At 31.3% G+C, this 1,146,687-nt stretch overlaps 4 protein-coding genes and 1 pseudogene across 8 annotated transcripts; 3 read left to right on the top strand and 2 right to left on the bottom strand.

Annotated features, from left to right (window-relative positions):
- Positions 1-28,832: 28,832 nt before the first annotated feature.
- Positions 28,833-39,929, bottom strand: LOC142331120 (ethylmalonyl-CoA decarboxylase-like). Its single transcript, XM_075376802.1, has 3 exons — positions 39,434-39,929; positions 35,800-36,033; positions 28,833-29,916 (listed from the first exon to the last, which is right to left on the bottom strand). The coding sequence occupies exons 1-3, from the start codon at positions 39,651-39,653 to the stop codon at positions 29,468-29,470; spliced, it is 903 nt and encodes a 300-aa protein (XP_075232917.1). The 5' UTR covers positions 39,654-39,929; the 3' UTR covers positions 28,833-29,467.
- A 362-nt stretch (positions 39,930-40,291) lies between these two features.
- On the top strand, positions 40,292-152,793 carry LOC142331218 (uncharacterized). Its single transcript, XM_075376961.1, has 10 exons — positions 40,292-40,575; positions 41,346-41,434; positions 68,919-68,969; positions 86,669-86,752; positions 87,989-88,087; positions 95,055-95,480; positions 99,620-99,706; positions 109,567-109,671; positions 125,307-125,594; positions 151,018-152,793. Exons 2-10 carry the CDS (start codon positions 41,399-41,401, stop codon positions 152,443-152,445), a joined length of 2,604 nt encoding a protein of 867 aa, XP_075233076.1. The 5' UTR covers positions 40,292-40,575; positions 41,346-41,398; the 3' UTR covers positions 152,446-152,793.
- A 20,892-nt stretch (positions 152,794-173,685) lies between these two features.
- LOC142330919 (peroxiredoxin 2-like) lies at positions 173,686-176,145 on the top strand. Its single transcript, XM_075376387.1, has 2 exons — positions 173,686-173,701; positions 175,415-176,145. Exon 2 carries the CDS (start codon positions 175,426-175,428, stop codon positions 176,143-176,145), a length of 720 nt encoding a protein of 239 aa, XP_075232502.1. The 5' UTR covers positions 173,686-173,701; positions 175,415-175,425.
- Positions 176,146-180,189: 4,044 nt separating this feature from the next.
- Positions 180,190-1,069,219, top strand: LOC142331061 (protein qui-1). 5 transcript variants are annotated; one of them, XM_075376704.1, is made up of 33 exons: positions 180,190-180,668; positions 221,810-221,876; positions 290,847-290,899; positions 425,880-425,908; positions 581,641-581,681; positions 671,713-671,869; positions 805,495-805,574; positions 866,284-866,406; positions 923,236-923,402; positions 968,448-968,587; positions 980,943-981,075; positions 997,137-997,293; positions 1,001,320-1,001,986; positions 1,004,234-1,004,467; positions 1,009,234-1,009,422; positions 1,012,191-1,012,301; positions 1,014,718-1,014,951; positions 1,020,196-1,020,321; positions 1,023,441-1,023,572; positions 1,025,299-1,025,422; positions 1,031,330-1,031,535; positions 1,032,163-1,032,365; positions 1,040,533-1,040,710; positions 1,041,055-1,041,219; positions 1,043,497-1,043,687; positions 1,047,950-1,048,143; positions 1,054,878-1,055,046; positions 1,058,069-1,058,267; positions 1,058,372-1,058,596; positions 1,059,460-1,059,671; positions 1,061,354-1,061,458; positions 1,065,956-1,066,040; positions 1,067,432-1,069,219. In XM_075376704.1, exons 6-33 carry the CDS (start codon positions 671,764-671,766, stop codon positions 1,067,449-1,067,451), a joined length of 4,875 nt encoding a protein of 1,624 aa, XP_075232819.1. In that variant the 5' UTR covers positions 180,190-180,668; positions 221,810-221,876; positions 290,847-290,899; positions 425,880-425,908; positions 581,641-581,681; positions 671,713-671,763; the 3' UTR covers positions 1,067,452-1,069,219. The 5 variants fall into 5 exon arrangements, with proteins under 5 accessions (XP_075232819.1, XP_075232818.1, XP_075232820.1 ...); XM_075376705.1 differs by lacking the exon at positions 180,190-180,668 and adding an exon at positions 191,043-191,076; XM_075376703.1 differs by lacking the exon at positions 221,810-221,876.
- LOC142331620 (polymerase delta-interacting protein 2 pseudogene) lies at positions 877,717-878,685 on the bottom strand (annotated as a pseudogene).
- Positions 1,069,220-1,146,687: the final 77,468 nt, after the last annotated feature.

Genomic DNA, 1,146,687 nt, shown 5'->3' with positions numbered 1-1,146,687 from the left:
CAATCAAAGGGGCGGGGGTTAAACGTGACTAAACCTTTTACCAAAAATTTTGATTTTTTTTTTTTTACCAATTATACTCAAAATACAGTATCATCTTGATGATAAAATTCAAATTCAAATTTATTCCAATAATAATTTTACAAATAGATATAAAAATTTCCATTCTGCGGAATATATAGAGCAACATAAAAACTCCAGCACCATAAGTAATAATACAAAATGAGTCTTAAAATGTAACCTAATCTAAATATAATTAACTAAAATTTGTCACATCGAGTCTAGTTCGTATTGCTAATCATTACATATAAGGCGGTGTGGGGTTCCATTCACAACAGTTATACAAAACCTTGATCGTACTATAAATTATGATCGCTATTTTAATTCTATTTATTCTATTTATTAAACAAAATATTAGTGTCCTGAATACCGGCAACCCATTTCTTCTCCTCTTTAATGAAGATATTTTCAACATTTATACGCTTTAAACTATTGTCTATCGAGTTATAAATTTTAGGACCTAAATAGACAAATGATTTTCGAAACCCTTCTTTAAATACAGCCGAGATTTGTGTATTTCCTGCATCCATACTGTCTGAATTGCCTTTACAACTATTGAAAAATACTCCCAATACTTTGTATACGTATAGATTCTTTACGGGTAAAATATTCATCTTTTTGAGGACCTCAAAAGGCGGGTTGAAACCGCCTTATTCTTTATTGTGCTATTTCCCCACTTGTTAAGCGAGATTTATAAGAGTTGCACAACATTCTACTCAAAATTCAAGTCTAGATTTAACAAGCGCATTACATACATAAACCGACCATCTTTGTCGTAACTTGTAAAATTTATAAGAGTATAATCATTTTTTCCTTAATTTCAATATGCGCGGCTTCAACTTAATTTAGAATTTATAATTAGGCCTAAATATTTAGCGGAATTAGTTTTCCTAATACTACTAATATATGCAAATAGCGTTACACAAGCAAGAGTGTTTATGATACTTTACAGAGAAGGTTACTTCTTCCTTACCCAGGAAATTAACAAAATTAGATTGACTTGTGCTAAAAACTAATTTAGTATTGTAAAACCGATCTCTGATAAAAATTAAATCTTCTTCCGTCTGTATTTTTATATCTTTTCCGCTTATCGTAGGTATATTCTACGGCAGTATCATCCGCAAAGAAGAGATATTATAATCTGAAATTTTCGTTACAAAAGTTATTAATGAATATTATTAAACATAAAAACGGAAAGGACAGTCCTCGTACAGTATTTTGTAAATGATGTCAATCGGGATACCAAAAATGTTTCTTAAGATTTTTGTTTTTATCAATTTTACTTTTAAATACAATCATTTTTAAGGTAAAAACGCAATTTTTCAAGGGGAGTCACATCGGACCGTAGTTTTTTAACTAACTTTTTTATCTCTTTCGAAATAATTGTATTCTAAATATAGAATATTTAAGTCAATAATATTCAAACATCCTACTGCGTTTATTAAATAAAAATCTATCGACGATCAAGTTTGGAAGTTTATGAATCTTTTTTTTTTGTTTTCTTATTCGTTTAATAGATTTGTTAAATAAATTTTTTTCAAATTATTTTTGTAAAATTTTTTATGAAAATTCTTTGAATATTTAAATGCCTTAAGACTATATTTCGTTATGAATCTAAAACGTCCAATATTAACCGATAATAACAATAGACAAAGAATATCAACTTCAATCGCTGATAGATAGGGTCTTGACCTTTTACCCAGAACATCTTAGTTTCAAATCCTTTTTAAGTTTACCGCTTCTCATACAAAAAATATTTAGACATCGTATTCTACGTGCACAATCTACTACCAGCTTATGTAATTAATTAATCTTTATAAAAAAAAAAATGCTTAAAATCACTTATAACGCATTAGATCTTGAAATGCTTCGTTTAAAAAAAAATCTACTCTAAGTTACGTAAAATGATTAACATAGACCGTCAAAAATTTACATTTATTACAAATAAAAACGGAGAAAAGACAATCGGAAATGCATTTGATAAAAAATAAGGTCGAGCGTAACCCCAAAAAAATATATACGAGTTGAATTGCAAACCTCCTCCTTTTGTAACATCTATCATATGTACCCTAATAGAGTACTTGATTATACAGTATAATGTGTTGAGATGAATTCATGGATATGATCTTTTGATAACATAGTCTGTGAGCCGTTGTAAAAGATGAAAGTAATAAGATTTATTTTATTATTGTAAATTTAGTTGTGTCAAGTAGTTTTAAATAAACACAGTCGATTATGAATACAATAGCGTATAAATTTTCTTAATCTTCTATTATCAGTAACGTGAATGCATTTTATTACTTCAAACTGCTTGAAAAACAAACAATGACGCGTAAATTTAACATCTAACGTAGTGAAATTTGTATAATCGTTTATCCAAAAAAAAGTACATTAATTCTAAAGTAGATGATTTAGAGAATTTTGAAATTAGTATTCAAATACTAATCTTGAATTAGTATTCAAGATGAAGACGGCGATGGTGATGGTGACTGTGATGTTGATTATAAGGAAGGTGGAAGAGGAGTACTCGATATTAATAATTTATGCTACGGTCAGAACGAAAACATAAGGGTTTACTTCCGTAGCAGGCAACACCCCTTTATCAAGCCATCGTAGCGGTAGACCAAAACTATACCCCGTTAAACTTAGCCGACAGGACTAACAATGTAGAACACAAGAAAGAGAGCGATGCAGATAAAATTCTAAATCGGGGAAGAAAAGAGCTGCATGGTAGATATAGTCACCGTCTAGACCAGGAAGGAGTCGACAAAGCGGCTTCAAATAATCGGCTTGTGCAAGGAAAGTTACATTCCGAGACGGCGGGGTTTATATGTAGCATACAAAAGTAATAGCGACGAGAAATTTTAAAAAATTTATTCTTAAAGAAAATATCGACGACAAATGTAGGCTATGTATGCAACACAATGAAACAATAGTCCGTATAATCACTGGCTGTCCGATTCTAGCTCTGACGGAGTACACCAGGAGGTACAACAACGTGGCAAAGATTGTACGCATAGAACTCTCCAGTAGATACAAGTTAGAGTTTCGAAAAGGACCCTACTATACTTATAAGCCAGCCTCCTTTTTGGAGAACAACAACGCAAAAATTTTCCGGAACCGGGGAATTTTAACGGTAAAACCCACCGACTGTAATAAGCCAGATATAGTAGTAGTCGATAAAATGGAAAAAGTAGCTTACCTAATAGACGTAGCCGTCTCGTCAAGTAACAACATTAACGATAAACGCAATCAGAAGCTGCAGAAATATACAGATCTTGCTTTTGAAATTAAAGAAATGCGGAATCAAAAAGAATTTTATATAATCCCGATAATTACATCTGCGGAGAGAATAATACCATCTACTTTGCACAACAGTCTTGAAAAACTGAAGATTTAGTGGAAGTCGCACACGCTAATGCAAAGGAGCGTGATAATTGACACCTGCCATGTTGCCCGGAAGGCACTTAGTCAACAATAGCAAACCTAATCTTGTCGGTATAAATTACTCCGAGTTTAAGGAATGTCACCGGCAAAAGTAAAAGCCGTAAAAGTGTGGGATGATGATAATAATAGTAATGATAATTATCACCGTGTGTATGGACGCAGACGCATATCACGATAGTGTTACATAACATTATATTATTTATTAGGCTTTATTTAGATTAACTTAAATTAATTAATACAATTCATTAATGAATTGTATTAATTCATTTTTTATTAATGAATTTATTGTTAAAACAACGTTTAACAATAAAACATCGGTTTTTATTCTGCTAAATTACGGCAATAAAAAAGGTCAATTCTCCACACCTCTTGAATGCCGATAATCTATCTAACGCTGCTTGTTCTTTATATAATAAATGTCGGTAATAATAGGTACAGTTCGGGGAATTTATATTATCTGGATACAATATTTATAAACGACAATTTAAAAAAAGAAAATGTGAAAAAAATTAAGAATTTTAATTTTTACTAAAACGTCGTAGCCTAGTGTGAAGCGATATAAAGTACTAGTAAACCGCAAAGAAGTGTTTTTAAAACTTATATGAATCTGTATAGAAATAAAAAAAGGAATTTTTTCAAAGGTACTATGTTATTCGTGTAGCTGCGAAGAAATTTACAGCAACTTGCTGCGTTATTGTTACGATCAAAGCAAATTTATTTGACACCGACACAATATTCATGATTGTATCCTACTATCTAATCGTTAGCTAATGTAAAATTAGTCCGCTGTTAATTCCTAGCAAGACTTGATTAATTTGCTCACCGTCCGTAAATTATCTCCATCGCTATCAATATTTATCACGGTATTACCAATAAAAAAGTATTCGCTACTTATCTGTGTTAGTGACAAATAATTTCCCATCATGTTAACAGTTCCTTATCGATTTCCAATTTTAAAGAAGTCGTGCTTTCAAACTTCTCTCGCAGAAGTCGTATTCCCTCATAACATTCCATTAGTGACCAGATCTTCTCTCGGTTCGGGATGGTAACTGGGTCTTAAAACCGAATGACTCTTAAAGTGCACTACATTATGCGCGAGAGTCATTCAAAAATTAGAGGCAGACTCTTAAGGTGCATTACATTATGCGCGAGTCATTCAAAGATTAGAGGCAAGTGACTGTAGAAAAAATATTATTTATTCAACGACAACGTAACTAACCCTACTGTACAACGTAATTACAGGCTTCATTTAGGTACTTATCCGGCCTTTCTGTGAGCGTTCTTATTCCGGTAATAAAGAATTGTTCACCTTGGTGTTTGAGTCATCCTTGACTCGCTCATTGATGTCACGTAAAAGCAAAAAAAAAATTATATTGCGAGTCGGCACTGTAAAACGGTTAGGCAACACCTAACACCTTCCGTCAGACTTTTGCTTATCTTTTAAATGGAAGCTGTTATGGGGGCGGCCGATAATCACACAGAAGTTAACTTTTGAAACAGAATCAGGATATTTCCCCCTTATTGCAGGTTTCAACTTTTTTTTCTAGCGACAGTCACAATAGTACTCGCTGTTGATCGTATGTTATTCTTACAAATAGCAATAAATTGGGCCGTAGTAGTCCCGACACACCGTTAGCATCGCTTTACCGGTCGATCCGTAGTTTTGAATTTTTTCTAGCGAGCAAACTGAACGTTTCCATTCCGTACTCTGACCTTCGGATTCTAGCTCAAAATGATTACTCTAAAATGATTATTAGTTGTGCAAGCTAATAAAGTATTCTTCTGCTAAATACCGTTATTTAACCTCCGAAAAAATGCGAATTCAGATTTTTGAATTTTGAGTCGACCGTCTCGGAACACCCTTAAACATGATTTGCAGTAATTCAGTTTATCGTGGGTAATTAAACGGTCGGTTCCGAAACTCGCACTACAAATTTCAACAATTTGCTGAGCGTCAATCAAAACTTCCAATTTTGGCAATACACTTTTTACCGTACTATTTTAACTTACTCGAGTGAATTTTGGCCGGTATTACACATTCATAAAATAGAAATTTTACCGTAGCATGCTCTTCTCCTGCGGGGAGAAATTCCAACGGGTAGCCGATATAATTATTTTTTTCCGCTGTAAATATAAATTATTTATCGCAAAGTCGGGTAGCACATCAGCTGTTGCATTCGTCTGCTATGACGTCTGGCGTCACAGTGAACGGTAGAAATAAGTAAAATTTAAAGCGAAAAAAATTGACAAGTTAGACTACGTCTGGAACCGGTGGTCTATCGTACGCGGTTGACCGACGCCTTAAACCGATCTACTACAGCGGCTAACTAACATGCCGAGTGAAGATTGTTCTACATAAATCGCGCGCGCGAGAGTACCTACGCCATCTTCTATCGTCACAACCCGTTCCCTGTTTAATTCTTTTTTCACTTAATATTAAACAAAGGCCTTTCCGCAGTCCGACATTTACTTAAAAAGTTTCCATCCGTCTAAATCGACGTATTTATAAATTAATCGGTTTTTATGAAATTTAAAATAAATTTTTGTTCGATTAAGTCCCGTAAAATATATTAAGTCGCGTAAAAAAATAAATAAGCAAGCATATAAATAAATTAAAAGAAATAAAACATTAGCTTAAATAAATTTTCATCCGTCTTTCTAAGGGCGTATTTATAAACTAGTCATTTCTTTTTTAAATTTAACGTAAATCGTAAACTTCCTTTATTTGATTAAATAAGTAATTAAATAAAATGTATATATATTTAAGTCAACGTATAGAGTAGCTTTTTCTGTGAATTTGATTTTGTGTGGTACAAAATAGATGATTTCGACAGGTGTGCTATTAGAAGAGAATTTTGTAAATATTTTGAATTTTAAATTTAATTATAAATTTATTCCGTTTACGAATACAGTCATGTATATTAATATTTTTAATTGTGTTATTATTGTAATCAGAAAAAAATTGCAGGTTAATAAAGAAACAGTAATCTCTTTTAAACAGACAACGGTTCTTGTTTAGAACGTATTAACAAGCGTGTCACTTTAATTAATAGGACTAAGCCCAGACTATATTGTTATCTTACATCTCCATCTCTGTCTACAGCTGAACAAAATATTAGTGCTGCAGTCGTCCACGGATATGAACTTTCCTTTGTCGACTTGTAGTGTACATTATAACCTGTTATTTAAAAATAAAGAACTAAGTTTACCAAATTTCAATGGAGCATAATGAAATGTAACCTACTTTGTTATAGAGCAAGAGTTGATGTAAATTAATTTTTAGGAGTAGTAGGGAGTTATAATGGACACTTAAGGATAGTCCCAGAAGCAGAGCTACCACCACCTTACCCGCCCGATAAACAAGAGTTTAATGTAAGCCCCTAGACAGTACAAATGTAAAGCGTAGTTGGTGAATGATACAGTCAAGGAATTTTGGGAGTTTGGTTATCATAAAGGACATAAAGGATAAGACATAAAGGATAAAAAAGAGGGAGAGTGAAGGAGAATGATTACCAATCCAGAGATAGATTCGTTTTGATTAGAGCAGTTTACCTTTTCATCCGAGATTAATCTGTAGAACTCACTCTCATTTATATCACACATTCATGTCATCTTGTTGTAAATGCTAATATACTATTACTGTAATACGGTCTATACCATACGCACAAATGTCATTTGTGCAAGGATAATGTGCAGAATTTATCTTTATTGTATATTATAAGCTGTGAAAAAAGAAAATAATGTGATCAGTGCTGTATGCGCCTCTTTATATTACAAGGAATTAAAAGTTAAATGAAATTATCATTTCTAAATTACAATATAAATAAAATACAATGTAACTCGGCAGAAAGAAGGACAATGAGGGATCAAATGTAAGATAGGGGAATGCAATATATTTGCATGTTTGAGTTTAGTTATTTAAGTAGTAAAGAGATTTGTAGCAAAATTTTTTAACTAGATTATGTCCATATATATATACAGGTTTAATTAATTCTGTAACTAAGAAAGATGAAAAGCAGGAACACATTCATAAATTTTCCAGTATCATAATATTTGATTTTGTATTGCAGCAGATCTCAAGAATATGGCCCGCAGTGACAGGTGGAAGGTTACATGACAATGTTATGAAAAACACACCATTATTTCGATGATTCCATTAATAAAAAAGCAAAACTTATCTTTTTTATGTCAAATGCTTAATTTTTTTCACGAACTTTATTTGTTTTTAAATATATTTTTCAACGATTTATTTTATTATCGCCTTTTGCCTATGGATATCCAAAATCAAGGACCTTTCGGTGCAGTCAGATTTTTATAATTTAGGTTATATTTTTTTACTTTAAATAAAACATAGGCTGAGACCAGACTTCAAGTTAAAACAAATTTTGTATGAGAGGACAGTTTATTTCTTCCCAAAAGCAGTAACAGAAAGCCACGTTCAACCGCATTCTGGCACCAGTGCGCTTCTGATGAAAAGCTAAAGACAGTAAGAAAATGATTGTAAAATATAAAACATACCGTTTACAATATAGTAGTTTGTTGTAAATATGTTGAAGTCAAAAATCTGGGTAGAATATAGAGGAACAGAGGGTAATATCAACTTAATTGAATAATGAATAAAAGAAAGAAATTGTCTAAATCATTTTATAATATAAAATCGTTTAATTTTTAAAATTTTAATATGTAAAACGTTTTCATTGAACGATAACTTAAAAAACGATTTTATTCTTGTTAAAACATCTAATTTTTGGAAAATAATTACACTGATTCACTTTCTAAGCAAGAGGTTTGCTTGAATAGAAAGAATATTTATGTTGAATTTAATAATCGACTTGGAATTAATAAACAATCAGAATAAATAATGGCCTTGAGATGAAATGTGCAGCGAGATGTTAAAAAAACAATATAAAATATTAGTTGTATTTAAAAATAATTAGAAGTTAACAACAATAACATTAAAATTAACAATAATATCTACAACAATTATTTAAATAATGTAATGAATGAAACTAGTTATAAACTAGATATTTTGAAAAGGTTAAATAATTACCTAAAGTCAAGGAGATCAAATTATAAAGTTGTTTTTTCCATTGCAGTATTGCTTCATATGTAGCAATGATTGTAATGCAGTGTGTAATTGCATATTGTTATAAGATAAGTAGGTTGCAAAAGTACAACAGATGATTAGCTAATGAGAAAAAAATTCTCACAATAAGACTGCTGTTTTTAACAAAATTCAATGTCAAGTAGCTTTTCTAGATTAAACTAGAGGTACATTCAAATATATTTGATTTTCACTTCTTGTTAAGCGTTTAAGACAATGCTGCAACTGGATTAAATTTCCTTTTTTTTAAATTTATAATATTAAGATCAAACAAGAAGGTATCTGACAGGCAGCACTTGCTTGTCAATAAAATTTCTCATGTGCATGATTTTTTCCATTATATGTGTAAATAACCCAATGACATAACATAAATTTAACATCATTATTTAAAACTAAAGCTCTTTAAACGATACAATTGCCTACACTGAATTTTAGAATTTCTCGCTATTTAGATAAGTACAAAAATGAATTTATTAATTTCATATGCAAAGGTAAATCTCATAAAAAGGTTCATTCTAAAAGATTAAATAAATAATCGATCGTAATTTAAATGAACACTGACCTATGGATTGGAGAAATAGCAGTATTTATTAAATAAGATCATCAAGATATCGAAGTACATTGCGTGTTTACAACATAACGGTTGGTGCTTGTCTTCCTTCATATGCGGAAGGTTAATTTAATAGGAACTGGAGTAAGAGCTATCTCAGTCACTGGCTTTTTGAACTTGAATGGTTCCACGGCTAAATAAAAGGAGCCAGCATTGTGCCATAGGTAAACCACCATGACTTACCCGACCTACAAGGCAATTATCCAAGGAAGGAGAGAAATAAAGGATAATGAAAATAGGAGATATTCAATTCATTAAGGCGTTCCACCTAATCACAGTTACCATCTTGCCAAGGACAAAACTGGTGTGGAAGGTTGGTAGTCATCATCAGCTCCTAGATAATGCCTTCCATCCGCCATTCTGATTTTGGCTCCTAATTAAAAATCTGATATCCTGGACAGAAATACAACAAGCTTTTTTCTCATTACACGAACCGTGGGGTGAAGCCACTTACAAACCAAAAAGCTGCAAACTACATAAGGTGATGAGACTTCCAGATGATCAAACAATTTAGTAATATACCATTATCTTATCTCACGATTGAAGTACGTGAAATGAATTAATTATTTTGTTTACATTTATTATATTGTTAATCTACATGTTTATAAATTGCATAAAAAGATGTGAATCCTTTTTCTGTCTCATTTACAGGTTTAAACTTCTTCCAGCTTTGTAACAATCATTTAATCTCAAAATATTTATTAAATTTTATACCTTGAATTATCTACTAAATATTCTCTATCTTTGTCTTTCCTGAATGTTTCTACCGTTTATTGAACCCTCAAATTAACTGTTTAAGCTGAATGTTTTAATAATTTTGATGTCATAATTTGAGGAAGTGTTACAATCTACATTAAAGAAATGTTTGAAACCCAAAAGAAAGCTATCAAGAAAATTTGAAACTTAAAAAATATGAGTCATAACACAACAAATTATAATCAATTATTATAAAGAATTAGAGCTCCACAATGAACAAAAACCATTTGTGTGCATATGCACCAGCTAACAGAGAAAATTCATGCCTCCCTCATAACCCAAGTAACTTTCAAGGCTGTTGGATTGAGAACTATCTTCTGAACAATAATGGTTATTCACAAACATTGTTCATTTTTTGTAACTTATGCTCCAAAAATTAGTTTTTCTTAAAATATCTCAGAATAAAAGTTCATTTCAGCAGTTTGAAGTGATCAATTTTTTATTGTATTTTCTTGAAAACTTAAGACATGGTTCCATTTTAACCGACTTCAAACAAAGGTTTCTTTGTTCTTACCACTTCATTGTGGACCTTTAATCTGCCTGGTTCTGGCTTCAGATTCTAATCAGGCTTAGCATTTTTCACATGCTATAAAAATTAATTTTTTTTTAGTGACTGTAACCGAATAATTACTTGTAATTACTTGAAAAAGGGAGAATAAATAAATATATAACATAAATATTGTACCAAGCCTTACTTTTTATCAAATATACCGATTTCAATAGACGGTTGAAAAACTTTTTTTTGTCATCAGTAATTTTTTTTAATGATTAATTTATCTCATAAGCTTAAAGCTTGTGTGTGTGTGTGTGTGTGTGTGTATAAATGAAAATTTTTTAGCATATTAAAATTGCCATGTCTGACCAGGATTCGTAAAAGGATCTTCCATTTAAAGGCTGAAATGTTATTACACTACCTCAAGGGTCAACAAATTATTTGTGACAGGTTTGATGATATTCTATACTCCTTTTATGTTTTTGCTGTTTTTTAACTTCAATGTAATTACTACATACTATGTCCTCAGCAATCTACTTTAAAAATTCCATACTGTCTATCTCAGCAGTTTTAACCCCTCCATTATCAAAATTATTAAACCTGAATATTTTAAAATAAAGTCCATCAATCTAGTTCATCTCTTTACAATACTCTGTCAAAAACCTTTTTCCTGTCCTAGAGGTCTAGGATCTCTTCATTTCATTCATTACCAACCCGCTTAATTTTCAACATCTTCCAGTAACATATCGAATACCTCTATTTATTTCTTGTTTGCTTTACCAGCTGTCAATGTTTACAGTCATCTAGTGTCACACTCCATACAGAACTTTATAATAATATCTGTAAAATTGTTACACTTACATTAGTTACAAACGCAGTAAATTTTTATCTCTAATGGGTGATGGTACACTCATCAGTTCTAAGATCGTTAGCTATGGTTTTCCACCTACTGTTACCTAAAATGCTCCTTTGTTAATTATATCCTTTTTTCAATTTATCAATTCATTTTCAGTAGAATTTTCTGTTGAAATAATTTTTAGTTCTTGTAAGAATTCTTCAAAAATTATACTGAACGACAAAAAAAATTTGTTTAATCTTTCTCTAAGTGTGATACCATTTCTTGAATTGCTTTTTTGCGTACATTACAGATCTGTAAATACAATTTTTCTATCACGCTTAGTTTTAAATAAATTACGCTTCAAAGAAAATTAAAGGAAAATATACTTAAAATCTGTAAAATTTATAATTTTGCATGGCCATACCTGTGTAAGAATGATTTCACTAATTATTTTCTTTTATAAATAGCCTCAGGCACATCCCAAATTAATGTCCAACAGTAATCGGCTAGCAGTATTCCATTTTCCTTTATAGCGGCTTTCCATCACTGAAATGTCTTGGTGGAAATGTTCACTGTGGTTATCACTTAAATCCAAAGTTGTCCAGGAAAAAATCGAGATGTGAGTGGAGGAAATGTATCTAAAAAGACATATTACAACCCATAGGTCTGTATGAAGTAATAAGTTAATTAAAAATATTATGGTAATTATCGGATTTTTGTTTGCCGAAAAACTGTTGCAAACGTTTTTAAATGAAGCCCAAGCTGCACTTTCTACATTATTTAATATTAAGTTAAATACATCATCTTTCATCAACTCTCTTATTTGAGGACCAGCAAATATTCCTTCTTTAATTTTTCCTTCACTTACATTCGGAAATTTCTGCCTGATGTACAAAAATGTGGGACTATTGTTCTTCATTGCTTTTACAACATTTTTCGTTAGTCCTAGCTTGATATGGAGAGAGGTTAAAAATATTTTTTTGGGTTCAACTAAGGGCTCATGAATAATATTTTTACATTTGGAGTTAAGTTGTCTCGTTTCTTCCACTCTTTGCTAACATAATGTTTATCCCTAGCTCAGCTGTCCCATTCACAAAACACATGATTCGAAAAACACATGTACTTAGTATAGCCTAACTGCATGCCTAACAAGATATCTATAACTTTCAAATCACCACATATGTTCCAGCTATGTTATAATTTATTTTTTCAAGAACAACTTTACTGCGAAAGTTCTTTTAGTTGGTTTCGAAAGCTTGAAAGTTTTGTATTTTTTTAAAGTAAACTCCAAGCTTGTAGTCTTGATCCTAAGAGTTCAGCTTGATATTCTGATACATTTAAATCCCTAACCAAGTCATTTAATTCACCTTGTGATATAAGATGTGGCTTACTGGAAGATAATTCAAAATTAAAGTCATTGTTGTCTTCTTCAGTACTGCCTGATTCTTTATCGCTGCTTTTGAAACATACATTCGCAAGTGGCTCAGAAACTGAAATAATTTCACTGTGATGTACAAGCCTGATCGCAGATTGCAATGAAGAATATTTTACAGTATGTTTAGATTTTTTAGAAATTCCAGACACAGTTGTTCAACAAAAGTAACAATTCGTTACATGATCCTTGGGTTCATGCCAGACAATAGGTACACCAAATGGCAAAGCCTTCCGTGTACCTTTCAGCCATCCTCTTAAATATACAGAACAATTAATGCATACTATATCAGAAGCCCACATCTTATCTTGATCACCAATGTTACACTGAGAGTACAAACGATATGATTTTTTAATTAAAGGTGCAATGTTTTTTCTATTTGATTTTAAGATAAACTTACCACATACATAACAAAAGTCATCCACATCATTTACACAATTTTTAGGCATTATGACCTTGCACTGTTAACAAACTTAAGTCAGCAATAAGACTGAACAAAATTAATTCATTCCTAAATCCAGTACTTAATACAAACACCACTGCTGTGTTTTCAGCTACATGTTTTAACCTTCACAGACATGATTAATCTTTTCCATGAAGGCTCACTATTCAGTATTAGATATGATGTCATAAAATGTGACTGTGATATGATTTAATTCTTTGCCTAGTATTGTTTATTTATAGCTTAAAAATTATGTTAACAAAGTTAAACAATAAAAAATGAGCTAACAAAATACAGTATAGGAGCTTAAAATGTTAACTATACGTTGAAAAACAAAAAAAAACCCTGTAATTCAAATTTAAACATTTTTCAAAAATGGTGGGTGATAAAAAAATTCTCAGTTCATATTCATTTTCAGCATCAAAAAACAGATTAAAATCATGTATCGCATATTAGGAAATAAAAATTATGTTTATCAGTGTTATTTATTATAGATTATAAAATAAAATCTGAACAAAAGATTGGAAAACTTAGGTTAAAAATATATGTCTACTGCATTCTAGATAGCCTTAGCTCATTTTTGATAAAAAAGTTTCAAATAACAAAATAACCACCAAACACAATAACAGAAAACCTAAAAAACTAATACCAGAGTCAACTTTTGCAGAATCCTGCATCATCAGTCAGTACAAAATTCTACAATTACATCAAACAAAACCAAAAAAGAAATAAATATTTTGAAAACATAAACACTAACAACCACAAAACTTGAACGTAACTTACCGTCATCTGGAATCTTTGTTTTAGTTTTTTAGGTTTTCTGTTTCTGTGTTGGGCTATTATTTTGTTGTTATTTGAGGTTAATTGGCACAGTGGTCAGTATGTTAATGAATTATTTGAATTTTCAGAAAGTTAATTGTGTGTTTATATAGCTTATCTGCTGCACTTTCTTATTTTTTCATGAAATAAAGTCTCTTGCCTTCTGCATTTCTTGTAATGGTTTGTTTATGTAAATTTACTACATATATCATTAATTTCATTTCAGGTTCCAGGCTAAGTTGACAACTTTAGCTGTAACAATTTGATGTTCCACAATATGTGATAGAGTAATGGAAATTGAAGGAGGTAAATTTGTTTAAAATTCTAATAATGGAAACGAAGTTTAATAAACCAACTTCTGTAGGTCACTAACATTAAACAATTTGTATGCAATCTCATTTCATGTCATTTGCATCTATTAATGGCTAATAATTTAATTAAAACAGTTTTACAACTGTACAGTTTGGTATTTGTCAAAAAAAACTGAATTTTGATCAAGAACAGATCAATTATAACATTTTATATTTAAATGAATCATGTCTATATTTTTGGATCTCTAAAGATGAAGATACGAAATAAAAAGTTGTTAATCAAATTGAAAATTGAATCATCAAACTAGGTCAGGGGATGAGTATAGACATCTGCATTGATAATTGAATTAAGAATGAAGATTCGGAAGATGAAGATAACTAAAAGGAACTAATTCTAAAATTCATTTTAATGCATTTAAAAATTGTGTTTTAAAATATACAGTGACTTACCAGGAAGTGAAATTATATAAACACATTTATGCATGTATATTAGAATTTTAATAAGTAGATTATAGAGGTCAGGGCCAGTAAACAAAGCAATTGATATATATATATATATATATATATATGTATATATATATATATATATATATATATATATATGTATATATATATATACAAATGTATACTGTGTTTTCAATATTTTTTTAATCTTTGACACATAGTGTTCAGTTATTCCATACTTCATAATTTTATTCGGTAACAATTATAATGTTGTTGAAACACATTGTTTATTAAATTAATATAAATTATAATTAAATTAATATCTACCATAATAGGAGTGTGTGTGTGTGTGTGTGTGTGCATACAAATATATATATATATATATATATATATATTATGTTCTCCATTATGGAAAAATCTCACATTACATTAAGTTAGTGAACATGTTCTTAATACAATAGTGATGTCTAGTATTAATTTTAATTTTGTTTTTCAAAGCTGTTTCAAAAGTTCAGACAATGTAATAATTAATGTTCAGACTTTTACGTAATTAATGTGTTTTTTTTTTATTTATGTAAAAAATGATTACACAGAAACATGTTTAAAAAAAGTACTAATAAAGACAAATTTTATAATGAAATCAATTTTTTTTTAAATTTATTTAGTTAAATTATTTTTATACAAAATGTAGGTGTTGTTTGCAGAAATATAAGTTCTCTGTAATGAACGGTTGGACCGAAGGTCCCGGGTTCGAATCCCGGTCACGCATGGCATTTTTAACACACGCTAAAATCATTCATCTCATCCTCTGTGCAGTAATGTTTAACTGCGGACCCAGAGGTTAAACAGAAAAAAAATCCTGGACAAAGACAGTAAACTACCCCAATCTTCTGGAATTAATTGTCTACTTTCTTTTACCTTCCATTTCCATTTCTGTATACTTTATTCAATTTTCCTTTGGATGAATGCCGTTGTTACTGAATCAGCCACTTGTTTTTTTCTGTAGTAGGATAAACATTAATTACGCACCCACTTCTTTATTGTGACAGTATATAGTGACTTTCCATACTTGTAGAACTGTACAAATGCTCAGTTTCCTTGGAGTCTTCTGTGAATCTATAAACAAATAATTTTATTTGAATTAGATAATTTTAATTTTTAATAAAAATTGCTGCGTAAAAAATATTTTTTTTTTTTTATCGCAATCCTTCTTGAGTCACTGAAACTGTCAATATGAGTCAAGCCAACTTACAAAACTTTCCTTCGGTTTTATTGTTATATTTTTAATTTACTGTAACTAATTAATAACGATTTAACAAAAAATTAAAATGTACTTCATGAAAATAATTTTTGTTAATTCTCATTCTCACATTCTTCTAACTCCTCTGTTGATGAAATTGTGAAGTATAATTTGAAGTGAGTAGATTTAAGAGCCATATGATGTATAAAGTATTTTAACTGGGCTCATGTGATTCAAGCCAAACCTTTGCAACTGTTAGAGAAATAGTCTGCAATCATTAAAAAAGTTTTTTTTATTGAAGTAATGCTGAATATTGTAAAAATATATTTTATTACTAAACATTGTTTATTATATATGTTTGCCTGTGATGGTCATTAAAAAAGAATTAAACTGTAAACATTTTAGGCAACACAAAAATCAAAAGGATCATTCTTGCACTCATAATGCTGTTCAGGGTAGATGTTAGGGTAAACATTTTTAATATTTTATTTATTATAAATATTAGCTTGGTTAGTTCTTTAAAACATTTAAGAGTTTTAAATAATATTCTAACTTGTCAGAATGTTCCATGTATACAGCGTAACAAATAATCAACAATCGGTCATTAAATATTAACCCTCCCATTGCCAAGCTTTTCAACACCTTTATTTTACCAAGAGGGTATTTTGAGTATCCCGATGCAATTTTGTGATTTAGTGTAATATTTGTTTTTAATTTCTGTTATTTTCAATGAATAGCTTTATTTAGTATTGAAATACAGTTTTTCAAATTATTAAAAGTATTTAAACTGAACATAGATGATTGGACGTTCAACAGTGAACATTTAATCCACAGAACACAAGATAGGCAATCCAAGCAAATGATTATAAGTAACCTGAAATAATAGAGAACAATATATGTTATTGAGCTAAATAATGGATGTATGGTAAAACTCAACAATGGAAAAATTAAATAACAAAAATGAATGAGAGAAATATGTTGTAAAACCATCATTTTTGACAAATAAGAAGATAAGATATTTCATACCAAGCGGAGTAGTTTTAAAACCCTACCAATATATCCCGTCAATAATAACTATAAAAACAAAAAAAGATGAATGTGAATACAATTTCATTCATTTTAAGACAAAGACATGAAACCACAAGTATGTATCTCTTCAGCTAAAATTATTATATGGAAAATATCAACCCGGGGTAGTCAGAATACCCCGCTTGGTAATGCAAGGGTTAAATGTACAAATGAACATGTTTATCTTGCTGGAATTGAGACCCACTGTCCAGTGCATAAAACTCATTCCATTGCTCATAACAATATGAACAGTATTATTTGTATGTTGTGGCAGTGATTTTGGCTTACCCGCCAGGTTGACCTAGTGGTGAACTCATCATTGTAAATCAGCTGATTTCTAAGTCGAGAATTCTAAGGTTCAAATCAGAATAAATGCAGTTACTTTTATACAGATTTGAATACTAGATCTTAGATATCAGTGTTCTTTAGCGGTTGAGTTTCAATTAACCACACATCTCAGGAATGGTCGACCTGAGACTGAACAAGACTAGTCTTCATTTACATTCATACATATCATACTCGTTCGTTCATCCTCTGAAGTAATACTTTACAACAGTTCTGGAGGCTAAACAGGAAAGAAGGTGATTATGGCTAATATTAGAAGTGTTTTTATTCTTGGGCCTTATTTCAGTATGATATTTGTAATTTTCGTGTACGATAACTTCTTCATCAGGCACCCAATAAACTAGATAGATTCAAATAACACAGTAAAAACGGTAACTAATATAATAAATAAAATGATGTCTTGGTAACCATGACTGACCACCGATAGCAATAAGGTGGTAATTAGTTTTAATTACACCACAAAATTGTTAAACATCGATCTTTTAAAATTCAAACTTTTTAGGTCTAACAAACCAATAACTGTTTGTGGAAAAGTTTTTGGTTCATTTTTATCAGAATAAAATTTATACAAAAATTGTAGAATTTTTTCTGTTACATTTTCAGCCTTTATTAGTAATTAGCGCAGTTTGTAGCACTAATTTCAACAGAATTTTTTTCTGGTGATTATTCTGATCGATGAAAAATGTATTTAGAATGTAATAAAATATATTACTCAATTTTGAATGCATATGTCCACTCAATTCTTTTATTTTGTTTGTCTTTATGCACATGCATATTTATGACGTTGAAATATAGTATACCGATCTTTTGGATATTTTTAGAACACGAAGATGTTTGAAATATTACTGTATTCTTTATGGGTTCCTAAAATATGGATTTCAAGAAATACTGATTTTATCTTATGAAGATATATTTTTATTCAATTATTTTAAAGAGGTTTAATAATTATTATTAGATTTTCCGCTTCCTGATAACGTTTAAGTCTAGAATTTATTTTAGCAAAAAATAAAGTTACTTACCAAAATTAATCTACCTTCCTTTCATCACAATCGCTTAATTTACTTCTTTTTTTTTGTATGTTTCAGAGTAAATGAACACGGTTAGGAGAGTAACCAACACTTTTTAGGTTTTTTGAATTTTGGAGATAGGAAATAGATTCCTTCAACAATCCCTAAGATCACCAACACATCGAGACCGGGTCCAGATCACCTGTCCTTCTAGCTTGTAGAAGGTATCAATAAGGCACTATTGATGAAGCCATAGTTGATATAATTCTCATGGTATCTACCCAAAAAAGAAGGGATAAAAAGTAAGCAGAAAGTGGGGGAGAAAGGAAGAAGATAAATCTTACATAAAATAACTATATGTGGAAAGTACAATAAAGATTAAAGATGGCAAATGTACATAAAGATTTGGAAAACAGTCATTTCGAGTGATACTTAGTCATCAGATAAGAATAGATAAATGATAAAAATCTTATGGAAATATAAAATGTACCGCTAGCAAATAGAAATATTTTCTTCTATTTTTTTTTCTTTTTGCATTAAAGACGACAACTAAGTTTCATTTACCTTTCTTTTTTTTCTTTGTTTTCCGATATCTTTTCAGTCTGAGTATGTTTCTCTTTTTTCTTATCTATTTTGTTCTTCCTCCTTTGGGAGGGGATATGTTCCATAATCATCTCATGTTCTTAATTGTTTTTCTCTATTTTTAATAACTTCTGAAGTTATTTGTTTTTCTATTAAATATATGTTTATGGAAACCATTTTAGTTCCGCACGAAGCGGTCAAGTATTTTCTTTCTTAATATTATATTATTCATTATATAAATGCGGTTATGAAAATTGGAGTCTTTTACTTTTAATTCTCACTCTATGAATCATAAGACCTTGTCGATGGTGAGGGGGCTTGAGTGCTCAACGATACAGAGTAGTTGGACCAAAGGTGCAACCGTATCGGAGAGATATCTGTTGAGAGCCAGACTAAGGAATGATTCCTGAAAGAGGGCAGCAACTCTTTCTGTAGTTGTCAAGGGCGTACGTCAGGAGGACTTAAATGGCCATATCAACATCAAGTCAATTGTCTTTTCGATATTTGCAAGACGGCAATCTGTAGAACTATTATTATTTATAACATACATTTCATTATTTAGCATCGTTATAACATAATTCTTTATTATATTAAATTGAACTACAATAATTTTTTTCAGGTCAGAAGACTCCTCTTTGTACAAGCAGATTCGGTTGTCTTTATATTTTTGTAAATTAGGGTTTGCCGTTACGTTAGATGCTACTCTAAATAATAAATATAGTTAACATTTACCAATTAAACTGCTGTATGACATGTACATACATTAAATAAAAGAAGAAATTAAATAATTTTTAGTAATTTATTTAAGAGTAAAAAAGAAAAATTGTCATAAATAGTTTTTTAGTCCTCTAAATTTATTTAAAAAATTTTTTTTCTATTATCCCATGGAATGTTACAGGAAATGTAATTCATATTTATTAGCATTAATCATGTGTAATGAAGATGTTAAACGTTATGTAAAACAAAGATGAAAAATTTGATTTCTCATGTTATAAAAAAAAAAATATTACTATTGGCCTAAAAATTTAAAAATTACAATTATGCAATTTTGTGTTTCTGAACGTTTGGAAGACACCAAGTTTTTCTCTAATGTATGTCTTAACTAATGGTTTTTTACAAATAATGTTCACAAAAAATTGTAAATAACGATTATAAATTATATTGTATGTATATATTATATTGTAAATGTTGCCCACAGCTTCACTAGAGTGGATTTTATTTTGTACCTTGAATAAGTTTTCAAAATAAATATTAGATTTTGTTAAAACTCTGACGTAATTTAAAGTTTGATGTTTTAGTGAGAATGTTGGAAACTTAGTCTATTTACTTTGGTCTTCTAAAATTGTTTTTAGGCGATTGTTTCAAGCCAAATATTAATTAACATACAAAATTTTGGCAGCCATATTGGCAACCAAATTGAAGTTTTGAAAAAATATTAATATTGTTTTTTTTTTTTAAACTGACAAAACAGTTGTAGGACTTTCCCGTCACGCGACTGAAGCCGCGTGACGGGAAAGTCCTACAACTGTGGATAGTTTCTGGTGCGTGGCTTACACAGACAACTTAATTTAAAATATCTATCAGTCTGTTTAAATACAATATTTCTTCGTTTAATTCAACGATTCTAACTAAAGCGCGCGCGCATAGAGTATTTAATTCGCGCGGGTGTGGCGGTCCTAGCGGCGACAGTCGGCACTAACTAAACTAATGTAATTTCACAAGTTACATAGAACAAATTTCACTTGTACGATCAGCAGACCGGTGTAGCCGCGAGGCCTAACGCACTAGGCATCGAGTCAAACGGGCGATCGAGTTCGAGACAAAGTTACTTTATTACACTTTAAATATTATTCATTTATTTAATTCTACCGCTCACCTGTGACGTCATAACACAGTAATAGTTTAGAGCATTTTTGGTGTAGGGGTGCAATTTTACAAAACTTCTTTTCACAATATTGTTATTTTCTAATTGAGAAATGTGCGTAAGAAAAATACGACCTTAATTAGGCGAAATCTCGAGATACTGAGGGTGACCTTGCTCTACAGCCTCACCCCCTTGACCGTTTTAAGTTGAAAATTCAATAGAATCAACGCTTCATATATAGAAGTAAACCGACCAAATTTAGTCAATATTGGTCCAGTAGTTCTGAAGATATAAGGTGATTTAGAGGCCAACACCGAACACACGTACATACGAACATTAACATTCGGAAAATTTCCATCCGGTTTTTTGGATTCCTTAGGTGTTAAAACGTCAAGATCCGGTGAAAATTGAACCGATTACAGTACTTTCCCTTCTAGAGCTAAAGCGCTATCTAGGTAGGAGCACAGGTAGTTCCTAAACTTCAAAATTTTCATTAAAAAAAATTTGCCCCCTGCTACCTCTATATAGACGTGGGTGTTAATTTTTTTTAAATTTAATTCGTTATAATTGACTTTAATTATACAAATTTTCTATAAATTTTTATTTAGTTATTGATTAAGTAAAAAAAAAACGTTTTTTTATTCTAAATTCATGGATTCTATAACATGTTTTTTTTCGAAAAGTATTGGACATAATGTTTTAGAATCAGTTTTTTCTAATTTTTTTATTTTTAATTAAATAAAAAAAAAGTAATTTCGCTCAGTAGTTTTTATTCTTTATTTGTTATTTAAAAGAAGAGGCCCGATAAAATCTTTCGATAGCTGTAACTCGAAAACAAAGCGTAAACTTGTTTAAGTTCAACTTAAAAACTTAATTTTCCCTATAAATAATAGTTTGTTTTAGAATACACTTAAATAATAATTTACGGAAGGCGTTGAAAATTATATACATCCATTTCTATGCGCTTGTCAACACATTTGACCGTGTTACTGGTTACTCTTGTTTGCTGCATCCTGTCAATTTCCTGGACGGCATTGGTAATGGTGCCTTCCATTGCTGCAGGGTGTGTGGATCGCTTCTATAAACAATTTCTTTAAATAATCTCACAGAAAGAAGTCCGGAAGAGTCACATCAGGGGATATCGGTGGCCATAACCTTTTTCGTAGTGATTTTCCATCGAAAATATTCTGTAGCACCTCCATAGTACAGCAAACTGAAAGGCAGGTGGCTCTGTCCTCTTGCAACCGGCAGTCACGCTCATACTCCTGCAGTAAGACTATGAAGTGTTGGATAATTACCGGTGGATGACAGCATCTACAGTCTTTTCACAAAAAAAGGATCCTATAATTAGTCGCTTTGAAACCGCACACCATATGCCTATTTTTCGTGATTGTAGGGGAGATTCATAGAAAATCGACGGGCATTCAATATTCTATTTCCGATAGTTCTGATTATTAACATACCCACCAAGATGAAATCTAGTTTCATTTGTGAAAAACACTTCATATAATACGCCAGTATTCTCTCTAATGAAGTTAGAGAGTCGATAGTATTGAACCCTTTTAGGATAATCAGGATCAGTTAGCTAATGAGAAACCTTCGTTCGACACAGATAACATTTCAGCATTCTCCTTACCGCATCGCGGGTTGAAACTAGTGAAATGTTCCTTTCCTGGCTTAGTCTCGGAAAAGATTTACGAGGAGATTTTGTAAAAGCCGCTTTAATGTCCTGTACGACCTGTTTCGTTAAAACTAACCTGGGTCGGGCGCATTTCTGTATAGCAAACGAACCTGTTTCACAAATGTTTTAACTAACTTCTGAATAACGGTTTTCACCGGTCCTTCTTTTCAAATTTCTCCCTGAACTTTCACCGACACGCAACATGAGATTTCGTTTCTAAATAAGTTTCCGTTACGAATACACGTTCTTCAACACTTACCCGCACTTTAACGAATAATAACAGACAATTACGCAGCCTTGTTCAAAAGCCAATGCTCGACAGACTAGCATTACTCAAACGTGCAGGCATTAAACAATTCTCCCCGCTCCAGCTCCAGTCGTATCATCTTCCACATTATTTTCCCTATCTCACAACGATATATACATTTTTTTTTAAATACGGGTTTTTGCTTCTAACTCCGGTTCCTGCTAATCGATTCGCTTGAAAATCAATACGGTTCTACTTCTACTAGGTTTACATAATCCTACCGAGTTTCATCGAAATCAGTTGAAAATTTCGCCCAATAGAACGAAAAAAAAGCTGAAAATGTACGCAAAAAATCGTTTTCTGGCTCTAACTCTAGTACTTGCAAACCGATTCTCTTGGAAATCAATAGGGCGCTACTCCCAATAAGTTTATACTATCCCATCAAGTTTCGTCAGTCGGTTAAGATTTGGGTCGTATATATATATATATATATATATATATATATATATATAGCAGAATCGTGTACAGGAAATTGCAAAACATAAAAAAAGTTGGTCCCCTCCCCGCACCTGACACCCCGTTAGAAAATCTGACCAGACGCAGTAACGATTTCTACAAATTCTTTGCAAATCCGTTAAAAAAAGTAGAGACAATACATAAGTGTGTGTCACCCATCATTTTATTAAATGAGAAATGAATCTATAAAAAAAACAGGACTTATTGAACCTTTATAATTTCAAAAATAATTTCAGCATACAACGACTAACATAAATCGATTTACGCCAGCAAATTAAGCTATGCTACGCATTTGTATAGACCTAGTTAATACTTTTTACAGATTAAAAAACTTAATTAAGCACCAAGTACTAAGCGGCAGCTAATACTTGTTATAACGAGAGATATTACAAAAAGTTAATTATTCGTACTTTATGCTTAAGCTAAGCGTAAAGTCGCATCGTTTAATTTTTATTTTATCGCTATTCATTCTATTAAATCATCATGGTATTTAATTTTTAAGCTCAACGGATAAGTCCTTAAATATTTTTTCACAGGATATCCCTGTTAATTTATTTAGCAAAAGGACTTGTTATATTTCCTTTTATTTTTTAATTTGATTTATTAAATTGTATTTTAACTCTCCTCCCTATTCCATAGACATATGTCAAGCAAAGCATTTAAAATTCAATTACGTCATTATTTAATAAAAAAAAAAACCATCTTTGCTAATCTTTTTTTTATTCAACCTCCGGGACCATCGTTAGGCATCGCTTCAGAGGATGATGAGAAGAATGATTTGTAGCGTGTGTGAAAATCCCATTTCTGAACGGGATTCAAATTCACATTCGATTTTGCCGCCGACTGTGAAATACGTGGAGTCATACGTTTTTTAAACCGTCAAAATGTTAAGCCGGCTAAAATTCATACGCGGTTGGTTGCTGTGTACAGTGATAATGTAATAAATCAAAAGAACGTCCGAAAATGTTTTTAAAGGTTTAGAAGTAACAGAATTAATGTGCATGACGAAGAAGGTTCGGGGAGACCCTCGATAATCACCGAGGAGTTGTAGAAACGTGTCGATGATGAAATCAGAAAAGATCGTCGCTCAACGATTTCCGACCTGGCCCTTCTTTTTCCTGATGTTTCAAAAGCTGTTATCGGTCGCGTTGTTGACGACCATTTAGGCTTCATTTGTGCACTTTGGGTACCGCACGTCTTAACGGAAAGTCACAAAAAAATCCGAACGAGATCTGCTTTGAAATTTTTGATGCGCTACACAGAAAAAGGTAACGAGTTCCTTTATTCGATCGTTACCGGTGGTGAAACACGGATTTCGTATTACACGTCAGAGAGAAAACGGCAGTCAAGTGAATGGCGTCATTCATCCTCAATCACCAACCAGACTGACAAACGTCAAGCCGCAGCCATTTGGACGCAAATTGATGGCCATAGTCTTTTGTGATCGGTTTGGCATACTGCCGATCGATTTCATGTCACGTGGAACGACTATAAATGCAGCAGCCTACTGCGAAACTCTACGTAAGTTACGGGGAGCCATTCAAAATCGGCGACGTGGGCGGCTGACCGACGGCGTCATCCTGCTACACGATAATGCACGTCCACATGTTCCGGGTTCGACACGTGATTTACTGAGAAAATTTGTTTGGGAAATTTACGATCACCCACCATGCAGTCCGGACTTAGCTCCTTGTTTGGGAAATTGAAAGAATTTTTGAGCGGTAAGCAATTCGCGGGTGACAATGAACTTAAATGCTGTTAATCAGTGGCTAAACGAATAAGTGGCGGCATAAGAATACTACGAGACTATATTAAGCTGGTGCATCGCTACGATAAGTGTCTTATTCACGTGGCGATTACATAGAGAAGTAGTATGAAGTATGTAGTTTAAGAAAAATTAAAAATATATATATATATATAAGGTTTTCAGAATGAATTTTTTCAATGAAACGGTCTTTACTTTAAAGATAACCTCTCGCATAAAAATATCTATACTACTTTATAATATACAACTGTTAATGTTACATTTTCATAAATGAAACATTAAAAACAATATTTTACAATACTGTTCTTATTACTACAAAAAACCGATTACATTTTTTATAAAATAAATTATTACAGGAGTGTATGTGACACATTACACGACCAGTATAATGTGACATACTGTACAACTGGAAATAATATGCGCTTGAACCTATGATTATTACACTTTCAAAAAAAAAGTTAATAACAGAGCTATGTAAATCAGGACATTATACGCTACATCAATCGTACAACTCAATATGTCAAATTTTAGTAATTTTCTCCCATCGATTAAATATATCTTAAGAAAGCAATTTCATTTTTATCGACTGTGATTTTAGAAAAGATTTAAAATTAAAAAACTATGTAACTCATGTTTGAAATTACAATCTGGCGTACAATAATTCAGGGATAAAATCAAAAAAGTTACTTTTGGTTGGATAAAATAATTTTAATGATTAGCATTATTCACTCTAGTGATTAAAAATGGATTATTTTGAGTTTTATCGTACTCAAATTACTTATTAACAAGTTACACGTTACTGAATCACTCGTCTTTATGACAAACTCAGAAAATAATGTTCGTACAAAGAGCAGTAATATAACTCAAACCATCTATTTAGTCGGTAACTTCAAATTCTGCAACGTATGAAATTCAAAGTGTAATTTGGTTTTTAAACGCAAGAGAAGTTTAAGCGATAGAAACTTTTAGTTAAATAATTATAAAATAAAAAACTGTTTCAAGTAGCATTATTTTATTTTACGGTAACATTCATTCATAAACAAACGTAACAAACCGCTTAAAAACTTTTGAAGGGAGGAAATCAAGCATCCACCAATTTTGATGTGGTATCAAGTCTCATTTATTTCCTTAACCAAAAAAATCTTAAGGTAGTAGTAATTTTAAAAGTGATTAATTAAAAGAATTGGCATCGAATAGCCGATAAAACTATTAGCATAATCTGCTACTTTCATAATAATGGAATATAAAAAGCAGCGAGATGAAATGAAGATTTTATCTCGTAACACAACAGGCCCTAAAACACAAAATGTTATTTTTGAGGTATTATTTTACTACTAGTAAGGTAATCGGTCTATTATTATAATCGATGAAGACTATCTCTTAACTTTTATTACTGGTAGCAACACGTTTGCTTTCTAGAAATAGTTCAATTATTTTGAAAAGCACAAGATGCCTAACCTACTCGGTCAAATATTATGCGGTGAACTTATATTAGTTACATGAGATTGATCTTCGTTTTCATTAAAAATCTTTTCAGTTAAGAATGTTTTACTATTATTTTTGTACTCCAGATAAAATATGTAATATATTATACTACATTAATTATACTTTTATCTTAGAGAATGCGATTATAATAGTAATAATTTACATAGTAATAACTAAAATAATTTTCTCGGAGAAATAACAGTTTTTGCGCTGGCCAAATCATCCTTCAATGAATTCCAAAATATGTAAAGCGTATAATTTTAATAAACAATATTTTAGAAAATGTTATTCCGATACTAATGAGTACTCTGTTTTCCTAAAGTTTCTATTAAGAAAAGCAAAAAAATATTTAAAAAATCATTTTGTTATTAATTTGAAGTTCATTCACAAAATTTTAAAATACATTTCTACTAGCACAAAAAATTTAATGTACACATTGTTTTTAATTTTAGACTGATTTTCTGAATTGAATTTGTTATCCAAATTTTATTTATCTTTCTACTCACTATTGCTTGATGATGAAGAGTCTCTAATAAACTTATTTTCTATTTTCTTAGTCATCGCAGCTTCAACTTTATAAACTTTTAACTATAATATTCACTGATTTAGCATTATCTTCGGTCATAACTAATAAACATCAAATATTCCAAAACAGGTTGAAAAATTAAAAATATTCTGTAAATAATTTCAGAAAACAAAACAAAAATTCACGTAAAGATTAATTACAAATAAGGAAATTATAGTTCCTGAAAAAAAATGTCTAAGTACAAGTATATACCTGTTTTGCAAAATATCATCTAAAAATAACTAATCGGAATCGTTTGCTTAAATTTCTATTTATTCATTTATTTTATTTTATTTTTTACTTTCTCAGAAAATATAGAGAGAAGAGCTATATTAAAGAGAAAAATGCGATGATCATATCAAAAATGGGGTATCAAATTTGTGCAAATCTTTACATTTTAGAGTCCAATTAGTTCATCTAGACCAAAAAAACATATGTATGGGTATACACCCATACGATGCAACACATATACATGTGTTGCATCGCTTCCGACCTTATATGTCGGTATTGACCAAACTGATTATCTTCAAATTTGGCAAAAATATTTCCACGTGTAGGGCATTGATCATAATTTTTTTTTCAAAAATTGTTCAGGGGGTTAGAGAATATTGCAGAAAAACCAATCTTGATTATCTTCTGGGGTATTTAAGGAAAATCTTCATTTTTGAAAATTTGTTTCATACATTGCATACATAATTAAATGATCCAAACACTTTGTTTATCCAAAAATTGAAATATAATTTTTTTTTGTTCTGTTCCTTTATCTCCCTTTGGTTTAATATTTTTAAAAGGTTTTTTTTTGTTTTATACATCATATATAGGGCTATCAAAAAATGTCAACAATTTTTTAAAATTATAAAACTTGTATCTTAAACACAGAAAAGGTTTTTTGAATTTTTTTTTGTTTTAGCCATTTTATTGGTGTAAGATTCAGGGAAAAGTTTACTTATTTGTTAAGACATATATATATATATATATATGAACACTTTTAGAAAATATTTAAAAAAATTGATTCCCCCTTTAAAAAAAATATAATATTAATTTTTTTCTTTGTCACTTTAAAGATAATTAAAAGTTACGTAGTTTTGGTATCTATTTTGGCTTTCTTCTTCTGATTGGGTAGTTACTAAAGTAATCTTTTAATGGTAAACACATTTTGCGATATTGAGAAGTAAATGTTTGTAGTCATTGGTTTATTTTTTATCAGCTTTGCCCTTCTATTTGGGTACTACTAAAGTAATCTTTTAAGGCAGTCAGTGTTAAACATATTTTGCAATATTGAGTAGACCCAAACCCAAAATAAGAAGTAATTTTTTTCATTACTATCATAAAATTTATACTTTAATTTTTTTAATATTTTTAAATAATCCTTTTTTTATTTTTTATTTTTTGTTAAGGATCACTTTTAAAAAAAAAAAATTACTAATTGTCCCCGCAAAATAAGAAAGCCTCCAAAATCAAAAATGCTGTTATTTGAAATTTGGAAACTTTGATGCTTAAATCTTATTTTGGTAATCATTATAATCAATAAAAAAAGCCGCACCGATATGGTGGCCTAAAATTTAAAAAATTTTTTTATTATGAAAATAAAAAAATTTTTAACGATTGAATTGTAAAGTCTTTCTGATGAAGTCAAAAAGGTTTTGCACTGAAAAAGTTATGAAAGTTATTGTATGACTTGACCAGCATAACCGGGGAAAAAAAAGAAATATACTTTAAAATTAAAATATAATTTCTTCTAAAGTAATTACATCCAAATGTTCTATGCCATCAGTTTGACAGTAAATGTATTGTGTTTAAATTTTAATAAAAATTCAAAAAATGTTTAATAAATTTTTAACGACAAAAACTGCTGAAGTCAACACTCATTAGTATGCCCTGTTTTTATCAGAGTCTTTGTTTATATGATAGTTTGATGTATTTTTTGCTATGATTATGTTTGTTTATTAATATTTATTTTATGTATTGTTTTCATATTCACCTTTATACTATATACAGAAGTTAGGAAATAGTATATTAATAATATGCTGTTCTCCAATTTATGCAGACAGTAACTTATTAAAAAATTTCATGTTAAATAAATATTTAATATTTAATTTAAATTTAATGCGGCAGACTTATTTATTAGGTTTATCTAAAGTATGGTAATCGGTTTTTTCGATTGACTAAAATTTAAAATTGTCAGTAATTTGCTAATTTAAGAATAAAAAAAAAACTATTACTTCAGCATAACATCGATTAATTTTTTAATGTAATAATAGTACATATCCATACAGCGATAAATATGTTGATCTTAACTGACTTTGGAATTTGAAACCGATGGTAAAACTTTTTTTTAGATCCATGTATTTATCCCAGTATTACTTTATGCTTTACATGTCTTTCTAGTGCATCTTTATTCGCCACACTACCCCATAATGGTGAAAATAACCTTCTTTCAACGTTTCCTGGGTCATCATAATTATGAAGAGAATTTAAAATTATATATTTCAATGATCTAACTACACTTTTATCGGCTTTTGTTTTTTCAGTAAGCCACTTTTCAGCATCATCCAGTGATGCTACTACTTTGTCTATTAATCCAAGTTTAATTCCTTCTTCTTGCTGTATTATTCTGGCACTTAACAAAATATCCATTGCATTTTGTTTTCCGACTACTTTAACAAGCTTTCCAGCGCCTCCCCATGCCGGTACTATACCCATTTTACTATGTACAAAAGCGATTCCTGTATTTTCATTCTGCGATAATAAGCGATAATCACAGCTTATAGCGATTTCTGAACCTCCACCTAGAGCACCTGAAAATTATAAAAAAGGGAAACGTTAAATTATACCAAACAATTGACAAACCAAATTTATTTTAACAAACATTCTAAACTTACAACATTACATTTTCAGTTACAGCTACTTTCGCAATTGATCCAGCTGTTTTCTATTCTGGCATTAACTGGTTATAGCTGGGAGGTTTTGTTTTTTAAAATTTAGTCCTTTTTTGCGCTATGTTTGTTTGAAACTGTCCTGTTTTTCTACTGTAGAAACTTTATTTTCAGAGTATTTCAGTCTATACTACTCTAAAGGTATTGTGTTTAGTGTGTAGTGGTATTCTGTGTTTTTTCTTCTGAAAACTACATTGAATCCAGATTTTTAATTTTGTGCCCTGTTTTTTTCTGACTCTTTGTTTATATGATAGTTTGATGTATTTTTTGTTTTGATTATGTTTGTTTATTTATATTTATTTTATGTATTGTTTTCATATTCACCTGTAAAATTTTCTTACGGTATTATGTTTATTTTTTTTATTATTATTTTCCTATGTGTATGTTGCAATCTGTCCAACTAGTAAAAAATAAGCAACTCCACCCCACAGCCCAATGACATGAGGATGATATGTATGACATGTAAATGAATGTAGTCTACAGACTCAGACCTGAAGGTGTGGTTAATTGAAACATCAACCGCCAAAGTACCACCGGTATCCACTGTCTAGTATTCAAATCTGAATAAAAGCAACTAACTTTTACTAGGATTTGAACCTCAAAACCTTCAACTTCAAAAATCAGCTGTTAAATAACTGATTTGTGATGAGTTAACCGCTAGACCTGCCCGGTGGGCTAACGTCGTGTGACGATAAATTTCTAACTAAATTTATAGAAATTGTTTATTCTGAAAAAGTTTATATAAATACTCGATAAACAAAAATTTAGAAATTTGGTTTAATTCTAATCAAAAAAGACCAAAATGTCATAGAGGAATGTTTCAATATTAATCGATACAAAAATTATAATGAATATTTTATTCTGATGTGTACATAATAATCACGTCACGAATGGGTAAATATGCTAATTCACGGATGAAAAATGAACAGTCTAGCATTTGCCAGGATGAGTCAAAGGAAAACACGGTAAAACTTTGATCACAGCAGCATCGTGAAATATAAAATTAATTATAAAATAAATACACGTAATTAAAGCTCATTATAATTGTTTAAAATATAAACACTTGAAATAATATTAACAGAAATATATAAAGATACTAAATACAAAAGATAACCACAAAATAAATTACAATTTTAAAGGCATTAATGAAAATTATTTGGATACATATTTATGTACATGTTGAACAGAATATAAAAAAATCCTTGTTTTCTGTGAATTAAATACTGTTTCTATGAAAGAAAATCTTTTGATTCTATTTTAAAAAAAGTAGTGAAGATTTCTTTTTAGATGGTTCAGAAAATTTATTAAAAATGGCAATAGAAGGATAATGCCTTTTCTTATAAGCTGAAATATTGTTATGCAAAACCTCTGAATATCAGAGGTAGATACTGTTATTTTTGAAGAATAAGTGACTATTCATTTTAGCAAAGATTGCACTTTTATAAATATAAACACAAAGATAATAACATCTTTAATTTACTAAATATTGGGCAGCTGTATGATTCATACCTATAGGTGTTAAACAATGATATGATAGCTCATTTTTGTATTATGAAAAGATTTTGACTTTTTGATAAAATCTTAAGAGATGATAATACACTTACGATAGGAATATACATCAGTGTAACAAATATTTATTATTGATGACAGGCTTAGTGTATTAAAATAAAACAGTAAGGTTTAATTTTGTTTCAAACGAAATCAATTTGATCGTCCTAACAATTTTTCATCCAATAAAACAAGAGATTTCACTTTATGGGCAGCAGTTATACCATTATTAACATTAATTACCATTCCATCCACACAATCAATAGCGCATTATGTTTACCTAAGAAACACAATACAACAATTTTATTTGCATTTAAAGTTACATGTTAATGCTAAGATATTAAAAAAAAATTTAACAATTAATTGCATCAAAGTACGTAAAACAGTGTAAAAAAATTAAATTATAAAAAAATCACATTAACTTTTAACTTAAAATAATTTATTATTGAAATATTTATTTATGATTAAAGGTACTAACATATATTCAAAGCAGTTTTTCGATGTGGCCACTAATTTGTTAAATGCAGCATTTAGTCTGACAAATCCAAGTTTATCTTATAATAGGCTATAATTAATACTTGCTGCAACCCTTCTATGATGCAATTTCCCATTTTTTCTTTTGTGCCAGTTTATGTAAAAAACCCAATTACTTCATCCAACTGTAAAGGAAATATTCTGATGGAATCTAATGAGATTGTGGCGGTCATTTTACCGGTGCAAATAACGATCCATCAGAATATTCCATATATATTATGAGAAGTGAACTGGTACATTGTAATGCATAAACTACATTCCTAATCTATCTGCAATAAGATTATCTCGCAGAATTTAATATGATTCTTCTGCAAGAAATAAGCGAGTAAATATTTATACTGGAAGCCTTTACGGTAAGAAAAAAAATTCCACTGTGTGTAACCAAGAATGCCAGAGTACACATTATATAAAATAGTATGTTGAAAACACGTTGTGAAAGTTTTATGTGAGGTTTCTTTTCCCCAAGTGTGAGTATTCAAAAAACAACCATCTGAATCACGATACATCAAAAACAATTAAGGAAATTTGGATTTTTGCACATTTTCTAATTAAACTAAACAGAATTTTGTTCATTTATTATAGGCAATATGTATTCTACACAGATTGTATGGAATGAATACAATTGTAACTTCTGTAATATTCAGCACACAGTTGCTATGAAACATTTTAAATGACCTTACAATTTTCCACTTTTCCACAAGATATCTATATGAACCACTCAACTTCAAAATTTGAAATGATTTGGTATTCTTTGATCTGAATATTTAACGGTATTCTCAAACCTCAGGTGTACCATTATTATTTATTTTACAATAAATCAGTAGCATGTCCAACATTTCTCAAAATATACACATATTCATGATGTTTGCCATTATCTTAATAGCAGATGAGATTATTTTTTAAAAAGCAGCTGAACTTCACTCATTAAGTGATTCTCATGACAATTTAGAAGAAATTTTTTAATATTTATTTAACATTACGAAGAGAATATTATTATACTCAAATACTTAAATCTAAGGTTTCCACTATGATTTTATTTTACCCTTATGTAGAAAATCTGGGCGAAATATTTTGCTAGCATAACTCAAAAAGAGAAAGTGTTTTGGGTCATATATTTATACAAGCATTTTTAATTAAATATAACTTATATTTAAAGTTAAATATCCCTAGTCAATCTCGAAGTACTGTCCTACAATTTTGAATCGTTGATTAAATACAAATAATAGTACGACAAATAGTGTGAAATTGGCTTTTAAAAAATCAAAGCTTATTGACTGTATAAAAATTAAACTAATTAAAAAATATGTTAGAATTACATTTAACATATTTTGAATGCTGAAAATTAATGTAAAAAAAATCATTAATTTCCTTTGAATGACATTAGATAGATGCCAATAAAAAAATTAATTTGTTTTTCTCTCAAACAGAAGAATTTATTCTTCTGTTTCTCAGGCTACTTTAATCACACCAAAGAAATCTAAAAAAAAAAAATCTTACAGTTTACTTCTCTCAAAATAAAGAAGATAATGAATTTATTTCCTGACAGATATGTTGATGTAATTTAGTAAAGACGAATTGAAAAATGGGTTTTTTTCTTAATTTGAGTTTTAGTAATATTTTACTTCCTATCTATTACATTTTATATAATATAATGTATTTTTATGAATATATAATATATGCAAATATGTGTTATATGTAATCTGTGCTTCATTGTGATATTTATTTCCAAATAAATTTTTATTTCACATAAAAAAAATGATGAAGCTCCCACTTATAATCTTGCAAATTAAGTGAACTTTTGATGTTGTTTCTAATTGTAGGTATATTAAAAAAAATATGTATTTTCCATATAGTTATTAACGATTGAAAATTCTGCCAGCGGAATGTAAGTGATCAAAACACACAATATTTCTTACTAGGTATTTAAAAAAATTGAACAATTTGCACTATTTAGGATTCATTTATATTAAAAAAGTTTTTATCTAACAATGAAAAATAAAAAGATTAAAAAATTTTACATAAAAAAAATTTTAAGCACATTTAATTCATTATTAAAAATTCTATCGCTACAATAATAGATGAAATAATTCATATGTTAAAAGTTGGTTAGACCACTTTGAAAATTAATACAAAAAATTGTTGGAAAATTAGTCATGAAATATGTTATCCAATAACTTTTCTAGAGATTCATCCCATTAAAAAATCATATTTTTGAATTTCAAACCTATTTATATAGAACTTATCAAAGGTAAATTGTAAATAAAGATTGAATTAACTAGTACAATTTAAAATTTCCTGAACTGTAAAAATGGAAAAAAAATACTTTATTTATATTTTTTTAAATGTACATAAAGTTGTAAAAGTAGCTGCTTTATAATTAGAATATAACTTTTAGTAGAACTAATCTTTTTTTATCATAACATCTCTATAACTTTATATTTAAAAAAAAAACATCTGCTACCAGAGATCTGGGTAGTTTTACAGCCTTGAAAAATTCAACTTAAAAATCGCTTGGTATGAAATATTTAAATGACCTTACAATTTTCCACTGCTTGTTACAAGAAATTATTGCACAGCATCCAGCAATTCTTCTTCAATATCTACATTTCCTACTAACTTCATAGATTAATTATTTATGAAGTTTTTTTGTTTGTGTGTGTATATATATATATATATATATATATATATGTAAATTTTCTGATAAATATTTTTTTTTCATATGCAAATTAAATTTTTAATTTTTTTTTTTTAAATAAATTACAGTCTCATTAAGTAGTCAAGATAATGTCATAGATTAGAATAATTAAAATTGGAATGTAAATATAAATATTTAACATGCAGTTTGTAAACTCTCAAGTTTTTTAAAAAGACTGAAAACAAATTACATGATTTATATACATATAAACACTGAAAATTTCTATGGAAGTTAAATTGTGATGGAAGCTGTGTTGTAAATTGAGATATTTATTACAAGAGGTGATGGAACCTAGATGTCATTGTTGGTAAATCCTCAATTCATTTAAAAAGAAAACTACAAGGAGAAAATAAATTGAATTATTTTTCATTTTTTACTAAAAACACATATATCATTTTAATTATCGTCTTACCATACACTTTAATAAAATTAAATCTTGTTATGGCTAAAACTAATTTTCACATGAGTTAGATTTTAATAAGTTTAAGTTGTTGGAATAATTTATTCTAAAATAAAAACTGAACTATGAAAAATGTTTAGTTAACTCTAACAGTCCATTTTTCAAATTCTATTCTCAGCAACGTTATATACATTTAAATAATAAAAATGAATTTTTTTTTCCTTTTTTACAGTTCAGGAAAGTTTAATCAATATTACTATTCAGTCTTTTTATTTATAAATTATCTTGGATAAGTTCTGAATAAATAGCTTTACATTTTTAAAATATGATTTTTTTAGGATGACAAAATTCCTCTGAAAAAGTTTTAAATTATTTGGATAACAGATATTAGAACATTCTGCGATAAATGTATGAGAAAGAATAAATGATTTTACAAACAGCTTTTATAATTAAACTTAGAAAAAGCATTGTTATACACATGTATATAGAAATATAACTTGCTAACTGTATTTATTATTAATTTATTAGTTTTCTTATCTAATTTAAATAATTGTTTCTCATACCATACCAATTCCATCAATAAATGCAACAGATATCATAGGTAATCCTTGTAATTTATTAAGAACACCTTGCATAAATGTAGCCATTTTAAATCCATCATCCGGATTACATATTTTCTTAACAAATTTTAAATCACCACCAGAACAGAAATTCCCTTCAGCACCATAAACAATGATACCTTTACCGTATTTCCATTTTTGAAGTTCATCAACTGCTTCTTCAAGTTCGACCATCATTCTTCCTACGGTAAAAAAACAAAATATAAATAACTAAAAAATAAAATATTCAAGCGATCTTCTTATTTACATGTCCAATACCCAATGAAAGTGCAGCCAATAATTATTAAAGTATAATTAATTTGAATGAATTTGATTAATTTTGAGTGATTTAAGAATTCAGTACATTACATGTATTCATGAGATTAATTATACTGATAAACGCAATTTTTGTTTCTTAATATGTGATAAATGAAAGCAATCTGTGTTTTAATGCTGAAAATGAATCTGAAATCAGAATTTTTCCATTCCTATGTTTATGAAAAATTCCTAAATTTAAGTTTTCAAGATTGTTGATAATATATAATGGATGATTACACATACATTTTTTTTTTTTTACATAACTTTATGTTTATTATATATTTTTATATATAATAAGTTGTTAACCATGAAACAATAACTCAAGTCATAGCACAAATATCACATATTATGACATCAAACTTGCTATTGAAGTGTACATGAGCAAGATTCACTGTGTTTTTGTACAACTGAAAACAACACAAAGTTAGTTGCTTTGTTAGTCTATTACTTTTAATAACAGATCTCTTCAGTCAGTGCAATAACTGTATTAAGTGAGTGAACAGGGATGTCTCATGCCTTGTAAGTATGTAAATGATTTGTACAGTTTTTGTTAAGCGAGTGGTGAGTTTACTATAAAATCACATAATAAAAATATTCCAGCTTACAAAAGTTGTTCCGATTAAAAAAGCTTATAAATTGTACTTGATTGTATAATTAGTAATCATGATAAGACATGGGCTCCTCATGTAATATGTCATAACTGTGCAGTCAACTTAAGAGGATGGCTAAAAGGCATACAAAAGGCCTTGTCATTTGGTGTCCTTATACTTTAGTGAAAAATAGAGATCACTTCAATTTGGTCTGAACCATAAGATTGTTATTCCTGCTTACCTAATGCGTATGGAATTTCTAAGAAGTCTAAACACATTGTATGCTGCTATCCTTCATTGCCATGTGCACTCAGTACTGCACCTGACAATTAATCCATTCCAGTTCCCAAAGTTCCTGGAAAACTTGTTTCATGAAATCAGTGATGAAGAAGCAGACATTATGGAAGAACACAGTCACGATTCAATTTGAATTACAATCCAATGAGTCACATACTATATGACGAGGTGAGCTAAATGACTAGGATCAAAAAATCAGGTTGAACTTTTAGGCTCAAGATTGCAAGGCTGGAAATTACTTTAAAAAAATACAAAAATCTTGGGCTATCAAAACTGACAGAAAGATTTTTCTCAATTCTTGGCTGAAGAAAATTACTTAATTTATTGTACAAATGTTAATGAGCTTATGTTACAATTAGGGCAAGTTCATAAACCCTAAGAGTGGTGCCTTTTCATTGATTCCTCAAAGTATAGCTTAAAAGCAGTTCTGCTTCACAGTAGTATCAAACTGTTATGGAATTAACATGAAAGAAACATATGATGTTATAAAAACTTTTATTGAAAAAGTATAACAAACGTATGTGAAGATTTAAAAGTAATAATAGGTCTTTTGTTAGGTATGCTCCTAGGATATTAAAAAAAACTGTTATTTTGTTTATGAATGCCAAAGCCAAGCCAGGGATCAAGATTATGTAATAAGACAGAGAAAGGAATGTGTGAATTTAATTCATAGTGAAAAAAACATTATTCACGAGTCTCTAGTTAACCAGAAAAAATATTTTTACCGCACCTTCATATCAAACTAGAATTAATAAAAAAATTTGTAAAAATTATAAAGAAGGGTAGTCAACGATTCTCAAGGGAGAAAATACCAGCTGTGGGATGTATATGTCACTAAAAGTCCAGTTGTGCATTCACATCTGGATTTTTCCCTGCTAAATCTTGGAGCAGTAAGTGTTGAAACGGTCCACAAAGACATTTCAGTGTTGAAGAACCATTACAAAGGCAAATGGAGTGTTAATATGCTAAGTGATTATCTGAAGGACTTTAATTTGAGATGTACCAGAGACATACTTAACATATAAGTTGTGCCTAGGCGCATCTGCTAAGAAATTTTTATGTAAGTGTATGACATTCCATAACATTAGTTATATTAACTCTTAGAGACCTTTAACATGACTTTCTATTAAACTGAGGGTGATAGAAAAATTATGTTTAGATTTCTTTCAATTTAAAATTAATGAGAAATCCCAAAAAAAAATATTTACAAAACATGGAATTGTAAAAGTACATATGAATTTAGATTGTTAAAAAATCTGAAAATCTATATTTTTTGACATAAGTATAGGATAATTATCATAAAAAATTAATACTGACCAAAGAATTAAAAAAGAATGTTTCAAACTATTTTTGTAATAAATAAAAACTGTAAACTAAAAGTAATAAAAGGTCTAGTCAAATTGGAAGTAAAGAGTGAGTTTAAATAATAACAATAGTAATGATAAGTTTAATTTACATCCAGTTGTAATGAAGAGTTTATGTGATTACAATTTATTAAGCTAACACTTCATTTCGGTTTTTTAACAATTTTTTTATCATTTTTTGTAAAAATCTAATTAAAAAACAGATAAGAATTTTCTTTTTATAGTATTATTATAATTGTTAAACAATAAAAAGTTGCACTTAGTTTTAGAATTTTACTCTTTTTAAACAGTTTTTACAGCAATTCTCTTGTTGATTTCCTTATAGTAATCTTTCAGCACAGCTAATGCTATATATTTTCAGTATAGAACATAACAATAATAAGCGCTTTATTAATTAAAAAAAACAGAAAATAATTTATATTTAACAACATGAATTAAAAATAAAAAATAATATAATGTACATTTCACAGATAAAATAATGTAACTGCAGACCTACAACTTAAAAGCATTTTTTTACAAATTATTAATTTGAATATGCATTACCAGTAATTTAATTTGCCAGGTAAGTAATTAATGCTTAAATGTGATTAATCAAACTTAATAAATTAATAATTACATTTAATAAAAAAACACTTTCATTAAAATGTGTAGTCTGGAGAGGGGATCTTATTTCTGAGATGCTAAAAATTCGGTCGAGAAAAGCCAAATTGGGTAAATGGGGCGGTTAAAATAATTAAGATTTGCTTTCTGAGTTAAAGATTATAAAAAGTTTAATTATAATATAATTAACAAATTGGCATAATTATTAAAATTAAGAATAAAATGAGTTACATATATTAAGGATATTAATACTAAGAAGTATTAAGAGCAAAATGAAATAAAGACTATGAATAGCTATTAACGTATGTTGTACAAACTGAGGTGAAACAGCTCAATACATCTGTATTATTTTTTTGAGCGAAGTTTACCTATTTCATTTATTCGTTTTAATTATATATAAATTTTAAAACATAAAAGTTATTTAATAATTTTACCTGTGATTGCATTTCTATGACTTGGATTGTTTAAAACTAGCTTAGCTATTCCATTTTCGTTATTTAACGTTAAGTCAATTTTTCCGCCTTCGAACTTCCCCAAAAATTCCCGTATCTCTTCAACAGGCTGTTCAGCACCGGAATAGTAATCCACACCATTTTCATCATAACTTCTCTGCTTTTTATATAATTCAAAAGTTGTTTTTACAATATTCGACATGTTGCACTGTCTAAGAACACCACGTAAGTAACTTTGATCTAAGTATAGTTCAGTATATATTAACAACTAGTTGATAAAAGTGTACAAAAAGTTTGACCTTTCGTTTTAGATAAACTTTAAACAACGTAACATGGCGACTTGCTTATAATTATTTTAGTAGAATAAAATATCTATTTTTTATTTTTATTTATGTCGCACTCGCTTTTACCATATCAAAAGATATTAATTTACATATTTAATTATTTCATCCCATCAGTTCCACAGCAGGTAATTGAATCGCTGAAATTTTATGAGCGGTAATTATATAGGATTGATTTGTAATAAAACTTCCCTCGCAATTAACAAATTTCCCTACTTGTACAAGTAGTTCATTTGTTTGTAAAACGCAATAAAAAGGAAACTTACTATAAATTATTGTCTGTTGCCTGTACAAAATACATTTTTAAAAGATATGATAAGTAATTGGTGTATCAGTGTTTCTTAAAGTAGTTAAAATAATTTTTGAATTTTCTATTATAAATATGGTTATGTTGGCCGTCTTGAAGCTATTATCTACGTTGGCAGTACTTTTACTGCTATGACATTTATACATCCTGATTATAGCTTTTCGTAGGGTATAATTATGTGCATTTCTTGTGTTTAGTGAAGCTGTTTGAATGATTCTTAGCATTAAAATTTACCAAACGTTTTCGTTTAAACAAATTTCTTTTAGTAGTTTTTGTAATATTAAATTTTTCAATGTAATATATTGTAATAAAGTGTTAATATTTATTTTTTATCTTAATTCTCTGAGGTTATGTTTTTTAAGAATACAACGAGTTGTAGTAAAAACATTATAATTATTAGGAGGGCGTCTTTGTATTCTTGAAAATCATTAAATTTGATATTCATATATTTTTGAAAACGTCTCGAGAAAATAAAAGTGAGTCAGAAACCTCTTTTTAATTATTTATAAGCTGATTGAATTGGGTATGCTGTAAAGTATATACTGTTTGGGGTCACTGTTAATGTCTTTTAAACTGTTATTGTATGCTTAATATAAGAATATAATTATTCCTTATTCACTGTTTGTGTAATGCTATGTATAATTTCTTTGTTTTCTTTATAGTAATATGGTTTGTATAAACATTATTTTCCAAATATATTAAGTTAATCAAGTCTTTTATAGGATTTGTAAAAATAAACAGTTGCTATTATAATAGTTACTGCTTTCATAATAAACTTGTAAAACATTTGGTTTTGTGTGGTATGTTTTTTTTGTTAATTTACACTCTTTGTTGTATTTGTAAAAAGTGGACAAAGAACAGCAAGTTGCCCAGTTAAGAGTTAAATAAATTCATATTTTTGTAGTTATTACCTTAATGTGTTAGAAAGTACCAAAATTACAAATTATACATTGTATGTAACTTAAATGAAATTTAAAAACATTAATTTAGTAGAAAAGAAGGAATTTTCTGATAGGTTGTAGTGCTAACACTTTTGAAAAAAAATATTCTTGGTTTTGTATCTATTTAATGACAGTTTAAATCTGTATAAAAACCTGATTTGTTGCATATACTGAATTTTTTGACAAATTTATAAATCTAAACTTGCTTGCATGTCTGTTTTTAAGGATTGAGAAGTTGTTTTGTTTATTGTAATATGCTTCTTTTTTTTGTAAAGTTAATTTAGAGTATAAAATAATTTTTTCAGGTTGGGTGACAATGAGTTGGAAGTTTATTCTATTGATGTACCTTTAAAAAGTAATGGTAGAAAGGAATCAGGGATCAGGATTAGATCAGGTTAGTTTATTATTTATTTTGTTTTCTATGTAATACAATGTATGCTATTAACAGATTTAGAATAATGTATATTTATAATATGTGTAATTTTGATTTGAAATGTGATTGGTAAATAAGTAATGCATCTATTGAAAACTAAAGTTTAACAAAAATAATTTTTTTACTCTTTTCCTTGAGTACATGTAGCAGAGTATATAATGAAATTATATTATTTTTATTTGGCCGAGTTTATACTAGTTTTCTGATTCATTTATATATGAATGTGGTACATTTTTATTAGAAATGTGCATTTCAGAGGCTTATGAATGTAGCACCACATTATACGTAACCCTGCTACAGACAGTACAGCTTCCCTTAGTTCTACAGTTAATATGATACAGTTTTTCTTTTGTGCAAATTCACCTGTCATTGAAATATTACTCTTGAATTGTAATTAGATATACAGTCCGGTTTTACATAGCGTATGACAATTGAGTTGTAATTTTGACTTAGAAAAATAAATAATAGTATCTGTTATAGCATTCTTCATGTTCTTAAATCTTTTGAAATGTGGTGTTTGAAGTAAAATAGATGGTGTTTTATTAAATAATGAGGGACCCGTGGGTTATACGACCACCACTATAAATATATAAAATAAAATAAAAATATATATTCTTTATATACATATATAAATGTGACCCTTGTAAATATATTCAAACCAAACTTAATCTACGCTCATTAACCTTTGCTCACTAGTCAAGGTTAGTGAGCATAGATTAAGTTTTAAGTAAACTCAAAACATTTTGGTTAGATTAATATAATTAACCAATTTTGGTTAGATTAATATAATCTAACCAAAATTGGTTAGATTAATATAATCTAACCAAAATGTTTGAGTTTTGTTATAAACATCATTCTTTCTTCTGAAAACAGGTGACCTCCATTTAATCAGAAAGTATCCGAGGGTCCTATAGTGGTGGTCGTATAACCCATGAGACCCAATAATGGTAATATAATTAATTACAAAAAAATTGTTTTGTTAAAATGTATGAGTATTTTGAATTGTATTCTTTTACATGTATACATTTCAGCTTTTTTATCTCACCAGTAATCCAATCATTAATTTATTGTTGGTATAGTAATTTTGGATCATCTTTATTTAGTGTTTTTTGGAAAGGAATGCAAGTATATCGGGAATGTTTTATCCCCCTATTTATTGCAGAGCCTGGACATTGTCCCTTGCTGCTGGTTCCTTCTGTTTATATAACAGGTTTTTACTTTTACTGGTGTTTATTGCATAAAAGATTTTTGGGGTTTGGGATTGCACTCCGACCCCTTTTAGATCATGAGTTTGATAATATATTACTGTGGTTCTTCCTTGGGAGATTAGCAAAATTCCAGTCATAATTCCCTATCAATCCGTTCTCTGAAGGCCTTTTAGTCTACCAGGAATGTGCTTGGTGGGGCCCTAGTTTTGTGAAGGGTGTATGTATTCCTTTGTGGAAAGAGTTGCATGTGGTAGATACAGACTTGCCTGCATATTTGTATTGTAACATGAAGGAAACAAAAGAATCTGGGTTCTGGAGATTCGTTGTGTGTTAAGGAAACACATAGCAGCTTGAAAATTATTCCAGTAGTCAAGCCAAATAAAAACAGAGATAATATTGTTTAGCCATAAAATCAGCTTTTGCTTATATTTAATTTTTATAAGGTTTATGTATACAAAGTTGAAAATATTTCACAGCCTATAACTGTTTCTGCTTGTACTTGATATTTGCATTTTGAGTATTTGAGTATAAATATTATCAGTGTTTTTTTTTGTTTTTTTTACCATAGTTCTAGCTGATTTTGAAAATAGATGATTACGTGCTAATCATGATGAAGGAGTTGTTATAAGATGTATTAATTATTTTAGTTGTACCAGGTGCACTAAGTTTTCCCAATTAGTAATAAAAAATTTATTGAAGAAAAAATTAAAACAAGTTTTATTATTAAATGTATGCATATCAGAGGAAATTGTTCAAAATATTCTTCTGTCCCTGTGCATTTGCGTTAACATGTAATCATTGAATTATATAAAATTAAAAATAAAGTAAAAGTCGGTTTTCAATAAAGGTTTTTAATCTACCATGTGAATTTATTCAGGTCATTTAGATGTCTTTGATGAGTCCCATAAAAAAAATTTGATTTCCCATCACAAAAATTGCAAGGCACCAAATACATCAATCAGTATGGTTGTCATTCAGTTTTCCCTTGCTACCTAACCATTCAGGGAAATAGTAATTCTCTACTATTATTTATCAACCTCAATCTTCTTCTTACCAAAATATGTTGTCTCTTAAGAGTTTAGAAGCCGCAAATTACATGAATTGAAAGTTGCAAAGCATTCTAAAGTCAATCGTTAGGTCTTTTAAAGGTTAATGTATAACTTTTGTGATGCCTGTTCTTGTTACTAGATAACCATCATTTCCTAGTGGAATAGCTCTTAAGAAAATTTGGGTTCTGTTTAATATGTTGATTTTACAGAAAAAAATTATTCTTTTCAAAAATATTGAGCAGAAAATTCTACACAAAAAAGTCTTTGGACACATTCTGATCAGATTATAAGTAAACGTACAAATAATTTGTTAAGAGTACCAAAAACCTTTTCAATAGTAAGCAAGATGAATAGTAATAATATTTTTGTTAAAATTGAAGAAAAAAATTGTAATATTATATAATGAAAATTATAATGAAATTGCAGTAATTACGTGAACAAGTTTAAAAGTATGCAAACATTTAATATAATACTAATTTGAATCTTTAGGAGACAAATAAGAATGTGAATGCATGGTGCTCATTATTGCTTGATAAATGATTGTACATTTGGTCTTGTATGGTGTATTACTTCCTTTTTTATTGAAAATTATAATTCATTCTATAAAATCATGAGATGATTTAGGCACACATTCATCATTCAACCGATTTAACATCGAGGAACCTATTAGAACCTCATTGCCATATAAATGTTTTCTTACGTCAGAACGTACAATATCAATTGCAAGTTCTAAAATTCGAACACACTTTGATTCTTCTGTTAATTCTTTTTCATTAGGCTTTTTAATGAACTCTAGACCTTTAATTAAATCATCATATTAGCTACTGATGAAGCAAACCGTTGGATCTTTCTTTTTCTTATAAATAAACGAAACATCGTCGCCATATTTCTCTAGCAATTTCCGTTTTATGATTCTATAATCTGACTTTTTGTCTATTTTTGACGGTACACAGACTAATTCACTCATAAAGTACATAGATTCATATGTATTTTCTAGACAATTAAATACCTAAAAATACCGATATACTAGATCGTAGATACTGGTGTTCTTTGGTGGTTGGGTTTCAATTAACCATACATCTCAGGAATGGTTGTGGCTGTATAAGACTACACTTCATTTACATTCAGACATATTATTCTCATTCAACCTCTGAAGTAATACCTTATGGTGGTTCCGGAGGCTAACCAGAAAAAGAGAGAGATGTAATTAAATATCATGTTCAAAGCTTTTATAATTTTGGGAGACTGACCGATTCTTTTCTCTGCATCATCTGAATGCAGAACTATAATAACAAGAGGGATATCCAGCATTAACCACAATTAGGTCGGAAACTACAGAAATTCTAGTTAATACAGCAAAAGCTGAGTTGATGGAACTTGGATTTAACAAAATCCTGTCTTCAATGGAAAATTCCCCTGCTCCCATGAATTTTAGCAAAGATATGTTACGTTTCCCTAAAACAATGGAAACCTGGCTGACGCGGAAACAGAAAAATCTCACGTGTTAACGGAAACATTTTTTGAGAATCATATAGAGTACTGCAATTTATGCAAAAAAACACATACCCATTTAATGCTATACATAAAGTATAGTACTAAATTTTCCCACGATATAAAGTAAAATATGTATACTGTACAGTACTATACTTACTGTATACACTATACTGTACTACACTATGTTACAAATTACTCTACATAAACAAAAATAATAATTAGTCATGTCAGAGTTGTGACCCATAAATTTGCATTTAACACTACATAAATGTTTACATTTTCAGTAACTTATTGCCAATCATAATGGGCGACGACAGACAGACATAGAGCGTTAAAAGCTTGTACAGGCGACAGCATACAGTCATCATTGTGTTGACTGTGTAGCCTTTATGCCTACTGCCCTGTGAATCATAACTTAACACACTCTTATTCATTACAACAAAGTCTTCTTTACTGTGCGTGCGCGTGTGTATAAATATATATGAATTTTTGTTTTCCATTCATTCCCTGAATTTGTCATTTTATTTTTACGATCCATATTACAATTCAGTAACTAAAGTACGGAACTGTACAGTGCGATTGTTGGTTGAGTGTTCTTCTGGATACTATGTATTAGTGTAAAAAATATGGCATCGAAAAAAATAGTTGTGTTAGACTTAAATCAAAGCCAGCAAAAAAGACAAACTGTCCATTAAAAACTTAGTCAAAAAATTTGGTCTATTTGGACTCAAATCTATCAGTCCATTTGAAGTGATCCAAGGGTGGTTGCCTATAATGTTTCCTACACACCTAAGGACCTTAAAACTGTTTATTTATTTATTTTTATTTTCTATTTAAGCAGTTTACCTGTGGTGGCCATTTTTGTTACAGTGCGCACACCTTTTTTTTGAGATTGTAAGGGTTTACGGAAAAAATTATTGGTCCTGAAAGGATGTAACAACAGCAATTTAATCATATTTTCTCAAGGTAAAATATTGGTCCAGTGGTTTATTTACCTCTCTCTTCTTTCTATGAGAAAATTGCCAATAAAGTTGAACATGAAAAACTGAAATTTAATTTTTGGTAATTTTTTTCAAGAGGCAGGGATGGGATACAGTTTGAATTATTTTTTTTGTATATAGGTATATGTTAGTTGTACAATAAATAATATTAGTGGTGATATACTTACCAGTAAAGTTTTATGAATTTCTGAGAACTAATTTAAAAAAGAAAATTTTTAATTTGGCTTCAAATAACTCTGATGGGACTTGTTAAAAATTTCAAATTTGCACAACTTGCAGTGTCTTTGTAGATGCTTATGATAAATAAAAAAGTTATAACCTCTCAAAAATCATGAAAAACCTGTTAAAAGCAATACCATTTTGACTCGCTAAATAACTGCCCCAAGGGGGTTTCTTGTCTTGACAATTTACATTTTTTTTTTATTTAGTCCCTATGTTGTTGAAGTTAATGTTTTCATTATTTTTAAAATAGTTATTTTTACATTATAAATGATAGGTCTTAATTTAATTATAACTTAACCAATACCAGTGACCTAATTCAGTTTTTAATAACAAATGTGGTACTTATGTATTAACGCCACCGTAGCTACAGCTTTATTTAAAAACAAAGTAGTCAATCGGATTTTGGTGGAAAATGAACAGTCTCTTTATTAATTTTAATAAATGGTTATTTATATTTATTTATTTTATAAATATAATTTAACCAAACTTAACCTACGCTCGCTTCGCTCGCTAACCTTGACTAATTAACAGGAGTGTTTTGATTATTTAAATAATAAATAATTGCAATAATTACTGAATTTATTAAATAAATACTCAAAAAATTACGGTGTTAATTAGTTAAGGTTAGCGAGCGAAGCGTGCGTAGGTTAAGTTTGGTTAAATTATATTTATAAAATAAATAAATATAAATAACCATTTATTAAAATTAATAAAGAGACTGTTCATTTTCCACCGAAATCCGATTGACTACTTTGTTTTTAAATAAAGCTGTAGCTGCGGTGGCGTTAATACGTAAGTACCAATAATACTTGTAAAATACCCAAACTGAGATTTCAATGAGTAGCCTACATTGTTTTTCAAGAATCCATTTTTATTTTTATATTGAGTTTATTTTTGTAAACACTATCGAAGAAAAAAAATTGTAGCAAAATTTAAATTACTCTTCAATGAAACAGCCCATTTTTGTAGCAATGAAAGTTAGGAATCAAGTGAGGAATCATTGCAGTGTGTTTTTATTATGTGGGGGATGAAACCATACTGAATGTTTAACTGTGTTAGTAATACAAATTATTATACAGAACTTAAGGGAGGTGAAATTTACTATGACATTTAGTGGATTATTTAGAGTGCATTAAATTTTTCCTGAGATATTCTATGTAACCCACCAGATTGGTTTATTGATGAACTCGTCATTGCAAATCAGTTAATTTTGAAGTCGAGATTTCTAAAGTTCAAATCCTAGTAAAGAATAAACTTTTATATTGATTTGAATACTAGATCATGGATACCAGTGTTCTTTGGTGGTTGGGTTTCACTTAACCACTGTCGACCTGAGACTGGTTGAACTGTCGACCTGAGACTGTACAAGACTACACTTCATTTACATTCATACATATCTCTGAAGTAATATGTTACAGTAGTTTTGGAGGGTAAACAGAAAAAGAAACAGGTATTCTCTGTGAGACTTCCAGTAGTTATTTTTAAATAAAAGAAGTGCGTGAATTAATTGAATTAAAATTTTTTCCTAAGAATTTATCAGTCATATATTTTTGTACAATTTATAGTTGTAAATTTCATAGTATTGGTTTTCCATTTTTTCAGCAATAAATTGGTACATTTAAATTGAGTATCCAATATAGAAAGCGTGCAAAAAAATGTTTTATTTTTATTTATTAAATTTATTTTCTGAAATTATAGTGGTTCTATTATCTTTAAACAGGATTGTGCAATGTGTTTGATTATTAATATAAAGATTTTAATTGACCTAAAATGGACCTGTGGGACATCAAAAGATATATTGAACCTAATTGAATAGTATTTTTTATTATCATAAATAATATTAGTCCTTTTTTCTACCCAGACAAAAAACACTAGGCATCTTAATTTTCTATGACTTGACCAAAACCTGGGAAATTTTATATATCATCCAGTATTAGTTTTAGTATTTGTAAATGCTTGCTGCTTGATTGTATTAAATGTACAAACTCAATCTTAAGAAAAATTGCAATCAATATGGAAGTTTTATTTTGTTGTTTACTTTGGCAAAGCCAATAATTATGATGTGATTTTTGACAAATTATGTAAAGATGATGGTGATGATTAATTTGCATTGATCGTGATCCTTTATAGATAGAATTTCAAAATATTACTAAATCGTTACATAACTAAATTATTTTTTGATAACTAATACTAGAGAAAATTGTAATATTATAAAGAATATGTTCACCTTATATTCTCCAATAGTTTGTATTTACCTTGTGTGTTTATTTTACTATGTTCTTAATTTCCTCACTGTTTTATGTTCATAAAACATATAATACATTTTATAAGTTGATTTGTATTTATATTAAAATAGTAGTTGCGTAGTTGAAATATTGTAAATTTGCAATTCAAGCTTTTACCATATCTTTGATGTAGGATTGGAACTGTACATTTTTTATAGCCTGTTTTGGTAGAGAGTGGTGAAATTATATATATATATATATATATATATAGAGTATAATTAAATTTAGCATAATAAAATGGTTTAAAAATATGGATATAAGAATTGCACTGCATGTAAGGTATTTGGCGTGAATTGTTGGATGTAAGGGTATGTGATTGGGAGATTATAGTTTTAATGAAACAGCAATAAGTTATTGTTTTATATATATATATATATATATATATATATCCAAATTGTAAAACATTGGCCAATCAGACCTATATGTTTTCTATGAATATAGATTACTTGTCATTGCCCAATACTAACTGAAAGACCTGAAAACTGGACAGAGATTTGCCTACATTTCTGCCAGTTTTTTTGGTTTTTTTTAATTTTAAATGCATTAGATTTTATTCAGTACCAGAATAGATTTGTGTCATGTATTTTTCTTCCCTTCTACCGTAGGAGATGAAAAGTAGTTAAGGGTTATGTTTAAATTATTTGTTTTAAAGGACAAATCATTTAAAAATCTGTATGTGGAAGGGACCTAAAATATTCATATGCATGATTTCTAATAGAAATTAGTGGATTATATACCTTTTGTTAGTAAAATCAAACTGAATTATAATAATTTTAAAATAATTTCATAACAAAATTTCTAATTTAAAAAAATAAATTTTAGGTAAAGTAGCTACAAATTTTTGTAAAAGTAGTTATTTTCATTCAATTTTTATCTGAAAAAATTGGAAAATGGGTTCAGTTTTTATACAGTTGTATTACTGACTATAATACTTAAACTTAATTTATTGTATATTCATTTTTATATTAAAAAAATTGCTAAAATATCTACACTTAATTATTTGCAGCTTCTCGTTTACTCCATTATTAAGGGTCAATTGTTATATTATTTTCTTACAATTAATTTAAAAAAGTATTTTATAAATTTAACTATTTCACAAATGAAGATATGTATGTAATATTTTCATTATAGTAAACAAACTGCCTCTATGAATCATGAGACCTTGCCGTTGGTGAGGGGGCTTGAATGCTCAATGATATAGAATAGTTGGACCAAAGGTGCAACCATATCAGAGAGGTATCTGTTGAGAGCCAGACTAAGGAATGATTCATGGCAGCTCTTTCAGTAGTTGTCAATGGCGTAGGTCAGGATGACTTAAACAGCCATATCAGCATCACTCAATCTTCTGAGTACTGTGCAGCTGAAAGCAGTGGAAAACTACAGCCGCTTTTTTCCAAGAAAATATTGTTCTCTGCATTTTCATATAACAAAGATGGAGACACCTTTCTTGGTAAAATATTCCGGAGGTAAATTAGTACCCCGTTCGGATCTCCAGGTGGGGATTACTATGGAAGGGATCACCATTAAAAAATAACATTCTACGAGTCGTAGCGTGGAATGGTAGAAGTCTAAAAAAGGTTGGTAGGTTAGAAAATTTAAAGAGGGAAATTGATAGCATGAAGGTAGTTTAAGTAGGTATTAGCGAGGTTCGATGGGAAGAGGATAACGATCTTTGGTCAGGTGATTTTAGAATAATTGAACTCAGCTTCAAATAATGGGCAGGCAGGAGTAGATTTCATAATGAACAAGAAGATAGGGAAGAGAGTAGAGTATTTCAAAGTGCATAACAATAGGATCATTGTAGTAAGGATAAAATCGAAACCTAAACCGACGATTGTTATGTCTATATGCGTACAAGTGCCCATGATAATGATGATGAGGTAGAGTGTGTGTACGAAGAAATTGATGAAGTAATTAAACACATAAAAGAAGATGATAATTTAATAATAGTTGGAGATTGGAATGCAAGCATTGGAAAAGGCAAGGAAGGAAATATAGTGGGTGAATAAGGGCTGGGCAAAAAGAATGAAAGAGGGGACCGACTTATAGAGTTTTGCATGAAGCATAATTTAGTAATTGCCAACACGCAGTTTAAAAATCATAATAGAAGAATATACGCATGGAAAAAGCCAGGTGATACTGCAAGGTATCAGGTAGATTATATCATGGTAAAGAAAAGATTTAAAATTCAACTCGTCGACTGCAAAGCTTACCCTGGAGCAGACATTGATAGCGATAATAATATAGTGATAATGAAATGTAGATTGGGGTTTAAAAACCTGAAGAAAAGGTGTCGGATGAATCGGTGGAATTTAGAGAAGCTTGAGGAAGAGAAGTAAAGAAGATTTTTGAGGAGGACATCGCAAGAGGTCTGACTAAAAAAGATAAGGTAGAAAATGTAGAAGAAGAATGGAGAATGTTAAAAAGGAAATTCTTAAATCAGCAGAAGTGAACTTAGGCGGAACAAAGAGAAATGGTAGAAAACCTTGGATTTCAGTTTATATATTGCAGCTGATGAATGAACGTAGAAAATATAAGAAAGCAAGTGATGAAGAAACTAAAAGGAACTATCACCAATTAAGAAATACTATAAACAGGAAGTGCAAACTAACAAAAGAAGAGTGGATTAAAGAAAAGTGTTTTCTTTTCTTTAATAATAGAAAGAAATGAACATTGAAAAAAAAGAAAGATGAAAGAGAAATGAACATTGGTAAAATAGACGGAACATACATATAAGTTAAGAAAAATTTTGGGGTACATAAATTAAAATCTAATAATGTGTTAAACAAAGGTGGTACATTGATATATAATACGAAAGTTAAAGTCGATAGGTGAGTGGAATATATCTAAGATATATGGAGGAAATGAATTAGAAAATGGTGTTATAGAGGAAGTCGAAGAGGGCGAAAGGGGAGAAACAATACTGAGATCTGAATTTAAGAGAGCATTAAAAGATTTGAATGGTAGAAAGGCTCCTGGAATAGACGGAATACCTGTAGAATTACTATGCAGAGCAGGGGAGGAAGCAATTGATAGGTTATACAAACTGGTTTGTAATATTTATGAAAAAGTTCTGTCAGACTTCAAAACAAGTGTTATAGTCATGATACCAAAGAAAGCAGGAGCAGGTAAATGTGAAGAATACAGAACAATTAGCTTAACTAGCCATGCATCAAAAATCTTAACTAGAATTCTGTACAGAAGAATTGAGAGGAGAGTGGAAGAAGTGTTAGGGAAGACCAATTTGGTTTCAGGAAAAGTATAGGGACAAGGGAAGCAATTTTAGGACTCAGATTAATTGTAGAACGAAGATTAAAGAAAAACAAACCAACATACTTGGCATTTATAGAACTAGAAAAGGCATTCAATAATGTAGAATGGAATAAAATGTTCAGCATTTTAAAAAAAATTAGGGTTCAAATACAGAGATAGAAGAACGATTGCTAACATTTACAGTAGTAATTGAAGAACATAAGAAAGAAGCCTTAATAAGAAAGAGAGTCTGACAAGGATGTTCCCTATCCCTGTTACTTTTTAATCTTTACATAAAACTAGCAGTTAATAATGTTAAAGAACAATTTTGTTTAGAAGGTGAAAAGATAAAGATTTGATGATGATATAGTAATTCTAGCTGAGAGTAAAAAGGATTTAGAAGGAACAATGAACGACATAGATGAAGTCCTACACAAGAACTATCGCATGAAAATAAACATGAACAAAACAAAAGTAATGAAATGTAGAAATAATGAAGATGGACCACTGAATGTAAAAATAGGAAGAGAAAAGATTACATAGGTAGGAGAATTTTGTTATTTGGGAAGTAGAATTATTAAGTTGGACGAAGCAGGAACGATATAAAATGCCGAATAACACAGGCGAAAGGAGCCTTCAGTCAGAAATATAATTTGTTTACATAAAAAATTAATTTAAATGTCAGGAAAAGATTTTTGAAAGTGTATGTTTGGAGCGTAGCTTTATATGGAAGTGAAACTTGAATGATCAGAGTACCTGAGAAGAAAATATTAGAAGCTTTTAAAATGTGGTGGTATAGGAGAATGTTAAAAATCAGATGGGTGGATAAAGTGACAAATGAAGAGTTGTTGTGGCAAATAGATGAAGAAAGAAGCATGTGAAAAAATATAGTTAAAAGAAGTGATAGACTTATAGGCCACATATTAAGGCATCTGGGACAGGTAGAAGGAAAAAATTGTGCAGGCAGGCAACGTTTGGCATATGCAAAACAAATTGTTAGGGATGTAGGATGTAGGGGATATACCGAAATGAAACGACTAGCACTAGATAGGAAATCTTGTAGATCTGCATCAAACCAGCCAAATGACTGAAGAAAAAAAAAAGAAAAGGTAAACAAAAAACTATTGGATGTCTAAAACAATTCAATTTTCTTTTGCAGAAAATTTATTTGTTTTTTTTTTTACTTCCTTTTATGAAGTAAAGGAAGTATTGTGATTGTGAAAAATTTCAAATTTCAATGGAAATATCCATTTTGAATAGTTTCGGCATGATGTCTGTATGTTATGCGACGTCTGCTGTGCGAGATACATATGTATGTATCTCGCTTAAGTCAAAAATGAATAGCCATAGGAATTGAAATTCTGGATTTAGGACTATTATAATATCTAGTTGTGCACCTCCCCTTTTGATTGCAATCAACTAGACCAATGTGTTCAAAAAAGCCTAAAATATAAGTAATTGAATTCAGAGAAATTTCATTCAGAGCTTTTCAACGATATATCATAAGTGCTACTTATCTTCATTGGTTGCAGAGTTATAGCCAAATGAAATTTTAATTAATAGAATATTTTGGATCTTACAACAGGAAGAATCAGACTTCATTTATTTTTTTTAATTTAAATATAATAATAATAATTCTGTATGCCATAATACATATACAAAAAAGAATGTTTTTACAATATACAGTAACATATAACTATGATAACTGAAAAATATAAAATTAACATTAATAAACTAATTTACAAAATTTCTCTTAAGTTAATTAAAATCACAATATCCTTAATTTTGTTTTTAATTACTACTACATTAAAACTAATTTAATTAATTAAACATAGCGTTAAATGAATTTTCATTAAAAAATTTTAATTCTTAAAAATTAACATTAAATTCTTAGATTTGATCTAAAAACAAAAAAAAACAGTTTAAGAGACTAACAAAAAAACTTAGATTAATGCTTCATTATTTATTACCGTTAATTACTTAAAAAAATAAAAGTATATGTACTAAAGATAGGTGCCTCCTTAGAGCATAGCTGTGTTGAGGTCACCATCAGTTCTTAAATTAATCAGTTAAGACGGATGCTAACAAGTTTCTCTAATAAAAACACAAAGATTCATTTAATAATTATTTATAACCTAAGAAAATTACACATAATAGAACTTTACCTTCAATGTTTACACGATTACTTAACGACTTATTTAATACTTACTTACTCATAACTTAATTACAATTATTCAATGACTAATAAATTAGTGTCCAGTTTCAATTGGGGTTGAATCACTAACTAAATTTTTGAAACGGACACACTGTGTTACGACCTGTTAAATAACTTTTGAACCAATTATTAGTGATACCTCCTAACTCCCGCTTCCCATAACCTATTCAATGTCATGATCAATGCAATCAAATGCTTTGGTTATATCCACAAAAATTCCCGATACACATAAGTTTTTATTTAAACCTTCAAACACCGATGAACAAAAATTAAGTAGGACTGTTAAAGGCTGACTTTAAAGGGTTAGGGAAGGAACCTGTCTCAAAACTTAAGAATATTGATATTTATTAATAATTATTAATCTCTGATTGTAAAAAAAAACTTTTACAATAAATAATAATTCAATAATAACAAAAAAAAAATGTATGAAAAAATATCAGAAGTTATTAATGAAATAAAATTTTATTTACTTCTCATTTAAAAAAAATATGTATATGAAATTTATTAGGTGTACACGGAAGTCATGTGGTGTCCACATCAGATTTTTTAATCCTATTCTTAAACTAAGTGTAAGAACTGATGTTAGAGTAGTATTGATAGAATTCTAATTATAAGGGCTTTTTCAAGAACCAGATTATCTCCCACATTCATTAAGATAAAATATGAAAAGTTGACAGGACTATTTACTGTAATGACATACTCAGCTGTTCTGGACAAAATTTTTATCAAATTGAAAATAGTCTTTATATTATTTTAAAAGTTCTTAAATACAATGAAACACAGTTGATGCGTTTATCAAGATACATATTGTTTTCTAACCAACTTGGTGGGTTGAGAAGATAACTGCCAGAGTCTGTTGCCAGTACTTCAGTGATAATGTTTTAGATTTGTCCCATCATATATATACTGGCTTTTTAGACTGTTTATATTTTTTTTATTTATTTCATTATAATGTTTTTATTATTACTTTTGTTTATATATTTTAGCCAAATTGAAACATATTTTTTTATTTAAATTAAATGTCTGTAATTAAAGTCATTGGAAGAATGGAAAAAAATGTGGAACAATTAATTAGTGAAGTTATTTTTAATTATCAGTATATGAAAAGTAGTGACAAAGTAAATCTGTTAAATTCTTCCATGCCTTTTAGTCCAACCAAATTACACTAAAGAAAAAAATTGTTACCTAGACTTTTATAAGTGGAAGTGGTAAAGGGGCTTATATATAATAAATGTAAAAAAAATAAATGTATGAGCGGGGACGGTGGGGGGTGATTTGGGGGGGGGGGTTGTGGGTTGAAAAAAAAAATTCCAATACAAAAGTTGTAGATCATGTAAAAATCTACAACTTTTGTAGCGTCACTTTTTAACATAACCTCAAAATTTTTGAGAAAAATGCAAAAACTCTTTTCTATTATTTTTCGTTTTTTATTTTTCATTTCCACAAAAACAATTTAATTTTGATATTGGTGAAAGTATACCTTTCTGTGTGTTAAGAAACAAACTTAATACGTCAACTTTTGCCGGAAATTGTAATAATACCATTTTTCACTCCCTTTTCAACCCTCCACCACTCTCACCAACAGTTATTTTTTTTATGTTTATTATAAGCTCCTTTACCATTTCCACTTTTGAAGGTGCAGGTAACAGTTTTTTCCCCCTCAAAATGAGTTATTTCGATTGGTCTATTTGCATATTTAGGAGAATAAGTTATAAAAATGATAATTCTTTAATCTTATTAACACAGATGGGTGTATCCAAATTCATTTTTGTTTATTCTTTTCTAATGATAATATATTATTTGCTTTTTTACTATCACACATTTTTATATTTTCTCTCAAACATCAACATACACTTCTCCTTTTCTTTCCTAATCAGAGTGGCTTTGTAATCTGATGTGTTTAACATAAAATGGGTCATTACTAGTAAAGAACAACTGTAAATGTTTCGGTTGAAACAACAGTTGTGTCATTAACATAAAATAACTTTAGCGACATTACCTTATTACTAAAAACGTTTTAAAAATTGTTTCTAAAATGAACTTATTGAAAGGGAGGTAGAAATTTGGCATAGATACTAATTTTAAAATTTGCTGAAAATTTATTTTGGCAGTTTTCTTTTTAATCCTCTAATAGGTACTACCATTTTTATGATAGAAGTAGACACGTCTTCACGTCTTATATAATTTTTAATGCAGAAGAAATATATTATTATATTTTTTATGTAGTATGGTAACACGTTTTATGATTTTTTGTATCTTTTTTGTAATTTTCATATTTAAAGAAAAATAATATTTCCATGTGTTGTGGTCTTCATACACTGTAAAAACAGTATTAAATTAATTTTTTGCGCTTAGAAAAAAAAAATTTTTTAGTTCTTATAAAAATTCACCGGTATTATTATTTTTACATTTTCTGTAATAGAATTAAATAAGTAAAAAAATCATTTTTCACTGTAAGAATTTTATGTAAAATTATTATGCATTTTATAGCATTAAAACGTTTGTTTTAATAATAATTTATTTCAAATAACATTTACAATAATAAAACATTTCATAGACATTTATTTTCTATTCATGACTAATAAAATAATACACCATTTATTAAAGTTAATGAATAATTTCTTTAAACCTTGAACAAAAGTAGCCTTCTAACATTAGTAGGCATAAGGGGTTTGTGTTCTCCATCAATGCATATGCTATTTTTTTTCTTCTTATGTATACAGGGCATACAAAAAAGAATATTAATGTTTTAAAGTTTTTTAAATCTTTTAATCTTGACTTAGACTATTGAATCACAAATAAAATGAAAGAGTAATTCTCGCAGTTTTTCCCTACAAGTGTTCAATGTGAGCACCTTTTGTCATGCGGCTCATTCAACTGATAGGAGAGTTTGTCCTATACTTTAACCAGTATGTCTGGAGTAATGCAAGTAACAGCTGCTTCAGTCCTGTTTCTCAAATCAAGTAGATCATTAGGTAGCAGAGGCACATACATAAGACCCCTCGAAGGAAAAAATTACATGAGTCGGATAGGATGACTTGGAGGCTATCACAAGTAAGCTCTGTTATCAGGTCCTTGCCAACCAATCCAGCGGTTCGGGAAAATGTCATTCAACCAGTGCTGTTCAGAGGAGAGAGGAGGCGCACTGCACCATCTTGTTACTAAATTAAAATCTCTGGTCTATCTTACATATGCGGAAAGAGACGTGTATGCAGCATATACTGATAAGCAATTCCTATTACGTTTGCTTCAGCAAAAAAAAAAAGATGGGGCCCATAAACTTGGCATGAGGATATTGCACAGACATATTTAATTTTGGAGAGTCCCTTTCCTAATGTAAGAGCTTATTGGGATTTTCTTACCTCCAGATATGGATATTATGTGTCTTAACTTTTCTAAGATGAAATATTGACTCATCGCCAAACATAACACATCAAGAAAGTTGTCATCTTCACGCTGCAACATTTTGATTGTGAAGTATGCACGAACAATGTAGTCGGTAGTCTGTATGGGTGCATGTCTGTTTCTTTAAAACATTACATACTATCATCACCAGCATTTCTAACAAATTTTTATGATTTTGCAGTGAAGATTCCCATGACATTCAAAATTTTCTTCAGAGACTGTATGTCATCCCCATACTCTTTCCTTTACACTGACATACAGTTGTTTCAAACTGGTTATACCGTGGACAAATGTAATTGTCTTTTGGAGAATTGTCTTTTGGAGAATTGTAATTAAATTCTCTATGGAATGTATGATGAACTGTAACTGCAAATTCATATTTACCTAAACTGCAAAATATAGAAGGCTTTGTGTTTCAAGAGTTGCAATCTTTGCTAATGGTGCTGTCAAGCAAAAAAAAATAACAAATTAATGTTCACAACTAAAATTGTCTATTTTGCTCTTTGATTATTGCTTTAATTCAGTGCTGTACACCTAATCCAAGAAATTTTAAAACAAACTAAAACTGATTTTTTTTTACACCTGGTATATTCAAACTTTTCATTACCTATTTTGTGTAGTTGTTAGGTTTTATATTTAAAAAAATTGTTAAAATCAAACTAGAAAGTATATGATAAATCATACAATAGCATTAGGGTACAATAATAGCAACATTAAATATACTATTGCGTGGTTCACGGCTCAATGAGGATATTGAGAGGGTGACAGTTTATAGGTTTAAAATCTTTATAATTACAACCAGACAAATTAATAACAATGCATGCTGATAAATACAATAATGATAATAATGTGAGAATAATAAAACAGTTAAAAAAAATAGTAAATACACAAATATTAATATAGTAATTTCAACCGCAATAATAATCAGGATAATAGTAGTAAACGATAATAATATTACATGTCAGAAATGACAAATCAAACAATTAATACATGACATAAAACATAACATAATCGAAACAGTAAGCATGGCATAAAAACAGAGCTTAATCAACAAAGAATCACAAACAAAATATTACACATCAAATAGTGATAAATGCCATTAGTAAATAATAAATACAGATTGCAGACAAGACAGAGTTCAAAATATAATCGTTCGGAATTTATTCCAGGTAGATAAATAGAAAACTAAAATTAGATCCATTAGCAAAAGAAACCGTAGTCTTAACCCTTCTTAACCGCTAGTCTTGTATTAACAAACAATCTTATAGTGTTCACTTGCAAATACATCAGATATCTACCCTAACAGTTTATGAATGAAGTTTATCGCATTATTTCTTTCATTTCTACATTTATAGTTTACTGTAACTCACCCATTGTGTTTCTTGTTTACTGGAATTACTCATGGCGTTATCGAACTAGATTCATGACTCTTCACTGGACTGATGTCTCACACTCTTGTCTTGCAGACACACCTGTGACTCTCCTCGCTGGACTGCAGTATTGAAATATCAGTTGATTTTTAGCTGGACTTCCAGAGCTGTTTATACTGCTAGGCTCTTTGCCTGCCAGACTGGATCCAAGTCGAAGCGTGAGAACAGTCAATCTATGCTTTTGTTCCCATGAATTCCAAACCTGGTCTCTTCTCACCATACAGCAGGTGTTTATTGTGTGTTAGCTGGTAGTCTAACAAAAGATGATTGTAAAATGGTTCTTTTCTTTATAAAAAGGGTTCTTCCTGTTTTAAAGAAAATTTCTCCCTTTCTGGAAATTTCTCCAATTATTATATTAATTTATTACTTTCATAATAATTAGTAGGAATCTGTTACTCAGGCTCACTGTATTGGTCTTGTTACAATACATAACTGACTTTTTCTGGGATAGTGGATAAAATTATACTGACTTCAGAATGGATTGCAGTTTTTATTTAGTTTACTAGTATGCATTCACTTAAAATTATCAAAAATCTTATAATCTCTAAAATTGATGTAACTCCTGTTATCTTATCTATCTTTTATTTTATGTCTTTTGAGCCTTTGTCGTCAAATCTTATATATCTTGGCATTTAAAAATTTTTTGTAATAATGAAGTGCTGTATTATGCCATTGGAGTAATTTTTAAGCAATATAAATAGAGCACTGCAGCAGTATCAAATTATAACAATTTATCTGCGACTGTAATATGTTGGTGTGATTTTGACATTTCGTCACACTGTTTAAACATTTCTGTCTGTGAGAAAATTTCTAATTTTGTTGTGTTTTTATTCTTTCCTCTTTGAAGAAGCATCTTTTTCATCATCGTGTAATCATTTATTAATGATCATACAGATCTGTAAATGTATGGATACATGTAATGGAAATAAAAAGAAGTACGATAAATAAAATAATATTATAATAATGACACAAAATTGAGACATTACAATATTGTAGTCAAACCAGTGATCTTATGAGGAATTGTAACACCAAATCTATTGACAGCAAATTTAAAAGAAAATCCTAAGGAGAATAAACAGACCTAGAAAAACAGAAAACCTAAAGACCCAGAGAAAATGAAGGAAAGATTAAACAAAAAATAAATTAACTTTGTGTGGTCCCTGGTAGGCTACTTCAAGAAAACAAAATATGTAAAATACTTACCAGATTTAGTGCATTGAGGTAAAGAATAATTAAGGGTATCATCTATAAGTTCTGTTTACATAAAAAAAACAAAAAAAAACAGGAATAAGTGAGCTAGGGATATTCTGTTCTTCCCAGAGCATTGCTCAAGGTTTAAATTAAAATTACTTGCAAATATTAGTGTGGTAATTTGGTTGTTGCTAAGAAGTGAACACATTTTTTCAGACGCTAACAAAAATTAAAAATTATAGATATGTAAAACAAGCAAAAATTGGGGAAAAATAAACTAATTTTCATTAATGATTTAATGTGTAACTACCCATGATATATAAAAATATAGGGTTAATATTATAAGTGGGATAAGAAGCTTGCCTTCTTTATAACAGCCATAGGTCTGATGCATCTTGCCTATCGAAGCTAGTCATAATTACTTATTACTAGTTTAGATGTAGCTCTATGATTTATGAAGAGAGTAAAACCAGTGTTTATATGATAACTTATGCAAATGATCTCATATTAATTTATGCAAAATAGTACATCAGTGGTGATGATGTAATCAGCATACAATTGTATGATGTGTAATTAATAGTGGTACAGTTTCATTGTGATGTTGATTTTTTGCAGTACTTGAAGTTGAGTACATTTCTTCAACGTATTCCAAATAAAACTAAAACAGATGAGGATTCTATTTTGGCTTATTTTATGTATTCCTGTAACACCACAGAAAAATGTTCAAAAAATCTCTATAAAACCAAGAATGAATGTAGTTTTGATACAGAAATGTTTCAATCATTAAGGAATTTACTTATTGGTTGTATTAAATATAAAAAAAAAGTTTGAAATAATTGTGTACTACTAGAACTAAACTGAAAATCTAACAACCAGTTATACAGGTGGCACATGGAAACGGGAAATTTTGATAGTAGTAGTGGCAGCCCTGAGGAGTTGGTTGAAAGATGGGCGTGGCATCCTTTTGTGCACAACTACGTGCCACTTAGTAATAATGGACCAGTTGGTCGGTACAAAACGTGCATTTGCCGTTAAGGCATTTTACAAGAATGGTGACAGTGTGGGTGCTGCTGAACAGGAATTCTGATGTCATGGACGTTTCTATCTTGCCATGCCATCAAGTTACGGGTTGAGAATTTTGAGGAGACGAGTTCAGCTCTAAAAAAAGAAACCACCGGGAGGTCAACAAATCCCAGAAAAGATTGAAGCAGTTTGGGCCTCAGTTGAAAGGAGCCCATAACAATCGGTAAGGAAACTTACAGCTGCATTGAGCCTAAATCGAATAACTGTTTGCCGAATACTCCACAGTGATTTAAAGTTTCAACCTTACAATATTCATGTTGTACAGGAATTAAAACCGTCAGAGTACATATTGTGACAACAGTTCTCTGATAAAATGATAGAAAAGATTAATTACGATCCCAATTTTGTTGACAACTTTTTCATGTCAGAAGAGACTCATTTTCAAATCATTGGATATGTAAACAAGCAAAATTGCAGATATTGGGGAGCTGAAAACCCTTGTCAATTGCACAAATGACCTTTACACAACCAAAGGGTTACAGTTTAATGTGCCATATCAACGCAAGGTTTGATTGGGCCTTACTTCTTTGAGGATAAGGGAGGGAATGAAACGACAGTAACGTCTGAATGATATGTTGATATGCTCAAAATTTTTCTTCATAACCTTTGGTTTCAGCAAGATGAAGCCACAGCCCATAATGCCAGAGTGTCAATGGCAACTGTTTGACGCTCTTTGGTAACCATGTAATTTCACGGTTTGGTGACATTCGTTGGCCAGCAAGATTTATTGGTGTGTGATTTTTTCATGTTGGGCCATCTCAAAAGTAAAGTGTACACCACTTGCTCAATAACAATTGCCAAATTAAAAATTATGATTTGAGAAGAAGTCACTACAGTTTCCATGGAAGTGTTTCAATATCTCAGCATTTGCTTCCTGGAATGCATATGTTCAAATGGCCATCAAATGTCATCTTATTGTCATTGTTTTTAGAAATTGAAATGTTTTATGATGGAACACTTCGTGTCATGTAATTTACTTTTTGTTTTCAACAATAAAATTTGTAAATTAATTTTTTTTTTACTTTTGTGGGAGTACTTCAAAGTTTCCTGTTTCCTTGTACCACTCTGTACAAGTAACAAGTATTGATAATTATGACTCGAAAAATTTTAATAAAAAAAAAAATTTAATATTAAGATAAATTTTATTCTTTAATTGTTATGCATGATTTGATGTAGTGATATCAAAAAGTGAGCTATTTTTGTTAATTTTGGAAATTATTCCTGTATAAGAATAAATCTAAAATCTATAGGCAAATTAAAAAAATAAGAATGACATTTTGGGGTTCATAACACTGGTCAACAAGATTTAATTGTTTGTTTGTTAAATGAAAGTCAATAACTGATTCTTATAGTATTTTTTATGCTGATTTCATATATAGTAATAGATTTTTCTATCAGGCTCAGTTTTTGTAATTGAAATTTCTTTTGAAACAAAAAATGTTTGGTGATCATTATTTGACAATACATTACATGCATTTTGTACTCACCTAAAATCTATTTCTTTTGGATTTTCTGCTGTAATTGAATTTTACTTGCTGTGATTTTTTACACTTTTTAGATTCCAACAGTAATCAGCTAACATTTTTGGGGTTCCATTTTCCCTCCTAGTGTGTTTCCATTATAGATATCTGCTGGTGAAAGAGTTCTCCATGTTCATCACTAGTGCTGAGATTGTTAGGGAAAAAATCCAAATGTGAATGTAAGAAATAGATTTTGAGTAACATGTTATACCCAAGTTCTTTGTAGTTTCGAAGGAGTACACTCACAAGTTTTTTGTACTTACTGGCTTTATGGTTTCCAAGGAAACTGTTTACCACATTTTGAAATGATTTCCTTGCAGCAACCTCCAAATCATTCAAACACTCTTCAAATGCCTGATTTCTCATTAGTTTTCTTATTTGTGGTCCAACATATATATCTTCCTTTATTTTAGTGTCGCTTATTTTAAGGAATTTTAGATACTGAAACTTGCACTATTATGTTCTGTTGCTTTAACAAAATTTTTTGAATAGCTCTAGCTTATTGTGTAGTGGCGGAAAATAAACTGTTTTTTGGTTTTACTAATCCCTGATTAACAGCATTCTTCTTTCCTACAGTCGGTACCTCTCTCTTTGATTACTACTCTTTTATGTAATAATTTTTCTATTCCTGCTGTCCCACTCGTGCAAAAAGCCACATAACTTAGTGTATCCAAGTTGCAGTCCAAGTAAAAGCAATATTACTTTCAGATCTCCACAAATATGTCATAAATATTTCTCATACTGAATCCTGTTCAATATAATTTTCATAAGACTTCATGTGAATAGCGTATGCTAATGGTATTGATGGGTATTCATTTCTATTGTGAAGTAGAACAGCTTTTAAACTAAGCTTTGATGAGTCAATGAAAAGTCGCCATTCATCTAGATTGTGCATATGTCCCAAAGCTTCCAGTAAAGAGTCCACATCATTAAGTATACTAAGTTGTCATAGCGAGAGAAGAAATGTTCAAATTTTGACTGTCTATCGTGGAAAGCACTTATTTTAGTGTTTCTTTGTAAAAGATGCCATCCTTTCATCATGAACCAGATCATTTAATTCCGACTGATTAATTAAATGGGGTTCAGTATATCTATTTTCTAAAAAGTTTGGATCTCTTTTTCATCGCTCGATAAGTCAGCACAAGATTCGACATTTTCATCTTCATGTAAGTTCCATATTTCTGGTGGTACTGGAATCGGAAGCTCTTGGCTATGTTCTCTCCAAACCATTGGAATTGCAGATGGCATGTGATGAGGTCCATTTAGCCAACCAGTCATCAATGTCACACATGAAGCACAGCAAATATGAGAAGCCAAAAATTTGCCCCGATCACCTAATTTACATCCAAAATCCAGTTCATACAACTTTTTATCAATGGAGTTATATTTCTTTTCTGAGACTTCAACATTACCTCACCACAGATGTAGCAGAAATTGTTTGGATGATTAATGCGACTGCAAGTCATTGTTAATACATTACAGTAACTAATATTGTTTAAAAAGAAACGCCTTATAAACACACACTCACTTTATTGAACAACATATACCTGCAACTGAATGTTACACACACAAAAACTCATACTAGAATGACAATGAAAAATATTTGTCTGGTCTACGACAATTTATAAGTAAATATAACGACAGAAATAACTAATGAGTGGATGATATGTTTATAGTAAGATAAAAATTGGAAGAATGAAAGTCACATTCTTGTTCATTTTAATTAGCGTGTAAATAATAAACATGATGACTAATCTCTAACAAATCAATATGACAGCAATTAAAGGACTGTAATTAATAAACAAAAGTGATTCTGTTGATAAATATTATAATAAAATATGTTCACAAAATGCTATGCTTTTGAAGTTCATGCTTGATAGTACCAGAAAATAAGAATGATAGTTACAAAAAAATAAACCTGATAGAAGAATTCTGATTTCATATTTGAAATCTGTATGAAAAATACTCTAAAAATCAGTTATTCACTCTCATTTAACAAAATCATTGTTGATCAGTGTAATTTAGCTGTACTCATGGTTTTTCCCTCTTATTAAATGTGTTGTAGATATTTTTATTTACTAGCATTTTTTTTTACTATAGCCTTTTTATGTATTAATGGTTAATTTAAATTTGATTGTATCTTGGCCCTCATTGCTGAAGTCTATTTATCGATTGAAAAGTTTCGTTTCATTCAGTCGGTAATTATAAAGTTTAGGTTGAATTTTCTTAACATCTGGTTGGTATTATACAATTTATATAAAAATAGAGTATCCACTTATCAACAGTTGTGAGTGTTGACTATCCAAGCGCTTTTATATTCCTCCATCATCAGGGATTACTGATTAATTATGAATTTTATAGTTGTGCATATAAATTTTTATAAATAAGAATTAAAATGAAAATAAAACTTCAAAACTATTATGTTCATAACAGTCGGTTGACTTGTTATAACTATTGACAATCGACTGTTTTGAACGTAATAATTTTAAATTTTATTTTCATTTTAATTCCTATTTATAAAAATTTGTATGCACAACCACAAAATTCATAATTAACCAGTAATCCCTGATGATGGAGGAAGAATCTGAAAGCCGTTGAATAGTCAATACTCACAATTGTTGGTAAGTGGATACTCTATTTTTATATTAATTATAAAGTTATAAATATTTCTATGAAGTTAAAGTAATAAAAATTAATATTTTACTCTTATTAATTAATGCTGGATTATGTATAATTGGATGTAGTTTTTCATTATTAAATTAATTGTTTTCAACCTTTAAATTCAAGTAAATTATATCAGTAATTTTTTTTTTTTTAAATTTATTCATTGTAGGCTCTACTAAATTGAAAATGCAGTCGTGCATTTTATTTATACCATTTTGGAAAACCATTATTCTATGATTAGCTAACTCTTTTTATTTACCCTATTATAATTTTTATATGTTTATGTAACATTAATTGATTCCTATATTATAAGAATTGTAATTATTATATGATGATCTCCTATATTTATATATATATATATATATATCATGATATGAGAAAACTGATAAATAACAGTTAAAGTATTCAGGATTTATAGAAACCTGAAAAAGAAACTAAATTACAAAAGACAGAATACTAGAGGTATGGTAACTAAAGTACACTCACCTTTGACAATGAAAAATTGATAAATTATTTCTGTGGAAGCAGAAATATAATAATTAAGTAAAAGGATTAATATTCTATCCTTAATGAATGAATATCTTTAAATTGCAACGTCATCCACCTTGGTGGTGAAGAAATAATGAATATTTTTTTATATTTTAACCTTCAAGTGAGCTAGGGCTTCAGTCTGTGATTTAAAACTATTCATGGTATAATACAAACGTATCCTGGAAATTTGAAAGCAATCAATAAGTTGGTTTTTCAAGATGAAATATATCTAAAAACCTCAGTTATGCCAAGAAACGTGGGTAAAAATGATGGTTGCAATTAATCTGGTAGTTTTTTGTTCGTTCGTCCCAAACAAACAAAAAACCCTCTTCTTCTTTGTTCAGTAGTATAGATCTTATTTAACATAAATTTAATTCTATTATTTTTGTAATATTATTTATTTGATTTATTCTAATGATTCAGTTCAAACACACAGCTCACATAGTGATAGAGACTCACAGTTTATTAAGTCAATTCATTAAAGTTTTATATATATATATATATATTTTTTTTTTAAGATGAAATATATCTAAACACCTTTTCAGTTATTCCAAGAAATACGGGTAAAAATTTGATCGCAGTTGATTGAGTAGCTTTTTGTTTATCCCAAACAAACAAATCTCTTCATCTTTATATATAAGTATAGATGTATTTCTTTTTTCAAATTTGCTTTTTTTATCCACAAGTAAATGGATAAATACACTTCCTGTAATATGAGAAAACAACTTGTTTGAAAATTTAAAAAAATTCATTTTTTCAAATTTTATCTTCAGCTGGTTAACCATAAAATACAGTTCGAACAGCACCCTTGTTTTTGAAACAAAAGAAAACATCCTTAGAATATTTTTTGAATTATACTTCTTTTTATAAATTACAATATTATTCTGTAAATTTTATTTTATGATAGATGTTTACTTTGATTAAACTTCAGTTTAGAGTGAAGCGATTTCTTTCTCATAAGTTTTTTTACTCCTGAGTGAGTAAATGACAAATTTAGTTTTTGTCAAATGAAGGCAGCTCACTGGTAAAAATCTCAAGTGCTAGGTTCTTTTGCAAAATTTCAATCTTGTAAATTACTACATCTAGTTAAAATAAGTTCATTCTCCATGCTTTGTTGAAACTGATTATGCTGTACAGTCAGAAAAGGTTCACAAATCAAATTTAGGGGACATACTCAAGTAAATAATGAATTACGTTAATACAAATTTAAATGCTTATTTGCTTCAATTTTTAGCTATTACTGAGAAAATTTTGTTAAAAATTACATGTTTGCTTATCTTTAAAAATTAAAAAAAAAACAATTTCAGAACATGATTTAATTAGCAACTCAAAATTTTAGTGGAAATAAAAATGTTATTGTCTTATACTTAGGTCTTGGTGAACAAATGTAGTTGTCCGGGTTAATTTATTCCTAAAACCTTTGTGAAAAGTTAAATAGATTGATAATATTATGTCAAATTGGCTCCCGGTTCCTGAGATTTAAATGAACATCCCTATAAACAAACAAACATATTTAATAATATTTAAAGATTAATTACTAAATTTGATTTCCAAACATGTTGAACCAAAAGGATTGAAATTAGTTTGGTTCAGAGTATGCTTATGAAGGAGAAAATTAAAAAAAAAAAATGGTTCATTCATTTTTTGATCTCCTAACCTTTTAGTCTTACCTGGTTACTTACTTGTACTGCTTTGCATGTTTCGCAGTTTTTGGTTGTATATCCTGTTTGTTTGTTGGTCATCATAATTCAGTAATAATAATAATAATAATAATTAGATAAGTAATGACAATAAATTATTAGATAATATAGTTAAAATGAAAAATATAAATAATTTTTTTGTCTTCGTTATTTGCATTAAAAATTTTCTTTTTTCAGTTGGTTTTTTTAAAATTATACTAAAGTAGAATAAAACATGTGTATATCGATTCATTTTTACTACTGTGAGAAAAAACAATTGATAACTAGTATGGTTATTGTAGATACTGCATCTATGAGTATGTATATCAAAGACAAAAGTATAAAAATCATTTACCACCAAGATTACAGAATTCGATAATGCTTCTTACATTGTACTTATTTTTTTTCTAATAGTGCTTTCGAGGTTTTCCCTCCTCATCAGTTAAACTTTTTCTTCCTAATCACACATTAAATTCAAACCATCAAAATTATAACATGTAAAAATATGTAGTCATAAAAAAATTAAAAGTTTTTTTATTATGTGGCTAGCTAAACATACAGTACATCTTCTAAATACCCTTTCTTTCTTTTGCTACTGCACATTTCTTTATTCATCCAATCAAGAGAAAATTTTGTTTAAAATACTATTTGTTTATAAATGTTGGAAAAGGTTTTTATGTATTAGTTTTAGTTTTATATTTTAGCATTCTGATATAATTGAAGTGTTGGCTGATTATAAAAAAGAAAACCAGACTGTCAAAACTACTATTCTATTTTTTTACATATAGTACTATTTCTGTGAATTGTCAGTTTTCTTCCTATAAAAGTTTTACTTTGATCATCTTTGATGAGCTTTTGTTTTTAGGCTTTAGTATTAGGTAGTAGGGATTTGTGTTAGATAGTAAGAATTTTTAAATTAAAAGATCAAACTTGTTAATTTATTTTTTGTCTGTTGTTTTCAATGAGCCTTGTTTTAGCCAGTTGTTACATTAACTTTTATGACAAAGGTTTTTGTATTATAATGGCAAACAAATTATTTATCTTGTTTATGTTATGTATTAATTAATGATTCTATATATAATAGATAATGTATTTTAAAATCCTTATTGGACTTAATGTATATACATTTCAGTCCAATGAGAAATTAGATTTTTTCTTTATAATTTACTGATATTTATATATGAATTTTTATTTAAGTAGTTTATACCTTTCGCAGCGAGGAGGACAGATTCTATCACACCCGAGTCTTTCACTTCTCATGCGAATGGTATGTACGTGTTTTTAGAACATTTATTTATTTATTTACTTAAGTGTATATTTTGTTTGATTTTCCTTTTGCATCTGATCAGTTAGGTTGTTATCTCCTTATGTGTGTATGCATAGATTTTAGTTTTTTTTGTTGTGTCTTAATTATATACTTGTGTGCTTTTGAAAATTATTCTAGAGTAATGAAAGTTATAGTAGTTTTCTTAAAAGAAAAGGTTGTGCCGAAATATCGTGTTCACATACCTCATGATGGAAAAAAATTGAGTTTTATACAGTATTAAACCTTTTCATGTTTTTGTTTGTATTATCAAGATTTTCAATTTACGAGGGATGTTCAATAATTAACGAGACAAGTTGATGTAGAGTAAAAGCAATTTATTCAACGGCAGTGAAACTTACACTACTTTTCAACATAGTCTACAACAACATTAAGATACTTGTTCTACCGTTCTGTGAGCTTTCTGATTCCCACAGCATAGAAGTCTTTACCTTGTTTGAACCATTTGTGTTCCGCTTTTTTGACCGCTGCGTTGTCTCGTACTAATTGCCATGTAAAAAGTCTTAGAGCGAGCTGAACAAATGAAAGTCAGACGGGGCGAGGTCTGGGCTATAAGGAGGATGTGGTAACACCTCCCAACCGAACTTCTCAAGCGTCTTGAATCAACCGTCTTGGAACCTATCTCAAACACGTTTTGTAATAATTCAACATGTCATAAATGATTGAATGCACGGTTCCATCACTAATATTACACAGACTAGCAATTTGGGAAATTTTGACTCGCGTGTCTTCATTAATAAGATCATTTATACGATTTTGCAGCGCGGTAGTCAAGACTTTAACTGATGATGGTGTTCAGTCACACTTGTTCTGCCCAAATTAAACTGTTCCACCAACTTATTCACGTTACTGCGGTTTAAACACTTTTTACCACACTGTTTCAACATTCTTGAGTTAATTTCCACTGGTTTCACATCTTCTGATAGCAAAAATCTTATGCTGGCATACATGTTTCAAGCGGATCTGAAATTCTGAAATCAGCAAACAAGATTATGTTTATATTAATTATGATTGAATGTGTTCCCAAGGTTGCCAACTTGACCCTCAGAAAGTTTCATTGTTGTTGAATGAACCGTTTTTTTTCTCTACATCAATTTGTCTCTTTAATAATTATTAAACGTCTCTCGTATTTAAGAAATGAAAATCTGTAAGAATTTCAAATTACAACGAATTATGCATGAAAATTATCCTTCTTATTTTTTAATCTAATTTCAATGTTCTGTGCCTTCATTAATAGATTATATATTAAAAAAAATTTTTTAAGTGTACTAGGTAACATTCTCTTTTTTTTATAAAATTTAAAAAAAAACTGAAGATATATACTGAAGATTTTAAAAAAATAGTTGTTTTGACCCAGTAAAGACTGGAAAAACATTATTACAGTATGTACGTAGTTTCAGTTTAAATGATGAAAAAATGGTAGTAAATGTAAGAATTTCCATCGATTATGTTCAGGTACCTTGCTGGTTATTAAGAACGATTTTACATGCTAGCGTTGTACTTGAGTCACCTATTTGCAAAATCCTCCATCTTGACTATATAAAACCTGATTATGTGAACGTATTCGAATAGTACATTCAAAGAATCTGCTTCCACATTTACATTTTAGCAAAAGCTACTAAAAACTTTTGAGTGTAGTATTTCATTTCAAAACTTCCTATTTCCAGCCACCATTCATGAATAAATCCCCTTCACGTTCAGTTTCTCATTACTGAGAGAGAACCCTCTAATTTGAATATAAATATAACTTCATTTTTAATATATCAAAAAATGAAGGTATTTATCAAACGGCTATGGAGTTTTTTAAAAAAACTCCATAGCCGTATGATAAAAAGGCTAACAACAGCATTAGTTAGGTGTGCGAAGCATATGTAAAGACCTGGAGCAAGTAAAAGAATTTGTGAAACAGGGAAGAACTTTTTTTTAATGGAACTTTGCAATATAACTGCTGGGAAACCTTCTGTTCTTGCCATACTGAAAGATAAATAGTTTCATCTGGAAAAAACACTGGGGTATTGTGAAAAAAATATCCACTAACTATTTTATAAAGATATAATAGGTATACAGATTGCAGGCAATTTAATAGACAATGAAGTTTTAACTGGAGATTATTGCATTGAATTTGTGGAAGATGACATTGAATTTAATATTAATTTTTTTATGTTAAAAATTCATTCTTGAATAATATTTGTTTTAAATTACTTGATATCTTATTTCTTATTAAAATGGAAATTGTATTCATGTTTTGATTGAGTTGTGGAAGATGATAAGGAAATATAAAATAAAAATATTTTAATTCCAATATTAACAATTTGCGTACTCTTTTTAATGAGTATTATGATGTAGTAAATTTTTTCTATTAAAAGTGCTTAAGACTTATTTATTTCTATCTCCTGAACTCACTCTTAGTCGACTTAAATTTAGCAAAAGCCCATAAGTTCATTACATTACTTTATAGGAAGTTTTTAGTTTCTTTTTCACCTTAAAGAAATAAAATCCGCCAATATTGTAAAAAAAAAATGGTAAGGATGTTAACAGAAAGCCTAGAAGGTTTAATTCAAATTTGTTTTTACTTCACAACTGTTTTTTATTATCATCATTATTTGAAATTATTAACATACTGTAATAATGTTGTCTAAAACACATGTTTGATAAAGAAAAGTAATTTGCTGTCTATTGAGAGCCAAAGTAAGACTTTTTTTTTTTTAATTGGCTAACAAATAAAAAATTATTAAAAGTACAAATCCACCTTACCTGCAATTAATTTTGAACATCTCAAGATCTTTTGGTCCTTAGATCATTATCAGGAGATTATTATCATTATAAAATAAAATTAAAATATTAAGCGGTCATGACTGATTGCCAATTATCAGTATAGTGATTGAAATTTACAATGTAACGTGGTGGAAGAAAATAAAATCAGCAGGAATCATGGTTGTACCAATGATATTTTATTTCAATTATTATCTCATTTATTTATATTTAGGGCGTGTTTAAACAGTTTATCATCTTTAACAAATTTTTGCTCATTAATTGGATTTTTTTGTTTACTGTAAATGTGATATTTTTCTAAATGAGATGTATTATAATAATTATGAGATATGTCTAAAATTTTTATAAAAGTATTTGGCTTGTCTGTATGACCTTTATCTAGTATATTGTTTAGCAAAGTTAAAATTTTCTGGTTTATTGTTTTTTATACTATCCATGTGTTCTTTTGCACATATAGAGAATTTACGATTGGTCATACCAGTATATATCATGTTACAATCTTCACAATCCAAACTATATTCCCCTTGTTTATCAAGGTTAGCATCATTATTATATGATATCTTATTATAATTATTATTAATATAATTATGATATAATTATTAATTATTTGATTAATTTATTATTTGTAGTATGTGCAGGTGTTATTTAATTCTTTTATACAGCTTTTTAATTCCTAAACTAAATGGAGTATATACATTTTTTCCTTTTTATCTGGTAATAATTTTACATTTTTAGTTGTATTAATTTTATTGTATACTTTATTTATAGTATTAATATTATAACCATTAGCAACAGCAATATCTTTAATTATTACTGTTTCTTTTTTTTTTAAAGAAACTTGTAACATTCTTTGAGATAATGTATGGCTCTATAAAAGTGCATTAAAAACAACCATCTTTTGGGACCATAAACATACGACCCAATACTTATATGAAAATTTTAGATATATCTTATAATTGTTATTATACATCTGATGTAGAAAATTATCACATTTACAGTAAACAAAAAATCTAATTAATGAGCAAAAATTTGTTAAAGATGATAAACTGTTTAAACACACCCTAAATATAGATATAAAGAGATAATAATTCAAATAAAATATCATTCGTACAACATGGTTCCCGGTGATTTTATTTTATTCCATCAGATTACATTGTAAATTTCAATCTGTAATAACTAGCAATCAGTCATGACTGCTTAATATTTTAATTTTTTAACTTTATTTTATAATGAAATTTTAATCTCCTGAGTGGTCTAAGGACTGAAAGATCTTGAGATGTTCAAAATTAATTGCTGGAAAGGTGGATTTATACTTTTTAATAGTATTTAATAATTTGTTAATATATCAGTGGTAACTAACCATGTTTGAGAAATTAAATTAAAAATTGTAAAAAAATATTAATTAACTACAGCTAAAACTGTTCTCAAGTATAATTTGTTACATACTTGGAAAAAAGCTGGTAAAGTATTGCATGACTTTCCCAACTATTAATAAAAATTAAAAAATTTAAAGTAAAAAAAAAAAACAAATTCAAAAAACAGGATATACGAGGGTAAGTCAATTATTATCCGCAATGTAGTTATAAATTTTATTGCAATAAAAATAGGAAACTTACATGTACATCGTTTTTCAACATAGTCCCCTTGCAAAGCTTCCTGATGCCCTCATAAAAGAAGGTTTTCGGTTGAGCTGAGAGCCAGGAATGCACTGCTTCTTTCACTGTTAAGTCCGAGGTAAATCGGTAAATCTTAATGTCTCTTTGAGTGGACCAAACAAGTGGTAGTCAGAAGGAGCAAGATCAGGATTATATGGAGGATGAGCCAGTACTTCAAAGTTGAGTTTCTGGAGCGTTTCAGCAGTGTGGGCAGCAGTATGTGGACGGGCATTGTCGTGCAACAACACAACACCTTTTGACAGCAGTCCTCAGTGTTTGCTTTGAATTGCAAGCTTCAGCTTGGCAGTAAGCATCACACTGTAACGCACACTGTTTATTGTCATGCCCCTTTTCTCACAATGTTCCAGTACCGGGCCTTGTGAGTCCCAAAAAACCGTAAGCATCAGTTTTCCTGCAGATGGTTGGGTCTTGAACTTTTTTTTGCAGGGTGAATTTCGATGTTTCCATCGCATACTCTGCCGTTTACTCTCCGGCTCGTGATTATGGATCCATGTTTTGTCACCAGTGATGATTCTGTCTAAGAAGATGCCCTGTTCATTACCAAAGTGATCTAAATGTTTTTTGGCAGATGTCCAAGCGCATTTGTTTATGCAACTGTTTTGGGACCCATCTTGCACAGAGTTTATGAAACCCAAGTCTGTTGTAGATGATTTCGTTGTCAGAAACGTGACTAATTTGCAGACGATGTGCCACTTCATCAATAGTTAGACAGTCGTCTGTCTATGAAAACTATGTCACATGCACGCTTAATGTTTTCCTCATTTATGGCGGTAAACGGTCGTCCGGCTCCTTCATCGTGCGTAACACTTGTGCAAATTTTTCAATCCATTTTCATTTTTGAATTTTTCAATCCATTTGTAGATACTGTACTCCGGTGAGGCAACACACCGGAGTACAGTTCCTGTACTGTACTGAAAGTCTTCGATAAATTTCGGCTCCTGATGCACCTTCTGACCACAAAAAACGGATCACTGAACATTGCTTTTCTTTGGTGCAAACAGAAAGTGGAGCAGCCACTAACCTAGCATCATCAAACCTGCACAGACATAACAACAATTAAAACGCGCATGCGTCATCTACACAACACGATAGTACTACCAACATAATCAAAAATATAACTAAATTCCAAATAATAATTGACTTACCCTCATATATTTTTTTACAGATGGTGAATAAATTTTATGAAAAATGTTTCTAAAAATATTCATATGATAGGTTACGCTTAACAAATTTACTTAAGTAAGAAAAAAAATCGTAAAAACTTTTCTACATTTTAGGACAAGGGTCTATAATTTTTTTTAAAAATCGACGCATTTCTTAATAGCTCTATTTATGAAGTTTAAAACTTTCAAAATATTGAAAAATGAAGGGAGGTAGAGCAGAAGAACAAAAAACATTTCAATTTTAAAAGTTAAAAAACTGTTAAAAGTAAAAAGTAAGTAAAGTAAAAACTGTTTATGTATAAGCATTGTATGCAAAAAGCTTGCTTTAATAAAGCTTTTTCTAAAATATTTTGGAAGAAAATCAGAATTGAATTTTTTCACAATTTCCTCAATCACCTGAACAAATTTTGAAATTGATTTGGTACATTTATAGAAATATTTGAAGAAAATGGGTTTGGTTTGGTCAGTCCTGAGATATAAGGCCAAAAGCAGTGTGACATACACATATGCACATACATACATATGGTGTTTTTTTTCGTTTAGATGAACTAGTTGGACCCTAAAACATAAAGATTTATTAAAAGCCTGATACCCCATTTTTGATATTATACTTCCTCCTTTACTATATGTATATTAAATATACCTACATATATTTGTCAGGAAAGTAAAAGTTACAGTTATCATTTTATTAAAAATTCTGATTTTTTAAGTTATTGAATGTTAAACTTGCGCTACCACAAAAACAGATGAATAAATGAAGAATTTTTTGTAACAAAATGGAATTCTCAAGAATAACACAGAAAGAGTAAACTTAAATAGAATATAAAACTCTAGTTTTCTGGTTAATAAGTTGTTCTTAAAGCATCCGCTTTTCCTTTTGTGATAATTAACATAATTCTCTTTTACAACATCGTTCAGATAAAATTATGAAAAGTTTAAAAAAAAATTGAGCCTACTTTATTTTTTAAATGAAATGAAGGTGAGTATAAAGTAATAAAATATTTATTAAAGCCGATATACATACAAAACCAGAAGCAATATTATTAACCTTTTAATTGTTAATTATTTAAGCACGTAAGGTTTTGGATACTGCTTTGCATGACAGTATTTGTTTTCAGTTAGCACTACTGCAAACAAATACATTTGTTTTATTCTAATTATATTCTAACTTTATTGTATGAACATTTAACAAACTACTTGTAAATATTTCACTTTTCATTTTTTGTGTTATATATTTTTGTGAATCTTTTATTTATTTAACTCTTTCTTTTTTTTTTTGTCAGCTTTAGCTGTTCAAAGTGTTCTGTGAACTTCGTGTCACTTTAGAACTGTCATGTTTATTTATGGTATATAGTAATTGTTGATTATTTGTTACGATTCTTACTTTGAAGTTGTAGTGAATTTTATTTTTTTTTGTCAATATATTTACTTAACGTGCTACGTTCTTACAACATATTTGGCCCCCTTAGGAAATCCATTTCTGGGTGACTACTCGATATTAGAAATTTTGAAACGTGATAATTTATATTGTGGTGTTGTATTAGACCTGTGTTTACTTGATAAGCATCTTAGCCCCAGGGTTGAGACACTTTGTGTACACTCAGCGGTTAGGAAACAAGATTCCCCGGTTAGAAAGTTCATAGACAAAGATTCTCACCCCACCAAACTAAACAAATTATAAGAATTAAGTAAGAAGTTCAAGTAGGTCTTCACAAATTGAATAAGTATTTGGCATCTATGAGAAAATTAAGGATAACGTAAAAAGTTTCTTAATGAGAAAGAAATTGGCTACTCACAAAATAGTGATAAAACCGGATAAATCCACCTAAAGGTGGACTTCAAAACCTCTCTGGATAATATATCCCAAGTTTGTCCAATATTGTAGCAGATCAAGATTTTCCTATCCAGGATTAATACATCTCAACTCGTGAAGAATCTTTCATTGGCCAGCTTTCATACTTAACTTTGCATGATTTTTACCTTCAGATAATGTATATGTAACGATCAGGCTGAACTTTCAGTGAGGAAGTCCTTATCCTTCCCCAGACCCAGATTTTATTCATTATACGGGTACATCAGGAAATGCACCCATTGAGATACTTTTAAATCTGTCTATTTGGTTTGTATGAATAGGTTATCATCACGTTGATTAAAATTAAAAACATTTCCCTGAAGTACAAATTAAAAAGAAAATTTTAACTTCTATAAATATTTAAAAAAATATATATATATATATATATATATATATATATAAAATAGTGACTAATTTATTAGATAAATTGAAATTAATAGATTATCGTGAAAACTGTTATGCGCATATGCGATTAATTTTATGTGTGTGAATTACCTATTTTGTATTACCGTAATTTTTATGTGTAAATTACCTATTACATATTACAGTAATCTCTATGTGTAGAATTCTTTGTGAACAATACATACACATCTTGTTAATATATAAATATTATTAGTTACTCAAGTTTTATACATTTCAACTACTTTTTATTGATTTTACCTCTTCTTTAGCATCTGAACTAACATAAGAAAAAGAGAATTCAGGAGCTAACAAACTTTTCATGATCTTGAAAAAATTAAATTTTTGAAAGGTAAAACGTGTGAGGATATTGTCAGCGATGTTGTAGTTTTTACTTTTATATTGTTAAAATTTTTACTGTTTTAGTACTTTTGATTTATGGAGCTATTAACCAACCGGATTATGAATTGTTGAGAAAATATTAGGAATTTGGAAATTTTTGTTAAATGATTTTTTCATTAATTGCTATTTTTAGAAAATCATTGTTAAAAAAAAAAAAAATTGTACCGACTAAATTTGTGGGAAATGAGGCCATTGTTATCAAAATAAATTTAAGTTATTTTTAATTTTGGAACTGTTTCTTGTTCTTTTTTTATTACTTAAAACTGTAAAATGTGAAATTAATGATATTATTTGTTATAAAATAAAAGTATAAACATTTGGAAAGTTTATTCTTTTAAATAAAATATAAGTTCATAAGTAATCTTAAATTGATTTTATTCTTCGCTTACTTCTTATACATTTTACTTAATTTTCTTTCTTCACTGAAAAATACCTTGCTGCTGTACTTTCTTTATCTAAAAGCAACTAAAATTTATTGAAAGTACTCATTTTTACCATACATTTGTATAATTTCTATCACATTGTTAAGTGTTTTGATTTGAAGTTTCAGTTTTATCTCAAAAAGTTATAAATTAATTGTATTTCTATATCAATTTAGTTTTCTTATGACTGAAATATTATAATTTTATTTTTTTGTAATCCACATTACATATATGTTCATTCATTCGGTATACCAAAATAATTAAAATCATTGTTAATAAACTGTAATAATATATTCATTCGATTTGAAGGAGTAGCATAGGATTGATATTTGCACATTTATTTTCACTACAGTTCAAGTGCTTGTATCATTTGCTCATAATTGCTTCCATTTAAATTTTATATAGTAAGTACAATTGTACTAACTACAATAATTAAAGTAATTACTTTACTAATATTATGAGATTATTTTAAAATGTAATTGGGCATTGGAATAATATAACTTAATATGGGAAATTTTAGTTTAATTATTTTCAAGTTATATTAAAATTATGATTATAAACTATTTATGAAATTATAGCGTTTTTTATTTTCAATTTATACTAAGTTTTATATTGCTTGTTTGTTTTTTGTAGTATTATACGCAAGGTATATCAGGGTTTTAAAGCTATTTAATATCTCTCAACTTTGACATACAGTAATGGATCACAAATAAACAGAAAGAGTAATAATTCTTACATTTTTCCCTGTGTTCAATGTGTGCATCTTTCCTCATGCAACCCACATCCAATTAATAAGAGAGTTTGTCCTGTATGTTAGTCAGCCTGTCTGGATTATGGAAACAGTGGATGCTTCAGTCCTCAAATCAGATAGATCAGAGGTAAGGGACATACACAGGATGCTTTTTTAAAAATCCCCAAAGGAAAAAATAACATGAGGTCAGATTGGATGATATCCAATGCTGTGTTATTGGGTACATGCCGACTGATCCAGCAGTTGAGGGAAATGTGATTCAACTGATACCATTCAGAGCTAATGCCAGTGAGGTGGTGCGCCATCTTGTAGATATTGCACAGAAAACGATTAATTTTTAATTTTGTGGAGCCATTTTTACATTTTAAGAATTCATGGGAATTTCTGATGCTCAGGTACTGATATTACACGTTAACTTTTCCACTAAGATGAAATGTTAATTGATCATAAAATATTTTCCCTCTTCCCAAACAGTCAAAATTCCGAAGTTTGACATAATTCCTAGAAGGACTTGTAACAAAAGTAAGGAAAATTGTTTGATTAATCGATAAGATGTTAAACTGAAGCCTTGAGATTAGATGTATCCCTTAGGCTGTTGCTACTAGAAAGGGATTTCTTCCTCACTTGCTTAAAGTACAACAATTGATCTATATTTAAGTAACCGATCTGTATTTAAAATGGGAATTCATCACTGAATTGTTTTATCATTAATCCACTCCTCCTACTCGCTAAATTACTGTAATGCTGAAGTTTGGATAGTCATTCGTATGAGGATTTTTAGGAAAAGTAAGTAAAAATTATTCTGATTAACAGCCCCTTACAAATTAATCTAAAAAGGATTTGGAAAAAAGTGCCCAGACTAGAAGAGCTGAAAAATTTAAATTGATAGGGATGCTCTTCTAACATTAATGTCTGACATTAGATGTATTTACTCTAAGGTTTGATTAAGTGGAATCCTGTAATTTTTTTGTATCTTCTAAAGTGATATTGATAAAAGCTGAATTTTTTGCCGATAGTTAATGTAGCAAGTTATTCCAGCTTTTAAAACAACTTGAATTTTCTACACCTAAAAGGATGAAACAAAATTTTGAATTTCCCAACTCTCATAAATATTTGTAACCCTAAATAAAAACTAAAAATTTGATTCAAATGCTAAGTACAGAATTTCTTAAAAACTTAATTCGCTTTTAAACTGTGTGTAAGAGTATAAATCTTAATAGTGTCATATTAAATTTCTTTACATTTTGGAATTGCTGGAAGCCTTTATTAAAAGCATATTGTGAAAAATTGAACTTCAAAAATTGCTTTAATTATACAAATTGCGTGTTTATTATATGCTTAAAAATGAGTTCTTGAGCTTAGAAGGGCAAAGATATTCAAAAGAATAATCAAAGACATGAAAAGAGGATTTGGATAAGCTAAGTAACCAAAATTCACTTCTGAAAATGTTTGAGAATTCTTCTGTTAAGTACTACAGGTATGACTAATATAATGAGAAGCTATTGGCTCTTCTATCAATAACTGTGACTGGATTTTAAGTTTTACAATTTTGCTACTTTTAATCTTTGAATTTAACGACTAAAATAAATTAAAATTTATTTATGAATTGCGATTTTTAAAATTTTCCATTAATGTACTTGTGGTTATCGATTAAGTTTTCTTTAAATTTAATTTTTCTATCCAAAATTTTCTGTGTTTACTAGTCAACAATCAAAAGAATGTGCATACTTAAGTTGATAAGGGCTTCCTTATCTTCTCTGTTCACTGTCAGTAATAGACACTACTTTAAGCCTCTGTACTTTTTCATTCCCACTTTCTAAAACCTTATTCATACTTATATTCATATACTTAAGTCACACAATAAACATATAAAGTAAAATGAAATAAAGTATTATTTATCCATATATTATTTATCCATATATTTAATCATTTATTTTCATGATTCTATTTTTGGCCGCCACTATGGCATTTTATTTCTATCTGACTTTACCCCAATATTGCAGCATAAATATTACAAACTAGAAATTAAATCTATTTCAAAGTAATAATAATTATATATATATGTATATTATAAATCTAATAATCTGGACTCGATGGATACACTTGATCCAGATCAATAAAAGTCTGATTTAAGTGATGTTACTTTTTTACCTCTTGAGTTCATTTATGGTTGCAGTATTAAATTTTTAACTTCATTAATATTATTCAAAGTTAAAACCCTCATAACAAGCAAGATTACTATAATCAAACAAGCAAAGATTGTGCAACAACAACAGCCCTATTTTATAAATAAAGTGCATTACCTAGCCAAATAGGCATTGCCCTTTCTCAAGATTAATCTTGCACCAATTATTACAACGATACATGTATAGAGTACTATATTAATCATTTTCCTCTTTCCAAAAATGTATTAAAGCACTCTAAAAAATGTACTTCAATTACAGTTTGTATCAGGCTTATAAAGAAGGGTTTTTTTTCTGTTCTTCGACTTTTTCTTCAAACTTTTGGGTGAAAAATTCATTTGACCAGCCATAGCAATTTAGTAAAAAAATTTCATTCTGAATTTAGAAAAAGATTTAAACATAGAAGCACAGAGAAACAGTTTTGTATTGTACTTTGGATATTGGGGACCTAAAAAACCTAATACTAAATATTTTAGTATTTTAATTTTATCTCATGTCATTTAATTAATGAAAATGTTTTTGACCTGTTAATTTTTTTCTCCCTTGTTGAATTTGGTTTTTGAAGATTTTAACTGGATGTCCTATATTTTTCTTGGTCAGAGCATCTTCCTTAATTTCTTTATCCCAATACTTCATCTTTCTCTCATTCTTTTTATTTTTTCCTGTCTGATCCTTTGCTGAAGATAATCTCTACATAGGCGATTTACTAACCAAGATGTTTTCATCTTCCTTGTCTTTTTCATCAAATTTTGCTTTTCTTCTCAGCATCTCCTGATTTGTTTTGTCTATTTCACTTTCTCCATTGTTTACAATATTTCAAAACTGTCCGATTCCATCCCTTATTTCTTTTTGATTGTCAATAATTTTAATGTAACATTACACATAAAGCATTTGGTAAATCTCTTTTTCAGTACAGTTAGGATCCTTCTTGCTTTTGGTAAACTTTCCTTATTTTTATAATTGTGGTTTAATATTGCTTCATTACATTAATAGAGTAAAAATAGTGCAGTAAATTTTTATTTAATAAACTTACTTTTTGTAATTCATTTGTAACATATCTGTTTTTAATTATTTTTATCGTATTAGATTTACATAAATAATTTAACTTTATTCTTAATGCACTGCAATGATTTTTTTTTAATGCCTGGTACTTTCTCATGGTTACTATAAGAACATTTTAAATAATTGTTATTCATTAATACAGTAATCTATTACATCTTTCTTTTTTTTTCTGATGTCATGTGAATAGTGATTGCATGAATATAAAAACTTGATAATATGTTAATTAATAAAATAAAAGACATAAGTGTCTTTCAGATAACAAAATGTGTTCGAAATTGTAACTATTGAGTTCTGAACTAAAATGTAAATTGTATTATCATTAAGTTGTTATTTACACCAGAAATGCTTCTGCAACTATCATTTACCAGTAATTTTAACCACTTCAAATATACTATTGTAGATTATCTTTTTCCTTAAATGAACTCTGTGTGATTTTGAGCATTTATTAAAAATAAGTATAAATGATAAATACAATCATAAAAATTAAAAAATATTTACTCAAAATATAAAAAAAAATTAATTAAACTAAAAAAAGGAAAACAAGGTATGGAAATAAAGAACTAAACATCGTTATGCAGTATTTAATTAAATAAAATAACGGCTGACTAATCAACTTTCAGACAGTTTAAATTTGTTTAAATATAAAAGCAGGCATTAAAGGTTGTCTATTAATTAAGTTCATCAGATCTTTCATCAGTAAGAAAATGTTATCCTTCAACAAAAATATTTAAATGCAGTCAGGAGGCTCTGAATAGTAATTATTCCATGTTAAAGAGCCCCCCAACTGCATTTAAATATTTTCATTGAAGGACAAAATTTTCTTATCATATATATATATATATATATATATATATATATATAGATAGATAGTGTATGACACTCCTGCTAACATAAGGATACCAATGCGGGGGGGGGTCATACATCTAAATTGGTTCAGCCATTGAGCTGTTACGGTGGAACATACATACAACCTAAGTACGTTATATACACTCCTTTTTTTGGGCTGTCTTGTAAAAATAAATAAGTTTAACTTCTTGCCGGCCTCCATGGTGCGAGTGGTCTGGAGGTCCTGGGTTCGAATCCCGGTCAGGCATAGCATTTTCACATACTAAAAAATTGTCATACATCTCATCCTCTGAAGTAATACTTAACAGTGGTCCCGGAGTTTAAAAAAAAAATAAAAATAAAAAAAAGAAGTTCAAATTATTAAACTGACTTTTTTTTAAAGTGTTTTAATTCATTGCATAATCTTAAGCAGACTGTAGAGATTGAACATTTTATAAATAAATAATGATAACTTCAAGAAACTCCTCTTTTACAAACTAATATGATGTCTAACCACCGTGTTATTTTCGGTTTAAGTAAATAATTGCTTTTTATTTTATGTCTTGAGTTTTTTTTAAGTTTTTTACTTTCAACATTTACAACATAGAAATTAATTCTTTCAGCAGTCTGCACATCTTTATTTTCTTTCTTTAAACTTCTTATCAGTCGTTTGTGATTAATCCATTTCATTTTTTCATTGCCCGTGTTTCACAGCCACACATAAGCAGTAGTCAGATTGATTATTGCTTTATCCACTCCTAATTTAATATTTATCGATATGGCTTGGGTTTTAATACTTCATTTAAGGTAAATTTTGCGATTTTTGCTGACAAGATTATTTGTTTAATTTCTTCTTCCGCTATACTCATTTCTATGAAGATATTTTCAAAACATTAAACTTTTTTACTTTTGAAAGATTACTTTTCTTAAATTTAATTTAATTTCTCTTATATTAGTGCCTGAAATTAATTAATTCTGATTTATTTCCAAGCTAAATTCAGCATAAAAAAAAAAACAATGTGACTAGATTCAATATCCCAGAGAAGGGCAGTGAAACTATCTCTTATTAATTTTTTCCATGATTAGTATCAAAATTTTTTGTTATAAATGTATTGATTTCCATCATTTCTGTTATAAAATACAGTTTTTCCTTATTACTTTCATATTGTCAATGTTTGTGTATCGTAAGCATTAATTTTCATTGATGATTTTTTGAAAACCTAAGTTTCATTTATGTAAATCTGTGTTTGATAATGTTGTTATCTCTTATTTGTTTGTGCTAATTATGTCACTCAGTTTTGTTTTTCCTGTTTAAAGTTATTTCTGAATGTTGCCACTGTTTCCCTTCCTTGGTATTCTAAAAGTTTTTTGTCCTCTAAAAACATTGGATTACGTTTTTGTATTGCATTACCAAATATTCCTAACTATCTTTAAATTATTGAATTTATCTTAAATTTATTAATATCTGAAATTAACTATTTTAAATCCATTAATAATAAATATATTGTTTAATAATAGTATGGTAGGATAATTTTAGAGTTGATGGGTAATTAATTTTCCTATCTTTTTGGTAGAACATTTGCCATCTCGTTTCCAAGTATGTGATATTACCTAAATTAAATAATCAGCTCGTTTCCGCCTGCAGATTTTAGAAATTATTAAATTTGAATGAAAACTCAATAGAATTTATTAATCTTTTCATTTTGAATTATGGAAAATACGATTACATATCTGTTCTAATTTAGGTTAATCAGGCAGGCAATGATGCTGAAAACTAATAAATTTATTTAAATTCTTAGCATATTTTTAAAAATAAAGAATGAATAAATGATTAAACTCTAAAATATCAATTTACCTATACAGTTACAAAAATATTTGAGTGAGGAAAATCTTAGTGACACATCTTGCTTACAAATGTATAACTGAATTGATTACAGTAGCAGACTTTTTACTGCTATTTAAGAAACAGCCAAAACTGAGTTCTGTATATGTTTAAAATTCTATAGAGGGAATTTTTTGTTTACTTAAGTTTCATTTTATTCCCTAACTACTTTAGTAGGAGAAGTTAGAGAACTATATTAGGTTGCTTTTTGTGCACATGATACTTTACTAATTTTGCTGAAATAATTGTCAAACGATTCATTTCACTTGTTTATGATGTGTTCGATATCTGATAATTTAGAGAAATTGAAGTGTCAGATTGTAAACTTTTCTTCAAAATTAAAAATTTAACATGTTAATTAAGGTATTAAATAAAACTGCATCGGATGTAAAATTATACAAAAAAACATACTTATGGTTTCATATCAATACTTTTTCGTGAAAAATAGTTATATTCTTTTAAAAAAAGTTGTGTTTATTAGCAATAATTAAAAAAATAAATAATAAAATTAATAATATCAGTTAAATCACTGAAAATTCTTAATAGAAATTCCAAAAATTTCCAAAAAAAATTCATAAAATTTGAATTTTTATAAAGAAAGATTTAAGATTATCTATTGTTTTTTTCATAAAAGTAATACTATTTATATTCACAGTTATAGATAAAAGTAACTGATTGTTATTGAAACTTCTGTAGCCCTATTCTATTAAAAACATTCTACAATCGAAAAAGTATTATGCTATTTTTATAACTAACTGTTCTTCTGATAGATGAATTGATATAATTTAATACAGCTTGCTTGTAATGCGAGGCTTTTTCGTAGTTTAATTTTTGTGTCATTTTTATTCACAATTATTTTATACACAATCCTTGATTGTTTATATAATCCTCAAGGAAAAATAAATACTTCTTTAAAGTTGTGTTTTACAACCGGTAAAATATGAAAATAAAAAAATACATAATTGAGAGAATCCCTTGATAGATTTCTTTCTGCTGTAAGTTTAAATTACAGTAAGTATATCCACATCTTATGTAACCAAAAATAATTAATAATTATTAACATTTTTTATTAACAATTTAAATGTGATTAAATGTTATTTAATTATTGATATTTTAATGTAAACAAAGTTTATTTTAGTTAACATCATAAAAATATAAAACACAGCAGTGCTTTTACATTACCATGGTTTAGTAGAGTAGGGCCAATGATTGTCAAATCTAAACAAATTACATTATAATTTTCATCTTATCTGTTTATATCGTATATAAGGCACAGAGAAATGTTGATGGATCTTACTGTTCCTTGAATACCAGCACTGCAGAAATTTTTTTTCAGAACTTGTTTTAAAACCACTATAAAATTACATGGTTGCTATTGCTTGTAGTCCAGACCGATTTCAAAATTATTTTGTAGAATGTCCTTTTATTTAAGAATAATTTTTCCTTTACAGGAATTAATTATAATTACATCTACGTATTGAAAATTTTACTCATTCGCTTTTGTTCTTACATTATATACCCTGCTCATTTAACCGGATGTTTTCTTGACTTCATTTTAAGTAAGTCTTCTTCATTTAAATTTAGAGTTGGGGAATTTTGTTTACAAATTGAAAACTTAACATTTTGGGGTTTAGGTAGGTTTATTTTAATTTTAAAGTTTTTGCATTGCAGGTTCGGATTTTATAAAATAAAGAAAAAAATAAGATTTAGTTAATATCAGTTGTAAGTGAAGTTATTGAGTGTTAAAAAATCAGTTATGATAACTGATTTCAAATTCATATTAAAAGTACTGCAGATATGAATTATTTTATATTGTTTCCTATAGAAAAGAAATCGCCTTTTCCTATTTGATGTTGATGGAAAAATTATTTTTAAAATTAACCAAAAATTACTGTTTAAATAGTTTAAACAGATTGATGTTGAATAGTATCATCAACATTTTACTATGGACTTTTGTTGTTTTGTATTTTCCCACATGGATAGTTAAAAAAATTAACTGGTATTTTATGATTTCTTGATAATTTTTTAAACTGAATAAATTATATCTGCTTTATTATAATAAATTAATATTTTATTTTCCTCACTTTTTTTTATATTATCTCATATTCATCATAAAATAACAAAACTATTTTTCTTTTTTTTAACTATGATGTGAAAAAGTTATTTATACATGTTAATATTTATAAGTTATCATTGAACATATTGTAGAAATAACTTTTTGTTCATAATTTATTTATGTATTTATTTTTATAGGCAATGGATTGGGTCTTTGGTAATCTTGCTTCTGGTACAGAAGATTCCTTAGCTACTGATATTAGAAATATTAACAATGAATTGGTAAGTAAATCCTTTATAATAATTGCGAAGCTCAGTACTTAAAATAAATTTTTATTTTTTCAATTATTTTAAGTAAATTTTAAATTATGTACAATAAATATAATATTGTGGTAAATTAGGAAAGCTATAGTTTATATATTTAAAAATTACATACTATTGTATTAAAGTGAAATATATTCTTAAGAGATTTTTATTTTGCAAATCACTTGATAGAAAGAGATTGAGTTTATATACCGCATTTATACTTCTTTATTTCTGTATTACTGTTTCAATTTATTATATATAAAAGTTAAGAAATCTTGAAAGATTACACTTATAAAGAATCTTATTTTTCACTTTTTTTGCAGTAGGCTCTATGAGGTCTGTTTGGAAAATAACAGAACATTTTTAATTACATGCCGGTGGAGATATTTAGTGACGTGCAGTTAGCAGCATTTTATTCCGCATAACCTCCTCTGTAACCACATGATTTTGGATTGTTGATATCTCATTTAGTTTTCATGTTATTGTTATTTGAGTATAACATGTTTAAGTGTTACTAGCAATATTTATAATTGGTGATATTTTTGATGCAATTTTTGGAGTCGGTGCTTAATTAAAAATGTTCGGTTATTTCCTGAACAGACCTCATATTTACTTTATTAAGAGATAGATACTTTTAAGAGACAACATATAAAATTATCATTTAAATAAGAATTTTATCCATCATTAATTTATTAAAAAGAAAAAAAATATATATACTCAATTTCAGTGTGGTTTTAAAATTCTATTTACCATTTTATAAAGATATGATTTTTTTCCTGAAAAAGGTTGTTTTAAAAGCTTTATTATAAAATGAACTAGTTGTAAGTTATAGTTTCTAAAGAGTGAAAAGAAGGATTGTAAAGTAAGAAAAATTTCCATTTAAACTTGTGTCAAAATTATAAAAACTGGTTGAAGATGTCCACATGAATCGATAAGGGAAATATAAAATCTCTATGAAGAATAATAATTTACAATTTTGGAAGAAACTGTATACATGAGTTATGACTATAGTAGGTGTTTTTAATGCTTATATATTGATCTAATGACTTAAATTGTAGGTTACATAATAATGTATATATAAGTAAATGTAGATTTATGAACATACAACACATTTGCCCCAAAATAGTAGGGAAGGTTGCCTGCCCATTTGATTTTTTTTTTGTAATATTAATTTTTACATTCTCAATCTAGTTAACAATTATTTTGTTTTAGGACAATTACACTTCAGCAGCTTTGGGAGGCCGTGAGGTTGTTCAGCCACATGAGATTCCTGAAGTTTCTTCCTCTAATTCTAGACCAGCTGAATCTGCTGTAAGTACTTTTTGCAGTTTATTCTAAAAAAGGTTTTTGATTTTTTCAGATTTAGCAAATTAATTTTTTTTTACAACTAGATTAACTTATAAGCTTTTCTTTTTTTACAACATTCTACTGCAGATTTCTCTAGTCTTCAAGTTCATTTTAAAATCTGTTTTCATATCTTAGTGCACCTAATTTTCAACAGTCTCTTCTAACATCGTATCTCAAATTTGTCTATTGTTTATTTATTTGGTTTGCATATTGTCAGTTTTATTTTAAATAGAATATGGTGTTTTCAGCTCATCGATACTATTTCACCTTTCATATATTCTACAGACAATTTTTTTTCATTGAAATTGTTGTTTATTGCAATATCATCTGTAATGTCCGTTTAATTTTCTTTTTCATGTTTATTTACCTTATGAACTTTCTAAGGTGAAACAAAAGCTTTTTTTCCTTTTTGTATCCCAAGTTTTTCTTTGATAAGTATAGTGAAAATTTGTTACAAATTGTAAAAAAAGTAATAATCGTATTGCGAACTGAATGTTCTACATAATGTCATTATTGTTATGACATAAAGTAGTATGCTGTGTTGATAAGTAAAGGTATACAGACGGTAGGAATTGTGCATTTGAAATCACTGATCTGTTGGTATCTTAAATTTGATAAATTTTAACACGATCAAGATCAGAAGTTGATTGACAGGTCATAGTAACTCTTTACTCAAAGATAAATACAGATAAATCAGTATAATACTGATGTAAGTATTATATCGTAATATAAATATTTAAAATCTAAGTGGCTTAAACAGATACTTGAAATAGCATTAAGAAAAAAATGTATGATATTTTATTTATTTTTACAATCTTACTATTTAAACACTTAAGTAACCTCTGTGAACATGTGTGACTTTATATACAAATCAAATGTATAATTTTATTAGATCCTTGTCACTTGAAGATGAATAATCATGCCAAGCTGGAGAGAATATTAAAGATTAATAATACTGGTTATATGGATGATTGCAAAATGATTGTTTATGTGGACATTGTCACATTCATAGACACAACATAATGGTACATAAATGTATTTGAATGTGATTGATAGAGAGAGACCGGATTTTATGCATTTGCATATTAAGCCCATTCTCACCAGTTATTGCATATTTTTGCTATATTTACAATATTTTTCAGTAGGGTACCTTCCAAAAAAAAAAATGAAATCTAACGTTGGAGCTGGCCAAACCTGTTAGCTGCATAGTTTTATAGCACTTAACAGGCGCGTGTCTATTTTTTTGGTAGAATAATTTTATTATGAGGCCAACTAAAACATACACTCACCACAAGACAAGGATGGACAATACCGTTCTACGTTGCGCATGTCTACTGCAGCACTCCATCCAATAGACAATTAAATTACGCATTTTATTGTTGATGCGTTCATTGCATCAGTATAGTTTTTTATTTGTTTGTGTAAAGTTTAATGTGTACCATGCCTCCCAGAAAAAAAAGTGTCTCTTCGTGGATAGCTGACTATCCTGGAATATTTACCTATGACGGAAATGTTTTATATTGTCGAGTCTGTGAGAAAAATATTTCCTGGACAAAAATGGTTCAAATAAACCAGCATGTCAAGACAAGTCTTCATATCGCAGGGTTGTAAAAACAAAAAGGCTCACGGCAACCTGTAACAGCGGCAAGTAGCAGTGATTTCACTTCCACAGGTAAACAAAAAAACCACTTAAGCATGGATTTATGTGAAGCATTGCTTGCAAGTAATATTCCTCTGCACAAACTTACAAATCCTACCTTCAAAGATTTTTTGTGATAATATTGCGTGAATCAAAATATACCAGATGAATAAAAAATTACATGCCGACAATTTACCTGCATTTGTGGAAGAAATATGCAATGAACTCAAGGATAGCATTATTTGGATTTCAGCTGACAAAACTAACACTTGTGGCTATTACATTGCGAATTTAATTGTCGGTGCATTAAAACTGGAGCCCTTTTCTTCCTATTTGTTGGCCTGCAAACACCTTGAAAAGACAAATCATTCTACGATCGCTAGATTCATGAATGAGGGTATTAAAAAAAATTTTTCTCAATCTTCTGCAGATGAAAGACTGTTTATATTTCTCTCAGATGCTGCTCCCTATATGATCAAGGCAGCCAAAGCTCTCCAAGTATTTTATCCGAATTTGATTTATGTGGCGTACTTTGCTCACGGAGTACATCAACTCACTGAAGAAGTACGATCCACGTTTGGGAATGTAAATAAATTGGTTTCATCAACAAAGAAAGTGTTTCTTAAGGCACCTGCTCACAATAAGGCCTATAAAAACAGAAACTGCCAAATGTGCCTTTACCAAACTAGTCATAACTCGATGGGGAATGTGGATTGAAGCTGTGCTGTTTTACAATGAACATTTTGAGGCCATCAAAAGTATTGTAAATGACTTCGATAGTGCAGAGGCTATGGCAGTTTGTCAGTCCAAGAAAGCATTTAACAATTCTAGTATAAAAAAAAATGTAGCTGTAATTAGCACTTATTTTTCCCACATACCTGCAAATATTAAAAAGTTTGAAACTCAAGGTTTGCCGTTGACTGAATCTATTCAGTTAATGAATAAAATCCACCAAATGAACTCCACATTGCCAAAGGTATTCCCTTGTAATCTTAAAGAAAAATTTGAAATCCTTTTGTACAGTAACCCAGGCTTTGAGCCTTTGTGTCAAATTGATACCTGATTGTTTGCATTTACAAAAGTAACAAAGTGTTAAATAATTGTTAATTATCAAATTTATCGATATGTTATAAGCTACTTATTAACTGTATGCTGATTTTGAAAAAAAAGGTAAAAATTACTATTTTTTTATTTAAAGTTGAATATTTTGATACTTTTTCACATTTGAAATGCATATTTTAAGCATTTTTCATGCATATTTCAAACTTTTTATGTTGCATATAATTCGGTCTATAGTGATTGATAATGAATGAATTCATAAAATCTATAACGGTCATATCAGATGCCTTTTAAAGTAATGTTCTGGATCAACTTCTTTTTTGATGTTTAGACCATTGAAACTTGTTTGTTTTAAAGATGAATTCCTCAGCATCAAACCAGTAATGCAGTCTAAATTAATTGTTGAGGCTATAGCTTGAAATTATAAAACTTTATTATTCCAATTTTTTAAGACAGGTGCAAGAGCTAAAAAGTAGACACTAATCTGTAACAAAAACAATTTTTTCATATGACAGGTTTAAGAATAAAATTCCTGTTAACAGTTGAATAAATTGCTTATAGAATGTTTAATAGAGTAATGAAGTTTGACAATATTTCCCATACGCCCCCATTTAAGGAATTTATTCTATTAAATTAAAATATTCTTCCATCAATATGCATTAATCATCTAACGTGACAGGTTCTGACAAACCTGTTATATAAATAAACAGGTTTCCCAAATTAATTTTATTACAGTATTCTACTTTTGTAAATACGTAATAAATATACATATTAAAACACAATTAGATTTCAAAAAACTAAAATTTTTGCTTATTAATTTGTACCTCATGGTATAATGATAACAATTCTTTCATGTATTATTAAGATATATGAGTATATGTATATCTTAAATGTATTATTAGCTCCTGTACTGGGCTATACTCAAAGTAACAGTGATGTTTCCAAGTAGGCGCTATTACATTGTTATATTTGCTAATGTTGTCTATTCAGAATCAGTGGTACTAGTTAAGGAAAAGGTTTTTTTTTTTAATTTGTAGAAGTGTCAACCTCTTTGGTTGATACAGATGAAAGTTGGTCGGGACCATTTTCCGTTTATATTTATAAATGGAACAATGTTAAGCAATGTTTAAATTTTATGTAAAATTAGGAGAAACAATGAAAATTAGAGAAGGAGCTGTTTCTTAGCTTCTCTAACATTTCTTTTAAGGACAACTTTGAATGAACTGTTTGAGTGACGTAAACAGTTTAAAAAAAGATGGAGTTTGAAGAAGACAGTGAACAGACTGTCTATCAATCAGATTCGTGGAACAAAAAACAGCAAAACTGATTTAACATTTTTTGACTGAAGATGTAACTTTGGAAGTTAGAAGAAATGACCGGGATTTGCAGTGATATGTTATGTAACACACTATTTAACCAAAAAAATGTTAAAAGAAAATCGTATGTGCGCATTTTGTTTTTCGTTTGTTAATGATGTAATTACGTTAGTAAATGTGCGTAGAAGCAGCTACTATTCTTATTTCAGATCAATGATTGGTATGAAAACTGTATTTTTTTTTCGATTACAGAGTTTGTAGGACTTTAAGATAATGTCTATGTCTTTGTTAAATTTAAATTCAAAAATTTGTTACAAAGTAATATACACTTTTGTCTACAAGTTTCTGTAATAAAGATTTTTATCAATTATAATTCATAATCATGTTTTATCAGATTATATCTATTTTTCTTTATTTTCAAAATTTTCTGGATAATCCAAGTTTTTCATCCAGATAAGTCCTATATCCATTAAATTCAAATAAACTGATTCTTAGGGTATATTTAACTACATCTCTAAATCATTACACCTCTTGATGTTTTTTAATGTAATTAAAAAAAAAAAAAATTGAATATATTTTCCTTTTTTTTAAATTCAAATAATTCATTAACATATTCACCACTGTGTTAGTAAAATTTAGTATTATATGAAATATAAACCACCAAAACACAGTAATTAGATAAGTTAATCCTAGCATATTAGTTTTTAATAATAGATTTTCACAGTATCCCACATCTTCAGTTTGTATTTAATCTATAAGTATGTTAAAGTATATTCTTTTTTAATAACACTAGTCAACACAAAATTTGCATCTAACATGTTAAACAATCTTTCTCACTGTTATCTGGATACTGATTTCAACTATGCTATTGAAATTGTGTTACCACAAACGGTTTACGTAAATTGTAAATACGTAAACCTTTTTAATAATAAACTCATTTTGATTAACTACTGGTTACAGTTAAGAATTTTTCTGTAGTTTTACTTTTAAAATATATATATATATATATATATATGCTTAATAAAGAAAAAATAAATAAATAAATACACTGTATCATAAGAAGTAGACGTGTTCAAACATGTCTGTTTGATGTAATCATACAGACATCTGTTGTTGCTTACTATAGTGCTTAAAATCTTATTCAGTCTAGCTTCATTTGCCTATACTGTGTGTTGTGTTTCACAGAGTTATTAGTGTTTTGTTATATTTTCATTAATTCTTTATTACACAAAACTGATTTTTCTTGTTTTTATTTGCTACATCATGGCTTCTGCAAAAGTTCGTAGATGTGAAAATCATCCAGACAGTTTTTGTTATGTCTGTGATAAATTTATGCCTAAATCTCAAAAAATCAACTATTTCTAAATTGATACAAACAACTTATAAATTTTATTTTGATCGTGCACTCTGGGATCAAGATAAAATCTGGATCTTGCATATCGTACTTAGTATCTCTAACTGAATGGTTGAAGGGGAAAACAACGAAACGTGCCTTTTGCTGTACCGATGGTTTGGCATGAACTGAAGGACCACTTTACTACTGCTAGTTTTGTAAGACAAATATATTTAAATTTTCATTCAAAAATAGAAAGTTCATAAAATTTGCAGATGTATCCACAACTCTAAAACCAGTATCACACAGAGAGGAGTTACTTGTACCTGTACCACCTTCTAATCCGATATTGTAGAAGAACAATCTGAAAATGAAGCAGATGATATAGAGGATGTTGAAGAATTTCTTCCTGTATATGATGAAAAATCTCATTTAATTCAACAACATGAACTTCATGATTTAGTTCATGATTTAAAGTTATTAAAGCAGCAAGCTGAACTTCGTGGGGTCTAGACTGCAACACTGGAATCTTTTAGCAGAAAAAAGAGAAGTTACTATGTTTAGAACACAAAATAAAATGTTATGAAAAATTCATTGTGCGTTTGTATTGATGTTGATGGTATGATAAAAGCTTGGAATTTAGCATACTCCTGAAGAATGGCAACTTTTTATTCATTCTTCTAAAGTTAACATAAAATCAGTTTTATTGTATAATGGTAACAAACAGCCATCCATTCTATTAGCTCATGCAGTTTATATGAAAGAAACTTATGAAACTACTGCATCAATATTAGAATCCATAAAATACAAAGAGCATAAGTGGCAAGTTCGCAGTGATTTGAAAGTTGTTACATTACTTCTTGGTTTATAAGGTGGGTTAATAAAATATTGTTGTTTTCTTTCTCTTTGGGATAGTCATGATACAAAAAGTCATTGCAAGCAAAGAACTGGTCATTGTGGCTGGTGAAAAAAATGTAAAGAATTTATCATTAATTTAGAAGGGTAAAATAATACTGCCACCACTTCACATAAAACTCAGACTCATGAACAATTTTGTAAAGGCACTAGACAATGATGGACCAGGATTTAATAATTAAAAAATAAGCTTACCTAAATTTAGTGATATTAAGCTGAAGGAGTTTATATTTATTGGTCTGCAAATCAAGAAACTGCTTAAGGACTCAACTTTTATGGTAAACTTAGCAAATGTAAACTAGTTGCATTTTGAAATATGAGTGTAAAAATTAAATTATAAAATTTAATTTTTGGTAACATTTTAAGACTAACCAACACTCTTTGTTCAAAAATCTGAGTTTATCTTATTTTCCACTGTTATTAGTTTGTTTCAGCTGTAAGTTTTTTGAGTCTATTAGTATTATCATTATCATCAATGCTTAAATTCTTGTAATCGCTCAATAAATCATCTGAAATGTATTCAGAAATAATATACAAATCAAAATTTGTTTCATTACTAATATCCCATACCGATTTTAATATAGCTGTTAGTCAATTAGAGTAATGTGAATTTTTATCTTGGTTGAATCGTTTGTGTAATTTTACTAAGTAACATCTTTGTATTTTCAGAATAATTATACAACTGCATTGGCTAACAGAGAAGTTGTTCAACTTAGAATACCAGAAGCATCCAGTGCAAATTCAGCTTCTGGGTTAGGTTCTAGAGATGTACAACAACATAAATTTCAAGAACCGCAGAACACAAATTCTGCCATGGGTTCTAGAGAAGTACAACAAGCACATAGAATACAAGATGTACCAAATACAAATTCGAGATCTACGTTGACTTCCAGAGAAGTTGTTCAGACGCATAGAATAGCTGATGTTTCTAGCTCAAATTCAAGAAATCAGATGGGCGGTAGAGAAGTGGTTCAACATAGAATGTCAGAAGTACCTCCTCCATCAAACTCTAGAACTACTTTAGGCGGTAGAGATGTTCAACCTCATGATATGCCTGAAGTATCCAGTTCAAATACAAGAACTACTGATACTTCGGTAAGAGCTTTAGTTGTTAAGTATTTTAACATGAAGTGGATAATTTTGGGTCTTATGTTAGATAGTGACCTGCATTCCTTACAGTCCAATGGTTCCATAACACCTTGAGTGCATAAAACCGATGTGAAATTAAAATTTGTTTAGCAAGATAAAATTCCAATAATTAAAGCCACATAAAATTGGTTCTTTTAGGTCACAAGTTAAAATGCTAGTTTTAATTAAATACACCGGCATTAGTTTTAGTGCACAATTACCATAGAAGCACTCAACACTATTAGGAAAAAACAGTTGTTGAATTTCATAAATCAGAACTGTAATTAAAAATATTCAGGATACTGTGCTGTTCTTCAAACTAAAATAAATTACATAGAAAAAATGCATGTTTATTATTTTCAAAATTAAATTAGTCATAATTATTGACTTATATTAATTATTTTTTTACAATTGTAACAAAATATGATCAGTGTTGTTTAATTTTATTGTGATTCTTATATTGTATGCTGTATATTTGTTTTTTCCCTAATTTTTAATTTAGTACAAAAAACCAATTTATTACTGTACCACTGTCGTATGAATTACTTTAAATTACTAGGCCAAGTTATTCATGTGATTCCCAAGTAGAAGAATAGTAATACATGGATGATAATAAATTTGACTACAAATACAAGGACTGTTCAGAAAATAACCAAATTTAATTTTCTTAATCAATTAATTTTACAGATTTGGTCCTTGAATGAAATTTAAGGTGCGATAAATTTGCTTTTATGTCACCAATACTCTCAAAACGGCATTCTTTAATCACTGATTTTAATTTTGGAAATAAAACAAAATCGCAAGGAGCCAGGTCTGGTGAGTAGGAGGGAGGCTAAGGGAGGGCAGTCATCTGATTTTTGGTACACTTAAACACATTGCACTCAAATAACAATAACACGAGAACTAAATGAGATATCAACAATCTAAGAAGATGAGGTTGTAGAGGATGTTATATGGAGCACATTGCAGCCAATTGCACATCACTAAATATCTCCATTGGCGCATAATTAAAAATGCTTGGTTATTTTCTTATCAGACCTCTTATGTATTATTATTTCTTTATTTTTAATGAGATTGCGGAGATGAATTTTAAATTGGTGATTTATGTCATAATAATTAAAAACTGTAAGTGATTGTTAACACTAGTAAGTAGAAATAACACATGGAGAGAGCTTATCAAAGAATGAGTGCTTAACTTGAAGTCCACATGTGTAAAAAACAGATAATGTAGTCTTTACTATGACTTCATTTTCTTTAAAAAAATTGTAATTCCATGTACATATGTAATAAAATTGTTTAAAATTTTTTTTGACAAATTATTTGACTGATACTAAATCAATTTTTCTCATTGACTTTATTATTTAGCCGTGAAATAACAATATTCTGTTGTAATTTATGGATTATTTTTTAAATTAAGTTATTACGTATATTTAAAAAAAAGAAGATAAATCAGTAAATAAACATTTCCCTATGTTTTTTTTTTTAAATAACTTGACTGTTTTAGTACTCTTTTAAAATATCCTGACTGACGGGTGAAAGGTAATAAATTCAATTAAAAATTTTAAATATTTAAACATCTAACAAAATTTTTTTTATAGATAAATTTCTTTTCACCAATTTATTAAGATTTTTAAGGAGGTAAAATTTATTGTTAACTTTTATATGTGTAACACGTTCGCTGCGGAATTATTTTTATTCCATTTTACCTAGTTCTGTTCCAATCCCTAGAGACCGGAACCTACCTTGTGTTTAGTGTGTCTGGGTTTGACTGAAAACTCACCTCAGTGCGGCTGCTTCTTTTTTCGATCTTTTTTAACGCGATTTTTTTCAATCATTCTATAAAATGTTATAGCAACAAATAAGCAATTTTCAGGGTTTTTTTGCAAATATTTACCTTCTGGTCGCCAGCGGTATGAAACACACTCTGGTTATGACACATTACTTAGTTGTGATTCCTACCTCTGGGGTAAGGATGCATCAACTATTTAATTTAAATTTTTTTATAACTTATGAACGCCAAATAATTCGGTTACTTCCTGTTTGTTATCAAGATTATTTGTTTGAATAATAAATAATTAGTATCTGGTTAGGCCTAATGGTAAAAAAAAAACTGCTTATGGTTCTGATTAATAAATTGCATAATTGCTTATTTATGTAATTCTCAGCGACCTTGCATGCTGAAAATGTTTACTGTGGTATATCTCTGGCAAAGAAATGATTAAAAATGAAGATTGCATACTGTGGTACATTGTGAAGTAATAGAAAAGTAGTCCCCAGAGAATTAAGACAATTGAAATTAAAATGCGGGGAAATTTTCCATCTAGAAAAGAAAAAAAATTATAATCATAAAATGGCAAGACAAATTGATGTTGACAACAGTGTATTCCCATGACACAAAATTAAGTTGACACAGGAAGACCAACAGAAAAGGTAAACCAGTGAAAAAACCAAGTTGTGTTATTCATTATAGTAAAGCAAAAAAAGGAGTAACAGTGACCAAATGTTGTCCTTCCATTTTATTTTGCGTAAGAGTATAAAGTGGTACCATAAGGTTGCATTTGAATTAATTTTTGGAGTCACAGTTTCTAATGCTTAGATCATTTATAAAACGATGCCAGGTAACAACAAAAACTTGACAATAACAGAATTTAGGTGGGTGTTAGCAAATAGTTTGGTAAGTAAACCAAAAACAATTGATGTAGAAAAAGGAGTAGACATACATCTATAAAACCCGAAGGTTCGGGGCAAAAAAAACAAAAAACATGCCACGGTTGCTACCAGAACCTGTGGAATCAATGAGCAAAGAAGCTGACAGAAAAGCACATAAGGTGACATCTTTCTAATAAGAATGCGATGGCAATCCAGGTTATTGTCTGGAGTATTTTAATTCGTAGCATACTTCTATTTAAACTGTAAAAATGTTAAAAAGCTAAGTTTCATTAGAGTATTATTATAATGTTAATGAATTTTAGCATTAATTCTTATATTACTTGATTTTTTAATAACTTTGCATGGTTTTTTTTTTTGTTTTTTTAATTCTTGAATTACTAATACGGTATTTCTTAGAATGTAATTAATAAATTATTGAAAGAAAAATAGAACAAATTTAAATTGACAGCAAACAATAGGATTATGTATTATAAACTAAATATACTAGAAATATTTTAAATTCTACCTTATTTACTTATTTTGAAGTGTTATTATTATTTTGCAATTAAACTATTTATTAAAAGTAAAGTTCTTTTAATTAAAGTATGAAAAGGTAAAGTGTGAATTTATTTACACATGGATTTTGATTACGCCCAGAATTATTAGCGCAGTTCTGCACTCTGGTGTAATAGGAAAACTAAATACTTTGCATTGCTACTCCAGACGCTGGTGACACGAACTTTGTGAAAATATGCCAAAACTAACCTAAAAGAACAGATTTGTAAACTAAACTTAGCAGAAAAGTACAACTTGATTCAATAGAAAGCGTTATAATCCTGTACCCGGCAACCGGAGCCGCACTATTGCTAATATGTGTTCTGCACCCTGGGGATGGGAAATGCATTACCATTAAGACAGGCAATTTTAACATTGCATTTGATTGAATAACCTTTCCTAGCACCAGGAACTGGAACAGCAGCGATTGTGTTGATGTGATATTTATCTTAAACTATTATTTAATTTTTTTTTGTCAAATTATATTTACTTTCCTAATATTGCACACGTGCTTTTGTTAGAATCATTGAATTAAATAAACAAAAAAAGTTTTATATTTATATAAAATGACAAATATTTTAAATTAAGTTGTATGTGTAAGCTGTGCATCAGAAACAACCCACAATTGCACGACTTTCCTGGAAAGTGGCTTTAGCTGCGTAACAGGAAAGTCCTACAACTGTGTTGTCAGCTTTTTGGATACCAGTTGAATTTTAATATTTGAATCTTGTCAACTAGATTTGGTCTACAGTTTTTAATGTAATTGCATTTTAACTGTGTAGTTCTTTAGACGTAGCTTTAATATTACAGTTTTTGGTAGCTTTATAATATTTCGTCATAAATAAAAATCAGTGTTAATTATTTGAAATATAACATATCTTTTTTCTGATTTTTAATTGCAGAGAATAACAAAACAAGAACAAGTTTCTCCTCCGTTACAATATCAAGAACAAACTATCCTATACCCTCGAGGAAATGGTAGAAAACAGGTAAGTTTATATTAGCTTTTCACTGTTTATTAATGTGTTCCTGTTATTACATTTGATAAGTTTAATAATTTCCTGTTATGGTTTTTATAACAGATGATAATTTTTAATTAAATGTTTATAGAATAGATAAGAGTTTAATTTCTTTTATTTCTCATATCATTTTTTCTAACAAAATATTTTATTATTAATATAAAATTGTATTACAGTTAATGAGATTCTTATCATGTTCAATATAACACATTATGTTTATATTATGCATGTTTATAGAAATGATGTGCGTATAGGTTTCATACATAGAATTATTTAGTTGAAATACATTATGAAAATATTTATACAAAACATTTTGAACATTGAAAACATTCTATATATATATTCATTAACAGTTAGTAAGGCTGATTCTTTTCATAGTAGATACGATGTTTACCTTGGATATGCGGATCTAAAATTTTATAATAAATTATAAAATTTTATTTTTACATGGCGCAGAATACTTTCTTTTCATATCTGCCTTTTAGAATTGATATAAATTAGCCAGTTAATAGTTAAATTAGCTTTTTATTAGTTAAAAGAAAAATTGAAGGAGTATTTTTTTTACATTTTTTAGTTGTTTTTTTTTTTTAATTAATTATTAGTGTTTATTTATTTATACAAGTTGACCTACAAAAAAAATTACTGATAAATAATGTACCTTATATCTCGTGAAAAGTGCCATCCTGAATTAGTACTTGTATTATCATTTTTTTTCTTTATTCTGTTTAAAACATTTTTCCTTTATAGAAACTATGGATAACTTATAAAATCCACTGCCAGTATGAAAAACAATTTTTTTTTCACAAATGCAATTGATGATAAATCTGCAGCTTATATATGAAAATAGAAAAAGGAATGCAAAGAAAAGACATAAGAAGGTACTACTGAATGTGAGCTTATGCACTCTGGAAGTTGGGATTAGGTGACGCTTAGAGTAACTGGTTAGATGATGCTTTGAAAAGAATATAAAAAAGAATGTAGGCCAGACATTGCTTAGTTTTTTTAATTATATTAATGAGATATCTTAATGAAAGTTTTAAATCACTGTAAGAGTTAAAACATATTTCTAGTACTCCAGATATTTCTACCTGAAATCAAGTAGCAATTTTATTAGCAGTGATCGCCTGACAACTCGAGGTCATCAAAATTTCCAAGTCTTGGAAGCAAATTAGATACACCATTTTGTATTTAGCAATATTATAAGATACTAGGTAATCATAGAATACTAACAAGAACAATGTTTTATGAACCCAATTTCTAAGATGATGAAAATTCAGAAATGTTGTACCTCCTGTTTAGTTGGTGATTTTATGTTTTTAACATGTATTAATTGTAATTACTATGGTAGTACCTTTTAGAATAGGCATAGCAAAGATTTTCAATAGGGGGGACAAAATAAGGTAACTTTTGTTAAACAATGGTTTTATTTGAACATTTGAAAATGCTAAAAGTAATTAGTTGCAATGCTCTTCGAACCTATCTAAATCTTATTTCAGCACTAGCCTTCAAGAGTTCTGGCTAAATCTTGAAACATTTCTTTCTCAAATTTATTTTTAGCTTCCAGAACCCTCTTTTTATGCACACTTCATACAAAGACCGATAAGCCGATTTCTGTCATTGATGACCATAACCAAGTTTTTACCTTGTGTAAGGTGCTGAAGGATCTTTTGATAGTGCATGTTTTGCAGGGCTGTGCAAGTGAGATAAGTAGCAGCCATTTTACGGATAAGTAGAACACAGTAGGGACACTTGTTGACTAAAGAGCATTTACCACCGATTGCAGGAGTGCCCAATATTTTTCTATGAAAGAAACACTAACAATAAATTCTGATTTTGTGGCAGTACAATGCATTTCAAAAGCAGCTTTTCTCGTTGCATTGTTATAGTATGTTAATAGTTTTTCAAGTAATGATTTGCACATAATGTTTCTTGAATGTGTTAATACATTTATATTTTTGAGACCAATGGGTTTGCAGAGCATAGGTATTTTCAGTATGCATTTTCGACAAAGGGCCGATTCTCGGAAGAATCTTACTATTTTTTTTATTGTAGAGACATTATTTCATATCACTGCTATTTCGTTTAAGTCATTTACAATTAATTTCAGTTTGTGCCTAGCACAGTGAAAGTATAACGCTGTCGTATACTTTTCTCTAATAATTTTCTGGACACCACCATCCTTTCCTTCATACTGGAATACCCATCTTTACCTTCTCCAATGCACTTTTCTGGATCAAGGCCTACCTTTTCTACAGAGTTGTTAATTGCAGATGCTACAGGTTTTGCATCCATGTCAGTCAATTCTACAAAACCTAGAAATTCCTCATGAACCATCATCTTTTCTTCATCAAAAAATCTAACCCCAATGGAAAGTTGCTCTTTCCCCAATATGTCACAGCTCCCATCTACCAGGGTACTTTCTGGTAGATGGAAGCAGTGACACATGCTTAGCAGTAAACACATGCTTTCTTTAGATTGGTAGTGATGTCGTCTCTAATGACGTTGCCACATAGGCCGATTATTTCATTTTGAATCCGTGGTGATAAGTAAGTGTCATTTTTTGCATCCTTTTCTATGTGCTCTTTTAAAACATGGTCACCGGCGTCAATTTTGAGTTTGATCAAGTCTTCAAAAGCACCTTCTTGATTTTCTTTGCCCCTCGAAGGTAGGTCATGTGTATCACAAAAATTGCAGTCAAAATTAATGATGCAACACTTTTCTTGTTGGTGGACAGAAATCTGATTTACATCAACGGATATATTTTTAACAAAACATTTTGCTGTTGTAGCTACCGATTTGTGTCGCTGAGATGATGTGTGAGATTTCATGAATTCGTGCATGTCTTTATAGCGAGTAAAGGGCCTCACTATGAAAGAACCCAAAACACTTTGCACATTAGTTGGTGGAAACAACACACAGCAAATGCATAAAATGTGCTCTTTAATTTCTTGAAATACACCAACCAAGGAGCATAATAATCCACCAACCACCTGAATTTGAATTTTCTTTTCAGTGGCACCCTTAGCAAAGTCATAACTTTGAGTTGGTGACCAACAGTTTTTTTAAAACTTTCATTTTTTGAGATGAGGTCACACTAAATGAATATCCAAGTCAGTGACCCACATCATTATCAAAATATGTTTGTTCCTGTACACCAGAACCAGATGCTAGCGAAGATCCACTTGATTTTTCACCAACATTCTGCTTCAATTTCTCTTCTCTGTCGCTACCACTTTTATCTGGTTGCTTCATCTTCTGTCTCCCTATAATAAAATAATACTATTACTACACTTCTCCATAAAATTAAAGCAACTAAGAATTTAAGCTTCTGAACGGAATCTCTACTAGAAACTTTGTGAAAAATGTTCTTAACGTAAATATGATTTGATGAGTTTGAAAACCATCTAATTGTAATTTTTTTCAAATCTATAAAAGTAAATTTTTTTTTCATTTCTACAAAAGTGTACTAGTGGACTAAGCAGGAAACACACAAAGAATCTGGTGGAATAGTAAAATGTAACAGGCTGTGTTTGTGTACACAATGAAATTAATGTAAACAAGCATGGTTCTGATTTGAGGTTAGAAATTTTTGTGTCAAGATTGTGTTGTGTTTAACATAACTTTTATAGTGATTAAATTTGATCACAATAAAAATTGGACTGTTATGAATTTTGAACCATTCATTATTTATTAGCTATTGAACTTTTAGTGTTTTTTGTTATTGACTGATAGTATTTTTTATAAACCTTTAATATTTTATGCAAATTTTTTATTAATATTTGCAACTACCAGAAGTAGCCATGATTTTTTTTTTAATTTCAATAAATCAAAATCACTGTTATTACAAACAAAAAAACAGTCTGCATTTTCTGTTACTTTACTATTTTGCATTTCTCATTTCCTGTTACTTTAATTAGATGGTTTTGCAACTCATCAACTCAAATGAAAATAATATAGATACATACTTTTCGTACTAAAAAAGTTTCTAATATCCATTTTAGATTGCTATTGGAATTTCAGTCTGAACTAGTTCAAATGCGTCAACTCACGAACTGACTCACTCGCACTGATTGCAACGCTTAAATAGGGAATAGAAGGTACTAGAACTTTCCCGTTAAATCCAATCTCGAACATTCTATAATCTTTGAGTTTTACCATGGATCATCCTGACCTTGAACCCCCAGTTCCCTACTCGTTCACCAGAGAGCGTTCCTGCCGTAATTCAAACATGCTTTTTTGCCGCATACTACTGTTATAACCTATTGATATTGACCTATAATTTTTGGTTTGACTAAATGAGCCAGGGGTGCAAGCATCCCACCCTGCCCCACTCTGGTTACATTTATGGCTTTCAGTGTTATATTAATAAATACTCTTTGAAAGAAATTATTTTTTTCTGGATCTTTTCATATCCATATATGTGGGTCTAAAAGGTGAAAACCCCTCAAAAACTGTAAAACCATTCCAGATAGAATACTGTAATTTTCAGAATGAGCTATCAGTCAACTACTTTACCTTTTGACATGAAACAGAATTTCAAACCTTTCATTGGGGGTGAGGTGGCAGCCCTGGGGTTAAAACTGGAATATTTTAAATGTTAACACCCTTTGTGCAATAAATCGTTTTAAAGGCCACTTTAAGACAAGAAAACTGGTATAAATAAAAAGATGGTACGATATCTGTACCCAAAATGGTGGCAAGATAAGGTTTGGATTTTGAAAATTACTAAATTTAGTTAGTTTGAATGATAAAATTAAATAAAAAGTAATTAAGATGAATTAAATTTAAATCTAAAAAAAAATTTTTTTAAGGTTATTTTTTAATACAAAAATTTGTTTTTGTTCCAATTTAATGATAAATTAATATAAATATTATAACCTAATCATGCTGATCAGCATTGGTGGTCTCTTACCGTTGTTGAAAAAATTAAGCTTACTTCATTGTGCTAATTGGTTTTGTCTACCTTTACCACTTTTTGTTTACCTTTGCCATTTTTGTTATTTACATCTTTTAATTTTTATTTTTTACTGAATTAATTTTTTCTGGGCTACCTGCTAACATTGCTATCAACGTGCCACTTACTGAACAGGAGAGAGTCACATTTTTAATGATGAGGGGCTTTGGTGATAGGTAATATAATAAAGTTTGTGAATTTTTCAATGGAACATTTAATAACCGTAACTCTATTTAAAAAGATACAATGTCAAAAACCATCGATTTGAAGAAACAAGGAGTATTAATAATAGGGGAAAACCAGGGAGGCCTAAATCTGCAACAATTAATAACAAATCATTAGAGGTTATGCAAGAATTTATTGATAATCCTCATTCCTCAACTCAAACAGCAGCACAAGAATATAACAGCCAAAGTTCACTGATTCGAACATTAAAAAGTGAAAATTTCAAACCCCTCAAAATTAGTCTGGTGCAAGAACTTAATGAAGATGACTACAATCAAATACTTTAAGTTCTGCAAAGTTATGGTGAAAAATTGTGCAGATCCTAATTTATTAAACAGTGTAGGTTTTAGGGATGAGGCCACATATTTTTAAAATGGCACTGTAAAGCACTGTAATTGTCAATATTGGAGTGGTATTAATCCACATCCACACTAGTATTGTGAGGCACATACACAGTATCCAGTCAAAGTAAATGTATGGGCTGGTATTGTTGGTAGATCTATATTTGTTGTTGATAGGGTCTATATTTTTATTAATGGAAATTTAAACGCAGTGAAATATGACGCTTTGCTTCATGACCATATCATTCCAAACATTCAACATTTTTTGCCCCCAAATTCCAAAACACTTGGTATTTGGTTTCAACAAGATGGTGCTCCGTCACATTTAGGTCTTAAAGTATGTGAAATTTTAAATGGAAATTAAATTTTTCCTGGAAAATTGATTTGTTAAAAGGGTCAAATAGAAAGGCTAGTTAGATCATCCAACTTGTCACCATCAGATTATTTTCTATGCAGCCACTTAAAAAGTATTGTTTATTATAATAAGTCCCTAGATATCGATATTTTACAAAGTAGAATTTGAGAATCAGCGCAAAATATCCCTAGGAAATCATTGAATAATGCTGTATCATCCTTTTACAGCCGACTGGCACACTCAAACAACAGAAGGTAAACATTTTGAGCATTTATTAAAAAGAAACATAAGTAAATAAGCAGATGCTTATATAAATTATTTTTTTTATAAATCTTATTTATTCGTGATAACATTCCTTAAATTATCAATGTAAATTTTTTCTCAATACTCAAAATTTATCCTATCACCATTATGGGGACAGATTCAAAATACCTTATCCTGTTCCTTATAATTTTTTTTTTTTTTTTGTCTTCAGTCATTTGACTGGTTTGATGCAGCTCTCCAAGATTCCCTATCTAGTGCTAGTCGTTTCATTTCAGTATACCCTCTACATCCTACATCCCCAACAATTTGTTTTACATACTCCAAACGTGGCCTGCCTACACAATTTTTCCCTTCTACCTGTCCTTCCAATATTAAAGCGACTATTCCAGGATGCCTTAATATGTGGCCTATAAGTCTGTCTCTTCTTTTAACTATATTTTTCCAAATGCTTCTTTCTTCATCTATTTGCCGCAATACCTCTTCATTTGTCACTTTATCCACCCATCTGATTTTTAACATTCTCCTATAGCACCACATTTCAAAAGCTTCTAATCTTTTCTTCTCAGATACTCCGATTGTCCAAGTTTCACTTCCATATAAAGCGACACTCCAAACATACACTTTCAAAAATCTTTTCCTGACATTTAAATTAATTTTTGATGTAAACAAATTAAATTTCTTACTGAAGGCTCGTTTAGCTTGTGCTATTCGGCATTTTATATCGCTCCTGCTTCGTCCATCTTTAGTAATTTTACTTCCCAAATAACAAAATTCTTCTACCTCCATAATCTTTTCTCCTCCTATTTTCACATTCAGCGGTCCATCTTTGTTATTTCTACTACATTTCATTACTTTTGTTTTGTTCTTGTTTATTTTCATGCGATAGTTCTTGCGTAGGACTTCATCTATGCCGTTCATTGTTTCTTCTAAATCCTTTTTACTCTCGGCTAGAATTACTATATCATCAGCAAATCGTAGCATCTTTATCTTTTCACCTTGTACTGTTACTCCGAATCTAAATTGTTCTTTAACATCATTAACTGCTAGTTCCATGTAAAGATTAAAAAGTAACGGAGATAGGGAACATCCTTGTCGGACTCCCTTTCTTATTAGGGCTTCTTTCTTATGTTCTTCAATTTTTATTGTTGCTGTTTGGTTCCTGTACATGTTAGCAATTGTTCTTCTATCTCTGTATTTGAACCCTAATTTTTTTAAAATGCTGAACATTTTATTCCAATCTACGTTATCGAAAGCCTTTTCTAGGTCTATAAACGCCAAGTATGTTGGTTTGTTTTTCTTTAATCTTCCTTCTACTATTAATCTGAGGCCTAAAATTGCTTCCCTTGTCCCTATACTTTTCCTGAAACCAAATTGGTCTTCTCCTAACACTTCTTCCACTCTCCTCTCAATTCTTCTGTATAAAATTCTAGTTAAGATTTTTGATGCATGACTAGTTAAACTAATTGTTCTGTATTCTTCACATTTATCTGCCCCTGCTTTCTTTGGTATCATAACTATAACACTTTTTTTGAAGTCTGATGGGAATTCCCCATTTTCATAAATATTACACACCAGTTTGTATAATCTATCAATCGCTTCCTCACCTGCACTGCGCAGTAATTCTACAGGTATTCCGTCTATTCCAGGAGCCTTTCTGCCATTTAAATCTTTTAATGCTCTCTTAAATTCAGATCTCAGTATTGTTTCTCCCATTTCATCCTCCTCAACTTCCTCTTCTTCCTCTATAACACCATTTTCTAATTCATTTCCTCCGTATAACTCTTCAATATATTCCACCCATCTATCGACTTTACCTTTCGTATTATATATTGGTGTACCATCTTTGTTTAACACATTATTAGATTTTAATTTATGTACCCCAAAAGTTTCCTTAACTTTCCTGTATGCTCCGTCTATTTTACCAATGTTCATTTCTCTTTCCACTTCTGAACACTTTTCTTTAATCCACTCTTCTTTCGCCAGTTTGCACTTCCTGTTTATAGCATTTCTTAATTTCCGATAGTTCCTTTTACTTTCTTCATCACTAGCATTCTTATATTTTCTACGTTCATCCATCAGCTGCAATATATCGTCTGAAACCCAAGGTTTTCTACCGGTTCTCTTTATTCCGCCTAAGTTTGCTTCTGCTGATTTAAGAATTTCCTTTTTAACATTCTCCCATTCTTCTTCTACATTTTCTACCTTATCTTTTTTATTCAGACCTCTTGCGATGTCCTCCTCAAAAATCTTCTTTACCTCCTCTTCCTCAAGCTTCTCTAAATTCCACCGATTCATCTGACACCTTTTCTTCAGGTTTTTAAACCCCAATCTACATTTCATTATCACCAAATTATGGTCGCTATCAATGTCTGCTCCAGGGTAAGTTTTGCAGTCAACGAGTTGATTTCTAAATCTTTGCTTAACCATGATATAATCTATCTGATACCTTCCAGTATCGCCTGGCTTTTTCCAAGTGTATATTCTTCTATTATGATTTTTAAATTGGGTGTTGGCAATTACTAAATTATACTTCGTGCAAAATTCTATAAGTCGGTCCCCTCTTTCATTCCTTTTGCCCAGCCCGTATTCACCCACTATATTTCCTTCCTTGCCTTTTCCAATGCTTGCATTCCAATCTCCAACTATTATTAAATTTTCATCTCCTTTTACGTGTTTAATTGCTTCATCAATCTCTTCGTATACACACTCTACCTCATCATCATCATGGGCGCTTGTAGGCATATAGACGTTAACAATCGTTGTCGGTTTAGGTTTTGATTTTATCCTTATTACAATGATTCTATCGCTATGCGTTTTGAAATACTCCACTCTCCTCCCTATCTTCTTGTTCATCACGAAACCTACTCCTGCCTGCCCATTATTTGACGCTGAGTTAATTACTCTAAAATCACCTGACCAAAAGTCGCCTTCCTCTTCCCACCGAACCTCACTAATTCCTACTATATCCACATTTGTCCTACCCATTTCCCTTTTTAAATTTTCTAGCCTACCAACCTTTTTCAAGCTTCTAACATTCCACGCTCCGACTCGTAGAATGTTATTTTTTAATTTTCTGGTGACCCCTTCCTTAGTAGTCCCCACCCGGAGATCCGAACGGGGGACTATTTTACCTCCGGAATATTTTACCAAGGAAGGCGCCTCCATTATTGCTATGTGAAAATGCAGAGCCACATTTTCTTGCAAAAAAAGCAGCTGTAGTTTTCCATTGCTTTCAGCTGCGCAGTACTCAGAGGACTGAGTGATGTTGATACGGCCGTTTAAGTCGTCCTGACTCACGCCCCTAACAACTACTGAAAGAGCTGCTGCCCTCTTTCAGGAATCATTCCTTAGTCTGGCTCTCAACAGATACCTCTCCGATATGGTTGCACCTTCGGTCCAGCTACTCTGTATCCCTGAGCACTCAAGCCCCCTCACCAACGGCAAGGTCTCATGATTCATAGAGGAGGGTTCCTTATAATACCTATACCTTATCAGGGGTTGACCAGTACCTTACCCTGAAAGTTGTAGTATTCTATATGGAAGAATTTTAAAGTTGTTGAGGGGTTTCCGTACTTTTAACTCGCTCTGTATATATATATTTTCCAGCAAACAATATTTCCAGTTTTGTTTGCAACTTAAATAACTTATATTAACTGCTGGTTGGTTTTAATAAAATTTTTAACTTTTTTAGGGGGATGAAAAGAAAGATTCTGATAAGGATAATAGAAATTTTACTATGAATGAAAATTCTCAATCGGTGGGAGTTGGTCCTAGACATAGTTTAGCTGGAAAACAGGTTAGTATTAGAGTTAATTGATATTTGTATCTTTGGTAGTAGTACATTCTATTTTACAATTCTTTACTGTATTTTATAAACAGTACCGGGTGGAATTTCACTTTCATCATTGATCACATTTATTTATGATTAAGTAAAAATAATATACGTTTTGTTTCACCAGCGTATTGTAACAGTTATCATTGGCTATAAAGAAAAGAGTAATAATCCTTTGTAAAGAAGAAAGTATATCCTTCACTTACATGAACACATTGTAAACAAAGAATTGTAAAATTATTATCTAGAAATATTCCCTAAAACATTATAGAAAAGCGGTAATAAATGAAAATAATAACTAATTTAATTTTATAGAATTTTAACATAATATTAAGCTGAAATAAAATGTTATATGTTAAGAAAAATGAAATCCATTGGTGGCATTTTTCCTTCCCAATTTTTTTTTTTTAATTGTGGTGAAAGAAGGTTAATGATTCTAAACTTTTTCAGTTTATCGAATAATGTATATATATTTCAGTTATTACTGAGATATAATAAAACCATTTTTCTCACTTTTGCTTTTGGTAATAATCAATTGTGTGGTTGTACTTGTTATGCTCCTTGTTAAGGTTGTACTTATGATCTCTTGCCTGTAAGAATCTGGAACGGGTAAGAGATCATTCTTAATTCAACTATTTATCAATTACCATATGAAATAACTGCAACTCCGTCTTTGTATTTTTTTACTGTATTTATCAGGTTTATTTTTAGCAACTGGTAGCAGTTCTATGTGAACATAATTTGTTTTAGTTTTAAGTTTATTTTTAATTAATTTCTTATAGAGTGCATGATTTTTTTTTCTAACTCCGAGACTACTGTTAGGTATTGCTTCAGAGTATGAGATGAATGACAAGTAGCATGTGAAAATGCCATGTCTGACCGGGATTCAAACCTGGGACTTCCGGATGAAAGGCCAAATTGCTAACATTTGTACCACAGAGGCCTGCATAGAGTACATAATTGGATAATTATATACGGTTATGGATTCACCTCTGATTTTAATGAAATTTGTGCCTTATTTAGAACCTAAGTTATTCATTGCAATTGAAATTATTCATCGGAAAAGACTTTCACCCAAGTTACATGGCTCATAAGTTACACAGTATCCTCACCATAAATGTTATAATTCAGCCATGCACAAGTATAATAATATACATTATTTTCTGACTAAATAATTTTAGTTTCAGGAAAATTATGTTAAGAATGATAGATAAGATTCACTTAAAACTAAATTAGGTTAGAATAAGCTTAAGATGTGTTTTGGTGAATGTGCAATATATGTTATTTGTAGATTAAATAACTTTAATCTACAAATTTAATTGAGCTTTAATTAGGTTTAGGCCAAGGTTAAGGTTAGGTTAGGTTAGTTTATACGTAATTTATAAATTTGACAGAAACTTACCACCTGTTTGATGAAGTCACAATTCAAGATTTCTGCTCAGCTTAGCATAACTTAACTTTAATTAAATCTAAACTTATTCTTTACTAAAGTTAATTGAAACCAAATTATTTAGTTAGGAAATAATGAATATTACAAATGTATCATGCAATATAACAAAATTTTGATCGATAATATATTAACTTATATTAATGATTATTTATTAGGTTATATTAACAATATAACATTAATTACTGAATAACTTAAAAGGGACATAGTCTGAGTGAAAGGTGTTATTGAGAATAGATTCAGTTGTAACAAATAACTTAGGTCCTAAATAAGGAATTTTTAAATTTCGTCAAAATCAAGATGAGATTGTTACTGTGTATAATTACCCATGATTATTTGCCATTTGTGTTATATTGGTATAATTTACTAATGTGAGTTGAATTTATCATGACACCTTTACTTTACATTTACTAATGTGTACCTAAATTATCAAATTATCAACTTAAATATATTTGTAAAATTTGGTTTAAAGAGATGTTAAGATGTTATATAAGGACACTGCATTTAGTGTTTTTATTTTAATGTTTTTTGTTTTTTACTAACTTTTAAAAGAAAAGTATGGTATTTCAGTCACATGATGGGAGATGGGGGATGAAAATGAATTTTCTTTGTTTTCAGTTATGGGGAGTATGAAAATGCCATTCATTTAAAGTGGGATTTCCTTATATATATAAAATATAGAAGTTCGTGACACAACCTGTGCATATAAGTGGGAACCTCTCCTGGGACTTTCATAACCTATTCTACTCATGAAAATAATTGAAAAAAAAATCGTCAAACATATGTCCTAAAATTCTTTTTATGCGAGTTACAACTAGTGAGACATTTCTCTCAGATGCCCTAGTGAAATGAGACATATTGAAATTTCTAGAATTTTAATTAAGGAGCAGAATTAGTGATTAATTATGGTTTTTAACTGAAAAATGAAATAAAATGGCCCCAGAATCGCATCTGCAGTAGTTTTTGAGTAATTTGGGATGAAAATCAATAAAATGGGATAAAAAACCCTGTTTTTTATGTTTGATGTACAATAACATTGATAAATGGGTAATAAACACATAAAACTTATAAAGAAAATTTGTAGAGAATTTAATATTGAAGAAAATGGTGTAAGGTAAGTTGAATAAAACAAAGAAAAGTTAGGAAAATTTTAATTTTATTTAGAAACAGTACATTATTACATTTGTCAGAAAGTACGTACTTACTTAATGTAAGCAGAAACAAAATTCTTTTTGGGCAATGTACAAAATTTGAAAGAACTAAATTTATTGTTAAAAATAAAAAAAAAATACAATTCATTTAAGTTTATCAAAACAAGGCATTCTTGCTTATGCACTTTGACACCATCAACACATTTGACTCGCTAAATAAGTGCTCCAAGGGGTTTCTTGTCTTCTTTGCATAGCATTTTTTATATTTAGCCCCTATTTTGTTGAAGTTGGATGTTTTCAATGTTTATAAAATAGTTTTTTTTTTTTTTTAATTATTAATGATAGGTCATAATTTAATGTTAACTTAACCAATACCAATAACTTAATACAATTTTGATTCAAAAATGCTTGTAAAACTTACCCAAACTGAGATTTCAATGAGTAGTCTGCATCTTTTTCAAAAATTCATTTTTATTTTTATATTGGGTTTATTTTTGTAAACATACAATTCATTTAAGTTTATCAAAACAAGGCATTTTTGCTTATGCACTTTGACACCATCAACACATGTGCTAACACAATTCTTTTTACCAGGACACAGTCTGCTATTACTGTCTACTACATAAAATAACATAACTTTTTTAAATGTGTCGTTACTGTTTCCTGATTTATGTCTTTTACCTAACTCCAGTAGAATGCCTTGCTCATTAACTAATTCTCTAGTAGGTCTAACCAAATGCTCAGACACATTGAACTCTGATATTATTATAGGAAGGTCCAAGATCGGGGAAGTAAACTGATAATTTTAACCTTATCTTCTTTAGAAGCAAGAAAACATCTTTCTTTTAGTTTTAAAATAAGATTATCATATTCACTTAAGAAGATTGAGCTGAATTTTCATTTTCAGAAACTTTTGTCAATACATAATTCAAGATTCTTTTTTAATTTTTCAGATACCTTATTTATTTTACATTTTAATGTTGATCGCCTTTGATCTGTGCTTAATTTTTTCAATTATGATGAAGGTGATACACCTGAAATGCTACAACCAGCATCCAATTGTTCAATATTGTGATGTGGGGCAGTGTATTGCTCTTGGTCTTCACATTCATATACTTCTTTGTTTTACTGAGAAAAAATACTTTTGAAACACTTAACAAAAAGAGACTTTCCAGGAACTAAATTTAAATTTGGAAAAATGTGTTCTTTAAGAGCTTGCTCTAATGTTATTTGTCTTAAGTTTTTCTTAACTGTTTTTTATGAGTTCTCAAGAAATCGCAGCAGAACTATCCATACAGGTGCCTGAATTTAGATAAAAACGTTTTTTCATGATATTTACAAACATTAGTGACATCTGAATTAACATGTAAAAAAATAAGTTGTGGGTTTTGATCACTAAATTCACAAATTTTAATGAATTCTTTTGGCACTGTACCGTACACCTTTTTATGAGACTTCATTTTCATAAATTCCTATGGAACATTGCTCTTCCATTGTTTTATGTGAAATTACTTGAAAATAATGTAATAATTTAACCGATTTTAAAATTTGCATGTATAATATTATTAAGTAAAACATGCTTATCTAATAAACACTTCAAAACACAGGATGAAATTTGAGACACTGTAAAGATGTGAGCAGGTCTCTGACTAATGTCAGACCGACCAGTCTGTAACTGCAAAGCTAAATGTTGCAACAAGTATAAATGAGCATGTTACAATGTGAATTTTCTTGACATCTGAAATGACTTCAAGCATCTGTTATAATATGGTCACTGCAGTTGAATGGTTCAAATAAGTGTATTTCAACTATAGTAATAAGTATAAAAATATTAAGCCCCAAGAAGACGAGAAACCTTGGAGCACTTATTTAGCGAGTCAAAATGGTATCACTGTTATCAGGTTTTTCATGATTTTTGAGAGGTTATAACTTTTTTATTAGTACAATACACAAGAAACTTTTTTATTTGCCATAAACATCTACAAAAACACTAAGTTGTGCAAATTTGGGATTTTTATCACCAGCCCCAACAGTGTGATATTTGAAGCCAAAATTTGAATATTTAAAAAAAATGATATTTCAAAAATTCATATAAATTTAGGAGTAAGTATATCACCATTAATATTATTTATGTTATAACTAATAATATATACCTACATATAAAAAAATAATTCAAACTGTGTATGCCATTCCTGCCTCTTGAGAAAAATTACCTAAGTGAAATTTCACTGTTTTTCGGGTTCAACTTTATTGGTAATCTTCTAGAAAGAAGGGAGATAGGTAAATAAACCACTGGACCAATCTTTTACCTTGAGAAAATATGAATAAATTGCTTTTTGTTTCATCCTTCCAGGACCAATAGTTTTTAGTTACAATTTTTTCGGTAAACTCTTACAATCACAAAAATAGGTGTGAGCACCATAACAAAAATGGCCACCACAGGTAAACTGCTTAAATAAAAATTTTAGAAAAATATTCTTAAGGTCCGGAAACATGTAGGTAACAAGTAGATAAGTTTCAATTTTTTTTAATTGGTCAAGCAACCACTCGTAAGTCACTTCAAATGAATTGACCCAATTATGATTTCAAAGTTGACAATAATATAAACAACAGCTGGTCAACAATGCTCATTTCTGTATTAGTTTAATCATTCTATAAGGCACATTAAGTGAGTTTAAACATCCAGGTTTTGTGTGAGTTTTAGTCTGAATGTTATCAGTTTACCTTTGAAATAATGTTGTACTTATTTATAAAACAGGAATACGCTGATATGGTATTAATTTTGGGTGAGTATAATGGTAATGCTGCAGCAGAATATGAAATACGTTTTCCGAATTGCAGGATTTCAGATTCCAGAACAATTAGCATGGCTTTTCACAATTTTCAGGAAACAGGTTCACTACGTAGTATACGTACCAGCTACGAACAATCTGTCTAACATGATGCTGATATTGACAAAATTATTATAAATGCAGTTAAACCCAGACCAAGCACCAGTACATGACATCTTTATAAATTGCAGTTTTGCATGCAGTGGTTTGTAGGACACTTAAATAAAACAAACTTTACCCTTATCATAAACAGTCAGCTCAACATCTACACCCAAGATATTGTCTGCTTCACTTGGAGTTATGTAGCTGGTTGAATATAAATCGACATTTCTACAAATATGTTTTGTTAACTGACTAGGCAAATTTCACTTGAAAGGCGTTAACAACTTACACAATGAGCATACATGAGCAGAAGTAAATCCTCACAAGATTGTGGAAGACAATTTTCAACACCGATTTAGTGTTAATGTATGGTGTGGCCTTCTTCACAATCAGTTGTTTGGATCGTTAATATTACCTGGCTGCTTAAATTCTCCAGTCTACATGCACTTTCCTCAAGATGAATTGCTGCAGCTACTTGAAGATGTTCTAGCGCTGAGACACAAAGTATATTTCTAGCATGATGGCATGCCTCCCCACTTCTCTTGTGTCATTTCCTCACACTTAAATAATCATATCCCTGTAAGAAATGGATCGGTTGTGGAAGTCCACATTCCTGGCCACAAAAATTACCTGATCTAACACCTTTAGATTTTTGAGTTTGGAGATGGATAAAAATATTGTATACAAAACAAAAATATATTCACGTGAGGAATTAATTACTCGCTTTACGAATGTGGGTGAGCAATTTAAGAACAGTCCTGAAAAAGAGCAACAAAAGCAGCAAACATACCAAGAAATGTGTTGAAAATGGCAGGGTCATTTATGAACATTTATTATAAACTGGTATATATAATGCACTTTGGTCTAGTGTACTATTACTAAATAAAATTTGAATTTTTCTAACATTTCTTTGTATTATTCAGCTTACCTTATACCATTATGTTCAGAATTAAATTCTCTACACATTTTATGTGTTTATTACCCATTTAACTAAGTTATTGTACGTCAGACATAAAAAACAGGGGTTTTTTACCCCAGTTTAATGGTTTTCACTCCAGAATAAGTTATTCTGCCTCTTAATTAACATCTTAAAAGTTTCAGTACAGCCTCATTTCACTTGGGTAGTGAAATCTTTCACTAGCTGTTATTTGCTAATGAAGAATTTTAGGACATGTTTATATGATGAACTTTTTACATTATTTTCATGAGGAGAATAGGTTATGAAACAACCAGCAGAATTTTGTGATACATTCTGTATAAAATTTTATGATTCGTAAATCTCCAAAACTACTAGATCAATTTCATTGAAATTTAGATACGCTAAATCTACGTATTTAGTAGTTTATTGGAGTTATGCATGAAAAAATTTGATGAAAATTGGTCGAGTCATCCTTGAGTTACACTGAATTGAAGGTTGAAAAGATTTGAGGTTATGTTGACTGTGTAATAGTGTACTTTTCATACACACTTATACAGTGAGTCACAGTAGTGAGCGAATTGAAACTTGATGCTTGTGTTTAGGGTCTACTGGTTGATGAATGTAGTGCGTTGTACTCTGAAAATCAGTGCATTTCAGACTGCGAAATAGTAAAGACATCGAAAAAAAAGTTCTTGTGCAGAACTGCGCAAGAGTTTTTTTTAATGTATAAGTATGTGAACAGTCATATTAGTTGAAACTGTTGTCAGAAATATAGTAATTCAATATTATAAACTCCTAAAATTAAATGTACTGTCTATTAAATAAAAAAAACACATACTTTTTGTCCCGGGTAGGATGTAAACTGTATTCATGCTCTACATTCAGTGATCCATTTAAGAATGTTGGATGCAGTTCATCACCATATGCTGTTAGCATTGTTCATTGGGTAATGACCATAGTAATTGATACCATTTTAATAATTTCACTGTAAAATAGTCCCTTATAGTTAACAACTATATTCAAAATTGATTGGGTTTTATAAATTTTGTGCTATTGGATGGACTTTTACCAACTTTTTTTAAAGAAAGTATGATATTTCTTTTGGTCTGGGGTGAAATTGAATTTTCGTATGTTTTGAGGTATGAGGAGTACAAAAATATTGTGGTTTCCTTACATATTTATTTATATATATATATTTAAAGACCTATGAATAAAATATTGTGGCTTGAAAATCTGTAAAACTATTACATCAATTTAATTGAAATGTAGTTACGCTAAGTTATGTTCAATTTAAGGTTAAAAAAATTTTAGCAGGGCAAAGTAGAAGCACGGTTTGTTATGATGATGCAAATTGAAATGTTGTCTTTATGTGCGGTATCTGTTGTTAGTAATATTGTTTGGCATAGTTAGCGTTATGCGTTACTTACTTTGAGGGTCATGATGATTGGGGTATATGTTTGAGCGGAGCAAAAGGAAACAAAATAAAATAACGAAAAGTCAGTTTTCCTTTTTTTTTGTGAGAATTTTTTTCTATAAGATCAGTCAGAAATATTACATAAATTATCCTGTATTTTGGTGTTCATAATGAGCCTTTTTTCTCTATTTGAAAAATATCAATGCTTAAAAACATATTTTTTTGTAATAGCTTATTATATTATATTATTATTATTATATATTAGAATTCTATGTTTTGTGTATTTTAAATAAATATTAAGTATAAAATAATGTTAAATAATTCTTAATAGATGATTAAAAAAACATTTGTCATATAAAAAGGAAAAAATTAAATAAATAAAAGAAAATTCCTGAGTAAGTGATTTTCATATATAGCTGATCATTATTTTGCACTGTTTGCATTATTTTTTTATTCAGTTGTATGTGTTATGTTGAAAGTTATTTACTTTTAATTTTTGTTGTGGTTGTTATTATTTTCATATAACCTATATATGTGAACATTTATGTATTTATCTGTTATTAAAGGTATGGAAAATTATGTTTCAATCTCATTATAAACTTTGTCTCTTTTTTTAATAAACTGATTTATGTAATTTATACTCTTAGTGTAATTTATTTTTTTTATAATTGCAGTATTTATTAATTTAAATTTACGTATGGTCAAATTCATGATAAAAGAAATATTTTCACTGCCTTACACTAGATACCACACTTATAAGAAACATGTTGAAATAAACCATAGTAGTACGATAAAAAAAAGTTTTAATATTGATATAAAATTTTTTTTTAATAATCCAGAAAATGTTTTAATACATTTAAACAAGAGATAAATATTACAAAAAACATATCTACAAAAAAAAAATGCTCTTTAATATAGGATAATTAAAGAGCTTGCACGTAACAATTTTGTACATAGTGTAATTATTTTTTTTATTTATATAAACACACACACATACATAAATATATATATATATATATATATATATATATATATATATATATATATATATATAGCTTATGATACTTCTGGTAACGTCAGGATTCCAACATGGGATCATACATCTAAATCGGTTCAGCCATTGAGCTGCTACGGTGGAACAAATATACATACATACACACACCCTAAATACATTATACTCCTTTTTAGGCAGTCATGTAATAATGCAAAAACTTTTATTATTGTTACAAACTACTTTGATTTTAAATTTCATGCTGATATTATATGATAGATTTATACTCTGTAATCATTGTGGTATATTTTCTAAGTTGTAACTAAATTTGTATGAGATTAATTTAAAATTAAAGTTTGAATAAGTACAAATATAAAATGTAAATGGAAAATTCTCATATGCTGTTTTATAAAATAAGTTGAATTTAAAATTAAATTATAATCATCAATAAATACAGTCGAATGAAGAATACACACTAAAAACAAATGAATCAAGAAATATTGATAATAAAATGTAAATAAGTAAATACTTTCAGAACATTATAAACAGAAGAGATTATGCAAGACCAGTTAAGATTTAGAATGGGAAAGGCACACAGACGTAGTCAGTAGGTATCTGAGGATGTTAACAGAATGTTAGAAGTGATTTATGTTTGATTTATTGACTGGCTGTAGCACTTGATAGAATGATCTGCAGTATATCTTTGAAGGTTTTTAAAGTTGCTGGTACAGCCTGAAAGAATTAAGAAAATTAATAAAAAATTGTTTGCAATGGAATAAGCAGTATAGTAGGAAGTGATGAAACAAGGATGGGTATTGGAAGAGTAGTGAGACACCGATGTTTGTCACCGACTCTTAATATAATATTTAATAATTTAATTCTCAGAATGCATCTGTATTAAAACCATAAGTTTGGAAGTGTACATTAGTGACTACTATTGCTTTTACAAGGCAGATACTACTTTTGATGCACAAGCAAATATTAGTAGATGTACAAGGCCAATGTCTTATGCGCATATCAGTAAAAACATATTTATAATTACTCACAATTCCAGTCAAATCACGAGACAGGCAATGCTAATTAGTCATTCCAGGAATTAAATTGTAACTTCTTGATTGCTAAAATATTAATTAATAAAGTACTAAAAAGAAAAGCAAGAGGCATTATTGGAAGGGAAAATGATAAAATTAATGAGATGTGTAGATAACAAAGCAATGTTTGTAAAATCTAAATAGATATTGTATTTTATGATTGAAAGTATTATAAGAATAACCGAATTAAGAAAAATGTTTGTAAAGCTAAGATGAGAACTAGCAGGAAATACGGTTACATTATTATATTGCTGGAAGAAAAAATTAAAAGAAAATATAACTTCAGTACATTGTTTGAATGTTTATCGATTTTGAATAAGATTTGGTGTGGAAGCTGTAAGGAGTAAGACAGAAGTAAATTATCTAAAGTTAAAAATGCTTTTGAAAAAGTAAAGGATTACTGGCAACAAAACAGACTTTACTTGAACTGAGGAAGAGGCTTGCCAAATGCTTTGTCTAGAATATATTATTATATGAATCTGTGTAGTCTGGAAGAAACATGAGCATTTGTAGAACTTAAAGCTTAGAATTTTGACTGAACTTTTTTTTATAAGACTTAGAGCAGAATTTGATGAATATGATAATAAAGGAATACATCTTTATTGATATTACATATCCTACTTAGAGATTGTGTTTGGCGAAGGAATATCATAGAGAGTAAATCGGAAGGTAAGAGAAGAAGGAAAAGAAGGACTTGGGTGTTTATAGATAAGGAAGGTAAATGAAATTGAAACCGGTAAGAAAATCGGGACTTTGAGGACATTTAGTTGAAACCTATTCCCAGATAGATTCATCATAGAAGAAGTTATACTTTTTGTTTTGTCATGTGTCATAAATGTCGGGTCATTTTTTTATCTTCAGAATAATTTGAAATAAAGGGGCACACTTAATTTCAGGTAAGTGAAATTTCAGATAATTAATAAAGTCTGCTTAGACAAATAGTTATGAAGAATGCAAAATAGCCATGACATACAACCATATTTATTCCACTTTCATATTATAAAATAATGTTAACATAAATTTGGAAATGTGGAAAGTGACCGAAATGTGTCTGACAGCTTCAATAACAAATAAAAATATGTAATAAAAAACTGGAACTACTTCACATTTATTCATTTAAATTTAGACAGAGATAATATTATGTAAATTAACAGATTCAATTTAGAAATTATATTTTTATTAAGACTGCAGTTATCCATGGTGATTAGTATAATCATTTCTATTGAACAATAACATTCAGTTTTATCTGATTAAAATGAAACTTCTTAATGCAGTTCTTTTTTTAATTTATTTTGAAACATTGTTTGTCTTAATTGATGTTGGATCCTATGAAAACTAATTATGTATCCTTTAGTTTCTAACTAGTATTTTTAAAAATATATATATATATCTTTTTGGTTTTTTTCAGTTTATTTTAATTATTTATATAAAACAATACTGTTAAAACATTAATTAAATATTAATTCTTTCTTAATATTTCAGTGAAAAATTGTAAATAAAGAGCAGGTGTGGAGTGGAGCAATCCCTAGATGGCTCCATTTATTATGAGTGCACCCGTAGGTGCACTCATAAATTTTCCAGTATCGATACATTTGACATTTGATTTTGTATTATAGCAGAACACAAGATTATGGTTCACAGCAACAGGCAGTTGGGTACATGAAAATGTTATGAAGAATGCACATGAATTTTTTGTTTACATTGATAAGAAACAAACTTATCTTTTTTCTGAATTAGATTTTTAGTGACTGATTTTGTTGCCATTTGCCTATGGATATCCAAAAGCATGGATCATTTGGGTTCAATGTAATTTTTATAGTTTAGGTTTTATTTTTTCTATTGGCTCATAATTTGTTAATAATGTATCGATAAAAATAAAAGTGAAGTGAGGGTTAGGAATCAAACCAAACAATTTTAATATCCACAAAAACATTTCTTTTACGAATTAATTGCAAACCATATAAAGAACTGATAATTTAATTATCACTTTCTTTCATTAAGAAACGTGATAATGAATACTTAATGTTAAAATAAAACAAGCCAGAGTTTAAGTTAGTTAAATTTTATGTGAAAGGACAATTTTTTATTTCCCGTAGAAAGCAATATCAGTATTGCATTCTGGCACCAGTGCACCCCTGGAGTGATAGCATAAAATAGAAATGACAAAAATGAAATAGACATCAGAAATAGATATTAGATACCAGAAAATAACCAATCTTTGTTATTTTTAATCTTTATTGTCAATTTTACAGATTATTTATTGATCCTTGTCCCCTTCAACGTATTCCCCCTTCCCTATTCACACACTTTTCCCAGCGATGTTTCCACTTCATGAAGCAACCCTGGATAGCTTCGTTTGAAATGGTCCTTTAGATCCATGACGAATTTGCTTTAATGTTATCAATAATCTCAAAACGGCATCCTTTCATCACTGATTTTAATTTCAGAAATAAGAAAATTTGCAAGGAGTCAGGTCTGGCAAGTAAGGAGGCTGAGGAGTACATTCATATGATTTTTGGACAAAACTGATGAATTGACTAAGCAGAGTGTGCGGGCGCATTGTCATGGTGAAGGAACATGAGTTGTCTCACCACAACTCTGGTCTCATTTTGCAGATTTTTTCACATAACTGTTGTAAAACGCTTTGATAGCACACACGGTTCACCGTTTCACTTTAGTAAGAATTCAAAATGCACAATTCCATTAAAATCGAAAAACAGAGCGCATCACTTTGACTTAGGGCGTGGAGATCATTTGCCAATCCATTGTGATTGAACTTTTGTCTCGGTGTCGTAGCTTTAAACCCAACTTTTGTCTCCCGTTATGATCCTTTGCTTGAGTGTTTCATCGTCATTAGCTTGTTCAAGAAATGGCCGACAAACATCCACTTGATGTTCTTGCTGTTTGGTAATCAAATCAGGAACAGACTGCTGCAATTCAATGGATGTTCAATGTTTCCGTCAAAATGTCATGGCACGTTCCGATTGAGATGCTAACCTTTTCTGCAAGTTCCCTGACAGTTAGTTGGCGATTTGCTCACACCAGATCATTGATTTTCTGAACACGGGTGTCATCAGTTGAAGTCGATGGCCTTCCTGGTCAAGGGTCATCTTCAGTTGACTGACAACCATTTTTAAATTGTGAAAACCATTTGTAACATTGCGTATGACCTAGAGCATCATCTCCGTAAGCTTGATTCAAAAGTTGAAATGTTTCTGTGAATGTTTTTTCCAGTTTCACGCAAAATTTTACGTCGTATTGTTGCTACCAAAAATCTTGGCATTATAAAAATTGCTACTAATACTTAAATAACAATAACATGAAAAGTAACTTGACCCATCATCATCTTGATATCAACACTCCAAGAACATGTAGTTACAGAGGAGGTTATGTGGAACACATTGCTGCCAGCACATGTCATTAAATTCTCGGTTGGCGCCTAATTAAAAATGTTTGGTTATTTTCTGAACAGACCTCATATCATGCTGATGTGCTTGTTTAGCTTCTGTTTTGATTTTATTTTTTCTTCGTTTGGACTATCTATGGATCATATAAAATAAAAAAAAAAAACTTTAATTTGCATTTTGTTTCCTTTTTCGCCAGTACTCTTTTTTTTGTCTCTTTTTTGGAAACTTTTCTTCTACCTTTTCCGCTTGGTTTTTCCTGAAGACTCTTCAAATTGTTTATTTTATTTCTGAAAGTATTTCAGTCCAAAGGAGTAAAGATTATTATTTAATTCCTTTAGATCTTTTTCAATTTCTGGAAACCAGTTATTTATAACTTTTAATTTAGAAAGATAATTGAAGAGTCTTGTGATTAATCTCTTATCCTTCATTATTTAGTGTCTGTAATAATTTTTTTTCTTATAGAATTTTTTTTTTTAATTTGGTAAATTTCTTCATTAGATCTTAAAATATTTTGATTATTTTTGCATTTAGGTCATAAAATCGTTCTTAAATTTTTTCCCCTTTTTTAATTACTTTTTCCAATCTATTTCTTTGTCATGTTTTCATAGCAGAAGCATTGTTGTTTAATGGTGTATTATAGTTTTAAATTTGTATTAAAAGAAAGGTATTTTTTGTTATATATATTTTATTATTTTTGATTGTTGTATTCTATTATTTTATATTTGAATTTTATCTTTATCTTTTTTAAACTGTATAATTTAATATTTATTTTTTTTATAATTTGTGGGAAAGATCTACTTATTAGTTGTAGGCTTTTTTATTTTGCATATTTAAAAAAATTAAATCAATTGTTATTAAATAAAAATCTATTTTTATTGAATTAATAAAAATTCTTGTAAGACATTACTGCAAGAAGCAGCTGATATGCTTTTACCCCAATAATAGTATATTTCTAGAGAAAAAAAATGAATGCTAAAAGTAAAAAATTAGTAACAAACTTAAATGACAATCAAAAATATCAAGAACATTTGCAAAGTTTTGTAAAAACATAGCAATATAAAAAATAAATGTCATTACACTATCTGGCCAATTAATTAATTTGAGAGTGGCAGAGTCCATGCTCTTTTTATTAAATAGCATAGTCATCTTGCCAAGAGCATCAGTTACTATGATGGACACAGTTTATAAACCCACCAGGTCTAGTGGTAAATTCATCATTGCAAATCAGCTGATTTCAAAATCGAGAGTAAAAAGATTCAAATCCTAGTAAAGGCAGTTACTTTTATATGGATTTGAATACTAGATCATGGACCGTTGTTCTTTGGTGATTGAGTTTCAATTTATCATACACCTCAGGAATGGTCAACCTGAAACTGTACAAGACTACTCTCTTTTACATTCATACATATCATCCTCATTCATCCTCTGAAGTTATCTTACAGTTTGTAGATTTTTAAAGATTGCTTTTGGTGTTCACCGAGTATGGAAATGACATTATTATTCACTTAAGTTGTTATTACTATTCTATTTTTAATGCTACTTAGGAAATGGGAAAGCAGGCGCTGAAATAGTTTTCCATAGTCTTCTTCACTGAGCTGAATATACTCTTGTTTATCAGAATGCCAATTCCACTTTAACACTGGTATCCAGCCATACAAAGACACCTTACTCTGTTCACCATAGGAACTAGTTATGTAATAACATTGTTATTCTCAGAGAAAGTAATTCTGATTTTTGCTGCTTGTGCCTCAGAACTTCCTTCACATTCATTCAAATCGTAAGAATGACTTGAAAGGTTGTGTAAAACAGTAAATTAATATAAGCCTTTAGGAAAAATCATTATGTACATTTCCCCCGGTTGGCAGTGATAGTTGACACCATTCTTATAAATAAGCAACATTGTTTAGATTGATAGGCATGCACTATATTTGTTTTTCTAAACTAATTTATTCAGTTTCTTGTTTTTTTTCTAATGTATACTTTAATACTGCAATCTGTACAACTAGTGAACAATAAGCAACCCACTCCGAAGGCCCGATAGGGTGAGGATGATATGTATGACATGTAAATGAGTTGTAGTCTTGTACAGACTCAGGCCGACCATTCCTGAGACATGTGATGGGGTTAATTGAACCCTAACCACCAAAGTACACTGGTGTCCACTATCTAGTATTCACATCCATATATATCATTGTGTATTGTCTGTATATATAATCATATTTATTTTATTGTTTGTTTTATTTTAGGTGCATTTAAATCATCCTGCAGTTTCTCAAAACAACAATATTCATCCAGCAATTCCAAATCCAGCAGCGTATGGCCCATGGTTGGATTTAAGTTTACCACCTCCTCCACCCCCTTCACGAAATAATCTTCCTTTACCACCTCCTCTGCCTCCTCAACCGCCACAAGCCCGTAATAATTTTCCTCCAAGCAGACCTTATTGGCCTGTTGCATGGGGTTGTTGGTGGTCAGATGCAGCTGCAGCGCCTTCTAAATTGAGGAAACCATCCGATGTAGATGACAGCGATAAGGTTTGTTTATATAAGTTATTTAAACAATATTATTTACAGCTTGCAGAATGTATAAATTTTGATTTTTTTTTAAATTTTCCATCTTTAACCTTTATTATCCTTTGTAAATATGTAATCATTTTCCATTTTCTTCTTCTGTAGTCTTCACTTTTTTTTTACAGAGCGTTGATGAACTTCATATAACATTGTTTTCATTAAAAAAATCTGTAAATTTTTACAAGTGTGTCGGTTATTTATCTATGAAATGTTTAATTTTAATTTGAAAGATTTAACCTTAAATGACTCTTTGTTAAAAAAAAAAAGAAGAGAATTAGATGAATGCATATGACAAATTATTCACAGTATTGTATTCATATTACTCATGTGACATCATATCACCATAAACAAAAACAGTTTCACGGTGGATGTTGTCAGACTTTTCATTTTTAGTGATAGGAAGATATCAGATGAGGATTCACACTTCACACTTAAGATCAGGAATTGCAGGGTTCATGTGAAGACATGATTCTGGTGTAACCAATCGACCTAATGACCCCCCCCCCCCCCACCTAGGCTTATTCTCTTCACTTGAACCTCCCTTTCATGCCGGAGTACTAACTTTCAAACAAAAAATTCCCTTCCGTGCTTCAGACCACTGCAACCTTACTTTCTCAAAATGCCTTGTATATTGTGATAAATCTGAACTGTTTTGATTTTTATAATTGATTTTATGTAGCTTTAGTGAAGAGTTTTGCATAGTTTTTTTTTTTAAATAGTTATTTTTCATGGCTTTATTGGTTACCTATAAAATTAAAGAAGGAAATATTATAATAAAATGCACCACATTGTTAGTTAAGAGACAATAAAACTTGTCAAACCATTATTTACTGTAATAAAATCATATGTAAAGCAGGTTAGTTGTATAAACTGTTCGTCAGTAATTTATTGCAGATTTTTTCTAGTCTTTCTCCCTTATGTTTTGAGCAGGAATTTTAAATGAATGATGTTCTTGGAGTAGATAATATATTGCTTCATAAAAAATAAAGACAGGTACAATTTATAAGTTCTATAACAAGTTATTGTCTGGTTTAATTAAACCGGTTGAAGATTCAACCAGAGGAATAAAATTGAGAAAAAGAATTATAGAAATGAATTTGTCTCAATATGATGTTGAGAGTAAATGCTGATAATTGTGGTGAGAAGATAGATTCTTAGTATTTCATCTTTAAGTTCTAAGATTTTGAATTCTAATCGACTTTGGTATTTTTTGTAAACATATGTAATTTCTATCCCGTAATTTGAATTTATATAGCAAATTAGTTATTTAAATAAAAGAAAATAATAACTTTGAAACCGTGAATGAATCCATTTTGAAGCGTACGTGAAGGATTTCTCATTAAACGTACAAGAAAATGTAGTTAATTAAGCATGGCCCGTTGGTATAAACATATAAATTATTTATATAATAGTTTCCACTTACCAACAATGTTCAAGTGCTTTCAGATTATTAATCCATTCTCAGGAACAATGATACATTATAATTATTTACTTCACATATCATTGTTATATTAAATTGAATTTTATAAAAATAAATGTAACAATCGATCATCAAAAGCATATAAAACTAACAAATAATAATAGACAGAAATATGTTAAAACTGAATGTAATATAAATTACAAAACATTCAATAAAATATTTAAATCTTTTGAACTAAAAACTGCATACACGACGAGTAACAAAGTAATTAACTATATAAATAACAGAAATCCTACTAGAATAAAGTAAGACATAATAATAAATTTAATTTAGATAAACAGGGAATATTTAGTTTAAAATGTACAAATTGTGATCTGCAATATATCGGCATGACTAACCAATCTTTTTCAATTAGAATTAATGAACACATTAAGTGTACGTCATATATATATATATATATATGATGTACAATATATTGATTCCATATATAAATAAAAGAAGTAAAGAACGATCCAATTTTACTAGATATATCTTAGAAAATAATCATAATTACAACCCAGATAATTTTATTAATTTTCTTGAATATTCCAATAACTTTCATAAAACAAATATCATAGAAAAATATTATGTATACTTAACACTAATTTTGATTCTTAGGTTAGTATTACTGCTTCATACTAATAAGCATAACAATTCAGACCTTCATACTGACATGATGTATAATGTTAACTTTATTTTACCCTTTGACAATCGATTGTTATATTTATATTTTTATAAAATTCAATTTAGTATAATTAATAATAAGTGAAGTAATTAATTATAATGTATAACACATCATTGTTCTGAGGATGTGCTGAATAATCCAAAAGTGCTCGAACATTACTATTAAAGATTGTTGGTAAGTAGAAACTATTATATAAATAATTTTTTTTAATAAAACTTTATAATTTTTTTTTCTTATAGCTTTTCTATTTATATAAAAAAACAAAAAAAATCAGTTTCATTCAAGGAAACTAAATAATTTAAAATTGATTAATAAAAATTATGAAAGGTTAACAGTACTGTTGATCAGCCTACAACTTCATAAGCAGATTTATAAGCTTAAATTAATCAAAATTGTCAGTGCAAAATTTTATCTTTGTTTACATACTTTTTATTTTTACATATTGCCTTAATTTGTGATTTGGGTTTCTAATTTTAAAGCATTTATACTCTAATCATAAAGGAATAATGTCCAAGAAGTTATTGCATGAAATATGAGATGTCTGGTCTCCTCAGACTTCGGCAAGATTTCCATTATAAATAGAATGCATATAATATTTTATAAGAGTTTTGTTAATGTAGCTTATCGTTTATTGTTTCTCAACTTTAGTCTCCAGATAAGCAGTAATAAGTTACTTATTGAAGAGTCATTTAATGTTAATTCTTTTCAATCTATTGGTAAAAAATACAGTTGTGCCTGGAAAATTATAAAACATAGAAAAAAAGAATTTTACCCTAGCAAAAGGTTTATGATATAATGAATGAGTTGGAATTGTTTGCTTTGAGTCAAAGCTTCTAACTTTTTTTTTTTTTTTGTAAAATGGGTTTTAAATTATATTTTTGAATAATAAATCTCAACAGTGTAGTCATGCTAAAGTAAACTGTAGTCATTTAAAAAAAGTTCATGAATCTGTTTAAATAAATAACTTAACAAATTATATCATAGCAGCAAGATGATAAATTAACTTATTAAAATTAGTTTTTTTCTTTGCTGTTTTTTGTGCTTTGTCACTTTTAGTACTTTCACAGAAATCTTTGCTTCGTCATATAAATAATTAATTACAAAAATTAATCTAAAACATAAAAGCTTTAGAGATGTTTGTTTAATTTCTAAGGCAATGATATAAAATGAAGTTCTCTGTTTGTAATTCAATTTGTTTTAGGTAATGAAACTATTGTTTTACCCATGGGTGGAGATGGTATATGCGTTTGGGGTAAGAGGTTGTGTGTGTATGTGTATGTCTGTTACCATTTTCCTTAAAAACTATTGGACCAATTTTGATGTGGTTTTTTTTCATTATAGGTATTACTTCAAAGCAGGTTCTTAGACATGTTTTACTGTTATGGGCCACCAGTTGGTGCTGCAGTAGATGTGTTTTTCTAATGTGACTGAACTGATTTTGATGCAGTTTTTTATCATTACATAGATAAAACCTCAGAGAGTATGTTTTTAGTTTTACAGTTATAGGCTACAAGAGGGTGTCACAGTATATGTGTTTTTCATAAATGGCTGGGCTGATTTTGATGCAGATTTTTGCATTACATTGGTATCACCTCAGAGCGGGTACTTAGATTAGTTATACGTTATAAGCCGCCAGTGCGTATTTACTGCATTGCAATAGATACTGCTTTCCAACTCCAGCAAGGCCCTCATTATTGTATGGATTATGAAATAATTTGCACTGGTCAAATATACTAAACTTTCATCATCATCAACCTATAAACGTACCCCGCTCTTGGTCACAGCCCTACTAATCTTTTTCAAAGTAATAACAAATTAAATTAAAAATTATTAAAAGCCCACGACAAAAAACTTTAAAAAATGTGAAATAATTGAATAACTCTTTTTTTTTATCTTATAACTTAATCCTCTGTGACATTGTGATATTGTTTTTAAAACACTAAAATTTAAGGTTTTGATCGACCGTCGTGCATGACCTATAGACTGCATCGATAAATAAGCTTTAGTTATCAGTCACAGAACAGATCAGATGCCTTGTCATCTCTGCAGAGTACTGTTGACATCATTTCACTTTGTTGTTACTATGTAATCTGGTATTACGTAAATAAATATCAAGAAATTTTTAAAAAATAAATTAACAGTTAGATAATATAAGCTATGAAAATTTAATTCTAATGTTTATATCAAAGCAAATGTTTATAAAATAGAATTTTGAGAAAAAGTTGTTGAAAAAAGAATGGTAAATATAAATTGCAAACTGAAAAATAAAAAAATGATTTGAGGAACATTTACTACTAGCATATAAGTAGAAGAAATAAGAATCTAATTATCTTTTCTATATTAGAAAAAATTAATACATTTTCAACCTAAAAAGAAACATGTCAGTATTTTAAATAAATAGTTAAATTTGAGAACAAATTTAAAAATTTCTTGCTCTTAGAAAAATATTCTTAAAAAACAGTAATGAAAATTTAATTAGTGGACAAGTATAAATCTGAATGTGAATGATTGGTTTCAGAAAGTAATACATTTGATTAAATTGATTAAAAATTATGATACTTAAAACTATAGTTTCATTATGTACTAACAGATTGAAAACCAGCAGAATAGTTGATTTTATATTAGTCACAAATGATAATAAACTTACACCTCTAGTTTTAATGTTTTAAATTTATATATTTATTGAATTTTATCAAATAATGTTCTGGTGTCACAGAGATCTATTTGAAAGTGCTAGACTCAGATTAAAACAAAAAACGTAAATGAAAATAATTAATTGTTTTAATAAATGATTTTTTTTTTCTGGAATTACTTTAATGTATCATTTTATAAATTTATTTTGACATAGAATAAATCTTATTTTTTATATTGGTTCACCATATATCAGTATATAAGTCAATCATAGGGATTTATTTTTTTTAAATATCAGTATTTAGCTGATCACCCCCCAAAAAATAAATATTAATTCCAGGAATTTTGACTTATAAGTCACAACAATTGTTTCTTAATTTTTACCATTTAATAATTGCATATATTATCTTCCTAAAATAATCCGTAATTTATTTTAATCTCTAGCTTTTCTTTACACTATTTTTAAGTAATAAATTTACTGTTTGGTGAACCTATGAAATCATCAGAGTGAATGTATTCTTTATGTATGCATAAATGTGTGGATTTTATCAAATTGTACTTTTAATTTGCTAGTTTCTAATCTGTTCAGGCTTTATTATTTTGTTGCATGAGCTTCTTGTGGTAAAAATCTTGTATTTTAACTTTTGTTTATTTATTAATAGAAGTAGAAATAAAAAGAAGCTTGTTTTTTGTAATCCTTGCTTTAAGAAAAAATATTAAAAAAATAGAATAATAATAAAACTACAGCATGCGTAATACCAAGCAAGTTTAATATTATTTCATGTCTCAAAGAAACAAATGAAATATTTTGTCTAATATTAAAAACTATGCAATTTCTAAATTCTACCAATCCCATATTTATGTATTAAAATATGACACTATATTTTATCTCCATACCTTCACTGACATGCCTAAGAGAAGTTTTCATGGAAATTGTTCCATGTGTTTTTTGTACTTTTAAGCTGATATTTTGCAGTTCCTTTTCGAGTATTTTTTTTTTCAGTTTGTCAGTAGATGTAAGTTGTCTAGAGTACACTTTATAATTTAGGTGACAGAAATTTTATTGCCCTTGAAATTTATCCAGTTAACAATCGGTTGTCTTATATATGTCTTTAACCCCTTACCGGTTTCTTTTCTTTTACAGAAATGAATATTATCGTACCTAATATGTAATATTATATATTACCTAATGTATAATTTAACAACAATTTTCTTACATACAAAACATAATTTATTACACCCAAACATATACAATATTTGCAGAATTTCCATCACACTTATGCACAAAATAGTAACACAATTATACATTTATATACTGATATATTTATAGAATTTCACGACATAATAACAAATATAGTGCTCAGAATCTGACTACACAGGACATCATAAATAAACAAATCACCATTACAGCGGGTCAGCTGATTAAAAATAAATGCACATGAAAATCCCTCATTTTATACTGTATTTAAACTAACAACTAGCGTTATCTATCACTGCAGAATACTACAAAAAAAGTACGTAAAACGACATTAATATTATGACAGAAAATGAATATTTTTTTGTCTTCAGTCATTTGACTGGTTTGATGCAGCTCTCCAAGATTCCCTATCTAGTCCTAGTCGTTTCATTTCGGTATACATCCTACATCCCTAACAATTTGTTTGTGGTCTATAAGTCTGTCTTTCTGTCTTTTCTTTTAACTAATTTTTTTCCAAATGCTTCTTTCTTCATCGATTTGTCTTAACACTTCTTCATTTGTCACTTTATCCACCCATCTCATTTTTAACATTCCCCTGTAGTACTACATTTCAAAAGCTTCTAATCTTTTCTTCTCAGGGACTCCAAGTTTCACTTCCATATAAAGCGACGCTCCAAACATATACTTTCAAAAATCTTTTCTTGACATTTAAATTAATTTTTTATGTAAACAAATTATATTTCTGACTGAAGGCTTGTTTTGCCTGTGCTATTTGCCATTTTATATCGCTCCAGCTTCGTCCATCTTTATTAATTCTACTTCCCTCCTTCTATGAATCATGAGTGAGACCTTGCCATTGGTGTGAAGGGACTTGAGTGATACAGAGTAACTGGACCGAAGGTGCAATTGGAGTGGTATCTGTGGAGAGCCAGACTAGGAATGATTCCTGAAAGAGGGCAGCAGCTCTTTTAGTAGTTGTTAAGGGCATAGATCAGGACGACCATATAACGGCCATATCAACATCACTCAGTCCTCTGAGTACTGTGCAGCTGAAAGCATTGAAAAACTACAGCTGCTTTTTTTCCAAGAAAATGTAGCTCTCTGCATTTTCATATAGCAATGATGGAAGCGCCTTCCTCGGAAGTAAACTAGTCCCTCGTTCGGATCTCCGTGTGGGGACTGCTAAGGAAGGGGTCACCAGAAAATTCGAAAATGAATTAAAACCAGACAAAAAATTGACATCAGAATTTTCCGACAAAGGCCCTAATTGTGCACATCGGCTACATCAAAATATTCCATCAAAAGCCGGTAAGGGGTTAATATTGTTAATGTTTCTATAAGAGACATTGATCTTCCTAACTGTTTTCCATTCAGTTCTAAAAATTGTGTATTTTATCTTGAAGTACAGCATGGCGATGTACATATGACAGTACTCATATGTATAATGTGATTAGTCTCGAAAATATAAAAGCTTTTAACTCGTACCATTAACACAGTACATCATACTTTGTTTCTTAAGATTGTCATTTTTTATATAATTTTATCACAGTATTATTTATTAGCTAAATGTTGTGGGCTTCTATGAACGCACCTCTTTTATCATCTACGTTGCTTCTAGTATGACTTGTTCTTACACGATTGCATATTTCTTTTCCAATGCCAACCCATTTATTCAAGATTTTGGATCCATATAATTTTAATTACCTGAGCTGAAAGATTGCTTTCATTGCATTTTAATTTGAAGCAGCTAAATTCTTAAACAGCTAAAATTATTTGCTTACAGCATCAATGTCATCATTCTTTTTCTAAAATCTTTTGATTGGAAAAACATTTTATGTTATATTAACTAAATGGCAATCTCTCCTAATAATTGTATTTATATTCGATGAATACTTTTAAATTATTGGCAATTGTATAAATTTTTCTATTTATATTAATTTCTTCTCATTTTGTTAAGTCTTTTTTTATTTTGGTTTTAAAATATTTCTGTACTTGACAGATATGAGAAATCCATTTTTTTCTTGGACAGAAGTCATTGCTGTGAATTTTTTATTTTTTATTTAAAAATTCTGTTAGCCTGTATCAAAATAAAAAATGACTTCCTGACAAGGGCATCCATTCCATTATATGTATTACTATAACATAACATATTTACAGGGTTCAACTGTTCAACTTGTAATGTTGATTCATATATTCTTGTGCTGCACTAAAATTATGTAGAATTAGTAAGTAGTCCAAATATTTAAGTTATTCATATTATAATGCAAATCCTGACAGAGGGATTGAAATATGAATTAATTATATATATATATATATATATTGGTTTTTTTTTCTTATGTGGCTTGGCTAATTTTTTTAATGATTATTCTTAAAAGAGTTACCCATCCTGATTAGAGGTAGCCCCTTTTTTTAATTGATCCATCTTCTTTTCTGTCCCTTCTTCCTTGGAAGAGTGCTATGGAAATTATATCACCACTGATCTTGCTTCATCTGTCATATAGTGTTGATGTCTTCTAGCAATCGGTGTACAGTTGATAATTTATTATGGCTTAATAGGGTTCAAATTATCTTTGGAACTATTTGGGGTAGTCTATTGTAGGATTGTACTAATTAAAATTTAATACTATAATTTTCTTTCCGCTTTAAAAAATATGAATTTTTCTTTGGAAAATTATTTTTATTTTTCCAAAATACATTGTTAGATAATTTTTACATTAAAAAAAAAAATTATTGCAGAATATAAAACTGTTTTATGAATTCAGACGAAAGTTCAACCGGTTATTATCCCTTTAAAATAGAAAAATAAAAGTTATTTCTTTTTAATGAATTTTTCCATATCTTAAAATGTTATACAATTTTCATAAATTAAAAAATTTAACAACAGTGATTTCACTTGGTGCTTATTTCTTAGAAATTATATTTTTTATAATTGTATTTTATGTATATTTATGTGCACTGTGTGTTCATAAAATAATGATGGGGGTTCAAACAGTCACAGTTTTGGAACAAAGAATGACAGAGGGGTGAAGTATATCTCAAAATGAAAAGAAACTAAGAATTTTACATAGATCCAGTGTGTACTTCTTTAGTTACCCTAGTTGACAAGTTGATATTCAGTCTTTTGGCATGCATGGAAAAAAACATCTGGTGCGATAGCAAAACAATTTCAGTGATCCATTCTTTTAAATGGTCCAAGTTTACTTGTGTTTTTCATAAATAAAAAACTATAAGAGTAAGATCTGGACATTATGGAGGCCAGGCTATCCGCATTCTTGTATAAATAACTCATAAAATGGGTTACTCAAATTGAAACATGAAATGTAGCTTCATAATTGAAAATAAATGTATTTAATAACTCCTCATCATGATATAACTTATCTGTAGTTAATCTATTTATTTAATTTTGTCCTTTGTTTAATTTTTATGCTTCAACTGAATTTTAATACCGGTAAAACGTAGTAGTTTTTTACAACGCCTACCTTTACCGCACTTATTTTTTCGATCTACACAAGTAATTTGTTCACATAGCTTAAATGACTCATCAGCCACAATGATGATCATCCTGGATGCACCGCTTGAATCCAATAGCCAATTTAAAAAATCTTTTTTTAACTTAATATTTGTAAAGTAGCTTTTCTTGATGCTTGATTAAAAATATATTGAAGAAATATAGATAAAATGATAAGTTCACTGAAAATGTTTTTGTTAAAAAAACAGAACTTATATTTAGATAAAATATAACATATGTTGATATACATAGGATTCGTCAGTACACCGAATGAACATAATCTAACTAAACGTAACTGATACTCGCCTCACTCGCTAACCTCGTCTAATTAACATTAAAAATAAAAATTATATGCATGTAAAAAATTACATATATGTATTTAAACTTTTTGCCGTGAAATTTACAATATCTTTCAGTGTGCAATATCTTGCTTTGTAAAAATTTCACTGCTTTTTCAGGATTATTAACATCTTGAACAATTGAACCCATTCTGTTCAGCGACATAATAATACATAAATCACAAGAAGTCTGAAGAAATAAGTACAAACACCATGACTCATCACGAGTTATTTTTCAGATTTAATTTTTGTTTATTGCTTCTTAAAAAGTAATAACTATTCTATTAAAATAAAAAATAGAAAAAAATGGCTGTCAGATCCCGAAAAAGAACCGAATATACGATGCATCTTATAATTGTAACCAACACTGCAAGTCACAAAACAAACTGAACACCCCTCCGTGTCATAATCATGGTGAATTATGACTTTTATGTACATAGCAACACAGCAAGCGTGTGCTATCATTAGAATTTTTTACTTATCGAAAACTTGGACAGTTTTCTCTTTATTTTGATTTATCTATTGTACTTTTTTTCCAAATTATACTGTTCAAAAGCTCACATTATTTTGCATAAACACTTTTTTTATATTTATTTAATATTATAAAATTATCCTTTCTTGAAAGTCTATTTATTTTTCTCAAAAACTCACTTTTCTTATAAGAATAAGATTTTGATTATTTTGAATACTTTTGCATGACTAATTGTGATTATTTCCTAGTGTTATTTAAGTATATGTATTTTTTTAAACTATATTAGTGCCTATTGGTCATGGTGAAGGTGTTTTAAGTGTTTTGTATTATGCCATATTGCAATCCTTTTAACTTTTTTTTTTAATATTTGTACTAATATTTTATTACATTTTTAAAGTTATTTAGGTTGAACGAAGATGAAGAAAAATTGTTATGACTAGTTTTAGATTAATGGTATTTGGATTAAAATTAATATTTTAATTATATTTGTATCACATAGGTTAAATATGTATTTTTTATATAGTTAAATTTAAAAATATATATATATATGGATTTATACTAAAATATTTTATTTATTTCTTGTTGTTTATTTTATTTATTTTTGCAAATTTATAATTTGTTTCTTGTTTCTAACTAGAGATTTAAGCAAACTTTTTTTCCAAAAGCTTTTTTTATTTTATTATTATTACTATTATTTTCTCTATCTATGAAAAGTTGAAAAATGTGTGTATGTGATTTTATTTTTTGTTTGTAGAGGTTATATTCTTTGTTATTTTTAAATTAAAAGAAATTTTGTTTTATAGCTTGTTTATATTTATTGTGATTTTATTTTAATCAAACAGATTTCTTGTTTTTACTATGATAAAAGAATTTTATTAAAATTAATACTTAACAAGTTATTATTATAGTATGCGATAAAAAAATGATTACTTAAGTCTTCTTTTAACTTGTTATAATAATTCTTATAGGTTTAGAATTTATTTTGCTTGATGTAATTAATGAGCATAGATAATATTTTCATTAATGAATTAGGTTATGTATATGAATTATGGATGTCATCTCAGTATTACTTTTTTTTTCTCCTTATAACTGTATATTAGACATATTACTACACTACACCATAAGAATTATGTGCTAGTAGGGGTAAGATAGTACATGTTTTTTGTCATGCTCTTTACACAGTGTATCTTTTAGATATTGATTTCATAATACGTGGTTTACTAGCACAGGAAGCTCTAGAGCTCTGAGATGTTTTTTCAGATAAATTTATAAACTTCTACATGTTTTCGTGATAATAGAATTTGTCCTGTGCTTACAACAGGCTATGTAAGTTTTTGTAGCGTAACCCATGTACCGTTAAAGTTGGTCTTAAGTTTTTTTTTTTAATATTTAGCCTTTGTAGCCGATTAATAGAATCTCATTCTTTTGTGTGGATGATCCACGTTCAAATTCTATCCGTGCTTACTGTTTTTATATGTTACAAAATTTCCACACTATTTATTTCTACACACAAGCTTTAAATTATTATGGTGAGCTGATTAAAAAAAATTCCGAAACAACTCTTCAGGATATAACTTAAACACTTTAGTTATGAAATTTTTCTTTTATTGGCAAAATCAAAATATATTTTGACAACACCTTACAAAGTTATAAACAATTGAAACTCGTTAATTTTTCCAATCTAATTTCATTTATTATTTACAAGTACTTTTTTAACACCCAGCTGAAGATGCATTAAAGAAGCGCAAAAGTGATCCGGGAGGAAAATTTTGCAAGTGACTTTTATCCTGTTTAGTTTTTTGACTGAGAAGTTTTGTAGTATTCAATGAGGTATAAGCCGAAAGCAGAAAAATTAACTTAAAAATTTGTCTAAACTATGTAATTTCTCTATTCAGACTGGCTGGTAAATTGTGATACCCATTCCTTGTTTTTGTTGTATAAGACAAAAACATTATCCTGAGAAAGACTTAAAAATTTAAGTTTTTTTAGAAGTATCTAACAACAACATTTAAACTAGGTAACTAATAACATGCTCTGATAGAAAAAGTTAAAAAAACATTAGTAAATTAAAATTTTTACTCTACTGTGTTTTTTAAAATATATTTTTAAAAAAATTTAATGAGTTTTTTATTACAAGAACATTAACAGTTTACCTTGTCTAAGTTTTGTTTGATGTTGGTGATTTTTGTACGAGTTAAACCTAAATGCCATCTCTATCTTTCTCAAAATAAATATTTTATATATATATATACACACATTTATCAAATATATGTATAAGGGGTAGGTATCAGGGTGTGGTAACCAGTCCAAATATTCATTAATTCATTTTTTTTCCACCATTAGGGTAGGTCCTGTCATGGCTGCTGATCTCCACCGTGTTCTATCCTTTGCTAACCTCTTCGACTCAATTTTTTCCCTTCATCCATCATTTGAAATTTCTTCTTTTCCTTCCATTCACCAAACTTTCTATCACATTCACTAAATAACACCTTCCTATGCAATGTCCTAGCCGGTTCCTTTTCCTATGTTCAACTGCATTTAACATTTACCTGTTCTCTCCAATCGTCCTTAATACTTCTTTATTTGTTTCACGGTCTTGCCATTCAAAACTTATCATTCTGTGCCACACCTGTACCTCAAAAGTCTCAATTCGTTTCCGGCCTCCCTTTTTTCATCATCCACATTTCAGCTTCATAGAGCATCACACACCAAATTAAAAATTTCATTAACCTCCTCCTTAATGCTAAGTTAATTTTCCGTACAGCAGTCTTCCATTCTTGTTAAACTCCTGGTTTCTTCTTGATATTGTTATTTCAATTTCCACTGTGTAAATCAGAGGTAGAAGGGTAAAATAATTTGGACTATTTTAAAGGTAATTTTCAGCTTTAAATTGGACATTCTTATAAAATACTGTGAAATTTCTTAGTCAACAGTTAATTCTATTTTCTAAATACAGGTAGAAACAGTTTTCTATAGTATTTTGTAAGTATTTGTAATTGTTTTTAATTTTTTTTTCATCGACATAAGCTTTTTATGAAGTTTGTTTTTTATACTTACGTTTGTTAATTTCCCTGTTTTCCTGATGACTGTTTAACAGTTGAAATATACATTTATCTTTAAATTTTAGTTGTTGATAATCAGTTTTGGGTGTTTTTTTTTTTTGTTTATAAATTTATTCTAATAATATTTATATTTAATTTATGTATTTATTCAATATCCCTGGGTAAAGACAAATAGAACCCTATATCTTGATGTAGCTTTTTATGTGATGTTTTATAATTGTTTTTTCTCCCGATTCTTCTCCATATGGCGTATATTTTTTAATGATTATCCCATTTTTTAAACAAATTTTTTATAGCGGTTTACTATACGTTGTTGACATGTAAAATAAATACATTTCAACTGGTTTTGAGCCCCCACTTACATTGTTTTAATGAAATATTCATACCAAAATACAAGAGAATTCATATAATGTATAATTCTTCATTACAGTGTATAATTATTCACATTCCAATTATGTTATATTCTATACTATAAAAGGATCTAGCATTTGTGGGTTAAATTTTTACAAGCCACCGTTTAGTGTTGAGCTTATTGAAATCATCAAAACATGTAAATACTCTTCAAATCAATTTGTAATGTATGTAAACAGTTATTTGCAATTGCTTTATAACTAAAAAGTTCCAACTAGTCCTCATGAGTATATGAAAATTGAAAAAGATACTACAATAAATTATTAAAAATAATTTTAGTATACCATAGTTTTTTAAAATGTAATTTTCCATATACCTCCACTGGTTTGCTTGTTCCAGTTTTAGCTGATGAATCTTTTATATGATGTCCAGTGTAAGAGTACATTCCACACTGGTTACAGCAGTGTGAATATAATTTTATTTTTATAATTGTAATTAGATATGTAAAATACACATTGGCGCTAATCGTTGTAGTAAGCAGAGGCCAAAGCAAAATAGATTCTTTCAATCACCATATACATATACTAGTATGTAGTTTATAATCGCCTACCATTTTGATTAAATAATTAAAGAAATATTTAGTTTACTGTGAATTTGCTGCGTTGTTTGTCTTTAACCAGTTTAATGCGTGTTTCAGTTTTTTCTTTGCTTATTTTCTTATTCAGCAACTGAAGTTATGCAGCTCTCATGTGGTATCTCTTTCTTGAATAAATATGTCCCATACTGGTTAATAAAGTATACTTATTTGTATATATATATATACATACACACACACACACACACACACACACACACACACATAGATTATGCTGTGAATTAGTTGTTTAAAATAAAATATTTATTGAAATACACAATCCATATTAGCAATGCAACATATTTACTAAATATGTTGCTAACGCAGATTGTGTATTTCAATAAATATTTTGTTTTAAATAATTAATTGTGTGCATAGAAATACGTTAAATTTTGTAGCACGTAAAAAAAATACTGTGCTTGACCAGGATTCGAATTGGGAATTTATCAAATGAAAAACAGAGATAATACCACTCCACCATGCTAATCTGTGATGTGTTAATTCTAATATGATATTAGAGAGATTTAGTGTAAATTATTCTGTAAAAAAAAGTTCAGGTAGGAGAGTCAAAACTTGTTGAATTTTTTTTTCAGCAAAGAAGTACTGTATTTCATAAATTTTAAATAAATCCAAAATATATTAAATATGAGAATATTGTCAAACTGTAATAAGAATTATCATGTTTTGTTTTATCACAGTTTTACTGAGATTGCTATTCATGTATTCATGTAATTTGGTTACTTTTTTGTTTTCTTAATATAAAACTTTTATTAATCACTGTTATAAAATGTTATGATAAAAGCTGTTAATTATAAACAAAATAAACATGTACAAGAAGTTTGTAAATTATATCAGATCAATTTGAAATAATATTAACTGTGATTAACTCCATATAGATGCCAAGCCTTCAAAACCACTTAATTTTTTATTACTTAAAGTACTGTTATTTTATTTTTATTAGTATTGTATTTGAATTGTATTAAAACATTTTTGTTTTTGTTTTTTTTTTGTATCATAATTTTTATTTATGATTGTTATATATTTATAATTTAATGTTCATTTTCATGATATAGACATACAGTGAGTCCCACAAAATATTTGCATTTTTGACTGGGCGTATGTATTTTTCAATCGTGTTTAACTGACATATTGAATGAGTAATCAAAAAAACAAGTCACGAAAAATATACTGTTAAATATTAGCCTTTTTATCATACAAATGGCAACCTTTTGAAATGAAATTCTGTTTTCAGACCTAAATCCTAACGCCATCTGTATCTGTTTTTATCATGATGCAACATGTGACAGATTTTCATCGTTCAATATTTTGTTAAACAACGGTTCTCTGAAATAAAGAAATAACAACCTATAATGTTGTTAAAGTATGAAATTTTTTCATAAAAATTCTTATAAAAGATAAAACTATTTGTTTGATTGGACGGGTGAATTTTAGGTTGCAAGCATCAAAATTGCTCGATTTAATCCTTTGTGATGTTTTATTGTGGCTCTATTTAAAGATAGAAAAGTTGTATATTTATTTAATTTAATCTGAAGGACTTAAATAATATCATTAGAGAAAAATTATTTAAATCTGGAGATTTAAAGCATTGCCATTGATAAGTAATTGGATATACTCAAGTAGTCATGCTTATATAGTTTCTTTTACAACAGTTATGGAAATTGTTTAGCTTGCAAATATTATTCACTTAAGTTTATTGTAACAGTTAGATTTTTAATATAAAAAAACTTAAATAATATCATTAGAGAAAAATTATTTAAATCTGGAGATTTAAAGCATTGCCATTGATGAGTAATTGGATATACTCAAGTAGTCATGCTTATCTAGTTTCTTTTACAACAGTTATGGAAAATGTTTAGCTTGCAAATATTATTCACTTAAGTTTATTGTAACAGTTAGTTTTTTAATATAAAATTAATTTATTTTTGGAGGTTTTTAAAAAGTGTGTTTCATTTTGAAAGGTCACTAATTTGTTTTTATACTACGAAAAAAGTTAATATTGTATGGTTTATTTGCTAATGTTTTTATTTACGTCTCTGTGAAATTAAAACTAAATTGGTTGGTAAGTAAAATACTTACCATCAAAGATGCATCCTTGTCATATGACACATAATAATCTAGTCAGATCAAAACACATTTTGGTGTTAAAAAGAAATACAAGGTCTGTTCAGAAAATAACGGAACATTTTGAATTAAGCTCCAACAGATATATTTAGTGACATGCAGTTGGCAGCACTGTGTTCCACATAACCTTCTCTGTAACCACATTTTCTTGGATTGTTGATATCGCATTTAGTTTTTGTGTTATTATCATTTGCATGCAACATGTATAACTGTTAGTAGCGAGTTTTGTAATGTTCGATTTTATGCTGATTGAACTTTTGTCTCAATGTCATAGCTGTAAACCCAGATTTCATCTCCCTTTATGATTCTTTGCATTAATGTTTCATTGTCATTGGCTTGTTCGAGAAGTTGCCGGCAAACATCTACTCAATTTCTCAATTACCAATTGAGAAACATGCAACTCGATGCATGTTCAGTCAAAATGTCATGGCACAATCTAATTGAGAGTCTAACTTCTGTAAGTTCTCTGACAGTCAATCGGCGATTTGCACGCACCAGATAATTGATTTTTCTGAAAGTGGGTGTCGTGTCATCAGTTGAAGTCGAAGGCCTTCCCAGTCGAGGGTCATCTTCAATTGACTGGTGACCTCTTTTAAATTGTGAAAACTATTTGTAACATTGCATGTGACCCAAAGCATCATCATAAGCTTTATTCAGAATTTGAAATATTTGTGAAAGTTTTCCCCAGTTTCACACAAAATTTTACATTGTATTGTTGCTCCTGAAAATCGCACATTACAAAAATCACTACTAACACTTAAACACGTTTCACTCAAATAACAATAACACTAAAACTGAACGAGATATCAACAATCCAAGAGCATGTGATTACAGTGGAGGTTATGTGGGGTGCATTGCTGCCAACTGTACATCACTAAATATCTCCATTGGTGTATAATTAAAAATGTTTCATTATTTTCTGAATCTACCTCATAGTTTGTTATATCTACCCAAGAATTTTATCAAAAACCCTACCAATGGACTGAAACACCATTTGCATGTTGGGAATTGGAAAATTAAAGAAAGTTACATAATTTTGTATGAAATAAATTCTAAAATTACAGGCTCTAAAGCAGCTTAAATTTCATTTCTGTCGTTACTTATTTAATGATTTGTTTTTGGACAATCCAGAACGTTGAAATCATATATATTACATCCAATCATTATTAATGGAATTTTTTATTTTAATTTTAACAGTGATAAACTTTAATAATTTTCTTTCAAATTATATCATTTATATGAAAATTGCCATATATAGTTGGATAAGTCAATAAAATTTACCAGAGCACCATAGTTTCAGAATATCTTCATTTTCACCATGAAATCTTCAGAAATTATGCATGGCCTTGCATAATTTAGTCAATATTGAATATCTGTTTTAGTTTACCAGTGTTTTAAAATAAAAATTTTAAATATTAACAGTTACAAATAACTTAATGATTTAATAATGAACATGAAGTACTTTCTAACATGGTGTGTTTGTAAATGTCATTGTCTAAGATTTTTTCATATATATTACACTTATATAAAATGATACAATTAAATGGTATAAATAAAAAGGTTTTATTTTTTTTAATTATGAAAATTATTAATAAAGCAGGTATGAGACTGATCAGCAAAATAGACTTCTGATATTTTAATACTTGATCATTTCTAGGCTATAATAATGGAGTTTTCACTGTGATATTTATAGATTTTTAATCATTGTTCATTTCATGAGACTGATATAATGTTGACTTAGGTTATATATGTATTTTATTTATTTAATTTTATTTATAAAATTAATTTAACTCATTTATTTTTTATGGTTGTATTAAAGTTATACTTATTTAATTAATTATCTTGTTTTATATTATTTTTCTTATTTTAATTTTAAAATTAATTATTTATTAAGTAAAATTTGAATTGTTATTTAGTTATATAGTAATTTGTATTAGTTATATATTAAGATTTTAAACTAATAACTTATTGAAGTAATTTTATAGTATTTTTAGACCTTATATTAATGTAAGATCCTATATAAAGTAATTTTTTTTTAATCAATTACAATTAATTTATTGTTAATTAAAATCATTTATCTCGCTTTCCGGTTTGAACTGTTGGGTGTGTTGAAAGACTACTTTATTGTGTAATTGCTTCACTACATATACTTTGATATATCGTTATATTTGTTTGCTGCAACCTGTGTTTAACCTTTTCTGATCTCAGTTTAATTAAGAACTATTTATTTGTTAAAGTAGAAGTTAGTGTTTTTTTGTATTAATATTTATAACGTTATCATGTTCTTTTGTAGATTTATTAAAGTATCCTGTTCAGAACACATTAAGAAATATAATAAAATTCAGTTTCATTTGTAGGATATATTAAGTATATTTTATTACATTATATTCTTTGCAGGTGTTTGCAGTTTTCCATGTTTAGTAGAAATATAATTATTCTAGAATTAATTTTGTAATTCACATAGTTTGCTCATTCGGTTAATGATTCGCTCAACACTAGTCATCTAAAACTTAAGTAATGGTATCCAGTTCAAATTAGATTATTACTTTTAATCGGATTTGTTTTGTTGTCATTCTTTGGTCTTGCCGTCAAGGTTGATTGACTCCTGATAAGATCAGCATCTTTTATGAATAACACATTCACTGTACTCCATGTGATATGGTAGGTAAAAGATCTCTGCCTTTCATCCTGAAGGTTTTGAGTTTATTTCCTTTCAGATGAGGAGTTTTTTCACGCTAAACAATTCATTCTTTTCATCGAAAAAAGGATGAGGGTACCTGAAGTTTGGCATCGGTTTATAATTATCGGGTTGAATAAATAAATTATAATTACACATCAAACAGCTTTCTATAATTGAATGAAGCCTATTTTTTTGCGATTTGGAATAGATACTGAATGTTCATAAATGAAGGACATCATTAAGAAAATTAACCAGGGTTCTAGGCAAGACATAAACTAAATGATCCATCTTTTTTCCATCCTTGATACTTTTCTTCCCATTTTCACTTCTATGGATGGTTCAGGTCTGATAAGTTTTCTTCTCTGAGAATGCCAGGAACCTACATGTGGACTGGCTTTAAATCTCTGTTTTTTTTTTTGTTCAGTGGATGAAGTCGCTGTTGGATAATCTGAACCGGTAGAAAATTAATGAATATTGTTATTTATCATAAATTTAATTTCTTTTTTTTTTGTATATTTATCAATACCCTAAATGTGTATATCAGTTTCTCAATAGATATCAAATTATTATTTGTTTTCAGTCCCAGAGATCTTTAAAAATGAAACGATTAACTCCCAATTGAAGAAGCTTATCATGACCCTTTTCTGGTAGGACTTCCATCTTAGTATAATCCTTTCAGAGAAATAAGGGTAATCTTTCTCGGTATGGAAAAGCAAATTACTGGTGAACAGTTTTCCAGTCGGTTCTATTTACAAATTGCTTTTTTCCAGATACTAAAAATTACTATGTAGAAGTATCTTTCTTTTTCTCTATATACTAAAATGTCATTGAGTACAGGCTCTTAGAACTTTCTTATAGACAGACTTTCTTATTGATGGTCTTTTTTATCATTGCACATCCCCAGAATTTGTAGTAAAAAGTATTCAACAGAAAGGTTTAATGATAACATTATTTAGTCAAGAGTAGAACTTCATCTGTTCTGCAATTTTGCATTGATTTTCGGTCAAAACTTTTCAAAGCACACAGTGTTTTCAATTTATCTATCTCTGCAAGAAAGCATTTCAAGATGTTAAATATAATCTTTTAGAAAGTAGACAAAGTAAAAACTCTGGATAAATAGAAAATAGGAGACATTTGCATAGATTCTTAAGCGGATAGTAAATATTTTACTTCGTAAGTGATATTGAATGCTAGTTACTATTCTGCCTGCCTAATGAATTTTTTTATTTTGTTTGTAGTGTTTTTGACTTTGTGGGTCACTATCAACTGCATTAGTAAAAATGTATACGTACATTTTTTTTGCACCTTATTTTTAAGCAAATAGATAACAAATATTAAAAAAAATTAAGATTATTTCATTTCTTGCTTGATAAATGGTACATGTTAAGTGTAGAACAAAGCATTTCTGCCCACGTTGCAGTTAGACAATTCAAGGCCAAGGTGGAGACCAGTTAACTTAACGCTTAACTCGAAACCACTCTCACAGTCATCAGTTTGTTAATAGGTTCAATAATTAACAATACATTCTTGGGTGCAGTAAGCTACAGATGTACTTGCTGCATAAACAAGGGATACATATTTACCTTAAATTCAAGAAACTTGAGATTTCCAGAACATTTTACAAATCAGTTCATCAGTTGATATACGGTTAGGGTAACAAATCTTGTCAGATGTTAGTTATGTTTATGTGGTGTTTTAGCTCTGAATAAAGGTTTTTCATCACTAAAAGTATGCCTTTGAAAATAATTTTTTTGAACTTCTGATATACGAATTAGAACTTAATAGCTATACAAGTACAAGTGTCTGTATTTTTTTAGTAGTACCTTTCTGGTTTTATCATGGCAGCTTCATTTTTATTATTTTATTCCCTGCCCTAGCTTAACTGATTCAAGAGGCTTGGCAGACTATTTTAACACCTGGTAATCTGGGTTAATGGTTTTTATTCTTGTACTTTGCCATTTCCCTTTTCTCTTTGTACTTTTCTTATAATTGTCAGTTTATTTTTGCTTTTTTTTACTGCATTTGCTACTTTATATACAATCTTGTCTTTCTTTGTCTCTATCTGCATAATGTGTGTAGCACCTGTTATAGCATTTAGAGTAATTCTGTATTTAGAGACTTCTTAGAGTTTAGTTAACAGTTAAGTCTTTAAGCGTTAAAAGAAAATTACGATTCACAAATCTTAATTTTTTTTTTAAATACGAGGGATATCTCTAAAGTAAAGACCACTGGGAAATTTCTCTCCTTAAGGTTGGCGAACCTGTGTTGTTCATGGTCACGCTAGTAATGTACACACTGCATTGATGTCTGTAAGTTGTCTTTGATTACGTGTGAGTTATTACATTATGAAATGAATAGTAAAATTGATATTGCTACCGACTGTGAAATATATGGAGTCACACGTTTGTAAACCATCAAAACATCAAGCAGCTGAAATTCATAAGCAGTTGGTTGCTGTGTACGGTAATAATGTAACAAATGAAAGAAACATCCAAAAATGGTGTGAAAGGTTTAGAAATAACAGCATTAACGTGCACGATGAAGAACGTTCAGGGAGGCCCTCTATAATCACCAAGGGCTTGTTGAATTGCATCAATGATTAAATCAGAAAAGATCATCGCCCAACAATTTCCGACCTGGCCCTTCTTTTACCTGATGTTTCAAGAGCTGCTATCGATCGCATTGTTATGACAGTTTAGGCTTCAGAAAGGTTTGTGCATGTTGGGTGCCACACATTGTAACAGAACATCAAAAAAATCCGAATGGGATCTGCTTTGGAATTTTTCATGTTCTACACAGAAAAAGGTGGTGAGCTAGTTCCCTAATTCAATTGTTGCTGATGATGAAACATGGATTTCATATTACACACCAGAGAAAATGGCAGTCAAGTGAACGGCATCATCCTCAATCACCAACCAAACCAACAAAGGTCAAACCACAGCCATTCAGACACAAACTGATGGCCACAGTCTTTTGGGATCAGTTTGACATACTGGTGAATGATCTCATGCCGCATGGAACAATTATAAATGCTGAAGCCTACTGCGATGCTCTATATATGTTACAGCGCACCATTCAACATCGGTGATTTGGACAGCTGACCAATGCTACCGTCTTGCTGCTCGATAATGCATGTCCACATGTTGCGGATCTGACACTTGATTCACTGAGAACATTTGGATGGGAAATTTACAATCACCAACCATATAGTCCGGACTTAGCTCCTTCTGATTATCACTTATTTGGGAAATTGAAAGAATTTTTGAGTGGTAAGCAATTCGCAGGTGATTATAAACTTAAAAATGCTGTTAATAAGTTGCTAAATGGACTGGCAGCAGAAGAATACGAAAAGGGTATATTGAAGCAGGTGTATTGCTACAATAAATGTTTTAATTCATGCGGCAGTTATATAGAGAAGTAGTATACGATATGTAGTTTAAGAGAAACAACAAATATTTATAAAGTTTTCAAAATAAATTCTTTTACAATGAAACTGTCTTTAGAGATAACCTCTCGTACTTTTACTTCTACATTCTTTATGTTCTCCTGCAGTTTTTATTACATATTAATACATATATCTCTATGTGCACGCGTTACAATACTAAGGTATTTTTAAAAACTGTATTTTATTGGTATTTTTAAAAGTTGGTTTATTATTTGTATCCTTTCTAATTTTTCTCAAAATTATTAAAGATTTTTATAGTTCTGATTGTTCTAGCATTCTGTTACTTGTGTTTCTCAGGCAGTAATAACCTTTCTGGTTTTCCTTATTACACTAATCTGTCTGCCATCTCTTATTGTGCAAGTTTTAACTCTCAAGCTTTTTCTCAGTTTATATTTAAATAAAAGTACTCATTTTAATTTTTTTGGCATTAATTCAAGTTACTAGTATGCCTTTATGATAACAAAGGCATATTATAATTATTTGATGAAATAATTCTAATTCTATCAGTTTTTGACTTTGTTGCTTGTGAAAATCTCGTTGTACAATGATGTACTTGATGGATGTATTTTGATCGTAATATCTTATGAAATTCAGTTTTAATAAATATTTTGGGTTCTGTAAAGATTTATGACATTTTTTTGATATTTTCAGTTGCAATTTCAGTGTTATATGGATGTTTACAAATATCAGTTCTATCTAACCACCATGCAAAACACTGTTTTGACACTTCTATTAAAAAATCTTCTTATTAATATCTAATATATTTTTTTTAAATAAATAAATTTATTATTACTTTGCAGTATGTTGTGACAGGATAGACTTCAATAAATCTATAGGTAACTTTGTTAAATAAAGTTTGTTGGTGCATCATTTGTCATAGGCGTTATTAATTTTTTTTTCTCTAAAATATAATCTGTATACTAATTACGGTATTATAAGCATTTTCTTAGTATTATTTGAATTTTGTACTTTGCTAAAATGTACAGATTTTTTCTTTTTCTATTATATGAAAAGATAAGCTATCTAAATTTGATTGGCTTTCTAAAAAAAATAACTATTGTCAACATACTTAGTCTATTTCCTTTAGTTTGATATTAAATGAAAGTTTAATTGTCAGAATATGTTAAGATTTGTTAATATTCATGCAAATGTTACAGTAAAACTTAAATTATGGTGATAATGGTTTATTTTCTACAATGACTTTTTGAAACTTTGAAAATATTAGGTACTTTATATCAAATACAAATAATTCTACTGGTGAGCCAAATGTTAGAAATGAATTTATTATTTATAGTGTAGCTGAAAAAAAGACACAGCTTTTATTTGTTAAAGAACTATTGAACTTAAGAAGGTATGTTGATCAATTTTCCATCATATTCTACATGGTTAGATTATCCATAATACACGTTTGTTACCTATCTGAATATTACAGAAGGTAGCAGAAATGTGAAATTAAGACATTCATTATTCATTAGTGCCGTATTTAATCACATCATCTTGTTTGAACTTCATTGAGGCCACCTGAGACGTTCACTTCTCTAATGTTAATCGAATAACGGTTTGGAAATCTCCATCTTTTTGAAGGATGACAGTAAAAGAGAAACAGCTGTGTAAAGTTGTAGGATCAGCCTTTAAGATTATGATATGCCAGTCAAGAATGATATCAATGTATCAAGAAGATATATGTTCCAGTACTAATTTTCTTTACAATTCTTGGCCATTTGTAAAAGTAGCCGAGTGATTTGTTAAATTTCTTCACTGTAGTGAAAATTGTTATCAGTCTAAAAGTATACATGCAAATTTATTATCAAAACTAACCAGCTAATAAAGTTAATAAACAATAAGTTTTCATATGTTTCATTCCATACATCTATGTAACAATTGCTTAATTCATTTAAAAAAGCAGAGTCAATATCTATGTCGGAATAACTATGTTTATGAAACGAGATGAGTTATTGATATAATAGTAACAAGATGATTAAGTTCCATATGACTGCACTTTTTTTGAAAACTAGAAATACTTATGATATAGGCCATTTGAAGAGCTCTGAAGCTTTATATTAGATTTTAAATTAAAATAAATTCTTAATACACTATAACAGTGATTCCCAAACTGTGCGCTGTGGCCGCTTCACAGGGTACCCTAAAATATTGTAAAAGCTTCATAATTAAATGAACCAAGGCCTTTATAATTATTAATTTAATGTTAATAAAGTAAAAAAATAATGAAGATACACGAGTTTTATTAATTTTTATCTCTTACTTTTACTTAGGGTAGGGTGCCACTACTTGGAAAAGTTTGGAACCACTGCACTATAAGTATTGTTTAATTGTGACTTTTGGCTCAACCTGTACGATATAAAGTCATATTTATAACATTTAATAACTGTGAAGAATATTTTGTTTCAAGGACTATCTGAAGTAATGCAAATCGCAATTAACAAGAGGAAGAATGTGATAGTTATTTAAATGTTTGTCGGTTGGTAAGGGTTTTAGACAGGTAGCAGATTGATATGATGTAAAAAAGCACAAAAAATTTTTAAACCAGAAATGTCAATCACACTACAATAAAAAAAGTAGTATATTTTGTCGTAGAAACTATTATTTTTTCAAAAATAACTGAAGAAGATGAATGACGAGGTATCATTATTATACATTGTGATCAGAGATTATATGGCATGTGTTTAGTAGTTCTCTTTTTTTTTAATAGAAGTACATGATAGAGCTAAGTTTAACGAATAATATTCATTATTTATAATATAGTAACGTTAATTTTTTCCAGGATGTTACAAGCAGAAGTCCTGAAAGTAATATGAGAGATGCTAGCACAATAACATCGCCCGGAGATGTGCAACAGCATGTTTTGTCAACGATATCTGCGATCAGTCCAGATCGCAGTTATGCAGCGTTACTTCAGAATGGTGTAAATATAGATAAGTTTTGTAATTTTAACATGTCTTATAACAAAGAGCATCATTGTCGGAAGTTATATTTTGCTACTGATCATTTTGTTCGTAATTTAAATAATCAAAACTCTTCACCTTCATCGACTTCGTCATCATCTTCGGATGTTATGCCGAATTTGAAAGATTTTATTTGTGGTATCTGTAGCAGACAGTTTGCTAATCGTGAAGCGTTTTTACATCATGAAAAAACTCACATGCGAATTAAGGAGTTCGATTGTCATATCTGTAGTAAATCTTTTACTCAAAAAAGTAGTCTTTCGACCCATTTAAAAATTCATACCGGGGAGCGAGATTATGTTTGTAACATTTGTAATAAGACGTTTTCGCAGAAAGGTAGTCTATTAACGCATTTAAAAATACATTCTGGACATAAAGATTTTTTGTGTTGTCTTTGTAATAAAGCGTTTTCACAAAAAAGTACTTTATTAATACATATGAAAATTCATAGTGGTACTAAAGACTTTGTTTGCAATATTTGTAAGAAAACATTTACACAAAAAGGTAGCCTTTCTATACACTTAAAAACTCATACCGGCGTAAAAGACTTTATGTGTAATATTTGTAAAAAAGCTTTTACGCAAAAAGGTAGCCTTCAAATACACGCTAAAATTCATCGCGGTGAAAAAGATTTTATTTGTCAAATATGTAATAAAGCCTTTACACAAAAAGGAAGCTTACTGACTCATGAAAAAATTCATAGAGGTGTTAAAGATTTTGTATGTTCTGTTTGTAATAAAGCTTTTACGCAAAAAGTAAGCCTTTTAACTCACGCTAAAACACATCTTTGTCACGATGATTTCGCATCAGCATCAAAAGAATATTCATCATCTCCAAAAGAATACAATACATCACCGAAAGATTACATCACATCGAAGGATTTTACTACAACAAATATATGCGGTAACGGTAACAATAAAGCTTTCATACAAGAATGTCAACTAATAAATCAATCAAAGGCATCATCGCCGAAAGAATATAATACTTCGCCAAAAGATTACATCACTTCAAAGGATTTTACTACAGCAAATTTATGCAGCAATAATAACACTAAAGCTTTCATACAAGAATGTCAGCTCATAAATCAATCGAAGGCATCATCGCCAAAAGAATACAATACGTCACCGAAAGATTACATCACTTCAAAGGATTTTACTACAGCAAATTTATGCGGTAGCAGTAACACTAAAGCTTTTATACAAGAATGTCAGCTAATTAATCAATCAAAGGCACAAACTGGTGAATAAAAAAAGTAATAATTTTTTATGATTATAATTATTTATTGTATATTTTGTAAGTATTGTTTTTAATTTTAGCAAGTTGTAAAAGTAAACTAAAAAAAAAAATAATTATTAAGGGATGTAGTACATATTTCTATTGTAGGTGACATAGATTGAAAATAAAATAAATAATAAAGTAATATAAAATACTCCAGGTCCAGTTGTTATATTTGTATTATTATAAAACATTTTTAAAATAATATACATAGTATTTAAATATTTCTATTAACATTTTTTTATTAATCAAATATTTATTATACAAATATAAAATAAATTAAATTAAACATTGCATACTTCCTACTTTTATTATGTATATAAAAATTAATTATTTTTTTTTATCTCAATACTTTAGTTTTATTTATAAAATAAAATTTGATTAATATATATATTTTAAGAAGGCAATTTTTTAAAAGTTATTTTATTTATTAATATGTATATGCAATGTTTTAATTTTATTTATTTATTAACCATGAATTTTTATTAAAATAGTTTTATTAATTTTATTTTTAAGTATTTACGTATTATATTGTTTACAAATTTGTACATCTTTTTTATTTAATGGCTATTTACATGATTTTTTTTTTTTAATTATAGAATTGTAACTTCTAGAACAGTGTGTAGTTAAATAAAGTTAATGTAAATTATACATTTTTAATGAGGACAATTATTATTATTATTAATTTTTAAAAAAGAAGAAATCTTAAATATAAAATATTTATATTGTGTGTTACAAATAAAAAAGATGTTATATAGTGTTTAAAAGAAACTAAATAGTTATAATAATACAGCAGTTTTAATATATATATATTATATATTTTTATTAATTTTAATTATTACATTTTTATTAATCTTTTTTATTGTTTTAAAGAAATAAGTTTTGTGCCATTTTATTAATTATCTTGATTCTATTAAGTACTGAAATGATTACATCTTGTTAGAATGATTGATTTAATTATTATGTAAAACAAGGGGGCAAGTAAATAGTTAATTAAGCAATGAATTCACCTTTAGCGTTAAATATAAGGAAGATTTCCTTTTAAAAATATTCTTATTTTTTAAAAAGGCCTTTACAAAGACACTTTTATCATCAATTTTTTCTATAATGTTATTTTTAAATCACATTTATATTTTAGTATTACTATTGATTATAAAAAAAAAAAATGCATTAGTTTTGTCATAGATAACCAAATGGATATTATAAACAGTAGCAAATAGAATTTATTGAAATAGTGCAGCATTATAACAAACTTTATTATCTCTTTCATTAAAATTTGCTATTTTTTATAATTTTAGTATAATATTTCTTTAATTACTTTGTAATTGTTATTTTGATTTTTAACTGTACTTTTATCATTTGTTTTTGTTGTATAAATACATTATAATATTTTTTTTTAAATTGTATTCACTGCTGATATAATATTATTGAGTGAAAATTGTAAAAATGTGTTTTGCAAATTGTATACAGCTGCTACTTTATATAATTACTTAATTTACTCCTTGGCGCTACAGTCCATGTAGGGCCTTGGTCTCCGTGTTTTATATAATATATTTTAATATTATTACGTTCAGTTATCGGTAAAAGATTTTAGATAATAGAATAAATACAGTAAGTCTCAGTTTTACTAGTTTTTTCATCTATTTTGTATGTTTTTTGTTGATATGGTTGGTGTTGAAAATTATTTTGAACCACCAACTTTTTAAGTGAGAAATTGAATCAACTTTATTAATAAATAGACTTTTATAATTTATTTTAAACACTTTCAAGAAACTTAAAGCAATCTTTGATATTCACATACACATTAAAAAGGACCATATCTTAATTAATAAAACATTTGAACATTATGAAATGTACAAACATACCATGATATATGAAATAACAGATAAAACTCACATCCAACACACTTTTTTGACAAAATTCTAAACATACAACTCCCTAAGAAAAGAAAAAAATCATTGGCTCATCAGGATAAAAATAGCAGCACTAGTCCCTGAAAATGGCATGTATAGGAGGTATAGTTATGATGGTAAAATGTTACAATGTAAATTTTAAATCTGTATCTACCTTATAAATTTGACTTTGTTTAAAAAGTAGATTTTATTAAAATAATAATCATTTTAATATTTGGGTAACCTATTTTGATTTATCATGTATTATATTTGAAAAACAGAATGATTTATTTTTTAAAAATAAATTTGTTGGATAAAAGAGTACATAAAACTAAAATACTTTGGTATTTTTATTATGGTATATACTTATTTGGCCTGCGGAAAAAAATTAAACCTTTCTACTTATTTAAATAATGTTATGGTTAAATTTCAATTACGGTTAGTTAATCTGAATAATTACAGTTTTACAGTATTCACTTTTGAGATGAATATCTAATTTAAGAATTTATCAGACCTAATTTTTCAGGCAATGTAATGTAGCTGATTTTAATGACCAAGTGTAAAATTTTGTTAATATAGAATGTATTCCTTATAATAAAATGTACTGCACTTGAGTATTCTGTGTACAATTTTAAAAATAAAGTTTATATTCAAAATTGTAAAAAAATAATGGTTTCTATTAACTTTATGAGAAATAAGTAAATAAATTGATGACACTCCACTAATAATTGAACTCATGATTATAATAATTTATTTGTACATGTCAATAATTACTTCTGCATAATCTAACTTATATTTATGAAGTTAGTAACAGAATGTTACTAAGAAGGGTTTCCTTCAGTTGATTAAAATCATTTCATAATATTTTTATATTATGAGAAAAAAGTTAAGTTCTTGGAATAAAATTGAGTAATTTAATCATTAATTGGTTATAAAAGTTTAATATTATTTATTAATGTAATCAGTAATTGTTGACAAAAAGTGTGGCAAATATAATCAAGCTTTGAATTTCATATATATATATATATGAGCATTCCCTAGCTCAGCTTCACTCACGTAATACATAATCAGAATTTGAACATGAATTTTTATTGAATTTTAACATATATTACTGAGTGTTCAATTTAGTAAGTCCTAAACATTCAGTAAGAATATTTGTAACAAGAAGTGAATATATGAAAAATTTATGGATTTTTTATTTTTTTTGTAATTTTTCAGTTTCTCTTTGAGATAGAAAATTTATAACATTTCTCTTAATTATCCTTACAGTATTACCAAGTATCATAAATATTGATTGAATAGTGGTAGCATAAAACAGTAAAAATATGTATAAAAAGATATATTTATCCGAAGAATATTTGCGAGCTGAAATCGAGTGAATATCTTGTTTATTGTAGTCCTAAATTAGAAAAACTTGCAATCATTGTTAAAAAATTTTTTACCTTTCTTCATCCGTTTCAAGAGACTTCAAAAAATGATATTTCTGGAAATTCCTATTTAGATATGCATATTAAGATTACACACACCAAAAATCAAATTGTTGATGTTCATTTCTTGCCGAGAAATTACTCTTACTGATTAAGATTGTTGCCAATCTTAATAATTTAAACTGTGAATTTCATAAAACTTATTAAACCATTCTGAAACATCACATTCTTCTTAAGTTGTGTATAATTTTTCATTAAGTTACCTTCTGTATTTTTTGCTGGACGTTGATTATGAATCGGTCACAACATGTCGCTTAACATATATTTACATAAAATAAGTTCATCCTTTGTTCAATTCTATGTGCATGTCAGAACATGCTGAACTTTTGTACAGATTTTATTTTATACAATTAATTTTTTTTCCATTTAGCGAGGAGGAAGCTTTTTAAAGTATAAATACCACACCAAATTTCAGCATAAATACAACCCATACACTTTCTGTTGATTGTACTCATTGAATTGTATTCTTAGAGCAAATACTGCACTGGAAAATCAGAACTAGTATGCAAGAATTATACAGAACATAAAATTTAAATTTATAGGTTACTTAATGAAACATGGTACGTAGCAGAAATTTAACTACAAATCCAATACTTTGAAACCTTATTTTTATTTATTTTCCCACTATAGCTATTAGTTGAAGAAATTCCCACCGATATTTTCAACAAGGAATGTTTATATATATTTCTAAGTAGCTGAAATATGTATAAGCCAATTTTGAGTTGTCACTCTTACTGCATGATTATAATAGGTTCTTTAACTCAGTGATATACACGATGCTCAAATTTTTTTTGTATTTTTTTTTTTTTAAGTAAGGGTCATTTTGATATAAAAATTGAAATAAGCGAAATAGAACAACAAATTAAACTTTCATATATATCTTATTTTTCTTCATATTCACCATTCACTGTAATACATTTTTGATATTGGCTGCTTACCAGCGTCATTATTCTGTTACTGAAAAATTCTCCCACCTGTGATTTAAACCATTAATTACTCTGTTTTACAATTCCTCATCATCTTCAAACTTCTGCGATGTAAGCCATTGTTTTAAATGGAGAAAAAAGTAATGGTTGTTTGAAGATTTCCCGACGAAATCATCACAATTGTTCAGTGGTTTTGTTTGCCATGTGAGGTCATGTGTTATCGTAGAGAAAAAAAATCCTGTTTGTTGGCTTCCTGTACCTTTTCTTTTGAATTAAACATCTACGTTTTGTAAGTGTTTCACGGTACATATTGGTGGCATTAACAGTTCTTCCACATTCGAGAAATTCAATCGGCAATATACCTTCAGCGACCCAGAAAACCGTAGTCACAAATTTTTACATTGAACTTTATCGCTTAAACTTTTTGGGCTTGTGATGAATATCACTATCGCATTGATTGCTGCTTTTTCTCAATATTTGAATAAAATTTTCATATTTCATCACGTGTTTATATAAATTATCACCTTCATTTTCATATCATCTCAAAAATATTTGAGCTGCAGCAAAAGGTTTTTCTTTGTGTGTTTTTTCTGTCAACAATTTTGGTACCCATCTGTTACAAAAGTTTCTGCAACCCAGTTTTACAGTTTAAATGTCGTAAATTACTAATCACAAAACAAAAAGAAAGTCAATCGATAATTCAGAAACAGTAAAGCCTTCGGTTTTCACAGATTTTTGCATTCGCATTTTCAATTGCTTCATCTGTGATGACAGCTGGACAACCACTACAGTATTATTGTTGCACCCAGATGATGATTGATATTAATAAACATGCTACGCTAGCGTCATCAATTTCTACCGCATCTAATGGCAATAAATTGAAAATGGCCCTTACTTAAAAAACACGCCTCACTCATAAAAATTAACAAGTCTTTTATACTCTTAAACAGTACATATAACTCTCTCAAAACTTTTTTCACATGTTCATACAAGTTACACTTATTAAAAAAAGAAAACAGAAATTAGTTTAAAAAGAATTCGCTTACAAATTTTCTAAGCTTGAAAAAACACTGGCAGAATTTGTTATATTGGATAAAATAGACTTACAGCCATACTATTCTGTACATCAACCGCATCAAATAATCTCTTTCTCTTTTGAATAAATAGTTGTTTTGCTTGTATAATTGGTTAAAAATAACTTTGAAATACTGTACTACCAATTACATTATAGAAAAGATTTTTGATAAATCTAGAAAATATCTTCTACGCCGATTCTTTTTATTTCTTTTTATGACCGATTTGTTACTGATTTTATTTATCAGAATCACAATTTTTTTCAAATGCAATAAACATCCAAATTATAAGCTCTTTCTTCTCCTATCTTACTCATTTTTTTTTGTCTTATAGAACTCTATTCTTTACAGATATTTGCAAGAGAATTAGGCTAAATTGTAGCTTTTATGCAGAACGATGAAGTAAGTTTTTTATCGTTCATAAAGGAAACAGTTAAGCCCAGTGTCATTATAAATGGACTGATAAAATATTTCTACTTCAGGATAGTGATAAAATTCACATTTATAAATTAGGTAGGCCTTACGGTACTCCCAGTCATCAGTATAATGTTGCATTGAATTGATTTAATGTGTATAATAAATCTGAAATTCTGTAGCTGTAAATGTGTATTATTTATTTATCTATAATTTAATAATTAACTTTTTATATCGATCGTGATATGTTTTTAGCTTTGGAATTTATTAAAAAAGATCTATAAGTAAACATGGTTTTGTTTTGTAATACACACTTTAAACCACAATTACTGTGCTGTGTAGAATAGATTAAATTCATTCTATATCTTAATTATGTATCAATGCTGCCCGTAAATATGTGACTTAGTAAAGATACAAAATGTGTCTCCCGGAAGCAAATAACTTTTAATGAGTTAACTGCTATGTTTTTCAATTTATCAATTTAAGATTATCACTGATAATCATAAGTTTACTATATTTAATTATAATTATCATTTATGTAATTAATGTGATGATTTTTTCATGAGCATTTTAAAATAATAGTACAAACAAAATTAATATTGTGAATAAATTGTAACCGTTGTAGAACATAAGAAGAAGAAAATATAAGATTAATGTGGTAAAACTATATAGTGTTTTTCAAATAAGATTTTGAAAATGTTTATTATTAATTGTTATAAGTTATGTATTACTGAAAATTTATATCAATGTAATTTTTTTTTTTAAATTTATAAAAGTAATTTATTATTTTTTAGCTATTATATAAATGTTTCTTTTGAATTTAAAAATCTTTAAGATATTTTTTTTTTCTATTTCTAAGTCTGTTAAATACATGTACAAAACAATACTTCATAATGTATTTAAAAATGGAAAAGGGTGACAGATGCTTATGTAAGCATGTTTGGTTTTTCTGGTATAAATTTTTATTTAGTTGATATACTAATCTTTTTTTTAATTGTACATTCTAAGAACCAAAGGAGTTACCTTCTAAATCTTAAACAAAGAAAAAAATCTTAATAAAGAATTACTAATATTGTTATTGAATCTTTGTGTACAGCCAATTATATTATTGGATATGTTAACATCATCAGTGATTTGATATTTCCAGCGAATGAAACTAATTAATTTCAGGTTTTATTTTACATTTAAAATTTAAGAAGTAAGGAGTCTGTGGTTTGATATTAGAAATATTTTTTACCCGCATTAATTAACGTTAAGGTAGATCATAAATTTGTTAAAAAATTATATATTACCTTTTTTTTGTGCCCAATACTAGCAAAAGGTCCTAAATACTAAATTGGGAAGGGAATTAATGGAGCTATGATGTGAATGATATGTAAATAGACATCCGTTCCCTTCTCCCAAAATGTTTATTAAAGTATTTTATTGAGTTTACTAAAAAGATCTTTCACAAACAATTCCCCTAACGCTGGAACAGTGATTTGTAGTTTTCTCAGTTTTATTCCATATTTTCAGTAATATAATTCCATCCATTAAATTGAAATGTATGGTGTGTGTGTATTATTATCACCTTACATTATGGTGCACAAATGTACACCATAACGCGATTGTTTGTCAATGGAGTTTTACAAATGAGGTGTCATTTTGTTGAAAATAAAATGCTTAATAAATTTGTAGAGTAAAAATTTGATCAAACAAATAATTTCAAAGATATTGAAGATTAAAAATTAAGATGGCCACCATTTTGAAATCTTTGAAGGTGACATTTTCAACATTTTTTATTTCATAAAACAATAAATATTCTTGGGTTTGCCAAATTTAATTAAAGTAGGTTTACTCTACTTAGAAATAATTTCTTTGTCTTCAAAATGTCATCCAGAAGGAAAACAAAGCAAAATAGGACTTATGTCGATATGAACTTATTTGCTCATTTTGGTGTCCCGAATCAGTTCCTGAAGTTCGGCAGATATATCCTGGAACATTTTGTATATATATTTATATATATATATATATATATATATATATATACACGTTAAAGATACCTATCATCGTACACTTAATAAGAAATATAATTCCAGCCTCAGATTAGCTGGTGTATCAGAGGTTGACATTTTATGTTGAAACATTAAGTAGAAATTTTTTATTATTGATTAAATTTTGGTAGAAATTTCAAAGTTTTTATCATTGAAAACTTAATTTAAAAGTTACATATGCTGTTCAGTTTCACCTCATCTCAGTTGTTACAACCTATTAATAAGGCTCTTACGACTTTTTAAAATAAAAAGACAAAATTTATAATAGTCTAAAAAGAATTTACCAATGACTCATTTTTGCACCGTATTTCTGCCAGCTGAAATAAGTAATTAATAGAAATTAGGTAATAATATAGAAAAAAATTTCTTGTTTTCTATGTTGTAACCTAATTAGTTTTAGTTATGAATTTTAATTTTTCACCCGTACATTATTTTATACGTAAAAATTTTTTAATATATACGGGTAAATGTTCAATACCTAGATACGAAGGATCCTTTTTTATAGTTATTCATGAATACCCAATTTTGTTATCCAATTTCTACATTAGAGTCAGTGGTGATGAAAGAAATATTAACTATTTAATTTATAAAACTGTTTTGCTAGTAGGTTTTATGTTTTTTCTTCATTGTTACTGGTTTATTATTTCACTGTATTTACCCGGCCATCTCGTACACTATTAGAACTAATATTTACATAATTCAACTTATTATTTACTTAGAAGCAACTAAATATGTTTTTCAGCGTTAATTAACAATAAATGCTAATTATCAGTTTATTTTTTATGTTAAATAGAATTGTAGTTGTTCAGTATTTCATATATGTAATTAAGAAAAAAACATTTACATGAACAAATTACTTGTCTTCATCATGAAGCAGTTGTTTGTTATTTCTAAACAGAATTAATTTATACATTATAAAATGCCTAGTCATTGTTTATCGGCTCATTTTATAATTATGCTTACGCTTAGATTGTGGCATAATATTTAAAAATATTACTTTAACATAACATAAGTATGTTAAAATTTCTTTATGCGATATAATTTCTTGCCTTTTTCCAAAATTTATTTGTTATTTGTTTTATTTCTAATGTTACTGTTGTTTTCATCCAGAGATCTTTATTCGTTTTAATTTTTGTAGTATTTAATAGTAGTCAATTAATATTTATTTATAATTACTATAATTTTATGATGTAATTTATGCAAAAAAGGGTACAGACTGTAATATTAAAGTAAATTTTAATCATCAATAATGCAGCTATTTATTTTAATTATTACATCTAAAGTAAAATAATTTAAATTAAAAAAAAATTGTAACTGTTAATAGTATTTATTGACATTATTACTCGGATAGCTGATGAATTAATGGTACTATAACGGGGGAGGGGATGAAGTTTGATTATGTAATTATTTACAGAATAATATCAGTGTGGTTTTTGATGTTTTATTTATTATTCAATTACTATGATGCTAAAAAATTGATTATTTTTTTAAAATAATGAATCTAAATATTATCTAAACTTAAATCTGTTTTACGATGTTAGTAAAAAAAAAGTATTGTTTTGTACTGTGTTTCTGTGCAATATTGTATTTTGAAATATTTTTTCGTTAACTATTGATCGAGTGCTGTATGTATTCTTTTGTACCACGGTACAATGAAATTGTGTCGGAGGGTACATTTAAAAAACTAATTTGTAATAAATGTAAGCAAATATTTTTTAACGTATGCTTTTTAGAAATACATGCAGCAGAATAATGGATGTTGGATCATTGTAATTATCTTACGATGTTAAAAGTATTTAAAACTATTATTAAAATTTCAGTTTTATTATTTCAAAAGACACAATATTTGGACATTACATCATAGAAAATAAGTAAAATTTATGAATTATGTTATCTTTTTGAAACCTTTAATCATTCATTATTGCCCAGAAGTAGCAAAATAATTAAAATTATGAAATCATTGTAATAATCACATTATTTCTGCAGCATGCATAAAAAATATGTGGCCTCAAAATGTTGATTATATAATTTTCCTCAAAATATCTAATTACTGCGATAGTATATTCTTAAGTTCTTTTAATTGTTATATCCTAAGGGAGGGAAACTTATTATTACAAGTGCCCATTTCTTTCCTAGCCTATTTTTATAGTAGTAAGTGTAATTGTTCTTTCTTAAAACTTTTTTCCATATAGTGTTTAACCGTGTAGCCTGTTTGTAGGTAGATCCATTAGAACTATCAGATGCAGATTTGAAATTCATTGCCGCTTGCCAGGATGGATAGGAATGAATACAAATAACAATATCAAAGGGATTTCCGATTTATACCTGTAATAATAGAAACAAAAGTAAAAATCTGTTATTTCTTGACCATCATATTACATCCAGCAACATTCCATTCTTACTAGATGCTCCATATTACTATAGCGGAAGGATTTTGCAATAAATTAACAATCTTTAATGAAACTAGTTAAACAATCTTTTGACATTATTATGCATTTTAGATAGAATAAACGTACAAGACATTGAAAAATAGCATAGTTATTTTTTAATCTTAAAAGATATATTTAATGGCCAGTGTATTAAAGGAAAATGGGGAAAATAGTTAACCATTTCCATTTTTACGAAGGTAATTCACTATTGTATATTATTATGCCTGGACCGAATTGCAGGTGAGGTTCAGTGATTTCAAAAAATAAGATCTATTTGTTATTCTACAGGAAATTCCTGAATTTTTTCCCTACAAGATCTGCTGAAGCATGCATTTCATTCCTCTCGGAGAGAGTGATTTTAATTCTTGCTTCTTATTCTTAAAATGCTTTATTATTATCATAAGAGAAATTAGGACGGTAAGTACAAAAGAATTGATTAATTCATGATAGTGTACGTCCTTTATTTCTTAATAGTACGCATTACATGTAGTGCTTTATCTAAAAATAGAAGTCCTACCAAATAATTGTTTTTAATAATTTTGTTATATTTCATTCATCGTCAGAAAAAAATAGTACTGTTTGGTATTTATGTATGAAAATATTATGATTATTTATAGTTACATTATAATTTATGTAATAATTCTAATTCATTCAGTGCAATCAGAATTTCCTGAAAAATTAGTTGTTTATTTATATTATAAATAATAGTAGAACATTTTATCACTTTATTATACTCACACTAATGGTATTTTTCAGCAACTATATCTACACGGTTTAATTAATGTTTTATTGCGATGAAACCACATGTATTTATTAATCAACATGGTACTACAATTTCAGTTGTTAATATTAAAAAAACTAGTCCATGCTGCTTCTCTTTTTCCTGTTTTAAAGTTTAAAGGTTTCCAATATTTCCTAATGAATCTTTCTAGTTTATTTTTTTTTTTTTTTGTTTCAATTATGAAACATCTTTAAGAAGATTGTTTCCATAAAAAAAAAAAAAAAAAAAAAAAGTTAAGTTATATTTTCGTCCATGCTGATTATAACTTTTGTGCTGTTTCTTTATTATACTCTGTTTTTACTTAATTTTACAAAATATATATATATATAAATTAAGTATTATTAGCAGAGCATGATATTTTTTATTAAATTTATCTATAGGCAATTAGGGATTATTTTTTCCTAATAAGAATGTTAAGGTGTTATTACTTGTTTTCATTTACTGATTAAGTAATTAAAAAACAAGTATTTATTTTAATTTTTTATGTTCTTAAACATGTTGGTGGGAGATAAACTACAGTTAATTTTGTAACAGATGTTTTTCAATAAACCATTTCAAAACATTATAATGTTATTTTTGTGATCTCTCTTGGTTGGTTGTATTAACAGAATCTGAAATATAGTTGAAAAATGCAGTTGAAAGTATTTTAAAGCGATTTAAATAAAGTTTCCATTTTAAAAGTATATAAATTTAAATTTAAACAGCGTGATAACTTTTATTTTTAGTAGTATATACATATATAGAGTATTAATTTAAGTATATTAACATGAAAGAACTTAAGAATACAAAGCGTTCTTCCTTTTTTGTTTCCTGCATTAAAATAGGAGGAATAATGCATATTTTGATTGTCAAAAATATTGTGGTTTGTTCCACTGTTGGACAAAGCCCAGAAGACCCGTTTTTACAGTTTATTTTTAAGTTTAAAAAAAAAATTGCAAACTTGATAATTTTGTATTATTTTTAGTACAAAAGAGTTATTAATTTGGAAGAGTAATTAATTTTGTTTTTTGTTTTTTTAGTAATATATTTTTTTTGCTTTTAGTATATTATATTTTGCAGATTTTTTTTTTTTTAACCTCCGGATGGATCGTTATGCAATCTTCAGAGGATGAAGATGACTGATTTGTAGCATGTGTGAAAATGCCATGCCTGACTGGGATTCGAACCCGGGACCTCCGGATGAAAGGCCGAGACGCTACCACAGAGGCCGGCTATTTAACGTATTTAGACTTTCAGTTTGAACTTAACTATATGTCTTTGTCGTTATGAAAATGAAGAATCGTAATTAAATTGTGCCACTTTAGTATCTGTTCTCTGTTATTAGATTAACTTAGCATATATTCCTTTATCAGGAACATGAAGAAGCCATATACATATTGAAGTTATGCATTTTCAACAAAAAAAATTTGAAATCGATTACAAAATATAGTCATTTCTTTTATATTATGCAAGGTATTTTCATCCTGCTAGAAACATCAAAACTGTTATCCCACATATAGTCGTGCAATAAATTGCATAATAATTTTTAGTAAGAGGGTATGGCAATGATTGTTGTGTCAAAATAAATAATCATATTTATAAACTTTGTTTTAAATACAGTAATCCATTTGTAGAAATGTACCTGTCATGGTATATTGAGAGGTTTCAATACATGTAACAATATTATTTGGTAAAAATGAAGCTTTAATTATTTAATGGCACATTGCAAACTTTGTAGACAGATCTACCTGTAAAGGCATTTTAAAAATTGATGTTATCGGATCATTGTTATTTATTACAACTTTCTTGTATTTTTTTGCCTTTAATATAGGCTTCAATAACATGTTTACAGTTATCAAAATTTATTAATACATTTAACGGTGCTTTGGAGAACCAAAAACATCTGTTATAAATCATTCTTGTACCACAACAAACATATGTTTTATTGTATGAACAGTACAACAACTTAACAGAGCTCTGCCTTGATGGCTGCTGTATGCTGTGTTTATACCGGAACCGGTAAAAATTTGTTTTCATCCTCAATTTACCATAGCAGTTGTAGGAATCAAGGCAAATCTCAAAATGAAATGCGTCCCCGCTTTGTATTTAGCCTGTTTGCTATAACACTGACTTACCAACTATATTTCTTACCAAGATTTTGCGCAAATTTTGATTTCTGATTCTATTTGCTATTCGTATGTAAAGTTAGAGAAAAAACAAAATTTTCAATTTATTTTGATTTAAAAGGGACTGTGTTTTTGCTTCATTTTACGGCAAAAATAGTAATAATGATTTGGTGGAGTAGTAACGCCTCAGCCTTATATCCAGAAGATAACACGTTTAATTCCTATGGACAGGCATGGCATCTCTCATATAGCGTGAATTTTCCAACCGTATTCCCACGCCCGTGATTTGAACTTTAATGCTGAATTATAAAACAAAAAATTATGTTTCTTAAAATTTTATTAACGTTCTACATTACTTTGAAGTTAATAAAATTCATATAACTTAGTTAAAAATACAGAAACTGTTTTTTTTCTTATTTAATTTTTTCAAAGCAAGTTATTGATCGTCGTTTATAGTTTTTAACACATCGTAAAATCAATGGGAAAATCGCAGAGTAATTTAATGTAACGCATAATAAAAGTCAATAATTTATTAAACTTGTAACAATCCATTTATAAAAAAAAATTTTTCTTCTAATGACTGGGCAAGCACGTCTCTTTATTATTCTTTAGTTTATATATTTACTTATGATACCGCATTATTAATATGTACAGTGTTATATTATTAGTTTAGATTAAATTGAAAAAAATATGCTGGATTCAATTCAGATATTTTTATATTAATCTTGATTGCTAAATGGCGGCTGTATATTATTAAAGGAGAGTATATCTACCTCATCTTTTAAACTGTTTGGAGTAAAACCTGTCGTTCATTATAAATATTAATATTTAAAATTATTTATTATGAATATTTATTCCGTAGTTTATTCAAAAATAAAATAATCAAAATATGTTTTTAAAATGTATGTACAGAGTGAATGTCTTGATCGACAATTGTAGGGATTAATGAATAATTCACGTTTTAAAAAGGCAGTTGCTCTACATAGAGAATATATACATATATATTCTATAATCCATTAGTAAATTCTCTTGCTATCCTTGTACTTTCATTATTCTTATCTTAAAGTATGATTTGCATTAATTCTAAAATGTTCAACATAACGTAAAAAAATTTGGCCACAACAAGAAAGAGATGATAAATGTAAGCAGATGATATTAATAAAATTTACCGTTATATTTATATTAAATGATTATAGATTAGCAGAGCTGCAAATGATAGATAAAACCCTTTCTTTTTATCTCTATCAAATCTGAAGCAAGTGTAAAAAAAAAAAAAATAAATCTGAAGTATAGCGTAAAGGAAAAGTAGATTAATACCAAGAAGAGGATCTGTAATATTTGTAATTTTGCAAAAATATTGTCATTACAATATGAAAAATATAAATTCACATTTCTCGTTACAAATGTTGTGTAAATTAATGATTTTAAAAAAATACTCATCATTAGCCTTATTATGTAACGTTCAATAACATTAATTTTAAAAACATATTTTTAAGTAAATCTTTATCTTATTTTATTTAGGATATCGTTTAAATGTTCAGTATCTTATCGCTCTCGGTAAAAGAAAGTAAATGATCAGTATTCTATTTATATGTTGCGCAGTATTTTTTTTAAATTTGCTCGGCAAAATATTCAAATTATTAAGTAAACGGCAATAGTATTAAATTGAATGGGTCTAGTAAAAATACTTAGTAAAAAGCCGGGCTTTTAGTGTTTTTTCAAATATACTTAATTACTTAATAGTCGACGCTATTATTTAAAGCGTATCTACTGAATATTAAGCGTTACTGATTTTAGTAAAATTACCGAATATATAGTATTTGACTGAACAACTAAATAAAATATTGTGAATTTGTTCTTTCCGTTTAGTTATAATACTGGACATTTAATTTATAGTGTTTTATTTATTAATTTTTTAAGCCGAGAAAGCAAAAAAAAATTACCTGTTTTTATAACTTATTTTTTGATTTTACTGTTACTTTTTTGTTTTTGTTATATAAAACAAAATATTGAAACGTAATTTTATGTTTACCGGTATGTTTTATTTATTTTCTCAGCTCTATAAAAAAACATAGGTCCGATTTTGAATAGTCGGACTAAGAATATATAAAACTTGTAATACTGTCAATTATATTTAATAATACTAATACACTTCCTGTGTTTATAGAAATGTATCGCCAGAAATTGCAGTATAAAAATTTGAATAGTGTGTTTTAGGTTTTATATATATAATTTGTTTATAAGTGTAAATTAATTTTAGTTTGTTTTTTTTTTTTTGTAATCGGTTAAAATTATAGTTTTCATATAGATTTCAGTTCCTTATTGTTTTTTTTTTATGATTACTTTTGTATAGTTCTGATTTTTTTTCTACCTAGTATATATATTTTTTTATATGTAATTTATTCCTTTATTATTATTTTTGGTGCTTATAAAATATTTTAATTAGTTATTATTATAGTAATATGAATATAACAAAAATGTAGGTCAAATTTTAATTTTATGAGTTTTTAAGATGTTGAGATATTGTATTTAATTGAAAATATTGGTGATTGCTTTGTTTTTTTTTTTTTTTATTCTCTAATTAGTTTAGTATTACTATTTATAAGTTAATTTCTTCCGTTGTTTCTTTATATTATAGGTAAATAAACAATAAAAAATGAAGTTCTTTTTTTAATTTTAGTTATTTATATTTACGTGTATGTATATATATTCAGTTTAGGAATTTTTATAAACAACTCTGTTATCGTTTTAATTTTTTTTATAAATGTATTAATTTATTGTTTATAATTAACTTTGAACAAAATGTTGTTATATAATATTTATTTTATTATAAATTACACATCAGTTGGTGTTACATATAAGTATATATATATTTTTTTAATGATTTGCAAAAGTTCTTTTTCTAGGTTTACCCTTTTGTTATAAGTACTTATTAGATTTGGCTTTAGAGAAGTACAAATTTGATTTTTAATGTTAACTCTTTCAGCGGTGACATTTTTTGGAATATCTATATCGACAGTACCGGGTATTTTCCTAAAGGTGTTTGCTTTAAATGTTAATTCTTTTTTTTTTCATAATTTGTGGCCTTTTTTCACAGTCAAATACTGTAATCGCATAACTTACCTGTTTCTGCGTACTTGAAAAAATGTAATTTATTACTTTTAGTGTTGCGTATATAGAATAATTTACGCATCATATGAAAGGTAGGTTTGTTTCTTACACGCACGATTTGCAAACGCTTTAATAGTATTAACCTTAACCCGGTCAAGATTTGCTAGATAATTTATTTTTGGAAAGAATATCTGTTTTTAAATAATAGGTAATATAAAACAACGTATTTTTGATATCTGAATGCCAGATATTTGACACTCAACGGATTAGTATGGAAATTTGTATTTTTATCGTTATCTTTGCGGCAAAATTCACATTTTGATCGTTTAAGATTTATTTATCTTTAATTTTATATCTAAACTACAATATGTAATGCTCTTATCCGGATTAAGAATGTCTCTCCAAATAGTAAACAAGATGCTGTTGTGCAATTGTGTATGAAATATTCTGATGGTTTATAAAAACCCGCTTAGTAAATTTACTTAATATTAAACCGTATAATACATAGAAAAATTAAAAAAACTAACAGAAGTTGTCTATGCCTTTTAAGATTTTTTTTCTTATAATGAGTACATCCATATTGTTTTTTTATAATAGGCGTTATTATTAGTCGGTAATATTATAATTGGCATAACAATCGGCCATTTAAGCATAGTAGAAAACAAATGCATGTATCATATGCACTAGGCATCTTTATTATCTAAAAACAATTTGGATTTAAAAAAATATTCTAATTATTTAAGAAAAGTGATATTTAGAACGTTTTTGTAAATCGGCTCAGTAGTATTAGAGTGCGAGAAGTAACAGTCTAAAAACTGGCTTACCGTTTTGTTTATTTTGTCTAAACCTAGACCTGTAATAAAATTAAAATTAAATAATTTTGGAATCTAATGTACACTCTGATTAAAATATGCAGAACATTTTTATATACTGATTAGTTTTTTTTTTTTTTTTTTTTTTTTAAATGCAATACAGTTTAATTAATTTTCCTTCTAATTAGAAACACATCCAGAATTACTTAAATGCAATCCGGGTAACATAATCTATGTAATAGTCATATTAGTGAAAATTATTTCATTAACGTCTCAATAATATATTGATATAAAATCAATAATATATTGATTTTTTACGACACGCGTAATGATATTGCTGAAGAAAGCTTTAAAAAGTGATTTATTCTATTAATTAATTTCTCTGCCGATATGTCAAACTAATTTGATTAAAGTAATATATCGTAGTTAAAAATATAAAAACAAAATCTTGGATTTCAGGTATATTTAATACTAATTATTCCTAATCATCGTGTTAATTAATTTTTAGAAATAGCAAATTGCCACCACCGTAATTAAGCATCCTCTGTAAATGGACCTGAATATTCACTAAAAAATGAAAGGTTTACTCATAATATATAATAAACAATACGCTGGGTTACTCGATCACTCGGTTCAGAGTTCATTTTCAGCAAGCATCAAACACTTGTTACAACCGTACCTATATTAGTTTTAATTAAGTTAAAAAATCAGTAATATATTGATCTTTATCGTTCCAACAGATCTTAATTTATTAACATTTTGATTAACGATTATCTATCTTTAATGAATTCAATACTTATCAATCGACGATTTACAAATTTAATTTTTATATAAAGTATGTCAAACGATCTCGATTTCTGAATCGTTAAAAAATTCTGGTTTCAAATCGCAGTTGCGGTATGTCGTTTGTCGTTCTTGCTTGTTTATCTCGCCGTAAAAATTAATTTCTCGTTATATTATTGTTGTTGGACTAATAGTTGCGTTACGTGGATCGATAAATAAATTATTATAACGTATACTTATTATTTACACTTTTTGTTTACGGCAACGAATAGTTAGTAATTAATAACGAAACAAATAATTATGAAAAGATACTAGACATTGTGCAATGTTAACCGCATTTATTTGACAATACAGATCTAGTTATTAGAATACTCGATGGTTTTTTTTCTCTTGATTGCCGGCTCAAAACTTCTAATTGTTAATGCTAATGAATTTACATAACTTCTGCCGATTAAAAAGGAATCCTGGTGTATCGAAAAAGCATATTCTTTATAATTATATATAAAGCGCTCGTGAATTTAAAGATACTATACTGTACAAATTAATCGGGACAAAGTAAAAAGAAACACTTTCTCAAAAATTATCCTTTTATTCGTTCTGTGCATTTCATATTCGCTGATTAATTTATTTTATATCGACCGATAAATACTTGTATTACTGTGAAGTACGCCCTCCTTTAGCATAAATGACCTTTTGAAGATGTTTTGGCATCGACTCCACTAGATTAGTGCGCTTATTATTTAATTCATCATCGCGGAACCGCACTTTTATAGCTTTAGTTTATTGTGCATTCTTTTGTCGTACAGTCCTTACCTAAATATCCCACAAGTTCTCGATGAGATTTTATTCAGGTGAATTTCCACGCCGATCAAGCGTATTAGTTTGATTTTCCATCGTGAAAGTTTTGACCGATTTTGAATTACGACAAGGAGTCGAGTCGTGTTGAAATGTTCTGTCAAAAGTTTGCACGAACGGAACGATGCTGTGTCGTAAGATTTCTATGTTCTCGCTTGAATTCATCGTACCTTGAACAGGAACTAAGCTTCCGGTGCCGTTCGTCTTGAAAACAACCTCAAACCATCTGCTTTAGAGGGTGTTTTTACAGGTTGTCGGGCGTGTCTCAGGTCTCAAAGATTGACTGTTACCTCGTCTCGTGACATTTGCTTTGTAACCTTGCATGAATAAATGAGTTTCATCACAAAAAATTACCTTCTTCCGGTCATCGGCAGTCGATGATTTATATTTTTGGGCTTATCCTACGTGTTTTTTTTTTCGTTTTAGGAGTTAAAAGTTGTTTTTTTCATTGATCTTCTGGCCAGCTTCCGGAAGCCTATGGCGTACGGTTGAACTACTAACATCGAAGCCGGTCGCCAATAAATCTCTTTTGTTTTACTTGGATCAATTTTACTATTTCTTATTAGAATTTTATCTACTCTTGGAGTAGTATTCCGTTTGCACGTGCATTTTCCTCTCCTTTATTGGAGATTTTTCAATGTTAGAATTCTTGATACGCTTGATTCGTATATACCGACTGCAGAAGCGATATCTCTCGCCGTCGTAGAAGTGTGATCTTTAAAAACGATCATTTTTTTCACGCTTCCTCGGAGTAATATCCATTTTTAAACGCGAAAACAAAATGTATTACACAGAGCGCAAAAACAAACATCAACCTGCCACACTCAAAGGGTCATAACTGAAACTAAGGTAACTACTTCTACTTTAAAACCGGTCAAACTGTTTTCGTATTGTCAAGTTCGAACAGTCGCACCACCTCGAAGTAGACAAAACCAGTTTAAGGCAGTTTCAGATATAATTGCCGATCGCATAATTATTTAGAGAAAAAAATAGCTTGGCCCAATTAATTTGCACAGTATAGTAGCGTCCCTGTTTTTTTGTTATAATTGTAATTTTATATCGGTCTGTACTTACTTCAGTATTTAAAACTTTCCTGTGATATCCAATTTAAAGTATAAAAATGTCTTGCACAACTTATGTTACCAGTATAAAACGTATCTTCGAGTCGAATACCGTATCGCATTAGCTTTAATTTCTAGAGGAAATTGAGACCTATGCAAATTCACTTTTTATACAAATAAAAACTTTGTAAACATAAAATAGAGTTTTTAATTATATCATTAAAGCGGTGTGAAAAAAGAAAAAAAATATCGGGTGGTATATCATTAATCTTTAACAGAACCGTTATTAATGAAGTAATAATCTGATAATTACATTATAAATTAGTTTGACCTATTAGCACTTAATAAATGTAATTTGTTTTTACATCGTGTGCCTGTTTTATTTATTATACTTGAGAATATATATATACATATAAAATGCAGGAAGTTACATTTGGAGTATTATTTTAAACAAATTTTATCTAGTATTTTTATCGATAGATAGAAAATGAAAATACATAACAGTATGTTTTAAGGTAATGCGATCTTGTATCGTTATATAATTATAATTATTGTGTTCAAATATTATATTGTTATAATTAAAGTAATTACTTATTTGTAAGTATAATAACATTAATTAATAAGAGCTCTTGCATTATAATAAATATTCACATCGCTTAAAGTATTAACCAACTGATATATTAAAAGAAATAATTTAGTTTAGGTAAATGTATTATAATTAAAGTAATTAATAATAGTAACAATAAATTAATTATGTTTAAAAAAAAGTTTCTTAGTGTATTATTGTATATATTATTACTATTATGTAATATTAATTATAATATACAATTTCATGTATATTTTAAAATTTAATGTGTTTGTTGTTTTTTTTTTTCCATTTGTAAATAAATAAATTAGAACACACAGTATTAAAATGAATTACTTAAAATTTAATTAGTTTTTATTCCTTTATTTCCAGTTTTTTAATGCACTTTTTCCTCATTTTCGTTATATTTTTACGTTTGCATTGTTTATTAAGATGTAATTAGTTGAAGTTTTCTTTCTTATATAGTATTTTCAGGAAGAAAGATCTGCTACCGTCAAACAGAAATTTAGATTTAAAAAGAAATTCTTTTGAAATGTTTGTGTGAATTATGGAAATGATCGGCGATGGAACATCTAAAAATTGAAGTTTAAAAGTATAGCGTTATCGGGGAAAAAATTAAAACGATACGTGAAGAAGTTTTAAGACAAATTGCCTTACGATTTTAACATTTTTTGGCTATTCTGTAAGCCAATTAGATTCTTAAACCAAAATACCGACGTACATTACATACTAGTAGAAATTATATGTAGTAGTCTATGCGGTTGTGACATTATGACTACTAAACGTTTCAAAAATAGTAACATATACTAAGCAGTAAGTACATACACACAAGACTATTTATAAAGTGGTATGTACGAGGCTCAGCGGATAAATTTTTCACGTACACGTGTAACACGGGAATGAAATAAAAGTACAATACTTTAGCTACAAAATGCAGTATTTATTTTTCTATGTAATTCCCGTTTACACCGATACACTTTTCCCAGCGAGTGACAAGCTTTTACATCCATCACCGAAAAATTCTGGCGGTGTTTCTCGGATCCAAGAGGCCACAGCTTACTTCACCTCATCGTGGGTGGTGTTGTGATTACCTTTGAGATGAGAGAAGAAGTGGAAATCGCACGGAAGCGAGTGTGGCGGATGCCTTTCGAACGCGGCACACTCGTCGCCTGAGGTGTCTTAATGTCTCGATGCACCGTTCGAAGTTCACAGTCGTCCCATGTTCCAGATGCTCGGTCACATAAACGCGTTTGGCGTCTCAAAACACCGTCAAAAGGACTCTTCGCCGAGTTTTGAATTTTTTGGGTTTTGGCTATTCGTAATGTCTGTATTCTGTGCTTTGCCTTTTTTTCTTCCCGGTTGTAATGGTGTACCCGACTCTCATCTCCGGTCACAATATTGAAAAGGAAGTTGTTTCCTTCGACACGATAGCGGTGTAAACGTTCTTCCCAACATTCGACACTACGCTGCTTGCGTTCTTCCGTTAGTTTACGCGGTACCCATCGTGCGTAGATTTTACGGCGACCCAATCGCTCGATAATATGGTGTACTCCTTCTTTAGATATGTCTAGCTGAATAGCGATGCGTTACTGGGTGATTTGCCGGTCGCTTCGAAGCAAATCGTCCACCTCCTTTGGATGTTTCTCGTCAGTAATAAAAACCGGTCGTCCGCTGCGAGGTGCGTCCTCAATTGTCGCTTTACCAACTTCACGTTCCCTTCTCCTTCACCTTCATCATCGTCGATCCGTTACATTTCTACGCCCACCTGTCAACAGTTTCACTACCGCAAACCGCTTTTAAAAGATGAGAAATATTCGTAGGATTCACATTTTCTGCCGTTAAAAGTTCGATCACTGCGCGCTGTTTTAACCGTGTTGACATATTGGCCGTACTAGACTCCATTTTAACTGCTACTGAAAACAAACCGGTAAACGGATTTCAACGCATCGCTGGTTTGTAGAGGGGAATTTTAGCTATCGTTCTGCCACGCCCAACTCTATAGTACCTTCTTTTTCTTGTTTAGCCTCCGGAACTACCGTTCAGAGAATGATATGTACGAGTGTAAATGAAGTGTAGTCTAGTACATTCTCGGTTCGATCGTTCGTGACACGTGTGGTTAATTGAAACTCGACCACCAAAGAACACCGGTATCCACGATCTATTATTCAAATCCACGTAAAAATAACCGGATTTACTAGTACTTGAACGATGGAACTCTCGACTTCCAAATCGACTCGATAGTACCTATTGTCTCCGTGTAGCACGCTAGTGTGCAAAATTTATCGGCCTAGTCTGGTATATCTAAGCGTAAAAATTATTGCTCATAGAGCAGATTACGATTATATATAATTATATAAACAATCGTTTATATAATGTTATTATTGAACTTATCTTAAATTTTATGTTTATTTTTTAATTAATTTTTTCCCCAAAAAATTACTTTTTATTAAAATAAAAGAATAAGAAATTAATTATAAAAACCATATGTTTTTGTTATAAAATACGGTGGCTGCATTGTATTTTGTTTAGTTCATAATAATTATTACGTTAAAAGCTTATTCGCTTACCGTAATTTACATTAATCTGTAATTAGTTTCTTTTACGATGCAAGTACCAAACATACAGAAAGAGGCTCCATTATTTTCTGGAACGGCTGTAAGTAATGGACAATTTAAAGAATTATCTTTGTCTAAATATAAAGGAAAGTATGTCGTATTGTTATTCTATCCGTTAGATTTTACATTTGTTTGTCCGACAGAATTGATTGCATTTTCAGATAGAATCGATGAATTTCGTGCTGTTAATTGCGAGATTATTGCTATATCTACTGACAGCGAGTTTTGTCATTTAGCATGGGTTAACATGCCGAGAAAAGATGGTGGAATCGGTAATATGACTATACCGTTATTTTCTGATAAATCCGGTAAAGTTTCAAAACAATATGGAGTTTTAAATGAAGATACCGGTGTACCGTATAGAGGTTTGTTTATTATCGATGAAAAACTATATTTACGTCAAATTACGATTAATGATCTTCAAGTCGGTCGTTCTATCGATGAAACTTTACGTTTGGTTCAAGCTTTTCAGTTTACTGATAAATACGGAGAAGTTTGTCCGGCCGGTTGGAAACCTGGTGAAACTGCTATGAAACCTGACCCAAAAGCCGCAAAAGAATATTTTGAAAAGAATTTTCCTAGCGATCTAAAATCAGTAGACGATATAAAGGTAAAACCAGTAGATGATATAAAGAAATCTGTAGACGATTTAAAAAAATCAGTAGCCGATATAAAGAAATCTGTAGCCGAGATGAATAATTCTGTTTAGTTGTGAAATATTTTGTTGAATTTTTGAAATTTTGAAACACTGATTTACTATTATATTACAGTTTTAGGGTAATAGGTTATAACGCATTCTCTTTTCTTTACATTAAATTAAGATTTTATGTTTTCTATTAACAAAACGATTATGATTTTTTGTAATTTCTTTGTTTTAAAAATATATTTTTGCCCTGTTTTTATGTTGCTGTATTTGTCTGTTTTATATATTTTTTGAACTGTACATTTAAAAATCTTCTTATTGTAATACATCATCTAAGAACAGGCATTATCATGCCGTTCGAAAAATATTATAATCAAATTTTTATTATTGCTCTTTTTCACTTGGCGGTTTTGATTATGAATAATTATTATTGTTATAATCTAATCATAGAAGGCATTAATTTCTAGAAAACAAAATTCTAAAGTCGGTTTGGTATAAAGCACAATTTAATTAATATTTGTCATGTGCATTTGTAAGTCGCATGGTAAAAGCTTTTCGCTAAAATGTTTTTTATGTACTTTATGAAATTATGTTTTTTATAAAATGATTCATGAGCAAATAAATTGTTTCATTGATGAACATTTAAAATTCCGTAATGTTTTTTTACGCAGTTTTGTTTTGTTTAAATTCATATTAACAAATGAATTACTGTTTTTTTTTGTTTTTTTTTTTTTTCATTAAGGCGTACAATTCCGTCCCGTAAATATTTTATGTTAATAGAGAATAATGAAAATAATGTTTCAGATTAACTTCCCTAATTAATTTCATTAATATTAAGAACCACTGCTATTATTTGGCTAACAAAAAATTAACAATGCATTCCAAAAGGATACAATTTCATTAAGTAATTTTTTTTTCACTGCGATAAGAAAAGAGTAAAAAAATATTTAAACGAAATATTGATTTTATATCTTTATTTCAAAACTACAATTAATTATTTTAATACTAATTACAACATCAATGAGATTTTCATAATGGAAGACTGCCAACAAAGAACAATTTAACTAAAAATTATATATTTTTCATTAATTTCCCACTGCTGGGGGACGGGTGGCAACAAGTTCTATTATCTTTTTATCGTTCAGAATATTACTAGTTTTTCAATTTTTTTTATACGAATATATGTTTATCCCGTATGAGTTCCTATGCCATTCATCCGATAGCGATGAGAAACCGGTGAGTTGTGGACACGCCCGCGAAGGTTTCTGAATTAGTTTGAACTCGCTAGGTGGCACTGCGGTCGAGATATTTCGAAAAATGTATTTACGGTCCGATTTGGTTCGTATTCAGAACTTATATTAATTACGCGAAAAGAAATATTTTTTGTAAAAAATGGACCCGCTAGGAAGCGCTGGGGTCGAGATATTTTGAAAACTTGAATTTATAATCCGATTTGGCTCATTCATATGTCACACGGAAAAAATGGACCCGCAAGATGATGCCGGGGTTAAGATGTTTGGAAAAATTGCATTTACGGTCCGATTTGGCTCTTAGTCAGAATATATATTAATAAAGAGAAAAGAAAAATTTTTGCAAAAACTATACCCGTTAGGTGGCGCTGGTGTCGGGATATTTACGAAACAAAGAAACAAATGCACGCCGACTTTCTTTTATGTATATAAGAGGCGATGTTCGCACGTGTGTCCGCTGTGGACTAAAAAATTACTGGACCGATTTACGTTCGGGAAAATGGGGAAAGAAATAGGGAACAGGGAAACAGAGAAATAGGAAAAAAGGAAAACCGGTTAAAGTGAAAGGTTAAATTTTGTCCCGTAACGGTTCAGTTTTTTAATGTTTATCAAACTTTCAATCGCGTTAATTTAATACGTACTCAAATCTAGTAATAACAAAGCATTGCGGGGTCGGCTAGTATTTGTATAAACAAAGGTTGAATTTCAATTTTTGTTAAAGAAGCTGCTAAAGATCCTAGGAAATTTGAACGGGCGATGGAGCTCAAGTATTTGATACGTTAAAGTTTTGGGAAAAAATCGATTAACTATACCAATATGTAATTTTTGTTCGATAAAAGGGAACTGGAGGTAACGGTAAGTGAACCTGTTTACTAATACGATGGAATGCAATTTATTTGTTATATTGCACTTCACGTCAGAAAAAATGTTAAAACAGTGTTTTTAGCTCGTATATTTCACCTTCTTTAATTAATAAAAACCCCTAAAGTGCTGGAGGGCCAAACAAGCCTAATAGCGTTTTATTTGCCCTTGAAATGTCTTTTGATAAAGAACGATTAAAATGTGACAATTTCAAGGGTGCAAGAGGATGGACTAGCGTGTTAATTATATTACTGAGATTTTTAAATTAGAACAGATTAAACCAAAAAAAAAATGCGTTAAAATATCGCAATATACCGCTTCATGTTAATTTGGAGTTCCCTAGCACAAGTAAATGTAAGTATAAAGGGTGTGAAATTCAATGAGATTAATACATTTATTAACCTTTTGTCGTAGAATTTGTTTTAAAAATCATACGGATTGAGTAATCCCTGGAATTAGAATGCTTTCTGAAAAATAACAAAATGATTATTATTGCGATAAACAAATGATGTTTTCAAATTTTACCGCTTAATTTCTTCCAGTTTTTAAATTTTCAAATTCTCGTGCGCGCGTGAAAAAATACACGCGCGCGCATGGGTGTTTATTTTTTCTGATTGATGGATTACGCCTTTGTTAGGTTAGTTTATTTTCGGGGACTTATATCACGGTCCTGAATAGTTTCAACGTCTCAATATATTGTATTAAAAAGAATTTTTTAATTTACTTTGAGCTGTAATTCATCTGTAGTACAACCAACAGAATAATCCTGCCGGTCAAGCCTCGGGTGATAAATGACCCTTCCGGTTCCCGTGTTCAAATAAAAATGAGTTCTAGGAAACGGCAGAAGAGAATTTTCAAAATAACTGAAGAAATGTAGCAAAGATTTTAAATTAGATAGTGTATTTTCAACGAGTGCTGAAAATCTCTTTGACTACGTTAAATATTTTTGTTTGTTCCTGAAAGTAGAAACGTATTTTGATCGAGAACGAACAGGTGATGTCAAGGGATCTTGATTGTTGATGCAGCTGAAGGACCCAAACTCTTACATCATAGCCGATATTTTATGTCGGATGCCTCATGGAACAAAACATTTTTTTTACGAAGAATTGTTTTAATTACGGTTATATTTTAAAAGTAAGCTCGAGTTTAAAATCCCTAATAATCTTGCTGTAAAATTATCATAATTTATTTAAAACCGTTTAGTATTTTACTTAACTAATAACGCATTTTAAAAAGAACAGTTCAAGCATCTAATGTTTTAACTGTCCCGTTTAAATGTGTCCCGTTTGCAGGACCCAAACGCATACCAAAATTTGGTGTACGTATAACTATTTGTCTATGACGATCGATCCATGGATTCAATCGATATTGCGTGCTATTCAACGGCTAACAAAAACAAACTAGTTTCAGCTCCTGCGTGGAAGGAACAAAGAAAATCTTGGAACAGAGATACACGATTAAAAAAGAAGAGTTAGTAGTTATACACAATAAAATAGTTATTATAATAATAATGATATATCTTATTACATTACTATAACCATTTCATTATGTATCTTATTAGCTATATAAATAAATAAATCTGTCCAAAGTAAAGTAATTTTAAAGCCATTAATTAATATCTTAATACATAATTATTTACTCTGTTAAAGAATGTGCTGAAAATTCATGTATCTGTAATAATTGTTATTTAAATATTAACAGAGTAATAACGTTGAATTTTTTTTTTAGCAGATGTAATAAATTTAATTTGTTATCTATTAGAAATCTGTCTTCATTAATCGTACTAATTTACATCAAAGATAGCTTTTTTTAATTTAATAATAAGAAAATAATTTAATTTTTTTATTTGTCGTTGCTGTTTTTCTGAGAACGCGTATTCTCACGTACTAACAAGCAAATGTTAATTTTCAAAATGTCTTCGTTGTAATACTACTCTAACAGAAGTCACGTTGTAAAAACGCATAATGAATAACGTTAAACGACAAACTTTCAAAAACACTTATCCTGTTGCATCACTTCATAACGATAACACTAGAACAAGAGGGATAATATTTATAATGCAGAAAGTTAATCAGTGTCGCTTCCAATTAACGCATGCACGTATGTCGGCAGAGGATACGCTCGGCTTCGGTACGGAAATACACGAAGATGAGTTTAAACTACACGGCTGTTATTCGTTGTTTGAACACATACCGTACGATACTAAGTATTTTGTCCTTGTACACTCAGTTTGTTTTTGATCGCTGCATGCTACTCGCCGATCATTAATTTTCTGCCGTTGTTTATTTAAATATTGTGTGCAGTTTGTCATAACACATCGCCGCATAGTGCGTTGGTGTACTATTTATTATCATTCTATAATGTTTTTTCTTTTTTTTAACTTAATATAATGGCGTTAACATGTTCGTTAATTACGTACGTTTTTTACAGTCGAGTGTGTTGTAATCGCATACAGTTTAAAAAGTGATTTTATCTACCGTAAGTTTTTAAACTTTTATGTATATTTTTTTATACGTTAATTTTGTTTTGTCGAATGAACAGTTGATAAATCGGGAATCGTTTAAAAATTTACTGATGTATCGGTAATTTTTTTTTACGGGAAGGTTTGAACAGGTTAAGGTTAGTTTAAGATACGTACCCTGTAATTGTATTTTAATAGCCTGTCATTAGTTTTATGTATTAAGTTTTTAAAAGTTATTTTATGTTTACGTTAATATTATTTCGTTTAGAAATATATATAACGGTTAAAGTAAAACCAGCGCCTTTCTCTAAAAGTAACGAGTCGATTATATCTTTAATCATTTGTGTGGCTGAATATAATATCTATACCGGTCGACTTGGCAACTATAATAGTATATTCGGCCGAGTTAAGGGAAATGGGAAACCGTTTCATTCCTCACTTTTCATTGTAAACTCGGCGTAAGTGACATTATTCTTAAGAACGGTTTTGACATTTTCAAAAGTAATTTGCGATTCGTATAATCTCAGGTAAGCAAAAAGCATATTACGGTTATGAAGATAACCTTAACAATACTTACTATTTTAATAAATAGTCTTGTTTATTAGACAACACTTAAATTTTTCATTTACTGAAGCTAATTTGTCTTGATTATATAAGATTAACGTGATAATTTAAAAAAAATGAAAAAAACAATTATTACTCGTAATTTTTTAGGTTAAGTTTGGTTAAATTACATAAATAAATATTTTTTTTTGTCTTCAGTCATTTGACTGGTTTGATGCAGCTCTCCAAGATTCCCTATCTAGTGCTAGTCGTTTCATTTCAGTATACCCTCTACATCTTACATCCCTAACAATTTGTTTTACATATTCCAAACGTGGCCTGCCTACACAATTTTTTCCTGCTACCTGTCCTTCCAATATTAAAGCGACTATTCCAAGATGCCTTGGTATGTGGCCTATAAGTCTGTCTCTTCTTTTAACTATATTTTTCCAAACGCTTCTTTCTTCATCTATTTGCCGCAATACCTCTTCATTTGTTACTTTATCCACCCGTCTGATTTTTAACATTCTCCTATAGCACCACATTTCAAAAGCTTCTAATCTTTTCTTCTCAAATACTCCGATTGTCCAAGTTTCACTTCCAAATAAATACAAATAACCATTTATTAAAATTAATAAAGAGACTGTTTTGAATGTATGTTAAACTCTATATGGGCCCATTTTCCACCGAAATCCGATCGACTACTTTGTTTTTAAATAAAGCTGTAGCTGTGGTGGCTTTAATACGTAAGTACCAAATATTAAGAAAAAGATGAAAATTAGTTTTGTTAGAAATGATACCGATTCTTCTGGCGGGTAAAAAATTGTAATGTCCTGCAAAATTTGGAAAAAGTTTTTTACATCTTGTACCGTTAACAAAACAAAAAAATCACCAGATCGATTCGTTATTTTGTAGAACGTAAAATTTTAATTTCCAGTATTATTTAAACAAAAGGAAGATGAAGTTGAAAAATTTGAGAGCTTAAAGTGGTTGCGGCGTAACTAATAAGATTCTTAAAATGTGTAAAATGAAAGAGCGGGACTGAAAATGTTAATCTGTAAAACAAAGCAAAATTTTTCAGTTTTCAAAATATACTTTTCTGTTACTGAAATATGTTAAAATCAGGGTTAGGTGTGCACTAAATAGTCGGTTGCCTATATAGTTAACTTTGCTTATTTATTAATTATTTGATAATTAAGATCGGTATTAAATTTATCGTTTGTATTTTTCCGGTCGTCGCAATAACGTAACGCTTATGTAATGGAAGTTTCTGAGGATGATGTGTACCGGTTTGTACCCCGCGATTTGACCGAGTGTTGCAGAAGCATTTTTTAATTCGTAATGGTATATCGATGAGGACAACCTTACTTTTTTGACGTTAACCGCATTTACATACTGTAAGCAGTTTGAAGACGAAAAATAAAGTACAAACAAAAAATAAAAATAGTAACTGCCGTTTCATAATTTCATTCTTTAACGCCGGATTATTACGACTGTTCGCTTCTGTTTTAAAATTGTGAAATATTATTTAAATTTTAAACTGCTATTCGTCAGTACGCCTAAAATATTTCTAAACCTTCAGTTTTGTTTTATCGCAGAATATTTTTTAAATTCACACGCAGTTTATTTTTACAGCGAATCGATTAATTTTGCGTAAAATGCTATCGGTCGGTTTATTTTCGCATTTAGTTTTACGCTGCCGTACGAAGTTGATAGGTTGTAAATATACTGATAGAAGAGTCTGTCGAGGCATTTGCATCGGTGGCATTCTTACAAAGGCCAAACCGACGACCGTTTAGTATTATCAAGTTTAACGGGTCTTGAAAACTAGATCGTGGATACCGGTGTTCTTTGGCGGTCGGGTTTCAATTAACCACACATCTCAGGAACGGCCGAACTGAGAATGTACAAGACTACACTTCATTTACACTCATACATATCATCCTCATTCATCCTCTGAAGAATTATCTAAACGGTAGTTACCGGAGGCTAAACAGGAAAAAGAGAGAGTTTAACGGGTCTGAAAGATGACCTCCAGTAAACCCCATCAGTGCTCGGAATGAGGGGGTGGTGTGGCAACCAGGATCGTCACATGGCGGGTGTCTTTTCCTACTAGGGTTAGGGTGAATGTTGTTGAATGCACTTCTGAAGGTAATATGAAATAGAAGAAACTGCGAAATAATATCTCATCTTTACCTTATTCAAAATGAAACCGGCTTCTGATCATCGTCGTTTACGTCTATGTATTTCGGTACATGACATCATTATTTTGAAATACATTTCTCCAATAGATTTGGAAAAATTAATTTTTTATAAACTTTTATTAAATATTTCTATATGTAATATTTACGTATTAACAAGATTTGGAGCTTCAACTTAAGGAAAATTTTATCGTCCATAATAATTGTACGGTTGGTTTTTAGTTTATTAGAAATAATTTATTGAATATATACAATTATCTCTTTTTCAAGAAATCAACCTAGCCATAAAAATCGGAAATTTTATCGATTTCTTTTCTAACGTATTATTTTAACCATTCGATTTAAAATATTTTTAATTTTGTTAATTACTTCTGTCTAAATGCAGTGTTGTTAAATTCGGGGTTGGAATTGCACATCTTTATCTAAAAAAATTGACTATTTTAACAAATCAAAATTTGATTACTTTTTTAAAATGAACCTTATTAGAGTGAGAACGGTTGAATATTCAGTCTTTACTACACAAATAAGCTGAAAATTCTTTTCTTAAATATAAATTTCTGTTTTATCAGTTTCTAAAATATTATATAATTTTTTTTAATTTTTAACCGTCAACCGAGTACTTGGACGTAAATGAAGTTTATTAATTTTTTACCTTTTCTGATTTGAGCCCTATTCCATATCTGGGATAGTCCTTCATCAATGCCCATTTTTTTCTGTTATATAATTTTATATAGTTATTTTGTTATCTTGTAACCTTTTACCATTATTTTGTTCCTTACTTTTGATCAGTCAATTCTTATATCGGTTAACCTAAAATTATAAGTATTACATACTTATAATATAACATTATAAATTTAACTATATTATAAATAGCCATCCTGTTTTTTTATATCGGTGTTTTACTTTATTCTACTTTTAATATAGTTTAGTCTTACTTTTAACATATTTATTATATAAATAATTGTTAATATACTAAAAGTATCTTATTTACGTACCGACATAAAAAAATCTGATGTGGACACTACATGACTTCCTTGCAAGCTGCTAAGTTACATTAACACATTTTTTTAAAATGAAGAGTACATAAAATTATATTTCATTAATAACTTGTTATTTTTTCATTTTTTTTCTAATTGTTATTATTGAATTATTACTTATTGTAAAAATGTCTTTACAATCAGAAGTTAAATTATTATATTTAAAAAAAAAAAAAACTGAAGTGTTTCGAACCGATGTGCCTTCCCCTTATAGATTCAAATATTTCATTAATTAAGTTTCATTTGGCTATAACTCTGGAACCGTTGAAAATAAGTACCGCTTATGATTCATAGTTGAAAAGCTCTCGATGAAGGCTTATTACTGCAGGTAAGAAAAAATCCAAAATTCAAATTTGTTTTGAATTATCGGTTTTTTTTTGGATACTTTTGGTCTAGTTGATTGCAATCAAAAGGGGAGGTGCACAACGTGATGTTACAACAGTTTTAAATGGAAAATTTCAACATCCTACGGCTAATCGTTTTTTGGTTATGCGAGATACGTACGTACGTACAGTCGTCACGCCGAAACTAGTCAAAATGAATTCAGAGATGGTCAAAATGGTTATTTTCGCTGAAATCTGAAAACCGAAATTTTTCGCGATGAAAATATTTCCTTTTCTTCGTACAAGGAGGTAGTAAAAATATACAAAATAATTTGCCTAGAAAAAAGTTTTAATTTTTAGAAAAGACGACTGTTTTAAACGAATCGTTTATATATCTTGTTGTGGATGTTGTTTTGTGTAGTTTTAATATAAAAATTTAGAAACGGCAAAGTTAAGATGTATTATAAATGGGAATTTGAAATTATGTTTGTTAATAATGGTGTTCGCACTGAAAATTATCTAACGCTATTTTTAGACAAAGAACCAATTAAATCTATGAAATACATTGTTTTAAAAAACCAAATTCTTGCGATCAATTTTTTAGCTATCTTCAGTGTCTGCTGCTGCTGTTCTCACACTGATGTAAACTGATGTTTCTACGTTTAGCACTGCTTACCTCTCTTAGCTTCATTTATCTCTTGTCGACCTGTTTTGGAACCGCTCTATTGTCAAAATGTATTGTACTGTAAGTTTTGACAGTTGAGTGGTTCAAAACGTGTCGACAAGAGGTAAAAGAATGAAGCTAAGTAAGGTAGGCGGTGCTAAACGCAGAAACTATAATATCTTAGCAGAAAAGATTGTTGTTAACAACAATTTCGAACGATGTTATTGCTGATGGTTTTTGTTTTTGAGTTACAAAAACATATACTTTAAAATTAATTTGTCCATTTGTTGTTGTTGTTGTTGTTGTTGTTGTTGTTGTCTGACATTCAATCCAGTTGTAGTCAGTTAGATTTGAATTTACGACTTAGATCGATGAGACGGTTGGCGAGTTTTGATTCTACATTATTTTGGAGGAATTTTAAACATATATCGTATTTTTGTGAGATACTGTGTCCTTTGATACTGTTACCTGTGAACTTTAGGCGGCAAAAGAAGTTACACTTTTCAGGCGAATCGTGCTTTCTGTTGTTTTAAATTTGTAAGCGATTTCCCTTAATCTTGGGGTATAATTGGATTAAACAATATATATATTTATAGATACAGCGTGCCCTTAAAAGGTGAAGCCAAACTTTAGGAAGTGATTCTTCTTCTAAGAGGTGGGGAATCCCATTTACGGACGCCTAAGCAGTATCGGGCTCGCTAACAGGTGCCGCAAAATGTTATTAATATGCGTTTGACTACCGCCCTTTCTGAAACCGCTAACAAAGCATTCCTTCTGGAAGGGGGGTTACACGCCCGCTCACACACGCATACGTCATAGTGCAATCGCATCGTAATAGGAAAATCAACAGAAACACATCGGTTACGCAAAAAACAGCAAACAAGATATATCACCGTACATCAAGATACAGAAAACAGATTATGAAACTACATACTACAAACAAAGAAAAAAGTCACACAATATATACATAGAAAAAACATAAATTATCGTATCGTCTTCGTCGATTCTTGTCTGGACAGACAAGATTCGACGGTTGGTCGAAAAGATCAACCCGTCTTTTCGAGCGGGTTGGTCGTTCATCCAACCGCTTATTGTGTTGAAAACATCGGTTATCTTCTCGACTGATTCTCTCTCCTGTTCTTGGCTTCAGTTACGAGGGCCAGATCATCAGCATAGCCTAGTAAAAAACCTTTGGGGGAGCGGGAGCCGGAATACCCCGTCGTATACAATATCCATAAAGTCGGTCCAAATACCGATCCCTGCGGAACTCCCCTTTCGACGATTCGCTCCACTATCCCGTTCTCACTTCACAGCGTGCGCCCGGTCAAATACGACATTATAAATTTTATTATATACGGAGGAACTCTGCGAGTTATGAAGGGCCTACTTATTGCAGCGTGTGAGACACTGTTGAAGGCGTTTCTCACATTAAGAGTCACCGATACGCATAAACTGCCTCTGATCTGGTTTTCTCCTTCCCTGATGATCCCTTCAGCTATTCGACGGACAGCAGCCACCGCATCAAGAGCCGATCTACCTCTCCGAAAACCATATTGATTCTCGGAGAGGCCATCCTTTTCTTCAATCGCATTTTCTAATCTCCGCTGAATCATCCGTTCAAACAGCTTGGCTAGAGCGTCGATCATGACGAGAGGTCTGTATGATGAGGGCAGCTCCGTGTCATTTCCAGGCTTTTGCACAAGGACTAGTCTCTGTGTTCTCAATTTTCCTGGGAAAATGCTCTCTCTTAGGCAGACGTTGTATACGTCCAATATCGTATCGGACCGAGCCCGGGCCGCCTTTACAGCTAAGTTCGGTAGAGTCGGGTAATTACCCCCTAGTAATTAGCTAAACGCTTAAAAAAATTCTGTTAGCTTACCTCGTGAACGCTGGAAAAGTTTCTTTTCTACTTTTTTCTTTTTTTTCTTCAGTTTTTTATACACCAACGGGGCAACCAGTAATCGCCGTTAGGCATCTCTTCAGTCGCCCCTGGGTGCCGTGGCAGTTGTCTGCCCCCATAGCTCGTTTCACCAGGACGCTACCCGCAAGCCCTAGCCTATAAAGCTGCGGATAAGTAATCCTTGTCCTTCACTCCGCGATATCTCAGCCCTGAGGGTTCCGCAAGCCGTCAACGGAACGCTCCGATTCCTCCGCTCTTGAATACGGGAGGAGCAGAGCGACCTAGGCTCGCGAGCTACCTCCTGTCCTACTCGAGCCACGATTCAATAAACCGCACTTGGTTTTTAAATCTTTGTTTACGTCGAAAATATTGACGTCACTATTTTGTTTGATCCTGTAAATCGACGTAGAATTATTTTAACCACGCGATTAGGTTATTTACGCTTAATACTACACACTTCTTATCGAATAAAACACTATTCGAGAAAAATCGTTATAAAGGGTCTGTCCGTTATCCAAAAATCATGAAATTTGTTACGAATATATACACCGACTGCTCCAAATCAACTAAACCGAAAAAAATAACCAAAAAACCCTAAACACAGAAATAGCCCTACCTTACAGTATACAATCTCCAACTCCCGTCTTGAAGCTTGGTCCAACATTACAGGCTTCACTTTCTCGCACGAGAAAAAATGCGTAGTTTTTCTTGTGAAGCTCGTTTATTCCACAAGTCTTTCTCAACGTCGAGCCAATCTCTTGACGTTTTTCACACGTTTTCTTAACTGCAGTAATAAGCCCTTATTGAGAATTATACAATGATATTTCATAAGTTATACTTATTTTCATTAGTTCCAGTGTTACAGCCAAATAAAATTTTAATTAAAGAAATATTGGGATGTTACAACGGGAAACATTGTAACATCGGTTCGAATCCGACTTCGTTTCCTTTGCTTTTTTTTATTTAAATATATCGATTTATTAATAATTATTAACTTCGTATTGTAAAATAACATTTTACTATAAACAGCAGTAACTCAATAATGACAATAAAAAAAATAAAAAAATCAGAAGTTATTAAAGAAATAAAATTTCATGTACTTATCATTTAAAAAAAAAAATGTGTATGTGTAAATTAATAGGCGTACAAGAAGTCATGTAGGTCCACATCAGATTTTTTTTAATATTTGTTCCTGGCGATGATAAAGCGAAAGCGGAAAAAGGACATAAAAGGTTATTCGGATCAATGTTTGTACCATTGTTTTTCTCTATTTTATATACACACAGGGTAACACACTTATCTGTTGTTATTGAGATCTGTATGTACGAAATTCTTTAAATTTATTTATAAATATCAGTTTAATTATACCGTTCTGGTTGCTGATTTTATTTTAGAAATTGGGTTTTAGCGGTAAGTAAAACCTGTTTTTTTTTTGTTTTTTGTTACCTGTTTGCTAGCGAGAGTGAGAGAGTGAGAACACTTTTTTAAAATTGAAGCAACTACTGCTGCCCGTTAAAAGATAAACGTCTAAATTTAAACAGTACAATTTTCAAAACATTCTATACGTAATAATTTACTGTAAAACGATGAACTATTAACAAATCAAAGTTTAATTATTTAAAAACACATTATTTTGTTGATAATTTTACGATAGTTTTAACAATGTGTTTACATTTCGATGACCCTGACTATTTATTTCTAACTGAAATATTCATGTTTATTATAAAAATTTCATGTTTTCATCTTTATTATGTTTTTAAATTTTACGAGGCAGATTAGTTTTATATTTAACATGTAGAGCTGTCTTTTAATTTATTTTTGATGTGTTATTTTTAGAATAGAGATTTATAAACTTGTAGCGTACTAGTATTTAGATTCTCGGCGTTTATATAGGTTATAATTATTATTAAACCGATAAAATTTTATTTTTCTATTATTTCCATTTTGCATACACTTTTCTTTTAATTTATTTTGTGTGCCGGTTCAGATATAGTTTAGAAACGATTCACGGATCGGTTGGTTCAATGCATAAAACGTATTTGATTATTACTGTTATTTAAAAAGAATAGACAAAATTGTCATCCGGCAGGTACATTATAGAATGTTTTTCATCATTTTGAATTATTTCATCTCTTACGAATTTAAATTAGAATACTAATTACGGATGTAGTTATTTTTACGTAATGATCTGTCATTAATGTATAAATTTAAAACATTTTGTTTTAATTATTTAAACTTATATAAAAGAAATTATAATATTTTTAAAAATATGATTTTTAATTTATAATCAGATCGGAAACTTCTAAATTAAATTTGGACGACTTCCTTTTTTTATTTTTCTAATTCTTGAGGTAGGATTTACAAGAAATTGTAAATTTATAGTTTCAGAAAATAAAGCGAATAAATAAAAAATTGTTAAACACGCTTAAAAAATGATTATACAAAGTAACGATAATAATGTAAAGTAAAACAAAGAAATTATCGGGTGTTTAGGAGAATAAGGATTATTTAATTTTTCAGCTAGCTAAATCTAAGCCCGCTGAAAAGCAGCTGAAATTTAGCCGTACAGGTGATACCTTGACTGTTTTAGAAAAATTGGCTGTAGAATACATACATTATTACTTTCAGAGAAAGGAAACTCTGGTTAACACACCCGGTAAGTAGGTGGTTTTTTTATAGGGTCGTAATTATGAAGACCAGGACAGATGGAATAAAGCAGTATATTAATATCTTTATTTTCTATTATAAAAATAAAACGACGCGTTATAAACTTTTAGCGAGTATTGTCATAACACATAGTAATGTCATTCTACAATTTGTTGCATTATTCTCCCCCCAGTAGCGATTGTGGGGGGGGGATTTCTTTATAATTTGTTTTCATATCTGTCTATTTATATCCTTTGGTATTTTGCCAGAAGAAATCAGATGCGTAAAATTTTTTTTATAAAGATTTGTAAGCGACTCCCATACCATTTTTCCTGATCTGTTGTAAATTCAGTTTTATTTCTACTCCGGTCATAATCTTTTTTTACAAAATCATATATTTGATTTTACAAATATATGCGGTGCAACTGGGTACATGCTGACAAATGATTGATCCAACGCGGTTGAATTTCTAAGGTGACAAAAACTGACATTTTAAAAACAAAGTTCATTCTGCTTTTGTGAATTTATATGTATTTGTGTTATGTTTTTTAACTAAATAAATTATTCGTGTAAATAATAGCGTTAAAATATGTTAGGTGGCTGATATAAACACATTATTATTTTAATTAAAACAAATTATTGATCTTAAATACGGGAAAACAATGCCGATTGTATAAAAATAACTTTGTAACGTAATTACAAAAAATACACGGTTGGACTATTAATGCGAAAGTTTTAAAGTATTGTTTTACCGCTAATTTTTGTTATTTAGCAAATATATGTTCAACAAACAATCTGTAAAAATAATGGCTGACCTTGTTAAAAAATAGTTTCATATATTAGACGCTCAACATCGTCGTTCACAATATTTAAATTATAAATATTTTTAAACCTTTATTTGCGGCCGAAACAAAATGTTCTATTTATTTCGTAAAATTATTTACCGGTACAAAATATTATACTTAAATTAAATTTTTTAAATTTTGAAAACTTTAAATAAAATATTTTCAGAGGAACCGTGCCTGTTTTCATCTTCTAGGTACCTCGGACGTAGAAGGAGAAACCAAGTTTCCAACCTGTAGAACACTTCACAATCGCAATGTATAATAAGGTTTGTATATGGATTCGGTTGTTTATTTATTATTTTAAAGTAATTTATATTCAACATCCACAAACTTTTTAAGTGAACATTCTTTTGAGGAATGCAAAGATTTACTAGTTTTTCTTAAATTTCTTTAACAAACTACGGTAACCTTTTATACAGTACGTCACGGAACAAACTAAAAAATTCTCTTTAAACACTTCGCTTCTAGATTTGAATAAAGGAAAAGGGTATGAAATATTCTTCAGATAAATATTCATAGCTATTTTTCATTTATAAAAAACCCGCAAAAACTATTTTTCCAAAGCTCAGACTGACGTATGAAAAATAAATTCATATATAGTATTAAAAAATAATTCAACGGCGATTTTGACAAAAATTAACCTAAATTCTGGATTAATGATTATTAACCATTTTAATAGACAGATTAACGGTAGAAATATTTTCAATTTATTACAGACCTTGATGCGATACAATTATAATTTATCGTATTTATTTACACACCAATTCGTGTGTAAATTTGACGCGTTGTGATTAATTTATTAAATTAAACGCCACCGCTTTTCATCCGGAAATCCTTTCTTTTTTCCTGTTAAGCCAACGGTAACTACCGTTTAGATAATTCTTCAGAGGATGAATGAGGATGATATGTACGAGTGTAAATGAAGTTTTTAGTCTTGTACATTCTCAGTTCGACCGTTCCTGAGATGTGCGGTTAATTGAAACCCAACCGCCAAAGAACACCGGTATCCACGATTTAGTATTCAAATCCGTGTAAAAATATCTGGCTTTACTAGGACTTGAACGCTGTAACTCTCGACTACTTCCAAATATCAGCTGATTTGGGAAGAGGCGTTAACCGCTAGACCAACCCGGTGGGTTCATCCGGAAGTCCAAACTCGTCTAATCCTCTGAAGCGATACCTGACGGTCACGGTGATTCCGGAGCTAAAAAAAAGTTATACTGTATCTTGTTCGTCTATTTGTCGTGAGAGTGCAGGCTTTCTTGATGTTATGCGATGACGCTACCTAGTAACGACTACGAGAACTATCTGATATTACAACGTTGATTACGGATAATTCTTTTTATTTTTTTTTTACCTTCTATTCATAATAATGTCTGTTAAATGCGCAGATAAAATAAATTAATTTAGTATTTCTTTTGTTTGTTATAACCTATCTTTTTAAAATTATAATTTTAGACGAAAGTTTACATTTTTTCTTTTTTCACAAAGGTTTAAGTTTTACATCCAGTCGTTTAAACCTAGAATTCAAACGCATTAAGGAGAATCGAAATGCGTTATTTAGATGTGTTATATTTTTTTTATATGGAGATCAGTATTCTCAGTGACAGTCGAATAGCGTCCGCGTTCATGCCCGCTATTCCAAATACTGTAATCCATAAAATTACTTTTAAATAAATCGCACTTGTTCGATTAGTTTTAATATTTCTTTGCTTATTTTACACGTTTAGTTATATATTTTATACTTTTTGCATTGTGTCGTATTATATTATAATGGGTTGTTTTATTATTATAATAGAAAAGGAAGGTATTAATATATTGCTTTATGACATCTGTCATCTGTCTTCTTAAATCCTCACAATCGGGTAAAGAAAAATAAAAGAAAGCGGGCCAGATTTAATTTAAAAGGTTCCAATCTGATTACCAATTAAAAATAATATTTTTTAAATATTATAATTTTTTTTATATAAGTTTAAATAATTATCTACAAGTTTAAACTTATAATTATATAAGTTTAAAACTATCTACATCCGTAATTAGGATTCTAATTTAAATTCGTAAGAGATGAAATAATTCAAAATGAGGTAAAGCATTCTATATAATGTACCTGCCGGATGACAATTTAAAATGATCTCTCCTTGTCTAATCTTTTTAAATAACTAATAATAATTAAACCCGTTTTACGCATCGAACCAACCGATCGATAAATTCTAAACTATATCCGAACCGGCATGCGATATAAACTAATACCTAAATCACAAGAAAATTTATATATAAAAAAAATATGAAACGTTTTTATATATTTAAATAATAACGAATCGATGAATGAACAGGTCTTAGACCTAAACGCAATTGCAGAAAAGAATGATATAATATAATTATTGTCCTTAACTAGGAAGACCGCAACTAAGGATGTACCCTAGATCGGTTTCTTGTATAATGGATATTTTGAATTTAGAATAAATTTCTCAGGGAGAATAAGGCTAAGGTAAAATTGAGCTCCAACAAGCACATAGATATCACCGTTACATTAAAATTAGGATCTGACAAAAATAAGTTATTAGGAAAACTAACACGTGCAATGTCAAAGGTGTATGGAGGAAGACCGTCGGTTATATTTGACAGAGCAGCACATTGTACCTTAAATGAAAAATTCACATATAAAGAGTGCAACGTATTACAACGCTGTGTTGAGATTGAGAAAGTGAATTATTTAATCCTGTAATGGAAAGATTAATTTTTACAAGCGGAAGCCCTAAGCTTTGGGCAAATTTATACGTACAGAAATTCACTTGTCTTGCTGATTCTAACAAGACCAGACTTATTCGAACATCATAGTGAACAATGTTGGCATTATATATTGTTGTAGACAAAATTATGTTTTTGTCTAATTACGGTTAAAGTGAAGAACCATTATCAGACTTATTGTCGTTAAATTTAGATTCAATAAATTCATCCGTACGAACAAAAATTATATTTCTGAAAACGGTTTACATATATTAGAAGAATGACATTCAGTGACCGAATGTACTTTACGACAGCAACGGTTATGTTATTTTTAAATTTAAAAAAATCCTTACAATCTTACAAATGATGATTATAATTAAAAAACAGACATTTCTTTTAGTTAGATTTTGAATAACGTTTAAGATTATTTTCCCTATACTGTTTATTAATATTTGAAGTGAAACCCTTTAGTAACGGATCGGTTGGATTGCTATAACGTTGTCCTCTAGCGTTATTTTCTATATTATCCTGTTGAACATCGACGTACTTGGGTTGGTATTTATAGAATTTGACGCCTTGAATCGAGAAATGCGAGGAAATCTTGAAAGGTGGGAAACTTGAGTTTAATAGTCTCTTTCCGTTTTTTTGAAATGTTGTAATCAAATTCTGTAGTTAAGAATTAAATTACGACGGAATTCATATACGTTAATTGGAATCTCCAGTACTTCTAAAGCATTTACACGAGAAGAGACTTCAATAATAAATCTGGACAACATGTACAAAGATTCTCCCTTTAAAGAATAATTTTAAAATTCGTTTGTCATCTGTCTTCTTAAATCCTTACAATCGGGTAAAGAAAAATAAAAGAAAGCGGGCCAGATTTAATTTAAAAGGTTCCAATCTGATTACCAATTAAAAATAATATTTTTTTAAATATTATAATTTTTTTTATATAAGTTTAAATAATTATCTACAAGTTTAAACTTATAATTATATAAGTTTATAACTTATCTACATCCGTAATTAGGATTCTAATTTAAATTCGTAAGAGATGAAATAATTCAAAATGAAGTAAAGCATTCTATATAATGTACCTTATGAAAAGCGTAATTATGAAAGGCGACAATAAGTATAGAATCGCTTTTTTAATAGCTCTAGTGCTACGATATAATTTTCATTTGTTACGAGCAAATTCTTAATTGCCAACACATCATCCTTCAACGAATAATGTAAGTAATGCAATTTTTGTAGGTTATTCAAATCGTTTCTACTATGAACCGGATCGTTGAAAATACTAAAGTAATGCTGCCAATTTAATACATCGCCTTTACATATCGGTATATTAATTGGCTGTAATTGCAGTCGGTTAATTGCCGTGTTTACATTGGATTCTCGAGTTACTGTACTTTGAGTATTATTTTTTTTTATCAGATATTGTAGTCTACATACAATACCCACCGGGTTGGTCTAGTGGTTAACGCGTCTTCCCAAATCAGCTGATTTGGAAGTCGAGAGTTACAGCGTTCCAGTCCTAGTAAAGCCAGTTATTTTTACGCGGATTTGAATACTAGATCGTGGATACCGGTGTTCTTTGGTGGTCGGGTTTCAATTAACCACACATCTCAGGAACGGTCGAACTGAGAATGTACAAGACTTACACTTCATTTACACTCATACATATCATCTTCATTCATCCTCTGAAGAATTATCTAAACGGTAGTTACCGGAGGCTAAACAGGAAAAAAAAAGGAAAAAGTCTACATACAATAGAAAAAAACTTATTTTCAGTCTGAATACGGTCTGATGAAATATCCTCGTCAACAAATTCAGTTTCAAGGCAGGATTGTATAATTTCATATTTATTTTGTATGTCAAGAAGATTTCTCAATTTTATTTGAAAGGCGTAATTATCATTCACTGTAACATCGAAATTATCAATGAATGTATATTAATTCCTGAAACGGCGGATTTTTTAATAGTCGGTCTCTGTTTTATTAATTGGGTTCTCTATCCGTTATAATGAAATTCTTAATAATATAAAGTAAAAGTAAATAAATAATATTACGTAAATCCTGGATAGATAAGATGTCGTAACCGTAATTCCAATATAAGAAGGCAACTTAATTACTCTTTTTTTTATGTATTACTCTGGATCCGATTGAAGATTAATAAGTGTAATTGTAATCTGAATAACACATTTTTAAATTTGCACTATCGCCAATAAATCGTCAAATCCGCGGAGGAGAACCAAAAAATCTTCGCCAATGTAAGAGCCAATTACCGTCCACGTCCGTACCCACTATTCTAAATACTGTAATACATCAAATTACTTTTAAATAAAACGCACCGGTTCACTTGTTCATCGGTTGTTTAATATTTTTTTTGTTTATTTTACACATTTAGTTATAATATATTTTATTCTTTTGACATTGACAGTAGAAAATACATCATAATAAAAGTAATAAATAACATATACTCGCGTTTATTTTTAAAAACAAACCGATGGGCTTTTTACTTTCTTGATTATAGGTTTACTGCTGTTACTCCAACATAGTTTTAAAGGGAAAGTATAGCGACCGGTAGAATTTCTGGATAACCGGGATCAAGTGTCGACGTTTCAAGGTCCCGCATATTACAAAAAACAAAAAAAGTTATAAAAATTGCTGAAAGATGTGTGTTCGTACGTACGTGTGTTGCTCTGTATTTTGACTAACCTCTTCGGAATAGTTCAACATAAATGCTTCGAAAATGCCAAAAAAAAAATTCCATATATGGGACTCTGATGCCATTACAAAATTAAATAATGGGGTACGGGTAGTTTTCACAATTTGTAACGTTTTTTTAGTGATTGTTGAAAATTAGCTTTAGTAGGATGAAAATACCTATTAAGTTGTTTAAATTACAGTGTTATATTAATCAGATTTAGAGATGGGATGTATTCAGGATTATTTCTAATGGGTATCTAAAAAAACCCATTGTGGAAAAAAAAAATTGAAATTTAGTACAAATTTTTGAAACTTCAGCCTAATTTTTCAACTCCCAACGTACAAGGGGCATCACAATATGCTCACATTGTTTTTTTAAGTAAGTATAATCTTTTATAACCTTTATATATCGACCACTCCTCGTGTGAGTGCGCGCTTTGGTTGCTGTTGTATAAATCACATCGTTGTTATATTATCAGACATTGCGGATTATCGGCAGCGACAGGTAATAGATTAAGGTTTGAGTACTAATTATAACCCGTCAGAACATGCGCGTATACGGATGATTACGATAGTGTCATTGAGGGTTATTACGAAAAGGAATTAGTGAGAATGTTCATTGATGATGTAGTAGACCCCATCGAACAAAAATTAGTATACATGAAAGAAAACTGTCCTCTTCGCGTATCTTACACAAATGTACGATGGTGGAATAAAAGACGCCAAACCGTATCTGCAAGTACAGCAAGACCAATGAGAATTTAAATAAAATGCATGGTCCTTTTCAGGATTACAGCACCTTAACATACAACACAAACTTACACACACACACACACACACACACACACACACACGCGCGCGCGCGCACACACACACACACACACACACACACACACACGCACACACACTAAACTTCCATACAGTAATGTACGGCTGTTGTTTTATTTAATTAAAAATAAGTCATACGCATCGGTGGATGAAAAAGTTCCAAGGTCTGCGGCATTATCCGACACCAGATTCACAGTCCGCTGTCAAATTACACCGCGATGGTGAGGAGAGTGTTTTTCTTAACAAATTCTTTTATTAATATAAAATTCCTATTTTCTCACTGCTGCTGATAATTGATAACATTGCGCAATACTGTCTTAGTGTTTAAATCACTTTGTTACATTAAGTAAATCGGGTACTGCGAACTGTGCTGTCGTTAGCGAAGGTTTTTTGTGAATTTTAGTTTGTACGTGATCGGTTTGCTATTGAGGAAATGCAGTACTTATTTACATCAGAAGAATACGCTGATAAGGTATTCATTTTAGGTATGTGTAATGGTAATACTACAGCTGCTGCAGTCGAATATTAAATACGTTCTCCGAATCGCAAGTATCCAGGTTCTAAAACAATTAGCGCGAAGTTTCGCAATCTTCGGGAAACAGGTTCACTACTTAGTATTCGAATCAGTACGAACGCTGTCCAACACGACGATGTTATTGATGAAATTATTATCGACGTAGTTCAGCCTGTAAGTGCATACGAACATTACTCCCTACTTTTTTGTTTGTGGGGGTTGCTGCGTAATGAAAGTCAACAAATGTAAAAAAAACCATACCCCATCTTTGAATATTTACCATACTTTCCTACTTACAGCATAGCTGTTTAAAACTATGATGCCAGAAAAGTAAAACAAAGATTAGGTTATTAAATTAAATTCTGGGTGTGTTTTTAATTTAATTTTTTAAAAAAACTTTTACATTTACTTGTAAAAGTTTAAAATATTTTATTATGAACGAATTTGATGGTAAAATTATTACTTGTTTGTAATAACTTGATCTGTATATGCTGGTTTTGTCTAGTTCACTGTGAATTAATGGGGCATTGATTGTGGTCAGTGTTCAACCAGTGAATGTAATTTACTGGTTCTGGTAATGAAATTTTACTTACCTTCGTATGTGAACAATTAATATAAAGTTCTACTTGTGTCAGTCATTAAGATTACTATGATTTAATTTCTTTGTAATTATATTGTAATTTCCACATTGAAATCAGTTTTAGATATTAGTACAAGGAGTTTTTTTTAAAAATGTAACCCAATTTAAAGACAAATAATGTGCTCCATTTAATGGGATTAGTTACAGATATTACAGTTATTTATGCAAAACAATATTGAGATAAAATTATTTTATAACAGATGTAAAAAGCGGCCACTATTTTCACCAATGCGAGAGTTTACTCTCTTTTCATATTCCGTGCAACCTTTCGAAGAGTATTTCTTCAAATTTTTCGTAATTCTTGAATTATGTTGGCTTTCAGTTCTTCAATTGCGTGTGGATTATTTTTGAATATATAACCTTTTAGATATCTCCAGAGAAATAAATCTGCAGTAGAAAGATCGGGTGACCTAGCTGGCCATATGATACTCGATATTAATCTTTCACCAAAGAAATTTTTCATACGATCCTTTGCAGCTGTTGTTGTATGACATGTGGCCCCATCTTGTGAAATCACAAATCTTTCTCATTTAATTTTAGATTTTCAGTCAATTGCGTTACATTTCTTGGTAGAGATCTGTATTAAGTTTTTTCAAGGAATATGGGGCCAATTATTCTTCGCCTAGAAATTGCACACCACACACCAATTTTCTGCGGATATGGAGTTCGTGAATGGATGATGTGAAGATTGTTGGAGCTCTAGTAGCGATCATTCCGACTATTAACGTAATGACACAAATGAAATCAAACCTCGTCTGTAAAAAATACCACTGATTTCTATATAACTACCACAGAGGATTCTTTCGGCGTAAAATACAATTAAGTGAAAAATACTCCATCGCCGTAGATTAAGTGACTGGAAACTAAATGAAACCGTTGTACGCTTGCGAGACCATACTCGTGATGGTAGAAATGTTTATTTTACTCAAATCAGATAACAAAAAGAACGGTCATTTTCGTAACACAAACAGAAATTTAAGGACAGTTGTAAAAAAATTATATGGAGATCAGATACATAGTTATATATCTGATATATAACTAGATCATGTATATTGTTATAGTTATGTAGAGATCAGTGTTCTAAATACAAAATCAGAACACTTCTGCTCCATGGGTTTAAAACGTGGTTTTATCCCTACCCTTACACTTATCTCTGCGCATGCGCCGTTTTTTTATTTAGTTCTAGCCACCCATTTGGTGGCCCTGGTTTTACCAATTCCAATACATGGGATCCTCTATCCAATTCTTTAATGCCCTCCGCCGAACAAACTGATTAAACCATTGAGAGTAATGGAGCCTTGCAGCATAATTAACCCGGTGTAATTTTGTGGCTTTAGGCTAAGTAGCCGGGTAGCTTTAAAGGCACTATGTAGAGATATGCCTTTTAGTTGCGGAACTTTTCGTAGTGATTTGTGAGGCGAGTTTAAAAAGCTTACTCTAACGTCTTCCGATGTTTCGTTATTAATACTGAACGTTTCCGGCTATGTCTCTGATTGCAAACAGAATCTTCCCTTTATATTTCTTTACCAAACGGTGGATTGAATTGAATTATTTAGTACATTCTTACCAGGGAACTGCAGTTGAAAAGCTTTTTGGCACAAAACAAAGGATTTAGTTGTTAAATAATTTTCCACAATAAAAATCCTTTCTTCCTTGTTCAAAACCATTTCTTCTTAATAAAAAACACAGATAATCAAAAATAACTATCTGTTCAAAAAAATAAAAAATTGATCAGATGATTATAAAACAACAACAGATAGTGCTGCCAATCTCTGCATCAGAAATTATTGTACTAACTTTTCAGAAAATTATTTTGCTTGGGTTGCGTCTTAAAACAAACACCCAGTGTATTGGCAATATTGAATGATGTTATATTGTGCAATTTTAAATTATGATTTCAAATTTTGTTTAATTATATTAATAATTAAGCGATGCGAAGATGCAATTAATAAATTAATTATTAGTCAGTCTATTTATAGTATTACTGCCTATGCTCATTGAACAAATTTTGCTATTAGATTTTCCTTTTTTTCTACAATATGTTCAAATTTTAGATTTTTCCTTCTTAATAAGCTTAAATTATTAAAAACTGTATTTATTTCATAAGAAAGTGATAAACAAAAATCTTTTTGTACAAGGATTTTGTATAAGGCTCTCATCAAGTTAATTTTAATTTTGCAAGTTAATTTTAATTTTAGCTAATATTGTAGTGGAGAGAATAGTCTTCCGTGACAGGATTTCAAAGCCAACAAGAACTCAGCTGATCTATTTTTGCGTACTTAGTTTCCACATATTATAAACATTATTTATCAATATTTATCGTCAGTTTTATTTTTTGTAGTAGATATAATTCACGCTTACCTTTGCAATGACGGAGCTGACCCTGAAAAAGATCGTAGACCCGTGGAGACAAATGTTCCAGATCTCTCGGGTCATGAAAACAAGGGACCGTGAAGTGGTCCTAGAGATCGTAAACGAGCAGCAGGCGAAGCGGGTGATGGAGGCCGACGTTCTAAAGAAGAACGGGCTAAAGGCTCAGTTGCCGGCCGAGCGGAGACCACAAATATTGGTATACGATTTGCCGAGGGCAATGAGCCTTTGGCCACCTTCACCCGGAAAAGACTCCTACCTCGCTGCTGTAGGGGCTATCCGAGAGTTATGGCTGGCCACCAGCCGATTAAGGTTCCAAGCGCTTTAATATAGACAGGTACTTGCTGGCATTCAGCGACTTAGACGTGGCAGCGAACTGCTGTCTTGAAGATGTAAATTAAATTTTGAGTGTTAATATTTGACCGGTTCGCCTATCCATTTTAGAAATATATGGCAAGCGAGCGGTGGGACACGAAGCAAGTGGTGCGTGGCACCACGCTTAGTTCACTCACGCAGTTAGGTTAGCTCTGGGAGCTAGTTAGGACACCGGTCGCTAAACTGATTCGAGGCTCTGTACCCGTGTGCGGCACAAACATTCGGTGTTGTGCTTTACGGCGACCAAATGGGGGTGATGGCGGGAGAAATCCCGTGCAAATCAATTACCTTTGCAAAGCCTCATCCAAGATCTAACTGTAGGTTAGGACGACTAGTGAATGGCTTTAAAAAGCCAAAACATACGCATCGTAATGAACGTTTACAAGAAAATCGCTAAAGAAAATTCACATTTTAACATTCTTAGGGTGTAAAAATTCATTCTCGTATAGTTGGACGTTTGTAGTACGCCTGTCTATATAGTACATACAGTTAACAAAATCGATTAAACTGGCACTACGACCGGATAATCCCGTAAAAGAATCAACAAGCGAGTTAACATTCATAACTTTAAGAGATGTGCATTAAGGAAATTTTGTTAAGTTTTCATAAACGGTGATATTAAATCAAATAAAAATTTGAAATTATTTCACTTTTTGGTTTGTAATAGAAGCATTTTCATTTACTTGAAAAATGTTTAAAAAATATAATTTTTAATAAAGAAACTAATAAATTAATTAAAAAGAATATATAACTGAAGCCGTTAAACAGAATATAAAAGCACTTTTGCATTCGCATGATAAGTAGAATGAAATAAAATTAAAAATCTGTGTTTTACAAAACGGTTCGTATGATTTTTAGAAAAAAAAAATATTTATACATCTACTTCATATTTGGAAAAAGGATGTCACATGAATCCTGTTATACGAATTTCTGTTCTCTTTTCTTTTTTTTCAAATATCAAGAACGTTTATTAAAAATTCTACGTGAAACATCTTAGTTTAAAACAATTTACTTGCTATGAATAAAAGTAAACTTTACGTTACATATTATTATTATACGACCATAATATTTACGTAAAATTTATTGTCATAAAAAGTTTACCCTGAAAGCACAACGGCTGTTTTTGTGGTTAAATTTTATTTTGTAACCGCTTATAATGTGGTGTGTTTGTGGTGGTTAGATTGTTACTATTTCGGCATATATTCCCTGGCTAAAAAGGAAAACCGCCGGAAATCGATTATAGAATAGCCAACCCCGGGAAAAGTTGTTGTGACCTCTCTAACCGTAATCAAGTTAGAAAATAAAGTTTCTATATAATTTTCGGTCAACTGTTATTAATTTAAAACCGTAATTGTTTTTATTAGTTTTGTATATAATTAGTATTTTAGTAAGATTTATTGGCGTAAATTTAATTTAGTTTATTACGGAATATAAATAAAAAAAATTGATACGGTTGTTTTTAAACCGATTTAAAAAAAAGAGAACATTCTCAGTTTGAATCGAATGTATTTTTACGCCATTTTGAGTAATTTCTTATTTTGTAGACAAGTTTCTGCGATTGTTTTATATTAAGTTTATTTCCATAACTTGAGTAGGTGATTCATTAACGATCTGAAATTTATTTATTTATTTATTTTTACATAACCGTAGTTCCTTAACGTTAGATTATTATAGCGTCCGAGTCATTTTAACATTCAAATTATTTTCCACACGAAAGTTCAGGAAAATCTGAGGAAAACTTAAAGTAGAAAAGATAACCTTGTTTCATATTTTTAACAGCCTTAGTTCCTGCACGGCAGTTATTAACCTCGTTTCCCTGCATTCCTTTTTTATTAATTATTATTTGTTTTTTTAATCGAAACACATATTTTTCACTTTCAGTATATCTTGCGAACTTTTTTTTTTAAACAGGTGACGGATTTTTATAGGTATAGAATGTTTTAAATAAAAATAAAATAAATGTTAAAACCGTAAAAAAGTGGATAGCACACTTATATCTTTTTTAAAATTTGTATTTTATTCTTTTTAACAGGTACCAAATTAAGGGTTAGTTAATTCACGGTAATTATTCTAAATTTGATTCTGTCCTTAAATAATTGAAAAATTATTTGCATATTTTTATTCTTTTAGTCGAGTATGTTATTATTATTTAGAAGTTTATCCTATTAAATCTAAATGTCGATAAAAAAGCTGTAAAAATGTTGTAAACTTTTCCGGTTATTAATAATAAACATAAAAAAACACTTTCTAAATTCACTCTTATATTGAATGCGCTAAAAAGTAGAAAATAAAAAATATGTAAAAAAGTTTTAAAACACCACTCTTAAATTAAACGCAATAAAAAGTAAAAATAATTTTAGGACTGTATCTCAGAATGAATTTGACGGCAATATGTAAGGCTATGTGAAAGTCATAGCTTGAAATTAAAAATTTGATGTTTTTGCCGATTTTTTCATACGCGTGATGAACGGGATAAAGAGCAGAGAGCAAAGATTTGTACTTTGATATGAGCTTCTCACTCTTTAGGCCATTCATCACGCGTGGGAAAAAATTGGCAAAAACATCAAATTTTCAATTCGAAGCTGTTACTTTCACATAATTTTACATATCACCATCAAAGCTTGTTGTCAAATCCATTCTGAGATAAAATTACTTTTTACATTTTAGTGCGTTTAATATAAGAGTGGTTTTAAAATTTTTTTTCATATATTTCTTATTTTCTACTTTTTAGTCTTCGTAAGTTTATACTTTACAGCTGCGCTAGCGGATAGGTTTGAGCAATCTTTCCGTGTTTTCAAAAACAGTTTGCAATACCGCAGAGAAGATTATGTAAGCGGCCTTAAAAGTTCATATATCTTAAAATATTGCTGTATATACTTATATACACTTCAAACATCACAAACAGCACAATTCTTAGGTCTGTAGTTTTACGTATTAAAATCTCTCGTGCATTCATATATTGAACCGGTTAGTAATGTCACTCAATACACCAAAGGAAATCCCGGATTTCCAAACCCCAGCCGTAATTTAACAGAAATTGCGGACAATTATTTATTCACCGCGTGTGTGGTCGGGTGTTGAAATTCTAACGGCAGCAAAATGACATGTTTGATTTTTTTTGTACTTTTTTGAACCTTTTTAATGTTTTATTTTCGCAGTGTTAAGGTGATTCTGATCTTGGTTTGTATTCTACGCGGGGAAAATGCGCACTTTTCATTTACGATCGAAGAGGAGCGATGACTTTTATTTACTAGCTCATAAGTATCGTGAATCGTTAGATATAAATGTAACGTTTATATGAAATTTGACTAATTTCGTTAATTTAATCGATTAAAAAGACAATATCACAAACACGGATAATTCTTTCGCTAAGAAAATATACATGTAAACGAGGTTACCTAAGTTTAGGGGACATTTTTTTTCACCTTATTAAGGAGCATTTTTTTCATTAATTAACGCATATTAGCGACTTGAAAATGTTGCTAAAATGTGTTGTCATCAGATGCAAAATTTCAGAGCGAATGGATAAGCGGTAGTGCTTCAAAATTCGACTGAAAGGTTCCGTACCGTGAATCTCACATACGTAGTCCAAGAGCGAGTTAATATAAGAGCGATAATAAAATTAAAAGAATTAAAGCCAAAAACAAAAAAACGGAACATATATGTTTTAGAGGTGGGGAATAAGTTTTAAGAAATATATTTCTAAAAATATTATTCGTGTATAGGCTAAGCCTAACAAATTTGCTTAAGTATAGAATTTTTTAAAATTTAACACCCGCTTCAATAAAGGCTAAAATAAGTAAAAGAAAATTTTAAAAGAAATTATTTTGCTTTTTAGGTCCGGGATCTATTTAATTTTAACAAATTGTAGATATTTCTCGATAGCTGTGTGTGAAGTATAAACGTACAAAGATTTTTTAGAATATTTAAATCGAAGGGACATAGAGCAAGACAAGAAAAATATATATTTCAATTTTTTAGAGGCGGGGGTTGATTTTTGAAATGTTTTTTGGATTATTTATGTATGTATTTTAGGTAACAAATTGCTTCGATAAAGTTTTCTCTGAAATGCATCTGAAGAAAATCGAGATGGTTTTTCGCGATAGCCCCATCTTCTTAACAAATTTTGAGAAAAAAAATTAATACGATCGCCTCCCTTATTTACAGTAATATACGAGCCAAATTTGAAGAAAACCAGTTAGGTCAATCCTGAAATGCTAAGCCAAATGCACTGCGAAACACGAACAAGTTGATGATTTCGAACACTTTTTTAATCTGATTTTGAATTCTCTTGAATTAATTTTCTCGTAACTTTCTGTTAAAGTAATTTCAACTGACCGAAGCCTATTAAAGCCTATTTTACAATCGATTTTATTATCCTGAAGGTATAAATTATTAAACCGTTTACCGTAATCCACCGAGATCTTTTTATTTAATAGTCTTTAATTCTCTTGTTATTTCATTATCAGTTACAATTTCAGTTTCACTTTCAAACATTTTACGCATAACATTCATATCCAAACACTTTTAAATTTTTATAGTTCAAAGTAACTCCTTTTATTCCTTTAAAGTTATATAAGCATACCTGTTGCACTTATTGAAATAAATTCAGTTATATAACCGTCACCTCCAAATTCATCTGTCCATTCGCCAAGCGAACATCCTATCTCTGTTTTGCGTTTTCGTCATCATCAATATAACTAAACCTGTATTACATTATATTCTCACCAAGTCTATTCGACATATCGTATAATCTCAATCCCGCATGAGCTATGCGGATACTAGAAGAGAAAGATCGAGTAATCGATACCTTAGGGATACTAAAATAGAATATCTATTGGATTTTAGCGGGCTGCGGTCCATTGAAAATATTTTAAGAGAAACTTAAGCGGAAAGAAAAATGTGAACGCTAAAATCAAAATTATTTTAAGAGAAAGTTAAGCAAACATTATTTTTTAGAGAATTCAAAGTAGAAATTAAAAATCGTTCCGATTCTTCAACCTTACTGCTCGAGATATACGTACATACATTTGTCATATTTTATTCTAGATTTTGGACCCTAAAACGTAAAGATTTGCTAAACTCCCGATACCTAATTTTTTGACATGATCACCGTACTTTTCCCTGTAATATAACTATTCTAGCTATATTCGACCGGAAAGTAAAAGTATATTATTACAATTAGGCTTAAATGTTTTGCTTAAAGGTTAAATAAATGTAAATATTTGGGTTCAAATTCTGTTGACTGATTAATTAAGGAGTTATTTTCTTTTCGAAAATATTTTATTATTTAGGAATTTTACACATTTTAAGCAAGAGCTCATTTATAGATAAAATAATAACCGTTTACAATCCATTAGTCTATGCTTTTACGGTTTATTAAAGTGTGAAAACCACTTTAAATTTAAATTTTAGTTTGATTCTATATATAAAAGCGACGGTTTTTTTAGTAAAATTTTTTTCGTATTTTGATAAGTTTAATTAATTAAATGACGCTAGATAAATAGTTATAGTTTCGATTTAAATCGATTAAAAATTACTGAATGTAGAAACGGTATTATTAAATCTAAAACATAAACTTACCTGTCTCGTACGGTTTCATACAATACATATATAGATACGTTTATAAATACCTAACTCTAGTATTTACTCTGGTGTGTTTCGTCCCAAAGGATTTGAAGTTATCTCCACCACCTCTTGCCGTAAATAGGGTTCGTTTGTATAGAACAGCAGTTCTACAGTTAGTGAAGTTCCATGTGCAAACACAGATAAAACTGTTGGTTATACAATAAGACAGTCGTATATACTCCCTGCTTTAACTGGTAAAACTAAAAATTGTCCTTCAAATAAGTAAATAGATTTTTCACAATTATTATTTTTTTATACAGTATTTAAGAAAAATTTTTCTAAATAATTTGATTTTCAATAAAAAAACTTTTCTGCATAAAGGTAATTTCCTTCTATTTCTCGATTATTATTATAAATAAATGTATAAAAATAAAATTAAGGGATTTTTTATCTCCGATAATAAATATTTATATTACGATTTATCTAGCTTGTGATACGGGTTGGAAATTTAGTATGTTTATGGTCGGTAAATAAAACATTTTATTACAGATGCTTAAAACAAAGAAGCAGACGGGAGAGAAAGATAAAAATAGTCGTTTCCTTTTCCTATCATTTTTTTTTTTTAATTCGATTCCCGTTTGTAAACTCAATAAAAGATCTATTTTTATTAAAATGAAATAAATTCTTTTAAAGAGATAAATAAAATTTATTCAGTTGGAAACTCATATATATATTATACGAATGAAAACTAATTAATAATATAGTTTTTATAACTTGAGTTTTTGGTGTTTTACTCGTTCTTTCCGGGCCAATGTAGCAAGATTAGTTATATTGAAGGGGAAACAACGGTAACCATGTTCGATAATGGTGTGTCGGAATTTTTTGCAAATCTTTACCGCTTTAGGGTTCAACTAGTTCATCTTCAACAAAAAGAAAAATTATGTTTGTATGTAAGTTTACGCATCGCAGCCTACTTTTGGCCTTATATCTCAGGATTCAACGAATCGATTATCTTAAAATTTGCTTCAAATATTTCTATATATATGAAGCATTGATAAAATTATTAAATTATCTTTTTAAATTTATTAATCGGGATGGGGAAAAAAACAATTTCAATATTTTTTCAGAGGAATTTTAGGGAAGAATTTATTAAAGCAAATTTGTAACCTAGTTTGCTTTTATAAATTCCATAATTTTTAAAAATCAAACCCCTACCTTAAAAAACTGAAATTATTGTTTTGATTTTTTTTCTATCTCCCCTTTTTAACATTTTTTGAAAGATTATACTTCGTATACAGCGTTATAAAGAAAGTTCTACGATTTTTACTTCCTTGTACAAAGTAAAGAAAGTATTGTGATCGCGAAAAATTTTAGTTTTCAAATTTCAACGGGAATATCCATTTTGACGATCCCAGAATCCATTTTGACTAGTTTCGACGTAACGTCTAAACTTGACATGCATGTATGTATGTACGTACATATCTCGCATAACTCAAAAACGATTAGCCGAAGGATGTTGAAATTTTTGATTTAGGACTGTTGTAACATCTGGTTGCCATTTTGATTGCAATCGACTGAACCAAAAGTGTCCAAAAAAGCCAAAAATCCCAAAAAATTGAATTTTGGACTTTTTCTTTACCGCAGTAATGAGCCCTCATTGAGATCTTTTCAATCGTGTGTCATATGTGATACTTATTTTCATCGGTTCCAGTGTTATAGCCAAATGAAATTTTAATTAATGAAATATTTGAATCAAATAAGGGAAAGGCTCATCGGTTCGAATCAGACTTAATCTCTTCTTTTTTTTTTTTAACTTATTTTTTATTTAAATTTATTGATTTATTAATATTTATTCACCTTTGATCGTAACAAAAATTTACAATAAACAATAATTCAGTAATAACAATTAAAAAAATGAAAATATATCAGACGTCATTAATGAAATAAAGTTTTATGAACTTTTAAAAATGCGATTATGTAATTTAATAGACCTACAAGTATGAAGTAAGTCATGTGGTATCCACATCAGATTTGGTGAAACATCTGATTATTCGGTTTTGATTTTATTTTGTTGACGGTTACATCATAATAACTCCAGGATGTCATACGATTATGATGATTATCTTTTAATTGCTGGCCTCCGGCATGGAGCAATCGAATAGGAGGAATAAACAATAAGTAAAGAAAAATGAATAAGAAAAGGAGGTCGTGCATGACATTTTCACATTCTACAAAATTGTCTTTTTATTTCATCCACTGAAGTAATGCCTAACGGTGGTCCCGGAGGCTAAAAAAAAAATTCCATTACTTTTATAAAAGTTAAAAGTTGCGCTTTATTTTTCCAATATTTTTAAAAGATTCCTTAAAATCTTTTTTTTAGGGATCATATCTTTATAAACAAATTTTTCCTACAGATTGCGGAAGCTCGTAAAATAAAAAATTTGTGTATTTGAAATTAGGGAAATTTGATGCTTAAATCTTATGACTTGATCGGACTCGGAACAAATAATTTTATTACGTTTAATTCTTAAGCTTATGTGGTAAATTGTATTAACTATGTGACTTATAGTATTTTAAAAAACTTAAAAAAGTAATTTTATTTTAATTGCAATAAAAATTTAAATAATTTTATTTGTGAACATAATTTTGGTAAGTAAATATAAAATCGTGGTGTGTTCGTTATTATGAACAGGCTTAATGTTCAACAGATGTTAAAATTATTCTAATTATTACTATTATTATTTTTTTGTTATGAAAGAGCGGAAATCAACAGCTATGGTCATTAGCCCGGTAGAATTTAGTAGCGTATGAAAAGATAACACGTCTGATCGGGAATCGTACCCGGGATCCTGCATGAAATGCCGAGACGCTACCTACTTAGCTATGGAGGTCGGTCATTTTAATTATGTTCAGTTATATAAGAGCAAATTATTTCTACGACTGCTTGAACATTGTACTTTTTGTGGAATTTTAAATAAAAGCATTTTTTAGTTTTGTTTATTGTATTCTTTCTTTCTACTCTTATTTTTACAAAATAGATAAATCGTATATTCGATCAAATATTGGAATTATATATACAAATCATATGCCGATTAAATGTTATAATAGTAATTTTATCTGTAGTATATTATAATAGTTTGTTATGTATAATAGTACATTATAATATATGTTATCAAGTTTAGTTATAGTAATTTTTTTTTATAATATTTTTTTTATAATTAATTAATTTATATCACTCCCTTATGAAACGAGACCTTGCCGATGTTGAGAGAGCTTGAATGCTCAGCGATACAGAGTAGCTGTACCGAAGGTGCAACCATATCGGAGAGATATCTGTTGAGATTCAGACTGAGGAATGATTCCTGAAAGAGGGCAGGAGCTCTTTCAGTAGTTTTTGAGGGTGTAGTCTATCTTCTGAGTACTGCGCAGCTGAAAGCAATGGAAAACCGCATCTGTTTTTTTTTTCAAGAAAATGTAGCTCTGCATTTTACAAAGATGGAGGCGTGGTAAAATATTCTGGAGGTAAACTAGTCTCCCGTTCGGATCTCCGGTTGGGGACTACTAAGGAAGGGATCACCAGAAAATTAAAAATAACATTCTATGCGTTGGAGCGTGGAATGTTAGAAGTTTAAAAAAGGTTGGTAAGTTAGAAAATTTAAGGAAGGAAATGGATAGGTTAAATGTAGATGTAGTAGGAATTAGCAAGGTTCGGTGGGAAGAGGAAAACGACTTTGAAGAATGAAGAAGAAGGTAGGGAAAAGAGTAGAGTATTTAAAAATGTATAGCGATAAAATCATTGTAATAAGGATAAAATCAAAACCTAAGGCAACAATGTCTTGGTAACGTCTATATGCCTACAAGCGCCCATGTAGATGATGAGGTAGAGTGTGTACATGAAGAAATTGTCGAAGCAATTTATCAGATAAAAGGGGATGAAAATGAAATTATTAAATAGTAATAGTTGGAGACTGGAATGCAAACATTGGAAAAAGCAAGGAAGGAAATATTATGGGTGAATACGAGCCGGGCAAAAGGAATCAGAGAGGGGACCGATTCATTGTGTTTTGCACGAAGTAGGATTTAGTAATTGTCACCACTCGGTTTAAAAATCATAATAGAAGAATATGCACATGGAAAAAGATAGTCCTAGGTGTTAGTGTAAGGTATCAGATAGATTATATAATGGTTAAACAAACATTTAGAAATCAACTCGTCGACTGCAAAGCTTATCCTGGAGTACACATTGACAGCGCATAATTTAGTGATAATGAAACGTAGATTGGGATTTAAAAACCAGAAGAAAAGGTGTCAGTGGAATTTGGAGAAGATTGAAGAAGAGGTGGTAAAAAAGAATTTTTGAGGAGGACATCGCAATAGGTCTGAGTAAAAACGGTAAGGTAGGAAATGTAGAAAAAAGAATGGTAGAATGTTATAAAGGAAATGCTTAAATTAGCAGAAGCGAACTTAAGCGGAACGAAGAGAACTAGTAGAAAACCTTGGATATCATAGGATATATTGGAGCTGATGGATGAACGCATAAAGTATAAGAAATATTATAAATAGGAAGTGCAAATTAGCGAAAGAAGAGTGAATTAAAAAAAATGTTGAGAAGTGGAAAAAGAAATGATCATCGGTAAACTAGACCGAGCATACGGGAAAGTTAAGGAGAATTTTGTGGTACATAAATTAAAATCTGTTAATGTGTTAAACGAAGATGGTACACCGATTTATAGTACGAAAGGAAAATTCGACAGGTAGGTGGAATATATTGAAAGATTATACGGAGGAAATGAATTAGAAAATGGTGTTATAGAGGAAGAAAAGCAAGTCGGAAGAGGATGAAAGGGAGAAATCAGTATCGAGATCTGAATTTAACAGAGCATTAAAAGATTTTAATGGCAGAAAGGCTCCTGGAATAAACGGGATCCTGTAGAATTACTGTGCACTGCAGGTGAGGAAGCGATAGATAGAATATACAAACTGGTGTGTAATATTTACGAAAAAGGGGAAGATGAAATTCAGAGTTCAAAAAGACTGTTATTGTCATGATATCAAAAAAATCAGAAGCAGATAAAAGTGAAGAATATAGAACAATTGGTTTAACTAGTCGTGCATCAAAAATCTTAACTAGAATTCTGTACAGAAGATTTGAGAAGCGAGTGGAAGAAGTGTTAGGATAAGACCAATTTGGTTTCAGGAAATGTTTAGGGACAAGGGAAGCAACTTTAGCGCCCAGATTAATAGCAGCAGAAGGATTAGAGAAAAACAAACCAACATACTTGGCTGGCATTTGTAGACCTAGAAAAGGCATTCGATAACGTAGACTGGTATAAAATGTTCAGCACTTAAAAAAAAATTAGGGTTCAAGTACAGAGATAGAAGAACAATCGGTAAAATTTACAGGAACCAAACAGCAACAGTAATAATTGAAAAACATAAGAAAGAAGCCGTAATAAAAAAGGGAGTCCGACAAGGATGTTCCCTATCCCCGTTAATTTTTAATCTTTACATAGAACTAGCAGTTAATGATGTTAAAGAACAATTTAGATCCAGAGTAACAGTACAAGGTGAAAAGATAAAGACGCTATTATTTGCTGATGACATAGTAATTTTAGTTGAGAGTAAAAAAGATTTAGAAGAAGCAATGAACGGCATGGATGAAATCCTGCGCAAGAACTACCGCATGAAAATAAACAAGAACAAAACGAGAGTAATGAAATGTAGTAGAAATAGTGGAGATAGACTCCTAAATATAAAAATAGGAAAAGAATAGATTACGGAGGTAGAAGAATTTTTTTATTTGGGAAATAGAAGTACTAAAGATGGATGAAACTGGAGCGATATAAAATACCGAATAGCACAGGCGAAACGAGCCTTCAGTCTTATATATATATATATATATATATATATATATTATAATTATATTGTTTACATCTAACATTAATTTACAGCTTAGGAAAAGATTTTTGAAAGTATATGTTGATTCAGTATAATTCGCCCATTCTGCCACTGATTGTATTGAAATTTCACAGATATTTTAACTAAAGTTTTAAAAATGTTCTGCGAAATTTTAAACCTTCTAGGATTTATCGAAACAAAATGGCGGTTTTCAAACAAAAACGTTAATTTCAGATAAACTACATTTTTTATTCATTACAAAAATTATTAAAAACAGATGATGTATTTTTAAACAGCTGTTCAAATTGAAAAAAAAGTTAATAATTAGTCGTGATGATTAATTATGCAACTGTTTTTAATTAATCTAGTTCTAATTACAATCTGTTTTTGATATTTTTTACCAGTTACTTTGTAATGAATGTGATTTATCTGAAATTGATGTTTTTATTTGAAGCCGCCATTTTGTTTCTATAAATCCTTGACGGTTGAAATTTTCACAGAACATTTTTAGAACCTTAGTTAAAAGGTCTGTAAAGCTTCAATAGAATTTCTTGGAGAATTGATGTTTATTGAAGATGTTTATTATTTTTATAATATTTAATTCTTCTATAATATTGCAAATTTTGTTTCGTTTAACGCCTTGTTAAAATCTGCCGTATTTTGATAAGTTCACTATTGTAGAAATTCTTCCCATCGCTCCACTTTGTTGATGTTTCTGGATTTATATTTTTTTTAAATTTATTTTTCCATTTACATTCTTCATTTTCTCTCTCTTTTGATTCTCGTACTTCCCATTTTACTAGAAGAGTCTCTTCGCGTCGCAATATACATATATGATTTCTCACTTCACTATTTTTCTTAAGGTAGTTAGGAAATTATTTCTTAAGGGATCTTATTAAAAATATGTTTAAATTATTTTAACTAAAAATTCCCGAAAGGTTTTATTTCCAAAGGGTGCCGAATTCGAAGCGTTAGTAACTTGGAAATTATCTGGGATATTCTTCTAAGAGAATAATTTACTATCAGGAAGGGATATTTTTTTATATTAAATTTTTAAAAAAATGAGAATATTATTCATACGCTATGGAAATTGAATACGAAAATTCAGTCTAAAAATACTTACGATAACATTTACTTTGGAGCTAAGAATTCCCTTTAGAACCACGAGTAATATTTATAACCGGGATTATAGTTGTGTACTCCTTAATCCTTAAACTCGTTGAACCTACTGAAATAAACTTTTGGACTTAAATTCATTTATAACTGGAAAATTCTTTGAATACTCAACTTTTCCCTTTAAAATTCCCACTTCATAGTTCCTGCATTCTTTTCGATCTCCTTGTATAAGAATGTTGAGTTTGTACTTTTCTATTTTATCGTTTACTAATAGATTAAAATAGGTTAAGCGGAAATTTTCTGTGGATTTATATTCCTACGGATTTTTCTCGTAAGCAAGGCAAAATTACATTTACAGATTTAAAAGTTAAAAATTCTGCTAGGTTTACGCGGAAGACGTGGTTTATTCAAATTTTTGTTCCGTAACATTATTTACTTATAAAAATATTAATTTTGAATGTTTTCGGCAAAATTATGTTATTTTTAGTAAAGACTTTAATCGATAGCGTGATAAAACTGATATATTATGTTGTCGTTCATCTGACATTCGATATTTATCGGTAACGGTTACGTTATTGAAGAAGGATATTATTTTCAAATTATGTACGAGTGTAGATGAAAACATCATATTAAACAATAGAAACGGTCGACCTTAGACTGTACGAGACTACACTCAAACATATCAACCTTTGAAGTAATACCTGACGGTGATTCCCAAAGGCTAAACAGAAAAACAAATAGAAAAATAATTTAAAAAGAAAGCAAAAAGTATTTTAATAATTAGTTCCCTTCGTAAATTAATCCTAAAGGAAAAAAGGAAAATGAATTAATAAAAAAATATTTAAAAAATTAAGAAAATTTTTTATTTTTTTATTTATTTATTGTCGCATCAACCTTATTACACCTACATGTATATAATTAAACTTACATATAATGCTGAAAATTCAAATCCTGCAGATAATTTTGAGGTTCTCTCTAAGTACATAAGTACTTAAATAAAGTAACAAACTAAGTACTTATGTAGATCTTGAGGTATCTTGTGTTTCATTATTTCCGTTGTAACCGAAAAGAATTCTCCAGTTACAAATGTATTTAATTCCAAAATTATATTTCAGTAGGTTCATTCTTTCCGTTGGTTGTGCAAACAGTCTGTGTTAATGTGTCCTACTCTCAATCTAGTTATGATGACTTGTTTCCTGGAAAATGAACGTGCAGAATTTTCATAGTACTTTTTCTTATTTGATGGAGTTTTTACCTTCTGGCAAAGCGGTCAAAAATAGTTATTTGTTGTAATTAGTTTTATTTTAATCGATAAATAAAAATAAAATTATTTGTAACTTTTTTGTTCTATTATTTTCTGAAGTCGGTTTTTATTTTTATTTTGCAAATTATTTTATTTATTACCTGCATTCATTATCTGGATAGTTCAGGGCAAAACTTTTGCGATAAGTAAGAATTTTTAACTTTTTTTTCAATACATTTCGTAAGGATAACTTTCTCAGAGATTCTTTGAAGAAGAGAACTTATTTAATCCTTTAAATTGAAGATTCAATAAATTTATTTATCAAATACTATATTTTTGACGTATTACGAAATAGAGGCTAGAAATATTATTACTGCAATTCGCTTTTCATTCGTTTGAAAGATTCAAACTAGAAATCCTTGAAGAATGTGCTACTTGATTCAATAAAAATTGTATGAATACTATAATATGACACGAGTAAACAGCTTATCTGAGTATGACTTAAAGTAAGTGTAGCCATCTGAGAAATACAGAGTAGCAAAATGTATCCCTAAATCGACTAAATTACTTCTTTCTAAGGGTAGCGTTCTTTTTAAACATAGTTAGAATCTTCTCGTTCACGAAATGGTTATGGAAAATACCCATTTTTGAACAACCATTGAAAAATCTTGGATTATTTTTGACATTACACCCGATTGATGAAAAGGTAATGTGAATATTTTGTGTGATTCGAGTATCGTGTAGTGATTTTTTTGATAGTTGGAGGAAAGAGGATCTGAGAATCACATTAGTCGACAAAGTTAGAAATAATTTCTGTTTTAATAAGATATTAATTTTTTATTATTTTTCTTTGAATTTGTTTTGGATTTATATTAATTTAAATGTATAAATATCTAACAATTTATCCCAAAGCAAATGATTTATTTAGGTTCAAACTGTGTATATACAGATGCGGCAGTGAATGAATCGGGTGATTTTTCAAACGTTATTAAGAGTAAATTGTTTATTTTATTTATTTTTAACAAGTACGAACATCCTGACCCCGAAAGAAAGCCCCCCTCCGTGGCAATTAGATCGCCATACTCCATTCTCTCCGTACCTAGCCCTTAGGGGCTTTACTGGAGGTCATCTTCAGTATTTCAGCAACAGACATATCCTAGTTTCGACCGCTTCAGTCAGGATGCCACCGATGCGAATGCCACGAACGACATTCCCATCGGCGTACTAACACTAATCTAAGCGAACGTACTTACAATGCTCTCAAACAAGAACACACCGATCGAGCTGTTCCACCGATTAAAAAAAAAAAATAAATAATTATTTAAAAAGCATTATATACGTGACTTATAGCGATGATAATACTGAATTATTGTTATGACGTGTTGTCTATCCGATAACTTGTAGGCGGAGTTGAATATATATTTGTCTGCTTTTAAAAAAAAATTTAAATCATGTTTGGGCGTTAACCTTTTAAAGATGTTGACCTAATTATTGTTAAATTTATTATTTAATATTGTTTAAATCTTCCTTGTTATTTCTTTAGCGTTGGTTTTTTATGTATTTAAATTTTGCGAGAAAATATGTGCACGTGTGAGTAAAAATTCTTAGCTTTTTTATAATTTATTGTTGTAAGAACTTAATATATTTATTCGTTTTATTCATAATAACTACAGGCTGATGTTTAATTACGGTTACTTGTTTTGTAACGAATGAAAAAATACCAGGCTTGACATCTCATCAATATTAAGTTTCTCCGCTAATTATTTCTAAAATAATACAGCAATTGTGTTATTTCTCTTATAATTTTATGAAAATTACCTGCAGATACCAAAACATATTAAAAAAATTTATATTCTGAATAAAAATAATGTTCTATAAAAAAGTTATGAATGTTTTTTTATAAATTTAACTTAAAAATCAACTTATTTAAATTATATATAAAAAATTAAATAATTTTATATTTGTAACTTAAAAAATATGATGTTTTTATATAAAATATTCTATGTAACGATAAAATCTGAAAACATCTTTTATGAATCATACTAATAGATACTGTTTTTTTTTTTTTATTATATCATATTGTCAGAAAGTTTTAACAAATTAACTGACAAAAAATACTTTTATATTAAAAACTATATAAAAAAAAAAATACAAATAGTGTTTCCTTGCTGCTCCGCAGCAATATTACTAAGTTTGTTATTTATATATTTTAAAAAACAGGCTAAAAACTTATTCCGTTCATAACATGTATAACCCTCCAAACCCCTTGTTTTTCTCTTTACTTTCCTACCATAGTTAAAATAAGTGCTCACAACCCATTTACAGTCCGTCCAGACGTTCTACTGGGTAGATCGGGCTGATTTTCTGTTTATACTGCTCGGAATGACCCGCAGATATGTTGTCAAGCATCGACAGACCTTCAAAGTGAAATTACAATAAATTATTGAAATGTAAAAGTAATTTTTTTCAAAATGTAAGTAATTATTTAGTTCGTCAAACATCTCGGATTTATTTTTTGTAAATTTAACAATTTTGACATTCAGAGAAATTTACATGTAATTTTTTTTTTTGAAAATGTAATAATACTCTAGTAGAACAAAAACTATTACATAAAATTTTATATTTTTTAAATAATAAGACTCCAAAAAAATTCAAACTAAAATCTCTATATGATTCCCTTATAAGGAAATATTTAAAATAGATTTTGAATTTTAATATGAAATTTATTTAATGATGTTAGAAGTAACAAAATATAAAATTAGGTATCACCTTACACGTTTGTCCGTAGAATCCTGAAATTAATGCATTTAGGTTTTCATGTACAAAATTACTTTAACCTAATTTAATTAATTTGGTGCTTAACGCTTTAAAAATAGTTTAATGGAAAGTAATGTTTGAGAAATTTTATGGAAAATCTAAAATAAAAAAAATTATTTGGGTACGTCTATTATTACCACCTTGTTGGATTAGAGATAAAATTTAATGGAAATTGAACACAGATGAGTATTTTTTTTTTAAGTTTTATGATTTTTTAATAATCCATTTTGGAAATTTTCAGGGTGGTATTAAAATATGGAAACTGCGTCATGTTTCAAAACCGAGGCATAATTAGAGATGGAAATAAGCCGAGGATCTACATGCATACAGAATTACTACTTTACGGTTAAAAAAATTACTTATGGTTCAAACCGATTGGAAATTAAACACTGCGGCACAAAACTTTATGGTGTTTGAAAGTTTTTCCCGCCATTCTAGATCATTCACATTTAATTAATTTTTTTTTTAAATAGGAAGATTTGATACACGATTTTAATGAAAGGATTGATGAGAAATACGATGGTTGAAATCATTTTTTGATAAATTCTTTCGTTTTCGTGTTATAAGCAATCAAAATTTCAAAAACTGAAGAATCACGGTAGTAATAAACTAGGTAAGACACCCTGTAGGAACTTTTTTATTTCGTATCACCTTCAAAATTAATATTGTAACAAATTATAAACAGTTAATATTTGAATTAATGTCCCAAACAATAGTGATAACAACCTTCGCAGTATTAAATAATAATAAAACAATAATAATAATAATAATAATAATAATAATAATAATAATAATAATAATAATAATAAAAATAGTATTTTTTCCGATGGGTCTGAGGAAACCCATTTACGGGCGGAGTGTTAGCGAGTCTGTCACTCCGCCCGTAAATGGGGTTCCTCAACTCATCTGAAACAAAAACAAAAATTTAGCAGGGAGGTGGAAATGCATTTACGTACGGAGAGTCGAGCTCCCACTGATGGTATTATCTAATCACAATCAGCAAACTACAGACTGAAACCAACTCCCTTTCTACCAGGACTCGACCCGGAACCGTTTAACACATTACTTCCGGTCGAGTCCTCCTATACTAGCCTGATTAGGTGCTACGTAAATAAATGTCGCGGTCTGCGACAAGCAGCGCAACGTCGTCAGCGTACGCAACCAAGACCGATTCTTCAGCCATCTCCAGCCTCAGCATGCCATCATAGACGGCGTTCCAAAGCCCCGCTGCCGCTGACGTGATCGCAGTTCTAACCCGGCCTGCCGCAGTCTCATAGATGAGACCGCGGCTCTTGAGGTATACGTCCACCATTCTGAAGAGGTATCGAGGCACGCGGAACGAATATGATATGAACGATATGATTCGGGCTCCAGGGCCCGAATCATATCGCTCCATCGTGCTAAGTTGAAAGCGTTTTTCACGTCCAACGTAATGAGAAGGACCGCACGGCGCGAAAGATGATTCTGGTCTTCTGCTCTAGGCACTGTCTCAACAACCTCTTGAACTGCATCCAGGGTTCGGCGACCCTGCCGGAAACCATACTGGTTGGGTGACAGACCACCTGCTGATTCATCGCCGCAACCGGTTTTTTCTTTAACATTTTCTCCAACATGTCCCAGCTATGTCAAGTATATACAATGGACGATAAAAGGACGGCGAATATGGGTCTCCTCTGCCCTTCGGAATCGGGGCAAGATGCGCGGTCTTCCACCTGGCGCTTCAAGCCCCAGCCTCTAGACATGCATTATACATGTCTAGAAGAAGACGGGGCCTGCAGCGCCCACCAGCTTGATCGCCTCGCCTGGTATGCCGTCGGGATCAGAGGCTTTTCTGGCCTTCAGCGACGGTAGGACTCCCTCCATTTCCTCCATCGAGAAGAGCGGGAAGTCGCCCACGTCGCCGAAGTACCGCTGGGCGCGGACCGATTAGACCGGGAACAACATCTTAACGACGTGCTCCGTTTTAACCTAGTCTAGCGGAGCTGGTCACCGCGATACCCCCAATCGCCAAGTTACTATCTTGTAACCCAGCCCCAAGAGTTTGCAACCACGTCTCTGCCAGTTCTCGCCAGCAGCGTGCCTTGCTCACGTTGATGGCTCGACGGAGCCGCTTCTTTGCCCGTCGAGCCAAAATAGTAAAAATAATAATAATAATTATAATAATAATACACAGTAACTATTAATTTACAACACAACTGCAAATTAAATGGCTGCGATTCAAGTCGAAGTTTTACTTCCTAGTACGAAGTAAAGGAAGCATTGTGATCACAAAAAAATTCGGTTTTCAGATTTCAAGGAAAATATCCATTTTGATCATCCCCGAATCCATTTTTGACTAGTTTTGGCGCGACGTCTGTACGTATGTACGTATGTATCTCGCATAACTCAAAAACGATTAGCCGTTGAAATTTTGGATTTAGGACTGCTGTAACATCTAGTTGTGCACCTCCCCTTTTGATTTCAATCGACTGGACCAAAAGTGTCCAAAAAAGGCAAAGTTCAAAATATCTGGATTTTGGACTTTATTAATGAAATAAAATTTTATGTAATTTCATTTTTTTTAAATGTGTATGTATAATTTAATAGGCGGACAAGAAGGTCATGTGGTGTCCACATCAGATTTTTTTGGCTTAAATATTAATATTTTGAAGTTAACTCATCATCCCAAAACGGCTGATTTCGAAGTCGAGAGTTCTAAGGTTCAAATCCTATAAAAGTTGTTACTTTTATAAGGATTTGAATACTAGATCGTGGATTCCGGTGTTCTTTGATGGTCGGATTTCAATTAACCACACATCTCAGGAACGGTCGACCTGAGACTGCACAAGACTACACTACATTTACATTCATACATATTGGCTTCATTCATCCTCTGAAGTAATACCTTACGGTAGATCGGAAAAATGAGAGAGGTTACCGAAAAAAAATTTAAATAAAGATTTTACTAAAATCAGCCGAGTAAAATGATCATTTACCAGTAATATAATAACTCATATACACTAATAAAAATAATCAAACAATAAAATTCATAATTAATCACTTCACTGAAAACGAACATCATGGCAAAACTCTTCAAATATTACACCATACAAACGTCAAAAAAAACTATTCGTGTCCTCGTTGCTATTAAGCATATACTACTTTAAAAGTAAATACTAGCGCTAATAATGGTTAAATGGTTAAATAAAATGGTTAGTACTAAAAGCATGTGTCGTAATATTATGACTCGGTGCGAAATAAAACCGGACAAAACCGAGCGTCAGAATATTACGATAAAAATCGGGAAGGGATTAAATTAAACTCATTTGCAAAGTATATTTGATTCAGCGAAGAAGGAAACGTAGCCATATATCTTTCACTTTTTATAATAAACCTTGGTTGAGATGATTTTTTTTTTAAATGGTTTCTCTAGTGACTTGTATCTTGTAATCTTGTATCAAACTGCCTACAACCATAAGGCTATGTTATAACACTTAATTTGTAGTTGTAACAATCTGTTTTTTTCTAACAATCTTTATCGTAGACTCGAAAAGTTAAATAAAAAATTCCAGTTCGCTTTAAATTCACGTTAATCTTTCGATATATTTTAATTATATGTTTTAAAATGTATCCACGGTTATTTAAGGTGAATAGTATTTATTTTAAATAATATAAGTATTTTTATTTATACCTCGCTTAAGAAATTAACTATTTTTTTCATTTTTAACATCATAAAAGCAAATTGAGCCATATTTATGCATAGTTCTTTTGAAAAATTCAGATTGATTGTGCGATACCAATTTCATAGAAATTTACGGTTGATGTTATGTTGTTGTGTAACAACAGACCTTCAGCCCTAAGAATGGTAACTTAAGTTCGAAAACTTTCAAACTTTATGAGATGATAAATTATCTCTTAAATTTTCAAAATAGTTTTTTTAACCCGATTAACCACAACAGTTTTTGAAAAGGTTATCTTAAACTATATTTATTAGCAAAGTGTAATGAGATATATACTTTTGTGAAATAAACGAACAAAATTGTTTAATTCTTACTGTATTATAAACATTACCGTAGAAACAGTATTCTGTTTTCAAGTATTTGTGGTTATACTACACACACACACACGCGCGCGCGCACGCACACAAATCATCTATTTCGTTTTTTAACATGTCTGGAATTTTTTTTAAATCTTTTAACTTTTTTGCTTACTTTTTCAGTTTCTAAGTCTTCGATCTATATGCCAGTAATGTTAAAATGATGGACTCGATTCTACTTAATAAAAATGTAAGTGACGTAAACATAAGTTTTAAAAATGTCCCGTTATTTACGCGTACATTGTTATAATTATGTTATATTTATAAATTAGCAATTATTTACGTATCTTGTAAGATGAAAGGAAAAAATCAGCGATTGATTATTTTACCAAAGATTATATTATATATGTTCTTCCTCTTTTAAAATAACTATACTTATTTACTTTTTTGATAAATAAAATATATTAACAAAATACTTTCACCGTAGTCGGGTTTTGTTGCACAGAAGATATATGATTTTCTTATATTTTTACACGACTGCCCAAGGAGTGTAATGTATGTAGGGTGTATGTATATATATATATATATATATATATATATGTTTGTTCCACCTTAGCAGCTGAACGGCCGAACCGATTTAGATACATCTAAATCGTAATCTGGATTTCACGTTGGAATCCTTACTGACCAGGAGTGTCATGATATATATATATATATATATATATATATATTACGGAGTTCGTTCGAACTTCATCGGTAAAAGGTGACAAAGTCAACGAACTACGTTTATAGTTCTAAACATGACCTAACCTAACAGTAAATTAAAATGGGGGAAAAAATAGGCGTGAAAACATTATATTTCAGTTCAGTTAGATTAGTACTAAAGAATACTTTCAAAAAATACCTCGAATTTTGTTAGACAACGTTTTTTTTTTCTATTTGTTGAACCGCTGGACTCGAATATGTCACTTTATTCACCTTTACGAATCGCGCCGTTAGATAGCAGTACTTGATAATAATGGTAGCGTACAAAAACTTGATAATGTAATTGAAATAATAAAATTTAAAAGAAAATATACTACAGCTTGTTTTAATAGTAAATGCTGTTATGTAAATGAAAGTACTGAAGATGAAACATTTTTTTTATTATTATTAAGTGAATGATATGACTATCAATAAAAAACTTGGCCGTGAAATTTAATTTCTTCGTTCTAAATCCATAAATTTGAATAATAAATCCATAATAAAAATCAATAATTCATAAAAAAATAAAAGAGTAATCTAACAAAACGCAGTGATATCCAGAAAAAAATTATAAACCGTACGCTGTCTCGCAGATATCATTTCTTTTGCTCAAAAATCAAAAATTTCTGTAATATAAATAAAACTGTTTTTAACAGAACGATACTGATACCAAAAAAGGGTAAGACACTACACATTTCTATTATCAAAATATGTTATTAATTCAAAGTTTTCTTTAAAAAAAAATACATTTTCAATATATGTAATAGACAATAGATGTACAATAATAGATAATAAACAATATTTAAGAGTTCCAAATAATAAGCGAAAAATAGAAAAATTTGTTACAAAACTCACCGGCACGATTTCATTTATATGTAATAAATATCACATTTACACAAATAATACATTTCTTATGATTATTCGTAGTTTAAGAAATGAAATCGGGCCGGTGAAAATTTTCGGGCTGAAAATTTCAGATGTATTGAAGAACTGAATGCAGAAAAATGTACCTTAAACAAAAAAATTAAATTTACGGCAAACTGCAAAAACTTAAAAACTTTCAAAAACCTTTTCTGCATTTTAGGTCCGGGGATCTAAAATTATAAAAAAAATTGTAGTCATTTCTTTACAGTTTTTTATATGAAGTATCATTTTTATTTCCCTCTAATCCAAGTTTCCTCGGGATGGGCGTTCTACAAAATTTCTCACTCTTCCTTGATCCATGAACCATCTCTTTTCCATTACTCTTCACAACCCCTCTCTTGCGCACTTCCTCCATCACCGTATTTATCCATTTCATTCTTGGTCTACCCGTTGGTCTTCTACCTGTTTCCTCTGCTTGCATCGTCCTTTTTGGTAACCTTTCCTCATATGAAATTTATATAAAGTATATTCGTCCAAAAAGTTTTGAAAAACATTTAAATCGGAAGAGATATTGAACAGAAAAAAACATAATATATTTTAATTCTAATAGATGGAATTGATTTTTTGAATTTTTTTTTGTTGTTTATTTATATATGGATTGTAGGTAGCAAATTTCCTGTAATAAAGTTCTTTAAAATGTCTCTGAATAAAATCAAAATTTGTTTTTTCGTGATATCCCTCCCTCATCCCCTTAACGATTTTGAAAATAATATTAATACGATCAAGGTCCAGTGTGTAGAAATATTTGAGGCTGATTACAAAAAAAAAAAAAAAAATCGGTTCGATTTATGTATCTATTTATATATAAATAAAAGAATATAGAAATATCTGAGGTATAATCCCAAATATAGTGCGAGAAATACGAACATAAGTGTGCTTTTTTTGACCAAATGAACGAGTCGGACCCTAAAACGTAAACTTTTGCAAAAAACAAGATACCCCATTTTTGACATGATTACTATTACTTCCTCTTTATTTAGGCTGTTCTAGCTATATTCGCCGGGAAAAGAAAACGAATTTAACAACTATTATTTTTCAAAAAGATTTGTAAACAGCTGTTATTTTCAGATCATTTGTACATATTTTAGAGGATCTCATAGTTACCGGATAGTTATTTCGTTACACTGAGTTCTATATTTTTTAGAAAAAGTTAATCTAATAAATTTTTTTAATTTTTTTCGTCAGGTGAATACAACAGCTACGATAAATATAATTATTCAAACTATATATATATATATATACGCACGCGCGCAACAAAATAAAAGAGGGAGAATGACGAGATTAAATAAGAATGTTTACATTTTTATTAAAATAAAAATATATATTAAAAATTAATAAAATAATAAATTGAATAGAAAATTAAGCCTTATTCGTTTTTGCATTGATTTAGAAAAATAAATAAAAAGTAAACGAAATGAGAGAAGAGGCTCTATTTACATAATGTTCACTTTTTACGTATAGTTATTGTCGAAGAATAAATTTATACATCAAAAATTGTTTCATCGTTTGCTAAACGTCGGTTATCTATGGGGAAAATCCTAATAAAGAAAGTCAATTTTAGTCTTTAAATTAATTAATACTTTTCAATTTCCATATATTTTCACCCTTAGACGTTCTAAGTATTATTTGAAAACAATAAATTATATATAGTTTTCAGTTTACCCAAGAAAGCTTTTGTTCAAGTAAAAACATTATTGGATCTTTCCGCTTAAATTTATTATTATTTTCTTTTAACTTTCTTACACAAAAACGCCCTTTTTCTCATTATGCGTCAGTTATGCTTAGCAACAGTTCTCTACATATTCATAGTTGTGGCAATGCTGCTCGCATCAAAATTCAATGTATAAAATTCGTATTTCCATACCTTTGTTTTATTCTTGCTAATAATAGAAACTCATTCAAAGTCTCATCCAAAATATTTTAATAAATAATTTAATAAGGTCACTGTTTGCGTATTACAGCTCGCCTTTATTTTTTTATGTTCATTATATATCATAATTATATGCTCATTACACCTAACAGATTTTCTTACAGAGTCTAAAAAAAGAAACCTTTTTATCTAAATAATCAAATGAATTTTTTGATCTAGAGCAGTTGCGTAGCTTTATGATTTTTATCAAATATAATAAAGCTTTTTTTAAAAAAAAGAAATTCGTAGATTTATGTGCAGATATCTAGATTGTCCAACAACTAAGAACTGTTTGCGCATCGCATGCGCGCAGCTTCAATCGTAACAACGGATCAGGTCAGCTGGTTGTTGTCATGCTAGCGCTGTACAAAATTTCTTAGCTTTAATGTGACACGGTGTGATTCTGCGTATGCTTATAATTAATAAAACAGATTGAAAATTTCGGCGACTGTGAGGTACGACCGATCATACGTTTTTTGAATGCGCAAGGTATTACTCCTGTAGAAATTCATCGTCGAGTTTGTGAAAATATTTGGTTTCCCCACCGTATATATCACCAATATATGATGACATGATTGTAGGAAATGATGACTTTTATTTACGGTAGGGAGATATTCTGTTCACGACGAGAAACACTTGGGATGCCCTACCCTCATTACTGAACAGCTGAAAGAGCAGATTGACAGACGTATTAAAAAAAAAAAACCGGCATTTCACGTTAAATGAACCGGGGATTTTTATGAAATCTCGTCCCGTAACTCAAAATTACCAGCGAGGTCTTCTGTTTCGGGGTGCATTTGCTTCATGACAGTGCACGTCCACGTGCCGCAAAAAGAAGATTGAACTTCACAAAAATTTTGGACGGTATGTTTTTTTTATCATCCGCCGTACAGTCCAGATCTTGCTTGAAGTGATTTTCACCCGTTTACAAATTTGAAGGAGTTTCTTGGCGGGAACTCTATGAAAGTGACGGGCCTCTTTGAAGATGGCATAAAGTAGTGGAACGATATATAAAATGCCTGAATTTAGGAAGTGATTATTATTGGAAGAATAGCTTAAAAAATGTAGATAAATAAATTAATGTTGAAATAAATTCTATAAATTTGTTGTAAAATAAAAATGGATTTTACTTTCTGGATGAGCCTGGTATATACTTATTAAAAATTTATTTTAATAATAATTTTAAGTAGTACTTAAGTATACGTTAAATAAAATTTATTACGAGTAAAAATTAATTAAAGTTACGCGTAAAAATAAAATTTTATTTTTTATCGATTTAAATTTTACATATATAAAGTTAATTTTATTATTTTGACCAACAGCAGTTGTGGTAAAGTTAAATTTGGTTTCTATAAACGTGTTATAATAAATAAAATTTTGTTTCATTAAAGTATTAATGTAAATTATACTTGACGAGAGAAAACGTTAGGCGGTCTGGGGAAACGGGGAACCACGATACGGCAGCGAAGGGGTTCGTTGCAACTCTAGAGGGTTATACAGGACAGTGTGTATACGTATATATATATATATATCTCGGGGATAAAGGGACGGGTGGTTTGTGTGAGAGCTGTTGGGGTTGATAAAAGTAGGGGTGGTAGGGGTACCTGTTGCTACCTACAACGTTGTACGTATGCGCCAGCGTGAAAACCCTGGAACCGGGGACTCCTTCAGTTGGCATAGCTCTTTCGAAGGATACAGATATATTTAATCTTACTAGGTACGTTTATTTCTATTTATTCGTTAACGTTTTACCTGTTTTTATATCTACCTATACATTTTATTAAATTTAAACATATTTTCCTAATACTTTTATTAAAATCTTTTGTATTAATTTAAAATTTTTTTGGAGTTTAAATATTAAATAACTACTTGTTGAATGTTTGTGTAGGGTACATCAAATTTTTAAATTATATTTTTGCAGCATCCTCATTTTTAACTTTTCTGAAAGTTTTTTTTTAAATAGCGAATAAAAATAATCGCATGATTTTCCTACATTTATTTCTGTAATATAACTAAAATAAATATCGTAATTGTTTTTCTCGGATTTTATTTATTTTGAATTACTTTTGGTTGTCGATTAAATTTAATATATTCCAGATAAAATCTTTTCTTAAGTTCAGTTAGATTAAAGGGAAGTACTTTAATTCTTTATTAATAAATCTTTAGTTTAATATAAAACTTAAAAATTATTCTATCGCTTCAGTCTACAGTTGAAAATTCTAATTTATTATTGTCGAAGTAACTATTTAAAATAAACATTTTTTTACAAATTATTTTCAAAATTTTCTTCGCGTCTGTTATTTAATAATAAAAATTAAGCAATTCATTATGTCTGAACGGGTAAATATTTTTATAATTTTTTTAGATTATAATTTATCCTCCAATACTTTCTGGAAGGTTTATTTTCCAGTTAGGCGTGTAGACTTTTAAGTTAATCTTTCATGAAACCGGTGCCTTTAATTTAATCCCGCTGACCAAAACTAATTTTATTAATAACTAGGAAGGTGGAGAAATAAATACAAAATTATCTTTACATGTATAAGTTATTTTAAATGTATTTATAAGAAGTAATTTTACTTCTTAAAAATAACTTATACATGTAAAGATAATAAAATTTATTTCTCCATTTTAAATTCTTTTACCACAGCGTGAAAAGTTAAAAAAAAAAATTATTCGTAAGAAACAATTATCTTAGACGGTTGAAAAATGAATAATTAAAATCAACGTTTAATCTCTTATTTAATACATTTTAAACTAGAGATATTGTATATAGCATAAATGTATGAAACAGTCCATTTTTGCATTTTTTAAATTCGTTTTAAAACGATCCAATCATCAGACTGTTCGTAAAATGAATAATGAAAACTCGTAATCGCTGTAGGAACATAAATAAAGTCAACATATAAACAAACTTAATCGGTATATTTTAAAACAGAAATTGTGACCTTCGTTTAAGAGTTACAAACTTCTTTCAACGTAGGCTTTAAAGCTTGGTTTTTCTCAGCGTATTTTATACAGCAGGTTTAAAAGGTACGCTTTCCTATTTAAGCTGCCAATCATTATTTTTATTTATTGATAATATTTTTATAAAAATATCTTTTGTTTTGTTAATTTTTATTATTTACTGTGGTAATAAATATTTTTTTTTGTAAATACTTCGTACAAAGTAAACAATTTTAAAAAGTAAAATTGACATTTCCTGAAATCAATTTTATTTTTATTTTCGTTATAATGAGATTAATATATTTTTATTTGTAAACCGAAATATAACGACTTATAATAATAAGAAATTAGAAAAATAGATTTTCCAATTATACGGATTCATCATGGTTAGAAGAAATAGATGGAAGTAATTGACATCCAGTTATATTTATCTTTTCATACCTTTTTCGTAGATCTAATATTTTTCTATTTTTATCGACTTTATCGAAGAAAAGTACGGTATTTTTTTCGGTCGCATGGTTTGAATGAAAATAAATTTTCATTTAGATTTTGAGATATGAGAAGAACGAAAATAACATTCAATTAAATGCAACTTCCTAAAATATATATACTTTTAGATCAATTTCATTGAAATTTAGGTACGCTGTAGTAGTGTAACTGAGTTGTGTATATGAAAATTACTTGAATAATTATTGAGTTTTGCACAATTTAAGGTCAAACAAATTTGAGCGGCATAAGTTAGAAGAATAGTTCGTTATGACACTGCAAGTTGGTACGTTGACTTTTCTTTATCTGCGGTATCTGTTGTTCCAGTATTAAACCAGACATAAAAAACAAATACATTAAAAGCTTGAAACCAAATTAAATTAACGAAAAGTCGATCTTATCGGGTAAGAATTTTTTGGTCTTGGTTTTATCCACAAATGTAAATTAAATCGAGAATAAGTGTATATATATATATATATATATATATATATATATATATATATATATATATATATATGTTTTCAAGCATGCAGATTAAGTGCAATGAATTGGTGAAATGCAGAAGGATTTGATTATTTCAATCTCCCTGATAACAGTTAGAAAAGCATTGAGAGAGAGTTAATCAGCATGCTTGAAACATGTAAAGATGTAGTATATTCTATATTGATACAGATATAGTAAAAGATCGTTCCAAATAAAGAAAGAATTTTACGTACTTAAAAACGTTCAAAGAAACAAAATTTTAAGAAAAGATCCTTTATTCCGTACAATCAAGATTTTTTGTAGTTTTAAAAAATATTTCACACAAAAATTGATTCGGTTCGAAAGAGAAAGAAATAATAATTATACAAATTTTCAATTCATAGGAAATTTTAAAAGCTGTTTCAAGGTCACCTCTGTTGTTTTTTTTTAATTTATATTTAAAATATTTTTTTAAGATTTAAATACTTATTCGTTTTAAAAATACTGGAGAAATTCTGATGAATTTTAAAAACTAAATTCTGTCGATGGAGACTGCACGATATGAAAACAATAAATAATATTTATTAAAAATATTCCTTTTAATTTAATATAATTTTTTATATATGTGTATATTTTATATATACAAATAAATGTCTTATTAAGATCGATAGATTATTACGTATTAGTTAAATCATTGTAGTGACGGTTAGGTGCGCTATTGTACGACTGACAGAAGGAACCACGAAAAGGAAGAATCAAGGAATAGTTGGATGATCAAGAGAATTCTAATTTTATTATATTTATGGCTCAAAATCTTCGGGGAAACACGACAAAGAATTCTGTGGAGAAAAATCAGCAGCAATATTTACCGAGAAAATTGTGAACACACTCGTACACCGCACTAGTGAAACACATAATCCCCCTTTTTTCGCTTCGCTATACTGCAGTCGGGAGTTAATAAAATCGGTAAAAAAAAAAATGCTAACGTTTTAATTGAATGATAGTAAATTGTTATTTTTTTTGTACATAAATATTTTTAAAACTTCAGATTTCTTTTTCAATTTAATATTAAAATCTCGTCGACAAATAATTTTGTTAAGTAAAATCATTTAACGCAATTTGATATAAATTTTTGGAGAGATTAACGGATCGGAAATTATTTATTAAAAATGACAAAGCTTTTAAATCACACACGAAAATTTGCGATTCATTTATAGAAAATAGTTCTGTCGTTTGGTTTAGTTAATAACTTCTTTGAAATAATGGTTTTTATTTATATATAAGTTAATCTGCTTTACCTGTTTCATATATATAAGTGTCATATTCAATATAAAACAGATTATTGAACTTGAAATGGACTTAAGAATGTTTCTTCAGATCCTAAATTATTACGGTAATCTCTTTCATCGAGAAACAATTTATTTCAAACATTTTATTCTAAAATACATTTATTTTAAAGTTGTTTTGTTTTAAGCGGCTGAACGGTAATAATTAACCGTGTTCTCGTAGAATATACTTTATATTAATGAAACTTTTCAAATATAATAAAATTTGTCGTACATTAAAGGACTGTAAGAAAAAAAAATGCGATTCAACTTTTTTTGTTTTAGATTTTGTTGAGTCGAAGAAAATTTGCTGCCTTTGTATTTTTCCGTATAATCAGATGACCAATAAAGAATACATCCCGCTTTAACAATATCAAAGAAGAAACTTTAATGAAAAATCTTTTGAACCGAAAGAAAACAAAATATATTTTATCGCTAAAACTTTATTTTTTATCTTTTAATAAAATCTAAAGAAGTTTTATTGCATATTTTTAGCTTGTTTCGATTTTATCTTCATATTGATTTTCTTTTCCTTCTGTTTTATTTGTTTTTTGTACAGCGGTTAAATTGAAATTGTACAATTTTTTCGTACTCTTATATGCAAATTATATTTGTTTATCGAATCGTATTAAACTTATTTTTATTTTATCTTCGTACTTATCAGTTTTATTTTGTTTTGTTTTAAATTCTTTTTTTTTGTTTTAGTTTGAAATTAGCTCCATAATTATACGAAAATGTTATCGTTAGATTATTATTCTAATTAATTTTTTTTTTCTTTGCAAACGATTGAAGACGCAGTTGGAAAATAATGACGTATGTTTTTGCACAAAATTTTGCCGAATTAATATTCATCAAAATTAGTTTTGTATACTTTGAAATAAACGTAATAAAACCAAAAATTAATTTTTTTTTAAATTTTGGAGCCAATTATCTGAACGGGATTTTTTTATCGATTATGATGACTACCAAAATAAAAAAGTGAAGCGTAAAAATTCCAAATTCGAATAAGTTATTTTTATTTTACGTGCTTCCTTACTTTTTTGGGGAAAAATATTTATAAAGAAGTGATCTTAATAAAAAAAGAGAAATTTAAAAGAAAGTTTCTTTTAAATAATGAAAAAAAGTAAACATTCATGAACGTATTGAAACAACCTTTTTTTAATAATAAAAATTAAGAAAGTTAACAAAGGAATCAGAAATTAACAAAGGAATCAGAAAAAAATATATATACTTTTTCAAAAAAAAATTATAAAAGTAATTTTCAAAAAACTTTTCCCATTCCAGATCCGTGGTGTATAATTTAAATTTTTTTTTAGACATTTTGGTATCTCTATTTAGAATGTTTCTAAAATTGTAGGCTAGCTATACTTTTTCGGATTCTAATTGTAAAACTAAACGCAAAATATTCTTAGGAAAAATGGCAATTTCTTCTTCCTTCTCCCCGTACCCACCATTTTGTTAGATTTATACAAAAATTTATATCTCAAGTTCGGATAGAGGAATCACATTAGTATTTCGTAAGCATCTTGATAATAAAATATTAAAATTAGAAAAAATCAGGACTTAAATACCTTACCAAATTACAAAGTAACGGCCAGTCTATTTTTCAATACGTTATATCTCCATAAATATTAGTTTTATCAAAATGTATTTTTTGCTAAAATATTAAGCCTTTTTTTAAGAAAATGACATTTTATTTTTTAAATCGGTTAACAAATAGCCGAGTTATGGCAGAAAGTCGATGTAGTAATTTTTTGTGTGTTTTCATGTCCTCCACTTTACGTTTAATTCTATTATTGTTAATTCTAGTATTCGAAATTAGTATCAAATTAAGTAATAATCTTCACACGGTAATAGACCTAATAATTAAAAAAATAAAACAACTGCTTGTGGTAATCTTACGTTAATTGTTGTAGAACGTTTAGTGTATTTTATTTTATTTCTTTTTAAATAAACAGTTAACAATTGTTAAAGTTGTAAGAGATGTTCAATGTCTTCACCGTTAAAAATTACACAAGTCTCGAGTCTTTTTCGGAGAGATTGTCTTAACCGTTCAAAAATTCCGGGAGTATTCCTAATTTCTCGAAATTCATTTTGGAACCTTCGTCGAAGATCTTCAATGTTGAGCGTTGGAGTCGGGTAAACGAAATGTTTCAAACGGCCCCAAAGGTAGAAGTCAAGAGGGTTTAGGTCAGCCGATCGGGCAGGCCAGAGCCCTAGCTCCCCACCGCCTATCCATTTTTCACGGAACGTTTCACGCAGGAAATCTGATACCGACTGATTGAAGTGTGCTGCTGCTCCATCGTAGTGAAACCATATATTTCTTCTTAATTGTAGAGGTAGGTCTTCCGACAAACGTGGAAGATTTTTGGTTAAACGAGCGAGATAATTTCTCCATTTAAACGGTTTAGTAGAATGACCCGAAAGATAGTCGTTAAAAATACCTGCCCGTATATTCAGGGAAAATCTTTGTTGATGGCTACTTTGGAAGGTACCGTGAGGATTGTTGTCGCTCCAGATATGCTGGTCGTATAGTTTTAAACACCGTTCCTGTTGAAAGAAGCTTCATCTGTGATTAAATGCCACACAATTACTACATTAATTTTCTGCCGATTCGACTATTTGTCAACCGATTTAAAATCGGTTGACAAATAAAAGGCATTATTAAATAAGCCTTTTATTTGTTAAAAATAAAAGGCTTAATATTTTATCAAATGACATACATTTTGATAAAACGAATATTTATGGAGATATAACGGATTGAAAAACAAAAATGGCGCCATTTTGTAATTTGTGAAGGTACTTAAATCCTGATTTTTCGCTTTTATTATCAAGCGGTTACCGATTATTAAATGTTATTCCTCTATCCGGAATTGAGATATAAATTTTTGAATAAAAATAACAAAATGGAGAACAAGGGAAAACAAAAGAGAAATTGCCATTTTTCCTAAGGGTATTTTAAGTAAAATCCGAAAAAGTATAGCCAACCCATCATTTTAGAAACACTCTGTATATGAAGGATAAAGTTAAAAAAGTTTTTGAAGAATATTTAAACCTAAAGGAGAGAGACTAGACTATAAATTAATAAAACATACATTACAATCTAATCAAAAAGGAAAAAGTAAAAAACTTCTTAGCAATGTCAAAAAAAAAATTAGTTATAAGGTTTTATTAAGCGTATTAAATTATATATGTTTTACTCATTGAATTTTTTAACTCGTATAAATTGCATAAAATGAAGTATAAGTTTTATGTTCGTAGTGAAAATAATTGCAAAGCTCTTAAGTGAAAAAAGATACAAAAAAAAAGAAATTAATAAAAATTAAAACAGAGCGATAAACAAAAAAGAGAATACATAATTTTTAGAGGTGGGAAATAATTTTTTTAAGAAAAATTTTTTAAAAAATATTCATATTTAGATTAAGCTTTACAAATCCGCTTACAGTTTTTTAATCTAACAAGAGTCAAATTTAAAGAAAATCTGTTAAATCAGTCATGAGATAGATTCAAGGCCAAAAACGTGCGAACATATACATACACACATACAGTATATTTTTTTGTCTAGATGAACTGGTTGGACCCTAAAACGTAAAGTTTTACGAAAAACCTTATACCCATTTTTGTCATAACCACCGTACTTTCCCCTTAAATATTGCTATTTTACCTGAATTCATAGGAAAATAATATATATTTTTTAATTACGTATTACAGAACTAAATGAGGATGTACGGATGCTCGTACAATCTGGTCCGACATTACTGGAATCATTAAAAAAGATTATAAATAAAAAATGGATATTAATGATAAATACTGGTTTTAAATTCATTTTGAAACTTCGTGATTTTATCCAAAGACATGATTTGAAAACAATTTTCTATCTATATTAGTTATATTAAAACTTGGTGATACGAATTAATTTAATAATAAATAAAATGAATACGTACATACGATGATATCAACCCGTCAGAAGTAATCCCTGTCTTCCTCTGTATTTTGTCTGAAAAGTTTTGGGCTCAAATTCCAATCGGGTATGAAGTTTATTCTTATAAAAAGTAGCCCGGTCTTCTTTTCATAAGTTTTATCGTTTTTGATAATTCTGTAGTTACAACAAAAATTAAATAAATAAGTACAAAGTACGCTGTTTGTGGTCGTATTTATCGTATTATACGATCTATTAGAATTATAAAAAAGAACATTTTCCAACATCTGTAGTAAGAATGGTAACGTTTCGCCTTTCATGCGGAAGCCCCTGGATTCGAATCCGGGGTCATGCTTGCCAGTTGTCGTAGGCTAAATATTCCCTTTTCATATTCCCAATTTCAAACGTTTAGCTTGTGCAATAATTTAATCGACCGTAACAAAAAAACCTGTCAACTAAAACGTTTGATTTCATTAATTTTTATTACCTTTTTGGTGTAACCTTTTTTTACGCGCAAAAGGAGTCGCATCAAAACTGATTATTTTGAAATCGGTGAGTCTTCAGCGTGAAAGGGATTTAAAGGGAATTAATCATTTTAGTTGCAAATACTAGTTTTATTATTGTCCCTTCAAAGCCGATATTGTGTCAAAATTAATCTTTGTAATCCTCTACATCCAAATGACAAGTTTGTGTTAGTCATCTGAAACAAAATCGTCTTGCATATTGATTTACAATTAAATAATTGTTACGTAGTAGGCGGGAGCGAGTTAAATTCATTTATTTATTTAAATCGCATTTAACATTTACCACGTTTCGATCCGTTTTGTTTTTAATAAAATTTAAATTTCTTTAACTCTTCGTATTCATCGGATGTTATTTCCATTGATAGATTTTGTCTGAATTAAATTTTCTATAAATTTTTTGGCGAAATTTTGTTTACTTTTGACGTAAAAAAAATCCTGGCATTAATTTTTTATTTTATTTTACAATATGTTTCTCATAAATTACTATAAATAATATTTTAGGATCTATTATATTCAATTTTTTACATCAAAGACTATAATTTACTACTTAATTTAAGTTCCAAGAATTTCAGAATCGCTTCATTTTTCTTTGGAACAGAAATCAGAGCGCATCTATACCGTTGTTTATATGATTTTTTTTATTTTCACTTGTAGAATATGTCCTGAGATTCTATCCATTTCTCCGTGAGATGCTCTATTTATTACGAAATAAAAAACACTAAATCCGATCGGAATTTGAACCAGAACCCTTCAGATGAAAAATAAAGACGGTATCACCCCTTTAGGAAGGTTGGCAATTATAGTGAAATGCAGTGTAAATACTAAGTTGTCGTATAATCAAAATAAGTTCATGGAACAAATTAACTGCAGTAAGAGAAAAATGGATATAAAAATTTGCTAGGATTAAGTATTTTTTATTATGTAAACATCTATCAACTATCGTGCAAGTTTCTACACGTAATCCCTTGAAAGGGAACAACAATGAAACTAGTATTTTTAGATAAACCTGATTTCATTCCTTGACAAATCCATTTTACCTAAATATAAAAATTCGTTCGCCCTAACAGTAGTTTTTATTTTTTTTAATTTTGAAAAGATTTGTAGCAGTAATTTAACGTCGGATCAATATGAAATTTATCAGATCGATATTTGTGCACCGAATATATTATATGAAACGCTTTAATTTGAAAAAGTTTTCATTCTATTTTATTTTCCCGGTTTTGCTGATGTGTAGCTCTCATAGCTATGAAAGGGAATGTGTATCGATCGGTTCAAAATTTCTGTCGTGGGCTTTCCGAATATGATGTTTCACTACCCCTGAGTCACAATCGCCTAAAAACAAAAGAAATTTCCAGAAAATTTGTGAACGTAAGTAGCGTGTCGGCTTGTACTTTGAATAATATTTCTGGATCGGCTCGACATAAATTCTTCAAAAATAACACAAAACATTTTCAATATGCGGGCAATCGACGACAAAATTAAATTGGAGAAGAGAAGTTTTCGCCGTTTTGAATTCTTTACTTTTTGTGTAGTAGTCGCCGATGGAAATATTTCAGTATTTTAAGTCGATCGAATTTAAGGCTGGAGAGATATTCAGGATTATTTTTAAGCAATCATTGTGTATTATTTAAAAATCTGTTGCGAACACCATATGACTACCTTGTACGCCTATTAAACTACATATACACACTTTTTTTTTAAATGAAAAGTACATAAAAATTAATTTCACTAATAACTCTGATTATTTTTCATATTTTTATTGTTACTATTCGATTATTATTTATTGTAAAAAAAATCTTACAAACAGAGGTTTGTAATTATTGATAAATCAAAATAAATAAATTTAAAAATAATTAAATTAAAAATAAAAGTGGAAATGAAATCGGATTCGAACCGATGTGACTTCACCAAATATGCGGCTAAAACTCTGGAACAAATGAAAATAAGTACCGCTTCTAATATATCGTTAAAAATCTCTCGATGAGGACTTATTACTGCAATTAAAAAAAGTCCAAAATCAAAATTTTTGGGATTTTGGGATATTTTTGGTCAAGTCGATTGCAATCAAAAGGGGAGGTGGAACTAGATGTTACAACAGTCCTAAATCCAAAATTTCAACATTTCACGGCTAATCGTTTTCTAGTTATCTGAGATATATACGTACGTACAGACGTCACAACGAAAATAGTCAAAATTGATTCAGGGATGGTCAAAATGGATATTTTCGTTGAAATCTGAAAACCGAAATTTTTCGCGATCGCAATACTTCCTTTACTTCATACTAGGAAGTAAATTTCCGTCAACCCAAGAAATTGAAATTTAACGTAAGTATTTGGCAATAAGTACCGCAGCTTCAGTGTGACTTTCAACCCCGTTGAACGTCGGGGCATCGCGATATTTTTTTTATATTTCCCTCTCCACATTAGCTATTCAGAGTGTCTGAGAGTGGCCTGAACTGATTCAGGACATCAAAATAAACAAAACAAAGTTCATGTGGACACATGCCTTACCTTGTTTTCTTTAACAACTCGTGTTTTGTTTTTTTTGGTGTACATTTATCCAACATTCTCTACGGCTTGTTTAAATCTTTACCTTTTAGGTCTGGTTGTTCCAATTTAACAAGATGGCGGCCAATAACATATTTAATCATTAGCAGTTCAAAAAATAGTAATTATATCCAATTAGCTTTTTTCAAATATCGTGTTAAGCCATTTAATTGTCGACAAAATGACACTTAATTTGTAAAAATCGGCTGACAAACAGTTGAAATGTGGATGAAACCGGTCAAGTGGATCCCAAATATTATGCGTGAAAACACGCCAAAAATTGTCAGAGTGGCGGCGCAGGCGGTAACCTATTTCATATTTTATTACTTGCAAATGTTTCCTTATAAGGGAATCATAAAATGGTTTATATACATGTAAACAAAATTTATAATTACTGGTGTTTTATGTTTTTCAATGTTATATGAGTTGTTGGTCGACTGTGATCAAAATGTTTCAACTAAAAGTTTTGATTTCTTTGCTATTACAATCTACATACAATATAATTTTTATGTTAAAAACACCACTTGGGTTAAGAAGGTTAAAGGTTTTTTGCTAAGAATTTTTATTATTTATTGAATATTTTGATTCTTTTCGCAGTTGTGTACTCTAAATACTCCATAATTAAGTTATTAATATTTAAAGAACGTATTGGGTACTTGAAATAAATATCTGTTTAGGGCAAAGACGGGAAAGTTATGCAACCTTTTGGCAGCTTTATTTTAAGATGCTGAAATTTTTTTACATTATTCTCTCTATTATATATATATATATATTAATATACATAACATTATATATATATATATATATATAATGTTTATTAAAATCTCTTCATTATATTAGTGATCCAATGTTATGAAATAAAATTTTGATTTTTAATCGGTATAATATACAGAATGATATTTAAGTATGGAAATAAATTTATACTGCATATCTGAGAAGTATTTGAAGGCAGAAAGAAGTGTTGTTCTACGTAGTTAAAAACAATGCGCGTTATGGTGGGTTCTTAATTTTGTCCGCTATCTTAGATCCGCCATATTCATTTTTTTCAATACAAAGATGGACATATGACACACGATTTCGATTTAAAATTTTACAAGAATACACTGGTAAAACTCGTTTTTCTGTTAATTACTTCGTTATCGAGTTATAAGTATTCAAATTTTCAGAAAAAAATCGTGTTAACAATAAAACGCGATGCAGGAACAATTTCATTGTATTTTACATTCACAGTGTATACAATAACGAAATTTAAACAGCTATAATACTGATAATATTAACAATAACCGATAATTAACAATGAAACAACAAATTAAACGGCTATTTCAACTGTTATTATTATTACTTCCTTGTACAAAGTAAAGGAAGTATTGTGATCCCTAAAAATTTCGGTTTTCAGAATTCAGCGGAAATATCCATTTTGACCATCCCTGAATCTATTTTTGACTAGTTTCGGCGTGACGTCTGTACGTAAGTACGTATATATCTCGCATAACTCAAAAAAGATTAGCGGTAGGATGTTGAAATTTTGGATTTAGGACTGTTGTAACATCTAGTTGTACACCTCCGGTTTTGATTGCAATCGAATGGGGCAAAAGTGTCCAAAAAAGGCAAAAATCTAAAACATTTGGCTTTTAGACTTTTCCTTAACTGCAGTAATAAGCCCTGATTGAAAGCTTTTCAACGATATATCAGAAGTGGAACTTATTTTCATCGGTTCCGGAGTTATATCCAAATTAAATTTGGATCTTACAACGGGAAAGCACATCCGCTCGAATCCAACTTCATTTCCTTTTTTTTAACTTTTTTTTTCATTGAGATATATTGATTTATTAATAATTATTAACCTCTGATTGTGAAAAAAATTCTACAGTAAATAATTCAATAACAACAAAAAAAGTATGAAAAAAACAGAAGTTAGTAAAATAAAATTTGATATACTTTTAAAAATGTATATATGTAATTAAATAGGCATTACTACATATGTTTATATGTAACAGATTTGGTGAAACATCTGATTATTAGAATCTGTTTTCATTTTTTTGATGGTTACATCATAATAATTTATAATAGAATAAAGGGACTTTTTCATTCTATCGTAATATTTCATATAAGATTGTCGAATTAATAATTGTGCAAATATTTGATGTTAATAAAAACTAATATTTTACCGCTTGTGTACTGTTCACTTTATTAAACAATTAGAGGATCGTATCTCACTTTCAAATGAAATAAGTTTAAATGAATTGGAGCAAAAAATCTGTATAAGTAATTTAATAGGCGTGCAAGAAAGTCATGTCATGTCCACATCGGTTTTTTAATTTATCAGGGAATGATTTTTTAATGTTTCAAGTAAAATTTATATAAAAATTTTTGATATATATTTTTAATTGTCATCATCGCTTAAACCGTAATAACGAACTGAAAATATTTTGATATTCAAAATACATTCATATAAACTTAAAAGAAAAAGCTGGTTAGAAAAATTTATTTAAAAAATTGGTTGCCGTATTACAGAAAGCCTTAGCTCGTGCGCAGTAATATTTTTATGTCATTTTTTTCATTTTTACTTCCTTGTACGAAGTAAAGGAAGTATCGGACCATCCCTGAATAAATTTTGACTAGTTTTGGCGTGACGTCTGTACGAAAAAATTTGGATGTTGGACGTTTTCTTAATTGCAGTAAAGCTCTCATTGAGAGCTTTTCAACAATACTACTTATTTTGATTTGTTCCAGAGTTGCAGCTAAATAAAGTTTTAATTAATGACATATTTGGATCTTACATGGAAAGGCACATCGGTTCGAATCAGACTTCATCTCCTTTTTTTTAACTTATTTAAAAAAAAAATTAATTATTAACCTAAGGTTGTGAAAAAGTTTTCGATAATCATTTAATAATAACAATAAAAAAAAAATATGAAAAAAAATATCAGAAGTTATTAATGAAATAAAATTTTTATGCACTTTTCATTTAAAAAGAAGTGTATATGTAATTTAATAGGCGTACAAGGAAGTCATGTGGTGTCCACATTAGATTTTTTTTATAAATAAAAATTAACTTCCAGTGTTAATATCAGCTAAAATTACGCAAATTTTTAAAATGAATTAATATTTACTGATGAAACCACTTTAATGTTAAATGGCCATGTGAGTAAGCAAAACTATCGATATTACAGCGATAATAATCCCAGATGGATGTCGGAAGCTCATACACACCGCCCTCAGAAAGCGAACGTTCGGGAGGGAATCGTTGGTCATTGTACTGTAGGACCTTTTATTTTACGGAACGGAACGCAAGAATGGCGGGAGTTTCAATATTTCTCCCTACAGATCGCAGAGCCTGGAAAATGCCCTTGCTGCTGTATCTTTCTACTCTCGGGCGGGTTTCATGGATTATTTAGTGGCGGTTATAAATTTTAACGTTTATTTATGGACGGATTTTGTAAGTTGCGTTCCTATCTGTATGGACCAGCGTGAAATTTGTTTACTGGGTCTGACTGTGAGAGACTAAGCTTTTGAGCCTAGTACGCCCGTCGTGATTCCCCTTCAGTCCATCCGCTGAAGTCTTTTCGGTACCAGCACCTTATGGGCTAGCAGGAATACGCCTATCGGAGCCCTAGTTATTTGGAGGGATCAATGCGCCCCCTTCTCCGGAGGGAGTCGCATATGCTGACTGAATTAAATTGTGGTCTCTTCGTGGGACGGTGTGGGGTATTTCCTATGTTTTTAAACGGCCACATTTGCGGCCGGAATTTTTGCGGGGTTTCTATTTATAGGTTACGCGATATAGAGGCTCCTAAGCCTCGTTTATCATTTTTTGGCTCTCGTACCGCCTCTTCACGCCGGTTCGTTTAATACGGCATGAGGTCGTTTTCTTACACCCTTTGGATTAGGGTCCTCTCGGCATGGCTGATGAAGTGTAGAGTTCAACAAGGCTCCCCGTGCCGGGTAAGCATATGTTAGAATCGGCAGGACGTATAGCCGAAAAATGAGCGGTTTGATCGACAGTGGATATGAGTTGGCACTGTTTAGTACTGGGCATAGTGAGGCTCTGACGGTCTTTGCCCTTTGGGTCACATATTTAACATGTTCTCCTAAGGTAAGCCGTTTTTTCAGGACTACTCGTAGGTACTTGACTGTTTTCCAAAAAGGGATTTTCTTTCCTGAGATTTCCAGATGGGCATGTGTCTTGTATATGAACATCACTGCCACCGATTTTTCACCGTTGACCTTGATTCTCCACATATCCACCCACGGCTCTACTAGATCTAATTGCCTTTGGAGTCTCTCGATCGCGTAATCTACACTTCTGGATTCATAATAATATGCCGTGCCGTCTGCGAATAGAGCTCTTTTGACTCCTTCCAACAGCTGCATATCGTTGACGTAGGCCGTGTACAAGAACGGCGAAAGCAATTCTCCTTGAGGAACTCCAGCGGCTACATCTCAGGAGGAAGAGATTGTTCCTCTTATGCGTACAACAAATTGTCGGTCTAGTAAATAGACCGTATCAATCTGACATAGCGACAGGGAATCGTCGTATGCGCGAATTTATATAGCAAGCCGCTATGCTAGACTTTGTCAAAGGCTTTATCCACGTCTATAAAAACGGTTGCAGTTACCGCTTTTCTATTTAGGCTTTCGACAAGACTGTTGATTATTTTTACTAGTTGGATGGTCGTCGAGTGGCCCTCCCTGAACCAAAACTGCTCAGGCCGTACTTCTTTTCCCAAATGTCGCCCAAGTCTCTCCAGGAAAATCCTTTCGAATAGCTTTGACAACTGGTAATAAGGAGATCGGCCTGAAATTCTGGGGAAAGAGTAGACTTTTCCCAGGTTTGGGTAGGCATACCACCTTTGCAGTTTTCCAGCAATTCGAAAAATATCCAACGTACAAAATTGACGTGATTATTATGGTTATGGAGCCTTGTCAAGGTTTGTGGCTTTGATTGCTGCCGAAACCTCCGCATCAGTTACTTGGTCTATTTATAGTGGGGCGTCCTCTATCTGTGCTAAATAATCTACAAGGAAGGACTCCACCTCGGTTGTGTGGTCGTCTTTCGGGTCGGGAGGGGGGTTTGGAGTAAATTGGTTCTCCAGAGTGTCGGTAAAAACCTCTGCCCTGTCCGCCTCCGAATATTCCATAAGGCCTCGTTGCCCCACAACCGGGTGGCGGGGCTTCTTTCCTTCTCGTAGTTTTTTTGTTTAGCCTGAACACTGACGAGCGGTCGTCTGTAACAGAGGTGAGGTATTCGTTCCACAAATCCTCTCGATGTTGTGCCAGCAGCTGTTTCACTCTGTCAGTTTGAATATAAAAAGCGCTTTTATCATCGGGGGACAGGGTAATTCGGTATCTCCTCCTCAGTCTGCGCTTCTCTGCTATAGCGTCAGAGATGTGAGGTGGTAGATTATTACGGATAGGACTCGTGATCTTTTCCGTAGAGCTGTTTGACAGAACCTCGGTCATTGACGATGTGACGCGTTCGACGTGTCGTCGATTTCTTCCGGTGTGGTGTGGAGTTCAGGATGCGCTGGGCTGTAATCCTGTTGGAGAGTTTCATAGAACTTTTCCAATTCACTGACCTTCGGGGTATAGTCGGAGGGTCTCGGCTGCTCTCAGCTTGGCCCAACTCCAATAAGACAGGTGAGTAGTCCGAGCTGAGGTCTTCTATCGTTTCAATCATGACCGTAGTTGTTACAGCCTTCATGATTGCGATGTCGAGGACATCAGGTGTCGATCTGCTCGTTCGATGAACGAAGGTGGGCACCTTGGGGCCTATGACGACTAACTGGCGTGCTCGTGCCCTTTCATACAGCAACCTGCCATTTGCACTTGTAAGATTGCTATTCCAAGTCTCGTGCTTAGCGTTGAGGTCATCCATGAGTATTTATGGGTCCATCCCAATTTTCTAGCACGGCATCTAGATCTGCGCCGGATACCGCTGAGTTTGGTTTATTATAAGCCGAAACCAGCCGATACACCGTGCCTAGATGCTCCACATGTACGTAAGTCTGCTCCATCATGTTAGTGGGGAGATCGACCCGCATCTGTATATGGCGTCTGTGGACTAAAATTGCGGTTCCGCCGCTGGCAGGGCATCTGGGTCGTACTGGCTTATCCGTCCTATACGTAAAGTTATTCCGAATGGTCAGCTGTTTGTTCGCGTTCAGACACGTCTCAGACAACAGTGTCACGTCTGTTAGTAGATCCTCTGCTAGAATAAGTTCTGCCGTCTTGCCTACAACTAAATTGGCGTTCCACTCTAGCAGTCTGAGAGTTTGCCTAACCATACCTAGATAGCAGGTACATGAGGCACTCTATGTTGAACTCAATACAATCCTTCAGAGATTTTGCTTGGAGCAGGCGGGACAGTATTGTTAGAATTTCCGGTAGGACATCCTTAATTGGCATTTGTGATAAGAAATCCGTACCGCAACTCTCCTTCGGGGGTGTGGTTATATTTATTTTGTCGCTGGAAGGGCCTGGGGTCCTTAACACTTTTTTGGTGGGGCGTAGGGCTTCTGGGATCTTGGTTGATCTGTCTAGTGGGTTTGGCACCCTCCCTCTTTAATTTTGCCGATTGTTCGGCTGCCTGTTTTTCCCGCAGAGCAGGTTCCGCCGCAGGCTTATTCGGCTTTTTTGCCTCGCCCTTTTTTCTAATTACTGCCGGTGGTGTGGGGGTAGGTGATTCCACTTTTTCCACCATCACCGTTGCCGCTGGTAAAACTACCTGCGGCTGGGGGCTCGGTTTTCCCCCTCCGGCAACTCGAGCCCAGCTATGTCCGTCAGTATCGGCGGACGTTTTCTGGGTGCCCTTTTGCTTGTTCAGCTGTTTCTTATAAAAGGACAGCCCCTGTAATTGGCCGGGTGCGGCCCCTTACAGATTACACACGAGGCAGGCTCCTCGCGCGGCTTCAGACACGTCGCCGTGTCGTGGCCTCCACCACATTTCACGCAGAGCTGTGCCCTGCGGCAATAGTACGACGAGTGGCCGATCTTTTGACATCCGTGGCGTTGGGGCGGACCCACTTTTATTTTAGATGACAATCTTACAGTAGATGCTTTCTGAAACTTGTTAGCCGATAGGATTTTACCAAATGTCCGGCAAAATGTTGCACAAGAATTAAATAATAACGTATGATTTTAGCAAGATGGAGCACCACCTCATTCTTATCTACGGGCAAAGTAAATTTTAAAAGAACTATTTCCAAATCCCTGAATTGGTCGTAGAGGTGCCATAGTATGGCCTGCCTGGTCCCCAGACCTTTTTTTTCTTTTTCCTGTTTAGCTTCCGTTAACTACCGTTTAGATAATTCTTCAGAGGATGACTGAGGATGATATGTATGAGTGTAATTGAAGTGTAGTCTTGTACAGTCTCAGTTCGACTATTCCTGAGATGTGTGGTTAATTGAAACCCAACCACCAAAGAACACCGGTATCCACGATCTAGTATTAAAATCCGTGTAATAATAGCTGGCTTTACTAGGACTTGAACGCTGGAACTCTCGACTTCCAAATCAGTTGATTTGGGAAGACGCGTTCACCACTAGACCAACCCGGTGAGTTTTGGTCCCCAGACCTGTCTCTATTTATTACGTATTTGGGAGTACCTGAAACATAATGTTTACAAAACAAAGCCTGCAAATATTTAAAATTTTAAAATAAATATTGTAATATTAAAAAAAGGTAAATAATATCAGTTAATATAGCCGTTTAATCTGTTCTTGTGTTGTTAATTATTAGTTATTGTTTGTATTGTCAATATTATAGCTCTGTTTAAAGTTCGTTGCTGTATTTACTATGAATGTAAAACGTAATAAAATTGTTCATGTAGCGCGTTTTACCTCATTTATTATTAACATGATTTTTCTGTCATTGCTACTTTGAATCCTTAATAACGAACGCATTAAAAGAAAAACGAATTTGTCCATTGTTTTTCTTGTAAAATTTGAAATGGAAATCACGCGGTTTACCTCCACATTCTTATTTTAAAAAATTAAGTTTGATTCAATATGGCGGACAAAAATTAAAAACACACCGTAATGCAAATTGTTTTTTAACTATGTAGAAGCCCGTTTCTTTCTCCCTTCAAATACTTTTATGCTGTTTCCATACTTAAACATCACCCGGTATATTTCAGTAATTTCATGTATACTAAATATATTTGAAAAAGTTAATTGTATTCACAAAAATAGTATTTAAAAAAATTTAATTCAAATCCGAACATTTTGTAAAGTTAAGCGTTAAGTTTTTTCTTTTTGACACAACTAATTCGCATGACGATAATTCTTTATAAGACTTCAAATAATAAACCGGGTAAAATAAATCCTGTTGTGCTTTAGTTTGATTTTTATATCAGACGTGAAAAACTCATCTTTAAATTTGTAATATATTTACAAACGAACGCAAAAAAGTTTACTGGAATCGCTATGTAGTTGATGAGAGTGTTATTTAAAAAAAAAATATCATTTAGAAAATGTCAAAAACACGGTGACAACTGCGTCGATCAAAACCTAGAATATTATGTAATATGTTAAAAGGAAATCACTTTTTTCAATAAATATAAAATAAAAGATAAGGTAACGAAATTTTAACACAAAAAAAAGAATAAAATGAAAACGCGTGAAAAAGTGTTTTTCAAGATGAAACTAAAATCGATCCGATAGCTAGGGACGAAAAAACTTGCGACTATAGTTTTTGTTAAATTCCAGCGTTCTTTTTTTTTAAGCGCAGGAGTTATGATTTACTTACCGTGTAGATGTCTCACGAAGAAACGGTAATAAATTCAGGACATGTTCTACAAAACCATTTTCGAAAAACGTTTTTACGAAGATATAAGATTAAAAAACCGACAGCTGTATTGCGAAACCTTTAAGGTTGTATTTAACAGTAATTTTATTTCTAACATTTTCGAAACTGTGATTTCTTTTTAACAATTATGACGATAATATTTTGGGAATAGGAAAAGAGAAAACAGGATGTTAAAAGTTTTTTTAATATTCTCTTTATTTACGATTTTTAAATTATAAATTCAAACGTGATTTCAAAACAAATAGCTTAGTTTGTTATTTATAAAAACGTTAGTACCTGATCGAGGGTGTGACTATAGACAAATCCTCCCCCTCCATTCTTACAACACCATTTTTACAACAAAAATGTTGTACTTTCCTGGTATCGGTAATTTATTCCTATAATAACGATACGTAAAAAAATTTTAAAAACCGATTTGTTTTACTTTTTTCTCCCGATCTCATAATCACCTCGCAAGAAAATCTTTTCATTTGTCTACATTTACTGTTAAATAGAAGAAAGTAAAAAAAATTCCACTAAACGCGCGAAACCAGTAAAAACTTACCTGAAGATTCCTTTTTTGGGGGTAGGGGTGAATTACGTAGAAATTTATACAAAATTCCAAAATTTATATTTTTCAACTTCGATCGGCTTCCCTACCCCTATTATCGCTCCAAAATAACTTTTTTGTCGATCGCACTACAACTGCGCCTAGGAAGACGCAAAAAGATTCGGTTAAATATATTCGACGTATAAAAAGATTGCTTTTTTGATTTTAATAGAAGGAGAGAATTTAAGAGCAAAACGTTTAAAAATAGATAAGCGTGGGTTTACAAAATTTTGAGAAGATCGATCCAAATAAACTATCTACCCGCCTCTGGAGGTATTGACCCCAAACATTTACCGATAAATCGCCCCGTATACACGAGTCTTAGAGCCAAATTTCATCTAAATCGATCAAGAGTTATTAAGACACGCCATCACGCGTAGAAATGGTACGTATGAATATTACTCCCGCTTTATTTTGTATTTTCGAGTCCCTTGGTTCTTAACGTCGAATTCCCTCGGTTGAGACGTTGGAAAAACCCGTACCCCATTTTTTGACCTAGATTACCGTACTTTCCTTCTTGCAAGATAGTTCTAGAGCTGCGAAGTCAGTAAAGTTAAAAGAAGTCTAATGCTAACCGACTACGAACCGGGTAAAGAGTGAAATAAAAATGTAGAAAAGTATTTTTTTTTAAATCGTTTCCCTCCAATGAATGTCCTCATAATTAATTATTAAAAAAGATATTAAAATTTTGAAATTATTTTTTTAATTACTTATAGAAATTAATTATTATTTAATACGTAAGTCTGTTAAATACACTTAGAAAAGTTTCGCAATTACATTTCCGTCTTTTTAATATTATATCTGTAATTTTTTTTTATATAATAAGGACAACATTTTGAACGAAACATAATTTTATTATTTTACAAATTTAGTTGTGATAACAAAGTTGTTTGCTCATCGACTTTAACTTTCAAAAATTTTTTTAAATATTTAATTTTTATTTTTTTAGGAGTTAGTAAAATTTCTATTCGTAAAAATAACGCCTAAAATTAAAAATAAAAAAATACTTATAACTTATTGCAGCTTGTCTACAACCGTTTATAAAAATTATTTTATTTCTGAGACTGTTTAAAATTAAATTCTTAGTGTAAGAATCTGCTTTTAAGTCTTTTTTAAAAGTTTTTTCTTCAATTTTTTTTTACGTCAGGATTAATTTATTAGTGAAAAAATAATTTTTTAAAGTGTTCTAAAACTAGCATGTTATATTTTCTTTAAAAAATTAGTAAGAGATTAAAGCAATTAAAAACAAAAATACGTTTCCATATTTAAAGCATATACTTCTACTACTACTACTACTACTACTACTACTACTGCTCTAAATTCAACCACTTCAAATTAAATTCATTGATGTGTTATGGGAATTCATTAAACGAACAATTTCTATCTGTGTTTGAACTGTGCTAGTGCATGTAAAATGGAATAAATACAACAGTTAATAATGAAATGATTTCATCTCTGTCTATCCAACCCGCTTATTTTCTCTTTTATATAATTTTTTACTTTATAATTTTTTTATATTCGTTATAACACGGTGTGTGATATAATTTTAGAAAATATTACTTGCATAGTTTGGGTTTTTATTTTTATTTTGTTTTTAACCATGAATAATTACTGTATAGTAGAATATAATTTTTTCTTCCTAACTAGAAAATTTAGGACGGTTTACAATTGGAAAATTAAGTTGGTATTATTGAATTCCACAATTAATAAAAAGGAAAAAAATTAAACTTTTATTGATATTAAGTTTTAATAATTAAAAATATAGAGTACAACATAATTTTTGCTTCGAAATTAGAAATCTTGGACGTTTTAAAATTGGAAAAGTATGTTCATATTATTAAATTTTATAACAAAATTCTGATTTGGACCCACATGACTTCCTTGAACGCCTATTAAATTACATATACACATTTTTTTTCCACCGAATTGCTTCAGAATTTTAAGTGGTGTCCGTATCAGCATTTTATCTCACTTATATAATTATATATATATATATTAATTTTGTTTCACGTCGCTCAAATAGTTACTTGGTGTTAAATGAGAACGTGTTGGATCCGTAACCATACACACATCGGTTCGAATCCGACTTCATATAAATATTTTTTTTTTTTTAATTTTTTCTTTAATTTAAATATATTGGTTTATTAATAATTATTAACATCTGTAAAAATTTTCAGTTAAAATGAAAAGTACATAAAATTTTATTTTACTAATAACTTCTGAATTTTTTTTTTGATTTTTTTTCACTCTAAGATTAATTTAAATTAAAGAGAAGGGGAAAAAAGGAAATGAAGTCGGATTCGAACCGATGTGCCTTCCCCTTGTAAGATCCAAATATTTCATTAATTAAAATTTTATTTGGGTATAACTCCGGAACCGATGAATATAAGTACCGCTTATGATATGTCGTTGAAAAGCTTTCGACAATATACTTGCAATACTCTTACAATACTTCCCTAAGTTCGTACGATGAAATAAAAAGGAAAAAATAGTTAAAAAGTTATTGATATAAGTTTTTATAATTAAAACAATAAATATATATTTTTCTTTGTAATTAGAAAATTTTGGATAGTTTAAAATCGGTAAAGGATGTTCGTATTATTAAATTCCAGTACATACATACATTTTTTTTTTTAAATGAAAAGTACTTAGACTTATTTAATTAATTACTTATGATATTTTTTCATAATTTTTTTGTTATCGCTATTATGAATTATTATTTATTATAAATTTTTTTTACAATCTGAGGTTAATAATTACTAATAAATCAATATATTTAAATTTAAAGAAAAGAAAGTTAAAAAAAAGGAGATGAAGTTTGACTCAAACCGATGCGCCTTATTTTATTTATTAAAGTTTTTAATTTGGTTATAATTCTGGAACCTATGAAAATAATTGCCACTTATGTATATAGTTGAAAAGCTCTCGATGAAAGTTTATCGCTGCAGTTATGAAAAAATCCAAAACCCTGGATTTTGGGTTTTTTTTACTCTTTTTTTTCCAGTTGATTGCAATCAAACGGGGAAGTGAAGAACTAGATTTTACAGCAGTCCTAAATAAAAAAATGGAAACATCTTACGACTAATCCTTCTTGAGTTATGTGAGATAAATACATACGTACGTAAAGACGTCTCGCCGAAACTGATATTTCAAAATTGATATTTCCGTTGAAATCTGAAAACCGAAATTTTTTACGATCGCAATACTTCCTTTACTTCGTACAAGGTAGTAAAACGGAAAGAATAATTAATAAATTATAGTTATTAAGTTTTAATACGCGATTAAAACAATAAATTTAAATACGTGATATTTGTAAATCGAGACTTTAAAATTATAAATTAATAACATCTATAAAGTCAAATGTTTAATGAACTTTAGCAAAGAAAATATTTAATATTTCTTAATTCCATTTTTATATTTTAATTTTGCAGATTTATGCTCTAAATTACTCTTAAAAACTTCTACAAATTTAGCATTATTGTCATTAACGGTCGGATTTCTATTCGTTGGTTTGTAAGATTTAAAAAACTTCTTTATTAATAACCTTGTATCGATTTACTGAATTTTGGACATCACTTTTTTTTGACTCCGTTTATCGGCTACTTATATCTGGCAACAGTGATTTTTTTTTACGCAATGGAGGATGCTTGTACATCCTTATACATAGTTTTCCGCCTTCTGAATTGGTGAATTTTATCGGCCAGTTTATTATTAATTTTTTCTTTTATATTAGAAATCAAGCCGTTATGCTGATTAAATTTTAACATAAAAATAAATACAGGTCGAAATCAAATAGTTGAACATTTTCATATCATCTTGATCCTGATCAATGAGAATTAATAATATCTTTCGGTTCACAATATTGTACATTCTTTTAACCTAATAAACAATTCTAGTGTATCGTACAATTATGATACGCTTTATTTTATTAGAACAGTAATTTTTATTACAATTTTTGTTTATATAACGTTTCGTGATGTTTGTGTTTTTATTAGAAGATAAACACCGTATCGTTTGTCGATTGATATCTTGTGATAATAAACAGGTATTTTATTATAGATAATTTTTTGATTCTTAGTAAGGCTTTTTTTAGTCAGTATTTTAAGCGGTTGTGAAGGTTAAATTCCAGTCTGCATTGACGGGTGCGATATAATGGATCAGCTATCAGCTGTTCAAGACGATGAAAACGATACTTCCAGTAGTGCTAATTTCCTTATCTAAAGCGTGGACCGTCGGTGCCTTCGATGAGGGACTCCAGGAAGCCTTCTCGCCGAAAACTAATTAGGGATGGTTTAACGTTCGGTAGCGTGACAAAAGAGCCGTTGTCGACATTCTTTGTCGTTTTAGAACCGAATTAAAATAAAAAAGAGATACGTAATCTAAAATATATGCCAAACTAAGTACGCCTGTTCGGTTGAAAAGTAATTTTGATATAGATAATGCGACGCATTACGTGACCGCAATCCTGCAGGAGGCAGCTTTGCGGTAGATAATAGAGGATAGACGTGGAGGACAGGAAGGTCTCCATGACTTCCTCCAAGACCTCTACCCGAGGGAGGTTATGGATCTTATTTCTACCCGAAAAAAAAACCTAGAAGGAGATTGCAATTACAGCAGGTCTCAAGATAGAACATTTTTGAACAGGGCTGGCTGCTCGTAGATTAAAACGGCAGCTGAGGTCTAAGCTGACGTACTTGCAAGACGCTTTGAGAATGTCTTTCAGTCTTTTGACAAACGACGGGCTGGTGAAGAAGCGATCGAATTGCTGAATAGCCCGTTTCCTATGAGTCTTCTTGCGAAACGTTTTTCGTCAGCAGAGAAAGAGGTCCCTGCGATCAGGAGAAATCAACAGCGATCAGAAGAGGGAATTCAAAGTAAGCTCTCGGGTACGACTTGATAACAAATGCTTTTTACGCTTCCGGTTAAGGCCATCCGTTATAATAACACGTTCTTTGAAGTACGAGCTTCCGACAGAATGGAAGGTGTCGTAGATGGTAATGGCCCCAAAATCGGGTAAGCTACCTCACGATGTAATTTCACACAGGCCGAGAAGCCGACTAAAATATCTATTATATCGAAGGTATTTGAAAGATTATTTTTTCAGAGGCTGTGGCCGATTTTCGGGCTAAGTCTTCGCACGTTACCTGTGCGATGAGAAGGGGTGATTGCCCGTGTAGTCAACTTCATTCCGCATGTTAACAGCGTGCAATACCTAGAGTTGCATCCATTTTGCCGTCTGACGAGGAGAAAATGATGCGATATAACGCTAAGTTCAGGGAGATGTACTGGTTGTTAAGCAGGGGATCACAATTATCATTACCTAACCAGTTATCGCCGTACTCAGCGGTCCTGAAACCTATTTGGACCTACAGAATCCAAGTATAGGGAACGACAAGTGAGATTAACGTTAAAGTTGTTTGACGATTCCAGAACAAATTAATGAGAAATATAACAGAAACGCCGTGGTTTGTGAAAAACTAAAATACACGATTATCTTGGATTACCAGCCTTTCGAGAGGAGATACGGCAATTCAGTACAAGATAAAAACGAGACTAAACCGGTTCACAGTTAACCTCTTGTATAACAACGAGGATGTTAGGCGTCTAAAGCGACTGTTCATATTAGACGTGTAGATTCTCAGAGATTTGAGGTGAATCAGCTGCCCTAGCGTTTGTGCAACTTCAAAATTCTTCACTTGGTTTCGCCACTTAGTTTTGTCGGTTTTTTATTTGTTTTACCGGTTCTTTGTTTGATTAGTGTAAGATTGATAAGACTATTTTTTAGGGTTGTTTTTTGCTTTTTATCAATGCTCTTTTGACTCATCTTTGTATGCGCTTGTTTATTTTTATACATTAATTTATGTATGTTATATAAGTTTGCATACAGTTCTTTGAAGGATTTAAAAAACCCCTCTCTTCATGTATTTTTTTTATTCTCAAATTTACTTATGGTTCCGGTAATTTGGAACCGATTATAAATTAAACATTGAGGTAAAAAAAAGAAAAAAATATATTAAACATTTAAGTAAAAAAAAAGGTGTATATTATAATTTATCAATGTATTATACTTTTAAATTACCTGTTATACTCTTTATTGGATTGAATAAAATCAACTAAAATATCCAGTTAATTGTAGAGTACTAAATTTATTTTTCTTAACAATTATTCCTGTTTGGCGGTTAAAAGATGAGGTAGGTAATTATTTTGCAATAATAATCCACAACCTATCTTTTTATTTGTTACTAACAGACCCGGCAATGCTTCGCTATTGCTAGATTTCAGTATATGTATTAAATGAACACAATTGAAAATTTGATAAAAAAATGGCAAAATGAACATTACGGAACTTCACAAAGTTTAACCTTTCCTTTATCCCTTTCCCTTTTCCCCTTTCCCCCAATTTCCCCGTACCACCTTTTCTTTTTTCTACTTTCCCCTTTCTATTTCCTTTGCAGTACATGCCACGCCTCTAATGAGAGGACCCCAAAGGGATCCCTCACCGGGACTACGGGCTTAATACCCTGTCTCTAACAGGGAACTCCCAAAGGGAGTTCTAGTCTTACATTCCCTCCCCCAGGGGTGCTGTGAAGGAGTCCCCCCCCAATCGTTGATGGTTGGACGCCGGAGCCTCCCACGCCTCCTGGATAGAACTGTCCCCACAGTACACGCAGGTGAAGCCTTGCATCTTTACCCCCGGGGACATGTCTATGCAACCGACAGTCCTTTCTTAGATGACCGGTCACATCAAAGGTGAAAGAGTGGCCATTACGATCTGGCCCGATACACGAATTGGTCCTGTGGCCTGGCTACCAGCAGCGAAAAGGTAGTCATATGAACGTCTCACGACCCTACAAGCCACCCATCCAATAATTTATTTATTACTGTGGCGGCACAGCCACAGTGACCACCTGCGTCGCACCATAGGGCGGTCGCATGGATATACTTTTGAGTGGGTGACTACTCCGTGATTTTCCGAAACTCCGTAATGAATTCATGTGTGGTGAGTTATATCCACACCCGTAATAAGGATGTGGACCCTCCTATCATCCCTCCCTGTCAATAGTAGTGCCCTCAACCTTCGCAGAAATATCCTTGCTTTTCCGTACAGCAGCACCACTATCGGCCCGCAACAGTATGTGGAGGTCCTCACCCTGTTCTTTGAGCACGGACAGGAACCCGAATTCAACGGGCGACACAGCTCCTTTCACTGAGCGGAAGAGGTAAGCGTAAGTTTTCCCCTCCCCTCTGACTACCACTGTCGTTGTCGCCCGCCGGCTTCCTTGATGCCGACTTCCTTCTGCATCAACGGTGTTTCTTCCCGACCCGTTGACTGAAATATTCATCTGAAGTTCCCTTCTGAAGTTCTACGATTATTTCATCAAGAACATCTTGAAACATCTTCATCATACGAATAGAGGCATCCATACGTTAGGAACACTCCTTAATTTCAATTTTTGTGTTTGTCATGCTGCGCACAAGCGGGCTTAACTCCCTAACGTGGTTAAACAAAAAGGTCATGTTATTAATAACGCATCTCTTCCGGAGTTAATAAATAATTAAATTATAATACAAAACCGTAAGGAAAACTGCAGAAATACGGAGCGGGAAAACACACGTCCGAACGCATCGCTTCTTACATAACCTATAAGTGAAGTATTAACTTACAAAGACAGTTTTAAAAATGCTTAAACCGACGGAAGGTAGAGCAAATGAACAAAAAAATATATATTTAAATTTTAAGGTGGAGGGTTATTTTTTGAAAAATTGTTTTTTTTAATCATTTTTATACATGCATTCTAGGTAACAAATTTTCTTTAATAAAGTTTTCTTTAAAATACTTGTGAAGAAAATTGAAATTGGTTTTTTTGCGATATTCACCTACTCCAAACGATTTTTGAAAAAACTAAGAACATTAGGTCCCATATGTAGAGATATTTGAATCAAAGTTGAAGAAAATCATGTTAGATAATCCTGAGATATAAGACCAAATGCAGTGCGACACACATACGTACAAACATACATATATTTTTTGGACCCTACAACGTAAAGATTTGCAAAAACTCGGATACCTCATTTTTGACATGATCACCATACTTTACCCTTTAATGTAGTTATTATCCGAGAGAGTAATAAATTATAATGAATATTTTTTATGTACCTTGTTTTTTAATCGTATACTGTATGTTTATTTACGAATTGTATATTACGTAATATTAACGTAATAATTACTCAACACGGGAGTTGGGAAGAGAAAAGTATAAATGAAATAACACCGTTAATATAATTAATATTCAATAAACGCTTAAAATCCAATTATTTTTTTCACGTAAAATTATTATTTATTATAATTCAATCAATATTAAAAACAGAAGTTTATAAAAAATTAAATTTTAAAATATATTTTAATTCATATATTCTATATATATATATATATAAATAAATAAATTTTTTTATATATATATATATATATATATATCGTATATATTTCCATTGTATGCCTACAGCAACCGTCATAATCAACACCAATATATAAATCCATCTCTAAATGTCATTTAAGCTATTTGAATTTGACGTTCGAGCAAAATCGAAAAATCCCAAACCTCTAGAGTCCAGACTAGAACAAAAATCAAAGTCTCTCTCTACCTTTCTCTACCGAATTATTTACGCGAGTACAAACAATTTTTCCATCTTTCTCCCTTTTTATTTATATTTATATTTTAAATATGTACACGTATTTTCATCTGTATCACATCAAAATAATGATTAATCTCTCCTACGTAATTCTATTCTATAAATAAGCCTACCCAATGAAAAAAAATTGTTTCTTTTTTTTTAATAAGGAGCTTAGAATATAAGTACAAATAAATATGCGTGTAAATATATTTTTTTTATATATACTAATTAGCAAAATTTCTCGGCTTTAATTTTTTCTCTAAAAATATTTTACTAAAATAATTGTTTCATAAATAATATAATAATATATAAATGTATATATATATATATATATATATATATATAACATGACTTTAGCTATTACAATTAAGGAGTCATTAAGCAGAAAAGATAATAAATTTACAGTAGTGTATAAAAATTCCATTGCTGACATCGATGCACTTTTCAACTCCTTTCCTTACATTTTCTGTACCGTTCTAATGATGAAGGCAGCAGCATTGCGAGCGATAAGATCATCACGTATGTATATTTTTGCTTGTATACCTCTCATTTCACCCGACCCGTAAACACTAATTTAATGGAGTAATAAAGGGATCTAGGTGGCCAATTTACCGGGCCTGTACATCCGATCCATTTATCAGTCAATTTCGTTTAAGAATGGTATCGGTTCACTTGTGAAATGTATTTTTCCTTCATTAAGTTGATAATACATTTCAATTAGCTTCATCGATGAGAAATTTTCAAGCGGTTAAGAAATTCATCGTTTAAAAAATTCCTAATAATTTCTCCCCGTGACATGTTCGAGTTAGAAACGTCCTATTAGTTCTATTAATTACAGTTATTTTTAACTTTTACGTACAGCATTTTTCTCTCAAAATTAATTAAATTTGTCCATTTATTAGTCGTTTAATAAAGTTATAGTACATTAAACCTAAAAAAACGTGTTTTTCGTTATCGACTTTTTCTGTTTTACGCTGTTTATAAAACGACGGGAGGTACATTTCTGGGATTTTATTCGATTCTACAGATCAAAAAAAATAAGAAACCATCAAGTTTACTCCTTACATAACGCTTTAAAAGTGTCAGTATAACCTCATATCCCCAGAGAACTGAAAACCGGTAAAATCGTTAGCCAGCCTGAACTCGATAACAAAGCTTTTTCAGACATATGTTAGTATGAATTTTTTCCTTATTTCAAGCTCTAGATTAACTTCCAAAATTATGTTCTTTTCCTTCTGAATCGTTCTGAATATAAACGGGTACGGTAATGTTCCCTCGTTCGATGGAGTGGAAAATCAAGCCAAAACTGGACTATATATACACGGCTAAAATATTTTTACATGGTGAAAACTATCACTCCCCCTTTTTTTAATTTTGTCCAAAATCTAATGTTAAAATGCCCAGCCACATAAATTCGTTTTAGGCTAAGTCGGTCATCATCGACATTTCAAAAACCTTGAACTCAAAATTTCGGCCGATAGTTATACTTCCCGTTTATTTATAGCTATGCTGCAACTGCAGCAACAAAAGGGCTATAATCAGGAAAGTAAAAATAGTAAATTCGTGACGTATTTTATCGAAATTTCTGATAAAATAAGATCGTACCGTCTGGCGGTACCAACATTCTACAGTTTACGAATGAATTTATTACCGTCACTTTTCATTATTGTCAACCGATAACTCGCAGAACAACTTCCTGCGTTCACCCACTGACAAATGCTTGTGAAGTACACTTTACTCGTTGTCACTATCCGCTGACTGATATCGCCGTCTTACAATCGCGTCGAGCAGGCTTCGCCAAGCTATTAGCTTCATACTGACTTCCCCACTGGTCCGAGCAGTATTTATATAGCGACCTGCAGAAACTCCTCGTTCCTTAACCGTTGAAGAGTGAGAATTATCGTCCTCGCCCTTACATTTTCTCATGAATCCCTTTTCCGGTCCAATAACCTTCTCGTCGAACTAATTCCGTAGCCGTGCTTCCATGGTAGAAGGGAAATATATATAAATATTTCTCAATTCTCAATGTATAAATTGAGAATTGTCGGATTGTGACAAATTATAAGCGGAAATTAAAAATCGTTCGTTGAAAACCATCGGGCTACGATTCTTATCAAAATGGTGGCTATTGAATTTTTTCACAACTCGTTTCAAAAGCGGTATATAATATTACAAAAATAACTACGCGACAGTAAAACATAAAAAAAAGAAATTTAGCAAGCGTTCCAAACTTAAAACGATTTATATTTCGGTATGAGATCACTACTTGGGGTAAATCACGGGATACTTTTGAAACTAGACGTGAAAAAAATTATTTTTTCAGGCCGCCGTTCTGGTTACGGTTGTCGTAGTCGAAAGTTTTTTTCATCAAAAATTTTGGTTTTCTTCTCTTTAAAATTATTTATTCCAATCCTACCTTTTACATTTAAAATTGCCTCTGATGGTGTCGTGGGAGTGTAGTGTTCCCATAATGAAAAATAAATAATTTAGAGGTAGGAGCATTTGATAACTTTCATTTATCTAAGTATTAACTGTTAAAATGTTATTTAACAGTACCAATATGTTTCTTAACGATCTACATATACAAACGTGTATGTAAATATATAATAATATTAATTATAATAATAATAACAATAGTATTATTATAAAATTATATTATAAATTATATATAAAATCATTATAAATTATATATAAACAAAACCTCTTAAAACCTTCATATCTACAATTAATCTAATTTAAAAAGAAATAACACTGTTATGTTATTTGTATATTGAAATTGTCTAGTAAGTGTATTTACGCTGGCAAATCACCTAATTCTTTAATTGGTTAAAATAAAATTTTCTGATTCTTCAACATATTTACTTTTTATCTAACATTATAACATTAGACTGAAAGTAGTGTCACCCACTCTAATTGTGCATTTAAAAACTTGAAGGTGACTTCTTCATCCCTCATTTACGGAAAAATTGTATATTTTTAAAGAAATATGTTTTTACTTAAGTTGCGTTCTATCAGTATTGCGATAAACATTTTTAATAAGATTGTTTTATAGAATGACATTTTGTATTATTTGTTTATTATTAGAGATAAATTATATCTTTTTATTATTCAGTTCTTAGTTATTTATCTCGTTTCTGCCGTGTTATCCGTGGATTAAAAAAAAGCTGGAAAATTATCGCATGACTTTCCCGGATATTAATAATAAGAATTTAAAGTTAAAGCCGAAAAACAACAAAAAAAGAAAAGAATATTAATTATTAGAAGCGTTAGAAAAACGTTTTTCTAAAAATATTCATATATAGCTTAACAGATTTGCTTAAGTAAAGTTTATTTTTGAATCGAGTACCCCGTTGGAATAAAATTAAAAAAAAAATTGAAAAAACCTTTCTGAATTCTAGGTTCAGGCAGTATAAAACCAAAAGTTGTAGACATTTCTTGATCGGTAAAGAAGAAATTTTCTGTAAATGAAGTACAAATACGCAACAAATTTTTGAAAAGTGTTTATAACAAAGGGAGATAGAACAAAGAGCTACAAAACATATATTTGAATTTTAAGAGATGGGAGATGATTTTTTGAAAATAAAATTTGATTATTTATATATGAACATTTTTTCAAATAGCAAATTTGCTTTAATAAAGTGTTATTCTATAATGCCTTTAAAGAAAATAGAAATTAGGATTTTCACTATAACTCCCACCCCGGAAATGAAAATATGATCAATGACACATACAGAAATATTTAAGCTAAATTGAAAGAAAATCGGTTTGGTCGATCTTGAGATATGACGAAAAGCAGTACGACACGCAGTTCGCCACACATTTTTTTTCGTGTTACATATGCTACTGTTTTGTATGCATATACGTTTTACGTTCCTTTCATTTAATATATTAAACGTAGAAAAAAAATAGAAATTAAAGAAAAGGAAAATCTCTTGTGGACACTACATGACTTCCCTATACGCCAATTAAATTACATATACACATTTTTTTTTTTAAAATGAAAAGTACGTAAAATTTTATTTCATTTTAAAATGAGTTACGATCCTCCAATTCTTTAATAAGTGGACAGTTACACAGTTGCGATGCGATGGATACTCCGCATTGCATCACATTATTTTTTGGTGTCCGTATCGGCATTTTATATTAGTTTATAGATTAATTTTGTTTCATGTCGTTTAAGTAATTATGTAGTGTAACTGAGAACGTGTCGGTTCCGTAACCGTGCACATATCGGTTCGAATCCGACTTCATATACATATGTTTTTTTAATTTTTTTTTTTTTTAAACTTAAATATAGTGATTTATTAATAATTATTTAACTCTGTAAACATATTTGAATTATACTGAAAAGTATAGAAAATTTTATTTTACTAATATATTTTTTACAATCTGAGGTTAATAAATGAAGGAAAATCCGTTATATGCCCGCAGCGCTTCCGTTAGTTAGTTGTTCTTAGATAGCACCGCTGAAACGCTTTATTAAAATAAGAAAATAAATAAATAAAATTATAAATGTAATCTAACCAATCTTAACCTACGCTCGCTTCGCTCGCTAACCTTGACTAGCGAGCGACGGTTAGCGAGCGTAGCTTAAGTTTGGTTAGACTGTATTTATAGTTTTATTTATTTTATATATATTTTCTTTATTTTTCAATATAGCACGATCTAATAACTAACTACAGAAGCGTTATGCGCATATAACGGATTTTGACCGTAAATCAACATATTTAAATTAAAAAAACACATGTTAAAAAGAAGATGAATTTGAAGTCGGATTCAAACCGATTTGCCTTCTTCTTGTAAGATCCAAATATTTCATTAATTACAATTTTATTTGGCTATAACTCTGGAACCGATGATAGTAAGTACCACTTATATATGATGTACCGTTAATAAGCTCTCGATGAGGGCTTATTACTGCGGTTAAGAAAAAGTACAGAATGCACCTTTTTTGGATTTTTGGCTTTTTTGGACACTTTTGGTCCAGTCGATTGCAATCAAAAGCGGTGGCGCACAACTAGATGTTAACAACAGTCCTAAATCCAAAATTTCAATATCCTACGGCTAATCATTTTTGAGTTATGCGAGATGCATTCGTACGTACGTACAGACGTCACGCCGAAACTAGTCAAAATGGATTCAGAGGTAGTCAGAATAGATATTTTTGTCGAAATCTAAAACCGAAATTTTTCGCGATCACAGTACTTCCTTAACTTTGTACCAGGAAGTAATAATCGAATGATATAATAAATAAATATTCATTAATACAATAATAAATAATTAAATAAATGAAATTAAATTAAATTAAAGAAAAATAGAAATTGGGGGATTTCACATATAGAAACATTTGAGCTAAATTGGAAGAAAATCGGTTCGGTCAGTGCTAAGGTATTAGAACAGAAGCAGTACGATAAACAATTAGTTGGACCCTAAGACGTAAAGATTTGAAAAAACCTAATTTTTGACACGATCACTATACTTTTTACTTTAATATAATCGCTGGGAATGTAAAAATCTATCTTTCCAGTTAATGCAAAAAGGGTTCTCCTTGAAATGAAATACTTGAAACAGTATGCGTAAGTTTTCCATTAGATATAATTTTGTAGTCACGGACATCAGTCGTTTTAAATATTTACTAACCTTTTATGAGTTTTCTGTATTGTTTCCTTCGGATAGTAAATAATCAATATTTGGTGTTCTATCTGGATAAAATACACATAATAATCGGTATTCGTAAAAATTTTATTCTACTCGTATAATTTGTTTAATTGCATATTTATTTAATAATCTAAACTATAATAATAATAATTTATTTTGTTTCATTTACGTCCGTAAAACATAAATTTTGAAATGCGTCCCACGCATTGTTATCGCCATCAAATTATTTATGATATGGTAATATTGAGGGAGGAGTGAACGGAAGAGCGACATCTCCTACATAATATATAAAGGGTTTAGCAACAATGGCGTGGATTACAATATAATTATATTCTCTTAGCGTTAGAGAGAATTTAGTGGTCTTAATGTATTAAATATTAAATCTTGTTTCATATTACCTCGGTCGTATTTAGTCATGCACTGTTTGTGTGCGTATGCGTTTTACGTTCCTTTCATTTAACACAGTAAACGTAGAAAAATAAAAAATAAAATATTTTTCAGGGTAGTTTTGTGACGGGGAAATATAAAAAATACCGATTTTTTAAATTTTTAAAACATTTATCGGTTGATTTGAACGTATAATGATAATTTTACCGTAAAATTTCAATATATATTATCCCTCCAACAAAAAAGAAATCTTGTATAAAATGTTTCATATATCATTATTTTTCTACTATATAAGAATATATGCCAGGAAAGTATTACAACTTTGTCGAAATTTTTTCTATTAAATGATGCGGTCTTTCGAAATAACGTAAGTGAGCATCGCCCGTACATCTTTTATTAAGGTTATAGCCATCTTTGTTCTTTAGTATCGTGGTAAATTTTGTATTACGGAGTTTGTTTATTGGCGGTTTTACTTTTAAATATGTTTCAAACAAATAATATCGTTTACAAATAATATGTAAAATATTTCGAAATGTTTTAATATTTAAAGATGCGTCTTAAATTTAATTAACGTATTTAAATTTGCAATTCCAACATTCGGTTTGTTAATCTATTGTTCCGAACTCAACCCGAGTGTTTCTCTATCTTTCTCTTTCAACTCGCTCTTTCATTCCCTCTCTTATCAATAAGGGCTGACGTCGGTTTAATGCTTGCACATGAAAGGAAGGAATCTGTGATTGCGGGTTCCTCCCGTCACCTATAATGGACTATGGATTTGATATGTCACGGGTCTTATCATATTTATTGCGAAATGATGAATTGAAAATCATTATATCGGGGTCGTATTTATACAGGCTTTGATAGATAAGATGTTAATCATATTTAATTATCATTTATAGCACAGATTTTAGTGACGATAATAATAATCCTAATTCTAATTATTATGATTATTATTGTAGGAGGGTTGATAAATATTTATTTTCTTTGAGTAAATTGAGTGTTCCAAGAATATTAAAAACAGGTTTTATTTTTCTCATTACCATATTCCAAATTTTGGTCAATGGTTGATGTTACGTTTCATGAAAAAACAAAAATGATTGTGATGAACATCTGCTCCTTTCCTATATATTTTCATTAGCACAGTGTAGAATAAACAATATCTATTTTTATTATTATATTATTTATGTGTAGGGGTTTTATATATATATATTTTAGTCCCGAAAACGTTTATTTTACGTACAGCTTCTTCATTTTATTCCCAACATCCTTTTAATAGAAAAAAAATTACAAAATAAAACCATCTGTAAACTAACATATAAATTTTAGTTCATGAATCGCATAAAAAAATTAAAATTATAATATGCTAGATAAACGTAGATTTTATTGGATGAGGATATTGTATTTAATATTCAAGAATATCAGAACTTCGAAAAATACAAAAATTGACTGATCTTTACTTCCTTGTACGAAGTAAAGTAAGTATTGCAATCGCGAAAAAATTCAGTTTTCAGATTTCAATGGAAATATCCATTTTGACTAGTTTCGGCTTGACGTCTGTACGTACGTTCACATATACATGTATGTATGTATGTACGTATGTATCTCGCATAACTCAAAAACTATTAGCCGTAGAACGTTAAAATTTCGGATTTAGAACTGTTGCAACATCTAGTTGCAACAGACACATACCCTTTTGATTATAATCAAGCGATTTAAGCGATTCGTCAAAAATTAATAGCCGACCAAAATTTCAAAAGCATTTTCCGGCTGTTATAAGTTTTTGAAAATTTTTAGTGCGTTTTCACGAGTTTGCACATTCAACTGCAAAAATTGAAGGATAAAGTGTGAATTTAAACTTCTTATCTGTAAAATATTAAAGTTTTAGTTATGAAAAGTTTTTCAGAAAGTTTCAGCTTTTAATATACCGTACAAAAGAAGTTACAGAAATTTTAAGAAGCGGGCGCGCTGAAGCGGTTTTTCACTCCAGGTATTGGTACAAGAACTCCGGCTCATTAAAAAAAAAACATAACACTGATTACTTTATTTTAAGATTTGTTTTTATTTATTTTTAACGATTGACAGGGCGCTGAATACTAATCTATATATCATTTGTAAATACTATAATAGTAATTTATTAATGTTGTTAATACGTACACCCATATTTATCACGTTATATATAGTATTCTAATTATTTTTCACGTTTTAAAAGATTATCCATTCATTACTTCACTATTCTCTTCATGTATCTCTACTTTACTGGTGCATGACTCTTGACGTGTGCATATATCACAACGTTTGAGATACGATATTATGGGCGGTATACATTAATTGTACACGCATTTTTGCCGTTAAAGAACAAAAATAATTTTGTAAATATTCTATTGCAGAGTGCCCAGCGTAATAATCAGGTTTCAAAATTCCATTTTCAATTATCCATCTGTATTAGCCGTAAATATTAGCCGTAATATTAGCCATAAATGTATACGGACAGTTTAACGATGAAAAATAAATGTTTACTTACGTGTACGAAAGTATAGTATTCGGTAAATAATATATAAATTTATTATATCGTTTCAAATCGTAGACATTAAAATAGTAAAAAAAACATTCAACCAAATCTTTCAGTACTGCAATGCGCGTAGACGATTTGATAGCCTGCTAGTAAACTTGTCGAGGCATACACTACACGGTTTGCTCGAGAATACGTATTATGAGTTAAGTGCAAACGGAAAATTCTTTAAGTTTAAAAATTAGAAACTTGATTTGAATAAACGACCTACAAAAGAAAGCCAAGACAAAATTTCAAGAAATTTATCGATATTGAAATACGACTAAAAAAATGAATATAACACAAATTAGCTTCTTCAGTTTGCAGTACTCTTTTAGTGTATCTGTTATATTTAAATTCAGTAATCTACATATCGGTATAAAGTACTTTGTTAAATATTAAAAATATACAAGAACAGATCTTAAAACAAAGCAATCAGTATTATATTTTTTTTAACGAGCCAGCGCGCTTGAACAAATAGCTGGTGGGAAAAACAGCCCGCGCGCGGTCGGTTCTTTTTGTCTTTGTAACGTTTTCCTATGGCGTATTAAGAACTGTTTCATCAGTTGTTATCTTATTTAGAACTTTCTAAAAAGAAATCTTTCTTATCTTAAACTTTAATACTTTCCAGATAAACGATTTAAATTTCGAACTTTGTCGCTCGACTTTTGCAATTGAATGTGCAAACTCATAAAACGCACCAAAAATTTACAAAAAAATCATAACTCAGCCGGAAAATTCTTTGAAAATTTTGGTCGGAGGTCTTCATTTTTGAAGAATCGCTTGAAGATTACACTATAAATATTTCAAAGAAAATTTTGATATTTGACCGAGATGCGAGTTAAACTCAAAAATACATAATTCTTACATAGCATTTTTGACAAAAAATTAAATTTAAACAATGTTCCCCAATTTTAGATCAAAATAAACTTCAGATTCGGATTTAGCATCCTGAAAGACTTAAAATACGATCAAAATTAGCGATTAGAACGACTTTTATCGCTACCATTTCATTTTAGATGCAGTTACCTTTTCTGTTTACGGATAAAACACTTAATAATATTTTCGTTTTTTTTTTTTATTATTTTTTTTTTTTTTTATTTACTTAAATCATTTATGTTGTATCTTCTGAAAATTTGTGAATTGTGGCTAACTTTACTTTGTTATTTAATTGACCTTGATATTTTGACGAAATTAACCCTTCTGGGTTCCCTCTAAAAAACATGTAGTTTTTGTGAAATTAATAAACATTCATGAGATACTAGTTTTATAGAAGTCATGAGAAACTAATTATATTTGTTAATAAGTAAACATCTTCGGAGGTAGGGGGGTGAAGACATCCCCCCCATTACAGGATTTCTGGACGGTCCAATGGTTTTTGAGTGGGTCCTTACTGCGGCAAGAAATCCCCACACCCAGCAGTACGAGCTGCTGGGCGTTTGATTGCAGATTTTCCCTCCTCCTACGAAAAAAAAATTCTGTCTGTAAACATATCTTTACTTTCCCGACTTGTGATAAAGCAGAGCTGTAGTTCTAGAAGGGAAAGTATTGTAATCGGTCCAATTTGGGCTTATACGGTTTTAATCGGATCTTGATGTTTTGACACCTAAGGAACCCGAAAAACCGGATGGAAATTTTCCGGATGTTTGTATGTACGTGTTATGTACGTGTGTATGTTCAGGATCGTACTCTAAATCACCTTATATCTCCAGAACTACCCGACCGATTTTGACCAAACTCGGTCAAATTACTTCCGTATACATTGATTCCATTAAATATTAAATCAAAAGGTCAAAGGGATGAGGCTCTAGAGCATGATCTTCCTCAGTATTTCGAGATTTCGTCTAATTAAGGTCTTATTTTTTTTAGGCGCATTTGTTAACAATTAAAAAATAATATTTAAAAAAAAAGATTTTTGCAAAATCGCATCCTTACCCCAAAAAATGCTCTGAACTGGTGGCTAAGTGGATACACTGCGTCAATAGTACCTTCTGTCATTACAAGGAGCGCTAGTATAGCACTAACGTATTTTAAATTGTGTATATATGTGTGTAAGCCGTGCATCAGAAAAAGAGCCGCGTGACGGGATAGTCTAACAACTGTGTTGTCGGCTTTTTTAACGAATCATCATTTAATTACGATTACTATGTGTCCTTGCAATTTGAAAATCAATAAAAAATCTATCACGCCTTATAACAGAAAGGTTTAGGAGAAAAGAGAAATATATCGCACAGTATACCGTTGCCAATTGCGGTTTAGATTAGTTGGATCTCTTTTTTTTGTATCATTCACTCGGATCGAAAAAATAGTAGAAAATATAGAATAAATTGAAACAGAGTTAATTTTGAATTATATTTTTAAAGAAATAAGCTCGTAGTTATATATAAATTAATATAAGTATATTAAAGATTTAAAGTATAACTTGAATAAAGATTAGTATGCAAAATAAATACTAATGTAATTAGTTTGGAATTAAAATATTAGAGTCGGGATAAAAGTTTTAGAACGAGGAACGGGTTGAGAGATCCTTAATTAAAATATGCGTTCTGTAGAGCCCTTGCACATTAGCTGGGTTTCTTGTAGTCTACATGTAATGATATAAGCTGTATAATGCTGTGTACTAACAACAAATCATAGGAATTGTAGCGTGCTTTTGACAAGATATAGGTTTAATTGTAATGGAAATAGAGGACCCTGTACAATATAATGGCGTTACTATCATTTACGCAACATCGCCCGTTATACGTAATATATTGTATTATATAACATCTACACCAACACAAATTCGATGCGTTGGCATATGGTTTCGAACTATTGAACTATTTGAAAATTTTTCAAGTCGTATTAGATCTTACAGTCTCCTATTTATTTATTTTATATAAAAAATAAATAAATGAATTATTCTATTAATAATAATTTTCATAAGTTATGATTTTACAACCGATTATATTACCTTATTTATTGAATTTTTTTATCGCTTGAAATCAGATTTATCTAATCTGACAATAAGCATAATATTACATAATATTACGTAATTATTTTACATAGAAAAAAAATTGTTAAAATATTTATGTAATTTATGATAAACCTGATGTGTAACTTTTAACGTTTCTAATTGGTTCAATGTGTTCTTTACGATTAAATATTGATTCCTTGGAATTAAAGGTAAAATTTTATTCGTGAATGTTTAATTCAGTCTCAGATGTGATTTCGGATAGGTGATATTCAATTCTGAATGTTTAATAGGTGAATAAACAGTCGCTAATGATTTTTAGTCATTAGTCATTAGTTTTACTTATTAAAGTATGTCAGAGTGGCACAGACAGTTAATCTTCTAGGTATCCAATTTAATCTACGCTCTGACTAGTTCTATTTAAATGCTAAAAACAATTTTGTAGATCTCTCGGCTAATGTTCTGTTGCAAGGTTTTAAGTTACAACAATGTAATATGCTACAAGTACCACCAATACATGAAAAAGGAATACAAAATGCAAGTTGCCTGTTGGACCCAAATAAAAAAAATGTGCACTAATATATCTGAATAATTTCAAAATTACGCGTGAATTCTGTTGCTTATTAAGAAAGTTTTTTTATTAGCGTGTGTATATTGTTTTTAAACGAAAAATTAATATAATAGGAAGTCTAAAAAGTAGTGAGCCTTTTGCACACCAGATAATATTAGTGTCCCAAATCTCAGTGTGTATGAGTCTCATCGGGTAGGCGGAAGGTCCTCTGACAGCTGGCAGTTGAGCTAGAAGACGTGCAAAAAGTGTTGGAATTTTTGTACTCAGACGTAAGGTATTGCGCCGTGAAGGTGACTGAACTTTACGCAAAACTGCTCTACATTTTACAGTTTTACTTCAATAAAGGTACAAGTGCTGCACAAGCCCGTGAAGAAATTTTTACTGTTTACGGGCAGGATAGGTTATTAAAAGCATTAGCCAAAAGATGGTTCAGTCGCTTTCGTTCTGGAAATTTCGGTATCCAAGATGCTCCTCGCAGTAGGCGACCGACCAGAGAAAAAGCGAATGATATTCTGGTAAAAGTCAAGGAAGACCGGCATGTAAAAAGTAATGACATCGCCAGTGAATTAAACATCCATCGCCATAAGTGTTAAAATATCTGGAGAAAGCCGGCTACAAAAAGAAACTCGACGTTTGGGTGTCACATGGTCTGACTCGGAAATATTTACTCGATTGAATTTCTATCTGCGAATCTCTATTGAAACATAACGAAATCGTTACGTTAAAAAAACAAATTTTTTTTGCAATAACTTTATTGTTTGTCGTCGGATTTTTACGACTAAGGTGTCGTTTTGTTCACAATAAATTCTTCATAATTTTTCCAATATAACACAACTTGATAAATCTAATAATTCCAGTAATATTTGAGATTGAAAAATTTAAACTACCGATTTATTTTGAAATTTGTCAACAAAGAGTATCGTTATTGTTTTCCTAGGACATTATTCATGTCATTTTACTCAGAATCGGGTTCTCTACAAGTTTCTTTTTAAAAGAATTATGTGTTTGATATCCATTTAATAATATGACCGTATTTATTCGAGTACCCCCCGCACTTTTTTTCTTGGAATTGGAGAGAAAAAATAAGGGTGCGGTGCTTACTTGAAACATAGCCTTTAGCCAGGATAATTTACGTAAACGTTTTCTTATAAGTACTTAAATTCAATCACATAAATATAGTTACATTAAGCTTTCGTTTATCAATACCGGATGCCGCTTATACAGAATACATCCTTAATTATTAACATCATTTCATATTATCGATAGGAACGAAGTTACGGTATTTTTATAAAACCGATTCGTTCTGTATAGGCTGTTTCCGGTTCTAATGACACTACAGTTATAGTATCAGATACTTATCGTCGTCTTGTCTATTCGTCATAGTCATTGTACTGTTTGTATATGTGGACGTTTATGTGCATTTTATCTGTTTAGTTTATCTTGTAAAGTTTAATACGGTGATTTATTTTAATTACGGAATTAAAATGAGTACAAAAGGACGCGTCGATCTTTTATAGTAAAAGAAAAACTGCGCGTTTAAAAGAGGCTGAAAAAATTGAAAATCAGGCGGCAGGAAGAAAATTAGACGTAGATGAAAGCTGCATTCGAGACTGGCGTAAGAAGAAACAACTTTTTTACGTCTTTCTTTTATTACCAGTGCCTTTCTGGTGAAAGGCACTGGTAATAAAAGGGCTTTACGTGGCTTAAAAGCAAAATACACAGACGTAGAAAAAAATTGTATGACTTTGTTATGGAAAAAACGAAATGCGGTTATGCTGTCACGACAGAAATGTGTCAATCATATGCTCGTGAAATCGCTAAATCGTTGAATTAAGTTGATTTTAAAGCAAGCCGTGGATGGATAACACAATTTTTTGCACGAAATGATTTATCAATAAGACGAAAGGCGACCGTTTCTCAACGACTTTAAAAAATATTACCGTTTCTCTCTCAAAAAATATTACATTTTCACAAATACATTATTAATCTTAGAAAAGATAAAGGCTATTTGCCTTCTCAAATAGGAAATGTTGATCAAACCCCCGTATATTTTTAAATGCCATTTGACAAAACCGTAAACAAAAAAGGTGAAAAAAGTGTTACGATTCGCACTGGTGGTAATGAAAAAGAAAGGTGTAGTGTTATGCTTTGCATTACTTCTGATGGATCAAAATTACCTCCGTACATTGTTTTTAAAAGAAAAACTCTTCCTACCGTACAGGTAAATGGAGTTATTATCAGAGCACAGGAATCAGATTGGATGGACGAAACCTTAATTTTAGATCGGATCAGGTGTGTATGGTAAAAGCGATCAGAGATCAGATTTACTTAATTAAAAAATGCCGGTGTGCTAGTAATTGATAGTTATCGGGGGCATACGACTGATAAAGTGAAAAAAAAAAGGGTATGACAGATCAAGTAATAATTCCAGGGGAATTGACATTTCTATTGCAACCACTAGATGTTTGCATTATTAAACCGTTCAAATCTGCATTAAAACAATTGTACAGTAAATGGATGGCTGATGAAAATTTATTTCTCACGCCTACAGGGAGAATCAAACGCCTAGATTTTAACCGGATTTGTGTTTGGATAAAATATGCTTGGGAAGGTATTTACACGGAATTAGTAAAGTTTTAAAAAATGCGGAATATCTAATGAACTTGATGGTAGTGAAGACGATCACCTTTGGCAGGGCGACGTGGAGACTACTGGGGTAACTCTTCTACAGACATTGACAGTGACGGTGATTAATTAAAAATAAAATCCCATATTAAAAAGCGTATTGAAATGATCCTTTTCAACATGATGCTTTCTTTTCGTTTTACTGGCCTACTGATTCTGAAATAAACTAGTACTTTACGGTAATTAATTATTAATGTAATATTAATATTGTAATTTAAATGAACGAATTAAATGCTTTCTTTACTTTCTAAATATTTTCGTATTTACGTATTTTTTTTTTTATCATATCTGTTGCACTTCAAAATACCGGTAAATACTGGATTTTTTTTAGATTTTCGGTCCGGAAAATCGAGGTGCGGGGCTTGTTCGCGGGCGGGGGGGGGGTACTCGAATAAATACGGTATTTTACGCCAAAGATAAAATAAAATAGTGTTTTTTTATTTACCCTGTTTTTTTTTGTTTTTTACCTCAGATTTTTCAAAAAAAAATACTAATAATACTTTTCAGGTACCTATTTCTTTTCAATTTTTCAGGTCGGATTTCATATGAAACCACTAAATTTAATTTTTAATTTTGGTTCTAAGAATCACAGTAAGGCTTAATTTTACCGAGGCGTAGAAACCAGAGCGAAACCTTTCCCCAGCCAAAACTCGCCAACGAAACGTTTCTGAACCTATTTTTATGTGAACTTTCTTCTTTTTTTCACCAGTAGATCATGTCCTGAAAAATCTATTAAATTCATCGTCAATCCCTCTCTATATGAACTGTAATTTTGTTACAAAACATTACGGTGAATCAGTTGCGGCTGGGTTTAAAGTAAGTATTTTTTATATATGGCCAAATACCCTGTGGCCATTAATAAATTATGTAAGCATAGATTTAGGGTTTTTATAGATTTAGGGCTTTTAGGATATAAGGTTTTTATATCATCTCCTTCCAAGATTCCATAAAATTTTAAAGGATTAAATTTCCTCCCAATAGATATATATAGTTCAAAAATACAATTTATAAAAATCTGAAGTGGAAACAACAGACTTCGTTTTACGCCTGTTAAATTACATATACACATTTTTTACTGCGCTTCATTTAAACTTATTTCATTTGAAAGTTAGATAATATCCTACAATTCTTTAATATATATTGTTATTACCGACATAATAATTATTCTAAATATCGATTGAATACAAAAAGAGAGGTGCATAATTAGATGTTACAACAGTCCTAAACGCAAAATTTCAACGTTCTGCGGCTAATCGATTTTGAGTTATGCGAGATGCATATGTATGCACAGACGTCACGCTGAAACTAGTCAAAATGGATTCAGGGATGGTCAAAATGGATATTTCCGTTGAAATCTAAAAACCGAAACTTTTCGCGATCACAGTACTTTCTTTATTTCGTACAAGGAAGTAAAAAAGGACTATAAAATATCTTTTCAAACGAGTTTAGTTATTTTGAACGTGTTTTTACTATAAATAGGTATTATAAAAATGTAAAGCCGACTTAAAATGTCTATTAAAAAAAAAGCACAACATTTGTCTATTTCGTCAGTTTTACGTAACCCCCGACACAGTTTCTCAAATCGATGAAAATTAAGAAAAACAGATTTAAAGGAGAAGAAGAGAAAAAAGGAAAAGAGAAGTTTGTTTGATAATTTTGAATATTTAAAGCTTCTATTAACTGATTAAGGATTAGAAATGGAGAATATAGTAAATAAAATTTATTAAATTAGATATCGCTTACCGTTACCGCTTATCTTAAGGAGAGTGTTAGGGAGTCCTAATGGGGATCTTAAACGAAAGAGAAATAATAATAAACTCCAAAAAAAATATTGTAATTGCATATTTATTGTTTTCTTAAAAAAGGGTTTTAATCATTAATATTACGTTATTATAAATTAATTTACTTATTAAAGGAAAGCTGAAATTAAGGGTTTTTTAAATTATAAAATACCGTAGAATTTATTCAATTCTCTGAAAAAAATTCAAACTGAAGGGTATTCTAAGACCGTTAAAAATGTCGAAAATGATAAAGTTTGATTTAAACTAAACTATTTGTACAATAAAGGAAAGAGAGGGAATAATTATTTCAATTTCTTATCATTATACTTAGAATAAAACTTTCATCCGTATAAAATGTCCCATTACTTGAGCGTTAGTTTTGTTCATATTTAAGCGAATTAATCATGTAGTATTACTTTTAAAACTTGATGAAATAACAGGCTTTTAACACGGGCAATATTTAATTAAATAATTGTACATTTATATGGAGGGAATCAAGGAAATATTGTTATAATAGGTTTCATTATTGATTACGCTGACCTTTAACATAACCGATTTGTATAGAAGTCTATAAAACCTGTTGATGACTGGATTATTTATTAATATCATTCGCTTTTAAACTTCGTTAACTAAAAGATAATAATATTAAAATGTCAACATATTTTTCAGATCTCTCTCTCTATAATTCTTTATCTTAATGGAAATATATATATATCTTGTGGTGTCTGTGAGTCGACTACTCTTTCATGCAAAAACTATTCGACCGATCTGAAACTTTGCATAAACGTAAATTTTTTACCTGGCGAGGATATAGTATTATCGCCGTTACAAAATGTTTCACCTCTTCAAGATGATGACTTTTAACGGTTTACGGTAACAACCGGATTGATTTCGTTGCCGTCATTCAAACTTTATTATGGACAAAGCGATGCTCAAATCGAATTCGGAGACTACTTACAATATTTGAAATTAAATTTTCTACGAAAAAGTGTCAGTGTATTTTTCAATATTTCTTTTGGTTAATGATAAAAGTAGCTTTGAAAGTGTGATGGTGTCGGCGTGGCGGCACAGCCGACACAGTTACTACCGGTTTTTCATTGTGTGGGACGTGATGCGCCACAACAGGCCGCGCCATCCTCCGGTCACTTGATTAAAATATATTAAAAGAAAATAAAAAACAATTAAAAGTGAGAATGTAGTTTTACGGTCACCTCCTCGCGATATTTTTCAGGTAACGCTACTTATTTACCCACAGGAAGTAAATGTAAGAGGCTACAAATGTAATTTTTAAGACTGGGCCGGTTATTTTGAAACCCGTATACACCAGGTCGCTCAAACTCTCGAGTCCTATATTGACCAAACCGTTGCTCTGAAGAAATTACAATACAGCGATAGATTTTTATAAAGCGAAGAGGCTTTAATTGTTAAGACGATAATGAATTCGGTCGGAGTCGAGGAGATATCACGCCAAGGCTAAACGGGGAGGTTGAGCGTACCGAGCCCTGACCGGCTAGTGTTATATAAAGCTTCATTAAAAGATTAAGGAATACATTACACTTCCTCCAATAAGACAAAGAATTTTCACAAGGTTCTTACTAAACAGCATTTTTACAAATTATCACGACTAATTATAGCAGCACACGCTACGCCTAAGTTGCAAAATTGTTTATTTTGGGCGGATGAATCAATTCACTGCTGAAGCTTGTGTGTGGGAATATAGAAACGGAAATTTGTAGCATATCATGACCGGGATACAAACCACGGGCCCCCGGATAAAAGGCCGAGTACTATCATTCCGCTACGAAGATTAGCAATTTTAAAAATTAATCTAGTCATTTTTTTTTTTGTTCATATTTTCTTATTTGATATTTGTATTACTATAATTATTTTAGATTTATTTTCTTTCTAGCGCTTTTAATATACCGACTTTTGTATTACATATAAATTATCTCTAAAAGTGTTTTTCATGAAGAACCGGAAAAGAATTTTAGGACGTGTACTTGAAATGGAAATAAAACAAGTAGTTTATATAAACAACGTGACTGAAAAATCTCTTAATTTTCGAGTTTTATTTGTGAAAAATTTCTTTCCGATTTCTGCTCCAATGGAAAAATGATGCGCTATTGAAATCGTTAAAGCATTAAATAGCCAATTTCATTGTTTCATATATATGATTTCAAAATTATCGAGTAATACAGTATTTATTCTGCCATAATTCTGTTTGTTTTGTTTTTATAAAAATTCAGTTTGCTTTTAAACGATTTTCATGTTCGGTTGACAAAACTTACGTATATCTCATAATTAATCCCCTACAGATTTTTTGGTAAACTTTTATTTGAGTACTATAATTTAACGAAATTACTGTACGAGTATATCAAACATAAAAAATTGAGTTCGGTAAACCTTTCTTGTGTTTTATAATAATTTTCGCAAATTACCAGACTTTTAGTTCTAGGAATAATTTTATTCAAATTTTCGGGATAAAAGCCGTATGAAACCTTCAAATTTAGCCCTTAATCTAAATTTCAGCGAGGCTTCATTTATTCTTGGAGCATACATCAAGACAAAATTTTGCGCAAACTAAAATTCGAAAACAAGCGTTGATATGTTTACGTGAACGTTTTTTATTTTTACTTAGAAAATCTGTCCTGATTATCTTTTTGTTTTACAACCATAAATGTATCAGGCGTACGATTAACTATCAGGTTTAGACTGTTGAAGTAGTTATCAGGAAGAAGGTCCGTGTTATCGTAAAATAACAAACTGTTGTTGTACAAAGCCAGTATGGGCCTACGAGATACAACTTTTGGAGTACGGCGAGCAATAGCAGTATCAACATCACCTAAAGATTCCAGAACAAAGTGCTGAGGATCATTTTGGAGGCGCCATGGTTTGCGAAGAACAAGGAGATCCACGATTACCTAGGGATGCAATCATTTCGTAAAGAAATTCACCGGCTAAGTTGAAAGTGTATGCCGAAGCTTAGCGAGCGCGACTAAAGAGGCTGCATTTATTGGATCTAGAGGCTGTTATGCGTTGAATATGATCATCCTTTTGTTACTGAAATTTTGCCGATACTATTTACGAATTACTTTAATGTAGTAATATGAATTCTTTTGTTTTGTTATTTATGAATCGTTTAAGTTTCGCGGTTTTCATCTTGTTTCTTATATTTGACCGGTGTTAATTTGCTACATATCTTCTTTTTTTCTCGCGTATGAATTGTGACAATTTTTTTTATACTCGGTTGCTTTTTCTGTTTTGTTAACAATTTTATTTTATTATTTCAGTATCTATGTTATGTACCACTTAATTTTTTTCCCGTAACAGTTAATTTTCGCATTGTTTATACTTTTTTGGGTCGGATGTCACAGCGATTTAATTTGTGTTTAATCTAATTTGGATCGCAGTCGTCTAAAATTATATTTAATTTTTTTCAGCATTGATTTTTATTTTATACAAAGTTACACAGGTACAAATATTCTTTCTGTAATGTACTGTTTGGTAATATTTATTTAATTTTATTTATTATCTTTTGAAACACGTTTAGGAGAAAAATTAGAAATTTATTTTTTGAATGACGGGTAATAAATTGCGATTCCCGTTGATCTGATTAACTTTCTGAGTTTGCTTACGTCGACCGGATATCTATTTCATTACGTAAGAATCTAGTTATTATAAATCTTAATTTAACGGATTTCACAGCTGAAATTTGTTTTTAGTTTAGCTTAGGAAATAGTTACGTAACATTTAATTTGAACTTGCTACATTTGCCATGACGATTTCTAATGCGGGCTGTACATCGTCGCACCCCTTAAAATATCGAAATTAAAAAAATATCCGAAAATGATTTTTAGATAATTATCTTAAGAGTATTGCAAGCCGCAATCTCCTGAATACCTCCTTTATTATAGTAAGAAATGGGGAAAATTTGCAATTATTGTTCAAGTTTTTTTTTCCCTTTCTTCGCCGGTTTCAAGGAAGAATTTCAAGATTTCTCGAAACCGGCGTTGAGATATTCGCATGAAGATTACATAAAATCAAATTGATATCTTCAGTAGTTATCGAGAAATTCAGTAATTGTAAATTCTATTTTACCCCGTTTTAATCCTTTAAACTCGGAATTTCAAAAAATCCTTACTTACTGTGAACTTTCACCGTAAGAAGAACGCGTATACAACTTTTTTATCGGTTTATGTTACGTATTAAATTATTTTAAGTATTAAAGTAAGTATTTATTAAAGTTAAGTATTTATTAAATTCTTATTTATGTAATCTTTGCTGGGCGTTGATTTTGAATTGTAAAAATCTTTATTAACTTTTTTATCGCCTGTATTTACATTAATTTTCTCAAAACTAAGTTCTCTACAAGTTTTCTTACTAAATCTTTCACATTTATTAATCTTTTAACAAAGCTATTGTGCTACAAAACCTAAAAAAATTTGTTTTTTGACACCGAATTTTGTGTTTTACATCGGATAATAATTTACGTCTTATGATTGCGTAAGAAACCATCAACTCTACTCCTTAATATCGGTCCCAAAATTACAGTAGGGTTTCTTTTTATTAGAAGAGCTGAAATCCTGGTGAAATCCGTTTCGCCAGCCGTAACTCGAAAACAAAGCGTTTCCACCCTACGTTTATATGAACGTTTTTCATTACTTTCACCAGAAGAGCATGTTCTGAAAATTTCTCAGTTTCTTCGATATATGAAGCAGAAATACCTCGCTTCATAATTAAAAATAAAAAAGTCAACTTTTTATATACGATTTTAATTTTTAATTATTTTTAAATTAATGAATATATAATTTTATTTTCTCTAAAATATTAACTATTTTACAAAATTTGAAGTTATATTCAAAAGGATTATTTACTTTTTAATATAAATAAAAAAAGCTATTTAATTGTAAAGCGAACCGTAACCGATAAGCAGTATTGGCACAATGGAATAATGTAAAACAAGTACAGTTATGATATGCGATGGAAAGTAAATAAAAATTCAATAAATAGTATTATTTTATTATTTCGTGCTGTACATTAAATAACATTTTTATTAACAAATATATGTACTGGTATCTCCTACACAGGAAACCCTCAGGAGTGCCTAATTTTTCACTCTGTGTTGTATCTTTTAGCTTTAATAAAGTCAATTGATATTAAGGGTGTTGTGAAAAATTTTAAATATCCCTTTTGGATATAACTTCAAATTTATAATTCATAATTTTGTAGAATAGTATTAAGCTTGATGAAAGTTATTTTGAGAGAAATAAAATCATTCGTTCATTTTGACTGTTTTCTATTTTTTGAATTAATTTCAACAGTCGTTTAGCTCTTTCTTTCAAGAAAGTTTTTTGGAGTTTAACTCCAAAATTGGAAATAAGTAGTTAAATTTATACAGGGTTAAATATAATGTAATGTTAGCCGAACTCCGTGGCGTTGATGTAGCGTCGCGACATTTCATCTTGAGATCCCAATTTTGAATCCTTTTCAGGCAAGGTATTTTTTCAAATACTACAAAATTCATTATCATTCATCAGTAACTGTAACTAAACGTAAGCCTCTTGTTACTATATAAATAAATTATCGTAATTTAATAATCTGTTAGAACAAGCCGAAAGACTAATTTCGGTTTAGGAATTCTATTTCTAGTTTTCACTGAAAAGATAGCAAAAAAAAGTATCGTTAATTGATTGGCTCTCGATTAAGAAATTATCAAAGTATTCCTTATATTTGTACAGTAATATCTTGTTCGAATCAGAATTCTCTATTTTTATATTTGTCACGACAGCTGTTATTAATTTCTTTCAATTTCTTTTTACTGTGTTATATGGAAATATAAGTAGCTTTTATCCTTATCGACCGGATTTTTTGTTAGCTAAATAACATTTTTAACAAAATAAAAATAAATTTTCTCGAGATAATAGTAAAAAAATGACCTTCAAAAAGACAGAACTAAAAAAAGTACTTCTTTAATTTCAACTTTTTGAAGACGGTACCAAATTAAGGTATCAATTGGGGTATATTTGCTGCTGAATTCAAGAAGTCACGGTTAAAGAAAAAGTGAAAAACTTATTATTTTAAAGTTTAAAATTAGTTAAAACTGAATGAACGTATAAAAGATGTTTGCTTAAACTTAAAAAAAGGAAATGATTGAGCGCATTTCAACAATTTTAAATTTACGTTATACTCTTATATATGTAATGAAAAATAAAAATAGAAGTTTTAAATAGTTATTTATATGTGTAGAAAGTTTATCTCCTACATATAGTGTTTATTACACGTGCTAACAACAAAATGAAAAGAAAAAGAAAGAAAAGAATCTAAGTTTTATATAAGTCGCTCACAACACACATCATACACCTATTTTTACAACTTCTTAATACTGCGATGAAAAAATTTCGTAATTTAATGTAAACCTTTAAATATAAAAACAAAAGTACAAAATATTTTATGAGAGATTACAAATGTTAATAAGCATAATTAGTGTAATAATGAGATACTTCGATCTATCGATCTAAATATATCGGTACTTGCTTTAAATTTTTATTCATTCCTTGATCACTGCCGTTTAGAAATTGTTTTCTGAGGAACATCGTATCTATTTTTGGTATAACCTAAATTCTAAAATGTTGGTCACATCGTGCTTTTGCCATATATTGATTCAACTTTATTTTTTGATAACGCCGTAGCGTTTTTCGCCTGGAAAAAAATTATTTTTTATATAGCATAATTGATAAGTAACATATTTCGATGTAAAATTTGACCGGAAGAATCTAAGCAAAAATATCGATATCTCTAGCCAGTTCAGTTCACACACGCGCGCGCGCGCATTTATACAAATATGGGTGATATTAAAATTTGGGGACTGTTTCACTCTTCAAAACTTAGAGATTCTAGAAGGTAGAAAGTTGCAATGTAAATAGTTAAAAAATTACTATTTTAAATTTGTTCGCCATCTTGGATACTCTCTTTTCTTTTTCCTCTTTAGCCTCCGGGACTACCGTAAGTTATTACTTCACAGGATGAATGACGATGACATGTATGAGTAAATGAAGTGCGTGTAGTCTTGTAAAGCCTCAGGTCGACCATTACTGAGGTGTGTGGTTAATTAGAATCCAACTACCAAAGATCACCGGTATCCACGTTCGAGTATTCAAATCCGTATAAAAATAACTGCCTTTACTAGGATTTGTACCTTAGAACTCTCGACTTTGAAATTTGCTGATTTGCGATGGCGAGTCTACCACAAGGATACCATCTTGGATACGCTACATTGAATCAAACGTGTTTTTAAATAGGAGTAAGTAACACATGTCCACCTTCAATAAAAAAAAATAAATTAGTTATTGTGTATTATTATTTTTACCCTTATTTTTATTATGAAATTGTTATTATTATTATGTTTTGATCATTAATTCCAATATAAACTGTTTAAAGTTTGTTACTGGATGTAATTCTTCCGCTAATTCGAAATAAAAAAGTTATTACGGGATGTTTTACCTCATTTTGTTATTACTGCGATTCTCAAAGATTGGTTATAACTCAAAAAACGAAGGCATTTATCGAGAAACGGTTTTCGTCATCTTTTTTCTCGTGAAATTTTTCATTCAAAATCAGGTATCACATGTTTACCTTCTTATTTGAAATAAATTGATTCAATATGGCGGATAAAAGATGGCGAACTAAAATTTCAAACACACCGTAAAGTAATACATTTGTATCAAGTAGTTCCGCACTGTTTCTACCTCAGTTTTGAAAGATGAATTCGTTTCCGTTCTTTAATATCACTCTGTGTAAGTGTATATATATAAATACATATATATTTTTTTTTATATAAGGAGATCCTTGAAAGGAAAGAGAAAAGGAGGATGAGTTATGCTCCGAAGCACGTTCCAGCAAAGTCCGAGGGTCGAGAGGCTACCTAGGCTATGATTTCCCGTCTTTAGGTCAACAGGCCAGTAGTAGTGCGGATAATAGTAACTGTGACACTGGAAAAATTCATCGGACTCCGCATCTCAGGTCCTAAAATAATCCTTCGCTGCAACCGATAATAAGGCTTCGGTTACACTGGATATATTTGAGAAGCTAGCGAGTAACGTTAAGTTCTTGATTCAACAGGTTGGGAACCTCTTGGTTCTGCTGAAGAAGGTGATTTCTAAACTTTGTTGATGAGCAACTACCTGAAACTCGTTGTATGGAACATCAATGGTGTAATGATCGCAGGAAGGAACTGGAGATGCTGATCTTCTGTCAGCTGCTAGATCTCGTTCTTATTTCGGAAACTTACTGATAACAACTATTTAAGAATAAGGGTCTGTTCAGTATACACAACCAACCACCCAGATGGAAGGGCGCACGGGGAACTGCGATTGCGGTAAGAAATGGGCAACGGCACAATCAGCTACCTCCGATCAGCACCGCCTACATTCAAACGACCTCAATTAAGATCTTGGACTGGTTATAGTCTCTGAAGCTATCAGTTACCTACTGTTCCTCTCGTCACACTATAACCGGTGAAATATTTTGCGAATATTTTGGCACACTTGGGTGCCGGTTCATCGCGGGAGGTAACTGGAACGCAAAGACCGTATTCCGGGGATCTCGGCTTACGACTACACGTGGAAGATCCCAAAAGGTGTCTGTTGATAGGTTGCGGCTACTCGTTATCTCTGGACTTCAACCAACCTACTGGCCTTCGGCTCCGACGAAGATTCCTGACTTGCTGGATTTTTATGTCAGTTCGGGTCTTGCCTTTATATACTGACGTGAAGAAAAACTACTGCTCTACGTCAGACCACTCGCCTGTTCTTCTGACAGTTAGTATGATGGTCGTAAGGGAGAAACGTTCCGTACTCCTACAGAATATTTGGACGGACTGGGAATCATAGAGTAGTTGGATTGAGGAGAAGCTACCTTTCGATGTGGCACTGACGTGCGTAGATGACATGATGTAGCTACCAGGTGCATAACCGCTGTCATGCAGGAGTCTGCGTGGCGCTCTACTCCGTTGGAGGTGGACGGAATACAACGAGGTATGGACTAGCCGTGGGAGGTTATGGACTTGATTAGAACAGAACATTTAGAAGGAGACGACTGCAGTTTGGGAGACCCGAGGACAGGACGGCGATGAACAGAGCGGCTCGCAGATTGAAAGTACTACTGTGTATGCACAAGAACGAGTCGTTCAAGCAGTAAGTTGAGAGTCAATTTTCTCTGAGGAGGGACGATCATTCTTTTTAGAGGATGACGAAGAAATTCAAGCGGCCGCCAATCTCTATCCCGTCGTTGAAAATGACTGATGGGTGGGCCTGTGAACAGTCAAAAGGCCTATTTGTTTGTAAAGCATTTAAGGAATGTGTTTCGGCTGCATGAAATTCACGGTGCTATCGAGGAGGAAGTTAGTGAGTTCTTAAATAGTCCTGTTCCTTTATGTCTCCATTTGATTCTCTTCTCGAAGGGGAGGTACCACAAGAGGTGAAGAGGATTGGGTGCGTACGGAAGTCTCCAGGTTTTGACTGCATTACGCAAAAGATGATTTTTTTTTTTTGTCTTCAGTCATTTGACTGGTTTGATGCAGCTCTCCAAGATTCCCTATCTAGTGCTAGTCGTTTCATTTCAGTATACCCTCTACATCCTACATCCCTAACAATTTGTTTTACATATTCCAAACGTGGCCTGCCTACACAATTTTTTCCTTCTACCTGTCCTTCCAATATTAAAGCGACTATTCCAGGATGCCTTAGTATGTGGCCTATAAGTCTGTCTCTTCTTTTAGCTATATTTTTCCAAACGCTTCTTTCTTCATCTATTTGCCGCAATACCTCTTCATTTGTCACTTTATCCACCCGTCTGATTTTTAACATTCTCCTATAGCACCGCATTTCAAAAGCTTCTAATCTTTTCTTCTCAAATACTCCGATCGTCCAAGTTTCACTTCCATATAAAGCGACACTCCAAACATATACTTTCAAAAATCTTTTCCTGACATTTAAATTAATTTTTGATGTAAACAAATTATATTTCTTACTGAAGGCTCGTTTCGCTTGTGCTATTCGGCATTTTACATCGCTCCTGCTTCGTCCATCTAGTAATTCTACTTCCCAAATAACAAAATCTTCTACCTCCATAATCTTTTCTCCTCCTATTTTCACATTCAGTGGTCCATCTTTGTTATTTCTATTACATTTCATTACTTTTGTTTTGTTCTTGTTTATTTTCATGCGATAGTACTTGCGTAGGACTTCTATGCCATTCATTGTTTCTTCTAAATCTTTTTTACTCTCGGCTAGAATTACTATATCATCAGCAAATCGTAGCATCTTTATCTTTTCACCTTGTACTGTTATTCCGAATCTAAATTGGTCTTTAATATCATTAACTGCTAGTTCCATGTAAAAATAAAAAGTAACGGAGATAGGGAACATCCTTGTCGGACTCTCTTTCTTATTACGGCTTCTTTCTTATGGTCTTCAATTATTACTGTTGCTGTTTGGTTCCTGTACATGTTAGCAATTGTTCTTCTATCTCTGTATTTGAACCCTAATTTTTTTTTAAATGCTGAACATTTTATACCAGTCTACGTTATCGAATGCCTTTTCTAGGTCTATAAACGCCAAGTATGTTGGTTTGTTTTTCTATTAATCTGAGGCCTAAAATTGCTTCCCTTGTCCCTACACTTTTCCTGAAACCAAATTGGTCTTCTCCTAACACTTCTTCCACTCTCCTCTCAATTCTTCTGTATAGAATTCTAGTTAAGATTTTTGATGCGTGACTAGTTAAACTAATTGTTCTGTATTCTTCACATTTATCTGCCCCTGCTTTCTTTGGTATCATTACTATAACACTTTTTTTGAAGTCTGACGGAAATTCCCCTTTTTCATAAATATTACACACCAGTTTGTATAATCTATCAATCGCTTCCTCACCTGCACTGCGCAGTAATTAAATCATAAATAATAAAAATAATAAAAAATCAAAAAATAAATAATTAAAATAACCATAAAAACTATTTAAATAAAAAATTCTAAATAAAAAAGGAAAAGAACCAAAAAGAGTATAAAAAATTTAAAAAATCCTGCACTTAAACCCTACAGGTATTCCGTCTATTCCAGGAGCCTTTCTGCCATTTAAATCTATTAATGCTCTCTTAAATTCAGATCTCAGTATTGTTTCTCCCATTTCATACTCCTCAACTTCCTCTTCTTCCACTATAACACCATTTTCTAATTCATTTCCTCCGTATAACTCTTCAATATATTCCACCCATCTATCGACTTTACCATAAGATGATATCTTATATTAATGTTATGCTATTGTTTTCGTATTACTTCAAAATTATCATCGGGTGGTCCTTTTTCACGTGATGGTCCAGACATACGACTTGCTTATAGCTTCGTTATAAAAGCTGATTGTAAGTAAATGAAGGAGTTCAGCAAAATTGATTAAGGTCGGAAGTACAAATTACACAAATTTAAATTTATATATTCGATAATATTTTTTATTTGATCAAATTATGCACACATATACATTAAAATATATTTCAATCATTATATACATATTTTACACTTAGAAGCAATAATTCGTCACCTAGATTACAATTCATTACATCACATTGATCGAGTTAGTAGAGGGCGCAGTCGTAGACAAAAGAGGACGGTGCGTACTGAAGTACGAAACATACGCTTTCGTTTCGAGTAGGTCGATATATCGAGAAAATACTGCGTCGATACACGTCGAATTTCGCGTTAATATCGTATTAAAAGTACGCAGTCGAAGAAATTCGTCAAACCTTTTGTCGTCCGTAACATTTGCTCTGGATGGTGTATCTCGAAGAAACTGCTGAAACTCCTCGCTGCTGCGTAGAACATTGTCTCGCTTACGTTTGCGGGACTTCCGCATCAACTCAGCTTTCGATTTAGGGGCCATAGTGTTAGATTAAACTATCCTATAATAAAACAGAATTTTTGAGTCGCAGAAGAAAAGATAAGGGATAAAAAATTATTTTTGATTTGATTTGATTTGATTCTATTAGATTTAACAAAGTTCAACTTTATTTATACTATTAATTTACTTTATTTAATAATCGGTATATATTTGAGTTTGACGCATACTTACTTTGGCGGCGCTATTCTAACCTATTCGTTTTAAAAGGACGATTAAAACAGAAATTTTAAGTCGCCGAATAAAACATAAGCGATAAAAGTGTTTTTGATTTGATTTGATTTTATTTACTTTTATAAGGTTTAATTTTAATTGATATTTGTAATTTAGTTTATTTAATAATCATTATTTATTCAAGTTTTACATATACTTACATTGGCGGCGCTATTCTAATCTATTTATTTTAAAAGAATAATTAAAACAGAAATTTTGAGTTGCAGAATAAAAGATAAGAGATAAAAATATTATTGATTTGATTTGACTCTATTTGACGTTGGTTTTGTGGTCTGGGGGATGTGAAACGCGAAGATATGTCGAAATTTTCCGGAAGTCGAATGATTGTACCCATTACAATAAGCAACTTTCTTACGAAATCTATCAAAAACGTTGATTGTGTCTCTTTGTTATAAAAGTGTATTTTATAATAAGGTATTTAAAGGAATTGCAATAATTACTTGTCATTTCCAACTGTAACTAATTTACTTGTTTGAAAAATAAGTAATACATCTTTTTTTTTTTGTATCAGTAAATTAATTATAAAACGCATGTATCCTAAATAAATCACAAATATTGAAATAGTTTGAAATTTTCATAAAGAGAGGAGCAGGTAATTTTCTCCTTGCAAATTTACTCCAGTGTAAATATTTTTCATTAAAAAATAATTTTAAGCAGTAAATAAGAAAATAAGTTTTTTAATCACAATTTTTTGTTCTATAATTAATAAAAAAAAAGGAAAGAGTTAAAAACATTTTTGGAAGACAAATTTTCATATAGTGTTGTGATTTTGAAAAATTTTCAACATATACAAAAGTAGAAAAATTAATTAAATGCAACAGTCACATTTTATCTTTGCATTTGAGTTTGAAACTTCATAAATCTAGTTTCAATAGTAAAATAATCAACGAATCAACGTCGGTTCATATTTTATTCCTATTTTTTTTTTTTTTTTTTTTTTTTAATTAATTAATCCCCACAAAAGCTTTCAGAGACGTGTACGTGGTAATATGGAAATGGAATTTCCATATTCCCATATAAAGTAGCGTATGAAAAATGCCATATCTAACCGTGATTCGATCCCGAGACCTCCGAATGAAAAGTTGAGTCGCCACCACTCCGCTATAGAAATCGGCGTATAATAGAAAGAAATTTCATTATTGAAATTTTTCTTGAAATCTGAGAAAAAAGCACAGGTTAGTCGACTTTGTAAACCAGCTCAAATTTACGCTCGTGTGAAACGAAAAAAAATGTTTTCAATTTACTCTATACAACGATTAGTATTAATAATTTGTTATTTTTCTCACTCAGTTTGAGTGTTTTAGAATAAATTGTTTTCTCCATTATCGGGTTTGTATAAGTAATTTATCTTATTTAATCAGGAATGATAATTTTAAAAAATAAAAAAAATATAACTTTCCATTCTTATAACCTTGTTTGTATATATAATTTATTGTAAATGTAAAAATATTATATACAACCTTTGCACAAGGTAACTGAAAAATAGAATATTAAAAATAAGGACGGATGTTATTATTAAATGCAACCATTGGAAATAAGTATGGTTTGTTACACGCGTGCGTGTGTGCGTGATAAGGGAAGGGATAAAATTTTCAATTTCGCAAAAGGCGACAAAATTGTAAATATCCAACTTATGTTTAAATTAAAAAGTACCAAAGCGATTAAATTTTGAATAAAAATTACCTTCAAATTTAATATCTTATTTAAACGAATTTATACATATATGAGTTGGTTTATTTGTATAAACAAAATTAATGGAAAAAACTGAGTATTTAAATTATAATTTTGTTAAACCCATTTTCATGCTTAATTGAGAAATTAATGAAACGATAAACAAAGTTATTTATAAAGCGAAAATATATATATATATATAAACAGGAAAAGAAATTCTATTGAACACGCTAACATTTAGAAGGTATTTGAAACATTCCAGTTTTTCATTAAATATCATGAATTGTAAACAACCAATCCGTTCCAATGTGCATTCCTGTACTTACATAACATGTGACATAGGAACCATTATTAATTAAACCTCCCGTATCACGTTTCTGCTAATTTACCATTATACTGTAGTAAATCCATTTGTCTCAATAACAACCAACAAAAAACCAAACTTATCCGAGAAAATTGAAAAAAGAAAATATAACAGTTAAATTTACAGTACGTATAATTTTATAAACTTTGAAAATAGAAAAATGCATTAATTCAAAATTTATAATAATTTAATAAACATCGCGATATAAGTACTTGAAAGTCCCCTACTCTGGAGTGACAGTCTATATGCTTTATTTCCCAAAGAAGGTAAACTAAACTTTGTATTTCACAGTCTCGGTCAGGGGTGGCCCAGTCGAAGGAACACATGATGTTCGACTGCCCAGCTCTTGAGGGAGCCAAAACTCAGGGGGTGTGGCGAGAGCCGCACTGTCAGACCGTGTGGGAGTTCCTTGATGCGGTTGCTTTGTTCAACCGGCATCAGTACTTTTGCCTAACAGAAAAGACTCCTACCGCGCTGCTGTGGTAAGCTAACCGAGAGATATGGCTGGCCAGATTAAGGCTCCAAGCGCTTTAATGGTGGACAGATACTTGCTGGCTTAGGCGTAGCAGCGAATTGCTGTCTTCAACGAAATAAATTTGATTATTGATAGTCATATATGTTTTAGTAGTTGACAGGGTGCGCCTACCCGTTTTAGTGGTATATGACAAGTGGGCGGTGGGACACGCATGCGAGTGGTGTATGATACCACGCTTATTCCGCTCACGATTTTAGATTAGCTCTAGGGGCTTGTTAGGACACTGGTCGCTAAACTGATTCGAGGCTCAGTAGCCATTTGCGGCACATATATTCGATCTAATGCTTAGGGCGATCGAAGGGGGTGTGGTGGTGGCGGGAGAAATGAACACAGGGCGGGAGAAACCAATTACACAGTCTCTCCTAATATTTTTACGACTAGTCAGAAAGTTGCTTCAACAAAGAACAACACAATTGTGTCTCCATGCCACGGAGTGGTAGAGTCTCAGCCTTTGAGGTTCTGGGTTTGAATCCCGGCCATGGCATGGTATGGCATTTTTCATACACAACAAATTTCCACTGTAATAGGGTAAAGTGTCCTAAACAGTCGATACCAGTCACATCACCTCAAAAAAAGAATAATATAACATCTCAATCTGTCTTAAGATTTCTTTTTATTCTGTATTTTATCAACCCCCCTAAACAATTTCAGTGCCTCCTCTAGCACCACGCTTCAATTTTATTTTTCCCTTTCTGTTTTAATTGTTTTTTTATAATATTTTTTTAATAAAAAAATCTCAAAAGTCTACACTACCACGGAGAGCTTCCGTCCCCCATGAGATTGAATAAAATCCACCCTGCACGCGGTCGGGAGTAGGGTGATCGTTTTCCGCGGGGTGGATGTTATTCATTCTGGTGGGGAACGTCCGCTCGCCACTTTCGTGGCTCACATTCGTTGGGTGTCATCTGGATGCTCCACTGTCATACTAGGGTCGGAATACTTCCAGTTTGGATGGAGTATCGATGACACCCAAGCTGGGCAGGATGGCGCAGTTGGGCAGGATTCTGGACGGGCTCCCGGGTATCAGAATGCTGGTTACTTTGGACGCTAACACTAAGTCTCCCGCCTGGGGTTCACCACTCACTGACTTCAGAGGCGCTGGTCTCGAACAGTTCGTTGAAGCCAGGAACCTCTACTTGATTACCGACGCAGAACAACCGCCGACTTTCTCTTCCAAACTGGAGGAAAATTACATCGACTTCACTTTGGTGACGGGCGACTTGCCACGAAGTACAAGTAGTTGGACTGTCTGACCCGAGGCCAGTGTGAACGATCATAGGCTCATAACCTGTGAGATTGTTTAAGAGCTCCAGATTCGGGTCGCTATAATCTAAGGGACCTGGATCAGAAGAGGCTGCGGCGCGAGTGCGTAGCTGGCTTGCAGGGTTGGAATGGCGCATGGAGCATAGGGAGGAGATGGAATTGATGGCTGAACGATTCGGCCGAGCCATCAAGACTAACTGCGATAGAATCCTACGGCGGCTAATGAACGGTCCCTTAGGTAGTGGCCAGTCCGCTGATCAGAGCGTGCCTGGAGTCGCCATGACCGCTGCTTCCGAGGAGCCGTCTGTTAAATGCAGGCGGAAATGTAGGAAAAGTGGTGGTCCTCTGACCTTACTGTGCTCCGCGCAAGAGTTAGGTCCGGTAGGAGAAGATACCAGCGTCACCTCATAACGGGGATTATCGTCGATGACGTATGTATCGGCGCGCCCGTATTGAGTATGTTCATGCCATCAAAGAAACTAGACTCAAGTTATGGCAAGAATGCATGTGCGAGTTGCAGCGCAACCCCTGGTAGTTCGCAAAATCATGTTACCGGCCAACAAACATTGCACGTGCTGTCCAGAGTTCGATGCGGGTTTGGTGGTCGTGATCACACTTTGACATCTGTGGCGACTTACCAAGCATTCCTCGATACTCTGTTTTCAGATGCTCTGGAAGGTAAAACAGAGGTCAGCGTTAGGACGGGGACTATAACCTTTCCTGGCGTACGGGCTGTGGATCCCGTTGATATAAACAAAGTGGTTTCTCGAATGGCACTGAAAAAGGCACCGGAGATTGACCAGCTTGACCCGGATATATTCCATCATCTGCTACTTGGCAAGCTGTTCTTGGGGTGCCTAAGCTGGGGCTGCTTCCCGTCTTGTTGGAAAGTGGCTTTAGTGAGGGTGCTTTTAAAACAAGGAAAGGATAGTGAGGTCGCTAGTTATCGACCCATCAGTCTCTTGCCGGTAATCGGCGAGTTGTGATGAAAGGCTAGTTGTGGAACGGCTCTGGGAAAGCATTGAGGTGAACTGTTTTCTAAATCGAGGCCAGTGCATACTGGCCTCGATTTACGAAAGGAGTTGGCACCGAGGATTACATCTTAAATGTTCTTGCCGAGGTGGAAAGCGTCGACTGTAAATATGTTTTGGCAATTTTTATAGACATAGATGCAGCATTTCCTTCCTTGTTTTGGTGTTCTGTTCTCTATGAGTTGGAATGCCGCAATGTTCCCGTAGCCCTGCAGGCCATAGTACGTGACTATTTGTCTAACCGTACGGCTCTGTTTAAGGATGCGCACCTAGTTGTGGAAAAATCAGTCACCAGGGGAAGCTCGCAGAGTTCCGTTCTCGGTCGCTTGCTGTGGAACCTGGAATTCGACGGATTTCTGGGATTGACATTCCCAGAAGGGGTCACGGCCCAGGCCTTCGCCGATGACTGTCTCCTGTTAGTTCGTGGTAATTCACGACCACGGCTAGAAGACCGGGCACAAGCGGCTTTGTCAACCGCAGAGAGCTGGGTGGACATGGAAAATTTTAAGATTTCTGTGCCCAAGACGAAGTGTATGCTTCTCAAAGGTGCAGACAAATTATCGTACAGTAGTAACTCCCATATTAAGTATAGGTGTGAATTAAAGGTAAAATATCTTGATATAGTAATGTCTTATCGTAGCGTGATATTTTTATATAATGTTTATTTATTAGTCGCAGAATATTTATTTGTAATCGAAATTATAAATCTTATTAGCTGTTATGAAGTCACCCTTATACAGTAAATGGATGATTTTCAAAGAATTTGGAAATCGCTACTGCGCCCGGTAATGTTTATACACATATATACGAGACAGTATGACATTTAAGATATTTTCGTCCACTCTGCCGTAAGCATAACTTATTTTCACAAAACTTGGTAGGTTGATGTAAGCCTATTGGGAACAGAGCTCTATTGATTTTCAAGCGAATCGGTTCGTAGGAACCGGAGTTTGAGCCAAAGCCTGGATTTTTGGGGACATTTTCAGCTTTTTTCGTTCTACTTGGCGTAATTATTAACCGATTTTTATAAAACTTAGTAGGGAGATATAAACCTATTTAAAAATAAACCCCTATTTATTTTCAAGGGTATCGGTTCAGAGGAACCGGAGTTACTGACAAAAGTTTTTGGATACCTTTTCAAGACTAAAACCGGAAATCCGCCCTTCTGACGCACTTAACAGCGACAAAGTTTCCTTTATTACTTTATGAAAAATCGCCTAGTTGGTACTGCTTGATGTCTGGTAATGTGTGTCTAAATCGGTTTACCTATATAATATCGGTTTTGAAATAATATTACAAACAATTTTTTTTTTTTTTTTTTTTTTTTGACTTCAGTCATTTGACTGGTTTGATGCAGCTCTCCAAGATTCCCTATCTAGTGCTAGTCGAACAAATTTTTATAAAAGGCTATTTCATTTTCGGCCAAGTATAAAATATTTACTTTGACTTAATTAAAGACAATATCATGTAATCGTAAATATTGATATTAGTACTCGTATATTATTTATATACTATTTCTTATTTGTTAAATAATAGTTTTTTTCCTTTAATATAATGAAAATAAAGTTTATTTCTATAAAAGAAATCTCAAGACATTTATCAAAGTCTACTTATAAAAAATTACTTTTATTAATAATTTGTGCGCGTGCGTGATATGATAAACAATAGCAGGAGTAGCGTAATTATTAGTAATTAATGCAAAAAATGCTTTGTTTAGTTAATTTTCTAAATTGTTTTTTTTTTTCAGATAGAAGACGTAATCTTGTGTAATCACAGGTGTACACAGTATTCAGAATAAAGGTATTTAATAACGTGTGCTATATTACAATTTTACGGTGTATTTCTACCATCTGCATACAACATTAAACTCCTAATCCGATTCTGCAAAGCATTTCACGGGTCTTAATGGCTTAAGTAAAATTAAAATACCTTAAATCCTTTTATTAACCTCTTTATTTTTTTAACTTATTGTTTCTTTTTTATTTTTAATACGGCAGTCATTAATCTTTAAAAAAATATATCGAGGTGAATTAAATGTGGAGTAATAAATATTAATTTCTACAACTTGGACAGAACATTTTTTTGAACAAAATATTTTTATTTATCATATCGGGGGATAACGTATTTTGATTTATCATAAGTATTTTTTTGCGTATCTTTTTCTTATCGTTATTTGTAATATTATTTATTTCAGGTTATCATAAAATTACCTTAATAGAATTACCAAATGTTAATGATGCAAATAAAAAACAAAATCGTATCTTAAATCAATTTATATTCCCCCTTTTTGATCGATCGTAATCGATGATAGATAAAATGTAGTTTGAGCCGTTTTCTATGTAACTGTTTCAAATCTAGAACAACTTTATAGTTATTAAGCTTAACAACTTGGAATATTATGCAATATAATATCCTGTTTGGTTACGCTATCTTTTGATCAATCTAAGCTACTATATTCCGGTATAGAATTGGATTACAAGGGGGCGGGGGGCGGGGGTGGTTAAAGGATTAATAGGAAAATTGTAATAAGATTTTGGATTGTTCAGCACTATTCAGGACCCCCAGTTTAACTTTTAGATCTCTTAGGATAAATGTAGCCGTTTTATTTTGCGATTACAAGTATTTATATCTGATTGATGTGGAAATTTAAAAAAATAAAAATATTCTTAGAGGTTATGCTAACGGGAAGGTAGAAAATATCGAACTAAACCGTTTTATTTCTAAATTTTTTTGGAAACCACAGGAATTGTTTAACGGTGGAATTAACTTATGTTAAATTAAAAAGATATTGAGGGAATGCTGTAGTTCTATTTTTCTGAAATTCGTACACATTTTCCTCATTTAGATATAGCGAAAGTTCGATAAAATCCTTTTACCTTTTCATACACTTTTTAAGGTTTTTAACAGTTTCCTTTTTATTACTTTGAGATGATTTAAATTATACCGTTAAATTTTATATTCGTTAGTATTTTTTTTTTTTCAGGGTGAATTCCATACGTCAGCCGGTTTTATTCTTAGGTTGCATAGTTTTGTACTAAATATTATTAGTGTTATATGTCACATCTATGAATTTGTAACATTCTGACGAATTATAACTACCAGGTATTTTGTAACATTTATAATTGTAATGAAAAAAAACTTAACCGTAACTGTATTGAATAAACGATACTCGAAACAATTTTTAATACAAAACATAAGGAAATATTCGCAAAGAAAAGTACCCTTTATTTTTACTTTCCTAGCATCTATAGATATCAAAGAACGAAAGTGTAGTAATTAGTCAAAAAATGATTTATGGTTTTTTTTGCATTTATCGACGTTTCATCACCCAGAAACCCCATAAAACAAAAAAGGGGCGCATAATTACTTATGCGCATGTGTTGAGGTGGTTGAAGCTTAATTAATAACCTTTAACTAAATAGACCGTATATTTTGTAATCTGTTCCAGATACTCGTGTGGTATTGGGGGATCAATCTTCTCAAAATTTTGCAAACATAACCCCACTTTATATTAAGCTCAAAACATGCGTACATGCTTTTTAAAAAAAAAATTGCTCCAAAATTTTAAATTGATAGTTATTATTTTTAAAAAACTGAAAATATGACAGAACTTAGTAGTAGTAGTATACAAGTAAAAAATCTGATGCGGACAACACATGACTTCCCTGTATACCTATTAAATTATATTTACACATTTAAAAAAAATGAAGATTATAGAAAATTTTCTTTCATTAAAAACTTCTGATATTTTTCATATCTTTTTTTTTGTTGTTTTATTGGATTATTATTCAGCGTAAAACTTATTAATAAATCAATATATTGAAATTAAACCGATGTGCCTTTCACTAGGATCTTTTATATCTTTTACCTTTTTCCCTAATATCTTCCCTAAGATATTTTATTAATTAAAATTTTATTTGGCCATAACTCTGGAACGGATGAAAATAAGTACCGCTTATGATATGTCGTTGAAAAGCTCTTAATGAGAGCTTATTACTGCAGTTGAGAAAAAGTCCAGAATCCAATTTTGTTTGGATTTTGGGGTTTTTGGACACTTTTGGTTCAGTGGAACTATTGTGATCGCGAAAAATTTCGGTTTTCGGATTTCAATGAAAATATCCATTTTGACCATCCCTCAATCCATTTTGACTAGTTTCGTACGTATTTATTTACCATAACTCAATAACGATTAGTTGTAGGACGTTGAAATTTTGGATTTAGAATTGATGTGATATCTAGTTGGCATCTCTCCTTTTGATGCGATCAACTTGACCAGAAATGCCCAGAAAAGCCCAGACTCCAAAAGATTCGGATTTTGGATTTTTCTTAACACTGCAATAATAAACCTTGATCGAGAGCTTTTCAAAAATATAAGCTGTAATTATTTTCAATGCTTCCAAAGTTATACCTAAATAAAATTTTAACTAACAAAATATTTTATCTTACAAGGGGAAGGCACATCGGTTCCAGTTTGATTTCATTTCCTTTTTTTTAACTTTTTTTTATTATTCAAAGAATATAACAGTAAAAACTAAAAAATGAAAAAAATCAGAAGGTATTAGTGAATTAAAATTTTATGTGCTTTTAAAAATTTGTGTATTTAATTTAATAGGCGTACAAGGAGGAGGTGCGGGGGTCGACATCCGATTTTTTACTACTATATTTATATCAATTAAAATGGTACACGCAATTATAAATTCATCGTTTAATTAGGCTTGGAGAAAACCAGCCAAGTTGAAAGTATGATAACGCTTCCAACTTTTTGTACGATTTCAAATCTGAATCTGAACATTTTGTGTGTGTATCTAAATTTTAAATTAAAACAATTGCTACACGAGTAGATACAACGTACACATATGCAAGCAGTAGAGATAGAAACGGACTTGTATGTGTACTTTCAGTATAGTACCCATGGGAAATTACAGGTCACCCGGAACTTTTGCCAGACTTTCTGGATAATATGTTTTAGCGAAGTGTATGTTTGTGCTTCCTGTATCTCCAGAATGTCAACACAGATTTTCATGTAAAATGAAAAATAAAATCGTTTCAGTTTTACAAGAGATATTAGGTATATGTCGATTTGGAAAAAAAAATGAGTGTACGCAAGAAAAATATACGTATAGATATATATATATCATTATTAAAAACATTAGTAAAACTGATTTTAATAAATCTGGTTATGATGCAATTATTTTTTCTCTTCCTATTATTTACGTTGCAAGTTGTTCAACATAGCAAGCAACCATAAGGCCCATAAAATGAATGTGGTATGACATATAGATGAGGTGTAGTCCTGTACAAACTCACAGACCATTCCTGAGATGAGTGCGAATAATTGAACCCCAATCCCCAAAATATACCAGTATTCGCAGTGTCAATATTCTAATCCGCATAAAATTAACATTCCTTTACTAGGATTTGAACCTTAGTACCTTAAAATTGAAAATAGAAGTAGCGTTTAACGCAAATCATCTGTTTAACAGCTGTGACGATAATTTATCATTCACTACACCAATCCGGTGGGCTGGCCTCCGTGGCGCGAGTGGTAGCGCCGCGGAGCTCGTCCTTTCATACGGAGCTCTGGGGTTAGAATCCCAGCTAGAAATGGCATTTTCACGCCCTATAAAAATTTCCATTTCACCCCATCTTCGGAGACTAAAAAAAAGACTAACCCGGGGAATCATGTAATAATAAATACGATCCGTTTACGTCAACAAATAATTTAAAATAAACAGAATTATTTATCGATGAAAATTCTTTAAAAAAAAAATACTTGAAAGTCTTTTTTCTTTTCATTTTATAAATTAATTATTGCGATTCGGGTTTAGAATTTATCCAGATATTTAAAAAAATGCCATTTATATAAATAATAATCAAATCGTTCGCTAATATCTTGTGAATGATAAAAATTAAATATCTTTAAAATAAAAATCTTTAAAATTATTATTAAATTTTGTTGAGCCTAAATAATGACTAATAGTGTAGCACTTTAAATAAGGGCAGTTTAAAAGGTACTGAATCGGTTCACTTTTGCGGAGCTAAATTTTCATGTTTCAACATTAAATCATTAAAATCAGACGAGTAATGAGTTTATATTCAATCATCCAAAAAATTTAATTTTTATTTTAAAAAAAAAGAAAAATTCAGTTTGCAAATCATGATTGAAACCCAATTATTTTTTGATGTATGACAACGGTTTGTTTTTTTACATTTTATCAAATCCAACAAAAATATTTATTAAAATACATATTTAAAATTGTTAAATAATTCTTAAATTGTATAACATCTATTTTTCTATTTTAATTTTTTAACTGCTGTTTGTTTAAGTAGAATTAAATTTATTCAGAATTTTGAGTTTCCTTCTATATGTTAGTTTGAATGAAGTGCAGCAAAAATGTGTATTTGTAATTTAATATAAGTACAAGGAAGTCATGTGGTATTGACATCAGTTTTTTTTTGTGGTAATATTATTGAATAAGTTTTGCTTAAGATCTTATCGTCGAATTTTTTGATCGTAGATTTAAAGATACTGAATTAGTTAAAAGATAGATTTCATTGATGCTGGAAAAGTGGAATAATAAAAGAAAATTAAGACAGCTAATGTAAGGAATAATAGAAAATACATAGATCAAATTAATTGTTTTTCCTTTAATATTGAAAATTTTAAAATTATTTAATTATAAAATCTAACAATAATTAGATTTTCTTACGCTTTGGTGAAATTGTTCGTATTTTTACTGCTGAAGTCAATTCTTTAGGTAAAGAAATTCATTTAATACCTTTTTTTTACGTACAGCTGAGTAATTTTTATTAAATTTTAATGTAGAGTAGAAAATATATGAAACCAAATTGTAATTCCTTATTTATAAAAGGATTTATTAACTTTTATTTTTTTTAATTTACTTTTTTATTCGTTTTTTTTAATATAAAATTCTTTGATCTCGTATGTAAATAGGAAGTTTAATAATAATAAAATTAATAATCTGCAATTTGTTTACGGATGATTTTTTATATAATTTGATTTTATAATATGCTTCAATCATAATTAGAATCATCATTTTAAGTCATGGAAATATTTAATATCAGTCAATTTGGAAGGTAGCATTTCAAATCCGTTTTTATATATTGAATTTAAATTTGTTTTACTTTTTACACGATTGATCGATGAAATTTAATTTGATTAATATTAACGTTTCAAGAATACTGTGAAAATAATTCACGAATAAATCATTTAAAAATTACGTCATAAACTAACTCCTTTGATAATCTTTACAATTGTATTAATTTTATGATTTACTTTTGATTGAAAATCTCATTAAAATTTAACGGGTTTTCCGTTAAATTGTACTAATTTTTATTACATTATAAGTTGTACAAATGCCTGTTCGATTACAAAATACCTAGCACAAGTTACCATTCTCTTTTTAGAAATTTAAGATCTTTAATAATAAAATCGTATTAAATGATATGCAATAAGCGACATTCAAAAAAATGATTGATATATAACTGGATGAATTTGTGATTACAATAAAATTTAATGATACGCGATAAATTCCTTGATAACAGATTTGACAATTCACGTTTCTTCTAATATATTTGTGCATGTATTAAGTTTTAGCGTAGCATTACCCTGAAGGCCAATGAAATAAATGTACGGATAATTATTTGCCCAAAATAAATAACATTCAATGAAAACTGATGCTTAATGTTATTATTATTTGGGAAATAAGGGGCCTCTCTTTTCTGTTTCAAGAATAAAATGAAAACATAATAAAATTCTTAGGAGTCAAATTAAAGGAAAAACTCTATAATTTTACATCGTTTGTGACGAAACATTGAGTGAAAGAAGTGGCTTTAGATCTGAGTGGCACTCAAGAAGAATTGAGTGGCTTTAGATCTGTTTTTTAATAGTTTCAAAGAAAATTATTGCTGAATCCGTAAGAGATATCGCTGTTTAGGTTTGCTGTAAACTAACTTTTTAAATTGACAATAAAAAAAAGCGTACATGTAATTTTTAACGAAATTTTTGTAAATAAAGTAAATTGAAATAAAAAAAGTTTAGAAATTTGACTTCAATTCAAAATAAAGTCGACATTAATATTGCAGAAAATGTTACAACTTTAAACAAAACAAAACTTTCTTCATAGCGCTAAAATAATTATCAAAATACATAAAACAGAAAAAATGACGTAGTAATTGGAGCTGGAGATTGCATTTCTAAATTTTTTACGACGCATAATTCTGAGAATTGCAAATAAAATACGTGCTTTCGGTCATTTGTTACGTATTAATTAAAAATATGTCGCGTTTTTATTATCAAATAGTATCTTCATTACGGTAAAAAACATACACAGTGGTTTTTAATTATGAAAATGGAGTCTTTTTTTCAAAACTGATGGTTAGAAGTTGGTAGAAATAAGTGCTACATAGCTCAAAATTACTAATTTATTGTGTGTGTGAAATTTTTATCCGCCATCTTGGATTCGCATAAACCTATGTGACATTCGCTGTGAGGATACTGTTCGCGGGGGAAAACCTAGGTGGCGTTTTAATCCCACATACTGAAAGCGTAAGGCCTTTATCCGGATCGTCAACCTAACGTGGAAGCTTCATGCACGGGAAAAGAGGAAACAAACGACAAGCTTAAGGAAATGTGCCGGTTGCCGGGCAGACCCGGTTATCATTATCCAATAAGTTGTTTTTGTACTTAGCAGCACTGAAACCGATTTAGACTTATAAAAAATAAACCCCTTCGGTTCTGGATATGAACTGAGCCTGATCAACCGCGTGAACCGTTTGGCCATGAACCTCTTAGATAATGGAGAGGGCGTTAGAGGGCTTAAACGTTTCCACGCGCTGGACCGTAGTGTCTCTGTTTGATTTACGGTAACACACCCTCTGAAAGCTCTATTTTTGTTTAATCGTTTCTATTTTTTTTCGCTTTATTTTATATTTCATATTTTCTATCTTACTGCTCATCTCTTCCCTCTGTTTTGATTTGTGGTTATCGTTTGACTTACGTTACTCGAATTTAAAGTGTATGAAATTTCCGCACAAGTTATAATAGAAATTTGTAATTATCGTAGAGTTTCGATGGGAACTTGCTTTCTAGGTCTCTCTGTAAGATGTAAACGATTGCAAATAAAATTTGAAACAAAAAAAATCTTGGTCCCGCTACAATGAATCTTTATTCAAATTTAATCAAAATTTATTTCAAACTGCATGTGCTTGATAAGATCTACGATTATTACAATAAAATCTATCTGTGGTTATTACAGTATTAAATAAAATTCACAACCTTTTTTATCTAAAAATTATAACAAGTCGCAAATATAAAGATTGGGACCAACAAGCTCAATTTAATATATCTTGGATTGAATACAAATTACGGAGAAAGAATTCAGCAAAATGGACAAATAGAAACTACGTTATAAATTTACACATATTTATTTTTAACACAATACAAACCAAGTCCATATAAATTTGCAGAGGTAATACCTTTATTAATATTTCAAACTATGTTTAATATCTCCTTATATACCTTATCTTATCTCCTTTTTATTAAAATCAATATAAAAAACCTAATTAAAAGAGTGTAAAAACAACAATTATTTGTGTAAGACTAATCGTTCTTTCTATTGAATTTAAAACACAAAAATTTCATTTTTTTTTTGATTTTCAAAAAATATCATTTTTAAGAGCCTCTGACGAGTAATTAGGTCGACATAATCTATAAAATGTATAAAAAAATTTTAATATGAAATAAAATATTAATAAAATTTTATATTTTCGTTATATCCAACCAAAATTAGTAAAAGAAACGTTATAAGGTACCATGTGTAAATAAAACCATTATTGAATATGTTAAATTATAATTCAAGTAGCATTTTTCAAAGCGCCTTTGCTTGCGCCACGTGCATATAGAATTTTAAGAAATTGGAAATAGTTATCCCGTAAATTTAGGTTGTTGGTTTCAGAGTAATCGCTATTCACAACATACCCGATAAGAAAATGTTTAAATAAACAGTGTTTCACCAAAACCAAATTTTTAATGAAATTAGGTTATTAAAGTTATTCAAAAAATCTGATGTGGACACGACTTCCTTGTACGCCTATTATACATATACACATTTTAAAAGTACATAAAATTCTATTTCATTAATATATTTTTTTTTTTTATTGTTGAAATATTATTTATCGTTAAAATTGTTTTACAATCAGATTTTAATAATTGTTAATAAATCATTAATATTAAAAAAAAATGAGATGAAGTCTAACTCGAACCGATATGCCTTCCCCTTGTAAGATCCAAATATTTCATTAATTAAATTTTATTTGGCCATAACTCTGGAACCGATGAAAATAAGTACTGCTTCTGATAAATCGTTGAAAAGCTCTCGATGAGGGCTTATTACTGCGGTTAAGAAAAAGTCCAAAATCCAAATTCTTTTGGTTTTCAAACTTTTTTTGGAAACATTTGGTTCAGTCGATCGCAATCAAAAGAGGAAGTGCACAAAACTTCGCCTTTTTGTGGAAAGTGTTACAACAGTCCTAAACCCAAAATTTCAACATCCTACGGCTAATCATTTTTGAGTTACGCGAGATACATTCGTACGTACGTACAGACGTCACGCCGAAACTAGTCAAAATGGATTTAGAAGTAGTCAGAATAGTTATTTTTGTTGAAATCTAAAACCGAAATTATTCGCGATCACAGTACTTCCTTAACTTCGTACAAGGAAGTAATAATCGATTAATATAATAAATAAATATTTATTAATACGATAATAAATAAATAAATGAATGAAATTAAATTAAATTAAAGAAAAATAGAAATTGGGGGATTTCACATATAGAAACATTTGAGCTAAATTGGAAGAAAATCGGTTCGGTCAGTGCTAAGGTATTAGAACAGAAGCAGTACGATAAACAATTAGTTGGACCCTAAGACGTAAAGAGTTGAAAAAAACCTAATTTTTGCTTTTTACTTTACTATAATCCCTGGAAATGTAAAAATCTATCTTTCCAGTTAATGCAAAAAGGGTTTTCCTTGAAATGAAATACTTGATACAGTATGCGTAAGTTTTCCATTAGATATAATTTTGTAGTCACGGACATCAGTCGTTTTAAATATTTACTAACCTTTTATGAATTTTCTGTATTGTTTCCTTCGGATAGTAAATAATCAATATTCGGTGTTCTATCTGGATAAAATGACGTAATAATTGTGCACGTTGTTCTTAGATTCTTTGAAAATGCTTGACGTAGATTCACGTTATCTACGATCATAAACTCTCGTAGCCGTTCACGTTTTTCTTCCTACGTCTAACATCACCGATTATGAAAATACTAATGCAGAATTGAAAGTCGAGTTCATGGTAATTGTGTTACATCAGGGTAAGCCTCTGATGTAACTGCTTAGTTCAAGTTATAAAATTTACAGAGTAATTCTTTACTCGCATAAGGATGAGTTCTAGCAGGTCGCTGACAGATAGACAATGACATTAAATTTAGTAAAATACATAATAACTTTCTGATATCGAAATTAAATATTTCTCAACCGATAAAAAATTTATTAGATATGTAAATAGCGGTCATTCCTTTTAATCTAATTTGTTTGATGATAGATTAATTTGATCTTTTGTAGACGTTGACAATAAATTTAGTAAAAGAAGTTCTTGGTATTTATTTATAATTTTTTCTATTTATGATTTATACATTAGTGAGATCGATGACGTTTGAACTACAGTAAATATTATTTGGGCCGTAAGAAAGCTATGTTAAAATTTCGTAATGATCGGTTTGGTAGCTTGAACAGTTATTAGGAACAGATGAAAGAAACGTCTCTCTTTTTATATTTTATACAGTAATATGATATTAATCCTTTCCAAATTCTACACAGCAGATTCAAATTAGTTAAAAGGTTAGTTTTACAATAAAAATATCTTCAAAAAATTTATTTCTACGTGTTATTTTCTACATATATTAGACAACATGTAATACAATAGATTTATTTTGTATAATAGTTTCGATGATATATCCAGAAAAAATTACTGAAATAAATCACCAACATAAATTGATTAGACATTAACGGAATACGGTTGATCTGTCTCATATTTTTTAACGATATTGTTGTACATTCCAATCTGAAATTTGACGAATTTTATTTTATTTTTTAGTTATAAATAATGAAATTCTAATTTTTTCTATTAACATATTTATTGTAGTTTTATTTGAGTTTGGACATAAATAAACGAGTTCATAGGACAATCTATTGAACTATGATATTTACACGTTGATTATATAGTAATCCATTTATTTTAATGAGCTGCCAGTTTTGTTTTATATGTTACTAAGCATACCCGTCGCGTAAATTCAATACTTGAATTTTAAATATATTTATTGAACGTATTGGAGTGGTGCTTTTGCTTATTACGTTGTTACGTTTAAAAGATGATGTCAGAAACAGATAATAGAACTCCTGTTCTTATCACTCGTAATCGTTTATTTCATATTTTTAACCGATTTTTTTTTAATCCTAGGCGTAGTAGTAATGCAAATCAGCCTCACCATCTCAAAGCAGCTGATTTCGAAGTCGAGAGTTCTAAGGTACAAATTCTAGTAAATAAATAAATAGATAGCGTTTTCTGATTTTTGGGAAAGGGGAAATTTTAGGGAAAATTAAAAAAAAAATTATCAAGAGAAGCACGCGCGCATGTACGAGCATATTGTAGGGTTACGTTTGCAAAATTTTGAGAAAATTGACTAAAAAAACTACCTACCCCACCCGCTGGATGCCTCAAAACTTTATCGCAAATTTCCCCGTATAGTCTCTGTACCAAATTTCATCAAAATCGGTTTAGCTAGTCAAAAGTTATTAAAATTCAAACACGCCAACAAACGTACATACGTACGAACATTAGCCCCATTTTTGTTTGTTTTTTGGGATCTCTGGGTCTTGAGACATCGAGAAATAAAAAGAAAACCCGTACTCCATTTTCTGACCGATTACCGTAATTTTCTTCTTGCAGCATAGCTCTAGAGTTGTTATACCAGGAAAATAAATTATAAAAAAAAAAATTAACGTTGTTATTCAAAACTGCATATTTTTGCCTCCTTCACATTTTCTAAAATAAAATAAGAAAGAAATATTCAAGTACGATTAATTGTTTATTCGTAGAAAGAAATATTAAACTAACGCAAATTACCAAATTTATTTATTTATATTAAAAAGGACTTTTTTCTACTGTCTATTTGTGGTGAAAAGGATCAGTGCATACGAAGGATTCTGCATGTAATAATAATTATTGGTGCTATGCAATTATACTGGTGCTATCTTGTGAATAGACGAATAATTTTTTCTAAAATAGAATTGAATTTTACCGCTTCTGTTGTTTTTTATTTTTTCTGTATTTTTTTTTAACAAGAGCACTGAGTTGATGTCAGTTGCGGTTAGACGAGTCGACGCTGAGAGCTACAAAATAGTGGTAATTTGTATGGTTGAACATACTGTGTCGGAAACTGAGAAAGATACATGACCCTATGTTTTCTTTGTATGCTATCCGTTCTTTAAGTTGCATCATTGCCAGGCACGTCTGACAGTGTTTTGTAGTCGTATGAATCCTTCTTCATTCTATTTTAAATTCGTTTTTCTTCTGTTATACTGTTTCTTCCTTCACAGTATGAGTATACTTATCGATAAAATGTAACAAAGTGTAGATCTCTTACGGAAAAATCATAATAATAATAATAGTAAGAAAAAAACAATGTCCGTAGTATATTTTAGTAGAATGGAACGTTAAATTATATTGTCGTTGTATCGCTAAAGTAAAATTTCTTTAATAAATTTTAACTTATATACTTTACGTTCATATTGATTATTTTTATTTATCCGGCATTCATGGAGCAATAATCTAAAATCCTTAAAAAATATAACCTCTATTATTTTGATTTAAAGTTTTACAAGAAACTGTCAAATTTCTTATTAAAAGATACTCATTTTCGGTTTTGTTTTTTTTTTTACTCAATTTTATATCCATCTCGCTCTTTAAATGCATTTAAGTAACAAAAATATATTTAAAAAAATTAACTACTCTAACTTTGAACTTGTTTAAGAATATGTGTTTATCAAAATCTAATGATACTATTGTCACGTGTTTCGCAGTTTGACCAGGATATTGAAAAACTGACAAATTAAAGATTCAGAATAAATAATAATAATAATGATGACAATACGTCTGTATAATATACAAAATAGTAATTCAAATAAAAAGCACAAGATTTGTTTGATGACAGTTAAATTATAAGAACCAGAATACGGTCCAATTTACTAAGAACGTAAAAATTACTGATAGAAACTAATATTACATTAACAAGATGATAACAATAGACAGTCTAAAGTTCATACAATTCACCGTCTGTAAATATTGTTACTTTTACTGTTTCCGATAGTACCACCCTGCACTTTACGAATGAATATAAACTGTCACTTTAATTACTGTTTACCAATAACTCACCGAAAAAGTTCCTGCATTCACCCGCTGTCCGTTCTGGAAATACTCATGACGTACGTACTCTTCACTCATTGTTACCGCACGCTTACTGATATCGCCGTCACCGCAATATCGTCGAAATAGGGTTTGCAAAACTACTCGTTTATAGATTGTTATTACGACTGCGCCGAACGCCTCGCATAATTACTGACTTCCTCCTCTCTCGACTGGTCCGTGGCAGTATTTATAACCCCTGGTCTGCGGAGCCAGTACCGCCTCTTCCCTATAATTGTTGAAGCGTAATAATTTTCATCGTCTGCGCCGTGACGTTTTACTATAAATTCTTATTCCTGTCGTTACTAGACAGGAATAAGACCTTCTGGTCGAACAAGAGCTTTTGGAAGAGCCATTGCCTGCATTACAAAGGACAGATTGTTAAACGGACCCGTTACTCTAAGAAAAGGACCCCTTTTAGTTCCTTCTGGACTCTTATTTTCGTTATTATTTTCTCTTTCTTTTTTTTTTAATTGGAAGAAACCCGTTACTCTGGTCCGTTATCCTGTTACAGTATCGTTGAAAATTATGCATTGTCATTCATTTAAAATTTAAGTTAACGGGTTTTATTCTAAACATAACTAAATGAAGGAAGATTGGAACCCGTTTTATTAAATGAAATTAATTAAAAGAAATTGAATAAAAAGTTCACTAAATTTTGAATTCTGCAATTCCGGCTGTAGTTCTATTGCTAATGCAGCAGCATAGCTATAAATTGAAAGAATAACAATCGACCAACATTTCCTGTTTGAAAGTTTTTGCAAATAATGTTATAGTTTCAGAAAACCCGCCGAATTCTAAAAAAAAAAAAAAAAAAAAAAAAATAACATGAAAAGTACGTACGTATCTTTGTCTGCATTTTTATTAATGTCTTCGGACTACATCAACAAAAATTCTTTGAAAATGACAAAAAAAGTGATTAAATAATGATATTCGTAATCCCACAGTTGAAACAATGTCCTCGCCTATCAGGGGCGCCGCAGGGCCCAGCCTGGTGCTCAATTCCCCAATATCTGTTGCAACGCTCCTCAGCTAACCTCTTTGAAACCCGGCAAGCCACTCACCCGATGCGGATGCGACCGTCCTTCAGCAGTTTATCCGCGAGCAGAGGCGGAACCACCACCGTTGCCACTTTTGTATCCTCAAATGAGGGCCGCGGGGAGAGGATATATATCGTCACTGAGTCTCCAGCCGTCTTGCGTGTATCACGCACGCACTAAATCCACCTCAGAGGTAAGGGCGTCTACGTCCTTTATAAGTAAGTAACGCCCCTAACGGTCGTAACTGTCGTATCCTCCCCCTTGTCCAAAATTTTCCAGCGTTTCCAGTGTCCGTAACATTGATGTGGTCCTCTCCCTGACCTCGAAACACCGAGAGTATACCGCTCGCCTGGCGACACGGAGTCCTTTACAGAGCGAAGGAGATCCGCATATGTGCGATCTGCCACCTTCACCATCACTGTCGCTGTTGGGGGCTCTCCCGGTATCTTCACCGAGACCCTACCCACTGTAGTACCCAGTGATGACATGCGCCCGGAGCTTACAACAGCGCCGCCTCCGAGCCACGCACTCGGTCACTTGATACAAAAAATCCCCACCCTCCCGTGAAGCCCACAAAAACAGGCATTGGCATTTTCACCCAACACCAACCAAGCTGATTCCATCGAGCGATTGACCAAAAGTTTCTCACCCTCCGATGAGTCTACTAACACCAAATAATTCAGTCCGCCTATCTCCACTGACCCACCGGCCAAATCCATCGCACGGGTATTGCCAGCTACAACCTGAACAGCCCGTATTGAGCCCTATCGAAGCATCGGACCCGCCCAGAGCATCTCTTCTAACAACACTGAGATGGCTCAATAATCCGCTCCTTGTGCCAGGTCGACCATCCCAACCCCGTAGAGGAAGACATCCACTTTGTGGCGATTCCAGTGGACCACCCACGCAAGATCATCAGCTTCACTGACATTCTCCAGTACCACAGTGGACATAAATATCTTTCTGGACCATCTCTGGAGGATCAGCCCGAGAAATCTGCTGTCAGCTACCTCACTCTTCAGTGCCTTCTGCACATTTATGTCAGGTGTACCTCCATCCATGGTTTCAGTGGCCAAATCGGAAATAATGAAATAAGTTCGCGTAGCTTCATCCACTAGGTCCGACTGAGTCGACCGTGCCCTCTTTGGCTCCTCAGATGTATCCTCCAACACGTCTCGGAACAATCCCACCATCCGAGCAATACCACCCATATTATGGGAACACTCCCTAGTATTTGTATTCGTGTCTACATGTTGGCTAACTAGAGAACTAAGCCGCTTAACATAACAGAGAAGAATAGCCGTATTATAAGCAAGACACCACCTCCGCTTGCCAGGATCAGAATTCACACCACTCGTCACCCGCTTTTCCTTTAGTTCTCCCTCTTCCATCGGGGAGGCCTACTCCCGATCCAGATCCGAGGCCTCTTCTATGAGGAGAAGGAAGTCCTACTGGGCGCCTTTGATTTCTTTTTCTCCTCCGTAGCCGGTAGAGAAAGACGCAGCCGTCGTTTCCCAGTTGGCTTCAAAACTTTTGGTTCATCACCCATAACAGCACGAGAGCCCTCTGCAGAAGGCTGAACATCCCCCACAAGCAGCTTGACACTAAAACCGGCACACTCGCAGCCTTCTACTACCGCTGGATGGATGCTTCTCCTAAGTTATTTTCTCAAGCTTTACTCAGTAGCCGGTCAGCATGCCTGATCTCCTCAACATCTGATTTCCACAAAACTTTCCACAACTTTCTGACACAACCTCACGGACGATAACCCGGGAGGGCCTCCCTCTACCGGATCTCCTCCCCTAAACCGGAAGGAAAACCTCACTCCCGGAAGGTGGGGTATCCCCGTGTTGATCTTCTTTAGCCACAGGCCAACAAAAGAACAAAATAAAAATAAACAAAATAAGTTAATTGAAATCAGTCAACAATTCAAATTAATTCAACCAACCAAGTGTCCGATTAACAAGAACAGCCGGAAAACACAAAAATAGGTAAGGTTTTTAAGTATAAAGAGAATCTCAATTTTAAAAAATAAATAAAGCAACACTGCGAGAGGAAATTTATTACTCAAAATTTCCCTGCTTGTAACAGCTAATAGAAAAAAGATTAAAATTTTTTCTAAGTCTATATAAAAATGTAAAGTTCGAGTTAGGTAACTCCCTAACTCAACGCTAAATTAAACCACGAAACAGCAAATAACTCCAAAACTATAGTTGAAGATAAAATTACAGACTGACCAAACGATACAGGTCACTGATTAGTCCGTCAAAAACGTTACCAGTACGGAACTAACACAAAGTAACGAAAACAAAAAGAAAACAGAAGAAACGTAAAATAACTAAGCGAAACATCACAAAACAACAAACGAAGCAACGAACAACAAAACAACGTGAAAACAAAGACACAGTGGGCATCCAAAGACAGAGAAAAAATAACACATCTGTACTCTCGCAGATCTCAACCTGACCTCCATATATACGAGTATAAATTTAAACTACAAAAAATGCACCTGAATCGAGAACCTCCTCCTTTTTTGAAGTCGATTAAAAAATGTCTTAAATATTAGAATGACGTCATACTGAATATCATTACGCGGTATAACAATCTATTATTATGAAACAATAAAAAAATAAATCTTAAATTTTTTTACAAAGAATTGGTGTAATTTTTTGTACGAAAAGAAGTAAAGAATCATCGCTACACTTATTGTGTAAAATAAACAAATCCGTATTGAATTGAACATGCGTGAAAAATATTATATGCTTGTATTGGATTACAACAGTATATCTTTTGTTTTAGAAATTTGACGCTATGAAATATTGCTTCCCCGGCTTTACTCAGTTAAAATTAACTGTGCTTACCCAATCTTATCGTTCTAAACTCAATCGGTAACTTTGACTACATGTTCTCTCTTACTCCTATTGTGCACCTTTTGTCTTGTGCCTTAGGGTTAGGCTTAGCTTTCATTATTTATCGATTCTCTGTTGTTGGTGTATGAATGCATAACGCAATTTAAAATTTTTTTTTTTTTAGAAATCTAGATGTTTTGTTTAATTTTCATATTTAAGTACATTTGTAATTGTAATTATTTTCTAATGCAATTTTATTAAATATGAAAATTTTATTAAATTTCAGTCATCTTACAGCTGTAAAAAAACCGGTTGAAAATATGATCTTGTCCTTGAAAAATAATCATTTAAAATGAATAAAATATTACCTAAGATTTATTTTTTGGGGTGGAGGTAATTTATGATGAAATTTTATTATAATATTATTAATAAAAGTTTAATTATTTAAACTTTTAATGCTATTAATATTTCCTAAAGTACGTTTTTTGGTTGTTTGCACTACTACTATGCCTAGGAAGACATTAAAATAATCTTTGGTTAAAAATATTCAACAAATAAAATAACAGCTTTTTTCGTCTTTTCGGGGCAGAACTTTTTAAAAACATACACGAATGTACTAAGCTTAATATAAAGTGGAGTATGTTTGCAAAATTTCGAGAAAATTGGCTACCAAAAGAACCAACTCCCCGCCACCTGGAAGTATTGACCCCAAAAGTTTACCAACAAATCGCCTTAAATACAACAATACTCTGTACAAAATTTCATCAAAATCGGTTTATCCAGTTAAAAGTTATTAAACTCAAACACCAACACACGTAGATGCATGCAACGTACGTACGAACATCACTCCCCTTATTTGTTTTTTGGAGTTCATGGGAAATGAGACGTCGAGAAATGCAGAAAACCTTACCCGATTTTTTTTAATGATTACCTTACTTTACCTATTTTCAACATAGCGCACGTGTCAGTAATAACCTTGTAGTAACCCTTAGAAGGACTGTTGTTGGCTTCGTTGTAATTTTGTGGTAGCCCTGACAAGGGTCGTTTTTGTCGTTAGCTCTGAGAAGAACTGTTGGGTCCGGAAGATGGTCTCCGGCGAAGTCGACTTGGCTGTAGTCGGGAAGTTGGGCTCGTCCATTGAAATCAGACCGGACTTCCCCTCAGCCGCAGTTGGGTTCCCACTGCAGCGTGGCAGTATCGGCCTGGAGCCCCGCAGTGTCGGGTCGGCGACGGTCGTCTTTCGCGACCGAAGCGGTTCTCCCCGAGCGATCCCGTGCTTGGCCGGGCCCTGCTGCTGAGTCCGCCGGCCAGGACGATAGAAGTCCGGCGAGCTGAAGCGGAAGGTAGCGTCCGCGTCTAGCGGCTTCCGCCGGGAGGTCCCACGTCGAGGCGGCCAGGGAACTTCTTCTATCTTTTTCTTTTTTTGGTCTTCTCCAGGTGGTGGTCGAAGTTCAATTAAAAATTCACTCTTGTGCTAATTTTATTGGAACCTGAGAGTGGTGGGACCGCAGCGCCGCTATGGTGGGAGAACTGCACGGTCATCTGCGCAGCGGGAGTGACGCTTGTACCAGCGCGTACATGCTCTTGGTGTAATGTGCTCCCACTGACATCTCAGCTGCTATCGTTGTCGTCCGCCGATATTAAGTTAGGCATATATGTGATAACACATTATAGAAGCGTTAATAAAATTCTTCATGCCGAATTAATTTTAAAGATTATGACTTAAACATCCTTCAAAATTTTTTTAGAACTGACACTTCTTTAGAACATTTCTATGATGTAAAAAATTTCATATAATTATAGTACGAAAGATGACCTCGCTCTTTTAGCAAATAATATTCAAGAAGCCAAAACACAAATCATGAGCCTTCAAAACCTAGCACAAAAGATAGGGCTTCATATCTCTTTCGAAAAAACTGAACTAATGGCCATAGATCCTCTGGTAATAGAGCACATTACGGTAAACAATCAGAGAATTAAAATAGTAAAACAATTTAAATATCTAGGGGAAATAATAACTTATAATTTAAATGAAAAAGTGACATGGCAAAACAGGACAAATAAAATGATTAAATCCCAAAAATTAACTTGGTCAACATATAACAAAAAATGCCTTTCTGCTAAAACAAAACTTAAACATTATAAAACCGTAGTACAGCCAGAAGTCACCTACGGAAGCGAGACCCTTTTCAAAATCACTCAGAAAAACCGAATTGAAAAAATTCTGAAAATAGAGAGGAGAATTGTCAGAACGTGTATCAATAAAAAACACCAAAAAGAAGGCCAATGGTGGATTGTGCCAAATGAGGTGGTGTATCGAGAAATAGAGCCTGTTACTGATACTATGCGGAAAAAAAGAATCTCTTTCTTCGGTCATCTCATAAGGACACCGCAAACAAGACTGTCAAGAAATATCATTGAAAAGCTCTGGTTCCAAAAGCTAGAAGTAGGATGGATCAAAGAAATTAGAGAAGATATGAAAGAATTGGGAATTTCCCTGACTGACCTACAGAATAAAACTGGAAAAATTACAAAGCTAAAAGATAAAAGCATTAGATTTAAACAAAAGACAGACAAACGACAAAATACAACGAAGATGGTGTTTACGGATGAAGAAAAGAAAGCAAGATCTGAACGGATGAAGAAATACTGGGCAGCTCGAAAGAGTAAAATAACACGCTTTTCTCAGAAAAGATCCAACTAAAATTGACTTAAGTGGTCCCATGTTGGCCGTAAAAGCATAATAATAATAATATAGTACGAAAACATTTGTTTATAAGTTATACTCCTATTTTGATCTCAAAAATAAAACAATCGATTTTAACATGTTTAAATTATTCGAACTTGAATATTAGCCAGTGGATACCGGTGAACTTTGGTGGCTGGGGATTTGGGGTGGCATGAGATTAACCACACATCTCATGAATGAATGGTTGGGCCGAGTCTGTTGAAGACTACACATCATTTACAGGTTATACATATCATCCTCATCTTATTGTGACCGTTGGGTGGGGGTCGGTTATCGTTCACTAGTTGTACAGATTGCAATTTAAAGATCAGGAAAATAAATAAATATATATTAATAAACCGCTGAAAATACAGTTGTAGAACAACTGTGGGTTTTTCCGATGCACGGCATACATTCACAACTTAGTTTAAAATATTTATAAGTATAATATTTTTTGTTTATTTAAGTGAATGATTTTAACTAAATCGCACGCTCATACCGTGTTTAATTCTCGCGGGTGACTAAATAATCTAATGTAATTTACCAGCTTACATAGAAAAAATTTCGCTTGGTCGATAGACCGGTGTAGCTGCGACGCTTAACGTACCAGGTACCGAGTCAACCAGGCGATCAAGTTCGAGACCCAGCCTGAACGAACTACTTTTTTACACTATAAATATTATTTAGTTAATTCTACCGCTCGCCTGTGACGTCACAACATAGCAACTGCAGTTTAGAAAATTTTTGCGGGGGTGCGATTTTGCAAATATTTTTATTTTTTAAATTTTACAAATATGCTTAAGACAAATATGACCTTAATTAGACTGAAGGTGACCTTGCTCTACAGTTTCATCCCCTTAACCTTTTAAGCTGAAAATTTAATGGCATCAATGCCTCATATATAGAAGAAATTTGACCAAGTTTGATCAAAATCGGTCCAGTTGTTCTGGACATATAAGATGATTTAGAAACCAACACCGAAAACATACACACGAATATACGAACATTAATATCCGGAAAATTACCATTCTACTTTTTGGGTTCCTTAGGTGTCAAAACGTCAAGATCCGGTGAAAAACGCATACGCCCAAATTGTACCGATTACAAATACATTCCCTTCTAGAACTATAGCGCTATCTAGACGGGAAAGTAATAAAATTAGGCTCTGCTGTATCGATAATATTTTTTATTTTATACTGGAGAGTAAATAATGATGTAATTGTTTTTGTACGCTCTAAACTTTGATTTGTAATTTTTACTAAATGCCATTATTTTATAATGTTCTGTTGTAAATAAATAATAAATTAGTAAAAACCCTGTTCTTTAACGATAATTACTTTTCAAAAATCGTTCTAGTTTCTATTACTAGTTTATCTGTTCTGATAAATATAAAGACAAATTCAGAATTTTTTATAAGTTGAGACAAAGCGCGACTACATCGTTTTTAAATTTTGTAAAAAAACCTTATTTGGTTGCATTATCTTCATTCTAACCTAAAAATAACTGTAGTTATAGGGAGAATTCTTTTACCAAAACGGCGCATTAATTAAAAAATTAGTAAATTACAGATATTTACATAGGTTTACACGAAGGCATACGATTAGATAACAACAAATTTTACGAGTGTGTGATTTTGATTTAACGTATAAAGTTGATAATATACTCAAATACTTTACAAGAGACAATACATTTTTTATGTAATACGAGTATTTCTTCCTTTAATTTCATATTATTCTGTTTTTAAATACCAGTAGTTCATATTTCATGCATTATTTTATTTGTTTTAGATCGTGTTTGAATAAAGTTAGTAATGGAATACGATATAACGTTAGATAGATTTTATGTGTAATATAAATTTACATGGAACGAATGTAGAATGTTATTGATCTATTTGAACAGCTAAAAGACTATCAGGACATTGCCCACCCTTAAATCCTTTGTTATCTTTTTTCCTCCTAATATTATCTACCGATCACAGGTTTTACTTTTATATAATTTACTCAATCAAACTATTTTTCTTCTCTTTTACAAAGCGATTGATAAAAGTTTCCCTTTTTGTTCATATGATTTACGTTGCTTTTATCTCGTTTCTTGTTAATTATCTAAACATTTTCCAGTTCGTGGCTTGCTTTGTTCTGCAGAAAAATATTTTTTCACTCGTTTATTTATTTTATAAGTAGGAGAAATTCTTGTTTAAATTAATAGGAGAAATGAAATAATTAATCTATAATGATATAGTTGCCTTCGTTACTACACAAGTCATCTTTAAAATTTAGCTAAAGAAAGAAAAAACACTTGAGTTTTAGTTAATACTATTTTTTTAGAAATTAAAAAAATCAAATATTAAATTAATACCTGTCTTATCTATTTTGTTTTATAAAAAAATTAATTGAAACGATTAAAAATTATTTTTTATTTTTTATTTTTAAATACACAGTATTTTTTGGGTTACATCATTTCATTCATTATTTCTAAAATGACAAGTATCTTAAAAAAACTCTTACTTCCGTTTCCATGTACGCTATCATTCTAAAAGATTTTTTGGAAATAAATATTATAAACAAAACAGTTTAAATATCTTAGAGAAAACATTCTTCTCTAAGAAATCGAGTGAAAAAAGGATTTACCTTATATAAAACATTTTAACAGAATCTATAACCGTAAATTAAGCTATTTGAACGATAATTTGCCCAGAACTGTTTACGCTGCAGAATATTTGACAACGATTAACATAGAATTTTAAAATAAATTCAAAAGAAAGAAAATATATTTTTAAAGAAATTATTTGGCACTATAAACGACAACACAATGTATATAAATTCGACTCCTGCAAAATGCTGTCAGAAATTTAAAGTAATAATAAAAATAATGCAAGAGAAGATATTAGTTTTCATAGGCCATATTTTAAGGATGACTGATAATAAAATTCCTGAAAGCCCTCTCTCTTTAACCTAGGAAAAATGCTAAAATTATATATTGTGATTATGAAAAAAAAAAAAATTAAAGCGAGCATAGAAATTCCGAATTTAATAACGGGAGAATTATTCGACAAAAAAATTTAAAAAATAAAAACCCAGAAAGGAAGGTTTTCCCCTACGAAAAAATTCTAAAACAAGAGTAAGAGTAGCTACAAAGAATTTTAAGAAAAAGGGCCGGTGTAAGACTTAAAAAGTATTGGAAAAAGAGGGGCGCTATGAAAAACATAATACATGATTCTCCAAAATGGAAAAAAGTACAATAAAAACTTGAAAAATTACCTTACTTATAAAATTAAAATCGCAAAAAATGTAATAATTGAACCGAAACCGTTTAAGCTCTTGGTAATTCAAAGTAGTCGTGAATTTCTTCATTCCGTGCGAACCATGGTGCCTCACAGGTGGATCTCGCCAACTTATATTCGGAAATCGTTGTATAATTTTAATTTTTCTCTTGTTTGTCGTACCGCATTGGTCTATGCCAGACGTCCAGGTCGGTTTCTCTGTATACTGAAAATTTGTTGGTCAGCGACAAGTGTTAATTCCTGCCTAATAACCAATAACGTTTCTTATACCTCGCAACCGTTTCACTTTTCTCTCACGTGTTACTTTCACGTCAAAAAATGATCGAAGTGGAACCCGAGGTGTCGAACGTGGTCAGAGTGAGGGATAAAAATACCGTCTAGGTGAACCCGGAGACAGTCACCTCATTTCATTGCAAACGTAATATGATTACGCTTAATCCGATTCCCTTTCATTTTCAGTTTTGTTAACCGTACGTTGATCAAGTCTAATACCGATTGAAGCTTCGCTGAAGCTAATCCGTGGTCCTTGTCTACAGTCACAATTGTCGTATCATCAGCAGACCAGGCGGCAACGTCATAGTCCGGAGTCGAAAGATCCGCAGTAAAAATTGAGTACAGGACTGTCATAAGATAAAGCCATGTGAAACCCCTAATGTAATGTCAAAGAATCCAGATAACTCATCGTTGCATCTGACGTAGAAAAAACGCCCATCAATGTAATTCCGCAGCACCAGGTAGAAGAGTTGAGGAAGGCTGCATTTCAGCTTATAGAGCAGATCAGGCAGCCAGACCTTAAAAATGGCCTGTTGAACATCTAAGAAGGCTGCCGAACAGAATCTCTTCTCTTCTAGGCATTTCGTGATATTGACAGCCTTGTGCGTTTTTTATGGTAGAATGCCCACTTCTGAATTCAAACTGATGTTCTGGAGTAACTTTATCTCACTCTGAAACTTCTTTTGCCTTTCGGTTGATAGTGTATTATTTCCTTGGGGAACTTTCCGTCTACTATCCAATTAACATGGTCCTTCCACCTCCCTCTGTGCTCCAATATTGTGTCGCACAAGGGTATAACATTTAACTCTCTTCTGATATCCTCGCTCCTAAAACGTTCTTGTCTAATGCACCCCTTTACCGAACCCAGGTATCTCATTTCCGCTGCTTGAATTTTACTGACCTGTATCTTTGATATGATCCAACCCTCAGAGCCATACAACAGAGTAGGAGCAGCCATCACTTTATAACAGCATCTAACTGTGCAGTGTTCTCCGTATTTTTCCACAAACGGTTGAAATCTAGAGATCTTCTTATCGCCATCTCTATCGTTCTCATAAGTAATATCACACCTTAGGTAATTAAAATGAGACACCTGTTCAAGAATCTTATCTCCTACAATGATTTGTGATCTAACGGGAAACTTTCCCAGAAATGCCATGATTTTTGTCTTTGTTAGGGATATCTTCATATTATATTGAGAGCTTAGACCGTTCAGATAGAACACAGCCCTCTGCAAATCATCTTCCGTTCTTTGAAAGATTACCTGCTCATCTGCAAATAAGATGTTATTGTTGGATACAACAGTGTTTATTTGTATCCTTTGGCTTACTGCACTCTTCCATTCTCTACACATTTCATCTATACTTATATTAAACTGAGAGGAGAAAGAGGACAACCCTGCAGTCCACAACCACCCATCACAGACGATTACTATTGATGGATATGCGTACGTAGTTTTAATCACATTTATTAACTTTGTGGAATCTCTCTTTTCATCATGATGTAACATAGTTTTCCTCTGAGTACCCTATCGAAGGCCTTCTCATAGTCTACAAAGCAGAAATGTGTCTCCAAACTAAACTTTACTCTTTTTGCAATGATTTCTTGAAGAGAAAAAACACCGTCCGTGCACGACCGGCCTCTCCGAAACCCACCTGGTCCTCCATTAAAACTACCTGCAAAATACTTCGCAGTCTACGATTGATAATATTACTATATAACTTATAGCAGGTTCATAACAAACATATCCCTCTGTAAGACTTCACCAAACTTCTATCTCCTCTTTTAAAGAGATATATCACTTTAAAGATATCACAAATTAGATATCTTTCACTCCTTAGGGATTTTTGAACTCATCCAACACATATTAAGCGTAAGAGGCATGTGAACTTTCTATCACCTTATCTTCTAGACGACAGTGAGGAAGTCCGGCGGCTAAAACGCTTACACGTGCAGGACATGGGAATACGGAATGTACTGTGCTAATACGGCATAGTAGGTAGTTTGATTGAACGTTTTTAGGTAAATTTTAAATGTTTAAATATCACTCAAACGATTATTATTAGGAATTACAGTTTTAAATTGTTATTAAAAATCGTTTCAATTCAGTCGATATCTAAGAATGGAGGTAATAATTTCTACTGAAGAATTAAGTTGCCGAAAATGATATTTGAAGAAATAAGAGGTTCTACATTTTTATGAAAAAATTAGTTTTAATTTTCATATATTTTATTTCGTAGATGAAAAAAATAATTTACAAAAGTAAAAAAATAGCAAAGACATTTATCTACCAAATATATATATATATATATATTTGGTAGATATATATATATATATATATATATTTGACATATATATATGTCAAAGTTATTGCGATCTTAAAATAGACATTCAGTATTCGATGCCTGGGGACATGCAAGCCTGTGAAGGTATGCACAGAGTATACTTTAATAAGGGATAAATCAAGAATAAAACTTAACATACGGTAAAACTGTAAAAAAATACCTTACCTTCCGATTTTATGAAGATCCCCTTACGTTACAACTCTAAGCGTACCCATCAACATTCCTCCATGTTCTACCACCCAAAATCTCTCCTTTCTTGTGGGATATTGGAAGTATTCTTGCGCAATTCTTGAGGTGTTAGGGAGGTGATGGTAAGTGACAGCGTGTGAACGTGTGATGTGTACATTACTGCTAAAGAATAATTGAAGGGATTTCAATACTCTTCCCTTTGCCTTATTCCTTACTGTATCCTCCTTTCTACTGCTGTAATGAATTCTCTGATAATCCTGTTTATTGCACTTCAACCCGATTGATATTAAACACTTAGCTTTCAGTAAAACTAATAGAAACGGTGTTCTCCGAAACTCGATTGAAGATTTTTATGGTATCTTACTTTGTCAAAATTACGGACATTGTCGCCATTACTTAAATTCCCGTATTATAAAAAACTGAAATCCCTTCGATAATATTTGAAGAGAATCTTAAACGGATGGTAGGATCAAATAGTAAGAAGGGAATTTATTTAAAATTGAGATTTTGTGGACAAGGTTTAATTAGATCAGAGGCATAAACAAGAGATTTTTGCAAAAAACGCTCCTTTCGTAATATGGATTTCTTCATAGATTTTTTTAACTATCAGTTTTGAAATATTTATCTCATTTCACATAGAGACTACGGGTCAACACAAAACCGAAAAGTATCAATGGAGAAAGAGTAAACAAAAATCAAAAATCAAATATCTTGTTACAATCTGTGTTAGAAGTTGAATGTCGGTAACACCATCTCCTATATCGTATGTCATGAATGTTAAAAAAAGTTTTAACAAAAATAAATTCCATTTATATGGAAATTAATTTAATTTTTCCAGACCGTAAACATTCTACTACGTATTATCATGTAATAAATTTGCGTTTCATAAAATATACAATCGATTATTTAAATATGCAATATATAAATTACATTTCGTTATTTTTAATAGATAAGTGTAATTTTGTTCGCCTAACGTGCGTGTGAAGCAGTTTGCGTGATGTTATACCACTTTGGTGTATGAATGTTATAAATAAATGAATAACGAAGTAACGTGTAATGAACCGTAAAGCTTGATCGAAAAGTCTGACATGAATGCAAAAAGAATTTCAATTTTGGATAATATTTATTCTTCCCGCGGGAATAATGATCACTCTTGAAATCTCAAATCATTCCAGACATCTCGTTACAAGATTACTTCTGCTTATTTGCCAGTTTTATAAAGTCTGTCAGAAAAAGTAGATTCGTTCGTAACCGATTTCCGCTTAACCGACCTACTTGATCGTGAAACCATGAAATGAAATATATCGCGTGTTTTATTTAATTCCGCTATTAAAAGCCCCACTTCGTTTATGCGCTGTAGTGTAATTTCCATCTTCTAAAATAACGACCTCTGTTTCTGTCCTTTATTTCTCATTGAGTCACCCTCTTTTTGTAAAAAAAAAAAACATGTTTTGGGTTTAACGTAAACATCTTTTATTTAATGTTTTTCGACCACCGTGGCGCAGAAGTAGCATCTCTCTTTTAATTTATATGATTTTGGATCCGAATCCCGGTTAGGAATGAAATTTTTTGTATAATATAAATTTGAATAATTTTTGGTAAATAGGAAGGGCATCCGGCTATGAAAGTTTCACTATATAGCTTCTATCTAAACTCAGAAAGAGTGGTAAAATTTACGTTAAAAAAACTTTAAATAAATTAATTTTGAAAAAAAATAATTAAAAACGAAACGAAGGTGTACATTTTTAACCAATGTTTTCGCTTATTAAATGGATAAATGTAAACCCACCGGGTTGGTCTAGTGGTGAACGTGTCTTTCCAAATCAGCTGATTTGGAAGTCGAGAGTTCCAGCGTTCAAGTCCTAGTAAAGCCAGTTATTTTTACACGGACTTGAATACTAGATCGTGGATACCGGTGTTCTTTGGTGGTTGGGTTTCAATTAACCACACATCTCAGAAATGGTCGAACTGAGAATGTACAAGACTACACTTCATTTACACTCGTACATATCATCCTAATTCATCCTCTGAAGTATTATCTGAGCGGTAGTTACCGGAGGCTAAACAGGAAAAAGAATGAAATGGATAAATGTAAAAAAAAAGTCTAGTCTGTTGTGTTGAGTAACAGACTGATTCAGAACATCAAAATTGGACGATCATAACATAAATGTCTAAGTGAACTGTACAGGTGTGGTGATTAATCACTGGATGCGTGAATCAACTAATATTTAATTTACAAACAGTAACAATACACTACAAAGACAACACAAAACTAATTATAGGTATGCATTACAACTTTGATATGAGCCGTTAAAGGGAAAGGCGACGTCCATCAGATGCAAACACTTCGACCTCCTATTGCCGAGTGTTAACTTGCCAGCCGCTCACAATAGAGCGCGCTGAACCTAATGACAGGCAGAATATCAACCAAAAATAAACAAAAAAATTCTTTTACTTTCTTCGTTAATCGGATTAAAAATAATTATTTACATTGAAAATAATAATAAATAGAACAGGCACAAAATAGTTAAGCTGTATAATTTTTACGATCCACTTTAATAATTTGTCATATCTCAACTTATCAAATGGTTCTAACACTTGAGGCGTCATTATATTATCAATTAAAGGCTTAACGTTTTAATAAAGCTATAATTAATAATGAAAGAATAAAAATTAAAATTGAACGAGTGAAATAATGATACGATGGGTAACTCTAAGTTGTTACAGTTCCACCTCATATCACCACTTGGACCTCGGTGACTTTATGTAATTAAGATATTATGGTAAAATTTTCACGCTTATTTATTCTGTACAAAATCTGTATATAAACACCAGATTTGATTGAAATATCTCAATGTATACTTAAGGTATAAATTTTTATTTAAAGAATATAAAATGACGGATGCAAAAGATAGGGCATTTGTCCACGTGCAGTTTTTTGTTGTTTGTTTTGATGGCCTGAATCAGTCTCTTAAGTTTGGCCAACATCCTGATCACCATAGGGGAAGACACCACCATAGGTTATGATCCCGTTCGTCAGTTTGGCCTCTGTCAGGATGGCGCACCGATGCAATTGCCTCGGCAGACATTTCCATCATCGCTTTTGTTTGGCCTCTACCAACCACGACCATCTACCGTGACTTACATCTCTCAACTATCAAATTAACCAATTTTCGGAAGCGAGATCCTCGCGCCTTTCTCTTAACGCCGAAGGTTTCCAACAAAAACTCTTCCTATACCTAACTACAATTAGACTATGCACTGGCATCATTACTTGATTGAATATTTAAACACCAGAAATACTATTCGCAAACCAAAAAAACAACTGTTGATCACAACAACGACACTTTAATCTACAGTTCAATTTACTCAATGTCTTCTTAATTACTTAAAAATCAAGAAACAGATTCACAAATTTAATTTCGCAAACACTTCCCAGGACACCTGATTTTTTTTGTCTTCAGTCATTAGACTGGTTTGATGCAACTCTCCAAGATTTCCTATCTTGTGCCAGTCATTTCATTAAGGTATACCCGCTATATCCTACATCCCTAACAATTTCTTTTACGTATTCCAAACGTTGCTTATCTGCACAATTTTTCCCATCTACATGTTCCTCCAGCGGCTATTCCAGGATGCTATAATATGTGGCCTATAAGTCTGTACCTTCTTTTAATTATATTTTTCCAAAACATTCTGTCTGCCACTTTGTCGCAACACCTCTTCATTTGTCACTTTATCCACCCGTCTAATTTTTAACATTCTCCTATAGCACCGCATTTCAAAAGCTTCTATCTTTTCTTCTCAGGTACTTCGATCGTCCAAGCTTCACTTCCATATAAAAATACGCTCCAAACATATACTTACAAGACTTTTTCCTGGAGTTTAAATTCATTTTTGACGTAAGAAAATTATATTTTTGACTGACAGCTCGTTTTGCCAGCTCTATTCGGCATTTTATATCGCTTCTGCTTCGACCATCTTTAGAAATTCTTCTTGCCAAGTAAAAAAATTCGTCTACCTCTGTAATCTTTTCTCTTCCTATCTTTATATTCAAGGGTCCATCTACATTATTTCTACTACATTTCGTTATTCTCGCTTTGTTCTTGTTTATTTTCACGCGGTAGTTCTTGGGTAGGACTTCATCCGTGCCATTCATTATTTCTTCTAAATCTTTTATACTCTCGGCTAGAATTACTATATCATCGGCAAATCGTAACATCATTATCTTTTCACCTTGCATTGTTACGCCGAATCTAAATCCTTCCTTAACTGCTAGTTTTATGTAAAGATTAAAAAATAACGGGGATAGGGAGCATCCTTGTCGGACTCCCTTTTTTATTTCGGCTTCATTCTTATGTTCTTCGATTATTACTGTAGCAGTTTGGTTCGTGTAAATGTTAGCAATTGTTCTATCTCTGTACTTGAACCCTCATTTTTTAAACATTGTATTCTAGTCTACGGTAGCAAATCCCTTTTCTATTTCTATAAATGCCAAGTATGTTGGTTTGATTTGTTTAATATTCCTTCTATTATAAGTGCTAAAATTGCTTCCCTTGTCCCATTATTTTTCCTGAAACCAAATTGGTCTCCTAACATTTCTTTCACTCTCTTTTCAATTTTTCTGTACAGAATTCTAGTTAATATTTTTCATGCATTAATAGTTAAGCTAATTTTTGTGTATTCTACACATTTATCTCTTCTTGCTTTCTTTGGTATCATGACAATAACACGCTGTTTGAAGTCTGACGGAACTTCTCCTTTTTCGTAAATATTACACACCAGTTTATATATTCTATCTATCGCTTCCTCAACTGCAGTGCGCAGTAATTATACAGGATCCCGTTTATTCCAGGAGCCTTTCTGCCATTAAAATCTTTTAATGCTCTCTTAAATTCAGATCTCAGTATTGCTTCTTCCCTTTCATCCTCTTCGACCTCCTCTTCTTCTTCTATAACACAAGTTTCTAATTCATTTCCTCCGTATAATTCTTCAATATATTCCACTGGCCATTCAACCTTTTCTTTCGTATTATAAACCGGTATACCATCTTTGTTTGATACATTATTAGATTTTAATTTATGTACCACAAAATTCTCCTTAACTTTCCTGTGTGCTACGTCTATTTTACCAATGATCATTTCTTTTTCCACTACTCAACACTTTTCTTTAATCCACTCTTCTTTCGCTAATTTGCACTTCCTTTTTATAATATTTCTTATACTTTATGAGTTCATCCATCAGCTCCAATATATCCTATGATATCCAATGTTTTCTACTAGTTCTCTTCGTTCCGCTTAAGTTCGCTTCTGTTAATTTAAGCATTTCCTTTATAACATTCTACCATTCTTTTTCTATATTGCCTACTTTACCTTTTTTACGCAGACCTCCTGAAAATTCTTCTTTACCACCTATTCTTCTATCTTCTCTAAATTCCACCGATTCATCTGACACCTTTTCTTCAGGTTTTTAAACCCCAATCTACGTTTCATTATCTCTAAATTATGCGCTATCAATGTCTGCTCCAGGATAAGCTTTGCAGTCGACGAGTTGATTTCTAAATGTTTGTTTAACCATTATATAATCTATCTGATACCTTACACTAACACCTAGGACTATCTTTTTCCATGTGCATATTCTTCTATTATGATTTTTAAACCGAGTGTTGACAATTACTAAATCCTACTTCGTGCAAAACACAATGAATCGGTCCCCTCTTTGATTCCTTTTGCCCGGCTCGTATTCACCCATAATATTTCCTTCCTTGCTTTTTCCAATGTTTGCATTCCAGTCTCCAACTATTACTATTTAATAATTTCATTTTCATCCCCCTTTATGTGATAAATTGCTTCGACAATTTCTTCATGTACACACTCTACCTCATCATCTACATGGGCGCTTGTAGGCATATAGACGTTACCAAGACATTGTTGCCTTAGGTTTTGATTTTATCCTTATTACAATGATTTTATCGCTATACATTTTTAAATACTCTACTCTTTTCCCTACCTTCTTCTTCATTCTTCAAAATCGTTTTCCTCTTCACACCAAACCTTCTAATTCCTACTACATCTACATTTAACCTATTCATTTTCCTCTTTAAATTTTCTAACTTACCAACCTTTTTTAGACTTCTAACATTCCACGCTCCAACGCGTAGAATGTTATTTTTTAATTTTCTGGTGATCCCTTCCTTATTAGTCCCCACCCGGAGATCCGAACGGGAGACCGGTTTACCTCCGGAATATCTTACCAAGGAAGGCGCCTCCATCTTTGTAAAATACAGAGAGCTACATTTTCTTGGAAAAAAAACAGATGCAGTTTTTCATTCCTTTCAGCTACGCAGTACTCAGAAGATTGAATGATGTTGATATGGCTGTTTAAGTCCTCTTGACCTACGCGCTTAACAACTATAGAAAGAGCGGCTGCCCTCTTTCAGGAATCATTCTTTAGTCTGGCTCTCAACAGATACCTGACCGATATGGTTACATCGTCGGTCCAGCTACTTTGTATCACTGAGAACTCAAGCCCCCTCACCATCGGCAAGGTCTCATGATGCATAGAGGGATATAGTCGATATAAGTAAATATTATTGTTTGTAAGTGGTCAAAAGCTCGTTAATTACATAAAATTGGATTTATATATTTAGGAAATATTATATTTATACCAAACATGAATATTTTACGGGCCAATACAACACAAATTTGCCAACCCACTTTTGGGCTTTTTTTAATATAAAAATATATATTTTACCCTGATTGGTTAATTTTAATAGATTATTTAACTCCCACTAGTAATTTACAACCGTGTTAAAAAATCTGATGTGGACACCACACAACTTCCTTGTACGTCTATTAAATTACATATACACATTTTTGCTGCACTTCATTTAAACTTATTTTAATTGAAAGTGAGATACGATCCTCCAATTTTTTAATAAAAGTGGACAGTTACACAATTACTAAACTAGTAGTTCTTATTAACATCTGTAACCAGTGTACATGAGTAAATTAAATGGAATAGTTTAATTATTACGACACACCAGAAATCTTGTTCGTATTACGCACGTGAAAAAAAATTTTCAACAATCAGTTTAAACTGAATACAATTCAAAAATGTATTTATAAGAATTTGCTAAGAAAATTCACAAATAATATGTTTCTAAATTATTATTTTTAGATAATATTAAATAATCAGATGCGTCAGGCCAAATCTATTATTTTAATTTTATTTTACTTCTAATTTTTTACACTATGAATTTTTTCATTTTTTTTTTTACCAATGAATTATTATTTATCGTAAAACTTGTTTTACAATCCACGAGTTAATAATTTATTAAATCAATATATTTAAATAAAGAAATAGAAAAGTTAAAAAAACAAAAAAACAAAAGGAGATGAAGTCTAATTCAAACTGATGCGCCTTACCTTTAAGATCCAAATAATTCATTAATTAAAATTTTAATTTTAATTTTGATTTACACTACTAGATGTTACAGCAGTCCTAAATCCAAAATTTCAACATCCTACGGCTAATCGTCTTTTAGTTATGCGAGATACTTACGTACGTAGAGACGTCACGCCGAAACTAGTCAAAATGGTTTTAGGAACGATCTAAATGGATATTTCCGTTGAAATCTGAAAACCGAACTTTTTTGCGATCACATAACTTTCTTGACTTCGTGCAAGAAAGTAAAAATTAGTTGCCCCTATCATTTGCCGAGACGGATCAAAGGAATCACATACAACCTTGATTAAAACTACTTCAAAATATAAAGTTAGTTATAAAGTTAAAAAAAAAAAAAAATATTAATTCAGTGTGTATGTTAAAATTTCTAAGTAGAAAAATACATGAAATAATAATTAATTTTTCATACATTAAGATGTTAAACAAATAACTACAAAATAAGTAAAAATGTATGTGTTAATGAAAATTATTTTATAAGTAAATTAATTCAATTCTATTAAGGTATACTATATTTATTCATATATATTGTACAACTAAGGAATATGCTGGGGTTATTTTTTTTTACATCAAAGTAAACTTTCTACTTTGCTTTGCATTGTATTTGTGCATAAAACAATGTAGAAAGGCCTAAAATTTTAGACGTAAAAGTTTGTTAAATAACTTCTTTTATGTCACTTTGAATAAATTAGCGAGCTAGCAGCCAAATTAGTGAGGCAAATAAGTTTACAAAAGTAATTGTTAAATTTTAATATTTTATAAGTTTAATTAGTAAGATTTTAACCACAGTATTTATCGGTAAAGTTATACTTTAGTTTTGTATTTATTATTATACACAAGCGGGTAGGTAAACGAAAAGTATTTAAATTTAATAAAATATGTTTTATTTTTATTAACATTTTTACAAATTTTTTATTATTATTACAACGGAGATAAAAATGTTAACGGTAATTTATTTTATTATAAAATTATTATATTAGTTTAAACGTTTTAAGACACAGAATTTCTTCATTAATGCTAAAACAACACCAAAACGTTCACTGTTGTTGTTCACTGAACGTTCATTGTTGTTGAAACATTCCAACAGCAACAGTAAATAAATATTTACGATCGATTATAAATAAATATTACCAATAGAACATTGTACTACTGTACACTATAACACCAGATTAGCTGAGCGATTAAGTATTTCGTGTTTAAGTCCAAGCCATCTCAGATTTAATTTGAAGGATTTCTTGGTTTCGTCTCTCTGTGATCTATTGCTGTCGATCCGGGATCTATTATTAAGTAGACCCGTTCGGTTTAAAAATATAATATAATTAAATTTATATACGGAGTGATATTAAATTATGGAAAAGGTTTCATATTTGAAAATTTAGGTATACTAGGAAGTAGAAAGAAACGCGGATCTACGTAGTTGCAAAATTACTACTTTATATTGTTTGAAATTATGATCTGCTAACTTGGATCCGCCATATTGAAAAATATTTTTTTTTTTTAAATTGTAAAGTAGATATGTATACATGATTGTAATGTAAAACTTTATAAAACCGTTCTCCATAAATGCCTTTGTGTTTGAGGTATAAGCAATGAAATTTGCAAAAACGGAAAAATTCCGGTACTTTTAAAGAGGTAAAAAGCCTCGTAGTAGCTTTTTTATTTCGTCTGAATTGCATTCATAAAGATCTAATGTGAGAATTAATGGTCCTAACAATAACAGCAATAGCTTTCGCAAAAATAAATAAAAGTATTAACGCCCGATAACTAATAATTTGCAAATTAAATTGCTAGGACAACTGATACTATCTGCTTTAATTACCGCAGTATTTAATTATAAAGTGTAGTAAATAAAAAAGAAACAATTTTAAAAACTCTTACGCAAGAAGGCCGACTTTTCATTTCCGACGCTCTAAATATTTCGCAGTCGGAAACCCACTGATTTTCAAAGTGCAACGTACTGCATACTTTGGATTAACGGTAGACTCTACATACAAGCAAGCATCAAGTTTGAACTCGCACACCACTGCGTAAGCAGTGATTCACTGCGTAAGCGCGTATGCAAAATACATCGCTATGCAGTCGATTGAATTTCAAAATGAAATTATGCGTGCGTATAACTCAGTCAAGTCGATTCGATCGATCTTCATAAAATTTTCACATGCATTACTTCAGATACACTACTACAGTATATCTAAATTTCAATGAAATTGACCGAGTAGTTTTGAAGATATTACAGCCACAAAAGTTTATACGTAGGCCTATACATAGGTTTATAATGTTGTAAGTTTATACATAGTATATAAGGAGATCCAAATTAACGAGAAGGTATTTTTCGTACTCCTCATACCTCAAAACAAACTTCAAGAAAATCCATTTTCACCCCCTAATCACACCACGCGTCCAAAATTAAAACTGTACTTTATTTCAAAAGACGGTAAAAATTTTCAAACTTAAAAAATGTATTACAAGTTTAAAGTTTAATGCGGGTAAATGTATTGGACTAGGAACCTAATTATGATACTCAGGACGAGGCCTCTCTTCTCCGTTATGCACCGAAAAAGAATTTATGTTATTTATGTTTCTAACGTTATTTGTCCCTATGCTACTATTTTTCCTTTTTACGTTGCGGTTTTATTCGTAGAACAGAACACTATTATGATTTCTAGTTCATTATTGACTCGACTTTTATCATTCTTCTGCTACTTTTGATTTACCGCTGATCTCTAGAATGTATTTCATTAAGGGTTTTTAAAGGAAACTGGTTTGCGACTCGATTATGATGTTGAAATTTACTTACGGTTTCTAATCGACGAAACCGAATGTAAATATAATCTCAGATACAAAATAAAGCTTAGAGCAGTAAATCAGCTGTTACTTTAAAAGTATTTTTAGACCTTCGAAGGCCCTACAATATCAGTCGTACTGTAGGATCTTGCATTAGATAGAAACCTTACAGGAGATGCTTACTGCAACTTTTTGTAAAAAGTGATTTCTCTAATTACCGTAATGAAAAAAGTTAATAAAAACATGCATTTGAAAACTTTCGTTCTCGAATTACCACTAGCGAAATATTTCGCTCTGATTTCTTCTATAATGGTAAAATGAGGATAAACTGAAATCCTTGACAGACAGATTACGGGAACAAAGTTGTAGTTTGAGTTTTTTAACCTTTCTTTCTTTTTCTCTTTAGCCTACGGAACCACCGTAATACTTCAGAGGATGATATGTATGAATGCAAATTAAGTGTAGTCTTTTACAGTGTCAGTTCAACCGTTCCTGAGAGGTATGGTTAATTGAAATCCAACCACCAAAGAACACCGGTATCCTTTGAAACAATACTTAATGGTGGACCCGGGGGTAAAAAAAAATGTTTTTTTTTTTGACCTGAAAAATTAGTATAACTCTGGGTCACAGGTTTGTAATCTACAGTAGTTTTTGAGAAACGTTCTAATGTCCAAACATTTGGAATGGAAAATACCTTTTTTTTAGATTTACCATAAATTTACTTGTGAATTGAAAAAAAATCTTGCTGAAAATATTTTATAAAATTTAGTTTTTAAAAAAATTGTATAACTAAAGTCAATAGAAAACCAATACTTAAGAAATTCGATTTTTAATAAAAAAAAAAAAAAATATATATACCAGAAAATTGTTACAATTTTAATTGAAACCAAATTTTTTATAAACCGTAAAAATTTTACAAATAAAATGAATAATTAAAATTAAAAAAAGTTTCATTCTACCAATTACATGAATTGTTAAGAATATCTTTCAACAGTTTTCATTATTCTCTGCTCGATTTAAAAAAATCCCTTTTGTCACGCTGGAAGGCGGAGGTAGAGTTCACCGGCGGTATGTAGGGGAAAAAAATATTTCCACCTGAATATTAAGAAAAAGTTCAAATTTACTCGATACGACAACGGTTGCATGTGAAAAAAAGGTTTCACATATTTAACATACGACAAGCCCATCTTCTTACAAGTCCAGAAAAATTTTGTTCATCCCTTGCCGTAAGGATTGGTCATATCAAAAATTGTTTCAGACAAAGGTTTTATGTAGTCGTTAAAGGCCTAACGACCACTTGATAGCGATTCGATACTGTGCCTATTAAGAGAGGTATGATGTTTTTTGTCTTCTAAATCCCATTTTTGTTACCTTCTGGGTTAATAATTGGTGATATCAAAATTCTTTACTGAAATAAAATTTAGGCCCTTATCCAAAGAATAGTAGGAACTTTAAACGAGTTCGATATTTTATTTAACAAGCGATATTTTTATTCTTTTTATATTTATTTATTATATGATAAGTTGATAAGTTTACTTAATAAGAAAATTATAGCGATTTTTTTTTTCTCGAAAAAGCCCCCTCACTTCTACCCCCATGGTCCAATTTTTCTCATTAACGAACTGGATCTGGGGTTGTGAAACGCGAAGATATGTCGAAATTTTCCGAAGGTCCAATCATGGTACCCATTACAATAAGTAGCTTTCTTATGAAATCTACGTAAAACATTACATTGTCCAAAAATAGAATGAAATTAACTATTTTGTAATTTGGGGGGTTTTACCCATTTCCAATCCCTTAAAATTGGTTAACGCATTCGGTTTGAAAAATAGATATTTTACATAGAAATAATTTATTTTTAATTATTAAAGATCTTTTATTGATTTTGAATAAAAGTCCATTTAAAACCATGACCTCTTATATATAGAACATCGGACCTTTAATTATTAAATATAGTTTCATTATTTTCAAGTTATTTAAATATAAAGTGATCAGTCGATATTAAAGTGTAAGCTGCCCTACCCTATTCGTATTGTATTATAATAAAATATTAAATACAAACTTGTTTTTTATATTACAATTTATTATAAGCGTATCATTTCATGTATATTATTTGTATCTTTTTATAAATTTTGTTTTTATAAGATAAGCATTTGTAATATTATTACCTTCTATTAAATGAAATGTTTTATATCTTTAATTTTTAAATAGATAATTTCATTTTTAATGTGCAATTGCATATAATATTTCTTTATTACCTTAGACCGGAACAGTCATTTACAATTCTATTTTGTAATATGTGTCGACATTAGAATATAAACAACAGATATATATATATATATATATTTATGTAACCTTTTACTTCAGGATTATCCTTTTTCTGTTTAGCCTCCGGAACTACTGTAAGGTCTTACTTCAGAGGATGAATGAGGGTGATGTGTATGAATGTATATGAATTGTAGTCTTGTACAGTCTTAGGTCAACCTTTCCTGAGATGTGTGGTTAATTAAACCCCAACGACCAAAGAACACCGGTATTTACTATCTAGTATTCAAATCCGTATAAAAGGTTATTCTTGCCTTTGCTAGGATTTGAACCTCAGAACTCTCGCTTACGATTCAGCTGATTTGCGATGATGAGTTAACCACTAGATCAACTCGGTGGGTTTACCATTTAAGCCTGCTACTCTTCAGGATCTGCTAAATCGAATTGTTACAGCAGGAAATTCAATAACCAGGAACCAGTTACCAATAAAATAATTTGAGACCAATGAAAATAATTAACTTTATTTATAAATCTAGATTTTTACATCCTTGTACGAACTAAAGAATAAAAATCACTTTAAACCGATTCGATAATGAGCCTATTGGTATAATTTGTTTTGGTCTTCAAAACCCCATTTTTCCACTACCTTGGCCAATGGTTGGTTATATCAGAAAACATTACTTAAATAAGTTTTAGACCCTTATTCAAATAATAGTAAAAAGTTTAACTGAATTCAATATTTTACTTAATAATAAAGTTACAGCGATTTTTGTTCTGTTATTTCTTGTTTGTTTTGATCACCCTTGATATAAGGAGACTCATATCAAAACTTGCTACAGACAAAGGTTTTAGGTAATGGTTAGAGGACTAACGACCACTCAAACCGATGCGATAGTGTGCCTATTAAGGGAGATATGTATTTTTTTTTGCCTTCAAAACACCATTTTTTGTAGATATCAAAAAACTTTACTGGTATAAGTTTTAGGCCCTTTAAACAAATAGGAACTGAAACAAATTCGATATTTTACTTAATAAAAATGTTACAGCAATATTTTTTTTTCCAAAAAGCCACCCCATTTCCACCCCATGCTTTGATTTTGGCCGTTAACGAACTCAACCGACATTTTGGGCCGATTTTTTTTAGGAAATAATTTGATAGTGATTCAAGCAAAATTACGGCAGTTATCGTGTCAAGTGAGTGAAATATATATATAAATGTATATATATATATATATATATATATATATATATATATATATATTGTCGCCGAATGGCTTCGACGGCACTTAATTAACGACCTTGTGGTGGCCCTGTAAAGGGCCGATTTTTTGGCGTTAGCTAGGAGAAGAGCTGTTGGGTCCGGAAGATGAACTCCGGCGAATTCGGGGAGTTGCGGTTCGTCCATTGAAGTCCAACCAGCTTTCCCTCAGCGGCAGTGGTGGCTCCCAGAGCACCGCAGTGTCGAAGGAACACCGCGTCCTTCGCTGGCGCGGCCGAGTCGGTTCTCCCCGAGCGAGTTCTCCCACGTTGGGCCGGCTCCTGCTGCTGAGTTCCCCGGCTAGGGTGATTGAAGCCCGGCGAGCTGGAGCGGGAAGGTAGTGTCCGCGTCCAGCGGCTCCCTCGGCGGGCCGGCCAGGCCTGCTGCTCCGTCGGGGATCTTGACAGCCGGCCAGGGAACTTCTGTCTTCTTCCATCTTCTTCCTCTTGGTCTTTTCCAGGTAGTGGTCGACGATGAATTGCCTTCACGAGAGTGAAGGCAATTTATCGCCCTTTTATTAGAGCCTGAGAGTGGTGGGGCTGCAGTGTTGCTATGTGGGGAGAAATGCGCGGTCATCTGCGCGGCGGTAGTGATGCTTGTATCAGCGCTTCCGTATACTGTGAGCCAGTTCGCTTCTCGTGTTCGGCCGCCGATATTAAATTAGGCATATATGTGCTAACAATAACGTTTGAGCTGACGGTGGTTTTGGGGTCTGGAGGACGTGAAACGCGAAGACATGTCGAAATTTTCCCGAAGTCGAATCATGGTACCCATTAAAATAGGTAGCATTCTTATGAAGTCCTACACGACCTAATTTCGTGTGTAACTTTCTGTACTGTGTTTTGGTTGTTTCGTCTGAGTTCAGTTGCATTGCAAAATTCATATCATTTGATATTTTCTTATAAGCGTATGAAAAAATCCGTTTTGATATTCAGATTAGACCCAGGTATTCTTTATTAGAAAATTGGATTTTCCATTTTTGGACTGTAAAATATTGACACAAAATTTTATTAGTATCTGTAAGCTTAAAAAAAATTTTCAAATATTATACGCAAAGTAAAAGGTTAGCTATCATTTAATAACATATTATGAAGTAAAAATTTTCTCAAATAATTTAGCTGAAAATTATATTTTGAACGTAAAAGACGTTTTTTTTTAAACACCACTTTTTTCAACCTTTATTTTTTATTTTAAGAATTTTTTAATATTACTAATTCATTTTTTTTGCTGAAAAAACGATTTTTGGTTTGACTTAAGAATTTAATTTCGAACTAAATTTTTGATGTTTTATAATATTTCCGGAAACTACTCGAAATAATATTCTGGGAAAACGACTTTTTCCTGGTTAAAAACAACATCAGATCACCGATTTTTCTTCATAATTAATGTTCCAAGAATTCCAGTATTGTCTCATTAAATCAAAAATCCGGGAGCAATGTTTGATAATTTGCTAGAAGATAAAGCGTTTTGAAATCTGTGTTTATAAGATTTTATTTAAATCTTACGCTTGTAATGTTTATCTGGAACTTCCTGGAACACTTTTGTTTATTGATTTATTTTTCTCTTTATTACATAGATTGTCCAAAAAATAAGAAATATTTGCGCATTGTTTGCGCGCAGCTTCAATCATAAGTGGGTGAAGCTGATCTTTATAATTATGCTATTGCTGTTGTATTGTGGCACGGAGTCATTTTGCGTGTGTTAATAATAAATAAAAAAATTGAGAATTCCGCCGACTGTGAGGTACGATCGATCATACGTTTTTTGCGCAACATGTTCCTCCTATGGGATTCATCGTCAGATTACTTAAGGAAATAAGGAAATGGTGTTGAATATTTGCGGCACGGAGAACATCTGTTCACGAGAAGGAACGCCCTACTGTCACTACTGAACAGCTGAAAGAGCTGATAAGCAGATATGCTATAGAGAATCGGCGTTTCCCGTTAGACGAATTTAGTATTAAATTTCCTGTATGTTCACGGTCTCTGTTATATGAAAGTGACGATGACTTCAAGACACCGTTCGTGAATGGATTAATGAAATGTGGGCAGACTTCTTTGACGACGGCATACCAATTCCAGTGCCACAATTTGACAAATACTTGAACTTAGAAAGTATTACGTGGAAGAATAACTTAAAAATGTAGATTATGATATATTTATATATATATATATATTAGAGTTAAAATAAAAACAATTGATTAGTTGTAAAACAAAAACGGTTTTTCCTTTCTGGACGACCCCTCGTATTTTCAGTATTATTTTTATAAAGGGTAAACTTTGTAACATTATAATTATTTTTTTTATTGTAATATTGTTACAAAATCTTTAAAAAATATGTAATTTTCTACTTTTAAAATAAGGTACTCAAGTACTTTTAAAAATAACATTCTACGAGTCGGAGCGTGGAATGTTAGAAGCTTGAAAAAGGTTGGTAGGCTAGAGAATTTAAAAAGGGAAATGGGTAGGACAAATGTGGATATAGTAGGAATTAGTGAGGTTCGGTGGGAAGAGGAAGGCGACTTTTGGTCAGGTGATTTTAGAGTAATTAACTCAGCGTCAAATAATGGGCAGGCAGGAGTAGGTTTCGTGATGAACAAGAAGATAGGGAGGAGAGTGGGTTATTTCAAAACGCATAGCGATAGAATCATTGTAATAAGGATAAAATCAAAACCTAAACCGACAACGATTGTTAACGTCTATATGCCTACAAGCGCCCATGATGATGATGAGGTAGAGTGTGTATACGAAGAGATTGATGAAGCAATTAAACACGTAAAAGGAGATGAAAATTTAATAATAGTTGGAGATTGGAATGCAAGCATTGGAAAAGGCAAGGAAGGAAATATAGTGGGTGAATACGGGCTGGGCAAAAGGAATGAAAGAGGGGACCGACTTATGGAATTTTGCACGAAGTATAATTTAGTAATTGCCAACACCCAATTTAAAAATCATAATAGAAGAATATACACTTGGAAAAAGCCAGGCGATATTGGAAGGTATCAGATAGATTATATCATGGTTAAGCAAAGATTTAGAAATCAACTCGTTGACTGCAAAACTTACCCTGGAGCAGACATTGATAGCGACCATAATTTGGTGATAATGAAATGTAGATTGGGGTTTAAAAACCTGAAGAAAAGGTGTCAGATGAATCGGTGGAATTTAGAGAAGCTTGAGGAAGAGGAGGTAAAGAAAATTTTTGAGGAGGACATCGCAAGAGGTCTGAGTAAAAAAGATAAGGTAGAAAATGTAGAAGAAGAATGGGAGAATGTTAAAAAGGAAATTCTTAAATCAGCAGAAGCAAACTTAGGCGGAATAAAGAGAACCGGTAGAAAACCTTGGGTTTCAGACGATATATTGCAGCTGATGGATGAACGTAGAAAATATAAGAATGCTAGTGATGAAGAAAGTAAAAGGAACTATCGGAAATTAAGAAATGCTATAAACAGGAAGTGCAAACTGGTGAAAGAAGAGTGGATTAAAGAAAAGTGTTCAGAAGTGGAAAGAGAAATGAACATTGGTAAAATAGACGGAGCATACAGGAAAGTTAAGGAAAATTTTGGGGTACATAAATTAAAATCTAATAATGTGTTAAACAAAGATGGTACACCAATATATAATACGAAAGGTAAAGTCGATAGATGGGTGGAATATATTGAAGAGTTATACGGAGGAAATGAATTAGAAAATGGTGTTATAGAGGAAGAAGAGGAAGTTGAGGAGGATGAAATGGGAGAAACAATACTGAGATCTGAATTTAAGAGAGCATTAAAAGATTTAAATGGCAGAAATGCTCCTGGAATAGACGGAATACCTGTAGAATTACTGCGCAGTGCAGGTAAGGAAGCGATTGATAGATTATACAAACTGGTGTGTAATATTTATGAAAATGGGGAATTTCCATCAGACTTCAAAAAAAGTGTTATAGTTATGATACCAAAGAAAGCAGGGGCAGATAAATGTGAAGAATACAGAACAATTAGTTTAACTAGTCATGCATCAAAAATCTTAACTAGAATTTTATACAGAAGAATTCAGAGGAGAGTGGAAGAAGTGTTAGGAGAAGACCAATTTGGTTTCAGGAAAAGTATAGGGACAAGGGAAGCAATTTTAGGCCTCAGATTAATAGTAGAAGGAAGATTAAAGAAAAACAAACCAACATACTTGGCGTTTATAGACCTAGAAAAGGCTTTCGATAACGTAGACTGGAATAAAATGTTCAGCATTTTAAAAAAATTAGGGTTCAAATACAGAGATAGAAGAACAATTGCTAACATGTACAGGAACCAAACAGCAACAATAACAATTGAAGAACATAAGAAAGAAGCCCTAATAAAAAAGGGAGTCCGACAAGGATGTTCCCTATCTCCGTTACTTTTTAATCTTTACATGGAACTAGCAGTTAATGATGTTAAAGAACAATTTAGATTCGGAGTAACAGTACAAGGTGAAAAGATAAAGATGCTACGATTTGCTGATGATATAGTAATTCTAGCCGAGAGTAAAAAGGATTTAGAAGAAACAATGAACGGCATAGATGAAGTCCTACGCAAGAACTATCGCATGAAAATAAACAAGAACAAAACAAAAGTAATGAAATGTAGTAGAAATAACAAAGATGGACCGCTGAATGTGAAAATAGGAGGAGAAAAGATTATGGAGGTAGAAGAATTTTGTTATTTGGGAAGTAAAATTACTAAAGATGGACGAAGCAGGAGCGATATAAAATGCCGAATAGCACAAGCTAAACGAGCCTTCAGTAAGAAATATAATTTGTTTACATCAAAAATTAATTTAAATGTCAGGAAAAGATTTTTGAAAGTGTATGTTTGGAGTGTCGCTTTATATGGAAGTGAAACTTGGACAATCGGAGTATCTGAGAAGAAAAGATTAGAAGCTTTTGAAATGCGGTGCTATAGGAGAATGTTAAAAATCAGATGGGCGGATAAAGTGACAAATGAAGAGGTATTGCGGCAAATAGATGAAGAAAGAAGCATTTGGAAAAATATAGTTAAAAGAAGAGACAGACTTATAGGCCACATACTAAGGCATCCTGGAATCGTCGCTTTAATATTGGAAGGACAGGTAGAAGGGAAAAATTGTGTAGGCAGGCCTCGTTTGGAGTATGTAAAACAAATTGTTGGGGATGTAGGATGTAGAGGGTATACTGAAATGAAACGACTAGCACTAGATAGGGAATCTTGGAGAGCTGCATCAAACCAGTCAAATGACTGAAGACAAAAAAAAAAAAAAAAAAAAAAGTACTTTTATTTGTAAACTCACTTGATTAGTTTCAAAATTTCATTATCGTGTTACTTTAACAAATATTCTACCGTTCGTAAATAAGTTGATTCAGTATAAAATCGTAATAATGCTCATTTATTACAACCAATAAAACGTGTAATAGAATTTCTTATCAAGTATCAGAAAAGTTTTTGTCACCATACTTAGCAAAGTTAAACGATTGGGTAGCCAGAGAGAGAGAAGAACGGTGAACGTGTATTTGTTGAAAGGAGATAGATGGTCCATCATGATTTCACAGGATGCTAGCTTTTAGAACTTATCGAACACTTTAGAAAAAATCGAACAACACCGATTAGGTCAAGTACCATATTGAGAGAGAGAGAGAGAGAGAGAGAGAGAGAGTGAGAGAGAGAGCTTGTGTGTATATGTGTGCGTGCGCTATGTTTGAGTGTAAAACCTAGATCAAGAGCCAGAAAGAGAAAACAGATTTTGCAATCGTATAGATTTTAGTATTATCAATAAATATTAATTAGTTTTTCATTATATATCAAGAGTTCTCATTTTAAATTAATTTCAGCACAATGAATTAAATTTTCTGAAGTATTCGATTTTCGTAATTTTCATTTTAATATTATACCTTTATTAAAATTTAAATCAAAATTATTAAATTCAAATAATATTTTTTAAATTTAAATCTTGATAATGGGTACACAATTATTGTGTAAAAAAAAATACATCGGTTCAGAACATAAAATATTTAGAGCATTTTGAGTCTACGTGTGGCTTCGTACGTGTACTTATCACAGTGTAGCGTTTTAAAAGTAACCCACCGGGCTGGTCTAGTGGTTAACGCGTCTTCCCAAATCAGCTGATTTGGAAGTCGAGAGTTACAGCGTTCAAGTTCTAGTAAAGCCAGTTATTTTTACAGGGATTTGAATACTAGATCGTGGATACCGGTGTTCTTTGGTGGTTGGGTTTCAATTAAACATACATCTCAGGAACGGTCGAACTGAGAATTTACAAGACTACACTTCATTTACACTCATTCATCCTCTGAAGAATTATCTAAACGGTAGTTACCGGAGGCTAAACAGGAAAAAAGAGAGAAAGATAGAGCCTTTTTAAAGTGAAGTTGTTACTATAAAAATTTTTTTCTGAAATTTGACGGAAGCGGTGCAGTAGTTTTGTGTGATTAACAAATTTTCTGATTTATATACGAGTATTAGTATGATATGATATTACAACATAATTATTTTGTCACTATTATTTTTCCATTTTTAATTATCAGATTATTCAAAAATAATTGTTTCAATAATCATAAATGTTCATTGTAAAGAATTTATTTTATCGCTAAATTTTTGTAAAGTTAGACGCAAAGTTTGAAGCTCAGAACATATGTTTGTATGAATTTTTTCATTATTTTCACGTGTAGAATTGATTATGAAAGTTCAGGGAGAACGTGCTTTTTGTTATGCAATTTGTTTGTGGTACCTTAATCGGTACCTTAATCGATGATATGTATGAGTGTAAATGAAATGAATTCTTATACATTTTCACTTCGAACGTCTCTGAGACGTGTGGTTAAATTGAAACCCAACCACCAAAGAAAACCGATATCCACGATCTAGTATTCAAATCCGTATAAAAAAGTAGCTTTAGTCTTTACTAGGATTTGAACGCTAGAACTCTTGACTTCCAAATCAGCTGATTTGGGAAGACGCGTTTACCACTAGACCAACCCGGTGTGTTTTCTTATGATTCCTGATTACATAATTTATCTCTCTATCTCTCTCTCTCGCTTTCTCTCTTTCTACACCTTCCACCAATACTACTTTCTAAACAGATTTTATCTTTATTATTTAAAACATTATTATTTATATTTTAAATCAGGTAATTTCATTATTAATGTTCTATAGCTGCTGCTTTCTGATATTATATCTAATTTGATAAATTGTACAGATTTTACAACTATTCTAATTAGTTTCTCAGCAAAACAAATCTCTGCATTAATAAGGTGAAATATTTAAAAAAAGATCAATTAGACTTTTGAAAACTAAAAATATAAATAAAAAATCGTACTATGTACCTTTTATCATTAATATTATTTTGCTTTATATTTTAAATTTCAAAATAATTTCGTATAAAACCTCAACCGATAAATTTTTGAGGCAGGTTATATTGTTATGGAATAAAGTATAATAAAGAGTGTGTTTAGCCCAGTTTATTAGAAAATTGCGAGTCTTTGCACAGGTACTGTAATGAAATACCGCTTAAGTTAACGTTTGTGGTGGCCTATTTTCTTTCATTTAACTACATAATTGTTAATATATAGTATAATAATATATTATATATATATATAATATATAGTATAGTATTGTCTAAAATACAATAGTAAAGTTGACTTCAGTATATGTGTTTAATCGTTTAACATCAACGTAGTTACTGAATTCCTTGTCTTTATCTCTTATAAATTTTCATCTCTTTTCTTTTAGAATTATATATATATATAATTATATATATATATATATATATATATATATATATATATATATAGAGAGAGAGAGAGAGAGAGAAAGAGAGAGAGAGAGAGAGAGAGAGCGTGATAAAGTGAGTGAGGAGGGAAAATCAAAGAATGTTTTGTTTTTCTGGATTATAGTTTTTACTTTATTCCAACGATAAAGTTGTTTATTACATGTATGATTAAACAAAAGTATTTTATCGTTTGAAACCTTTTATTGGAATGAATTCTAAAAGTGAATCATAAAATATTGTTTTTATCATAATTTAAAAAAAAAGAAAATTTTCAAACTCCTGTTCACTTAAAACTTTATCTGTACATTATTTTTTGTTAAAAAAGAAAACAAATATTAAACTTAAAAAAAATCTTTTACTCCATCGGATATTCCTTCAAAATGTTGACAACACAGTTGTAGGTCTTTCCCGTCACGCAGTTTATTTATGCGGCTTACACGCGCGCGCGCACACACACAATTTAAAATACTTCAGTGCTACACTAGCGCTTCTTGTGCTGAAAGAGGGTAGTATTGACGCGGTATACCCACTTAGCCACTAGTTTAGAGCATTTTTTTTTGCTGGGAGTGCGATTTTCTAAAAAAAATTTTTTGCTAATATTGTTTTTATTTAATTGTTAACAAATGCGCCTAAGAAAAACAAGACCTTAATCAGGCGAAATCTCGAGATACTGAGGGTAACCTTGCTCTACACCCTGTCGACCTTTATAAGATGAAAATTTAATGGCATCAGTGCCCCGTAGACCGAAGTAATCTGACCAAGTTTGGTCAAAATCGGTCCAGTAGTTCTGGAGATAAAAGGTGATTTATAAGTCAACACTGAATGCACGCACACCTCCATACAAACATAAATATTTTTGTATTCTATCCGGTATTTTCGGTTACTTAGGTGTTAAAACGTCAACGTCAAGATCCGGTGAAAAGCGCATATGCCCGAATTGGAACGATTACATTAGTTCCTTGTACAGCTATAGCGCTAGAAGAGAGTGTAAAGTAAAAAAAAACATGTTTTAAAATTATATTTAATATGTTATAACGTGTAATTTCTACAAATGCCGAAATTTTTTCTTTCATTAAAAGGGGGTGGAAATCCTAAATAGCTTCTCTCTTTTTTTCGGACAATATTCACTGAATCGGCCGTCAAAAGACGCTTCAATATTAACGCTGGTTGGTATAATATGTATCATAAAAGAGATCTAAATTTAATAAATAAGTTATTATTAAAAAAATTGTTATGGTTGAAAACGCGTTGAATTTTTATAACTATGGTTTGGGGTAATAAATTATTCATTCGCCATTCTAGTTATAGAATTATACCAATTTTTATTCCTCTTGACTGTTCTTTACCTATCGATTTGAAACTTGAAGTATATTATTTAATGTTCTAAACTGTTTGTTATCTAAATGGGAATATTTTTTTTATTTTCAGTACTTTCTTTAAGATAAAAGTAATTTTCATTATTGCGGGGACTATATTTTGATATCTATATAAATATGAAAGAAGTTCATCAATATTTTTCCCCAGACTAAAAATTATTTTATTTTGTTAATATTTTTTAATAATTGGCTGGAAGTAATGTGATTTAATCGTAATTAGCTTTGCATATTCTAACTAAATTATTACAGATGTATATTCTCAATAAGTTAGTTATATTTTAGCAACCGGCATCCGTCTACGTAATTAACCTAAATTTACGTTGTAGTTACTGTATTCTTCTGTATTCTATGCATTTCACTCGCAATATAATAATAATCACATGATGAGAAGTTATTCGATGCGATTTCGCTTTAGTTGTTTGCATATTCTTTTATATAGCTGTATTAAAATTTTTATCTTTATTATTAAAAAGCTTTGATCACTTCTCTTTAAATAAAATATTTTTCCTCAAAAATCAAAAATCATATTTAGCCAGCTTCTTTTAAAATCTTTAATTACTAATTAAATTATGTAGGTACAGTCACCAACTGTGTTGTTAAATATTTCCGAATGCGGGTTATGTACTAAATTTGAGTGAAAAACACAAAATCTGTTATCGTCTAAATATAATTAAAATTTTTTGGCTAACTTTTTTTTTGAATTCTAGATGAAAATTTAAAACGTAAAATTTTTATTCCTCAACAGATATAATCATCGACTTCTTTCTACATCCCTAACCGTATTTTAATAGAATGAATCCCTCTTATACAGAACTTAACGCCAAATTTGAAGGTTTTACAGCCTATCCCTTGCTATTGATAAATAATACGGGGTCAATTCTTTGTCACTCTCTTGTTTTCTTTTCTCCTTTTCTCTCTTTCAAACACATTTCCACAAAGGAAGTGAAACAAGCATGAATAAAATTTAATTTTAATAAAACAAAATTTTACCCGCTCCTATTTTACTCAGCTTTTCACGACCGCCAATACTTTTGAGTCGATAGATATTTTAGAAAAAAATTCGGAACTTCGTCCATGTCACTATGTCACAACCATGTCACAAAAACTAATAATAAATTAATTTTTATTTTCTAATTTTTTTTTTCTTTCAGCCGTTAATTTTTTTTCAATTATTTACTACTGAGATCCAATTAATAGCACCTTTTAATAATAATTATCGGTCCGGTTTCTCACAATGACTTTTAGCTTTATAACAAGAGTATTCCTATACTCATACTTTCTATTCGTGACAGTGGACTTTAAAGTAAACCCTAAACTTAGATCGTTAAGTTTATCATGGTATTAAGGAAAATTTATTTTAACGGCCAAGCTTTGTTCCACTTTAAGTCTAACTGAACGAATGATGAGTTTGAATTGTTAATTTTATGTTATTTAAATTATTTTAAATATTTATATAAATCGATTTTGATTGTTCCTTCATGATTAATAATGATAAATACGATTAAATGATGAAATATTGAAAGTAAATTTAATCTGAAATTTGAAATAACATTAGGTATTCTAATTATACCTGCTATTTAATTAATGGAAATTATTATTTTAACCGTAGTTTCTAAGCACCTCATATAATATAATATGTATAATAAACTAAACCTTTAAGAGTCATCGGAAATTAACAAATTTAAGAATTCTAATTTTTACTTTCAAATAATCAATTAGACTTGAATAGTTCACCGTTATTAAATTTATAAATGTAGAGATAAGGTACGAATCTAAATATAAATACCGCCCTGTTTCTAAAGTAGACCAATAGTATTAACTGCACTTCACGTACCTTCCTGATTTTATGCATTTACCTTGTTCTTTGTACGTAAGTATTAAGTTTTAGAATTCTGCAACTAACATCTGAAGAAGATGCTATGTGTCAAAAAAGCTGTCCTATTTGAATAAAACTAGTGGAAATAAAAAAAAGGTATATTTTTTCATTTTCCAAATTTTTGATTATGGATGTTCACCAATTAAAGGCATCATTCATCGATTAATGTAATCTTTAAAAAAATTAATATTGTCTTTCTTTTTTCATTTTCTCTAATTTTTAACCAAATTCGAATTTAGACCTATGAAAAACATTATGTATTACCTTTTACTGTGCGATAATTAATATTGCTTTATTATTCTCAAATCGTATAAGGATTATTGATTTAACTTACTTTTTACGATTATGGGCTATTTTTTAACAAATAGTAATTTCTGGTACTGAAAGTAATATTTTCAGATTAAAAAAAAATAATTACGTATTCGTTTAGGTAAGTTGATAATAAATGTAGAAGGAAATAATTAAAAATTACCATTTGTACGGCTGAAGTAATGTATCACTTAAAAAGAAAAAAATATATAATTTACTTTTGTAAAAGAAATACTGTTTATAGCCACGCCCTGTTAAGTATGTAAGTCGAATTTAATCCTTTTGTAACAAATTTATATCTTCTTTATTTCTTTTAGAAAAAAAAATTCTGTAAATATAATGATTAACGTTAAATTCATTTTTCCAGTCCCGATGGATCGATTAGATTTTTACAAACGTCAACTTTAATTGATTTAGTTGTAATTTTATTTAAACAACTTACATAAAAGCTAGCAACAAAGTTGTTATACTTTCCTGGCATTAGTTATTGATATTTTGTTAAATTTGATCGGCTCCTCTACCCCCAATTTGTCCTTAAAGTATTTTATTGTCGTTTTCAGTACTGTTATGTCTAGGAAAACATAAAAAAGATCGGTTAAAAAATATGCAATAAATAAAAAGATTTTAAAAATAAAAAGATATTTGGGGAGCGGAAGAAGTTTTTTAAATTGTAAGGTATGTACGCATGTACTGAAGTTACTGTAAACTAGAATAACGTTTGCAAAATATTGAGATAGATTTTTTTCTCTCAAGTTTTATTTACAGTAGGTTTCACTCGTGCAGAAAAAATAAGTAAATTGCATTGTAATATAATCAGATGAAAAGGAGCTTCCATCAAAACCCCTTATAAGGAATATATTCAAAAGTCATGTACAGTATATATAAGAAAGCGCTTACATTGATTAAATCGAAAGAATAACAGTTCGAACAAACAGTAAAAACAGTAAAATATCTAAAAACACAAGAAAACATAAAGTAGATATGAACGAAAAAATCGGATGTGGACAACTCATGACTTCCTTGTACGCCTATTAAATTATATATACACGTTCTTTTAAAATGAACATAAAATTTTATATCGTTAATAACTTCTATACTTTTTCTTTTTTTTATTGTTAGAATCGAATTATTATTTACTGTAATTTTTTCTTACAATCAGAGGTTAATAATTATTAATAAATCAAAATATTTAAATTAAAAAAAATGGAAATGAAGTTGCGTTCGAACCAACGTACCTTTCCGTTGTAAGATCCAAATATTTTATTAATTAAAATTTTATTTGGCTGTAACTCTGGAACCGATGAAAATAAGTACCAATTATGATATACCGTTGAAAAGCTCTCAATGAGGGATGCTTACAGCAGTAAAGAAGAAGTCCAAAATCCATTTTTTTTTTTCGATTTTGGGCTTTTTGGACAATTTTGGTCCAGTTGATTACAATCAAAAGGGGAGGGAGGTGCACAACTAGATGTTACAACAGTTCTAAATCGAAAATTTCAACATTCTAAGACTAATCGTTTTTGAGTTATGCGAGGTCCAGACGTACGTCACGCTGGAACTAGTCAAAATGGATTCAGGGATGGTCAAAATGGATATTTCCGTTGAAATTTGAAAACCAAAATTTTTCGCGATCACAATACTTCCTTTACTTCGTACAAGGAAGTAATAACAAAGTATTTTTCAGTTAATAATTTCCTTTAGGTAATAACTTCTCTTCTGAATTGCCATTGTTTCTGAAATAAAATTCAGTAAAACAAAAAAAAAAAATAGAAAAATTGATAAATATTTTTAGCCTGTAGTAAGGTATATATTATATGTATAAAAAATATATTTTTATAAAAATAATGATATTTTCTTCTGGTTTTTAAATTATTATAGAAAAGTTTTCTATTGTTAAAGAAAGTTATTTTATATATTTTTACTTTTTTCATTGTACTTAACTTTTAGGAATATTCTAATTCAGTTTTTACGAAAAAAAAAAATATATATATAAATTATAATAAATAACATTATTTACTTTTATATATAAAATATCTACCCTAAGGTACTTTACAAAGACATTTTTTGTAAAAATAAAATATTCCAATTTCCTGTTTCGAATTCCATCTGTATCCAATATGAATTACTGATTGTAAATAAAAAAGTTCCTGTAACTTTTCAGTGATATCCATATTAGGGTGGTTATAATTTCCTGTTACGCTAACAATTTTATAACTGAACGAGTCATTTTTATTAAAAGTTATGCTTATTTTTTTTTCAGTTATAATTATGAAAATATTCATATTAATTAAAATATAAAATGGATGTAATTGTATTTGTATTATGAAAATTCAGTATTAAAAATAAAATAAAGAGTAAGATTTGTTTCATCTTACTAGTATCTCATTGGTTTTAAATATACGGTGTATATATATTATATACAGAATGTTTCTAAAATAGTGGGCTGGCTGTACTATTTCGGAAAACTAAACAAAAAAATTCTTAGGAAATATGGCAATTTCTCCTTCGTTCTCCCAATGTTCTTAATTTTGTTATTTTTATATAATTGTTTATATCTCTAGTTCGGATGGATGAATCACATTAATATTTTGTAAGCGTCTTGGTAATAAAGTTTTAAAATTAGCAAAAAATCAGGACTTAAATACTTACGCAAACTATAAAATGGCTGACAGGGGGAGAACGAAGGAGAAATTACCATTTTTCCCAAGGATATTTTTTGTTTGGTTTTACAAGCAGAATCCGAAAAAGTATAGCCAGCTCACCATTTTAGAAACATTCTGTGTAATATATATATATATTTATCGTTGAGTCGTTTTTTGTTGTTTTGCAGTATTCTTTAAAATTATGTGGTGCGTTCTATTCTTTTGGCGTTAGGTTTGTTGCCCTGGGTTTTCATTCTGCGTTGCTCAATAATAAACAAAGACGCCAGTTGAGTTGTGATTGAACATGCTTCGATTCTTGTTGTTTATCAGAATGAATAGTTGCGAAAAACGTAATGGTTCTTCCGGTCGGGGAACGCATTTCTCTCTTTGAACACGTCTTTCGTAGTGAAGCACGGTTTGAAGCAAAAGTTATCAAATATTCCTGTTCCTCGCCGCAATGCAGTTTGAACTGTTATCAAAACATTTCTGGCCACAGCCTCTGTTTCGTTTTCTCCCGCCACAACTCTTCTCCCGCCACCTCTCCATTCGGTCGCCTTAAAGCATAAGACCGAATGTCTGTGCCACAAATGGCTACTGGTCCTCGAAACAGTTTAGCGACCACTGTCCTAACTAGCTCCTAAAGCTAACCTAAAAGCGTGCGCGAAATAAGCTTGGTATCATGCACCACTCGTTTACGTGTCTCACCGCCCACTTGTCATATGTCACTAAAACGGGTGGGCGCACCCCGTCGACTATTAAAACAAACATGACTATCAGGAATTAAATTTATCTCGTCAAAGACAGCAATTCGCTGCCACCCCTAGGCCGCTGAATGCCAGCAAGTACCTGTCCACCATTAAAGCGCTTGGAGCCTTAATCTCTCGGTTAGCTTCCAACAGCAGCGCGGTAGGAGTATTTTCCCTTAGGCAAACTACTGATATAGGTTGAACAAAGCAACCGCAGCGAGGAACTCCTACACGGTCCTTCAATGCGGCTCTGGCCACATTGACTCGCCGCTTGTGACTGGCCAATTTTCCCCTTGACCTCAAAGTTCCAGTGTGGCTTGAATTCTGGCCCCCCCAAGAGCTGGGCAGTCGAACATCATGTGTTCGTTCGACTGGACTTCCCCGCAGACGCATAGCTCATCAGCTGCCAGGCGGAACCAAAACAAGTATTGTTTAAATTTACATGGTTGGAGAGCACTCGGCCTCCCGTTGCCCTTAAAATCGAAGGAGAGGCATACCATCCCCCAAATTCTGTATAAATTTATACAAGGATCTTCCCTTAGTAGTGACGTGCCATTCTTGCTGTCATGCTTTCATCGCGAAGCTGTAAAGCCTCCTCCGCAGGCGGGAGATGGGCAAATGTGCGAAATTTAGAGTAGGTGTATTGAGATCACCGTCCCGCTCAGTACAGGCCCGGCTCGAAACCGTATCCCAGATACCTCGGCCTCACGCCTCTTCACAATTTTCACATGGGCGTTCGAACTTTCACCACTAAATCGATTGAGAGAGCCTTTCCTAATACAGTGATAGCCTCGTAGGAGGTTTTTTAAAAACACCAGTGCATACAATTTTGGCTCTGCACTGGGCAGTTCTTAAATTTTGAATGAGTGCTCGATTTCTTTCCAACGTATGCGTCCAAACGGACGCCGCGTAAGAGGTCATACTTTCGAAGACACCTCGGTACACCATGTACAAATTCCGGCTCGACAGCCCGAAATCCTCTCGAGTAATCATCCTAAACTTCTGCATAACAGAGTCCGCCGCTACTTGCCTAATATTGTGCTAAACAGCTTCTCAGCAAACAAAACACGTAGGTACTTATGAACTCGAACTCGGCTGATTACACAGTCTTTATACTTAATAAGGGGGTTACAACTGTATGATAATTTGTCTGCACCCTTGAGAAGCATAAACATCGTCTTGGGCACAGAAATCTTTAAATTTTGAATGCCCATCTTGCCCTCTGCAGTTGACAAGGTCGACTGCGCTCGATCTTCTAGCTGCGGTCGTGAGTTAGCACGAACTAACAGGAGGCAGTCATCGGCGAAACCTTGGGCCGTGACCCCTTCCGGGTAAGTCGTCCCAAAAATCCGTCGAATACCAGGTTTTTCCACAACTAGGTTCGCATCCTTAAACAGAGCCGTGCGATCAGACAAGTAGTCACGTACTACGGCCTGCAGAGCTACGGGAACATTGCGGCGTTCCCACTCATAGAGGACAGAACTCCCGGCAAGAGGCTTATGGGTCGATAACTGCTGATCTCACTCGCATCCTTTCCTGATTTTAAGAGCACCCTCACCAAAGCTATCTTTCAATAAGTCGGAAAGCAACTCCAGCTTAGGCACCCCGAGAACAACCTGCCAAATGGCTGTCTTATGATAGGCAGCAGATAAAATATATCCGGTTCAAGTTGGTCACAGGCTCTTTTGAAAACGTTAATATAAGTGGAAGGTGCTTTATATTTTGCACGCTGTGGCCGGAAGTCCATCAAAGACAATGCATCAGTTAGTACAGCAGCAACATATCGTGCTTGCTATCGAACATAAAGCTGTAAGAAAAAACTGAAACTTTTCCTCTACAAGGCAATGTGTCAGTTCAAGAACTGACACCTGTAGATCATGCTAAAAAACAAAATTATTGTCAGCGGTTTAAAGTTTTATCGACCAAACTTCCGTAGGTATCCCCGTCATTACCTTTCTACAGATGAAGCGTGGTTTCATATGGGAGGGTATATTATTCACAAGATGGTCGAAAACTAACCCCCATAGATTACACGAACAACTTTTACACGAAGCGAAAATTGAAGTCAGGGTCGATGTAAGTAGAACGCGCATTTTGAATCCAATATTTTTTTGGTTTATACATGTGCAAGTGATTACATGACGTTCCGATATTTTTAACTATATAATTTTCCAATCTAAGAACTTTATTTAATTTTTTTGGTGACTTCAAGGTTCCGTTTTATTCTAACTTTATTTTTTGTAGATTTCGAGGCATTTTAACATTTACGCGATAACTCATTGTAATACGGTCGTAAACTTTATAACAATATAATAATTCTCAAAAATATATCTCAGAATTGATTGGTCTTTTCAATAATTTTGAAGATTTCTAGTCGGATGAATCTGTATTTCTCGTTTTCATTTTTAATTAGCATTATACTTAATTATATTGCTATTCGTTCATTAAACAAATTTTAATATATTTCCTTTATAAAGTTATAATTTCTACTTCTCTTTCCCATTGTACCTTTATTCTTCTCCTTTTCCTAATACATTTCCAATTCTGCTTTCATATTTTAATTATCAATTCAATTTTTTTTTTTTTACTTTATTTTGCCTTCTTTCTCTTTCCTTTATTATCCTTATCGCTTATTTTTTCTCATTTTTTTTTCTGCTTATGCTCTTCCTTATTTTCTAATCTTTCTTTTCTAATTATTATTTTCCTAGAATTCCCTTTACAAATTGACTTCTTTTTGTTTTCATTTTTCTCTTCCCCTCGTTTTTCTCTTCTCGTTCTCGTTCTCCTTTTTCTTCTTTTCCCCTTTCTCATTTAAAAGATAATATTCCCCTTTCTCAAAAATATAATTTTTTTTTTCCTTTCTTTCGTGTTTTATTTACTGCTTCTTATCCGTATTTTTATTGGGTAATGACGGTATCATTTCTTTTACACAATAATATTTATTATTTATATTTCATCAACGTTATTTTGGCGTAATTTTTGTACAGTTTGGGAGGGATTTTTTTGGGGAGTAATATTATGATTATGGTTACAGTTGACATAAATATTACGCGGCTTTACCGTCGCTTCAGTTTCTATTTTTCTTGTATTATAGAGTATTTTAATCATCCTCTCTAATGTATACCCTAACCCGGCGTTGATAACAACTCAAGTAAAAGGCGTCGAAAATTGTATTTTACGAAAAAATTGTGTTAAGTTATTATAACCTTGATATAGGTTGCACCTAAATATTCTTACCTGAAAAAACCTTAAAAATATTTTTATTGCCTGTGAAGCCACCGTAAATATTTCAGGCATATATTATCTTAATAAAAAACATATCTGATGTATAGAATTTCTTCTTTTATTTTCTTTTTCTACAAAGAATGTACCGATCGTTTTATTTCAGCACTGGGCCTTCGGGTAACACTCCTTGTGACCAAAAATTGTGCACCACACTTTGACAATATAAAAAAAAAAACAAAGAACTTACAAAAATAACATCCAAAATCACATGAAGCAACATTGAGTAGTGTAAATGTTTGCCATTTTATAGTTAAATGGGCGTGGGGTGAGATGATTATAACTCTGTACCGAAACGTGACGGTATATTCCGCAAAGTATCGTTCGTATCGTCTACGCGAGATCTATCGATATACTTAATATTTGTGGAAAAACTTGACTTGGTGTCTGAAAATTTGTCCGATATTTGAGAACACGTGAAAAGTTTTGGAAATGTTTCAGTATTTTATTTAAAGAACTTCAATACTACGGTAAATGAAAAGGAATCAGAAAGAATAAGTTAAAAGTAATCGAACGATTCTAACGTTTCCATAGCTAAGCCGAAGCCAGCCTCAACGTAAAGAAAGCACTCGAAAACTCAAGTAGATTTAATCATATTGATGGGAATTGGAATAATGTAATTTTATAAAATTCGCAAGAGAGCTAGGAAGAGCTATCAGGTCTAGCAAACAACTTGATCGTCACGTAAAACGCATATACAGGATTTATGCGAGATATAAAGGCATAAAAACCAAAATTTTCAATAATAATAGTCACTGAGTAACAGTAACAGTATTTACAAGTGGAGAGAATACATGTTCAGAACATGATTCACAAAAAAGCAGGAGCAGAAAAAAATAATCTTTTTAAATCAAAATTCTGCATAATCACTCATTTATAACATTAATTAACAACCAAATTATTTTTTACCCAAATGAAACGGCTTGTGGCCGTGACTGATACAGACTCCACCCGTTTTTTTCTGTTATCAGGATTTTTTTTTTTTTGTTTTTTGGGCGAGTTGGATTTGGTGGGATTTTGTCAGCCGGATTCTCTGGTTAATGCAAACTTGTTAGAAGGATACTAGGACATTTTTATCCTGTAAAAAAGCACCTTGTCTTCCGAGACAAGATACTGATACGAGACAGGACATATGTTGTCTCCGGATGAAAAACGGAGATAATAACGGGGTAATTCTTCCGTTATCAGTTGTTAACAGTTTATCAGTAAATAATAAGCCTTCTATATGCTGATAGTAATTAAATATTTAATCTTATTTCAGGTTAAAAGTATTTTTTTTTATTTTACGTATTAAAATTTTACGTTTATAAAATATTTGACAATAATTTAACTAAAAGTAAACAGGTAAATATTATTTATATTGTAGGAATATATATTACATCTTAATAAAATAGTTAGGGAAATATTTTCAAAAAATGAGAGTATATGATTATATGTATATTTAGATAGTTGTGAAATATTTATCAAGATTAGATTAAAGAAAGGTTCGGCTTATCTGTGAACAATGGAAGTAGATTTTAAAAAGTTATACATATTATATAATCTACACCAATTTCACTTTTTACTTGAATTGTTTACGGATTGAGAGGGTCAGACCAGACCGGATGATTAATTTGCAAGTACTACCTCTTTTGTAAGTAGTTTCTCTTTGCTATTTTACTACAGTAATTGTTTAGTACGTCTTTTTTTTGTGCTTATGATTGTTATTTGTGGGTTTTATGTACGCTTAAGGAAACAGAGAATTTTCAACAGAGTTATTTTTATTAATGAAACCTAAAGATACGTCTTCTAGTCGAATCTCGTTTTTTGTTAAAATTTTAAATTATTCTAAAGTACAAAAATCATATTGAAATATTTTTTTGTTCGGTTTGTTTCTCTATATCCCTTAGAATGTATATCCTGTAGAATAACTGCGCAGTGCAGGAGAGGAAGCGATGGATAGATTATACAAACTGGCGTGTAATATTTATGAAAAAGGGGAATTTCCGTCAGACTTCAAAAAAAGTGTTATAGTAATGATACCAAAGAAAACACGGCAGATAAATGTGAAGAATACAGAACAATTAGTTTAACTAGTCACGCATCAAAAATCTTAACTAGAATTCTATACAGAAGAATTGAGAGGAGAGTGGAGGAAGTGTTAGGAGAAGACCAATTTGGTTTCAGGAAAAGTATAGGGACAAGGAAAGCAATTTTAGGCCTGAGATTAATAGTAGAAGGAAGATTAAAGAAAAACAAACCGACATACTTGCGTTTATAGACCTAGAAAAGGCATTCGATAACGTAGACTGGAATAAAATGTTCAGCATTTTAAAAAAATTAGGGTTCAAATACAGAGATAGAAGAACAATTGCTAACATGTACAGGAACCAAACAGCAACAGTAACAATTGAAGAACATAACAAAGAAGCCGTAATAAGAAAGGGAGTCCGAGAGAAAGATTTTTGAAAGTGTATGTTTGGAGTGTCGCTTTATATGGAAGTGAAACTTGGACGATCGGCGTATCTGAGAAGAAAAGATTAGAAGCTTTTGAAATGCGGTGCTATAGGAGAATGTTAAAAATCAGACGGGTAGATAAAGTGACAAATGAAGAGGTATTGCGGCAAATAGATGAAGAAAGAAGCATTTGGAAAAATATAGTTAAAAGAAGAGACAGACTTATAGGCCACATACTAAGGCATCCTGGAATAGTCGCTTTAATATTGGAAGGACAGGTAGAAGGAAAAAATTGTGTAGGCAGGCCACGTTTGGAATACGTAAAACAAATTGTTAGGGTTGTAGGATGTAGAGGGTATACTGAAATGAAACGACTAGCACTAGATAGGGAATCTTGGAGAACTGCATCAAACCAGTCAAATGTCTGAAGACAAAAAAAAAATATCCCTTAGAAATTGAAAATAGAAAAAATAATTGAACATTTTAATTTGTAATGCATTTAATTTATCGTATTTTAATTGTGTAATTAAAATTTAAATAAAAATATTTTTTCTTAATTAGATAGAAATGGAAACTAACAAAAAGTTGAATTGTAATTAATCCATTCGACTTTACTTATTCTAGTTCTATCTTGATGAGTAATGTTATGGAACTTTTTACGATCGGGATCGTGAAACAGTAGCGATTGAGTAACGGGCATGCGCAATACGTGCCGTACATTTAAGTTAAAAAATTAGGGCTTATTCATTGTATAAACGGCTGGATTATTAAAAACGAACGGTATAGTTTCCACCTATTTGTACTTCCACGAGTTCGGTTTGTTTACATGAGGATAGAACTACGGAGTAATAACTATAGAAGTATAACTAATCACTATAATTAAATTATTGAAAGTATTACAAAATGTTGGTAATTTAGTTTTAGAGTACCTAATTCAAATATTTAACGATTTTTTTTATGTTTTCTGAACAAAACTGTATTATTAAGGAGGTTATATTTTATCACTATAAGTTTTTGTTTTTTTTTATTTATGCAGAAATTTTACAAAGCTTACTATTCTGGTTTATTTTTTTATGAAAAAAGAAATCCAATGAATATATATTAAAAAATAATTAAATATAAATATATTATTTTCGCAATAAAAATTCATTAAAATAAAATTTGTCACGCTGTTTTCTTGACGATATAAATACTCGTACATACTTCGATAACTCGTAAAATTTTTACGTATTAACTCCGTAAATAAACTCTTCAACCCCTAGATCTTGAACTTTATGTTATTTTTTCTTCCTAATCTCATTCTTTTTCCCTTAAATCCCTCTTTCGTAACACCTAAAACCCATCTCATCGCAATTTTCTTTAACAAGATCGACCTATACCAGCGGCAGTCCCGGTACCGGTGGAAATGCAATACTTATTAAATCCTTTACCTATATATATATATATATATATATATATATATATATATATATATATATATATATATATATATATATATATATATAAACAAGCGAGTAAATAATGTGTTAAACGATAACTTCAATATTACCTGTTCTTTCTTTAATCCCCACATAAAGTTACGTGACTATTATAATTTATCATGTTTCTGATGAATTAGATTAATCTTCATAATTTTGTTTATTTTTAGAGGAAGAGCCTCTATTATTTTTTATTTATTATTTCATTGCTTTTATTCAATTAATTAAAGATTTCTTAACACGATTACATACTCATAATCGTATGTCATCATAGCCTCTCTTAATATAAACTGTTTTTTTTTACCGATCAATTAGTTCACCGTAGAAGCTTACAAAGAAGCTTGTACGTGGGAGTATGAAAATGGAAATTTGTAGCGTATGAAAAATTATATTCCTGATCACGATTCGAACTCGGGTTCTCCAAATGAAAGACCGAAACGCTACAACTCCCTCACAGAGATTGGCTTTTATTCCAGTTGTTTTCTCCCCACCATTTTTGGCTACTACCGGGACTGGGTCTCTCTCTTTCTCTCTGTCTGTGTGTGTGTGTGTGTGTGTGTACACAAATGCAATTACTGGCTTGACGTAGCTGCAATGTAAGTGTAGATGTACCGATAAATATGTAGTCTGGAACAGATTTAGATCGACCACTAGACGTATGGTTAATTGAAACCGAACCGCCAAAGAACACTGGTATATAATTTTTAAAACAGTCTTACCAACGCTAGCGAGCAAAGAATTTTGTAAAATTAAATATTTTATTTTAGAATGCCTTCTTATACAGCTACACATCATTTTTTTGAGGAATATCAATTTAATAGTAGATTGTTACAGGTATGGGATATTATACTCAGCTACTACCTCTAAATAAATTTGCGTTCTTTTTCACATAAAACTTCCTTTACTACATGTCTTAATCGGGTAGTTGTATCTCGATAAAAAAAAACTGAAAACGTAGATATTTCCTGACGATTGAATTAATTATGTTCAAATAAAAATAGTTGAAAAACGTTTTTCATTACTTTCAGTTAACAGGAGATCTAGTAGAATCAAGTTGTATAAAAATTAGGTGCGCATTACTTGTTTCAATTTTACCAAACAGGGAAAATATCGACTTATTTACACCGGTACTTGAGGTATAAAATCAGGAATTTCATGATTCATAGAAATAGACGTAATTATTTTTGGTAATTTCAATAGAATTATTATTTTCTAGCCAGTGAGAGCTCAATTCTCTCATCCTCCCCGTATAACCAGAGGGCTTCACCCTATCCTCTGGACCTCCGCTGTGTTCATACTTGTGATAATAATACTAATAAAGTCTGTTCAATATATAGAAACTATCAGAGTATAGAAATTTCTTCAGAGCAACAGTTTGAATATCAAAAGACTCGTAACCTCGAACGATCTGAAGTATGCGGGTTTCAGAATGAATAGATGGCCTCTATTTTAAAACATAGATGTTATAGCTGTACTTTCGTATGAAGGACGGGTAAAGAAGTATCTCGCACGGTTTCTTTCATTACCCGATAAAGTGTGGGCGTACCATACTTCGTTCCTCATTTTTTCTAGTTCTTTATTTTTTAAGTCAAGTAACCGAATGTAGATGCCAGCCAGTCGCGTCACACACATAGTAACAGCGGATGATTCTATCTCGCTTAACTTATAACGATGCGATCTATGTAATGTATTATTACGTATTAATTTCTCGAACCCGGTACCGCTGATACGTTAAATAAATAATATTAACAATTAATGAAATCCACCTTACCAGCCCGTTGATATGAAGTCAAGCTCTTTCGGCTTACTTGAAAGCCATCATCAGGAGATAAAATTATTGCATTAAAGTCAAAAATTTAAAAGATCACAGTTAAAATATAAAACATTTACGACTGTCCGGTCCTACCAGCATACTGAAGGAATGTACATGTACTCTGTTGGATTAAAATGAAATCAAACGGAGCCGTGTATCAAAGAGATAATTATTCGATTAAATTATTTCTTCTTTATATGTTATATTTAGTATGTTTTTAAATAACATATCGTTTTAAAAAAAATCATTTGTTCATTAAATTTTTATTATTACAGATATATATGAAATTTGTCCAAATTAGAGATATTATAATATTTATAAGAAATATCTAAGACGTTCATGAAATTATTATTATAGTATGTATGACCGCATTCTATTATGTTTGGCAAAGTTGGAAATTCCTGGTTTAATATTTTTAATCCTATCTATGCGCTCTCGTCCACGTTTGGAAATTTTGCGATTGATCATACCCACGTACGTCATGTCGCAAACCTCAAAAACAAGACTGTATGCGTCCTGTTTATCAAATTTGGAATCATTATCGTATGATTTTTTGTTAAAGTATTATTAATATATTTAATTAATTTGTTATTAGTAGAATGTGCAGATGTTAAGCCATTTTTTTTCAATTTTTTGACTAAAAGGAGTATATTCATTTTTATGTATATTTTACCATTTTTATCGGGTAATAATTTTGTATTGTTATTTAAATTAATTTCATTATTTATTTTACTATATAATTTGTTTATAGTGCAACCGTTAACAACAGAAATGTTTTTAATTATTTCTGTTTCTTTATTTAAGGAATTTTATCGCGTTTGATGCATTTAATGGCTCATATAACAATGAATTAACAACAACCATCTTTTGGGACCATAAATGAAATGAATGGTAATTAATTATTGTATTACTTAATTGTGTCTTACGATATATTTCTAATTTTATTTCGTTATCTATTTTATTATTATGTATTTTTATATCTAAAACGTTCAAACTACTATCGTTTTCTATTTCCACGGTAAATTTTATGTATTTATCAATTTTATTAAATTCATTTAATATTATTGAACATTTTCATTATACATAATTATAGTATCAACATAACCTTTATATAATAGTATAATATGTTGAGTCAGAATTTTATTGATACTAGTATCTTCTAAGAACTTCAAATATATATCTGCCAAAATTGCCGACAACGGTTCACTCATAGCCAAGCCAAGGATGTTTATTATTGATTGTTGAAAGTAAAGTAGCTGCATTCACGACATATTTTAATCGTATTAATTAATTCGTCTTTATAATGTTTATTTATTTTATTATTGTTCAAATGTTTTATTATGACAGTTAAAATTTTATTTAAGTGTATATCAGAATACACATTACAGATATCTAAAGATATGCATTTTGTGTACAGTCAATTTGTATTTTTATTTGAAAATTTTTACCTACCGATTGATCTTTTGTCCATGCGTTAGGGGTGATGAGGGAAGCTTAACTCCAGATTTGTAACATCCCCCTCCCATAGATTTCTGAAAAACTTAAAAAGCTTTTTAAATGCGTTTTTCTCTGAATCTATGCATTTTAGAGAAAAGTTTTTCAAACAAAAAATGTAGAGGACATTCTATTCTACAATTAATGCATTTAAAGTTGTGCCCTATAATTTGTAATTGAAACACCAGGTGGCGCTGAAGTTGTAAAAACTTGTTTTTTCGGTTTTTTCACCGGAAAAAAATGTTTTTCGTCTATATTGAATTTGGAAAAGTTGTTAATCTCAAAAAAACAGACGACTTTTATATAAACAATTTTCTTGTACGACTTACCGTTTTGGAGCTGTAGCTTGTGAAAATGTTACTATTAAGATTATTGACCTGTGAATTGGGCGCGTGTTCGAAACCGGTCTAGTCGCTGAACAATGCCGATCTCCCCGGCTACAGTAACTATAGGACCGCTGCGTTGCCATTGTACCGCTATAAAAATCTGGAGTTAAGCTTCCCTTATCACCCCTAACGCATGGACAAAAGATCAATCGGTAGGTAAGGATTTTCAAATACAGCCTATTTTGATGACAAATCGCCTGTACTGATTGTTTATGTTAACATTATGTAAAATATCTATGATATTATAACTATTTATTAAATTGAATCCTTTAAAATATTAGCAAATATTAAATTCGCTTAAAACATATGCGGTGAGTTTGTAAAATCGATCAATGGTCTTATCAGTGCATTATTTTTATGTATTATTGAATAAAGCCTTCATATATGGCACGTAATTATTAATATATATATATTTTTTTAATTTATTTATATTTTATCATCCGAGATTACATACGTATTTAGACTTATTTATTAAAGTCTTGATTTTATTTTTATATGTGTATTTGTGGGATTTTTTATTATTAGTAAAATTATTATAGTATTTATTATTATAAATCGATTAGTTTTATCTATATGACGGGTGTGCCTGTTTTACCAGCTTTTACTATATGTGCTTTATTATTAATTAATTTAGTTTTAATATATTTTTGTCGTTGTGATCTTTTAAATTTTTGACTTTAATGCAATAATTTTATCTCCTGATGATGGGTTTCAAATAAGCCGATAGATCTTGAGTTCATATCAATGTGCCGGTAAGGTGGATTTCATTAACCGTTAATATTATGTACCTAACGCAAAAAATTATTTATTTATTTAAAAGAAATGTTGGGCAGAAGGGAAGTGAAGCGAGGTAGGTAATTTGTCCAAGCCGACCTCCGTGGCGCGAAGGGTAGCGTCTCGGCCTTTCATCCGGAGGTCCCGGGTTCGAATCCCGGTCAGGCATGCCATTTTCGTACGCTACAAAAATTATCATTCATCACATCCTCTGAAGTAATATCTAACGGTGGTCCCGGAGGTTGAAAAAAGAAAGAAAAAAAGTTGTCCAAATAAACCTTTTCGTTTATTTGTAGCCTGATGCCTTGAATTAGTCATTTAGCTAACTACTCCCGGGACTGTACATTTATAGTTTGTATTTGTCGAGTATAATCTATCAGAAAGATCAGGTTGCACCACTAAAAGATGTAATAAAATAGAGTTAAAACTAAAACCGGGTTCTTTTAAAAGAAATAAAATTAAGCTTATTACTTTATTTACTATACACTTACTATATACTTTATTAATTCTATTAAAACTTTAATTTTTCGTTTTCTTTATTTTTATCTTTTATCCCTCTTATATTACAACAGGAAAGAAGATTCCTGTTGCGTTCGTAATACGTACTCGTTATCCTTCCGTTTTTCATACCGTCAACGTATTTTTTGGAAAATATCCTCCAGGATTTAACGGTTCTGAAACGTGAGCCTTAACCAAAGCCGATAAAATAAAAAGGAATAAAAAGCTGCAGAGATGAGTTTTTAAAAAGAGGATGGCTAGTCTAAGATTAGTTCTTGTTTTCTTTCTTCCGCTTTTTTATCTTTCTTTCTCCCTAAAATCTTTTTTATCTCGCTCTTCTTTGGCATTTTCTTGTAAAGCGAATAGTAGTAGGTAATATTTATCCAACCCGAATATATCAGCTGCCTTCTCTAAATTTTCATCAACTGCTTTTTTTGTGATCTTTCTCATTAATATGTTAATTAACTATTCGTTACGATTGAAAATTTTAAATGAAAATTATGTTAAGCGTAATAAACTAACCTGTTTTCATTTATTACACTAACAGATAACGTAGTTATACATTATTTATGTTTTCAATAAAATCTGCGGTAGTATTGATGGGAAATTATGGCGCACATTACTCTAAACATTTAAAGCCGGTTTCATTGATTTCGTTTAATTATAATAATTATACTGGATTTATAACTGCGAATACGGGTTAAGCACACATTATATACATTATTTTACTCAAAGAGGCAACAGGATTACGGCCAATTACAGTTACTTCAGGACAAATGAATTTTATAACGAATGAATAAATTGCTAATCCTATCTGGTTCTAACCAGAGTACCTTTAAGATCAAAAGCTGAAACGATACTACTCAGCTGCAGCTATAACTGGAGTGACAAGCACCGTGACAGAAGTCAATTTAATGCATAAGGTTACACACACACACACACACACACACACACACACACACACACACACACACACACACACACACACACACACACACACACACACACACACACACACACATACACACACACACACACACACACACACACACACACACACACACACACACACACACACACACACACACACACACACACACACGGGAGTGTCCCGGGAGATGTTTGCCAAATTAAGGAGCTGATTCAAGACATCAAATAATTAAAAACGTTTTCACGTACAAATGACCTATCTCGCTTCATTTTAAGTTAAATTACAAATAGAAAACAAATTATAAGATAAAAAAAAATAGATGTGATGAAATGTCATATTAATTATTTAAATATTAATTACTTAAACCTACAAAAACAGTATCGTTGTTGAGTTTCGTACTGGTGGATATTATTTTTCAACAATAAGTGACTTCATTTTGTGATTCATTTTACCAAAAATTACACATTCGTAAATATAAACACAAGAATATGTTGAACATATTTAATTTTCTAAATGTAGGTGCAATGGATTCATACTTATGAGCGCCAGATGATGATCTGATTTTTAATTTTGTATCTTTAATTCTTGCAATTTTTTAAGGGACATTACAACATTATACTTTCTACGGTAACAAAATTATGAAGTTATAATAAATATTTAATAATTACGATCAGCGTAGCGTTTCAATAAGGCGCTTCAGTTCGCTTAGTATATAAAACTTTATATCTTAAGAATGGTTTGAAAAATATTAACGAAATGTGACGTACATACCTAACATCATTTTCCAAAAAATAAATAAGTTTGAAATTTTTATTTCTGAAAATTTCAAAGTTTTTAAATCGTTTAATTATTCATAGCTCGGTAAATACTAGATTTATTGAATTAGATAAAATATTGGTGTATTAGATAAAAGTTTTCTTTTAATAGACAAAATTAATCGAAATTAGTCGATAAAAAGCTGAGATATAGTTGAAATGGATCTCAAAATTATTCAGTTTGACAAGGTTTTGCCTGTTTCACACCTTTTACTAATTAAATTAAATTAAAATAATTTCTAATATTAATAGTTTTTTTTTTTTTTTTTAATAATTCAAAGGAAAGGAACATTAATATTGTTCCAATTTTAAATTAAATGTTAAATAATTTATGTATACATATATACATAATCATCCCCGTCGCGCTACATGGTTAGCACTTACAGTCGCTGTCAGAGGATGTATAGCTGGACTTGGCTCGCTTCGCTCGTCCTTCCTGTCAGGGGCTCTGTTCCCTGAGTCCGCTGTGTTCATTAAACTCATACTTTTGAAAATAATAATGATAATTAAAAATTAAAACCTGTTAAATTTGTAAAAACTCTCAGCGTATTGTGTAATTTCTTAAGAACAACAGTTTGGTTCGTACAGGACCCACTAATTGGTTTTCAGATTTTCCATTGCGGCTTCGCTTGCGAAATACATAATCAAAATTACAAGCACAAATTAACATCTCGATTTACCAATTTCACAAAGATGCATTCAACAGTGAAAAGAAAAAAACGGTAAAACTATTAAAAAAACGATTTTTTTACCCCTTAATATCTTAAAATTCAAAAAACCTGAAAATTGATTTTAGATATTTTTCTGAGGATATATTTGTAAGCCGAAATTGTATGTATATTGTATAGTCTAAAATGGGAGAAATTTCCAATCCTTGTTCGAAAAGTTTTACCTTTCTTCCACCCTTTCAGAGGTGAATTTCAAAATATCTAGAAAGCAGTTATTGGATATTCACATAAAGAACAGACGCACAAAAAATCAAGTTGATATCTTTATTTGTTGCCGATAAATTAAAAAAATATAGTAAATTACATTATTTCTTCATTTCAACCCTTTAAACCCGAAATTTCAAAACATTCTTTAGTGTGCACTTGCACCGTAAGAAGAATATGTATACAAATTTTCTCAATTTACCTTCATTATTTTTTGCTAGGCGTTAATTTAACTGTCAGTCAATCAGTACATGTTCTTTTATATACATAATTATACTCGTGTATATGAAATAGTTTTTACAAATTATGCAGGTAGTTATTTAACATAAAACAAATAATAAAAGAACAGATTTATTAATTAAAATAAATTCAACGTACGTTTTTAATGTTAAGTAAGTTTTAAAATAAAATGTAGAATACAAAACTAAAAATACTTCACGGATATAAAAGTTTATTCAGCATTATCAGGAGCATTTACAAGCATATAAGTATGGAAATTCATAATCTGCTTATAGAGATTATGTTAGAAATGAGAATACACTTTTTCTCCAAAATTAGAGAATATATAATAAATAAATTTATAAATGAATAATTAATTTAATTATAACTCGCTTTTAAAATTAACGCAATAAGATATAATAAATTACAAACCAGTGGCGGTTCGTAGCTAAAATTAGTGGGAGTTCTGCTCCAGAAAGTTTTTTGTGGGCCCTTTCAAGGCCACGGTTAAAGTTTTCTGTAAAATAAAAGAACGTAAAAAAATGAATCGAATAGAATAGCTGAAAGCAGGATAACAATCTAATTCTACACTTTATCACGTTCAAGGGTATGGTACACGGTGGTATTGGGTTTAACCGAGTAAATAATAACGTACATAATAATATACACATAATGTTTTTTTAGTATTATTAGATAATAATAAAACGTCCGCTTAAAAACAACACTATAGTCTAATGGTGGTTAATTTAAATCTCTATGTAAACAGAAACAAGTACGTAATTAGTTTTTACTAATGACATTCTCTTTTACCCTTCCAGCGTACTTTTGGTCAGATTTGGCGATCAAAGAGCCCTTGCTTTCCGCCATCTTCTGGTCGCTACTGAAAAAACAACTAAGCCGCTTTCATATTTCTTCCACCGACTAAACTAGAAAAGAGAACGAACAAGGAAGCAAAAAAAAAAACTACCTTTCACCAGCACGCCAGGGTCGACACTGCGGGAGCGCTATCTCTACCTCGCAGTCTCGCGTGCAGCTTCCTATTTGCGCATGCGCACAACAGTCAAACATCACGCCATGGAACTGTGAAGCGCACAGTTCCGTACATAGTTTTTTATATCTTTTTCATAAACTGGGGGATGGCTACTGACATTAAGCTTAAGTATTATATATTGTACAAGTATAAAAAAAAGGACTCGTTATATTAAATTTTTTCGATAATATCAAATGGAAGTAGGGGTGTGCTGCAGTTGCACAGTGCATATACGCGAGCCGCCACTGTTAAAAACTGGAACTTGACACTGATAGCTAATTCAAAAATATAAATTATGAATTTAATTTTAAATTTATTTTTATAATTATTTATTTTTACGTACAAGTCACATTTAAATAAACCTTAAAATAGTTGGCTGTAATCGAAACAAAAATTGAAATAATAGTAATAAAATATAAAAATTTTTCCTTCATAAATTTTATATTTATGATTATTTATATGATCTATCTTTTTAATGAACTATCAGGTGAAGAAGCGATCGGTACAAAAACCCTCCTAAAGATATGAAAAAACATTAAGGCGAGACTTGGTTAAAATAATAAGTTTATGTAAATTATAAATGTAGAATTTATTTATTTTGGACTCCTGTAAGATGCAAGTTAAATTGATATACTGAAATCGTCTCGATAACTATTGCTTTCATTATTACTTCTTTCATCTTGATGGAGTTTGGTTTGCCCAGTGATGAACGTAACACTGGGTAATGACACGCCCTGTAACTGAAGTACGTCAACGGGCACTTTAGAATCGACCGATCATGACAATCCAGTTACGAGTTGCATGCTTTGTAACACATTTACCGGTTTTGTGTATTTCAACAAGGGAATGTAGGATGTCAAGTTTTGAAAAAATAAATAATTTTTAAAGATTTTGTCTGTTCTAGTTGTTTTATAGAACTTTTGTTTTATTACGGAAACATACCTTTACGAATAATTATTATTACTATTATTATAATAAATAATTTATTATTATTATTATTATTATTATTTACTTTTGTTTTAAATAAATACCCGACAATTGTAGTTTAATCTGATATTTAGTTCTGCATTTTTTAAAAATAATTATTAATAGCTCAAACAAAGGATTTTCTTTTGTTAGCAAACTATAATAAAATAAAAGAAATAAAGGTTTTCTTTTGTAAAATTTTAATTTACTTAATATTCTCAACAAAATATTTTATAATTTTTATTATCCGTACGTCTTTTTTGTGTTTTAGAACTCGCTTCCATGAAAAGTAATAAGCCTAAAATGAAGATTTTTTAATTATAAATAAGTGCAGTTACTAATCCTTAGAATAAAGATTTTTAATGAATAATTAAATTAAATTAAATTTAAAACTCTCTTTTACTGAACCTTATTGAATCCATTTCTGTATGTTAATTTAAATAGCTGCTTTTTCAGTCTTATATATTTACTTTCATTTATTATCATTAAAAGCGATATAGTATTAGTATCTTTTTCTTTTTCTTTATCTTAATTGAATATAAGTAAAGTTCGTTGCTATTTTTGTTTAATTTTATTGAAATAATCGCAGCCTTTCTTGTTTTGGTAACCGTAGGTGTAAAAAAAAAAACTTATCTTGAGTTAATACTTATATTTACATATTTTAACTTGCATTTTTTCAATTTTTATTAATCGCTTCTTTCTTCTAATAAAGATACATTAATTAATTTACACGAATTTTTAAATTAGGAATTTTACTTTGCTAAATAACTAACTAGTAAGGAAGTACCTATTACTAAGATACTTAAAAATATGTAATACGTTTAATTGAATAGTATGATATTAGACTTATATTTTTCATCGTAAACAAACTGCAAAATTACAATTTTTGCTTAATATAAAATTTACCGAATTAGTTTAGAATGACGTAATACGATTTAAAAATTACTTATTCAATAATTAGTAACGTAATGAAATCTTCAAACTTAGAAACCCAAAAGATAAATTTGTTAAAATTTGAAATGTGAAAATTAGTTGTCAACATTTTCTAAACGATTTAGCAGCAAATTATTCGGGTGGTCGTTAAGTCCCTTGTATTTTTTAGCTTCTAGAGACGATGCTTTATCAAAATAGCCACGTCAGTCTTCTTCGTAGACATCTTCAAGCCTCTATACGATCATCTGTAAAATTCATCCTCCCTCCATGTTTTTGAAGAACGCAACCCTAGGACGTCCCCTTGATATCTTCTCTGTTAAATTTCCTTAAGAAATATATATTAAGAACTAATTATTCTGTATCACATGCCCGATCGATTTTTCTCTTTTTTCGAAAAAATTTAAATACGACCTACGTATTTTCATTAACTTGACAAGCTTTTCTTTATATTTTGTATCCGTCTAGTTTGACCTCGTTAGTTTCCAGATCCATACTTTCACTATCTTAAGCCTCTTCTGCAAGGTTATGTAATAATCTGTCAGTAAATTCTTCTTATTTTTAAACGCATTTTTACAATGAGCTATTCTTCTATGAATCTCTGCCCATATGTATTATCGTTACCGAAGATGACATCTCGGTAGCAAAACTTTTCAATCCTGTTCAAGATTGTACTGTGAAATTTTATATCGGCCATTACAACCTCTTTCTTCGTTCTTAACACCGTCGTTTCTGTCTTCAGTTAAAATCCTTGTTAGTTTAAGAACCTGTTTCTAGCATTTTGATTTTTTTTTCAGTCTGCAGTTATTACTATACCATCAGAAAAGGGGTTTCTACCTTTTAATAAATCGTCTTTGCTTTACTATATTAATCCAAACATATCGATGTAAGTTAATTTTTAAATGTATCTTGATATCCTTAAAATTATTTTAAATATCTCGTTTGGTGTCTCTTAATATTCCCCAAAGTTATACTCCTTCGGTCCCAGTAGGTTTCAAAATTTACCTACAAATATCCATTCCCTTGAGAATCGATACTATTTTTCAACCGATTAGGACATATATCTCACAGTCGTAGTTGCTTTCTTTTCATTTTTATTTACTTCTTCTACATGAAATAATTATCCGGGGCATTTCCAATATATCCGACATTTTCGGATCACGGCAACCTTACATTTTTCAGATTCATGGGAGGACACAAATCTTTACACAAGAAAGATTTTAAAATCTTTAAATTTGTTTTAATTGAAGAGATCCTCCATTTCTTTTATGTGATCTTGTAATAACATGCAGCTATAGTATTAGCTGCTCATCTTCGGTCTGAACAATGTATTATCAGCAAAAGTTGCCAACTTAACACGGCGTGTGATGGATAAAAAACACGCGTGGAATCTGCTGTATAAAAAACATGGTAACTGCCCAAGAATATAACCTTGGAATACACCTGAGTTAAATATTATGTTTTCAAAAATTTTATTAAATTGTTTTCTGCCTCTATAATTTTTTTTATCTGCTAATAGTTTTTTTTTTTTTAATTCAAATTACGATTTTAATAATATAAAAAAATGAAGTCGTATGTTTTAAGAAGTTTTGTTCGTTTTATTTTGTTTTAATATGACTTCTTCCTTTCTAGTTTTAGTATTTTTGCTAGTTTTTTTTTAAACAAATAAATTAAAAATAATATTTACTTCATCTTTGTACAGTAGGTACAATGGTTGTGGTACGCTACATGCTAGTTGCTTGGATTATTTTTCTGAAGACAAAACATCTTAATTCCGGCTCAATATTGTTTATGTAATTGCTGTTATCGTTCATGTTGTAAATATTTTCCACTCGCTAGTTACACGTATCGCAAAATATTCACATTTAAAATGTCAACATCATAATCCTTTAAAAATGAAATCCCCGTTATTGCAATTAGGTGCTAAATTGTGAACGGTAAAATAGCTTTCAGTTAAGTTAGAAATATGTACAGAAAAGAAAAGAGAAACTCAATATCTGGAAGTACTGAAATGTGGCTGTGGAGAAATATGCTACGTATAAACTTGCGAGAGAGAGAAACTGATGATAAGGTCTTAACAAATATAAACGGGAGTAGGAGTTTGATTAAGACAATACATAGAAGAAAAGCTAATTGGATAGGCCACATCCAAAAAGTAATAACTGAAGGAAATATTGAGTGTGAGGGGAAGAAGAAAGAGGATAGGAATGTTGAATAATTTGAAAGGGAAACAAGAATAATATAATTTAAAAGAAAAATCTCAGAACAGACCATCATGGAGATGCACTTTCTTTATACATGTCAATAAACAGTTCCACTAATGGGAGAGAGTTTGGTACTTTTTGATGATGTTTGGTCTTTTGCAAATCCCCATCAAAATACTGTGAAATCCCCTTTTTTGTCGTTTCTCGACTAAACTCACACTCAGATATAATTCGTGATTCCACAACATTAGTTTGTTACTTTGATAATGTATTGAGCAATTTCATTGAAGGGTTAGAGATAAAAGCCAGTTGTTCTGTTTTTACTCTTTTCGTCGGTTATCGTTTGCCTTACCGATTTTTACGATTTGAATTTTTTTACGATTACTTCTATAGTGGAATATCGGTTAGTGATGAGATTCAAATTTTAATCGCTATTTGTCAATGAATTGGAGAGATACGGTCTCCAGATTCCTGAAACTACATAGGAAAAGTTATGGAGCTCATTACTGGCTTTTTAATTGTCCCTTCCTGTCGAATCAATCATGAATAATTAGGAAACTGCCTCTTACTATTGCACTAAAAATCTAGATAATTCGGTTTTTGTGTGACGAATGTGAATGGATATATCTCATAAAGATAATAGTTCTACGTTAAATATTACTTTAAGTTTTATAAAACGACATAATTTAAATAAACAAAAAACTTATTTCCCAGAATAGATTGTTATTAATATCAATGACGTCAAACAGCCCTAACCTTTGTTAAAATAACATTTTATTGATTTGATTCCTTCGAGTGAATAATTTTTAACTATAATTTAATTTTAGCTTATAATTAATTATATATTAAAAAAGAATTTCAGTTCTATTTCTTAAATAATCGAGGGTATATAAGAAATAAAGTCTTGCAATACGTTTTGTTTTGTTACGGGCTATCGAATACAAAATCTAATGCGATTTGTTACTACTGAAATGAATGACGTTTGTTGAAAATTTAATAAAATAAGTCAGATGTTTTAGAAACAGAATATAACACGTTATAATATGAAAGATTAACTTTTTTTTGGTTTTTAACCAAGTTTAAGGATGTTAAAAAATTTAAGAGTATTTCATTAGCGTAGTGTAGTATAAATAAATAGTACGAGATATATTTCGTAAATACCAGTTAGCTGTAAAAGTTCCAGTGTTAAAATGGAATTGGGAATGAAATAACTTATGCCGTTACCGTCGTCTGTACAATTTTGGCACATTTCCAAAGGATTTGTAAAAATCGCTACTGCGCCATATCAGATGTTCGACGGGTTGTCCGGGGGAGGAGGGACAAACTTTTCTTTACGTTTTAGCGTCTCCTGAACACAGTTTTGCAATGTTTATATGCGTAAGTATATATAAGAGTTTTTCGTCCGTTCTACCGGACGCAAACCTTTAACCGATTTCGACATCTGTTTACATCACCCCACCCCATGGTGGGCTAAATTAACCCCACTCCATGGTGGGCTGATGTAAACCTATTGGGAATAGAATCCTATTAGTTTTCGAGCGAATCGGTTCATAGGAACCGCAGTTAGATCCGAAAAAGCAGGCTTTTGGGTATATTTTCATTTTTCTTTTTAATCTGTTCTAGTTGCAATTTTTAACCGATTTTAATAAAAGTTGGTAAGATTATGTAAAACTATTAGAAATAGAGCGTATTGATTTTCAAGCGAATCGGTTTACAGATACCGATAGTAGAGGCTAAATCTTAGGTTTTAGTATGTTGAAAATTGAAGGGTGACATGTTAGAAAGTCATTACAGAAGTATAACATCCTTTCTTTCTTAACTAAAAATGGAAATCCGCTCTTCTGACTTACTGTGACAGTTTTTTTTTTTTTGTGAAAAAGTCACAATATCAATATGACATTATTCAGCATAATTGATTATAGTCTAAAATTTAAGCAAATCTCGGCCTTGGAAACTACGTAATATATATAATTTTTTTTTATAATGAAGGGCAATCTCTCTAACGAAGAAAAGAATATGAAATATGATAAATTGAACGTAAAAATGTGTTTGTCAATTCGGGTAAGTTTGAGGTTTTTGCATACATTTTAAGTTTATACAAAATATAGCATTTATAGAAATGCTGTGTATGTTAAAAACATATTTTAAAGCTTGTTTCCTATGAAATATTTTGATAGATCTGTGTGCGTGTGGGTGTGTGTGGGGGGATGTAAATACGGTATGCGCGCTATAGTTAGAACCATTAAATTAAATAAATAAAAAGTTGTTGGGTAAAGTTAACAAAAAACACACAGCTCGTATTTTCCAAAAGAAATTGGACTTTAATTATGTAAAACAACTGAACTTATGTTAAAGCATAACCTTAAATTAATTGAAATTAGGAAATAAACATAACATAATTTCACATAAGAAATATCAACTGAAATCAGCATATCAGTAATAATAATATTACATGAGAATTACAATTATATACTTAGAAAAACAAAACATCAATAAACATAGTATGACTGGAAAACTAGTGCATTACTGACAAATGCTGTAATATTGAAAAATTAGCAATGAACAAATGTCATTAACTTAGAAAAAATAAATTACAATAAATTTTTATTATTGGCACTGGCCGTTCCTGATTTATGAACAACAAACTTATCATTAAATAATTAAAAACATGTAATTCTAATTTAGTGTAGAAAAAGGCCACAATAATATTCTAGTACAAAAAGAGTTAATTACAATAATCAAATTGTAATAATAGAGAACGTAAAATAGGAAAGCCACCTATCATGATTGCACTTAAGTGAATAAATGGTTTTTTAAACTAAACTTGAAATTGAAAGGCATAAGGTATGATGAACTGAATGTTCCACAAATTTCAATTATAAAATAACTGTTGAACGTATTAAATAATGAAAATTGAACTTGCCTGTATCACACAAATATTAGCAAGAGACGAACTCGTGAATGAAGGTAAATGAATACATACAGTAATCCTGGGCGTAGTCCGCACTGGTGTATCAGGAATACAGGGGTGAGACGTGGTTTAGAGGTAGAATAATACGTAGCATCTCAGATATGTAGCAACGAGTTTGGAGAGATTCTGCATCGATGAAAATGTAATCAGCACCTCGAGAAGATTCGGCGTCGATAGAATTGGCAGTTTGTAGTGATTAAAGCACTTTCAACATAGACGTAATATACAGAATTTGAAGATTAACATGACAAAGAAACGAGGCAAAACAAAACATAGAGATCAGTGAAATAACGAACCACTGACGGGTAGAACTAGAGATAATTTCGACAGAGGAATATCACAGCGTATGAGAGTATGAATGCGATGAAAATAGTTAAACATTATACAAGAGAGACAATTGCAAGCTGATCCGTCCAAGGCTGGAAGGATCAGCGTTGCGGAACCGCGCAACGTAAAAGTCAGGACTAGAAAGCCAAAACTGTCGTGGTGAGAAGTAGGGGAAGCGAACAAAGCAATAGACAGAAGAGTGTGTGTGTGTGTTGACAACAAGAGTAGAGTCTAAGTGTTAGTATGAGAACGATTAGAGAGAACGTGTGGAATTCGGGAACGAAGACAAAACAAAAATAATTTACAAGCAAGCAGACCACTAAGAAATACGTAAGGCTGATAAAATAAATTTCTGAATACGCAAGTTGAAGAAATGACATCAGGGCAGACAAAGAGAAATAGACTTCTAGGAACTATGACAATATTGAAATTGGTTGAGAATGAAAAACACTTGACTAATATATATATATTAAAACTAAACAGCAATAAATAATGCGAGATATGAAATAGGTTGACACCAATATGATGATACAATCAGCAAGTCAAACTGTGTGACTGAGAGAAAACAAACCCAAACAACGTATTTAAAAATACACGTAGATAAGCCTTACAAAAATGCAAAATAAATTTACCAAGCCTGTAATAATTACAAGACTCAACCATAACCTTGAATTCATTGGAATAAAACAACATTACGCGCTGGCGTAAACAAAAGTATTATATTTAAATAAAACGATAAATATTTTTAATTACTCTGGGTGTGTATGTATGTGTAAGCCGTGCATCAGAAAAATGCCGCGTAACGGAAAAGTCCTACAACTATGTTGTCAGTTTTTTTATTTAAAATTAAATAAATTTGATATATAATGCATATTTTTGAAGATGAATTTCTATTTTTATTGATATGTAAAACAAAGTTATTGTTTCTGTGGTTTACAGTAAATATTTTGAAATATCGATAATGTATATGAAAACATCGATAGTTGTTCGGTTGTGAGGTTTTGTGGAGTGAGGATTACGTGCAATATTTTTGGGTTAAAGGAACGGGTTGGGAGTTTGTTTCCATAAATCGCTAAACCAACGTATCTTCTAACCACATCCTGGAGTTGGGTGTCGGTGGCGGTGGTTGTAAGGATAGAATTTATTGTTTGATGGTATTAGAGTAGTATCATACTAAGTTTTTGTCTTGTACGTATAATGTTCACTCAGTGCTGTGATTTTAATTCCTTTTTCTTTTTCTTTCTTCTGTTTCATTATTGTTTGTTTATATTATCTATTTATCAATTTTATTTCCTTTTTATCATTCTTTTTAGATTGTTTTTTTTTTTTTTTTTAATAAAATTATTCTTTATATGGTAATTTTAAATAATTAACTACACTATATTAATAAAATATTTTAATATATTTTTAACTTCAAAATTCAGTAGTAAAAAGTTTAAAATTCTAGTTTGTTTTCTTTGTTTAAATTGTACTTATGATGTTCAGGAGACCGTAAACCATGTTAACTAATAATAGTAAATGAATAAATTTTAATCAAATCAAAAATTACACAAAAGTTTCTTTCCGTGGTTTCATGAAACTTACTTTGTTCTTTAACTCTTTTGGAATTGATATTAGCTAACTGTGGTTCCAAAATAATTCCGATTAATCCTTAAGATAAGTTTAATTAAAAGGTAATATGAAACTTGATACGATATATAATCACAACAAAAAAAATGGTATTTTAATAATTAATTTTAGCGTCTTTGCTCTTGATATGCCTTACTAATATCTGAATAAAATCAAAAAAGGGCCGTATGTAAATAAATTTATCCAAAATTATAAAATATCTACGTTTTTCTCTACTGTTATTATTATTTTTTAAGTGACTGTTAAACTGAAAAATCGATTTCAGATTATATTTAATAAAAAATGCAAACGTTAAATATTGCATGCTGTTCCGACTACGGAAAAACATAAAATAATAATTATTAATGAATGAAAAAGATTGTTATTTTTTATATAATATCTGATGTCATGTCATAAACGGAAAATGGTTTTACTGGTACGTCAGGAGTGGTTATCCTCAAAGATTGAAGCAAATTTAAAAACCTCATTAACAGATTCTGCAAAGAATTCTTAGGGCTACAGTGGAATTGAATTTTACGTGCTTCGTAGTAAATAACTGTTATTACATAAAGAATATCACATTTTACTGTTGTAGGAGTAGTAGGAAAGCCTTTTCGTAAAGTTTTTATTAAGAGTGCATTTTAAATGTTATCGCTTTTAATAACTACATTCACTTAATTATTATCTTTACAAATTGAAGGTACGAATTGAAATTAAAACTGCTTTACCCCTTTTGTTTTTTTTTCTTTTTGAATACTAGGCCCGTAAACCAAGCTGCCTCAACTATATAAAAAGGTATATCACTATACGATGAAAGAGTTCACTATATGCCTGAATAAACCCTCAAGAAATCGGGGAAGACGAGAAATCGCAGATATAGTATCGCCACCCCCACCGATGGTGGGAAATGAGGAAAGGTCGGTTTACCTAAAAGGGAACCGTAAAACGAATCAAAATACCCATCCACAGGAACTCATAAGAATTTCTTAAATGATCTGCAGAATATCGGGTATTTATCCCGTTCACAGTTATTCGGGAGATAAGGATCTTTAAAAAAATGTATACAATTTACTGATAAACTTTAACCGATTTTAATATCTGCTTCGATAAACATTGTTTTTCTTCCGGCGAGCCATGTGAGATTATGGTCGGACAATCTTAAATAAATCCGTCCCTCACCGTCAGCGTTGTGTGTCATGGAAAATATTAGTCTTAATTTATTTGCCCGTTTCAATAGAGAATACGTGATTATGTAATACTTATTGTTCAATAAATTCTTATATCGGGCAATAATACTTTTTTGAAGGAGTAAAATATTAATTTTATCTTTTTCTATAAGTTCAAGCATTATATAGGTAATCAGATTAAACGTTAAACGGCCAAGTTTTCTACTCAAACAATGAAATAAAAAAGAGAGTGCTTTACAAAAAAAATTAAGTTTATCGGCTTTATGTAACAAGCTGGGATGGAATATTATATCTAATCGCACTGAAGCTTAGCATTTTTCACACAGTACTACTTTTTCACGACAAATTATTTTACGCCCATGATTCAAGTTTATACAACAATACAGTCGTTAAAAAACTATCTAAAGTATAGAATTAACGTGACGGTACTACCATTAAAATTTTTATTTTGAAATAAGTTGATTTTCATAAAGTATAAACATAGATTATTTTTACAAAAAATAATGTACGTTAAACACTTTTAATATTACTTAAAATTTTAATCGTATTTCAAGCAGATTATTTTAACAAATAAATATCAAAAGCTTTTCAACAAAACACCTGGCGTTAATTTGAAAACCATAAAAAAAGCGAAATAAAGCCGCCTCATGATGAATAGTTTATAAATTGTTAGTTCTGATAGCAATAAAAAAGATAAAAACATACGGGAAAACATTGATGTTGTAGTAAATTATTATATCTGCTCTTAGGCTGAATACACAGTATTTTCAAATTTCAAAAGCTTGATAGGATGCCTTCATCAAGCGAGCAAGAGACCGCATTAAGCTCCTTCTAGTAGTGTCTGATTACTGGCTGCGTATTCTTAGAGAATACCGAGAGACCGTGCTGCTTGATTATGCAAACCAACAGAGAGCGCGATATGAGGTTACTCTCTGTCTTTCAAAAGAGAAATAGATTGAAAAGAGCGATGGAGATATTTAGCGAGCGAGAGAGAATGAACAAATGAGAAAGTTTGCGTCGAAGTGAGGAAGGATTTTCACGCGCTTCTTAATAATTTCATTCTGTAGAAAGTGCTCTGTATTGAGCCACTTCAACGCATCCCCTTTAAGGGATTATTATTAGATCTTCAGTCTACGTAAAAATCTTTTAATTCGCGTCATTTACTATTGTCCTAAATTTTTAAATACTTTTAATTTTTTCTTTATTTTTTGATCGATCGCTTTTTCTTTATGTAAATTTCTTACGGTGTTATTGTACCTCCCGTAATATAAAAAAAACAATGTGTTCTGTAAATTTTGTTTTCAAAAAGTGTTAAAGAAATAATTAATTTTTTTTATTATAGTTCGTTTGATAAAAAACATAAAACCTAGTTTTATAACTATCTGTTATTACTCGTACATTATTAGGTAAAATTCGTGGAAAAAGCGTATTCGTTTGCAAAGCGTATTTTTTAAATGTTCATTTCAAAATTTAATCGTTTGAAATTCCAGAAAATAAAACAATATAAAATAATAATAATAAACAATTAAAACCTGACTTCAAAAAAAAAATTCTAAAAATTAACTCTTTGTGGCATCAAATAAAATATAATCAACAAATAACATTGATAGACAAAGAAAAATCGTTTAATGTTTCTAAGTGTGATTACCATTTCTTAAACTGCTTTCTTGCGTACATTATAGATCTGTAAATACAATTTTTCTATCATCCTTAGTTTTAAATAACTACGCTTCAAAAAAAATTAAGGGGAAATATAGTTAAAATGTGTAAAATTTATAATTTTGTATAGTCGTACATGCATTAGAATGATTTCGCTGATGTTTTTCTTTTATAAATAGCCTCAGACACATACCGAATTAATGTCCAACAGTAATCGGCTAGCATGTTAGTATTTAAATACTCACAAACTGTCAAGCTCACAAATAATACAAACTGTCTTGTTGGAAACGTTCACCGTGTTCGTCACCTACGTCTCCGAGATTGTCCTGGAAGAAATCCAGATGTGAGCGGAGGAAATGAATTATCAAAGACATATTAGATCCCGTAGCTCTGTATGAAGTAAGAAGTTGATTAACAATATCGTGGTAATTGTCGGATTTTTGTTTGCCGAGAAAAGTTTTGCAGACGTCTTTAATTGCAGCCCAAGCTACACTTTCTACATTATTTAGCATCGAGTTAAATACATCATCTTTGGCCAACTCTCTTATTTGAGGCCCAATAAATATTCCTTCTTTAATTTTTCTCACTTACATTCGTAAATTTCTGCCTGATGTACAAAAATCCAAAACTATTTTGCTTTTACAAAATTTTTCATTAGTCCTAGCTTGATATGGCGAGGGGGTAAAAATAATTTTTGGGTTCAACTAAGGGCTCATAAATAATATTTATCCCGTTTGGAGTTAAGTTGTCTCGCTTCTTCCACTCTTTGGTAACATAATGTTTATCCCCAGCTCGGCTGTCCCATTCGCAAAGAAAACACACGTACTAATATAGCCTAACTGCATGTCTAACAAAGTAGCTGTAATTTTCAAATCACCACATATGTTCCAGCTATGGTTTTTATAACTTATTTTTTTCAAGAACGTCTTTCATCACATCGTATGTCTCTTTCAAATTAATACCGTAAGCGATCGGTATCGAAGGATATTTGTTACCGTTGTGTAGTAGACCACTTTTAAAGTATACTTGGACGAATATATGAAAAGGCGCCAGTCGTCAGATTTATGTACTTGTGCAACATAAGCTCATCAATAGTTTTGCAATAATCCAAATTATTTTCATCAATAAAGAACTGAGAAAGTTCTTTTTGTCGACTTATTGTGCCCGAAATATATGTATTATTTTAAAGTAAAGTAAATTCCAAGCTTACAGTTCAGCTTGATATTTTGATAAATTTAAATCCCTAAGCAACATTTAATTCACCTTGTGATATAAGATGTGGTTTGTTGGAAGATAATTCAAAATCAAAATCATTGTTGTCTTCTTTAGTACCGCCTTATTCTTTATCGCTGCTTTTGAAACATACATTCGCAAGTGGCTCAGAAACTGAAATAATTTCACTGTGATGTACAAGCCTGATCGCAGATTGCAATGAAGAATATTTTACAGTATGTTTAGATTTTTTAGAAATTCCACACAGTTCAACAAAAGTAACAATTGGTTACATGATTCTTGGGTTCACGCCAGACAATAGGTACACCAAATGGCAAAGCCTTCCGTGTACCTTTCAGCCATCCTCTTAAATATACAGAACAATTAGCGCATACTATATGAGGAGCCCACGTCTTATCCTGATCACCAATTTTGCACTGAAAGTACAAGCGATATGAATTTTTAATTAAAGGTGTAATGTTTTTTCTGTTTGATTTTACGGTAAACTCACCACATACATAACAAAAGGCATCCACATCATTTACACAACTTCGATGCATTATGACACTGCACTGTTAACAAAATAAGAGTGAACAAAATTATTTCATTCCTAAATCCAGTGCTTAATACAAACAACAGAACTGTGTTTTCACAGCTACATGTTTTGACCTGCACAGACATGATTAATCTTGTCCATGAAGGCTCAGTCTTCAGTATTAGATAAGATGTCATAATATGTGACTATGATACGATTTAATTCTTTGTCTAGTATTGTTTATTTATAGCTTACAAATTACGTTAACAAAGTTAAAAAATAAAAATGAGCTGATAGAATATAGGAGCTTAAAATGCTGACTATACGTTGAAAAATGAAAAAAATCCTATAATTAAAATCTAAACATTTTTCAAAGATGGTGGGTGACAGAAAGATTCTGAGTTCATATTGGTTTTCAGCTTCAAAAAAATAAATAAATAAAATAATCTATCGCACGTTAGGATTATCAGTGCAACTATTAAAAAACAAGGACTTGAACCGACATTAAATGCGCTAAAAATAAGAAATAATTTCATCCAAATACTTAATTCTTTAGACCCTTTTTTGAATGAGCGCCTGCATCTACAAAATTAATTTCTAGATATAATATAAATTTGTTCCATAATACTATATACATTATTACATAAAAAGCAGTACCAATTTTACATCAGTGGAATTCACATTAATGTGCTTTGATTGCTTTTCCGTTTACAATTATTACGTGTTTTTATATACACCATCTGTAGGTTCATTCAAGTAACACATAAGTATGATCATGTATTTTGCCGCCGATTCGAAAAAGGAATTATGTATTTTGACGAAATTATTTCTTACTTTTAGCGCATTTCATCCCCGTTCCATTTTTTTTTTTTTTAAATAATTATTCCGTAATTTTCTGTGTCTGATTAATAACGATAAGTTATTCGGCGGAGTTATTGTGTCCCTTTTCGGCGATAAAATGGCGCTGTCTCTAGTTAAAAGCCATTGGTGTTTTTTCAATCTCGTTGGTAGGAAGCAGAAATAAATTTGTGACATAAGTTTTCAAGTTAGATGGTTTCGCTTTGAGCGATTTAGATCCACGTAAAGTGCTAAATACCCCACACGATAAAAAAGCACTTGCTGAGAGGGAAAGATTGAGAAACCTTGCATAGGATTCAATACCGTTACAACACCATGTAATGTGATGCACGTATAAAGAATTTTAAGATTTCCACTCACCCTACTGATGCTGTATATTACAATAATGTATATCGGGACTGAAAGGTTTACGTCGAGATATTTCGATGTTTATGATTTTATTAACGTTGCTACATACCTTATGCAGAAACTTACATTACCTGCGCTACAGAACATAAAGCATCATCTAACGTGACACATACACATATAGAATATCAGAATTACCACTGTCCCTACCTACCCGCCTTAAGGTGAAAAATCTTTTTGTTGTCAATTTTCAGACCGATTTTTTGTGTCTAAAAAATGTTTTCAACATCATGGTACGACCGCGAAAAGGAGCTGCATCGATTGCAATAACATTGGATTAATAGGAAATTGATTATGCGCGAACAAACATTAAAAAAAAATATACGGGTTAAAAACATTACCTCCTTTTTATGAAGTCTGTTAAAACTACTTAAAATTTAAAGATGTACTGAAGAATACTTTTAACCTATATTTTATATGTAATTTTATTTATTTCAAGTAAAATTTATAGTCTTGCAAAAAAATTGTTATTAAGAAAAAGGCGTCAAATGTTTCTGTGTGCAAGTAAAAATATAAATTCATCCTATGACTACTATCGATCTTCTGTTAATATATTCGAAATGTGTGAATGTATTTTTTTATTTATTATTTTTTAAATTAAGTTTTAGAATCAATGTTTTTAGTAAAAAAAAGTTATAAAATACTGATTCGATCACAAGAGGAATTATTATAAAATATATTGTTACTTCCTTGTACAAAGTAAAGGAAGATTGTGATCGCGAAAAATTTCGGTTTTCAGATTTCAGTGGAAATATCCATTTTGATCATCCCTGAATCCATTATGACCAGTTTCGGCGTGACGTCTGTACGTACGTAGTATGTATCTCTCATAACTCAAAAATTATTAGCCGTAGGATGTTGAAATTTTGGGTTTAGGACTGTTGTAACACCTAGCTGTGGACCTCCCCTTTTGATGAAAATCGACTGAACCAAAAGTATCAAAAATCCAAAACAGTTTGGATTTAGGACTTTTTCTTAACTGCAGTTATAAGCCCTCATCGAGAGCTTTTTAACGATATATCATAAGCGGTACTTTTTTTGGCCATAGTTATAGCCAAGTAAAATTTGAATTAATGAAATATTTGGATCGTACAAGGGGAAAGGCACACGGTTTGAATCCGACTTCATTTCTTTTTTTTTAACTTTTTTTTAATTTATATATATATATATATATATATATATATATTGGTTTATTAATAATTATTAACTTCTGATTATAAAAAAAAAATGTGTATATGTAATTTAATAGGCATACAAACAAGTCATGTGGTATCCACTCACTTTTTTTTTAAATTACTGAAATTTTAGTATTTGGTAAAACGCAAAATTTGAATGTAAGCAAATCTTTTTTTAAGCATATAAACAATTATTGGCACACTAAATAACTATAAATAAAGATAAAGTAAATCCGATTTTTTACCTGTTTTAATTAAAATCCTTTGTAGACAATATAAAAAATATTTTGTGAAAGTTTATTTATTTTGTTTTAATAATGATATCAATTTTTACTCCTAGTAAATATTTTGGAATACAATCACTATTATTTACTCATTCTTTTTTAATATTTCGGGAATATAATTAATATTACCAGGTTTGTTGGAAAAGTTTTCGACCTGACTCTGCGATGACGCAAATATAACCAATGATATTTTGTCAAGTATAATCCTTTATGTGACGGGATGCAAATATTGAGGCGGGTGCGTGCATTTAGTTTCTTTTTGTGGGAATTGAGTAAAGCGAACGAGTTTTGCCATATTTTGAAAAATGGATAAAATTGAAATTGGAGCTGTTATAAAGTACCATATTTACGCGTATGTATGCCTCACGTATGTATAAATCACACCCGGTTTCTGAGATGATAATTTTAGGAAAAATAATTTGCTTAGAATTTCTTCGAGAAGAATAAACAGAAGCAGTAGTATCGAGAAACTTGACAAAATTTGCAAATTCCTTATGAATACACAATAATATCCCTCCGCACAGAGGAACGAATGTTGCAAAACTTCAACTGCTTGCAAGTTATCGGTACCGCATGAAACAATGGGGAAGAGGATGGGAGAGCATTTCTGTCAGTATTGTAGGAATATTAAACATATTCTGGTCTTTCTTTAATTGACTGGTCACTCGCTAAGCAGTGAAACATGGGCGTTTAAGAGCTTAGTTGTAAATTTAAGTTGCAAGTAGTAGGTTATGCGGAAGAAAATGGAAACCGAGCAACTGGGAGAAAGTTCGATTTGGATGAAACAAATATGAAAGATGGATTGGAATGAAAGATTCTTTTGAAAAAACCCCGAAATCCACGATACTTTCGTGGCAAGAAGGCATAAAATACCTGGAAATCAATCTGCTAGATTATGTCAAGAAAATACGGGCAAATGGATTTTCTGTGTCCGTTTGAAGAGCGTCAATCAACAGATAAAATGGAAATTCCTCAGAATGAATTTGCTTCACTTACGGGTTTTCACTTACGGCACGAAATTACCTCGTTGTTTGGCGGCGGACAACAATGACGCAACAACGTCCCGAGACACCTATCGCAAAATACTGTTTTCATTTCCAAGACATGTTCTGAAATTACAGAAGACAACTATAGCATGGGCATTTGGAATTATATATAAAAATCCCGTATTCTTCGATCGATATTCCAGGTGAAAAAACGGTGCAGGTGCAAACTTTAGGAGCAGAAAAACAGCGTTGTACCGTAATAATGGTATTTATAACTGCTGATGGACATAAACTCCCCTCTTACTCATTTTTAAACGTAAAACCATGCCTGAAGAGAAGCTACCACCTGGAGTATTCGTAAGAGTGCAAGAGAACGGATTGACGACTGAGGATTTTTTTGTGGATTGCTCGAAGACAGTGTGGTTTCGGTATTACGACTGTTACGTCACAGGTTCATGTCATAAAAAGTTTGCGTTTCCATTTAACTGAAAAAGTGAAGATACGCGTAAATATGGTAATTTGTTTTAAAAGGTTTAATCCCAACAGACAAACAAAAAAAGTTAGAAACCATTTTAAAAGATTCTTCTCCTTTCTTTTTTAATGGTAAAAAAGTGCGCTGCTGAATTTAAACGTGGTCTTACATCCATTCAAGGTGATGAATCTTGGGATCTGAAATTTTCTACGACTGACCACATCGTAACAAAAAATCACGGTGCGTATAAAATGATCACCGAATGAAGATACGAGAGCTTTGTAACATCGCAAAGATTTTGTTAAGCTGTGTACTACATTTCACAGTACGTTTTTTAGTAGGAAAAAGCTTTCCGCTCGATATTAACCGCGTTTGTTTTCAGTCAACCAAAAACGCGTTTGACTGAAAAATTCTTGAAAGGTATTAAGACTTATTTAAAAGCGATTTCTCTGAGACTCTAACGTATTATAACAGTAGATGAGATCTAGATTCACTTACGCTGCAGAGACCAAACGGCAGTCCATATAACGGGGTTAGAGTAGGAAAAATTGCCCCAAAGAAAGCAAAAACGGATCCATTTACAGGAAACGTCACTGCTACGGATTGTTTATGATTCCCATAGTGTTCATGGACTATCTGTTAAAAGGTAGACCAATCGCCGGGGGGTGTTATGTTTTTCTACTGGAGCGATTGAAGGATGCTATTCAGATTAAAAACCTACAACTGACCAAAAAGAAGGTGGTCTTTCACAACGTTAATGGCCTGTTCTCGTGTCGTTGCTTGCTCTTCCGCGTGATTCCACATACTTCCACTGAACTCGCCGAATTTGGTTCCCAGCGATTACTTCGTTTTCCTAAACCTGAACGGAAAGTATTGTAATCGGTCCAATTTGGGCATATGAGGTTTACACCGTATCTTTGGGTTTTTATACCTAAGGAACCCAAAAAACAGGGTGGAATTTTTCCGGATGTTTGTATGTACGTGTGTGTGTTTGGTGTCACCTTGAAATCATCTATATCTCCAGAACTGCTGGGCCGATTTTTACCAAACTTGGTCAGATTACTTCTATTTATTATAGGGGCACTGATGCCGTTAAATTTTCAACTTAAAAAGTCAAGGGGTGAGTCTGTACAGAAAGGTCACCCTCAGCATCTCGAGATTTCGCGTAATAAGATCTTATTTTTCTTAGGCACATTTGTTAACAATTAAATATAATTTTATATTTACAAATAAAAAGAGTTACAAAATCGCACCCCCACCTCAAAATAATTGTCTAAATAAACTATATGTTAAGTGGGTATACTGCGTCAATAGTATCCCTTTTCACCACAAAGAGCGCTAGTGTAGAACTGATGGACAGCTGCTGTAGTCGTCTGCTATCTTGCGAAGTCACAAGTGAGCGGTAGAATTAAATAAATGAATAATATTTAAAGTGGCCGCTAGTACCGCCACGTCCGCGCGAATGATATAAGATATGCGAGCGCTCTTTAGTTAGAATCATTGAATTAAATAAACAAAAAATGTATTTAAATAAAATAAATATTTTAAATGAAGTTATTTGTGTAAGCCGTGCAACAGAAAAAAGCTGCGTGACGAGAGTGCTACAACTTTGTTCTCAGCTTTTTTTTTTGTAGGGACAACGAAATCATTAGAAGATAAATAATTAAAAAAATATTTTATTATAATTATGACGGAATAATTCAATGTACCAATCAATTTCTCAAACACGGTTACCGCTGATATATTTAATGAATTAATAAAAATTATTAAAAAAGTGAAAATCCACCTTACCAGCAAATTAAATGTGTTTATGTAGATCTTTCAGTCCTTAGACCATCGTCAGGAGAATAAAATAAAGTTAAAAAATTAAAATGATTAAACAGTACTGACTGTGTGCTAGTTATCAGTCTGAGTATACTGATAAGTAGCTAACGGTCATGACTGCTTAATCATTTTAATTTTTTAACTTCATTTTATTCTCCTGACGATGGTCTAAGGACTGAAAGATCTACATAAACACATTTAATTTGCTGGTAAGGTGGATTTTCACAATAAACAAAATTTAAATTTAAAATATCTTGTGGATAACATTTGGGAATTAAACCCTTTTGTATATAGCACACGTAACTCCCATCGTTATTTAACATTTTCAAATTGAACTTCTGGGTTAGAATTAGAAGTTTTATAAAGCGTACATGAAAGAGTTTACTTGCAAAAAGATAAATTTTTTTGTATCATTATTTTTCGAATTAACTAGGGAAGTGATCTTACACACGAGTACACGTTCCCATAACAATATTCACTCATGAATAAAAATACATTAACATAATTCGATTATTTTATCCAAACGTAGACACGTTTGTTTTTTTTGTTTTTGTACTATAGGTATTTGCTTTTCTATTAACGCGTAACTTCTTTTCTTTTTGTTAAATTGAATAGGTCTTTTTAGCCTTTTTACAGTCTTACATTAAAAATTAAAAGTATCTTGCATCTTTTAACTAATAGTTGTAGATAATCTACCATAAACAAAATTACATTCCCCTTCTCACGAAATAACAGACTCTCTAGGGGTAGTAGTTTCTCCTTACATTCTTCACTACCCGGAGTATTCGGTTAATACGTACTATCAGAAAGCAGATGACATTCAACCCTAAAAATGATACCGTAATTCTTTACATCATATAAACAACGAAATAATGGGAATCAATACTCCCAAAGAAAGTAAAACTAACTAGTTCTAATTGTATCAAAAGTAATTTATATGCGTTATAGCCTTTCTAAAACAAATATTATTATGCGATAAATTTTTATTTTCAAATAATAATTCTTATTTTACTTTACAGGAAAATCTTAAAAGCGTGTTTCCGTTTAATGTTTTTATAAAAAAATTTATTATACATTTTATATTTACAAAACTACTAACTAGTAAACTCGCAAACCGTGTCTGAACGTACTCTTCCTTGTTTTCAAAGTGGGAAGATGACTGCGATTCGTTCTCTTCATTCATCTCAAAACTTGACACGTCCCGTCTGAAAGTTAGTTGAAAGTTTTGATTTAAACTGAAACAAACATTATTTAAGCATGGATAAATTTATAATGTATAGCATTTGTTAAATAGATATAATATAAATGGTATATTTGTTAATTAACTACGAGTATAACCGTAATTTTATTTTTTGTTTCCGAAATATTTAATTAAAAATGATTATTATTACGTAATTATAACTAACGTCATTAAAATACAATGTATAATTTTTTTAATTATTGTGTATGTGTGTTTATGTATACACACGTACGCGCGCTCGCGCTCAGTGAAAGAAGTAGAAAAATTGAAACGAAAAATATACATTTTAATATAAAATTATAAATTCAAAATTAAAACCCGTATACAAATAAATAATCTTGTAAACATAAACTAAATTATATTAAACACTCGAACTGATTTCTTCTTTTACCATAGACAATCCAGGAAACACTGTACCAAATTTACATACATTACATTATAATAAATATAATTAAAATGTAATAAACGAATGAATCAAACTGTTTTTACTTCCTTGTACGAAGTAAAGAAAGTAGTGTGATCTCGAAAAATTTCGGTTTTCAGATTTCAACGGTATCCATTTTGACCTTGAATTTATTTTGACTAGTTTTGGCGAGATGTCTGTACGTACGTAAGTATGCATCTTGCATAACTTAAAAATGATTAGCCGTAGGTTTAGGACTGTTGTAACATCTAGTTGTACGCCTCCCCTTTTGATTGCAATCGACTGAACCAAAAGTATCGAAAATCAAAAAAAAAATGAATTTTGGACTTTTTCATAACTGCAGTAATAAGTCCTCATTGAGAGCTTTTCAACGAAATATGATAATTGGTATTTATTTTCGTTAGTTCAAAAGTTATAGCCAAATAAATTAGTTAATGAAATATTTTAATCTTAGACGAAGGCACATCGGTTCGAATCAGACTTCACTTCCTTTTTTTTTAAAATTTAAATATATTGATTTATTAATAATTATTAACCTCTGGTTGTAAAAAAATGTTTACGATAAGTAATAATTCAAAAATAATAATTAAAAAAATCAGAAGTTATTAATGAAATAAAATTGTATTTACTTTAAAAATGTGTGTATGTAATTTAATGGGCGTACAAGGAAGTCATGCGGTGTCCACATCAGATGTTGTTTTTTAGCTCTACCAATACTTAAGCTTCTCCGTATATAGATCATAGATTAACTATTATAAAGGAATTGTCCTCGATTATGATTTAGCAAGTTAGAAAGAGTTTATAAACATTTACTTTAAAGTTACATGGTGAATAAAGTCACATTAATATATGTTTTTAGTTAAAAAATTATAAAATAGTTAATAATTTAAAATACATAAATAATTTAAATACATTAATAATAAATAATGATTTTAAATACATTTCACGATACGTTAAAGCAGAGCAACTTTTCTAGAGTTGAATTTAGTGAAAATAATTTTGAATTCATACATTTTTTTAAATTTGATCCCGGACATAAAATGCAGAATAGTTTTTGAAAATTCCCTTTTTATTATTTTAGCTTTTATTAAAGTGGGTGTTACTCTAAAAATTTGTTAAGCTTAACAGATTTTAAAAAAGAAAGGTTTTCTTAAAATTTTTATCCACTTTTAAAAAATATTGTGTTTTTTTTAGCACTAATTTTTTAATTTATATTATTAATACTCGGAAAAATCAAGCAGTACTTTGCGAGCTTTAATTAAAATCATTATAGAACATTTATATTTTATTTTTTTTTAAGATAATATGTAGGAAAGATAATATTTATAACTTTATCATTACGAAAAGCTCGTAACAAATACCAGGAAAGTTTAGTTCGACTCATATCCAGATATATTTTTTAAAGCTGATCATAGTGGGGAAATGTCACTTAAATAACGTATATATATATATACACACACAGAAATACTCACACTACAACAATGGTTGGGTTGGCTAGATGTGTCGTGTCATGTCATATCACATAACCAACCTTTCGTTATACGCTTCCATTCTATATTCAGTACAGCTGAGATCATTTTGTTGGATAAAATAAATGAAACCAATATCCGCTGTCAAATATTGGTCGATTTTAGTTATCATTCCCGCATTTCAGGACGTATTTTACGTCGTAGAAATTTTCAAAGCTACTTCTGTCGTTGCTTTTACAGAAGTACACGGTTATGTAACTCAAAATTTCTTTCAATATTATTTTCCCTTGACTTCAATATCCAAACGTTCTTTAAAAAGCAAAAATAAAATTATGGAAGTATATATTACGCCAGAATTGTTTATTCTGTGAAAGCCTTTCGGTTCTATCTTGTATTTGATGGCGCGTGTATACGCGTGTGGTCGTGTAGCTTATTTAACGGATATAAGATATCTATCGAGCGTTGAAAAAAGATTTATGGACAGCAAGTTTTAGCTATATATGTTTTTTTGTTATTTATAAATGCATTGCAGGTAACAAATTTGCTTTAATAACGTTTCCTCTAAAATGCCTCTCTTAAGAACGGAGGGAGATATTTTAATGAAATCTGTTGAATATGTACCTACAAATAACATTCGAGAAATAAATTAAGTTTGAAAATTTTACTTAGAAAATTCCAGAATGGTGGCCATTAAAACTTTTAATCGTTAATAATTGAATTATGTTTTGTGTGTATTTTTTTTTTTAATATTAAACCTTTTTGTTAACAAAATCCTTGTTCAAATCGGTTGATTCGAACAGTTGAAATATGGCTGCAATGGGTAAAAGTGGAAGCAAAAATTATGCAGCTTGACTTGTGCCTGTTCTATTACTCGTTTTACTGATACGTAATTATTAATGATTTTTAATCCAATTAGTGAAGGAAAAGGATTATTTTTATAAAAAAAAATATTGGCAGGTAGAAGGAAAATGAAGCGAGATGCCGCATCCATAATACCGACTGCTAATTCCTCATGAATATGTATTTTTGTTCTATTTATAATATTTTTCACGCATCCACGGACGCAAAAATCTAAAGGTATTAGATCATGCGATCCTGGTAGCAAGAAACGTGGCGACCGATCCATTTATCAGGGAAATGATGATTTAAGTGAGTGGAAACGGCAGGAGAAAACCGGGTAGGTGCGCCATCTTACTGAAAGAAGTATTTGCGTCTCAGCGGTAGAGGAACATCTTCAAGCAGCTGCGGCAATTCTTTTTGAAGAAAGTGCTAGTAGACCTCAGTATTCAAACGGCCAGGTAATATGAGCAGTACAAACAGCCGATTGGGAAGAAGGCCGCACCATACATTGAAGCTAAATCGGTGATGAAAATTGCCTTCCACGGTTTCATGAGGATTTACTTCTGCCCGTTATGCTCGTTGGGAAATGACGCCGTCTCGAGTGAAACTTACCTCGTCGGTAAAACAAATCCTGCACTTGTAGAGGTGTCGATTTCTATTCCACCACTTTCACAACTCCAAGCGAAGCGGACCGTCTCCTGGGTGTAGATGATGAACCGGCTGTTTATGAAAAGGATAAAACTTGTTTTTTGTGTCCTTCAAACCATCGGATACGATCCAAACCGCTTAGAGGCGTTGAATACTGACATCTGGACTGCATCGATGATAATTTCATCAATAACTTCCGTTTTTGAGAGATTTCACCCGTGTTGAACAGATCGTTCGTAGTTTGTACGAATACTAGCAAGTGAACCTGTTTCTCGAAGATTGAGAAAAGTCACGCTAATCGTTTGGAAATCTGGAATTTTGAAAAATTCGGGAATTCGGAAAACGTATAACATATTCTACTGTAGTAGCTGTAGCATTACCATTACACACACCCAAAATGAATACCATATCAGCGTATTCATCTGTTCTAAATAAATACGGCATTAATTCAATGGTAAACCACATTCAAACTAAAGTGCACACAAAACCTTCCCTAACGAAAGCTCAATTTTCAGTACCCGATTTACTTAATGTACCTTAGAGAATGATTTAAACATAATACGGTACAGCGTGTTGATCAGTTGTTTTATTTTGTCAACTTTGAAATAATAATTTTTCAAATAATTTATTGTATTTCTCTCCGTTAAATTAAGTAAATTAAATTCGAATTTTTCTAACTTTTTTGTATTGTTGAACTTAACTTACACCATTTTGTTTCGAATTACACATTCTCTATAAGTCATGTTTAAAAGTTTTATACGTTTTCAATACACATTTAAAAACGTTGTTGTACATCAAGCATAAAACAAACAGAAATGAATGCCCCAATTTATTAACGTCAACTCCAGATTTCTCATAAACTACTAAATATACTGTTCTGATATCTATTTTATTTCAATTTTCAGGTCAAAAATCATAAGAAATCACTAACTCTGCCCCTTAATTAACGTTCTAAAAATTTCATTACGATTTAATTTTACCGGATTAGCTGAAATCCGAGCGAAATCTTTCACTAGCCGTAATTCGCAAACGAAGCATTTTAAAACATATGTTTATGTAAACTTTTTCCATTATTTCACGTGTAGTTTATGAAAGTCCGGGGGAACTTCGTGATACATTCTGTATTAATATTATAATTTTTATTCGTATCGTGAATAGAATTTTTTAAATTTATTATATTAAATAGATAAAATAATTTATGTGCTTTAGTGAATCTAAATTGTTTGAATTTTGAATTCTAACTTCGTACTGAATTTTCCTTCCTTCCTTCCTTTGGTTAATTCTGTTTCTCTAGAGACTAAACTAATAATTCTAAACTATAGTAGTCTATATAGCGCAATAAAATCACAGTAGTGTTATTAGTAAGTATATATATATATATATATATATATATATATATGCGTACACAATCACGTAATGTAACACTAACAGTATACTGTAGAAGAAGCAGAAATGATAAAATTTATGCTTCTAGTCACGTATTTTCACAATCTACTGCAGCTTGAAAGGACCATTTTATTATAAGATTTTCATTCTGTATAAATATACTTGAAGGTTTGTTTCTTTAAATTAGTTACAATTGAAGAATTGAATTCTATTAAAAATCCTAATACATTATTATTTTTATTATTGTTTCGTAAGCCAAAAAAAATGTTCGAGTCTTGTTTACTTCTAGTTGAGCTGTAAAAACAAAACTGTGAAAAATTAAGAGAATTTATAAATTTTTTATCCCGGTGTATAAATTGCGTTTCCATAATATTATTGCTGAATTATTGTGGACTTATTCAACCTCTTGCAGCACTACTAATGAAGAAAACATTTTAACCGGTTGTAACGTTGTCGTTTTTTTTTTTTGTTAAGTTTCAGTAAAATAAAAATAAATAGAAGTAAGAATAATAAGAGTCATCGAAAAAGGTTGCACCAATAAAAAAGAAATCATATCTCCCTATGTAATTGAAAGTATTAATCTGACTGCATAGTAATCGGTATATCATCAAGCTTATTGTAGACTTGACCGGCCGTGACCTTGAACCGATGCAGAAAGCACGTGTGTTTTATAATTAGTTTTATTGTTATCTATTATAACTGTTCAACTGACTTTCCGGCTTGTTTATAGCAATGATCTCCTTCATGGATCAGGCGATGATGCGAGCAGTTTAAGGAATTTGGCTATGTGAAAGTGAAAAAGTCCCGCGGACGGCCCAAAACGAGTGACGAAGCAGTTGAACGTATACGCCAAAGTTGTTTAAAAAGACCAAAAACTGAGTTTCTAGAGAAAGTTTAGAGTTAGGAATCGCAGACAACTATTCAAAATGTTTTGCACAACCGTTTACGCCTTCACGCTAACAAAATTCAACTTAAACATCAAATTAAACCTACGGATCATCCTAAACGTGTTGAATGCGCAAGTAAAAGGCTTAAAAACATTGACGATGACGAAACATCATGTTATGCTTACGGATAAAGTGACATTCCGTGTTAGTGGTTGTGTCAACCAGCATAATTGTAGGAGATGGGGATCTCAGAAACCCGATGAAATTATTGAGTATGCCAGAGATTCCCAAAAAATAAACTGTAGTGCAGTTTGGTGTCCGATCATCTGATTGGCCTGTTTTTTTTTTCATGAGGCTATCAAAAAAATATTTTGAGTCGGTGAATTTTTAAAAAAAATACTCTTGATTATTTTTCTAGTGGTTAACTCGTCATCCCAAATCAGCTGATTTCGAAGTCGAGAGTTCTAAGTTTCAAATCCTATAAAAGACAAGAATAACTTTTTTACGATTTCGATTACTGATAGTGGAAACCAGTATTCTTTAGCGGTTGGTATTCAATTAACCACGCATCTCAGGAAAGGTTGATCTGAGACAGTACAAGACTACACTTCATTTACATCCATACATATCATCTACATTCATGCTCTGAAATAACACCTTACGGTGGTTCCGGAAGTTAAACAGAAAAAGAAAAAAATAATTTTTGAGATACGATTTTTTTTAAACTGCTGCAACCTTTTTCGATTCTGTATTAATTACTCATGAAAAAGGTGGAGGTAGATTTCAATTTCACCGGTGCTAAGTAGGGGATAAAATGATTTCCACCTGAAAATTAAGAAAATCTTCAAATTTACTTGATACGACAATGGTTGTATGTGAAAAAAGTTTGACATGTTTAACATACGACAAGCCCATCTTCTTTCAATTCCAGCAAAATGTTGGTCATTCCTTTCCGTAAGGGTACACTCTTTATAATTCTATTTTGTAATATGATGACATTAGAATATAAACAACAAATATATATACATATATATTTGTTGAGGGTTTATTACAGGGTTTTACTTCAGGGTTATCTTTTTACTGTTAAGCCTCTGGAACTACCGTAAGGTATTGCTTCAGAGAATGAATGAGGATGATGTGTATAAATGTAAATTAATTGTAGTCTTGTACAGTCTCAGATCAACCTTTCCTGAGATGCGTGGTTAATTGAGTACCAAACACTAAAGAATACTGGTTTCCACTATCAGTATTCAAAATCGTAAAAAAGTTATTCTTGGCTTTTCTAGGATTTGAAACTTAGAACTCTCGACTTCGAAATCAGCCGATTTGCGATGACGAGTTAACCACTAGATCAACCCGGTGGGTTTACCAACTAAGCCTGCTACTCTTCAAGATCTGCGAAATCGAATTGTTATAGCACTGAATTCAATAACCGGAGACAAAATACCAATAAAAACAATTTTGTATCGATTAAAATAATTAACTGTTATTTGTAAATCTCGATTCTTATATCCTTAGGATTTAAGACTGTTGCAACGGATAATTGTGCACCTCCCCTTTGATTGCAATCGACTTGATCAAAAGTGTCAAAAAAAAAACACAAAATCCAAAAGATTTTGATTTTGGAGTTTCTTAACTGCAGTCATAGCCCTCATTGAGAGTTTTTCAACGATATGTCATAAGTGGTACTAATTGTCATTGGTTCCAGAGTTATAGCCAAATAAAATTTTAATTAATGAAATATTTGGCTCTAACAAATGAAAGGTTCATCGTTTCGAATCCAACTTCATTACCTCTTTTTTTTTTAATGAAAAATGCATGAAGTATTTTTCACTAATAACTTCTGACTTTTTCATTTTTTTTATATTGTTTTATTGAATTACTATTTATTGTAAAACATTTTTTACAATCAGAGGTTAATAATTATTAATAAATCAATATAATTAAATTTAAAAAAATATTGAAAAAAAAATTCACCGGTGATAACGAGGAGATAAAAAAATTTCCACCGTAAAGTTAATAGAAACTTCAAATTTACTCAATACGAAAATGGTTGCACGTGAAAAAAAGTTTGACCGATTCGATACTGTGCCTATTAAGGATGGTATGTTTTTTGTCTTAAAAACCGAAATTTTTCCCACGCCAATGGTTGATTATATCAAAAAAATTTATTTAGTTACGTTTTAGGCCCTTATCAAAAAAATAGTAGGAACTTTAAAAGAATTCGATATTTTACTTAATAAAAAGGTTATAGTAATATTTTGTTTTTACGATAAAGACACCCCCATTTCCACCTCCCCCTCCCCCCCATTAATCGATTTCGGCTATTATCGAACTCGACCAATTTTCAAATGATTGGCGCAAAATTACGGCGGTTATCGTGTCCACAAGAAAGTTAAATGTATATATAAAGTTTTGAGTTGACGGTGGTTTTGGGATCTGCAGAATTTGAGACGTGAAGATATGTCGAAATTTTCCTGAAGTCGTAACATGGTACCCGTTACAATATGTAGCTTTCTTATGAAATCTACCTAAAAAAAAATTATTACAAAACTCACCGGCCCGAAATTTTACTTTTATTACAATTATCTTTTTCCGAAATTGTACTTTTAGTATTCAGTGATTAGTTCAATAATATAAAAATAATATAAAATAAAAATCTGACGGGAAAAATCAGAAAAGGTATGCAACCCTTTCCCTGCTTTTGAAATAATTTACCAATGTGGTTGACATTATATAAAAAAATTACAGTTCCGTCACACTACTCTTAAGTAAAACAATTGTTCAGACAATTACATTTCATTCCGTATCTTACGCTTACCTGAAGCGACTCGTTTCTACCTATTAACCATTTCCCGTTCATTTTAATTGGAAATTAAATTTTCTTACCCGATTTTTTTATTTCATCCTATTATTGATTGAAATTATAAAATTATATAGTAAATAATCCGTAATTCTACTTTTTGTTTTATCCTATTAGCGATTGAAATTATAAAAATATGTACGTATATAATTCGTAATTCTTGTTTTTCTTTCGGAAGGATAGATAATTGAATTTCGTTTTGTTTGGTTTTTCTTCTTTTTTTTTGGTGGTGTTTTTAGTGTTTTGTTCATTTATTTTTCCGCTTTTATTAAGAGATACTAAACAGATAACAGGAAATGGTCAGAATGAATCTCGACTAACGGTCATATCAGTGTATATTTTGTAAAGTCCTGTTCTTTTTACTTTATCTTCTGTAATCATTATTGTTTTTGTTTTTTATTTTATAAAAGTTTGAATCGTTTTACTAATTTCTTATTTTTTTATGCATTTATAAACGATTATTACCATCATCGTTGTCGAATGTATCGTAATACTGTTATTAAAACTTTAGCTCAGTGCAAGCAAAAAATCTCTTTTCTTAACCGAATAGACCAATTTCTAAAAAACAACAGCTACATTCTGAAATCGAGAATCGAACAAATTTTTTAATTATTGAAGAGTGATAAAATTAATTTCTTAAAAACTAATTAAATCAACACTCATTTTTAAACAAAAATTTTTATATGTTTATGTGAATATTAAATATTGATTATTTGCTATTTTACGTAAAATTTTAGGTAATTATATTTAAATATTTATGACTCATTAATCTCCATCGTATAGTCATATATTATCATATTCATTTTTTACCGTACGATTTCACTCGCTATACATGTTTTAAAATGCAATAAAAAAAGAAGATTTATAACAACCTCCTTTACAGCTAAATATCGTAGAATAGAAAGGTATTAAATTCGGTAATTATTTCCAATCCAAGTTATCCATACAGACAGAGAGATAGAAAATTCGTATTCCATTTTATAACAATTTTTTGTAAAGCTTTTTATAAGTTCAGGTTTTTTTCTTACATTACACGTGGTATAAAATTAACTTTTATTTTTAAATATGATATGATGATTAGCCATTTCGTATTCGACCCTTGGCGATTCCATAAGCGAATGTTATGCACGATTGTCGATCATGTACGGCTTCTTTAAGCTGCGCTATTGTCGCTTTTGGTGGTGTGAAGACAGCGTGTCCGTGGTCGTCCTATTTTCCTTTTTCCTTCGACCATACAGAGCGTAATCGAAGTTTCTAAACAATTTGCGCGCCTGACCGAGCCCAAGAACGTCAGCTTAGGCCTTGTGATTTTAGCTTCGTGTGAAATTTCCGGTTTTATACGTTCGAGGACTTTGTGATTCTGGCGGTCCGTGGGATTCTCCAACAGTTTTCGCCAGGACCACGACTCAAACGCATCGATTTTCCGCCGTTCTGATTTCCTGATAGTGCAGCTCTCATAACGGTGCATGATAATCGGAAAAACTATCGCCCGAACGAGTCTACATTTTGTGTCTTGCGGCTCATCCAAGTGCTATACGGGGTTTAATTTCAGGTGCCGATTCTGCATCCCGGTTGATGTTGGAACCAAGGAAAATGAATTCTTGGACTCATTCGACTTCGTCACCGTTGATTTTTGTATTGATATTGCCATCACCTGCAGTTGTCATTATTTTTGTGTTATTTTCAGATTTCTGTGTTATTTGTACGTTATTTTTAACACGCTGAAAAATTTATCTCTTCATCGCCATTGTGTTTTAATCAAACGTAATTACCATATTTATTTTATTATTCTGTTTTAATATTTGTTTAAATGAGTGCGAGTGTATTTAATTTGTAATTTTTGTACTCATCCAACTGAAAATTAAATTGCCTTACAATTTATTACCTTAGCATATTTAAAAACGTATATTTTTTATTTTAACAAGTTTTAAAATTCGTGAAAACGTAAGGAGCTTAATTATTTTTATTTTGCTTGGTATAAGATATGTGGTTGTTTTTATTTTTATACACAGTAATGAGATCATTTGTTTCTTTTATTATTACAAGCAACAGAAATTTTATTGTATAAAATATACCTCGTTATCCACCGGTCGGTTTATTTCTCAGATCTGCTACAGGTAAGGAGATTCATTGTTTTGCGTTCATTATTCAAAGCGTAGCAGTTTTAAAAATAATTATGTTATACGTCGGATAATAATGAGAGTTCCTGTTTAATTATATATTTTTTAACGAAATGTATTGTTTGAATTATATTTTTACGTGTTTTTATACACTCGTATTTGTTTTATTTTCAAAAAATTAAATTTGTGAAATTTAACGAATGTCGTCATTCATTAATAAACAACTTATTAAATTTAAAAAAAGAAAATTAAATTATTTTTGAAAACATTTTAACCACGAGGAATAATTTGTGTATAGGCACCTATACACAATATTAACCGATAAAACTATTACGTATAAAACAATATCCAGTATAGTTATTACGTAAACCCATACGGCCAGTCCGTATGGCTCCATTTCCTCTTTATGGGTAATATCAAGATGTTTGCTATTTTTTTTCTATGAATGTAAAGAAACTTTTTGTTACGTTATTGCCACGGTTATCATCTGTTTGTACTTTAACTATGTTAATACGCATTATTATAAATTAGTAATTCGTTATATATCAAATGACACATCACGCTCAGAGTAACACTTATACATACCGGTATAACGGCTAATAAAGAATATACTGAAAATACGGCTACTTGTGTATTTAATTAAAATCCGTGAATTAATTTTACGGTGAAAAATAATGTAAAGAAATTCTGTTATGGAAATCAACACCATACATTACTCTAAAATGTGAACTTAGCAGACAAAATTATCAAAACCACCCTTCCCTGCGGGAAAGAAAGATCAAAGACAATACTTATATGCAGTCTTTAATGTAGGATAATTACTATTCAAAGTTCTTTAATATAGGACAATTACTATTCAGAGCCGTGCATTGCATTTAAATATTTTCGTTGAACAAAATTTTCTTACCGATGTATGACCTAGTGAGAACGTAATCATTAGACAACCTTAAATGCCTACTATTTCTGCAACATGAATAATATATTTAAACAAATTAAAACTGTCTGAAACTTGACTGTTACCACCAACATTTTTATTTAATTAAATACTGCATAACGATGTATCTCCATACCTTGTGTATGGAGTTTTCAGTTTTTTAGTTCGATTTATCTTCGTTTTTAGTCCTGTTTGTTTTTTTGGCAGTCTTTTTAATTTTTATAATTTAATAAAAAATAATTGTTTTTATTATTTTTCTCAACAACGAGAAAAACTCACGATTCAGAAACTTGGGCCCTTGGCATAGATGTGAGTGCTCAGATCTAGGACAGCTCTATCTACGGCAATCCCTTGTAGTTTATGCAACGTCAAAGCCAACCACAATATTAGCGGTAGCATACGCCGTTCCACTTTGCCCTATCCCCCTAAAACATCAAATTTGACAATAGTGGGCTCCATCCTCAATCCGATGTCGACATTGTTACCTCTAATCGTACTGTTATCAAACTCTACAAACACCGTTTTTTGAGGGCTCGCTGGGCTCAAGATGGTCTCGGTGTAGCGCAGGCCACTCGATTTTTCTGAGTATACCACTTAGTTTTTGTTCTCATCGTGATTTTGTATTATACTAGCAAATATCCCGTTTGAATTTTGAAAATCGAAAGATCGGTTACCGTAATCTGCTGGGTCGAGAATATACTTGATGCATGCGAAAGTTAGCCGTCAACCTACTAACAAATGTCCCGTTTGAATTTTGAAAATCGGACGATTTCCATTGCGCCGCCAAAAACAGCGCCCCAGGGGCAATCCATTTGTTACCGATTGTTGATGATGATTGGTCTAGTCTCGCACTAGGTGCTCGCATCCCCTCACCAGTCTAGCCTCACATTCAGTCTCTACGAGAAGCTCATTATTATTAAACAAATTTTAAAATTTAATATTTTATTTATTTTTGGTATTAACGTAAATTTATTTCTATTTTCTAATGTTATTCATACGATTTATTTCAATCGTTCAGTAACACAGCGATAGAGACTCACAGTTCGCATTTCGTTAATTCAATACATTAAAGTTTCTGCTTCAATCTACAAATCTCCAGAACTACAGATATACTGATATGTTTATACCGGGTGATCATGTTAAAATTTATCACATTTATACTCAACAACTATCAGTCCCATCGTATTTCTGTTTGCAGGCACGCATACCATTCTCGGAGGAGACCTTTTTAAAATTATTTTCAAAGGGGCGGAACCCTAAAAATTTTAAATGGCAATGGAAACATTTAATTACATTTAGTGATACCCAAAAAAAAAATGAATTATGGTAAAAATAAAATTAAAATCCGCCCACCCGTTCGCTCGGTAGGTGCGAAAAACCATTTAAAGTAGTACTTTTTTAAATTTCAGTTCAACAAAAATAACTATAAAATTACGAGATATTACTTCTTAAACCGTTTGAAATAATCGTAATATGTGGATTAAAACTGTGAAAATTATTTCTAAAATTACCGACACAAAATTTCGTCTTTAATGTTTTCTAAATATTCAAGGGTTGAAAACTTATTATTTTAAATGAACGATGTTGTAGCTTGTGACACCTCATTTGAACGGAAAGTAATTTGGTACAAATGAAATAAAAATTGGTTCATCGGTATTGAAGTTATGAATAAATGTATTTTTTTAGGTTATGTTGTGATACTGTGTTACTAACCCGATGAATTAAGTCTGAAATCGTCCTTTCTTGTTAAGAACGTGGTTTTAGCTTTCTTCAGTATTGAAAAATCGCACCCGTAAACACAGCATTATAACATCAGTTAAAACATACGAAAAACCAATAATAAGGTCTCTACTTCTTTGCCGGCAACATGTTGAAAAATCGATTAAATTTTTATAACTGCTTATAATTTTCTGCCGGTTGTTGAGATTTTAGTTTTCTTTCGTATTGAAAATGTAAGTAGCGGCAAAAAGTTTTTATGGTATTTATTTCAGCATGTTTTATTTAAATTGTTGTGTTCTTTAGTTAAAATTGGCATTTAGTTTGCGTTATCGTTCTACTGTTTAGTCTTTTGCTTTTTGTCTTCAGTAAATTCGTCTTGCTAAAACGACTTACAACCTGGAAGAAAGGAACGAACTAATTTTTACATACGAAGAACAAAATAAATGTACTAGAAGAATTGTTCAAGCGTTTAATGAACGGCATTCAAATAAAAAGGAAGGTATTTTGAAAGGGTAAATGTTCAAGTGACAGCGCTGTAGTTTTACCCCGCTTCATGTTCCCTTCTCACTTCTTATCCTGATACTCACAGATCGACCTGACACCTGGGTTAATTAACATTTAGTGGATTTTATCTGTCTCTCTTCTGCACGATGAAATTAAATTCACCTTCTTATTCGCGGAATTTCAAGGGCAATCGTTCTGAAGTATCTACTATTATTCTGAATTTTGAGACTTAGAAAATATAATATTTTACTTTGCGTGATGATTTCAGTTAGATGTTATTTTGGTGATCGTTTGTTGCGGTTACATTCCCAAAATAAAAAAAAAGACAACACAGTTTTAAGACTTTCCCACCACGCGGCTTCTTTCATTTGCCCGACTTACACACACTATTAATTTAAAGTATTTATCATTTTATTTAAATATATTATTCTTTTTTATTTAATTCACGGTTGTACTAGCGGCCACTTTAAAGACTTTTTCACTTTAAATATTATTAATTTATTTAATTGTACCGGGTGACGTTACAACATAGAAGACGACTACTGCAGCAGCTGTACGTCAGTGCTACATTAGCGCTCCTTGTGGGTGTACTAATGACACACTATACGCACTTAACCGCTAGTTTATTTAGAGCATTTTTTTTGGGTTGGAGATGTGATTTTTCAAAAGTTTTTTTTTTAAATATTATTATCTATTAATCGTTAACAAATGTGTTTAAGAAAAATAAGACTTTAGTTAGGAAAAATTTCGAGATACTTCACCACTTGACCTTTTAGGTTGGAAATTTAATGGCATAAATACCTCATATATAGTAGTAATTCGCTCTAGTAGTTCTGGAAATATAAGGTGATTTAGTGTGCGACACCTAACACCAAACACTCACACGTATGTACGTACAATCCGGAAAATTTCCATCCATTTACTTTATTTTTGGGTCCCTCAGGTGTCAAAACGTAAAGATCTATGAAAACCGCATTTACCTGATTTGGACCGATGACCATAGTTACCGTTCTACGGCTGTAGCTCTGATATACCGCCAGGCAAGAAAGTAAAAGCGGTAATGTAAAGAAAATATCATAATTTTGCTTTGATTAATTTTGTTAATCGATGTATATTAAAATAAATGCACTCCCTATTGATAAAATTAACAGTTCGTTATTTAAATTCATGGCAGATTATGAAAGAGAATAATTGATGTCAATTAATTGTTCTTTAATGAAGTGAGAGATTTTTTTTTAAAAATCGTTCTAGAGATATAAATATGGAATATATTGAATAAATTCGGGTCTCTAAATTGGTGCAGTATTACATTAATCACTACACTACACCATATATATATGCTCGCATACAATTTTATATTTTGTAAATAAAATTGAGCGTAGTATTTCAACTCTATCAATAAGTTATTAAACTGTGAATGTATTTTAATATGTGTATTAATACAATTAATGAAGTATAAAAGTATTGTAGATGTGGACTGTTTTCAATTATGAGAGATTATTTTGTTTTCTACCAATCCTTTCCAGATCATTTTCTTCAGTTAAATTAATAATTTGTTAGCGTAAAAATGTTTTAGTTCTTCATCCATTACTTTCTTTTTTTTATTGTTGCTTTTCTTAATTATATTAAACAGTATGGTGAGCGGTCTTTGTTGTTTTAATTTTAAACGGGTAATGAAGTTGGATAATTGTTTATTTATTTATTAATAAACTCTTTTTTTAACTGTGCTTTTAAAATGTTTTACGCTGGTCATTAGGAGACTTATTTTTCTTTGTTTGATATTGATATTTTATAAAAAAAATTACCGTTATAATTTAAAAAACTTACGATTTAAAATGAAAAAAAAAAACTTTTGGATTATACCAATAAAGTTTTTGTTCATCTTCAATAATAATTTTGTTGAAATAATACAGGTATCAACACTTCAGTAATTATTTTTTTTTAAAGTTTGGTTTAAAAATGTTTGTAAAAGTTTTTTTGATTAGGTTATTTTTAAATTATATCTTTTATTTATAAATTTTATGTTTTAATGTTAAAGAAGGGGGGAAATATAGTATAAATGCTTCAATTATATGCAGGGTATAAAAGGAAGATTATAAAAATTTTATATATCTTACGTTTGACTAAAAGCAATGAAACACAAAAAAACTCTCTCATATTTTTTTCCTACAAGTGTTAAATGTGAGCATCTTTTACATATAATCGATAGGATTATATTTCCCTTACTTTGCGACAGGTCTGTAATAATGAAAGCGACATATGCTTCAATCATATGTCTCAAATCTGATAGATCAGTAAACGGCGAAGGTATTAAAATCATTTATAAAACCTCAAAAGAAAAAATTCATATGGGGTCAGATAAGGTAACATCGGAGGCTACTACAAAAAAGTTCTGTCATCGGATCCATGCCGACCGATCCGGTTGGAGAAAACATCATTCAACATGTCCGTGCCATTGAGAAGTTCTGCCAGCTTGTTGGTAAGTAACGATTATCAGGTCTATCGCTTTTTCAAAAAAGAAATTTGTCTCCGAATTCATTTTAAAAGTTAGCGATCTTTTTTTTACAAAAAGATTATTTATGAGCAATAAATGGAACATTATGGACAATTCCATTTTCAACTCTATGCAAAAAATGAAATCAAAACACATTCTGTCAAGCTTACACTTTCATGCGATCATTTTCCTACTGCATAAACTTTCTTATATATTTCAATATTAGATTTTGTTTTACATACAACTCTATGCCTAAACATATTTATGAGATAATGCTTTTGGCAAACCGTTTGTATACTAGATCTCAACATCTCAACAAGTTATGCGATAGACAAAATGTATCGTAACTTATTTTTAAATATTATTTTTAATAGTGTTTCGTATCTTACTGTAGAATTCGTTGTACGATAAAAACAATATGTCTCGTATTAAAATTGGATCCCTGTAGAAAAAATTTGATGTGGACACCACATGACTTCCTCTTACACCTATTAAATTGTACGAGTACATTTTATTAAAATAAAAAGTACATAAAACTTTATTTCATTAATAACTTCTGATATTTTTTCATTTTTTTTTTTTTTTGCTGAATTATTATTTATTGTAATTTTTTTTTACAGAGGTCAATAATTATTAAGTTAATATATTTAAATTAAAAAAGTTAAAAAAAAGGCGTGAAATCTAATTCAAACCGTTGTGCCTTTCCCTTGTAAGATCCAAATATTTCAGTAATTAAAGTTTTATTTAGCTATAACTCTGAACAAATGAAAATAAGTACCTATTATTATATATAGTTGAAAAGCCTTCAATGAGAGCTTATTACTGGAGTTTTAGAAAAAGTCCAAAATTCAATTTTTTGGGGGGTTTTGGGCTTTTATGGACTCTTTGGTTCAGTAGATTGCAATCAAAAGGGAAGGTGCACAACTAGGTGTTACAACAGTCCTAAATCCAAAATTTCAATATCCTACGCCTAATCGTTTTTGAGTTGTGCGAGATACATACGAACAGACGTCACGCCGAAACTAGTCAAAATGCATTCAGGGATAGTCAAAATGGATATTTCCGTTGAAATCTGAAAACTGATATTTTTCGCGATCACAGTACCTCCGGGAAGTAAAAATAGATTGGACCAAGTAACACGCATCTTTATTCGATTTATTTTCAATCGAAAACACTCGGGAAATTTACAATATTTGATCGGTCCGCCGAAAGAGATTGAACAATTATAAAATACAAGTTTATCCAATTACGCTAAGAGTTTTTTAATGAATTACTAATTTTGACATTCATCTTTTATTTTTGAATAGTTTAAAAACGTCGATGCAGCTTTTGAAAACCGTAAGGTAATATATATTATTTATAACTTAAATACAAATAAATAACAGTTTTTATCCACTAAATTGAATATGTAATTTCGAAGTTCCAGAATTGCTAAAAAACATTTCAAAAATTACCAAGCGATAAAATCGTCGTAATAGTTATTTCAGACAACGTGTTTATTTTTTTACTATATCTCTATTCCTAACCAAATGTTTTAAGTTTTCGATGGTTGCTAAAGTCGGGCTTTGTAAACTCTTACTAAACTCTAAAGAAAGGTAAATATATAAAAACGATTAAACTATGAATTTATAAGATTTTAATGTTTTCTTTTTTAATGAAAAATCATCAGAATAGAGTAATTTGTTAATAGATCCCATGATAGAAAGGTAATATAGAAGATTAACAAAAATTAAAATTATTTTGTTCAAATAATATTATTTTTTGAGTTGTTTAAAAAGTTTACCTTAGCATAGGTAAACGTTTGTTAGTAATTATTTCAGCAACATCATGTTTAGCTTTATTATTATTATTAATATATTTATTTTATTATTATTTACTTGTTTATTTTAAGTAATTAAAATAAAAGTATCCTTTGCGAATAAAATCTAGCATAAAATTTACACTCGTAAAATGTAATTTAACTAGACTGTTCAATATGCTTAGTTTAAACGTGCCGATTCAGCTGTGCACCTCTGTTCATAATGGTCATTCTGCCTCCCATAATGCCATTTACCTCGTACACTGTATTCATCTATTACATCATTTGCAGTTAAATTATACGTACACTGTTATCTAAATTTGTGTTTAACTATTAAAAGGGTAAATGGATTTTTAATTTGCCTTTTAGTATGATCGAGCTTTTTATTTTGTTTCATTTTATTCTTCGTTAAAAAAATATCGATCATTCACCTAAGAATTTAAGTTGAAATTCGTCGGGTAAATTAAATAAATCCACGAAGGTTGTTTTTTTTCAAGGTCCGATCGGTCACGAAATTAAAACCACAGTAAAATTAAAAAATCTTTTATTTGTAACAAGTACTTACAAAGTTACGGTATTTGTCTACATAGTCGCCTCTCCGATTAAGACATTTGTCGTATCGTGGTACCAACTTGGGTTATTTGGTCGATTCCATTTTTTCTATAGGGATCCGATTTTAATGCAAGATATGTTTTTATCGTACAACGAATTCTGAATTCAGTAAGATACGAAACACTGTTAAGATTACTTTTTAAAAATAAGTTATGATACATTTTGTTCACCACATTCCTTTCGTTAAGATTTAGCGTATAAACGGTTCGCAAAAGCCATCAGCTTAACGTATATCGTTAGGCGTAAAATTGTATCTAAGAAAAAATTCGTATTGCCGAATTAAAAAATAAATAGATCAACTGTTCTTTCAGATAGTCGTGTGTTTGTGTATTCTACCTAAAATTTATTTTTATGTTATACCGAGTTATGTTCCGTTCTTTTTTATATCTGCAGTTGAAGGTGGAAAGCTGGTAATAAAATCTGCTTTCATGGTGGGTTTAAAGTTTATTATTCTTATTTACCAAACAATTAAATAAGAGGAATATAAAATAATACTAACGTATTAATTAAGCACACTAATATAGAAAAATCAAAGATAGACGAGAAGAAATTAAAAGTAAAAATGTTTTAACATTTCCTTGGAGAATATGTTCTAACTATAGGCCAAAGGGCTATAGTTTATGAATCTGCTCTTATCTCACTAATATAATTGTTTCAAAATACTTTTAAACATACTTATTATTTCATCGGCTTGTCTGTTTTACCCCGTAATTTACATGAAAGAGATGAGAATTTACCAAGAGGTTATTTAATTTTACCCAAGTTCTTGCCTGTCGTTTTACACTTATATTTGATTTTAAAATTTTACAAATATAAATTAGGCAATATAATATTCACTCTGACAATATTTTATCAAAATTTAAATTAGCTTTTAAATATTTTGTGTTTTTAAAATATTCATATAGATATAACCGTTACCGTAAAAAATTTTACGATATTCTTTCAAGCTGAAACTTGTCTTGCGATGAACCTAAGTATTTATCTTTATTAGAAATTAGAATAGAATTCTTTCACCCGACTTATTTTTAAATTTAGATTTTGGATTTTTTTTACATAAAATACAATCGAAAATATTCAGCTTGTTAATAAAAAAAAAGAATAATTCTTTAAGATAAAATAATTTGTCTAATATTATTTTCTGGATGTATTAAATACTAATCAACTATTAGGCTATTCATATATTCTCATTTGGGATTTCATAATTAATTATACATAATTTTTAATTAATGTCATAATGAAATTGCTTTACTTTTCTTTTAAAGTATCAAGTTAAGGACTTCAACATAGATGTTTGTGTAAGCCAGCGAACATTTAAGTAATAAATTCAGTATTAGACCAGTTATGTTTTTTACTTCCTTGTACGAAGTAAAGGAAGTATTGTGATCGCGAAAACTTTCGGTTTTTCAGATGTCAACCGAAATATCATTTTGACCATCCTAGAATCCGTTTTGACTAGTTTCATCGTGACGTCTCTATGAACGTATGTATCTCACATAACTCAAAAACGATTAGCCGTAGAATGCTGAAATCTTTCATTTAGGACGTTGTAACATCTAGATGTGCCTCCTTTTGATTGCAGTCGACTGGACCGAAAGTGTCCATTAGATTTTTTACTTTTTCTTAACTGCAGTAACAATTCCACATTGTAATAATTCAATAATAACAATAAAAAAAGAAAATATGAAAAAATTAGAAGTAATTAGTGAAATATAATTTTATGTACTTTTCATTTTAATTCAAAAATTTTTTCAGAGGTTAATTATTATTAATAAATCAATATATTTAAAATAAAGAAAAAGTTAAAAAAATATATGAAGTCGGATTCGAACCGAAGTGTCCATGGTTACGGATCCGACACGTTCTCACTTACACCACATAACTATTTGAGCGATGTGAAACTAAAAAAAATACAAAATGCTGATACGGACACCACAAAAACTGTGATGCAACATGATGTTCACCACAATGCAATAGTGTAATGCACAGTGTCCATAGTGTCCACTTTATTAAAGAATTATAGAATCGTATCTCACTTTCATGAAATAAGTTTAATGAAGTGCAGCAAAAATTGCGTATATGTAATTTAATAGGCGAACAAGGAAGTTATGTGGTGTTCACATCAGATTTTATTAAATTTAGATTATAATAATAGGATGTAGATTGGTTTTGAGTGAAAGTTTTCTTAGTTCTTCTTGTTTGCTATTATAGTATTTTAAACAAGGAAAGTTTTTATGAGTGTGTATTATTTAAATACCAAATTTACAAGGGATAAAAAGATAGTTAATATTCCGAATTTCTAAATATCATTCGAATAATTACAAAACAACTGCGAGTTATTTATTTATTTTTTTAAATTATAAAATAATGAATTTTTTTTGAGCTGAAATAAATATAGAGGAAACTTAATTTTTTAATTTTAAGTATTAATATGCTTTCTTATTCGGTTCTGACATTTTTCATTAGGAAAAAATCAACGAAAAGGAGAAAAAAGAGATGAGATTTGTTGAAATAAAAAAAAATATATAGGACTTCTTCATTTATAATAAATTACTTGTTCCGGGAAAATGAAGTACTACACACTAATGAATAATTCTGTTGAGGTTTTCGTTTTCATTCTTCAATTGTACGGTTGTAATTAATGGGTGCTACATTTTAATTATTCTTTAAATTCAAGAACTCTTCAGTAAAAAAAAAATTTTCTTTTCATGTTATGCACTTATTTTATACACATGCAGCAAGAGATTTTTTAAAAATATATTTTATTTAACAAAGTTTGTTCTTATAATATACAGAATGATTCACAAAGCATGTAACTTTCATGACAAGTGGCGAAAATAATGAAGTAAGTTCATATAACATAGGTTCGAAACGCTTTATTGTCGGCTAGGAAAATATTTCGTTTGAATTCTGCGCCATCGGTAATATTAAGTCAAACTTTAATTATTGGGACCCATGTAAAGGGGTAAATTTATTGAATTTATATAAAATCTGATCTAAAAAAGTGGACAGTTACACAATTACATTGTGGTGGACACCACACATAATGGTGTGGTATCACACCATTCATGGTGTGGCATCACACCATTATATCAATTCAAGCATCACAATTTCAAATCGATTCAATTCAGCATCACATTAAAAAATTTGATGCAGAAATTTAGCATTACATTTTTTGGTGGTGTCCGTATCAGCATTTTACATTAGTTTAATATTAATTTGTTTCACGTCGTTCAAGTAGTTGTGTGATGTAAGTGAGAATGTGTCGGACCCGTAACCATGGAGACATCGATTCGAGTCAGACTTCATATTCATATTTCTTTTAACTTTTTTTTTTATTTTAAATATATTGATTTATTAATAATAATAATTATTAACCTCTGTAAAAATTTTTGAATTAAAATGAAAAGTACGTAAAATTTTATTTCACTAATAACTACTGATTTTTTTCATTTTTTTTTTTGTTAGAGGTTAGTAATTATTAATAAATCAGTATATTTAAATTAAAAAAAAGTTAAAAAAAGGAGTGAAGTCGGGTTCAAACCGATGTGCCTTTTTGTTGTAAGAACCAGATATTTCATTAATTAAAATTTTATTTCGTCACAACTTTGGAACAATTGAAATAAGTACCACTTATGATATATATGGTTGAAGAGCTCTCAATGAGGGCTTATTACTGCAGTTAAGAAAAAGTCCAGGAGTTTGGGCTTTTATGACACTTTTGGTCTAGTCGATTGCAAACAAAAGAGGATGTGCACAGCTAGATTTTACAACTGTCCTAAATCCAAAATTTTAACATTCTACGGCTAATCTTTATCGAGTTATACGAGATATATACATACGTACGTACAGACCTCACGCCGAAGCTAGTCAAAATGCATTCAGGGATGATCAAAATGGATATTCCTTTGAAATCTGAAAACATACATTTTTCGTGATCACAATGCTTCCTTTATTTCGTACAAGGAAGTAAAATTGAAAAAATAAATCTCAGAACTTTATCGTACAATAACTTTGTTGAATGGGTAATATACACATAAACGTTTTAAACAAATCTGGTAGAGAGTTTGATTCAGAATAAAATGGTGTGACTGAATACAAAGAGGAATAATTTCTAAGTTTATTAAAAACAAAACATACTGTGTTTGTCATTTTTATGCACAAATCATTTTTTTGCTTGTATCATACGCAATGTTTGGTGTATCAACATATTTTTCACTTCTGTGTAAATTAAATGAAATATCCTGTAGATGGCCTGTACGTAAATTTTTCTCTTTTTGACCACTGGATTAGCACAGCTAGTGATTTTGTTTTTATAACATATGCTTCACCTAACCTTTATTCAATTAGGGTTCTTTGTTTTTGTCGTAATAACACTTCCGGCAATGTAAAGATCCTTAAATAACTATGTGGCACGAACCCGCTTTACGCTAGTGTTGTTTCAAGGATTGTGTCTCGCAATAAATTCAGAAGATTGTTTTACTGCCATTTGGATCAAAGGTTTTTTTATTCATTTAAATTTGTGCCGATCTTTTGAATTTTTTTAAAATAAAACGATTAAAATTAAATAAAATTTACACGTTTACAAAGTTATCAGTACTTGCTATTTCGAACAAAAAAATACTTCCGAGAATTTTTAAAAATACATTATAGACAATTCTTTTCGCTCACAGCGGGCGTATAAGAAAAACGATATTATTTTCTAGGCATATAAATAACGGATTCATTATGTTTGTACTTGAACCGGCAAATCTCCGCTACTGCATATATATATATTTATTTTTTTTCTCGATTTTTTTGAACTGAAATGTATCGAAAAACCTTCTCAGTTATGCCAAGAAACACGGGTAAAAATTTGGTTGAGAATGACAGTAGTTTCTTTTGTTTATGCTGAACAACAAACACTTTCTTCCTTTTTATGTAATAGTGTAGATAGAAAAAAAAAAGAATTTTAGTGTGGTGTGAGACTAAAAAAAAAATCACGTCAAACTTATTAATCAGAATAATAATTCATCAAATTTTTTTTTTCAAATCGATAAGTTAAATACAATTAATGTATCATTTTAACCTTAGAAAAAGACAAGCTTCGAGGAATTGACAAGGAAGTTAACCGTTAAATAATTTTAGACGTTGTTTAAGTATTTCCTAACTTTAAAATTTAATTACCGCTTCCCTTTCCATATTTAGAAATAAATTAATTATTAATTTACCATGTAATTTTAAAGATTTCCTGAACGTTTATATTAAAATATTGAAATATACAGTTCTCGAAAAATTAGACCTGAATTTTTGTTTTTATTAGATAATAACATTGATCTTGATTTTTCCAGTTTTTTATTTAAAAAAGAAATTATTGTCTTACATAACAATTTTTTATATTAATTTTTTTTAAAATATTTCAGTGTACAAAGCTCAAAATGCCATAATGGATTTATGTGGTGAATTAATTATAGAACAATAACTATAAATAATAGTACTAGTTTCGAATCAATATGTCTAAAAATGAAAATTAATTTTTATCTAAAATTTGTTTGATAAATTAATACCGATAATTAAAACAATGAGAGAGTAAATTTCTGTAGAATTAATTTTATTTTACAAATTCCTGCTTAAAAATTCAAGCGGTCTTCGAAATCGCCCTAAGTGTGATATTCATTCATTACGAAACTAATGTCCTGCGAAAAATTCGAAGTTGTTTATAAAAACCTACATTTCAATGTATAAAAAATATTTCTTCACTAGATATAAAAAAACGCTGACAACACAGTTGTAGGACTTTGACGCGGCTAAAGCCGCGTTCCGGGAAAGATCTAAAACTGTGGGTTGTTTTGATTTACGGCATAAACACACAACTTAATTTAAATATTTATCATTATAATATGTTTTCGTTTATTTAATTCGATGATTATAAATAACGCGCGAGCGTACAGCGTATGTAATTCGCACGGGTGTGGCGATACTAGTGGCGAAATTTGGCGCCAACTAAACTAATGTAATTAATTTCACAACTTACATAGAACAAATTTCGTTTGTGAGGTCGGCAGGCTGATATAGCCGCGAGGCCTAACGCACTAGGCATCGAGTCAACCGGGCGATCGAGTTCTAGACAAAGTTACTTTAATAAACTTTAAATATTATCATTTATTTAATTCTGCTGCTCACCTGTGACATCACAACATAACAGACGACGGCAACACATTTTTTTGAGGATGCGATTTTGCAAAAATGTTTTTTTCCAAATATTGTTGTTTTTTAATCGTTACCTTTGTACCTAAGAAAAATATGACCTTATTCCGGTGAAATCTCGGAATACTGAAGCTGACCTTGCCCAGCCTCACCACCTTGACCTTTTAAGTTGAAAATTTAATGGCATCAATGTCCCATATACAGAAGAAATCTGACCAAATTTGGTAAAAATCGGCCCAGCAGTTCTGGAGATATAAGGTAATTTAGAAGCCAACACCCGCCACACTTACGCATTAACATACGGAAAATTTCCATCCGGTGTTTTGGGTTCCTTAGATGTCATAAAAGTCAAGATACCAAAGATCCAGTGAAAATCGCATATGTCCAAATTGGACCGATTATAATACTTTCCCTTTCAGAGATATAGCTCATTGCTCTGCTATAGTGCTATCATGATGGGAAAGTAAGAATATTGTAGAATTAAAGATCTAATGTCGTTAAGATTCATTTTATTCTAATATTTTCTTTTAATACTTCAGCAAATAAAAATAAATTTCTAATAAATAAATATGTTTTTCTTTAAACAGATTCCAAATCGTAAGTACTTGTCATATGTGTAATTTAAAATTAAATTAACAAATTAATATAAAATATTTTATGTATTTTTCTTAGGGAAATACGTAAAAAAATTATATTTGATTTGCGTATTTTAGCATCTTACCGTTTTGTTAAATTTTAATTATGTGGGAAGCGTTGAACGATGCCTGTAATGAATCGCATGTTAGTTCATTTTACTTCATCTTTGAAGTATTATTTTAATAATATTTAAACCGATAAAATTCAAAATATTTCTCCTTTATCCGTCAGATATTTTTATCTTAAATACCACTGATTGTACTCGTATAAAACAGCGTGAACGTACATGTGTATATAAATATTACTTCCTTCCTCATTTAAGAATTTTTAATTTTAATTAATTTTTTTTTTATGGTATATATAGAAACAAATATTATTAGAAATAATAAAAATAAATTTTTGATAAATTAAAATTTATATATTCTATCGGTTTTGTACAGATTTTATTTATTTCTTTATAAGCTTTTTCTTTAGTATTAACATTTCAAAGTGTTCTACTACGTTTTCTTTTGCCTTGCTTTATTCTAAGAGGTAAAACGATTTTTAAATGAAATTTCAGCTGTTTAAAGGAAGAAGTTAATTTTTGTTTGTATTCTTTCTGGTCCTTTTTTTGCCTATTTTAAAAGTCTTACTTTTTTTTAATTAAGTTCTTAAATATTATTTTATGAACTGTTTAAATTATCCACTTTAATATATCAGTTTTGAAATTCTGTACGTGTATTTTATTGCGGTTTTAATTTCATCTTGTAATGAAATACGAGAATATATATATATATATATATATGTTACATAAGATATTTGAAGCGTTGTAAAATAGATGATATATATTGCTTCAATATATTTAACGAGTTAAAGGGACTGTTATTAATAGTGAGGAAATACATTACTAGTTGCACTGTGCATAGTCAGCTCGAAAAGTAATTGTACAAGTGACTCCTCAAAGAAAGATATAAAAAATTAGAACAAGAAAACGATCAAAGTCGGTTTACATAAACATTGTTTTCATATTGTCGTGGTTACATACATACTATTGTTTAATATTAATTTAATAATCGTTCATAATCTTTTTAGAACGAAGATTCATTCAGACGCGTTTACAATCGGTACCTCATAGGAGCCATAAGTAAATTTCAGTCGCATAAAGGTAATCACATGAAGAGATTTCTCCGATGAAATTATACCCTTATTAAACCATACAAAGGTTCATTATTTTTTTAAATTCATTATTTAGAAATAGTTTTGAAAAAATAAATTGAAACTTTATTATTTATTTAATAACTTTTTAGTATTAACAAATATTAAACGATTTCAATTTTTTTATAATAATTACAATTCGGTTTTAGATATTAAGAATTTTTCCGTTACGTTTTGGCAGGGGCGGATCCAGCAACTGAATTTGGGGAGGCCATTGATTGCAAGGAGTCACATTTTCTTTCTCGCTTCTAATTGGGTTGGGTATAGAATATTTCATACGCTTTCATCGGATGCATATAAATATTCTGAACTATTTTTAAACATGAAAAATAGTTTAACCGATCATTATTATTGCTGCAAAAGAGGCTAAAAGGGGCGGTTTCGGTAAAACCAAAAAAGCGCTTACGTTTCTTCAATTTATTTCGATTTGTAAAAATTAAACTGTAAGTAATTTAGCAGAAGCTAAATTAACTTTAAGCTAGGACTGTATACAGTCAAAATTATATAATATATGATGGGAAGATGAAGATTTAAATTAAGGTGATTTTTATTTGGTCATTGGATCCATTGCAATCTAAAATTTTACACATTTTTTTTTTCATACTACAATAATAATATATTTAAAAAATAAATTCGTCTTGATAATTATGCAGCTTAGCATATCGAACGACAACGCGATCTGCATCACTTTGCATGTCGTTATGATAATACATTAGAACAAGTGACGTCAGCCTCTCTTAATAACCTATTAAGAAAAATATATATTCACGTTAATTATAGAGTTTCAACTTGTAAGTGGTTATTTTAACAATAGTATTGGCAAAATTTTTCAATTCTTTTCAAACGGGTTTACAAAATACAAGGCCTTCGGTCCTTTGGGGGGCCGTAGCACCCATACCCTCCCTGGATCCACCTCTGCGTTTTGGTCGGTTACATGTTCATAATAAAAGTAAATTTTTTAAACTTTTCTTCATGTTTATTCGTGTTACGTGCATAGAGTGAGTTCTTCAAAATTAAATTCTCTACAAATTTTTGTTTTACTGGAAATTTATTGAAGTTACTAATCAAACCTATAACAGTTTTTCTGCAGCACCAATTTTTTGTATTTTAAAATAATTTTGTTTTATGTCATTTTTTGACGAGAGATACTATTCTGGAACCAATTTTATTCACTTTTTCAGGTTATAAACTATATAAAGTCATCAAATTGAAGTTTCAAACATTTCATTTCACTAAGGTAAAAATTTACATAAGCTGTAACTCGAAAATTAAAGATTTTCTGATGTTCGTTTATATAAATCTTTATTTTCTTTATTTTCACATGTAGAACATGTCCGAAAATACTTTTCGTTTCTTAATGACAACCTTTTTGTGTATATAATTTCAACTTTGTATCTATTATTTCTTTTTGTCGGTAAATAAATCTGAAAGGAAATGTTGGAAGAAAATGAATTGAGTCGTTCGAGTATACTAAAGTAGTCACCATAAACCACAAACGATTTATTTATTAACTCTTTTTCGTTACATCAGTTGCATAAGTAAAATAATAAGTTTGATGGAGAAATAAAGTTTGTTTTAGATGTATTCGTAAAGAACAAAATTTGTTTTAAAATAATAAAATTTTTCTTAACAAATTATGGTAAACGTAGATAATTGTTTTACTAAACGTCCGTTTTTACTTGCGTAATATGTGGCGTTATGTGTTTAATGTACAGATAGTTACAAAGTGAGAAAGGCGTATATTCAACGTATAGCGTAATATTCGTAGTTTGCTATAGTAGAGCTTACAGTCTCCACCTTTAAAGTTACATGAAAAGCTGTAGCACTGCAGTACTAGGGCTCTGGTGCCTTTCTTTGGAAAAGGTAATAAATTGCAACGGTAGAAAATGGCTCTCCTTTTTCGTACTTCACTACGATATAGTTACATATTACCCGGACTGTACCGTCTCATATCTCTTTAACCTCCTTTACTTTGTACACCGCGTATTTTGAAGTATTCATTTCAAAAGTAGGCGATAAATAGTTCGCTATTTATACCGTCTATAGAAATGTTATATTTATGAACATAAAGGTACATTCACATATGTGTGGGTATTCACTGGCTCACACGTAGGAAATAGTTTGTATTCCGCGTAAGATATATTGCATATGTAACGTTCTTAAATTTATTCGTTGAATATTATATGTTCGTAAAATAAAATAAAAATAATAAATTTCACTTTTATATCGTAAGCGATATTTACTACATGTAAAAATTTACTTAATGGAAATCGTTTTGTTTTGAGACTACTGTGGTCATTATCTTTTTTCTCAAACAAAAATGAAATTAAAAAAAAAAATTAAATATATAGGGAACCTAGTTAAAAGAATAGTCTTGTCAGATAGATCACACAGAAATAGAACTGTCATGGGACTTATAATCCCAAGAAAACACAAGATATCAAGGCTGTATAGGCCCCTGACCATGTAAATACACATACCTCTATTTCAAATAAATGTCATATCTGTCAATAATTCCGCAGTTAGAACTCATAATTAATTAAAATACGTTAAAAAAGGTATAAAACTAACTACGTTCATATGTACGCCTAGGTGTACTCACCTCGGAGATGGAATTTTATTATTACTATTGAATATTATTTATTTCCTCTATTACTTTACAGAGATTCTAAAACCGTTCAACGGGTATACTTAACAATACAATGGATTTATCTATATCTCCAACCATTTTTTCAGCTGCAGATGTAGTGCAGTGTAATGTAAATGTAACCCGGTAATAATGTAGTCAAGAACAGATTCAGGTCGACCACTTCTGAGAAGTGTGGTTAATTGAAACCCGATGAAGTATTCTTTAGGATAAATCACTGTCCTCTTGACGGTGATGTCACATAAAGTCGCATTCAATCATAGAACAATGGGTACCGTCCTGCAGTCCACGTGCTTTCTTTTGTTTGTGTATGCGCTTGCGTTTCAAGTCACTTAGCTTGTACTTTTGTGTTACAGTTTTTTTTTTTGATAACCTATATTTTGCAGTTGATTATAGCCCTTCCATTAGTTCAGTATGATCGTAAAGTAAAAAACAAGAAGTAATATTTGTTTATATAACAGCCGACCTGTTATCAACTACCCCAAAAAGGTATTTCTACTTTTCTTACAAAACAAACAAAAACCCAGTATTCAGGAAGTTTACGGACAACGTGATGTTTTTTCAAGAAAAAGTAAGCTTTTGTAAATCTCTACTGTAGTTCAAGGGCCACCAATTTGAACTGGATAATTTGAAAAGTAATCAGCTGTTACTTCACGAATATAACTGTTCCCAGTTCCGATCTACTGTTGTAGACGCATATATTTCAAACTTTCGCAAAATTTGATGGCGGTTAATTTTTAAAGCCAGCAATATATAAAAAAATAATATTACGTATAATATAAAGTACTTACCGATATATTATTCCATTCTCTCAAGCGCTTTCAGCTATTCTGCCATCTTCAGGAGGGATTATAATTTATGATATAAATTATTAAATAACAATCGATCGCATTTTGTAAAAGTTAAAGTAAGTACGTCCGTATTGTAATAGTATCACAATTGTCAATCGTAAATTATAATCCTCCTGAAGGCGGCAGAATAGCTGAAAGCGCTTGAGAGAATCGAATAATATATCGGTAAGCACTTTATATTATACGCAATAATTGTATTTTATCAACGGCACCGCGTTAGAAAAACTTAAAAAATATTATTTTACAAAATGACAGTTTTGACCCCGATAGATATGTGTTATATCGTAATCGTTTATATTCACGGTACTGAGTTTTCGCACAGCTTTATAGTTGAAGATTATGCGATTCAATTACAATACTATTTCGAGACCGTTATTAAATTTTCGCGGGTTATGTAAAACGCCATAATTTTGAAAAGAATTGATTGCTTCTTCTTAAGTTTTAATTCTTGTAACCAAACGAATTGAATTCACGTCAACAACTCGCCCGCACAGATAACATAATGCGACTATCTTCATCGCATAAACCAACTCTCCTAAGTAACATAAACAGGTCGATTACAATTATCTCCTTCCTATTTTTAATCTTATTATTCTTATTTTGTTCGTATTTTACTCAAGGATGAGTATTTTATCGTTTTTCATTCGTTTAGATTACTTTAAATTATTGAAAAACCTGTGTAGAAAGGTAAGTAAAAAGATCTAAATAGTCAAATATTCATTTCCATTTTTTAAAACAGAGGACTTATATGCTTACGTACTCTTACAAAATACAAAGGTAAACTAAATTTTCATAAAATTATTAACATATAATTTAAAACTCATTCATAAGCAGCATTTGAGTTTTAGACGATAAGTATCGCTAAGAGAGAAGAAAATTGAATGTTTAAATCACATATGTAATTTATTCGTTGTTACTTTGTAGTATAGTAATCTTTATAAAATATGATAACATCGTAGGATATTTCATATTGTAATATTCCACTCCAAACATTAAACAATTTGAATCCTTCTTAGTTCGTTTACCACTTAAAAGTCTTCTATATGAAATTTAATAGGGTATTAATATTTTTTTTATTTTATTTTCAGACGTTACTTTAATTTTATATTATTAAATTTATTGTTACAGCTACATATAATTTATTTTAAACGGGTACTAATATATAATATTCAATTTTTATTGTTTTATATAATTTTTATATCATTTTACCAAACTTTTCTGTGTTATCGCATAGTTTTAAATAAAATAATAGTAATATAAAATTTATGTACATTTATTATTGTTTATCTTCCGTAAATTGTTGTATTTTAATTAAATTCTGATTAAAAGTTTATTAGTATTTACTATTTTATTTATTGCATAAAAATAACAATGTTTAACTAATATGTGTTATAAGTAAAAAGTATTATAACATTATTTTAAGCTCGCAATTTTAAAAAACTAAATGTACAAAGATATATATAAAAATGACCCAATAACATATTATAATGACTAACAAAGAATTCTTTTATTGTATTAAAGTACCCTACTTAAATGTTAAAATGTAATAAAATAATAATAATAATAATAATTACAAATTTTGTTGTAAAGATTGAATTAAATACTATTTATTCCAAGAATTTAAAACAAGTAGTTACACTAAAATTTAACTCTATTGTTAACATAATTAATGTTATAATTTCTGTAACTTTGTTGGCTGATTCTCATAATTAAAAAGAAATTGTTGAAGAAAATTTAATAAGAGAAAAATCCGCTTTCAAAAAATACGAGTGTTTTTTGTTATCCGTCCCGAACTGTTTTTTTATTATTTCTCGTGGTTTATATAAAATTATATTGTTATATCGTTTAAATCATATGAAGATGTTAAATAATTTTGTAAAAATCTTAGCTGTGTTGGCCTGTACAGGTTACAGATATGATAGCCATCCGGTATTGTCTATGTGCAGGCAATGTTAATTTCTCGTTGTTCTGAACTGAAAGTTCTGTTATTGTGTTTCTTCAGTAATAATACGACGTATTTCGTTATCTGTTTTAATATTTTTCACTTTTGTTCTCGTGTAGATAATCGTACTGTTCTATATGACGTCTCTCATTAAGTTCGTGCAATCGACTGTAAAGAGGGCGGTCGATTTCTATAGGGAGACATGGGTACTGCATAATAATCGGTTATACGTAAACAATCGGAAATGTTCGAAATGCTGATATCTTTTATCGAAAGGCCTTAAGATATCGTAAAATACAATGTAATTGCGAAATAGGCTTACAAAATGGAACGTGGCTGAAGAAGGGCAGTCGATTTCCGTTTACAGTTGTTTTTTTTTCTTTGTATACTCGTGATCGAAGGAATATACATTGACGAAATTTGCGCCGACGAAAAAATATCGTTACCGATTGAAAAATATTTGGGTTTTTTTGGACACGTTTTGTCCAGTCGATTGCGATCAAAAGGGAAGGTGCACAACTAGAAGTTATAACAGTCCTAAATCCGATATTTCAACATCCTACGGTTATTAGTTTTTGAGTTATGCGTGATATATACCTACATATGTACGTACATACTGACGTCACGCCGAAACTAGTCAAAATGGATTCAGAAATGATCAAAATGGATATCTCCGTTAAAATCTGAAATTGAAATTTTTCGCGATCACAATCGTACAAGGAAATAAAAATTTGAGGAGTAAACAAAACCATAGAGATAGATATATCATGTTTCAGTCAGAGGACACAGTCGGCCGTGTGTATCAACAATAATGGGATTCGATGGTGTTTGCCAAGAAGTTAAAGAAAGATTGTATTTTTTTATGCGGTCCCGGATTGTACGGTTGAAACGCTGCTGAACGTCATTCGAGAGTGTATCGAGCCTGGCCCCCACAATCGTGTCGGATATGTAAAAAGAATACGGCGGCGGTATGCAGTGTATCCTAACATGAATTTTATCAACCAGTCGGTCAATCGCATCCACAATTTCGTCAATTAGATATATCTATATCGGAACAATCCCGTAACAAATAAGTCGTTGTGAGCTTCGGCAAAAAGGAGAAACCATGAAGGGATGCTGTACAAGACATCTAATAGGTTCCTGTACGCGTGAATTTTTTTGGCGATATCGGTTACGTCAAAAGCATGCATTTCAACAAATTTTGCAGGATATTGCAGGTGGTCTTTTGGCCACCTGCATAATAATTTTCCGTTGTTCTAAGTATTTTTCAAATTAATTTTAGTTAAAGTGTATAGAATATATTGTGCGAGTGTGTAGCATAGTTTTTAAAAGAACTTTACAGGACCGGTTACCTTTCTCCCAAAAAGTCTGCTTTTTGCGTGACCTAATTGCAAAATGGCGAAGAGAATATTTTCAATTTTTCACATATTTTACTACAGTATATTTCTTCGTGAGAGAATGTTTCGTTAGTTGCTGTGAAAAATGTTGATCGATACCATTGTTAAGAGCGAGTGACACAACTATACGAGTTAAAAATTTTCCTAATTTACTGTAAATTCGTAGTTTCCGAGTGAAAAAGTGCTAGTCTTGTGTTCGGTGGGACATAGATTCCAAACTCTCAACTGAATATGTGGAAATACCAAAAAAATTCATAAATATTACATACAAAAAGAGTGGGGTCGCATAACAAAAAAGATACAAATATAAAGAAAAAGGAAATTAAGGGGAAAATAAGAAATTTGTTTTTTACAATTAGAACTGAATAAATGAAACGTACAATATATACAGGTTGTTAACAAAGGTCGAAAACAGACGACATAAGCTCAAATTGAGGTTATGATGACTTCGTGCACTTTTCATACGCGCTTATGCAGTGAGTTACAGTGATAGCGAGTTAAGATTGACGCTTGTGTGTTGCTTACTTTAATTATTTCATCAAATTACGCTTACAATAATTTAATTTTTTTTATAAACAGAAAACGTATTTTAATAATAAAAAAAAAGTTATCCTCTTTTAGTTTCCTAATTTAATTTTGTTTTGTATATTTCTTGCCCAAAAAAAATATGCAAAGTAATTACACAAAAAAATATTATATAAAATAAAATAACAAAAATCGGTCTTCTTAAGAATCTTAGGAATGTGATGGTCTCATACCGATAAATATTTGCAGAAAAGAGCATTTATACAGGAGTGTTCTGGATTTGAATGCTAGATCGTGGATACCGGTGTTGTTTGGTGGTCGGGTTCAATTAACGACACATCTCCGGAATGGTCGATCTGAGACTGCACAGATTATACTACATTTACATTCATACATATCACCCTCTAAGTAATACCTTACGGTGGTTCCGGAGGCAAACAGGAAAAGAATAAGAGCATTTGTTTAATTTAATTTTATTATTTTTAATTGTCGAAAAACTATTTAAGAGTTGTCATTCTTTGTTAAAACACCGTGTACACTAGAAAATTTGAGGAAGATCTGATATAAATGACAAAATGACTCGGTCATTTGTCACATTGAAATATTTATAAATGAGATTATTAACAACGTAAGAACATATATGATAACAGGTAAGATGTATTTATAGTTTTTCTCGCGATTAGATTAGAAGTTCGTATAATGTAACGGTTTGTTCATGTTTATGTAGAGATCGTAATTGGTATCTGTTTCATTAATGTTCTTTAAGTTTTATATATGCATACATACGCGTTTGCATATACATGTGTGTGTGTGTGTGTACGTGCTACCCTGTGTGCCAGTGTGCGTGCGTGCATGCGCGTTGATAATTTTCTAAACATAATGTAGATATGTAAGGGTTTATGTGACCCATTGTTATATTGACTGAATCATTCTATTTTAAGTTAACTTTTTATTTATGTTTTATATTTGTATAAATATTAATACGTTTATTTACAAAAATATTATTATGTTACATAATTGACTGTATAATTTTTTGATTAATTATAAATTTGTTAATATAATTTATTTTATTTATGAACACAAGATGATAAAAAATAAATAAAACATAGCACGAACCGCTGATGCCCGGTAGAAACGATGTGACGTAACTACACCGATAGTCATCACCGTCGTTGTGTATACAATGTACGATTATAAACGGAAATCAACGAATATATTAACTGTTGGTTACTTGCTATGCTGCTCCTTGACTGCGCGGTTGAATTGTACTACCGTTCGTTCGTTCGTTCAGTTGTTAGTAGAAGTATGCTGTGTTTAATAAGTGTTTGTTACGTAGTATCGCATTTTATTTATCATTTTTTGTTTTTGGGAGACAAGTTTAAATAATATAGTTATATTAATTCAACAATTTATAACAGACATTTCTTGTTAAGGTGCGTGTGTGTTTATATTTTTGTTTTTTCGTTTTTAATTTGTAGTAAAAAAATGTTCATATTAGATTTTTTTTAATACTAATTAAATGTCTAAAGTAATTACTATAACTGTGTGTGTGCGCGCGCGCGCGCGATATGATTGTCTAATGACCGAAACCTTTTATTTTGTGAATTTTCTTTTCGTCCATAATTTTTGGTTTTAACATTTTTCAGACATTTTTTTAACATTTAACATTTTTTTTTTAATTTCCATTCTTATTTCGAAAGTTAAGAATTTTAATTATAGAAAATTTCTTGTAAAATTATTGTGGGTTGTGTTAAATTGTTTTTAGGTAACCTTTTGCTGTTTAAATTTTGGCATATTGTGAGGCATGACTCCTTTCTGTTGTTTATTTTAAAACTGATTTTTCATTATTATTGTTATTTCTTTCAATTATTACAATTTTAACATTTAATTTTTATATTTCGATTTCATCCATGAATATACATTTTTAATAATTTTTAAAATGGTTTTATAAGGAAATATTTTTTTTAAATTGAATTATTATTTATCCAATGAAATTTTTGTACAAGGAAACTTCCTTGTGTGTACGAGTAACTACTGGTACATACAAGTTTTAAAAACCTTCAGTAACGATGAATTCACTACGATAGTTCCTCGTGCAAAATTTTGTTTTTATACACCTTACCGTAGTTTTACGCTAAACATGTTTTTCTGCTTGTCACCTTTTAATTTATCATATAAACTACTCAGGAAGATTTTAGGTAGATGTGAACTTATATAGTGAATTTGGAACCTTGACTGTCCGAACACAAGACTAGCGCTTTTTCACTCGGACGTTGTGAGTTTCCAGTAAAGCAGGACCACTTTTACCTCATACAGTCGTTTCATCCATAATATTGCTTTTCAACAAAGGTTTTACGGTGTACTGCTAAATGACAACTAACGAAACATCACAATATGAATAGTAGAATTATTAAACAAATGCAAACCTCCAATTTTGCCGTACGAAGAAAATTAACCTATAAAGTATTTTTTTAAACTTATGCTACACACTTTTAAACTCACACCTTTAATAAATTCTATGAACGTAACCGATTAAAACTAACCTAAATAATACTTAGAATAACGGAACTTTAATTTATAGTTAATTTAATTTTTGTGCGCAGAACGAGATATTATCTTAAGAGATATATCTTACCTGTAAACCTTACAGGCCAATACAAGTAAAGTTTTACAAAACTATTTATTTCCGATATTACTTAATTATTTCATATTTAAACGATATTACATCATAATATTTTATAATTCCGTGAGAAATAATAAAAAGGTGGAGTGCGGGGTCCATAACAAAAACTCGGATGTGAACATCACATGACTTCCTTCTACGCCTGTTAAATTACGTATCCGCATCTTTTTAAAATGAAAAGTACATAAAATTTTATTTCATTAATAACTTCTGATTTTTTTTTCTTTCATTTTTTTTATTGAATTATTATTTATTATAATTTTTTTTTACAATCGGAGGTTATTAATAATTAATAAATCAATATATTTAAATTAAAAGCCTTCCCCTTGTAAGATCCAAATGTTTCATTAATTAAAATTGTATTTGGCTCTAACTCTGAAACCACTGAAAATAAGTACCACTTGTGATATATCGTTGAAAAGCTCTCGATGAGGGCTTATTACTGCAGTTATGAAAAGGTCCAAATTACAAATTCTTTTGGATTTTGGGCTTTTTTGGACAACTTTGGTCCAGTCGAGTGCAATCAAAAGGGGAGGTGCACAACTAGATGTTACACCAATCCTAAATCCAAAATTTCAGCATCCTACGGCTAATCGTTTTTGAGTTACGCGAGACACATACGTTCTTACAGACGCACGCCGAAACTAGTCAAAACGAATTCAGAGATGGTCAAAATGGATATTTCCGTTAAAATCTGAAAATCCAAATTTTTAACGAACACAATACTTCCTTTACTTCGTACAAGGAAGTAAAAAGACCCAAAATATTAATTCTCATTTCTTTTTAATTTGTACAAACCGTCTGTTTAATAGCGATTTCTATCTTTTGTTTTGTTCCGGTACACATTTGTTATTAGATGATTTACATTTTTGTAGCATGTTTTCCTGCTTTGTCTTCTACATTTTTACCTTTTACACTTCCTTTTATCATCAATCTCGTTTTTTTAATACACAACACTTCATCAACCTATTTTTTCACTTTGTAATATTACACCCCCAAAAAAATCACTTCTCTCCTAGATTTTTTTCTAATTTCAAATCTTATCGACAAAAAATTTTAAAAACCTTCTGTTTCATCAAATTGAAAACTTCAATTTTTTTGTGTACTCTAACTTTGATATTTCCCAGTTTGTTTGTCCAACCTATTTTAAAAATTTCACGGTACGTTCACACGTTAAAAACATATTTTTTATATCTTTAAATGCCGGTATAAAAACTTTTTATCGCTTATATATTTTTTTCTCGGTAATACATTAAAATTTCTATCGGGAATATCCCTTCTTATTTTAACAAAAAAATTGTATTGGGTTTTATACAAATTGGCACTTTAATAGATTGAACATTAAAATAAGGAATTGCAAAAATATATTTTGTATTTTAATAAAAAAAAAGTGATATAATTAAGGAAGGTAAAATTTAATCCATTTCACAAGCGCCAGTCAACGGGGTAATCGGTTAAATCATTTAAACGAAAATTTACTATAAAGAAATTATTATGTCATTAAATACCTGTTATTCAATATGGTCATATTTGTCTATTAATATGGTAATTTTACTTCAAGATCAGCTGCAGGTCATCATTTCTATTAAAAATTAAAATAATGTTGTTTTTTTTCCCCCGTAGGAGGAGAAAAAAGTTCTGCAAACCGCCGTCAGTGCGGGCCTGACGGCATTGCGAGGCTCTCACTCGCTAAAAAACCTTCACCTCTTATCTTGCAGGAGCCGGATCTAAACAATACGGTATGTACACAGCCCCTGCATGATCACCCGGGCACTCTACTATCCGAATCTAGATGACCGGAAAGCGTCCCCAGGGGGCAATCGATGTGTGACGACTCCGAGAAGCCCCCGCCAACCACCCCTAGAAGCCTTGATAATCCGTCATCAAACCCCACGTCTCTATCGACCTGCATCTCCTCAGCATGTTGTCGCCTCTCCTCACTGGTCTTCTCTCGTATCTTTGTCTCTATTATAGTCGAGACGCATTCCCATTTGTCGCTATTGCTGATCATCACCTCGATTAATTGTTGGCCCCTTCCACACCCTGATCTTCGAATACTTTCGCGCCATCTAAAGCAAAAGAACACCACTTGCTTTGCTGTATTCAGCCCGCCGCAATCATGACAGCGACTTGTAGTGAATCTGCCCATCCAATCTGTACATTTTTGTGCGTTTTTTGTGGGTGAAACCGCTTTGGTTATCATCGCCTGAGCCATTCTGTAAAGGTAGTCCCGGAAACATCCATGTCCAGACAGGAAGTGGTTGAATTTTTAGCCTATATTACCGTGCTTTCGCACCACCCAGTTCCTGACATCGCTTATGAACTCATATCTCCACTTTCCTTTGTCCGAATCCCGACACCTGTGCCGCCAAGCCATGTAGAGACCGTCAGTTGCTCCTTTCTGTTCCGTCCGGTCACCACTGAAGCTCTTATTTGCGCTTGTAAGTCTATCGGCGGCACCCCAACAACTATAACCGATGCCGCCTCGGCGCTGATCGTATGATACCCCGCGATACGTATATTTAGCCTACGTTGTTTTATAACCAAACGCCTCACGTTCCTGACCCTCAACAGCGCTCCCAGCCATACAGGAACTCCATTTTACACTAGCAAAGAGTGCACACTGGCCAACAGTTTCCTATGCCAGTCTCAGGACCGGGTATTCCTCATGATTTTGCTGAGCGTCAGCACCAAATTTTCGCTCTTTCTCACCGCTTCCTGAACATGTATAGTAAAGGATTGGTGCCTGTCCAGTCACGCGCCTAACTACTTCGCGGCTGGGCTACGGTGGACCATCGTGTTTCCCATTCTAAAATGCACCGGATTTAGTCTGCGTCTCCCAGTCACACAACCACTTTCACCTTGTCTTCAGCGAGTCGTAGACCATGAACTATTAGCCACCTCCTAACCATCTCGGCCGCTTCTTCACCGGCTGCTATCAGTTCCTTTTCTGTTTTTCGCACAATCACAAGTGCTTTTTATGGTTTTTTATGTAATTTGATGTGGGAAATAGGATAAAACATGGTCCAGAATGTAACTTCAGAAGGTTTTAAGATATCCATCGTAAAACAAAAAATTTGGTGCGAAAAACAAGTTTTATTTAGATTTGTAGTGCAATAATAGCTTTGTTAAATTATTAATAAATGTGGAAGATTTAGTAAGAAAACTTGTACAGAATTTAATTTTGAGTAAATTAATATAAATACTGTCAATAAAAAATAAATAAAACTTTTAAAAATCGGTTTTTTATTGAAGCAAAACAGACGAAAAATAGAAAGGAAATCTTATTATTCTTTCTATGTATAACAACGGAACGGAACGCAAGGATATCGGAGGGTATAATACCCTCCTACTAATCGCAGTATACGGACTTGCGTTCTTTGCTGCTGGATGTTTTTAATGATCTGACGGGTTATAAATAGAAAGTGGCGTTGATTCATTTGGTGAAATTTGGACTGCGTTTCGAGCCAATGGAGGTTTTAACGGTAGGGACCCGTCGGAACGATGCGCTAATGAGCTTATCTTTCGTGACGCTCTCCCTTTCCGCCCAGAATGGGCTGAAATCCTTTGTTTAAGGAGTCGTCCTCTCGAGAGAAGATGGCGCCGTAGGTAATTTTGGCGCCGGTACTTCATTACATTTATTTATTATTAAAGAAAATGTGTTTTGGTTGTGCAGTTCTAGGACGTTGTGTCCCAGAGCTATCCAAGCCTGTGGGAAAATGGGGTTGGGATGGGGGTAAGGAATTCGGTATGATGTATTCCCCTATTAAGTGAGATTTTCTGGAGGTAATGTGTTGGTTATCGGGAAATATTACATGGACCGCGTTGGGTTTTGGTCAAACACGCTATTCTGTTGCTGTCCTTGGAGTTTTGTAGTTCATCTGGATCTAGTTGGCTGTTGGCTCATGGTGGCTTATCCAAGACTGCGTGGGGCCGTTTCCTGACCTCTTGTGGTTGCGGGTCCTCCCAGCATATATGTCTCGGATGTGTTGAAACTCGGACGAAGCTGTTGAATTGAAGAACCGCCTCGCCGCTTCAGTCTCACCTGGCAGACAGTTTGCATTCTGGCATCTCTGGTCAGAGCTGAGTTCCTGACGAACCAGGAGGCTCTGAATATCGTCCTCAGGGCGATGTTCTGGACGACTTCCAGCTTCTTCAGGAGGTATGAACTCTCCAGTCCTCCCCAGTCCCGGAAGGCGTAGAAAATGATCGGTAGTACATATATCCTAAAAAGAAGAATCTTTATTAGCTTTGGTGTTGGGCTGTGTCGGTTCAGTAGCGGATGGAATGCGCCTCGAACCTTCTTAGCTCTCTTGGTCACACTAAGAATGTGCTCCTGGAAAGTCAGCCGGTCATCGATAATCACTCTCAGATACTTCGCCGACTTTTTTTATTCAATAAGGTCGCCACAGATTTCCAGCCGAGCGGGTCTTTACCGTTTCCTGGGAGACGCAAAGATCACGGCCACGGATTTATCTCCGTTCACCTTGATTTGCGCCACTTCTCAACCTACTCCTCAAACCCGTTCAGCTGTTCCTGCAGCTTCCTTATTACAAAGTCGGTATTACACGACGAGTAGAAGAACGCGGTGTCATCAGCGTAGAGGCTTAGAGACTGGCCTTCACCCCGGCTATGCACGGCATATCGTTGATATATGTCGTGAAAAGCAGGGGGAAAGGACAGCCCCTTGCGGTACTCCAGCCTCGATGGGTCGGTCAGTGGAAACCGATTCTCCCATCGAGCCGTGGAATTTTCTGCTCATCAGGTAGGAACGCAACAGCATTACCAACTCACTCTACAGGGGGAATCGTGCGAGTTTGTATAACAAGCCCTCGTGCCATACCCTGTCGAATGCCTTGGCCACATCCAGGAAGACGGCCACAGTGACCATCCTTCGGTTGAGGCCAGTGGCGACGCAGTCTACGAACCGTACCAGTTGGTGAGTAGTTGAGTTACCTCGCCGAAAATCTAACTGGTCTTCACTGATTCCCTAACCCAGATATCGGTTCAGACGTTCCAAGAGGATCCTTTCAAACATTTTAGACGATACCGGGAGCCGGGAGATCGGCCTATAGTTTTGGGGGAAAAGTGGGTCTTTCCCCATTTTCGGCAAGCACACTACTCTCGCAGTCTTCCAGCTGGATGTATAATGGCCCATCCAGATAATTTTTCTGAGAAGAAAAATATAGCCGCTACTCCTGTGATTACGAATCGCGAGACGTTCCGCAGGACACGGTCCTGCGGAAATGCCATCCAGCCCCTGAGATTTGTCAGGGCTTGTGGCATTTATAGCCGCAGTGACCTCGTCCTCGCGTTTGCGATGATCCTGACAGGTTACCGCTGTTGCATTTTCGGCGTAAGGTACCTAATAGCATCGTTCTTAATATAGAAAAAAAAATAAAATGCATAAAATGATAAACGGTAACATGTATATATAAGCGTGATAATATGATATGATAAATGATAATATATATGTAACGGGATTTTGACTCCCGTGTACAGCTCCAACGAATTTTTATTTTTTATTATTACTTCTGTTAATTTTAATAATATTGTCTTTCATAATTTAATAAATTATATTTTTCTTTTTATTGTTACCAGCACAAAAATGAAACTTCATATGTTAATTTTTTTAATTAGCGGCCCCTTGCTGCTCCGTTGGATTCAGCGTTATTATTACAAAGTAATGCTATATATTTTAAAAAGTGGGCTAATTTTATGTATGTAAAAATTCGGCTTGAACTTGTGCTGCTGCATGCCGTTATTATTTCAAAGCATTGTTATGTATATAAGACAAAAATCGGCTGAAAACCTACTCCATTTACAATACGTTTCACCCTCCTAACACCTTTTTTTTTCTTTCCTACTATAAGTATAGTACCTGCTGAAAACATATTTCCAGACCGTCCAGACGTTTTACTGGACGGATTGGGCTGATTTTTTTTCTTTTTATTCTGCTCGGAACGGCTCGCAGATACGATAACAAGTATCGACAGGCCTTCAAAGTGATTTTCTTGTGAGTAATATTGTCGGAAGTTTCTCAATGACAATTAAATGACAATTTTTCAAAGGAGACTCAAGTTTGGGGCCCGTTGACGCTTAATGACATATCTGTTAGTCATTCCGAGCAGAATAAAGAAATATAGGCCCGATCCGTCTAGTAGAACGCCCACACGAACTGGAAGTAGGTTTTCAGCCCGATTTTTTTAACGTATAGCATTCAATAAATAAACGAATAAAATCCAGTCTTATTAGGTTATTCTTCTACTTTAGCAGTATTATCTCTGCCCAGCGTAATATAATTTTAGGTATATTAATATTTTTGAAATATAAATTTTATTGTTTTTCTGTTTAAAAACAAAGAAAAAATAGAAGATAATCACCGATTAACATTTCCAACCTTGATTTAACCTCAAACAACGCAACAATCGGCTGTTATCGCCCACTGGACAGTTCTTAAACAAACCTAACGCGTGTTTCCCGCAAGAGTTTTTTAAACAATATAATCTGAATATACTAAAATGGAAGCGCTAACGCCTCATGTTGTTTTCGCATATCACATTTGATGTCGCAGACTGGTTTCAGACATATTTATCTGAATTTACGTCGTACGAAGACTTTAAAATCTATTATATGAAATATTTCTAGAACGCTAATAATACACCGGTAAATTCCACTTTCAGAAATAAGGTCAACAACACCGATCGCCAACAGCAGAACCTAATTGCGAGAACACTCCTAATAATAAATTAAAAAATTACTTCTTACAATGTCCAGTTCAGAAACATAATTTTATATTAACAAGTCGCCGTACGATTTACAAGTCGGTATATAAATCCGCCTTTTGACACGTTTTGCAGATGTGTAGAGGCTACAGCGGAGAAGCCACATTGCTATTAGATGTGGTGTCCGATAAGGGACCACACGTAGTAGCAGTGTACTTGTATGTACAATTTCATAATTATATTTTCAAATAACAGATAACAAATTTCATACTATTAAAATTTTAAGGTAGAAAATTAGATTCAAATCCTGTTGAGAAAGTTTTTTAAATTTATTATTTTATTGTGAACGGTGTAGTATATTGTATAATTTAAATAGTAATGGTAAAGAACGATTCTAAGCGCGTGAAGAAATAATGGAAGTAAATCTAACTACATTTCCCTACCGCAATTTTCCTGAACCCTTTTAATGGTGTGAACTTCCAGTGACTTTTATATACAGAACTTTATGTTCAGTGTTAATTTTAACTTTTAGTGGTAGGAAGAGTTCTCTGTTTATTTTAAATAATATGTAAATATTATACAATTCTCCTTATTATACAAATTATTTCTCTTGTTTCCAGGTGCATCGAACGTTTTAATCTGGATTTCTGTAAGTAATTTTGCTTAATTAAAATACTATTTTTTTTTTCTAGATTCTATTATATAGTTTTATTTTTTTATGAAAGAATATTAAATTTTTTACGAATTTTTCTTTGGTTTATATACGGTTGTTAGAACAAGATTAGTATTTTTTATTAGTCTGTTGTATAATCTTTTCATTTTTAATTTACATAAATATTATAAAAGTTTGAAAAACTGCGTAGTATATTACTGTCATATGAGTTTATTAGGGTTTTTGGAGACTTAATATTTTTATGATTTTGCTTTTTTATAGGTCGAGTGCTCGCACATTTATATCCTATACATTAAACTCTTAGCCGTATATATTTAATAACTTTACAGTAGAGGTAAATGGATAAATTTACTTTACAAAAAGTATTTTCCTTTATTCTGTTTTATTTTCCAGTTTTATTATTCATTTTCATCGCACATCTAACATTTAATAAGTTAAAAAGCGATCTTTCAAATGCAGTTCGGCAAATGCACCGAGCATTTTCTGCGGATGTATATATATATATATATATATATATAAAATTAAAGGGATTGTATCTTGGGCAAATAAAATGATCGTTCAAACTGATGTTCCATTTTTATTACTTATACGGTTTATTTCCTTACTAGATAATTGTGATGTCTACCGTTGGCAGTTTTTCTCATTTACAATTACGTAGCCGAGGTTTATTAAGGGAAATGAGGAGTAAAGTGGTTTTCCATTTCCTTTTCCATTAATAAAAATACTGTTGTACATAAGCATACCTATCTATCCGTAAAATATATCGGATCTATAGCTCTACAAGTTCACTTTCAATTTTCTTACCACAATGAGGCTGTAAAGTTCTACTAAATAGCTATAAACACAATTCATCTCGCAGAAAGCAACTCCGACCAGTACTTCTTGAACCTCAGTTAATTTTACGTTTATCACAGTGATAATAAATTTTAAAGATATTGATAAGAAAAAATTAATTATTTTGCGGAGAAAAATGTATTCCTTATATAAATTTACTAGTAAAATGCTTTTTTTTTTTGTTTGTATTTTCTTGCATCAGCAAGAACGGCTCGACCAATTTAATAGAAATTTGTTTTACATGATCCAGATATATTTATGGGGAAGCTTTATTGTGCAAACGCGCGTGAAAATTCATTTATATTGAAATAATCAGATCGATTATTTTATGTGTTTGTGTAGATAGGTAATCCCGGGAGTTATTAGGCATAGTTAAGGGACTAATTCCGAACATTAAAACAAAAAAAAAGGTTAAAAAATGTCCTATCCATTTACCTTTCTGTCACCTATTTTGTGTTTTTTTTTTTTTTTTTTTTTTTTTTTTTTTTTTTTTTTATAGTATATTTTAAGAAACGATTGATATATTTTGATGAAATTTGGTTTACATGTGTCCAACTGTATCACCTACAAAAGATAAAAGATTGAAAACTTTCCCTTTGTAAATTCAAATAACATAAAATTAAATTGTTTAATCGTTTATAGCTCCATTAATATTGGATTTATGAAATTATACTTTATTACATAAAATTTTAAGTTTTTTATAACTAAACAAATAATAACTTATTTGTTCAAGTCGGTTGATAAACAGATGAGATACGGCTGAAATTGTTAAATGGATCGCAAATACTATGCTTAAAAACAGGCAGAAAATTATTACAGTACATAATTTCGCATAGGTTTTTTAATAAAAAATTTGATAAAACTGTAAAGCATTGTTTGTTTTTTCTTACTTATTTTTTTAAACTTTATTTTCCATAGTAATTCTGTTTTTTTCTTTTATTTGTGAAATGCAATTTAGCGCATAAGCGTATAGCGTCTCTGGGTTGTATTATTTATTTACGCGTAAGTATATTCTAAATACGTAAATTTAATAACATTTGTTTTTAAACTTAGTTTCTGAACAAGTTATTGTTAGTGACTGTTCGGTTAATTTTTATGGTATAAATGGATGAATATAAAAATACTACCCGGAAAGGCTTACCGTCTAGCCGGTGTTCGTTATCCTCATTTTTGTGAGAATAATGTTAATAAGAATTAAAGCCTTAAAAGCTATGTTTTCTTCGTTTTTGACATAGAAGGTCTATACGCTCCTACAGTAGACAAAGCTCCCGTTGTACAGGTATTTCCGCACGGATGGTTTTTATTTGGCCGCAAGAGATACGTGCCTAATACTTTTCTTTTCTTCAGTGGAATTTCGATAGGTTTGAAGGGTACGGAGTACCCAGAAGTTTAAAAATTATTAATTTTTCAACTTTTTTTCAACGTAATTATTTTCCCAATATCATTACTTTTCCACAATTTATTATCCTATTATTTGAAAATAATTTTTTTCAATAAACATCGATTTTTGAAAAAGTAATCCCAAATTTGAGGTAAAAAGCGGGGGCGTTTTGGTATCCATTTCAATTTCCGAGCATGACAATACGAACACATTTCTGTCATGGTGACAATATGTCCATGATCGTCGAGTATAGTTATCATTTTATTATTATATAGATTTAAAATTTCCATTTAAAATACTTTCAAAAAAAAAAAAATTAAAATAAAATCTAATGTTATATTTGTGTATTTTTGATAACAAGAATATATATATGTTTATATATATTTTCTAATTTCGCGCCTCTTTGATTTCAGTTAAATATCGTATAACTTTTTTTTTGTTTTAAACTGCACGAAATAGAATGAAATGAGAAAAGTATAAGATTTTAGGTTTAAAAATATTGCGCGTGAAAGAAAATTACTAGAACAGAGTTTCCTCGTTGAAGAGATGCCTCCTTTTTTTATTTTCTTTGTATTTCTTATATATATAAAGAGGGTGCAACGGCATTTCCATTAGACTTCATAATTATTCTAAGCAATTATATCCCGTACGGTAAATGCCTCTATTTCTTCTTTACTTTTGTCATTACTTAAAATTGAGTAACTTTGCTAGATACCAAAAAGATCTTACTCTGGTTTTTGTCTTAATTGTAAAAAGAATTTATTAATAAAAAGGCTTTACTTTTTTATAATTTTCTTCTAAGCCAAGGAAGAGTTTTTTAAGATTCCTATATCGTTTTATCATGTATTAAGAAAGTTACTTTATAGTATATGAACTTTCGTAGGTTATTAGTATTATAAATAGTATAAACAAATTTTTACCCGTAAACATTCGTACAAATATTTTTTAATCGTATCTTTTTGTACATTTAACTCAAAATGGCTTCGATGCTCTTATTTATAATGAAATAAGTTTTTTTTATCTTCTTATTTATTATATTAATTAGATAGAAGTAACCAAACAATAACTGTAGAACGCCAATGCCAAGCCTGATCGGAATTCGAACCCAGGACCTCCAGATGAAAGGCTGAGACGCTTGCACTCGCACCACGGAGGCCGGCAAACAGCTGATTATCTGCTTCAACATAAACGTACTATTTTTTTTTCAACCTCCGAAACCACCGTTAGATATTACTTCAGAGAATGAGATGAATGATTTTCACCCGTACTATTACCGATTATGAACACGACTTTGAAATTTTAAAAAATTGCATAATCACATCCCCTTCTGCCTTCCTTTTTCCTGTTTAACCTCCGATAACTACCGTTTAGATAATTCTTCAGAGGATGATATGTATGAGTGTAAATGAAGTCTAGTCTTGTACATTCTCAGTTCGACCGTTACTGAGATGTGTGGTTAATTGAAACCCGACCGCCAAAAATCACCGTTATCCACGATCTAGTATTCAAATCCGTGTAAAAATAGCTGGCTTTACTAGGACTTGAACGCTGGAACTCTCGACTTCCAAATCACATGATTTGGGAAGACGCGTTTACCACTAGACCAACCCGGTGGGTAAAATCACATCCCCTAAAAAAATGCTGTAAACTACTGTTATGTTTTGACGCCGCAAGAGAGCGATAGAATTAAATAAATGAATAATTTTTTTAAAGTGTAAAAAATAACTCTGTCTGGCTGGGTCTCGAATTCGATCGCCCGATTGACTCAGTATCCAGTGCGTTAAGCCTTCCGGCTACACAAGTCTGCCGATTGTACAAGCGAAATTTGTTGTGTTTAAGTTGTGAAATTACACTAGTTTAGTTAGTGCCGACCGTCGCCGCTAGTGCCGCCACATCCGCGCGAATTAAATACGATATGCGCGCGCGCTTTAGTTAGAATCATTGAATTAAATAAATGAAAAAAAAATTATTTAAATAAAATGATGGATATCTTAAATTAAGTTGTGTTTTAGTGTGTGTGTAAGCCATACATCACAATCAACCCACATTTTCAGGACTTTAGTGGCGTGACGGTAAAGTCCTACTTCTCTGTTGTCAGTTTTTTTACTATATATTTTTACAATAATAATTTCCATAACATCATACGTTTCTTTCATATTAATTCTATAGCAGATTACTATAGAAGGATATTACTGTGAAGCAGAACTGCTTTTAAGTTATGCTTGAAAGAATCAATGAAAAAGAGCCGTTTCTCAGGTTCTTGAACCTGCCCTGATTGTAACATAAGCTTATCGATATTTGTACAGTAAACTAAGTAATTCTCTTCGGCAAAGTATTGGGAAAAAATTTTCTGCCGGTTTCGAAATCAGAGATTTTTGTACTTTTTATGTAAATACAAAATTTATTTTTTTTTTATGTAGCAAAGAATAGAGAGGTATGATATCACGATATGTGAAGTTTGTGTTGTGATTTAAGTTATTGTTTTACGGTTAACAACTAAGTTTTAGAGTTAAAATGTATACTGAACACGTATATACAATTATATAATATAAAAAACGTACGTGAATAATCATGAATCACATAATATCAATAATTTTCAAAATTTAAATTTCAGAATTTAATAAAAATGTAGGGTATGGAAAAATTCTGATTACAGATTCGTTTTTAGCATTAAAAACAGATTGGTTTCGTGTATAACACGTTAATAAACCAAAATCGTTTATCTGTGTTATCAATTAGTTGAATTAATCATAAAAATTATAGAAGATATCTTTAATATAGGTTTAAAAAGAATCGCTGAAAGTTAGAGAAGTTTCTTATTAAAAAATTGTATATATCTAATTAATTATTAAATATTGCTAATATTAATTTGACTGAATTAAAAAAATATTTTTTGAATTTATACGAACATGTTACTTTCGGTTTATCCTGCGATTATTATTCGGTACGTGACAATTTCAAGACCTTATCATTATTCAGACTTCGTGGAGTGAAATTCTTGTTGTTTTGTCACATCTAGAATATACCTCCATCAGATCGTTTTTTTCTTCCTCAGTTTTCTTAATATATATTTTATTTTATCTTTCGATGCATGTGTTAAAATGTCTTACCTGCTAGAGTTTTATTACTAGGCAGACGATTTTTTTGTCGACTTACATACCTCTACAGGTATATATATATATATATATATATATATATATATACACCTGTAGAGGCTATGAATAAAACTCTATGACTCAGAAATTTACAAAACTATTTGATCAATTTCACTGAAATTTAGATATGCTGTGGCATATCTGAAGTTATGCATATAAAGATTTCATGAAGATTGGGTGAGTTTTACTGAGTTGCGTTCAACTTAGGTCAAAAAAAATATGCGCGGGGAAAATTTAGAAACGTGGTTCGTTATCACGTTGTAATTTGGAATGTTGACGTTTCTTTATCTGCGGTATCGATTGTTAGCAATATTGATCGGAGTATTTAGGTAACCTTATCTACTTTGAAGGCCATGATGACTGGCTATATGTTTGAGCGGAGCAAAAGAAAACAAAATAAAAGTAGCGATGTCAATCTTTTTACACAGTCCTGTACAAAAAGTTTATCTACGCTTGGTTTTTTTTATCAGCCTTGGTTCACCAAATATTTATCTGACAATTTTAACTTCTGGTGATTTTTTTTTTTTTTTTTTTTACTGATTGAAAATTAAAACGCATATATTTTATAGTTTTTTTTTCTCAACCCGCTTAATGTTATATAAATAAAGTATATTCTTTTTTTTCAGTACCAGGAAATTTTTTTCGTATAGACCAGACCTATCTTAGAGGGAATGTTTTTAATTATAGTTCTTAATCTAAATGTCAGTTGATCCCAAGGGTCAGATTAAGAAGTTAATGCTAATCATTATTTCAGTTTAAAAAATACAGCATCTTTTTCCGTGTAGAAAAGATCACAAGATATTGTTCCGAAAAAAACGATTGTGGGATGTATTTGCTTATCATCCAGTACAAAACTATGTAAAACTAAGAATAAGATTCCCCTTCGGGGAGAAACCGATCCCTTAAGCTACCGCCCTATTTCTTTAACAAGCGTATTGTGTAAAGTAATGGAGACGATGGTGAACCGCAGGCTTGCGTGGTACTTGGAGAAACATGGCTTTCTTTCTTTGGAGCAGTGTGGTTTACGACAGGGGAGATCTTCCATTGACCATTTGGTGTCAATGGAGGCAGCCATACAAAACGCCTTCTTGAACCGCCAACACCACGTTGCTATCTTCTTCGATATAAAAAAGGCGTACGACACGGCCTGGCGACGTGGCATTCTTAACACCCTTAGGAGGTGGGAGATCACTGGCAATATGCTTGCTTTTATCCGGGGATTCTTGAATCACCGGACGTTTCGTGTTCGTGTAGACGATTCACTTTCAAACAGTGTCGTCTCGGAAAATGGGGTACCTCAAGGTAGTGTATTAAGTGCCACCTTGTTTTCTGTGGCCATAAACAGCATTACCGATTGTGTAAAAGCTCCTGTCTCTTGTTGTCTTTTCGTTGATGGTTTTATTTACGTTGCGAGCCGCTCTACACCCACTGCCGAGCGACTGATACAGAACACTATATTTCGCCTTGAAGCTTGGTCAGGGACTACTGGTTTTACATTTTCACCCGACAAAACGAAATGTGTAGTCTTTTCTCGGCTACGGAACCCTTCTAATCCGCGGATTTTTCTGAACAGAGAGCTTATTGCTGTCTCTATTTACGTCAGGTTTCTGGGGTTTGCTTTTTGATAGCCGTCTTACCTGGGTCACACATATAAGGGAACTGAGGACAAAGTGTTCCAAACTTTTGTATATGATGCGGGTCCTTAGTAACACCAACTGGGGGACCGATCGTTTATGTATGTTGCGTTTTTCCTACTCCCTTGTTCGTTCCCGTTTGGATTATAGTTGTGTCGCCTATTCTTCAGCTCGTCAAACCGTACTTAAGATGCTGGACGGTGTGCATTATTCTTTTCTTCGACTTGCCACAGGTGCGTTTAGATCGAGCCCTATCGCAAGCTTACTTGTAGACAGTGGCGAGCCATCACTTTGGGATAGACGTGACCTGCTTTTGTTGTCTTATTTTGCCCGTCTCAGCGGACAACCGAATCACCCACCTTTTGACGCAGTTCATAGGGATCCTAATTTGAGGAAATATGAGGACAGTCCACGTTGTATTGCGCCTGTGGGTGTCCGTGCACGACGTCTGCTGCAGCGTATGAATGTTGGCACTCCCCCGTTGCTTCCATCATGTCCGTACTCGAATCCCCGTGGAGAATAAACCATGTGGATTTTAAGTTTGATCTTACAACGTATGATAAACGATCAACGCCTCCTATTGTTTTCCAGCAGATGTTTCAGTTTCTCCTCACCAAGTCGAACCCAGACGTGGTGGTATACACTTATGGGTCGAAACATGACGGTAACGTTGGTTGTGCTTTTATTTTCGATGAACAGGCTTATATGTTTGGCCTACCCGCTGTTACGAGTGTGTACACCGTGGAACTACTCCCTGTGGATAGTGCTCTAAGTATCGTTGGCCATAAATATAGGAGCATTCTTATTTGCAGTGACTCGTACAGTGCTCTCCAGGCATTGGAAAACCTTTATTCCAGACATCCTGTCGTCGTTGGCATTTATGATAAAATCGCTGAGTTAAATAAACGAAACAGGGGGGAAGGTTTTCGCTGGATCCATAGCCACTTTGGAATTCTAGGTAACGAGAGGGCAGATTCTGCTGCGAAAGAGGCATGTGTTCAGCCTCCTTTCACCACCCGAATTACTACCTTTGATTTTATCAGTCATATAAAACAATCACTGATATCGAGGTGGCAAAGTGGCTGGACGGCTGCCGTCAATAATAAACTTCGACGGATTAAAGATTCAGTGTTGCCGTGGGACTCCTCTTGCAGGAAATCTCGTCGTGAGGAAGTCCTCTGCCGGTTACGGTTGGGACATACGAGGATCACACACGAATATCTAATGTCAGGAGATGACCCACCCCTGTGCACACGATGCAACTGCCGCATGACTGCACCATATTCTCGTGGACTGCGTATGTTATGCGGCGTTGCGTCGTCAGTTTAATATACCCAGCAACATTCGTGATATCTTGTGTAATGATGGCGGGATTTTGGAACGGATGTTTCTCTTTTTACATGGTACTGGGTTACTGCAAAGGATTTAATATACTCATATATGTTTTTCTGTAAGGAGAATCTTTTTAATAAATTTAACCTTTATTTTCGATTTGATTTTTTAGTTCTATGTGTTTAATTTTACTATCCGGGGAGGGAATTTTTGCACAACCCATCGGAGTTGGGTAAGTTTTTATACTTTCTTTATTCTATTATTTTAGCTTTTATATTATATCAACTTTGTCTGTGGTATTAGTTTTGGGTTTTGTTTTGCCTTCTTGGCTTGTTTTAGTAAATTTTTATTATATAGTTAATATTACGTTTGCACCCTGTGTGGTTTATTATTTTGAATTTATTTTACCCTTTTAATAATAACTACCGGGCGATGATAACGCCCAGGCGTTTTTCGCCTACAAAAAAAACAAAAAAAAAAAAAAAAAAATTAAGCCAAACTCTAATTCTTGGGTCCTGTAAATTTAGCGGTTATATATGGCCTGAAAAGTTGAAAAAATAAGTCCCAGAACTTAATTTTAGTAGTTTTTGAGAAACTTGGGGTAAAAGACAAAAGATTGGGGTCGAAAATTAAAATCATTTTATTAAACGGGTAACGGGTAATAAAAAAGTTTAAACAAAACTCGCTGATAATTTAGCTCCCAGTAAGATAGTATGAATAAAGTCCTCAGAAACTAAATACAAAAGTAAGAATTTAAAAGTTTTTTAAAAACAAAACGTACCAAATACGGCAGAGTTTTGCCGTCGTAGACCACAAAACCATTGCTTCGGTATTTCAGTGGTTACTTACCGCCGGATCATTGTCGTCTTCTTCATAAACTGTTAAATGGCATTAACAGCATCCTTATGGGGAAGAAGAAAAAGTAATTCAGCATATTTAAGGTAGCCCGGGTATTAGTATCAGATGTATATTTATATATCGTTAGAACTTCGTAGATAAAAGGTGACGAAGTCAACGAACTACGTTTACAGTTCTAAACGTGACCTAACCTAACAGTGAAATGAAAACGGGGAAAAAAAATAAGCGTGAAAATATTATATTTCATTTCAATTAGATCAGTAATAAAGAATACTTTTAAAAAATACCTCGAATTTTGTTAGATAACGTTGTTTATTCCATTTGATGAACCTCGGGACTCGAATATGTCATTTTATTCATTTTTTAATGTACCTTTACGAATCGCGCCGCTAGATAGCAGTACTTGATAGTACTAGGTAGCGTACAAAATCTTGATAATGTACTAGAAATATTAAAATTTAAAAGAAAATATACTACAACTTGCTTTAGTAGTAAATGCTGTTGCGTACATTAAAGTTCTGAAGATGAAACAATTTTTTTTAATTCCCGTGACTTCTTTAAAAAAAAATAAAAGTATTAGTTTACAAGAGATTATACTAGTATTATTAAAAAAGAAATAAATAAAATAGAAATAAATTCGCTTGTTAAAATCGAATTCAACGATAAAAATCGAGGGATACAGTTACAAAGTAATAAGTGCAATACTACATCACGGTTTTTCGATTCATAAAGGTCATTATAATAGTTTTATTAAAAAAGGAAAAATACGGAATGATATGACTATCAACATAAAAAATTGGCTGTGGAATTCAGTTTTTTTGTTGTAAGGCAATAGATTTTAATAATAAATCCATAAGTTAACAATTAGTAAATCATAAAAAAAAAAAAATAAATGAATAATCTAACAAAACGCAGTGATATCCAAAAAAATTACAATGAAATTGTAAACCGTACGGCAGATATCATTTCTTCCGCTCAAAAACAAAAATTCCTGTAATACAAATAAAACGATACTGATATTAAAAAAGGTAAGACGCTACATTTCTTTTATAAATATCTGTTATTAATTTAAAATTTTGTTTAAGAGAATATACATGTTAAATATATGTAATAGACAATAGATATAAAATAATAGATAATAAGCAATGTTTAAGCGTTCCATGTAATAAACAAAAAAAAGACAAATTTGTTACGAAACTTTTGCCGGCCCGATTTCATTTATACGTAATACATATCACATTTACAGAAATAATATAATTCTTATATTATTTCTGTATTGTTACATATATATTTCATATATATGTAACAATACATATATATGTATTGTTACCACATATATGCCTAATTTAATATCGGCAGGCGATAACGGTAGCAACGATGTGAGAGGGGCGCACAGTGTACGGACGCGCGGATACAAGCATCACTCCCACTGCGCACATCGCCCACCGTAGCGACGCTGCAGCACCCCAACTCTCAGGCTCCTATAAAAGAGCGTGCACGAGAGTGAATTGGCAATTCATCGTCGACCACCTGGAGAAGAAGAAGATGGAAAAAGACAGAAGTTCCCAGGCCGGCTCAACGTGGGACCTCCTGGCGGATGCCAACATCCCGGCGATGAAATGATACTTCATCATTTTGAAATATCATTTCAGGCCTGGTCGGCCCGCCCAGGGAGTCGCTGGATGCGGACGTTACCTTTCCGGCTCCTGCTCACCGGGTTTCAATCGCCCTGGCCGGCGGAATCAGCCGCAGGAGCCGGCCCAGCGTGGGATCGCTCGTGGAGAACCGCCTCGGCCGTGCCGGCGAAGGACGACCGACGCCGACCCGACACTGCGGGGCTCTGAGAGCCACCAATGCCACGCTGTAGCGGGGACCCGACTGCCGCTGAGGGAAAGCCTGTTCTGACTTCAATGGACGAGCCGCAACTCACCGACTTCGCCGGAGATCAGCTTCCGAACCCTAAAAAAAGGTTCTAAAATAGGCGAAAAAAACATTTTTTTTTTCAATTTTTAGTAATACTAAGTCTTTATTAGTACAAAGATATTACAGTACTAAGGTACTGTACTAAGTACCTTAACGTACTTAACCTTAGTACTTAACGTACTAAGGTACGTTAATATAACAGCATTTATTAAAACACATAAACTAAGCAGAATATTTTTTTTCAAAAGCTATCTGTGAGGTCGCTTTATTTAATAAGAAAAAAAACATTATAACACAAATTCGTAATAACAAAAGATTTAAAAAATTATTCTGTTCCGTTAGCTTAAATTACAATTAATTTTTCTTCACACAGAACAACTAAACCGATTAAATTAAAATAAAAAGATAAGTTTAGTACCGAGCAAAACTCAAAAAAAAAGTCTAATTAGTTTAAAAAAACGTGCAAAATAAAAATAAATCCTGAAACGGTACTACTAATCGTGAAAAGTATGGTAATCAGTAAAAAAATAGGGTATATGGTTTTTTGCACTTTCAAAGTTTCATGACCCAGCGATCCCGAAAATAAAAGAAAGGAGGTTATGCTCGTAAGCACATAAGTAGGTGTGTTAACAGTGTTTGAAGCTTAGTAACTTTTTGATTAGATAAACCGACGTTGGTGAAATTTGGCACAGAGACTTGTGTGTATGGGGCAATTCGTTGGTAAATGTTTGGGGCCAATAACTCTAAGGGGTGGATTAAATAGTTTTTGGGAGTCAGTTTTCTCAAAATTTTTGTAAGCATAACCCCAGTTTATATTAAGCTGGGGTTAACAAAAAAAAAGGAAAAATTGTTACCTCCAAATTCTCGCCTTCCCCGAAAATCGAAAAATGTATATTTTTTAAACGAATTTTTTTCTATATTTTCTGAAGCATGTAGTAATGGAAGTGGCTAAAAAAAAAATACTTGGGGGCAATATTTTGGGTGAGAGAGCAATATCAGAGTTACTTTTTTTTTTTTTTTTTTAAATTTTTTACTTTATTTAAACTTTTAATAATAACATTACAATAAAATTTCATCGTAATTTACTCCCACCACAAAAAAAAACTGAGTAAATTTTTATCGGTAATATGTTTTTCAGTGGAATTTTTTTTTCTTACATTTAACACAGTAAATATTGAAAAACCATCAAATTTTCTTGGGAGATGGGTTTTAGTAATGGAGAAGCAGAAAAAAAAAATATATAACATTTATAAGTTACTTAAACATTTTTTTTTCATGTATCATTATGATAAACAACCAACTTCAAGAAAGTATAACAATTTTTTTTCTTCTAAATCAGTATATAAAATTAAAAATAAAGTTTTTCATTAGTCAGTATTTTTATTGCTTCATTTTATTACAATACTCGCCTATTAAATTCCACTTTTGTCCGTTCAAATGATTTATTAACTCGCTTCTTGACAACCTATCCTTACCTAAAATATTTCTCATAAAAAATTCTTTCAATACTACACACCTTGCGAAAAACGCATCGAACTTTTTTCTTTAAAATTACACTACGAGCAATGCCTAGAAGCGTTTTTATAAGAATAGCTATTTATACACATTAGTTTAATTCTTATCTTAAAACGCCATGCATTTAAGCAAAAATTTACATTGTCGTATAGTCATTACTACAGCCCAAAAAATAAAATTAAAAAAATCCTTTATTCTGATCGGTTAATACATATTAATGACGTCATTAAAGAATATATTATAAATATAAAAACGTAAATATGATAATAAATTTAGATGTGATTGACATTATTGAAAATAGTTTTAAGAACAATATATATATATATATATATATATAAGGTTTTTTAAATTTTTATTTAATATTGTTTAAAAAATTCATCGACAAAATAATATTGTTACTTCATTGTACGAAGTAAAGAAAGTATTGTGATCGCGAAAAAATAGTTTGTACGTTCGTACATACATATCTATCTCGCATAACTAAAATATAATTAGCCGTAGGATGTTGAAATTTTGGATTTAGGACTGTTGTGCACAACATCTAGTTGTGCTCCTCTCCTTCTGATTGCAATCGACTGAATCGATTTTCCAATTTTGTTAACTGCAGTAATAAATCCTTATTGAGAGCTTTTCAACGATATATAATAAGCGGTACTTATTTTCATTGATTCCAGAGTTATAGCCAAATAAAATTCTAATTAATGATATATTTGGATCATACAAGGGGAAGGCACATCGGTTCGAATAAGACTTCTCTCCTTTTTCTTTTAACTTTTTTTTTAATTTAAATATATTGATTTATTAATAATTATTAACCTCTGATTGTAAAATAAAATTATGATAAATAATAATTCCATAATATTAGAAAAAAAAAAATGAAAAAATTCAGAAGTTTTTAATAAAATAAAATTTTGTGTACTTTTAAAAATGTGTATATGGAATTTAATAGGCGTAGAAGGAAGTCATGTGGTATTCACATGTAATTTTTTTAAACGGATTAGTAATTAATTAAAAAGTCTGACAAAGGAATCGTAATAAGACCCTTTCTCGTAAACCGAAGTATTGTGCTGAGTTGTATGGAACAGTTCTGTGTTCTGGATTGGTAGGAGTGGATATTGTTATTTCATAAAAATAAATGGCTTCGGTATACCAAAGTTTTATGTAATAAAATTCTACTGCTACTACTTAATGAATCTTTATAAAACTCAGCCTGATTTTTTTATTATTAATTTTATTCAAAATTTTATTTCTGTTAAAAACGTGAATCGTAAATTTTTGTAGTAAATTGTAATATTGTGATAAAGTCTGCCACTCGTAGCAGATTATATTGTAATATTTTATTCTATGAAAGATTAGATATTTTATAGTATCTAAATAATTGAAATATTTAAAAAACATAATGTTGTAAACACTGCACACCTCATCCGAGTGATATTAAAACAAATTAAAACCCGTAAACCCAGTAGAATCTACAGAACTTTAATTATCTTATAAATTAAGTTTTACTTCTCTTAATAATGGTGCATTTTACTATTTTAAATGTGTAAGCGTGAACAAAAATTAATTAAAGTAACAATTACAAACCGGTAAATACATATATATATTTATAATAATATTTACCACCAGATAAATTTCATAAAAAATAAAACCACGTACCTATTTGTCTGAAGTACTTTCAGAGCATCAGCTCTTTCATCAGCAGACTTATATGAAAATTAAAAACATTACTTTTAAAATTAAGTTTAGTAAAAAATTATTAAAGATATATTAAAAAAATAAAAATTTATTTTATTTAAAATAATATTTTTCCAATATATCAATTTTTTAATTCCGTAATTCACGGAACTTAATTTAGGAGGTAAATTTAGTGTTTTATACGAAATCTGAAGTGAAAAGTTGAAAATTATAGCTCCCAGACTCTGAATTTTTAGTGGTTTTTCGAGAAATCTGGGGAAAAACACAAAATATTGGGATCGAAAATATGACTATTTTATTTTTGCGTAACATAACTTTGTTAAAAGATAATAAACCAAAAAGGTGGTAAATAAAACTTGATTCTGAATGTAATGGTATAATTAAAACGTACAGAATCTAAATAGAAGAGTAAGAATTTTGAAGTTGAAGTCGAATACAAAACTTATCAAAATGTGAAATTTTAACTACGCATTAAACAAAACAAAATTCTCAATAAGTGTTATATATCAAAATACGCGTAATAAGAATTAGTCTGGCTCAAATTTACCAATGAAATCAGGCTCTGGTGCTGAAATCAGAAAGAAATTTTTCGCCAGCCGATACTAGCAAACGAATTGTTTCCAAACCTTTGTTTGTATGAACTTTCTTCTTTATGTTTACTAGGTAAATATGTCCAGAAAGTTTCTGCCCTTATTGTATTTAGTTTAATTTTTTAATTTATTACTTTATTCATTTAATAAATGATTTTATATCGGGGGGTGGGGGGTGCAAAAGTAGGTATACAGTTGTAGATTTGAGTTTTATTTATTATTAGTTGTAATGTTTTATACATAACGCGTTAATTATTATGAAAAAAAAAAACAGTACCTTTAGGAGGACACGATCATAATTACAATTAAGTACAATCTGTGAGGTGTTCAAATTGCTGGCCTTCAGCATTTACGCATTCCTGCAGTCGAGTTTCTACACTCATGCACACTTTTGCATAGAGATTTTTTATCATTATTAATTTCTCGGTATGCGTCTGTTATGAAGTTTTCTCTTGCGTAATAAAATGAGTTATGCCTATTAACAGGGTCTGAATGTTTTAAAATGGCTTCGTTAGACCAAGACACTTAAGTCGATCTGTACCATCTTCTTACAATCCATGAAGTAATCTCGGCCGATGCATTATCAAACTTAAAGGTTGCATTACACGTCCCACAGATCTTCGTGGAACGACTAACTCACGAGAAGCCCTTCTTTCTGGACATTGGATAAATGCCTACGCAGCTAACATTTCTTTGTCGTGAGTAGTAACACTGACCGGTCGACCGCACTTTGGCACATTATACATGGAGCCAATCGCATCAATTTCGTAATCTGTAAAGTCTATTGTTGTTAGTCTATTTGGTGGAGGTGGATCAAATTCTGTAGCTCATTATGTTCGAACCTTTCAGCATACCAAGTCTTCCAGTATTATTTGACTATCCACTTCCGTTGGTCAACGGATAAATTACCGGCTATGATTATCTGAAAAATACTAATTTGTAAGTTTAAGTAACTTACTAATTAAGTAAAAAATAATAAATAAATTAATACTTATTATAACTGTATACCTACTTTTGCACCCTTCTGTACTAGAAAATTCGTTCCGTTCTTTGTAAATCCTTCTGTATAAAATGTCTGTTTTTAGAAAAATTATAATATCAAACGTAAATTACATTATCCGCTTTCGGCTGATACTAAACAAATAAACTTTTTCTTTTTTTTTTTAATTAAATATTACTGAACTATGTGAAAAGGAAAGGAAAGCGCTGAAATTTGCTAATATTATACTTCAAAATCGTTTTCAATGTCGTTATGTACGCAACTATGCACATACCCGTGGACATAACTTTGTCTATTTTTTTTTTTTTATTCGTACGTATAAATCGGATTACATAAACAGTAATTAACTTGCCAGTTTGGGGGATGGAGAAGGAATTTTAATTTTATTGTAACTTCCTAGATTAAAAAAGAAACTGAGGAGAAGTTAATGATAATGAGTTCGTTAATAATAGTAATAGTAATATTAATTGTATTCCTCAAAGCAATTAAATGCTCTTTACGAACCATCTTTTAACTGATGCGAGTATACTCTACTTGCGGTTTTAATGCTTCTACTAAGCTACATATCTCAGCACTGCAATTTATCTCTGTTCCTTGTTACCCGTTTTCATTTTATTCGCTGTTCCTTTTCTTTAGTTTTACAGATCGCTGTGTTACTTTATTTACTTTTAATTTCGCATTCCGTTGGAGTATTTCGATGTTTTTCTTTCTCTAAATATTGTCTTCTTGATCATTTTTATAGTTTACATAGCGTAAAAAAAGAATGATCTCCGTACTCTTAATCGCTTTTAACATTCTTAATTATCTGCCTGATTTATCTTTTCGTTTAGCTACAATGCTACATTATACGGATTTGTTTTTCTTTTTTAAATAGGTGATTTCAAACTTTTTCAGATTATTTTTTCTCTTACTTAATCATTTTTTACGTTAAACCTTGTTAAAAAAGATTTTATCTTAAACGATTAGTTTTGTAGATTGATATCTTGAACTTCATTTTATAAGGAAATTATTCGTCTTTTGTGAACATTTTTCTCGAGCGTATTTAAGCGACATTTATCGTACTTGAATTCCAGCCAATCTGAAACGATTGGAATTTTTCCAAGAGCTATAACGTACAAATTACATTTCTGTAGTCAAATTTAGTTATTGCAGCTCATCAAGAAAATTTACATGAAGTCTTATAGTTAGGGAACGAGGAAGGTTACATGAGTTAAGAGGTAGTAGGTAATGTAATTTAACAACATTCTATCTATAATTTTTTTTTTTTTTTTGTCTTCAGTCATTTGACTGGTTTGATGCAGCTCTCCAAGATTCCCTATCTAGTGCTAGTCGTTTCATTTCAGTATACCCTCTACATCCTACATCCCCAACAATTTGTTTTACATACTCAAACGTGGCCTGCCTACACAATTTTTCCCTTCTACCTGTCCTTCCAATATTAAAGCGACTATTCCAGGATGCCTTAGTATGTGGCCTATAAGTCTGTCTCTTCTTTTAACTATATTTTTCCAAATGCTTCTTTCTTCATCTATTTGCCGCAATACCTCTTCATTTGTCACTTTATCCACCCATCTGATTTTTAACATTCTCCTATAGCACCACATTTCAAAAGCTTCTAATCTTTTCTTCTCAGATATTCCGATTGTCCAAGTTTCACTTCCATATAAAGCGACACTCCAAACATACACTTTCAAAAATCTTTTCCTGACATTTAAATTAATTTTTGATGTAATCTATAATTATTTTTTGAAATTTTTTGAGTGAATAGCTTTTCTTGTGTATATTATAGCTTAAAAAGTTTCGGTGTTTGTTTAAAAAAATATAATTTATAAAAAGGTTAAAAGATAATTTTATAAATTTAAAAAAAGGGAGAAACAAATTTCGTAGTTTTACTACATTTGGGTAAATACAGAGAAAATGGTGATCTAAATGAGAAGACCTTTGTATAAAATTGCTTGCCACATTTATTTAGTTTACTCAGTGTAAGGGCTATCATGTTATAAAGAAATTGCTTTAGTACAGTATAGGTTTCCTCGAATCTTACATGTCATTATCTAATGTTAATAAATCTAAATAAAAGAACTTAGTACTAGGTGAGAAAAAAATTTGAGAAACCGGCTTTTTCTTTGATTCTTTATGCGAACTAAAGACAAAAGACCAACTTTTCTCGTGATAAATGATCGCTACAAATTTTTTCCGTAGTATTTTGTAGTACTATTCAGTGACTTCTAATAGAACTATTTCTTATGCAATATTTATTGTTACTTTTAGAAATATTTCGTACTTATTACGAGTATGCAACATGTTATTTATTAGTTTATTCTTCTTTTGAATATATATATCGGATTGTTATAAAATTGTTCTTTTATACGTAATATTTCCTTTTATTATTATTTTTAAAAGCAAATAATTCATTAATCATAATTTTTACTAGTTAAAATTAATTGTAAGTATAGAATAAATTACTATTTTACATAAAAAATTAGGTATTAATTACCGTAATTGTTTTGATTATCACTTGTGTATAACTATTCTGACAGAAAAACAGAACTAGCGTTTCTCCCACTTCTGGATGAATTGTATTTTTTTTTGTTCACATGATTAACTATCTTTATAGTAAGTAGTTGGTAACAGTATATTAAATCATTAGAGGCGGATAATCATTAGGGGCGGATTAAGTTATCTTGTACCAATGTTCACTCTATAGTGATATACTCTTACTGCAAGCAACATATCGATAGCTCATAGCAAACATCATATTTCTTGTGTAATATATCACGATTAAAAGTTAACCAATTACCGTATATAAGTAAGGCCTTAGCAAATTTCCGGCAAGTGATCGATCTTGGCTAACCATAATTCTAACTTGTGTTTCGGCCCTTAAACGTTATTATCGATTCACGTTCCGACCATACCTTAAAAAAATCGTTACGTCGATTTTTGGCCATTTTCTCACTCATTGTTGTTTCTACAAAAAAAATTGATGTTATTTAATAGTTACAAAATCTTAAATCGATTTGTGATTAAATTTTTTCTATAAATTTGTTAAGTTTTAAAGCGAGCAGGAGTAGTCGCTAAAGTTGTTAAGGTTAAAATTTGTTAACTGTTAAAATTACGTACTGCCGTCATTTAAAATTTTTTTATTTTAATTTTACGTTATATTTGTATTTTTATATTTAGAAATGATACGCCGTGAATACCCGATAACATTATCTAATATTGGTCTGTTTAATGAATGAAGAAAAATAGGAGAAGCGTTACGTCACTCATTTTTTTCCTGTTTAGCCTCCAGGAATCACCGTCAGGTACTCCTTCAGAGAACGAATGAGGTTGATATGTACGAGTGTAAGTGAAGTGTAGTCTTGTACAGTCTCAGATCGACCGTTTCTGACGTGTGTAGTTAATTGAAACCCAACCGACAAAGAACACTGGTATCCACGATCTAGTATTGAAATCCGTATAAAAGTAACTGCCTTTATTAGGATTTGAACGTTGGAACTCTCAACTTTGAAATCAGCTGATTTGGGAAGACGCGTTCACCGCTAGACCAATCCGGTTGGTACGTGACTCATATTTTTTTTTTCCTCCCTACATCCCTGGGCCGGACATCCAGTTAAGTATAAACCCAGGGACGTGTCTTTGACTATAAGGCGGTCTTCCCACCCGCCGGTTTTACACCCGGTATGGCAGGTCAACCGCCCCGGTACAGCCTTTTGTTTGCCTGCCTCTAATTCCCACCCAGGGGGACCAAGCCTGGTTATGCCGTTCCCCCCCCCTCCCAACAGGAACCGGGTCTCGGGCTTTATGTCTTTTCGTCTCTAACCGGCGTGACCAGCACAGGGAGCGCACGCACCCCCAGAACCAGCCGGCCGGGTCTAGGTCTTTTCTTTCCCCGCGATTTCTCCCCTGGAGTCCCCGTCCCCTCATTGAAACCCGCACACCAAAGCATGCAGGCTCTCAGAGACGGGGCTGTCCACCCTTCCCTATCACCGAATACGCCCACGGTTCCCCCGTCTTGACTCCTCTTCTTTGGTCCGAAGAACTGTGGTAGCAAAGTTTTTGGAAACATTCCAATTTTGCTTGTTGACTAGCGCCCACCCAATTATATTGTTAGCATCCAAATTGTTGTCTACAATAAATTGTATATATTGTCCCCACCTCCAGCAGTCAAACACCTTGTGATTCACATCGTCCACCTCCTGGCAGTAGCCGCAATAAGGCGTATCTCTTCTGCCAAATCTTTTAAGGTAGTCCAAAACACCCATGACCGGACATAAGTTGTGTAATATAAAAATTTACTTCACCATGTTGGCGGTCCAACCAAGCATCCAGATTGTGTAGGAGCCTTCTGGTCCAGGCCGCCACATTGGCCCCATCCCACGCCTCCTTCCACCACTGTCTGGTCATTGCTTCAGCTTCAGCCCTACTGCGCCCTTCCGCTCTTAGTTTCCTACTTCTGACCTGCAGGTCTATCGGCGGAACTGACGCCAAAACACACGATGCTTCATAGGACAATGTTCTATAGCCAGCCACCACTCCTAGTAATGCCGTTCGATGCATACTTCTTAGATTCTCTTTGTTCCTTTGCACTCTAATTGCCTCTGCTTAGACAGGCGCCGCGTACAGCGCTGGAGACACCACTGCAGATGTTATCAGCCTCCTTTTAGATGCCCCCGGTACTGTATGCTCTATAAATAACCTTCTTATAGCTTTGATAGTAGGTACAACTCTCTTGCACACCTTATCGATGTGCCCACCAACGTGATTCATATTATCCCCACCATATATAACGGTTGCTGATATACACTCAAAATTAAGATTGAATTAGTTTAAGTTTTATATTAGTCGCTTCAAGGATTTAATAATTCTTCTTTTTTCTCTTTTTACTGTCAATGTTTTTAAGTAAAAAAAAGAGTAGTGCGTCGGCATACGCCTCGGTCTCGACTGAGGCGGTGCTAGTAGTGACTGGGATGCCGCCACTTCAACAGCTGCTGGTGGCTTGTACGCAGGGTGTGGCTAAGGACGATGCCAACGCAACCGTCTACAGGGATTGGCAAGCCAGGTGGGATGCGTCCACGAAAGGGAGTGGACGCATCGTTTGATCACCCAAATTGAGCCGTGGGCCGGGAGGAACTTTTGCAAACTGGGATTCTGGTTGACACAATTCTTTACCGGCCATGTTTCATTCATACCTGTATGGACGAAGAAGAGCTGAAGACCCCTTCTCTCATTACTGTCGGGAGTTAGACACGCCGGAACACGTGATATTCCAGTGCTCGTGGTAGGACGAGGAACGCCGTAGCTGTGCTCCCGTAACTGGGCATCTCGAGGTGGGGACCATCGTTGGAACGATGTTACGGAGTTCGGTGGACTTCGACACTGTGACGGGTTTTGTGTCGGGAATGCTGCAAATAAAATATCGGGAAGCGAGAGGGTAAGGGAGAGATCCGTACGGAGCTGCCGTTCGCCCGTGCTAGCTGGGGTGATGAAGTGCGGGGGCTCTCGAGCCGCTGAACCAAAAGATTGAGTCCCGGCGGGACCGTCCCTTGGTGGTATCCCCGTTAGAGGCGAAGCACAAATGACCGAGTTCCGGTTGCTGGGTGATGGAGGCCGGGAACGGCATAGCCGGGCCTGGCGCTTCCCTCATCTGGCGGCTAGAGGCGAAGTTACCTCCTGGAACGTGTTCAGCTTAATTACACTACATTACTATTTTTAATAAAAACATAGTAGTGTCAGGATTATCTGTCGTCAGAACTTTAAGAATTTTCACTGTATTGAACTTATAATGATGATGTAATATATATAATATAACTTATTTTGATGATATAATAAATAAATAAATAACAATAATAATAAATTTATTTAAAATAAGCAAAAATATAACATAAAAATACAAATACCAACTTATTTGATATGTGTAAGCTAACTTAACATAAAGTACGAGCTGATTTTTTAAGTTACAATGATAACACGTTTGTAAAATAAATGTGTATCATAAAAAATTTAAAATAACTATAGATTTTAATCCGTTAATATTAATCATATGAAAATAAATATTACTATTTTAACAGCAGTGTTAATAAAAATTAGGAACTCTGTACAATAAAAACTGTTAGGCCAACATCCAAAAGTATTTAAGAAAAATTAATACCTTCTTCATTTTTTTACTTTTTAAACGTGAAAAAATAAATTCTAAAACAACAAAAAATGTAAAAAGAAAACCGATAAAAAGTAAAATAATAATTGATTTTTATATAATTATTTATTTATTTTTTATAATGGTACAGTTAATTTAGAACTGGAAAAAATGCCTACTAGATTTATATCACGGTAATACTTTATTAATTAATTATTATTATCATAATAATAATTATGAATACAACTTTCAACCGGTTTGTTACTTTCAAAATAATTTTATATATCCCATTGCATATTTACTATGTAGCTCTTAATATTAAAAATGTTATTAATAAATAATTAGTTACGCTTATTAAATAATAAACAACTAAAATAAATAACAAATAAAACTGTAATTTAGGTTTTCGTAATCATACGATTTAATTATTTTGGAAAAGTAATAAAAAATACATTCTAACAGAATTTGAATAATAATAGAAACTACAAAGTTAAGTTGAAAACATTTTAACTGAGCATTGTTAGCTATAATTAATTTACTTTCTTACTACACAATGAATAATTAAACAATTATGAAGATAAGTCGGTTATGTTTAACAGAATTATTTTAGTTTATGTTTTATTATGAAAATTCTTTTTCGATAAAATTATTTAGATATTGTCGAGGAGTTTCGAGTGATAAATTGTTTTGTACATATTTTAACGTATATAAAATATTTTTCCTTTAAAATGAAGCTTTAACTTTTTAATATAAAGAATAAAAAATGTCACATCATTCACTTGTACTAGCAGGTAGTTATATAATATTAAATGAAATTCCTGATTTCTTTTTCTACCCGCATGATATACACAAGTGACGTTGTTGTATTATATAAGCTATTTTCTTTATACGTCAAAAAATTAAAGTCCTTTGACAAAAAAAGAAGGAATATTTTATTAAAATTCGGTGTATTTAGAGTAAATTAAAAAAAAAATTTTTTTTTTAATTCTTATTTTTTTTAAATTACAAGAAGCTTGCGTAGTCTAGTTCTACAAAAATATACTGCAGGCTTCTTACCTGCTTGGATCTAACCCGTACTTCAGTCTCTAGTCTTCACGTTAAAAATAAGTCTCTTCATTGCCTTTATATCGAATCGCATTTTTCGTACTCTCAACCAATACTTTGCCGGCCTTTCACTTCGTCGCCTTGAGATTAGGTTTAACATCAAATACACTCTGGCCTCCTTCATTCCGCTTTTCTTTTAGATGACCGTACTATAAATACTTTGCTGTGATAAAATAATCATTTATTATTAAATAAATTACTATACTATTTAAAAAAAATTATTAATTTTAAATTAATAATTTGGGGATGAAACCATCGTTTGTTTAATTTCTTCATTTCCTCGTTTTGGGTCTCGTTGATCCTTATTAGAGTAAAACGAAAATAAACTTACGTGGACACCGTATAACTTCCTTGTACGCCTATTTTACATTACGTATACTTTTTATAAATTTTTATTTTTATTCCATTTGTTCTTTTTTTTTTTTATTGAATTATTAATTGTAAAACTTTTTTTACAATCAGAGGTTATAAATTATTAATACATCAATACATTTAAATTAAAAAAAAAAAAGTTAAGAAAATAAAAAGGAACTGAAGTCGGATTGGAACCGATAGGCCTTTCCCTTGTAAGATCCAAATATTTCATTAATTAAAATTTTATTGGGCTACAACTTTGGAACCAATGAAAATAAGAACCACTTATCAGATCGTTGAAAAGCTCTCAGTGAGGGATTATTACTCAGTTAAGAACCGCAGTTACTTATTACCGCAGTTAAGAAAAAGTTCAAGATCCAAACTTTTTTGGATTTTGGGCTTTTCTGAACACTTTTGGTTCGGTCGATTGCAATCAAAAGGGGGAGAGGTCCACAACTAGATGTTACAACAGTCCTAAATCCAAAATTTCAACATCATATATTTTAAATCACAGTTTTCGCATTTTAAGTTATATTCCTTGTTTGTGAAAATTATATTTGTTATTATGTTATATTGTTGTAGAAGGATGTTTATTATTTATACAATTTATTATATAAATAATAAATTGTTATTAGTTATATATGCTGTTCTTAATTCGAATGATTTAAATTTAATTTTATTAAATTTCCGATAATTTATATTATATTCAACTTTAATATATTCTTTTCCAGATTTTAGACAATAAAAAACTGATGAACGACCAAAGTAAAGTCGATAACGACATTCTCCAAACAAATTATAAATAATAATTAATGATTATTAGGTAGGCCAAACTGTTTTTATTTAATATTGCCATAACAGTTGAGATTCTTTTAACTGACAAGACATGTTTCTACTTTTAACGTATAATTTACTCTACTTTTATTACAATCAATTGTTACGGATAAAAAATTTCGGTTTGTTTTTATACTTATTATATGGATATTCCTGAGGATGGATGAAGTTCCGAAAGCGCTAGAATAAATTTAAACATTTTATAATTGTTGGTAAGCTGAACTTTCGTTATTTATATTTTATACATAAAATACCAACGGTGCCATGTTACGAATTAATCTAAAAAATATCATTAAATTTTATTTCTCATTTATTTATTTTTTTATTTTCTGTAATTTGAATAATTAAATAATCTACAAAGGAATTATTATTAAATTAAAAATGGATCTAAGATAGAAGTAAGATGACTTTAGGGTACGATTAGTTATTGAACATCCTTAAAATTGGAATTTAATTTGTTTTGACGTTGAAATGGACTGATTACTAGGTGTTTGATTAGTTTGTCACTTCGTATTTTGTTAAAAGGAAATTTGAGTCGAGGAGAATAAGGAAATAAATGGGAACCGAGTTTCAGCCACGATTAGAAATTGTTAAGAGAGGATTGAAGCAAGAAGACTTATTAGGATTTACGGTTGGAAATGCGGTTAAGGAAAATCGGCTAATTAACGTAAGGGGTAGTATGAAAAGTTTTTAATTCAAAAGCAATTCGGCGGTTTTCAATTAGATTGAAAGAGTTGTTAGGATTTGGATTTTTTCCTCGTTAATAAAAGACTTACTTTTTTACAAGAAGAAATTACTACCATTTCGCCGGTCTCCGTGCGACAGATTGGTTGCGTCTTGGCCTTAAATCTGAAGGTCCGGATTCGAATCCCGGTCAGGTATCATATTTTTCATACGCTACAAAATTCCATTTCCATACCCCACGGATAAGTTTCGAGCTTAACATCAAGCAAAAAGAAACAAATGTCTGATAAAATTATGTTTCTTATTATCTTTAATCGGTTTTTTCTCTACTTAATATAAAAGCCATCGGTATTACGTAATATAACAAATGAAAGCGACATAACAAAAGAAAGCGGAGATCTGTAATTTTATTGTAAAACTTTTAAATCGGACTGAAAGATATTAAAACAACTAGTTTTTCTACTATTTTTAATGTTAGTGTGTGATAGCACATACATTAGATTAGAATGCATAGATAAAAGAGAAAAAAATCATGCTATCCCATAATTCCAATTTAATAAGCTCACCGACGTAGCCAGGCGTTGTCCAACTGATGAGGATCAAATCGATATTAATTATTTCCTCAAATAATAGCTTTTTAATAATTGTTTAAGAAATAATCTTTATTTGTAGAATTTTGTTATCCTTTATTTTTATTAATAAAATAAGGGTTTTGAAAATAAATTTACGCATTTCAGTATTGACAGAAACTATTTCTCGTTATTCTTTTTGGTTAACTATGATTTTACATAGGAAAACCAAATTAATAATTTTATAGGTTAAAACTCTACATCGGTAGCATAGTACAAATACTTAATATTTGTCGGCAAAGTCCGCAGGATTTTATTAGATCTCTAGCCTATAAATATTGATCGGAGTTTAATTTATTGCTGTACACGATTCTCTCTGTACACTTCCTTTTGCATACCGCCAATAATATTCCGTTTCCTATATCATCATTCCGTACATTTTGTAAAACACGAATTTTACATATCGCTGTGTTATAATGAAATAAACGTTTTATTTTTTTATTATTATAAAATAGTTTATTTATTTTGTTTTCGGGTTTTGTTTTACATTGAAACATCGGTCTTTAGATATATACGTATGTTACCGTGAAATACAGAAATTAGAGAACGTCAATAATCTCCGGTTAAAGTCGCCACATACCAAATATATCGAAATACTGAAATATTTGCTTATAATATTATACATTTGGACCTTCGCCGGGATATGTCTACAATTAAATATAAGCTCTGGTGGGGGTCGAAACGATAACTAGAAATTAAGAAAACAAATCACGCGATACCAATCTCTAAGGTATATAGATTAAAAGAAATCCTCGTTAAAAAAAAGAAAGTTTAACTTTAAGCCGAACATAACCTACGCTCGCTTCGCTCGCTAACCTCGTCTAATTAACGTTAAATATACAAATTATATATGTTATTCTCCAACACTGGGAGCGATAATATATAATTTACATATATATATGTTAATAAAGCCAAAACCTTGGCTGATATATTTTTACCATCGTAAAGGTTCATTGAGAAAATGTTCCAGAAGATCAGCCGTTTGATAAATAATATTATTAATAAGTGAATTTGTTCCTTTCAAAAGAACATATGTTTAGAAGTCGCTCGACGGTTGGGTTCCGGCATTTGATATAAACTAACAGTAGTTTTGAAAAAATCTTTGACAAATAAACTCAGACTTACTGATAGATGTAAGCAGAATGATTCCGATCGGTTTTTCTTTGTATTTGGGCCGAAAATTTACATGTTTGATTTCCCTTGCCAATTCAGTATATTTACTGCAAACCTATACGCCGTACTCACAGTCTTTTTCATGTCCCAGATGGATTTCCCCGTATTCTGATATGCTGTGATTCGGTAAGTACCTTCAAGCACTATTTTACGTATTCACTGCATATCCAAGAAGCGCTTTCATGTGGCTGTCATACAGTACCCAAGTCAAAGGTTGCTATAAACTTTGGAAATGCAAGCAACTTAGCTAAGGAATTAAGCAACTTATTACTACGGATGCTTGCACTCAACCTTCTTTCGTGAAGTATGTTATCCATTTTAATTATAATTATGGTTTGTGAAATGTTAATATTGTTGAAATGTTAAATGAAGATGTTAATATTTGGCATTTACCAAGGTTAACTAATACATCCCCAATGTCATCTAGTTCTATTCCTTTAATATTATGTATATATATACATATGTGCATGTGTGTAATTTGTTTTTTTTTTAATGAATTAATTGTACGTGCGAATATGGAAATGGAATTTGTAGCTTATGAAAAATGCCATGTCTGACCGGGATTTGAGCACAGAACTCCCAGATGAGGGATTAAGATCCCCCACTCCGCCAAGGAAATCGGGAATACACACACACACACACACACACACACACACACACACACACACACACACACACACACATACACACACACACACACACACACACACACACACACACACACACACACAAATATATTTATAAGGACAAAATTGGGAATATATTCTTGGTCATTGGGAAATAACATTTTAAGAACACATATGCGCTACTACTCTCTTTTATGACTTTCTGCCAATTTTTTCGACAACATCATAATCCCGTCGCTGTAGATCTTCTCTGGTTTCCAGTCTAAATATTGTGGCACGTTGTTATGACAGGCCTCTTTTGAAACTAACTTATCGTTCAAAGAGTTCTGCAGAGACCGAAACAAATGATACTGACGGTACCAGGTACGGGCTATACAGAGGATGCATTTAAACCTCCTAGCCAATTTCCCTCAATCTCTTGCGGGTCGTTAAAGATGTATGCGTTCTGGCGTTGTCAGCGCAGTACACGACACCCTTTTTGATAGAGTACAGGTCTGACTCTATCGTTGTGCCTAGCGGCAAGCAGCTAGATATCCTTTCAAACCCACCAAACCTATAGCATAATCTTCGTGTGCTTCAATGTGGGCTTTGCACAGACTATGGAGCTTCTCCTCCCTTCGACCTTGAACGTTTTTGCACATTATTGTCGTAGGTTATTCACTTTTCATCAGCTGTAATCAACTGCTTCAGAAATGGCTCGATTTAATTACGTTTCATTAGAGATTCGCAGATAGAAATTCAGTAAAGTAAATTTCTCTGAGTTATATCATGCGGCTCCCAAACGTCGACATTGTTTTTGTAGTGAGCGTTCTCCAAATAGTTTAACACTGTATATGGATGTCTAGGTCTTGCCGTTGTCATGATCGTATTTCTCCGTTAAAGTCCATCAGGGTTAGGAACGGGGGTGGTGTTGTGGCTACCGGAATCTTCACAAGGCAGGAGGTGTCTTCCCCTACGGGGGTTGGGATATCATGACTGTTTTCATGCCGGTCTTCCTCGACTTTTGCCAGAATACGCTAACGTTATCTCGTACGCAAAAGGCTCAATGCGTTTTATACTACATATTTTATATATATTAAGTTTAAACTTTTAACGATTTTATTTGATTTTACGGTTTTAAGCAAAGAGCTTACTATCAAAATACACAGGAATAATAAATACAGCGTACTATCAAAATTTCTTTTACGTCTTCCATACATATTTATTTTTCGGATTTAAACATTTTATATAGCCTTTGTTTTTTTAATCGTTCACACTTTTAAAGGAAATTTCTTTTATTTGAGATTTATGGAAAAATATTAACCGGCGTTGTTATTTTGCCCATGATTAATTGGAAACACTGTTACAAAAAGAACCGTCTATTTTTTTTTTTTTTTTTTAGTGCAGAATTTTTTTACAATCGTACGACTTCCTTGGGCTTTTAAGAAGGTTCATTTATCCATTCTTTGTTACTCTCTTTATTGAAAATCATAGTTAAAGGTCGTGATTTGAGAGTCAAAATAATATTGATACAGCAATAACAAAGCTGCATTCCATTTCTAAGTAAGACTTCTAGAAACGTGTTAGGTTCGCTTTGCTCAGTTTCTTGAGTAATAAATATTATATACTGAAGGTATTAAGAACTAGAACTAAATATTTAGGATATTTCTGTATTCACTCGTTAATATTTTATATATTTTTGAAGTAACATCGTTATGAAATATTTATAGGTATTAATTCGTTTATTTCATATAGTTTATGTTATACACATTGCTTGTTATTTATTATATATTTCTGAAATTAGTATCCGTAATACTATAAATGTTTGGATATCCAGTTAATAAATTTGTTATTCATAATGTTATAATACCAATTTTTAATGGAGATTACAAGTTACATACAACCACATAGACGACTATTCAATTGTGCGAAACTCCAGTGCTTTGTGTATATAATCAGTTCTTTAATAGCTAATTTCAATAGGAAATTTCTGTATGAAAATTCGAATCGATACCCAAATGTTTAATATATAAAATGAAACAAAAACATTTTCTGTTTAACAATTTTATTTAAAAGAAAGGCAGTAAAATATTTTCATTTTTACATCTCTAAATAAATTTTTCGACGCTTAATTAAAAATGTTAAATAAACAAAATTAGACGGAAGATATAATCATCAAGTATAGTTTTCCTGGTAATTTCACCTAATAATAATACAGAGTTCTTCCACTCTGATTGTTTGAGAGTAACATTTAACAGCTTATTGTCTTCATATTTTATTTTGTCCTGATTTATTATTTTACTTGTTTAATAGAATTCTCCATTTCTTTTCCTAATATACTCTCCTAATTTCAAAATATTATATATTCAGACATGTGTGTTTATATATGTGTCTAAAAAAGGATCTACACTGTTCACGATGTTTACTCTTTTGATGTGAAGAGGAAAGAAGTGTAGCATATGCAGCAGATATTTGCCCGAATAGAAGGAGGAAAGAGAAAATAAAGCGTTCTCATATCATGACCTTTTTACTTATATGACACATTAAAAATTGAAAGTGTACAAAGAACGGCGAAGAGCAATTGTGTAATGAGTTCAATTAGAACGATTTTATTTATTTGTTTATTATCGATGCAAAAAGAGTGTTATATCCAATTACAGTAACTTAATGATAGATGAATTTCCAGGTGAGTGACTTGACACTAACAATCTGCTATGGAGATTCACAGATTTTAAAATTTACGCCTAGATAAGTAAATGGCAATTCATTTTGTAGTAAAAATTGTGTTAAAATCGGAAAGAAGACAACGATTAGAATAAACAAATTGTATGACTACAGGTTGTAAATATTTTTAAGTAAAAATTTTGCGCAAAATAGACAAAAATGAAGGGATTCAAACTCTAAGGGTTATGCTGAAACTTATTGAAATATTACTAATACTTACTGAAATAAATTGGAAATTAAGATTTCGTTCTAAAAAAACCGTTTACAATCGTAACGCATTGGCTCATTATGAATACAAAAGATGAGAAAAATCCAGTCTTTGTCTGGAAATTAGCGGTAGAATTATTTTATTAGCAAAGACAGTATAAAAATATACGTAGTAAATAGGAATTGGATAAGCGGAAAAGTTACCTTATCGGTTTGTTTTATTCAATGAGAATAACGGACCAACATAAAACACTTTATTTTAATGTTAAATACGATTAAAAGCTTTCTGTGAAAGTTTTCAAATATAGAAATACTAAACTGTTAACTTCACCCTCAAAAATCTGTACTTGGGCGTCTTAAATCTCTTAAGCCGTGTTCATGCTGACTTTAGCTTTCGTGAGGTAAGTTTTATCTATTTAGTCAACCTATAAAAAAGGCTAACTAGTGCTGCGCTGAATCAACTTGATTGGAGATTTTTAATATTTCAAAAGTAAATTTAAGATTTTTATTTCTATTTCCAAGAATGACAGCAGTTATTTGCTTCCTTTACAAATATATCTTTTTTTTTTTACGTTAAATTACTATAAACATATTTGTTTTGTAAGTGTTATATATATTTGTAAGGTAATGATTTATCTATTAGGTAGATTTCATAAGAAAGCTACCTTTTGTAACGGGTACCATGATTCGACATCCGGAAAATTTCGACATATCTTTGGGTTTCACATCCCCCAGACCTTAAAACCACAGGCAGTTCAAATATATATATTTCACTTGCTTGTGGGCACGATAACTGCCATAATTTTGTGCCAATCATTTTCAAATTGTTTCCTAAAAATAACTCGAACCAAAATCTCATTCGAGTTCGTTAACGGCCAAAATCGGACTATGGGGGAGAAAATGGGGTGGCTTTTTAAAAAAAAAAAAACAAAATATCGCTATAACTTTCGAATTAAGAAAAATATCGAATTCGTTTAAAATTCCTACTGTTCTTTGGATTAGGGCCTAAAGTTCTTAGGATTAGCTAAGTAAAGTTTTTGATATAACCAACTATTGGCCCAGGGGTTGGAAAAAATTGGGTTTCAAAGACAAAAAAACCGTACCTACCTTAATAGGTAAAGTATCAAATCGGTTTAGATGGTCGTTAATCCTCTAAACATTACCTAAAAATGTCGTCTGCAACAATTTTTGATATGACCAACCCTTACGGCAAGAGATGACAAAACCTTTGCTGGAATTGTAAAATGGGGCTTGTCGTATGCTAAACATGTGAAACTTTTTTCACATGCAACCATTGTCGTATTGAGTAAATTTTGAAGTTTTTCTTAACTTTAAAGTGGACATTTTTTTATCCCCTACATAGCACCGCTGACATCTACCTCTCCGCCTTTCGGCGTGCCGAAAGGGATTTTTTTTTTTTGTTAGATATATTTTTTTTTAATGTATACTTTCTCTTTAGTAGCAGGTCTAAATTTTAAATAAAAATTTTATAAATGTTTTTTAGCATAATCATATTTCACATGTAGAATTTAAGAAAACATAAACTTATATATTTTAAAATAATTTTTCAGTATATTTACTAATACCGTTTAATTGCAATTTATTTGTTTTACGCCTCTTTAGTGTTATTTGTGTAATTTCTGAATATTTGTTGATTCAATATGTATTGAAAATTTTTTTTTTTATTTAGGTTTTTGTTATAGTATAATAAAGATTTAGTATTTGGTTACAGTATATCATTTATAAAGTGCTAATATTATTGATTTAACGTCTCAATTTGAAAAGATTATTTTGATTGATTGGTTGGATTTTGTTTAAGTCCTTTACATCTGATTGAACTTTAGTATCTAAAGGGCGTTTATGTTTGTAACATATTCTTTTATCCTTGTTTTCAAATCTTTAAAAATTCTTAGAATATAACAATTTTGCTATCTGACCTCTAATCACTTAAGGGTTACAATAGGAGAGGTTAACTCTACATTAAAGACCGTTTCATTGTAAAAATATTATTCTGAAATACCTTGCATTGCATTGTAATACGTTGTAAAAATAGTATATTACATACCTTATACTACTTCTTTATACAATCACCACGTGAATTAAGACATTTATCGTAGCGATAGATCAGCTTCAAAATACCCTCGCTGTATTCTTCTGTCACCAGTTCATTAAGCCACTTTAACCATTAATATCCGAAACCCATAAGGGGTCGAAACTCTTAGTGACGTTCCGGTTGCCACAACCCCCCCCCCCCCACGTTAGTAGCCCTGTTGGGCTTTAACGGAAGTCGTCTATCGCCCTCTGACTTTTTACACCCCATAGTAATAAGCCTGACCTCGTTGGGATGCCACCGATTTAAATACTTCGGTAGATATTTGCATCGGTGACTCAGCTCTTGCCTTCGCTGTAGGCCTAGTCCGGACATGTTGAATGTCCTACATCGTATCCCTCTGAACTAGCTAACCTAGCATGAACCCCGCGCCTAGTTCTACTTATTATGAACCAATTTCGTGAATGTATTGTAAATCGAGGCAAATTAAACACAACATACCACCAAAGAAGGAAGATTAAAGAAAAGCAAACCAACATACTTGGCGTTTATAGACCTAGAAAAGGCATTCGATAACGTAGACTGGAATAAAATGCTCAGCATTTAAAAAAAAATTAGGGTTCAAATACAGAGATAGAAGAACAATTGCTAACATGTACAGGAACCAAACAGCAACAGTAACAATTGAAGAACATAAGAAAGAAGCCGTAATAAGAAAGGGAGTCCGACAAGGATGTTCCCTATCTCCGTTACTTTTTAATCTTTACATGGAACTAGCAGTTAATGATGTTAAAGAACAATTTAGATTGGGAGTAACAGTACAAGGTGAAAAGATAAAGATGCTACGATTTGCTGATGATATAGTAATTCTAGCCGAGAGTAAAAAGGATTTTGAAGAAACAATGAACATAGATACAATGAAACAATGAACAATGGCATAGATGAAGTCCTACGCAAGAACTATCACATGAAAATAAACAAGAACAAAACAAAAGTAACGAAATGTAGTAGAAATAACAAAGATGGACCACTGAATGTGAAAATAGGAGGAGAAAAGATTATGGAGGTAGAAGAATTTTGTTATTTGGGAAGTAAAATTACTAAAGATGGACGAAGCAGGAGCGATATAAAATGCCGAATAGCACAAGCTAAACGAGCCTTCAGTAAGAAATATAATTTGTTTACATCAAAAATTAATTTAAATCTCAGGAAAAGATTTTTGAAAGTGTATGTTTGGAGTGTCGCTTTATATGGAAGTGAAACTTGGACAATCGGAGTATCTGAGAAGAAAAGATTAGAAGCTTTTGAAATGTGGTGCTATAGGAGAATGTTAAAAATCAGATGGGTGGATAAAGTGACAAACGAAGAGGTATTGCGGCATATAGATGAAGAAAGAAGCATTTGGAAAAATATAGTTAAAAGAAGAGACAGACTTATAGGCCACATACTAAGGCATCCTGGAATAGTCGCTTTAATATTGGAAGGACAGGTAGAAGGAAAAAATTGTGTAGGCAGGCCACGTTTGGAATATGTAAAACAAATTGTTAGGGATGTAGGATGTAGAGGGTATACTGAAATGAAACGAATAGCACTAGATAGGGAATCTTGGAGAGCTGCATCAAACCAGTCGAATGACTGAAGACAAAAAAAAAACCACCAAAGATACTGAGCGCAACAACGAAATTTAGTCCTAGTTTCCCTTACTGAATTCAACTTTAGTTCAGCCCCTAGACTTAGGTTAAATTAAATTATGGACTCCGGTCTGGTCCACTAGGAAGAGTTGGACAGACCTCCTACTCACAATCCGCTCCATCGCAGAGTCCCGCGTGACATTCACCTCAGAAACCATCGTCGAAATGCCGTTACACCTCATGGCTGCATGGTATCCCACGCCCTCGGCAGTGCAGTTGCCATCCCACCCACTGTGTCGTTTGCTCATTCCAATCTGCCCTCGTCAAAACGTCGCTACACCTCACCGTTGCATGGTATCTCATGCCCATCGGCAGTGCAGTCGCCGTTCCGCCGACAGCTTTTGTAATTATAATACCTTTTTCTAACTAACCGTGGCTCGCTGCCAAAGCGCCTACCTTCGGTCAATCAAACTATCCAGGCGGACCCTAGCCACACAGGTTCCTGCTGTACTAGATCCCCTCGGCCGTCCTGCGCAGGGCGAGGAATAGAAAGAAGCCAGTAACAATTGCTCAGTCTCTGCGAGTCCTCCAGTCGACTCGCAGATCAAAGAAGGAGTTTACTCTCTCAAGTTCCCTAACAACTCTGGTTCGCTCTGCTTCGTACCGGAGACAGACATACAGGACATGGCCACCGTGTCATCGACTCTACAGTCCGGATACAAACTGGAGTCAACCGACCTAAACCTAGCCAAACTATCCCTAAAAACCACCATATCCCGAAAGAAATTCAGTAATATGCCGATTGGGGAAACCCAGCTAATTGCTCGCAACTCCCTAACATTTGGAAATATACCATGCGTGTATCGACCAGTAGAAGAATCGTTTCACCTAGCTTGCCAAGAGTCAAACCCTTGCTTTTCAATTTCTCCCATACGCTCTGACATTCGAAGGCCTCCCTTCTTGGAAACATACCGCTGGCCACGTTCCATTGCTAAAATGTCAATGGGTTTTATGCTGGAGATCACAGTGACTGCCTCTCGCGAAGCCACTGATTAACAACATTTTTAAGTTTATTGTCACCCGTGAATCGCTTACCACACAAAACGTTTTTCAACTTCACAAGCAAATGGTAATCAGAAGGAGCCAAGTCCGGACTATATGGTGAGTGATGGTAAATTTTCCATACAAATGTTCTCAGTAAAACACGTATCAGACCCGCAACATGTGGACATCCATTATCGTACAGCAGAACAACGCCGTCTGTCAGCCTCCCACGTCCTAATTTTGAATGGAGCGCCGTAACTTACGTAGTGTTTTGCAGTAGGCTTCTGCATTTATAGTCGTTCCACTTAACATGAAATCAATCAGCAATATGCTAAACCGATCCCAAAAGACTGTGGCCATTAGTTTCTATCCAAATGGCTGTGGCTTGACCTTTGTCGGTCTGGTTGGTGAATGAGAACTACGCCATTCACTTGACTATCGTTTCCTCTTTGGCGTGTAGTACAAAATCCATATTTCATCGGCGGTAGCAGCTGAATAAAGAAACTCATCAACATTTTCTGTGTAGTGCATCAAAAATTCCAAAGGAGATCTCATTCGGATTTTTTTGTGACGTTCCGTTAAGACGTGCGGCACCCAAAGTGCACAAACCTTTGTGAAGCATAAATGGTGAAGAACAATGCGACCAATAACAGATAACAGCTCTTGAAACATTAAGAAAAAGAAGGGCCAGGTCGGAAATCGTTGACGACGATCTTTTCTAATTCCATCATCGACGGGTTTCAACAAGTCCTCGGTGATTATCGAAGGCCTCCCCGAAAGTTCATCATCGTGCACATTAATTCTGTTATTTCTAAACCTTTCACAACACTTTCGGACGTTTCTTTCATTCCTTACAGTATCACCGTACATAGCAAATAACTGCCTATGAATTTCAACCGGCTTAACTTTTTCATGGTTTAAAAACGTATGACACCACGTATTTCACAGTCGGCGGTAACATCGATTTTCCTATCCATTTTATAATATAATAACTCACACGTAATCAAGGATACTATACCGCGAAAACTTACAGACAACAATACAGTATGTACATTACTAGCGTGGCCATGAAACATAGTTTCACCAATCTTAAGGAAAGAAATTTCACAGCGGTTTTTATTTTAGAGATATCCGTAGTGTATATATATATATATATACTTACAGTACGAACCCACTTTAACGCGGCCACCCAGAGAGAAAGTATATACCCGTGTTATTTCGATGATAAAGTGATAAACGATAAAAGCTGACAACGAAGTTATAATACTTCCTGGTATTGATTATTTATTCCTAAATAGTGTAAAAATATTGATACATGAAAATAAAGCAAAAAAAGTTTTAAAAAATTCAAAAAATTTATATTCTTAAACTTTGATCAAAAATTAATTTACTTACTTTACATCAAAAATTAATTTAAATGTCAGGAAAAGATTTTTGAAAGTGTATGTTTGGAGTGTCGCTTTATATGGAAGTGAAACTTGGACAATCGGAGTATCTGAGAAGAAAAGGTTAGAAGCTTTTGAAATGTGGTGCTATAGGAGAATGTTAAAAATCAGATGGTTGGATAAAGTGACAAATGAGGAGGTATTGCGGCAAATAGATGAAGAAAGAAGCATTTGGAAAAATATAGTTAAAAGAAGAGACAGACTTATAGGCCACATACTAAGGCATCCTGGAATAATCGCTTTAATATTGGAAGGACAGGTAGAAGGGAAAAATTGTGTAGGCAGGCCACGTTTGGAGTATGTAAAACAAATTGTTGGGGATGTAGGATGTAGAGGGTATACTGAAATGAAACGACTAGCACTAGATAGGGAATCTTGGAGAGCTGCATCAAACCAGTCAAATGACTGAAGACAAAAAAAAAAAAAAAAAAACTTTGATCGACTCCCCCACCCACCCGAAGTATTTATTTTGGGTCGCTTGGCTAGTACTCCCATCCGTAGGAAGATATAAATAAATGATCGTTTAAAAATATGCTATAAATAAAAAAATAGCTTTGTTAGAGTTTTGGGAAAGGGGGAATTTTTGGACAAAATGTTTTTAATAATATTAAGATCAGCATGTACACATGTACTGAGCTTAATATAAAGAGAGGTTTTATTTGCAAAATTTTGAGAAAATTGACTCTTAAAAACCTATCTATCCCACCCCTTGAGGATATTTATATGACGGATTCCCCAAACTTTTACCAACAAATTGTTCCATATAACACTCTACACAAAATTTCATCAGAATCAGTTAACCCAGTCAAAGTTATTAAGCTTTAAACACGCCATAGCACGTACATTCGTACTTGCGAACATTACCCCCGTAATATTGTTTTTATATATTTTTGCAATGTTTTTTTTTCAAGCTGAACTTGACTTTCACATTATTTTTCTTGGAACGGTAAACTACGGTAATTATAGTCTTTTTAGCTTTTTCCTTTATAACCTAACTGAAAATACAGTAATGATGATGTGTATGAATGTGCGTGAAGTACAGTCTTGTACAGTCTCAGGTCGAACATATCTGAGATATGTGGGTAATTGAAAACCAACCACCATAGAAAACTGACATCCACGATCTGGTATTCAAATCCGTATTAAAGTGATCAGGATAGGATAATAAAAAGAGGATAGGTTTGGATAGAATAATTAGTACAGGATACAAGTAATAGTAATTAAGATCCACGTTTACTAGGATTTGAACCTTAGAACTCTTGACATTGAAATCAACTGATTTGCGATGACGAGTTAACCAATAGACCAACCCGGTAGGTTACATTAACACAAATGGATACAAACATAACACTTAGATTTTTTTTTAAAGTAGGAAGTTATTTCTGCTTGGAGTTCATCTTTTTTTTTGTTTTTACAGCTACGCGTAATTTCGCAGAGCTAAATATGTATCAGCTTTACTTTTTTATTCCGTTCAATTTATTAATAAATACATATATCTATATAAAATGTGTTTCTATATACTGACTAAAAAGTAATGTTTTTTTAAATATCTGATAACAGTTGTTTTTGAGAACACTCTTCTATGACGTTATTTTGACCGCGTTATAGCGGAGTCGTACTAAATATATATATATATATCGCTTATGAATTTAATATTCTTAATATAAGTTGAATATAAATGATGTATTATGATCCAAATCAAAAAATGTCATCATCTTCATCAAATTCTGTTCCGTTTATATTTTTTCTCAACATTTCTTCATTTCTCAATTTGTGTGTCCATTTCACTTTCTCTTTAATAACACTTTAATCGTATTCATGTACTCTTCCTTTTTTATACTTGTAGAACGCAAAGAGAGAAACCTATCTGGTCTTTTATTTCTTACTCTTTTCCTACTATACTGCACTTACCAATACTATTAACCGCTTTACTACATATCAATATGGAATAGACATAGCGTTGACAATAGTAGCAAAGAAAATTTTATTCTTTACAACTACTAGTATATCTTTCGACCAGCTGTATATAATAAATTACGTTCTTCGTTTGTTTTCCTCAAGAAATTCTACCGTTGGGATCAATCTGGAGAGTCGTTTATTATCAATTTTTTATTCTATGGTATTTTTCAATTAATTTAATTAACTTTCCTATTTATCTTCCAAATAATACTTAATAGAATATGAAACGCTAATTTACAATCCCTTCCTTAATTTTTAATATTTTCCATTACGAATATATATTGACAAAAAAAAAACACAGATTCCTAGCTTTGTAAATTGATGTTTAATCTTGAATATTTTGATAATATTCTGTTGCATTAAGTCCCTGAAAAATGAATAAAAAATTTAATGCGTTTTAACGTTTTTTTAATAGTATATTAATAGCTTTCCGATAATAGCTAAAAAGTCCTTGAGAACTTCTAGTATTAAAATTAATAAATTCTCTTAGATTATTTTTATCTTCTCCTATAATAAATTATGAAATTAATGTTGTAAAATTTGTTCAAATAGAGATAAAATAGTCTGTAAGCAACTATTTATTACAACTTTTAGTAAAATTAGCGATGTAAATTTTCATCATTATCTGACTTGAGTATGTAATTTACAAAAGCTTTGTCAGGTACAATATTCATTAGTTCTATTAACAAAAGGAGTGACGGGTTAGACTTTCATGTCTACGTCACGGTAAACTTTACCTGTCTTTACTAATTAAATGAAATTGAAACGTATTCCCTGTTTTTGTACGGTGGCAAATATTTTCTTCTTTAGTTACAAAATCTTGTTCTGTCGTTCTCTTCAAATTTCTCTCTTAATAATCGGTAAAATGTAATTTTTCTCTTTCTCTCTTCACTTATATTCATCTCTGTAATTCTTTATTCATACCCCGTTCCGCTACAAACCCTTTTAAATTATGTACTTTCACCTTTAAAGTTAAGTTATCTCATCGTTCGTGTTTAGGAATTATCTTTATCTTTATCAAAGCTAAACTTTATCTTTAACTAATTTTATCGTCATCCTGCATTTTATTATTAAACTCTTTATAATGTTACATATTTGTTTCTATACGTTTTTAAAACTTTTTAATGAGCTTAAAATATCATTTAATTTTCACACATCAATAACAGTTGAGGTGTACTTTGTGATCGCTTTCCTTTTTCCAATTATTTACTCGTTCTGGAGGTTAGACCGCTATGAAAGCTTTTCTATCGTTCTTTTTTTCCCAGAAATTTGTTTTATTTATCTATTAATGCGCAGTTTGTTTTCGCTTTTCATTACATATCTTCCCCCACCACCTTTAAAATAAATTAAACTTTTACATCTGAATTTTAATAACTATATGTTTGTACGGATAATTCTTTATTTGGGATTTAAATTCTGACCAGTTTTTCAATTTTCTTTCGCTTAAAGATGTTTTTGCGTAGGTTTCATCCATATTTTATTTTAGTTAACGAAAAATAATTTTTTTTTAATGTAGTGTTGTTTTTAAAATTTTTTTTTTATCGAATAAATTGTGGTTTCCGTTTAAAAAGAAACTCTGCGATTAATCCACTGTAATTAATCCCGCATTTTTAATGGAGTGTTGGAATAAGCTATTAATAATGGTTCACTTCTTCAGAAGTATACTACAGTAACGCCTTCCAACCTTTCATCAACCAACCAACTGCTTCTTTGTTGTGTAAAATCAGCTTTGTTGCGGTTTGTTTCTCCTTTTAGGGTTTGTACATCAAATACTGCACTGTTAGACAGTAGCCCGTAGTTTGATTATTTGTGGGGCGGGGCAATCAAAACCATCGATGCGTAACATTGGCTCATCGTCCACCAATATTTTATATCAACAAGAACAAACGACGGTGGGAGAAGGTTCTTGAAATTTTTATCCCTACCATCCAGTGCTTCTGCCACAAGTTATACAACTTATGTTATTGTTTTTTTTAAATTCGTAGTGTAATAATTAATAAATAATTATAAGCGGTAAATAATCACAAGGTTATAAAATATACTCTTCTTTTTCACCAAAATGGTGAGATGAAGTATGATATGATATATATATATATATATTTTACTTCACAATTAGCCGGTTATTAAAAATCGTATTTAAGTAAATGAGAAATAATTTTGTCAGCAATAAAATTCTTATCTTACGAAATGTACTTTTATTTACCAACTAATAGTTTTAGAGAGAGAGAGAGAGTGAGGGATTGAGATAGAGGCAGTGAGATTGAGAGATTAAGGCCGATCTCCCACCAATGCGATGCTACCGCTACGATACCTTGAAGCAACTGGAACGTAATATTTTAAAAGCGACTGAAAAATCGGTTGCGTCACGCATGTTTGCACACCCAGGATACACGACCGCAACACTATTTTGCTTTGTTAAATTTATCATTGACAGTTTTTAGTTAAAAAAATGCCAAGCGACAAAGATGATGTAATTGTAGCTTATTATTATTTGTACAGGAAAAAAACAACTTAACGTAAATGGTGGATAACACCATATATTATGAACAATGTTAACAGAGGGACTTTTCTGTGCCCGTAGGAACTGTCTTATGATGAAGACAAATTCAAGTCGTTTTACCGAATGTCAAAAGAAAGTTTCAAGGTGTTGCTTTAGGAATAGAACCTATAATTATTAAAAGAGACACATATTACAGACGTTGTATTTCTTTTGAGAAAAGATTGCTAATTACGTTGAGGTGAGTAGTATACTTTTATAAAATTAATACTTTTTTATTTAATTATCTCTTATATGTACAAAATGAAAGAATTATAAAACATACAATTTTAACTGTTATTACAAATTAAACAACATCGTAATCTGAAGGTGGCATAGGAGTTTGAGGAAGGATGCCGGTGAATTGTTTGATTCACAGGAAGGAGATGAAAGGTAGCAATGATGAGGGAGAATAACACGTTATTTCATCTAACAATATCAATGCTCTTCTTTTAAAAATTTTTAATTGCTTTTCAGTCAGTTCACAAACTTCAGGCAGAAGACTTAGTAAGAAGCATTTTCGAGGACAATCGTCATTACCGGATCGTTTATGTTGAAAATACCGAAGAAAGGATTTATCGACTTTATTCAGTATTGGTTTGCTTTTCAATTTTTTTACCGAAGATTATTTTGAAGGCATTGGAAGTTCCACGGTTTATTTGTTTGCGATTCAGTGTTTTCATCGGATCGGTTTGTCACATCAATCGACGGAGGAGTTGGAAGATTTCAGGCCATAGGGCTGAAGATTTTACAAATGAAATTATGAACTGCATATAATCGTGGAATTAGTACGGATTACTTCATTTTCTGCCTTCACCACTTGGTGGAAGTTTCCTCTTTCTGACAAAAAACTGACCGCAGATTCTTCCACTTTTCTTTACAATGTGTAACTGAAAAACAAATACATACTCGCTGTAGCTGTATTTATTTATATACTGTACGACGTGTTAAGATAATTATGTTATGTGTATTAAAATTTTTGTTATTAATCTGTCGTGTATTAATAACACTACACTAGTATTAATAACAGTAGAAAGTGGATGTACGTTCAATGCTCTGGCATTTTATTTTCTTCAGGGAAATAATACGATTTGAAAAGTGATCTGTGATACAACAAAAGCAATATGGGATGCACTACAGCCTAAATCTCATGGCCATACCATCTGAAGAAGAACGGATCTTAATTGAAGATAGATTTTCTGACGTATGGAATCTGCCGAATTATGTCGGTGTATCGACGGCAAATATGTTAGAATAGAAAAAATCGCTAACACAATTTCAATAAATTTTAATTATCAGTCTTTAGTGCTAATGTCGTGTGGTGATGCGGATGGAAACTTTGTTTCGGTTGAAGTGAGTTTCCCTGGTAGAAATAGTGATGGTGGCATTTTTGATGCCTCGAAACTCGGACGGTGGTTGCAGCGAGGTAGATTAAACTTACCCAATGACCGTGTCTTACCTAGTAGTTTAACGATTTTTTCTTTTTACTTTGTACGTGACTAAGCATTTCCATTGAAACGTTATATTATGAGGTCATATCCTCAGCGGTCACTAAATAACACTAAACGTGTTTTCGATTATAGATTAAGTAAGAGAAAAAACTATAGAATGTTGATACATAAGTTTTCTGTACTTAGGAACGCTATTCGGGGTCGCAGGGAATACAAAATTAATCTTATAATAAAAGCTTGTTGTGTTCTTCTTATCTTTATTCGGAAAAGAGAATGTCGTGTCTATCTTCCGTCTTCTGAATTACTTGAAAATATTACATCTATACCATCTAATGTCAGACTAGAAACAATACGTACATCTCACAACCTGCCCAGGCCTTACGTACTCTCTTAGCTAATAATTTCATCTCATAAGTAGGATCCCTTCCTTGGCGATGGAAGTATTGTTTTAAATGAAGAAACTATGTATTTTGCAATCGTATTATTATATTGTTGAAAAATAAAACGTATTTTTTATCGGGATACAACGTAATTATTAGTATATCGATTAACTGTGCTGTTTATTTGTTGTGCAGTTGCAGCCCATGCTTTTTCTGTTACGTCCCTTCACGAGTACTCAGCCAGGTGGTAATTATACAGGCAAGGATATTTCTCAGCTTTTCAGCTTCTTCCGGCACGGTTATCGCGATACTAATCGTACAAGTTCGGTTTCTTCCCACTACTGGTTGCCAGTAGGTTGCGTCGCGGTAACGTAGCCGCCCTACTGGGGAGAGTGAACATTCAAAACAGTATGCTGCGAAGTTTCGTCTAGGTATCGTCATCGTATCGTATTCCTGGTGGGAGATCGGCCTAAGTATTAAAAAAATAATACCAATGTGGCTTTGTTGACATTAAAGGGAATTTCGGTGTAAACGTATTTAACAACAAGCTTTACAAATACATTCTTTATGAAATATGAATTTCCGGTAAAAAAAAAAAAAAAAAAAAAAAAAAAAAAAGTAAAGAAAAAATTAGCGTTTATGGAATGGAAGTACTTGAATATTGATATCAAGTTTCCTTTCATTATATTGATGTAAGGATTGCACAAATTGAAATATTTACACAACGTTCTGTTTTAATTTGTTAAATTGATGATTAGAATAAATCCGTTATTATTTATTTTTTATCCCTTTTTATCATTTCATCGATACATATTAACGTTATTGTAATAAAAAGTATGGTACCGAAACTGATTTCCGTGTACTTTAATAGACAGAACTATTACCCCACCGACTACTATGATCGGTTGATTCGTATTACTTCAATAATTTCGATTAGGCTAACGGCATTTAAACTAAATAAATTTTGAAAACTTTTACGCCGAATTGTTTGTTTACCGATAGAAAATTCCTAACGGTAGTTTGAATAGATTCAAAGGCTGAAATTAGTAACACGTTCGAATAATCGGTTTGTAGCTCCAAAAGTTGTTGTTGATTCAACCGATGATTCGGTGTGGAACGATCCTTTAATGTCGGGGAATAGGGAATTAGTGGATAGACAGATCGGACGGGTAAAGATAGAAGCCAACGCCGTGTGATGAGTAGATGGAAATTGGGTAGGGGGGAGAAACAAGAACGGACGGGCGGTTAGGACGATTACGGATGAAAAAGGAAGGAGAAAATGGAGGGGAAGTCGGATTGATTTGCTCATCGTTATTCTACATCCATTACTTCTCTTCCTCAAAGGTCAAACAATAGTGCCTAATCTCTATTTCTCCTCCCTTTTCTATACCGACCGACTAACCTTACTCCGCCAAACCCCCTTCTGCCCTTTCCATTCCACTTTACTTTCGTTTTACCAAAGTTACTCAGACTCCTATTTAACTCTCATTCCCTCCCGTTCTTCTATCTCCCCTTTCCACGCTACGGTTCATCCAAATAATACAATACTGCTCATAACATAACTCACACCTAGCTCTTCTCTCTAAACTCATCATCTCCTTTATTATTCGTATAATCAATTATAACTTTACCGACTCTCTATACACCCGGATAGTACAACTAAGATCTTTTAAAGGACTTGGAGTTCTACAAAATAGACTATACGCGAAATTATTTTAAGGTCTGCTAACCGATAGAATCTACATGCACTTAATTCGAAATTACTGAACTTCGTATCTATCGCGATAGAACTGAATTAAATCGATGTTGAAGTATCGAATAGCGAGTCTGTTTGTTTTACAATTCTCGGTAAATATTTTGCACGAGCATCGATTTGACTGTTCATGTCATTTATTTACGGATATTCGTAACTTCGTTGTTTCAAAGAGAGGTTTTTTGTATATATAGTTGACTCTCAATTAAGTAACTCGGAGAAAGTTTTACGTATTAATAAAGTCTCCTACTATCCGCTACAGATTTAAATGATTACAATTGATATTTTAAATTTCATTTTTTTAACTTTAAACAAGTAAAAATGAATGTTCTCGAATATTATAATTATATAATAGAATATAAAAGGGAACATTATATCGTATGAGTTTACCGAAGATATGATGCTATTTCACCGGTGTGTTTTGTTGCACTATTTAGACTTTTCTCAGAATATTTTTACATTTCATGATCTTGACTCCGAAGGGGAAGACACCTGCCACTGACGGATCCAATCGCCACACCACCCCCTCCGTACCAAGCCATTAGGGGCTTTACCGGAGATCGTCTTCAACAATCCTCAAGACATATTCCAGTCCGTCTCGGCCAGGATGCCACCGATGGGAATGTCACACTTGTCATTCGCATCGGTGTGCTAAACCTAAACGGATCCAACAGACGTTACTGTTCAAGTCTTAAACAAGACCGTACCGATTGAGCTGACTACTACCTAGCAGATGGAAGAACGAGTGAGTCCAGCTCGCAACACCGAAAGCTAAACACAGAAATTTAAAACACAAAACATTGCAAATTATAAACAGAAACAACGTTAATAAACGAAAACGGACGTAAAACGTTAATAAACTGGATAAACCGCTAATACTCCAAACGGCAAACTACTAACAATAAAACAAAATAAATCAAATAAAAACTATAATAAACAATTGTCCTACATTTAATACAAAAAACAAAGACACAATAAATCAAACTAAACATCTACCCGACACACGGAAGTAGAAACAATATCGGATCTGACAAAATGGAACATTAAATAAAAAACAAGGAAAACATTCACATATAACCCGACAAAACAAAACCAATCGCTAACCAGAACTACGTTAACAAACTACCGATGTACACCAACACTCAAATACAAATACAAATAATAACAAACCGACAAAACTCTTTAACTGTAATCCTACACCTAACGTGCATAAAGTATTTGGGAGTAAAAAGGGATCAAAGGAATTAAAACAGTGATTTATTTTAAGAGACCAAATTCTCTAGTGAGATCGCAATTTAAAATCTACTAAGAACGAAACAAAATTGTAGACTTTTCTACCAAGTTTGTGATCAGGTAAAGATTTGGTCTAAAAATATGAAGCTTACCAGTGAGCCAACGAAATCTATTCCAGCTGACATTACACCATATGTTTAGCATAATATATTTCTCCGCCATTTTTGTAGTACTATAGATTGTTCTACTTGTTGTAAAATAATTATACGCAGTAGAAGCAAATGTATAAACTAACTAACTTAACGAGTAAAGCTATATTTAAAAATTAAAAAATTAATTATAATTGAATTAGTTAAATTTTAAAATAAAAAATCAAATGATACATTATGCACTCTGACTTACGACCTTAACACGCGATAAATACAACCTTAACACACTGTATAATTATTCTAGATTTCTGTTTGTTTATCGACTTTTATTTCTTAGTATTTCTCGATAATAAACAATTTTATAGTGTATTATTTTCATTAGATAGTTTTTTTAAGTTATTTTCCTCGTATTATATATTACTCTAACTTTCGATAAGTAAAATGTAGTATATATCTAAAACACAATCAAAAACTGATTTTGGAATATTAGAAAAGTATAATGAAAAATTCCCACTTTTAATTTTCTTATTATTATTAATAATTTTTAATTATTTAAAACATTCGTAATTGATTTTAATATAAAAATAGTAATTGGTTACGTCACGAATTTTAGGGAAAACTAGATTTTATCGTGCAATTAAGTTTTAAATTGGTAATTTCAGGTCGCTTTTTTCCAATTAAGCAATTTCATGACTATAGAAAATTAAGAGCTCTACAGGCAGCAATTTGCCATCCATTTAAAGAGTGTAATGATGTAGCGTGCGTGAATTCATTGAAATACACTAATACGTAGACCTATTTGCAAGTCTTTATAAATACAGTATATAGAATCTGTTGTAGATCATGTAAGCCTATATAGTGTTTAAATTTATCGAATAATTATAATGACTGGTTTTTATTTATTTATTATGTTGTTTTCTTTTTTGTTATTGCTAATCTGTTTTATTTTTACGTAGCAACGTTTTAAATTTGTCCTATTCTAAATCTTACTTTGCAAAACGGTGTAAATTGATCGATTCGTTGCTTGTATGACATAAAGTAGCGACTTCGTACCCGTACTTGACGAGTACCTTGAGCCCTTCGACGCTCATTTGTTTGGTTTCTAGTTTCTTCAGCTCTGGATGCTGATCAAGTTCAGTTTTTGCATTTTTTGCAGCAAACGTTTCTGAAAAAAAAAAGAAAATCAATAAGAAGATTCATCAAAATCAGTGTAGTATTTTACTAGTTAAATAACGAAATTTATTCGTTCACGAACTGATAATATTTTTTTAAAGTCTATAATTTCTTCATTTTTTCGCAAACTTAACATATAATATCGGCTTTTTTGTAGCTTATATGTTTTCTGTATAGAAATATAAAATAAAAAACGATTCATCGAAATCGATGTAGTTTTCTTCGCGATCGAGTAAAATACTATTAGATATTAGTATGATTATTTATTGCGTATAGTATAATTAATTTTTTTTAACGTCAGAAACAACAGGCTAACACCAATTAACTTTTTTTTAATGAAAATTAGGAGTTTTATAGATTTAGATAAAGCCTGTCCATGATTCGAACATAGAACTTTTTTTTTTAATAGCTACATATGCTATCACTCCGGAAGTATTATACAATTAAATAAATCTTATATATTTAACCGAAGGTTTGTTTGTTGATTAGTAACATCATATCCCAAGAACCCATTGCTTTCAAATTTGCAGGATACACTCGTCTTATACCTGGGAAGGGTTTAAGCCGTAGACGGAGGCCTTAGCTCCTTGGTGGTGAATTTGTTAAAGATATTTATTAAAATAAAAAAGTTAAAATTTTTTACTTCAGTATTATATTTCATCACGGCAACAGAAATAATATATGAATTTTTCGTCATCAAAAGATACTACAGATCTTTCTTTTTTAAGTTAGTTTCTTTTTTAAATTTCTATAAAGCCTGAATAATTATTTATTTATCAGTATTATTCTCAAAACCATGAGAGTAACAAACACTGCGGGGATCCACGGGGCGGAGCTCTCTGGCTAGACGGGAATGGCAACCAAAGCGAGCTCTGGGGCAGTGGCGAAAGAAGCAAATTCTAGGGGAATGGCGAGCGAATTAGTGTCTTCGAGAATGGCGATCGAAGCGACCTCTGCGAGAGTTCAGAGCTCAAAACAACATGTTCGATAAAGGAACGGACGCAAGAATGGCGGGAGTTTCAGTATTTCTCCCTAAAGATCGCAGAGCCTGGACAATGTTCCTTGCTGCTGTATCTTTCTATTATCGGGCGGGTTTCATGGGTTATTGGAGGAGGAGATTGTTCCCCCTACGCGTACAACAAATTGTCGGTCTAGTAAATAAGACCGTATCAGTTTGACGTAGTGACAGGGAATCATCGTCTGCGCGAGTTTATATAGCAAGCCGCTATGCCAAGTCAAAGGCTTTAGCCACATCTAGAAAACGGCTGCAGTTACCGCTTTCCTATTTAAGCCTGCGAAAAGACTGTCGATTATTTTAACTTGTTGGAGGGTCGTCGAGTGGCTCTTCCTAAACCCAAATTGCTCAGACCGTACCTCTTTTCTCAAGTGTCGTCTAAGTGTCTCCAGGAACATCCTTTCGAATAGCTTTAACAACACTGGTAATAAGGAGATCGGCCTGTAATTCTGGAGAAAGAATAAACTTTTCCCAGGTTTGGGTAGGCATACCACCTTTGCAGTTTTCTAGGAATTTGGAAAATATCCAACGTACAAAATTGACTTGAATATTATGGTTATGGTCGCTATAAGAGCGGGTGGAATATTCCGGAATGCGCGGCCACCTATCCCGTCGACACCCGGAGCCTTGTCGGGGCTTGTGCCTTGCGGAAACTTCCACCTCAGTGACTTAGTCTATTTCTAGTGGGGCGTCCTCCTCCTATGCTAAATAGTCTACGAGGAAGGATTCTACCTCGGTTGTGTGGTCGTCGTTCGTGGCTGGAGAGGGTTTGGAGTAAATTGATTTTCTAGAATGTCGGCGAAAACCTTCACCCTCTCCAAAACCGAATATGCCATAAATCCTTGTTCCCCCACTACCGGGTGGCGGGACTTCTTTCTTCTTGTAGTTTTTTGTACATCGTGAACACCGAGGAGTGGTCGTCTGAGTCCGAGGCGGGGTATTCGTTCCACGAATCCTCTCAATGTTTTGCCAGCAATTGTTTTACTCTGTCCGTTTGAATATATAAAGCCCTTTTATCATCGGGGACAGAGTGATTCTGTATCTCCTCCTCAGTTGGCGCTTCTTTGTGATAGTATCAGATATGTGAGATGGGAGATAGGCCTCGTGGTCTTTTACGTAGAGTTTTTTGACAGTGACTCGGTCATTAACGACGTAACGCGTTCGATCGTGTTGTCGATTTCCTCTGGTGTGGTCAGAAGTTCAGGATGCACTGGCCTGTAATCCCGTTGGAGTTTCATGGAACCTTTTCCAATTCACTGACCTTCGGGTTATAGTCGGGAAGTCTAGACCGCCCTCTGCTAAGCCCAACTCTAATAAGACAGAAGATTGGTCCGAGCTGAGGTCTTCTATCGTTTCAATCATGAACGGGGTTTTTACCGCCTTCATGACTGCGATGTCGAGTACATCAGGTCTCGCTCGATCTGCCCGTTCGATGAACGAAGGTGAGCACTTCGGAGCCTATGACGACTAACCGGCGTGCTCGGGCCCTTTCGTATAGCAACCTGCCATTTTCATTTGTCAGATTGCCGTTCCAAAACTCATGAGCGTTGCGGTCGCCCATGAGTATCATGGGCCCATCCCAATTTTTTAGCACGGCATCTAGATCTGCGCCGGGTACCGCTGAGTTTGGTTTATTATAAGCCGAAACCAGCCGATACACCGTGCCTAGATGCTCCACATGTTCACAAGTCTGTTCCATCACATTAGTATGGAGGTCGACCCGCGTGTCTACATACACACGCTAGATTTTTCTTTAAATATCTTAGCCTACAACAGGAATATCGTAATAACTCTACCTGAAGATAATGACCAAACATCTAAGGAATAAATGTGCAAACTTTTATTAAAACCAGTTCAGTAATTATTATATATATAAATATCCTACATATTGATGTTCAATCGTTATTCAGAAACCGCAATTGATATAGATGAATGATATAAATAACAATGACTAGGTATTTCGTATAAATTTGGGTAGGTGAATTATTTTTTTTAGTGAATAGGCGTATGTTATTTGTATTATCGTGATTTGTATTGAGGATCATGTTATCTTTTTTTATTATTATGAAAAAAAGCATGCAATAAATAAAGATTCAGCTGCTAAATTTATTCAGAAAAATATATTTGGTAATTTTTATTTGCGTAATAAAATTCCCATCTCGGCTAAGTAGACGACTTTCAAAGCAATAGGGCAGTTTGGAACGTTCTCGGCGTGACACAGAAATAGTGCGAGTATGACAAAGTAACTATGATATTTATTAATTATGAATTGCTGCAGAGTTTCAAACGCGTGCATCTAATTGCTTATCAAGTAAATCAAACAAATTTTGAAAGTTTCTGAAACATGGATAAAATTGAAGTTCGAGGTGTTATAAAAATATGTGTTTTAACAAGTTTAACCCCGACTTATATAAAGAAAGAGTTAGATTCCAATTTAAGGATTCTTCTCTTTTGTTTTCGATATTAAAAAATCTGATGTGGGCATCACATGACTTCCTTGTAAGTCTGTTAAATTACGTAAACACACATTTTTAAAATGAAAACTACATAAAATTTTATTTCAGTAATAACTTCTGAATTTTATTATTTTTTTAAATTATTATTATTATTGAATTATTATGTATAGTAATTTTTTTTTAAATCAGAGGTTAATAATTATTAATAAATCAATGTACTCGTATTTAAATTTGAAAAAAAGCTAAAAAAAAGAAAGAAGATGAAATCTGATTCGAATCGATGTGTCTTCCCCTTCTAAGATCCAAATATTTTATTAATTAAAATTTTATTTGGCTGTAACTCTGGAACTAATGAAAATAAATTCCACTTACGACATACCGTTGAAAATCTCTCAATGAGGGCTTGTTTTTCCAGTTAAGAAAAAGTAAAAAATTCAAATTGTTTTGGATATTTTTGATTCAGTTGATTGCAATCAAAAAGGGAGGTGCGCAACTGGATATTACAACACTCCTAAATCCAAAATTTCAACATACTATGTCTAATCGTTTTTGGGTTATGCGAGATACAAACATACATACATACAGACGTCACGCCGAAACAAGTCAAAATAGATTCAGGGATGGTCAAAATGGATATTTCCGTTGAAATTTGAAAACTGTGTGTTTTTGAAGTATTACAATAGCGATGAAACATGAAATCATCACTGCACCCTAGAAACTAAATAGAAGTCAAAACAGTGGATGATAACGGGTGAAAATACGCAGTAGTAAACGGTTCCAACTTGAGGAGAAATAATAGCTATGTTTTTCAGATTCTTATTGTCTGATGCTCAAAGACTACTTTGAAAATGGCAGGATCATCTGCGAGGTGTAAACCTCACAGGTGAGATATTAGATTATCAATATATTTTTATTTAGCAGTAAATTGATAATAAAGTTTTAACCAAATTTGGCGGACGATTTCGGTTTTGGTAGCGTATTTGTATGTTTATGAAATCAACAACTCTTCATGTTTATTATTACTTTATATATTTTTTTGTGTTGTCGGATATTTAATTACGAATACATTGATATTTATTTTTCTATCAAAAATAATGTTGGTTGAATCATTTTTTTGTCGTGTTGATCTAATGAAACTACCGATAATTAATTTTATATAAATGGAAAAATAGATTAAAACTTTTTTATAATTTTGGTAACATTTTTCGTTTATAAAAGTGAACTTTTCCGTAATTCAAAATTTTTTATTTATTATAATAGAAGTAAAAATTAATTTCGGAGGAAAATAATAGGAAACGTACTTTATTATTAAGCCGTATACGCATGCGAAATGTATGACAAGTGTGAGTAATTCCGGCTAACCTGGTCTGAGTGAATATTCATGTTGTCTAATGCAAATATATTCACTTCACTCTCTTGGGGGTTCATTTATAATGAACAAGTTTTGAACCGCTTTAATTTAAAAATATTAATCGATTCTAAAAATACCTCGTACGTTAGTAATTTACTCTTATTTTATATAACGTTTATTAATATTGTAAAACAATTTTCACAGTATAACGGAATTTAAAAAAAATACCCGATATAAGTAATTAATGAAAATATGTCGGAGTAAAATGTAAATATTTATTAGGGTGTTATATATTATATGAAAATTGGCATATTATTTATTTCGCATTTGGATATTAATTTTTAAATTATACCGCGATAATATTATTTTAATTTAATTGTACAGTATTTTTTACATTTTATCAAATAAAAGAGGTATTTCGTAAATTTTATATTTGTTTGAAAGATTTTAACTTGCATAAATTATTAAAATAGCAAAAATTAACGCTAGAAAATTGTTTGCAACAAAAAGCTATAAAATAAATTCCGAAGTAGAGCGTAGAGCGTCAAATTTTCATCAAAAAATTCCCTGGTTTCAGTCCCAGTCAGGCATAACATCTTTCATAAACGTATGTTGTGATTTAATGTAAACATATATACAGAGTGTGTCACGAAGTTCCCCCGGGACTTTCACAACTTTTTCTGCTCGTAAAAATAACGAAAAACATCATATAAATATGAGTCCTAAAATGTTTCGCTTACGATTTACAGCTAACGAAAGATTTTTCCCAGGCTTCAGCTACCCCGGTGAAATGAGGTTGTACTGAAATTTTTGTGACGTTAATTAAGGGGCAGAATTAGTGATTTCATTAGGTTTTTCAATTAAAAAATTGAATAAAATAAGTCTCAAAATCGTATCTGCGGTAGGTTTTGAGAAATCTGGAAAAATCTGGGAAACATGGGTACTAAACACCTAAAACTTTTAAACAAAACTTGTAGAGAATTTAATTGTGAGTAAAATGGTTTAAGATAAGTTGAATAAAACAAAGAAAAGTTAGAAAAATTTGAATTGTATTTACAAATGCTAGATAACCAAATTTCTAATGTAGTATTGCGTAACTCGCAAAAAAAAGTTTCAGGATATATGTTAAAATGAATCTTTTTCCATTGTTTTGATGAATAGAATATGTTATAAAAGTCCTGGGAAAACTTCCAGATAAATAATTATAAACGTGTAAGGATGTGTATGTAAGCATTATTTCCTAAAAATCCTCTACCCCTAGAGAAATATAGATTGTGGACTTATTAAATAGTTCGTATTTTCAACATTTGTATACATTTTTACTTGCAAATTATTTATCCAGCAATACTATGTTTGTACTATCGTAGATTCTGGAAATTGTTCATTTACACATAGTAAATCACACACTTGAAAAACAAATTGAACTGGAGTCCCGTCTTTCTGTATCCAGACTCGTTTCATTAAACTCTTCTCATGAAGTCGAGGTATTTACCAACTTTCAACAAATAATTTACCATTGACGTACTCTTCAAAAAAATGTGATCCGAACAAGTATCGCAATCTTGACATGTAGTGACTCCTTTCCGAGTCGTGAACAAAGTTACACTCTTCCTTAGACCAGAAATAGAAATCCTAGCTCGTAAACTGCAATAAATTGGATATTCATAAAAATAACAATAATCTTGTGCAGGACACCGCAGTTGGAAATCATGTTAATAAAGCACGGCAGACTCCAATGCGCTGTTCCATGCCTCCGTTTGATAATTCAGTGACAAAATTTAATTGAAATAATCATAATCAAGTTTTTTCAATATTATTATGCATTGTTGACCGCGGTATATTATGTTCAGCCGCTCGTTTACCAGTATATTTAACTGGAGACTGCTTAATCGTGGAGGGATACGGTAACTTGCGGATGTGTTGTACTTATTTATATAAAACACATTCGAGAATTAATTAATATTGGAAAACAAAATTGGTTTAATTAATACATTAGTGCCTATTTATCTAATTCAGTATGGTTTTACGCTCTTTCTTTAGTAAGAAACTAACTCTTCAATTCAGTAAGAAGACCCTTGAATTCAAAAATTTTACTAGTAAAATTCATATCGTGATAAGAGATGCATAATAGTATCAGCCAAATTAATTAGAAGAAAGCATAATTTCAGCCGGCTTAAAATCATACGTTCTATTTTTAATTGAAATTTTTAACTTTTATTGAGATTTAACTAGATCTAACTGAAAAATGATTTTAAGAGATTAAATGTGTGCAATTCAGATCTCAAAAAGGCATCAGAAGACGATTTAGATAGCTTAAGAAGAGACTTCAAGAAATTTGTTCGTATTTTCTTCGGTATATTCTAACTAACGAGAAGACAATATCTACCACCTTGCACTAATACACGTTTTATTACCGAGAAGAGAAGAAATATTTTTGTCTTTACACGAATTAGAATAACCTTTATGTAAAATATTAAATTTATTTTATATAATGTTTATTAATATTGTAAAACAATTTTCACAGTATAACGGAATTTAAAAAAAATACCCGATATAAGTAATTAATGAAAATATGTCGGAGTAAAATGTAAATATTTATTAGGGTGTTATATATTATATGAAAATTGGCATATTATTTATTTCGCATTTGGATATTAATTTTTAAATTATACCGCGATAATATTATTTTAATTTAATTGTACAGTATTTTTTACATTTTATCAAATAAAAGAGGTATTTCGTAAATTTTATATTTGTTTGAAAGATTTTAACTTGCATAAATTATTAAAATAGCAAAAATTAACGCTAGAAAATTGTTTGCAACAAAAAGCTATAAAATAAATTCCGAAGTAGAGCGTAGAGCGTCAAATTTTCATCAAAAAATTCCCTGGTTTCAGTCCCAGTCAGGCATAACATCTTTCATAAACGTATGTTGTGATTTAATGTAAACATATATACAGAGTGTGTCACGAAGTTCCCCCGGGACTTTCACAACTTTTTCTGCTCGTAAAAATAACGAAAAACATCATATAAATATGAGTCCTAAAATGTTTCGCTTACGATTTACAGCTAACGAAAGATTTTTCCCAGGCTTCAGCTACCCCGGTGAAATGAGGTTGTACTGAAATTTTTGTGACGTTAATTAAGGGGCAGAATTAGTGATTTCATTAGGTTTTTCAATTAAAAAATTGAATAAAATAAGTCTCAAAATCGTATCTGCGGTAGGTTTTGAGAAATCTGGAAAAATCTGGGAAACATGGGTACTAAACACCTAAAACTTTTAAACAAAACTTGTAGAGAATTTAATTGTGAGTAAAATGGTTTAAGATAAGTTGAATAAAACAAAGAAAAGTTAGAAAAATTTGAATTGTATTTACAAATGCTAGATAACCAAATTTCTAATGTAGTATTGCGTAACTCGCAAAAAAAAGTTTCAGGATATATGTTAAAATGAATCTTTTTCCATTGTTTTGATGAATAGAATATGTTATAAAAGTCCTGGGAAAACTTCCAGATAAATAATTATAAACGTGTAAGGATGTGTATGTAAGCATTATTTCCTAAAAATCCTCTACCCCTAGAGAAATATAGATTGTGGACTTATTAAATAGTTCGTATTTTCAACATTTGTATACATTTTTACTTGCAAATTATTTATCCAGCAATACTATGTTTGTACTATCGTAGATTCTGGAAATTGTTCATTTACACATAGTAAATCACACACTTGAAAAACAAATTGAACTGGAGTCCCGTCTTTCTGTATCCAGACTCGTTTCATTAAACTCTTCTCATGAAGTCGAGGTATTTACCAACTTTCAACAAATAATTTACCATTGACGTACTCTTCAAAAAAATGTGATCCGAACAAGTATCGCAATCTTGACATGTAGTGACTCCTTTCCGAGTCGTGAACAAAGTTACACTCTTCCTTAGACCAGAAATAGAAATCCTAGCTCGTAAACTGCAATAAATTGGATATTCATAAAAATAACAATAATCTTGTGCAGGACACCGCAGTTGGAAATCATGTTAATAAAGCACGGCAGACTCCAATGCGCTGTTCCATGCCTCCGTTTGATAATTCAGTGACAAAATTTAATTGAAATAATCATAATCAAGTTTTTTCAATATTATTATGCATTGTTGACCGCGGTATATTATGTTCAGCCGCTCGTTTACCAGTATATTTAACTGGAGACTGCTTAATCGTGGAGGGATACGGTAACTTGCGGATGTGTTGTACTTATTTATATAAAACACATTCGAGAATTAATTAATATTGGAAAACAAAATTGGTTTAATTAATACATTAGTGCCTATTTATCTAATTCAGTATGGTTTTACGCTCTTTCTTTAGTAAGAAACTAACTCTTCAATTCAGTAAGAAGACCCTTGAATTCAAAAATTTTACTAGTAAAATTCATATCGTGATAAGAGATGCATAATAGTATCAGCCAAATTAATTAGAAGAAAGCATAATTTCAGCCGGCTTAAAATCATACGTTCTATTTTTAATTGAAATTTTTAACTTTTATTGAGATTTAACTAGATCTAACTGAAAAATGATTTTAAGAGATTAAATGTGTGCAATTCAGATCTCAAAAAGGCATCAGAAGACGATTTAGATAGCTTAAGAAGAGACTTCAAGAAATTTGTTCGTATTTTCTTCGGTATATTCTAACTAACGAGAAGACAATATCTACCACCTTGCACTAATACACGTTTTATTACCGAGAAGAGAAGAAATATTTTTGTCTTTACACGAATTAGAATAACCTTTATGTAAAATATTAAATCGTTAATATTAGATGTGGCAAAGCAATTTAAATAATTTTAATTATAAAAACAAAATGTAATTTAAAAAAAAGAAGCAAATCGATAAACAAAATATATATATATGCAGTAAACTATTATAGAAAACATATCTTATTTCATTTAACTGTCGCTTTATTTATGATATTAATATATTACGTAAAATTATCCGTGGATTTTACTAGTATGAGGTCGTAAAAAATAAAATGTATAGTATACTATTTTTATTTTTATTATATATATGAGGTTTCGTTTTAATCGCCCCCAGGCAATTTTCTCGTAAACTATGCAGAATACGAGAAAATTGCCTAAACTCAGACTGAAGGGAGACATCTCATGATGATTTTGAATTTGACCTTGACTTTATTTCATGTGAATACGATTTTTTTCAAATGGAATGATTTATTTTTGACCCGGCCAATGAAAAAACCAGAAAACTTTACATCGGAATATGTTGCCACAAATATGACCTTGGACATTTTTTTCTGAAGGTGATAGGGCTAACCGTCAGATAGTTTGCGAAATAAATGGCCTGAAATATAAATATTACAGTAATATTGTACGACCTTCAAAAACCTGTAACTCTTATACGGTTAGCCGTATGATCTTCAAAGAAGGTCGAAGGTCATATATATGACTACATATTCCAATGTAAAATTTCCTGCTCTTTTCATTGGTGGGGTCAAAAATAGATCATTCCGTTTGAAAAATCGTGTTAACCTTGAAATAATGGTCATGTTAAAGGTCAAATCCAAGATCACCTTGAGGTGTCTGCCACCAATCTGAGTAACTTTTGTAAGGTGATTTGTTTTATTGTGCGTAGTTCACGACAAAATTGCCTGAGGAGATTAAATTGAAACAGCATATATATTCGAGCGTTAATTTAAGTAGAGTTTGTTCATATTGTAATTTAAAAATGTTACAATTAGTTACGTTTCAATTTTCGTTCCCGAATAGTACTAACTTGTCTTTAAAGAAAAAACCCGTTATTGTAACCGTTGCAGCAATATACGAGCAAATTTTGACAGACGATTTGGACATGCGAAAGGTTTGTGGGAAATCGGTGCTGAAAAACCTCACAACGGAACAGAAGGACAATCGAAGAAACGTGTGCGTTGATCTTCTTGAGAGGATTGACAACGACCAAGAATTCTTCAACGGTGTGATCACAGGTGGTGAATCCTGGATATTTGAATACGATCCTGAAACGAAGCGGCAAAGCGAAAAGTGGCACACTCCGTCAACTCACGGGCGTTTTCATCAGGTAATTTTTGACCTCAAAACGCATTCGTACGGTTCCTCAACCCCCCTATTCACCTCATTTAAGTCCTTGTGACTTTTTCCCTTTCCCGAAATTGAAACGTGTCTTAGAAGGACGTCATTTTGGAATTCTGGAGAACATTCAAAAGACTGTGACCGACCGGTTAAAAGCCCTACCGGTTGAAGCCTTCCAGCGCTGCTACCAGGAGTGGGAATAACTCCTCCGTCGGTGTATAGTTGCCCAAGGGAACTACTTTGAAGGGGATAATATTTTTGTTTGAAAAAATAAAAACTTTGGTTAAGTAAAAAGTCAGTCTCATTACTTTTCTCACATACCTCGTATTTTGTTTAAGTTAAAAAACTTTCGTTTAAAATTTTTCTCATTTAAATGAGTTTCTTCTTACGATTATGTTTTTCCATTTTAAATTTAACGTTTATTTACATAGGAACGGGTGAGCACGCACGGGTCCTATAACTACGGGTAATATTATATCCGTATTTATGTACGGTATAGTTTATTTAGGTAAATATTTTATATCATAGTGTTATTTATGTCGGTAATAAAATTTAAAATATATATAGCAGTCATAAATTATAAAATATTAGGTGCGATTACTTTTTAATGGTTTAATCTTTTATTTTATGTTATATTCAGTAGAAAAGGGTTTTATGATGATCCTGTAATACAATATTTTTTTCCAGGTAACTAAAGTAATCGGTTCTTTCTCTTTTTTTCTTTAGAATCTACTTGTAAGTATTTTCTTTATCTTGCCATCGTTACTATTTACGATCGATTGTTTTGTTTGCATTTTAAAGAACTCGGTAGAAAAATATAGTTGTTATAATAATTGTATTTATTTACAATTTACTCTATCTATATATATATAGAGTGATATATTAAACTACGGAAACGTCTTTATACTTGAAAACTGAAGGATACTAGGAGGTACAAACAAGTATGTATCTACACATAGTTACAAAATTACTACTTTGTGGTGTGTTTGAAAATTTTTCCCGCCATAAATCAAACTTTTGTTATTTTTAAATGGCTATGTTATATGATTTTAATGTAAACCTTTACGAGAAAAACTATGGTTTAAATAGTTTTTCGATAAATACCTAATTTTTTTAATTATGAGCAATCAAATTTGCAAAAACGGAAAAATCGTGGTAGTAATAAAACGAGGTAAAACGCTGCTTAGCAACTTTTTATATTTCGTATTACCTTCAGAATTACATCCGATAATAAACTTTCATTTACTTACCGCAATATTTAATTTAAAAATTTACTCGTAGTTATGTTTTCGGTCTTAAATTACTTAATACAATAAATTAAAAAAATAACAATTACAAAAATTTTGAACTTTAAAAAGTGTATTATAACTTTAGAGTAGTAAATCAGATACTATTTTACAAGAATTGCGGGGCCTTCGAAGGTCCTTTTGTAACTATGTAAATCCCCACTTGTTTCTACCTCTTAGTTCTATCTCTCAGTTTTGAAATATGTAGTCGTTTACATATTTGAACATCACTCTGTGTTTAAATATACACTGGAGTTTAAAAACAGTTTTAATTAATTTAAGCAATTTTTTTTTCGGTTAATATTTTAATTGAATATACCTGTGCAAAATTGATCGTAAAAAATTATATTTATTTTTACATTCCAGGAAGCCTTAGCTAACATTCCGTGGTATTTTTTTCTAAATTTCTATTCTTATTGTTGTAAAGACTCACGTTTCTCTAATTTAATCTTTTTTTCATTCGGGCTGTTTTCCTTATAGGTAAAATACTTCTTACTTATTATGTTATTCTTACTTATACTTAAAATAATCAAAAAATTAAAAACATAATAAATAATAATACGATGAAAAATGCGGTGTAACGATTTTTAAAAAAATTTCAGTTGAATGTTTTGAAGTTAAATTAAAAGGCTGTAAATTGTTTATTTTTAATTCGGACCAACCTAAAAAGAAATTAGAAATTGATCATTTGTTATTTTAAATTCATTTTTATTTTTTATTTTTTTACTTTGATGAAATTTTATAAAATAACACGTTTTTTGTTTTATTTAAAAAATTAACGGAATAAGTTATAAAGTATAATGACAATTTTTGACACCGTTATAAATCTTTTTACTTTGTAACATTTAATACTGTATTATTACTTTTGTGAGTAACAAAAGTGACTGGATATCATAGATCCTGTCGTTGATTAATTATTATCAATACAAATGAGAAGGGCTTTTTTGACACCGTAAATATTTTTCCGATTGATATTTGATATTTCCAATAGGTTTTTTAAATTATTATTTGACGGTTACAGATTTGAAAAATGATAAGACAAAAAAATTTGCTTTGCTTTTGAAAATACCAACCTCTAGACAGAAATTTTTGGAACTACCTCACGTTACAAGCAATATTATATTTTTTACGCAACAACGCAAATATGAATTTTCAGAAAATGTTTCCCCTAAAATATTATTAAAGGTTTATTTTTAAATAGCTCTTTAATAAATTTAATTTTTACCAAATAATACTTGCAAATTTTATTAAAATACTTTTACTTATTTCGTAAACAAATATATATATAATTAAAAATAATACTATACAGGTTGATCGCTTTGCTTACTGTAATTTTCTTCATATTCTTTTTTTTTTTAATATCTTGGCGTATAACAAAATGAAAATGTCAATACATCATGTCCATGTGCTGTCACCTATCTGTACACTCGATCTATAAAGGACAAAGCAAAGCATATACAGTGAAATAAACATTTTCAATGTATCGATAATAGGTCGCTTACAAAGCAACCGCTAGGCTGGCGTTTCTACGTACAAAATTAACAAATGCTGCAAATGACAGTTTTGCTTGAACGACCTAAATCGTGCTCGATATTATTAAACGTTGGATTTTATTAAAACATAATAATGATTATTACAGTAATATATATATATATATATATATATATATATATATATATATACTACTATAAAATCAATTTGAATATACATATTTAATATTTTTTTAAAACTGAAGTAAAAAGGATGATTTTCAACAATTCATACATAATTTTCAAGCGTTTCCCTGTTGGCTTTAAATTATCGATACCTAATGAAAATATTGTTTTAAACATTAAGTTGCATTAACAGGAAAAGCTAATTCGAAGATAATTTTTTATTTTCAATATAATTGGTTATTGTTGGATCTTATTTATTGCACAACATAAAAATTGAAGTAATTTTGTTTTATAAAAAAAATTTAACAGAAGTACTGGGAAAATCTCAATAAAAAAATTACATATTTCCATTTCAAATAAACTTAGCTTATGTTCGATAAATATCGCTTTAGGTCGTTTTCTATACACTGTTTTTCTCATTTTAATTAATCACTAGTTTATTTCTACGCATTATTTCATATAGATATCTGTATGATATCTGTTTCATATAGGTAATATTTTGTTTCAGGTTTAATCGGTTTTAGATTGAATTATAATAAAATTGTAATTCCTTCTTTAATTAAAATTTAGCTTCGACTTATACAATTTTAACACTACAGAACTTGAACACATTGTAATTTTTATCATTATAGTTATACTGTACGTTTTACCTACAAATATTCAAAAATATATATAATGTATAAAATGATATGTTTCATAAGATCACAATAATTTTTGGTTAGGTAAAATAAAAAAAAATTTGGCGAAGATGATGCTAAATTATTTCATCGTGCTTAAAATTAAATTTCAAGTTCATGTTAAATTTAAAACCACGTCATGTTAGGTTTTAAACCTTCCTGGGAAGTGTTACAAGTCGGATCTTTTGAATGATATTTTTACACCAAATTATACAAACATTTTGCTGTATTCTAGAAAAATACTTTCGTAATTCTATCTTGAAAATTAAAAAAAAAAAAATTAATTAGTCTTCTTTTTTTGTTAATATCTAATTTTTGTCCGGTAAGTAAACTTAAGTATTTTTCGTCTATTTTAGTAGTAGCAATTGAAATAATGACAAAAACTTCAAACTTATTGTTTTTAGAAATCATAATTTTATATTTAACCATTCTTATTTTACTGGGGATACAAATTTTAAATTATAATGAAGTTCTTGTAACTTTTAATTTCTGTAAACTTTGCTGCCAGTGTAAAGAGTTTTTATAAATTGATTAATTTACGAGTTTATTTTTTAAAAATATACTTAATCGCAGTCTCTCTTGGAAAAAATTTAACGTAAGAAGATCGCCGCTTCCAAACTACGACCGCGAAATTAAACCCTATTGTAAGTTCCTTACTTTCTTTAACCTTTCAAGAAAGAAGAACGAGCAGTAGGAACGTGCCAAGCAGCCACTAACCGAAGACTGCACAAAGAAGAAAGAAGAAACCTGCACTTTCCCCCGTTCAGCCCTTTAGGGCCACGGGACTTTTTAAGGTTAGTGGCGTGTAATTCGATTACTACCGATTCACGGAAAGTGTAGGCCAAAGAAGAAAGTAGAAATCTAAAAAAAAAGAAAAAAGAAGTCCCACAACGCGACTCACCGCCACAGACTGTAGTCTGGTAGAAGAGGCCATCAGAGAAACAGCACGAAGGGCAGCCACAAAAGATCTACAATACTCCTTTCTGCCCGCCATCCCCAAAACTTACAATTTAATTTAGTCAGCACATGCGACTCCCTCCGGAGATGGAGGAGGCACATTGCTTCCTTTAAAATAACTAGCTTTATAGGCGTATTCCTGCTAGATAGTAAGGTGCTAGTACCAAAAGGACTTCAAGAACAGTCCGTTCAAGCGGACGGACTGAAGGGGAATCACGCCAGGAGAACGGGGCTTAAAAGCCTAAACTCCCACGGTCAGACCCAATAAATAATCATTTTCACGCTGTTCCGTACGGGTAGGAACGCAAATCACCAAATCCGTCCGTAAATAAAACTTAAAATTAATAAACGCCACTAAATAACCCCCAATAACCCGCCCGATAATAGAAAGATACAGCAGCAAGGGACATTGTGCAGGCTTTGCGATCTGTAGGAAGAAATATTGCAACTCCCGCCATTCTTGCGTTCCGTTCCTATGTGTTTACCCATAGGCGCAAGGAAATTAGGCTTCTACATTAAATTAATCTCATGTTGCACACTAACTTCGTGAACCGATGAAGAAAAAAGATTGTTATTGTCAGTGGTCATCCGGAAAATCGTAATTTGTTTGTTTGATCTGACGTTGTTCAGCAGATCTTGAGTTTTTTTAATAATTAATCCGAGTATGTGTTTTTATTTATATTCACAAAAGGTGTGTGATTTATTGCATTCACAAGAAGGACATTTGTGTGCAATTTTTCAAGAAGAGCAGCGGGGACATCTTTTACATAGAAACATTTCAAAATTATTAGAAAATCATAACTTACATCTTATAACTTTTAAAATAGTTAGCTGGAGAAAGATTATGCGGTAAGAAATTGTCGATTTTAATTTTGCAAAATATTGACAAATTTATTTACCACGGCTTTTTTGGGAGGGAGTGTTTTTAAAATAAAAAGTTTTCAAAAATAACCCTCACACACTCAATCATTTTAGAGAGGTTATCGAAGACGAAATATCCCTTATCATAGAAAAGTGTAATACCATCGAGTAGCAATAGCCGCATCAAACTAAATTATTTTACGAGATTTTTAGTATTTATTTTTTTTTTTAAATCTTATAAAATATTAAAAATAATATTTTATTAAAGATTAGTGCTCTTTCAATATTTCATGAGAGTTATTTTTTTAATATTGGTTACGTAAATTAAAAAAAAATAATAACTTAGTTATAAAATAATTGACTGAACTAATAAAACGTCATAAAATTTATCACTAATTTTTTATTTTTTTTTGTCCAGTCATTTGACTGGTTTGATGCAGCTCTCCAAGATTCCCTATCTAGTGCTAGTCGTTTCATTTCAGTATACCCTCTACGTCCTACATCCCTAACAATTTGTTTTACATATTCCAAACGTGCCTACACAATTTTTTCCTTCTACCTGTCCTTCCAATATCAAAGCGACTATTCCAGGATGCCCGACTTATGTCGGGCCTGTCGGGTATGTCGTATGTGGCCTATAAGTCTGTCTCTTCTTTTAACTATATTTTTCCAAATGCTTCTTTCTTCATCTATTTGCCGCAATACCTCTTCGTTTGTCACTTTATCCACCCATCTGATTTTTAACATTTTCCTATAGCACCGCATTTCAAAAGCTTCTAATCTTTTCTTCTCAGATACTCCGATCGTCCAAGTTTCACTACCATATAAAGCGACACTCCAAACATACAGTTTCAAAAATCTTTTCCTGACATTTAAATTAATTTTTGTTGTAAACAAATTATATTTCTTACTGAAGGCTCGTTTAGCTTGTGCTATTCGTCATTTTATATCGCTCCTGCTTCGTCCATCTTTAGTAATTCTACTTCCCAAATAACAAAATTCTTCTACCTCCATAATCTTTTCTCCTCCTATTTTCACATTCAGCGGTCCATCTTTGTTATTTCTACTACATTTCATTACTTTTGTTTTGTTCTTGTTTATTTTCATGCGATAGTTCTTGCGTAGGACTTCATCTATGCCATTGTTCATTGTTTCATTGTATCTATGTTCATTGTTTCTTCAAAATCCTTTTTACTCTCGGCTAGAATTACTATATCATCAGCAAATCGTAGCATCTTTATCTTTTCACCTTGTACTGTTACTCCGAATATAAATTGTTCTTTAACATCATTAACTGCTAGTTCCATGTAAAGATTAAAAAGTAACGGAGATAGGGAACATCCTTGTCGGACTCCCTTTCTAATTACGGCTTCTTTCTTGTCTTCTTCAATTTTACTGTTGCTGTTTGGTTTCTGTACATGTTAGCAATTGTTCTTCTATCTATGTATTTGAACCCTAATCCTTTTAAAATGCTGAACATTCTATTCCAGTCTACGTTATCGAATGCCTTTTCTAGGTCTATAAACGCCAACCCACCGGGTTGGTCTAGTGGTTAACGCGTCTTCCCAAATCAGCTGATTTGGAAGTCGAGAGTTACAGCGTTCAAGTCCTAGTAAAGCCAGCTATTTTTACACGGATTTGAATACTAGATCGTGGATACCGGTGTTCTTTGGTGGTTGGGTTTCAATTAACCACACATCTCAGGAACGGTCGAACTGAGAATGTACAAGACTACACTTCATCTACACTCATACATATCATCCTCATTCATCCTCTGAAGAATTATCTAAACGGTAGTTACCGGAGGCTAAACAGGAAAAAGAAAAGAAAAGAAAAAGAGGTCTATAAACGCCAAGTATGTTGGTTTATGACATTTATCACTAATTATGACATCTTATTAATATATGTTCTATTATAGCTTAAAATTTAGTATCTAATTTGTAATAAGGGTTTAAAATTGTTACCGTTTTATAACCCTTCCTTTAAGGAAAAAATTATAATTTTTATGTGGAGTATTTCAAGTTTAATAGTTGAATGATTTTGTAGATGGTTGTTTATTAGTCCTGTTGTTCTAAATACTCGTATCTATAAAAGATTTTTTCTTGTTTTTCCCGATTAGATATCATATCTAATTTAGTAAATCATTAGTAAAAATTCAAACCACTAGTTTAAAACGATCAAAATTGAATATTATATAAAATTAAAATTTTCAAGAAATGCTTTTTATCAAGGTTTTCAATTTTGTTATTTCAAATTGTACTTTGCGTTTTTTTAATCTAAACAAAACACGTACGAGTAAACTTTCATGTCAACTTCCAACTAATGTCTGATTACTTGACGAGATCGAAATCATCAGAGATATTTGTTGCCTCCTCACGCCCCCCCACCCCAGTTGTTTTTAACTACTATTCGTACTTTCATTTGTTTGGTCAAATTAACTTTATTCTCTTGGGTGGTATTTTTCATCCAGAATTACATGCTATAAATACATTTGGCTAAATTGTATTCACGCAAATTAAGCTATTCCTCCCTGTGTACTAAAAAAAGAAACTTTTATTTTATAAATACGAATACATCTTAATATGGATTATTAAGAATTTTACAAAGAATATATATATATATGATTTATATGCCTTAAGATTTATTAAAATAAAAAATATATAAAATAAAATGATGAATTCTCAAATTTGTATTTGTTTTTTATGTTTTTAAAATTATTTTCTAAATTTATTTCATCATTTAAAATTTGTCTCGCTGGTCGAGGATAGGAAATAGAGGCTTTAATATTTTCCTAATTGTTAGACGTCGTCTTGCTTTTAGAAATCGACGCACTTCACAGAAAGTAATCTCTTTCCAGGATATTCGGTTTACAAGACCAATCATTCTGACTGCAGAGCACGTGGAGGTGCTGCAACGCTGATTAGATTAAGCATCATGAACTACCTGAGTACAAAAAACAAATCACATTCAAGCCGTATCGGTTGAAGTCCAGGACTGGCTTAGATTGACGTTTTTAACGGTATCCTTCGGACGACGTACTTCCCTGCTGAGTGGAAAGCTTCACAAATGATTATAGTCCAGAAACCGGGTACACCGGTACGTGATTTATCTTCGTTAAGGCCAATAAACCTACTGCCTACTATGTCAGAGATATTTGAGAGGCTGCTTCTTCGGAGGATTTGACCTCTACTGGAGCAGAGTCACATTATTCCATATCATTAGTTCGGTTTCCGTAGTGAGTAGTCCACTATTGAGCAATCGCACAAACATGTCACCGTCATCAGCAGGACTTTCGGCAGACTTTTTAGATGTCCAGCACGCTTCTGACCAGGTTGGCTGCCTTGATTTTTATACAAGTTGAAAAAGAACCTTTCTCAAACTTATTACCTTGTTCTTCATGGCCACCTGGATGGGCGTTTCTTCCACGTAAAATACTCGTATAATCAAGCATTATCTGCGTTCTTTGATACTAAGTCGGAGGTTCCGCAAGACTTAATTTTGGGACTTACCTTATTCTGTATGTTCACCGCCGAACTTCCGGTTGTGAATGGAGTCACTGTCGCTTCTTTTTCCGATAAAATGGCTACTCTGACTTTTATGACGACGCAACTATGGCCTCATTCTACAATTCGAATCAGATCTAATCAGTAGGTGGCTGAGTAGATAAGGTTACACGGTTGATAAGGATTAATCAAGCTAAATCAAGCCATGTGTCATTCGCAATGAGAAGAAAAGACTACTCATGAGTTCATCTTGATGGCATTTTAATCCCGCATTCTGAAAGTGTAAGGTACCCGGGTCTTCACCTGCATCGTCGTTTGACATGGAAAGTTCATGCGAGAGAGTGGAGAAACAGCAACGTAACCGGAAGTTCAAGAAAATATAGTGGTTATTGGGCAGGAGGTCTGAGTTATCTTTGTCTAATAAGCTACTTTTATAGTAAGCAGTATTGAAATAAATATGGATATATGGCGTCTGATTGTGGGGCACGATAAGCAAGACAAATGCTGAAATCGCACAGCGGTTCCAGAAAAAACTTGCGAGGTGTATAGATGAGGCGCCGAAGTTTGCTAAAAACAGTGAAAATCATGATTATTTGAGCCTACGGTACTAAAGGAAGAAATACAGTGTTTCAGTTCAATTTAAAGATGTGTCGGCTTTCAAAATAAGATCCCAAAAAATAAATGTGAACATACACAAAGAATATTACAATGAACTTTTAGTTACAGGCGGGTTAAATCTTTCATTACTTTCAATTATCTTTATATCTTATTATTACTAAACAGCCCTCTATGAATCATGAGACCTTGCCGTCGGTGAAGGGGCTTGAGTGCTCAGGGATACAGAGTAGCTGGACCGAAGGTGCAACCATATCGGAGAGGTATCTGTTGAGAGCCAGACTAAGGAATGATTCCTGAAAGAGGGCAGCAGCTCTTTCAGTAGTTGTTAGGGGCGTGAGTCACAATGACTTAAACGGCCATATCAACATCACTCAGTCCTCGTGAGTACTGCGCAGCTGAAAGTAATGGGAAACTACACTGTTTTTTTTTCCAAGAAAATGTGGCTCTCTGCATTTTCACACAACAATAATGGAGGCGCCTTGGTAAAATATTCCGGAGGTAAAATAGTCCCCAGTTCGGATCTCCGGGTGGGGACTACTAAGGAAGGGGTCACCAGAAAACTAAAAAATAACATTCTACGAGTCGGAGAGCGTGGAATGTTAGAAGCTTGAAAAAGGTTGGTAGGCTAGAAAATTTAAAAAGGGAAATGGGTAGGATGAAGGTGGATATAGTTGGAATTAGTGAGGTTCGGTGGGAAGAGGAAGGCGACTTTTGGTCGGGTAATTTTAGAGTAATTAACTCAGCGTCAAATAATGGGCAGGCAGGAGTAGGTTTCGTGATGAACAAGAAGATAGGGAGGAGAGTGGAGTATTTCAAGACGCATAGCGATAGATAAAGTGACAAATGAAGAGGTATTGCGGCAAATAGATGAAGAAAGAAGCATTTGGAAAAATATAGTTAAAAGAAGAGACTGACTTATAGGCCACATACTAAGGCATCCTGGAATAGTCGCTTTAATATTGGAAGGACAGGTAGAAGGGAAAAATTGTGTAGGCAGGCCACGTTTGGAATATGCAAAACAAATTGTTAGGGATGTAGGATGTAGAGGGTATACTGAAATGAAACGACTAGCACTAGATAGGGAATCTTGGAGAGCTGCATCAAACCAGTCAAATGACTGAAGACAAAAAAAAAAAAAAAAAACCTGTATGTACTACAATAAATTATTAATTACTTTTGTACGTTTCAATACAAAATATTGTATTGTAAGTGGTTAACGTTAACCACCACGTTAACCATTTGGACGTAAACCTTCTGGACAACGGTGAGGATGTTAGAAGACTTAAGTCGCTTAAGTCTTCTAACATATATATTGCCGCAATATGTTCTAGACCTTAGTTACTCTATAATGTAATTACACCCGCTGAGTGTTGTACATTATTTAATGTTTCTCTCTATTTCTGTTTTCACGTTCATTTTTTCTTTTCTAAGTGTTTCATCAGCGTGCTATTTTTGTGATTCTTGTTACGGTTATTTGTTTTCTTCTATAACTCTGAAAGTATACTTCTCCATAACTACCTTGTGTGTTATACGTTTACCCTCATAGTTTTATGTAGCACTAGTAAGTAATTTTTAAGGAATCTCTATGGGGATTTTTTTTAATGTCTTTGTGTGATATAATTTACTTAAACTTCCAGCAAAAATGTAACCGATTGTAAATAAAAATTAAAAAAAAATAATCTTCTGACTGATCTTTGTGACAGAAATACTTATAACAATAAAGTAAACTCTGTAATTTAAAACATGTATTTTTTTTTTAAATCATGTTTCTTCTTATATACGTGAATTAAAAATTTTTGTTACGAGAGTATTTTTACTTAAAATCGTCTTGTTTCTTTAAGACACGATTCGTAATCACGAACTACACTCGAAAAACCACCGATGACTTAGAAAGGGAAAGATTTAAATTAATAGTTTAATTAAGTAAAAATCATATCATTAAAGTTCAATTTCTTAAGAATTATAGTCCTTAGCTCAAGCGAAAAAACTCTTTATTAAAAATTATAAGTTAAGAGTTGTAATTTTCAAACTCTGGTATAGAAAAAAGTTTTAATAGTATTTTCCACCGTATTTAAACTATATGTTTTTAATTTATTATCTATTTGGTGAAAGCCTGCGTGAAACATAACGTAGAGCCATTATATAACATATACTCGAAGTTTAATCTGTTTTTCATAGTTCAGTTAGATTTTAATGATCCATAACTTTCTTAAGAAATTATAAAAACGATTATTTAATTATATTTAAGGACGGAACTAACGTCAACAGTTTATTTTTTTATTTATTTTTTGTTTAGAAAGAAGTTTAATTATGCTGGCCTTTAAAACGAATTTTTAAAGCTTTTTCCGGTTCTGAGTAAAAGATTGCTACATATATTTTGTATTGAAACGTACAAAAGTAATAATTTATTGTAGTACATACAGGTAAAATTTTGTTTAGTAATAATAAGATATAAAGATAATTGAAACTAATGAAAGATTTATATTAGAAACAGTCTGTGAAAAAGAGTACAGTCACTTCACATAAGGTTAGATTACAATACTCGATTCGTACCTGTTTAAACAGAGGTTTCATCGTGCAAGTAAATTTAATACATGTTATTTTATCGTATACGTATTAACAAATAAATAAACCTGGTATTTATTTCTATTTTCATTTAAAAGATTTTTTTCGAAAATTTTAATGCGTAAACCTCTTTATATTTTAAAAACCGTACCACCATATTGTTTACTTTTTACTTTTTAACCCGCCTGTAACTAAAAGTTCATTGTTATATTCTCTGTGTATGTTCACATATATTTTTTGGGATCTTATTTCGAAAGCGGACACATCTTTAAATTGTTATTATAAAATAAAAATAAGTTTACTTATAATCGCTGCGTGGAGGCCAAAATAAGGCTATCCTGTAAAATTTGGTCAAATGGATCTCTGTTTATGTTACGTTGGCTCGACATCGTTTTCATTTCTCTGTTGAATGCGCTCAGGTAATTGATCTCGAAAGTTAACCGAGAGATTAACACTTTGGTGTGTAAAATTGTAACCTTGTAGATCAGGTATATTATCGTACCTCCACCAACAGTCAGAAATTGTCTTCATCCCAAGTATAATACATCGTTTAAAACACTTAGTAATGTGCCTTTTGTTCGATCGGGGATTACATACAAGAAACATTTTTTTTCTGCAAATTCTCACAAACACCCATTGCTGCAGGTAAAACGTCCCCAGATTGTACTTTTGCCTTGAAAAAAAAGGTTTGTCTATCTCCACGTTTACACCATTTTCGCCTATTACGAGTATTACTGGGTAACGGAGTAACATGTCCGCATAAACGTTTCTTTCAAATATTTCCAATCGGTTACAGCGCACTATCCATACCAAATTCTTTTTTTATAAAATTTAAAACCGGTGTATTCTCTACTTCACACGCAGTAGAAATAAACAATAATTTCCAATTTCAGGCCACGTTTGGAATATGTAAAACAAATTGTTAGAGATGTAGGATGTAGAGGGTATACTGAAATGAAACGACTAGCACTGGATAGGGAATCTTGGAGAGCTGCATCAAACCAGTCAAATGACTGAAGACAAAAAAAAAATTGTAAATTATTACTTAACCCGTAAATAATTTGCATATTAGTAATTTGGAAAATTAAATTAAGGAATTGTCTGCTTTCGAAACAGACCAGTTTGTTTTTATATACGGGTAAAATTAAATGCATTGAATATTAAGGATTGATCATTTTATTATTTTTTTTTTTGAATGAAGGATGTGTAAACTATTGATTGTGGGTTATTATATTTAGAAGAGGGTTAAATTTAATAAAGATTAACGCTTATCAAAAAATATTCATGAAAGCACCTCACTCCTAAAATGTTTTTTCTCGTTTTAGCCTATCAACTTGAACTGTTATGTTATATACATTTTGTTCGGAAATGAATATTCGTCAGGGTAGAACGTCTTCAAAGTTTATCTCGGAAGTTTAGAGTAAATTATTTTAAAATTCTTTTTCTATTAAAACAGCTTGAAACTTTGTAATCTGAGGTTTTTATACACATTTTCACTTATTTTCAGATACAGTTTCTTAATGCAGGTTTAGATTTAGATTTACGCTAATTTTTGTATCGTTACTTTGATTCAATAAATCATTTCCTTTTTAATTATTTTTCGTTCGTAAGAATTCAAATAAATTAAAAAAAAATTAATTAGTAAATTCTTTAAAAATAAGTGAAATAATAATTCGAATGTATATTCAGCTTAAAGTTTAATTCATACGCGTTACCGCGGAAGTTCATTAACATTGTCACGTAATTTTATTTTTATTTTTTTAAATATTTTAAAATCTTTAATAGAATTAGTGGCTATTTTAATGATTTTGTTGATCATCTTATGTTTGCCGATTTCGGGAAAGAGTGTTAGCTTCCTGCCTTTCGTCGGAGGATTAAAGTCAAATCCCAGTCAAGATATTCTTTTTTCACACGGATCAAAAAAATTAATTTCATTTTCATTCATCGATAGCTGTTATAGTTTGCTAGCAACAATAAAACAGAATGTAGAGGAGTTAATTGCTGTTATGCTTTCTCTTCTTTACATCGGTTATAGACATTCAACATATCCTTTCAATACTCAAAAATTGTATATTAATTTTCACACTTCTGATTAATTTTATATTATTTTACCAATTAGTGCTTGTAAGTGAAATAATTAACCTGTGTATTATGGTTTAATAAAGGAATAAATCGATTTTACAGTCATTTTTATCCTTTTAGTTTAAATTCCTTATGCTAATCTCTGCTTTCTTCAACTCCAATTATGCAATTTTCCCCCTACAAAGAAACTTTTGACTTCTTTTTAAAAAACTTGTCTAATTTCTAATTTAAAAAAATATATATAATGAAAGAAAAAAATGTAATTTCTTCTTGTTTTTCGTTCTCTTTAAACGAAGTTAAATAATTTTCCTTCCATTGAAAACGTGTAACAACTGATGTTTAATCTTTACCGATACATCGAGTAATATATCTTTTATACATATATATGCATGTAAGATAAAATTTTTACAAAATATTGAATATTTACAAAAATGACTTAGCATATATAATTTATATTGTGCAACTAATTTTCCAGTAACTTAAATAATTACTATTTACGGTTATTGATCAATCTTCAACTGTTCAATGTTCTGTAATTCCGCAGGATCTAGATTTAAATCCAATTAGAGATTCGGTCTACAATTATTCGAGTCTAGGTTTAATTGATCATACTGTCGGGCTATACTTCTATACTTCAACGGTTAAAGTTTTAAATTAATGGCAATCTTAAAAAATTGGTCACTGTTCATAAATTGTTATGTTTAAAAATTAATAGAATACTATTTAAATCAGACCGCTGAACTGATCTTAATACTTGTTCGCAATTAAATTTATTTAACTTTAAGGACGGTTTTAGGTTTAAATTATGCAATCGGGTAAATAATAAAATTTTACCCAAGAAATGTGTAAGTAGTTCAAATCAACATCTGTAAGATGTTGTTTACAGTAAGAAAACTTCATTATTTCCGAAAATTAAAATTATAAAATAGTTTTAATTTTGTTTGTTATTACATTTATTATAAAAATCGGATTGTTTCTTACTAATTAAAAAATTTTTTTTTTACAATTTTCGTAAGGAGTAAAAGAAATTTTTTACATTTACATTTAAAATTATTTTTTTTACATTTTAAAGCTTATTATAAAATCAAACTATTTATGCATCGATAAATAATTTTTTTTTCAAGGAAAATAATCAAATTGTGTTAAAAACATTATTTTAAGGATACAATACAACCCCGCTATAAAGCTGCCATCCGAAGACAACTGTTATACTCGTATTATAGGCTGACCTCGTTGTTTTGAAAATAAAGAGATTTGCCAAAAAATCAATACCGATTGAGTTAATATGGTAATACAATTAAAATATTATCGAATTTTACATTTATAAATGAGAATATTCTGGGACTAAAAAAATGTAGAAAAATAATAATACTGTACCGAGTATAAATTATACAGTACTTAGATTTTTGTAGCTGCATTTCATTTTCAATTGTTTTTTCAGGACGATAAACTTCGCTAATTGTTCAGTCTATTAAGCGCTTTTCCTTACAGCCTAATTGAAAATATAGTTCTACAGTAACTGACACAATTCTTTATTTTTTCTTTTTCTGTTTAGCCTTCGGAACCGTCTTCTAAGGATTAAGTTCACTCAAATTTTTGATATCGTTATTTTATATTTTTGGTCTTCCTGTTTATGCTGTTGCCGATCGGTGTGCTTACTACCGGCGAGCGAGACGCTAGCTAGTTCACGTCGGGGGAATTTTCAGTCCACCAATGCGCTTGCACACGCGTTCCTCCCCACCAAGTCAGCTGTCTGCGCAACACTCCCACCGCAGCAGCGTTGCGGCCACCACTCGCAGGCGACTGTATAAGAACGGCTCGGCACAATAAGAGCCGGTTTTATCCCGCGCCATCGCCTGGAAACCAGGAAAAAAGAAGACCGCGTTGGGATCTCGCTGAGGATGCCACCGTCCTCGCCGAGCCTAGCCGGCCCGGCGCGAAGCCCGCTAGCGCCAGTAGGCCTATCGGTGAAGACGAAGTCAGACGAGCAGCGCACGAGCAGAACTGCGGCGATGGAAGATGACCGAAGCCGACCCGATCTCCGGAGGGGCTCTGGAGGTCACCACTATAGTGGATGCTATAGTGTGCACTCAAATGCCGCTGTGGGAAAACTCGGTCCGATTCCAGTGGATGGGCCGCAATTCCCCGATTATCGCCCGCCGGATCGATCCGACATCGCCGGAGACCAGCTTCCCGACCCAACAGCCCTTTTCAGGGCTACTTCGCAAAACACACAAGCGGCAGTTTACAGGGCCATAATGCAAAATTCCAAACAGTCATTTTCAGGGTTATTACAAGGTTGTAAGGTGCCATGCGCCATCGAAGCCATTCGGCAACAATACATTACGTGTAATATCACAGAGCTAAATGCGTTCACGTATTTATTTATTCTGTTCAAATACGTATACGTATACATAGTTAAAATGTGTTTCTACATACCTACTTAAAAGTAAAAAAAAAGGTTTATATATCTGAGGACAGTTGTTTTCTGGGGTGACATCCTTCTATCCGGATTATAACTGAATAAGCGTTATTCTGTGTCGCTTATAGCGGGATTGAACTGTACATAGAAAGACTTGCTTAATCTTTTCAAAAAAAAAAAAATTTTATTAATTAATTAAAATATTTTTGATCAAAAATGTATTCTACAGCTATGTTTTACATAATAATATTTTACGCGGTGGTATTTTATGTCGGCAACTAAATATTATTTTTGAACAAGGCATAGTTATTACATGGATGTATATTATTTAATTTTGTTTAAAAACCCGGTTTATTTACAGATAACATGATAAAGTGGTCGTAAAATTTAATAACTGGTGATTGAACATAAAAGAATCATAAAAATAAAGTCACTTATACCATAGCATTTCTACTTAAGAGGAGATAATTTTACGACCAAAGGATTTTTTTCTAATTAGGTTATTTTATTATGAATGTCTTTCTCTTCTCAATTATAAATAATTATTAATAAGTAATGTACGTTTAGTATATTCAGTATACGAACGGAGGAAGAAAATATTTTTATTTTGGGTCATCAGTCGGTTGACTGGTTTGATGAACAATTCTACTTCCTTCTGTGTCGTGCTAACTTCTTAATATCAACATTTATTACGTCCTTTACGTCTTTGTTAATTTTATTTTTCAAATATTCTATTCTTTCCTTCCCAAATAATTTCTGTATTTAGAGCAAAATTCATAAAAATGTAGAGGAACAGAATGACGGGAATATGTAAAACAGAAAATCGTAGTAAAAATATGTTTTTATATATTTTAAACAATATATAAAAAAGAATAACGAGGTACTTTTTTTTTATTTGATGATGTTAGAACATGAACTTGTGTGTCAGTATATGAAAATGGAATTTTGTAACGCATGAAAAATGCCAAGTCTTACCTGGACTATAAGACGGTACCTCCGGATAAAAGGCACCACTCTAGACACGCTACCACTCCGCCACGGAGATCGAAGTTATAATATCCCTTGGATGAGGAGTATATTGTTTATTTAAGGTTAGAATCAAAGAGAAAAAAGGTTTATTTTAAATGCGGAAATAGCCGTAAATTGATTATCTATTTTTCTCAGAGAACTATCTTATTTTTTCTCAGAAAACTGTCATATTCATTTAGAATCCTAACCTATTTGTGAATCAAATTGTTTTACGTTTAAGATTTACTTTTGATAAATATTTTTGAAAAAGAAGTTTTTAAATCTGAGAAATGGATTGTGATAAAGATTTAGAAAAATTAACGATGTGATATAAAAAGATTTTAATTTTTTTGTAGGAGAATGCAGTTTTTTATTATTTTTTGAACTTATTTCATGGATTTCTGTGAATTTGTACATAATTTTTGTTTTGCAATGTTAATCAAAATTAATCCTACACATGTTAACGTAAACATTCCTTTCATAATTAAATCGTAAACGTTAGTAAAATAACACAAAAGTCACGAAATTATGGTGTATTCGGAATTTCTACGTTTTAAAGCTTATTTATCCTTTAATGTTGTTTACATATTACTATTTAGTTTAGTATAAGCCTTTCTCTTTTACATATTGTATAAAATCTAATTTTAATTTTCTACTTATTTCGGTTATTTGAGTAATTTTAGTTATAACATAAAACTTTATTTCTGGTTCTTTTTTTAATTTTGTATCAAAATGAACGCTAACTTTCTTAACGCATCTTAAATTTTTTCTCTCTCAATAAAATTTTGAAAAATTGTTAACTGAATAAAGATGTTAAAATTTTCTGCGATATACATTCATCAAAGAAAAAAATGGGCTGCAATTTTCGAATATGGTTATTAAAAAATTTACATTTAATCCAGCTACGCTGATCAGATCATGATTACCAAAACAAGAATTAAATTTTAAAAATTTTGAAATTTCCAAATAAATTTCCAAATTTTGAATAAAAAATCTTTGATTTTAGGGGGCTTCATTGCGCCTTTGCGAATATTTAGGAAAAATAAATAATATTTATAAATAATGTATATATATATATATATATATATATATATATATATATATATATATATATATATATATATATAATATTTAATTATACTGAGTGAGCAACATAAAACCAAACTCATAACGTAACCGACGCTAAAGAAAACTAAAACTAAAACCTTACGCTAGAAGTCTTTAATTTCATTGGAGATCAAAGATCTCTGGGAAAAAATAAACAAGTATTTACCTTTAACTTAGAGGCAGACATGGTATTTAGAGATATAGGTAGATTGTACTCAGAATACCTACCTAGTTAGAGGTAGGTACTTGTTTATTTTACGTAAGCGGGTGCTGGCACTGCGATATCAATTAATTTGTGAACATTGCCGCATTATCTGTTAGAATAATTATCGGGTCGATTGTAATCAGTGGTCCGGTCAGTTCTTACTTTTCGGTTCCACCAAACTTACGTTGTTCGTCGTTATCTACACATTGCGGTCGTTGCTTGCAGTGGGGTTCAGTCTTGTAAATCTCACACTTTTGTTTGCATATCCGCTGATGGATCACCCTAACAGCATTGTCGTGTCGTTGGAAGTAGGCGACACGATAATAATAGTAATAATCTTTGCCGTTTTTAGTCAGCGATTTTTTTATATTCTTTTTATTAAAATATTTCTTTTAAGGTTCTTTAGCGGAAATTTAAAGTAAATAAATAAAATTTTATTCATTTAGTAAATAAGTGAAGATATTTGATGTAAATAAATAATATTTCTCCAATACGGAAATTAAGTAAACTTTTCTTCTATTATTATGCATTTTTATATTTCTTCTTTGACTAATTTTATTATTATTATTACTATTTTTATTTTTCTTAATTGTAATCATATATAGTTCGTATTTATTTTTAAAATGTAATTATTAATGGTATAAAGTGTGTGTGGTTTGGTGTGTAGCGTAATAAAAATTAATGTTTGATGCTAAAATTAAAAAACTAATATAATTATTTTGTTTAAACTGCAGTCGGTTATTGTGTACGTTTAATTGTTATATTAACTTTTACTATTTTGTTTTATATCCTATTTGTTGTTTTAATTTAATTTTTTTTTATTTTTATCACCGATTATTTTTTTATTCTTGGTATTTCTAAACGGTTTTATAAATTGATTTATTGTTATTCAAACATTTCCTATATTACTTTTGAAAATCATAATTTATCTATTTTTACCCTATAAAATACGTAAATTACATTAATGTTAAATATAGTCCCGGTGGAAATAGATAAATAGTTATAATTTACCTCGGTGAAAATATATTTTTCTTAAGAAATCGAGTGAAAGAAAAATTACTCTGCTGAAATAGTTTATCTTATATTATATTTATACTATAAAATGTTGTAAGGTAAAAAAAAGAAGAAAATATATAAACTTTATGAAACTTCGTTTTAACCTTGCGTGTGACCAAAGTTTCTTTTAAACACGCATCCATATTATAAAACAAACATTAAATTTCTGAATTATTTTATTCCATATCGTCCGATGTTTCATCTCACCTTTGTTATAATTTAGTAAATAAGATCATACACTCATACATATCATCCTCTGAAGAATTATCTAAACGGTAGTTATCGGAGGCTAAACAGGAAAAAAGAGAGAGTAAATAAGATCATAGTTTACTTGTTATAATATATAAAACAACTAATGGATTTATTGCTAAGAGCATATATATATATATTTATTTATTTTCAAGACTGTGACAGGAAGAATAATAATGAGTGATTAAATACTAAGAAGGTGGAACTTAATTTTCTCCAAAAGGGGTTGAATTTTTTAATTTACAAAGTAGAATTATATGCACGATATAATTCAAATGCAGACATTAAAAGTAGACTGGCACAAAAAAAAAAAATAATGTTTGAACTTATTATTTTGGGTATATTGAGTTCAGCAGCTCGCATCACAAGATCCGCAAAGTCCTTAAGGTATTCATTTATTTGAGCTCGGTCACCTTTCTAATGTAAATCTTCATCGTCTTCAGTAACCATTTCCATAAATCTATACCAGTTAGCGTGCTGCAGTAGCAACCTAGGGTTCACTCTTCTTGGAATACTGGTTACACTGCAGTTTTTGATCGCTATTTCAATGGGGAAGTGGTCAATGCCGTATAGTTCCTGTAGCAACTTCACCAATCGTAGAGGTGGCTGAGGAAGCATCATAAATTGTTATATGAATGGAATTTAAAGTTCCATATGAGCTGTTGAGGTGTGTATATCAGCCCAGGTTAAGAAAAAGAAGATCCGGTCTCTCAAGGAATCTTTCCACTAACTTGCCCCTATCGTCCGACTTATTGCAGCCCCGGCTGATGCTGTGAGCATTAAAATCACCCATCAGTAGAAATGGTTTGGGCGGTTGCCTAACTACGTCTGTCGGTCAGTTCCTCTAAAGTGAAGTCCAGACTGCTGGGGAGATAGATAATACATACTGTAAATCTTCTAGGAGCAAGCGTCAAAATCACAGCTACAGATTCAAGGCTAGTGTGCAGATGAATTTCTCTACAGGCTAGTTGAACGCTAATAAAGATGGCTACACCACCGCTGGCACGGGAGACATCCAACCTATTTTTGAGAATGACATTGTAACCTTTCAGAATTACGCAGTAGTTCCTTAAAATTAGTCTCTTGCGGGCATATCAGAGGCCTGAGTCGATTGATTAGAAACTGTAAATTTTCTCTGAGGAGGTGGGGTGGAGTCCATTCATATTCTATTGTAGGATTAGATCACATAGATTGTGAATTTTTTCTGTATATAAGAAATTTTCCGCAAGAGCAGTTAACACTATTATCAGCGAACGGGCTACCGTCGAGGGCAAACTCGGCGGTGCTGTCATTATAATCCTCATCAAACATGCTCGTAGCATGTTCAATTGACTCAGTAATGACGCGCCAATTTATTTATTACACGCGTGAACCTATTTTTAATACTCCTTTCTGGTACTTTCAGGTATGTTTCCGAAGCATACGTATCAGTTCCATCGTATTAGATGTGTAATCTCGTGATAATTCTAGTACACCTGAGTTACCCCTGCAGCGTTCCAGTAAGCTTTTGAAGTTTACGTAATTCAAGACATAAAGGTTATCCTTGGCTTGCAAGATCTCTACTAGGGGTTTCAGACCCGCGTCAAGCCTGTCATCATGCTTTTTTTGGCTTTTTGGATTTTGTTTTGCCGACAGGTCTCTGGTTAGGAGGATCGTTCGGCGCCCCTACTGCGTTCCCAATGTCTCCCATGATCGTTTATGCTAGTTGGTGGACAGTCCCTCTTCTGCTCCTTACTCGGAGAATCTGGAGGTTGGCAAAGGCTAGGGAAACCGGTCTCTGAAATCTGATACTCCCTTGAGATGCTTTTAGACTGCACGGGTCTTGCAGGTTGCAATTTTTCGCTACATGCCCAGGTTGTTTATAGAGAAAGCAGGATACAGCATCGGCCGAGAGGTATATCCAGTACTGTGAATCATCATATGTAGCTTGGTAACTTTATAAGGTCTTCAGGGTGTACATATTACCTGGCGACGAAAACTCAGGACATGTTCGTAGCCCGGTTCTGGGACAACAACAAGCAGGAGGTAATAGCCGACCCAAGACGGATGCCAGAACTCTTAAGTTCTTCCTCTAATATCTCTTTCCGGATAATTTGGCCCACATTCCAGAGGACTACTCTTTTCAATTTAATCAACAAAAGGCGAATCTCCAGGAGGTGGTTGCCAACATTAACTTTATTGTGCTTCTTGGTAATCGATTTAACAAGATCACTATTCGCCAGATAGATACACACCCGGTTCGTAGAGATCTTAGATGCATATAGGATATTCTTAGGAGTAACCAGTTTACCAATGGCCACAATACATGTACTAATCGGAATATCTCCTACGGCATCCATTACGATGGCTTGAGTTTTGCTAGGGTAAGTCGGTTTCTGGACAACGGTGGCGTAACTTCCTGGTCTCTTCGTCTGTCCAGTAAGATGAGTGTCATTCCCTGAGCGATCAGCTTCATTCAATTGTTCAACATGTTTATTACAGATTGTCTGTAGTTCACTTCTGTCAGGTGTCTTCCCACATACATTTTTACAAATCTTTTCTTGGTCACACTCTAAACTATTCCCTTGTACTCTGAGGAAACAGCACAGTTGTGATATTTGTTTACGACGATCAGCTGGGCCGAACGTCGAAAGATTCGAACTTGGAAGGTTATGTAGGGTTATGTAATAAATTAAATTATCTTAAATACAGTATAAATAAATGAAAATTACGCCCTTTAAATAATTACAATCGGTGGGTGCTGAAGGACAATATAATTTAATGCATTCATCGTAGTATTCGTTAAAAAAATATTGAAGTAAATAAAATAATCTCATTTATATACTTTAACACAATTTTGTTTTGTTTTAATATAAATTGGTAAACAGAAAATAATTAAGTTAACCTACTAAAACATGTTAATAATTTAATATTACATTGAAGTATTCATATTAAAAATTTAATACAAATATTAAATAAACATACATGAAATAGCAGTAAAAAAAAATAAAAAAACAAATCCGTGACAGTATTGAAGTAAGGCAAATAATAATAGAGTAGGTATATAAGTAAATGAGATTGTGTGTTCAAAAAAAAAAAAAAAATAAATAAATAACATTACATGCAAACTTTTTAGGTTCATCTAAGAAAACGAAAAAAATATTTATGCAGTTCTGGGCTAGAAGACGGGACTTTTCGTTACTTTTTTTTTGTTTCCATGTTCCAACTCGCAACATTCTAAAGAACCACGCTTTTAACTTACCCGCTCAAATTCTTCGACCTTAAACTGTGCGTAAACCCGAGAATGACTAAATCAGTCTTCATCAAATTCTCACTTGAACAACTTCAGATACGCTACGACAGCATATCTAAACTTTAATGAAACTGATGTAGCAGTTTTGGAGATTTTCGAGCCATTTATACAGAACTAAAAACAATTATTTCGATCTTAAATTGAGCGTAAATCAAGAACGACTTAAATACTCACTGGTACCATGCGACTGAAAGTAATACTGTACGTTTCTTCGAAACGTGTTGAAACGTGGTAAGAAAAGTTTTTCTAGTTTCTAAAATTAATTTTATCCATTTCATAATGACTGTTGTACTCACCATTCTAAATATAATTTTGAAGTGTTATGTTAAAAATTCATAGCGTCCCTTCCTAGTAATTTCCCCTCAATTTTGTTATTAAAATGGGGGTGAATAAATGAGAATTTTTATTTTTACACAGTTGTAGGGATTTCCCGTCACGCGGCTTTTTTCTAATGTGTAAATACATTACATAATTAAAAATATTAATCATTTTATTAAATGTAATATTTTTTTTGTTTATTTAATGCAATGATTTTAATTAAAGCTCGGGCATACCGTATTTTATTCGCACGGGTGTGGCGGTCCAAGTGGCCACTAAGTACATTTTTACACTTTTGATATTATTCATTTATTTAATTCTACCGATGACCTGTGACGTCACAACATAGCAGACGACTACAGCAGCTGTACGTCAGTGGTACACTAACGCTCCTTGTGTTAAGAGGGGGTACTATTGACGCAGTATACCCACGCAGCCACTAGTTTATTTACGGCAGTTTTTTGGGTGGGGGTTCGTTTTTGCAAAATATTATTTTTTAATTGTTAAAAAATGTGCCTAAGAAAAATAAGACCTTAATTAGGTGGAATCTCTAGATACTGAGCGTGATCTTGCTCTACAGCCTCACCCCCTTGACCTTCTAAGTTGAAAATCTAATGGTATCGATCTCCCATGTATAGAAGTAAGCTGCTCAAGTTTGGTGATTGGGTGCAATAGTTCTGGAGATATAAGGTGATTTAGAATGCGACACCGCACACACGCACACACATACAAATATCCGGAATATTTTCATCCGGTTTTTTGGGTTCATTAGGTGACAAACCGTAAAGATCCAATGAAAATCACATACGTCCAAATTGTACCGATTACAGTAGGAACGAGCTCCTTGGCTAGACAGTAAGGTCGAGCGAAGCGAGTCATAACCGGCTAAACATCCTCTGACCGCGACGGGAAACGCAACACATAGAACGGGTGAAGCCGCGACGAGGGTGTCGGTTAGTTTTATAAATGTTTTGGGAAAAACCTGAATGAAAAATTATTATAATAAAATTATATTTATTGAAAACTAACAGCGCTAATATTAACTTTTCATTTAAATCTTTATTCCTGAATTTCAATAAACTTCTCTTAATATACATCGTTAATTTAATCAGTTAATACGATTAAATGTCATACACTAGAAGTGTTTTGTTAAACTTTTGATCACTTTTAATTTACTATTCTGTCTATTTATTTTCAACAAATTGTTTATTAATAGCGTTTTATTAGCAAATTAAAAATCATTTTCTACGCTAACAATAATATTGTTTTTTTAGGTAGATTTCATAAGAAAGCTACCTATTGTAATGGGTACCATGATTCGACTTCCGGAAAATTTCGACATATCTTCGCTTTTCACTTCCCCCAGACCCCAAAACCACCGTCAGCTGAAAATGTTATATATACATTTATACATTTCACATTTCACATATATATGTATATATGTATATGTATATTTCACATTTAATATATATATATATATTTCAGATTCTTGTGGACACGATAACTGCCGTAATTTTGCGCTAATCACTTTCAAAATTGTTCCTTTAAAATAACGTCATCGAAAATCTTAGTCGAGTTTGTTAATTACAAAAATCCGACCATGGGGGAGGAAATGGGGTAGCTTTTTCGAAAAAACAAAATATCGCTAACTTTCTTATTAAGTAAAATATTGAATTCGTTTAAAGTTCCTGCAATTCTTTGGTTAACGGGCTAAAACTTACCTAAGTAAAGTTTTTTGATATCCTAACCGTTGGCCCAGGGGGTGGAAGAAAAGGGTTTCGAAGACAAAAAAAAATCATACCTAACCTAATAGGCATAGTATCGAATCGGTTTAAAGTCGTCGTTAAGTCCTCTAAACATTACATAAACCTTTTGTCTGAAACAGATTTTGATATGACCAACCCTTACTGCAAGGGATGGCCAAAACGTTGCTGGAATTGTAAGATGGGGCTTGTGGTATGCTAAATATGTGAAACTTTTTTCATAAGCAACCATTGTCGTATTAAGTAAATTTGAAGTTTTTCTTATCTTTAAGTTGGAAATCTTTTTTATCCCCTACTTAGCACCGGTGAAATCTACCTCTGCCTTCCGGCGTGTCGAAAGGGATTTTTTTTTTCTTTTATTGTCTGTTTTTAATACAATACAGTTTTTAATACAAATGCATCATTCCTTTAATATTGTAATTATTGATAAATATTACTGATCCTCAAGGATCAAATTACATTGATGAAAATGGGCCTTATTATTATTATTATTATTACGCCGACATCTGTGGGGAAGTGATATATATCATCTTGGTCTTTATCCAGAAAGTTCTAGGTTCGAATCCCTTCAAGGTCTATGATTTTTCATACGCTAACAATTCTTCATATCACAGCCTCAACACAGTCCTTGAGTTTATGTAATAAATTAATTATCTAATTAAAATAAAAATTAATTTTTTTGTTATTAATTTTGCTACTTATACGCTTCGATTAATATTTAATCTGACTACTATATAAAGAGATAATGTCCTTTTCGTTTATTCCTCATAACCGAAAGGTGCTAAACTAATCATTAACGAAATGTTAACTGTAGATTTTTTACGTCCCCAAAATATTTACCACAAATCAAACCTCAACAATATCATTACTATAGAAATCATAAATTAAAAAAGCGTATACTTAAATAATCTAGAAATTATTTTACTAGATTTAATGTAGTTGTATATATCAGTAGGTATTCTCTATTCCGATTGTTGTTGTCATGTCAATATCGACTTCTTCAGGCAATTATTACGTGATTTACTAATCTAATGTCATTGTCTATAAAAGATCAATTTGAATTTCTCTCGTAATATATGTAAAAACATAATCATTTAATTATAATTGAAAGGAATGACTACTATTTACATATTTAACAACGTTATGACGGTAAAATATTGAATTTTGATATCGATATCTACTTCTTCAGAAAGTTGTTATTAGTTTTACTAAATTTAATGTTATTGTCTAATGTGGCATCGACCCTCGAGAATTTATCCTTACACAATAAAGTAACACTCTGTAGATTTTTATATCCAGAACTAAGAAATGTCATAAGGGTAAGCCATATAACTGGCATAGATTCAACTTTCAGTTTGGTATTAATATTTTCATAACGCCTTGGTGGATAAGATCACAGGTAGGAAGAAGATCTTCTACGGCAACTGGAATTTATGATCGTAGACAACTTGAATTAACGCCAGAGCGTTCTCAAATACTTGAAAACCAAACGAATACGCTCAAAATCCAGTATGACCTTCGATAAATATGTTAGGTTTCAAATCAGATTATCCAGAAATTGACTATCTGAATTTGAAAGATATTTAAATTGATAATTTGATTCAAAAACGTAACTGTTGTAATGGCAAAAATGGAGCGATGAAACCGTCGGATAAATTTAGAGCTTAATAAATTATTTTTTAGTAGAATTTATTTTCTACCATCAAAAATGAATTTAAAAGTATTACGTAATAATATCTTTGTCGTAAATTTTTTCTGTATAAATTTATAAAATTAACTATATTCCGGAAATTCATCGGTTAGAATATTTTGAATATTATGTGCAGTTACTAATTAATTGTTTCTCCGTAGTTCGTTTTGTGATTGCGTATTTGTTAAAAAAGAATTTTTTATTAAAAATTTAAGTAAAACTAATGCTAATTATTATTATTCCTTTTTTGTATTAACTACATTATTTAAATATCTGATTATTAAACAAAATAATAATTTAATTTTTAAAATATATGTATTTTTATATTTAATCTATTATGTAGATGAAAGAGAAATTACGGGCAAAACATTTGAACTTTTATCCTAAACTAATACAGAAATTCTATAGCCTTTATGTTCTTAAAGAGTAGACAAATTTTGCCGAGAAAAAGAAAGCCTTTGTCCAAAATATCGTTCATTAATTAAATCGATACCTATGAAATAACTGTTTACAGTTACATTTTAACAATTGTATTTAATGAATCTAATTGTATTATTACCTTCCAGAAATAATACTAAATAGATTAATGATGATTTTAATCTAGTTTTATAACTATTGATTATACCTTTAATTTAAAAAACCTTGTCCTGGCAATTGACATCTTAAGGAAAAAATTATTTTATAGAGTAAATGTTGCTATAGCAATGAACGCAAATAGCCAATGTGATGATCTGATGCCGTGCGTTTCTCTAGTGACAGTTACTCCCACCAACACTAGGGTTGGTCCAATGGTGAACGCCTCTTCCCAAATCAGCTGATTTGGAAGTCGACAGTTCTAGCGTTCAAGTCCTAGTTAAGTCAGTTATTTTTATACGAATTTGAATACTAAATCGTTGATACCGGTGTTCTTTGGTAGTTGGGTTTCAATTGACCACACGTTTCAGGAACGGTCAGACTGAGACACTTCACTTACACTCATACATATCATCCCCATTCATCCTCTGAAGCATTATCTGAAAGATAATTACCGGAGACTAAAGAGGAAAAAGAAAGAAAGAAAATGTTACTCCCACCATTCTTACTAGTTCCCCAATCATGATCTAGCATATTCTGAATAATATTTTTTACATGAGGAATGTAATGTAAAAGTAATAAAGTCAATTTAATATTTTCTTTTTAGATGAAACATGTTTTCAAATATAATATTTTATTATAATTTCTACATCAGTTAGACACCTTTATTTCAAACATTATGCATGATTGTTTTTTTTTATAATTAAAATTTGTATTACTATGTACGAGGGCTATTTTTCTTTTAATGTCCGATCGATCACGAAATTAAAACCACAGTGAAAATAATTCTTATCATTATCAGACAAAAATTCCAACCAATCGTATTCGTTGGTTTTTAACCAATCATAAGGTGAGAGTAATTCTTATCATTATTAGGCCCGAAATTCCAACCAATCGAATTCTTTGTTTTTTAACCAATCATTAGGTGAGAGTAATTCTTATCATTATCAGGCACAAAATTCCAACCAATCGTATTCGTTGTATTTTAAACCAATCATAATGTGAGAGTACGAGGGTTATTTTTTTTTCAAGGTCCGATTGGACACAAAATTAAAACCACAATGAAAATAATTTTTTTTTATTTGTACCAAGTACTTACATAGTTTTGCTATTTCTCTACATAGTTGCCACACCAATTTAGACATTTGTCGTAGGGTGGTGCCCACTTTCCAATACCCTCGTCATAGAACGGAGCCACCTGTGTTTTCAGCCTGTTTCTACGCTGATGTGCAACTCGATGTCTGTGCCAAAATGTTGTCCTCCTAGCCAAAGTTTCATGTGAGCAAAGAGGTGAAAATCGGATGGAGTCAAGTCCGTGCTGTGTGGTGGGTGATCAAACATTTCCCAAAGAAAACGCTGCAGCAGCTTCTTTGTTACAGCTGCAGTGTGCGGCCGAGTATTGTCATGGAGAAAGAGAATGCCTGATGACATCATTCCTCTCCACTTATTCTTGTTTGAATAAGAATAAGCGGACGATGATACGCTGCCTAGGAGGACAACATTTTGGCACAGACATCGAGCTGCAGACCAGCGTAGAAACATACCTGAAAACACAGGCGGCTGCGTTCTATGACGAGGGAATTGGAAATTGGTACCACGTTAAGACAAATGTCTAAATCGGAGTGGCGTCTGTGTAGAGAAATAGCGTAACTATTTAAGTACTTGTTACAAACAAATTTTTTTTTATTTTCACTATGGTTTTAATTTCGTAACCGATCGGACCTTGAAAAAAAAATAACCCTCGTATTTTTATTTTCTTATAAATTTATAATTTCCTATTTTGTTCTGGTTAAATGTTGTTTTATGTTTTTAATACAACAGTAAAGAGTTAGATCTAATAAACTTCAAAGAAAAGCATCAATTTTAAAGTTATTAGTAAAAATACTAAAATTAGAATGCCACTGACTGTTAGACAATGATAAGTAATGTGTACTAATAATAGCGTCTTCCTGAAAACCAATAACAACTTCTGTAACGGATTACTCGTATATAGTAGAAGTTCATCTGTTTTCATTATTAACCCGCTATATTGTCAAGATGAAAAATTGGAGATATGTCGCCATATAGATAATTTTCCGTACAATTTCAAATAATTTATTTATTAATTTTGTTGTAGTTTCGATCATACTTTGTGGACATCTTTAATATTTGTTCGTTATTGCTTTTTAGTTCTATTGTACACAGTAGTGTTTTATTTTTCTTCACAAAAATATCGTTGAAGCAACATTATTTCTTCCAGGATTGCGTTTCTTAATAAGTTGATAATACTGTAATATATTTTTGGATTGTATAATTATATATGTACGTGTTATAACTGTGTTTTATAAATTGATCTGTACTGCGACAGTGTTCCTATTTCGTTAGAAATATCAATACCGTTCTAATTTATATAATGGGTTAACCTAAAATGTTGAACTGATTGTTGATAACAATAAACCTTTCGGCTAATAATATTATGAATCTAATATCATTATTTTATAGTATTAAATTATTTTTTTAAGTTTTCTTTCCAAACAAAACCAACAGTATGATTTCTATTACAAGTCAATTTTAATTGTTCGAGGTTTTGGTCTTTTAATTTATAATTTTATTATAAATTTATGGAATTTTATTTATTTAATATTTTATGAAATTTCATTTACAGAAGAAAATAGATTTCACTCTAAATTTATAATAAAGATGAGGTTTTCGAATAGAATTAAATTTATTTAAAATTAATTTATTATTATTGTACTGTACTATATTTTAATGATAGGTTTTACATGATTCAGTACAGAACATTTTAAATATTTTCGTTATTGCGGTATCAGTTAAAATCAGAAACAGTTGTGATGCGGTGGTGTACGTCGCATTCTGGTTAGCTGAATAGGTAGAGAAGGTGGAAATAGAAATATTTATAACGTTAAACTGCTACAGAGCGTTTACTAGTTAACAGTATTTTGTGTTCAGAGAAGGTGGGGTAGACGTACTGTTCGTTTCAGAGAGTGAAATAGGACAGAATATTTAGGATAGGAAGGTTATGAAACAGGAGTAGAGTAGAATATTTATCTGTTATATCGTTAGATATAAATCGAACACGCGTAATAGTATTTCTCTTTACTGATTATAACATTTCAGTTAGCTTGTTTTGAAACCTATTGTACTGATAATAATATTATGATAAATTATTATTATTATTATTGTTAAATTTATTATTATATAATAATAATAAATTATTATTATTATTTTATTATTACATCATACATTTAATATCTAAACATCAATCCAATAATAATAATAATTTTCTAAGTTTTATTAGTAAATTCAATTACGTTCTTCATCTGATGGACAGCGTGAAGTCACAAGAAGCGAGGTAAAGACTGAAGGAAGGGTTGCGGTCTTATTCCAGTGCTGACCAAACACTCGAAGCAAATTTTGTAGCGGTATGTTGTCACGGTGAAGAAACCATTTGTCCATCTTTGAATTTGGGCGCAGCTTCTTGAGAGCTTCGACAGCTTTAGGCAGACATTCCTCGGTACACATTTTCCCTCTAACTCTCTTCTGAGTTTCCCTAAACTCCTCTCACACTAAAATATACTGCCACCGTTTTCTTCTTCACCGATCTGGATTTTCTAACAGTCACGGGGGTCTCCTCGATTTCGAATACCCACACTTTATTCTAAGCCACGGTCGGGACGTCATAATACTACTGCCAAGTTCCATCACAAACCACGATAATTTTCACATAGAGATATTTCCACATTTTCAAATATTTTCAGTATTTCACGGCACTGTATAACACGACGCGCCAACTTATCGTCGGTCAAGTTATGCGGCGACCAAAAGTACAAAGTTTTCTAACTTGGAGGTCATCCCGGAGAAAAACACGAACTGCTGGTGCATTAATGCCCTAGGAGATATTTATTTGATGGTAGGTCACACGCCTGTCTGCCTCAAGTATTTTTCGTACTGGAGCAATGTTCCCCTCAGTCTCAGGCAAAGTCGGTCAATTTGACCGTGTAGCGTGCTCAAGGCCAAAATTTTCCCCTTCAATACCTAAATATTGTATGATGAGGATATTCTTCTCCAAGCACAGAAGTTATTTCATCTAAACACTTAACTCACGTGCAAAATTGCCTGGTATTCGGTTTTCGATCACCCGATAATTTGTAACAGGCTGCGATGATGATCCGTTTTGTCGTTCCTAGTGCCTTATATATATATATATATATATATATATATATATGTGTGTGTGTGTGTGTGTGTGTTATATGTGTGTGTGTGTCATGCACACACACACACACACACAAAAGTGCAGCACTCCTTTTCATCAGAAATATTGTTTTTTTTTCTGTTCTCTTTTAAAGGTCATTTTATTTTAAAATGTAAGAAAAACATTAAATTTATTGCTCCTTTCACTGTGTGTGTGCACCTGCGCGTGTGTGTAAAATTTATACTGAAAGATGAGAAGAAAAAGATCATAACGGTTTTCATGGTGGGTTTCTCAGGACGGGAATTTGGAATAGGAGTATTTAATAATGTTTTAAAGGTTTTGTTGATAGACTGATCTCCTGTTCTCAAAAACGAAAATCTATTTATTTATTATTTTTATTTGAAATTAGCGATCTATTTTCTATTTTTTGTGTTTTTCGTACTACGTAGAAGAGTTTAAGTAAAATTAAATATTCTGCATAGGTGATTTGCAAGTTCTTTAAATCTTCACTGCTTTACATTAGATGGTAATTATTATAGTGTTTTCTACGACTCAAAGCTGAATAACTTAATTTAACGCTGATATTGAAAGTATTTTCTTCAAAAATTAAATAAAAATCGTAAAAAAAACTTAACACAAATTTCACAACTCTAGCACGCTTATTAGATCTAAGGTCGTCTTTATGTAGCAGTTAATAAAGACGGTTATTTTAAAATTGATTGCTATGATTTTTGACTATTAATTTTATAAAAGATTTTTTTTTCAAATAAATGTATTTTCAGATTTAGCTTTCCCAATAAACTTTAGTTATGACATCGAAAAGAGCTACCTTTAGTATTAATGACCCTGAAAAGGACCGTTTAAGAAGTTGAATCTTGGTGTCTAAGTCGGTTGGATATCCAGCTTAATACGTTGACTATCCGACCGAATAACAGCCGATTGGCCAGCGAGCTCCCAGACCTGTTCCCAGCAGTAGCCGAATTCCCATCTAATAGCCTAAACTTGAGGTGGTACTTAAAACAAACAATCTGGTTCTCCATCTGTAGTCGGGATCAAAAACCTCACCGAGACTGTTGGCTTTGTTTAATCGACAAGATTCTTGGGCATAAATGTTTTTTCAATTTTTATTTCTCTTTTTTGCCGGATGTCATTTGGCTCATTCTGACGACAATATTTAGACCTGGTCGTGATTGTACTTTATATAACTGCCGGATTGTAGTAGTAGTAGTAGACTATTGATTGATCGGGTCAAAACGATCACTCTGGTAACTGTGACAATCCCTGCACACTATTGGTCTAAACGGTAAACCTAGTAATACGACAGAATAATCATTGAGTTTATTTGTTTAAAAATAGTTAAAAATTCTTTAAATAGCGATACATGAGTAGTTATTAAATATTATTTTTTTATTGTTCTGTAATCATAATATTGGCACTGATCCACTTTATCGTTAAATATGTTTTTTTTTTTTTAGCTTATTTTTTATCAGTTTTATTCAATATTTGGATCGATTGAGTTTCAAACAATTTTACTTTTCTCGTAAAACGATTATATCTGCTATTGGCCAGTTTATTTATAATGTTTTGTCTATTTTAATATTAAGTAGCAGATGAGAAAAAAATAATAATTTCAGCGATAATAAAACAGTCAAAATGTTGCACATCAATATATCAGTAACTGAATATTATTAACTATTATAATCTAAAAATTATTTTAAAAGTTGGTGATTATGTTAATAAAGTAAGTTTGTACAATCTAATTCCATCGGTTATTCTAACAGTAATATTTGATGTTACTGTGATTATTATGTTGTTACGAAAAGTAATAGTGAGACGTATCACCACAGTTATTAAAAGGTAATTTTTTTTGTATAATCCGCGTACGCAGAGCGTATCACGACGTTCCCCGGGACTTTCATAACTTATTATACTCGTGAAAATAATGGAAAAGTTCATATAAACGTACTTCCTAAAATGCTTGTTTGCGAATTACGGCTGGTAAAAGATATCGCTCGGATTTGAGCTACCCGGGTGAAATGAGATCGTAATAAAATTTTTAGGACGTTAATTAAGGAACAGAATTGATGATTTTTTATGGTTTTGTTCTGAAAAATCGAAGAAAATTGGTCCTATAATTGTATCTGCAGTATTTTTTACGAAATTTGGTATAAAAACCAATAAATTGGGGTAAAAATCCCTGTTTTTTACGTTATACGTACAATAACTTTGTTAAACGGGTAATAAACACAAAAAATTTGAACAAAATTTGTAGTGAATTTAATTCTGAACAAATTGGTTCCAGGATGTTCCGGTAGGACTTGCTAAACTGTATATAAAGTTGTCAGTTATAATTAAAATTGATTTGGTTTTATAATGGAAACAGATTTTCTGTTTCATTATAATTAATAATGGCATTTTAATTTATTAATATTGAACTTTTCATCATCAACAATTAATGAGTAAATATTTCCGATTCCTTTTTGGTATAATTCATTAGTTCAGATCTTTCTATAGGTATCACTAATATTACGGATGAAAATCTAAGGAAGGCCTTTCTTATTCTGAAATTTTGACATCTTCGTCAACTGCAAATTTTAATAACTCATAATTTTTATAATACGATTTAAATTTTATCTTACTACTATATAAAGAGAAAATATCTTTTTTGTTTGTTCTTGATAACCGCGAAAACTACTGAATCAGTCATTACAAAGTTTAAACTGCAGACTTTCTTGTCACCCCTGGAATGTTTACAACGCTTTAACATCACCAATCTCACTAGTATAGAAATCATAAATAAAAAAAAGTATAAATAAATAAATGCCGATCTCCATGGCGGAATGGTAGCACCTGGGTCTTTCATCCAGAGGTCCCGGATTCGAATCCAGGTCAGATATATTTATCGTACGGTACAAAATTCGGTTTTCATATCCCACTCGCAAACTTCAAGCTTATGTGGTGATGTCGTTAACCTAATAACAAACTTGCATTTCTTTTACTGAAGAATTTAGTAATTTATGTCGTTTATGTCGATTGTCATTGCCTGTATTCATCGTTTCTTAAGTCAGTGTCGACTTCATAAAGTTACTATGCGATTTACTAAATTTAATGTCATCGCCTGTAAAATATCAATTTTTGTTATCTTCGTAATACACTTGAAAACAAATTATTTTGATAATAAAATTAAAGGGAATGACACCTACTTACAACAAAATTTTGATGGTTTGAGGAATATTGAATTTCGATATCGATATCGACTTTTTCAGAAAGATATTTGTGCTTTTACTAAATTTAATGTTAACGTCTAATCTGGTAGCGATCAGTGAAAACTCATCCTATCCCGAAAAATGTAGCACTCTGTTGGTTTTTATAACTTGAATTAAGAAGTTCCAGAATTAAGAAGGTAGTCGTACAAATAATTACCATTAATTCGACTTTCAATTTCGTAATAATATTTTCAGAACGACTATCTCTGTGAGGTCACAAAAAGGAAGAAAAACGTCTAGGGCTACTAGAATCTACGATCGTTGACGACGTGAATCTACACCAGAGCGTTCTCAAAGTCTTAAAGAACAACGTATACGCTTGGCTCAAAATGCTTTGAAAAATATGTTAGAATTTTATTATTGGTTTGAAACTAACTACCTAAAATTAGATATTCAAATAGGTCAATATTTTTTTTAACGGTCAAAAAATCAAAAGATAAACCTATTGGACTTTCCTATGCCGGAGGTATAGTAGTTCTTGAACAACTTCAATATCCTCCTTTTTTCATTAAAAATTTGATTTTGGGAAGACATATTTATCAAAATATTTTATTTTGTCTGGTAAGTTGTCAATAACGATACCTCAGAGAGCAACAGTTCACACATAATTACCAAAAAGTTATTTACAATTTTTAAATGTCTTTACGTATATAACGCTGGAGCAGCCGCGACGGGTGATGCTAGTAAAATTATTTTACAAAAACCCACAACAACTTTACAATTATGTTTTATTAATATTAATCTATCTAAATTTTAGTTTTATTTTATACATCTGTGATAATAGTTCATTTTTTTTGTTGTAATTAAACGGTTTTAAAATTTGCGTTAGGAATCTATTTTGAAAAATAGAAGCATGAAGGATCATATTTAAAAAATTTACCTAGTTTTTATAGATAAATAAATAAAGAGGTAAGTGAATTTTAAAAACAAAAACACTATCTCTTTATAATCTTCTTTGTTTTCAACATAATTACTATCGGTATTAATCAGCTTGTATTCTCATAAGGTTAATGGATTTTATGATACTTATGAAGGAATAGTATCTCGAAATTTCATTAATTACTAGAAACTTCGATTCTAAAGTATGAAAGATGTAAGTGTTAACACAAAAGCAACAGAAGAAAGACAACATATATCATCTGAAATACGGTTAGAAAGAGTAAATAATGAAGAAACGATTATTGATTTTTTAAATAAATTGATTCATTTTTTTATTCTACTTAATATGCATCGTTATGAATGTGATTTCAGTCAGCTGATGACGGCGTTTATTGACGTTTAAGTTGATATTTATGTAAATAGTTTATTTTCTCTAAATAATGCACATTTTTTACGTAATAAATGATGTTATGTAAATATTTTTACCATCTTTCTGCTTTATCCGCTGTCAGGAACATCATTGAATATCGATTTATCATTTATGGTATTAAAAATAATCCCTTTTATCGATAAAATTTTACTGTTAAATTTTATAAGAGTATTTTTATCGTTTATTAAATAAAAAAAAATTTATAGAAAATTCCGCTTAGTTTGACCATTTATGTCAGTATTTTAATTTAATAACCAACGCAACGTTTAGGTAATTAGGTAAATAAATTTAGATCTATTTGGCCAAATAACTGTTGAATTAATAATAATATATTTATAATTATTAAACAAATTTGTTTTAAATAAAACCACGAGAAAAATAAGTTACTTTTAAATTTATATATAACACAATGCAATTTAATTTCATTCGCTAATATTTATAATATTAACTACTATGAATTAATTACACTAATTATTATTGTTCTTTATTTTTACTCACGTCAGAATGGAGACGGTATATGCGTTTCGGATAAGAGGATATGTGTGTGTGTTTGTTACCATTTTTCTCAAAAACTGCTGGACCGATTTCGATCCGGTTTTTTGAATTACGTAAGTATCATTTCAGAGCAGGTTCTTAGATATGTTTTACTGTTATACGCCTCCAGGGGGCGGTGAAATAGATCTGTTTCTCTAAAAATATTTGATGCGGTTTCTTGCATTACATAGGTATCACACGAGAGCAGGTTCTTACGTTTGTTTACGGTTTTTAATCGCCAGCGGGCGCTGCAGTAGATATGTTTCTTCAGAACGGCTTCGTGGGTTTTATAAAATTTTTAATTTTTTCACTTCTTTTAATTAGAATCAATTATTTTGGTATTTAACCATTTTTATTTTTGATAAATTGTGTGATAAAATTTTTTTTGGTTTTGTTTTTATGTTCTCAATAACATAAAAATTTTTGTCAAAGGAGAAAGTTTACAGTATTTATGCGTGTATTATATCTTAAATCTTTGATTTTATCTTGTGCATCTCTTTGTTTCTCGGCCGTAGCTCTGTTGCTATTATAAAGGATGATGTATCACAAAGTTTTCGTGGGACTTTCATAACCTATTCTACTCATGAAAATAGGGTAAACTTCATATAAACGTATGTTCTCAAATTCTTCGTATGCAACTTATGGCTGTTGAAAGATTTCGCTCGAATTTCAGCCATCCCGGTGAAATGAGGTCGTACTGAAATTTTTATGATGTTAATTAAGGGGCAGATTGGTGATTTCTTGTGGTTTTTTGATTTTAAAAATCGAAAAAAATAGATCCCGTAACCGAATCTGTAGGAGTTTTTGAGAAATCTGTGGTGCTAACCGATAATCTGGGACAAATAACCCTGGTTTTTTTTTTTTTTTTTACTTACAATAATTCTGTTAAACGCGTAATAAATACATAAAACATTTAAACGAACCTTGTAAAGAATTAAATTTGCACAAAATGATGTAAGATAAGTTGAATAAAACAAAGAAAAATTAGAAAAATTCGAATTTTATTTAAAAGCAGTAGAGAAGACCAATGTACATTACACGTATCAGTTTGTAACACATTTTCATAAATGAGCCTACACTTTCACTACCTTTGCTGACACGCTTCTGTGCTACTTTTGTTACCTATTAGTTCTTCAGGGCTGTGCTTCAGTTGGTCACCCGCATCTATAATGCGAACAATTAATTCCTCACGAGAATGCACTTTTGTTTTGTATACTATATTTTTCTTCCACACCCAGACGCTAAAATCTACAGTTGCTAGACGAAGCGATCTTAGTGTTCAGGAATGTGGACTTTTTAATAAAAAAATTATTATCTAAGTAATTTTTTATTTATTTTTTTTTATTTTACAATTGTTCTGTAATTTCCAGTTTATAAAACTTTTTAAAAGCAATTTTTAACAATAAATTTTGGTTTACAAATGTTTCACGTCACTATCAGATTTCTGAAAAAACTACTGCAGATACTGTTTTGGGATCTATTTTATTCAATTTTTTAGATCAAATCCATAATAATTTGAACCTTAATTAATGTCCTAAAAATTCAGTACGGTCTCATTTCACTAGAGTAGCTGAAATCTGAGCGAAATTTTTCACTAGCTGTAACCCGCACATGAAGCATTTTAGGACATATTTTTATATGAAGGTTTTCATTATTTCCACGAGTAGAATAGGTATGAACGAGTAGAATTGAATCTGTTCCCAATTTTTTCTTTTTCCTCCTGAATCGCTCTATATATATTTAAAATCTATGAACTATAAAGGACGGTTTTAAAATATTTTTGTTGTGAACAGCGATTTGTAACGATGGAAAAAGAATCATGTGTTTCCTGGAGGACGCTGAATACTAGTAGGATCGATAAAACTGAAATGAATAAGACAATCAGGAAAGGAGAGAAGTCTGACAGAATCGAGTTTAAGAAATTACCTAGGTTGCAACTCATTTATTAGATCGTTCCGGTTTATTAATTTTGTACTAAAGAATATGTACGAGGTAAAATACTAAAGAGGAATTAGGATGTAACCTCACGTACTTGAGGTTGAGGATTTAATAATTATGTCCAAGGTAGAAAGATTGTATTATCATTACAGGACGGAAAGTAATGATGAATAATATCAAACTAGTCAACTGAAGGCGGATTATTAAAAAAAAAAAAAAACAATAAAAAGAAAGATAAGATAAGACTAATAAGGTTTATCCATAAAGGCATTTCGTAAAAAAAAAATTAATTTACATATTTTTATGACTTTTTACTGTTTCAAATCGTATGTCGGAAAGATCTTTTAGATTTTTCGTTGGAAGAAGAGAAACTTGTTATCGGTATCATGGTGTAGGGCTATCTCGTCCGGGCCTACCCACTAAAACCTCTCCCCATCTACTACAACATGAAATGCCGTACGTTATTACCGGAGCATCCGATAATAACGTCCGGGATAATAACGTCTGGGATGCTCCGTTGTCATCGGAGCATCCCAAGTGTATGTGGTGTTATTTTAAGCCACGCCTCCATTGCTGGACCCACGATATTTTCTATTCTACCTTGGGGGACACATGACCACAGCCTCAACGGAGACTCATTAGGAATTAATTACACCTGTACTTCTTTTTCCATTAATCTGAAGGATTTTTGTAACTCTTTGACCGCGCATCTTTGATCTTCTTTGCACTCGATCTTTTGCGTCCGACGTTGTCAGAGTTGAAGCAAAGTGCCGACCGTTCAGGGCCCTTGTACTTAGAGGCGAGGTGCCTCAATCGCAACCTGAACACTTTGTTTTCTCCTCCATTTATGAGGTTGGAAAAACCTAAAAGAGAATTAGTGTTTGCCTTTTCGTGCGAGAGGTAGATGATTTGACGCCTTTCTAGGTCACTTATAAACATTACTATGCTCCTAATTATTGTCACCAATCACCGTTCTTTTGATCGGTTCTAATTAACAAAACATCGTTACTTGGAAATCCAGATTTGTAACAAATTGCATTCAACGTATAATAAATTACTGTGAATCCACAATTTGTTATTAAATATCTTGATAGTTTCAAAATATCGTAATTTTTGAAATTTATTATGTTGTATAACAATTTTTGAACTTATCACAGCGATTAGGGTATAGTATTTTAGTATATACATTTGTTTATGAATTAGGCTTGTTATGATTATCGTTATTTTTGGGGCTACAAATATATCTTATATTTTTAAAATGACGTTATTTTGTTATTTAGTTTTAAACATTTTACGAGTTTACACACAGTAATTAGTTTTTATATTTGTCAAAGGTTATTTTGTTGAAAGTATAGATGTTAATTTAATTAATCGTAAAGACTAAGGTAGAGCTTTTATTAATTAATGTTGAACAATCATTAATCTGTTTAATTTTGTTGCGTCATAGCACAACATTAGCCGAGTAATTAATCGAGTAATTCATGCTTTCACGCCTTTTAAACCGATATATTCTCTTATATTTCTTTTCATTCCTTTAATCCCTCCTCTTCCTTTAGGTTCTTTTATCGATAAGATGTAGAAAATTTTCTCTTTTCGGACACTTCAGTATTTCCTTTTTCCATCTTTCCTTCTTTGTCCGATCAATTCAGTTTTCTCATACCGACATCTCCTCCGCTGTACTCTACCGTCGTCGCCACCCATTTCCCTTTGGATTTTCCCGTCGGTTATTAATGTCCCCAGCTCGACTATCCTTCAATTTTCTCCCTTACCCAATTTCTAGTAAAGCCCCGTCGCCTTCAATCATATCACTAATGGAAGCTCTAAAATATCCTGCATGGTCTCTGAAAAACACACTTACGCACACGTATACAAACTTATATTTATATATTCTCGTGGGAGTGTACATGTATGAACCATTATCTCATACGTTTTCCTCTTCCTATTACGCCATTAGGGCTCTATTATATTATATATTATACAATGCATATTACTTACGTTAAACCCCGTCATACGAGTATGTTCATCGTTATCTTTTCCGTTTAATATATGTTACATAAAGGTTTAATAACCAGTTATTTATAACATCATAATAGGTATTCAAGGTGGATATCGACATCGGCTCATTTAGATAAGCTTTCTCTTCTGCTTTACCCGCAATTAACAACTAAGAATATGTGATTTCGGTTTAATAATATTATATGCCACCTTATACATAAAAAGTAGAATGAAGGACTCCTTTAATGATACAGATTGACGTAATTTTTTTTCTTAATTTTAACGTATTAAACAGAGTTTCTCGATTAGTTGATTTTTTATCGTATTTTTTTTCCTAATGATTTTTGACTGAATCAGTACACCACAGAAGTTTACAAAGGAACTTGTACGTAAGAGTATGAAAATTGAAATCTGTAGAATATGAAGAACGCCATGCTTGACCGGGGTTTGAACCCGGGACGTCTAGATGAAAGGCCAAGACGCCATCACTTCATGGGATTATTATTTATTATAAAGAATCAAAATACCCATTAATAAAAAAAATGTTAAAATTATTTTTTTTTTTTAATTCGATTCTCAGTCTTATATTTTCGTCAGTTTATGTATAATTTTCAAATGCACGATCTTCTTTATATCTTTCATAATTCTACTGAATAAACGAAAGTTATATGCATACGAGGACGCGTACAATTGTACATACTAACATAATATTTGATACTTAATGCGTAATTCATTAATGCAGAATTTGTTCCTATAAATAATGCAAAATATTTTGGTATGAAACAAATGAAAATTATAGAAAAATTTATAGAGGAATAATCGGAGGAGGAGATTTTTTGTCATATCTCAATTAAAAAAATCTACCCTCACGCCTTAATAAAGGAGAGCTTTAGTAAGGGAACATTTATTTTACACAATTTGTTTCTCATTTCAATCTTGTAACGTCTACAAAATGTGGAAGTTTTTTCACTATTTTTTTTCATGTATCAGCTCTAAAAAGATAAGAATTTTTCAGATGTTTCACCAAATCAATTACATACATACTTATGTAATAATGCCTATTAAATTACATTTTCGCATTTTTAAAAGTACATAAAATTTTATTTCACTAAAATTTTTTTTTCATTTTTTTTTATTGTTGAATTATTATTTATTGTAACTTTTTCACTATCCTCGGTTAATAATTATTAACAAATCAATATATTTAATTAAAAAAAAAAAAGTTAAAAAAATAAAAAAGGAGATGAAGTGTGATTCAAACCGATGTGCCTTCCCCTTATAGATCCAAATAGTTCCTTAATTAAAATTTCATTTGGCTATAACTCTGGAACCGATGAAAATAAGTACCACTTATCGTTGAAAAGCTCTCAATGAGGGAAAATTTAAATTTTTTGGATTTTGGGCTTTTTTTGTCCGATCGATTGCAGTTAAAAGGGGAGGTGCATAACTAGATGTTAGAACAATCCTAAATATAAAATTTCAACATTCTACGTCTAATCGTTTTTGAGTTATGCGAGATACATACGTACATACCGACTTCACGGCGAAACTAGTCAAAATGGATTCAGGGGTGATCAGAGTGGATATTTCCGTTGAAATCTGAAAACTAAAATTTCTCGCGATCACAACACTTCTTTTACTTTGTACAAGGAAGTAAAAAAAAAACAAAAAACATACGTATGTTTGTCCGTATGTGTAATGCATTCCTTTTGACCTTATATCTCAGGATTGGCCACACCGATTTTCTTCAAATCTGGCTCATATATTTATTATTATTATTACTATTATTTTTTTTTTTTAATTGATTATGGGGATGTGGTGATATTGCGAAGAAATCAATTTCGGTTTTCTTCTAGGAAATTTCAGAAAAAACTTATTAAAGCTAATTCGTTATCTAATAACCTACAATGCATACATAAATAATACGAAACAAAAATCAACCCTCACCTCTTAAAATTGAAAAGTACTCTTTTTTTTGTTCTTTGCTCTACCTCCTTTCGGTTAAAATATTTTTCAAGAATCTTTTGAAAGTTTATACTTCACGTATAGAACTATCAAGATAACTTTACGGTTTTTCTAAACAATAGACCCGGATCTAAAATGCAGAAAAAAATTTTGCAATAAAAAAGCTGTGCAAAATATTGTATGACTTGACCGTCGTAGCCGGGAAAGTCACGTAGTACTTTGTCGGCTTCATTACGGTTTAATTGTAGTTGTGATTCAAAAAAGGTATTTTAATTTTTATTTTTTTATTCCTTTGTGAAGATATTTTTGTCTGATTATAACGAAACGAATCATATATTTCAAATATTATCTTTTTTCTTATAGTTTCTTATCATTCATTAGGATCGATTATAATTCTTCTTTTTATTTTATAATTAGTAATTAATCGGTGGACTTAAATTTCTTTTTACGTAGTTTTATTTTATTTTCGTTTTATTATTTAATTTATATAAGTTCTGTCTATGAAAAATCTTCTCAAAATTTTACTGCCTAAACATTATTTTTGTAATTATAAAACTGTATATCGTACAAACCGATCCTTCATTCCTTCATTTTACGTTCTTGTAGAAAAATATATTCCTTCTTTTTTGCTACTTTTACCCGTTTGAATTGAGTTCTTGTGCTTTTATATGGAGTTGCCTCTAAAGTTCTGCAATTTTATCCATTCTACAAGATATATTCTTTACTCGTCTCCTGGTAACTTTATTAATGTTAATTTCATCATTCCATTTTAATATCATTTATCTTCCAATTTCCACGGTTCTGGTTATTATAAACCTTGTTATTTTACAACTTAAATCGTTCATTTCTTCAAATCAACTGAGAGTTGTATTTCAATAGTTTATTGGATACTTATGCACAATTCCAAAAATGGGTGACGGTAATCTAACAATTATGACTTCGATCAATACAAATAATGGCAAATGGTCATAATAACAGTATTTTTTATTATTATTATTAATTATTATTAGGAAAATGAGATAGGTAATATGATTTACTGGAGTCAAACCCGAGATCGAATGATCTGAAAACTATCACACTTTTAATAAAATTTTATTATGGCATATAAAATATTATATCCAACTATATGGGTACGCATTAATAGATTGGCCGCTACATCCACAGCATTACTTTACATCCACAACACAGCTAAATGTTTTCTGAAATTTTCTTTTTCTTTTCAATTTATATACTTTCTATAAAAGTTTCATTATATCATAAATTCTGTATAATTATAACGAAAAATGGGACAAATTTGAATTTCACCGTACTTATGTGAGCGAGACACAAATTAGTGCCTCAAAAAAGGATAAATTCAGCGAATAAGACATATGAGTCTTATACGTAATTACAATACATCCTCTTCGTTACAAGGATGGAGTAAGGAAAAAAAAACTTATTTCAGGCATCTGAAATAATGAAACCCAAAAATTTAGGTTTAAGCGGTTCATAACCCGCATGGAAAAACTTAAGATCAAATTTTTTTACATCATTCAACTTTGTATTTTATCAATCGGTTTGTAATAACATAAATAAAAAAAATAAAAAAACTTTTACATTCAAAAACAGAATATTTCAATTGAAAGTAGTAGTTTTTAAAAATATTTGCAGTAAATTATGCACGCTACTTACAATTTTTTTTCTACAATTATTTCGATTTAATAGATTAATAAAAAAAAACAGCCCAGGGACATATGCATAGCACATCCCCGACACGTGGGTCTTAACTTGTTAATAATAAAATTGTTAATTTAAAAATCAGCTTTTATTTTATAACGACTGTTTTCTTTCCCCTAATATGTACGTTACATACTGTTGAACTAATTAACAATCGGCAGCCTCCCCGCCGTGGCCCAAATGGATGAGGATGATTGTTAGAATCGGCCTATCATTCCTTAGACGTGTGTTTAATTGAATTCCATTTACCAAAGTACACCGGTATCTTCTGTCTAGTATTCCGTAAAAAAGCAACTGAGTTTTAAATAGGATTTGAACATAAGAACCTTTGAGTTCGAAAATAAGCTGTTAAAACAGATGATTCTACGACAGCAAGTTTACTACTAGACAGCCCGGTGGGCTATATTGTAACAATAGTGTAAATTTGTCATTTTTACGACAAGAGATATGTGTAACTTAGTAAATTATGAATGAGACAATGAAAAATATGCTAAGTATATTGTTAGAATCGTTGCAATTTGTTCTATTGTGGTATGAAGTTTTTAACCTGAACAATGAGAGGCAATTAGATCCTTAATACGAGTATGATGCATCATTTTTATTGGAGCTATAAGGTATTCTGTTAATTTTTTATAACTGCTCTGATTATTTAAGTAGCGAATAATAATGCTATTTAAAAATATTTTTCAATAAAAATCCCAATCGATACAACGTAAAAGAAAAGTTTTTTGAAATTCTATACAATTTATTATTCATGATATGAGGCGTAGATAAGATCTTTTAATTTTAAAAATTATCGCTTTTGGCTGAAAAAAAAACTAACTAGAAAAATTAGTGATTTTTATTTAACAAATGATAATTGAAAAATCTCTAAACAAAGTCCCTCCTTCATTTTCGGTGTGAAAGATAATTTTATGGAGTTCGTACTTTTATAAATTCAAGTTAAATTAACATATGCTTAAAAAATGATTCTTTTTCTCAGTTTTCCTATTTTTTTCTTGATTTATCGGTATTAAATTATATCGTATGAATTAACGGGAAAATAATATTTGGAGAATAAACAAAGACATTAACATTACGGTTGAGTTATTATGCGTCAAATTTTTACACAAGATAAAACTATCTCGTACATTTAATTTTACCGTTCTTTTTCATCTTTTAACTTTTTTCTTGTAAAATATGTTTATTTCTAAGCTTATTTTTATAGTTTAAATTACAGTTATTAAAGAAAATATTATACGCAATAGTTGTTATAAGATGTGTGACATTTTACGTGGTTGCTTTGATGTTCTATTTATATACACCAAGCATGTCGTATAAATACAGCATTACGCCTACACTTTACATTGTTCACTAAGGTATAACTACGTACTAAGCTTACGTTGAAAAACCGTAAAAGAATTTTATGTCCCTTTCCGTTTTGCACTTCTATCTTTTCCTATCTCCACCTGTTTTTGTTCTGTTCCTTTGATTTCACTTACTTATTCCTTCCCTTAATTCTTTTGCCTTGTTGATATTACCGAGATATCCATATTTTGCGTCTATTTTTTTACTTTTTTCTTTCCTACGGAAAGGTCATAAAATAGAAACACATTTTTTGTCACAGTATGTTTTCATATGAATATTCCAACCTAAGCAAATAGAAATAATGTTAAAAAACTCATAAATTAAAAATAACGCTTACAACCCCGACTTATTAATGATTTTCTTTTTATTAAAGATTTTATACTAGATAGAAGTTTAATTAAGCTCTTGTATAACTGTTCGTCTCGTTAATTTTGTGGGTGAGTTGACTTATAATTTCGTTCTTATCGATTTAATGACCAAATCACACGCGAAACACGAACATTCAGACCTATTTAAAATTTATCAGGGTATATATTTAACTAGTTATAGCCTGGACCTGTACACATAAAATTCAGAAAATCCTTGCAAAGTAATAGGGATTTGATAGGATTTTTACCGTTACATACTCAACCTAAATCTTTTTTGTAGATGGCAGTAGTACATTATTTTTAAACGAATGATTAAATTTATTTACCGATCGTGTCCGAAGTTTGATTTTGATTTCTATATAATTAGAACTGGAATATGATATAAACAAGGCTAATCTACTAACTGAAGTAATTTATATAATTAGAGTTTAGTTTACAAAGTTAAATCGTAGATTAGTTTATTAAAACTCAGTGTAAACGATTTGCTAGTTTTTAATAACAGTGGGTAAAGTCAGTAAAGACGTTTGCCAAAAAATTACACACACTCTCACGTGTATATATATATATATTATACTAACATTCCGGTCACGGCTTCGCCCGCTCTATACGGTTACTTTCGTCAGTTAGTAAAGGAATTGGAAAATGAAACGAGATAAAGTATTTGTACAGGCGAAAGTTTTGTTCATTTTGATGTAATAAATAAATCCCTTTAGTTTGGCGAATAACTCCCAGGACTCTTTTCTACATAACTGAAACTTTCTGTTGTATCAATAAGACATAAATTTATTAATTATAAACATTTAACTTATGTTCAATTTGAAAATATTACAATTTTCGATCACCTAAGTAATCTCAATTCTTGATAACGATTCGTAAATTCTTAATTTCATAATATCGCCTAGGTTTTATATACGAACAAATATAGTATAATTAAATACTGATTGTTTTTTCTCTTAGGTGAAGACGTTTTCTTTTGTTTTAACTGTCTTGAAATGTTAAAATATGTAAATCTCTTAATATATAAATTGGAATGTTTGTGTCGGGTTCTGAATGTTTGCTACAGCATCACGCGAGAACCAACCTACCGATTGCTTTTAAATTTTCAGGATCCATTTGCGTTATCCCATGGAAGGTTTTAAGTCATAAATCGAAGCCCTGGCCTTCTTAGGGGAGAAATTATGACGTCTTCCTCGTCACAGGTGTGCGTACCTTAGTTAACATTGTTCCTGCTATTCTGCCTTTTGTAATTCAGCTACTTTTAAAAGTAATTGTAAAGTTTGTACACTTTAATTTTTATTTATCAGTATTATTCTCATAGCCATGAGGATAACCAAAACAGAATGAGTCCAGGGAGCTCCGCCTCCTGACCGGCTAAAACGTATGTATAAATAATGTAACACACAGTAATAAAAAAAAAGTATTGAATAATAATGGCAGGATGTATGCTTATTTGATAACAATATTTTACAATTTTCTAGATAGAATTTCTATAAACAAAAAACAGGTTTTAAAACCTCCATATATTCGATATGCAAGAACGTACTCTCACATAAATCAAAACATTCGAGTTTTTTTATTTTTCTGTTTAACTTCCTGAACCACCGTAAGGTATTACTTCAGAGAATAAATGAGGATATGTATGAATGAATGTTTTAATGAAGTGTGGTCTTGTACAGACTCAGTTCGACCGTTCCTGAGATGTATGGTGAATTGAAACCCAACCACCAAAGAACACCGATATCCACGATCTAGTATTCAAATTCTTATAAAAGTAACTATCTTTACTAGGATTTGAACCTTCGAACTCTCGACTTCGAAATCAGTTGATTTGCTATAAAAAAAAATTCAAGTTATCTAACAAATACATATATAATTATTTTTTTCTTTTTTATAACAGTTCTTAAATATTATCAAAAAAATCCATAAAAATAGAAATTTATAAATGTTTGTAAATTTTTAATGTTTCAACCTAACAAAATTTTTATTTTCAATGAATGGGATGTTATCGGAGTGCAGAGATTTTTAAGTTTATTAAAAAACAGAGTGTATAATTTTTTTTTATGTTCAGTAGCCAAAATTATTTGTTGAGATACGCAAGTACATTTTTTTAATACTTTAATAAAGATTTATAATGATCAAACGGCTTGTATAATCTTCGAATTGTTTTACTGATTATTACAATTAATTCCAGAACTTTCTTTTATTATTTTTTTATAGAAAATGCAAACAAATACACTTAAATAAGTAAAAAAATACTAACATCTGTATAATAATTATTTTTAACATTATCTTTAAATGAAGTATTAAATTATTAAAAAAATTTCTCCAAATGGTAATAGATAGTTCTGCAACATCATCGCCTGCTTTTCTGCAATATTCTTAACGGTACAACTAACGAAAACGTATTATTATTTGGCAACAACATTACGTAATTTTAAATTTTAAATACTTTGTTATATCATTCATTAGTTATGTGTTTAATGTTAAGTTTTCATTGGTTTTTTTTTGTCATTTATTCATTATTACAGATGTATAGAAATTCATTTGTAGTAAAAACAATTTGTTAACAGTAAACATATTTTGCGCTGTTGTTTTATTTGTCTGTAATCGAAATTGATAAGATTCGCGTATTTTAATTACAGGTTGATAATTAATACGCTTTTATTATTCAGACATGTTTTCATTTCATTTTCTACATTGTGAAGAGACCATTATAGTCTCGGCTGTATTATTCTATCTCATGTGAAACTAACTATTAATTTTGTAGATTGTAACTACCTACAGTACAAAAATCAAATTTTTATTATTGTTCACTTTGTTATTTCATTTTTTAATTTCATTCTTTATTTTTATTATCATTGTTGTTATATTTTATCTTTTACGAGTTTATTCGCTTTTTACTGTTTCAGATAAAACCAATTAAAAAGGTTTAAAGAATTTAATCATTAGTATTTTCCAAAAACTTTTTTTACCAGCGTTGTAGTTTTGGTATTGTATTCTGTACAAAATTCAAAATAAAAATGTTTTTTCTTTCTTTTACTTTACCGGCATTATAGCTCTAGAGCTATGCCGTATGGGGTAATTTGTTGGCAAAATTATGGGGTCAATATCTCCAGGAGGTGGGGTAGGTGTTTCTTTGCCATCGTTTTACTCAAAATTTTGCAAACATAACCCTATTTTATATTAAACTCAGACCTGTGTTTTGTTACCATTTTTTCCATTTTTCTTACATGTAATCTTACCACTTTTTTTTTTTTAAATATTGCCTCCAAAATTCTTCCTCTCCCCTAAACTCGACAAATCGATCACTTTATTTGTTTTTAACGGAATTTTTTTAAATGTCTTCCTAGGCATAATAGTATGCAAACTACACAAATAAATATATTGGAGAATATATTCAACGTAGCAGAGCCGATCAATTCTAAAAATATAATTTTATAATCTTTAAAGATCTTTTTTTATTTATTTAAATCTTTTATTAATAATAATATTACAGCAAATTCCATCATAATTCACTCCCACTCCCAAAAAAAGGAATCTTAAGTAATTTTTTATTGGTTGTACATTTATTAATGCAATATATTTACTTTCTTCTATTTAACATAGTAAACTTAGAAAAATCAAAAGATTTCCTTGAAAGGTTATTTTGTGGGGGGGGGGAGCAGAAAAAATTTTGTTGTCAGCTCTTTTTTATCTGGATTCACATCTTACAAAACGCTGAGAAATACAAAAAAAAAAAAAAAAAAAAAACATGAGGGTAAATTCTGTTATTTTTTCCCATACCCATTTGTCGCATCTGACGTCTATTTCTCTCTAAGTGGACTAATAAATCGGGATTTTTTGGGAAAAATTAGTACGGTTACTTTTATATATTATACTACCCAGATGTAGAACCGGAGTTTCAAAGACGCGATTAAATAGAGAGGAGGTCAGAGGTCATATCTTGGATGGGGCTAGGGCTTAATAAACATTTTTTTATATAATTTGGATAGATGAAGATTTTATACGATAAGATTTTTTTTATATACAAATAATAGTCTAAATTTACTGCTTACTTAAGATTTGGTCTATCTTTCAAACTTGAACACTTACTTATTGGGTAAGGTTGTTCAACTCATTCTTACGTAAAGTTGTAATATTGTCTATCATGATTAATAACTAAAAAATAGTTGAATTCAAAACCTTCATCAAAATAGGTTTAAAACTTTGCAACCTTGAGAGGTTGAAACACGTTAAGGTAAAAGCAACGTCATTTCCAATGTTTTTCTTTTAGAGATAACTGTAATTATTTTCAAAATATACCTCCTACTTCTACACAATCAAAAAAGTAAATATTTTGTTTTTTATCCTCATTTTTATTCACCCAAATTTTCTTAAAGATTTTCGAATATATAATAAAGGAAAATATAAAAACAAGAATGCTGAAGAAATTTGGTCATTGTAAAGTCCGTCAAATTAATCAGATTCGTTTTTCCCAAAGTTAATTTAAAATACTTTCTTGTACGTAAATATGAAATAAAATTCACTCTAGAAGATTATGTAAAAAAAAGCGGGCTTTGACTGCCATAAATATTAGGGAATGAGGGGATTTCAATTCTTATTCAATATCTTTTCTACGAATATTAATACATAATTTAATATCCAGTAGACTTAATTTTTTCCGTTAAAAAATCATAATATATTTGTTATCCTACGCACTCTTGACAGTTAATAGTTTTATAATGATTTCAACAAAAAATAAAAACTAGAGAATTGCAGACACCATTTTTTGAACCAATCACATCGGTGGGAAAGTTGATATAAATATTCATTTTTATTAATCGTTAAAAAAATTATTCGTTTATTATAATTTTGTTTTCTTCTCAAGAAAAGTTTTTATAGTGAGAAATTTTTAACGTAGAAAATTTTTTTTGAATGAACAGGAGTAACCGAATATTAAAAGTCGATGTTTCAAAAGAAGTAGTCGTAGCTTTTATTTCAAAATGTATTTCCACTGATTTTGTTAAACAGCGACCAATGAAAGATTAAAATTAAAACAAAATCTTATAATTTTAAAATATCTCTATTTTTATAAAACACTTATTTTTGTAAATATTATTAGCAAAAAAAACGAAAATTTTTCCCTTCCCTCAAAAACGAATAATTTTTTAAACGATTAATCTTCAATCTTAAGATTAATTATAATCTTTTGTTAGTCGCTGTGTAACAAAATCAGTGGAAATACATTTTGAAATAACAGCTACGACTACTTTTGCAATATCGTCTTTTAATGTTATGACTCCTGTTCATTCAAAAACAAAACTTTAAACATTTCTCACTATAAAAATTTTTCTTGAAAAGAAAACAAAATTATAATGCACTAAGTGAAAAAAATTACATGGAAAATGAATTTCTAAAACATAGCTATTGGTTTCCGTTAAAAATTTACATGAAAAATAGTAAATAAAATACTGAGTTTTATATCCGTATTGCAATTTTGAATAAAATTTAATTCAAATCGTTCAAGTAAACAAATCTTTTTTCGGATTTGTTTTTATTGTTTTTTTTTCGTTAAATACTTTATTATGTAAAGTAATAAAAGTTTGTGATTTTTTTCGAAGCAGTCTCCTTTTTGTATTTTACAGGAAACTCTGGGCTATCTCGTTCCTTACGTATGTAGGTTTATTAGTAGGTCACTTTAATTTTATAAAACCTATAACTTTTATTGTGAAATAGATGCAATATTATGAAGCGATTGATTTTTTTAATAAATTTATTAACTCTTGTGTTATTTGAACCAAAACAAAATTAATAAAATAATTTAGAATCTATGGAAAATAAATATTATCGGAAAACCTGGGATATAGCTTATTGTCATATTATTTTAAATTTCGATGCGTAATAATATGAATGGAAACTGTTAGTATTTCCCAGGCTTGTTATTAATTAGGCGGAATATTAATTAGGTTAAAATACGGTTGATTATTTTGTTTTGATTTTTTATTAATAATAAATATCGTCAGTAGATAATAATAATAATAATTTTGAAACCTAATTAAGTCCGCAGAAGGCTATTCGTATTTGTAGAATTAAATTAACAACGATTAAAATTATTTGCTGTTCGTTTAAGATAATTAAGGCAACAATTATATAAGCAATAAAGCAACTGTAATTAGTGTGTTTGTGTATCAAGTGTATACGTATGCGCGCTTCCGTGTGTTTATACTCCTACAAAGGGTTGAAAAAATAAATTTTCAACCCTTATTTATTATTTGCAATAAATGTAATAGTATTAAATACAGGTGCGTTAATTGTAAATGCAATGCTTACGTAATGATCAGTTCCTTTCCCTATTAAAATTATTGACCGCAAACCGATGTATTAAACAAGTAAATTGTACGTTATAAATACTATTATACCATAATTACCCGTTCTAATATGTTTAAACTGAACCTGAATGACATCAGACACGCAATTTCATAGCGAAAGGCGAAATATTATTATTTATAATACCGAGGTAAAATGTTTGCTTTTAAAATTAAACCCTGTAAGAAATTATTACAAACAAAAATAAAATAAGTAAAAAATATATATGTAAATCAACTGACATGTTGAAACTGTAGTTACAAGTTAGAGAGAGTTAGTTACCTTTATTTTTAATACTAAAATTACTATAGGCAACGTAATTTTATTTTTGTAAAAGACAATCGCTTTTAAAAGTTTGCATGACTTACGTGCACTGAAACAGATTATTAACTTGTAGCTTTTTGCTTGTTAATTATTTGGAATAAATTAATGATATAATCGTCTTGAAAAAAATGTTTAATTTTAAAATAAAGCTACTCGTATGTATCCTTTTACGGTTCATTAACTAATTCTTTCCATTTTTTTTTTAAATTTTATTTTACTACAAATCTGGTTGTGTATTATCTGAATTTGTTTTTGAAAGCTGTTGACTCCGGTGGCTTTAAAAATCAAACAGTTAATTTCTCAATTCCCATGAAAATATTTAATCCTAATTCTGAATCGTATTCCATATTTGTTCAAGACAAAGAGGTCTAAGTACAATTATATTTCGATAATACCTCGTCCTTAGTCTTGAAAATAAGCTACGTCTTATTAAACGTAGTAAATTTCGTCCCTCTTAGACAGATGTCGTGAGGATTCCTCCTTTGTCACCTCAACTTGATGTACCTTACGCTAACGATTGGATTCATGTTATAAGTTAATGATGCTTCCATATGTCCCTTGAATATCTATCCTTTAACTGTGCCTCACATTCTATTTGTGTATATTATGCAAGATTGCCTCGACAGTTAAATCTACATATAGAATTGGCGTTGGTTTGATTGATACAGAGTTGAAATTTTAAAAGAATTTCATATCTTCTATCGGTTGGACTTTTGCCTGAATTTTAATTATTTTTTTATTTTGTATATTTAATTTTTATTCCTTTATTTTTGACTGCACCCATTTACTATTCTAAGACATTGATTTTTGTAAGTTTCATCATCATCATCATCTGGTGTTCAGGTTCCTTACGTCAAACCTTTCTCTTCATGCTTCTGTCCTAAGCCATCTCCTTATCATATGTTAGTTTAGGTTTCAAAAATGCTCTCGGTACTGAAATTTCTTTATAATTCTCATGATAATTACTTAAGGTTAATCCTCTCATTACCGTTTACGAAGGTCCTTAAATGTATTCCCTATTTCTTTCTTTCTTAAAAATATGAATATATTTAATTTTTTGCTATATGTTACCGCGTTTTGTTAAACGTGTGTTAACAATTTTTCTAGTTTGAAACAGTTTGTCCTGATAATCGTTTCTAACTTGAAAATAACTCTTCTGGTTGTTTATCTTAAAAGAAATTATATTGTTATAATCTGAACTTAATGTTACGTAAAAACTACGGTATCAGTAAATTAAACATAAGGTTAAAAACTTAGTTTTATTATTCTGTTAATTTTCGGAATTTGTATACACGTACATGTGTAACCTGTATTTTGATTAATATCTACATACTGTCTCAATATTAATTCTTGAAGATAGTATAAAAATTTTTTTTATGACCCTTAATGGCATTAAGTTTTAGACAAACTTATAAAGGAGGAAGGGGTAATTTTTGCACGGATTTTTAACTTTTGGTCGTAGAATATTGAGCTTTAGTAGAAAAAGAATACTTATTAAATTATTTGAAATTCTAAAGATTTAAGTCAATCGGATTTAGGAGTGTGGGGAATGTTCAATATTACCTCTGAACAGTTCTTGCCTCACATCTCGATAACCCTGCGACCGGAATTTTTTAAAATGCGGGACAAATATTTGTGTGTATGTGTCCGTGTATATATATTGTCGCCGAATGGTTTCGATGGCTCGTAATTTGTAACCTTGTGGTGGACCTGAAAAGGGCCATTTTTTGCGTTAGCTCTGAGAAGAGCTGTTGGGTCCGGAAGCTGGTCTCCTGCGAAGTCGGGTAGTTGCGGCTCGTCCATTGAAATCGACCGGACATCCCCTCAGCGGCAGTTGGATCCCCACTGCAGCGTGGCAGTGGTGGCCCCCAACGCCTAGCAGTGTCGGGTCGGCGTCGGTCGTCTTTCGCCGGCGCGGTTCTCCCCGAGCGATACCACGCTGGGCCGGCTCCTGCTGCTGAGTCCGCCGGCCAGGGCGATTGAAGCCCGACTTGCTGGAGCGGGAAGGTAGCGCCCGCGTCCAGCGGCTCCCTCGGCGGGCCGGCCAGGCCTGCTGCTCCGGCGGGAATGTGGGCATCTGCCGGGAGGTCCCACGTTGAGGCAATCAGGGAACTACTTCTGTTTTCTTCCGTCTTATTCTTCTTGGTATTCTCCAGAAGGTAGTCGACGATGAATTAAAAATTCACTCTCGTGTACGCTCTTTTATTGAAGCGTAAGAGTGGAGGGGCCGCAGCACCACTATGGTGGGAGAAGTTGCATGGTCGTCTGCGCGGTGGGAGTGACGGTGTACCAGCGCATACTGTTCTCCAGCTAATATCTGAGCTGCTACCGTTGTCGCCCGTCGGTATAAAATTAGGCATATATGTGGTAACAATTAATTTTCAATCCCAGTAAAACAAGAGGACATCACGGTAACCATATCTTCTTTAGTAAAATATAGGATTATTAGCCTTGTTTTCACCGAATAAGTAACGTTTTCCTTCTTTTAAAACCACAGAAGGAATTACAGGTCGTTTTCACAGAAATAATTGAGTAAATAATTACTCTAATAAATAAATTTCTAAGTCCCAAAAAGCAAGAAAGGTGAATGAGTCCCGTACTTAAAATATCTATTTTTTTACTTCCTTGTACGAAGTAAAGGAAGTAAAAAATGACCGCGAAAAATTTTGATTTTCAGATTTCAACGTTCCTATCCATTTTGACCATCCCTGAATCCATTTTGACTAATTTTTGGATGACGTTTATACGTACGCCTGTATCTTGCATAATTCAAAAACGAATAGCCGTAATTTGTAGAAATTTTGGATTTAGGATTGTTGTAACATCTAGTTGTCACTTCCTCTTTTAATTGCAATTGTCTGCACGAAAAGTGTCCAAGAAAGCCTAAAATCCAAAAAATCGTATTTTGTACTTTTTGTTAACTGCAGTAATCATCATTGTGATATTATCAACGATATATCATAAGTGGTACTTATTTTCATCGGTTCCAGAGTTATAGTCAAATAAAATTTTAATTAATGAAATATTTGGATCTTATAAGATCTTATGGGAATTATTTAAAACAGGACTCCGTGGGACCCGATTTGAAAATTAAAAAAAATATATATGTATATAATTTCTGTTATGTTTTCCAAGTGGTCGTTTTTAGAAATGTTATATGAGGTTGCTATCGAGCAAGGAAATCAAACGGGACCGAAATTTTTTTTTAGCAATTATACTCTATAGTTTTCAAGATAAAAGGTCATTTGTCAATATGTTTTGTGAGTCAACTGGAACCCAATATGTTTTATTATAAATTTTGATTTTTTTCCAATTTTTTTTTAATACTGTATAATTTTTCAAGACAGGAACATCATTTGACTTAAAAGAACAAATCGGAATTTTTTTACTGAACATTTTGAACTTTTCGCATTTGCACTCTTAATATCATCACTAATTCAATAGTACTTAAAAAACTCTTTGGCGTATTTGAAATAAAAATCTGCCGTAAGCAAAGCCGGGAAAATTATGTAACCCTTTGCCGATATTATGGATTTATTGCTTTTGTTATTTTCTTGATGTTAAGTACCTTCTTATAGAGTGTTCCAGTTGTATTCGCCGAGCTTCGAAGGAACTGATTCAAGACACCAAAATGAGCAAAAACGTTCATATCCTCATTAGTTTTATTTTGCTGTGTTTTCCTCCTGGACGCCATTTTGTGATTTTCAAAAAAAAAATTATTTATCAGGAACGGGTAAACCTACTTTGATTAAATTTGGTAAATCTTACTCTACAAAATAAGTAACTTTGAAAACGTCACGTTCAATAATTTCAGAACGGCAGACATCTCAATCTTTCTAATCTTCAATAACTTTGTAATTATTTGTTTGATCAAAGTTTTACTTATTACAAAATTTACTAACCGTTTCATTTTTTAAAAAAAACGACACCTTATTTGTAAAAATCCGTTGATAAGCAATCGAGTTTTTGCAAACAATTAACCCGGTAGTACGCTTGCACATCTTAATGCAAGGTGATAATTTTTATTCATTTACTATTATTAATCATTTTTATTACATTTAGTGGAGAAGATAAAAACAGGCAAAAAATTATCAGTTTACATTAGAATATGCAACACGTGGTTGTTTGGTTTTATTACGTAAACGATTGTCCTTGAAGCTGTACAAACTAACTGCCGCTCAACACGTAACAGATGACGACAAAGTAGCTCGGTTGCAGTTTTGTTTGGAAATGATGGTTAAAATTACAGACAACGATACATTTTTAGCCGACGTAATTTTTAGTGATGAGTCAACATTTCACATCAGTGGCAAGGTGAACACCTGCAACTGTTGAATGTGGGATAGCGAAAACCCTCATCAAACTTTGAAGCGCATTCGTGGTAGCCCTAAGGTCGGTGTTTTTTCTGCCTTAAGCAAACAGACTGTACACGGCCCGTTCTTCTTCCAGGAGGCGAACGTAAATGGTATCGTTTATCTGGACATGCGTCAAAATTTTCTAACCCCTCATTAGACGATGATGACCAAGATGGATGCCAGTACTATCAGCAATACGAGGCACCACCTACCTATCGCCTAGAAGTCCAAAATTTTCTTGATATCGATTTCCAGGTCGGTGGATTGGTCGTGAAAGGCCAAGCGCATCGCCACCTCTCTCCCTAGATTTGACCCCGCTAGATATTTTCTTGTGGGGTTTCATTAAAGATCGGGTTTGTGTACCATCTTTGTGTGTTGATCTTGTTGTTGCTAAGACTTCGAATTAACGCCACAGCTGCAGAGGTAACGCCCCCTGCAGCTGCAGTCTGCAATGAAATCGATTTCAAGTAGGATGTACGTTTGTCGCCTTACAAATGGAAGCCATATCGAATCAAAGTGGATGTTCGGTGACAAACTTGATGTGTTTTTCTATAAAATAAGACCTTAACTGAATCTATAAGTTACCTCAATAAATTCTTATACCTTTTAAAGTCGTGAAGTCTTTTTTGAATCATCCGGTATTTTCACTTTATACTAAAAATTATGTACTATTTTTCCCAATGTGAATAGCGTAATTAGATTTTTGTTTATTAATTTCTTATTTTGTATAAATAATATAGTTATATTCTGATGTTATTATGCAATTTTCTAAATTATTTACTAATTTTGTTACTTCATAAAGAAATTGTTTTAGAATTAATAATTTTTTTAGAAAAAAAAACAGAAGGAAGTTAATTAATTTTTTTTTAAGAGATAAAGAAATAAAATGAAACTACGTAGAAACAGCTTTTAGGAACATCCCTCTAATACAAAAGCTCATCATTGTTGAACAAGGGCGGTGTTATTCATCTTAATAATAGGCTTGAATATTTATTCGTTGCTATGACAACTAAGGGTAATACTATGAATTATGTGTTTCTATGATAACATATCTTGACAGATTATATAGCTATTATATTACTGCTTTTTGTTCTTATTTGTTTTATTAAGAGTTGTTTACGTACAAGGAAAGGAATTATAGAATAATAATAATAATAATAAAATTAAAATAATTTCATATACCGTAATTATCTTCTTCGTTTTCTAAATTCATATTTCTGATTTTATTTTTAATGTTATTTTAATTTGTATTTATTGTTAATTATTAATTTTTTTGTATATTTTGCGCACGCATTATCATTGTTTTTATTAAATAAAAAGTATACACCGGGAAAATTAATCCAGTGTAAAATGTTTTACGTGAAAACTCTAAGGGTTATAAAAATAAAGAAAAGACTTTATAAAACAGCCTTAAAATAATATTGAAGATTCTGACCTCCATTGCCGAGTAGATAGCGCCTCAGCATTTCGTGTGGAGGTCCCGGCTTCAAATCCCGGTCAGGAATGGCATCTTTTCATACGCTATCGATTTCCACTATGCTAATGACCATAGCGATAGAAGGCTTGATGAATGGAAGAAAAGGAAGAAGGAAAAAAATTTAAATGATGGATGAAATTATAGGAAAGGGAAAATATGCGGAAACAAAGAGGTTAGCAAAGGATTGAACCAGGTGGAAAGCAGCAGCCCTGACAGAACCTGGCCTGATGGTAGAATACTATCAGTGAATGAATAACCGAGTTTAGAAAGCAGATTTGACCCACATTTGCGAAAAAGATCAAAATAGTTGAATTTAAGTTTTTTTTATATTAGATTTGTCCCCTTAATCAAATTAAGTTTTTACCTTAAAACGTATGTATAATCGAGGAAAAAATTGTAATTACAACATTTTGGGTTTCTGGGAAGAATCCCTTCAACAAATGACTGTTTTATCGTCAAAATTATATTACTAAGAGTAAAAATGCTTTATAGAATCAGAATTTTAGTAAAGAAATGAGAATCCAGTCTCATAAAACCTTTTCTTTTCTAATGTTGTAATGGTCTATATTAACATTAGACACAGTTAGATGATTAGATTGATAAAGTTGGATTTTCAATCTTGAAAATTAAACTTAATAAAATTGATAACTCTAGTACGGGTCACACTAACCTCCTGAGAATATCTAGAATTAATATTGACTTTTAGAGGCTAAAAAAGTACGGGTGCCATAATGATCTCGTTTCGATGGAGTTTAAAAAAAAGGTCAAAATATTTTGGACAACGGGTTTTCGAGATATTAAGAAAAACATTTAAAAGACGTGGAATTTCTCCTAGACCCGATCGACTTCAACCTATGGAATTATAAATACCTTGGTAAGAAATTTCATTATACTGAAGCTCAATGTTGTACGACCACATACAAAAAATAAAGAATCCTCCTATTTATAATTTTTTCAAGAATTTAATGCTTAAGATTCCACATATCGGATGTTTTCAGACCTTTTCGAAGAATTTACTAAATGTAAGATATCGCCAATCTATCTGATATGTATAAAGGAATATAATATACAGATTACTATAAAACAACCTGTCCTAAATGATGCATCATCGATACCCAGAAAAAACTACTGAAAATAAATTGATGAAAATTTGTATTCAAGTTCTTCTTACCGTGTAAGTGCACGCTAAGAATAAATATTTGAAGTTCAGAGTTTAAAAGGTTAAAATGGAGTAACATTAAATTGTAATTTTTTTTTTAATTCCTTGGGAACGTAGGAAGATATCAACTTGAGTTTTGGTGTTTGTGTAATCTCCGCGTGAATATCTAAAATCCAATTTATAAATTTTTTGAAATTCGACCTTGAAAGAAAGTCGAATTTCGAGTTTGAAAAGAAGATAAAATTTTAAATAACGATTGAATATTTTCATCATCTCGTACTGTACTAAAAGAGATATTTACTCGATTTGGGCTTGCAAATAATCTTCACATAAATATCTAAAACCTATTTTCGGGTTTTTTTAAATTTCGATTTTTAAAGGGGTGCGACGGTGTACGGCACACCGGTAACATGTACCCCACCCAATTACCGGTTTACGTCACCTGCCTCCGATTAATTGACTAAAAGCATAAAATAAAATAAAAAATGTAATTAAAAAAAATGACAAACGAAGTACGGTCATTTCTTAGTGATGTTTGTCGGGTAACGTTAGAACCGGGCAAAGTACATTTTTACCGTACGAAGGACGGGTAAAGCTACGAGTATATCTACTCTTTTTAAGATGGAGGCCGACTACTTTGAAACCTGCATTTCTCAGATCACTCAAAATTTCGTGTCCTGTATTTCCCAAGCTGAAATTCCAATGCATTCGTATTTTTTATAAACCGAACAAGCTTTAATTTTTATTTACCATTATTATTCTCACAAGTATGAGTTTAGTGAACACGGGTGGTCCAGGGACCCTCCTGGAGCCCCCAGGCGAGACGAGAATGTAATATAGATTGTAGATATATATACATATGTTTATTTTTCCACGGAAGAATACTACAAAATACCACTACTCTTTGCTTTTAAATATTTCAAAACGTCTTTTATATAATCTGTTATTCACAAAATTACGACTTGATTACTTATTCATAAAAGTCAGTGTATCTATCTTAAAATTCATACAATAAATATCCACGACCTTCGTGGTGGAGTGGTTGCGTCTCGCTTTTCATTAGGGGGTCGGGGTTCAAATCCCAGTCAGGCGTGGAATTTTTCATTCGCTACAAAAATTCCATCTTCTACGTACAAGCTTCAAGCTTATGTGGCGAGATAATCAAGAAAAGAAATATTATATTTTATTGAGGGTATTTAAGGGCTTTTTTTTACCTAAAAGCACGGAAACCACTATAATAATTTTGCAATCATAGAACAGTTTGTTATGTAGGTCCTCGTTCTTAGCAGATGAAACTAAGATTGCTCTGTTGTTATGAACAGAGGAAAAATTTTATCGGCATTCCAATAATTTAAACAAAGAAAAAAAGGATCAAGATGCATACAGAAAAGAATGGATGGGATGAAATGATCTATATATATAATACTGTGGTAATTATTCTATTCAAAGAAGAGTTTTCAGACTTGTTAAAAAGATGATGGGTACTTATCCTACACAAAATCTATCTTAGGAAATTAGGGAATTTTTTATCCAGTATGGTAAATCACGTTACTGGTCAACAACGTTTTTGTTTAATATATTTGCTAATTTCTCTTCACAACTCAACAAAATACCCGAGAATCCACAAAATTTCAAATAACCATCTTTGCCCAACACTGGAAATTTTAGATTTGTGGGAATACTCAAATAAACCGGTTCGCCCAAACCCCTTTTGAGTCAGACATGAATTTAGTATTAACCGCATTACTAGTACAAATAAATAGTATAATTAAGCGTAGATTATTTATTTATTATATTTTTACCGCAGTTTATAGATTACACAATCTACAGTTCAAGTAATGAGAATATGTAAAAGAACGACACGATTAATTTAATAATTAGCGAGGTCTGATTATTAGAACCAGATTTTTATAATTGATTATATTTCAATCGATAATTACATAGTATTATATTTCCCGACATTGTTTTTTGTTATGGTTACTTCTTCATTTCGTTACACTTCTATGATAAATTTAGAGATACGGTTACTTTTCTTTAGATAAAATTAATTAAATAAAACTATGATAAATAACTTTTTATAGCGGTAAAAATTTTTCTTAAATTGAATCGTAAAATATTTGGTACAAGATTGTTTTAGAACACTAATTTTTTGTATTCGTTTATAGGTTTAATATATATATATATATATATATAAACGTTATATATTTTTCTGTTACAGCAGTAAAGTAAAATATTACGACTTATGCCAGATTTCTCGGATAGCTTAACATACGATGTAATTTTTGTTGTTCGGTCATAAAAATAATACGTTATTTTTTATTTTATTTTTGTCTAGATTTTTTTTGTTATATATATTTATATTATAATTTAATTTTATCCTTTAGAAGCTTCTCTTTTTTTTAATGGTTAGCTACATTGTTCATGTTATTAAAAATCTTTTTTTTAATGATTTATTCATTAATTGACCACAGAAGCTTTTACTTGGAAATATAGAAACTGAAATTTTGTAATGTATAAAAAGTGTTATACCTACCGATATTCGAATTCGGAACCACCGGTATAATCGCCGAAACACTACCCCTCTCTCATGGAAATCGGCAAAGTTTTCAACAAATTAGGCCACCAGATCAACAAATTTTTAAGTAACGAATAATATAAATCGAAAATAATTTTTATTAATTTTTTTTTTTAATTTTCTTTACAGTACTTTGAAAATTACTATTATAACAATTTCCCTTGACAATTGTGACTAGGAAAAAGTTATTAGATTTTCGAAGAACCAAATTTCCTTTACTGAACTTTTTCAGTATAATTTAGGACTGAACGTATGATTATATGTGATTTATGTTAATTTATGGATAGTAGGGCAGAAAAATCGGCTTTTGAAGAATATAATTATATTTCTCGGCTTAACTCTGAACGAATAATTACATTTCGCCATTCTATTTTATTAGAACATAATTTTAAAATATTCTAAAGTTTGCCATTTATGATTTCCGAACCGGTTGAAAATATTTAAAAATCTTATTACGTTTATTAGTTGATTGCTATATAATTTTTTTCTTATAAACATTTTTTAATTTAATTTTTTTTTATCTTTTATTGTAACCATTTTTATTTCTCAATTTTAATTTTATGTTTTATTGTAGTTTTACATAAGTTGTCGCAAATTTTGTAATATTTTTATTATTATTGTAATTTTATAATTCCTACATTCGTAATTAATATAAATTTTATGTTTCTTTATTATTATTATTATTATTATTATTATTATTATTATTATTATTATTATTTCTTGTTTTCTCGGCTGCGTAGAGATGTTAAGTATGTGATAGCGGATGCCAGAGTGGTTTGGGCTCGGAAGTGTGAATCTGACCTTTGTTCTAATCCGAGGAATTTTTGGAAATATATTTCTCGACAGAAGTCTAACTATGTAAGGACTCCGGCCCCTACTGTCGATGGGCGGACTATTTCTGATCCTCGGTTGAGTTGTCAGTATTTTGGTGAATATTTTCAATCAGTATACTAGGACTTTCCTACGCAGACTACGTCTGGTGGCGCCTGTATCAACAACCATCGGATTCTTGACATTCCGATGGTTTCATCTTCTGACGTATCCGGTGCTATAGGAATTCTTAACGCTAGATCGGCGGTCGGCTTGGATCGGATTCCTGCGTTTGTTATCAAAGGTTTGAATGAGATTGTTTCTCCTATCCTTGCTTCCCTGTTTAGTTGGAGCTTGGCGTCTTCTTCTTTTCCGTCCCTATGGAAACACGCAGTTGTTACTCCTATACCTAAGCCTGGTGTCCCTTCCCTGGATAATTTCAGGCCTATTTCTATCATCGGTACTTTTTCCAAAGTCTTCGAGAGGATTCTATTTAGACATGTTTATGACCATGTTCTCCCGATGTTGTCGTCATTTCAGCATGGATTTATTAAAGGTCGTTCACCAGCTTCTAATTTCGCCGCCTTTTTGCAGGATTCAGTTACTGCAATTGAGCATAGGGGTCAAGTAGATGAGATATATTTTGATTTTACCAAAGCTTTTGACAAGATACCCCATCATTTGTTGTTAACAAAGACCAAGGGCTTCGCTTCAGCGATCGTTTTAATGATTGGCTATCCTCTTATCATCGTGACAGGCGTTTTTCGGTTCGTTTTGGTGAACAGATGTCTGAGGAATCCTTCTTGGCTAAGTCTGGAGTGCCGCAAGGCTCTGTTTTGGGTCCCCTTCTTTTTATTATTTTTATAAATGATATCGGGCATCTTTTGACGTGCAATTTTCAGATGTTTGCGGATGACGTCAAAATATATTGTCCGATCAGAAATAGTATGGATCACCTGTTGCTACAATTGAATATTAACAAGGTTGTTGAGTGGGCTGACCGCAATTGTATGCCCTTGAATTTTCGGAAGACCAAACATTTGACTTTGTCTCGTAAGACGTCGAGTTCTGTTTTCAGCTATAGGATTGGTACTCACGTTATTGTCGCTGAGACATTGGTTGAGGACCTCAGGGTTTTATTTGACGCGAAGTTGTATTTTCACGAATATGTTGGTCGGATTGTCAGTAAAGCACGCCGGGACCTTGGTCTTGTCCTTTGGATTTGTGGACGGTTTAGCAATATTTCCACTTGTAACCTGCTGTACAAGTCTTTGGTGAGGAGTCGCTTGGAGTACTCGACCGTGGTGTGGAATAGTACACGACCTTTTGCCTCTGATCTGGTTGAGGGTGTTCAGGATAGGTTCTTCAACTGGATGCGTTTTAAGTTTGGAGATTGTTTTGTTGGTGCTAATAGAGAGGATATGTTGAGGCGATTAGGCCTTTCCAGGTTATCTGATAGAAGAACGTACTTTGACTTGGTTTTCTTTTATAAAACTCTGCACAACAGACTTCCGACGCGTTATCATGTTGTCTTGCGGAACCAGGCCAGGTCAGTGAGGTCTTTTAGGCAATTTGTGACGCCGGTTGGTTCCACCGTGTCTCCGATTGAGCGGTGTACCAGTGTTGCAGTGGAGTTCCAGGATAGCTAAGCTTTTGGGAAGATGAGGCAACCTTCGTGAAAAATTTGAGAGGGTTACGTGGCGATGGATCATTGTCCTTGGTGTGATGCTCACTTTCATGATTTTAAAATTATTGTTGTTTTTTTAAGGATTATTGCTTATAACTTGTTTTATTTGGAATGTATTAGTAATGTTGTCTTTTTGTTTTTGGATGTTTTCATCTATGTGTTTTTATTATCACTCCGTAGCTACCGTTTTTAAAGTTCTAATTATTTTTTTGTATTTGACTGCATAATTGTTTTTATTATTATTATTATTGTGTTTTGAATATTGTATTTTTAATTTATATGTGGGTGTTCTTTTGTGACTTTATGTGATATTGTGTGGCATACAAAGGTTTTGTAATTGTTCTGTTGCACAATTATAAAATAAAATAAAAAAAAATAAAATAAAAAAAATAAAATTATTTTGTAAATAGGTAAGTATACATGTGTGGGTCTAATCTCTTAGTGTCTTCATTTATGAATCTGTAACATCTGTTTAGATTTTAAACAAACCTATTTGTAAAGGATTTTTTAAGCATTTTCTTTTTTGTCAATTTAATTACATAATATTTATTTTATGTATATGGTAGTTAATATGAAAGAAAATTTTTTTTGTATTAAAATGTATTCCCTAATTTCTCTTCACAATAAAACAAAATACCCGAGAAACTAGCAAAACTTCAAATAACCATCTTTGCCCAGCACTGGAAATTGAAATATGGAAATTGAAATATGTGTATTTTTATATATATTATTATAAATATACATATATATGCAAATAAATATAAATTATATCTTAAAAAGTAAATAAATTATATTATGTATATATATATATATATATATATATAATTATAATTATCAGACATATATTATAATTATAAATATATATTTAATTTGAAAATTTGTTCAGGTTTGTTCTTAATTTAATGCAAAACCGATGTTCACTTGTATTTAGTACTGGTAGGAAAAAGGCCGCCAAAATGTAAAATGGTTCATGTCTCATTACACATGACTTTTTTTTAAAATGTTTTTGCCAATTGCAACTTAATAACGTTATCATGAATTTAACGTGCTAACAACAACAAAAACTTTACAACGAAACGCTTCAAAATCCTGAACATTTTTAGCTGTTTCTTGAGTTGTGATTTTTGTAACGCATTTCTAATCCCATTGTTTTCTTGTTTTATCCCTAAAACACAAATATAATTTTAGACAAATCGTTCGTATCAAGAATTATAAATCGTTCGAAAGTATAATCGATCCTCGCTGCGCTCAGCCACCCGGTGCACTATCATTGGTCGGCTGTTAGCCAATAGCATCTAAAATAAAAATGTGAGCACACACAACAAACAAACCCACGCCCCATCCTTTTTTATGGGAAAAATTAATCTATTGTTAGCGGCTTTAATTTTTTTTCTGTAGCTTTCTGTTTTCTTTTTTTTTCAAAACTTCATTATATTTGTTCGTTTTTTATCGTGCTTAGCACCAATTAAGATATTTTTAGGTCTTATTTTTTCTTTAAAGTAAATAAATCTCCCAATTACTTAAATTTCTTTCATATATGAAATTTTTATTTATGTTTGATCCCTGGAGATCTTTTTCGATTTGTTTTTATCAATTTGTCTTTGTCCTTTTTTTCATTAATAAAATTAAAAATGTTTTTTGTAAGTGTATTATAGATCACTCTGTACAGATATGCATAGAATTTTATCTTTCTTTTCTTATTATTATTTCAATATTTTCTATTTCTTGATATAACTCTTCCTCTTTTCTCAGTTTGAACTTTATATTTCAGACCGTATATTTTTCTGAGGATTCTTTCTCCAATATTTTTATGTTTTTGCTAGAAAATATTTGTTGTGTTTTTGAATCAAACAAGGTTTCTGGAATGATTACTATTTTATAGTGTCGTAATTTGGCTTTTCCTGATGTGGACATTATTATTGTACAGGTTTCCAGTTGAATAGTACGGTATTTCCATTTTCTGTATTCTATAGCTTCTCTAATATTCAGCACATAAATAATTCTTATGAAACACTGTAAAATGCGTGTTTCTAGCAATTAAGCAACGTTTACAGGTTTTATATAATCTTTAAGAAGTTTTCTTTCCCTTAAAAAAAACTCCATATAATAAACTTACAGCTAAATTAGTATATTTATTAATAATTTTTAATTCATTTTTCCGAAATAATTGAAAAGTTTCAACTGAAAATAACGAAAGATTTATCTCTTTAAAGAGAGCTATTACATAACTATAACGTCGTGGAGAGCCAGTATAAACCCTGTGGCATTCATATAAATTGTAAAGCAAAATAAACTCGGCTCTGTAATTCCCATGTGTCTAAAAATAGCCTAAGGTAGCACAAAGTTCTGTTCTTGTTGGACAAGTATGAATGTTAAATCAGACATTTTACACTTTGTAAACTTAAACGTAAAGATATTACCAAGGGACCAACTATAATTTTAAAGTGGTCTGGTACGTCAGCTTTAAAGAAGAGTAATAAACCTGTTAGGTAGTATAGAATTTATGATATAATATTTTTGATTAAATATTAAGATATTTTATCATTTTTTATTAAAAATATCGATTAAAAAGGTAAAATATATGAAAGGACAAAAATATTTTTGACCAACTTTTGATTAAAAAGATTTTCTTTTTCAAATCGGTAAAGTATCTAGCCGAAACAACCGGAATTTTGTATAATTCGAGGTTTTGTAGGAACCTTAGTAAAAAAAAGATGTATAATTAAAAATGTTTGTATTAATATATATTTGTTGATATTTAATTACTTTAAATGGTAACCTACAGTCAAAGAATTGAAAATATTAGTTTGTCTATTATGAGAATAAATGCTTTTTTTTCTTTTTCGAAAAATCATCTTTAACGGACAAAGAAATATTTAATAATGAGTGAATTTAATTGCACGTGAGTTTTAGCCTATAAAAATTTTGTGTCTTCTAAATGTCATTTGGATATTACGCAAAAGAAAAGAATTATAAATGCAAATATAAGTTTTAACACAAAAATTTGTATGCATGTTATTTTTTTTTTCGAAGTATTGGTTTAAAATGTTTAATTAATTTTTTTTTAAAGTAGTGACCTTTAACTAGGCCTAAATTCTTTCAAATTCTCGGTAATGATAAAAAGAAAAGAAAACAATTTTATTGTAAACCACGTGTCTCCTATCGGAGGGTGAGCTCATTAATTTCCAGTCTCGACCGGAACAAGACTATTTTGACAGGATCTCTGTTCTTTTCGATAGAAAGTAGTACTTATTATTACAGAATCGGAAGCTATACTATTGTAAATTTTTGTTTCTTTTTTTTAAAATCAAGTTTTTAATGCTTGAAAGAGTTTTTGAAAGGAATTCAGGAATACGAATAGTTCGAAGATCACTTAGAGGTTAAAGATGGAACTTTATGGAAAAACTTTTTGCACAAGACGAACGTATCTTTGTCCCTAAAATCCAAATTCGCTTTTAAAATGTGCGTCACATTAAAAAAAATGAACTTTCGGTTTAGTTAGCCACTTCCGGCCGAAGTTGGTTGGTAACATGACCGAAAGTTAGGGCGCCCCTGACATGGTGATCAAATCTTTTTGCATTTTCCAAAATTTTCTTCAATTTTAGAAGGAATGAACGGGTGGTCCACCCTTAGAACACCCGATATACATACAGAGTGATTCATGAAAAATGTAATAAACTGTCAGGACATGTTCTAATAGTGAAAATTAAGAAGAAAGTACATTTAAACATAGGTTCGGAAACGCTTCGTTAGAGTGTCGGCTGGCGAAAAATGTAGTCCTGATTTATGCGCCTTTGATTACGATTTTACCGGTACGATTTTTACGGTAAAAGATACGATTTTTCCGGTAAAAGTAAGTCGGATTATAGTTCTTAGGATTTAAAATTAAGGGACATATTTAGCGGTTTTATGTAAAATCTGACTTAAAAAATTGAATTAATAGGTTCTACAACTGTATTTTTAATAGTTTTCGAGAAATCTGCGGTAATTGACGAAAGATTGGGGTTGAACAACGTACTGTTTTATGTTTCGGGTAAAATAACTTTTGTTATACGGGTAATAAAGGCTTAAAAGTTTTAATAAAACTTGTAAAAATTTGGTATGAATAAAGTAAAATGATTTGAATAAAGTCCACGGAAGCTAAATACAAAAGTAAGGATTTCGAGGTTTATTAAAAATAAAACATATCAAAACGTGACAGTTTTTAACTAGGTATTAAACGAAGCAAATTTTTTTATATTATTAAATAAATAATTAAATAATAGAAAAATAGATCTCATAAAAAATGAGTAAAGAAAAAAAAAATTAAAAAATTTGAAGAAAGTTAAATTATATTTAAACTTTTTTAAAATTATTGAAAAGTTTTAACATTACTTTTAGCTGTTTACCCGACCTGAAAAAAATTGTTACTTATTTTTAACGCCTTTGAATATTTCTTTCAACCAAATTCAACGATGATTTTTTTGTAATTTAGGGACATTCAGTTTCAATATGCGTATTCTACTTTTGTGATTATTACTGCTTAGTATATGATTTCTTCAGCAAAATTTTTTATATATATATATAAAAATGAATAAATATATAAAAAATAAATAAATATATTCATTTAATATTCATATAAATATAATATATTCAATATAAATAAATAAATATATTCATTTTAAAATGAAAAGATGTTTTGAATAACTGGAAGCAAAAAACTACATTTCCCCATTCAGATAAATTAGCTCAAAATCAATCAACGTTTCTTTGCCTGTCTCTTCAGTTTTTCTTATTTTTATTAAAATTCATGTTTCATGTTTTTGTATTTTTTTTTACTGTGGTCTTTTTTCATTCAAGCAAAGTTTCCTCTAGGCCTACCTTCATTTTAAATAAAACAAAAGAATAGTTTAATTTTAACAAATAGGTTAATTTTAAATCTAGGTTTAAAATAGGTTTATTATCCTATTACATTGGTTTAGGTATTACCTAGGTTTAGATAAACGTAGATTTATTAACGAGTATGTTAATTAACATTACAGATAACAGGTTTATTAACAATAAACAGATATTAAAAAATCTCTTTCAGCTATTAGTTTATAAATTTTAACATTTTTAAAATTATCATTAAATTATGGGTTAGTAGGTTTTTAGTTTTTACCGCTAATTCATAAAAGTAAAGTTTAAAGTAGAATCAAAGTTTTACATTTTACTTCTACGTATAATTGAAGTTACAGTATTATTAAAACTAAATTCATATAATCCCTAGTAGAGTACCTAGAGATATCAGACTGAAATTTATTTCCAGGATATTATGCTTAAGATATGCTGTAAATATATTTACTTTTTAGAACGTGAATGTATTTCTAGCATATGAGCACTGAGGATACATTGTTTTATATAAGAGATCAGGTCTCCCCTATCTCAGTATAAAAAAGCATGATGTTACTATTACTTCAACTCTTAACCTTAAACAATTTTTACAGAAGTTAATAATTATTAATAAATTAATGTATTTAAATTTAAAAAAAAAGAAAGTTAAATAAAATATATGTATATGAAGTCGGATTCGAACCGATGTGTGCATAGTTACGGATACGACTCGTTCTCACTTACACCAAATAACTACTAGAGCGACGTGAAACAAAATTAATATATAGACTAATATAAAATGCTGATACGGACACCACAAAAAAGTGATACAATGTGGTGTCCACCGCAATGATCTTGTGTAACTGTCCGCTTTATTAAACAATTGGATGATCACATCACGCTTTCAAATGAAATTATTTCAACTGAAGTGCAGACAAAAATGTGTATATGTAATTTAACAGGCGTACAAAGAAGTCTTGTGGTGTCCACATCAGATTTTTTTTATGATGGAGGATGGAACTCTCCCTTGCTGCCCTACCCACTAAAACCTCTCTATCTATACAACATGGGATGCAGGGCTCGCCTTAAGATATTATCACAGCACTCCATGTGTCTTGTTTCCATCCGCGCCTCCATTGTGGCCCTACGCCTCGAACTTGTCAGGATCCTTCGGCCCAGGCCGGGAACTTGCCTCGAGGAATTAAAAATTTATTTTTCTTGTAAAAAAAGAATAGCACAGCATGTTCCTTATCTAGACTCTCGCGGATTGAAATAATTGACTGAATCGACTGGTACACAGCCAGCGACACAATGATAAGTTATGGCAGGTTGAAAAATATTACTAGAACGACAGATGAGATAAACATTAGAAATTTAATATTGTATCTTATTACTTAATTCATAAATAATTTACATAACTATATTAGTAAATTCAGAAACTGAAAATTAAGGATGTGTCCGCTTTCGAAATAAGACCCGTTAGACAGAATTTAAAAAATTTCAAAACATAATAGTTTTAATTTCAGTTATGTTGAAGGAAAGATTATTGGTATCCACCATTAAATTATAAGAGGATCCATCAATCTGAATTTTTATTTTCACAATATTTTGTATATAAAAATATAAAGATTTATGTTATTTTATTCTGGAGTCAAATAAACTACTTAGGTTGAAGGTAAAGAGTAAAAAGTTTAATACTCTACTTTTATTGAACTTATATTGAAAGCAAACAGACCATCTCTTTTCATTAGGTTCATATTGTGACGATAAGTGAATTTTGTTAACTGAACTGAGTTATAAAAAGCTTTTTCTATAATTATACGTAATATTATGATGTAGCAGTTGCATTTACAAAGTTTTATAATAGATTACATGAATAAAATAACTGTAAATAGATCGAAAAGAAATGTTTTTCATCTATTATATATCGTTTATATATATAATGATGAAACGAAATAAGACGGGCAGAGTTTTTAAAGTTTACTTAATATAAAGTTAAAAGTTTTGACTGTATATGTCTCGGAATATAATTCATTCCAATTATCTAGATTTGTTCATGCTTCATGCATAAACGGTTCAACTGATTTATAACAGTAGTTTTCGGGTAAATATATCTTAATCTTAATAAGCAAAGAACAGGGTTTATCTTTAATTAAAAAGCTTCATGACGATAATTAGTTTTATTTTCTTATGTATTTGCTACTAATTTTAATTTACACGAAAATTTCATGGAATAAAATATACGGTGCTCTTAAACTGGTGCTTCTCCAATATATACTCTTTCTTAAATGTAAGACATTTTTATCGTATTTTAGGTAAAATTGATTTAAATTAAAAATTTCAAAGGTTGAAAAATTGAATATATTAACATTAAAATATATCTGTGAAATAAATTAATAAAGAGTCTTTGTACGAAATATTCTTCAAACGTTTGATTGAAATTTTCTTTCTTGGTAAGAAAGTAAGTCGATAACCGGAAGATTGATACATAATACAACTCGCTTTCGTACATTTATATGATTGTTGTCAAAAAAAGTTATTTTTATATAAAAAATAAAAATCTACGTACTTCGATATTTCCTCCGTTAGACTACAATCGCAGAATGAATGGCCATTTCATGTTTTTTGATACAAGCTATCTCATATTTATGACTTTATCGTACCGAATATAGTTATATTCCAAAGTTACCCAAGATGTACGGAAAAACTTTGAGAGAGTAGATTCCTTACATAAAAAATCAGATGTGGACGCCAGATGACTTCCTTGTACGTTTATTAAATTACATATACACATTTTTTTTTTTGTAACCAGAGGTTAATAATTATTAATAGATCAATATATTTAAATTAAAAAAAAATTTTAAAAATGAAATGAAGTCGGATTCAAACCTTTGTGTAGATCCAAATATTTCACTAATTAAAATTTTATTTGGCTATAACTGTGGAACCAATCAAAATAAGTACCGCTCACGATATATCGTTGAAAGCTGCCGGTGATTACTGCAGTTAGAAAAAGTAAAAAATCCTATTTTTTTTTTTTTTTGGATTTTAGGCTAGTCGATTGCAATTAAAAGGATGACAACTAAATGTTACTGCAGTCCTAAATCAAAAATTTCCACATTCTAATCGTTTTTGTGTTATGCGAGATATATACGTACGTACAGACGTCACGCAGAAACTAGTCAAAACGGATATTTCCGTTGAAATCTGAAAACTGAAATTGTTCACGATCATAATACTTCATTTACTTTGTATAAGGAGGTAAAAAGATATCAAAAATAATTCTAAAAAAAATTTGACTTCTTTGTACGCCTATTAAATTACATATACACATTTTTTGCTGCACTTCATTTAAACTTATTTCATTTGAAAGTGAGATACATCCTCCAGTTCTTTAATAACGTGGACAGTTACACAATTCCTGAAATATTAGTTTTTATTAACATTAAATATTTATACGATTGTTAATTCATGAAATATTAGGATTGAGTAAAAGTTCCTTTATTATTCGTATTACTAGATCAGTATTATTCGTATCTTCCTGATTTGCTGATTAACAAATGTTTCAGATTTCCGGTGTGTCGTACAAACAAAATGTAATAATAAGTAAACTATTCCGTTTAGTGAACTCTTGTATACCGGTTACAAATGTTAATTTCGACCTAACGGTGAATATTAATATTTGGCTTTTATTATTGGATTATTTTCTGAATAATCAAAAATGAAAAAGAAACAACGACACAGGAAAAAGAAAGAAAATGTTAAGAACAATGGAAAAATAAAAAAATTAAGAGAAGATGATAATATAAAGAGGAAGAAAGTGTAAGAATAAGGAAAGAATAAAAATATTAAGATAATGAATATAAAGAAGATAAATTTTGAAACTAGAGAACGCGTACTCAAATTAAGATCAGAATAATTATATCAAACCAAAGAGAGATTAAATGATTGGCAACAGAAAAAAAAAGCGAAAGATCAACTCCGACTTAGGGAGAATATTGTCAGACAATATCAGAGGATAAGAAAAAAAGAAAATAATTTTTTGCAATTTATTAAAGAGGAGCATGTATGTCCAAGTGTACATGTTGTTCTTGTGAGGGTCTATTTTTCAGTCACTCTATAGTTAACTTTAATGTAGATAAAATTAAACAGAAATTCCAGAATAATTAAACAGAAATTAAAATAGAAAATCCATATAATTTACAGTAAATATTAAATAATCAGATGTTTCACCAAATCTATTACATATACACATATGTAATGCCCATTAAATTACATTACACATTTTTAAAAGTACATAAATTTTTAGTTCACAAATAACTTTTTTTCTTTTTTTTTTATTATCTTTGAATTATTGTTTATTGTAATTTTTGTTTTTACATTTAAATTTTTAAATTACATCTTTGCGTCGCTCCCGAAACAGTCTCGCTCGCTCGGCACCGAACGTTTGGGTACAGGTGCGTAGCCCAACCTTCCCTTTCCAGCGACATGCGTAATTTATATTTTCGGCTGGCTTTTGAGCGGACTGAGGCTAACGTATTGAATTTTTATACTTTTTTTTTACATATTTATTTTAATTTTTTACACGTAAATATTGCCGAAATACCCTTATTATTACTTAAATCGATCTATTTCGACAAACCCTAAACACAAACACACACGAATCACCATGCTATTACGTCATAAGTAGTGAGATACACTGAACGGAAAAGAGCGAAAACCCCAGTTCTCCCGATCCGCGCCAGTTTCGGCTGACCTGCGTTGTGCCCTCTCCTCGCCAATCCGCTCGCCAGTGACGCAAACTCAAACCGTATCAGCGAGCTGACCATTTTAGTTATAAAATGATACCGCATTTACATTTCTGAGACTAATAGTTAGAGGAAGAATTAAGGCAGGACGATATAGACCTTTTCGTTACGCTACAAATTTCTGTTCTAGAAATGTTTCGCTGTGATGTTAAAAGACGTTTCCCATCAATATTCCTCAAAATATGTATATTTTTTTTCATTATGATACAGTATAATTAAATACTGAAATTAATCTTTTCATCTTTAACATTCATTCATAAACGAATACTGACTGATATGAAAAACAGATCAGTAAATTTATTAAGTCTGTAACAAATTAATTTATAGTATCTCGCATTTTCGCATCGCCTTCAAAGTTTGAAAATTTTGTTTTATTTAAAAATTAGTTAAAATCTGCCACTTTTCATATATTTTTTTATTAATAAAATTTGAAATTTTTATGTATATTTTTGTGAACATTATTCATATCGTTTTACTCTACAAGGTTTGTTTAAAACTTGTATTTTTTTATAAGACATACAACAAAGTTATTTTACGCCAAAAATAAAAAAAAATACATTAATCAGCCCCATTCGTTTGTCTTTTACCCCAGATTTCTCATAAACTATTAAAAATACAGTTCTGGGACCTATTTTATTTTATAATATTTCAGAAAAGATTTCATAAATCTACAATTTAATTTGGATCCCACGGATTACAATTTGATTAATTTTACTAAGGTACACTAATGAGAGCGAAAACACCAGTTGACTGACACTCGCTAACAACGAATTTCCGAACCTACGTTTATATGAACCTACTTCTTTATTTCCACTAGTAAAACATGTCCTGAAAGTTTATTACATTCTTCACGAATGATTATGTAAACAGATTTACAGTAAATTTAAATTGTTAATACTTTTTAAACTTTTTTAACCTTTTACTATGCTGTGATTACATCTTCGTTTTTTTTTTAATTTATAACTTTTTTAAAACAACAGGAATATCAAACTCTAGTTATTTAAAAATGGGATTCTATTTATACATTAGTTCAAAGGTTTTTTCAACTAGTATTGTATTTTTTACTATCTACATAATGTATTTAAAAGTTAAATTTTGATATGTTAATTTATTCAACAACAAAAAAATATATAACTGTTTAAAAAAAGAAAAAAAATCTATTCTAAGAGTATAAATTCTTTTTTCTATTCTCTTATTTTTTGATGATTGGAATAATTATCTATTTTTTATATACTGAATTGCAAATGATTTACAAAAATTCTGTGATTCTTTCTCTTTTTTGTGGGATACATTTACGGTCCTTAATTTTTAACAGTTTTTGGGTTTTAACTTTTTTTCTTTTTTGTGGGTTACGGTCCTTAATTTTTAACATTTTTTGGGGTTTTAACTTTTTTTTGGGGTTTTTTCTTTTAATGTTATTTTCTATTTGCGCTCATTTTATTAACATTTTTATTTATTTCTTGGCATCAGAGCTCTAAAGCAATGCTGCAAGAAGGATGGTAGGGTAATCGACGAAAAAATGGGGTATGGTATTTCTTGAGATTTCATGACCCAAGGACCCCAAAAATCAAAAAAAATGTAGGGGTTAATGTTCGTACGTGTGTTTAGCCTGTTTGAAGCTTAATAACTTTTGACTGGTTAAACCAATTTTGATAAAATTTGACGCAGAGATAAGGGGGAAATTTATTTTAAAAAACATTTTGTATTCGGTATCTCCAGAGGGCGGGACAGACAATTTTTTATGGACAATTTTCTCAATATTTTGTTAAAATCGCCTAATTTTATATTAACCTCAGTACACTCGTGCATGCTTCTCATTTTTTTTTTTTATCTATTGCTCCAAAATTCCTTCTTTCCTAAAAATTTGAAAAAGCCATCTCTTTTTATAGCATATTTTACCCCAATTGTTTTGTTTTTCCTGATAAAACAGCAGAGCAAGTGACCCCCAAAAAAATTTTTTTCAGGCTTTGATGGGAATATTGAAGGTGGAGGAACCGATTAAAGTTTAAAAATACCGATTTTTTAAAGTTTTTAACGTTTTTTTCCATGTATTATCGTTAATTTTTAACGCAATTAATTATATAATTGTGTTCTGAACGTAGTCAAATCTTTTTGTAATTTTATTTAATATTTCTAAAATAATAAGATCCCTTTTATAGTCATTTATCGAAATTACTTTTTTTAAATATTTGTGAATATTGTTATTTTTCAAGGAATATTTTTACAGCAAAACCAGTTGCATTTAAAAATGAGTAAATTTATATTCAGGTTATATGAAAAGAATATTCATTTAAAAAAAGCTGATAAAAAAGATGTAATAATTTTCTAGAGGTTATTTTTTTTTTATATATAATGGAAAAAATAATCATACATGAAAATAATTTAAAAGATTAAAAAAAAATTGATATTTTACTTTTACTGCTGCCCTACCTCCAAAATCACCTCCCGAGAAAAATTATCGATTTTTCAATGTTTACTATGTTAAATAGAAGAAACTAAAAAAATTCCACTGAAAAATGCACAATCAATAAAAATTTACCTAAGACTATTTTTTTGGTTAAAGTTTAAATTAACTAAAAAAAAGGTTATATTTAAAAATCAATATTTTTAAACTTTGATCGGCTACTTCATCCCAAATGTTTTGGGCCACTTGTACTACTAAAATAATATTTTTTAACAAATATGCTATAAATAAAAGATAACATTTTAGATCTTTCGGGAAGATGAGAATTTGGAAGATTTTTTAAACGATAAGATTAAACGCGCATACATTTACTGAACTTAATAAAAAGAGGGGTTATGTATGCAAAATGTTGTGAAAATTTACCCCAAAGAAAATTTACCTTCGCCATCCTTTGGAGATATTAACCCAAAACTTTTACCGACAAATTATCCTATACACACCAGTCGGTATGCCAGATTTCATCAAAATTTGTTTATCGATTCAAAGACCAGCACACATTCATACGTCCGTACGTACGTATGTACGAACATTACTCAACTTTTTTTTATTTTTGCGGTCCCTGAGCAGAGAAATGCAAAAAACTCATACCCTATTTTCTGACCGATTACTATTTCCTTCTTGCAGCATGGTGCTAGAGCTAAAATGCCAGAAAAGTAAAAATAGACTATAATTTTCGTTTTGTTTTATTTTCTGAGAATGCAGTTCCGAAAGAAATAATATAATAATACTTGTTAAATTGTTACTTTATCCGATATTTTTAAATATAAAGAATCAGTATTGAAAATTATTAATCTGTCTTGCGTGGTAAAATTCATAAATATTAGGTTACTATTATTATCGTTACTAAAAATAAAAAGAGTGTAATTAATTTTCTGGAATGTCAGTTTACTCAGAATGATAAACGACTGAACAATAGTGGCCTTTCATTGTGCAGCGTCATCGTTCGTCCGTGCAACCCTTGGGACATAACTCGTCGACAACATATCATCCTTTTCATTTATTATTATTATTGTTTAGAAGAAAATTTAAAAAAAAAGAAAAAAAGAAAATCAACACATTGTTATAACTCGGTAACAATTATTTATTTTTATTTCATTAATTTATCGTGTGTCTTGTTTATTGTCCATTTTACCGAATGGATTCATGTTTAATTGAATTTATAAATCGCTTTTGTATTTATTCTCTTCTTTATATTATAATTGTAAAGTTTGTAACGAGCGGTAATAAGGTGTGTTTTATGTTTAAAGCTTAATGAATTTTATTACGATTAAATAAAAAATTCAGCGGAGTTAATATTATTTTTTTATCTTTAGGATTTAACTTTTTTATTGATATCTTTAGACAAGATAAACACTAAAACCGTACCATCTCTTTATTGATTTTTTTTATTTTTGAATCGCTCGTGTTGAGCACTGAGTATTTTTAAAATATTATTAATAATATTCTCAATTATTATTAAGTAATTTATCTGCTTAATAATTCATATTTTCAAAACCGCTTTTTCTAGATGTGCCCGTTCTTTGGTCCAATTTCCATTTATTTAGTATTTTCGAGGTAACAGTTTTCTTATATATTGGAACGGTGATTTTTAAAAACTAAAAATATAACTGGTTTATTTTTATAAGCACGGTAGCTTTCATCGTATAGAGTGCCACACAAGATATTGGGCAAAATAGAAACTAATTTAGAATATAAAAATAAAATAAAATGTCCATGTGAGCAAATTCCTTTTCTTACTACAATTTCACTCTGTCCGCCATTTTTTTTTATTGTTAATGTAAATCGGATTCACACAAGTCCACCGAACACCACTTAAACGGTGAATCCATATTAGGATTCCGACGAACCTCAGATTGTATTTCATCAGTGAACCAAAGCAATCTTTTCATGATACAACGAAAGAGTAGTCGGTGGCATGGGATCTCTGGCACCAGCTCGCAGTTTCTTCAGTCCTCTTCCCCCGTGAAGAATCATTCAACCGCCGTTTCGACGAAGACTCTTCCACCGGTTGTCCTTTAACATTACTCAATCTGGGATCCACCCGAGATGTCTACGACAAGGGAAGAAATTCCCTCCACAAATCATCCCCACAGTAATCTTCAACGTCCGATAAACCACCGACTGCAGACTAGAAGATTACCTCTCCACGCCTGCTACTCCGTAGACCCGTAAGTAAGCTTAAGTAAGCGACTTTGATTCTTTCTTACGCTCATGAGAAGTCGACGTCGCCGCAGATCGAGAAGTGGAAGCTCCTCCCTGCCGTCTTGTAGGTCCAAACTCGTCAGATGATGCCCTCTGAGATCCACTGCTCCCTGTTGACCTCCCGCTTCGCAGCGGGGTCCGAGGACGATCACCTTCAGAATCACTTCGTCCTGAACCAGACATCCCTAAAAGTACCAGCAGAAAGACTTCAAAACAATAAGGAAAACAAAAAAAATTTTAATACCAATGGAAACAATGAAAGGTCACAAAGTCACTCAAAATACAATGAAAAAGTAAATAAAATATAATCAAAATACCGCAGTGGAAAAATATACTAAGGAAATTTTTTTAAGTCCGATGCAAATTTGCAACTCTGTCAGAGGAAAAATCTTTTACGAAATTTCCCACGCGACAACAACTGATCTCAACATTTATTGAAGTTTAATTAAATATGAAAATTTGACTTAGAAATCTCCACTCCTCGAATGCAAACAATTAATTAACCTAAACAGCTGGGATTTTAAATAAATAAAATTTAGAAACCGTAGGCGAAGTCTAAAAGACAAAATGTAAATCGTGTAAGTTAAAGCAAAATACCCAATAAAACGGCAATTTAACCAGAAAACGGAAAGTAATATTGCAGAACCAAACCAAAACACAGTTAATTACCACGAATAGCGGGAAAATAACACTAAACTCAAAGAATTTTGAGGCAACCAAACATAAAAGTTATTAAAAAAAAACCGCCACAGAACATAAAAAACAAAATGAAACTAACAGAAAAAACGAACAAATAGAAACAAAATGCAAACAGAAACACGTAAAAACCTGACACACGAAACAAGCTGGTAAAAAACACGTCTATACTCCATGAGACTCCAACCTAACCTCCGAGAAAAATGAATTGAGATATGACATGTCCACGTTTAAGTTCTGAATCAGTCCCTTAAATTTAGCTAATACCTCCCGAAATATATGTATCTCCCTTATATAACGAATATGTATATGAAAGAGATATTTACACGATTTTTTAGTAATTTAATATTAAAATGAATAAAACATAACCAATAAAAAACAACCATAGTAACAAAACAATTTAGTACTTGCAAAAAAAAAAATTAACAGTTTTTCTTACTTTCCCGTCTAGAGCTATAGCTCTAAAAGGGAAATTATTGAGTATACGTGGTTTTCTCCGGATTTTGACGTTTTGACGCCTAACGAACCCAAAATCACCAAAAAAAAACCGGATGGAAATCTTCCGGTTATGTTGATATGTACATGTGTTTTCGATGTTGGCCTCTAAATCAACTTATATATCCAGAATTGCTGTATCGATTGTGATCAAATTTGAGAAGATTACTAATTTATATGGAACATTGATGCCATTAAATTGAATTAAAAACAATACAAGCAAAAAACAGTATTTGCAAAAAATCTTTTGTAAAATCGCACCTCCATTCCAAAACATGGTGTTGTCGTCGCCTACTATGTTGTGACGTCACATATGAGCGGTAGAATTAAATAATGAACAATATTTAAAGAGTAAAAAGGTAACTCGGTCTGGCTGGGTCTTGTACTCGATCGCCCGGTTGATTCTGTATCTGGTGCGATAAATCTCCCGGCTACACCAGTGCCAACTGTACATGCGCTTTAGTCAGAATTACTGAATTAAATAAACGAAAAAATATTAATTTAAGTAAAATGATAAATATTTATTCGTATGCGTCTTTAGCCGCATGACGGTAATGTTCTACAATTGCATTGTCAGATTTTTATATTAATATAGCATTAGAAAGGAAGTCGATATATTTTAAATTGTAAAAAGGAAGCCAAACGGTCTTTTTCGAATTACTGAAAGGGTGAGTCTTATAGCAACGACTAATAAAGATGAGTAGTAGTTACATTTTACTACTGTGAAATGTAATTTTTTATTATCTAAAATTTGAATTACAATATAAAGTTGGTGATAAATTTCTGATAAAGAGGACGATAAATATTCAAAACAGAGTCTTGTTGAGACCAACAAAATTGTCCCTATTTATTATTGGATGGCTTTACCTAGCCCTCCCGCTGCAGTTTTAACTATACAAGTAAATCAGGATTGATTAGAATTTTTCATATTTTTAAACTTGTTTCTTTTATGGTTCTGCAATGTTAAAAAAGTAATGAAAAAGTATGTATTATTTACTTTATTATGAAAAGTATAACTTTTTTGTATTCACAGATTTCATTATTGATTTTATAGTATTTAAAACTCCTTTTTGAAAGAGTTTATATGTTAGACAAAACGTGTTTTATTTCTGAATTACTTTTAACAGTAATAGATTCGAATGTTAATGGCTGAATGGTAGGATTTCAGCCTTTCCAAACCGGATTTCATCCGGATGGTTCCGGGTTCAAATTCCAATCAATCATAAAGTTTCTCATACGATATAAGTCTCCATAATCCCTTGCACAAGCTTCGAGCTTATGCGGTTAATGAATCATCAACAAAAAATAAAACAAACAAGAACTTAAATTTTGTTGCTTAAGGTAATTCATTGTAGCAAGTGTATAAAATATTATCGAAAATGCTATTGAAAAAGTTAGAAAAAAAATCACAAAATAGGAGAGAATAAAGGAGGCTTTGAAAGAGCGATCATGCCCAGAAAAAAATACGAAGCTTGAGATTGATTCTAAAATACTTTGTAAAAAGGAACAAACCTGCTTCATATTTTTCATTGAATTTCATAATTTTTATGATTTTATGGACAAAAATATTCCTTTTTCAAACTTTGAGAGAAAACGGGGTTGATCAGAAAAATTGTAACCTAGTTAATTAAACTCATTCTTATTAACACAATCTGTAAAGTATGACTTTTGAAAGAAATAAATGAAACTTTTCTAGTCGCAACAGGTTTGAGAAAAGGTGATGAACTATCTCCAATCGTATTCAACTTGATTTTGAACAAAATAATGAATTCTTTTGACATATGAATGATACAAGTTCGAAGATCGTATCCGAAAACTGAACGTCAAAATAAGATGTCTACTTTTTGCTGACGACCTGGTTATTTGAGGTGAATGGAAGGAAGACACAGTAGCATAAGTATAAGGTTTAACAAAGTTTAACAGGAATACCCCATTTAGCAGGTCTACTGGTATCCTTTTACCAAGACGGTAATCATGACAAATATCAAACCGATTAACACAAAAGACAATCAGGAATAAGCACGGAAAGATAAATGTTACCAAGCACTTTATGTACCTAGGAGGGATTATAAAAATAACAGAAATAGGTAAAGCTATTGAAAATGGAATATTAAAATAGGGAAAGCTTAGATTTATTACCAAAAAAAATCTACAATCTCTCCAAGATCGTGAAATTACATTATTCACCTGTAATAAAATCAGTAATCTTGCGTGGAACTGAAACATTATAATAATCAACATCGAAAATTTGTTCAAGATCGAAAAAGCTTATTAAGAAAACTCCATGATCCAAACATAACAGAGGAAGGATACAGACTGAAATCTAACAAGGAGAGCGACCAAAATAAAGAAGACCTAGATATAGCGATAAGGAAAAGAAGGTTAAATTTGTTCGGGTATATGATCAAGATAGACCCACACAGATTAAATAAACAAAATTTTCACAAGCTGTAGAGCATGTAAAGCAAATCAAATTACCTGAAACAGATGGAAGAGGACCTCCAAAGTATAATGCTGAAAAAAGAGGACTGTTGCGAGAAAGAAATCTTCCAACAATAATTTACTATATAAAGGTTCTTATGTAGAATAAAGGAAGCAAGAAAATGTACAAATGAGCAAAAACGAAGCCATGCCAAAAACTGAGAAGTGCATGGAAGAAGAGAGAAGCTAGAGAGAACTGATATTCGTGTTGTCCTAAGTTGGCTTTTTAGCATTAAAAAAAAACAGTAAATTCTTTTTTTAGTCAAGAATTATATGTGAAATAATCTTAGCTGAAATTATTGTTGTTAATTTTATCTTTTATATATATATAAATGAAGAAGGATTTTTTTTTAATTCCCGCAAAGATTCTGAATTATTTTGAACCCACGAGGTGGCACTGGAGTTAGATTTTTAAAAAAATGTATTTGTGGTCCGATTTGGCTCATAATCTGAATATATATTAGTTACGTGAAAATAAATATTTCTGAAAAAAATGGACCCGCTAGGTGGCGCTGGCGTAGTGATATTTACGAAACAAATATACAAACAGACTTTCTTCTTCTATATACGTAAAAGGCAATGTTCGAATGTGCGTCCGCTATAGACTAAAAAACTACCGGACCGATTTATGCGCGGGGAAATGGTGAAAATGGGGAATAGGGAAAAAGGGATAAAGCGAAAGGTTAAACTTTGTGAAGTTCCGTAATGTTCAGTTTTTTAATATTTTATGAAACTTTCGATTGTGTTCATTTAATCTATACATATACTCAAATCTAGCAATAGCGAAGCATTGCGCTCTGTTATTCTTAAATAATAATAAATGATGATAAACTTCATCATATTAGTAAATCGTTGCGATATATTTTATTTTAGGTTATACTATGAAGACCTTAAAAGTTTATAATAATTTTGTTAATATTATTTTCATTTTAATATAAAAAAAATACAGTGAAATATTTTTTTATTTAAAATGGACTTTTTTGTATGCGGTCTTCATATTTGGTATTTAACCACACACTATAACTTCAACAAATATTAGCAGAAATTTACGCTAAATTATTAAAAAAGTCGTTCGTTAAAACGTAATATTAATATTTTTGTAAGTAGATCAACGGCAGAACTGATTTAGATGTATGATCTTGCGTTGGAATCCTTACGTTACCGAAAGTGTCAAAACTTATATTAATATTTAAATATGTTTAAATAAGTTTAAAAAATTTGTATTGGTAATGCTTTTTTTTTTTGGCAGTCGTGTTTTTTAATTTCTAGTATTTATTTCTGAGCTGTTTTTGTTCGTACAGCTCCCTTAATACTACTTTCTTTAACCTGTGCTTTAAATTTAAGAACAATTTAATGCAATTTTTGAGAAAAATATTTTTTTTGAAGATGACGCATGTTGTAACAATCTGCCCTCGTATGAGGCTAGCTATTTCACCTCAGGGGCATGTTGTTACACTAGTTATATATGTGATTAAAATAAACGAGGATTGTACTATAATAAAAACAAACTGAATGTACGTAATAGAAATTGTCTATTAATTTAAAAAATATATTACAGAATTATAAAGAAAAAAGCTACGTACCTTAGCGAATATGTTTATTGGATAGTCACTAAAAACGTTAAATACAGATAGCGCTGAAGTAATAAAATTTAGAAAGTAATAAAGCATAGGTAAATCAAAAATTCTTAAATATTTTTAGTCGTAAACATTTTCTTCAGCTCAATTACCGAACATATAAAAACCATTAATCTTAGTACATCTGCAATTAGACCGCAACACAAATGTTTTTGCATTCTACCCGGTCTTCTGTTTCTTTATAAGTCACCAGTAATTCAATTTGTCACTCCAACTCTTTTCAGGAACGTTTTGCTTTCTTTTTCGGTTTATTTTTTGTGTTTTCTTTGTTTTGCTATTTTTGTCTGTATTGCAAACAACTTTCTGTTAGTAGCTTTCACTTTTTTCCAGTTTCTTCAATTTACTTTTACTTTCTTTCACGGTTTACTTTGTTCAATTATTTTTTATTCTGCCTCAAGGTTTGCCTTCTCAGGAGTTAATCTCGAAATTTACCTTTTTCCAGTTTTACTATTTATTTTTTTTTTGTTTGAATTCCTTCTTTAGGGTACGGCCGAATTTCACCGACACTAATATATGTTGATGTAGATGCTACGGATTATGAAAAATGTTTTTTCTGGACTCTCATATTTTATATTTATGATATAAATTTTTTTAGTTGAAAGTATCAGCTTAAAATAATCAGATACAGATAGAGAAGTTACAATACAAGTTTAATCACTGATAAATCAAAATTGAAAAGATTTAATTGGTAAAATGTAAATATAGATATTTAATATAGTATTTTAGTATTTTTTACAAAAATATTTTGTACAAAAAAAATGATATAAAGGTTTTACAAGGTAAAGGAATAATGATAAGGTTAACTGGGCTTTAAACTTTCAAATTCCTTAAGCTATGGAGTAGTTAAGTATCTAAGAGTCCTATTACATCAGTTTGGTACGAAAGTTTTACAAGAGTTTTACTAAAGTATGGTTAAATTGTACCGAAAAAGTCTTTTGTTATCCTAGATAATAAGTTAATTAATAATAATTATACAATATTGTAATAAATTTTTTAATTTAATTTTTTGTAATTATACTTTTCTTTTTTTTAAATTTATTTTTTTTACATTAAATCAATAATTACCAAATTAATTTTTTTTTAATTATATTTTCTTGCTGAATTCTTAATTTGAATCTATTACAAAAAGAATAAATCTAAATAATAAAAATCTAAAATATAAAATGTATAATCTATTTTGTACTTTTTTCTAATTACTTACTGTAATTTTATTTCTGCTATACTTCATTATTTTCAAATTGAATTCCTTTTGAAGTAGTGATCGTTCTTACTGGCCAGTAATAATGCTCCCAAGGGCATGATATAAACGTTTAAGCACGGTTTTGAAGAAATTCATTAATTGGAAAGGTATTATATTGGTAGAAATAAACGAAGTTTCTGATACACATTTTTTTCAATTATAAAGTAAATTTTTACATTATTATTTTATGAAATATTTTCGCTGTTGACCAAATATAAAGTATTTCGCTTTATAATAAACCAGAAAAATTTCAATTTTTCTTTTTAACCTTTAACTTTTTTTTATTGCTAAATTTTATATATTTTTCTTAAAAAAAAAAAAAAAACTATATTGACATATCTGTTAATTTTTTACTTTTTTTATAATTAAACCCGAAAATTTATTTTAGCTAATGTTATGTTTGATAATATTTATTATTATTATTATTTTTATTGCCCTCAGCAAAACGGAGATCATGGTTCTAACGAAGAGGCGTATAGACACCCTTCTCTCCCTGCGGGTCGGGGTACAGGTTGTCGAGACCAAGCCGACCGCAAAGTACCTCGGTATGATGATTGACCGGAAACTCAGCTTTGCTGAGCAGCTCCGGAGAGCTGGCGACAATGCTGGGAGAGCCGTAACTGCTCTCAGTCGGCTCATGGCGAATGTTGGCGGATCGAAGGCCAGCAGACGGCGATTGCTGATGTCTACAGTGCATTCTATCCTGTTATACGGGTCGGAAGTGTGGGCCCAGGCCTTAAGAACTGCAAGAAACCGGAAGCGGCTTGCGCAGGTGCAACGCACCGCAGCCTTGCGAGTCGCTTCCGCGTATCGGACAGTCTCCGAGCCTGCAGTACTGGTGGTCGCCGGCGTCATATCTATTGCTATTTTGGCAAGGGAGCGCTAGATGATCTACAGGAGGCGACGGGCAGGCGAAGACCGGGAGACCATTACCAACAACGAACGCACTCGCACGTTCCTCGCACGGCAAGAGACCTGGGACCGCGAGACCAGAGAACGATGGACCGCAAGGCTTATCCCTCTGGTCAGACCGTGGACGGACCGGTGGCATGGAGAGGTGAAGTACTACATGACCCAATTTTTAGCGGGTCAAGGGTGCTTCTGCGCTTACTTCCATGTCATAGGGAAAGCGCCATCCCCCGACTGCCTCTATTGCCCCGGTGTACGGGACGACGCTGAGCACACCTTTTTCAAATGTGCTTGGTGGGTGGCAGATTGAGGGACACTAGAGGCGAATCTCGGAGCACTGAGTCCCCACAATATGGTTTCGATGATGCTCTGTATTCTGAGCAGCTGGGAAAGTGTAGCCCGATTTTTTCGGCAACATTCTCGGGACCAAAAAGGTTGACCTGGAAATTTAAGTAGCACCTAATCAGGCTAGTATAGGAGGACTCGACCGGAGGTAATGTGTTAAACGGTTCCGGGTCGAGTCCTGGTAGAAAGGGGGGTCGTTTTAGTCGGTAGTCTGCTGATAATGATTGGATAATACCATCAGCGGGAGCCCGACACTCCGTGCGTTAATGCATTTCCACCTCCCTCCGCAAAAAAAAAAATAAAAAATATTATTAGGAAATTTCATCTTAATTTTTATAAATATTTTGAAGTTAATTATTAATTTTTATTAGATTTCCTGAAGACAAGAAAATAATATAATATGGAGTAAGTTTCCTTCCTATAATGAATGTTTATAAAGATTTCACTTGTTAAGGGCTGATTTTTTAACGTAAATATAATTTTAAAACTATTACATCTTTTTTTTTCATTATCAGCAACGACAGTTCAGACCTAAGGCAGATTCTCTCATGGCTTTTCTCCTCTCCTCACTACTCTGTGCAGTTCTTTTAATTTTATTGTCCTTATTTTCTACCTTTATGTTGTATATTAAGTATATTGTATATCTTCTTCTACCTCTTCATTCAACCACTGTATCCATCAAGCATTCTCTTCTCATCACATGCCCAATCCAAGTCATTTTTCAACCATTTATTTTCTTCAGCATCTGCCTATCTTTTCTAATCCTTTTTAACACCTCGTTTCTAACTTTATCTTTCCAATGAACACTTTCTTCATATCCATATCTCCAAAGCCTCTATTCACTTTCATCTTCTTTTCTTAGGGTCCATGTTTCCGCATCGTGAATGTTAACATGCCAGATGTAACACCTAGTTAGTCATTTCTAAGTCCTTCTAAGTTATTCCTAAGTTCTTGTCCGTTGGACTCCACAGCTAATTCTCCCCTTTTTGAACTTTTCCTAGCTATAACCATTCGCATTTTTATCTCTTTTATATAGCGCATACCATCACTAATAATGTTTCCTAAGTATTTGTATTCTTTTACCTTTCTTTTTCCTGTTTAGCATCCGGTAATTTCCTTTCAGATAATACTTCAGAGGATGAATGAGGATATGTATAAGTGTAAACGAAGTGTAGTCCTGTACAGTCTCAGTTCGACTATTCCTGAGATTTGTGGTTAATTGAAACCCGACCACCAAAGAACACCGTGTAAAAATAACTGACTTCACTAGGACATGAACGCTGGAACTCTCGACTTCCAAATCAGCTGATTTGGGAAGACGCGTTCGCCACTAGACCAACTCGGTAGGTTTGTATTTTTTTACTTGTTGAATATCTTCTTATAATTTTATTTTTTTTAATTTTCTCTCTTCTCTCTTATTATCATGCACTTGAGTCTATTTTTTATTGATTTTCATACTGTACTTCGTACATTTGCTGTTGAGGTCAGTAGCATCATGTTAATCTTCTTTTTGCTGTCAGCAAGTATAACCTGATCATTTGCGAATCTAATATGTTCTATATTCTATCCCTAATTGAGGATTTAATCCTCTTTATCCACCAAAGGCTTTTTCTTCTATTTCCTCTAAATAAATCTTAAAGAGTACGGTTGGGATGTAGTATTCTTGCCTTATTTCTCTTACCAACGCAACTACTCTGTAAACTGTCATCCAATTATCATCTTTACTCCTTGGTTCTGATATAGGTCTGCTATTATCTCGCCAGTCAATATCATCTTCCTTAATTTTTTCATTAATCGATCCCACTTCAAACGACGGAACGTTTTCTCCATAAATCTCTCTCTAATCATTCTCAAAAACCCAATTGCGCCCCTTGTACCCCCTTTCTAACACCATACTGTTCTTCTTTCAATACCGTTTTTAGCTTACCGTACAATCCTCTGTTAATTGCTTTTAATATTACTTTGGCCGCATAAAAAATCAGACGTAAAGTTCTATGCTCCTCGCATTTATTGGTGTTAATTTTATTTGGAATCGAAATCGTTAATGTTTCTCTTAAACATTTAAGCCATTCACCTTTTATAAAACATTATTACATAAATCGACTATTATTTTCTTTCCCTCACCGTCTAATGCTTTCAACATTTCTACAGGTACCACACCACTTTCTGTTGCTTTTTGATTTTCATTTCTTTAATTGATCCTTCTGTTTCTTCATCGTGTAAGCTTTAGTCATCTTTAGTTACCACCTCGTCTTCAATTTCCATATCTTTCATACTTGAGCTATTTTTCCCATTTATATAACTCTACTCTTTTATTTTATATGTTCATATACTTTAGCTCCTTCATTGCACTGCCATTTTTTAGTTCAATCTCAGTACTACTTCCTCTCTTTGTATTCCTCTCTTTGAGAATTAATTCCTTTGCCTCCTTGTACATTAAATCATATCTACGCTCTCTCTCTCTCTCTAGTCTTTCAATCTCACCTCTTTTATCTTTCATCCACTGTTCTAGCTCTATTTGTTTCTGGTCTTAATTCATTATTTAGTTTTCTATTTTTTCTTTTACTGTCCTCAGAAGTAACATCTTTCCACCTTCTCCTTTCCTCCATCTTTTCCAACAATTCAACAGCGACCGATCCTTCTTTTTCCTTTTATTTTTTCTTAGTCCGGCGTTCCTTTTACAGCCACCTTCAAACTCCTTTTAATATTTTCCAATTTCTTGTTCTCACAAAAAGCAAGCTCTTTATCTTTTAATTTTTCCACAGATAGCTTTTCCAATTCTTCAGCGGTTTCCGTTACCTGTAGTCTATCAACGTACAGTTGATAGACAGTTGATTAACAGTTCTTTTTCGTCTAACACCAACTACAGTAACAGCTAAATTCTGTTCCGAACAGATATCTGCATCAGGACAACTTTTAGCTATTTTCAGAATATTTCGGCATTTTTTTTTTTAAGAATGTAATCTAATTGGTATCTGCTCCCATATATCGGCGAAATCCATATATATATATATTCATCTCTTGTGGTTCTCAAGTAAGATATTGCCAACAACAAAATCTTTTTTTTTCGGAATTCAACTAATCTTTTGGCCTTTCTTTTTTTCCCAGTCCAAATTTGCCACCTCCACCCTTACCATTTCAAATACTGCATTCCAGAACCCTCCCCCCCCCCCATAACAATTACATAAGCATTTATTTCTTCCTTCTCTACTATATTTTCTATTTTTTCAAACATTCTTCTATTTCATCAACCATATGGCCACTAGTTGGCATTCTTCTGTTCTTCTCCAGAATAATACAACCTAAAATCGTCACAGTCGCATTCTCTACTTCTTCCCCACCAAACCTCACTCAAACCTATTATATCCAACCAATTTCTTATCATTTCCTGTTCACCAATCTCCAGTTTCCCTCCTTGCAGCAATGTGCGTACATTCCAATTCCCAACTCTCACTCTTTCCTTCTCCCTTCTTTTCCTTTTACAATGCAGACTCCATATACCCCTCCCAGAGACCGAATAAGGGTAGCTTGGACTTCTGAATTTTTTACAAGAGATCCACAATCATGTCGTGAACGTTTTAAAATATTTTTATCGCGTTGATTCCGTAACCTATACCGTTGACCCTTGGAAGGTCCCTTAACCCAAGGAAAAGAGGTTTCCACCCTCCAAGACGTTTGCGCTTCGTAGTATGGAGATCTAATACCGGGAGATACTCGATCTTTGCATTTGTCAGCTGCTGCTTACGCAAAAGTTGCCCCCTGACTACCAAGAGGAAGTGAATGTCAAGAGTTCCTCTTATCAGTAGTACAAAAAGGAACTCCTGGTATTTATCTCCTTAAAGTTTTTTTTCTATTTTCTCAGATTTTGGAGGGAGGTTAAACGACTAAGATAGTTTAAATGTGTTTCAACATTTATAATTTTTTATATTATTTTTACCTAAAAAAAACCCGTTATAAAAGAGCAAAGATTTCTGCGAGAGAGTTTAACAAAATTCTAGGAGAAAGTAAAATAAAAGAATCGGGTTTTACTCAATAAATTACTTTAAAAAACAATTATATGTATACGGTTTTGCAGGAATGTTAAGGTTCTCAGATTATTTTTTTTAACACCAAATTAAAATATATTGTACAAAAATATATGTTTATTTGATGTACGTATAAAAGATGTTACCTAATTCTAAATTCACGTTCAAAGAGGACAATTCTTTTTAATAATAATAATAACAATGAAATTAAATAAAAAATCTGCATCCAATTAGTAAAGCGTTTGTTTCTTTCTGTATCTATTAACGTTAATTAAAATTACTTATTCCATATTTATTCAAAGATTGATATTTATTTTACTATATTTCCATCTACAAGTGTAACAATGACAATACCTAATTTCACTCTCTTGTTGCTAGAAGACGTCAAAGTTTAATTTCGTTTCAACTTTTACAAAACTTACATTTTCATCAAAACCCACGTGCCAGTTTGTTCTGTAACGTTTAGAGGAAATGCTTTGACAACTATCTGGTGAGTGATACTTAAATTCTAGTACGATTCATTAGATTGATGCGTTCATTTTTAATCAATTTTCTTCAATTTTTCCTATCCTTAGTGTTTCATGATTTTAAAGATAATTATTTTTTAGCTACATCAGATCAGTCATTTTTTGTGCAAAAATGTAAGTTTTTGACGAAACATATTGAATTATTTTTTTAAATATTTTCATCGGTAGGAAGCAAACCGTTCTTACACTGTTGATATTTCTGTAAAACAGAAGCAATTTTAAATAATAAACAATAATACTAATTAAATAATTATGCTTACCCTACAGAAAAATAAATATTTGCTTATTTAACTGCCGTTCAGAATAACGTTTTTATAAAAAGCAACATTAATATGAGTTATATATAAAAAAAATTACGAGTTTGTCTGTTAAACCTAATGTCCATTCAAGAGGTTTTGTTTCTTCTGGCAAAACTGAATAGGTTTATGTTTTATCTTTAATATAAAATACAGACCTGACTTTGTTTTAATTTTTTTAACGCATTACGTACTGTTTCAAAGGAAACGTTTTTAATAATTTTTACAAAGTAAATATTTATCTTTTACCTATTAAATACCCACAAATAAATTAATAAAATAAAATCTATTTTAGAGTGGTAGCGTCTTCGCCTTTCATCCGGAGGTCCCGGGTTCCAATACCGGTAAGGTATGAAATTTTTCTTACGCTAAAAAATTTCGATTGTTTATTCCCACGTACAAGCTTTTGAAAGCTTCTGTGGTAAATAATTTCTTCAATGGAAAAAAATTTAATCGCTAATTAATAACCCGTATCTTTAATAATTGAAATCAAATTAAGGAAAACGTTGACGTAATGTGGCTTACGATGTATATCATATTACATTAGTCGCATTAATTCGTTTAAGTAAAATTTCTATTAACCAAATTCTTATCGTAATTTATGTAAATACCATTATATTCCTCCAACCTAAACCGAGAATTGGAAAAATGAAACAAATAAAAAATTAGGTTAATTTTTGTAAAGAATTTAAGACAAAAATTTAATTAAAACTGGAATTTTTAAATTTACATATTTTTTATTTCTTCCCTTAGGAAATTTGTATAAGACGAAATTTGTCAAATAATTTTACAATATTGTGTAATTTTTTTTCGATATCAAATTTTCTTTTAACAACTGTTCGGATAATATATCGAATGGAAAATTGTTCAAGTGTTTAATATGTTTACTTCTCTATAAACTGTTCCAGGGTTTAATTTCCGGCAGTTGGTTTTTACCTATAATTTCATTTACCTATTCTTTTTCGTTAAATTTTATCTATATCATACAAAGTCGTAATTCTCTAAATTTATATAAATAAATAAAATAATAACCTACAGTTAGGTGATGGTGAATTTTATGCATTTCAATCGAATAATTTCCTGTGTTATTCAGTTATGTAGATGAAGTCTGCGTATGAAATTGAATAGCTCAGAAATTTTTGTTCAGTAACACACATTCGAAATGATTATCAAGAATTCTTCGATCAGTAACATGGTACTCGTACTCTGGTAAAATCCTCACGAAAGATTGCGGGTGAAATAATTGTCCGTTGCCTCAAAAATAGCCTCTAGATATTGTTTGTTTTATTTATGATTTTTATTTTAGATAAATCAACTCTTTTATCCTTCATCTATTTTCCTTAAGAAGTATGAACTTTTTAATGATTTTCTCTTAACTGGTTTAAATTCAGAAGGATTTTATCCGAACCTTATTTGTTGTGAGTTTATCTGATTATGATTCTTTGTTTTGTTACCTATCTGGAAAATACATACAATCAACTCTAATCGATTAATTTATTAGTAGCTATTATTAATTTTATTCTCCAAAATCACTACCAACATGTTTATCGTTAAGAATTAATAATCTATGAAACGCTTCATAATCGTTTGACTTTAATAATATTGTATACTGCTTATGAATAGAATATTACTAGATAAAGTATTTTTAAAGATCTGTTCTTATCGCGATAGATTTCCTTTTCAATCGGGTATAAGGCATGTTTTGTGTGACTTATTTTTTTAATATATCAGGTAAAGAATTAGTACCGTGCGTATATTTTATTATTGAAAATATATTACATTTTATGAATATCTTAACCTCTATTTTTTATTACGTCTGCATTTTTTCTTTTCTCATGAGATCGAGATTTTCACAGGGATTATGGTGAATTCAATTTTGAGAAACAGATCTCTTTGGTTATTTGATTTCAAAAGGGAAATAGAATGGAAATCAAGCTCTCGTAGCCGTATGAAAATAGAAAGCTTGTGCGACTGAGTTAGGTTAGGGGTTGAGGTGTTGGAAGTTGAATCTTGGATCGGGGTAAATCTTTTTTGGAGATAGAGTGGTAGCTGGAGAGAGGAATAAAAAGGAGATGGTGGATCTTATAATCGGACCTCTGAAATAGCTGAATAAATTGCTGATACAAGCTAAGAAGTTTTTTAACATGAAAATTGACTGCTTATGAGATTATTTTTTATTTTTTCCTACTTTTTTAATATGAATTTTTTTCATTTTACTTCCGATTTATTTATTTTATATATAAATATTATTAGTAACATTAAGACTTGTAATAAAAAAAGTCTAAATCTGTTTATTAATATGTTAGTTGGATTCTTAAGTGATTTCCAAAAAATGGAATTTTGTTTCTGTTTACGTATTTATTTGTATCTTTGTTTCATATCACAGAATACTGTGTACTAATTTTTATATGAAATTCACTATTTTTAGTCTGCATTAATTATAAATAAATTATTTACATCCCTTAAATTTTTACACGATCGAAATTTAAAAAAAAATTGTAAATCAACCTAATAATATTGATAACATCTATAATAATATACTTGCAAGAATGTAAAATTTAATGATGTAAATCTAAAATAAAGAATATTCTATATATAAACTGTATTTTTTTTAATATACCTTGACCCCAAATAGAAGTCGAACCCGTTTTTTTAATTTTTCAAGGAAAAAGTTGGAGAAAAGTTTTTCCGACAAATAAAATTTTACCACCAAGAAATTAATTTGTAAATTTATTATACATAATTACATATTGTACACTTTTTTTATTTATTTAACCGATTGAAGAGAAAATAAATGAAATAAAAATAAAATACGGTTTTACGGGAATCGGAAAATTAAAAACCACTACAGTATGTAACTACCCTTTTCTTTAAAAGTGTAAAAATGTAATTCTATCTTTTAAATTTGCCAATATTGAAATATCTACCTCTAATTCAATATCTTTATGAAGAAAAAAATTCTTACGTATTTTTATTAATAATAAATAAAGGTAGATATTTCTATAAATAAAAACTGTAGTAAGTTCTGTATCACGAGTATGAAAACGAAAATAAACTACAAAACAACTTAAAAGTCCTGTCGAATCCAAATGTAAGTCGGCGTAGCATTTAGATCGGTCCTGATTATATATCGACCCCTATTTTACAGGAAAAATCTTCGACCTAAATAAAACAGATTGAATTTTTATTTCTTTATATTTTATTATGTTTTTTTATTTGTTTCGTTGAAAATAGTAATTTTTATTTCTTTATATTTTATCATGTTTTTTATTTGTTTGAAAATAGTAGTATGTAGTATGTCGTTAACAGAAGGTTATTTTTTTCGGAAAATGAATCGGAATAAAAGTATATAAATTAAAAAATAAATTTTCAAAACCGTGACATTGAAAGAGAAAAAGATATAAAATAATAAAGGAATTCCGTAAAGGAATTCCGCCTACCAACAAAAGAATAAATCAAAATTTGTGCGAAAAAATTAATCATCGGAAATTTCGATAAAATACAGCTAAGTAAATTAAAAATATGTAACGTGTGGGTTTTTGACTCATTTCTTTTTAGTCGACCGGTTTGATGCTCTTCTCTACAATTCTCTATGTTTTGCTAATCTTTCATCTTCATTGTACTGGCTGCAGAATACATCTTCAGTTATTTATTTCACGATTTATATAACAATAATAATATTTCTATCTTTTCTTCCTTTAATCCATTAGGTTTGACCTTATCATCAAATTAACTATGTTAACGAAATATTCTCATTAAAATTAAATAGTTACAATATTCATAACAAACGTTTACGCGGAAACTGTGTTGTTACCCAGTTTCGGCGGTACAGTGTGGATTTTTGTCACGACATATGTGGCTTTTTTCATTTGTACACAAAATAGGATTTATGCTATTAACAATGCTCAAAATCCATCGAGAAAGATATTTAAACGTACAGAAAGATTTCTAGGAAGTAAATTTTTTACCTTCAGTAGATTAAATGATGGGGGTTTATCTTTTAAAATTATTCGTCATACTTTACTTTGCGTTAAACCAGTGCGGTAAGAAATTCTTCTGCTAGTCGTCGGTATTGCCAAATTATAAAATTTAATTTAATTTAATTTTTATTTAATTTTAAAATTACAAATTTTGTTAAAATTAATTTTTGATTCCCTTTAATGAAGTCTGATTATTGTTTTATGTTGTTTTATTTGCCTTTTCATTTTGTTTTTACCTAGTTTCAATTTGTCAATAATTTTTGTTTTTAATACACTTTGCAATTCTTACGTTTGTATTTAGTTTCTACGGTGTTTGTTCGAACCATTTTACTTATAAACAAGTTCTGTTTAAAATAGTGTATTGTTCGACCGAAATCTTTGTCTTTTACCCTAATTTCTCGGAAAACTAATAAAAGTACAGTTCTGAGACTTTTTCAAATTTTCTAGATTATATTTAATATAAAAACACTAAATTTGTTTGGCTTAATTTTACCGAAGGCAGATAGATAAGGGCAAATTTTTCGCCAGCCGGTACCCGTCAATGACAAGCGTTTCCGAACCTAATTTTATTTGCATTCTTTTTTATTTTCACCAGTAGATCATGTCTTGAAAGTTCATTACATTTTTCGTTAATTACCCTTTCTTATTTTTTTTTAGAGTTTTATTGTCATCTAGTTTTTATTATCGATTAATACGTTTTCAGAATATCTGAAAAAATGAAACGAATGACTTATTTTTTTTTTAAATTTAACGGTAAGAATCAAAATTTTAAATAAAAATCATTTGGTACGCAATTAAAAAGCGCTTTTAAAAAAACATCATCTAAAGATGTCAGTGATTTAAATAAATACCCGTAATTATCACAATTTTGACGATATCATCTATAACAATAACATTTTTGCAACTACATTTAAAAAGATTATTAAAGAATAACGATATAAAAATATTTTCTTGTTTGTTGACAGATAGTAAATAAATAAAAAGAGAAAAAATCTATTTTGGTCGTCAACCCGTAAATGAAATACGTTTCATACGACAAGCAATGTACTTTACTTTCAACGAAGAACGCTGCATACTGCCTGTCATTAACACGCATACCTTTCATCCGGTTTCATACGCTACGTTTATGATTTGATTATAGTTTAGAAAAATAATAAATTAACTTTTCGTCCGAAAAATATGATATAAAAATTTGGCGAGAGCTTTTTTTATTTGAAAAAAGGAAACTTAGCTGTAAAATAATTTTATATCCATCTTACTGCCTGTTTTTTCTTACAGAAGATCAGCTGGTAAACAAATACAGGTGCCTAAAATTTTTAAAACAAAGTTTATCATTTCTTTTTTAATAAGGTTTACAAACAATCTGTTGTTTCAAAAATGAAATATTAATTGCATTATTAATTTTTGTTTTTTGTTTTAGGTGCTGGATAAAACAATTCTACTTACATGTTTTCTTTATTTGTAAGTATAATTTACATTACTAAAGTTTTTGTTTGTATTTAAATCATTACTTGAGATTTTTTAAAATTATTTTAATGAGCCTTAATTGTCCGTTTAATGAAGTACGCTTTTCTCAGCTAAACAACAATATATTAAATAGTATAATTGTATAATTCTTTATCATTGGTATGAATATATTCTACGAATAATATTTAAAACATCAATTTTTTCTCCAAACGTAGATATTGTATTATATATACTGTCTAACCTTATTTCTATATATTTATTGTATTTCCCTAGATTTCAGCTTCCGACGTTAATTTTTCTTCCAATTTATTGCTTCCCCTTAATCTAAATTAGGTAAGGATAACATTCAGTTTATCTTTGATTCATTCTTTTCTTGACACTTTATTTTATTTAGCCTGAATCAGCCATCTAAAACAGACTAATTACATTGTCAAACAATATTTTTTTACATTAAATTTTATTTATTATATTCAAGATTATAATTTTTCAAACAAATTTGAGCCTATCGTCCAGAAAAAATTTAGTTACATTTTACTCAATATTCTGACAGTCTTATTGTACATTTAACTTTATTCATTGTTCTTTATTATGGAATAATCTATACTGCATTGCATATTACATTATATTCACTTGTATAATGCGTGACTTTTTGTATAACGCATTCATTTGCAATCCTATTATTTGTACGTCATATTGAGATGATAAATCACTTATTATTGTCATTGAATTATTGTAACATTTCATATATAAAAAATCATAACATGATTTTCTGCGGACGTTATGTTCAAATTAAAATAATTTTTTCTTTATTTATTAAATGAACTTTCATCTTACTCCTTAATATACGACGTTGTTTCAATTCCGTCACCGGCTAACATTTATTTATTTTTTATTAATTTCTGTTCAGACTTCATAGAGTGAACATGAGGCATGGCATTTTCACACACGCTACTTTTCATTCATCGAGGTTATACGTCTTCAATATTTATCAACAATACTATAATAAGATTATTATTAACTTATTTATATTTATCAATGTATTGTAACAAGACCGGTATACCGATCCTGAGTAACGGATTCCTCTCAATTATTATGAAAGTAATATAAAGGACAGTAATTGGAGGAGTCCAGAAAGGCACAAAAAGAACCGTTTTTGTAAATAATAAGTCTGTTCTACAATTGAATTTTGTTATACTGCCCGCTGACACAAAATAAACATCTTTTGTACGGTGAGAAGAGACCAGGTTTGGAATTCATGGGAACAAAAGCCTTGGTCAACTGCTCTCACGCTTCGACTTGGGTCCGGTCCGACAAGTAAAGAGGCTAACATTATAAATAGTCAGTAAGACCGGCTAAAAAAGTTAGAAACAGTTCTGCGAGGAGTTAAGTGAAGAATCATTGTTTATTAATTGTTCATTTGTTCATTGTTTAATTTATATTTTTATATCATATTATTTTTTACAATCGTGTTACTTACACTCTTGGACAGTCTATACGAATAGTTACTGCTTAATTCATACACTTGATTTTTTATAAACCGAAGAAAAAATCGCACGGGATCGGTTCGGCCCAACGTGTAGGCACGTCACACAAGCCCTGTCTATCAGCGGGGAAAATTTCATTAAACCAATCACTTACACCGTTATGTCAGTGAGAAGGCACCATCTTGGTGCCATATTAAGTTCTGTGATTTGTATTGCAGTTGAGGAAAGATTTCCTGGGACGATTTTCCGAGAACTATGCAAAAAAGACTCTTTTCATTGCCTTCGGACACATTCGGTCGTCCTGTACTCTTCTCTTTACAAATAGAGTTACTGATTTCAAATTGTTTATATAATATAGGAATGTTATTCTTACTCGGGATCACAACAAAACTTCTAACGGAACGCACGTTGAACGATAATAATAGATCTATTTTGTAAACTGCAAAACACAGACGCTTTCTGTTGTGGGGGGGGGGGGGGTCGCCGTCTTTGCTACTAGCGCTTTTAAGCAAAAGGTACTACAAGAAACAGTTTATAAGTTTGCGTACAGCTAAAACTGTTTGAGTTGCTCTTCCATTTCATGTATAATTAATCTACGTATATGAAACTTGTTAAATATTACATAGCTTTAAAAACCCCATTTTCATTTTGAAACGTAACAGTATTAATATCGAAAAATACTTATATTGCGCATTTAATAATTTACTATAGAGATCAAAGCTTGAGTGTAGGAATATTTTAAGAAGAGAGGTTCATTTCTTTTTGTCGGATTGAAATTTACTCAATTTTATGTAATATATTTTTTTTAGATAAACTTTTTTCTTCTTTTTCTTCTTTTCTTCTTCTTTAGGTTTTCTTCTTTTTTGGAGTAGTTTATTAACACTGACATACAAAAATATATGTAATCCTAAATTCCTTATTTTTTAATTTTTTATTATATTTAATTAGTTCATATTTAATTATTCGGCGCTTTTTATTTGAAATTATATGTTTCACATTCTATCCAAAGTTTCGTATAACTTAAGAATATAAATATTTAAGTCTGTGAATGTCATCCTATCCTGAATTTCTGTGCAAATTGCACAGAAATTCTTCGTTCTAGACATTTGGGAATAACATTACTCCTAAGATGTTATTACCTGTGACTTCTCAGGAATAATATTTCCCTTTATAACATATTTAATCTCACAGCTAGAGTCGCGTCCGCCTATATGAAGCAAAACAGCCAAAAAATCATCTGACAGACCACTTTGTATTTTAAAAGCTTACACTGACTTTTTGAGGGAACGTTTTTTGTAAGTAAACATTTTTTTAATACATTAAAAATTAAATTTTAAAATTATTATTAATTAAAAATATTAATTATCAAATTAAAATTGTTATTAAATTAGTACAGTTAATGGATAATTTTGTTATTAATAAATATCTTTTGTTACCTCCAAAGTTAGATTCTTAGAAGAAATCAGCAAAACATTCCAAATCAAGAGAGAATTAAAAGAAGGAAATGGTCTGTCACCCGTTCTTTTTAATAATAATTATGAAAAACATTTTCGGAGAATAAAGAAATAATACTATATACCAAAAAGCGGGATAACAGTTAAACGTTTACATTTGTTCATGTTTTATCTTTAATAGCTGGAACAGAGGAAATTGCAATATCCGAATTGAAAACTTTAAAATTTTAGCTAACCAGGCTGGTTTCCAATTTTTTTCGCACAAAAAAAACCGTATGAGCAGGTTCTATTTCATGTAATTATAAAATCTGAAATAATTCTGTCAACTTTATTAATCTTTTATTGCAAACGTCTATATCTGTCAAAGTACTCCGTAACAGAAAATATCTTCAAAAAATTGCATGATCTTATAAAAATGATTCTTTTCAGGTTATCTACATCTGTCTCCCTTTATATTGCGCTCATTAATTTAAAAATATAAATTTATTATATGTAATTAATCTATTTGTAAACTTTTAGATCAAAGGTGCAAATTTATTACAAAGGTAATTTAGTAAATTTAATTTATATGTTACACGGGTGAATATATAGAAAATAATTATTTTTTGTGTCTTATATTTTCTCTTGCATTTATTTTCCCGTAATTTTAAAAAATAGAGAGCAACTCGATTAAATCTGGTTCTCTATATTGGACTCAGCCAGGCCCTTTCCTTTACCTATACATAACATAATTATAGATAATGATAGTAATACATATCAAACGATAGTTCAAAGCCTAACAGCTCATTTCATGGATGAAATGAGCTGTTAATTGATGAAATTGTTTTACTACTCGTCTAATCTTTTATAATTCGTTTTCTAAAATTAGTGTTCAGTATAATTAAATAGTTGAAAATTATCTATTACGAATGATTTTCAATTAAAATTATTAAATGATTATTATTTAACTTGTAAGTCAAAAAGAAACATGTTCATAAAGAGTATAAGGAAGTGCAGTATATATTTATAACTAAAAGTTTTGTATCTTAGCTATTTTTGCTGTTATCCGAAAACTCTTAACAAACCTACTTATGATTTTCAATGATATGTTTATCTGGAATATATGGGACAATACTTGTAAAAATCTTATCTTAGTCTATAACAAGGCGATATATTTTTGTGATACAAATTGAATACATATATTCGACTGGAAACAAGGTTATTTGTTGTCGAGAAAACACATTTTGATTCAGCATTCACTGTGTTGTTAGAACCTCTCGGAAACGGAAAAGCATTGTTACTTAAAATGACATCTTGAAATATTGTCCGTTCCATGATTTAGCGTTCGCTCATTTTCTCTCTCAATCACTTTCTGTTTGCGTGTGTGTAAAGATTATTTTTCAAGATGTTTTTGTCCCGCGTACATGCACATGCACACACACACACGCGCACACACACATACATTGCTTTTCGTATAATTTCATAAAATGCATTTGTTTACGAATAATATTATATATTAAAATGACTTTTTTTAATCTTTTAAACAACTTCGTACTTTATAGTATTTTTATTGTAAGGAATTAATTTTTTTCTTAATGAGTCATTGTTTTATTCGTATTCAAAGCTTTAAAAAGTATATAACTTTATAGTACTTGTTTTTATTTAAATTATTACTATGAAAGTGGTTAAAAAAGTTTTTAAGCTAAAAAGAACTCTCGGCCTGTAGTTTGCGTAAATGAAGTGATTCTTGTAAAGAATGAGCGGCTGAGTTTTATTGGGTTTTAAATCATACTTTCCGTTCTGTTAAATCTACGATCTGCAAGCGAAGGGTGAAAATTTACGGCTCCCTTATGGGTTAACAACGAGAAGAAATGACTGTTAGCTTTGCGAAATTTTATTGTTCACCAAATAATTTTTACCTGAGTTTTTTGTTTCCTTTATTCAGCACTCATTCAGATACATATCTTCTACTATATCCGTACTTCACTTAAGAATTGATTTTATCGTAAATTATTATTTTAATGTATCGTACTTCAAAATTACTCTTACATTAATTTGTTTTTTTTTTCTACTTTTAACTACGTTAGAATTTATTTTGAATGATGTATGCGTTCTCTAAACTCAGTAACTATAATATAAACACGAATAAAACAACTAGTAAGAATTTGGCATAAAAATGTAATAACAAAATAATTTTTTTAAAAATTAAAGATTAAAAAAATAAATAAAATTACATTTTCCAGCCAATAAAAAATAATTATAATTATAATAATAATAACTTACCCATAAGCATCAATGTGTTATTTGTGTTTGTACGTATATGTGTGCGTGTTTTTTTTTTAAGTTGTCTTTTCTGTACGTGTTTTTCTCTTTCTCTATATAAATTTATTAACAGCGGCGTATATTTTACATACAGCAAATCCTTGGTTACCTGTTACATGTATTTTACTTTTTGTTATACCTTTATTTTCGTATATGAGTTTATTCTTTTATAATCTTAATATTTTTAATTTTGCCCCCGTACACTTTCTTCTAAAATGTTTTGTACTTTCTTTGGGATTTGTTTTCCGGAATTAAGTAAGACTAAGGAGGCGAAGTACTGAGACTAAGCATAAGTGGTGAAAAATATTCTAAGGTAAACTTTTTCTTACAGCTTGAATAGTGCATAGAATATTTTTTTAGTATTTTTGGGGATATATGTATTCAGTTTCTTCATAACGTAAAATACGTGATAATTTTTTTTTTATATAGCATTTCGCGGTTATATTTTTTATTAGTTATTCAACTGTGTGATTGTAAATTCCCTAAATACAATTCACTTGTATTTACATATAACAGTTTTTGGATGTATGTGTTTGGGAATAACAGAAAATTTCTCTAATTTATTTTGTAAAGAATTATTTCTATTTGAATGTCTATCGTTGGGATATTGTTGGTTAATTTTTTAAATTTTATTTAAAATATTATAATAGAAATTTATACTTCTTCTTGACTTTATTTTGTCGTTTTCTAAACTTTTTATGTTTAAATTAAATTTTACTTTAGGTGTCTTTGAAGTGATAAAAATTTATAATAATAAAAGTGCGTTATACAGGGCGTTTCAGAATGTTCTTAGGAGTTACAAAAATTCAATACAAAAACGGTATTTCACGTTCCTAAATGAAAGTTGTACGAGGTGATGCAAGGACTCAAACAGTTTTTGTTAAATCTATAAATGTTCAATATGTGCCCCTCTGGTGACACGGCACACAACACGAAAGTCTAACTCTTGCCAAACTGTTCTAACATGTCATTTTCGATAGAGTTGATTGCATTAATTTTGCGATCCTTTAACTCAGCGATATCGTGCGACATTGGTGGGATAAACAGCGTATCTTTCACATAACCCCGGAGAATGAAATCACATGGCGAGAGGTCTGGTGATCTTGGTGGCCACAGCATAATGTGTTAGTCTTCTTCAGACGCACGTTCTATCCAGCGCCGAGGTAATGTTGTGTTATGGTACTGTCGAACCTCGTTATGAAAACGGGCAGGAAAACCATCTTGCGTTGAGTAGCTGAGGCATAAGCCATAATTGTAGCATACCCAGGTATATCATGCCGGTTACTGTCGTTACTATAAAACGAACGGCCCATACACTGCCTCACGAGAGATCGCACAAAAGACGTTTACTTTCGCAGAATCCCGAATGTGTTCCACATAAGCATGTGGGTTTTCAGTTCTCCAAACTCGCACGTTATGACGGTTTACTTTGCCGCTAATATGGAAAGTAGCTTCGTCGCTGAAAATTATCTTGTTTAGAAAACCTTCATCTAACATCTTTTCCTGTAACTGTAAACAAAAATCGAGCCTACGTGTTTTATCTCATCAGAAAGACGCTAAATTGAATATTGTACGGTGTGTATAATAAACGTTTACGGAGAACTCTCCACACTGTTGTTTTCAGAATTCCTAATTCTCAGCCTGCAGCCGCAGTCGATTTTGACGGGGTGCGAATGAAACTTGCACGCACACGTTCGACATTGACTTCTGAGGCTGATGGACGACCAGTTGATTTTCGCTTGCACAAGCAACCGGTTTCACTGAATTGTTTATACCGTGCACGAATTGAATTGTCACTTGGTGGCTCCTTATGAAATTTCAACCGAAACGCACGTTGCACAGAAATTACTGTGCAACTATTGTACTATTACTTCAAAACTATTTGAAGTACTCTTTCGTACAGTGCTTGTTTTATTCTTATGAGTGAAATAGTTTTTTGTTAATGAATTTTCGAAACTCTAAAAAATATTATGAAACGCCCTGTATTATTCCACTAGCATCCCCATGGCGGCTTCACCCACGCAATATTCTTATCGAACTGCAAAACTGAAAATAGTGTTTTTGTAATTACGTCTGGATTTCAGTTTTCGCTATACGTAACTTACAGGATAAAAAATAAATTAACTTGTGTGAGTAATACATTTTTGGTATAGACAAATTATAGTCATTCACTTTAATTTTATTATCGTGCTGATTTATAGATCGGTGAGGTTATCGGGAATAATCCAGGAGAAATATCTTAAAACCTGTGACGATAATTACAGTTGTACATCTCTGAACGGGATCGATTTATTTGTTGTATTTAAACGTTAATCCGAGAATATCACACTGTAAAATACCATTAATTTTCTATTTATATTGTGCAGAATCCTAAACCGTCGTAAAATCGGAAACTGCTAAATTCATCAGTAACGTTTTTAATGTGATTATCGTAAAGATTTAGTTACATCGCAGAAACTTTTGACATCGCAGTACGCTCTTAATTACAAATATTAATTCAGATTATCTATTTTTTATTGTTTTACACAAAAATTAATTAGATGGTTTTTTCAGAAGGTTTTGTAATGTAATTAATAATTCATAGCCCTAGCAAAATTCAGATCATATTATAGTAATAAGATCATGTAGTAATAATAAAATACGAATTATTTCTTCTAATTTGTTTTTATAACTGTTTTCTTTTTTCAATTAAAAAAATTATTTTTCATTTCGTTTATAATATGATTATTAAAAAATTATGAATTCCGAATAAAAATAATATTTTTTTAACAAAACAACTTTTGTCATTAACTTGTGTTTCTTAAATAATTCTAAGATGTAGGTGTTTTAGAAGAACTCACTTTTAATGTGCGTAGTCTTAAACAAATATGTTTTGATGTGCGTAATAAATAAACAGTTTTAGATGAGATATTGTTGAGTACTGATCAGATCCGTTTTCACGATACCACTTTGTTTTTCTGAAGACAAAGTTTAGGTTCGTTAACTACTAATTGCAGTGTCGACAACACTGGTTTGAATGGTATTTGTGTTTTCTTAAGTTAGAAATCGCTGTTTTTAACTCATGCCGACGTTTTCCTTGAAAGCCCTGTTAATTAGTTCCCTAACTGCAAATGACATTTTGGTGTCTAAAACTACTAAAGAAAATTAACTTGCTGAAAATAATTAGGTTATTGTGGTGAAGGATCTTTTCCTTTTTTTCGTAATGAACTTTACAACTTATAATTTTCTTCTTTTCTTACGTCAGTTACCTTTTTTTTTTCTTTTTTTTCAACAACTAGTTTTATTCGGTAATTTTTTTGTTATAAATGTTGAAATGAGACTGTTTTCTTTATGTCTAGATCATTAATATTGATTTAATTCTCTCCTGATACGTACGGTTGAACATTTTTATCATTAATAACGTCTACTGTAAAGAAAGAATTATTCAATTTCTCTCGCAGATGAATAATATGAATAATAAATATACCATCAATGAAATATCCTTTTTATACATTAATAATATTCCATAACGGTAGGTTTTTTGAATTTTGTGTGATAAATTACTCGTATTTTCCCTTGAAAATAACTCTGTGAGAGTGATTCATGAAGAATTTAACAAACTTTCAGGACATGTTCTACTGGTAAAAAAAAAATAAACTTCATATAAAAATGTTTGGAAACGCTTCGTTAGCGAGTGTCAGCTGCCAAAAGATTTATTTCTGATTTCTGTGCCTTCAGTAAATTAAACCAAACAGTATTTCTTGGGACCCAAGTTAATGGATAAATATAGCGATTGTTTAATTAAAATTTGACTGAAATTTGAAAAAATTAAATCCAAGAACTTTGTTTTAAATAGTTTTCGAGAAATTTGGAATGAAAGAAAAACAAAGATGATCGAAAAACACCCTTTTTTATATTTGGCGTAAAATAACTTTAAGTGAATAAACAAACAAATAAAAATTTTAAACGTACATGGAGAAAATTTGATTCTTAGTAAAATATTACGAATAAAGTGTAGAGAGATTAAATGCAAACGTAAGAATTTCAAAGTGTATTATAAACAAAACATATTTAATACTGAAAATATTATTTCGTTTAATACATAAATCTTTCACCCTTTTATATCTTTTGTTTTTAATAAATTTAGAAATCTTTATAATTTTATTCATTTCTTTGGACTTTATTCACTTTCATTTAAGAAAGTTATTTTACGCCATATATAAATTAGTATGTATTTTTACTGAAATCTTACGTATATACTTGAAAAATTATTAAAAATAGATTTCCGGAGGAACCTATTTTCTTTTCTTTCTATTTTTTCAGGTCAAATTCATATAAAATCGTTAAATTTACCTCTTAATCTTACTTCTTCGACAAAAGTCGATCGCGAATTATGTTTTACCCCAATTGTAAGTTCCCTTTTTCCTTCCTTTCAAGAACGAAGAAGAGGGAACGAGCCCAGCAGCCACCTACAGCATAGAAGAACGAAGAAAGAAGAAACCTGCACTTTCCCCCGTTCAGCCCTTCAGGGCTACGGGAACATCAAGGTTATCGGTATGTAATTTCGATTACTGCCGAGTCTCAGAAAGTGCAGGCAAAAGAAGAACGAAGAAATTATCTGAAGAAGAAGAAGAAGAAAGAAGACTCACGACGTCACGGACTGGAGTCCGGAAAAAGAGCCCAGCAATTTTTCAATACCCAGCAATTTTCTCGATGGGGCGGCTCTCCACTTCTCTTGTGCCGTTTCTACTTACTTAAGTCCACATTCCGGACCGCAAGTTAAATCATTTAGGGTTAGTTTACTGCGTTAGTTTATTGTGGTACTAGGTTCTATATTGGGCGTTTCGGCCTTTCATCTGGAGGTCCCGGGTTCAAATCCCGGTTAGGCATGGCATTTTCACGTACGCTACAAATCATTCATCTCATCCTCTGAAGCATACCTAACGGTGGCCCCGGGTTAAACAAAAAAAAAGGGTTCTATATCGGTAACCCACCGGGTTGGTCAAGAGGTGAACGCGTCTTCGCAAAATCAGTTCGTATTAACTAAAAGACGAAAAAATATAAGAAGTGTTTTTGTGTAATATTTTGGGTAAAATCGTGTAAATTAGCTGATTTCGAAGTCGAAGTTCTCAGGTTCAAATCCTAATAAAGGTACTTTTATACGGATTTGAATACTAGATCGTGGATACCGGTGTTCTTTGGCGGTTGGGTTTTAATTAACCGTACATCAGAGAAACAGTCGACCTGAGACCGGACAAGACTGCATTTCATTTATACACATACATATCATCCTCATATCCTCTGAACTAATACCTGACGGTGGTTCCGGAGGATCTATATTAGTAAGAAAAACTTTATTCTTCAGAAGCTTTCTAATATATCACGTAAATTTATTTTTAGTGAAAATGTATTCTCTTTTTCCTAACTGTATTTTCTTTTCACTCGACCAACAATTTAACATCCTCTATAAGCTGTTTATTTTTTTGTTTGTTTTAAATTGAGAAGTTTGTTTTGATGAAATGAAATTCGACTTTATGATCTTGTTTCTTTTTTTAACCCTTTATCGTTTTAAATGCATTTAGAAATTGAATCAGCACTATACTTATCGACTATTTATTATTTACATTTTTCCCTATTACAACCAATATTTTTATGTTCGTTGCATAACACGTTTATAAATTTTTGTTTTTAATTTATCGTAGATAATAGTTTAACATTTAAATTTTATTACAAAGATAAAAGCTTTTCGTTTTTCCACTTTTGAACATCCAGGTAATTAAAAGTAGGAATTTGTCTTTTCAATGTTTCAATTATTATTTTAGTGCGAGAAATAAATTTTATGTGAGTTCAGTCACATACACGCAAACATATTCAGTTTCAAAATATTGAAACAGCAATGTTTAATTAAAATAAAATAGACTTGAATTGAATACCAAAATCTACTTACGAAACTGCTAAGTACCATGAATATTTCAAAAAATAATTTTGGTAATTGAATTTTTACTGAAAGATATTTAAATAGGTTTTAGGCACCTGCAAATTAAGACTAATTCTTTCAATTTAAATGCTCTCAGTTGGCGTAAGTATACTATTTTAACATACTCGTACATAACAGTTTCTTGTGGATAGTTTAATCAGAATGAGCGCTGACCCCAAAGAAATATAAGCCCACAGCAGGAGACAGCCATATCTAAAACATCTTCACGGTATGACCTACCCTGTTGGACATACCAACATAACTGTTTTAAACAGGACTTTTTTTGCAATATTGAGTTATGTAAGCTTGATTTAGATCTATTCACTGGCTTTAATTAAAACACTTATGACACATTGCCATAAGACAGGAAAAAATATTACCACCAAATATTTTTTGCAGTAGATACTTCGCTTATCATAAGGTTTGAATAATTTAACGAAAATTTATTGAATAATTGTACGAAGAAAAAGTTTTGAATAATTGCACATACGTAATTTATAAAATCATTTCAAATTTTGGATATTCCTTCTGGTGAATATTCTATTACATTAATTTAATTACATAAATTTAATACATTCTTTGTAAATATTTATGAAGGTTGTCATAACCTAATAGATACAGCTAGCAATGTGACACAAGTCGCTCTCAATTGAAGTACTTAACCGTTACAAATAATCCTGTGTTATAAAGCAGTTATACTGCTTTATGTTAAGACGAAAAATCAACCGAAACGATAATGAAATTCAGCTCAACAGATTAAGCTTCGTTCTATTTACCATAGGAGATGGCTGTATAAGAAGCATCATTATTTTCAGAGAAAGTAACTATTAATAGTTGTACTTTAATTTAAAATGATTACATGCGTCATAACCATAAAAAGTCTAGATTAAAGTAGCGTAAAAAACTGTATTTCTTTAAATTAAAGTTAAATTTTTTTTTAATTTAACTTTATCAATTTATTTAACATTGCAGTGTTATTTTAATATCTTATTTTTAATGTAACGTAATAATGTAAAGTAATAATGAGATTGTAAATTTAAATAACATAGGAAAAATGTTAACTGAAACCACCGCAACATTATTCGTATTTAATTGTAAACAAACCGTTTCCATGACGATAAATGAACAATTTAGTAATCCTTCACAATTCTTCCTAATTATTTATTTTTATTTGTACCACAACAGTTAATTATCGATTAATAATTAAAAACGTGTAAATGAAGACTTTTTAATTAAAAATTCATTTCCAAGGTGATACACACAACTGTATAGGAAATCCAACCTATTGATTTGCCATAATTTAAGGCAGGAAAATTATTCTTGTAGTCAGTTAATAAAATTACAAATAATAATTAAATTAATTTCTTTATTAAAAAACGAGATTGCCATAATGTAGGAAATCTGTTTTATTCTTGGTGAATTAATTCATCACAGAAGCTTTGAATAAAATACAGAAACTCTATTTTAGTAACTAGGAAGTAAGTAAACACTGAAAAAAATTTATATTACATTAGATGCTTTTAACTGCAAAATATGAAAACGGTTTATTAAAACCATATATATATATATTTGTTCAAAGATCGCTTACTGCGCCAAGATTGTCCAGGAAGCAATTTTGGTTCGACTGGAGGAAGTGTACTTTTAAAGACATTACAACCCAAATTGTTGTAATTTCACTTTTAAGTACATGAAACCAGGAGTATTCCCCATGCCCTTGACGTAATTCTTAATTAATCCTAGTTTGAATGTAACGAGACACACATTTTTAGGATTAAACAACGGGTCATGTTTTACATTAATAATTTAGATCGTTGTTTTATGATTCTAATACTACAGTACATACAAAATAGAGAATAATACATAAACGTGTATGTCATATGCAGAGGGTAAAACAGGATGTATTCTACGAAAGATGATGAAAATATCTACCTTCTCTGATTCTCTCGCGTTTCTCTTACCCCTTCCCTTATTCCTTTGCTCTTTTACCCCCGTGTCTTTCTATTTAGAACTTGCTTACGCGCCAACATATTCTGTTTGAATCTCCATGAAATGAACATCTGGTAATTTCTCCTCCTTTTGATAAATATCAATATTCCCCTTTGGTTCTTACACTATGAATGTGGTTTCAACGTAATTGACAGCTGAATGAGCAGAAACCTTTGAAAGAGAATATTTTTATTAAGAAGGTGTTTCGATTTACTTATTATCTATAAATAAAAATTATAAACAAAATAACGATAAAATAGTTACTAACTCGAAAACGAAGGCGTTTATCAAGAAACAGTTTTCAGTTTTCGTCATCATTTTTCTGGTACATATTTACATTAAAATCATGTATTATACGTCCACCTTCCTACTTAAAAAAAAAAATTAAGTTTGATTCAATGAGGCGGATCTATGATGGCAGACAAAATTTTTAAATTTTAAATTTTTAAAAGCAGGTTTTAATATATATAGCAGAAGATAAATTTTGTTTCTAAATTTGATTAAAACAAAATTTATCTTCTGCTATATATATTAAAACCTGCTTTTGAAGAATTTCTCAACTGATGTTTAGTAAGCAGATAGAGGAAAAATAGTTTACTTCCCAGTAAATATTTGTAATATAATTGTAATATACAAAAAATCATTATACAATGTGCAAGAATCATTTTTGTGTTACAATAAATTAAACGCAAATAAATTTAGTGTTGATTACAGTCGGCTATAATAAAATATAAAAACGTGTAATCATGGAAACGTATTTATGTCGATTAGATTTTTTTCTATTATTAGTTTAATGTCAAAAGTATTCGGCTTCAGTCTAATCTGTAGAGTACCCTGGTTGTAGTTTATTTATTTTTTTTATAAAGTGAGGGGATATATATGTTTCTGTAAACGAAATTTAGATCGTGCCTTTAACGTCCAACCATCCATACAGTAGCTGTTATTGAATCAAATAAATAAGAGGATTCGTGTACTCACGTATTTTCTCTTTCCACTCTTATTTTCATTTGTAATTATACTTTCACTTGCTCTTACAGCAAATAAATTACATTTACCACTTAATCTGACATCACCTCTGAGACTGTATATTAGAAAGATTTCATTTTGTTAAATAATAAATTTAAAAAATATGTAAAGTGTGTGTGTGTGTGTGTGTTTGTGTGTGTGTGTGTGTGTGTGTGTGTGTGCATGCGCGCGCGCGTGTGTGTGTGTGTGCATGTGTGTGTGTGTGTGTGTGTGTGTGTGTGTGTGTGTGTGTGTGTGTGTGTGTGTGTGTGTGTGTGTGTGTGTGTGTAAAAATCAAAATATACCTAATTTTTTTCGCTAGTTTTTTTAAAAATAAACTTTCCAATTTATAAATACTGTCTGTCTAAGGATAAAATTAATTTCTAACTATTTTAAGACTTTTTTATGGTGTTGTTAACACGTTTTACTTAACGTGTTAGAGAAAACAGAATTATTACAAAATTTTATTTCCAATAAACATTTTTATGAAGATACAATTTTAAAAACTATTAATTTGGGGTTTTTATTTTAACCCTGATTTATTATTAAACCAGCCGTCATAAAACATTGAAATTTCTTACATACACTCATCGTAATAATTATAATAATAATTTGTTAGTAGCAGGATTAAATGTTATTCAAATAGAATTATTGATAATATTTTTTTCATTTTTTTTTCTAAAAAGTAAAGATAACGCTCTACCAGCTCTGTCAAGCTATACACTGGCCTCGGGCCAGACAATCCAACTACATGTACTACGCAGCAAGTCGCCCGTCACGAAAGTGACGTCGATCTAACATTCTCCCTGTTCGGAAAAGAAATTTGGCGGTTGTAGGGTCAGTGAGTGGTGATCCCCAAACGGATGACTTGGCGTTAGCGTCCAGAGCAATCAGCACTCTGGTGCCCGGGAGACCGTCCATAATCCTGCCCACCTTCGCCAGCAAGTCATCGATATTCCATCCAAGGTGAAAGTATTCCGACACTAGTACGACATCGAGCGTACCCCTTGTGATTCGCACGACAGTGAATTGCTCATCGAACCGATGGGACATCCAGAAGACAACATCGAATCTGAGCCATCCGCAATCGCGGAGAGCGGCCATCCCCCACGGTAATGAATAAACATCCACGACCGCGTACGGCTCCTGGACCAAGAGGATCTCGAGTTGTACTCCTCAAGGAGCCTGCCTCGTGGTTTCACCGGTGGCCGCCGGGAATGATGCAGATTTAACTGCCCCAGGCCCAAACGTTCAACACGGTGGAGTTCGTCCTCAAAGGCTTACCCCAATTCAGGCATCGCCATAAGCTTTATTTTTCACAGCTGTTGCCCGAGCAATATCATACGCTCTGAACTGCCTACCCCCGATACGGTGTCCAGCATCGCTGCCCTTCACTAACGGCGGCGTACTTGTCAGGGCAATTGGCTGCCCTGTGCCCCGGAAAAGCATAGTGACCACACATCTACGACAGCGCTCTGCAGCGGAGAGAGGTGTGACCAAAGCCCTGACACTTAAAGCATCGGGCGACATTTATACGGTCGACGACCCTACATGAGATCCACCCGAAAAACAAACGTCCACCGGCCACCAAGACCTACCGGATATTTGGCGAGGTCTACAACACCCAAATGACTCTTTGGGGATTCCTTTCTCCCCAGCTGCCGAATCACCTTGCTTTCTCGAAGGAAATCTTCGACGGCCATATCCAATAACGGATTTCGACCGTGCACTGCCTTGAGGATTTTTGGCTCCTCCTTGCCCTTGTCGCCCTTGTCATATCATACACCAATGACGTCACAGCTTTCCCCTCCTTTGGAGAAAAAAATAATCGGTAGAAATTACTGAAAAATATTCCTCCATATTTTCCAGTTATAATATAGTTTAACGTTCTTAATCTACTTCTAGAATATAAAATATCTAGCGCCTAAATTTATAATACAACTCAATTATTTGCTTATTTTATAAATAAGATGTTGAATTGAAACCAACTATTTAATGAAATTATCGAACGTGCATTTGCATTATCTTCAGTAGAGGTGAACATCTCAGACTCTACAAGAATACATTTCATTTACACTCACTCATCATCCTCATTCAGATAATATTTTAGAGGATGAATGAGGATGATAAGTATGAGTGTAAATGAAATGTAGTCCTCTAAAGTATTATCTGAAAGGTAATTACCGGAGGCTAAAAAGTAAAAAAAAGAGAATAGTGGTGAAATGCGGGTAGAGTTTATTCATATTTTTTCATATTTTCTATTGGCTTTCTTTAAGTAATAAAGAAACCTGAAAATTACATAAAAAACTGTTAATATGGAATCAAATCAATTTTCTTCAATCTATCAATTCGTAAAACGTAACCATTTAAATTTTTTTTCCTTTTCATGATAATAATATTGCTATAAAGTATCTTTTTGAATGAGAGACTCATCAGATATTTTTATTGTAAGAGAATCATCGTAGGTAGAGATGGTATTTGGAAGACATTGACCATTAAGTACGATGTGATTCGTGTACAAAGCGTATTCTTTTATCCTCTAATGATCATTCCTGTTATAAAAATAAATAATAAAAGATTAAATATTTAATTTAACATCTTTACATCATTTACATCTTTAGATTTAAAAAAAAAATGGTAGTACCTATTTATTTATTATTAATTTATTCGTCAATGATAAAATAATTTATAAAATGCTGGGAAAATGCATTAGATTTGTTTTAGTGGACAAAATTCCAAATATTTTTAATTATTTAATATTGATTATTGTTTAATGAAATTAAGCAAATGGTTTATTTTGTTTAGTAGAGATATCTACGAAGTTAATATAAGAGTAAGTAATTAATGTAATTTTACTCCGTGATTCCATAAACGTTGTAGTTATTAACCTAATGGATTTAATCGGTTTGAAAACGCTCGTTTATACTGTGTATAATCTGTACTTACATTGTATATATATATATATATATATATATATATATATATATATAGTTTTATATATAATTTTATATAAATAAAAAAGTCATTATACTTTATATATTCTTTACACAATTTATTACAAAATTTCTTATAGTAAAATTACATTAACATAATTATTTTCAGATTACAGAATGATGGTAATTTGATTAATATTCAAATGATGTATATTTTAATACAAAAAGTTTTGTTTTTTAGCTTCTACATTATTTTTTTTTTTCTATCTTAGCTAAGAAAGTAAGCTTTTATGTAACGATTAAAACATAACATTTTACTTTTCGTTCTCAGAAACTATGTTAGATTGGAAAATGGGGAAGAACTATTAAATTTTAACTGTTGTCGTGTTCCGTATGGTTAAAGTTTTAATCAATAATAGTAAACTTCTAATTAGTTTTTAAAAGTTAAGGAAACAAATTTAAAAGAAACAGTCCTGGAAAATGGATGTATTTTGTTGTGGAAGGGAAAACGACAAATATTTTTTTTATATGTGTATTTTAGAAGGAAGGCCGAACTTTACCCAGTTGGTACGTCAGTCGTTACTGTAACTATGTAGACGTTGAATAAAATAAATTAGTCTTGAATCAGATTTACAGGCAGATATCATTCTACAGATCACGAAAAAGATTTTACAGACCTCGGATAAATGACATTATTGAACTCAAAACTCAATGGAATTCAGAAAATTCAAATCACTGATTGAAGAAAAGGGGTGTTTTTTGAGTAAAACCGAACGATCTTTACGTGGAAAAACACGGCCGTGTTTTTGACTTGAGAACCTTTCTATACAACGGTCTTATTCGACCAAAATTTAATTGGGAATTAGAAATGTTTATCCTGATAGACAGTATACTCTGTGTATCATTCCTTAAAATGGAGTATTAAATTCCTGATTTTTATTATTTATTCAATTCTTTTGTACAGCCGTGATGCATCTGAACACCTAACCTTCAAGTAACACCAGGTTAGACTTTCTTCTTTGGAGAATGATGACTAAAATCTGATTCACATCTATACTGTATTCGGTTTGGAAATGAAGGGTGTATAGACTCCGAATCTTATCAATCTTCTTTTTCTCGACAAACCGGACATAGGATGCTGGTTATTTTCAGGAATGTCTGAACGTTTTTTATAAATTTCCCGAAACAGACAAGCCCAACTTTACTCTTGCGGTTAAGGCATGTGTCGTGCCACGCATGATAGTGCACTGATCAACCGTTGACCAACTTATGCAACAAAAATGATAGTAAAAATGTTATCCAGAAACCAGCTAAGTATTTCTTGACGAACGCCTTTGCCCGTATTCAACTAGTAATACGTGTGAAGGTATACAAATAAATAAAAAATTATGCAGTATCTTTTTGGAACTGTAAATGTCTCAGGATTTATCCTATGTATGTGAATTCAGTGTGTATCGTGTGCGCGCGTGACGTACGAGTGCATATATTGGAGCTTCTACTTTAATGTGCTCCTTTTTAAACCTAAGTATTTTTATGTAAAAACAAATTTTGGTTTGAACACATGCAGTGTCTAATCTTGAGGTTAAATAAAATTGACTTTCATGAAAATTATAGTCAGTTAAATGACGCTGACCAAGATTGATATACTTTTCTGGCATCGGTTGTTTATTTTTATACAGCGAAAATACAATGATGCGTGGAAAAAGTTATAAAAATTCGAAAAAAATCCATATTTTTAAACTACTATCTGCTCCACCACCCAAATTTTTGTTCCCAGTGTATTTTTCTGGAGACACTTTCACCATTACTATTATAGGAAGACAAAGAAATTCTGTTAAAAATATGCAATAAATAATAAAAAGAAATTCTGTTAAAAAATACGCAATAAATAAAAAATAGCTTTTTATCGATTTTTAGATAAGTGGAAATGACTTTGGAGCAAAAATTTTTTTTAAACGGCATGATAAGCACGTACGCATTTATTGTGCGTAATATAAAGTAGGGGTTATGTTTGCAAATGTTCGAGAAAACTGACCCCAGATTTTTATTATGAAATTGCCCCGTATACAAGAGTCTGTACAAAATTTTACTAAAATCAGTTTATCCAGTCAAAAGTTATTAAGCTTAAAATACGCGTACAAACGTACGTACGAGAAAATGAAAAAAACATTTTCCTTTTATACATAGTATAGACTTATGAATAATATTTTGTGGCTCAAAAGCTTCCAAAATTACTAGATCAATTTCATTGAAATTTAGATATATTTGTAGTAGTTTATTTGAAGTTGTGCATCAGAAAATTTGATAAAAATTGTTTTAATCTTTCTTGAGTTACGCTTAATTTAAGGTCGAAAAGGTTTGACCTTATGTTTAATGTGCGGTGATGTATTTTTTAATACGCGCTTATGAGGTGAGTTACAGTGGTGAGTTAGTTGAAACTTGTTTTTATCTTATTGTAGTGATTTTTTGACGTGTAATTATTTTTTATGGATCAAAGGCTTTTTGAAAAATTTTACAGTAGAGTAAGCTGATACTGTTTTAAAATAAAACAAAATAAAATTACGATCGGTTTCTTTTCTTATGAATGAAAAAAGTAGGCCTTCAGGGTAAATTAATAACAGTGGATAAGTGTAATTAATTTGCTTATTTCGTTTTGAATAGCGATTACGAAAACCTTAGTTTGAAAACGTAAGTTCAAAGAAACATAAATAACTCCTCTTGGTATTAGGTGAATTACCAGTAAATGTTTGGTAATAATTGTTTGGAAATTATGGAAGAAGTAAAGGGTTAGAAGGAAATGTAAGGAAGGAGTAAAAGCGGCTTATGAGTTTATCTTAATGTCCGTTGTAGTTAGATATTTTTCGTTTAGATATAAGTTACATATGGTGTGACCTAATGATAAAGATTTTCTCTCAACTTCTATAATAGTTATAAAATTCCGTACATGTAATTTTTTAAAGAATTTTTGTTCTCCAAACGAATTAAAAATATTATACCATGTATAACAGTCTATAACGATCGAGTCAACATTAATGTATATCTGTCATGTTGGGGAGGAGCATATTATGCAAATGTACAGTACGACCGGTATTTTTATTACTCAGAAAAATATGCGCAAAATTATTCTTCTTGTTACGTGAAGTAGATAATATAGAGAAATTATTTATGATGAATAAAATGGATTGTTTCAAGGAATTATCGTAAAACAAGAGAATACGTTTTATATTGAATGATATAAGTATGACGTCGCACAAATTAATTATTTTAATTTAAATATTAATTTGTTATTTTAATTTTTATGGTAATTACCAACAAGTAATGGTGATACCTAATTTCTCAGAGCAAGTGGTTTTTTTTTACGTGAAAGTAGATGAAATGACAAGAAGAATAGTGATAAGGGGAGAGAGGCGGGAATGCTGCACAACACCAACACTGTTAGTATATATCTGGAGGAAATAATTACGTCTAACTGGGAAAAGGGGAATAAAGAACGGGGGAAGAAGAACGGAATTTGTACGTTTTGTTGATGACATGGCGGTAATGGAGAAGAGTCAAAGTAAACTAATTGAAATGCTGATACGCATTTAAAACAAAAATATCGAGAAGTAAGCAGGCATTTAATAAGAGAATACCGGTATGTGGAAAGTTAAACTTAGCGTTAAGGAAGAAATTAATGAAATGTTTTATTTATGTTATGCACTATGGACGATGAGAAAAGCAGACTGTAAACGAATTGAGGCTTTTGAGATGTGGATATGGAGCAGAATTATAAATTTCAGATCGCAAGACCATGTAACAAATGAAGAATCATTAAAGAGAATCGGAGAGCTAAACGTGATTTAATATAGGAAAAGGAACTGGCTAGGTATTGTACGAGAAGATGTTTATTAGTGGGTGCGATAGAAGGGGCTTGGTGAAGGGAAGGAAAGGAAGAGGAAGATAGAGATTTCAAATGATGGGTGGGTTTATGGAAAATAGAAAATATGCTGAAAAAACAAGGAAGTTAGCAAAGGATAGAACAAGCTGGATAGCAGCAGCCGTGATAGGAATGTATAAATTGTTTTAAAGTTTTTAATGTATTTATAAGATACTGTATTATGTAAAACAAAATTTGTAAAATTGATTATTTTTTTTAACTAGTACATTAGTTATTGTTCGGTGGCAAAGTCGGTGCAGACATTCTTTGTCAAGCTATCCAACTATTTCATTGTAGGAACTTCTTACCTATGTTACAGGTACTGACGATTACATTTTTCTGTAACTCAAAATAGATCCAAGGGTCAAGTTGCAATTTTTAGATTTTCGCTAATAGTCTTTCGGTGTTCTACACGTAGTATAGAAAATGATATGTACTATGTGAACACGCTGATCTTGCCGCATTTCCTTAATTTCTTGAGACAGTAGTATATATTTCTGTACTTTCTCGTTACGGATTTGTCCAATTTGGTCCGGTTCGGCATTCAGATTTCAACGAAAGAAATATTTTTCTTTCGTTGATTTTTCGATTTGTGCGATGTCCAGTTTATTGTGCTCGACAGTTTCATCAGTCGTTACTTCTCCCTTCCAGTACAAATTTACTCTTTCGTTTTCGATTACCGAATCCGGCTCATATTTCGAATAAGGCGTTTTTAATTGCGATAGTCCGTACTTCATAGCTATTTCTTTGTGTATGATCTTAGCCACGAGATCGTAGCGGGTGGTCCAATCTAAGGCTGTTAGCTGCGTGCATCCTCCGGTGTTGTGATCAATGTTCTGCTTTCCGCGCTGCGTGTCTGGTTATATTTAATGATATGCGCTTGGTGTAATTTCTGATATTAACAGTTGCATCTTGGATGTTGGACACGAATTCTTCTGTCTCATTGCACGTTTCCTCTTTGCAGCCACGTATGCAATGCTTTCTTGTCAACATGCGGTCGCTACAGCTTATATACATCTTCCGTTTATCTCTCATATGTTTCGTCTTGAGTATTATGTGGTGTATACTTTATTGTTAGCACTGATAACGGCTGCGTGTAAATTGATCGTTTCTTTTTTCGGAGCGTCGGGATGCATGTAGTGCGCATTTGCGATTTCGGCAATTCCTCCCCCTCCGTGTGTTCTCGGTAGGTTGGATCGTTCGACGCATCTATTCGGGTGAAAATAGTAGAACTTTAAGCTCGTCGTCCTGATTATTCGGTTCATTTCTTCGAGCTGTGTGGAGCAATACAGCTTCACTTAACGACTCCAAACGTGAAGGCCAATATAATTCTTATTATTTTACTTAACTCGAATACATTAACGTATAAATTTAAAGAGATTGGAAAGATTTTTTTAGGTCGTTAAGTATATTTATTATAAAGATTTCATTAATAAATTTGCATAATTTTTTTTTTTTTTTTTTGTAATTGTGCAACAGAACAGTTACAAAACCTTTGTATGCCACACAATATCACATAAAGTCACAAAAGAACACCCACATATAAATTAAAAATACAATATTCAAAACACAATAATAATAATAATAACAATTATGCAGTCAAATACAAAAAATAATTAGAACTCTAAAAACGGTAGCTACCGAGTGATAATAAAAACACATAGATGAAAACATCTAAAAACAAAAAGACAACATTACTAATACACTCCAAATAAAACAAGTTATAAGCAATAATCCTTAAAAAAACAATAATTTTAAAATCATGAAAGTGAGCATCACACCAAGGACAATGATCCATCGCCACGTAACCCTCTCAAATTTTTAACGAAGGTTGCCTCATCTTCCCAAAAGCTTAGCTTATCCTGGAACTCCACTGCAACACTGGTACACCGCTCAATCGGAGACACGGTGGAACCAACCGGCGTCACAAATTGCCTAAAAGACCTCACTGACCTGGCCTGGTTCCGCAAGACAACATGATAACGCGTCGGAAGTCTGTTGTGCAGAGCTTTATAAAAGAAAACCAAGTCAAAGTACGTTCTTCTATCAGATAACCTGGAAAGGCCTAATTGCCTCAACATATCCTCTCTATTAGCACCAACAAAACAATCTCCAAACTTAAAACGCATCCAGTTCAAGAACCTATCCTGAACACTCTCAACCAGATCAGAGGCAAAAAGTCGTGTACTATTCCACACCACGGTCGAGTACTCCAAGCGACTCCTCACCAAAGACTTGTACAGCAGGTTACAAGCGGAAATATTGCTAAACCGTCCACAAATCCAAAGGACAAGACCAAGGTCCCGGCGTGCTTTACTGACAATCCGAGCAACATATTCGTGAATATACAACTTCGCGTCAAATAAAACCCCGAGGTCCTCAACCAATGTCTCAGCGACAATAACGTGCGTACCAATCCTATAGCTGAAAACAGAGCTCGACGTCTTACGAGACAAAGTCAAATGTTTGGTCTTCCGAAAATTCAACGTTATAATAATAATTCATTGTTATAATAATAACAATAATAATAATAATTATTATTATTATTATCCAACATAAAATCTCCGCTTCTTGAAAATCAAAATAGATAGCGTCCACCTGGCCTCGAGATTCAATAACAGGACCAATTTTGTCAAGGAGGCGATTGATATTTGTGGTTGTGGAACGGGACTGCATGAAGCCGTGTTAAGAAGACGCGGCCAGGTGGACGCTATCTATTTTGATTTTCAAAAAGCATTTGATAAAATGCCGCATTACCTGCTCCAAAAGAAGTTGGCTGTATTTGGGTTCAGTGAGCGTCTTGTATAGTAGATCTCTTCATACTTGAATAACAGAACTTTTGCTGTTAGGTATGCTGGATGAACTTCCCAACGAGAATTCTCTGCAATATCTGGAGTTCCACAGGGTTCCAACCTTGGCCCGATGCTGTTTCTACTTTTTATCGATGATATTACTGAATCCGTCTCTGTTGGTCTGAGTATGTATGCCCATGGCCTTAAAATATTTCTCCAGATTAAAAGCTTACATGATCACCTAATGTTACGACATAATATTAACCATATTTACCAATGGGCAATGAGAAATCACATGCCGCTAAATTTCTCAAAAATAAAACATGTTCCGTTCTCCCGAAAAACTAACATTGCTTGCTATAATTATACAATGAATTCTTTTCTAATTAATATTGTAAACTTCATCACCAATCTAGGCATACTCCTTGACTCCAAGCTATACCTTGCTAAACACGCAGACATGATTGTGAGCAGAGCGAAGAGAAATCTTGATCTGTTGAAATGGATTTCGAGACCTCGAACTTTTGTCTTACTCTTCAAGTCACTTGCTCGAAGCCGGCCTGAATATTCCACTTCAACCTGTAATTTTCGAAGAGGCTATACATCGAATAACATTGAATCCATTCAGAACAACTTTCTATCTTGGTTGACTCTCAAATTTAAACTTCACCATCTTGGCAAACAACAGCTTCAATTACTACATAATTTACCATCTCTTGTATGTCGAAGAGAATACTTTGATTTACTGCTTTTCCATAAAGCATTACACGGGTGTAATCCTACGGAAAACGACATACAGTTACGTATACCCGGACGAACCTTTTATCCTCTTGTATAACTTTACACAACTTATCTCACCCACAGAGAGATGCGCTTCAACTGCTGTAAACAAATATGATAAAATAGACTTTTTCCAACCGAGGAAGAATTTTGTTTTTAAACTGAGTAGGTTTTACTTCGGTATGATATAGATATTAAAAGCATATAAACTCATAATACTTGATTACTAAAGAACTACACTAACCCTCTTCTGCTTGACCATAGTTAAGTTATATAAATTAAAACAATTTTCTATTGATAAATAAATATTTTAATAATTAAAATCAATTAATATTGTATGACAATGATGTAAATTTCTTTTATGTCTATTTATATATATATATATATATATATATATATATATATATATAGACAGTGTTGTATAAGTAACTGATTCTAATTAAATGTAATTGGATGGAGGAGCTAAGATGTAAATTTTTGAATTTATAACTATTGTTATTAAACTATATTATTTAAAATTGTTTCTGAATTATGTGTATATGTTTATCTGTAATCTTGTATTTATGCAAAGACATATAAAATATAATTGTGTATGAACTATGATTATGAACTAATGACTAATAATTATTGTGAACTAATGATTAAATTTTGTATTTTTAATTTATATTTAATGTATTTTTTTTTTTTGTGTTTACTATTGTATAATATACAAAGGCTATAGGTAGCTGTCCTATTGCACAAAAAAATAAAACAAATAAATTATTATTACTACTATAATTATTTGTATGCATGAGATTCTAATAATTCTGCATCTGATTGTAATAAACCTATTTTATATTGCTATTTATAACTTTATTTCCGTTTTCCTTCTTATGAGTAATTCAAGATGAGAAAGATATGTATATACTGTATATATTAAAGTGCCAAGGAAGGAAGTCGCTTATCAAATCTGTTGACGAGCTAAGCCCTTATATACGAATGAAGGAAATATATAATCCTCCTTCCATTAAAATACATCTTTCTTTTTCTTAATTATTTATTCACACAACGTCGCAGTACTTAAATGCAATATTTATAATCCTCAAGAGTTTTTTATATTTTTCTTTTAATTTATTTAATAAGAAAAATAGAAAATAAAATGTTTCATGTAAATTATTCTTGAATAATTCGAATTTAATGTAAATACACACTAATTCAATTATAATTAAGGCGAAGTAAAAGAAGTTTTGTGATCGCGAAAAATTTCGGTTTTCATATTTCAACGGAAGAATCCATTTTGACTAGTTTCGGCGTGACATCTGTACGTACGTACGTATGTATCTCGCATAACTCAAATACAATCAACCGTAGTATAATGAAATGTTGAATTTAAGACTGTTGTAACACCTAGTTGTGCACCTCCCCTTTGATTGCATTCGACTGAACCAAAAGTGTCCAAAAATGGCCGAAAATCAAAAAACTTTTTCTTAACTGCAGCAATAAGCCCTCATTGAGAGCTTTTCGCCGATAACAGGTACTAATTTTCATTGGTTCCAGAGTTATAGCCAGATGAAATTTTAATTAATGAAATATTTGGATAAATAAGGGGAATTAGAATATCGGTTCGAATCACACATCTCCTTTTTTATTTTTTTAGACTTTTTTAAAAATATTTTGATTTATTAATAATTATTAACCTTTGATTGTAAAAAAAATTGCAATAATAATTAAATAATAATAAAAAAATACGAAAAAATCAGTTATTAAGTTAAAAAATCAAGTTATTAGTGAAATAAAATTTTACGTACTTTTAAAAATGTGTATATGTAATTTAATAGGCATTATTATTATTAAATAATAGGCATTAATAGGATTAATATTATAATGCCTCCTATTATCCTATTATTTGCCTATTATAATAGGATAATAGGCATTATCTTTTAGTTCATTATTCCTCTGATATTGTCGGATAATATTCACCATAAGTCGGAGTTGATCTTCATTTCGTTTATTTGTGTTTTGTTGCCAATCATTTAATAGATGTTTGATTTGATATAATTCGTGTGATCTTAATTTGTGTACACGTTCACTAGTTTTCAAATTCTCTCTTTATATTCATCATCCCTCTCTTAATCTCTTTATTCTTTCCTTGGTCTTCTTTTGTCGTCGAGTAAAGTTCTATTGCAATACTCGTTCGATGCAGTTCATCGTCCTACTTAATTCACCATTAACTTATACGCAAAATGATGTTAAAAGTTAATTATTTACAGTTTATGTTTGCCTATTGTAATAACATTAATTGTATTAATAAAGTTCATTTTTGATTTATTAATAATTACTAACCTTTGATTGTAAAAAAAAAAAATTACAATAAATTAGAATTCAAAAGTTATTAATGAAATAAATTTTTATGTACTTTTCATTTTTAAAGAATGCGTCTATGTAATTTAATAGTCGTACAAGGAAGTCATGTGGTGCCCACATCAGATTTTTTTAAATACCTTCTCTTATTGTTATCAAGGACATCTTTGCGCTACATAAATTTGGCTCTCTTCTGTATATCTTCATTATATCATTTAAAATTCATTATATCTGCTATTTTTTTCTTATTCCCTCCACTTGATAACTCTTTAAGGTTTTTATTTTTTCCTGATACTTTATCAATCAATTTCCTAAGTGTATCTCTTTCATACATAAATGTTTTTGTTTATCTTTAGTTCTTCAAGGTCTTTTTTAATCTATTTGTAGCAATTTGTTTTTGTATGTTTTTTTATTAATAAAATTAAATTCGTTTTTACACTTCGGGCCATATATTTTTCTGAGGATACTTTTTTCAACTAATTATGGTTTTGCTAATGAATTTTAATAATGTTTCTGAATTTTAAAGGACAATTCATTTAGATTTTGTCCCTAGCTTTACTGTTTTTGAAATAATTAGATATTTAATTTCTTTTGTTCATTCTTTTATCGCATTTTCAAGGGTGCAGTTAAGTTGAGTTTGGAAACCGCATCGCTTTGTTTTAAATCAGTTTTTATCAAATGGATCTGATAATTTGCCTTCAAGTTAGACTTTTAAAAATTTTTCTTAAATTTTATTATCAATTTTAAACTTTTCAAGGATTTTAAAAAAGTTTTATGTGTATATATATATATATATATAAATGAATGTTTGTTGGGTATGCGTTCCTTTACCATTTATCCGATTGCGGTGAAACTTTAGTGAGTTGTTCTCACGCCCGCGAAGGTTTCTGTATTCGTTTGGACCCGCTAGGTGATGCTAGGTTCCAAATATTGCCAAATTACGTGAAAAACAAATTTTTTGCAAAAACTATACCCGCCAGGTGGCGCCGCTGTCGAGATATTTACGAAACAAACAAATATCCAATAGGACTTTCTCCTTCTATATATATATATATATATATATATATACAGGGTGTCCCATATAAAACGCAACCCAACCTTATATTGGTACGTATTGAAATAATAAAAAGGCATGTGTAAATGTAAATGTAAATATTTTTTTTTTTTTTGTCTTCAGTCATTTGACTGGTTTGATGCAGCTCTCCAAGATTCCCTATCTAGTGCTAGTCGTTTCATTTCAGTATACCCTCTACATCCTACATCCCTAACAATTTGTTTTACATATTCCAAACGTGGCCTGCCTACACAATTTTTCCCTTCTACCTGACCATCTAATATTAAAGCGACTATTCCAGGATGCCTTAATATGTGGTCTGTCTAATCTCTTCATTTGTCACTTTATCCACCCATCTGATTTTTAACATTCTCCTACAGCACCGCATTTCAAAAGCTTCTAATCTTTTCTTCTCAGGTACTCCGATCGTCCAAATTTCACTTCCATATAAAGCGACGCTCCAAACATATAATTCCAAAAATCTTTTCCTGACATTTAAATTATTTTTGATGTAAAAACATTGTATTTCTGACTGAAGGCTCGTTTCGCCTGTGCTATTCGGCATTTTACATCGCTCCTGCTTCGTACATCTTTAGTAATTCTAAAGATTAAACATTTTATTCCAGTCTACGTTATCGAATGCCTTTTCTAATTTTATAAATGCCAAGTATGTTGGTTTGCTTTTCTTTAATCTTCTACTATTAATCTAAGGCCTAAAATTGCTTCCCTTGTCCCTATACTTTTTCTGAAACCAAATTGGTCTTCTCTTAACACTTCGCAAAAAACTTAATTTAAAAATGCCATGCCTGATCCCGGATTCAAACCTTGGACCTCCGATTGATAGACCGAAACGCTACCACTCCTGCACGGAGATCGAAGAAATATGTAATTATGTATATCTTTTTAAATAATTTAAGTTAATGTATCTTCTACAGAGTGTCCCATATAAAACGCAACCCAACCTTATATTGGTATATATTAAAATAATAAAAAGGCATGTGTAAATGTAAATGTAATTTTTATTATTACCATCCATTACCTTACATTTAGAGTAAATTTGGAAGTGGCCGCCATCTTCTTGAATACAAGCTTCGATTCTTTTTACAGCGTTTCTTGCAACTTTTTTCAAAGTTTGTGGCCGGATATTTAATACAGCTTGTTCAATATTGACTTTCAATCGTTCAAGTGTTCGTGGTTTGTTGCTGTAGGCTTTTTCTTTGATGTAACCCCGTAGAATAAAATCCGACGCAGTCAAATCTGGAGATCTTGGTGGCCACAAGCCTCGACCGATAACACGATTACCAAAGAATTCCTCAACGAAATCAGAAGTTCAACCTGCGTAGTGCGATGTCGCACCGTCACGTTGTAGCCAGCAGTGTCTGTATTCTTCTTCCAAGAGTGCGATGAACTGAAATAAAATATCCTGATATCGTTCTGCATTAATGGTGTACTCGAAAAAAATAGGACCGATTATTTTCTTCCGCGATATAGCGCACCACACGCCCGAATTTTAGGGGTGTAATTGTTTTTCGTGATAAACGTGAGGATTTTCAGCGCTCCAAATTCTACTGTTTTGGCTGTTTACATAGCCATCCAAATGAAACCGTGCTTCATCTGTGAAAAATAACGAATCCATAACGTTAATTCCCTCACGCAGAAATCGACGGAACCGTTGACATTATTGTAGCCGTTTTTCTTTGTCGGGCTCAAGAAGTCGATGAATCGTTTGAATGCGATAAGGTCGTAATTGTAATCGTTTGGTCGCCCGATGAACAGTCGATTTAGACAAATTAATTTCAGCAGACAAACGTCTGATCGATTTATTTGGCGAGGCGAGTAATCGGTCTTTGATTTCAGCGACTGTATCTGTATTCACTGACGCAGATCTTTTGTGTTCCTTGTTATTAACAGAACCGGTCTCTCTAAATTTTGCAACTACTCTTAATACTGATATTTTATTAGGAGCTGGTTTATCCGGGTACTTATGGCGAAACAAATCTTGCACTGCAACTGCTGATTTCGTACTGAAGTACGACTCGACAATGAAAACACGTTCATCTAGCAAAAACACCATCTTGTCTGTAGTAATACACTGAACGTTATGATTGCATTGTTGTTACTATCGGTAGTGTTCTACTGCGTCGCCGCGATGTTCAGATGTTGGACGTGTCCATTTCAGTAACGAGTAGGGAAGTAAGCTTGACTTTTGAAATTTCATGGATGAGGGATTGATGGGTTGCGTTTTATGTGGGACACCCTGTATATATATATATATATATATATATATATATATATAAAAGGCAATGTTCGTATGTGTGTCCGCTATAGAGAAAAAAACTGCTGGACCCATTTACGCGCGGGTTTTTGCAAAATGGTCCGCATTGTCCGGAGAAGATTTGAAGCTATTGAAATTTTCGATCTGACCAGTAAATAAAGAGTTAAGGGTACATCGATTTTGTAATTTCTATTTAATATAAATTATTTACGGCATAATGATTATAGAATCTTAATAATGAACATTTTACGCGCCAAAAGTTTTACGGTAAAAGATAATTTCAAATTAATGTTTTATTACAAATGAAATTTTTAAATTAATAGCTACTTGCATTAGAAAAAAAAAACCATTATGAATTTTACGTAATTAAGGATAAATCCTTATTGTGTAATAAACATTAATGTGTAGGTTCTAGAAAAGAGTTAGTCATTACCTTGTTTGGTAGGATGGAGAAGACGTACGCTATTTTCATCCTTCAGTAATGCAGAAAAGTTGCGTTGTAAAAAAGAACGTCTCAAGAGAATTAGAAACTCAAATAATCCAATACACCGGATCTACGTCTCTATGGATCTGTAATTTACTACTCAAGCTACTCTTTTAGCTAATTGCTATCATTAGAAGAATTAAAAACTTTTTGAATGCTCAGTGTTATTAAGTTTAGTTACAAAGAAAATATTCTAATCGAATAATTTTCAGATTATTTTTTTTATATACTGCTGTATTGAATATGAGTTACATCCATGGTTACATTTATATATATATATATAATTACCCTAATAACGAAAATTAATGCCAAAATTATCAACCATATAATAATCTGCTAATAAGGAAAAACTAGTATATTAAGAATTAGTTGTGAATACTGCAAAAAAAATTTCCTTAATATACATAGCGTTGAATATTTATTTTTCTTTGGAATGGTTACACTGTTTTTATATACGATTAGACTTCAGTTTTATGTCAGGTCGTAATATGATGATGATTGTTTTTATGAGATGTAACGTAGAAAAGGTTTTTTAATCATAGGTTTTATAGTCTTCTATATCTGTTTTAATATGTTGTTACTGTAAGAATTTTTTCAAGTTCAATTATTGGTTATTTAGCCGGAACTAATAGCGGATTATAAATTAAAATTTTTAAAATTCAGATAGATATAAGGTATTTTCAAAACAAATATAAGAATATGATGGAATCTTAAAAAGTGAAGTGAAATTTTAATTTCCCTTTTTTTATTATTAGCTGTTTGTATATACTGAGATCTGAATTTAAGAGAGCATTAAAAGATTTAAATGGCAGAAAGGCTCCTGGAATAGACGAAATACCTGTAGAATTACTGCGCAGTGCTGGTGAGGAAGCGATTTATAGATTATACAAACTGGTGTGTAATATTTATGAAAAAGGGGAATTTCCGTCAGACTTCAAAAACAGTGTTATAGTCATAACATTTTTAATCTTTACATGGAACTAGCAGTTAATGATGTTAAAGAACAATTTAGATTCGGGAGTAACATACAAGGTGAAAAGATAAAGATGCTACGATTTGCAGATGATATAGTAATTCTAGCCGAGAGTAAAAAGGATTTAGAAGAAACAATGAACGGCATAGATGAAGTCCTACGCAAGAACTATCGCGTGAAAATAAACAAGAACAAAACAAAAGTAATGAAATGTAGTAGAAATAACAAAGATGGACCGCTGAAGGTGAAAATAGGAGGAGAAAAGATTATGGAGGTAGAAGAGTTTTGTTATTTGGGAAGTAGAATTACTAAAGATGGACGAAGCAGGAGCGATATAAAATGCCGAATAGCACAAGCGAAACGGGCCTTCAGTAAGAAATATAATTTGTTTACATCAAAAATTAATTTAAATGTCAGGAAAAGATTTTTGAAAGTATATGTTTGGAGTGTCGCTTTATATGGAAGTGAAACTTGGACGATCGGAGTATCTGAGAAGAAAAGATTAGAAGCTTTTGAAATGCGGTGCTATAGGAGAATGTTAAAAATCAGATGGGTGGATAAAGTGACAAATGAAGAGGTATTGCGGCAGATAGATGAAGAAAGAAGCATTTGGAAAAATATAGGTAAAAGAAGAGACAGACTTTTAGGCTACATACTAAGGCATCCTGGAATAGTCGCTTTAATATTGGAAGCACAGGTAGAAGGAAAAAATTGTGTAGGCAGGCCACGTTTGGAATATGTAAAACAAATTGTTAGGAATGTAGGATGTAGAGGGTATACTGAAATGTAACGACTAGCACTAGATAGGGAATCTTGGAGAGCTGCATCAAACCAGTCAAATGACTGAATACAAAAAAAAAGCTGTTTGTAGTACCATACAAAGAGATGCAAAGGAAATTAGCGGCCAAGAAATACAGTGTATACAACTTGTATACACTGTACAAGTGTATACAAGTTGTACACTAGCGTGTTTCATAAAACACGCTAAACCTTTTCGTATGCCTGTGTAAAAACGAAGTTGCCACGCCAACATTAAATGAAATAATATGGAGCGGTAACATGATTGTTTCAAACTGACAATTATCTACGGCCATAACAGCAATGTTGTAGATTACAAAGCCAAACGATAAAGATTATGCTGGGAAAAGGATATATGTAGGAACTCGTTCAGTCTGACAGGTTGATCAAATAAGTTAAATTTTAAAAAAAAATAACGTTTTAAAGTTAAAAATTAATTTTTTGTATTCAAAAATTTAATTTTTAAAGAAAGGTTTTTCAATTTTCCTTACTACATTTTTCTATTTAAATAACCGAAAAATTAATTTTCGCATGTTACGTCATTATCGATTAGCCTAAATTATTACCGATATACAACCATTCATCTGGAAAATGGACCGATCCAGAGCTTGATTCTGTGCAATAAACTAAATTCCATGAGCACACGGTTCGGCTGTTCGACCAGCTGTGCATTCATATTCATCCAAGTCAAATAAGAGCATCTGATGCCAAGGGCGATAGTTCGTAGACTTCTTTCCAAATTAACGAATTATTATCATACGATTGATATTTTTGGGTTTCATCGTTAATAGAGTAGTAATAAGTAGCCGTTATTATAATGCATAGAGATATAGAATACAAAAAAATAGTTGATACATAAAGAAAGGCCGGTTGTATTCGGTAACATTGAAATAACTTCATAAAAGTTCCCTTTTTAATGCTTGAGTAACAGTAATAGTGATCCGTCCGGTTATGTGTAGGTAGGAAAGTCGGTTGCACTTCAAACCCAGGCGATCTCAGTTCTCCTCGGTTCTTCAAAGACATTCGTACAATATGATTTTACATAGGGTGGCCGATACCTTACACTCTCGAAATACGAAACCTGTGTTTCCATATGCGTACAAACTGATCTCGGGCTGGATCAGTTCCTTGTGTTTAGTTGGTTGGTACCTGTTGGCGAATTGGTTCCGTCTATTTGAGAGTCAGTTGGTACACTGAGCGGTGCTATTTTAACTGGCAACTTGAAATACCGGTGGGAACGCTAATTCTTTCACGACCGTTGCCGCCTAACTAGAGGATAGCTTTTCAAGGTTCGAGGATAACCTACCGAGATGCTGTCTGATGCCTCATTTGTCATCTACGGTTCTGTCGGAAAAACTGGATGATTGTATTCAAATGGTAAGTAATCGGGTGAATCGGACATCTCGTGACGTAATAGAGGACCTATCGTTGGTGTTTACTCTATCCTTTGTTTGTCGTACTATCAGTCGTACAGAAGAACACGCAAGGCTCTACGCAGGGTTATTGATTCTTGATAATTTAAAAAATCGAGTTCAATTTTTGTCGAAGGAAATTCTTTTAAGCGGTTATTATATATACTGGAACTATAACATCAGTATAAGTAATAAACACAGTCGGTAAATCTGTTATAAAATTTCTTCGACGTGGATGTAATGAAATTTCAGCAAAGCGTTCAAAGTAGTGAAAAGCACTTTAGCGAACAGCCTATATAGATTTACGTCGATTTTTATTATAAATTTTATTTAAAACCGATTTATATAGACAAAAATAGAGAAATAGAAATGTACTGAGGTTTAAAATGCGATAAAAAGTCATTACCTTATACTGTCATAAATAAACATTTACATCGGCTGGAATATCTTTATGAGAGCACATTCCATATCTAAAGCAAAAAAGTTCCTTTATATTATGCACGGTACGAAGATACAAATAAAGAAAGTATGTAGAAGGAGTATTTTGTTAAAAAGAAGTATATTTGCCCTTTCACACATCTTTTTCATCCTTTTTTTTTTCTTGTACACCTTTCATCGATTCATTTTTCCCCTTTTTGTGCGTCAAGTTACTCTTCTGTCTTTCTTTCAGTAACAGAACAAGATTTTTTTTTACATGTATGTTTACCTTACCGTAACGTTTTACATCTCATTGTTTGGATATGTATACTGTATGTTCTCGGAAAGAAAATTTCTAAAGTATTTCTTCAAAATGGAAGATAGACAAATAAACGCGTAGAACAAACCGGTGTAGAAGAAATAATATTATTTAAAAAGGATCTTAAAAAAAATCCTGTCAACAAGTAAGAGTGCTTTTACTTTTATCAACGGGCTTGTATTATTTTATATTTTTCCTTTAGAAAATATACTTCCAGATATTTTTTCTCAATAAATTGTAAATATTTCCGTAGGTAAATATTTTTGAATGAAAATTAAATCATTAGACCAATTTTTTTAAAGAAATGGTCGGTTATAAATTTATTCTTTAGTACTACTTTTACCGATCCTGATTCTTTAATAACTAAAAGGGTACACACCTCTCTCTCTCTCTCTTTTTCCTGTTTAGCCTCCGGTAACTACCGTTTAGATAATTCTTCAGAGGATGAATGAGGATGATATGTATGAGTGTAAATGAAGTGTAGTCTTGTACATTCTCAGTTTAACTATTCCTGAGATGTGTGGTTAATTGAAACCCAACCACCAAAGAACACCGGTATCCACGATCTAGTATTCAAGTCCGTGTAAAAATAACTGTCTTTACTAGGACTTGAACGAACTTGAATCAGCTAATTTGGGAAGACGCGTTCACCACTAGACCAACCCGGTGGGTTAAAAGGGTACACCTATGAACGATTAAATATATCGTCAGATCGCGGCCTAAGTAACATGAAATAAGCTAACCTTTCGTAATAACGTAAGTTACGTATTTATAACATGTGCGTTCGGTTACTAGTTAAGAAACTTTTTTTATATCGTAATTTCATAATACTTTGTTACATATTAAATTAATTGAATACACGTACAAATTTGATTAAAATCTGTTTTTTGTATTTTATTTTTGGGAGTTATTTAAAATATAATAATGTATTTCAGCAGACTTTTTTCTTTACAATCAGGCGATAAATATCGCCTGATATCATGGTTTCTTGATATTAAAATCGGTAATATCAAATCGACTTTCTTAAAAAAGTAAATTTTACGTTAATAAAAGTAAAAATTGAAGTGACATTATGATAATTAAAAAACATCAATAACCTGTAACTTGTGAATCATATTCTTTGAATGTTTACGTTGAGATCAAAATCATCGTTCAATGAACTAAGCGATCGATTTAGCATAATGTTCTCATCTACTTATAACTTGACCGTGAGAACAATTGATCCGATGACGTAGTCGTCTTAATTGCACGAATGGCATTTTGGTGAAATCAATCTTTCTGAAATTGGATTCAACGTGGCGATCGTTATGTTTCTGGCGGATATTGAAATCCATTTGATATCGATAATTTTATTACTCAACGCCCGTCTGTAGATTGAACTTATTTTAAAGTTAATTATCTTTATTTGGAAATACTTCCACTAAATCCAACGCATATAACGTTTTTATTGGTTTTACATTTTTGAGGAACTATAAATATCACGTGCCTGGCCAAATTCATTTTTCAAGAATATATTTTTTTTAAATGTCTATTATTGTGAGATTATTGAATTATATTGAACTTTGATCAATTATGGGCTTGTGCATTAGATAGTTTTAATATTTCTACATAATTTTCCGGAAATTAATGATGACTAACACTGGATCGAGACCAGTGCGTGAAACATACTTTGCCAAACCCACTCATATTCGGCTGCTGCCCAGCTCAATCTGGTCGAGGTCTGTTCTCCTTTGCCTGTGTTTTTGTGAATTATATTTATTACGCATATATCGCAATATTCCGCAAAAAAAATGTTAAACTATATTTTTAGTCAGTCGACTAATTTGTACGTTTTCAAATATCTTTTATAAAAGGAGGAATTCACATCGTTTTATTGGGTTCCTTTTTTTTATTTATTTACATTTTTACTTTATAAAAACATGTTGCTTAACTTTTTTCAATAGATTAAAGTTAATAAAATTTCCAATACAATTATCTTTTTCAAAATTTTAGCAAAGAATTCCCTTCTGAATAATAGAAACATATTTATTCCCCGTAATTTTTTGTGTATTATAAAATAGTAATATAAAAATATAATATTTATGATTTTAATTAATAAGTTAATTGATTTTTTTTTTTTAATTAAAATATTGGTAGAAATTTTTATATATTACTTTAATCGTTAAATAAAAGTACTGTAAGTGTTTACATTGATAGCAGTTATTGACATGATCTTTATACTGTTTACAATACAATGCAACAGCTAAGTAATATATAGTATAGAATTTTTCTTTACTTCTTTTATCGTTCATATTTATCTCGGTAACATCACTTTACATTTTTCACTTACTGTCACTCCGTCTCGCTCTTTCCCCTAATTCTTAAAATATATTATTGGAATTTTGTTAGCATCTCGCTTTTTTCATATACTCTCCCTCATGTGATACCTAATATTCAGAATGTATAAAGTGTATATATATGCCAACTATGCGAGACATTTCTTTCACTTCACTAGCTATTATGAATGAAAATGTATTGTAAGTGTATATATATATAAAAACTCTACGTACAAAGTATATTTACTTTAAATAACATTTCACGTAGTATAAATACCAATATTGATAGTGTTTTTATGTATAATATTAGAAAAAAGAATAAACATTTAAAACTAGCATCCTTATCCCGTCTTCGCTCGCGCTATATTGTTAGTTGCATTTTTCCATCGTGATCAGGGGATGTTTATCAGGTCAGCTCCCTCTCTCTTCCTGTCTAGCCGGGATCCCCACCCTGTGATCATTAAACTCTTCCTTATGAAAGTGATAATAATAAATAAAAATTAGTCTCAATTTATGAAATCTATTAGCGAATTGTAAATTCTTTAGAGCAACAGTTTGGTTAGTACAGAACCCACCAACTGGTTTTTATATTTCCTGTCGTGGCTTTTCTCGCGAAATACATCATCAGAATTACAAAGATTGATTCAATAGCGGTAGCATAAAACGGTAAAAATGTAAAAAAAATTATTTTTTTTTGCCACTTAAAATATTAAAATTCAAAAAACCCGGAAATGGTTTTTAGATACTTATCTCAAGAATATTCGCTAGCCCAAAATGTCTAATTTAGTATAGTCGGAAATGGGGAAAAATCTGCAATCATTGGTCGAAATTTTTTTACATTTCTTCACCCCTTCAAGGTCGAATTTCAGAAAATCTAAAAATTAGGTTTTAGATATTTACATATAAATGACACACTACAAAAATCAAGTTATATCTTCATTCGTTGCCGATAAATTCAAAAAATTGCAAATTTCATTATTTTTGTATTTTAAAGCGTTAAACTCGGAATCTCAAAAAACCCTTTCTTAAAATGCACTTACACCATAAGCATAATCTGTGTATACATTTTCATTAATTTATCTTCAGCAGATTATGATGGATGTTGATTCATTGGAACAATCAGGGCATGTTGCTTCATATACAACGCCCCACGAAGAAACTTTCAGGGTATGTTCTACTGGTGAAATAATGCAAAACGTTCATATAAACAAAGGTATGGAAATGCTTTGTTTCGAGTTACGGCTAACGAAATATTTTTCCCAAATTTCAGGTCTTCTAATATAAAGAAGTCCTACTGTAATTTTTGGGAACCAAATTAGGAAATTTGATAGTCTCTTATGTAATTTGGCTGAAAAAAAGAATAAAACAGTAGTTTTTTTAAGATATATATATATATATATATATATATATATATAATGTAAAACACAAAATTCGATGTCGAAAATGTTTTTTGGGGGTTTTTAGGTTTGTTAAAAGACTGATAAATGCGGAAGATTTAGTCACAGAAAGTACTTTTAAAAATCGATTTTTTATTGAAGCAAATCAGACAGAAAATCGTATTTTTCTTTCTATACCTAATAAATATTATTCTTAATGCGGCAAAACAAAAAAAAAATAAAATGCATGAAGCGGTAAATGGTAACAGAATAACAAACCTGTTACAGTAGTTGCTCGAAATTCTCTCGTTCACAATGTGCACAGCACTCTGCCCGACGTAATACATTTCCGGTGGCTTTCCGTATCATCTCAGAATCGTTTCGTATAAATTCAATAGCATTTCATATTTTATTAGCTCTTTTTTAGTATTAACTTTTGTCGATATACTATCATTTTCATACGGTTCCAGATTAAGTAATCTAGTAATTAAGTTTAATTAAATAATGATTTAACGCCACTAGTTAAGTCAGGTGATCGTGAATTGGACGTGGTGGCCAATCGATTGGTCCGCCATGTTGAAACCAGTTTATGAAATTAGCATTAAAGTGATTTCTAGCTGCTAAAGAATAATGTGGCGTTGCACCGTTGTGTTGAAAAATCATTTAAAATCTAGTTTGTAAAGATACATTCTTCAATACAGCCGAAAAATTATTTTTCAAGAAATGAACGTATGCATCTCACGTAAGGTTTGCATTGATAACAGACGGTCCCGGAATTTTGTTATAATTAATGCCACGCCAAACATTAATGTGAACTCTAACTTGGAAACTAGTTCCACATTACTATTATACGGATAGTCTTCGCTCCATAAAGAACTATTTTTAGAATTGAATCCTCCATTTCTCGTAAAATTGGCTCCATCAGTAAATAAAATCGGAATTATCTAGAAGCAAATGTCAGAAGTTTAACCTCCGAGGGTAACGTGTTGGATGCCAATTTTGAACCTTCTGTATGCGGAAAAGATAAGGAATTTTTCCGTAGGATGTACTTTACTTTGTTTTTTGACAAACCAGTACGGCATAAAATTCGCCTTTTACTAGCGCCTGGGCTACGCTGAATGTGCTGAATCGCACAACGTTCATCATTAACTCGGTGATTTACTAGGCGTTCAACAGAAAACGAACACGTTGGAAATGACCCTTTCGTTCAAAAATGCTAATACACGAGTCAAATTTTTCGTATTTGGAATCCGCCTTCGAGGAAACCTCTCCTCATATTCACGTCGAGTAGCTTCAAAATTTCCGTTAAAAAATCCGCAAACAAAAATTATATTGGCATTTCTCGTTAGAAAACTGTAACGACATTTTTACATTACGATAACACTAAACTTCATTTATCTATGACAACAGATTCAAAGGAAGTACACAATTTTCATTGTTTATCAGCTATTAGTATTTCCAACCTATAAATTATTTTTTTTTTTTAATATTTCTTAATTAACGTAGATTTCAAATTAAATATACACAGCTAAAAGATTGTTTTATAAATTTATTATATATCTTTTAAAATTATGTTCGGTAATAAGTGCTTTTGTTTTTAAAAATAATGTATATTTGGTAAAATGCAATAAAATTTTCTATTTTTCGTCTGTTTTGCTTCAATATAAACCGACGTTTAAAAGTTTCATTTACTCTTTTTTGGTTGTGTTAACATTAATTTTCTCAGAATTAAATTATATACAAGTTTTGTTACTAAATCTTCCGCATTTATTAGTCCTTTAATAAAACTATTGTTCTACAAACCTAAAAATACTTTTTTCAACATCGAATAATATATTTTACGTCGGATATCATAAAATATCCTAGATATTCAGTTTTGGTACGTGTTTTATCCTATTTCCCAGCACAAATTGCATAAGAAACCTTAAATCTTACTTCTTAATTTTGTTCTCAAAAATAACAGTAGGGCCTTTATTATTAGAAGTGCTGAAATCCGGACGAAATCTTTCGCTAGACGTAACTCGAAAATAAAGCGTTTACACACTTATGTTTATATGATTTTATTCTCATTATTTTTTCCAGTAGAACATCCTGAAAGTTTTTCCATTTCAACGTGGGACACTCTGTATATATAGATCGTGATTTAATGATTTTATATAATTATATCTTCTATATATATAAAAATGAATGATTGTTTGTCCCGTGTGCGTTCCTATATCATTAATCCGATAGCGATGAAACATTGGTGAGTTTTGCGCACGCCCGCAAAGGTTTCAGAATTAGTTTTGATCCGCTAAGTGGCGCTGGAGTTCAGATATTTAAAAAAATTATATTTTTCTAAAAGATACATTTTTTGCGAAAAATGGACCCGCTAGTTGGCGTTGGAGTTGAGATAATTAGAAAAATCTTATTTATGGACCGATTTGGCTCGTATTCAGAATTTATATTAGTTACGTGAAAATAAATATTTTTCCATAAACTATACTAGCTAGGTGGCGCCGGTGTCGAGATAACTACGAAACAAACAAATATACAAACAGACATTCTTTTCTATATATATAAAAAAAGGCAACATTCGTATGTATGTCTACTGTAAACTATATAACTACTGGACCGATTTACACGTGAGGAAAAAGGGAAAACGGGTGGGAAAGTGGAGAAAAGGAAAAAGGGAAAAGCGAAAGATTAAATTTTGTGAAGTTCCGTAATGTTCAGAGATATAATATTTTATCGAACTTTCAATCGTGTTCATTTCATCTTTTTATATACTCAAGTCTAGCAGTAGCGAAGCATTGCTGGGTCTGTTAGTGTTAGATATTATTTATTAATTTATATTTGTTGAGGTGTCTGTGATATTTGTACTCAGAATTTAAATATTCACAAAATATCAGAATCCATTCTTTCTGTTTCTTCACTGAAGGATTACCTAAAGTTGATTCTGATTATAAAAAAAAGATTTTATATTAAGCAATTTTAAGAACTCAATAAATCATTAGTACCACACTATAGGCACTAAGATAATAGTTTTCATGAAATGTACGAAATAAAGTAGTTACTTGAAAAGTCAGTCTAAGAGTACGTCCCAATTTTTGAACGCTTTATCTTTTGCAATACCACAGAAGAAATTTTATTTAAACGTAAGGTCAAAAGATGTAAATTTCTATGGAGACCTGTTAATAAATTTTTCTATAGAGATCTGTTATCTAATAAATTTATTATTAAAAGTTTTACTGATGTAGTCATAATAGTCGTACATTAAAGCAAGATGTTATTCGTTAGGTTCAATATTAATCGAATTTAACAGTTTCAAATCATAGAAATTTCTATAGATATTTCTATTATTTCAGCGACTAACATATTTATAAAGTTACCTGATAGTAGTAGTGAAACGTTTTAGATACTTCAGCTGAATTATTTATTATATTCCACACTAATTGTAAATTCCAGAACGTGAAATTTATAGATAATTAGATTACAGTTCTGCAATCTAATATTCTAGTTTTAAAGTATTCCCCTACATACGTTAATAGCCGGTAACTTTCAGACCAAATTTATTTCAATTTTAAATAAATTTATTCATTGTTCTTTTTTAATTTTTTTTTTATTTTTAGAGTTTTAGTAAGTGAATAAAGATATTTAGAGGCATATGATATTATTATATTTTATTATAAGTTTTGTTATTTCAGTAAAAAATTATGTTCTCTTTTTAAACGGTTATTGAGGGAGAAAAAAATCTTTTGTAAAAACTAAAATGTATTTAAATCTTGACATGGATTTTCTGTTCATAAATAGTCATTATCATTAGCCAGAAAAAAATTAGTAAAAAAGACTAAATTAAAAATATAAAAATGAAATGTGCGGGGAAATTCCATTTTAAATCAACAAATGATCAGTGCACCGCTATTTTTTATTTTTATGATATTTGGTATTCGATAACTACTCACCTTGTAGCGGTCAAAAATTTTGTTGTATTTTAAAAAGGTTTTTTCTTAAGTAACAGACTATTTTCTACCTCGCCCACAGGTAAAAATAGCCATTTTCGTGACTTTTTCCATGAACTGTAGCATTCTTATTTTACATCATACAGACGTCCAAAATAGCTTTTTGAAAAGAGTAAAGATGAAACTTCATGTAGTGTACTCAAAATTCATTTTGTTACGCTAAACAAAACGAATTTTATTGCCGAGATGCAATAAAATTATTGAAAACTTGTTGAATCAAAATGGAATATCCCTGTTCATAAAAAATAGTAGTTCTTATTTATTTCTTATAACAAAGACATGTATAAATTTTTGTTTTTATTATTATTTTAATTTACTTTTACTTATTTAATTCGACTTGCTGGTGATGATTGTTGAATAATCGAAATGGGGATTTAATTTTAAAAAGTTCATCAGCGTTTTTTGGGTGTTTTTTTTTTCAGTGATATATTTTACTTAGTTGATTATAATATTCATTAAATGAAATAAATTTCTCTTTTAATATTTACTTCTAATTTTCTACGCGATTCCTTTATAAGTGCTATTATCGTAATTTTATTTACGATGAAATTGAAATTTAATTTTGTTGGCAGTTTTAATCATTTTATTTTTACGTCTATTATATTTTCATTGAATTGACGCTAAAGAGGCCGTAAGTAAGAGTTAGTGCTCTCAGTTGTTCTGTTGGTAAGTACAGCATATATACTGGGGTTGTTTATGGGTAGAGGGTGGCTTATTGATTGGACTGGAACGGGCAACCTAGAAGCAGTGGTAGAATGTCGTAGTAGTCGGTGCGGGAAAAAGATAGAACTAGGGAGTGAAATGGAATTAGTGAAATGTTAAAGATAGAACGAGATGGTAAACAGCGAGAACAGTAGTAGGCTTCTATGGTGTTAGTGGGACGCGGGGTGCCTGTTGTTTCTACCGTTTACACAAGAACCGAGCGAGTGAGGAAGCTTTAACTTGCTGTAATATGAACAGTCGAGCTTGTAACTATACTCTGTGGTATTACAACGAGAAATACAGAATAACATAACTAACTGTTTTGTCGTTTTACTGACCGTACCGCGTTACATCATATTTACAAGAACCATCTATAGTACACAATATCATATTTTTCTTTATTTTCGTCTGTAGAATAACCACCGACAGTTTTGAATCGGACAGTATCGTATGAAACGGAAGAGTTTATCCGACCCTTTTCCATGGGACAACCTATTTAATCCATGAAATACGCTTTTGCTTCGACTCTGGTCTGTATTTTGGCTCGATTCCAGAACTCATAACTTCATCCCGTTCCGTCTTACATCTTTTCTCTTTCCTTGTCTTTGCGTTACGTTACGTCATTCGTACACCATCTTATTACTTTCATTTTACGTTGTTCTACTTTGAAAACTGACATATAGTTTCCCGTTCCGTCAACCAAGATACATTACCCCATTGTCAGTCATCCTAATAATTAAAAACCTTTTTTTTTCTCATTCGGCGATACCTTTTTTTAAATTTTTTCTCTATTTACTATTTAAAAAGGTAAGCGGTTTCTTTCCGTCAGTTAATATATATTTAATTGTCATCGTATTTCTCCTGCGTATTAAGTTACTCGGTAAAAAAAAAATTGTATGTTTACTAACAAGCGAATTGAATGTTATATTAACCTGTTTTATTTTTACGTTAATTTCCATAAACCTATATGTAAGAGACTTGTTATAAAACACAAATCATCTTAATAACAGCATAGCAGTTCTCAAGAACAACATGCTTCTCGTACTTACCGATTTGAAAAAAATAAGGAGTGAAGCGGTTTTCTTTAACTTTTTCACTGAACCGTAGATGTATCTAAATATTAAAATAAGATCTACCTGTTTACGACGGCAACTGACAGTATAATTAACATCACTGCTGACAGAGAAAGCAATTTTTATTAATGAGACTTTTAGTTTAGTCGCTTAAACAGATAAGAGAAATAGGAACAAATTAATATATTTCTTCCTGATTTATAACAATGTATTATCCGTATCGCATTACTATAATAAAAAGCTTATTTTCCAGCAGCGTATTGGAGTTTTAAATAAATAATAACAGCAATCAACTGCTATGAACTCAATGTAACACATTTATCACCTGTTTCATTAATTTTTTTTAATTCACAATTTTTTTTTTTTTTTAAATAGTGAGAAACTCCTTACAATTGTTATGAAAGAATGTAAACAGTAACAATCTGCTTTTTTTTACAGTTATGAAAAAACTAGTTCCAATCGATTAAAACTTTCCTTACACGCTGTAGAAAATCCTTATGCGAGTATATAAGTATAATCGAATACGTACTATAACATATACCCTTGTACAATGAAATCGTTTTATCGTGCACATCATTATACTATACACTATAATTCCATTATGGACTAACAAGAAAAAACAGAGTTACTCGCATTAGATTAGATTCGTGGAATGTAGTTACGCTCAAACAGTAATGTCTTGCAGCAAGTGTTGGAAACATCCATCATTTTCCTGAAGGCAGTCCAAACCCTTCCCGCCGTATTTTTTGTCGCCCTTCGTAAGACATCAGAGCTGATGGAATTCATCTCAAAAATATCGTACGAAGGGTTCGAATCTGTTTCAGGAAAATGGTGGACATTTCCAACACTTACTGTAAGACATTACCATTTGTGTACGATTAGATTTCACGAATGAAATCAAATATGAGTATCTCAGCATTATAGAACGTAATGGAATAATAGTGAACGATAAAATTATCTCGCTATATAACAATTCTTTTGAATTTTAATTTTTTTTTGTTTTATACATTTTTTTATAGGGAAAAATTAACAGTGTATTACTGTTATTAAGCACTTATTATTTATTTTCCACCATTAATTTCTGCAGTATTTAACAAGTGTCAATTCATACACTGTATGAAGGTACAATATAACAATGCAAATAATAACGTAAGATAACAAGTTATAACATGCACAATATAAAATCACTAGACATTATATAACATACTCTTTATATCTATCTGCAACAATTATGTATTTAATTAACATGATAGCTTTCCCTATTAAATAGCTCTGTAACAGAGTTTAAATTTATTATTACTCGCATTTATTTCAACACTGCAGTAGAGCTTATTAAAAAAATTAGACTGACACAATTGAGGTGATTTATACGTGTTGAATTTACTGGAATGTAAAAATTCGAATTGTTTTTCAAATTGTAATTGATTATTTGTTTTGTAATCATTGTAAGTATATCTTTTAACGAATAATACTGATTTGTATAATAAATGAACAGTTAAAATAGATCACCTCTCCGTAAACTCTACGGCAGAGTTGTAACGTCATCAGGAAGGTTTTAGGTTCAAATGGCGGTTTGGGTTACCATCTTTTTGTACGCTAAAAAAAATCATTTAAAATCAAGGAAGTGTGAAAATCTGTTGTAGTTTCTGAGTAAAAAAAAACACATACTGTAGAATAAATTAAACATTTTACTGTAATATTAAACTAACATAGTACTCGTAATGATGTGTATTATATTTTCTTTTTCCTTGCGATATAAAAATCCTGCTGATATGAATATTTTATAGGTCTTTTATACTTTTATACAAATAATATGTATGAATGGATTGGACAATAACAATCTGTCAGCATTAAATAAAAAGGTTATCGATCCTTTCATTCTTTTAGTAACAAAAAATTCCTCTACATAGTTTATTGGGTAAATATATATATAAATATATATATATATATATAATCAACCGACATAACTGTTATCAAACCTAAATTAAAAAAGAAATAGATTTTTTTTTTTTTTTTGTAAAAAATGATTCTTGTGTGAAATATTAGTAAAGTATTGAAAATATAAGAAACCTTTATTTGATGTCTTATATGAAAGTGATTATTACAAACAGCTATAAATTTGAAAACTAGGAATATTATCAAAATCTTGTTTACCTATTTTAAGAAATTTAATTTTGATTTTTTTTTTTAAATATGTTCTTTTTGTTTTAATTTATTTAATATCCCTTCAACCTTATTGGTCATAAACGATACATGAATATAATTACACTTATATTTCAAACTTATATATAATCCTGAAAATTCAAGTTCTTCAGAAAATTTAGAATATTCTCTCATTTTGTCGCTTTATTTAATCACTTTTCTAGATTTTGAGGTATTTTGTGTTTCACCCTTTCCATTTGTTACTAAATAAAAAAATTTGGACGCTAAATTTATGTGGACAATCATATTTTTATTGGTTTATAATAATTGCATGCATTTGGTAAAAGTATAAATAAAAATATTTTGTTCTGTATGAAGATAGAATTATTAAAAATTTATTTAAAAATTTAAGATACTTACTGTGATTACAAAACAATCAACTATAAATTGAAAACATGTTTGGATTTTTGCATAGATGCACCTCACCTGTTTCAGGTAAATTTATTCTTTTAATAACCTCTTATGCAGTGTTGAAATAAATGGAAATAGTAGATTTAAAGACTTACAGAGCTATGTAATGGGAATAAGTATAAAGAGAATGAATTAATTATACGATTAGTGGGCGTTGGGTGACGGATAGTAGGCGGATTTTGGGTTAGAAGGTGAATGGAAACCCAGAACAAATTTAAGATAATATTTATTTTATGCGTTGTTAATGATGAGAATAAAACGTTCCACAATCATTCACGTGAAATACTTAATAATGTACGATATTATGAAGAAAGAAGCTATAAAATTATAAAAATTAGAAGATGTCAAACATTTAACGTGCATTCAAAAATGTGAAAAAAGAACTAATGAAACTGTAGCTTGTGGGATTTCGAAAACTCCAAAAAGAAAAGCTGGATCTTCTTAAATAAGAATCAGTCAGGCTCATTCAGCACACCAAAAGAAGTATAAACAACGTTCAAAACCGGTTAATGGACAAGACAGTTTTGATCAAGGCATTGTAATACGAACAAACCAGTTTCACGCAAAACATAATAAACTGCCTACATTAAATAAATTACGCAAAGAACTTCGATAGAGTGTACAATTTAAAGGCTCTAAAACAACAATAGCAGCTATCCTGAAATAGTTAGGGTTTACGGTGTAAAACTGTTAATAATAATAAACTTTCGATTGAGAAAGAAGATATCCGGTGCAAGAAGATAGAATATTTAGAAAAATACTCGACCGCAGAAAAAAAATTCTTCTGCTGTTTATTTGGACAAATCGTGTATTTTAACATCCTATTCGACTACAAAATCGTGATCGAATTAATAAACGTGCCGATTAATAAAGGTGATCGGTTATCGTTGTGGCGATGACTATCTCCACAGCGTCAGAAACAATTTCATTGGTAAAAATTAATTCCTGGTTTTCTCCCTCTCCCGCCACTCCCGCCTATCAGCGATTGTTATCAATACGTCACACCATAATTCACTTCTAGAGAAGCCTCTGTATTCAAAAGCGGCATCAATAATTGGTTAGAAAAGAATAATATTCTTTAAACATTTCTGAAATGTTTTTACAAATATTTTTCGAATAATCAGTGTTTTTAGTTTCATTTAGAATGATAAAGTAAATTTTCTTTGTTTTTATTGAACCCGTAACACATGATTTAGCCTGTTTCAGTTACATTAAATGAAATTAATCAAGAAGTTTGTTGCAAAATAGAACCTTAAAGATATTTTTAAAAAAAATACCTTTCGGTTTATATAAAATGTGAGATGTTTTATAAAAAGTGTAAGCCAAATTGTAATATGTTGGACAAAAAATTTTACAAAGATTTACAATCATTTTTTAAATATAATATATTCTCGTGTATATATATATATATAATTGTTTTAAATGAAATGCATTGATTATTTCGCGGTTAGTGATCAATTGTGTACAAAATCAAATCGCTTCCGTTTGTTGACAAATACAATAGTTTCGACTATTAGCGTTACTGTTAGTTATAAGCAGTGTACACCGCCATTTGTCATTTGTCATCGGGAGTCTATAATTAACAGCACTTTGTCGGTTGACACTTCTAAGTTAATTATAACGTATGCGATTAGGTGGTGTTAGCTACATTAATAACTCTTTCCTTGTCGATAATATCTGCCATCTGTACTGAACTCTAGGCTCAAGTTCTACGTCGACAAATGTAATGAACGAAATGGTTTTCGATATTCAGAAAGCATATTAATTAATAATAACCGACTTAAATTCAGTTCAAACTGATTCTCCCTTTGTTTCACGTATAACAAACCTAACTTAAAAAAAAAATTATTAATGAAATATCAGTTTTATAAATATGCAAAAATTTGTTTCTTATTTTATTTCAATGTTACATAAATTCTTAATATCGCGTCGTTAAGACTGTTTAAATTACCTATTTATGAATTCAATTATCAATATGAATAAAAACATTTATAAATAAATAACGGTTATGATAAATTTTCATAACAAAACGCATTGTTAGTTTTATCTATTTCTTTTCTTCAAAGTATTTTATTTTTATTAAAAAAAACTGGATCGTATAATTATAAAAATTAATTTTCTTAAAAAAACTCTTAAGAGAAAAAACATGGTAACAGTTGTGGAAAGTGTAATATTTACGCTTCTGTATTGATATAAATATATCAAAATACACTAAGGTATCACTATTTTTAGAAGCCTAAAAGAAGGCTTTCATTCTATTTAACCTTATCTTTTGGCCCTAATCCAAAACTATGTTCCTAAAAACTTTATTTTAAAAAAACTACGATATTTTCTTGGAACTTTCTTAAAATTGTGTCCCAACAGCATCCAACAGTTATCAGGATAGAATAATATCTGTCTTTTATATGATATTACATCTAGTTTCATCATAATTTTTTTTTTAACTACGTCAGGCCGAGAAAATACAGTTTTATACCGCCGTAACTTCAGATTTGATACATTCATTTCCACGAATGCGTTAAAGAAATACCTTTTTAAAATATTCTTTTAAATCACATAGGCTTTACATTACGTAAATAATAGTAGCTATGACAATTTGAACGATAAAATTTAGTAGAAATTAAATCTCAAATCAAAATCGTAAGTATTGTTTGTAACTGATTTAGTTGGATAAATAAAAAGAACAGTTCGAAAGAAGTTATTACAATCTCAGATATCTTACTTTTTTACGTCTAAATCTGTTAATTTACATCGTAAAGAATCGCATAACTTTCCCGGCTTTACGCACGGCGATTTTTATTTAATAATAATATACATTATCGCTTTAAGGGTTTACGCCATATTTATCTGACTTGTAATTATTTATTGATGTAAACGTCTGTCGAGGCATTTACGTAGGTGGCATCCCGAGTGAGGTCTGGCTGATGACTGTGAGATGTAATCAGTTAGAGGGTCAAAACATGACTTCCAGTAAAACTCCTCAAGATACGGAACGGAGAAGGTGGTGTGTCGACCGGTAACGTCACAAGGTGGGTGTCTTCCACTACGTCGTTGGGATGTTCAATTAGAGCAAAAAATATCAAAATATTTAATATAAAAAAAAACGTTTCCGATTTTATACAAGAACTAGCCGGTCGCGGCGAAGAGCCGTGGACCCCCGTCGTCTAGGTCGGTGCAGGCGACCTAGAAAAGCTAGCTACGCTTTTCATTGCCGTCTATCCAGGATTCCTGCAGTGTTCGTTTTTCTCATGTTTGTGAGAATAATAGATAAATAACTATTAACGTATTCAAGCTTTATAGAAATGCGTAAAAGAAATTAAATTGCAAAAGACAGAGTGGTAATAACTATGGTAATTAAAGACTTTAGACGACTAAAGATTCATAACTATTAATTTTTTACTTCTTTTATGAATTTCTTTAATTGACAACTTCACTCCCAAGGAGTCTGGGGCCCCGGTCTATGACTTAAAACCTTTCCTGGGATAACACGAATGTATCTTGCAAATTTGAAAGCAATCGGTAGGTTTATTCACACGTGCGTGGACAACATACAGAAAGGTAGACGAACAAAATAAACTTTCTAATTTATATATAAGATTCATAACACTCTTGCAAAAATTTTAATAAATATTAAAATCAAAATTTTAATAGTACCCACAACTTAAAAATCTATTTTTCGAATTTTTTAAAACTTTTTTAGTTTATTTAAACTTTTATTAATAATATTACATTAAAACTTCATTGCAATTCACCCTTCCTCCAAAATAAAGAAAAAAATTAGGTAATATTTTTATAGGTTGTACATATTTCAGTGGATTTTTTTAATACTTTTTTCCATTTAACATAGTAAACGTAGACAAATCAATAAATTGTCTTAGAGGTGATTTTCGGGGTGGGAAAGCAGAAAAAATGTAATAATATTACATTAAAACTTCATTGCAGTTCACCCTTCCTCCAAAAAAAAAGAAAAAATTAGGTAATATTTTTATAGGTTGTACATATTTCAGTGGATTTTTTTAATACTTTTTTCCATTTAACATAGTAAACGTAGACAAATCAATAAATTGTCTTAGAGGTGATTTTCGGGGTGGGAAAGCAGAAAAAATGTAATAATATTACATTAAAACTTCATTGCAATTCACCCTTCCTCCAAAAAAAAAGAAAAAAATTAGGTAATATTTTTATAGGTTGTACATATTTCAGTGGATTTTTTTAATACTTTTTTCCATTTAACATAGTAAACGTAGACAAATCAATAAATTGTCTTAGAGGTGATTTTCGGGGTGGGAAAGGAGAAAAAATGTTACTATCATAAGGTGGTTCTTTCAAACAAGAATGAAACCAATTTATTTAAATAAATTTTCGTTTGTTAGCGATGTAAAATTATGTTTACAATGTTAAGGAAGATGTGAACCACTTTTTGGTTTGTTGTCCAGCTTTATATAAGTTTTTGTATAAATATCGTGTAAAAGGGACTTTATCCTTTGGTGGATTAAAAAAAATATTTTAATGGAGAAAAATGGAAAATCTTAGCCTCTTTTGAAAGGTTACAGTATATACAGATTCTGCTCGTTCTAGAATTTAATTTTTAAGTAACCCCTTCCGACAACATATTTTACGGGTATCTTGGCCAACTAAATTTTCTTTGTTTTTATATTTTATCGTTCTGAAAAGGCGTATTATTATTATTATTATTATTGTTGTTGTTGTTATTGTTGTTATTGATATGTTCCAAATTGGTTTTTGGGTTGTTTTCATATCCAAAATTATGATTTTTCAAAATTTCTTTTGTTTGTATTTAGAATATAAAGCTAGATTTTACCTGAATTATAATTTTAATATTACATAAAATACAAATTTATTACAAACATAATCATGAGTTACGTGGTGAAGTATTAAGTAACTGATAGTTCTGTGATGAAAATATAAATTTCGTACATATTTCAATATCTTAATTTATTTTTGACACAATAAAATATTTTTATACTAAAATTATTAAGTAATATAATATCTTATGCAAAAAGCGTTACCTAAAATTTGAATCAACTTATTTATTGTTATGTATTTTCTTATCTTTTGCAATTTTTTTTTAACTTTTTCTCATAAATTTTTACGTACTGCATATATTTGAAATAAGAGCAAAAAACTTCTAAATTCAGATTGGATGTTTTTTTTTTTTTACATTCTTTAACCCTTCACTTCATTGTGCCAATTCTTTGAGGTCGGACGTTTATTTTGGAATAGAATTTTAAATGAACCAACCAATTGGAGGTTTGAAAAGAATCTCTTTCTCCATCATTTTACTTTCTTTACTTTCCTTCTTTTTTTTCTCCAATCATTCTTCGTTTATAGAATTTCTTCTCGCTGCGCCGTTTTCTTTTTAACTATTTTTATGTGTAATATTTAGTTTTTTTTTTCTTAGAATAAAGGACACTTATATTCTTTCTTTGTTTTTTTATTAAGATTAACGTTCGAAGTGTGTGTGTGTGTGTGTGTGTGTGTGTGTGTGTGTGTGTGTGTGTGTGTGTGTGTGTGTGTGTGTGTGTGTGTGTGTGAGTGTGCACACACACACATATATATATAATAAATAATAGTTTATTAGAATGAACTACTATTCAGATTGCATTTTTCATAAATTTATATGTTTTTTAAACATATAAAAATTACAAAAATTAACTTCGATTTTATTTTTTTATTGTCTTCAAAAAAACAAAACAGCTTCATCCGCTGCAAAAATGGTCACTTCTTTATGTTTTTATAAAAATTAATTACATTATTTAATAAGTTTTTTTTTTTTTTTAAACTAGCATCTCCCGTTGCGATTCCGCGCGCAATGTTTTCGTATACAACTTCAAAAATTGCAAATATTAATTCTATCACTTTCACAACTAAAAGGATAAAATAGACTAATTTGGATAAACAAATTTTTAGTTGTTAATAAATAAGTAATTCTCACTTCCTTTAATAAGGTATAATCCGATAGTAGTACAAATTGATCTTTTATAGACAATGACATTAAGAAATAGTTAATTCCGTAATAACTGTCTGAGGAAGTCGATATTGACACACAATTATCGACTTAAACAATTACCTTCTTTTGTTTACAATTTGTCCCATGTGGTGGCGGGGTCCGCCTGTAGGCGGGGTCCGCCTGTAGGCGGTCTTGGCGACAGAGTCTGCATCGGCGCGAAGGACGTGGCCGAACACGCCCTTGAGTAGTTTGTCGGGGATGGGCGCAATGTCGAACTTATTTTATGAATCAGCTTAGGTGACGTGATTGAAACGTGTCAAGCCGGACATCCATGGTAACATCCGTATTTCTGTAAACAAAGTGGCGTTCCACCTTTATATTAAAATAAAATAAGTAAGATAACGCCAAAGGTGGCGTTACCTTTGGTAAAAGGTGGCGTCAGAATTCGGCGCTCTTGGTCGCGGGAGGTCAGACGATGGTTTAGTAGACTTGAATCGTACTTTAATTCGTTTGTCATACGCGATACTGATCGTCATTTTCCACTTCAGTAGGCCTTAGTTGATTTCTTCAAGCAGTTGGCCGTCATCAGTGAGCGTTGAATCCAGATATTTGAACCAGTTGGTGGGTGGGAGGTCTTGGCCGAATTGTAGGCGTGTTGAATCATCTACTCGCGAATGTTAATGGACGCAAGGCCTCCAAACAGAGGCTGTACGCGCATGTTGTGTATTCACTCGTTATATGGGGTACCAGTATGGAATAGAATAATTTAAACTCGACGCAACAGGGCGCTTATGTTGTTGCGGGACAACCTCTGATTAATTTTCTGGCCGGTGCGCGGGAATAACACTATCGTAGTAAGGGACACCGGAAACGTACGATGTTCTCCTGAACCGATGACAGAGTAGCTGAAAAGGGTCTACGAAGGGCAGGTAGACCTTCAGACTGATTCCGGAGATTAAACCGTGGCTGGAACGGAAATACGGTCAGATAATATATGAACTCACTCACTTGCTGAATGATCACGGCTGTTTCCGGACGTACCTCTTCAGGTTTCTGGCGCAGCAAGGATGAATGGTGCTTGAACTACGGCGCCCTTAATGACTTCGAACACGTGTTTTCACGTGTTTTAGGTGGACTGACTCGAGGGCGCGCTGTGCTGCGGTGACAACCCTCTTGACGCCAACAATATTGTTGACGTCATGCTCTACTCCGCTGAAAGATTGGGCGCGGTCTCTGAGATAGTGAGGAGCATAATCTCCGGTAAGAAGGCTGAAGAATAGGATAGGAAGTCAGCCTGCTGGAGAAGGGGGCGCATCTCCACGTATTGAGGTGAGTGTGCGCTCTCCGTTGAGGCCTGTGAAATTCATCTTTCTCCCTGCTGCATCCTTTTGCCAGGTGATCCTTCTGATCACCTGCTATGTCATAGCGACGAGCATCATCGCGGGGGGAGACAAGCGTAGGGTGGATGGACAGCCTATGCTGGAATGGGAGCGTTCGTTTGCGGCCGGTCGTGGAAGAGTGTTTCCTGTTGTTGATTGTGGGATCCCACAATCCCGCCATCCCTTCTGGCTGGCAATCCTGCAAGTCCAACAGGAAACTGAATTTTGCGTTTTAGTGGGTCCGATCTTCACGTGCTGCTGAGGGAAAGGTCTCTTAGTTGGTGTGAGCCTGACATTGTCGTCTGTACGGGCGGTCGACGGCAGGCAGTGCTTTTCCCTTCTCCGAAACGAAAAAGACGTCAATGCAAATAGTGAGATGATACAATTAATTTTCACCATTTGCAGGCGATTTTTGCAAAATGTTTTTCTGAAAACAAAACTTTTTTAGTTAAAAAGCTTCCAATAGGCAGCCATTTTAGAATACTTGTTTGTAATATTACAGTTTTTATTACTGTAAAATATTCGTACTTAGGTAAGTTCGAGTTTACGATTGTTTGACTTTTTAAGCTAAATTATCAAAATAACGAAGTAATGAAAAATAAAATTTAGTTTTGGTTAAACATTGAACCGATGAGATTTATCTACCGCAATTCATGTATAAATTGACAATTTGAAAAAATTAGCTTAGAAATATAACTATATTATAATCTACGAAAAGTATTTTTGGTAACAAAAAATTGATTCTAGGTCGGCGAGGTTAATTAAAATTATTGATTTTTTTTTAAGAAGGAAAATTATTTTTAATTTAGAGTTAATCTTGGAAAAAATTTTTTGACTTCTGTTAATCGCAGTATTTTTCAATTTTTTTTTGTTTAACAAAAGTAGTAAGTATGCTAGAAGGCGTGATTCATACCGACTCTCGCACGAAGTTACTGATAACTGTTATGCAGTGAAAGCTTTAGATCTACCTCGTTATCTTTGTCAGACTCGTTCTCAAATGACACAAGTTTCTTTTACGGATTTACAATTCCATCTTCGTTTAAAAGAGAGAAACTGGCTTTGTTACTCTATTCTTTCTTTTATCATAACCTTAAAAACATATATACTGTATGTACGCATCTAAACGTACAATTGAAGAGAATTTATAAAAATTGCATATTGCTCTTCGTTTAGCACAGATAAAAGAATATTTTAACGGAACCATTGTAACGGGTTTCTTTCAGAAAGATGAACACAGAGAAAATAAGGAATAAGAATCTAGAGGGAATGACAAAGGGATTCTAAAAGGATTTATAGAAAATTTAGGAGTGGACAATAAACATTTTTACGCTTGAACAATCAAGAGGACAGGTTGGGTACTGGTTCCGCAGGCCAGCAGCTATAAATATTGCCGTGGACCAGCGGACGAAGTCAGTAGTTTTGCAAGCCCGAGATGAGTGCAATTTGAGATAAAAGTGATAACAGTAAGTGTTTCATAAAAACCACTGAAGAGTGCACAAAAGGAGTCTTTTGGACAGTGGTTGCAAAAAATAAGCTGTGTGGTGAGTTATTTGCAAAAATAAGTGAAAGTGACAGTATCATTTCTATTCATAAAGTGTGTAGTGTAGTTCTTTTGTAAACAGTTAAAGTAAACTTTAGACTTTTCTAGATTATCTTATTGTTAATGCAGTATTAGTTTCTATTAGTCATTAAAAAGTTTTTAGTAAATCGGACTGTATTTTGGTCTTTATAATTTGCCATTAAATCAATTTTGTTTTTTTAATTTTTTTATTTAAATTACTATTTTGTGTTATATATGTCCTTGCCGACGGTGAGGGGGGTTGAGTGCTCATTGATACAGAGTAGATGGACTTACGGGGACACCAAGAAAGCCATAGTGCAGCTGTACAAAAGAGACACCAGACTGCTAGCCACTAAAGACAGCATCAAAGTAGGTTGGCATTCGTGTAAAATTGAGCTGCGGCAAGAGAAGGTGAAGTGCTTCCGGTGCTGGAGTTTCGGCCATAGAGCGGCAGTATGCAAGGGACCCGACAGATCGACCCTGTGCTACAGTTGCGGAGGGCGAGGCCACAAGGTGTGAGATTGTGCGGAACCTACGTAATGCCTTGATTGTGGGCAGGGAGGACACCGGACCGGGGGCCGGGCATGTACTCACCGCTCTTCATGAAGTACTTCCGACCAAAGTGCATCTACTACTAATACTGAAGCCTGGAACGAAGCGTGGCGATGTCTAGGACTAGGGAGGTAGCCCCTATGCCTAAGATGTTCTGGTTCGCCCGCATGCAAGGGGTCGGAGCTACCCGATGACGGTACGGGTACCCTCAAGGTGTGAGGGGACGGGTCGCATGGGATAAGCACCAGATGTGCGCAACGCACGTCTGGTGCTTCGTAGTTTAGGGACGGGAAGGGTAGCTATCCGGCTGATGGATGGGCTGGCTATCCAGAACAGGAAGTCGGCGTGTCCTGATGACGCTAGTGAGACCCCGGTGGGATTTCCCTACAGGAGGCTAGACAGGGAGAGCAGGCTGCTGCCACGACACCCTGAGGTGACTGAGTGATGCTTAATTGTCGCACTGGTTGCCTAGGGGGTGTTTATAACCGAAAAAAAGGTAAATGGAAAAATTGTGCAGGCAGGCAACGTTTGGAAAATGTAAAACAAATTTTTAAGGATGTAGGATGTAGCGGGTATACTGAAATGAAATGACTGGCACTAGATAGGGAATCTTGGAGAACTGCATCAAGGCAGTCAAATGACTGAAGACAAAAATAAATATATATATATTTATTATTATTATTGTTATTATGTTTTTTATTTTATATATTTTTAGAGTAATAAATTGAGTTTATTATAAATTTTTACTTTTATTAATCTCTGAATATACTTGTCGAACGGCAAACACGTGACAATATTTTTTAAAAATCACGGGCTTAAAGTTACCGTAGCAACGTTTAGGAAATTAGACTTTTCGGAAACATTAAAAGCATAATTAAACGATTTGCGTAATAGAAAGAATGAACATTTATAAAAACAATAATTGCAATTTGGAATTACACAGGACAAATTAAAAGAAAGGTTGTAACTAGAACAAAGGAGCATACGGCTCATTATAGATATAAAAGACCGAAGAATTCGGTTGTAATATTTCCTGGAGACTCAAGTAATTAGTTTATTAGAAATGACGATGTTAAAAAACGTACGTAATAAACTAGAATAGAGAAATAAGAGTTAGGAAACTTATTTTATCAGTAGCGAAGCAGAAATTGTTGAACAACGATAAGGGAACAATATCAAATAACCTGTTCGACGTTTAAATCTGTTAGAAATCCTTTTGTGAACGCTTTCAATCATAAAAAAAAACTAAACTGTTACTTACTCAAATAAAATTTTTTACATGGTCGGGGATTTCTCTTTGTTGGGTTTAAGGTTCGTTTTGTGAGGAACTTTTCCTTTGTTGTGAACATCATCCTGATTTCTCTACTTCAGCAACATGAACTGAAGAAGTATATTTCAAATCGAATGCCCATAAATAATCATAGTTGAGTTTATTAATTTCATGGAAATCCTCGCATAATTGTAAAGTTTTTTTTTTTGTGGATCACAATGAAAGTAGCGTTTGGGACCTTATTTCTTCTACGAAAGTGTAACAAACTATTAAATATTATGACATATTTTATTTTCAAGCTATTAAATAATGCAGTGTTTGAAATCAGTCGTCGATTGGCTAATATATCTTCTTATCTTGGCGCTACAGCTCGGTGTGGGCTTTGGCTTCCTCCACGATTCGTCTCCAATTTTCCCTATCTCTCGCCGACTCTCTCCATCGTCTACTTTGGCCTGCCTCTTCACTTCATCACCTATCTCCTTCATTTTCCTTGCTTTCAGCGTTGTTTGCACACCCAAAATGAGCATTTTTTCACCGAGCTCTTTAGTTAAATACAACTTAAGTCAATTTTTTCTTGACAAGATGGTATCCCGGGTAACAGGTGAATGGATACCACGTTCATGATTTGACGCCTTGCTTTCTTTTATTCTGAGACTTATAAAAAATACGACGTTTTTTTAAATCCAAAGGATATGAACCGTCTTAAAATAGCGATTAAAAAATGCTCAGTTGTTTTTAGAAATAAGCACAAAAACGTATGGGGAAAATATGAACTTCAGTTAGTTAAATGCTGCAGTTTGGTTAAAAGAATAACACACTAAAACTTCCTTCAATCCTGTAATAGTAAAAAAAAAAGTTTCGTTTAACATCTGTTAATATTGTCATATTATAAATTGCGAAAATTTAAAAACTTTACCACACCTGAAATTTATTTAGCTATTTCCTACTAGTGGCCGAAGATAATTCAAAAGTTAGCGGATGATCACTTATGATCGTTAATGTAGTTCTCTATCGCTTTATTTTTAATATTTAAACAACATTTATATTCTCACGTGTAAGGCTTCTATTTTTATGAAAATATAGATACCAAAGCACTAAAGTATGAAATTTCAGTTTAGTTTTGAATATTTTTTTTGTTAGAATAATTAAACAAAAAAAAAAAAATTTTACGGGTTGATTACCTAGGTAACGACAAATAATTTACTTAGTTTAATGTTTTTATAGGCATAAGAACATAACAATTTTGTAAATATGTTAAAGGTAATTTGAACATTTTTTTTCTTCTGAAATGATTTTAATTCTTCGGTCAAAATAAAGGTAATAAACTAAATAAAATTAAATAAACCTTTATGGTTTTACACGCAAACAAAAAAAATTTATTGATTTTCTTTAAAAAAAAATGGAATTTATACTCATCCTAAACAAATTACCGTAGATTTTTTTCTCTTTACAGTATATAGTGCAGCAAAATCTTTTTAAAAATGATCAGGGTTTAAAATTAGTGTAATCATGGATAAAATGACCTGAAAAATCGAAAAATAATTGGTGTAAAAACCCCTTTTTTTACGTTTGACATACAGTAAATAACATCCTAAATAGGTAATTAACATATAAACTTTAAAAAAAACTTTGGGGGATATAATTTTGAAAAAAATAATGTATGATTAGTTGGTAATATTAGAATTTTATTTAGACAGTACAATACTACGTTTGTTAGAAAAATATTTATTTAATCAGCAAAAACCAAATTCCTTTATAGTGATGTGAAAAATTTGCAAAAATATCATTTACTGTTAAAAATTGCTGTTAAAAAAAAAGAATTACACAACAATTGTAAAATAAAAATAAATAAGTAAAGATTTAACATTTTTATTAAAGACAAAACCTATAACTTTTTTATTAATGACAGAAAAACAATAGATTATTTTTAAATTATTATTTCAAAGTTGCCGAAAAAATTAACAACTGATCAACAATTCACAATACTTTTATATGTACATATTTAACGTACATTAGGAAAATAAATTACTTTCTTAAAAATTGTAAGTAAAAGGTTTTAGTTCCGTAAAACTGTATCCATTTATTTAAATAAATCTAAATATGTACTTTATAGTTTTAAATAACCGTAACATAATGAAAAAAAAAAAAAAAACAATGCGATACCTTAAAAACCGATTGGTGTACCCCAAAAATTGTAGAAAATTGTAAAAAGTTATTTTTATTTAAAATCCTTAATAAAAGGTAGAAATACAAAAATTAAACATAAAGTAATTAATGTAAATATATGAATTTCTGAAATTTCTGTTAAACATTATGAATATAAATATTATAAAGTTTACAAATATAGCACGACCAAGTTAATATTGTTTGTGAATAAAAATATGAAATCTAAAACGTCTGTTAACTTAGCAGACGTACCGATAAGTTTGTTGGCGTTTGTTACAGCTTTTCATTTACTCGCTATTATGCGCTGTTATTTTCTTTTACTATTTACAAATTAATGCAACATTTTTAGAGATTATTACAGACGAAATTTAAGTTTCGATTGTATATTTTACGCTTGAATGGCTCATTCAAAAAATTTCTCCTATTAAACCGTTTTTAAATAACATATCTCAATGTCTTTACCCTGCTTATGCATTTTTTTGGGTACTGTAAACCCCTCTCTCAAGAACGATCTCAACATTTTTGAATTTGATTCGATTTTTGAAGTTTTCAAAAAATAAAAATTTTCAAAACTAATTTCTAGTTTTTTAAAATTCACCCCTTGAAAGCGGTGAAAAAAGGTAAAACATTTTTAACAAGCCAACACGGCTGCTGCTATTTCACTGTACGTACGACGCGACTTGTTGCACCAATCTTCGGCTACTTGAATAAAAAAAATAAATAAAATTTATAAATTAAAAAGGTACGGTCATCTCCTAGCGGTTTTTGTCGGTTAACACTAAGAACGCCGGGCAACGGATAACAAGCTATAACTACTATTTTTACGATAAACGCCGACTATTTTGAAACCCGCATTCTTAGATCAGTCAGTGTTTCGGACCTGTACTGACCAAACGGTTTCTCTGAAGAAATTACAATACACTGGTAATTTTTATAAATTGCACAAGCTTTAATTTTTATATTTTATTATTTTCTCAGGTATCAGTTTAATGAACATGAACCGGTCGGGGCTTTGCTCCACCCGGTAAGTTATTAGATAAAAGTATATATAAGGTGAAAAATGTTAGTATCACTCTGAGGACGATGTTAAATTGGAACATTTATAACGATATGATTTAATATTTCACATCGGTACGAGAGGTGAATATAAATCTAACATGGTGTGAAATCATCAAAATTAAGCAACGATTGCACTTGCAAAACATTAGTTATTAGGTGATTCAGAAACATATATTTTCAGCGTCGCATATAAGTATGATCAAAACAGATTGAAAAATAGTCTCGAAAATTGCATTTTTCCTTATTTCTTCTATTTCAGTGGTTTTGTAAGAAATGTTTTATTACAGCAAGGAAAATTCTACGGGTTAATGGAAAATAGATTAAAGGATTAACACACAATTTCTGGTGTTAAAAGTTTAATCTCATCGGTAAAGATAGATTCAGCTTGTTAACCGTAAATAAATTAATTTGTCTTTTTTTTGTTATAATTAATTCTGGGTATAACGAAGTAATTATTTTACACAACTGACTTAAAAGAGATTATAAGCAGTATTATTACGAGTTTGCTTAAATAAAGCTAAAAATACAAAATATTTTATTTTGCGTTTATTCTAACAATAATAATAATTATATATATATATATATATATATATATATATATAATGTTAAAATTTGAGTTTATATTTGAAAAGTAACATTTTAAATGAACAAGATTAATAGCAATGTTATGAAATATTGTTACGTTAAACTTAAAAAGATTTAACAACGTTTGTTTACTTTAACAACGAGATAAACTTTTGTAAATAAAGTTTTCTGTTTCACTAACATAAGATTTGTTAACTTTTTTCCAAACAGAAGAGCAGTAAAGCAGGCTATCTAGAACATCAGTTTACTTGCTGCTTCAATTTAAGTTTGTGTAAAAATATTATATACCTATTTAGTCTGCAAAAATGTATTTTATGATTTAACTTTTTTCTTTATGTTTGTATTTTTATTTACAGATTTTGTTATTGTTATGCAATGTAACATTATTTTATATACCAGTTAAATCAGTGATTCTCAACCTTTTTATCTCCACGAATCCCAAAAAGTATAAAAAATATATAAAATGATTATTTCGTGATCTCACCAACCCAACACGATGAAACCTAGTTAAAACTATTTAGTTACGTTGATAGCGACGATTATGAACATACATGTACGAAGTGTACAAACATGAGCAATTTAAGGTTCCTACTTGATGTGTAGGTGCAATTGGTTGTAATTTGGTTGCTTGCATAATAATCGCAATGACAGCGCCACGTTCGAACATGCATATGACATGTTTACTCAATAGTATAAAAGAGTCGTAAGGGATTCCGGAACGTCAGTTTATTTTCGAATGCAAAGCGTGCGCCTAGTGTCTTTATTTAAGTTTTTAAAAGCGTAGTTTTATTGAAAATAACAACAGATTTTGGTTTTTAGTGTGCGGTCAAACAGTGTAACTGTTTTTTATTTCAAATAGATTCGTATGCAAAATGAATAAATTTATGAAAAATCGAAGTGAGCCATTTACATCCAGTAGATCGATCGGTAAAAAGACAAGATTGCAAAATGACAGTTATTTAAGTTATGGTTTTACTTCATTGGGTGATGGAAAGCCACAGTGCGTTTTTTGCTTTCAAGTCCTCTCCGAGGGAAGCATGAAGACATGAAAATTAATTCGACAAAGGGAGACTAAACATACGGATAATAAAAACAAACCTTGGAATCTTTCGAATAAAAGTTACATACTTGGAAAAATCAAAATGATTCTACTTGTAAATCAAGCCATACTGATAAAAATACACTTGAAGCATCTCATCTCGTGGCATTAAGAGTAGCTAAGATGTTCAAACCCCGTATAATTGCAGAAAACTACATATTGCCTGCTGTAATTGATATGGTCAATGTTTTAATAGGCATGGAAGAAGCAAAAAGAATTGAAAAAAATTCCTCTTCCTCACGACAAAGTATCAAAGCGAATCGATGAATAGTATCACCCCTGCCGATGTTCGCGATAAGAATTTTCTAACATTTTTTGTTACATTCAATATATCTTAAGCGATTTAGTTCAGAATTAAATTCTCTACAAATTTTGTTTTAAAGTTTTACGTGTTTATTACTCATTTAGCAAAGTTATTATGCAATAACTACCATAAAAAACGAGTTTTTATCCTAATTTCTTGGTTTTTATCTCAGATTTCTCAAAATCTAGCAGATACAGTTCTTGCCTAGTTAAATTCGATTTTTTACGTTAGATTCCATAATAAATCACTAATTCTGCTTCTTAATCAACGTTCTAAGAATTTCAGTATGACCTCACTTCATCGGGGTAGCTGGAATCAGAGCGAAATGTTTCACTAGCCGTAACTTCCAAATGAAGTATTTTGGAATATGTTTATTTGAACCTTTTCCATTATTTTTACGAATAGTATAGGTTATGAAAGTCCCGGGAGAACGTCGTGATACACTCTGTATATATTAAATACAATCTATTTAAGAATTCATCTATGAATAAAACTGAGTTCAAAAGACGTGTTAAAGAAGAAAAAAATAATCATTTTTAAATTATTATGATTGACTATTTGAAATAGGTGCTAAATTTTATGGTGAGTAAATGTAGTAGGTAGTTATTTTTATTTTGATACTGATATTTGAAATTAAATTTATTTAGAGTTGATAATATTGTTTGTTGGGGCTGTAGGCAAGATTCGATGATTTTTTTTTTAGATTTCTAAATACGAAAAATCCTCCTGTAAAGTTTTTAACATAATCAACTACATTATATCGATAAATTTTGTGCTTTTTGAGGGTAAGTCCTTTCCTTGTCGCTCGAGAGATAAGTAATTGTGCTGGAGACTTAGTAAAGGAAAGCCAGAAAACTTACAACGGACTTCATATACAGACGACTAATGACAGCAAGTCGCAGAAGAAAGTTGGCTAAAGAAGATAGGTGAGTTTGCTGTGCGAGTGGATCCACACAGCACCCTCGACAGCTCAAAGAGTGTTGTGGTTTGTCGGGATCTACTCACTTGCACGAAGCAGGAAATTGTAGAAGAGTTGGCATGTCAAGTGTTGGAAGAATGCCGAAGGCCGAACATGAGGAGGAACGTTGAAGTTCTTCCGTCTGCCTCTCATGTCTTTACTTTCAACAAACCAACCTTGCCAGAGGAAGTAGTGCAGGAATACACCAATCGGATGTGCGGGCTTTTGTGCCACGATCAATGAGATGGTTCATGTGTCAATGTTTTGGCCACACCGTTTCTCGATGCGAAGGCTAAACATATGCATGGGTGATGAAGAAATGCATCAAGAAGAACAGTGCAAGGATATTTCTTTTTGTGTAAACTATAAAGGACAGCAATCATGCAGATCAAGAAACTGTCCTGTTTACAAAGATGAGGTAGTTGTACAGAAAATCAAAACCTTGCAGGTCAGCTACTTCAAGACCAAGAAGATTGTAAGCGCCCGCAAGCGTAGAGAAACAACTTATTTTCAGGCTGCGGCTGCTTTTCCTGCTCCAACTGTTGCTGATACAGACCAGTTTCTTGGCAAACTTCGGTACCATGATTAAGAGAATAATTGAAAAGTTTCTCAATCGTAAGGGATTTACAAAACCTTTGATAAAGATACACCCTCCAGATAATACGTTGACGATGAGTAAAAGCACATCTGACCAGAAGAAGACCTAAACCAGAGTTCATGTTCGTTTGCATAACCTGTCAGATGGCGGTGCGAGAAAAGTGATTGCTTCGGAATCTTCTATGGAGGCTCTCAAGCCTCCTACAATCTAGGTGGTCTCCAAACCACAGCGGCTACCAAAAACCACACAGGGGAGTCTGTTTCCCTCTCGACTGGTACGACTTCTGTTATGGTGGGTCTTCCAGATTGCTGCCTCTCATTCGGCACCTAAACTAAGCGCCGATCCATGCCTGTCGTCGTCCGCGGCTTTAATGGTCTTCGATTCAGAGGCCGGGAGCTACACGGGCGATGACGTACTTATCGAACACGAAGCTCCTCGAAAGATGGAAAAAAAGAAGAAAAAAGGATGGCCGAAAAGCAAACTTAGAGATTAAGTAATAAAAAAATTAGCGTATGAATTCTTCAATGGAACATCAGTGGATGTTTCTCAAATATCTATGAGCTGCAACGCTTGGTATATTATGTAGACTCAATTTGTATATGCCTGCAAAAACACATTTCTGTCTAAATGAAAATTTCCAACTAAGAAGATATAACACATATCGGCGAGATCAACCACAAAATATAAGAGAAGTAGCTATATTAACATCGACTATAGCTACCACCGAAGCGGTTGAAATAAACACAAACCTGCAAGCGTTCGCAGCCGGAATGAAGCGTTCGTTGCAGATCACTATCTGCAGTATATACTTGCCGAATTTTAACTGGAAGGAAGATGATATAACACGATTAATTGCTCAACTTCCCCCACCAATATTACTGGTGGGTTAGGTGCAACCAGGGCCTCCCGCCTGTCTCTCTCGCCTTTCCTTCGACCCTCCCTAACGTATTTCCTCCTAGCCCGGATGCAGTCAGATCTTCTAACTGCCACTTCGTGGTTCCACCAATAGACCTCCTCCGCCTGGTGTTCCCAACTGTGGGTTTCACCTCCGTGTACGCCTCGCTCAGGAAACTACACGAATCCTCGTAGAACAGGATCTCTATAACCTCAGCCTCCCTCTTCAGAACTTCCTTTATCCGCCCCAGCTTCCGCCCCAGCTCCAGCGAAGAGGGCCTCCATCGCGTTGACCTAATTTCCTGCACAGGGTCGGGCAATAGTATCCGGAAGAAGATAAATCTGAGATCGCTCACAGACTTCTCTTCCTGTGTCTCCCATCCGTCGACGAACCTGAGGAAATTCACTGACGCAAACGTGACATCGAGATCGCTGCCATAATCCCCTCTAACAAAGCTAGCAGCGTTCCCTCGATTAAGGCACAACAAGCCGCAGAGATTCATGGCCTCGATTAAGAATGGTCGACCTGAAGCTGTGCAAGACTACGAGTACATTTCATACACATCATCCTTGTATTATTCAAGTAATACCTTGCGGTGGTTCCGGAGGCTAAACAGAAAAAGAGAGCCGGAATACGGAATCACGAATTGACAAGAAAATATGAAATTTCTTTACCGGAGACATTAGTAATTTCTACAAGAGAAATACCGCCGTGGCTCTTATCAGCGGTAAACACAATATTGGATCTCTCCCGTGGGAAAATAAAAGAGAATGAATCATCCAACAGGAATTTTTATCAACCGTGAGTAGTTATTAAGAATATATAAAAATTTATACTGACGGTTCTAAAACCGAACACGGTGTTGGATGCTCCATATATGGAGAAAGTGCTTATATCTTACGATTAGTTATGTTCACTTACTGCAATTCAAAACAAGAACATTAAGGACCTCCTTATTGCAAACATCCTGACCATTTTGTACGTTTTAAATCGACGAGGACAGCGATGTGTATTTGTATGGACTCCAGGACATGCTGGTATCGCAGGAAACGAAAGCGCAGATGAAGCTGCCAGAAGAGCAACAGCTTGTGATAACTTGGATGTAATTCCTGTTCGAGTGGCAGATGTTAAAAATTGTCTAATTCAATAAGAAACAGGCGGAGTAATGAATGGAGAAGATTAAATACCAAACTAAACGCAGTTAAGACTTCTCCATATACGAGTAAATGGAAGCGCGACGTGAAGCTGACTCGTCGGGAACAAGTGGGGGTGACCAGAATCAAAATCTGTTATATTTTATAACCGGCGAAGAAAGACCAATGTTCGGTGTTTGTATTCAACTGCTTGATTGTCAAGCATCTAATGGAAGAGTGTATCAAATATGAGGATCTCAGAAAGAGGTTCAGTCTAATAAATAATATCGCTACTGATTTGGAAAATGTAAAAGAGAGAGAATAGTTACTTATTGGCACGACAGTGGACTTTTAAGAAATCTGTATGTCTGTTCAAGTTGTTTTAAAGGAATCTCTGAGTGAAGTAGTTTGTTTTCTGTGAATATGGATATTTTTTAATAATTTTGGTATTGTCAAGACATTCGTTTTCATTTTGTTTTTGTGTTTTATTTATTGTTTTATTTTATTATCAGGGCCCTTTACACTCTGTGTTATCAGTGTACTAATATACCGAATAGTAATGAATGTTTAAATGTTCTGTGTTGTCATTTTGGTGTTTTAAATAAAACGTAAGGGTCCTTTACACCATTACATATGACGAACCTGGTGGTAATTTAAACTCTGTTTTAAAGAATGTGACGTTGGCTAATGACCGCAGAAGTCGATGTCTATATAAAAAAAAATTGTAGCAAACAGGGTTAGCTTGTTACATTATAAATCCAATCCATTAATATTGAAAAGTCTAAATCTAAACGTATGAACGATAACTTCATTTTTTATTTGTTTAGCGTGAATATAGAAAAATATATTTAAAAAACAAAACAAGTTTTTTTTATTAAAACCCTAGTTTGTTGGTGTAGGAAAAATAATCTATTTTCCACACTGTTCGAACCAACTTTCTTATAGTTTATTTGACTCTTATACCTAGTGGAATTAGGTTGTCATTGATAAAAAAAGAAACATCGCATTGTGTTCTTTTTGTTTTCTCTTTTTCGATTTATTTTTGTCATCGCTTTGCCAAAATAAGTTTTCACGTAAACTTGTATTAAAGTAGTGAGTAACGTAATTAATTTTAATTATCCATATTTTAATTAGCCATTTGTAATATATATATATAACTGGATAAATATATATATATATATATATATTTTTTTTTTTATCCAGTTTTTAATCAAGTGGATTTTATTTTTGTTTTTGACTTTAAAACGATTTAATAGTATTTTTTTTTTCTCAGTTTTCGTACATTTATTTACTGAGCGATATTATTTGTAAAAACTGCACAAGTTTGTTAACTTATGATTTTTTATCACAGAAAAATTAGGGGACCAAAAATAGCCAATGAATATTGTAAAATTAATTCTATTTTTAAAATTCGAAAATTTAATACGTATAACTTTTTCGAAATCTTTTGTTGGGTACCAATATTACGAAAGAAAATTTTATAATTCCAATATGTAGTAAAATTATTTAAAAAATATTCTTCCAAGAATATAAATTTGAGCACAGTAAGAACAATAATATTTTTATACAAATTTAAACACTATGGGTGGTACTAAGTTACTTTTTAATAAAAGAAACGTCTTTACAATGTATATTTTTTTCTATACCAAAGATCGCTGTTTGATGCACATTATTTAATATCACTATATTCTAATTTCCAACCTACAACTGATGGTAGACAAATACAGAGATCTGATCGCTGAAGCTCAGCCAGTTACTATGGCAACGTCTCTTACCATTCGTATAGTAGATACGTTTTACTACCATTACTAATTTCTTATTTCTTCTTGAAGATGTCTCTTTCATTAAAAACACCTGCTATCATCATGCATGATGCTATCATAATTAGATATACTAATCAATCGTACATCTGGTCATTTTTAACCAGTCATAATCTATTTCTTTTTTTTATCACTTCAGAATTGCAGATGAATCATCGATTATTATTATTATTTTTTTTTAAATTAGAACGGTATTGATAGTTATAATGAAACAAATATAATCTTCCCACGCAGCACGGTCTGAGCACTAAGTATTTTCCAATCACGTCAGTTTAATAATCTAATAGATACTCTCGGTAATAAACGTATACCTTGTTATCAATAAATGATATTTTTCAATGTTCTTCTATACGTAGTATAACATTATTAAATAAAAGTTTTATAACGGAACTACGGGTTGAAATATTACGTGTTCTTTCTTCATCAGAGAGAAAAAATATAAACAATAAATACTCAAATAAGATGTTATTTAGCTAACACAGCCCTACGGCTAAGCTATAGTCTCGTAACTGTTAAAATGAGAAAAACATTCGCCTCCCCTCATTCTCTCGCATCTATACCGCATTCTGAAAACATCGGTTTGATTGGCTCGTATTTAAACATTATTTAGTTTTACGCCTCATAAAATTATCATATTTTGCTATGCACATAGTGAGCAGTAGTTAGTTTTTTTAATTCTTGGCATAATTAAATAGATCAAATAAAAACGATTAAAATACTTAATACCTGATTGTTCAACTCTGTGTATTCTTTGTATCTGCAGTAAAGAAAGAGCGTTATTAGAATTTTAAAATTATGTTAAAATTATTGTTCAGAAGTCGAACGTAATTTTTTATTACATTTCGAACTTCTGAAATTCTATTTCGTAAAAAATACCGTCAGATATTCAAATTTTATGTGGATTTTGCCTAGAGCAGTATGAAATGTTTAGAGTTTAATGCGTCATTTATTTGCCCTTGCCAGTTTACAGTGTATTATTGGTTCGAGATTTTTATTACTTTTCTGTGATTCAATACATAGATAAAACAAATAAATAAATACATATATGATAAAAACTCAGTGCGTTATTTTAAGAGCTGTTTTCACATTATTATTTCCGTTATAAATAAATAAATTTTTATTCTGATCTGAACATAAAAATGCATTATAAAGAATGATATTGAAGAATGGAAACGGCTTCATATTTCAAAACGGAGGAATGCAAGAAGATATCCCTCAGTTTTGAAGTCTTAATAATAATAATAAAATACACAATAATTAATAATTTGTAACACTATTATAAATTAAATTGCTAGGTCAATCTATATTATTTACTTTAATTATCACAATATTTAATTTTAAATTGTAGAATTGTATGCTTTCAGAATTTATTACTTTATAAATTCAGAACCGAACGTGGAACTAAATTTTTAAATTAAGCATTGTTACAATTAAAGTGAATATTTTGATCTACCCAATTAATTTTTAGTAGTATTGCAAAATATTAATTATTGTGTATTATTATTAGCGTTATTTATTTTCATGAACGGTAATATTAATAGTGTTTGGGCCATTAATTCAAACGTTAACAATTTAAAATTTGTTATTAGATATAATTTTGAAGGTAATACGAAATAAAAATAGTTATTACGGGGGATTTTAACTCATTTTATTACTACCGCGATTTTTGCGTTTTTGCAAATTTTATTGGTTACAATTAAAAAAATCGCTTTCAGCACGCCGGAACGCGGAAGTAGATTTCACCGTTGCAAAGTAGGGGATAAAAAATATTTCCACCTGAAAATTAAAAAAAATTTCAAATTTACTCGATACGACAATGGTTGCATGGGAAAAAATTTCCACATGTTTAGCGTACGACAAGCCTATCTTCTTAAAATTCCAGCAGAATTTTGGTCATCCCTTGCCGTAACGGTTGGTCATATCAAAAAATGTTACAAAAAAAAGTTTGAGGTAATGCTTGCTGTAAAGAGGACTAACGACCACTTTAAACCGATTCGATACTGTGCCTATTAAGAAAGGTATGATGTTTTTTGTCTGCAAAACCCAATATTTGTTACGTCCTGGGCCAATGGTTGGTGATATCAAAAAACGTTACTTACATAAGTTTTTGGCCCTTTTCCAAACAATATTAGGAACTTTACGAATTTGATATTTTACTTATAGTGATATTTTGTTGTTTTTTTCGAAAAAAGACCCCCGTTTCCACTCCCATGGTCCGATGCCTATTACGAACTCGACCGAGATTTTGGGTCGTTATATTTTCTGTATCAATTTGAAAGTGATTGGCGCAAAATTACGGCTGTAACTAACGTCTCTTATGTCCACAAGAATGTGAAATATGCATATAAATGTATATATAAACTTTTGAACTGTCGGTGGTTTTGGAATTTGGGGTTGTGAAACGCGAAGATATGTCGAAATTGTCCGGAAGTCGAACCATGGTATTCGAAGTCGAACCATATTATTGATCACCTACAACAAAATTTTCTTGAATTACTAGTTTCTATGGTTATACCTATTGTAACTACGAAAAAAACTATTTGTCTAAAAATAAAAGATTTTAGAATTTGGAGATGTAATTCGTTTAGTAATGGATGTTTAAACAGTAATATCATTTTTTTTAAATTTTAATTAGCAAATTATAATAGAGAAAGTAAGGTTTTGCTTAAGACTTTTATCATGTGGCCTGAATTCTTTAAATTTCGGTAAAACTTAAAAATTTTAAAGTCTCTTTTTTAATTTTTTTTTTTTTCACTTTTGGTATGAAAAATTTAAACGAATGTTTCCTTTAAGTTCGTTTTTTTTGTTCAGTTTCTCTTTTTTTAGTTTCTTGTACGAAGTATTGTGATCGCGAAAATATTCGGTTTTCAGATTTCAACAGAAATATCCATTTTCACCATCCCTGAATACATTTTTGACTAGTTTCAGCGTGACGTTTGTATGTATGTATAACTCAAAAACGATTAGCCGTAGGATGTTCAAATTTTGGTTTTACGATTGTTGTAACGTCTAGTTGTGCACCTCCCCTATTGATTGCAATCGACTGAACCAAGTGTCCAAAAAAAGCTCTAAATCTCCAAAAATTTGGATTTTGTACTTTTTCCTAACTGCAGTAATAAGCCCTGATCGACAGCTTTTCAACTACATATAACAAGTGGTACGTATTTTCATTGGTTCCAGAGTTACAGCCAGATAAAAGTTTAATTAATTAAATATTTGAAACTTGTAAGGGGAAGCACATCGGTTCTAATCAGACTTCAGTCTGAATCGTTTAGACTAAATCTAAAACATGCAACAGACGTAACGAAGTACCCTAAGCTCAACGCTTATTTAAAAAGAATATCAGAAGGTTAAACAATGTATTTTATCATCGGCCTAAATCAAATATCCCAATATTTTCTCAGCCGTAGGAAAAATACGGTTTGCAACTCTCTACAACAGTCATTAATGTACTCTTGCGAAGTTTACGATACTCGCCAAGGCTCGTGTAGAAAATTTCTTCGCAGTCATACATCGATTGTTATCGCATTAGGCTCGTTGCATAATGTACTATTATGCACCGACCAGAATAAAATACTTAATGTAATGAATCATCATACAATGATCGGCTGGCTATATGCAGCGTGTCCGGGTAGTCGTCGAACCCTTAAACTTAACGAAAAAATATGAGTTAGGAATGTGTACTTACAACATACGGTATTTTCGCTGTGGTCGGTTGGAAACAGTTTTTTACAACGTCACGCACTCTGTATAAAAGACCGTCGTGCTAAAATGGCTGACACGAGTAGTTACAGCATCGAGAAGCGGGTAGTGACACGTGTACGTGTTCGTAAACGACAACATACGAATCAAACAGTGAAAATAATTAGCGATATGTTTCGGCAAAGCTTTAATAAGCAGCCACCACGAAAAGCAACAATAATATAACCTTTGAAAAAACGTGCGTTTGAATTACGCAGTGTTAAAGATAGGTCGCGGAGTGGACGAAAGTTAACGCGGTTACAAACATGCGCTGCTGTTGCAGTTTGTAATTAAACAATCGCTGATAAAATCAACTCGTAAACGGTCAGCTGAACTTCGTATACCGCAGACGACGGTACAAGACCGTATGAAAAAGGACTAAATGGTTAGACCGTTTCGTCCGATGCTCATCAGTGAACTATCAGATGCAGACGTGGAACGTCGCACTGCATCCTGCCGGGCTTTATTAGAAAATTTCCCCGCTGCAGTGCACCGCGGAAAGGTGCTTTTTACTGACAAATGTGCAACCTGTCGCAGTTGGCGTGTCACAAATGTGTTATTTTGGGCGAAAGAAAATCCTTATTACGCGACAGAGTCGGAAAGAAATCCACCGCACATCATTCATTATACGGGCTAGAATGTCAGCTCGTCATTTGCTTGATCTTTATTTTTTGTCGGGCCAGTGAATACACGAACTTGTTTAGAGATCTTGGAGGTACGGTTAATATCACAGCTACAAAAGAAGAATCTCATGGAACGAGTATGGTCGCAGCAGGATGGAGGACCTGCACGTTTTGCTCTATCCATCCGCGCCTTTCTAAATGAAAAGTTTTCAGTACGGTGGATTGGCCGCGGTACTCCAGTGTCACCGGCTCCGTTATCATAGCCACCACAAGTACTGATCTCACCACACCACAAGGTGACTTCCTGTCCATTCTGTATATGATCTTGTCATTCATTGGTGGCTGAACTGTTTGAAAAAATAAATAACCTTTGATGTAATAAAGTAATGTTGTCGGCGTGCTTTGTAACAGTACTATTCAAATTTCGCTCCTTTGCGGTAATATATCTAGAGTTTATCATTTTTACTTAACATTTTCAAAATTATTTTACACAACGTTGATGTGGTTTTGCGTGTGACTTTTAACAACATGTATTCTGATGTAAATTAAAAATTATAAGTGCAGAAAACCAATCGCAGTTGAAATAAAATATAATAATTTTCTGCATTAATAGAATGTAAAAAATATAGCGCTTCAGAATACTGTCAATCGTTTTAAAGAAATGAGGGTTCTTATTACACGTTAATTAATATTATAATAGTTATTTTGAAACTTCATCGAAATAGTTTTTTTACACGATACCGAGATAGTTTTTGGGCTTATTTGTTTGAGGTAAACAATAAACACCTTTGACTACATTTTTTATGTCATAACTTATTTTTCAGCCGCAAATATTTATTATTAAATAATTTTAACGACCCTAAGATTTCAAAGAACATAGCATTAATTATTATTTCACTTCATTATAATTCTGTGTTAATATAAGTTGATGTTTCTTCTACCTCAACCTAATTACGGATGATAATGATACATCATGTGTTTATCTGTAAGAGGATACTTGTGATATATGTTTCACCAAAATTATAATGTAATTATAACCATTATAATACTCATCTTATGATAAGTATCATCAAGTGATGCTTATTGAATTATTTGATAGTTATTAGGGATTATTCGACTAGATTACAATTTAGTATCTATTAAGCATCCTACTACGTTAATATTTTTTATAATAAATCCTATTTACAACTTAAAATGTTTTTTGGATTGAAAAATAATTAAAAACGTTGTGAGGTTTTATATTACCTCTGTACAATTTTAAGTTAATAAGGTGATATTAATTATTATATTAATCACGATAGTTATAATTATTTCGTTAATAAAAAAAACGCTTAAGTTTTAATTCTAAAAGAAATATGAGGAATTATCTGTAATAATTACGGTATTGAAGTAAAGAATTGATTCTCAAACTTTTTTGCCCGCCGCCCACATTGAGAATCAAAATTTTCTAGCGCCCCCAAAATTGTTAAACTTACCTTCCGTTAAAAAGAATAATTGCAGTCGCTATTTTTAAGATGCGCTCTTAAAAGCAGTGATAGCAATTATTTTTTTTAAACGTGGTATATCCTATTTCTGAGTTTGAAACTTACATTTTAAATGAGAGCAACTAAAACGCATGTTTAATCGTATTTAAAGATTGTACCTCGGCACAAAATGAACAAAAGCCAAAAACCGCAACGCTACATTAAATACCTTACAATTTGTCATTAAAGCTAGATCAGCTAGATCAAAACCCTTTAATGTCCATATTAATTTGTATCAATACGTTGCTTAGATCGGGAGATATACAGAATTAAAGACAAAAGTGGCCTTTTCTCTTTAAAGTGGGTATTTGGTTCAGGAAAATCCTAGAGACATATAAAAAAAAAAGAATGCGGTTTACTGAAAAAGTTTCGTTTCACTTTACAATTTTTAAACTTTTCTTCCCTTTGATTTCTTTTTTAATTTGATGATTTTGAAATCTGAAGTATATTGTCAAAATGTAGAGTGTTCTAGCCTTAATTTATTTTTATTCATCTCTCTCTAAGCCTCTTGGTTGCAAAGTTAAAACAATTTGAATACACTTTTTTTTTATCTTAAAATACACGTGTCCCTTTAATTTTCTGTACTAACGTAGTAGGTATTTAATTTTACTTTTAAATATCAAATAAAACATAGGTTTGCCTTTTTTTTTTTATATAATCAGCCTCGCCTGCCTAAACCGCCTGAACGCCCCCAATTTTCTGTGGGCCTTCTACCGCCTCCTCATGAAGGCCTACAGCGCCCACAAGGTGGCGTTATCATCCACTTTGAGAACGAATGAACAAAAGCATAAATCTCGCCGTAAAGGTTTTTGTAATTTGGAAACTAAAAAAAATTGTCTACAAAAATTTATTTCGTTAAAATCTTATATTTATAAAATAACTTCGATAATACACCGGATATAAATATTTTGTTTTATTTAATTTCTTTCATTATTTATTTAGTTTGTAATAAATAAACTGCAACAGTTAATAAATAAACAGCCGTAGAACTGAATTTAATTAGTCCGTAACAGTTTAAATTTTTTTAAGCGAGACCGGAGTATCCCTTCTCCAATAAAACATTTAATAACCTATCTTTTTAGGTAAATTGTTTATTTTAATAATTAAATTATTTTACTCGTATAAAAGAAAGGAAAGAAGAAATATAGAAGAAATACAATCGCATAAAAAGGAAAGTTTTAAATCTTCTGTAACTCAAAAGTAATCTACAGTAAGTAGTACTCTCTTTTGGCTTTGATCGGAATTACAGATTTGTTAAAACAACATAAATATTTAAATATTCGATTGAAATATTGTGTGTACCAGGATTAGACAAACACAGAATGAAAAAAGGAGTTACGAATAAGGAAATCGGTAAAAAAACGTACGATCTACCATCGGAGGAAACTTATTCCAAAAATTTTACCCTACTCAGTGAAATATTCAAGGCCTCATTCAAACAGCGACCACCAAACCATTCACGTTTTCTTAGATGACCGGAGAATTTTTACCCAGGTAGAAAGAACACTTTACAGATAAGCAATTTTAAATTTCTTCAAAATATACTCCTTGCTGACAGTCGTGATCCCATTTACAAGGATGTCAAGGGAATATTATTATCAGTAGTGGTTTCCCGTTGCCTTCCACTGACCTTCAATATCCTATCTGCTCACAAACTGAGGTTCTTACTGGGGTCGGGTACCCAACCTTCTATTGAGTTGAACGGCTTAATAGAGGCATCGCGAACGAGTAGGAAATTGGAGAATTTAGGCGTTAGAGGTTAAGAGAAGTTTTACTTTGAATTCTTGCAGTTGTATATCGCATTCTCAACTAAGTAGCTTAAATGTGTGCTGCAGAAAAAATGTATTTCCTTGTAGAAAATTTAGAGCAGTCGGGTTTTGATACGTGATTCATAAAGGAAAAATTCCCCTCGTCTCGTGAATTTTTCTAAGGATGAAACATCCAACTGATCATTAAACCGTCCAAGCAGATCTCCAGTTACAGGAGATTCAAATCTTTATTCTTATATACTTAGTATATTTAAATTAGTATTTTTTAAATTATTTTTTTATCTGTATAATCCTGTGGTTACAATTGTTTCTAACCGAATCTCTTAGAAATTCTTTCAAACTAAAGGCGGCATGAGATTTTTTAACTTACTACTTCATTGCCGGAATCTTTTATAAATTTGGTTTTAAATCTGGTTTTAATTTATCACGTGATCTGATTTACCTTTTATAAAAGATATGTTATCGGCATAATAAAAAGTATTTTATTAATGTAATGCATTTCATCCTGAATTTAAATTAATTTTTATTACAATTATTATTTGTCAATTATATTTAACAGCGATTTAACCCTACTGTATTAAGAGGGCAGTAAAAATTTAACAATGTTATATTTTCAATTGAAATCCGATGTTTAATTTTAATTTATATCGTTTCTGTATAGGCAATATTGAAACCTATCTACAGTAAGCTATGTGTTGAGGATTTATTGAATACTGTTTGTGTAAAATTCTAATCCATATTTGTAACTCATTAATTGAAAAGGAAATTACAATGATAATACGGTTTAATTTGATACCCCCTCGTTTTTGATTGAAATTTTAACTGCAAATATGAAGTTGAATTAACCGATTATTTGTATTCTATTTTTAATTAATTATCATTGATTTTTACTTGACTCTTGTATTAGTGATAAGAGATGTTAAATCTGAGTAGATTGTTTTTATTTTTATTATTTAGATCATATAAACTTTTTTTTTTAGCTATTTATTCATCGGTCTTAGAAAATACAAATGGATTAAACGAATGAGTTTCTTATAAAATTCCAAAGGTATACGTATCTAGAGCAACTTTGTTAACCTTAGGGAATAGGCAGTAGCTTAATAATACGTAACTTCGATTGTAGAAGTTTTTTTTGTTAACTACGATTAACATATTTTGAAAAAAAAGACATTTAGATTCATTTTTTTATCAAAAGATAAATAACATTCAAATAAAGATTAAGTACAATTTTTTTTTCGTTTTGGTCAACCGCGGACTATATTTAACACCCTTCTTTTCATCTTTTAACTTCATTTACTGTAATTACTTTTAAAATTCACAGAAGCCTTTATCCTGGTTATTTTGTTATTACTAGTTATTGCTTAGGAACTTTCTCTTTGTATTAAAACCCTCCTTTCTGAGATTTTCTTTCATTTTTGTTTCCCTCGATTAATTCCCGATTTTTAAAGCCCGTAATTTCTATTCCTGCTTTATTTAAATTTCTCTTAACTTTATTAAAATATAAATCTTTAGTTTTCCTCTAAAGATAAAAGAAGGAGATTTCTTACAAACTTTATCCTTAAAACTCATCTTTAAAAATAGGGCTTACGATAGCCAATCTCCTCGAATACATTATGTTATTTTCTACACGACTTGTTTAATGTTTTGAGGGAGCGAGTTTCTAGTGTACATTATGTGTGCGGTTCTTTTAATAATCGAATATTCTTCTTAAAAATCGTTCTATTTTTTTGGATTTCTTTTAAAAGTTGGTCACTCTCAACGTTTGTGGAAGAATTATCGTATTTAAATGTCTTAATTTTACATTTATAGAAAAAAGATTTTTGTTTTACACGTTTTGTGTTAGAAGATAGGATTATTATTCTTTTTTGGCCGTTTCATTTTATGTTGTTTTTTAGACCTATCTTTTTTTCTTTTTTTAAAACACTGGAATATTCTTTTCATATATTTTGCCTTCTTTTTCTAAAAAAAAAGAGTTTTATATTAAATAAAAGCTATTATTAATTAATAATAACTTCGACCGTCGAATAACGTGGTAAGTTCGTATAATTTCAGTTAAAGTTCAAGGAAATCTTTTGGTTGTTAGGCAGGCGTTCTCAATTATCTTTATCTAATAAGCTGCTGGTATACTCAATAATCCTAATACCAATCCGGAATTATACGATCCAAGTTTGGGATACTACGTGTAAGTCCAATGTCGAAATCTTACAGCGGTTTCAAAGTAAACTAGCAGGATTTATAACGGAGCCACCTTAGTTTGCATAAAAACTTGCGGACGCCGTGCTGCGCGTTGACATACTACTATATTATGTCGGTATTCGTAAGAGATTTGTTTTGGTTTTCTACGGTTAATGAATCTTGAGTATTGGAAATGTCAGTTTTAGAATTATTTAATTAATCCGGTCGCTTCATTTGTTATCTTGTAAATTATATATTGAACGAAATTGCATTTACTAAATTACGGAAACATTAGTAGATCGTTCGGGTATTATTGTGATATTGTACGCTGATATAATCTAGAATGTAGAGCCCTAATTTACATACGGGCTCTCGAATATGTTACTTTACTATCACGCTATATCGGTCTTTGTAATGTTATTTGTGTTAGGTTACTGTTATTATAGTTTAATTTATGTTGCATTTATTTTGTTATAAAACCGTCCGTGTATTTGTAGTACGGGTATTCAAGCCTTGTGTCAGGGGGCTATGAACAAGTAACCCCGTAAATGGAGCGAGTGACCTGGCGAGAAAGGATAGTTACATACACGTATGCTTCTAGATTTAAAACGTAATTAGGTTAAATTCGATTGTTGCGGGTTTGTTTTTTTTTCCTCGGAGCTGTACAATGCGGCCATCATGTGTAGTGTAATTTATGTATGAGACAAGAGCAAAACAAAAAAAATCTACAAGGAGAAACCTAAAAAAAAGGAAGTCAGGAAGCGTGGCGACGTCTACGGCTAGGCAAGCAGCCTCCTTGCCCAGGACATCCTGGCTTGTCTGCACGCAAGAGCGGGGGAGTCGGGGTGCTTCTGATGATGACATGGAGGACCCTTATGTTATGAGAGGGCGCGATGCGGTGAGGGCATCTGAAACGCATGCCTGGAACCTAGTAGTTTAGGGCCTGGAAAGACTGCTCCCCTGAGGAGAGAGCGATTCGGCTATCCAGAAGCGGTAGACGGAACGGTTCAATGATCCAGGGGAGACCCCGATGAGCGGCTTCTGAGAGGGGCCAAGTCAGGATGGGGCAATCTGCTGCCACGACACTCAGGAGCAATTGAGGTAATGCCGGTTGGTCCTGGGGTGTTTAAAAGAAGATTAAAAAAATGAATATTATTAATATTAATAAAACCGATTATAAACTATTTAAAAAAATGTTTGGTTTATAGGAATTAATAATTAATTACAATTTGAAAAAGATACGCGTGGCTGTCTTGTTCAGCGACCAAATATTTTTTATATTAGTGTTTTACCACTGAGCAACCAAATTAGGCAGATTAGAGTTAAATGCATATTAAACAGTTGAAGGGAAATGTATGTGAATATTATTAAATCAGTTAATTCTGGTCAAATTCAGCTCATCTTCATCATCTGATACTGGATTTACTCGACGGAATCAAGTTTCTATTTTATAGTAAACATAACTTTTGAAGTGCATTATATCGCTATGTTATTAGTTTTGTTTATAATTATTTTAAACGATTTTTCAAATCTGACATAAAAGCTACGTCCCCCACCTTTGTGCTTTATTTTTTAAGCCTTGATTCAGTGCAACAAATCTTTTTTTAAACAAATATTTTTCTATCTTCAATGTTACTTACTTACCTACCTTTATCCTTTATTTAAATACGAATTAATTTTAAATTGTTTATGCGTTCTAATTATTCTAGCCTTCATGTATGTAATTAAATTTTATTTTATTTTCGTTGAAAATTTTCAGTTTTTATTATTTTATGAAGAATAAGTTCAGTAAGTCTGCAAAGTACTTTCTGATTTATTTTATTTCTGTAACCGTATTTTAGTTTTCTATTAAAATATAAATATCCTCAAAAGAATTAATAACTTAAAAAATCGATTTTTTTATATACAGATCGGCTAATTCTCAGATATTAACGTGATTGTGTATTAAATTTAATACGATGTAAATATATTTTATATGTAAATATTACTATACGTGTAATATGTAAATATGTTTAAATCACATTAACATTCAGACTTATGTAAAGTATTTATAAGTTTAATAAAATTTTTTATCTTCGGTAGCGAAAAAAATACTTTTTTCAAACATTTATTTTATTTATATATATTTTCACTATTTAATATATACATTTTCACCATATAATAAACAAAAAGTGTTACTTTTTGTATATGGAACGCCTAAATATTGTTTATTATTTATTATTGTACGTCTATTGTCTATTACATATATTTAACATGTATTTATTTCTTTAAACAAAATTCTAAATTAATAACAGATTTTGATAATAGAAATGCAGTGTGTTACTTTTTTTAATTTACTTTTAAAAATAGATTTTGATTATTAAACTTGCCGGTCGTTTTATGCGGAGAGAAAAGAAAGATTTGTAATCTAAAGTATTTTTACAGTATGGATTTTAATAGTCTATTTTTTCCCTTTCAGTATCTTAAAAAGAAAAAATCTGAGTGCAAGTTTAATTGCTTCTGGATACGGATCTAAGCAACACTGCAAAGCCATTCAAAACAAATGCTTGGTTGAATTTTAGGGGGTAGAAAAGCAACTAAGTGTGAATAAGGGTGATGGGGAGATGTTTCTATCTGCCTTCCTAACCGGCTACAACAAATGTACTCCGATTTAATCCTTGCTTTCGTAGCTGGTTTTATACAGTCATACGTTTTTTTTAATCCGTTCTAGAAACGTTTTTGTTTATACTAACAGTTTTTACTGTAATTATTTTTATTATTATGTTAAATACTAGTATTTTTTTTATTTTAATTTTTTTTTTTCATATATTAAAATATGTTTTAAATTTTAAAAATGAAATTTTTTTATTACTGGTTTTTCTTTAGAATTTCTATTAGAAAGATATAATAATAAATGAAGAATTTGATAAGAATAAAAAAATTGCAAACCATAAATCTATTTTATTTTTCACAAAGAATGAGTATTTCAACGTTTTACACTACTCTGTATCCTACGTATATTTCTGGTTACATTCTGTTTTGACAACCAGATTTATTGTCCGTGATACGTTTCATTTCATATCCTATCTTTTATACCCCAGATTTGCATTGTTTGTGGGGGAGGGTTTCTACCTAGTCACTATTTATCCTCCGAGAATATATTCTACTTCTGTAATTTGATGAATTTCACAATTATTTTAAAATTTATTATTTAAAGTTGCTGAAATTTACATTTATTATTATTATTATTATTATTATTATTATTATTATTATTATTATTATTATTATTATTATTATTATTATTATTATTATCCATTCCATTTTATCCGACGATATTTAAAATTACATTTGTCTTATTTTCACTATATACAAACTTCAAAACATAAAAATATTATTTTTTATTAAACAAAAAAAAGAAGGAAATTACTTCTTTAGCGTAAATATATAGAGCGTATGTAAAAGAGAAATACCATTTAATTTGATCCAACAGACCTGTTTTTAGAAAATACAAGGAAGTAACAGAGTATATGTATAATAGAATACGTCATCCTGCTTATATATATTTAAATGCATATACCTATTATTGTAGAGATAAACTGAAAAATGTTACGTGTAACAGAATTTAATTACACTTATTCGAAAAAAAATGTTTTCAGATAAAAAACTTACGTTTCTTTAGGGAAGAAAAAGCCTAGTTTAACTACTAGAATGTGTAATTAATTACCTTCTTTTTTTTTGCGTTTGTTTGATTTCCTGCTCCCCTGCCGGCTCAACCATCAAGTATTACTCAGTCCAGGGGAATGTCCTTGCGACTCTAATGAATCTCCCTGCATACCGGCAGTACGTCCGACATAGCAGGTCGGCTCACCGGTTCCGGCTCTTTTCCTTATTTTCATCTTTCCTCTGCCTCTAACCGCTAAGGCTAGAAACACCGGGCCCAGCTATGCTGTTTCCAGGCCCTGCTCTAGCAGCCGAGTCTCGGGCGTTGTTTTTTTCTTAAAGTAACTCCTGCCTCTTCTTGTAATCCACTTTCTTTGCTCGTATAACCTCATCCACGTAATTTTAGCCAGCTCTTTACCTTTCAGCATATAAGTTGTAGTTTCCGGGTTAATCTCTTGTGTGTTATATCTTGCTTTTAGATCTTCCCAACGTGCACATTAAAGATGTGGCAGAGACTGTCCTCTTGACCGCAGTACACACAATTTGGGGGCTCCCTTCTTCTAAACCTGTGTAAGTGTACACCAAATCCTCCATGACCGGAGAGGAATTGTGACAGGTAGTACCCCACGTCGCCGGTCCTATTTCAGGAATAAGTTTTTTTGTCCACTCCCAGTTTTAGCGGTGTTCCACTTCTCTTGCCATTCTTGCAGCAAGAGAATAGTGGCTTCTTCCTTGTCCATGCTCTCATATATCAGTTTTATTTGGGTAGCCCGTAACTGTATCGGCGGTACCCCGGCCAGGATTCCCGCCGCATCCGCCGATACCGTTCGGTACGCCGCCACGATCCTTAAATTCATTCCTCTCTACAGTGATGTCATCATCTTCATATTCCTGTTGTTTAGTGCTGAAAACCAGGTAGGCATTGTTTACAATACTATAGAGGTCGCTGCTATCATCAATAGCTTTCTTTTAGCTGCTCTGAGTCCCCGGTTGACGCCCATCAGTCTACTCAGAGCGTCGACGATCCGCCCCGCTTTACTGCATAGTTCATTGACGTTTCGGTTGTATAGCCTATTTTGATCGAACCATATTCCGAGATATTTCACAAACGACGTTGTTTGTAATCTAACCTCATCGACCGTAACTCGAATCCTTCTAATCTTACGTCGACCTGCCTTTGCATTTTTCTCCTCGCCGTAAGACTCGCGACTCGTAGTTCTGCAATTTCATTAGTCCACCGGTGGACTTTATGTCTGTTCCCACCGTTCCTCGGTTTTAGTTTTTCATTTTCTTCACAAAGAACTTGTAGGAAAGACCTCTGGATTCCAGTCCTGCATTCCTTCCACTCTCTCAATCACGGCATGACAAAAGATCGGGTCTGAGACGTCGACCGTTTCCATTTACCACCCTTGGCCTGAATTACAGGGCTCTCCAGTCTAATACAGTATCGAATCGCCAATTGATCACTCATCAGTTCCTCGTCCAAGACGTTACGTGAAATCAATCTTGGGAGCAGCCCTTCCATTACCGCAGTGATGTTTATTATGGATCCTTCTCCGTGTCCAATGAAAATCCGTACTCTCGGGGCGTGGTTATAACCGACAAATTAAGAACTCCCGAGAAGAGCAGCCATTTAAAACCTCGATGGGTCGATCTATCATCCCCCCCCACCAACGTATATAAACGTATAAAAAAATTTTCGAGATTAGAGATAAACCGTAAAATGTTATGTGAAACAGAATTTAATTATAGTTATTCGAAAAACGTTTTTCAGTTTCAAAGTTAATCTTAAAAATGATGGTTTAGCATTTTTTTTTAAATTTATTTATACGACTCAAAGTACTAAAACAATCTGGATATTGTAATTAAATAATAAAAAATTGGATAATGTTTTGAAAAAATTAAACCTTCCTAAAAATCACAATACTAAAAATTAGAAAATCATAATTTTTAGATATCGTGTTACTTTTTTCATTTTGAAATTGATACCAAAGAAAAAGTGTTTGCAAATTGTTAATAGTAGTGTAGATTTTAATTTGGCCTCAAGGTTTTAGAATTTAATTTTAGTATATAAAGAAGAATTTTATCTAATTTTAAGAGTTTAAAAAAAAATTATAATTTATATCCTGATGTTTATTATGTTTTATAACACATTTTTTTTTTCAAAAAGTGTTTTATCTTATTTATTTATTAACACACGTAGGCCTCCAAAAAACGCTGTCGATAAAATAAAAGCCGTTCCAAAGAAATAAAAATGCGAAAAACATTTTAATTAATGGATAGAAACTATGTAGACTGCTATCGAGCTTCAGCTAAGAATTTCTTCAATGCAAAATTTACATCTTTAATCGTGGTTTTCAAAATATTTAATTATTTTTATTTTTTTTTAATTTTATTTCTCAGATATATTTTTAATAACGGAAAGGTTATAAACATTATAACTACACAAATAAAAAAGGTAATTATCGGATAATCGGTCTGTCGGTAAAGATTTGATTTTTTATCAAATATTCTTTCGGCTAGATTTAAGAAGTTTTCTCTTTAAATTTCTGCAATTCGTTACAAAAAAAAGTCAGATGTATTTAACGTAGTAAAATACAAAGTAAGAAAATTACGTAATTAGAATGAGAATTTATTTTCATTTTCCCTGAAAAAAAAATATATATATATACATAAATTACCGTAATTTTATTTTCTTTTAAAGGAGTTTTTTCTCACTGATATACAAAGGATATTTAACCAAAGGGGCTTAGATATTATGAAACTGATTAAGTAGTTACAACATTAAGTAGAATACTATGTGCAATAATTCGTTTTTAAAAGTGATGTTAGGGTTTTAACTGCATCCATTACCATTATTTTCTTTTTCTTTCTTTCTCGTAGAATCACGGTACCACCTACCAATCTTTCTCTTACATCTCCTGATATTTTTTTTTTCATACTTTTTCATTCCCTCCAGCTTTACAATGTTATTTTATTTTCTCCTTTTCTTTAATATCCTGATAATTCTTAAGGGGTTTTCTCGTTATTCTTATTTACTTTTTCTTTTTTTTCACTACCGGCTCCAATTAAAACCGGTATGATTGCTTTTTAAATAATTTAAGTGAAAATATACAAAGAAGTAATCTGAAAAAAGATACTTTAGCCACAATTTCCCTCGGCATGTAATTTAACAGGATTGTTTATAATTGTGCTTTATGTACACAATACATCAGAGAAAGTACTGTTTGTTAGAAGTAATCTATTACTTGCCCGTAACTTGGTTCATATTAGTTCTCTGAACAATTATATAAGTAATTTAATTATTTTGGTCATCGGTTTCAACTGATTATATATAAAGACTTGTTATCCTAAGAATAAACAATATCGATTACCAGCAACGATATATATATATATATATATATATCCATAAGCTGTATTTGAGATTATAATTTGTTACTAGGTAGCTTAAATATTATTAACAATAAAAACTTTACAGGCAATTCGTAAAGGTACAATTAAAATAATAGAAAAAAAACACAAATTGTTTCACTCGTCACCTTGGCCTTTTTTACGTGAGTTCCATCTATTTAGGAAATATGTTTTTCATAAAAATGATTTTTATATGATTAAAAAGTAGAATATGATGAGACCGTAGGCTGACGAACGGAGGTTTTTTATGAGTAGTAACCGATTTAAAAAGATAAAATCAGTTTGGGGATGATTTTATAAATTTATGAGAATATAAGCCTCATTATCAAATCAAAATACAGTAAAATATCTACTTTTGTTTCTATCAGCTACTTAATTTTTATGTAGTTTTGTTAATTTTTTAAAAATTAAATATACAAATATATGTAAAAATATATATATATATATATATATATATATATATATATAAACTTCAAGGGCAGTTCCAAAAGTAAGGCAGTTAAAATAAAAAAAATAAAATTTTAAACGTCAAAAAATAGAGAAATTAACATGGGTTCAGATACTGCCCTTTGGTAATAAACTTAAATTCCATCCAGATAGTCCAATCTGAGAACGCCAAGAAAACCCAGAATATATACGGAAACATTAGGATATAATCAAGAAAAGTATTTGGAATGACCGAACAAACAAGATTTAGGCAAAGATGAAAATAAAATTAAAGTAACCCTATCAAGGGAACGAAACGTATAGCGGGAAAAAAAAGGAAATCGAGATACAGATAGATGGTGGAATAGAAAATGCGACAAGGTGCTGGAGAAAAGAGTAGAAGCGTGGAAACTCTGGCTGGCACTTCATCAAAGCAGAGGACTAATGAAACAAATTTTTGAAACAAAGGAAGGAAACAACGAAAGCAGTAGATAAATTATTTTTAATTACATTTTTGAAATTTCACCTTGAAAGTTAAAAAAAATTTGAACAGTGATTGCAAATTTACCTCTTTTTGACTATACTAAACTAGATAGAAGCTAAGATATATGTATATATATAAAATTATGAGCCCAAAGATTTTTTTAAATATCTAATAATACGAACAACGATCGCATAAAATCTAAAGGATTATAGAAGTGTATAAATCAAATAATGAAAATATGTTAAATTTTGAATATGAAAGAAATGGAGATAATAAACGTAGAAAGACAAGGTAAATAAAAAAGTAACAAAAAACATAATTAAGAACAGGAAGAGCCATATTGCTGACGTTTATCGCTACTGGTAAATGTTTAATTAAAACATTCCACAGTAGTATCCTGTAAGAAGAAAGAACAGAAATCATTAAATTTGTAGATAACGTAAGAGGATACGAAAAGAAGCTTTCAGGAACTTGCAAATTTAACTGGAAATGAAAGAGAATGGTAAATTTCGGTGTAGTGTAAAGGATTCTTCTGAGGGCATCTTACCATGTAGTATCAGAAAGTACTTCTTTGAATTGAATTCGCTACTACGACATACTAATTTACTGTAATTTTCTGAATTTTCCATTAATTGACTAACAATCTGTAAGCAGATTAATGGTTGAAAGGTACAATTTTTTTTATATGACAGTTCTAATGACCTGAATTATTAAATGTAAATATCGTTTTCGGTAGCTTAGGTTAAATTAAAAATAATTTCTTAGCGTAATTAAAACGATTTTCATATTATTATTCGTAATACGTCCAGTCCTCATTTAGGTGTAATTTACAAATACAAAGAGGTATATATTTAATGAGTATTGTAATATATTCTGGACTTTTAGTACTATTACGGCTTCTATTTTACGCTAAAGATACTAGTTATGCAAATATATTCAAATTAAATGCGATGCAACCACCGCAGAATGAATAGAGGTTCAGTTTAGTGATCTAAGGCCAGTTAAAGTGAAATAATATAAATGATAAGCAATTGCCTTACACCAACTTTGGAAGAGACTTTTTTCTTTTGTTTTTAAGTTTGTTTGTTTTTAAGTAACTCCTTCTCAGTAATATTACTACACTATTTAGCGACGTAAGAGAAATTTGATCCACTAAAAACGTTTAAAAGTATCGGTTAATAGAATTTTTTTTTCAATTCGTACGTTTGTTTTATATAAAAGTACGGAAAACCTCAACAACTTTAAAACCGTTCCAGATAGAATACTGTAATTGTCAGCATAAGGTACCGGTCAACTACTTTACCTTTTGACGAGAAATAGAATTTTAACCCTTTTCTGGGGAATTACCCGGGGGTTGTAACTAAAATATTTTAAATGTTAACATTCCTTGTGTGATACATCATTTTAAAGGTCTGTTTAAAAAGACAAGAAATATTTTATAAATGAAACGTTGGTACGGCTGTAACCAAAATGGCGGCGGGATAAAGTTTGGATTTTTAAAAAAATACTGATAATTTAAGGAACGGTTATTGCAAATAAATAAATTTATAAAAAGTTTATTAAACTGATATAATCGAATAAAATTATTTTATAATTAATTATTATTAATTATTTATTAAACGTCCTCTTTCTGTTATTTGACGGTGTTCCACCCGGTTGTAAAAGGATTACACAGCATTACTCAGTAATTTCCTAGTGATATTTTGTGCAGATTCTGGAATCCTTTTTTGTAAGTCATCGATATCTTGGAGCTTATTATGATAAACAATACTTTTTAAGTGACCGCGTAGAAAGTAATCCAATGATGACGTCAGGTGATCTCGCTGGCCATTTTATTTGACCCTTTGAGCAATCAGTCTTCTAGGGAAAAAATGCATTTAAAATTTCACGTACCTGAATACCGAAATGAGGCGGGGACCACCTTGTTGAAACCAAATTTTTTGGAAGTTGGGGCAAACATTTTAAACATTTTGAATGTTTGGAACGATACTGTCGAGAAGCAAAGCTTCATATTTCACCGAGTTTAAATTTCCGTCAATAAATATAAGCCCTATCGATCGTCTGCTGACAATACCTGCCCGTACAGTTTACATTTACTTGACTGGATGCTGTTGTGTATGTTCTTCACGATACCATTGTAGATTAATATCCGTCCAGTATCGGGAGTTACGGCGATTAGCACTGCCATTTGAAAAGAAATGTGACCTCATCAATAATAACTATGTTGTTTAATAAATTGGAATCTGTACAAATATTGTTCATCATAATTTTGCAAAGCTCAAGTCATCAATCGTAGAAATTTTCATTAAGTTCTTGGAACGGACGAATTATGAAGGGTTTGATATTTTCACTTTTTAATGCTCGAATCGTTAAACTTTTGCTGATGTTATGTTCTCGTTCTGCTGTTCGAGTCGATGAAAGAGGATTCTCAATAAATTCTTGCATAATCTTTAACGATTTGTTATTATTTGTTTAAGAATTAAACCTCCCTGGTTTTCCCCTATTGTGAATGTTGCATGTTTCTTCAAATTTTTTGGTGTTTTTTGATACTGTACCTTTAAAACCGTCAATAGGATGACGATTATTAAATGTTTCATTGAACAATTCATAGATTTCATTATACGACTTATCTTTATCACAAAAGCTATCATATTTGAGAGTGTGAAATTTTTCTGTTCACCAAGTGACATGTTCATAGCTATGGTAGCAAGAAGTAGAGAAAAAATTAATTTAGCACAAAACAATTGCATAAAAGGTAAAAAAGATGTAAATAACAAAAGTTGCTTAAAGAAAAATAAAATCAATTAACCGATCCATCACAATAAATTCTCAGAACAAACTAATAGTGTAGTAATGACGCACTCTAAATGAAGTATTACACAATAATGTGCTTAGCTTCATTTTTGCAATAACGGTAAAAGACCATCAATGATCCCTTTAGTGGGATGAAATTCTATTTCTCATCAAAAGGTAAAGTAATTGACCGATACCTTATCCTGAAAGTTACAGTATTCTATCTGGAACGGTTTTAAAATTGTTGTATGTATATATATTTATATACGTGTATTCATTTATTCATATTCGTTTTAATCTGCGTGCAGTAGTTCTTCTTTGATGGTCTTGTAGAATTCAACTTATTTCTAAAAGTAACTTTTAGAAATACTTTAAACTCGGACTTTCAAAAGTCCGAGTTTAAAGCGTTAAAATGGATTTTTTAATTATTTTTGAAACCTAGTTATTTAATGAATTTCTCGGTAACGAATGAAGGTATCAATTTGATTATTGGTATGCGTGAAATTTTTTTGTTATTATCTAAAAACCAATTTCTAGATTTTATCAAAAGCCGAGGTTTCCAAGATGACCTCCGGTAAAGCCCATAAGGGCTCGGAACGGAACGGGTGGCGGAAGGTGTCTTCCCCTATGGGTCAGAATGAGTGAAGCCACAACTGAATAAGAATATATATATATATAATATGCCTACTAATTACAGCTCTTTATAATTTTTACAAATTCAATACATTTTTCTTTTAACCTTTGTTTTTAATGATTCTTTTGTTTTTCATAGACCATAAGATCAATTTCCTCAGTATTGATGAATTTTCTATAAGTTTTAATTATAATATTTGCGAAATAATAATAATAAAATTTATTTTATTTTATTATGTTATTTAACTAAGCTATTTTACTTCACACCTAAAAAACGTGTTTTTCGTCACCGACGTTTTTCATTTTACGTTGGAAACTCTGGGATATAAAGTTATGGAACTTGTTTAGATTTTTCAAGCCAAGAAACATAGAAAACCTCAAGTTTACCCTTTATATAATGGCTTAAAAATGTCAGTATTATTACTTTTCACCGGGGGAACTGAAATCAAGGCAAAACCTTTGCTAGGCGTAACCCGATGGCAAACCGATTTCAGACATATGTTAATGTGAACCTTTTTCTTTATTTGAAGCTTTACAATTAGTCATAAATTATTTCAACTGCTGAATCAACTTGTAATGTATGACTAATCGATAGGCTTACTACATTACGTTGACCATAGTTCTTCTTTTTAACTTCTCATTAGCTTAATTCTTTTCTATTAATAAAAAAAAAAATTTAATTTTTTTCTTTTGTTTCAGATGCGTATAGTGTTTTAAAAGATTCTTTTTTAAAAAGTCTTAATTTAGACCATGATTAACGAAGAAGTTGTAGAAGAAGTCCTTAAAGGGCATCTTGAAGCTTCAAAATGGGCCATACCACGTGTCGTCAAAATATTCATTTCTTCTACAAAATCGGGTGAGTATAGTTTTTTATTATAAAAAATACGGTAAGTAAATCCATATTTATTATTGTAATTTTTTTTTTAATATATTTTTAAATAAGTAAACGATTTAATTCCGATCTTACGCACATCGATCGGTAGGTTGTGAATGTGATGAAAGTTTCAGTGGCATCTTTTTCTTTGCGATGGAGGAGGGGAAAGGTCTGCCAGTCACCGTATACCCGAACATGCAGTAGTTTCGGGTTCTCACCGACTAAAACCCCTCCTCAAAACTGTCGTGATGCCGGACCCACCACTCATCTGATTCTACTCAGCGTCGTGAGTGTATAACGGGATCCCGTTGGGATAAGGTGCCTTGACACCTTTCGCAGGGTCCTGCGATCATCAGCATAGGCAGATACACCTGAAAAAAGGTGATTTTTTTCCGAATTGGTGATTTTTACCGATTCACCGGATTGTGGAACATTTTTGTGACTGTCGGTGGTTATATATCCTATTGCTTCTGTACACCTTTCTGTTTGCGAGGCCTATCGGCTACAACTGAAAATTGTGTGTTCCGGTGTATAACACTGTCGGCAGTAAATGCACACGTTGAACGAGCGCTTTCCTCGAAATATAGGGAGAGATGAACGATTTTTTACTCATTAAAAACTGGTACATTAGCTTATGAAACCATCAGCCTTTTGTTCCGCCGACCCAATATTCTTTTCATCTGACCATCAACTGTTCATCTGGATCGTCGCGAAGGTGGTTGCCTCAGCGGTCACACAACTTAATCGCCATAAGATTAATTAGAGGAATGCCAGACATGACATATGAAGTTTCCGTGGAGACTGTCCAATAGCAGGAGGCGACCCTCAGCGTCATCTAACCGCTGCAAACATGCCGCAAACTGAATGGCCTTCTTGGACTTTAATACCTTCTCCTAGGCTGGGACTCTTTAAAACTGTGCCCCACATTCCACTTGCTAGCACCCTCCTATTGGATACACGTGGGCTACCAACATTCGACATTAAACGGCTTAATGCTACAACCGTTCCACCTGCGCGTTCAGTTGCTTTCGTGGTATGCCTCAGAAAACTACGGTGACTGTCCAGCCAATTAGGTATTTGTCCTCCTAAGGCGTTTGGACACGCAGTTTACCCACACATACCCAGATTGGTGACAGTCGCTTTTCCCGCAGAGAACAATTTTCTGTATCTTTTCGATGGCTAGTTGAAACCTATTTCTCACAAGCCATTTCGGTTTACTTGACATTTCTCCCGCCATCATCCCATTTGATCGCCCTAAAACATAAGACCAAATGTCTGTGCCACAAGCGGGCACTGAGCCGTGAATAGTATAGCGACCAGTACTGAGCCTTTCTCAATACAGCGGTAGCCTCGTAGGAGGTTGTTTTAAAAACACCAGTGCATACAACTAAGACTGTGCGCTGGGCACTCCTTAAATGTTAAACAAGTGCTGCATTCATAACCAACCTATGTGTCCAAACGGACGCCGCGGAAGAGGTCATACTTTCGACGACACCTAGGTACACTATGTACATTTGACGGCCCCACAACCCATAGTCTTTTTGAGCAATCCTCCTAAGTTTTTGCATCACTGAGACGGCATCCGTTGCTACTTGCCTAATGTGGTTGCGAAGTCACTTTTCATCAAACAAAACCCCTAAGTACGTATGAATTCTACCTGGACTGATTACTTTGCCTTTATATTAATTATGAGGGTTATGACTGTACGATAGTTTTTCTGCACCCTTGAGAAGCATAAACTTCGTCATGGGCACAGAAACCTTTAAATTTTGCATGTCCCGCCAACCGTCTGCGGTTGATAAGGCCTGCACCCGTCTTCCAGTTGTGGTCTTGAATTACCACAAACTAAAAGGAGAAAGTCATCGGCGAAAGCCTAAGCCGTGACCCCTTTTGGAAATATCAATCCCAGAAATCCGTCGAATACCAGGTTCCACAGCAAGGGACCGAGAACGGAATCCTGTGGGCTTCCCCTGGTGACGGATTTTTCCACTACTACATGCGCATCCTTAAAAAAAACAGTACGGTTAAACAAATAGTCATGTACCATGGCCTGTAGGACTACGACAACATTGCAGCGTTCCAGCTCATAGAGGACAGAACTCCAACACAAGGAAGGAAATGCTGCTTCTATATCTATAAAAATTGCCAAGCATATTTACAGTCGGCGCTTTCCACCTCGGCAAGAGGATTTAAGATGCAATCCACTATTCCAACCCCTTTCATGAAGCCATATTGGCCTCCATTTAGAAAACAATTCACCTCAAGCTTTCCCAGAGCCGTTCCACAACCAGCCTTTCAAGAAACTTGCCGATTACCGGCAAGAGGCTGAAGGGTCGATAACTACAGAGCTCACTATGATCCTTTCCTGGTTTTAAGAGCACCCTCACCAAAACCACTTCCAACCAGTCGGGAAGCACTTAGGCACCCAGAGAACAGCATGCCTAGCGGCTCTCTTATGACAGGCAGCAGATGATGGAATTAATCCCGGTCATCTTGGTCAATACCCGGTGCGTTTTTCAGTGCCATTCGAGAAACCTCTCGGTTTATATTGACGGGATTCACAGCCCGTACGCCAGAGAAGAGCATAGCTCTCGCCCTAACACTGACCTCCGGTTCAACTTCCGGAGCATCTAAAAACAGAGTATCCAGGAACTCCTGGTAAGTCGTCACAGATGTTAAAGTGTGGTCACGACCACCTAACCCGCAGGACAGCACGTGCAGTGGCTTTGGCCGATAACATGATTTTGCTAGCTGCCAGAGTCTGCGCTGCAATCGCGTATGGAATCTTGCGATAACTTGAGTCTGGCTTCCTTGATGGCATGAACATAATCGTTACGGGCGCGCCGGTAGATCTGCAGACGCTCAGCTCACACGCCATCAACGGTAATCCCCATTAGAGGACGACACTGGTATCTTCTACTAGCGAACCTAAGTCTTGCGCGCATCACGCTAAGGTCAGAGGACTACCACTCTTTCACGGGATTCAACCTGCGTTTAACAGACGGCTCTCCGGAAGACATTATTTTATCGCGTTATTTTTTTTATATTGACTTTATTTTAATCGATTTTCTCTGAATTAATTTCTCTATCGATGTGTAACAAATTAGTTTTATTTATTGGCAAGTTAACAAAATTATTTTACAGTGTAGAAAAAAAACTCTGTTTTTCAACCCAAGTTTTTTGTAGTTTATAACACTCTACTTCGTATAAAATAATTATGATATAGTTCTGAAACCCAGTTTATTTTTTTTCACGTCAAAAACCATAAGAAATCACTATTGTCGCTCCTTAACTTTACAAGTATCTCAGTAGAGCTTCATTTCAGGGGAGGAACAGAAATCGAGGAAAAATCGTTCACTAGCCGTAACTTGCTAAGGAAACGATTTCGAACCCATATTTATATGAATTATTTCCATTTTTTTAATGAGAGAAATACGCCTATGAATTTTAGCAGAATCCTCCTGAAATACTCTGTTTATATCTTTAAATTTATTGTTATCATTCTTTGGTTGTGTTGTGTATGTATTTTCTTTCTTTACTGATTCATCATATAAATTTAAAACTCGTAAAAAGGAGTAAAGAACAGAAATTTTTGTAGCGTATGACCTACGTCATGCCTAACCGGGATTCAATCCTGGGATCTTCTGAATGAAAGGTTGAGACCCTACAGTCTGCATTTTAGATCAGTAAAATGTATTATTATATAATCTACCGTTTATATAGGCTTTTTCTTTGTGATATAGAACACTATGATGTTTACGAGATGCTACAAATTATACTAACTTTAAGTACCATTTTTATACAACAGTAATTATTCGTTTTTTCTTAAGCTTTCGGCAATTTACATTTAAGGTGAAATCAGAGTAGAAAATCTAAAAAAATTGTATACATCTGAAAGCTATTTAAATATTTTGTTTGCTTTTATTTTTCATTCAACTAATAAACTTAAGACTTAGGGAGTCGGACTTGTCGGACTTAGGGAGTCCGACAAGGATGTTCCCTATCTCCGTTGCTTTTTAATCTATACATGGAACTAGCAGTTAATGATGTTAAAGAACAATTTAGATTCGGAGTAACAGTACAAGGTGAAAAGATAAAGATGCCACGATTTGCTGATGATATAGTAATTCTAGCCGAGAGTAAAAAGGATTTAGAAGAAACAATGAACGGCATAGATGAAGTCCTACGCAAGAACTATCGCGTGAAAATAAACAAGAACAAAACAAAAGTAATGAAATGTAGTAGAAATAACAAAGATGGACCACTGAATGTGAAAATAGGAGGAGAAAAGATTATGGAGGTAGAAGAATTTTGTTATTTGGGAAGTAAAATTACTAAAGATGGACGAAGCAGGAGCGATATAAAATGCCGAATAGCACAAGCTAAACGAGCCTTCAGTAAGAAATATAATTTGTTTACATCAAAAATTAATTTAAATCTCAGGAAAAGACTTTTGAAAGTGTATGTTTGGTGTGTCGCTTTATATGGAAGTGAAACTTGGACGATCGGAGTATCTGAGAAGAAAAGATTAGAAGCTTTTGAAATGCGGTGCTATAGGAGAATGTTAAAAATCAGCTGGGTGGATAGAGTAACAAATGAAGAGGTATTGCGGCAAATAGATGAAGAAAGAAGCATTTGGAAAAATATAGTTAAAAGAAGAGACAGACTTATAGGCCACATACTAAGGCATCCTGGAATAGTCGCTTTAATATTGGAAGGACAGGTAGAAGGGAAAAATTGTGTAGGCAGGCCACGTTTGGAGTATGTAAAACAAATTGTTGGGGATGTAGGATGTAGAGGGTATACTGAAATGAAACGACTAGCACTAGATAGGGAATCTTGGAGAGCTGCATCAAACCAGTCAAATGACTGAAGACAAAAAAAAAAAATAAACTTAAAAAAATTTCTACAAGAGATTCTAAGAATATAAACCATAAATAAAACAGGTTTTGTTTTATGTTTTTAAGTTGTTACAAATATTATCTCTATTAATTTTTATCGTTTGTATCTTTGTCCGTTTTCCATAATACATTAACAGTAAGAGTTTTCTTCGGAATGATCTCATAGCTTTCGGATTAGAAATCTTTAGAATTTTTTTTTTACTTAACTACTTTTTTATTTTTTTACACGTAAGTTTTTTTCAAGTATATCGTAAACTAGTAGTTAGTAAAAAGTTACTTTCCATTTTTGAGTACAGGAAGATAGGAGGATGTCCTTTGTAATTTTTCTGAAATTGATATATAGCTCATTTTTGTATCAAAATTAAGATAAGCTTCTCGTGTAATAGGTTCAACCGTTCATTTTGAAACATATAAACGTACAAATAGATATCTAGTTAATAAAATTCAAAATTCTGCTTAATTTTATATTAAACGTCAGGATAAAAAAAATAAATATCTTCCTGTATAAAAAAAAGATAAAGCCAGAATATTATTTCTCATCCGTCATGTTAAAATATAAAAATATTTTGATGGATGTCAATTTTATTCCATATTGCATGTTAAACTTATATCTAAAATTTGTATTCAAATCGTGATATTGCTATTGCTAAGGTTGAATCAATAGAATTTAATCTTTTCTCAACCGATTGCTTTTCAGGATATTGCCTTGTAGCGTGTTTTAGCTGATAGAAAGGCTTCGTTAAGCCGTTTCTGTACAGTTCTATAATATCAAGATTCCTCTGTTGTCATTTGTTTATCTTATCTTCTTTATCATAATGTATTTGTTTTCTGTATTCATATACCTTCTCTTATTATAGAAAATTGCTTATTCCATCGGTCATTTAATTAAAAAATCCCTTTTTTTAATAGAAATTATTTTTTGAATTACTTTTAAGTTAATGAAATAAATTTCTTTTTAGTAATAATTATATTAAATTAAATATTTACAAATACTACTCCGATGAGCTTTTGCGAAAGTTAAATATTTTTTATTATATACTTTCTTATTCAGCGAAGTAAACTTATAGGTTTCTCTTTATAATTAGTTTCCGTCATCCTGACCTCATATGTTTTACTAGTACCGTTTCTACTACCATGATCTCTATAACTTTCTTGATTTTAATCTTCTTTTCCTCGGTCTGCCACTTGGTCTTTTCCCAATTTTTTCAGAATTTAATATCTGTAATGCTGTTTTTTTCTTTCCTAATTATCTTTAATATCGTAATATTATATGAGTGTTGCTTTCCTTCCTATCCTGTTCAGCCCAACCAACTTGTATTTTTGAAAGGACATAACTTCTATATTTTTAATCAATCCCTCTTCATCTTACCCAACATACTTCTATAGATTTAATTTTTAATTTTATCGTTTATCTATTATTTTGTAGCCAAATTCTGTGCACTATATATAACAATCAAAAGGAAAATTTATCAGTCATATCAGATTAAAGTTGTCTTGAAAAATCTTTACTAGAATCTGATAGCTGTAGAAACTCTTTCTCCCTTTCATTTTGCTTTTGACGATTAGGCACCTTCATTGCAATTATAAGGAAACGTTTTGGCTAAGAGGAACGTGTCAGGAGGACATCCAAAGATACCCTACTTCAAATACAATATTGATTAATATGTATAACCTCTAACGACACAAACGAAGCGATAACAAAAAACTAAATAAAATCAAATTACTAAATAATGTTAAAAAACAATAAAGTCATCCAAGTAAATTAAAAAATATTAATTGCAGATAAAGATAATGATCACAAGACAATAAAGACACCGAATTTTCAGCAGAGAATCAGACTGCCGACTAAGAGTCAACCACCAGATTTTTATAGTTTGAACTATTGTTGACATATTGATCACAGTATAATCACGGATCACGTACTCCAGTGATAATCCATGCCCTCAAAGATCAGTAACGTCCAGTAAATGTGGTTTCCTCATTCGTTTTACTTCCTCACCATCATTGTCAAGTAGTTCAGCGTTAAACGATTTACTTGATTCTCCAGCTTAGATATGTAGTCCCTAATGATCCTCCGTACGAATACATGGGACTCCAAGATACCCGTGCACTTCATCGTTCCTAGCAAACCGTGGAGCCCTGATACAGTCCTAAGCACCTTATGTATAAACAAGTTAAATTCTATAACGTGTAGAAACGTTAAATTAATTTTGTGTTACTACTACAAGTAGTCCCCCCCAAACTAGTGCACCATCCTCCATATTGCTTTCAGAAAGACGTTATACAGCAAAGATTTATTTATCAAGAACAAATGAGACCGTCTACCAAGGATCCAGTACATTCGTGCAAGTTTCAGTTGTCGCCTCTTCTCTCTGATGTGATCCTTCCAGGTCAACCAACATTGTAGATATAACCTTAGGTACCGTACCGTGTCCGCTTCAGGAATGAGAGTATTGTTCAGTTGAAGGGCATTTTCTCCTTCTCATGGTAAATGTCACGCGGCTCGATTTGGCAAGTTGCAGGTCGGCAGGTAGCTCGATTTGACGATTGACTTTAACTCTCCATCTACGCGGCCATTCGTTGATAAGGTCGAATGTAGCTTGCAGCTTGTCCGAGGCAAGGTCAAGTTCACCATCTATCGTCAAAATCACTGTGTCGTCTGCGAAGGACGCAACTGTGACATCTTCTGTACTGTGAAGGTACAGTTTTTCTATATCAAATACAAAAACTTAAATTAAACTAAAGAATATTTTATTATATATATATATATATATATTTTTTATTTTTTATTTATTTATTATTTAAGTTATTAAATATTTTGTTTTTATTTTTATACCTACATATGTATGTTATTATATTATCCATGGATGTATTATATAAATCTTATTATGTATGTGTAGCACTGCATTTAGCCTTATATCTCTTGGTTAATGAAACTGGTATTCATCAAATTTGGAAGTATTTCTACATATGGGGCAATCATCATATTGTCTTTTTTTTAAATTAGTTAACAGGGTGGGGATATCGTAAAAAACTGGCTTTTAAAATATATCTGTAATGTGTTCTACGCGTATGTGAAATGATTGTAAACTTTTCATCTCTTAGTCGAAGTTACGTCGTTCGAATGAATTTTTTTTTTACCGATTCTTTTATTTTTTTTAATGTTTTGCTTTCGTTGAAGAATGTTTTCATAGCAAACCAAAACAATTGATTTCAAAAGTATTTAGTAATATTTTGAATTGAGAGTTTTCATTTTTAGGTAAGCAATTTTTTCGCTAAGTTTTCCTAAAATTTTCTATGACTTTTGTCCATCAAATTTGTCTTTTTTTAATTACTCAACCTATTTATTTAAACCTTACTGAAATTTTGCTAGCGATTAATCGTACACTTTTCAATTAACAATCTCTCGAAAAGCTGTTATTAAAAACTAAAAGCCGTTTTCTTATAAAAATAAGCATTGATTTCCTTTAATTCATCAAATGATTTATCAAAAGAAAATTAGTTATAAATACTTTTTATCTTTTATTTACCTAATGTGCACGTTGCAATCTCTTCAACTACTGAACATAACAACCCCACCACGTTCCAACAACATGAGGATGTTAGGTATGACGTGAATAAAAGGTAGTTTTGTACAGACTCAAGTCGACTATTCCTGAGATGTGTGGTAAACTGAACCCTAACCACCAAATTACACCGGTATCCACTGTCTAGCATTCAAATTCCTATAAAAGTAACTAACTTTTACTAGGATTTGAATCTCAGAATCTTCGATTTAGAAAATCAGCCGTTGATGACGAGTTTACCACTAGACCAGCTCGATGGGCTTGTAAATAAACAATAAATAAATTAAAAACTTACTGTTTATTGTCCCTCCATAAAAAAAGTTTTGTTTAGCGATTACGAACCGCTATTTCCTGAGTCCACCAGTATACTGACTTCCTCTGAGTAGATCGACATTTCCCGATACGTGTTTCTACCAATTCTGACATAATCTCCGCAAACTCTTCTGAACTTACCCGCCCGAGCGACCGTGCCCTATCAAGCAGCGTCTCCCTAAAACTCTATATCCTTGAGTTTTTTCCACTCTTCTCGGACATCCCAACCCCGTAGGGAAAGACACTCGCCTTGTGACGCTTCCGGTAGCCACATCTCTCCCTCCATTCATCTCGGACAGCTTGAACTTAGTAACGCAATTCTATATTTGATCACAATTTTGATGCCACGATGATCGCTCAGTAAATCATTCTCCAATACTCGCCATTCCGCCACTCTGGCTGCAACATCTTCCGTAGAAAGGTAACATCTATCCATAACTTCTGCTCTCTCCTCTCAAAAGTGGGGCTCCCTCACCGTATTGAGACACCCTAATCCTAATGACGCAAAAGTCTCCGCAAGTAGAGCTCCCCTAGCATTCGTCGTAGGCCCACACATTTAGCATAGAAATCGCCTGATGCCATTGCTCTCCTTGATCTACCACGAAGGAGTCGCACCAACACATCTAAGTAAGTCCAGTCGAATGAACACCTGATGTTTGACTGCCCTGCTCTTGGGGGGGACCAGAGACCGGGCCACTCTGGAATTTAGAGGTCAAGGGGAAAATTGGTCACTCACAAGCTGCGAGTCAGTGTGGTGAGAGCCGCATTGTCGGACCGTGTGGGAGTTCCTAGATGCGGTTTCTTCGTTCAACCGTCATCCTTAGTTTTCTTAAGGGAAAGACTCTTACCGCATTGCCGTGGAAAGCTAACTGTGAGTACGACTGACCACCAGCCAATTTGTATGGCTCCAAGCGCTATAAAATGGTGGACAGGTACTAGCTGGCATTCAGCACCTAGGCGTGGCAGCGAATTACTGCCTAGACGAAATAAATGTTATTATGGATGCCATATAAATTTTTAGTAGTTGACGGGTTGCGCCTACACATTTTAGCAAATATATGACAATTGAGTGGTTGAGACACGTAAGCCGATAGTGCATGGCACTATGCTTAGTCCGCTCACACTGTTAGGTATGCTCTAGGAGCTATGCTAGAATACTGGTCGCTATACAGTTCGAGGCTTAGTTGTCGTTTGTGACGCAGACATTCGGTTTTATGCTTTAGGGTGACCGAATGGGTTGGTGGCGGGAGAAATGCCTAGCAAACCAGAATAACCTTAACTGATGTTAATAAACAAAGTATTAATTTTTGGGCAGAAGAGAATCCTACTGAGCTACACCAGTGCCCGTTACACAGCAACAGGTAATAGATCTTTTTTAATCGAAGATGGCCTCACCACTATAATCAAGTCAGATCGGCGTGCTTGAAAACGTTGTAGCGCAATACCAAATTTGCTGAACAAGCAAATCGGTTATTTAACAGCTGATTTTTGAAGTGGTCCTAGTAAAAAGCGGTTGCTTTTATACGGATTTGAATGCTAGACAGTGGATACTGCTGTTCTTTAGTAATTGGGGGTCCAATCAACCACATATTTCAGGAACGGTTGGCCTGAGTCTGTACAAGATCAAGCCTCATTCACATGTTTACATATCATCCTCATTCCATTGGGCCTTAGGGGGGGGGTTGGCACTGTTCACTAGTTGAACAGATTGTCTTATACACCATTAGGATTGTAAATACGTAATACGAGTATGTATGAAATAGACGTAAATCTAAAGTCTAGTTATGCAATCCACTCTTAATTTCCTAAGATTTAAATTTTTAAAATTTAAATATCTGTTGTAAGATTATTCAGTAATGTTCTGAGAGATTCTACTCGTTCTAAATAAGGTTTTAATAGCGTATTTATTCTTCTAATATGCGGAGAGTACTACCGATGCTTTAAGAACTTGATTCGACATTACATCATTGGAATCTTATATTACAACGTAATTCCATATTATTTGATTACGTTCCCTTTAAAAAACAGGCGTACGGTATGCATTTTCTGATGAGCGATCATTAGATACATACGCATTTATGTAATAAATTCAATACTAATAATAAAAAAATAATTATTCCGATTACTGTTGGTATATTTTTAAGATTAATACGCAGTACATGAAACTTTAAATAAACTATCGAAAAAATGTCATATATGTGTTTAGGATCCAAAAGTAACTTACAAGTATTTTACTTTAAAAACGAATCTTAACTCTTTATTAATAATAATAAAATAAGCTCTTAACATTAAGTTAATGCGGTTGAAGAAGGATTTAAAGCTAAATTTAATCTTCTTAAGTTTCTAAATGGAAGAATACATTCTTGAATACAGTTTATGTAGCGAGCAAAGTGGAAAAGATTGTACGATAAAATTGTAAGGCGATTATGCAAAATGCCCTTTTATCGTGGTTAGTCTAAAAGATGCCGTTAGATTTTCAGTTGAAAATATTATTCTTTTTCTATTTTGAATACAAATGTTTATTCTCAATCGAGTGAAAACTCATGTAAGCAAATTTTTAAGTATAAATGTGTTTTTTTTATTATTAAATATTCAGATTTTTTAAATTATTTTTTTTTTGTATTCTAAATTTAATCTGTTCTGTTATACAGGCTTTTATAACTGTTCTTTTTATTTTATTTATTTAAGTATTTGTTTATCTACTTTTCCCTATTAGTTTTATAATCGTTTTATAACTTTTATTAATAAAAAAATAAAAGTATTCATGCCGGTACTCTTTTTTTCTTTAAATGAATAATCTTAAAAGATCTAAATGTTACTCGTATTTCAGTAGCCAAAATGTTTTTTGATTGCTTATAGTACGTATGTTTCGGGTTGTTTGGCATTATATCTAAAGAAAGACTTAACTTTCTACCGTAAAAATTTTAGTACGTTAGGCGATTAATTTTATTTTAATTAAAAAATCGAAAATTATACGAAATACATTTTAGAATAATGTAGAAAAATTGTTGAAAATTCTTTAATAGAAAAACCTCCCGCCCGTAAAAACGGTATTATTACGCTCAGAACGTGAAAAGTAATTAATAAAAATAAATTAGTTTAACTTATTATATTTAAATTTCGTATATTATAAAATCTACGTGTTAGTTCAATGTACTCGAGAGCTATTATTTGGTAAATTTTCATTAAAACAAAAATTATTTTTCGCGCAATCATATGCAAGTTTTTAAAATTATTCAAACGAAATGCTATATTTACTTAAATAAAACTAATAATTGTATGAGCCTCGTTTGAAAAAAAAAGTCATTTTTTTAAAACTGCCCTTGTAACCGGTTCAGAACTTCCTTATTCACTTCTTATCAAATCGGATACTTATATCGTATCATATTTAATCTAAAAAAAAAAGTAATAACTTTCGCCTAACCGACGGCGATTCCATGTTTTGAGCTACAATACATTTCAACAGTTAAACGCACACAGCGGTCATACATCTTCCCATACTAGAGTGTTGTATGTAATTTGTATATAGAGAACACCCGATTAAAATAATTTACAACCAGTCCACCGACCAAATATTGCTTAGAATTCTTACACCCGATTAAAATTGATTAATTTCATCAAAACAAAATAATCCAATCACTGTATTTTATTTTCATCCCTTCAATAGTTATTCCGTATTTTCCTAATTTCTTTGATTGAATTTAATTAGCAATTTACAATGTTAAATAACTTTCGAATAACCTTTTAAAAATACTTTTAAAAACCTTTACTTTGTACGAGAAAATTATTATTTTACAATCATAATAACCTAACGGTACAAAATATTATCGTTACTTTTACAAATATTTATTTTTACTCAAAGTAGAGTGTATATAATCCTTTAAATACTTGAAATTTACAGTCCTATAATTTGCACGTTGTAATACAATAACTTTTTTTAACTAAAAGTTCCACTTCAATCATAATTAAAATTTTAATATTAATCTGTTCACATTTTCTCTTTTTCTAAAAAAATGTCATGAACATTATTTATTGCAGATAATTTATTGGTGTTTATATTCGATGCTAATTAACGGTACATTTATATTGTTAATTTTTATTTATTTATTAATTATGTGCAATTATTTACTTTAAAATAAATGATTCTCTCTCTGTTCCTAACACTGGTGAGTTATGGTAGCTTTATTAATTAGCGTAACTTTAATTGTGTAATATTATGAAGTCCTACGCAAGAACTATCGCATGAAAATAAACAAGAACAAAACAAAAGTAATGAAATGTAGTAGAAATAACAAAGATGGACCACTGAATGTGAAAATAGGAGGAGAAAAGATTATGGAGGTAGAAGAATTTTGTTATTTGGGAAGTAAAATTACTAAAGATGGACGAAGCAGGAGCGATATAAAATGCCGAATAGCACAAGCTAAACGAGCCTTCAGTAAGAAATATAATTTGTTTACATCAAAAATTAATTTAAATGTCAGGAAAAGATTTTTGAAAGTGTATGTTTGCAGTGTCGCTTTATATGGAAGTGAAACTTGGACAATCGGAGTATCTGAGAAGAAAAGGTTAGAAGCTTTTGAAATGTGGTGCTATAGGAGAATGTTAAAAATCAGATGGGTGGATAAAGTGACAAATGAGGAGGTATTGCGACAAATAGATGAAGAAAGAAGCATTTTGAAAAATATAGTTAAAAGAAGAGACAGACTTATAGGCCACATACTAAGGCATCCTGGAATAGTCGCTTTAATTTTGGAAGGACAGGTAGAAGGGAAAAATTGTGTAGGCAGGCCACGTTTGGAATATGTAAAACAAATTGTTAGGGATGTAGGATGTAGAGGGTATACTGAACTAGCACTAGATAGGGAATCTTGGAGAGCTGCATCAAACCAGTCAAAGGACTGAAGACAAAAAAAAAATATTATCGAATTGATATTTTCTATTTTTTCTTGAGGCGTTATAAGGATGAAAATTGATTTCAGTCAATAACGAGGAAGTCAAGGGTAAATATGGTCTGTTTATTTATTTTTATTTTTTCAATAGTAGACAATATTAAAAGTTTGTTTTTTTATATTTCGTATCTGAACAGGTAACTTTACTTTCCTTTACTGATATCTGAGAACAGCGATCTTTCAATTAGGATTAGAATATACCAGCTTTCGTGACAAAGTGAGGGTTTCTACGCTTTTCATCCTTCGAATTTTTTATACTCTTCAAAATTCATTTCTCTACATTCTAGTAAAAGAAAAATTAAAGGTATCTGTGATCGAACCAAACCCTTATTTTTCGCAAATGTAAATTGATAGCAAATTTGTACAACTTTATTTCATTTATCAAATCTTTCTATAAATTTCTTGTAATATTTTATTAAAAAAAATGAATTTTTATCCAAAAAATGTTGTTGTTTTAGTTAAAAGAAGAAGTAAGTAAAAGAATAAAGATCATTAGGATGATAATAATTATCAACTTTATTGTTGAGAAAGTATAAAAATTTCAAGTGAAAATTACTTGAAAGTTTAGCTCAAGTTGATCGTTTCAGTTCAAAGCTAGCTTAAAGTTTAATCCTCAATGTTACCAGAATTTTTTCACAAGTTTTCCTAATGGCCAGTTTTTTAAATTTTCTCTAAAATCTTTTGAAAAATATGGTAACTTTGACTATTATTAAAAAATAACGGTATTTTTAACAGTTTTTAAACATATTAAAACGTACTATTGCAAGCTTTTTTTTATTTTAAGTAATTACAAATAGATTTGGGTATTCAACTTTTGATAAGTGCTAAAACAAGAGTAAAGTGTTGAATTAAATTATTATAGTGTTAAAGCGTATTATTCATACCGTACCATAAATTTTATTTTAAAGATCACAATCGTTTTTCCAGAATCATATTGGGTAAAATTATTCTGTAATTAATTTAATCCCGTAATTAGCAATTCTGATTTTTCGAATGAATTTTTTTTTTAATTTTCAAGTGTATTTGGCTTTTTTAAAAATATTTTCTAATTAATTGGCAATTTCTCGGTTGAAAATCTTTCACAAAAATACTTTTAGCAATAATTATAATTATTCTATTCGTAAGGGGTATCAACTAAAGTTGAGTTCACTAAGGGACCCAGGACTAAATTTCGTTGTTGCGAACATTTTCGGTGGTGTGTTATTATTCATTTGCCTCGAATGTGAGACATGTACACGAAATCGATTCAGTAAATGTAGAACTAGGAGTGGGGTACGTGCTTCCGCAAACTCGGTTAACCTGCAGCGAAGGCAAAAGCTGAGTCTCAAAATCACCGATGTAAATGTCTACCCTGGCGTTTACATAGGTGGCATCCCAACGAGGGCTGGCATTTTACTATGAGATGAAAAAAGTCAGAGAGCGAAAGACGAGTCCCGTTAAAGACTCATCAGGGCTAGGAAAGGTGGGGGGGGGGGGGTGAGGCGACCAGAAGCGTCACAAGGTGGGTGTCTTCTCCTACGGGGTTAGGATGTTCTATTCGTAATAAAAGAAAAACGTGTTGCCGCCTACTGACGATTTAAAAATTTACTTTAAAAACTGACTAGAAGATAATATCTACTCTGGAAGTCGTCAAAGTAATATCTAATAAAACACAACGTATTTCACCAAACTTCTTTTCTTTACAAACAATACCCTGAAATTTGGTAGCGTCCGATGAATAGTTAAATTAAAAAGTCGGTTAACAACGGAGAGTTTTATTTTCAATTCTTACAATAGTTAACTTCTATAAACTATTTAAAGTAATGTGTACTTTCAGTAACATTTACTTTCGTTTACATTTCTTTAAGCGGTTTAAATTAATATACTTAAATTAACATTTATATGTTTCAAATCATATTAAGTGTAATTTTAGCTTATTAATAAATATGAAAGAATATATTTTACCCCTTGGTATTTCCATGGATAACACAGAAATCCACTAGAAAGATTAACCATTCAAGATACTAACATTTGAGAATTTTCTTTTGATTCTGACTAGCTACGTCAAAAATTATCTTTTTTTCAAATTTACCTCGTTCCTATACAGAAATGGTCCAACCAACAAATTACTTGGAATTCGCATAACCAATTAGTTAATCTTATCAAAACACATTAATCTAATCACTGTATTATATTTTCATCCGGTAAACTGTCATTCCAATTTTACGTAAATTCTTCCAAATCTGACAATATTGAATTTAATGAAAAATCTATAATATGTTACATAACTTGTAAATACCCTTTTCAAAATATCTATAGAACAGAACACCAAATACGGTAATATTACTGCATTTTTATACATTTTTTATCTACCTTATTCCAATGTATAAGTGACATGTTTGACTAAATACGTAGATTCATATTTACGTAATACGGAAACAATAATTTGATGTAAAAATTTTGAATATTAATTGAAGCTTTGTATTTATATATTATAACGTAAAGAATTTTGTATTTTTTAATAAAAACTAATGTTTATTAAAATATCAAATAAATGAAAAAATCATCAGGAAATGCTTAGGAATTCACTCTAAGAATATCATTATATTTAAAATATAACAAAATAAAAATATTAAGTTTTTATTGTATCACAAGTACTGGTAACGTCTGTTTGCAGTAATGTTTTTAGGTTCTTACTTTATGTTTTTGTAGTCCACTTTTAATATTATACTTAGTGTGCTAAAGGTTGTGGGTTCGGAGGGAGCATGCAGCGTTTAATAACAGGTACGCAATCTCAAACCAGAGTTTTCACTAATTTATTTGACACTCTTTAGATTTACTGTTTCTCGAGACGTTCTTGTTTACAACAAAACAAACAATGCGATTACCACGTACACTTTCAGTTCATATAATCGGTCGCGTTTTGATTTTAAACTAGTAAAACAACCTGTACCCGCTAATAGCGAATTATTTTTACAGATCACAGTTCATTTTATGAAAAAAAAAGTTTAATCATTGTTTTTGTTTTCCGCTAAAACACTTTACTTTGGTGTAAATTCTCTCCGTTTTTATAGTTTTGAATATAGAAGTAAAAAAAAAAAAAAAAACACATTTTTCTCTGTATAGCGTTATGCTGTTTTCATTTTTAGTTCATTACATCTTTTTCCTTTTTTCTCATTAATTTGACGTGCAATTTCTTATTCAAAATTTTTCATCCTGCAGATCTTATTTTCTTGCAGTCTTCACAATATTTCCATTTTTTCATGTTATTCGTACTTAATCGTTCAGGATTTTACTTATCTAATTTCCTTATATAATCAGCAGATCCGTACGTGTTTTTAATTTCTTCCCGCGTGGATTTTATATTCTTACCGTAAAATTGGTGCTTTTTCCAATACGTGTTATTTTTGTGAAGTTGATATTTCTACTAGTATCATCGCTGTTTTATATATAGATTTGTAAATAATTTTCCTTAAAATCGATCGATTAAATTAATGTTTTGATCCGCATTATTTTAATAAACCAACCTAATAGCCATTTACTAAATTATAGGAAATAAGGTATCGAGTCCGTTAGTTAAACTGGAGAGTTGTTTTTGCGGTTATCAGTAAAAAGGAGGGCTATGATTTTATAAGATTCTACTTATAAAAATATATAATTTCTGTTTTTCGTTGAAAATAGAAAACTTTTCTACAGTCGACTGAATTTAATTACAAGTAGTAACGCAATTTTTTAAATGTATCTTTCATAAATTTCTTCAAGCAGCTCCAGAATTATAAATAAAATAAAGGCGGATATATGTAAAAAAAGTTATAATTAAATTACTGCCTAAAATTGTATTCCAAAACACTAACAAATTTTATCGTTTAAAGTAACGACATGGATGATTAGACAGGTATTTTTTTTTTTTTTTAATTTAACAGAGATTTTTTAAGACCTGTTTATAATATTTATATTTTTTTCTACTACCATAAATTAGTCATAATATTTCAATACGGTTTTTTTTTGTAGGAGTTTTTATCTATCCTATGATTTTTTGGTAAATTTTACCGCAGTCGTTTTGAGAACTCAAGAGTATGAATTAATAAAGAAACCCTGCCGACAAAATGTCAATCCTAATATATTCTTTGAAACGTAATCTTATGTGTACTCGTAGGAAATATTTTTTGACGCATAAACAAGTAGCTGTGTTGAATCTAATCTAAAATTTTCTTATTCTTTTTCTTTTCATAGTGTATTTTTGTTCAGTATATATTTTTATCATACATATTTTATTCTTAAAAGATTTATAATATAAATATATGTAAGAGGTGTTTATAATGTTGTTTTTAAAAACTTTTTGAAGTTTAATATTTTATTTTATTTTTAAGCGTTTATTTCAAGAAAAGGATAATGTGGATTCTGGGTGATATGTTTTGTGTGTGTTAATTTTAGTCCTGTAGCATATATTTTGTAATATATATACACACGAGTATATTAATATAAAATCATTAGCTCAGTGCTCAAGTTACTAGATTAGAAACGGGTATGTGAAGAATTGAAATTAATTAGTAATTAATACTGAATGCATGTTTTCTCTAGCTAAAATACAGACTAATAAACGTAAAAGAGGCTCCATCACTCAGTACTTTATACTAAATGCAAATTTCTTTTAAAATGCAAATTGGTATGAGAGGGAGAAAATAATGTGGAAGATGTTTGTACTACTGGAGTTTGAGCAGCGAGGACTTTTTATTGTCTGCACATTTGAGTATTGCTAGACAGTGTCGATCATTGATTTTTTGAATAAGATTGTGTAAACGTGTATTGTTTTTTTTAAATTGGGGTTAACTGTTGAAGAACGTATATTCGTAATGGAAACTTATTTAGAGACAAATCTCGTGTTTTGTGTCGGTGAAAGTTCAGGGAGAAATTTGAATAGGAAGCACCAGTGAAAAGCGTTATTCATATGATAGTTAAAAAACTTCGAGAAACAGGTTCGGTGTTAGACCAGAAACGTACCCGACACAGTTTTAACGACGCAGGTCGCACAGAACTTTAAAGCGGTAGTTACAATGTCTCATCAATTTTTGCCACGACAAAGCCGGGAAAAGAACGTTTCACTATGGTTAACCCAAACTGCAGTGAGGAGAATGCTGAAATATTATTCATACGATGTGCGGTTTCAAGGTGACGAATAATAGAACCGTTTTTTTTAAAAGCTGTGGATGATGTCTACCAAGAAATTATCCAACAGCTCATAATCTTCCGTCAAGAGGATAAGCGAAACTGCTAGTTGCAACAGGACAGTCACTTGCCATACAGCTCGCTCTACTTTGGAGATGCTATAAAATTTTCATTTATAAAGAATTTCATTTATAAAAAAATAATCATTTATAAAGAATTATGACTACCTAGATATTCTTATCTAATTAATCCGGTTTCTTTTCTGTGGGATTACTTAAAAGAAATTGTATCAAATATTACCAACGCCTCCAGAAATTAGATAGCTAACAAGAGTAGCCAGGAACATAGTCAAACGTGTTGACAGCTGAATAGAAGTAGATGGACGTATTTTCAACAGTTTCTGTAAGTTATTATGTAAGTGTTTGCCGATAAACTATTATTTCTAACCTAAGATTAAACTAAGTAATGGAATCTTGGAAGTTAAACACTCTGTACCGCAATAGATTGATACAGTATATACATTTTTTCAAGTCTTTTGTTAAGACCTGAAAAAATGAATATACCTTCTGTGCTTGTAAATATATACATATATAAACACGCTACCATTCACATCCCTGCTTCGCCTGCGCTATATGGTTTCTTGCGTCTAGGTTAGGAGATATGGTCAGTCGCAATCATGGGAATATGATTGCGACTGACCATTGGTCATTGATCACTGCGAGAGAAGCTCGCCCTTCCTGCCTAGCTAGGAGCTGTGCTCCCTGGCCACCCTCTGTATTCATTAAACTTATGCTTGTGAGAATAATAGTTATAAATAAAAATCAAAGCTTGTTCTTTTAATAAATTTTTATCAAATTACGGTAATTTCTTCAGAGGAAGAGTTTATTCGGTATATGACCCCATTAATTGATTTTTATATTTCCCGTCGCGGTTTCCCTCGTAAAATAATCAGAATTGCGTAAATAAATTAGTATCATAATGTTACCAAATCTCATAAAGATAAACTGAATAGCGGTAGCGTAAAACGGCAGAAATGCAAAACAAAATTTATATTTTTACCCCTTAAAATATTAAAGTTCAAAAAACTAGAGAACGGTATTTAAATATTATCTGAAGAGTATTTGCAACCCCAAATCGATTAATATATCGTGCAGTATAGTCGGACGTTTTACCTTTCTTCACCCCCAAACAATTTCAAAATCCATTTTAACCCTAAAATCTAGAAATTATTTTTTAGACATTTACATGAATATGTTACAGACCTAAAATCAGACTGATATCTTCATTTTTTTACCAAGAATTAAAAAAAATTAGTAAATTTCACTGTTACTCATTTTAAATCCTTTCCAAAAAATCCTTTCTTGGTGTGCACTTAAACCATAAATAGGACATATATACAAATTTTCATAAATTTATCTTCTGTACGTTTTGTTAGACGTTGATAAATGTCAGTCAGTCCGGACAAGCAACTTTATAGGTATATAGATGTGTAGTGATAAAGATATAAACTTAGCTAGAATCTCATTTTATTTTCCCTGCATTCTCCATTTAGTCGATATAGTTATTTTATTCGACAATCTTGTGTACTTAAAAGAAAGGATATATAGGTATTTTAATGAGATTTTCTATATATGTACCGAACAACATCCTCCAAAATGGCGACCATTTAAATTATTTAATTATTAATAGTTCCAAAATTAGTAGTGTTATCGGATTATGTTCCGTATTATGCCTTTTATTGTGAACGAAACGAAATATCACTTGTTTAAATCGGAATCACAATTTTTAAATTGAGATATGGCTGAAATTATTTAAATTGATTTCAAAATTTATGCGATTGTTAATTTTGTGACTGTTTTCACTTCCTTCACTAATTGAATTAAAAAAGTTATCAACAACTTCGCCCGACGCGCACGTGCGCGCGCGCGCGTGTGTGTGTGTGTGTGATGTTTATATTTATGCAAATGCACAAACAGGAACATAAAAATGAATGAAAATTAATATATACTCTTCGTTTTAGAATGACACGTTCATAGAATTTTATTAATACAGTGTATATACAGCCGCTACTTAACAACAAAGTATGGGCTCCTACTTTTTTTAAAATGTTATATATATATGTTTATGAAATAATTTGTCGGAAAAGTGTGGTGAAACTGTTGAAATTGTAATCGATTAAATACATGCAGTCTATTGTGGGTTGCAAAATCAGGAATCGAATTGGTTGAAATTTAACGCGTTTAATTGATCAGATCCTTACCTTACTTTATTTTTACGTGCGAAAATTTACTTTTTTTTATACGAAGTTGAGGTGTACTATAAGATGTGTAATTATTTTGTCTGAACAAGATATTATTGCATTATTCGAATGAGTTCCATGCTGGTAAGAAGAGGATTAGTCTATTCACACACTAAGATGAAGCGTGTAGTACCAGTGGTTCAAATTTGTTTATCGGTGTCGGTTTGTGTTGATTAAATCCATTCGTCATTATTAGATCATGTATCTTTTTTTTACGCTCATTAATTTAATGTTTTAAAGGAACACTCTTTCAAATACATTTTCAAATGACTTTGTACGGTTAGAAATTTGTAATTGTTGGTAATTTTTTTTTTATTCATAGATATTAATGGACGGCTGATATGAATTATAAAAGTTTATTATAATTTTACATATGTATAATTTACATTTCAAGAGTAAATGTAAATATTTCGAAAAAGTAAGTATGATATAGCCCTAAAAGTTATACATTTAAGATAGATTTCTTCTAAGCGATGAAATTTTACCTATCATAATAACGTCAATAAAAGGTATTACGCACTTAAAAAGCAGTACCTGAATTTTCAAAATTGCGTTTAAAGATAAATAATTTCTCAGTGGCACTTCCATTTCCGAGCTAGCAATAACGGTACATAGTTTTCAATTAATTTTTAATATATTATTGTACATGTCCATCAGGATATATCAGATAATTTGATACTGTGTAGAACAAAAATGTTCAATGTGGTTTGTTGTTCCTAAATAGAAATTGTATAAACAAAGAACATCTTGTTACAAATGTGACTGTTGATATTAAAAATGCAGTATCTATTTGATTATTTTAATATTTAATTGAATCCGAAACCGAAAAAAGAGATTAGAAACAATTTATTCTGTAACTTTGTGAATGAAAAATTAATCCAGTAATTAAAAATAAAATCGTGATCCCCACAACCTAACGTTTATGTAGTTTAATCATTTCCGTACTGAATTATAATACGAATAGTTACCAGTTACTCGGGTTAGGTTTTGTGCTTAAAAACAAACTCATTCTAATTCTCACCTATATCATTTCTTTAGAAATTAAAAGGAATTAAACATTAGTATGAGCTTAATTATTGTAGTTTTATTAAAGCCACTTTCATAACATTGTACAATGATTTTTGTTCAAACCAGCTTGAATTTAATTATTTTTTTAGAGATGGTTGAAGGGCGAAGACGATGGTACGGAGGAGTAGAGCCGATGTGGTGGATTGGTGTGGCAAAGATGAAGAGTTACGGGGACAAGATGGCACCTTGTCCATTCGTTGGGGAGGAGGAGGGTATTTTTGACCTTGACCTAGAAGGGGTGTATCCTTACGGTGTCAAAGAACATGGTTGTACTAGATCATAAATTTTTCCACTACTGATCGTGTTCTTTCTACTTTATTTTTCATTATGTCTGTCATTTAATTTGTTACACTCTTCTTCCCAACCACGTTTAAAAACTGTATCTGACCAACTACGATTCAGATTCGCATTGCAATCCGTTCCACAAAAAAGCAATTAAAATGGGTTCGGATGTACTGTAAGTAATCTTTTTAAATTTCAAAAGCACTTTTCCCTATAGGTATAATAAGAGCATGAAATCTGAAACTTGTAGTCAAGCAGCTAATATGTTGTATATCGACGATTCTACAAACAATTCTCCTATCGTTGTGTTTACAAAATGGAATATTAAATCTGTTCATGATGCAATCCCAATCATTTTACAATTTACATTAAAAGTAAATCTTAGTTAACAAAGAAATGTTATCCCAAATCGATGTTAAGTGCAATTTAATAATTAATTTTATAATATTAATTACAATTAAAATAAAATTACGCTGAATTATTGTTTGAAAATGTTATAGGTATTTCTAAATCTAAATTACGAAAATTTATGGCTAGCGATTAAAAATAACAAACTATGCATATGTTGACAATAATGTAAAGTCAACACTTCCTATAAAATTAAACAATTTTGAAAGTATGAGTTATTGTTATAAATTAATCATAATAATTAGCTAACTAACAGTAAAGATATCCATCGATAGCAAACACATACGCAAAATAAAACCATGTATTATATAGTATTATATTTATGTATAGAATACATTAAAGTTTAAAACTTCGCCTAATAATAACGTTCAGTTATATTTGTTCATCTGAGTGCTTTTCGCCAGTGCTGCGTTTTGCTTTTCTTGATATACAGCAATGAATAAATAACAGACGTTTAATTTTTATTTGATCAATAGTTGCAAGCATGATGAATGAACTTAAACCCGCCGTGACTCTTAAGAAATTAAATCGGCAAGATCAGAAGTTAATCAAGGTGTACGAATTAATTAAAGAAGAAGCAAGTAAATTCAAAAAGTCGGGAAGTGATGACACGCATAATATTTGAATTCAAAAGTCGAAGAAAGAACAGCAGCTGTATGTAAAATATCACGATTCCAAGTTCAAAGAGTAAGGAAAAGAAAAGGAGGTATTTAAAGAATTGCAAGAATATTAGGCCAATCAGAGGCTTCTACTTCTTTTACACACCAAGAAAATATAAAATCTGCGACAAACCGGTAAGAGGCCTATACGATTTCGACATTTAACCTAGTGAGAAGGACCGTAAATGAATTTCATCTGAAAGATAAACGATTGCCACCGTCCCAAAATTGCTAGTGCATCTGAAAGATTCAATAGGATTCTCAGAAAGTAAAAGAAGCCTAAGAAAGGTACTAAAACAGTTGGGTTACAAATGGGAAAAAACTGAAAACAACATCCCAACCCCCGTCGGGGAAGACGACCACCTTGTGACGATTCCGGTCGCCACACCCCCCCCCCCCGGCCGCATCCTGCGCTCGTAATAGCCCTGATAGGCTTTAACGGGAGTCGTCTTATACGACATCAACAGATTACACCTCACAGTAATAAGCCAGGCCTCGGTTGGGATGCCACCCATGTAAATGCCTCGGTAGACATTTACATCGGTGCTTTATAACTCAGCTTTTGCCTTCGCTGCAGGCCTCATACGAACATCTTTAATGTCCTACATCGTTGCCCTCTAAACTAGCTAACCGAGTTCGCGGAAGCACGAACATCGGATCTAGTTCTACAGTTTACAGAGCCAATTTGTAAATGTTGCTTGGATATAGGCAATAGAAATAATAACATACCACCAGCAATGTTGCTCGCAACAACGGAGTTTACTCCTAGCTCCCTTAGTGAACTCATTTAGTTCATACCCCGGAGTTAGTTTAATTTACGGACTCGGGTCTGGTCCACTAGGGAGAGGCGGGCAGACCTCTTACTTCCACTCAGCTCCATCGTAGAGTCCCGAGTGACATTTACTCTATTTCAATCATCGTCGAGATGCCGCTACACCTCACGGCTGCATGGGAGCCATGCCCTCGGCAGTGCATTTGAAAACAACAGAAAACTTGTTATTGAACATCACGACATTAGGATTAAACGAATGCGGAACGTAAACTCGATCAAAAAATTCAGATCCGAAAGCAAGCCGAATGTTATATCTTGATGAAAGATATATTTTGCCATACGTCGTTGAAATCATGGTGGAATGATTCAATGGGAGGACTCTAATTTCTAAAGACAGTAAATTATTATTCATGCTGGGGGTAAAATGCGATTTATTCCGGACATATTACTAACCTGGAAAGCAAGTGCAACAACTGGTGATTACCACTATTCTATTAATGTAAATAATTGCAAAAAAATAAAAATTAAAAAAAATTACTAAAAATGAAGTATTAATGAAAAATCTTCCTGAAAATTCAGTTATAATTTTAGACAACGCTTCTTATCACAGAATATTGCAAGAAAAATTACCCGCATCCAACACAAAAAAAAAACAGGAAATGCAGGACTGTTTACGTAATTATTGCATTCCATTCTCATCTGCTATGTTAAAACCTCTAACTATTCGAGACAATTTAAAAAAATAAAGAATTTTACATAGTGTTTGTTTGATGAAATACCAAGAAAAACGGACATGAAGTGTTCCGACTACTTCCCTATCACCCAGACTTAAACCCTATTGAAATGGATCGGTCTGAAATAAAACGTTACGTTGGAAGCCACATAATGTCACTTTTGACTTTAACCATGTTCAACGAGATTGCCGAAGATGAATTTTCTAAATTAGACGCTTCGCGTTGGAAACATTATTGTTTTACAATTCTTGAAATATTTTCTATATTTAACTACATTTTTCATTTAATTTCACGAACACACGCTTGCTTATTTGTGTGCATGATTTTCTTTATTCTGCCTCCTCATACAACAATGGCTATTACTTTTTTTATTATATTTGGTAATGTAAAAAATTATTTTCAGATTCCAGAACCTGATTTCATTAAATCAAGTTTCCATTATATAAAAAGGTTAAATTTTTTTATTTAAATTTTCAATATCAATTAATTTTTTTTCGCTTGATAATTTCACCACATAAACTTGAAGCCCGTACGTGGAATGAGGAAATGGAATTTCGTAGCGTATGAGAAATGTTATTACTGACTGGGATTCGAACCCGGGAGAATGGAAGGCCGAGACGTTACCCCTCCTCCACGGAGATAGGCGGATACTAATTTACACATATATAATTTTTTTTTTTCAGTTGGTAAATTTGATTATATATATTAATTTTTTAAGGTAATATATTAAAATAAATTTAATATTGGTAGGTATTAATATATTTTTACGTAGTAATAATGACATAATTTTTCACGTAAGTTTTGAAGAATTAGCGTATCATATTGAAATAAAAATTCGATAAATTCATTTTTACTGAATTTAATAATTTACCAACTAAACTTATTTCTTATCGATTACGTCAATAATTGAAATTTAATTACTTTTAACGGATTAATTTCATTCTTTTTACGTTTTTTTATCGCTTAGTTAAGAACAACAATAAATGTACCCATTAATTAAAAATTATAAATATTTGAAACAGATTTTTTTTTTAATTTCGCATTTTGTTTATCGGTTTGTAAACACGTAAATATTGTACAATTCTAAAACCGTGAATAATACTGAATGTAATACTGATGAATATTGAAATCATTTCGATCAGTGATTATAATATTATAACTGTCAGTACATTCTTGACACGTTGGCTTTCAATAACTCTTTGGGGGCTTACATGAATCGAAAAAATGAGTAATCGATTTTGGCAACTTGACTTCTCATTGTAATTCAATGTGTGTAAACTAAGAAAAGAAAAATATTAGGCTGTATATATTTCCCTCGTTTCAGTTTAGCCGATCAAGAACGATAAATTGAATTTTCACTTTTGTGTTGCTATTTTACATAATTTTGCTTAAATTCTATTTCACAGGATAATGAAAAATTATTTGCAATTGAAACAGTATACGTGTCACTAGCGTAAGCAGCCTTTTTAATACAGCGATAAAAGGACCGACCCCTGAGGCTGACTGGAATTGAACGAGGTGCAGCATTTATACACGTTTGCACAGACGGTCCGGCAATGTTCCAAACAAATCGGAACTTTTTGCGAAGCCGCGAGAATGTCCGATTTGGTGAACGTAAGACAGAGAACAATAGAGAGGCATCATTTCTGGTTTTGTCAATGGAGCGGATCGATGTCGCCAAATATCAATAAATTTACTTATTCTTTGTAATTTGTAAGGATTGTAATTAAGGTCGTAGTGCATACAGCTTTAGCGTCAAAATACTACATTATTACTGTATGCATTGTTATTTTAAGAGAGGGGAGCGCGATGAAAATTATGATTGATAATTGAGTCGCAAATACTGAAAAGTTGAGAAACGCTGGTTAAAGGTGCATTCGAAAAGCGGTTATTAAAGCGTGATAATATTTTTTTTACATGAAAAGGAGCTAAAGTGTAGCTGACTATTGATGAAACCATTGATATTTCACTCGTATCTTAAAACAAACAAATTCTCTGGAATATAAAAATATTTTTAATCTTTACGCATCAAAAAGGTAAACCATCTAGTAGGCTAAGAAGCCTGTGAATATTAAGGAGATCAGAGACAAGAGATCCGAACATTTTTAATACGATTGTTTACATTCTCAAAGTAGTTTGTGGTTTCAAAAAAATTACAAATATCCCAACATTTTAATTAACGATACAGAAGGCTAGGGACTGTAGAGCCAGTATATATTTAGTGTGAAATGGTTAAGGAGGTTTGCATGAACCGGTCTTGTACGATGTCTCTACAACTTAACTAATGACAGAAGGACTTATTAGTAAAATCGGACCGCATAAGATGAAAACACATTTTTTTTTTTTTAATTTATTCTTGTGCGACTTTTTTTAATATAAAATCTTATCATTTATTTTAAACATTAATCCCAATTTATTGATTTTCACCCAACATTTCTCAAACTACTACAGGATATGGTTCTAGAACCCATTTTACTCAATTTTGTCATGTTTAAAACCACAAGAAATCACTAATTCTGCTCCTTAATTAACGTCTCAAAATTTTTAGTACGACCTCATTCACCAAAGTAGCTGAAACAAGAATGAAATTTTCACTAGCCGTAACTCGCAAATTAGGACATGTTTATATGAACGTTTTTCATTAGTTTCGCAACTACAATAAGTCACGAGAGAACTTCGTATATATACAGAATATTTCATTTTAACTGCCCAAGGCGATTTTTTTATCAACTAAATTTAAAATCAATAAAAAATTATTATTTTTATTTCAAAGATCGTCAGTGATTTTTAAATCGCATTGTTAATGCTACAATAATTTAACTGTCGCTAAACGCACGCATGCATATTTAAATGAGAAGCCAATAAAAAATTTACCGGTAATAAAATAACCGTAAAATAAAGTAACATAAAAAACTTACGTAATAAAATATATACGTATTAATAGAAACATATCTCACAATTTTATTTATTAAAATGTATTAAGAATAAAATAAAATTGAAATTATACGAATTTATCTTTTTTTTATAGCCTGTTTCATAGGAGAAAATTTAGTTGTAGACAACGAAATGGATCGGTGAAAGAAGTAGGATGTCAGTTTTATGCGTGACGAAATATTTGATCCTATCTCACGCTTGACATGATGGAATATTTAATAAGGGCGTGTCTCTCAGGTTTTGATGCTGTTACCGTTGCCGCGAATGATGCTTTTATATACCCGTACGACGAACCTTTTGTGGTATAAATTCCCTTATGGGTTACATAGAGAGAGGCTAAATATGTTTTTTCTCTTCGATTCAAAACAAAAGAAAAAGAAGTATTTATTAAAAAAATGTATATTCTTAATAATTTATACACGTTAAACTCAATAAACTCGAGTTCAGTTTTATTTTATTACCAACATAATGTTTATATGGTAATAAACATAAAAATATTAAGATTGGTTACTGTTCAATTATTATTTATTATTATTATTTTCATGGAAGTGAGTTTAAAAGATAATAAATGAGTAAGAGGGGACAATAATCAGAATATAATAATTTTAAACAAATAATGTAAAAAGTAGGATGTAAGAAATATATTGTGGTTGAAACAAGCGCTAGATTAAACAGTTATAAAAAGAAGAGAAAACTAAGATAAAGTTTGGACAAGCTTTATAGATATTTATTTCATATTTTAGTATGATTTTTACTTCCTTGAACGAAGTAAAGGAAATATTGTAATCGCGAAAAATTTCGGTTTTCAGATTTCAACGTAAATATCCATTTTGACCATTCCTAAATCCGTTTTGATTAGTTTCGGCGTGACATCTGTACGTACGTACATATGTTCGTATGTTTCTCGCATAACTCAAAAACGATTAGCCGTAGAATGTTGAAATTTTGGATTTAGAACTGTTGTAATATCTAGTTGTGCATTTCCCCTTTTGATTGCAATCGATTGGACCAGAAGCGTCTAAAAAGCCAAAAATCCAATTTTTTGAATTTTTTATTTTTTCTTAACTGCAGTAATAAGCCCTCATTGAAAGCTTTTCAACGATATATCATATAAGTGATACTTATTTTCATCGGTTCCAGAGTTATAGTCAAATGATATTTTAATTAACGAAATAAATGTCTTACAAGGGAAAGGCAAATCGGTTCGAATCCGATGTCATTTCCTTTTTTTTAACTTTTATTTTAATTTAAATACATTGATTTATTAATCATTATTAACCTCCGATTGAAAAGTAAACGTAAAAAATAAAATCAGAAGTTATTAGTGAAATAACTTTTCATTTTAATTCAAAACATTTTACAGAGGTTAATAATTTATTAATAAATCAATACATTTAAATTTAAAAAAAAGTTAAAACTTTAAACCGATGTCTGCATGGTTACGGATCCGACACGTTCTTACTTACACCACGTCACTACTTGACGTGAAACAAAATTAATATCTAAACTAATGTAAAATGCTGATACGAACACCACAAAAACATGTGATGCATCTGTTGTCCACCAAAATGTAATTGTGTAACTGTGCATTTTATTAAAGAAGGATCATATCTTACTTTCAAATGAAATAAGTTTAAATGAAGTGCAGCAAAATATGTGTATATGTAGTTTAATAAGCGTACAAGGAAGTCAGTGGTGGTGTCACGTCGCAACCACGTCAAGAAGGGAAGGGCGTAAATAATTTCATCAATTATTATTATTATTTTTTTTTTATTAAAAGATAAAACAAATTGAACGTTATAAAGAAAGCAAAATGAACTAAAATATTTCAGATAATTTTCGTAATTTTTCAAAAAAATCAAAGCATAATTTTTCTAAAAATGTTTTGTAAGAGCCTGATAAAATTTTAATATATGAAATGTTTTTAATTACAATTCTAAATTTTTATTTATTTTTAGTATCGGTAAGAAATTTTCACAAAGTTTATTTTTAAAAAGCGCTGTTTTAAAAAAAAAAAAAACTTTTTATCAGAATGTTATTGCTATTTGTTATCTTAGATTTTAAATAGGAGGTGAAAATTTAATTTTTGTCCATAATTTTGCCGAAATTTTCTAACCTTACTTCATTAATGTATTCAATAAATTTTGTACCCATCATCACTGATTAATAGTATTCTTATTTCTTATCATTACTAAGGCTATTTTAATTCAGATAAATTTCATATTCAAAATGCGGTCGAAAATTACATTAAATTTCAATTGTGTCTTTTCATTTAGTAATTCTTTAATTAAAGTATTTCATAAATAGGCTTAGTCTTATGTGTAAAATAACCGAGTGTTTTAAAAAGGACTTCACAGCATTAAAAGCATATAAAAGTTTACTGAGATAACTTACACGCCAGGTTAAGTTTCTTATTTTTATAGAAAAACACGTAAAATTTATCACCCAACATTTGGTTCGATATGGCTTCCATTTGTAACACGTCATACATTCCACCTGAAGTCGATTTCATTCCGACTGTATCCAGCAAGTCGGGCGTTATCTCTGCAACTGCGGTGTTAATTCGAATCTTAGCTCAATAAGATGGCGTTCATCTTGATTATCAACGTCTAACTGAGGAATTAAAAAATTTGTCTAGTTAAACGATACCATTTACGGCTTCCAGAAAGAAGAACGGGCCATAGTATTTTTTTGCTTAGGGTACAAAATCCATTGACCTTAGGGCTATCACGAATGTGCTGCAAGTTCCATGAGGGTTTTCGTTACCTCACATTTGGCAGTTATAGTTATGGTAACCTCGTAGGGGGTAGTTTTAAAAACACCAGTGCAGACTATTAATGCTCTGCGCTGGGCACTCCTTAAATTCTTAATATGTGCCCTATTTCTGTCTAACCTAGGCGCCCAAACGGACGCAGCATAAGAGACCATACTTTCGAAGACACCTCGGTACAACATGTACAAATGACGGCCCGACAGCCCGAGCAATCCTCCTAAGCTTGTGCATCACAGAGATGGCGTCCGCCGCTACTTACCTAATGTAGTTGCTAAACAGAAACTTCTCATCGAACAAAACACCTACGTACTTACTCTAACTCGGCTGATCACACAGCCTTTATACTTAATGTGAGGGTTACGACTGTACGATAATTTCTCTGCACCCTTGAGAAGCATAAACTTCGTCTTGGGCACAGAAATCTTTCAATTTTGCGTGCCCATCCAGCCATCCGCGGTTGACAAAGCCACCTGCGCCCGGTCTTCTAGCTTTCGGTCGTGAATTATCACGAACTAACAGGAGACAGTAATCGGCGAAAGCCTGGGCCGTGACCCTTTCTGAGAATGTCAGTCTCTGAAATCCGTCAAATACCAGATTCCACAACAGGGGATCTAGAACGGTACCCTGTGGGCTTCCCCTGGTACCACCTTCCCCTGCGGGCTTCCCCTGGTACGGACGTTTCCACAGCTATCTCTAAACAGAGCCGTACGGTTAGACAAATAGTCACGCACTTAGGCCTGCAGGGCTACGGGGACATTGCGGCGTTCCAATTCATAGAGAATAGAACTCCAACAGAATGAAGGAAATGCTGCCTTTATGTCAATAAAAATTGACAAAACATATTTACAGTCGGCGCCTTCCACCTCGGCAAGAGCATTTAAGATGCAGTCCTCGGTGCCAACCCCTTTCATGAAGCCATGCTGGCCTCGATTTGGAAGTGAGTTCATATCGATCTTTCCCAGAGCCGTTCCACAACCAGACTTTCAAGCAACTTGCCGATTACCGGCAAGAGGCTGATGGGTCGGTAACTGCCAACCTTACTCGGATCCTTTCCTGATTTTAAGAGCACACCCTCACCAAAGCCACTTTCCAACAAGTCGGAAAGCATCCCCAGCTTAGGCACCCCGAGAGCAGCCTGCCAAGCGGCTCTCTTATGACGGGCAGCAGATGATAGAAAATATCCGGGTTAAGTTGGTCCATGCCCGGTGCCTATCTCAGTGCCATTCGAGAGACCACTCGGTCTATATCTACGGGTTCCACAGCCCGTACGCCAGGGAATGATGTCTCACCCGCCCTAACGCCGACTTCTGTTTCACCCTCCGTAACATCTGAAAACAGAGTAACCAGGAACGCCTGGTAAGTCGCCACAGATGTTAAAGTACGATCACCAAACCCGCATCGAACACTGGAGAGCACGTGCAATGGCTTTGGCCGGTAACATGACGAGCTGCCAGGGAGTCACACGGTTAAAGCGGCTTGCAGTTAAGTGGCTTTTACAAATCGTATTTCAGATATTTTTTTCAAGCGAATCTAATATTGTCGAAAACAAGCTCCGCGGTATTAAGGAAATTATGCTGACTTGGTGCTCCTCCAGTTGAATTAATCACTTGGAGGATGTCATTTCTCATGTAGAAACCGAACATATACAGTAAGAGAAACACTCAGGTTGATAGAATTAACTGACGCCACGATAGTTAGAAGATGTAACTGCCGCTTTGAGATGGCCATATCCTCTTTGATTATCTACGTAGTGTGGCCTTACGGCGTAATTTAAAATTTTCTCTTTGTGTTTGCAATATGTTAAAGAACACAAGATATACTTGTTAATATCCTGTGTTTTTTACGGAGCATTCAGAATGACTAATTCCTGTAGAAAAAAGTAATAAATTCCTTCTAGCTGCTTTTAAATATTTTACTTTTCTTTTAAATTTTATCGTTATTTTAATTCGTATTTAATTTACAATTTAGCTTGTACTATTTTTTTCTGTAAGCGAAAAAATTATGTAATTATGTAATTAAGCGAATTATTTTATGTAAGCGATGATTTTTTACACCTTGACTGGCACAGCTATGATTTTTTGTTACGTAATCAGTTTTTTGTGGCCTTGTAATTTTGTTTTAAGATCATCGGACGTACTTTTGTTTCCATTGTAGGTTTTATTTAATTTTAAGGTCTTGATTATTTTATATTTAGTATTTATTTGATTTCTAATATATAAATGAGAAAATTTGTGGTGATTTTTGTATTTGTAACAGCATCATATGAGAATCAACCGACCGATTGCTTACACATTTTCAGAATACGTTCGCGTAATCCCAGGGAAGGTTTTAAGCCGTAGATCGAGATCCTAGCTCTCTTGAGAGTGAAGTTATGATTGTTTTTCTTTGACGACGACGACCTAATACCGTTTTTATTTGTTTTTTTGCATAAAAATACTATAATTTGTATTTTATAACAAATCCGATTTTCAGCTTCCCTGTTTTCAGCTACCCTGACCCCTTCCCAAGTTATAGTGTATTCTAGGATAATGAAAAGGCGAAACCAAAAGCAGTTTATTTGTCTCAGCATGAGCTCCTTTGCCATAAACGTGGGAAATGTTGGAGGAAAAAGAGCTTTTCAGTCTTTGTTATTTATCACCCTCATGGCACCATCAGCCTCATGGCTGTGATCCATGGCTGTGAGCCATGAGGATAACAAACGTAGCGGGGATCCAGGGCGCTCCGCTCGTTGGATAGACGGGAAGGCGAGCAAAGCAAGCCTTGACCGACTAGTATCGTATATGTACATATAATATGCTTATAGCTTTTAAAAAACAGCAACGAAATACTATTGTGAAAAGAATATAAAGTAAAATGATTGAGCAGGATTCCGGAAAGTAGAATAATATAAACCAAGTTAGTAGTAAAGTTTCAGTAAAAGATTAAAATAGATTTAAATTGTCTTTTGCATATTATGTTTTGTTCGGAAGGCTAAGTTTGTACCTTTTTGATTTTATGTGTTACTTTTAGTTTTTTTATGTTTTGTATGTTAATGTGATGTATTATTTACATTAGTTTTGTTAAATTACATTTCTTTAAAACTAAATTTCTGACAAAAATAGTGTACTATTTTACAAAATTCCTGCTCCTCTTCTTGGCTAATTATTCATGTTTACTGTTAATTTTTAACATGTATTTAACGTTAAATACGTTAGAGACACCGTATTTCTTCCCCAATGTTTATTAAGTTTAATTTCATAATTTGGCTTCCATCGTAGATCTATAATTTCGATATTTTCAAAAACTAACTCAATTCGAAGAGTAATTTAAAACATATATGCCCGTACAGTTTGACTATATGTAATGATAGTGTTATCGTTAACTTTGGTAAATTTTTTTATAAGCTAGGTTACACAAGTGATTCGCAAAGTATGTAACAAACTTTCAGGACATGTCTACTGGTGAAAATATAGAAGAAAGTTCATATAGACATAGATTCGAAAACGCTTCGTTAGCAAATGCCAGCTAGCAAATGATTCCTGCGCCTTCGGTATAAGTAAGGCACTGTATACTTCGGAGTCAAAATAATTGGTTTTAAAACAACAAATGCAAACAAAGCAATTTTTTAGGCCGGGTTTCAAATAAATTCACTAAATTTACCTTTTAATTTGGGACCCAAAGGCTCAAAAATCAGGTGAAATATTTTTTCAGCCAACACTCGGTAACGAAGAGTATCCGAACCTATGTTTATATGCACTTTTTTATTTTTAACAGCCGAACATGTCCTCAAAATTTGTTACATTCTTCTTAAATCACTCTGGATATATTGATAAAGAACGAATTAACTGATTTTGATATTGTATCTGTGCTTATTCCAGTAGTTTCCTTTGATTATTGTGTTTTAAAAAGTTTGAATAATAATCTGAAATTTATATTTTTAAAAGTTTATCTTATTGAATCTGTATGGAGGTTTTCAATGTTATTTTCTTGTAAATTTCATTGAAATTGATTAACGAATTATGAAATAAAAAAAAAAAACAGAAAACCTACTTTTTTTAATTTATATTGTCTTCCATTACATCGAAAAATCGCATACTTTTTTTATATGCCGGTTTGAAATTAATGATACTACAGAGAAATTTAATAAATTTAATTATTCTTGGAATCGAGGTTTATAAAATATTTAGATGCAAAGTCAGCTATAAAATTGATTTCAAAGTTATTATATGACAGACGACGACGTGACAGATCAAAATCCTATTTTAAGTAGATATATATAGGTCAACCTATCAGTGAGTTGTAATTTTATCTATGTTTTGATATTTTGTTATATTTTGCTCAAATTAATTAATATCTATTATTTATGAAATGTAACCTAAAAAATATGTCTAGGTTAAATTCAGTAATTAAAAATAGATTTAAAAACTATTACATATTCATTAGTCTAAATAATTTAAAAAAATAAGAAATAACATATTTCAGCAAGTACAACCGAGGTTATAATTTGTTAACTGAAATTATTACAGACTTTCAAGTTTAATATACTAAATATTGTTAATGATCCGATGAGAAACGATAATATTTTTATTATTAAATGGGAATATCCAGGCAGGTTATTACCTGAGCAACAAATTTAGTAGAATTCCTTATTGCTTTATATTATTAAAATTTTACGAAAAACTATGAAAACCAAAATTTTGAAATGTAGTACCAAAAATTCGTTTTTCTTTAAATATATAAACATTAACGAAGCAATTAGATTTACCTTCTTATATTGTAATACATGCATTCAATGCAAATAAATATTTTAGGAATTATAAAGGGATACTCACTAAATAAAAAGGTTTAAAAAATAAACGGCTGTTATAATACATTTCTTATAAAAACAGTTGCATAATATGATTCCATATTACAAAAAATAACGAAATTATTTGAATCTCCAATTTATTAAGTTGTTAGCAGAAACGAAAAGTAACAGATGGTCGATTAAAAGCCAAATAAAAATCTTTATTGATTTCAAAGAAATTTAATTTACGAATATTCTTTAATTTCGATCACATTATCACCAAAAAAAAAAAAGCTAGTTACATACTCTAATTTAAATATACAGTATTCCTTATATCACAATTAATGACAGTTATTCAAAAAATATTTTGGAACATCACTATATCATATGAGGTATCCATTCATTACAAAAGTATATTCCAAACGCAGATGTCAAAGATACATTCTTCCGGGTGTGGCTGTCTCTAATTAACTTTCAGTCAGAACACACCAGATTTAGTATGACGTAACTTATTGTCAACAACTTTAATCGACCAATTCTAAATTGCCTTTAGCTGACGTTTAAAAAGACATATATAAATTACACTCTTATTCAAAAATTAGCTAAGTGGAAGCGGCTAAATCGATTGAAAACATGATTTATTTGGTAAATTTTAATTTAAAGTACATTAGTTCAACCACGGACAAAGTAATTTATCTGAAATGAATCGTTTATTGTGCATAGAATTTTCTTCTGCGATTGGATTCATTATGTTAGATATTATTTTCATTTTTTTGGCGGAAGTTTATGGTTTGGTATTTGCTAAATAATCTCATCGTACATACTACTAAATTCTATTAATAGTTTTCAATAATTAATATGATTGCAAGTTATTGTACCAAAAAAGATTCAGTGACTATAACGGACCGAATCCCATTTCGACTTTTTGTAAAATTATATTAGGATGTAGGTTGCCTGAGAATATTTATGCAAAACATTTAGTTTTGTTTCTACTTTTACTTGTATTATCTAACGCACAGGTGCCATTTTTTTAATTCCACCCTATATATATTTTTGATTTTATTTAACGTTTTGACTTGTAAAGAGGAACATTAATAAATTCTATTTCAAGTTCTCGGGTTGAAAAAAATGCTTTCTTTAAAGAGAGAACATTGGAATCGTCGATTTCAACCTTCGATTCTCTCAGTTCCTTTCTTCTAAAGTCCTGCAATAGTAGTACGTAGACCTTGGGTTACCCGCCATTTTGACTGAAAGTAATGATGTCCATTTGACGGTGCATGTTTTCACGTGAATAGAGTGCGTTTTCAGTTAAATTTACAAGGTAAAGGAGTATGTTTATTGAAAAATACGTAGTAAAAAGGGGTTTGAGGTTGAAAAAAATACTAGAAATGTACATTAACAAATAATGATTTTACTGAATGATCTGGGATATGCATTAAACATAATAGACTGTTGCTGACGTCATGGGGAATCCCCCGTCTCTTATAAGATGACGTCAGCTTTCAATCATTCATTAAATGAAATAATAATTAGTTAATTTTATATATATATATATATATATATATATATATATATATATATATATATAGGTTTAGATAGATATTACAATAGCATTGATCTTTGATCTCCACTTAATCCAAATTACTGTTTTTCTACACATGCGCGGTAGCATTTTTTTCTTCTCCCCGGGCCGGATCCTGCAGTTAAGCATTACACAGCCCAGGTGAGTATCCTTTACTCTAACGGGCTTCCCGCCGGTCGGATCTCAGTTCGCCCGCCTCAAACCCCCAGAGTAGGATCCACCAGGCTCGGCTATGCCGTCCCTGGATTTCCAATCCGGAAACCGGGACTCGGTCTTTATGCCAATTCCTCAAAACGGGACACCCCGAGTGGGGCATTCCCGGCAAGACTCGGTCTTTTTCGCTTGGGGATGGGAAAGTCCCCGTGTCTCATCGCTACCGCGCACTCGTGCAAGCTTATGCAAACGGCAACTCCGCAGAGGGCTGTCTCTCATCTCGGAGCTCCTGATCCTTCTGAAGAACCCTCGCCTCGAACCCTGCGATAGTATAAAAACTCTTTGAGCTCCGCAACCCCTGCGCGCAACCCCTGGGGCAGATAACCTCTCCTGCAAGGGCAGCAGGGGTTATCTGCCCTCCTCCTACCACACAGGTAGGCGCGGAAGACCCCATGGCCGGTCAGGAATTGTGTGAGCCAGTAGTTCACGCCCCGGATAAACTCTTCAATTCTGAAAGGCGATGTGATCAGCTACAATCTCCTCTCTAGGCTGGGCTTCTCCGGGCGGTAAGAGTGTTATAACAGTAGCCCGCACTTGCTCTTCCGTTAGTACGGGCAATGATCTGCCGAACAGCTCAGTAACAATTTGGAATCCTCTTCCCCACGAGTCATCATCGATCTGGTTGCACCTCCAGCACCGTTTCTTAGCCCGTTTTGTCGTCCACACGAGGGACGCTTTCGCCGCCAGATACTCTTGCTGCAGGCCTTCCGTGTCTGCAGAGTTTCTAGCTCTAGCACGCTGGTTGGCCCTCGTCTTGGTCCAGGAGCGTTTGCGTAACTCTTCTAACTCTGACCTCCACCAGTAAACGTGCCTCTGTCGTGGTGGCATGTATGTCACTCGAGAGAGTCTACATTCATCAGCCACAACTTTCATCAGGACCTTCGGGGAATTGACTCCGACAAAACGCTGTCCGTCCTGGATGTGGCCATCCTCTCTGGAGGTCTAATTAAAGAAAAACAAGGCACTATCGGTGCTTATTTTGTGAGAGGTCATCACTATAAAATTGATTGTTTTTATCTTGCGCAAAAGTATTCTAAAATAATAAAACAACTAATACGAGATAATTGCAATTTTCTAATATTATTCGGACAACAAGGTCTAAATTTACAACACATTTATGATGAACATGTTAACGTTGACATGTCCATTGACGATTTTAAGTCTTTATGCGATCAGGTTTGGAATGCGAATCGGTATGGTTTCTAGTTATCGATAAAGAGAGTGATAAAAATAAAGGTCGCTATAGAAACGGTATCGATAAATGTTTAATCGTCGATTAATCGCTGAACGAATACTACAACGCTATATTGAACGCAGCGTTGTACGTGAACGCTTTCGAGAATATAATAATCGTTTGAATTTGAATTTTTTTCTATGTAGAATAATGTATAAGAGAAATAAACGGTTGAAATTGATAAATAGAATAAAGATTTTAAACGTAAACATGCGCTTTCATGTTGGGTTTAGCCGAAGAAGTTACTTTATTTGCTAAATTCTTTAAGCCGATAGTAGATCCTACAAATGAAATTAAAAGAAAATAATAGATAAACCAAAACCATCTCCTCCCCCTCCAACTGATGAAGAAATTGATATAGATAGAGTATGGCGCGAATTGGACGACAGATTGTCAGGTCATCTAAAAAAACATCAAGATAGGTGTGAACGGAGTTTGTTGGAATAAGATTTAGAACTTTCAGATAATGATGAAGAAGTAGATGTAGGACATTCAACCATGTTATCTCAGCAAACAACGTTACCATCTGAACAAACTCAAAGCGGTGAAGAACCGTTTAAATTTAAAATGCCAGACACTCCATTTACACAAGTTTCTGACAGGCAAGAAACTACCTCAAGTAAAGAAGTTATAGATCCAAAAATAGCACATCATAGAGAAGCTATAAAACCGTATTTAGAAATGTTAAAAACAGGTCCAAAAGTATCAATGGATTATGTATATAGTGTGATAAAAATACAGATATGACCGCATTAGGAAATAAAGAAATTAAATTTTTAGATGATAAAATTATTTGGAAGATATAATCTATTCAGCTACACCAGTTCTTTTAGAGTTGTTAGTTTACAAAAATACAGACCTACAAAAAGTTCACACAACTGATATGCAAACTTAGAGAGATGTGTTAAATCGTAGTAGTGCGCACTTGACAGATGCCGGCACCGTAAAAACGAATAAATCTTTTAAATATAACGAAGTGATTAAAAAGATTTTTTCTCCAAAACGAACAGATAGATCTGTTTCACCATGTAAAACACCACCCACATCTTTTAGCGGTAGCGGACTACTGCATCCTCAATTTAACTATAATCCAATCTATTTATATTGCGATGATCCAAACGAATCGGTAGATAGATTGTACTCGTAGGCGAATATGACGCTGAAAACAAGAGCGTTTGAAACCAAATCATATTGAATTCGAATAGGTTATTCGTTTTTAATTATTATCTTTTTTTAATATAGAAATGTCACGATTAAGATAAGGTCATAAAGGACATCGAGGAAAGGGAAAACGAGGCCCTCCAGCAATAGGGTTTTCGTTAACAGCCGATGGAAATTATGATAAAAAAAACCGGATGCGTTGAATTTTAAACGTGCTTAACAAATGCTTGACGAATACACTAATAGTCTCGTTGAAAAGTGTGTACGTTAGGACCGATTAAAGCAGGAGATAAATAAATCAGGATATAAGCATTAAAAACTATATAGAGGATGAAAAATAGAAGGCTGCAGAGGAAACTTTAAAGTTTATCAAAGATGCATTAGACTGCTTAAAACACAAATTACAAAGCATGTAATCGCAAATGGTCGTTAGAGAAAATCTCGAGACCGCTAACATCAAGACACATGTAGAAAACGAAATTAAATCTACGGTTGCAGAAATGATTCGCGAAAACGAAATGATAAAATTAAAAGTACTTCATAAAACATAGTAAATTTTTATAGTTCAACCGGTTTGGTATAATTAAACGCGAAATAATCTATTTTTATATCCCATTATCTCTTTTTAAATATACAAGAATAATTTGGATTTTTATATCAATGGATATAAATGTATATAGTGTGATATCATCAAGACACATGTAGACACATGTGTCTACAAATTATATTCAAATGAAAATAATTTTTTTTTTTATATATAGATATGAAGGTAAAGAAAAATAAGAAGAAAGGACGCGGTATTATCGGTTCTATAGTGAATAAGGCTGTAGATTTGTTGCCGTTTGAAGTTCATATCCCGGGTTATAATTATTGCAGCCCGGGTACGAAATTAGATAGATGAATAAAACGTTACGATAAAGGTGTTAATAAATTAGATGATGCATATAAACTGCATGATATAGCTCATTCAAAATATTCAGACAATAAAACCAGATCTCAAGCCGATAAAGCGCTTCCTGAAAGAACTTGGGAATGTGTAATCGCTCCAGATAGTAGTAACTGAATAAGCGGCGGCTTACGCTGTAACTAACGCGATGAAACTTAAATCTAAATTTGGCGGTAGACTGAAAATGAAAAAGGGCGGGAGATTAAAATTATAGAAAGGTGGCTGTGGTACTGCTAAGAAAACTAGTTTAAAAAAATCAATTGGATGTGCTACAATTAATTTAGACAGTTCAAACGGAAACGGGGTACGCATTGGGTTTGTTTTCGGAAAATCGATAAAATGTAGATTATTTTTATAGCATAGATGATGCACATCTTTCTCCAGAATCGATAGAATTATTTCGTGAAATCTAATGTAACATACAGTTATACCAGCCGACGACGATGTAATTTGCGGTCGATTATGTGTAGAGTTTTTACGTGAATAAGTTTATGTTTGTTTTTTCTCCTAAATAGCTATGTCATGTCTATTATCAATTGACGATAATAGTTCGGAGATTAAAAAATCATTATCTCCTCCGATCAATCTTTCAAAATGCCAATGGTCAACCATTCAGTAGGCTTTGTTACTGTTATGAAATTGAAAATATCGGTGAATATGTACAGAATGAAATGAAAAAAAAAAAAATTAAAAAACCATTTCCTTACGAGCAAACAGCAGTACATTACAGTATGTAATTAAATGCACTGTATGAATAGATATTTTCGGATAAGGATTGTAGTGTCGTCTGTCTGTTGGGTTACGGCCCGAGAATTCTCAAATCGAATAAAACACATCTTTTAGATCAAATAATAAATATCGCTCCAGTAAATGTAGTACGTGTAAAATGTAATATTATTTCGGGTAGTTTTAGAAATGAAGATGAAGATCGTATTTTATATGAGTTTCCATTGAGTATAGATCCGGCTGATTGAAGAATATCCATTCTATATTGAATTTCTACCGGTAGATGTGAGAGATATTTATGATTTAGTTGCATCGTTGAATGATGAAAATGATAATTTATTAAATCTACGCGGCGAACGAACGAGCGTGTCATTATAATTGAGACAATGTGAATAATCTATTGTAATCGAATTTTAATTTTTTATTATGTAGATATGCCACTTATATTTGAAAGTGATGAAATCTATATTAAAAAACGTTTCAAATTTACTAAAGAAAACATTGAGAAATTAAAATCCCTAGAATTTGAAATCGTTGAGGGGAAACTTAAAAGCACCAATACGTTATTGAAATAAAAATTTAATTTTTTTCGATATAGAATCTAAACGATGAATTTTTTATCAGTTGATAAAGTAGCACGTTCAGACGAATCGTTAACAAATAATCAACTTCACAATCATTATTCATTAGCGAATAAAATTAAAAAGGAGATTAAAATCCCTATAAATCAACCAGATATGTATACCGTTCCGGGCGATAGTTATCTGATTGTTTCTGGAAAACTCGTTGGAGCACACGGAAAAAATCTACTACCTAGGAAGTAGTTTTTGTTGTTTCCTTTTTATTCCAGGACATACGATATCTTATTAACGCGCAAGAAGTAGCGTCGATAAGAAATGTGGGCGTAACATCGGTTATAAAAATGCTCTCTCAATGACAAATTCTCTAATTCTATCGGCTTAAATAGCGGGATGGTTAGCAGAAAAAATAAAGATGATTTACATGAAAATGGTACTTTTAATGTATACATACCGTTTCTTTATCACCGTTGTTAGGTTTTGCTGAAGACTATAAAAAAATTATCATAAACAATAGACAGGAATTAGTATTGAGGCGTTTTGATAGTGATGTAAATGCGATACGTGCTACGGTCCCGGATCGTAAATCTAAGATAGAATTAACAGGAATCGTATGGGTTGTTCCATATTTAAAGGTCGCGCCTGAGTATGAATTGGCATCGGTTAAAACGAGAGATCAAAATAAAGAGGTGGGCATTGCGTTTAGGGCATGAGAACTTCATGAAAATACAGCAGTTTCTCAAACAAAATCTTTTACGTGGAACGCGATAACTTTATCGCAAATAGATAATCCGCGCTATATTATTGTAGGTTTTCAAATCGATAGGAAGGATAACGCTATAAAGGACTCGTCAGAGTTTGATTCTTATAACCTGAAAAATATTACTGTAATGATAAATTCAAATAAATATCCGTATGAAGATTTACAGGGCGATCGAACGTTGATGTATAGGGTGTTCATTAATTTTCAAATATCATATTATAAAAATATAGATTCTCCATATACGTTTTCCGATTACAAAAATATCCTTTATATATGATTGATTGCTCGCGTCAAAATGAATCCGTAAAAATGGGTGTAATTGATTTGAAAATTAAAGTTGAAACTGAAAAGAATTTTAAGCCTAATACAGTCGCGTATTGTTTATTAATTTAAGATACTGTAATCGCATACTCTCCGTTGACGGGCGTTGTGATAAAACAACAGTAATAGGTTAAAGGTTGCAGATATTTTAATTTAATAACAATTTAATATTTTTTTCATTTTCAACGATATAAATTATTAAAGCTAATGATTGACAGCTGACGTCATATTATAACAGACGGGATTCCCCATGACGTCGGCAGCAGTCTATTATGTTTAATGTATATTCCAAATCATTCGATAAAATCATTATTTGTTATTTAATGTACCTTTCTAGTATTTTTCACATTCACCAAAAACCCCCTTTTTACTATGTATTTTTCAATAAATATACTCCTTCACCTTGTAAATTTAACTAAAAACGCACCCTATTCGCTTGAAAACATGCTCCGACAAATGGATATCATTACTTTCAGTCAAAATGGCGGGAAACCCGAGGTTTACACTCTGATTGCAATATCAGAGATTTTGCTTTTGCAGTACTCTCATAGCTAAGTATACACTTATTTTAGATTTTATTTGATAATTCTTTTATATAATTTCATTTCTAGATACAGTTTTAACATGTTTTTTAGATGCTGTATTAACTTCGGACACATTATTAGTATGATTGAAACTCGTGTAGTTTAAGAAATTTGAAGTGTAACTGCGGTACAAAAATGGAATCTTCGATTTATAATTTTTTCTAAGAGAGATGTAAAAATTTACTTTCATTCAACCTTTTGGATATATTTCTCGTATCATTAACTGAAAATTTCTGCTTAAAAAAAGTTTAATATTTTTTTCTTTGCGCTATGTCAATCGTGAACACGTAAAAGGTTCTCGTAACAATTATATGTTAATTTAATTTATTAAACTGCAAAATTTATGTAAATATAGTTAATTTACGATCGATAACATTAAGTAGTTAATGACTTCTGAATAACTTAACTTATTATTGTGAAACTTTCTCAACAGGTCACGTGATTAGGTTGCTTTAAAGTTAGTTCTCTTCTCTATGGAAATTGCTGTGTGGAAATAGCATTAAGCGATAGTTTTAAACCAAGTATCAGCTCCTACGTACTTTAAGCTGTAGTGCCCTAGTTCATTTCAACTAACCGCAGTTTCATTGCGGTAATTTAACTCGTGGTTTTCATTAAACCGCAAAATGTAAAATTTCATTAACTCAAACGTAATATTAAAATTCATTAACTCTTAGTAGGTGTAAATTAGTTTATTAATCAGAGAAAATTATTTAAAAAATTCTTTTTTTAATTTAAAATAAGCATTAAAAGTATTACTATAAGTATTAATCAAGTAAGCATCTCCGTCACAGCTTCGCCCGCGATATATAGTTCCTTGCGTTTCTCGTCCTGGTCAGGGGATGTTTAGACGGTCAGGGCTCGCTTCGCTCTCCCTTCCTGTCAAGCCAGAATCACTCACGACATATTTATATATATATATATATATATATATATATATATATATATATATACCTCCTCTATGAATCATGAGACCTTGCCGAAGGTGAGGGGCTTGAATGCTCAGTGATACAGAGTAGCGGGACCGATGGTGCAACCACATCGGAGTGGTATCTGTTGACAGCCAGACTAAGGAATGATTCCTGAAAGAAGGTAGCAGCTCTTTCAGCAGGTAATAAGGGCGCAGGTCAGGAAGACTTAAACGGTTATATTAACATCACTCTATCTTCTGAGTAAACGTGAAAGTAATGGAAAACTAAAGCTGTTTTTTCCAGAAAATATAGCGCTCTGCATTTTCATGTAACAAAGATTGAGTCGCCTTCCTTGGTAAAATATTTCGGAAGCTAACTAGTCCCCCGTTCGAATCTCCGGGTGGAAACTGCTAAGGTAGGGGTTACCTGAAATTAAAACATAACATTTTAGGAGTCGGAGCGTAGAATATTAGAAGTCTAAAAACGTTTGGTAAGTAAGAAAATTTAAAGAGGGAAACGCGTAGGTTAATGAAGTATGAATTAGCGAGGTTCAAGAAACTTCGCTAATTCACTCGTCGCCGAGGAGCAAGGATGTTCTCTATCACTGTTTCTTTTTAATCTTTACGTAGAACTAGCAGTAAGTTAAAGAATAGTTTACATGCCGAGTAACAGTGCAAGATGAAAAGATAAAGTTGCTACGATTTGCTATGATATAGTAATTCTAGCTGAGAGTAAAAAAAGATTTAGAAGAAACAATTAATGGGATGGATGAAGTCCTACGCAAGAACTATCTCGTGAAAATAAACAAGAACAAAACGAAAGTAATGAAATGTAGTAGAAATGATGTAGATGGACCGCTGAATATAAAAGTAAGATTATGGAGGTAGGAAAATTTTGTTATTTGGGAAGTAGAATTACTGAAGATGAACGAAGCAGGAGCGATATAAAATGCCGAATAGCACAGGCGAAACGAGCATTCAGTCATTGATATATAACTTGCCTACATAAAAGATTAATTTAAACATCAGGAGACCATTTTGAAAGTATATATTTGGAGCGTAGCTTTATATAGAAGTGAAACTTGGACGATCGGAGTACCTGAGAAGAAAAGATTAGACGTTTTTGAAATGTGGTGCTGCTATAGGTGAATTTTAAAAATCAGATGGGTGGATAAAGTGACAAATAAAGTTGTGTTGCGGCAAATTGATGAAGGAAGAAGCATTTGGAAAAATATAGCTAAAAGAAGAGACAGGCTTAGAGCATCCTGGAATAGGCGCTTTAATATTGAAGGGACAGATAGATGGGAAAAATTGTGCAGGAATGCAACGTATGGAATATGTGAAACAAATTGTTGGTGATGTAGGATGTAGGAGATATACCAAGCTGGCACTAGGTAGGGAATCATAGAGAGCTGCATCAAACCAGTGATGCAAAACAAGTGACGTCACACAGTGATGGAAGACAAAACCTATATATATATATATATATATATATATATGTGTGTGTGTGTGTGTGTATATATATATATATATATATATATATATATATATGTATGTGTGTGTGTTCATATATGTATCAGTAGATTTTATTCAATATATAAATGCTTAGTTAAGCCTATGTAAAAAGAGAATATTATATTTCATTTTATACGCATGAATTTTTACTAGTATACTTATAAAATATACTTGCATTCGAAAAGAAAAATAACACAACTTTTCCTGAATCCTTAACAATAATATTTTTACATGAAAATATATAAACATTAATTTAATAAAATGTAGAATATTTACCTATAAAGGTACATTATATTTTCTATTAGTCATTGAAAAAGCGTAACTGAAAATTGTAATACCGATTGACATACCCTAATTTTTAGTAAAATTCTTAATTAAGATTTCTCATATTAAGAATACAAAAGTCGGAACCTATTTACAAACATTAAAAGCAAGTTTTCATAGATGGAAATTAGTTTCTTTGTTATATATCGATTGTTACCGACTGCCCATCAAGTAACACTGTTTATCTCAATCCTTTTGATCCTGTTTTTTAATATTACAAGACAAATGATCACGCAGTCGCGCTGTCATCAACACCTAAATGCAAAATTACACCGGTCCATTTCGTTTCTCACGATTCTTCAGTAGAAACTAAATAGTCACATATATCGTTGTGTAAAATCTGCAATATTTACTTTTTCCTCGAGTTTCGTACCCGCTTCCCTTTCCGGTCAATAATACAAATTAAACATCGCCGTATGCCGTTAGTTTTTACGACACGTAAAACAAAAAGTGAAATTAACGTTAAATGTGTGATGTAATTTTACTCCGAAAAAATTAATTTACTAGTTTCCCGAGGGCTAAAAATTTCGCGGTTGCATTTAAAATTGCATAAAATTAAACCGCTAATACGTTTTTTTATAGCCTGAAACAGTTTCCTGTTTACATCTTACAAAGGTTCTTCGTGTACAGATATGCATCGTTTCACATATATCACTTTGAAATCAACAAACATATAAATACTGCTGTACATATTTAAATATGTACTCTTTCTTGTAGTCGGTAGAAACTATTGATGCTCTGGATAGTTCTGAATCTTTGTGACTGAAAATTTTACGGTTTTTTGAATGTTATAATATTTTCGTCTGGATTGCTGTTGTAAGTCTTTGTGTCTCCTAAAATATAAAGTTTAAGTTTTGTGATTGCGTATAATATGATATTTTTACACAGATACACAGATTTGAATACCAGATCGTGGATACCGGTGTTCATTAGTGGTTGTTTCAATTAGCCGCATCCCTCAGGAACGGTCGACATTAGACTGTAAACGATTAACCCTTCATTTACACTCATATAGATCATTCCCAGTTACCCTATGAAATAATATCGTGCGGTTGTTCTGGACCCTAAGCTGAAAAAGAAAAGTAAATTATTATTAATAGTATTTAGGGGCGGTTCATATTTTATCGGTCAAAGTTTCTTGAGTTCCAATCGGTAAGTTTTATTCACGTCTTTGATTGGTTTTAAGAACCGGGTTTATGACCGGTTGAAATTTACGGCTTGATAACTAATTTGTTCCTTTTAGAGTTGTATTTGATGTTTTCATCGATCAATCGTATTCGTATTTTTTATCGGTTAGTTACCGAAGTAATCCGTGGGGGCGGGAACGAATAAACGTATTCGGAGATATACAAGTATAAATGTGTTCTGGCATTGGATTATTTTTATCAACATTGCTGTGGGATGATTTATATCGTCTTTCGGACATATTTCATTCTCTTTACGCATAGTAGGAGACTGGTACAAAGGGGCATAAGTTAAATTAATTTTCATCAAATTTCACGACCATAATACCAATGTATTTCCCCGGTTACTTATTCTTCAGCATCTGTCATTGTAAAATTTTTTTTTAATATTTTAAAACTTATACGCCGAATTTTTTCAGTACTCCTTAAAGTATACTTGTATTTGAAAATAATAATATACAAGTTTTCTTGAAACCATAATAATTAAAATTTACATGAAAATATTTAAACATTACACATTTATTTATAAAAATGTCGAATATTTACCTACAATAGATACCGTATATTTCACATTATTCAAGGGAACGGTGTAAGTCAAAACTCTAATACCGATTGAAATACACATATTTTTCTGTGAAATTTGTAATTACAGTTTCTCATATCGGGAACACAAAAGTTTGAACCTACTTTCAAAACATTAAAAGGAAGTTTTCAAAGATGGAAATTTTTTCCTTAATGTATTTCTATTATCGACTGCTCAACAGGAAGCGCTGTTTATCTCAATCCTGTTTTCCTATTTTTAACGCGCCGAGTCTCGTGTTCGTGTTGTCTCCATCCCCAAAATGCGTAGTTACTAAGGCCCGTTTCGTACCTATCGCGATACTTTAGAAAAGACTAAATACTTCGTCGTATAGTTCTGTACAACCTGCAATATTTACTTTTTCTTCGAGTTTCGACCGACTTCCCTTTTCGGTCAATAATACATTCTAACACTAGCTTTATGCCGTTAGTTTTTACAACACGTAAATAAAATAAGTAAGATTAACAAAAAATACCTAATTTAATTTTCACTTGCGGGAAAACTTTTATTTCCTTCTTTCTCGAGGGGTAAAAATATCGCGGTTGTTTTAAAATGACATAAAATTAAACAGCTAAACTTTTATTTATATCCTGAAACAGTTACTTTCCTGTTTGCGTCTTACAAAAGGTTATTCATGAGTAGATATACGTCGTTTAACATATAAATTTTAAATCTTACAACATATGTGTACTATAAAATATATGTACATATTTAAATATTATTCATAAGTGGATTTGTATCTGTCTTGTGGTTGGTATAAACTAATGATAGTCTGGGTAGTTCTGAGTCTTTGTGTCTGAAAAATATATAGTTTTGTGATTGCATATGTTATAATATTATCGTCTGGATTGTTCTCAGTCTTTGAGTCTTCTAAAGCGTAAAGGTTTGTGATTGCGTAAGATATGATATTTTTATACAGATTTGACGACTAGATCGCGCATACCTGTGTTCATTGGGGATTGCGTTTCAATTATTGATTCATAAATGGATTTGTCGTCGTAAAACTTCATTTACACTCATATTTATCGTTTTCTTATATCCTCTGAAGTAATACCGTGCGGTGGTTCCGGAGGCTAAACAGAATAAGGAAGATATAATATTGTTAACAGCATTCAGGGACGGTACAACTTTTATAGGTCAATTATTTTTGTACTCCAATCGGTAAGTTTTATTCACACGTTTGATTTGCTAAAAGAACAAGGTATATGATCGGTTGGAAATTACCGGCTGATAACTGATCCGTTCCTTTTACAGTTTTGATTTGGTTGGAAGCAGTATCTCTTTCATTGTTCAATCGAATTGTATCGTGATTGGTTTGGAAAATACCGTATTTAATCGCTTAGTTACTGTAGTAATCTGTTGCGGTTGGAAGCTTAAGTGTTATCTGCGATATCTAAATAATGATGTGTATTGTCATCGGTTCATTTATTATCGGGTTTTTCTATGGAAGAATTAAAATCGCGTTTCGTTTATATTTAATTTTTTCTACGCCCGGTATGTGACTGATACGAAGGGGAATATTTAAATTAATTTTCAGCAAATTTCACTATTAATATCATCTAGTGAATGCCGCCATATACTTATACTTTTACATATTCTTACATTAGCCTCTGCCATTATAAAATTTCATTCATGTGTTTAATTTTGTAAGCGTGTTTTTTTACTATTAAAATAAATTTGCATTTGAAAAGAAAAATAATATAACTTATCGTGAAAGTCACGTATGGAAATTTTAAAAGAATTGAATATTAATGGTGAATTTTCTTTATTTGTAACGATTTTAATAATATATTACACTAATTAAAACTATTACACAGATTGTGACTTTAAATGTATACCTTCCAATTTGTTTTTCTTTTTTTTTTTGTATATATAATGTCTGTGTGCTAATTAATAAAATTGGAATATAGGTTTGTAGTAATAAACAAAAGATAGTGATTTTTATACAGTATTACTGCATAATAATTACGGGTAAAAGAATAGAAATTGCAAATGAAGATAAGGAGGTTATTATATTCGATAATTACAGAAAATTTTTTGCGTTTAATAAAAGAAAAAGTACCCGTTTCTAACATGAAAAATGCATTACCGCCGCATTCTGTATCTAATTAGTAGTAGAAAAATAATTTTAAATCCTGAATTAGAACTAAAAGTACAGACAATCATAAGTATGACCTTTTTTCTTTATTATGCTAACAACTTTGGAATTACTTATTATAGTTTAGAAGGCGAGAACACACAGATGTGCATCATAAACTAAATATCCAAAACTAAACTAAATATAAAAAACTACATAGAGCATAAAAAAAAATATATTAGAGATAATATTAGTAAAAACAAGAGAGGAAATTAGTATTCGTCCAGAATTACAGACCTAAAAATAACAAATGGTCAATGATTTCACCTTCAAAAGTTGTTGTCAGCCGGTTTTTTTTAAAAATATTTTTCGTTATAACATAAATTTAATAAAAAAATAATATTTAATTGTAATGGTTTCATGTAAAAGTTTATGTTAACTTTTAATATCATCGGGCTCAGTTCAACCACAGGTTTTAGTACCTCCAGACAAAAATATCTCTGAATGAATTTTGCTAGTGGTTTACTTGACTGTTTTAATCCTGTTGAATATTTAGTTTAAAATATCATAACTAATCTTTTTGTAGTTAATTATCACGTATTTTTTTTACAAATTTTGACTTCAATTTTTTGTAATAAGAAGAAAATTACCTAATTTAATTTCATCTCTATAATTTACTTAAGTTTGTTCTTAGCTAAGATATTTTAGAATGATTTTCTAACTTTCATGCGAATATGTTTTTGTAGTACATTCTTTGTGGAATTAAATAGAGATCTACTTCTTTTTCCAAAGTAAGAGAATTTTTAATAGCTCTATTCTTTTCTTTCTTTTCACTGTTGCCATGTTGTTTCTGTTTATAGCTTTTATGAAAAAAAAGTTGGGCTGTTATAGAGAATAACATAAATATTTATCATTATTATTCTTTTTAGTGTAAATATAAAATAAATTTAAACGAATACGAACGTATAAACTGTAGAGCAAGGTCACCCTCAGTATCTCGAGATTTTAACCGATTAAGATCTTATTTTTCTTAGGCGCACTTGTTAAAATTAAAAAATAATATTTTTAACAAAAATTTAAATCGCACTCCCACCCCAAAAAAAATGCTATAAATAAACTAGTGGCTAAGTGGGTACAGAGAGTCATTAGTACGCCGTTTCACTACAAGGAGCGCTATTTTAGAGCTGACATAGAGCTGTAGTCTTTCTCTTTCTCCCATCTTTGTTTTACCTGTTTAGCCTCCGGTAACTACCGTTTAGATAATACTTCAGAGGATGATATGTATGAGTGTGAATGAAGTACTGTAGTCTTGTACATTCTCAGTTCGACCATTTCTGAGATGTGTGGTTAATTGAAACCCAACCACCAAAGAACACCGGTATCCACGATCTAGTATTCAAATCCGTGTAAAAATAACTGGCTTTACTAGGACTTGAACGCTGGAACTTTCGACTTCCAAATCAGCTGATTTGGGAAGACGCGTTCCCCACTAGACCAACCTGGTGGGTTCTCTTTCTCCCATCTGCTATATTATAACGTCACAGGTAGCGGTAGAATTAAATAAATGAATAATAGTTAAATTTCAGAAAAGTATTTAAAATGGCCGCTAGTACCGCCACACCCGCACGAATGAAATACGGTATGCGCGCGCGTTTAGTTAGAATCGTTGAATTAAATAAACAAAAAAATATTATATTTAAATAAAATTATAAATATTTTAAATTAACTTGTGTGTGTAAGCTGTGCATCGCAAAAAACGCCGGGTGTTGGGAAAGTTCTACACTAGGTCCTCAAATTTTTTTAATTATCTTTGAAATTCTAATTTTTATAATTATAGTTTTTTTTATTTTTATAGTGTCGTCTGTCCTGGGACATAGACCAAAAGTAGTAAGATACGCATACGTAAATTCGTACGCACATACATACATATATATATATTTTGGTCTTATATAACTAGTTGAGCCTTCAAATGTAAAGATTTTCAAAAAAAGGCGATATCCTATTTTTTATATGATCACCGTACATTCCAATTTTAAATAGCTATTCTAATAGCTTATTGCTCGGGTAAGCAAAAAGAAATTCAGCGTCTTAAATTTTATGTTTGAGTAAATAAATCTTTTATGAACGATGTCGTTAATTTATCGTTTAAATTAATATAAACTTCATTATTGTATATAGTATTATATCCAATTATATTTAAAGTAAATATTATTCTTGAATTACAAATAGATGCTTTTGTTTCGTTTCATATAATTATATTTACTCGGTTCTGTTACAAACTTGAACTAAGTTCATAACTACGTCAGCAAAACTTAGCCGTTCTTAACAGCTCCATGTGCTAATCTTACGCAATAGTTGTTTAACGTGCTGTTGTCTATTTTAATATTATTCCGAGTATCTATCTACTCTATACCGCGGCATACCTTAGGGAATTTTCGTACTCGTGTATAACTAATGCATTAAGTTTTGCGGTATTAACTTTACCGAGCTACGCTTCTTGAATTCTTTCTCGTAAGATATTCTGTATAGTACTTTATTTGTCTGCAAAAATTAATACATTCTATACCGGCACTAATTTCATCCCTTACGTAGCATATAAATATATATAGTCATCTTTCATGAAAATATTTTCTTAATTTGTTCAACGTTGTTTTATGACTACAAGATTATTTGATTTTGTTTTTTTTGTATTTAATTACTCCAAAAAAATTATATATATATATATATATATATATATATATATATCATTGTATGTGACAATACATAATAATATCATCATAATGTACTTACATGACTGATATAGATTTATTCACATTATATTATTTTACACAGAAGGATTCGCAAAGGATGTAACAAATTTTCAGGACATGTTCTGCTGGTAAAAATAAAGAAGAAAGTTCATTTTGATATTTTTTTGTTTTAATAAACTTCATAATTATTACGTTTGCATTTTAGGTTCTGTAGTCTTTATTCATACCATTTTATTCATATCACATTCTCTACGAATTTTGTTTATAACTTTTATATTATCTTAACCCACTTAATAAATTTATTTTACACCAAATATTTTTAAATCAGATTTCATATAAAACCACTAAATATACCTCTTAATTTGGGCCCCAAGAACTATAGTCAGGTTTATTTTAAAAAAAAAAGCTAAACGATGAGAGCGAAATCTTTCGCCAGCCGGACACTCACTACGAAGCGTTTCCGAACCTAGATTTATATGTACGGTCTTCTGTATTTTTACAAGTAGAACATGTCCTGAAAGATTCTTTAAATTCTTCGTGAATCAATTTGTATCTTATTATGTAAATATAATCTTATTATGTAAATCATATAAATGTAGTAGAAATAACAAAGATGGACCGCTGAATGTGAAAATAGGAGGAGAAAAGATTATGGAGGTAGAAGAATTTTGTTATTTGGGAAGTAAAATTACTAAAGATGGACGAAGCAGGAGCGATATAAAATGCCGAATAGCACAAGCTAAACGAGCCTTCAGTAAGAAATATAATTTGTTTACATCAAAAATTAATTTAAATGTCAGGAAAAGATTTTTGAAAGTGTATGTTTGGAGTGTCGCTTTATATGGAAGTGAAACTTGGACAAACGGATTATCTGAGAAGAAAAGATTAGAAGCTTTTGAAATGCGGTGCTATAGGAGAATGTTAAAAATCAGATGGGTGGATAAAGTGACAAATGAAGAGGTATTGCGGCAAGTAGATGAAGAAAGAAGCATTTGGAAAAATATAGTTAAAAGAAGAGACAGACTTATAGGCCACATACTAAGGCATCCTGGAATAGTCGCTTTAATATTGGAAGGACAGGTAGAAGGGAAAATTGTGTAGGCAGGCCACGTTTGGAGTATGCAAAACAAATTGTTGGGGATGTAGGATGTAGAGGGTATACTGAAATGAAACGACTAGCACTAGATAGGGAATCTTGGAGAGCTGCATCAAACCAGTCAAATGACTGAAGACAAAAAAAAAAAAATATGTAAAACCGATTACTCAGCAATTTAAACATAGGTTTTGTGTGACTGAAGGTTTCAGCAGTAATTAACAAAAGCACGCCCACAATAGAATTTAAAAAACTTATAACAAGAAAAAACAGATTAGTATAAAAGGGATGGTACCACAAAACGGGCAGAACCCTTGTGGACACCTAATCTTTCATCTTTTACAAATCATATAAATTAAGTACGATTAAGTTAAGTAATGAATATTAAATTGTACTATAAAACGATGTTAATATTGGTTCTAGACTGAATAGATAACCTTAGAGTACAATTATAATTAGTATTAGGATTACTCCATTAATTATTAATTATGTAAAAGTGAAAGAAATAAAAGAATTTGAAAATAAAATAAATACAATAAATAAAATCTTGTTTCCAAAACTGCGGATCAAAGGGGATTTATAGCAGATGAAGGATGTATACCTTTAACGTAAATGAATTGTTTTAATTTTAAGTTAACATTCACCCGTTAATTACTACAAAGAAGAGAAAAAAACAAAAATAGAAAGGATAATACGTAAACCTGTTAATAATCATTTACGGCAGCATTTTAAAAAAATATACTTAATTGTGAAACAAAATTGCGAATGAACAGTTCAGCAGAATGAGAAGTTAGATATTATTGTCGATAATAAATTAGTTGGAGTTCGTTGTTGCCGGATATAGTATTTTACTCGGTGCACATCTACGACCTCCATACCTCCTAAAAATGAGGCTTACCTCATACATTACATCATCGATATACCATTCATTAAACCTTTAAAAAAATAATAAAAAACCGAATTCAATAATTTACAAAAGTTTACACACTGTTACTTATATTTTATCATATAAATTTAATACGTTACAAAAAAAATAACGGGTGTCCAGTGTGAACCACAAGTTAGTCCTTTCGGTATAACCAGAGACAAAAGAAAATTTCTTTAAGAGATCCTGGTTTTGTCCTGATAGTTAAAAAGCAACGAGTTATAAAATAAGAATACCAGAAGGAAAGTTCGGTGGGAGACAAGTGAACGGTCACTCCATGCAACTACCCGTTTCGTTCTTGTCCTCGCGGATCCAGATTTCTAGGTTATCACCAGTAGCCTTTCAAACGGACAGGATCGTCATCGTGGTATCGGTCGCAGCCACAAAAGCCTTAACTTACAGCAGTAGGTCGGTGTAAGCGTTCTTTACACTTTACCGGTAACGTATCTGATTTAGGCCCCTCGGTACTTACAGTGGCACCGCGAGTGGCGGGAAGGTATCCGATGCCTGGAAAGTAAGTATGGTACTTTGTGTTGTTCTTCCGTCCTTCTTATTCCTATTTTTGCGAACTGAAGAAGAGGATATCAAACCAGAATCCGTTTCCGACCTGGCATTCATTTTCACGACACGGCCCGATTCTCTGGCAATTATTGCTTCCCAATTTTTTATAATTTCGTTGGTTATAATCGGATAGCTCAGCCTCTGTGTGCTTTATTTCTCGTTTTGTCTGTTTATCCACTTGAAATCGTAAGCTGCTCGTAACCTCTTTAACTTTGGTGACCAGGGTCACCGAGTGGCTGCTCATCGGTTCGTCGTCGTCGCTCTTGCTGCGACTTTCTCCGGGCAGCACCATGTCGAATGCAGGTCGGGTCGATGACCGCAAGATTCATGAGACTACCGAGGGGGAGCCAGGGTATCCTTGCTGTCTTTTGACTAAGCTTAAATTCGACATCCATCGAACTTACCTAAATATCGGTCTGTAAGAATCAGCCAAGATGACGGTCAGAATCGGGTTGGAGATTCCACCTAAAGTAGGTTGGGAATATTAAGTACCAGCGCGGGCTTATATAACTTCCCGCTAAAACTAATTTTAAATTGAGGCCAATATTCGTCCAAAAAATGACGGGCAAAATATGACCGCCACCCGCCACACGGGAAAAGAACTAACCTCTAAACCCACTAACCGTAAAGGAAACGGTACGGTGTTCAAGCGAGATTAGTCCTTAAGAACCACGCCTTAGAAAAAGTTTTGACGAGAAAACAATGCATATTTCACACATAAACACACGAAACACATTGTCATTGTTTGTTACGACAGAAGGAAAATCATCCGTACGACAAACACTAGAAAATAACGAACAAACCAAACCCAGGATATCTATGTAGAGCACATACAGTAGCAACCATAAAATAATTTAATATCACTTCCTACCCTTGTCAGCAGACCTTGTCTAACGCCCTGTTTAATGTCTGCATCTTGCTTATGCTCTCCACACTTCAGAAATATGTGGATTATCATATATGTACAAAGAAAATTTAAACATAAAAATGGAAATTTTTTTTTTTATTTCTTTTGAGCTGTATACTTTTAAAATTAAACGCCGATAAAAATAAAACAGAAAAGTTTAATATTTATTAAAGTGAGGTAGTATATGATATTATCGTGTGTTATACATAGTTAAATTTTTCATATTGGAAAGTGAGTTTTTCTGTTATATATTTGACACCAGCGTAATTATTTTCGTATATATATATTTTTTTCCATAAAAATAAGGACTGGGTGACAAAAAAAAATTAGTATAGAGTATAGAAAAAATCCTTTTTTCTCTTTTTTTCATAAAATAAGAGAAGAAGGCTATAAGAATCGAGTGATAAAAAGTAAAGTTAAAGGGAGAAGAACCGGGGTATGGTACAACAATCAATAATTCCCCTCCTACTCAACATCCCACTACCCCAAAACCTTCTACCCCTTTCTACTATAACAACCCTACTTCTCTCTACCAATATTTCCACCTAAACAGTCCACTCACCCGTTTCTATCCTTCTTCCCTACGTATCCACTCTACGTACCTTTCCGCTTTCCACTTGCTGCTGCTTTCTACCTAAACCACAGGTGGTGGTTTGACAATACCAAGAACAGAAATTTGTATATGTACTTAAAAATATTAAACTACTGTACAAATAAAAATAGGTAAAACAAGACAGCTTATTCCAGTTAGTTTAAGCGGCTGACATTTTGTTTAATAATATATATTTGTTAATGGTGTATAATATTGTTTTAATTTATGTACTAAAATTATTTTAATGACTATATGTAAATACGACATATAAATATATATATCCTAAAATAGTAGATTAAGGCAATAAATTCAATAAATGTTTTAGTCAGTTTTTGAGTTTGACCCTTTTAACAATGACACACACACACACACACACACACACACACACACACACACACACACACACACACACATACACACATACATACACACATATATATATACATTTTTTGTTTATTTTTAGGTTTTTTAATCAAGCGACCGAAGGCAGGTGAAGCCAGTTGCGTTGCACGTAAAGTAAGTGTCAGGGGCTATGTTCATTGACTCGCTGTGAGGTACATTGTCGCGTTAAAAAATCGAAATTTAGAAATACCCAAAGATAGTTTTCATGTTTATCTGAAGAGTATTTGCAAGCCCAAATCTACTGAATATATCATTTAAAAATGTCGTAAAGGGGGAAATTTTTCAACGTTGTTCAACAGTTTTTGACTCTTCTTCACCATTTTCAAGGTCGAATTTCAAGAAATCTAGAAATCAGTTTTTAGATATAGATTATACATATGAAATATCAAGTTGATATCTTCATTTCTTACTGAGAAATTCATAAAATAGTAAACTAATTAAAAAATAGTAAAATTTAATTTTAACCCTTTAAACTCGTAATTTCAAAAAATAATTTTTTAGTGTGCACTTACATCGTAAGAACGTGCGAACAAATTTTTATCATTTTATCTTTAATAGTTTTTGCTGGGCGTTGATTATAAATGAGTCACGACTTTTTATTTTTCATATATAAAGATATATTTACATTTGAATTTCAAGAGATAATTTTTGTAAACAGTTTTTAGGAATTTTTTTAGTTTTCAATTTATTTCAATAACTATCCGAGTAAAGTTTTTTCTTGTCGATATATAAAATAAAAAATATATATCTGCGTGGGTTGTTGCTAAAAGGGCCAAACTCAAAAAATTACTAAAACATTTATTGAGTTTATTGGCCTGTTCTATTCTTTTAGGATATTTATTTCTAGTACTAGAAAGACCAAACTAAAAGCCAATGCCTTCTAATGTTTTTTTAATCATTCTGTAATATTGTCCCGATTGTTAAATGAACCAAAGTAAACATTTTTGCTATACATAATTTCTGTTTTATATACTTACTTATTCGTGCACAAGATTTTTCACGTTAACATAATTCTAGTACAAAATTTAAAACAGTATTACGCCATAAACAAATATATATTACCAAACAAAATATCAACGTTTTTGGTAGTCAGTCACCGCAAGGAAAATCTAAGGATATACACTAACAAAAAAAATTAAAAGAAATAATTGAATAACTAAGAACAGAATAACTAAGAAAATTAAAAATTAAATATGCTGAAAGGTAAGTGGTAAATAAGAAATACTTACGGAATTCTGTAAACAATTATTATCAATCTCGATTAGGTAATCCCAATAAAAAGTTAAAAGTTACCTTCAAATTACCAAACCTAAAATTGGATATCATGACGTATAGGTATTGGATTGGATATTATATAGGTAGCATATCTTAAACGATAAATCAGATTTCAAATTTAAGGAAATTAAATTAATCAAAATGAAGAGAGGGAATAACTATTTAATATTTTTTTACGATGGCAAAATTATAAAAAATGATTTTTAATAGATTTACAATTCTTAAAGTCTATTAGATATACGTCGCCTACTGTTAATTCAACAATGAAGTTTGTGTATTAAAATAAGAATTCCAAATATAAAATTTCTGTTTGTTACGGACAATTTTTTAATACTTTCTAATATACTAAATTTGTTACTGGTTCCAAGGAATGTTGGGGTATTGCCAATGTATTTTATCCCCCTTATTTTTAATGAGCCAAATGATCCTTTATTTTAGTTTTAATCTTCCTTTTACTTTTCCTTTTGTATTATAATTCACTGACAGTGTTTAAAATCAATTCCTAACGCAATCAAAATAACTTTTTTTCTTCTGGAAAGTAAAATAATAATTACCTTAAAAAAGGTAAAAAAATAAAATTTACCTAAAAGATTTTATTTTTGTTAATGATATTATTAAAGTATAATTCACGCACTGAAGTTAAATACTATTTATTATTTTATAACTTTTTTATTTAAACGTTAATTTTATTTATAATTTTTTAAATTGTTTTCTTTTAATTTTCTACCTAAATATTTCAAATACTTAAATAAAATTAGCTTGTTATTTTAATTACCAGTTTTTTTTTTTTGTATTAGAAACGAAACAACGTATATGAAAACATTTCCAGATGGCCTTGTACTATTAATAATGAAAAATGATACGTCTTTTGTCGTGTAAGCGATCATTTCAATAGGCGACACTGTGCCTAGACGTTACACCATTTACTTAAACTCTTCAAATGTCTACGTCAATAAAATATAGACATAGATTTAGTTATCGATAAATAAAGTATAAATTTATTCTGCTCAATACTGGTTAAATTTTTTTTATCTTTGTTTTTTTTATACCTGTTTTTTCGTCCGTGTTTTACAATATTTCATAATCGTTTAATGTTATTTATACTTTTTCATTTATATAATAAAATTAAGTACGTAATTGGTTTTGTTGTTCATACAAATTTTTTCTGTTTTTCAGATATATTTTTTCACCACTACAACTAATTTTCCTCTCCAAAATAACAACCGTTTTCTTTCGTAACCGGAATAATACCCACTTTAGAATACAGAATAAGTATGGTTATATGATAAATTCGCAAAAACCTAGTCTAATTTAATAGTTTAACATAAATTTTACATAATAAAATTCTTTTTCGCTCATTTTTGACTAAATTTAACAAATAAAACTCTTAAATGTAACTGTTTTTGAAATGTTTAGCCAGTGGCAACAATATGCTTACTCAATAAGTAATATTGTCAGCACTCTTTCCAGGCACACCGTGTATCACTGATTAATAAACGTCAAGGAGGTTCCTTTTTTTGTAAATGTGATGGCCAAAGGGAAAATATAAAAGAAGAAATTCCAATTTTATTAAAAACCAACGTTAGTTTAAGTTTACTAAGATAGAACACGGTGTGTACAATAAGGAAAATAATGCTAATTTCAAAAATTCGCATAATTTTTTTAAATGTTTGGATAATGCTAATTTGATCGGTGAAACCATAATTATACTCTCAAATTTCGTTCTTATGAATCATAGAAAAATCTTAATTTGATATTTAAAAACTTCAACTTTAATTATTGCGATTTTAAAAAGAAAAACTTCCAACAAAGGCTGTCAATTACTAACGGCTGAGATATTCTATGTACAAAAAAATGAAATTTTATACTAGCAGTTTTCTGGGAGGAGATGAAAATTTTTAAATATTTTCTGCTAAAACTTTATCGCTAATTACTATCTAACTGTTACCTGATTTTTTTTTTTTGTTAAGAAAGTTACTTCTGAACTACGTAGGGAAAAGTTGAAAGTAGAGATTTGTGCAAATCCCGATAAGTAATTTTATGATTGATCACTATATTTTCACTTACGTGTATATATATATATATATATATATATATATATTATATATATTGTATTTAGCCGGGAAAGTAAAAAAAATATTTTATTCTCATTTAGGTCAACAGTATTGAATTAATCAAATTTCAATTTTATTTGCTATCGCAAAGTAACCGCAGTTGATCGGTACACTTAAAACAAATTACACTTTGTTATAAAAAAAATTCTCTATTCCCAATTCAAATGAAACAAGAATTTTGTTTTATACTAGTCGATGAGGGCGAGCGAAGCCAGCCCTTTCCGTCTACCTAGAATCATATTTAATTTATAGAAACTATCAGTATATTGTAATTTCTTCAGAAAAGCAGTTTGGTCAGCACAGGACTCGAAACTTCGAGTGATCTGAAGAATGCGAGTTTCAAAATAGCCGGCCCCTTCTTAAGAATAATGGTTATAGCAGATTACCCATACCAAGGACGGATAGAAAAGTATTTTGCACGGTTCTTTGCGTTACCCGGAATACACCACGAAGAGGTAATCTTACTTCATTTTCCTTTTTTTAATATTTTTTTTAGTCAAGTAATGGGAGGCAGCTGGAGCCAGTCGGGTCACACATAAGTGGCAGTAGCTGGGTTGGTTGTGAGCCGCCGCGCCGTACAGTCGTAATTTAATGGGACTTATGTCCCATTAAATTGCGACAATCAATAATCAAAAGATTATCAATAATCAAAAGAGATATCTAAAAAGACAAAGATACCGTTTTTGTAGAAAATGTAATTTTAAATATTGCAAGTGGTCTCTGAATTCAGTTTTACTAACGTTCTGCCCGTAGTAAAGTTGAATATCAGCAAGGAACATAATCCGACTGTTACCGCAAGCCATTGAAATAGTTGCCGTCTTCAAACGGTAAAACATTTTAAAACAATTTTAGCTTAATCGGTTTAGTTTTTGCGCGAAACAGTAATAGACTTTTAGATACCATTTGATTTATATATGTAATATCAGACAAATCCTGTGTATCTTTATTTGTTTTAATACAGTTATTTATTTTCTAAATTTTGAATATTTTGTATTTATTGAAGGCGTTCTTTTTATCCAATAGTCCTTTATTCGTTTTAAGTTAATTCTTTCTTTCTTCTAAAACGTTCGTCCTTCTTTTTGATTTTTTCGTAGAATTTTAGTTTTCATCGTTTGGTATTACGTATTTCTCCGTCATTCTATTTTAAACTATGTCATTTATAATATTTAATTCATATTCTGCTTTATAATATGAAAAGGTTTCTGTACGTATATTTTAATCTAATTACGGATAACAATACAAATAATAATTTTGATAAATTAATTTCTATCGTTTATTTAATTTTCTTACCGTAATTTGTACAATTGCTTCAGTGTAAATTAACTAATAGGCTTTTCGTGTTTTGCCTTTGTCTCATTTGCATATAAATTGAATACGTTTAATTTATCCTTATATCATTTACTATAGAAAATATGATTGTGGAATGAGACGGGTGTTATTTACGTTAAGGGAACGGGAATATGTGCCCGCTTTTGTGGTTATTATTGCTTAATATTTTCAATTTTTGATTTTCTTTTGTTTAGATTCAATAACAGTCAGTATAAATTTAGTTTTACTATGACTAAACGGGCCTATTATAAAACCTAAAAAGCGAAAGTAAATAAAATAGATTACGATATATATCGAGTGAGTCTGAAGGTAGTAATTTGTTTAATTTTTTTCAGCCGTTTTTGATCTGCTGCCAAATATGGCCTTCAAATAATGTTTTTCCAATACTAAAAAGACCTCAACGGTGCAATATTTCTTTTTTTAAATATAATTCTTTTGTTAAACGATCTGTACAGTACTACATGATTAAAAAAACAGTTACTTATTTCAACAATATACAGAAAAATTATACAAAATTGTTAAATACTGAACGGAATATTAAAAACATTGAATCGGGTAAAAATCAGACTTTATTGATAAACCGAATGAATAAATTGATTTTTTATACTTTAAATTTCTCAGGTACTGATCAACACCGAGCAAAAACGACTTTCTTCATTAATTCATTATTATAATTCAATTTTGGTGGTGAAATATTGAATCCCTTTTGCAAAAATTGACTGAATTTCGGTTTTCTTTGTTCATTAAATTTAACAAATCATATTCTTCAACTTCTGAAACTGAATAAATAAACTGAAAATCAAAATAATTAAACTTTTCTTACTTTACTTTCCTTGTGAAAAAAATTTTAATTAAAGTGATTTTGATTTTTAAAAAGTAAATTTTTATTATTCCAATTTAAAAAAAAACAACGTAGCAATGAAGGCAATCAGCTAATTAATTTAAAAAAATATTTAGATATATGTAATTTTTTCTACTAAAATTTTATGTACTGCCTAATCGCTGCATTTTTCTAAAGAAAGAAGAAAGTAGAGTCAAAAAATAAAAATTGGAAAATTCCTTTCATTTCGGGAAATTAGAAAAATATTTTACGATAAATCTCCCTATATCGATACCTATTGACCCACTTTCAGAAAAATAACGCCGTCACATTTAACGATGGTTTACCTAAAGTCATCGTTATTTTTAAGCGACTTATTTGAAATAAAAATATTGAGGTTTTGTTATGGTAATAGTTATAATTATTTTGTTAAGTGAAAGAGCATAGCAGTTACCTGCTCGATGGATGCAAGCGGTAATCCGCTAGCAGAAATATGGTGTATTAAAGTTACACTTTGCATATTAGGCGCTGGAGTAGGTACCTGCGTGCTGTAAACCTGCGCATAATCAGGAATGGTTTGTGTATTTCCTGCTCGCTTGTAGTTATTGACTGACTGCCTTCTCTTTAACGATTTTATTTTAATACCATCGTTCCCTAGTAGTCAATTCGTTAAAATAATGGCAAATTCTTCTAATATTCTAAACATCGATCAATAATTTCTTTAGTTTTCCAAAGAGATATAATGTGAACGACTCGAAAGAGCTTAAAAATCGGTATATTAGTGGGATTGAGTGAAAAGAATTGGCAATTTTGGTGAAAGTTGTATTTATCAAGACACCCAGAATAACTGAATTTTGTTGTTGAAGGAAGCGTACAGAATATCAGCAAAGAAAAATTAGAATATAGAAAAATTGCGAATGTAGTTTATAAAAATTAATTTCATCTAATAGTCTGGTACAGAACAATAAGAATCTACATCAAACCAGATAAATTACTGAAAATCTAGGAAATGAGAGTGATAATATTCTGTTTTTTAGGTTTTTTACACTTATCCGTATAAATTGAAGTCAGAAAGAGACGTTTATCTGAAAAAATCCCGTCAGATCATATTCGAACAAGACTGAATTATTTTTTTGTACGATATTCTTCAGATAACTGGTTTAGCTTTCTTCAATCGGGGTCAGTTGAAAGTCGCGTCCTTTTTACTTCCTTGTACGAAGTAAAGGAAGTAAAAAGGATACAACTTTCAAGGAACAATGAAAATAAGTGGTAATTATTTTCATTGGTTCCAGAGTTATAGCCAAATAAAAATTTAATTATTGAAATATTTGGATCTTACAAAAGAAGGCACATCGGTTCGAATCAGACTTCATATTCTTTCTTTTTTTTTTAATTTTTTTTTTATTTTAATTTAAATAAATTGACTGTTAAAAAATTAAAATAAATAATTATTCAATAATAACAATAAAAAAAATATGAAATAAAATCAGAAGTTATTAGTGAAATAAAATTTTGTACTTTTAAAAATGTGTATCTGGAATTTAATAGGCATTATTACATACGTGTATATGTAATTTCTGAAATGTCTGATTATTTAATACTAATTAAAAATTATAATTTAGAATCGTATTATTTTTAGATTTTCTAGTTTAATTTTATCTATATTAAAGTTAACTACAGAGTGACTGAAATATAAACCCTCACAAGAACTACATATACATTAAGACATACATGTCCGTTGTTTAATAAATTGCAAAAAAATTCTTATCTTTTAGTTCATTACTTCTCTGATATCGGACAACATTTTCCCAAGTCGGAGTTGATCATCATTTCGATTATTTGTTTTTGTTGCCAATCATTTAATCGCTCTTCGATTTGATTTAATTCTTTTGATCTTAATTTGTGTACACGTTTTCTAGTTTTCAAATTTTCTCTTTTTTTTTATATTCATCATCCTCTCTTTTTATATTTTTATTTTTTCCTTGGTCTTAACGTTTTCTTCCTCTTTGTATTTATTATCTTCTCTTTATCATTTTATTCTTTCTTTGTTTATAACATTTTCTTTTTTTTCTTTTTATCATCTTCTCTTAAAGTTATTATTCTTTCTTTCTTGGCAATATTTTGTTTTTGTTTATTTTTTATTTTTTGGTTTGCAACATTTTCTTCCTTTTTATTCTTTCCGTGGTTTTAATATTTTCTTCCTCTTTATATTTATAATCTCTTAATTTTTTTATTCTTTCCTTGTTCTTAACATTTTATTCCTCTTCATATTCATCTTCTTGTCGTTTTTTTTGAGATAAATTTCTTCATGTTATGTTTCTTTTTCCTGTATGATTGTTTCTTTCTCATTTTTGATTATTCACCTAATAATCCAATAATAATAACTTAATATTTTACCCTGTAAGGTCGAAATTAACATTTTTAACCAGTATAGAGGAGTTCACAGACTGTATCATAGGCTGAACTTAAATCAATAAACGCAGCAGATGTTTTAAGCCTTTGTTCCTTTGTTGAAATCCTTTCTCTATATAGGTTGTAAGCGAAAGGACCTGATCGCAGCAACTTCTTCCTGGCATAACATCAGCCTGCTCCATCGGTATACCATTACTGAAAATGGGTGTTAGACGCACAAGTAGTATTCTTTCCATGATCTTGAAACATACGCTTAAAAGAGCTATTGGTCTATAGCTTTCAGCTATAGACCAAGCGATGTCGTTCCCAGGCTTAGAAATGGCAATTAATTTACTTTTTTTGAAAAGTTTTGGTAACTTACCCCTTCGCAGGATATCATTATAAAGATTTAGAAGCCATCTTTTCGTGTTTCGACCGATGTGTTTAACAAATTCAGGATATATGTTCTCTAATCCAGCTGCTGTTCTACATTTTGTTAAACCGATAGCAGTATTGAATTATGATATGGTCCATAATGGAGAGGAGCTGTTGATGACTTACGAATTTCATCGATTGCATACCTCACTTCTCTCTTGTAGGTAGGTTGTATTTTGGAATTTTTCAGTAATCATTACAATCAAAAACAAAACAATCCCCATGAATACAGGGACCCCAAAATTTAAATTAAATTTAAATTTTCAAAAAAATTTGAAAATTCTTTTTTCTTATATAATTTAAACGTTTATTTTGAAAATAAAAATAAGACATTTAATGATTGAATTGCGATGACTTAACAACGAAAAAGCTGTGTCAAGTATTGTATTAGTTGACCGGTGTAGCCAGGATAGTCACACAATATTTTACCAGCTTTGTTCAATTTTGTAAAAAGATCCTGATACTCGATGTACGCTTTTCTACTTAAATCATTTTATTATTACCTTTTTCTTTTAAATAAATTAAACTTTAATTTATCCATAAAAATAAATCATCATCATCATTGCCGTTGGAAGTTCATTCTATTCGAATAAAATGAAGTTCAACTAACAAGATTGAAGCTTCCACCTTTTAATTATTGAGTGCATCACCGGCTAGAACTAGCAAGGTAAGACAACCAGTGTTCACTAAGCGCGCATCCTAACATGTTTTAAACTCATATTATAACCATTAATCGATTAATAATTTTAAATGTGTATAATTATTCTCATAAATAAAATTGTCAGTGTGTTGGAGATCATTATTTAAAAGGCTAACAAAGATTTTAATAAAAAATATAGATTTTGCAGCGGTCCTTTATACGTTAAGCCAAAACAATATTTTTAAAAAATGACAGCGCTATCGTTTCTTCTTTCATCTCAGCGCTATTTTCAATTATGTTATATTTTGATTGTAACTTTTGAAAAAAAAATTGATACTTCTTTTCTTGGTTTTGACAGTTTAAGAATTATTGATATTTTGTTTAAGAGAAATTATACAATATCCTCTTAATTAAAGTCCTGCAATGCTCGCTAATTTTTAAAGTTAGAGAAAGCTTCTTAGTAATTGGTTTTAAAGCCTAAAGTTTTTATTATTAATTCACCATGTCACTGATGTAATAAAGTAGGTTAATAATTAATACGTATTATATATAAAAAGCTTGAAATTTTGAAAATTAGATATTCTTATGAAAAGATTATATTAAATAAATTTATTTATAACATTTAAATAGAAAAAAAAAACATTTCATTTATGAAATACACAAATTTATTTTTTGTAGATCAAATATTGCAAGTGAGCTCCGTCTGTGCGTAGACATTCAGGCAGTCTCGTAGTAAAACCGGGCGTAGTTCGACGCAATATTTGAACAGATATTAATCAATTGCTCTTCGAATCTTGGCTTTTAGTTTTTCCGCCTTAGCAGATCGACTGCTACTGCAAGGGCATGGAATATCACGACTTCTGGAAATTATAAATTTCCAAATGATTGGCGTACAGCAGCCATCGAGATTCGTGCTGAATGCGATGTCAATCCACTTTCTGAAACCAAGCGTTGTCAATAAATTGTGGAAATTTCTGTAGTTTTGCGCAGTTACCCGGGGGGGGGGGGTTGCTTATTTTTTACTGGTTGATCGGATTGCAACGTACACATTAAGAAAAAAGAAAAATATATATATACATATACGACTATAAGCAATTTCTTACTAATTTATAACACTTTAAACTGTAATTTTTTATAATTATTCATTAAAAAAGGCGTTATAGGAATAGGGAATAAATAAATAAATTTATATAAATTTTTATGTAGATAATAATAATAATACGTGATAAAACTTTCATTTCGAAGCTTATATAAAAATATATACAAAGGATAGATAATCACAAGCAAACGAAAATTGTTTTAAAATTTTTATTGTTATTGGCATTTTAACAATCGAAAATTTAAATTAAAATAAAGAATGGTTTTTAACACCAAATCTTTGTTATTATAGCGATCATCAGAAACTACTGGAGATAAAAGTTCTCTATCTCATTGTTTTAATTTTTCAATTTAAAAAATAAATCATCGGTTTAGCTTCCTTATTTGTGCGCAGTAATTTCAATAAAGTATTATCATTTTCCAGTTGGAACAAAAATAACGGTGAAATTTTTTGATGTCAATAACTTTCATTAAAATAACAAAGCTTATTTTTCAAATCGATGAAAAATACCTGTAAAATTTAGTGTGAAGTTTATGAATCATTCTACCCAACATATATTAAAAATTAGTTTTATTCTGTTTCAGCGTATGACGGTAGAAGTTTTACATTATTTTTCTTTAAACCAGGCTTCATATTTATATATATCGCTTTGTGTTTCTTATTATAAGCTTATCGTTGGAAAAAAAGGTACAATGGTATTCAAAAATTTTAAAAAACCGGGAGAATAAACATAGCCGAACGAAAAATGCTACGTAACTTTGTTCATAAGGTCAAATAAAGATGAAAAGTGAACCAAAATGGTATTGATCAACCCGTAATCAACTAATTGTAAGCTACAGTTTCTATGTACTTTTCTCTCTCTCACTCAAACTCTCTCGCTTTTATTTTCTCACTCTCTCGATCTGTCCTTTGTCCCAGTTGAATACAGTGTTTCACTCTTGCCAATTACATCTTTCTAGCCTTTACCCGCATTCCCACATCGCCGCAAATCCACTGACGATAATTCATTAATCTCGCTTCCCATTCAGCTGTCACTCTAGAATTTTTTATTTTATATTAGGAATTAAAAAAAAAAATTATTTGATTTGAAACGAACAATAAATAATTATTCACTTTTTGTCGTTTCCAATCCCCAATTCTTTTTTTTTCGTTTTTTTTATGTTAGTTGCAAAAGTTGATCCAAATGTAATGGCAGGCGTTCTTAGTAAATCTCTTTCTTATGTAAAATTAGTATGCTGAAATTAATTTTTTTTTTTACTGATCATTTCAGTAATGTTAACAAGGAGCATATAAATTCAGGCTTTTATTCGTATTTTTATTACGTATGTTTTTCTTAACTAAAGATTTCCTTAAAACTATTTATAAAAATTAATTTTTTATCGTGTAGAGAGATCTTAAATAAATTTATTTGCTGAAATAGAATTCAATAATACAATTTAATTTGAATAAGTACATTACTTTACAGTCGGTAGAAATTTTTCCCAAAATCTATTTATAATGAACTATAACTGAAATGTTACACAAAGTGATCCACTAAGAATGTAACAAACGTTTAAGACATGTTCAACTGGTTAAAATAGAGAAAAAAATCATATAAACATAGGATCGGAAACGCTTCGTTAGCGAGTGTCGGCTGGCGAAAGATTTCCCCCTGATTTCTGCGCCTTCGGTAAAGTTATGCTAGACTGTAATTATTGGGATCCAAATTATAGGATAAAATTAGCGGTTTTATATGAAATCTGTCCTGAAAAATTGTTGAAAAAATAGTCCCACAACTGTATTTTTAGTAGTTTTTGAGAAATCTGGGGGATACAAGGTAAAAATTTGAGGTAGAAAAATATACTTTTTTATATTTGTCGTAAATTAACTTTGTTGAACGGGTAATACATTCTCAGTGTAAAGACTGTTAGTATTACTGTTTCGATCATTAATTCCAACATTAACTGTTTAATGTGTGTTAACTGATATAATTCCGAATTTAATACGAAATAAAAAAGTTACTAAAGGTGTTTTACCTGGTTTTATTACTACCGCGATTTTTCCGTTTACGAAAGCTTGATTTCTTATGACTCGAAAACGAAGCTTTTTAATGAGAAACGTTTATCGACGTCGTTTTTGTAGTAAAACTTTATATCAGAATCATATTGATATCCATCTTCCTACTTAAAAAATAAAAAAACTTTTGATTCAATGTTGCGAATCCAAGATGGCGAACAAAATTTCAAACATGCCACAAAATAGTAATTTTGAAACTGTGTAGATCGGCATTTCTTTCTTTCTCCTAGTATCCCTCAGTTTTGAAATATGAAGTCATTTCTATATTTTATTACACCTGTATAATAGTAATAATGTGAAAAATTAAGAAATGGTAGCGATATCTCTTAAGCAAATACCGTAAATTTCAGATTATCAAGAACTGCAATAAACTTGAAAAGAAAACAAGATTTTATTTTTAAACAGGTTCCTCTCCTGTTTATTTTATCAACCTAATTACTAATTCTTTGGGATTATCAAGCCTAACATTAGCTTAGGCTTAGGGATTTGATATTCCTTGGGTATAATGTCTCTCTGAAGCTAATTCTCAAAAGTTATTTTCTAATACTGAAAAATTACCATAATAATAAAAAAAGCAAATTTATGAATAATTCGATTTCAGAACTAGTTGTATACTACCAAAAAATACTAAAGATGTATAAAACGCGTTTAAAATCTTGTTTTTCCTTTTCAAAGAGCCTAATCACAGAAATTACTACAATACTTTTGGATGTATTGTGAAACAATGAAATTATGCAACATGAATTCCAGAATATTTAATAACGGAAATCTTATATCGTCACAATCTTTCTATTTAGATGCTAGCAGGCAAACACTAGTAACTGGCCGATCACTTATTTTCCTTTTAATTTTATATATATATATATATATATATATATATTATACACGAGTATATATACATATATATTTCACTTCAATTAGATTTAATGGTAGTATAATTAATTAAATTCATGTTATTCACTAATGTAATTAGATTACCATTACGTTATTCGTATTACTAAATGCAGCGTACATTCGAATTATTGTAATTAAAAACATTACAACGCAATTTATGTGTGAGGGTGTGTTAGTGTGTTAGTCTACTTTTTTGTAGGCAATGATAAATATTTTCTATAAATATATATAGAATAATTCAGGAAGAATGTAAAAATCTTTCAGAACATATTCTATTGATGAAATAAAAGTGAAAGTTTTTATAAACATAGGTTTAGAAATGCTTCGTTAGCGAATATCAACTAGGAAAAGATTTTGCCCTGATTTCTGCACCTTCGGTAAAATTAAATATTGCAATTTTTGGAACGGATATTAAGGGATAAATTTAGTGGTTTTATTTGAAATCTCGACTGAAAAATTGAAAAGAGTACCAGAATTGTATTTTTAGTAGTTTTCAAGAAATCTGGAGTTATGACAAAGAAGAATGGGGTCAAAAAACATAAATATTATTTTACGTTTAGTGTATAATATAACTTTAAGTGGGTAATAGCAGATAAAAGTTTTCAACAAAACTTGTAGAGAGTTTGATTTTGAGTAAAACGGTTTGAGTAAAGTCCACAGAACAATACAAACGTAAGAATGTCAAAGTGTATTGAAAATAAAACATCAGTATATGATACTTTTAATTAGGTATTGAACGAAATTTTTCAAAAGAATAAAATATTTTGGAAAAAATTAATCTTTTATTTTCACCCGTACATCTTCTGAATTCTTTTTACATTTTTCGTAAATCACTTATGTGTGTGTGTTTTTTTTTTTTTAACTAAAATAAGAAGGATGGTAAAATGATTTTACTTTCTACGCTATTCTAATTTTTGACACTCCGTGATTGTAACCCTAAAATAATTATTTGTATTCAGATTTTCATAATAAAGATGTAAACAATTTGTCTCAATACGAGTTCAAAAAAATGAAGAAGGCTAAATTCCCGACAATATTCTCTTACCTGAGTAAAAAATAATCATTTAAAACTCTACAAACAAGATATCAAATAATAGTTTTCGAAATTCAGATTTAAAATTACGTGAATTTAAAAAAAAAAATATTATAAATAAGAAGCTATTAAAAAAAATATAACTTCTTAAAAATTAATGAAAATTTAATAAATCAATACGTAATAAAAATGTATAATAAATTTATATTGATTTATTGCACTTTTTTTTTTAAAAAAGTTCAAATAGGGTTCAAATAAATTGCATTTATTTAATAAACAGTTAAAAATACTTTTAAGAAATGGCTCTAAAACTAAAATTGAATAATAAGTATTAATTGTTCTGTAATTTTTTACTTTTGGAAGCATGCTGTAAATTACTCGTATAATTAAACACCAAGAGTTATCTTTAAAGCAGAAATTAAATTTTATTATGTTTCATTCCATTTTTTGTTGTCTTTTTTTAATTTGTTATTATTTTAAATTTCAAATCTATTTAAAATAATTAATTCCGTAGGTCTATAAAAAAAGAAAAAACGGTATGCATACAAAAAAATCGTTGCCAAGAAACGCTAAAGACAATCTGTGTTATTAAAATGAGACTAGAAATGCCTAGGAACGATTTTGATTGACTATTACTTAGTATGAGTTAAGGTTGTCTATATTGAACGAATAAGTATTCTTTTTTTTTTACCTCACGTTTTTTCACTTAATTTTCTAGAAAATTTGCGTGCAAATATTCTAAATGTAAAAAATAACTTTAAGCCATTTATTACAGAGTTGTAAAAATCCTTTATTAAATCATATTAATATTAATTTCAAAACAAACAAATTTCAGAGGAAATTTATATCACTTTTTACAAAATTGAACAAAAATCAATCGATTCCGTAAGTCATAATCATAAAAAAGATACAGCGAATAAAATATCTAATTTTCTTTTGTCTTAAATTTAGCTAAGGTTGTAATCAGTTGAAAAATAAATTAATTTAATTTAATTTCTGTTTTATTAAGCCCCTGTATTATTCATTTATGGAAATGAGAATCTCATTTTCGAAAACCATACAGTTGTATTTTCGCTCATGATACGTAATAAACGTGGTTTAATATATTTGTTCAACATAATCTTGATAAAAATAATTAATAATGACCCGTTTATAGGGTTTATTTAATCTAGGTTTAGTTCATTTTAACGTTCTATCATTATTTAAATGATTGATTTTATATTTCATAAAATTTTAAAAAGTTTTTTTTAATAATGGAATAATAACTGAAATTAGTACTAGTTTAAAATTATTCAGTTGATATAACGTTTAGGTAGTTATGACTATATGCAAAGGAAAATAAAAAAACTATATATATTTTTTTTACCGATCTAAAGGAGTATATTGGCGAGGTCGTAAATGAATATTGAAACTTGAATTTTAGAACCGATAAAATTTTACAAGGTATTACGTAATACGATTCCTGTATATTGCTATCAAATGATAGCTAAATATATTTTCTTTTTTATAATACCTCAGTATACCTATCTAATAACAGGATTATTATTTTTTCTTTAGCAAGATAACTCTTTATAGGTAAAATAATCTTATAATATGATACTCCTTATATTTTGCCAAGTATTACTTGAAAACAATACTCTATTTTGATTTTTTCCTTCGCTTAGTTGATCTTTAACATTTCTTTTTTACTAATTTCTTTCGTTACTATATTTTTCATATATTCTGTTATATACCTGTATATTTAACACTCCAAGCCATCTTTTTAAAACCAATTTCTTTTCAGTTTGATATAGTTGATTATTTATCTGTTCAGTGTATTCAACAATTCCGTATTATCTCATAAAAAAAATATATATATATTTATAAAATAGTAATTATATATATAATAATTTATGTATTAATAATATATTACAATTACTAAAAATTAATATATATATAATATTAATTATATTTAGAATTATATATTAAAGGGATATATTATGGTCTGAAGATATTTACTTATTTCATCGTAGCGATATATTTGGTATTAGTTATTATTAGCTAATTCCCCCCTTAACATGACAACCACATCGTCCTATTCCGGATTGTTTTATGTCAGTCTAATTTTCGATTTTTGCTTTAATCTTACAGTATTTTATTGAATTAAAACTATTAAATCGCTTAGTTTTGCACCATTTGTTAGTAAAAACAAAACAACACAAAAAATGAAATTATAAGAACAATTTTGGCCGTCTTGTAAATTATATATCGTAGGTATTATCTGATTAATTTCGGGTTGTTTTCAAGTAAACTGGATCTACTTAAAACAAAATGGAATAATATTGTTTTAAAACGTGAATCAATATGTTAAAGAGGAAAAGGAGTGTTAATGAATTGTGTGTAAAATTAAAACGGTACTTTTTTGACGAATAAAGGGTATATCGATTTTTAAACAAACGTCGCTAGTTGTAAACAATGAAATCTTATATATAAAGCCGAAAGTTTTTTTCTGACAGTATCATATCACGCGAGAACCAACAAATTTGATTTTAATTTGAGGGAAGATTTTAAGCCATATACAAGGTCCTGGCCCCTTTGGGGTTGAAGTTGTCGATCAAAAATATTCATTAAAGAAGAAGAAGTTGTGAAGTATTTCTCGTCAAAGATCTGTTAGTTACTTTAGTAATAACTATTATTCTGTTTCTTGTAATTTAGTTTTTTAAGGTTTCTATACTTTGATCGTTATTTATAAGTATTTATGTATTCTCATAATCATGAAAGTAACAAAGGGGGTCCTGGACAAGCGGAAACAGCGAGCGAAACGAGCTCTGCCGCCTTTCGGTCGACCCCTGGCCTCGACCGGCTAATAATCTATAAAAAATATATTAATTAAAAATGAAGGAAAATTATAAATAAAATAGGAATTCATACATATCAAACGTAACATAAAAAAGTATTTGTTTTTCTTGAGTATTTAAATTTAAAATGCCAGAACTAAACAGTATTTAAATAGTTTAATGCTATCTTTAGCTCTCTTCAGATGAATTGTTTATCTTACTTAATCCTATATAAGGGCATTAGGCCATAGGGTTTTTTCATTAACTGCTGTTTTTATTTTTATTCGTTAAACATTTAAATCAAGAAATATTAGTTTCTAGTGTTTCGTAATTATTAATAATTAAAATAATATACGCAAAACCAAAGCATGTAAATAAGACAATTTTTGTTAGTCTGAAAGGTTGGCTGATTATGAAATTAAAAAAAAAAGAATCTATATACTTTACATAAAACTATCTGATATTAATTACTTACAAAACATTTAAAGAAACTCTATTCACTTCCGATAATTTCAACTGTGTTTTATTTACAGAGAAAAACTAATAGAAAACAAAAATTAACAATTAAATTGAAATAGAAAGACAAATCAGTATTAACAGAAAATTACAAAACTTTTCTATAAGCTACTCTTAAAATAAATCTACAAAACATAATAAAAGAAGATTGTAAAATGATACAACATTTTTTTTATAATAAAATAAAAAGTTAAACCATATATAAAAAGAAAGGCTACTTTAAACTATGTTTTAAGAAAAGTGAACTTTTCTTAAAACAATTATTAGTTTGATTTACAATCCCTAACGGGATTAAGACGAGGTTTCTAAGCTTCAAAGTACAATATCTGACCTTGCGAAGGATGTTTATTTTAGATAAAAATGAGACTTTTCCAATTTCGATTTTATTATTTTAATGAATTCTGATAATAATGAATCGAATCAATTTTTTTAGATGGCATTTTATTTGATATACAAAACAAATAGACAATACGTATATCTTTGTAAAGAAATAATTACTAAATGAAGTAGTAACAGAATATTTTTATTAAAATTGGCGAAGGAAATAAGCGAGGAGCAAAGTAAAATGTAAAATAATAATAACAAGAAAATATGGTGCTCGAGTTAAATGCAAATGACATGCCAAGAAGCGGCGTTGCTACCATTGCATGATAATAACTCAAAGAATTGTTATTACTTTTAATTTACAACTACTTAGATAATATTAAAATATAACAGTTTACTTCTCCCTTTTTTTGCTTGAAGGCTGTATTAAACAAGGTAGTAGAAGTAATAGTAATAAATTTTTTTGTCCAACTGTAAACTAGATAAATTTTTTATTTCAGTTTGCGCGTATGCTCGTATATGTATATTTGAATTTAACGATAAGTTTCCATTCATTTTATTTATTTTTTATTCTGTTTCAAAATATATTTACATTTTTATATAACGTAAATAAATTGAGCTCAGCTGCAATAATGTAAATTTTCTTTTTTTCAGTATTATACCGCCAACTTTTTTTAATTTTTTTGTCCAGCTGTCAAAGTTAGCCCTGTTGTTAAAACTATAAATAAAGAAAGAGGTATAATTGAAACGTAAGAATCAAGAAATAAAAAATATAAGTTAAATTTAGTACTGCTCGATAATTGATATATTGATGAGAATAGTAAATAATAAAAATGAAAAAAAAAAGATGAAGCCGATGTCCGTAGCAGAGTGAATATTGTATCGGTCTTTTATCTAGAAGATTGAATTAATAAAACTGTAAACAGATAATAAGGTTGATAATTGCTATATGAGAATGAAAAATTTGGTAAAAATATCAGTTCGTAGAGAGCTGGTAACTTTTTGTGAGAATCTTAAGATAATGCTGAAATTTTATGGTAATTCTTTAATTTTAAGTTTTATTTATGGACGGTATGGTAATTTGCGTTCCTATCCGTGTGGACCATCGTGAAATTTATTTAAAGGTTCTAACCGTGAGAGACTAAGTTTTTGAGCCTAGTAATCCCGGGATGATTCTCCTTCAGACCATCCGCTGAAGTCCTTTCGGTAACAGCACCTATGGGCTAGCAGGAGTGCGCCTACCGGAGCCCTAGTTATTTGGAGGGAGAAATGCGCCCCGTTCTCCGGAGGGAGTCTCATATGCTGGCTAAATGAAATTACGGTCTCTTCGTGGGACGGTGTGGGGCGTTGTCTAGCTTTTTATAGTTTTAACAAAATTTAATTGCGAAAACGGTCACTTTCGCGGCCGGAATTTTCGTGCGGGTTCCATTTAGATGTAACGCGATATAGAGGCTCTTAAGCCTGGTTTGTCGTTTTTGACTCTCGTACTGCCTCTTCACGGTGGTTCGTTTAAGACGGCATGAGGCCGTTTTCTTATACCCTGTGGAGTACGATCCTCTCGGCAGATGTCCTGGAGATGGCCGTGTTCGGACACGGCCGCACTCTCGAACAGTCTGCGTGCCTGCGCCACTCCCACTTCGGATACGGTGTGTAGTTCCGCATCGAAGAATGACGTTTCACGGTACTCCAAATATCATCCGCAACGCTATGTTTTGGACGGCTGCTAATTTCTTTTGGAGCGAGGAATTCAACAGGGCTCCCCATGCTGGGTAAGCATATGTTAGAATCAGCAGGACGTATAGCCCAAAAATGAGCAATTTGGTCGCCAGTGGATATGGGCTGGCACTGTTCAGTACTGGGTATAGTGAGGCCCTGACGGCCTTTCCCCTTTGGGTCACATATCTAACATGTTCTCCTAAGGTAAGCCGTTTATCCAGCACTACTCCCCAGGTACTTGACTGTTTTCCCAAAGGGGATTTTCTCTCCGGAGATTTCCAGCTGCCTGGCTGGAGCACGTGTCTCATATGTAAACATCACTGCCACTGTGATTCTCCAGATATCGAGCCACGGCTCTACTAGATCCAATTGTCGTTTGAGTCTCTCGATCGCGTAATCTACACTTCTGGATTCATAATAATATGCCGTGTCGACTGCGTATAGAGCTGTTTTGACTTCATCCGACAGCGGAATATCGTTGACATAGGCCGTGTACAAGAACGGCGAAAGCACTGCTCCTTGGGAGAATCCAGCTTCTACGTCTCTGGTGGAGAAGATTGTTCCCCCTACGCGTACAACAAATTGTAGGTTTAGTAAATAAGATCGTATCAATCTGACATAGGGACACGGAATTGTCGTATGTGCGAGATATGTACAGCAAACTTTGTCAAAGGCTTTAGTCACATTTAGAAAAACGGTTGCAGTATACGGCTCTTCTATTTAGGCCTCCAACAAGACTGTCGATTATTTTAACCAGTTGGAGGGTCGTCGAGTGGCCCTCCCTGAACCCAAATAGCTCAAGCCGTACTCCTTTTCCCAAATGTCGCCCAAGTCTCTCCAGGAAAATCCTTTCGAATAGCTTTGACAACACTGGTAATAAGGAAATCGGCCTGTAATTCTGGGGAAAGAGCAGACTTTTCCCAGGTTTGGGTAGGCAAACCACCTTTGCAGTTTTTCAGCAATTCGGAAAATATCCAACGTAGAAAATTGACGTGAATATTGTGGTTATCGTCGCTATAAGAGCGGGTGGAACATTCCGGAATGCGCAGGCACCGATCTCAACACCCGGAACCTTGTCGGGGCTTCTGGCTATACGACACACTAGAAATCTGAAACTTTTGTTAATCAGCAACTCACGAAGATAAGAATAATACTACTGATCTAGTAGTATGAGTAATATATATTCGAATGTACTTACAAACATCGCAATTTTTTTACAATAATTTGACAATATTATGTCAACAATATTATTAACGATATTAAGTCTATTGCACCTTTTTTCACAAACACAGATCACAGTGGGTCAGCCATTCCATTGCTTCGGGGGTAAGATTACGGGGATGTCTTGTAGCGATCCTCTAAAAGATGTATTTGAACAAACCAGGGCCAGGTCGGCGATCGTTTGCTCTTTAGCTCCACATCGTGGGCTTTCTGCAGCTCTCCATTGGTTCAGGCTCTTATTGCAGATACCATGATTTGTGCGAATCCTGTTGATGTTACACCACTGTCTTCGGGGAAGAGTAAATCCTGATACCCTCAGAGTTCGATCTGTCACAAGGTTGGAGTTAGTGACATTCTGAACTTACCATAGTGATGTCCAGTGACCCTTTGTGTTGAGTTCGTTGACCCGATTGGTGGCTGCTACGGGTGGATGTCCACTGGACTGCAGTCCAGTGCTGTTTGATAAAATCATTATCGGCATGAATAGGTAGAGGCGGGTTAGCATTATATTTTCTTACTGTGATTTGAGGGTAGTTTGGGGAGGGGGGATTTACTCAGCAATGGCAGCCACTGGAGCGGAGTCATTTTAATGGTTCCAGTTATGGTTCGCATAGCCTGGTTGAGATGTATGTCAACGAGCTTGATGTGGCGGCTGTTAAGCCAAACGGAAGCACAATATTCTGCGGTTGAATGTACGAGGGCTAGTGTATTGACTCTTAAGAGTTTCGGCGGTAGCTCCTCAAGACGAATTGGCCAGCTTCTGAATCAGGCTGGCTCTAGTTTTAATTTTACCAGATAATTTTTCAAAGTGTTTTTTAAAGGTTAGTGTTCTGTCAACCGCGACACTGAGGTATTTCGGGTGTGGGTTATGTTTTAGTGCGACTCCTTCATAGTTAACGGCAAGAGTTCGTTGAGCTTCCCTGTTGCTAAGATTGAACGCCGTGACTTCAGTTTTATTTGGATTTGGCTGCAGTCCCCATTTTTTGAAATATTTACCGATTATACCAAGGTCTTCTGTAGTACAGTCTCAGTTTGGGCGAAGTTTGAACTTAGGGTACCAATGACAATATCGAATGCATCCATGATTTTTCGAGATGTAGTTAGTAGTATATCTGAGATATAAATATTAAACGATAAAGGTGCCCAGTACTGATCCTTGTGGTAGGCAGTTTTGTAGGCTGCAGAAAGTGCTTGGCTTTCCGTCGAGCTGTACTGGGAAAAGTCTTTATCACTCAGCATCTCACTCGGTAAATTAAGGAACGATTTGCAAGGAACAAAGTGATAGAACTTGAATAGTAATCCTTCTTTCCAGACTGTATCATAGGCTGAACTTAAATCAATAAACGCAGCAGATGTTTTAAGCCTTTGTTCCTTGATCGCAGCAACTTCTTCCTGGCATAAAATCAGCCTGCTCCATCGGTATACCATTCCTGAAAATGGGTGTTAGACGCACAAGTAGTATTCTTTCCAATATCTTGAAACATACGCTTAACAGAGCTTTTGGTCTATAGCTTTCAGGTTGAGCGATGTCCTTCCCAGGCTTAGAAATGGCAATTAATTTACTTTTTTTGAAAAGTTTTGGTAACTTACCCCTTCGCAGGATATCATTATAAAGATTTAGAAGCCATCTTTTCGTGTTTCGACCGATGTGTTTAACAAATTCAGGACATATGTTCTCTAATCCAGCTGCTGTTCTACATTTTGTTAAACCGATAGCAGTATTGAATTATGATATGGTCCATAATGGAGAGGAGCTGTTGATGACTTACGAATTTCATCGATTGCATACCTCACTTCTCTCTTGTGGGTAGGTTATCATTGTATTTTGGAATATTTCAGTAATCATTACAATCAAAAACAAAACAATCCCCATGAATACAGGGACCCCAAAATTTAAATTAAATTTAAATTTTCAAAAAAATTTGAAAATTCTTTTTTCTTATAAAATTAAACGTTTATTTTGAAAATAAAAATAAGACATTTAATGATTGAATTGCGATGACTTAACAACGAAAAAGCTGTGTCAAGTATTGTATTAGTTGACCGGTGTAGCCAGGATAGTCACACAATATTTTACCAGCTTTGTTCAATTTTGTAAAAAGATCCTGATCCTGATCCGCCTCCGAATATGCCAGAAAGCCCCACAACCGGGTGGCGGGGCTTCTTTCCTTCTCGTAGTTTTTTGTTTAGCCTGAACACTGAGGAGTGGTCGTCTGAGGCCGAGGCGAGGTATTCATTCCACAAATCCTCTCGATGTTGTGCCAGCAGCTGTTTCAATCTGTCCGTTTGAATATAAATCCCTTTTATCATCGGGGGACAGGGTGATTCGGTATCCCCTCCTCAGTCGGCGCTTTTCTGCTGTAGCATCAAAGACGTGAGGTGGGAGATTATTACGGATAGGACTCGTGGTCTTTTCTGTAGAGCTGTTTGACAGAGCCTAAGTCATTGACGATATGACGCGTTCGACCGTGTCGTCGATTTCCTCCGGTGTGGTCAGGAGTTCAGGATAGGCACCTCGAGGCCTATGACGACTAACCGGCGTGCTCGTGCCCTTTCGTATAGCAACCTGTCATTTGAACTTGTCAGATTGCTATTCCAAATGCTTAGCGTTGAGGTCGCCCATGAGTATCATGGGTATCATGGGCCAATCCCAATTTTCTTGCACAGCATCTAGATCTGCGCCGGGTACTACTGAGTTTGGTTTATTATAAGCCGAAATCAGCCGATACACCGTGCCTAGATGCTCCACATGTACACAAGTCTGCTCCATTATGTTAGTGTGGAGGTCGACGCGCGTATGTTTATGGCATTTGTGGACTAAAATTGCGGTTCCGCCGCTGGCAGGGCATCCGGGTCGTACTGGCCTATCCTTCCTATACGTAAAGTAATTGTGAATGGTCAGTTTGTTCGCGTTCATACACGTCTCAGACAACAGTATTACGTCTATTAGTAGATCCTCGGCCAAACGGCATAGTTCTGCCGTCTTGCTACTACTGAATTGTACCACTGTAGCAATCTGAGAGTTTTCCTAACCATACCTAGATAGCAAGTTCATGAGGCACTCTATGATGGACTGAATGCAGTCCTTAAGAGATTGTGCTTCGGGCAGGTGGGGCAATATTGCTAGAATTTTCGGTAGGACATCCTCTCTTGTGACAAGAAATCCTTACCTGAACTCTCCTTCGGGAGTGCGGTTATATTTATTTTGCCGCTGGAGGGGCTAGGAGTCGTTAACGCCTTTTTGGTGGGGCGTGGGGCTTCTGGGATCTTGGTGTGTTTTCCAGACGTCGTGGGGTTGGCACCCGCCCTCTTTGAGTTTGCCGATTGTTCGGCTACCTTTTTTTCTTGCGGAGCAGGCTTCGTCGCAGGCTTGTTCGGCTTTTTTGCCTCCAACTTTTTTGTAACTATTGCCGGTTTAGGCTTTGTTGGTGTGGGGGTAGGTGATTCCCCTTTTTCCACTGTCACCGTTGCCGCCGGTAAAACTATCTGCAGCTGGGAGCTTGATTTTCGTCCTCCGGCAACTCCTGCCCAGCTACGTCCGTCAGTAACAGCGGACGTTTTCTGGGTGCCCTTTTGCTTATTCAGCTGCTCCTTATAATAAGGACAGCCTCTGTAATTGGCCGGGTGCGGCCCCTTAACAGTTTGCACACGAGGCAGGCTCTTCGCGCGGTTTCAGACACGTCGCCGTGTCGTGGTCTCCACCACATTTCACGCAGAGCTGTGCCCTGCGGCAATAGTTCGACGAGTGTCCGAACTTTTGGCATCTGTGACATCGGGGCGGACCCACTCGAGACACAAATGCGGTCACCTTAATTCTACAATAGAATAAGTTTTCCAGGTCATAAATGCCCCTGGTTGCTGGCGTTCGTTTTAAGGCGACGAGGCACATGGGGGTCTCCCTTCCGTCCCTCGTCATCAGCTTTTTAACTGAAACTGCCTCGTAACCGAGCGAGGTCAGTTCCTCTTTTACGCTGGCCCCATAAGGGATGTCCCGGATAACCACTTTGAGCTCCCTATCTTTTGGGAGCTGAAAGGAGTGAAAGGCGACTACCTTAGAATGCAGAAAACTCTGTACTACCCTGAAGTCGCCTTCGCTGCTTAGCTGCAGCCTTACAGATAGTCCGGTACTTTTGGCTATCAGGCGCCCTCTTATAATGGTGGATATTGCTCTCGTCAGCAATGGCCACTCCTTGGGGCAGTCCAACATGATAAGTGGGATTTTCTCCCGCGTAGTGACCGGAGGTTCCGAGGAATTTCCATCGCTAACCTCCATGGTGGCAGCTGCCGTTTCAGAGCTACCCGTCGTAGTGTTCGGCTCCTCGGAGTGTTGATCACCTTTGGTTACCGACCTACGCTTTTGTTGTTTTCTTGCTCTCACACCGTTATCCTCTCCTCCATCAGAAAGCTACGGAGAGGGTGATAGAGGGGGAGGAGGACGGGTTCGGATAAGATAGCTTTCCATTAAGAAAGAATCGTCCGAAGAGTACTGCTAAAATTTAAATTAATATTAAGTTGTTTAACTATTTTTGACTTCGATGAAAAGTCTGTCGTAGAAAATTTTAAATAAAAAGTTAAAAAGGTTAAAATTATAAATAATTTAATATAATATAATAAAATTATTTATGTTAATTTACATAAAGTCCAATTTAATTTCTTAAATTAAATTAAAATTAACTTATGTGAAGTTAAATTAAGTAATATCAATTTAACAAAATATAATAACAGGGTTATTATATTTTATAAATATAATAATATTTATAAATTAATTTAAGAATTAGGAATAAAATTACTTGTAAATGTTCAATAGTATTCACTAATATATTAACTTATAGATATAAATAAAATTAGAAAGTTTTTAAACAAAGGTTTAAAACTTATCCCGTCGTTGATATTAGGTTTGGTTTGTGGCTGAGGGCCTGGATAGGCGTCCTAACGGGATGTTGCCGACATCACATGGTCATGAACACAGGTAGCCGGAAACGAAGCAGAACACCAACACACAAGCACTAGTAACACACACTAATGCAGGAGCACTATCTAACACAACCTTTCACGTTCACTTCTCAACAGATACTCCTTTTCTTTAAGAATACTCAAGCACACCTCACGTAGCTCTTATTTTCGGAGGAAAAACAATCTGTTACACCATAGAAATATTTATTTATATTAAATTGTTTTACTGTAACGCTTTATACGTATCCTAGATAAGGCTTTTCTGTCGAGGATAGACGGTTGAGATATGTGGCTACTCACTAGAGAGACTTTAGGTACTTGTTTCGAATCGTTATCTTTTCAGTTTCCTTATACCCACATGTCTGTAAGTTTTTACTAGACGTTTATTTAAGATACGGTAAGCATGTAGTGATCTCTTTTTACTGTGGTATTTTCATGCTTTGGTAGGGATAGTTATTCTATAGAGATATCTAAAACTTTGTTTTCTAATCGATGGTTAAATAAAAATCTTGGCCCCTAGAACAAAACCGGACCTTCTAATGTAATAAAACGAAAAGTTAGTAACATAAAATGTAAAAAATGGAACATTAGAAAATCGGTCGTTTAATAAATTAGCGAAATCTGATTTAAAAAAATAATACAAAAAAAGGTTATAAACTGGTGGTTGGGTTTCAATTGACTAATGTCTCAGGAATGGTGGGCCTGAGTTTGTTCAAGCCTATAAAGTTAACGGGCAGTTACACTACACTGATAAGTCGCTAATAACTTTAAGTGTTGATGCAACTATTTATTGATAAAAACATAACTTTAAGTGTTGATGCAACTATTTATTGATAAAAACACTATAAAATTAAAACGCCTTTTTGATTAGCATAATTTTTTTTTAAAATATTTCCCATTAATTTCTTATTATTAATTTTTTTCATTGTCTACAAAATTTCGGAGCAATACTTTTCCAAATTGATTTTTTCCCCATTTGATAGCTTTTCAGTAAGGAATATTTATTTTTAATAGTAGTGAAAAACTAATATTTTCTTTTTTTTTAATATCTTGATAGACTGAATAAGAAAATGTTTTATGAAACATAACCTGTTAATCCGTGAATGACGTGATATGTTTTATGCATTTTTTTCTGAACGTACAAAAAGACTAACAAATCTGTATGTAAGCGCGCACGTATTTATGCGTTTATGTGAAAGTATTTTTATCGTGGAAAATATATTTAAATATTTTTTAACATCGTTAAAATAAAATTGATGTAACAAAAATAATTTTTCATGATTATTCGCTGCAAGTTATAAAAAAATAATAAATTCTGTTATCTTTTTACCTTAAAGATAAAATTGTATATTCCAAGAAAAATGTTTTGATGCTGATAAAATAAATCAATATTTTACATTTTCCTCTCGTGTATGTAAGCCACAATCAAGCAGAAAAATTCTGATTTCCCAGAAGGAAATGCGATGACATGATACCCCGTAAAAACTTAGCATAACTTTATCTCTTATTGTACGTACATATTAGATTCAAAGTTGCAGTAAAAATAAAATGAAAAAATGTTGTATCTAATCTAAATTTGTTTACTAGTTTTTATAAAAATTACCGTTTCCTCCTGACATATTTTATATGGATGAAATATCTTAAGCTCTTCATTTTGAAGATTATTTGATTTTTAAATTACAGAATTTCCTTGTTTATATTTAGTTTATTTAAGTTTTCTTAAATAATGAATGATTGAAATGACTGATGGTAAAGTCGATAGATGGGTGGAATATATTGAAGAGTTATACGCAGGAAATGAATTAGAAAATGGTGTTATAGAGGAAGAAGAGGAAGTTGAGGAGGATGAAATGGGGGAAACAATACTGAGATCTGAATTTAAGAAAGCATTAAATTAAGAAAGATTTAAATGGCAGAAAGGCTCCTGGAATAGACGGAATACCTGTAGAATTACTGCGCAGTGCAGGTGAGGAAGCGATTGATAGATTATACAAACTGGTGTGTAATATTTATGAAAAAGGGGAATTTCCGTCAGACTTCAAAAAAAGTGTTATAGTCATGATACCAAAGAAAGCAGGGGCAGATAAATGTGAAGATTACAGAACAATTAGTTTAACTAGTCACGCATCAAAAATCTTACTAAATTGCTAAATCGAACTAAATTTCTATACATAAGAATTGAGAGGAGAGTGGAAGAAGTGTTAGGAGAAGACCAATTTGGTCAAGTCAATTTTAACGACGCAGATCGTACAGAACATTAAATTGGCAGTTACAAGATCACCGCGGAGACGAAGCCGGGAAAAGAGCATTTCTCTAGATTCAGCCCACACTGCAGCGAGTAGAATGCTGAAATGTTATCCGTATCGAATGTATGTTTTCCACCAGTTAACTAATGCTGATTATATTAAAAGGGTTCACTAATGTCAATCGTTCAAGAACTTCATTAGAGGCAACATTTGCATTTTAGAACAAGTGTTTTTAACAGATGAAGCATGGCGTTCACCTTGAGTATGAAAATTGTCAGAAATACCGGACCTGGGGATATTGATAGCCAACATATAGCCCTCACCCTAAAATAATAGGCATAGTGTGCAGTTTCAAGGAGACAAATAATAGGACCCTGATTTTTTGAAAAAAATTTGTTTGCCTATAAACTATTATTCATGGGCTAAACTAAGTGATGGGATCACTTTTAAGTTGAACATTTTGTATAACGCATTGTACTGGTATACTCGTACATTAATAGGTTTCCGCAGGAAAACATACGAGTGTTTAGAACATTTCCGACTAAAAAAACTATCCTTGAATAACTGATGATAATTGAAAAACCTTTGATCCAAAAACATCCAGATTTGTTAAGGAAAAAGAAAAGATTAATTATTGGAGACACAATTATCATATTGATGGAATTTTTTGGCGCGTTTTACAGAGGCATAAATTAGGTTAAGATTAAAAAACATAAAAGAGGGTAGATTTTAAAAATAAGGGATTGCATTCATTGAAAAAAAAAACATTCGAAATAAATTAAAATTTTAACGGCGATAGAAAATTATAAAGCTCTTAATAAACAAATTTAAAATTTAAATAAAACATTACCGTATCTTCCGCGGTTGAGGTGGTAGCACCTTTGCCTTTCACCCAGAAAGTTCTGCTTTTAAGTCCCGGTCAGGGTTAGCATTTTTCATTTCTCTCTTTTGTTTTATAATCATAACTCATGATTTTATTAAGCATATAACGGTTTGTAAAAATAAAAAGATTTTTTTAAAGTTTTGCCTCTCTTAGATATTAAGTTTATTATTTCACGTTCAATAATTTAGAGAGCTAAGCGCGAAAATTGTAAAAATATGACGTACCACGATGCTTAAAAGAACACTTACCAGAATTAATACCAGTTATTGAAGTTTTCAACCAAAGCGGGTTTTTTCCTGCGCGATTTACGGTGATGAAATGAGTATTTTCTTGGTTAATACTTTGATACCGCTTTAAAAAGTTAGTTCTTCAGCAGTTTTCCGTACGTATATTTTACAGTTCTTACTATAAAAACTTTTGTCGTATTATTTTTTTTCAGTTTTCTTCTTTTAACGTTTCGGTTTATCATTAAACATAGGTTTATAGCAAAATTATTAAATAATGTCAATTTAAATAAATTTTTACCTAATGAATGTGTTATAATTTCGGTTTATATTTTATACACTTTTTCTTTTAATTAATTTTTTATTGATGAATTAATCCACCACAGAAGCTTTACAAACAAGCTTGTGCGTGGGAATATGTTAACTAAAATTTGTAGCGTATGAAATATGCCTTATCTGACCGGCATTTGAACACAAGACCTCCGAATGAAATGCCGAAACGCTACTACTCAACCACGGAGATCGGCGGAGTGTTAAATTATTTTGTTCAATTATAATTTAAATTTTTTCTTTGTTAAATAATTTTGTATAAAGAAGTAATAGATCTAGGGTTGAAATGTACTGTAACTATTTAACAGTAGTTTTGTAAATCTTGAATTTCTGGATTAGATTAAGTTCTGTAGGTTAATTTTTTCTTAATATCTCTGTTTAATTATTTTTAATTATTAATTTCCCAGATTAATTAGAATTTTACTCGTAAACGCTTTCAGAAAAATTCAAGCGGTGTTTTAATAATAAAATAGAAAAGAATAAATACAATTTTTAATAAGAATATCTGTTAGATATTTAATTCAATATAATTTTATATGAAAAATAAAAAAATTTGTGCGTTGCTTAACACCATTAGGAACAAGAGGTTGCTACCCGTTTAAAGCAATTGAGAGTTTAGAAACGATACTAGCCAGTTCCTTTCTCTAAAACTAACCATGTTTATAGTAAATATATATGGTGAACAGAGTAAAAAATTTATAGAGGTGAAAATGTCAATAGGAAACTTCACTCATCTAACTTACTTAGTAAACCTCCCATTTCACTCCCTCACCTTTCTTATATATATACCTATCGCCATATATACATATACAGGTGTATCACGAAGTTCTCCCGAGTACTTCATAACCTATTCTACTCGTGAAAGTAATGGAAATAATTCATGTAAACGCATGTCCTAACCTACAATACTTTTATTAAATTGGTAATACACACAGAAAACCTTTATTCAGTACTTGTAGAGAATATAATTCTGAACAAAATGGAGTTAGATAAGTTGAGTAAAACAAAGAAAATTTATAAAAATTCTACATTTTTTGTTATGTGAAAAACTTTTAACCCGATAACACTCTAATGTGCTGTTTTATACCGGTCATTTTACCATATTTTACATCTTAAAAATAAAAGCATTATTGCTTATAATTATAGATTAATCTAACCAAACTATTTAACAGTAATGTTTTTATTATTTAAATAATAAATAATTCCAATAATTACTGAATTTATTATTTAAATACTCAAAAGATTACACTGTTAACTACTCAAGGTTAGCGAGCGTATGTTAAGTTTAGGTCGATTATATTTATAAAATAAGTATTATAATGGTAATATAAATGGTTAAATCAGATTCTGCAAGGTTTATTGTTAATTTATATTTCCTACTATCGAGTTATTTCCTCGTAAAAATCTTGCAAATTTTTTGCACAGAAACGTTTAAAAACCGCTAGTAAATTATTTGATTCTGAGTAAAGCGGTATGAATAAAGTCCACAAAAATAAATACAAACGTGAGAACGCATGAAACAAAAAAAAAAATGTAATAAAACAGTCGTAATTACATGTATACATTTTTTTAATGAAAAGTACATAACATTTAAATTTCTGATATTTTTTCCTTGATATTCATCGTATTTTTTTTTAAATGAGAGGTTAATAAATCAATATACTTAAATTAAAAAAAAAAAACAAGTTAAAAAAAGAAGTCTGATTCAAACTGATCCTAATCTTACAAGGGAAAATACTTTCCCTTGTAAGATCTAAATATTTCATTATTTAAAACTTTATTTGGCTCTAACTCTGGAACCAATTAAAAATAAATACCACTTATATATCGTTGAAAAGCTCTCGATGAGGGCTTATTACTCCAGCTAAGAAAAAAACCAGAATCCAGTTTTTTCAATCCAATCCAAAATTTCAACATCTTACGGGTTAAGTTCCTTGTAGGGTGTTGAAATTTTGGATTTAGGAGTGTTTTAATTTCTAGTTGTGCACCTCCCACTTTTTGATTGCAATCGACTGAACCAAAAGTGTCCAAAAAAGCCCAAAATCCAAATTAGCGAAATAAAATTTTAATTAATGAAATATTTGGATCCTAGAAGGGGAAGGCACATCGGTTTGAATTAGCCTTCATCTACTTATTTATATTATTTATTAATAATTATTAACCTCTCATTTTAAAAAAGAATTACGATGAATAATAATTAAATATTAAAAAAAATGAAAAAATATCAAACATTTTTAATGAAATAAGTGTTATGTTTCATTTTAAAAAAATATGTAAATGTAATTTAATAGGCATACAAGGAAGTCATCATGTGTTGTCCATAACAGATTTTTTATTTCTATATTGTCGTATTTTTAATCTTAACGCTGACTAAATTTAAGCTTAATATGAGATTGAATGCTTTTTTTTATAGTTGGTGTCGAATCATAAACATCAAAGATTGAATTGTTTGATTAACTTTTTTTATTAAAAAAAGACCGATTTAAAAATAAAATTCCATTAAGTAAATCAAATATTTGTACCTATCAATGAAGTTTAACTGTCATAATTTTATACTCTGGATGCATTGATAATAAAACAGTTTAGTTCCAATGTTTCACTCATTATGATGGATTTATGTTGTGCGATTCATCTCTAATTATAATTTTCATGCAATCCATAGCAATTGAAAACACACATCAGATATTGTCTTTAGATCCGTAGTTTGCTAAAATTTATTGAATAATTTCATTTATATCCAATAATTTCATTCATATTTAAGCTGTATAGCTGAAAATAGTTTTATTTTAGTGTCTGCTGATTGCTGAATATGAATCTGATTTTTGTAGATGAAGTATTTCATTGTTCTCTTTACAAAATTTGAATTTCGATTTTGGTAGCGGCGCAAGAGTGTCTTTTGTAAATTTATTCGTAAAAAAAGATTTAACAGGTTTTTGTTAGTTAATATAAATTTTATCGGTCGAATTCAGTTAGTTTTTTCAATTCTATCCTGATTTTTAATTGCATAGTTTTATGTATCCTAATCTTTGTCTTCTTATACAGTTTTACCGGGTTTACCATTTTCATTACCTTTTAATCCTACATCGCTTTAGGAGTGTCTTAATATTGTGCTGTACGTAATCTCATATCCTAAAGCATTTCTTGAGTGATTTAAGATATGACTGACCAATCATTTACAGCACAAATTCTTATTTTAGTTTAATCTTTGACATCATAATCATTCCAAGCTGTTTTTTTATACATCTATACTGCTTTTGAATATTTTAAAGGGTTTCTTAATTTCAATAAATAGATTTTTATTTGAAATAATTGATTTTTTTTAATATGAAATTTATCTTCTATTATGTAAATTCCCTTTCTTAAATTCTTCTAACATCTTGGACAAACGTCTTCTTCCAGAACTGGCTTTTCCAAAAGCCTCCTGAACATTTCGGTAATTGACAGAACACACCAAATTGCTGAGGAATTTTTTCTTGTTCTAATGTTATATAAGAGAAAGGCTAATTTCATTTCACCAAATAACTACTTGCTTACTGGTTGGTGCTATAATCCATTGAGAATCTGGTTTCTTTCTCTCTCTTTCTCAAACATTCCAATTCTCAGAAAACTTCTCTATCTCCTTAGTCTCATCCTCCACATCATCCAACCATCTTCTTCTCGCTCTTGCTCACCTTCTTTTCACATTGTTTTTTTGTTTTGCTTCCAAAATCGCTTCCAAAATTGACTAGTTTCGGCGTGACGTCTTTACGTATGTATGTATCTCGCATAACTCAAAAACGACGGAGAATATCGAAATTTTGGATTTAGGATTGTTTTAACATTCTAGTTGTGCATCTCCCCTTTTGGTTACAATCGACTAGACCAAAAATGTTCAAAAAAGCCAAAATCAAAAATATTTGAATTTTGGATTTTTTCTTAACACTGCAGTAGCAAGGCCTCATTGAGAGCTTTTCAACGATATCATAAGTGGTACTTATTTTCATCGGTTCCAGGGTTGTAACCAAATGAAATATTTCGATCTTACAAGGGGAAGGAACATGGGTTAAAATCCGACTTCATTTTTTATTTAAATATATTGATTTATTAATAATTATTAACCTTTGATTGTAAAAAAATGTTTAAAATAAATAATAATTCAATAAAATTTAAATCGGAAGTTATTAGTGAAATAAAATTTTATGCACTTTTCATTTTAATTCAAAAAATGTTTACAGAGGTTAATAATTATTAATAAATCAATATATATAAATTAAAAAAAAAAATGAAAACATAATATATGCTCATGAAGTCGGATTCAAACCGATGTATGCATGGTTACTGATCCGACACATTCTCACACCATATGACTACTTGAGCGACGGGAAACTATATTATATATAAACCAAAATGCAATCGTATAACTGTCCACTTTATTAAATAATTGGAGGATCGTATCTCACTTTCAAATGAAAAAGTATATCGGCGTGCAAGGAGGTCATGTTATGTCGACATCAGATTTTTTAAAATTATAGACCTAAAATATGGAAAAGGTTTTTGAAAATTTCGTGTTTCTTACTTTAACTTTATTAAAAGGGATTGTACATTTAGAGAATCTTCTTTTGAAATTTATTCCCCCGCATCTCTAAAAAATATATAATTTGGGTTTATTTTTAACCTATAGTACACTTTGCTATTGCTTAGTATCTAGGAAGTTATTATTAAGTTAAATTATTACCTTTGCTATTTGCATAAAATTTTCTTTTTTCATTACAATACGTTGAATGGGGAATATTATATACGTTGAATGAACTTTGTGTGCGTGTGCGCGCGCGCGCGTTACTAAATATAAATATGTAGACACGCTATGGTGGATCACATGTTTATTATGAAGAAACTTTCAAACGTCTTGGTGAAGTGCAACTTAAATCTTATTTGAATTACAAAATATAGACTTGCTTAGAAGTTGTAATCAAGAAGTAGATAACACTCCATTTCTTTTTATATATCAAGTCTGTTATTTTTGAATGTGCGATCAACAAATCTGAGCTTGATTTTCCCTTATAAAAGAAAATTTGAATTTTTCTCAAATTTGTATGATCACTTAACCAACCTTATTGAAGTCGAAAAAAGGAAGATTTTTTGACCTCTTTTCTGGTAGATTATTAAATGAAAAATACTTTTCAAAAGCTAATTAATTTTATATATGCAAAATAAGTTTTGTTAACGATGTAACCGCTTTCAGATTAATTGTCGGGTATTATGATTAAATCAATACAATCATAAAAATAGTAAAGATAATTTAAATTATGATTGATGTAAATTATTTGTGTAAAGCATGAAATAGCCCATAAACCTTCGGGTCGAATGATAAATTGCTGAGAGGTTAAATTGCAAGCTGATCTGTGCAGGGCCACTTGGTACTAAATTTATTTTGCATGCCTCTTTTTGTTCCAGAGAATCATTAGTACATTCAGTGTAATATTAAAATTGGATATAAAAACATAAAGGTTTTTACATTACGTGTTACATTACTTATTCAGAATGTAACACGGCTTTCTCCCGACACTTTCATAACCTATTCTACTCGTGAAAATAATAGAAAAAATTCATGTAAATATATGTCGTAAAATTCTTCTTTTGCGAGTTACGGCTATAAAGGATTTCTTTCGGATTTCAGCTACACTGATGAAATGATGTACTAAAATTTTTAAGACTTGATTTCTTATGGATTTCACCTGAAAAAATTAATAAAATAGGTCCCAGAACTGTATCTGTAGTTGCTTCTGAAAAATCTGTGGAGAAAAAAAAATAAAATTACTGCATTTGTCAAAAAAGTACTTATTTAATGTAAACAAAAGTTTTGGCGATATAAAAAATTAGTAAAAAAAATTACCGTTAAAAACTGTTATTGGAAAATTAAAAAGCAAAACTGGAAATTACACAATTGTAAAATAAAATTAAATAAAAATATAATAATTTGATAGAAATGATAAAAATTATGATAGAAATTACAATAAATTGGCAATAAAATAACAGCTGAAGCATGATGAAAGTAACTTTCATCATGAGCTGAAGCATATCGAGTACTGTGAACTGTGCTATCGTTATCGAAGGTTTTCTGTGAATTTTATTTTGAATGCCGTTGAAGCAACCGTATTTATTTACATCAGAAAAATAAGCTTATATTTTACTCATTTTGGGTTTGCGTAATAGTAATGCTACATATACTGCAGTAGGTTATGAATTATGGTTTTCCGAATCGCAGGATTCCAGATCGCAAACAATCAGCGCGACCTTTCGCAGTCTTCGATAAACAGGTTCACTATCTTGTATTCGTACCAGCTACGAACTATCCGTCCAACACGACGCTGTTCTTGATGAAATTGTTATCGATGCATTTACGCGCAGTCCAGGCGTCGTATAGTTTAGCGTCAAAACCCAGGAGACGATCGCTTCAGTTGGAGTTCTGCATGAAACAAGTAAATGACAATTGAACAACTCTACAAATGTGTTTTGTTTACCGTTGAGGTAAATTTCACTTGATATAGCGTCAACAACTTGCGCAAAAATATTTTCCTCTTGAAACGGTGGAAGCAATTTTCCACACCACATCATTGGATGGTGTGTCCTTTGTCAGTCAGCTGTCTGGACTTTTCATATTATCTGGGCGCTTAAATGCTTCAAGAATAATTATCGCAGCCGCTTGATGTTCCTGTAGCGTTGAGACGCAAAGTATACGCTTTCAGCTCGATGACGCGCCTCCCAACTTCACTGCGCTTAAATCCTCCCACTCACTTAAATCTGCATTTCCCTGAAAAAAGGGATCGGTCGTGGAGGTCCACACCAAGATCGTCTGATCTAACACCTTTTTGCGTCTGCGGATGGATAAAAAAAATTGAACGTAAAACAAAAATTCATTCCCGTGAGGAATTAATTGTCCGCATTGTGGATGCGGGAGATCTATTTAAGGACAGTCCTGAAGAAATAAAAAAACAACGAAACCTTTACAAAATCCTGCCAAGAAATGTGTTGACAATGGCGGGTATATTTTACAATAGTTTCTAAATAAAATTCGTATTTTTCTAACTTTTCATTGTTTTATTCAACTTTTGTTACACCATTTTATTCACAATTAAAATTCTCATCAAGTCTTATTTAAATGTTTTACGTGTTTATTACCCATTTAATAATGTTATGTTACATCAAATGTATTGTCACACTAGATTTCTCAAAATCTACTGTAGTTACGATTCTGGAACCTATTTATTTTTTATTTTTTCACTCAAAAACCAGAAACAATTACTAATTCTGTCTGTTAACATCCTAAAAATTTCAGTACGATCTCAATACAGATTTCAATAGCCAAAACTCGCAAACGAAATATAATATTATAATAGTGTCGGGATATGAGAATGTCGGGATACGCTTTTTATACACGATTTTACTACCGCTTATAAAATCATAGCAGCATTTTTTTTCTTTAATTTAGAAATGAATGATTGATTATTTGTTAAAGATTCAGCAATACTAATAAAAAAAAATATTTTTTTATAGCGAAACTGTATTAAATAGTGCATACCAGTATAAACATAACCATATAAGTTAGTAGTACAAATGTAGCTTTAACCCCTACAAATAACGCAATTCTGTAAACAAGACACTTTAAGGTCAAATAATTTTATCTCTATATCATGTCGGTTGTTAGTGTAAAAAACCTTTGATAATTTACAAAAAATAATTATTTTATATTTAAAAGTTGTACTCAGTTTGTATCCCTACGAGATTGTATTTCTTTACTACCCTGATACAGAAGTAGCTGTAAAAGTTTGAAATTACTATTAAGAAATTTAAAAAAACAGTAAAACCGGGCTATAACGCGGCCACCCGGTGACAACTGTTATACCCGTGTTACAGGCTAACATTTATTTCGAAAATAAATTGATAACCAAAAAAGAGGAAAGCATTGCCAATTGAGTTAATATTGTAACACAAAATATTAACGAATTTTACAGTAAAAATGAGAATATCATAGGATAAAATTAAATGCAGAAAAATATGTATTGTGCAGCACATACATTTTTGTAGCGGATTACATTTTCAGGTTTTTTTTACTTCCTTGTTCAAAATAAAGGAAGTTCATCTTGCATAACTCAAAAAAAAGATTGTTCGTAGGATGTTGAAATTTTTGATTTAGGACTATTATATGTTGAACCACCACGTTGTACACCGGACCACCCCTTACAAATCTAAATTCAAAAACACCGAAAATGTTTTTTATCTAAAGAGTATTTGGAAGCCCAGATAGAGTGAATATCTTTTTAATATTCCCGGATAGGGGGGAAATTTGCAATCCTTGTTGAAAATTATTTCAATCTTAGTGTACATTTACACCTCAAGAAGAGCGTGTATACAAATTTTCATAGATTTACGATAAGTTTTTACCGGTCGATAATTATGAGTCGGTCAGGACATCTTTTTTTATAGATACAGGAATAGTTATTTTTCGGGGTGACATCTTTCTATCAGCGTTATAAATGTATCCGCGTTTTTTAACCACGTTATAGCGAAATTACAAAAAAAGAATGAAAATTCTTTGAATTCATCAAGCTTTTTTTAACTTTTAAAAAAATTGTTTAATAGTGATGAATTCTTCGTAAGAAAATGTAGATAAAGTATGAAAATTTTTATATGTTATGGATAAACGTTTAAATGAGATTAATTTTTATATATTTTTTTTTAATCTCAATTACGAATGTAATCCGAATAATAATTCCAATTACGATAAAAATACAGTAAAATATTAATATTTTTCATTCCGGTATTAAGTCAGTAAAGTTATGAAAAAAAAAAGGAATATATAAAAAATCAACTTGTCGACGGGTTTTCTCTAAAGTTTATAGAAGCTACAGTTCGTTACGCAATCACGGTAGTATTTTTATTTTGCTCTGTTTTTCCGTACTCCAATACGTAAAAGGAAAACCATTATTCTTATTGAAGCTTTTACTTTTATGGAGTTCGTTTTTCTGACGGATTATTGTAGAGAAAAAGCTTCTTCCATAGGACTGTAACGAACCCAAAGTTTATTAAAGTAAAAATTTTTCTTTAAATCTTACACTCCCTCTTACTTTTTCCTTTTATTTTCTTCTCTTTTCATCCTTTTTTTAATTTTATTCTACGTCAAAATATTATTTCGAGCCAAAATATTTTGTAAAAAAGTAATAGTAAGACGGTAATATAGCGATCATGTTTCTCAAAAAAGTATTTTACATACATTTTTTATTACACAAAACAAATAAATGGGTCTTTTATTTTATTTCTTTTCAATATTATCGTATTATATACATATATTATACATCGTATTTTTCCGTAATGGAGACTATTCATCTTTTATAAGTTTTCTATCTATACAAAACATGTTTATCGATCGTAAATAAAATGAGAGATCCGAATTTCATTCAACTGTTGGCTGTTTTTTCACATAAATTTTAGATTTATTTATTTTCTATGTAAACACTATATTTTATCAGTAATCATTTCACAATGTAAAAAATTTTATGTTCATTTTATTCGGTAGTAATAATGTCGATCCTTATTGATATATATTACACATACATGGAAATATACATTGATTATTTTAGCATCCCCCGTCGTGGCTTCGCCCGCACAATATATCTATATATAATCTCAAAAATTGGAAATAGGTCTTAGCAATTACGAGTGGGCTAATGCCCTCAGAGTAAGCGATATTTATTACTTACCGGATAAAATGAAATATTTAGATAATGGATGTGTTCCCAAAATAAAACTTATAATGAAATCAGGATGATTGAATGTGTTACCGCAAATACCAGCAGATTCATTATTTCATATTTTTGCATCGCAATGGTTACATATTTTAATCGCTTTACCAGACTGAATATTTTTCAAATTCAGATAGTCAATTTCATTTTCTTTTCTGGGCGCACAACGAAGTTTCGTTATCTCACACAATATTACTAAATAAAACATTTAACTAAACGACACCAAACCTTAAAATTAACAGGTATATAAAACAAATAAAATCAACTATTAAATGCGTAATTTCATAACGAAAAATATTCCTCGAAAGTTGTCTACAATTCGAATAACCCTGGTTGTTCTCTCTATCTGTGATTTTACCTATCTAGACGTTATGAAAATAATATACTTGATCTAAATATACTACCATAACACAAGCTATTTATTATTATTTCATTGTTATCATCCCTTTTAATCCACTCTCAACTTCAACAATATATAAGCTAAAAAACGTAAAAAAGATTAAGGCAGGCGAAAAACATGTTACGTTAAATACCAAAACAAAGTATTTATTTTTTTACTTCCGGTAACAGTCCTTCAGCCCAATTATAATTACTTTTTGGAGAAATGTACGGTACTACTTTCAGTTGCACGCTGGGATTGAGGGGTAAATTAAATCTTCTTTAGGTTTTTACATACGAGTAGTACGAAAATACCATTCGCTTAAAATGTATCTATGTAAATATATATATATATATATATATATATATATATATATTTACACATAGAAAGAGAGCGAGAGGGGGGGGGTGACCTATGTACAAAGTCGTTCCTGAAATAAACTTAATTTAATTTGAAACACAGATAACATAACCTCAGTTTGAGGTACTTTTTACGATTGCGTGGTGAGATTGACGGGTGAAAATGAATTTTCTTTACGTTCTGAGGTATGAGTAATACAAAAAAACCTTCATTCGTAAAAGTTTGTGGCTCGAAAATTTGCAAAACTTAGAAGATTAGTTTTATCATTCTTCACTTCCGCTCAATTTAAGGTCGGTAACAGACGTAGAATCTACTCGTATTTTTAATCATTTTCATCTAATTACGGTTATAATAATTTAATTTTCTTATAAACACAGAATTTTTTAAAAAAATATAATACAATACCTTTTTTAGTTTTCTCTGAACGTAAAATTATGCAAAAAAACGAAAATTCGTTCTTCTTGAGCAGTTCTGTGCAAGAATTTTTTTTTATTATGACAATTATGTAGCGTACGAAAAAAGTATAATGTATACTGAAAACAATTTTTTTCTGTTTTTTTTAACATATTAAATTCCCATTGGTATTTATGCACATTAATACGCAGTAAGTTCAATTTAGGCATTGTATTTTAAATAGATGTGTATTATATTAAACTTTTTATCTTGGAATATAATTTTTAACAAAAGTTAGCAATGAAGAAAAATATCATCGCTGAAGTTTTAAGTTATATTTAGAGGCATTTTAAGAATGATAAAAGTTTCATACCTTTATTGTTTTACGGCATTTGATGCTGTTCTTATAAAATATTTTAAAATCCGTTCTTACCTAGATTATGCTTCATTTCATATTTGCTAATTATTATTTTACTGTAATTGCACATACGAAAATTATTACTCTGAAAAAAATCTCATTTAAAAGACGTAATAAAAAACTATAAGAATCTATCATTAATTACACAAAATAATATCATCGTAATATTTAACATTAAATTTTACCGGTTTTAAAATATATTTTTTTTTTTAGATTATTTTTACTGATTTTGAACTTGGTGTTCTAGAAAATTCAATTTAAATATATGCTAACATGTTTTACGATATCAGGATAAAACCGGTAGAATTTAATGTTGAACATTAAGTCGTAAATTTAACGTTAGGTGAAAGCTAATGTTTTACAGATTACGGGTTGTAGTGGATAGTGAAAGAGAAATATTGCAGTAGTTGAAGGAAGGAAGGAAGGAAGAAAAAGAACGTCAACCAACAAAGAGATACAAGAATAAATATCGCTTACTTTATTAGCTTAATGTTAACGAGTTATATGTACTAAAAGTATTTTAGTGTGCATGTATACTAAAATGCACGCTATTCAAAATTAGTAAAACCACTACATACTTTTTTGAAATTAATTTCACGATGATGCTGCAGTTTTAATTATTTTTATTAGTAATTTTTTAAATTACTCTTACATACCTTTTATGTCCATCGTTATATCGTAACGGCGTTAATTAAAGAGTTTTTTCATCACTTCTCTGGTATACCTTAAAAATATTTTAATATTAAATTTTCCACTAGTACTTCAAGTAGAACTCAATTTAGAATGTTTTCCAAAATTTATATATATATATATATATATATAAATCATTATCATATTGTACATTTTATAATTGCATGTTTTTTTTTTGTTTTTTAAATGACCAGAAATTAGTTGTAGGTTATATTAAATTATTTCCACCTTAAATTCTTTTTCATAATTACAGTATACCTTATTTCTAAATTGAATAACACATCTAAGCAAGTTATGAGTAGTATACCACGTCATTGTCATTCAAATTATGTATATTGTACTTAGAAAGAGGGTCTAACCAAGTGAAACGAAGTATCCTATTTCAATTCAAATTTTGATTTTTAATAAAATTTTGGTATACGCTTCGTCGGTATTAGCAGAACGATGTATATGTCACGAGAAAATTTTCTGTTTCAAAATATCGACTCCATTAGATTGGGCATTTCGCCTCCTCTCTATCTATTCCTGATATCACATATCGTTTGTAGTCTGTCTCTCAGTGGCTAAGCGCAATAAATAAGCGTTAATATTTCACTCTCGATTCTACTATTAAGTTTAAATCAAAAGTATAAAACATAGGTTCCATGTTCCTGCATATTCTTACGGTGCATACTACATTCATTACTACTACTACTACAATAAAACTACTTTTACACTCGCTGAAATTTCTACTATAAATTTGCGATCAACATTTGGGCTCTGTCATCTAATTTTTATTTTTTGAATTCAATGGACGTACAGCTAAATTTTTTGTTACATTCGGTCCAAAAAGCCAGAGTTATGCATGTAATTATTCTACTAACATTTTATTTGCCTACCGATTTGGCTTAAATTTCTCAGGGATATTTCAACAAAAAAAAATATATACCGTAATAATTTATATAATACAAAAGTAACATGTTTAAAAAAAATCATTCTTTTTTTTATATTTTAGGAAATTTATTTTAATGAAATAGCTAATTAAAAGATAGGAACTAGCAAAATGTGAAATATAGGACTGATAAAAAGAAAATAATCACGAAACAGATTCGGGTTAACAAAAAAAGTAAGGCATATTATTTAAAAAATTACACTGAGAGAAAAAAAATTTTCTCTAAGTGCGATATCATTTCATGAATTACTTTTTTGCGTACATTACAGATCTGCAAATACAAATTTTCTATCACCCTTAGTTTTAAATAAATTACGCTTCAAAAAAAATTAAGGGAAAATATAGTTAAAATCTGTAAAATTTATAATTTTGCATGGCCATGCAGAATGATTTCGTTGATGCTTTTCTTTTATAAATTGCCTCAGGCACATCCTGAATTAATGTGCAACAGTAATCGGCTAGCATGTTAGTATTCCATTTCCCTTTTTAGTGGCTTTCCATCACCGAAATGCTTCACCGTGTTCGTTACTTACGTCTCCGAGGTTGTCCGGGAAAAACTCCAGATGTGAGTGGAGGAAATGTATTTTCAAAGACATATTACATCTCATAGCTCAGTACGAAGGAAGTTGATTAAAAATATCTTGGTAACTGCCGGATTATGTTTGCCGAGAAAAGTTTTGCAAACGTCTTTAAATGAAGCCCATCTGCACTTTCTACATTATTTAACATCGAGTTAAATACATCATCTTTGAACGACTCTCTTATTTGAGAACCAACAAATATTCCTTCTTTAATTTTTCCTTCACTTACATTCGGAAATTTGTGCCTAATGTACAAAAATCCGGGACTATCCTCCATTCCTTTCACAAAATTGTTCATTAGTCCTAGCTTGATAAAGAGAGGGGCTAAAAATATTTTTTGGGGGTTCAAAGAATGGCTCATGAATAATATTTTTCCTATTTGGGGTTAATTATCGCGTTTCCACCACTCTTTGGTTAACATAATATTTATCCCTAGCTCGGCTGTCGAAAAACACATGAACTTAGTATAGCCTAACTTCCTGCCTGACAAAATAGCTATAACTTTCAAATCGCCACACGTATATTCCAGCTACGTTATTTATAATTTATTTTTTCAAGAACGTCTTTCATCACATCGTATGTTTCTTTCAACTTAATACCATAAGCGATTGGTATCGAAGGATATTCGTTACCGTTGTGTAATAGAACCATTTTTATACTGTAATTGGACGAATCTATGAAAAGGCGCCAGTCCACAGGTTTATGAACTTGTCCTAAATGCAACATAAGCTCATCAATATTTGTGCAATAAATCAAATTATTTTCATCAATAATGTACTAAGAAAGTTCTTTTTGACCGTTCCGAAAGCTCCAAATTTTTGTATTTTTTTTCAAGTAAATTCCAATCTTGCAGTCTTTACCCTAACAGCTCCGCTTGATTTTTTTGATAAATTTAAAAACCTAACTAAATCATTTAATTCACCTTGTGATATAAGGTGTGGCTTATTGGAATACAATTAAAAATCAAAACCGTTGTCTTCTTCAGTACTGCCCGATTCTTCATCGCTGCTTTCAAAACATACATTTACAGGTGGCTCAGGAACTGGAATAATTTCACTGTGAGGTGATTTACAGTATGTTTAGATTTTATTTAGAAATTCCAGACACACTTGTTAAACAAAAGTTACAGTCGGCGCCAAACCATAGGTACAACAAATGGCAAAGCCTTCCGTTTACCTTTCAGCCATCCTCTTAAATACACAGAGCAATAAAAAATGAGCTAAAAAAATAGAATATAGGAGCTTAAAATGCTAATTATACGATCAAAAATTAAAAACAAAATCCCTTAATTAAGATTTAAAACTTTTTTCAAAAATGGTGGGTGATCGAAAGATTCCGAGTTCAAATTCCTTTTCGGCATCAAAAAACAGATAAAAATCATGTATCGCATGTTAGGAAACAAAAATTATGTTTATAACTGTTATTGTATGATCTTTCTTTGATGAAATAAAGGAACAAAGTAATATCGTTCAATTAACTGCTTAAATTCTACCTCAACGGAGTACACGTTTCCATTAATTAATTCCTGATTACTGTATTAATAAAAAATTAAATACTGTCAGAGATTTAACTACCTGTTTACAATAAAAACTGACAATTTTTAAAATTATATTTCACTGAATATTCTCTAACCCCCATGAGAAAACAGTGTAAGTTGAGAGGATGTCTAGTTTGTTTTAAATCACTTTGAATTCTAAATTTTATCAAGGATTATCCTGGATGCTTCTGGTTTTACCATGAAGATGTTAAATTACATTTTTTATAAAAGTCATTCTTAAAGATCTACGAGCATCAAGATCCCTTGATCTTATTAGTACAGTCTTATTTTTATGAAACTGGTTAAAAAAACACTGAGCATTGTCAACATACATGTCCTGGAGCAGTTAAAGGTGAATATTACGAATGAAATCCAGGAACTAGATAAAAAAAAGCTTAGAAATACTATGAAGAACACTTTGATAAGTGTTGGTAAGTGACAAGTGTATGGGATCAATTTTTAACTTTTTCTGTATTCAAAATAAATCTTACCTTTAAAACGGATTTGTAAATATTAGGAAAAAAAATTAAAAATGATCATTTTTTCTTAGCAATTTATGTTTACAATCGGTCGCACGTGTCAGGAGACCATCCAATGATAGCCCACCTCTCATGGCACAGACGAAGCAATTAATGAACAAAAACAAAGATAACAGATAACAAGGTAACAAATAACAAGTAATAAAGTCAGATGAATAATAGTCACAAAAAATTAAAGTCATTCAAGTAATTTCACAAATATTAAAGACAGATAAAAACTAATTACAAACAATAAAGACACCGAATTCTTAGCAGAGAATCAGACCACCAACTCAGAGCTTCAACGTAGATCGGTTTTTAAATCCAACGTTTTACTTTTGTTCTTGACTACTGTAGAGGCATTTTTAATAATTTTTTAAATTACTTTAAAATTACCTTTTAATGTCCTTAAATGCAGTCAATTTCTATCTTTGTTAAGGTAATTTATTTTTCGTAAAATTCTTAATATTACTTATTATATCATACACAAACATTTCTAAAGTATATTTTGAAAATCTTAATTTTTCTTCTGACACTTCTTAATTTCTGACACTTCTAACACAATCTTAATTTTTCTTCTAGTTTTTCATTTCAAACTGCTAAGTAAATTTAATTTTTTATATTGATTGCTCATCATCATCGTTACTAACAAAAAGAAATATTAGTTAATTGTAACCTAGATACGAAATTATTTTTCTAATAAAAATATATTATTGTAAAAATTTCAGTTTTAAACCTACAACTCTATTCATTAAACTTTTTAAAAAATGATGAGAAATCAATTCGTTTTGCGGTACAATTTTTGAATATGTAGTAATCTATTTTGGGATCGCATCATTAATTTTGTTTTAATCAGTGATTATTAAAATCTTACGTTTACTAAAAGTTAAATAATTAGGTAAGTTTTTTTAATATTAGATGAGATTTAAAGAAATAATTTAATCGATAATTTCCAGTTTTACTAACTTAACTTTTTCATGAACATTGTAGGCTACTAAAAAAGTATACGGATTGGACTTAACTGGAAGGTTACTATTTAATTGAATTTTGTTTCTACTGAAAAAATGTTTTTTTTTGCAGGATTATATTTTTCATATTATAATATTACAAATTTTAACTATTTTAAAATTATTTAATAAAAACATTGGATACTAGTTTTTAACTTGTTTAAGGAAAGTTGTTAATTTAACCGCAACAAAATATCAGATTTTGATTGAATCTCACCAGTATCTTCGTGGACAATTTAAAGATTTTTTTTATTCGCCGACACGCATTACTGTTTAGATTGTTATAGAGTAACTAAGTGATCTCCTTATTAAAGGTGTAGCGTTTTCGCCTTTCATCCGAAATGATCTGGATTTAAATCCCAATGAGACATCTTTTAACGCGATACAAAATTTGTTTCTAATTTTCAACATTGAAAAATTAAAACAAGCAAACATTGGAGAAATAAATCTGTAGTTATTACAAGTAAATAAATACGATCTCACTTTAGGGTTACTCAAAACAGAGCGATTACTGTTACAACGCGGATTGAAGAATGTCCTTCCAGAAAAGTGTTATCAATAAAAAAATATTTTCTACTTTTTTTTAGGTATGTGGAAACACATTTTAACTGAGTATACGTATTTATTAATAAACTGAACAGCATAAATAAATACGCTAATAATTTAGCTTTGTGAAATGACATGTAGCTGTAAAATAATTTGAACTCCAACCAAAAAAAATATAACTTTCTGATTTCTTCAAATATCTGTCTTAAATTTAAGCGTTAAGTTACATAGATTCAGTTTGTTGAGTAAATGTATGTATTTTCCAATTACTTTACAAGGGATAGTGCTAAAAATATTGTAAAATTACTGTAATTTACCGATCCAAAAAAAAACATTGTGAAAATAAATTCAAGCTACAAAAATGAAGCACTATGTATGTTCAGTACAGTATTTAATTTACTAAATTTTATTTTATCCCTAATATTCTTGTAATATTTTAATTATGTTACAATATTAACTGAACTGACTTTTTTTTTGTCACTTTATCTTCGAAATAACGCGGTTGGCCTGTAACGCGGATATAATAGTTGTTACCGGATGGCCGCATTATAGAGGGCCATCCCCCTATATTGTATTTTTAAACGGAATTACATTTCAAGAAATTTAATTTGATTATTTATAATGTAAACGTAATCATTTCTATAGTCTAGAATGCATTTCTCAATCGCTTGTTGTCTCTTTAGTGGATTTTTCAGTATTTAATTTCTTTTATGAAGATTCTTAGAGATATTTTTCAATAACAGAAGCGTTTCTCTTGATATATATATATATAAGCATATTGAACAAAAACCAAAATTTTAAAGTAAGTAAAAATAAAAAAATTAAAAATTAATAAAAATTATTAAAAAAAAATTTTCAGATTTTCTTAATTCATTTATCCATTTGGCGGTAAGTCAACGGATATCAAATTATCACTATTCGTTCTTAAATTTGGCTCAAACTTTTAAAACTGCAGATTTAGAATATCGATTTTTTTTTATTGTTTTTTCCTTCATTTATGAACTGTAATATTATGTTAAAAACAAAACTACTATAATAATGGAAAATGAATGATACTCCTTTATTTCTGATTAAATATTTTTTTTAACTCTTCCAAAACTTACTCGATTCGTTTGAACGTATCACTTCTTAAACAAAAGCTTTCCTGAACGTTCAGTTATTTTTGTATTCATACGTTGGTGTGAAAATTAATGCAGAGAGTAATTATTACCAGCTTTCGCTTTTATGTTATTTTTGCCTGAATTCAAAATTTAGGTGACAATACATAACCAAATTCCTATATAATTTATAGTTTACAAGTTTAATTAAATTTTATTTACTATAACATTTTTTTATGTATATCGTAAAATTCAAACTGGTAAACGGTATCTTTTAATTAAATATATAATTTAAATTAATATTCGTACAGTGAATTTTGCAACACTCTTTACTCGGATCAAATAGCACCCGAGGGAAATTCATTAGTTAATTCACGTTACATCAAAAACACAGCATTTGTCCTTCCATACCTTGTAATTTTTCTTTTAATTTCATTCTCAAATTAGATGTTTGATTTATTTATATAAAATAATTTTACTATACACGTTCTTTAATTTTAAATCGGGTTAAATTAAACAATGAAGATATCGCATTGAAAATAATATGTTGCAATGAATATTAATTAATTAATTAAAACCTTCTACCTCCATTTACAATAATAATATAGTAAATAGAAAGTTTTGTAAAGGGTTGCATAGCTTTCCCTTTAAATAGATTTTTATTTAAAATATGTTTTCCTTTTTAGCCTCCTGGAATCACAGTCAGGTATTACTTCAGAGGATGAATGAGGATAATATGTATGAGTATAAGTAAAGTGTACACTGTACAACAGTCTCAGGTCGACCATTTCTGAGACGTGGTAGTTAATTGAAACCCAACCACCAAAGAACACGATATCCACGATCGAGTATTCAAATCCGTATAAACGTTAACTGCCTAAAATATTAAAAATAGCGAAAACTACTCTTCTCCTTTTATAATTATTTGCAAAATTTAATGCCCCATATATAAAAATATTTTGACCCGTTGTCAAAGAACATATATTGAGCCGGTCTGGAGATATTAATCAAATTACAGGCCAACACGCGTACGTACATCTTTTGGAATCACTATAAATTTTGTGTTTCTTTGGGCGTCTAATTTCGGCGTTTACAAAAACCCATCGAAAAAATTGTTTGATCTCTATAGTTTCCCTTTGGCTGCAGAACCAATAGAAATATACAGGATTAAAAGTACAACTCGTACAATTCTTATTTAAATTAAAATGAAATTTTATTTTTTTCATAACGTTTATAAAGAATATTAATTGAAAAAATCATCATATAAGAAAAAATTAAAATAGTTTTAAAATGTTCGATAATATATTTAAACAAATTTTTTTATTGCAGTTATGAGGATATTTTAATAAAATTGCGATATTTTGCCTTGAGGGCAGCCAATCGAATCTACCATAAATCTTTTTGACCAAACGTTTCATCTACCTTGATACCAACTATCATTTGAAATTTCACTGTCGTTTTCACCTCATTTATTTCGTTATACCTTCTAGAGCTCTAATTAATTTCTTTTTCGGTTCTTTTTTATTTTAATTATTTTTCTCTCTCCTTTAACATCAGCTTTTCTTTTTTTTCACAATTTTTTTTTAAATATATAAATTTCTTAAGCTTCTACTTTTACCCTCAGAGTCCATATTTTTACTACTTATCGTAGCAGACAAAACATTATTATAATCTATTTCTGACTTAATTATTCAGAAAACTCTCATAGTCGTCTCATTTTTTTCATTATAAGGTATTACGTATTGAAATTTTCTGTCTTAATTATAAATTTTCCTTCAGTAATCTAGTTCCTGAAATATTTGGAATGACTCATTCTTTTATTTCTTGCGTCATATTCAAGTAATATTCTTTTTTTACATTCTTATTTCCTAAACCGTGATTTAATTTTGTTTATTTATATTTTATTCCTTTTTCTTCAAACTTTTTGACCATTTCCTTTCATAACTATATCCTGATCCCCTTCCAGCTACCGCCTTACTAAACCTCTCCAGTTTTGTCTGTCTTTCCAGTAACTCTCTTCTACTACCTGCTACCACTTTTATCCTTCCGTTTTCACATTGTCTTTAATTCGATTCCTCCATCTTATTCTGGGTCTTTTTGAATTATTCTCAGCTTTTCCATTTCCAACGGTAGTCTCTCTTCCTTCATCCTCTTTGTGTCCATTACCTTCGCAAACTCATTTTTTCTACTCTTTCCCTCATGCTCTCCAACCCAATGTTATTCTTTATGTCCGAATTTCTAACTCTATCTCCTCTTGTTTTACCTTTTATTCCTCTAGCAACTTCATCTCACCAACCAGCAACCTGCTCCATTATTCTTTCAGTTATCTTCCATATAACACCATTGGTATATAATATGATCGTTACATCATGATTTTTGCTTTTTTTGATATCTTCATGTCCCATAACAAATGTTATGGGACACATTCCCTTTCACACTCAGACAGATTTCCTCCCTTTTGCAGCCTTTTTAATATTTGTGTCAAATTTTCCCATTATCACTTTTATCACTTCCCAAGTATTTGAAACTAATCACCGATTTCAGACGTTCCCCATCAGTACAGCAAATCATTCCATTCTCTTATCTCTTCCAACGTGCTTTGGTATCATGACAATGCTTTCTTTGGTATCATGACAATATCGCTCTTTTTTATGTCTGACGGAACTTCCCCTTTTTGTAAATTATTACACACCAGTTTTTAAAATTTATCTATCGCTTCCTCACCTTCACTGCGCAGTAATTCTACAGGATCCCGTTTATTTCAGGAGCCTTTTTGTCATTCAAATCTTTTAATGCTCTATTAAATTCAGATCTCAGTATTTTATCTCCCTTTTTATCCTCTTCGACCTACTCTTCTTCCTCTATACCAGTTTCTAATTCATTTCCTCCGTATAACTCTTCAATATATTCTACCCACCTACCAACCTTTTCTTTCGTATTATAAATCGGTGTACCATCTTTGTTTAACACATTATTCGATTTTAATTTATGTACCGTAAAATTCTCCTTAACTGTCATGTATGCTTCGTTTATTTTACCAATGATCATTTCTCTTTCCTCGTCTGAACACTTTTCTCTAATCCGCTCTTTTTTCGCTAATTTGCACTTCCTGTTTATAATATTTCTTAATTGTCGGTAATTCCTTTTACCTTCTTCATCGCTAGCATTCTTATACTTTCTACGATCATCTATCAGCTCCAACATACGCTATGAAATCCAAGGTTTTCTACTAGTTCTCAATTCCGCCTGAGTCCGCTTCTGCTGATTAAAGAATTTCTTTTTAACATTATCCCATTCTTTTTCTATATCTTCTACCTTATCTTTTTTACTCAGACCTCTTGCGATGTCCTCCTCAAAAATCTTCTTTACCTCCTCTTCCTCAAGCTTCTCTAAATTCCACCGATTCATCTGACACCTTTTCTTCAGGTTTTTAAACCCCAATTTCCATTTCATTATCACTAAATTATGGGCTCTCCATGAGTTGATTTCTATCTCTTTGTTTAACCATGATGTAATTCACCTGATATCTTGGATTACCACCTGGCTTTTTCCAGGCGCATATTCTTCTATTATGATTCTTAAACTGAGTGTTGGCAATTACTAAATCATACTTCGTGCAAAACTCAATGAGTCGGTCCGCTATTTCATTCCTTTTGCCCAGTCAGTATTCACCCACAATATTTCCTTCCTTGCCTTTTCCAATTCTTGCATTCCAATCTCCAGCTATTATTAAATTCCAAACTATTATCTCTTTTTTCTTGTAAAATTTATCACTATCTTTATTACTTTTTTTACGAGTAGCATTTTTATTTGAAGAGAGAATTTATATTTAATTCATATATACGCTGCACCCATACAATGTTTTGTGTACAATCTTGTTTTCATTTTTCTGATTAAATTTATTTTGATTCTTATTCAATAAAAGTATAAACCGGGTCAGATTGCAACTTGTTTATTATTAATATTATGTAATACATGTGTAGTATTTTGATAACAGAATTTAAAATAGAATATTTTTAGGAATCGACCTGCTTTTTTCATTCAAGTCACAGATGTATAGTGTTGTATTGAAAAATATCATATAAAATATTCAATCCTAGAAAAGGGCTTACCCAATATTCTTCAGTCCAATCTTGGATTTTTAGATGTGTATTATATATTTTGTAATATTTCTCATCGCTATACTACGTATAACTTATTCTTCCGCTTCGTTTAATTCTTTAAAAATGCATGCGGTATGAGGAAAGAATGATTACACGCGAATTGGCCGATGTACACGAATATATTTCTTTACGTATCAATTTAATATAACGCAGAGAACATTTTTTCAGAATAAAAGTAAAATTGATCAGTTTTATTTGCTTATCTACTGAAAATATTTTCTTAATATTATTTTCTAGCAACTAACTGTAACATTTTTGTATTATTTTTACACATTGGTTTAACGATACTTAACAAATTTTAAATAAAAAAATAATCTTTTATTCTTAAAAAAATTATTAGCATATTATATACAAAAATTACAAATAACAGCCCCCAACAACAATAATTTTTAATAAGTTACGTCAATAAAAAATAATGAAAAATACAAACAGTGACATTAAAGTGCGGAAACGCTTTGTAAGGGATACTAATAGGTAGAAAAAAGTGATTTATAAAATTACTAGTTTATTATGGTGTATGAAATTTTTATCTGCCATATTGAATCAAACATTTTTTTTTTAATAAGAAAATGGACAGCTGATACATGATTTTCATTTTTCATTTTTCATTTTTATTCATCGACTGAAACGATGATGAAAACAGGTTTTTATAAATGCCTTTGTTTTTGAATTAAAAGCAATCAAATTTGCAAAAACAGAAAAATCGCGATAGTAATGAGCAATGGAATGGTATGCTTGATCTGCCTCTTCTAGATTACTATTTTTGAGGTTATTTAAAATATAATGCAAGCAAAACAAATCCAAGTCATGAGGTTATTATTCAAGGTTAACCCACTGCCAAACGGTAGAGGGGAATTTGTACATTTCTTGCAGATGATATGCTTTTAAAATTTATTGTATTAAGTAATTTAACACCGAAAACATTTAATTACATTTTATAATTAAAAATCGTATTATTAATAATAGATTGTATTGTTAATAATAAAAAAACTGAATTATTAAAAACATAAGATGAACATTATTTTTCAATTTAAATAATATGTTTCAGAGGTTATTTTATTTACATCTTGTTTAATTAGTCATTATTTACGTCAAAATTATGAAAAAAAAATTCAAGTTTATTTAAATTAATTTATTTAATAATGGTGGATGTGAAATTAGGATTTCAATTCTCTTTAATAATTATTAAGAGGATTAACAATTCTTTTAAATTAATAATAATAATAATTTTAACTAATTATTAATTAGTTCTTTACTACCAATTTTCAAAAATAACGTGCTATTTTGTTTATAATGAAAGACCTAATATTTTAGATAAACATTTTAGACTTAACGTACTCGTACTTTCATAAAACTATCAAAATACAAGACGTAAAATATTTTAAAAAATTGATATGGCTGCCATTTAAAAATTTCTGAACGTATTTACCGAAGTAATTGTTTTATTTATTATAGAACGACGATCTAAATTTGCAAACCAAGTAATGTATTGATTCCTGAAAGCGATTTTGCAACACAAAACATAACGCAGAAGGAAGTCAAAGGGAAAATCGTCATTTTATCGTAGATAATTTTTTGTTGATTCTATATGTATAATCCTAAAATAATAGGCAGATATATATTTTTGTTATACTTCTAATTTGGTTTTTGTAAGAAATTTTATTTCATAATTCACTTGCGTAGACATTTTAATTTTCCCGCTTTTACAGTTCGACCGAGAAGTTCCTAAACCTCTACCTCCAATTATTAAGGTACATGATAATGTTTTAAGGTACATGATTATATAAAAAAAATACATAAAAATGAAACCATTTTGACCTACTTTTGTGTCGGGTGGAGATATTGACCAGCTTGTTGGAACTTGCCGTGCTTATTAGTAAGATTTTTAACTGCGGTTTCCCGCACAGAAATACTGATTTCTGATGGATATGCAATTTACTGCTGTTTACGAGCTAGGAATCTGATTTCCTGAGCTTAGATGAGCCCTTATTCTGTGCGTGAGTGAGAAAAGGTTGCGCCACATATCACGATATAGGACTGAATGAAATCGCGGTACTTAATCGAACCGTATTTTTTTTAAGGGCTTTTACAAATGTTGGAAAAATGGTTAATAACTCGAGTTCTTGAGAAGGACATATGATATATGTATGGATACTTAAAAACGAGGTAACCGATGTTTTTGTCTTCGTATTCAGTTTTCCTAAATGAACAACTTTCAGCAGCTGGATCGGCCGTAGTTCACAAACATCACCAACTCAACTGCAATGACCGGCACGAAAGTTTCCACCTTTCCAAATCCGAAGATTTATTGTGTGGAATAACAAAGGCTGTGTATCTCAACGTTTATACGTTGAGATACAAGTGAACACGAACAGTGTTAAGGAAGCTTTTCGAACCAATTCCGGAGACGCTTTGGAAAATTTCATAAGACGCTTAGCTTTGTCAGTTCAGTAGGATGGTTCTCGTGCAGAATTAGTTATTTTTATAAATAAAAAAAATAAAAATAAAAAATAAAAGAATTTTATTTTTTAATAATAATTTATTTTTTATTTGTATTTTTATTATTTATTTTAATTTTATTTTTTAGAATTACTTATTCAAATAACTGTAAAAAAAATGTACATAAATACAGAATACGTAAATTTCATATTTATTTTTGAAGGGGGACATCTCGGATAAACTGTAATAATTGGGAGTCTTGAAAAACTTGTTATATACCCAATCTTAATGACTTGGTTATGATGAATTATCGATACCTACCACCAAAATAATCAGAAGTACACAAAATAAAAATTTAAATCAAATACGCTTTTCTTACTATAAAACAACCCGTTATCAAAATATCGATTATCAATTTTCTTTAGAATCTAAGTGGGAAAATGACAGTAATAATAAATAATTAACAGGCGAAATGAAAACAATTTGTCCTAAATAATCTTTAACTTACTTTATTGTTGTGTTTTTTCAATTTGTCAAAATAAAATTATAATATATCTTTAAAAGGGTTTTATAAAGTTAAAATAAAACTAAAAGTTTTTTCAAAATAAACTGTTTACCTTTTATTAAATGAAAAAGTATACTCTAAGGATATTCTTTGTCATTACTGTTTGTTTTATTTACGGTATTTATTTATTTGCAACACCGATCGAACAGGATTACCAAGATCAGCGAGATTAAATTGTATAACAGTTCTACACAACAGCATGAAAGGAAATATTTTCATTTTATCACCTTTGTTATATACTCGTTTCTTTTTGAAGTGTTTATATAAAATTATTTTACAATGATATGTAAGAGTTATGATGTAACGTTTCGTCGTTTATTCCCTTTCCTACTTTTTTTTTCACTTTAGATAATACAGTAATTTTTTTAATAATTTCCTTTATTCCATTAATAGTCCAGGCGGTATCTGTTGTGGGTTGGACGTTTTCTTAATGATCGCTAAATTTTGTTTTAGTGCCTCAGGAATATGATCAGAAATGATTATTTCGTTATGCGCCAGTTGAAATGGTTTGCTTAAATTTTTATTAAACAAAATGTAAAAAATTTGCAAAAATATCCATTTTTTTTTATTTCACTAGATAATTCGATAATTGTGTTCATTTTAGAGAAAACAACGGGAGAGAAGAAAGTTTTACTAAATTGTATATACAATATCATTGGTTGCATGTCGAAAAATACGTTGCATATAAACTTTCAAATGCATTTAGAAAAATTTAAATCGTTTAATTAGGAGATCCTAGGGAATTTTTCAAACCCACTTGCAATTTTTTTCTTTTAAACAAATTGAATATATTCTCGAATTTTTATGTAAATTAATTTAAAAAAATACTCGGAAAGACGCTTCTTTAAAAAGAAAATGTTTCGATTCGTTAATTTTGTCCGGAGATAAAATCGATCAAAGTTGACCGTCGTTTACAACGAAACTAAAAGTGCGGTAGGGTTGTTCTTTTGACAAATAACTTCATCCTTCCGAGTACTTTCCAGGTGTAAATTTTCCACACCTGCGCTCATGCGTACCCTAGATAAAACGTCGATTGAAAATATTCGGGCCACTCGAAAAATGCACGGGTGACAGCGGTGGGGATAGCTAAACGTTTGGCCGCTCCGGCCGGCTCAAAATTGAATTCACACTTTAAAAATAGCGACGCCTTCTCAAAATACAATTATTTCAGCTTCTATGAACGAATTTTCATGCTTTTTTTAAAAAAAGAAAGAAGTTTCTTTCCGAGTACTTTTAAAAATTAATTTACGTAAAAATTCGTGAAGATATTTAATTAATTTAAAAGCAAAGAAATTACAAGTATGTTTGAAAAATTCCCTACACTCTTCTAATTAACCGATTGAAATTTTCCAAACCGCATTTGGTTTAGTTTCAGTGCTCTTTTACATGTGATTATTTTTTCAAATATCTGGAGACTTTATTTCAGACTCTACACAATTTGGAAAACTCGCATTTTTTTTTTTAATCTGGATTGCAAAATTATTGTGCAGATCACAATCATTTCTGATGATATTCTGGAGGCAATTAACTAAATATTACCGATGATATTGAAAAAGTCCAAATAGGACCATTTTAAAAAGGATAACGTCTGGACTATTTTTACTTGGTTATAAAGAGTTATAACCAAGTAAAAATCTATACATCTAACAAAATAACTAGGATCGTGCATGTACGCGCATCACGCAAAAACTAATGACCAGATCTTAATAAAACTTTGCAGATTTATACCTTAGAGCAAACTGTGCGCCGCGGCGCCCCGGGGAACCGCGTCTTCTTCACAGGGGCGCCGTGAAATATTATCAAAGCTTCATAATTAATTGAACCAAGACAATTATAATTATTAATTTAATGTTTAATAAATGAAAAAAATAATGAAGATACACGAGTTTTATTTATTTTTATCTCTTACTTACGAGTACTTTTACGTATGGTAGGGCGCCATGGAAAAAGATTAATTGAAAAAAGGCGCCGCAATTCGGATAATTTTGGGAACCACTCCATTTAGAGGCTTGTTCATTATCTCCAATTAGAATTGTCACGTTATTCCCAAATGCGGTTATTTCTGTTAGCATGATAAAAGATAAAGATCTCTGAATTCAGATCTATATACTTATAAATATTTTATTATAGGATTACTGTAAAATTATCATTAAAATTAAATTAAATTGCTATTTTTAGCGAACTTTTTTGGGGTTTTGATTGTTTATTTTGGCTATCGATGTTGGATTGTCAAAAGTTAAAAAATTACTTCAAGAAAGAGAAGTAAAATTTGTTATTAGGCAGGAAAGTGAATAAAACGGGCAAAGCTAGCCGTTACCGGCAGCTCACGGTCAGGGCTATTTTTTAAAGTTAGACTTTTTGTTAAAGTTGTTTGTTACAATGAGTCATGTTTTTTACAATTAAAATACCATCAGTTACTAAATATTGTATATTTATATCTGTATAAAGAATCCAACTCTAAATTCTCGGATATTATTATAAAGAAATATGTGTTCCTCAACCTAAAAAAAAAAAAAATAATAACAAGCTTTGAAATTTCTTTTAGTTATAAGAATCTTTCTGCTCAGTACAAAAAATACCAGCAATTTTTACCAAATAGCTTACACATTCATATCTTAAGTCTATTCCTTCTACTCGTAACTGTTTTTGTTCTTATCTGGCGATTTTTATCTGTAAATTGAAATTGCTGTAAATCGATTTCATATTCTTTTGTTTGTGTAAATTCATTTAAACGACTATTTCTCTAACAACTCACCAAGTTTATTCAATTCAGTTTATTGAGATGCCGCTCCTTGGAAAAAAAAATAGTATTAAAATCTCCGTAGGGTATAATATTGGATCGTCTAAAGATATTGTCTAACTTTATCTTCTATCAGCTTTATTAAAATATATTTCCCCCCTTTAATTAAAAAATTTATTAAGACTGTTAATAACCAAGTACATAAAGAAATAATTATTAAAAACAAAATGAAAAAAATGGATAAAATAATGATTGTGGGGTAGTTAACATTAAATATTAGTGTAATTTTTTTTTTAAATTAAGTAATATAAAGTTTAAAAAATTGTATTAAATATATGTTTGAATTTTTATTTTTATAAACATGTTTTAAAGATCGTTATATGTTACACCTGAAAAAAAATGTCATTAAAAAAGGGAATAATAATTATAAAATCTAAAAAGTAATATTTTATATACCATATTTAATTAATTGATAATTGTATAATAGTGCAGGCGGTATCTGTTTTGGGTTGGACTTTTCCTATATGATCGCTAACTTTTGCTTTATGCCTCCAAAATATCATCAGAAATAATTACTTCGTGATGCGCCAGTTGAAAAAGGTGTGCTTAAATTTTTATTAAACCAAATGTTAAAATTTGACAAAAATATCCATTTTTTCTCCTGTTTCCCTAAACTCATAACTGTTAGTTTTAGAGAAAAGATCGAGAGAGAAAAAAGTTTCGTTCTTCAATTTTACACACAATATCATCGATTGAAAATCCAAGAATGCGTTATTATTGATACAAAAACAGCAATAACTGTCAAAAAAAAAAATTGGGGGGAATTTTGTTGAGCAATCAAAAATCTTAATGAAGAGATGTATACTGGATATCGTTGCTCTTCCAGAAAGCAACTCTGGCCTGTGATTCCTGTATTTAGGTGATTTTCGTGTATCATAGTAATAAGAAAGCTGGAAAACATACAGTAAAACAACTGATTGACGTGCTTCCATCTATAGTGGAAAAATTTGTTACATACTCTGCTTCAATTCAGCAACCTATATATATATATATATATATATATATATATATATAGGTTTTTGTTATAGGTCGAAAGCAGCTTTTATTATCTTCTTTTTATAAAAGAAAAGGACGTATAATAATATGTACTTTTCATACAATTTAAAACAGATTTTAATATAAGCCGGTATTTTCCGGTTAATTATTTTCTTTCGTCAAAGAGAGGAATCATTCACAACATTTGCTGCAATTATAAATATTGTAAAATTAATCTTTTTAGTACTCTTTCATTAATTTTACTTAAAACTGCTATCAAAAACCACACTATACTGAACTTTTATGCTTATATTAATAAGCGTAAAAAGTTAGTATTTACCAATAAATAAATGTTACTTAATTCGATAGCTTACTTCACTTCACTCGAAATAAAGAAGTTTAAGAAGAATTTAAGGTAGGACGTATGAAACCAGTCGTACGGTTTAATTCTTTAAATTCGTTAACGTTTAGTCAAAAACAAAGGAAAGATTTTGATGATTTATTACAACTGCGACAGGCAAGAGAGACTAAGAATAATGTAAATCCAAATCCGGCTACGTTTATACGTATTTGAATACTATATCGTGGATACCGATATTCATTAGCGTTGGGTTTCAATTAACCACACATCTCAGGAACGGTCGAACTGAGACAGTACAAAACTACGCCTCATTTACATTCATACATATCATTCCTGAAGTAATACCTTACGGTGGTTCCGGAGGTTAAATAGAAAAAGAAAAAAAAGAAAAATGTAAATCATTTGAGTTAGAAATATTACTAAGAATTGCTTTCTCTAAGAGTATTAAGGTTATTTATACAATATCTTATTATTTTAGAATCGATGAAGAAGACAATAGGAAACCATTTGTTCCGAATTATAATTGGTGGTGCTGTGCCGTTGACTGCCGCTAGAGTGCCTGGTGGTAGGCAGGCCGACACAGTTGTTGAATTAGACTCCGAGTTGTGTGGATGTGTGTCCGTTTATTGTAGTGTGTTACGGTCCATTTAATATTGTGTTGATTATTATTAATGCATTTTTATCATAATTATCTTAAAATTTTAACTATTTATTTGAAGCGTTATTACCTGAAGCAGAAACAATAAACACCATTACATTTCTTATTATCTTTTGTAAAGCAGGTATCAGAGGCTTGTTATTCTTAAAAATGGTAATATCATTATTAGCGTAATCTCGTCTGTCAGTTTGCGTACCATTAGTACCGTTGTGGCACCTAACATAGATAAATTTATATATGAACAGACGTAAGTTTAAATTTTACATCTAAATATAACGTGTATATTTTTAAGTACTGAGTAAACGAGAGATTTGATTTCCGTTCTTTTAAACATTCTTCAACCTGAAATAGTTGTGAAAAAAGAAAAAACAAATTATTTTTAATTGCAGGTTTCTTTTAAAAAAATATCTGTAGGGAAAGAAGATTATAATAGATTTTTTTTTTTATTAAAAATCACCCCAAGGATAAGCAATCAGATTTTGGTGTATTGTATTATTTATGAAAAGTTTATCCAACTGTTTTGTGTATAGAACTGTTGAAATTTAAATACATATATACTACATTGTCAAATTTTCAACCACTTGGCAACAAAACATTGTTGGATTTGTTTTTGTAAATTATGTATTCAACTAATATATAATGTAATAAACCGACATGACAAAATAACATCCCTACATACATCATATATTACATAGTTAAGTATAACTTTGATTATAAAATAACATGAAGTTCTCGTTGGTTAACCGAATTAACTATTTGATTACTTCTAAAACAACTCACTACTATTTAATTATAATTAGCTCGCTGGTTTTGGATGATAAATAACTTTTCTGCCCTTTTTTTAAATATCATTTTTGATCGCGATGTGAATCTAGAATATTAGGTAGAAAAGCAACCGTTATCCCATATAGGTAGAAGTTATATAAATTAGTGTTTAATTTTTTTGTTATAAAAACTAAACTGTGCTTAATGATTTTATGAATGAATAAAAAATAACAGTAATAAAATTTTTAAGTATAAATAAGTTCGATTAAAATTTAATAAAAATATGAAAAGTGCATGTATCAGGGTGTTTGTTTTAAAATGCAACCCAAAGAAAGCAACCCGCTTTAAAGAAACATAATGTGTTATATTTAATTCGATTAGTTATAAATATTAGAATTATTTGTGAAAAACAGTATTGAGATCAAATTATTTTTATAACAAACGTTAAAAGTATCTACTATTTTCATCAATGTTTACTTTTCCGATTGTATACCTCTTCCAATTTCTCGTAATTTTTGAGTTATGTTGGCTTTCAGTTCTTTATTGGTGTACGGATTATTTTTGACTATACAACTTTTTAGATATCCCCAGAGAAAAAAATTTACAGGTGACAGATCAAATGATCTAGCTAGCCATAAGCCAGTCGATTTTACTGTTTCGCCAAAAAAATTTCTCAAAAGATCCAATATTGGATCTTTGTGTTATTGAAACCACGAATCTCACCGATTTAATTCTTAGTTTGCTATAAATTTGCGTTGCAATTTCTCGGTAGAAGTCTGCATTAAGAATTTTTTCAAAGAATATGGGGCCAGTTATTCTTCCCCTGGAAGTGGTACTCCACACACCAATTTTGTTTGGGTATAGAAGTCATGAATGGATGATGTGAAGATTGCATAAACTCCAGTAGCGGTCAATCCGACTCGTTAACCGGTAGAACGAAACCAAGCCTCATCTGTAAAATATACAATATCCAACAATTTAATCCTCTCCGAAACAAACCGATTAAACCGTTGACCGTAGTAGAGCTTAGTAGTATAATCAACTGGGTGTAATTCATGTGATAAATGGATTCGATACGGCTTTAATTTAAGAAGTTTAAAAGACGCTGAACAGAGATATTCCTTTTTGTTGCGCAAGATTTCGTAACGATTTGTTAGCCGAGTTCAAAAAATTTACCCTAATATCTTCCAATGTTTCGTTATTAATACTGAATGTATCCAAGTTGAAATTTTGGATATAGGACTGTTGTAACATCTATTTGTGCATTTCCTTTTTTGATTGCAATCGACCTGACCAAAAGTGACCAAAAAAGCTTCGAGAGATTTTCAACGATATACACAAGTGGTACTTATTTTCATTGGTTCCAGAGGTACAGCCAAATAGAATTATAATTAATGAAATATTTTCTTCTTACAAGGGTAAATTACGATAAATAATAATTCAATAACAGTAAATAAAAATGTATATATATATAAATTTTTATATCAGAAGTTATTAATGAAATAAAATTTTACGTACTTTCATTTTAAAAAAGTTTGTATATTTAATTTAATCGAAGTACAAGGAAGTCCATGTGGTGTCCACATGAGATTTTTTTTTTTGATTAACAAAAAATAAATGCCAAAGTTGGTCTTCTGTACTTTCTCCATCTTCACCCGGTGAAACCGGCTGAAAATTAATTTTTTAAAGTTTTCAAACTAATAACCAGATGTAATGAGTAGTTCAGTATATATAATATTGTGTGTCAGAATGGAGCTAAAATTCCTAAGTTAAAAGTTGATCAATTCGAGGTTCGAAGGAAGCAGTTATCCAACAGCGCCCTTAAATAAAAAATGTAATAACTTTTTACGTGTAAATTTATTTAGGTTACTCCTTTATTGGGGAGGGTGGAGTAAAAATATTGAACCCCAAAGAAAAAAATGTAATTTACGTGTTATAATATCCTGAGTTTCGATGACAATAGATTTAATTTATAAAAAGTAAATTGAATGTTTACTATATTTCATTTAGATCGAAGTAAACTGTTCTTGAGATGTAATCGATTTAATAAAAAATTTTATTACTTCATATCTTCCATAGATAAGCGAATGACATAACTTTACGTCATAGCGAGCGCTGTTTATATATTTAATTGAACGGTAATACCGTATTCGTTTTCATTTTATCTTTACACTCTCGTACGTAAAATTGAAGTAAAAGCTCATTACTTAAATGTTTCCCCATTTTCATTTTATCTAATTATTTAGATTTTTCTTGACTACCCGTGAATCGTTATTTAAGTTATTTAACGATAATTTACAATTAGTTTAATTCGATATGAAGATTAACACGAATGAATTTTTAGCTATGATATCTTCACTCTAGATATTTAGATTGAAGAGAAATATTACAATAACAACCGTACATTTTAATCCTCGCTGGAAATAAAAGAAAAACCAACTTCCATAAAGCAAAGCTAATTAATTTTTGTAAAATATTTGTCTGACTATAAAACAAGAGATCTATGAAACATACGTTATATGAAATCATATATTATATTTGTATTTTTAATGATATCAAAAACTAAGAGCGTAGCTGTGCTACGCTACAAACTTATAAACGTATAAATACTTCTAGAGATACATAGTAACTGAAAGCCGTAAATATTCTAGATATTACATGTTTTACAAGCGGAATAAGGGCTATTATTAACGGGTGATAATAGTGGTACAGTCAGTTGCTCAGTCAGCCAATGACTACAATAACAACGTCGGTCGCGACGAATTTCAATTCCCGCGCGCTGCTTTCAATTAAGCTCTGTACTCTTTACTTTCGCGTTACTTGCAATATGCGTGACCTTTTCTTATTCCTGGAACTCTGTACCCCTCTTAGCAGATTTCGCCGACTCCGACGGTATTTTACCCAGAACTTCTTGAGCGTGTTTGAAATTTTTTCATTGTTCTTTTCGCAAATCGGGTCTTACAACTCTTGTAATGTATCCTACAAATAAATATCCACTGTCGCAGTTGTCTTGCTACGATGTAATTACGTAAAGCTACTAAAACGCTTCACACCGTAAGTGACATTGAAGCAATTGCCCTTGATTGATAAGATAACGCCGGGCCGAGGTCATTAAACATAGTCAGTACGTTGCACCACTTTTTATATTTATAAGGAGAAAAACGTGTCCTTTATCAGACGTAAATGAATCGTTATGTTAAATATACATCACGTTCCAATCAGTCAGTCTTTCAAATTTTGTACTTTTGGGGACAACCGAAACTTCGTATATATCCCTCATACAGTTCATGAAAGGATGTAGTTGTACGTCCAAAACTGTATCTACGATTTGGGATTCAGGTAGAATATACGATTCGTGTATTAATAAGACGACCAGGATTATTAGCCAGTTTTCTCAACCGACTTTAAAAAAACGATACTTTAGAAATACATTTTAATCCGTTTTCAATTCAGAAGTTATAATCAGAGGAATTAATAAATTTGAAATAAAACTGGAAAAGATATTAATAAGGGAGAATTAAAAGAGATTCTTGTCCGAATTATTATTATTAATAACGATATAATTCCGTATGATTATTTCATTACATACAATGATTCATAACGGTGGTTTTTGGCTCTTTATCTTTACAATAAATGTAATTGAGAGTTTTTCATTGTCAGTATTCCGTTTATTGCATTATTGATCATGTGAGTATAGGTTAACGTGAACGAGTTTGCGTGGATTTTATCGGATTTTCATTTTATACAATCCTATCCTATTGATGGATTAATTTTATAATTCGTATATTTTTTTAACCGTTAATAACTGATGAACTGCATTTAAAGCAAAACAAATATTGATGCAAATAACGGCATTATAGTATAAGTAATTAATAAATGATATAATTATGTCATTCCCTATAATTGATATTCATGACAGATTTTCATTATTTTAGCAGCTTATATTGTATTATCATCTACCTTAAAATTACAGTAATATCTCATCTGATTTTGACTGGATATAAAATAATTTTCACGTTTATAAATATTATATTTATGAAACTGTTAAAGTTAGAGTGTTTTAATGTGACTTAATTTGTTCCATCAAATTATAATATAGGCAAGTCAAATTATCTTTAGATCCTTTTTAAATATTATATGCAAAATGCAAATCTTTATTTAAATATTTACTTATGTCAGTTCTCCTCATCCGACGAAATCTTTTGCTAAAATCCTTCACCCAGTAACAAAAAGATCAATATTGAATACTACTTGTTCTCTACTCCAAATCGGTGGCTTTTTCGAACGAATTTATTTAATCGTTTTTAATTTTCGGTCTACGCATTATTTTAACTTAAAACTCGCTGAAAATTTACTTTTTGACTGCTATATGACAACTTTCGGCGATCAGGTTACCCTTATTGTACCATCATTCGACACCATATGAATTCGGCGAATTAGGATTTCCCTTGGTGCCTAGTAGAGGAGGACCCTATGTTTTTTATTCCGCTATTTCAGTGCTTCCCAAAAGCCTTCAATTCTTTGAGTATGAACACATCTGTGAAAATCAACGAAACGATACCGAAATTTCACAATGTAATTGTGAAACCCTTCCGTTTTCGGTGCATCGGTTTGGTAAGCACGCCAGGAATCCAAGTACAATGTGGTCCCACATTAAGCTGTTATTGATAGTATTCTGCAGGTTTTGAACCGATCTATCTGTAAGCAAAATTTACAACAAATGGCACTCGCCAATCTTACGACAAATGATACCGAAAACCAATTGTTTAGGATAGACCCGGCCAGCATGATTTTTGCGCCTCAAGAACGCTTGGAAATACACTTCAAATAACTATTCATTTTAACTAATCATTTTAAATAGGGGTTTAAACGGTCTTAAAAACCATTTTAAAATTTATTTTTAAATTTTAAGGGTTAAAAAAACATTGTTTTTTGTACATTTTGGACGTTTAATGCGACCGGTATCGAATCAATTTTTATGATATTTAGTAACATTGTGATTGTAATTTATATTGGTAATTCTGATTATGTATTTTGAGCGAAGCCATGACTTGAAGTCTATAAACCAGATCCTGTACTAACCAAACTGTTGCTGTGAAGGAATTACAATAACCTGATAATTTTTATAAATTGAACAGGCTTTAATTTTTTTTTTACTTATCATTATTATTCTCACAAGCATGAGTATGATGAACAAGGGGGTCCGGGGGCTGAGACTCCTGGCTAGACGGGAAAAGCGAGACCGTATAAAAATTCTCTGACCGTGACGTGACGGGAAACATAATTAACCATAAATCACGAGCAAAGCCGCAACAAGGATGCATGTTCGTAAATATACACGGTTTAATACAATATATTATTTTATCTACATTTGCAATGATTTTATTATAAAAACAAGTACCGTGCTTAAAAACATAACTTAAACATTGTTGTTGTTTATTATGCTTATTATTTTGAAATAAAAAGTTTTTTTGGTTTACCGTGAAAGTCTGAAATTGTAATAGTCTATTTCTCTATGTAACGCGTTAGAATTGACGGAATGAAGAGTATTGATTTAGATTTTATTTAGTGAAATAAACTTTGTAATCGATAACTAGAATTTGTATTGTTTTGCCCTTTTCAGATTTCTTTAAAAGAGAATCATTCAACGGTATTTTCTGTTTCATTTCTTCCTCTTTTATATATGTGAAAATTCTCCTTTATAAAAGTAAGCATTGTAACAATATTTTAACGCTTACTTTATTTCTTAGGATTTCATTACGTTTTATTTCTTTTGTATTTTATTCTAGCATATTTCTTTCAAACATGTATCTAAAAACATATTGTTTTTCTGAATTTCACCTACCGTGTGTTAAATTGCGATAAATATTTTATCGATATAAACAGTTATTAAATTTAGGTAATTATAGAGATTAAGTAAAGATTATTTTTCTTGATCAGCTGATTTCAAGATCGCGAGTTGTAAGGTTCAAATCCTAGTAAAGGCAGTTACTTTTATAAGGATTTGAGTACTAGATCGTGGATACCGGTGTCCTTTGGAGTTTTTCTTTTTTTTTGTTTAACCTCCGAATCCACCGTTAGGTAATGCTTCAGAGGATGAGACGAATGATTTGTAGCGTGTGTAAAAATGCCATCAACCGGGATTCGAACCAGGGACCTCTGGATGAAAGGCCGAGATGCTACCACTCGCGCCGGCGTCCTTTGGTGGTTGGGTTCAATTAACCACTCATCTCAGGAATGGTCGACCTGAGAGCATACAAAACTCCTCTTCATTTACACTCATACGAGAGGTGGGTCAAAAAGCAAGTTGCACCCTTGCCGTGATCTTGAACCGAAAGGGATATATATGTCTTGTGCTGGCAGCACTGGTCGCGTTGTTGTCTTCACGCTCCTCCAGCAGCAATTCTGTACAACATTCAATACGTTTGTAGTATCGTTATCAATATGTCGTGTGTACTTTAGAGATGACGTCCAGCATAGAAGTGCGTTCAGTAGTCCGATTTTTGTAAACAAAAAATACGATTGTTGTGAAATTCATCGCCAAATTGTTGAGGTATACGGCGCGAATGCAATGTCACGCCAAGCGTTTAGAAACGGAAGAACAAATGTGAGTGACGAACTGCGTGCTGGGCGTCCTTTAACTGCAGGCACAACGGGTAACGCGGAACGCGTGAATGAAATGATCTTGAGTAACCGGCTCACTAAAATTATAGAGATTGCAAGTGAACTTAACATCAGTTATGGTAGTGTGTTTGCGATTGTTTACGATCAGCTTGATTACCGTAAGATGTGTGTATGATGGGTGCCACATCTGTTGACCAACAACCACAAACATCAACTTTTTGCGTCTGCTCTTTCTTTTCTTCAAAACTTTGAACCACGCTCCTAATTTACTCCGGTCTAATTTGTTCGACATTAAATTGAGCATAACTCACGAACGACTCAAGTAATCTTCATAGAATTTTACATGCACAACTTCATATACACTACTACAACATATCTAAATTTCAACGAAATTTATTGAGTAGTTTTGGAGATTTTCGAAACCAAAAATTTTACACATTATATATATATATATATATATATGTGTGTGTGTAAACTTTTTGGTATATATATATATATGTAAAGGAAATTACATTGTAAATGAATGGTATTTTCGTACTTCTCATACATCATCAAAACGTAAAATGAATTCAATTTCACCCCCCCCCCGGCCCAAATGAAACCTTGCTTTTCTTAGAAAGATCGGTAAAAAACAAATTTAAGTACTTGAGTAATAAGTAAAATACCGTCGTAGAAAAATAACATCAAAAACAAAATATACAAAAAAAATCTCATAAACTTCATTATATAAAGAAAATTTTATTAATATTGAACCGCATGCGTAAATTAGATTTTTTTAAGGGTAAAGTGGAAAAGTACTATAGAGGAATTGTGTGCAGCTGAACTTAGTTAATTAACTTACCAGTTTGCTTGAAAGTTAATTATCATTTTGCATCAAAGCGTGCAGTTAAATTTAGTTTGGTCACTTTACAAACCCTTAATGTTTTTGTTTTTTTTATATATATATATAACTTAAATATATTTAATATAGTTTTTTCTAAATAAAATTTCTGATTGATAATTTGTTTCTGAACTTTTAGAATTTTTGTTTCCTTGTATGAAGTAAAGGAAGTATTGTGATCGCGAAAAATTTCGGTTTTCAGATTTCAACTGAAGTATCCATTTTGACCGTTTCTGAATCCATTTTGACTAGTTTCGGCATGACGTCAGTATAAACGTATATATGTCGCATAACTCAAAAACGGTTAGCCGTAGGATGTTGAAATTTTGGATTTAGGACTGTTGTAAAATCTTGTTATGTACCACCCCTTTTTATTGCAATCGACTGGATCAAGAGTGTCCAAAAATGACCAAAATCCAAAAGTTTAGATCTTGAACGTTTTCTTAACTGCAGTAATAAGTCGTCATTGAGAGATGTTGAACGATATATCATAAGTGATACTTATTTTCATTGGTTCCAGAATTATAACCAAGTAAAATTTTTATTAATGAAATATTTGGATCGTACAAGGGGAAGGCACATCAGTTCGATCTGAATATATTGATTTATTAATAATTTATTAACCTCTCATTATAAAAAAAAATTACAATAAATAATAATTCAATAATAACAAAAAAAAATATGTAAAAATATTAGAAGTTATTAATGAGATAAAATTTTATGTGCTTTTCATATAAAAAAAATGTGTATATATAATTTAATAGGCGTACAAGGAAGTCATTTGGTGTCCACATCAGAGTTTTCCATTGATTTTTGGTTCGTCAATTTATTAGAAAATTTATTTTTCTTCTTTTTTTTTCACCAGGAGCCGTAAATCGGCATTTTGATCGTTCGCCCTTTAAATGTCATTCGCCCATTATTTAATAATTAACACCTTTTTAAAAATTCTTTCTATATGCACACTAAGATGCAAACTTAGAAAATAGACGTTTTATATTATAATATATGCTTATATCATTATATCATATACCGTAGAAAAACATGTTTTATTGATTTATGATACACTTTTTGTTTTATTCACTAACCTTTATCGTAAAAAAGATTTCTCTTTTACTGCTTGCATTCCTCACGTTGATCAGTAGCAACAAATAAATTTTACCACTGAAAATACAGTAAAATAATTTTGTTAGAAATTAATTAATATGTCTCTTAAATCGGCACTTCAAATTTTACAACTACATTTTTGAACTTCATCGATAGATTTCAGATTTTAATCACCAAAGATACTAATTTAAATCACAATTCATTTCACAATTTTTGTTATTTAAATAACTTTTTGAATTTTTTTTATAATTTTAAGATTAAAGAACTTGATTAATCTAATTTGTTTAAAAACTTAGTTTCAATCGATATTTACTGTAATTTTTACAAGGCTTTGATTTTTAAGATGATATTAATAGTGTTCTCTATTAATTTTACAGAACAGTTCTACATATATGATGATTTACGAAAAATGTAACAAACATTCAGAGCATATTCTACTGGTGAAAATAAAAAAGAAATTTAATATTAAAAAATTCGGAAAAGCTTCGTTAGAAAGTGTCGGGTGGCGAAAGATTTCACTCTGTTTTCTGCGCCTTCGGTAAACTTAAGCCAGACATTCTTGGGACCGAAAATAAATTTAGGGAGGGGGGTTATATAAAATCTACCGTAACAAAATTTGAAAAATAGGGTCCAGAACTGTATTTATAATAGTTTCGAGAAATCTGGGATAAAAGACAAAAGACTGAGCTCGAAAACCACGTTATATTACGTATGGTGTAAAATAACTTTGTTAAATGGGTAATAAGCAAATAAAAGTTTTAAACAACACTTTTAGATAATTTGGTTCTGAGTAAAGTTGTAAGTTCACAGAAACTGCATACAAGCGGAAGAAGTCTATTTTAATTTTGAAGTCTATTAAAAAAAAAACATATCAAAATGTGGCAGATTTTCGTATTTTTTGATATAACTATTAAATACAAGTAAACTGTTATGGAACTCATTTTTTAGGTCAGATTTTATTGAACTACTAAATTTACCCCTAAATTTGGGTCCCAAGAATTAGTCTGCATAATTTTACTCAAGGCGCAGAAATCAGACCAATCTTTCACCAGATGACACTCGCTAACGAAGCGTTTCCAATCCTATGTTTATTACATGAACTTTCTTTTATATTTTCACCAGTAGAACATGTTCTGAAAGTTTGTTACATTCTTCTCTAATCACTGTTCCTACATAGGTACGTAAGTATGTACCTGCTTCGGCGTGTTTGAAGCTTAAAACGATTAACCGATTTGGATGAAATTTTGTAAAGATAATCGTGTGAATAAGGCGAATTGTTGGTAAACGTATGGAATCAAAAGCTCCAGGGGCTGAGGGGGAGTTGGAGTTTTAGGAAGTTATTTTCTCAAAATTTTGTACACATAATCCCACTTTTTAATTTTGTCTCAAAATTACATCCTCTTCCAAAAATCAAATAAGAGTTTTTTTTAAATATTTTTTACATATTTTTTAACCGAACGTTTTTAAATGTAATACTTTGGGGGCAATATTGTGGGTGGAGGGCCGATCAAAGTTTAAAAATGATTTTTTTATTTTTTAAAACCTTCTTGGCAAAGAAAAGTTTAAATAATAAACTTTTAATTATAATATTAAAATGAAATTTCATTCCCAATTCAAAAAAAAGAAGTCCTAAGTAACTTTTTATTGGTTGTACATTTTTAGTGGATATTTTTTACTTTCTTCCATTTTTTCCACATAGAAAACGTAGAAAATTCAAAAAAAAAAATTCTTGGAATATGATTTTGGTTGGAAGCAAGTAAAAAGATAAAAAAATAACAATTTTTTGAATTAAAAATTTTTTTTTTGTTTTTGTAAAATATAAATATATAATGATTTTACAATAGAACTTTGTTATAAATTATTATCACCACCCCAAAAAACAGATCTTATTTTTTCATTTATAATTATTTTTCCTCTGAATAAGAATAAATAACCCTAGAAAGTATTAACTTCGTTGTGAAATTTTTCATTACTTATATTTCATTACATCCTTAGTGAAAAATTAAATACATGGAAAGATTATTATAGGCACGACTACCAACTGTTGGGAAAGAAAGTTGTTTAATACTTCGTATAAAATTGGCGTGTAATCAGAAATTTTTTTTAAAAATATTCTTGAGCGTTTTTCACAGGTATTTTATTCCAACAAACATTCATCGTACGTCCTTTTTGTACTTCATAAAAATTTATTTTCTTTCCTAGTAAGGAAAAAAGTATAAAAAATGTGTGTAATTGAAAAAAAAACTATAAATTTCAAACTTGAATTTATAGTTTATTTTTTCAAGCATAATTTAGATTAGAAGGTACTATATAAAAACTACACCAGCCTAAACCCTGCATCTTGAATTGTCCAAATAAAGATAATTTAACAGACTAAATACGCATTGGTAACACTTGAATTTTAATTAATTTTATATTTTCTCGGGCTTATTCGTAATTTCATTATTTTAATAACCGATTATCATGACTCTCTTTGTGCGGTTTTTCTTAATTAACTGTTGAAAAAACTAGAATTACAAAATTATTTTCCTTTTTTTTTAAAAAAAAAGATTCGTCTTTTTTCCGATCTCTTTGTGAAGTAGTAGCGTCTTTGTTTTTCATTCAGAAGATTCTAAGTTTTAATTTTTGTTAGGTTTGCATTTTTCATACGTCAAAAAAAATGTATCTATCATCAAATATCTGTAATTACACGTAATCATTCTGTTGCTTAAAAGATAAATAACTTTCCCTTAGTAAAATCTACGCAAAATTCGTGATGACAGTTTAATCTATTAATAAAAATACGTTGCGCTGTGATTTTCAATGAAGGTTAAGAATTTTAGATTTAAATAAATAAATCCACACAATAATCTTAGTGAAGCAATGAAAGTAAGTAACTTCTTCGTATCATTCAAAGTGTTAAATTTCTATTATATTATTTGCACCTAATATTGACAGAACTTGGCGCCTCCCTTGGGTGTCTTGATACGTAGTAAAGTTTAGTAACTACGGAAATAACTTGCTCACATTTATGCATTTATAATATTTGCGTTTACTCGTTTATATTCAATTACCTAATAATTGTGAGCATTTATATTTTATCAGATAAATATATATAAATAAGATTAATTAAATTAGATATTCCTGTAATTTGCAGCCGAGTGTTATATTAATATAATCGGTTAGGAATATTATGTATGTACTTCATCTTAGTTCTGATTATCCGTCATGAATATAATTACCCGAGCTGTAACTCATGTAATTATATAACAGACAGGTCATTAAAACATATCATTAACCGTACTTAATCAATTCTGTAATAAATTCCAGGAATAAGTTTTCTTTTATTCATCGAATAAAGTAATCTATTATACGACATTCAAATATGATTCTTATTGAATTAAGAAATCATCTGGCAATAATGTCGCTGAACATTTTCATCATTTGTTTAAAGCTTAATATTTTATTCTTTCCAATAAATTTATTAAAATATATTTTCTTTTATAAGCATAAGAAATACAGTAAATGGCAATACTTTGATTAATTTTTAATTTTCATCTACAGGTTCTAAATGTATATATATATATATATATATATATATATATAAAATAATTGGTGTCAGGATTATTTATTATGTGTACACACATAAATATTATGTGTACACACATAATAAATAAATCTGTCAAGATTTATTTATTATGCATCAAAGATTGTTTTCATCTATTTTTAATAAATCTATCTATCTATTTTTAATTTGGAAATGTAAACAAAGGAAAACCAATCAGATCAATGCAAGATGGCCGCTGTCAAACACAATGACCAATCACAAAGAGCCCGTATGGCCGTTGCCAATGTAAACAAAGCCACAACTGATTAACTAACAAATTTCTTTGAATTATATTTAACAGCTAAAACATCTGTATTTTATTAAAAAAAAAAAAAATCAAAACAAAAAGAAAAGCCACCAAGAAGAATGACTTACAGTAAATAAATTAAAACACCCAACTTTCTTATAGCCCAGATAGACTTAAGACTATGCAAACAAAAAAAGTCGAAATAACCAAATACACAGAAAATAATATCCCTACATAATGACCAAAAAATCCTTTGTTAGGTTAAATATTTACTTTTGTCTGAATTTACAGAAGGCATTTACAACGAAGCATTGATAAATATTGAAGACAAGTGCTTAGCTAATGCAAATAAAGTTCTTAGTCAATTGGGAATGCCAGCACCCACCCGAGCTGCGATTGCTTCATTTGATGTGGATTTACGCCGTGAACAGAGTTACAACATCGGTGATGTTCAGTCATATGTCCAATCGAACATTCCCAAATTAACGCGTGAACAGAAAGGCATTTATGATCGCATAATGCAAATGATAAATGATGGAGTTGGGGGGACCTTCTTCTTGGATGCGCCAGGAGGAACTGAGAAAACATTCCTCATTAGACTGACTCTAGCAACGGTTCGATCAAAAAATGACATAGCCTTAGCTCTTGCTTCGTCTGGAATAGCTGCGACATTGTTACCAGGTGGAAGGACTGCGCATTCAGCTCTGAAGTTGCCATTAAACATGCAAATCATGGAGACTCCCACGTGCAATATTTCCAAAGCATCCTGTATGGGAAAAGTATTACAAAAATGTAAACTCATTGTTTGGGATGAATGCACGATGGCACATAAAAAATCGCTTAAAGCTCTTGATCGATCGTTACGAGATTTGCGTGGAAACGTTCAACCGTTCGGGAATGCTTTGATATTGCTTAGGCGATAGGAGATACTGATAGAAGATTTTAGGCAAACATTGCCTGTAATTTCTCGATCGACACCAGCAGACGAAATAAATGCTTGCCTGAAATATTCAACACTGTGGTGACACGTACGTACATTGCAGTTGACTACGAATATGCGTGTCCAGTTGCAGAATGATCCATCAGCTGAGGTATTCTCAAAACAGTTACCGGACATTGGAAAAGGACAGCTGCCAGTCGATGAGACATCTAGACGAATATCATTTCCTGATAATTTTTGTAATTTGGTAACATCGAAAGAAGAACTGATCGAAAAAGTATTTCCTGATATTCAAATTAATCATAGAAATCGCGATCGGCTCAGTGAATGAGCTATCCTTGCCGCAAAGAATAAAGATGTCTATCAACTTAATAATGTTATTCAATCCTGCATTCAAAGTGAGGAAATTACATATAAGTCGATAGACACCGTTGTGGAAGCAGATGAAGTAGTTAATTATCCAACGGAATTTTTAAACTCACTTGATCTGCCAGGGATGCCACCACACATATTAAAATTGAAAATAGGTGTGCCAATTATCCTGTTGCGGAATATTAATTAGCCAAAACTCTGAATATTAATTAGCCAAAACGGCACGCGACTTGCAGTTGAGAAATTGACGAATAACGTAGTGGAAGCAACGATTTTAACGGGGCCTTTCAAAGGTGAAAATGTTCTCATTCCTCGAATACCCATAATCCCGACAGATACACCATTCCAATTTAAAAGATTGCAATTCCCACAATTCGATTGGCATTTGCAATCACAATCGATAAAGCTCAAGGTCAATCTTTAGAATTGTGTGGTTTACATTTAGATGCGGATTGCTTCTCACATGGACAACTGTATATTGCGTTTCCCGAGTCGGCAAACCAGATAGCCTTTATATCTACGCAGACAGTGGAAAAACAAAAAATATTATATATCCACAAGTATTGCAAAATTAAACTTCTATGAAACGTATGCTTTGTTTTGTTTCTCATTTCTCATCCATGCAACCACAATGTGCCACTGCGAAGCGTGGCGGGTACATATATAAGCGTGGCGGTATCTAAACATTAGATTTAAACAAAAGACAGACAAACGACAAAATACAACGAAGAGGGTGTTTACAGATGAAGAAAAGAAAGCAAGATCTGAACGGATGAAGAAATACTGGGCAGCTCGGAAGAGTAAAACATCACGTTTTTCTCAGAAAAGATCCAACTAAAATTGACTTAAGTGGTCCCATGTTGGCCGTAAAAGCATAATAATAATAATAATAATAATAATAATAATAATAATAATATATATAATAAGTTAAAAGAAAAGATTAAATAAAAGATTACTTATTTCTTATGTTAGGATTATAGATTTTCCATACACAGATAAATTGGTAAAATAGTTAATTAGATATACTTCAGATTAATTATTTGATAATTTTCGTCCTTTTAAGTGTAGATAAATAAGTCTAGTCTAAAGAAAAGCAATTAATATTTATTTTAAAATTATTTAACACATTTCTTAAACAAAAAAGAAAAAATATATAATTTACATCTAACAATGAAATTTAAATTGAAATCATAGCAAAACAATTACAGTGTCTTATTGTTCATTTAAGTAGTTAGAAACATGGTTTTACTAGGCTAAATATTTGTTTGAACAATATAATATGCACCTTTATTATGTGTGTGCTAAGTAAACAAACTGTTTGTTTAGTTGTTTGCATTTGAATTGTGTGCATATACCTATGACGCAAGATTGCTTTAATAATAGAATAGTAGTTGCATCTCCTTTGTAAATCTCACCTCATCGATCTAATTCGATATTAGCTAACGTCATTTCATCGACCCTTGTAGCGTGACTAAAAGGACATGTTACAGGGATTGAAATACCCTCCGGCCTTCTTTTTACTGAAAAGATTTTTACTTTAACTTTACTAGAAAAGTATATTTCTCCTTTTCAATATTTTTCTCACAGTGTACTTGTATATATTCTGAAGCATTTTAAAACTAGCTTTACCTCAGAATTAGAACACACCGTTTATACCGTTGTAAAGATTCAATAAAGTTATGTAGTCATTTAGATGGTGTTTGTGTGCTCTATTTTTATACGTATTTGTATACACATGTGTATAAAAATGTTGTTTCTTACATAAACTATTATAGTGTACTTTCTGCTTATGATTAAAATGAGCCAAAATATGGTAAAACATATCAGATTTGTTAAATTCTGTTTTTCCTTGACTGCTTAGAAACAATCATTTTTTTCGTGGGTTTCTTATGGATACCAATAAACACGGGTATAGAAGCTCTTAGGCAAGGTTCATACCCTACAGCCCTACATAAAAAAAGCCTAATTTACTGAATGAACTAGACAGTTAGTCGGTTCTAAATGTGGTTGATTTTAATTGTATTTATCGTTTTATCCCTTCATTTATTTTTTCAATTGTTTAATTCAGTTTATTTATTTACAGATTTCCAAGAAGAAAGAAGGACCCTACTGGAACAAGTTGGTCCAGAAATACAGGATATGTTTGATTCAACAGGATTAGAGGTACTGACTATTTCGCAAAATGATTATTTTATCTATTTTTTAAAACGCTTCTTTTTGTTGTACTTGCATTTTTGTTTTTGCTTTACGGAATACTAAAACGTTAAAAGAATTAAAATTTTATATAAAAAAATCTTTTTTAAGTCTACTAAAAAATAGTTAGAACAAAGGGCTTCTCTGTAGTATATTAATTTTTTTAATCTGATGATTAATTCACCACAGAAACTTTAATGAAAATATTCTGTACTTGGGAATGTAAAAAAGTAAAAATTTGTAGCGAATGAAAAATTCCATGCCTGGATTCGAAACCGGGACTCCGGATAAAATGCGGAGAAGCTACCATCCCATACGTCCAGAGGCCAGATATAGCCTCATCCCGTCCCCCTTGTCACCTTTCCAGCACTGTATTCCAGTCTTGCTTCTTTGGGGTGCCCATCCATCTGCATACTCACTCATGTATTTTTAGATCTATCGCAGGCATACCTGCACTACGAAGACCGCCTCGCTGGACACTGTACCTGAATTCATCCTGGAGATTACAACCTTTAAGTGGAGTTTTTGTTTCGCTTCGTGATTTCTGTAAATATTTATTTTTTTCACCATACATAAATTTCCAGTATTTCTTAATTAATATCTCCCTTATATTTTTCAAAAGTTTTAGATGAAGAACACCATTTTGCTTGATGTATATAATTATATCCTTGATATTTTGCAGTTTGCTAGATGCGACTCTACCCGTGAACTTTTCCTTACCCGGTGGCTTGATTTTTTAGTCGTTTGATCTGTACTATTTCTGTTCGTTTAATATATACAATCTTTTATTAAATGTCGTCAAGAATATTGATTTCCTCGTATTTTTCTGCTATGCTTAAAATATATTAATGCTTAAATTAAATTGTATTAATTAATTATTATATTATTAATTATATTAAATTATATTAATGCTTAATATATTAAGATTCTTTACGTATGTCTTCTTTCTATGAGATGATTTTTATTGATTGACACTAACGTTTTACGTGTTCATATCGTTTCGCACATCTATATTTTGTCCATTTACCGCAGATTAATTTGTATAATTCTCGCTAGCAGTATTTAACAATTGAGATTTTATTATTATATTATGTTTTGTTATTCCCTTTTAAATCTCCTTTATTTTATTAGCGATTTACCAATTTTTTTGTTAAAATTTTCAGAATAGATTCTTTTTCTTAAAGTTACTGACAAAATACAGAAGATATAACTTAGTACACTCGAACAAATTAAATAATACAGTACATCTGTATTAAATAAATCAAATCGTTTTTATGAAATCACCTAATAAAAACGAGTCACACTAGTGTATTATGTAAGTAAATAGATAATGTTTTCTCATACGCTCTGGCACAGTATGAAATTGAAAAAAAATTCACTTATTTAAACTAATAAATGCAAATTTTTTTCGTAACCACTTTCTAAGTCAATACCATTGACAACTGGTCTATCAGGTGTACCAATGGAAAGAAACATTAAACAATTAGAGTGAAAAATAACCGTTTGGGTTGGTTTAACGGTGTGTTGTAAATTAAGAGGGTATTATCTTTGATATCATAATCTTTTTTTTCTGATATTTTGAGTCACCATTTAAATTAGTCATATTACCTACATGGTTCCCAAGAGTAAAATTATGAAGTTAAGTCTTGCAAAGATCTTTTGGAAATATATATTTAGTAGCAAATACTCCGTCATCTAAAAAGTATTTTTTTAATTGATTGTTGGTGGTTTGTACAATTGGGTTTGTACAATTTTATTTATTATTTTTGTTTTTTGATTTATTATTTTGTAAAAAAAAAAGAGTTTATTACACAAAAATTAAATCGGATTATATTTTTAATTCAATTACGGAATTTCTGATGGTTAAAATAAAAAATATATAATGTAGTTTATGATTTAAAATTAATCTAAATTTGTTTATTTATACATAAATTTTTGTTTGAAACTATCTTTGTTCCATACCTTTTAATAAGAAAAAACCTGTTTTTGCAAATTATTGTGACCTATGTACGAAATCAAATTTGTAAAATATTTATTATTTTTTGTATTGAATTGCTTAAATTATTCAGGCGCGTTTAAAAAAAATAAAATTCATAATAATCTACAAATAGTAGATAAAATATTACTGGATGTATTTTCATGAATGAAAATTTAATTAAATATATGGAAAATTTACCTTATGAACCGTGCTTACTATGCAATACTTATATACGTTACAGTAGAATACACGCTAGCGTAAAAGAGAGAGTTGAAAATTTCCTCAGAGAGTTACGGTTTAAGAGTAAACCTACCACAGATTGAATAGGTGGTGTTTTTAAGAGGGTGGTTTTTCTGCGTTAGTAGTGTAGTCTGAACCCCTTACTATCCAACACAGTCTTTATTCTTTAGTGCATACGCTATAATGCTGTATTCATCAGTGTGTGGTGTGTGTGTGTGTGTGTGTGTGTGTGTGTGTGTGTGTGTGTGTGTGTGTGTGTGTGTGTGTGTGTGTGTGTGTGTGTGTGTGTGTGTGTGTGTGTGTGTGTACTTGTTGGAAATCCTGACTCTTCTTGTTTCTATGGTAACAAACAAAAGGCGCTCTTTTTCATTTTCTACCCTTTTTTTATTCAGTGAAATGCAGCAATTTTCATTCCATTAGAAAAGTTTCCTAGATTTTTCTTCTTTGTTCCTTTTTTTAATAAATTTGTTTTATAGTAGAGATGAATATCAGAATTGTTAGAAATTCTTCTATAATACCAATTTGAAAGTACTATGTAATTTTTTCACTATTTATTTTTATTAGCTTTTTATTATTTATTTATTTTTTTATATCATCTTTGGTTACAACTTCAAAGTTCAGTTCAATATATATAAATTCAGTATTTTTTAAAGATTAAAAATTATCTTCTTTTAATATTTCAAAATTATATTCGTGCAATACGAGTGCATTTAAATTAAATAATACTAGATACATATATTTATATAATATTAATCTACTGGTGCCTGTGAGTTACTTTTTTACGAAAAACTATTCAACCGATTGAGCTGAAATTTTTTGCATGAACATAGTTTTTATACCTGAAGATAACTTAGGACTATAGCGGTTACAAAAGCTGTCACCGTTTCAAGGTGGTAGCCGTTTAAATGGTTTGCGGTAACACCGAATTATGTTTCTTACCGATAATCAACTTTACTATGTCCAAACCGTTGGTCAGATCGAATTCGGAGAGAATTTCCAGTATTTGAAATTAAATTTCCTACAAAAAAATGTATTTCACGATATTTCTTTTCGTTAATGAGAAAAGATGGTTAAAGGTGCTACGGTATAAGGCGTCTCAACGGCTTAACCACAAAACCACTACTACTACTTGTTTACCCGTACGAAGGACGGCAAGCTAGAACTAGTATTTTTAAGAAGGGGCCGATTATTCTGAATCCCGCATGCTTCAAATCGGTCAAAGTTTCGAATCCTATGCTGACCAAGCTTTGCTTGAAGAAATTATAATTCACTGAAGTACAGGGTGTCCCATATAAAACGCAGCCCAACCTTATATTGGTAGGCATTGAAATAATAAAAAGGCATGTGTAAATGTAAATGTAATTTTTATTAGAACCATCCATTACCTTACATTTAGAGTAAATGTTGGAAGTGGCCGCCATCTTCTTGAATACAAGCTTCAATTCTTTTTACAGCGTTTCTTGCGACTTTTTTCAAAGTTTGTGGCCGGATATTTAACACAGCTTGTTCAATATTGACTTTCAATTGTTGAAGTGTTCGTGGTTTGTTGCTGTAGGCTTTTTCTTTGAGGTAACCCCGTAGAAAAAAATCCGCCGCAGTCAAATCTGGAGATCTTGGTGGCCACAAGCCTCGACCGATAACACAATTACCGAAGAATTACTCGACGAAATCAGAAGCTGAACCTGCGTAGTGCGATGGCGCACCGTCATGTTGTAGCCGGCAGTGTCTGTCTTGCTCTTCCAAGAGTGCGATGAACCGAAATTAAATATCCTGATATCGTTCTGCATTAATGGTGTACTTGAAAAAAATAGGACCGATTATTTTCTTCGGCGATATCGCGCACCACACGTCCGACTTCTGCGGGTGTAATTGTTTTTCGTGATAAACGTGGGGATTTTCAGCGCCCCAAATTCTACTGTTTTGGCCGTTTACGTAGCCGTCCAAATGAAACCGTGCTTCATCTGTGAAAAATAACGAATCCGTAACATTAATTCCCTCACGTAGAAATCGACGGAGCCGTTGACAATATTGTAGCCGTTTTTCTTTGTCGGGCTCAAGAAGTCGATGAACCGTTTGAATGCGATAAGGTCGGAATTGTAATCGTTTGGTCGCCCGATGAACAGTTGATTTAAACAAATTAATTTCAGCAGACAAACTTCTGATTGATTTATTTGACGAGGCGAGTAATCTGTCTTTGATTTCAGCGACTGTATCTGTATTCAACACTGACGCAGATCTTTTGTGTTCCTTGTTATTAACAGAACCGGTCTCTCTAAATTTTGCGACTGACCTTAATACTGATGTTTTGTTAGGAGCTGGTTTATCCGGGTACTTATGGCGAAACAAATCTTGCACTGCAACCGCTGATTTCGTACTGAAGTACGACTCAACAATGAAAACACGTTCATCTAGCAAAAACACCATGTTGTCTCTAGCGAAAACACCATCTTGTATCATACACTGAACGTTATTATTGCATTGTTGTTACTATCGGTAGTGTTCTACTGCGTCGCCGCGATGTTCAGATGTTGGACGAGTCCCTTTCAGTAACGAGTAGGGAAGTAAGCTTGACTTTTGAAATTTCAAGGATGAGTGATTGATGGGTTGCGTTTTATATGGGACACCCTTTATTTATAAATTGAACCGGCTTTAATTGTATATATTACTCTCACAAGTATGATGGTAATGAACACATTGGGAGTCCAGTTCCCTTCCAGGGAACGGGTAGTATTTAAATAAAACATTAAGTAATATATACTAATTATTAAAAAATAACTATACAAGTCTTAGAGGGAAAAATAAATATCGCAAAATAATAAATAGATATCTTTTCATAAATCAAGTTATTTGTTTATAAATTACGATGTGATAATTAAAATCAAGAATTGTTGGGCCGAATTGAATCAATAACCTATTATTTTTTCTTTGCATATCTTTGCATTTAAACATTTTTAAGCCTAAAATTATCCGCGAATTTTATTCATAAAAAAATCTTTTATTGAGACTTTAAAACCATTCTAAAAGTTATAAAAAATAAAATTTAGTTGAAAGTTTTTTTTCGAGAATACCCCGTTATTGGTTTAACGCTCTATTGAAAATTAAGAGTATGTTATCTTCGGCAGCGTTTTTTATTTTATTAATTTTTGAGTCGCCAATTAAATTGTTTTGTAAAATTGTGTGGATAAGGTTAATTATCTTTTGGTTTCTCATTTATCACAGTCGGATAATCCGTGTTGTATATACATACGTTTTGTATGAGAAATGAAATTCAATTTTATCCTATCGTATAAGTTGTAGAGAATGTGACATACATTTTTGATAAAAGCGCTATTTAAATACAGTACATACTTAATCAAAATTTTCTCCGTAAATTTTTTCAGAATGAATTTAATTTATCTTTCTTGTATACAAAACTGAAATAAAAAAATTCCTTTCTTTCATATATCACTCGTTTTCATGTTTAATACTTTATCTTGATTTATATATGTTTTTTTCTGTTTTATAAGATTTATTGTAGGTGACACAACCTTTTTTAACAAATTTTCGGAATGAATTAATATTTTGCACGCAACAAAATTCATTTTCCCTCATAGACATTTAAAACCCAGACCTTGTAATAACTGAAATCGAATGTAAGTATATAATTAAATGTGAAATAAATAAATTCTATTAAGACATGGCATAAATTGATATCTTAACTACCTGGCACGTCTTCATTTGGAATTTACACCGATGGTCATCACCCATATTTTTTGGGTACATCCTCAAAAGTGTATCAGGTTACACTTTACTGAATAAAATTAGTTCTATTAACAAAATTATTTCCATAAGTTGTTTTAATTTATACGGTCAGGATATATTTTAAATAAATATTTCAACGAAGGAAATTACAACATTTTTTTTTGAAAGGTATTTTTCATTTCAACGTGTAACGGTATTTCTTAACTTTTGTAAAACATTTTTTTAAAGTTTACTACTTCAATTTTTTTTTTAAATAAAAAGGTCAAGCAGTGAAGATTAGAGTAGTTATAATTTTAAATAACTTTCATCGAAACGTTTTTGAATTAAAATTTGAGATCAGGAATACGAAGTCTTTTCAGAAAATAACCGAACATTTTTAATTTCAACGAAGATATTTAGTGACGTGCGGTTGGCAGCATTGTTTTCCACATAACCTTCTCTGTAAGGACATGTTCTTGGATTTTTTATATATAAAAGTTTAGTTTTCGTGTTATTTTTATTCGAGTTCAACCTGTTTAAGTGTTAGTAGCGATTTTTTAATGTGACATTTTCGGGAGCAACGATACAAAGTAAAGCTTTGCGTAAAACTGGGGAAAACCGCGTTCAGAAAATCAAAGATCTGGTATGTGCAAATCGCCGATTGATAGTCAGAAAACTTGCAGAAGACATCTCGATTGTATCTTGCCGTGACATTTTCTAGCTATCCAGGACCGCTTCGCGAAGTGGAAACACCGCTGCGAAAAGTACGTGAATAGAGGAAGACTACTTTGAAGGGTACAAGCACCAATAATCTATAAAATTAATAATAAAGAAACAAAGAAAAGTAACAAAAATTCGAATTTTATTTAGAATTTTTGTTTAAAAGTTTTATGAGTTTATTGCCCATTTCACAAAGTTATTGTAAGTCAAACATAATAAAAGGGCTTTTTACTCCAAATTTATTGTTTTTCACCCAAGATTTCTCAAAACGAACTGTAGATATGGTTCCGGGATTAATTTTATTCGATTTGTCAGGTAAAACAGCATAAAAATATACTAATTCTGCCTCAAATTACCTCATTATTACCTCTTTTCACTGGGGTTGCTGAAATCGGAGCGAAGTCTTTCACTAGCCGTAACTCACAAAAGAAGCATCTGGACATTGTTTTATGTAACTTTTTCCGTTATTTTCACGAGTAGAATAGGTTATGAAAGGCCCAGGAAAATTCGTGAAACTTTCTGCATAGTCCTGCTTTGTAGGAGGTGAATATTGTTATTTTTTTAAGAAAAAGTAACTATTTACAACATTTATAATTATCTAAATATCGGTAGATACGATTCGTACTTTTTGAGAGCCAAAAAGTGATTTTATATCCCATTTTTTTATCTTGAAAACCTTGAAGATTATCAAAAATAATTAAAAATAAAAATTATATTAAAAATACGCCTAAAGTTTATTATTAATACAATTTTATGACAAAAATGAGTAGTATTCAAATTAATTTTGAAGCATACAATTAGTGTTGCCAACCAATTTTCCAAAGGTCTAAATTTATTCAACTAAAAACAGCTCTTATTTAATTTTTACAATTTTCTATTAAGTTTTAAAAAGTTTTGTGTAAAATTCAAAATATTTGATAGAAAATTGATAATCATGAGGAAACTGCTAGCCTTAACGGGAATAAAATTCAGGACTCTCCCACAGTTTTTTTCTTCTTATTCTTCACTTTTTCCACTGGTTTTTTTATTATTTCATCCCATCTTTCCTTTTCTTTTGATTCTTCGGTTCTCCCTTTTTCCATCTTCTTACTATGCAAACTCTTAACTTCTTACCTTCCTTTTTTTTAATTTTCCGTTTTTGTTTCCTTTATAATATCTCTTTTTCTATTTCTTAATTTCTCTTCTCTTTCTCCAAATTATAATTTATAGTATTCTTTTTTATTTCAGGGCGCTTTATAAGATAATAAAAATCGACATTTTTCATTAGTCCTTTTATTTTATTAGTAACGCTTAATTACGAAAGATTTTACGGCTTCCACTTCAATCCTTCTACCGAATTGATTTTAGTTTCAAAAATCGTATAGAGTTGTTTAAAGAGTACTAAGAAACATTTCAAAGCTTTCTTCTTAAGTTCAGTCTAGTTTAGACGACGAGTAAGTTGATTAAATTATATGAACTAAGTTTGTTTCTTCTCTAAAAGCACCTGGTCTCTCTACTTGATTACTAACTAGAAACGACTCGCTTAATTTTAAATTTTAACGTAAATTTAACTTTAGATTTTCTTGTAATATTAAAAAGCTTACTGGTTTCTTTTTATTTTAGTTCTATGATATTTAATATTGATTATTTTTAAGTTACTAATGTATTGTCCTTTCCAATAACATCTACAACAATGAAAGCTTGAATCTGATATAACGAACTATAAAAACTACTTGTACCAATAAATTTGGATTTAATTCTTTTTATCTGTTAGGACAAAAAGGTAAATATTTAATGATTATAACCTACACCTACAAAAATATATATATATTTTTTATTGTAAATAGTATACAAAACAGTTCTTGTAATTTTTTTTTAGTCTAACTGCAGAATGACATTCGCTGAATGTCATTCGACAAAATACCTTTTACCCATATTTATATCACTTCATTGTTTTGATGTAAAATAAACACATTTCTGGTTAAAATTATATATATCAGTGTTACTAAAATGTATTCATACAACATGTAATAAATCACAGCTCGTCTTCATACGACATATTTTACAAATTTTCAACATTTTCATTTTGACATAAGTTTAATGATACTCGCTGCAAATTACAGACTCCCCTAATTTTATTAATCCTAATTTTATTATATCGCATTTTTATGTTATCCGCTTTTATGGCGTATTTCTTCAACGGTGATGATTAAAAAAAAGGCTGTGTATTTCACTTTAGTTACACTGGATTCAGTACAAAACCTTTATGCCGTTCGTACTGATAACGAACACCCGGCTGGGTGTTATTAGGTTTATTTTATAAAGATTTTTGAAACGGGTGTAGAAAAAAAAATTTATTAGATTACTGCCAAATTTCAAACTATTTACATAATTTTCTTAAAATTTCATGGCCAAAAAGCGTTATATCAAACGCTAATAGACCGGTATAAATATCGAATTAACATTTGTGTGTAATTTTTATTTTAAAACATGGATATTTACACTTCAATATCGTTACGGTATAACAATGAATAACTAAAATAATTTTATCAAATTTTGAGCGTATGTTTAAATAATCAACAACTTAAATACATGTCGTATTATTATCGATTCTTATAATAAAATTAATATTTAACAAGTAAAATGAAATAGCGTGAATAAAAGCAATAGCGTTATATTCTAATCTACCGATAACTAAATTGTAATTAAATAATCCATTTAACACGGAGGGTTTTTTATGTTAAAAATCTCGCAACTTAAACATCCTTAATACCTGTTTATTTTTAAACACGTATTGAACCGGTCTCATCGTGAAATATTACTACTTGAAATTAAATAATTTTTTTTTATATAGATCGACCAAAATTTTAAAACAAAAAGATAAAAGTTATATCTAGATCTACTTATAATAATTAGCAACAGGCAGCATGGTATAATCAGCGTGCAGAATGCGCTGACGTTAAGAAATAACCGTGGAGTATAAATAATTGATATCAAATAACGCTTGCATATTGTAAGATAAACGTATCCAAAACGTATCCAAAACCAAAACAACGTCCTGCGGAAACTCGACTTTTTTGGTATTTGGTACCTTATTTACGGTGAAACTAATCAGCTTTTAATTAAAATTTAATTTTACGTTGCTTATTATAATTGGGGAATGATTATTTATAAAATTTTCCTTTTTACTTCTATTTTTTTTTTAACTAAATATTTTTATATAACCATAACGGTTTATTATCGTTTTTGAAGCGTAAATTTTAAATTACAGTCAGGGTTCCGAAACAAATCAAAAAGGTTTTATAATTGAAATTAAAACAATCACACGCAGAATACTTTTTTTATAATGAACGGTGTTTAAAACGCTTTACTTTTACAATTTTATTGGTGGGAAGGAAGAATTGAGTTTTCTTTTTTATTCTGTGACGCCATTCCACTTCGAATGGCGTATTTTCATTGTAAACAATCGATTGTTTATCTCCCGCCAAGTTCACGGTTAAAAAGAGAAAAATAACGTTCCTTTTGGTTACAGACTCGCACTAACACACTCTTATGTTAGAATGTAACCTATACGTACTCTTACATATAGGGACGGTTACAATAAAGGAAATTTGAAGTATAATGTCTATATGAAAACGCCTTTGTATTCCAAATCTTTTTATATTGGTTTTCAGTTTGCCTAAACTTTGGTGAGAGTGATTCGATATAATGAATACATTTTATCGGATTTCTGGTCACTTTATTGTTTCGTTTTCTTTTTTTTTAAACGTTAAACGCTTTTTTAAAAAATGAAATTCAATTTTAATTATATCCTAAAAATAAATATATTTCGTAACTTAAGTTGTGTACTTTATGGTTTGTGAAAGTTTTTTTATACGAGTAATTAGTGTTTCCCGATTAATAACTTTAAAATTCCAAATCTTTACGTTTTAGAGTAAAACTGGTTCATCTAGTTTAAAAAAAAACATATGTGTATGGCTGTGCTTTTATATATAGTACGCGTGTCGCACTGCTTTTGGCTTTGTATCTCCTGACCGATTGATTCATCAATACCCAAAAAATATTAGTGAAGATAATAAACGAAAATTTGAAAACATATTTTTCTTACGGTGTAAGTGCACAATAAAAGGGATTTTTTGAAATCCCGATTTTAAAGTGTTAAAATGGAGCAACAATGAAATTTACATTTTTATTTATTTTTTTAATTTCTCGGTAACAAATGAAGACATCAACCTGATTTTTGATACGTTTAATTTTCATGTAAATATCTAAAAACTAATTTCTTGCTTTTTGAAATTTGACTTTGAAAGGGATATGATGAAAGGTAAAAAACTTTAACGACGATTGATATTCATCAGATCGGCGGCTGCAAATACTCTTCAGGTACCACGGTGTACGATGCGGCGGCTCAGACAACACAGACACTGACACTGTTATTGTAAGTGCAAAGCGAGTGGCTGTAACTGCTTCCGGTTATTTAGCTAAAAAATATAAATTAAAAAATAACTGACCGAGATGGCAAACGCAAGTAACCATACAGAGTGAGCGAAGCACCGATGGTGATGCGGATTTCTGTGTATTCACCGTATTAATCTTTTTTTTTTCAAAATTTGTTTACATGATGGATGGATATCGCGAAAAGGAGTTTTAGAGAAAACTTCATCAAAACAAATTTTTTACCTGCAAAGCGTATGTAAATTATAAAATAAAACGTTTTTCAATAAATCAATCTACCTCTTAAAATTGTTGAAATGTACGTTTTTGCTCATCACCCTTCGGTTTAAATATTTTTCAAAAGTTTTTTGAAAGTTTATACTTAACGTATTAAGCTACCAATAAATGACTTATACCCAGATCCTAAAATACAGAAAGTTTTTTGAGATTTTTATTTTTCTTATTTAGCTCTTACTCAAGGAGGTGTCAGATTTAGAGAAATCTTTACAGAAGAAAATTTGTTAAGCTTAACCTAAACAGGAATATTTTTAGAAAAGTTTTTCTTAAAATTTATTTCCCGTCTCCTAAAAATATTAGCCTGTTTTTGGATTTTGGCTGTAACGGTTTTTTGATATTTATTATTAATAGCTGGAAAAGTCATGCGATACTTAACCAGCTTTTTTTTAAAGTTTTTCTAAAGTAAAAAGACTGAAACAAAAAGAAGTGACATAGTTTTCACATTTTTAACGCTTAAAAATTCTCGTTAGCACAGCGCAAATACTCGACTCAGCTTCAAAAGCAGCTAATGGAAAAAAACTAATAACCAAAACTAGGGTTATGTCTTTAATAATGAAAAATGAAACTTCCATAACGTGTCGATTGGATTGGTTTAGATATAAACAGGTTCACTACTACTTATCAGTTCACCTTCGTATGTTGGCCTTGATAGATGCAGCTGTAATTTAAAACCTTGAAATATTTCTCTTTGCTCATGTTTTTTCTGTAATATATAAAATTCGTATATAGATCTTGTAAAAATCTTGTAAATCAAGTCATTTAATCCAACAAATGACCGATAGCCGTGGCGACTGAACGGTTAATATATAAAATTAGGGTTGGCAACGAGAAGATAGTGGTGGTTGAAGAGTTTGTTTCTTGGCTTAAAAATCCACGGGTTTGAAACCTACATACCTGAAATTAAGATACGTTTAGCAATTGATAGCGCTGCCACGACTGGGATGAACAAATTATGTAAAAATAAGGACATCAGTTTAAAAATAAAATGCAGACTGACCAGCGCAACTGTCATTTATTGCATGCTATGGCTGTAAAACATGGACAATCAACAAGGCTGACAGGCTTGTGGCGCCTGACGGTAGACGTCTGGTGTTGACGCCGGGTGTTTAGAACCCCCTGGACGGCCAATGTAGCTAAAAAATAAATTTTGGATAAAATCATGCCTAAACTTTCCTTAGAAAGCCAAATACTGAAGCTGCGACTGTCATACGTTGGTCACGTTACGAGAAAAAATAACTCCTTGGAAAAGGATGTCTTATTAGGCATGACGGACGGAAGAAAACAACTGGACCGACGAAGATGCCTTGGCTAGATATCATCAAAGAAGCAACCAGCAGGAGTGTGACGGAACTGAAAGAAACTTTCAAAGACCAGATGAAGTGGAGGAGCGTGATCCATCAAATGACCGACCGAAAGCCGTACGCGACTGAACGGTTAAGAAGATCAAATTCGTAAAAAATCAGGATTTTTTTTGTTCTTCAGATTAAAATTATGTTGATCCTTTTCTTTTTACTACCCAAAAAAATAAGGAATTTAAATTTCTTTTCTTTAAATTTAGTCATAATTTATCTCTTTAAACAGAAATTATTTATAGGCTTTCTAACACCCAAATTTCACTTCTTGTTTTTTTTTTTACTTCTAATATTCGTTCGTTCTTCCCGCATATCTGGTCTTTTTCTTTTCGACCATTTCATTTTGGCGTGATTATTTTCCTTCAGCTTCGTGTATTTTTTACCGAATATCATTCTATCTTTCACTTCCTGTTCTTGAATCCCCAGGTCTGTAATGCTTTCTTCTTTGTAGGCACTCATCGTTGTTCATTTTTCCCAGAGTTTGATGAATATTTAATCTCTGTTCGTTCATTCTGTATCTATACCGCAGGAATCTCAATCTTCTTCTTCTTATCTCTTTTTCGAAATCCTTTATTTCATCATTCAGTCTTAGTTGGATTCCAGTCTGTATCCTTTTTTTGTTTTCTTGGGGGACTAGGATTGTTCTCAGTGTCTCCCCTCTACTTTTTAACGGTTTTACATGTGTAAGATAGTAGTACGGAAATGGACATACGGGCGTCAAAATCCAAGGTAGTGGACCGCTGCCATCTTAGAATTCAATATGGCGGCACCCGCCATCTTGGAATTTCACTTTTTCCCTGTGGGAATTTCCCTTTTCCCTTTTTTGTATTGAGTGAAAAATGTTGTATATAAGTTGTGCGCGTGAGAAAAATGAAATATATTATGTGTTTGTTGTGTGTGTGGTTGTGCGTGTGTGTGTGTGTCTGAATACAAATTTAGACCTACCCCGAGGATGATCCTGGTCGTCGTGGCCATTGCACAGGGAGGCGTCACCTGCTACTCCAAGACGTGGCTCGTCCACCAAGAGGCGCCGGTGGCTGCGTGTGTGTTCGCGTGCGTGCGTTTACGTAGCGCCGCGGGCTTGTAGACAGTGCGAGGTGAAGCTCCCGACTAAAGAGCGGCTGACGAACATGAGTAGTACTATAATAGGAATACTAGCGGTAAATGGCGGACTGTCCGCCATCTTCGAATGACGCTAGTAGCACGTCAGTGTTGCCAACTTGATTTATTTTGTGTCAGTGTAGTCAACCTTATATATTTAAATTATTGAAGTAATATTTCAAAGGTTGGCAGCACTGTTCAACAGCTGTTGTGTAACAGTCGGTTTGAATTAAATAAATAAATAATATTTATTTAATTCAAACCTTGCTACTCCAATCCTGATGTAGCAGGTGACGCCTCCCGGTGACCACGATGACCAGGATCATCCTCGTGGTATGTCTAGATTTTTGTTATCACACACACAAACACACACACACACACCCACACACACACAAAAAGGTAAAAGGGAAGTTCCCGCAGGGGAAAAATGAGATGACGTCACAATATAAGATGGCCGACCACCACCATATTGAATTAGAAACGTCATTTCAAGATGGCGGCGCCCGCCATCTTGGAATTTGGTACCGTATCCCCATTTCCGTACTACTTAAGATGTAACGTTTCACTTCCGTATTCTCACCGCTATGGCGTAATATCTGTGTGTGGCTCTTTTGGAGAGTTTTTTTATTGTAGTATCTTTGGTCAAGAAACGTAATTTATCCAGTTTTTTTTCTTCTCTCCTCTACTGTTGCTTTATTCGTATCGTTGCATTTTCCTCCTAGATGTGAAACTGTACATTACTTTACGATTTCTGGACTCTGTGCTTTTTTTCGGGATAAATTTTGCTGGGGTTTTTATGTAATTTTTCAAAGGTTATCTTTAGGTCTGCCCTTTCAGCCACTTATTTAATTTTTGTATAATAAAATTAATTTGCCATTATTAAAAAATACAATTAATAATCTAATTTAATTTTAATTTTTGTAATTTATTGTAAACTACATTAAAAAATCTGCTTATAAATAGGGAATAAATGGTACATCATAAAAAATGTTAAGCTCTACTCGGGAATCGAACCCATAACCTTTGTTGCATATTGTTGTTTGCTCTACCAATAGACTATTAATGCGACTTTTTTTGTATTTGATTTATATTTATTCATTGATTTTTCAGTTAAAATGTAACAAAAAAAAGGAATCATAAATATATATTGACAGTGATATAATTAAATTGTTGTGTGCATTTTCATTATAGGAATTATTGGTCTTTTTTTGTACGCATTATTAAACAATAAATTTAAAGCAATAAATTTTAAACAAGACCATGGTGATCATTGGGCGTTCTAAAAGAATTTCTTAAAGACAGTTTCGAGTGGTGTTACGGTTTGTTAAACATCTTTTACTTTAGTCGTCAACCCATTTTATTCTCTGCCCCTCTCTTCTCCTCTTTCGCTCTTTCTTACTCCTTATTTGCGAATGACATTTTTAGTGACCCGAAACTAATTCAGGATTTTTAATGGTTTTCTATCAGTTGGATTTTCCACAACTTCACTATTAAATTTATTCGTTCTACTTTCATCTTTTATTCCTTGCCTTCCTTTTTAAAGGCTTTCTTAAGTTCATTCTTTTATTTTTGTAACAATCAAGTCTCTACTCTTTTGAACTTCCTCTGCGATCTTATCCTAGAATATTTATTCACTGTTCTTTTTCTTGTGTGTTTTACTTCCTTTCCAAGGTATGCCCCCTTTGAGAAACGGGTAAGCTTTTGTATATGTCCATGGAATTGTAATTTTCAGTAACAAAAACCAATGTTAAATATTGCTGTTTTCCTTTTGTTTCTTTTTATGGTATACTTTTTTTTATTTATTTCTTCCTTTTATAATTTTTTTATCGAGTAATTTTTTATAATTATTTATATTTTTAGAAGTTTATCATTATATACTGCTTAATATGTTTTTGTGGTGGGTAGGTGAATAATTTTAATTCTATTTTACGATAGATATTAAAACATTTTTAATTATTTTTTTCTCTTTAGTAATAACAGGCCTACACCTAATTACATTCATTACTTGTATTTTTTTTTACTTTCTCGACGAATATAGCTAGAATAGTTATATACAATATATAGATAGAATAGCTATGATTATATTAAAGGGTAAAGTTTGGTGATCATGTCAAAAATGGAGTATTGGGCTTTTTGCAAATCTTTACGTGTTAGAGTCCACAAAAAAAAAACATGTAGGTATTTTGGTATAGCTTGTTCAAGCCGAACTGGCACAGATCTGATCTTGGCGATGGTTGTCTAGCTTGCGCGGGGCTATAATATGATACTTGTGGAAGACAGTATATAAATTTTACGGTATACATACAGTATAACGTTTTTTACCACTCTTTTTTTTAACTGGCTCTTCGACTGTGTATGTGAGATTCGTGGTACAGAATATTTAGTCGAATTTTGAAGCACCTCCGCTTATCCATTCGCTCTGAAATTTTGCATACAGGTTTGCTCCTGATGAAAACACGTTTTAGCAAAAAAAAAAAAAAATTGGCAACATAATCTTGCATATCGCCGTCAAACCTTGTTGTCAAATCCATTCTGAGATACCGTCCTAAAATTATTTTTTACGTTTATTTTTAGTGCATTTAAAATAAGAGTGGTTTTTAAAAAGCTTTTTTAATAAATATTTTTATTTTCTAAATTTTATCTTCATAAGTTTATACTTTACAGGTGTACCAGTGCACAGGTTTGTGCGTATTTAGCGAAAGATCGGATCGGTACGATTCATCGTACCGGGCGGGTGGGTTGCCACACCACCCACCCGCCCCTTTAATAGCCCTGATGGTCTTTAACGGGAGTCCTCTTATAGACCATCAACTGATTACACCACACAGTAATAAGCCAGGCCTCGGTTGGGATGCCACCGATGTAAATGCCTTGGTAGACATTTACATCGGTGATTTTTAACTCGACTTTTGCCTTCGCTGAAAGCCTCAAAGGACATCTTGAATGTCTTAAATCGTTACCTTCTAAGCTAGCTAACCGAGTTCGCGGAAGCACGAACCCCGCGTCGACTTCTACAATTTACAGAGCCAATTTGTAAATGTCGCTTGGATCGAGGCAACAGAAATAATAACATACCACCAGCAATGTTGCTCGCAACAATGGAGTTTACTCCTAGCTCCCTTTGTGAACTTATTTTTACCTCAGACTTAGGTTAATTTACGGACTTCGGTCTGGTCTACTAGGGAGAGGCGGACAGACCTCCTATTCTTACTCTGCTCCATTGCAGAGTCCCGCGTGACTTTTACTGTATTTCAACCATCGTCGAGATGCCGCTACACCTCACGGCTGCATAGGATCCATGCCCTCGGCAGTGCAGTCGCCGTTCCGCCGACAACTGAACAGTCAAAATAATCACATCAATTTCTATCTAACCGCGGCTCGATGCCAATACGCCTACCTCCAGCCAATCAACTGTCCAGGCGGTCCCTAGCCACCCAGGGTTCTATTCTTGTATTCTCCCTCAGTAGTCCTGCTGAACGCGAGGAAACGAAGGAGGTCAGTCATAATAGTTTATTCTCTGCGAGTATGCCAGTTGACTCGCAGATCAAGAAAGGAATTTATTCTCTCTAGTTCTCTGACAACTCTGATACGTTCAGCTTCGTACCGGGGACAGACATAGAGGACATGGTCCACAGTGTCATCGACTCTACAAACGGGGCACAAGCCCGACTCAACCAAACCAAATCTAGCCAAACTATCTCTAAACGCACCACAATGTCCTGAGAGCAATTGCGTTGAGTCGTCCATTAGCATTCGATTGGAAGACAACCTAATGCGGAGGTAACCTTCTCGAAAACTTTACCTACTACAGGCAAAAGCGTCAGAGGACGGTAAGAAGAGCTCACGGCGAGGTCCTTGTCACCTTTGAAGAGCAACCACGTTCAGTTCACCACGTTTCAACCCGCTGGGAAATGTCCTGCAGAGAGCGACCTATCGAATCCGGGCGACCTAACGAGCGACCTATCGAGTCAAGGAGCGTAGAATTACCGGTAATGTGCGAACAAGGCGTTCCACCGTGATACAGTCATACCTAGGGGCTTTATTTCTAGCCAGACTACAGATTACTTAGCGAACCTCCGCCTCAAATCTCAAATTTGTTATCTAAAATGCACTTACATGTATAAAAACTCGAGGAAATGTTTTTAAAAATATCAACCCTCACTTCCAAACAGGGCCTTTAAAACAAGGATATTTGGAATGTATGTTTTGTTTTTTCATATGCTCTATTTCCCTTCGATTTAAATATTTTTCAAAAATCTTTTGAATTTTTTAGGAAAGCTTTATTCAAGCAAATTTATTAAGCTTACCCGATGGATATTTTTAGAAAAATTATTCGTCGCCTCTAAAAAGCATACGTACTGTTTTATTGTCTTTTGGCTGCAATTATTTTAATTTTTATTATTAAAACTGTTTTTTATATTTTTTCCTATCTCTTAAAAGATTATTAAAGAAGCTTTGGCATCTATATTGTATTCCTTTTTTCATAAAAGTTATATTTGATCGGCGTAGTTGCGAAAGTCATGCAATACTTGCCAGCATTTTTCGTTTATGGGAAATTAATTTTTTACTGTAATAATTACATGTAATGATTAAAACTATCGAAAATCTATCAAAAATCATTAAATTATACGTTTTACTATCATAAATTCATGAAATTATTTTATCCTTGGGCAGGTTCTTGATAATATAAATAATAGTAATATACTTATGTTTCTTAAAGTATTCTTTAATGTTTTATTACAACTTTCAGAGATTAACGATCGCTTTCATCCTTTTTTGTTTTTTTTCATTTATTTGATACCATAACTTTCTACCAAAAAAATTACAAAAATAATCGTGCAAATGATAAAATACAGATTACAGAAAATTATATAATGTAAGTAAATATATTTCAGATCTATGATAAGCATGAACTCCCTTGTAAGGTTTCACAATTATGATATAATTTCAAATAATCATATCAGAATTTGCATATAATATTTTTGAGGTAGAAGGGAAAAATTGTGTAGGCAGGCCATGTTTGGAATATGTAAAACAAATTATTGGGGATGTAGGATGTAGAGGGTATACTGAAATGAAACGACTAGCACTAGATAGGGAATCTTGGAGAGCTGCATCAAACCAGTCAAATGACTGAAGACAAAAAAAAAATTTTGAGTCAGATAATACACAAGTTCAATTAATTCAGCCCCTGACAATTTTTTGAGAAACCAGTGATAGTAATTCAGACCTTTATTTCCCATCAATTCATATTGTAACTAAAAAAAAATGAAATAATTTACGACAAAATAAATAATATATACTCGTACCAGATTACATAAACGTTTTTGAAATCATGCAGTATACGCGTATGTTGTCGCTAATATCACTAATGACAATCCCTCCCCGTGTTGTATTTTCTTTCCAGTAAATATTTCTCAATTTTCGTTCTGACTTGAGATTTACAACTCAGCAGCTAGGGATCTAGTACGTCCTTCAGTCGATTATCTACATTATGGATTCAAATCGTTATTTTATTTTTTATTTTTTTCTGTTTCTTTCTACGCTTTCCTTTACCATTAACTTATGTAATTCTGCTTTGAACTACTTCCTAAAATGTCTTAATTCCGTTCCCACCTTATGCTTTAATTAATTATTCTTTTTCCTTTTTGTAAACAAAACAATTCACACTTCATTTTATTTCTTTGTCGGTACGGTTACCCTACATTAATTTGCTCTTTATTAATACGATTTTTAAAAATCATTTTAAAATAGATTTGTTTCTATTTCAGTAATATATTGATTATTTTTTTCGTATCGATTTCTGATTGCGTCGAGTGATATCATTACATTAAGGATAATAATATATCTATATAATAAACCGATCGTCTATGCATCGTCCGGCCATCATTTTCTTGTCGGTTTAATTAGTAACTAATCTTAGCTTAAACGAATTAACGATCAAATTACGTATAAATGAAGCTATAATAATATATGTGGAGATTTCCAGGAATCCCATATCAGTCTTCAGAACATTCTTCTATTGTTATCTGGATTTTTACTATTATTTACTTTACCTAATTTTTTCCTTAATTTCAGCATTCAAATTTACGGAATTTGTTTTACTGCATTCGACTGGTTTTTTTAAAGTAAGTACTTAAATGTAATAAAAAAGTTTCTAAAACCGGCAAAATTTTTTATAAAAAGAACTTATCACTTATGGATTCTATTGCGCGTTAATTTATTTTTATTATATTTGTTAGTAAATCATATTTATAAAAGGCTTTAATAGTTAAAAAGTATTACCGTTAGTGAATGTAGTGTACAGTTGACTGCGGATGGATGTTGGTGCAACGTCGTTACATACTCTAAATATAACCGGTTCAATAAAGTTAATGACCAGTCAACGTAGTATGTTTGCTGTACCCTAACCTAAACGAACCGAACATAACACATCCTGTCTGATGCAAAAAGCAATTTAACCACGTTTTACCCCATGCTGCTCATCTCTTGGAAGCTGTTGATGTACTGATGACGTCACTGTTCACAAGCCAATCCAATTAGCACCTTCCCTTCTTCCTAACCCCTTACTCGCCACCCTTCTCATTCCTCATCAGTCACTCTATGCCTTCCCACTCCGTAGTTCTGCTGCATTCCTCGTCATCATCCATATTTCTCCGTCATCTATCCATCGTTCAATCCTATTTCATCTAATTCCCAAGCCTTCTTTGTGCCGTTCTATGAAAATTAAATTATACCCTTCAATTCAGCGAACGTATTTCACTTCTTGTGTATTATCGACTGTTGTCTATCGGTACGTCGAAAATCACATCGGTAAAATATCCTCATATCTTTTTCATAATTTTTTTTGTTCAAAATTAACTGTAAATGCTCGATTCAGATTTTTGTTTTAACTTTATTCAAACATTTTGTAATATTCGTACCGTTCAGAGTATTCTTACGGTACTTTAATTACGTAGAATAATTAAGTTCTATTATATAGCTTTATTTTTTCCTTTTTTATTGTTGGTCTTCGTTTTATTCGTTTCGACAAATAAGGTTAGAAACTACGTTGGAGTTTTAAACTAGTTATATAAATTTTCCAGACCTAGATTATGACTGAATTCATAATTTTCGTTGCAGCAGGCGCAGAAATGATATGATTTTAATAAATTATTTCAATAAGAAAATATTTTGTATAAGTTAATTTTTTTACTAAGTATTAAAAAATAGTTCATAAAAGTCAATCGACTTAACAAATCGTAATTGCTGATAGTTTTTACTAACTCATTCAAATCTTATATTAATTTTTTTATTACTGTGATAAATCTTATAAAAAAAGAGTTAATTATTTTAATATGAAAATTAATAAAATTAGATTTTTTATATTTCAAAGGTTAATAAATTATATAAAGAGTTTGAATTAATGAAATGTATAGCTAATGTCAATTTGCTGAAAATTGAAAAATGATGAACTGTAATACAATAGTTTCTGTCCAAAAAAGCCGAAAATCTAAAAAAAGTGTGATTTTGGATTTTTAACTGGAGTAATTATCCCTCATTGAGAGCTTTTCAACGACATATAATTGGTACTTATTTTCATCGGTTCCAGAATTATAGCAAAATAAAATTTTAATTAATGAAATACTTGGATCGTACAAGGGGAAGGCACATCGGTTCGAATCCGACTATATTTCCTTTCTTTTAATTTAAATATATTGATTTATTAATAATTATTAATCTCTGATTATAAAATATGTGTATATGTAATTTAATAGGCGTACGAGGACTTCATGTGGTGTTCAAATCAATTTTTTTTATTTTAGCCTTTATTGAAGGTCGTTAGATTTCGAGAAAGGCAAATTTGTTCAGTTTTACTTTTTCTTATACTTAAACTGCCAGAGTATTGCTGCTGCTTCTGCTACTGCTAATACACTTTTTCTTATATAATAATTAGAAAAAACTTCATTATCAGTCGTTCATAAATTTATACTTAAAAAATAATTTATTTTTACAGACTGATGAATCGATCTTAAAAGTTTTTTCCAGGTGATGTACACCAGTAGGCGTCAAGTCTTTCGGTTAATAGCCTTTTGTTTATAAAATAGGCAATAGGATTCTGGCATAAAATGATGCATCTAGGTCCGATGCTAAATCAAAGCTAGAAACGTTGAGAAATGCGAAAACCTCTTACGGCATTTTTTTTTAAGCCAAAATAAGTTTCCTTGCATTTCCTGAGGTTTTCAGCATTTCACGAGGATATCTCGCTAAATTCATTTCGAATAGGATTTGTTATGGACATTGGAATGAAATGAAGTAATCCATAAATTTTACAGGTTATTTCAAAGAAAAAGGGGAAAAATTAAAAAACTTGTTTAAGATTTAACAACAAACTCGTTATCTTGCAGCCATTACATCATAAATATTAATACTTCAAGTGCCCACTTTTTGTGCGTAGGCGTTCCTGAAGCCTCTTTCACACCTTTCTGCTACATCTCAAGATAACAAATTCTTTTCATCAATACTTTGATATTTATGTTGTTTATTTTTTTATTTTTTTAAACACAAAAAGTAGTCACTCACAGTTAAATCAGGAGTATCTAATAAGTTCATTTCTTGTGATGATGACTTGATATTCCCAAACAAGTTGTTGCATTGGAGCAATAGAGACATGCGAGCAATGTGTGCCCTTTCACCATTTTGTTAAAAATATTATGGCCTACAAAATCTGTCTTAACTGATTAATTAATAATGTTTCGATCTATCGAAACTTTTTTCATTTCACTAACTTTCTCATTTTCAATGAAATACGGTCGAATTATTCCCTGGGATTAGACAGCACACTAAACAACAACCTCGCTAATGAAGCTTGTTTGGATTCTCTAACGGATAGTAATGGAAGTTTTATTTGAACGCAATACTAAAATCTGGTTCACCCGACATCCACAAATTCAGAAAAAAGTTGATCGTTTTCAGTCTTAATATTTTCATAATTTTTTAAGTATAATTCAGATTTTTTGAAAATATTCTTTGTTAATTTTTATGCAATACACTAAGCAATATTGAAAGACTTTTGGCATCAGATTCCACAAAACAGCAGCACTTTTAACACTTTCAAATGCGTCTACAGTTCTTGCCTCGTTACAATTAGGTTTTTCTTTTACGTTGAAGTTGTTTTTAATCGATTATCATGGAGTTTCATCTGTACTGAAAAATTCCCTCTGACGTACACTCCGTCGTAAGAACTACATGTTGCTGAAAAAAAGGAACTACTTGAACTTCTCACCGGTTTTTCATTTTCACTATATTTTATAAGAATTTTTGTTATTTATGCTAATTATTACGGTTTTTTTCTGAGGCAACTGTAAATATATTTTTTTGTTTTTTTATAATTTTTGACTGCAAAGTTCTTACCGCTGAACTCTTATTTAATTAGATCACGCTTCAAATAAATTATTCCATATAGTAGGGATATTATATCAAAATAATGAGTTGAAATACGTTTTAATGAACGGTTTTAAAACCATCACCACGCACTCTATTTAAATCTTTAATTAAAACTTTTTTTACTTATCAACATTTTTCGTATCATATAAAGGTAAAATTTAAGCAATCTGCATAGATTAAAGAATCTGCATAGGTTTACTACTTATTATAGAATAGGTTTTAATTAAATTTTTTAAAGAAAAAAATTATAGAAAATAATTAGTTAAACTTAAAAATTCCATTCTTTGTGCATTACTCTTTAATATTTGAAATGTTTTAATTAGCGATGAATATTCATTATCTACTTCAAATGCAAAAGTTTTATTTTTTTTTATTAAAAACCCTCTTACTAATTCACTCCATATTTCCACTTAGGTGTAATAATTTATGGATTTACTTCCAAGATGCTTAATATCTTAGTGGTGAGTTCATTAACATGATATTCCTATTTCTTGAACTCTAGAAACGATAAGTCATTATATTCAGTTATTGGAGCGAAGAGTTTAATTATGGAATTTCATAATTGATTGAAATTTGATTACTCTGGACGCTGCTTTATTCGAGTGTAATCAGAATAAGATAAATTATGGAAACTTGGACAAACAAATTTCTCAACTTCATTTAGTAATTTACTCGTATTTTTTTGAAAATAATCTGTTTTTTGATTTTATTCTTATAAAGAACCCGTATTTTTTTCTCTTCCTTAGGAGTATAACATAGATAGAAGATTAAAATGCTTGAATCGTTGTCACATCATATTTTGTCCCACGTAATCAATATAACCCATACATCAGATTATTTCGTTTATTATGAGTATTTTTACCATTTTTCATCTAAAATTCAAGGTAAGGTAACGACGTAATATCCTTTAAAAATGTTTAAACTATTGTCAAACTAACGCAATAAGTTTATTACTAAATGGATACATCATACATATATATATATATATATATATATATATATATGCAGACTGTTATAAAAATTTTCTCCCGAATAAAATTAAATCGGCTGATACGATTTCAATTGGAGTAATTTTATCATGTAATAAATTGAATGATATTGAAAAGGTTACCCGATTTTCTAGAAAACAATTATAAATATTGTATATACTTATTTCTTATAATGAATTGTTACTGATAAGCAATTTCTTGTATCTAAGCTCTACAATTATTATTCATTACTATTTATAATTGTAATGTATAACAGATGTGATCGTAATTTAAAATTATTAATTCAATAATGTACCTATAAGCGATATGTATAATTAATTTTTTATTGGTCCTCCGTGCCACGGATATGTGAAGGTTTAATTTATTTTGGCATTCTTCAGTTAAAAGACCGACCAGGTTACGTCTTACAAATCTTTCAACATATCAATTTACAAGGAGTCTTGTGGTTGCCAATTATCCATAGCCTGCAACTTATTTCTTCATTATCAACAAGTAATTAATTTAATTATTTCTCGTTTCATTCTTATTTATTTGTATCATTGTTAATTACGACCGTAATGAATAGAGAACAACTATAGGACGTAGAATAGAAATATTTATTCTGTTGTATAAATAAAATATTAGTGAAATCATTGGAACGTTATAATAATAAATATTAATAATATTGAAAAGTAATTTGCATTAAAATAGATATTGAAATTAAGTCATTGTTGTAAATGTAAATAAAAAGTAATACCCGGTTTGTTTTTTGCGGAATTCTCCTTGAATTCGGCCTTTCATTCGCAAGTCCCGCGTTCAAATCCCGGTCATTTTTCATAGTTTATAAAATATTTAATGCGGCTCCAGACAGAAGACACAAATTAAAAAAGTTGATGACCGAGTCACGACAAGAGATAACCTCCTTGAAGATGAAGCGTTAGCTGTCGTTAAAAAATTACCAATTACAAATGAAAATTATACAATTGCACTAGATCTATCAAAAAGACCTTTTGACAATAAATATTCAATCGCAGATTGTATTTTAAAACTAAATTCTATTAAGGAAGAATCAGTGGATAATTTATCCAAATTTATCATCGAAGTATCTTCATACGTCTACGCTCTTGAATCGATGAATAATCCAATCAACATATATGAATTTATTGTCGTTCAATTATTAACATCATAGTTAGATTACAATACCTCTAGATTATGGAAGGAGAAACTTTCAATTCAAAGATTTCCCGCTTTCAAAAATTTCATAGAATTTCTTGAATTTAGAAGACAGATGCTTAAAAATATTAATGCAAATTAGTCAAACCAGCAACAAGACATATTTCCAAGGGACAGAGAACAGTGGAACTAAATCCTATACTAAACCTTTTAATATAAATGCTAACAAGCAGTATAAGGCCAGTAATTTTAGCTGCTATTCAAAATGTAATTATTTCTCATTTAATCTTGTATTTATCGTTTTTAATTACGACCATAATGAATAGAGAACAATTAATTAGACAGACAGGATCAATTAAATCCTTATAACAAGAATCGGTACTTTTATAGAAAAATATAATGTTTTTCAACTTGATATTGATATTCATCTTTTACGAATTAAATTAAGAATCCTTCAAGAGTTACAAGGCATATATGATGCCGTTCAAACGCAACTTGACATGGATGATAATGAGGATCTTTGTACGGTTACGCAGTTTTGAATGTAAATTACAATGATAATGAAGAAATAAGTTGTAGGTTGTAGATAATTGGCAACCATAAGATTCCTTTATTGAGCCATATATTGGTATGCTGAAAGATTTGTAAAACATAATTTGGTCGATCTTCAACTGAAGAATGCCAAATTAAATTAAATCTTCTTCACATATCCGGCCCGGGGACCAAAAAAAAAAAATTCGAACACGTTCCTTAATACACCTTTCGGTATTCGAAGCATATGTCGCTGATTCAATAATAATCTATATATATAGAAATGTTCAAGTTCGTTTGTGTACGGCTTCAAAAACTCAAAATGTTCTGCACCGATTGAGCTCAAATTTTAGCGCGATATATAACCCGCATCAAAGATTGTTTTCATCTATTTTTAATAAATCTATCTATCTATTTTTAATTTGTACAGTTTTTTAATAAATAAGAGGCTAATAAATCAGATGGAAATGTAAACATTGCGGCCATCTTGCAATGCAATCCAATCAGATCAATGCAAGATGGCCGCTGTCAAATACAATGACCAATCACAAAGAGCCCGTATGGCCGTTGCCAATGTAAACAAAATCACAACTGATTAAGTAACAAATTTCTTTGAATTATATTTAACAGCTAAAACATCTGTATTTTATTAAAAAAAAAAAAAAATCACCAAAACAAAAAGAAAAGCCACCAAGAAGGATGACTTACAGTAAATAAATTATATAGCCCAGATAGACTTAAGACCATGCAAACAAAAAAAGTCGAAATAACCAAATACACAGAAAATAATATCCCTATATAATGACCAAAAATCCTTTGTTAGGTTATTTTTTTACATATATATGACCAAAAAATCGTTTTTTGGTAAATTAGCGTTCTTTGCTATGTAAAAGCAAGGAACAAAATTCACAAATAGTAACACTGAAACCACACCGTTTTTTTTTTGTTTTTTCTAACCTCCGAAACCACCGTTATGCATTGCTTCAGATGATAATATCATCATCACGTCGCGTGCCGTTACAGAGTTTTAGCTGATTAATATTCCGCAACAGGATAATTGTCATTTTTTGATCGAACCGTTGCTAGAATCAATCTAATGAGGAATGTTTCCCCAGTTCCTCCTGGCGCATCCAAGAAGAAGGTCCCCCCCCCCCCAACTCCGTCATTTATCATTTGCATTATGCGATCGTAAATGCCTTTCTGTTCACGCGTTAATTTGGGAATGTTCGATTGGACATATGACTAAAGATCACCGATGTTCTAACTCTGTTCACGACGTAAATCCACATCAAATGAAGCAATCGCAGCTCGGGTAGGTGCTGGCATTCCCAGTTAACTAAGAACTTTATTTGCAATAGCTAAGCACTTGTCTTCAATATTTATCACTGCTTCGTTGTAAATGCCTTCTGTAAATTCCATGGTCATATTGGTATTTTCTAGGCGTACTCTATGCAAAATATCCTCAGCCATATGCGATCGATATCTTTCCCATAACTCTGTGGGAGATGAAGGGAAGCAAGCTGTCAATATAATTGCGAATAATGATTCATTATTGGGGATTCATCATTGAATACAAATTCAATGAATTTGTATTGCGAATAATGAAAAATAATAAATTTTTTTTGCATTTAAGGTCCGGGTATATATATATATATTTTTTTTTAAAATTATTTCACTCTCCATAAAAAAGGATGATGCGTGGGTTTGTTGTATGTTCTCACATTTTTATTTTAGCTGCTATTGGCGCAAATCAATCATGGTGCGCCGGGCGTTGGTGTGCGCAGCACACAACGATTTATACTTCTCGAACGATTCATTCGTTCGAAGAATTTATACTTCTTGAAAGGAACGATTTATCTAAAATTATATTTGTGTTTTGGGGATAAAAAAGAAAAACATTGGGGTTAGGTGTGTGTTAAAAAATCACAACTCAAGAAAGAGCTAAAAATGTTTAGTACGTGGCGGAACGGAGGATTTTTCTATATATATATATATATGTAACAAATTTACAAATTTTTGCTTTAATAAATTTTTGTCTAAAATGTCTCTGAAGAAAGAAAAATGGTGGGGATATCCCCCACACCCTTAACGAGTTTCGAATAATGTTTACACGATCAACGCCCCGTATATAGAAATACTGCACTGTCAGAAAGTACAGAGAATTGTTAAATAAAACGTACACTTATTATTTTTCATCAATATTTATTTTGTCGCCTTCAAAGTAAGGCCCCATTTAATGTAACCCCATTTAATGTAATACACATATGACAGCGTTTTTTCAAGTCTTCAAACACTGTTTGTAGGCGCTTACCGGTTTGGTCTTCTGTTCCTTCCACGAATTGTTTATAGCTTCAATCGAGACAAACGGATACCCTGTTGCGACAACTTTAGCTTTGGGTACCTTTGGGTCCTGTGTGGCTACTGTCTAGCCACACAGGACCAGATCTTGTGAATGCAGTGGTCGATTGCGTTTTTGGCGTTAAATTCGTTCACAATTGTCGCTCTATGCGATGGCGCATTATCGTTGTGCACGATGTCCACGAATATTTCTTCCACTAATCTGGTCGTAGTCTACATGCCATGATCGACAGATCATGCTCGTTTTGGGAATGTATAGAGCTACCGTCTTATGGAAAATAAATATTTTAAAAAAATCAGTAGCCCGGCCCTTTTAAAATACAAATTCCCGGTACGTTTTTGACAGAATATATTTGAGCCAAATTTGAAGAAACTCTGTTCGATCGTTCCTGAGATAATAGGTCAAAAATAATGCGACACATACGTACCCGCAAACATAAATATGTTTTTTGGTCTATGAACTAGTTGGACACTAAAACGTAAAGATTTGCAAAAAAACCCGTATTCAATTTTTTTACACGATCAATTTTTTACTTTCCTCTAATGTTATATTAGTCGGGAAAGTAAAAGTCGTTAAAATCATTGGAAAAGATGTAATCGGTAACGATAAATTTATTTTAATCGATAAGGCGAGGTGAATATTCGGAGAGTGTACGAACTACTCATGTGTACAGTTACGTTCCAGCGATATCAGTAAAATAATAGCGATTTATGCCTGAGATTAGATTGCTGTTTTAAACATTGTCTGTGGACGCAGTCGCATATCATGATAGTGTTACATAACATTATATTAGGCTTTATTTATATTAATTTAATATTACTGAATTAATCGATGTAATTTTAATCGATGTAGTTTTATTATTGAAGATTGCTTTTTCTTCTGCTTAATTACGGCTATTGTTGTATAATTTATGAATTTTATTTTTTGCCCTGTTATTTTGTAATAAGAGCAATTGTTTTCTTAGTCAACGTACTTTAAAATACATAAGCACGATGAAAGTACATCGTACTAAAAACGTATATACGAGTAAATAAAGGATACATTTCTTACGTCGATTGTTTTTGTAATGTTACGAATTAAGAAAAACAATAAAGGTTGATGCTGTAAATATTATCTTGGTTTACGTTACATGTACGAGTAGAAAAGATAACAAAAACGAGTAAGATTTTCTTATTTGAATACCAAACTGAATGACCATACGTACATAAATGCAGACTTGTCATCCTTCCTTATTTTCCAGCTACCAACCCGATCCCTTAAGTTTCCTTTTTCCACAAATATTTTTCTTATCTTATTACATCAGTATAAACCCCTACTTACATTTTTTTTTTTCTAAACTGCAACCGTTTGTGGATGATCCGTTAAACCCCAACCTAATATAACCCTTCAGCTTCCATCCGTATAACATCATAACATAAACGTTGTTTTCTACTCAGTATGTATTATTCACTAAACTCATAAAACCGCCTGTTTTTTTCTTTTATATTTTTTTATTATTTTTTTTTTTTTACAGTATAACCCTAATAGTCCATTTTGAATCAGTGAAAACGTACACATGATATTTCATCGCTTTTGACGTAGCGTAATCATATATCATCCGCTCTCTTCTCGTACCGCCCAACTTCTCTCTTTCTTTTCAGTTTCCATCCTTTTATTTTTTACTATAATTTCTACATTTACAAAAAAATTTTACATGACAAATGACTTATTTTTAAATAACGTGTTCGTTCTAGTCATAATAATTATTTAACCGTTAAAAACACTGCTACACGGTTTTAAAAATATAACGAAATGTTATTTTTATAAAATTACATTATAAAATAACGAAATGTTATTTTTATAAAATTACATTACCTCTATATGCGCGCATGCACTTTAATAATGCGTGAGGCTTAACAAACATTCAGCCTACCTTGTTTGCACTAAGATAGCGTGAAGCATTGAGTAATTTTTTTTTTTCATTTCACTCGATTTACTTTAGTTAATTTAACTTGTATACGTTATAAATATTCACTTCGCATATTAAAATTGATATAGATCATAACAGTTCATCACGTGTTCCTGAAGATAGAAAACAGTTTTTCCGAAAGCGCTAGAACATAAATAATTAATGGCATTGTTAGTAAGCGGAATCTAGAATTTATATTATATATAACAACGGACCATGCTAAACAAAATTAATCCAAATAGTTACATAGACGTCAACCGTCTGTGATAATACAGTTACATTCTTTAAAATTTTATGCGTTGCTGTATTTTTCCGTAGCCATTCATTTTCCATGGAGTTTTAAATGGTGGATAAATTTTATCTGTTTTAACAATATGTTGACAAAATTTACATCTGCGGCGTTTGGTATCTATTTGATTAAATTTAAATTTAAATTTTAGAACGTAATTAATAACAGTTTCTTAAACTTGCTTGCAACCTAGTAACTTACCAGCCGATTTGTGTGAGACCGTATCTAATACGATGCCAGATTGCTGAATAATATGTTTCTTAACTTTTTAACGGTTTACTTAGATTTTTGTATAGATTTTGGAGTCGACCCATGTGCTTCCAGGGCCACGGGTCCTACCCCGAAGGTCGCAGAGTTCGCTTCGGTTACCATTACCGTCTAGCCAGAGAGCTCCACCCCCCCACCCCCCTGGATCTTCGCAGTATTCGTTACCCTTATGGTTGTGAGAATAATGTGCTGATAAATAACAATTAAAGTGTTCTGGATTTATATAAACTTGAAAAAGAAACTAAATTACAAAAGACCGAATAGGAGTAACCGATTATAGTAACTAAAGTGCACATACATTTGACGAAAAAAAATTCATAATTCAACTAATTATGAATATAATAATAATTATATTATAATATATAATATAATATAATATATAATATTATATTATATATAATATATATATATTATATAATATATTATAATATATAATATGAATATAATAATTATATTATAATATAATAATGAAGTAAAAAGATTAATCTTTTTTTTAATGAATATCTTAATTCACAACTTCACCCTCCCAACAGGACTAGGGTTTTGGTCTGCGGCTTAAAACTAAAACACACAAATGTATCCTGCAAGTTTGAAAGCGATCGATCTGTAGGGTATCGCGTCGTGTGAAAACAAACAAACAAACTTTCGACTTTATATACAAGATAGATATATAAACGAAACAAAGAGAAAATCTGAATCTAGGATTTAAATCTAGATACTAGTATTTTGATAGTGACGCCGTTTTTTTAGAACGTCAAAACGCCGTGGATTCTTAGGTGTTCATAGGTAAATTAAATTTTATCTTAACCAATAATTTTCTGGAATAGAATTTTGCCGTTTCATAACTGGATGTAGACATCAAATGTTTTCAGTCAAATACACTGAAATCCAGACCTGATTGTAATATATATTCGTGTAAGATGGAAATATTTAATTTTTTTTTATAAAAAAAACTACTTGATTTTATTAAACTTCTTTAGAATTTTGTAGTAAACTTTCGTTTTTGGATTTAGTGAGAAAATGAAATCATCACTCGTTCCACCTCTCTTTCTGGATTTGGGCTAAATAAAAAGATAATACGATAGATGTATTAGATAAAGACCAGTTCAGTTTCAGAAAGAGTATGGGCACATGGGATGCCGTTATGTTCCTCAAATTAACTTTACAAGAACGTTTTAAAGTGGAATAAAATGTTTTAATTTTTAAGAAAATTACCAATTACCATTAAATGTAGGTAAATAAGAGATATCTATAAACTGTAAAAGAATTAGGTTGCAGTTATCAAGAAAAACCAGCTCTAGAAAGGAGTAAGACAAGTATGTAGCCTGGCCCCGTTCTTTTTCAGCTTGTATTTAGAATTAGAAAAATTAAAATTTTATGAAACGCTTGAGAATTTAACTATTTAACGAAAAGATAAAAATATTAAAATTGTTGTCGACTTTTGACTGTTATCTTTCCATGAATTCTTTGAGTATTTTCATCGATGGCTGTACAATCAGATTTAATTAACTTCATGATGGAAGGATTTATAAAAGGTAAAAATTGCAGAAGCAAGCAAATATTTAATATATGAAACAGGATGTAGGAAGTAGTAATTATGTTAAGGAGAAACGATCAGCACAAAATAGAAAAGAATGGAGAATAGCGTAAATCGAGTCAACAGAAAAAATAGTGACTCAAAGAGAAAAATATATTAAATTTTGTTTTTATCGCTTACGAGTAATATCTTTTTTTCAATTTATTAACATTTAAACAGATCCTTTAACTTCGTATAGCTTCTAGGCTTACTTATTTCTTCAATTATTTTACAGTATTATATATTTTAAATAAAAAAACTAAATGAACGCATTTTCAGTTACTATAAATTCATAAATTACTTGATAGTTAAATATTCTTACATATACTCTTTAGGGAATATATTATTTTTGCAAGTATTACTATTATTTAAACGGTAAAACTTGTTCGGTTCTTTTCCGACACAAACTTAAAATTAGATTACTTATAAAAATTGCAGGGTTTACTGTTTTACTTCAATGTTAGGCTGAGTTTGTAACTAGAGTCTTAATTACGAGTTAACTATAAGATACGTTTCCAAAATCTGATTCTACTATAAAATTACGACAAAATCATTTGGTACTCGTAAATTGAATAAATGGCATTCGATTTATTTTTGTAAATTTTATTTTTCATAAGTTGAGCACGTTCCTGTACGTTTCTTTAATGATAAACTACATCTTGTACATCAATTTTTAACAAATGAATATTATGATCCTAATCGAAAATATAAGGTGTAGTTTTTTTGTGGAGATAAAGTTCTTTTTATGAGATTTGTTGTGTGCAAAACTCATAATAAAATTAATATTATTTATTCAACAAGGTCTTGTTCCAACTCGATCTTTGGCACTTCTGTTTGTGTTAGTGTTACAGTTAGGGTTAATCGTTTTTTTATATTTTCATGAAATGTTGCTATGAGGTGGAGGGATGTATGTGTATAGTTTTCACAGAAGTTTTCATTTAAAAATGGAGGCTTTTATCTTTCTTCAGTAAAACGGTGATGAGGAGAAGTGTGGAGAAGGAAAAGTTTCCTTATTGAGATACCGCTGCGGTAGACTGAACTCGTGGTTTTTCCTCAATTTCTTGACGTAACGCATAATTTTCAGTTTGTCTCTCGAAACAGAACGAAATTCAAGGACATCGAGGGTTGTTTTTATCCTATCTATTGCAGAGCCTGGACATCAGTTCCTTGTTGCTGGATCATTCTATTAATTTAGCGGATTTCTTTTAATGGCGGTTATACCGAGTGTCCGAGGATTACCCGAGAAACTTGCATTAATAGTTACATTATTGAATGGTTGGGCTCTCTTTAACAGGTAAATCAAAAAAAAATCCCTTGGTAAATACTAGATAGCGCTGTAATTGCATAAGTAACCGCGTACGTCAGTCGCTATGAATTCACAAACGAAAGCACAATGTGTAGAGTTTAATTAAAACCTACCGGGTTGCTGTGAACTCGTCGTCGCAAATCAGCTGATTTCAGAGTCGAGGGTTCTAAGGTTCAAATCCTACAGAAAAGCAGTTAACTTTTATACGGATTTGGATACTAGATCGTGGAAACCGGTGTTCTTCGGTGGTTGGCTTTCAATTAACCACACATCTCTGGAATAGTCTACCCGAGACGAAATTTCAATACAGGATTATACTTCATTTACATTTATGCATATAATCCTCATTCATCCTCTGAAGTAATACCTTATGGAGGTTAAACAGAAAAAGAGAGAGTTTATTGGAACAAAATCAGACGCACAAGTCTGACGCAAATTTAGAACTCAGCATTACTTAGCACCACCCAAACTGATAATGTTGAACATAAGAAGGGTGCAAGCAGGCCTAGAACATCAAATGAAAATCTGTAGATCATTCGTCAGTTTTTTGTTCGTAGCCCTGGAAAGTCAATTCGGAGTGCAGCGCGCTGGTTAAATCTTCCGCAAACTACCCTTTACAATATTTTGAAGAAAAGATTAAAATTGCGTCCTTATAAATTGAAAATATTGCATCATATTAAACCACAAGGTCACACTGATGGAAAGTAATTTGCAGCTGCAATGTTTGAAAGAATTGAAAAAGATAATTGTTACTTTAAAAATGTTGTGATCTCAGACTAGTCTACACTTCACATGTCTGAAAAGGTGAACATTCAGAAAGTTCGAATATGAGGATCAGAAAACCCGCATGTTAATAACACTAAACCGTATTAAATATAGGCCAAAAATTATGTTTGATGCGGACTGCTTCACGATTGTCTCATTGGATCTTTTTTCTTCGCAGAAACAACAGTTAACGCGAATATCTATTTGGACTTGTTAAAAGAGTTTATTTATTCTCAACTTCTCGGCCTCGTGAGGCCAAGGAAAATTTCAGACCCTCTAGCAGGTTCGGGAAGCGATTTCGCTCTGACCTCGCCGGTGGTCTATAATGGAGCTTCTAAGCTTTGACTGTTTCGAGCGCGGTTGCGTAAGAACAGGCGGCCTTGCTCGGAATAACTAAGCCGAACACTCACATCTTTTGTGATAGGTGATAGGATTCTTTCAAACTGCAGCTGTAGTGCCTGGTAGTGCAGTTGGTGTATTTTGTCGTTAGCAAGCTGCTTTTGAGCAATCCGGGGGAGATTGCCTCGAGAACTTGGTTGGTTTAGCCCAGGATTTGGTTACCAGTGACCCCTTCCTGCTGAGAAGGTCTCCGCTGAAGCCACGGTCCTCTAAGGAGGTCACGGAGGTTTCCACGAGGGAGGAGGCCCTACCTTCTCGTGCACCGGCGGATTGCACGAAAAATCCTGCCAATACCTCTGCGTCGAATTGTCGGGGAAGACTTCGGTCGGAACCGTGCAGTGAAAGCGAGGTAGTAAAGGGCGAGCCAAGGCTGACGGCAACTCCCTGCGAAGTCGGGGGTGCCGGAGCACAGCGGTGAAGTGGTTGGCTCTGCCCCGTAGGCAAAGCCTCCTTTGCAGTGGTCTAGCTCGGGATCTGAAGGGATCAGGCGGATCGAGGGTATGCGGTCCGCTTGGGCCAAAATTTCCTCCAAGAAGGAATCACTCATTTCGGTCGAGTTTCGACAGTTAGGCGACTCCTAGTTAGTCGACAGTTAGGCACTTTCCGAGTGTGCCTTGATGATTTCTAAGCTGGTATTAAAATGCGAGGGCCTTCAGGGCGCTAACCGAGCTCTAGATTCGGTCGTTGATCGACTATCGGGCAAGGTGAACCAGGTGGTGGAAGGAATCAGGGACTTCAAACCGGTAACGGGAGGGTCCTTGGCGAGATCCACACACCTCTTTAAAACGGGTGGAGGAGAAGGTGATAAAGCCTGTCTCCTTCGCTGCAGTAACAGCCGCACCTGGGCTTCGGCCCAGCCTGACCCGGCGATCCAGGAGCTCCAGATTCGGGTCGCGATAACTAAGGAGCCTGGATCAGGATAGGCTGCGGCGCGAGTATGCGGCTGCCTTACAGTGGCTGGAATAGCGCATGGAGAGCACAAGGAGGAGGTGGAATTGATGGCTGAATAATTCCGCCGGGCTATCATGACTGGCTGCGGTAGGATCTACGGCGGCCTCGGACACTTATGTAGTGGTCAGTCCGTTGATCGGAGAGAGCCTGAAGTCGTCATGACCGCTGCTTCCGGGGAGCCGTTATTTAAACGCAGGTGGAAACCCGGGAAAAAGTGGTGGTCCTCTGACTTTAGCGTGCTGCGCACAAGCGATAGGTCCGCTAAGAGAAGATACCAGCAACATCCCATAACGGGGATTATCGTTGATGATGTGCGTGCTGAGGGTATGTGGATCTACCGTCGCGCCATGAGTATGTTCATGCCATCAAAGAAGCCAAAATCAAGTTTTGGCAAGACTCCATGCGCGAGTTGCAGCGCAACCCCTGGCAGCTCGCGAATTCATGTTACCGGTCAAAGTCATTGAAACTGCTCACCAGTGTTCGATGGTGGTTTGGTGGTCGTGATCACACTTTAACATCTGTGGCGACGTATCAGGCGTAGCTGTAATCAGTTCCCTGAGTAGTTATGCTTAGATGAAAGAAGGAATCTAGGTTGATTCTTCTTCTTCTTGCAGTCTAGGCTGAACTGAATTCGCTGTCGTAGCACGGCCTTTTTGCATCTTAAGTATCTTTTGTCATCTTTTTGCCTGGCTCTTCGTATTTGTAGGGTTGTAAATAATTACAACAATAACCTTTCTTGTAGGCTACGTAATAATATTAAAAATTTCTTTGTTTCATATTTTACTACTTCTTAAAAAAATTAGTCTTTCTCTGAGACCATCCCTGTTAATTTTTGATAAACTTTTTTTATCATTTTTCTCTGGGACAGCTTATAATAATAATTATGTATTAGTAAACATTTTAAACTCAGATATTTAAAAATTAAATTTAACCTTCGAAAAGTGTTTACAAAATTACGAATACAACAAGTTTGTTTTTAACACTGACTAAATCTTTAACAACCAGTTACGATTTTCAATTCCATTTGAGTGTAATCTATTTAAGGTGTACTCGTAGTATGTATATATGTTCCACCGTAGCATCTCAACGGCTAAACTGATTTAGATGTATGACCCCGCGTTGAAATCGTTACGTTACCGTAACGTGCGTGCGTGCGTGCGTAGTAGTAGTACTAGTAGTAGTAGTATTAGTAAGCACAAACTTTAATGAATTGAATCAATGAACTGTGAACTGTTGTGAGCTTCTATCACTGTGTGAATTGGGTTTGAACTGAATGATTCGATTTAATAATATTACAAAAATAATAGAATTAAATTTACGTTAAATAGATTTAAAAAAACTTCTGCTTAATAATAATGGGCTTCCCACGGGGACAGCGTTTGAGGCTAGAGTAGTGAGGTGATGTGAGCACCTCGTGCGAGGCTAGACCAATCATGATCATTAACTGGTAACAAACAGGGTGCCCCTGGGGCGCTGTTTTGGGAGGTGCAATGGGATGAAGGCTAACTTTTGCATGCATCAGGTATAACCTCTCTATCTAACACTCATCACTGTTATTTGGAAATGTTATATACCTTTGCAGCCAATCTTCCTACTTTCAAAATTCAAACGGGGTATTTGCTAGTATAATATAAGATCACGATGGAATCAAACCCGAACAAAAAGAGAAATATTTTTCGGCGGTCGAGGTTTTTAATTATTAATATTTATCTCTTGTTACTTTTTAATATAGTATCGGTGTAGACCTCTATTTGTTAAATACAGAATAAAATGTGTGAAGGTCGTTAACTTTTCAAATGTTCGCATTATTAGTTATTAATATACTTATTTTTATCATTTTAAATAATTGTTTTTTTCTTAATAAACAATTTTAATTAAATAGAAAACATTTTTTGTTACTGATAATTAAGTCTTTTCATACTTTTTACTATTTATTTTTTTATTACAATACTCTGCAGGTTAAAAAAATAAACGTCTTTATTTCATACGGTAAATAAATATGCACAAACAGCAATATTTTTGCACACTTTTAAACGTATAAATAAAGTTGCAATTTTTTTATTCCCATTTTAGCAAACTAAATGTAAATACGTGCGTCATAAAACGGGAATGTTTCAGTAAAAGGTTATGGAAAGGTGATAAACGTATAACAATACAAATATATGAACAAAGCTGGTGGACGGTTGGATGATTTGTAACTGTTGCTATGGTAACCGTACTCGTAGTCAGATTTAAAATGCCGATCCCTAACGTATGACGTCAACCCGTAGTCGACTGGTAGTTCAAAAATATTGAAATACCTGATGTTTTTAACATTTAATTGTTTTATAACACGTAAAAAGGGTTTTAAATTAAAAAAAAAAAAAAACTGTTATGAAAACGTGATCGAAAATCTAATTTTACGCAAATTAAAGTTGAATTAATTTATGTATGCTGCTAAAAATACAGAATGCAACATTTTAATTACCACTTTACTACATAGATAACTTTAATTAAAAAAATAGTTAATTCTTTAAAAATATTTTATAATAATTGACTATAGGTTTTTAACTCATATCACATTAAGAATTTTGTTCTTATAGGCTACATAAGATATGTTTATTATTGTTTTTGGAAATTGTAACTGTTATTCTATATGGAGTTTATCATTATTATTAATAATAAAACATAATAGTTTGATTAACGAGAATGTTGAAAAATACAACAATCATTAATTTTTTAAGAAGCTTTTATTGCTGTTCTCCAAAAAAAATCCTAAATCAGTTTTGTTGTAGTTTTGTCGATGAATTTGAGGATTAATAATCTCATAGTTTAATAACACCTAGCTGAGACTTAAAACTATGATCAACTTACTTCAACTTTTAACTGATTTTATTATATTAAACCTACCAAGTTAGTCTAGTGGTAAACTCGTCGTCGTAAATCAGTTGATTCCGAAGTTGAAGCCCTAGGGTTTAAAATCTAATAAAGGTAGTTGCTTTTATTCGGATCTGAATACTAGATATTGGGTACTGGTGTTCTTTGGTGTTTGGGTTTTAAATTAACCACACGTCTCAGAAATGGTCGATCTGAGTTTCTTCAAGACTGCACACTTAAATTACACTGATAAGTCGCTAATGACATTAATTGTTGAGGCGACTATAGGCGAAAGTATTAAAAAAAAAATCAAATTAAAAATGAATAATTAATCTGACAAAATTGAAGGAAAAAACGTTATTCATAAAAATAACAAATAATCGAACATTTATAAAATATTACAAACGAAATATTCCGATTTCTGTTTTTAAAATAAAAATAAAACCGGCTGTTCATTAAAACATTATTACTCCAGTAATGTCAAACTTAATATTTATAACATTCTTTTACACACTATTATAATATTTTTGTTTTGTTATTATTCATTTTTATTCAAAAAATAATTTAATTGTCAAATTCTGTATTATTTAAAAATTTCGGTTATTTCAATAACTGTTAGCGTATAGGGCACACTAGGTTCACTCATGGACCTCATGACTCCGACGTTTTACTGACCGATGCACCTCTTTGTATTCGTTGCAACTGCAAATTAACTGCACATCATATCCTTGTGAATCGTGCCTGTTATGCGGTCCTGTGTCGGAAGTTTAAGCTAGAAAATTTTATTTGGCTTTTTAAACGGTGATGTTTATTGAAATGTTTATTGAAAATCAAATTTTGCTACTAGTTACAGATTTTATTTTTTTTAATAAATGGCTATTAAGCGTTTTTCTTGTATATATTTCTTAAAAATTTAAATATATAGAAAAAACCTGCCTTGATCAAATAAATATCTGCAGTTAATGCCTATAATGAATATTTTGGATTCCCTGAATGTAAACAATTTTTCTTATGAAAATAAAAAAATTATATTTTTTGGTTTATTTTTAAAAAAATTAAGTAGAATTTAAATATAATATTAATATAATTATTTAAAAAAATTGCTGTTAGTTATTAACAAACACGCCCAGGACGTATCTCTGAAGGTCTATTTGATTACGATTGCCATTATATATATTTAAATCTAACTTTTCAAATATATCTTTTAGAATATTTATATAGTTACCCTCTAATGTTACTAGTTTTGAAGAGATTTATGAAAAATTTCTGTAGCTAAAAAAATGCACCCTCAGATATAATCGTTAAAGAAATCCTAATGTTTGTTTTGCAGTAGATAAATTTGTTTGTCTGCTTGTTTTTGATATTCAATTCAAATTTTTTAGTAGGTGATTTATTTGGATGAAATTTCTTTTTTATTTTATTATTTGTCGAAAAGTGGCTACCTTTGGACTTGCGCATGGATTTTTTGGTCCTTTCTGTTTCTTAGGTAAAATCAGGCGTTTTAACCCCTTCAAAATACAAGCAAAATTATTTGTTTACACTACTATATGTAGATTAAACCCGCTTAAATTTAATGAATTTTATAGCATTTATTTCTAAGAAAAACTGTAAAAATTAAAAATTGGTGCAATTTACTAAATCGTAGAATGTTTTTCACAAATAAGTTATTCTAATCTTTACGAGAAGATTAACTAATACAGTTTTGCTGTTATGCAGTTTTTAATTTACTAAACAAACTAAACAAAGCTACTGTGAATGACTGAACTAATTATGTTATAGATTAAAAATAAAAACAGACTGTAAAATATGAAATAAAAAGTAGCAAATGATTACCTTAAAATTATCTTTAAATTTTCATTCCTTGAAATTAAACTACTAACAACAGCTTACTAGTTTTTAAGATAGATCTTTAAAAAAACCATTGGAAAGTAACGTAAAAGTCAAAAAACCTGCATAATAATCAAAGTATGAAAATTAACTCGGAAAAAACAACGTATTAATACTCGGAAACTAGTATTAAAAGAGAATTAAGGTACTCCGGAATGTAGAAACGTAGATTATTTTTTTTCTCTTCAATAAAAACAGATAGTGCGTTGGTTTGTTTGTTGCATGTGCTCTCATCTTTATTTTAACTTATATTGGCACAGAGTGAACCACTTGGTGTGCCGGCTGGCTACGCGCAGCCGTTGTTGAGCGCTACCATCTAGCGGAAAAAAGTTGAACTAACAACTGTATAATAAATTGTGTTGTATTCTATAAACAGTGGGTTTTTTACATTTTGTTAAAAAAAAAACTATTGTAGAAATAATTTTTTTTAAAAACTTTTATAAAAATAAATTAGTATAGAAGGACCACGCTTCTCGATACGAACGATGTAATCTTTAATGCTTTTACTTCATTATGTTTCTTTCACCATGGCAATAAAAATAATATTAAGTAAAATTACTGATTTTTTTCTTTAATTAATATCTGTAAAATATTTATTATTCTCACAAACATGAGTATAGGAAAACATTGAGGGTCCAGGGAGCGGAGCCCTGACTGGCTAGTTTTTTTATAAAAAAATGTGAATATTTTACATGAAACTACTTTGAATATCGAAATGACGTAGGATTGTTTATCATTACACAATAACAGTGATAAATAAATGTGATCAGTTAAACTATATATCGTTTCGTTTAAAAAATTATCACTCAAATTGTTTGGAAGAATTCTGCTACAGAATTACCAAAAAAAAAAATACCTCCTCTACAAAATAGAATAAACATTTTCGAAACTGTTTCATTTGGTAAGAATTGATAATTAAAAATATCTAGTCAAAGTAAGAAAAATAATACCAGGTTGAATTGAAAACCCACTTCATTTATAATTCAGTAAAAATAATTAAAATCAAAAATATTCATATTTGTATTTTATCTAACCTATTTCAATTTAGTCATGTCTTGATTACATTAAGAAAAAAAAATAAAACAACCTAAAAAACAAAAATATAACCAGAGTATAATAAAAATAAAGCAAAGATAGAAGGTTTAATAAAAATATAATTTCAGTGTAGGGAAAATGAGGCAACTAAAAATTGCAAACGATAAGATGCTTGTACAAAAAAAAATGCAGAAAAAAGATAAAAAAAAGAGACGGAAATATTGTTTGAGTAACTCCCAAAGGATTTTTGGGTCTCACTAAAAAGAAGACTACTGGACCGTAGGGATAAGGTTATACAGAAAGAGAGTAGAAACTGGAATCGACCGAAAAGGGACAGTGGAAAACGATCCTGGTTGTGTAATAATAAGCAGTACTTAAACTAAACCGAGTGGGAGAAAAACTCATATTATTAATGAAAAAGTAATAAATATTCAGCGTACTTGAAAAAAAGTAGGTCAGTTTACGGTATATACATTTAAACCAGCTAAAAAATATATTAAATATTAGGTGCTGTAGAGTTTAAACTGTATACGTCTTCATATCAGTAGCTAGTTAATTTATAAAATCAATAATATATATAATTGTTTTTTTTTTTTTTTTTTTTTTTTTAGTTAAGTTATAATAAATATTCATTGAAATAGATTTTTAAGTTAATTTTTTATAGATTTTATTTATTGTTTAAAAGTGTTATTTTCTTGACAGGGTGAGTAGGAAGTCCCTTTTCGTTAATTCTGAAATTATTAGGTATTATTATTTGTTATGAAATTATGTAAAACGTCTTTTTGGTTTTCCTCATGTTCAAAGCACAGCTGTATGCGCCTCCATGTTTGGTTGTTCATCCGCAACAGCATATCAAGGGTGATGATTTTAATGCTGACCGAACACCATCTTGGAGCAGCTCGTTGTTGACGTATCTGCATTTTGGGACCTCTTATTTTACAAAATCCTAGTGTGCATTATTAGGTGCGGTGAGGTCAGTGTCACTGGCCAAGGCAGTGGAGCGGGTAACTCTTCTGACCTACGTCCGATTGGAAAAATTTCATTGAGACGTCTTCGGACAGTCAAAGTAAAATGCGCTGGAGTATCGTTTTTCTGAAACGTAAAGATATCAGCAATCCGTTTTACCGTTAATTCTCGAAGCAACTAGTCATCGATCATTCTCAGGTAAGTGTGTTGATTAACTGCGGCGTTGAAAAATTAGGGACCAAGGAGTTGTTCAGGTATCATCCCAACCCAAATCATAGCATGAGGCGGATGGTGCTCGATTTTCTCAAAAAAGTGAGGATTGTCTTTCGCCCAGAAAAAAACATTTCGGTTTCGATTAATCGCACACTCATCTGAGAACATGGCGTTCTTTTAATCGTTTTCTCGGAAAGCCTTCAATCAATAACTGACATAAATAATCACGTCGATCAATGTTATTGTCGCTCAATTCATTAACTGTGACTGGACGAAAATATTTAAGTTTCAAACCCTTCCGCATATGGTCTCGCTTTGTCGATCTTGGAATGGCTAACTCTGCAGAACATTTGTGTGTTGATTTCATCGGTGATCGTTTAATCGATGCCTCCACAGCAGCACACGTTTCAGCTCAAGTGCTCGGCCCCCCGCTGCGTGGTGCATCCAGAATACTTCCCGTCTCATGTCAATAACATTTGTCGTGATGAAGTCACTCATAATATTCTCCAATATTTTACAGTGTGTGTTATCATTACTAAATAACAGTAATAATAAATGTTTTCAGATCACTTATATATCGTTTCGTTTAAAAATGTTCCACTCAAATTGTCTGGAAGTATCCTTCTACAGAATTACTAGAAAAAAAATACCTCCTCTACAGAATAGAATAAACACTTTCAAAACTGCTGTTTCATTTCTTAAAAAGTGGTAATTTAAAATATCTAATCAAAGTAAGAAAAGTACTACCAGGTTGAATTGAAAACCCACTTCATTTTTAATTCAGTAAAAATAATTAAATTCAAATTAATTTAACTCTGTTTTTCATAAATCGTACTTTATTAAATAGACCCACACACACAAGCTAACAAACGCTGTTCGACAGGGAACGCACTCGTATCAGCCATACTCGACTCTCTTTTTTCTGTTTAGCCTCCGGAACCACCAGAAGCTATTACCTGTGAGTATGAGTTGTATGAATCTAAATGAAGGGCAGTCTTGTACAGTCTCAGGTCGATCAATTGAAACCCAACCACCAAAAACACACCGGTATCCACGATCTAGTATTCAAATCCCTATAAAAGTACTACCTTTAGTAGGATTTGAACCTTAGAATTCACGACTTCTAAATCAGCAGATTTGCGATGGCGAGTTTAACCGCTAGACCGACCCGGTTTGTTCCGCACTCGACTACGGCCAAGGTCATCCCACTACGAATGAACACACCGGACGATCTTTACCACGGCTTATGCTCCCCACCTTTTCGAGTAGGGGTGAAAATTGGCAGCAGTAGAGTCCGATTAAACTGAATTTACTACATTGTAAAGGGACTTACCACCCACTCCGTAGATTGAGATTATGTACGTTTAACCAACATGTTTATCGAGTACGTTGTGTGACTACATAATTTGAGAATGAATATTGAGTTTCGTTGTAGTTTTTGTTTGACTTGATTATCATTATGATAATCAAGTCATTAATGAGGTTTAAAAACATAAATATTTATATTATAGATAGTATTGATAAAAGCTTTTGTTACTAAAAATGAAATTTTATTTATATAGTCTTTCCATAACACATTTAATGATCACGAGAAATCGTATGATCAGAAACAATAAAGAAAAGTTGTAATCACAAGTTGTCATACTAAGGATGGTATCATCGGTTTATACTGGTATGACTCGTACCAGTCACGTAGTTTGCGTGAATTATGCACTAACATACGACATTAGAAGCTCACAATCAAAAATTATGCACTAACATACGACATTAGAAGCTCACAATCAAAAATAGTTCAAATAATATGTGTTATGTTAATTTTATCTATAAATTTGTGTATATATATTTAATTTCGTTGCGCCTCATTTAATCGTACGATTATAATATACAGCTTATTCTGACCAATCTCATTTATCAAACATATTTTATCAAACGCTGTACGTTTTACTGCAACGTCTTGGAAATATTCCAGAAGAGACCTCACGTCGATGTCCTAGATCCAGGTTAGATATCATTAGCACCAAAAATTAAATTATTTTATATGAGATTGGTAAAGGTTTAACTCATTTTTAACCGGCTGAGATACGATTTGACCCAGAAATGTGGGATATTTAATTAACATACTTCCAACGCTTGGTAAATTTTATTTCTTTACAAACATTTTTCAAAGTTTTATTATTCTTCGAATTGTCCGTGGTATATACTTAGATTTATTCTTTAACATAATTTGAGATTCACCTATATGAATAAAAATAATCTGTTGTCCTAAAATTATCCCGTCCAAAATAACATGGGGCGCCCAGTGTGGATGGGTTTTAACTTTTGTGGAGTTTTCTCGTTACATGAAAACAACCAGGATTACTAATAGTAAGAAAGATAACAGTTAAAAACTGCCACAAGACATAAAGCAAGTAACTGAAAATAGGTAGTATAGTAATATAATATATTGACATTTACATATTACATTTTCAGAAGCGAGAAAAGTCTTTTAAATTATTCTTATTTCTTGTTAAAAATTATTTACGTATACAATTTGGAGAAAGTTTACTTTTAATACTCAGATAAATAACAATTATCAAAAAATTCGAGAATTTTGATTGTGATTTTTGATATATTTTCAAATTCATTGAAATCTGGTTGTTTTGCATTACAGAAAATAAAGAAAATCATTTAGTAGGTGTATAAAAAATAAGATTACTAATTACAGTTGACTTTTCAAAGTTCTTTATAAAGTGGTATATACAAATAAATTTAGTTAAAAATACATTAAATCACTCATTATTACACAAAATAAAATTAGATATATATTTTCAAAAGTTACATCAATGACTTTTTTTAGTATTTCGTTATATTAATTGATTTATTGAATTCCATTAGAATGTATTTGTATATTGCTATTCTTAATGTGAAGACGTTATTATAAGCATCTCTGGAATTCGATATTGAATACCGAAACGGTACGCCTAATACTGTACTATTGCTAAAATTATCAATTATAACATGACATCTCTGTTATTTTCACAGATATTTTTACTTGTTTTAACGAAAGGTTTTTAGCCCGTTATACCTATTGTGATCAGAAATTCTTAAAATATATTTTAGTTATATATGTTTAATTATAACGTTTAATCCTGTAAGCACTAGTATAATTATTATTATTAAATCATAATTATATGTGAGATACCTTATAATTTTTCATTTATTTGACAATATTTGTAAAATATTTTAAAATTTTCATGGGAAATATTAAAAAAATTTAACGTGCGATCGCAAAGTTCTCCGGGAGTTTTATAAGTTATTCTACCTCGAAAATAATAGAAAAAGTTCGCGTATACATATTTCCTAAAATGCTTGGTTTGTGAGTTACGGCTAGTGAAAGATTTTGCATGGATTTCAGCTGCTCCGGTGAAATGAGGTCGTACTGAAATTTTTAGGTCGTTAATTAAAGGGCAGAATGAATGATTTCTTATGGATTTGACCGGAAAATCGAATAAAATAAGTCCCAGAACCGTGTCTGCAGTAGTTTTTGAGAAATCTGGCATGAAAATCAATAAATTAGGGTAAAAACTCAACATCTTGTTTAGCGAATAGTAACTTCGTTAAATGGATAATAAAACTAAAATACATAAACAAAATATGTAGAGAATTTAATTTTGAACAAAATAGTCTTATGTAAAACAAAGAAAAGTTAGAAAAATTAATTATTTGAAAATTTATTATTTCAAAGATACTGTATTAGCGTTTAAATAATTTTATAAGGTATATTAAATACATCGGATACTTGGAACTGTGCGTGAATTTTAATTTGAACGTGGTCGGTTGCCATTGAAGTAATACGGTACTTATTTACAACAGAGGAATACACTGGTACGGTATTCATTTTGGGTATGTGTAATAATCAACGGTAGTGCTATAGCCGCTGTAGTAAAATATGAAATACGGTTTCTGAATCGCACGATTCCAGATCGCAAACAATTAGCGCGACTTTTTGCAATCTTCGGGAAACAGGTTTACTACCTTGTATTTGCACCAGCTACGAGCGATCTGTCCAAATCATACTGTTATTGATGATATTATCAAGTAGTTTGGCGCAGTCGAAAACTATTGTTAGTTTAATTCTAAACGATCAAAATATATGAACTGAAGTGGTACTCACAAAATTTTAAATTAAATTTTCCTTTAACTGGATACGATTATAATAATGCGATAAAACTACGATTATAATTATTATTACAATTATAATTATTATTATTATTATAATACGATTATAATTCTCTTTTAGTCGTGATGCGATTGTAATAATGGGTTATTTTTATAGTGAAAAATTTATTTTCACTGAAACATCTAGTATTTTATAAAAAACAATAAAATATTGTGACTTGTAGAGAAACTTGTAGTAATGAAAAGTGCGATAATATGAAAAAAAGAGAAATTGAAGAATGTAAACCGACAAATAAACTTAAAAATATAAAAATCCAGTAACAACAGAGAGGAAGAGTAGAAAGTTTCTAGGGACGTCGGTCAGTTGCGTCTGCCTGAAAAAGAATCCTTGGCTATTCTGAAAAATTGATAGTGTATTTTCCTCTAATTATGTGTACCTTTATTATCCCAGTGAAAAGCAAAAACATATTTCAAACTTATTTGTGATTATCAGCTGTAGATACCCTTTGAAAGGAACTACAGTATGTATTTTGTCTAGCCAATAATAATTTGTCGATTCTCAATGTTACATTTTTTTATTTATTCTTTTGATGTTGTTTGTCTAACCGCTTATAATAATTTTGTTAATCTTATCTTTTACTTTATTTTATTGGTAAAATAACTCATTCCGACAGCCTCTTTATACTATGTTCCAGAATAGGTTTTTCTGAACGCTTCATTCATTTGTTCCCCAATATATATTTCCTTTTCTTCTATCTGTTTATATTTCCTTACATTTTCTTTACTTCTTAATTTGATTTACGTATCACCCTGGAAAGTTTTTAAAATATCAACAGTAATTGTATATGTTGGGATGAGAAGTCTAGAAGTGCGCCTTTAATCGAGCGTGAAACGATTCGCAGTTGTTCGATCTACGATTCTTTGAAACGTTGAAATCCACCCATATTCGTGGAGAAAACTTAGCATCAGGAGAAATGTAATTGTCGAATACGTAATCTATGAATATTTTTATGTTTTCTTTTCCGTCTGATGGTAATTCCATTAGGTCGTCTGTGCAACAGTTTTCTATGTCGACGGGACTTCGGAAGGTAAAGCCAAAAAATAATTTAAGAAATCTCGAAAAAGATATAAATACAAGAAGCTTGTGGGGTGGGGTGGGGATGTTGAACCGTTCTTATTGTTAGCAGTAATGGGGAAGCAAATTGACCGATTTGAAAAAAAGGAGTCAGGTAGCGGTGGATGGAATTGACCGAGCCGGTTTTCTAGAATAGTTTTGCATACGCCAAACGGCAAACATAGACGAAGAGATTGTATCAATAACCGAATTTTTGAACCCAGATGTAGGACCGTAAGAAATCGTAAGTCATTCTATAATATAATCATATCGTTACAAATATTTCTGATGTTAGACCCTAATTTTAAATTTCCGACGCGGTGGCGCATAACAGACACAATCCGCTAGTATGTGGTGTACCGTCAGTTGGCCAGTCCCAGCGAACACAATGGTTGCATCAGTCTGAGTCATCAGATATCCATGAGTGAGCCTAGCGTGCTCTATTCGCAAACGGCAAATAATAACCTCCTCACGACGGTTGTTCCTACATGAAGGGCTCCAAGGTGACACAGTGCCCAACTGGTCGAAGTCTAGTATCGACGGTAACACTACATTTACTCTGCCACTCATCAGGAACCGGAAATCTTCAGGAAACATAAAAGATCGCTCCAAAAAACGCGATCAGTGAAAGGAGGCTGCGAACAAATCTCTTTTGCTGTACTCAGCGCGCTCATTGTCTGACCAATATGGTTAGGGATCCAGCAGAATAAAAATCCTAGCCCCGAAGGTACAAAACTCTGGCTATAGCTGACTTCAAGATTTAAATTAACCGTTCTATTACTACTACGGTCGGAGGTAAAATACGAAAAGATAAGTTTATTAGTTTTACATTATAATATTTGATTTTTAAATATTTATATGATAAATATTTAAAAATCATCAGTTAAATTTGTACTAATAATTACTTGTAATAATCTTATAGCACTTATCTTATTTTTGATTAAGACTCGATATCCGGAAAACGTTTTTGGAGCAGTTGGTTAATTAAATAAATGATAAATATTAAACTTTTATTTACGTCAAAAAAGAAAGAATAATTGCTATGATTATTCTAATGGAAAAACGATGTGATGAAAAAATTCTGTCTTTCTGTGCGATTATAAAAACTAGAACAGAAGAAAATTGGGACGAAAATAAAAGGAGGAGATAAAAGACAGTAGCAAAACAACTTAATGCTTGTGAAAGCAGACGGGATAAAGAGGGATAAAATGATAAACTTTAGGCTATATCTTCTTTCCTTATTTTATCTTCTTCTTCTTCTTTTCTTTATACATTTATCTATCTATCTATACTCTTTTCTTTTAACCTTTTATAACTCTGAATTTGACCTCGCCCGGTAACTCCCTTCCTTTTGTTACCTCTTCGTCATTTTATTTTGTTTTGATAGAGAAGTGCTAGTTTTTAGATTATATGGATGATGTTGAAAAGAATAAGGGTGGGTAAAGAAACAATAGGTTAAAGGTCACATGTTTGGTTACAGATTGTTATTTTCTGACAAGTAAAGCTAGAGTTGTTAGTTGACAAATGAAATCTTGACATTTTTACCGTTTAAAAACCCCGAAGATAAGATAATTGTAGCTTAATTTAATATTCTCGCATATTGATCGTTCCATAAAATTTAATAATAAATTCGTTTTTAACAGTAATTTAAAAATTTATTTACGGTTAAAATAATAATTTTTATGAAATAATAATAATATAATTATATCTTTGTCGATAAGTTTGAAATTTAAAACTCGCTTCATAATACCGATAGACGTATATTCATGACTGATCGTTTTGTTTTAACCTAATGAATTTCATTTCGTTGTTCAATGAGGTAGCGTCTATTCCTTTCTTTTCTTCTTTACTTATTGTCCGATTTCACTATTTAAATGCTACACTTAATCCATTTTTTTTACAAAATGTTTAATTGACACATTTTTTATTTTTTTTTACGTAGACTAAAATTTTGTAACTTCGGTGTACGTTATGTTCATCTATCTTAACGTTTAATTTTTCGTTATCCTTCTTTCTGCCATTCCATTAGCTTAGTACTATTCTTTTTTTTTTATATTGAATTTCTTTTGTAGCTGTAAAATTACGCCAATCGGCAAGTCTTATTTATTTATTTACTTTTTTTTATAGTTATTTCATTCTTACATTTTTTTTTCAATCCTGTACTGATTTTATAAATAAGGTAAAAGGAATGGCGACAAACTATTTCCTTGTGTCTTTCTTTATCGAATCGGAACTTGCTTTTGGTTCATTTTTTATTCTTATAAAGAATTTTTATTAGAATTTCATTTTAACAATATCAATTTATTCCATTTTACATAACCAAATGACTTTAGATCTAGTATTATCATGCACATTATTATTAAAGGGAAAAATAATATTATAATTAAATAAATATGACTTCTAAAAAATTTGAACTTTTATGAAAGGGAAAACGTTTGAATTAACATAATTGTTACATAATGTTATTGTTGTGGTGGTGGTGGTGGTATTGTTATTGTTACATCAATATTAATAATAATAATATTAATAATGATAAATTATAATTATATTAATTTACTAGCATTCCCGTCGCGGCTTCGCCCACGCTATACGGAGTGTTCCGAGACGTGTTCGCCGAACTCTGATTCAGAACACTAAATAAAATGAGCAAAAAAAATCATATCAACCTAAATACTATTTTGCTTTTTCCTTGTGGACACCATTTTTTGATTTTCAACAAAAAAATTATTTCTCAGGAACGGGTAAACCTACGTTAATTAAATTTGACAAATGTAAGACCGGTGTCTATTCTACAAAGTGAAAAATTTTGAAAACGGTCACGTTCAAAAATTTCAAAATGGAGGCCATCTTAATTTTTTAATCTTTTTAATTATTTGTTTGATCAAATCTTTACCTTTTATAAAATTTATTAAGCATTTTATTTTGAACAAAATGACTTGAAAAATCCGTTGATAAGCAATCGAGTTATTGCAAACAATTAACCCGGCAGTACGCATAATACAAGGTGATAACTTTCATAATCATTAATAATTTTTATTACATTTAGTGGAAAAATTAATAACAGAGAAAAAATTATCAGCTTACATTACCGTGCGCAAGCGTACTGCCGATATGGACTTGAGTCGATATGAACGTTTTCGCTCATTTTAATGCCCGGAATCAGTTCCTGAAGTTCGGCGAATACGTCCAGGAACACTCTGTATGGTTACCTGCATTTCCCTTCGCGATTAATTTCTTTTATTTTATGTTTTTAGTCGGGTAACAGAAGGTAGATGCAGCCAATCGCGTCGCATATAGAGTAAGTGGCTTTGTTGGTTGAGCCGCCGCCTGTACACCGCCGGACCTCTTATATAATGTTAAATTTAAAAAACTCGAAAATGGTTTTAGTCGGAAACAGGCAAACTTTGCAATCATTGTTCAACATTTTTACTTCACCGACTTTAATGTCGAATTCAAAAAAAAAAAAAACTAGAAATATTTTTTTATATATTCACATGTAGATTATATACACTAAAAATCAAGTTATCTTCATTTGCTATCGAAAAATTAAAAAAATAACCTGTTTAAAAAAAATTCAAAATCTAACTCGGAATTTCAAAAAAGTTTCTCTTGTGTGCACTTACAACATAAGAACACGCATACAAATTTTTATCAATTTATTTTGAAACATTTTTGCTGAGCGTTGATGAATCAGTCAGTCAGGACATACATATTTGATATTTATATAATTTTTCGAAGGAGGTTGTTATTATATTGCGTTATACTTAAACTGTTGACTGTTAAATTTGGTGAAAAAATTTCATTAAATTTCTTTGTACTAATGTTTTCGAATATTTTAATTGATTTAAATAAATTTCTACGGGTTATATATATATTTATTTTTATAAAAACCTTATTACGAAAAAAATATGTACTCGTACATATATATAAAATAACTCTTCCACGTATGTCTTTGTCAGTTTTATTTTTTCTTAAGCAATTAATTCACCACAAAAGCTTTGAAGCCTCTAAGTGAGAATAGGGAAAGTGAATCCTTAAATGCCAACCCTGACCGGGATTCAAACCAGGGAACCCCAGATGAAAGACCTAGACGCTATCACTCTGCCATGGAGATTGGCAAACTTCAACTCTTTCTCATTAGATTTGTTTCATAAGTCGCTTTTTATTAGTTGTTTCCCAGATAAAAATATCAACGGCAATAGAAAACCGTTTTTATAACATTTTAATTATTTTTATAACAGAGAAATATTATATATTTAATACCGAAAAGGTACTTTTTTCTTAACGTTCTAACACTATTTAGTTTTATTTACTCAGTTATTATCCGTATAGTAAATGGTTCAAGCATCTTTATTTCTAATATTACTTAAAAATATATTTCTTATTTCATTCATTATTATTACATTTATAACCTTTCTATTTATGTACTTTTCTTTACACAATAACAATCTTAACTTCAAGTGCAACGACTTGAGTGCTCTTTGTGAAGTGAGATGTATGAGAATATGAATTGAAAGAGACTTTTTACGTAGTGCAGTGAATAAGACTGTTTGCTATTAAAATGTTTTGTAAGAACATACCCGTAAATACAAATACATACACAACATGCCCTCGCATACAGTTGCAGATTTTTACTTAATATAAAAGAGAGATTAAAAATCCTACTTTATGTGACATTAATTAAAATCATATTGTATTTGTTATTAAAACTTAGAAATTTTAAATCGAGTAACCTTTTGTCATATAATTTTTTTTCTTTTTTTCGTATTTATAATTATCATACTTACTTTTTTCTGATAATTTTCTTTATTTTTTTAATCCACGTTTAATTTTATAAAACATGATTTATTTAAGTTTTTAATTATTATTTATTTATTTTTTTAATCGCAAGTACAGCAGCGGTTTTCTCTTCAGAATTATGGTTTGTTTTAATTTAAGTTTGGATTTCATTAGTTTTTGACTAAATTTTAAATATGAAATTGTTAACGTTTGCAATCTGTTACAAAAAAAGATAAATAAGCTGGAAAATGCTCAGCCGTCTGGAAACTTTTTCTTGACATAACTTTTCATTACACTAAAAAATGGTAATTTTTTATAAACCATTAAATAAAATATTTTCTTATAGTTTAGCATATTCTGAGTTTTCAAGTTTTTATTTCGATTCTTTCAATATATTCTTTTTTTCAAAGTAAATTTTAAAATTTCAAAATGAAAAAATAAATCAACAAAAAGAAATTCTTTATTAAATCAATTTACCATGGAGAATTCTTCGCTTTCCGTGTTCTTTATATGTAACAAATCGATTATCCTCTATCCACAAACTTATTGTCAATAATCTTTCCGTCAAGTAATTTAAAAAAAGCTGACAACAAACTTTTATACTTTCCTTGTACTGGTTACTGTTCTTATATATTAAAAAAAATAATGATTAAAAAATCTACATTTTTAAACTTTGATCGGATCCCCATGACCAATATTGCAAAAATTGCACGTTGCTCTCCGTATCATAGAAAGATATTGTCACGTGTTCACCGACAAAGATACTGAGAGACTAACAAACGTAAACGTTTTCTGACAAATACATGTTATTACCGTAAAGACATATATAAAATAAATAATAATAATAATAATAATAATGATAATACGTATATGTAACATACAAAATAGCAATTTTAATAAAAAGGACAAGTTTTGTTTAACAACAGTTAAATTATAACAGTCCGAATACAGTTCGATTTAATAAAAGTTAAAATGACTGCTAGAATCTGATATCGCATTAACAAGTTAACATTAGATTCTTTTATTGTTTAAATAGAATTACCGTACGCTTTACGAATGAGTAGAATACTGTCACTTTTACTACCGTTTACCAATACCTCACCGAACAACTACCTGCATTCACTCACGGTCCACGCTGAAATACTCTGACGTACTCTTCACTCGTTCTTACCACATGCTTACTGATATCGCCGTCACCGCAACGGCGTCAAACTCGAGCTTGCAAATCTACTTTGTTATCGCAACGCGTCGAACACGACCTCGCAGAACTACTGAATATCTTCGCCGGTCCTTGACAGTATTTATATTCCCTGGCTAGTAGAACTTTTGATTATATTTTGATCCTGAATTTTTTTTAGACTTTGACCATAACAGAAAAGCAGTTTTTATTCAGGGATAAGGGGTTTGAAGTTGACGTGGATGGAAAATGGGGAAGAGAAATCGTATCGGAGAAATAAGTTTTTTCATGTGTGTATCAGTCACTTCGGCTGTTATGAGACATGAATAGTCTTCATTCTAATTATCACGGACGTACTTCACATTATAGATGCGAACATTTTGAATCTCCGTATCTGTTCTATACTTTAGAAAAAGTATGGATTGGAACGTTCAGTCTCCATCATCCGGATATGGACCAATTCGTGAGGAACGATATTCCTGTCAAACTAAGATCTCGACATGTTTTCACCAATAGAAAATGTCCTGGAAGCTTGTTTATATTCTTCGTGAATCACTTTGCATATATATTTTGCGCGCGCGTGTGCTTTTCTTCTCTATTTATTACACCATATATTTTTTACACTTACACACACACACACACACACACGCGCGCGCGCGCGCGCGCACATGTCATATCTTTATCTCGCTGTGTGTGTGTGTGTGTGTGTGTGTGTGTGTGTGTGTGTGTGTGTGTGTGTGTGTGTGTGTGTGTGTGTGTGTGTGTGTGTGTGTGTGTGTGTGTGTGTGTGTGTGTGTGTGTGTGTGTGTGTGTGTGCTTTTTTATCTTCTATTTAATATTTTTAACGCTGGCAAAGGATGAAATTTTATGTATTTTTCTAGAATGCATAATGAAAATTTTGTACCGTGTTGGTAGAATGGATATAATAAAAATAAACGAAAATAATGTATACGCCTCAGTTCTTCATTTTTTACTTTACTTCCATATTAAAATTTTAATCTTTTGTAAACCGTACTCCTCTTATTCTAGTGCAATCTTAATAGACTTACTTTATAATTTATAAGATTTAATGGAAAGTCACCCGACGTATTGCACTGTCAATATTTACTTTTTTATGACGCTACAAGTTTTTCTAGAAACAGTTTTAAGTTACTTTGGGTTTTTGTGTTTATTCATTCTACGCACATATTTTTCGTTACATTTATTTTTATTTATCTTTTAAAAGTTCCGTTCATTCGTTGTTATATTTTGTTACGTAAATTAAATTTATAAAATGTAAATTTCTAGTTTTTTTTAATAAGATTTGATAAACGTTTGTAATGCCTCCATGAATATTTGAGAAATAATTTTATAACTGGATAACAAAGCCATTGTTTTTTTTAAACCACGATTTAATTATATGAAAAATATTTACATTTATAAAATTACATTATTATTTCTAAAATTAATAAAAGTTGAAGGAAAACGGAATAAGTCGCAGTTTTATTCTTTTATATCATGAAAATTATTTTTATAATCCTACCTTACTAAAGGACATTTTTATGCGTGTTTGTCTGTGCGTGTTTGTCCCCCTTAGTTTAGCACCTAAATGTACCGTTCACTAGCGGAAAATCCCGTTCGTTAGTACACGTCTCGTGGTGATCAAGTATTTACTATGCGAAATATATATTAATATATTTTTATTTATTTGATCGTTTTTTATCGTAAAATAATGAACTATAACCAAAAAGTAGGCACCGGAATGTACCGATCACCAGCGGAAACTGCCGATTCACTGATGGCGTGCCGTAGGCACGCCTCTGCAGCTGATTTTTCAAACTAAAGGGTAGATTTTGGTCTTATCTGTTATGCGCTCCTCATTCACTCTTTGTTTAACGCATTTCTTATGAATTTTTGTTTTTTTCCACATATTCGTCGAGTCTGGACTAATGACTATCCCAACATAAGAGTAACATTTTCACACTCGGACACTATGAGTTTATAGTATAGCAGAATAACTTGTAGCTCATATGGTCGTGTCACACATAAAAACGCTTTTTAACGGTACTGTTATATAGCAACTAACGAAACATCACCTTAAGATCACAAAAAAAACATACAGTAGTATAATATTAACAAAATACAGACATTCACTTACCATTTTTACTTACTTCTATGAAGTAAAGGAAGCATTGTGATTGCTAAAAATTTTGGTTTTTATATTTCAACGAAAATATATATTTTGACCATTCCTGAATCAATTTTGACTAGTTTCGACGAGACGTCTGTGACTGCTTATGCTTATGTACATATCTCGAATAACTTAAAAACGATTAGCGGTAGGATGTTGAAATTTTGGATTTAGGACTGTTGTAACATCTATTTGTGCACCTCCCCTTTTGATTGGAATCGACTGAACCAAAAGTGTCCAAAAATTACTGCAGTTTCTTAACTGCAGTAATAAACCCCTTTGAGAGCTTTTCAACGATGTATCATAAGAGGTACTTATTTTCATTGGTTCCAAAATTCAAAATCGGTTCCAAATCCAAATAAAATTTGAATTAATGAAATATTTTCATCTTACAAGAGGAAGGCACATCGGTTCGAATCCGACTTCATACACATTTTTTTTTTTTAACTTTTTTTATTTTAAATATATTGATTTATTAATAATTATTAACCTGTGATTTTAAAAAGGTTTTACGATAATAATAATTAAATAATAACAATAAACAAAAAATGAAAAAAGATCAGAAATTATTCGTGAAATAAAATTTTATGTACTTTTAAAAATGTGTATATGTAATTTAATAGGCGTGCAAGGAAGTCATGAAGTGTCCACATAAGAATTTTTAATTAGGTCATCTAAAAGCAGACGCCATACGTAAAAACTAACCTATAAGAACTTTTAAAAACTATACTACACACCTAACCCACATTTAATATATTCTACACACTTAACTAAGATTAACTTAAAAAATACCTCGAATAACGGAATATTATTATGCAGGAGCATTAATTTTTTTTTTGCACAGAACGAGAAATTAGCATTACTTACACACAATACCAGATCGTTGTCTTATTTGTAAGCTCTACAGTTAAGATATCTTATCTGTACATAGGTAACAGATTTACATTTTTTTTTAATCTGCGGCATTATTTAATCATTTAATTTGATGATTTAAACAATACTACATCATAATTTTATATAAATCCACGTAAAATAACAAAAAAAGGTGCGGGCGTGCAACAGAAAAGACCTGCCATTTTTTCTGGCGAGATCATTATCTACATTTAACAGGAGCCCGTTAAATTTTTAAGATCCTAAAAAAATATTTTTTTAATTTGTTATTGAGTTACACTAAATTTAAGGTTACAATGACAACGTAAGCTCAGTTTCAGGTAATGTTGACTTTATGGTTTTTTCATATGCGCTTATTCAACAAGTCACACTGCGAGTTAAAACTTGGCGCTTGTGTGTAGGATCTGCTCGTTAATCGAATATACTCGTATGCCGTGCGTTTCTTACTGAGAAATAGTGAAGGCGTCCAAAAAGAAAAGTCGGTCTTCTTGCGCAGAATTTTCATTGATAAGGATAAATTCGTATTTGAAAGAAATGAGAATTTTAACTAGAACCAAAATCCAAGTTTTAATTTACTTAAACATGAAAATACGGGTACGTTAAAGGACCATAAAAATGGTCCTTTATGTTATTGGTGTTTTCGTGTTTGATTTATTTTTTTTTCTTGTATTTATTAAAATATATGATCTATTTTAAGTGCAAGAAAATATTATATCAAGTAGTATGTAATTAAAACTTCCTGGAAATTTTTTTAATGTTAATGATATTATTTATTTAAATAATGCGCGTAAATAAACAAAGGTTCTTTAAAAATTAAATTTTTTATAATGAATAATTCAATTCAAATAACCAGAAACATTAATTAAAATTGTGTCAAAATGATCCGGGAAATAAAAATAATTTTAAATTTGCTTTGTGTAACTTTCTATTAAGGTTTTGTTTAAATCCCGGTAAACTATTTTTCTTTTGTTTCATTTAACTTCTTTGTTGCAAATAAATAATACAAAGAGTAATAAATAATATTAATTATGACAACTCGGTACAGAAAGCTGAAATTTGTATTTAAAGCGATATATAGTTAGTCGTATTTAATTTTTTACATTTAAATAAAGAAGATAATTGGAAAGACTTTGTTTTATTCTGTAAAATTAATTTAACCAATGCTATCTACTAAGAACAATCTTTCGAATGAATAGTTGTTTTAATACATCATCATTGTTTTTTAAATAAAACAAAATAATTTGTCATCAAGATTTTAACATTTCTGTTGTCCCTATTTTAGCAACAATGTTTTATAGCAACAATTAAAAATTCAATTCGTAAGTAGAAGAAATATTATCTGTAGTCACTAGTTATAAATTATGAAGCAAATAGTAATTTGCATTGCATTACATAGAAGTTAAACTTTTAAAATCTATTTAAAAAACTGTCTGCAGATAGTTTTTACGGTTTCTCCCGTTGCGCTACAGTAGTAGCAATCATAGTACCACTGATCAAATTTGATGGCTTTCTGTGTAAAAGAATTCGTAAAAACATATCTTGTGCGACAAAGGTTTTAAGGAAAATTTCAGAAGTACCGATCTGCATGTAACACTGTCATGAATATGTTATGAAAAGTTTTGGCATGAAAAATACCTCGGTGGGACATCCAGGACCGAGTGAAGAAATTCTGGATTGTATTAAAAACAGGCTTTTCGGATTCATTACACGTCCAAGTTTACAGTTTAAAACTTACAATTTTAAGCTGATTGAGGCTATGATTTATGATTATATGATTGAGGCTCATTTATGTATCAAAATGTAAGATTTTGATGAATAACTTAATTTTAATTTTGAAATAAATTTAAAACTTGTTTAAAGATGTGATTAAGTATTATGTACAAATACGGTTGGTGACCGAACATTCTTGATGATTATTGAATGAGTACAAAACTCGCAAAATTTTAACGTTTTCTATGCTGTTTCAAAGGTATGCAGATCAGTTTCGCTCTTGAATGTACCGTGACAAAGGTGACTTACTTGGTTACGGTGGAAAAGTAACTAATAATGAAACTTAAAGACAGGGGTAAGAAAATGTTATAAGAATAATTAAAAAGCTTACTGACATATCATCAGAAAAGGATTTATTAGGAAAAGAACAGCGCTAAGCGATCAGTTGAAGATGCAAAAGACAGCAGGGATTTAAACAAAAAGGAAATTTTAGTTACCAGGAACTAAAAAATTATTTATCTGGGAATATGAAAGAATGGAAACGGACATAGCACGACGTTCGTTCAATAACTAAATAGAGATTCAAGCTGTCACCACTGTGAAAAAAATCAGCTGTTCAAAAAGAAATTATTGAAACTTTTGTTTATTACTAAGTTTTGGATCCGCCTGAATTTTACCGAACTAAATTTACTAGCAGATATGATAAAAAGTAAATTAACTGTGAACATTTTCACCGGTTGAAGTTTCGACAGGCGCTTTGTAAAATCGCATTTAACGATCTTATTCGCCAGAAAAAACGCATAAAAATTTAGTAAGTTGCTGAAATTTGTAGTCTGAGTATTGCCACTGACCATTCCATACTTATGATAAGCTGAATTACTGCAAAATGTATTTAATTGGCACAGTCGCTCGAATTCACTTTGTACGGAATTTAAAAAAACTGTTTTTAGCAGAAGGTAATAATTTTTTCGATCGTTTAGTAACTTGTTGGATTCATCATTTTAAGCCAAAATCCAAACATCAAAGTACGGAATGGAAACACCCAAGTTAACCCGTCAGGAAAAAATTTAAAACCTACACGTCAGCCGGTAAAGTAATGCTGACAATGTTTTGGGACTATAAAGACCCAATTTATTCCGATTATTTGGAAGATCAACATACAAAGAACAGTGAGGTGCTATTGTGATATGCTAGAAAATAAAATTAAATTCGCAAGTAGAAGAAAACGTTCTGGTTCTCTCCGTAAAGGCGTAATTATGTGCGTAACACCCGCCCATACATCGCTCAAGACACAGTAGGCTATTCAAAAGTTGGGTCGGCAAGTGTTGCTACATCCGTCGTGCAATCCCGGTCTCGCCTCATCAGATTTTTTTTAGTCCTCTCAAAAATTTTTTTATGGCCTAATGAGAAGGTCAAGAATACGGTACAACATTAGCTCAGACAACGAAGTGAAGAATCCTTTACTATTTGAATTAGAAATTTCACTGAAAAATAGGACAAGAGCCTAAATATATCCGGGTAAAGTATTGTTAAATTACATTTTCATTAAATGAAAATAATTTTCTACGCTAATTTGTGTCTTTAATTATTGAATGATTCTCGTACAAGGAATCTGCCTCAAGCAAATGCTCATGATGATGATGCGTTAACCTTTTCAGTCTTAGTTTTTGGATTAACTAGTAGATCATTTCTGTTGAATTATTTATTAAATAAATATACAGTAACAGCCTAGGGAAAGCAGTAGCAACAATGTAATCTATAATCGTTGGACAATTTATCACGAGATATAATTGACTTCTGTTTTATAAAATAAATTATAATTTCATCTAAGTTATCGTTAAATAAGACAGTTTGTTTATTTTATAGTCATATAATATTAAATACTGCTTCTAAAAATACCGTAACGCACTGCAATGATAGTAATTATTTGTAATATTTTTACAGGTAGAACTTGTGGATATGCATTATGGTACTGCCGACGATTGCTTCCAAGATTCTTTCCAATTCGCTGATCATTTGCATGAAATAAAACAGTGTCATAAAATATCAAGAGGATGTTATTATTTGGTGAGTGTATCAAATATTACTTTTTATTATCGCTTTTGTTTATTATTACCATTCATTTTTAATTTATGATATATTATCATAAATTATTATGTTTTATTTTAACATGCTCCTAATATTGACGTTTGTCTCCTAATTTTTTTTTACTAAATATAGAATTCGAATAATTTTTTTTTAATAAAAAATCTGACAGATGTATAACTAGAAAATTTTTTCAATTATTTTTTCAGTACTTAAATATTTATGACGACATTTCTGTACTTTCTTTACATTATTTTTAACCTTAAGATTCGTTAATATGTTGTTATTTAACTTCTTTTTTTTTTAATTTCTATAAGCTGATGACATAATAATGCTATTTTCTCTAAAATTACGAATGAGTAGTGGTTTAGTTATATTACATTAGGTTAACCCTACCCGGAAATCAAACCCGAAATTATTCGTTGTTTCAAGGAAACACGGTTAATACCTTTCACTTAACAATCAGAAATAAAATTATTTCTTCCGATGGACCAATTATATTTAAGAATAACTTCGTTTATTCATTCATAGTGTTCTGCAAGTCTTGTCACGGCTGCCGCTCTTCACCTTGTTAACATTTGCAAACCTTCTTCGCTAACCTCTTTGTTTCGGCATATTCTCCCTTTTCCATAATCCCGCCCGTCATTTGAAATCTCTTCCTTTCCTTTCATTCACCAACCTTTCTATCGCATCCATTAATGAACACTTTCTCGTACAATGTCCTAGCCGGTTCCTTTTCCTACATTCAATTATATTTAACATTTTCCTGTTCTTTCCGATTCTCCTTAATACCTTTTTACTTGTTACACGGTCTTGCCGTCTGACATATATAATTCTGAAAATAATAACTAGAATAAAACAAAAGATAGTATAATTTGTCTGAAATTATGAAAATGAAAATAATATGTAGTATACCTGAAATAGCATGGAGTTTTACTTTCCTGGAATCATAGCTCTAGAGCTATACTCTAAGAAGGAAAGTAAGGTAATTACTCGAAAAATGGGGTACTGGTGTTTCTTGACATTTCACCACCCAGGAACCCCCCCCCCCCCCAAAAAAAAAACAAAAAACAAAAAGAAGTGGATGGGTTAATTTTTCGTACGTACTTGTGTTTGAATGTTTGAAACTTAATAAATTTTGACCAGATCAGCCGATTTTGATGAAATTTGATAGAGAGACTCATGTATATTGGAAAATTTGTCGGTAAAAGTTTGGAGTCAATATCTCCAGGGGGTGGAGTAAGATAGATTCTTTAGAGACAGTTTTTTCAAAATTTTTCCAACATAACCTCCGCTTTATATTAAGCTCAATATATGCGTGCATGCTTATCTTAACCATTTAAAAAAATATTCTGCCCCCAAGTTCTTCCCCTTCCCCAAAAATCGATAAAAGCTAACTGTTTATTTATAGCATATCTTTTAACCGAATATTTTCCACGTCCTACTTTGCTTAATAGTTCAAGCTCCAAAAAAAAAATACTATGCGGGAAATATTATATTATATTAATATATTAATATAATTATATTATATAATATATTATATTATTATATATTAATATAATGGTGGGGAAGCCAAAGTTTAAAAATATCGATTTTTTTTAACGTTCTAGACTTTTTTCATGTATCATTATTTTTTACTCCATATATATTTAACCAAAGCCAGGAAAGTATGTCAACGTTTTATTATTTAAGTAAAGATATTATTAATAATAATAATAAAACATGAAATAAATAAATACAAAAGATATCAAAAGTAGACTTTCTTCATTAAATGAAGAAAGCATTTATACTGAAAAACAAGTTTTCTTAATCGTTTCATACGTTTTTTTTTGCCAGAAATTCCGCATATAGGCCTGAGACTTGTCCATAGGAATGTGGAAATGAAATTTTATAGCGCGTGAAAAATGCCATAATTTAAATTAAAAGCATTTCACTAGTTTCTTCATTCCTTTTTCAAAAAATTCCGCCGCTAATGATTAAAACCACGCACTAACACCATTTTTCGATTCGTTGTCCTTGTCAAACGTTTGTGATGCAACCCGCATTTAAAGTAAAGAAAAAGAAAATAATTGCTGAGAGCTAAGTTAGGGCTGTAAGAAGGATGATTAAGTTTATGCAACAAAATTTATCAAATCGCCTGACCGTCTTATTTCCTGTATGTGGTCGGACATTGTCACACAAAAATAAATCCCGCTGGGTAGCATCCCACGTCATTTGTTTTTTATAGCTGATCTAATATTTATTAAGTTTAGGAATACCTATCGTCATTCACAGTATTTCCAGTAGCCGTAAGTTTCATTACTGAACGTTCTTGTTTGAACGTCTTCGATCCGGAAAATGATGAATGCCACCGTTGCACCGACTACTGCTTTGTATCGACGACGTTCGAAATAAATGCAGGTTTCATCTTCGGTAACAACATTATGAAACAATCATCATCTTCATATTCCAAACGCAGCGAAAATTCATGTCCTGCATTGAAACGTCTTTCCTTATGTGTGTCAGTTAACATCCTCGGCACCCATCTGGCACACAATTTTTGATAGCCTAATTTTTCAGTTAAAATGTCATAAATAAAAAATTACGGATCATCAAAGACAATTTTGATACGGCGAAGCGGCCGGTTTTCTGAATTATTTCGTCAACGTTTTCAATTAGATCATTCGTTATCACCGATGGCCGGCCGTTACGTTCTTTATCGTGAACGTTCGTTTGTTTTCGAAATGTAAAGCACTACTGTCTGTCTCGCTTTAGCGTCATATAGATATTCGGCCCGTAAACAGTCACAAATTTGTCTGTTAATTTTTAGCCGTAGAATTTATATTTTGCCATTAAAAATTGGATTACTTCTCGTAATTAATGCTTTGGCAGATCACGAATTGTAGCAACGGTTATAAACGGATGAGCATAAACGACTAACGATAAAATTCTTATCGTTATATATTTTCCTGGTTTACTTTTTTCCTAATGTTTACGTTGAAATCTGTTCAACTAGTGAACAATAAGCAACCCTCCCCCATAGCCCAATGTAAATGAGGTGTAGTGAACAGACTCAGGCTGACAATTCCTAAGTCGTGTGATTAATTGAATCTTAACCACCAAAGTACTTCGGTATCCACTGTGTAGTATTCAAATCCGTATAAATAACTAACTTTAGAATTTGAACAGCTGATTTATGCGAATCTATTATATAAAATTGTTTATTTAATGTCAAATTATTTATTATATTTGTATAAATTATAAAATGTTCCTTTTTTAATCGAGTTATAGGAAATTGTTGATTATTTTTATTCGTGCAATACCTGCACCCTTTCTTCGTAAAACAATACTGTACAGATAAAATAATGTTGGTTGGCCGGTCGTGATTTTTATAAACTTTTGATGAACTCCCTTTACACAACTCTCGTGCTACTTGTAAACTAAACCTATAAACATCCGGCTTTTTAAAATTACATCATCATATTTCTCTCATTCATTTCTACAATTGATTTTTTTTACTAGTATAATTATTTTTAGTAAGAAATGCACTGAAATAATATTCTTTAATATTTAATATTCGAATTTTTCACCGGCTACCTGTAGCCGGTAATGGAATCCTACACCAGATAACCTTAATTATTCCTACTTTCTGTTTAACATATAAATAAATTACCTTCAAGTTCACCAAGTTAGGATGAGCCGTTTCTAAAACTCGACCATAAATGTTTGCCGGAAAACAAAATGAGGATCTGACAGCGCGTTAAAATTTGATTGCTTTGCTAACCTCTAACTGTTTAACGTCTACATTGCTAGACTTCATTTTTAATTTAATCTCTTCCTTTTTTGACCTTATAATGGTTATTTATCAAGTTAAAATTTGCAAGTTATATTTTATTTATTCTCGGGTTAAAATATCGGCTCCTTAAAGATTCAGTCAAACAAATCTTAATTATCTTCGAGGTTTTGTGAAATATTATAGTATTTCCCGATATTTAAAGCTGACAAGTGATATGAAATATGATATTTTTCTGTTCGTATCTTCAACATTTTATTTTTATACGTAATCATGATATATTGCCCTATAGTATATGAATATTACACCGTATAATTTATGATTTAAGCTATTTAGACATTATCATCCACCACTATGTTATTAATAATTGAAGCGAAAAGTCGGAAGCAGTTGTCAGAATATTCTTTTCTCCCTCTCTTCATTCTGTACCGCTTTCATTCATAAATACAATGAGTAATGTATAATAATTTATTAGGTTTATTACATCTCTCATCATTTGATGCACATAAATTGTAATACAATGTATATATTATTGCCCCCGTAATGCTTATATTACGTATTGTATTTATAAAATAAAGTCATGATAGTCGGGTGGAATGGTAACATGAGAATAATGGATGTGTTCATATACATGCATTTTTATAAATGTATAAAAGCAAGACACGACTTTAGTATTACGCTTGTTTATCAACCGTATAAAATATTATACAAAAAATATATGTACGAGTAAAAGAAAAATTTTAATTACTCTAAGAACAAATGTTTTCTGGCTTCGGCTCTTCCACTCTTACGATCTACCAGCAGACCACTCACACTAATCTTCGCCATTTTAACTGCATAACTGCAGTCTATTCAAATATATATATCACCACCTAACCGTTACCTGCTTGAAAGAAATAATATCACTTATGTCTAGACTTTTTTATCGAATTGGCCATCTCTGGACCGTGCGAACAAACTTTAATTTTCTTTTAAAATTTTAATTTACCATTTCTCAATCCTGACCCCCGTAGAGGATCCGCCTTGTGACGATCCCGGTCGCCACACCACCCCGTCCGTTCTTCACCATGATGGACTTTACCGGAGGTCGTCTTTTAAGTCCTCTAAACTTGATAACACTACAGAGTCATCAGTTTGACCTTTGTCAGGATATCACCGATGCAAATGTCTCGTTCAGACATTTCCATCAGTGTATTTACACAACCTAGTAACCCCTTCCTTTGGCCTATTTTAACCACGATCACGTACCGTAACTTACAACTCTCAACTATCAAATTAACCGATTGGCGGAGCGCGATCCAAAAACTCTTCCTTCATTTAACTTCATTTAGAGTATGCACTCAAATCAGACATCAAAAATACTACTATACAGACGAAATAATATTGATCGCACCAAAATGTTTTCCTACAATTCAATTTACTAAAAGTCTTCTTGATTTACTTAAAATTACGTTCTATCTCTCTCTGTTCTGGTCCGCTTTCGGGAGCGAGATCAATGCCTACACCCTCCCACACCGCAGCTCCATCGCAGAGATCTCCACTCATAATTTTCATCCTAACAGCGAATAGCTCGATGCCAAAACACCTATCTTGACGAAGTAAGCACACAGACGGGCCCGTAGCCATCCGGTTTGCTATTCTATTTATACATCTATAACGGCATCAGCCATCCTTCTCAGGACTAAGAATCTAAGGAAGCCAGCAACTATGTTCCATTCCCTTTCGGTTTATCAATTAACTTGCAGATCAGAACCGCAATTGATCCTCGCAAGCTACTTTGGTACGTTCAGCTTCGTACATGAGACGCACATATAAGAAATGGCGGACACATCATCCATGGCCCTACACTCTGGACCCTAACTACCTGCATCGGGAAAACTTCCACGCGTGTAACGGCCGTCGGGTGATTCAGTCCACCTGACCTGCCGTAAATGGAAACCCTGATCGTCAGATCAGGGTTTCCATTTACATAAAATTTCTTTTATGTACCCAGAGGTAAGTTGGCCTACCTACCTCTAGGTGCATAAAGGAAATAGGTGATCGTGTCATACATACCAAATTTTGACATCAAATAACGGATTATTTCACGTACTTCATACTTGACATGAATTATAGCACTCATTATATACCACCAATAAACAAAATTAAATACTCGTCATAAATAGAAAGACCCGGTAGTAAGGGACTGAAGTGTCCAGGCTATGCAATGAATAGTGGTGTAAAATATTCCTCGACATCGAAATCAATTATTATCTCAAGAAGTTGGTTATTTTTACTTTTGAAATTATAAAATAACTTGAAAATCTTTCATTCTCTTTAAATGACCGTAAAACATTATTCTTCGTTTTTTTTAACAGTCGATTATTTTCAAATATTGTTAAATTTCCTCTTTCTTTGAACCTAATGTTTTTCTTACAATTTTTGTTTTCTTTTTCTTTTTTTATGTTTTGAATTTTTATTAATGTTCTTTAGACTCATCTTTGTATGTACTTATTTATGTTTCGTATAATATATATATGCATGTTTATTGTTTCATATGGATACATTTGTATACATATAAAGTTCTTTGACGGGATTCCGGAAAATTGGAACCGATTGTAAATTAAACCCTACGGCAAAAAAAAAATTACTTCATTATATTTCTGTCCCTCAGTTCCATTGAGTGTACTTTTACATCAATTATTGTCTAGGCTTTAAGGCTTCAATTGTTATTAATCAGTATTAATTCTCACAACCATGAAGATAACCGCAGTGGAGATCCAAAAGGGTCCCTCTCCAGCAAGTGCTGTACTCAGCGACTGAAACCGATTTATACCTACGGTACTCAATTACAGGGTACAAAAATAGAGTAACATCGAATTCGTACAGCGATTCCAGAAAAACTATTGAGAAATATAACAGAAGCACCGTCGTTTGAGAAAAACTCAAAAGTACACGATTATCTGATTGTAATTCGGTACAGGATACAAAATGAGCCAGAACAAACATGTGCTTGCGGTTAACAGCGCGGACGTTAGGCGCCTAAAGTGACTGTATATATTACATTCGTAAGTTCTCTAAGATTTGAGGGAATCGGCTACCTTAGGGTATTGTGCATCATCAACATTCTTCATTTCGTTTTGCCACTTACTTTTGTTGGTTCTTTGTTAGTTTTATTTGTGTGATTGATAAGAATATTTTTTGTTTTTTATGTTCCGATCTTGATGAATGTTCTTTGTACTTACCTTTGTAAACTGTATAATATATTATATTTATATATTCATATGCGTAAACATTGTATTCTTGGGTGGATTTCATGTTTTTTTGTTTTTTTTTTGTATTCAATTTTTCTTATGGTTCCGATAAATTAGAATAGATTGTAAACTAAACACTGCGGCAAAAAAAAAATTATTTCATTATATTTCTGTTACCATGGTAACTGGGAGAGAAATAATCTCTTTCTCCTCCTTAAGGTGTGAATTTTGAAAACTCCTTTCACAGTGGAAGCTTCATACGTAATTTCAAGGTTGTAAGTCTGACATTATAGACTGTGCGTTAACGAATGTGCAGTCCATAAAATTAATCGTGGAAGAATTCTGTTTACTTAAGTCGATATAAACTAATACATTTTATATTCATCTCAGTCTTCTATTATCTATGAATAGAATAGTTTATTATTCTGTACTTCTGTATTCTGTACTGCTTTTGACCTTATATCTCAGGATTGACCGAACCTATTTTTTTCAAATTTTACTCAAATATTTCTGTTAATCGGACATTAATCTTTTTTTTTAAAGTTCGCTGTAAAATCCACAGTAATTATTTATTACCTAGTCTAAATTTTTTATTTGTTACTGTGAAGGCTGTTTGATACTTGTTATTGTTAGTGTTTGGACCATTACTTTCAACATTAACCGTTTAAAGTTTGTATTGGATGTAATTCTGAAGGTAATAAAAAATAAAGAAGTTACTACGGAATACTTTATCTCGTTTTACATCTCTGCTTTTAATTCAAAAACGAAGGCATTAATCGAGAAACGGTTTTGTCATCGTTTTTCTCGTAAAACGTTACATTAATAAAAAAAAGTTTGATTTAATGTGGCAGATTCAAGATGGCAGAAAAATATTTCAAATATACCATTAAGTAGTAATTTTGTGACTATGTAGATCCGCATTTGTTTCTACATCCTAATATTTCTAAGTTTTGAAATATGAAGCTGTTTTCATACTATAATATCACTCTGTACAAGAAACTAAGTTAAAAAGAAAAGGTTAGATTAATAGTTAAATTATACTTTACAGTTCAACAAATATTTATCTTAATTTTCCTTGAGGTTTATAAATTTTAAAAGAGAAAATAAGTAAAAGATAAATTTGAACTATCAGAAGTTAATTAATATATGAAGAAAGATTTAAGGAATACAAATTGAATTAGCCAAGTCAATTTTAAAGACGTTGGACCGATATAATTTAATTAATGAATAAAATTTGTTCAACAAACGAGGGTAATTGAGAAATAAAAAGCAAAAGTGAAAAAGAAAATGCGAGAATTGAAAATGAACTGGTCGTAGTAAGACGTTAATGGTAAAAAATTGGAAAAAGAATTAATAGAGGGAGAAAAAAGGTTAATTGCTTTTCTTCCTTTTCAGTAAAAAATGAATGTTTTAAACAAAAAATTATTAAATAAGTACTTGAATCGTTTATAGAAATCACAATAGTCAGCCTTTATTTAGTAATAATTAGTTATTGACGGTTTGTAATTAGATATAAAAACTCGTAAAATAGAAGTAATTCTGTTATAAACTTAATTACTACGTTTAAATAACAAATTATATTAATTTAAAGTTTATTTAATAACTTTGGGGGAAAAAAAAATATGCAGCTGTGATTCATATTTAAAATATATCTAATATTATTACTAATTCCTCCGCTAATGTAGAAAAATATACACGTACGAGTTGTGAAAACACTTATTCACAAATTATTTCTTAAAAAAAAATTAATAGTTATTTCTTGGTTTTTCAAATTTTCACATCGTTCAACAGAAAATTTAAACAAAATTCTTCCTTATTTTCAATTCCTAACATAATTTATTCGTAGATTATCAAATATTTTGTGGCGTGTTCCTGGTTTGACAAGGACATAAAGAGACTAATAATTGCAAATGTTTATATAAATACGATTTATTACTCTAAGATTAAAGTAAATAATAATAATAATTATAAACGACAATAAATAATATTAATACGGTAATAATAGTTGGGAATAAATTACATAGAAAATAGTATTTAGAAGGACAAGAATTGTTTAAAGGTAATTAGATAATCAAAACCAGAATGCAGTCCAGTCGACTAACAACATTACAATGACCGCTATTAGTAACACCTAATATAAGTGAAAAAGTTCATTCAATTCCATTCTCTGCACATACATTTGCTGTTTACAGTAAAACTACACTTATGAATGAATATAATACTGTCACTATTTTCTACCGATTATTTATTTTCTACATTCACCTGCTTGTGACTTACGCCGACTGATAACGCTGACACACAGTAGCAGCACTCGCTTATTTGCTTAATACTGACCTTTAACTCGCTGGTTCTGGAGTATTTATATCCTCTTGACCTGCAGAACCAGAACCCTGTTAAAGCGTGAGAATTCTTATCGTTTTATTTCCATGGAAATAAAAAAAAAAGATATTATACAACTAATATATCTTAATATATAAAATATGGATTCAGCAACGAATATATAATGAATATATAAATTTTCTGTAACCTTAGAAAATAATCGCTCTTGACTAAAATTGTTATTTCTTTAAAAAAAATGACCAAACCTTGATGAAAATGTATAAAAATAATTAGAAATAATAAATTATGAAGGATTTAATAAGCAGGGCATATTTGTAGAAATATGTTTTACGTGTTTCACTAAACCACGAGAAAATTTTAAGCACGATACATTTTTAGATGTTAAAATTTTGTAAATCGTGGATTTATTTTCATTTGATTATATTTTTGGATATTCATCCATAAATAGAAAAACTTTATAAAAAAATCCTCTTAATACTCGTAAAATCCTTAATTCATTTCAAACTTTTTTTGTAGTGTTAAATATAACAGACTTCAGATTGCAACTTAAATAAGATTTACCATCGTCTCCTTTCTTCTTATATCAATTAATAGAATGCTGTAATTTTTTTTCCAATTCATTAATATACTATTCATGTATGAATCCGAAATAAGCAAAAGCGGAAAGGTATACTAATGCACGTACATGCTCAAAATGTTATCAATAAGTTTTACTGACAAATTCAAACATTCGAAAACTAAACAATGGCTTAACACCAGATTTAACCCTTTTATCATATACTTCTCTATATCTACAAATATTTTCTCAACAATTTTTGACATGCGGCTAATAAATTTAACAGTGAATGATTCAAAGTACAGATAAAAAAAAGCAGGCCTTATAAGAAAATTATTTTTCTGCTATTCGGAGTTGTATTTTAGTATTATTTTGAAATTAATTTTTGAAATTTTGGTACATTGAGACATAACCTTGATTGGCAAGGATAAGGGTACATGGATAGATTGACTTAAAGTTTGTGAAAAATCGCTATGTTTGTGAAAACAGCTTTAAAAAAGGTGTGGAGACCAAAATGATATTCTGCGAAAATCAAGTTCAAATGATCATCGATAAATCGGTAAAATTCTTCTAAATTTATTTAAGAACGAAAATAATTTTTTTTTTACGGTTATTTAATTATTTTAATTGAAATACTAGTATAACATGTTGAATTTTTACAAGTTTTCGTACGAAGAGTAACGGTTATTTAAATGATGTGAATATATATTTTTTTCTTTTTTTTAACCTCCGGGACCATTGTTAGGTATTGATTCAGATGAATAAAAATTTTTGTAGCATGTGAAAATGCCATGCCTGACCGGGATTCTAACCCGGGACCCTCCGGATTGAAGACCGATACGCTACCACACGCACAAGACACCACCAGACGTGAATACTTGATAGAGAATATTTTTAAAAAAATTGAACCTTTTTCGGTAAGGGGGTACCACTTTTTTAATAACAATAATAACGCGCAATTTACATTTATATAACAATAACGAAATAAACCGGTAACAGAATAACATTTTCCCGACAAAGGACCAATTTTTCATGTTAACAATCGATCTTGGGTTAGCCTTCTACATTTTTTTATTTCTATTCGTAAATTTTATTCAAACGTGAGTCTTCCAAGTGTACCTGAGAGGTCCAATATAAGCATTACGGCTTATAATTATAAATTACAAATGTAATCTAACGAAGTTTATAACCTCGCTTATAGCGAGCGATGTGAGCGTAAATTAAGTTTGATTAGATTATATTTATAATTTTTCTGTAAATACCCACTGATTTGAAGAAAAAATTGGTAACCGCTTACCGAAAAAGGTTAAAAAATTTACAAAAAAAATATTATGAAATTAAATATAAAATAAGAATAAATAAATAAAAAGAGCTTTGTTCAAAATTAATATTTACTTTGTTATACTTCTTAACGGATCACGAGCCAATGAACTTTCTAACGGGAAAGAAGGTACAGGACATAAAAAAGTCCGACCAGTAGGTTGTTTTTGTACTAAATAATAACCCCACATATGTCCTCTAGGTGCTAATAAACTTACTTGACTACTGAATTGTATAGCCGGTGATAATTTTGATAAAATTGAAAGTTTACCTACAACACCGACACCTTTAATACTCTTTAATTCACCATTACCGATATAAACACCCCATCTTTGTCCTTGTAAAATTATTGTATCATCGCTGCAGTTTTCAATACGTACACAATAACGCCACCAATGTGTTAATCTTTTTCTACCCATGTACAGTGCGATAGCTGTAATTCTAACGTTTTCAGTTGTCATTCTGTGAACTTGAGTTTGAAATAACCATGAAACGTGTCTTCTTCTCCACTCGTGTAACGCTAATTTAGGTATAATCTTTTTATACCTACGACCTTTTAACGGTCGAACTAAAAAATATCTATCAAAAAAACAATGACTCACCGGTTTAACGGTTGTTGGTTTATAAGGTATAATATCTTCATGAGGTACGTGATCCAAACCTGGCAATGAAAACATCCATTTACCGAGACCGCGTATAGAAAACACATTCATTTCTGTTTGTGCTTTTATGTACGGTAAATCTCTTTCATCCATTAAAACTTGATAATAGGTTTTAATTTTTGGACTTCCGCCTTTATAATCTCTATCTAATAATTGCGCTTTCCACGGAAACAACACGACACCTCTGTATGCAAAAACGCGATGTAAAAAACACTGACCGGCAGGATACCTTCCAATCGGTTTTGGTGTATCGAATTTACCTACTTCTTCTAAATATCTTATATGTGACGCGTCGATAGTCGTCAGAAATTTTCTTGATGTTATTACAGTTAATTTTCTCCATAACTTCTTAACGCAAAGTGAACTGATGACATCCATGACCAATTTTAAAAGCTTTTATAAAAATAAAAATTGTCATATCTGTTTATAAAAATGTAATAATTTACTAATATGAACATGACACATTTTGAAATCGGTTTTGTTTAAATTATTGTTTCGTTATATCGTTAATATTTCACAGTTAAACGTCACATTGTATATGATTAGTAAAACAAATTAAAATAAATAAATATATTGTATGTACGATAAGATTTAAATAGGTTTTCACTCATTGTTTGTTTATTTTTAAAAGTTTTATTTACATGAATCATATGATTATTATATGGTATTTATTGCCAACATGATACTAAAGAAATATTAATTTTCTATTAACATGAAGAAAATTTGTTTACAAAAAGTATCTTTAAAAAGAGATAAAATATTTGCTCTCTAGCTCAAAAAATTTGATACGGACACCATATGACTTCCTTGTGCGCCTATTAAATTGCATATACTTTTTTTTTTAAAATGAAAAGGACATAACGTTTTATTTCATTAAAAACTTCTGATGTGTTATCATTTTTTTTTTCTATTATTAAAATATTGTTCATCGTATGTTTTTTTTTACAATGAGATATTAATAATTATTAATAATTCAATATATTTAAATTAAAAAAAAAGTTAAAAAAAAAAGATGAAGTCAGATTCGAACCGATGTGCCTTCCCCTAAGACCCAAATATTACATTAATTAAAATTTTATTTGGCTATAACTCTAGAACTAATGAAAATAAGTACCGCTTATGATACATCGTTGAAAAGTTCTCAATAGTTCTCAGGGTTTATTACCGCAGTTAAGAAAAAGTCCAAAATCCATTTTTTTTATTTTTGGGCTTTATTGGACAATTTTAATCCAATTGATTGCAATAAAAAGGGGACGTGCACAACTAGATGTAACAACAGTCCTAAAACCAGAATTTCAGCATCGTACGGCTAATCGTTTTTGAGTTTTGTGAGATACATCCGCATATATTTACGTGCAGACGTCACACTGAAACTAGTCAAAATAGATTCAGGGATGGTTTCCGTTAAAATCTGAGAACCAGGATTTTTCGCGATCATAATACTCCCCTTACTTCGTGAGATCAATTGACTCTAATACTCCTGGTATGCAAAGTATATTACATATCAGACTTGACTGCACCTATTACGGTTGTAAAATCTACCAGAAAAAACGAACTATACAGACTTTCCCGGACGAACATTCTTTTTTTATTGTTCCCTCAAATATTAATCTGTTTCTAACAAAATTATTGTTTCTTAACTTCTACTTATGCTAAGTTAATATAATTTATTTATCTCATTTTTGCGGTTTTATGACTTATTTTTTCAGTTATTAAAAAATTAGTTTTTACCTCATATTGGTTGGGGTCTTACACTTGATTTCTAAAATTAATATTTTTATATCTTATGCGTTGTAGTAAACCTTACCTTAGAGTATTTGAAGCAGCTTAATAGCTTCCAACGTTATTGCGTAATAATTATTACAAAACTTTATTTTGGCAGCCATTTGAGGTGGCCGATCGCGGTCATTCGTGTATTTCTGTAATTCTCATAGGATTCTTAATCCGAATCCGAAATCAAAATTCTAGATGTAAAGTGTTCTCATATAAATATATAGCGATTAATAATTTAACTGTTGGTTTGTTGAAAAATCTGAAAAAGTATGAAAACTGGAAAAATTACTGAAAAGCTAGTTTTATTAAACAAGTTTATTCAAAAGTGTTTTATAGGTTACTCTTCACAAAAATTAAATCGATCTTTGTAAAACGTGTATGAATATGTACAAAAAATTTGAACACAATATTTAGGGGGGGCTACCCTTCCCGGTCCTACTTGGACCTACTGGGCTACAGGCATGCATTGTACTTACCCGTAGCCTCACGCCCTCAACCATCCTTGAGGGTCCCCCAACCTTGAGGGTCCCCCATGCCATCATTGGATATACCCCACTCACTGCTCTTGCATGCAGGCGAGCCAGGATGGCCTAGACAAGAGGGATACCTCCCGTCATTATACGTCCCACGCTTCGAGACTCCCTCATATATATAAAACTACCTCTTAGAGTTTGTTTATCACAGCTTTAAATTTTTCACTTTTACAGACTTCTAAGAAGTCCACTGGCGTGTAAATAAGCAACTATCTTTTCTTCATTTCCATTACCCAAATCAGTAGCGATATCATTTCTTAGCCGGAACCTCTTTCTGAGGTCCTCATATATGATACACTCTTCCATTAGATGCTTAATTGTAAGTGTTTTATTACAAACACCGCAAATTGGTCTCTCTTCGCCGGTTAACAAACATGAATTTGTTATTCGCGTGTGACCGATTCTAAGCCTGGTCACAGCCACTTGTTCTCGGCGAGTCAACTTCACGTCGCTTTTCCATTTATACGGAGAAGTTTGATTGAGTTTAATTTTGTATTTAAACTCCTCCAATCAGTATTCCACTTGTTTCTTATTATGTTAGTTAGACAGTTTTGAACATCTGCCACCCTTACAGGAATTGCATCCAAAACATCGCAGACTGTTGCCTTTCTGGCAGCTTCGTCTGCGCTTTCGTTACCTGTAATACCAGCAGGTGGCCTCTGTGGTTTGGAGACCACCTCAGTTGCTGGAGGCTTGGGAGCCTCCATAACAGACTGCGGAACAGTCACTTTCTTTTAATCATCATCTAAAATATTTCTAAGACGGACGTGAGCTTCTGGTTTGGCGTCCAATTTCTTCTATACAAGAGCAACTTTCATTTTCGGAGATGTATCTTCAGGAGGCTCTATGACACTCTATGTCTTGCCTGGTTCTTTACTATTGAAAGGCTTCATTTTATTTTCAATAATTCTTTCAATCACGTTAGCGAAAGTGGGTGCAAGTTTGCTGATGAGCTGACTTCCATCGACAGCAACTGGAGTAGGAGCTGGAACAGCAGCCGCAACCTGAGCATAAGTTGTTGCTCTAGGTTTGCGGGCGTTTACTATCTTTATATCTTCGACGTAGCTGACTTTCTGCAGGGTTTTTACTTCCTGCGCAGCTACCTTGTCTTTGTAGACAGGACAGTTCCTGGATCTACATGAATGCTGTCCTTTGCAATTAATACATTTAGGAGGCTCCTTATTACACGGCTCTCCTTCATGCACCTCATTACCGCATACGCATATTTGCGGTCTTTCACATCTAACAGCGATGTGGCCAAAGCTTTGGTACTTTGGTACTTATGGTATGAGTCCACTTCAGTCCGTCTGGTGACCTGAAGATGGATACAGGTCAAAAGCATATCCGAGGTATTTACTCGGAACTCCGTTAGCCAGCTATATGTATTGTACGGAAGTACAGCTATTGCCGCCCTGGACGTGGAACATAGGTGTTGTGTCCGGACGTGGGGATTATATACCTCAGGGCATTATTATTATTATTGTTATTATTATGGAAACGAAAAATTAATTAAACAAAGAGGGTCATTAAAGGCTTCTGTAAATAGAATTGCCACATTTATTGACAAATTTTATCCTTCACACAAGGAGTTAGTCACGCCTTGCAAATTAAGTTAAGGAATCTTCTTGATTTGCAAGGCAAATATGACATCATTCAATCAAAACTTGAAATGGATTTTGACGATGATGTTTTATTACTGGATCGTGAATAGATCGAGGAAGACTTATGTATTATAAAGACCAAATTACAACGGTTAATAAATAATACTAATAATAATAATAAAAAATTATGTAATCAAGGAAAATTTGTCGTCTCGTTACCATGCAATGATAATAATAACATTCAACTAAGTGATTCTTTTGTTAATGCTAAAAAGTCATGTCAAGAGTATAGTTCCATCCTCCAATGACTCAACTTGCGGTTTTTATAATGTATAATTAATCTTATAATAATCTTATATATATATATATATATATGAATTACAAGTTCAAAGTATAATAATAGTGATTTTTATTATAAAATAAATAAAGACTTTTATCTGATTGAACCAGAGAATAATAAATATTTATAATAATCGAGGTATTAAACCAAGGCGGCAAATCATTTGACATTAAATGATATAAAGCAAAAATGTTTTAGGTTATGTAGAAATTAACAAAAATGACTAAAAACGTTAAGCATTTAAAAAATTAAAAATTCCTTTTTTTATATTTTTAATTTTTTTTTGTTTACAGCTTTAATAAAGATTAAAATAATAATTATAAAATATGTATCACATTAAGACTGCAAACTGTGTTCTCTTACAACCTGATGTTTTCATATTTCCTGAAGTATGTCAGAGTCTTTAATAAATAATCATACAAATGCTTCACTTAAATTTTTTTTATGAACTATATTATTAATCTCAATTTTTATAATTTTTTTAACAAAATGCCAGGTAAGTGAAAGATAATAGACAAATGTTTTACCCAAATCGGTTCTAATAGATGGATTTGATGTACAATAAGTAGTTGTAATGTAAATGACGGAACTTTAATATATTATGCAAAAAAAGTTTGAAAAAGATTAAAAAGAATAAATGTGGAATTGTAAGGTTAGATAAAGAAGAAAAGGATTTAGGCTATGGAATCATCATGAATTGTTGCCAACAGAAAGTAGATCATAGTTCAGTGTCAGCCCGAAGGATAAGATTGTATTTCATTGTGTAAAGCAAAGGCAAAAGTATCTTTGTAGGATGAAGCGGTGTAATAGGGATGAGTTGGAATGGAACGGGAATGAATAAGGGATGGATAAACTGCGAAAGAAAGAGTACGGGCGGGAAGGAAATATGTATGAAGTAATCGCTGTGGATTCTAACCCAAAAAGAAGGTTTTAACATTGTGTCTTGCTGTTCGGATATCTTTCTTTAAACTCCTCTTAATACTCTCTATTTTACTGGTATAATGTAGTGGCCGTTTTTCTAATCTGGACTTATGCGCGTATGTACGCGTATGTGATTGCACGCCCTTGTAATACGTAAGCGTACACACAAATCCACATACACACATTTATTCTGAGTAGAAAAAAGAGTAATTGTTTAGCAGTTTTTCTTCTTTTATTAAACATTTTCATTATCAGTTTTAATAATTACGCCAAAGAATAAATAATAATAATTACAACAGATTTCTTACCGGCTTATTACGAGTATAAAGAAGGTATATTTATAAATAGATTAAAAAATTATATTCTAGAAGCAGGATATATAATTCTTTAGTTTTATTATTATTTTTTTTTTTTTTTTACTTACCTCCATTACTTAACTCGTTCTACTTCATCATTTTATGATACGTTACCTCAGTTAAATTAAACACTTTTGCAAAAGTTCTCGGTTTTTCAGATAGGAATTTACATATATGCAATATATACAGAATTTATCACGAAGGTTTTCCAAAAATCTCATAGCATATTCTACTTGTAAAAATAAGGGAAAAAGTTCATATAAACATATGTTCTGAAATGTTTCGTTGGCGAGTTACGGCGAGTGAAAGACATCGCTCGGATTTCAGCTACCCTGTGAAATGAGGTCGTACTGAAATTTTTAGAACGTTAATTAAGAAGTAGAATTTCTTATTGTTATCGACCTGAAAAATCTACTAAATAAGTCCCAGAACCTTATATGATTTAGCTTTAGATAAATTTGGGGTGAAAATCAATTAATTGTGATAAAAACCATGTTTGCTATGTAAAATAACTTTGATAAATGAAAACTTTTTTTAAGTTTTAGGGGCATCGACTGCTACGGTCATTAGCCCCTTCCACCTTCCACATCAAAAGAAAAAAAAAACATACTTTTCCCTTCCTTCTAAAAACACGAGCGATATAGAAATATACTATTCTTGTCATTAAAGATCAACAAATAAACAGACCTGTCACGAATTAAAACCCCAAAAGAAACATTAAAGGGCAAAAAATATTTCTAATAATAAACACCGTTACAGAATATTAATAAATGCTGAACGTATAATGACAAGGGTGTAAAGGGCCCTTGTCACTTAATCAATGCAAAACTACTTCTGTCAATGTTATTAAAACATCGTCAGGTTACTGAAAAATTAAAATGTTAATTCTTTGTTTAAAATACGTTGTAATACATAAAAAAGAGCTTCTTCTTTTGCCTTATCGCTTTATTTTCCTTTCGGCCATCCTTTTTTAGTTCTCTTCTCCATCTTCCTAAAGGCCTCGATGTCAAATTCCAAGGTATCTGAGGACTCGGAGATGAAATATTCAGATCCCCGCTGGAAATTGCGTAGGATATCCTGCTGCTGGTATCAGACGACACCGGCTCCTGTGGAGCTGTGAAAGATCATAGTCGAGACTCGATGCACTCTCCGCTAGAACATGTGGGGTAGCCGAAGTACTAGGCGAGAACTTAAAGGCCTCTGTGCTTTTGGAGGCTACATTTTTCTTTTTACTAAATCTTCTTTTTCCAATATTTTTGTATCTATCTTCTCAGATCTCTGCGTGAGGAATTTTGCTATTTCCACTTTTCCTTCTGGGTTCTTGTCTGTTCTGATTTCACTGTCCTTTGCCGTAGAACAGGTCGATGGTTCAATCCTCAAAGGAGACAAACTTTTTTGTCTAACAGCTGCTATTTTCTTCTCTCGCTTTAGACTGCTTTCTGTGGGTGAACTATTTCAAGTTTGTTGTTCACAATGCGTTCAACAATACTTGCTGATAACGCAGGTGCCAGTTCTACAATCACATCCTTTCCTTTGAATGAAGTTGTAGGAGATGATACTGCCTGTGCATACGACTTTACCTTCAACGATCTATTTTTCACGACTTTCTTCGCTTCGAAGTAGCTCGCTTTTTGAACATTCTTAACCTACTGGATAGCTACCTCCTCTTTATAGATTGGGATCTTGCCGAATAGTTTGCGTGGCAGTTCACGCAGACAGGTGGATCTCTGTACGGGTCGTCGAGATGGAGTGGTTCACCACAGACACAGATTTTTTTCTTAGTGCAACGTGTCGCTGTATGTCCAAATCTCTTAACATCCAAAGCATCTCAATGGTGTTGGAATGAACGGACGGATGTCCAGTCTATGAAGGCCGGCCTTTATCTTTTCCGGACATTTCGGCTTGTTAAACGTCAAAACATATGACGCGGAGGGTAAAACTTTCTCCGTTGCGCCTTCAACAAACGTGAAGATTGTATATCATTGACGGTTTCAACGAACACTCCTACGGCAGTCTTCCTTTCATCTTTTACTGGTCCTCCAGCAGCTTCCGGGATGACTCGTGCTAACGCGAAAGGAGTTATCTTGTTAAACTTTCCTTCCTTCCTCTTGATAACCAAATATTTTGGTATCAGGTCGTTGCCCGCCCCGGATGTATGCGTAAATGTTATTGCACGGACGTGGGGTTGGATTTTTCCGGGGCTAAATAAAACTTGTAGAGATTAATTCTAAACAAAACAGTCTAATATAAGTTGAATAAAACAAAAAAATTTGAATTTTATTTAGAAATAATGCGTTACTACATTTGTCAGCAAAGCTTTCGGTTATTACGTAACCTTTAGGTAAGGGAAAACAACTCGGTTTTCACTTGAACTCATATCTTTTACATGCATCGCAGCCATAAACAACAACCGGGATAGTTTTTATAAAGCAAGAAAGTAATATTATCTACTTCCTTTATGTGAAAAACAGTGCATTATACACACATTGTTTATTAAGTAACCCAAGTGAACCAGGTATTATAATTATAATTTTTGGTTCGCACGCATGAAACTTTTTAGAAATTTACTCAGTCGAAATAATCATTGTTTTTTTAGTATTTTTTTTTTGTTTTGTTTTTTATGAAGTTCTCCGTTACCTCTTCGAAGAGAAAATACATTTTAGTTTCACAAAGGTCTCATGAAGCGTTTTTAGAAATTAGTCTGTAAAGTTTTAAATGTGTTTTTTAACTCTTAATAAAGGTTATTCGAAAGCTAAAAAAAGTTATTAATAGATTTTGTAATTCAAATTAAATTTTAAATTGTTAAAATAATAATCAAAATTTGATAATTACAATTAAGGAATCTCTGTTTAAATTTAAAATTTCATAATAAGAACATTAGATTCTATGATACTTAGAAAATCTGTTATACTTACAATGAATAGACCGTAGACCCGGCTGGAACCCACCCTCACAGGAGGGCATCGGTTGCAGGCGAGGCAACATAAAAAGGACCAAGTCCCGGTTACCGGGGGGATCCTCTGTAAGGTACGGCGTAGCCGGATCTCATGGAGTCCACCGGTAGAGTTAGAGGCCGTTACCCACTATGGCTGCGCAATGCTTCAGCGCAGGACCAACCTAGTGGTAAGGGAAATCACAATAAAAGTTACAACGTAACAGGAAGTATAAATTTGTCTAATGATTATAAAATAAGATATGAAAGTAGTGTATATTTTAACAGTAAACAATTTTTTTTTATACATCTTTTAATAAATATTTATATTCAAAATAATATAATTTTTACAATTAAAATAATACATGTTATATAAATTCTGTTACCGTAGATATTTTATTTAATTGGCAAGGATATATTTTAATTTGTAACGATGATACTTAAAAACGAAAAAAATATTTTACTTAAAATATAAAAAAAGATTTATATTTAGGATACTTGGAAGTTAATTATTTGCAAAAACTTGAAAAGGGAAGTTTTGTAAAAGTGCCATTGAAGTCGTAAGCTAACAGAGCTATAAAAATGTGCCGTCAACAGCGTAAAAATACAACTAAAAAAGAAAATAGAAATAGAATAAGAAAGAAAAAAAAGAAGAAAACTTAAGGAAAAATTATGCCCAAGTGGAACGTACAGAATATAACGGTAAGAGACTTCTAGAGAAAAAGACATCTTACATAGTGACAGATATTGACTCAGGCTTTTTTCTGCTTCTGTAACCTTATTTTTCTTTTTCTGTTCTTTCTTTTTATTGAATGGTTATGTCTTTCTATTCTTTTCTTAAACTTTTACCTCTTTGGAAAATTGAGAGACAAAATCAAACTAAATTTTTTATATAGATTTACCATAACTCTTTAGTTGTCTTTCCCGACATAGAATTTACGTTTTCATAGAATAACAAAATATTTGGAATAACAATTTCTTACAGCTATGATTTATTTTTGTTATCGAAAAATTTAATCAAATAGAATAAGAAAAAAATTAATATTATTTTTTTACATTTTATGAAAATCAGTTTTACACATGTTAAGTCTCGTGAACTGGATTCTTTTCTATTTTTGTAAAAACCTAAAAAAACACTCAAGAAAAATACTTCAGATACGTTTTTAAACTTAGTAACTTTAATTCATTATAATTTTTTTTTTTAAGTTAATAAAAAAAGTAAATAAACGTTCTGTTTGGTTACCGGTGGAAGGTGTCCTTGGTGCTCGCTAAGGGCACCCTAATCTTATTAAATTAAACATAAGCTATTATACCTTATGTTAATAATATTCTTATCTCTACTGTCATCTGTTTGCGTTGGGAAATAGAGAATAGATAAAAATCTTTTGGCCACGATAGGAATTATTTTATTGTTCCAACCTTACCCTGGATCGGTTACCTTACTCGATTAGTTTAAATTATTAGTTCTAAAATGTATATACTCTAATAATTCAGTATTTTATTTAAGTAAATCTTTTTTGGCGAAATTTTTACCGTATACTTTAGGTCGCACGGAGGGATCGGGGTTGAAAATGAACTTTTTTTCGTTTTGAAGTATAAGGAGTATGAATTTTAGTTTTCAAATTTAATTTATGTTTAGTATAAATCATGCGCAAAATATTATACAAAAAAATTGCACACAATAAAATAACGAAAAAACTTAATTTAAAAATGCCATGCCTGATCCCGGATTCAAACCTTGGACCTCCGATTGATAGACCGAAACGCCACCACTCCTGCACGGAGATCGAAGAAATGTGTAATTATGTATATCTTTTTAAATAAGTTAAGTTAATGTATCTTCTACAGAGTGTCCCATATAAAACGCAACCCAACCTTATATTGGTATATATTAAAATAATAAAAAGGCATGTGTAAATGTAAATGTAATTTTTATTATTACCATCCATTACCTTACATATAGAGTAAGTGTTGGAAGTGGCCGCCATCTTCTTGAATACAAGCTTCGATTCTTTTTAGAGTGTTTCTTGCAACTTTTTTCAAAGTTTGTGGCCGGATATTTAATATACAGCTTGTTCAATATTGACTTTCAATCGTTCAAGTGTTCGTGGTTTGTTGCTGTAGGCTTTTTCTTTGAGGTAACCCCGTAGAAAAAAATCCGCCGCAGTCAAATCTGGAGATTTTGGTGGCGACAAGCCTCGACTGATAACACGATTACCAAAGAATTCCTCAACGAAATCAGAAGTTGAACCTGCGTAGTGCGATGTCGCACCGTCATGTTGTAGCCAGCAGTGTCTGTCTTCCTCTTCCAAGAGGGCGATGAACTAAAATAAAATATCCTGATATCGTTCTGCATTAATGGTGTACTCGAAAAAAATAGGACCGATTATTTTCTTCCGCGATATCGCGCACCACACGCCCGACTTCTGCGGGTGTAATTGTTTTTCGTGATAAACGTGGGGATTTTCAGCGCTCCAAATTCTACTGTTTTGGCTGTTTACGTAGCCGTCCAAATGAAACCGTGCTTCATCTGTGAAAAATAACGAATCCATACGTTAATTCCCTCGCGCAGAAATCGACGGAACCGTTGACAATATTGTAGCCGTTTTTCTTTTTCGGGCTCAAGAAGTCGATGAACCGTTTGAATGCGATAAGGTCGTAATTGTAATCGTTTGGTCGCCCGATGAACAGTCGATTTAAACAAATTAATTTCAGCAGACAAACGTCTGATCGATTTATTTGGCGAGGTGACTAATCGGTCTTTCATTTCAGTGACTGTATCTGTATTCAACACTGACGCAGATCTTTTGTGTTCCTTGTTATTAACAGATCCGGTCTCTCTAAATTTTGCGACTGACCTTAATACTGATGTTTTGTTAGGAGCTGGTTTATCTGGGTACTTATGGCGAAACAAATCTTGCACTGCAACCGCTGATTTCGTACTGAAGTACGACTCAACAATGAAAACACGTTCATCTAGCGAAAACACCATCTTGTATCATACACTGAACGTTATGGTTGCATTGTTGTTACTATCGGTAGTGTTCTACTGCGTCGCCGCGATGTTCAGATGTTGGACGAGTCCATTTCAGTAACGAGTAGGGAAGTAAGCTTGACTTTTGAAATTTCATGGATGAGTGATTGATGGGTTGCGTTTTATATGGGACACTCTGTATAACCAAACTAATCCAATATTCTGGATTACGAAGTTGTACTGTTGTGATCGACACTTGGACACTTGTTTTTTTAGTATAAGGATAGTATTTTTGGTGTTTAGACTAAATCAAATAACGATCTGTATGCATAGTCTAACTGAAGTAAGATATAGGAAGAGTTTTTGTGTTAAACTTTCGGCGTTAGAGGAAGGCACAGGGATCGCGCTTCCCCGAATCGGTTAATTTGATAAATGAGGTTTATAAGTTACGGTAGTCGTTCGTTGTTGGAAGAGGCCATACGAGGGCGATACCAGGTTGTGTAAATACACTGATGGAAACTTCTGCCGAGGTATTTGCATCGGTGTCATCCTGACAGAGGTCAACTGATGACTGTGTTGTTTTCTCAAGTTTAAAGGCTCTGAAAGACGACCTTCGGTAAAGCCCATCAGGGCTAGGAATGGACGGGATGGTGTGGCGACCGGGATCGGTCGCCAAGTTTTATAAAATACTGTTTTTAACGATTCGCAAATTTTCATCAATTTTTCAACATTCGTCTTATCATAATCAACTTTTTTTATTATTGAATGACAAATAATTTTCTACAACTGAAAAAATATATATCCGCAAACAACGATCAGAAAATTCAGTTCATCTTGCTAGCGGAAAAAAGTCGTAACAGAGAGTTAAATTATCTATCCAATAACCAAAGGAAATATTTCCAAAAACTGATTATTTTTAAGATTTATTTGGATTTATATTCGGCTCACGTCGTAAGAAGTAAGAAACTTTTAACATGTTTATAATGAAACCCAAATAAAACTTTTAAGAAAAAAATTTTGCGCACGTGTTTTCTTTAAAAAATTACAAGCGACAAATATTACAGCCGTTCAATAATACGAGAAAAAACTTTTAATACTTTCACTTCTTCTTTAAAGTATTTATCATGAACAGCATAATATTGATATATCCTTTTTATTACTGTCTAAAGCACAAAATCTCATAGTAAATTTAATAAAAATAAATGATTTTCAAGAAAAATTATAATTTTCAGTTATTATTTTGAATACGCTGCTACTTCTTATCTAGTTATAAAAGTTTTTAGATTTATTTTAACAGTATGTCCAGCGATTCAGTTGTTTTTCTTTTTTTTCTTTTAGAATAAATTTGAATTCTTCAATAGTATTTTCTTTTAAAATCTTCGTTTTTTTTATCCATAAATATGCCTACATAGAGATAGAGAGTGAGGCGTTACGAGCTCGAGTTCGAAAAATTTCAATCAGAATTTTTTTGGATGTTTTTCGGTAGATCTGTTGTTTGGTAGATGGTTTTTGGTAGTAGTTCTTTATAGTAATCAATTTTCAAAAAAAAATTAATAAAAAGAAGTGGAAAGTAGGATTATAACTTCCATTAACTACTATTATAGTTTCCCCAAAATAAAAAAAATATAAAAAAGTGAGTTGACTTTTCTAATATAAATATATTACGTTAAATCCTTATTTAATACACATCACAATAGCGCAATAAGTCTTTACACAAAATCGATTTTATGTATATTTCGCAATATTTTTTTTTTTGTATTTATTATAATAGTTTTATAGAAATTAAGGGTTAATTTAATTGTTTAAATTACAGGCACATAGGCACACGGATTAAAGTTCTTTTTATTCATATACTAGGTCCGGGCTGTACGGACGATGCATTTAAAACTCCGTCAATTTCTGACTGGTCATTAAAGATGTATGCGGTCTCGTGTTGTCAGCGCGGTGTAGTTCACCCTTTCTGTTGACCGGTTCAGATCGTTTCTTTTGAATTGCTAGGTGCAATCGCGCGCTAATCGTCGACAGTATAGGTCTGAGTTATCGTTCTGCCTTGCGGCAGCTGCTCGTGATTGACGATGCCCTTTCATTCTCAACAAACGCACGTCATAACCTTCCTGGGCGTCAGTGTGGCCTTTGCCACAGAACGTGGAGCTTCTCGACTCTTCGACCACGATATTTTTTGCACATTGTTGTAGATTATCTTACATTTCATCATTCGTGATCAACCGCTTCAGAAATTGCTCTATTTTGTTACGTTTCTGTAGATTCGCTCATACAAATTCGTTGGAGTAAATTTTTCTGATCATGCGGCACCTAAATGTCGAGCTTCTTTTTGCTCATCTTTCTAAAAACGGTATAATACAGTTTGATGATGGGTGTTTGTCATTGACGATATCATTACTGCTTACATGCCGATCTTTCTCTATTTTTTCCAGAATACGCTAACGCTACCTCCTTATGCTGAAGTTATAATTGGTAGCTGTAATCGGGCATCGTTCTGTAGTTGTTGCAGTTAATAAATTAATATATTCACTTTAAATTTAAATTTGAATCTTCTTCATTTATATTATTTCAACTTTTAATATTTGAATAATCGAAAAATATAATAACTGTGTGCTTATACTAAACGGTAGCAAAGTACAGATGACTTTGCTATTATGCAGATACGGTTACATCGCAAAAAAAGATGTCCCTGGAAAAGAAGTGTTCTGAAGTATAAAAAAAAAAGACTCGCTATTTATTTTAATTACAGACACGTATTTAATAACAAATTGAATAAAATAAATACCCTAATACATTTATCTTTGTGAAATTACTGCAGTTATAAAATAACATATGAACTCCAAACGAAAAAATAAGTTCCTACTTTTTCAAATAGCTGTCTTAAATCTAAGTGTTAAGTTACACATATTCAGATGTGTTGTGTTATGAAGTAATGTATTAATAAAGTAGTACTCCATTTTAATTTTACAGTATTACTTTACCGTCCAGATAGCGCTATAGCTCTGTTAGAAGGGAAAGTATTGTAATCGGTCCAATTTGGGCATATGCGGTTTTCACCGGATCTTTACGTTTTGACACCTCCCTTTTTCCTGTTTAGTCTCCGGGAATTACCGTTCAGGTATTATTTCAGAGGGTGAATGAGGATGATATTTATGACCTTAAATGAAGTGTAGTCTTGAACAATCTCAGTTCGACAGTTCCTGAAATGTGGGGTTAACTGAAACCCGACCACCCAAGAACGTTTGACGCCTAAAGAACCCAGAAGACCGAATGGAAATTTTTCTACATTCGTATGCACGTGTGTTTGTTCGGTTTCCCACTCTAGCCTTTTTACGCTAACCACGTTACAGATATAAAGTTATCTCCGGTTGGCAGAATTATATCGGGATCGTTCAGTACATATTTATTTAAGGTTTTAATTCTTTTATTAAAAAATATTTCTTTTATTTTAATTACGCTTAAACCAAGTTCATTATAAAATATTTTTAATCGAAAAATAATTTATTTTGCAAATTTATATAAGCGTTAACGCAAGTATTGTTAATATAGTCTTGTTATAACTCTATAAATAAATAAAAGATTTTCAAAACAGGCTTACAGTTGTTTTACATTATGTAGATACTGCTCGGTAATGTATTTCTCTTGTTATACCTTCTCATATCATACGATATAGTTGTAATAGCTAGTTACATTTGCGAAAATGGATTATATTTAAACCAACCTTTCTTACAATAATTATTTTACGTAATGTATTCAATATATCTATAAATTAATTATTACAAGTATTATAAAGTGTTCTATATTTATATACTCTCTCCCTTTATATCTATCTTTAACTAGATATGTAAAGTAACATGTAATTAAGTTTAATGTTTCAAGACGAATTTCTTGAAGCGATGATGAATGTAAGGGGTGTAAAATTGATACCAATCAGAGTTAATTGATTCACTAAGGGTGTTAATTATGCTGAAATTCATTCAAGTAACTCTCATCGGTACCTACGCCCCGTTCAACTCCCTTTTCATAGAAAATCCCATCAGCCGTCAAACAGTAACTTCGTCCATTTCTGATCCATTTGATGTTATTAATTGATTTTAAGTTTATCTCCATATAAGATCATTTAATAAAGCATCCTACATTATAAATTATTTATTATTATAAGCTTTGCTGCAACATATTTTAATATTACTTACTATAAATTCATCTCTTTAAAGTTGAATGTCGCTAAAGCTTTCTCATTTAAGATATTACATCTTATAAAAGCTTTAAATTTTCTCTATTTTACGACTCCTTTAAGTTTAACATTTAATTTTTCTACTAATTAATGAAAACATTAAATTTCTTACGGCATGGGACTACCAACCGCTTCAGTAAGTTTGTTTTTGATTAAATTTAATTAGTTTTTAACGTAACACATCAAAGTCTAAAAGTTTTTTTGTTATTATAACCCAAAAGGAGAATTTTACAGTTTTTCGGTTATAGAGAATGAATCTCTAATTAGATTTTTGGCAAATTTTAGTATTATATTTAGTATTATTATATTTATTAAATTTAGTATTATTTATTTATATATTTATTTTTTTAAATATTTTTATATATTTATATTCTTTTTTTAATTGATTCAGAGGTTATAATTTCTAATTAAAAATGACGGTAAATACCTAAGAATGTTGTCTAAAAAGTTTAATATGAGATTTTGAAGGACAATTGTTTGGTTATTCAACAAGAAATCTATATGGATTATATTTAACGTTCTCTATTCAGTGATCGACTAATATTTATATAACTACGCTAAACGTAGTTTAAGCTAACTTTGGGTGCACAGTTAATTGTTATTACATACTCGAAATGTATTTTTACCTAAATCTTCGTCATTTTATCCGCTTAAGCTGGTTGAATCTGTAAAAGGTATCCGATACCAATATTTTTGGCTTAAAAAATTATGTTCCCCACATTTTCCTTAAATTCAATTTGAGACGTTCCACACACCTGTCATAAACTTTAACATTGTTACGAATGAGAGCTATAATTATTATTATATAACTACTGCTATTATAATAATAATAATAATAATTTTTTTTTTTTTTTTGAGGAGGGAGGTGGAAATGCATTTACGCACGGAGTGTCGGGCTCCCGCTTATGGTATTATCCAATCACCATCAGCGGACTAACGACTAAAACCACCCCCCTTTCTACCAGGGCTCGACCCAGAACCGTTTATCACATTACTTCCGGTCGAGTCCTCCTATACTAGCCTGTTAGGTGCTACCTAATTTTCAGGACTGTCCAGGTCAACCTTTTTGGCCCTGAGTATGTTGCCGACGAATCGGGCTACGCTTTCCCAGCTGCCCAGGTCACGGAGCATCATCGCAACCACGTTGTGGGGACTCAGTGCTCCGTGATCCGCCTCTAATGTCCCTCGATCTGCCGCCCACCGAGCACATTTGAAAAAGGTGTGCTCAGCGTCGTCCCGTACACCGGGACAATACAGGCAGTCGGGGGACGGCGCTTTCCCTATGACATGGAGGTAAGCGCGGAAGTACCCGTGACCCGTTAAAAATTGGGTCATGTAGTACTCCACTTCTCCATGCCGTCGCTCCGTCCACGGTCTGACCAGAGGAATAAGCCTTGCGGTCCATCGTCCTCTGGTCTCGTGGTCCCAGGTCTCTTGCCATGCGAGGAATGTGCGAGTGCGTTCCTCGTTGGCGTCACCCGGTCTCCGCCTGCCCGCCGCCTCCCGTGGATCGCCTGGCGCTCCCTTGCTAAAGTAGCAATGGGTATGACGCCGGCGACCACAAGTACTGCAGGCTCGGAGACCGTCCGATACGCGGAAGCGACTCGCAAGGCTGCGGTGCGTTGCACCTGCGCGAGCCGCTTCCGGTTTCTCGCAACTCTTAATGCCTGGGCCCACACTTCCGACCCGTATAGCAGGATGGAATGTACCGTGGACATCAGCAATCGCCGAATAATAATAATAATAATAATAATATTAACATAAATAATAATATTACTCGCGTCGGCCTCGGCAGCGTGAGTGGTAGCGTTTCGGTCTTTCATCAGGAGGTCCTGGGTCGAATCCTGATCAGGCACGGTATTTTCACACGCTAAAAAATTGTCATTTCATCCTATCCTCTGAAGCAATACCTAACGACGGTCCTGGAGATTAAATAACTAAAAAAAAAATAGTATGAAATAGAAAAGTTAAAAATACTTATTTTTCAACTGACGGTCTGCATTTTAGACCATTCTTTTACATTGAATTTGAATTTTATTTACATTAGAGTTTTTTACCGATTGATATAAGAAGTGGCTGAAATATACGTCGGAACGTAACGGGAAAACAAAATAATGCTCAAACAGGTGCTGTGTCATCTTGTAGTTTCACTCCCGTTCTACTAACAATCCAAAACTCATTCACCCACGCCCTCTCATTTTTTCTCAATCGCCTTTGTTATGGAATAAAGTACACCTTCTATGCCAAGGCGTTTAAAACAACGTGCAGTATTGCATTTTTAACACCGGAAAACCGGACGCTAATTATATTTATCTTCGTCTTAGATGATGAAACTGTCGATTGAAGTACTGTAAGTAGGTGGAAAATAAAATTTTCCCGCGTTATAAGCTCGTAAAGCGAATATTGAAGATCAATATTGCAGTGTCGAAGAGTTTCTGTGACTGATAAGATGCATTAATAGGAGGAGGAGGAGGAGTATGAATTGATTCAAAACGACAGTCGCATCACAGAACAACGCATCAACATCCAGATACATAGGCATATCGAAAGAACGAGTAAAGCATATTATGACACGTATTTTTTGATGCTCTATGTTGCTGAAACATGGAGGAAGGCAGACAGAAAATGCATTGAGACTTTTTAGATGCGGGTGTGGCACAGAATGACAAAAATGTCAGATGGCAAGACCTTGTGACAAATGAAGAAGTATAAAGGAGAATCGGAGAGAACAGAAAAATGCTGTATATGATTGAATATAGGAAAAGGAACCGGCTAGGACATTTAAGGTGTTTATTAGCGGATGCGACAGAAGGCTTGGTGATTGGATGGAAAGGAAGAGGAAGGAAGAGATTTCAAATGATAGATGGGATTATGGAAAAGGGAAAATCTGCTGAAGCAAAAGAGGTTAGCAAACAATAGAAAAAGGTGGAGAGGAGCAGCCGTGATAAGACTTGCACCAATGACAGAATACTGTAAAGTGAGTGTTTTGATAACTTTCTGACGCGTTATATTGATGAGGGAGCAAATCTTTTACAATATTGTGACGAGAGGCTAATGTCAGATGCATAATTATGACCTAGAAGAAAAACTCCGGATGGAATATTGGCTCTACGATTCCCCACAATAAATAAAAATTCTAAACACAACTTTCTGCAAAAAAAGTTCTCTTGACAATGGTCTGGAAGTCCGAACACGTGTATGCGTCTGACTATCTAGAATCCTTTTCAGACTAACTGGAAGTTTTCGGATTTATTTGTTAGTATAAATACTAACGCTGATAGCCCACACACCAATAGCTAACGCGTTTGGCCAAGCTCACGCAGCATCTGATGGGAATATTTTATATAATATTTTATATATAATATATAATGGATTATATATATTCCAATATAATATATATTATAATGGGAAATATTGTATGTAACACTCTATATATACCTGGAATGAACCAGTAGTCCAGTTGGATAATTCCAAAAATGGCGAGATCGTTCCTTTATAAACCTATTTTTTTCCGTTGGTGTTGTAATTTCTTAAGTATTAACAATTTTTTTGTAGCATAAAAGTGATCATGGAGTAGAGAAAGTGTTCGCTAAATAAAGAGGGACAACAGAATTCTTCAGAATATAATATGTCTAGTACTACACTTTATCTTAAGTTAGACGTTCTCATTAAACCTTGATCCACTTTTTCAACATATTTTTTCTTTGAATGTAGATCCCTGATGAAGACGTATGGACTTGCAGAACTAGTGCATCTGGAAGGAGAGCTCCGAGACCAACTCGAAGAACTCTTTTTATCCTAATTGTATAGTACTGGCTGAAAGAGCTAATAACTGTCAATTAATCAAATTCTATACACAAATATTATCTATCTAATGTAAAAACTTAGTTTTCAATTTATCAGGACAATATTTCGAATTAGTTATAGTTCAAGTAATATCATCTCGTATTATCTAAGTGTTCTCTATTAGGTTACTGTAGTATCATACTGGTTCTCAGAATAGCACTTAAATGACGTAAAAAATAAAGTAAGTACAAGTTAGTAATTTCGCATTGTTGTGAAGTGCTATTGACTAATTTTCTTTTGTCTTCAGTCATTTGACTGGTTTGATGCAGCTCTCCAAGATTCCCTATCTAGTGCTAGTCGTTTCATTTCAGTATACCCTCTACATCCTACATCCCTAACAATTTATTTTACATATTCCAAACGTGGCCTGCCTACACAATTTTTCCCTTCTACCTGTCCTTCCAATATTAAAGCGACTATTCCAGGATGCCTTAGTATGTGGCCTATAAGTCTAACTATATTTTAACTATATTTAACTATATTTTTCCAAATGCTTCTTTCTTCATCTATTTGCCGCAATACCTCTTCATTTATCACTTTATCCACCCGTCTGATTTTTAACATTCTCCTATAGCACCACATTTCAAAAGCCTCTAATCGTTTCTTCTCAGATACTCCAATTGTCCAATTTTCACTTCCATATAAAGCGACACTCCAAACATACACATTCAAAAATCTTTTCCTGACATTTAAATTAATTTTTGATGTAAACAAATTATATTTCTTACTGAAGGCTCGTTTCGCTTGTGCTATTCGGCATTTTATATCGCTCCTGCTTCGTCCATCTTTAGTAATTCTACTTCCCAAATAACAAAATTATTCTACCTCCATAATCTTTTCTCCTCCTATTTTCACATTCAGTGGTCCATCTTTGTTATTTCTACTATATTTCATTACTTTCATTTTGTTCTTGTTTATTTTCATGCGTTAGTTCTTGCATAGGACTTCATCCATTATGTTCTTCAATTATTACTGTTGCTGTTTGGTTCCTGTAAATTTAGCAATCGTTCTTCTATCTCTGTATTTGAACCCTAATTTTTTTTAAAATGCTGAACATTTTATTCCAGTCTACCTTATCGAATGCCTTTTCTAGGTCTATAAACGCCAAGTATGTTGGTTTGTTTTTCTTTAATCTTTCTTCTACTATTAATCTGAGGCCTAAAATTGCTTCCCTTATCCCTATACTTTTCCTGAAACCAAATTGGTCTTCTCCTAACGCTTCTTCCACTCTCCTCTCAATTGACTAATAGGAAAATATATTTTTTTAATATTTATCTTACGATTATGACAACAGAAAATCATTTAAAAAGGATTTTTACATCTTAAAATTCCAAATGACCGATTATAAAAGATGGATCACGAGTTTAAAAAGCTTTAATGATTTTATATAGTAAAAAAAAATGAAAAAGAAATGTAAGATAAAATAATAAATAATTCGACTGATATTTTAATTTATATTACAATGTGAATAATAATGGAAAATAATACAAAAAACGTTCTATTTTAAGGAAATTAGGTTTTAAATGATAGTAGTAGGGAAAGAAAGAAGGATCTTATTTAATTGTAAAGATAGGATAATTGTTTTATCTCTTTGTTATATCAGACATCCCTATTTACTCCTTCGTCATCTTACCCGTTCTTTATCTGTTTCATTTTCCTTATATTTGTTTTTCCTTCTGAATTACTCTCTTTGTTTTTTATACTTCCCTATCGTTCTCTTTTTTCATTCAATCTCTCGTTCTCACTCACCAACTCACACAAACATAAATTTTATATATGTATACACAGACAGAGTTACAATCTCTTTTCACATTTAATAGTACAGTAGTGTTGTAATTCATTCTAATTCAGATTTTACGGGTGGTTTAATTTTGCACCAGATTGATCTTTTCAGTGATTTATCGTCAATCGTAAACTACCCAGCTGCCTCCCGTTATTTCATCTCTTTCACGTTTTCTCTATTTCAGTCTCTTTATATAACTGTATTTTAATTCTCCTCTGCTTTATTCTTTGTTATCAAACGTTTATCTCTTCCCCGATTGATTTTATTTGATTTTTTATCAAAATGAAAGTGTTGTTAAACCAATTCTATTTAAAATTGAACTTCAATCTATAATGCATTGAATACGTTTTTTTGTGTCTATTGATATCAACGCGTTAATTCCTTGAAAAATTAAATCGGTTAAAAAGTTATCTCCATTATTTTATGGATGTTTTTTTTTATTTGTATTTATTCATACGTAACTCAAAAACGGGTGACCTGATTTAAGTAAAAATTGTATGGTTAATTTATCTCAATCCCGAGTAAAACTTTATCACCCTTCTGGCCAGGGGGATCCGCCCTCTCGACCACCACTATGTCATTCATCATCATCCTCCCCTCCCCTCACGGGTCCGGCCCTGTAATTGAGCAATACTTAACCCCTGGAGATGCCTTCGGGCTCGGGTGGATACCGTTGATGATGCACGGGGAGTGCATCATCAACGGTATCCATCCTCGCAAGCGTGGACGAACAACGGCTCCGCAGGGGGCTGTCCGTCACCCCTTCGCCCTCCAGCCACAAACCTCTGCCTCGCACGGAAGACGTTTCTTTGTAGAGCTGTCCTCCCTTAGATGTTCTCCTGGAAGAGTCCTTAATCTTCCTCCGTCTCCTGATGGTGAGGGGTGTCCATCCAGAATGACATTGGCTGCTCAGTAGAAACCCCAGCCTGCTCGATCGAATTCTCATACTTGTGAGAATAATATGATAAATAATAATTAAAGTCTGTTCAGTTTATAAAAACTATCAGAGTATCGTAATTTCTTTAGAGCAACAGGTTGATTAGCACAAGACTTGAAACCTTAAACGACCTGAAGTATACGGGTTTCAGAATAGTTGTCCCTATCTTTAAAATAGTAGTTACAGCTGGTTACCCGACCTTTGTACGATAAAAAAATTTTTTGCGCTGTTTTTAGCGTTACCCGACAAACACCATCCCGAGGTGACATCCTTCGTTTGTCATTTTTGTTTTTTAATTTTTTTTTTTGTTGGAACAGTTTATAAACAACATAACCTAAAGACTGGATATTCTTTTTAGAGAGTAAAAGAAGCATGGACTCTCCAAATGAAGATCGGCCGTTTGAAGCCTCTGCCGGTGTGACTTATTTATTTATTTTTTTATTATTTTTTCCCCCTGTTTAGCCTTCGGTAACTACCGTTTAGATAATTCTTCAGAGGATGAATGAGGATGATATGTGTGAGTGTAAATGAAGTGTAGTCTTGTACATTCTCAGTTCGACCATTCCTGAGATGTGTGGTTAATTGAAACCCAACCACCAAAGAACACCGGTATCCACGATCTAGTATTCATCTAGTGACTTATTTATTGTCATCACAAAAGCTACTTTAAAGGAATCCGGATGGGCTTGAAGGTGAAGGTGAAGGTAAGGGATAAGTGTAAAGGAATGTACGCCGTACACCATCGCACTTTTAACGCTACTTCTTTCGATAACCCAAAGAAATGTCGAAAAAAAAAGTAAAAACTTTTTGTATAAAATTTAATTTCAAATACAGCAAGCGGTTTCCAAATTTGATTCGACTAACAGTTTGACCGTAGGTATTATGAATATTGTCGAAGAACATAATCTAGTTGTTACCAAGCCTTTAAAACGGCCACCATCATGAAATCGTGAAACAATTCATAACAGCGATAGTCCTATGATGTATCTAGGCATAAAAACTGTGTTTATACAAAATTTCAGCTCAATCGGTCGAGATGTTTTTGTTAAACTTACAGAACCACTAGATTTTTATTCATATAATAAATTAATTCTAAAATTTAATGGAAAGATTATCTTAATTTTTGAAAAAATCTATACTATTAGAAAAAGGTTGTACTATTATAAAGAGATATACTATTAGGAAGACGTTTTGTTTGTTCGAGGTAAACAAAAAAACTACCCGATCAATCGCAACCCAATTTTTACCCATATTTTTTGGCGTAAGTAAGAAGATTTTTAGATAAATTTTTTCCAGAAAAAAATAAAATAGCCTATTGAAGATTATTGAATTGTAAACTGTGAGTACCTATCATGTGTGAGCTGGGTTTAAATGGGCTTTTGAATTTTTTTCGACACGATGTTATTTTTTTAATTTCTCGCTAAAGAATGCAGAATCAACCTGATTTTTGGTGAGTGCAATGTCGATACACCAGTTTCTAGATTTTTTTAATTCTTTCTTAAAAGGGGATGAAGAAAGTTAAAAAAAAATGTTGAACAATGACTGTAAATTTTCCCAATTTCGACTATAGTAAACGAGACATTCAGTAGATTTGCAACTTCAGATAAATATTTAAAGACCATTTTTGGGTTTCCGACTTTTTTAAGTGGTGTGAAATATACGGCACTGTGACTCAACCAAAACAGCCACTGCCACCGTTACTGTATGTCTGCTGTACCTGCTTCCGGTTACTTGACTAAAAACATAAAATAAAAAGATTGACCGCTACGGGAAACGCATGTAACCATTTAGCGCGAGCAAAGCTGCGACGGGGTTCTAGTAGGATTACAAAAATATATATAAATAATACATAACTTTACTACATAATTGTAATGTTTATTATTAACGTGACCTACAGAAACAGGATAATTTAAATCTTAAAATAAATAAATTAGGCCCATTTTTATAATTAAAAAATGTCATTTTCATTAAAAAATAAATATTGAACTACTATAATTCTATTTTAAATGAGCCAAACAAGATTATAATTTTGAGAAAAAAAATTTTACAGTTCTTTTTGAAACTCTTTATCACCTTTTGAGATTATTATCACAATTATTATTGTAGAGCGCGTATATTGTTATGTTATTAACTTTATTATAAATTACATAGGAAATTAATTATCTTCGATCCACTTTATTTAGACCTAACATAATAATTTACTTTCATCTTCCATTTACTAAACAAACAAGGTAAAAAATTTAAAAAAGAAAACCCGTCTACACGAACCGCCACATTATAACACATCTTTACTAAAATGTATCGTCTTATCTAAGGAAAAGTAAAATTATTTTTATAAAAGAAAATGAAAATCATACGATTTATTTCGGTTGGATATCCATATTTCGGATAATGATAATTCGTATTTTTCTTTAATGAAAAAACAACATTACGTAATATGTACCTAAACAGGAAATTAAATAATAATAACTCTGTTATTACAATATTGTTCGCAATAATCAGCAACAATGTTCATCTTTGTTAATAAATAATTATCTGAAAATCTGTCCGCGTTCTTGCTTGTAAAGATGAATGCATAAGAAGATAACATAATTAAATTTTCAGAACTACGTATGTTTCGTTTAAAGTATATGAATCGTTGGGCTGAGCTTAATATTTGTTCAATGACCCTGAATTTAATGACTACTTGTAGCTGTAAATTTATTCCGATTCTGGGCCATTTTGCGAGCAATAAAACCTAAATTAAAAATGCTGCTTTTTTAACGTCATTTCAAGTAAACTTATTTTTTGATTCCCTAAATAAGTGAAATTTCAGTCTTAGATAAACCAGATACTTCATTTAAGTATAAACTACACTTTGTTGTTCTGCTTACTTAAATTTTTTATTATAGCAGGTCTAGACCGGTTTGGTCTAGTAGTGAACTCGTCATCGCAAATCGGCTGATTTCGAAGTCGAGAGTTCTCAGGTTCAAATTCTGAAATAAGCAGTTACTTTTATACGGATTTGAATACTACATCGTGGATTTAAAATCCTTGTAAAAGTAATTGCCTTTACTAGGATTTGAACCTTAGAACCCTCGACTTCGAAATCAGCTGATTTGCGATGACGCGTTCACCACCAGATCCACCCGGTGGAATTTTTGTTTAATTTGTAAGTTATTTATACTCTTCAGTTCAATCCTTGTAAAAGTAATTGCCTTTACTAGGATTTGAACCTTAGAACCCTCGACTTCGAAATCAGCTGATTTGCGATGACGCGTTCACCACCAGATCCACCCGGTGGAATTTTTGTTTAATTTGTAAGTTATTTATACTCTTCAGTTCTACGTTATAATAAAATAATAAATATATATATTCTTCGTTAGTTGTTTATTTATTTGTTTTTTTGCAATAAATGAATGCGAGGAAATTAAATGAAAATATTATGAGAGGGGGGATTAACGGGGAAGAAAGAAAAAGTTGGAATAGAATGAGAGATAATAGTAAGATTTCATATACTGTTGTTATACCTCCGTTGAATATAAATAATAGATAATGTCCTCCTCTACTTGAAAACTTCTGATGCTGTAAATAAAATTTAAATAATAGACCCGCTGAGAGGAATAAGACAAAACAACCCTTAAAGAAAGATATGTATAATAGGGTATGTAGGAATACTGAATGTTAAACAAAATTAAATAATCCTAATAACAAACTGATAATATACCACATTAGAATTAATAGAATTTTTGAAATTTGAATATGTTTAAATCTTATACTACCATTACTTTTAAACCGTATTGAATTCGTTATTTACTTCATCGGTGGTAAAGTTGATCGCCTGCTCGTGATGTCTCCTGCGTAATCTAAACTATTAACATAAGGTTCGCCTTTTAACACGCTGACTACATGAAGATGGCTTCAAAGAACCTTTCGCAAACCAGTTCTTTTAAGAGCTTTGAGACTAGCCTTTGTATCCTTTATTGGAATGCAGGAGGCCTTAACAGCGCTATTTTTTTTAGAATTCAAACGAAACGTCTATCATTTAGACGTGGATTTAATCTTTATCGTCTAAGCAGGAGCTTCCACAGAAACTGCTAAGTTTTATCAGACAAACGATTACACTATAACAACTATGAAAAGATCCCGACAAATCGCCTCTGGTATTCATTGGAGTTAAAAAAAGAAGTAACAACGACGCTCTAAGTGTTACGTGAAATGGAAGATGATGACACCCTCGAAGCCATTAAGGTCGAAGTGTGAAAAAATAAACAACACTAGTGTGACTGGCTTGTACAACCCTCCTGGTAACATCCCCTCTCTTGAAGCGGTTGAATCACCATTCCAGGCTATCAATATTCTCGTCGGAGATTTCAATAGTCCTTCACCAAGATGGGCCTATCCAAGGCTCTCTTGCCTGGGAGGATTATGGAGGAAATGGTTGATAGAAATCAATTAGTGGTTTTGGAAACGCCCCCAACATTCTTGTCATTTTCGTGTCAAACTTCAAAGCCGGATCTGGTAGTCACCCACCCTCATATTTCTGCTAAAACAAAAGTTAGCCTTCTCGATGACACCAGCGGATGCGGCCATAGAGCCATTCTCGTCACTTCGCTTACAGACAAGATACCTTACAATATAACTGCCCGACTCTGCGCTGGAATTTCATGAAGGCTGATTGGGATACGTTTCGAGCGTGTTCGGATGCGGTTCTTTCTGAGACACTATCTGTCTCCCCTGAAAAGACTATCGACACAATTAATAAAGCCTTACTGGACAGTGCGTACCCTGTGGACAGGTGAAAACCCTCACGTTAAACCTCACATTGGAACTTCACATTATCCAACCTGAAGAAAAGACGATACAACAGCCGTCGCACAACCGAAAGAACCAAAGCACCCGAGGACCTGAAGCACTTAGGAAACACCAAACTGTACTTCAAGCTGAAATCAAAAAAGCCAAGCGCTCTGCTTTCAGGGATTTTATTGTTACATTAGATTTCAAAAAGAATGGTACCCAGGCTCACAAGTATATCTCCCCGCTTAATAACTGACAACCCTCCAATGCCACAGCAGCCCTTGCAGTGCCTCCCCGAGCTTTTAATTCACATTGACGATGCTGCTAAGAGAACAGTTCTAGCCGCCACAAATTTGACTTGGGAAAGGCACGTGCCACAATAATGGAGAAAGGCCGAAATCGTTCCTATACTGAAAAAAGGCAAAGAAGTCAATAAGGCGGAGAGTTATCGACCAATATCTTTGACAAATGCTTTCCGTAAAGTGACAGAAAGGATAATTGCAATCCGTATAAATCAGTTGGTTGAAGCACGAAAAATCATTGGCGATACTCAGGCGGGAATCCGTAAGCACCGTAGCACAATGGACCACGTAACCAATTTTACATAACATGTATTTTACATAACATTAGCGGTATTGATGGATCTGAAGGCCGCTTATGACTCCGTCTGGTGGCCCAGGCTCATACATAAACTTACCGAACAGGAAATTTCTGGATACCTGTTTAGGTGGGTAAGGTTGCTCATCAAATCCAGGTACGGTATTCACCAGGGAGCCGCCTTGAGCTGTTTGCTATTTAATATCATGATAAATGATATCCTGGATGCGGTCTGTTTAAACGAGGCTGTTTCATAATGCGACTTTAAGGATAATCACAGGTGCTGCTAAGTCCTTCACTATTGCAGCCATGGAAAAACAGACTCAGATAGATCCCTTCAATCATACCGAGAAAAGGTAGCATTAAGATTCTGGGAGCGTTTTAGGCGAGTCTATAATCATCAATGGACCTACTACCAGCAAGCTGCTTCTAAGCTGAGGGCACAGAAGGCTCCACTCACTGCATCTGAAAAACTTGTAAGGAAATATTATATTCTACCCGTGGATACTGCATCCCTGTGTACGAGCCAGAACTTCTTCAACCACTTACCTCGAGCTCGCTACAAACTCAAGAACCACTCAACGCCAACAGCCCTACAAACCATCCACGAGGAATTTCCGGAGGACGAGTAGATTCACGTCAACACTGACGGATCTTCAATTTTAGGTAGTGGAGAAACAGAAGCTGGATACTACTGCCGTCTTTTCCAGGGACATATAGCCTTAGGTGCCCCCCTCAGCAACTATTATGGCGAAGTTGGAGCAGTGCACGCCGTTGCGGCGCAATTGTAAAAGCTAGTTTCCTCTTTGAAAACAGAGTTTTTGGTCACTTCCAAGCCGCTACATAATCTTTCTTTTTCCTGTTTAGCCTCCGGCAACTACCGTTTTTAGATAATACTTCAGAGGATGAATGAGGATGATGTGTATGAGTGTATATGAAGTGTAATCTTGTACATTCTCAGTTTGACCATACCTGAGATGTGTGGTTAATTGAAACCCAACCACCAAAGAACACCGGTATCCACGATCTAGTATTCAAATCCGTGTAAAAATAACTGGCTTTACTAGGACTTGAACGCTGGAACTCTCGACTTTCCAAATCAGCTGATTTAGGAAGACGCGTTCACCACTAGACCAAGCCGGTGGGTTAAGTCGCTACATAATCTATCGCGCAAAACCCAAACGGACTGCAGGAGGACGGTTGAGTGTAGAAGATCCGAAAGTTTGGAAAATCGCGGGGGCACACGATATTTCAGTGGATACCCAGTCATGTCAACATACGTGGAAATAAGGAGGCCGATGTACTGGCCAAGATAGGAACGACTCTACCCCACCCTAGTTACCCCGCGTCCTTGCGCTCATCCAGGGCACTGTTCGATGCGGCGGTCGACAGACATCGTTCCAGTGCGACTGGAACGAACAGCGCCTCTCTGAGACGGCAGCTGGTGGGATATGGGAGACTTTGGTCACTGACGGTCCTATCAACCTCGGCCTATCACGTGCGGTCAGCGTAGCTGCCGTCCGATTACAAACTGGCCACGACTATCTTGCTTGTCACATTCACCTCATCCATGTGCTGTCGTCCTGAGTGTCCACTGTGTGGTTGCGGAACAATGTATGCTGATTACCAGAGAGATTTTCCGGCTCTGGACCACATCCAGTTGGACGAGAGCCCGGAGTTCACAGAAGCCCGTCTTTATTGGTCAGCGCGTCGCCAAATGGCTGAACAGCCAAGGGCGAACGTTGGCTAGTAAGTTAGTACTTCTTCTCTTTTTAATAACAGAATAATTATTTTATTTTGGTACCCATTATTGTGCAATGAAATTCTGAAAAACTATCCCCCCCAGGTTAACGAAAGTTACTCAAACAATAAGTGAACCACTAAAACGTGCGATTTTAAACATTTTTTTATGAGACATTCAGGTCTTCCCAAATTTTCGGTAACACTATATTTGTATATTTATTATGGTGGAGCGTTTGTTACGAACACCGCAAAGTGGAAATTATAGCATTCTATAAAAATTGCAATAGTTTTACTCCTGCATAACTCTTGTTTTGACACAAATTCTACATTAACCGTAATTGTGCGATGTAATCCCATACCACAAAAGTCTGGATCTAAAATTTTGAAGAAAGGTGTTTTAGCAATAAACGAAAAGTACTCTGAGGTAAAGAAACCTAAATACCCTTGAAAATCCCAGATGCCTGTGACAATCGTACTTGATTTGTCAACACTTGTACGCAAAGAAATCATCGTAACAATGTGCACATCCATCTATATAATATTCAAACAGATGATCTTTCAACTGTTGTTCGAGTTAATGACTTTTTGCCACTACATACATTACGAATATTATAATCGTTATTCACAATATGTTAGTGAATGATGAATCACATTTCTACATATGTGGGTATTACTCGGCGATGGACGAGGTAATAATTTCTTCATAGGCCCACCAATTTTTTTAATCATAGGAAAGTATGATAATCAGTCTATAAGCGGAGTATAGGAATGCACTGTTTTACATTTCTCGACGTTTTATGACTCAGGGATTATAAACAACAAAAAAAGTAAGGAGAAATTTTTGTACATACGTGGTCGGTGTTTGGAGCTCAATACCTCTGACTGGATAAATCGATTTTGATGACATTTGGCACAGAAACTCATATATATAAAATCAATTGTTGGTAAAAGTTTGGAATCAATGTCTCCAGGGGGTAGGTAAATAGATTTTTGGAGTTAATTTCCTCAAAATTTTGCAATTATAACGTCACTTATATTAAGCTCAGTACATGCGTGCATGCTTATCTTACCATTTAAAAAAATTCCCAGAAATTCTTCTTTCCAAAAAATTAAAAAAAGCAATATTTTTATTCATTGCATATTTCTTTTAACCAATTTTATTTTATTTCTTCCTAAGCATAGTAGTTGTGAAAGTGGCCAAAAAACATAAATATTTTGGGGCGATATTGGGGATGGAAGAGCCATCAAAGTTTAAAATAAATATTTTTTGAATTTTTTTAATTTTTTCTTGCATCATTTATTATTTTTCCAATATATAAGAATAAATAACTAATGCCAAGTAAGTATAACAACTTTTTTGTCAGGTATTTTTTTAATTAAAAATAAAGTTGCCCTTTACAACACCCTGTCTAAATTTAATAAAAAGCCGTTTGCGAAGAAAAAAGAGATAAATAATACAAACAAAATCGTGATTAAAAATGGGAAATAAATAACACAATACAGAAGTTCGATGCAAAGATATTACTACCGAACATAAACGTGAAGGTTTACGTTCGGTACTACCGAACATAACGTACACTACGAACATACACACTACATATTGACTACCGAAAATTTTCTAGAATGCGGAACTTGTAAATTTTATGAATAAAATAAGGAAGTTAAAAGTATTAGTCATTAACGACTTATCAGTGTAATGTAACTGAACCGGTAAGTGTGTAGTCTTGAACAAACTCAGGCCGACAGTTCCTGAGACGTGTGATTAATTGTAACCCGACCACCAAAGAACCGATATCCACGATCTAGTATTAAAATCCGAACAAAAGCAACTACTCTTATTAGGATTTGAACCTGAGAACTTCGACCTCGAAATCAACTTTTATTTACTATAATGAATTTACTACTAGACCAACCGGATGGTTTTTTTTCGAGTTGTTAGAAAGTTAACGTAAATATTTTTATTTTAGTACTTTCTTGAAGAACCCCGTAAAAATATTTTTAATATTAAATTAACATAAATTTCATTTCAGTATAACAATCGAATGCTAAGCGTTAATATAAATTTTTATTTACAAAAATATTTCATTAGATTTATCATGAAAAAGACCACCTACCATGTGACCACCAGAATAACTTCCTTTAAAAACAAAAAAATCATCGATTCAGTGCATTTAATAAAAATATATATTTTCGAGCTGAATTAAATAGCTTTTCTAAATCCCTTTAAAAGAATAAACGTAGATTAAAATAAATTAAAACAGGTATCTTAGGGGTAAAATAAATCTTTTCCATTAGTAACATCTTAAATAGATTTACTTTGTAATTATTGAAAAAACATTTTTTTTAAACAAGATCTTTTATGTTTATACATGACCTGGGTCTATGTGTGCGTGTTTTCTTGTATAAATGTATCGGGTAATGTGTTGTGACGAAAAAAAGGATAAACTATCCCAGACAGAGTGGGATATATATTTTATTCCCCTTAGAGGAAAAACATTACGGAACAGAATAGTTGTGATAGGACAACCCCAGTTAAATTCTTAGAAACCTAAATGAAAAGGATAAAGTAAAAAAAGGATATATGTTCGTACAAAGAAAGTAAGAGTAACGGATTGAAAGTCGTTTTGTTACCTTAATTCGATCGGGAGGCTGTTCGGTTAAGATATATAGACGTGAAAAGTCTTTCGTGTTATTTGTACGGTAAGTAAGATTTGTAATACGTACTTCTTTACCGAAGTAAAAGTATAAATAACTACGTTTCGATTTTACGTATACCTATTTGGATTTTGTATACATATATACTACGACCATTTATAGCATACCAAACGCCATGATACTGTGTTTTCCCATCACCTTCGCGATGACCTCTTCTATCAATTACTTCTAACACTATCCGATTCTTTAAAAGGAGGCTGTTTTTTCTCCTTTTTTGAAGTTCTTTTTTCGGTCCTCTGTTTTCATCTATCGTAAGGAGGTAACATATTAAACTAACCGTTTCTTTTCTATTTAATCAATGATACTTGTGATTTTTTTCAGTTAAAATAAAGTTCATTTTACCGGTAAAAAATAACAATCTACATAAAAAAAGAACGTTGAAAAAATTCATCGCTTTATAAAAAAAATTAAATTATATTGGTCGAATTGAATCTTTTTTTAACCTCCAGGATTACCATTAAGTATTATTACTTCAGAGTATGAACATGAAATGAAAACTTTGTAGCGTGTGAAAATGCCATATCCGACCGGGATTCGAACTCAAGACTTCCGGATGAAAGGCCGATGCTACCACTCGCGTCACGGAGGCTCCGTGACGCGAGCCTCCGTATGGATAAGAAAATGATAGGCGCTTCATTATACTGAATAATATTTTTTAAAAACATTCAGTTATTTATTTTCAAATTATCATTGGTATTATAATTATCATTATTATTGGTATCCTTTTCTTTGTTACGATTTGTCAAATGTAATAAATTAATGATATTAGATTTGTCGATAAATTAATACAATCGAAAGAGGTATTTAAAAGCTTTCATTTTTATTCTTCATTTTCATTGTCTATTGTTAATAAAGGACGTTGTTTGTACAAACAAATATCATATCTGTGATTATAATATAGCATTTTATTGGTATGTGATAAAGTAACATAACGAACGGTTGTTTCCTTTTCAAAATGCACAGTTTACACTTATTCACATGTGAAAAACATCTGATTATTCCCATCAGTTTTTTTTTAACCTGCGAGTGAGGATGAGACAAATGATTTGTAGCGTGTGTGAAAATGCCTTGCCTGACCGGGATTCGAACCCGGGACCTCCGGATGAAAGGCCGAGACGCTACCGCTCGCGCCACGGAGACCGGCTATTACCATCAGTTACTCCATATCAGTTCTGGCACCACTTTTTTTTGTACTTGTTTGTTTGTTTGTTTGTTTGGCAGTGTATACTGTATACTTGAAGGATAAGCAGTAGCGACGAAAAATATATCCGTACTTAAATATGCCAAAAGTGTTGCCACGGCAAAGGTATTAGTACGTATGAGAAGAACCAAAAACGTTTACGACAAAGTACAAGAATTTGTAGAAATAATTAAAGAAAATGAGAATACGATGGTATTATGAATCAATTATATACAAAATTTACCGCTTTCATACTTTGCAGTAAAATATATATTTTACTAAAGAATATGGGTATTTAAATTTTATATATGCAATTTAAAAACCGGAACTAACAAGCTCTGTATGTTTCTTATGCATTATACTGATAAATCGATAAAAGATTTATACTTTTTTTTTAAAGATATCCGAAATGAAACGGAACTGGAACAATACAGTTATGTGTTGTTTTTTTACCCTATCGATTTCGATCAAAAAACATTCTAATATCTCATTACTTCCAGTTTTGTGGTTATTAATATAATGAATATGACAGACATGTTGCGACTATAAAGGAACATATATGTTTTGATAGTATACTCGCATCCAAAAAAAAATAGGTAAAACTGAGAAATACATTTCCAAAAACTGAAAAATTTAATAACTAATAAATGCATCATAGGAAACTATATATTTAAAAATATTGTGGCTTACCTATTATTAAAAAAATCACTTTTATCAACTAAGAGTAAAGGAATTAAAGTTTGTATAAACAGAAGATTATGTATAAATTAAATAACAGAATTTTATTATTAATCAGAAAGATATAGGGTTCTTAAATTAAAAGGTTTTATATCAAGCATTAATGTTGAACAACATTTCTCAACCTGGCAGTCGCGACCCTTAGGTTATATGAAAGGAAGATCGTGAAATTACCCCGACTTTACACGTAAACAATAATGAAATCATTTTATGAGAAAAAGAACCGTTTATATAAACATTTACTTAGATTTACTGTACACATATAAATAAAATAAATGGTTACGTTTGTTTTTAGTTTAAAAGTTTATCCGTTCGTGGATCTGTGTTAGAAATACACAAAAGCAAATCGTTTTCAAATGAAAAAAGACGATTTTATATTTAGTTTTTAGCGCAACCATAGACGAAAACCTCTTTTCGCAGAGGTAAGACGTGGCGAAAGGGATTAATATTTTCAACGCTGTGACTAAATTTTCATTTCACTTCGATCAGCGAGCCAAAACGTATCTAAATTTTCAAATGTGGTTCGTGGTTGTAAAGTTTTATCGGCAGACAATTCGATAAGCCGGTCGTGAATCTCAACTGGTAACTTAGCAGTTGCAACTACGTTTTCTCTAAATGAATTTAATACCCTTCTCTTATATAAATCATTTTTATTTTCAGGGATATAATTAAACTGAAGTTTTTTTTAATCTTCGAATATGGCGCAAGCAGGTCAAATTACAAGGGGCACGTAAACATCAAGTTGGAACTTGTAAATTGTTCATGTTTGTACACTTTATACGTGCGTGTTCATACCGGTCGCTATCAACGCAGACAAATAGTTTTAACTAGGTTTCGTTTGGTTATGGTTTGGGGGTCGCGAAATATTCATTATATATATATATATTTTTTGTTTTTTGTTTTTGGGAGTCATAGAACTAAAAAGGTTGAGAATCTCTGATGTAGAAGAATTTGTACTGTTTTTCCGTTTTTGTCAGCTAAAAGTACGAGTACACTAACTTTCATGCAGCTTTTTTTCTATTAATGCTTTATCATACTTTATTCATCCTTTCTAATTATTTTTCTCTTCCTTTTGTGTTTATTTTACTCCTTTTTTTAGGAGCGGATTTGTTCCTAAATCCTTTCATGTTTTTGATAATTTTTCTACGTTTTTCTGTTTTTTAATATCTTACCCGGTTGTTTGTTTTCTTTTAAATGTAGAGATTTCTGCAAACTATTTTAGTTCCATTTTTTTACTTCGAAGTGGTCGAATATTTTCTTCGTTAATTTTATTTTCTTCATTAATTTGATCATAAAAGTTTAGTCTTTTCCATTTGATTGAATTAGAGAATTTTTCATTTTGTTCATGTAGTTTTCATTTGATTGTATTTTCCAGTCTTCGTGGTTTTTTAGGTGGGAAAATTTTCCGCAAGACTTTTTTTGTACTTTTCTATCTTTTTTGTTAAATCTTTATTATGGAAAGAAAAGAATATGCCTTTTATTTACGAATAAAATCTTTTTTGTTTCTCTTGAAAAAATTACAATTTTTGACAAGTCGTCTTTTCGAAAAAAAACTCATTCAATTATATTAATTGAAATATTAATTTAAAAATACAATGAAACTATTAAAAAAAATTCATAAAAAGAAATAAGAAAAATATTTAATTCAGTTTTAATGACGTGGCCAAATGTCGTCTGCCAGCAATACGAGAGTTGTTCGGAAAGTTCTCGACCTGACACAGAAAACAAGAAATATTTTTTTTAATTTTCTGCATAATCACCTTACAATTTGATATATTTCAACGACTTTCCAACTTTTTAAAACCCTCAGAATGCGATTTATCCAACTCTGCAAAATAAGCGGATCTCAGCATTAACCTCATCATTTGAGTTGAATTTTCGTATAGCGAGCCGATCATCAGGTTTGGAAAAAGGAAATCATCGCTGGGACCCGATAATTTCGAAAACGGTGCATATTGAATCACTTTGACGCGTAGAATTTGGAGTTTTGCAACAAAAACCCGAGACGCGTGTGTGCAGGTGCGTTAACGTGGTGAAAGAGAATATTTTTTCATTTATAAATGGCCCAGTAGTAAAGCACAATACTGCCGTGTGATGTTCCTGCCTTTTTCCAAACAGGCAGGAACATCAAAGGCTTAGAATTTGTGCATTCTAAGAGCACATACCACGAGAATCCCAAAAAACCCGCTGTTAAAAAACCCGGAAGAAACTCAACGGATAAAATAAGCTTAAACGCCCTCTAGAAGTTTTTGGGTATAAAAAAATCTTTTTCTTCAATTAAAGCAGCGTTTGTTAACAGTCAATTAAAATTGCATTCGACTGAGCATTTCTAGAGAGCGTTTAAACTTATTTTTCAGTCGAATGCAATTTTGATTGACTGTTAACAAACGCTGCTTTAATTGAAGAAAAAGATTTTTTTATACCCAAAATATCGTGTAAAATGTTGTGGAAAAACTTATCTAGTTGTTTGCAATATAAGCAATCTTGTATACCTTCAGTCAGCGATCGTTTAATACGTCATTGTGGAATTTTGTAATTTCGTCAGTAGTCGCGGTTTCTGGGCGGTTTGAATTTACAGCCCTCTTTTTTTATCATCTAAAACGGTAGGAAGAAATCCTTTAAATTGAATCTTAACTCTTTTTGAATATCCGTCGTGGTTAAACCATTTAAAACAAAATACTTTTTATCAGCTCTAACTTCAATTTTATTCATTTTCCAGAAAATATATGAATGCTTGTTTGATTTTTATTCGATCGCCACGAATAGCAACTAAACATATCTTTTTGAAACTTCAAAAAGATAGCACGCCATCTAAGTATCATACTTCAAAACTTTTTATGATATCTGTTTAAATGTCATAGTCATTTGATCATACTTTTTGTGAGCCAGGTGGAGAACTTTCAGAACGATCCTGGTAAAATAAAAAAAAATTTTTCCAGGAATACCAGTAATAAAAATAAAATAAGAAGTATTAATAATATTAAACATAAATTGCCAATAATATTATTCACTTCTTTCCTTTATTTCTTCCTTACTCTCTCAAGCGTAATGTCACAAAATCCCTTACATTTTCATAAAAAAGAAAATCTGGTAATATCTAATACCAAATAAAATCAATAACTTAATTCCGCAACAAAAATTTCTATACTTTAGTGCGGTTTTCTCGTAGCTTACAAAGCAAATCGAATCTTCTCCATTCAAAACAGATTTCCCTCTTCTGTATTCATAGACGGCAGCCAAAGCATACTTATCTGATACTTTTTAAACTAAGCATATATCGAGAAAATGAAAAATATTCTGAACTTCCATCACCTTTTACGTTCAATATAATTTTGCATATACTTCGCTCTAGCGTGGGCATCATTAACTAATTATTATCAATAATATAATGCTAATAAATTCTCCAGCATATTGATCATTTATTACGTATTTTCCTCTAGATTCCAGTCAAGTTTACTGTAATTCACTAAACTAATTCACTCTTTCTCCCACTCCAATAACTGAACTCTTTCAACTTCCCTCACTTTTATCGAAGCATTTTCTAATTGGAAAAGCCATTTTTCTTTCTCCATTCAAATTATTATCCAGATTCATAATGTTCTAGCTAGATTTAACAAAACTTTAAACCATCTAAATTTCATTTTATTATCAGCGTCAGCAAGTTTTACAGAAATGTAGATTGATATCTCATTTTCAAATTTAATTTAAAAAACGTTCCAATAAAAACCAATTTAAAGTAGATTTAATTATTATTTATGTACTTTTTTTTTAATTTGTTTATATATATGCACCTCCCCGTAACCACGCTATATGGTTACTTGGGTTTCCCGTCGCGGTCAACTTTTTTTTTTACTTTGTTTTTAATCAAGTAACCGGAGGCAGGTACAGCCAGTCGCGGCGCACATAACATTAACAGTGGCAGTGATTGTGTTGGTTGAGCCGTCGCACCCTTTAAAAAATCGAAATTCAAAAACTCGAAAATGGTTTTTAAATATATATCTGAAGAATACTTCCCCTTCCTGTCTAGTTAGAGAACTCTTCCCCTTGAACTCCGCTGTGTTCATTAAACTCGTACTTGTGAGAATAATAATGGAAAATTAAAATTAAAGCCTGTTCAATTTATTAAAAATATCATTGTATTGCAATTTCCTCAGAGCAACACTTTGAACAGTACAGGATCCGTATCTTTGAGGGATCTAAGAATGTGGGTTTTAAAGCAGTCTGAATTCATCTTAAAAATGTAAGTTAAAAAATCTAAATTCAAAAAATCCGAAAATCGGTTTTAGATATTTATTTAAAGAGCATTTATAATCCCCAGTCTAGTGAATACCTCGTTTAGTAAAGTCGGAATTGGGGAACATTTTAAATCATTGTTCAAATTTTTTTTTTACTTTTCTTCAGCCCTTTCAAGATCGAATTTTGAAAAATCTAGAAATGAATTTTTAATTATTTACACGACGATTACACATACCTAACGTCAAGTTGATATCTTCATTTGTTACCAAGAAATAAAAAAAAAATTAAATCTCATTGTTTACTCCTTAAACTCGGAATTAGTTATTCGAACCGTTAATAATAATACAGTTTAGATGAATTAGCTACGTTGAAGTTGAAAGTACGGTGATCTTGTCAAAACAGTGGTATCGGGGTTTTATCCAGATCTTTGCGTTTTAGGGTCCGACTAATTCATGCAGACCAAAAAAACATACGTATGTATGTACCTATGAGCGTATGTGTGTTTGAACGTATGTGTGTCGCGCTGCTTTTGGCTTAATATTAAAGGATTGACCAAACAGATTTTCTTCAAATTTGGTTCAAATATTTATATACAAGGGTAAATCAATTATTATCCGCGATGTAGTTATAAATTTTATTTCAATACAAATAGGAAATTTACGTGTACATCATTTTTCAATATGTCTCCTTGCGTTTCAACGCACTTTGTCCATCGTTGCACAAGCTTCCTGATGCTCTCATAAAAGAAGGTTTTCGGTTGAACTCTGATCCAGGAATGCGCAGCCTCTTTCACTGTTTCATCCGAGGTAAATCGACGGCCCCTTAATGCCTCTTTGAGTGGACCAAACAAGTGGTAGTCAGAAGGGGCAAGATCGGGAATATACGGAGGATGAGCCAGTACTTCAAATTTGAGTTTATGGAGCGTTTCAGCAGTATGTGGACGGGCATTGTCGTGCAACAACACAACACATTTCTACAGCAGTCCTCGGCGTTTGCTTCGCATTGCAGGCTTCAGCTTGGCAGTAAGTATCTATTACTTGGCAGTCAGTATCTACGCGCACTGTTTATTGTCGTGCCCCTTTCCTGTAATGTTCCAGTACTGTACCTTGTGAGTCCCAAAAAAACCGTAAGCATCAGTTTTCCTGCGGACGGTTGGGTCTTGAATTTTTTTTGCAGGGCGAATTTGGATGTTTCCAATCCATGCTCTGCCGTTTACTCTCCGGCTCGTAATGATGGATCCGTGTTTCGTCGTCGGTGACGATTCTGTCTAAGAAGATGTCCCGTTCGTTACCGTAGCGATCTAAATGCTTGTGGTAAACGCCCAAGCGCGTTTGTTTATGCGACTGTGTGAGTTGTTTTGGAACCCATCTTGGACAGACTTTATGAAACTCAAGTCTGTTGTGGATGATTTCGTAGGTAGAACCGTGAGTAATTTGCAGACGATATGCCACTTCATAGATAATTACTCGTCTGTCTAAGAAAACCACGTCACGTGCACGCTCAATGTTTTTCTCATATGTGGCAGTAAACGGTCGTTCGGCTTCTTCGTCGTGCGTAACACTTGTGCGACCATTTTTTGAATTTTTGAATCCATTCGTAGACACTCCGTTGCAGCAATACACTGTTCCCGTACTGTACCGAAAGTCTTCGATGAATTTCGGCCCCTGATACACCTTCCGACCACAAAAAACGGATCGCTGAACGTTGCTCTTCTTTGGTGCAAACAGAAAGCGAAGCAGCCACGGTTAACGGCAGGGCAGCGATAATGGAACTAACTTAGTAGTATTAAACCTGCACAGACATAACAACAATTAAACCACGCATGCGTCATCTACGCAACACGACAGTACTACCATAACATAAAAATATACTAAATTGCGGATAATAATTGACTTACCCTCGTATATTGGGCATTGATCATATTTTTTTCAAAATTCTTTATAAAGAGGGGGGATATCGTGAAAAAAATCGATTTGGATTTTCTTCAGAGACATTTTAGAGAAAACATTCTTAAAGCAGGCTTGTTAGTTACAATGTATATATAATAAAAACAATGTAAATAATAAAAACTATTGTTTTTTAAATACAATCCTCAACTCTTAAAAGTGAAATTCTTTTTAGTTCTTTTTCTCTATCTTCCTTTGATTTAAATACTTTTAAAAAATTTGCGAAATCGTTTTTCATATGTAGAGTTATCAAGAAATATCTACAATTTTTAAAAAATTATAGATCCGTACCTAAAACGCAGAAAGGTTTTGTCTTAAAATATTCTTTTACTTATTTTAGTCTTTGTTGAAGCGGATGTTCGATTTAGAGAAGACTTTACTTCAGAAAATTTGTTAAGCTCAATCTATGTATGAATTCTTTTCGAAAACTTTTTTTTAAATTTATTCCCCACCACTAAAAGAATATATATTTTGATTTTGTTTTTTGGCTGTAATACTTTGAATTCTTATTATCACTAACCGGGAAAGTCATGCAATACTGCCAGCTTTTTTATATTATAATTAATGAAGGTATTATTCAATATAAATATAAGAATGGAAAAAACAATCACATTACCATTACAAACAGATTTTTATTTTTATTTAAATATATTAACTATTATATTTAAAAAATAAATAAAATTTCTGAAAGAAAGAAGGAAATGCCATGAAATGTGATGGTTGGTTCTTCTGCACTGGAAATATGTTGAGAAATACTTAGTAATATTTGTAAAAAGATTTCTCAAACTATATGTCACTTGCAGGTATGTCAAGAAATTTATAAGTTTATTCATACTTTTCTTTTGTATTCTGTTTTTAAATTGATATTTATTTTTAGATCATTTGTTTAATTTTAATTAATAAGTTTTGTTTACTTTTTTAAAACATTGGATTAATTTTAAAAAAAATTAATTTCAGATCACTCGGGTCTATTTTTTTTATTTTTAATTCTATTCTAATAATAAAGTTACTATATGTTAATTTTTTTAATAACTGATTTTAGAATTTATTTCGGATATCTTTGCTTATATTTAAAACATTTTTTTTTTTTAATCTCAATCTCCACCTATTAAAATTGAAATATATGGGTTTTTTGTTCTTTTTCCCTATTTCCCTTTGGTTGTTTAGGTATTTTTTATAGCGGTATAGTAGTTATACTTGTATATAGAGCTATCAAAAAATATCTACAATTTGTTGTAAATTATAGACCACGCGCCAAAAATGCAGAAAGGAGTTTTCCGAAAATTTCTTTTTTCTTATTTCAGCCTTTATTGAAGGGGTTGTTTAATTTACAGAAATCTTTACTTAAGCAAATCAGTTAATTCTAATATACGTGTGAACATTTTAGTAAAATGTTTCTTAAAATTTATTCCCCACTCTAAAAAAATATATATTCTGTTTTTTCTTTTTTTTTTCTAACTCTTTTAATATTTATTATTAAAAAATTGTTTCCTGTTTTTCTTCTTTACTTAAAGTGCTAAAATTAAAGTGAGACTTTTATAAAAAAGACTAGCTGTATTCGCCACGCTTCGCTGTGGCACATTGTGGTTGCATGGATGAGAAATGAGAAACAAAACAAAGCATACGTTTCATAGAAGTTTAATTTTTCAATACTTGTGGATATACAATATTTTTTTCTACTGTTTTTCCACTGTCTGCGTAGATATAAAGGCTATATGGTTTGCCGACTCGGGAACACGCGCATACAGATGTCCATGTTAGAAGTAATCCGCATCTAAATCTAAACCACACAATTCTAAAGATTGACCTTGAGCTTTATTGATTGTGATTGCAAATGCCTATCGAATTGGGAATTGCAATCTTTTAAATTGAAATTGTGTATCGATCAGGTTCACGGGTATTCGAGGAAGGAGGACATCTTCACCTTTGAAAGGCCCCGTTAAAATCGTTGCTTCCACTACGTTATTCATCAATTTCTTAACTGCAAGTCGCGTGCCGTTGCAGAGTTTTGGCTGATTAATATTCCGCAACAGGATAATCGGCACACCTATTTTCAATTTTAATATGTGTGGAGGCATCCCTGGCAGATCAAGTGAGTTTAAAAATAAGTTGGATAATTAACAATTTCATCTGCTTCCACAACGGTGTCTATCGACTTATATGTAATTTCCTCACTTTGAATGCCGGATTGAATAACATTATTAAGTTGATAGACATCTTTATTCTTTGCGGTAAGGATAGCTCGTTCACTAAGCCGATCGTGATTTCTATGATTAATTTGAATATCAGGAAATACTTTTTCCATCGGTTCTTCTTTCGATGTTACTAAATTACAAAAATTATCAGGAAATGATATTCGTGTAGACGTCTCATCGACTGGCAGCTGTCCGTTTCCAATGTCCGGTAACTGTTTTGAGAATACCTCAGCTGATGGATCATTCTGCAACTGGACACGCATATTCGTAGTCCACTGCAATGTACGTACGTGTCGCCACAGTGTTGAATATTTCAGGCTAGCATTTACTTCGTCTGCTGGTGTCGATCGAGAAATTATAGGCAATGTTTGCTTAAAATCTCCTGCGAGCAATATCAAAGCATTCCCGAATGGTTGAACGTTTCCACGCAAATCTCGTAACGATCGATCAAGAGTTTTAAGCGAGATTTTATGTGCCATCGTGCATTCATCCCAAACAATGAGTTTACATTTTTGTAATACTTTTCCCATACAGGATGCTTTGGAAATATTTCACCTGAGAGTCTCGATGATTTGCATGTTTAATGGCAACTTCAGAGCCGAATGCGCAGTTCTTCCACCTGGTAACAATGTCGCAGCTATTTCAGACGAAGCAAGTGCTAAGGCTATGTCATTTTTTGATCGAACCGTTGCTAGAATCAATCTAATGAGGAATGTTTTCCCAGTTCCTCCTGGCGCATCCAAGAAGAAGGTCCCCCAACTCCGTCATTTATCATTTGCATTATGCGATCATAAATGCCTTTCTGTTCACGCGTTAATTTGGGAATGTTCGATTGGACATATGACTGAACATCACCAATGTTGTAACTCTGTTCACGGCGTAAATCCACATCAAATGAAGCAATCGCAGCTCGGGTAGGTGCTGGCATTCCCAATTGACTAAGAACTTTATTTGGATTAGCTAAGCACTTGTCTTCAATATTTATCAATGCTTCGTTGTAAATGCCTTCTGTAAATTCAGACAAAAGTGAATATTTAACCTAACAACGGATTTTTTGATCATTATGTAGGGATATTATTTTCTGTGTATTTGGTTATTTCGACTTTTTTTGTTTGCATAGTCTTAAGTCTATCTGAGCTATAAGAAAGTTTGGTGTTTTAATTTATATACTGTAAGTCAGACTTCTTGGTGGCTTTTCTTTTTGTTTTGGTGTTTTTTTTTTGATAAAATACAGATGTTTTAGCTGTTAAATATAATTCAAAGAAATTTGTTACTTAATCAGTTGTGATTTTGTTTACATTGGCAACGGCCATACGAGCTCTTTGTGATTGGTGGTTGTGTTTGACAGCGGCCATCGTGCATTGATCTGATTGGTTTTCCTTTGTTTACATTTCCATCTGATTTATTAGCCTCTTATTTATTAATAAACTGTACAAATTAAAAATAGATAGATAGATTTATTAAAAATAGATGAAAACAATCTTTGATGTGGGTTATATATCGTGTTAAAATTTTTTTTAATCGTGTTTTTTTTTTTTTAATAAAATACAGATGTTTTAGCTGTTAAATATAATTCAAAGAAATTTGGTGGTTGTGTTTGACTGCGGCCATCTTGCATTGATCTGATTGGTTTTCCTTTGTTTACATTTCCAAATTAAAAATTTACAAATTAAAAATATATAGATACATTTATTAAAAATAGATGAAAACAATCTTTGATGCGGGTTATATATCGTGCTAAAGTTTGAGCTCAATCGGTGCAGAACATTTTGAGTTTTTGAAGCGTACACAAACGAACTTAACATTTTTATATATATAGATATTTTATTTTTTTCAATATTTTTAAACAATATATAAATATATTAAATGTTAAAAGTGTTTTAAATGTTACAAACTTCAGTTGCTATTCTTTTAAGATGTTCTAAGTGAATCGTACGTAAAAATAATTTAATTTGGAGTATTTTATTCCCAATTCACGAATTGGGAATATTTAGATTGAAGTTTGTATACAAGAACGATCATTATCTCTTTTAAATATATTATTTTTTAGATAGGGATCACTTCTTTATAAATAAATCTTTGTTAAATTTTCCCCACAAAGTATGGAAGTCCCTAAAATCAAAAAAAATTATTCGAAACTTGGGAATTTTGGACGCTTAAATCTTATTTTGGTAAAATTGATTTAATCGTTATTTCCGGCAAAATCATCCAATACTTTCCAGTTTTTTTTTTTAATGACACCTATTATGTTTAGAAGCTCATGAGAGGATCTTTTAAATGTTACAAACTTCAGTTGCTATTCTTTTAAGATGTTCTAAGTGCATCGTATGTAAAAATAATTTAATTTGGAGTATTTTATTAAAGTGGCATTTAAATTCGCGAATTGGGAATACTTCGATTGAAATTTGTATACAAGAACGATCATTATACAAAAGAAACGAAAATATGTTGCAGCAAAATATTGTAAATACAACTTATTATTTAGTAATCGTTATTTCTAATTTAATATTCTTTCAAAACTATATATCGATTTGATAGTTTAAAGTAAACTTTTATGAATTTCTTTCAGTGTCTAGTCGGAGAAGAAGCTGTCGATAGTCCGCTACCTGTAACATTATCAAACGATGAATATGACAATCTTAAAGAGGCAGCATCACGTCTTGATCTAGAAACTGAAAATTTAGATAACATCTATGAAAAAAATGACGAGGAAAACTATCTCTTAAAACAACCCAGGTAACATTCCTTATCATTTTTTATTTAATTATTTTGCTGGTTTTTTATATAAAGATATAATTATATTTTGCCTGTTCATTTTAGTAGTTTAGTCTTCATCACTGTGAGCTATTAACTATCCTTGATAATAGAAATTGTGATTAGATTTCAAACCTCAGCCTTTACGAGAGAATGAATTCCTGATAAACATAAGATAAGGTTAACTATGTACGTCAGAAAATTTTATGAAAATCTCATTTTTATCGGTATGTATTTAGTTTTATGATCTTTTTCAACCGCATTACTTGAAATTGATTTTTGGGAAACCGTTAGGGTAAGATAGGGTTATTATACGACTCTTATTTTTTTTTAAATATATCTAAACGAAAGGCTATTGAAGTGGCAAAGTGTACACAGAAGATTAGTATGAAGATGAGGAATGTTTTTAACCGTTAAACGTTGATGATTATGTTGTCATAACTTCTGATGGCTTTGATATCTAGTATATAGATAGGAAGCTGATTTTAACGTTCAATAAATTTTAATAAAACTTATTATTTATTTGCTGTAGTGGAGTGAGAGATTTAAATGTTGATGAATGTGTTATTAAAGTTTGTCAGTCGATTAAATATTTGGGAGTAACTATAACGGAAAAAAATAATTAAAAGGAAATAAATTGTACGATAACTCAGGTTTTTGAAGAATGACGGAAAGTTTAATACTCCTGCTAGCCTCCACATGAATAAACGAATAATATTATCATTCTGCGAAGCGTATTGATCTCTGCTTCAGAAACCTTTGGAGTTAAGAAATTTTCTTAATAAACTTATATGTCTAGATCATATAAGAAATGAGGAACTTAGGAAGAGATGCACAAGATGATTTGGTAAATTCACTTTTAAAAAACAGTTTAATTATGAATAGCAATCGCTAGCCAAGAAGGATTTATAATGTTAGATGATGAAAAAAAAGAGACCGGCCTACCAAGACAGTATTTTGAATGACTGGTATGAAAGACGTGATGAAAAGAGGAACTTACGAGGAAGATGTACAGGATAATATTTCTAACATTTATGAAGCGAGAGACTGCGAACTTTATATGCGAAGCATATAAAGAGTGTCCCAAAATGAACTTATTTTTTAAACTTGTCGCAATTTTTTTCGCGGTAAAACCACAGCAGAGATTTTTACATGCTATTATCGGTAAACACTGAGGTTAAATTATGGAAGAGTACACGCTTTAACAACGCGTAGAAATTGTAAAAATTACAGTACAACGAGTTTTAGAAGAAAATCATCTTTAGCAATGAGGCACATTTTCTTCTTACTGGCATTGAAAGTAAACAAAATTGTTGAATTAGGTAATCACAAAATCCAGAAAAGATTGAAAACCTTCCTTTGCATCCTCGACGGGTGACGGTTTGGGCTGGGGGATTGATTGGAACTTACTTCTTCAAAAATGAAAATGGAGATGCCGTTACCGTAAATGGAGTTTTATATCACGAGGTGATTTAAAAATTTTATGGCTTAAATTTAATAATATGGATGTGGAAGACATGTAGTTTCAACAGGCGGTGCAACATACCACACTGCCGATGAAACCGTGCAGTTATTGCTAGAAAAATTTAATCGTTGTGTTATCTCGCAACGAAATGATGCGAATCGGCCGCCAAGGTTATGGGACTTGATACCGTTGGACTTTTTTCTTTAGCGTTATCTTTAGTATAAAGTGTACAACAATAAACGACAAACAATTGAGCACCTTAAAGAACAAATTCGACACTACATTAACGACATTTCCCAGTAGTTATGTCAACGTGTTTTGGAAAATTTTGTCAAAAGAGTGAATATGTTCAGCCAAGGCCGGGAAGGTCATTTATGGATTTTTTTTGTATCTCGCATAACCTCCATGTCACTAATTTTTAATAAAGTAAAAATATATCGATCATCAAATAAAAATGTTTTATTAAAAATTTTAAATGTCAGCTCATTTTGGGAACTATTTATATATTGCCGTGAAGCAATAAAGTGCGTAATTATTTGCAAAGGTATTTCCACGTGATATTTTTTTATTAGTTTAAAAAAATACAAGCGCGAAAATTATCTTTGTAATGTGCAAAAACTACTGTTCAAACGTAATTAGGTAAAAGAAACTAGAATTAAAAAAAGCAGACAAAGAAGGTTGTAAAACTTTCCTGGCATTGGTTTTTATTTTTATATAGTGGAAAAATAATGATACATGAAAAAAATTATCTATGATATCTTTTTTTCGGTGGGGGTAATTTATGACGAGGTTTTATTGCAAAATTATCATTATGTGTTAAACAAACCAAAAAAATTTAAATATTCAAAAAATCTTTTATTTTTTTTCTTCTCTCTTATATCCAAAATTACCTTCCAAGGATGTTTTTTTTTTTTTTTTTCTACGTTTTAATGTTAAATAAAAAACTAAGAAAAATCCACTGAAATGTACAACCGGTTAAAAGTTCCTAATTTTTTTTTTTGATGGTGGGGTGAATTATGTAGAAATTTTATTAAAATATCATTATTAAAAGTTAATTATTTACTCTTAATAATATAAAAGTAATAATTTTAATAATACTAAAACTTAACTTTTGATATTAAAATTTAATGCTCCCCCACTTCCAATATTGTCCTATTTCTTTTTTCTGGTCACTTGCACTACTACTGTGCCTAGAAAATAAAAAAAAACTGTTAAAAAATATTCAGTAAATAAAAATATAGCTTTTTTCGATTTTTGGAGACTTTTGGGGGAATTTTTTTTTTAAAATGGTAAGATAAGCAAGCGTGCATGTACTGAGCTTATATAAAGTGCGGTTATTTATTCAAAATTTTGAGAAAGTTGGCCACAAAAAGTTCTAACCCACACTTGGATATACTGACCCCAAGATTTTACATACGAATTACCCCATATACACGAATCTGTTCAAAATTTCATCGAAATCGATTTATGTAATCAAAAGTTATTAATCTTCAAACACGCCAATACACGTACGTTAAGTACGAAAATTATCCCCCCCTCACTTTTTTCTATTTTTTGGAGTTCCTGGGTCATGAACCGTCGATAAATGCAAGAAAAACACATTCCTCATTTTTTGACTGATTACCGTACTTTCCTTCTTGCATAGTTTTAGCATCGCTCCAGAACTATGATGTCCGAAGAGTAATAATAATAAACAATTTTTTAATTGTCATTTGCAGTTAAAAATGTATAATTCTCAGCAGTCGTGCTAATGACCTTAACAGGATGATCTTAACAGCTGAAGAAGTGAAAAATATTTTTTTTTACTCCTTTAAATTTGGTCAGAAGATAAAATAATCTGTAGTGCTAAAAAGTAATATTCGATTTATAATTCTAATAAAATTACTGAAGCTTACGGAACATTAATTACAAGTTGTATTAACCGTATTGATGGAATACAGATTGTTATCGCATTTAAAGGAATAAATTTAGATTATCGACTTAAAGTAATATATTCTACAATCGTTTTCCACAGTCCAATCCTTCATTGTCACGTGATCGATTTTAGTAGACCAACAAGAACAGTCAAATAACGTTTTTTGCAGGTATTATTTTCTTTGCATCTGAATGTGCGCAGTTGATTGTCACTACGTGATAAATATATATCAATCCCCATATGTGTATTTTTTTTCCCCCCAATTTTGCTAAATTTTGTGTTTGTTCGTCTACGTATTAAAATTAATTATTGTTACTATTTTTCTTCTGTTATTTCCGTACAAAAACTTTAAAATAAGCTTTCAGGATTATTTACCAACATATAAATACAATTAATAAACAAATTAGGTTAAATAAACGCGCGTTAAAAGTAATAAAAAAATTGGCAGTAAAAGAAATCAATAATAATAATAGATCCCTTACATATGAAAAATACATGCAAAAAAAAACAGCAATCATAAAGTAATTAACGAACAAGTGAAATTAAAAAATGATCATTGTAATTTACAACACTACTAGAAATTAAATTGCTAGGTCATCTGAGAATATTTACTTTAATCACAATAATTCATTTTAAAATCATCGAAATATTTTTTCGCCCTAAAATACTTAATCCAGTAAATTTGAAAGCATACCGTTCTACAAGAAATGTTCAAAATGCTTTATTTTTAATACGTAGTTTAAGCACATATTCTACAGCAGTGATTCTTAATATGTAGCTCCACGACCCCCAAAATGTAAAAAAAAAAGTATATAATGAATATTTCGCAAACCCCAACCCCAACCCGATGAAACTTAGTTAAAACTATGTAGCTGCCTTAATAGCGACGCGTATGAACATGCACGCTTGAACTGTACAAACATGATCAACCTACAGGTGCTAACTTGATGTGTACGTACTCCTCTTATGCGACTAAATTCCATATTTATTTTGACAAGCAAGCCAAATCGTATCTAAATCTTCAGATGTGAATTGTAGTTGTAACGTTTTGTCGGCAGACATTCGATGAGGTGATCCTGATTTTTAACCGGTAATAAAGCAGATGCAACAACGTTTTCATCAAATGGATTCGGTTCCCATCTCTTCGAGAAACCATTTTTATCTTCTGGGATATACTTCAACTGAATATTTTTTTGTTCGAATATGACTCTCTCACAGTGAGTATTATGCAAGTGGCCAATTACAACTACAATTCACATCTGAAGATTTAGATACGATTTGGCTTGCTTGTCAAAATAAATATGGAATTTAGTCGCATAAGAATTGAAAATATTAATCCCTTTTGCCACGTCTTACCTCTGTGTAAAGGATTTTTTATCTATGGTTACGCCAAAAACTAAATATAGGAATCGTCTTTTATCGCTTGAAGACAATTTTATTTCATGTGTTTCTAACATAGATCCACGCATGGATACATTTTTAAACGAAAAACAAATGCAACTATCTAGTTAACTTATTTTCTTTACATGTGTACTTATAAATGTAAGTAAAATTTTTATAAGAAATGATTTGTTTTTCTACATTCTTGTTTGCGTGTAGAGTTGTAAAGTTGTAAGCTAATTTCGCCACCCCATTTTCATATCACCGTGACCCCAGGTTGAGAAACGCTGTTCTATAGCTTAATTTAAAAACCGTCAGCTGGAATTTTTCCAGGAATAAGATAGGATAAAATAATACTATCGATGAAACAAGAACACTACTTAGAAATCTTAGTAGAATAATTAACACAGAGTTAAAATATTACTAAATACTATTATTACCGTTAATATTATCGTACTATAATTATCCTCGTAGGAAGAAACAACTCCCTTTAATACAAAAAAGAACATATATATTATAAATAACACAATGCAATTTAAAAAAGCTGCCAACACAGTTGTAGGACTTTCCTGTCACGCAGCTTTTTCTGAAAAAAAATGTTTTAGCTTTTTCTGCTAAATAAAAATGTTATCACTTCATAATTACACAATTCAAAATCCATTACAATTATGAACGCCTCGTACGTCTTTAAGTTAACAGATTTAAAGACAGCTCTATCGATTTAACTCACCGGATTGGTCTAGTGGTGAACTCGAGCTGAGAATGATGCAGGTTTAACTGCCCCAGGTGTAAGCGTTCGACTTGGTTGAGTCCGTCATCAAAGGTTTCTTCCAATTCAGGCGTCGCCAAAAGCTTTACTCTTTACAGCTGTCCTCTGAGCAATCTCATACGCCCTTCACTGTTTACCCCGACCCGGTGTCCAGCATCGCTGCATTTCGTCAAGGTACAGGTGGCGCACTTTGCAGGGCACTTTGGCAGGGCAATTGGCTGCCCTGTGCCCCGGAAGAGCATAGTGATCGAACATTTCCGACTACGCTCTGCAGCGTAGAGTGATGTGACCAATGCCCTGACCCTTGAAGAATCTATATGGACTTCTATATGGTCAAGAACCCTACATGAGGTTCACCCGAAAAACAGACATCAACCCGCCACCAAGACCTGCTGGATCTTAGGCGAGGTCTCTAGAACCCAGAGACGTTTTGGGGCTTCATTTCTCTCCAGATGCCATGAGGCTCCTTGAGAAGCACAACCTCGAGGTCCTCTTGATCCAGGACTCATACGCATTCGGGGGTAGGGTGGCCGGTTTCCGCGGGGTGATGTTAATCATTCTCCTGGGGAACGGCCACTCTCCGCGATCGTGGTTGGCTTAGATTCGTTGGATGTCTTCTAGATGCGATTAATTGTCTCCAATTAATCTGATGAGCAATTCACCGTCGAGCGAAACACGAGGGGTACGCTCGATGTCATATTGGTGTCGGAATACTTCCGGATTGGATGGAGTATCGAGACTTGCAGGCGAAATTGGGCAGGATTCTGGACGGTCTCCCAGGTATCAGATTTCTGGTTGCTCTGGACCCGAACGGCAAGTCTCCCGTCTGGCGTTCAACACTCACTGATCCCAGGCGTTGGTTTTGAACAGTTCCTTGAAGCTAGGAGCCTCTACTTGATTAAAGACGCAGAACAACCGCCAACTTTCTCTTCCGAACTGGGAGAAAGTTACATCGACATCACTTTGGTGACGGGAGACTTGCTGCAAAAGTACAAGTAGTTGAACTGTCTGGCCCGAGGCCAGTGTAAGCGATAATAAGCTTATAACCTATGAAATCGTTTACGGAGGCGGTCTATGAGCTCCAGATTCGGGACGCTATAACCTAAGGGGCCTGGATCAGCACAGGCTGCGGCGCGAGTAAGCCGGTACCTTGCAGGGGTTGGAATGGCGCATAGAACACAGAGAGAAGGTGGAATTGATGTCTGAACAATTCCGCCGGGCCATCAAGACTGGCTGCGATAGGGTTCTACGGCGGCGCTGACCGGGGAGTGCCTGGAGCCGTCATGACAGCTGCTTCCGGGGAAACGTCTGTTAAACGCAGGCGAGGTCCGCTAGGAGAAGATATCAGCGACGCCCCCTAACGGGGATTATCGTTTATGACGTGCGCGCTGATGGTCTGCGGATCTACCGGCGCGCCCGTAATGAGTATGTTCATGCCATCAAGAAAGCCTGACTCAAGTTATGGCAAGACTCCATGTACGAGTTGCAGCGCAGCTCCTGGCAGCTCCCAAAATCATGTTACCGGCCAAAACCACGTGCACGTGCTGTCCAGTGCTCGATGCAAGTATGGTGGTCATGACAACACTTTAACATCTGTAGTGACTTACCAGGCGTTCCTGGATACTCCGTTTCCAGATGCTTCGGAGGATGAAGCAGATGTCGGCGTTAGGGCGGGGGTTACGCCCTTCCCTGGCGTACGGGCTGTGGATCCCGTAGATATAGACCGAGTGGTTTCTCGAATGGTAGTGAAAAAGGCACCGGGGATTGACCAACTTGGCCCGAATATATTCTACCATCTGCTGCCGGTCATAAAAAAGCCGCTTGGCGGGCTGTTCTCGGGATGCCTAAGCTTGAGCTGCTTCCCGACTTGTTGGAAAGTGGCTTTGGTGAGGATGCTCGTAAAACCAGGAAAGGATCCTAGTGAGGTCGGCAGTTATCGACCCATCAGCCTCTTGCCGGTAAACGGCAAGGTGTTTGAAAAGCTGATTGTGGAACGGCTCTGGGAGAGCGTTGAGGTGAACTTTTTTTCTAAATCGAGGCGAGTATGGTTTCACGAAGGGGGTTGGCACCGAGGATTGCATCTCTTTCCAATGAAAAGTGCCACTGTAAATATGTTTTGGCAACTATTATAGACATAAAAGCATTATTTCCTTCCTTGTGTTAGAGTTCTGTCCTCTATGAGTTGGAACGCCAGCCCTGCAGGCGGTGGTACGTGACTATTTGTCTAACCCTATGGCTCTGCTTAAGGATGCGAAACTTGTGGAAAAATCTGTAACCAGGGGAAGTCCGCAGGGTTTCGTTCTCGGTTCCCTGCTGTGGAACCTGATATTTGGCGGGTTTCTGGAATTGACATTCCCAGAAGGGGTCATGGCCCAGGCTTTCGCCGATGACTGTCTTCTTTTAGTTCGTGGTAATTCACGACCGCAGCGGGAAGATCGAGCGCAAGCGGCCTTGTTGACCGCGGAGGGCTGGATGTACATTCAAAATTTAAAGATTTCTTTGCCCAAGACGAAGTTTATTCTTCTCAAAGGTGCAGACAAATCATCGTACAGTTGAAACCCCCACATTAAGTATAAAGGCTGTGTAATCAGCCGAGTGAGTGTTCATAAGTACCTAGGTGTTTTCTTTGATGAGAAGTTGCTGTTTAACAACCGCATTAGGCAAGTAGCGGTGGACGCCGTCTCAGTGATGCTCAAACTTAGGAGGGCAGAAGGACTTGGGGTGCTATAGGAGAATGTTAAAAATCAGATGGGTGGATAAAATGACAAATGAAGAGATTAGACAGACTTATAGGCTACATATTAAGGCATCCTGGAATAGTCGCTTTAATATTAGATGGTCAGGTAGAAGGAAAAAATTGTGCAGGCAGGCAACATTTGGAATATGTAAAACAAATTGTTAAGGATGTAGCATGTAGGGTATACCGAAATGAAACGACTTGCACTAGATAGGGAATCTTGGAGAGCTGCATCAAACCAGTCAAATGGCTGAAGAGAAAAAAGAAAAATAGTGTTGCAAATAATTAGTTATTTGTGTATTAATTTTATATATTATTATATTATGTATTTTTATTATTATTAGTGTTTTATAACACTAATAATAATTGTGAGGGTGGATTTTATTAGTGTTTGGGTCATTAATTCCAACATTAACTATTTAAAGTGTGTAATTTTATGTAATTCTGAAGGTGATACGAAATAACATGTTACAACTGGGCGTTCTTTTTTCATTAGTATCGTAGTTTTTCCATTTTTGCATATTTGATTGGTTATAACTCAAAAACGAAGGCATTATTCCAGAAACGAATTTGATATCATTTTTTTTCTAAAATGTTACATTAATATCATATATCACATGTCCTATTAAAAAGAAAAATTTGATTTAATGTGGCACATCCAAGAAAGCGGACAAATATTTCAAATACACTATAAAATAGTAATTTTGTAAGTATATAGATCCGTACTTGTTTCTACCTCTTAGTATCTCTCAGTTTTGAAATATGAAACCGTTTCCATGTTCTAATATTACTGCACACTGTATAAAGACAGATATACCCACAGAGATAGTTCGTATATAAATTGATGCTCGTAAAGTAGAAAATCAGTTCAACACACACACACACACACACACACACACACACACACACACACACACACACACACACACACAATACACAGATATTGCTAATATAGTACACGTAATTTTAATGATAAATTCGAGTAAACAAATAAGAGTGATACATATTTTTGCCTATATGAATAGCTTTATTTAAACGGATTCAAGAAAGCAATCTTAACATCATTTATTTTAGTTAGATTTCATTTTTTAAGTCTACTGCAGTAGAATTCCCAAAAGATAAGAGTTAAGAACGAATCGAGGTAAGATTAATGGGAAGGCGTAGCTGGGTCTCATGAATTTTATATGATACACCTTCTGTTCGGAACTCTGCCAAACCCAAATTACTCATCGGAAAAAACTAAAAGTAAATATGTTACATAAATAATCATTTTATACTTTAAAGTTGCGAAATTTACAGAAAATAGATTTTAAGCAAACTTTCCCATTTACAAAATATTATCGTATTTCTAATAGATAACGCGTGATCAATTTCTCATATTTTTCATTCCTTTTTTTTTAGTTTTGTTATAATACAGACTTTAAAAATTACACTTGCTTGCTTGCTTGCTTAGGGTTAAATATTTTTGTTTTGTTTTTTTATTTACCAATGTCAAAGGAAGATTTCTCAACTCAACTCATATATTGTATGTTCAAGTCTTATTCACAATTAAACTTATCCGATTTCAGTAATTTGTTTTATTTGTGAAAATTTCGCTTTGTGGTTTCAATGTAACCTTTTTTCAATTAAGTTAACTAAAAGGTTTTATTAAAGAACTAGCTTGGTTGACCGGCGTTGCCCGGGCTTTGCGTAGAATACAATAAGGAGGCTTCATTTAAATATTTTTATTTTTTTGTGTATATACATGTAGATGGCAGACACACAACATTTTTATATATCTAAGAGCTTTTGTGCAAAATTTGAAGTTGGTTAGAGGTTATACTGAGCAAGTGAAAAGCAGAGTAAAAGAAAGTAGCTTTTCAAAATGAATTTTAGATAACAATTCTTTTCTTGTTTGAAGCTACTATTATGCAGATTTCATCATGATAGTAATAAAATTGTAAATCTGTATAAAAGAAAAACGGGCATACGTAGATATTAACCCAAAGTTTTACTGACAAATTGTCCCAAATACATCAAAATTTCATCAATAGATAAAAAATCGTATCAAAATGGGTTTATTCCGTCAAAAATTATTAAGCTTCCAACATGCTAACGCTCGTACGTGCAGAATATTCAAAAAGTGAAGCCACCTTATCGGATATGTTACAGTAGCTGTTGATAGTGTCCTCCATCATGCGATTCACATAATCGAAAACGAATTTTCATTCTCTTAAACACATGTTGTAACGTTTGTCGAGGAATTGCAGCGACACATCGTTCACTTTCGCTCTGCAATTAGAGAATGGTGTGAGGATGAATTTTGTAAGCAACATCCTTAAGGTATCCCGACAGGAAAAAGTCAGATGGGGATAAATCACGAGACCGAGAGAACCGCAACCTCTTCAAAACCAGTTGTCCTTGGAAACACTGATCCAAGAAAGTCATAGTGTTGTTGTTGGCTGTGTGAGCCGTAGCATTGTCCTGCTGAAGCCACGTGTACTGCAGCCCGTCTGCAGATATAATGCTTGGAAATTTTTCCACCATCTGTATGTAACGCTTACTGTTCACTATGTCATGAAAGAATGTCATGAAGCTTCGTCTACGAGACATTGCACACCAAACACCCGCTTTTTGTCCGTGCAGAGGAGACTCGTGCAGCTGATGCTGATTTTCCATTCACATATCAATCAAGGTGGAACCATGCCTCGTCGGACGGAAACCAATAATCGAGTACTTTTCCATCTGGCGTTACAGATTTATTAATATATTATAACCGCTGACAGAAAGCTACATGTTTTCCAGAGTCTGCAGGTAACAAAACGTGAACATGAATTCTGTACGGATGCATCTTTAAACACTTGCGCAATGCCGTCTGGTTACTCTCAAAGCGTCTAGACTGGCACTTTCTAAGCATACTGGCTAGATAGAGGTCGCATAGACTTCTTGGGACTAACAGAATGTGCAGCTTGCACGTCGATCAACTTTTCTGATGTTAGCATTTTCGGTCGACCACTATTGGATGCAATTGCCACACTCCCTCCCTCTTGGACTTGTCGTACAGCCGCTTGATGGAGGACTTGTTTGGTGCATTCACACCGTACTTTTCTGTGAAGGCATTCTGGGTCTGAGCATAACCGACACATCTAATGTATCGGGAGACACTGAATATTCTCTGCTACATTGCGTAACCCATTTTCCTCAATTAAGCCTGCTACATAAGAAGGAAACATTCTTCCATAAGGTTGCGTCACTTTTTGAACACTCTGTACTTACGTATGAACATTATCCCCCTCCCACTTTTTTATTCTTTTTTTGGGTCCCTGGGTATGAAAGTTCTAGAAATCAAAAAAAAACCATACCCCTTTTTTGACTGATTACTACACTTTCCTTCTTGCATCATAGATCTAGAACTGTAATTTTTTTTCTGTAAACTTTGTAATTTTTTATAATGAATTATATTTAATCAAGAAGCGTGGTTATACATTTATGATATTTAATCTTTTGTTACTAACTAATAAGCAAATTGTCTAATTCAGTATAACCGTAAAGGATTAAATTCTGCACTGTATTTATCATCCTAAGTCTATTGTTAGTGCAATATTCATATCGGTTCATATTTCATATATTGACGTGCACTTTTATAAGTATTCCTTTATTTAAATTATGAAATCTGTTTATTTTTAGAATTAGAGAAAATTCGTTGATAATTTGATTTCACACAAGTAAAATTTAAATAGTATTATTTATAATAGGGATTTATTAATAGTTTGCGTTTCAATCTGTTCGCTGATAAATCGATTTTTCATTTTAGTGATTTTATTTAAATGATAAGTTCTCTCACCCGTTATTATCTAAATATATTATACACAATTTAATTCTGTAAAATGTCTTAAATCATTTGTAATATTATCTGTTCAGATAATTATAATATTATTAAATTTGTTTTCTCTTCAATATTTTTTTTTTTTTAATTGCATTGTTGCGTTATTTAATTTTTGTTAATAATTTGTTGTTTTAAGAAGATAATTTTAAGAGAATTCTAATACATTAATAAATCTTAAATTTCAATAAAAAATAAATCTTAAAAAATTCTAAGCATTTAAAATAAACATAATGTAAATCTTCCAAATCTGGATTGATTTTTATTTGTTTACTAGAAAAAAGGAGGGCCTACGGCCCGCCGCAAAAATGTTTGTTTGTTTAAAAATGTTTATGTAAATGTTTATGTTTCATTACACATGATTTTTTTTTAACGTTTTTCCCAATTATAACTAAATAACGTTCATGAATTTAGCGTACTAACAACAACAAAAACTTTTACAACGAAATATTAATAACAGGGAGTTGGCTTGGGGACACGTGTGTGTTCGTGTGAGGTTGAGTTAGTTGCCGGGCCAGCTGTTGCTTCTTACTCTGCTGCTATTGGCGCAGAACGGACTATGTCGCGCGCCGGACGGCTGCGCACAGCCGAGTCTCTCCCGTCCCCTGTTCTTTCTTAGTCTTTCTTCCCCGCAGTCCGTTATAACGTACTTTTAAATAACTGATTCAATAAAGAAATTTTTACTACTAAATATTAACTAATAAACCATTTTCTATAATCATAGAAATTTCTATATCCATAGGGAATAGGCGAGAGTCGGCTATGCGCAGCCACCCGCCGCCCCACGTGATCCGCTCTGCGCCAATAGCAACTAAAATAAAGATGTACGCATACACAACAGATCAATGCACCATCCTTTTTTATTGAAGAGAAGATTTACTCCTGAAACAATAATACGATGAACAAATACAGTTTCTTAATGTTAGATGAATGGATATGAAAAATACCATGGCCTTTTCTATTGTGCCCTCTGCACTCTTTACACATTATTTATGAATCTTTGTTATTTTTTCCACATATTCGCTTAGTTTGGAACCTCCAACCATCCGAACAGAAGACTAGCACTTTTGCATTCAAACACAACAAGTCTGAACGAAAAGCAGGACAACTTTTAGCGCGTTTCAAAAACCCCGATATCCAAAACGTTGGCCAATCATTATACTTTCCCTTTATAGTTATACTGCAACAGCAATACAGCTATAGCTGAGAAATTAAAAATCCAAAAAGTCTATTACACCATATTTACTCGCGTAATTTACACACTTTATTATTTTATCTAAAAGTAGGTGCGTGATTTTTGCGAGGATACGATTTTACATAGATTTATAATGAAATTAAAATGTGATAATCAGTGAGAAAATCATATTTATTTCACAGAATATTTTATTTTTGAATATTTTTTTAAAAATATCATTTAAAAATTCAGGTGAATTACGCGAGTAAATATGGTATTTTACATAATAACCAAAAATTTATCTTTGTATATTTAGATCCTTCTGAAAGATTAAAATAATGGGAATTATTACATTTATATCCAAAAACTATAAGTTGTTTATGGGATAAATTTAAAATAAAAAAATTTTTTAGAGTATGATTACCACTTGAATTTTTATCATATTTTAGTAATTTTAGTATTCATGCTTAGTTACAAATTACACAACTTTTTGACAGGTTAAGTTTAAGTATTGTATTTGTTTTTTTTATTAAATGGATTATTAAACGAATTATATTTAATTTTAATTTCTCTTTTCATTTTTATTATTCTTAAATCTTATATTTTATTACTCAATTCAGTATAATCAGAAAACGGAGAGTTGTAATAAAGGATTTTAATTTTACTTTAATGGATATGTTTTACATCATCTCTTTTTATCTAAAAGTCTTTTTAAACGATATCGTTTCTGACAATTCAGCCTATAATAAAAATGTTTACTACCTTTAGGCACTTAAATTATATCTAAAAGCATTATTCATTTCAGTCACTCATTTTTAAGTTTAATTTAACGTTATCTATTTATTACAACTCTCTCTATAAAAGATTTTTATATTATCAAAATATTGTCCAGTCCTAAAAGTAATGACTAAAAACAAATCTCATCTTGCTCTAACTTTAGTTGAGAAAAAAAAAGTTATTATTACAGAAAAAAAAAACTCCGACAAAATTAATTAATAAGCCGATTTTTTATCAATTAATTATTATCCAATACTCACATTTTCAAAATAATTTAGTATCGTCTGTAAGATTCTTAATTATCATATATATATATATATATATTAATTTTCCATTGTGAATATTACTTTGATTTCAATCGTAGGTTCTTATTAAAAAATTAACAAAACTATCCGATTAAATTTAATAACTAAAATTTATTTTTCCATACTACTGGTTTTTTTAAATCAGTAACATGTTGTGCCTAAGAGTATGACAAAAATTTAGATGACGTAATATATTAGTCGGCATTTAATGTTTCGGTTTGAAAATATTTTCCACAGTTTGGTTGTAGTATGTCCGAAACTTCTCATGATAACTATACATTGCGAACTTAAACGTATTTTGAATATTAATATACCAGTGATTATTTGAAAAGTTACCACATTTATTATTCCACAGCTATGAGTCCCATCGTATTTCTGTTTGCAGACACGTATACCGTTCCCTGGGGAACTTTTTTAAAATTACGAGTGCCTTCAAAGGGGTGAAACCCACCCTCTCCGCTACACCTACCACAACTCAAAAATCTTAAATTTCAATCGAACAAAAATAACTATAAAATTACAAGATATTACTTCTTAAACCGATTGAAATAAATATAATCGGTGGATTAAAACTGTGAAAATTATTTTTTTTAATTACCAGCAAAAACTTTCACCCGTAAATATTTTCTAAATTTTCAAGGGTTAAAAACCTTTTTTTAATAAGACGATATGCCGGTCTTAGTGGCGCGACTGATAGCGTCTCGGCCTTTCATCCGGAGGTCCAGGGTTCGTATCCCGGTCAGGCATGGCATTTTCATACACGCTGCAAATCATTCATATCATGCTCTGAAGCAATACCTAACGGTGGCCCGGAGGCTAAAAAAAAAAATTGAGACGATATAGCTTATGACACATGATTGAAAGGCCCTTCGAATGAAAAGTAATTTTGTACAAATAAAATAAAAATTTATTCACCGGTATTAATGTTATCATTAAAAATTTTGTTTATTTAGGTTATGTTGGGATACAGTTTTACTGAACCAAAGCATTAGATCTGAAATCGTCCGTTCTTCATAAAAATATAGGTTGTAGTTTTTCAGCATTGAAAAACGTACCGCAAGATACAACATTATAACATCAGTTAAACATACGAAAAACCAATAATAAGGTACCTACTTCTTTGCTTGCAACATGTTGAGATCTTAGTTTCTATGGTAAATTTTTGCAAATTTTTTTCTTTCATATTGTATGTAATCAGTGGCAACAAGTATTTGTTGTATTTATTTCATCATCATGTTTTATATAAATTGTTGTGTTCTTTAGTTAAAATTGGCATTTGGTTTGCGTTATTGTTCTACCATTTGGTTTTTCGCTTTTTTCTTCATTAAATTTGTCTTGCTAAAACGACTTACAATCTGGAAGAAAGGACAGAACTAATTTTTTAATTCGGAGAATAAAATAAATGTGCTAGAAGAACTCTCCAAGCGTTTAATGAACGGCATCCAAATAAAAATGTTTCACACTCTTAAATTGTAAAACTTGTAAAAAAATTCCAAGAAATAGACTCTGCCATGAATAAGAAACGTGTAGGGCAAAAGATTTTAGACGAATTAACTATGGTTGAAAGTTTGAGAAATGTAGTAGCAAATCCTCAGAGCTCAGTTCGTAAAATATTTCGTGAAACTGGGGTTTCTTATGGTTCTGTTTTCACTACATTAAAATTGAATAATTTTTTTCCGTATGAAATTCAACTGCATCAAGAATTGAGTGACAATGATGCCGACAGAAGGGTTGAATTCTGTGAAAAAATTATTCATTTAATAGATGCCAATTCAATGTTTCCGAAAAATATTTTTTTTCTGATGAATGCACCTTTTCTTTCTAAACGGCTTTGCTAATATAAATCTTATAACTGAATTTCAGTTATGTTTTATGGCTTAGTAAAAAAAGTCTTTGAATAATCACAAGAGGAGAGAGTATTTTTTTAAATTTGTTTTTATTAGTCAGCATTTTAAATAAATTATTAGCTCAGTTTTCAAATAAACAATATTAAACTCAACTGACGTTTGTATAATACTAGACGATCTTGTATGTGGTTAAATTAAAAATGCAGTTATATACGTTTACTAATGACAAACATGAAATTTGTATGCCTGTATATCCTTTCTAGAGTGCAACATGTTATACACAGTTGCTATAATTAAAATTTTAGTAATTCTACAACGCAAATTGTGACATACTATTTTAACAGAAATAGATGTACCTCTATCTTTATATTGTCGCGTGTTCGTGACTCGATCAGGATATTGAGAGATTGACAATTGAAAATATGTAATTACAATTTATTAGTTTAAGAACATAAGTAAAACAAGACAAATCAGTAATAATAATAATAATAAATAACGACGATAATAAACAACTCACAATAAGAATCAGAATAATAATTACAATAAAAAATGATAATAATAAATGTCAATAATAATCCTAGTAATCACAACCACAACAATAATAATAATAACAGTCAGTAATTACTTACAAAATATGATTTAAAGTAATCGTCAGGATTTATTAACAAGTAGTTAAATATAATTCAGTTCCATTGACAAAAGACATTAGCATGACCACTATTCCTAATACTTTCAACCACTAGTATTGTATTAATAATAATAGTACAATAGATAAGACAAGTATAAAGTTTTTCACTGCAAATACCTTTACTGTTCACAAATAAAATTACCCTAACAATTTTTGAATGAAATTTAGTACATTATCCCTTTCAGTTATAGTCGAATAGTAACTCACCGAACCATTTTTTGTTTTAATGTACTGTCCACATTGGAATTACTTGTGACGTCACCTTAATCGCGTCAAAATTAATTCACAATAGAAATTCGCCCCTTCACTGTCCTCCTCGAAGAACACTCTCGTTTCAAACTCCCATAATAACTCCTCTAACGTAGCACTCTCACAAGCTCACACCTTGCAGAACTCAAATCTCGCAGAACTCGCATCTTGCAGAACTTACATCTCGCAGACTCTCATCTCACAGAACATCTGTTTAGGTATGTCAGTGGGCAGTATTACAAAAGACGATTGATAAACGGACCTGTTACCTTTACGAAAAAGGTTTCTTTTAGCCCCTTTCCGGATTCTCCCATTACTATATTTTCTAATAGTTTCTTCTTAATTGGTAGGAATCCGTTACTCGGGTTCGTTACCGTTATACCAGTCTTGTTACAATATACTTTAGTCGGCATGAAAATTTAAATTATAGATGTACTTTTAAGTACATTTATAATATACTTAACCCCGCCGGGTTGGTCTAGTCACAAATCAGCTGATTCAGAAGTCGAGAGTTCTAAGGTTCAAATCCTATTAAGGCAATTACTCTTATACGGATTTGAATACTAGATCATGGACGCCCGTGTTCTTTGGTGGTTGGGTTTCAATTAACCGCACATCTCCAGGAATGGTCGACCTGAGACTGTTCAAGACTACACTTCATTTACATTCATACATATCATCCTCATTCATTCTGTGAAGACCACCTATTGGTGGTTCCGGAGGCTAAACAGAAAAATAGAGAGTTCAGTTAATAGAACTGTATTACAAATTGTTGGTGACTAACTATAATATGGCTTCCAGACTGTTATAAGGCAGTATAATTTACAAAAAAAAAGTTATTAATATTCAATAAATCAGCACAGTAGATTTCTTTCCACAAGGTTTAAAAAAAAAAATTTAGTAAATTAATCATTTAGAAAATTAAATTTAATATCTTGTACAACTTATATTAGTATTATATATGCATAAAATAATTTACATCTTCGTGGCGAATGGTATCTTGGCCTGTCATTCGGAGGTCCTGGGTTCGGATCTCAGTCAGGCATGGCATTTTTCAAACACTTCAAAATTCCATTTCCATATCCTACGCATAAGCTTATGTGGTGATATCATCAAGAAAAAAATTTATTTAATTTAATCTGAATAACGTAATAAATTTCAATAAACTCTATTTGATTATCAAATAGGAATGCATGTGCCAGTGTATTTCATTCGTTTTCCTATCTATGTGTTTTTTAAGCAAAATACCTCAAACTACTCCTCAATTTCATATAAAATCAATAATTCTTATGCCATATTTATTTTTTCTTTATCTCGCATTTAATATTATTTCTTGGTTTTTGTATTTCTTTGTTATTCTATTTATTTCATTTCATCTAATTTAATTACCACATTCAAAGTTACTTAAAACTATTCGATGTATTTAATTATATTTATTTACCATTTGATTACACATACAATATTTATAACATTTTAATTCTCTGAACTTTAACAAACCAGTTCAGCTAATTTTACAATCGGCTTTACTTCTAATTTATTTATTATAACCTAATCATTATTTCTTAAAAAGTAGCAATATTCACCTCTTTCAGAACGCACAGCACAACTATTTTTGTGTAACTCAGCACAATTCTTTGGTGTATAAGAAAATGATTTATTATGCTTTCACTGCCATTTTTAATTTTTTAGAAGATCTTTCACCTATTTATCTATAATATTTTTTTTTAATTTTATTTTACAAAACTAGTATTACCCCTTCAATGAGTTTTTAAATGAGGTCCCGGGTTCGAATTCCAGTCACGCATGATATTTTTTATATACTCTTTTTTCTGCTCCCCTGGGTTGGTCCTGCAATCGAGCATGTGGATACTAACTCAACCCAGAGGAGTGTCCTGTGACTCTAATGGGCCTTCCCACCCGCCGGCAATATGTCCGACACGGCAGGTCGGCCCACCGTTTCTGAATCTTTTATCGTCATTAGCCTGCCTCTAACTGACGGGGCAGGGGTGAACTCAGGCCCGGCTATGCGGTTCCCGGGGTCCCCGCCCCGCCAGCCTGGACTCGGTCTTTAATTAACTTTTTTTGCCTGCCTCAAGCTTTACGGAAGAGGCCGGGCCCGACTATGCCGTTCCCGATCCCGCCCCAGTCGTCGGGACTTATTTTTTTCAGACCATTCGCCGCTCTGGGTATTCAATTTCCTTCTGCTGTATTTTTCCGTAACCGGTGTTTCAATTGGATCCCATTCTGCGATGCCTTGTAACAAGTATTCCACAGCGGCTTCGGGAGCAATCCACCACAGACCATGTCTTTGCTAGAGTCTTTCCCATCTGTGGCACTCGTAAAATGTATGAAGGGGCGAGTCTATCGATCCACAATATATACAATTTGGCAGTTCTCTTCGCCCAAATATATGCAAGTACGCTCCGTATTTCCCATGACCGGAGAGAAGCTGGGTAACGTAGTAACCCGCGTTCCCATGACCCCTCTCCAGACAAGGCTCAAGTCTTTCTTTTTCCTGTTTAGCCTCCGGTAACTACCGTTCAGATAATACTTCAGAGGATGATATGTATGAGTGTAAATGAAGTGTAGTCTTGTACAGTCTCAGTTCGACCGTTCCTGAGAAGTGTGGTTAATTGAAACCCAACCGCCAAAGAACACCGGTATCCTCGATCTAGTATTCAAGTCCGTGTAAAAATAGCTGGCTTTACTAGGACTTGAACTCTGGAACTCTTGACTTCCAAATCAGCTGATTTGGGAAGACCCGTTCACCACTAGACCAACCCGGTGGGTTAAGGCTCAAGTCTGAGAATTAGCCGGCGAGTCCATTCACCCGAGCGTGCCGCGTCCCACGCCTCCCGTCATTATTGGTATAAAAGCGTCTTGGCGTCCTCCTTCGATATTCCCACATTTCTTCTTTTTCTTAGCAAAGGCATCGGTCGGATGGGAGGAACTCCCGCCAATACCTCCGCCGCAACAGTCGACACCGTTTTGTACGCACCCGTAATCTTTAGCGTGGTCCGATGTTGCAATGAGGTCAACAATCGCTCATTTCTTTTCTTATTGAAACGGACGAACCATGTAAGCACAGCATAGAGGATCATAGCTGTAGCCGCTGTCATTAATAGTCTACGTTTTTCTGCTCTTGGCCCCCATTTAGAGCCCGTCAAACGACTGAGGAAGTTAATGGCCTTTTCTGTTTTGTTTGTGACTTACTGAAAGTGTTTATTGAACAAACCAAACCCCAAATATTTAACATGCGGCTCATGCCTATTTGGACTCCATCCACATCGATACTAACACGACGTATTTTTCTTCGTCCCACCACCGCCATTACTTGTGTTTTTCGAGAAGAAAGCTGTAATCCTTTAGATCGGAGCCAAATGCTTATTTTTCTAATCGCCAAGTCGGCTACTCTTTCCACTTCTTCTGACTGGCCGGAAGCTAACAAAGCCAAATCGTCAGCGTACTTGATTAAAGATACGTTGCCAGGGAATCCGAGTCGCAACATCTCATCAGATGTGACGTTTCAGAGCAACAGGCTTAACACAGAACCTTGGTTCACGCCCCCTTGCATTAGAAATTGTACCTCTCCACCTTCAGTTTGTCAGCACCTCCTCTCACGTAAATAACTATTAATCGCCGCTCTGAGATAAGGGCAATTGCCTCTTCATTCTAATTTGTTCATAATGGCCGTCCACAGTACGCTGTTGAACGCATTTTGTATGTCTAGGAGGACCAGCAAAGGAATCTTCCTAGTTCTCCGGGCGTCAGCCCTGCACGAATCAATTCAGTTTTTTTCCTTACATAGTGCATCGACCGTCGATTTACCTTTAACAAAACCGAATTCCAACGGCGAAAGGCCACCTGATGTCTCCGTCTCCGTCCAGACCCGTTCAGCAAGGAGTCGTACGTATAATTTGCCAAGTGTAGGCAACAAATATATCGGTCGATAGGTTTGAGCTTGACCATCCGTAGTCGGCTTGGGAATTAATAGAAGCTGTCCCTTCTTCCAAGATACCGGAAAATTACCGTACCCAAGGGCTTTATTGAATGCTGTCAGAAGAAGCCAGGGGTGTGTCACAGTGAGCCCCTTTAGCAAGCTTCCTGGAATAGGGAAGCTTGCCTGAGATAGCACATCTACCCATTCATGATGTGATCTATTTAACTTAGCTAATAGTTTAGTAGAAGAAATAATTTACTGTGATAGAATATTGTATATAGCAAGAAGCCAGTCACCAGTCGGGCAATCTATTCCCACTCTGTGCATCAACTAACCTTTGATGAATAACACAAATTTTTAGTTTCTTATTTTCTGATACATAAAAATTTCTGTTCCAGAACTAATCATGTAGCTCCATCTTAAGTCAGAACAGATTGTTTTGTTTACTAACTGTGTTATGTATAAATTGACATGTTTTTATATATTTGACACATAAATTAGAAGATGCATAGCATCTCCTTTTATTACTCATTTTCAAATTCTTATTTGAAAAATAAAAATTTAGTTTATTTATCACAATAAACTAGTTAGCTACTAACTTTTAAGGAAAAATCCAAACCCATAAAATAATGTAAAAAATATTTGATTATTCACTACTATCTATATACTATGATATAAAATGACAATGTATTAACAATAATAATACGATATTATACTGATAGCTGAACGTAGTTATTTCTAATAATTTTATAAATATAAAATAATAGATTTTGCTGGGAAAAAAAATCTATTTTCAATGAGAAGTCAATAAATTGAAAAAAAGAATTTTATTTATATCAAATTTGTTTTTACTATATTTTAATTACCTTAAGTATATGACTTCCAAAATAAAAAAACCGTCAGTAGGAAATTATTTTGGAAAGTGCTGAATGACACAGAATTATATTGCTGATGATGGCAACAGATGTAGATAAAAATGTTTTGATGTGACAAAATCCATTAATAAAAAATTTGGTTTTAATGATCATTAAAAAATCTGATGTGGACACCACATCACTTCTTTATACGCCTATTAAATTACATATACACATATTTTTAAAATTAAAAATACATAAAATTTTATTTAATTAATAACTTCTGATATTTTTTCATACTTTTTTTTATTTAATGTTACAATTGAAAAGTACCACTTATGATACATCGTTGAAAAACTCTCAATGAGAACTTATTACTACAGTTAAGAAAAAGTCCTAAATCAATTTTTTTACGATTTTGGTTTTTTTGGACACTTTTGATTCAGTCGATTGCAATCAAAATTGGAGGTGGACAACTAGATGTTGCAACAGTCCTAAATCCAAAATATCAACATCTTACGGCTGATTGTTTTGTGAGTTATGCGAAATATGTACGTACGTACAGACGTCGCGCCGAAACTAGTCAAAATGGATTCAGGGATGGTCAAAATGGATATTTCCGTTGAAATTGAAAACCGAAATTTTTCGCGTTCATAATACTTCCTTGATTTCGTACAAGGAACTAAAAATGATAATCTTAACAAGGAAAATAAAGTTTGGTTCAGTTCATAATAAATAAACAACTATACCCATCTTTTCGATCAAATCCAAAGAAATATTAAATGATAGTATACCTCCATGTGCATCTTTGCAAATTGCATCCTAGCATCATAATATAAATATTTCGTTTAAATAAATATCTACAGATTTTTGTTTCATTATTCATTCGTTTATATTAATAATGAATGTCTCAGATGTGGTATTAAAATTATTTACCAACCAATTACAGTACCAGTTAAGTAGTGTATTTTACTCTAATTACTGATATTTATTTTTAAAGTTTTTAATTTTGTATTTATTACTTTTGTATAAAAAAAGTCCATTCTAATGAACCATAGATCTATGTAGATCCACAAAATGGGAATAAATAATGAAAAGAAAAAAAGCAGAAAGAATTAATAAAATCTAATATTCGATTTTAACTATGATTAATAAATATTTTAGTATAAATCACCTTGAATGAGAATTTTTGTATTTTTTTACATTTTAAAGGGATAACTGTTTTTTTTTATTATTAATATATATATATATATAAAAGAATAATCAGCACATTAGGTAAAATATTAATTAATACTGTACACAAGAAAATAATTTTTTTTCTCTAGAAAATTCAGCTGTTGATTTTTGTTTTGTGTTAATAAAAAGATTCTTCTGTTACTTATATAAATTAATTTTGTTTTATTGACAACTGCTTTATTTATCATTAAAATTTTTATATTCTTGTGGCTTTAGAACATTTTAACTGTCATCTGTCAGACGATTCTGACACATTCATACAACGGAATCTTTTCCTTTTATGAAAAAAACAAATCAAATGAATATGACTGGAAACATTATTTGTTTGTTGTAATCTTACATTTCATAAAAGTTAAATTATATTATTTTTTTTCTGCAGTCCCTTCTCTCTTACAGTTTTACAAATGAAGGATCTCAAAAAATGAAATAAAACGAACAAATAAAAAAAAATGTGGTATGTGAGGATTCCCTTTATATTCAAACAGATTAGCTCTGAGATAGAAAATAAAATAAAAGAGTTTGAGAGTGAAATCAACCATCAGAAATATGAAAAACTTAACATGAAAACATGAAGGGTATGTCTATGTTGTTTATTTTGCCAGCTTTTAAATTAGTTTTAAATTTACTGTCATGTATGTATATATTGTCGCGTGTTTGCGGCTCGATCAGGATATTGAGAGACTAACAATTAAAAATGGTTATATAAATACAATCGCCCAGTGAGTGTCAGTCACTTCGGCCCTTGGTTGGAATCGCTGCCAAGGGATATCGGAGCACTTATTGCTACGTGTCAGCCCTGGAATGTCAGTATCGTGGGTTAGGCAGTCCTTACTCCCTGGCCCGGGTTAAATTTGTAGGAAGCGGCTGACCAGGGAAAACCAGGTAGGAACAATGATCCAGGGCACGCCCAATCGTCTCCCCGCATCTTGCGACATATTGACTGGCAAAACATAGGGTTATGGAACATTCAACTTCCGACATTCCATAACATTCCATCTTTGAGGTCTCAGAAATTTCATCGAGGGCTTTCAGAAGACATCGAGGGCTTTATGAAGATGGAGAAGAGAACTAATAAAGGATGGCCTAAAGGAAAGCCTAGACGATAGCTTGAAAAATGAAACAAACGTAATATATTCGTGTGGTATTGTTGCAGCATTTGAAGATGTGACAACATTTCATTGGAAATGGTTTAAGTGATTTTGTTGATATGTTTTAATGTGTAAATTATTAGTGATTTTAAATGGCAAGGACCCTTTACTGACAAGTATATTTCTGGATGATTTTTTATGACAACACTAGTCTTACTGGCTACGTTGCTCGTGTTTTTAACAGGGAGGGAAAAGTAATTTTTCTTTTTTTCTTTTGATATGGAAGAGGCTAATGACCATAGCAGTTGATGCACCTAAAACGTAAAATAAAAATAAAAGAAGAATAATAATAAATGTAAGTAATAATAATAATAATGCCCTGAGGTAGATATGTCCCATTCAGGAACATAACATCTACGTCCCACGTTCTGGGCGGCAACAGCTATACTTACATGCAGCTGGCTAACGGGGTTCTGAGTGTTCTTCTCGGAAATGCTTTTTTTCGGCTGAATTACATCTATAGGCCGTATTTAAGGACTGGATTTTGCGGCCACCTACAGATACACAAATTTCAACGATTAAGGACATGGATTGATACCATCTTTAGAGCTGGCGATTGGAGGTTTAGAACTGATTGCAGGTGTAAGGAAGCCGTTCGCTGTCCACATGCCCCCCACGATGGCAAGCATGTAGTTAAGGTGCCCATGTTTTTCGGCGCATGGGAGCCCTGAAAACCTCGGTGTGTAGGGGACCTGGAGTCAGTGCAGAGACTGTGCATCCGCTCCCTGCCAAGACAAATGTCGGTTCCACCGGAGTACCGGAACGGACCTCCAGGGTTGGTAGCCCTGGAGTAGGGTGTACCCCGGCGGCTAGTCTTACTACAGAAGGGATTTAAAGTCATGCAAATTGAACAACAACCAAACGTGGCAGAGGGTTCACGTAAACACCCTCGTTTAAAACCAGCCGTTTCGCCTGAGGCGAAACGGAGAAAGAGCGCAGAATCTCGCGGTATAGAAGATGAGGCAGGCAAGAAAGAGCTTGCAAAAAGCTTTTTTGCAAAAAGCTGTCCTGTCTACAAAGACGAGGTAGCCATGCAGAAAGTCAACTACCTCGAAGCTAAAAAGATAGTAAACGCCCAAAAACCTAGAGCAACAACAACTTATGCTCAGGCTACTGTTGCTGTTCCTGCTCCTGCTCCAGTTGCTATTGATGAAAATCAGATTATCAACAAACTTGCGCCCACTTTGGCTGGCTGGATTGAAAGGATTATCGAAAACAAAATGAAGCCTTTCAGTGGTAAAAAACCTGTCAAGCCAAAGATATTAGTACAGCCTCCTGAAGATACATCTCCGAAAACGAAAGTTGCTCTTGTACAGAAGAAAATGGACGCCAAACCAGAAGGCCACGTCCGTCTTAGAGAGGTTTTAGATGATGATCAGAAGAAAGTGGCTGTTTTGCAGTCTGTTATGGAGACTTCCAAGCCTCCTGCAACGGAGGTGGCCTCTAAACCACAGAAGCCACAAAAAACCACACAGAAGGGAGAGTGTCCTCCCTTCCGGGGGCGGTGACTGGTGCGATTCCCGTGTCGGGGGTCGATTCAGAGGTTTCCGCCTCTGAATCGGCGGCGATCCATGTCTGTCGTCGTCTGCGGCTTCGGTGGTCTCCAATTCGGAGGCCGGAAGCTATACGGGCGACGACGTTCTCCGCGAACACGAAGCTGTTCGCAATATGGAGAAAAAAAGAAAAAAAGGGTGGCCGAAAGGTAAACCAAGCTCTTAATCTAATTTAAAATTAGCGAGTCGATTGTTCAGTGGAACATTAATGGATGTTTTTCAAACATCCATGAGCTCCAACGCTTGGTACATGATGTAGACCCGATTTGTGTATGTCTGCAAGAAACACATTTCTGCCGAAATGAAAATTTTCAATTAAGAGGATATGATGTATTTCGGTGAAGTAGCCATATTAACATCAACTAGAGCTACCGCCGAAGCTGTTGATCTAAATACAAACCTACAAGCGGTCGCCATTAGAATAAAGTGTCCGCTTCAGGTCACTGTCTGCAGCAAATACTTGCCGAATTTTGATTGGAATGTGGATGACATAGCACGATTAATTTCTGAGCTTCCCTCACCTGTTTTACTGGTGGGTGATTTTAATGCTCATAATTCTTTATAGGAATCGGATCTAGTAGATCCCCGCGGAGGAAAGGTTCCTGATGAATTCAGATCTTATTCTTTTAAACGATGAGTCAGAACTTTTTTCAATGCCAGCGATGGATCGACGTCCTATATAGATCTTGCACTCATAATCGGATCGATAGCACCGAGGTAAACCTTCCATGTTTTAGATGATTTACATGGAAGCAATCATTTCCCGGTGCAAATTGTAATTGATGTTACAAGAATAACATACCCCATCTCTAAAAGATGGTTGTTTGATAAGGCAGATTGGACAAGCTTCACAGCTAGGACGATACTCCCCGAAACAACTGGAGTTATCGGAGCCGATGTCGACGCTATAACTAATGCGATACTTGACTCGGTATTCCCAAAACATCTAGGAAACTTACGAAGCGACCCGTTTCATGGTGAAACGATGAAATAAGTGAAGCTATAAAAAGAAAGAAAAGAGCGTATAACGCCTTTAAGAAACGTCTTACTATAGATAATCTTATTGCCTTTAAAAAATACAGGGCGTATACAAAACTATTCAAAAATACGATCCTGGCAGAAATACGTGTCATCCATTGACAGAACTACTACTGCGTCAGACGTTTGGAGGAACGCGATTTGTGGGCGTAAAAACTTTGCTCCAATAACTAGCCTTAAAGATGAGGATGAAATTAAGGACACTCGAAACGAAATTACACAGTTATTTTTTTCTAAAAAAGCAGAACTTGAAGGTCTACTAAATTTCAGTAGTGAGTATAATTACTCATACAATGTACCCTTTAAAATGGAAGAATTCGTGAAAGCGTTGGAGAAAGCAGGTGCCACAGCTGCCGGTCCGGATGAAATCCATTATAACATGATCAGGTAACTGAACACCACAGCAAAACGCAGATTACTAGAACTATGTAATCAAATATGGCGGGATGGAATGTACCCGCAGCAGTGGGAAAAACCACATGTTTTTCCAGTACCAAAGAAAAATAACAATTTAACGGATCCCAATAGCTACCGTCCTATTTCTTTGACGTGCGCTATGGGAAAAATACTTAAAAAAATGATTAATAATCGACTCGTTTGGCTTTTAGAAAAATGAAAACCTGATATCACCATATCAAGCAGGTTTTCGACAATACTATTCTACCACTGATCAAATGATCAACTAAGAGAACATTATATACAACAGCTTTATTACAAGGAAACATTGTTTCGAAGTCTTCTTTGGTCTTCAAAAGGCTTTCGATATGACCTGGCGACATGGAATAATACTCCAGATACATGAATGGGGCATTCGTGGCAATCTGCCAGTTTTACTCAGCAACTATATGAATAACCGTACTTTCCAAGTACGCGTCAACAATGAATATTCATCTGAAAGAATCTTGGAAAATGGCATACCACAAGGTTCGCCGTTGAGCGGTACCTTGTTTACGATCGCCATTAATAAATTGATATTAGCCATTCCAGTAGAAATCAGCGTCTATGTTGATGATTTTGCAATTGTGTATGCCAGCAACAAGACTGCTATGGTGAAATACAAATTACAACGAGCGATTAACGCTCTAAATGAAGTTGTAAGGAATAATGGATTCCAATTTTCACCAGAAAAAAACGTGCTGTGTAGACTTCTGTAGGAAGAGAATTCCTCACCAAACTTCTATTTTGACAATCAGCAACAATCCAATACAATATAAGGACAACGTGAGATTTTTAGGACTATATTGGATAAATCCCTTGTGGGGATTACATATACAGGACTTGAATGATAGATGCAAAAAAGCCCTAAATAATATAAACTGTTTATCGAACATCAATTGGGGCTCAGATAAAGAAATATTATTGAGACTATATAAGGCACAATCAAAACTAGACTGCGGATGTATTGTATATTCATCCGCTAGAAAGTCGCATTTAAGAAAGTTAGACGTAATTCATAATAGGGGGAATAAAATATGCGACAGGCACTTTCCGCACAAGTCCGGCGACTAGTTTAATGTCCGAAGCCGGAATAATGCCACTACATTATAGAAGAGAGATACTTTTGTTAAGATATGCAGCAAACATATGGGCTTTTCCTGCTCATATAAATAATAAACTTTTTAACAACCATCCTTTGGCTGCATTATATGAACATCGTGCTATCTATTCCAGACCAGCCGGAATTAGGTACCACGAATTATAAAGAAAACACAAAATTGTTATTCCAGAGATATTAGTAAATTCCACGAGAGAAATACCGCCATGGCTCTTGCCAGCGGTAATTACAAAGTTGGATCTCTCTCAGGAAGAAATAAAAAAGAAGCCAGCATGATCATCCAACAAGAATTTTTGGCAACCGTCAGTAGCGACGGTTGAATGACGGAAGAATGCCCTAATTGCAAACATCCTGTCCAATTTATACGTTCTAAATCAACGAGGACAGCGATGTATATTTGTATGGACTCCAGGGCATGCTGGTATTGCAGGTAATGAAAGAGCAGACGAAGCTGCCAGAAAGGCAACAGTCTGCGATGTTTTGGATTCAATTCCTGTAAGGGTGCAGATATCAAAAACTGTCTAACTAACATAATAAGAAACAAGTGGAATACTGATTGGGGGAGTTTAAATACAAAATTAAACCATGTCAAAACTTTTCCGTATAAATGGAAAAGCGATGTGAAGTTGACTCGCCGAGAACAAGTGGCTGTGACCAGGCATAGAATTGGTCACACACGAATAACAAATTCATATTTGTTAACCGGCGAAGAGAGACCAATGTGCGGTGTTTGTAATAAAACACTTACAATTAAGCATCTAATGGAAGAGTGTACCATATATGAGGACCTCAGAAAGAGGTTCCTGCTAAGAAATGATATTGCTGCTGATTTGGATAATGGAAATGAAGGAAAAATAGTTGCTTATTTACACGCCAGTGGACTTCTTAAAAGTCTGTAAAGTGAAAATTTAAAGCTGTGTTAAACAAACTCTAAGGGGTAGTTTCATATATATATATATAAGGGAGTCTTGAAGCGTGGCACGTATAGTGACGGGAGGTAGCCCTTTTGCCTAGCCCGCCCCGGCTCGCGTGCATGCAAGAGCAGGGAGTCGAAATGTGTTCAATGATGGCATGGTGAACCCTCAAGGGTGGACTGTGGGCGCAAGGCTATGGGTAAGTGCAATGCATGCCTGTAGCCAAGAAGTTCAGGACCGGGAAGGGCAGCCTCCCCACCGAGGGGCTTTTTGGCCGTCCTGAACAGATGGTTAGATTGCTCTTATGATGCTGCGTGGACCCTGATGGGTTATGTCCTACGGGACTGTTTATAGGGGGAAGATAACTGCCACGGCATCCTGAGGCGACTGATATGCTGCTTAACGGTTCTGGTCGCCCCGAGGGTGCTTAAATAAACAAATAAATGAGACAGGTAGAAGGAAATAATGGTATTGAAAGACTTATATTTTCTTTTCATGTTCTTTGAGAAATTATCTCAAATTTTAAGATCGGGGCCCGTTACACCCCATAAGTGTTTGTTTGTTTATTGTTGTGGTTTAATGTTTTTGTGTACTTTGTGCTTTTAAACAAAATGTAAGGGCTCTTTACACCCTTACGTATGACGACCCTGATGGTGATACTAACCTCTTTTTTAAGAATGTGACAAGGGCTAATGACCTTAGCAGTCGATGCCCGTAAAACAAAGAAAAAAAATAATCAATAAATTACCTACAAAAGATAAAATAAGGATAGCTTTTAAATAAAAGTAGTTAAATCATAAAATCCAGAATTCAATCCAGTTGACGACATTATAATGACCGCTAACATTAACATCCTTAACAACTAGTATTGCATTAATAAGACAAGTCTAAGGTTCATGCAATTCCATTTACTGCAAATACCTTTCCTGTTTACTACCCTGACATATTTATGAATGAATTTAATTCTGTCATTTCACATTGGCTGCCAATAACTCACCGAAAAACTTCCTGTATTCACCCACTGTCCACACTGAAATGCTTATGACATCACTTTGTACGTTGTTACTACACATTGACTGATAACGCCATCTTACAATCATGTCACAGCACCTGCTTATAATCGCTTCATACTCACTTCTTACTGACTTTATCCCTTGTTCTGAGCAGCCTTATATACCTAATCTGCAGAACCGGCCACATTCTTTAACTGTTGACGCATGAGAATTATCATCTGCGCCCTTACATTTTCACATAAATTCGTACTCTGGTCCGGTAATCCTTCTCATCAATAACTGTTGCAGGTTTGCCATTGACAATATTACAAGGAACAATTGTTAAACAAACTGTTAGCCTGAGAAAAGGGGATCCCTCTTGGATTCCTTTCATTGTTATTTTTTCATACTTTCTTCTTAATTGGCAGAAATCCGTTAACTAAATCCATTATACTGGTCTTGTTACAATATATAAATTTTATTATACATTTTCTCCACCTTTTGTTAAATGTCATTAAACATTTTCGCCAGCAATTAAAATTATTGCTGGCTATGAAGTATTTATTTCGAAAGCCATGCAGTAAGTGTCTCATATTTTTTTATGGACTGCATTTATAAGTTAGTTATACTTCTTTCCTTTGCATTAGAATCACTTAATTTCAATGAACATTAAGCTTCTAACTTAGATTCGAGTAATTTAAATTCTGTATCTTTCTAATTTCCTCACTGTCCATTTTTTCCTGCCATAAAGCATTACCTTTATAGTTGAATAAAACAAAGAAAAGTTTGAAAAAACCGAATTTTATTTAGAAACAGAATATTACTACTACATTGTCAGAAAAGTACATATTTAATTTAAACAAAATCCTTATTTATTGTTTTTTGGTGATGTGAAAAATTTGTAAAAACCAAATTTACTGTCAAAAACTGTAAAATATTTAATAATGTAATTTCAGAAATCAGATTAAATAACGGCAATTGTATATATTATAATATTTATAATATAATTATATATTATATAATTGTATATATATATATATGACAAAATTAAACAGAGCATATTAATGTAATGGAGATGAAAGTAGATTTACAAAGTACTGCTGGTTAGATTGGGGTTAAAATTCAGATTAGACGTTAATCGTACGACAGAGCAGCCTACCCTTGTTAAAGGGAAAGATGATTTCAATGACGGTATCAATGATGACGATAATGCTTACAGTGATTGTTACAGTGGTATGATGATAATGATCTTGACGGAAGAGACATTGCATTGAATTGAGTTTGAGTTACCGGTATGGAAATGGTTGTGGTTTCATGATTGTACTGATATAAAGGAATGAAAGGGAAGGAGAACCATCTGTCGATGCTAACAACTCATTCCTTTAACTAACCCCTGCATGCACTTTCTATCTTCAACCCCTTCATTACTGACTGTATCAATTAATAATTCTCCCAAGAGCATCGCAAACCTAAAGACAACCACAGTATTACTGCATCAATCCTTGTTCTCATCCTATCTCTCTAACCTCTCGCATTTTCATCCCACTTCAAAATACAATGCATATTTTACTGAATGAGGATAAGGTATGGCATAGAACATACTTATATATTCAGTTCTCTTGTAGGATTTTAAATGATGAAGGAAATGGTGTACCAACAAAGGAAATTTCTAATAAATATTAAAGTGTAAAAAATATGTATATATATTTATATATATATATATATATATATATATATATATATATATATATTTATAATATTAATTATATATCTATTATAAATTATGTACATATCATTTCTAATAGTAGATATACAATTCAAATGGAAAATTAGATGATTATTATTATTATTAAGTATTAAATGCAGGAATTTTTACCAACTGTAGCATCAGACTGGAAAGAAGTTATTTTATTAATGATATTGATACAACTCTTATTAGTAAACTAGGGATTGTTTTAGTACATTTGGAATTGTTTTATTAATTTTATATTTACATTTAATTAGCTATGCTACAAAATTGAGGAATTTTTTTTTTTCAATTTATTTTAATATGTTAATATGCATTGTTTGAATGTTTTTTGGGTTGAAACTAACATTTTTGGTTGTTCACCCAAAAAAAATAGTCATGACAACAAAATTAAAAGTAACAAATAAAAAAAAAAAAATTAAAATTACTTTTGTCATTTTGTTTTTATTCTCCTTCCAATAAATGTAACAATTTACAGAAATTGTCAACATTTTCAATCAAAATGTTAATCATATTTTTAAGATATGTAATTATCAGAGAATACTCAAAATTAAAATAAATGCTAATAAAAATAATTTAGAGGTTTGAATTTTGATATTCGAGACTACATTGTAAATGAAATTGAAAAAACTGTATTTCTCTTTGAGCTCTGCGTTAAAATTTTTCAGAGACCACTGCTACTGGGATCATAGAATTTTGTGTTGTTACAAGATATACGGCACTGGTTTTTGAACTGGGTTTTGAAACATCTTTGTTATCAAGCACACATTGAAGTGTGTGTGTGTGTGTGTGTATGTGTGTGTGGGTGTGTGTGTGTGTGTGTGTGTGCGTGTGTGTGTGTGTGTGCGCGTGTGTGTGTGTGTGTGTGTACAAACTGCATTTTGAAAAACAGTGATTCAATTACTGCAATATGTTTTAATTGATACGAATAGGATATTTCATAACTCTATTTGCATCAATAGAAGAGTACAGAAGGTTGTGGAACAGGGAACATTTATAATTTTGTTATTCAACATTCTAAAATAGTAAATTTCTCAGAAGTTGCTAGCCTGAGATATTATGGGATGAAAAACAGGGTACTGCAGCTAAAGAATTCCTTTCTCAGGACAATTCTTCAGTAACTCCAGTAAATATACTTAATTTTCTAATAATTATAATGAAAATTAATTTAATTATTAATAAAAAATAACCTTTTTTTTGGAAATCTTGGACCAAGCTGAGAAAAAGCAGGACATGCAGGAGAACATCTTAATTTCAATCTACAAGAATAAATGTAGAATGCAAACTGAATTTTTCACAGTTAAGTAGTAAATTAAAAGTATTTATTTGTGATTACTCATAATTATGAAGAATCTAAGAATCAAACAGTTATTAATATATGCTTGATTTTTAATTTCCTAGGAATCCTAGATAGTAATGGATGTATTGAAATTTATAAGGAATACTTAGCCAACTTTAGTGGGACATGTTATCCATTCTAATTATACGTGTTTTTTTAAAGTTTTGGCTGAAACAGCATAGCAGATTGATTAGTTCAGTGACTGACTGATAACAGACTGTTTGATGATAAAACTATTGCTATGAAATTTGTTAGTATTCCAGTTTCAATGAAGAGGTTGTTCTTAGTCATTTGTATTTGGGGCACAAAAAATTAACTCATGGATTCAAAATATCGGTTGATGTTGTTCCTTGAATAATTGTTTCATAAGTGCATCACATTCTACTTGGAGGGAGTATACATGTATAACATTTCATGAAAGAATTAACTCATAGAATTCATGGTTTTGGGTGGTGTGGGCAAAATGAAGAATTTTTTAATTCTTGAAATAATTTATCCAAGTTTTTTAATGCATTTTGTTACTTTTAATTTTTGTGAGAGTCATGTGTTAACTCCCTCCTTAATTACTTTCCATTCATATAACTAAATTATTGTTGTTTTTTTTTTGCTTTCTAGCTGAATGAATAATTCAGCTCATGCGCATTTGAAGCTTTGAAGCATGGGAATAAAAAATAAATTTTGTAGGATGAAAAATGTCAAGTCTGACCAGGATTTGAGCCTTCATAATTTACTACTAAACTTATTTTTTTGAGTGATGACCTATTCCAGTTTTATTACATCTATATTTTTGAGGTCCTTTATCTTCGACCTCAATTACAGCAGTGCTATGTACTCTCTGTGTGGGAGTTATATTATTTTTATTTTCATATTTTTTGTTTCTATTTGTTCTGATTTAAAAATTTGTTTCTCTTTCTTTTATGCCGTTTACACAATATTTCATAAATTCTTTCTATAGTTCACAACAGCATGACATTATACATTGTAGCTATTTTTCATTGTACAAGATACTGAGAATATTTTTCTTTTATTACTTTTAATCAGTTCATTTATTTATTTTATTTTAAAATGCTTTTAAAATAAAAATATTAAAAAGATAAATTTTGGATATCTTATTTATTATGTTAATATTAATAAGTTTTACTTTATTTAATAAAAATATTTTTAATTATAATATTGGAAATAAGTTTTTCAGCAGCTTTATGTTTAATTAATTAAAAATGCTCGTTGATGTAATTACTTATATATGTAATTTTTCTTTTTATTTGCACTCTTAAATGTTAAAAAACATTGTTACAAAAAAGGTACTATATTTATACAATATTAATGATTATGGCAATCCAAAGGAATTAATTACCTTTACTAGACATTAATTGGGGTAGTATTTACAAGGAAGTAAAACTCATCAGTTACATGAAACACTCATTTACTTAACGAAGAAACTAATTAACAGCAGCTTTGTACACTTGCATGTTACTAAGTAAAAGTGTAGATGTGTTCTTCATTGATTTTTAGTGTCATTTTATATATTTTGTTGTAATTTATTACAGCAGAAAAGAAATTATTAAAAGTTATTTTTTAATTAAAAATTACATTTGCCACATGGAACGTGTATCCTAACTAATGAAAATACCTTAAGAATATGTTCTACTAACACAGTAAAGAAAACTTTCTTTTTTTTAGTTAGTTACAATACCAAAACATTTAGCTCAAAGTTAAGAGTAAAAGAACAAATAGTGAACATTCAAATTGTATAAATATCATATAATAAAGCCGAAAGCTTCTTTATTTGTTATCTTTTGTTTTGTTCAAAACAAAAATTCTTTTTTGTTTGTTTTCATTTATTTGTTTCTTCTGACATCACATGAGAACCAACTGATTGCTTTGAAATTTGTAGGATACAGCTGTGTTATCCCAGGGAAGATTTTAAGCCATAGACCAAGGCCCTAGCCCCATTGGAGGTGAAGTTGTGAATTAAAGATATTCTTTAAAGAAAAGAAAGATTAATCTTTTTACTTCATTATTATATTTTTGTCATATGGCAACAGAAATAAGTTATGAATTCTTTGTCATCAAAGTTGTGTGTACCATAGTTACTACTATTTTGTCTATTGTAATTTAGTTTCTTTTTCAGATTTCTAAGAAATCTGAATACTCTAATTGTTATTTATCAGTATTATTCTCACAACCATGAAGGTAATGAATAACACAGGGTGCCAGTGCACAGAGCCCTCTGGCTAAATAGGAATGGTGGGCAAAGCGAGCTCTATGACCCTGGGGTAGGCCCGATATCCTCGGGAGGCCCTTGGGTCATCTCTGAAGTTTGCCTGGCCCAACATGGGCTTTAGTGATCCAGAAATGGTGCCCCCTGGCTAGATAGTCGAGTGACTGAAGAAAGCCCTAACCAGCTAGTATGTATGTATATATTTTTTTTTCTAAAATTGATCCTTTCAGGAATCATATTCCTCTACACTATATAAATTATATTAATCCAATCAACCCAAGCACAGAATTAATAAAATAAAATAAAACAGGATGACTCCTACCTTATTCCATAATCCAAGCAAGAGCACTTTCACAAATACCTTGCTTCATCAGTTGATCTATATAATTTTTCAAATTATTGGTTCCAAATTGCACATTAAAATTAAATACCCTATACTACATGAGATTTTAAATTGTTAAAAGATACCTTTCGATTAAATTAAAACAGAAATAAAACTAAAATTTTTTAAAGTAAAAAATGTTAAATTGTAGATTAAAATTGCGTGTATATAAAATATGAAGTCATTAATCAAATTAAATTAAAATCAATAATAAAAACAAAATAGAAATTCATGTAGACTAGCTAGCCAAAGTTATGTCATAACTTACGTATTATAATGCATTAAAATGGCAAAACTTTTATTATTTTTACTAAGGTACTTTCAAAAGTTAATTTTAAACGAACTTGAATCCAAACATCTCAGGAATGGTCAACCTAAGTCTGTACAAGATTTTCATTTACATTCATACATATCATCCACATTAATCCTCTGAAGTAATATCTTATGGTGGTTCCAGAGGCTAAACAGAAAAGAGAGAGAGGGCTAAACTGTAAAATACTATAAAAAAAATTTCTGAATGATAAATGAATTGTAAGTAATAAAATTTATCATACAAAAAAAAAATATTAGAATTTATATTACTCTTGAAAACAGATGTTGTAATAAAGAATAAGATTAAAAGTTACCTTCATATTAAAAATTTTATGTAAATAATCAAGATTTGTATTTCATATGCTGATAATTAACAACTGTTCAATTACTTATTTCTTTGTAATAATAAAAGCTTTTTATTCAAATTATTTTAGAACCAAATGTAGTAGAAAATACAGAGCATATTGGTCTTAAATGTTTTATCAGTTTTCTAATGAAATATACAGTTACAATTCATAAAGTACTTAAGCACTATACAGCATGTAGAGTAAACTACATTTAAATAAACATTTTGTTTTTTAATAACAAATTGAATTGTTATAGTGTTTCATATATATTTCATACACATAAGTTACATAAATTAGTTGGAAATTTAACTTTCTTCTATGTTTATTGGGGGATTTTTTTTTAATATTTTTGTCATTAAATTAATTAAAATTAAATTATGTAAACAATAATTGTTTTGAAATTTTAAATATCAACCTTTTTAATAAGCAGGAGGTTGCTTTTTCAAACCCTGCAGAATCTGTTACATCTTAACACTAACAGCTTCTTAATATTAACTCCTTACTACCACTCTATTGTTAGGTTCCAATTAATATTACATCCTATGGTTTGGCAATCCATAACTGTAAAAAGCTACAGGTACTCATCTGCAAACATGTGCAAAAATGTAAATAAATGTAGATGCAATCTTTGAATACATATAGAAATTCATGAACATACGGAATGGCTGGAAACAGTTGGAGAAAAGATAAGAGTAAGATAAACACATTACACTATTGCTTGGGCAATAAAGTGTGAAAATTATTCTTAATCCAGTTGTATATATACAGACTGACTTTGAATAGATGGATATAATTGACAGTAAATGGAGAGCAAACAGATAAAAAAGAACTTTGTCGATATGAAATCTGTGAAGTGTAGTTAAAAAAAGTTGTTTTCTTGCACTTTGATGCTTAATATGAAATAGTGCAAGTGGTAGCGTCTCACCTTTCATCTAGAGGTCCCGGGATTGAATCTCAGTCAGGCATGGCATTTTTCATACACTACAAAATTCCATTTCCATATCCCATGTACAACCTTCAAGCTTATGCGGTGATATAATCAAGCAAAAAAAAAAAAAATATGTTGATTTTTATTTCATACAGTGTCAATACAATATTTATAAGTTTTAATGTTTCAAAATAATAAAATAAATACCATAAAATGTTATTATTGTAATCATAGCAGGTACTGTTATCTATTAAATTTTAAAATATCACAAAGTTTAACTCTATAGTAAATTTTATCATAATCCACTCACTACATGTGATATCAAAAGTTAAACAATTATTATTATTACTAATAGATAAACTAAGCTATATTATTCTTGTGGACTTAAAGTTATTATGTTGATATAACTTTGAAAGTTTAAGATTTTGTTTACTTATGAAGAGAACAGTGAACTTATAGCAAAAGCTTTGTATTAAATATTTTACGCGATAATGAAGTTTTTCATTATACAGTTCTTTGTATCAGGGCCATAATTCATTAGAAAATTCATTAAAAATTGTTTGTTAAGACATTACAGTTACATGTAGTGAAAAGTATATCCTAGGATCAAGTAATTATTCTCATTTCATTTGAATAAATCTGTATAATTTTACACGTATAATTTGGGCATCCGTTACAATGTAAACATTTATTCGATTGTACTATACTTTATGAATAAGTGCTTAGGTATTCATTTTATTCTTACAGTAATTAAGTATTTAATTAGTAATTAAATTAAATAAAATCAGTACTTACATTAAAGTGTATATTAGATCAAATTTTAGTTGATGAAAACAATACATCTAGCAAAAAAAAAAATTGTATTCTATTGTTAAGTATATATTTGACAATGGCATAAATTCTGATGCCATCATATTAGCTATTTGGTCTTATATTTGCAGACCATAACATTCAATGTTATGACACAAAGTATATTTGCTTACCAGTTAATGCAAGTTAATGTTAAAAAGATTTCATTTATTTTTGTAACATAGTATGCGTACAATAAGACAAACCACAATAGTTATCTCAATATGAGTGCTTCTGTTTGCATCATCCTAGAAAGAGTTAGCCTTCTCTTTTAATGTATATACATAATTTTTGCAAAGTGCTTTGGATTTATGGAAGTATAATGATGAAACTTTTGGTCAATAAAACATTTAAACCATTGACAATAATTTAGTCTTCTGGTCTGATCTGTAGGTTTCAGTTCTTGAACACACATTACTTTGTAGAGGAAAAGTTTCAGTTATTTTCTTACAGCTTTATGTGCAGTAGCAAGTTCAGTATCTTGCTGTTGTGCTAACTTACCCATTGACTTCGATGGACTTTTGGCCATAGCATCTGAAATATCAAGCAGCTTCTGTTCGTTTAATTTAGGTGGTCTTCCACTTCAATCAACATATTCAACAGATCCTGTTGCCCAACATTTTTCGATAAGAATTCAAATTGCATTTAAGGTGAGGAACAGAATAGTTGGAAACTTTTCAGAAAGCTTGTGTTTCACTAAATCAGTATACTTCTCACCTTCACAAAAGATGTCTTCAACAAGAAAATGTGTTTCTCTACCAAAAGAACCATTACATTTCTCACAGTTATACGATTATGTTAAAACCACAGTATACGATTATGTTATGATTTAATAATTTTTATAAACCACAAACATTAAAAATTACCAAATAAAATCATTACTTATAAAGGCAATTTATAGACTTCAATACCATATAATTTTTATTTTTTAATTTATTATTAATAAACTGTAATTTGATGTTATTTTATAGTAATATTGCATGTTATGCACATTAGAATGATTTTAAAACAATATAATAAAAGTCATTATGAAAAGAATTAACTAAATTATATTTAATGTTATGCAATTAATTAATAGTGTCTCTGAAAATAACAATAAATACTGTATAATAAATAATTAAATTAAGATTTTTTAAAAGATTATTGAACATCATTTAAAAAAATTTTTTTTTAGTGATCTGTTTGTCATGAGATAATTTTTTATTAGCATTCATCAGATTCATGCAAAACAAAATTAAGTTCACTAAACTGCCAATACGTTACTCATACATTATACTTGATGACTAATGTGTAAAAGATGGTTTAAATTACTATTTCCAAGTATTTATTTTTCAAACTTGATGATAAATAATCTTTTATTTTAGAATCTGTTGCACTAAATGCATGAATAATTGTTCGGCTTATCACAAGCCAGCATGCTTATATGCTTATTTACAAGCATTACCAATTAAAAGAATGTAATGTAATCTAATTGTCAAAATTTTAATGAATAACTTTCCGGTTATAGTATCAACATAATGATATGAGTCAAACTATTTTTTTTAATATTTTTAATACTACTCGTAATTGCATAAAATGAAACTAATTCTTAATTCATAATTTCTAAAAACAAAACTGACAATGACACTGATACTTTAGAATGATAATAATAAAACCTACTCTTTTTTTAGTTTTACTTATATACCTCTTTTAAGTTTTACTTATAAAGCTACCTCTTACAGATTATTATTTAGTCTGAAATTAATATTACTATATGTTAAAAATGTGAAACAGTTAATATGAAGTATAGAAAACAATAGTATATTTGCTCAGTTATAATTTGAAAATCCCTCTTTACATGCTACAAGTAAAATTTGCAGCACTTTCAGAGTTCACTCCATCTTCAGCAGTCAAAAATATAAATTACACATCAATAAATTAAAACATGTATTGAACCTCTATGAGCTGACTCATTATCATGACATAGTAGATAAGAGGTTTTGATGTATTTACATAGTATGTACATATTGATAAAATTTATATTAATTTAATTATAATTAATAATGTGTAATCTATATTTTAGACTGCTGAAAGCGAAGTGACATTTTGAAAGCTCAACAGTTATGTAACTGTTCTTACCTTTTTATTCTGACTGTATCTGGTGGTTATATTATTATTGTTTAAATTATTATAAAATATGATACAGCTGGGAAATGGAAAAAAAAATCATTCTAGACTTTCTTCACGTTAATATTTAAGAAATTAAATATTTTGTAACACTAAAAATTATTTCATTTTGTTCAAACGTAATCTCAAACTCCAATTGTCAACAATTGTGTTATTACTAAAGCAATTCTACTGTACTCACAGAAGCATGTCATTAAATTAATTAGAGAATTCAGTACATAACTTGTTCTGTACAGTATACATACACTGTTACGACTCCAAACAGTAGTTGAGGCAACCAAAAGTTACAACAATGCATTGTAACTGACAGTACAATTTAAAGACAATAGTAACTAATTGCACTACTGTATAAATGTATGCTTTATTAAATCTGACATTAAATAATTGATTATATGTTCCGTTTCACAGTTTTTTTATTCCTTTACTTATTTTTTTTTAATATTGTGATAGTGGAAAATACACATTTTACAAACATATAAGCTGAAATAAAAAATATTAATTAAATTTTTTTTACTAATTTTAGAATCCAAGAAAATGTATTAAACAATCAATTATTAAAAATTAACCAAACTTTCAATTACTCAAAAACCTTTCATTGTTGTCCATCACTATTAAATTACATCAACATACGAGGTCTGTAAATAAAGTAGTGAATGATTCAGAGAAACTTTTTATTTACAATCCAATTATGAATGGACTTACCTTCAAAACAGTTCCCTTGGGAAGCTGCACAACATTTCAAATGGTTTACCCACTCTTCATAGCAGTGCTGGAACTCAGAAACAGGAATATCCTTCAGCTGTCAGTTAAATTCTTTTTATGTTTTCTACAGTTCCAAAATGGTGACCTTTGAGGTGTTTTTTAAACTTGTCCGGAAAAAGTCGCAGGCAGGGTAATAAGGTCAAGTCAAGTCAGGTTAATAAGGTGGTTGAGGAACTGCAGGAATATTTTTCTTTGCCAAAAAGTTAATTTAGAGTGCAGTGTGACATGACAATGCACTTGTCACACTGCACTTGGCACACTGCATCATGATGCAGTATTCAGTTGTCTTTGATGGCTGGTCTCATGTAGGCAACTCTTTTCCACAGTCTTTCAAGAATTTCTCAGTAAACATATTGATTTACAGTCTGTCATGTAGGCAAAAACTCATTATGAACTATGTCATTACTATCAAAGAAACAAATTAGCATGGTTTTGATTTTTGATTTGCTCATTTTTGCTATTTTGGGACGTGGTGAGTTTCAAATGTGCCACTCCTTGCCCTGTCGTTTTGTTTCTGTGTTCTACTTAAATATCCAAGCTTCATCACCAGTAATACGATTTTTTAGAGAATCAGGATCAGTTTCAATTTGCCCTAGAAGATTGCAGCACACTTCCACCCTGTTGTTTTTCTGTTCAACACTGAGGTTTTTTGGGACCAATTTTGCACAAACTTTTTTCATGTCCAATTCATTTGTCAAAATTTGATGGACTGTGGTATGGTTCAAATTCAGTTGTACTCCAATCATTCTGACAGTTAATCACCGGTTGTACCGTATCAACACTCTGATTTGTTAAGTTAATATTTATTCGTTAAGTAACATTTATGTCACTTTTTAATGTTAACGGTCTTCCAGAGTGTGGATCGTCCGCAACTGATTCCCGGCCATCTGAAAATGCTTTCACCTAAAAATTTGAGCTTATGACAGAACATAATCTCCATAAACCCTTTTCAATTTTGAAAAAGTTTCTCACAGAGTTTAACACAACTTGATTGCGTAATGTTGCTCGTAATTAGTATCACTCATTTTTGTAACGCATGGAAAAAACTCGTTTCACGAAAAGTTTGTTTATGTCTCACATGACAACAATAGACTAAAAATATTAGTACCGAATATAAATCAGGTGTTCATATAACCATATGTTTACTAGTAACTTTACAGTGTTGCCACTTTGGCTGCCAATAAAAACTAGTCTCATTACTTTATTTGTAGATCTCGTATTTACTTAAGAGAAATTATATGATACTGGTGTAGTCCTGAAACTGAAAGAGCTAAAACAAACTAGTAGTATTCATTTCATCATTGCCTGATGTAGTAATCTGAAAAAAGTTTCTTTACTTTCATTTTGCAAAGAAAGTGAACATTTTTTTTAATTATATCGCATTAAAATTCTGAAAAAAGGAGGATTAAATTTAAAGCATAAAAAAAGTAATAATTTCTATAGAATTTTTGTATTTTTTTATATCTTTTGAGTAGAGCAAAGTATGACAATTTTTTTACAATTTCTTTTAACCATTAATGATTAAGCGTATATGGATTGATCTTCATTAAAAGTATTTTACATATTTGGCAGGAAAATTGGCAAGAATTATAAGTCTGATTTGTTTTACAAGATAACATTTTTTTTGTTTTTCAATTTTGTAAAAGTATTTTTTTTTTTTCTAGAATGGAAAGCTAGATAGTATTGTCATATCAAGTAAAAATTAGGGAAGGGAAATATTAATGTTACAGTATGTTCTTGGATAGTTATCAATACTTTTTCAGGCATGTGAAGTTATCATTATGCCAAGATTATTAATAAATAAACTAAAATAAATTAGTTTTTGTAATTTTTATGATTTAAATTTTTTTATTATAAATAAAAATTAACTTAAGAAATTTTTTTGTTATCTTTGAAGTATAATCTAATTTTATTTAGATGTTTTCGAAAAGAAACTTTTTGAAAACTAACAATACATATAGATGAAAGCGGAAAAAAGTCATTGAAAACTTTAGATTGTTATAAACTTCAAGAACTCAAATGACATCATCCTCTTATCTGTCATCAACTTATGCTTGCTCTTGCTGTTTTCTATCCTTTTGTTTCTATCTCTTTTTCCATCTACCACTTTCTTTCTTTCATTCAACTTTTCTGTACTTTGTATTTTGTTTTATCTCATTTTATACCTTAACATCCTATTTCTATTAAAATAAATTAGAAAACTAATTCAGAATTCACACGTATATGATATACTCTATGATTATTACACAATTATCATTTTCTAGCCATAATTCTGTACAAAAAAAAAAGTTAATTTAAAAGAAAACCTCAAACTCTAATTAGTGAAGCAGAATTTTTCAAAATTAATGTAGTTTAACTGATTAATTTTGAAAATTTTATGCATTTTTTTTTCATGAAATATTTTACTCGTTAAAATAATGTAATAATTTTTATATGTAAATTCAAATTTTATTTTCTATGTTTTATTAGGAAAGAAATTATATAATACCTATAATTCTAATTCTAATTCTAATAATTTTTTTTTTTTTTTTTTTTTTTTTTTTTTTTTTTTTTTTTTCTCTGATGAAGATTTTCTTTGCTTAGCTGAAATTCTCACAAGTAAAAACTAATGTTATTTGTTAAATTTTGTCTTATATTAGTTATAATTTCATTTTACTTATAAATAAATTAAAAATAAATGTGCCTTCACTTATTCAGAAGGCACTTATTTGGAATATAATTGCAGTCACCAACTATTTTTGGTTACAATTATTTTTTTATTATACATTGAAGGAAAGGTAATCAAACATATCTTCTTTCAACCTGATTCTTCCTCTATTTAACCCTGGAATGTCTCAAGAAGTAGATTTTTAAAAAAAGAAGTAGATTTTTTTGTACAGACAAAATAAGATTTCTTACAACAATTCTGAGGGAAAATAATGGATGGAAATATAAAAAATAATTGCTGTAAGAGACACATGTAACCATTTTAATTAATAAAAACCCTAATTTTAGTGTACTGAAATGTTCAATTTGTGCTCAGATAATGAATTTTCTGAAAATCACCAATTTAATATAAAATTTCTACTGCCGGGGTCTGATTAATTGAGAATGACAACAAACTACGTAAATTTTATATTAAATTTCAAAAAAATGTGAATACTAAGTATAAACTCGGAGTTTAAAAATAATTTCTTGACAATTTTCACTTCTGCCCAGCCCAATATTATATTATAATTTATATTATATTTATTTCTAAATCATATTGATGTAAAGAGTTAATCATAATCTTTCAGAATCATTTATTGCTAGTTATTCCTTAATAATATTTCCGACTATCATTCTGCTATTGGGATGAAATTTACAAATCATCCTGGTCTGGTAATCAGCAGGTGTAACAAGACAAAGGAATACTCATTATACAAAAAAGTGACATACTATAACTCCAAACTAGACACAAATTTTCCCAGGTGTCTGGAAATTTCCAGGCTACAAAACAAATAAATATTTCTACTACAATTGTGATTTCTACTAAGTTTACTTAAATTAATCATTTAAGTTATCATAATTTCTTTGAGAAAAATGATTTGATTACAGGGACTTAAAAGGAGATGACTGGTCAAAGAAATGTAAATCAGTGCTCAACATTCTAAAAGAAACTACAGCTGATTTGGGAGAAAATTTGCCTGTTCAGTCGCAAAAATCAGCCATCGAACATGAATTTTATGTGGCATCACGTAAGTATATCTTAGTAGCATTAATCTATTTTTAAATTATTTGTATAAAATGAAGGGAAATGATCGTTGTCTTTAACTCGTTAGATTTTATTTTTTAACTTGCTACTTACATCAAATTAAAAATATTACATTTCGAAAAATGTCATGTGCCTTCATTAATGATTATTCCTTCCCTTGAAGATAGTGTACCACATTTTGGGAATCACAATATAAAGTAAAAAATAGTTTATAGAACATTCTTTTTTTTAGTTCTTAACTTTATTTTATTTTTACATTGAGAACATACCCATCTGTATGTCAAATTTCTGTTCATTGATTAATTTTGACCAAATTCAAGCTAAGTATTCAGAAAACATTGTCACTGTATTGACTGAATAGCAGTGGTATAAAAACCTGAGAAGATAAGCATTCAAATCCAGTAATGTAATTGTACTTCTAACTTGATTTGAGATTTGGTCAGAGTTAATTAGTAATAAGCTATAATGATTCATTCATCGAATGAAATTCTGATAATATGTAGGAGTGCACTCATAAATTTTCCAGTATCAAAATGTTAGCAGACCCCCAAGAATATGGTCCATATCCTCAGACAGCTGGCTACATTTTACGTATATTTGAAAAAATGCATATTCATTTCAATGTTTACATTGTGAAGAAGCAAACATTATCTTTTTCATATCAAATGCTTTACTTTTTTTTGTGAATTACATTTTTGATGATTAATTTTATCACTGGAATATCCAAAAGCAAGCACCATTTTCATGCAGTTTGGTTTTTATAATTTAAGTTATACTTTTTATGTTAAAATGTAAACCAAACTTTCAGTCAAAAGAAAATATATGTGAAAGGACAGTTTTTTTATGTCAGTAATGCACTGTAGCATTAGTGCAACCTTGACAACACATCTACAGTAGTCTTGTTCTCTTTGTTATAAATTATTGAGCAAGAATTTTATTTCTGTAAACCAAATCCTAGGAAATTCAAAACACTTTCAGAGAAATAGTAAATATGATTAATATTACTTCAAATTAAAACAAATTAAAAGTGTTACCAAAATGTAATATTGACAATATTTACTTGCTGATCTCCATCAAGGAGTGGTAGCATCCCTGTCTTTTATCCAAAAGGTTCATGGTTCAAATATTTCTCAGAAATGGCATTTCTCACCTAAATACAAAATTTCAACCCAAAATATATATATATATATATATATAAAGTAACCTTAGCAGGGAAATAGGGTAGTTTTTTATAAATATATACCCATGAATATTAATAAAGAATACATGGGCATAAGCCTGTAGTTTCTAGCATGATAAAATAATTATATACTAGTATTCAAGCTAAGCTATGACAAATCCAGTTTTATTAGAAAAGGAATTTGACAACTGAATTAGATTTGATTATTTAAGAAATTTTACAAGAAAAGTTTTCTGAATTACATTTCATCTTCTCTCGTTTTTATAGTTTTCTTTCTTAATGTTTATAATTTTTGTAATAATCTTTTAATGCTGAATTATTGTGTAATGATATATCATTCTGGTATCATTCTGATATCATTCTGGTGTTCAAAATAATTCTACATGAAAATTTAAAAATAGAGGTAGGAAAACTTAAGCAAAGATATACAATGAATATTTAGTAAAAAAAAAAGCTGGCAACACAGTTGTAGGACTTACCTGTCACATGGCTAAAGCTGTGTTCCAGGGAAGTTCTACAACTATAGGTGGTTTCTGATGCATGGCTTACACACATAGTTTAATTTAAAATATTTATCATTTTATTTAGATATAATATTTTTCTGTTTATTTAATTCAATGATTCTAACTAAAGTGCGTGGGCATACTGTATTTAATTCACGCGGGTGTGGTAGTACTAGCGGTGACAGTCGGCACTAACTGAACTAATGTAATTTCACAACTTGGCATGGAACAAATTTGGCTTTTACGGTTGGCAGATTGGTGTACCTGCAAGGCTCAATGCACTAGGTACCAAGTCAACTCAGCCTTCAGGTTCGAGACCCAGCCAGTCCAAGTTACTTTTTTATACTTTAAATATTATTAATTTATTCTACCACTCATCTGTGATGTCAAAACATTGCAGACAACTACAACAGCCTTTTTTGGGGTGGGGGTGCGATTTTGATATTTTTTAATTATTAACAAAAGTTCCCAAGAAAAATAACCTTAATTAGGTGAAATGTCAAGCTACTGAGGGTGACCTTGCTCTACAGCCTCACCCGTAGATCTTTTATGTTGAAAATTTAGTGACATCAATGCCCCATATATAGTGGTAATCTGACCAAAGTTTGGCCAAAATCGGTCCAGTAGTTCTGTAAATATATATGGTGATTTAGAGGCCAACGCCAAACACACACACATACATACATACATATGAACATTAACGTCTGGAAAATTTCAATTTGGTTTTTGGGTTCCTTAAGTGTCAAAACATCAAGATCCAGTGAAAACCGCACATCCCAAACTCGACTGATTACAATAATTTCTCTTCTAGAATTATAGTTCTGCTATAGCGCTATCTAGACAGGAAAGTAAAAATTATAATAATGTGTATTCTTGCTTTCTAAAGAGTCTAAATTGATGGTCAATACTAATCTGATTACATAGTTTCAGTTAACTTTTTATATTATAATCAATATGAAAATTTTTTTTTTTTTTTTTATGTTCTTATGAATAACATTTTTATATGAAATGTTTTTTTCTTTATGTTCTTATGAATAACATTTTTTTAATTATCTGAATTGCTTAATTAGTTCTATTAGCAATGAATGATTACGTCTTCTAAACTGATAATCATAGATTAATTTTTGTGACCTTGATTTTCATGGAAGTTAAAATTTCCTTCTACATTTTCCAGATTGTCAAAAAGTATTATGACAAAAAAATAATTTTGTGAAATTGATATTTTCTTGAAAATTTTGAAAATTAAATTTAATGTCTTTAAATAAAGCAAAATAATTAGGAGTGTATTTTATAAATTAGTCCTCCCTCTATGAGGTCAAAGACCTTGCCGTTGGTGAGGGGGCTTGAGTGCTCAGTGATGCAGAGTAGCTGGACCAAAGGTGCAACCATATCAGAGAGGTATCTGTTGAGAGCCAGACTAAGGAATGATTCCTGAAAGAGGGCAGCAGCTCTTTCAGTAGTTGTTAAGGGCGTAAGTCAGGACGACTTAAACGGCCATATCAACATCACTCAGTCCTCAGTACTGCGCAGCTGAAAGCAATGGAAAACTACAACTGCTTTTTTTCCCAATAAAATGTAGCTCTACATTTTCATATAGCAATGATGAAAGCCTTCCTTGATAAAATATTCCACAGATAAACTAGTCCCCCATTCGGATCTTCAGGTGGGGACTACTAAGGAAGGGGTCACCAGAAAATTAAAAAATAACGAGTCAGAACGTAGAATGTTAGAAGTTTAAAAAAGGTTGGTAGGTTAGAAAATTTAAAGAGGGAAATGGATAGGATAAATGTAGATGTAGTAGGAATTAGTGAGGTTTGGTGGGAAGAGGAAAATGATTTTGGTCAGGTGATTTTAGAATAATTAATTCAGCTTCAAATAATGGACAGGCAGGAGTAGGTTTCGTAATGAACAAGAAGATAGGGAAGAGAGTAGAGTATTTCAAAATGCATAGTGATAGAATCATTGTAATAAGGATAAAATCAAAACCTAAACCGACAATGATTGTTAACTTCTATATGCTTACAAGCGCCCATGATGATGATGAGTTAGAGGGTGTATACGAAGAAATTGATGAAGCAATAAACACATAAAAGGAGATGAAAATTTAATAATAGTTGGAGATTGGAATGCAAACATTGGAAAAGGCAAGGAAGGAAATATAGTGGGCTGTTCATTTCTCTTTCTACTTCTGAACACTTTTCTTTAATCCACTCTTTTTTCGCTAGTTTGCAGTTCCTATTTATGGTATTTCTTAATTGTCTATAATTCCGTTTACTTTCTTCATCACCAGCATTCTTATATTTCCTACGTTCATCCATCAGCTGTAATATATTGTCTGAAACCCAAGGTTTTCTACCAGTTCTCTTTAGATAGAGGAAGAAGAGGAAGTTGAAAAGGATGAAATGAGAGAAACAATACTGAGATGTGAATTTAAGAGAGCATTAAAAGATTTAAATGGCAGAAAGGCTCCTGGAATAGACAGAATACCTGTAGAATTACTGCACAGTGCAGGTCAGGAAGTGATTGATAGATTATACAAACTGGTGTTTCATATTTATGAAAAAGGGGAAGTTCTGTCAGACTTTAAAAAAAGCGTTATAGTTATGATACCAAAGAAAGCAGAAGAAGATAAATGTGAAGAATACAGAACAATTAGTTTATATAGTCATGCATCAAAAATCTTAACTAGAATTCTATACAGAAGAATTGAGAAGAGAGTGGAAGAAGTGTTAGGAAAAGACCAATTTAGTTTCAGGAAAAGTATAGGGACAGGGGAAGCAATTTTAGGCCTCTGATTAATAGTAGAAGGAAGATTAAAGAAAAACAAACCAACAAACTTGGCATTTATAGACCTAGGAAAAGCATTCGATAACACGGACTGGAATAAAATGTTTAGCATTTCAAAAAAAATTAGGGTTCAAATACAGAGATAGAAAAACGATTGCTAAATTTACAGGAACCAAACAGCAACAGTAATAATTGAAGAACATAAGAAAGAAGCCGTAATAAGAAAGGGAGACCGACAAGGATGTTCCCTATCCCAGTTACTTTTTAATCTTTACATGGAACTAGCAGTTAATGATGTTAAAGAACAATTTAGATTCAGAGTAACAGTACAAGGTGAAAAGATAAAGATGCTACGATTTGCTGATGATATAGTAATTCTAGCCGAGAGTAAAAAGGATTTAGAAGAAACAATGAACGGCATAGATGAAGTCCTACGCAAGAACTATCGCATGAAAATAAACAAGAACAAAACAAAAGTAATGAAATGTAGTAGAAATAACAAAGATGGACCACTGAATGTGAAAATAGGAGGAGAAAAGATTATGGAGGTAGAAGAATTTTGTTATTTGGGAAGTAAAATTACTAAAGATGGACGAAGCAGGAGCGATATAAAATGCCGAATAGCACAAGCTAAACGAGCCTTCAGTAAGAAATATAATTTGTTTACATCAAAAATTAATTTAAATGACGGGAAACGATTTTTGAAAGTACATGTTTCGAGTGTCGCTTTATATGGAAGTGAATCTTGGACAATTGGACTACCTGAGAAGAAAAGATTGTGGTGCTATAGGAGAATGTTAAAAATCGGATGGGTGGATAAAGTGACAAATGAAGAGGTGTTGCGGTAAATAGATGAAGAAAGAAGCATTTGGAAAAATATAGCTAAAAGAAGAGACAAACTTATAGACCACATATTAAGGCATCCTGGAATAGTCGCTTTAATATTGGAGGGACAGGTAGAATGAAAAAATTGTGTAGGCAGGCAACGTTTGGAATATAAAAAACAAATTGTTAGGGATGTAGAATGTAGGGGGTATACTGAAATGAAATGACTAGCACTAGACAGGGAATCTTGGAGAGCTGTATCAAACCACTCAAATGACTGAAGACAAAAAAAAAATAATATATTATTCCAGATTTCTACAATAATTTTTATTTTTTAAACATAATTTATTTTCACTAAGTTAAAAATTGTTCATTATCACGAAATAATTTATTATATATATATATAAATATATATATATATATATATATATATATATATATATAGAAAAAAAATATATATATATATATGTGTGTGTGTGTGTGTGTGTGTTTTATGGGAATAGCATCTTATCTTTTTGCAAAAGCATGAGCACAGATTTACATCACACTTCTTGATTGATAGCTATGTTCATCTGTCTAAGAATAAATAGATAGATTTATATTGTATATGAAGTGTGTATATGTTCTTTTTGTATGATAGAGAAAGAAAAAGGTAGTGATTGAATGATAAAGAGGGATGTGTAGGAGATGTGTTCAAGATTGTTTTTGTTGCTCATGCTACTTTACTGCACATAAAATTAGTAGCTTACACGAAAGATTTATTGAAATATTACCTTAATCAATCTTAATATGCATAAGCAACATTCATTCAGGCATATCAGTGAAAAACATAAAAAATAATTTCATCAAACAAAATTAAATGAGATCAGAATTTTTTATAAATATTCCATACTTTTGTTTGTTATTTTAAGATAAATAATGTAATTGTTATGATAACAATGTTTGAACACATTAGCCCAGTGCTGTTTTTTTTTTTTTTTGGTTTTTTCTGACCTTTATAATCCTAAAAAAAGAGCACACTACTTTAAAATTTGTTAAATTATTTGTGTTTATTTAATGTGTTCATCTTTTAGTACTACACACTGCACTGAATCTACTGTCAAAATTATGATGTATAACTTATGAAAAGTATTTAGAGAAGACACAAGATAAAGCCTATTTCATAAGGTACTGACTGTCAATGTATCATGGTACATTAATTGCATAAAAATATTCATTAAACTTTTTATCTTATCCTACTTTACACAATGACACCATACAAAATAACATTTAGAATAAAGTGAGTAACCGAGATTTTTTGATCCGGGTTAAAATATAAATGTTTTTATAATTACTGTTTTCCGACTTAAAAAAACAAAATGTAAATATCGCACTTAGTAATATAAATATAATGCACACTAATAGAAACATAGCACACTAATAAGGTAATAGAAATATTAAGCTTGAAGGGTGTGCAATGTCATACATCTTTCACTTTTCATCCATTGCTTTGTAGCCCACAGCCACCTGAATATTAAATTCTGTAATTTTTAAACATCTCATATGAATTGTAATATTTCTAATGTTAGTGAGTCTCTATCTTCAACATCATCCAGTATATGTCACAAATGTATTATTCTTGTTCTTCAGCTAGCACAACATAAGTCATCTACAAAAATACTTTGAAGGTGTCATCACATTACAATAAATCTAATTTAAAGAGTCAAGGAAAAGAAATAAGAAGTTACTACCTTATGGCTTAGATCCTGTGGTATTTTCTCAATAAAGTGTAAAAAATACCTTTAACTGATTTGACCCTGCAAGATCTTTCACGTTAAGAATTTCAGGATATGAGTAACCTGTTCATCTTTGGTAACTGATAAGAGGTTGCATGAGGATAAACTCAGGTACTTCTTTCCCATCTGCATAATAATTCTATTAGTTGTAATGTCTGTGGGGCAAGGCAAATTTATTCATCCTACCCCAACTTTGTGAAACATAGTTAATCAATTAGTCTCGTATAATATTATGTTTCTGGTAAACAACAAACCTTTTTATTATTAACTTCCAACTTGTTCATCATATTTTTTCTTATTTCGACCATTATATAAATACTCTTACACTTTCTATTTTTCAATTAAAAACCTTTATTCAAGATCATTATTTCTCTTTCCATTTCCATTTTGTCTCTCATACAAACCACTGGCGATTTGATATAATATCCTTTAAAAACAACTCCTAAAAACATTCATAATTATCAACATGATTGTATTTACTTGACTAATAATACTGTAGGGCCACAATTGGGAATTTTTAGAGTTTCAAAAGAGTGAAATATTTTTAGGTGGCCTTCTCATGCATATTCAGAGTATATTTTTTTATAGAAGTTTGAGAAATGTTTAACAGTCAATGCTTACATATATTACAATAATTTTCAAAAAAATAAAAATAAAACAAAAATACTCAACAGTTTAAAGTACTGGTCGTGAGTAAATAATTTTCTTCTAAAAAGAAAAAGATATGTACTGTACACAGTAATAAATATTTTAGAACATTTTCTGTTTTTCTGGAGACATTTTATTATGGATTTTTTTTTTTTTTTTTACATATGTAAATGAGTTAAGATGAATATTACATAAACAACTGGATATTTACATAATGACTATGCAGATTTATTTCAAATTTAGTTACAGTACCGTGTGTTTAAAAAGTAAATATCACAAAATAATTGTGCTGTCCTTGTTTTATTCTACAATAGCTATCTCAAATAACTTTTAACTTTTAATTTAATAATCATGTACTGTTTCATATTATTAAAATTATGATTTTTTTTATATGATAACTTAATAATTCTTAATAAAGTTAATAATTGATCAACAGCAACCTATTAACAAAAAATGAAATTAAAATATATGTAACCAACAGGATTGCTCGAGAGGTAATCTCATCGTTGTAAATCAGCTGATTTCAAAGTCAAAGTTCTCAGGTTCAAATCTGAATAAAGGTAGCTGCTTTTATTTTGATTTGAATACTAGATCATGGATACTGGTGTTTTTTGGTGGTTGGGTTTCAATTAATCACATATCTCAGGAATGGTTGACCTGAATTTGATCAAGACTACACATTTATTAGTACAGTTACACTACATTGATAAGTCGCTAATAACTTTAATTGTTGATGTGCCTATAAATAAAAGAATTAAAAAATAAAAATATAATCTGAATCCAATATAAATAAAAATATATAATTATTTTGATTTTTAACAATCTACAACATTAGATAGAGAGGAATAACACAAATAAATGTTGAAACTGAAAATACTTATATAAAACAAATTAATATGAAAAATGTATTGAGTAGCATTCAAACCATGCTAACACTAAAATTAAATATAATGAATTACAAAGGTCTGGAATCTTTTCTTTGATAGTAGTCAGGAGCCTCTTCCTTCATCAGTGGAGTTATTGAAGTGATGTTTGGCATGGTCATTGTACATAGAAAGGGCTGAACACATATTCATTCACAATACATGAAACCCGAACTATATACAACAGAATAAAATTTTGTAATCACCTCTTAAAAATGAGACCCACATTAAATATACCATGAAAATTTTAGTTTTAGCTCACAACTGCTTTTTCAACAAAGTTGAACAATTTTAAATTTATAAAATAATACAATAATAATATTTTAATATAATAATGTTATTTTAATAATAATATTAAAATAATGCAATTAATGAAAGAACACAGCAGAAATCAAATGTTGATTATGTAATTAAAGTTGTAAGGGGTTTCTCCAGTAATAATTTTAAGATTGGTGTCATTAACTGTACTACTGGTAACTATGCTGGAGAGGTTTATTAACTCCAAAACGTCCTATGGAAGAAAAAGTTTCAGTATTTTGAAGGTGAGTAAATAATATTAAATACCCCTCCACCTAATAAAAAGAGTAGAGTGCCTGCCTTTCATTCAGAAACTTCCTCGTTTGAATTCCAAAACAAAATATATTTTTTTTTTGCATTTAGGTAGAAATAACTTTTTTTATGTTGTTTTATAAGTGCTGATTTTGTCTAATTTTTTTTTGAGATGATGGGCATCGACTGCTTTGGCCATTTTGCCCTATGAGAATGTAAATTTTTAATGTATGAAATATGCAATGCCTGACCGGGATTTGAATCCAGGACCTCCGGATGAAAGGCTGAGACGCTACCACTCTGCCACAAAGATCAGCCTTATGATTATTATTTTTGTTTGTTGTTCTTTTTTTATTATTAAATATGCTTAGGTACTTGACTCATTTACAGTTACTGATGGTGATGACAAGAATATGAAAAAATATTTTGTACAGCATGAAAAAAATAGCAAGTCTGACTGGAATTCAAACCAGAAAGTTTCTGGATGAAAGGCAGGCACTCTACCCTCAGTAATTACCGGGCATCACCATCAGTAATTTAAATGACTCAAGTACCTAATCAGATTTAATAATAAAAAAAAAACAACGAACATAAATAATAATTATAAGGCTGATCTCCGTGGTGGAGTGGTAGCGTCTCAGCCTTTCATTCAGAGGTCCTGGATTCGAATCCCGGTCAGGCATTGCATATTTCATACATTAAAAATTTATATTCTCATAGGGCAAAATGGTCAAAGCAGTTGATGCCCATCATGTCAAAAAAAATAATCATAAGACAAAATCAGCACTTATAAAACAACATAGAAAAAGTTATTTCTACCTAAATACAAAAAAAAATCATGAAACAAAAATTATGCAGTTTTATTTTGGATAGTCAAAAGTTAAAGTGAAAGGTTAGCTTATAGTGTTTTATATTCTATATTTTAATCTATTCAGAAATATGTTTTATAAATAATGAATGATATACACCAATTTGTAAAAAAAGCCTTTCATATTTGTCTTGGACTGCCCAAATCAAATTGCACTATTAGTTTCTATAATAAATGTAGAGATTATTTTTTTTTTGTTTTATATAAGTATTGGTTTAGTATTTATTTACTTTTTAGTATCACTTTTATATTAATCCAACCTTTTTTCATTACTTAGTATAATGCATCAACTGATATTTTCATTATTTGAATTTTTTTAATGGTTCTTGAAATTTCTCTTTGTAATTTTTTCTATTTTCTATTTATTTTTTTTATTATAATTTTTTTGTAAACAACTCTCAATAGACAATTAATAATCAGGTCAAAACTTTTTTAAATATTTTGATATATACTGGTGTAATGTTGTTAGGGGTTGAGGAGTGTAATTTTTTCATTTTCCTTTTTGCATTTGTAGCTGACATATGTCAGATTTGTAGTACGTCACATGTTTCATCTAAACAACATACACAATTAAAAAAAAAAAAGATAAAAATACTAACATCAAATTTATACATCATAGTAAAAAAACATCAAATTTATACATCATAGTAAAAATAATAAATTAAATATATTCTCGTTTTCTTCAAAAAAATCAGGATCATAATAACAAGATTTTATCTTTTTTTTAAAATTCATTCAATTTATTGATTTCTCAAGAAAAATTTAAGTTTGTCTTGTACTGTACAATTTATAAAAAGTTTGTCATGGTTTTTATACATTATAATTTTCATATTTTCCTTATGTTTGATAATTTCTAAAAGCATGGACTATATATTAGTAAAAATGTAAATGAGACTGTTGTGTGTTATATAAATATATTAAATACTGGACATTATGAATAATTTTTTTAATTCACTTGTACCCACAAAGGAAACTTGAACAATTCCTTGAACATGATAGAAGAAAGACCAAATTTTTTATAACATTTTAATGTAGGAGTCCATTTTAACTATTAGTCACTTGGAATGCCCAGAAATCTAATTTTACATGTCTCATTAAGGTGTTTTATACATTCACTGAAAAAAGTTTTGCTATGTCCTTAATAAGAAATTACAAAAAAATACTTTTTGTTTACATTTGTATTTGTACAATTATAGATATAAACCATTATAAAATCTCAAATAATTTACAATTTTACAGTAAAACAATACTGTCATAATCACCCACACCTATTAAAAAGTTTGTATTGTGAACAAACAGGATTAATGTCACCAGTGCAATTAACTTCATTAGTGACTAACAATAATATTTCCTTCTTACCTGGGAGGTTCCTTTTTATTATAATTTACAAGAATGGATTGTTGTTGCTTAATTTCATCTGTTCCAGTCTTTTTAATGACTGTGATATTGTATGTAGCTTTTGCAGCTGAATATCACCTGTACTGTGATGGGCTTTGTATTATTAGCACAGTATGGTTGTTATTATTTGGGAAAGCTATGCTACATTTAAAAATAACTGGCATCTGTGTCAGGTCATCCACAACTGTTACGGTATGGAATTTAAAATACTCTAATTATTTCCTTTTCCATCTATAATATTATTTTAGATTATCTAATCTATTAAATAACAAATTAAACATGTATGTAGTTATCAATAGCCACATAATTTAGAACAAAATCTGTAAAGAAGAAGTAAGAAGCAGAATATCTATGAAAAAAATGCTTTTTAAAGGATGAAAAGATAACTGACTGCAAGAAGAAAAACAATTATACTGAATAGAATTATTTTTTTTAATATGTTCACCATATGTCTGAACTGTGAGCAGTAAGAAAGAAAGAAAAGAAAGTAATTAGACAATTTAAAAATGTTGTTATGGAAAAGAAAGAAGAATATGAAATGGACAGATAAAATGAAAAATTGCGACTTGCTGAGAAGAAAAAGAGAAGAGCAGAATTTGATGAAGGTAAGGAAGAGAAAAACATCTTGGTTGGAACATGGAAGAAAAAATGAAAGAAGAAGAGGAAGAATAAAAAGAAAGATTGAATGTTTATAGGTGTTAGGATAATAAGAAGCTATGACAAAAATTAATGATAATCCTCAGGATTGAAAAAAATGAAGTGCATTTGGTTGAAAATTATCAAAAGAAAAATTAATCAAAGAAATTTATTTTTTTTATGATGCTTATTCTGTTTTAGTTTTCTTGTAATAAATAATTAATTATTTATTTTGTTTTTACTTAGAATTGAATCCAGACTGTATGCTGGGGATAATTCGTAAATATGAAGATTCTCCAAATGAAATTCCTCCTGCTGTGGAACGATTACGGAAAGAGTTAGAAACTGTTCTAAATGAAGATAATTTGATACAATTATCGTAAGTTGAGTTTTTATAAAGTCATAAACTATCTGTATAAGTTTATGCATAATTATTTTTTTTTTTTTTTTAGTTCAGATAAGAGTACAGACTGTGTTAATAATAACTTGTGAACCTACTTTCAAACATTTTCTGCTATACTTTCTTCTCTTGTTTTAAAACTTTTTGAATATTTATCAGATTTGAAAAAAAGGACTTTGTTTTATATGTCAGTACATGTTATTATATATCTCCATGTAATACAAACCAAATAGAATAGGTAAAATGTAGTTTAGTGGTTGTTTGAAATAATGAGGAAGATATTGAAGGAAATTAATTTTTTTTTAAATAGCTGTCCAGGTTTTATGACTGTAGGATATAAAAGATTATTGCAGAATTTCTCATAGCACACATATATATGAGTTGGTTTATTTTTCTTAAAACTGAAACACCTGCATTGATTATTTCAGTATTGATACCAAAATATTTATATAAGTATTAAATGTAAGACAGAATAGAGGGGACCAAATCCCAAGAGATGTAAAATTATATATCTATAATAATGTTTTATTTAAATTTAAATTTCTATGTACACTTTTATACTTATGTACACTTTTTTATTTGAATTTAAATTTCTGTGTACATAGAAACAAATACATAAATAGTTTTTACTAATTACCTTCTCTTTCGGCCGACCTGCATGTTTTTGCAATCAAAGAGGCCTTGCTTTCCGCCATTTTCTGATCACAACTAAACCAATTTCTTCATATTCCTTCCTTCCACCAACTAAATTAGAAAAGGGAACGAACAAGGAATGTTCCATACACACGCGATGATAAAAAAAATACTACCTTCCACCAGTACGCCAGATCAGCACTGCAGGAGTGACAGTGCTCTCTCTCCCTCAGGCTCATGTGCAGCTTCCTATGTGCGCAAGTACAGAACAGCCAAACACCACGCCACTGGAACTGGGAAGCGCACAGTTCCACGCAAAGATTTTTGTATCTTTTTCATAAACTGGGAGATGGCTACTCACACTAAGTTTAACAATTATATATTATACAAGTATAAACAAAGAATTAGAGAAAAAAGGACTCATATTAAATGTTATTGATAATATCAAGTGGAAATAAGGGGTGCTGCAGTTCCACAGTGCCTATATGCAAGCCACCACTGCTGCCTATCTTCCTTACTGATTATTTTTTTAGTAAAATTGATCTATGGGAAAATAATTTATTACAATATACTTTTATATTATTACACAGAGTACAAAAAAATCAACATATTAAACAATTTAGCTCACAGAGACATAAAAAAAATATTAAATGAATAATCACAATATCAATCATACTCTTTTATCCCATGCTAAATTGGTTCCTAATCATCCCAAAATGGATACATATATAATAATTATATAGTTATGCTTTATGTACATATTGCAAACATAATAAATGAAATACTATTGATGAGAGAACTGAATTTAAGATAAAAAAAATCTTGCAAGACATTTAAAAAGTTAGTAATATCTATATATATTTTTTTAATTTACTTTTATTATTAAAATACATATTCTCAATTTTTTAAGTAAAAAAAATCAAACATGAATATCAAAATACAACTACAACAAACCAAAAATATAGAGTTTGATTTACAGACTCATTATTCCTGAGCAATATGAAGAAAAATCCTAAATTTTCTACTCAAAATGGTATCAGGGCTCACAGATTTAAACAAATTAGAAGATAATGTTGCATTCTTTAGTGAATTTCTAAATAATTTAGAAATCATTATTGCCCCCATTCATGTTTATATACATAAATGTATGCATGAGCTTTTTAGTTCTCTTTACCAAACACAAATCTTAACCAATTTTGATAAAATTTAGTGGGGTGATGTAAACCTATTGGGAATCGGTTTTTAGGAACCAAAGTTAGGCCCAATAAACAGAGTTTTTGGGTATATTTCAGCCTTTTTTTCTTCTACTGTGCACAGCATTTAACCAATTTGTATGAAACTTGGTAGGATTATGGAAACCCAGTAGAAATAGAACCCTATTGGTTTTCAAGCAAATCATTCACAGGAACCAAGTTAGAGGCAAAAAACTGGGTTTTTGGGTGTTTTCAAGGTTAACTAAAACCACAAATTCGCCCCTCTAATGCACTTACTGCAACAGAAGTTTTTCTTGAATTGGGAAAGTTTATTTAATATTAAAAAAGGAAATATTTAGAGATGTTATACACTGATTGAAATTGAAATATTTTTACCTAAGTTTATTATTATTAATATTAATGTTGCACCTGAATACACATAAACTGAAAAAAAGAAAAGTTAACGTGTATGGTTTGGGGATTGGCAACCTAGGACACTGTAAAATAAAGTATTTAATTCCCTGAAAAATTCCTCAGTATTATATTTAAAAATTTTAGATATTTTATATGTTCGCCTAACACAAAAAAAAAAAAAAAAAACCATCAAATAATAGCATTAGCTGACTTTTATATGAGAAAAGTAGTACCAATCAATGAAGATGTTGCAAGAGTGGTTAAATGTTTTTAGAAATTCTGCATTTGAAAATTTTGTTTTTCTTATTTAAAATATTTCTGAGTAAATGTCATTAATAACCATCTTGAACAAAAACATAGGAAAATTTTAAACGGATGAAATGAGAAAGTGTACTCAAAAATGAGTGAACAACAAGATCAATTTGCGTGGGTCTGTCATTCCATATGATTAATCTATCAGATTGTTATAAAATTTTCTCTGTAATATAATCTTATTATCTTAATCAAGTTTGAAAATGAATTGATTTTCACCTAAATTTTAGTGACTTAATGAAGCAGAGTTTATATCAATAAATTAAATGAAAACTTTTTAATAATTGACAATAAATTTATGGATATCAAAATTGTAATTTTCAATACATCAGATATTTCTCATTAAAAATACCATATAATATCTTTCAATGTCTATGCCTCAAGTTTCAATAGCTACTCTAGATAGTATGATCATGTTCAATACATCTTGTTACAAATTAAAACCATCATTGTCTTTTTTTGGACATTAAATTTTTTTTCTATCGCTTAGTTGAATGGTTGATTCTTCATTTCTTTTGTCTTCAGCTAATCTTTTAACCTCATATATTAACAGACATACAATATCCTACATCCTCAATTGTCTGTTCTATATATTATAATTTCTGTCTTTCTTGATAGTTTTTTTGCCCTTTTACATTCTTCTGTCACAAATTAATTAAACATTAATAAATTTTTCAATACATGACCCATCAACCTCCTTCATATCTTTACATGATTCTGCCAGTAGATTTTTCTCCTCTCCTACTCATCTTATGCCTCTCACTTTAAATTTTGTTTCAACACCGTATAATTTCCATTATTTTTTTTTTTTTTGCTCTTTCTATAGATCACATACTTATAAATATTTTCATTCATCTCTTCCTGATTCTTAGACATACTTTGAAACTAGCAGCCTTCTTTTTCATAAAATTTCTTGGTTAGATGAGTCTGCTTCTGATGTTTGCATTACTTCATCTATCTTTTGTAATTTTACTAAGTAATAAAATTCTTTCACTTCTGTTAAATTTGCATTTCCCTATATTAATATAAAATTTCTCATTATCCTTCTTTCTGTCAGATTTCATTTTCTTCTTAGTCATATTTACTTTCAAACTAAATTTTTCTTCTAAAATAACTTCTCATCATTATATTTCTATTTACTCATCTATGATTCTACCAAAAGAGTATCATCAATAAATGATAACATTATTATTTTTCTCCTCAAATAAAGTTACTTCACACTAAAATTTATTTTTCAGTTCCTGTATTGTCTTCTGTGTACAAGTTGTTATTTACAATACAAAATATTAATTATTTTTAATTAATAAAATCAGTTATTTAGTATTTTTCTTATTTTTTAAATTAATTAATTTTACACTTTTAAATACTTTTAACTCTAATAACTCCCTCTATGAATTATGATACCTTGCTGATAGTGAGAGGGTTTGAGTGCTTAGTTATACATTATAGCTAGACCAAAGGTGCAACCATCAGAGAGGTATCTGTTGAGAGCCAGACTAAGGAATGATTCCTGATAGAGGGCAGCAGCTCTTTCAGTAGTTGTTAAGGGCATAGATCAGGAAAACTTAAACGGCTATATCAGCACCACTCAATCTTCTGAGTACTGCACAGCTGAAAGCAATACAAAACTACCGTTGTTTTTTTTCCAAGAAAATGTAGCTCTCTGCATTTTCATGTAACAAAGATGGCAGCGCCTTCCTTGGTAAAATATTCTGGAGGTAAACTAGTCCCCCATTCGGATCTCCGGGTGGAGACTACTAAAGAAGGGATCACCATTAAATTAAAAAATAACATTCTACAAGTTGGAGCGTGGAATGTTAGAAGTCTAAAAAAGGTTGGTCAGTTAGAAAATTTAGAGAGGGAAATGGATAGGTTAAATGTAAATGTAGAGGAATTAACAAAGTTTTGTGAGAAGAGGAAAACAACTTTCAGTCAGGTAATTTTAAAATAATTAACTCAGCATCAAATAAAAGGCAGGCAGGAGTAAGTTTCATAATTAACATGGATAGGGAAGAGAGTTGTGTATTTCACACAGCTTAGTGATAAAATCATTGTAATAAGGATAAAATCAAAACCTAAGCCAGCAACGATTGTTAACGTCCACATGCCTACAAGCGCCCATGATGATGACGAGCTAGAGTGTGTATACAAAGAAATTAATGAAGTAATTAAATACATAAAAGGGGATGAAGATTTAATAATAGTTGAAGATTGGAATGCAAACATCAGAAAAGGCAAGGAAGGAAATATTGTGGGGGAAAACAGGCTGAGGAAAATGAATGAAAGAGGGAAGCGACTTATTGAGTTTTGCACAAAGCATAATTTAGTAATTAACTCCCAGTTTAAAGCTCATAATAGAAGAATATACACATGGAAAAAGCCTGGTGACATGGCAAGGTATCAGATAGATTATATCATGGTTAAACAAAGGTTTAGAAATCAACTCATTCACTGTAAATCATACCCTGAAGCAGACACTGACAGTAACCATAATTTAGTGATAATGAAATGAAGATTGGGGTTTAAAAACCTGCAGAAAAGGAGTCAGATGAATCAGTGGAATTTAGAGAAGAGGAGATAAAGAAGATTTTTGAGGAGGATATCACAAGAGGTCTGAGTAAAAAAAAGGTTACTGAGTAAAAGAGAACTGGTAGAAAATCTTGGATATCAGAGAATATATTGGAGCTGATGGATGAACGTAGAAATTATATGAATGCTAGTGATGAATGTAGTAAAAGGAACTATAGACAATTAAGAAATACTATAAACAGGAAGTACAAATTCGCAAAAGAAGAGTGGAATAAGGAAAAGTCTTCAGAAGTGGAAAGAGAAATGATCATTGGTAAAATAGACAGAGCATACAGAAAAGTTATGGAAAATTTTGTGGAACATAAAATAAAATCTAATAATGTGTTAAACAAAGATGGCACACCAATTTATAACACGAAAGAAAAGGTTGATAGGTGGACGGAATATACTGAATAGTTATATGGAGGAAATGAATTAGAAACTATTGTTATAGAGGAAGAAGATGAAGTCGAAAAGGATGAAAAGAGAGATACAATATTGAGATGTGAATTTAATAGAGCATTAAAAGATTTGAATGACTGAAAGGCTCCTCGGATAGACGGGATACCTGCATAATTACTGTACAATGCAGGTGAGGAAACGATTGGTAGATTATACAAATTGGTGGGTAATAGTTTACAAAAAGGGGAAGTTCCATCAGACTTCAAAAAGAGTGTTATAGTCATGAAACCAAAGAAAGCAGGAGCAGAAAAATGTAAAGAATACAGAACAATTAGCTTAACTAGCCATGCATAAAAAATCTTAACTAGAATTCTGTTCAGAAAAATTGAGAGAAGAGTAGAAGTGTTAGGAGAAGACCAATTTGGTTTCAGGAAAACTATAGGGACAAGGGAAGCAATTTTAGCACTCAGATTAATAGTAGAAGCAAGATTAAAGAAAAACAAACCAACATACATGGCATTTATAGACTTAGAAAACGTATTTGATAACGTAGACTGGAATAAAATGTTCAGGATTTAAAAAGTTTAGAGTTCAAGTTTAGAGGTAGAAGAACAATTGGTAAAATTTATAGGAGTCAAACTGCAACAGCAATTATCGAAGAGCATAAGAAAGAAACAGTAATAAAAAAGGGAGTCTGTCAAGGATGTTTCCTATCCACGTTACTTTTTAATCTTTACATAGAACTGGTTGTTAATGATGTTAAAGAACAGTTTATATCTATAATAACAGTGCAAGATGAAAAGATAAAGTTGCTATGATTTGCTGATGATATAGTAATTCTAGCCGAGAATAACAAAGATTTAGAAGAAACAGTGAATGGCATGGATGTCCTTTGCAAGAACTACCACATGGAAATAAACAAGAACAAAACGACAGTAATGAAGTGTAGTAGAAATAAAGTAGATGACCACTGAATATAAGTAGGATGAAAAAATGGAGGTTGAAGAATTTTGTTATTTGGGAAGTACAATTACTAAAGATGGATGAAGCAGGAGCAATATAAAATGCCAAATAGCACAGGCAAAATGAGCTTTCAGTCAAAAATATAATCTGCTTACATCAAAAATTAATTTAAACGCCAGGAAAAAATTTCTGAAAGTATATTTTTGGAGTGTAGTTTTATATGGAAATGAAACTTGGGACAGTTGAAGTACCTGAGAAGAAAAGATTAGAAGTTTTTGAAATGTGGTGCTATAAGAGAATGTTAAAAATCAGATGGTCAGATGGGTGGATAAAGTTACAAATAAAGAGGTATTACAGCAAATTGATGAAGAAAGAAGCATTTGGAAATATAGAGTTAAAAGAAGATACATACTTATATGCTACATATTAAGGCATCCTGGCTTTGATATTGGAGGGACGGTAGATGAGAAAAATTGTGCAGGCAGGCAACATTTGGAATATGTAAAACAAATTGTTAAGGATGTAGGAAATAGGGGGTATATTAAAATGAAACAAATGGTACTATATAGGAAATCTTGGAGAGCTGCATCAAACCAGTCAAATGACTGAAGACAAAAAAAATAACTGTAATGAACTCTGTCCTTGAGATTTGTATACTTTTATTTATTAATTCAAGAAATAAACATGATTAGAATGAGTTAAATTTCTTTTGTTAAAATAATAGAAACAAAAATATTAGATAAAGATAATTTACAAAATGAACAGTGATTTTTAATTACATGTAATGGAACAAAGAAAAAAGTGTTATATTAAGAAAGAAATAAAGATAGAAAAGATTAAAGAAGTGGAAAGAAAGATAATAAGAGAGGAGAGTATGAATTAGAAAGAGAGAAAGCCAAAGAATATAGACAACAGTCTGTAGCAATTTACTTTGTAGTAAATTTTAAGTATAAAGTAAGAGAAGCATAAGAGAAGCAAAAGCTATATATAGCTACACTGTATAGATCTTGACAAGCAATTGTGAAGTCAACTGACCTCTGTGCTTGCCTCCCCGTAGCCTAATGAATAATGTAACTTGTCTCATCCACCATCATAGCATAGCGCACCACTACTACCCTCAAATATACAATCAGTCAGTATTCTTGTTTGTTGGTGGATTTGTGGTAATGGAAAGAAGTTATCACAAATCTGTCCTCACTTTTACCCTAGTAATGTCACAATGTAATCCTCTTTTTGACTCTTTCATTCTAATCCTCTTAAGATCTTTTCATCCTGTACTTCTTTTTTTTCCTCTTTCATTCATATTTAGTTGTCACTTATTTCTTCGATTAAAAAAACCAATACAAAGAATAAACGTGCATTATATTTATTCACAAATATTGACATTCTGAGAATTTTTAACATAGATAAATTAGATTACATTATGATATGACAAAATATATAAAATAGGTATAGTTCATAAATAGATGTAATAATTGATATTAATAAATTATTACAGGACCTTTCTTCTTTAAAATAGTATTTTATTACATTGTTCTCAAGTAATGTTCAATGAGTACAATGTTCTCATTTTATCTTGGGGTTTTATCGTGTCCAATCTTGACTAATTGAATCTCAGTGACCAAGTAATAAACAATATACATGTCCATATAACATTTAATCTTCTGGAATTGCTAAAAATGTTCCATTGCAAATATACTTATATATGTATTGCAAATATAGAGATGTGTGAAATATCAGTTCAAGCTGAAAAGTAATAATATAAAAGTAAATAATACAATGGAATTATATAATTAAAAGAGTATTGCAGATATAGATTGTATTTTTAATGTATAGAAAATTTAAATATAGAAAAATAAACAAGGTCTGTAAATAAAGTAATGAGACTAGTTTTTCTTTGGCAACCAAAGTGGCAATGCTATAAAGTTACTAGTAAGCATATGGTTATATGAACAAGCTGATTTATACTAGGTATTAATATTTTTAGTCAATTGTTGCTACGTGAGATGTAAACAATATTTTTGTGAAACGAGTTTTTTCCATGCGTTACAAAAATGAGTGATTGTAATTATGAGCAACATTGTGCAATCAAGTTCTGTGTTAAACTTGGTGAGAATGCCACTGAAACTTTTTCAAATTTGAAAAGGACATATGGTTACGAGCCCAAGTTTTTAGGTGGTTTAAAGCATTTTCAGATAGCCGGGAATCAGTTGCGGATGAACCACGCTCTGAAAGACCGTTAACGTCAAAAAGTGATGACAATGTTGAGCAAATCTGAGACTTGATATGAAACGACTGGTGATTAACTGTCAGAATGATTGGAGAACAATTGAATTTAAACCATATGACAGTCCATCAAATTTTGAAAAATGAATTGGACATGAAAAACGTTTGTGAAAAATTGTTTCCAAAAAAACAACAGGGTGGAAGTGTGCCACAATCTTCTACGACGAATTGAAACTGATCCTGATTCTCTGAAAAATCATATTACTGGTGATGAAGCTTGGATATTTAAGTAGAACACGGAAACAAAACGACAGAGCAAGGAGTGGCACACTTCAAACTCACCACGTCCCAAAATAGAAAAAGTGAGCAAATCATAAATCAAAAACATGCTAATTTTTTTCTTCGGTAGTAATGGCACTGACCACAAGGAGTTTTTGCCTGCAGGATAGACTGTAAATCAATATGTTTACCGAGAAATTCTTGAAAGAATGCAAAAAAGAGTTGCCCACGTGAGACCAGCCATCATAAACAACTGGATGCTTCATCATGACAATGCAACTTGTCACACTGCACTCTCAATTAATGACTTTTTGGCAAAGAAAAACATTCCTACAATTCCTCAACTATCTTATTCACCTGACTCGAGTCTCTACAATTTTTTCCTGTTCCCAACTTTGAAAAAACATCTGAATGATTACCATTTTGAAACAGTAGAAAACATTTTTAAAAATGTAACTGACCATCTGCAGGATATTCCGATTTATGAGTTCTAACACTGCTATGAAGAGTGGGAAAATTATTTGAAGTGTAGCATGGCTTCCCAAGGGAACTGTTTCGAAGATGATAGTCCATGTATAATTGGATTGTAAACAAACCAGTCTCATTACTTTATTTACAGACCTCGTATGTATTAATCTTCATTCATGTTTTTCCATTATTTTTTTATAAGATTATGTACATTTGAAGAATCATCATAAAAGGCAGGCTGTGTTCAATTTATCTCCCTTGCAGTTGCAAGCAAGAATAAATAGATTTGATAATACGAAGGGAAGCAAAGATGTAATGCACATTGGGAAACAATATATCACACAAAATAATAGGTTTTGCCAACTAATAGTTTCATTTCCTTTCTACTAACATCTACAACCATGCGCCAAAAACAGATCGCAGAGATTGAATTTTTACATTAGGGATGTAGGGACAAGCACCATTGCCTAAAAGTCATTAATGGTAATGAAACTGTTGGTCAAAAAACTGTAAATAGGTGGGCAATAAAATTTCATACGTCAGCAAATATTGAGAATAAACCTCACAGTGATAAAATAAATAAATGCTTTTTTTGTAGCACATAAAATGTCTTTCTGTGCCATATTTGTTTAATTAGATTTGTGAGTTATGAGCAGCTGTGCATTGCATTACAGCCACCCCTTGTTCAAACGAAATATAAAAACATTGACTAAAAGCAGATAATTAAAAAAAAAAAGTTGTTGAGAAAAAATATGCAAACAAATCACCTCAAGAAATTAAGTAGTCATTTTTTAACAAAATTTAAAAACAACAAAAAAAACATTTGTTTATGTTTGTAACACTACAGATTTTTATTCCTCAAGATTAAACCTTTTAAAATATTTATGATTAAAGAAGTAATTGACTGCAGTACACTTAAATTATAGATAAGTAATTAAACTAAGTCTGAGCTAATTTTCACTCAAAATCAAATTCGTCACAGTTTAGTGAAACAGCAAAACACTTGATCCATAATGACAAAAAACAAAATTATACAGTCTCCAAAGAACATCTGAAAATAAACATTTGAAACAACAATGTTCTTATGAGTTCATACACAAATAAATCATTCTAAAAGTTTAATCAAAACAAATTTTACAATTTTTTTAAATTTTATGCTTCAGTGTATCTTTTCATATTTTTAGAACGAAAAAATAATTTTATGAACAGAGTACAACAGCAAATTTAAATAAAGAGTCTGTGATAAAAGCTTGGTTTCAGGCTCTGGTACAGCTTTTATAACTTTTGTCTTATTTAAAATAGGTATCATAAAATCTGTTTTTAAAAAGACCTATTATTTAATAAATAGAACAATTTTGTTCAATATATTAGCGAAATTTAGAGTAGACAATAAAACAGGTATGAGGCAAGGTCTATCGCCTTTACTATTTAATATAGCTTTGGAAAATGCAATTAGGGAATGGAACAAACAAATGAAAATTTTAAAGTTAGAAAATGTGGAACTCAGTAAAGTAAGGGTAATTAAGAATCTCAAAATCAATTGTTTGGCCTTTACAGATGATCTGGCAATTTTGTCCTCAGATATTAAAACTGCAGAAATTCAAATTAATCTTTTAAAAGTGTTTGCTGAAAAAACAGTTTTACAAATTTCTTTCAAAAAACTGAATTTATGACAAATATTAAAAATGCTTCAATACTTTAAAAACCTAATATGGAAAAATTAATAATGTGAGTAAATTTAAATAACTAGGTGAAATAATAAACCCAATGCTTTAGATAAAGAATCAAATAAAGTTAGAGATAGTAAAATGGATCTTGCATATCACTTAACAAAGAATTTATAAGATAAAGAAATCAATTTCCAGAAAAACAAGAATTAGGCATTATAATACAATTATTAGACCTGAATGTTTGTATGCCTTGGAGTGTTTATGTATAAAAAAGATAAGCAAAATTGAAGAATTAGAGAAGAAAAAGAGGAAAATACAGAAGAAAAAAGGGCCAGTTAAAATTGAAGAGAATAAGTGGAAGAGTAGAAAAAATGAAGAGTTTTTTAAACGTAGTGACAGACTTTCAGATGTTATAAGGAAAAGAAGACTGATGTATTTTGGACATATTTTCAGAATGGAAGAGAAAAGACTGATTGAAAGAATTTTTAATTTTTCCTATAATCATAAACTAAAAATACCTCTTTTAATGAGGATTTAAGGATATGAGAGAAATAAATTTAGAAATATTATCTTAGAAAACAAGGGTTTCCAAGAAAAACTGAAAAAGAAATTAAACTACAGATGGAGTGAAGAGAGAAAGCAAAGCATGGAGAAAGTATTAAAAGATATTGGGAAGAAAGGAAGTAAAAGAGAAAAAAATGATTAAGATATTTATTGCGGTCCTAAGTTGGCCAATTTAAGAAGGAATGTTATAGATACCAAAATTCAATCTTTTTAAATTTTCTAAAAATTTAATTTAATTTTTACAAATTTTTTTTTTTTTGTAGTCATTTGACTGGTTTGATGCAGCTCTCCATGATTCCCTATCTAGTGCTAGTCGTTTCATTTCAGTATACCCTCTACATCCTACATCCCCAACAATTTGTTTTACATATTCCAAACGTGGCCTGCCTACACAATTTTTTCCTTCTACCTGTCCTTCCAATATTAAAGCGACTATTCCAGGATGCCTTAGTATGTGGCCTATAGTCTGTCTCTTCTTTTAACTATATTTTTCCAAATGCTTCTTTCTTCATCTATTTGCCGCAATACCTCTTCATTTGTCACTTTATCCACCCGTCTGATTTTTAACATTCTCCTATAGCACCGCATTTCAAAAGCTTCTAATCTTTTCTTCTCAGATACTCCGATCGTCCAAGTTTCACTTCCATATAAAGCGACACTCCAAACATACACTTTCAAAAATCTTTTCCTGACATTTAAATTAATTTTTAATGTAAACAAATTATATTTCTTACTGAAGGCTCGTTTAGCTTGTGCTATTCGGCATTTTATATCGCTCCTGCTTCGTCCATCTTTAGTAATTCTACTTCCCAAATAACAAAATTCTTCTACCTCCATAATCTTTTCTCCTCCTATTTTCACATTCAGTGGTCCATCTTTGTTATTTCTACTACATTTCATTACTTTTGTTTTGTTCTTGTTTATTTTCATGCGATAGTTCTTGCGTAAGACTTCATCTATGCCGTTCATTGTTTCTTCTAAATCCTTTTTATTCTCGGCTAGAATTACTATATCATCAGCAAATCGTAGCATCTTTATCTTTTCACCTTGTACTGTTACTCCGAATCTAAATTGTTCTTTAACATCATTAACTGCTAGTTCCATGTAAAGATTAAAAAGTAACGGAGATAGGGAACATCCTTGTCGGACTCCCTTTCTTATTATGGCTTCTTTCTTATGTTCTTCAATTGCTACTGTTGCTGTTTGGTTCCTGTACATGTTAGCAATTGTTCTTCTATCTCTGTATTTGAACCCTAATTTTTTTTAAATCCTGAACATTTTATTCCAGTCTACGTTATCAAATACGTTTTCTAAGTCTATAAATGCCATGTATGTTGGTTTGTTTTTCTTTAATCTTCCTTCTACTATTAATCTGAGGCCTAAAATTGCTTCCCTTGTCCCTATACTTTTCCTGAAACCAAATTGGTCTTCTCGTAACACTTCTTCCACTCTCCTCTCAATTCTTCTGTATAGAATTCTAGTTAAGATTTTTGATGCATGACTAGTTAAACTAATTGTTCTGTATTCTTCACATTTATCTGCCCCTGCTTTCTTTGGTATCATGACTATAACACTTTTTTTGAAGTCTGACGGAAATTCCCCTTTTTCATAAATATTACACACCAGTTTGTATAATCTATCAATCGCTTCCTCACCTGCACTGCGCAGTAATTCTACAGGTATTCCGTCTATTCCAGGAGCCTTTCTGCCATTTAAATCTTTTAATGCTCTCTTAAATTCAGATCTCAGTATTGTTTCTCCCATTTCATCCTCCTCAACTTCCTCTTCTTCCTCTATAACACCATTTTCTATTTCATTTCCTCTGTATAACTATTCAATATATTCCACCCATCTATCGACTTTACCTTTCGTATTATATATATAAAATTAATCAACTTTTTCACAAATTATTCTTTATAAATAAAAAACATTCAAATGATCTTCAAAATTTAAAAAAAAAATAGAAAATAGTGATATCACAGTTTATCAAAACAAATTCCCACTTGGTAAATTTTAATAAAAATAACTGTAATCTCTCTCTCTCCTGCTCTCTCTTTTACTAGAGATTGATAAGTCCACAATAAAATGTATAAAGTTGTTTCATATATTTTCATTTGTTGTATCATTTAATATGTATTACTTATATATAACATACACATTGTATTTTGTTAAATAAAAGAAAATATACTGGGTGATGGATAAAATCTAATTTTCTTTTCTTCAAATGATATTGAAAATCTATCTACAAAGAAAGGAAATAGTGTTATCAATTTTAGCAACCCCTTGTGGTGCAACAGTTATGGACAGTGATGTGAGTAAAAATAGAAAATGTTTCTTTAACTCCTATTTCTTAGTTATTTTATTTTAACATAAAGGCTGAAATGAAATATGACATGACATATATCTTATCTTGTATACTTTTATTTTATCTTTTTACTGTATTGTCATAGTAATGTGTTATTATTTGTAAATTTTCTTGAAAAAAATAAAAAATTAGCGCTTATGTTTTTTTATCATTTTTATTATCTAAGAATAGATAAAAAACTTTATCTATACTTTTTGAGAGAGAATTCTGTGATATCAGTTTTTTTTGCTTTATTCTGCATTAAAAGGTATTTTATTGTTTCTGTACATAAAGAAGTGAATATATAAGCACTGACATGCTTAGCCTACCCAATTGAAAATAATTCATTTAATAGCAAAATAAAACATAGAAAGGCAGCTGAAATAAAAACATTAGATAACAATAATATAACAAAGATAATTTTAAATTTGCTTAAATATTACAAAAACAGGACATAAAAGAGCTGTCAATAAAAAGAAAAAAATAGCCATCACATACGGATTACACCCAACACAAATATTATTGTTCTGCTTAGCATAATATTAGTTTAATATAGCAGAGTAGAGATCTTCGTGTGCTAATTAAATTCAATATTTTGGCTAAATTTATTAAATGGCTTTTTCAAAGTACTTGAAGTTTCCTCCTTAAAACCTTTCAGGCCTAACCTAAGTAAGTTTGAAAAGGTAGAGAAAAAATCCAGTACTTTGAAAACCAATAATTTTAAATTTTGTCATAGTATTCAACTAATTTTTGTATTCCTTTAGAATTTTCATATTTTACACTTCTTTCAACTAAATAATTAATTCCGGTTGTCTTAATACTTAGATTATTAATATCTTCAGTTATAAATGTCATTTTTCACGTAATCAGTTTACCTCTTAATAACAATAAAGAATAAACAAGATAGAAAATTCTACTAATTGAAGGTTAGAATAAATATTTATGGGAAAAATAAGGAAAAAATTAAGTTTAATATTCTTTGAGACAGTTATGTAGTTATGTATTTTGAGCAGAGTTATGTAGACATTCTTTGTTTTACAATTCATTTTAGGCTTGAAAATTAAATATTTGCTACCAAGGCCTTAAATATTAAGGTGGCCAATCGTCCTCCTTTAGTGAGGACAGTCCATCTTTTGTAAGTTCTCACCTACCTCAAAAAGTGTCCTCCTTTTCAATATTTGAAGACTAATCTGTAAATCTCCATATTCGAGATTGAATGTTGATACATCAGCTGTAGCACTTGCCATAAAATTAAATCTGAAGGATATTTCTTGTTCAAATATTTGCAATATATTGTTAGGAGATGATACATTGACAAAAAATATCCATTCAATGGAAAAACACTCATTGACTCTTAAAAATATACCTTGGTAATCTTTTTGCCTCTGAAATATTAAAATCTGTTTTACAATATAAAATGTTATACTATAATTATTTAAATTATGTTGTATTGTAAACTATTGTATTTTAGACTATTGTTTTTTTTTAATTATTATTCTTTGATGTTCATATCTTCTAAAGAAGTGGTTCCCAAACTTTTCTGGGTCACAGAACCCTTTATGAGTCATAGGGTCCTTTCCGAGACGTGGCATCCTTCTTCAATTAAACTTTTTCCATGATGCCCTGCCCTAAGTAAAAGTATGACTTGTAACTAAGAGATAAAAATAAATAAAACTCTTGTATCTTCATTATTTTTTTACTTTATTAACATGAAATTAATAATTATAAATGTCTTAGTTCAATTAATTATGAAGCTTTGACAATATTTCACGACACCCCTGTGAAGAGGCCATGGCTTCCCGGGGTGCCGCGGCGCACAGGTTGGGAATCACTGTTCTAAAGTGTTAGAATACTTCTTTCTTATTATCACATTATTTTGATCTATCTTTTTAAAAGTAAAATTATATACAAATTAAAATTATTTAATTTAAATACATATTGCTGATGAAAATTATGTTGTAGGATTGTAACTAATTGCGTGTTTATATATTCTTATTTTATTAGAGTTCCATGGAAAGAAGATGGAATTGATCCTGATCATCAAGAACACGATACTTACTTAACTAATTTTCAGGAAATTGTTACTGACAAAATTAAAGCTTTAATTAACCGTAGCATTGAAGAAAATCCTGAAATAAATGCTAGGAATAAACCAAATCAGGTAAGAGAAAATTTTTTACATGTACCAGTATTAGTAGTTTATGTCTCCATAAAATTTTGAACATATTATGGTGATTCAAGATTGAAATGTTCAGTAGGACAAAAGTTCATGTACTTTAAATTTATTTATGGTTGATATGTTATTCAGTTCTTTATGAGACTCACTTAATAATATCTGGCATCATCATAAAGGCAGGCGCAATCGTTTCCTATACATACACTAAACTAGATTGCCAGTGTTTATATTGTGCAAAATTTTTTCAATGAATCCATTGTAAAAATAGTCTATTGAAGTAAGATCAGGGCTAGTAGGTGACTAAGACTAAGCTGACTGTTACTGATACAACCACTTGGGAGCTGGCCATTTACCTGATATTCAGATGGTATACCTCCTGCATACAAAACACACAGTCAAGGTACAATTTTAAGAAAAATTGGATTTTTTAACACATCTACATAAATATTGCGTGATTAGATATCTCTGCAAAGAAAAAAGGGTTTATTATCTTGTCATAATATTCATTTCTAGAAAATCTTGAATCTAGATATGAATTACTTAAGGTTTGTTTTATAACCAAATCCTATAACTGTAAATATTAACATCCACTAATATGGATAGAAAGTTGTGAATGAAGAAAGTTGATAAAATCCAGCATAAAAAAACAATATTTTAATACATCATTAAGCATAAAAAAAAAAAATAAATTATAATCGGGCCTATTGTTTTATTAATTAGTTTAGGCTTAGTCTGCTTAGATCTCTTATCTAAACTATCTAAACTGTATTTTGTTGCCTGATCCATATTATAGTGACATCTGGAGAGTATACAATTTTGAACCGTAGCATTCCATTCATTTCACATATCAAGGTCATGTTGCTTCCTCCCTCTGTACATAAAAAAAAACAAAGAGAATTTTTTATTATATGCTGTAGCTCAATCAATTGTGAATATTCATTATTTGTTGTGAAATGAAATTCTGGTATACTTTTTTATAGATCTGTATACTTTATAGTAACAGGTTTACTAGTAGGTAGATAGAAAAACTATCTTCAAAATAGGGCTTGTTTGAATGCAACATTTTATTAAATGAAATTTTTTCATTAATCCTGTTTATAAAACATAATTGTGTGTCAAATCTTTCTTCCACAATTCTGTAAAGAGAATTGAAAGAAAATTTAAATTCAAGAAATATTTTATTGTTCTGTTTGTAAAATCTGAAAACTTTTCTAAAGAAAACTATACATTTTTATTTATACATTCTATTTATATTTATGTGCAACTTTATTTTATTTTCTTTCTCATAAATGATTAAAAGAATACTAGATTTAGAATAAAACTTTTACAACAGAAGTTTTTGAATTTTTCATTTATTTATAATTTAAAAACTTTGTTATTCCATATAAATGAAACTATTTATATACATGTATTTTTGCTTTTAAAAAATTTAATTTTAAAATCCAGTATAATAATGTAGACACTCTTTCATGTCAAATATGTTTATTTTCAAAAGTACAGAGGGTCTCTGCAATGCTTTTTTATTTAATTTACAAAATTGCCAGCTAAACCATCATATCTCTTTTATTTGATATTGCCATATCTCTTTTCCTTGATATCACCTCCTATAGTACTGTTTTATTAGTATAATAAATATTATATAACTGTTGTGTTTGTAAGGAAGCAAAATTTTGATTCTCTGTGTCTAGAAAAAGATATCGGTAATTTTATTAGAGTGTGAACTCATTTTACCACCCCTTTTATTAAAATGGTGGTAAAATGAAATATTCTTTTAATTAAATCATTCTTTTTAAAGCATATTTTATTAGCTGGATGAAGTAAAAAATTGAATGATTTCAGAGGGAACCCATTGCCAGTCCCAAGACTCCTCACCTGCCTTCAATAATAAAAATTAAAATGTGGTATCATCACAGTTTATTTTCACCTTTTTTTAAATCACCTGCTACCAAGGCCCAATAAAAAATTTATATGCTTCACAGAGGCTCCCTGATCTCCTAGTTCCCTAGTTACATTGTAACAATGTTTAATCACTCATTTTTTGATTTGTTTTACTCTTCATTAAGTTTTAAGTTTATGAAAAATAATCATGTAAATTCTAAAATGAAATCATAAAAATGAATGCATGATATAAAAGTAGATGAACAACCAATTCAGAGTATCTTAATATATGATTTGCAAATGGCAACATCGTTTCAAGCCTCAAATCTTTTGTTAATTATTTTGAAGTGTTTTTAATATGTATATGTGTTTTTAAAATTGTATCCATTCTTGTACTTTTTTTATAATTTTACTTTATTGTAATTTAGGAAGATGCTTGAGGAAAAACAATTTTATTTAAATCCTAAAAAAGGTAAAGTTATTTTTGACCAAGTTCAAATAAAGAAAAATGCTGTCTCAAGTTTGCTTTCCTTGATCCCATCCTGTGAGGTGATGGCTCTGTAAGTTTTGGCTAGATGCACCTAGGATGTGTACTGATGATTTTACTAATTTCTTATGAGTTTTGATATTAATGTGTTAGTTTGATGGTCTATACAAAAACTTTCTAGTCAGGGGCTGAACAAAGGGTCAAATCTGGAATTTAGGAGTTCATTGGGTTAAGCCGGATCATTTAATACACAAAATATGATGCTTTTATGGTTTGATTTATTGCTTCAATGATGGTTTTACATTATTTTATTGGTTTGTGAATTACAAACGCGCATGCGTGCACACACACACACACACACACACACACACAAAATGTGTGTGTAATGTGACAGAATAAATTCAATTCTTTTCTCATCAAAAATAGTTCCATTATTACAAAGCTTAATTCTGTTTTTCTCTTGGTCATTGGAAATTTTGATTTGTATATTAAAACAAAAAACTAGAGATGGTTACATTTTTTAAAATCAGGTAAATAATAATACTAGATCGTGGATACCGATGTTCTTTGGTGGTTGGGTTTCAATTAACCACACATCTCAGGAATGGTCGAACTGAGACTGTACAAGACTACAGTTCACTTACACTCGTACGTATCATCCTCATTCATCCTCTGAAGTATTATCTGAACGGTAATTACCTGAGGGCTAAACAGGAAAAAGAAAAAAGGTAAATAATATGAATGAAGAAAGATGCTATCACCTTATTTTAAGAATGTTGACAATTTCATCATTAGGTTGGAGGTTTGAATCCCAGCCATTATTCACTGGCTATTGAATCCCAGCCGTTATTCACCGGTTAGATCATATCGCATTTTCTCTTAGCTGGCTGGTGTCAGCAGTGACATCTGGCCATAAAAATCCTACTCATCTTACTAAATGAAAAAATGGAAAAAATATTGAAAAATAAATCTTATGAACAAAAATGTTTTCAACAGCATCATACATTATCTGAGCAGTGGTTATATTTTTACTTTTGTTATGTTTAATTTTCAGAAGTAAATATTTATTTCTATATGACTACTAAGAGGGAACCTTATCTTTATTCAAAAATAAAATCATGAAAATTTTCTATATAATATTATAGTAGAACATGCATTTTTTTTTAATGCATAAGTAATGTGTAGTTTTGGGACATGGAAGTTTGCTTGGCTTTGATATAGTTGATTGTGAAAGAACTATGCTACCTTTCTTGGTTTCATATGTCCACTTAAATGTCCTTCTTTCAAGTTCTGCGTTTAATTATCTCCTCCTCAGAAATTCAATTCACTTTTCACTTAAATAGTTTCATAAACATATTTCCTGTTGCGTTTTGTGTGATTGATGTTAAGAAATCTCTTAATTGTTTTAATTGCTATAATGGATACCTTCAACAGAACATACTTTGTCAAAAGAAGCAGTTACAGCTGCAGGCTATTGTTAAGAAATTAGTGAACAAAAGGAGTTATGAATAAAATCGATTGTAATAATCAGGATGTAGCTGTGAGTATATTGTTATTATTATAAATATTTTTATAATTTTAAATAATAGCAGAATAAATTTATTTAAAAGTTTTTATTTGTTTTTTATTTTTTTTATTTTTTAAAGGAAGTGTTTAAAGAAGCATTAATCCATTTAGCCCTTTGTCAACAACATGTGAACACAACAATGAAAGAAGTCAATTGGACTGGAACGCCAACCCTTGAGCACATTAAAAATTTAATGACATCATCTACAACACGACATGGACCGATCTTAATACAAGGTGGTTATGGTTCTGGTAAAACATCATTAATAACAACAATATTTATGCAATGTGAAGAGTGGTTTAATAGAAAAGCATTACGGTTAATTAGATTTGCTGGTATGACACCGAGATCGTCATATAATTTAGAATTATTAAGAATAATCTGTTCACAGTTAACATTGTTATTACAACCGTCTGCTCCTTGTATACCTAAAGATGCTTCATATGATCCTTTATACATTAATAATTGGTTTCAGACATTAGTCAGAAGGATCGATTCATCTGATGAATCGTCTGAAGGTGCTAGCCATAATTTTTTAGTCATTATCCTTATAGATGATTTACATCAGTTGAATCCACTAGATTCAGACATTGTTGCTGCATTGTCATGGTTACCGATCAGTTTACCGCCTAATATTCATATTGTTGCTACAACATGTGTTCCACCAGATGTGCTCAAATTAACTCCAGTTCAAAGAGAAAGATTTAAATCTCCAGAATGTTATATGGAATTGCCATCAGTTAAAGGTATGTTTTTATTTTTTATTATTATATTTTACTCACAGTAAACTATTTGAATTATATGGAAGTTTCCTATAATCAGTTTGTATGTATAACTATGCAGTACCATTAGTGGAATCTCATCCACCAAAGTACACCAATAACACAGTTAAAAGGGGGGGGGGGGTTCAAATCTAGTTAATAGTAGTTAATCCTTAACGGACAAAACCAGAATTCTTCTACTTATCAGCTGTGTTTCTGTTCACACTAGTTCTTGTTTCTTGACATTTTTGGCTATAATAAATTTTAAATAAAAAAAAGAATATTTATTTTATAATTATAAAAATTTCCTTATTTTTCTCCAGTCGCTATTTAAATTTTGTTAGTGTTAAAATGACACAAACTATTGTGTTTTGTTAGCCATTCAGTTACAGCTTTATTTTTTAATTTCATTTGGCTTTTTTATCTCACAGTTACACCCCAAGTGACATATTTAAGAATTCTTTTAGGTTAGGAAACAAATTAATGTGCTAAAATACTTTGAACAATTTTTAAAGTAGCACTTAAGATGTTGCAGCTGAGTTAGGATAAATTTTAGTTGCAACAAAGTAATGTCATATGAGTTAAATTATTATTATTATTTAGACCAATTTTTTTTCTTTTTATTGTATAACAAGAATTTTTCCCCGTTAAAGCCTATCAGGATTAAGAACGGAGGGGGATGACTGAATCGTCATAAGGTCTTCCCCTACGGGGGTTGGATGTATAACAAGAGTCATTCTATTATTTGAAATAAAGTTGTGATTTTATTATTATTCAACTTGATGTGAAATAAAGGAGACTTTTTTAACTTCAAAAAATAGAATCGCTTTCCATATGCTCAAAGTTTTTTTTTTACTTTCTTTGATGCTCTTAGTTTATTTTTTTGGAACTTTCAGAAGAAACCTATCAGACACAAATTTTTTTGTACTTAAGATTTTCACCAATATTTTTGTTTAGGAGATATCTTGAAATGTAGGAAATGAGCTATATAATCCATAATAGTGAATTGTATATCCTTTTAAATTTTCATTATCAATATCTTGCAATCAGTTCTTGAGTCAAAAGGGAGAATCATGCAGAAGATTTAATCTTCTTTGATCAAGCAAACAATTTATTCATAATATAATCATCACAAACTCTATCTATTAATTTGTAAATTTCTAAGCATAAGATTCTATTACATTTAAAAACTGAATCGGTATGAAGTTCAGAACTACATTAATTAAACGTTTATGGCTGTAAACAATAATGACATATTTTCTGCTTGCTTTAGTCTTTCATTAAATGCAAATATATAAAAAAGAGTTTTATGAACCAGTACTGAAAAATAATTAAATTTTATATGCAGAGATTTTATGAAATATTACTCTGTTCAATTGCTATGCTATATTGCTTGTAATAGTGAAAAATAATTATAAGTTGAAATTAAAATAAATTTTTATTTCCTAATAGTTTTAATGGTTGTAAAGATGGTTACAGAAAAATAATGTAAGGCTTTGAGACATTTTTGGATGTATGTTTAATTCTAACATCTGTACTAAGTAATTTCCTTTAAAAAAAAAAACTGTATTTTTTAGCTTGATACTTGTGCAGGTTGTTGCTCAACATCATATCATTGCATTATTTCATATTATAATAACCTGGCTTCATTTGCTATTTAGTGCTTAGTGTGTTGCTTGGTTAGCCTATCAGTTGTGTTTTAAAATGTATCTGTTATCTTAATACTGAAAAAAGGGTATAATGGTTGGTAAAACAAATGGTAACATTGAAAATTAGACAAGTCTGATGCTGCCTTTGCTAACTGTTGAATAAAACTTCCCAATATGTTATTGCTTTTTAAACATTTCTATTAAATTTGTTTTTAAAAATTTAGGTCACATTGATTTTATATTTTTTAACTCAAATTTTATTAAACAATAAGTGTTATTTTTATTCCGAACTCAGTCATAAATCTGTTAAAACTTAAATTAATTTTTTTTTAATTGGATTTTTTTTGTACTTCGACCATATTTTTTAATTATAGAAAGTTGTGAATTGTGGTTTCATTTGGCTGTAAAAATTTTGTCTTGAAGTTAAAAATGTTTAATTCTAATTAGTCTGATATTTATAAAAATAAGTACTTTACTGTATATATATAGTTGTGTGTGTGTGTGTGTGTGTGTGTGTGTGTGTGCGTGCTTTTTGAGTGAAATTATTGAAAAAGTATGATTATTTTTATGTTAAAATTTTCAGATGATCTAGAACTTGGTATTGAACAAAAACTTGATAAATTGGAGGAATATTTTGGTAATCCTGCTATAACCAGAGTAGGTTCATTGTTATGTGCGTCTGAATTTGGTCTGAGTGAAACTGAGCTTCTTGAACTTTTGATGCCAACATCAGGTGCTTACAGTTCTGTTCTTTCATTAAGTGATGGTCATTTTAATTTTTCAACATTTTCTACTGTTCATAGGAAAATGTTGTTTGGTAAGTATTTAAATTTTTTTCTTATTTTTATTGATATTTAATTGACTAATTAGTTTAAAATAATTATGAAAAGTAATCAATTTTTTTCACTACAGTGGTAATTCTAATCCTGAGGTACCTAACTGTTAATTTATTAAATTGCTTGGTATAATTTTGTTTTATAAAAGTGATTAGATATTATAAGGAACAGTATGATTTGAGAAGAACTGAAATTGGGAAGCCTTGTCAAGTCAATTGGAAGATTAAAACTCAGGCAATTAGGGCATATTGAAAGGATAGATGAGGAAAGATTAGCAAACAGAATGCTGCATGTAGAGGAAACAGGTGGAAGACCAAGGGTAGACCAAGAATGAAATGGATAAATACAAAGATGGAGAAGTACACAAGAGAAAGGATGTGGTGAGAATAATGGAAAAGAGATAGTTCATGGATCGAAGCAGGTGGAGAAATTTTGTAGAATACCCAAGCTGAGAAAACTTGGATTAGAAGGAACTGAAAATGATGATGAAAAGTTAACAAAATAACTAAATAAATTTGTTTGTTTTCATCATTTTTTAAGATAAATTTTAAATTACAATGCAATAAAATTTTGTAATGAATAAATGCAACTATTTTGATGAAGCAAGGGAAAACATTTTAAAAATGAGTTATATAAATGAGTTAAGTTAAATTTATCTTTACACCACTCCACTGACCTACAAAGCAGAGTGGTAGCATCTTGCCAGAGGTCCCAGGTTCAAATCCTGATCAGGCATGGCATTTTTCATGTGCTTCAAAATTTCATTGTCATTTTAAAATACTTTTCCTACTTTATTTTAACTTTTCTAATTTTCCTTTTACTAATTACATTTCCATTTTCATACTTCCAAACACAAACACACAAGCTTCTGTGATGACTTAATTCTTCATTAAAAAAATATTGTTTTAATGCCCTTAGGTTTAAGTATTGGTTGATCTTTACATTTGAGTGAGATAACATTAATTTCTTAATTAAGATATACTTAGATCAACAGTTTTAAATGGATTAATGTGTTCATTAATGACAAAGATCCAATGTATTGTTAATAATTCATGGATTGATTTTACAGACGCAAATGAAATATCTTTTACGTTTCAATTTTGTTGACAAAGGTTGAGAAAGTTTTGTTTTTAAAAAATTTCAGTTATTGCAATTTGTTAAAACCATTAAGTAAGCAGCTATTTAACTTTATTAACCTCACAAAACTAACATATAAATTTGGTGACATCTCTACTTTAATTTGGTTCCAACTACCAAATGTATAATATAGATGACTCCAGTATTATCAATACTTTCAGTTACTTAGAGATATAAAACTGTTCATGTTATTCTTTTATTTATCAGTTAAATAACTTTTAGTAGTTATTTCAAAAGGATTTAAGAATTTTAACAAGCAACATTTTGGCTTCTCTATTTAACACGTTCTGTAAGGTTGTTTGATATTAGCAGAATTAGTTGTAAATGGTTCTTATGCCCGAAGTAAAGAGGTAAGCAATTACAAAACGATGGCTCTTTTGTCTCTGTCATCAAGAACACACACTTTTACAGAGTGCTCTATTGGCATCTACATCAATCTTTTGTAGCTACGCTGATTACTATACTACACTGTACACTACATAGAGTATTTATTTATCTTGGAATAAAACATTTTTGAAATATTTTCTCATTATTTAAAAAAAAAAAAAATTATGATATATTATACAATACTTTTATCAAAAACAAAAAATCATCATTAGTGTTCATTAGTAATCATCATTACTGTTTTTTTTTTTGACAACACACTTTTATTAAGAATAAACCAGTAAGTACATTTAAAAATCAAATTAGAAAAATTTCAATAATAATCATTATTTTGTCACTTATATCACTTCTGTCACTGCTAAATTCACTTTCAGATTCATAATCCTGGTCATAATTGCTATCATCATTACTAAATGGTTCACTTTCACTTTCCGAGTCAGGTTGCATCAAAGCTAATGCAAGTAACTTCTTTCCTCGTGAAGACGTAATCTTATTTTATCTAAAGAACAAAACGACACTAACTAACTAGATCAATGGTTGTATGTACATGAACTGAGGAGCAGCATTGCAACACCAAAATTATTGATTGAACGATTCGACAAGAATCAACATGTCTGTACTAAATGGCCCTATATTACGCAAGATGTAATAGCCAAGAAATATAGTCTTCTAAGTGCATGAATGATCAAGTCTACGTGTTTTCGTTATTGACTCAGAGAGCAAAGGCCCCTATAAATATATAACTTCATAACATAAAATTGGGTCTTGGCGCTACACACAAGAATATGTTATGCAAAGAAACTGCTATTGATCCCAGGGTCAAGAACACAATAACCAATAAAATTAAGAAAAAATTAACACTATATGCTTATTATTCTTTTGGAATACATATAATGAGTAAGAAAAAACAAATAAAACAACCCTGCTTTTAATTAGGTTATACCAAGAATTACACCCGTCACTAGTAATGAAAGAAATTTTCTTGACCTCAGGTCCAAGAACTGTAAAGAACGTGTTAAGTTTTTTTTTGAATTTTTTTGGCTATTTTCTCAGTAGTATGTAAAGAGGCAATGTCTTTTTCATCTGTTCCAACTACTCACGAAAACTACTAAACCAGTTCTTATGAAATTCTGTTTGTACCTTTTTAGGGGGTAAAAAGGTACAAACGCTCCTTTGCAAGTGTGGTGAAAATCAAACTGTTAAACATATCACAGAAGTTTGCCCTAGAACAGCTTATGAAGGGACTCCTGAAGATTTCCTGACGGCGACTCCAGAATCAGTAGCTTATATATTAATTTGTTAGATATTTGTTTGTAATTTTTGACTGTAATTGGTGTTGTGTCTTGGTGCCATATGCTAAATAAATAAATAAATATGTCCCGCAGAATGTTCACCACAGTTCAAACCTCACCAATCATTGTCTATAAAAGATCAATCTCTAGTATTGTAATATGCATTAAAACAAATGTTGATTTGAAATTAAAGGGAATGACAATTATTTACATTTTTTAACAAAATTTTGACGGTTTGAGAAATAATGAATTTTGATAAAAATATAGATTTCTTCAAAAATATAAATAGTTCTTCAAAGCTATTATGTGTTTTACTAAATTTAACGTCATTGTCTAATCTGGTGGCAAGCCATGAGAACAAATTCTCACACAAATAAAGTAGCACTCTGTGGATTTCCTGAAGAGGTGTTCCATCAGGGTAAGCCATACACATAAGTGACACAGATTTACTTTCACTTTTGTATTTTCATAAGCCTAGGTTGGCAAGGTCACATAGAAGAAGAACTTTTAGGGCGACTAGAGTTTATGATTGTAGACAACATGAATCGACACCAGATATTCTCAGAGACTTGAAGATCAACATGTATGCTCAGCTCAAAATTAAGTTCAACCTATGAGAAATTTGTTCAAATTCAAAATTCAAATACAAAATAAGTAAAATAATTAAAATATATAACCATTGCAATGTCAAAAATGGATTGATGAAACTCCTGAACTTTGCTGTACGGGATAAAGAAGTTGAACAACTTTAATTTCCTCCTGATTTCATTAAAAATTTGATTTTGGAAACATATCTTTTATATAAACATTTCTTAGATAATTCTAGACAGTCCAATATTCTATTTTAAATGACATCATTTGGAGCAAAAGAGATAAGTTGTGAATATCAATAACTCTGACAGAAGCAAACCACACAATTACTAAAATACTATTTACAATTTTTTAAATTCTATACACATAGTGTGGACTAAACAGTGATGGAGGATACTAGTTTACTTATAATATCGTGCTTATAATATACTTATCGTGCTTATGCTTTAAATGCAATATATATGTATATTTCCGTAAGCATGAAATTTTTAATTAAATGGTCGATATAAGCATTATTGGCTCATAGTGTTTTTTTGACAGTTCCAAAACATTGGTATGTTACAAAACAAAAATGAATTAAGAGTAATAAACTTGAAACTAGCCGTTGAAAGGAAAAAGGCTTCTTCATCTTCATTTGGATATGTATATGCTTGTATTAGCCAGATTAAGGAACGAGTTGCTATCATTTTCTATTATCCTACAGATGCATTACTTTACTTTCATTTTATTTCTTATTATTGCTTGAATCATTATTAATAATTAAGCTAAATTATTCTGCAGTTCCCGTTGAATAACACAAAAATGTGTTCAATGCTTCAATGAATTCTAAGTTTTCATTTAGCCATTTATAATCAATAAATTGAAGATAATTAATTTAAAAAATAAGTAAGTGCTACACTTATAATTTAGTGATTTCTTTAGAAATTTACTCATCTTAAAAATAGCAGTATTTAAATTGAACATTTAGTAAATCAATCATCTTTTTTGGATTAACGTAAGGAAATTTATTTACATGATAAAACTTTTGTATTTTTTGCATTATTCTTTATTTCTGGTATTATATTTATTTTTGGCATAATATTTGTTGATAATAATCATTAGAGTAATAGATGTATTTGTTTTGCTTCAATAAATTATTTTAAGTTGCTTTTGACCTTAAAATGAATAATTAGTGGAAAAATCAGAATTTAGATTTAAAATTCATACTTAACTTCTCTATATAAAGATTAGGAATAAGTAAGATAAGTTTGATGATTTGTTCCAGTTCAGGGAGATTTCTTTAGTACTGATAATATTAAAGATAACAAAAATGTAATGTAAAATTCCATCTTATTTTCTTGCAGATTCATTGTTGTTAGAAAAATTTATGAGTGGACGAGTTCTTTTATGCTGGAAATACGAGTTAACTTCTAAAATAGCCAAAAAAAGATATCTGAACTCTCAAGACACAACAAGAGCAATACATGCTGAAATTGCCAATTTATTTTTCAGTGAAATTGCTACACAACAAGAAAATCAGCCTGAAGAAACAGGTAATTTTTAAATTAATCCATTTGTTTATTTTTTGAATGTCTTAATTTTTTAGTGTTTTGTTTGTAAATTCATTGGGTCTGATTAGTTACTAAGTATTGATTAGTGCTGTTTGATCTCATATGAAAATATACAGAGAGCTTACAAATGAAATAGTTATCAGCACTATTTAATATTTACACACTTGAATTTTATACGGGTGCATGAATAAATCCATTTGAATAAACCAAACAAAACTAAATGACAATGGGCAGACTGTTTGGGGCTTTATACCACAGCAGCATTGGTTTTCAAGTGTATTTACATTCTTTTGTTTTCACTTCTCATTTATTAATGGTTGAACAAGTTTCTTCAAATTTCTACAGCCAGGCTTTAATGGGCTTTGGCTAATGGCACTAAATCATTTCTGATGAATATTAAAGTAATTTCTGATGAATATTAAAGTGGCATCAGAACAACCATTGTGTAGCTGTAAAACTATCACAATTTTGTCAAATGCTTTAATACATGCTATTCATCTACTCAATGCTCCATCATAAAAAAATTTTATGGAAAGAAGACCAGATGTTACTGGAAAAAAATCAAGTTTAAAATAGCTGTTTCAATGACTCATCCAATAAAAGCATATTTTGTTAAAATGTATTATTTTAAAAATGTCAAACAAATAGCAGTATCACATAAATATTTCACAAATTTTGTTAAAATAAACTGTGCATTTAAAATGTCATATTAAGTCATTTGTATAAAAAAATGCATTTATTAATTAAATAATCCTTCACAGTATTCTTTAAAATATAATTTTATCTTTTTCAGTATTTTAAATAAAACATTAATGCATAAAGAATTGTTCTGTTTAAAATTCATTGTTTTCACAATTTCATGTTAAATATTTCACTCCACTCACAAGGGATTTATATGGCTGAGGTTTAAAATGTTGTATTATTATTTAGTTATTTGATAAATATTTTGGAGAAGTAATACTGGATGTAAATGAAATTACTAAGGATGAACTGGTGAAAGAACTGCAAAGGGTACCAAATGGGAAGGTGCCTGGGCAAGGAGGCATTACTATTGAATTGATGAAGCATAGAACTACTGAATTTTTAGAATGGATTTGTAAAATGTTTAACAAGTGTTTAATGGAATGGGATGACTTACCAAAAGAATGGAATATTGAATATATTAGTTCAGTATACAAAATAGGAAACAAGAAGGTCTGTAGCAATTATAGAGGCAATAGTGTCACTAATTATTTGCCAAGGTTGTATGGCCAAATATTAAAAGAGAAAAATTTAAAGCAGTACTGTTGAACTGAAGGAGCAGAATAGTTTTAGGGCAGGGCCTTCCTGTCTGGATAATATCTTTACTTTGAGACAGATGATTGAGAAAAGGAGAGAGAGGAACTTGGAAGTGCACATGTTTTTTATTGATTTCAAAAAGGCTTATGACAGTATCCCGCTGTATAAATTATCTGAAGTTGTTGGAAACATAAACTTAAATGAGGTATATGTCAGAGCAATATATAAAATCTGTATAAAAATTAGGAATGTTCAGTGAAAATGGGAAATGGTATTTCAAGAAGTTTTAAGGTGACAACGGTTTTAATCAATGTTTTTGATGTTATTCTTACTGTATAAAGTATATGTACAAGAAGTGTTAAAGGTATGGAGAAGAAAATGCAGAGGAATAGGAATAGACACAGGAAACGATTGCCTACATTGTTCTTGTGAATAATCAAGTGTTGGCTGATGATGCTGCAAATAACTCATATAATCTTAAATACCTTAAATGGGGCATTCCGTAAATTAATTTAAGGAAAACAGGATATGTTATAATGAGTGAGAGAGGAGAATATTTAGTTGCAGAAGAGATGCAAAATTGTGATAAGATAAGTACCTGCGAACACTTACTTCTGAGAAAGGAGGGTGTGAGACTGACATCAGAGGTAAATTAATTAGGAAAGAGTGGCAATTCAGAAATTGAATAGCTTACTCTGGTCATCAAAGATAACAGTCAAAACCAATCTGTTGTTGTATAATGTTGTATTTGAACTTATTGTGACCTATGGCTCAGAATGCTGGCAGATGAACAAAAGGAACAGGGAATATTTGGAGGCTTTGGAAGTGGATTTTTTCCATAGAGCATGCAAACTTTCAAAACTAGACTGAATAAGGATTGAGGTAATTAGGGACAGGCAAAAAAGACAACTTCCTTAATTAAAATAATCAAAGAAAAACAATTAGTTTGGTATGGACATGATTAGTGGATGAGTGAGGAGAAGTGACCAAAAAAGGATGCTAGATTATTGCCCTGTTGGAAAAGGAAGAGGGGTAGACCAAGAAAGACGTGGTAGAAGGTGTGCAGAGGAGAGTAGAAGAGAGAGGAATGATGGAGGACAGGAAAGTATGGAGATCGAGGTGTGGAATGCAGATCAATCTGTAGGAACCCTACTTAAAGTAAAGTAAGATTAATATTTCAGGTATAATAATTTGTTTCTGTTTCTCTTAAATTCTTTTAAGTAATATTATTTGTTCATATTTATTTTAGTGTTTAAATTAACTTCTTTTTTTTTGTAACTTTCTATTGAGTATCCATTCTTTAGTATCTCATATCTTTTGTTTATTTACTATAAGTGAATTTATTATATAATTCACCAGGAAATGTTTCCCCTTAGTCTTATGAGTGATTCTCTCACCAAACATTTATTTGATTCTTTTTATAAATACTATTATGTGAAAATATTTATAACTTTTAATTTTTACTTCTACAGCTCCTCAGGAAGAAGAAAAAGAAACTCCATTTCAATCATCTATACAAGCAAGTGATGTTACTTATAGCCTAAGGCATGTGGAGGAATCATGGATACACTTACTTAAAGCTGGTTTGTTGAAAATTTACTATAATTTACTTTTCCAAACTGGCCTGTAAGGACCATGTAAATAACACTTAAATTCCTTCATTCTGATTTTCTCTCTTTCTCCTCCAGAATTCTTTCACTATGATGTTTTTTTCTTCTGTCCAGCTCATGCATTCTTTTTTATCTTCAAAAGTTTTACCTCTTTTTTTCTTTAATTTTGTAAATTTCTTTGACTTCATTCTGTATCAGTCTTTTGTTTTTCTTGGGCCATGGATCAATCTTAAAATTTTTCCTTTCAGTTTTTAAAAGTGATTCTAGATTTTTTATATTGGAGGTTACTTTCCCATAGAGTATTAGTGGTTTCAGTACTGTTTTTGCATTTATGGATAAATTTTTTTTGTTGTGCATATTTTTAGTTAAAATTTCAATCTCTCAAGAAATACCTTTCTGCTTTCAAATTCCTTCTTATCTGAACCATTTGAGGTTATTATTTTCCCTAGATATTTAAATTTATCTGCATATTTAATTTTTTTAAATTTGGTTTCTGTACACTTCTTGTTTTGTTTAGAATTTGTCATTATTTTTGTTTTAGAAAAGTAAATTTGTAAACCAGCTTTTTCAGCAATTATTTTTAAATCCTCAACTTGAGAAATTGCCTCTTTTTCTGAATTTAACAATAAATTTAGTATTTAGTAGTCAACACTAAAAAAATCATTTTAAAATTTTGTCAAAGCTGTATAAGTTACTTTTAAGAGATTGAGAAGTTCAGTTTTCAATGTTTTGCAAAGTAATGTCTCTAATCAAGAGTGATAACTTTTGCATTTGGTAAATATTATTTTTATTTCTGAAAAAGGATCAGTTAAAATATTTTTAACTTTTTTTTAAGTTTGATGTACCTGTTAAAGTAAAATGATTTTTTAATGTATCTATTATCATGAATTTGGCAGAATTCATCATTCTATGGAAGATGAACTTTTTGGTCCTGTTAAACCTGGCTAGGATTTGAACCTTGAACCTTCTGGATGTAAGGCAGAGATGCTACCACTCCACTGTAGAGATTACTGGAATAGTTACATAATATTATGTCACTTTTGTCAAAATTATTGATTGCATTCTTTGCCATAAAAGGCTTTCACTATTGTCAACTAATTTTTAAGCATTATAGTTTTATGCTTAGTTCTTAACTGAAGAAAAGTGATGTATATATAACATTTTGGTTATTTTAGTTTTTTTTCGATACATTTTCTTAAAAAATAAAAGAGATTCAATGTGTCATTGAAAAATACGAGGTGAAAAATAAAGTTAAATGCGAGAAATGATATCAATACATATGTGAAATTTGTATTTATAATAACAGCTAGTATAACTAAAAGCAATTTTACCACCATACTTAAGTTACAAATAAAGTTTCTTATAAATAGACTATGCCTATTTGTTATCTGAAAATGATAGTTGTAAACCCTTAATAATAGGAAAAGAAAATTATGTTATACTAAACACACACAGTTACACTGTACAAAAAATGTACAGAAAAACATTTTACCTGATAATGGATTTTGAATTCTTTAAGAGAATAAATATCAAAATGAGTGATTATTTATTTCCATTCATATAACAATTAATAAACTGAAAAAAATTCACGCTTTTATACCATAAAATGAACAAATTATATATAATGTACAGTGAAACTGCTATGCTGTATATATTATAAAATAAATGTTAATAAATGATTCTGAGAAATAAAGGAACTTTAATTGGGACTGCAAATGACCCAATAAGAATGGATGTGTTTATGTATAGAATGAAGATGATCATGATCATGATCATGATTCGGTGAAGGCTGCCTGCTATGGACAGCATAGTAGTTTCTAACCTTTAATAGGACAAAAATTAATTTTCATATTAAAAAAATGATTTTTTATTTATTAATTAATTCACAATTGCAAAAATCAATTTTTGTCAGGAATTATATACTTTTTTTCTGTTTAACTTCCGGGTCCACCATTAGGTATTGCTTCAAAGGATGAGATGAATGATTTGTAGCGTGTGTGAAAATACCATGCCTGACCAGGATTCAAATCTGGGACCTCCAGATGAAAGGCCGAGACACTACCACTTGCACCACAGAGGCCGACCGGAATTATATACCTGATGGACATTTAGTAAATTGACCGTCTAATGTTTAAACATGCAGTAGTGTTAAAGTCTAGAAATTTGTTTACAATATAATGAAAAACCTAACGTACATTGTAAAAATCACAACCCTTCTATCCTGTAACAAATCTATGTTACACATGTATGAAATTAATCTGTTGAATAATCTATTGACAGTTTTTATTTACTAATTTTAAAATAAATTTACCTGAAAAAAAAAGCAGTTAACTTTTATTATTCATAATAAATTGTAAACTATTACTATTCAAAATAATTTTTTTTACAGGTGATAGTGATAGACTGAAACAATTGACAATCTGCAATTTTGATTTTCTATTAGCTGCAGTAAGGACTGTATCTGTCAGTTATTTACGTTCAATATTAGAACATGTTCGTTGCTACCTTTTAGATCGTGATGTTGAACTTGTGTATTATACAGTTAGAAAATCTAGTGACGTTCTTACTAGAGATACTTTACAGTTTGGCGCTCAACTTATTTGTTGGTTAAGATCTGTTGCAGGTTAGTATATTGTTTTTTGGTTTTATTAAAAAAGGATTGTTTATATGTCTTTACATTTATTTATCTGTGATAATAATAGCTAAGCATAATTCTGTATACAAATGTTGAAGTTATTTTGTCTTTACAGGGTTGAAGTGTTAATTGGAGTTATTTAGACTGTTTATTTCTATTAATTTGGATGTTTAATAATATTTTACTTTGTACTTTAATAACTACTAATTATTTTTCAAGTATAACAAGATATTCAAAAGAAATAAAAAATGTAATGTCACTCAAAAATAGAACTGGAGTGCTAATTCACAGAAGCTTAAATAAGAGATTAAGGTTGTAAAAAAAAAAACTGTTAAGTAATTTCTTTGTTGAGGTTGACACATCTCATTAATCAGTTCACTGACATGTTTTTGTATTATCTAACAGTTGCTGTATCTCTACCTGGATGAGTTATAAAGTTTTGGAAGGAATGATGTAAATGTCAATGCCATTGACTGAGATGTTTGGACTCTAGGCTTTTAAAATATAACAGCTAAAATTCTTAGGTAACTATTTACTGTGAACAGCAATTATATACAAGCTTATGTGAAAACTGCAAAAGTTGCATGAAACATAAAGAGTGTTTTTTATTATACTATAAATTCAGGATCAAATTACACTGTTACAGCAAGTTTGTTGAGAAGATTTATAAGTTTTCAGTCAAGAATTTGATGAAGTTAAAGGAAGTGATAAATTGAAAGAAGTTATCAAGCAGCAGTTAAATAATAAAAAATGATAAATTAGAGACGGTACCTTAAAACTCATAGACTGTTATGACAAATATGTCAGTGTTGGGAGAGATTAAGTAGTAAGTATCTGGTGGTAGCAAAAAATCTTAACAGAAATACTTTCATATTAAATATTTTATAATCAAATAAACCATCTTTTCAAGATGTTCATCAACAAGTAATTTAAGATGATGTAAAGATAATTATTACAACAATTAAACTACTACTTTAGCATTTTCCACTAAGAAAATTGTGTATGATATTGATTATTAACTCTCTTATTATCAAGCAGGATACTCTGACTACCCCAGGCTGATTTTTTCCCTATAAGATTTACATACTTGTGGTTTCATGACTTTGTCCTAAAATGATTGAAATTGTATTCACACTCGTGACTGAACCATTTTTTTCTTTTTATAGTTATTATTGACAGGATATATTGGTGGGGTTGTGAGACTACCCCTCTTGCTATGAAATGTCTTATCTTCATATTTGTCAAAAATGAAGGTTTTACAAAATATTTTTCTCATTCCAATAAAATTCCAAAAGAATTTTTGCCCAACAGAAAGAAAGAAGTTCATTCTTCAATGTTTGGTTTCACAAATGACCCAACCGTAGTTTCCTATATTCCAAAAAAGGGCAAGTCATAAGCTTACTGTCTACTGAGCATCATGAGAAGAAAGTGAATACAAACCTGAAATAATATTCCGTTACAACAAAACTAAAGGTGCCATAGATAATGGAGATAAAATGACACCAGAATACAGCTGTGATAGAGGAACCAGGCGGTGGCCACTAAGACTTTTCATGGAAATGGTAGATATTGCAGCACTGAATGCAAATATTCTGTACACACAAAGATTTCCTGAATGGCAGGAGAATAATCAGAGCCGATGGAAACTCTTCATGACTGAGCTGGCATTTGGACTCAGCAAAGGCAACATGGAGGAAGTAGCTAGAAATATCAATTCTTCATAAGTATGTACAAGATGCACTGAAAGCATGTGGTATTGAAATTCTGACGGCAATGATCCAACTCTAGAGTTCAAGTTACCAACACCACAGCGATGTCAAGATTGCAAGAGGAACAAAGATTGTAAAACAAGATTCTGTTGTGATTTGTCAAGAAACCTGTTTGTAATAAACACAGAGAATAAACTGTTATTGTACGGTGCATGTTGTACAAAGATGTACCTGAATGAACAGTTCAAAAATGAACAATTGATTTGTTATTTTGAGGCCAAGTATTAGTTTACTGCAATGATAGCCAAAATGTACATATTTTTAATTTGACAGGTGTCCAATACTGAATTTTTCTTTTGAATTATATAAAATTTATTGTACTTTGCATCTATGTTCAGTTTAAAAACTTTCAAGAATTTTAAAAACTCTATTTCAATATCAAATAAAGCTATTCATTGAAAATAACAGAATCTAAAAACAAATATTACACTAAATCACAAAATTGTATTGGGGTAGTCAAAATACCCCACTTGGTAAAATAAAGGTGTCGAAAATCTTGGCAACGAGAGGGTTAAAATATTTATTATTTTCTTTATACTACTTTTATTTATTTATTGATTTATTGTAATTCAGTTATTTCTGTAAATGGTTATTGTACATAGGCAGTTGTTCATTTTGATTGCTCCAATAAATAAAGAAGAAAAAGATCACCTTCCAGTTTAAAAACATTAAAAACTCAAGATTGTGTGATGAATAATTTCAAGGATTCTGCCCTCATCACCAAAGTTATGATGTTAGTTGACAAACCTTGTATTTTGCTTACTGTAGCTGTCATTGGTGGTTGTCAATTTTATTTAATGATAGCATGTATTATTCATTATAATAGCAAAACTGCAAATATTTGGCAAGAATCTGTCTCACAATTAAAAAAAGTTGTCAAAATTCAATTTCATTACACTACTAATTGTACCTTATGAATTATCTGTCTTTTCATGTTCAGTATCATTAAAAAAACTAAATACAAGAAGGAAATGAGAAAAACTGTAAAAAAGTATGAAGTTAAGGCAAATTGATTTGATGATTACATACACCTAAAAATAATAAAAATAAATTTTATTAATATAACATGATTAAATTTATAAAATTTTACAAAAAGAATGGTTAAAAAGATAAACATTTATAAGCTACTACAACATCAATTAGGGATGTAGGCATTTACTATACAAGCATGTAATAGTGTCTAAAGTACACATGCTGCAGAAGGTGGAATAGTCTGTAATTCGCATTATTTTCCACACATAATGTTAAATTGAACATGCAGTAATAGAATTGAGATGGCAGCCCCAGTCAATTATTTCTCACTGGTCAAAAATCTATAACCACCAATAAATAAATAATCACTCACTCATAAAGAAAAGACACATCAGAAAGGGACACTCGCCCCATAATAATGATCTAATTTAACTTTGCAGGTAGGCAGTTTTTAATGAAGCTGTTAGTATTCCATAGGCGTACTGTTGCAGACATAAATGCATGAAAATCGTAGTCTTTTTTACAATATTTTAAACAATTTAATTCTACATTGTATAAAAATTACATAATTACATTGTTTATTGTGATATTGAAACTACGCATATTTTTTCTTCTTGGAAGTTGGCCATGGTGGTATGGGTTTTTAATATTACTGAAAATGAATATTTTCCTCTATTACTTTACCTAACTTCTTAGAATAATCACTTCTAAAATACTGTCAGTGTCTTTGTGAAAATACTTGATTAATAAACATAGAAGCTGATAATGTTTACTAGTTTGTCCATTCTGTTAAAATTTGTTTTTTCTTTGGGTATGAGATTTTTATAGATTCTTTTTCTCCTTGACAGCACTGGTGTACCACTTTTTTCAAATACTAATCATGTTTCATATAATACAATTGAATGGAATTATTAACATTTTGTGGTTGTTTCATTGAATATCATATCTAACTCTCTTGGTTAAAAAATGTTGTGCATTTCTTCTGAAATTCACTTGCCTTTGGTATTTTGAAGAGATTGTTGTTTTTGATATTTTGAAGAGATTGTTGTTTTTCTTTCTGCTGGTACAGCGCTAAAGATTTCACTGCCTACAAAGATATTTTAATTGTGCTGACAATTCATTCAGCAAAAGTAAATGATTATTTTTACTTTTAAAAGTAAATATATATAAATAAAAATGATTAACTACCAATTGCTCAAGACAATGCAAAAGCATAGTAGCAGAAATTTTTGACTAAAATGTTGAGATAAACTAAAATATTTATATTTTTTTAAATATTCACCAAGCAGATAAGGCGACATAAGAAAATAGATATTTTAAAAATCTTAAATCTTCACAAAACGTTTCTTACATCCTTAAAAACATTATATTGGAAAGGATGAAATGCAATAAGGTGAAATGTTTAGAGCAACATTGTAATGAATTCAGTTTTGGGAGTCAAGAGGCAGATTTTGAATTATGAAAGAAAATATTTAGTAATATTGAAAGAAAACAAATAATAGATCATAAGAAATATCTTTTATTCATGTAACCTATCACTTTTACTTTCCCATCTAGGAATAGTATTTTAATCGGTCCAATTTGGGCAGGTGCAGTTTTCACCAGACCTTGACATTTTGACACCTAAGGAATTCAAAAAACCGGATGGAAATTTTCCAGATGTTAATGTTTGTATGTACGTGTGTTCAGTGTTGGCCTCTAAATCCTTATATCTCCAGAACTACTGGACCAATTTTGACCAAACTTGGTTAGATTACTTCTATATTTCGAGCATTGATGCCATTAAATTTTCAACACAAAAGGTCAAAGGGTGATGCTGTAGAGCAAGGTCACCCTCAGTATCTGGAGATTTTACCTAATTAAAGCCATATTTTTCTTAGGCACTTTGTTAACAATTTGAAAAAAAAAAATTTTAAATCATACCCTTTCCCCAGAAAATGTATAAAATCATATGTTGACTTAAAATTTGATATGTTTTGTGTAACTGTACAGTATGGTGGTATAAAGGTTCCCAAAACCCTGTTTAAAATAAACTGAAGTATTTTTTTTCTCTAATATTGATAAATGACTGTATTGGTGCACTTATCGAAACAGTTATCTCGCTGATACTTACCTTAGTCAATCTTAATGCTTGTGTAATTATGACTACTTAATATTGTTTAGTGGTGGGTTCAATGCATCATAAAAATATTTTATGAGTTTTGTTATTTCAAAAACATCAGCAATAAAAACTATAATCATTGTTAATGGGTAAAATAACTTTTTTCTACAAAGTAATTATAATTATGTATTGCTACTATTCTGACTGGTGAAAGTTATCTCCTATTTAATACTCAATTTGCCTTATAATCCTTGCATTACAGAATGTCATCACCTGTCTTTCTGCCTTTTGTATTATAACCTATGTAATTATGGGGTAGCATTCATATAGATTGGGTTAATTGTATTTTGATAATTGTAAATTGATTATTACTATTAATTGCATTTTTAGATACAAGTGGTCAATTAATGAGTCATATGATAATATCTGCAATGGCATGGTGTGATGGTTATACTGATCCTTTACTTGTACCACTTAATGGTTGGCTTCAGCCTCCTTTACCCCTGCAAATAAAAAGTAAGTCTTGCAATACATTTTATTGCCATATAATATTTCTTAATAATAATACAACTATTATATTTCTTAACAATAATAAACTTGAGCTATAAGTAATTTACATATATATTTTTTTTTAATTTTCTCTTAAGCTTTCTCCAATGTATTATAAATCTATTAATTATTAATTTAATTAAGTTGCTCTTAACACAGTTACTCTTTTTTGTTATTCAGGAACTAATCTAGAATCCCAAGATAAAAATTAATTTATAGTTGTAAAGAATAAAATAGAATATATTCTTACATAAATTCAATTTTTTTTAGACTTTACAATTTAAAATTTGTATCCAAAAATATTTGATCAGCAAGGTTGTCAAATTACTGTAATTGTAATATCTTACTTAACATTTGTTAAAAGTTTTTCTGGGTTATCTCTGCTGATATTTATTTAAACACAGAGTACCTTTGGAAAATATTTTGATTGTACTTGATTATTATATTAACTTGAGAGATAGTGCATTGTAGGCAGTCATGTTTTACACTACTGCCTTTAGGCCTTGTAAGTGAACACACCATGAGTCATTGTGACGCATAATGATCCTTAGAGGATCAGCTTGTACACATTCAGCTATGTGTAAATCTCAGGAAATCAGCATCTGAGTTACTCCAAATATTTTTGTGAAGACCTTAGACCAGCTTTAGAAGATATAACATTTTAAATGGCACCTGATCTCTTGGCAAACTGTACTCCAAAGTCCCCGTAATTGAAAAAAACTGACTGATCTTTAATGAAATTGTATATTTAGTATTCATACAGTTCACAACACATAAAGGAGCTGTTATTAGGTATACTAAATGATCCCTTACTTAAAATAAAATTAAAAGGTTTTGATTACAGGAATGATATTATTCTGTTGATGTTGTTTTAAAATAATATAAAAAAAGCTGAGTTTTCTGCATTTCTGTTTAATGTACATAGATATGTACTCAAATAATTTTCATGAACACCTTCTAATTATTATTTATTTGGTATTTTTTTTATATTCCGTATTTACTCGATTCTAAAACGCATCATTTTTTCGATATGATCATTCATAGAAATAGAGTGCATCTTAGATTTGAAGAAATACTATGGGCAATAACCTACTCATAAGTAGGGATAGAATATCAAAAGTAAAATTTTGATATTGCTTTTAAAATTTCCCCAATATCGATCCAGGCTATACATCAATAGTGCCGATATTTGTTGTTATTGTTTCTCTCTACTCTCTTAGTCTAGCATAGTTCATTACAGAGTGAAGTTTAGTTTTTCAATAATTTAATCGTTAATGTGGTAACAAAAAGGTTACATTACGACACTGCATTAAAATGGAAAGTTATTGTATTTGCGGAAAATAATGGCAGTAGAGCTGTCAGCTGTCATTTCAATATTAAAGAGGTCAATATACGACATTGGAGAAAATTGGAGAAAAGATTGTTAAGCAAAATTTTTAAGCAGAGCATCAACCAAGTATTTTACTGGACCTAAACGAGGAAGATTTCCCAAAACTGATAATGCTATAATTTGTAAACAAAATCATACAAAAGGACTACCAGTAAGCAGCCAGATGATGCAATTAAAATCTTTGGAAATCACCAAGGCCATCGATGTGCAATTTAAGGGAAGTCGAGGCAGTTGTGAGAGTTTAATACGTCATAGTGGACTTTCATTACGATGTACATCAATTTGTTAAAAACTTCCGGTATATTTTGAACTAAGGTTAACAAATTTTCAAACACACTTAATTCAACTTAGAAAGAATAAAAACTATCAATTTAATCACACTGGTAATGCTGATGAGACGCCTATTTTTTTCTATGTGCCTTGTAATTATACAATCAATGAGAAAGGAAAAAGAAACTAAAACTGGCTACCAAAAACAGAGAATTATAGTAATGTTATGTGTCACAGCTGATGGTAAAAAATGACCACCATATTTAATACTGAATAGAAAAAAATATGCCAAAAATGAACAATTTCCCAGTGATATTGTAAATAGAACACAAAAGCAAGGCTGGATGATGGCAAATCTTATTAAAGATTGATTGGATGAGGTATGGAATAGATGTCCTAACTTTCTACGTAAATTACCCAATATGCTAATACTAGACCCATTTCAAGGTCATTTAACCAAAGAAGTAAAAAATAAAATTATTCAGAACATTGGTGATTTTGTGATTATGCCTGGAGGGATGACAAGTGGAGGGATGAATCGTGGTTAATGAGTGAAGACCTCCCATTACTGAGGAAAATTAAAAAAGCTAGGTTCATCAAGAGTGGCATAGCGGATATCAACGTCATAAAAAGAAATCCCAGAAAAGTTAGTTTAAAAAATAACATTTGTTTAAAAAATGTTATTACAAATGCCTTAGATGGGTCAGAGGATCATGTATATGAAACTATATGGAAGATACAGATAGACTCCTCATACACAGATAATTAAATTGGTACTTAATAAATACATAGGTATTTTCTATTATAATAAACTTAATTTGAAATATATTGTTGCAAAATTATGTGGTTTATATTTTTTCCTTTAATTAGAGATCTTTTTTTACTTCAAATAATGAATTTTTAAAATGAGAGTGTCTTAGAATCGAGTAAATACAGTATATTTAGTATTTTCTTGTAATTAATATTTTTTCATGTTTTTAGATTTTAAATTAATAATATGGACTTTAACAACTTTTTAGTTTTAAATGTTATAATTATTGTGATGCTGCTCTGAATCAAAGTTTTTACCATGGTTTCTCTTGACACATCCAGGCAATGAATTGGATAATCCCTTTTTTTACACAAGGAGTAACATATCTACCTGTTCCTGACATGATTCATTTAATATATTATATACTGATCAGAATAAAAAATTTATTTATTAGATTTCAAACTTCTCAGGTAATAAAAATTTTCAAATATAGTTTTCTGTACTTAGAAATTTAATATAAATATATTACTTTTTCTGAGTAAAAGAAATTCTGTTGATTTTTCTATTAAAGCGATATTTAATAACTAAAAAAATATTTTATTTAATTACTAAATTTATATTTTAATTATTATAATAATAACATGGTATTTTAATTACTTATATCACATTATGTAGGTGTGGTTTGCAGCGGAGGTGTTAACTTAATAGAACCGACGCCAACAGCTCAACATGTTGTTGTTGTACCTCACACTGGTGACCCACAATTATGGCATGTCATGTCAAACACACTTGTTTATACTTTTAAAGGTAAGTAATTTGTTACTGCCATAGCAGAAAAAATATTATTGGTTGACATTTTATATAAAACTTACTTTCCTTTCTTTAGTTGAAAGAATACATATTACTGGAGTTTTTGAAGTTTTGTTTAAATTATCCATATACAAGTAAAATAATAAATACTTGCCCAATGAAGTTAAGATACAGAATAAGAATAGGGGAAGACTAGAGGAAGAGGATGATCAACCTATTGCAGAAATGCCTCTGATTAGGCTACTTATAATTCTTGTAAAATTAAAGTAAAAAAGTGTAGCTTTTATGAATATCATCTTTTATTTTCATCAACTTTTTGATTCAAGAAGGACTTAATAGAGTTAAATATTTTCTGCAAGCTTTTTTTGTTCATTTCACAATATTAAAAGCAAATACTTAGTTAACTTAAGTCAAAATTTCATAAAAAAAGTGTGACGACACAAAGAATATTTTGCTCTAATAATTTATTACTTCAAATGAATTAAGTGTATTCAATCGCTTCTACTTTTCAACATGTAGATTCATATGAGAAAAAATACAGAAATAATAAAAACAGAAGGAAGCTGTATAAAACTGATCCTTTTAAAACCAAACTTATTTATAAGTACATTTAATGAGATTCCTTACATTTACGAAAATATGTTATAAGATAGTATTTCCTAAACTAACAGTAATAGCTTCTTTGATCTTATAATTAGTCGCACCTTCCCACAACATCTGTAATATAGATATTTGTTCATATTCAACACAAACACACACACATATTCAGTGTCTAGATGTTTGAGATGCAGACATGTAAAATCTACAGACAGGTGGGCTATTGCTTAGGCAACATGTTCTTGAACATAAAAGAGTATCCAAGCCATGTATGTATGAGGTGTGTCTTAGTAAGTGGATATCACAATATGGAATATACGATGTTGTCTACTGCTATTCATTACAACTGACTTAATAATCAAGGTCACATACATACTCAAAATATGCAATTAAAAAACACATAATATTTAGGTAACTATACAAAAAGAAAAGATAATAGATACTCCAATAAAAGAAAAGTTAACCACATTTTTCTCACTTTCGAGGCAACATAGCAGTCATAGTTTTGGAGGCAACTACGACTGCTCAAAACAAAGTATGTGTAGTTTGGAAATCACTGCTGTAAGATTCTACTCATTTGAAATTGGTTCTTGTTTAATACGATACATTTAATCAAAGAGATTCGATCGTTTGTCTACCTATAAATTCCTCAAAAACAAAGAAAAAGATAATATGAATCTCATATTTTGCTATATCTTTTTATAAGTTAGAAATAAAATATACTTTAATATATAATCATCAAATCATTGTTCACGTTAGATAAACATTCTAATCTATATTTGTACTTAAGTACTTAAAAAAATAATTGTATTTAAGTACTTAAAAAAATAAAATTTACATCTAAAGATTACAGGAGAGAGAAGAAAATTTGGTTGACCTCCAAGGCAGTGGATGTCTGGAGTGATGGATGGAAGGAATTTGGAGGAAGATAGTTCGCGGGATAGAAGAGTTTGGTGGTTCGGATGTTAGAAACGACCTTTATAGCTGTAAACACTTGCCTAGAAGAAGAGTTCAAATATATTTATCCATTATATGATTAAATTTTAAATATAAAATTATTTTTAAAATCTTACATCTCACACTACATTCATTTTTTTTTTTTTAATTTATGTCTATCTCTTTGAAGGTCACAATGGAAGAATTCTATGTTTAGCAATAACAAAACAGTCACAGTATTTATTAACTGCTGGTGAAGATACATCAATAATTGTATGGGACCTGAAAACATTTGAACTCAAACTTAGAATTTAGTAAGTATTTTTCACCCTTACATATAACTGATTGTTTTTACAACAGTAAACTAACTAATATGTCACAGATTTTGTTTCCATTTTGGAACATTTTTTTTGTAGGGGTAGGAAAAAGCTCTGCCAGATGCTGTCAGACCCACACTAAAAACAGTCCAGGTCTCTAAGCCGCTAAAAAACCTTCCCCTCTTATCACGTAGGGGTCTGCTCTAAACCATATGGTATGTACACAGCCCCTGCATGATCAGCAGGGCTACTATCCAAATCTAGATGATCGGTGTCCCAAGGGGGTGATCGAGTGATGACTCAAAGGAGCCCCTGCCACCCACCCCAAGAAGCTGGCGCCCCTTGATCACCTGTCATCAAACTCTGTCTCTGTCGATCTGCATCTCCTCAGCCTGTTGTCGATCGATGAATGTTCTCTGATCCGGCTCACTCAGCAATGTAACTAACTTCAGTACCCTTTCTTTTTTTTTCCTGTTTAGCCTCCGGTAACTACCATTTAGATAATTCTTCAGAGGATGAATGAGGATGATATGTATGAATGTAAATGAAGTGTAGTCTTGTACATTCTCAGTTTGACCGTTCCTGAGACGTGTGGTTAATTGAAACCCAACCACCAAAGAACACCGGTATCCACGATCTAGTATTCAAATCCATGTAAAAATAACTTCAGTACCTTGTCAGGCAGCTATTTCCCAGCAGGCATCCACAAGTCTGCTGCTTCTGTTTGCATTAATTTGAAAAACTTGCATTAACAGGCGGATTTTTCATCACTGCAGCCCTCACCAGCTGCTCTGTTCTACCAGTTCTAGCAGCCACTCCAGTTCTACCAGCCTGGGACACATAAGGAGTTTGCACTGCCATATCTCCTAGTTCCCTGATGTTCTTGAAGCAATTAGCTATCATACCATCTACATCTTATGAGTTCACTACTATCGTATACAGTACCTCCCACATCGATTTCCTCACCGCCAAATACAATCTTGGCTGCACGACTATCAACTAATACTCTTAATCTCAACCTTGTCCTTCACTCTCCCTACATTCGGTGCCATTTGATAAGTCCTACTCATCTATTTAGCTGCAGTAGATCACAAATCATGTATTAACACAACATCTCGTTCTTCCTTGTCTGTGAATGAAACTATTGTTTTTTACTATGGCAATTCAGCGGGTTTCCAACTGGGCAACCAAATCTTTCCTCTGCTTAAAATAAGTCTTCCAACTAGTATACACCGATACCACTTCAACGGGCTCGAGCATTGACCCTTCCTAGCAGGTAAATCAGTGCCTCGCACTGAGATACCAGACTCAGAGGCAACAGACGAACATTTGCGAAGTCTACCACCTTGCAATGGCCTCCCCGTTAGCCTTAAGACCAGACAGCATTCCACATCACTTTTCAGATCTTCGTAATCGGACATCAGAAGAGACAAAGAGGATATTTTACCAACACCAACAGTAAATAAACAACAATGTATTGAAATACAAAGTTTTACCAATTAAAGTAGGCGTAAAATGCCAGAAAACGATATAAATAACTGAAAACTGAGTTTGTTAGTCCCAATGACCCTCGACACAATACAGTGTAAGGAAATAAAAATAGAAACAAAAATAGTAACTTCCAACCTACATTGCTATGATAAATAACTCAGACACAAAGAAACACGTAAATAAATTTTAATTAAATTAATAAAACAATAAAAACAGGGACCGAAAACATAAAACACAACTCAAATCAAAAACAATAACAAACAAAAACAAGAAGAGTGAGCCGAAAGAACGTAAAAACGAACACTAGCACAGAGTTGAAAGAAACACGTCTAATCACCATACAACTCCATTAACTACGCGTAGCTTATTTGCTGCAAAAGTACAGTTTTATGATCTCAATAATATATGCTATCAAGATAGCACACAGTGGCATATAGTCATACAACATGCCACCTCTACAGACATGGATTTTCAGTTTCAGTATAAGTTTAAATTTAATATGATTCTGTTTAATATGATAAAATTCAACCTTGTAAAATAAGGCTAAAAATAAAAAAAGTATATCAGGTTTTTATTAGGGGTGTAATATTAGCGTGAAGGAGGCACTGAAGAAAATGTTAAAGAATGTTTCAAAACTGCTATTATTAACAAAAAGATATATTAGTAATGCTGATTATATATTTTTACTTTCCTGTGATATAGCTAGAATAGCTTTAGTAAAAGGAAAGTATGATGATAATCATGTCAAAAGTGGGATATCAGGTTTTTTGCAAATTTTTACAGTTTAGAATCGTAATAGTTAATCTAAACCAGTGTTTCCTAACTAGGTTTTCCACATGGACCCCCAGGAGGCCAAAGAAGCTTTAAAGGGGGTCTACAAGAAAAAATTGCATTTCAGGAGGACGTAATATGAGCTAAAGGGTTCATAATAAAGTATTATTAATAAAATAATTTGTTACATAAAAATAAATAAAAAAAGTGGGTGCTTAAAGTGGGTACTTATATAAATGCGTTAAAGGTTTTTTTTTTTTTAATTAGTACCATCTGTGAACATAATTGGAAACAACAAATTATGAGTATCTTAAATGAAACAAAGTAATATTCTCTATTTGAATAAATTTTTTCTCTATACACATGCAGGTGTTATAAAATATATACCCATGGCACACAAAAAGAAGAAAACAACAGAATATTTGACTAGATATCTGTCTTCTGGTTTTATTGAATCACCAGAGAAAATAACAAAACCAACATGTCTTAAACTATTTGAAAACAAGGCACACCGAAAAAAAAAATAAATCGGTGGAGAATTTTTGAGAAATATGAGGCAGTTTTCAAGAAAGAAACAGATCGGATCTAACTTTCAAATTAATATTTCATTTAGAAATATTACTTATGCAAATATAGGGATCTACATACTGAAAGTTAGGACTCAGGGGGATCTACAAATAAAGGTTGGAAACCCTTGAACTAGACCAAAAAACCATATGCACATATGTAGTATGTGTCAGTACTTTTGGCCTTATACCTCAGGATTGGCCCAACCAATTTTCTTCAAATTTGGCTCAAATATATATATATATATATATATATATATATATATATATATATATATATATATATATGGGCATTGATCATATTTTTTTCAGAATTTGTTAATGGGTGGGGGATATTGGGAAAAAATCAATTTTGGTTTTCTTCAGAAGCATTTTGGGGAAAACTTTATTAAAGCAAATTTGTTACCTGTAATGCATTTATAAATAATAAAAAAAGTTTTTTTTTTCAAAAAATTAACCTCACCTCTTAAAATTAAAACATGTGTTTTTTTGTTCTTTTGCTCTATTCCCTTTCATTTAAATATTTTTTTTAATTTTCAAAAATTTATAGTTTATATTTTTATATAGGTAGATAGAGCTATCAAGAAATGTAAACAGTTTTTTTAAATTATAAACCCAGGACCTAAAATGGAGAAAAATCTTTTTAAATTTTGTTTTTCTTATTTTTAACCTTTATTGAAGAGGTTTTAGATTTAAGAGATGACTTTCTTCAAGCAAATTTGTCAAGCTTACTTAACCTATATATGAGTAATTTTAGAAAAACCTCTCCTAAAATTTATTCCCTCTTAAAAACATATACTGTTTTTTTATACTGTTTTTTTGCTCTAATTCTTTTAATTAATTTTTATCATTAGCAGCTGAGAAAGTCTTTCAATTCTTTGTCAGCCGTTTTAAATTGTCATGAAAGGCTGAAAAAAGAAATTGACATTAGGAATTGTGTTATTAGAAACAGAAATTTAGAAATAAATTCTGTTTTTAGTTTTTTTTTAATTTATCTGAAATTAACATGCTGCTTGATCTCATTTTAAAGATCATTATCAAGATTATCATTTAAAGCTCATTATCATTTCAAATAGTAATCCTAATATTGAAGGCTTTAAGATATTTCTCACAGAAATATGATAAGTCTTCTTTTCTAAAATGTCATAACTAGTGAACTTTATCATAAGTAAATTCCAGGTTTATCTACCAGTTGTTAATAAAAAACGATTTCCCGTAAAATGTTATCATAATTCTTGTAATTCTCCACCAAGTTTCTGCTACCTGCTATTACGAGGGCTGTCTTTTTTCAACCTCTAAAGGGCTATAAAAAAAAACACACTGACATAACAAAATGATTTTATTACTAAAAGTTGAATTCTATCTAACTTATTTTTCTACATAATCCCCAAAATAATTGAGGCATTTGTCGTATCTTGAACCAGTTTTCCAATGCCCTCCTCAAAGAAGTTTGCTGCCAGTGAGGTAAGGTCTTGACAGTCTCCTGAAATTCTTCATTGATGGCAAAGTGTTGTCCGCTCAATCATACCTTCAGTTCTCGAAAGAGGTAAAAATTGCTAGATGCTAGGTCTGGACTAGACGGTGGATGGTCGAAAATTTCCCACTTGAATTGTTTGAGAAGGTCTTGCATCACTTTGGAACAGTGCAGTCGTGCATTGTCGTGGATCAAAACTGCACAGAACAAGAGCACGTCTCTTCATTTGTTCTGAATCGCCCTGCGGAGGCAATGTAAAGATTCACAATAAACTTCCATTGTTATTGTTGTCCTCTGCTCCATAAAGTCCACCAACATGACACTTTTATGGTTGCAAAAAACTGTAGCCATTGTTTTCCTGTTGCTCAGTTTGGAGAAGAAGTGTGCATCCACTGGTTAAACTGTTCTTTAGTTTCTAGATTATTCATACTGGATCCAAGTCTCATCCCCAGTAACAATAGACTTTAAAAATCTTCCCCGTTATTACTATAATGTGTGAAAAACATTAAGGCTGATGCCATTCTCTGCGTTTTGTGATCATCATTCAACATTTTTGGGACCCAACGTGCACACAGTTTCCAGTATTCTAGGTCTTTATTCACAACTGTGTACAGAGAAGACCTTGAAAGTTCACTTATTGCAAACCTCCATTTGTCGTGGACAAAATCATCAACACACTCAACCAGGCTTACACTAGTGGCAGACTTGCGTCCTTGCCCACCTTCATCATGGATGTCCATTCACCCTTCTTTAAATTCCTACACCATTCCAGTACACTACCATCATTTGTAAAATTTTCACCATACTCTAGACTCATTCTGCAATGGATTTCAGCAGCGCTGAAATTCTTCTGCTTGCAGAAAACGTATCACACTTCGCAACTCACACTTGGCAGGAGCATCGATCATAGCGGCCATGTTCAATTGCCTGTAGCTTGGCTTAGACTGATGCAATAGAGCCAGTAATGACAGAGGTTGTGGTGTAGGAGCGGTGCAATCGCGTAACTCACAGACCTGGCTCCCGCCTATCTCTTGTTTACTTAGATGCACTATCGGAAGTTGGAAAAAAACAGCTCTTGTAATTATAGCTTATTCCAGTACGATTTTAATCAATAAGTCTAAGCTGTATCTTCTATTTTGGCTTTGATTTGGAACCTTGTTCCATGGTACTTGTGAAGTCCTGTAACACATTCAGTATCATGTATTAATACTTCTCAGTCAGCAGAATACTTATTATAACATACTATTCTAAGTACAAAATTTTAAAATAAACAGAGGCATCTTTTTTTGCCTTGATATCACCTTCTGATTAGTAGTGAAAAGTTTTCTCTAACCTAATGCTGTAATAGTTACAAAAGTTGGAATCTTTTCTACTTATTTGATTTTCTCCTCAGAAGTTCTTGCTATTCCTTAATAATACTCTGCATTATTTTTATTTTTCTTAGTAATTTACCCATATTATTCTTTCACATCATCCTTACAATTTCCCTCCAATACATTTTATATTCTCAAAAAAAATTCCTTCCTCAGTATTGAGAAATCATAAAAAAAATTTTTTTTTAGTGGATTATATAACATTATAATTGATTTATTTTTATTTCAGTGAACATATAGCACCAATTTTAAGTGTTACACCTGCTTTAAATAATACTGTTATTGTAAGTGGTGGAGATGATTCTCGTATTATTGTTACGCAGTTAATACCAACTAGTAAAAGAAAAGCTGGTGATGTTATTATTAAGATTGATCATCATCGTGGTCCTGTCACTGACGTCCTTGTTACTGATTCATCAGATATACTTATATCAGGTAATTTATATATGCTGTTTTAATTATTTTTATTTTTAAGACAAAAAATTATTGAAATTTATAAAATTAAGTTGGATTTGAATTATGAAATCATTGTATTATATGTAGTATGTCATCAGAATTTTTTTTTTGCTATTGTTTTGAATTAGACAGTAATGGGCAAGGGTTTGTTGAAAACAGAAGTATTAAAATAAAAAAGTGATGAAGGAATTTGTCATCTAGCCCTACAACTACAGTTCTAGTGCACTTTGTTATGTCTAGCTTTTGTATAACAGTATTATTCTTTTTTTTTAACCTCCAGGACCACCATTAGGTATTGCTTCGGAGGATATGATGAATGATTTGTAGCGTATGTGAAAATACCATGCCTGACTGGGATTCCAACCCAGGACATCCAGATGAAAGGCCGAGATGTTATCACTCGTGCCATGGAGGCTGGCAATATATTGCCGGCCTGTTCAAAAATACATTGTTATAAAAAAATGTATAACAATATGTTGTTTATACATTTCTGAGGATATTCCAAGTGATTTTAGAGGTGTTGTAAAACCATATTATTGTAAGAGATAGAGCTTATGGCTTATTATTGGAGTTATTATTAATATATGTGGTAACATTTTTTTTCAGGTTCTGCTGATTGTTCTGTGTGCCTCTGGTCACTTGATAATTTTACATTACTTAATACAATACCATTACCTTCTCCTGTTTGTAATCTTGCTATTTCAACTGATTCTGTATTCCTTTTGGCTGCCTGCGAAGACAATCAACTTTACCTTCATACTCTAGCTACAGGAACACAGATTCATTGTTTACGTGGACACAAAGCTAAGGTAATCTTCAGATATATATATATACATACATGTGGTTTGTAAATAAAGAAATGAGACTGATTCAGAAAAAATTATTATTTACAATCCAATAGTACATGGACTCACCTGCGAAATAGTTCCCTAGGGAAGCCATGCAACACTTCAATGGTTTTCCCACTCTTCATAGCAGTGTTGGAACTCAGAACTCAGATACCAGAATATCTTTCAGATGGTCAGTTACTTCTTTTTTTTTATGATTTCTATGTTCCAAAATGATGTCCTTTTAAGTCGGGAGCAGGAAAAAATCACAGGAACTCAAGTCAGGTGAATAAGGTGGTTGAGGAACTGCAGTAATATTTTTCTTTACCAAAAACTCATTAATTCAGAGTGCAGTGTTACAAGCTGCATTGTCATAATGCAGCATCCAATTGTCTTTGATGGCTGGTCTCATGCGGGCAACTCTTTTCAGCAGTCTTTCAAGAATTTCTCAGTAAACATATTGATTACAGCCTGTCCTGTAGCCAAAAACTCATTATGGACAATGCTATTACTGTCAAAGAAACAAATTAGCATGGTTTTGATTTTTGATTTGGTTTTTTGGAACATGGTACGTTTGAAGTGTGCCACTCCTTGCTCTGGTGTTTTGTTTCTGGGTTCTACTTAAATATCCAAGATGCACCACAGTAATAACATTTTTTAGAGAATCAGGATCAGTTTCAATGCACCCTAGAAGATCGCAGCACACTTCCACCCTTTTGTTTTTCTGCTCAACAGTGCATTTTTTTGGAACCAGTTTTGCACAAACGTTTTTCAAGTCCACTTCAATTTCTCAAAATTTGATAGACTGTGGAATGGTTCAAATTCAATTGTTCTGCAATCATTCTGACAGTTAATTGCCGGTCATACCATATCAACTCTGATTCGCTCAACATTGTCGTCACTTTTTGACATTAACGGTCTTCCAGAGCGTGGATCGTGCGCAACTGATTTCCGGCCATCTGAAAATGCTTTAAACCACCTAAAAACTTGGGCTCATGATAAAGCATAATCTTCATATGCCCTTCTCAATTTTGAAAAAGTTTCAATAGCATTCTCACAGAGTTTAACACAAAACTTGATTGCACAACTTTGCTCATAATTAGTATCACTCATTTTTGTAATGCACAACAAAAACTCGTTTCATGAAAAGTTTTTCTCATATGGCAACAATAGACTAAAAATATTAATCAGTTGTTCATATAACCATATGTTTACTAGTAACTTTACAGTGTTGCCACTTTGGCTGCCAAAAAAAACTAGTCTCATTACTTTATTTACAGACCTTGTAGGCCTATATAAGTTATATTAAAGAAAAAATAGTATGGTGATCGTGTCAGAAGTGGGATATTGGCTTTCTTGCAAATCTTTACATTTCAATGGTCCAACTAATTCATCTAGACCAAAAGAACATATGTATGTGTGTACATATGTGTGTCACACTACTTTTGGGCTTATATTTCACGATTGAACAAACCAATTTTCTTCAAATTTTTCTATTGTAGGTATTGATCATATTGATTTTTTATAATTTTTTAGGGAGTGGGGATATCACAAAAAACCAATTTCAATTCTCTCCAGAGATACTTCAGAAAAAGCTTTATTTTGGAGATTTATCTACTATTCAAAATAAATAATGAAAAATTTTTTCATAAGATAAACCCTTATCTTTTAAAATTGAATTATATGTTAATCCTTTTGCTCTACCCCCCACCCTTCGGTCGGTTTAAGTACTTTTCAGAAATTTTTTGAAAGTTTATATTACATATGTAGAGGTATCAAGAAATATCTATAATTTTTTAAATTATAAATCCATATCTAAATTGCAGAAAAGCTTTTTGAAAATTTTATTTTTTTTATAAATTAAGGCCTTTACTGAAGGTGGCATTAAATTTAGAGAAAATTTTACATAAGCAATTTGTTAAGCTTAACCTATATATGAATATTCCTTAGGAAAGTTTTTCTTAAAATTTATTCCCCATCTCTAAAAAATACACATTCTATTTTTTTGTTTTTTGGCTTTAACTCTTTTATTAATGCCAAGAAAGTTATGCAATACTTTGCTAGTTGTAATTATTTTATAAGTTTCAATTTAGAGTAATTCTGTCCAGTTTGTGATCTTTTATTTAACAGCCCATCATCTGATGCTCTCAATAATATTCAAGAAGGGGATTTTTATTTTACTAGCCAGAAAATAAATTTAGCTTTTAAACTATTTTTTTTTTTTAACATTAATCAAGAAAGAATTGTAATGAATATTCTTTAACATATTAATGATTTTATTCATCATGTCTTATAAATGAAAATGTCAGAATATTTCAATTATAGTTGTGGCTAAATAATCATATTTTGTTCATTTAGTTTACCTGAATTTGAATACATTTTTTTTAAATTGATTTTGTAAATATGAAATGAGATTAAGTATTACTTTGGTTTAAATTGAAGGTACATTTCATCAAAACATTTTGGCATAGATGTCTGTCCTCTTTTTTGGGAATAAAGTATCACCTAGGTAAAATTAGGTACACAGCTACAATTTTTGTAAAATAACCAACTTGTTTTTTAGTTGTTATTTTAGCAAGTAAATATTATATGTATTATAGGATTGTAGGTAAGTAATAATTAAGTACAATCTTAGATTGGTAAAAGAAAACAACACCCTAGTTAATTTAGAGTTTAATTAACTCATCTTTCACATTTTCCTTTTTGTTTAGCTTATATATTTTACAGCATATTTTGACCTAAAGTAAGGGGGATAGAAAAAAGGAAATTTTGCTTTTCAGAGTAAAGGAAATATGAGAAAAAATGCTCAAATCATTAAGAGTTGTCAACGTGTCTTCCAGTAGTACTTTTGCCCTTCAAGTTTGCTGTGAAGAGTGATGGGCATTCCAATCGACTTTTATTGTACACATTCACTTCTCCTTTATTGTAAATTACAGAAAGAAATATTTTCCATCACAGGGATTATTCACAACATATACAGAATCAGTATTCATATCATGAATATGAAAGTCATATGTAGTGTTAATTTTGGCTACTTTGTTAACAAATTTCAAAAAAGTTCCCAATTTAACTCTTATATAGTTTTGTTTCATTTATTTTGAGCCTTCCTTATTCCAAATTCACCAATTTGATGATTATTTTTTTTTTTTTTAGATTTATTTCCTTTGGTAGTTCTGCTATGACCAGTTTCTTCCGGATAACTCAAGCAAAAAAAAATTTGAAATGAATAATATTGCCTTTATAATTAATTTTGCTCTTATTTCAGTACCCCTTATTTGATATTTTGTTATACACCCCTGTATAGGTGTAGGAACTTCATCTCTACCGACAGGATTTTATCTTGTCTCGCTCCTAAACAAGAGAGTGGGCACTGCCATTGTTCTATAAAATTATAGCTGGGTATCCTTCCTCATCAGGTCTATCTAATGTAGACCTGCTCCTTCTTTTTCTGTTTAGCCTCAAGAACCACCATAAGGTATTACTTCAGAGGATGAATGAAGATGATATGTATGAATGTAAATGAAGTGTATTCTTGTACAGTCTCAGGCTATCCATTCCTGAGATGTGTGGTTAATTGAAACTCAACCACCAAAGAACACTGGTATTCACGATTTAGTATTTAAATCCATTTATAAAAGTAACTGCCTTTACTAGGATTTAAATCTCAGAACCCTCAACTTCAAATTTCATCTGATTTGCAATGATGAGTTCACACTAGACCAACCCAGTCGGTTGTGATACCTGCTCCAACACTCTGTCATATAATGCTGTTTTACTTCTAACAGGGTCCTTATCTTTAAAATCCATAACCTTTGTCTTACAGAAAAATCAGGCCATAGAGCCTGGCTGTTTCAAGAAGTTTAAACAACTCTCTCTGTAAATTATCTTCACTTTCCTACAACACAATAATATCATCTGCAAATATCAAACAGCCAACAGTATCACGATGGTTTAACTTTATCCCTAACCACACTTGTTCCTTTCAACTTATGATTAGGTCATTTATATAAATATTAAAAAGAGTAGGTGAAAGACTGCACCCTTGCTGAACACCACAATTAACTAAAATTTCCTCAGACATTTCAAAGCCTGTGTCAATAAATATTCTTGTCCCATTTGTAAGCACTTCTAACCGGATTTATTAGATGTTGCAGATACCTATCCTTATTAAATATCTCCAATAATATATTTCTATGTACTGTATCGAATGCATTCTGAAGGACCACAAAGGCTATATGGGTCTGTAAATTAAAATCTGCATTTTTTAATGATTTGCCTGATGGTAAAAACATTATCTGTACATAATCATCTCTTCTTAAAACCGTTCTGCTCCTTCAACGATAAAGCCTCAGAAATTTTTCTCATTTGTCCATTAATAACCTTACTATAAATTTTATAGGCACAACTAAGTAAACCTCTGTAGTTATTACAACTACTCCTATCCCCTTCTTGAAATTTGATTTAACAAAGGCTATTCTCCAAGATTCTGGGATTTTTTACTGTTTCCAGTATTCAATCATCAAATGTAAGAACCACAGTTCAAAGAAGAGACCTCTGAATTTGAAAAGTACTGCATTTAGTCCATTCAGTCCTGATCCCCAAGCTCCTGCACAGTGAATTTATTCCATACAAACTCTCCGTCACAACATCTACCTGACTTCCTGTATTATCCCTCTCACTGACCCAGAGTTTCCTGTAATCTAGTATCCATTGCGTTATTGGAATCATATTAAACCAAACCACATCCCGTTCTGTCTTATTCAAATGCTTCATCAATTTATAAGTCACTTGCTGTCTCCCAAACACATCCTCCTCTGTCTTTCTTATAAACTTCTCCCACAAATCTTTCTGAGCGTTACTAGCAAGATTTCTTTTGGCTTTATAAATCTCCCTTGTCTCTTCTGTTCCACTGCAAATGTAATTTATAGGCTTCCTTCTTTTGTCTTATTACTCTAGCTAATCATCATTTCAAACCTGTTATGTTTTTTGATTTTTCTTTTTCCCTACAGCTTGAAAAGCTGCCTTCTGTACTTATTCGAATATTCTCGAATATTAGTTCATTCTGTGTTTACGTCATCCAAGGTAGGGACTTCATTAAGATATCCCTGAAGTCACTGCTAACACAATTGTGCTGTTCTGGGTTCTTACAACAAATTAATTTTAAAAACCACCTGTCTATGCAATCACCTTCAATCAGAACTCATGTTTCCACCTAGCAATTAAATTTGATCATTGCCATCGACAAAAATGACCTGTGTCAACATCACAGCCTCTAAAGACTCTGATATCCACAACATTAGAAACCAGCTTCTCATTAACAATCACATAATCTAGAAGATACCTGATATCTCTATAGCACACCACATAAACTTGGTAAATATTCTTTTTCCTATAAAATGTATTGGTGATTTTGAACTTGTTAAAAGATGTGAAATTTCTCAGTACTGCACCATTCCGATTCAATCTATCCACACCAAAAGTTCCAATAATCCCAGGTATCGCTATATTTCTCACTCTTGTGTTCATATCTCCTGTAATTATCACGTGCTTATTCTTATATTGATTAAAAATATCCTGCAGGTTTTCATATAACAACGCTGTTTCCTCTTCCTTCCTTCTTCAAGTGCATACATGCTTATCACTACCAAGGTTCATGCTCTATCTTAAAGCTTGCTACAACTATTCTCTCGCTTACATAATGATATTTCAACAGCTTATCCTTCCATTTCTGATCCATTAAGACTGCAATACCATAGGAAGCGCTCCTACTACTCTCCACTCCACTGTAAATCATTGTGTATCCATCCAATTCTTTCGTACTTTCAACTTCCTTTTAATCTCTTTTATGATCACCAAATTTATCTCCATCCCCTTAAGTTCTGTAGTCAATTCCATTTCCTTACACGCCAATCCACAAACATGAACATTCCAGATTAACAATTTAAGTTGATCCACAATTCCAAACCATTTTCTCTTTTTATGATTCCAATCACATTTGTCCATTTTATCCAGTCCTAGTTCCGAGGTATTTCGAAGTTTGTCAGTATTAAAAGGTTTCCCCTGACAGGTACAAACCCAGTGCAGGTTAGATCAGTGATGGAGCTGCCACTTTAGAGCATCTGAACATACCTCAGGTTTCATTCAGAGACCTGCCTCCTACACTTATCCCCTCTCTCCATTGTTGGGGTCACTGGGAACTCTACTCACCTGCCACCAAGACTGTTGATTGTTTGCCCTCAGCTGTGCTTGTTTGATGACAGTACATACTCACCATGTCACCACATCATCAACAGATATATGACTTTTCTTGAGAATAATCTCACCACAGATTACCCCATCACACCCTCAAATGTGGCTGCCTCAGTCCAGGACTGCTTATTTGGCTAAGTCTTATTCGCAGCTAACCACTCTGGTGGCCATTTGCTATCCACCGCTTTTTTTCAACCTCTGGGTTCACCATTGGGTATTGCTTCAGAGGATGAGATGAATGATTTGTAGTGTGTGTATAAGATGCCATGTCTGACCGGGATTCAAACCCGGGACTTCCGGATGAAAGGCCGAGATGCTACCACTCACGCCACGGAGGCTGGCGCTCTCATACCAGGTCAGCTCACACCACTTGCAACTCGCCTGACAGCTGAGGCTTGCCCCACGTCTTATTTATTTGTTATCATAATACTTTAATATTGGATTGTTATAGTATTTTTATATAAATATGTATCCTATTACTATTATATTAAAAAAAAATTTATCAAAAATGTGCTTAGCAATTTGCTTTGCCATTTCTCTGAATGTGAAAAGTAGATTTAAAACTGAAGTGGACAAAACTCTTTTGACTATATTTTATATGAACATACATCCATATACTTAACATAAATATTATTATATATTTCTCCACTCTAGAGAGGGTTAGCTGAAGTTTGACAGTAATAACACAAAAGAGCAGTGCTACTATTTTGTTATTGTCCTCCTGACAAAAAAGCAGATCCAAATTAGGACAGTACGCTCTGCTCTGTGTGAATGCTGCAATATTCTTAACTCCTGCTACATAATATACAAATATGAAATCCTCCAGTTGAACATTCTCTGTTCTGAGTTGTACTGCATAGCACAAGTGCAGCACACCACTTTTTTGTGCCTTACAAATTATCATCAATCACATGCCTAGCATCACAACTATTTAATCCTATGTTGCAGAATGCTTCCTAAGAAAGAAGTACACTAGCCATAATGTCATCATTATTAACCTTGGAGGAATAAATTCCTACTCAATAAATATGCATCCCAATTTTTTTCAACATTTCTTTCACCACCTGTAGCTATAGCACTGGTTGTAAAGGCCAGAGAACATTCAAATTTGTGACAGAGTACCATAAATTCATTATTACATTTCAGTCACTGTTCCAGCCAACACTTCTCCACCAAATGAGTAATCAGGCATATGGCTACTTGGTAATAGCATTTTGTATGATATTGCTGCATTTTTATCAAGCTGCAAGATTCCTTGCCTTGTACATTTCCACAATTTTTTTAGTGTTTTTTTTTCACACCAACACATACCTTATTGGTAAATAAAAAAATTAAAAAAATGTAAAATGAAATAAGATTTAAAACAGTAAAATTAATCTCAAAAAACGTACTAAAATAAAAAATATATATCATTTATCTTCAATTCTTATTTAAGTTTTAATGGTTTACAAAGTTGTTTTTTTTTAATTGGGCATTTATTTCAAAAAACTGAAATTTATAGAGAATTGAGAAGTTTTTTTTTAGTCTTTTTATTTTCTAATTATAGAATAGAGTTAAATTATTTTCATATCTATTCTGACATTTGGGTTGAGGTTGTCAGCAATCCTAAAGGAACACTTAACACTTATTGTTATGTTGTGGGAGGAGAAAAAGTGTGTGTGCACAGCTAAGTTTACTATAACCATCCAGCAGTATGATGTAAATTAACCAATCAATGTCAGTGACATTAAATTGTAGGGGTTATGTTTAACTTATAAGAAAGAGGAATGTGGATATGGCCTTTTGCAAGGTGACATTACTATGCCAAACTTTATATTTATGGTATAGAGTTGTAGATTTAATTCACTTTTAGATCATTGTACTTCAGATTATTTCTTAGTTTTATAATTTTTTTTTACAGGTAGTATCTATCTGCTTGGCTGGTGACAATCAACGTGCTGTAGCAGGTGGTGCAGATGGTCGAGTATATGTTTTTGATATGCATAGTGGCTGTTTAGTACGAACAATCAGTACTAGTCATAATGCAAAAGTATCAGGTGTTAAAGTTACAAACAATGATGATTTTCTTATTACTGCAGGTATATTGTTTATTTTTAATGGTTTTAATTTCTAATGTTTTCTAACAGTAAACATCTTTTAAAGAATTTTTATTATAATGAAAAAACTTATAATTTAGATTAAATTGTAATTAGTTCAGATATTCTTATTTCTAATTAATTACAGTAAAATAAAAAAAAAAGTAATTACAGTCCTTTTCTTTAATTTAGTTCTTTATTTTATATTTTTAATATATAAGTTTTTTAATCATATTATTTTTAGTAATGTTTTACTTTTACTTTAAAGATAATTATATAACATAACAGATATACATTATAACATAATTATTTATTAGTGTAATGGTTTTCCTTTTTTTAATTACCAGGAGGAAACAGAATAACATTTTGGAGTTTTAGAAAAGAAGATGGCATTGGTATAGAAGAAATTGGTTTACCAATGACAGGAAAACCTCAAAACCAAGCACAACGCCCTCATACTGGACCAATTTCTTGCCTTGATATATCAAGAGATGGAACTACTGCAGTTACAGGTTAGTTGTTTATAACTTTCTTATTGTAAACATGTTTTTTAATACAAATTTAGTTTGTAAATATCCCTTATTTACAAACTGTATATTAGAGAACGTTTTGTACTCATGTAAAAATTATATTTCCATATTTTTGACAGCTATTGATGATTTATAAATGAATACCTTTTTTTTATGTACAGTTTTAGAGTATTTGTTCACAATTTTGTCTGGGGCCTGGAGAATAAATAATAATGAAACCCGTTTTTATCAAAATTTGTAAAATTATTTGAATGTAGTCAGTCACTGACTTTACTTCTGATAAACGGTTTATAAGAAATTCCTTCTAAAGAGTTCAGGTGCAGCAATCCAGGTTTGTTCATTGCTGACTGTCTATCTTTTGAAGTCAAACAACCATGAGAGATCATTTATTTATTATTGGTAAAATCACAGTTTATAAATATACAGTATATAGCAGTACTTTATTGATAAGGCTTGATATCTTGATTATTTTTTTAACTTATATACTTTAGTAATTGCATATTTATTCTTGATAACATTTGAACACATCTGAACCACTGTCTTGATTCTTAAATATTAATCATCTTAAAAGTCTTTAGTCAGTGCTGTATGAAATTTTAAATAAACCTTGTCAGTTTGGTTATCTCAGAGCTCAGAGCCTAAAAAAAGTATTTTATTTTAACATTAAACCACTGCTGCCATAATAATCATGCCTTATATAGTATGTAGTCTGGAACAATTTACTTATCTCTAGTCATTTCTTAGTACAATTCTTTTTTCTCAGCCCAGATATGTATTCTATTGAGTGAAATATTTTTAATAAAACTTTCAGATTTGAAAAAAATTACATTTTGAAATTTTTACCCACTCATTAAATCAGTTTAATTATTTACTATACAAGGACTGTTCAAAATGTTCTGTTTTGAACTGTTCAAAACAAGACACTAGTAGTGTCTTGTAGTTCCCAGTGTACATGAATCTATCTTGTTACCAATAACATCATGGAGCATGAAGTTGTTGTTCAACAGCCACTGAGTGTGTTAGTATAACAGGTGCTTGTTAAATTTTTACTTAATGTTTAATAATAGAACACATTGAGCTGTGTTGCCGCTTCAAGTTCTCACAAAAGAACTTGTAGTCTCATTTCATTTTACTTCATGCCTTATTTCATTTTTGGTGATACATAAAATTAATTTATTTAGATTAAGCAGACTTTTGAAGAGATCATTGAACTAGTAGACCACAAAACAAGTTCAAATCCATTGTCATTAACATGCACAGTTTGATAAAGGAAAATTGTAAGTAGACTGTCCAAGAATCTGCAAAAGACATTAGGATTAGCAATGGTTCAATATTCATGACATTAACGAACTGTTTGGGCGTCCTTAGAGGGGTTGTGAAATTAGTTCTAAACCTGTGTTTACTTGAACAAAATGAGTTTTGTTTTAATGTTACCCAGAAAGTGCACTAACGGTGATCGTATTCTTTTAAGATCATAATAACTGATGATGTATTTTGGATGTACAGGTACAACCCAGAAAACAAAGCTCAGTCATCACACATCACAGTGGGTCATCATAATCATCTCCAAGATCAAAGAACATAATAAAGGAGGAGCAAGTGAAAGCAATAGTTAACTGTTTTTATCTGCTGCAGAGTTGAGTATCATAAATCTCACCAGAAGAACAAACTATCAATAAAGAGAACTATCTTGAGGTTCTGTATCATCTTTGTATGCAGTTTGGTGAAGAGATCAGATTTGTGGGAAAGGTGCAAGTAGTAGTTACATCATACTAACACTCTCACTTATTTGTCATGTCTAATCCAGGATTTTTGGTCTTGTTGCTTCTGGTGTTCCCCAAAGGTGAAAATACTGCTGAAAGTGCCCATAATTGATAGACAAGGTAACTTCATGATGAACGCAACAGCACAGATGATAACCATTCCAAAAGAGGATTACAAAAACTGTTTGCAAAAATGGAAGGATGCTGGGCTAAGTGTATGAAGACAAAAGGAAACTACTTAAAGAAATCTAGGATTGGTAAACGTGTTTTTTACACTGCCCAGTAGTTTAACAGATTTTGTATGATTTTATTATGCTGACATGAGAATGAATATTTGTCATTAGATATTATTTTTGTATGAAGTTTTACAGCAAAATACATTGTTGTGTTCTTAAATGTTGTACATTACAGTGATGTGGTATTTTTCATTTTATAATCACAATAGTATATTTTATTTAATATTTATATTTAATTTAATATTTACTTTGTTTGGTAGGTTCAGCTGATAGTTTGATTAATGTGTGGCAGTTGAATACACACGAATTACATTCTACAATGGAAGGACATACGGCAAATGTAACTTGTTTAGCTATTTCACCAAATGGATTATTTGTAATTTCTGGATCAGAAGATAAAACAGCAAGAGTATGGGGTCTTACTCTCGGTCTTGTTGTGTCTGTTTTTAAGGTATCAGTTTATAATATATTATTTTTCTGTTTATTATTTTACTGAAGAAAATCGATCAAAATTTACTCTTTGACATCTTTACATTTGTACTAATAAAAAAGTAAATTTTATTGAACACTTTAATTAGTTGTGTATACATAGAATAATTTCAGTACTGTCCTCCAATATTGCATACCATATAAATGTGTAACATCTTCCAAATAGATGTTAAAGGTTAACTCCATGAAGTTTAAAGTAATTGTTATTGCCCATTAAACATGCCATTTTTTTTTTGCTGTTAATGAGAGAATTCAGCTATATAAAAACAACTTCAATAAAGGTTTTTGAACTGCATAGATTACACATGTACCTCTGGTTAAACAAATGAAAGTTTTTTTTTTTTTGTACGTGACATATGAGACACTGTTATCAGTTCTCACTGTGTTATCACAGTTATCATCAACACTGTTATCATCTATTCATTCATCTGTTTTATGTATTAAAATAAAATACACAAGATTTGTAAAATCTAATTTCATAATTTTTTCATTATCAGATTTCTTATGAAACTGATAAAAATGCAGTGAATACAAAGTTCTATTCTTAAATTTTTCTTATCCAATTTATCAAATTAAATTAAATTCTTTCTTAATGTCTGATTTTTTGTATTTCTTTTATTTCTATGCATTCTACAGCCCATTGAAAGAATGTACAAGGGTTATTTTTTTCAAGGTCCGATCGATCACAAAATTAAAACCACAGTGAAAACAAAAAATGTTTTATTTGTAACAAGTACTTACATAGTTACGCTATTTCTCTACATAGTCGCCACTCCGATTTAGACATTTGTCGTAGCATGGTATCAACTTTCCAATACCCTCGTCATAGAATGGAGCCGCCTGCGTTTTCAGCCATGTTTCTACGCTGGTCTGCAGCTCGATGTCTGTGCCAAAATGTTGTCCTCCTAGTCAGCATTTCATGTGAGCAAAGAGGTGAAAATCGGATGGAGCCAAGTCCGGGCTGTATGGTGGGTGATCAAACACTTCCCGAAGAAAACACTGCAGGAGTTTCTTTGTTACAGCTGCAGTATGTGGCCTAGCATTGTCATGGAGAAAGAAAATGCCTGATGACAACATTCCTCTCCGCTTATTCCGAATTGCACTTCATAGACGTTGAAGAGTCACGCAGTACGAGGCTGCAGTGATGGTCGTGCCACGTTCTATGAATTCCTCCAAGAGAACTCCATTCCGGTCCCAGAACACAGTAGCCATACACTTTCTGTTGGAGAAGGTTTGCTTGAACTTCTTTGGTTTACTGGGAGAATGAGAATGCATCCACTGTTTGGATTGTTCTTTTGTTTCTTCAGTTTTGAAATGGACCCATGTCTCGTCCCCTGTGACAATTTTGTTCAAAAAATCTTCTCCTTCATTGTGGTAGCGCTGGAGAAACGTCAGGAAGGCGTCCATTCTCATTGTTTTGTGATGGTCGGACAGCATCTTGGGAACCATCTCGCACACAGTTTGCGGTACTGAATTCTCTCACTCACAGTGGTGTAGAGAGCTGACCTTGAAATTTCAGGAAACAAATCACTCAATACAGAAATTGTGAACCAACGATTTTCTCGAATTGCCTCATCCACTCGCTCAACGAGATCATCAGTTGACACTCGCTTCCTTCCCTGACCACCTGCATCGTGAACATCTGCATGTCCTGCTTTAAAGTTCCTGCACCATTGTCGCACTTTGCTGTCACTCATTGAAGTTTCACCATACTCATTACTTATTCGTCGATGAATTTCAGCTGCATTACACCCCTCAGCCTGAAGAAATTGAATTACCGCACGCACTTCACACTTGGCGGGAAGGTTCATCCAATTTTTGCGCGGGTTTTTATTTCGCGACCGATCGGACCCTGACAAAAAAATAACCCTCGTATAAACAGAAATATGTAAAGATATATTAGCATATGCAACCCAACAGCACACTGTTATTTGAAAATGAATTTTGGAGCATGTGATTGGGACTTAAACCAAAAATCTCCAAATGAAAGGTAGAGGCACTACTCTCCACCACAAAGATTGGCATTAAAGTTTCAGAAAATATGTGGGTAGAGTTTAAAAATGAAAACCCAACTTCTTATTTACAGAATATAAGGAAAGTTTGTGAAAAGAGATTCTTATTAAAAAACTTAGTGTAACTTAATGATAGGCAAATATGAAGCTGCTTTCAGCTGAAAAAAAAAAACGTTACTACTTTACTGAATGTTTAGATTATCTTATTGCTTGCCCTCTTGAACCCAAATATAATTTTCCAGATAGCAAGCTGATTAATGGTTTTCAAGTAAAATTATGTTGATACCCATTTAATAACTACTTCCATTTTTGGAAAATGTAGTGTAGAACTTTTTTTTACTGAATTTGACATTCAAATTACAATCAGGTAACAAATTTTTCTAGTAACAAGTAATGTTATAAAAACTTGAAACATTAAAACTTTTCAACAGTTTATTCAATAACTGGGCAACATAATTGTAAACATATTTGTAAACATAATTTACAAATACTATTACAAATTTAGATCGTAAATTACCATAATCTTATTGTTAAATATTAGTTCCCGAGTTAATTTTCAATACTTTACATATAACCTCTCTCTCTATCACTCTAGCACTCTATCACTCTATCACTCTATCAATCACTCTATCAATCACTCTATCACTCTAGTCACTCTGTCACTCTGTCACTCTGCTGTCACTCTATCACTCTATCACTCTATCTATCACTCTATCTATCACTCTATCACTCTATCTATCACTCTATCACTCTATCTATCACTCTATCACTCACTCTATCAATCTCAATCACTCTATCTATCACTCTATCACTCACTCTATCAATCTCAATCACTCTATCACTCTATCTATCACTCTATGATAGAGTGATTGATAGAGTGATTGATATAGTGTATCACTCTATCTCTATCACTCTATCAATCACTCTATCACTCTATCAATCACTCTATCACTCTATCAATCACTCTATCACTCTATCAATCACTCTATATTGATAGAGTGATAGAGTGATAGCACAGAGTGATAGAGTGATTGATAGAGTGATTGATAGAGTGACTGATAGAGTGATTGATAGAGTGATTGATAGAGTCTATCACTCTATCACTCTATCACTCTATCACTCTATCACTCTATCACTCTATCACTCTATCACTCTATCACTCTATCACTCTATCACTCTATCACTCTATCACTCTATCACTCTATCAATCACTCTATCACTCTATCACTCTATCAATCACTCTATCACTCTATCATCACTCTATCACTCTATCACTCTATCACTCTATCAATCACTCTATCACTCTATCACTCTATCACTCTATCATCACTCTATCACTCTATCAATCAATCACTCTATCTATCAATCAATCACTCTATCACTCTATCACTCTATCATCACTCTATCATCACTCTTCTATCACTCTATCACTCTATCACTCTATCACTCTATCACTCTATCACTCTATCACTCTATCACTCTATCACTCTATCTCTCTATCTCTCTATCTCTCTATCTCTCTATCTCTCTATCTCTCTATCTCTCTCTCTATCTCTCTCTCTATCTCTCTCTCTATCTATCTATCTATCTCTCTATCTCTCTATCTCTCTATCTCTCTATCTCTCTATCTCTCTATCTCTCTATCTCTCTATCTCTCTATCTCTCTATCTCTCTATCTCTCTATCTCTCTATCTCTCTATCTCTCTATCTCTCTATCTCTCTATCTCTCTATCTCTCTATCTCTCTATCTCTCTATCTCTCTATCTCTCTATCTCTCTATCTCTCTATCTCTCTATCTCTCTATCTATCTCTCTATCTCTCTATCTCTCTATCTCTCTATCATCTATCTCTCTATCTCTCTATCTCTCTATCTCTCTATCTCTCTATCTCTCTCTCTATCTATCTCTCTAGCTTTCTATAAAATAGTTGTAGACAGCATAAAAGATATAGATGTGTATTGATTAGCATCTTTACACACCATTGTTTTCCCTCACTTTACATCTGAAAATGATTATCTTTTAAAATTTTTTTATAATATTTGTGAAAATAATTATGTTATCTCTAAGTATTGTCATTACTTAAACATTTTCAAAGTTTGATCTATCAAGTAAACATGTTTAATCAATCATTTCATCTACTATTCACATTTCCTTTAAGGGATTGTAGTTTCAGTCTTATACAAAGATTGCTTTGCTATTTAAATTTTTTTTAGGGACATCAAGCTACAGTAACAGCAGTAGGTGTTTTATCAGATAGTCGTAGAGTTGTATCTAGTGATAGGCAAGGTGTTCTTGCTGTATGGTTGGCTGATAATGCAACATTAATACATACGGCACTGGGCCCTACTAATTACCTAGCGATAAGTAACAACATGAAATATGTTGTCAGCGGAGATGGTGATAACAAGTAAGTTCCTTCAGTTTACGATTATGTATTTATTCATGTATTAAACATTGTTCATAACAGGGCATAATGTATTGGTGTTAATTCCACATGTATCAGTGTAATGCTTCTTAAATTTTATTTAAAAAATTAACATACCATTTTTTGTTTTTATCTAGTTTACCTTAAATACATAAAGTTCCAGGTGTAACCGTGATTTTTAGTATCATGAAGTTCTCCTGGAACTTTCACAATCTTTTCTACTTCTGAAAATAATGAAAAAAGTTCAATAAACATATTCCTAAAATGCTTCATTTGCGAGTTATAACTAGTCAAAAATTTCATTCAGATTTCAGCAACCCAGTGAAATGAGGCGTACTAAAATTATTTTTGACCTGGTTTTTGACCTGAAAACTTGAATGAGATAGGTCCAAGAACTATCTACAGTAGTTTTAGAGAAACTGGGGTGAAAACCAATAAATTACAGTAAAACACCCAGTTTTTTAAGGTTGACTTACAATAACTTTATTAAATTGGTAGAGAATTTTTAATTCTGAACAAACTGGTGTAAAATAAGTTGATTAAAACAAAGAAAGTTAGAAAAATTTGTATTTTATTTAGAAACACTAATGTACATTACTACACATTAGTCACATTACTACACATTGTAAAAACAAAAATTATTGTTAAAAAAATTTAAAAAAATGGAAATTACAAAACTTTTGTAAAATAAAAATTAATAATTAAAAATTACTTAGATAAATTTTTTTTAATGACAGATACAATCAATTATTTGAAAAATTATTATTTCAAAGTTGGCAATAAAATATTAGCTGATTAACAATATGCAATACTGTATTAGTGTTTAAATCATTCTGAAACTTACATTAAGTATATCAGGTACTGTGAACTGTGCTGCTGCTTTTCTGTGAACTTTAGTTTGAACATGATCGATTTGACATTGAGGTAATGCCATACTTATTTACAACATAAGAATATGCTGACCAATGGCATTCATTTTGGTTGTATGTAATGGTCGCTAGCTGCTGCAGCAGAATATGAAATATGTTTTCCAAATCGCAGGTCTCCAGATCGCAAAACAATTAGTGCAACTTTTTGTAATCTTTAGGAAACAGATTCACTACCTAGTATTCGTACCGGCTACAAACAATCTGTCCAACACAACAATGTTGTTGATGAAGTTATTATCAATGCAGTTCAGTGCAGTCCATTTGTCAGTACACAACATCTTTCTAAGCAGATTGGAGTTTCACATTCAATGGTTTGATGGACCCTTAAACAAGTTTTATTCTTACTGTGAACAGCCAATTCAACATCTACACTCAGGAGACGTTCTGCTTCACTTGAGAGTTCTGCAACTGGTGGAATACAAATCAAATAACCCTACAAGTATGTTTTGTTTACCGAAGAGGCAAATTTCGAAAAAACTTATGCAATGAGCACATACATGGGCAGAAGTTAATCCTCATAAAACAGCAGAAGGCAATTTTCACCACTGATTTTGCATAACTGAATGGTGTGATCTTCTTCACAATCAGCTGTTTGGGTCATCAATATTAACCAACCACTTAAATTCTGAGGCCTACTTGCACTTTCTTCAAGAATAATTGCCGCAGCTGTTTGAAGATGTTCCTCTAGCACTGAGACGTAAAGTGTACTTCCAGCACAATGGCGCGCCTCCCCACTTCTTCTGTACCATTTCCACTCACTTAAATCACCATTTCCCTGAGAAATGGATCGGTCACAGTGTTAATTTAACACCTTTAAATTTTTGCATTTGGGGATGGATGAAAAATATTGTATACAAAACAAAAATACATTGTTGTAAGGAATTAATTGTCTGCATTGTGTATGCGGCTGAGCAATTTAAAGAAAGCTCTACAGAAATAAAAATAGCCAATAAAATAAGCGTGCCAAGAAATGTGTTTAAAATGGTGGGCTCATTTTTTAATATTTATTATAAACTAGTACTATAATGCACATTGACCTAGTGTACTGTTTCTAAATACTTATCTTACAACATCTTGTTCATAATTAGATTCTCTACAAGTTTTGTTGCAAAATTTTTTGTGTTTATTACCAGTTTAATAAATATATTGTACATCAAACATAAAAAACAGGGCTTTTACCGCAGGAAAATTGCCATATAGTTTTGAATCATTCTGCATGTATATAAAGTAATGCTGGGGCAGTTCCTTTTTTCATTCATGGTGTAGCATATCTACCCATTCCTATGTGACTTATACAATGTAATATACTGATTGGAATAGAATATTCATTTTTTTTATTTTCTTTATGTTTAAAAATCTTGTCTCAAAGCAATTCAGATATCAATATTGATAGTAAATTACTACATTTTATAGACACCCAGGTATTGTAAATATGGAAAGAATTATTAGCCAATTGTTAAAAAAACTGTAACTTCCTTCTATCAACAATAAAAAAAATCCATAAAATGGATAGAACATCTCTAATAATTAAAAATAAAAGAATCACATAGGATTAATCACAAAATATCATTGTGATTCAGAGAAAATGTTAGTAAGCTTTTGTTGGGTTATTTTGAAAAAGCTACACTAAACAAGACATCAACTTTGGCCTAAGAGTAAATCTTAAATTAAAACTAGATCCAACATTTAGTGGCATAAAGCTCAGTGAATTGTTGCTAGATATTTGACAAATCTGAAATGATTCAATTGCTTAAAAATTAAAATCATTTAATTTCATTTTAAAATCATTTCTCTGCATTTTAGCAAAGTCAAGATAATTATTATAGAATCTTCTGTTGGAATTGGATCTTCTGAAGACAATCATTCTTCAGTGAAAATAGAATGGCTGTCAAAGCTTCTCTATAATATCTGAAATCTGGATATATGATACAGATTCCATTACTTTAAGGTCACAGTTAGCTCAGCAAAGTATGTTATATTTCTTAAACTGGAGAGTTTTCAAAAAACCTGTGTTGAGAAATGAATTGTGTTTTTCTAAATGCATGACTATTTCGGTCAGGTATCACTTAAACTGATTAATTAAGATCAGTTCTATTTACTGGTTTCTGATTACTGTACAAAATGTTTAGACTTTTCATCCTGCAAGGCAGAAATGGGTTCATGGACAATCATGGATCAAAGGAAATGAGGATGCCAATTTTCTATAAAAAATTTCTGTTTGGATATCACTTATTGGACTCGAGCCAATTGCAGATTTAGTATAACAATATGTTAATTGTAGTCAATCAGTAAGAATCTATAGGAAGAGATTAAAGAAAGAGAACCAACTCCTTAAATAAAATTTGCAGATTTTTCATTGAAGAGTCTAGTAAAGATCTTCCTTATCTTTCATTAGCATCATATGTGAAATGTGAATAATGTCAACTTTTAGATTATGTAATGTTATCGTTTAGATTATGTAAACAGTTAAGCATGACTTGTAGGTAACTATTCCTGGAAAGTAAGATACTCCAAAAATAGGGGAATACAAATTATTATGTATCCTCTTTTTTCCAGGCATATGAGGTTTGATGAAATTTTTTTTCATTCATCAACATTGATTTTGTCAGTCACCTTCGCTCCTTTTCAGATATAACACATTTGTGCCAGAGCTTTTTCCAATGTTTGAAGCACCTCTGGTACGCAATTTCCAGTATGGTGTTTAGCTCCTTCAGTGAGTCTGCCTTTATCAATTCAGTTTGGAAAAACATCATCTTTCATTGATCTTTTCAGCTTGAAGAAGTTACAAGGGGCCATGTGTGGTGAATACGGCGGCTGAGGCATCATAGTAGCATTGTTTTTCGCCAAAAATTCATGAATAAGCAGTGAAGTGTGAGCAGGTGCATAATTATGGTATGATTGTCATGGATTATTTCATCACAAATACAAGTGTTTTCTTCAGAGTGCTTCATGCAAACTGCATAGAACTTCCAAGTAGTAATTCTTATTGACTCTGTTGTAGTGATTTGGCAAGTAATCATTTTCTTCTCAGTATCTTTAACATCTTTGTGGCCTTCTTGAAATGTTTGTGCTATATAAACGCTTGTTTTATTTATTAAAGAATTGCCAAAAGTAGCATTCAACATTTCCAATGCAGTGCTGCCCTTTATTCCATTCTTAAATCATCCTGAGTCCCATAGGGGAAGCCTTGTGATGATCCTGGTCACCACACCATTCCCTCCTGCAATGATCCTGGTCAACACACCATTTCCTCCTGCGATGATCCTGGTCAACACACCATCCCCTCCATTCCTAGCCCTGATGGGCTTTACCTAAGGTTATCTTTTAGACCCTCTAAACTTGATAACAAATCACAGTCATCAGTTTTGGCCTCTGTCAGGATGTCATCGATGCAAATGCCTTGGTAGATATTTCCATTACTGTATTTACACAACCAACTGTCACTTTCATATGGCCTCTTCCAACCATGACCACCTACTACAACTTAAAACCCTCAACTATCAAATTAACTGATTTGCAGTAGAACGATCCCCTACCTTCTTCCAACACCAAAGGTTTCACAAAAACAATTTTCTTCCTATATCTAACTTCAATTAGACTATGCACTCAGGTCATTACTTGATTGAGTCTTTAAACACCAATAATATTATCCCCATACCAACAGATCAAGTGTTGATCACAACAATTTTGTCCTACAATTGTCTTTACTGAAAGTTTTCTTGATTTACTTAAGAATCCAGAAACAGATTCACAAATTTATAATAAGTCTGTAATGAAAACATATTCTATCACTCTCTGCTCTGGCCCGCTTTCAAGAGTGACGTCAATTCCTACACCATCCCACACTGCTCCATCACAGAGTTCTCCACAAATCCATCTTGTCCCAATTCCCAGCTAACCCGGGATTGATGCCATAATGCCTATATTGGCAAAGTAAGCACCCAGGCGAGCCATTATTAAAGCAAATTTTTAGTTCCACTTTTTCCACAAGTTAAAAATCACCTATCTTGCCATAACACATATAACCTTTTTGACAGCCAACAATAAACTAAGTATCCAATATGGCTGCCAATGTAAACATACATTAGGGACAAGTATGCCAACACAACAAAAAAAACATTGTGTCGGACTTATACAGTCTTGAAAATTTTTGAATTCCACATATTTTTTTATCAAATCTCATATGTTCTACTTGTGGGTGAAGACTGATACTGAAAAAATAAAACTGAGCTATAAAGATGAAAGCTTTGAAGTTTGCAAAAATCCCTTTAAAGTTTGTAGTACTTAATACATTCCAATCCAAACAAATAATATTAGAATATTAGAGGTATGTTCTACAAAATAAAATAATTCACTCTGTTTCATAGTTAACAATTAAGAGGATGGTTAACTGAAATAAGAGTGGTAGTTTAAAACATAATTATTGTATGTTATTAACATTATTTTTTACTTTTTTATTTTATTTATCACTATATAACATTTTTGTAAAAAAATACAAATTTACAAGTTTCAAATTATATAATATCTATACTTACTAAGAACTTAAAAAAACTGAATTAAATATTAAAAACTGTTATTACAATTAGATTCTTATAATCAGTCAGATACAATTAAATTTAAAATTATTAACTGGTAGTTTGCTTTAATTCACTGTTGGCCAGATAATCAACAGTATGATTTTTGAATTGTACTGCAGCAGTTTATTTTTTAAAATCACATTTTTCATGATTTTTATATCCATCTGCAAATTAGTATAATGTCTAATATTTTTATTTGATGAACTGTTTTATAATAAATGAACCAGAGTATTGAAAACATAAATAGATTCTTATTCCTAGTACTACAATTATGTTAATCTTAAAATGATAATGGGAAAAAATCTTAATAGATATTAGAGTGATGTAAGAATATTTTTAATTCTTTGATCAAGGTTTATGTAAATAAATTTTGGGTTTGCTGTAATTATTTTTATTGACCTTGAATATTCCAACACAAGTGAAATTGGTTTTTACTGGATAATATAAAACTTTTTTACTACCATATGCTTTTCTCTGTCAGCAGTTTGTAGATGTCATCAAAGGTTGGTGGTATCTGTATCTCCTCTTATTCCTTTTCTGTAATATTTACCAATTATTCCTTGTACAACCTGTTCTTATCAGTAATTTTCTTTTGTATAAATATTTTTTTCTTTCACAAGATACTTTCTGCAATTTTGTTATTATAGATTATGCTGTATTCAGTTTCTTTACTCATTTTGTTTTCCCCAGCAGTTGATTTTTCTTAACACCTTTTAATCTATTACATTTTGCATTTAGTTAATTCTCCAATACTTTTATTCACATGAGTTCTCAGTCCATTAAGGTAAATCGTTTGAGCTTAGGAATCAATAAAACTATAACTTTTCCAATAAGTATTAAATTGAAACGGTTTTAATATCGCTGTAATGCTGGAAATATTAATTTTTAATTTTAGTTATTTATTATGTGCTATTTTATGGCCCCATTGTAAATGAAGCAACAGTTTAAAACAGTCTTAGAAAATTAACAATGTAGCTACGAAGATGAGCAGCCAGACTATTGTAATTCACCAAGAAAATCCTAGCAAAATTTATTTTGAATTAAATATAATTCTATTCACTTAAGATTATAATTCCTTAGTGTTGTTTCTGAGAATTACATTCATGCATTTTGTTGTTAATTTATTTCCTTTAAATTTCTTATAGTTGCTGTTTTTCAAATTTCTATTTCTTTTAAAATAAATAATGGTTATTTTATTTTTTGATTACAGTTTAAGAATTTGGCCACTGACAACCCACAGAGATGATGAAAGATTCACAGTAAGTCATAGCGAAGAGATAACATGTTTTGTTTTAACTGTTGATTCACTCCATGTAATAACAGGCTCTCGAGATATGTCTCTTAAAGTATGGCATATTATTGGAGGAAAACTTACTCAGGTAATCCTGTATACTTCAGTTATTAATATACTTTTTGTGAAGTTTGGTAAAAATATAGTAGAAGTATGTTATTACTTGTATTATACTGTTTGAACTATACTGTTCTATTCTACTGTTTGATATTACTGTAGAAGTATTTTATTATTTAATTGTCCTGTTCAAAATTTAAAATTTTAGGCGAACTTATAATTAATTGACCTTTGTCTCCCTCAAAGTACACACCTTTCTTATCGTAACACTTTTATGAGCAGTTCTTTTCTTCTAAAAGCAATGGTGAAATGCATCTTTGGCTTAATTTTACATTCAGTTGCAAGATTTTACATTTCTTAGATATCATTACAAATTCTTCCTCCTTTTTAATCAAAGATTAGTCTGTAGATGCAATGCAAAAAATATTGAGGGTGATGAAGCAGTAATTCTACTTTTTGAGTAAAAAAATCACTAATCAAATGCAAATTGTTCATCAGCTCAGTGTTTGAGTGAAGGAATCCAATAGTTTTCTTTTTACACTTCAGACCTTTTCCTGTTCACCTGTTCAGAGATATTTCTTCACTTCTAGACAGTCTAGATATCTAATAATAGAGTCTGTCTGGTTAATCCTTTTAGCTTCAAAGAAAAAGTCAGCATTACATTTGATGTATTGAGATTTTTTTTCAGCCTTAGTGAAGATTTGTCAGTATATTGTGATAGCTAAACTTTAGTAACTGTACTGTATCCATAAATCCTATTTTTTCCTATTTTTAGCTGAGATTTGCTGAAAATATGATATCCTGAATTATGCAATCCAACAATTCCTAATAAATCATAACATGTCTTTCTTCTATTGTGTCATCAGCTGTAGGATGAACTTGGCAGTAATCAATGTATTCAGAGTTTTCTTCCTGCCAGAGTCTTATGATGTGAACTAGATAGATTGATGTAATCTTTTATTTATTAGATAGCCAACTATCAATACATAATCAGCTGTCAAGCACATTTTCATTGATCAAGCAGCATCTTAAGTTGACGTTACGGACATCCTGAATTACAGTGATTCACACCCCCAGTATGAATATTCAACTTCACAAAATACTAGGTGTTGTTTAAACATTGATAACCGTAAGTTTTGTATCATTTCATATCTTAAATTTAATGTTTTTACATGCTTCTCACTAAATTTAGCTATCTCAAAAATTACAGTATATAACATTGTTCTGTTTAAGGAAGTTTAATTCCAAGGATGAGCAAAGTTATTCTTTTAGGATCCCTATATTTTTTCCTCAAATGGATTTTAATTTGTGGCTTTATTACCACATATATTTAAGCTGATCAACTTAAAACCATTGATCAATTATATGTTTCTACTACCGTGGTAAAAAATGCTTTGTTTTCTGGAGGAATTGTGGTCAGGATCAGTGTTTGCTGCACAGAGGAGGCCTTTTGCGCTATCCTGTTGGTGGAGTTGTTTATCTCATGCTGTGATTCCTCAATGGGTAGATCTAACTTTTCTATAGATAGATCTTTGATTACTTCATTTTCATTCTCATTGTTGTAGGTTTATAAACCTACAGAAATAAATTTAACATTGTTTGGTTATCATCATTGGTGAACTCTTTGTAGTCCATACTGAAGATGGGCAAACCTGTAGAACCAGTAAGTGCACCCTTGGTATGATATGATGGCAGGCTGTCTGTATCATTATTTGGTTTCTACTCTGTTTCTAGACTGATAGTTGTGCAGCAAGCCTAATGGCTGAATCGCCTATTAGGCCATAAAATAAAGTATAATATAAAAAGGTTGCATTGATTAATAACTAATATTGATAATCTTATACACTACAAAAATTTGCTCATCTAAGTCAAATGTGTTTTATACTGCTAAATTTTAGTTCATTCAGAAATCCAGTTGTGCACAACTTAAGTTTGAAAATTTGTTTAAAGACTTGATATAGAATCTGACATCTTCCACTGGTTATGATTCCAGCTAAAAAATAAATCAGACCAAGGTGAAGATGTGTTAAAAATCTAGTATATTTATCTAGCCAAGGAATAAATCATCAGTTATGATTAGTTTACAGTTTTGTATGGGAAAAGATTAGTCCCTAACCTTATAACTATCAGCCTAGTACCACTATTAAGTGCTTTGTAGGTTTTGTAAAGAAACTGTTGGTTTACAGGTTTATATTTTAATTTTGAATATAAGAAACCTTTATGAGTTTGCATTTCTTTTGCAAGTGGATTTTTATTTTTATATTCTCATGAATCAACAGTTATCTAGAATTTAGTTGTTAAACTTTTAGTTGTTAACACCTACTCAGCATGGTAGGTACGCCTATTTCCTGTATAAACGGAGTAAAACACAGATGCTCCTTTGTGAGTGTGGTGAAAATCAAACTGTAAAACACATCACAGAAGTTTGCCCTAGGACAGCTTATGAAGGAAATCCTGAAAATTTCCTGATGGCGACTCCAGAATCAGTGGCATATATTAATTTGTTAAATCTTTGTAATTTTTGACTGTAATTGGTGTTACGATTCGATGCCATACTCTAAACAAATAAATTTTAATTGTCACTAATAACCTTCCCAAGTTTTTGAATTCATGTAATATTTTGAAAAAGGGAAAAGGGAAAAAAGGGGGAAATTTTCATTTCCAGCTTAATTTTCTTGATATGCTTAATATCTTATAAAATGCACAATTTTGGATTTTATCCTCGTTATTGTAAACCCATTAACCTATCAGTATCACAGCAGTTTCATTTAAGTTTTTTAGACCCTTGCCAACACTATTATATTATCCTTAAATGCTGAAATTATAATGTTTACTACAAGTTTTAAGCCTCATTTGGTATTCTTACTCTTTACCACACACTGAAAAAGGCAGGTAAAGCCAGGTAAAGTACTGTTAAAAAGGCATCTCCTTGTCATACACATCTCCTTGGTAAAAATTATGAGTTAATTTTTCTGAAATTCCCAACTTTTTAATATAAAATTTTTTTTGTTACGTTGTTTTTTGTTTTCTATATTCTCCTTGTTTTATTCTAGGTATTGGTTGGTCATACTGACCAAGTTACATGTGTTGCTGTAGCAGTGACAAATAAAAAAATAGTTGTTTCTGGTTCAAGAGATGCAAATCTTATAGTGTGGGATATGGAAACCGGTGATGATCTGCACCTTCTTACAGGACATCTTGGTTATGTTACATGTGTAAAACTAGCTGCAGATGGATCAGTGGCTATATCTGGTAAATATTAATTCATTTTTATCTTCATTAAAATGTTTGCATCATATTACTTATTTTCAATAAGTTAATTAGAATATTAAATTACATTTTGTCTAATTTTTCAGGTTCAGAAGATAAAAGAATAATTGCCTGGGATACAAAAAAAGGAGTACCACTTTCAACTCTACAACTTCATCTACCAATACTTAATATTGTTATGTCAACAGATGTAACTCGAGTAGCTGTACATTTATTAGAAAATAGACACCTGCCAATCGTTTGCCTTCATAATACTCCTGCAACGTATGTTAAAATTCCTATATATGTTGCTCCTGCCAAAGAAATTGAAGGTGAGTAATAATTTTCTTATCGAATTTTTCTGTTTTAATGCATTCAATTAACTTAATTGTGGGATGCCATTACTTGATGTACTTAATATCTGATTTACAAACTAAGCATTTTTTATACATATTAATTACTCTTGAATTCTTTTTTTAAATTAAGTTTTATATTTTTGTTTTATTATGAATATAATCTTTATTTTTGTCAAAAGATTACAAATTTTAATCTTATTCCTTTTTTTTTTTCAAATGATTAAAATATAATGTTTCAGAAAAGATCCTATATAATGTATAAAATTATGAATCTGTAAATTGGATTATGTATTTTATACAATAATCTGTAATTCTTGAATTAGTATAGTACATTAATTTTTACCAAGTTAGTAGTGTGACTTACGTAGCTTTTTTTTGCCAGCCTCCATAGTACGAGTGGTAGCATCTTGGCCTTTCATTCGGAGGTCAGGCTTGGCATTTTCACACACTACAAATCATTTATCTCATCCTCTGAACCAATATCTAACGGTAGTCCTGGAGGTTAGAAAAAAAAAGTTGTAGTGATTTTTAATAATTATAACTTTATATATATTTTTATTTGCAGACACGTTTTTTATTTTCCTTGTTTTTAATATTTCACTTAGCAAAGATTTGATTGGTTAATTTTTGGCAATGAATTATATGTAGACTTCATAACAGATCCTTATATTGTATTTATAGTGAAGTATTATATTTTGAGATGCAGTATAAATCCCTTTGCTATGGAGCAGTTCTATATTTTTAATCTTTTATATGTATTAACACTTTCTATTTATTCTTAATAACAATAGAAATTTATTTTGAAAATTTAATAGATTTAATTTTTTTTAATATTTCAGATCTTCGTCCAAGTGGTCCAAAACGTCCAATGAGACGATTGTTAAAAAAAGAAGTGTCTCTTGATACATATACATGGCAAAAAAAATATGGCCATCTTACTTCATCTATTATGATGTCTCAAGTAGATGAACGGTTACGAAGAAGATTTTCTGTTTCTGCTAGTATGGAAGAAATTTCAAAAATACCTGCCAGCAAAGATCTTGGATCTCAGGTAATTATCAAGTTTAAATTGTTAATGTGTTATAGGTATTTATTTTATACAGAGTGATTCAAAACTATACAGCAATCTCTCGGCAGATGATTCTATAGGTAAAAATAGAACAAAATTCATATAAACATAGGCCTTACAGCTAGTGAAAAATTTAGCCCAGAAAAGTTCATATAGACATAGGCCTTATGGCTAGCGAAAGATTTAGCCCCGATTTCAGTTCCTCCAGAGAAAGGAAGACTTCGTGAAATTATGGGAAGGTAAATTAAGAGGCAACTTTAGTTGTTTATGGTTTTTAACCTAAAAATATTTAAAAAATGGGTCCCAGAACTATACTCCATTAGTTTTAAAATAATCTGATGTAAATCACAAAAATTGGGGGTTAAAAAATAATACGTTTTTGGTTATAACGTAAGAAAACTTTGTTAAGTGGTTAATTAAATTGTTTTTTTTTTCAATTAGAAATATAGAAAATTTAATTCTGAAAAGATTCATGTATAGACTGAATTGTGAAAAAAAATTTTAACAGCATGAAATAACTAATTTTGTCCATAGGTTGGAAATAACAGCTGATCATTTATTTACTACTTTTTTATCAGAATGGGTTAATTTGTTTTCTGAGGTTGGCAATATCACCTGAACTATAATTACTTTTTTGAAGCAGTGTTTGAATAATCTTCATTTCCCTGTGGGAACCAAAATTTAGGTTAAATATTTTGCTAGCCATAACAAAGCGTTTTTGGGCCTATGAAATATTAAAGTTTTAAGAAAAGTATTACTTGCCCAATCAAAACTATCATCTCTTCAGATGACATTTTAAGACATTATATTAGGATTTATCTCACATCTTTACATGCTACTTTGTTATATGTTGTTTGTTCAAAACTGTATGAATACTGAAGGAATTAAACAGATATAGAGAGACAGAATATTACCTCAGTTTTGACTAATGTGTCAAATAGTGCATGAGATTGAGTTGTTAAGTACTGTAATCTAGATTTCAGGTATTGTTTTATTTACTACTCAGACAAATTTAGTATTTTAATATAATGGCAGCCATGTAACTTTACAATACTCAAGACATTATTGTTAAAAGAATCTGAAGAAGATGTGATACTTTAAAACAGTTCACTTGTTACTGTAGTCCTGTTCAAAGACAACTGAAGAAACTTGATGGAGAAACTGAATTGCCTGAGTTACTGGTGGCTGACAAAGACTGAAACAAAAAGATAAAGTGATTCATGCATTTTTGGTGACCCAAGGTGTATTAAGAAATAGGAGCTTTTTCAACCTTTTTTCTGATATTAAATGTATTATTTTTATATTTAAAGACAAACGTGAAACTTAGTTTCCACCAGTAGTACAGAATCTCACAATATTTCTTACCTTATCTTATTGCTTCTCCAATTTTTAGCCAAATACAATAAAAGGAGAATTAATTTTACTAAATTATTTTATATTTATTGAAATAAATATAAGATAATACCAGATATTAATTAAACCCAAAACAAAAATTGTAGTTTTAAAATGCTTGAATAATTATTATAGTGATAAAAAGTAATATATATTGTATAATTAAAAATTATAAAATATATTATAATATTATTCTATATTACATATTTTTTTATATTATATATTGTTATGAGTTCAATTTATTTTCAAATGTTTGTAATTATACTTTTTAGTGTATTGGCCCTGAACAAGCTGCTTTGGTCCAGTCGCAACATTTTGACCAATTGGAAGCTCTATGGAACAAACGTTCACCTCCAAGAAGTCGTCGTATATTCCAGGTAAACATAAATAGATATGCAGTAACTATTTTTTAATTAAGAATAGATTTACGGTTAGGTTTATTTAATTAATTTCTTAAATAATAAAGTAAAAAAACTTAACAGAAACAATAATAAAATATTACCAGTGTTCTATGTACTACCTGCACTGTTTACTATTAATGCTTAAAAATATATAACAAGTTGTTGGAAAAATGTGGAATTTTTATTAAAAGATGTATAAAACATAAATGGTTTAAAACGTGAGACAATCCATATATACTCTGCCCTCTTAAGCCTTTTTTTCAAATTAAATCTATTAAAGAAGGCATAGTGATCTCCTTCACATTGGAACTAAACAGACTGCACTTAATGTAAAAAGAATGGTAAAAAAAAATCCTGACTTTTCCCATGAAAAACAGAAAAAAACAGTTTTTCTAGTAAAAAATTGTATAACGTAACTTCATTTGAAGTTCTGAAAGGGAGAAAATTATTTCAACTACATTAAAAATCCAAGGAATCAGGAATTTAAATTTTAAACAATAGTTTAGGTTGCTGATCAGTCCAGTTTATTAGCAACCAAACTTATTTTTACCAATGTAATTGTTATAGACTGTCTTCTACATTGTTTTTTAAATAAAAAAAAGTAAAAGTTAAATGTTTAGTAAAACCATTAAAAAAAAAGCTGATAACACAGTTGTAGGACTTTCCTGGAATGCAGCTTTAGCTAAAGCTGTGTTGAACTGATGGAGGCAGGCCCCAGTATGACAGCTTGAAACTGAGTGATGTAGTGTGTGACACCTCGTCTCTTATTGAGGATGATGACTGGACAGTTCAACATAGCAAATTTACAATTTATTATAGTTCCTCTGAAGGAGACATAAAATCTTGAAGTCATTAAAGCGAGTACTGATTAAGTCTGTGTGCCCAGTGTTTATACTGCCAGCTGGTCCAATTGGTTTTGCAGTATGGAAGTTACTGTTATATTTTTTCAAAGAGAGTGAAAGACCGGTGTTGGTGATGTTACCAAGATCTGCAGAGACAAGTGAATGTTCAAAATCAAGATCGGAATCAGTTAGACGGATGACTCCCCCAGTAGAAGATAGCTGTGTTGTAGTGGCAGGCACAAGGAAAATCATATGTAGAGATATTAAAAACAATGAAATCTTCCCTTATGAAGAATGAACCAGTTCATAACAAAACTTCAAATCAGAATTAAGGGCATTGAGAAGGCAGAGCAATTCACTGCAAGCTTGTGAGATAAGGCAGCAGAGTTGCAAGTAGATTTACGATTAAGAAGAGACCGGCGAACGGTTGCCCACGTCAAAGATATTGACGTTGGACACAACCGAGCAAGAAATTAGTGACGCTATTGTGATTGTAACTGGAAAGCAGGAAGATTTTTGAATCACATTGGTAAGGAAGACATACGGGGATATGCAGAATGCAAAGGGCGATTAATAAGTTGGTTGGCGAAAGAATTCGTATCAGGTGGGTCCATTGCCGGACCTATAACAGAGTAGATAGCAAAAATGTTACAGATCTTGGGGCTCGGTCCACAGGAGCTCCGAGTGCCGGGGTCCAAACAGATTAGATTTATGCTACAACTGTGGGGGCAAAGGCCATCACATAAGAGAATGTCAAGAGGGATGAGATGCTTAGACTGCAACAGTCTCGAATACCGCCCGGGAGGCGTGATGTGCGGCAAAGGCAGCCATGATTAGTATAATCCTGTCAAATGCAAATCGTAGTGTACTCTGCCACGATTTAGTGGGGGAGCTGTCGAGAGGTCTTGATGTTGATATTCTGGTCACCACTGAGACCAACAGAAACACCCTTGCTAAGAGTAAGTAGAGTGCAGATGCAATAGGAGACGTGGCTATCCAGAACGTTAGTAGCAGTTGGGAATAGCAGTTGTTATATAGAGCTGAAAGAATACTAGCAGTCGAATTGTCTGGGTTCCTTTTGATAGGGGCATATGTTAGCCCCAATTGTGATTTCCCGGAGTTTGGGGCTTATATGAGAAGACTTCATGACATTGTTGCTAGGTCACCCAAGAAGGTTAGTTTGGTGGGCAACCTAACTAGTGAGGCCATTGTAGCGAGCAGCTCAAATACTAATAGACACGGTGAGGGCCTCGCAGAGTTTATGATGACGCAAGTGTTTTGTGTTTAAATAATGACACACCGATGTATGAGGCCAGAGGACACAGCTCAGTGCTCGATCCAACAATCATGAACAACAGATGGGATCAATCCAGATGCAGCTGGAGGGTCCTACAGAAGGAGACCGCCAGTCTGGCGACTCTGCTTGAGGTAGATGATTCATACTCACTCAGGATAGCCGGCCATTAAAACCGCCGCAACTGACTCAAAAACAGGTGTCAGTAGTTGTTTCAAAAGTGACCAGAAAAATTAGCAATGGAAGGCAGATGTCGCCGGAAGTCCTACAAGACCTTATAGTCCAGGAGATAGCATTGTTGCCAAGATCTGCTGGTAGGTTTCATCCAGTTTACTGGTGGTTGGATGCAATATCACAGATGAGTCAGAACCTCCAGCATCTGAGACGCCAGAAACGACTGAGAAGCTGTGCAGAAAGTTGTGACTTGGACCATTTCTGTTGGTTGACGCAATTCTTTCAGACCTGGCGGGAAAGAGATGCTCACTGGACATGGTGCCTTTGAATTTTATCTCCACAGATTTGGGAGGCGTGACTCCCTTGCTGTATGTTTTGCAGTTGAGCACACCATGTCCGGGTGCGAAGAATGACACCCCTGGTGTATGGAAGCTGGTATAGAGACGTTAAGCCCGAAAGAGCTAGGTAGTGCTATTTATTCTGGGTACTGAAAATAATTTGAATGCATTCGAAAAGTTCACGACTCAAGTGCAGCAAGCGAAGGACGAGAAGGGACGGCGATACAGTTATTAGTGACAAAATACTTCAGTGGAAGGATAAAGATGTCAGTAGGGGAGAACATCGCGGACGTGGAGTTCATCTTAGGTTAGATGATAGGGGAAGGGTGAGTAGCTCCAATAGGAAGGGACAGCTCGCTGAGGTGGATTGTCTCTTATGAATGATCGAGACCCCGGGGGAGATTTAGGATCAGAGAAGACATATACTGATGCCATGAAAAAAGTCCTGAGACTAGGAGTTTTTAGTCAGTAGGGTGTAGGTACACATAGGCTCTAAATAACATCTAGATTTTTTTAAATCTACCGCTCACCTATGATATCACAACATAGCATTAATTAAAAGCATTTTTGGGGTGGGAGTGCGATTTTTCAAAAAGGTTTTTAGGCAAAATTTCAAGATACTGAGGGTGACCTTGCTCTACAGGCTTACCCCCTTGACCTTTTAAGTTGAAAATCTAATGGCATCAGTGCCCCATATATAGAAGTAATCTGACATACATAGAAGTAATTGAGAAGCCAACACACATACATATGTACATTAACATCCAGAAAATTTCCATCCAGTTTTTTGGGTTCCTTAGGTATCAAAACATCAAGTTCTGGTGAAAACCGCATATACTCAAATTGGACTGATTACAATTCTTTCTTTTCCAGGGCTTATAGCTCTGCACTAGCACTATGTAGATGGGAAAGTAATACAAAGGGAATCAGGTATTTAAATTTTAAATAATAATTTGCTGATTAGTCCAGTTTCTAAGCAACCAAATTTATTTTTACTTATGTAATTGTTATATGCCTGTCTTCTAAATTTTTTTTTAAATGGATAAAGTAAAAGTAAACAATTTAATAAAATCATTAAAAAAATAAACATTTAAGTAAAAAATTTAAAAAAATAAACCTAAACAGTTAATTAAAAAATATTTTAAATATTTTTTTTATTTTACTACTTATGGAGATACTTCAAAGAAATTGATTTTATATCAGTATTAAAACTAACATAACTGAATAACAGTAAGAACACTTGGAATAACAGGTTTTGCAAGATCCTGATCAAACAGTTTTGGAAATTTAAGGAAAATTATTATAAATGTTTCAGTTAATACAGAGATTAACTATGATTTTATAATAAATATTTTTAAATTAAAATTATGAATTTTTATTAAATTTATTATTTTCTTAAATTGTCGCTATTTTTCAATATGTGTATTTTTTCTGAGAGTGAGGAGTATAAATTGTTCATTTTTGATTTTTAAAACATATTTTTTTAGATTAGAAAATGCGTTTTTTATAATGTTGTTCACCCATTTTATTATACAGAGCCCTGCTTTATTATCAACATTAGCTTTAGATTATTTAATATGTTTTATCAATAGGGTCAAAGAAAAATGCCCATTAAAAATTTATCATCTTTAATGACTTTATATATTCTGCTGCTAGGATACAGTTCGTTAAATTGGTATACGTACTAATTACTATTATTATTTGTAGTGATGTATGTTGCTAGTCAAAAGCTCTCAGAAATAAATTTTTTTGTTGCAGTATTATGAGGTTTTACTGATAAAAATTTGTATGAATTGTGCTTTAATAACTTAAATTTTTATTTCAGTCACTTTCAAAACAAAACTCTCGATCCAGTAGAAGAGATTCATCAGAAAATGATGAACCTCCTTCTCCATTAGAAGAAGTTGCTGGTAAGAAAGCTCTTTTGGTTATTTGATATTAAAATTAATTTATCAGATTGACAAATGAAAATAATTTTATATCTACAGCAGGTTAAGAATAAAAAGTTGTTTCAAATTTTTAGGTGGTATGAAATGAAATCAACATTATATTTTGTTAGTATTGAATGGATTAACTGAACACCAATCACAATCATTCAAATACATCAGTATGAGTGCTTGGATGTTTAATGACTGATAAAGATAATCAATATTATAACAGTTTGTTGCACACCATTGTAGGGCACAGTTGAAGGAAACAATGCAAGAGGAAGACCAATACTAGAGTTTATTGAACAAACCATACGAATGTTGGGTGTAAAACATACATGAAAACAAAGAGATTAGCATTCTCTGCCTGAAGGAGGAAGACTGCTGCAAACCAATCTTAGGATTGATTACTATTACAACAAAAATTTGTTTGTATTATTTATTATAGTTCTAATAATTCAATGTGCAGGTGTTACTTGTCTGTTAGTTATTATTTTCAACTCAGACCTTATAGAATTAAAGATAAAAATTATATGTATATATAACAAAAGAGGCTGACTATATGTTAAATCATCATTTCTAAAAATGTGCTTGTGCCAGTATACTAGCCTTACATGTCCAGTGAAAGACACTATCCAGCATTTCTTACTCTCAGTCTAGAGAGAATACTATACTAAAGTGGAAAGAGCAGTGATTATCTAAAAATTACTTCTCTCAAGGAAAGGTCTGTTTTTCTAGAAATTCAAATTCAAGTTTACTCTAATAATAATTATACAAATAGTTATACAAAGTTTTGGAATACCTAGAGCTACATAATAAAGAACTTGGGTGAAATTGCCATGGGTAATTTCTCTGGTGATTGGACTAAATTTTTTATTAGTACAGTAGCAATGTTTTAAACTTCTGACTTTCATAATATTTTGTTCCTTTATCCAAATTTCAGTTTGTTTTAAAAGTTATTTTTTCCTATCATCTAACCGCCTCTTCACATTATCCTAATAAAGATGAAATACAAATACATCTTTCTAGACCCTGCCTTCCAATTTCCTGCTTTTTGAGGTTGCTTTTCTTTAATTTACTACTTCACTCATGTTTCTTAACTTGTTGAAATTAACTTATTTTCAAATTTAATATTTTTTTTATAAAAGCTTTTTATTGCATTTTTTTTATTAATTAAAATTTTATTATGTAATATTAAAATCTATCTACCTATTTTATTCTTAACTTTTTTTCATAGCTTCAACCTGTATCAATTTTTCATACCTTCATCTCTTATACTTGTATTTTGTTGTCATAGTTGTATTTTATTAAAGTACTAATTTCTTCGTCTTAATCTTTTTATAATCTTATTTCTTTTATATTCTTTTTTATAGATTTCTCTGGTGACTCATAAATGTTTGGACCATGCGCCCTGCAAACTATTGTGATCTATGAATTCAATCATTTCCATAAGTTAGGTCTAACTCTCAGTGCAATAATTAATGTACCTAATAATTAGATATTGTACTTTAGTGTTGTTATTGTAATTTTGTGAAACTTGTAACTTAAATATGGTGTGTGTGTGTGTGTGTGTGTGTGTGTGTGTCAGAATTATTGTGATATATACATGCACATTAATCATGTAGTGTAAATGTAATAAGTTTAATGTTATTAAGTAAGATATAATTAAAATATAACTTTGTATTACTCTTAATTAGTTTTATGTTAAAAAATACATGTATAAGGCTGTTCTCTCACCAGAGTGATATGATTACAAAGCAGTGGTCAGTCAATCAAAAAAACATAGAATGCCTATACAAATCGTGTGTTTTAATATAAATTTATATTATTTATTGTTTTACATTATTTTTCTGTTATTCTTATTCAGCATGAAGTCTTTCAAAACTGTAAGTGAGATTAATTTCCTAACAACTTATAATTAATTCTGTGTTATATTAACTCACAAAACTGTAAGAAATGTGAAAAAAAATTATGTAAATTCATGTAGTATTTTAATTTTACATATAAAACTATTTTTTTATTTGTGATATATATTCAAATTAGTACTATCTCTATATAAATATCTCTATATTAATACGTAAAAATTATTTTTTATCCGGAAGGGATTCAGGACACTTGTAATTATTTTAAATTAACACTAGTTGAAGTTGTAATTAGGCTTAAATAAATTCACCCTGTTGTTCAATAGATAATTTCACCTACTCAATATAATACATGAGCAAAAAGAAAAAATAATGAAGATATTGTGAAAACAAGAAAAAATACTCTCAGTAATTTACAGAATAAGTTTATTTATAAGCAACTTTTTATATTTATTAATTAATAAATTAAAACCCAATTTTTGGTTCTGTAAGATAAAAATATCGAAGCAGATAATCTTTCTTAGCCAAATTCTAAAGTAAAACATACATCAAATATATCACAGAATTGAATGTTAAACATTTAATAAAATTATACATCAAAATGACTCAATACAGTAGAATAGACTCAGTAGTAGAATAGATTAATCTACGTAAATTTTTTTCGTTTTTACTAATACTCTACATTAATAGTCTGAAGCAGGACAAAATAATCTCACACTGTATTGTGTAAAAATAAAAAATTGTCTCTAGTTGCCAGGCAACCATAATTTTTTTATTTTTATATCATGTTGATATTTATCATATTAATTGCTTTGGTGGGAGGGCATCTTAGTCTGTGCTGTTTTAATATGTCTTTCATCTTTGGGCATTTTAATTATTAACCCTTTTGTCATATTGTGTTATTTTTATTAATTATCTCTATGATTGCACCATATAATTGTCATTATAACCATTGTACCTAATTATTTCACTGGTCTTTCTTTCATAAAAATAAATTTGTACAAACAACAATAAAACATGCTATTTTGATGAATTATAAAAATGGCACAGGCTTTAATAATGTTTCTCTTGAATGAATGTTTGTCTGCACTGTGTAACATAATGAACATTATTGTGTAAAATTTGTTACCTTTAAAAAGTTTAAAAAAATATATATAAATAATATGTAAGTAAATTAAAATATGATATTATACTATTTATATTTTTTCACTGGCTCAAAAAATATCAGTTTTTAATTTTAATATTTTTTATGTATGACAAAATAATGTTTTCTTATATTTCTATGATTTATTATTTTTCCATAAGTGTACAGTTCTTTCTTTCAGATAAAAACCAATAGTAACATTTTTGTTTGATTTATATATATATATATATAATTTGTTATTGTTTATAAGTAATTCATCTGTAACTGTTTAAGTTATAACTTATTAAAATATAAATTAATGAGTAAATACCAAATAAGATAGCATTTAATGTTGAATCTAAAATTAGTTCTATGATAGATAGTTAATACTAATATAAAAAATTAATATTATTAGCAATAATATACCAATCTATTAATTTGTTTATAATTAATCATTGTTAATGCTGTTTTAGTATTATACACCTATTGTTACAAGCTAATTCATTTTGTTTTGTAAGTTATATAATTTTTGATGCTGAAGGACGAGAAATATCTAATAATTTTATGATTATTTGTCATGCTTTATAGTAAAATTTGTGTTACTGTTTAAATTACTATAGTTATTATGTATGTGAGATTTTTATCAATATTCCACGCCATTATCATTAATATCACTGATATAAAATTTAATTGTTTTCTTTTTTTATAAAACAGTAACCATTCCCTTAAGTTTAACATTCTTCTCCATATCTCATAATTTCATTATAGATGTGCAACTTGAGTTTGATAAAAATGATTACAACTAAACATATGTGTTTTTCTTGCTGTTAGAAAAGTTAAAAAAAATAACTTTCCCTTGCCATTCCTTGCTATATATGTTTTTGATATCAATTATATATTTTACGTAGTTCTTCAGGAAATTATCACGCATTTGATTTACTTAAGTGAAATGGTTATTTAATAATGATTAGTGAAATATTATATTTATTGTACTTAGGGTTTGTAATTATGCATTGCTGACCAAGAATGTCGTGTGATAATCCTGTGAAAGTTGAAATTTCTAGGTAAGTTGAGTTATAGGGGTATACTAATGTTAACCACGGGTACATCATGTTCCATTTGCACCAAAGAAAACCATTATTCATTGGTTTAATTTTTATGATTAAGTTGTAGCAAGTGCTGAAATTCATTAAATGCATGTTGTACAATTTGGAAATGTTGTTTTTCAGTATGGAATGTCTACAGATAAATTGAAAAATTAAAAATACAATAAATTTGGTTGTAAAAAGTTTGTGATTAAACAAATGTATTTTGACAATTAAAGAATTTTGGATCGTTGAAGTAATGAAGATGACTTGTTTTAAGAAAAAATTAAAATTTTAATGAGAGTATTAAATTGCTGTATTAAATTTTAAATATAAATTGCTGTAGAAATTATTTTCAGGTTTTATTTAGTCTGTAAAAAGATAAAAAAATTATTTAAGCCTGTAAAGAAGAATAAAATAATTATTTTCTACCTGTACACAGGCTTTTAGTGTGAATGCCTTTTTTTTTATGAATCATTTTTATAATCTCATCTCAAATTTATCATGTTTATGTACTTTGCATCACATTAACATTTAAAAGTAGGTACAGTGATTTTCTTTTTTTATGTAATTTTATTGGTAATTAAACAATCATCTATTTTAATTAATCTCATTGCATACTATAATTAGTGTAGAAAAATGAATTTTGTAAGAACAGTTTACTGTTATTTTTATGCTGCATTTTGATATTTACTTATATAAATATGAGTTATCTAAAAGAATTTATATGAGTTATGCATCAGCCAGAAATAGAATTGAAAGAATTAAGGTTAGTAATGTTGCCAATACAATTGAGGTACTAAGTTTGAGCTTAGCTTAGCGTTTGTACTTAGTACTTTTAAATACTAGCATTAGTACTTTTAATAACCACATTTGAATAGTAGTAAAGTGAATACAATTTGACAGTTGTATGACTAATAACTGAGAAAAATTGGCATGCAATACAACTTTCTAATAAGACTGCAAAGATTTTTCAAAGTATTTAAAGTTTTAAATACTTGTTTAAAATACAACATTTAAATACAAAGTGTTTAAAATTGAACATTAAAAATTTTAATGTTCAATTTTAAATTTTAATGTTAGTGTAACATCACCGTTAAACAGCTCCTGAGGCCATTCAACCAAATACCTCTGGGGCTGTTTTTGAAAGTTTTGATTCTGCAACCAGTATGAGAGTTGATATATATATATCAATCAATATTTACAATTAAGAAGAATTATTGACTGAGCCAACCATCATCTACCCATTATATAGTGTTTTACATTCATATTTACATTTTAAACTGTTCTTATATACATTTATTTTTGTTTCTTTTTGAATACAATATTTTGTTTAAATTAAAAAAATTAATTTACCGAAGTTTTGGTTTTGTTTTGTTTTTATACACAATCTTTCCCTGTTCTTCCTCATTGATGTTATTGTAAAAATAAAATGTTATTTAAGGTATCACTTGTAGATACATATCAATTACAAATTTGATAATGAGAAACCAACTGTAATATTTCAAGGATATGTGTGAAGTAGAATATAATAATGCAATTACAATAAATTATTAAATTAATATATGTTGACCAGTTGATCAGAGATGTCAGTATGTTGCACTATTTTTCTATCATATAACACAGTTTAAAGAATGTGCTGTATGAATTTCCATGGTCCAAAGTGTGAGAAGTTTGACAAGACAGATATAAAATAAACATGTTTTTTTTTCATTCACTTAATCAATCTTTGAATAATTATGCTTCAAAATTATTAATCATAAGGAACAATGCTTGACTATGATAATAATAGGACTGGCCAGCTCGTAGATAAAATTAGTGAAGGTGCTGCTCCAGAAAATGTTTAGCCTTTGTTTTAAAGTTGTGTAAAAGGAAACAAACATGTATAAAAAGAAAATTTATTCATAAAATCCTAAAAGAACAACACACTCACTAAAATCAAACATTTTTTACTTTAACCTAAATTGTTACAGATCAAGCTTGGCCAGCAAGGCCATGGTTAAAGTTTTCTGTAAAATAAAAGAACAAAAAAAAAATGGAATTAAATAGAATAGCTGAAAGCAGGATAATAATCTAACTCTACACTTTATCACATTCATAGTACACGGTTTGAAAGCACAACACACGCAGAATAAAAAAAATTACCTTCCTCCCGCACGCCTGTAGGAACTAAAGTGCTCTCTCTCCCTCGCAGTCTTGCATGCAGCTTTCTATGTGCGCATGCATACAACAGCCAAACATCACACCACTGGAACTGTGAAGCACACTGTACCATACAAAGATTTTTGTATTTTTTTCATAAACTGGGGGATGGCTATACTGACATTAATCTTAAGGATTGTACAAATATATAAAGAAAAAGGACTCATTATATAAAAAATGTAATCAATAATATCAAATGGTAATAGGGGGTGCTGGAGTTCCACAGTGCCTATACACTAGCCACCATTAATGTATTCTGAAATCATTTTTAATACTCAGTGCTTTATCACTGAAACGTTTATATCCATATCATGCTGTAAAAAAAATGAGGATTTCATTTGAGCTGACTGTACATTTATTTGTAAATTTCAACACTGTAATTAATTAGTGGATTTTATCATTATTTTTTAATCTATGCAAAAGTAATTAATTACACAATAAACATTAAATGAAATATTTAATGTTCATTAATGATCATGATAAAAAAAAGGTTTGTAAATTATTGAGTCATTTTTAAGTCATAATATACTAACAATAAAACTGTCCAAGGTCATTTTATACTATTGCAGTGTATTCATTTACTTGTTTTCCTATATTAAATACTTAAAATAGTATGTATTTTTAAATTTTAAATTACAAATTTGTGTTTTATAGATTTACAGTATCAGTTTATTATATTTTTTATTATTATTTAGTTTTTAAACTGCTATTAAATTAATATCTGTAAACTTTTGAGTAATTTTATATTTAAACTACATACGAGTAGCCAGTCAGGGCTTGCCCTACCCATCTGAACATCCACTGTGTTCATTAGCCTAACGCTTGTGAGAATAATTCTGATAATTACAATTTTTTAAAAACTTATCAGTATAATTCTTCAGAGCAGCAGTTTGGTCAGCACAGGACTAAAAAACTATGAGTGATTTCAATTAAAGTATGTGGATTGCAGAATGGGCAGCCCTCTCATCTTAAAAATAGTAGTTACAGCTGTAACAGTGCAGTGGATGTTTTGGTTGAGTTGCCACACCGTACTCTGTCGCACCTTTGAAGGTACTTCTTTTGATAACAAAAAGAAGTTATTTTATTATTCTACAAAAAGTTATTTTTTGTAGAAAATTTAATTTCAGGTACCGCAAATGGTCTTCGAATTCAATTTGATCAATGGATTGGAACCGTTGCATATACCAATGGTTTGGGACCATAAAGCTGAATATTGGCAATGAACTCTTGAAATAGTGAAACATTTCATAATGGCAATAGTCCTATGTTCTTTTGAAAATTAGATGAATAGTATTGCCAAAAATAATGACACCACTACTACTATATTTTTATATGTATATTCAGATAATAGTAAACACAACAACAAAATTTCATAGAATTAAAGCATGTTTTGTTTTAATCAAGAATTCATTAAAACCATAAAAATATGTTGTTTCATTTAGAATAACAAAGACAATGTTCTTATTTTTATGTAATTTGCTACTTCTATAAACTGACAAAACAATTCTGTAAAATGTTTGATTAATATTCATTAAAAGTTTTACCTTCTCCAAGATACACTGGATATCAAAGCTATTTTTATTTTTTTTAAGAATTGAATTAGGAAAAATAAATGTCCATTATTTAATTTGTACACATTAAAATAGGTAGCTTTCTTATGAAATCTACCTAAAATTGTTTAATAGCTGAACTTAAACAATACTATTTTTTAAAAAAATGTAGATGTGATGAAATCTTGAATTCTCACAAACATAACATTAAATCACTTAAGATTCCCAAAATTTACATGCTTTTGTTAATTGACGAGAGAGATTTTATGGTAACATATATTACATTTATATTATAAATACACCTAACATAAAATACATAATATAATGTACATAAATTAATTACATAAAAAAATATATGTTTTGGAAAGAAACTACATTAACAAATGCCGACCTCCTTGTGGAGGAGCAGTTGGCAAAATATTTATATATTTTTTTTGAACCGTACTTTTTTTACATTAAAATCTGGAGATATGAAAATTCAAGCGTAGAAGGTAATTTTAATTCTTGAATGTAAAAATATCCTAAATATTTATATTATATAAGTAGAACAAAATATTTCATCGTTTAAATCGTAAAGATCCAACTTAACGTTTCTCTTGTTTATAATTTCTAATAGGTATCAAGATTCATTATGTGTAGATATATTGATAGACTTAGTTAAAAAAAAATCACGAGACAGTTGTATACATTTATAATGAATTTCTAAAGAAGGTAAACAAGTTTACAGGTAAAACTATTCGAGAAGAACAGAATTGTGAGACTGCAAAAGTTTTGCAATCCGAATTAATTTCAGTATTTTTTTTTTTTTGTCTTCAGTCATTTGACTGGTTTGATGCAGCTCTCCAAGATTCCCTATCTAGTACTAGTCGTTTCATTTCAGTATACCCTCTTCATCCTACATCCATAACAATTTGTTTTACATATTCCAAACGTGGCCTGCCTACACAATTTTTCCCTTCTACCTGTCCTTCCAATATTAAAGCGACTATTCCAGGATGCCTTAGTATGTGGCCTATAAGTCTGTCTCTTCTTTTAACTATATTTTTCCAAACGCTTCATTCTTCATCTATTTGCCGCAATACCTCTTCATTTGTCACTTTATCCACCCGTCTGAATTTTAACATTCACCTATAGCACCACAATTCAAAAGCTTCTAATCTTTTCTTCTCAGGTACTCCGATCGTCCAAGTTTCACTTCCATATAAAGCAATGCTCCAAACATATACTTTCAAAAATCGTTTCCTTACATTTAAATTAATTTTTAATTTAAACAAAAAAAATTTCTGACTGAAAGCTCGTTTCGCCTGTGCTATTCGGCATTTTATATCACTCCTGCTTTGTCCATCTTTAGTAATTCTACTTCCCTAATAACAAAATTCTTCCACCTCCATAATCTTTTCTCTTGATATTTTCATATTCAGTGATCCATCTTCATTATTTGTACTAATTTCATTACTTTCATTTTGTTCTTGTTTATTTTCATGCGGTATTTCTTGCATCATGCCGTTCATTGTTTCATCTCATTTAGCTTGTGCTATTTTGCATTTTATATCGCTCCTGCTTCGTCCATCTTTAGTAATTCTACTTCCCAAATAACAAAATTCTTCTACCTCCATAACCTTTTCTTCTCCAATTTTCACATTCAGTGGTCCATCTTTGTTATTTCTACTACATTTCATTACTTTTGTTTTGTTCTTGTTTATTTTCATGCGATAGTTCTTGCGTAGGACTTCATCTATGCCGTACATTGTTTCTTCTAAATCCGTTTTACTCTCAGCTAGAATTACTATATCATCAGCAAATCGTAGCATCTTTATCTTTTCACCTTGTACTGTTACTCCGAATCTAAATTGTTTAATTTAGATCCTTTAAAGATCTTAAAGATCATTTAGAATGATCTTTAAGATCATTAACTGCTAGTTCCATGTAAAGATTAAAAAGTAACGGAGATAGGGAATATCCTTGTCGGACTCACTTTCTTATTACGGCTTCTTTCGTATGTTCTTCAACTGTTACTGTTACTGTTTGGTTCCTGTACATGTTAGCAATTGTTCTTCTATCTCTGTATTTGAACCCTAATTTTTTTAAAATGCTGAATATTTTATTCCAGTCTACGTTATCCCAGGTTGTTTTATTCCAGGTCTACATTATATACCTTTTCTAGGTCTATAAACGCCAAATGTGTTTGTTTGTTTTTCTTTAATCTTCCTTCTACTATTAATCTGAGGCCTAAAATTGCTTCCCTTGTCCCTATACTTTTCCTGAAACCAAATTGGTCTTCTCCTAACACTTCCTCCACTCTCCTCTCAATTCTTCTGTATGGAATTCTAGTTAAGATTTTTGATGTATGACTAGTTAAACTAATTGTTCTGTATTCTTCACATTTATCTGCCCCTGCTTTCTTTGGTATCATTACTATAACACTTTTTTTGAAGTCTGACGGAAATTCTCCTTTTTCATAAATATTACACACCAGTTTGTATAATCTATCAATCGCTTCCTCACCTTCACTGCGCAGTAATTCTACAGGTATTCCGTCTATTCCAGGAGCCTTTCTGCCATTTAAATCTTTTAATGCTCTCTTAAATTCAGATCTCAGTATTGTTTCTCCCATTTCATCCTCCTCAACTTCCTCTTCTTCCTCTATAACACCATTTTGTAATTCATATCCTCTGTATAACTCTTCAATATATTCCACCCATCTATCAACTTTACCTTTCGTATTATATATCGGTGTACCATCTTTGTTTAACACATTACTAGATTTTAATTTATGTTCCCCAAAATTCTCCTTAACTTTCCCGTATGCTCCATCTATTTTACCAATGTTCATTTCTCTTTCCACTTCTGAACACTTTTCTTTAATCCACTCTCCTTTCGCCAGTTTGCACTTCCTGTTTATAGCATTTCTTAATTGCCGATAGTTCTTTTTACTTTCTTCATCACTAGCATTCTTATATTTTCTACGTTCATCCATCAGCTGCAATATATCGTCTGAAACCCAAGGTTTTCTACCAGTTCTCTTTATTCCGCCTAAGTTTGCTTCTGCTGATTTAAGAATTTCCGTTTTAACATTCTCCCATTCTTCTTCTACATTTTCTACCTTATCTTTTTTACTCGGACCTCTTGCGATGTCCTCCTCAAAAATCATCTTTACCTCCTCTTCATCAAGCTTTTCTAAATTCCACCGATTCATCTGACACCTTTTCTTCAGGTTTTTAAACCCCAATCTACATTTCATTATCACCAAATTATGGTCGCTATCAATGTCTGCTCCAGGGTAAGTTTTGCAGTCAACGAGTTGATTTCTAAATCTTTGCTTAACCATGATATAATCTATCTGATACCTTACAGTATCGCCTGGCTTTTTCCAAGTGTATATTCTTCTATTATGATTTTTAAATTGGGTGTTGGCAATTACTAAATTATACTAAGTGCAAAACTCTATAAGTCGGTCCCCTCTTTCATTCCTTTTGCCCAGCCTGTATTCACCCACTATATTTCCTTCCTTGCCTTTTCCAATGCTTGCATTCCAATCTCCAACTATTATTAAATTTTCATCTACTTTTACTTGTTTAATTGCTTCATCAATCTCTTCGTATACACATTCTACCTCATCATCATCATGGGCGCTTGTAGGCATATAGACGTTAACAATCGTTGTCGGTTTAGGTTTTGATTTTATCCTTATTACAATGATTCTATCGCTATGCGTCTTGAAATACTGCACTCTCTTCCCTATTTTCTTTTTCATCACGAAACCTATTTCCGCCGTATCAAAACAGTTTTTCAAACTATTTCAACAAATAAGTCATTTTGTTAGAATACAATTTTTAACATTTTATCTACCTTAATTACATTATAATTGTTTAGACTTAAATTGTTTAGTTTACTGAACGTAAACCAAAATTTTTACCAGCAAACGTTAATATAAACATTGTTTATTCACGTAGACAAAACTGTAACACTTGACACTATGATAACAGTGAGTCCTATATAAAATGCTAACGGCCTTTTCATTATTAATCTCTGGACGAATTTTAAAAATATTTTTTTTATTTTAACGGCGTTTCTTTATAAAAACTACTCGTTTAATTTTGTTCTCTTTTTGTGGTAAATATTTAATTTTAAAATTTATTATTCATGTTATGGATAATTAAGAGTTTGATTTTGTAGAACTTATACTTACAGTATTTAATTTAGTGTTTATACTTCAAAATTCCCTAAAATTTTCAAAAAATATCTGGTAGGAAAACGAAATGTTTATCTGGCGCCGAATATCGATAACAAAAATAATTAAAAGGATCGTCTAAAAATAATGAAAGCGAAAATAAGGTTTCCTATGATAGTGTAGATGTAGTGATTAATGCTGTATCTGTTTCTTCAACATCTCAAGGAAAACACGCCGATGGAAACAATGCGCCTCCTGCAGAACAAATTTTTAAGGAAGAGAACAAGATTTAACAACGAATTAGTTCAATCGAAAAAGAAACTGTTGGCAGTCAGGACAATACAATTTGAATTCGTGTCAAATGATCCTTGTAAATGGCCATAAAAATTAAATGTTCAAGGTATTCACTTCTTAACTCAAAAAATTTGCAACATAAAATTTCCACGTAATACAGATGTTAGGAAATTTTCTACATTTTATTATTATCGACGATTACTTTATTTTTTTATTTAATTTGACCGGGATTCGAAACCGGGACCTCCGGATGAAGTATCGACGATCACGTAACGGTGAAAAAATACACCGCCAATGGCTTTTGTATTCAGAGTCGCTTAATTCCGCATTTTGCGGTCCGTGCCGGTAGTAAGAAGAAAAAATTAATAAGGACGATATTGCAGGTACAAAAGGGATGAATGTTGGTGTCATATTTCTTTAATTCTTAAAAGAACCGATTATAATTCAGGTGCTTTTGGAGGATCTTCGAAGCGTCTATTTGATACTGAAAAAACAATAACTTTTTAAAACAATTTCAAATTTCGATACGGTTATGGAAGAACACCTTCGTCGAATTCAGTATTTTAATTATAAAAATCTATCACATTATATTGGATCTGAAATTCAAAACGAAATGATTTTATTAAAGAAACTAAGTACTTGAAATGGTACGAAAATCAAAATATTTTTCTATAATCTTAGATTATACTCCAGATGTGTCACACTGAACAAATTACAATTATTCGTTTTGTTTCTGTTACAGCTCCAGTAGAAATAAGTAGTACGGAAATAGGCGTAGTAGCGCCAAAATCCAAGATTGTTGCAATCTTTTGACGTCAGCAAGATGGCGGGGAGTCGACATCTTGTGACGTCAGTGGCGTTAGTACGCCAGTGTTATCAAGCTGTCCAGTGTTACCAACCTGATCTCGAGGATGTTCCTGGTCGTCATGGCGATTGCACCGGGAAGCGTCATCGCGCTAGAGAGAGGTTCTCGTCGTAGATCGTGCACCGGGTGGGGGCGTCTGCACGTGTGTTTGCGTGCTTGCGTTAGCGAAGTGACGCAGAAATATTTCCCGTGCGAGATGCGTCGCTCGACTGAAGAGTCGATCGTCCGACGCGGTCTATAGTTGTCCAATCGCAGTGCAGGAATTTGAATCGACGCATGCGCACCAACAGTTAGTGTACGATAAGGAAAGTTTTTTGATACTTATCAAGTTACTAATACACGTGTGATTGTGTGTGTGGCGCGCGCGCGCGCACATGTGTGTGTGTGTGTACAAAACACTCGTACAATATCAAATGATTTAAAATATCAGCTAAAATTATGTTGGATTCTATAAAAACTACTCCGAACAAAAATAAAGATAGTCTCGTATTCTATGTATAAAAATGTACATGTACGTATAGAAAATTAAATGGTTGCATTTCCACACCACCCAGGAGGTAGCAACTGCGACGCGTTGAGATTTTTTTTAATGAGTGATATCTCTCCCCAGTAGGCCTATAAAACACTTGATTTATCTAGCTACAACAAAAAACATCTTGATGATACTTCTTTACAAGACCGCAATGTGATAAACATCAAACGCAGATGATGGATAATGATAAACTTGCACAAGTTTACACTATCTGTCTGACAACACATCTATCTGAAAAAACCGTTAACTTTCATTTATGTATGCAAAACACTTGCAAGTTTACCAGTATCCATCATCTGCGTTTGATGTTTATCACACCATGGTCTAGTAAAGAAGTAGCGTGAAGTAACATGAAAATGTTTCGCATACATAAACTTTGTAAAATATTATTTAAGCACTTTCCTCAACATTTGTAATACAATTGACAGTAGATAAATCCAATATCATATCGTGTCACGGACCTTGGAACCAATTCATTCAATAAATGTAAATAAATATCCTTTTTAAAAAACAATATTTAGTTACATTATTGTATGGGAGTTTTAAGTGTTTTTGTTTTGTGTATGCGCGTAATTTTGGAATGTTTGTGTAATATGTGTTGTAGTCCTTAAAAGAATTTATTTAAACATCGTACAAATTAAAAAATTTGAATCGATGGACGGTTTTCTTCGTCTTCTCTTCGTTTCGTATTCTTGTATGAAATAAAATAACGAGAAGTGATATGACGTCCTCTCACATATCGATTGGTTTTAACGTAATCGATTTCTGAATTTTCGTTTGTGTTACCTAACCGTTATGATATGATATTAGTTATGATACCTAACCACCAACAGCGGTTAGGTATCATCATCACCGCCGTTGTTAGAACAATCTACCTCATCGCGTGTCCCGAAGAAGTCCTCCGTCCGACGCTAGATTAGCGTCGGACGTAGCGCTCTAGCTACTCTTCTTTTTTTCATTTGTAGCATACACGTTTCCAGCGAGTACGTTATTTTTTCGATGTGACGTATTGAGATCTTTTAACGTCGACGCGATTTGATTTGAACGCCTTACGTTACCGTCGTCACCGTAGAATCCAGAAAACAGTACCTCTTTGCTGTCAATAAGAGCGGTAGCTATTTCACCGCATTAAAATTTGCAATAATATTTTCGTCCATATCCGAAAACATCATAATTGAAAACTAGCCTAACGATCAAGTTATCACCGTTTTTATCGAAATCATGTTCAGATAAATCGACAATATAAACGTAACTGTGTTTTAATTTAAAACACATAGGCGTCAGAGTTGGTCACCGACGCGTACGCATAAATCTTCTTCACTAAACTGATTCATAATGTTTACACCTCGAACGTTTCTCAACGAATAAACTACTTCACTCAATTACACTATATTTATAAACTTCCCCCACCAGAACTATCACGCCCTGCTATCAACCAGTCAGAACGTCACAACCTCCCCTCCACAATGAGGAAAAATTCATTTGATAGGTATAATGATATCCTGACAAGTGTATTTTGAATGATTTGAAGCTACAATTTTTTTATGATACATTTTCAAAGTGTTATTAATAAACTGTTCTGTGATGTTAATTTCTAACATCACCTCTTTGATACAATCAACGTCTGGTTTAATGCGAATTCAGGACTCTGATGACAACAACCCGAACCTATATAACCTATATAACAACGATATAGAACGACATAAACCGGTCCGAAAGTAAATCTTTGAGAACTTAAATCTTACGAAAGACTCATTACCGGTACGGATCTTGATTGTGGTATTTTACACCGAAAACCTATCGTTTGCCTATACGTTTTGTAGAATAACGATGGAAACACTCTACAGTAATTATAAAAAATATAATGTAACACAAAAGCTGTACACACAATGAAATATTCATTGTCCTGATGTTCAACTGTTCACGTCGAATGCTGAAGCACAAATGAATTTATTGTCGTTAGCAGATGACTAAGACGCTCGCGAGAAGTTTTAAAAACAGAACACAGTACTAAACCCATTTTTGTTAAACACTCTCTTCACCATTTCTAACAAAATTGATTGTGGATAAATCCAATATCATCGTGTCACGGGCCTTGCAACCTCTGCATTCAATAAATGTAAATAAAAGTAGTATACGTATGCCGGTTCTGGGAAAGATCAGGAAAGGTCACGCCGGTTCTGGGACGAAGTCAAAGGTCAAAAAAAAATTGTAGTGGGGGTAAAAAATTTGTAGTGGGGGTCAAAAAAAAATTGTGGTGGGGGAAAAATGGCGGTAAAAACCACGTACAGTACACGTGCTTGCTTGCTGTGGCGGGAAAAACCACGTGCAGTACACGTGCAACAATGGCAGGAAATTTTTTTTGCTGCATCATTGTTTTTGTTTGTTTGCGAAATTATCTCTCTCTCAATGACAAGGCTAACGGTTTTATGTAAAAGCCCGCCAAATCCTACCGGTTTTTATTGCGATCTTACTGTTCTCTCTACTAGTGTATACTGTGTTGTGTTATTCTTCTTCTGTTTAATTTTCCTCGTCGCCATTTTTTTTTATTATTTAAGTAAGTTAAACGTTATTTTAATAACTTAATATGAAATAATATTTTGTCTTTATATATATGTAATTGTAAAATTTCCAAAAATATAATTAACGCTAATATGTAGTACTAACACATTTTAAAATGATAGTGTGGTTTGTGTATAATTCCAGCAATAATAATAATTATGGTTCTTAAATAAAATTTGTCTGTTTAATTCCGGCAATAAATAGTAATTTTATACGTAATACTAAACTTTTAGTTGTCTGATCAGGTCTGGCGGTCGACGTAGTTGTTTCACTGCTGCCGTAAAGGGACTGCACGGCTAATATGTCGTCTTCGCTTAAGTTCGCGCGTCCGTTCAGGTATGCGTACATAAGCGCATAAGAGTGCCGCATACCCAAGGCGTGTCCGATCTCATGCATCAACGTATTGAGTAGACTAGTTTTACCATTCTCGGCTTAAACTTCGAGATCATAACTCCAGTCCTCCTCATCGTCTATGTGGATCTCTATGAGCGTGTTAGCAGCGTTGGGAAAAATGTATGAGCCAAGATACCTCCCGTTCCGTCGAATTCACTTGAACATAGAATATATTTACTCAGGATTATATTTCTTAATGTAAGGAAGAGGAATTAAATCTAGAAATGAAAAACTATTTTTTTCTGTTTTCGAAACGATTTATTGACTTTAAAACTGAATTCAGAAGGAATGGCGTTACGATTTACATACATATATACAAAAAAACAATTGCATATTACAAATAGATCGGCGTTAAGTTTAATATACATATGGAAAAGAAAAGCTAAATGTTTCATTTCCGCTTCAGTCCTTGTCGTCTTCTGGAAACGGTACTTGAATCTTGATTTCTGGATCTTGTTGCAAGTAGATCTGCGTGCACCTTTGCAGGAACATATAGGCCGTAATGAACGATGATGAATTGTTTGGGGAGGTAGCGGAGAACCTCCCGTTTGTGACTGTTTAGGTAGCACTCCTGTGCTTTTTTCATAGCATTTCCTACCTCTTCCAGCGTGTTGTAGAATTTTATGTGCTCGCCCCACCACATATGAAGCCATATAGCTTTTTTCATAGCGCATACGTGATTTTCGCCAAAGGGACAAAATTTACAGTTGTAAGTGTTGATCGGTGGACAATCATAACCGTCAAGATCTACTGCTACCTTATACCGATTATTATTTCGAATTGCGGATAACAATATCTTCTTGTCTTCGCCTTTAACATATATTGTAAAATAAGGCGCTAAACTTTTAAGTATGAATAGTAATCTCGAATACGAAATAAATCCTGAATTCCAACTATGACCTATTTTTTTTTGTAAATCTGTACTTTAGATTTTTCAGTTTGCGATGATATATCATAGTAATCGAAAGGTGGTTTAAACTAATGATGCTCGACTTTTTGCTCGTCCAGAGAAACGATAGCCAATTCTTTGACGTATGCGACCCTATCAGATATGTGAAAACAACTGAAGTCTGCCACGAAGGAACACATATTGTCGCTCATAGACGACGACGAACTGGACTGGTTAAAAAATGTATTTTCCATACTATTTTCGTGATACTAAAAGTGAATGTTTTTCCCGGTGGAATAACAACCGCATTATTGTCAGTGGACGCCCTAAGCAGGATAAGTTATTGTTTCACGTTCAGCAGTATTCTGTTATAATCCTCGAAAAACTCTAAAAGCATTCTCAACAGAAGCAATAGGCTAAACATACCAGATTCACCGTTGATATACGCGCCACCGGCTTGTTGTATGTCATCTGTGCCAGATGATGACCAACCTGCAGGAAAAATATCATCTTTTTCCATCATCCTCAAAGAGAGAGCATTTTTCATCATCGTAGTCTATCAACTACGTTCATCATTTCTTACTCTATCAACTTCTTGTCCTGCTATCTCGTACCGTATTTCATCAAAAAGAAAAGCACCGAAATTATTACACAACTTTAGAGTTGGGTCAGCTGCACCATTAGCATCACCATACTTTCCAGTGATATACAGGTAACTATCACATGGCAATGTATATATGTCTTGTTATTGAATAGGGTTTCTTATCTCGTCGCTATTATTAAACGTGGTTGCAGCATAAGGGTAATGAGTATAGTATTCTTTGCCGGTAATGCTTTCATCGAACACCGCGTTCGCAGAGTCTACATTTATTATCTGTCCGTTCATCATTATTGTAAGACAGTGAAACCTAAAGATTCCAGAAAACGTACGTTCTCTCGTCTTAACCGTTTCAGTTTCTTAGGTTGACTGTCGGATAATGTAACCGTACCGGAGCATTTATATTCTATATCATCGATGAAAATCAGACCCATTGTTTCTTCGTCTCAAATGCAATCTTACGGTCACTTCATCTTCGTCGAAATTTATCAGTTCGGAGTTTTGGTCACAGACGCGTACAGTTATATTCTGTATAGACTTGAATGGCAGATAAATGACACTAGTCGGCACTTCGATTATCTTATATCCTCGTCCGACTTTCGGACGAGGATATTACATGAGATTCTTCTCCAGATTCTAGAATTACATGACATTCTTCTCCAACTACGTACGAACCCCGAACGATGTTGCAGGTTATGCGTATAGCGTTTAAAGATGAAATATTTACTGGTCTTTGAGAAAAATGTCACGTATTTGCCGGAAGGACCGCCTCATCTAATCCTAAAAGAGTACGGATAGAATAGGGTTTCGTAAAATCTACCGTTTCAGAACACAAGTGCCGCGAATGCATGGTCGTAAGTTCGACCATAATCATTAATGTACATTTTGGCTGAATATTTTTACTTCACCCATTTCGCAGCTTTCGTTTATCATCATCCGTCGCGTTCGAATCGATTTCTTCGCAATCGCCCATCGCATGTTTCAGTTTCAACCTCATATCTTCGATCTCGTACATTTCCGGAGTTAACTTAATAATTTTACCATCGCCATAATAAAACCTGTTATTTTCCCCTTTTTTCACGTTTGGAATGTTGTTGTAAGACATAAAATCGACGAGACCGATTTCCCAAGTGACGTCGCAGAGTTCTATCGGCAGAAAAATATCTGCAGACAGCACGGATGATTTTCCATTTAGGCAGAACATATTAAAAACCTCAAACACAACTGAAAACCGCAAACAACTGAATCAAAATCTTGTCTGCGGTCTAAATTATACTTAATATCGACTTTCTCTCCGCCGGATTTGAAATAATTGACTAACTCTTTAAGCGAACATAAATTTCCATAACTGTCGAAATAATCCACGTTCGCGCCTCGTTTTTTGTAAGAAATCCAATGCGTGCCCGGATTTAGGACGCTGTCTAGATTTACTATTCCTGATTCGGATTTTTTTATTCTAGCCGGTAGGGTATCGCGCATGAAAACCCCTCTGAATTGCGGTATTTTCAATTTGCGTGCAAATCGTGTCAGCTCCATAGCCGTTAAAGGTTGAATGGTAAGCTCGCGTAACATTTCTATTGTTTTATTTTTCCACGTTGCTGACGTCTTGAACTTGCGGGTTGTCGTTTTCTAAAGCCGCATCCTTTCTTGGAACTGTAAGGTTTGAGGTAAACGCCTTTTCCATTTTTTCTTATGATTTTTCTTCGCGTACCTCTGCCTGAAGAAGGTCTCCTCAGTTTACCGCCGAATTTGCTTTTTAGTTTCATAGCGTTTGTCACAGCCCATGCGGCGGCTTTCGCAGCAATACTAGAATCTGGCGCCGACACCCTTTGCCAGGCTCTTTCTGCTAATTCTTTATCTGCCTGCGCTCTCCGGCGAGAGTCGCTGTATGTACTATATATGAGGAGAAGCCGGCTCGCCGTCTGTTGGTACAGACGGTGGGTCGCGGTAGATGTGGGTCTCGTGCGGCGGATATTGGTGCGCGGATTTTGTGCTACGGCGGGTGGAAGCCGTCGGAAACTGCACGCGGTTTGCTTCGGCGCTGTGTGGGCAGCGGTGTCGTTCGTGAGCCAGACTCTGCAATGGATGCCGGCATGGGCATGCCCACTGTAACGGCGATAGCCAGGTGAGACGGCGGTTTGTAGCCGGCGGTGGCTTCCTTCTCTCCACTGCTGCGGTTCGCTCTCGTAACCTGGACGGGGCGGGGGCTGCCGCAGTTGTGGTAATGAGCAGGGTAGCGGCCGACATACGTGCTCAGATGGCGGGTCCTGCGTACGCCGGACTCGGCGATGCTACTCCGGGTGTAAGCCCGGCGGTGGAGACGCGTGGACGGCGCACTTGTTCAGGATAATGTAGAGCCAGGCGTCACTCCCCTCGCAGGCGGTTGTGGCACTTTCCTTCAGTTTGGTGACCCCTCTTTGAGGGTAGGCTGGTGGGTCTTCGGTGTCCGGGGGGCCTGTTCTGCACACACTTTCGAATTTTTGGATACGAAAATGGCGTCAGCCGACGAAATGGGCATTTATGGTTTAAAGTCGTTTATTGTATTTGTTGCGAGTTATCGCGTTTTTTGTTTTCTGCTGGTACTTTCTTGTTGTTATATTGTTTTTTTGGAGAGCTGGCTTCTTTGCGACGCCCTTAATCTGACATTTCGAGTGGTGGTGAGGAGTCTCCACCGCCTACTGTGCGGCGGACGCGTAGTAAGGATGCTTCTGGTGAACCATGTCCGCGGGTGAAGGGTAAGAAAGCGTCTGCACGGGGTGTGCATTCCCAGCCTTCTTTGCCAGTAGTTTGGAACGATTCCGAGGAGGACGTGGAAGAGGATGTAGGTATTCCGCCTGTGCACGAACAACAGCGGATAATAAGAGAGTTGAAGTGTGTGAGGGCGAGTTTGTCCTCTGAGGAAACTGCTTCGAGCGGAATGGCGGAACTCATAAAGTTATTTGACGCTGTGGTGGGCGAGATTGAAGATGTTGGTAATTTGAAGAATGTACGGGAGAAGTCGGCGAATTTCATTGCTATCCGTGTACGGAGGTTGAGATGTCTACACAATATGTAAGTTCGACGTGCCGAACGTTTACAAGGGTTTGCCGTTGTCGATGGCTATAAGGCTGGGTCGAGTTCTGTTCCTGTGTCGGAGGTCCAGGCGTCAGCGGAGGTTGTCACGCATGTCGCGCCTACGTTTTCTGCAGCTGTTCGACGGCGGCGTCGGCCGAAAGTTGTGTTGGTGGATCGGCCTGCGGATAAGAGTATGGTTGATTTTAAGGATGATTTGGTGAAAGGTCTGGAGCGGCAACCTCGGGCCTCCAGATAGTGAGTTTGAAGGAGGTTTCAAAAGGAGTAAGAATTGTGGCCAAAAATAGTGACACTGAGCGTAAGATCTTGGGTAATGCTGCTCTAAGTTCCTATGTGGTGAAGTCGGTACAGTCGCAGGTTTTACGCCCCCGATTGATCATTTATGATGTCCCACGGTCTTTGTCGGAGGATCGACTTTTGGAGGCGATACGTGTGCAGAATACAGATAAAACAGTTGAGACGGGATCAGTTCAAGGTAGCCTTCCGGTCGGGCAGGAAGGATGGACCGGTGGTTCATTATGTTGTCGAATGTAGTAAGGAGTTGAGGTCTCGATTTTTGGCTGCCGTCCGCATATTTGTTGATTACCAGGCCTGTAAGGTACGTGATTTTTTAAAGGTGACCAGATGTTTTAGGTGCTCTGTTCTGGGTCATGTGGCGAAGTATTGTAAGGAGAAGGAGTTGTGTAATTTTTGTGGTGATGGTCACAAACAGATAGATTGCCCGGTTCGGAAGGCTTCTGGCCGTCCGGTGTGTTTGAATTGTTGGCGGTTGAGGAAGCCGGCGGACCACAGCTGTCTCAGCATGGACTGTCCGGCGTACTTGCAAGGGAACTGTTAATTGATCGGACAGATTGGGTACATCCGTTGCGTAGATAGGTGCGGGCAGCCCGGCTGGTGAGGGTTGCATGGTCCTCGGGTCATGTCTCCTGGTGAGCCAGTCGGGACCCTGTGTAGGGTAGGGCGACCCATGGCTGAAGGTTGTTGGTTATTGTTTGTGAGTGGAGCATGCGGGGGTTCGTGGTATTGGGTATGGGGTCATGTTGTAGGGCGCAGGTGGCCACGGAGGATGGCAATGTACGTTGAAAGAGTGCGACCGGTCCGGCATTTGTGTGTCGGGCTGTAGGTTCCCCCGATGAGGCCGGAGGTTTTCCGAGGATGGCTGAGGGGGGACATCTTTGTCCAGGCAATGCTTATGGCATAACAAGTTCTGATGACTTTTTGAGGACTGCAGGCAAAGGCTTCGGCCTAGGAACTGCAGGGGTGGTGGACTACCGGAATAGTCCAAGGTGGGTACCTCGTAAACAAAATAAAGATAGATGTATGTACTAAATACGATATCGTGTGCTTTGCAACCTTTATCGAGCGCGTTAATCCCCCGGTCTCCTCTTTGCAATCGTTCTTCTAGTTTGGTTCCAGTTCCGCAATACTGGTAACCTGGTATGTGAGCTTCGAAAGGAAGCAGGTCTACTGCACGATTCAGTACTGTTCCTGCAACACCACTTGCGATGTCGAGTGTTTTACCTGGTAAACTTGTAATAGAACTCAACAAACCGCGTCCCGCCTTTTTTTCTAACTATTTGCTTATTCGCGTTGCTCATTTTATACACGACTAAAATTCCTCATCTGTATTTATATCATCAGTTTGGGAGGTTTCTGCATCTTTCCCAATCTCGCTTTTCAATCGCGACTCCGTTTCACGTAACCGCTGTTCGACAGCGGGATCGTTCCTATTTGCACTTGTTAAAGGATTAACCACGTCTTTCTTGATCATATTTTCGATTCGGGTGATGACTTCGTCGAATTTCTGCTGAATAAGGAACCTTGCGTATCTCATGGTTATGAGGTCGTTTTCATGGTCTGGATGGGCGGCGTTTTTACCACGAGCGCCTTTGGAATCGATAACATTAAAATTGCTTTGTTCTTCGCTCGTTAATGCACCTTGATCTTCGAAGTATTTCTCGATAAAGTACAATCAATCATCCATGTTAACAGCATCATCTGGACTTTCACCACAGGCTAAATTACAAATTCGTTTTCCGCGGGCATCAATATCGCCTTCGTCGGTAATCCCAAACGGAATCCTAGCGCTGAATTCTGACTGATTTAATCTGTTGATTGGGATTTTTTCGAATAAATCGGCTACGGCGTGCCTCTCCTTTTATTAGTCCGCGTTCTTTCAATTCCTCAATTATCCATACTATTTCATTATCGTTAGCCGTATTTCCAGCCTTTTTAGATGCTATCAGCAGTTTCAACCTCTCACATATTTCGTTGAGGTCATAGAAATAAACGTAATCGATCTTTCGGTCTTCGTGTAAAGTAATTATGTTAAGTATTACCAGTCCTTCCTCTCGTTTTAATTACTCCTGGCGGAAAAAGTTTGCTTATTATCTTGACATATTTGAAACCGGGATTGGTCTTTACTCGTTTCAAAGCGGAGTTGTTTCTTCTGTGTGCGTTTGTCGCGACTAAAATTTTCTTGTATTCTTCCAATACAAGAAGTCCACTTCTGTGTACAACTGCGGTTTTCTCTTAAAAAGCAACTCAAACAACCCTCGAGTCACAGGATATGTATCCTCTCTAATAAGAATATTACTATACCTGTCGAAGTCTACTTTTGCATCGCCAATTTTCAGGTCGTTTCCATCACGCCGTACACGTTATCCATGTTATTTTCTACGTCTCTTATAGCGTCCAACATATACTCCTGCGCTAACCCTTCTCGAATGCTGGTCCTTACGGTCAAACTCGCCTTCATCTTCCCATCGGGCGTATGCAACAGCTGTTCAATAGTGGGATAGGTTTCAAAAGACTCCTTCAGTTCATGTTGTAATTGCGGTTCTGCATGTTTTTCAGCCTCTTTTTCAGCACGTCGTCGAACCATGTAAAGGATTAATCTTTTTGCAGCGTGTCATTTTCTTACTCCTTTCATCTCGTCACCAGTCATATCAGACGGTTGAGCCATCCCGAAAGGCAACATGCTAGACGTATCCATTTTCTGGTGTAACTCGCTAACCGACCGTTTACTTCCTCCGGATAGACCTTCGTCTATTACGGAACGCTTAGCAAGCTTCATTCTATCTTCTTCGGTCAGTATATTATACATCGAGAGCACTCTCGATATGAGAGTGCTTATGATATCGAGTCTCTTGTCAAAGAGACTCCTCTTCTTCCTTTTCCCTCAGCTCTTACTGAAGGCGTCGGTCTCGTCTTTGGATTTATTTCTTTTTTTATTCTCTTTACTTCGGCTTCTTCCGAACTAATTTTATCAGCAAGCTTAATCAAGGGATCGGTAAAGGGTTTAAATTCCCTCTGTAGCCTTAGGTCGGACTCGAATCTTCCTTTTACCAAGTCGTTATGTTTCCTTTTAATACTCTTCCGGATCTCCGCTATCTCTGCAGAGATCCGCTTGCGATCCTCCGAGGTAGCCATTTGTCTTTAGTATGATCCATTCATTGATTCGTTGCTTCTTAAACACGGTCTAGAAAGCTTACGCGATAGAGCCTGCATGCTTTTTCAGGCTTTTAGAAAGCCTGGACGCTAGCGTGCAAGATAATGTTCGCCCTTTCTAAAAGCCTGAAAAAGCGCGCACGCTAGCCTGCAGGCTTTTTCACGATTTTTTCAGGCTTTCCAATGAAGGTGTCAAAATTAAATTTATACCGTCCTTTATCGATATCTCTTTCTTTATCATTTACTAAAAACCCATTTTTTGACCGGTTCCAAGCCTCGTTACATATTTCTTTAAACTTTTCAAATGTCACATGATCCTTCCCAGAACCGGCTTGACCTTTCGTGACCTTTTCCAGAACCGGCATACTTATACTACTAATAAATATTGTTTAAAAAAAAATAGTTAGTTACATTATTGTATGGGGTTAAAGTGTTTTTGTTTTGTGTATGTGGGTGTAATTTTGTGATGTTTGTGTAATTTGTTGTTGTCCTGAAAAGGACAGTTTAAATAGCTACCAGTCAATCATTACTCAAATACCACATTAAAAGCCTTTCCAACGCGTCCTTTAAATAAAAACTTTAGCTTCATATTTACCATTGCGTCGAACTCCTCTTCATTAAGTGTATCAGCGAACCGTCTTGGTAAATATACATTGAAAACCGGTTCCTCTTCACCATCTCGTAAGCGAGTAGACTATGATCTTCCCATAACGTGTGGCGATTTTCCTCAACCACAGAATTTCGTACAGTTTACCAACTGTAAGATCGCTGACGCTTTTTGTTTCAAGGTTGGTAGCGATAAGTCTCTTATTCAACTCATGAATAAAATCTTTTCTGTTGCCGTCAGTCATGATGATGTTGCTTGTGCAAGAGTACGCTTTAGAATGACGCTAGGGTGGTTATGTTATTTTTTTTAACACGTTCTGTTAGCAAGTATTTAAAGCAGAGACACTGAACGCTACACACAATGTATCTCGCTACCGACGAGCAATTTATATTGTACGGCATAGAGTGCGATAATAAAGAAAATATGGATCCAAATATTGGTGAGATTTTTCACTATTTGGAAACTTTAAGAAATACTAATAATAATCTTGTAAACCGAAAACCTTCAAAGAAAATAAAGAATAAAGGAAAAAACCATTACACCCAATTATAGTTTTGAACATTTAAGAATTTAATCGCCCTTTACCACCACAAAAAATACATTTGTTTTGCATTTCCACATCACTCAGCATTATATCCTCATTGAAATCGTTGACGTCACCGTTGTCTTTTTTTCTTTCCGTAATAAGTTAATATCATCGAATGAATTTTACAACGGTCAATTCATCGTCGGTAAATCTATTTGTATACGACTTTGGTAATAAGGTTTGAAAGCAACTCAGTTCATCCGGATCGCTGTGGTACAATATTACGCAAATACGGAACTCGCCGTATTAAGAAAATATTTGGTAGGAAAATAGATGGCGGATGGTCGCCATCTTGGATTCCAACATGGCTGATGGCCGCCATGTTGAATTTTGGCGCTACTACGCCTATTTCCGTACTACTGAAATATATGAACATTTTCTGGATTTTTGGCCCTTAACAAACACAAATGGACAAGGACTTTGCAATTTTTTAATTAAAACATTTAAAGATTTATAACTGGACATAAAAAATTTACTCCCTCTATGAATCTTGAGTACTCAGTGATACAGAGTAGCTGGACCGAAGGTGCAAACATATCGGAGAGGTATCTGTTGAGAGCCAGACTAAGGGATGATTTCTGAAAGAGGTCAGCAGCTCTTTCGGGCATAGGTACTGCTTTTTTCCCAAGAAAATGCGCTTTGCATTTTCATATAGCAATGATGGCCTCCATCATTAAATATTCCGGAGGTAAACTAGTCCCCCGTTTGGATCTTCGGGTGGGGACTACTAAGAAGGGGTCAACAGATAATTAAAAAATAACATTCTACGAGTCGGAGCGTGGAATGTTAGAAGTGTAAAAAAGGTTGGTACGTTAGAAAATTTAAAGAGGGAAATGGATAGGATAAATGTAGATGTAGTAGGAATTAGTGAGGTTCGGTGGAAAGAGGAAGGCGACTTTTGGTCAGGTGATTTTAGAAAACTCAGCTTCAAATAATGGGAAGGCAAGAGTAGGATTCGTAATGAACAAGAAGATAGGGAAGAGAATAGATTATTTCAAAATGCATATCGATAGAATCATTGTAATACGGATAAAGTTGAAACCTAAACCGACAACGATTGTTTACGTCTATATACCTACAAGCGCCCATGATGACGATGAGGTAGAGTGTGTATACGAAGAAATTGAAGCAATTAAACAAATAAAAGGAGATGAAAATTTAATAATAGTTGGAGATTGGAATGCAAGCATTGGAAGAAGGAAGGAAGGAAATATAGTAGGTGAATACGGGCTGGACAAAAGGATTGAAAAAGGGGACCAACTTATAGAGTTTTGCACGAAGTACAATTTAGTAATTGCCAAGAATTAGTATTTACCCAGTTTAAGAATCATAATAGAAGAATATACACACGGAAAAAGCCAGGCGATACTACGAGGTATCAGATAGATTATATCATGGTTAAACAAAGATTTAGAAATCAACTCATCGACTGCAAAACTTACCCTGGAGCAGACATTGATAGCGACCATAATTTGGTGATAATGAAATGTACATTGGGGTTTAAAAACCTGAAGAAAAGGTGTCAGATAAATCGGTGCAATTTAGAGAAGCTTGATGAATAGGAGGTAAAGAAGATTTTTGAGGAGGACATCGCAAGAGATGCGAGTAAAAAAGATGAAGTAGAAAATGTAAAAGAGGAATGGGAGGATGTTAAAAAGGAAATTCTTAAATCAGCAGAAGCGAATCTAGGCGGAACAAAGAGAACTGATAGAAAACCTTGGATTTGAGACGATATATTGCAGCTGATGGATGACCGTAGAAAATATAAGAATGATAGTGTTGAAGAAAGTAAAAGGAACTATCGGCAATTAAGAATTGCTATAAACAGGAAGTGCAAACTAGCAAAAGAAGAGTGGATTAAAGAAAAGTGTTCAGAAGTAGAAAGAGAAATGAACAAAATAGACGGAGCATACGGGAAAGTTAAGGAAAATTTTGGGGAACATAAATTAAAATCTAATAATGTGTTAAACAAAGATGGCACACCGATATATAATACGAAAGGTAAAGTCGATAGATGGGTGGAATATATTGAAGAGTTATACGGAGGAAATGAATTAGAAAATGGTGTTATAGAGAAAGAAGAGGAAGTCGAAGAGTATGAAAGGGGAGAAACAATACTGAGATCTGAATTTAAGAGAGCATTAAAAGATTTAAATGGCAGAAAGGCTCCTGGAATAGACGGAATACCTGTAGAATTACTGCGCAGTGCAGGTGAGGAAGCGATTGATAGATTATACAAGCTGGTGTGTAATATTTATGAAAAAGGGGAACTTCCGTCAGACTTCAAAAAGAGTGTTATAGTCATGATACCGAAGAAAGCAAGAGCAGATAAATGTGAATACAGAATAATTAGCTTAACTAGCCATGCATAAAAAATCGTAACTAGAATTCTGTACAGAAGAATTGAGAGGAGAGTGGAAGAAGTGCTAGTAGAATTTGGTTTCAGATAAAGTATAGGGACATTGAAGAACATAAGAAAGAAGCCGTAATAAGAAAGTGAGTCCGACAAGAATGTTCCCTATCCCCGTTACTTTTTAATCTTTACACAGAACTAGCAGTTAATGATGTTAAAGAACAATTTAGATCCGGAGTAACAGTACAAGGTGAAAAGATAAAGACGCTACGATTTGCTGATGATACAGTAATTCTAGCTGAGAGTAAAAAGGATTTAGAAGAAACAATGAACGGCATGACGCAAGAAATACCGCATTAAAATAAACAAGAACAAAACGAAAGTAATGAAATTAGTACAAATAATGAAGATGGATCACTGAATATGAAAATAGCAAGAGAAGAGATTATGGAGGTAGAAGAATTTTGTTATTTGGGAAGTAGAATTACTTCCCAAATGGAGTAGCAGGAGTGATATAAAATGCCGAATAGCACAGACGAAACGAGTTTTCAGTCAGAAATATAATTTGTTAGATCAAAAATTAATTTAAATCTCAGGAAACGATTTTTGAAAGTATATGTTTGGAGCTTTGCTTTATATTGAAGTGAAACTTGGACGATCGGAGTACCTGAAAAGAAAAGATTAGAAGCTTTTGAAATGTGGTGCTATAGGAGAATGTTAAAGAACAGGTGGGCGGATAAAGTGACAAATGAAGAAGTGTTGCGGCAAATTGATGAAGAAAGAAGCATTTGGAAACATATAATTAAAAGTAGAGACAGACTTATTACATATTGGGATGCCACATATTAAGGCATCCTGGAATAGTTCCTTTAATAGTGTCAGGTAGAAGGAAAAAATTGTGCAGACAGGCAACGTTTCGAATATGTAAAACTCATTTTTAGGATTGGATGTAGGGGGTATACCGAAATGAAACGATTAGCACTAGATAGGGAGTCTTGGAGAGCTGCGTCAAACCAGTCAAATCTGAAGACAAAAAAAAAATAAAATAAAAAATTGAGGGCAATGTAATGATAACGGCGCAAACATGAGTGGAAAAAGGAATGGTATTAAAAAAAAATATCAGATTTAAATCCTAGCGCCGATACAGAATTTTCAAAAACAGATGTATTACACGTAATTATATCTTATTTTATATTTTAACTATTTAAATCGTATTTCTTGAATTAGTATCAGAATGAAAGGGACTAAACTTAGGGAAATATCGGGACGACGAAATTCTAATATAGTGGGTAGATTCAGGAAGAAGTACTTTTATTAAAAAATAATTTTTTTTTTAAATCTGTTTTTAAAGCTGTCTAATTTAAAAGTACAGAATAATAAATTAGTTAATAATAATTATATTTTAAAAAAATCGTATATGTATAATTTAGTCGATATATATGTTGAAAACAATAATGGCGAAGGTGCTGTAATTTCGGCGCCCGGTAGGCTAAAGAGTAAATGTTAGAATCACACATCGTTTAAGGTTTTGCAGTATTATTTAAGTAACAATTCTGTAATTATAAGAATTTAAAAAAATAAAAAGCGAATGAAGTAACAAAGTAATTGTATTGTAAATTGGTAACTGTGGAAATGTAATTTGTTTTCTTGTTTGAATAGATTATTACGCAGCTTTTTTTATTTGTCTCGTAGATGGCTAGTCAGCACGTCTGGAAATGAACGTCGGACGCCGCTTAGACTGTTGTCTATTCGTACCGCACATGCGCTTCAGTCTACGAGTTCTTTTCAAGTAATAGCCGCTCTGCGTGTTTGTGGTTGTTGCTGCAACTGTTGTAGTGTGTAGTAATCAGTACGTTCGTTAAAAATGTTTTAAAGAATGAATTTGAATGTATAAAGATCATATAGTGATTGTCAAGTTATAGCGATATGTTATAATCTTTTAAATAAGATTACGTTGACTATTAATAAGTTTTAGGTAAGTGTTCGAAATGATCATTTATAATAAACACCCTTTGATATCAAATTTATAAACAAGCAATGCTGTATTTATAATAACTATGGTGTAGCTTGTTAAAATGATTGTTTACACTTATCGTTAGCATAATACAGAGTAGTCTGGGGGTGAAAAACATTTTTTGTGTAGGAGTAGTATAAAGGTTAATGCGTATAGATATTTCATATTTAATTCGAGTATTTCATGTGCGAATTGTAAAACCATACTTACTTGCAGATTACAAAAGAAAGGTTAGATATACATTGTTAACAACGGTTTATAATATCCATATGAACATTAAAATATTTTAAACCTCAGTAATGTTTTTCTTAAAATCAAGCGTGAATAAGTATATGAACAGGGAGAGAGAAAAGAGTGACTATCTCATCAGACTATTCTAGTACAATGATCTCTTTTCAATTTTATAATTTCCCAGTTTGAATGAAAAAATGTTAGAATCGTTCAATAAAGAACGTACAAAATTGCATATTCGTATATTTTGTATAATTACTCAAATTATGAAGTAATAATCCTGAATCATTTGTACTCCTTTTTAAGTCATGTCATTATTGCCAGACAAAATGTACAATCATTTATACGTGCATTGCACAAACATGTACAATCACTTTCCTAAATAAAAAAATAAATAGCCTTTTTTACAACGCAAACTGTGTTTAGGGTAGTTCAAGAATTGTTGAACCAATATGTATAAATTCCTGTAGTTTTAAAGTTCACTTCCCCATTGTTGTAGACTTTTATAACAATTACACCATCCCTCTCTAAACCCCCTAATATTTTACCTTTTTAATATGGTTAGTGAGAAAATGGTACTGTATATCAACTAACTATGTAATTTGTTTCTTCCGGTGCAAAAGTATTCCATCACAGAAGGTTCTGGTCCAAAAATATTATATGACACAGGGTGTGAGTACTTCAAACACCCGTAACCCTGTATGCTTAATAATACTGGGTGAAATATTGCAATATTTGAATTTTTTCAAAAAAGACCTTTAAAAAAAATTAAAAAAACATAATGGTGTCCAAGATGTTTGGTTTTCTTGTTACAACAGGAATTAATGCCTTCTAAAAATTTGAGAGTAGGTTGGGTAGTTGAACTGATTTTAAAAAATTCATTCTACCATTATAAAAAGTTTGGTTCAGTTTGCATTGCCCTCCCAAGAGTTTTTATTTAAACCTTAACCCTCTAAACTTATAGTCTTTAATTAAAAATTTAAAGTGATATTTAACTGCAAATTGTATTGATATTTATTACATTCTTTTTCAAACGGATTTGTTTTTTGGGTTCTGTAAAAACTTTATGGTATGAAAAAAATTAGAGCAGTATTGCTGCAAAACAATAACTGATGAAATTGAATTGATCTCATTTTGTAGAATTTCTACCAGCTAATGTTTGCTCTATATAACAGCTGTACCAGTTTTAATTAAATTTACTTGGAAAGGTAATCCTAAGCAAATTTTATTTATAATTTAAGTATGAAACTTTAGTTTAATTATGAAAGTTTAATTATAACTATTGAAGTATAACTTGGCACTTTCAATAATATTATGATAAATCTAACTTTTAATACCAAAAATATATTCTAGGACATTCAACTCCTTGCAGTTTTCAAATGATCCTTTCTGTGTTAAATCGTATCTAAATTTTTTGTGAGAAAAAATTGGTATAACTGGTGAGTTACCGCTGTTGTCATGTTTACTTTAAAACAATTATGAAAGTTTCTACATCCGAGTTATTATTTTATTATTAATACTTATTTATTTTTTAAATGTATTTTTCTTACCAACTTTCTATTATAGCCGACCAACGTTTATTATTCATGGAACCACAATATTAACAGATAGATTATTTTAATTTACTGACACACAAATCTGTTGATCAAAAATTGTTGTAGTTTATGTGGATTGTGTATAATGTCAAATTTAACTATAGTTAAATTTGATATATGAGTTTTCATCATTGCTGAATTATTCCTCTAAAATCACATTGGGTCCTGAAAAAAAATGCATACTGCATCTCCGTATACAATGATGGTTCCTCAATTCCTGAAATGTCTGAAGGTGTAGCATCCTTAAAATTTAAGGATTGTAAAGTAAGAATCAATGCCGAGTCTAGAGCCATGTTTTAATAAACTCGGTTTCATAGATAAGTGAAGCTAAATAACAATGTATTCAGTTTTTAAGTGCATGTTTGTTAGATACGTTTGTGGTACGGTAATTAAAACTGACTGAAAGTTGATGGCACTTATTATTTAAGAGAAATTATATTTATAGATTTCCATATCATATGTATTTCTAAATTATTGAAATATAAACGAATATCCTTTCTCAAGATCAAATTTTACAATTTCTTTTGTCACCAAATGGTGGTTTGAAAGAAAGTTCTCGGTTCAGTGTTAACTTTTATTAAACTTTTACTTCATATCAGAACTATCTTCTTTCTCGGTGTTTAGCTGGTTATTTTTGTTAGTAGTTTCAATACATCATTTTAAATGACTAGTTCATCTTTTTTTTTTTTTAATCTTTAATATTCTTGATGAATTTTTTACAGTTTCATTTTTAATTTTATTCTTGTCGGTATCGGTAGTATATCTAAGCAATGCAATTTCAGCACTTGTTCTCTGATGGATATTTTGTTGAATTTTCATTCAAGGCTTCATTATATTATAATTCTAGCTAGTCGAACCATCTTTCTTGGGGCTCTGTTCCCTGGATCCCTGAGGCCCAGGTCAGCCCAGGCAAACTCTCAAGCCATCCTTGGGGTCACAGGGCCTACCCCAGGCTGCAGAGCTCACTTCACTCACTATTTCTGCAGAGTTAGAGGGCTAGGCAGGACTCCTTTGGACTCATTATTTGGACTCATTACGACTTAATAAACCTTCCTGTTTTCGCTTGATGCAAAAATCTGACATGAGACAAACTTTGTGATTTGTTATCTAATTTACTACAGTATTATTGTATGCAAAATTCCTGTAAATATAAAAAATTATAAATTTTTCATACGTAAGTAGAATAAATGGTAAGTTGTGGCTAATAGTAATTGAAAATTCGATTGAAAGGCAGATGACTCAAGATAATTTGAAAAGACCAATATTATAAAATGTAACCTTACAGTTTTAAGAGATTTAATAATGTCTGTGATATTTTCAGAATTTAGGAAAGTCATATTTTGGAAATTCATTAATATTTCTTGTATTCTGCCCTTGGCATGTTGCAGTGTCATTTAAATATTATTTCTGAAGTTTGACAGTGCAAGTTTTTGATATCTGATACCACCTTATCTGGGATTAGCCTTGTTTGTTCATTTTTTCATTCTTCCTGAATTTGCTTTCTGTTTTCTTTACGTCTTTTTTTTAATCGGTGACCGTTAAGGTGAAAGGAACTAAATTTCTAATGTTAGAGAGTGAACCCCAAATCATTAATCTGCAAGTGTAATTGCTGCAAGATGGCAACTCTCTATGAGTTTAACCAGCATTATACTGATAATCTTTTACAAGATAAAAATTAACATTTTTGTCTTGGTATACAGAAAATGTTGTATTTTGGTAAATAAACTTTTAGTTCATAATTATGTCTATTGAATACTTTAGCCACTAGATTATTCATCCTGGAAATAAATATAAATATGCATATATTTAAATGAAAATGTTCACTGAATTTCAAATTTTACTGTATTATAATTATTTTTAATTCGATGTTAAATTAGACTGTTGCATTTAGAAATATTCTACGTGCTTGACTTGTGTAATAATGGATTTTTTAATTACATCATTTACTTTTGATCATTTATCTACTGTAATATGCTAAGAGGTATACAGTCACTAATCCAGATAGAAGGGAAGTGCTTATGTCTGCTTTATAAATAGGGGGACCGAATTCATTTACTGCACATATCATTTTATATCTTTGAGTGTTATTTTGTGAGATGCAATAGATTTTAACTATTGTTTCATAATTACATAACTAACAAATAAAAATTTTTTTTTGTTTTTTCCCCTTTTGAATTACTCTAATTTTATGTGTTTATTTGAAGAAAGTTTCAGAGGTAATTCTGCTAAGAAGTATGCATTTAAGATTGTTTTTCTTGTTTGTTAATTAATTCTTGTCATTATATAATTTATTGGTTTTGACTTTTTCAAAATCTGTATTGTGTCAACTCCCCAGATACCATTATATTTTTGTTTGTTTTGAAACATACAATATTTATTCTGTATTAAGGATGAAAATCATATTTCTATTAACTTTTACATATGAGACAGATTAATTGTAACTGTGAATGGGGTATTGTGTTTTGTCATCGTCTATTCTAACATTATTAATTGATAACAATAGCTAGCCTCTATAAATCAACTTGTAGAGGTAGGTACTATTGATATATAGTATATTGTTGTGGTCGTGTGTTGAATTGCTATTGTGCAGGTGCAGTATTTTTCCATCGTATTTCATTCATTTCAGTTCTATGTTCAACATAAGAGTTATCCCAGAAACTTTGTTTAAAAGAATGAGATCACTTATTATGTTCGTAATGTTCTAATTTAAAATTTTGTTTGAAAATTACTGCAATCACAGTACTCTACAATTTACTTTAATATCAGATAATGGCACACATTTTTCAAATTGATTTATACTGTGGCTTATACTGCCATTCCTATTTGATTACAACAGGATATTGAACGCAGTATAATTAGGTTGTAAAATCCTCATTAGGTATCTTATTTTTATTTTTTTTGAAATTCAGATAATAAAATTATTATCGTTTTTTCACCAAAATAAAAAGTTCTTTTGAAACTTTAGGGAGTCCTTTCCCATATCTAAATTCTGGTATATTTAAAAAATAAAGCTTCGTTTAAATTAAAAACACCAATTTTTATAATTCTTTTTGTTGGTTTGAAATTTAATAATCTTTAATTCAGGTGTAACAAATATTATAGATCATTGTTTCTCAATAACTTAACTACATTTATTGAAACTTGGAGACAAACGTTTGGTTTTACCCCTTATTTTAACTTAGGCTGTATAAAAAATTACTCCATGGTGTAGTGAGCCCAAAAATTTTTTTTTCTATAATTTATTAAAAATTTTTATTGTCTTCATTGGTTTGATGCAGCTCTCCAAGATTCCCTATCTAGTGCTAGTCGTTTCATTTCGGTATACCCCTTACATCCTACATTCCTAACAATTTGTTTTACATATTCCAAACGTTGCCTGCCTACACAATTTTTCCCATCTACCTGTCCCTCCAATATCAAAGCAACTATTCCAGCATGCCATAAGATGTAGCTATAGGTCTGTCCCTTCTTTTAGCTATATTTTTCCAAGCGCTTCTGTCTTCATAAATTTTCCACAATACTTCATTTCTTCATTCTTCATTTCTCACTTTATCCACCCATCTCATTTTTAACATTCTCCTGTAGCACCGCATTTCAAAAGCTTCTAATCTTTTCTTCTCAGGTACTCCGATCGTCCAAGCTTCACTTCCATATAAAGCTACACTGCCAACATATACTTCCAAAAATGCTTTCCTGATGATTAAATTAATTTTTGATGTAAGCAAATTATATTTGACTGACAGTTCATTTTGACCATGCTGTTCAGCATTTTATATCGCTCCTGCTTCGTCCATCTTTAATAATTCTACTTCCCAAATAACAAAGTTGTCCTACCTTAGTCCTTAGTCTTTTCTCAACCTATTTTTATATGTAGTGGTCCATCTACTTTATTTCTTCTGCATTTCATTACTTTCATTTTGTTTTTGTTTATTTTCATGCGGTAGTACTTTCAAAGGAAATTCATCCATGCCATTCATTGTTTTATAAGAAACAATGAATGGCATGGATGAAGTCCTTTTTTACTCTTGGCTAGAATACTATATTAGTAGCAAATCATTGCATTTTTATCTTTTCACCTTGCAGTTTTACTACGGATCTAAATTGGTTTTTAACATCAACAGCTAGTTGTATGTAAAGTTTAAACAATAACGTGGATCTTGGCAGACTCCCTTTTTTATTACTGTTTCTTTCTTATGCTCTTCAATTATTGCTGTTGCAGTTTAGTTCCCGTAAATTGCGATTGTTCTACCTCTATACGTGAACCCTAAACTTTTTAAAATTCTGAACATTTTATATACATTATCAAATGCCTTTTCTAAGTCTATAAATGCCATGTGCGTTTGTTTTTTTTTAATCTTCCTTCTATTTATCTCAGTGCCAAAATTGCTTCCCTTGTCTTTATGAAACCAAATTGGTCTTCTCCTAACACCTCTTTCACTCTTCTCTCTCAATTCTTCTGTACAGTTCTTAATATTTTTTATGCGTGAGTAGTTTTTTCACCTCTGTATTTTCGAGAATATAATTTTTAAATTCCAAAAAAATTTCAACAATTTTGTATTTTTATACAAATAATATATTTTTTTAATTATATATTTATTGTTCCAAATTTATGTATCTGTAACGCTTCAGAATTATAAAAGTTTTAAAGGAAAGTAAATCGTTTTGTTAATTTTTCCTATAGATATGTTGTCTAATTCCCTTAGTTGGTGCTGGTCATCGACTCAAAACCACTGTAAAACAAAGCTTTGTTAATGAAATTACTATGGACATTAGATATAATTTATAGAAGTTTTAATAAAAGAATTTCACGAAGTCTCTTGGGGCTTTCGGACCTCGTTAAAGTCGATGGTGAGTTGGAGGTAATGAATTAATCTTGCGTACATACTATAGCAAATATTTTAGTTGAACAGTTTGATTAGAAATAAAATAATCAAGAAACAGTGTGAAACATTTGGATAATGTAAATGTTTATTTTCTAGCATCAGTTAAATCTTTTTTTTTTTTTTTTTTTTTTGTCTTCAGTCATTTGACTGGTTTGATGCAGCTCTCCAAGATTCCCTATCTAGTGCTAGTCGTTTCATTTCAGTATACCCTCTACATCCTACATCCCCAACAATTTGTTTTACATACTCCAAACGTGGCCTGCCTACACAATTTTTCCCTTCTACCTGTCCTTCCAATATTAAAGCGACTATTCCAGGTTGCCTTAGTATGTAGCCTATAAGTCTGTCTCTTCTTTTAACTATATTTTTCCAAATGCTACTTTCTACATCTATTTGCCGCAATACCTCTTCATTTGTCACTTTATCCACCCATCTGATTTTTAACATTCTCCTATAGCACCACATTTCAAAAGCTTCTAATCTTTTCTTCTCAGATACTCCGATTGTCCAAGTTTCACTTCCATATAAAGCGACACTCCAAACATACACTTTCAAAAATCTTTTCCTGACATTTAAATTCATTTTTGATGTAAACAAATTATATTTCTTACTGAAGGCTGGTTTAGCTTGTGCTATTCGGCATTTTATATCGCTCCTGCTTCGTCCATCTTTAGTAATTTTACTTCCCAAATAACAAAATTCTTCTACCTCCATAATCTTTTCTTCTCCTATTTTCACATTCAGTGGTCCATCTTTGTTATTTCTACTACATTTCATTACTTTTGTATTGTTCTTGTTTATTTTCATGCGATAGTTTTTGCGTAGGACTTCATCTATGCCGTTCATTGTTTCTTCTAAATCCTTTTTACTCGCGGCTAGAATTACTATATCATCAGCAAATCGTAGCATCTTTATCTTTTCACCTTGTACTGTTACTCCGAATCTAAATTGTTCTTTAACTTCATTAACTGCTAGTTCCATGTAAAGATTAAAAAGTAACGGCGATAGGGAACATCCTTGTCGGACTCCCTTTCTTATTAGGGCTTCTTTCTTATGTTCTTCAATTGTTATTGTTGCTGTTTGGTTCCTGTACATGTTAGCAATTGTTCTTCTATCTCTGTATTTGAACCCTAATTTTTTTTAAAATGCTGAACATTTTATTCCAGTCTACGTTATCGAAAGCCTTTTCTAGGTCTATAAACGCCAAGTATGTTGGTTTGTTTTTCTTTAATCTTCCTTCTACTATTAATCTGAGGCCTAAAATTGCTTCCCTTGTCCCTATACTTTTCCTGAAACCAAATTGGTCTTCTCCTAACACTTCTTCCACTCTCCTCTCAATTCTTCTGTATAAAATTCTAGTTAAGATTTTTGATGCATGACTAGTTAAACTAATTGTTCTGTATTCTTCACATTTATCTGCCCCTGCTTTCTTTGGTATCATAACTATAACACTTTTTTTGAAGTCTGATGGAAATTCCCCATTTTCATAAATATTACACACCAGTTTGTATAATCCATCAATCGCTTCCTCACCTGCACTGCGCAGTAATTCTACAGGTATTCCGTCTATTCCAGGAGCCTTTCTGCCATTTAAATCTTTTAATGCTCTCTTAAATTCAGATCTCAGTATTGTTTCTCCCATTTCATCCTCCTCAACTTCCTCTTCTTCCTCTATAACACCATTTTCTAATTCATTTCCTCCGTATAACTCTTCAATATATTCCACCCATCTATCGACTTTACCTTTCGTATTATATATTGGTGTACCATCTTTGTTTAACACATTATTACATTTTAATTTATGTACCCCAAAATTTTCCTTAACTTTCCTGTATGCTCCGTCTATTTTACCAACGTTCATTTCTCTTTCCACTTCTGAACACTTTTCTTTAATCCACTCTTCTTTCACCAGTTTGCACTTCCTGTTTATAGCATTTCTTAATTGCCGATAGTTCCTTTTACTTTCTTCATCACTAGCATTCTTATATTTTCTACGTTCATCCATCAGCTGCAATATATCGTCTGAAACCCAAGGTTTTCTACCAGTTTTCTTTATTCCGCCTAAGTTTGCTTCTGCTGATTTAAGAATTTTCTTTTTAACATTCTCCCATTCTGCTTCTACATTTTCTACCTTATCTTTTTTACTAAGACCTCTTGCGATGTCCTCCTCAAAAATTTTCTTTACCTCCTCTTCCTCAAGCTTCTCTAAATTCCACCGATTCATCTGACACCTTTTCTTCAGGTTTTTAAACCCCAATCTACATTTCATTATCACCAAATTATGGTCGCTATCAATGTCTGCTCCAGGGTAAGTTTTGCAGTCAACGAGTTGATTTCTAAATCTTTGCTTAACCATGATATAATCTATCTGATACCTTGCAGTATCGCCTGGCTTTTTCCAAGTGTATATTCTTCTGTTATGATTTTTAAATTGGGTGTTGGCAATTACTAAATTATACTTCGTGCAAAACTCTATAAGTCGGTCCCCTCTTTCATTCCTTTTGCCCAGCCCGTATTCAGCCACTATATTTCCTTCCTTGCCTTCTCCAATGCTTGCATTCCAATCTCCAACTATTATTAAATTTTCATCTCCTTTTACGTGTTTAATTGCTTATCAATCTCTTCGTATACACACTCTACCTCATCATCATCATGGGCGCTTGTAGGCATATAGACGTTAACAATCGTTGTCGGTTTAGGTTTTGATTTTATCCTTATTACAATGATTCTATCGCTATGCGTTTTGAAATACTCCACTCTCCTCCCTATCTTCTTGTTCATCACGAAACCTACTCCTGCCTGCCCATTATTTGACGCTGAGTTAATTACTCTAAAATCACCTGACCAAAAGTCGCCTTCCTCTTCCCACCGAACCTCACTAACTCCTACTATATCCACATTTGTCCTACCCATTTCCCTTTTTAAATTTTCTAGCCTACCAACCTTTTTTAAGCTTCTAACATTCCACGCTCCGACTCGTAGAATGTTATTTTTTAATTTTCTGGTGACCCCTTCCTTAGTAGTCCCCACCCGGAGATCCGAATGGGGGACTATTTTACCTCCGGAATATTTTACCAAGGAAGGCGCCTCCATTATTGCTATGTGAAAATGCAGAGAGCTACATTTTCTTGGGAAAAAAGCAGCTGTAGTTTTCCATTGCTTTCAGCTGCGCAGTACTCAGAGGACTGAGTGATGTTGATACGGCCGTTTAAGTCGTCCTGACTCACGCCCCTAACAACTACTGAAAGAGCTGCTGCCCTCTTTCAGGAATCATTCCTTAGTCTGGCTCTCAACATATACCTCTCCGATATGGTTGCACCTTCGGTCCAGCTACTCTGTATCCCTGAGCACTCAAGCCCCGTCACCAACGGCAAGGTCTCATGATTCATAGAGGAGGCAGTTAAATCATCGAAGGGAAATTTACAACAAAAAATTCCCCGAGTCTTTGTAATTAATCGCGTGAAGGTTTTTTTAGCGCACCTAATTTATTTGTTGAAACTTTTTATAGAGTAATATTCTTGTTGTTAATGAATTAAGGTGTGTAATATTTTATAAATGAAGCCATTTGTGGGATCATGAGTTCATTAAGTTCTCATAGTATAAGTAATAAAAAATGTTGCACTATGTTTTTGTTTATACTAATAATTTAAACATTAAAAGTGCATAATTACAGCACATAGGACATGCTGTAACGGTCTCAACACATCATACAGTTTAGGATCTGTTCTCTTTTTTTTTAATTTTTGTTTTATTATTTGAGTGATAAATTAATTAACTAAAGAAACTTATACATGGGGAAAATGAAATGGAAATTTGTAGTGTATGAAAAGTGCAATACCTGATCGGGACTCGAACCTGGGACCTTCGGATGAAAGGCCGAGACACTACCCTTCGTCAGAGATAACGAAATTTATTTTGTCTTGTATTACGAGTAATTATATTGATCGGCTTTTGTTTATCGGTATAAAGATTTCTGCATTAGTATTTAGATAGTTTCCCAACTCTTATATCCGTGTGTTATGTTTAGGATCACTTATTCTTTTCTGTATAACTGTACTGTGAAGAGATTGTGTTTAGTAAAAGATGTTAACAAGCCTAGGAATAATTTTAGTTAGAATAATTTCATTCATAAATTTTTCAATTATTTACATCTCATTAACGGAGTTTTTAAAATACAGTTGAGTGCCAGCAAATTCCCTATCTTTACTGAATCATTTTTTTAAAATGGCTGTCATATGAACCTGGCGTTTTTTTAAAAATACTGTGACAGAATATTTCTGTTATACTCTTATATTCTGTTATGTATTTAAGCATAATTTTTTTCAATATTTTTACAAATGTATGAATTTGTTATATTTACATTACGCTTCCAGAAAAAGAGACAAAGAAATTAAGTATTTTTGCTGATGTCTTCTGAAATTCAGACAGGTTTTATTTAAATAAATTTAAACTCTCAACAGTAACGCAGAAAATAAAAGTTTATAATACCAAATTTTTTACAAATGGTATAAACTTTTCTAAGACACGCTTTTTCTTTTGTGAATATTTTAAACGAATGCATTACATTCAAGTTTTATAAGTACTCATCGTATACTACCTAAAGGAGATTTCAGGTTATTCAAAACTAATGTATTTATTATTTTTTTTAATAAACATTTTTAAGAATATTCCCTTTTGCGTAAACGCAAAGTATATAATGAAATGTTGATCTTAACTAAATATCATTCTTGTAAATATCTATTCGGGAAATGTACTTTTACTTTCCCGTCTAGCGGTGTAGAGTTATAGCTTTAGAAGGGAAAGTATTCTAATCGGTCAAATTCAGGTATATGTGATTTCCACCGGATTTGACGTTTTAGACACCTAACGAACCCAAAAACCGGATGGAAATTTTCCGGATGTTCCTGTGTATGTTTGTTCGTTGTTGCACTCTAAATCACGTTATATCTCCAGAAATACTGAATCGATTTTGACCAAACGTGGTCAGATCACATCTACATACGGGGCATTGATGCCGTTAAAGTTTCAACTTAAAAGGTCAAGGGGGTGAGGCAAGGTCACACTCAGCATCTCGAGATTACGTCTAATAAGGTCTTATTTTTGTTAGGCACATTTGTTAACAATTAATAATATTTGCAAAAAAACGTTTGGCAAAATCGTCCCCCACCCCCAAAAAAATTCTCTAAATTAACCAGTGGCTAAGTGAATCAAAATCAAAAGAGATGGTCATTTTTTGAAATCTTCTATTTTTTTGTGATTGGCTCCGGTGAATTGTGCTACTAATTGTGTAAGTCGGTAATTGTGTTGTATCTTCAAGATACTGACGGTTGAAATTTTCTTTAATAAGAAATTCATTTTAGCGCCTAAGAAATGTCAAATTTAGTTTCGTGTTGTGTTTGAAAATTAATGTCGTTTGACCCCTCTTGTCCCTTAAACCCTGTTATGGTTTATTACATTATTTTTTTATTAAAGTAGATACATTTAATTGCTGTGATCAATTTTAAATAATTTTTTTTTTAGAATAAATTTTAGTAGACTATTATACGAAGTTATCAGGCTGCAGTCTCTGCTGAAATATTCTTGTCTGACTTTGAATTCAGGCCAAATGTTTCTTGGCTTAAAGCTAAATTATCGACGTATTTGGCTTGTAAAAAACATTACATCCGTCTAATACATTTGATTATATCGCAGTCCTTTTACTATTGTAAAAGAACAAAAAGTAGCCTTAATGGCAGTAACAAAATATAATAAAAAAAAAAAATAAATTTCTGGAATTTAAATTCTTTTCAATTAACTTTTTACTTTCTTAGTTTAAACTTTATTAATGACATGTATGCAAATACTAAAACAATATTGCTGATCTTGGTAGCATAATGGAATCTGGTTTTTCATCCAGAGGTTACTCGGTTTGAGCCTCGATCAAGCATGGCATTTTTCACCCGCTAAAAAATGCATTATTATCCATCATAATGACTTATTTTTTTACCGTCACGTTAATGTTGTGAATAATAAATAAAACATAAATATTTTTTTGCACATTTTATATCGCAATTGAATTTAATTTTGTGAAAACCAAATCTTATCTCACAGTTATATGGTTACTGCTGATTTGTCGGTAGAATATTTTTACTTAAATATTATGAGATAATTTTTTGAATAGATATAACTGTATAGACTTTTTTCCGAATAGATTAAGATTCATCGTTTTTCTAGACAGTTGGTGATGCAGCATTTCGTGTATTTCACTTAAATTATTGAAATAAACAGAATTTTTGTTTGGCTTTTATCACTTAATAATTGGAATTAAATATAATCGATATGATTGTTATTAAGGAATCGATTTAACTTTAATAAGGTTATATCGATTGAATGGAAGAAATTTTATTCTACATCACAATTTTGAATAATACTTCAAAATCTCATTGGCTGTCGCTAAATTTCATCAAAATAAATTCAATTTTCTTAGATTTTGTACGATAAATATTTTATTTTTGAAATCGAATATAAACTAATGCTAGCTAAACAGGCAGGTGGTCGCCATTTTTTGTTTAATTGTTTAAAACTGTTTAATTGTTTTAACTAATCAACCGATTAAATCTAATAAAAAAAAGTTGGTAAAGTACGCATAACTTTCCCGGCCATTAATAATAAAAATTAAGAGTTAAAGGCATAAAACAAACAAAGATTATTTTTTAGAAGTGGAAAGTGAATTTTAATAAAACTTTTCTAAAAATATGCATAGCTTTTTCTAGAAGTATTTAGCGTAACACATCTGTTTAAATAAAGTTTTCTTTAAATCCAACACTCACTTCAATAGAGGCAAAAACATTATAGACATTTCTTGATAGCTGTGTTTATGAAATACACAGACGCCTGCCAGGGTGCTTAGGCATCGAGCCAAGATATTGTGAATCTGTTTCTTGATTTTTAAGTAAATCAAGAGGACTTTAAATTGAATTGTAGCACAAAAAAAGTGTTGTTGCGATCAACGCTTTGTTTTGTTGGTATGAGGATAGTATTTTTGGCGTTTAAAGACTCATTGTAGTAATAATCTGAGCGCATAGAGTAATTGAAGTTAGAATGGGAAGAGTTTTTGTGTTAGAGGAAGGCGCGGGGATTGCACTTTTGCGAATCGATTAATTTGATAGTTGAGGGTTGTAAGTTATGGTAGCTGGCTGTGGTTCGAAGAGGGTATACAAAGACGATAGTAGGTTAAGTGTAAGTACATTAATGAAGATGTGCGAGGCATTTGCAATGATTTTGTTATAAAGTTTAGAGGGTAAAAAAGATGACCTCCGGTAAAATCCATCAGGGCTAGGAATGAAGTGTGGCGACCGGGATGGTCACAAAGCTGGTGTCTTCCCTTATACGTACTGGTTGGTGTATTGGGTATTTCGAAATTAGTTATACAAAAGTAGTCTTTAATAACGAAAAAAGTAAATAACTTTGATACATCACTGATTTAGTATATCTTCAGGTTTCATACCCGCCTAACACTTAGTTCTAGATGTTCTCACTAAGTGGCATGCGCGAATGAGTAATTCCATCAGTCATCATGGAGTCGTTTACCAGTGCAGAGACCTGCTCAGTGTTTATGATTTCGTGAATCCAAATCGGTTATTGCTGTTTGAAGACAATTCGACTAAATATCGCAAGCAACCACCTGAAAGACAGTCTGTTATTTCACGGTACAATCCTTTCATTGAAACAGGTTTTGCATCACAGATTAGGGTAGAGCTTAAATTTCTGAAGCGGCAATGCAGCAAGTGTGGCAGACATTCATTCGTAATCCAGGTAAATCAACGGGACGCACCATCTTAGTTTCAGTACGGAGGGTATTGCGTAATCGACTGTCATTTAAACCCTACAAATCACAACTCTTACAAGCTCTTAGTAAAGGCGATAAAGAAAAACGAACTGAGATTTGTGTAAACGGGTCAAAATTGAAACCGAAGATAATCATTGTAATAAAATGGTGTTCAGTGACGAAGAAACTTTCCGTACCAGCGGTAAAACGAATCGAAATAATTTTCGGATACGGGCTGAGCGGAATTCACGTCACACAATCGAACATGTACGGGACTCGCGTAAGGTAAATGCTTTTTTGTGCTTTAAGCTGTCACAAAATTCTTTTTTCCGAGTCAACTGTAACTGGAATATCGTACCTGTACATTATTTAATACCGCAGTTACAACAGAATATGGGCACAGATTCATTTCCCAGGAAGATTCCCAGGAAGCCTCCATATTATCATCGTGCAGTTGTCACGTATCTCAGTAGCAAAGAGCCGACTTGGGATTGGACGCGTTCCAAAATATGCATAGAACTATGGGAGGTTAACATTAAAATACTTGATTTGATGCGTCTCCTCAAAACTATAAAAAATGTAATTTATGTTAATTTTTCCGTGTTTAAAACATAAATTTCTATATTTATGGTACTTTTTTTTATTGATTACAGCGTGCAATGTCGATTTAGTTTTAGTGTTCCTGTATCTATAATTGACCCGTTCGTTAGTAGTAAATTCTACTTTACGACCTAATACGGCTGGACTGATCAAAATTTGTTTTAGTTGAGAATATTCGTAAAAATTGCACGCTGGTAGCTGATATAGCAACTTATTAGCCGGGTGGCGTCTCGGAATGTTATTATTAGGTGTCCAAAATTGATTACTTCTTGTGTAAAAAATTTTTTTTTTTTATGATGAAAATTGGTCAAGGAAAAGCGAAAAAATATCAGCAAATCTTTCCAATTAAATTTGATTTATAGGTTTAACCGTGTTTTAAAGATTGCACACTCCATAATTTCATCAAGTTCCTCAATATCATATGCAAATTCACTCAACGATAGAGCTGGAAGCTTAAATGTGAATTAAATTAATTAATTTATTATTTGTCATATTCACTTTACGAAACAAATTATCGTAATACGAAACTAACCATCCTTGACATAAATACAAAAGAGAAGTTGGCTTCAAAATCAATAAATCGCTAAGTAGGATATATAGGATTCAAAATTCTTCTAATTTTGACCATTATTGTTTCTTCTAATTTTGACTTTTACTGTTTGCCATTTGATTTGACCTACGTATTTTGCCTATATGTATGTTTAATTCTAAATGTAAAATCGATACCGACTAACAATAGCGCATTAGACAAATTCATTTAATAAGAGTAACAAAAAAAGTGAGAATTTATAAAGAGTAAGAAAAAAGTGAAAATGTTTTATTTTTACAAATAAAAAAGAAGGAAATGAAACCTAAGTCTTAACATAAGCATACATACTGATACATATATATGTGATATATCGATTTATAACAATATAACAAGTATACACCTGATCTCCACGAGACGTGTACTAACGAATCGGGATTTTCCGTTAATGATCGGAGCATTCCGGTGCTAAGCTAAGCTAAGGGGACACACACATCCACATGCAAATCCCGTTACTCTACTGCTTTATTTAAATTTCCTATCGACGAGTTGTAATTTACTAAAATGGACTTAAGTGATGTCGGATAAAAATATCTGAAGTCAGATTTTTTCCTTATTTTATACGGAAAAGTACTTGGGGTATTATTTATTTTTATTGTAAATGTTTCAAGCATATATATTTTGTAGTTTATTGGAAATAAAAGGATAAGAGGTGTTGGATTAGATAAAAATAGATGACGCACTCCGTTAGATGTTTTTTTTAATAAAAATAATGGTTATTGTATGAGTGGGTGAAATGTTATTTCTACAGACTGTAGAAGTTTGAGAGGTTTCAAGTGGTTTCGATAAGCGCGGTGTATGTTTTCAATGGGGGAGTACAGTGCAGTGTAGGGTATATCGCATGCACTTTCTATCCTGCACATTGGAAATTGTCGCGATACTTCAGTATAAGTACCTCCTATATAATAAGGTATGCAAGAAAATTAATGACACTTATTAATTAAAAATATTAAGCGAATGGTTTTATAGTGGCAATTATATTGCGTTCTAAACTAATTAGTCTTGGGTTTGATTTTTGGTGTTAAAGGTTGCAATATTTCATTCATTTATTAGTTAATTACGAATGGAGATCTGTTTATTTTTATACGCTTAATTCAGTTTTTTCTTTTTTTTCAATTAAAAAGTGGAGGAAATTTTTATTCTTTTGGTGATAATTGGACAATTCACTCTTGTTTTCTTTTACTTTCCCGTCCAGATAGCTCTATAGCACTAGAAGTGGAAGTACTGTAATCGGTCCAATCTGGGAATATGCGGTTTTCACCAGAACTTGACGTTTTAACATCTGAGGAACCCAAAAAACCGAATGGGAATTTTCCGGATGTTAATGTTCGTATGTACATTTATGTGTTCGGTGTTGGCCTGTAAATCACCCTCATCTCCAGAACTACTGGACCGATTTTCACCAAACTTGGTCAAATTACTTCTATAAATGGGCGTTGATGCCATTAAAGTTTCAGCTTAAAAGATCGAGGAGATGAGGCTGAATAGCAAGGTCACCTGAAGCTAGAATAGAAGCTTTTCACTGTTAATGAAAAAATTGATAATATCCAGTTAAAAGAATAAAAAGAAAAGGAGCCGCTAACTACTTTTCGGGTTTTTTTCAAAATCTCGAAATTTCGCCTAATTAGGTCACATTTTTCTTAGGAACATTTGTTAACAATTAAAGAATAACAATATTTGCCAAAAATATGTTTCCAAAATCGCACCCCCACGCCAAAAAGTCGTCTTAGCTACTGCTATGTTGTGAAATCATAAGTGAGCGGTAGAGTTAAATAAATGAATAATATTTAAAGTGTAATAAAGTAACTCGGTCAGGCTGGGTCTCGAATTCGATCACCTGGTTGACTCGGTATCTAATGCGTTAAGGCTTGTGGCTACACCAATCTACTGACCGTACGAGCGAAATTTGTACTACGTAAGTTGTGAAATTAAATTAATTTACTTAGTGCCGACCATTGCCGCTAGTACCGCCACATCCGCGCGAATTAAATTCGGTATGCACACGCGCTTTAGTTAGAATCGTCGAATTAAAGAAACGAAAAAATATATTTAAATAATACGATACATATTTTAAATTAAGTTGTGTGTGTAAGCCATCCATCAGAAACAACCAACAGCGATCAGCTTTGTTTTTTGTCGATCTTAATTTTTTTTTACTAAATCTTTTAACCGTTTCGGCCAACCGTGGACCATTAACACTTTTGCAGCGTTCCTCTTCTTTCTTTTCTACCAGTAAACTTTAAGTCTCTCAACGGCCTTTTTCCTTAATTCTTCTCTTTTTACTCGTTTTAGTTTAAAACTTTTAAATTATTCTTGAATAGTTCCCGATTTTAAAATTCCGGAATTTCTATTCCCGTTTTGTTGATTAAATTTTGATTCCTGATTAAAAAAATAAGATTTTTTTTGGAGTTTGAAATTATGTGTGATTTTTTTTCGTTTGGATCTCTTTTAAAAGACCTGTGTTAAACATTGTCAAATATTCTGCAGTTTAAGGAATCTCTGTATAGAAATGCCATAATTTGCAATATTTTTTTTTAATACGATTTCAATCTCATTAGATTTCTTGGGATTATTTTTTCTAGGCATTTCCATTCTACGCTTTCTCCAAGGTTTATCTTTTATTATATTTATTCCATTACTTTTTTGAAACTACAGCATACTTCGTAATTATACTTTAATTTACTTGTAGTGTAGGATTTTGTTGATTTTGAATTTTGATCGATTATGAGTCACGCGTTTGTTCGCTTCGTATAAAATTAGTCCAACTTTTCTGTTTTACTTTATTTTATTCCATGTAAATAATTTGTGTACCTTGCAAGTAAAGCGATCTTTAAAAGTATTTTCCTAATGTGTACGTTATAAACTGTTCTATTAATGAATAATAGTATATTGTTATACCTACACGTATTAAGGGTTTAAATTATCACAAAATGTGGTGTGATAATCTTGATTTAGTCTAATAAAATGATTTAAAACCAACCAGTGATTAAAAAAAAATTAAGTTTTGCTATATTTCGTATTATGTTGGACTTAATACAATTTTGTACTAAGACTTTTAAATTTATTAAAATAATACAATCGGTAAAAAGTTTTAAAAAGATTTTCCTAATATTCTAGATTGTAACAGTTTTTTTTTTTTTTTTTAAGTATCTTTTCTAAAAGTGTAGTTATCATGAGAAACATTTTTTTAAAAGTAAAACAATAGTTTCATTTACCCACACTCTTAAGAAGAGGTTTTGTTTCCAGATTTTGATTTCTGACCTTTTGACCTTTCGACTTGGAACTTTTTAAATATGTATGCCATAATTTTAAAGTGTGAATAACTACTAGAGTGGGAAGTTACGGGCAGCTAACTTTTAAAGGGATTTAGAAATGTTTTCTGTTAAATTTTTTTGTGCAAATATATTCTCCATAATTTAGGTGTTTTAATGTAGTTTAATGTATTACCGTCTCTGGGACCCAACAAAGGTATAAGGTTGTAATACTTTCTTGGTATTGGTTATCTATTCTTATACAGTGGAAAAATTATACGTGAAAAAAGGTACTTAAGATTTTTAACAAGGAGATAAGTTTTAAAAATTTTTTTAAATCGAAATTTTTTATTTTTCTGCCCCCGACCTTCAAAATCGCCTTCCAGGAATTTTGTGCTTTTTTATTTTTTTACATTTACTATTTATTTAAACTTAATAAAACCAAAATAGTTTTCAAAAATTTTTTAAAAAATCGATATTTTTAGAATTTGAGCAGCTTTCCCATCCAAATATTACCCCCAAAGTTTTTGGGTATACTATGCCTAGGAAGATAATATGCAATAAAATAAAAAGATAGCTTTTCCGATTTTTGAAAATTTCGGGGCAAAATTATTCTAAAAATGGTAAGATAAGCATGCACGCATACACTAAGCTTAATTAATATAAAGTGGGTCATGGTTGAAAATTTTGAGAAGATTAACCCCCTAAACCCCCCTCCTCCCTGGAGATATTGACCGCAAAACTTTACTAACAAATTGCTCCGTATAAACGAGTCTCCGTAAAAAATTTCATAAAAATCAGTTTATCCAATCGAAAGCTATTAACCTTCAAATACGTCAACATACGTACGTACGAACATTGTCAACTATTTTTTGTGTTTTTTTTTTTTGGTATGGCATCATAGCCCTATGATGCCATACTCCAAAAAAAAAAATTACATTTTCTTCAACCATCAACGATTGGATGGTATTTGAGCAGTATCAATTCTTCGAATGATGTTAAGAAATATTATCGCCTAGTGAAGGAAAAAACCGGCACGGAATTGAACATGGATTCTCACAAACATTTTTCGTTATTACTCGAATGTTTGAAATCCAGTTGATAAACAATTTTTGCATAACGTAAGTGAAATATTAAGAGGCTGTAATTTTGAAATTCGCGAAAATAAATTTGCAGCGTTTATTTATTTCGTAAGGAATATGCTAAATTTGTCATTAAAATGATTCAATATTTTCTAGATGTATAAATTTTTATTTATAAAATCTACACGTTTAAAAAAAAAGAAAAATACATAACATTTTATTATAAAGTATTAAAATAAAGGAGATGAAGTCGGATTTGACCCGATGTGTCTTCCTCTTGTAAGATCCAAATATTTAATTAATTAAAAGTTTTCAACATTTTAATTTCAACATCGTACGGCTAATCGTTTTAGTTATGCGAGATACATACATACGTACAGACGTCTCGCGAGAAACTAGTTAAAATGGATTCAGGGATGGTCAAAATGGATATTTCCGTTGAAATCTGAAAACCGAGATTTTTTGGCGATCACAATACTTCTTTTACTTCCTACAAGGAAGTAAAAATACGAAAAGGGAATAAAATAACAACTGAAAGAGCACTTTCAGGATTATTTTAGAATTTTTTTTGAACACGTTTATGTTCCGTCACCTGATTATAAAAAAAAAAAAACCAGAAAAGTCCTAAGCAAGAATCGTCACAGAATCTGAAATACAAAGTTTTAAAGTACAGTAAAAAGGACTCGTCTTGTATCCAATAAAAGACATGTTTTGCTAAATATATAAACTTTATATGAAAATATTTATCTGTTAACTTTATTTACATGAAATGCACTCTGCCTCCCCCGGCGGCTATGCAAATATAAATTTTTGATGTAAATTTTACGTTGGCTGTACAAATAACGCATACATATCTTAAACGGGTTAGAATTGAAAATCTTTTCTATCGCTGAATTTAAAAGACGGCATTGAATCGGCTTATAGATTTTGCGTGAAATGAAAGTAATTACACGTAAAATAATTTGACCCTTTATTTATAACGTTCATTCTAATTGGTTTTCAGAAAAATGATGTAAGTTTTTCAGCGATGTTAATAATAATTTCAGTTACTAACGAATAATGTAAGAGTAAAGCTATAAGTTGATTGTTGTAGATAGGGCGGTTGTATTGTGATATTCACATAACATTCAAATCTAAGCGAGCGACTCTTGTAATATGTTAAATATTCAGAAGGTTTTTAGAGAAAAGCTTATTCAAATAATTCCTAACCGATTTAAATCCAGGTATTTGATACAGCGAGAAAGTTTCATAATAACGCGTTCCACTTAATGTGTATTATTTATAAGTAGTATACATTTTCGTTAATGATTTACTTTCTTTTTTTCTTTTTGTTTAAAATTTAAAAATTAAAAGAGTATGTAAAAATGTTTAACATGTAAAATCTGAATAATTTTCCTTGTTCGAAAAGGCCACCTTCGATATTGTCAAGCGGCGTATCTATTATATATGACGGGTTTTGCTAGTTTAAAAGCAGTTTCTTTTATATGTGGTTGTTCCAGAAGTCTTATTTGAACAAATTTTATTTTAACAGACTTCAAAAAAATAGCAATTTTTTTATATATATTCAAAAGCCTAAATTCTTACCTAAATTTTATTCATAGAGGAAATTTCTCCGATTGTCCTTAGTAAATTTTTTTCGGTTAAGTAAAGTGAAAAAGTTTTGAAAAGAAAATATACGCGATTTACGTGGACATTTTCTCACGTTATCATTATCGTCAAGCTAAAATATAATTCTGTTATTCTAAAACCCAGCGTATATTATCACTTTCAGAAAATTGATTGGAAAATTATGGAAAATCAATTGTTTGTAAGAATTTAGTTTTTGTGGATTATTTTATTGGATCTACAGGTTTTGGTTAAATTTATGTTTTTATTTTAATTGTTTAACAAAGTTATTTGCACTAAACTTAAATAGTGTTTTTCGACCCCAATCTTTTGTTTTTTTTACCCTAAATTTCTCAGAAAGTACAAAAAATTATTGGCAAACACGCACATAATAATTTATAGAAGGGTAACCGTACAGAAGTCTGGATTAGTGAGATCAGGGCATCTTGTTGGCCATCATCTATTAGATTTTACCAGCGGAAATCCAGTAGCATCTCCATAATAGCGAGCTGTATGGAAAGTGGCGCTTTCCTGTTGCAACCAACAAGTCACGCTCATCCTCTTGCAGTAAGGCTATGAACTGTTGGATAATCTCTAGGTAGACGGCAGCATTCACACCCTTTTCAAAAAACATGGTCCTATTATTCATCGCCTTGAAACCGCATGCCTATTTTTTGTGGGTGTAGAGGAGATTCAGAGAAAATGTAGGGATTTTCAGTACCCTAGGTTCGGTAGTTCTGGCTATTAACTTACCCGCCAATGTCAAACCACCCTTTTTCTGTGAAAAAAGTGTTGCCTCTAATGAAGTTCTTGAATCGTTGACTGTTGTGAACCCTTTTAGCATATGCAGCATTAGTTAGCTCATGGGATTTGGATAATATTTCTGCATTCTCCTCACTGCAGCACTGATGTACGTTCTCCAATAGTTTCTTTTTCTTATTTAGCTTCCGGGAATTACCTTTCAGATAATACTTCAGAAGATGAATGAGGATGATATGTATGAGTGTAAATGAAGTGTAGTCTTTGTTTACAGTCTCAGTTTTCCTGAGGTGTGTGGCAATTGAAACCCAACCGCCAAAGAACACCGGTATCCACGATCTAGTATTCAAATCCGTACAAAAATAACTGCCTTTACTAGGACTTCACGCTGGAACTCTCGATTTCCAAAATCAGCCGATTTGGGAAGACGCGCTCACCACTAGACCAACCCGGTGAGTCTCTTCCAATAGTTAACCGCATTTTTACAAACAGCACACGATTACGCAAATTTGTTCAAAAGCCAATCTCGATATAGACTGGGAATACTCAAATCCAATCCCGACACAGACTGGCAATACTCATCTTCCACATCTTCATCATCTTCCACATTATTATATGCAATTTTTAAATTTTAGTATAAGTATAATTTAGATTATAGAGTATTATATAAGTATTATATTATTTAGATTCGGAGTAACAGTACAAGGTGAAAAGATAAAGATGCTACGATTTGCCGATGATATAGTAATTCTAGCCGAGAGTAAAAAGGATTTAGAAGAAACAATGAACGGCATAGATGAAGTCCTACGCAAGAACTATCGCATGAAAATAAACAAAAACAAAACAAAAGTAATGAAATATAATAGAAATAACAAAGATGGACCGCTGAATGTGAAAATAGGAGGAGAAAAGATTTTGGGGGTAGAAGAATTTTGTTATTTGGGAAGTAGAATTACTAAAGATGGACGTAGCAGGAGCGATATAAAATGCTGAATAGCACAAGCTAAACGAGCCTTCAGTAAGAAATATAATTTGTTTACATCAAAAATTAATTTAAATGTCAGGAAAAGATTTTTGAGAGTGTATGTTTGGAGTGTCGCTTTATATGGAAGTGAAACTTGGACGATCGGAGTATCTGAGAAGAAAAGAAGCTTTTGAAATGCGGTGCTATAGGAAAATGTTAAAAATCAGACGGGTGGATAAAGTGACAAATGAAGAGGTATTGCGGCAAATAGATGAAGAAAGAAGCATTTGGAAAAATATAGTTATAAGAAGAGACAGACTTATGGGCCACATACTAAGGCATCCTGGAATAGTCGCTTTAATATTGGAAGGACAGGTAGAAGGATAAAATTGTGTAGGCACGTTTGGAATATGTAAAACAAATTGTTAGGGATGTAGGATGTAGAGGGTATACTGAAATGAAACGACTAACACTAGATAGGGAATCTTGGAGAGCTGCATCAAACCAGTCAAATGACTGAAGACAAAAAAAAATAAGTATAATTTAAAGTTTTAAAAACATTAACGATTTGAGAATTTTTTTCGAAATTAAAAAAAAGTTGCCTCAATTTTATCAATTAGGTCATTTCATAATTAATATTATACTTTAGATTATGTCACGAATGAAAAGATTTCTGTTTTCTTAGAAATCATTTTTAATTTTACAAAACTTTTATTACAGGTCATTAAAATTGTTTAATAAACAAAATTTTTATATGTTGCTTTAAATATACTATTTTAGCGTTCTAGGAGAGAAACTTTTACACCCAATTATGTGTGTTTTAATAACACTATTATGGTATGAATATCATTTTATTTTATAATTTAGATTGCATTATCCAACCAGTTTTTTTCACCTATTGCCAGATCCAGGTGTGTGTGTTTGTAGATTTGCAACTGCAGCTACCAGGTTTACCAGGCCTGACCTAGCTGCAGGCCTAGTGCAGTGTAAGTGTAAATGTGCTGATAAACATGTAGTCTCTATGTATATAACCTGTATATAACCATGAACAGACTCATGTCGACCACTCCTGAGACGTTTGATTAATTGAAACCTTACCGTTAAAGAACACCGGTGGATATAGTCCGCATTCATTTTTGTGGATACAGTCTAACATTCAAATCCTTATAAAAGCAACTGCCTTTTCAAGGACTCGACTTCGAAGATCAGCTGATTTTACGATGAATTTAACCACTAAACCGTCGGGTTATGTTATAATTTATTTAAATTATTAATTAATAATAGAGGATGAGAAAAAAGGACTGTGAAAGAAAGAATTTCTCTAAAAATGAACGGTCCTTTGTTGATTGTTAAGAGTACAGTCTCTTCAAGTAAGCGTAGAATACAACACAAGTATGTGTAATTGTCGGTTCATTTGTCGCAGTGAAACAAAATGAAGCGACTGTTATAATTTCACACAGCAAGCCGAGTGCGATAGCCAGCAATTTTAATGGGAATTCTTCTCTCCATCTTATTGGTTTCTCCGTCCCTTCATTATTTGGAATTTTATATATATATTTACCGCATAATTGTTAGAGAATATATAGTTCAGACCAAAAGGAATTTTCTATCTTTAGAGAGCTGAAATAGCAAGCTCTGTTTTTAACGGTTACCAAATGAAATCGAACGTCAGAAAAGTATTTACGTTATTTAACCGCAGATAACGTTTTTTCTAAAATATATTTGAACATTAATTTTTTTTCAGTATAAATTAATGATAGATAGATTACTAGTATTTTATTCTTTACCCTAGAAACGCAGTAACGTTTACCAAGTTTATATTGATAAAAGAACATATGAAAAAATCTTTAAGTTCCTGAAGATGGAATTCGTTTTCGAAAGCGCTGGAATGCATAAAAAGATTCGGTAAGCGGGTACCAACGGACCATGTTTGATAAAATTATTATAAATTAAATTTTTTTAAGTAACATCGATGAAAATTGCCGTGTACTTTATAGCCCTAAATTCGAAAATAATATGAAAAATACTGTAACATGTACAATTTTTTACTTCCTTGTACGAAGTAAAGGAAGTATTGTGATCGCGAAAAATTTCAGATTTCAACGGAAATATCCATTTTCACCATCCTTGAATCCATTTTGACTAGTTTCGGCGTGACGTCTATACGTACAAATGTATAAACGTATCTCGCATAACTCTAAAACGATTATCCATAGGATGAAACAAAAGTAATGAAATGTAGAATGTGAAAATAGGAGGAGAAAAGATTACGGAGGTAGAAGAAGTTTGTTATTTGGGAAGTAGAATTACTAAAGATGGACGAAGCAGGAGCGATATAAAATGCTGAATAGCACAAGCTAAACGAGCCTTCAGTAAGAAATATAATTTGTTTACATCAAAAATTAATTTAAATGTCAGGAAAAGATTTTTGAGAGTGTATGTTTGGAGTGTCGCTTTATATGGAAGTGAAACTTGGACGATCGGAGTATCTGAGAAGAAAAGATTAGAAGCTTTTGAAATGCGGTGCTATAGGAGAATGTTAAAACTCAGACGGGTGGATAAAGTGACAAATGAAGAGGTATTGCGGCAAATAGATGAAGAAAGAAGCATTTGGAAAAATATAAGAGACAGACTTATAGGCCACGTACTAAGGCATCCTGGAATAGTCGCTTTGATATTGGAAGGTCAGGTAGAAGGAAAAAATTGTGTAGGCAGGCCACGTTTGGAATATGTAAAACAAATTGTTAGGGATGTAGGATGTAGAGGGTATACTGAAATGAAACGACTAGCACTAGATAGGGAATCTTGGAGAGCTGCATCAAACCAGTCAAATGACTGAAGACAAAAAAAAAAGTTCCACAAGAAAGAATTTGTCGCTGTAAATCATTTCAATTTCACTTGTAATATGTTTATATTTTGTGGAATAAAAATTATTTCTGCCAATAGATATTATCGAATAATAATAAGTTTCATCGGTCATATAGTTGTTTTATGAAGACTGTATTATTTTTTGTATCGATTAATTTTTTGAAAGTCGTTCGTGGAGCATGTATTTCAGTTTAAATCTGTAGACTATATTTTTATAGATTTTTATTTAAGGTTCGTTGACCAGTGCCGAAGTAATTTCGTAAGTATTCGTGACAAAGCTAATGGGCTATTGTATAAAATTTATTCATGCGGTCTATAATTACTAAACTTGTAAATAGCAATTACATTTTGAAATTAAAACGTAGATAATTCTTTTTTTAACTTAAAATTATTTAGCGTATTTATTTACATTTCAATTGATTATTTTATGCCCCTCCGTTTTAAGATATATCCCCTGTCCGGTTTGTCCGATATAGCGTGATAATGATGAGATAGAAATGATAAGAATAATTATAGGATTCGGGTTTGGTATTAATATTATTATGCATACAGACTTTTAAATAAGTTTAATACCTTTTAAGAATTGGAATTTTAATAGTTAGCAAGAAATATATTTCTCGGTAAATTATGCAACAATTATATACGTGTAATTTATATTACCCCAATTTTCTATCTGTACGTCGGTTCAAAATCCCACATCACGCTTCTGCCAGTTACCAAAAAGAAAGAAAAATATGTACTCTTTTAGAGGTGGGGAAAAATTTTAAAAATTTTTTGTAAAAATATTCATATATAGGTTAAGCTTACCAAATTTGCTTACGTAAAGTTCTCGTAAATTTTCTCTTAAGAAAATTTTCAAAAAGAAAACTTAAAAGAAAATAACAAATATTTTGTGGATAAATTATAAATGCGAGAGTAAAAGAAGTAATTTGTTCTGACATATCATTTCTGGTTATTTGTTCGTAAAAATAAAAAGATAAAAATAAAATTAATTTTTTTTTTTTTTGAAAAATAATTTATTGTTTGGTTTTGTTTTTCTTTCTTTCAGCGTATTACCGATTGTGTTGAGAAAATATCTTGGTATTACTTCTGTAGATTGAATTCTTGACACTATTTCAACAATATTTTTTACTTTATTTTATTTTTTTATGATATCTCGTATTTTCTTATTGTAGATATTATGGAAATATTTGCTAGCGTTGTTCTTTATATTTTTTTTACTTTTCCTCTTTTAATAACTGTGCTGTCTGGTCTATTGTAATTTATTGTTCAATCTATGAATATGTCCTTGTCCCAGAAATAATTTTAAGCGTTGTTATATTCCAGTAACGGTTTTATTCTGAGATTTATAATAGTATTTCAATATTTTATTCTATCGATTCGCTTTCTTAGTTTATATTATTTAAAAACTTTAGTATTTAGCACGTTCTTCGTCAATGAGCTTGAAAATATAATACTTCATTTAACATACCGTAAAAAGCTTTATAAGTTTATTTTAACCTACGACGCGATTTACTTCATTACTAAAAGTTTTTTCTTAAAAAAAAAAAAAACAGAATCAAAAGATGGACTGTTGTTTAAGCGGGACTCATCTTCTCAACTGAGTGGAATGACGTAAAAAAAATGTTTTCTAATAATTGAATAATAAGGAAGCTCTTTATCGTTTTTACAAGATGGAAAAATATAGTACAGAAAGTAATCAATAAAGAATGAAAATTGCCCATTTTTTTAAAACATTTTCAAAAGAAGCAAATTAAATTATATTTTTTATTTGAATGAAATTCTATTTTAAGATTTAAAAATTATAAAATAGCATCCGCTTTAAAGGTGATTTTCATAAATTGTATGTAGGGGTAATTTAATAAAAATAATGAATGAAATGGATTTAGGCTGTTTGTACGAAAGAAATTACGTTTTTAAATTAACCAGCAAAAAAGTAGGTAATGAAGCGGGATGTAAATAAAGATAATGCAAATTTAATTTGTTTTCTTCAGCCAGTTTTCCAGCTACGCGTGCGTGCGTAAATTCAATTACCATTACCGGCTTGCCAGGCCTGACGTAGCTGCAGATGTGTAATTTTGAAGTACCGGTAAAAATGTAGTCTTGAACAGACTCAGGTCAACCACTCCTGAGACGTGTAGTTAATTGATACCCAGCCACCAAATAACACCGGTATCCACAGTGTAACATTCAAATCCATATGTCAAACTGTTAAAGCTCTTAACAGAAACATGGACAATAGAAAAACTAGAAGTAGAAACAAGTAGCGTTTTAAATAAGGATGAGTCCAAGTTGCACGGCAGTCTTTCGGGAGATAATTCTATAAAATACGTTCATAAAAAAAACGAAAAACGAAAAACTTTCATATAAACGTAGATCACAAAAGGATTTCATTAGTGAGTTTCGCTCCCGAAATTTTTTATTTTTTAAGTATTTCTTATTCATTGTTTCTGTTATTGATAAGTTTTCTAGTTTTTTTCATTTACATTGTGTTATTCAAATGTTGATGAAATTTGCTCTGTTTTAAATCGTATCGCTTTTCCTATTCAGTTTGTTTTTTTGTTTCTAATTAAAGTTGAACTTCTCAAATTAGTTATCTAGAAATTTCTATTTGTTTATTGGTAAATTAACAGAATTTATTACATTATAAACCTAAAAGTGTATTTTCCGACTAAATATTTTCATCTTTTATCCCGTTTTTCTTAAATTCTAATTGAGATATGGGAATACTGTTTTTTCAATTTCTTAGATCAATAACCACAAGGGAGCTTAAATTTATCCCTCGATTTATAAACATTCAAGAGATTGCCGGGTAAATTTTGATCGTTCTGTATGTGGTTACAGGTGCATTTTTAAAATTACATAATTAAATAATGGATGTAATAAACAGATTTAAATAGACGAAAAAGTTTATTATAAGTGCACCGAGTTGATTAATTTAGGTTTTACTAGGAAGTTTAAAAGTAAATAAGTTTCTCAAAAGATTTTAACATTTTCCCTTAGCGCTGTTTTCATTTAAACAATTATTTAAAGAAACTAAATAAAATAAGAACTAACCAAGCGCGACATTTTTTACTAATAAATATTTTTTCTTAATCTTAATAAAGAGTGGAAAATAAATAATTCGCAAATTCCCCTCACCGTCCTATAAAATTTGCACAATATTTTAACCCAATAAATACTCCGTATAGATATATATCGATCAAATACGAACAAAATCGATTCATCCAGTCTAACAAATTCAACAAAAAGCAGACCGAATACGTACGTTCGGAAAAATTACGTTTTGGTTTTAATTTACTTCTTAGTGAATGAAACGTTGAGATTTTTCAAAAACCCGGGCAGTCATATGCTGACTTAGTAAGGAAAGTTAAACAGTCGGTTTTGTCCTTATGGCAAGAAAATGGTGGAGAACTATGTATCAGGGTGAGAGACGCCGAGAAGGCTGCGGTCTTGAAGACAGTTATTCGTGATTTTGCACTTTAAATCAAAGGATAGACGGCGTACTGTAGTACACGTCTATGATATTGAGGATGGGGTGACTGAGGCTGAGGCGAAGCAGTGAGGCGGCTGGTCGGGGCGGACGCCGATTTTCGTATATTCTCACTCCACCCGGCGTTTGGGAAGACGCAAAACGCAACTGTAATCACGTCATATGGTGAGGCCAAGCTGTTAGTTGCACAATGAGTGACGATTGGCTGGGTGCACTGCAGGGCCTGAATGCGAGACCGGGAGGAAAAGTGCTTTCGGTGCTGCGGGGTTGGGACATATGTCTACAGCCTTTACAGGTCCCGACCATACCATGCTGTGTTTTAATTGTGGCCAGGAAGTACACCAACGGGTCCAGTGCACCTGCCAGAGAACGTGTGCGATTGGGAATTGGTCGTGGTTGTATCCGGTTTGTGGAAATTATTCAAGCTCGTCTTACTGGTACATTGTCGTCTGTGGAGCTGGTGGCGGTCATTCAGGAGATGCGCACGACGACAGGTGTATTTGTTCGTTGCAAGCCATCACGTCACCCGTATTCGTGTAATGATAGGATCGCCTGTCTAAGGAGAGAGGGGTGGGTGGTCGCCAGGACTCATGGGGGAAAGGCTTCAGGATTGTGACGGGCAAGTTCAGGATGAGGGCTCCGTTGGCGGTTGAAGCCACGAACGAGCCCAGGACCGTATGGTATACCCACGGAAGTTATACGAATACTGGTAGAAAAAAGCCCCGGCGGAACTCCTCAACATTTTGAACGATTCGTTACTGTCCGATCATATTCCGAGAGAATGGAAGGATTCCCGTTTGGTTCTGTTGCGGATTCAAGGTCAACGCATTTATGATAAAACGTAGTAGGACCAATGAAAGCTAATGCATCAAATACTCCTGCAATAATGGAAAGAATAGTTCTTTTAGTATACATTTTACTACGTACAGATCTGTAAAGTTTTTCCATAAAATGCCTAAGGTACGTAATCCATGTTCCTGGGCTAAAGGAATAGAAAAATTATGCTCAGGAGTAGCATTATTATGATTATTAGAGAACCATTGATGGAATGGAAAACCATAACGTCGGAGTAAATGAGAAACATCAGTCTTTAGTTGGATAGCCTCTCGTCTAGATTATCAGAACCTGAAATGATAGTATAAAAATCATCTCTAATAGCATTGCATGCTAATGGGAAATCTCTTAAGTATCGAGCACAAGCGGTTCCGTATGTTATAGTTCTAAGTACAAATTGTTTTATTCCTGATCTGAAGATTCACGCCGCAATACGTGTTGTAAATTAGAGTCGTTAGGCTTAATTAGTATTTGACGATAGATTTTTGCTATGTCTGATGTAATGACAGCAACATGTGCATCAGTGTATCATTAAGCGATAAACCATTAAAATTAGAGGTCTTACCTGAGCCGTCGAAGACAACTCGCATTTTTCGTCAAGTTTTTAAAAATTTTCAAGTGTAGTTGAACGGAGTTATTGTTGCTTGTAAAAAGGCATGTTAACAGTGTGAATAAACAGGATATCTTGGATTTCGAATAAATTTACGAGGTAAAATAAGATTTAAATAAAAATTGGGGTCCAATAAAATTATCAATATTATTTGATCTGTTAAATTTAGGGTCTGAAAAAAATAAATTTTGAGGTAAATCAAGATTGTAATTTCAAATGTATGTAATAGAAGGTACGGTATGTTAGAAGGTTAGTGATGTGTGACAAAACAGCACAGTGCACTTTAAATTAAATGTTTTAAAGTTTTTGTATCGTGAGTGTGCAATGTAAGCTATAATCGGAATCACACTATAATCAGAATTAATTAATGCATTATTTATGCTTGAAATAGGTAAATCCTGTTTATTGAGTTTTAGCCCTACTTTTCGAGCAAATGTACGAAGTGTGTGAGAAAAGTAATGAGACTGACTTTTTACTTACCAAAGATTTTATTTTTTTCAAACAACAATATTATACCCTTCAAAGTAGTTCCCTTGGGCAGCTTTGCACCGGCGGAGTCGTTGTTCCCACTCCTGGTAGCAGCGCTGGAAGGCTTCAACTAGTAGGGCTTTTAACCGGTCTGTCACAGTCTTTTGAATGTTCTCCAGAGTTCCAAAATGACGTCCTTTTAAGACATGTTTCAATTTCTGGAAAAGGAAAAAGTCACAAAGAATCAAATCAGGTGAATAGAGGAATTGAGGAACCGTAGGACTGCGTTTTAAGGTCAAAAATTCCCTGATGGAAACGGCCGTTTGGCACGGAGCATTGTCATTATGAAGCATCCACTTGTCTGCAATGTCTGGTCTCACGTGAATCACTCTTTTCTTGAGCCTTTCAAGGACACCTTTGTAAAACACTTGGTTGACAGTTTGTCCTGGACGAAGAAATTCTTTATGCACGATACCCCTACTGTCAAAAAAGCAAATCAGCACGGTTTTGATCTTTGATTTGCTCATTCAACATTTTTTTGGTCGAGGAGATGACGGAGTGTGGCACTCTTCGCTTTGCCGCTTTGTTTCAGGATCGTACTCAAATATTCAGGGTTCATCACCTGTGAAAAATTCTTGGTCGCTGTCAATCCTCTCAAGAAGATCAACGTACACGTTTCTTCGATTGTCCTTCTGTTTCGTTGCGAGGTTTTTCGGCACCGATTTCGCACATACCTTTCGCGTGTCAACATTTTATGTACGATGAAAGTGTTTAAATTTGACTGTTCATTCATCATCCTTATTGTTAAACGACGGTCTGATCTCACAAGAATCCTCACACGCTCAACGTTTTCGTCAGATTTTGAAGTTGGTCTCCCTGAGCGAGGTTGATCTTCAACGTGTTCTCGGCCTTCCAAAAATGATTTGTGCCAGCGGAAAACTTGTGCTCTTGATAAGCAATGTTCCCCATAGGCCTGTTTCAACTTTTCAAAGGCCACACTCGCGGATTCCCCAAGTTTAACACAAAACTTGATCGCACAACGTCGCTCTAAATTACGACGCTTCATTTTCGTAACACACAACAAAGACACAACTTCTCTGATGGCGCTGTCAAAAATAATGTTTTGGCTGAACGAAGTTGAAACTCGTACTGATCATGTGGAAGGGATGAACAAACAGGTCTATCACAGACCGGTAGACACAACGTTGCCAGATCGCTCGCAGTGTTACCAATCTCATTACTTTTCTCACACACCTCGTATATGTGAAAAAATTTGACTGTCTGAGTCTAACAAGATTCTGGCTGTATTACATACAGCAGTAGACAAAATTCCTTTTTTTTTTTTATTATGAACACTAAACATTATTTCTAAATTTATGATTGCTTAATTTAGAATTAAGTTTTATCAGTACGAACGAGTGTTGTGTCTTTTTTGACATAAATCACGCAAGTTATTTGAGTAACACTGATTGTTACAAAGACCTTTATGAAAACATATGAGACAACAATTATTAATCCTTTGAAGTCAAAAATTGTTCACATTTTTGTAATTGGTGACTGAAATTACAGAATAAACAATGTCTAAAGTTAAATTTCGAATAATAGCTGACATTATGTTGTTTATGCAAGATGTTTGCGATGAGATGCAAATGCATTGTGGTAATGTTGTCCGTTAATATATATATATTAGTTTGTAGTACCTATTTTAACTAACATTTTCAAGGATGTGTCGTCTGGTCTCATGATATTCTAGGAACTCTTGAAAGTTTGGACAACCTTTATTTGATAATCTTTCCTTGCATAATCTGGCAGTATTATAATTTAGCCTTTGTATTAAAAATTGAATTACAGTGGATTCAAGTATGTTAACCGGAAGTTGCATTGCTTCAAATGAGTTGGCAAATGAAGAAATGCCATTAATGAATTGAAATAAAAGATATAATGATCCTTGTTTCTAAGATTTTATTTTTTTAAATTTCATTGCTTATTGTAAGATTTCTAATAATGGCTAAGGCGTCGTCTGACGAGTGTAAGTAGTGTAATTTTTGAATATTTGTTAAATCCTTTCGAGTGTGGATCAAATCGTTAATTATGTTAAAGAAATGATGCCATTCAGGAATGTCACTTTAAACGATGTTAAATTAATAGGTTACAGTTCCAATTGTTGTGTCTACAGAATATTCCTGATTAGTTTGCCTACGATGACTCTTTATTAAAGGTTGCAATTTACATTCTGTGTTACATAAAGTCTCCTCGACTTGTACTCGATCCAAAGACAGACAGACTATCATCATCAAAGTCCATTTCTAATTGTGTTTAAATGAAATCATATTTACTGTGGAAATCAAGAAGATTTCTTAATTTGACTTGCAGAGCGTAACTGTCAAATTTATCTGCAAACGTTCCAGTTCGTGTAATAGAGGCCGTAATTGATTTTCTTTGTTTCAATAATTGTTCTTTATCCATAATAAACTTACTAATTCGGTCAAAAAACAAAGTAAAATTAAACGGTATTAAATAGATAATGGTGTTAGCGTAAATTACGAACCCAGTTTCATTGTAGCGAAATAAAACGCCATAATTGATATCCAAGTTCATCCGTGAATTAATTATGTGCATAATAGAATTTGCCAAGTTGCAGTGTATAATAATGTTTTATATATGTGACATGTATTAGAACTTTCACATATAGCCGATATTTATCATCATCTTATATTACCCGGTCTTTTCCATATTAATTTTTATTTATCCGGCCCAGAGGACCAAAAATAATGTACAACAATCCCAGCCTCGGTGTAATTCATCGGTTATGTAAACTGTATACATTAAGTAATTGCCGTATACACAAATATTTAGTGAAAACTTCTTTCATTTTAATAGCCAAACTTGGTAATTTGGCTATTTTCTAAACAATCAGAAACCAGAAATTTTACATTTTGATTTCCAAATATTGTACACCTGACTGAATTTATATTAATTAATATATTGAAAGGGGTTGTAAGTGGGTTTAATATGTTAATTTTTCATTTGAAAACTAAGTTTACGAGATAAAAAAAAGATTCGATCGGAAATATTAACGTAAAATCCCTACCTCATCTCTGCATCCTAAAAAACGCTATTCTTAGAAATTAAAAAAAAATAATTTTTTTTAGAATACAAGATCCGATGATCTTGTATTATCGGATACAATCCGATATAAGTAATCATTTTCATACAAGCTATTTGATTTTTTATGTAGGTTTAAAATCGTAGAAATGAATGGTATTATTTTTATTGTTTGTTTGAATTTTAAATTTATAACAGCGGTAATATTGATATTTTTTAAATGTGACATAATATTGTGAAATAAAAATATGTAAATTTAACTTATTCCTATTGCTAATTTTTTTAAAGTCATGCTGTCGTGTTTAAGTAGAGTTTATTTTCGCTAATAATAAACTAACTTAATAGAATCATTTAATGATACACTCACCGATTATAAATGAAATAATCCAGTAAATTTCATAATATTTTATTTCTCTGCCGTTTTCAACAGACTTTTGTATTTTACATAACATTTTATTGAACTTTAACCTTTTTATTATTCCTTCCTAGTTTCAAGTAAATTATTTATCTAGTTATTTTTCTGTCGAGCATTTTCTTTCTTTTTTTTTATATTCTAGCCGGTCCTACAGAGTTCGCTTCACTCGCCATTCCCAATTTCCCAGGGAGACCGGCGCCCTGGGGACACCTGCTGAGTGTCGCCATTCTCAGCTACTCAGAGGGTTCCACCCCCTGGATCCCCACACTTTACGGTATCATCTTGGTTGAGAGAATAATATTGATAAATAATAATAAATTACAAAAGATAAAATAGTAAACTTCAGTAACTAAAGTACACACACCTTTGACGACGATAAATTCATCGCTTATCTCTTTGCCGCGGTGGCAGAAATTAACAATCAAGTAAAAGGATTAATTTATTTTTTCCTTAATGAATATTTTTAATTCAAAACTTCACCCTCCTTGGGAACGAAGAAACGATGAATATTTTTAATATTTTATCCTACAACGGAGCTAGGGCCTCGGTTGATGGCTTAAAACATTCCCTGGGAAAATATAAATGTATCCCGGAAATTTTTAAGTAATCCACCAGTTGTGGTTTCCGCATGATGTTCGTACAACAAAGTAAAAAGGAAGATTTTTCAGATATCATTTCGTAATAATTATTAATTTTCATTATACGAGTAATTCATAGCTTTTATGGATAAAGAGGAAGTAGTAAGAGGAAAACGGGGAATATTTAAGCTGTACTGTTCACAAAATGGACGGGTTTTACCGACTTTTCAAAGAAAAGAACGGTATTACTTTGGGTCGCACGGTGGGTGAAATTGAATTTTCTGTACATTTTGAGATATGAGAATTACAAAAATACCATTCACTTAAAGTTTAATTTCCTTATTGTATATATCGGCCTATGTGTCGAATTTTTGGCTCTAAAATATCCAAAACTACTAAATCAATTTCATTGAAATTTATATTTGCTGTGTTGTGTATCTGAAGTTGCGAATCTGAAAATTTGATTAAGATTGGTCGAGTCGTTCTTCTGTTAGTCTCAATTTAAGGTCGACAACAGATAACCTCAATCTGAAGTACGATGACCCTGTGCATCGGTGTGTTTTTCATACGCGCTAATACAGTGAGTCGCAATGGTGAGCGAGTTGAAACTTGATGCTTATGTGTAAGGCCTACTAGTTAATCGAACGTATTCGGGGCGTTGTAATCTGAAAATCAGTGCGTTTCTGACTGCAAATTAGTGAGGACGTCGGCAAAGAACAGTCGTTCTAGCGCAGAACTGCAATAGAATCTTTTTTATGGTTCTTAGTTAATTTTTAGAAGAAATTCATCTACCGTAAGTTTTTTTCTAGATAAATAGATGATTTTTTAATTTAAAAAAACTATTTAAAGATATTTTAATATCATCACTGTTTAGCGTTTGGATTTTTATTATGTATTGTTGTATAACCTGATTTTAATATTCGAAATACTTTGGCTTGGTTGGAAAACGGGTAAGAAAACGATAAATATTTCCTCTCTCCGGAGAACCTTATTATCTTTTTAACGATTTTCTTCATTCATTTTTTTATTTAAGATTAATAAAAAAAATGTGTATACACATGCTTCTAATGTGTATACTTTTTGAAATCGGTTTTAAAAAGTGTTTTCTTAAAATTTAAATCTAGATGGTTATTTCAATTTAACACTTATCAGTAGAAATTTCTGGAAAAAATACATGAAAATAGTAAAATAAAAATTCAATTGTTCAATAAACAGTATTAACAAAATAGTACATAAGTCTTATCAGGAATTTTAGAATAAAAATAAATGAAAATACAAATAGCAGTTCTAAATATCGCTAAAATAAGGGTAAATTTAGCTAAATTACCTATAACATTTAAACCTATAATTCAGTCTGCTCACCACGACTCTATTACTACATGCCTTTTTTGAGGTTAGACCGATAAAATTTATCTCAAGAAAGATGAGTTTAAGATGAACTTTAACCGTACAGAGATATTTCCGACCGTGAACAAAATTTATAACTGATAATAGCAGTTTAATTTTCTTATGAATAAACATTTGCACGAAACTGTTTTTAACAAATTTGAAATTAAATTCACTTTAAAATTAAACATCCCGGCAATTCGATATTGGTCTCCTACGAAAAAGGTTTTTACTTTACGGTTGAAGTGAGTTTACCAAACTATTTAATTCTTGGTCATTACTACTTACATTTTTATAAAAAAATCGTTTTGTGACCAGTTTCCAGACGATACTGGGCTGCAAGTGAGTTCTGTGGTCTTTTGTATTTATAATTAAAGAAATTTGTCCCGGTTTCCATCTTTTTTAGTTTACGCATCCTAAATTACCATTATTGTCTTTTTAAATGGCTCGTTCTTTTGGCACGGTTAGTTTTATCTTTTACTTTTCCAAAGGAATACACAAATTTCCTAGACGTAGCCGTAACAACGTGGAAGTTGTGATTTTCCAAAATACATCCTTTACATAGCTACTACTAAGCAGGTAGTGTAGAATATTTATTCGCGGTTTCTCTGATCGTCTTCTTTATTGTTCTCAAGTAATCAAGTAAGATTATTTTGTTTTAATTTTCTTTAGCTAACTTTATCTATTCTAAATTGCGTTATTGTATTTAAAAAACTCGTTATTGTGGCAATATATAATATAATATAAATATAATAGCCCAATTTCATAACCGTAGTAACGAATCTGTGATTTCTTAAAAAATGTCCTTTACTATTTTGCAGGAGGTAATGTGGAATCTGTCTATGCTTTCTTTGAGTGTCTTCTTTATTGTAGTGAAATAAGTTTATTTTGATTTATTAAAAAAAAATTGTTTACTGTATTTTTCCAGCGGTCTTTGAAACAATTGAACTCAGGTGTATCTTTAATAACGTTTCTATTCTGTGTGACTAAATTTATTTTACCTTAATTTTTGAAGTCGGGACCTAACAAAAGATTAGTAATTTTTTGGTTCTGAGAGTTACCAGGTGTATATATATATAACAAACACACACACACACACACACACACACACACACACACATATATATATATATTTTTTTTCATATATATATATGTGTGTGTGTGTATGTGTGTGTGTGTGTACCTTCAAAGCAACTTGGCCTGACCAATTGACTGACCGATTCATCAACGCCCAGCAAAAATTATTGAAGATAAATTGATGGAAACTTGTACACTTTTTTCTAACTGTAAATCCACACTAAGAAAGGATTTTCTGAAATTCCGAGCTTTTTAAGGGTTAAAATTGAATTTTAATTTTTTTGAAACAAAGCATTTTTTTCTCTATAGCAAACGAAGATATGAACTTGATTTTTGGTGTGCTGAATTATCATGTGAATATCCAAAATCTAAGTATAGATTTGTTGAAATTCGTGTTTAAAGGGTTAAAATGAATTTTGAATTTTTTTGAAACCCGGTAATTTTTTTCTCGGTAACAAATTGATATAACAAGTATCAACTTGATTTTTGGTGTGTGTGTGTGTGTGTGTATAATCTTGTAATCTTCATGTAAATAATTAAAAATTCGAAATTTAAAGGATTAAATGGATTTTGAAATTTTTTTGAAACCCATTACTTTTTTTTTAATTTCTCGGTAAAAAATGAAGATATCAACTTGATTTTTAGGTTGTGTAATCTTCATTTTGATTTTTGGTGTAGTGTAATTTTCATGTAAATGTCTAAAACCGATTTCTAAATTTGTTTGAACCACTTTCTAAATTCGATCTTGTAGTGAAGAAAGGTAAAAATATTTGAAGAATGACTATAAATTTCTCCCCGTTTCCAACTATACTAAACGAGAAATTCTCTGGATTGGGGCTTGCTAATACTCTTAAGATAAATATTTTAAAAACAATTTTTCGAGTTTTTTTTTAATTTCGATTTTTTAAGGGGTGGAAAAGTAGAAGGTTTAACCAACGCATCTCCTGTTACTGTATATGCAACGCGACTGGCTGCACTTTCCTCCAAATACTTGACTAAAAAACATAAAAGTAATTAAAAAAAAAAAAAAATAGAAACGAAGTACGAAGTAAATTTTTATCCTTGTGGTGTTCGTTGGGTAACGCTAAGAACCCAGTAAAACAGATTTTTATCCGTATGAAGTACGAGTAACCAGCTAAATGGAGGCTGACTGTATAACTCGCATTCTTTAGATTACTCACAGTTTCGAGTCCTAGGCTGACCGTACTGTTGCTCTGAAGAAATTGCAGTAACTGAGTTATTATAAACTGAACAGGCTTTAATTTTAGTTCATCATTATTACTCTCACAAGCACGTGCTTAATGTGCAATGTGCAGAGACGAGTCCAGGCGGCACAGCCCATCTAGTAAGATGGATGGTATAATAAAACAATTAAAATTATTGTATAATGTAAATGTTGTATTTTTTTTTAATATTTACCGTAATAGTTTTTTTAATTTTAAAGTTTTTTAAACACGTAATATACACAGTTAAAATGTGTTTCGACGAATCGTTTGTCCCAGTTTAAAATAAACAAATAACGTAACCTACTGGGATAGAATGATTTAAAACAGCTTTCTACCTGACAACTAGTTGGACAGGATGTTATGATTATTCAAATTTATAATATTAAATAACGTAATTGTTAAACTTTATTTTATTACTATTATTTAAACACAAAGTTTATATGTATATTATTAATTCTTTTGTCAATATCAAATTAGATTACTTGTATATTTCATTTTTTTTTTTGTTTATATATTAATGTTGTCGTAGTGTTTTTAATTCTTTTTTTTCCTTTATAACCAAAATTTACAATCGACTCCTAATAAATAAAATGTTTTTTAAGCTAAATAAATTTTACTTATTTTCCTAAAGTTAATAGTGTTGAAGTACCGGTTTTTTAAATGAACATTTTTTTTAAGTTTATTATTTATTATTCGCAGTTTTTCCGTATTTTATATATATATATATATATATATATATATATATATATGTTTTTTCTAGGGGTATTTTTTAACATTTTAATTTTTTTATTGTATTTCTATGACAACCATTATTTAAAAGTGTATTACAAAAAAAAAATTCTTTATGTAGTTTAAACATTTTCTTCGTGTAAATGTCTAAAAACAGTTTGCTTCTTTTGAGCCATCCCGTATATAATTTCTTTATGTATAAATTGTTTTTTTTTTTTTTTTGCGCGACCCACACTTGAGAATATTGGTCATTATGTTAAGATGTAATCAAAAGAGGATAATTTTTTGTAATTTTACGTTAGTTTTTTTTGTAGAAAAATTTCAGTCGTGAAACGAAATTTCATGATAAATAATTAGAAAGTGACTGGTGAATAAAATGACGTCCTCAATTTTATGTTTTTTTTTTTAGCAGTATTATAAAATATTTTCTTACGTTAAAAAAAACTGTTAGAAATAGTTATAACAAGACTAATATAAACGACTAAATTAATGTTTAGTGAATATTTTATTTAAATTAAGCCAGATGACGACAAAACTATTTTGTCGTACCAAAAAATAAAATAGGTCTTAATAATAAGAATCGAGACTGCTTGATATTTATGCATTCCGTAAAAGAATTTTATGAAAAAAGTATAGTTTTCTATAATATATTTAAGGTAAAACTATTAATCGTTATATGTAATAAAAATAATATTATATATATATATATATATATAATATTAATAATAGATTGCAAGCCTGCAGTTAAATGAACATTGCGTGATGAAATGGAAATTTTATACCAAAAGGGGAAAATCTGAGGGGAAGCAAATAAACATAAAATGGAGTCTGCTGTGGGGGTAAAGGGTGACGGCGTCGTAGTCGGGTGATAGTTAAGGAAGGGGTGGAAGACGTTGATGATGACTCACCATTTCTATGACGTCATGTTTATTTTTACTACTAAAACAATTATTCAAGTTTGAATGAGTTACATTTTTCACCCGAATTACTGTTATTTTTTTAATGCGCTTTTATTTAATGAAAATATGTTTTGCGTTAGTGTGCACAAGGGCGCACACGTATAAAAATTGTATTACACGTTTGTGTAATATACATTTTATTTTTAGTAATTGTGAGATAAGATTTTACTCCAAGCGACTACGTAAAATTATCTATAGATTTCAATTGATACAATGAATGTTAACAAATATATCTTTGCCTCTTTGCAGATAACTTAAAAATGCCTTTTATTTTACAACGTAATGGAATTTTTGTTCGCTTTCAAAACTTATATGAAATAATTTTTTTAGCGTTACATTATCATTTTATAATGTAACAAACCTATTAAAAGAAAATTTCCTCACATTTTTTGTTATAAAGGTAAAAAATAATTATTAAAAAAAATTATTTTTTCCTCGACATTTTATTTAATATATTATTATTCTAATATTTTATTTGAGTCGAAAAATATATTATGTTTTTTTTTTTTGAATAGTTGAAAGATTTGATTATAACGAAATTGCTGTAAAAAATTCAACTCTAATTTGTTTAATGTAAAGTAGTAGTGATTGTGAAAAAAACTGTAAATACGTTTATTTTATTTACGGGATAAAATAAAAGGTTCGTGCTACAAAATCGTATAATTTTTTAAAAACGTGTCGCGTTGTTGGAAGATAAATCAAAAAGCTTTTCTTTTTTTTTGAGAATGCCCTATATAATTTATTATTAAATGGAGTTGACCGGTAAAAAATAAACCGGTTTGGTTAATTTTATCTGTTATAAAATTAATCAAACATTTTAACAAAATTATTTATGTAATTTTAAATTATTATAATAATCTATTACGCGATGGAAATATGTTTATATCCGTAAAAAAGATATGGAATTTAAGAAATTAAATGATCCGTCGAAGGAAATTCGCTTTAAATAGGAGCGGGACATACATCGAGGCGAACTCATAATGCAACAAAAACATTGATCGGTGACTGTAGTATGGAATTGTGACGTCATCGCTGGATGGCGGCGAAGGAGTTGTACTCCCCCGTAAGTTGACCTGTTCAGTGGTGCGGCCAAGCGGCTAGTCTCTAAAACATTATCGGTGTTGTTTCTACGCGATCCTTCCTTCATTTTGAGGAGTTGTAAGGGTATAGGCGTTGTGCAGTTGCCATATTAAAAAATACATCAGTAGTATTTTTAATAAGTGAAGAAGAACCGCGCTGATAAAGTGTTTTAAAGCCCGTCTTTTCATTGTTTTCAGGGGCTTAAAATTTGAAAATGGTGCACCGTTTTAGATTACTCACGTCTAGTGCGATTTTACTGGGGATATTCACACTCGTCCGCAATGTTCAGGTAAGAAATTTTACCAATTATATGTCAACAAAATGTTATACATCTCTCTGTTACTGTAGCTTCATGTTTTGCCGCTTTTTACGTGACACGCATGCAACCGATTATTGATTTTTCAATTAATATTTTAATTTTAACATAACATCGTATCATATTGATCGTTTTATTCGCGTATATTATATTCAGGACTTAATAGTCCTCGCTTTTGTTACCATTAGGCGTCGGAACACAATGGATATTACCGTGCATTGTACTACTATCGATAGCACATGCATCTGTAGTAAAAAAAAAAAATGCTATACACCTTTCCAGTCCGTTGGCCCGTAACTAATTACCTATCGTAAATTATTATAATAAACGTCATTACGTTTTTTAACGTTTATTTGTCTGTACGTTAATAGATATTTTTTAAATCGTGTCTACGCCACACCTATATGTCAGATGTCTTGCCTTATCATTATAGTTATATTATTTAATTTCTTTTGTTAACATGAAATACGCATTTCTATTTTATCGTAATCGTCATCATCATTATTATTATTATTATTCATATTTAAAAAAATAAACGTAGATTTTAAAAATTGTAATAATTATGTAGCTATTGTGTATAGATGAAATTCCACCGGTTGTTTACCTGTGAATTAAAAAAAAAAATATCAACCCGAATAATAAAAATACCTTTTAAAAATATTTTTGATATGTATCGGAAAATTGTGAGGTAACTTAAATTTATTAATTTATAAATAGATCTAAGCGATCTATTTTTAGCGTATACACATGTAATGGTTTCTTGGGGATTAATTAGTAATTAAGTTTATAATGGCGTAGACTGATGCAATTATTTGATTTTACATAGCTTCACAAGTGTTTTATAGCCGTACAAAACCTAGGTAACATGGAGAAATATATAATGCCAAAAGTTAAAATTAAAAATCTAAAGTCCCGTTCCTTTCCCATTTTTTTAAATTATGTTTTTGAGAAATGTAATGAATTTTTGGGATATTTAAAATTATATATTCCCAGTAAAAAGCTATTTATAGAATAGCCTATAAAAAATAAAATTACTTTTTTATTTAATTTTATTTTTTTTTAGCATAAATATGTTTTAAAACAACGTTTTCCTATTAATCTTGTTTTTTTTCTTATTTTTTAACAGAAAATTGGATTTTAGAAGTTGTATGTTTCATGTATATCTTTTTTCTTTCTAAATTATGTATTATGCCGATGTTGTAGGAAATACCGATTCTGTAAAATATTATTCTATAAATTTGGAGATTGCAAAAAATGCATTTATTTTTATTTTAATTGCAGGTTTTTTAAGGTCCAATTATTTATTTTTTTTGATCATTTTTGTTTTATTTGTTAGATAAAAAGTGTGGTGGAGTTTAAATATAGATATATATTTTTGTGCTTCGAGTTTACTTTATTTGATTTTAAATTAATTTTTGTTTTAAATACCTTTTCGAAAATAAGAAATTTCAATGAGTTGTGTAATTTTTTTCTTTTATCGATTACTATCTGGATTCTTAATTTTTTAAGCAATTTATGTTTATCAAAAAGACATGAAGATAAACTTAATATAATATAAACTTCTAACGTATTTTATATTCAGTTTTTAGCCTTTCTTTTTTTTACGTCATTTACTTTATCAGTTAATATTCTTTGTTTCTTTTTCTTTGCACAGGATTTTCATCGTTTCCTTTTTATTCTGTATAGTTAACTCAAAATACTTTTTAGTATAAGAGATTCCGTTTTTCTTTTCGGTTCGTTGTTTAGAACATTCTTTCAAAGTCTATCTATCCTTCCGTATTTATATTTATCATTTTCCAACGCTGTATATAGGCTATAAATACCAAATATTTTAATCTCTATTCTTTGACTTCTTCTTGTTAATTATCAACGTTTATTTGTCGTAAATTATTATTTTGGAAGAGCATGTTAAATGTAACTTACAAAGTCCACCGTAATCTGTTTCATTTATACTAATTTAAGTTATTTATACTACACCTTATTTATATAACTTTGTACTTTATTTCGATGTTGATTTTTACCCGACTACGTACATAGGAGTGGTAATGTGTTTAACCGTTATGTATGTTTTTTTGTTCCCTTCTGTAGCTTCCCGGATCCAACCGATTACAACAGTTTGGGTAGGAACAAACCTTTGGTTTGGAAGTAACATAGGCTTTTCTTTTTCCCGTTTAGCCTCCGGTAATTACCTTTCAGATAATATTTAAGAGGATGATATGTATGAGTGTAAATGAAGTGTAGTCTCTTACACAGTCTCAGTTCGAGCATTCCTGAGACGCGTGGTTAATTGAAACCCAACCGCCAAAGAACACCGGTGTCCACGATCTAGTATTCAAATCCGTGTAATAATAATTGACTTTACTAGGACTTGAACGCTGAAAACTCTCGACTTCCAAATCAGCCGATTTCGGAAGACGCGTTCAGCACTATGCCAACCCGGTGGGTAACTGACATACGCTATCTTAGATTGTCTTAACCACCCCACCGAGCCGGTCTAGCGGTTAACTCGTCTTCGTAAATCAGCTGATTTCGAAGTCGACAGTTTTAAGGTTCAAATTCTTGTAAAGGCAGTTACTTTTATTACGGATTTGAATACTGGATCGTGGGTACCTGTGTTCTTTGGTGGTCGGGTTTCAATTAACCACACTATTCCGGAACGGTCGACCTGAGACTGTACAAGACTACACTTCATTTATAATCATACATATCATCCTCATTCATCCTCTGAAGTAATACCTTACAGTGGTTCCGGAGGTTAAATAGAAAAAGAGAGAAATTGTCTTAACCATAAAGGAAGGGGCGCCACCCTGGGGGACAAAATTAAAACATTAAACTACTTTCATTTTCAAATTTTAATGATAGTATTCTATCAACCTATTAAAAGAAACACCGTTTGCGTCTTATGACTTTTTCAAAAATTCGTCGTTCTCTAGATAAAATCGAAAAATATGCTCAGAAAAAGGAAGCAGAATTGCATCGTGGCTACAGCACACTTATGCGTTACATGCATGTACGTTATCCGTCATTAACATTTAAATTTTTATTTAAGTAGCACAACGCTTTCTAAAAAACAAAATAACTTATACCAGTATCGTATCCAGATGATTAATATATTGAATGGTAAAGTTATGGAAACAACAAAAAAGCACTAAATAAATAATTATAAAAAAATTTTAAAAATCTCTACTGCTAATCGTACACATCCGCCTAAATAATTATGGAAAACGAATAAAGAATAATTAAACAAGTCTTTTCTTCTGGCATTTTTTCCGGATACAGCAAGTTATACAGCAATGTGAAATTTAATATTACTTCTACATTTTATGTTTTACTCGGGTGCCTCTAAGTCTTAACAATGTGGAGGCCGTTATAGTGGAATGTATCTCAATATTACAAAATATTAAGTAATGAAATATTAAAATACATATATATCTCATTTATCTGTTATCATGTTATCAATGAATTTCATTGTTTTTAAAAGCTTTTATTTAAACTCGCTTTAGAAATAATCAAATCTTGCAACCGCTATATCTTTTGATCTATCGTATGAAAATCAATGAAATTTGGTACACGTATGTAACTTCGATGACAATACAGCACTACGGTGTCGGAATTTGATATGACCCACCTCCACGCGCTACCCCTCCGCTAAAATTCATGCATTTAATTGAAAATTTTCATTTCTCATGAATTATCGTATGAAATTGATTGAAATTTGGTACACGTATGATGACCTTCGATGTGTAAAAATAAATAATTTTACTTTTTTTTAGTCTTAAAAAAAATACAAAAAAAAACCAAAAAAATTACAAAAATATATTTGATTACATATAAAAAAATATTTTTTAAAAAAGCTTTTATTTAACTAATATTATTATTAACATCAATAAAAAAAGGAAACAAATTAGAAAAACCCTCTAAAAAGTAAAAATTAAGAATTAAATAAAATTGAGAATTTTAAACAAAAAAATATAATATATTAACAAATATAAAAATGCACTGTAAAGTGAAAAATAAATTATATAAATATCTAATAAATAACCAATAAATAAAAAAAAGGAAAATTTTTTGTAGAATTGTTTTGAGTAAAACAGATATGTAATTTAGCATTAAAAAATTTGTTTAAATGATTTTATGTAAAAAATAAGCATTTTGTGTAATTAATAATGAAACGAATAAATAGTATATTAATTGAGTTTAATATTTATTTTTAATTTTTTTTTACATACTGCTTAATATATTTCAGCAGTTTTACTTAAACGAATGAATAACTTAATAAAAATAAGTTATAAAAAAATCGCATTAAAATCTTCCTCAAAAACAACAAAATATTATACATTTAAACACATTAAATTTTCATGATGAGTTTTAAGTTTAACAATTAATAACTTATTGTTGTTTTCTTTCCCAAATATTTTTTCTGTTAACTAGGTTTTAACTTGAATTTATACTATTGTGAATCACATAAAAACAGTTCTGAAATTAACGATCTGTTAACCGATTTGTTAACAGTATTTTTCTGCTTGTACAAATTGATACGGTAATATTAGAAATAATAAAAAAACGTTTTTGAAGTAACCTGGTGATGACAGGAGGGTTCTGTGACGTAATCATAATAGTTTACAGAGCTGTTGTTGAGTTCCTGCTTGACAGACAAGATTGGTTTTTTGTGAAGGTTTACATCATTCGTACGGAAATAAAATAATCACTTTTTATTTACAATTATTAAATTTATCATTAAAATTAGTAACGAATTGAGTTGTAATTTATCAATATGAACGTATCAGATTTATCTTATTTAAAAAAAAAATTCCCAATTCTAATTGAAAAGCTAATATTTTTAAGAAATTGCGGATGATTGGTATACCGGTAGTTCAAGTTAATCCGAACTCAGTGTTACATTCAGAGAAAATTAAGCGGTTTTTTGTACCGGCTTAAAATTAAGGTAGTTTAAAAAGTAGAAGTTGTAAAGTAGTTTAATTTTTGTTTATTATTACTGGTTTTTGAAGAGCGATATCAGTAGGGCAATATAATTGTAAATTAAAAAAAATGTGGCGTTAATTGTGAAATTGTTGATATTAATTATCGTTACTGTGAAGCAGACTTTTAGGTAAAGATGAATCGAAGCGAACATAGCTTAATAAAAAGTGGTTTCACTTTGTTTTTGACACCGAACCGATGATAATTTATACATATAGTAAGGCTTTCTATATGTACGTACAATGATGAAACGTGAAACCTTGAAAAATAATAACCGTAAACATTTCACCGGTCATTCTTTTGTATTTATCCAGCGAATTGCAATATGAACTTCGGTACGGTGTGTCGGTTTTTATATTATGTAATAAGCTATTAATAAAGATAAGCTATGTACGGTGCAACAATATTTAGTTATTTTTTCTGATGATTTAATAAACCCCTCGTTATTTCTTTATATCTACGGGAGTCTTTAAAACCCCGAATTAGGTCCCTGTTTCGCTTTGTTGTTTGTTATACTTATAAATATTTTATTTGTTTTTTATTTCATTTATTTTAGTTCGACTTAATTTGAAAATTTACATCGTATTTTAGTTCATCTCGCTACTATAAGAGAAACATGTTTTTTGTCTGTACTCGATAATAGCGAAAACTACTGAACCAATCGTTATGAAATTTTGAGTGTGGCTTTCTTATGATCCCCGAATTTTTACCGCGGTTCAAAACTCGCCGACCTCGCTGACGTGTAAATCATAAATAAAAAACCTATAAATAAATAATCTAGAACCTCTTTTTCTAAAATTAATGCCGTTGTTTGTAACGAACATTTTCCGTGTCAGTATCGACATCTTCAGCCAGTTATTAGTCGATTTACTACATATAAATTCATCGTCTACAAAAGATTCGGTTTGTAGTATTATTGTAGTATACGTATAAACAAATCAGTTTGATTATAGAATTAAAGGAAATTACATTTATTTACGTATTTAACAACGTTTTGATGGTTTGAGGAATATTGAATTTCGATATCGATATCGACTTTTTCAGAAAGTTATTATGCGTTTTATTAAATTTAATGTCTGATCTGGCGTCGACCGGCGAGAACTCATCCTCGTGCGAGCGAAGTAAATTTTTATACTCTGAACTAAGAAATTTCATCAAGATAAGCCGTACTCGTAATCGGAATCGATTCGACTTTCAATCCGATATTAAATTTTCATAACGTTTAGGTCGGTGAGATCAGAGATAGCAAGAAGAACTTCCAGGGCTAGTATTAGAGTTTATGATCGTAGACAACATCAATTTACGCCAGAGCGTCCTCAAATTATGAATAGTAGCGTACGCTCGGCTTAAAATCGTTTCAATCTTTGAGAAATGTGTTAAAAATTGTGAATAGTGATTGTAACTACGTGTGCTAAGAGCACACGTAATTACAAAAAAAAACTATTTTCAAATTTTGAAGTTCTATACGTACATATCGCGAGTGAGACCGCGACGGGATTTTTTGGGCCTATACAAAATAATAATTTATATCTATTTTATAAAATTTTGTGCAAAAGATATTTCAGATACGTAGTCAAAGAAATTTATCATCTCTGATGGAAATTATACCCGGTCGTTTAAACTGACTTTAGGAGAGAAATCTGATACTTTTGGATTTTTATTAATATAAAATAATTTTGTATTATTCCTCTCTGAAATATGTAATGTAGATTACGTATGACGTCGTCATACATAAGATAATAATCGTGTTCGTTTGGTAAATTAAACTAATATTTAGTTTACAATACATCACCGTTGTAATAACGTAGATTATTATAATGCTATTTTAATATATGCTAACTTCTTGGTAAAATATGTATTTAATTATTACGTATTCTGTTTCACAAAAGGTTAATTAACGCAGACGTGTACGCATCCAAATCCTTCATCGATCATTGTATACGTTAATTACATTATAAATAATTAATTAGGTTATTACAGATTTCGAATGAAAGGATGATGTGAATGTGCGCGCGTATGGATCAAGTTGTTTTGTGAAATGGTAGCTTTAGTGATAACTTTTTTGTCTGAATAAACTTTATCGTAGGCTACTCTTAATTACTTTTACCCGAAATTAATTGATTGCCGTAAAAAAAGAAACAATATTAAATTAAAATTAGCAGGCGTTAAGCTTGTTTATACATTCAAATTATGATAATTTTTTTAAAATTACTAATGAATTGTCTGGAATTATCCGAGTAAAGCAGAAGTTTTATTTTTGAAAGGAAGTCGTGATCAAAATAACCGATGATATATTTTGTAGAATTATTTTCCTTTGAAATATATTATTAAATTTAATTTAAAAAAATTAAATTACAAAATGTTTTTCACTGTGTGTGAATGGATCCATATTGATAATATGAGTCATCGGTACTGGACGAGTCCATCGTCTTTCGTCTTTCGTTCGATAAACGTAACCTAAAATAAAAAATGTTTCATCTTTCTTTTGATAATATAAGAAATAACCATAAATTGAAGTAAGATAGAGAAGTGAGAAATATCTTAAAACATAATTAAAGAAAGTAATAAAAATTAAACATCAAAATTAAAATAAAATAATACTTCCTGCGACATTAAAAACAAATAAACTATCCTTAGAACAAAGTACGAGAATTAAAAAAAAAAAATGGTAAAGTATTACATAACTTTCCTGGTTACGCCGGACGAAAAATTATTCTGTAAAAAATTGTAAAATAAAAAAAATTATACGATTTAAAAAAATTGTAAAATAACGAAGGAAAACAAACTTTTAAAAAGTAAAACCGTAAAAACACTATGAAATCGTTAAATAAAAACCTTAAAAAGTAAAAAGTCTGATGTGGACACCACATGACTTCCTTGTACGCTTATTAAATTACATATACACATTATTTGCTACACTTCATTTAAATTTAT

Source organism: Lycorma delicatula, chromosome 10, assembly GCF_047948215.1.
Source record: "Lycorma delicatula isolate Av1 chromosome 10, ASM4794821v1, whole genome shotgun sequence".
Classification (NCBI taxonomy): Eukaryota; Metazoa; Arthropoda; class Insecta; order Hemiptera; family Fulgoridae; genus Lycorma; species Lycorma delicatula.
This window is presented reverse-complemented; position numbering and strand designations above follow the sequence as displayed.

Bases quoted from the DNA above. Each gene is read 5' to 3' on its own strand.
- LOC142331120 (XM_075376802.1), bottom strand. From the start codon at position 39,653: ATGTCGAATATTGTAAAAACAACTTTTGAATTATATAAAAAGCAGAGA. The intron at 36,034-39,433 runs GTAAAATTATTA...TTTTTACCGTAG, and splicing joins TCATAGAAATGCAATCACAG to GAAGAATGATGGTCGAACTT. The intron at 29,917-35,799 runs GTATGGTATGAG...TATAATTTTCAG, and splicing joins TGCATTTATTGATGGAATTG to GTGCTCTAGGTGGAGGTTCA.
- LOC142331218 (XM_075376961.1), top strand. From the start codon at position 41,399: ATGGTAGAAAGGAATCAGGGATCAGGATTAGATCAG. The intron at 68,970-86,668 runs GTATGTACGTGT...TTATTTTTATAG, and splicing joins TTTCACTTCTCATGCGAATG to GCAATGGATTGGGTCTTTGG. The intron at 95,481-99,619 runs GTAAGAGCTTTA...TTTTAATTGCAG, and splicing joins CAAGAACTACTGATACTTCG to AGAATAACAAAACAAGAACA.
- LOC142330919 (XM_075376387.1), top strand. From the start codon at position 175,426: ATGCAAGTACCAAACATACAGAAAGAGGCTCCATTATTTTCTGGAACG.
- LOC142331061 (XM_075376703.1), top strand. From the start codon at position 671,764: ATGATTAACGAAGAAGTTGTAGAAGAAGTCCTTAAAGGGCATCTTGAA. The intron at 1,031,536-1,032,162 runs GTAATTTATATA...ATTTTTTTTCAG, and splicing joins ATCAGATATACTTATATCAG to GTTCTGCTGATTGTTCTGTG. The intron at 1,032,366-1,040,532 runs GTAATCTTCAGA...TTTTTTTTACAG, and splicing joins TACGTGGACACAAAGCTAAG to GTAGTATCTATCTGCTTGGC.